This window comes from Megascapheus bottae, chromosome 19, assembly GCF_031878675.1.
Source record: "Megascapheus bottae isolate mThoBot1 chromosome 19, mThoBot2.hap1, whole genome shotgun sequence".
Lineage (NCBI taxonomy): Eukaryota > Metazoa > Chordata > Mammalia > Rodentia > Geomyidae > Megascapheus > Megascapheus bottae.
Genome location: NC_143527.1, coordinates 14916246 through 16069678, shown reverse-complemented (window position 1 = coordinate 16069678; position 1153433 = coordinate 14916246). Strand labels below are relative to the sequence as shown.

The following is a 1153433-nucleotide window of genomic DNA, read 5'->3' as shown; positions in this document are numbered from 1 at the left end:
GTTATAAAATTAAGGGGCTGGAGAAGAGAGCAGTCTAAACTCAACTGTACTGGTAAATAGGTTTCAGGCCCAACACTGACATCAAGTGTTTTTGCTAGAGTGCTAATCTGAAGGTAGCCAGCAATGTATCCAGGTAATACATTGGTGTCTCGATTACTGCTAGGTCATCAGCATACTTTGCATTTGCTTAGCCTACTACATTTGGGGCTCATAGCTGAAAGTATTTTTTTTCTAATATAGGGTTTCATAGTTGCTAGGCATGCCCCTACCACTTGAGCCATGGCCCCAACTTCCTTTGTGCTTTTCTGATTTTTAATATAGATATTCATATTTTTGCCTGAGGACAGTCTAAGAACAACATCATTTCTTTCTTTCTTTTTTTATTGTGCTGATTTTGAGACTTGAATTCAGGACCCAGGAACTGTTTTTGCGCTTTTATGCTATAGGCTAGTAGTGCTCTACCACCTGAGCCACAGCTCCACTTCTATCTTTTTGGTGATTAATTTAAGACCAGAGTCTTATAGACTTTACTGCCCCAGCTGACAATTAACTCTGATTCTCTGAGTTCAACCTCCTAACTAGCTAGGATTACTGGCATGAGCCATCAGCACCCAGCCACAATTGCTTTACCTTGCTGGCTTATTTGTTCAGAGGGAGTCTCATTAACTTTTATCTGGACTTGTCTCAAATGGAATTCTCAGATCTCTGCCACTCCAGTAGCTGGGCTTGTAGGTGTGAACTATATTCAGGTGAAATAATCTTTCTTTTTCTTCTTTCCAGCTGAGGTATTCTTAATTGATGCATATTTCTGTGGAGAACTAATTTTGTCATCATAATTAATAGTGAAATACTATTAGATAACATGTTCTATCTTAATTATATGATATGGTATCTCAGTCTTTGATATTTCAAAAAATAAAATAAAATAATAAATTACCTAGTATTTATTGAATATTTACCATATGTCATATCATACTAGGTCACCCAGTATTCATATGAGTTGTATACAAAACAAACTGAACATATTTTCTTGTTAAAGATGGAGAAAGTGGGTGTGGAGGGAGGGAAATGGGGACCAAGACATGTGAAAGGGTATCAATGTATGTGAATTAATGCACCTTCTATCTGGCAAATATCATGTAACCCTTCTATTAATTACAATAAAAAATATATGAAAAAAAAAGATGGAGAAAGTATCAGCTGACTTTTGTCACTGGTAAGTCTGAGCATTTCTCAATTGCCTGTATATCTCAGCCCTCAGAATCATCTCACAATAAATAATATATGATCAGATATTCTTTTCATTCTATTCACCAAGGTGTCTTAACAGAAACAAAAGACTTTGATTTTATGCCTGTATTCAATCCTGCCAAATGTAGACTTCTTGGTTTTAATTTATTGCTGTTTTCTAATTACTTATTTGTGAGCCTCAGATCTCAATTAGGTAGATTATTAAACAGATTTGATAGGATTTTCAGGTAGGAGATAGGAATAAAGGTCAAGACATTTCTTTTTATTTGCATGACTGGATTGAGATATGGGAATATTTAACTCTTTTCCCTCCATATAAAGGTTTGACTGGATCCTAAGATTTTTTGCATATGTAGAATTTTTAAAATATAGGTTCCTCAATGCCTTCAAAAGGACCATTGCTCATAGAATCCTGGGATCTTGGTTAATTCTATTGTCTCCTACCACTAAGAAATTTATTAGTCTTCAATTTCTCTTTGTGTGGTTAACATTTATATTTGACATGAGACAGATTATTGCAAGTACTTCTTTGGCACACTATGTTTTCTGAGATTTTTTTTTCCCACAAGCCAGCATTTGCCATAATGGAGATTCTGTTACAGACATTAATCAGAGGCAGCGTGCATGTTACATGAAATTGTGTATACACAGCCGTAGGGACCTGGAAATAATTGTTAATGAAATTCCATCTCTCTGAGACGTAGCCTCAGACTTCCACCTTTAGTCCATTTTCTTCCATCAGCCTCTCAGTATCCCACATTCTAACTAGATACTCTTCAATTCTTTCCACTCTCTCCCCATCAGAATGCTCAGACAATTGCCACCAGGTTGGAAAACTGCTCATTTCATGAAAATTCAGATTTTTCCAAACAAGAAAACTTAGAGGCAGTGCTCTTGCCTCTGACTACAGTTAAGATCCCCAAAGGCCCCAAGCCTCTAGAGACCCTCTTCAGATGCAAATATTCAAACAAAATGCCTTGGCCTCAGCTGGCCTTCACCTGCAGCCCTGACAGGCAGAAGCCTCTAGAATGAGTCCCTGGTTTCCATAAAAATAGGAAGGGCACAAATGGTAAATGACTGAGATCTAGCAGGAGTTATAAAATTATTTAAAGTCGCTTCCAGGCAGTTAAAACTAATTGCGGTGAACACAAAGACTAGGCAGGGGCCCCTCCTGCTCCTTTCTCTTTTTAATTCACCGGAGGAGATGGAATGACTTTGAATCTTCCATGAATATCCACACCCAAAATTAATCTATGCTGCTACATTTAGGATGTGACAATCATTGTAAATATTCAAGTACGTTTTAAGCACAGAGGAGTGCTGCACCGTAGTGCGAAAGAAATATGTATTAATAGGTCATTTAGAATTGTCCCAGCTGTTGTTGCCTTGGTTTTGTGGAGTGCTGAGGGAAAATTCAGGATCATCGCAGTGACTGCTCTGCTTGGGTCTGATCTTCTGTTATTTCTGGTCATAGTTTGTAACCCATTCATTCTGCTTTTGAAAAATGGATTTTGTAAGTGAAAAGCTCCTAGTCAATTTTTCCAGCATATTCCAGGATTCAGTGCACTGAATACAAGCCAGGAGGACCTCTTGCCTTCTTGTCTTCTTTTTCTTTATTAAAACTAGTTTAAAGGTGAACTGTGAAACACTTTTCCTGCCCCTCTTTTTCCTGTAGATAGTAGGGCAGGAAACGTGTTCAACTCAGTTTCTCTTGCCAGATCCCAGAATTCTGCTCCTGCTTCTTAGTGCAGGTGACAAGATGCTTTCACTGTGATTTTAAACAATAGTTTCTGTTCCTTTTGAATTTAGAGATAGATTTCCCCTTGACATAAAAATATATATATATATATATATTGCTCTTGGGAATGGGTATGTGGCCTGGTGGTAGAGTGCTTGCCTAGCATATGTGAAGTCCCAGGCTCAATTCCTAGGTACCACATAAACAGAAAAAAGCTGGAAATGGTGCTGTGGCTTAAGTGGTAGAGTGCTAGCCTTAACAAAACCCCAACGACAGTGTCCAGGCCTTGAGTTCAAGCCCCAGGACTGGAGATATCATATATAATATAGGATATATATTATATATTATATACCATATCATATAATATATAATATACATGTATATGCTATATCATATGATATATCATATAGGATATATATTATATCGTATATATCATATACATATACATATATATGTATATACACACATATATATCGCTCTAGATTTAGCTTAGTATCTACTTGTTCAAAAAGATATACATTAATGATATTATTGCAGTGTAAGTCCAACTCTTTAAGGAGTTGTACAAAGGAGTTTCAATGCAGTAAGTCAGCTAATAAGCACAATGGGTCTTGTTCAATGTTAGCCCCTCTATTATTTGCTTCCATTTTTTTCTGGCCCCACCCATACCCTCAAGTTTGAGTGGCAATCCTAAAATGAACTTCTATTTAGTTCATAGTGAAGTCATAATTACACCAGTAAGTGAAGTCTTATACCAGTAAGTTTCCTGTATTCCCAAGTCGTGTAATGACTGACCCCAGATTGTCATCTAAATGTGCTTCTCCACTACATTTTCAACATCTCCTTCTTCTTTGTCTTATAGTTCTCAGGTTAGGGGAAGGAGGAGGGGATGATTCCAGGTCAACAAGTAAACAAAGAAAATGTGAATATTCATAAAACTGTCTATTTCAATTCTTTGAAGGAAATTACTGAAGGATGATCTCTCAAGGGTATTACAACCTGGTTAAATTTTGGTTGAAAAAATTTCAGCTTATGTGAAGCTATTTTGTTAAAATATATCTATATGTTTGTGCATGTGCCAGTACTAGTACTTGAACTAGGGCTCAAGGAACTTCAAGCCTTTTGCTGATTAATAGAAGAGTATTTTGGATTTTCTTCCCTGGCTGATTTCTTATGGGTGATCCTCAGGAGTAGCTAGGAATGCAGATATGAGCCAAGGTCCTTTACGTATACTTCATTTTCAAGTAGTTGTATAAGAGAGACTCCATTTAACAAAGCAGTTGGTGACTACAAATGCATCTTGATCACTGCCACCCAATATTCTCTTACGCATTCACCTTCCTATCCTTTCCCTCTCTTCCCTCAGACTTCTTAATGTAGAATATACCTCTCTACCCCTGGGCCTGAGTGTTGTCCCTGAGCTCTTCAACTCAAAGCTAATGTCCTACCCCTTGATCCCACAGCCTCATTTCCCCCTTTTTAGTGATTAATTGAAGATAAGAGTCTGAATGTCTTTAGTTTCCGGGCTGGCTTTGAATGGTGATCCTCAGATCTCAGCTTCCTGAGTAGCTAGGAATACAGGTGTGAGCCACTGTACCCGGCCATATATTGAATTCTTGACTGCATTTTCCTCCTCTTTGTTCTCCTTCTCTTTCCTTCTTTATTCATCTATCCCCGTTTTCCTTGACTATACCCCACCTGTGGGGCATGTCACATCAAGGGTAAAAGGCCTACCTTGTGGTCCAGTGCTCACTTTCTGGTTTTGGAGATCCAACCATGCTGTCTCCTGGTTGGGAGGTTTGGCTGTGGTTTGTGATGTAAAATAAGACTACCTCGAACCCATGGCTTGGCCCCGCTGCCCTCTCTGACCCACCTGTCCTGCCTACTTTTATGCTGATAGACTCCTGCTTCTTACTTTAGCCACTTGTATTTTCCCATTAAAGGAGTTGCTGCCATGACAGGCTCCCTGGAGCATCTGTGTCTTCCCTCTAGAGAGGGAGGGCTGGGTGAAGGCGGCCAGCCAGTCTCATCCTTTCTCTGTCTCATCTTAGTCGGGGCGTTTTCTCTTTTCCCTTCCTGCTGGTCAGGAGGCAAAGAGTGCTAAAAGCCCTGACACCCACCCTTTGCAAGTACCCACTTCCTAGTATTTATTTGTTGAACTTCGACTTTGCACTTCTAAGGAATTACATGGTTTCAGTTCTACCTTGAATCTGCCACATTTCAGTTAATATATTTGTATATACTTACATACTGTCCAATGTATTTACTTACAAGTTTATGAGCTAAATCTAACTTCCACATATAAGGGAAAACATGAATCTTTTATCTCTTTGGGACTTGAAAATAATTATCTCTCTAGCATAATAATAATGCATTTCCAACTTTTTTATTTTTGATATCCAAGTAGATGACAAGAGAATATGTTGCATAAAAGGTACACTGGAGAAAACAGAGAAGTCTCCTATTAAACTATGCTACCATTCATTGCATAAGTATACACACTTAGTTTTTAGGAAACAAGCTAATAACTTCTGTTCAGCAATATGATGCACAGTTAATTTTATGTACTAGTTTCTAAATCTTGGGAATAAGCATTCTGGTATAGTATTTTCTTCAGCCTTTACCTGTTTCCCATTGTAAAAGGAGTTTTGAAATTAGTCCATTCACCCTTTCTCTCTCTTCTGTTTTTTTTTTTTTTCATTTTTTTCCCTTCTATATGGAGTCCTTAGCCTCCATGTTTTGTAGAAAAATTCCTCTGGTTATGGGATCTAAGGATATTCATCTTCATAAATCCTTTTAACTCAATGCCAACTTTTAGAATTAATTGATGCCACTTCTCTATACAAAGCAAATTACATTGGTTACCAATGCCTTTATACACCACCTGGAATTTGCTTTCTGGTGTGTGTGTGTGTGTGTGTGTGTGTGTGTGTGTGTGTGTGTGTGTGTGTATGTGTGTGTGTGTGTGTGTGTGTTCCGTGTAGCTTGGACCCACTGTATGAGAAAGAAAACTTGCATTAATGAATTCAGACATCCCCTAGAAATTCTCTAGATTTCTTTTTCAAATATAGTGATATATTGTGTATGGTTATTGACCTTTTTGGGGAGGATCATAAGGCTTGAATTCTGGCCTGGGTGCTGTCCCTGAGCTCTTCAGCGCACCGCTACCACCCTACCCTCAAGCCAAGCTCCATTTCCTGTTTTCTAGACTTTAATTGAAGGTAAGAGTCTCAGGTTCTTTTGTGCCTGAGCTGGCTTTGAATCTTGATCCTCAGATCTCAGCCTTCTGTGTAGCTAGGATTATAGGCATGAGCCACTGTATTTGGCATGGTTATTGACCTTTTAACTCTGAGGATATGGTGCTTGTTTTTCCATGTACTCTAAGAAATATACACCTGTAAAAAACTTAAAAGTTTCAAAAAAGAAATATACACTGTCATATGTGTATTGTATGGAAATCAAATTTGTAATATTTAATCAGGTGCATGTGATATTACTTAAAAAACAACTTTAAAAATGGATCAGATTCTCTGGAACTGAGAAAGCTTGTTTTTCCTCTTTCAAGTACAGTAACTCTAATAGTGAATCTAATAGTACAGTGTATCTGATAATAATATGTTGAAATATGAAAGAATATTGAGTTTATTCTCTTTGCAGTGATCCAGTATCTAAGATTGGTAGGTTATAATTTATTCTTCTTTGAAAGAAGAAAGAAAGAATAATATTGAGATTTTTTTCCTTGATAAGTCTATATTCTTATTTAGGAAATAAACAATAAAAATATGCATATTGTACATGCATATCTAAATGTGCATTAAGTATTAAATATGTAAAAGAGATATGCAAAATGGATAGCTATATCTATATACACATATGACAGCTCTAGGATTAAGATTCAAAAGAATATATTCACTTATTCGTATTTGTATATTCATTTTTCCACTGTTTTAAGTTTAAGAGTATATAAAGTGTATTTGTTAATTTTTATTGTAAATTCCTTAAGATGCGGATAACTGTTTTCAGTTATAATAAAAATTCATACTATTTGTTTTAGTATAGAATAACCAGTAGTACCATTTGTACACATCTAATAAAGTTATAGTTAAAAATGATTACTAAGATCATGTAGAACAATTATCTTTATCCTGTTTAAGAGAAACAGAAAAGAATTAAATGATTTTATTTTTGTTTTTTCTTAAAAAAAGATAAAACCACTTATATCATTTGGTTTCCAGGGACCTAGTTCCTGCTTCACAATCTCTTCCACGTCTACCCTCATGCACAAGATAGCCTTTGAATTCATATCATATGAGAAATATAGCTCTTATTTTGCTCATTATTAAAAAATGGTAAATTATTTTAGTCATAAGGCTTGAACTCAGTGCTTATGTGCTGTCCCTGAGCTATTTCTGCTCAAGGCTATTGTTCTAATACTTTGAGCCACACAAAGCCACTTCCAATGTCTGAGTGGTTAATTGGAGATAAGAGTTTTACAGAGGACTTTTCTACCCAGGCTTTGAACCACTATTCTCAGATCTCAGTCTTTTGAGTAGTTAGGATTACAGGCCTGAGCCACTGGTGCCTTGCAGTAAATTATTTTTGAAAGATCTTAAAATTTAAATAAATCATCTTCAGTTACGAAACTCATATTCTTCACTACATTTTGTGGTCGGTTCTTAGAAGCACATGTTTTAAATGCTTGTTTTCCAGGTGATGCCACTGTTTAGGGAAGAAAATATGCCTAGTTTGAGGATCTAAGTCACTTAGGGAAGGTTCCTCAAAGTACATTGACTCCCCTTCCTTCCTTCCTTCCTTCCTTCCTTCCTTCCTTCCTTCCTTCCTTCCTTCCTTTCTTCCTTCCTTCCTTCCTTCCTTTGCTCCTTCCTTCTTCCCTCCTTTCCTTTCCCCCCCTTTCTCTCTGCTTCCTCTCTGCCATGAGGTGAAGGAACTCCTCTTCTATACAGTATTGCAGCCATTAATGTTGCAATCAAGTTCACAGGACTGAACACTCTCTAATTGTGAACCTAAATAATATTTTACCTTTTTATTTTAAGAAAAATACTTTGACACAGAAAACAGAATGAAAATAAATGCAGTATTACTGTGCACTAAAATTTAGTGGAAAAATAGAATTACACCCTACCAACAATGAAACTGTCAATCCAAGTATCAAATGAAGATGCTATATGAGATTAGGTAAAAAGAAAGATCATGAGAACGGCGTTAACACTCTAACATTATGAGCCTGTACACATTTTTTTAGGTTAATCCCCAGTACTACACCAAAATAGAGATAGATAGATAGATAGATAAATAGGTAGATAAATGATAGATCCTAAATGTTACTGCTCCAAATAAAGATTTATATAGCATTTGTATTTGAGCACTATTCTGAGATATTTATGTTAACCCATGTTAATATTCATAATAAACTCATTAGATAGGCATCTAAGAGGACTATTGAATACATGAAGAAATGTTTATATAGTGGAGTTATTTAAGGTACCAAGGAAATATTGGTTGGACTTGAACTCAGATCCACAATGTCAGAGAATATTGTAGAAAAATGAATTCAGTTTCACAGGAGCTAAAATGTCATGCCAGATGAATATAAAAGTAAATACAAGGTGAACATATGTTTTATATTTCAAGCAGAGCTACTTGTGAAAGAGAAGGGGCTCCAAGAAGAATGTGATCTTTAGGTAGCAGACAGACTTTAGTTATCGCAGCCTTCATTCAAGGACATTTAGTCATATGCAAATTCAATCTATTTAGGGTGCTAGTATTATTAGGATTGCTATTTTACTAGACTGTGGAAGCCATAGAAGAGAAAGGTAAGTACCATCCCTATTCTTAAGGTCTACCTGGATGTCTGTTCTTCACTGTGATTTTCTTTGGCCATTGACCTGGGCTTTGTACTTTGCTTTCTTAGAGATGTTGTTCTTCCTTTAGTTTTGTTTTGCTTTTTTTTTTTTGAATTACTGAAATTCTCTAGACAGAAAGTCTGACCTGTGTGAACTTTTGCAATCCTCTTGATCACCTGATGTATGTCAACAAGTGAGAAATTTGACCTCTGTGCTGTTTGACTTATAGAAAGTGTCAAGGTAACTCCTACAGAGACAAGATTTTTTTTCCTTTTGTCTAATCTTAGCTATTTTTACCACATCTGACTGTTACCTGCCTACTGAAGCAATGACTTCCCTTTTGAATATAGTGGAATTATGGGAAAAAATGAGAAAGATTCCTTAGTAATACCATTTTCCTGAGGAAAATTATGTTATGCTGATTATATCATCTTTCATGTATCTCTGTGGTGCGTGGCTGAAGGGTAAGGCCAACTTTTGGGAAGATTTAAGAATCTGTAGACTCAGAGACAAGTGGAAATCAAACTTACCGAATCTTCTGCATAAAGATGAAAGGAAAATCCTACTTTCAGATGGAGCCTGCAGTATGAAAGCTCCCCATGGTGGAAGGATGGAAACTCCTCTTCAGGTCATTTACCTTTCTCTTGCTTTGTGTTTTCCTCTTCTCTTTTCTATTCCCTTCCAACAAGATTTAGTTATGTGAACATGTTAAATGCAGAATGGACAGAGCAGCTTCATGGAGATTAGAAAGCTCGTCTTGGGGAAGAGGCAGAATGAGGAATAGACTTGTGTCTGTGTCTCTCTGTCTATGAGTGCCAGTCATCTATAGGTTTCAGACAAGTAAAACTCCAAAGGAAGACCTTGTTGATTTAGTCATATGTATCCCAATGCAATCTCTGATATTAACACTGTTGTCCACAACCTAATTATTTCCCTGTGCATGTTTCCTTTAGGTATCTGCAGTTATCACACTCTACCCTCTCTTTCCCATTTTTCTTATTCCATCTCTCTTCTCCCACCCTCTCTACTCTTAATAATTTTACTCAGATCTCTATACCTAGTACTTATCCTAGTCTGCATGGTACTATGCTAACTTCATAAATATAAAATGTGATTGGTTGTGTAGATGATACTACCAATGATACCTTACTGTTAGAAATGCCTGATTGGGAACCAAATCATTGGATTTGTTAGTGAAGCAATTTTCAAGCCAATGCTGAGAATTGGCACATCAATCCAGCTAAAACATAGTTCTCTGAGACAGAAAGACTTAAGGCAAAGAAAACCCAAACTGCAAGTCATTTTATAATGAGTAAATCTCTACAGATAACTACATAAAATATGACTAAGCTACACAATACAACATCTGCAAAGCAAATTATCTCACCAAAATGGAGCAGGATGGCAGGGAGACAGAGGACACTTTATAATATGAGTTCAAATAAATGGTGATGAGAATGTTCAAAGAAATGAAAGAAGCTATTTGTAAGCAGGTAAACAAACACAGTGACAACACAAACAACTAAAAGAGATTGACAAGAATATAAATAAAAGGCTACCTGAATAACAAGTTAATACAATAAACTGCTAAAAATATCTAAGGAGAATATTGCTAAAAGAAATTACAGAATCCACATACAAAAAAATAGAAGTAAAGAAGTTGATATCATGTGTGAAAAAATATCTCCATAAGGTGATGGAAATTCTTTTTAAAAATCACACTGAACCAGAAGCTGGTAGCTACTTAGGGGGCTGAGATTCAAGAATCGTGGCTTGAATACAGCACTGGCAGGAAAATCCATATGACTCTCTTCACCAATAAACTCAGAAAAGGCTGGAAGTGGCCCTCTGGCTCAAGTGGTAGAGCTCTAGTTTTCAGCAGAAGCTTAGGGTTAGTGCCCAGGCTCTGAGTTCAAGCCCCAAGACTGGCAAAAAAAGTCACATTGAAGTCTTTCATATTAAATGTGTCTATCAGAGTAGATAAAATTAGAGTCACCCTTTCTGGGCTGGAAGATAGAGTAGACACAGAAAATGCAGATCAAAGAAATATGAAAGGCATTAATAAAAATGGCAGGACTCTATTCAAAGACCAAATATAAGGATAATGGGCATTAACCCCCCCACACAAGTCACTTTAGTAATAACAGAAAACTTTCAAAATCCTGAAAAAGAGAAGCCTATTCAGACATGGGTGTCAAAACACCCAAGCCATCATACTAGAAAAAGAACAATTTCATAATATTTGAGAGTTAAAATAATAAATGTAGAGAACAAGAAAAGATTCCCAAAAGCTACAAGGTTGAAAAGGCATTGTCCCTGACAATGAGAAACTCACAATAACTGCTTTTTTTCACACAAGCTAAAAGCAAGAACTTGTAATGACCTATTTCAATTACTGCAAGTTAACACTGACAACCAAGATTTCTTATCCAGTGAAATTCTTATTCATAATTGAAGGAAATACATTTTCCATAATAAATAAAAACAAAACAATTTATCATTGTTAGCACTGCAGAAGACACCCAAAGACATCTCATATGGAAGAAATAGAACCTAGATACTTTCTCTGTGTCATATAAAATTATGGCTCTCAAGGTTGTGTGGTGGGAAGAAATCTTAACAATTTTCCCTTGTCTCAACACTACAGGGTCATTCACATATAGTCATTGATATTACTGCAATCTTCCAGATCTAATAATTCTCCCTAATCAATCGTGTGTTATACACCGATCGGGTGGTCCTCTTCTAAGTGTATGATTCTTTTCAAAGCTAAAACTGTTTTCTATTCAATAACAGGCAGTGAAATAATAGAGATCTTAATCATGACATAGTCAGAAATTCAAGATGGAGAAAAACGTTTGATGATGAATACAAGCAGCATAAAAGGTTTCTCATAGCAATCCCAGGATAATAGTCAACAAAGTGATAGGGATTTCAGTTCTATAGCTCAAGCATCTGAATTTTGTCAATACCCAGAAGTAACTTGGAGGTAGAACCTGAGCTCATAATGAGAATGATTTTGGCTAATACCTTGGTTTCCAACAGTCAAGAAATTTCAGAAAGTTCATCTTGAGTGGAGAGTCCATTCTGTGCCAAACATGTGATCCAAGATATTGTGAGTGTGCTGAAAAAATAGATGGATCTTCAATAATTATAATGGATTATGCTCTAATTGTACCCGTTGATCCAGATATGGTCTTTTGGCTATGGAAAATGAATGCATTCCTCTACTAGGCACCTATTTATTAAAAAATAAAGTCTATTTCTGCTCTTACTAGAGAATGGTACCAAAAGTAACTTCATCACGTCTGACAGGAACAGTGACATATCTTTCCATGTGGTGTCATAATCTGTCCACAAAGACCTTTCCTGCCTTTCCAAGAGAGAGGTTTTCTTGATCTTCTTGATCATTTATTACAGTGCTAGTCAACATTTTTGTCACTGTAACAAGTAACTGAGAAAATCCACTTAAGCAAGAAGTCTATTTTGGTTCACAGTCTTAGAGGTTGCATTACATGATTGTGGGGTCCCACTGCTACTGAACCTATGGCAGGGCAGCATAGCCTGGTTGGTGGTATGCCATCAGAGTCCCTGATGGCATAGGTAAGCTGTGTGAATCATGTAGCCAAGTCATATGTGTTCTGTGACATTCCTCTTCTCTACATGGATCTATGGGTAATTGAAGATTTCCCGATGACCAATCTGTTGAGACAGAAAACAGGACAGTGGCAAGACAAAGTGGCGAACTCAGCTTCAGACAATACACATATAGTTTGCCCCAAAGTTGGTATGGTTCTACACAAATTCATAGGAGAGGTCAAAACATTTGGCCACGATGGTCAATATTGTCAGAAATAGGTGCCAAAGAAAGTCTGGATAGAGATCATAGTGCTATACTTTTCTAAATTAGTGGAGTCTATAAAGGTATTTGTCTCTGATAAATATTCACAAAAGGGCAACTTTAGCAGCAGAAGTCGTCAATAATTAAGGGGACAAAAATGCACCAGTTACTCTCCTTACCTGAAGATCTCATAAACAAAGTGAGCAGGATTGCAGGAGCACAAGTAACTCCTCAATACACATCTCCATTCATCTAACTGGATCTGGCCACAGCCTTTACTGAACGTTCAGTCTGCCAACAGCAGAGACCAGCATGAAACTAATGATATCATCTCCTTCCGTAGGTGGGTCAGCCAGGCATCTGAGGGTAATTAATTACATTACAAAATTTCCATAACTGAGAGACAGCAATTTGTTCTTACAGGCAAAGGGGCTTATTCCAGATATGGATTTTCCTTCTTTGCTATCCATGCTTCTATTCAAATTGCCGGCCACAGATTTACAATTTTATTTGCATTATGGCCTTCCAAAGTATACTCCTTTCTCTGAAGGAACTCATTTCATGTTGAACAGAAAAGTCAAGGAGAAGAATAAAGTCAAAGCTTGTGGAATTCTTCAGTCTTGCCACATGTGCCATCCATCTGAGTAGATGGCCTGGCAAAATGGTTTTTGAAAGATTTAGTGATGTTCCAACCTACTTGAAGCATTTGTAGGGATGAGATGACATCTGCTATGATTTTGCTGCTGTTTTTCCATTAGCCAAAATTTGTGATCCTGACAACCATGTTGAAACAATTATGAATAGCTCCTATCACCATTACACTTTTTAATCCACAAGCAAAAGATTTTCCTTTTTCTCCCTACTATGTGAGACTTTGCTAATCTAGTGGTCTTTATAATGGCTTAAATTCCAAAGTAGTACCTTAGAAGAGGTAGACTTACACAGAAGTTTTATCCCAGTCTTCATAGCAGCATAAATAGGATAATATTTTAAATCCCTTAGTTTTCATCATTCATAGAGAATATCTTTCCCTAATCAAACTCTGCCTGTGATATTTTATAAATACTTATTGCATTAATGAATTAATGAATTAATGGAATATATCAGGAAAGTTCTCACCCTAACTGTAGATACCACTAGTTATAGTGTAGTCAATAAGTAAAACACAAGAATAGTACGAAGGAAGAGAATAAGATGACAACCAGAGACTTCAGTGATTAGTCAGGATGAGGTTGTCAAACAGTTCATAAAGGCATGATTTGGAAACCTAAGGAGATTTATATTCACAGAGCTATTTGAAGATCTACAAAAGGAATATCTTTTTAATCCATGTTGGATCATGAGGATTCAGGACCAATACAAACAAGAGACCACTGGCCAGATGTGGAATATTTTGAGAAGCAATAATGGAGTAGGCACTAAACACATATTTACAGAAACAAATTTATATTAATACAAACAAGAGTGTAGTATACACTACTAGAGGATGCTAATCAACCAACTCACCTGTTTAAGACTGGCAAATAGGTTAAAACAACTGAACACTCCATTCTGGCTTTTCTCTATATAAACTGCATCAGTTGATTACTAAATAACAGAAAAATTCCTTGTGACAATTTTTTACCTAATAAGTGATGATGAAGGATATATTTAGAATATAGATATTTTGCTATTCCCAGTAATTAACAAAGGCATAGATTCATCATTAGCAGCTGCTGACAGCACATCTCAATAATGTAAACACCCACAAATATGAAGTATTCTAGTTGAAGCTAGATCATATCCACTTTTAATAACAACCAATTCAGAGCAAATAATACAAGTACAGTGATGATAAAATTATGTTTATAAAGTTTATAAAAGTAAATTTATTTTAAAAAGTAACATTTAAATACAGGGGACCATGTAAAACTACATACACGGAGGAACTCGGTATATAAAATATCCGAAAAGCTACAGAATAATTATAAATGACTAGTTTATTCCATGAATAACTCTAAATAACTTCTAAGAAAAATGAGGAAAAACCTTTTGATTATTACTGTTGTCACTAAAATCAGTAACTTGCACATTTTGCACATTTTATAATCAATATTTTATATATATACATTCTGTATGTTTAAGAGAGAGAGAGAGAGAGAGAGAGAGAGAGAGAGAGAGAGAGAGAGAGAGAGTGGGAGAGAGAGAGAGAGAAACTTTACAATTAAGGAACAACTGAGCTTCAGTGGCTCATGCCTGTAATCCAAATTACTCTGGAGTCTGAGATCTGGAGAATCATGGTGTGAAGCAATCCCAAGCAGAAAAGTCCATGATATTTCATTTGCAATTATCCAGCAAAACCCTGTGCTGAGACATGGCTCAAGAGGTGCATCACTGTCCATCAGAAAGGAAGCTGAATGCCCTAGTACCAGCAATTTTTAATTAAGACTGTATGCCACTCATAAAAGAATTAACAATAAACTTACTTTTAGACACAATTAGAAATTTGAACATTTAAAAATATTAAATAAGATTAAGAAATTATTATTTATTTATTCTAGATATCAGTGGTACTGTGCTCATTGCTAAAAAACTATATTTTATAAATGCATACTGAAAATTAAAATTTAAAATTTTTGTTTTCAAAATTAAAAGTGATTATGACAATGCTCTAGAACTGCCATAGAGAAAGAGTAGCATTTTCTGTTTGTTCCTGAGAGATTCCAATGAGAGAGTTCTTTTCCTGGGGTTTAGGTAAGTTTTACAAGGTTTCCAAAAAGTTTACAAACACATTCATAGATAAATTACACTTCTTGCTCTGCTGGCTTAATTTTGATGTCCTATGATCTTTACTCAGAGATGCTATTCCTACCTGTTAATTTTGTTAAAAATTCATTGCAATCACAAATATATTTTAAAAAATCCACCAATTATTTGCTTAAATAGAGACAGTGATAAAAGGCACATTTCAGGAAATAAGTTTCTGTTTTATTTAGTTGCCTTATTTCCTCTCTGAAGTATTTCTTTAATTTGGATTATTGCTAGGCTATTTAGAGACATGCATTTTTCACCTTTCTTTTTTGAGGTTTGTCTTCAATAGAATTCAAATTTTGTTAAGGGGATATATTCCCATGAATAAGTATGAGATTAGCAGCCTCGTGTGTGCGTGTGTGTGTGTGTGTGTGTGTGTGTGTGTGTGTGTGTGTTTGGTGGTTTATGATTGGTGCTGCATAGCTATGACTGCATTTATATCAAAGAAGTATGCAATTTTATGATCATTAATAACAGCTGTAGCTATGCAGGCCAAGACAATGATATGGGTAATTGAATCTCATGCTTCACAGCACAATGTGATTGCTGTAAAGAATTCAGGGGAGAATGTCTTGTCCCCATGCAGAGCAATGCACATTTGACTACTTAGTCAGAGAGAGAAGAGGAAAGATCACCTTCTCCTGAAGCATGAGGTATTTTGGGCAATGAAACATCTCCTTGGGTAAAAGCATGACACTAGTTCTGCATTAACATGCATCTTAATTTTCTTTCAGCTTATATATCATGTGGGAGTACCAGGAGAATCATGTCCACACTGTGATTGTGAGGCAATGCCCTAATCTGGCACTTTGTGTATACAAAAGTGACAGTGGCCTGAAAGAAAACAAGAAGAAAGGAAACAGGACCAAGGAGGAAGGAGGGAGGGTGGAAAGAGACTGTCCCCCAAAGTATAACATCAAACAGAACTGTAAAACCAGGTTTGAGACAGTGGTGATACTGTCCTATAAAAGCACAACAAGGGGCCTGGAGTTTGGCTTGGTGGTAGAGTGCCTGCCTAGCATACACGAAGACCTGGGTTCAATTCCTCTGTACCACATACATAGAAAAGAGCTGCAAGTGGTGGTGTGGCTCAAGTGGTAGAGTACTAGCCTTCAGAAAAGTATAAGGACAGTGCTCAGGCCTAAATTCAAGCCCTACAACTGGCAAAAAAAAAAAAGGCAGAACAAAACATCTGGTTTTGGGCACTGTCCCTGAGCTCTTCAATTCAAGGCCACCACCCTACCTGTGGAGCCACAGTGCCACTTACCATTTTCTGGTAGTTAATTGGAGATAAGCATCTCATGATCTTTAGTGCCTGGCCTGGCTTTGCACCACAATCCTAAGATCTCAACTTCTTGAGTAGCTAAGATTACAGGTGTGAGCCACCGCTCCTGGCTGCCATCTAGTCATTGAATATAGGATACTACACTGGCATATTCCTGCAATCCTAACTACTCAGGTCGCCGAGATCTGAGAATTGTTGTTTTAAATCAGTTTATGCAGTAAAATCTCGAAGATTCTCATGTCCAATTAGCATCTCAAAAGACCAAAATGAAACTGTGACTCAATGGTACAGTGTCAATCTTGAACACAAAAGTTAAGGGACATCACTCAGGCCCTGTGTTCAAGAGCCAGTACTAAGGAAATGAATAACTACTAATAAGCAGATATTCATTATTTTTCTCGGTCCAGTGAAAACACATATACAACAATTTCTTTGCTTTTCCTTGTATTAAATGTTGCCTTATAACTTTTCTTGAGCTTCCTGCTCAGTAAGTTCAATATATAGAATATTGGCATATATTCCTTCTCTCTGTAGACAGTAGTGGAACAGGCATTTTGACATGATCCATGTGAACAGGTCCTTTTAACATCTCTCTGCTCCTTGTTTACTTTATTCCATAGAGAATAAGATCTTTCTAACATCAAGATCACTTTGGCCAGACTTGCAGTTACATGGTTAAATAAATTTATTAATAATCTGATCATCTCCTGTGTTGTAGTTCTCCAATAATTATGAATGTAGAATGGTTAAAAAGAACCCAGAGTACCCTAAGTGCCCATTCTGAAGATAAGAAATAATTAGTATGTAATGCTCTTCATATATTACTGTACAGCTCAAGATTCTTCTCCTAGGCTATACTTTGAGGAATGTGTTTCCTTTGAAGTATTTCTTGGACTCTGACCCCTTATCAAGTTGCATTAATGATTGAAAAAAAAATCCAGGTTGAGTTACAAACTTAGTTTCATCTACCTTTTGTTCCTCTTCTTCTGTACATTAGAAGAATTAGTGAATTGCATTAAAACCATCTATATTTTTAGTTTTCCTATTCTTCACTGCTTGTCAATAAATTGCTTTTCTGAATTTTTATTCTCAGTTCTTCTAAGGTAATACACTTTACTTTCAAAGATGTGTTCAACTTAAATGAATTGTCCTCTGGAATTTGTCTGTCTGAAAGCTGTGTATCTAACATATTTGAAGTGATACCTATATTAGTATATCTGCTATTGCATGATTCTCAGTAGGAGAGACTACAAACCTTGATGTTATCTAATCATACCAGAGGACCTTAGGAGTTCCAGGTATTGATTTTATTTATTTAATTTTAGTAAAGAAAAGATGCTTGATGTCATATTTTTGGCCTTTTGTATACAGCTTTACAGAAAGGCTCTAGAAGAAATTATTAGTCCATTAAAAACTCACTTATAGCTTTTCTTTATTGCCTTTTCTCCCAAAGATTTACTTCATATTATGTGTGTGTGTGTGTATGTGTTTACCACAATATCTTTTTAAGTGTATGTCCTGTATTCATTTATTATTAGTATTATTTTCATTCTCCAAGAGTAGCGTAATAGTAGATTAAGAGAGTAGTATCTGCTCTTAATCAAATCATTTAGCTCTTGAGGCTTGGATTGGATTTTTCTTAAAGGGATTGGTTGGACTCCTAGACTACTCATCTCTAAACTTCTTTTTTCATATATTTTATTGTAATTAATAGGATATAGAAACAAAAGCCATATAATGAGTTATTGTTGTCCTTAATATACTATGTTATCTCTCCTCTCTTTTGCTGTCCCTTGATTATCTCATATTGTTACAGTATTTTACCTTGTTATCTGATATATTGTATATATGGTTATTTTTTTACTTGAAATAGGATAGGGAAGGGGGGAAAACAAGGTGAGGGATGGGGTGGGGGTGAGAAATAGGAACCAAGACATGAGAAAGGGTATCCATGTTTGTGAACTAATGCACCTTCTAGCTGGTGAAATATAAACTTTTTTAACATTTGAATAGAAAAATATTTTTTCCAGTTTCATGTAAATAGCAATGAAAAATTTTTAAAAAATTGAATGAAGCAATTAAAAACCCTTGTATTTCTTTTTTGAAGAGTAGACAAAATGGCATTCTAAGCAACATATAGACAGTACAAACATTGGCTTCTAAATATCTAAACTTCTTCAGATGGGATTGAAAATTATAAAGGACTACAAGATTTAAAAATTAAAGCAAGAGTTTGTTTCTAAGATGCCTCTCTTAGTTTATGCAAATCACATGTTTTCCTTCTTTAAAAGCTTAAAACAGTATTTGGAATAATCCAGTTTCTCAGTTAATTATATATATTGTTTGACAGTGTTCACTAATGGTTTATCATATAAAATTCTTATTTCTGTAAATAGATTGGATGATCCAAGAGTTTAGGGAGCATGTCTCTGTTTCCTCATATGCCATCCACTCACCCCCTGAACACACACACACACACACACACACACACACACACACACACACACACACACACTAGCTCTTTCTCTTATTTTCTTATTACCTAAAGAAGTTTCTAGTCTGTCTTCTACTCCTGTTCCAACATGGCTGTTTAAACAGAAACTCTTCTTAGTTTATGAAACATGTTTTTATACATTAGGACATTTGGTTTTCACCCGAAACAAGGAAATTAAGCATTTACATTATTGGGATAAGAAAACTGAGTTTCACAGGTAGGTCTCACTAATCCACTGTCTGTGAATAGTTAAGTAGAAGACCTGGTACTAAGAATGAAGCTGGATTCTCTCCCTTAAAACTTTTGGCTTTACTTTTTGCTTAGATTTATACTAAAAGAAAGTAAAGAAAGGTAAGAGAAGGAATAAGAGCTTTTTTCTGTACAGAGTTGTGCATAGTAGTATAAGAGAAAGACTGTTGACATGGCTCCAAACACCTATATAGCACAAGAACTATCACAGAAACACAGAAATTTTCACTATACAGACACTCCTTAACATTTTATGGAGTTTTAGTCCAATAAAACCATTGTAAATTGAAAATATCCTAAATCAAAAGTGCATTTATTACACTTAACCTACCAAACCCCTCATAGTTTCTCTTCTTTAGTTAAAAAAATACAAGAAAAAGAGAATGAAATTCTACAGGTTCTATTCTGTCACATTGGTACCATTTTTTTTTTCTGGTGAGCATTAGGTAATACCAGACATATAAATCCAAGATCACTATCAGACAATTCGTTCATTGTAGAGTTTTAACCGCCTACTCCTGTAATCTCTGGCTGATTGGAAAAGACGACGTTTTAATAATTTGAGGTACAGATTCTATTGACTATGAATGACTTTCACACCACCCTAAATTGGGGATAGTTTGTGAGTTATACTGTGGTGATTGAGCAGAAGCTATAGAATAGTGGCAGACAATCACTGAATGCCTAAAGAATCTATCAGAGATTCATGAAGTGTTTAGAACAGTAGCAGAATTTACACCATACTCTTATCTTTGAGGTGAGCATTTTAAGCAACAAACGATGCAGTTCTGAAAGGTTCTTTATCATGGGACCTCAACTCTCTAGTTCATGGCTGAGCACTGTGTGAGAAGCAAAACGGTTTCTGAGAGACAAGAATAACATAAAATTATATGCTTTGAAGATCATAACTTTGCTCTGCAAAATATTTTTCAAGTCCTAAATCAGAGCCTGTCTACCTGTACTTATTTTTGACAAACCCTGTATTTTCTGGAGAATTTCCCAGTAGAAGAGAAATAAAGTTAGGTGAGTGAAACTGTAAAGAGCACTGGTAAAAATTGCCCATGGTAGTCAGAGTCAAAAGCTGATTGAATAAAAGTAAAGGATACAAGAAAAGAAACCAATACAAAGGTACATCAAAATTCCATACGACTTAGCATTTCTACTAACTGAGCCTACCATCCAAAGGAAATGAAATCATATAAAAGATACCTGCATAACCAAGGCATAGATTCAATCACAATAACCAAGGCATAGAATCAACCACAGCATCTATCAGAGATAAAAGGACAAGTGTACTGCATTTATATAATGGACTATAATTCAGCCATAAAAATAATGATATCTTAATGATAGGAGTTCCTTTCACTGTAGTAACAAGGATAGAACTGAAGAGTATCTTATTTTGTGAAATTAGCTAGGTACAGGAAGGCAAATAGCAAATTTCTCATTTATTGCAGAAACTAAAAGTGTTGATCTCATGGAAACAGAGAGTAAAAAGTATTCAGTACAGACTATGGGGTACAGACAGGATGAAGTTTATGTAATGGGGACCAAAATCAGAAAGAAGGAATTAGTTGCAGTTTTATATAGCAAAACAAGCCAAGTATGATTTCTAACAAATATCTTACCATGCATTTTCAAACATCTAAGAGTTTGAAGTTTCTTTACTTTTGTGATAGAAATTACAGAAGCTTAAAGAGATGAAAATGCTATTCTATTTCATTATTTAATATTTTGTAGATAGATCAAATTATATTGTACCCCCATAACTATGAACAAGTATTTGTTCTCTCAAACCCCTCTCCAGCAGTTCAAGACCATCCATAAAAGAATATTATGGTTCAAAGCACACAATCTTTTTAAGGAAATCACTTATTTACTCATTAGTAAATGCCACCATTCATAGATCCATCCATCCATCCCTTCATCCATCTGTCCATTCATCCATCTGTCTAACTGTCTGTATGTCCTCTAATTCAGCAACAGTTTCTGTGCCAATCACTACTGCAAATCTGTAAACAACAGTGAATATCATACATTCCCTGCTTCATGGCACTGAGAGTCTATTTTTGGGCAAAAAAGTGGGTAAATCAAGAGTTACAGTGAAGTTAGAGATAATGATGCACAAATGAAGAAGAATGCAGTATGTTGAATACACTGAATGTTTGGGAGAAGAGGAAGAGGTATATAACCCACCTGTGGACATTTGTAGCAGTGTAGGGAAGTGAAAGTAGGGAAGCAATTATATACTTTACTAAGATGAGATACCAAAGAGGGCAATAAGCTATGCCATAGTTGTGAGCATCTAATCTGTAGGGATAGATAAATAGCAATTTAAAAAAAGAGTGATGCAGGAGAATCCACTCATCAGATTGCATTTTAGCCGTTTATTCCAGTATTTGGCTATGTGGTTTCCTTCAGACAAAAGGAAATAAGTATGCTAATAAAGATGGTATCCACTACAAAGACCATTTCTGAAACAGAATTGGCCATCTGAGTACTGTGATTTGTAATGTTTCTAATGAAGTAATGCTTTCTTAAATATCAAAGTTCTTCCTTTGTTTCGATTATCTGGTAGAGCTAGAATATTTATCTAGGAGTTGTAGTTAAAACCACTAATTTATCAGTGCAGAGGAAAAGGATGGCTAGCAGGTATATTTTAAGTAGGTGTGTGTGTGTGTGTGTGTGTGTGTGTGTGTGTGTGTTAGTGAAAGGATGATTATCACTTTAGAAAAAAAAGACAAAGGTAGTTCTAAAAACATAAGTATTATACTATTACCTGGTAAAGCTTCTGATCAAATATGGAGGACTTGGGGTGATAATAAACACAAGAAAGATGTGTGCTTGGTCTTTGTAAGCAGGAGCCCAGATTAATTAGGCATGTTGGAGCTAAGAATACTACTATCCACACCCTTCCTGTCCCTTCTCCATTGTCATCGGGAGTGAACAATGAATAGGCACAACTTCTCCAACACATTCATAATTTTCACTGATCTCAGTGATCAGATGAAACCTCAGACTTCCTGGTCAACCCCGATTCTCATCAGGTTCTGCATATTACAGAAACATGCTCTTAATCTTTTCTTCTTAATTCTTGAACCCTCTTCTCTATGCCCTCTGGAATTCAAGATCATGACTGGCAAAAATCCACTGTATTCTTAACTTTCTCTCTAAAGAGGTTTTTCTAATAAAGGCCTGATCAATCTCAACTCTACTGACATTTGAGACAGGTAAGTATGTTGTTGGAGAGTGATCTGTGCATTATGGCTATTCCATAGTATCTCTGGGCTTTATCAATCAAATGCCAGTCTCTCATTTATTTTCATTTCCAGATATTGCCAAATATGCCGGGAAAAGGTTGGGCTCAGTGTTGTAGAATCATTCCCCTCCCCAATGAATATATTTGTGATACTGATAATTGCCTATCTCCAATGACACAGCCTTCATCAAAACCCTCTTAAGATATGACTGGTTTTGCTACTAGCTTCTGTAGCCCTGGTATAATTGAGACTGCACGAAGTAGGTAACCACTTTGCTATTTATTCCTCCCCCACTCTCCCAAACATTTTAGCTCGAATTATCATGTCATCGAATTACATCAGCCTCTATTTCTCATTATGGTTTCACACACTGATTTTATATCATTCTTCCCTCATTTTTTAATATTATTTCCGCTCCTGGCTCATTGTATTAATTATTTGCAATTTTAGAACACATAAAGATGACACTTCTAACAGGCTGACCCTGAGATTCTTGGACTATTTTTTTCCAGTGATTTTGTCCTTCACCCTACCTTAACCTCTCTCTCCATGGATACATCCTAGATATTAAAATTAAAATGACTAATACTATCAATTTTCCCTTCACACACCGTGTTCTAATCCATTCACTTTAGTTCCCTGAATGGATTCTGGTTAGTCCTCTAAGATTTACTGGGGAAAATAGCAATGAAGAAGAAGAATGGGCTGGAAGGTTTCGGGGTGCTAGAGAAAGTTCTGTTTTCCATTCAAATCTTGAACAGCAGAAAAGAAAGGATGGAAAATTGAACAAGAAAACTCTTCGGTGAGCAAACAGTTCTGTAACAGATTGGGCAGAATTCACTGGGAGTCTTTTAGCTGAAGTTGTGTCTGAAGAGTACTACATGACTCAGAGAAGTTTCTGCCTTAGTGTCGCTCTTGTACTCAGATCATTTACTGGGAGTTAATCTTTGGAAATTTGGCCAGAAGAGAAACAGTTTAGATTTCAGAATGTTGGAAGCCAGGTCCGTTGGGCAATAAATGCCTTTTATTTGGAACTTGAGACATGATTTAACCTGGTTACCACAGATCCCAATTCCACCAATCCTCAGTCTTTTTCCATCCATAGGGAATGTAAATCAATGATTAATAGTCCTCCTTTAACTGGCTTTTGATGTCCCATCTTTTCCAGCTTAAATTATGTAGTCAATTGTGTAACTTCCTTGTACAATTTCTTTCCCCTCCCTCCCTTCTTCAATGCAAAATCTACAACTATGGTTATTACTATCAGTGATAACAGAACCCTTTACTCAGTGGCTAGCTGTTTAAAGCTGAAAGAAAACCAAAAACAGGAGCAAACTTGCCCCTTTATGTTTTAACTCACTTATGAGCTTGCTTCTCATCTTCAACAGATGTATATAAAAACATAACAACAACAAGGAAAAGGAAGAAGGAAAATAATGTAGTACGAACATGATCGCAATATACCATGAATATTGAAATGCTCTTCCTTAAGACCTACCCCTCTATTTCCTTTTACTTTCTATTATGTGTTTCTTCTATGTAGGAACACCCATGCAGCATATGGTTATTTTTCTCTCCTTTAAAAACAGGAACAAAAGTTGTCTTCAATATCTACCTTTGTTTCTGATGGTTCCAGTAGCTTTACCTCTTTGTTTCAAGAGCATGCACATACTTTCAATACAAAACATACACATCTACTCTTGCCATTTGCAGTAAATTCAGACTTGTGCATTAAGGTGATTAGTTAATATCTCACACATGTATCTATCTACTTGACATCCTCACATCACATTGGGAATCAATGAAATTTTGATTTGCTTTCCAGAAACTTATTCTTCTCACACAATTGATACAACCTAGTTCTCCCAAAACATCAGAGCCATTTTCGATCCTTCTCTTTCTCATTCTCTACATCCATACCATCAGGAAATACTTCTATCTATGTTTCCAAAGAATCCCCACACTGTCCACATCTCAACCACATGCAACAGAACCATCTGGGTTTCAGCAACTCCATAGCTCATTGCTGTAGCTTGCCACATAGTCTACCTACTTTCTATACATATTTGTTCATAGTCTGAACTAAATGGGAGCCATTTCTTAAAAAAAATTAAATTATGTCATACACATGTGAGACTGCTGTAGTGAATTCTTCATAACGACACTGAAAGAGGCCATTGTCTACTGTGGCTTAGAAACTCTGTATTGGTAACCTTCCTTGGCCCCCATTGGCTCCTGCTCTTAAATCTCCTTCACTTTACTACAGTCTTCTTAGTTTGGCTTTGCTACTCCTTGAACATGCTAAGAACACTTCTTTCTTAATCTGCCCAAGACCAGATCCTTTCTCTCTCAGAATTAATTTCCTTTATCTATTTTTTCCAATGTTACCTTTTCTCTGAAGCCTTCCTGACGACTCCTGTTAAAATTGCAGTTGCTCTCCAATTACTCAGTTCTCCCTTATTTTGATTTTCTTACTCCTTTTTAAAAAATCGCACATGTATTATATCACCTTACAATATGCCATGTAATTTACCATTTTTTGGTGTGCCATGGGGCTTGAACTTGGCCTGGGCACCGTTCCTGTGTTCTTCAGCCCAAGGCTACCACCCTACCCTTGAACCAAGCCCCTTCCCATTTTCTAGAGGTTAATTGGAGATAAGAGTCTCAGGTCCTTTTGTGCCTGGGCTTTGAACTTTGATCCTCAGATCTCAGCTGCATGAATAGCTGGATTACTGGAGTGAGCCATCATGCCTGGTGTAATTTACTTTTAAAAATATTATTTACTGTCTTTCCCCTTGACAAAATGTACAATTTATACTAGCAGGTATCATTAATTTTTTTCATCAATGTATCCCAATTACTTTGAATGTCACCCAGTCAATAATAGGGTTTAATATATTTTTGAGAGATAACAGGGAATCGATGATTCATTAAACTTGGTGGATTTATAAATTTTGCTTTATATTATTCCATCCCAAGGTAGTAGTGAATATAACTTATGTATCTTTTTACAGCTTTTCTCAAGGATTTGTGAAGCCATCATCCAGTTATATATTTGTTGAATATCAGCTAAATGTGTGGTATTATTCTGTTGCACATCAATAACTGAAAATAGAATTTTGCTAAAAGTAAGCAAAATGAGAACATCTTGGTTTTATAAGAGCAATGATATCTGGCTGTGGCCCTAAAGGAAGGACATTTATATCCAGTAAAAATTCTTTTTTAAATTTAAGCCACTGTTGAGTAGATCACCATCTGGTCCCTTTGTCATTCATTGAAAGCCCACTGTGGACTTTGTATTTAGTCTTTTAAGCCATCTACAATCCCAGGGTAGTACTGAGATGAGGGCTTAGAATAGGGTGGGATAGATAAGAGATTTTTCTCTCAAGCATCCACTCTCAGAATGTCTGCCAGTATATTTCACTCTATAACAAACAACCAAAGGGGAAAATAAAAACATAGTATGTGACAAAATGAAAGCCTACATTCCTTTCTTTGGAGGGGGAGAAAAGCAATATTATTTTAATGACTCTGAAATGCAATATAATCATGGGATGAAATTTACCTTCCAATCATGTTCATCAGCTTTGTTGGGAACTTTCTTTCCTACTCATCTCTCCCCCTTTCCCCCATATCCACCTGGAGCTCCTTGGTGCTCTTTTTTTCCAAGGGACCCAGGACAGGGTCCTTGGCATCATGGCCCCTTCCTTCCAGTGACTCTTGGTCTCTAGTCCAGGGTCACCAATTTTGGAGGTGCAGAGCCTGCCCCTGGAAGGTCTAAATCCACCTAGAAGGCTACCTTGACATGTGCAAAGCTGCCAGTTGTAGAAGGAACTTCTAGATGCCTGTTTGTGGCTCTCACATAGTCAGCCACCAACGTTTTCTGTAGTCTGAGCCTGCAGGAATGTGAAAAAGCTAAAAGTCAATAGGCCTAATAAGCAGAGCCCTGACTTACAAGGGAACATCAGGGTACAGAAATTGACATGGTAAGATAAAAAAAATAGTTGCTTAACATTTTAAAGCCAACTAATACTTCTAGTTTTATCTACCCTACACACGACTTGGCAGCTGTTCCCTTCTTAATTCATGGGCTCGGGATTCAACATACACCCTTGTCTGCCCCTTGCTCAACTTCTGTTTTGGAGGCTGCCTTCTTTCCTCTGGTAACATGGCCACAGAATGCCTCATTTGGCATGGATGGTGATAGTTCATGGTTCTGTTCCCTCAGCTTAACCTTCAGTGTGCTGGGTCAAGATGCTCCCTTTCACTGTGCTTTCACAGCCTTACATAAGTAGCAATTCTTTCTTCTTTTCTTTCTTTCCAAAAAGCCTACATTCTTAAGACACATATACTCCTGTCATTCAAACAAGAGCTAGTAGTAGGTAGGTACAAGCTTAGGGATACAAAGTTAGATGCCATGTCCCTTTTGTCTAACTACAATTTGGAGGAGATTTTTGCTATCTTACTCTCTGAAGGCAAATACTATAATCTAGCCTGTGGTAATTTGTGTAGGCTGATCTTAATATTGCAAATTATTTTAAAGCATGGCACTTTAATTCTGCTTATGTGGAGGCACTGGGAAACTTTAGTGCACAGAGACCAACTCATTATTAATTATATTTCTTTCCATGTTGAAAGCACTACACCTGCACATTTGACTCCTCTAGACCTCCCTCCCACACAAGCTTAAGTTTGCTGTTTGAAGAGTGATTTAATTATTTTGAATATTTAAAGTATAAAAATACCCTGTGCATTTCTTCCCCCAAGCTGTTCATTGATACGCTGTGTAATTTTTGACCATATCTTCCCTAGAACTGGGGATTTGGGGTAACATCTGAATCCACCCAGAAAAAGATTCCTTTGTCCCAAATCGAATGGTCTAGTGCAGCTCAGGCAGATGCATCAACACAGGTTAATAATCCTGATTGATTCCCTGAGACAAAAACTTCTGCTGCCATGTGGTGGGGACAATTGGAAAACCAAAGCTGCCTGATCAGGTCAGGTGGAAATGAACGATGCCAGCTGGAAGTCTTGGGTTTAACATCAAGCTTGGGAACCATCAGCAGGGATTATTGCAATTAAATACAAGAATATGCTTGGATACTTAACTGTAGCTACGAAGTTTCATTTTTCTACCCAACCTACCAGGAGCTATGTTCAGTTCCTAGAACTGAATAAACATTGAACAAAGTGCATTATTAGGTCAAGATTGGTTTTCTGCATATAGTGTCTGGGTTGGGGGCTGAGAAAAGTCATATAAAATTTTCCTGCTGCCAGATTGAGTTCAACTTCCTCCAAAACTCCTCCTCTGAGGGTTGTACACTGAACTAATGAAGCAATAAGGACGTGATGTGCTTTGGATGTGAATATTTGCCTTTCACCTGGGAGAATGGCTTCAGTTCTTCCAAAAAGTAGAATCCTGCAGAAGTGGAATATGAATTGATGTGAAGCAGAGAATGATTATGTTTGCAAAAAGGAATGAAATGGGCACAAGCTTCCTGGGAACATGCTAGGGAAGATCAAAGTACAATTGCCATACCCTGTCTAAAGCTGCAGAAAAGTCATTTCCTATGAGTAGAGTTAAGTTTATTATGCAAGAAGCAGAGGAAGGGAGGGAGGTCGTTGAGGATTTGTTCCATCTCATTTATTTTACAGCACAACAACCTGTTGTTGCTAATGACAACTTGGATGTGAAAGAAAATGGAAGTGAAAAAACTGAACTTTGCTTTGGCATTCATCCTGGCTGCATTAGGGGGAAAATGGCTTCACTGAATCTGGAGTGGGTGGTGGGACCAAACTCTAGTTGCCATAGCAGCAAAAATAGGATGATGCATGCACAGGATGCATTCTAGTTCTGTCCCGGCTTTCACTTACTTTGTGACTAACGTGTTGTTTAAGTCTCACTTCATAGCTTTATCATGGACAATTTAGTAACTGCCTCATAATTATTTGGAAGGATTGAATTTCAAAAAGGGACATGGAAAATATGAAGAATCATGACTTGCAGCTGCTAAACACTTTACAAATTAGTTTGTGCTTTTTTAAAAAAAATAATTTAATATTTTATTGTCCCCATTTTCCTCCCCCACCCTCTCCAAATCATCTTGTTTTTCCCCTCTTCCCTAGTTTGTGCTTTTTTTCTAAATAGAACAAATAAACATGGAGTTAGAGATATAACCAACAGGTAGTAAACATGGAAATAATTTGTGGTAATTTTCTCAGCACTATAACTACTTTCATACTTCTGAATTGGAGTTAAGATGAGAATTCATATTTGCTAGTCACATATTATTGCTTTTATTTCACTCTACCTTAATTTGTCTTGATTTGTAAAGATGTGTTGCAGTCCACATGACCTGGATCATGGCAACAACTGAGAAAAACAAAATAATCTAAACAGCTTTTGTTCCAACACCAAGTACAGCATGAACATATATCTTTACTTTCATCAGTTTTAATTAGCAGGAAGCTGACCCAGATCTTGGTATATGTAGCTGGTAAAATCTCCATGATGCAAATTATTTCCCTTTGTTGATAAGCAATGACAAGACTACGGAATATTTATGACTCAGACCTAAACAAAGAACATGCCTGATAAATAATCACATGGAGACAGATTTTGGAATAGATGACCTGACTGGAGGCAGTCATGGTTGACGGGCTCTGACAGGTTTCTTGCTTGGTTTTCTTTTCCACTAATGTGAGGAGACAGACTCTTGTTCATTTATTCCACTCATCATGGGTATTGTGAAACTCTGAATTACTAAACATGCTTAAAAATCATACATTGTAACTACTGTAAGAGTTAATCATGCTATGTGGATAGGAGTTACTTAAAATTTATGTGCAAGTAAAATTATAAAACTCAGCCACATTGACTTCCAAAACTGGGGGAAAATGCCTGATGTTAGATGCATATCAAACTCTGGAGCTTTTTCACAATTAATTATTAATAACTGTCTCAAAACTTTCAACATTTGCAAATAAATATATCTTAATTAAACTGAAATGAATGAAAGTAAACATCTTTTTAGATGCTTATTGAATTTCCCCTATGTGAAATGATTGAATGTTGTTTTACTCTGAGTTGTTGGTAATTTCTTGATTTGAATCAGACAGGTTGTACATTTTGGGTGTAAGTTTTTTGTTGGCTATGTATATTATGAATGCTTAATTCTTGTTTATGCTTTAACTATATCATAATTTTTCATAACCTGAAAAAGGCATTTCTAAAATAGTATCTCACTATCATACACAATAATAAAATACTGTATGCTTTCACTAACAAGTCTTAATCAATACAATAAGGTAAGAAAAAATAAAAGTACTGCTTTAAATGACAGGGGCAATGTGTGATAGAAAAGATGAGTGTCTATATAAAACTATATTATAATATTTACAAAAATTATATTTACAAAAATTATTTAAAGAACAACACATAAATATTAAGTGTAAAACCTGTGTCATAAGTATGTACAATGAGAGACTGCTATGATTTATAGTAGCTTTATTAAAAAGTGAAATGTGTAGATAACAACAATAGTAATAACAACTCAAAATCTATGTAGATTTTGATCGAAGCAACAAAAGACCAGTGAAAGTAATTTTTAAAAACTTGGCCTGTATAGTTGGAGAGATAGCGTATTCTCATTCATTAAAAGTCTCCATAAAGAGGCCATTTTTCCCAATATTTTGAGAAGTATAGCCTAGCTTAATGTAATTCAAACCTCTGTGAGGATATAGTTAATTGGGCACAGAAAGAAAGCAGATTCTAAAATTTATTTAGAAAAAGATGGAAAGAAATTAGTATCACCAGTGAACTTATTTTGGAGGGGGGCTGGAGTTTGAATTCGGGGCTTTGGGCTTACACATGACTCATGCCCCAGCCCTTAACGCTTTGGTTATTTTTCAATTAGGGTCTTTTGTTTTCACCTGGGCTAGGCCATTCTAGCCACAATCTCCTGTTGATGTCTCCAGTGTAGTTTGAATGAGTAACATGCATCTTTTATTGGTGGGGAAAAGCTCTTGTTAACATTTTTGCATTGGCTTTTCTAGAACCACAGTTCTCCACATATCAGCCTGTTGAATAGCTAGGATGACAGGCCTTAACCACTGTGCCTGAATACAAATTTCAAAAAATAAAATAAAATTATACGGTATACATGCACAGATTTTAAGACTTATTATGGCAGGGCACGATGGCTCACACCTGTAATCCTAGCTACTCAGGAGGCTGAGATCTGAGGATCATGGTTCAGAACCAGCCTGGGCACAAAAGTCCATGAAACTCTTATCTCCAATTAACCACTAGAAAATGGGAAGGGGCGTTGTTGTCAGTGGTAAAAATGTAAACACATAGGTCAATGGAGCAGAATAGAAAGTACTAAAATAAGCTTTGGCATTTATGGGTAAGTGGATTTGGATAAAGCTACATAAGTAAATCAGTGGCAAAATAAATTTTTAGCTAATAGGACTGAATCTATTGAACATTTATGTGTAAAAAGGAAGTGCTGACTTTGTAACTTATACAAAAGCTGCTGGAAAATGGATCATGGATTGAGATGTAAGGTTCAAAGCCATAAAATGCTTAGCATAAAGGGAGAGACAAATTTGAAACTCTATACTAAGAAGAACTTAGAAACTATAACACTAAAATTATGGTCCACAAAAAATGGATAAATTAGATTTCATCAGAATTGAAATCCTTTATTGGCTACAGTGAATCAAGCCTATCTTAGCTACTTGGGAAAAGCAAACATCAAGAGGTAGAAGCTAAAGGCTGGTCAGGACACACAAACTGGAGAAATTTCCATCCAACTCTTGATGGTCGTGATGGTACCTCTCTCTTATCCCAGACACAGATGCAAAATATATGGGCCCTGGGTCATGTGAGTATCAACTCTAATGAAAACAAAAATCCAAAAGAAGGTGGGTAACAGCCTAGGCTAACTGAAACATAAAGCAAGAAACTACCTCAAGAATAACCAAGAAAAATGGGGCTGAAAGCACAGCACAAGTGGTAAAAGAGCTGCAGAGAAAGTATAAGATCTTGAGTTCAATCATCAGTTGCCACTCAACAAAATAATGTTTTATTGGTATGTTTGCTAAAGACATTTTTAAGAAGGACAGACACACACACACATTGGAAGAAAATACTTGTCATCATGTATATTGTCTAATATATATCAATAATACTCAACATAAAATAAAACACTGGCATTTTGGGTACTATCTATCTATCTGTCATTCTAGGTACTCAGGAATCTGAGATCGGAAGATCACAGTTCGAAGCTAACACAGGCAGGAAAAGTCTATGAGACCTATCCCTGGTTAGCTCAGGGACAATGCCCAGGCCCAGTGTTCAAGCCCCACAATTGACAAAAAAGAACAACAACAAAAAAGCTAATGGACAATGCCTAGACCCTTGCTTCGAGCACTAGGACCAGCATACTAGATAGATAGATAGATAGATAGATAGATAGATAGATAGATAGATAGATAGATAGATGATAGATAATACTAGATAGACAGAGATAGATAGATGAATACAAAAGAAAAATGAAATCATAATACAGAGTTGGGCAAAAGAAAAGTGAACAGACACTTCAAGACACGTCATCACATGTTCTGTACCATCATGTAAGAAGTAACTTTAAACTGCTAGAAAAGATCTTCTATATGAATGGCATTTTTTTTTATGAATGAGTTTTAATGAAAAGAGAACACAAAGTTCTTAAAAGCATGTAGAGCAACTGGGATTTTCATGTATGTCTTACGGGAATGCCAAGTTGTACAGCTCTTCTAGAAAGTGATTTGATGTTTTCTTATAAAGCTCAACATACAACCTATGATTCTACAATCTAACTCTTTGGTATTTCCCAGAGGGAAGTGAAAATTGAGTTTACTTAGAAAGTATATCTGAACGCCTTGAGCAGCATTCTCCGTAGTCACTCCAAACTGGAAGCAACTCAAATATCGTTCGGTGTGTGAGTGGACGAAAACATGGCACTCAGTGTGTAATGAAACACTGCTCTCAATGAGCAGCAGTAGACCAGAGGCATGCTCAGACAGAATGAAGCAATTCAAAGGTTGTTTCTTACAGGACTACACTTACAGCATTCTGGAAGGAGAAAAAAAAACTTCAAGGAGAAGGTTAGTGCTAGCCAGTGTTTAGGAACTGAAGGTGTTTGAATATAGAGAGCCTGCGTTAGATTTTGGGTGCACTGGAATTACCCTGTCCCCTTACTGTGATAGTAGTTAAACGAACATATCCATGTCATAAACTTCTCAAAACTATGCAACCAAATGAGTAAAAAATGTTAGAATAGCTCTCTGATTTTTTCCATATATGTTTTATTGTAATTAATAGAAGGGCTACATTATATTCATCAGATAGAAGATGCATTACTTCACAAACATTGATACCCTTTCTCATGTCTTGGTCCCCATTTCCCTCCACCCTTCCCCTGCTCATCTTGACTTCCCCCCTTCCCTATCCAGTTTCAAATAACCAATTAAGCATATATAAAATACATCAGATAACAAGGTGAAATACTGTAACCATATAAGATAACCAAGGAACAGCAAAAGAGATGAGAGATAACACAGTACATCAAGGAAAACAATCACTCATTATATGGCTTTTGTTTCTATATCCTGGAGGTCCTTCCATTTAGCGTCATACTATATGACCTTATGTATCTAGATTTTGTTCCATTGTAAATCTCTGCTAGGAGAGCCCAAGATTTCTACTGATTATAACAAATGAGCCTTATAACAAAGGAACATTGAGCCTATGTTCCTTTGAGTCTGGCTTACTTCACTTAATATGATTTTTTTCTAAGTCTTTCCATTTCCTTACAAATGGGTTGATGTCGTTCTCTAATTTTTTTGCAGTGTAATTCAATTATATTACTTTCAAAGGATTTTAGCCTTTTTGATACAGAAATCATTAGAATTATTTAGCATGTATGGTATTGATTAAAATAATTTGAAACTAGTGAGCACACACATAGGCACATAAAGATATCAATATACATATACAAAATTCACACATAGATCTATTTATTTATTTTTCTTTTTCCCAGAAATTCTATATGTTTATAAAGGTGAGATTATGGCAGTATCAGAAAAATCCTGTGGCAAGAATTCACACCTTCATTGAATGTGTAAAAAGAAAAGACAACAAAAGAAAAGTTATTTTATAAGAAAAACAAAGAAAAATATTTCAAAAAGACAATTACAATGTAACATTTTAAGCGAAAACCAAAGATCCAGGTACAGAAGTATGGTTTTTTTTTTTTTGTTGCTGCATGAAATTTACTATAGTCATTCTAAACTTCAAATGGGAATGGACTTTTCTGCCAAAGTTACGAGGACTGTGGATTAATAGCTCTTTTTGTTTTTTATTTTTGGTCTTGTTGTTGTCTTCAAATTGTTGTACAAAACAATTTCCTGCATATAATGCATCTTGATTGGAGCCACCTAGCGTCACTCCTTCCCTCATTCTAACACTTAATAGACACCCTTCATGAGGTTGTTAGTAAATGAATATGTAAACACAGATCCACCCAAGGGAAAAGTAGCCAAAATCTTGATATAGAGAATATAGAATTTGCTTGACTAATATTTCCAGGAAAAAGAAAATAACAATGTCAAATCTCCTGCCTTTTATTTTTTCCATTTGTACTTTATTCTTCTTTCCCACTCAAATCCAAGTCATTATTGAAGGTTCAAATCAGACTGAACTTCTGCCAAGCAGTCGCCCATGCCCTCTCCACCTCACTTTGATTTTCTCTTATTTGAATGCCTATGGCTCCCACCTGGACTTGGAAAATATCCCAGCAGCCTCTTATTTACATTCCAGATATATTCTTACGTTTCATTCCATAATATGGGTATGTCAGCCTTCTGCATTTAATGAAAACCCATGGATGATTTAAATACCTAATCGAATATATTGTCATCTCTCTCTTTTTTTCTGGAACATTTTGGTCCCTTCATTCCACTCAGGCACCTGGAGTGCATGGAGTGCCTTGGAAGATGCTGCTTCAGAGTTATCTGACCTTGTGAACTTGTTCCAGAGTTGACAGGGGACACAGTTCTGCTGTGGGTTGGTATGTGTGAGGACTGAGGGTGGAGAACTATGGAAGCCTGGATCTCACAGGATGGTGTTGGAAACTTGGGCAGCATCCTGATCTATGAAGTCCCGTGAGAACATGACCCAGGTGACTGGAACAGACTCTGGAAGGACACTCTGCACATCTGGACTTTGTTCTGAGACTTCATTCTTTCCACAGAACAACAAACTGCATGGGAAGAGAAAGGGGAGATGATTTCACTCTTAATGAGAAAATAGTAGCTTGCACCAGGTTTCTTGATCATTTCACACATGTAATTAATATAATTAATATTATTCATTTTCCTTCAAGCAAAGTGTTAAAGTACGGATTTCTACTAAGTTCTGCTCTCTCCCTCAGACTGGGTTCCTAATGAAAACAGGTTTACTATCATCAAATTGATTTAATCAGTAGATATAAATGGTGCTTGACATTGAACCTAGTGATTATGACTTTGCTGTATTTATGTGTTTAGTACATTTTCACGTGGGGTGCTTATTAAACAGAGCCAATGATTTGCAAGAAAGTCTGCTTGGTCTTTGCAAGCTGAAGGAAGCTCTGTTTCTCTTCCCCTGCCAATTTAAACTCCTCATTTTGCCTAAGCCTTAGAGCACCCAGGCTCACACTTCTGTGAGCTGCTTTCCAGACACTTCATTTAATATTGCCCCGTGATTTCCATCATGAGAGTTACTCTTGAGTTTTTGGAAATGTAAAACATATTCATGCAAAGAGTGGAAAGATGCAAAATTGTTTTTCAAATCAGAAATGGTCACAGCTCTGAACTCTCTGAGACTGTCATTTTGAGAAGGAGAAAGAAACTTAGCAGAAAGTGGAGGGAGCCAGACACAGGAAGCCTCTAATTCTAACCACACTCACATTTTAATTCCAACCTCTACTACTGGTGGTACCAGTTTATGCTAAGGAATATTCCATCCCATTGTGAAGGATGTTTGGTGCATGATAATTTAATGAAATCCTAGGTTTTACTATGCTATCTTTTTATTTGAAGGATTCAAACTTTGTTTATTCTTGAGGACTGGAAATACACTGCTTGCTTTTGTGTTTCCCATAGCCCATGTGGTAGTGTAGGCATTCTGGGGACTCCTCAAGAGTGTCTACTATTTCCAGTGTCTGCTCCTTGAAAATACTTGACTACTTCACAACTCGGACATGAGTTATAGATAATAACAGGCGCTCAAATAATTTCTTGCCATTCATAAAGGAAAACAGGTTTATTTAGCCAAAGGAGCTGTCCTTTTGGCCTACAGCATTTTCATAGTTGTTTAAAATACAGCCTAGCCGTCGCTTTTGACTCCATGACACATTGTACTTCTCCCAACCTTTTTGGCTCTGCCCAGTTTTAATGGGAATATAAGCGACTGTGAAAGATCCAATAACTTTAGCTCTCCCACTCAATCAATATATCCAACAGCGGCTCTCCTCAGCTGTCCACTGCTTACATCCCCCTATACAATAAGGACAGTAGAGTAGACCTGTCTGACAGGGCCTGATAACAAGTGGGCATCTCTCTAAACAGGGTCTTTGGAAGGTGTCTGGAAAGTGTAAGACTTTATATACTTTTGCCTTTGTGCTAACTCCAGAGATGGTTCAAACATGACTGAAAGTTTGTTCTCTCCTACAGCTGACCTTGGGAATTGCTTTCTCTGGAGCCACTACTCTGTGAGACCGCATTAGATGACGAGAAGAATACATCAGTGTGCAGTGAAAAACTTGATGCCTGCCCTGAGCTATGGCCTGTGAACCATTGGTACTGAAAGTAAGTCTTGTGTTGTCTCTAGTTTTCCAATAGTGATTTTCTATGATAGTGTTTTGAAACTGAAAGCAGCAAAGGTGTAAAGTAACAGTTGTTGGAGGGGATTGCCACAGGGGACTCTCAGGATAGTTTTAATCTGAGATTATAAAAAAAGAAATGCAATGAAATGCAAGGTGTCATAGAATTCTACCCAGTTTTCACAAAGAAGGCGATCCTGCTATTTGCTACAACATGAATGAACTTGAGCATCACAGTCAGTGAAATAAACCAGACCTAGTAAAAAAAAATTACCTGACCTCACTCATATGAAGAATCTATAAATACATAAAGGCTAAGAAGAGAACATGCACCTTTTATTACTTTGATCTTGGCTTATCTCACTAACATGATTTGGTCTAGTTCCATCCACATTTCAGCAAATGCCATTATTTTATCTTGTCTGTTAGCTATGTAGAATTCCATTGTATATATGTACCACATTTTTTGTACCCATTCATCTGTAGTGGGGCATCTGGGCTGTTTCCATTGCTATTGTGAACAGTGCAATGATAAACATGGCTGTGCAGGTGTCCTTATATTCTGGTCTACGATGCCCAGGGTAGATTTCTAGTAGTGGTGTGGCTTGGGTCATAGGGGAGATCTATGTTTAGTTTTTTCTGCTTTCTAGAGTACTAATTTATATTCCTACCAGCAGTGCAATAGGGTTCCTCTTTCTCCACATCCCCACCAGCATTTGTTTGAATTCAGAATATTGACCAATCTGATTGGGGTAAGGTGTTATCTCAGGGTTGTTTTTATTTGCATTTCCTTTATGGGGATTGATGATAAGCATTTTCTCATATGTTTCTTTGCCATAGAATGGCAATTTTCAATGTCTGTGAGGGGAAGAGAGAGTCATTGGTTCAAAAGACAAAGTTGAAGATTGTGTGTCATGGCTCATGTGGTAGACTGCTTGCATAGCAAGAACAAGTCTCCAAATTAGTTTTCTAGTATTCTCAAAGAACAAGCAAACAATAATACAAAATTATATAGAATGGTAGTTATGCTAATCATATTCTTTAAATTTGCTAAGAAGATATGATCTAAGTGTGAACATGCCCAGCCAAAAGAAAATGAAAACTCTATGAGACAGTCTATGCCTTAAATAGCTTTATTTTGCTGGTTATTTCACTTTCAGAAGTACATCAAAACAAACAGTTGTAAACTTTCACATGAAATATGCTTATTCATTAATTACGATTCAATAATATGGGAAAGTATATTCTTTTTATTTCTTTATTTTTATTGTAATTAATAGAAGGGTTACATTATATTCCCCAGATAGAAGGTGCATTACTTCACATACAATGATACCCTTTCTCATGTCTTGGCCCCCACTCTTTTTGATTTTCCCCCATTCCCTATCCAATTTCAAATAACCAATTAAGCACATATAAAATATATCAAATAACAAGGTGAAATATTGTAACAATATGATATAACCAAGGGATAGCAAAAGAGATGAGAGATAACATAGTACATTAAGGACAACAATCACTCATTATATGTCTTTTGTTTCTTTATGCTGGAGGTCCTTACATTTAGTGTCATACTATTTGGCCTTATGTTTCTAGATTTTGTTCTGTTGTAAATCTCTGCTAGGAGTGCCCAAGGTTTCTACTGATGGGAAAAGTATATTCTTATGTTATTTTTGTTTGGCCCTTATACTATAAGGAATGATTCTGAGCACTGCAAGACAGTGATAAGAAATTGTCCTGCTTGTCCAAAATTTATAATCTCCAGGAAGAGGTTAAAATTAAACAATGAAGTGTGGTCATCATTATTCCTTTCAATAGTGGATGCTTCTAAAAGGGGAAGTAGCAATGCATATGTATGGATTCTGAGAACTAATTTAGTGTTCTTTTGCTGGGAAGATTGTTTGGAGATGTACTATCTAATCCAAGGCTTCATAAGAGGAATACTATAGCTCATACAACTGTTAGGATGCTTCAAGTAGAGACAAAGCTGATGCTTGATGTCCCTTAAGATGGAAGGGAATAGGTTTGTCAGGCTGGAATTTGTTAGTAAGGAAGACTATATATCATATGTGTGTGCATAATATATATATTACTATATAATATATACAATATATTATATAGTAAACTATTGGCCTTTAGGATAGATTTGACTGGAGTAACTATTGTTATTATTTCCATATAATGGCCTTTATGGGCTTTGCTCTACTAAGTATTACTGGCTGAAACTGAAAATTGCTTCTGTGAGCTTTAGATGATAAATGAATATGAATAACATTTATCACAGATGTTTGTATAAAAGAGACAATTCAAAGAGGCATGGCTGCTCATGGTATCCTAATTTAGAAATACTCAGGACCCCTGTACAATCTTGGCCCTCAGTTGCTGCATCCATGGGTTAGACTGAAGGCTACCTCCTTGTCTGGGATTCCATGTTTTGCTTTGCAGCCTTGACTCCAACCTTGCATCCCAGGTTATGACAGAAAGTGACTGAAGAACAGACCAAAAATCCTGTTATAGACTTTTTGTGATGACAAAATGAAGACTTTCTCACCTCAAAAATAAATAACATTCTAATAGGGTGTAAGTCCCATGGTGTGGAAACAAAACATACTTGAGGGGTACACAGAGCGCTGGAGGGGAGGCAGGTGTTTGTAATGAAAGGACAAGTTTGGAGAAAGAAGTGGGGGGGAGGGTCAGATTTATTTGGGGAATCTTTATATATCGAAAGCATTTAAAAATGTTTTGTGCAGATATCTATTACTCTGCCCTTAGGGGCCGGCTTGTACCAAAAATGTAAAAGTGATAGAATATTAATTTTTAATAAATTCTCAGGTATAAATGCAACAGCTCACCCATGAAGGATGACTGTGTTTCTCTCACTTATGAAGAAACCTTGATAATATATTAATGAGCAGCATAACGCTTACCCTTCAAGGGTGACATGCTCCATCTATATGCAAAACCCACATCACCCCACGCTGAACTTTGGAGAATCTCCAAATGTCCTCCCTCTCTGCTGCGTGTGTCCCTCATGTCTGTGTGCTAGGTGCTGGCTCTGGTACGGCTTGGTTATAAATAATAACTGGAGGTGTAAGAACCTAATTGTGTTCTGTTGATTGATCAATTAATCAATCTCTATTGATTACTAGAATGTTCTATTAATTCCATTATGAAGTCTAAAGGGGAATCCATAGCAATTAAACAAAAAGACATCTGATGGTTTTTTTGGTGGTAATTGAATTTGTAAATTTATTAGCTTTCAGTTGTTTACTTCCAATACAAGTAATTAATATTTCATGTGACTCTTTTAAATGGTAAAATGCTTATGGGATCATTTTAATTAAGAAGCAAATATTGGTTTGAAATAAAAACCCTCTGAAAGCCCGGAGTTTGTAACTGAGTAATATGTCTGTTATCAAAGATGAAACATTCTGAATACATTCGTATTTCTCTGAAATTGTGCTTTCTGACACAAAAAGCATAAGGTTTTGTGCTTAGATGTTAGCCGTGGCATGAAGAAATCATTAAAAGTCCAGCTGAAACAATGTGAACAGCAGCAGGAGACATGAAATATGCATGGGTGGTCACAAAGCAGATGGTATTTGCTAAGATGAAGGCGGAGGAAGAGAAAGAATTCTGGTGCTCAGCAGAAGGAAAAGGGGAAGCTGGTAACTCTGGGCTAGGAGGAACCTTAGAGGCCAAAGGCTTAGCTTCTAACAATGGAAGGAGGTACCACAGACCTCAGAACAAGAAGGGAGCTGCGATGCACACAAAGCTATATTTATGAGTATTCGTGCTCAGAAGGTGATCACCTTCTGAAGTCATTCACCTCAAAGGAACAAATGCGATCAGTCAACGAATGAACATTGGGGAAAGGAGGGCTTCCTTTTGTGTAGGTCAGGACATCAGATTTGATCCTAGAGAAGGTGAGGTCCCTCTCAAATAGAATGGAGCAGCTTTGTTCTGATTCGTGTTTGAAGGACTTGGAATCATACTTTGCAAGATCTCATTGACCCAAGCTAATGTGATCCAGATGTACACAGAGTACAGACATCCTCCACTGAAGAAACAGGGTGTGAGCTGGACAAAGGAAAAGTTTATATAGGTAAGCAGATGATAGACAGTCTAAGACAGCCTTATACAACTTCCCAAATCATCTTTCATCTTCCTGCTGTTCAAAAATCTGTCTTATTGGATAGTATTGTTTGATTTGTACCTGCATCATTCCATAAAATTCCATAATCAGAAAGAAAAGCATTAGGACATACACACATGTGCATTGTGTGTGTGTGTGTGTGTGTGTGTGTGTGTGTGTGTGTGTGTGTGTGATAAATTGCACAGCATAAATTTTTATAGCTGTGATTTGATTTTAAGCTTAAGGGTTTTGGCTGTTTCTTGTAAGTATTGATGCATAGCAAGGTCATTTTGCTCTCATGGACTCTTTCACTGGGGGAGGATACAGAGGATCCAGCCTCCCCTTACCATGCCTCTGCTCAGGGGAGCCCTCTGTTCCTGCTTTACCCATTACTGCATCCTTAGCAGTACAATTAATGGCAACCATGTACATTGTACTTCACTGGCAGAATGGACATATCTGAACAAATTCCACTTGGTGGTGACAAATTGAAATGGATGATGGTTTATGAGACTGTTTTCAAAGTCAAAAAGAAAGAAAAATAGGAGTTTCCTGATGGTAGGGTATATAGAAGGTACTATCCAGCTAAATGTAAATTTGAGATAATTGACATGAATTTTAGTTTAGTGTATGCTTGTATAGAAAGCTGGAATTCTGGTTTGACATAGTATATGCTTGTCCTAAAATAATATTGTTGTATAACTGATATTCCTACTTGACCATCCTGTATTTCTTCTATTAAATCGGAATACTTTTCCTCAAAGATATTGTAAGATCTGGGGTGATTTCTCCTCAAAGAGGGGACCCTTTCTTCACAATTAAAAAAAATGTTCATCTGGAACCTTTTAGGAAAATGTTCTCATACTTTACATTTGGTTCTCTGTTGAATCATTCACTATGCATACAAAATTCAGTGCAGAACATTGTCTGGCATCTAATATTTTCACATAATAAAAAGACCTCCATTAACCTCTTTCTTGGGTTTTAACTTTCAAGGGAATCAGTCATACTGGAGCATGTACTTCTCACAGTGTGAGTTCAATCTATGGCTTTCTGACTATGAGTCCTGACTCTCTTTATCCCGATTGGAGTTTCTTCTTTTGACCGATTTGACCACCCCCCCAAAAAAGATAAGTTGTTATTAGTGACAGTTGCAGATTTTTTTCCCCCTACTACCCTTCCATTGCTATCTTCTAGTACAACACATCAACCTGGCTTTCTGTATCCTTACCATATGCTTTCTGACCTTATTTCCTGGACTTCCATTTAGGTTTAGACATACCTGAAATGTTGTATTTTAACTTTCACCACATGTCCATCACTAAATGTTTTCCCTTTTCCCCTCAAGCAGGACATGTTCTTCTGTCGTCATCTGCCAATATTTCTGCCTAGTCCCAATGACATCCATGACTTTGTATGGATTTTCCATGGCTAATATGTCTCAGGATCATGTTATTTTACTCTTTATATATTTTTAATTGCATATACATTTTGTGATTGTGATATTTACCCTATGATATGGTTTCATTCCCTGCAATTCCCTTTTATGAATTATGTGGCATCTCTTTCATTGCTTCTGTTTTTTATTTCTTCCAAATTCTTACCTAATAACCTCCAGGGGCAGTGTTTATAGTGCAAGCTAGGCATTTTCCTCCTCTCTTTTCCTCAAATTTCATTTGAAATCTCTGTTTATCATGTTGGCAAGTCTCCTAGAAACTTATTCTTCTCAAGCCCCATGAGATAAACGGTATTCTTTGCCAGAAGCATTTCATTTTGGTGACATATGTCATGATCGAAACAAAAGCTAATGCTCTTCCTTGACACCATTTCTCCAGCCAGCTGTTCATGTCTAATACTCTCTACTTGATTCTAAAATCATGACCTTAAACTGTAAAAAGAGATGGACAGCTCCCTTTTAGCCATAAGCAATGGTTAGGATAGCCTAATAATTTAGAGAAACCACAAGAATACTTGTCCATTTGTCCTTGGGGGATTTTTTTTCTTCTATTAGCTACGTTGGATGAAAATACCATTCACAAGCATAATTCAAGTAAAGAAATTATAATATGAATATATGAAATGCTTTGTACTGAGTAAAGGATTGAGAAATGGATTCTGCGAGCTAGGTGGGATCTGAAGTTAGATGAGTATGTTGATATATGTAGTTGGTTAACTTGACTTCCTAGTCGTATCTAGTTTAGTCTATGTAGTGGGAAAATTCTAGAAGTCCCATTGAAATAAATAGATAAGCCTTATAAATGACTAACCTTCAACACAAACAAACTTAGTGGACTTGAGAAAGACATGGTCATGAGAGCCAGATTCAGATAGATGACAAGTAAAAATGAGCCTCTGTGTAGGAAAAATCACAAGTTATTGGACAAAGTGGGTTTAACCAAGCAAATAGATAGAGATTAGGTGATTGTCATAAACCATAAATGGGTAGTGTAAAGGAGTCTGGATACAGGCAAAAAAAAATCTTCCATTCAAGTGTGAAAATGGAACAGTGAAGCTGATTGAAATAGGCTTGGAAAGCCAAGAGGAGAAGTGGAGAGTGGCAGACAAGGTAAATTTGATCAAGGTACAAAGTGTGCATGTATGTACATGTCTAAAGGAATACCCCCATATAAATAATACAAATAAAAATGTGGATATATAATACTAAGTATAACAGAAATTTTTATTGGTTTCAATTTCTCAGACACACAATTTTTAGAGAAGAAGGGAACTGTATAAAAATATATCTAAGGTATAAAGGTTTTCTGGTAGTTTATGAAGAAGGATATTATTTTGCCTACTGGATGGATGTGTTACCACCGCAGATCAAGGCTTCCAAATTATGAAAAGTAACCACAAACACACACACACACACACACACACACACACACACTCAGAGATATATTAATGTCCTGATGAGAAAGATTAAGTAAACATTAAGCAAGGTGAAAGATACACAGCATCTAAAATGGTAGGGAAGAAAGCTCCTAGAGCAAAAGGAACAGGGACTGCATTGTCTAACATGAACATAGGATTTATATTAATCAGATACACTATGGTAACAGATGCTAGAACAACTGCCTTTTCAAGAAGAGTTTACTATTCACAGTTCTCAAGACAAAAAGACAGGTCATGCCAGGCAAAGCCACATGGGTGAATATGAGAACCAATCAGGAGGAAGAAAGGATGAGGAGAACACATGAGAAGGAATGTTTAATATGGTCACTGTCACCATGGGAGATGTATAGATATAGATGTTCCCTACTAGACTGTTAAAAAAATATGGTCTTTCAAAATGGTCTTGCAACATTGGATGCTGGCTAGAGAATGACAAGAATGATTATTCTCTGTGGTGGTAGAGAAAAATAAGTGTCTGAAAAAACCCTTCTGGTATTTTTAGAAACGAAAATAAACAAGAACAGAAAAAGGCTGAGAAGACACAGATAAAGTAGATTTAGGCAAAGAAGCCTCTCTGCTGACAAAGAGAGAATATTTTGGAAACAATTCACACAATGTGAACTAATGGACCATTTCTAGGGACTGTTATCCAACAAAGAGAATGGATCTTCAGTCAAGGCTTCCTAACAGCATCTACGTTTTGAAGGTAGAGGCACTCAAGTAAGTACTTAATAATACAATAGTTAAAGCATTTGCTCCTCTTGGAGGTCAAATGTAGAAGAAGGAAAATATGACTTTTGCTTAATGTAATGAGCTGGTGAGAAAGTGATAAAGGAGCCAGGTACAGTGGTTCAAGCCTGTAATTCTACCTACTCAGGAGGCTGAGATCTGAGGATCAAGGTTCAAAGCCAGCTCAGGCACAAAATAACCTGAGACTCTTATCTCCAATTAACCTCTAGAAAACAGGAAGTGGGTAGCCTGGTAACTTTGAGCTGAAGAGCTCAGGGACAGCGCCCATGCCCAGAGTTCAAGTCCCATGACCAATTAAAAAAAAACAAAAACAAAAACAAAAACAACACCAAAAAACTAGGGTACTATTTCTTATTAAAAATATAGATGCGATCCAAACAGTACAAGAGCGGGGACTCAATATTTGTGTACCCAATGCTATGGACACGGTACTGGAAATATAAACACAACTACATAGATATAAAAAAAACCTCTATAGACATGATGTTTTATTATATAGATTAATATGTATATATGAAATACAAACCCTCAGCCTAAGTTTAATTATGTTCTAAAATCTAAGTGTCATAAAAGAAATGCAAATCAAAACAACTCTAAGATTCCACCTCACTCCAGTTAGAATGGCCAGGGTCAAGAAAACTAATAACAACAGATGCTAGAGGGGATGTGGCCAGGAGGGATCACTACTACACTGTTGGTGGGAGTGCAAACTCGTTCAACCACTATGGAAAGCAGTATGGCAGTTCCTCAAAAGACTAAACATAGAGCTCCCCTATGACCCAGCAATTCCACTACTAGGCATTTACCCAACCATCCAGAAACTAGGGCATACTAAATCCACTAGCACAACGATCTTCATTGCAGCACTATTCACCATAGCAAAGATATGGAACCAACCCAGATGTCCCTCAGTTAATGAGTGATCAACAAGATGTGGTATTTGTACACAATGGAATTCTATGCTGCTCTCAGAAAGAATGACATCGCCCCATTTGTTAGGAAATTGAAACACTTAGAAAAAATCATATTAAGTGAAGTAAGCCAGACTCAAAGGAACTTAGGCTCAATGGTTTCCCTCATTTGTCATAATCAGTAGAAACCTTGGGCTCTCATAGCAGAGATTTGCAATAGAGCAAAACCTAGATACATAAGGCCATATAGTATGACACTAAATGAAAGGACCTCTAGGATATAGAAACAAAAGCCATATAATGAGTGATTGTTGTCCTTAATAGACTGTGTTATCTCTCATCTCCTTTGCTGTCCCTTGGTTATCTTATATTGTTACCGTATCTCACTTTGTTATCTGATATATTGGATATATTTGTATTTGGTTATTTGAAATTGGATAGGGAAGGGGGGAAAACAAGATGGGGGTAGGTATGGGGGGGTGGGATGGGGACCAAGACATGAGAAAGGGTATCATTGTATGTGAATTAATGCACCTTCTATCTGACAAATGTAATGTAACCCTTCTATTAATTACAATAAAAAATATATGAAAAAAATCTAAGTGTCAGTGATTATATACAGAGTTCCTTCCTAAATACTTGTTTGTTAAATACATCATTTGAAATATGATGTAAAAATCAATGGTAATAAATTCTTAAAATTATATAAAGGAATTAATTCCTTAATAATGGAAAATGTTGAGACTATGTTATAAATTACAAGGGCATCAGGTCTGTTTTACCTCACTTTGCTTCCTGTCCAACTTCTTGGGACAGATCCCTTGCTAACTCTGAGGACCTCCAGTGTCTCCCCATCGAGTGAATGCCTCCAACAATAAACCTTCAAGCCTTCTCTGTTATAAATGCAGGTACGACTACAAGCTTTGAGAATTTTTGTTCTCTTTTTAATACTGCTTTATATTTCCTGTGTTTCTCCAAGAAGCATGAATTACTTTCATAATTAGAAAAAAGCAATAAAAGTTATTTTGCAAAAGCAAATGCATTTGGGAGGGTTATTTCAACCTTATTGCTTTTCTTGGAACAATTGAATTCACTTGCATGGGGGGAATGAGCTTTGACATGAGAAGGGGAGAGCAAGTCAGCTGTGAATGAGGACCGCATCACATGGGCCTTGCACCTGTCTTCAATGACTTCCATATTCACAGTAGGAGGAAATCATTTTACCTATTCATACTTCCTTTACTACTTCCAACTGCCTTGATTTCTTGGAGCAGGAATCCAAGGAAAATTCCTGTTTGCTGCGTCAATATTTCCCCGCCCAAAGTCAAGAAGCTAAGTTGGTAATAAGCTGTTAAAGTGAGCAGGAATAGAGGCAAATGCAAATTCACCATTTTTTCTTCTAATTTTAATACTGAAGGATTCTTTGTGGCAGAGAATGTTTTAAGAAATTGTTGTTCTTTTAAACAGTTCCTTGAAACCAAAACATCTTGTATGCTACCTGATGATGAGCATGTTATTGTCTTTATCACTCATTCCTGTCCTTAAAGATGGAGCCTACTACATAAAACATAAATATCTGTAATTCTCTGACAATAGTAATCCAGTTGCTTATATTTCTGAATTACACTGGAAATTAATGCCACTGAACAACTTTTCAGGTCATGCACCCATCTTGACAGAAAGTGTCTAAGCCATACATACATATGTCAGAGATTTCAAATGGTATAGCCTTTTCTAAGCCCACTTGGTGTAATTTTACATTGTATTTTGTCAATATAAGCTTGATTTGTTAACTTATTAATAATCTGACATCATCAAACAAATGTAAATGCCTCTGTCTAGTCAAGCATCAGGGACACAAGGCAGTATCTAAATGCTTTCTGTTCTATGAATGGATTACTTTTCTGCCATCTTCACAGATTCATTGTCTAGTTATTTTATATCCCATAGCTTGAGGCAGATTTGGCATTAAATGATTACATTTCTACACTTCTTTCTCAACATTCACCACACAGATTATGTGTTACTGTGACATAACATCCTTAGAGATGGTGTCTGGGCTGTGTATTATAAAGATATGTCTAAAACTTCCATATGTCAATGCTGAAAGATTAGAAAAGGGATAGGGAGAGGGGAAGAGGGAGTCATGTATCAAACAGAAGAGCGCAGAACTTCAAGTTCTAGATGACAAATTGTTTCCTTTGTCTTGAGATGTTTTGTTTTTTACTTCTCTAGGATGCTCCTAAACAAAATGGCTTAATATCATGTTTAGTTTTTATTTTGATCTATTCAGTGGATTAAATGACCTAGAAGATCTGGAATTATTCTCATTTACTTTTGAGTCTATACAGTCTTGCTCAAAGATGCACCTAATGATGTTTGGTTGAGTATTCAACTGAACTCATCTCTAAGAATAACTGCACTTAAGTTCATAGTACTTTTGGTTTGGGAAGCTTGTTTTCTGATTCATAAAACTTTGATAGATGAGGAGGCATTCGCAGCCATTTTACAAATAAAGAAACATGGAGACTCAGAGACTTCAATGCTTTCCAAGATAAACACAGCCAGAGTGTGATTAAACTAAGACTTGAATCTAGATCTGATGATCCACATTCATGATACTCACTATACATTTATTCATTCATTAGCTCTCACTTTCTTCTGACTGCTTGCAATTCTAAGCATCAGATAGAGTACATATAAATAAGATAAAGAATGTAGCTTTCAGAAGAACTCATGAAAATGAGAATGTAGTACCTGGAACTGGAAGCTAAAACAACAGCCTAGGAATGGGACATGGCTGACAGTGAAATCAAGTTGGTGAGCAGGAAAGAGTTCACAGGGAAATCATTCCAGGGAAAGAATAAAAAGAAAAGAGGGATAAATCCAATATGCAATTTCTCAGGAGAATTTTCAGATGGGGAAAGAGCCCAGTTCAAGGGTCTATACCTTTTAGGGAAGAATGCGGATCTAAAACTATGGGGAAATAAGCAGAGACAGTTTTCCTGGCACTAGTGATCTTTCCAGTGATATTACCAATACAATTATGGGTTTTCCCTTGGTCATATTTAGATAGGATCTAATCAAGATGTGTTTGATTTTATTTCAATATCAAAGCTAGGAAGTAGATAAGTTTAGTTTGTCAAAGTTCTTATGACATCGCTTTCCCAGAATCATATACCCAAAATGCCAGAGATAATAGTTTATTAATATTTGTATCATTTTTATCAGTTGTACAGAACTGTTAATGAATACAGTGCGTCTTATCTCTTTCAATATTCTCACACAACCCTCCCAACCCACCCCTTCTCTTGCCTTTTTTAGGTTATGTATTACTTTTTACCAGTTAAAAAAGTTTATGTATACACTGCATCTTGATCTGTGTTATCACTTCAACATCTTCAAATCCCTTCAGTCCACCCCTTCCCTTACTTCTCTCAGTTCTGCAGTATGTACTATTCATTTTTGTCTTCATTCTCCCCCTTTCCTACCTTCATTTTTCTATCTTTCTCTCATTGGCCCTCTCTTTCCCTCTTGCAAGTTCCCATTTCCAGGTACTTACTTTGCTGAGCATTTACTTAGATTTTTAAAGGAATTATTCTGTTTGCACTCTCTAGAGAGTCTATTATCCACAAGTAAATTTATTTGTAACCCCTTGCTTACCACCACAAGTGTGTTTACTTGTAAACTTACAGGCACCTTCTACATACTACCAATGAGGGCAAGTATACAACCTATGTTTCTCTGAGTCTGGCTTACTTTGCTTAATGTATTTTTTGCAAGTCTTTCCATTTGCTTACTTATGGTACAATATCATTCTTTGTGAAAGTTGCGTACAATTCTTCCATGTTTTCTGGTATCTGGGCATCTGGGTTAAGTCCACATCTTGGCTCTGGTAAATAATGCTTCAGTGAACATGGTTGTGCTTGTAAGTGGAGTGTGGCCTTGTTTGTACTCTATTGGATAAATTCCTCAGAGTGGCATTGCAAGGTCATAAGGAGGCTCTATGTTTCTTTTTTTGAGGTTTTCATTTCATTTTTATTTTTGTATTGTAATTAATAGAAGGGTTACAGTTATATTTGCCAAATAGTAGGTGCATTACTTCACACACATTGCTACCCCTTCTCATGTTTTTGTCCCCATTCCCCTCCCTCACCCTTCCCCTCCTCTTGTTTTCCCCCTTCCCTTTCCTATTTCAAATAAACAAATAAACCTATATATGATATACCAGATAGCAAGGTAAGATATTGTAACAATATGAGAATAACCAAGAGATGAGAAATAACATAATATAGTACATTAAGAATAACAATCACTCATTATATAGCTTTTCCTTCCATATCCTGGAGGTTCTTTCATTTAGTCTCACCCTATATGGCCTTATGTATCTAGGTTTTCAGCTATTGTAATCCTCTGCTAAGAGAGTCCAAAGTTTGTACTAATAATTTTTCCATATATTTTTATTGTAATTAATAGAAGGGTTACATTACATTCGCCAGATGGAAGGTGCATTACTTCACATACATTGATACCCTTTCTCATGTCTTGGTCCCCATTTCCCTTCCCCCACCCCCACCCCTCATCTATGTTTCTTTTTTTGAAGAACCTCTATACTGCTTTCCAGAGCTGTGGAACAAGATTGCATTCCCACCAAAATAGAAAGCTCACAGAATCAAAGAAGTCTTTCTTTTTCTCCTGTAATACATTAGACAAGGGCCTCATAATCAAAATATACCTTAGAGCTAAGAAAAAAAAAACCTTAAAAATAAACCCTTAAAGAAACAACGGCATGAATGACTAATGCCTAGTGACTTACCGAGAGACTTCTCAGAGGAGGAGCAAACCTGTCCAACAGACACATGAAGAAATGATCAACATCTCTGGCTAGAAAGAAATGCGAATCAAAACAACACTGAATTTCCATCTCACCCATGTTAGAGGGCCAATATAGAACTTACTAAGAATAATAGATGCTGGCATGGGTATGTCTGCAGGGAAGTCTACCGCAGAGACCCTATTTGACTTTGTGAATGAGGTCAAGGTACCTGAACCACAAGTGGTCATGAAGCCTCTCCATGTTGTCCCTTCAGCATAATAAATGTAGAGCACCATGCCCTAAAATAAAGCTTATTATCATTAAGGACAATTTTTCCCCATGTTTATATCACCTTGTACTGGAGAGCTGATGTAAAATTTAGGTTTTTTTTTTTTTAGGACATATTGAATTAAGAACTCTACTCTTGCTTTTGGTTAGAAAAGAAACTAATAACAAGACTGAGAGAAACACTAGCATTGTTAAGAGCAAATTAAATTATATATCATCCGGTGAAAAATCTCTTTCATGTCTGTCTTCAGCTAAAACCTGTGCAAGTTCTACAACTTTCATTCTGTGTGGTACCTGTAATTATGTCATAAATTGCTTGCCTGCTTCTGGACTTGACACCACTTTTTTTTGAGAAAGCAAACTCCCAGGGACAAGATGGTTCATGAGGATTCCAGAAACATGTTCAGACTGGCACTCTTTTCAATGCGCTGAAAAGATGTGCAATTTTCCTGGTGAATCAATACTATGATCTACTGGCTGAAGCTTGATTACAGAATGAAATGAATTTCTCATCACTCTGCAGTGTGAAGCCTAAATGATGGGATGCTGTGCAGAGTCACAATCTCATGACTCACCAGAAAGGTCCAATTTCTATTGAAAAAATAATCATTTTCTATGAAATACCCAAAGTACAATATTAGCCCCCCCTCTTTCTCTCTCTCTCCCTCCCTCCCTCCTCCTTCCCTCCCTCCCTCCTCCTTCCCTCCTTCCTACCTTTCTTTCTTTCTTTCTTTCTTTCTTTCTTTCTTTCTTTCTTTCTTTCTTTCTTTCTTTCTTTCTCCTGTTTATTTAAATATTATTGTAAAGGCTATGTAGAGAAGGGTTCTAGTTACACAAGTCAAGTAATGAGTACATTTCTTTGTGAACAACATTAACGTTTCCCTCATTTTCTCCCACATTTTCCTTTTCTGACTACCCTGCACCCAGGTTATGAAGTTCATTTCCAGAATAGTGTCTTTGTGATGGGTGATGGAAAATGCACATTGTTAGAAGTTTCTAACTTTTAGGGTTGATTAAGATTGACAAGTTTCTAACTAATATTTTGGTCATTTCTAGCCCTTCCATGTTCCCCTTCCAATATACTTGTTAGTTGATGGAAAGCCTTATGGCTTTGCTTATCAGTATTAACTAGGTTGTTATGAAACTGTTTTCTTTTTTTTTTTTGCTGTTGAACAACAGATTTTTTTATTGGGATTAGTAGAAGGGCTACATTATATTCCCAGATAGAAGGTACATTACTTCACAAACATTGATACCCTTTCTCATGACATGGTCCCATTTCCTTCTCACCCTCCCCCGCTCATCTTGATTTCCCCCCTTCCCTATCCAATTTCAAATAACCAATTAAGCACATATAAAATATATCAGATAACAAGGTGAAATATGTAACAATATGAGATAACCAAGGGAAGGCAAAAGAGATGAGAGATAACATGGTACATTAAGGACAACAATCACTCATTATATGGCTTTTGTTTCCTTATCCTGGAGGTCCTTACATTTAGTGTCATACTATTTGGCCTTATGTCTCTAGATTTCATTCTATTGTAAATCTCTGCTAGGAGACCCCAAGGTTTCTACTGATTATGACAAATGAGGGAGGCTATTGGGCCTATGTTCCTTTGAGACTGGCTTACTTCACTTAATATGATTTTTTCTAAGTGTTTCCATTTCCTTACAAATTGTTCTTTCTGACAGCAGCATAGAATTCCATTGTGTATAAATACATCTTGTTGATCCACTCATCAACTGAGGGACATCTGGGTTCCATATCTTTGCTATGGTAAATAGTGCTGCAGTGAACATGGTTGTGCTAGTGGATTTAGTATGCCCTTGTTTCTGGACGACTGGGTAAATGCCAAGTAGTAGAATTGCTCGGTCATAGGGGAGCTCTATGTTTAGTTTTTTGAGGAACTGCCATACTGCTTTCCATAGTGGTTCAACGAGTTTGCACTCCCACCAACTGTGTAGTAGTGATCCCTCCTGGCCACATCCCCTCCAGCATCTGTTGTTATTAGTTTTCTTGACCCTGGCCATTCTAATTGGAGGGAGGTGGATTCTTAGAGTTGTTTTGATTTGCATTTCTTTTATGGCTAGAGAAGTCAAGCATTTGGTCATGTGTCTATAGGCCATTCTTATTTCTTCTTCAGAGAAGACTCTCTTAAGTGTTTGGCCCATCTTTTAATGGGATGGTTGTTTCTTCAGAGATTAGTTTTGGAGTGATTCAATTTTTTGAGCTGTTGATATATTTTAGATATGAGGCCTTTGTCTGTTGTATGGTTAGTGAAGATCTTCTCCCATTCTGTAGGCTTCGTAATTAATTTACTAGCTATGTCCTTTGCCATACAGAGAAGCTCTGCAGTTTAATGCAGTCCCACTTATCCAGCTTTTCTATGATTTGTTGTGATTCTTGGTCCTTATTAAGAAAGTTTCAACCCGTGCTAAGGAGGCCTAGTGTATCTCCTATTCCTTCTTGTAAAGTTTTCAGTGTGTTGGCTTTTACTTCAAGGTCTTTCATCCATTTGGAGTTAATTCTAGTGCAGGGTGACAAAGAAGGATCCAACTTTAGTTTTCTGCAGGTGCTTAACTGGCTCTGCCAGCACCATTTGTTGAAGAGGCTGTCTTTCTTCCATTCTATTTTTTGGCTCCCTTATCAAAAATTAGATGGCCATAGGTCTGTGCTTTAATATCTGGCTCCTCGAAACTGAAGTTTCTATGACTGTTATCTGATCCTAGGTAGATTTTTACTCTCCTCCTCTTCCCCTCTACCACCTCTTCTTCCTCTTTCTCCTTCTTCTCCTTCTCTTCCTTCTTCTCCTCTTCCTCCTCTTCTCTCCCTCCCTTTACCACTTTACCACTTTACCACTTGACCCTAAATAGATCTTAACTTCAATATAAAAGAAATTTTAATAAGACATTGATTCTCTAGATCTACTGATTTCTTCACTATCTCTGGGATTCCATGGTAGTGAATATTTGTAATGGGAATTAATAAACATTATTAGATTTTTATATAGTAATTGAGAACTATTGCTTTAAATGTGAAGGAGAATGATAGGATAGGTATGGAAACAGCTTGTATGACAGAACAAAGTAAAGGAAGAGAGATTAGTTGGGAAATTCATACCCTGCTCAGAGCTGTTTGAATAGATTGTTAATCATCAGTATTAAAGGGAAGAGTAGTAGTAAATAATAATTTAAGAGCAAGATTGGTTCTTTGGCTTTGTTTTGTTTTGTTTGTTGATCCTGGGTCTTGAATTCTGGCATGGCTGTTAGTCTCTGAGCCTTTGTATTCAAGGCTAGTGCTTTACCACTAGAGCCACAGCTCCACTTCCGATGGTATTTTGTTGTTGTTGTTGTTTGTTTCACTTTGGTGATAATTTGGAGATAAGAGTCTCACTGATTTTTCTGCCCAGGCTGTATTTTTATCCCAATCCTCAGATCTCAGCATGCTGAGTAGCTAGGATTACAGGTGTGAGCCACTGGCTCCTGCCTCAAAGTAATTAAAAAAAAATAGTAACTAGCAGCAGTTGGTATGATGGAGGTTGAGAAGGATCTACATTTCCCATGTGACTTAAGAAGCAGACTCAGCTATCGTTTTGTACTAGATCATTTCCAAGGAACTAACACTTTATGATCAATTGTTTAATAAGTATGCTGACTTTGCATATATGCAATTTTCTTTTTCCTGCTCCATTTGCTAAATAAAATGGAAGTTACCCTCCAGGGACAAATGGAATGGCTTCTTTAGATCCTAAAGGACCATATGCTCAACTTAATAAAAAAAATAAGTATTTATTCCGTGTCTACTATGAACATGGCTAAAGATGTATTAAAGACTCTCTTGGATTGAGAAAAGATATGCCCTAATTATTTTTGATGAAAAATGAATAATTTGATTATGATAAAATGACAGTTAAGTAAGCGCATGAGGTTTTACTAAGATGGTAAATTATATATAACCAAACAAAATAAATGCACTAAAAGATACTCATTGGAACATCCCTTAGGTTTATAGCAGAAATATTTCTTGACCTTTATTCAATGACTGGACTATAGAAGAGGTCAAAGTTCACAAGGAGTCCGTAGAGGGAAAAAGTGGATCATAAAGAGAGCAGTTGAGTGCATCTTCTCAGTAAAATTCATGTAAACTTCCAAGTGTGTTTCTACATATTCACTTCAGCCCCCAGGTAAGGAAGGACATCTGTTAAAATTCTGTACTGGAAACAAAAGTAGCTACTTGATAACACAAATTCTGTCATTTAGCTTCAGATATATTCTTCCAATTAAGGGCTCGAATTGCTCATAATCTTGCATACATAGTATTTATAGGAGTGATAGTGTGCACAATGCACAGAGAAGAAAGAATGAGGATGAATATTTAGAGATTGGCTTATTTTTCTTAGACATGACATGAAATTAGTCCTTTAATTAATGTCAGATATACATAGGCATTTTTATGTAGGGAAAAAATGTGTGGGAGTCTCTTCCAGAATGTAATTGGGGAAAACCTCAGCTCGTATGCTTAGAGACTGGTTCTTTGAAAATGAGCCAAAGAGAATATGAAATTCTCTTTCTTCCTAAGTCACACAAGTTAGTAGATATGCTGGTGTGGATGGGAATGGAAAAGGGAGCACCGTGACCTAATTCTGGCACTGTCCTGTAAAGTAAGTCTGTCCTGTCTTATGCCGTGTCTGATTATACAGGTGTGTGAAAGTCTATGTGTGAATGCAGGAGTGTGCACATATGTACACATATGTGCTTTCAAGCATACACATATATACAGTCCTTCAAATTAAAAAAGACTTTGGATCTTATTCACCTCTCTCTTGGGAAATAGACTATTTGAGATGAATGATAAGGAGTCACAAAAAAGGACTGTAGGTGAGTTTTATAGGTAAGAAAATGCGGTGACTTACCAGAAAACAAAAATAAAAATCCAATATAATAGATTTGGAAGCTCTAGTGCGGTGGTGGCTCACATCTGTAGTCCTAGCTACTCAGGAGGCTGAGATCTGAGGATCAAGATTCAATGCCAGCCCAGGCACAAAAGGACCTGAGACTCTTATCTCTAATTAAACTCTAGAAAATAGGAAGTGGGGCTTGGCTCAAGGGTAGGGTGGTAGGCTGGAGCTGAAGTGCTCAGGGACAGCACCTAGGCCAAGTTCAACCCCCATGACCCCTGCCCAAAAAGTAGACTGGAGGCACACCATTATTCAATTATGAATTTGATTGGGTCAGCCACACTTAGCTGGGCAATGCTAAGTGAATTTTTTTTTCGGAAGAGTTTCTCCCTCCCCCCAAAAGGAACCAAATGTATAAAGGGATCCAAGATATTATGAGTTTTTGTATTTAGCATTTGAGCTGAGATTCTGAAACTGTGGACATTTGTTAAAGCAATTAGCATGATATCAAATGAAGTAGAGGGAAGCTTAAGGTTGTATTTATTTGTTTGCCAGCCCTGGAGCTTGAACTCAGGGTCTGAGCAATGTCCTTGAGTTTTCTCGAGGTTAGCACTCTACTACTTGATCCACAGCATCATGTCTGATTTTTTCTGTGTATGTGTGGTACTAAGGAATTGAACCCAGGGCTTTGGGCATGCTAGGCAGGCACTCTACTACTAGGCCATGCTCCTGGCCCCAAGCTTAAGTTTTAAGGAGAGGTGGATAATGAAAGTGGATAACATGGGTACATAGGAGGAGTAGCTTTTTCGATAACAAAGAGCAAGACTAAAAATCAACCCCTTACTTAATTTTTACTTTCCAGTTTCCTGCTTTGTACTTCATGCAGAATAGCTATGCTTGAATACCGAGAGATACTATATCTCTTTCTTTCTTTCTTTCTTTCTTTCTTTCTTTCTTTCTTTCTTTCTTTCTTTCTTTCTTTTGTTGTTGTTGTTGTTGTTGTTGTTGTTGTTGTTGTGGTTATTGTTTTTTTGGTTGATCATGGGGCTTGAACTCTGGGCCTGGATGCTGTCCCTAAGCTCTTCAGCTCAAGGCTAGTGCTCTACCACTTGAGCCACAGCACCACTTCCAGCTTTCTTGTGACTAACTGGAAAAAAGAGTCTCACAGACTTTCATGCCAGCCTAGTTTTGAACCTCCATCCTCAGATCTCAGTCTCCTGAGTAGCTAGGATTACAGCCACTGTCACCCAGCTACCATCATATCTTTTAAGCAGCTGTATGTCATGCTTTTCTAGTCTACAAACTAAATGCATCACTGTAAAGAGACACTGTATTTTTCTGGAGTTAGCACTTAGAACTTACTCACCAGGATACAATGTTAAAAATGTGGTATGTCTCTTATAATTTAATTCAAAATTAAAATTTAGTGTATTTAAAATTAAATTTAGTATATTTGATTTGCTACAAAGGAGCATTTATTTTCAGTCTAAAAGATTTATTAGGTCTCTTTCATCCATCCACACCTTCCTTCCTTCCTTCCTTCCTTCCTTCCTTCCTTCCTTCCTTCCTTCCTTCCTTCCTTCCTTCTTTCCTTTCTTCCTTCCTCTCTTCCTTCCCTCCCTCCCTCCCGTCCTTTGTGCTAGTTTTGGGGCTTGATTTAGGCCCTGGACATTGAAGGCTAGAGCTCTACCTATTGAATCACAGCACAACCTCTGGCATTTTCTGAGTGTTTTATTGGAGATATAAGAGTAGCATGGACTTTCCTACCTGTGCTGGCTTTAAAGCGTGATCCTCAGCTCTCAGCCTCCTGAGTAACTAGGATTACTTTTGTGAGTGCTTAGAATTTCTTATTAAAGAGATATACTATAAAAAAGTTCTTGACTTTTTTATCTGAAAATATTATTATTTCATTGCAGTTTTTAGGGATAGTTTTGCTGTATATGAGATTTGTGAGTGAATTCTTTTTTCCTTTTTGCACCTAGTCATCCCATTTCTTTTTGCCTTCATTGCTTCAAAGAGAAATTATTTGTTAATGTTAACAGAGAGAACTTTTCCTATAAGGAATTGTTATCTCTTGTTGCTTTCAATTTTTCTCTTCTGACACTTTAATTATAATAGTTCACAGCAGATGTGTGAATATTGCTTACTTGAAGTTTGTTGAGCTCTTAGAACTCTAGATTAAAGTAAACTTGGCAAGTCTTTAAAGTGTTAAATATTTAGTTATTTATTTTAATTTTTTTCTGTACTTCTTTCTCTCTAGCATCTACGTCTTTTTCTTCTAGTGCTTATATGGTGGTACACAAAGATCAAGTCCACATTTTCTGACTCTACTTGTTTCTCTTATTTTTTAGTCCTCAGTTCTTTCTGATTGTCCCATCATTTTCAACATCCTAGAGTATAAATTTGTTTATAATGTTATCTAGCTAAATTCTCACACCATTTTATATTTACACTACTAGGGTTTGAACTCTGGGCGATGTGTTTACTCAACAGGTACCCTACTTCTTAAAGCTATGCCTCCTCCTCTTATCTTGATTTTTGCATGGTCTGCTTGAACTGTGATCCTTCTATCTATGCTTCCTATTATAGCTGTGCTAGTGGTCAGGTGCTTCCATACCCAGGTTTTACTGGTTGAAGTTGTGTATCACCCACCTTTGTCCAGGCTGGCCTTGAACAATGGTACCCTTGAACTCTGCTTCCAGAATTGCTAGGATTACAGACATGAGCCAGCACCTGGCTCTAATACCATTTTAACAATGATTATTTTTCTTAAGGGAAGTCTTTGAGGGTTTTGTTTTCTGACCTGTAATATCTCTCCTTACCTGTCTTTTCTCCTTATGCACTTTGGTAAGCGTGTATATAGTTTGTTATTTATATGAAATTATTATCTTTTTCATTGTTTATTTTCAGAATTGATTATTATTATTTGAAAGTGAATCTTTTTTTTCATCTTTAATTTTTTTTATTGTAATTAGTAAAAGCGTTACATGATATTTGCCAGATAGAAGGTGCATTAATTCACATACATTGATACCCTTTCACATGTCTTGGTACCCATTTCCCTCCCCCCCACACCCCACACCCGTCTTAGTTTTTCCCCATTCCCTATCAAATTTCAAATATCCAAATACAAATAAATTCAATATATCAGATAACAAAGTGAGATACTATACCAATATGAGATAACCAAGGGACAGCAAAGGAGATGAGAGACAACATAGTACATTAAGGACAACAATCATTCATTATATGGCTTTTGTTTCAATATCCTGGAGGTCCTTTCAATTTGCTTCACATTATATGGCCTTATGTATCAAGATTTTGCTCTATTGCAGATCTCTGCTAGTAGAGCCCAAGGTTTCTACTGATTATGATGAATGAGGGAAACCATTGAGCCTAAGTTCCTTTGAGTCTGGCTTACTTCACTTAATATGATTTTTTCTAAGTCTTTCCATTTCCTAACAAATGGGGCGATGTCATTCTTTCTGACAGCAGCATAGAATTCCATTGTGTACAAATACCACAACTTGTTGATCCACTCATCAACTGAGGGACATCTAGGTTGGTTCCATATCTTTGCTATGGTGAATAGTGCTGCAATGAACATTGTTGTGCTAGTGGGTTTAGTATGTCCTTGTTTCTGGATGGTTGGGTAAATGCCAAGTAGTGGAATTGCTGGGTCATAGGGGAGTTCTATGTTTAGCCTTGAAAGTGAATCTTAAGGCTTGGCATTGTCCACCCCTTCTCCACATCAAGCTGTATAGGAAGCCCCAATTTAGGGACACCTGGCACACAGAAAAGTTCTAGGCAGAAGGCAAGTCAAGCCAAATATGGAAAATGGTTCAAAGCTGGAATGGGAATTTGAGAGTCAAGTCCACAAAATGGGCCAGATGGAGTGTAGATGTGAAAGTTGAGCTCACAACCTATTCTTTTTTTTTTTTTTTTTTTCCAGTCCAGGGCTTGAGCTCAGGGCCTGAGCACTGTCCTTGGACTTTCTCAAGGCTAGAGCTCTACCGCTTGAGCCTCAGCACCATTTCTGGCTTTTATCTACGTATGTGGTACCGAGGAATCGAACCCGGGTCTTCATGCATGCTAGGCAAGCACTTTAACCACTAGGCCAAACTCCCGGCCTCACAACCTATTCTTGAAAAGGCTATTTCAAACCATTGCCTAACAAACATATCATGAAAATGGAGGTAGCCAGTCAACTCAGCTCAGAGACAGAGAGAGAGAGAGAGAGAGAGAGAGAGAGAGAGAGAGAGAGAGAGAGAGAGAGAGAGAGAGAGAGAGAGAGAGAGAGAGAGACTATGAGCAAAATCCCTACTAACCACTAACCTTGTAAATGCCTGTCCTCAACCTGTACAATCCTGGCAGGCAGCAGGGCAGACAGGACCCAGCCCTCTGCTCCTTTCCTTAGCTTCCCACCATTTTCTTTCATAATAATCATTTGTTTCTCCTATTCTCCTGTCTTGATAAGAACTTTTACCAATACGCAGCTCCAAATACATTGCATGATCAAGTGTTTAGAAAGAAATAGCTCTTCATACCTGCTGTTTTGATAGACTTATGTCCTGTTCCTCGATTAGAGTCTCTGAACCATTGTTAGCGATGCGGAAGTCTGACTCTACCTCATGGAGGCCATAGAGGGAGGGTGCTGGATGTGGGCAGTAGCTCCTAGACAATTTGGTTTGCCTTTCCTGTTGAAGCTTCTCCCTCTGGAAAGAGCGGGATGAGAGAAATCTGAGCCTCGCCATTCTTTTCTTTTGGAACCTGTTGTAAATCTTCTTCTACATGCTGGACTGAAGAAAGACATCCTTACTCCTCAGCAATATTTGCCAGGCCCTTAATATCTGAAGCATGGGAATAGTCAAGGGCAGGATGAGGCATACAGTGGCTTACATTTCCAAGGGGGATATGGTATCTCTTGATAAAGACCTGAAGAAATTGGAAGGGATTTGTAGCCTTAATTTCTTGTTCAGAGCTTTCAGGGGGTGTGGTGGGGTGGTGGAGTGAGGGGATACCTCTATCATTTTGCTATCAAAGGGGAGAGAGAGTAGATATGTGGCACAAGTACCACAAGACATCTATCATTACTGAGTCCTGAACTTAGGGCCTAGGCACTTCCCCTGAGCTTTTGTGCTCGAGGCTAACTCTCTATCATTTGAGCCGGGGCTTCACTTCTGACTTTTATTTTATATTATTTGGTAATTAGTTGGAGATACAAACCTCAAAAACTTTCTTTCATGGATTGGCTTCAAAGTGCGAACCTCAGATCTCAGCCTCCTAAGTAGCTAGGATACAGAGCCACCAGCTCCAAGCTGCTATATTTCTTAACTCCCCTTAATTGACAATACAATTGCCATTGAATTGGACTAGACATAATAATTTTTAAAAATACTTGTCACAAATGATGGCTGTTTCAAAAGAGAGTGGGACCAGAGGTCTTCCCATCATCATTCTAGAAATAGGCATTCAGATTGCACAGCTTTAACTTGTCAGACATTTTATCCTGATTTCTATGAGTTTTATTATAGTTTTACATTACTTGCAATAGCAATTGCAAAAAAAAAGAAATAGATCACAATTATACAATAGCAAGTTATTCAACATCAGGAGAAAGTGGTATTTTGTAGATCTGATTAGAAAATTGCAGATTTTCTGATTTAATGATTAGAAAGGAAATCATTTATAATTGAAATTCCAATTATTTGCATATAAACGGATGCTTTCAACCAGCTTGAAGGCAATTGGAAAACGTCTGTTCCCTTAAATAGTCTAACTCTATCTGTGCAATTAAGTCTCACACCCACATTTGGAGCTTTCAGTTATCCTCAGTAGAATGCCGATGGTTTACTCCATACTCTCTAGTCTGTGTGTTCTTGTGTTGTCTGAGCTGCATTCCAGCTCATCTTTGGTCTCCACAGTATTCATCATTGGTGATTACATGAAATAAAATTAATGCAAACCTGTTTGTTTATCAAAAAGAGTCTGAGATGCACTGAACTAGCAAGGGAACAAATTGTTGTGCCATCACTTCCTAGACACTGGAAAAGGACGCTGGAGTCTTAAATGAACAATAAAGGGACAATGTATCATTTAAGTCAATTGGAGGGGGAAGGCTGCCATCATTTTTGTTGGCTGAGTTCCAGTTCCCTTGGGGCAGCACTGTGAAAGACAGATTACAGTGTAAGAAAGAAATCCAAAATTTCTGAAGCCCCAGAACTTTGTAATTGATGGTAAACTTCAGTAGAACCTGAGAGGCATTGTTTTTATTATACTGGATAGAAAAAAAAAATCCTGCCACTTGCTACAGAGGGAAGGTCCACGCTCATCTCAAAGTTATTTTCTTATATATTGTTTGAAAGGCTCCAGAACAAATCTAATTAGTGATGTTTGTGTATAGAGACAAAAGACCAATGGAAAACTGTATACTAAAGGTATGAGTCACACTGTTTCAAAAAGGCTCACACTAGTTAAAATGCAGCACCCAGAAATGGAAAGCTCATTGGAAATGCACTGTGGAAAAAATGTCGTAGAACTGAAGCTTATATGTAAACAGCACGATTCTTTCTTTTTTAAAAATTTTTTTTTATTCCCAGGATAATATATAGAGAGGTTACAATTGTATTCGTCAGGTAGTAGGTGCATTACTTCTCTCACATTGATACTCATTCTCATGTTTTTTGTTCTCATTTCCCTCTCCTCATCCCTCCCAATCATCTTGATTTTCCTCCTTCCTTTCTCTATTTCAAATAAATAAGCATATCTACAATATACCAGGTAACAAAGTCAGATACAGTAACAATATGAGATTAACCAAAGGGCAACAAAAGAGAGAGAAGTAACATAGTACATTAATAACAATAATCACACAAGATAAAGCTCCTGTTTCCATATTCTATAGATTCTTTCATTTAGTCTCATCCTGTATGACCTTATATACCTAGGTATGAGCTATTGTAATTCTCTGCCAGGAGAGTCCTGGATATATACTAATTATTACAAATGAGGGAAACCATTGAATCTATGTTCCTTTGGGTCTGGCTTACTTTACTTAAGATGATTTTTTCCAAGTCTTTCCATTTTCTTACGAATGGGGAGATGTCATTCTTTCTGATAGCAAAATAGAATTCCATTGTGTATAAATACCACATCTTGTTGATCCAGTCATTCACTGAGGGGCATCTGGGTTGGTTCTATATCTTTGCTATGGTAAATAATTCTGCAATAAACATTATTGTGCTAGTGGCTTTAGTATGTCCTTGTTTCTGAACATTTGGGTAAATGCCAAGGAATGGAATTGCTGGGTCATAAGGAACTCTATGTTTAATCTTTTGAGGAACCATAGTGGTTGAATGAGTTTGCACTCCCTCCAACAGTGTAGTAGTGATCCCTCCTGGCCACATCTCTGCCATCATCTGTTGTTATTAGATTTCTTGATAATGGCCATTCTAACATGCTATTATGTGCTAACAAATTCTTACATCATCTCAAGTACATGATCACAGCACTGTGAACTCATGTAAGTGTCCAGGTGCAATACTATCACCATAGTTTGCTTTAGGGAATCTGATTGTCACTTGCATAAAAGGCTCCCCAGCATACAAATAATGAAGTCAAGCTGGCTAATCATCCTTAGATGCAGAGACTAAGTCTCCAGAGTCAGTAGTTGTATAAACAATAACTTATAGCTGAGGACACAATATTATCTTTGGAAGTCAAAGCATTCTAAGACCTTAGACCATGCCTATGACTTAGTGTGAATTTTCCCAACAATACAAGAGCTAATCTACATCTTAGATATCATTCATGTCAACCAACGAATACTCAGCATGATTCAAATTCTTTAAAACCCACTGATTTTTACCAATAAAAAGCCATTTTAAGCACTAACAATACTAAGGAATTATCAATGTGGAGTAGAAGAGTTAAAAGATGTTTTTAGCCTAGATTCTTGAGTACATTTTGATAAAAAAAAAACAATTTTCAATTATTTTTTGTGATGAGAACTAAATTTTACAAACAGGCATAACAATAATGTCATTTGCAAATTCATTCTAATTTGGTAAAAATGGAAAAAACAAAACAAAACCCACAGCATTTATATTGTGAGTGGCCAAGAAAGAAAGAGAAGGGTTTCTAATATTCTAAAAATGAAGAACCTTATAGAATGAGTATCATATTGTATAATTCAATGCAAGTGATAGGAGTAGGTTTACTAAGGCTAGGAACATTGATTCTTGATGAAAGCAGAAACCTGCCGGAAGGGGTCCAAGTAAAACTAAAGAAAGTATCCGAAGTAGAGATGCCCTGGGCATGCAGTGGCATACAGCAGGAGCTGGAAACCTCGAAGTTCCTCAATTCCATCTGCAGCTGGGGCAGGGGAGGCCCACAGAGGACAACGCCTTTGTTCTGGGTCGCAGGGGTAGGAAACACCAGACCTAGTTCAGAGTCAGCATCCCTTTTTATTTTGTGCTGTAATTCACTGCTGAGATCAGCCGCATCTTTAATCTTTTCTCCCTTCTGTTTGGATCAGGTCGTCACTTTTCCTTATTGCCTCCTTTTATGCGTTTCCTTTTCCCTTTCCCTGTTTCTAACTAGTTAGCAAATTCAAACTTGCTGGGAGCTGAAAAGCCGCACAGAAGAGTTCTTTGAACTCTCAGCTTTAAATGACTCTCAGTAGGATTCAGTGAATGGAAGAGCAGAGCCTGGGTTGGGTACTGGGCTGTTGTGGAAGCGGCTTCCAGGTTTCATTCCTAGGGGCTGTGGCAAGCTGTTCCATGCCCAAGTGGTTTGTGACTGTGTTTAATTTTAAGGTTAACAAAGGGAAGGATGGGAGCAGTTGAAGGCAGGGTCGCGCTTGATGACTCTGGCTGCATTCGGGAGCACGTTTCTGTGGTGACCGGCTGGTATTGTGTCAGGGTGATTATTAATTCCAACTATCAGCAGGGTCTGAGCCAGATTAATCTCCATATGGCAGAGACACAGGAGATCCAAGTGCAACCATCGATATACACAGGCCCCAACCTTATCTACGTGCTGGCATAGAGCGTGTCAGTTTCTAATTCTTCTTGGGGAATATATCATTTGATTCATGTGTGAAAGATCAGCAAGGGAGGAGCATAAATCCCACTTTTGTTCAGCCTTCTGGGCAGTTCAAGCCTGCTAATTTCTGCAATATGTATGATGTATAACAGAACAGCAACCTCTCAGATTTACAGTCTCTCCTTCCAGTCAAAATTAAGCAGGCAACCATTTATTAACATTTCAAAGATGGAGCACTATGTTCTGGCTAACACTACAAGTTTACAGAATTTTGGTGGGTGGAAAGCTTTCCTCAGGTTCTCGTACTATTCAGGGTATAGATGACCTTAAATAAGTATTAGAGAGTATATCCACGTGGCTTCATATCTCTGGTCACATGTTCCTAACTTTCATAGATTTTTCACTCAGCACATTATATATATATATATATATATATATACACACATATATATATATATATGCAAGGTTCTTTTCTATCCAGGCTACCTTCTTTCCCTTTCCTCCTGTTATTCTTATATACTGTCATAGAATTTCTGGGCACCTCATCTATGCTTATTAACTGTGTAAGTTCATGTTCTCACCTAGAATTAAATTTAATAAGAACAAGGACTTTGTATTGCTTGTGCCTACGTTGTAAGAGTCTCCAACAGTGCCTGGTACATGGTAGCAGTCTGATAAATATTTGATAAAGGAAAATGAAATGCTTGCAACATCACTATTTTTCTCTCCCCAGTAGCAATGGGGAAAATATACACAATATTGTTCAACATTCAAAGTAAAAAAAAAAAACCTCACTTTAATTTACACAGTACTATTGCCAGTGAATATTTCATTTAACTACCATTAGCCCTTGTCCTGGAATGACTCTGTGCTATTGAATTGCAAATATTTCTGCTTTTGCTTGGAGGAAGCAGAATTATATGGTAGCATCTAAATGTTTCCTGGTAGTTTTTTTAACATTCAATTTGCTATCTATAGAATAACTAGATTGTCCTTAATGGCAAGATACAAATAATAAGCATTTTGATCAAGATAAGTTGGAGGAAGGCCATAAGCTAATAAAAGTAAGAAAAAAATTTAATGTGGTCTTCTCAAATTAAGCAAGTAGACTACATAACGAGAAAAAAGTTTAAATTAGTTACCCAGTGTCACCCAATTGTAATGATTATTACTAGAAATATGTAGTACCTAAAATTCTATTTTTATCTTTTAAAATTGAATGAATATAGGCAATAGCCATATTATAACAAACCTTTCAGAGGAGGAGGTCATTATGAAATACACAGGTGAGATTTGTTCAATAACTCTAAGATTTCGCAATGTTACTAAATATACATATCCACAAAATAGCTTTCAGACAATCCATTAGCCTTTATGAAACAATTCTTTATATGTCTCAAAGAAAAGGCAAAGGCAAAATGTTTTACTTTGCCAGAATCTGTGGCTGAATTATAAAATCCAGAAGAACAAGGGTTCTCAGTATATTGTACAATTTGTTGTGTTTTTCATCGGTGGTCTGTTAGGACTTAAGGTAAATGCAATGTTCAGCAGCCAGTGCAGAGGGCACTTGATTGGACCACTCATGATTTAAGAGGCATTGTCAAATACTATTTCCTTGTAGGCACCCCAGCTTGTCATGCAAACTTAAATCCTTATGTTTCTGTTCTCAATAATAAAGCTCTTTTCTCAGCCCATTTGCCTCCAAATCTTTAACACATCTGATAATCTCTAACTTCTGGAAGCTTAAACTCTGCCCCTTTTGAGGAATCTTTTACTGGTTCTTCACACTCACTGGTCTCCTCATTCAACTGGCAAATAATTGTGGTGATGATGGTGATGATGATGATGATGATGATGAAGATGAAGATGATTTGGTTAAAAATGAACACTAAGTTCTTAAAAAGTGCTAAGAGTGTAATTGTATTATGTCACTTACTCTATCCTATTGAACATCCTGTCCAATAGACATGACTATTATCCATATTTTTACAAATAAATGTTTGTGAACTCATTTGAAGGATCTGTAAATACCTGGGACATTCCCTGGCTAGAGTTCAGACCTACAGCCAAACCCAGAAATTCTCACAATATGGAATTTAATTCCATGTTGTCTTATCACTTTATAACGCATTTACTTTGCCAAACCATAGTGTTTAAAGGTTTAAATATCTGAAGGTTTTGATGATGACCATGTGAGCTTTGAAAAATAGCTGATAACTGGCAATGGGATGCAAGCCTAGTTTCTTTCTCAGAGACCCAGAGCAGAGACAGCCAGCACTTCCTGTTTATCTTTTTCTCCTTGTCTTTGAGAGCCTCTTGAGGCAGTTTCTACCCTAACAATGAAGACTGCTTTCCTCATGTAAAACCAACGTAAGAGATTGCTTCCCCTCTGTGATTTAATGACTAGTCTAGGTTTTTGCCTGTTTTTCAAAGAATCTATAAGTCTGACATGTGACCATCTAGCATTGCTCTGAAGTCAACCAGAGAATATTCTACCTGGAAATGAATGAGAGGAAGTTTATACTCTCACCTTTTCCCTCCTATAGACAAACAAAATAGTTGGTCAAAATGTTGGTTCCATATTTTCCTAGTATTTGTTTGTAGTTGGTTGCTTTTTGTGAATCTTTATTGTGACACTTCAAAAGACCTTAGAGGGTTCATTAGAGGCTTATCCTCTAACTTACAGATGGAATGGAGGACTTTCTACCATAAATAGATACACAGGTAGATAGGTAGATAGATAAATCATGATAGGTAAGTAGATTGACAGATAAGGAGATAGACATTAGATAGATTAAATAGGTGATAGATAGATAGATAGATAGATGTTGGATATGATAGACTGCTGCCATAATTATATAGCTAGATGATAAATAACTAGATAGACAAATGGGTAGATAAGTAGGTAGATGCAAGATAGTCTGACAAAGATCAGTGGATAGATACTAGAGACACACATAGATACAAAGAAAGCTCAGCAGAAGAAATTGATGATAGGTAGCATTCTTTTAAAAGTTCACAATGATATCCCTAGATATTATGTTGAAAGTGAACTATATAACTTGGGGAGATGGACTTGGAGGAAAAAAAACTGAGAGGAATGGAGGGAAGAGGTGACACTGGTTTACATAACTCTAATCCTTCTTGCATCACCTTTACAATTAAAAAAAAAAAGAATCCACAGAAGGCAGAATGCACTCACTAAGATGTTCAGAAAAACATTTTCTCTGAGGAAAATGCCATTGAATTGAAAACTAAGGGTTGTGAAAGAGCTCACTAAGCAGGGAGATTGGTCCATCCTGGAGTACTGTAGAAGCAATAGGAGGCCAAAGGCCGTGCTTGGGGGCCCTGATAGCCTTTTGGCCAAAGGAGAAGTCCTCTTAGAATACTGAGGAAAAAAATGTTTCCTCTGCTACAGAGCAAGCCTAGGGAATTTGAGAAATGGAAATTGTAGAGGTTTTTGAGTATTAATGTAATGCAACAGAGGGAGAAGGAGAGAGAGAGAGAGAGAGAGAGAGAGAGAGAGAGAGAGAGAGAGAGAGAGAGAGAGAGAGAGAGAGAGAGAGAGAGAGAGAGAGAGAGGGGGGGGGGGGAGAGGGAGAGGGAGAGGGAGAGGGAGAGGGAGAGGGAGAGGGAGAGACAGATGGAGATAGAGAGATAGAGTCAGAGAGAGACAGAAAGAGGTGTTCAATGAAAATTGACCTCATGTGGTTTGCAAGTTTGGCTTAAGAGGAAGGAAATGGGAAGCAGGCCAAACAATTTAGAGGCTACTTGAGAGATGCTTTAGAGTCTGATTACCTCAGAGCTCCCACATGTAATAATGAAATCAGTTAGGATCTTATGACTCAGAGAGAAATAAGATTTAATTTTTGAACTGCACCTTTTTTTCTGGTAAGAAGGTTTGCAAGGGGGAAGGTGTGTTCTGCATCAATTCCCAGATTTCACTTCAGGGAAGACCTGGATGCTTCACCTAAGGATAAGGACAGTGCACACACCTCTGTGATGAGCTCAGTCAGGATCTGTATCAGAGGTCTTGGCTCTTTCACTATTTCACTATTCTGTCAGATGGAAGCGTTCTGTTTTGTGACTGCGGGGGGAGAGGTATAAAGTTTGTCCATTTCATTCTGAAGAATGAAGAACTCTGTTCCAGAGTTCCCAGGTAGGAAGTTTGAATGGTGTGGGTCTTGCGTTCAAATTCAGCTTTCCTCTCTTAGTTGCATTTCCACCACCTTTCTGTTTCTCCAAGTGTCACTCTCAGGCATGTCACTCACTATTAAACTTCGGAGAGCTCAGCTGACGCACAAGAGGAAGGCACGAGCAGAGAGCAGGGAAGGTGATCGGGAGTGGTGTGTTTGATGCTCCAGTGAGCACTGGTGATTTTCTAAACCTTTGTACTTGGCAGATGTTTAAGGTTAGAAATCTGTTTAGAAAAACGTAAATATAGAGGGAATGATTTGAATCTCCTCTTACCTCATCCTCATGCAGAAATAATAAAACCACAATTAGATACCTAAGTCGCGGTAGTGCATGATAAAGTCTGCTGAGGAACTTCAGCTAGCAGAGCACAGCTGACCCTCAAAGCCACCTATGGGTCATTGTCAACAACTACTTTGCAATTCCTTTAAATGCTGGCATTTGCTTACATTACTAAACCCTGTAGAATAAGAATGAACTAGAAAATTTATACTCCATCTCAATTGCCAAATCCCAGTGACTGAGAACCATGGAGATTTAGAATTTTTTTCATAAGACAGTCTTATAATGAGCATTCTGGAGGGTTATATTGTCCATATATTGAACTGAGATTTTTGTAAGGAAAATTCCTAGTACTTAGATTTCTTCAGTTCATCATTTCCTTCATTGTCCACCATGTTAGTAGTCCTGGCAGAGGGGAAAAGGAGCTCTGAAAGGCCTCACATTGAAATGAAATGCCTGAGCTCGGAAATACTGCACAGGCCAATCGGACTTGCCAGTCACAAAAGATCCAGGAAACTCACCCAACTGTTTCACCCTGTCATGATCTCAGAGGAGAATGGATCCAGAAATACTTGATGAACTGGACAAATGGCTAACACATTTTGATTTTATCTTCTTACTTCTTGACTGCCAGAACTTAAGGGCTCCTACAACATTGCTGTGGGTCTGTTTGAATTTTCACAGATGAACTGTCATTGAGGCTTTCCTCCCTGCCTGTGCTTGGATGTGAGGATCTCTTTACAACATAAAATAAGTTAAATAAGACAATTTTCTAAGGGAAAGAAGCATTTGCTTAGCAACAGAATGTGACAGGGAGGGAAAGGGTTGAGAGAAGAGAAAGGTAAAATGGAAATCCCATTTTGGTATCATTATAATGTCACTTTTACAGCAAAAATTATCTTATATCTCTGGCAGAGATTAAAGGTTTTATTGCTCTTGGTTATCAGGACTAACTCCTCTTGTTAACTGTTCATTTCACCAACTACATCTGCATGTATCCAAATGTACATGAAAAATTAAAAATAAATAAAAGGGCAAACTAGCTTAGGAAGGAAAGGGTAGGGGATGGACAAAATGAAATAGAAAGATGAAAAATATTATTAAACCAATATTTCACAAGGAACAGCAAAGAGATTTCTCATTAGTACATCTGTCTCCTTACTTTCTCAGAAGACATGTCAATATTCACTTTTAAAAGATAGGACTAAGGGCCAGGAGTTTGGCCTAGTGGTTAAAGTGCTTGCCTAGCATGCATGAAGACCTGGGTTCGATTCCTCAGTACCACATACATAGAAAAAAGCCAGAAGTGGTGCTGAGGCTCAAGTGGTAGAGCTCTAGCCTTGAGAAAAATTCCAAGGACAGTGCTCAGGCCCTGAGCTCAAGCCCAGTACTGGCAAAAAAAAAAAAAAAAAAAAGATAGCACTAAAAGGCTAATTTTTGTCTTGCTTAAACATAGGTTCAAATGAGGAAAGGGTATGTTTGGGACTAGTGTTCACCTTTACTGATGATATTGATTTATACATATAGAAATAAATTTTATTTTATTAATTTTATTTTTCAAATACTAGCAATCTGACCTCTTTTGATATTGCTAAAGGTAGATCATAGAGAGAATGCCTGGATTACAAATGGAAAGATTCAAGTTAGAAAAATAAAGGCATTTCATGACTAGAAAGATTATTATTTACTGAAGTAGTTTATTATATATCATGAGCTTTTGCTTACTTTAAACTTAATAGCAGATTAAAAATTTGATATCTACATGTTGAGTGAGACAAGTCAAGACCAAAGGAGCAAAAGGTGCATGGTATCCTTAATATGTGGCTATTAGATCCAAACAGTACAAGAGAGAGGACTCAATATTTGCATACCCAATGCAATGGAAATGGTACTGGAAATATAAACATAACTACATTGACATAAAAACCTATGACTCTATAAACATTAATTTATTTCATAAATTAATATGTATCTATGATATACAAACCCCTAGCCTAATTTTGATTATGTTCTAAAAGCTAAGTGCCAGTGATCATATATAGAGATTCCCTTCTTGAACACTTGTTTGTTAAACATGTCATTTGAAATATGATGTAAAAATCAATGTTAATAAATTCTTTAGTAAAAAAATTTGATATCTAATTTTTATAGGTAATTTAGTTGATGCTATATGATCCATGTTATCTGTGTATATATATATATATATATTTAATTTCTAACAATACTATACATACAAACTTGAGAGTCATATGACTTCATGACATGGGTATACATTAATATCTCAATGTTTAATAAAAATTTCAAAAATTTGAGAAACTTGCCCAAACAAGTTGTATTCTTTTTTTTTTTTTTTTTGCTAGTCCTGGGGATTGAACTAAGGGCCTGAACACTGTCCTTGGGCTTTCCTCAAGGCTAGAGCTCTACCACTTGAGCCACACCATTACTTCTGGCTCTTTCTATGTATGTGGTACCAAGGATCAAACCTGGGTCTTGATGCATGCTAGGAAAGCACTCTACCTAGTGGTGCTTGGCACCATTAGGCCAAATTCCTAGTCTGAAAATGTATTTATTTGTTTGTTTGTTTATATTCCTATTTATTTTGCTAGTCCTGAAGCTTGAACTTAGGGTCTGGGCAACTGTCCTTGAGCTTTCTCAAGGCTAGAGCTTTATGACTTGAGCCACAGCACCACTCCTGGCTTTTTCTCCCTATGTGTTATGAAGGAATCAAACCCATGGCTTTGTGAATGCCAGGCAAGCACTCTAACAGTAGGCCACATTCCTGACCCCAAGCTACATGCTTGGGTGAGAAAGCAACCTCGTCTATAATTTTGAAACAAAATAACTCTTTTCTTAAAAGTGATGATGGTGGGTGTGGTGGCTCACACTTGTCATCCTAGCTACTCAGGAGGCTGGGGTCTGAGGATCAAGTTTCAAAGCCAGCCTGGGCACAAAAGGACCTGAGACACTTATCTCCAATTAACCTCTAAAAAACCGGAAGTGGTGCTGTGGCTCAAGGGGTAGGGTGGTAGCATGGACAATGCTCAGGCCCAGGCTCAGGGCAGTAGCTTTGAGCTGAAGAGTTCAGAGGTAGTGCCCAGACCCAGAGTACAAGCCCCATGACTGACAAAAAAGAAAAAATTGATGATGATGGCTATTTGTACGCCAGTACTGGGGCCTTAACTCAGGGCCTTGTGGCTCTTCATTCAAGAATTGTGCTCTACCACTTTTGCCTTTTTGCTGGTTGACTGGAAATAAGAGTCTCAGAGATTTTTCTGTCAGAGCTGGCTCCAAACCCGGACACTGATATCTCAGTCTCCTGAGTAGCTGTTGTTGAGGCTCCATGCGTATTATTGACACATTAACTAAAAAAAAAAAAAAGAAAAAAGAAAACAGTCATTGAAAAAAATTGAGTACAATGTATACTAAAACATGGTTTCAAAGATGTAAGAACTGAGGCAAAATTGAGGTGTTAAGGTAGTAGTGGTGGTTGTTAGAGAGATCAGTGGGTTCACTTCAGTTAATCTTACCTGCCTATGCAGACATAGCATGGGGCCAATTTATTGAATTGAATTGCAGCTCTCTCTACACATTTTTCCTCATTTCCAGTGCCCACTCACTACCAGTACTCTGACTTACAAACTTACCGTAAAGGGATGTGGAGTTTGCGAACTCTGGAGTTGACTTTTTGAATTCTAAGTATAGTCCAATCATTATTCATTTCCTATGTCTATCATAACAAATGGCCACAGCATAGGTAGCTTAGAACAATAGAAAATTATTCCCTTATAGTCTATAAGCCGTAAGTCTGAAATGAAGATGTCAAAACCCATGTTCCCCTGGAAGGTGCTAGAGAAAAGACATGCTTCAGGCCGTTTGAGTAGACTGTGTATGACACAGCAATTTCTGGAAATCCTTGATTTGTAGATGTGTCTTCCTAACCTTTGCCTCTTTTCTTATACAGATATTCTCTATATAAATCCATTTCCAAGTTTCTTCATATTGTGAAGTTCCCAGTGATACTAGATTTTTGTAATCTATACTAAATTATGACTCATATTCACTCAATAACACTAGTAATGGTGCTATTTCTATATTCACATTCTTGATGGGTTAGAATTTTGGAGGAATGGAACCTAATTTAGGAGAGTCACTAAAACTCCATGCCATATTGTTTTTTTTAAGTGTGTAAAATAGTATAAAATTTATGTCAGTATTGTATATTTGATGTGGGACTTAATACATATAAAGCTCTCAGAAGAGGATCTACACAGAGCAAAAATCATTCAGGTGTGAAATGTTTTGATTCTGTGGTTAATATTGACTGTATCAAAAGTTATGCTATGCCTCATCCTATTAAAAATAGGTATATGCCTTTCCCTAGACTTTGTGTTTTCCTGTAAATTAATATAGCTGATAACTAAAACGGGGGCTTACAGCTCTGCATCTCATTGCAGCAAGGCAGGCTTTGATTCTAATCAGCACAACAGCAAAGTCAGAATTATACACAAGTGATTATTTATATCATGACATAAAAATGCTGGATTGCATCCTATGTCTTTTTTGGAGGGAGAATGCTCTCTTTTCTCTTTCTTTAGTTTATTACCTTCCCTTTTACACTACAAAGATTTTGCAGCTAGTAAGGTGTTTGCAACACATCAAAGGAAACTTTCCTTGTAGCCCAAACATAAAAAGTTTTCAGTTCTGAAAACAAATAAGTGAATTCAGACTACAATTGCATCTGCTTCTATGTATTAAATTACATTTCATTTGGGAGCTTGGTAGCATTCTTGAAACAAATTAAGATTATCTGGCACTGTAGGGACATAGAAATTTCTATTTTAAAAATAAATCTTGTAATAAGATGTTGATTCTGCTTAGTGCTTATTACTAAGCCCAACAAATGATGTCAATTGATTGCACCAGAGTTTATTTTTAATTGTACATTTTTTAAACTTGACAACAGAAGAGTGCCTCGGAGCATGAAGGGTTATCCTTGTATTTTACAGATAAGAGATTCACCAATCCATGTTGTTTGATAATATGCAAGGATATATGAAATAGTATGTTTTCTTCTCAGCCATTTTTCCTCCAACAATTTCATTTTATTCTCACAGCTTACCATTAGTGATTGTGCATGAACAAAGGTGGTTTTCAGAAAGTAAAAAGTTTCAACAACATAAAAAGAAAGAATTACAGAAAAATCAAAACAAGCAAAAGAGTTTCCTATTACTGGAAAGAGTTTAAGGAAGTTGAGCCCAGAGGGCAGGGCAGTTTTTGAGTGTGTATATGTAGATAAACCTTGCTGAAGTGCAGTTCTTTTAGTTTTACATCAATTAAAAATTTTTTAAAGTTTAGAAAAGTGATTTGCTAAGCTCTACCTTAAATTTTGATCAAAGATGATTTGATTTCTAATATTATTTTTGGCAGCAACGTCTACAAATATTTTTAAAGATTAATTTTGCTTTGCTATATTTACATTTTTTTATGAATTTGTATTTGGTTAGCATTCCTCTTAACCCTAGCCGTGCTTTGTGAAGGCTTTGTGTGCTCATGAATTTCTCACTAAGAAATTGAATGTATAATTTCCAGAGTAAGTGAATGAGGCATTCTATCTTCAGCCCTTTCTTGAAAGACATAACTCAATTATGGTGACTCAGGCTAATGGTTATAGGAAAAAAAAACAGAAGATATTCACATAGGAACTTAATGAAATGCTCTGTCTTGCCTTTCTTCTGAGATTATATGCTGGCTATTTGCCTTTATTCTTGAAGAATGCTCTGGGCTGTGGATGAACACAGGGTGATTGGCTGCCACTTTGGTTTGCCTCTGAAGTTAATGCTGACCTTACTCTCCTCTGCCAAGTGTTCCTTGCACTGCTGCTTCCTTTCTGTGAGATGTAAATTTTGGATCCAGAGAATTTTTTTTTTGTCTCTTCTTGCTCTGATGTTCACAGTCTTATTATTCTGTGATGTGGATATCCAGAGCACAAAAGAGCTTATAGCCCTTTGCAAGTTTGCTTCTTGACTGATTTCAGAACACTTCAAGCAAAACCAACAAAAGGAAAGGCAAACAAGCAAATCCACTCTGGTGGAAGCATTCCAAGGTAGTAAGTTAGCTATTCACTGTATCCCATTAGAGTTAATTATAAAAATGGATTCATACCATACATGGAACTAGGAACTCTAGATTCATCCTCATCTATCTTGGTTTCAGAATTCTTGACTGTAAAATGAGAACAACTGCATCTTTTCTTTCTGATCATTTATGGTTTCTATAATGGACTACTAAGGTTTTTGCCCCAAACTCATGTATGAGCTTGTAGTGCTTTAAGATGAACCTTCTGCTGGAGAAATGTCCAGATCATAAAAACTAACAAATAAAATCCTCAAATATCCTCTCAGGAAAGAACATTGCATTTTACTCCAGCCTCCCTCTCACATAAAGTCTATCAACTCTAGCAACATACGCTAACTACATTTTTACTCTACAAGATAGATCTTATGAAAGCATTGAAAGAACAGAGACATCATGTACCTCCATATCCCAAGTTCCCGTGGTATTTGGTCACCTTCACTGTGGTTGTTCCTAGCCAGCTTCAATGGCTAGAAAGAAGTGATGGATCTTTCTCAGATTTTTGGACAAATAGTCTTTACCCTTATCTCTGCAGATGGTTCTTGCTTTCAGATTTCATGTGCCTTTGAAATTTTCTCACAGTGATTCATCTTTTAATGGCATCTCAAGTTCTTCAACTTTGTACTTAATTCTTTTGTAAAATATTATTAAATATTACTGTGCATTTGACATGGCATCATTGGATCTTGACAAAGTCCTGGTTCCCATGGCTCTTAGGAAGGTGAAAAGGATATTACCAAAAGTGAAATATCTTCAGAATGTCCTTAAATGTTCTCCTTAAATTCTTCCTTCTGACAAAATAGGAAGAATCCTTTTAGCCTTTTTGAACTGAGAGCCTCATCATTGGTAGGTAGAGGCTCCATCACGTGGCTCTTACCTCAGTTCTTTTTACTTCATTATTTTTCCTGTAGTGTTCCATGCTTCTGTCCAGGTTGATCTTGAAAGGTTATTCTCCTGGCTTTCTTCTTGTCTGCTTCAATTTTCCTGATCTCTGTCTCTAGAAGAGCTAGGTTCACAGATATGAGTCACTGGTACTGGTCCCCTTCTTGTCTTTCTTTTATTCTCTGTCAGAACTCCTTTTATTTTCATAGAAACTCACAAAGTAGCTATTTTTCAGTTTGTGCAGTTGGCATAGTGTATAGACCTGATTTACTCCTGTTCTCTTTGGAAATGATAAACTCAGAAAGCCCTAGAGGGACTTGTTTTTAAAATCATAGTGGAAAAGCTGAGAAACAGAATTTTCTACATTTCAATTTATGAGCATGCTTTCTGTTTCTGTAGAATAACTTTGCTCAGAACTTTTTCTGGTGACCTTCTTGCATCCTTGATGTTGAGATTCCACTGTCAAATCTTCTCTAATAGGAATGTCAAATCTGTGGTAAATTCTGGTCTCATAGCTACAAATGTGATTAGAGCTACTGCAGCTTTGAAGAACAAAGTTGGAAGCCTAATGGAGTATAATTGCTAATCATCAATGCTGATTAGTCCATTGAAGGAGAGAGAATGAGTAAGCATCTATCATCCATTGCATCCAACAGGTGAGAAGATAGTGCCTTTGAGTGGGAACGCTATGAATCTTGTATGTCTGGGTGGAATGGAAGTGACTCAGAACCCTAATTAAGAAAGTATAGCAGCCCAACACAGCTGCATTGCCTGTTAGCTGGATTTTTGGGCCAAATCCAGGATATTCAATATCAATTGACATTAGGATAAATTTACTTGTTTGAATCAGTCTTTCTCTTTCTCTTCATGATATAAAATGTAGCTATTTTTCCTGTCCTATTCAATGATTCTTAGAAAGCTACAGACTGGTGCAGTCAACTAGAACCATCTTTATTCTGTTTTTATTGTCCCTTGCAAAGATATCTCACATTTGTTTGAAATCCATGTATATTTCTGTAACTGTTTGATGAGTCCAAGTCAGAAATTGACATAGTTAATCTCTGACTTCCCAGCTAATACACCAAACATGTTACCAGACACTTTGAGGTAGTTAAACAGCCTTGGGCCTTGCATCTGCCAAGAAAAAAATTCATGAAAGATACACAGATAAATAAAGATGGTAGATAAGAAATATGGCAGAGAAGAGAGGTATATGGCAGTGCCATCTTAGTTGTAGTCCTTCTTACAGAGCTGGTGCTAAACAGAGAGAAATGGAAAGATTTCTGATTGGTGGATCTCTTTTCTATTTCCTGTGAGGTTGTGATGTCAAAGACTTACTGTCCCATTCGTATTTCCTCATTATTTTGTCCTTACCTCCTCATTTTTTTGCAGTTCCCTACTCCCAACTGTAAACCTTCTTGGTATAGAAAATCTGAAGCTCCCTGTTAGCTGAGTCCATTGATATATGGCAATGATAGCAATATACAAGAAAGAGAGAATATACAAGAAAAAAATTCTATTGAGTTTTCAAGGAATTGAAACATATTTTCACTCAAATGTCTAATATTTCTGCTTTACAAGTAACTTTTAGTTCAAACTTATGAAGACACACTTCTTTCTAAGATAAAGTAGTAGAATTATTTGGGGTTTTGCGAAGTCTGAAACAAGAAACCACTGTATCTGAAAGAAATAGAAGAGTCAGTATGGAGTTTGGATGTGCCTCTTCACAACTGGACTGTGAATGGGTATTATTTCCTTAAAAGCGTTTGAAAATATGAAAGTCTAGGTCTAAATTCAAGGCTGAAGATGTTAGCAGCCCTAGTACTGAATACTGGGGAGGGAAGAAAGACTGGATAAGGGACTGACTGAGCAAACAATTCAATGCCTTGACAAGAGCCTCGTTTTTAGGAAATGGGGCTGTAGGCAAGAATGTAGAGACTGATGGTCAAGTCAGAAGACCAGTGGCTGGGGAAATAAGAACCAACATTAGAGTGACTGGCAATATGGACAGGAAATTGAATCAAGTTTTCTCATAAGACATCTTGCTGAAAAAAGGCTGACTTAGTACTCACCTGCTAAACTACCAGAAGGCTTTTTGTATTTCCTTTCTAGGGACAGAAAGGGGACTAAAGCTTGGATGAGGGCCAGGTTATGTGGGAAAAGATTAGGTGAAGCTTGTTTCTAAGTTTAGAGACAGTGGAAGTGCAGAAATCTAACTAAGCCTTTACAGAAAGTCATATGCTGGATGCTGTCCCTCCCAGAACTCTCCTGTGAAGCAATTCTGGGGGATGGACAGACCCAAGTCTCTGGAATGAGATTGTACCCTGACCTACATTTTCTCCTTTCTACCACTTTAACTTAAAGCATCACCTAGACAATGCCAAAAAACTATTAGGTCAAAAGCCAAAGAAGAAAGTCTGACACAAAAGAGGATAGTAAAAAACTAATACAACTAAGCCAGGTGCAGTGGCTCATGACTGTAATCCTGCTACTCAGGAGGCAGAGATCTGAGGATCAAAGTTCAAAGCCAGCTGGGGGAACAAAAGGACCTGAGACTTTTATCTCCAATTAACGTCTAGAAAATGGGAAGTGGGGCTTGGCTCAAGGGTAGAGTAGTAGCTTTGAGCTGAAAAGCTCAGGGACAATGCCCAGCCCCAGGGGTAGGGTGGTAGCCTTGAGCTGAAGAACTCTGGGACAGCACCCAGGCCCAGAGTTCAAGCCCCATGACCCACAAAAAACAAAACAAAACAAAGCAAAATATACAAAATACTATTACACCTAGATGAGACCTTAATACAAAAATCCAAAGTCTTAACATGTTCCAACTGAATTTTTTAAAAATATCATTGCTCAATCAGTAAAATCCAAATATATTTTAAGGCAACAAAAAAGAAAGAAACAAAATACCTTTCAAAATCGGAAACACTCCTGGTTTGAGGCATTTCAGATAAATGATATTCATCTAGGTACATTCATTTTGGATTTTCTCATAGAGATGTCAAAGTGTTATTCAACATATAGGTATTGAGCAACTTAAGAAAACAATGAGGTGCGTGTATTTCTGATGCAAATTTCCAATGTACAAGTTCTGGGCAAGATTTAGGTCAAGATTCAGTCTCACTGTTTCAGCTTTGCAATCTATAAAATGATTCTGATAATAGAACCTACTGCACATAATTTATGTGAGAATGGCATGAGCTCAGATTTACAAAAAAATTTACAATATTAGCATAATACCATTGTCATATGTACAATTTACCTATTACATATGAGGTGCAATGACATCTTTATTAACATAAACTACACTTCTGTTAATGAGGAATCTACTCATTAGGCAATTATATTTGGTGCTTATCTGAAATGACTTGATATGGTTGTTTTTGGTATAACTTTTCAGAATTTTCAAAATATGGGTAAAGTATTCATAGAAGACAAGAACCCAGGAAATATACTTAGAGTTAAAAAAAAGATAAGTTTCTAATGCAGTTAATGAATGAAGCTAAGCAAAACTCAAAGTTTGTTGTCTTTCTTGCTTCTATGGACAAAGTCGTCTAAATAATCACAATGTAAATTTGACAATGTTTAGAATTGAATGAAAGCGACTATATGAAATATCAAAGGACTTAATGAAGCTGCAGGAATGCTTGGAAGTAGATTATAGCCTTCCTTTTCCTGTTATTTGCAACAATGGTGACACTCCTGGGGATATTCTGCTAAGTGAAATAAGCCAAGCTTCAAGAGATAATTTGATCATGATATATTATATTCATAAGCTACTTTGTTAAAAAGCAATTTTTGTATAATTACTTCAATAATAAAAAATAAAAATTAAGCTTAGACAAACAGGGAATAGAAAGGTAATTACTAAGATCTAGTAAATGATAAGGGAGGGAGGGATAATAAAAGGAGATACATTATCCAAAGTCTCAGTTAAATGCAAGGATCTGTTCTAGTGACCTAGTGATCTTTTGCACAGTATGATCACTTAATCACAATATTGTATATTTCAAAGTTGTCCAAAAAGTACATTTTAAGTTTCTTACCCCAAAGGAATGCTAGATGATATGTGAAGACTGGTCTTATATAAGTATCATATAACTTATACAATGTATTATAATATACCATTAGATTCTGTAGATACATATATTTATTTTCATATAAAAATTGATATCCTATGAACTAATTTTCTGTTTGTTTATAATGTTATAATGCTTATCTTTAAAAAATGGTTTTGAGGATTGAACCCAGGGCTTTATTGTACTAAATATATTTGGCAAAACATACCTCAGTGCACAAAATTATTCTCCCTTTATATTTTCAGAATTTAACATTTAAACGATGCATTAATTTATTTAACAACCCCCCAAATAACTCACAAAAGAACATTTGAAACACTCAGACCAATGACCTAAGACAACTTTCATAAATGTCCATGGAATAATTTTAATATACTGGAATAATTTTGCAAGTTATGTTCTAGAAAGGTTAAAATGTTATTAAGCATTCTGGGCATGAAGATAATTGGAAAGTTTTTCTTAAAAAGACAATGGTATTTAAAACTTATTTTACCATTTAAAACTTAGTTTAATAAAGGCTTAAAACATTAAATCTTCAGGGTCTAGCAAAAGAGCATATAGCTTACTTGGTAAGGAGAGTAGCCATGCTTAGAAACTGTTGAGAGTAAGTGATAACTCACTGGATATGGTGCTTGAAAGGAGCTGAACAGATCGCAGACCATCCGCTATTATCAGTAACTAATAGAGGCCAAGCTATTCCTATCCTCGCATCATCAAATCTCTAGCAATGTATGTCCCACCATCCGTCACAGTCAGATGTAGACAAAGTAAGATGAGCATCATCCTTTCTCCCTGTCAAGTCCATCCATCACTGCCTTGGGGAATTTCCCAGAGCCAACGGAAGAGCTGAAAGTAGTGGAGAAAATGAACCCAGAAGCAGAACTTAGGAGATACGTGCACTTGTCCCCACTACATTATAAAAATAATACAATTTTACAATGTTTGTGTTAAAGGGAACTCATAGATCATTCTGCCCAGTGTCATCATTTTACAATGAGATTCAGAGTGAGGAAGTGACTGGCCAGTGCCATTTTCAAGCCATCATCAATTATTTATTGAGAAACAGATGGATTGAAGAGAGAGTTGTATTCGTGTACAAATCCTGGACTCAGAATCTTGGACACATCACATATCCATGTGTCTGGGCCACTTAGTAACTGTTGTCAGTGTTCTTAACGATCAAGACATTAAGTAAGTCTTTTAAGCCTGCCTGTGCCTGTCCTCTTGTTTCTGGTTTGGGAGGAACAAAATGGAGACATTTAACCACTTTATTTTGTTTTGGTGATAGCCCCTGTCACTCTGCTTTCCAACCTTCATTTTGATTAATTCTATCTCCATAAAGAATCCTTTTCATTTATTAATTCTTTATTGTAAAGAATGGTTGCTGTATCTATAGAAGGAAGCATTAAATGACAATGCTGATGTTACTCTTTCCTGCAAAATGTTGTACAAATACAAGGAGTCATTGTCGATTTATTTGTTCATCATTTGATAGACTTGCTCTTTCTACTCAGCCACTGTTGTGACACTGGATGCCTGTGTACATCATGAGGGTAGACACAATATAGGCAGATGATTAAGAGGAAGATACAGGAAGCACCCAGGTAGACATAACAGCAATTTGGGGAAAAAAAGGAAACAACAGAGAGAAAATGAGTTTATAGGACAGACTTCTCATTTCATAATCTGCACAGATTCTTACCAAATTTCTATGAACAATTAGAGAAATAAAAAGCCAAGATGTGAATATGCTAAGCAACAGTATTTTATCTATATGCAACTGAGTTCAACATCTCCATGGATGGCCCAGAGATGATTCACAAACATGTCTCTTGTGTTACAATAGAAACACAGCTGATGCAAACACTGTGGAATCTAAAAACCCATGAATTGAACTCTAGTCAGCTTTGTCAACCCCCCCCCAACCCCTGCTCCCGCCTCTAAGGCCTTATAGTTATATATTTGTCAATTTGGGAACACACATTTGGTGCCTGAATAAAGCTTTTTGTGTCTGTGTGTGCGCCAGTCCTGGGCTTGAACTCAGGGATTGAGCACTGTCCTTGGACTTTTTCAAGGCTGGAGCTCTGCCACTTGAGCCTCAGCACCACTTCTGGCTTTTTTTTCTATGTATATGGTACTGAGGAATCAAACTTGGGTCTTTGTGCATGTGAGGCAAGCACTCTACCACGAGGCCAATCTCCCAGCCTGAATAAAGCTTTAAGGCCACAATAGAATTTATGGATTTTTCAGTTTGTTTGAAAATTTAGAGAATATAAGCATTAAGTGAATGAATTGTTTAGTTTTTTACACATAAACTGGGCAATGTAACTCACATCCAGAATCTCAGCTACTTAGGTACCTTAGAGTTGAGGATTGTCATTTGAAGCAAGACTGGGCAAGAGAATTAGTAAGGCAATTTGCAATGAATTATCCTCCCACCCAACCCCCCCCCAAATAAGTGGGAAGTAGAGATTTGGTCAAGTGGTAGAGCATTAGCCTTGAATGAAAGAAGCTCAGGGACAGTGCCCGTGCACTGAGTCCCAGGACCAGCTGGCAAAATAAATACACAAATGAAAATATTTGTATATAAAGTAGACATATTCTGGGGTAAAATGTGGAAAATATTTTCTTTGAGGAAAACAACCAAGAGAATTAATCCACAGTGCCTGGGAATAGTTTTTACACATGCTGACCTCATGGATTTCATGGATGCTTTTCTGCCAAGATGGAGAAAAACTGTCCAGGGAAATCTCAGAATAGAATATGAGCTACGGCCAATTGTGCTGTTTTGTCCTTATGAACTGAGTTACCACCTAAATGCTTGTCGTAAGAAACAAATAGAGTGGAGGCTGAGCTCTTTTCCTGAAGATGCTACTACTCAAGAGCCATGCCTCTGTGTTGCATGGAGCTGGGCTTGCAGATCCCACCTCACATCTTCCTAAACCCTACAGTCTTCTCCACATCTTTGTTTACATTGCAATTTCAATTCACTTTTTTTTTTCTTGCCAGTCCTGGGCTTTGCTCAGGGCCTGAGCACTATCCTTGGACTTTCTCAAGGCTAGAGCTCTACCGCTTGAGCCTCAGCACCACTTCCAGCTTTCTTCTATGTATATGGTGCAGAGGAATTGAACCTGGGTCTTCGTGCATGCTAGGCAAGCACTCTACCATTAGACCAAACTCCCGGCCCCTCAATTCACTTTTTGAGATCTGACTTTTACTATGTTTGAATAGAGACATCCCACTTCCTTGGGAAAGAAGGGCAAATGTAATGGGCTAATAAACACATCTCTAAGTGAGCAGCAGGACTATCTTTACAAATAAGGTTCACTCACAGTTTGTTCCTTCTGATCATGGTTAGAACTTTCACACTCAGAGGATTATCACTATCCACATCATATTAGTTTAAGAATAGAAGCAAATGGAAAAATCTGCAGTTCAGATGCTGATAAATGTAACATCAATTGCTACAGAACATATGATTTGAACAGTATTGTGTGCAGAACGTGAATTTCCAGGTTCTACCCGTGCAGTTTTTCATCCTAAAGGATGGGAAAATGATGTCCACATACTCCGTAGCTTGACAAACAAAGGCAAATGAACACAACGTTCCTGTAAGAAGGGGCACAAAACATTGCCACAGATTAGTCCTCCAGGAAGAAGATCTCTGGGATGGAGATTTACATGTAAGCCATGGAAAGTTGAAAATTCTGCATAGGCAAAGCTCAGTCTTCATGTGATGCCTTTCCCCCATGGGAAACTCCTTCACAGTTGAGGCAAGGGAAATGGGCCTTCCTTCCCTCACTCCGCCATGGATCGAGCATGAGAGAACTGCCCTGTAGGGAACCTGTGACCTGGAGTTTGGACTGAAGACAACTGACTGGGTAGTGCCTAGCCACTGCCAGCTGTAGCAAAGATCTTTCAGTTGTGGTTACAGGATGTCTGTGCACTACACAACAGGATCTGCTACATAGAGTGTTGGCCTGCTGTTCTCCATACAGGCTTCCATCTTACACAAAGTAGTGGTGAGAATTACAGGCCCATTTGGGAAGTTTGCAGCCAGAGAGATGGCGCCTATTTCCTTAGGATCATCTGTGATCTTAGGAGCTGATGCAGGCATTAATTTCAGAAATAAGTAAACACATGAAAAGCACCAAATAAGCTTATTTTCCAAAATTACCATTTCCTTTGACTACCTTTCTATCCACCTACTAACAAAATTATTTCCTTTTCAGGGTACCATAAATTGGACTAAACAACTGAGATAGTTGGGTGAGAAAAGTTCTTTTCCTCTTATTACGCTTCTCTTGTTATGTATATATCTCCTGCCTAATGTAAAATTGATCTTGAGAGGATTCATAATATTACTTTTTCTTGAAGCTAAAAGTTTTCTGACCATTTTTATTTCCTGAACTTTTACAAAAAGTTCTTTCACTTGTTTCTTCTATGAAAAAGATCAGAAAATGGACTTGAAAATTCCTAAAAGTGAATCCTTAACGTAAAAGCTAAGTATTGCAAGAATATATATGTATTACATATAATACATATGTATATGCACATATATGCATATATATTATGTATTTCATATTATATGTTCACATATATTATGTATTATGTGTTTGTGTATATATGTAAAATTTAGTTTCATACAATATAATATTTTAAGTATTTTAAGTATATTACATATACTTAAAATTTAAGAAGGTTAGGTTTGTAGTCTGCTAGAATACAACAAACTTTGATACTAAGTTCTGGTATGAAATCTGTCTTCCTGTAAGTCTTTACTTTTGCCTAATTTCATCTCAACTCCAGTGTGAGCCCTTTTCCCTTTTCCTTTTACACTGGGGCATGAAAAGGGAGGATTAAGCCTAGGGAATATGCAACAAAGCAAATGTACATTACAAAATAATAAGATGATAAAAGAAGAAGATAAGAGAAGACAATAAAAGTGTAAGAACCTTGGCCATGATATGTGAACTAAGGGGTGAAGAAAATCATTTTATGCATACCAGGAATCTGTGAAGAGAAGGAAGCATCAGGAGGAAAAGAGAACTGGCCTTGCAATAAAAGCACAACAAAAAGATTTGTTGCATTTGAGGTTATTCACAACATCAAGCAGATAAACAACATAGTCATTTTTAGAAAAGTAACAGACAAAACTTTTTTTCTTTTTTTTGTTATAGAAAATGAATTGTATGGGCGTCTTGATTTTTTTTCTTAATTTTTTCTTCCTCTTGGAATTGTCTGATTTTTATTTGTAAATTTTTAAAAATTCTTTACGAACTGAAGGCTTTATTCCTAATTTCTAAAGAAATAATAAAACCCACCACTGGAAGCCCAAGCAGAGGCCAACCAAGTGATCGTTATCAGCAAATGCTATGGGGGGGGGGGGAAATGGCATTAACCCAAACCAAACCAAAACTAACCCAAACCAAAACAAAACAAAACAAAGCATAGAGTCCAAGATGGTGTTCCTAGTATATATATTTCGGGTTTTCCTTCCCTGTGCAGTTGTGAGTTTGTGCTGGCCAGTGGAGACATCTTGCTCAAGAGGAGGAAGCTGGAAGTGAAGTCTGGTACAAATCCATAGCAGTGACAGCACATGGTGCTGTGCCTGTCTCCTGTCTCAGCCTGTGACTGGGGTGGAAGCCTGTCTGCAGCTTCCTCAGCAACACAATCTCTTCCTCCACACTTCCTTATTCTTGGCCAGAAGAGTGTTCAGGACAGGCTTGTTAGTGAAGCTGCAGGCTTGGAGAAGTGGATGACTTCTGTGGGTTCCAGCTGCTGCTTCTCACCTCTCACCCTCACAGCTTCCCCTCTGTCTCTGTCTCCCACACTTGGTGTCTATCACTGCTTTCTCTTTCCTCGAGTCTGCGCTGTAAACCTTAAGCTTCTTCAGCATCAGATCCAGAAGCAAAAGACTCACACAGAGCCTGCACCTAACCTCCACATTCCTACTTGATAAACCTACAGAGTACAGGAACTTTGCTTCTCTCCTTTGGGCACAACATCTGGAAGATGTCCCCTGGCACTGGCAGCCTCCTGGGACTTCTGCCCTAAGGAACATTTCTCATCCTCTCACCCCTGGCTTACTTCGTGGTCCAGCTCCAATGGGGGAAATGGAAACCGCTTGACCCAAACCACTTGTTAGTGACTCTTTCTCCTGTGAAAATGTCAATGTCCACTGCTGCCACAGATTCATCTAACTCTTTACTGGAGTTGGAATGAAACTGGAATAATTGCGATCTGATACTTGTTACAGGTTAGATGAAAGTTTGTCTGCTGAGTAGTTCTCTGTGTTGATTAGGCATCTTACTAATGTTCACATTAATTTTGTGTTTGTGTGTATATGGGTAAGTGGGTGTGCATATACATCCTGGGGCTTGAACTCAGGGCCTAGGCACTGTCCCTCAGCATTTTTGCTCAAAGCTAGTGCTCTGCCACTGAACCACAGTTCCACTTTTTGATATTTAATTGGAGATAAGTGTCTCATGGATTTTCCTACCTGCTCTGACTTTTCAACTGCAATCCTCAGACTTCAGCATCCAGAGTAGCTAAGATTTAGGCATGTGCTACTGACATCTGGCAAAGTTTTAAAGGAATATTTATAGTTAAGATTTGTAAAGTAGACTAGATGAATAGGAATATACATATATATGTTTAGAGGTTAATCCCAGTAATGAGGTGGGAGGAATAGTAACGAAAACATTTTATTTTTCTTTTTTGCTCCCCCACCTTCATTACACTGTGCTTTGTAGTTAGCCAAGATTGGAGTGTGTTATACTTTTGTGCAAGCTTATAAACCAGTAGCACATATTCATAGTTCATCATTATAAAAATAAACACTCAAAATGTATGAAAGCTATAGAAGGACTCTAACGGTTCACCAAGTTGATGACCTACGTTAACTATAATCTCTTTTTGCTATCTTCTCCAAGGAGTGTAATTATTGATCTGATATTGATCTTTCCCAGGCTATTCTCACAATGTGAAGCTCCATTCTATTTGGGGCATGTCAAATAATTAGTAGTTTTCCTAATTCAGCCACAAACTGAAACTTTCATTCATTAATTGTATTTTTTTTCCTAAGCAAAGGCTATTCAGAAAAAAAAGTTCAATTTTGATTCCATTGCACAAATTTGGAGTCATGGCTTTGTGTAATCAATTGGTCAGTACAATATCATAATAGGTGCATCCATTGTTCCATATTTTTAAAATTAAAATATTGGAGATCAGTTATGTCAATAGATTATTTTATTCAAAAATGATCTAAGCCTCTTTCTACAACTAAATTATGAAACTGGATGTTTATCCAGATGTTGATCATTCATACTTTTGAAGTAATTGAGGAAGTCAACAACCATGATTTCTGACTTGAAAGTCACCAGATCCCACCTCCATTCAGGAGGAAGGGCTTGTGTGGGAGCATGATGTAAGAGCATAGATCACTGGGGCCAAGTGGGAATCCACCTGCTGTAGCCACCACACATAACATGCTCTTTTGTGACAACATGGCTCAGCTTTAACTAATGCTCTTCAAACGAAACCTTTTCACAGTGGTATAAAGCTTCTGAATGGAGAGCTCTTCCATAGCTTTCTACCTTCATCTCAGGTAGTAACTCTACACAGAGGGCTTTGTGTGAACAAATTGCAGAATCCCACAGCTTCAGTTTTCACACCTTTGTATCACCCGGGTCTGTTTATTCCTATGACTTTTCCATTAACTGGGGTTCTTTGAGGTCAAGGACTCTGATTTTCCTTCTGTGTATCCAGTGCTTCTCCAGCACAATGCCACTCAATAAATGTTGCTTTGAACATTAGTTCTTTTCACAACTGCATGCTTTTGTGCTTGTTGTAATTCAAATGTGATTGTTGAACAACATCATGTCTTTATAGTTGGCCATATAGAAGTTGACTTAATCTGTAATGTGTTAGTAATGGTTCTCTAATTTTATTGAACAAACAAATCCCCCAGGAATTCTGTTACAATGAAAATTCTTATTCTCTAGGACTCAGAAAGAGCTCAATATTCAGAATTTCTAATATGGTTAAGCTGATGGTCATGCTGTTTGTCCAAAGGCACTGAAAATTGTAAAGCAAAAGAGTGAAGGAAAAACAAATTTTAAGAAAATTATATGGAATGAGGATTTTCCCACAATATGATCTGTATAAAAATAGGTTGAGCATGTGAATTCATGAATTCATTATTCCAGAATTCAATTCGTTATGTGCTGGAAATCTAATTGTTGGGGACTGTGTCAGAGGGTCTAACATAACAAATGCAGTAAGATTTTACTCAATGTGATCTGTTGAGGTCTGTGGTTCTGTTGAGATTCTTAAGCCATCTAAGCAGTTACAAAAAAAAACCAAACTAGTCTTCAATTTTATAGATTTTTGTCTACTGAATGAAGTCTGTAAAAAGCTTTATTAAAACATGTTCCAGTTGCTCAGAACATATACCCACACATATAATACACACAAGAGTATATGCATTGTGCTGGAAGCATCCTCTAATCAAAAGAAACATGGTCAAGTTTTAATTAAAAATTTTCCCTAATATATGAGTCCTCTTTTGAGCATATTTTCCACCCTAAATAACCCCTTCATTATACTATAAGACTAATGCATGATCAACTAATACTGTCCAACTGCAAAATAGCTAAAAACTCTAAGTAACCAAACTGATTCAGCAAGTCCAAAAACCATATGACTCTACATCGCTACTCTCTGTTTATGGCAAAACCTTTTGGGTCTTCCTTCACTCCAAAAATCATCTGGTTTTTTTTTTTGGTGTGGGGGGGTTATAGGTCCTGGGGCTTGAACTCAGGGTCTAGGCAGTGTCCCTGAGCTTGTTTTTTCTCAAGGCTAGTACTCTACCACTTGAGCCAAAGCTCTACTTCTGCCTTTTTTTTTTTTGGTAGTTTGTTGGAAATAAGAGTCTCACAGACTTTACTGCCCAGGCTGGCTTTGAAACATGATGTCTCATTTTCTGAGTATCTAGGGGTCATAGCCATCAACACCCAGCTTCATCTGTTCTTACTTTGAAGACAACTCTGAGACATAACTTGATATAAAGATAGGAATGATAAAAGGGAATGATGGGACTGAGTATACATACAGACAGTGAGGGAATTTCAAATGGCAGAAGACAGGATAAGCTGATAAGTCAAAATTTTCCTGACAAAGAAATGAAGGCAGGAGAGTTACAAAAGAATCATGAAGTTTGTTGGGCAACAGTGGCTCACACCTGTACTCCTAGCTACTAAGGAGACTGAGATATGAGGATCCAAGTTCAAAGTGAGCCTGAGAATGAAAGACCATGAGACTCTTATCTCCAGTAAATTACAAAAAGAAAAAAAAGAAAGAAAAAGCTGGAAGTGGTGCTGTGGCTCAAGTGGTTGAATACTAGCCTTGCACTGAAGACCCAAGGACAGTGCCCATGTCCAGAGTTCAAGTTCCATGACTGACAAAAAAAAAAGAAAAGAAAAAAGAATTAGGAAGTAAGAAGGTCAAAACGCTTTATACAAAAGCCAAAGAAGACCCAAAAGCCATCTTCAAGCCATCTGTAATTGACTCTACTTTTTAACCCATGGCTAGTCTCTGTAATCTTGATACTGGCACTTCAAGGCTGAGATGGGCTGAATTCTGTCTTCCCATGCTATAGACTTCCCTATGCTCTCTTTCACTTCTGTATTTCATTTCAAACAAACCTCCCTATGACTCTAACCATATGTTCATGTCTTGTCTACATTCTTCTCTTGTCAGATGCTGAGACTGAAGTCAACTTAGCTGTCTTAAATTTAACCTGTTTGGTGCATTGGTATATCTTTTCCTGACTTTGATTCCTAAAGTGGCACAAATCCAGAGACAGGTGAGATTCACCTCTGCTGAGGTTTCTCTTAAGGTCATATCCATTTCCTTCATTGAAAATCTATTACTTGGTGGTTGATGCAATTCTAGCCCCTCAGGAGGCTGATCCTGGGGCGTCCTGGTTTGAAGTCAGTCTGGAGAAGAAAGTCCATGAGATGCTTGTCTCCAATAAATTACCAAAAAAAAAAAAAGAAAGAAAGAAAGAAAGAAAAGAAAAGAAAGAAAAAGCTGGTGCTGTGGCTCAAGTGGTTGAATACTAGCTTTGAGCAAAAGAAGCTCAAGGATAGCACTAAAGCCCAGAGTTCAAGCCTCAGTACCTGAAAAAGAAAAAGAGAAAGAAAGAAAGAAAGAAAGAAAGAAAGAAAGAAAGAAAGAAAGAAAAAAGAAAGAAAGACTGTTTCTTCTTTCTGAGAAATTTGGCTTACATAAAATATGTAGTGAGCTTTTCTTTTTCAAGTCAAATAGTGAGTCCTGTGGTCCATACAAACTACAGTTCTCTATTCAATTCTATCATAGACAATATATAAACAAAAAATGAGGCTGCATATTGTATATACATTTATTTATTTATTTGAAACAGGGAAGGAAATGGGGAAAAAAAGGTCACTGAGAGGGGTGGGGAGAGGGAAAGGGGTAGAAAAACATGGAAAAGAATATCAGTGTTTGAGAACTAATGTATCCCCTGCCTGATGAATGTAACTGTAACCCCTCTCTCTATACATCACACCAACAATAAAATACAATTAAAAAATAGATGGTGGGCTAGATTTGGTTTATGGGCCATATTTGTCTAACCCTAGTTTTAAAGAATTTGTATGCACCTGCCCACATAAGAAGCTTTGAAATTTAAAATTAGATAGAAACCTTCACTATAATATTAATAGATTGTACTCACTTGAGGGGCATTTGCTATGGAATGGAGAACAGTATGTAAACTCAAAGTGACACAATTTTACAGAAGACTTTCAAATCCTCAGTCAGGCAGTAGCAGAGGTATTATTGATTGGAAGGTCTTCGGAGGATGCTGCAGTCACAACATTGCAAGTTATTGCCGTGTCTATATGTATGATCTGTGTGACTCCATAGCGGAAATTATTAGGATTGGAGCTTCCCTGTTGAAGTCTTTTTGGGACTGTTCAGTGGCCAAGACAGCTAAGAAGCCCCAAGGGAAACAATGAGCCCTATTGTTAGAACTGTAAAAACTGTAAATAATGGACTGACTGCAGTAGCTCTTTTCCATAGGGCCCCATATTGACTGTGATTCAATTGTAAATATCCCTTTGTTCAGATATACTAGAGGGCATAAGAGAAAGTTGCCATATATTATGCTAAATATTCCCAGGAATCCTACTGCATGAAGAAAGGACAATGCAGGCAGCAAAACCAACCCATTAACTTGCTGTACATCTGTTTCTCTTTCCTCATAACTCAGGGTCCTACGACATCCTACTATTTTCCTTTGAGGCACATGGGTATTTTTATAGGCATTGAATGCATACATGTGTATGTGAATGCATCACCCTCTTATTCCTTCCCTAACACCTTACTGAAGAAGATTGACTTGCGTCATTTACTTTTCCCTGCAGTGTTTTCCCCTTTTCATTTTGGTCTTGTTGTGCTTTAGCTGATATAAAGCCTTCCCTCCTGAGAAGCTATTAAGCAGCCTGGGAGAGATTTCAGAGAGGCTTGAATTAAAATCTATTTACATCTGCTGCTGGGTACTGTCACCAAGACCTTGGCTTACATTTCTTACTCATTATTCCATTAACTCTTTTTCTAGATCGAATTCTTCTGTTTGCTAGATTTCTGGATTGATTCTTGACATACTCCTGCTGTTTGGAACATTGAGATTCTGAGCTTGAACTCTGGCTTGGTTCTCTGGATAGTGTGTATTTCTGTATGGAGACCTGACTTTGATTTCAGGCCCTTAAGATGCCTCCTGGATTTGGGGAACATGTTTTTTTTTTTTTTTTAATAAACATGAGATACAGTAGGCTGTGCATTCAATTCAGGAGGGATCTTTAGATTTTAATGGGAAGTCATTAATGATACCCATTGTAATGTACAATGACAGCTGTGAGGCCCAGGGATGAGGGATGCAAGTTTCCTTCACTGTCCATCTTCTTTCTCCCTGGAAATACCCACTTTGCTTTGAAAATGGTTGGGGAAGAGATGAACATTTCCTTTTACCTTCTTGTGCCTTGGTCCTGAAATGAGTGGCTTTCAGAAATGCTGGGATTTGGGGGGGATACTTTAACATTATGTCCCCATTCTTTTTAAGTATCATCAATTCAAGAATGTTGTGTGGTAGAACCTTTAAGTGTCTAGGTAAGATTGGGTGAGGGTGGAGAAAGGGAAATGGGGACAAAAACGTGAGAAGGGGTATCAATGTGTGAGAAGTAATACACCCACTACCTTGCGAATGTAACTGTAACCCCTCTATACATTACCCTGACAATAAAAAATAATAATAAAAAAAGATACAAGTAGAATTTTTTAGCCCAATATGGTAGAGGTTAAACCTGGGACCTAACCACCAGCGTCTCCATAGTTAGAAAAATCAGGTCTTCTGTCTTTGAAGACATTCTCATTATTTTCTTTTCAACTGAGGAGATATTTGCTCAAGCATCATCCACTTTTGCCAGAGTTCATCCTGTCTAGAGCTTCTTCCAAATTCCCTTAATTCATATTTATTTATACAGAGAAGTTTAGGCCTCAGACTCTTTCAAAACACATTGAAGGCATTGAATTTTGTTCGCATTATAGCCAATCAACTAATTCTTTTATAAATCAGGACATGTGACATGCAGAGAAATTTGAACTATTTTTTTTTTGATTGGTCATGGGGCTTGGACTCTGGGCCTAGGCACTGTCCCTGAGCTCTTCAGTTCAAGGCTACCACTCTACTCTTGGGACTGGGCATTGTCCCTGAGGCATTCAGCTTAAGGCTACTGCCCTATCCCTTGAGTCATAGTGCTACTTCTGGTTTTCTAGTGGTTGACTGGAGATAAGAGTCTCATGGTCTTTAGTGCGTAGGCTGGCTTTGAACTGAGATCCTCAGATCTAGGCTACCTGAGTAGCTAAGAATATAGGTGTGAGTAGCCACACCCAGCTTTGGAACATTTTTATTTAACTTATTAATAAGAGAAGTTGAGTTTAAATTTTGTGTTCTCTCTCTCTCTCTCTCTCTCTCTCTCTCTCTCTCTCTCTCTCTCTCTCTCTCTCTCTCTCTTTCTCTCTGTTTCTCTCTCTCTTTCTCCCTCCTCTTCTCAAACCTAGAAAACAAGCAGAGAATGTACATTCAACTTGCAAAATTTCTTTCTCCTTTAACTCAATGTTATGCACATTTTAAAAATAAATGTAAAGTGGCTTTTAGAGATAAAAGGAAAGAACCTTTCTCCTAGATTTATATCACACAACAGTAAACAATGTTAAATGGTATGTATTTAAGCTTTCTTGTGTTTTCTTCTTCTTACGTATTTCTCTAGCATTCTGAGTTAGTCAGAAGAGTCATGAATCACCTTAATTCATTTTTACCTGTACTTGCAGCAGATTGTCCTCCCTGGAGAAGCTGTATTACAGTGGGGTCTTAGGCTGGAAGTCTGCATTCTTAGAGTCCAATCCTGCCACATGACGTTTGTTACATTGTTTTACCGGTTCGGAATTCAGTTTCCTGGAGGAATAGTTTTGGCTATGAGAAACAGAAAAATGGTACAACAGCAGCTTCATGGAACAAGAAGCTGGATCCAACCCTGAGCATCCTGGTAGCCCAGTAGCATTCGGGCCAGTGACTCAACAATTCTGCTGGCCTTTTCTGATTGTCTCAATAGCCAAGTAATAAATCCAGTGCATTTAGGGTAGGAAGAAGAGGTTAGGCAAGCATTCTCCTCTATTTCCTTTCATCAGCCAAAGCAAATGCCATTTTAGAAGCTCCCTGCAGATTTTCAGTGCTTTGACAGAATAATGGGTGCCAAGTTTTATATTCAGCGGTTACAATCTCCATGGTGGGGGCAGGCAGAAGCAAAGGACTGCAGGACTGTGCAGGGTTCATAGATCTATAGTGTCCACCATGCCTCCCTTGTGATCAAAGGCAAATGTGGCGGTGAAAAATGATCTGTGAGATATGATCTGGCTCCATCTGTGGCTAGCTCCTTTTATCAGAACAACCACAAAATTTCAGTGGGAAGGATTCATTTTCTATGTCTAAGAATTTTTGGGTTCCATGCAAATCCTCATCCAGAAATACCTTTTCTAATATACTATGTACAGTCTAGAGGAGTTAAAGAGAAGCATCATCTACTTCTCACCTGGCAGTATAGTGTCACCTCCAGAAGGAAAGAGAGGCAAACAATATTCACAATACAATGCTATTTTCATAGAGCCATGAAAGAGATTTGGGGAAGAAACAAAATAAAATAAGACAAAACAAAACAAAAATCATGTATTTAGGTCAAGACATTCTTAGCAAAATAATACACATGGCAAAATTATACAATTAGTATTTTTTGTCATGGGGTTTGAATTCTGGGCCTGGGCACTGTCCCTGAGCTCTTCCCCTCAAGGCTATTGTTCTACCCCTTACACCAAAGCACCACTTCCATGGTGCTTTGCATCTCATGGACTTTCATGCCTGGGCTGGCTTTGAACTGCAATCCTCAGATCTCAGCTTCCTAAGTAATTAGGATTACAGATGTGAGGTACTGGTGCCTGGCTTACCTAATTAAATTTTATTGATGCTTTTGGATTATAGAAAATTTAGAAAACCATGGAGAAAAAGCATTTTCAATTAAAAAACATTCTCAGACTTCCCTCACATATAATTTTGTTTGCCTGCACAGTCATACACATAAACTGCTTTATATCCTAATCGCTCCACTTCACCTGATCATATTATTATTATTTTATGCAAACTGAAGTAAGAGCAACTAGAGACAGCAGCGATGACTGGAGGAAAGTGTCAAATCAGAGTGAGAGAAAAGGAGAGGGAGAAATTGAATCCTGATGAAATACTTGGCCCCTTCCCTAACATGATTGATTGTGTGATGTATAAAGATGGTAACATAATAAAATAATGTGAGTTATGGCTTTTTAGGCAAGTGTGATTCACTTCTGGAATCTGTCATAGGTCACTGAGGTCCATCTGCCTTGAGGAACTTCTTCAGCATTTGGTATGAGAGATAGTTTCTGTTCACTGCATTTACCTCTCTTTGAAGTTAATGGTTGCCTTTGTGAGGGAATCCATTTCACACATATATTTGCCTATTGCATATTTTAAGAATTTCCTAAAAAGGATCAAAGATCCTTACCCTGAAATATTTTCTCCAGTACCAACATCGTACTCCCAAAGACCTAATGAAACCAGGCTGAGAGGGGCAGTAGAGAAGGGAGTCCAGATGTAGTCTTTATTTGTTTGGGTCTCTTCAAGTATAGAGGGGCCAGGAACTTTAATGTTGAATATATAGGCTTGCTTTGAAATGCCTGTGTAATGCATTGAGAACTCTAGTATTTTGTCTATTTCTGGTATGGTACTGTGAGAGTTGCATAAAAGAAAGAAAATGAATCCTGTTGTGAATCAATAATGCAGTTTGTTAAAGCTGTCTATTGTTCCTCCTTTTAAAGCAGATAATAGGATTCCATTTTTTGGTCTCTTTGTGGTTGGTTGGGACACTATTAGTTTATTTTTAATGAGTTCTGAGTCCAAATGATGAGTATTATTTTGATGATAAAGCAGTTAAGTATCATAGATGTGATTTTTTTTACTATATTTCTCTTTTCCTTTGGAATAAACAACTGAAATATTCACAGTGGTCACTCTCCATCAGTCTGTGTTTATGAGTAACTACAAAGAAAAGAATTCTTTGGGAAAAACTCTGTTCATAGGAGTCAGAAATATACTTTTGTTATTAAATGCATTCAGTTTGGGGGAATAGTTGTTATCATTTCAAAACTTAGTCTAACAGGTAAATCCTTCTTCTTGGATTTTTTTTTTAATTTAAAGGATATTGGGGGGGGCAGAGAGGGAGATAAAGAGAGACAGAGACAGAAACAGAGATAGAGGCAAAGGAGACACAGAGACCGAAAGAGAGACTGTTACAAGTTTAAATACAGCATACAAATACAGATTTACATAGTAGATAAAAGTGTTGTGCCTCTGGTCAACAATGTGATCTGTTGCTAATTGTTCATCTCTCTAGTGGCATCTTCAGTTCATGGAAAAAGATAGGATGATGACATGTCTTCATTGTATTCCAGTTTTCAAGATAATCAGTTATTTCCTTATCATCTTCAGAGGCCAAGCAATTATCTTGTCTGAGCCCACTGTAATTCTTACGAGAAGAAGGTGATTCCTCATAAAAATCTTTGTTTGCTTTATTTGGAAATGGTTATTAAGAAGCATTTGGACTTTGTATTCATACAGGTTACATTATGTTAATCCTTTCATAAACAGCACTAGAAAATTATGCACTTACTTTGTGAGTATACTATATACTACTATTTCCAATTTCAATTTATTACAAATATTTTTTAACTTCTGTGTCACTGTGGGTTAAATAATTCTCCATAGGTCTCCCTTGTTTCAGAATTGCAAGTTGAAGTGCTAACTGCCTTCCTTATAGCCTTTTTTATTTGTGGGTCTTGAGGCTTGAACTTGGCTTGGGTGTTGTCCCTGAGCTCTTCAGCTCAAGGCTGTGAGCCAAGCCCCACTTTCCATTTTCTAGAGGTTTATTGGAGTTAAGAGTCTCAGGTCCTTTAGTGCCCAGGCTGGCTTTGAACCTTGATCCTCAGATCAAAAACAGTAGAAGCTGTGGAATGCTTTTCGACAAAGCTGGTGCCAAAGGATATCTGTGAATCCATCCTAAGAATGAAACATAGGCAAAATAACCTATATGTTGCTGGAATCTGTGTGGGAGAAACAGAAGGAACTCTGGAGTTTGTGTGAACTACTGGAGAGCTAGAGAAGCCATAAATAGGGAGTCAATTCACTCAAAAGTGTAGCAGGTCCATACAAAAACAGCAACTGATGAGATTATGCCAGAGACCCACCTACAGAATGGATGGGCCCGGAGCAGCCTAGTGCTGTGAACTCGTGAATCTGACTGGCCCACCTTGAGCCAAATCTGTTAGAGGCTTCCAGACAGAGCAGCCCTGAAAGTCTAGGAAAGAATGGAGAATCCCCACGCAAACTGTAATGGAGCCCAGCAAACCTCCGCTTTTACTTTCATATCAGACATGAAGAAGGTCTGTAGAGAAAAGCCACTTATTTGAATGCATTGCTAATATTTCAGAGAAAAATCCAAAGTTCATTAACAGGAACATCAGAAATGTCTTGAGATTAATCTCTGGAGAGTTACTTGGAAAACAAAACATTTAATAGCATCAGAATAATATCTTTGATGACAGTGAAAGAATTCCATAAAATTATGCTCAAAAAGGAAGAAAAAGGCAAGTTGGTACTGTAAAAAATTAAAATCAATCAAAAGTAGCCAAAATATATGTGAAAATTAAAAGAAACATGGATCAAGATAACTCAGAATGAGAGGGTTTAAAATGTGGTATAATATCAATCATCGGAGATAAAAAGACAAGTCCATACATTATAGGAAACCAATGTGCAAGGAGTGTGAAAAATAGTCACAAAAATATGCTTTTGCAAATATGGGCAGGAAAAATTCATAAGTCAAGAAGAAAATGCTTTCTTAAAGAATGAGCAAAAGATTGAGAAAATGCTTTGAATTGTGTGGCATTTTTTTCCCATCAAGTTTTAAGTTTAACTTCCTTAAAGTATTTTGAAAGTATTTGAAAAATGCTTTCTATTATCTTCAAGCAGTGTACAAAAGTGTTATCTTTCAACAAAGTAGTTCGTGAATACAATGCATCAATGTCACCCCCTTTTCAATATTTTTACTTATCCCTCCTAACCCACCCTTTCCCTTGCTTTTTGTTGACATTTTTACTTCACTCTCTCTCACCTTCTTCTGGTCATTTGTATACTTCACCTGGACCACACCCCACCCATTTCAAGTACCTATTTCCTGGTATTTATTTTCTTTTTTAAAAATTATTTTTTTATTGTTGGGATAATATATAGAGTGGCTACAGTTACATTTGTCAGATAGTAAGTACATTACTTCTTGCACATTGATACCCCTTTTCATGTTGGTTTTTTTTTTTGGGGGGGGGGAGTGGTCATGGGGCTTGAACACAGACTTGGCGTTGTCCCTGAGCTCTTCAGCTCAAGGTTATTACCCTACTCTTGAGCCGAGCCCCACTTCTCATTTTCTAGAGGTTAATTGAAGATAAGAGTCTCAGGTCCTCTTGTGCTGGGGCTGGCTTTGAGCCTTGATCCTCAGATCTCAACCTCCTGAGTAGTTAGGATTACAGGCCATGAGCCACTGTGTCCTGCCTCTTCTCATGTTTTGGTCCCCTGTTTCCCTACCCCCATCCCCACCTAATCATCTTGTTTTCTCCCCTTTCATTCCCTATTTCAAATAAACAACTAAATGTATATACAATATACCAGGTAACAAAGTCAGATGCAATAACAACATGAGATTTACCATAAGGGCAGAAAAAAGAGAAGAAAAATAACTTCACATAGTACATTAAGAACAATCACAAAGATAAACCTCTTATTTCATTAACCTAGACTTCATTTCGTTTAGTCTCATTCTGTTACAAATGAGGGAAACTATAGAGCCTGTATTCCTTTGGGTCTGGCTTACTTCACTTAACATGATTTTTTTCTGAGTTTTTCCATTTCCTTATGAATGGGGCGATGTCATTCTTTCTGATGGCAGCATAGAATTCCATTGTGTATAAGTGCTACATCTTCTCGATCCATTCATCTACTGAGGGGCATCTGGGCTGATTATATATCTTAGCTATGGTAAATAATACTAAAGCTACTAGTACAGTTTATTTTTATATGACATAAATATTTGCATATTCTGATTTGATACTATTAACAAGGCTACAAGCAACCTTTGAAGTCAGAAGACTTACTATGTGTTTTGTGACCAGCTAATAGACACATAATTATTGAGCCTACATATGACTGGGGGTAGAATCCCTGAGTCAGAGATTATGGATGCCTGGACACTGGTGGGTAATGCCTATAATTCTGGTGGTCAGGAGGCTGAGATATGCAGATCAGAGTTTGAAGCCAGCCAGGCAGGAAACTGTGAGACTCTTATCTCCAGAAAGAGATCTCTACCAAAAGCCAGAAATATAGCCATGATTCAAGTGGTAGAGCATTAGCCTTGGGCACAAACAGCTAAGGGACAGTGTCCAGGCTCTGAGTTCAAGCCCTAGTGTCAGCACAATTTTTTTAAAAAGTGAATGTATTCGGATTCAATAAATTCTTGCAAACTCTTTTGAAAGAGTTGATATTGCCACTTGCATCTTCATTTAGTTTGATGGGAACGCATGGGATCTGAGTAGGGAAATGTTATGACCCAAACCATTCTTCAAAAGAATCTTTGGAGGGAATTTTATTTTTTTAGTTTGACAACTGTGGAAGAAAACAGGGACTTAGAATATATTAAATGAAATAAAAGGGGAACTAAGAGAGATGAGTCATTGTGTGCTGATCAAATCTGCTAAGCCTATGTAAGAGAACAAAAAACTACATTTAGCATAGAATTTTGAATAGGGTAAGGGTTGTTGCTCAGATAGGCTGTCAATGCACAAACACCTCAAGGCAGTTGTATTCTTCTCCCTGATTTCCCATGTCTGCAGTTCTACTGTTTCAACAAGTTTCCAGGGACCAGACAAATTGACGAATAAAGGACCACTTTTTTTTTCAAAACTGAACTAGTAACACAATGATTTTGATAATATGGGGTCACAATAATAGAAAACACCCATTGAGAAGAATCTGCAATTACTGCTTTCTACTTCACACTCCTATATCATTTTTTTATGTCACACACAAAAGTTTTTTAAAGGAGCTAATCGAGATTGACAGCACCTGGGCTGCAGCTCTTCCTCTGAGGCAAACATTTGAACACCCACTTCTTTTATGCCTAAGCAGACTTACACCCACCCCATCCCTGTGTTAAAAGCCAGAGACTCTGAATTGCAGTGACTTAGTTGCTATGCTTTTCTCCAGCAACTCATGAAGTAGAAGGAAAATATTCTCTTGGTAACCTGTGAAGGGCATCTGACTCCAGCAAACCCTCCACATGGTTCAGAAGTCTCATTTGGGCTCAGCCATCCTGTTTCTTACAATTTTCTTCAGTCTTCTAGTCCTGATGAAATTTGCATATGAACAGACGATTTGCTTCTTATGGGCCCATCTGTTCCTGCTGTTGGTTGTTCACCTGGAGCCCTAATTATAACTGACTCCAGACAGAACTGTCTGTGACGTCATTGTCAGGAGATTATGGCTTCAGGTGGGAAATGTGTTGCTAAAGCAGATGGGCCTGGTCTAAGCAAAATCCTGATGTTTGGTAAATATTCACTGCATAAGAATGAAAGTAAAGAGAGATACTGAAATAGGAAGCTAGAGAAATAATAGTGCTTCTCTTCATTATTTTTCCTTTTCTAATTTACCACATGGTACTAATAATTCAGTAAGAGATTTGCAGGTATTAGAACTACACAGTTAGTAAGGCTGGTGCCACCAGGATCCAGCGTGATGGAAGATACCATCTTGATCTACAGGTTCACAGAAGACACTCTGGGATCTATGATGGATGCACACCTAGAGTAGTCAATGCAATATCTCAAGGATGACTCATAGGAAGACATTTGCACAAAGTTTCTGTAGTCCAGTTCTCTGTGCACAGCAAACATGTATAGTTCTTTCAGACACAGCCCTGATCCCTAGTTATGGTCCAATACAGGATCACAGCTCTTACAAGAGGCCAATGGGGAAGACTTTTCTCTAGTTAGTCTATATGACGTTGAACTTCAGCTAATCAATCAGCAGTGTGCAGCTACCGACAATGTATGTGCTAATACTATCAGATACAAAGATATTCCTCAAAGGTGAAACATAATCCCAACCAATAAAAAACGTGAAATGAGTTAAAGATTATCCTCAAAATTATATCAAGTGTTGAAGGGATATGGAACATTTCAAATGTGTTTCCAAACAGTACAACACCTGACTCTTTTTCTTTCCATGTTTTCCCTATAACGCAAGAGCATTCTTCTATGACTGCTCCATCACACTGATCTGCCAATGTGTGTACAGGCCAGGAAGAGGTAACACAGAGCACAGAACTAAAAGAAAGAGATTTTGGCTGTCTGACTGAGGAACACATTTCCACTTCCCATGGTGAAACTGTAGGCCGTGTTTCCTCACACATGCTGGATGAGAAGGGCCCAGTACAGACACCTAGTCTAAGGGAAAACATATGTAAGTTATTGGTATCTTGTGAAGGTACATATCTTCTCTCCCTACTGCGGTCCTTGTTTGATACTTACTTTGATGGCAGAGATAGACAAGTAAATATATGCAAATCATCTTCAAATTCTCAAGAAAGCTGGTTCTATTTTTGACCCCAGAGAAAGCATAGAAAGTAAGGATATTGACAAGGGAAAGCAAATTATAGACAGTAGTTTAATGAATGACTTGCCTCTGACAGTGATAAAGGATGGCTCTCAGGTCCTTTCTCTTTCATACCAGCTGAGTATAGATCTGTGTCTTACTAAAGATGGATAAGGTCAGGGTAAGGTTGTCTATCACACAAAAACTAAGTTATTATCCTAGGGCTCTTTCCTATCCACCTTAAAATAAAACTCAGCTGGACACTTAAAAACCAGGCATAAAATGACACTAATTTTATCTTATATAGAAACACCCAGCATATGTTTCCATATCTGACATAACATGGAAGAAAATTTAAATTATAATACCAGAAAGTTGCATCAAAGAGTTATAGATACTGGTTTCAAATACTAACAGGAGTAATCTCATAAACAAAGATTAGCAATTCAGTTATGAAATTGCATGTACCTGGGTAACACTTATATCCTAAGCAGGCTCATGCCACCAAGATGAGCCTGGAGCTTGTATGGGTAGATCTGAGTGATTCAGATAGACATCAGAGGAACAAACAAATAGAAAGGGAGGACCATCTTTGAAAAAGAGATAAGAAAGCTTATTTTTCCTTGATGGCTAGTGATATACTTTCATAAGAACCCCTAACTCGTGGATAGCTGACAAAAACTAAGTATGAGACTCAGTTCTGTATTTGCACAAAATGGGAGGAAGATGGAAAAGGAAACCCAGTGGGTTGGATGACTTCAATAGTGGAGTTTTAAAAACTAAACCATGAAGTAACAACTTTGTGACGTCCATGTTAACACAAAACTGCACATATGATGTCTATTTTCCATTGCTAATTTTGGAAGAACTTACATTTCTTGTCAGTAGTTTCTATTCTATAATCATATCAATGATACATCACATTTGGTTGTTGCTTTTCTGATCATGGGGCTTGAACTCAGTGCCTCAGCACTGTCCTTGACCTCTTTTTGCTCAAGCTAGTGCTCTAACACTTTGAGCTACCGTGCCACTTCCAGATTTCTCGTCCGTAATTGGAGTTAGGAGTCTCACAGGTTTTCCTGCTGAAGCTGCCTTTGAACTACTATCCTTGGATCTCAGCTAATGCCATGATTAGTGAGAATTATAGACATGAACCACTGCCACCCAGCTACATTATGGATCAAATGAGATCTTCCTACTCTCTTCCTCTTGTGCTTGCTCCAATATGTTAGAATCAAACAGTTTACACTTCAGGCTGGGATTCAGAAGAGAAGGTTACTCCGAATGACCTTCGCTTGCCTGAGACTTGCTGGCCAGGAATGCCAGCAAATCAGTGTATGGGTTCTATTGTCTTGAGTTGGAGGCCTTGATTCACAGAAACACTTGTCACTTGTTTTTCAAATACATTGAAATTATAGTTGGCTGACCATAGCCTATTCACCAAATCAGCCATTTTTTTTAATAGGGAAAGTTTTTATTGGAACCCTATCCATTTTTTTATGTCACTATTACCCTTGATTGCTTTCACACTATAGTAGCAGAAATGAGCAAGTGTCAGAGAGACACATAATATCCTACAAAGCATAAAAAAGCAATGTTACCAACTTAGTGTAAGCATTTCCAATTTCTGTCATTAGAGAATTGGTGAATTTTCTCATAAAGTCCCAGCAGAGAAGTTAAAGATCTCTAGCTAGATCTGATGGTTTTCTCTGTGATTTGTTAGAAAGCTTAGAATTAGCATTCAAGGAGTCTACATTTAAATCTTAGCTCGTTCACTTTGAGGAGTTTCAGAACTTCTCTGGACTTCTATCATTATAAATTTCAAAATGCTTGTTCCACCAGAGCTTTATAAGGACTAAATTCTGAGCACTGAACACAAATTATCTTATTCCTCTAACGGCTTCACCCGATTTAAGGTGTTGTGTTCCTGCTGATTGTGTTATGCAATTCCTTAGCCTGGAAGCTGAAACTAATCCATTGAAAAGGATTTGTGCACCTATGTTCTGGGAAGAGTCCAAGGATATAAGCAAACTGCTCATGTCTCTGAGAAAGGATTGGACCCAGTCACCATGTACTCTATAGTCTACCATGATTTTTTTTTAATTGTAATGTATAGAGGGGTTACAGTTATATTCCCCAGATAGTAGATGCATTGCTTCTCATACATTGATACCCCTTCTCATGTTTTTGTCTCCATTTCCCTCTCCCAATCATCTCGTTTTCTCCCCATTCCCTTTTTCACGATTTTTTTTTTTTTTTGCCAGTCCTGGGCTTGAGCTCAGGGCCTGAAGCACTGTCCTTGGACTTTCTCAAGGCTAGATAGAGCTCTACCATTTGAGATTCAGCACCACTTCCGGCTTTTTTCTATGTATGTGGTACCAAGGAATCAAACCCGGTCTTCGTACATGCGAGGCAAGCACTTAAACCACTAGGCCAAACTCCTGGCCTCATGATTTCTTTTACAGAAGAATAAAATTTATCTGTTCCTCTACATCCAAAAAGAGAAAGTAAGAGAAGGGAAAGGTTTGTGTTCTAAGAGAATGGATTCAGCTTTTGTACTGAGTGAAAAGTTGTGTAAGCACTATTGGGGCAAAAGCCTTCTAATGCAATATTCTGACTACTTTATCAATAGGAATTTGAGTACACATCAAGAACTGAGAGCAAAGTGTTTCTAGTGCATATCTGTGTAATGACTCCTGAGTAAGAAAACTGCTTCACCGTTTTCATGTTTTGTAAGGGTCAGAGTAAGCTACAAGCAAGAACAAAACTTTATTTTATTCTGCATTATAGTCTTTAAAAATGCTTTCAGGACTTCAGAAATATATTTCCAAAGTAAGTTTTCCATTCCATTTTCTAAGATGATCTAACTGGGTATTTATACCACTCTTAATCATTTGTTTATTGTTATAGGGTAAGCAATTTTTTTATCATAACATATATAGCCATTCACAGCTAATGGATGAATTTAGTTTAGTTTTTTTTTCCTCTTGAAGTTGTTTATTAGGAATTCAAAATTTATTTTTCCATAGAAAAAATATTATAAAATATGGATAGGTTGTTAGTTTGGACTACAACATTTTATTTCTTTTTTTAATTTTTATTTTTTATTGTAATTAATAAAAGGGTTACATGATATTTACCAGATAGAAGGTGCATTAATTCACATACATTGATACCCTTTCACATGTCTTGGTACCCATTACCCTCCCCCCCTCCCCACACCCATCTTGGTTTTCCCCCCTTCCCTATCAAATTTCAAATAACCAAATACAAATAAATTCAATATATCAGATAACAAAGTGAGATACTGTAACAATATGAGATACCCAAGGGACAGCAAAGGAGATGAGAGATAACATAGTACATTAAGGACAACAATCATTCGTTATATGGCTTTTGTTTCAATATCCTGGAGGTCCTTTCAATTAGCTTCATACTATATGGCCTTATGTATCAAGGTTTTGCTCTATTGCAAATCTCTGCTAGTAGAGTACAAGGTTTCTACTGATTATGACAAATGAAGGAAACCATTGAGCCTAAGTTCCTTTGAGTCTGGCTTACTTCACTTAATATGATCTTTTCTAAGTCTTTCCATTTCCTATCAAATGGGTCGATGTCATTCTTTCTGACAGCAGCATAGAATTCCATTGTGTACAAATACCACAACTTGTTGATCCACTCATCAACTGAGGGACATCAAGGTTGGTTCCATCATTTTATTTCTTTAAATACATAAATTGTAATAAATATTTTAACGCTTTTGTCATTCTAGCCAATGCTATTTCTTTTAGGACCCATTTAAGTTTTTTTCTCAGTAGCATGAAATTGGCAGAAGACCAATTTGTACTTAGCATAATTTATTTTCCTCACACCAGGACAGCATGAGGAGTAGAGGCCTCGGAGGACTCAGTGATGGAAAAACAAAAAGTTGGAAAGACAATGTCCATGGCAGTCACCATTCAATAGGAAGGCTTCAGTCTTTTTATTTTTTTTTTTGTTGTAAAGGTGATGTACAGAGGAGTTATCACTACATAATTCAGGCAAGAGTACATTTCTCTTTGAATAGTGTCACCCCCTCACTCATTTTTTCCCTTTTTCCCCCTCATGCCCTCCCTTCCCCTCAAGTTTTATAGTTCATTTTCCAACATAATGTCTATTGAGTATCACCATGTCAATGCTTGCCTCTTCCTTCCCCAAATCAGAAAAACTTCTATACAAGCCAAAGGGTACAAAGATCAAAAATAGGGACTAAGGGGAATAAACAACAAAAGCCCCCACAAACACAAACAGTACAATAAAACCTCAAGTTTCCGTTTCTTGGAGTTCATTTTGATAATTGTCATTTTATATGATCATTTGAACACAGCTATTGAGCCCCTGTGATTCTCTCCCAAGAATATCCAAAGGATCCAGGCCACTCTAAAGCCACCAACACAACCATGTTTACCACAGCATTGTTTACCATATCTAAGATATGGAATCAACCCAGATGGCTCTCGGTGGATGAATGGATCAAGAAAATGTAGTATATATACAAAATGGAATTCTATACTTCCACCAGAAAGAATGATATTGCCCCATTTGCAAAGAAACAAAAATAATTGGAAAAGAAAATATGTTAAATGAAGTAAACCAGACCCAAAGAAACATAGACTGCATGATTTCCCTCATCTATAATAACTAGAATGTGTCTATAAATCTACAAGTAAAACTCAATGGATAGTGAAAGACAAAAAATTACACCTGATTAATTAAACAGTACTCTAAACAGTCACACAGTGAGACTGAAGGAGGCCACAGCCTTAGGTTTGGACACATCCTATTTTTGTTATTACTATTATTATTGTTCTCCAAGGATAACAAAAGGGGGATTTTGAATTCTCAGGAACTGTAGGAGGAATGAAGAAAGATCTCAAGCAGATTTTCTGTTAAGGTAAAGCTAAAGGAAGGGAAGGGAATCATTTTTATTAAAGGAAGATTTGCTTATTGAGCATCATGAATCCTCTAATGATACTAGGCTTCTGGGTCTATACATTTGTTTTATCCCAAGCTCCTTACATAAGAAAATAATAGACTTTTGATAAATATAAAATTATCTTGGGAGGCAATAATTGGATAAGGAACAAAAAAGGTTATTTTTAGATAATATCTATTGAAAACAATCTTGTTCTTATTTATTTTACTTTTAGCATACTGTAAACATTCATAAAATGTTTATAATCCTTTATATACCATAGCATACAAAGATCAAGTATGGAATCATGTTGGATTGAATTCTGGTAAGAGAAGCAGATAGGAACAATTAAATCAAAATGCTACAGAAACAATATAACTTCCAAAAATAATAGAGCAGAAGAGGTATGGTCTAGATTCAAACCAAACTGGATTTAAATTTTAATTCTCACTCGTACCAGTGGCTCACACTTGTAATCCTAGCTACTGAAGAGAGATAAGATCTGAGGATCATGGCTTGAAGCCAGTCTTGTAGGAAAGTCCATGACATTTTTAACTGCAAATAACTACTACAACGCCAGAAGTGGACAATGTAGCTAAAGTGGTAGGGCACTAGCATTGAGAAGAATAACTAAGGAATAGCACTCAGACTCTGAGTTCAATCCCCAGTACCAGCACTAAAAATAGCTTCATAATAAAAATAAATATAGTTCTGTGTGACATCGCCAAGTGACTATTTTCTCAAAAAAGTCATTATATTTTTTCCATAAACTACATTGAAAGTACGTTAGAAAGATTTACTGCTGTATTGGGGTTGTGTTGAAGATTAAATAAGATAAAGGATGAAAAGTGCCTGGGTGCACGGTATGAATCTAATAAACTCTCGTTTATAATATTTCTCACTCTCTGAAAACGATATCTAAGACAAAGTGAATGCATTCCTTCAGACTGTGTACCTGGGTTAAGAATCAATTTCAAAGCTCAGCTACTATATCTGAACTCCCTTGAATGCAGATGACAGGCACTTCGGCTCATCAGGACCAGGCAGAGGAAAAGAGAAAAGGACAGGAGATGCGATCATCACGCATTTCCCTGTGACTTCGTGTCCCCCTCCATGACTTCCACAGCCTTTGTGCCTTTGCTCCAGGCTGCTCTATTATTAGTTTCAGCTGCTGTTCTCCTCCAGCTGTGTGTCCGTCAGAGTCCACAGCAGAATACCAATCTGTCCTCACATGGCACAAAGCAGTGAGACAGTCTATTAAAACCTCCCTCCCACCGCCCCTAGAGCCTGAGGTTTCTGTTAGTCTCTACCCTCCCTGGGCTCAGCTTGGAAGCTATTGTTCTGGAAGTTTCCAAGGTCTCCTTTGTTATCTACTTCTTATCAGTTGTACCTGCAGCTTGTCACTGTGAACTAACTAGTCCCACAGCCAAAGCTTTGAACAAACATTCAGGCTTTTGATGGTATTACATTTCCTCCACAGAGAAGCCAGAGTGTGCGTATGTTTGATTTTGAGAGATTATGGTTTCATTCTTCCTGGGAATACATGCAAAACATTATCTTTCTTCTTCTGCTTTCAAGTCATAGCTCCAAAGTCAGTATATCATTACCCCACCTGTTGCCTATATTGCAACCTTGTTAACTGTGTCATCATAGGCTTATCTGAGTTTCCTACTGTACAAATGTTGAGTTTCCTACTCTACATTTGTACTGCCTTTCCATTAACCTACATCTCATATGTTTTATGTTGTTATTGTTGCCATTGTTTTATTTGATTTTGTACTGAGGCTAAAACTCAGGGTCCCAGTGCTATCCCTGAGCATTTCTGCTCAAGGCTAGGAACTCTACCACTTAAGCCACAGCACCACTTCCAACATTTTGGTGGTTAATTGGAGAGAAGAGTCTCATGGATATGCATATCCCAGATGGCTTTGAACTGTGTTCCTCAGATTCCAACCTCTAAGTAGCTAGTATTATGAGCAGGACCCACAGACATCTGGCCACATTTTGTACGTATTTGCAACTTTACCACCATCTTAGTTCTTCAATCCCACCTTTTGTAAAGTGTATAAACACCTGTTTATAATATGTGGGGCAAATTTGACACTTACAAGCTTTTTATTTTCCAAAGGAATTTCGCTGTCACACAGCAAGATCAAGGTTGAGATGGGGCCAGTTCCCCAGCACTCACCCATGTGTGATTCAGAAAGTGTCAGTGTACTTACGAGGTTCTCTTCCTGCTCCTTCCTAACCCAATTGTTACTGGGTAGATGCGTAGCTAGTTAATAAACATTAGTGAACCATCTGGGTCTAGGGGTGTCATTTTCACCAAGAAGGTGAGTAAAGAAAAGGACTGAGTTGATAAACTGAAATACCAGACTTGAAAATGACAGATGAAAAGAAATACTTAAAGTATACATGGGTACTGGGAACAGCTGGATTTGCTCTGAGCCCCTTCTGCATAAAAAGAGCTAATCCTCACACCAAGTACCTTATGAAGGTGCAGAGGTTGGAGCACGGTAGCATACATAAAGAAAAAATACTTTAGAGGCAGGATACCTGGATTTTAATTCTCATTCCTCTACTTTCTAATTACCGAGTCCTCAATAAAAATCAGTAACTCTTCTAGGTCTCAGGTTCTCCATTTACAAAATGAAGTGGATTGTACCTATGAGTATGGTTTCTCCCAAGAATCAAATATATGATTCATATAAACCATGCAGAGCAGGTCTCAGTATGTATCAAGCATCTATTAAGACTTAGTTATTTTTATTAAAGTACAGATACATGGATTAAGCAATATTGTGTTCTGCATTGTGCAGCCACATTTAGTGCAGCCTGACTCTACACACTTACAGCTCTGTACCTAGGTAGACATCCCTGAAGGTCATCACGAGCTGCCCTTCTGGGTCCCGTCCCGCACATCTACCCTCTTCTGGTGCAGCAGGGCCCATGCCAGTGGCATCTCATGCCCTGTTTTGTAGCAATGTTTAGCATATATGTTTCAGGAACATTTAAACCCTTTGTATATTATTACCACCAGCTTTTGAAACCCTTCTGTTACTCGGTGCAAATGAAGAGCTAATTAAATGTAATCTTTCTTGGGTGAAAAAAAAATCCTGTTTGGATTGAGATAGGCTCTATTTTATAACTCCAGGTTGAGGAGATTTCTCCACTACCATTTGGAAATATGTGTATACACACACACACACATACACACACACACACAATGAAATAAGTGCATTTTCTTATTAGTAGACTTTTAATGTATACTGGTGCTTACCAGACAACAAATACTAGTGGTTTGAAGGATGAAGTGTATATCTGAATTCTTAAGCTCTTTGAATCATTGATAGACTGTTCAACTATTACATGACATACAATTCTTCATGAGTTAAGATAGCCAAGTTTGTCACTGTAAACTTATTGGAGATATGCACCACTGCCATATTTTCCATTATCATGTCTGGAAAATCCTGGAATCATGCTTTTGCAGTTAATTTTCAGGTCTAATCTTATAAAACACTCCAGTTACAACTGTTCTGAAGATCCTCATATTGACCTGGCTTCACTGAGATGGCTGTTTGGATAATACTATCGACTTGTTCTTAAACCAGACATTTGAAGACATTATTCCTCCATTTCACTTGCTTTCTCCACCCTGGCTCTCTAAATGACTCTCACCCCCCCCCCCACTTCATGCTCATTCCCTCATCACAATTCATTCATTTATTTATTGTTTGATTGATTGATTGCCAGTCCTGGGCTTAGCTCAGGGCCTGAGTACTGTCCTTGGACTTTCTCAAGACTAGAGCTCTACCACTTGAGCCTCAGCACCACTTCTGGATTTTTTTCTGTGTATGTGGTACTGAGGAATTGAACCCGGGTTTTCATGTATACTAGGTAAGCACTCCACCATTGGGACAAATTCTCAGCCCCCTCATCACAATTTTTAACTTGAGCCTTCCCACCATACCCCTGCACCATTTTCACAACCCCTGTATCCTTCTCACTTCCACTCATTTCTAAATCATAGTTCTTTGATATAAGCAGTAAAATAATTATCAGCAGCTCACTGAAAGAATTCCTCAGTATTTGCAATTAGACTTTTATTGCTGTGATTGTTTCATAGATTCCATTTTCCTGGTGAAAACAGAAACTACATCATATGAAGAACTAGTTTTTCTCCACCATTGCCACTTCAGTGTACAGCACAGACTTTAGCACCCAGGAGACCTGCTATAACCTCTTCTCAGTTAATTAATGTTGAACAAGTATCAGTTTATTAGTGATTAAGGGCTTGTTGTTATTAGATTTGTGGACTTAATAAAGTCTTCCAGTGCAAGGAGTGTATGGTTTCTAGTGCTATGGATGAATGCGTCTGGTGAGCAGATGGATATAAGATATAAAGGGTACCAGTGTCACATATCTATATAATCTTAGATACTCAGGAAGCTGAAACCTGAAAATTTGCAATTTAAAGCCAACCCCAGGCAGAAAAATCTGTGGGACTAGATCTTCAGTTAACCAGAAAAATTATGGACTGGAGGTGTGGCTCAAGTGCTAGGGCTTGCCTAGCCATAATCAAGAAGGTCAAGCAGGTCCTGATTTCAAGTTCCAGTATTGGTGTAAACACACATAAACACAACAAACACAAACAAAAAGAAGATAGGAGTCAGACTAGAAGGCACTGCCTAATGAGTCACAAAATCATCAGTATCAGGATGAGCTATCCTGGGCAAGAGTGACAATAGGACACCTGGTCACAACCTGAAGAAGAAGCATGTTGGGAATAGGGACTTGTAGGATGGAGTTCCAACAACCATTGTGAATTAAAAGCTTCAGATAGAGATTAGTGAACACTGAAAGAGAGAAAGTATCCTGATAGCACAGGCTTTTCCATCCTTGGATTGGAAATATGAAATGGCAATCAACATGGATCTCCTTTAAACCTGAGCTATCAAGTGTAGTCACAATGAGACTTAATGAGGACTTATACCTGGACTATGAGATGCCGGCTGCTGGCCATATGAATATGTCCAGAAGCAAGCTAGACTTTGAAATCTGCTATAAGTAACCAAGATCTGTGTTGTTACGTAAAGTCTGTGCTCATGATCATAGTAGCAGCATGGAAGGTAAGTGTGTGTGGCTTGAAAGAGACCCAAGCATTTAATAGGTGCAAATAGAATGAAGAACCTGAGAAGAAGATGAAGCAGAGCCGCTAAAAGTGTTTGTTGGAGAACTAGGCTATAGCCTAGTTGCCAAATGGTGCTGAAAAATTAATTGGTCAAGGAATCAAAATATAAATTATTATCTCTTTTTGTCTCTTTCTCTATTTATATGCACACTGTATATGTATTACTATCTTTAAGTAGTTGTACAAAGGAGTTGCTACTTAACAAAGCCGTTTATGAATTCAATGCCGCTTACCAGTGACAGGTCCTGAGTTCAAGCCCTAGGACTGGCACAGAGATCCTCAATTTTTCCTAGTCATTTCTTTTGTGGCAGTCCTGGGGCTTGAACTTAAGGTCTGGGCCCTGTCCCTGTACTTCTTTTGCTCAAGACTAGCTCTCTACCATTGGAACCACAGCTTTGCTTCTAGTTTTCTTGTAGTGAATTGGAGGTAAGAACACTGACTTTCCTGCCCAAGATGGCTTCAGACCTCAATTCTCAAATCTCAGCCACCTGAGTAGCTAGGGTGACAGGCATGAGCCACCAGTGCCTGGCTTCCTACTCTTTTATACTTATAGCATTTTCCTAGTGATTTTTCCTATGCTGCTCTGTTTTGCCCTGTCTCACCAACAGTCTGGTTTGGTTCTGCCACCTCTAACTTTTCTTCATCCAAGGTATTTCTGTCATTACTACTTCATTTGTACTTACATAGTTACTTTCCAAACATGTGTCCTAAACATTTTCATTCTTATTCCCACATCGAACCACATAGAAAAAATTGTGGAGAATAATAAATAGAAACTTTATAGAGTTTTGCTATTTTGGATTCCTTTCAGGTTTTTTCTCACCTCATTACTTGGGAGCAGTAGTTGATCTTTTAACATTTTGGGACCCATAAGGTTATTGTCAAGGAAGTTTACTTGTGAATGATTCATCACCTGGGCTTGTAGGTTCTATAGCTGAAGTACTTGAACCTGAAGGTTGGGCAAGGATTGTTATATGAATAAAGGAAAATGTACTCACACTGGGTGCAGTGGCTCATGCCTGTAATCCTAGCTACTCTGGAGGCCAAGATCTGAGGATCGGGGTTCAAAACCAGTCTGGGCACTAAAGTCCGTAAGACTCTTATCTCCAGTGAACCACTAGAAAATGGGAAAGGGGGCTGTGGCTCAAAGTAGTAACCTTGAGCTAAAGAACTCAGGGACAACACCCAGGCCTAGGGTTCAAGTCCGACAACCAACAACAACAAAAAAAAAAAAAAAGAGAGAAAGGAAAAGAAAAGAAAATGTACTCACGATTTAAGATAATTTTCAAAAGTACATATATAATGTCAGTGATCCAGTTCAAAGCCATTTACCAGAACCCAAATAATTTGACTTATTGTTTTTCTCTGTATTAAGGGAAGCAGTATAACATTCTGACTTTAGACCCTTGTCATATCTGGAATCTTAGAGCTGTGGGTATGTCCTGCCTTTTATATCTTTATATCTCCATTGATCTCTAGCACTTTTCTCTCCATCATGTAATCAATCCCTCTATATCCTTGTTCAATACCTGTAGGGTAAACAACTCATGTGTTTAACTCATCTGTGCTAATGATTTAATTTGTTTTTCCTCCCAAGTAACCTTTGCTTCTAACAGGCTGTTTCTCAGTTTCAGTCAGGGCCTTTGTGAGAATAAGTGACTAATGGAAGAAGTGGGGACATGTGACAGGGCTAGGGAGTGAGAAGCCACTGGGCATCTCCCAAGGAGTTCTCCATCATTCCACCCAGAGAGCCACTTAGCCTGCCTACAAGGCACTCTTGTTCTATAAGAAGAATTAAATTGGTGCAAAATCAATACCCGATACTGTTTTTCCAAAGTTTACTGGTTGCCTTCTGGCTGTAGACCCACAGACACAAACAATAAATGTTTATAGAATGCCTGAGTTAAAGAGGTGTGTGGAGCCATGTGTGGTGACACGTTATCAGTGAACTCAGGTACATTGGAGGCTGACTCAGGAAGACTATGAGTTTGAGACCAGGCTGACCTGGGTAACTTAGAGAAGAACCTGTCTCAAAATAAATAATGAAAGAAATATGAGCAATAAATAAATAATGGTGTAACTGCAAAGGGAAAGAGGGGATATTCTAGCTTATCCTGAGAGGTAAGAGAATATCTGAGAATATCTGATCATTTGAGCTCAAAGAGGGAACACATAACTGATTCAAAGTAATTTTCTTTTTATTTTTCTGGTTCTTTTTATCATCTTTTTCCTTTTTTTGTGGGTCATGGGACTTGAACTCAGCCTGGGCACTGTCCCTGAGTTCTTCAGCTCAAGGCTATCATCCTTGAGCCAAGCCCCCGCTCCCATTTTTTAGAGATTAATTGGAGATAAGAGTCTCAGGTCCTTTTGTGCCTCGGCTGGCTTTGAAACATGATCCTCATATCTCAGCCTCCTTAGTAGCTAGATTGCAAGCGTGACCCCCTGCACCTGGCTCAACTTTCTCCTTTATATATACTTTCTTAGGCTAAACCCCATAATCTAGAGTGGAAAATAAGACTGCTTATCAACTAACATTGCTAGCATATACTGGCATATGTCTCATGTTGTGAGAAACATAGAGTGTTGATAGAATGCTTAAGTGGAAAGTTAAAAATACGGTTGTGTGAAAAATTTTAGGTATGTAAATGAGAAAGACTCTTCAGATATAATCTAACCAAAGGATTTTTTTTGCATTCAAAAGTCAGAAAACTTGAAAATTTTAATTTAAGAAAATGCACAGGCATACAAAATCCCACACATATAATCCAAAGGATTATAAAGCTTCTGACACTCACTTTTAAATCTGACAGATCACCATTTCTAGATTAAGATTGTTTACTTCAGGCCAGCATCTTTATTTTTGGAGAAAAGAAGTTAGAATTCAGAAAAGTTAAATTCTAAAATCCAAAATTGCAGAGAATGGGGAAATCATGGACTAGGGTCCAGAACATAAGATTTTAATTCTGTTATTCTAAGAGTTTAACTTTATTAATCTAACAATAAAGGTAGTGTCTTCAATATACCATTTTGTTGAAGAAGATAACAGTTCCTCTTAAGCACCCTGAAAGGAACTGTCAAAAACATAAAACTAATATTTTCGAGCTATCCTCCTTGGCTTTGAGGAGTCCTGAATTTTTTTTATCTCAAAACATGCATTGAAAACATAATCAGTAGAAACCTTGGTCTCTCCTAGCAGAGATTTGCAATAGAACAAAACCTAGATATATAAGGCCATATAGTATGACGCTAAATGAAAGGACCTCTAGGATATAGAAACAAAAGCCATATAATGAGTGATTGTTGTCCTTAACGTACTATGTTATCTCTCATCTCTTTTGCTATCCCTTGATTATCTCATATTGTTACAGTATCTTACTTTGTTATCTGATATATTGGATATATTTGTATTTGGTTATTTGAAATTTGATAGGGAAGGGGGTAAAACAAGATGAGTAGTGGGGGCAGAGGGGAGGGAAATGGGGACCAAGACATGAGAAAGGGTATCAATGTATGTGAATTAATGTACTTTCTATCTGGCAAACATAATGTAACCCTTTTATTAATTACAATAAAAAATATATTAAAAAAACCCATCAAACTTCCCTCAGTGGAATTCCAGTTCTTTTCTGAATGTCCATTTGCACAGGTGGCTTTCTTGCCAAAAGTGTCAGAGAGAAAGACCACAACAGTCTCTTGTTCTATTGCAAGATCAAATAATCTTTAACCTTAACCTTTAATCTTTAAATATGCTCAGAGGTATACTTACATTCAGACACAGCATCTAATACTTTTTTCTATTATTTTTAATTTTCTTTATTGTAATTATAAAGGTGATATTCAGAGGGATTACAGTGACATGAGCCAGGTAATGAGTACATTTCCTTTTTTACAGTGTCTTCTGTTCCCTCACTCCCTCCTAATCCTTCCCTCCCATCTGCATCTACAAGTTGTATTGTTCACTTCCATCAGTGTCCTTTCTGGTACCCTCTCTGCAGACCACACTAACAGGGAACAAATGTTTATATAGCAATCACAGAAGTTGTATAAATAAATTCCGTAAAGTTGATTGAGCCCTACATATCTTCAAATTCTTTTTATTTTCCAAGGTTTCTTAAACACCCCCCTAAGTAAATATTATAAGTACATGAGATGGAAGTTGGAGTAGAACCATGCAACATTTCAAATAGAGTTGTGATTAAATATTCTGCTTAGGGAAATTTTAAAAACACATGAAGACTACATGAAGATATCACTGGAGCCCCCTCCACCAGCATTTGAAACAACTTAAAACTCCAACAATGACCAAAAAAAAAGAAAACAAAACAAAAAAACCCTCAAACATCATCTGCTTCATAATGAAGCTGGCTTTGATGCAAGAAGTTCTAATGTACCGGATATTTCAGCCTTCCAGCGCCTCAGGGTTCATTCATTAATCTTTTTTTTTGTTCAATTATACCCTCTTTTAATTATCTCAGCCAGCTTCCTGGCTTCAAATAAAATCTATATTCACATAATGTCCCAATTCTTTTATTGACTGTGTGGAGCTCCAGAATCATATATTTATTTCCTCAGTCTCTCTACTTGGACCCTCAGAAAGCTCTCAAATTCAGCATTTCTACTACTTGCACCCATCAGGCTATTCCTCCTTAAAACATTTCCATCCTTAGCATCTCAATTAGTGATGATTTTATCTTTTCATTTGCTCATGCCAACAATATTAGAGCCCTTTTGCCTGTAAGGAAATGTTATGGCTTTAGTTTGAGAATATATATATAACTTGTGTATGTTATTTTAGTTCTTAAATGGCTTGCTACTGTTTGTGGCATAGCCAGAATCATCTCTCACTGACCCCTAAAAATCTTCTACCTTTGTTTCCTGTGTTGGTTTCCACACAGAGCCTTGACCTTGTAAATCAAGTTGTCTGACTCCTCTGTCTAATACCATTTCACCTCGAAATAGGCAAAGACCATAAGCTTCTGAGCTTGTCTCTATTTTGTAAATTGTATTTTATTGTTGAGATAATGAGATAGAGGGGTTACAGTTACATTCGTCAGGTGGTGGGTACATTTTTTTCTTGAATCTTAACACTCCTTCTAAGTTTTTGTCCCCCTTTGCTTCCCCTCTCCCCTCCATCATTTTGTTTTCCCCCATTGCCTCCCCTATTTCAAATAAACCAATAAGTGTGTGTACAGTATACCAGTATAAAAATTCAGATACAGTAACCTCATGAGATTAACCATAAGTGGGAAAAGGGAGAAAAGAAAAAACTTTACATAGCACATTAAGAACAGCAATCACAAAGATAAACCTCTTGTTTCATTAACCCAGAGTTCATTTCATTTAGTCTCATCCCGTATGACCTTATGTACACAGCTACTTTGATCCTCTGTTAAGGGAATCCTAAATGTGTACTAATTATTACAAACAAGGGAAACAATTGAACCTATTTTTCTGTGGGACTGGCTTACTTCACTTAATATGATTTTTTCCAACTCTTTCCATTTCCTTATGTCATATTTTCTGATGGCAGCATAGAATTCCACTGTGTATAAGTCCTACATCTTCTTGATCCATTGGTCTAGTCCCACTTCACTCATTCTGTACTGCCACAACACTAATCCTTTCCTAACACTCTACATATTCACCTTGTGACTTATTGTCCTGTCCCTCAGTTAGAATGTAAACAGGAAAGGTGTCTTGGTGGTGTTAAATGACAACCCAGGAACCTTGAAATTCATCTAGTTGCAAAAGGGAAAAAATCCTAAAATAAAATTCACTACAAATGATTACAAAATTAATAGAGACAGAATTCATTTGTAATATATATATATTTTTTTCAGTCCAGTACTGGGGCTTGAACCCAGGGCCTGAGCACTGTCCTTGGGCTTTCTCAAGGCTAGAGCTGTACCACTTGACCCACAGCACTACTTCAAGCTTTTTCTATGTATGTGGTACCGAGGAATTGAACTCGGGTCTTCATGCATGCTAGGAAAACTCTACCACTGGGCCAAATTTCTGGCTCCTGTAATGTATTTCTGAAATATCATTAAATAGTTGTATGAAGGAGTTTCAATTCAACATATCCATTGGTGAGTACAATGCATTTTTAATATTTTATTTTTTCATACATTTTTATTGTAATTAATAGAAGGGTTACATGATATTTGCCAGATAGAAGGTGCATTAATTCACATACACTGATACCCTTTCCCATGTCTTTGTCCCCATTTCCCTCTCCCCGACCCCCACCCCTCATCTTGTTTTCCCCCCTTCCCTATCCAATTTCAAATAACCAAATACAAATATATCCGATATATCAGGTAACAAAGTGAGATACTGTAATAATATGAGATAACCAAGGGATAGCAAAAGAGATGAGAGATAACATAGTACCTTAAGAACAACAATCATTCATTATATGGCTTATGTTTCTATATCCTAGAGATCCTTTCATTTAGCGTCCTACTATATGGCCTTATGTATCAAGGTTTTGCTCTATACAATGCGTTTTGATCAGCATTTAGACCTATACAACCTCTGTTAACTGCACCCTTAGCTGATATGTGCTATTTCCAACTGATGTAAGGGTAAAAGTAGACTATATTCTACACACGGACTGCCCACTCTAGGTTGCTAATCTACAATATCACAGTAAATGTTCTTTATTTAGAAAGAACAAATCACTTATCTGCAGGGATTTAGCTGTAACTTAATAATCTATTTTTTCTCTGAAAATAGTGATCATCTTCCCTTGTTTGGGGTCATTTGGAGCATTTCATGGGACTCTCTGCTTGGCTCAATTACTTTCACTAGACAAAATGTTCCGCACTGAGTTATCATTCTGTGTTAATGAGACACACGAAAATCACAAGGATATTCCCAGACACATTATTATAATAGCACAATGTTTTGGAGCTCATGGCAATTTGCATAATACAAGAATCACCTGAGTTCTGGTGGAATGAAATGCTGGCTGAGAGAAGGGAAAGCAGGGCCAGCAGACAACCCAGGCTTCGAAAGTCATTTGTGTAATGTGATTCTCATGCAAAAAAAAATTATAAAAGTAATAAAGATCCGAGTGATTCTTTGCCATGCTTTCATCATTTCTGACTTTAGAGTCAGGTGTGGATATATAAATGGGGCCAATTTTGCAGGTGTGCAGTGGTCCATTTTGACAGTGATGATGAGCTATTTTAAGACTATGTTTTGAAAACCCAGCTACCACTCACTCTGTGTGTGTGTGTGTGTGTGTGTGTGTGTGTGTGTGTGTGTGTGTGTATTTCTAGACTGTTAGCAAAGCTCAATATATAGTCTTCTTGCTGTAGCTTTCCTTGGTCCAGGCCTGTGAACACACTGCTCCTAAAATTACCTGCCAAAACCCAGAACCACTTCTCTAAGAATATCTTTTCTTTGATCCCCCTTTAACTTCCCTTTAAAAGCTATCCTCTTCAGTCTAACCAAAGTCATTTAGTTTGGACAGACTCTCTTTTTATCCTTATTATTCTATATTGAAGGCTAAGTTTTAGTGTACAGCATGGTCCACACATGACCTATCCTGTTCCACTTCCGTTCTTTGGGTTGCCATTAGAACTCTCTCCTCTGCCTAGCCAACTATACCACCATTTCTAGGAATCCATCCTCAATACTCTCAGTCTTTACCAATGCCCTCTGTTCTACCATGATTTAGAGTTTCCAAAAGTCTCCAAGTTCTAGAAAATCTCTCTTAGTGCTTTTGGAAAATAGTTAGCACATCATTATAATAATCCAGATTACAACCCGAAGGTTGAATTGAAGCAACACAGACTCTGGCAGAGAATGTGCATGGTCAGATCTCTAGGAGTCTTATCTATTATGTAGTTGATTCAAGAAGCACTTACAAAAACTTGTTTCCATGAGCACTAAGCACAGAGATGAGATGGGTCTGTAGAGCAGAGCCATAGCCTGATCTTCAGGGCTACATCCTCTCAGAGCTGTGTGTGGTCACACAGGGCTCCTCTTCACAGTCCAGTGAAGGTTGCTCAGATGGTTCTTAAACTGTAGGGAGAAAGGCTAGGTTGCATTTGCTTTTGTATCTCTTACATAGTTTCTGATAAACTGTGATTATAAAGGTAAAGACTTTTATACAGTAAGAACTTTAAAAATATATAATCGAACTTTACTTGTTCATTAAGAAGTATAATATTACATTATTTGTAGGGAGACGGATGTACCTGGAAAAAAATGTGCTAAGAAACAAGGGATGCATGTTTTTTCTCATATGTTGAAGTTAGATCTAAACTATGTGTGTGTGTAACATACACATTAGTATGTATATATAAGTGTATTAATTAAAGTGTGGTACATGAATGGGAGCACGCCAGTGGTGTAACTTCTTTGAACAATCAATTTACAGTGTAATAACAAGAATACCAGGAAGCTGGAACTTTTAGTAATAATGTTTGTGAGAATTTGGGCAATGAGATCAAGGAGTGGTGGACAAACGAAAAGAACAAAGCCACGTGAGTACAGTGATAATATTCAGTGCACATATGCAAACACGGAACTGTGAAAATTGAAGGGATGGAGAGGTTGGGGGGAGATAGGAAAGTGATGAAAGTAGTGATGTTGACCAAGATGCCTCGTACTCATAAACCGATTTGTTGAATTGAAACTCCTTTGATTAACTAACAAATATCTGGGTGAAGGGGTAAATGCAAAGGAAGTGCCATCACCAAGGCAGTTTATAAATACACTGCATCTTGATCACTGTCTCCCTTTCAGCAGTCTCACAACCCCTTCCAACCCACCTTTTCCCCCACTTTTCTTGATTTTAGGTTATGTGTTGGCTTACTTTTTTTTGCCATTTCACAATGCAATTTGTGTGGACAATACATCTTGATCTGTGTCATCCCTTCAACATCCCTGCCTTCCTTCAAACCACCCCTTCCCTTCTCCTTCTCAATTCTGTGATATGGCAGCGATGAATTATATACCTAAATGGACATGTTACCGTGAAACCTCTTGACACAGCAATTGGAAAATAATAAAAGTATTTAATGAAGGAAATCAAATGAAAAAGAAAAAAAAAATCTTGGTTAGTACCTAAAAGGTTTTGATCCCAGTTTTTACTGCATACTGCAAACTGACAGGATATTGGTCCCCGAACCAATAGTTAAATAAAGAAAGAAACTAAAAACTAAACAAAATAATTTTAAATTCCTAGCCAATAGCTTAAGTGGGCTCTGGAGAGGAGCATCCCTTGGTATGTGGCTTCTGAACCTTTCTCTTCTGTGTTCTGTCATTTCCTTCATTGACTGAAAACACAGTCCCTAAGGGTTTGCTTGGGAGTCTTTGGCTTCTGGGATTAAACAAAGAGAAGAAAATGTACTTACTAGGATAATAGTTATCTCCTTTAAAATTTTTTTTCATTCCCATGAGACGCTGAAAACATGTGTATTTAATTTAGTGCTGAGAGAATGAGGTGCAAGCATACTTGTGTCCTAACCATCACTCACAACTGAGGATGGAGGATGGGAGGAAGATTAAAAGAAGCTCATGGTATTAGTCAACATATGTGCAAGCTTGAGACCTAGGGGTCTCTCCAAGCAGGTCTATTGGGAGCTACATGGTAGGACCCCTGCAGAAGGCTTAGAAAAAGGTAGAAATGCTGAGATTCCTGCTCAGTCATTTTGAGGGGAATTACCAGGAATGGCAGAGGAAGCTCACACCTCTCAAACACATCCATCCGCAGCAGAAAATCTAAAGTCCTCTGTCTTTATACCTGTGTTTTAAAAACATAGAGAGAGAGAATGAGAGAGAGAGAGAATGAGAGAGAGAGAGAATGAGAGAGAGAGAGAGAGAGAGAGAGAGAGAGAGAGAGAGAGAGAGAGAGAGAGAGAGAGAGAGAGAGGGAGAGAGAGAATTTTCTTCCTAGGCATGTATTTTCCTATTCTGTTCTAATCATTTCAATATTCAAAAACCAGAGTTAAAGGAAAGACTCACACAGGAAAAATAACAGCCAAGCTTCTGAGGGCTGTTGAATTTTTAATCCCTTAACATTTTTTTCTCCCCATTCTCTATTTATTGTGTACTTTCAAAGCTCTCGAGAAAGGAATTGTTTAAACTCCATTCATTGGCAGTCATTCAAAAAAAAAAACTTCATCTTGTAGCATGACTAGGGAGAAATCCAACTGTGAATTTTTAGAATTTTGTTGGAGTCAGTAATGATGTCAGAAAGTTAGTGTTTTTCTGTCAGGGTGAGAAATACAGGTATACAAATTATGGCTCAATGATTCCAGAATGAACAGTCTAGGTCTACAATTTCTGAGACCCTTATTTCTATGGCCTGTCCAAGCCCCCTTACTAAAAGATGGCTGAAGTTTGGTCCAGGGGATCCCCTGTGCCTACCTGTGCTCCCCTAGAGTCTAAAGTTCACTTATTATTTCCCCAACCTCGAAAACTTCTCACCTCTATCCTATGGATCTAGAATTTTCTTCCATTTCTCAAGAGCCTTAAGGCATTTGTTGTAGAGGTGATGAAGAAAAGACTTCAGGAGAGTCTGCCTTCTTATTGATCAAGGATCCCCATCCCTTCTTTCTACTAGACCTAATTTTTCTCTTGAACACCCAGGAATCAGTGAGGAGGCAGCCTTATAACAGGTGTAACTACTCCCCTGGTGTCCTGTCACCAGAGTTGTGCATTCCCATCCTAGCCACCTTGTGCCTTTAAATTTGAATTGGTTTGTCTTTGCCTGGTTGGTATGTGTGATCCACATACCAACATCTCTTGGTGAAGGATGCTTATCTTACATTTTTGGGGATAGCTGTTTGCTACATAACTTCTGATATCTGGTAAAATTTAAAAAATGTACATGCCAATTGACAGATGTTCTGGTAATTTGTTTTGTTTTGGGTTGTCAGTAGATATTGTCTGGATGAGCTTTCTCCATCCTAAATAGAATAGAAAACTTAGCTGGTAAGTTTTTTCCCATCAGAAGGCTTTGCCTTCTGGGCTCTGAGAAATACCAGTTCCTTCTCAGTCTCTCTGCATGTGGATGATAGCAGTTTCCATTCCTGGGTTAATTCCTTGTTTACTGTGTGGCTTCTTAGTTTTTCTTCATAACCAGCACAATCAAACTCATATTGTGTAAATGCATAGATGTTCTTCCTTTCTGTCTGCCTGATGGCAACATTACCATGTAACCATTCATAAGACATTTAGAAGTCATTCTAGTTTTCATGTTTATATATCTTTCATGTGTAGAAAGAAAAAGACTTGTATATGGATTCATTGATGGGTAATACTTTTACAAATAAGAGATTGATTCAGAACATCACCTGTGAATTTAGCCTGTTGAAAGTTATGTAACATGCCCACGTGGGCTGTAGCTTTCACTAAACGCATGTGTTGGAAGAATTATTCGGTACTTTTAGGATTTTAGTGGTAAGGATTGACTCAATCTGTGCAGCCTTTTTTTCCTCTTAAAAATTTTAATTTTATTGTTGGGGTAATGTATAGAGAGAAGTTACAGTTATATTTACTGTTACATTAATCAGCTGTGCAGCTTTTTTTTAAGGTCTAAGACTGAAAATCTGCTTGGAGATTCACAGACAGTACAGGAAAATCTAGAAGGAAGTATTTTCATGGAAAGTTGGTACTGTTTTTGAAAGATGAAAGAAATAGTAGTGCATTTAATTCCAGAGACTGAGCATGTGTAGCAAAACTAGCCAACAATTCCAGAGAAAGAGATAACTCCTTTTCCTTAGCATTAGCTAACTCCCACAGGGTCAATCAGATGCTTCATTTCCATCTCTTTAGTGACCAGAACCACACTACTGCCTTATAGTATCTACTTCTATCATCTGACAGGCAATTCAGAATTTTTGTTATCCAAGGATTAACAGTGGAGTAGGACCTGTTAAGCGTCCCTGTGTCCCCATTCAATGCTTAATTTTAAGCTGTAATTAGAAAGATTTCCAGTAATTTGTTGCACTTATATTTTGTAAAAGGCTTGGAGATGATTTTTTTTTACTTTATTTCTTTTTTAGATCTTCATGGTCTGTATTTGGCAGGGGTATAAAAATTTTATAGCATAATGTATCTTGGATGAGATTTGTCTTTGTGACTCAACTGCAAAAGAGGTTGAAAGTGCCCATCATACTAGCATTCCTTCTGTCTAGGAGTTGTCTGACATCATTTCTCTTCATATTAAGTCATATTCCAATCAATGATGAGCCAAAGTTAAATTGTGTAAAATCAACCCTTCTATATTTTCTGAATTATGAACAAATTGATTAAATGAATACTAAATAGTAAAAAAAAGATAAAGGATAAATGATGTACTTTACAGAGATACTTCTTTTAAGCCCAGCCTTTGCTTTCCTTAGTTTAGATCAGAGACAGATATCCTAACTTCCACATAAAAAACACAACGGGCCCAAAACTGCAAAATATAGTAGATGGTACTTACAAAAGCCTTGATAGACATGTTTCTAAACAGCATATATATAAATGTATAAATGGTCTTCAACAGTCTGTGTCATTCCAGTAATACACTAATCTAATTTAGCACCTTTATGAGTCAATAAGGATGTGACAGATATTCTAAGACTCTTTGAAAGATGCAAAGGAAAAACATAATGGCATATGTCTTCTGCTTTCACTGTTTGCAGCTCAATTGTAGACTGAATGATAATAAACATGAAATTTCTTTCTAAACTCTATGGCAGTTTGAGAAGTAAACCATTCATTTCTAAATAGAATAAAAAACAGAGGAATCATCTGCTAATATCCTGTAGCACATTGGCTTTTTGAGTCATTGATTGAGTCATGACACCTGAAGCTCACTGGTGACTCTGCCACTATGTGGTGACATTAACCTGTATTTTGTTTATATGCCTATGAGATTTAGAAACTAGGTTAGGTTTTGAATCTCCAGGCTTGGCAAGCTACTGCTGGATTGTGATGAGTGTGTTCACTTTGTTTCAGTAAACATAACAGAGACTTGAACAGGGCAGGGAATGTGACACGGCACAATTGGTTTGTTAGGAGTAAATGATGGAGTTCAATATGAAGCCATAGCCCAAGATAGAACTTGTGCTTATCAGAACATGTGACTTTCTTGCTTCTTCAATAATTTAAGTTGTATGCTTAGGCTGATAAAAAGCTTGATATAAATAGTAGCTAACCAGTAGTACTGATCAACAAGTAGTATAACAGCAATTGCAGATTTATTTTATTTCGTTGTATTTTTCAGAATTTGATTTGTTCAATTCCTGCTGACATACTCATCTTTTCAGGCACAGTTTCACAAAGCCAAAAACTCCACACACTTAAAATTTCAGATAACTCCATTCCTAAAGGAGTTTTAAGATCTCTTTCAGCTTTTTGAATTTGATTATACTATCTATATTAAACCTAGATAAAAATTTTCTACTTCTGTATAGGATGCAAAAAATACAGAATCATCTTTCTTATCCTGAAAGTGATTTTTAAAATGCTCCATATATGAAATCATATGCTTCTATTTATTTAATTTTTACTAAAATAAATTAATAGTAGAAGGGAGTTTCATTATGATAATTCTATAAATGTATGCAATATACTTAAACAAGTTTATCTCCTTTATTATATTTTCTTAGCAACATCCTTCCTCTTCACACACTCCTTTTTCCATACTGTCTTTGATGGATGTCATTATTCTGTCTATCTATCTATCTATCTATCTATCTATCTATCTATCTACATTCATTTCCCTTGTATATTCATTCATGTCCATCTGTCCATCATCATCATCATCATATCATCATCATTTTAAGTTTTGATTTCACATATAAGCATAAACACTTAACATTCAGCTTTTTGAACTCTGGTATGTTGCTCAAGAAAATTATAACCTTGTCTTTAGCCCAGCCAACTGTGAAGTTTGTTAGGTGTACATTTCATATGGTAGTATTCATATGTAGAAAATCTGGAAGAGCTCTTTCATTGTTTGGATGAGCTACTGACGAAGAGATTTGATCTGTACAAGTATTTTAAAAGAAGAAAATGAACTAGACCAACTTTGAATAACCTTGAACCCCAGACATAAAGAAAAATGAGCATTTCTTTGTAACCTCTTCTCTGGGGCCTCCACTAGGTACTTATGAGAGACACAAGGGACAGAAGAAAAGACTGGAACTCTGGCCTACTGTGGTATGAGTATGCAGCTGATAACTGAATGCATTGCCACCAGGAAACCAACACAAACCTCTGCCTGCTTACACTTGACTATCGGAAACAACCCTTTAACAATGGGAGCAAGGATTCCAGACCCTTCAGATCTGGGTTTGCATAGTTTTCATTTATTTGCACATTAAATCTTTAATATTATGTGCACATATTTGGTCTGTGTTTCAATTAAAAAATAAGTACAAAATACTACTGGGAAAAAACAAACAAGACAAAACATTGAGTGATGAATAACATAAAAGCTGGGGAGATGACAAATTTTAAAAGAGATTAGATATTAAGTACAAAGTAGGCAAAACTTAGGAAATGGGACAAAAAGCCTAGAAGATGAACCCAGAAAGTTTGAGGTAGATCAGATGATATCAGTGACAGTGAAGATGGAAATAAAACAGAATTGGTGGAAAATCTGTACAAAAAATGGATTTAGTTCACTTTCAAATATCTCTGATCCTTCGTGATGGGAAAATTATTTTCTTCCACACAGCAGATGATTATTGGACATTTATTTTATGGCTATAATAAACTAGAGCACAGTGAAACAACTTAGTCAGAAATAACACACTGTGGTATACACAAACTAAACTCCCAGAAAGTAAGTAGTCAGGATTGTACTATTTAGAAAGTAATAACTTTGCTTAGCAGCAGCAGTGGTTTGGGGTTTGGATTAACACGCAGACCCCCAAGATTCAACACATATATTTAAGAAAATAGATGAGGCAAAGCTATGCTATTTCATAATGTTGAGCAAAAATAGCCTAGGGATGGCCTTGTGATCTTTAGGCTGACTTCAAAATGTCCCAGCCACTGCAGACTGAGGAAGCACATAGACAGAAAAAGGCAAACATATGCAAAAATGTTACCAGATGAAATGTTTTCCTGGCAAAGAAAACTCTCAGGCCTTGGCTAGTTCTTCTATTCAGTCCTCCTAAGAGATGCTCTCTTTGGGGCCATATGAGGAGCAGCCCATCTTGGGTTGAGCTGTACATCATCACTGGGTCAGTGGTTACCAGTTATTCATTATGGCCTCAGCAATAAAAGATTTATACTTGGTTTGATGCACAGTTATCTCAGCTGAAAGCTTAATTCCCTTGGATGAGCATATGGTTAAATCTCTGTAACTAATATTACGAAGAGGATTTAAGCTTTTATCCAATATTCAGGCAGCATTCTGAGAGGCAATAACCAATGGTCTCTTGGGCATCTCTGGTTGTTTCAGCATAGCTATTGATGAAAGTTTGGCTCGTATTTCTCTTTCAAGGATTGGTTATAGATGGTCTTGGAGGTATACTGTCTTCTTATGAGTAAGGGCAAGGACTTTAATTATCTAGTGTAACGAAGGTAGCAACTGTTTTCAGGAGAGAAGGTAGCCATGCTTATTTTCCAATATAAGAGATTCTGACTTTCCTAGGCTCTTGAACCTTCTCACCTGACTCTGTCTATAATCTGTGAGTATCCATCAGATAGAATCTCAGTGACACTCAGAATCTCAGGGCTGCTAAGCTTGAAATAAACTGATCTAACCTGTACTAAAAATCATGCCTAGTAACTCGCTGGGAGTCTGAAACTCAGCCTTTTTCAGCAAGGGATTCTACACTTCAGATTCAGATACCACTAGAACCTGTAACTGATGGATGTCCATTGTAAACATCCTGTAATCCCTGGGGCGTAGTCTCCTGTGTAGGCAAGTATTCAGAGATCTGAAAGGCAACAAATCCCATTAGCTATTTAGCAATTATTTAGTTACAGCCTTAGGAGTGGTTGAAAGAATGAAATCAAAGCTCTAGATTGCCTCCCTATTTGATTGATATTAATATTTAATGAGAACTGAAGACTTACATAGGAAACATGCAAGGAAAAATGAACATTTGCATGTGTCTGAATATATCTTGATATACTCTCAATTTATTCTTTTATTTACTCTCTCACATAATTCTAGCAGTTATCCTTGATCTAGAGTAGTGATATGGCAGGAAATAATGGAGAAAGATTTTGTTTATCCTTCTTACTTTGAGAAGCCTAACATAGAGCTATGGATTGCACAGTATTTCCATAAGTCAAATACTAAAATAACCCAACTGTTTAATAAACTGCAATAGTCACTAAAAAAGACTTCATATCTATAAAAATCATATGCCATTACAAAGCTGTCTTCAGATTATATTACAAAATGGAGAAAGCAAGGAGAAGAAAAGGGCAGTTCTATGCCACTCAAGAAAGACTCATGCACATACCCAGATATTTATATTTGCTTATAATAGAAATAAAAACAGTAGTTTAAAAATTTTTTTAAGGGAAGAAGTCTAGAGTATGTTAAAATGAATAAAGAATAAGCTCATGTTTCTCTGAATATGCCTTTTTTTGCCAATAATTCCACTTTTATAGTTATGTAAATATTTTACCTAATTTGAAAACATTATTCACTTTAAAAATATATTTAAACATATGAGGTATAAAAAGAAACAAGACCATATGCTTTTATTTTTATATTCAATTGGTAGCAAACCATAGAGGGAAGAGCTAAGATAGGAATTTAAAAGCGCAGTAATCTGGCTGTAATTCCTGGCAAAATGTTACCTGGGAACAAATGAAACTGGGAGGGAAAAAACAAAGGCTTTCAACATCATATTGTTAATGATGGCTGTTGATCTTCTTATAGAAGACCTGTAGATTGGAACACAGGTACGATTATACCGATGTCACTGCATTCCAGAATTGAAGCATAGCCACTTACTAATATTTCTTGTGCACTTATTCAGGATGATTTTAAAAAAAACTCGTTTTGAAAACTGATAAAGGGTAATTAATATTTACCTTACTTATTTTTCCCCACCAACTGTAGTTAAATCAAATTGTTAATGAACATCCTAGAATTATTGCAGCCAGTGAGCATTGAAAGAACATAGAACTAAAACATAGTTCTATGTTGCCATAATCTGTTGAAGAAGCAAATAGAACTAAATGGTCCCTGTGGCTGCTTGTGCCACAAAACCAGAAGAAACTAAACTATGGTTAGACATAAACAGTTTTAACTTCTTAAGAATTTTAGCCAAAAGTATTGATCCTGAATGAGAGTAAATGTTCAATACTTTAAAGAAAATGTAAGGAACAAAGCAGTATCTTAAGTGATAGTAAGTGGTTAGAATTGCCAAACATAAATTATGAAAAACACAGCAGTTTAAATTAACACAGCATTTTTTAGCAATCAAGTAAAAGAGAAAGATGAAAGGGAGCCAACAAGAAGAAATAAACTCTAGAGAAAAAAAATATAACAAACAAATGATATTTGGTAGTTTTTTGTGTTTCCGATTCAAATTTCTCATAAATATTACAAATTTACCTTTTGTCATATTAAAAATTACCTCATTTTGCTTTTCTATATCTCTTCCTCAACTATATTCCACCTTGTCTATTAACCAAAATACATATACCCATACTTGCAAGTGTGTGCATTTTCACACACATAGACATCACTGATATGAAAGGAAAGCTGTACATGATGAATTCATTTTTAATTAAATTGTTATTTACATTTTTTGAAACACAATCTGCTGAAGCTACAAATTTTATACAATAAGTGAAACCCAACTCAAAAGAAATGAAGTAATAAATTCGTGAACATTGAAATTAAGTTTAAAAATAGAATTTTTGAGAGAAGCTGTCATCTATTATTTCTTAAAACATGAACATACTTAGTTTTAACAAGTGAAACCCAACTTCTCATTTCAAATAGTCCCTTACATGCTCTCAAAATCTATTATTCACACATCTGTGAAATATTTTGGCTCTCATGTGGCATGAAATCTGAAGCTGTGTGCTAACTATGCCTCTCTTTTCTTTCATTTTCTTTTCTTTTTTTTTGTTTTTCCAGTCCTGGCTTGAACTCAAGGCCTGAGCACTGCTGTCCTTGGGTTTTCCCAAGGCTCTAGAGCTCTACCACTTGAGCCAAAGCACCACTTCCAGCTTTTTCTATGTATGTTGTAACTGAGGAATCAAACCTGGGCCTTCATGCATGCCAGCAAGCTCTCTACCATTAAGCCAAAGTCCCAACTCCCTATGCTTCTCTTTTCTTCTCCTTAGTCTGTAGTTACTCAAGTGTCTATATAGTACCAACACGATGGACAAACCACAAAAGCTAATAAATTGAGTCAGTATTTCATCTTAAGGGACTATACATGTGATCTAGAATTTGATTACATATATCAAAAGGAAAATAAAACATGGAAAAAAACACATTTAGAGACATGGTGTAAATCCACCTGCTTCGTGGAACCCAGGGCTCACAGTGAGGAGGAGATAGTGGAGTGGAGGCCCTACTGTACTATACACAATCAACAGTCCAATGGAACCACCACGACAGTAGGAACAGTGAAAAGAGAGGCACAAATACACCCTTGCTATTAAGAACACCTTTGCTATTGCAGATAAGCTCCCTTACTACCATCACAACAGAACATCCACACTTGACTGTTCCATAAAAAGCAAATATTTGATTTTGTCCTCCGTGTGTGTGTGTGTGTGTGTGTGTGTGTGTGTGTGTGTGTGTGTGTGTGTCTGTCTGTCTGTCTGTCTGTGTGTACAGCAGTTATAGGAAATTCAGGGCCTAGGTACTATCCTTGAACTCAAGCTGAATGTTGAGCTCAAGGCTAATTCAAGGCTAGAGCTCTCCTACTGCTCCAAGACTCAAGGACTTCTTTTTAGGGGCTGGCTTTGATCCATAATCCTCAGACCCCAGCCTCCTGAGTAGCTGAGCACATAGAATTACAGGAATCAGCCACTGGCATCTGGTAAAATGTTTGATACTTACTTTGTATGAAAAAGTCAAACTGGGCTGGGAGTTTGGCCTAGTGGTAGAGTGCTTGCCTGGGTTCGATTTCTGGGTACCACATACATAGAAAAAGCTGGTGGTGCTGTGGCTCAAGTGATAGAGTTCTAGCCTTGAGAAACCCTAAGGACAATACTCAGGCTCTGAGCTCATGCCCAGGACTGGTTAAAAAAAAGTCAAACTTCAGGTTCAGCTTGGATATCTTCTAAAACTATAATTAGAAATTTCTTAGTAATGAAGGCAGCTAAACATGTAATTAGAGTGATTATGTGTTTGTTTTTATGTCGATATACATACCTATATATCTTTAGTCTTGGTGTCATTATTAATACTAACATTTTTAATCTCAGGGCTGTATTTTGGATAATAAATAATGCATGATTATATTTGCATCAATAAACACATAGTTTTCAGATTACTTCAGAAGTCATAATAGTCAAAGTGCCTCTCTTTAGTATTTCAATTTAACCCATTACCAGAGCAGATAGCAAATGATTGCCATAGAGGTCCCTGTTAGGTGAACTCTGCCTCACATAGAGAAGGCCATGTGGATTTTGAAAACTCTCTGTAAGGGGAAAATAACCCCTGAATTTCATATTGCTCCTGGGCAGACATGGGCATGATCTTTCTTTCTCTCTGTTTAATTTTTTTTTCTTTTCTGGTTTGCCGCAAAAGAAGAAGGAAGCAAAAGTTTGAGCAGCGAATTTCGAAGGGCAAATATAACCTTTGATTTGATGCATGGTAAACTGACAGTTAAAGGTGTATCATGCTAGATAAATGTCAAAAGCCAGATAGAAGCCTTGATAATAAGCTGTCCAGAGGCTTAAATCCAGAACCCTCTGGCAGTAAGGTAGGATTAATCTTAAAAACAAATTTTAACCCTAACTGAAAGTGTCTTAGGTGAGTTACCATGTTTGGATGTACTAAACTCAAGGTTGGAGGGTGGTTATTTGTGGAGAAGAGAGGACATGGAGCAAACCTAGGAGGGGGAAGAAAACCTATGTGTGCCAAGATTTTGTACTTATTAAATCTCAGTCTTAAACATCATAAAATGGAAAGAAACCCAGTTCTAGTGTTGTGTACTAAATCATGTCCACATAAGATTCATATATTAAAAAACCGAATCCCGGCACCTTAGAGTGTGACTGTTTTGGACACAGTTTATCCATTAAGGGCCTTTAGAAGTTCATGAGAATAGGTATGATTCAATAAGACTGGTCCTTCAAAATTGTTTTTATTGTAAAGGTGATGAACAAAGGGGAATCCAGTTACATAAATAAGGTAATGAGTATATTTCTTTTTAAACAGTGTTACATCTTCCTACTTTCTCCCACTTCCCCCTAACTCTCCTCCCCCTCCCCCAGACATACTATCTGTTGTTTTTGTTCCTCCATTCTCCCTCCATTTCTGTGATTTCCTTACCATCTCCAAATCAGCTAAATTTATATATAAGACAAAGGGTACAGAGATCCAAAACAGTGACGAGAACTAATCCACAGCGGAAAAAAGATATAACTGCAAGAAATCCAATAAAATACAACATCTTCCTTCCAGTTCTTGGAGTTCATCTTTATAAGCATCATTTCATAGGGTCATATCCACATCATTAGTAAGCCTTGTGACCCTCTGCTGAGGATATCCTATAAACATAATAGTTATTACAAACGAGGAAAACCATGCAGCTTATGTTTCTCTGGGTCTGGCTTACTTTGCTGTATATGAATTTAGACTGCTACTTCTTAAAGTCACAGAGTCTGGATTTCAATGAGGCACAGAAATCATTACTCATCTCTGTTTATTATGGCAAACATGGGACAAAATGTATATATCAACATAGGATTAGTTAAATAACAATAAAATACAGCATGTCATAATATTAAAAATGTGTATATTATGTATTCATTTGTAGACTTTATATTGTATGTATGCATTTTATGGACTTCATAGACTAGGCTTCTAGAGTGCACAATTTTTAGACTTGTCAACTTTACTTTGGCTTGCCTGAATACTCTTTTCTTGTTCATTATATGCATCTCAATAATTTGAGTGGATGCTAAGATTTGCTATTTCTGCAGCTAGAACTTCAATCTAGATGATGAAAGCTCTCAATCTGGTGTCTGATTCAAAGACGCCTTTTATTTCTAGTCCAAGGATCTCAGCAATGGGGACAGGCAGGGCTGAGTTCTAGAACTTCTTCGTTCACAGGGAGTTGGTTTCTGCCAGGGACCTGCCCTCATTCTCTTCCCCTGTATTCTACGTCTCTAGCTCAGAATAAAAGTAAGATGTTCTTTGTGTACTATGGATGATAGTCTTTGGAATGGTGTATCCTAAGACTTTTAGAGAGTTGAGCATCTTGGGTACTGTTTAAGAATCCCAGCTTTAAATAACTTGTCTCCTCCCACAATGAAAGCATCCCCAAAGCATATTTAAAGGGAAATTCACAGCTTTGACTAACGGACTAGCTCTGGTTCCACCCCTGCATTTTTAATGCCTAATCTTCTCAATAACAGAAATCACGTCTTCTTTTGTTTTTGCCAGATAATTCTGCATCAAAGTCTTCCCACTGTAAGCAGTGATTATTTTACTTGGTAGTTTGAAACAATTTATATTCTAATGTGGCTAGCAATTAGAGAAAAGAAGATCATGGAGAAGAATTTCTAACTGTAACCAAACTCAACTCATTTGTCTTCAGCAATAAGGCAAAATGAGGACTCTCAGTGTGGTTTACAATCTTCTAAGTCTTGGCAATGAACTAAAATGACTGTCTATTATGAAGAAGGGGAAAGTTTATAATGGTCAGTAGAGCTTGTCGAAACCCTTGGATATGTGGTAAAAATGACAAAGCAAGGGATGGAAGTGCAAAGTTTTTTGCATATGTCGTCGATTCAAATGTCACAGAAACAAATAATTTGTCTAAGTCTGATAATATTCTTTCATAAGCTAGTGCCCCATTAAGCATTACACCTCCTTAGCTAAGTTGAGAACCTTTTACTGCCTATTTTATGGGTTCATTCATGTGATTTTTTTCAGTCTTTCGGGGAATTGTTTTGCATAAAAAATAAAATGAGCCATTTTGATGAAATATTAGCAATAACATTCTCTGTTTAAAATATCAGAGACATTGTATTGGAATAAAATCTCCAGTCAATATATATAATTTCACTTATAATTAGACACAATCTTAATTAGTATTGCCTAAAGCAATCACATTTAATGAATTTTGCTTTATGTGATGGTGCCCTTGCATCAGTATTGTTTTAATTAGTTTTAAAATGTACCATGCTTATCCAAATAGGATTCAACCAAACCAGATTGTGTGATAGATACTTTACTCATATTAGACTCCTCTCTATCTCTTTTGCTTTGAGTCAGTGAAATAAACCACCAAAACCATCTTTAGAAGGAGCATTAAAGTATCTGAAAGCATTTAATGGTTGATGAATCGAGAACAACTTTATAATCCCAATCTTATACCTCCACCTCCTCCCCTCCAAAATAATCTGTAACAGCATCTATATATAGCATTTGATAATAGTTCGTGTGTTGAGTAACTGATTATGTAATATTTTGGCTTAGAAGTTACTATGTATATGGACAGAGCAACTTACCTAGGATAGTGTTTGTAGAAATGAATGTGACTGGACAAAGCATGGATCTCCCTGTGCTTGTTTTCCTTAAAGAGCATTGCTTGTGATTGTGGTATGGACCCTCTAACTAGTAAGTCATTTTCCTCGCTAATATTGTTGCTAGCACCTGCTATGCAAGAACTACATCCCCCAGAGTCCTTCCTACCAAAGTGCAGTGAAGTAACTAGCTCCCACAACTGGAATATGAATGCAAAGCGTGTGTATCACATTTAAGATGTGGCTGAAAAGAAGCAAATATGCCTTCCTCCTGTATCTTCTTCTGTCAAAGATGAGGGAGCTACAAGATGAAAATTGTTTACTTCTAGCCAAAAATGCCTATAATTCTGTGCTATATGCAAATACAAAATTTACTGTATTGAGCCCCTTGGTACAATGGAGGGGGGTTGTTGCATCCATTTATACCTCTGTACCCACTAGAAAAGTAATAAAGTAGCCAGGCACCAGTGTTTCACACATGTGACCTTAGGTACTCAGGAGGCTGAGACCTGGAGGATCATGGCTTAGGGTCAGCTAAGGCAGACATGTTTAAGAAACTTCATCTCCAAGTAGCAAGCAATAAATAAGGCGAGAGCTGTGGCTCAAGATGGTGACCCAGCAGCCAAGCCAACCCAATGTCCTGACACTGACAAAAATTTTAGATATTAAGGTTATCTCAATGACTTGTTATTCAATCACGTATCTTCACCTTGGCTCTTCAACACCAAGAGTTTTTATTTTTTATCATTTCATATTAACTTTTTAACCTCTGCCAAAAGCCATTATAAGTCAAAGTGAAGAAAGTTTAAGTATAGAAGTTTTCAATATATTATTAGAAACCAGTTTTATAATGTAAATACAGAGGCAGCTCTAGAAACTGAGACACTTAATAAAGTGAGTTTTAAGTCTAACATCACTTATACTAAAAGTTACAGAACATTGTGTCCTTGAGTCACACTAAAAAAATCTTGTCAGCTTGAAGCTAGGCTGGTGGCTCACGCCTATAATCCTAACTACTTAGGAGGCTGAGATCTGAGAATCGTTATTCAAAGACAGCCAGCACTAAAGAAAATGAGATCCTATCTCCAGATCACCTTTAGAAAACAGGAAGTGAAGCAGCAGTTCAAGGGGTAAGGAAATAGCCTTGAGCTGAAGGGATCAGGGACATGCCCAGGCCCCAAATCTAAGCTCCCCAAGTCTAAAAAATAATCTTATCAACTTGAATCATGTTAGTGTTCAGAAGATTTAGTTTTGGGTTTGGCTCCTCTTCCTAACTTCTTAGAGTGTCAATTTTTGTCATTGAATTGGAGGAATAAATGCCTACACTTACAGTTTCTAAGAGTTGTTTGGAAGTTCACAAGAGGTAGCGCATGTATTTGTGAACGGGAAAATGGCGATCGAGTGTAGCTTTTAAGAGCATTTGGAGTTAGACAGAATGGAGCCACTGACTAAAGGGAACCAGGGTAATTTGTGGAGAATAGCTTAAGGTGCCAGCCATTTAACTCTGTTTCTAGCTCATCTTAGAGCTTACTAAACAAAAACTACCAGGACTGTATTATGGCTTTATAGAAGAGGGCATAACACCACTGGCTCATCCCATTATAAACAATAATCTCAACAGCTGGAGAGAGAACTCTTAACCATTGAACACCGCAGGAAGATGCTGAAGTCAAGTACACAGAACTAACAATTACGTCAATTTCTTTATAAAGAATAGGACTAAAGTGATAGTCACACCTAATGTGTTGCTAAAATTACTGAGAGAGCACCACTGTGAACTTGGAATTTTGTTCCAGAATCTGTGCAAACAGTAAGAACCATAAAATTTGAATTTTCTTTCCTTTTGTTTATGGATTTATAATTGAGTTCTGTGTAAAATGGCAGTGCAATCATTCCCTAGCCAATTAATTTAAGTATTCTAGGCACTGAGAATACTTTTCAGTCTAAGAACTGTTATTGACAACTATATCACTTATATCTGGTACAAATTCATCAGTTGACATTATTTTATGATGCTTTGCCTACAATGATTAAATTACAAGGACTACTTACTTTTTTCCCTTATAGGGGAAGGAAGAATGTTTGAGGAGAGGACAAAGAGATATAAATCAATAGTTCTCAAAATGTGATCTGCACCCATCTCAGCAACATAAAAAACTTCTAGGAAAAATACTATAAACACAGATTTTAGACCTCATCAGAGACCTATTGAATCAGAAATTCTGTGGATGAGCATTAGTTCATATGATGTTGATGCAAGCTAATGTGTGAGGAAATACATGTATGAACAAAAGAAGCTTGTGAAGAGACAGTTGGAAAGGGTTTCAGAGTAAGGCTGGAAGGAGAAAAACTTGAGCTTGGTGAAAGGCACAAGACTATCATGCAAGCAAAGGGAACAGAGAGGATTAACCAGGATGGAATTAATGGGAAACAGGATAAAATGTGAATTTTGAACACCTTGTTCTAGGTGTTGAACACCTCTTCTAGACTGGAGGCTAAGAAAGGCATTCAAAGATGCCAAGACAATTATAATAGGAGTAAAGTTGTACATTGAAACACAAAGAAACTGCACCTCCTTTATTTTGTTTAAAACTGATTTGCTATTCTTTGAGTGTATTCATCAATTTTGAAGAAGGAAAACAAAAATTCTGAACTATTCAAGTTAGTCATTTGTTTTACTAGCTTCTAACATTCTGAAACTCAGAATTCTCTCTAATCTCTACCAAATACAAAACCTTACAATATTTTAGAATTCATATATTTAAATGGAAAAAAGTTAATTTCTTTCCTCACTGAAGAATTTTAATGATCCAATTAGACAATAGATACATTTTAAATATTATTATGTTAAAAATAAAAACTCATTACTTCTCTAACAATTAGGACCATTAATCAAGAGATGCATTTTGATATATTTACGTTAATATTAAAATGGGTAAAAATGGAGCTTTAGTTTTACTTTCACTCAAGTTTTAACTGAAGTGATCATTTTTATTTCCATAAAAGCAAAATTAAAAATCAAGGGCATAATATATAAATGCTTTTATGAAAGACTTTAAATTTTAAAAATAATAATAAATGCTAGGATACCATCTAAATGGTATTTAAACAATAATTTTAACAAGGATACCTACTCCTTATAACAACTGTTGATATAATTCCTTACCATTGGTGAAATAATTCATCCTAAAAATAGCTCTATTTAAAATTCTAAACCAACCTTTCAGCAAACCACTTTCCATAATCAGATGAATAATATTGGAATATAGAGTTGTGCAATATTTATGTCATCCAGCATGTTATTAGTAAGGCAAAAACAACTGGTGGCAAAAATTCAAAGGATTTCTGATTTGGCAGAATGGGTCTCTGGAGCAGGACTAATTTTCTGTAAAACAATAGATGAGAAAGTGAGTCCACTCTCGACAATTTCACTCTGCTACTATCCTCTTATGACACTCTTTAGAAGTGAACACCAAATGTGTGTGAACCCAACATTTTTTATTCTGAGGCATTTTATCACTTCTGTGCTATCATAAAGGGAGTGAGCTTCATTTCTTTGTCACATAGCCTATTTTTAATGGAAATTCCACTGATTCTATATGATGATTTTTTGTATGCTGCACTTTACTGAATTTATTCTAGTAATTTGGGATGTGATAATTTTTTTAAATCCTCACAATAGCATAAATTATATCTCTTGTAGATGGAGACAACGTAATTCTTGCTTTATTACTTAGGTGTATTTTATTTCTTTTTCTTGACAAATTACTCTGACTATAATATCTAGTCTTACTAGGAATAGATGTAGCAAGAATGCATTTCCTTGTCTAGTTCCTGTTCTTAGAGGAAAATTTCCACCTACTCATCATTTACTGCAACGTTATCTGTAGGTTTGTCTCATACAATGTTTATTACATTGAGATTTTTTTCCGATGCCTAATTTCCTTAAAAATTGTGTTGTGGAACTTGGTGAGTCCTTACTATAAAACTATCTGAAGCAGGAGGCTGTCTGGAGAATTGTACCTACACAAAATTCTATGAGTCCATCTTTAACAAAAAGACTTAAGTTGTTGCTAAAGTGGTAGAGTGCCTCTAATCAAGGTGAAAAAGCATGAAGCCTTATGTTCTGATGGCAGTACTGCCAAGAGAATATAAAACAAAAGCAGAACAAAACAAAAGTCACAAAAACCAAAACCTTATTTTTTAACATGAAAGGATATTGAACTTTATTAAACATTTTTTATTTCTCTATGGAGATGATTGTAAGATATTTTCTGTTAATGTAGTACATTGTATTACTGACTAGTGTTCTTTGAACCACTTTTATATTCTGGGAATAAATCCCACTTGATCATGGTGTATGAGGCTTTTAAAAATCTGTCTCTTTGCTAATATCCTGCAGAGAGGCTTTTATTCATTGATGTCCATAAATAACATTGTCTTACACTGTTTTCTTTTCTTGAGGTACTCTTTCCTACCTTCTCATTAGGGTAATATTAGTCTCGTAAAATGTACTTAAGAGTTTTCCCCTAAATTTTCAGAAGAGTTTGAGAAGTAAGAATTGATGACTTTTGGTATGTTTGTTAAAAGTCACTTGGAAAGCTCTCTGGTCCTGAACTTTTCTTTGGGAGGAGGGTTTTGCATACTGCTTCCTTACTTTTACTAGTTATATACCTGCGTAACATTTCTATGTCTTCATAATTCAGACTTTTAGTTTATTATGATTCTAGGAATAGAATTATTTACAATAGTGTTTTATATTTCTTTATATTTCTATTACAATAAATTATAGCCATAATATATCCTTTTGACCTTACAATTTTTCTTCAGTCTTACAATGATCAATTTTGTGTCAACTTGGCTAGCTTACGGGATATCCAGATAGCTTTTAAAACTGTGTGCATGTGCACATGTACGTATGTCTATTAAGAGATGACTATTTAAATTAGAAGTTGAGTAATGAAAACCTGCTCTCTGAAATATTAATGCTCATTAAAGAATTTATAGAAGGCCTGAATAGCATAGTGAATTTTTTTTCTCTCTTAAGTAACTGAAAACCCCATCTTCTACTGTAGGGCATCTCAATGCGCAATTCACTTGTTGTCCAATTTAAAATGCTTATTGCACCTGTAGCCTGGATGTTCAAGGCTAGTGCTCAACTACCTTGAGCCACAGGGCCACATCTAGTTTTCTGGTGATTAAATGGAGATAAGAGTCAAGAGGATTTAGCCGGGCATGATGGCTCATGCGTATAATCCTAGCTACTCCGGAAGCTGAGATCTGAGGATCAAGATTCAAAGCCAGCTCAGGGCACAAAAGGACCTGAGACTCTTATCTCCAATTGACCTCTAGAAAACAGGAAGTGTGGCTTGGCTCAAGGGTAGGGTGGTAGCCTTGAGATGGAGAGCTCAGGGACAACGCCCAGGTCCAGGAGCCAGAGGTAGGGTGGTAGCCTTGAGCTAAAAAGCTCATGGACAGAACCCTGGTGGAGTTCAAGCCCCATGACCCTCCTTCCCCTCCCCCCCAAAAAAAAGAAGCCTCAAGGACTTTCATGCCTGGGCTGGCTTTGAACCGCAATCCTCAGATTTCAGCCTCCCGAGCAGCTAGGATGACAGGCGTGAGCCACCTATACCTGGCTGGGTTCTCAAATTTTCTCACCTGAACTGAAATCACAGTCCTATGTCCTGGTTCTCTAGCTTGCAGGTGGTAAGTCACAGGATCTCTCAGCCTTTATTACTACATGAGATAATTTTTTTCATATATTTTTATTGTAATTAATAGAAGGGTTACATGATATTTGCCAGATAGAAGGTGCATTAATTCCCATACATTGATACCCTTTCACATGTCTTGGTCCCCATTTCCATCCCTCCCACCCCCACCCCTCATCTTGTTTTCCCCCCTTCCCTATCCAATTTCAAATAACCAAATACAAATACATCCGCTATATCAGGTAACAAAGTGAGATACTGTAACAATATGAGATAACCAAGGGACAGCAAAAGAGATGAGAGATAACATAGTACCTTAAGAACAACAATCATTCATTATATGGCTTTTGTTTCTATATCCTAGAGATCCTTTCATTTAGCATCATACTATATGGCCTTACGTATCTAGGTTTTCTTTTATTGTAAATCTCTGCTAGGAGAGCCCAAAGTTTCTACTGATTATGACAGATGAGGGAAACCATTGAGTCTAAGTTCCATTGATTCTGGCTTACTTCACTTAATATGATTTTTTCTAAGTCTTTCCATTTCCTAACAAATGGGGCAATGTCATTCTTTCTGACAGCAGCATGGAATTCCATTGTGTACAAATACCACATCTTGTTGATACACTCATCAACTGAGGGACAACTAGGTTGGTTCCATATCTTTGCTATGGTGAATAGTGCTGCAATGAACATTGTTGTGCTGGTGGATTTAGTATGTCTTTGTTTCTGGATGATTGGGTAAATGCCAAGTAGTGGAATTGCTGGGTCATAGGGGAGCTCTATGTTTAGTCTTTTGAGGAACTGCCATACTGCTTTCCATAGTGGTTGGACGAGTTTGCACTCCCACCAACAGTGTAGTAGTGATCCCTCCTGGCCACATCCCTCCAGCATCTGTTGTTATTAGTTTTCTTGATCCTGGCCATTCTAACTGGAGTGAGGTGGAATCTTAGAGTTGTTTTGATTTGCATTTCTTTTATGACCAGAGATGTTGAGCATTTCTTCATGTGTCTATAGGCCATTTTTGTTTCTTCTTCAGAGAAGACTCTCTTTAAATCTCTGGCCCATCTTTGAGTTAATTTTTATAATCTTCTCATAATACAGTGATTCTGCTACTCTAGAGAATGCTAATACAAATATGTACTCACATTTTCTTAGTCAAAGGTTTTCCAAAAACATCTTTTTATAAAACAAACTCATATTCATTTATTTTTCTACTCTTTGTTTTCATTCTTAATCTTTTTTTCTTATTATTTTATTGTTGGGTTAATGTATAGAGGAGTTACAGTTACATTCATCAGGTGGAAGGTACATTACTTCTCTCATGTTTCTGTCCCCATTTCCCTCCCCCCACCCTTCCCAATCATCTTAGTTACCCCTTCCCTTCCCCATTTAAAATAAACAAATAAACATATATACAATATACCAGGTAACAAAGTCAAACATAACAACAACATGAGATTAACCATAAGGGCAAAACAAGAGAAGAGAAATAACATAGTACATCAAGAACAACAATCACACAAGATAAAGCTCTTGTTTCCATATTCTAGAGTTCATTTCATTTAGTCTCACCCTATATGATCTTGTGTACCTAGGTTTTGAGCTATTCTAATCCTCTGCTAGGAGAATCTCAGATGTGTACTAATTATTCCAAATGAGGGAAACCATAGAGCCTATGTTCCTTTAAGTCTGGCTTACTTCATTTAATATGATTTTTTCTCAGTCTTTCCATTTCCTTACAAATTGGACAATTCCTTCTGATGGCAGGATAGAATTCCATAGTGTATAAATACCACATCTTCTTGATCCATTCATAGCTATGGTAAATAGTGCTGCAACGAACATCATTGTGCTAGTGGATTTAGTACGTCCTTGTTTCTGGACATTTTGGTAAATCCCAAGGATTGGGATTGCTGGGTCATGGGGAGCTCTATGTTTAGTCTTTTGAGGAATCACCATACTGCTTTCCATTGTGGCTGAATGAGTTTGCACTCCCACCAACAGTGTGGTAGTGATCCTTCCTGGCCACATCCCCTCCAGCATCTGTTGTTATTAGATTTCTTGATCCTGGCCATTCTAACTGGAGTGAGGTGGAACCTAAGAATTGTTTTGATTTGCATTTCTTTTATGGCCAGAGATGTCAAGCATTTCTTCATGTGTCCATAGCACACGCTTATTTCCTCTTCAGAGAAGACTCTTTTTAAGTCTTTGGCCCATCTTCTAATGGGATGGTTGTTTCTTTGGAGAGTAGTTTTCGAGTGATTCAATTTTTTGAGCTGTTGATATATTTTAGATATGAGGCCTTGGTCTGTTGTATGGTTAGTGAATATCTCCCTTTCTGTAGGCTTCCTAATTAATTTACTAGCTATGTCCTTTGCCTTACAGAAGATCTTCAGTTTAATGTAGTCCCATTTGTCCAAACTTTCTTTAATTTTTTGTATTTCTGGGTCTTTTTTTTTTGCCAGTCCTGGGCCCAGGAACTGTCCTTGTGCATTCTCAAGGCTAGAGCTCTACCACTGGAGCCATAGCACCATTTCTGGCTTTTTTTCTATATATGAGGTACAGAGGAATCGAACCTGAGTCTTCCCGCATGCTAGGCAAGCATTCTACCATTAAGCTAAACCCATGGCCTCATTCTGGGTCTTTTTTTTTTTTTAAAGAAAGTTTCAACTTGTGCCAAGGAGAACTAGTCTATCTCCTATTCCTCCTTGTAAAGTTTTCAGTGTATCTGCTTTTACCTCAATGTCTTTGATCCATTTGGAATTAATCCTGGTGCAGGGTCCAACCTTAGAGTTCTACAGGTGCCTAGCCAATTCTGCCAACACCATTGGTTGAAGAGGCTGTCTTTCTTCCATCTTATTTTTTGGCTACCTTGTGAAAGATTAGGTGGCCATAGGCTTGAGGGTATTAAAGCAGAACTGAGGAAGTAGAAAACCCTCCCATGCTCCTGGATTGGAAGAATAACTTTGTGAAAATGGCAATCCTGCCAAGGGCTATCTACAAATTGAATGCAATAGCCATCAAGACCCAAATGTAATTCTTTAATGAAGTACAGGAAGCAATCCAAAAATTCATATGAAATAATAAAAGAGCCCATACAGCAAAAACAATCTTAAGCAGAAAGAACAGAGCTGGAGGAATATTAATGCCATACTTTAGACTCTATTACAGATCTATAGTGACCAAACAGCTTGGTACTGGCACAAGAACAGGCCTGAGGACCAGTGCAATAGAACTGAAGACCCAGAAATAGTTTTAATCTTATATACTTCTACTTTTATCTGTTATTTCCTCAGTTCTTCAAGCTTTAGGTTCACTATATTCTTTATTATTATTATTATTATTATTATTATTATTATTATCTTTAAGCAGTTGTACAAAGGAATTGTCATTTGACAAAACAGGTTTGGGTTTTCTTCCAGTCCTGGGGCTTAAACTTAGGTCCTGAGCACTATCCTTGGGCTTCTCAAGACTAGAGCTCTACCACCTGAGCCACAGCAACACTTCTGTTTTTTTTCTGTGTATGTGGTACCGAGGGTCTTCATGCATGCTAGGCAAGCCCTCTACTACTGGGTTCAACTCCTGGCCCTAACAAAGCAGTTTATAAATGAAATATATCTTGGTCAGTGTCAGCCCTTACAACATTCTTGCCTATCATTTCTCTACGCATTTCTTCCTTCGCTCTTCTTAATATTGTAGGATATACATTTATTTTTGTTGTTGTTTTTGTTGTTATTGATCATGGGACTTGAACTCTGGGCCTGGGCTCTGTCCCTGAGCTCTTCAGCTTAAGTCTACCGCCCTACCAGTTGAGCCACAGTGCATTTCTGGTTTTCTGGTGATTAATTGGAGATAAGAGTCTCACTGACTTTGATGGTTAGTTGGTAATTGGAGATGAGAAACTCATGGACTTTTCTGCCTCGGCTTGCTTTAAACCACAATCCTCAGATCTCAGCTTCCTGAGTTGCTGGGATTACAGGTGTGAGCCACTGCACCCTGCCATACATTGAATTCTCACCTCTTCTCCCTTTACTATCTTCTTTTTAAGAAGTTTGCTTAAACATGAGACAATAAAAATCTGGATGTTCATTGTTGTAAGCTCCTCTCCTATAATTGCTTTCACTCCATCTCATGTGTTTATTATGTTTCTATTTCTGTTTATCTCAGATAGTTTTGATTTCCTCCTCAGCCAAATGTTTGGTAGAATTTTCATTTTACACATGTGCTTTTTTTTCTTATTTCCTCCTGCTGCTGATTTTAGATTCACAGCATTATCTTCAGAAAAGATACCTTATATTTTATCTTTAAAAAATGTGTATATGTACTGGTCATAGGTCTTAAACTCAGGGCCTGAATAAAGTCCCTGAGCTATCTACCAACTTTACTTCTGGCAGTTTTGGTGGTTAGTTGGTAATTAGAGATGAGAATCTCATGGACTTTGCTGCCCAGGTTGGCTTCGAATCATGATCCCCAGATATTAGCCTCCTGAGTAGCTAGGATTACAGGCATAAACCATCTGCACCCATCTTCTTTCTTCTTTCTTAAATTTGAGACTTTTTAATGTCTTCTGTATGATATATCATAGAGAATGTTTTGTGTGTCCATAAGATGAATATTCTTTGTGTGATTGTGGATGACATATTTTGAAGAGATTTCTTAGATATATGTTTTCTTCAGTGAGTAGAAAAAGTGACTGAATCATGAATGGTCCTTCATTAATGGCACATTGACAGAATCAAAATTAGAGTAGTCTAATAAGAGGTAATAGAATTGTGGAAAATTGGGCCTGGTAGGATGTAGTAGGTTACAGGGGTGTGGCCATTAGTAAAAGAACCCCTGTCACCATCTTTTCCTCTCTCTGTGACTTCCAGGGAATAGGTCATAGATCTACTATATCCTGATTTCATAAGATCTGAAACTATCTAGGGTTCAAAGTGATCGAGAACTATTCAAATCACTGTGTTTGCCCAATTCTGACAAGTCAGCCTCATACAGTCACCCCACAGAAGTATTTATCCATCCACTAGCTCTGAGAACCTGCTCACTCTTACAACAATTAACTAAAAGGCTTTGGGGTGATCACATCAGCACAAATCTAAGCATTTGGTTGACCTAACATAGCAAGATTAAAGGATCTTAGAGATTCTGAAGAAAGTAGAATTGGCATGGGGACCTCCCAGCTGGTCTTTAAGCCACCAGAGAGAGCAAGATAGATGATAGATAGATAGATAGATAGATAGATAGATAGATAGATAGATACAGACAGACAGACAGACAGACACACACACACACACAGAGTTGATAATTCTGACAAAGATTTTTCAAAATATAGGACATACCTGAAGTGGAAGATACAGATTGTAGAACTGTATCTATTTTCCGTAAAACTGGATGTGATCAATTCAATAACTCTTTTTCTATTGAAAAGCCAGAAAATACACACTAGACTGAACCAAGATTCTCACCCCCTTCTAAATTCCTACCTCCACTAATCATGAAAAACACATTTTAAATTTCCATTGAAACCTTGTTTTGCCTACATTATAGGCACTGAGAGAAACAGACCTTTAAAGCATTGTGGAACTTAGTAAAATGTGCATGTATCCTGAGTCTTCTTCTTTAGGTTCCTGTTGCCTGATACCTAATTGGCAGAATTAATTCAGACTAAGATGTTAATCCTGATAATATCTTAATTCCTGATAATGAACTTTTAGTTAACAAGATCCTCTGTGATGCCTTAACACAAAGTTGTAACTTCTGACTGTGCTTGCTGAAACAAGGAAATTCACTTTCAGTTAGCCACAAAATACTGTATATCTTCAGCTACTTATTGGGGATTAACCTTTTAAGTTTACTCTGCTGAATACATTTTAAAGATGCAATCAGGCAAAGCAATATTAATTTAAATATTTGAGGTAGGAGATGATATTCAGTCTAGATAGTCTTCTTGATTTTTGTTTAGCTCTGAGTAATTCATTGTTCCACGTAATTTGGGACTACTTTTTGCTTCCACACTTGCCTGTCTCAGTCTCCACAATTTTGTCAGAGTTGCTTTTATTGACTTGTGTTTTAATGTCTTCACAGAAAGTGATTTTATAGGGAAGGAGCCTAATCAAGCCTGACACTATGTCTTCTCAAAGGATATTGGCGTGGATATTGTACATCAAAATGCACACTTGGGCAAAAACTTTGAGTAGAGAATAAATGGGTCAGTGCAGATATGATGTCTGATATTTCTAAGTAACTTGTTCATGGACATAAACAGAATATGGAAACCAATACACGTATTCTAGTTTGTTGCTGAAAAATGTGCAATCAAGTTGGAAATATATCTTTAACGTGGCTTGGAAGCATTATGGTGGGCCCTAAATTGATGTCACATTGAATTTGATTCTTTATCTTTACTTTCCTAGTTCATTTAGCCTTGAGTTAGAATTTATTTCATCTTTCTGGAACATTTATGAATTTATAAACTATCGTATGTCCTTTTTGGAAAAAGTCTGGTTACAAAACATTAAGATATTGTGACCAGCCAGGTGCTGGTGGCTCATGTTTGTAATCCTAGTTAACCACTCAAGTTTCTGAGGTTTGAGAATCACGGTTTAAAGACAGCTCAGTCAGGAAATTTTGTGAGACCATTATCTCCAATTAACCAGAAAAAAAAGGCAGAAGTGGAATTTTGGCTCAAAAAGTAAAGCTCTAGCATTGATAAAATAACGAAAAAATCAAAACAAAACAAAACAAAATCCCTCAGGAAAGCTGAGCGTAGGGACTCATGCCTGTAATCCTACCTACTCAGGAGGCTAAGATCTGAGGATCGCAGTTCAAAGCTAGCCCAGGCACTAAAGTTGGTGAGACTCTTACCTCCAATTAACTGCAAGAAACCCGGAAGTGACGCTGTGGCTTAAGGGATAGGGTTGTAGCCTTGAGCTTGAAGATCTCAGGGACAATGCCCAGGACCAGAGTTCAAGTCCTTCCACCAAAAAAAAAAAAAAACATCCATTAGGAATAATGTCTAGATCTTGAGTTCAAGCCTCCTGGAGTGGCACAAATAAAAAGATGAAGATGTGATCAACATGCTATAGAGACATCCTATATATGGCAAAAATGGGGATTTGGGATCAATTAGCAGACTTATATATTATGTGTTCTATGATCATTAGTAGGCTTTTACCTTAATCTACTGTGTAATTTTTCTAGATGGGTCAGGACTGTGGGATCATTGTCAGTGTGTTTATTTATAATACCATCTTCCCTTTAACTTTGGCATGTGCTTTCCAGTGACCATCTCTGTATGCTTGCAAAGTGAGATAAGATAGTCCTGGATCATTTTCATTTAGAATTGAGCATCAGTATGAGAAAATCCAAGTGAACATGCCGGGAGTTTTATTCTCTAAAAAACTAGGAACTACCTTCACCATCTTTCATTTCTATTGTGATAATGTAGAAATCCCTATAATTTTCATTCCCTATTCCATAAACAAGGTTCCATAACCCATTCTGTGGTTAAATTTATATCACTGATTTCACTGGTTTCAACCAGAAATGTAAAAAAAAGCACTTAATTTTTTTGTCTGCCATCAATATTTTTCCCATTAATACCAACAGGAGTACTTCTCCCCAATACACTGTACATCACTGAGATCGTCTCTATCCTTACAAACAAACAAAAAGTAATATACCAGAGCTAAACAAGTTCTCTTCTATTTAATGAATGAATTTATAGTTTGATCCAAACAATAAACCTGTCAGAAACGATGAAATTACAAGCTGCACCCAGAAACACTCCTGTGTCTGGCATTTGTGTTGGGTTGTTAGCAAGAGTTGGGAGCAGAGAACTTGTAGACCTTGGTAATAAACATGTCTTTGATATTGTTGTTGTGGGTGATGGTTCTGGAGATGAAAGTGGCAGGCAGTAAAATGTGTCGTGTCAACGTAAACAGGATATCTTTGTTCTATTTTAAAATTTCTCATGAAAAATGGTTTTGTGATTGGCCTTTTAACAACACTTTATTTATAGTCTTATTTGCAACTTGGATAGGTGTCAGCGCTGATGGCGAGTGAGTACATTGCTCTGGCTTTTGTAATTCTGAAAATGTCACTGCTGCCATTTGTCAAATCTGCCTCAAATCTGCCTTTTCATTAAGTGACATCTCCCACTCCTTTTTGGGTTGAAACTTTTCATTCCCTTCCCTTGTCTTTCCAAAGAACTATAAACAAAAGGCAGATGTTTGGGATTTTGGTTTATTTTTACAACAAGAATGAGAAATTAATTTCTTAACTACTATTGGACAACATTTGATTTCTTGTGTTGTAATTTTGCTCTGGGATGCATTGCTACTTTATGTATTTATAAGATATATTTTATTCATCATCTTGACAAAAAGAAATCCCGTAGAAGAAGAGTTGCATTCCTAGTACACTGATTTGAACCCACTCCTCCATGGGTAATTTTCACCTTTTTTTCCATAAGCCATAGGCAGTTTTCCTTTTCCTTCTGCTCACCTGCTAAAAACTTTATTCTTGCACTTTCCTTCCTAGAGCTGGAGATTTGTAGTCCCCACCACATTGTCTGCACATTTACAAAATGACTGTCTGTCCTTTGTTTCCTGGCTTAACTTCTCCATTTTGCAGGGATTAATTAATGTTTGCAGTACACACCGATCTAGTGTAAAGATGCTATATAAATTCAAAATATCACCATGTTAATTGCAGGCTCAGTTAGGACAAAGCTGCTAAACACAGCCTTTCCCCTCAATGACCTTTTTGTATCTTCTACTAATTCCATGTCTTCTCCCACAGGGGTAGTCTCTGCCTCTCCATCCTAGATTTATTTCGGACTTAATAAATGTAGCAAACCTGGATTTATTTATTTAAGTAGTGATTGTTCATGTGGAACACACTAGCAGCTGGATTGCTGCTGAATCAAGAATCTATTTGTTCCAGTAGGTCACTCCGTGTTATTTATCAATTTTCACTCACACTAACAGAATTAGGCTCTTAAAACCATTTCAAATCAGTTTTCTCTCCTTCATTTTGGAGGCCTGCATTGGAAAGGATATATTTAGCATCATCATAGTCTATTTCTTATCAGGAGAATGGTGTTTCTCCACTGTTAGTGCACAAACTTTGGTCTGGAAGAAAGCCCTCCGGATATCATGTAACACACAATGACCAGATATGCCAAACAGATTGCTGAGTTGGGCCAGTTTTAAGTCAGGTGATTTTAAGTTTCTTGAATGTTCTTTAAGGTATCAAAATATGAATTGAAAAAAAGATGCTCCTCCTAAGCACTATTTTCCTATGGTGTTTCAACTTAGATCTTCGATGCCAAATCCTAATTAATAGTTTAATCATTTTCTAAATGCTAAGAGAAGTGTTCTTGCGTATTATCTTTCTAATGAAGAATATATGAGTGAGTAGGCTGAAGATAGACTTCCAGCGCTGCTCCTCAAGGCTGGTGGCTGGGGTGACTTGTCGTATTGTGATTGGTTTGGTTAGGACAGTGTCCAAGTACTGAGTTAAAAAAAAAATAAAAAGGAGAAGTCCAAATGAAAGATAGCCACTAAAGACTTTATTTAGATCAAAGAGAAACAAAGAACATGTACCAAGTTCTGCAATAGTAATACATTTCTATAAATAGGCACACAATTGTCAAATTGTAGATTCACAAACCATGTACACATTCTCGTTGGATAAGAGAAGGATACTGAAGCCTGCTGAGATTTTACTCCAGCTGACACGAAGGGAATTTGCAAGTGCGTTCATGATATTTCCAGTATAATCCTCATGTCCCTCCATCAGAACTTTTACTTTCATACAACCGCATTTTCTAGGAGGGCTGTCTACTCAGCTCCTAAATCAGCACTAATGCCCCTTCAAAAGCTTAAGATTGTGTGGCATTGTAGTGGAGAAATTCATTTACTCTCCATTTCATGTGACAGATTATGTGTTCTAATTGACTCATTTTATAGATGAAGGACTCAGCACACAGAGAAGGCATATATTCCCCCACGTTTGTTAGAAGTCAATCAATACTCAGCAACATACACATCATTATTAAAATAGTAATATTCACTGTGATCGTAATACCAGTCTCTCAAAAATCAAAAGGAAGCCACTCTTCAAAAACTGCACAAGAAAAATGAATTCTTTCTTCCTTTTGTCATCAGATTTGACTGCTAAGTTTTCTTCCCAATGCAGAGGTCTCCATGATTGTCTTTGTGTGTGTGTTGTTTGTCCACACTTCCTCCCATTTTTCTCCTTCATAGTTTTCAAGGGGATTGCAGAGAACATGGCTTTTGAAGCCACTGCTCTTATATGAGGCAGTTATCCCCTCCTCCCCGCCTTGAGTTGGTCTCTATGGTCATTATGTGGGTCTAATGTAAAGTCCTGCTGAAGTGCTAACCTCAATGTGATGTCGTAGAAGATGGAGCCATTGGGAGATGATGAGGTCTTGAGGCTGGATCCTTCAGGAGGTGTAATGTTCTTAAAAATGAGGCCTCCCACTCTTTCCCACCATAGAAGGGTAATGAGGAGGTCTCAGCACACAGAATGGCACCAGGAACCAAATCTGCTTTTCCAGTCCTTTAAACTGTGAAAAAAGATACTTTGTTTACTCATCTAAGTCCCCTACTTTATGATGCCTTTCTTTTTTTCAAATATTTTTATTGTAATTAGTAGAAGGGTTACATTGTATTTGCCAGATAGAAGGTGCATGATTTTACAAACATTGATACCCTTTCTCATGTTTTGGTCCCCATTTCCTTCGCCCAACCCTGCCTCTTATCTTGTTTCCCCCCCCTTCCCTATCCTATTTCAAATAACCAAATAAACATATTTAACGGTCAGATAATCCAGGTACCTTTGCATTTTTCAGGTTTATTATACTAATATTTACAAAATAAATTTTATCTTGTTCAAGATTATGAACTAGTATATTTTCCATTAATTCTGAAACAGAAAATCTGTTTTATTAATTTTGTTTGAACAAAATAAATTTTATCTTGTTCAAGATTATGAACTAGTATATTTTCCATTAATTCTGAAACAGAAAATCTGTTTTATTAATTTTGTTTGAACCTCAAGCTGGCTGGGCAGGCCCTCTGAGCCACTGATCCAGCCATATTTTTATTTAGTTATTCATACATGGTCTCATGTCATTCTTCTAGAACATTATTGTCCTACTTCAGTTCCCACATAGCTGCAATTAAGGGCACATGCCACCATGTCAAGCTTGTTTGTTGAGAAGAGGTCTTGCCAACATTTTTCCCAGGCCAGATTTGTAACATGGGCCTTCCAATCTCTGCCTCACAAGTCAAACCTATATCCATTATCATTTATAAAGAAGTATTATGTCTTGCATTCTGTCTTTCCCTTATTTTTTTCACAATATCTTCCTTTCATATTTTTGAGGAATAGGCCAAGCATTTTGCCTATTTCATTACATTTAGTCTCTAGTTTCTTATTTGTCTGTGTTGCTGTATTATTTTTATCACTTAATCAATTTTAATAATTTGAAAGGAAGACAGAGCAATGGATGTATAAATGTAGATTAGTACATAGTCTGGGCTAAAATTATATTCCTACAGGTTGGATTTGTTTGCTTCAGTCAATCAGGTCTCCCGAAGGCCCTGCCAACACAGAATTCCATTAAGCTAAATTTCTAGCTTATTGTTTCAGGAGCCATTCAGAATCCCAAGGCTGAGCCAGTCTGTAGGTAAGTTTGCTGTTGGGATTCTCAATAGTCTGTTTCTTCCATTCTATTCAGAAATAAAATCTCAAACACTGGTATCTGAGTATTTCTCCTGGTATTGATTTTTCCCCTTCTTTTACATGCTGAATGTGTTATTCTTTATAAAACACTTTTTATTGAGAGGTTATTTTCTTCTTCTTGTTGTTGTTTTCTTTAATGTAGTCTAGGACTTTCTTGGCCCTGAATCTGATGCACCCTCTAGTTTCTATTATTACAGCTTTCCTTATTATATAGCCTGGCTCTCTGTCATCATTAAATCAATTATCTCTACTTCAGCTTTGATGTCTTTTGTGGATTTACAGATCTGTTGTTTCTTATTCTTATAATATTTCTTTACTTTATGTCCACTATATATCTAAAACATACTTTTAGAGAGTTTTTTTTTGATGCTGAACTGAGAATTTCACTACATATCTAGCTTCCTAGAAAACAATTTTAAAAAACTACTCCTCTTTCTATTTCCTCAAAAAAATTGGCTCACTGCTTCTAAGATCGGTTCCAGCACCATACATTCTACAAACTTCACCTCTGTACCTCGAGTCAGTTACTTTCCTTGATATGGTGACTTTTTTTAAGTTGTGAAACTTGTACATTTTTGCCTTCTAGTGAAATTTGTGGGTTGTATTTCAGTAACCACCTTTTAGATTGTTTACTTCTTGAATGATTAAGAGACATGTTTTAAGTCTTATTTTTCTTTGGGCCAAAGAAATAAGACTTGACATTGTTCAAAAAATATTGACTAAAAAGCCAGTGGCTCATGCCTATAATACTAGTTCCTCAGAAGACTGAGATATAAGGATTGTAATTCAAAGCCAGTCTGGGCAAGAAAGTCCATGAGACTATCATCTCTAAGGAATTACTAAAAAAACTGAAAGTGGAGCTGTGTTTCAAGTGGGGTAGAGGGAGTTCAAGCCCTAGGACTATTAATAATAGCAATAATAATAATAGCAATAATAACAATAGAATGTAATAAGTGGATTAATGAATGAATGGTTAAAAACATTTTGGGGGGGCCAAGACCATGGCCTAGTGGTAGCATGTTTACCTAGCTTTGAGAAAGTTCAAGAACATTGCCGAGGCCCTTAGTGCAAGCCCCAGGTCTGGCAAAAAACAAACATTTTTGTTTTGTTTTGTTTTGTTTTTGGTCAGTCGTGGCACTTGCACTAAGAGCCTAGGTGCTGTCCTTGAGCTAGTACTCTACTATTTTTATCCACAGCACCACTTCCAAAGGGTAAAAACGTTTTTATAAAGTTGAAACTAAGCCAGGTGTAGGTGGCACACGCCTATAATTCTAGCCATTTCAGAAGCTGGAATCTGAGGATCGTGGTTCAAAGCCAGCCTAGGCAGGAAAGTCCAGGAGACTTTATCTCCAATTAACCATGAGAAAATTAGGAGTGGTGCTGTGGCTCAAAGTAGTAGATTGCTAGCTTAAGAGCTCAAAGACAGTGCCCAGGCCTAGAGTTCAAGCCCCACAACTGACAAAAAATAAAGAAAGCAAAGTAAAATAAAGTTAGCACTACTAGGTGAAATCAGGTAAAGAGACATACCAACTATCTAGTATGTATCATGCATAGTCTAAGGCTACCTTAGTTGATGTAAATGAAAAAAATCTTCCTACAGAGACACATTATTCCTCATTTTGTAACGTTGAACATGAGTGAGAGTGACATAGAAGATTTCCTGGGATAGAGGGGTGATTATGAAAATGTGGCTGTGAGCAATACAGCATTCATAATGGATTATAAAAGAAATAAGGATTCCAGAGGATTGACTATTCTTGGTTGAGATTTACATCATGTCTGACAACCATACTTGTATGACACAGTATTAATAAAAGATCGGCCTAGATCAATTAAAAGATCATTGTATGTGTCGCCTGCTGCATAAATGTGATGTGATTTTTGAGATCACAAAGAATTGTTAAATTCCTCTACCTCTGTAATCAGGAAAAAATATGAGTATAGGATATATTATTTGGGGCATATAAACACTATTTTATACATAATACATTCTTAATAATGTGTATCAAGAATGATTTATAAAGCTTAAGCAATAAACTTAAATATTGTAAGGGCAGGGAGATAATAAATCTTAACATGGAGACCTAAAATATCCTCATATTTTTCTTTTAACACAAATTTCAATGATTTATTTCTAGAATTTCAAATATGGTCTTATTTGTTATCTTCTTGTTCACAACTGAACAAACACTTGACTGGCATGCACCCAGTAAGTGTTTTGTTGATTTATCACTTATGGCTTACGGAGTGATTTCTATCTTTGTCTCAATTATATTAGGTTTGCAGGATCTACACTTCTCATATCAGCGATTTCATCTTCCATTTGTTTTTATATAAAATAATGAAAGCAGATGGTAGTAAAATATTCAAAGCACAGAGCACTGCTGTACAAATATGCTTCCAAAAGTGTTGCTACTTCTTGGCAATCAGAAGCTGTATGTGCTACCTGAATATTTGAGCTTATCGCACATAGAGATGGGCAGACTTCCATGAAAACATATTTGGGTTGTTGATGCATAATGTATGAAAGAATAGATTGTATAAACACAGAATCAAGACAATTTAAGGACAATCTATTTGTAGAAATATGCCATATTAGTCTAGTCTTTGACTTACACGTAAAGTAGCAAGCTTCTTATTTCTAAATCTATGAATTTCTCTTGATAGATAGATAGATAGATAGCACAAGAATGTGTATGTCCTAAGATATATATCAGGTATCTGAGCATCTAGAATATAATATATCCAAAGCTAGGTGTCAGAAGTTACTTGGCATTTGGGAGGCTGGTAATGTAAGGATTGTGGCTCAAGGCCAGCCTGAGGAATATAGCTTGTTAGATCCATTCTCAACTAGTTTCTGAAAGCCCTGGTGCATGCTTGTCCATTCTTAGTGACACGGGAGACTGAGAGTAGATGGACAATGGATCCAGGTCAACCTACGCATAAAAGTCCATGAGATTCGATCTCCTCAAAGCGAATCTGCACGTGGTGGTGCACACCTGTGAATCTACTGATATCCAGGAAGCCTAAACAAGGTGGATTTCGGTTCAGGTGTGAAGCAAGACTATCATTAAAAAATAGCCCAGTGAAAAAGTAGATAGGAACATGACTTTGTAATATGCCAGCCTAGAAATTACAAGGCACTATATGCCAACTCTGAGCACTACATTTCAAAGAAAGCTAACCCAAGCAGCAAAGTCCATGAGACTCTTATCTCCAACTATCCACCAAAAAGCCAGAAATGAAGCCACAGCTCAAGTGGCAGAGTGTTGTCCTTGAACACAAAATCTCAGGGACAGTGCCTGGGACCTCAAATCAATCCCAAGAACTGGCACAAAAAATAAAAGTTCAAAACTGTACATCTAAATTTGCAAAGTAATAATAATAATATTAGCAAAACGATTTCTCAGTATTGACATACGTGTTCATTTTACTATTCTTTCTTTTTAAGGGACTCCTTGATGGAGCTTACGTCAGTATGATAATTTTCCAAGTTAAGTGTTCATTTTACTATTCTTTCTTTTTAGGGAAAAATTAGAAGCTTTTCATTTAAAAGATTCAAGAGATTGCAAGAGTAAGATTCTTCTCTTTGCTTTTATAAGAGAAGATTTTTCTCCCCCCTCCTTCTTCCCCCCTCTTTTAAATCTTTAAGTAGTTTTACAAAACAGTTGCCATTTAACAAAGCAGCTTATGAATGCAATGCATCTTGTCCAGTGTCACCTCTTTCAAGATCCTCATCTACCCCCCCCCATGCCCACTTGATCCAAGTCTTCCCTCACTTTAACTTACTTTTCTGGGATATACAGTCTGCTCTTGACTGCCTTGTCTCTCTCTTCTCTTCATTCACCTATCATCTCCCTTTGGCTCCACCCAAGTAGCTGTTAACCTGGTGCTTATTTTGTTGGGCTTTGACTTTGTCTTTCTAAAGAATTATACTATTTGAATTCTCCCTGGTATCCACAATACTTTAGCTAATATATCTGGAACCACTTGCATACCACCAACATGTTTGCATATCAATCTGTAGTGTAAGTCTAGCAACCACAAATGAGGGAAACTGCAACCTTTATCTATCTCACTCTTCCTATCCTTTCTCACAGATTCCTATATACATTATAACTTTAGTCTGTACGTGTATTCTCCTAAGCTTATGTGTGTGTGAGCGTTTGCGTGTGCACGCCCAGGAAAAAAATATAAGTTGCCAATTAGTTTTGTCATTCTGATTATCAGAGCCTCTCTCTCTCTCCCTCTCTCTCTCTTTCTCCCTCTCCCTCTCTCTCTCCCCCTCTCCCCCCCCCCCCTCTCTCTCTCTCTCCCTCTCTCTCTCTTCAAACCCACCCCTTGCCTTATGACTCTAAATGTATTATCCCCCTTCTCATCAATCTGCCCTTTAGGAAAAAATACAAGAAAGAATACATGATTCACCTTTGACATCTTGATGGAGCCCATGCCAGTGTGATAATTCTGCAAGATAATTTTCCAGCTTTATTCTCAATTGCCAAGTAAAAGTATTTGAATAAATTTTGCTGTCAATACCAAGAGAGAAACTTTTGAGAAAAATAGAATAGAAAATATCATTTATTTGTGGGTGACAGGAGTTTCCTCTCTCTCGGGTTTATCACCTGTAAGTGGCTGCCAGGTACCAGTAGAAACTGGAATAGTCTTAGTTGCTTTTAATCTATTCCTCCCCTGTCCTGGTTTCTCACATCACATAGAACTCTGTGACATGTCAGTGCTCCAATGTGAGGAAGTGATTTTTTAGCCATTGTTCTGTGCCCAGGATGCTAAAGCAATGTGTGGTCTTCTGAAGAGGAATTGGTTATGAAAGGCAGTCCCTGTGCTGCATTCCGCTCTGTCCTTACACTGTAATGAGATTTGAGTCAAACCACATCCAATCTTTTGCCTGAGTTTTATCATCAGTAAAAGAAGTATTCAGAACTAAATCCACGGGGTTTTAACTTGAAAAGCACATTAGAATCGGGAGTTTTTTTTTTTTTAAGTAAGCACCTCTACAATGTTCTCAATTTTTAAAAAATCAATTACAGGGAAAAGATGCAAACACCTGAGCTTTATCCCTGGGTAGATTTTACTTGTGTGCAATGGGGTCTGTTTGATACTTTGGGAAAGTTCCCTTGGTGCTTTGAATGTGCCGTCAATATTGATTGCTGCTGGGCAAAATGATCCCCAAAGTCTTGTCCAAGGAGAAAGTACTATATAAATATTTACAAAAACAAGCATTGGCATTCATTAGAACAGGCTAGGTTCGAATCTCAGCATCTTCAATCCCAGGCTACATAAACTGAAGCAGATTCTAAGTTCCGTAGTATTACTTTGTTTGTCTTTATAATCAAGGTAAGACTAGCCTTGTTGGATTGTTATGAAGAATGAATATTATAGTGGATATAAAACAAGAAGCTCAGGGCTCGGTATCAACAAATGATGACTATGAAAGTGTACTCCAGAGGATGAAGCTCATGTTGAAATAATAAAAGAAAATTTAAAAATCCCTGACATAATAGAACAAAGTAAAAATCAGAAATTACCCTCCGATTGTCTCCTAACTAATGTATCTTTTCTTGTACCATCAATAAATGATGATAGATCAATAGTTTATAAAGAGAAAATAATAACAATGGCAAATCCATTGCTATGAAAAGTAGGTTCCAAGTACACAGAAGATTAAAGTATAGGAAAGCAACAATTTAAACATTTAGAAAAAATAGAATTGTGTTATAATATTCAGATAGGAACGAATTTAAATATCATAATGGAAATGATAAAAATATTCCATAAAATTCAACAGATCTGTGTTCCAAAAATATTGTGTGGATTAAAAAATAAGAGATTTATGTTGTATATACGAGTAAAGGTATTATTAAATCAGAACAAAATAGAGGTCCTTGTAAATCAGTGTCTCTAACCTACTTGTGACACTGAAGTCAACAGCAGGGTGGCTCAAGGAAGGAAAGATGAGACTCTATTTTGCTGGAGGAAGCTGCACATGGTAATGCATGTTTTTCATTCCAACTACTGTTAAGTGAAAAATGTAAGGTGGATAGCTGTTCAGGACTGCTGCAAAACAGGAAGTGAGACTAGCGAATAAATAACCAAGGCAGAAGGAGGCTGAAGGAAGGACTCTGTGGTATGCACATCTGTAGCAAGTGCATGGCTCTAAGTTGAACTTTTTTTTTAATGTTATACTCCAAAAATAATGTAAAATAAACGGAAACAACAAGAGTAGGTAATGTATGCTTAAGCACCATCATTTCATGGAAGTATGCGTAGTCAAATAAAGCAGTATAATTTGCTGTTTATCAGAGAATTAAACAAAATTACATGTAAATTTACATTCACCACATTGACATTTTTTTAAAAAGCTAACAATTCTATAAACTGTGGGTGGAAATGCATGTTTCCATGACAGCTTTATGAGAAATGATAGCTTATCAATAACTGAACCTAATCAAGAGTGATCCCCATATGCATTTGACAGACAAAAGTCAGAACCAAGTTTAATGCCATCTATAGAAAAAGTAGATAAATGGATTGAAGGAGCAGCACAGAATAACAGAACTTACCAATAGTGGATTAAAACTCCATTCATAAATATGAGGAAACATTTTCAAATAATGTTTATTTTAAGGAAAGAATATTGCATTTTCACCACCTGAAGGGGTTGGGTGAGAGAAACTGTTTAACTATTGGCAATATTTCCCAATTTCTGTCTCTATGTCCTCACCTGTGTTCTGCTACCACTGATTATGATGAGGGATAGATTACTGCGAATGTATTGAGCTTCAATGGATTTGCCAAGCTGGGGTTATACTCATGGGACTGAACATATTTCACATGTGTGAACACACAACTACGTATGCATGAACGTGTTCGTGCACATGCATGCCTATGTATTTGTACACGTCATCTTCCCTTTTCATCCTTATCGACAGGCTTTTTTTTTTTTTGGTCTAACTACTTGTTGCTTTCAAATACAATTGTTTGGTCAACTTGCCCTGAACTTGGTGCTACTCACATTCTGTGCCCTTCTCACTTGTTATCATGATCCCTTTGGACAGATGAAAAAAAAAAAAAGAAGTTGAGGAAAGAGAAATGAATGCTGTGGTTCCTGTGCTGAAACAGGAAGGATGGCAGCGGGACTCCAGAGCCCAAATCCTTCACCACCACACTGTAGAAAGACTGAAACTACTTGGTGGGGCAGCCACAGTGCTCATCAACGATGTGGACTCTATCTTCTTCCTAGAGCAGTGATAAAATATGAACTGAGTGCTTGGAAAGAGATACAAAGGGACTCTGTTAGGAAGATTTGGATACCTGTTTCACAGAGAAAGAAAAATAAGGGAAAGGCTTTGAAGCTTCTTGGCCAGCCTGTCTTTTACATTCCTATGCTCCTTCTGTTTCATGAGTTCCATGAACTTTCTCCATGTTCATTAGTAATCTCTCTTCTGTCTCTTCTAAGAGGTCCTTAGTACAGGCTTTGGAGAAAGGCAAGTATTTGTACTTACCAGATTGTGAACATCCATGTGTCTTTCCACTACTGTGGACAGCAGGCCCACCTAAACTGCCATCCTCCTTAGAGCTATTTCATCATCTCACATGGCACAGGTACCAAGTGTGAGAGAAGAGAGAAGAGAATAGGTTGAAGCACAAGTTCCTTCTCCATTAACTTTGGACAGGAGGAATTTTATTAGTCATTTTTCTTGGGTATGGAAGCCCCCATTGGCCTCATGGATCTAATCTTTAGCCTTCTATTCTTCTCGAAGACCTAGCTATGTCCCATACTCCCGTGCACATGGGAAAGACAGAAAATCATAGTATTGATTAGTTGGGAAAGGAACGTGCCTCAAGAAGTATTTGATCTGAGACAATATCCAGCTTCCCCCTCCTGCTCCCTTAGTTCAGAACTAGCTTGTCAGAGGACACTCAGGCACGCCTTCACTGGACAGGCAGAGTCTGCTTGTGTAAGGGAGACAGCAAGCAGCCCGGGCTTTCTGTTTCTCTGTGGTTATGAATGGTAACTCAAGGAGGAACTGCCAGCAGGCAGAAGCCACACTCTTCAGCCAGCTGTGGAAATTTGATCATTGTCTGATCTGTTTTGTCCCCAATTCCGTTTAAACCCAAGAGGAGGCGAAAGGGGATAATTTGAAATCTTGACACACAGTATTATAGGAAAAATAAATAAGAAGGGCCAACAAGCAAAAGAGAAACACTGAAAATAAGACCAAAAATACTCCTCCAAATCTCAGTATGGTCTTACACCAGCTCTGGGAAAGGCTGTGAATAAGAACAAAGCCAAAGAAAAAATGAGGGGGAAAATCCATATTATTTTAAAATGGCTTATTGAAGGAAATAAGAGTAACAGAAAAATCAATAAAGTGCATGATGCAGAATAAAAAGCAATGAGGTCTTGGGTAGAGGCAAACACTATCGTATTCACCAGATGGAATCATGGGACCAATAACAATTATGTACTTTTTATTATGTGAACAAATAAAATGTTTCCAAGTGAAACCACTGATCCCAATAACTTGAAGTACTTGAGAATCATAACAAGCATTCAGAATGTTTTTCGTAATCAGTCCAATGCTTACAGTATATTATCAATATCTGTTAAGTGATATCTACTGGCAAAAGAAGCCAGCTTAGAATTATAATGCCAATTACATCTTGGAAAGTATGTAAGCAGTATTCTCTCAGTAGCTTTTCTGAAAAAAAATATTTATTTTGCCTTTGCCTAGAGTCAAATCAGGACATTGTACCCTCTCTCTGTCTCTGTTTCTGTATCTCTCTCTGTCTCTCTCTCTGTCTCTCTCTCTGTCTCTCTCTCTGTCTCTCTCTCCCTCTCTCTCTCTGTCTCTCTGTCCCTCTCTCTCTCTCTCTCTCTCTCTCTCTCTCTCTCTCTCTCTCTCTCTCTCTCTCTCTCTCTTTCTCTCTCTCTCTCTCCCTCCCTCCCTCTCTCCCTGATTTCTACTCTCCCTAGAAGTAGTGGGGAATGGGGTTTGAACTCAGGGCCTTAAAAATGCGAAACTGGTCCTCTATTTCTTGAGCCATGCTTCCAGCCCTGCTTTTCCATTTCTGATCTTGCTGACCTCAGGCAACAATTCTCCAGGTTTTAGCCTCTTGAGTAGTTAGGGTTACAGGTGTGAGGTGCTGGCACTCACTGCCCTGGACTTCCCAGTTCATGTTGTGGTCCTTCCTTTTATCTGGGTGGCATGGGATTATAATTCGGGAAGTTATTCACACTAGGTCTTCTAGGTGGGACAGTTGGCCCTAATTTGATCTGATCCTTCTCTTCAAAAAATGTACTATAATAAAAATGTTCTAGCTGGGTGCAGTGGCTCAAACTTATAATCCTAGCTACTCAGGAGGCTGAGATCTGAGGATCTTAGGTCAATGCCAGCCAGCCTGACTAAAGTCCTTGAGACTCTTATCGCCAATTAATCACTTAGAAAATGGGAAGTGGCTCCAGGGGTAGGGTGGTAGCATTGAGCTGAAGAGCTCAGTGCCAAAGACCAGGCCCAGAGTTCAAACCCCATAACTGTCAAAAAAAATTCTAAAATCTTTGTCGTTGTCAAGACTCAGAGGTGGGAGTCAGGGGCTACTCTATGGAATTGATACTGCCAATCTGAAAGATTTTGGATTATGGTATCAAAAGTAACAGAACCTACTGGCAGCCAAGCATCAAGAAGGACTGACCCATTGATTGAATACCAAGACGAGGGGCAACAGGAAGGGCAAGAGTACTGGACATGTTCTCTTCTTTGTTTTCCAGGGCCTGAAATGATGTGCTTTTCTTTGTCTCTTCTTCCTGAAGTTTTACTTATTCCTTCAGGCCCTGCTGAAATATCAGCCTTTTCTTTTGTGTGTGTATATGTGTGTGTGTGTGTGTGTGTGTGTGTGTGTGTGTGTGTGTGTGTGGAGTTTTTTCTGTTGCATCCTCCTCTGTCCTCCCTCCCACCCACCTTCCCCTCCCACCCTTTTCTATTTATTCCCTCTCCCATTCCAGAGGAGATAACAAATTCATCCTCTAGGCTGTGCCAATGATTTGCACAAATACCCTACCTGATGTGTCTTCCACTGAACAGAACAATCTAGGCACTTGTCTGTTGCTCCCCCTGGCTGTCAGAACCTTGAACGTAGAAACTATGCCTTGATTTTTCTTGTAATCTCAGAGACTTTTTAGGAACCAACAGGCGTGTAATACAGGTAGAAATACATGGACCTCATGATAAATGGATGAATGAATGAATGAATGAATGAATAATTAGTGCTCATTTTAGCTGAGCACATACAGCTAGGTAATTCAATAGAGACACTAGGTCATTCTTGTCGAAGGACTTACAGGAAACTAGTCCCAACTAGTCCCTAAATCAAATAATTGGGCATCATTTTTATCTCCTGTTTCCATTTTATTGCTTCCAGTTGATTCTGTGTCCTAGATACTTCTGCTTTTCTCTTATGCTGGTGTTTCTGGTAACAACTCTCTTTCCTTCTTCTTTCAGTTTTTGACAGTATGACTTGTCTATTACTCAGCCCCAGTCCCTTCTACAACTCCTGTTCCAACAGCAGACTGGTTGACTCCAACAGTAAAAATGGATATGTTTACAGAGACAGCTTTAGAATGCAACTTACTGTTAGAGGCCCATGATAGATTGCTATATGTTAAAATTATCTGAGATGAAAGGGATGTTAATAAAATAAATTGGAAAGAGGTGTACATGTGGGGCCCCATCATTCACGATAACATCAGGATCTCCAAAGCAGACTGCTCTGTGTAACTGAGGGGAACATTTTACAAGATTAAAACATTCCAAGCACTGTCGCCTCTGACAATAGCATTAAACAATTTTACACAAGGGGTGGAATTAAAACCAGATCTAATAACAAGGACCCTTACATAGTTACGTGATGAGAAGGAAAAGACACTACTGTGTAGAAACGATGGACCTGACGTACAGGGGTGTCAGGTGATTCACAAATCCTGCATGAGTGTAAGATTCTGCGTGACATTTTAATAATACAAATATCTCATTTTAACTAGTGTTAGTTTCCCCCCCCCTGGCCTTTCTGTTTCTATTTCTTACTGAATAACCTATTATCAACTCCTGATAATATGTAGTGATTTTGATTTTGGCTCTTGAAGCTGAGTCTTGGGAACTGGTGAATAAGACAGCATTTTTCATTATGTTGCATTATGGAAACATTCTTGGTATTTCTCTTATTTCCTATGCCTTAGAAAAACTCAGTAGGGTGCAGAATTTCAGTAGAGATACAAATGTACTTGCAAACTTGGCATTGATTAATCCTGATCGTTCTTGCAGTGGGGAATAGAGACTGTTTTTGCAGTACAGTTTTCTCTAGAAGAGTCTGACTTCTAACACCTCTGGTGGCTAGTCTAATTGAGTTTTGAAGATGGCTATGAAGTTCATTTGGCAAACAAAAAAGGAAAGGAAGACAGGGGCCTAAATTAGCTACCATTTATTTATGTATCATAGACAATATTTGCAAAAGTACTCTAAGCTATTGCCAGCTCCTGTCCATCAATATTAATATATATAAATGATATATAAATCATATAAATGATATATATATAAATGATATATAATGATGTATAAATGATAATATAAATCATGAAGTTAATACGTGTTCAGTAAGTTTACCTTACAAGCAGTTCAGTGACCTCATACATCCTTCCAAATGAAAGAATCCAGTTTAGTCTATTCCTTATTTATGTTTGATAACTTTACCCATGTATCTGGTATTCTCAATATTAATTTGTACCTTTTTAAAAATAAAGCACCTCTTCATTTACCCTGTAGATTGAGAAGAGTGAGGAAGGGCTTGGGGAAGGCAAGGCTGGGTGAGGGTGTTGAAAGGGTTGACACTGATCAAGACACATTATATTCATAAACCTCTTTGTCAAGTGTCAAATCCTTTGTAGAACTACCTCAAGGTAACTTTTTAAAAAGGAAGGAAGTAAAAGAATAAAGGACCTTTAGGAATATGTGGTCATTTGGATGGGAACTACTGTTCCCACTTCTGGAAATTATACCATTAAATCCTCACAAAAGCACCCTCAAATTTCAAACCATAGAAAAACCAATGAAAACTTTCTTTAATCTGTTGTATAGACTGAATAGACCTTGGATGAGTGAAATGGTTCAAGTAGGACAGTACCTTTCTAACAAATACAAGGGTGTTCAAGTCCTAGTGCTACCAGAAAAAAATAACCCAAATCATGTTTTTCTAAATGGCTATTGGGCACTGCACTGAAAAAATTGCCTGGTTATACTATTGAAAAGTAGAGGTTGAAATAATGTAGAGAAGATGACAGAGTGAATCATTTTAGTTTATTGGATCATTCCAATGCAGTTAAAATATAAATACTGACAGATCTTCACTGAAAAATCACTTGATTATTGTGTTATAATAGCACAAATAGTAGTGTTCTAAGGAATGATTCCAGATTCACAGAGGATACACATGTGCATATGAGTGTGAATATGTGGGCCATGTGAAGAAAATGGTGAAATGTGAGTTTCCCTGTTCTTGAGGATGTTCTGTGAACAAATCATCCAAATATTCCTTCCATTCAAAGGCAGTGGAGTTGTCATAGCAGGGGAAGCCTCTTACCTGCTAGCGTACATGTTTACAATCATGAGCAATAAAGGTACTGCTTCTCCCATCTCTATCCCTACATCTGAGGTCCTGTGGAAATGTCCAGCTTTCTGTATCTTTACTGATGATATCATCTAGTTCTGAGCCACTTGAGGGCAGTGCCAGAGAGTACAGGACAGACCTAGCAGCCTGAATGATGTCGCCCTTCTCTGTATACCTGAATTTAATCAACACCTTTCTCCTTCCCTGGCACTCAGCCACTTATATGCACAGCAGGGGTATAAAGGTATGAGACAGTCAAGTCACTAAATATTCACAAATCATTTGCAAAGGCCCAGGTTGTCTCAAATGGAAGGAAATGCTAAGTGTATACTGTATTCCCAGGACACACTTATTAACCAGTTTCTATCATGGTGTGGGAAATCAGTGAAGAGTACAGGAGACTGGTATCAAATGGAATCACAGAACCATAGAGGTAGATTCCACGATCAATACCAATGAATGAGAACTACCAGGAAACACTCATGCCCAAATCAGAAGATGTGAAACTGAGTGTCATAACCCTAAAGTGTTCAACAACTGTCATTGCTGATAACGTAGATGTCACATCAAGAAAGATCACTTCTCAGACCAGCAATAAAGACCTCCACGGCACCTACCTGCAGAGGTTGTAGAATAATGCCACAAGGGTCTCGTGTTCACTGCCTATCTCCTCCTTCATAAACAATGCAAGGCATTTTATGCTAGCAGCAGAGTAATGATGCTAAGAGACTGAATGATTAAATGCCAGTCTGCCAGCAAGAGTACATTTGTTTTCTGCTTGAAAAAGCCACTTTCATTTTGTATGACAGCTTTCTTAACTGCAACATAGTTCAGAAAATGACAGAGAGCACATGAGAATAAGTGATTGTAAACTGGCAAACAACTCTTTGCTACTATTTGAACTACCATTAAACTGTTCATTCAGTTACTAGTCAGAAGCTATCACTCAGTTGCGGTACTGGAATGTAAGCATTCTTTATTTGGTGGTATTACAACAGCATCTAATTTGGGGCCAAATATTTTAGACAACAATCAGAATACCTAAAAATTGACTTGCTATCCATCTAGTAGCAAAGCACAATGCTATGAACCATAGCTTCTTGCTTCTCTATATTCTTTCTCATTGTTGGTATTGGGATGCTTGAATTTCATTTTCATTCCAATGTGACACCCACTAAGTTTTCTCACTATCTGCGCTAGGGATTGTTAGCCCTTGGCAAGACATGAGAAGTTTGATGAGAAGCACATGGCTTTGCCTTGGCTTCCATTCAATACCACGTATTTCCTTTCTGAACATGCCTTTTGATGGCTTGTACAAATCCATAAGACTGAACTGGTTGTTCCTGAAGAATCAGACATTACTATAAAAATAACAAGGTCATCAAATGGTATATTTTACTCAAACCTGCTAACAATATTAGTGAAATGGTAGATTGCCTCTATTATAGACAAAAAAATTGAAACTTATCTAGGTTAAATGATTCACCCAAAGAGTTAGAATTTGACTCAAGCCTTAATAAAAACTCATGTTATATTGTTCTTTAAAGTAAGCTATTTGCAAGCAGCATTGTCTATTACACCAAAAAATGGTGGGGGAGAGGGATTTAAATGTTCAATTAGTGTATCATTTAGTATTTACTAAGCATATGAGTGAAACTGAAGTAATGTTGAAGTTAAATTAAGGCGCATATTTCAGAATTAGAGTTTCATATTGAGAATTACATTTACACTTGTGAATTATGAAAGTATAGTCTTTATTCTAATAATACTGACTACACTAAAATATTTTTAGAGTATATGTTAATATGCTAATGTTATGGATTCACAAATGTTTTATTCTGGCCTTTGTTTGTTTCTTTCCTCAGTGTTTGATAATAGCCAATTTAATTCAGAACCAAGCTCAGTGATAATGAGTAGATCAAGTTATTTTGTGACTAAAATGATTTATTGTAGACTAAATGGATATGAGGTAGGGCCCTCCACAAAATGTAATTCTTAACTATTTATAAGATGGTCATGATATATTCCCAAGGCTATTAATTAGAGGGAAAATAATACTCTAGCATAATATGTGGTATGTTTGTGTATATCAAGAATTCTAACATTTCTTTATTTTTTTAGTGTAACAATTGAGCTTCTAGAATCTTAAGCTGAGGAAATAAAATTTCATGGTCAAATTGTTTTCTGGAATACTGATCAATACTCATTATTTTTAAAATCAAAATAAAAGAATCATGTATCTAATATGGAGATGCAGCAAAATACCATAAAACTATGAGTAGTGAGAAGTAATGCATCTACTATCTGGTGAATGTAACTGTAACCCCTCTATTCATTACCTCCATAATAAAAAATAAAGTGAAAAAAAACTATATGAGTATTATACCTTAAAATATTCTTATGTTTCTTATATTTCAATAAATATTTATAAGCTATTCATTAATTCTTTTTTGTGGGTCATGGGGCTTGAACTCAGCCTGGGGGCTGTCCCTGAGCTCTTCAGCTCAAGTCTACCACCCTACCCTTGGGCCTGGGCATTGTCCCTGAGCTCTTCAGCTCAAGGCTACCACCCTACTCTTGAGCCAAGCCACACTTCCTGGTTTTCTAGAGGTTAACTGGAGATAAGAGTCTCAGGTCCTTTTGTGTCTGGGCTGGCTTTGAACCTTGATCCTCAGATCTCAGCTTCTTGAGTAGCTAGGATTACAGGCGTGAGCCACTGGGTCAGGCTTATTGATTAATTCTTTAAAAGCATATATTACATTCTTCAGTTTGGTGATACTAATATTATTCTTTATATATTCACACCTATCATTCTTTATGTGAGAAGTATATATGACCAAAAAAGTATCAATGATATGCATAGTTCTGTGTTTTCTCTTCAAATTTCCTACTGTACATGTATTAACTTTTTGGAACTCTTTCTTAGATTTTTTTTCCTCATTGTTAGAACTCTACCTCTAGAGAGATATCCATTTCTAGTTTCTTGCTGATTAAAATAAAGATATGTATCTCATGGATTTTTCTTCCCTGGCTGGCTTCAACCTGAAATCCTCAAGTCTCAGGCTCTTGAGTATCTAGGAATGTTAATTTTACATTAAGATATTTTAAAACCCTTTGGTCTGATTTAATTGTGTTCATGAATTAGTATAAGGAGTCAAATTCAACCTTGCCCCATTAAAGAAATTCAGCTTTTACCAATTGTAAAAAGCATTTGCAGAAGCCATATCTGATCAAAGACTATTGTTCAATACATACACACACAAAAAAATATTTAAAACTGAACAATGGGGGAAGTAAACACATGATTAGAAATATTCCCCCCCAAACCCTCTCAACAGAAGCCTCATCAAAGAAGATAAATAGATGGAAAGTCAGAACATGGGAGAATGCATGATGTTGTGTGTCCTTGGAGAGATACAAACTAAAACAATACAGTATTACTGTGGACATATTAGGATGGTCAAAACCACACCCTGAGAAACCAAATGCTGGCAATCACGTTGATGATGGCTGTGAGAGGATAGTTCTCATCACTGTCTTACTGTGCCTTCCAGCAAATATTATCCTTAGTGTTCACACAGAACAACAGAAAACTTTGGTTTGTATGAAAACCCACATATAGACATTTATGCCAGTTTTAGTCATACTTCTCTAAATATGGAAATAGCCCAACATATACTCTAGCAAGTGAATGGAGAAATTATGGTTGACCTAGACAATGAAATTTTGGTTAGTAATAAAGAGCAATAATCTCTTTAGCCATGAAAAGAAATGGATGAGCTATATTACTAATCCAAGGAAGCCATTGCAAAAAATAATCCATATGTGAAGCTATTCCCATAATATTCTGGGAAGTTACAAAATCATGAAGAGAGTAGAAAAAGTAGTTTAGTGGAGGTAGGATGGAGGTAGGTGAGGGTACAGAGTGCTTTTAAGGAAGCAAAATTATGGCATGCAGTACTGCAAATTACAATGGGGTGATATACATCACTGTATTTTGTCATAACTTATAAAATGTGACAATAACAAAAGTGAAGCTAAAGCTGAGTGCGGTGGCTCACATCTGTAATCCTAGCTACTCCGGAGGCTGAAATCTGAGGATTTTGGTTCAAAGCCAGCCCGGGCGCTAAAGTCTGTGAGACTCCTATCTCCAATTAACCACTAGAAAACTGGAAGTGGCTCCAAGCATAGGGCAGTAGCCTTGAGCTAAAGAGGTCAGGAACAGCAACCAGGCCCAGTTCAAGCTCCACGGCCAACCCCTGCACCAATAAACAAAAACAAAAATAGTGAAGTTCAAAGTCAACTAGGAATTTGGATAATGTGTATGTATCAGCATAGGCTCAGTGGAGATATATATATATATATGTATATATATATGTATGTATGTATATATATATATATATATGCCAACATGGTTTGGAGTATCAGTAATTGAGACTGCTATATGTTTTTGAGGATAATATTTGTATGGAAAGGCTCTGCCCTTTCCCTTAAGTCAACTCTAAAATGCAAGCAATAACTTTTTACAAGGCCCTAAACTGTTTATCTACAGAAACTTACAGTCACAAGTATAAAGAAAATAAATTGTGTTGATGCTATAGAGGATTGATAGACTAGTTCTCTGGTCTCCATGCCTCCAGATGGACTTGGGCATACATTGATGAGGTTAAAGCAGTTTCCAAACTTCTGTGATGGACCAGAGGAAATATATTGGTTTTGCCTATCATGTTTTGGGCATGATTGCTTAATTGTGAAGGCATCCACAGACAATATATAGACAAATGGGCATGGTTGTACACTCTATTGCTTTTCCCACACAATTCATTTGCTAATCCCTAATCTAAGACAAATGATGAAGAGAGAATGCAAGCTTGAGGTAAATGTGTATAGAGGCTTTGAAATGGGAGAGAGGATTTCTCCCACTTTGGGAGAAATCTTCCAGCTGCTGGGCACTGGAAGGAGAGAAGAATTGAGACAAGGAAATAGAACATTTCTCCAGAGTTCTTTTGGTCTTGAACAATTTTTATGAGGTTCCCAGAAATGGAAAATTCAGCGTTCTCTTACAAACAATGACAATGGAAGTACTACTTGATTTCTGGGAACTGTCTGATCCTCAAAGTAAAAGCATTGGGAAATGGTAAGAAGAACGTTGAAACTATTTGATTTTCTAAGGTATTCTCAGAAGACACGTTGGAATGACAACAACAAAGCTCATAAGCACAAGCTCCTGCCTTTATTGAGAAATCATCACTTAAACATTTTCTTTTACCCGAGTATTAGAGAAGATGAGCCAGAGTCAAGTAGCAGTCAAAGAGGAATAAACATAAAATCCAAAGTAAGATGATTTATATGGCAGAATTATATGTAAAATTTGTAGTTACTGGATTGAAGCTGACCTGTGGCACATGTCCACTTTCGATTTTCCCAGCTCTATATAATTCATTAAAGGAATGGTAGAAAATTTATTTTGGAATATTATTGCATTAGATAAGACATCGCTTGTCTTGTGAAATCTCAGATATGCAGTACAACTCTATTGCTGAACTCAATGGGCATAAGCATTTAAACTTTGCCTGTTGCTTTCAAAAACAAACATGAAAATTAAAAGCACTCTTGGCTTACCTATTTCCATTTTAATTTTTTATTAAAAAAACAAAAAATATAAAATGGAACTACAAACAAAAGTAAAGAAGATACTTCATGTTTGTTTCATTATACATAAACAAATAGTCAAATTAAAATCTATGATCTTATAACGATCCTAAATATTTATACACCCAATCCCGGAGCTCTGAACTTCATCAAGCAAACTTTACTTACACTGAAACCATACATAGATCGAAACACTGTGATTGTCAGTGACTTTAACACACCACTCTCACCTATGGACAGATCAACAAGGCAAAAACTCAACAGAGAAACCTTAGAACTGAACAACTATATAGACCAACTAGATCTAACAGACATCTGCAGAATATTCTACCCAGCAACAACACAATATACGTTTTTCTCAGCAGCACATGGAACATTTTCCAAAATAGACCACATCTTAGGCCATAAAACAAACCTGGACAGATTCAGAAACACTGAAAATATTCCATGTACACTCTCAGACCACAAAGGCATCAAATTGGAACTGAACACACTTCTCCACCAATGAAAACCCTGTAACTCACGGAGTCTGAACAACACATTGTTGAATCACCAATGGGTAATCGAAGAGATCAGAACAGAAATCCAACAGTTTATGAAATTTAACAGTAAGGAGCACACAAAATACCAACTCCTTTGGGACACAGCAAAGGCAGTACTCAGAGGAAAATTTATAGTGCTGAGTGCCTATAACAACAAGTTGGAAAAATTGCAAACCAACAAGTTAATGTCTCACCTTAAGCACCTGGAAAAAGAGCAACAAACCAACCCTAATCCCAGTAGAAGAAAGCAAATTATTAAAATCAAAGCAGAATTAAATGATTTGGAATCCAAAAAAACTATAGAAAGAATCAATAAAACAAGGAGTTGGTTCTTTGAAAGAATTAACAAAATTGACAAACCCTTAGCAAATCTTACCAAAAAAAAGGAGAGAGCGTATTGAAATAAACAAAATCACAGACAAAAATGGTAATATCAAGACAGAAATTACCAAGATCCAGAATATCATGAGGGAATACTTCTCAAACCTTTATGCCAACAAATTTGAGAATCTAGAAGAAATGGATGAATTCCTAGACAATATTAACATACCCACACTGAACCAAGAAGAGCTAACCCAATTCAACAGGCCTATTTCAAGCTCTGAAATAGAAATGGCAATTAGAGAACTTCCACCTAAAAAGAACCCAGGGCCAGATGGATTCACAGCTGAATTCTATAAGGTCTTCAAAGCAGAGCTCACACCAATACTCCTCAAGCTCTTCAATGAAATTGAAAATGAAGGTTCTTTACCAAACTCATTCTATGAAGCCTCATCCCCAAACCACACAAAGATTCATCAAAGAAAGAGAACTATAGACCTATATCTTTGATGAACATCGATGCAAAACTTCTCAACAAAATACTGGCCAACCGTCTACAACAACTCATCAAAAAAATTATACACTATGATCAAACTGGATTCATCACAGGAGGCAAAGCTGGTTCAACATATGCAAATCAATTAATATAATTCAACATATCAACAGGAGCAAGGACAAAAATCACATGATTGTCTCAATAGATGCGGAAAAGGCATTTGACAAGATCTAACACCCCTTTATGTTAAAAGCTCTGGAGAAACTAGGAATCCATGGAACATTCCTCAATGCAATAAAGACTGTGTATGAGAAACCCACTGCTAGTATTACACTTAATGGTGAAAATCTAAAGCCATTCCATCTAAAATCAGGAACGAGACAAGGATGCCCACTCTCTCCACTACTCTTTAACATAGTACTAGAATTCCTAGCCAGTGCAATAAGGCACTGCATAAAGGGGATCCAAGTAGGGAAAGAGGAAATAAAGCTATCCCTCTTTGCAGATGACATGATTCTGTATTTAAAGAATCCTATAGACTCTACTCCCAAGCTCCTTGAGCTGATTCAAAACTTTGGAAGAGTAGCAGGCTATAAAATCAACCCTCAAAAATCAACTGCCTTCCTTTACGCCAACAGTGAGAGGAACGAGGCAATAATCAGGAAAGAAACTCCTTTCACAATAGCCTCAAAGAAAATAAAGTACCTAGGAATTAGCTTAACTAAGAATGTAAAGGACCTTTTTGATGAAAACTTTAAAACCCTAAAAAAAGAAATTAAAGCAGAACTAAGGAAATGGAAAAACCTCCCATGCTCCTGGATTGGAAGAATCAACATAGCGAAAATGCCAATCTTGCCAAGGGCTATCTACAAATTCAATGCAATACCCATCAATATCCCAATGGCATTCTTTAAAGAAATAGAAGAGGCAATTCAAAATTTCATATGGAATAATAAAAGACCCCATATAGCAAAAACACTTCTTAGCAGAAAGAACAGCGCTGGAGGATTTCAATTCCAAACTTTAGACTCTATTACAGAGCTATAATTCTCAAAACAGCTTGATACTGGCACAAGAACAGGCCTGAAGACCAATGGAATAGAACTGAAGACCCAGATATTAAACCACAGACCTATGGCCACCTAATCTTTGACAGGGGAGCCAAAAAAATAGATTGGAGAAAGACAGCCTCTTCAACAAGTGGTGCTGGCAGAACTGGTTAAGCACATGCAGAAAACTAAATTTGGATCCTTCTTTGTCACCTTGCACTAGAATTAACTCCAAATGGATAAAAAACCTGGAGGTAAAAGCTGACACACTGAAAACTTTACAGGAAGGAATAGGAGATACACCAGGCCTCCTTGGCACAGGTAGAAACTTTCTTAATAAGGACCAAGAATCACAACAAATCAGAGAAAGGCTGGATAAGTGGGACTGCATTAAACTGCGGAGCTTTTGTATGGCAAAGGACGTAGCTAGTAAATTAATTAGGAAGCCTACAGAGTGGGAGAAGATCTTCACCAACCAAACAATGGACAAATGCCTCATATCTAAAATATATCAACAACTCAAAAAATTGAATCACTCCAAAACTAATCTCCAAAGTAACAAACATCCCATTAAAAAATGGGCCAAAGACTTAAAGAGAGTCTTCTCTGAAGAAGAAACAAAAATGGCCTATAGACACATGAAGAAATGCTCAACATCTCTGGTCATAAAAGAAATGCAAATCAGAACAACTCTAAGATTCCACCTCACTCCCGTTAGAATGGCCAGGATCAGGAAAACTAATAACAACAGATGCTGGAGGGGATGTGGCCAGGAGGGATCACTACTACACTGTTGGTGGGAGTGCAGACTCGTTCAGCCACTATGGAAAGCAGTATGGCAGTGCCTCAAAAGGCTAAACATGGACCTCCCCTATGACCCAGCAATTCCACTACTTGGCATTTACCCAACCATCCAGAAAGAAGGGCATACTAAATCCACTAGCACAACAATGTTCATTGCAGCACTATTCACCATAGCAAAGATATGGAACCAACCTAGATGTCCCTCAGTTGATGAGTGGATCAACAAGTTATGGTATTTGTACACAATGGAATTCTATGCTGCTGTCAGAAAGAATGACATCGCCCCATTTGATAGGAAATGGAAAGACTTAGAAAAAATCATATTAAGTGAAGTAAGCCAGACTCAAAGGAACTTAGGCTCAATGGTTTCCCTCATCTGTCATAATCAGTAGAAACCTTGTGCTCTACTAGCAGAGATTTGCAATAGAGCAAAATCTTGATACATAAGGCCATATAGTATGAAGCTAATTGAAAGGACCTCCAGGATATTGAAACAATAGCCATATAACGAATGATGATTGTTGTCCTTAATGTACTACTATGTTGTCTCTCATCTCCTTTGCTGTCCCTTGGGTATCTCATATTGTTACAGTATCTCACTTTGTTATCTGATATATTGAATTTATTTGTATTTGGTTATTTGAAATTTGATAGGGAAGGGGGGAAAACCAAGACGGGTGGGGGGGTGGGGTGGAGGGTAATGGGTACCAAGACATGTGAAATGGTATCAATGTATGTGAATTAATGCACCTTCTATCTGTCAAATATCATGTAACCCTTTTATTAATTATAATAAAAAATTAAAAAAAATAAAATCTATGATCTTTCCTTAGTGCTCTTGACTCACATTCGTAATCCTAGCTACTCAAGAGACTGAGATCTGAGAATTGTTTGAGTCCAGTTTGGGCAGAGAAATTCTGGGAACTTTTATCTCCAGTTAAACAGTTAATGCCAGATTGCGGAGCTGGTTGAAGTGGTAGAGCATCAGCTATAAAGTAAAAGCTGAGTAAAAGTATAACATCTTAAGTCCAAGCCTCAGTATTAGTATAAAAACTGTCAGAAAGCTCTAAATACTAAGGCGTGTCTATTGAAAACAATTAATTAGATTGACAATTGTAGATATTGTATTGGATTTGAAATAATTTTGTTTCATTGTATATGATGGCTATTTCTAAGAAGAATCAAAAGAAATTATAGGCAAGTCACTGGTGGCTCACACTTGTAATCACATATGTGTAAAACTGTAAGATGAAAATCTGTAGAGTTATGGAAAACAGCATGATGGGTCTTAGAAAACTAATAAATGATCCAGCTATTGTATTGTAGTCCTAAACTCAAATGAAACAAGATATACACATAGGCTGAATTTCAGAAGATCAAGTTTCAAAATCACCCTGATTTAGAAAAGTCCATGAGACTCCATCTCCAAAATAATTAGCGACCACGTTAGAGACCTGACTCAAGTGGTACAGTATCAGTTGAGCAGACAAACCAAGTCTTGAGTTCAATCCCTAGTACTACCAAAAATAAAAATAAAAGAGGGATTGAAATTTATCAGCATGTTTAGCCCAACATTATTCTTAATAGCTAAGGTACATTCCAAACCTAATCATCTGTTAACAAATAAATGGGTGGAGAATTGGGGGGGGGAAATGTTTGTATATTATTACAGATATAAACCAGAATATTGAGCCATATAAAATAAATCCTGATATTTATGACAATATGAATGAAACTGGAGGGCCTTATGCTAAGCAAAATAAGCAAGAAAGAGAAACATAAATTCTGCTTTGTATTATTTATACATGGAATCTAAAGAAAAGAAAATCAAATTCACAAAATGATAGTTGGCCAGGGGCTAGAGAATAGGAAAATTGAGGAGCTATTGCTCAAATGAAGAGATAACATTATTCCAACATTCAAGTGAGAAGAATAGTCTCTTTTCAGTTAGGAGCAGACTCTAACAATCTAATGAACAAGGTGATTAGTTAATCACAGTTAACATCCAATGTTATATGATGGAATTTTTCTAAGACAGTATTATCCCTCCCCTCCCCAGAGAACTAACTACACGAGGAGGTGGAGGTGTCATCTGACTTAATATGGGAATCATTTCTCAATGTGTACATCTATCAAGTCATGCATATATGAAATATATAAAATTAAATTTTCTACATGTTATATGGTTCCATTAAATATATACAACGTTATTTATCAGTTTCCCCCATGATGAAAGAGTTTACAATGAAGAGCTATTGTCATTTCAGGTCCTAACACAGATAAACTTTAGGCATAGAAGAGTTTTTTGACACTGAACTTTGACTGTGCAAACAAAGCTGGAATAGGATGGTGTAACCTTGAAGAAGAAAACATAAAGTTCACCCTGAGTCAGCTTGTCCATTACACATTACCTATCAACAAAGGATGCAAGAAGAAAATATTACATGTAAGAACGATCTAAGCAGATTTTTTCTCAGTCGGAAGCCATTCATTTTTCTTTATACCTGTTTCCTTTACTATTGGTTCTTATTTTACCAAAGTTTTCATTTTCTTTTTTGAGGTTTCTTTCCATTCTCCACATCTAATAAATTTCATTACTCAATTCAGGATCTTTTTGATCTCATATATCTTGATGTGACACCTTCTGAAATGCACATAGTCTAACAAATAAAAAGGAATGCTATGCTGCAACCCATATTTTCTATTTTGATACATCTGGAGAAACAGGGTGAACCAGGCTTCATAATTGATGTGTACATTCATACCAAGGCACAAGAGAATTCTGTCAGGGTGGCTGAATTTATTTAAAAGCCAAGTTTTTGATATGGACTGCTATTGGGATCATGTCCCTGTTTTCTCACGGCTTTCTCCTTTGTGCTTCAGAGTTCCCTGCCTTGTCTTCTATAAAGACATTAAGGCTCACCCTGAATGTCGGAAGAGCTCATTTCAGGATGCTTAAGTTAATTAAATCCATTAGTAGAACTTTATTTCTAAATAAAGTTACAATCACAGATACCTTACATTAGGACTTGGCAAAATATTTATTTGAAGATCACAACTCAACCACTCTGCTTGTATTGTATCCAGAAACGTGACCCTTGATGGTGGCCTCATGATGTCTAAGGGGGCTTGGGGTCTTTTTGTTTTGTTTTGTTTTGCTCTTCTCAGTGGCACCTTTGGTGCGTTGGCTTGTCTGAGCATGCTTGTGGATGTGTGAGTGTCAACGTCCTTTAAACCTACCCCTTTAACAAAGTAAAAACACTTTTCCTCTGTGGCTCTCTCTGTACCATGATGGCCAGACAAGATTTATTTTTTAAATTGTAATATATAGAGTGGCTACAGTTATACTTGCCAGATAGTAGGTGCATTACTTCTCACACATTGATACCCCTTCTCATGTTTTTTGTCCCCATTTCCCTCCCCCGACCCTCCCAATCATCTTGTTTTCCCCCTTTCCTTTCCTCTTTCAAATAAACAAATAAACATATATACAATATACCAAGCAACAAAGTCAGGCACAGTAACAGTATGAGAGAAGAGAAGAGAAATAACATAGTACATTAAGAACAACAATCACACAAGATAAAGCTCTTGTGTACTCCACAACCTCTGGCAGGGATGGAGAACTCTCACTTTGTCAATGGCCATATAGATATTGATAACCTCAATCATGGGCCATAAAAATTATCGATAGAGACAGAGAGCCATGGCCAATGAAAAATATACAAGAAGCACTTGTGTCTAAATGAACTCATCCTAAATGAGTTCATAGGTGGCCTGTGGGCCAGATGCTCCTCCTCTCAGCTAGAGCACGGACATGCACGGATACTCTGAACAGTCTACATTCCCAAGGCCAGTGAGGGCTGAGCACCAGAGGGGCAAACCTGCCAAAGGGGCTTAGAAGTTGGTGCCATTGGAAAAAAGCTGGGGAATAAATTATTGAGCAAATTATTCTTATTGTTTTAACAAAAGATGAACCAAATAAAATTTATGGCATATTGAAGGGAATATTTTGTAGTTGGTAAGCTAAGCATTAGATAATGCATAGTTCCTATCATCACTAATGATGTATAAGTCAAATATATCTGCTGAGTCTTATAGATCGTCCATTGTGAGCCATTAGACCTGGTCACCAACTGTAAAGTAATCCTATCTGCCTTGTCATCGTCTTCTGTATCTTCACACATAGCTCATTCCATTAACAGTATAATACGCTAATTTAATAAGCTAATAATTACTAACTGGTTTAAAATAGGTCTTTTTGCTCAAAACTATGACATATTTTTTGCCAGTTGTGGGGCTTGAACTCAGGGCCTGAACACTGTCCTTGAATTTTTCTCAAGGCGAGAGCTCTACCCTTGAGCCACAGCACCACTTCCAGTTTTTTTCTATGTATGAGGTGCAGAGAAATCGAACCTGGGTCTTGGTGCATGCTAGGCAAGCACTCTACCACTAGGCCAAACTCCTGGCCCATGATATCATATTTTATGAGAAATCCTGAGACCATAGTTATGAACTATTTCATAACAAGAAAAAAAGTGAATCCCCTAAGGTTTTTCTACATTTTATTGTATCAATGATTACATGATATATTATTATTATTATGAACTCAGAACATCTATTTTCCAAATTAGTACCTTTGGGGTCCATCCCATTTTCTTTAATATTCATGCCAAGATCAATTAGTTACAAAACAATTGCTATAAAGCAGCTTTCAATATGTGCATACATGTCCATATGCAGATATAATTACAGCATTTAATTCATATTATGCCTAAGATGGATTTATTCAGACACTTGAAGACTTAATAACAACAATAAAACCACAGTCTCCATCGTATCAAAAGCTACAGAGGGAAATGGGGTATAAAATAATATTACTAGATGGTTAAAAAGACACTCTTTAAGGATTATTGATTGTTCCATGAGGTGAGCAATTAAAAGGAAACACAAAGAGCAAAATATATACATGTATGCACACAGATGCTTATTTAATACTTTACAAAGCACGGGTATTTAAATGCCTTCCACTCATCAGCACTTTAACGGAAGTGAAACGAGATCCTGAAATTTTCTCATCAGAATCAGTGGAGAAATGTTCTCTACCCAGAGAGAAGAATGTATGTAACAGGAGCAGGAAGACAAATGTATTTAGGTCTAAATTATGGAGTTTGATGGCTTGCATCTCAGTGTTTTAAAATTGTTGATTTGTTGTTTTGCTGTAACAATCACAGTTGAAGACTTGAAATTTGACTGAGTCCCTAAAGCAAATAAAAATAAACTGAATGCACCTGCTCTCTCTCTCTCTCTCTCTCTCTCTCTCTCTCTCTCTCTCTCTCTCTCTCTCTCTCTCTCTCTCTCACACACACACACACACACACACACACACACCAAATAAGTTATCCAATTAACCAATGGATCCAGTTGAGATAGCAACTACTAAATTTAGAACAGGAAATGGTAGTCATCTGAGAGGAAGAAGTTGAGAAGTAGCTACATTCCTGAAAAGATTGTATGTACCTGGGCTTAGGCCACATGTTTTTTTTTTGTTTGTTTGTTTCCTTTTGTTTTTTTTGCCAGTCCTGGCTTGAGCTCAGGGCCTGAGCGCTGTCCTTGGATTTTTCAAGGCTAGAGCTCTACCGCTTGAGCCTCAGCATCACTTCCAGCTTTTTTTTCCCCTATGTATGTGGTACCGAGGAATCGAACCCAGGTCTTCGTGCATGCTAGGCAAGCACTCTACCACTAGGCCAAACTCCCAGCCCCAGCCACATGGTTTTGTAAAGAAGATGCTCTAGAAATTTGTGGCAAGCTGGGGAAACCCACAGATTTAAGAAAGGTTCCATCCTGTTCTCTATGGCAGATCATCAGAACCTATCCTTGATGGACTGGATGATGCTGCTATTTGGTGGGTGTATATTCTCAGTGTCTGGTCACATCCTGAGAGCAATACTTCCTGACAGTTACCAACTGTGGAGAAACTGACTGGACTTAAAAAATTCCATCAGTTATGCTGCTTCTGTCCCGCCTGAATCATCAAATCATTTAGTAGTGTTTGTCTTATTTTTTGTTTCTGTTCCATTTCTTTCACCCTTTTTAGATGCGTTAGTGTGATGGTTTGGATGACAATGGTTTAGCTGGTGGAAACAAGTAGTTTTGGAATGCCTGCCATATGGAAGGCTCTATAATAAATGTTAGGGGAGGGCTACAGACACAGGGAAACATTCTTTAAACATTTACTGAGTTCCTCCTGCGAGCAAGGTCCCATGCCAGATGTTGGAGGGAGGGGTGGGTTGGAATCCTGGAAAACATATGGCTTATAGAAATATACAGTTCTGAAACTAAGGCAGTTTGTGAAGTTATTTTCTTTTGGCAAATGATTTTTTGAGCTTATGCTATATATCACAAGCATTCATGGTGTGATTGTTAGCTTGATGACACTGGGATAAAATATCCAGGAGAAACCAGCTAAGAGGAGAAAAAGTTTATTTGGGCTCATAGTTTCAGGGGTTTCCATATAAGTTTTGCTGGTTCTGCGGTTTCAGACTGAAGTGAATGGAATTTTGTGGTGGTAGAACATGTGGTTGAGGATAAAGCTCACATCATGGCAGCCAGGAAGGAGAGATACAGAAGAGTCCAACTGCCTCACGAAACACTTCAAGGCAGTATCCTCAGTGTTACCAGGCAAAAGAAGAATGAATATAAGGTCAAGCTCTGGGCAATTCTCCCATAGGCCATCAAGTAATGAGGCCATGAGGTCCTCACAATTTCAATAGCAGTTTATTAAAATTGTAGTAAAGCAGTCCTGGGTCAAAGAATTACCAGGAAGTGAGCTAGTCAGAGACATATCCACTGTTTAATGTGTGGGGAACCAGACCACTGTATTGATTGGCATCTATTGAATCTGTAAGTGTTTGCAGCCCTTTCCCAGGTTCCTAAGCCTCTCTAGTTCTCTTTGTTTGCATATTCTGTACTCATAGTATCGTAAGTTCAGTGTTTGTACTCTCTGTTAATCACCTTTCATAGCCTAAGAGAAGCTATGCCAACTATTCAGTAGAGAAAAAACAGTATAATTCTAGGATGAAGAGGACTTGTTTTTGTTATTGTTTATTTGTTTGTTTTGTGTTTTATTTTGTTGGTTGAGGGCCTTGAACTCAGGGCCTGGGCATTCTTCCTGAGCTCTTTTGCTCAGAGCTGGAACTCTACCACTTTGAGCCACAGTACTATTTATGGACTTTAAGTAGTTGGAGTTAAGAGTCTCTTAGGGACTTTTTTGCCGAGGGCTGCTTCTGAATGGTGATCCTCAGATCTTAGCTTCCTGAGTAGCTAATACTACAGGCATGAACCACCAGGCTTCTGGCTTGCTTTTGTTTATTTAACCTCTTAACTTTCATTACATTCTGGCAATGAGGATAATTCACTTTTTGCAACAAAGTGTGTTGAATGACTTTAATGAAAAAAAAATTAAAGCACGAATGATTTGTACTGTGCATAGAAGCAGATATACCTTCACCTTGTACAATGCTTTTAGATACTCTGGCTCCTTCAATATTTTTAATACCTATGGAGTCCAGCCTTCACTGTTTCCAGCTGCGAAACTGAGGCAGTGGACATGATACATTGGATTTGGATTATCACTTGACTAAAGGTGAAAAGGTTGGCATATTGCTCTAAGGCTGTTTTTTTTTTTCACTTCTATCTGTTTGGTAGATTGATTATTGACCAAAGAATTAAAAAATTCTACATGCTTTAGTTTTACTTGAAATTTTATTATTCAATTTTCCTCATTGGTCAATTAAAGGAATTGGGAGTAGTTGGGGACTTAAATAGATAAATTCAATGCATTATTTTTTTTGCTTGACATTGTTTTATCTTACACTAATAATGTACTTATTTTGATGTAGAAAATATTTGATTGTTCTAAGGACACAATGATACAAAGATTATGATTTTTCTCTCTGTATACTGGCAATAAATATATAGAGAGATAGATAGAGTAATAAACTAGTAGTAAATATAGCAATAAGTTAGACAAAACTATATGTAATGTAAGCCATTTAGAGTAATGTTGAGTGCTGAGGCCTTTTTTCTTTTCATGTCTTTCTATATGTCTTAAAGAAACTTTGATCTGGCTGAGTGTCATCTGTCCTTTTGCTTTGGCCTCTTCAATATGGTGATTATTATTAGTGAACTTATCTCATCTGTTGGTAAGATGCCTAGTGGCTTCAGTTTTTCTTCTGTTACAAAAGGAATAGGAGAAATTTCCCTTCCCAGAGCTGCAGCCAATAGCTGTTTTTATGTGAAATGTTTTTTTCTGTGGTCTGGAGGCAAGAGAATTTGGGGAGGCAAACTGCTTACACTGTCAGCCTCTGTAGTGAAGGCAGACCCTGCCAATGAAAAATAAGGGGAAGCAATGAAGAATAAAGGCAAATAACCTGTAGAAACCACCACATCCACAGTCAGTCGGTAGAATTATGACATATAATTTTTGAACACATTAATATGAGCATTTCACATTGATGGTGAGGTCTTGATATTATGTGGTGAAAATTGGAAAGGGATTCACCATTTATAACACTCAGCTACCCTGATGGTAGCTGATTATAATAATAATAAAAAGAGCTCTCTTCTGCAAATGAAAAGTTACTGCCTCTAATTCAAGGACCATGGACAATTCACAGTCACCATCTCATCATTGTGAGCATCATCATTACTGTGAATCATTCTCATCAAATAGCATTCATTTAGTTCTCTGTTTACACATGATGCAGCATTATCTTTTTGTGTTTATCTCAAACACATAGAAAATAATGCTTTTTGAGAAATTGGGATATTGGGATGATAAATGAGTTCTTGCAGGTGTGTTTTATTGTATGCCATAGAAGAGCTCCTGAAAAGTCAAGTATACATTGAATTTGTATAAATTGAATCAATTTTACATGTGCTGAGGGAACTTGATATTTAAAAGAACAGCATAGGGAAATCTGTATTGCAAGCAGGCCATTTGAAACACAAAATAATTCAAGATACAACAGTTTTGTAACCTTGTATTTTTTTTTGAGCTGTTGTTCAGTTGGTTGACTGCTTTATACTTTTTGTAAGGAAAAATCCTTACAAATCCAAGATGATCTTTGTTAATGTGAATGTAATAATGCCAAGTTATTTTCACTGCTCTCTTTGGTAATTAAAATTCTTTATTAGCCCTGTTTTCAGATAGTTTTTTTAATTTGGGTTTTGCTTTTTAGAGCAAAGTAAGATTTGCAAAATGAAACAAAATGTTTAGAAATCACATATCTAGTGATTTTCAAATATGTGGTTCAACAAACTTTATTCATGCTACAGAGAGAGAGAGGGGGGGGGAGACACAGTAATGTCTTATTATGATCAGCTTCTTCTAATTCTGGGCTTTAGTCCCCTGAGATCACATATCCTGTGTAATCTCAAGAAATCCTGGCACCTCTTAGGAAGGCAAATTTAGGTAACTGCTCTGCTTCAGCCTTCTTGCTAGGAAGTAAGTAGTGGGTCATAATAGTTCCTCTCTTATGATGTTGTGTGCATTGAATGACAGTAACTATGAAACACTTGGGACACTAGCTAACCAGTCCTAAGTTGTAAGGTTGATTTTCATCATTCCATTTCACAGAATCATGCTATGGATACTCTGACACAGAAACCCATCTTTTGATATTCATCTAGTTAGTTCTAGGGGTTCAAAGATATCTTCAAACTTTGTACCGATGACATTGCAGGCATTTGAGAACCACTGCTTCAGTTAAGGTGGCCACAAAAGCTGATGCTGCCATACCCCGCCAGAGCCCTTGGGAAAGGTGCAGCTCTGGGGACTGAGGCTACACTGGGCTTCTGGACCCCTGACAGACATACAAATTGCTTTTGTACATACACATGTCTCCCTCAAAGTGTGTGAAATAGGATTGTGCTGTTTTAATGTGTGAGCCATATATTTATTTAATCACTCAGAATAATGCAGAGCTCCCTTTTTGAGGAATATGTAAATATTTAAACAGACACAGTATGACCTATCTGAAGCCCTGTTTCATAGGTCATGTGATAAAGCACCTTGGGTATTTGGGGTTCCCCTTCCAGCCTTGCAGTGTGTCTGTGTGTGTGTGTGTGTGTTGAAGGAGGAGGATAAGGAAGAGGAGAAGGAGGAGGAGGAAGAGATTATCAACTCCAGCTATGGAGGGTTTTCTGAGACTCTCGGAGGCCAGATTGTGGTCCATCTGCAACTCTCTTCTTCCCTTTCATCTTCTTCCTGTCTCCATCACCCACAGAGATCTCTTGGCTAGAGTTCCTTTTTTTATTTGTAAAAAGAAAGTGGTGAGGCATAAGGAAAGGAGCAGAAATTCAGTTTATTTACAGAGTTTTTAAAAACCATGAGCTGGGAACTGGTGGCTCATACCTGTAATTCTAGCTACTCAAGAGGGTGAGGTAGGAGCATCACAGTTCTATCCCAGTTGATTCTGAAAAGTCCATAAGACTTTTATCTCCAGTTGATCAGCAAAAAGCTGAAAGTAAAGGTATAGATCAAGTGTTAGATTATCATCCTTGATTAAACAAGCTAAACAAGAACATGAAGCTCTGAGTTCAAGTCCCAGTACACACACACACACACACACACACACACACACACATTATTTTTAGACATTATTCTGTTTTATAGGTTTTCATGAATGTGCCTTAATTTTTTGCATGGCAAATAAAACCTTTTATTGCATTGAGTTCTTTCAGAATAGTTAAGGGAAAAATCACTTCCAAAATAAATGAGATAATCTTAGTAAAAAATAAACTAGATTACTCAAAGTAAAATTCACATATTTTTACATTATACTTTCTTCTAAAATAATTGCAGGTATCCTTTGTTTTTGTTGTATTGGTATTTCCTAGAACCATTTGGAAACTATCTTTGGATATTTCCTTTAGGATCTGTGACATATTCTTTAAATATACTCAAAGGTTCTTAGTGCACTATTCTTTAAAATGAAAACCTATACATCTCCTTCCCTTACAAAGTAAGAGTTAAATATCAAAACTCATTTTATGCGTTTCATAATCATAAACAGGGTTCATGATTTGTTTCTAAAACAATGTTAATAAACAATTTGTGAATATATATAGGAAAGCTTAGTTTTCACACTAGTAGTGGTTTTATTTTTTTCCCCAGAGGTTGTCTTTTGAGAATCTTGAATGTGAAGAAAAGGTCGCTTCAGGCCAGAGGAACAAGATAAGACCAGGTCCTAAGCCTTTTCTCCAGAGGGACCTCATAGATGGAGTTCAGAAGTTCCTGTCCTTTCATACCAGGAAGGGCATTTTGGGATCACTGTGCACTGTAATGGGTCTAGTTTCTGAGCCTTGTTTGGCTCTAGACAGTGTATATACCTCATAATGGAATAGTTAGCTAGATTGTTTAGCCAATTAGATATGCAAAGTTTAACTGCATATGCTCCTATCAGGGATATATACTCAGATGCATATGAAGAGAAATAATCTGTCACTACTCTCAAGTCTAAAAGAAGAGGTACTACCTGATAATACTAAGTTGACCTGTTAGTGAGTTCCAGAATTAATATATGGCTCTTCATTTTTTTTTCTTTTTTCTTTTGTCTGTAGTGGGCCTTAAACACTGGGCTGGGTACTGTCCCTGCACTCTTCAGCTCAAGGCGAGCACTCTACTACTTGAGTCACAGTGTCACTTTTGGTTTTCTGGTGGTTCATTGGAGATAAGAATCTCACAAACTTTCATGCCTGGGCCGGCTTTGAAGCGTGATCCTCAGATCTCAGCCTCCCGAGTAGCTAGGATTTCAGGTGTGACCCACAGGCTCCTGACAGCTAATTTGTTTTACTGCATGTTTTTGGTGATATAAGTTAAACTACCTGTCAATTTCTCCCCTATCATAAGTTTGAGAATTCCTGTAAAATTTCGACTTAACTTTTCATTTCTATAGTTTGAAAAACTCCTGATTGACGGGATCATATTACTTTATAGTTTCATCTTGTGTCCTTTGGGAGTTTTCATGGAAGCAGCTGAGCACTTCTGAGCCTTGAAATGCCTCAGTGAAGGGCTGATTAAGATCTTGTGCTGGTGAAGCAAGGTACATAATGACATTTCTTATTCAACTGGTAAATAGCATCTTAATTTGCCAACTGTAGATACACTCTTTACACAGTAATTGGTGCATCTTAAATACATTAGCCAAAGACTTTTTGCAAGATACAAACCTGGGAGTTACATCAAGGGCGTGAGAGCCAGCATTTTGGGCTCTTTGAGGTCCTTGCTCATCCAGTTAGAAGTCAAGGTCAATTGTAAACCTAGTATAGCTTCATTGTCTTCAAAATGATTCAGAATAGGTTTAGTACCCAAATACTTGGGACCAAAAAGAAAATCATTTCTTACTAAACTTCTACGTAACTATATTTTAAAGATGATCATGATGACAAAGTAAAAAAAATTTAGCCTTGAAATAAGCTCATTTAATTTTGAGATTTGCAGACATTTCTCAGTGGCTCCATACTATATTTCTGTCATAAAATTACTTGGCAAATGGGTTAACAGTGTAGATGTTTATTACCATCCCATGGGTATATTGCAGTAGTGGGAATTTAAGGCTGGCACCTTCATTTTTAATTAGTTTTCTTGATGACTCTAATGTACAACCCAGGTCTTAACCAATATGATTAGCTCCCTGTTTTGTTTTTATTATTTTATTTCAAATATATGGCAGTACTGAGGATTGAACTCAGTGCCTCAGCCACAGTACCACTTGAGCCATACCAGTAGCTTCTTTGTTATTTTCAAGGTAGGGTGACAGTTTACACTTTGACCAGTTAGGCTAGACATATGTTATTTCCATGGGAGTGAGAAGCTCATGTCATTGAGTAAAGCCATTACTTTTCCCTTTAAGCTGGGATAACAGGCAAGTTCTTCTGCACCCAGCCATTAGTTGAGATGTAGTATTTTGAACTGCTTTTCCCAGATTAGTCTTGAGCCTGAACCCCTTGATTTTTACCTTCCAATAACTAAGATTACAGGCTTTGGCTACCATACTTAGCTTAGTGGCTCATGTTAGAAATGACCTGACTTAAGGTCATAAGTGGTTCAGAACACAAATCTTTAGGCTCTCTAGCCACGTACTTTTCAGTCACCTAGGGTGACATTTCCTTCAGCTATTTCTAATGTATTTTTGGCTTTGTGTATCAACAATTCTTTGGCATTAAGGGCTGAAATCAATTAATAAATTATTGAGAATCTGTTCTACTCTAGCTATAGAACCAATTTTGTCCTGAAGTGGAGCGTGTATGAAGCCCTCAAAGCTAGGAACTCTGCATATAGTGTTAAACTGCTGCTTATCTATATTTTACATTGCTAACCCATTTAATCTACAAATCCCTGAAAAGAATCTCATGGTTAGCATATCATAATTGAGAATTTCCCTCTATTTCCAAGGTCTTTATTTTATTTATGTTTATTAAGTATTAAAGGCTCATAGCAGTAAGAGGCAATTAGAATCTTATTCAAGATAACACAGGATGGTAAGCCATTTATGTGTCTTCAGTATTTATCTTACGTTTCCTATTCCCAAACTGTAAATATCTTCATAGTAACTATTACGAACCTGGTGATATGCTCAATACTGGCTATTGCTTTCCACTTAACACTATGCAAAGCTCAAAATACATTTTTCATGAAGATGGAAGCTAAGGAAGCATATTTGAGTTAAGTGTATCCTGTGTAGCACAGACCTATCAACACAACCAAGGTTGGTGATCTCCCAATTTAAGGGCTTTTCCTGTACAAGATCTGGCCAAGAAGAACTAATATGGCTCAGCAAAATAAATTCATTCATTGAGATTCCCAGCATTCTGGAAATGGAAATGAATATGACATGTCCACTGCTAATATTTCCTCATCTGGTGAGGAAAGGCCATATTATTCTTGTATACCAGAAAATCTCAAAACTTAGAATTCTGGTTTTCTAACCAGTTCTCAAACAAATAAGGGAACCCCAAAATATAGCACTTAGCTGATCTCGATGATAATTTTGAATGTTTACACAGATCATTAACAATTAATTTTTAAGGTAAGAGTTTTAGCATAGGTTTACTAGTGATTCCTGAATGTATCACTTCAAGCATTTAAGGATTTGAGGTCATTGAAAACAACCCTTTGAATGATCAAATACTGAAACACTGAAAGCAGTTATGTTTTAAAGCTTTAAAACTATGGAAACAATAAGAAAATAGAATCACAAATTCAGGGAAACAGCCATTTTTGGCTTAAGGTACTTCTTTGTAGATTCAAAATGACTACATCTAACAGGAAGGGAGGCCAGTGTGTTCTGAAAATGTCTTTTAAATATGATGGATAAGTGTTGATGTTGAACACACAGATAAAGGGAAGAATGTGTACAAAGAAGGATGAATACAATCTTTAAAACCTCAATGTGGGCAAATATTTTAAATTTAAATATGATGTGTGCTTCACATGGGTAAAATATGCATATGGATACAACTGTTTAACATTTATCAAAATTATTTTATATTAACTTGTGCCAACAGTCACATGGATATTTTTTAATGTTAGAAACAAAAGATGAGAGTATCTCATATTTGGGGAAAGCACGGGTTTTGGTTTGTTGATACAGTGAAAGCTACAATGACTGTGGATGTGGAACTGTAAAATTAACCTTCCTCAAGTTATATGCAGACTAATAGAACTAGAGTTGTGAACAACTATCTCATCCTATAAATATTTCCCCCTCGCCACTTCTCTTGTGATTCTAAGAGAAAGAGTAGGACACGTTCTCATGTCAGTCTTGACTTGATTTTTCAAGAAAAATAAACTAAACTGGATGACCAGAGCAGATGTGGTAGTTTATATAACTGAAATGTATGAGTATTGACTCTCCTTAAGTCTTCATGTCCTCAGAGGCTTGTAAGACATTAGCAGAACTCCATTTTCCTCTACTTCTCAGTGATATTCTTTTCCTCCATGTGTGACTAATCCTCAGGCAGGCTCTTCCCTCAGGCTGAAAAATGGGCCTAGGCTCCAGAGTGAAATCATCTCAAATCTGATGGGAACACACATGGGTTCTGCTCAAGCATTCCAGCACATTCTCCATTCATCTCCTGAAGTTTTAGGAGGATCTTTACCACAAATAGAGAGAGCCCCTAAAGAATATCCTGAGAATAAGAGGTATGATATGGAGAAAAAAAGGAAATGGAAAAAGGAAATAAAAATAGAATATTTCCTTTATATGCTGATATTTTCCTAATAATGACAATACTTCAAACAAACTGGAATTAAGAGGATGGGGGAGGTAATAAATATGCCACTCATTCTGTTCTATCAAGATATGTATGAATACAATTTTATTATGCTTTGTTCTATTTTGTTATTTATGCAATTTCTTTTTTTCTTTTTTTAAAATATTTTTACTGTAATTAATAAAAGGGTTACATGATATTTGCCAGATAGAAGGTGCATTAATTCACATGCAATTTCTATACCATGGCAATCATAGTGTATATAGGTTATAGATTTTGTTTTTCCACTTACGTTCAATACTAAGAAGTTAATATGAATAACCATTTATAAACAATTACAAATGTTGCATCCAATTTTGTGTAACTATTCCCATGGTTCTCTATAATAGCATTTTCTCCTTGTGTTCTCTCTTTTGTACCTGATCTCAGGAGTCTGTCTCTGCCTTCTCATCTCCATCCTCCACCCAAATTTAGTGATGAGTAAATTCCACATTCCTTCTTAGATTTCACTGAGGTTCATACAATCTCTTAAAAGTCAATGTGAGGACACAATTTGGGCTCATAATTTTGTAGTAGGACCATTTTTTCTGATATGAAGCTTCCTGACATTGGAACTGTCTGCTGAGACAAGATTGAAAGGTGGCTAGGCCCCAGGATTCCACATCTTCCACAGATGTATGTAAAGACAATATTGTCATTCCTTCCAAGGGTGACCATCTATTAATTATTAGCAGTACTCAGAATACAAGTGGTATAATCTGAAAGACAAACATTAATCAGTGTGTGTGTGTGTATGCTGCTGTGCGTGTGTAAATGAGGATTATTATATCTTGTAATATGTAATATTAATATGTTTTCAGTTTTTTACTTAGGATGTAAAGATGATGTTCAGAGGGATTACAGTTACATGATTCAAGTAATGATTACATTTCCTTTGAACTATGTCATCCTCTCCTGCATTCTCTCCCAGTTTTTCCCCTCCAAATATCCCTCCCCTCAAAGTTGAGTAGTTCATTTCCAAAGTAAGTGTCTAGTTGCTTTGCTGTTTTAACTTCCAAGTTACTTAAGGAAATTTCTTTTTAAGAATCACATTTTTAAGTTTTGTGAAGCAAGCATGAGACTATGTAACACCATCAATATATGAGATTGGGGGATGTAGTGTGTAAGCTCATGACCAAAGGCAATATTGGGTGCAGAAGCCAGTGTGTCTATGTTTTCATGTTAGTTAACAGAATATTGGGCCTATGTTCTTGCCTAACCCTCTGCAAAAGGCTCTGAAATTTTACTGGTTCGATGATAATGATTCACAAAGGTGTCAGAATATCTGGGGACTAGAATGCCTCCTTTATCCTTTTATCTATTATTTCTGTGTGCTTAAATACTATCTAGGCAGAACTCAGCCTTTTATTTTCAGGTTTTTCCTTACCTTCTTTGCCATTTCCAAAACAAGTGAGGGAGCTTGTCTTCTTTTCCTTTGTCCCAAGTGCTTTCAATGTTTGGGCGCGAGAAGGAGAGGAAGAGGGAGAGGGGAGGGAGGGAGAGGAAGAGGGAGGGAGGGGGAGAGAGGGAGGGAGAGAAGGAGGGAAAGAGAGAGAGAGACAGAGACAGAGACAGAGAGACAGAGAGACAGAGACAGAGAGAGACAGACAGAGACAGAGACAGAGACACAGAGACACACAGAGAGAGACAGAGAGATTTCCCATGCACCAAAGCCAACTATCAAGCGTTCTGCAGTGCTTCAGTAGGTGGAACTAGAAACAACCCATTACTCAATTAAGCCTCTGTCATTCACCACTGTAGCAACAAATAGGCTCATTCTGAAGCAGTTCCCAGTCTCAGATGGAGTATTCCCTCAGTACTGGTGAATAGAGTAGTGCCAAAGTACCAATTTTCAAGAGTATTCAACTGCAAAAAATGACACTTTCCACTTTCCGACGTGCAAAAGAACTTGCTTCTGTTATTTTCTGAGATAGAAGGAAAGCTCCTTTCCCATTTTGGAAATCGATAAAGCTTTTCCCTCCATGCCAAGGGTTATTATGGAAAAAAAAAACTATCCATGTTCTCTAAGATAACTTATAAAAATGATTATTCAGATGGATCCAGGTCTGCTCTCCCTGTGGGTAGCCAGCTGGAAGCTGAAAACTGTTAGTTGGCACTGAGTTGCAAATACTTAGATATCCTATTTTAAGAATTTCAGGATAGGGTATTTTGAATAAATACCTTCCAGGACACAATAGTTCACAATCTAACTGAAGACAACGTTCAGACAGTGTTCATTCCCTTCTCAGAGAAGTGTCAATGCCTCTGAACAGTCCTTGCAGTGGTGGCCTTCTTGTTCTATATGTAGGTTGGAACAGAAGGACCAGCAGGCACTTTCAGTGGAATCGGTGACCGAGCATTTGCAAGGGATCACTTGTGTTTGAGCTCTTCTCTTTAGGAAGGATGTAATGCTCTTTGTCAGTTTTAACCTTCTTAGCATTGGGCTTCCATCTGAGAATGAGAGGAGAGATACCTTCTAAGGTTGTACCCCACATTAAAGAAGATAGCATATTTTAAATTCCCGACTTAACATGTGGGAAGGTGCAGGCATATGGATGGCAACAGCATGCTCCCCTTCCACTACATGTGAAATTGGGCTCTCTCCAAGACGGCAACAGGATGTGCACTCTTCCCCCTTCACTTTCCTCTGACATGACCATGGAAGGTATTTGTCTCAGTTTCTCTATTCATATATACTTCTTCACAGAGTATGAGTTCAACCATCTGCGACTATTCCGAAGTTGTTGACTACGGTACTGCTTTGATCGTATGTAATTTTATATCAAAACTAGTATCATGCAATGTTAATACATCGAATCACTTGATATACATCATATTAAATGTGTTACATACTAGATTTAATGGAATACACTATATTTTATTAAAAAGTATGTAATAAAAATATACATCTATTTGTATTTTAATTCTAAATTCACTGGGTTGTTCTGTCTTTTTTCTTCACATGCAGCTAAAGTCACAGACATTCTTTTTACATCCTTTATTTGTGGTAGTGAAATCTGGCATGAGGGCAGTTGGATAAAAGTCACTATAGGTAGTGTTTTGCAAGTACTATTACATGTGATTTTTTTTGTTAAGATTTTAATTTCTGGCCAGGAGTTTGGCCTAGTGGTTAAAGTGCTTGCCTAACATGTGTGAAGACCCGGGTTCGATTCCTTGGTACCACATACATAGAAAAAAGCGGGAACTGGTGCTGAGGCTCAAGGGGTAGAGCTCTAGCCTTGAGAAAGCCCAAGGACAGTGCTCAGGCCCTGAGCTCAAGCCCAGGACTGGCAAAAAAAAAAAAAAAAGATTTTAATTTCCTACTCCTAGGATTTTCAAATTTCAAGTGGACCAACCAATATATTAATGATACATTCTAGTTTTATACCACTGAGTAACTTCTTAAGCATGACAGCATCTCTGTCTTTACCAAGGAAAATGTATTTGCTATGAGGTTACAGGGATGTAGAGCACTATTATTATGTCATGAGAGAATAATTTCCTAATTTGCCAAATTAATACAAATTCTATAGTTACTAGTACTATTAATAGCAAAGGGTAGTTTTATTCAGATTTAACTTATGTATTAATATCATGTAGTGTTAATGCACTGAAGTACTTAATATGTATTACATTAAGTATGTTATATGTTGCACTTAATGGAAAAGAATGCACTTCATCAAAAAAGTATGTAATAAAAATATATGGCAGGCCGGGAGTTTGGCCTAGTGGTTAAAGTGCTTGCCTAGCATGCATGAAGACCCGGGTTTGATTCCTTGGTACCACATACATAGAAAAAAAAAAGCCGGAAGTGGTGCTGAGGCTCAAGTGGTAGAGCTCTAGCCTTGAGAAAGTCCAAGGATAGTGCTCAGGCCCTGAGCTCAAGCCCAGGACTGGCAATATATATATAACTATTTGTATTTATTATTTATTATGTATTTAGTTGCTGCATTTACAAAAACATCATGCTTTTCTGAAATCTGAATATCATTTGCATGTGATATGTTCTAACTGTTTCAATCAAGATTAATTTATTCTAAGGAATCTCATGCTGGACTCCATGGACTTTGCATTCATTCATAGCTATTTATAAACTTTATCTTGAATAATTAATTTTCATGTCCTGACTGGGATTGATTTCCAGCTCAGTTACCTGTTGCTAGTAGCTGTTTTATTTCTTTTTTAAATCAAGGAAATCCGATTTTTTAAAAAATAATACTTCTCTATTCTTTAAAGTTTAACCAAAAATGATTCAGCTCTTTTCCAAGAGATATTTGCACTTTGGAGGACATCTGAGGATGGAAGTTTGGGTATTTTTAGAGCACCAGCAATTTAGGAGTCTCTCATTATCAGGGTGCTCCTCCTATCAGGCTCCGTCTCAAATTACCTCTTCTGCCAGACTGATTCAGAAATTTACATATTCATAATCACCGCAAACTCCAACTCATTGCTCCATTAATAGTCTCACAAGAGAGTATTAAATACCATAGATAATCTTTGGCCTTCTCATTGCCTCCTTCTTATAAGTTAGGTTGATACTTAAAAAACACAAAAGCAAACACTCATTACAAATATGTAGCTTCCAATTCTATGTCAAGGAAACTATCTCCCTTCTTGCTTTGGATTGGAGGCTTCTTGAAAGCGAGAACTTTCTATGTCTTCCTATGAACCACCAAGTTATCACCTATAAATAATGGTCACTGATGAAGATAGATGAATCACAATAGTAACAAAGTCTGTCCTTCCTGATCATATCAGCTCACACCAAGGGTTAGATTTCTATTAACCTCCATCAGCCAAAAACCAGTTGAAAACCTGGAAAAAGGCAAACATTCTATAGTGAGGAAAATAAAATTAATAAAGAATGTGTTTATTTTTATTTATTTGTTCTGTTAAAATCAAAGTTCAGCAAAGTACAAGACTAGGAAGTGGCTGAGAAGGGTGGGGTGGGGTCAAAAGGAAAGGAGTGGATGAATGAAGAGAAGAGGGAGAAAGTACAAATGAGAATCCTATATATAAACTGCCTTGTTAAATGGCAACTCCTTTGTACACTACTTAACAATAGCAATAATAAATAGAGAAAAAAGTGGACACTCACCTTTTCCTGTGTTTACTAATAGGATAATTAATTAAACCTTGTAATCAGGAAATGTAAACACAAGGTTGAGACAAAACAAATCGGCTTATTCCGATGACCTTTGTCAATGTTAATAAGACCTGGTTCATTCCTTCTTTTCCTAGACAGTTTCAGCTTCATTTTCCAAGCCTGTACATTCTTTATTATTGCCATAACAGAATGCTCCAGAGAGATTATTTTGGTCATACACTTAACTTTCCTTCCAGAGTCTGACTGCCTGCCCATGAATCTTTTAGTTTCAGTATCTTTTTGTAATCTAAAAAATCTGAGATCACAAATGATCAATGACTAGCAGTTTTTCTTTCTTTTTTTGCATAGCAGTTCTTCTCTGAGTATATTTCTTTTTTCTTTTCTTTTTTTTTTTTTGGTATTTTAGTATAAGTAGAAGAGCGAAATCTGGCCACATTTTCAAGTCTTCAACACTTCACTGGGAAATCTCAGTGGATATCCAGATTCGTCACTTGCAAGTTCGGTTTCCTCCATAACTGTAAGAACATCTATGTTACACTTTCTGCCTCTGTGGTACAAGGATCTGTCTCCTTCATAAAATATACTGGGAGAACCTTTAATTTCATATTTCTGCCAGCCATTGGTTCAAGGAAATCTAGTTTTGTTCCCTATCACAGTTCTTAAAATTTTCAACTATCTTTGCCTATTGCTCAACTCCAAGGCCACATGCACAGTTTTAAACATTTGCTCCAACAGCCTCACACTTCATGGTGCCAAAATCTACAATAGCTTCCTATCACAACAAACCATAAATTTATCACAATGTACTGCAAATTTAGTGTCTTAAAATCACAATGTACTACAAATTGATGGCTTAAAACCAACTTAAAATCTTATAATTCAGCATATCACACATCCAAAAATAGGTGTTCAATATTTCAGTCAAAGGATCATCAGGCTCTATTCCTTATCTAGGCTGTGGAGAGAATTTGAGTTTTGTCTTCTTCAGCTCAGGCGAGCTACCTCTACTCCTTTGCTTGTGATCAGCCCTGCTTTTGTCATCATGTTTCTTTTGAATCGACTTTCTGCCTTCTTCCACTTTCTACACATGGACTCATTGGATGTTCTTGGACAATAGAGGAAGCTTATCTCTTCCTGAACTTTGAATTTGTCACATTTGAAAGTTCTTTTTCCCACATATGGTCACATATTGAAAAATTTTAAGGATCAAGATGTACATTGTGGTGAGTGGGTAAGCATATTCTGCCCATTAGAGGTTCCTCAGAGAGACCTGGAAAATCTGAGCTGTCTTCTCAATGAGCTAATATTCCTATGCAATCCAAATGTTGAAGATCTTGTAGTAATGCCTTCATGATAACCCAAAAATTCTCATTCCTAGAAACCCAGCAAAAGTCTCTGAGTGATGGACTCAACTCTTAAGTCATCTTCATGATTGGAAAGACAGGTGCCACCATTTATAGCAAAAGTGATTCAGGGTTTGCTTCTCAACTTGGTGATCAAAAATATGGAAGAGTGTTGCCTTCACAGCAAAGTATCACCAAAATAAAGAAAAAAATGTTTTGAGGAATTGCTGCAAACAAATATTTTAAAAACAAAATCAACAACTAACCCCAGTACCAAGTGTAACTAAAACACATTTCATGTTTTTAAATTCACTACAGGCAATAACTATCAAATTTATGTTTGCATGTTTTTAATAGATAATAAATAGGCCAAATGTCCAACATAGTAATTGATACTCTTAAATGGTTGATTAAGGTGTTTTTATGTTTAGACAATTTGATCTACGTGATACTCAAATTCAGTCTAATATGTATCATCTACTATGACTAGATGTTATTGATTTGCAAATAAATTCTTAAAATACCTTCTCAACCATATCCAGAAACAGATCATGATATTAGAAGAAGAGAAATATATTAAGATAATTAAATTTTCCATTTAAGGCAAGGCCTAAACAGTTTTAGAAAACTCTAGAAGGAATTTCATACTGTTAATTTGGTTTATAATTTTGATTAACCTCAGAAAAATTAGGGTTCCCATTTACTCCCTCCATACCCATAAACACACATAACATAGAATAGATGTGTTCTGGAGAAATGAAATGCTGATAAATTAGTCTCTAAATTTCCATTTTTCATTAGCTGAAAACCCCAAAGGGGCTTTCAACTTTCCTATGACACCTACTTCTTTCATCTTCCATCTTATATTTCTATTAGCTTTCTATAGACTACATAGAATCTGAAATCATAAGAGTGATAAAGGAGTGTTACGTTTCTTTGGTAAGCCAGTAAGTTTTAAGTCCAAAAAAAAATCACATTTTTTTTTCTCAAGTGAGACTTAGAAATCCAGAAGAAGTCATCTGTCTAAGATGGAAAAGAGTTCATGGAGAGAGGACACAAGGAATGGTAGCTGCTGACAGCTGAGGAACCAAATTATTACCTGGGAGGTAGAGAAGTCAGCGATCCACTGTAGATGCCCACTGATCTGTGGACTGATGTCCTGGCCTAATGTGTACATAAAATCCAAGGGCCATAGCCAGGGAACTTGATGGCTGGACTTGCTGGGTGGGGCTCAGTAGCATGTCTTTAAAGAGTCCCAAAGAACACATCTTTCCTACTCTTCAAGGACATCTGCTTTTGTGAAATAGAGAACATGGAACACGCAAAGAAGAAGAAGAAGAAGAAGAAGAAGAAGAAGAAGAAGAAGAAGAAGAAGAAGAAGAAGAAGAAGGAGGAGGAGGAGGAGGAGGAGGAGGAGGAGGAGGAGGAGGAGGAGGAGGAGGAGGAGAAGAAGAAGAAGAAGAGGAAGAAGAAGAGGAAGAAGAAGAGGAAGAAGAAGAGGAAGAAGAGAGGGTCATGCTTGAGTTCACTGTGTGTAGCTCATGGAAAGCAAAATTTCCTCTCCCAATGGGGAAAAATTTGTGCCCAGACACTAGTCATTTTCCATAACGCTTCTGCCTGGGGATTGTCAGCAGTGATCTTCCAGAATGATCTAAGGAACCACTTCAGATTCTTTGCTGTAGTTGCCAGCCCTCTCCTTCCAGAGGCTTCAGCCCATGGAGGTGTGAATGTCCTGAGAAACTTGAGTGCCTAATGTACTTCAAGAAGGTTTTGATTCAGTGATCATGACTCTTTCTCTCTTTGACTTTACAAGAGGGGAGTACTGGCCATACCTAAAGAGCTGAATAACTCTCCTTGGACATGAATGTATCCCTAGTGGTGATTTTTATAATACTGTACATTGTTTTCCTTCTTCTGTTCAGACAGATAATCCCCTTTTATTCTTTCAGAATGTGGTAAACTTGAGAGAGGATGAGGCAGAGAGAGACAGGAGGAATGGATCTTGTTTCCCTCTTAAGAGTGTGGGAGAGAAACTTGCAGCTAAGCATCTCCTGAAGAGAGAGAACTTTTCCTGGAGTTTTGCTTTCAGTCATCATCTTTCCTGAGTAAAGTCATTGGTTTGCAAGTTCACTTACTCAGCTAAAATAGATTGGCATGTGCGTTATTCCAGGTCCTACTTAATGTCTGAGAGGGTGCAATGATGGGATATATACAACTTCTCCTGTCAAAGGCACTTGAGGTGTCACCCTGGAGAGATAAGATGCAAATAAGCTCTGCTTAAAGCAGCTTTCTGAAAGGGCTTTCCTGTTCAGCCTTAAGTTTCCTGCTGGGCCAAGTGGTGGTTGGTGGTTGGGGGGGGTGGTCTGGTGGGCTGGGGCTGAGCTAGTGTCAACTGGCAAAGTGGTTTTCTTGCTCTCTTTATGTGTCAACCATTATATTTACCATGACATCATTATATTTTATAATAATCCCTTTGTGCCTCTCTCCCAACTCCCACACAAAAACAAAATGTAACCTAACCAGAAACAAAACCAAAATAAAAATCCCTGGGCACAGAGACTGAATCTTACTGAATCTCCTGTGTTTCTTGGGGCCCATCTGAGCCCCTGGATATGGTACATCTTTTAAAATAAGTAGCATGAAGCAGTACCATTTATAGAACAGACCCCTCCGTCCCCCTGCAAACAAAAAAAGAGACGCTAGCTGTATCAGGAAACAGTGATCTGACACTTGGCCTGTTGGATGTTTCTGGGCCTCAGTTTCCTACCTGTCTTAAAAGAGAGTCCGGCTAAGTGATTTATTTTTAATTCAAGAAAGATCCCCCCCCCCCTTTCCTTTTCTTTTTTAAATGATGAGAAGAAAGGAAAGAAGCAAACGCCTTGGCCGCTTACACTAGCTTAAACACCCCCCTAGATTTTACCAGCAAATAAAAATAATTTTCTGAACGTTGAGTGTCAAAAAAGAAAAGAAGAAGAAGAAAAGATTGGTGGTAAGCTTGCAGATGCTCGCTCTGTTTCTGTGGGTTCCATTGACAAAAGTGACTTCCCACGCGCGGCCCACAGAGGGCATCTCTGCGCGTCCCGGGGCCGCCGGCTGGAGAGCAGCCTCCGGTCCGCGCGGGCCTCCGGGAGCCAGCCGCGCTCCCCACCTCCCCGCGCCGGGAACCCTGCGCCGGATCCACTTCGTTTCCCTCCGGTCTCCACATTTTCCTTCCCAGCCCTCCACTTCTCCGGATCAATGGATAGTACTGTTCCAACTCTCCGCTCACTCGCTGCCGGTGGACGCCGCAGTAACAAGTGAGAGCGCAGCCCAGCCCCTCTCCTCCTCCCTCCCGGATCCCCTGCGCTCTGCTTCCACGCCACACCAGCAGCCTCCTCACCAGCTTGTGCGGATGTGTGCTTTCTTCTCTCTCTTCTCTCCAACTTTACCCAACCGACGACATGGATCCAGCCTCCACCGTGTAACGCACCGGCAGCTCCGGGGACTGCTTGGCTGTCTTCTGGGTTCCTCCTGGAAATTCGCTGTATTGATGCTTCGCACGCCCCGCCGAGCGCCCCACTGCCTTTTTCTTCTCCCTCCCGGCGTTTCCTTGAGTTAGTTTTGCAAGGCTTCTCTCTCTCTCTCTCTCTCTCTCTCTCTCTCTCTCTCTCTCTCTCTCTCTCTCTCTCTCTCTCTCTCTCTCTCTCTCTCTCTCTCTCTCTCTCTCTCTCTCAAACGGAGGCTCTGGATCTGTTAGATCGAATGGAACTTTTTGCTGTCTCTTCTCGCTGCTGATTTTGTTCAGTGGACAAGGAAAAAAAAAGGCTTGGGAGACAGAAGAGGCACAGGGGAGGTGGAGGAAGAGGACGACGAGGAAGAGGAGGAGGAGGAGGAAGAAGCCAGAGGGGCTCGGCGCGCGCGCTTGTGTGTGTGTGTGTGTGTGTGCGTGTGTGTGTGTGCGCGCGCGCGTGTGTGCGTGTGTGCATGTGTGCATGTGTGTGTGAGTGCATGTGTGTGAGTGCCGCCGCTGCCCAGGACCCTTGGCCCCCGAAGGTGTTGGCTGAAATATGGAGAATAGTCTCGGATGTGTGTGGGTACCCAAGCTGGCTTTTGTACTCTTCGGAGCCTCTCTGCTCAACGCGCATCTTCAAGTCACCGGTAAGACATTCTTTCTTTTCGCTGCTCCCCGCTTCTCCTCTCCCCTTCTTCCATTTGGCCAGAGTAGAATTTGGGTGGAGAGGACATAAGATAGTGGGCGATGAAAGCCCCCTATTTCCTTCTGCATGATAAAAGCCAGAGGACTTTCCTCCCCCTCCTGGGGGCGGAGGATGCGAGTGGCTGGGGAGAGAAGCTGCATCCCTTTGCGCCCGCTGGCTCGCTCTCACTCTCTCTTTTTAAACCTCGTGCTTCTGGCATCTTTGCTTTTGCAAATACTTGCTTGGTTTTGGAGACCCGAGCAGGCAGGGGCAGGCATTGGTGATGTGGTGGAAAGGAACTGGGTAGGATTCTGGAAACCTGTGAATGGGACTGTGGATTGGGGGCCGGGAGCCCGCGGCGAGGACATCCAGGGAGCTTGGAAGAAGTCTGTGTGGGCCTTAGCTGGCGGAGGAGGTTGTTCGAGAATATCCACGCCTCTGAGCTTGGATTTTTTGGGGGGACTGGCTGATTGAGCATGCGGAAAGGGACAGTCCTTGTGTTTGGGCACTTGGGGAGAAGGGCCCGCGATGCTTAAAGATGTGCAGCGTGGTCAGAAGGAGGCAAGTGGGCTTTATTATTATTATTACTATTACTATTATTATTATTATTATTTCCCCTAAGGCTGGATGCAGTTAACAAGCTAAGTCTCCAAATATCCAAAGGACACCTTTAAACTCTAAATGATTGATATTCGGGAAAGTGGTCCCCTCTCCGCCCCTGGCACACGCAGCTTCTAATTGAAAAAAGAAAAAAAAAAAGCAAAACTGTTTGAGGGTTGGATCAGGCTAAAACCAGGAGAAAGGAGGGACGAGAACGTTGTCCCAAGCTCCTGCAATTTCTAGGTACGGGAGCTGAGGGCTTTGATGGCCAAAAGAATAAAGAAGAGCAAAGTGAGTCCTTGTAAGATTCACTGTGCTTGCGGGACTCCACCACAAGTAGACAGCCAGGGGGTGCGGGGTGCAGGGAATAGGCTTGATGGGGAAAGGGAAGAGACGTAATTCTTTGAGCCTTCAGATAAATCCTCTCGCGAAAGACCTTCCCCTAAATCTAACGGAAAATACAGACGGTTCCCGGGGACCAGGTGTTGGGTAGGAGTGCCCTAACCTGTGCCAGGGAAATTAATTAGGAATAGAATGAAATCTCAGGGGCCAAGCTGTCGGCCTCCCTGGAGTCCTAAGCCGCTGCCACTTCTGTTTTCTTGTCCTGGGGACTTGCTGAATGGCCAAGGGTGGCAAAAAAAGAACTAAGAAAGATGAGGGATTAAGGGAGGCAAGCAGCAGAGCCTAGATAGGCTTTCCAAAGCCCAGGGCAGTCGCAGGCAGGCAGGAATGCATTTATGCTTATAGATGGACATCACTCTCCATCTTCCTTTAGCCAGACACAGCTAGCCAGTGTAAGGAGTGTGAATTTGTGTGCGCGCGCGTGCGCGTGTTTGTTCTCGTGCCTTTGGTGCGTGCACCCCAGGACCCACACACTTGGCTACCTGAGTGTGGCAGAACCTCTCTCTTGGACCCAGTCCCCTTCTGCATTGCTCTTCTGTCTCTCCCAGAGCTTTGTCCTGGGCAATTACTTCCACAGAAGGTGGGCGAGAGGGAGGGAGCCCAAGCGGAATCCTCTCTCCACAATGAATAGTTGTCTAAAAAAAAAAAACCCAATCTTCTGCTGGAGATCCACAGATATTAACAAGCTGCAACTAAAACTCTCCACTTGGCACCCTCGGTGGGCCTCTGGTAGAGCCCCGTGGGCAGCAGAGGGGAAGGTGGAAAAGGTATCTTTGGTTGGATAGCAGGGCTGCCTGGGGGAAGCCCTTTTGGTTGAAAATTTTGCATAAGGCAAACTGTGCAAAGATGGACAATGAGGTCCTGTCAATTACAGGGCAGTGTTTTAAATTCCTTTCAAGGGAACATTGTCTGGCAAACTTTGGGTTAGATGAATGAAGAGGGATTCAAGATATATTTGATTTATCTCCAATCTCCTGTGATCAACTCTTATTTAAATTTGTTGTCCAGAGTGTCAGAATCCTTTATCTACTATTGTTTGATTTGAATTTCCTCAAAAAATGTTCTCTTCATGGAAAATATACAAAGAGTTTGCCAGAAGACAATCTTGTGACTGTTTTTCAAACCACCCATGTCAATCTTTTTTTTTAATTTGCAAATGTAGTGTTTTGCACAGATTTCAGGAAAGTAGGGGGTCTATTCTTATTTTTGAAGATACTGATTATTTGAATCACTCTCAGGTTTCTAAGTACTACCCGGTGCTTAGTAGCAGTCGCCCCTCTTGGGCAACATGGCATGAAATTGAAGATAAAGAAAACACCTTTCACTTTAAGAAAGGGCCAGTAGGAGGTGCCCTTAATAAGGCCAAATGCCTAGTTCACTGGTAGTGAAATTCAGCAGTGTGTTTGAAAGACTTTGGTAACAAAGGATTATGGAGAAGAACACAAAAGCACAGAGCCCTTCCTCTTTTCTAGCTAAAGTCTGAAGCTGATGTGCATTTAGAGGAGATTCTTATGACCTAACAAAGGCCATTTGGAACAGTGTCAGCCTAGGGTGAGGACTTGAAGCTGAGGGATCAGGGCAGTGCCTCTTTACTAGGTTATCTTTTCACATGGCAATCACAGAGACACCCAGTAGATCTCAAGATCTCAGGTAAGGTGGAAATTGTAGATGTCAGCTGTCATTGGATGAAACAGGAGGCATACTCTCATTCCTTAGTTCTATGCATATGTTGGGATTGTGTTCTGTGGGAGTTGTGGAGTGAGGTTTATCCTGTCCAGTCACTGCTCACTCCCCATAACCAAAACAGGTGCTCACTCTGGGTATACTGTGGGGTGCAGGGAACAAGGAGGGACCTGATAGCACCTGGGCAGGCCAGCAGGCCAGTGGTCTTGAAGTGCAGCAGTGTAAATCACCAGTGACCTGTCACCGTATCCATTTCCTACCCAGTAGCAGCTGCCCTCTGAGTGATGAAGCATGTGTAGCCACTGCCACGTGTGCTATATGTGAATATATTAGGCTCAGTGCATTTGCTTTAATGCTCTTAAAAGCTGGTCTGGCGTGAGATACTGGTAGACTGCTCCCCCACCCCCACCTTCTTGGGAAAGAGATTTATGACATTTCAGTGTGTGTGTGACTTACATTTATTCCCTGGCAAGTTCACCTCTCCAACTTCCTTATCATGTCCATTGAGGAAGTGCTTTTTAGTCTTTTCTCAGGTCCAGAATGGAGCTCTACCTGGAAGTTCCCTTGGAGTGCAGAGGCTTTGATGTCTTTGTGTGTAGATAGTATGACAAGCAGTTAGGGGAGGAGTACTGTTTTTCTAGAGAAGTATAAGATGCCATTGCATCTTCTAAGGGAAAACTAGCAGGTTGTTACCTCCAAAAGCATCTTTGATGATAGCAAAATTTCTCTCTGCCTTCTTTTCTTGTTTCATGAGTCTCACAGTGTTAGGCTCTACAAAGGCACATCATTTGTTCTTGTGATGCTGTCAACTGCATAGAGTATTACATCATTGGGTCTACTCTCATCACTGTTTTCTGGGCAGAAGCTTTAATTTTAATCGCTAATTTTTCACCAACACATTTTTAAAAAAAATATCTTCACTTGTTACCACATGTTGCACGGATGTGTTGCAATGTTTGTACTTCATTTCTTTCCATGAGAGTCCACTTGAAGATTATATTTTTAACCCATACAGTCAGTCATACTATTTCTTTGGAAACTTTACCATCCCAAACTTTGTATATGAAAATCTTCTACCCATCAGGATAAAATTGTAAAAAAACAAAACAAAACAAAACCCCCCAAAACCAAACAAACAAAAGAGAAGGAGGAAGTAATAGAGGAAGAGGAGGAGGAGGAGACAGCAGTTTTCTGGGGAACTGACTTAAGACACAAATGTATATCTTTAAAGATGAGATGATTTCAACCCCTCCTTCTGTACCTTCTCTTCAAAATGTATAACTTGCAGTGAATTTCAATGACTATTAATGTAAGAGCATTTCTGATTCTTTGCCCTGGCCATTTTACTCCCCATTTCCTTATATCAGACATGTACTAAGATCCCAAGATGAACTCAATCCAAATCAGGCGATGCAACTCTGTTTGGATCCTTTTACTCAAATGCTAAGCTTTTGAATGATAACTTTTTGTTGGATCCATTTGTCTTTGATGATTATTTCATGGGAAAACTATGTAACATACATTTCTAGGAAAACGGCATTGCTTGAGTGGAAAGAATCATGACATAAACCCTCTAAGGAGGACTACTTTGTTAATTAGCTAAAGATGAAAAAAAAAAGGCATTTGACTCTGGAAAAACAATGTAATTCCCCAAAGTGAAATGGGAAGTTCTATGCACACTTACAATTCATAAAAATGTCATGTGGTATCTTCTATTTTGACTTTTCCCTCCCCCTGTTTCCTTATGATGCCACAGAGGATTTAAGAATTTCATGAGTTTTCATAACAATTACACTCTAATGAATTCTACTAGCTTGGGGTCTTACTAGCTCATGTCTGAACAGTGAAACAGAAATGAAGACAGTAGCCAGTGAGTTTGCTAGGCAGACTTCTGTGGGCTGTTGCATGTCTCTAGCCTTATCCTCTAAGAATCTATGTTTTCCTCTATGCTGGTTACAGTGCACAGGGTCTTACTGCCCACCTGATGCATTCTGGAAAGCCTTTCTTACTGGAAAACCAGATCCCTGATCCAGACGCATCCATACTGTACATCACAAAAGTTTTATGAGTGTTTCTTCGATGAAGAATTAATAAGCCATACTCTCAAAACCATCATATTTATATTGTTATCTTATGGGACTATTGCAGGTGGCCTCTTAGCCAACATGACTAAAGTTCTAGAGCCCCCAAGTGCTAAGAGACAGGAGAGAGAATCCTAGGAGAGCAAGACATAGTAACCTAGGCATGCTATCTGCCCTCAAAGGCTAGAATCATAGGACTTGAATCTTTCTCAAAGTTCCCCTTGTCAGACAGCAGAACATTTTGTAACACCATTTGTAATATTCATGGCATGTCCATCTATGGCCAATGGATTTAAGATCTTTTCCTTCAAAAGATCTCAAGTAAGGCAAATTTTGTTTACAAGAAAAGATAAACAATCCAGATTAGTTTATTTTTTTTAAATGGACACGATTAAATTACCTGATACATGTGCCAGATAGGAGAGGTTAAAAATGCAAATTATTATGCACCTTTATAATCACAGCACTCAGGTAAATTGCAGAACAATTTTATACCACACTTTTGATGCTCCCACATAAACAAGCATGGTGATTCTTTATCTTCCTCACATTCAGCACTGTTCTAACTTTAAGGGATGCAGGTTGGCTGATTGATGATCAAAATTGCTAGAGCGCTCTAAAAGTACTTTGACAGATTTAGCCCATGTTTTTAAAAAAAAAACAAAACAAGAAACAGTCTCCTTTAATGGAGTTGTTAGGCAAAATGGTTTTCCTTTATAGCCTAGAAATGCCTAAACTTTGTCTAATGGTGTGATTTAGAAATGCATAATAATGTGTATGATTAAATACACCTCTTTTTCACTATTGTTGGTAATTTGTCAATGGTCATGCCAGCCTCTGTTGCTTTTTTGTAACTTGTTTCAAGCAGTCGTATTATTCACAGCTTTCATTTCTTGGGGAAAAGTCAAACCAGAAAATATATATCATTTCATATAATATGATAATCAGATTTTCAAGTCAATTGTTATGACCCGACTGGAAAATTTTCTTTTCTGATAAATTTCTATAGCTCACTACTTATTAACCTACTTTTGGTTTCTGTGATGTTCTTTGGCTTGATTTTATATATCTGAATTCTGTGGCATCTTGCCTGCTTAATTATTTTATCATTTCCAGGGGGAAAGGCCCTGTGGAAGACCAGTGATTATTACAAAGGAATTTAACATGAGTATTTATTGAAATTTGGAAACTTTTTCTTATTCTTTGCTTTCCTTTAAATACTGCCTCTTGCCAGAAGGCTGGTCATGAGACTCTCTAGGACAAAAATGTTCCATGGAATTAATTGAATCTTTATGACATGTTTTAATGAAATTACAAAATGGCTAGGGAATTGTGGCCTAATAAGAGGACTTTTTAATGTAATTTTATTCAGGACTATCTAAAGTGTTCCTGAGTATGCATTTACATTTTTGTAAGAGAACGAATGAAGCACATAACATAAGTGAGATGAAGTCACGCCATTTGTCTTAGTAACTCCAGTTTCTTGTTAGTCATCCACATTTTCACATTTCACTAGCAATTCCATAGTCTTTCAGAAATGTTTCTCTCTTTTAGCTTCTGTTTGTGAACTATGTAGAAATATGGTTCTCATGTTCTTTACATATCCACTGCCTCATGTTATCCCAGGCTTTATGATATGTGACACAGATATTTTCTGAAGACATTGCATCATAGGGGACTGTATATATATTTTTTGCCAGTCCTGGATCTTGAACTCAGGGCCTGAGCACTGGCCCTGGGCTTTCTCAAGGCTAGAGCTCTACCACTTGAGTCATAGCACCACTTCTGGCTTTTTCTGTGTATGTGGTACCAAGGAATCAAACCGGGTCCTTGTGCCTGCTAGGCAAGCACTCTACCACTAGGCTAAGCTCCCAGTCCGGGACTGTGTACTTTTTTGAAATGGTTGTTTATATTTTATTTAGACTTTTATTATGGATTGTAAAATGTAGTTTAAGGGTCTACTTTCTTATGTCCACCTGAAATTTTTTGTTCTTATATATATATATATGCATACATTAATATGTATACATGTATATATAGACTTAAATATATACATACACAGAGAGTTAAATATATAGACAAATATATGTATATAAAAAATATATATGTATTTAACTTTGGATTTGCTTTGAAAAGAAATTGAATTTTGTTTAGATTTGCCTGAAGTAAAGGAGGAGATTCTAAAGGAGAACCTGAATCTCTTGATAGAATAGAATACTTTACCTCATTTAGACTGATGAGTTTATAGCATGTCTGAAGTATGATACCAATTTTGATGACACATGTTCTTCATATGATTTATTTTTCACTGGTAAATGAAAGGAGAGACTAGATGATTCTGATTGTATTATTTGTTTCAATATTAAATAATTCAACTTATAAACTGAATATATACTTATATCTGGTGCAATTATTAATAGTAATATACAATGATGATAACAATAGTAGTGAAATAAATAGTTGGGAAATTATTAGCAGTTCTCTGGACTTTATGTTCGTTGATCCATTGATTTTTGTATAGTGTTGCCACAAACACAAATATGTCATTAATAACTGCTTTATGTCTTGTGCTTGTAATGAAAGAAATACAATCTATATATTGCACTCTCATTTTGGCTACATTTTAAGCATTTAGGATTTATCTGTGTGGCTGTACATATGGCTATATTTCAACCACCTATTATTTGGTATTTATGATACTAGTCAAGCATAATTAATGTCATTTACAGTTGGTAGCAGTTTGAGAACCCCAATATTTGCTTTTGTCAGCAACGGAACTTTGAATGTTCAAAGCAGCCATGTTTCTCAGTAAGACTTTGCCACTATGCCCAAGGGACACAAAGTAAGAGTGGAATTGCTGAGTCATGAAAAAGATGCCTTAGTTGGGAGAGGTGGCTCACATCTGTAATCCTAGCTGCTCAGAAGTCTGAGATCTGAGAATCACAGTTCAAAGCCAGCCTGGGCACTACCAAGCCCCATGAAACTCTTATCTCCAATTATTCACCAGAAAATCAGAAATGGTGCTGCTGCTCAAGGAATAGGACAGTAGCGTTGAGCTGAAGAGCTCATAGACAACACTTGGGTCCAGGGTTCAAATCCCATGACCAACAAAAAAAAAAAAAGAAAAAAGAAGAAAAATAAAAGGATTCCTTGACTTTCAGGAAGCAAAGATATATCAACACCTCCACCCCCCAGGAGTGTATGAAAATCTCTTTTGCTTCATGTCTCCAACACTTGGTATTTTCATTTGCTTAATTTGCCTTCATCTGGTCGGTGTGAATTAACATCTCATTATGGGTCTAATTTGCATTCCCCTGATTGCTAATAAAATTGTACATTTTTTCCTCATAAATTGGTTGGCCATTTGTGACTTGAGCAAGATAATTCTATGAGTCAGTTTCTCCAGTTGAGCATCCATTTGCTTTCAGACACAGATAATATTGGCAGTTACTGTGTTTCTGTGTTCTGCAACATTTTGCTTTGGGGCATAGATGTTCTTAGTAGGGTGACTTTCAGGAAGTGTTAATGTATCATGTTTATGTTATTCTGGGCTTTACTTAAATACCTTACTGTATGTATACTCATTTTGATCTAACAAAGACATCCTTTCTTAGCACCAGAACAACACTTGCCTTGTCAGTGTCGTCGTGCTGACCCCGACCCCTTATTAAGCCTATGTAGAGAATCGCTTACAGAGCAGCGGATTCTGAAGCTGCCGGCTTCATCTGAGGCACATTAGGAATCTTGAGTATGAAATGGAACCAAAGGATAACAGAATAACAGAGTTGTAGTGGTAGATACTAGATCTCCGTTAAAAATTCTGATCCCTTTATTTGACCTTAAGTTTGTTTCCAACATAGCAGAATGCCTGAGTCCAGTAATACTGTTAAATTTATGGCATAGACGCTTGTGGGTTTCAAACAGACACCTGTGCTTGCACGTGTGTACCCGCCTCCAATTTTTGTTTGGGTTCCCATGGGTTTCACTGCCTCCTGTGGGACAGGCTACTGAAGGTCCCTGGGTGCAGTAAAGCATTGGATATGCTGAAGGTGGCTGGTCTTGCTTGCTGCCTTCTGTGCTGACTCATTAAGAAGTGAGCCAGGGCCAAGACATCTAAGCAAACTCCCTGCATTCAGTCTTCCCTCCATTGTTCACACATCTTTGCTCAGCCTCATGGGATCTCAGAAGAATATAAATTAAAGAGAAAAATCTGCAAAGCTTTGCCTTTCATGTCTAATGTCTGGGCAGAGCTGTTCCCTGCAGGACAATTTCTAGTTATTTTCTCTCTCTGGTTTGTCACATCTCTAGGGATGCCTTGTTGACTATTTCCCTTGGGAAAGTTTGCAGCAGCATATCAGTATTTACTTTAGAATTTTTTTTATCCCACAATGTACTTTAGATAGCAGTGTTGTAAATGTTCTTCTCATCTGTCGTCTGAGTCCTGGGTTCTATTTTCCCCATTTAGTGATAACTCTCCTCTCAGGAGGCTTGTTCTAGCCATAGTTATTCTTGTTTTCCTACACAGTCTTTTCTTAACCAGTCCACAAATATTTATTGCATTCAATCTTGCTTTTCCTTTTTCTTCCTTCCTTCCTTCCTAACTTCTTTCTTTCTTTCTTTCTTTCTTTCTTTCTTTCTTTCTTTCTTTCTTTCTTGCTTGCTTGCTTGCTTGCTTGCTTGCTTGCTTGCTTGCTTGCTTGCTTGCTTTCTTGCTTTCTTGCTTTCTTTCTCTCTTTCTTTCTTTCTTTCTTTTTCCTTCTTTCTGTTGGTCATGGGGCTTGGACTCTGGGCCTGGGCATTGTCCAGCTCAAAGCTACTTCCCTACCCCTGAGCCACAGCCCCACTTCCTGTTTTCTAGTGATTAATTAGAGATAATTAGTCCCTGGTCTTTAGTGCCCAGACTGGCTTTGAACCAATATCCTCACATCTCAGCCTTCTGACTAGCTAGGATTACAGGTGTGAGCCACTGCGACTGGCTTTATCTTGCTTTATTCCCCTCCAGGAGCTTTCATAATGTTAGCACTCTAGTTTGTTCTTATCTTTTCAGTAATCAAGAAGCCCCAGATTTAGCAAGAATGCTTAAAGAATGCTGATCAAGACACACTATAATCATTGTAACAAAGATCATAAAACAAATTAAAAGTAAGTTAAACATTATGAAAAGGAACCCCAAATTTACTGTGCCTTTCTCAGTAAGATCTCCTGTCATGCATTTTAAAATATAGATTCAGTATTGACAACTTATGGTACATGAAGGGACCCACATTTTGTCTCTAAAAACATGTGTTCTCATTTTTTTCTGGTAAGCCTTTCAATGCTGAACATAATCATTGACATATTATAAGGATCAAATAAGATTTAGTATTTGATTTTAGATAATAGTGACAGGGCATTTACCAAGGGTTCCAAAAAGATAAATGAAAAGGTTCAAATTATTTCTACCCTTAAGGGGCTAATTGTCAAGTTGAGATGACAGACAAATACACAGCTAAGTAGCAAAAAGGAGAACAAAGTACTCATTAAAAAGCAATGCAAACAAAGTGGGACTGACTGCACATATTTATGCATTATGCCATTAATATATTAATATTATCCAGATGGCCTGACAAAGTCAATTCTCCCATCATTGTATCCTTAGATTGACTGAATAATAATAAAGCCAGGCAAGCGAGTGTATATAGTTGTCAATCATATTTAAACCAAACCATAAAGATGAATTGTACCAAGCAATAGGTAAGGATAAAGGGTTCACAGATTCTCTTATAGATCTTGGTAATGTGTTGCTATAAACATCCCTTCCCTGGATCTTTTCCTATATCTTGTTCAATTTTCTAGGTACAATGTTAAGATAGTGATGGAGTTTATAAACATGTTAATAAAATAAAAATATCAGAAATCCATCATTTCAAATGAAAGAGGTCTTTGAAGGAAAGTAAGTCTTCTAAGGGTTGCAGAGAATGAAATAAAGAAGTCTTTCCTGAGATTGTTGCTGAGTTAACATCTTGAGAATGAATAAACTACATGAAGGAGAGAATGATTTCAGAGAGCAGTGGATAGGAACTTAGGTAAGAAAGGAGGGTGCTAAGACCCTGAGTTTAAAGGAAAGGTAGTGAACTCCATGAAGACTAAGCATGGCAATAACTTAACTAAGGCTGAAAATACCTTAGCATCCTATCTTGCCAGCCTTTTATGCTCAGCAAACATTGGTTGAGTAACTTGAAATTAGTTTATATCAAGGAGCCCTTTCTAATATCAGCACAATCATTTAACAAATTTAAGCAATTTACACAGACAACTCTGACCCTGATTGTCTCACATGTCAGATGTGAATTTATGATTCTATCATATATATAAATATATACATATATATGGTAGGAGGTTATGTGGTCATAATTATTGTAGACTGGGAAGAGGAACTTCACAAAGTATAGACAATGAGACAAATGCCAATCATTATTTTTAAACACATACACACACACACAAACACACACACACACAAACACATGCTTACACACGCTTACACACGCTTACACTTTGCAAACAATCCTTGGGCAGAGAGGAAGCGGGACCTCACCTGTTTATAAGGGTAAGACTGACATTTCTTCTTCTCGTGTCCTCCAGTAGACTATGTTTACTGATTGTTCTGGGTGAACTCAAGAGAAAATTATTTATTAAAAATTCTATTTTTATGTTAGTTTCATCAAATATGTTGTCTTTGCTTCAAGCTGTAGGTCATTCAGGAGTTACTGACTCACAAATTTTTCAAGTCATTGTGGTCTTCTGGGTCAGTGAGTCAGTCTAGCATCTTACTTGTGAACTTTGCAGAAGCAGCAGCTGCATAGTCCTATGGACTTTGGTCAGGATGAGAAAAGTGACACAACCTAAGGAGAAAAGTCTGCCAAACAATGAACTTCAGAGAAGCATTTAGGTTCATCAGACCTCAACATTCCCAACGTTAAAATGGTCATAAAATCAATTTCTGCTTCCCAACTCAATTGAAATAAAAAAATGAAATTTCAAGAAGGTAGATAAAACATCTATTTTAGTGCCTTGTTAGCATTTCATGTATACTATCTGTTATTAGAATGACCTTACTATGGAGTATCTCCATCCTGCAATAGTATTAACAAATTTAAATAATATATAGGCACAGGCTGACACTCTAAACCTGTAGAATTTTTAAGGTGACATACAGAGGCGTTAGTTATGTAAAATTATGTAAGTTAGGTAAGGAGTACATTTATTTTTTAACAGTGTCACTTCTTCCCTCATACTCTCCCAGTTTTTCACTTCCTTACTCTACTCCCATCCCCAACTTATATGTTCATTTTCTACGTAGTGTTTAGTGAGACTACTGCTACATTTGTTTACCCTTTGTCCCACCATTTTGGGATCCCTTTACCTTCCCCAAGATAGAAAAAACTTACAAAAACGAACAATACGGAAACCAAAAACAACAGGGGAAAACTAAAAACCAAAATCAGAGTGTAAAACAAAAAAACCCTCTTGTTTCCATTTCTTGGAGTTCACGTCAATGAACATCATTTTACATGATATGAACATAGCTATTGGGCCGTTGTGATCCTCTCCTCAGAATATCCCCCTTTGGTTGCACTCAGTAACTGCCTAGAGTCCTGTATAATTTATCATGTCCAAGTATACTTTTTTGTCTCATTGTTCCAATTTAACAGTTCAGAAATAAAACCAGAGAGTCATAACTCATGGGAATTGTGGCTTAGGAGTGGGTGCTGGTCCATTTCTTTCTGAATTAGAGGATAAGAGGTCCAACTAGTAGTCTCTGATAAAGTGTAATAGCAAATATTTTATCCTAACACAAACTCCTCTGAGTGCTGCATTCCATCGCCTTTCTCTTCTTAACTCTTCTTTGGTTAAGTCTATGTATTTCTTTCAAACCTACTGAACAGCAATGCCTTAGTTTGAAGGCCTAGAAAGTAGTTCTTACCAGGTATGATTTGTCCTCAAGCTCTTTGCCTTGAAGCACTGGTAGTCACTTTGATTGTATATCAGTTTTCAGCTTTCCTTCTTGCCACTTAATTTAGAATCTGAGAACTTTTCAAATCTGCAGGTGATTCTAATATGCAGCCAGGTTTGAGCACCACTGTTTCATCTTGTTCGTGTGTTCTTGTGTCTCTGGACTAACTGCATTGGCATTACCTGGGCTCTTGTTACCAATGCAGAAACTCAAGCATGTCTATTGACTTCCTGAGGTTGAGTCATTGGTGATGTAGGATCACTGCCCTAGGGGACCCTTGTGTTCTGAGTCTTCCCAATTACAAGTACTCATCCAGTCAATGGGAAAATATTCCATAAAACCTTTTTCAGCTTCAGCTTGAAACCTCTTTGGAAGGTCTTAGCATCAAGAGCTGGTCTTGCAATGACAAACTATGCCCATATCAAAGAGTGGTTTGTGGTTACATGGCTGATTCATTTCACAGAGGCCATGAAGTCACCCTAAGATCAAAAATCCTTTTTGGGTGTTCCATATGCCTTTTCCCTTCTTTTCCGACCAATGCTCCAGATAAGAAATCACATTTCAAAAAGACATGCTGGATTTCATTTCATATTTTCCCCACCCTCTATTCTCTTCTTCCTTAAAACTTACTCTGGTGCAGGGGAAAAGAAGGCATTTGAAAGAGGTACTGGTGCCCTGGGGCCTTTCTGCTCCTTCCCTCCTCTATCTCCTCAGGTCTGAAAAGCTGAAAGAATACACATGCTCAAAGTGAGACCCTGGTGGGGTGACCCCATACTGAACCTCTCCTTTTGATTGGGAATAGTCTTCAGGGCATGAAACAGACCAAATCCTCATTTTCCTGTGCTTCTGTGGCAGGGGAGAAGGGGTATAAGTGAGTTTTTAAAAGAAGAGTAAAGCTTTACAGGCAGAAAGCTAGCTCAGTATGAGACTTGGAAACGTTTGCTCTGTAATGCCTAAGAAGAGTTTTCACTGGCATGCTCCAAAATCAGAGCCTAGAAGAAGAAGAGGTAGGGGGGGCTCAGCTGTGCAGACAGAATCAATCTGAATGAAAATCGCTAGTGTTCCCCCTGGTGAGAGAAGTTTCTGCTTAGCTCATGAACTGTAGGCCCTTCTCTGGTCCTGGGAGAAAATGAGTAGAGCTTTTGTGAAAGGTTATGTAAAACCACTGTTTTCTCCCCCAAGAGTAAAATTCTATTTATAGAGAAGTGAACAGCCTCTCCAGGGGAAAAGTGCATTTCCTAGGCTATGGCTTAGGAAGGAGAATTTAATCAATAGCCTGTAAGGAATTAAGGGATCAGGAGAGAGAATAGAATCCTAGGCAAAGGGGTAGTAAGAAGTCTGGAAGGGAAACAAGGGGAGGAGAGGGCATAGATACCATGACACAGGTTGCAGATATTAGTTAGAGGGTGACTAATGGTTCCTGGTTGTCTCAGAAAAGAGTTTCCTATGGATTAGGATTCACACTGTCAACAATCCAACAGCCTCAGATAAACCACGATGGGTGGTTCTTCCTAAATTAGGTGCCTATGGTAGATCTGAGAATGGAGACATTCTTGAGGATTTCCTGCAAGGCAATGTCTTCTAAACACTGCATTAACCATGTGAGGGGTCAACCAGTGATGGTAAGGAGGCTTCTTAAAAGTGCTTTGATGGCACAGCGAGGATGAATGCCTGTTTCGAAGATAAGAACTTGTCCCTCATCTGTGTATCTGGATCACTGAGTCCTTACCTTGTAATCCAGTGGAAAAAGTCACTAAAGTTCATGTCCAGAACAGCTTGAGCCTATTATTTGGCCCAAAATGGCCAGAGGTAGCTGATTTTCAATGTCAGGGTATGTATGTGTGTATATATACGTGTGTGTGTGTGTGTGTGTGTGTGTGTGTGTGTGTGTGTGTGTGTGTTTGTCAGTCTTGGGGCTTGAATTCAGGGCACAGGTACTCTCCTTGAGCCTCTTTTGCTCAATTTTAGCACTCTGTCACTTTTAGTCACAATGCACTTTCAGCCTTTTCTGTTTATGTGGTATTGAGGAATTGCTTAAAGAATGATAGGCAAGCACTCTACCACTAAGCTTTCATTCCATCTCTCCCTTTTTTTTTGGCATTTTCCTCCCTTTACACACCACTATTAAAAATTTTATTGGCAACATTCCAGAATTCTTATAAGAAATTCAAAATTAAGGAAACTCTGAGAATACAAAAAATGCATATGTGTAAAGTCTGGAATTCATCATGCCCTTAAGCTCTGGTGTTAATGCATCTAGGGCAATTGCCAAGTCACACATCTCAATGTGGAACAAGATTAACAGGTAAATAATTATTTCCCACACCATAATCCCAGAAAGAGTTTCTGCATTTGCCCTAGGAAAGTATCCCTAAGGACTCAGATGAGTAAAAAAATTAAAATGTTATTTTTGTAGAAGCCAAGACAAGAACGTGGAGATGAGAAAGGCACTTCAAATGAAAATGACAAAACTTGTATATCAATGCCCTGACTAAACATTAGAGGGTTTCAACAGTTGTTTTTGATGACTTTCATAATGTACCATCGGGAAATAAGAGTCCAAAGAAGTTGAGTAATTCAAAACTAAGGACAGGCGCCATGAAACTGTTCGTATATGACTGGACAAAGGTGGACAGCCTGTATCTTGGCTCTATAGAAATTTAGCTATATGATCCCAATGAGGATTTAGGAGCCTCATTCATAAAATTGGAAAAAACAATTGTTGAATGGATTCCACACAAAAGGATGAGTGCACTTCTTGGCACTGAGCCTTTCCACTTTTATCCAACCCTGCCACAAGTGCTGGTTAGGGAAATGCTTGCTGTATGTCCTCTGTTCACCCCAGTGGTGGAGTTGAGAAACATGTAAACAAACTATCCATGTTCCATTAGGAACTCAAAAGAAGCAGAATCACCTGGTCATATGTTGTCATGTTACTGAGAATCAAATAGGCAAGGAATATAGGAAGGAGAACAAAAGAAAATGAAATCCAAAAGGCTTCCTGAATGGGGAAGGAAAGAGCAAGGAAACAGAAGAGGAAGGTAGGAGGTCCCTGTGTAGAAAGCGTCATTTGGATGTCGAGGCTGTGGATGTCGAGAAGAGAGATGGCAATGCTTGATTGCTGAGTGGGAGTCACCCGCTCCACTGCTTTCCAACAGCTGCCCAGCTCACAAGTCTCTTCTCAAACAGATGTGTGATAAGGCTGGGAGAAAAAGGCAGAAAGAAATGACAAGGTCATCTATGAAGAAACTGTAGCAGCATAAATAATGTAATTTTAGCATGAAGAGGCTTTTCCTGCAAGGCTTTCTCCTAATAATTTTAGGGAGGTCTCACAAGAACAAATTGCTCAGAGAACGACAGATGCTATCAGGCAACTTATTTCCAACTCCAATCTAGTAGCTAAGAAAGCAAATTTAGGCCTCTTCACTGCTGGAATAACTCCTCCACTGGAAATTAATGCTTCCTTTCTGCATAGCCTTAGAATGTATAGAAAAGTTTGGTTAGGGTTGCCAAACTGTTTTTCATGAATGCAGCAAAGATGTTGTTTTTCTGTTTGTGTTTTAAACTAAACAGTGGTTACTTCAGTACAGAATTTGCTACTTAGATAGCTCTTCCTTTGTCTTTTCTCCCCAAATAGCTTGATAAGGTTATTTTAATAATCCTAATAAAAAATAATTGATGAAGAAGAAGATGATGATGCTCTGTGATTGTCTTGTAGATTTTCTTTTCTAAGAGCTTTGAAATGTCTTATGTAGATTAATCCCCTAGTACCTCCAAATAGGCAGAATAACTCATTTATCTCACATGTGTTTTTTTTTTTAATTTTTTTCTGTAAGTTTAAGATGGCTGGTGACCTGCTATTTATTTACCTGTTCTAGAAGGAAAATGAAGTGTGTTATTTATCCTAGATGGTTTTTACCTGTGTGAAATGAGTACTCAAATCTGCTGTTGAATTCTTAAATTCAGCACTATACACTTTTCAAAGCAAGGACAGTCCACTAATTTGCTGAACAAGTACCCGAACTTACCTTGTGCGCTCAGTGTCTTAATGCTGCTTTGTTCTTCACCTCTTCCTCTCAACACTCCTTTCTCTACTTGTTTCTGCTCACTTATATAGAAGATATTGAAATACACCTCAAAGTCGTGCTTATATTCATTGAACTAATATAACCTAGTAAGTCTTACTGGACCTGAGGCATAGGTAAAGGACAGAGATGTAAAAAAATATATTAATGGCTTTTATGAAAGATGCTTGGTTTAAAGTCAAACATGGAAGATGTTGCCTATGGAAATATGTAGCAAGGTACAAGATTCCCTTGCAGCTAGGCTGACTCATGTGATGGGATGTTCTAACAAATAGTATGGGCTCAGAAATTTCTTGGGAATATCAGACAATGCTGGGTCTCCTGATCTTAGAGCCACTCCTATCTTCCTGTTTCTTTCTTTCTTCTTCTGGAGCTTAAACTTTTTGTCATAATCCTGTATGAGGTCGGCTGTTAAGGATAATGAGAAAATGCCTGAGACAATGAGGATTTCTCATGTAACTCTACTGGCTTGAAATTGATTGCCTTTACACGACTGGTTATGTGAGAAATTGAACCTCCATTTTGTTTTAATAGAGTTAGTGTCATGTATGGCCGCATAACCATAACTACTTACATTTCCATAGGAATATATTTACTCCTTAGGGTAAGAGAGTAAGGATCTCTGACTGGACCAGAAAAGTAAAGTGATACAGGTGTCATCCAGTTTCCTCATAGTTCTATGCTACTGCATCGCAGAACTGTGAGTCAAATCCTGGTTCAAAACACATGTACACAGAACTGTGTTCTAATTCATAGGCAAATTGTAGATGTTATTGGGTTATTGTTTTGTCTAAGATATCCACTTCCCTCCAAATGGATGGCATTTTCCTATGTGCTATTTATTATTTAGACACTTCTAGATTGAGTATCTAAATAAAAACTCAATTTTCTGTTAATCATTTTCAAATGTTGCAGTTTCTGCTAACAAGTTATAAGAGACAGCTTCATGCACTTTAATTTCCTCTGAAGAGGAAATCCACTGCCACCTTATGAGGGACTAACATTGCAACGACAGCTCTGGAATACTAATGGCCTGCCTTAACAACCCAGGCTCAGCTCTGTAATTCACATATGTGTTGCAGTTTCTCTTCCATTGTAATGTAAGGGAATTTCACATAGTTTTGATAGATTGTGTAAATTAGGCCAACAAAGTGCTGTGCTATGTCTTCATTAAAATAGAAGACAGTAATAATGCAACCGTGTAGCATGGTCTTCCAGGCTTTGAGTTATGAACATTCAATAGCGTCTCTTTACTTGTGCTTAAGTTGGCATTTGTGAGCAGCATATAATCAATTAATCAATAACCCAATTTTCTCTTAAAGAGATGGTGTATCATTTTAAAAAAAGTCAGAGACTATTGTATGATTTTAGAAAAAGAGCTGTTTCAGCAAAGAAACTTATTTGAGAAACATTGAAAGCCTTTTTCAGGGATGATGGTTTTGCTTAACTAAGCCAAAGTGAAATTGGATACGAATGTTCAGTTCCTGAATCCATTTTATTACTTTTACAACTGCTGGAAATGAAAGAACCAATTTTGGATTGCTAGGAAGAAGGCATTGCTTTTTGTTTTTGTTTTTGTTTTTTTAATCCATGATTAGAGATGGGTAAATGGATTCAACTATGCATCTACAAAAATAAACAAATCCTAAACTTCACAGTTTAAAAGCTCATGAATTTTGTCCTATTTCTTGCAAAATACTGGTGCTCAAAATTTATACTGTTGCTAGTGGATTTCCCAGGGTGCTACAACAGTGAGAAACAATACTGCTATGTTTCTACAGCCAACAGCCTGGGCCCTCTCTAAATTTACACATTTTTTTTTGTCTTCACTATATTTTTCCTAAAAGTTAGATCGCTCTGATGTGAAATTTCAAGGATGATGGGATTGTGTGAATTAGAGAAGGAACAAGCAAATCATCTCTTCTGAGCACCGCTATCATTTCTTTTGTTCAATATTTTTACTTTTGCCTTTCTCTAGCTTCCACAGTGTGTGCCTGGAGAGAGAGCTTATGGTTATAGTTATTGTACATTAAAATATGTAGCTGTGTTTTCTTTGTACAAAACAATCAGAGACACATATGTAGACAAAAAAAACTTTAAATATTTAGTTACCAAAAGACATGATGAAGACAAACATGGTAGATGGGCATACTGGCACATACCCATGATCCTAGAATTTAAGAAGTAGAATGGTGAGTTAGAGGATAGCCCAGGCTATGTAGGTAAATGGATAAGTATAGTAAAGTGGAAATTTTTCCAGAAAGCAGACCAGTTGAGGATACCAGTGTGGAGGAAAATATGAGTCAGAGCCTTAGAAATGTTCAGTTGTCCTCTAGTATCTTCTCAAGGTACAGCCTGTGGGCCCAATTCATCAACCTGACATGGGAACCTACGCAAACACTCAGGCTCTGTGCCAGAATCTGTGATTTACCAACACCCTCCAGGTGGCATATATGCCACTCAAACTGTAAAATGCCACCTCCTATATTCTAAGACCTGTGAGTGGTCTTGACTATGGCACTGTGGGAGTGGGTGGAAAAGAACCACTGTCATCACAGTTCACAATTCACGTGACTGCCATATGGATCCAAAGCACTGGATGAGAATAGTCACTCACAGGCAGCTATCCTTCCTCTTCACTGGGGTCTTCTTCATGTTCTCTTCATGCATCTCTGAACTCTCTAAAAGCCCCAGTGGCTTGAAGACTTATATCCAACCATTGCTTACAAATCACATTTAATTGGATGTCAATCTTCTAACACACATAAGCACTTTGTTCAACTGTGTCTTGACTTGCAGTGAAGGAGATGACCCCAAATATCTTTTCTTTATTCCAGTTCTTCATGTAATGCTTGGCTAGGCTGAAGCTGTGATTAACCATGGAAATGAGTATAACTCCTTTCCTGAGAAAGTGGTGGAAATGAACATGGCTTGGAATTTTCTACAAGGATGACATCACAGAAAGAGATGAAGTTTTAAGATTCTATGAGTTCTCTACAGGGATGAAAGCAAGACATGGTTAATTTTTTTCTTTCTCTCATAGCCCTAGGTGCTGCTGCATCTACATTTATACACAATTTTTATCAAATAGATTTGGAAGCATCAAAAAACATTTCTTAGCCAGATGCTTAGTGTCTCATGCTTGTAATCCTAGCTACACAGGAGGCTGAGACCTGAGGATCACGATTCAGAGCCAGCTAGGGCAGGAAAGTATGTAAGACTATCTTCAGATAATTACCTGAAAACCAGAACGTGGTGTTCTGGCTCAATGTGGTAGAGTGCTAGCCTTGAGCAAAAGAGCTTAGGGACAGAACCCAGTCTCGGAGGTCAAGCCCCATAGCAGACAAAAAAAAAGCAATAAAACATTTCTGCTGGCACTTTGATATTAATTCTCCTCTTCTATGGCATATCAATTTAGTCTTACTGGATACTAGATAATCAAAATTGATGAACTGATGATGAAACAAATTTGACCTCATTATACATGATCGTCAACGTATTCTTTCCATCTTAAACTCCATTTCTCTTCTGTTCACTAGATTCTTATCGCCATGCCAGTATTGAAATATATTGGATAACTAGAAATGTTATTGAAAAACTTAAATGAATAACTTTGAATGACTGCCTAAGAAATGTTTTCTTTTTTTAATATCCAATAGATGCTTTTTATTCTATTGTCTCACACCTCACATGTAATCATTCTGATTACTTCGTATTTCTATTAAAATTATTCTGATATGCACACAAAGATGAGAGTCTCAGGATTAAGATGCATTTATGAATAATTCAGATTATTACATAAGTTCTAAAATGTTTTCAATTAGACCTAGGTTTCTTCATGTTTGACTGTCTTAATGCTTTCGATTATAGTAAAAATATCTATAATAAACCTGATGTTCAAACACTTTCTTTCAGATTTGTTGTAGAAATGTTTGTAGAGTGGAAAGAGAAATTATAGTTTATCTTCTGTCATCCTGCTGACTTGACCTGCAAAATTGAAATCTAGGAGTGAAGCTAGGAAACACTGAATTTTCTTCTAATTGAATCAAAGCTGAGCTTCCTATAGATAATATAGTTGAGGGTATGTTTTCCCTTGTAAAAGTTTTAGGAATTTAGTGCTCCAATCTCAGGATGTTTGGGTTGACTCTTCAGTAATACAAAAGCTTTCCTTCTAAGAACAGTGTGATACTTCTAGAAGTAGTCTTGATTGAATGAAGAAACAAGCCTTGGGTTGTGTGTGGCATTTTGCTTTTGAAATCCTTCTCCTATTTGACTGAAAATTGTATATGTTTCAGGATGGAAAAGTCAAGTGACATCTCATGAACCAGAGCTGTTGGACCAGCCTCTGAGTTCTTTTCGTCAAGGATGGTGGTCATGTCTAAAGCTGCCTGGTGGTTCCCACAAATGGTATCCTGGTGGCCATTAGCTATGTGAAGATTCCTATACAACCATCTCTGTCTCTTGCTGATCATTGTATTCATCATTATATTTCAGGATAGGAGCTAGGAAGTCACAGACTTCTTTCTCAAATTTATGTCATGTATCTACCTATGCTGTCATTCCAAACATAGGTTTCTTATCCAATTGGAAATAAAATTAGGGGTTATATTAGCAACTGCCTAATTCTATTAACTAAACCTTCATAAGTTCTTAAGTGGAGGTCTTCTCAAGAAGACATTTGAGTTGTTATGGATTTTATCTTTTAGCCCTATGTTTTATCTTTCTTCTAAGCTTCCATCATGCATGCATGAAGTTTGGATTTGTATTGTGTTTCAATCCTTCAGTTAAGAATATCAGAGGAACCTAAAAGGGAAGTGGTGTTTTGTTAAATATTGAAGAAGAAAAGCTGAACCTATCTTTATAAACCTCAGTATGGATTGGTAGAGAGAAGAGACAAAACTCACAATTTCTTTTTGTTCTTTTAGCCCCTATCAAAACCAAAAGAGTTTTTCTTTTTTCACATGGGGCTGTGTAATGCACACCTTTTAAGGGATATATTTTGTTAATTTGCAGTTGAATAGGACATTTAGATCTGTCACTAATTCTGTGTTGAGGTGAAGTTTGGTTAGAATTAATGCAATAGTTAATAAATTGATTCTGTTTCCCTTTTGAGGACTCTTCTACTTTGAAATGAGAATATGAAAGTGATGGTAAGGTCATGAGGTGACCCATTAAAATCCCTCCTTTCTCTTTTCTCTTGTATGAAACAGCCGAGGAAGAGTATGGGACATTTCCCTTTTTTTGAAAGGTGTACTGTAGCTATCTTGTGGACACCACACTTCCTTTGCCAATTACTTCTGGCTATGTCTTCCTTGCCTCCAATGTTCTATCCCTAGATATGTTTTTCATGCGAAGATTTGATTCACAAGAACTTGTAGAGCCAGAAGTCATGACAATCATCAAAGCAGAAGCAAGAAAACTAAGTTCCATGGACACAATAAGCAAATCATTGAAACCCATTGATAGTATTCAGTGAACATGGAGCATTATGGAAATTTCTTGCTTACAACATTAAAATGTTGATTTAGTGGTTAGTTGATGTTTTTGGTTTGAGGCTTCCTCGTGCACTCTCCCTCTTCTGAGGTACTTGATGTTTTTCAGCTAACATCTCCCCATTTTTAAGATGTCACCATCATTATCTTAGGAGTGACACATGGAGATTCTGTTCATCTTGGGAACCTCTGGCACCCTTTCTTTTTTCATTCTTCCTGTTAGATAGTCCAATATGGCTTGCCTAGGAACTGGCTCCCAGAGACCTCAAGCCCGTCTGTGTTCTCTGGTTCCCTGGGATATGAAATCTGAGCATGTGGTTGCTTCCTAAATCACCTTCCATATACATCAATGGCAATTTCAGTCCAAGAACTCAGGAGTAGCTGGAAATCAGAGTCTTTATTTACAGTCAATATTCAAGTGCCTTCCCTGTGTGCTGCTTCTGTTCTGTGGGGACATTGTCTTTCTTACAGCTCAAAATGTGTTTGGCAAATATATGGTAGCATATGTAATGATTGGTTCTATGATTTCTCTAATTCCTTTTAAAATAAAAAAGAACTTTTTATTGTTTTTTTATCTTATTGATCACATGTAATAGAGAAATCATTTAAAAAGTTCAGTAGAAAAGGTTCATAAAATTCCCTCATTGTTACATGACAAGAGAGAATTACTATTCAAATAGATGTTCTGTTATCAATATATAGTATTAAATGGATACTTTCATACACAATTCTTTGTTCAAAAAATGTAATGTGTTGTAAGCAACATTCCAATAGGTAAACATTGAGAAGGAATTTGGAAGTCGGTCAGCTTCACTTTTCGTGCAATCAAACAAAACCTCTTAGGCAATATTCCTGTCAAAGCCTCATAGCTTCCCCATTGATATCATAGAGGATGGAGGCCCACAGGGTTATTGTGCTTTTCCTTTTCCTTTTGGAGTCTTATTTTTTTCTAGAACTTTCTGTATTCCTCAGTAACACAGGAATTATTCACTACCATTGCATCAGTGATTCTGGTTGTGTTCTTACTTTGCATCAAGGAAGAGAAATGGTGAAACAGAAAAGGCTGGCCCCAGACTGATGAGGAGCTGGCTGGGCTAAGGTAATAGCATTGTCTATTATGAGTAAAATTTTTGTTAATATATTGTTATTTTTGTTAATAAATTGCTCCCACTTTCTCTTTTCTTCAGAAGCTTGTTCTGGTGAATTATACTTTTTCTGTCAGGCTGGAAAATATTAGGGATGTGGACAGTTTAGAAGAAATAAACCACATTCACTTATTTTCTGCTTTTTTATTTTTATTATTTGGTGGAATAGAGTATTTTAGGGAGAGTAGGTGAGTACGTGTTTGAAATCATATTGGGTTGGAAAATACCTAGGGATTAATTCACTGTAATCTGGTGTGGCTAAACTTGTCTCCTTATCATTAATTTCTTAGTTTGGAGAAAATTAGCAAAATGATGATATTTAATGCTTGAGTACTTGGAAGAGCAATATTCTACAATGTCAAGTACAGTTGTTCTCCTTTGCAATAGTGGCTGACCACAGGCCAGTTCCCATTGTTGAATTCAATTAATTGATTCACGTATTTATCCAATGTGGAAACAAGGATGTTAAAACAGTGCATGACATGTAAGTTTCTGAAGCTAAGCCTACTTCTCCAATTTATAGGTACCTAGTCAAATTCTGAAAAGAAAGGCTTTTCTTAACCATGCAGGATGGAGATACTTGGGAATTATGAGAATCACTTGAAGGAGATTTAGGGTAAATAGAGAAGAGTCTGGTTATGCAGATTTCTGATCAGATTAAGATGGGGGGCTAGGGGCCTCAGGATTCAAGGGTTGCTGTGAAATCATATTTCTACACTGTCTTCAACATTATTCTGTGTGAAAGAGTTGATATTTAAATATTTAAAGCCTTGTGGTACATTAGGGATCAGCAAACTTATGCTACAAAAAACTGGATAGATAATATTTGAGGCTTTGAGGGCCACCTGGTCTGCGTATTGACTACCTAAATCTAACAGAGTAGTGTAAAACAACCCAAGTTGATAACCTACAAGAATGAAGTTGGCTAGTTTCCAATAAATCCTCTTTTAGAAAAAAAAATAATTGCAGATGGCTGTAGACCAGTTTGCTAAGCCATGTTCTAGATTCTTACATCTGGATCTCAAAGCCATATTTAGAACATAAGATTATCACTTTATTGAGTAATTAGTTTTGTTTGGATTTTAGCCTCTTATAAATCTATGCACTACTTAAAATGCTGGCATTTTCACATTGTCTGTTGTCTCTATCACTTTTGGGGGTTGGAGTAAAAGAATGAGATTTCAAAATGAACTCAATGGATCATTTTGAGTCTTGACTTTCCCTCTCTAAACTATATTGACAATATTACTATCATACAATAATAGGATTTCCTTTACAGGGCGTGCCAGGGAGATTTGATCCAACTTCTCTGCAGACCTGCCTCAGATCCCTATTACGTTGTTCTGTTATTTACAGAGCTTTCTGAAAACAGCTAATTTATTTATTTTTTGTTTATTTAATAGTTTGTTTTTCTCAGCTCAGCAGGGATGACAATGCCAAAGGTGTGTCTCAGGCAGGCAAAACAAACCAGTGCCTAAGTGTGGCCACATCTCTCAGCTCACAAGTGCTACCTCTTATAACACGATATGGCACAGAGAATCTAGGAAAGTACTTTGAGTGTGAACCAGTGGGATCCTTGCCCTGAGGGAAGGAGGTGAAATGGACTGTTCACAGACAGGTTCCGTGAGTGTGACAGTGTAGGCCTTCCTCCTGTAGGAGTGAACTTTCCTTGCTGTGCCCAGTTAGAGCTATTGACCGCGCTGGCTTTGTTCTTCACTCTTTTTTCTTTGTACAGCTTGTTCCTGTCCAGATGGTGACACCTGCAAATTCACTAATAAGCAAACAGTGATGTGAACTTTGCAGTGTTTTTGGACCTTTTCCACTCAGATAGACCCTGCTGACTGAGACAGGGTGAACTCTGTTCTTGACTGGAAGCAAAAGAAATGAATTTATGGTAGTTGATGAAGCTTTTTATTCTGTGGCTAGATTTTACAAATGCACATGTGCACACGTGGACTCATGCGTGCACACAAATATGCACAAACACACACACACACACACACACACACATACACACACACACACACACACGATGAGGGAGTTCCCATAAGATGTAATCTGTTTAACTTCTATACTTATTTTGGAGTATCTTGAATTATTTATTTCCATTGTTTTTGTTCTTTGTGCATATTCTCTTTCTTTCTTTTTCCTTAAGAATGGTTATTTTTAATTGTTTCATTAAGGAGTTGTTTTGTTAACTTGTTGTCAATTGAGACATTTGGATAGGAAGAAAGCAAAAAAGGTCTATCTACCATCTATCATCTATCTATTCATAATAATCTATCTTTTGGAAGGACTTGGAATAAACTCAGCTTTGTACTTGCCAGGTAGGCACTCCACCACTTGAACTACACATCTGGCAATACATGGTCTGGTTATTTTTGCCTGGTTAGGCCTATTATGCTTATCACCTCGGTAAGATGACAGGCACATACCACCATGGCAAACTTTTCCTCATGAACCTTTTTGTATAGGCTGGTCTGAAATTATTACTCTCCACCCCTATCTCTGCTTCCGTAATAGCTAGGATTAGAAATATGAGCTACTGGAACTTCTGTCTGTCTTTCTGTCTATCTGACTGTCTGTCTGTCTGTCTATCTATGTATCTAATCTCTATTATATTTCTCCTTCCTACCTTCCTTCCTTCCTTGCTCACTTCCTTCCTTCCTTCCTTCTTTCCTTCCTTCCTTTCTACTGGTACTAGGTTCTAAAACCAGGGTCTTGCCCCTGCAGACATGCCTTTCTTGCTTTCTTATCACTTGGGCCACACCTCCAGTCCAGATTTTTGCTGGTTATTTTAGAGATGGATTCTCAGTAACTTTTTTGTCCTGAATGTCTTTGCACTTTCATCCTCTAAACCTCAGCCTCCTGTGTAGCCTGGATTATAAATATAGGCCATGAATGCCCTGCTCCGGCTTCTATTTTTAACCTCAGTGGAGGACTTCTAGGTACAGATGGTTGTTCTCTCAACAGAAAAATCAGCATGCTTCCATCTTTATCCTTAGCTGCCTGTTGTTTTCCTATAGGGAAAAATAGTTCTGTCACGTGGAAATACCTGAGCAAGAATACAGAGTCAATAAAAAAAATGGTGCTTGCACTACTGACACATGACATTTCTTCTGTGGTTTCAAATATGATAACTGAGTTGCTTAAACATTAGGCAGTTTGAAAAGTGAAGATATTCTTTCTCCAAAGGGTCTACCTGTTCCTTGTCTAGAAGGCAGTGTTAAATAATTAGATGTATCTGGTGGAAAAGAGTATTCCCAAATGTATATACCAGTTTCTCTGATCTGATCATTGCACGGTGCACATGCCTTGAACTGTCTGCCACACTTTATCCTGTAAATACACACTATTACTGAGTCAAATTTTAAAGCTCTTAAAAATAAGACAAGGGTAGATATTAACATAAATTAGTACAAATAAGCTATAGCAAAAGAAAATTTGGTAGGTCAATCAAATAACCATGCCATAAAGTTACCCAACGACAGCACAGACTGAAAATGTGAAAACTTTGTGACAACACAGATTGAAACTGTGGAGAATCATCAGGCCATAGCCTGAAGACCTTTCTTTCACCCCCTGTGATAGGCACATTTGTCTGTAACCACCTGTGTGGGAACAGGAGCTCCGTAAGAGCACATTGCACAGCATTTATATCCTGAACACAGTGTTGTTACACCCACATTCCTCCCTGAAGCTGTACAGAATTGGTCCTCTCTCTCTGTAACCTAGTGACCCTTGACTGAAATCACTAGCATTGTTGCTGTGGTGTACACATGCCTGGTAGAGCGTTGGATCAGTGTAACTAAGATTGGGATTGAGGATTCACAGGACTGTGGTAATAGGGTTAGATTTCCATTCCTTCATTTTATTCCCCACATGCATGATCTAACGATGGAAAGGCAAATCTTCCTAAATATCAAAACTCAAAATCTGAACTGCAAGTGGTAAGATTAAAATGAGACACAAACATATGAAGCAAACACGAGCAAATAAAGGTCCATGCCAAAAACCAAAGAGTAAGAATCAGAAATTGCTCATCCATTTTGGTAATGTATCTCTATTTGAATACGGAGGAATACAAATAGATGGCAGAGGATCTCAAAGAAACCACAGCGTGTGTGTGTGTGTGTGTGTGTGTGTGTGTGAGAGAGGGGGGGAGATTTCTATACAGTTATAATTATTTGGACGCAGTTTAGAAGGAGACAATAGAATATGGTTTGATAAAAATAAGTAAGTAAATAAATAATGGCATTCTAGAGTCTGGTAAGAACGAGAATTCACAAGGCAGTGGAGTATTTCTACTCAAGACCAGCCACCTTTCCCCATATGCCATTTCTGTTTCTGTTCACCATTTTTTGCTTCCTTAAATTCTTGGAGTTGCTTAGCAGCTTCCTCACCAGATCTTCTTCCACGTCTTCCTATTTGCTGTCTGGGTGTGAATGGAAACAGATTTAGTTCATTTATCAGGGGGAAGTCAAATTGATCTAACGGGATTTTTGAATAAGCCTAACAGGTTTCCCTGTGCTTTGTATTCGTTTCCTTAGAGCTATGTTTTGAACTTGATGGATTTTCAGGACCTAGAGAACAGTACCTCTGTAATTTTATACACTTGGGCAAGCCCATCTCAGTGTGATCAAGCTGATGTCTCTTTATTGCCTTTTTATTTGTTTGTGATCACATATCCTTTACTTCATTAGCTACTGATTTAGGATTTGTTGTTGTTATTGTTGCATTTGACTACATTATATAGAGAAGGATAGAACACTTAATTTCTTTAGCGCTAAGACAATAAGTAACACCTCACACAGTACTTTACCTAGGTCCTCTTCTCTTGCCCCAGTTATCAAGAGGGCTTGTTATATCTGGATGGATGTCTCATTCTGACATTTGGGATTCGGAATGGTGATTCTCTATACAGAATAGGGATATTTATAGCTGTATTTATATGGTGGAATAAACTTCCTCTTAGGTAGTGTTGAGCTTGAATATACATTTATGATTATGTAGGTATGCATGCAACAAAACTTTTTGGCATTTATTAACACTGAGGTGAAACACAATGCACTTGAGTAATTTATTTATGATTCGATAAGAGCGTAGATGTGATGTGCTGACTTCATTCGCTTGTTCCCCATTCCTATTCCCACTTATTGCTTTAGCTATCAAAATGTTTCTGAAGCAGTGTAGCTATTGCAGAGGCACTGAATTTAATTTGTATAGCCCAGGACAACTTTGGGATCATTTAGAAGATGGAATGACAAAAAGCTGAGAAGACAGAAGAGGCAACCATCGGAAACAATTTCTTGTTTGGATGAAAAGCGCAATGCATTTTGCTAAAAACCTGTACTTAACACCATTATCCTGTTAGGGTTGCAGGAGCCTCTCTTCTCACACTGGGATTGATTGTGTTCACAACACACCTGTGGCTTACAATCAATGGCCTAGCTCTCCAGCAGTAGAGGTTTACTGTCCAGAAAGAGAACTCAAAATATAGAGAAAGTCAACCTAGCCAGAGGAAGAGTTTAATGAGAGAAGAGAGAGGAATCACTGTGAATTGAATAAGGTTTGTCTTATGGCAGTGATCTTAAGATGGACGCTTAATCCAGCCACAGAGTTTAAATGCAGCGTTAAATGCAGCATTTAGAAAGAATAGATTTGGTTTAGAGTGGATTCTTCTGTGACTGAATCCAATTTGAGAGAGAGAGAGAGAGAGAGAGAGAGAGAGAGAGAGAGAGAGAGAGAGAGAGAGAGAGAGACAGAGAGGGAGACAGAGAGTGAGAGAGACAGAGAGAGAGACAGAGAGAGAGACAGAGTCTCCATCCTCCTGAATAGTAATGATTCCTTGGTTTCTGCTGAGATGTGAAGCAGCCAGCAACTCCTTGCCAGTTGCCTCTCGTGTTTGGACTCCCAGACTCCAGAATGGCCAATTTAAGTGAACTTCTTACAACAGTAAGTCATATCACTAGTGTCTTTATTACAGTCATGGAAAGTTGGCTAACAATCACTTCAGTGAGCAGCAACCTAGTCCAGGCAGAGGCTCCAAATATGATCCTAAATGCAGGTAATTTGTATTTACTTCAACTGAAATTTTCAATGGTATATACGTATATATGTGCATCCTGCGTGTATGTAATATGAATTACGTATCAATGAAAGATAAGACAAAGTACAGAGTAATGTAATATTTTTTGTGCTGTACAGTGAATATGAGAAGATGGCTGGCTTCTATTTGGTGTGTGCACATTGTATGCAATTCTGCATTTGAGGACAATTACAATCCAGTAGTTTTTCGCCTGCGTGTTAACTAATAGTGGAATGGCTGGGAGTAGAGAGATGATTCCATTCAATATGTAATTACTTGTTAATGTCTTCTGTGGTGGTTTGTAGTTTTAACACCACAGTTTCTTCTATGATACACATGCCAACAATTCTTTGTCTTCCTTCCTGATTCATAGCTTCTATTACCGTTCTTTCAATCCTGTGCCGCAAAAGTGAGCAAGCAGGTGTGAGCCGGCAGATCCCAGTTCCGCATCACTCGTTACCCTCCACCTGTTCCCTATCTCCTCAGATAGGTTGCAGGCTTTTTACAATAAGTAACCAGTTGCAGAGATCAATGAAACACATTGGTTTGCATCACATTTTCTTATTTAGATCATGTTTTTAAAACCTGTAGTAATTTCATTCATCGATCTGAGAATGAATATAGTTTCAAATAGATTTGGTGATTCTATCTGATGATCTTCTTTGTGTGTGTGTGTGTGTGCGTGTGTGTGTGTGGTAAGAGCATTGATACCTTGAACATGGAAGACAAGTAACTCACTACTTGAGCTGTGCTCCATACCTCGGTATCCATTGTTAGATTTACTTCTCAGTGCAAGGTAGAAATTATTAGGCTCTGCTTTAAGTTCCTTAGCCCCACAAGTAGCTCTTGAAGCAAAGACATTTTTATTTACTGAGTTCATTGTCCAGCCTCTTAAATGTCTATGCAGTATTGGGAATGGACTAAGTACTTGTATTTATCTGAACTAAATAGTTTAAATGCTGTATATATACATATATAGTGACATCAGCCATCTGAGATTGTCTAAATGTTATAGTTGTAATGTCTAAATGTTATAGTTGTACCTGAAATTATCAGTCAGAGACAGACTAAAAGTTGTTGTAGGAGCATTTTTCGACTTATTTGTTCCTTTGATTCTTATGTATTTGTGTAGTGTTGGTGAGTGAACCTGGGGCAGGCCACAGAAATGTTCTTCCTTTTGTGGCCCATGATTGCCCTTTGCCTGAATTATGCATTAGGACACTTTAAAAAAAAAGTCTTGATTCTGAGCTCTATACCGTCCTGAGTTCTACCCAGACAGAAACTATGGCAATGGCGTAAGATTGTAAAGTTCTTTACTGTGAGAGGACACCAACTTTAGAGAAGTCAGATGCATGTGTGAATTTAGAACACACATAATGTAAAACTACCGTGTGCATATTAAAGATATGTCTTAGATGAAACAAATTAGGAAGCCAAACTTTCTCTGTATGGTTTTATTAATACTAAGGGAAATAATAAATTTCTAAGCCTAGCCTAAGTCTTTGGAGACACTTACTAATTATGCCGTATAATTAACCTTCATAACACATTATTTAATTTCAAATAACTTCAGAAGATAGTAAAAATGAATCTTGACCCTTTTGAGTAACACAAAGGTATGAGTTCTTAGTGGAATGATTATGGTTTGGCTTGGATTCTCTTCTTGGTTTGGAATGTGACTTTGAGAAATTCTGCACACAGGAGTCTTGTTTTTCAAGTCTAAATGGAATTGTAATGATTAAAAACCCACTAACTGGCAAATGTAACTATAACTCCTCTGTGTATCACCCTGACAATAAAATACAATTTAAATAAAATAAAAAAAAAACCTTTCTGGGAATATCCAGGAAGCCTTGAAACATCCAGTGTCAGCGTACTGACAAGGCCTTGGAAACCTCTAGGTTAGCTTGCTTTCTTAGGGAAACGGTCAGATCCTGACTTGAATATGGAGAAAAGTGTGTGTGATCAGGGTAGTTTTGGGATAAGAAGTCAATAATACAGGTGGTAAAAGCTACTACAGACTTTCAGAGCAAAGTTGAGATTTCATTGCTTTGTAGGAGTTATTCGTGTATAATCAGCACTGCTGCAGTCCAGAAATTCTAGAGGCTAGAGCCCCCTGGGTTTTCAGTTAGAACTTTTGGCAAATCTTTTCTCCTTTTGGCCTTCCTTTCCTTCATCGGCAGGGTCAGGGGTTGGAATAACATATTAGCTATGATAATGTATTGTTATAAAGCACCTCTGGAGCCTGATGCTAATGGCTCATACCTATAATTCTAGCTACCTAGGTTGTTGAAATAGGGAGGAATGGGACTAGAAGCCATCCTGATCAGAAAAGTCTGTGAGACTCCATTTCTAAAGCAAACAGCTGGGCTAGAGGTATGTCTGAGATAGCCTAGCAAATGTGAGGCCCTGAGCTCTAAACTCAGTAACACCAAAAATAATAAAATAAAACTCCTGAATTGTACTTTATAATGCCTTCCTGTAGATCCAAAAACTTTGACTTGGAATTTCAGAGCACCTTGAGAAATGGTTTGTCTGGAAATCTCCAATTGGAAAAGTGCAGGACATACAACATAGATGGTAGATATGAGTCAATGAAACCATCTTGACTCCTTAATAATATTGACCTTTCCAATAGATGTGGAAATGCTTTAAGGATGGAGGGATTATTTCATTTGCCTCTGAAGATTTACATTGCATAGTGAAAAATAGGAAGATAGACTTGATTTCTTTCAGAAATAATGGGATGATTCTGTTTGGGTTTCACATATAGATTTGCAGTAGTTCAATCTGACAACCTTGTTTCTATAGATAAAATTCTATTCAAAAATATTAAATCTAGAGCTACTATAAATCATTCTCCTTTGGTAACTGACTTCCTTGGCAATTACTTAGCAAATAACTACTGTTGGTACCTTTCCAGGTACTATTTATAGCTTATATATATATAAATTTATATTTATTTATTTGAAATAGGGAAGGGAAGGGGAAAAACAAGATGATTGGGAGTGGGTGGAGGGAGGAAAAGAGGGACAAAATATGAGAAAGGGTATTAATGTTTGAGAAGTAATGTACCCACTACCTGATGAATGTAACTGTAACCCCTATAGAGGGGTTACCCCAACAATAAAATACAATTAAAAACAGTTACATATATTTATATAGATTTATAATTCTCTATATACAGTTCTACATATTTGTGGATTGATTAATTTGAATGCACTTGTCCCTGAGCTTACTTGCTCTACCATTTGAGCCACAGCTCTCTCCATTACTGTTTTTTTTGTTTTGTTTTGTTTTGAAGTTAACTGGACCTAAGGTTCTCACTGATTTTCCTGTTTGGACTGCCTGGAACTTCATTCCTTAGATCTCAGCCTCCTGAGTAGTGGGCATTGCAGGCATGAGCCAGTCACTCTTTGAATTATATATCTTGCTGCTCTCCTTAATAAACAGGACATGCTGCTGGGAACATAATCTTAAAGATTCACCAGAGTAAATAAAATAGTAAGACAACAAGCAGACATTCAGAAAAGTGTAAGGAGGCAATCTGAACGAAGGATGTGGTCAGCATGTTGTAGACCCTAAACCACTGGAACATTCTGTAGGTTAGAAGGTCCAGACCTTCTAGCACCAATTGTACCGGGTGGTAGCTGGATTATTTCCCCTTATTCCTCTCTGCAGAGGTCGCTAATAGAATATACTGTCTGTGTGTAGGCATACAGTCCCTTCAAGGAAACAGTTGACTTCTTTTAGGAATTTCTCTTAAGAGAATTCTTTTAAACAAATGCTTCACTTCAATTCCATCTTCCATTTCTCTAATTGGTCTAAATGTGAAATTAAATTAGCTACTAATGAATAATTCCTGTGCTGTTAAGATTATTTTTTTTTCTTTTTACTTTTCCAAAAGAGAAACACCAGCATCCATTACTGTCCTTGGCACATTTTATTCAAAGCTTTAATGGATCACTTAGAAACGTGCTGTTTGTCTTTTCTTAATGTTGACAAGTAAAATGCACATCAGCCTGTGATCACAGGAGTTTATTTATGACTCTTATACAGGTTAACATTCCCGTAAGTAATTTTTCTCATGAATCTTCAGGAATGGCTATGAACTATCACACTATTTTTTTTTCTACTATTAGGATGCTCCTGAAAGAAGACAGGAAAGAAATCAGGTTTGACACAGGAATTTCAGTATTGTTGTCTTCCATTTTAAGCCATGAGACCTATTTAAAACATTCTTCTTCTTTAACTACTAATCAAGGCAGAACCTTTCTCACCCTTTGTAGTATTCATATTTTTATTTACAGAAACTGCAACAGCTAAACAAAATAAACAATGTTTTAAAGAATTGTGTGTTCTATCTTTCCTTTGATCTTCCTTCTGTCCTTCCCTCCCTCTCTTTCTCTTTCATTCCCTCCCTCTTTCTGTCCTTTCTTACTTCCCTCCGGACCTCCCTTCCTCTGCCATTCCCTCTCTGTGTGGCCCTCCTTTTCTCCCTTCCACTCTCCTTCTCTCCTCATCCCTTCCTTTCCCCCCTAGCAATCTGGAATTCTGTAGGACTTCATACCACAAATTTATCAACTTCTAAGTATTGTAACAATTTCTCTTTCTTTTTCTTTCTTTCTTTTTTCTTTCCATTAACTCATTATTACAGATGACGTTAGGAACACAGATCCAAGCTACTCTTACTGATTTAGGAAGTTGAATGACCATATTTATTTTCATATTTATTTCATGAAATAATAAACTCAATTTGGTTAGAAATATAACCACTTACAAGATAACATATGTAAAAATATAGAATTTCACATTTTGGGAAAGATTTTGGGAAGATTATTTAATGCCACAACTGAAGTGTTTTTAGATTTTAATTCAACAAGCCTTTATGAGTACCTCTATAAATACAAGAAATATAATGTATACACAACAAATATGCATAGTGAATCAATAGTTCAGAAATTTTAATGATGCTTGAAGGACAAAATGCAGCACCTTTAACATAGTTGTGTGTGTGTGTGTGTGTGTGTGTGTGTGTGTGTGTGTGTGTATGTGTGGTTTTTTTTTTTTTTTTTTTGCCAGTCCTGGGCTTGGGCTCAGGGCCTGAGCACTGTCCTTGGGCTTTCTCAAGGCTAGAGCTCTACCACTTGAGCCTCAGCACCACTTCCAGCTTTTTTTCTACGTATGTGGTACCAAGGAATCGAAGAATCGAACCCGGGTCTTCATGCATGCTAGGCAAGCACTTTATCCACTAGGCCAAACTCCCCGCCCATGTGTGTTGATTGAAAGTCTTCCTTCCACTGAAGGCATGTGTATATTTCTATAGTATGGTGTCAAATATTCTCATTCTACAAACAATCGGGTTTTCCCTGTTCATAGAGAAGAATATTAAATGTCACTTTCTCTTGTTAAACTTTTATGTACCCATTCTTGTAGAAAAGGTAAGGTGCATGTATAAAACTATTTATTTGTAGTCACAGAAAGGCATAAAATTGTTTAAAGGATTGCACACATTATTACTGTCATCAAACATTTTGTGGCAAATGTTCTTTTTTTAGAACATTTAGAATGTGCTATTTCTGAATGTTTATTTATGCTTTTTTCACTTATTTCTCTTGTTTCAGTTTTTCCTTAGGATAACGTGAGATATACTTCCTCACCTGGCTGGGAGAGCACAGATTTTGTTGTTGTTGAGTGAATAGCACATTGGATAATTGCTCAGGGCTTAGTGAGAAATCAAAGTGAAGTGTAGAATGTTGAACGTTGGGCATCTTGAGGAGCTGGTTATTGGTTTTCAGGTGTTGCTATCATTCTTGTTCCAAATTTTTTCATTAGTCTCAACACTTATTGCCAAGTGTTTAACTTGTTTTGTTCCTTAACACTCATTGTCACTGTCAAACTTGTTGACTGCTTATGTCTACAATTATCATTAGCAGAAATAGTTCTTCTCTAACTTACTTTGCCAGCTGCAAGGTGTTCATCTAGGATTTGCACAATTCCTAAAGTCTTTTCAATAATTATCTATCTTTCCTCCTCTTGTGGTACATGTAGGGGATTCACACTTACTAAAAGCCAAGAGTTGTTTCTTGTCTCAGTTTCAGTTACCAGGTCGCTGGATGATTTTGAGACATACTTCTATTTTCTTTGTTCATGCTAGAATCTTCAATTGTAAAATGGCACTGTTAGAGTTGTTGGGCTTTCCTTAAGGCATAAATAAGAGTCTCCTCAGCACTTTGGTTACAGAAAGGAAGAGAGAGAGGCGAGGGAGGCAAAAGTGGAGGATAGGGGAGAGGAGAGAAGGAAGAAGAGAGGCAATTTGAAGAAAGAGAAAGAGAGGAGGGGAAGGGGAAGAAGAAGGGAGGAAAAATGGGTGAGAAGAGTGGGAGGGCCAGGAGGAAAGGACAGCAAAGAGAAGAGAATGAAGAAAGAGGAGAGGAGACAAGAAGAGGAGGGGAAGGAGGGAGGGAAAAGAGGAGGCAAGGAAAGAGAAGAGGGGGAGTAAAAAGAGGAGAGGGAGAGGGTTGGGACAAGAGAGGGGGAAGAAAAAGAGAGACATAAAGGAGCTGGAGTCCAGTAGTTGTGGTTGCTGCTCTAAGTCTGGAAATGAAATAGGAGGAGTGACAAGGTCTCAGAGGCAACAAAGACCTGGTTTTGGCAGAAATAAAATGATTTATTGTTTCTGAGGTTTAGATTCCATTTCTATGAGGCAGGAAAAGTAGCATCTACATCCCAAGTTTGGAGTTTACATTTTCTAATTCATGAAAATTATTTGGGTACTCTCATGCCTCACAGCCACCATTCATTTCACGTATGATGCCCATGCAAGAAAGTAAAAATTAGGGCTAGAATTGGGAGAAATCGCAAAACAGCACAGCCCATTCATTTTTCCTGGGAATTCCACCTTCCTTTCAGATAGTCTAACTGACCTTGAACTGCCGGGATGCACAATGATCTCTAGAAAGTCCTTAGCACCTTTGAAACAGTCTTTAGAAGTTTTCCTTGTGATCTGAATCTCTACCTAGAATCTCTGGATGTGAGCTTTCAGATTTGAAGAACATATAATATTAGTGGTGAATAAATTCTCTGCTTTTTCATGTTAGTGAGGTCTTTGATCAAAACTATCTAGAAAATGGGGAGAGAGCCTATACTTTTAAATTTCTAGCTTGATGATCACTAGTATATTATGTGACACAATGAACAAATGACTCCTTTAAGGCATTATTTATGGTATCTGCACACTAAAACAATAGAAATATGGTCTCCATACTTTTAAGCAATAAATAGGAAAAATGCTAAATTGTCTGAACCCTTGGAGAAAAGAAAATTTTCTATTCAAAAATTTTTTGTATATTTTTTCATATAATTTTATTGTAATTAATAGAAGGATTACATTATATTCACCAGATAGAAGGTGCATTAACTTCACAAACATTGATACCCTTTCTCATGTCTTGGTCCCCATTTCCCTTCCCCCACCCCCACCCCTCATCTTGTTTTCCCCTTTTCCTATCCTATTTCAAATAACCAAATAAGCATATATACAATATATCAGATAACTGTAACAATATGAGATAGCCAAGGGACAGCAAAAGAGATGAGAGTACATTAAAGACAGCAATCACTCATTATATGGCTTTTGTTTCTATATCCTGGAGGTCCTTTCATTTGGCATCATCCAATATGGGCTTATGTATCCAGGTTTTGCTCTATTGTAAATCTCTGCTAGGAGAGCCCAAGGTTTCTACTGATTATGACAAATGAGGGAAACCATTGAGCCTATGTTCCTTTGAGCTTGGCTTATTCACTTTCTATTCCGAATTTTAACAATGCTAATCTTCAGTGGCCATTCCAGATAGGTGTACTCATTCACTGATAGAATAACACAGATTTCAGATGTAACTACAGGCTTGATATCTTTTCCTTCCATTATCAGTTCTTAGGTTTCCTTCTCTGTAAAATGAGAATATGCAGTCATGTAAAAGGGAAAAGAACATGAAAGATCCTTTCCAGAAATAATACTGTGGGAGTTTATGATGTGAATAGATTCTTATAGGTGGCATATGAAATCATTCTATCATTTTTTTCCCATCTTATCTGTATGGGACAGGCCAGTGGACCGTTGTTATTCTTCAGCTGAGAAGAAACTGAGGACTTTTCCTTGAATATATTTCTGTGTAAAGGAAATAAACTCTGCCCTGACCAGACATAAAGGAGCTATTCTAAAGCAATACACCTGCCATGAGGGAACATATTCTTATCAATTACAAAAAAATCACCAAGCACAATTTGACATTTTAACCCTTCCTAGCAGCTTGAATATAGTTTATTAATTAGACAATGAAGAAGGGGGGACTAATTATTTCTTAAATGAAATAGTTAGTGTTGCTGGATTTATAATTTAATGAGATCCATTAAGAAAAAAACTTGCTTAAACTGTAGTGATACTACTGTGAAATAATAAATTGCTTTCTGAAGATCATACTTTGATCCTACAGTAATTGAGAAATGCCTGTTTTAGAACATTTTTGGTTTACTTAAGGGACAGGTGATACATGAAGTTGATATAGCATTGAAGGACAAAAGATTGAGATTCTAAGGCTCGAATATTGTAATGGAGAAATAAAACTTTAGCAAGTAATACACAGCCTCTAAGGATAAAGCCTTATTTAGGTTTATATGTATTTCCCTAGATGCAAGATAAAAATGCAACATCAAAGATATTCAAAGTTCAGAAAGGTCTACATGAGTAACACTAAAGAAGTTAATCAGGCTAGAGACGTGATTTTTTTTGGTGCCAATTGTACTGAACATAATTATGTTCCAGTAATACTATGTGAATAACTATGATGCAAAATTCATTTACTGTACCCTTGTTCCCTGTGGTGGCTTCTGCTCTGGTTTAAACCCCAGAGACCTGATGACTCCAAAAGAGGAGCCGATCTGGTATTTGCAGGTCCTGAAGTCCTTTTGTTTTTGTTTTTATTTGTCTTCAAATCTATTTATATTGTAACTACTGTAACTACTCTTTCTTTTATGTCTTTCTGCCCAGAAAGTGCTTGCTTCAGAGCTGAATCTTGTTATTGGGTCTTAGTTTGTGGTGTGGAAAATTCAACACAGAGTATTAAAACTTCCCAGAATCATATGCCAAAAATAACTTTAGTATAAAATTTTGGCCTTAGAGTTGAAAAATAAAATGTTTTAAAAATCTTGAAATGAAGCAGTTTCGCTAGTCCATTGCTTTAGATTTTAAAACAAACAAAACCCAGGCAAACACAAAGCCTCCTGTGCTGTAACTGGCTTTATTGGGCTCTCCTTTGCATGAAGAGCTAGGAATGACCCCCTAGTGACCAAAACAGTGAGACTGCATACTGTAGGCCTGAACACATCGCTGGCCACACCTTGAGTGGCATGATGTCAAGTGTATTTCAGGTATATATACAGTCAGAGCTGTGAAAACTCAGGCAATATTTCCTGTTATGTTCCATTACAAAGTTGGTATATGAAGCTGACAAGTGAATACAGACTTGTAATTAGGGCTATTCAGGAGGCTGAGATCTGAGGATCACCATTCAAAGCCAGCGTGGGCAGGAAAGTCAATGAGACTTATCCCCACCTAACCACCAGAAAAGCTGGAAGTGGCGCTGTGGCTCAACGTGGTAGAAGGCTAACCTGGATCAGAGAAGCTAGGGGATAACTCCCAGGCCCTGAGTTTAAGTCCCTTGACCAACAAAATGAATGAATGAATAAATGAGAAAATAAATAATAAAAATACATGCTGTGAACCAGAACATTGCCTTACTGACCTTCTAATACATTACAAACTGTAGTTTGGATGCCCTGGGAACAAAAGATGCTGTGTTTTTGAAGCTTACCAAGGAAGGAGTTAAGGAGAATTAAATAAACTAATGCACTTTTTTCTTTCTCAAAGTAACAAATCTAATTATATATACTATAGCCATTGTTTATTCTCATTGGAAAAAGTAAAAATGGAATAAAATAATTAAGGGAGGTTGGAATGCAAGGAACAACCTGTAATATCCACAGGATTATTTACCAAGATACACATTTTTGAACTTGATTTTATGTCAGAGAACCCTTAAATGACTTGAGCAGAAAAGTGCCATCATTATATTTTTATTCTATGGAAAACATTAGGGCCAACAACTATGTCTATCTTTTAGATACATTTTTACTAAAATAAACCTGAGGTTACTGGAGAGTACTTCAAATATGTAACATGTTTTTCTGGAAATGAACCAATGGACATAAGTGACAAACTGAGAGTTTCTACAGGCAGCCAACAGTGACTGATTTTTTTCTGGACTATGCTAGAGCCACTGCACCACTTCCAGCTTTTTCTGTGTATGTGGTACAGGGGAATCAAACCCAGGGCTTTGCACGTACAGGCAAGTATTCTACCACTAGGCCACACTTCTTGCCCTAGTCAATTTTTAAAATTTTGGAGTTTCAAATTTTTCTAATTTCCCTCTACTTCATGTGGTTATTTTATGACAGTCTTTTCTGTTTATCTTTTCAATACCGAGTTCCAAGTGGTATGCAACATAATATCATTTTGAATCTCATTGTGCTGTCTCTCCTACCATCCATTAGTCTCTAGGCTATTGCGCATATAGCATAGAAATTTTCACCTCAGTAAATCTTACTGTTTTTCCTTCACCTGGTTTGACATGAACCCATCTTGCTATATATGGATCCAGGCAAATCTTATCTATCAGTCATGTAGTACCTTCTACAAGAGTTTTTTTTTAGATTAATATTTTCCTATTCTTAATCACATCATACTGTTTCTGTCTGAAGATATTTTTTACTGTATTGTTTTACTAGTGCTATTTTTAAATGCCTTAATTATTATTTACTGCTTGTCTTCACAATTACCTTATATTTCAGAGACCAAAGAAGGCATAGTTTATTTAATTTTAACCCCCTTGCTGGTAGCTCAATACTGAGCACAGAGGGAAAACCAGGACCACAAGACTCATTGATTGTGCGGGATTCCCAAAATTTTGTGAACTCACAAACATCGGTTCACAAAGAACCTCCTTTTAGAATGGAGATTGGAATTCTGGTATACCTTGCTAAGTCTCTTCTCAAGAATCCATTTGTTCCTTTATGTAGCTGATAATTGTGAAACTATACAACATTTAAATGCATATTTATTCATAAGTGAGCCCCAAACAGTATTACATGGCTCCATTTGTCACCATGCTTGCATGTATGTGATGTGAAATGAAGTCACAGGCTTTCCTAAGATAAACTTATATATGTATGTACATATTTGTAATGCTTCCATCACTTGATAATATTCACTATGATTCCTCAAATAAATGTTTCTTTCTACTAGTAAGATAGTTTACAGAGCTAATAGTAGCAACTTGGAGAGGTAATTTTTAAAAGGAAAAAAACAACTGTACTCAAATATGTCTTTTAATGCAAATCCTGTTATAAAAGGTAGGTCATGAGGTTTTCGGTTAGCTTTCCTAAGTCAAAGTCACACACAAAAAAATACTGATGAGGACTATAAAAGTCACACCGGGTCTTGTTGATGTTACCTGGCATTGAGTGGTAAGTGGATGGGAGAGAGTAGACAGTTCTGGAGTGTCCCAGAAATGTACATGGAGCAATTTTGAGGAGACCAAGTATTCTTTCTATGCCTACTTCTTTGTGCTGGACTCAAAGAAAGTAACTTTTTCAAGTCTGGCTGAACAATTAGTAAAAGTAAGAGACACTTATAGAACAAAACAAAATACATGTTTGGTGCATGTACTCCTATTGTAGAATTGTTCTACAGCAGTCATTTAAAAAGAATAAGATCTTTCCCATTCCACAAGGGAATGAACCCACTTTCCTTGTAATATAGACAAGTAATAAGATTAATGAAAAGAGAGACAGATACCAGAGTTTACAATATCATGAAGAACCAATTTAATTAATGAATTCTCTAAATAATTAGTTTGTGGAACAGCTCTTAGCATAGAGATGAAACACACAATGGAAGAGCAGCATTATTAAATGGGAGGTTTATTTTCTAGAAGCTTGGATGCCTTCTAGGATGATAAATGGTGTGTAGAGCAAAAGAAAATTAAATGTAAATGATTCAGAACCATTGCTGAAATTTCCCTGAAGAAGCAAATGGAGAGGACATTGGAGAATTCACTTGGCTGTGTGCTTGGTTCTCTTATCCTAGGAGATAGATGTGCCATGGGGCATTGCCACAGTCTTCATTTCAAATGATGGGCTCTTGAAGCAGCAGGCCATCCCCAAATTCTAAAAAGGAGTTCGTCCCAGCAATGGTTACAACAGAAGCAGAGGGTAGAGTGCATCTAGATGAACCAATAACGGTAGTTGGTTGAGTGGAAGGTACATTTTCCACAGCTGTAGATTGCTTGAACTCAAAGCTTGAGTCTACATCCAACCTACCTACTTGCTAAATGAGTTCATTCCTTCTCTTTCTAAAAAGTGCCAATTTGTCATTGGTGTTTAATACTTAAATATTGTTCTGTAGAGCTTGGTTTCCATGACAATGATTTTAAAATAATTTAAAATTACCTGCTAATGTTTTGCTTCTTCTAGCTGGGAAAGATGTCTTAAAAATAGAAGAATTTACACTGAAACTAAGAAAATTGAGGGGAAGGGTGAGGGTTGGAAAGGAGTGGAACCTTGATGGAAGGGGTAATATTCATCAAGATGCATTGCACTTATAAACTCCTTTATTGAATCCCTTTGTACAACTGCTTAAAAATAATAAAATAGAAGGTAAAAGTGGGCGCTGTGGCTCTTGCCTGTAATCCTACTTACTCAGGAGGATGAGATATGAGGATTGCAGTTCAAAACCAGCCTGGGCACTGAAGAGCATGAGACTTTTATCTCTAATTAACCATTAGAAAAGGGGAAGTGGGGCTTGGCTCAAGTGATAGGGCAGTAGCCTTGAGCTAAATTGCTCAGGAGAGTACCCAGGCCCAGAGTTCAAGTCCCATGACCCACCAAAAAAAAACAAAAAAAAAAGAAAGAAAGAAAGAAAGAAAAATATATAAGGTAAAAGAGGAAGGCACTTGTATATGATGAATTATGGTAAACATATCTAGTTGAACTTGAGCTATGCATGTGTTTATATCTTTGTAAGTGTGTGTAGCATGTTTAGTTTTATTCTTGATGTGTTTTGGGTGATGAAGATCAAGCCTAAGGCTCCATACACGCTGGGCTTGTAAATGTTCTTCACTGAGCTCTGCTCTCAGCTCTCTATATTAGACTCTCCCTTCCTTTCCACCTATCACCACACACACACAAGTTGTTTCTAGGTGCCTTGAATATGGTCATGCATGATATTAACCAATATTAGTCATATCATCTTCCCATTTTACACATAGCAAAAGAAGGGTTGTGGAGCTTAAGCAGTTTTCAAAGTTGATAGAACAGCATTCCTGCCCAAATGTGTCTGAACAACTGTCTCAGTCTACTTCCCAGGTACTTTACCAAATAGTTCTGGAATTTCCCATATTTTAATGAGCTGCATTCAAATTCGAGTGCTAAGATGTTAACAGAGACATAACTTCCAGGTTTGTCCGAAAAAATAATTTTAAGGCCCTGTGATGGAAGGACATGAGGGGATATTTCAAAGTGTTTGTAATAGTTTTGCAGTCAGCAAGTGATGTGTTTTCTACAGTAATATTCCCCTGTCATTTATTTTCATTCCTCTTCTGTTGATCTAACAGGTCTCTTTTGGCGAATAATGAGTATTGAAAAAAATGGAGTGATATATTAATTAACCAGGCTAATTAGTTCGAAGAGTCTTGAATTTAAAATCCCTAAGTGTATACATTATTTCCGGATTAGGGGGAAAGACAGGTGATAACTCAGCAAGTGAAGTAACACTCAGTTTCAGAAATTAAGAAAGGTGAGTTTTGGAAAGAAGATTTCCAGACCCTTGTTTCATTTCCCATGTTCATTTGTTAAGATAATTTATAATTTTATGTTTTAATTGTATTTTATTTTTGGCATGATGGATGGAGGGGTTACAGTGATACTCGTCAGGTAGTGGGTAGATCACTTCTTATATAACACAAATATGGTATCTCCATTGCTTGGACTACATCACAAAAGCTTCCTTTCACTACAAGCTCAGTGTTCTCACTGAAGCTCGCCAATCTAGTACTTACCACTGATGACATTTTGGGCATGCCACAAATTGTAGGAAGCGAATTAAAATTCCAAAAACAAATGTTGTTGGATGCTCAGAGCTCATGCCTGTAATCCTAGCTCCTCAAGAGCTTTAGACCTAAGGATTTTGGTTCTAGTCTAGCCTGACCAGGAAAGTCTGTGAAGCTCTTATTGTTAATTAATAACTAAAAAGACAAAAGTGGAGCTGTTGCTCAAGTAGTAGAGCACCAGACTTGAGCTAGGAAACAGTATGTAGGCTTTGAGTTTCAGTCTCAGTACCAACACACACCAAAGGATAAACCAAAATAAAATGAAAGAAAAGAGAAGTAGTGATAATGAGGGTGAGATGTACGCTGCTGTATTTCAGTGACCGATTAAATAAAACACGAGGAAGGTTCTTAAGCTGTGAAAACGATTGATCATATTGTCTCCTAGTCTAATGTGTCTGTCTGCTGTGACTTCGAGCTTTCTAGCCGACGCAGCCTCGCCCTCCTGAGCCTGCCTTCTTGCATAGAACTTCCTGAGATTCTGCAAACAAATGCTGATGGCATTATGAACAGCAGGGCTGGTGATGAATGGAAACAAAAAGAAATATAAGACATTACAGCAGACACAGAGGAGGTGTGCACATTTCTGCCTCTTTGGTGTGGAAGAACTATGTGCCTTTCAGTTTGTGTATGCTGAAGTTGGAGGAATCTCCCACAAGGCCTTGCTGTATGTTTGGATGTGAGCACTGCCAACAGGAGGAACACTACTTGTGTGGGTTTTATTTGCACTATTATGATCAAATACTGGAGAGAAACAACTTCAGGGAAATACTGTTTTCATTTTGGCTCATGGTGTTAGAGCTCCATTGAGTCCATGCTGAAATAATATATCATAGAGTTGAAGTAGGAAGAAGAGAATACTGGCTTTATGACAGATGGGGGAAAGAGAGAGAGGAATCAACAGGGACAAAATTCATCTCCCCAGCAATCATATCCATTGATTTTCTTCCTCTGCTAAGGACCCACCTCCTTAGGTCTCTAGAACTTTCCACAATAGCACTACCAGCCAGAAACCAAGCAGCCCATTCCATAAAAGCCCATTGATAAACCGTATTCAAACCATCACATTCTTTCTTTAAGATCTAATAGAAGAGGATCTTTCAGTGTTTAAGCCTCATTGAAGTAGAACTGACAAAGGAAGATGAAATGTATTTAGGATGTGCAGTGAAATGCCTCCTCTACCCTTTCTTCTGAGTTTGTTCTTCAAAGTTCACAAGAATACTCATAGAACAAGTCCAGGGCAATTCTGTATGGTAATCCTCAAGGGATATTTTTATGAGAGTCACTGTTGCATGTACCACTCAGTCATCTCTGCTGAGGCTATGGTTGAGCCTGAAAGGATTCTCTCTTTTCTGCATGGTTGGGCATGGAATCCTAGAACAATTCTAGTATCCGCATACTAAGGGAGGAGCTTTGGCGGTCCTTAACTTCTGTCACCAACTTGTTTTATGACTTTGAGTAGGTCCTATAACTTCTCCATTTTCTTCTCTTCACTGAAGCCTCTGGAGAAGACAACTCTTTATGTATTAGAAGAGGACTTTGGAAAAGAGATTTTAAAACTCCTAAATATCTTTCAATGAGCTATTACATCTTCCTGTCCACTAATTGGTATTCATAGTTTCTCATTCAGGATGTTGTCACCTTTTTCTCAAGACTCTGTAACCTAATAAGAGAATTGCTTCTGACTATTTTGGTACAAATTATTCTCTCCTGGTTACAAATGAAACTACTGCCATGTAAGCATTTTCTTTTACAAATGGTACCTATTGCATACTGAAATACATACTGTGTTTTTCATAGCTTGCTACTGTACATTTAGAATATGTAAAAACAGACCCCTTTGGTACGAGTGTTTCAGCAAAGCTTTTATTGGGGCTGTCAAGTTTCTGTCACCTTCCTACAAGTGATCTGGATAAAGAAAAGGAAAATGTATTATCTTGGCTTTTTTCCTTCAGAGTCTTCATGCTTTGCTTTTAGCGATCTTAAAGTACAAGTAAAAATATGTAGGGATGAATGAGCGAATTTCTTTTTTGGGGAAAAATACCTTTCCCAGGTACTTTTTGCCTTGTGTTCAAAACTGTGGGATCTGCAAGTAGATATAAATGGCAGTGTGATATATAAATGGAAGAATATTTTGACATCTTTGGATAAAAATGTCCCCACACAATGGAAGTTAGGTTAAGTTAATAACTATCCTTGGCTGAAAGTCAGTTACTACTGAAGTAGCCTGGCATCATTACTTTATCATCTTTTGGACAGTATTGCACACACTCTGCCCTAAGTGTGTAAGGGAGAGCATGTGGTGCCATCCTCACTGAGAATGGTCCAGATCTGATTGCATACACACAGGATTAGCCCTCCCGTGTTTCTACATCACCTCGTTGCTGATGCCCCAGTTCAGTGGCTCATACGAACAAATAGTTTGTCGTCCCTCAGCCCTCCACTCACAGTGAGCGTGTTGCCATATCTGCATACCTTTTATGGTGTCACACTGAGGGGACTGCATCTGCCATGTGAAATACGAGATGCCCAATTAAAATTGAATTTTCAACATGTGATTTTTAATGCATCTCAAATGTCACCTAGCACATACTGATACAAAGAAAAGTTTTTTATTAATGATCTGAATTTCAAATGGAACCAAATGATGACAGGTTTATGGCAGTGATGTCTAAATAGGGACTGGGGATAGTGCCAAGCAGGACCCAGGACAGTAAAGACTCATCCAGTATGACATGTCTCTGTAGAATGAAACAGAGAAACCCCAAGGGTAGTAATACATTATGTGAGAATAAGTAGCATGGACAATATAGATTTTTAAGGATAAACTAGTAACAGTCATAAAGAAAAATTCTGTGGTAGGAGTCTAGGAAACAGAATAACTTAAAAAATCAATTAGAAAGATTATATTACTAAATCTTGGAGACTGTGTTCAACTTGTGTCTTTCACCGTTTGACCTGTTCCATACAGCCCAAGAGCCCTTTCCCTTCAAGTAAAGCTAGTATTCATTGTTCATTTAATTACTTACTGTTGATTAATTCCATGAATAAAATGCCAACACTTGTACTGGAAACTTATCAGTTGATGAACTCTGTGATTTCCAGTCACACTAATCTTTCCAATCTAACATGGTTGTGATTTCCCCAAGTTTTTAAGATAGAAAGACTGAAAGTCACACTGGAGCATGTCCTGAGTCAGAGCACTAGAGGTGAATGATAGACATGGGATTTGAATATTGGATAGTTCTTTCTCTAAGTTTCTATTTCTTTGTCTCCATCAACCACAGATAGCTCAGGCAGCAGCATGTCTTAACAAGGAAAATTGTCTTTTCTCTGGGAAGTTCTGATGCCAGCTCTTCAAGTTACTGACTGTCTAGCAGATTGTAATTTTGTGAGTTTGTTCCTACTCTTTCTCAGTTGTGAAAAGTGCCTGCAGAGGTAGGTGGATCTATTTCCAAACCAATACCTGCTGAGTGGCACTCCTGTATTCTCCTGCTCCTAAGTCATTGCTTATGGTAGTTCTTGGGGTGGAACTGGGAGGAGGCCATGTGACAAATCCTGCTAACCCAGCCTATGGACACTCTAATTTAGTTGCAATCATTGAGCCTTTTCTTTCCCCAGAAATTGTAAAATGAAGAAGATTGCATGATTCCCTTTAATTTGTGTATCCGATTTCACACTGGAATCATTTGCTGTCTCTGATGAGCAGGTTACTTTTTATCCTTTATAGTATTGTGTACCCTGCAGAGATCTAGGTTGGCACTGCCTCTTTGTCACATTCAGCAGGAGGTCAGGGACTTCAAGGAGACAGATGCCCTTTTAGTATGATGGTGGAAGAGGAAAAAAACCAAAAACAAAACACCAACAACAACAAACAAAACAAAACCAACCAAAATAGTATCCTTAGTTCTGGTTAACTCCTTAGTGACTCAGTATAATGGCTGCTTGTTACAATAGGCAAAATATTTGTTGTTCCTCATAGCTCTGTTTATGGCTGAATGGATTCAAGAATTGTCAGGTTGTATTTATATATTTCCCTTAGCAGAGCCTGGCATTGCTGATACTATAAGCCATCAGTGCCCTTGCCACTGAAATTTTTCCACCCCATTTTGAGAAATCTCTTCTCCTTCTTCACACTAAGTCTTGCCATCTCTAGTCTTTCCAGATCTAAGAGAGGAAAGGCTTTTGTGCATTTCCATATAATATTATACATACTCTCAGGCTTCTGTGTTTCACATAGGCTGTCATGTGATTCCCAAAGCAATACTGGAATATAACGCAGAAACTGAGGGATATACATGGACATATCTCAATGTCAATGAGAAGCTGAGTCAATTTGGAGCTTGTAATCTCTTAAATTCTTTCCCAGGAAATTATTTTTCCCTCTGCCATGTAGCTAAGGAGTTATTGGAAGGACTCTGCCATGTCATTTTACCATTACAGATCTCAGTCTCCAGAATCTTGTCTGTATTTATTTTTAAAGAAATGCCAACAAGTATACAAATAGGGAGTACACCAATGTTTGGCTCTGGATCTTCTAGTTTAGTTTTATTTACATTTTTGTTCCCCCTTCCCTCCCCCTACCCCTTCCCAATCATCTTGTTTCCCCCCCTTCCTTTCCCTATTTCAAATAAACAAATAAACATATATACAATATACCAGGTAACAAAGTCAGATACAGTGTCAGCATGAGATTAATCATAGGGGCAAAAAAGAGAAGAGAAATAACATAGTACATTAAGAACAACAATCACACAAGATAAATCTCTTGTTTCCACATCCTAGCATTCATTTCATTTAGTCTCATCCTGTATGACCATATGTACATAGGTTTTGAGCTATTGTAATCCCTTGCTAGGAGAGTCTAGATGTGTACTAATTATTACAAATGAGGGAAGGCATGGAGCCTATGTTCCTTTGAGTCTGGCTTACTTCACTTAATATGATTTTTTCCAAGTCTTTCTATTTTCTAAAACTCTGAAACTCTTCACGAATTTGCGTGTCATCTTTGCACAGGGACCATGCTAATCTTCTCTGTATTGTTCCAATTTTAGCATATGTGCTACCAAAGCGAGCACTGGGTCCTCTAATTTAAATGTATAGTTTGAGCACAAAACGTTGATAGATTGGAGGGAGGAGGTTTAACATGAGAGATGAGCATGTGGGCTCAACAATGATGTGGAATTCAGTTTGTTTTTTCTTCTGAGACATGAAGAGAGGCATTCAGGGTCCTTGATTCTTTTTAAACATCAGTTGTACAAAATGTTAACATCTGGCCATGTGTAGATTTTCCTGTAGACTGAAATTCTGCCCCGGCTTAAGAGTATTTGAAAGGAATAAACCAATGAGGTTGTTTACCAAGGACACTGGTCAAACTTCAATGGGTACCATATTGCGATTGAGTACAGTATTATGATTAGGTAACTCTGCTCTATTTGGATATTTCTCTAGGTCTATTGGGGAACTGGAAATACATTTTACAAGCTTATACACTCCATATGGTCTAGTGCTTTCCTACCAAATCTTTAGTATGTATCTTATAGATATATGGCTGGGGAAGTGTCAGGAGACTGCTCCAGAGGGACAGTTAATGTCAGACACAAATCTGTGTGTCACTTTTGAAGCTGCCAACATGATACTATGTGTCAGCTATTCAACAACCCAAATTCTTGGCATAAACCCCAATAAGTCAAAATCAAATCTGCTTTATGAGGCATACAGAGTGCCTGACTGTTAGAGCACACATGCTCATTCAGCTATGTGTGAATAAGAATCTGCTGGGTCTATCTGTTACTTATGCTTAAGAGTCAGTGTGAAGCTCTAGGTAAGTGCCTGGGAGATGACGGAGAGCTGCCTGATAAAAATAGCACAATCTTAATGGCATTCTTCATATGCAATTTGATAGTTTGCAATATGAAATTATTTAGCTTTATAACAGAAATTCCTACATTTGTGCTATGAGAGTGGCAGTTGGGTGAGTCACTGTCATGAACAGTTGTGTGAAAATAAACCCAATTACCCAAAATGCAATTTAACCATTTAGGGACCTTATATGCTACATTAACACATGTAGGCACTATTCCTAGAAGGAGGGCTGCACATGAGTTGGCTGAAGCATTATTTTCTAGTCTTCTGATGACTGAGAAAGGGCAGTAGATGTATGAGCTAAATTCATATCTGCTTTATTTGCAATGCTATTTGGTGAGACAAGAAGGAAAGAGCACAAATTGATAATGGGTTCTGTTTATTGGACCATTGTTCCTCAGTCATATCAAGGTTTGAGCATTTTTGTGTGTATCTATCTATCTATCTATCTATCTATCTATCTATCTATCTATCTATCTATCTATTTATCTATCTGTGTGGAAAGGGAGGAAACTTGTTATATTACTCTAGTAAAATGAGCAGATGTTGCCTTAGAGAGTAATTTCTAAGTTCTAGTATCAGTAAGACTTGGGCCAAATGGATCCCCGCCTTCTTTCTCACTGCCATTTTTTCCTGTGTTAAATGTCACCTACTGTTGATATTTCTATGATCCCTACCGCATTTCTTGATGATATTATATTTACCATGTTATGTCCCACTTATTCAACTAACATAATGATGTTTATTTTGTATGGGAAAGGTAGTGCAAAGGCAAGAATATAAAATTATAAGAGGCAGAGTTCATAAAGTTGGCTTCTGCCAGATGACCATTCACATAATTGGAGTCAAATAACACATTATCGATAGCATCCTGCTTCTGATATGAAAATGTAGGGAAACAATATTATGTCTTTATAGACTCTCTTTCCAATATAATGTGGGTCCTAGAGATTTTTTTTTCAACTTGGAAAGCTTTTATTCTTTCATTCAATTCTCCACGGTGATGTCAGAATCAGGTCTTGGCAAGGATTAAGAAATAATCAACTTAGTCATCAACTTAGTGACTTTCCCTTCTCTCTATTCTCAGAATATCTTAAAAGATGAGATATTCAGGACATGATATATGCCATTGACCAGATTAATTCCCTGGAACCTAGGTACTCAGTGTTAATTTATGTCCATTCTTAACCTCCAGATCCTTAACCATAAAACGAAGGCTGGTGCAACCATTCATTAAAAAGATTTCCTACACCCATGCTTTCTTACTTTGACCACAAAAGTTTTACAGAAGTCAGAGGTGATGGTGTTGATGTAGTGCTAAAAACCGTTTCAGATTTCAGGGTCCTGAAATATATTTCCTCGTCTTTGAATGATATAGTTAGTGGCTCATACAGTATGAAGCCAGCTGAAAATGTAATGATAGGCAAACTTTGAATAGGAAACTTAAGGGGTGGAGCATAATCTATTTTCAACAACAGTGTTATTCTCTTTTTATGTACCACAAGTTTGTGGATCACTAGCTCAGATGGTGAAACTAAGAGTTTGCTTCCCAGGCCACTCCCATGAGAATTACCAGGAGCTTGTTACAATTCCAAATTCATTCTTCCAAACCAAGACAATAATTCAGAATTTCTAGGGTTAAATCCCATTTTGGCAAACTCTGCAGGAAATTCTGAAATATGTGGAAGTTTTGAGAAAAATCACTGTTCTAGAAAAGTGGTTCTCAAAATGAACTACATGCTAAAATCACCTGGGGGAGATTTTAAACAATATAGCTGGCTAAGCCCCAATTGCAGAGCAATTTTCTAGTTTCTAATACACAGCCAAGCTTGAGAATTACTGGACTAGATTATGTTTAAATCATTGCTGATTTAGGCTGCATGATTTTTTCCCTTGCATGTGTTGTTTCCTAAATGTGTATTTTAGCCTTGGCCCTCAATTTATAGTATAATTATTAATCCATACTATAATTCTTTCATGTCATCACAGCTCACTGTGATGGTAGGAATCCTCAATGACTAAGTGTACCACCGTTTAGAAGACTGTGAGCTAAACTCAGGAAGACTTCATGCAAATGGATCTCTACCTCTTTCAAAGCATCCTGTGTTTGTGTTAACTATGTTGAATGGTATTAGATTTGTACATTTTATTTCCTCCAGTTCTGTTTTGCAACTGCTTTGGAATTATCCTCACTGTAGCTTGCATTAAATTTAGCACTCAAGTCAGTGAGCTACAAAGATCGGAGGACAGGCCCTTGGAATTATTTCTGGAAGCTTCCTAGATCCTTGTTGTAATAATACATGCCAGTGCTAAGCTTAGTAAAATTCTTTGGGCAATACTTTGCCCAAATAACTCTAGTTTTCAGGGAAAACTCAAGATCTCTTATCATACAGATTTTTAATCTAAGATTTGCTGAGGCAGGCACAGGGACAGCTAAAACATATAGGTAGAAGTAAAGGTTTGTCTTGAAAATAGTTAATGAAAAACTTAGAGAGATAGACAGATTGGCAACTCACTTTGGGAAACAGACCATCTTCTTTCCAATTCTCAGACACAGCCTGAGGGTAAGTCATCAGAAACAAAATAAACAGGAAAACAGTAGAGAGAATAACAGCACTCTAGGACATCTATCAGTGGTGTGAGCCAAGGCTATTGATGCAGTTAGACAGACAAACAGTTCTTGGTTCTTATTTTCTATTCATAAAGGTTGCCAACCTGAGCTTTGTGAAGACTAATACCACAATTAAAGGCAGGCATGTTCTGGGGAGCTTAATGAAATGATCAAAACTGAGTATTTTGAAGTTTAGATTGAAATTTACCATTGGCTAGGAAAGGGGTATTTATTGTACCTGAAGACAATAGTATTGTTTCTACATCCAGCAATTATGGTCACAAAGCTGCTAAGATTAGCAGCAGGTTGTTTCAGTGAGAGAAAAAAGCCCAAGGCTTTGCCTGCAGCCTTGTTTAGCTGTGTAGGTTTGAGTTTTCTTTGGCTTTGTGTGCTGTGGGCTTTCAAATTATTATCAAAGGTAGAAGGAACTTTTATGCCTCATCAAGATTGATGAGACCCTCTCATTCCTTCCAGAAAGCCACCCAAAGTAAACCCAGCCTGATAAACTTAGGATTTACTAAATGCAGAATCCACTAACCAGAACACATTCTCTCTGTACAATCCCAAGCAGATGTCATGTCGAGTTCATAAAACCATTCCAACTGGGAATTCCCAGGCTTCTCTACACACCTAGCAAAAGCCAACCCTTTCAGGGTCTAGAATTCCCCATTTTTATTTCTGGAAAATTAGAATCAAAATCCAAATCCCAAATTTTGGATATCTGTTGTAGGTCACATTTCTTCTAAACTCAAAGGTCCTTTGTTGCTATGCTCCATTCTTAAGTGAAAGCCTACTTTCTCTTTTATGCAGGCTATCCACAACCTGAAGAGGTGTGTGTGTGTGTGTGTGTGTGTGTGTGTGTGTGTGTGTGTGTGTGTATGGTTTTGTGTGTGCTTCTCATAGAACAAGTAGTATTCCTAGACAAATTCACAAAGTCACTTAAGTCAGAGTATATCTCTAGGTAGGAAATGTTAGATTGCATCCCATAATCCCTAACGAGGTCAAATCAACTATTGAGAATGATGAGGCTTGCTTTCAGTGTATTCCTACAAAGGAAAAAGAAATCACCCCTGGGTTCAGGAATTAGATAGGCTCATATAAATATGAACACCAGTACTGAGGCTGTAAAGCGTTATGTTTCCATGCCAACTGTGAGTCCTTTCCCAGGTTTTCTATGTAGTCATCTTTACAAGAGAAGATAAAATAAATGCTTCTGTACTTTACATGGCATTTCATTTAGCCACACCCATCTGTTTTAAGCAAAAGGTGCCATGCAATCTACTGATCTGTCAACTTTAGTAACAATTAAACCATCCTGGAAGCCTGATTCCCCTAAAGATATGAAGCCCAAGGGTTTGAAGAAGCTAAGACTTTTGGAAAATCAGGTGGGAAATCAACAAAAAAAAAACCCTAAAAAATTGCCAGTTCCCACCATTTTTCCTACCTTCAAGTAACTCGTACATGGTGATCCTCGGGTTTAGGTTCCACCTACTCATTCCTCCAAGCTTCATTTGTAATCATTCTACAAAGGAAGTCCAGAGGTTAATTAATACATTATTGTTAGTTCTTGAACATCACCCCATGATTTAATTCTGAGATAGGCTGAACACCCTCGTTCTTGAGTGGAAAGGCTATGAGGTTCAATATTAATTCTTATAGCATTTACAACTCCCATTGGGATTAATATTTTAATCAACAGAGTGGTTGCCTTTTTTATTTCATAATGGAAAAGTTTCAATAAAACAGAATAGGGCATGATATTGCAACAAATGACAAGCACTATCAAATTTTCATTTGAAATCAGTTCAGTTGAACCAGGCAGCTGTTTCATAACTGATAGGTCATCTCAATTTAATGAACAATAACTAAAAACATGCAAAACAAATGTCTGAGATGAGATGAAGCACAGCAGGGGACTAATTATCACCACTCTAGTCTTTACAATCCCTAAAGACAGAGCTGTGTGTCATTCATTTTCCCTAGCCAACCAGTAACACAATACCAAACACATAGTGGATACTCTACAAGGGCTAGTATTCAATAGCAAACTCAGTGGGTACTCATGGGATTGAATTAATTAATTGAAAAGTAAATTAATCAATTTTCCTCCTTAGAGAGGGAAATGGATACTGTATTTCCTCTTTGTGGTTATTTTTTATGGAATGGTAAATATCATAAGCAATTACATGTGTTTATTTGGTTTCTTTTATAAATTTTGTGGGAATCGTCCTCAAACTTGAGTTTATATCAGAATTTCTTGGGAACTTACAAAGCTGAGGTTTGTGGACTCTAATCCCAGATTTTCTGAATCAGTAGTCTTGGCTAAGGAACCCAGAATTTGTATGCTCTAAGGTGACCTGATGCTCCATTTTAGATACTGTACCAGAGATTATTGGCTTATAGTATCTATCTATGTGGCATTGGTAGAAATTTCTCTTTGTTATTTGTGTACAGATGTGAGCAGGTCTTCCCATATAGAAACCATCCCAGGGAAGTTTTGCTGACTACACAATTTCAGCCTGGGTAGTTGAGTGTAAATCTGCTATTATGGACTTCTGTGGCTTTGGTCCACAGAGACTCTTCACCATGAAGGCAATAGTTCAGTTCTGCTGTTTGCTTATTTTTTCTTTATTTCTCCCTTATGAGATGAGCTACAATTAGAAGTCTATTCTTCACACATATTGCTTGCCCCAGGGAAGCTCACTGTGGCTGTTGGTGGTGCTTCCATCACAGCTATGTAGATGACTCTTTATGCAAGTAGGAGTTGCTAGGACAATGGGATGTATTGAAGCAAGTGAGTAGTATTAACTTTGGCCTTCCATCTTTGAGTTTATGTATTTCTAGTTCTCATTTCTGTTGATCCCCACCCCAGATGGGCTTCTTTTTACATTCATGCCACATTATCATCATCATAATCAGCATCATCGTCATCAACATCATCATCTCTACTATTATCATCCTCCTCCATATCATGGTTTTCACTATCATTTTGGGATTGTATTCAACCAATTAGTGAAACATGCAATATTGATATATTTCACTTTATATGATGATCTCAATTCTGTTCATTTTCTGCAATTTCACTTTTAACTGAATAAGATCTTGTGATACATCATATATATACCATGCCTTTTTCATAAAATATTATATGTATTACTTTAAGTTGATAACCCGTCTTAACTAATTTTATGTTTAACTAATACATAAAAGTGGAAAATTGCATGTTAGTAGGTGAAGTTATGTTAAATAAGCCTAATATTTAGTTCTATCCAGATAGCCTACAACTATTTTCGTCTAAACAACTATTTTAATTTAAACATTTTTATGATTTTTTTCTTTTTCAATTTTTTTATTTTCAGGGTAATGTGTAGATGGGTAAAGTTACATTAGCCAGATAGTAGGTGCATTACTTCTTACACATTGTTACCCCTTCTCATGTTTTTGTTCCCATTTCCCTCCTCTTTACCCCTCCCATTCATTTTAAAATTTGACTCATCCTAAAGAAAAATAATTCATTTCTCTCTCCTCAGTGTTTTTCTCCTGCCATGAACTCTTCAGACTTCCCACCACCTCAGTCATCTCAGGAACTTGATGGCATCCTACGATGTGACATCTTATGTATTTTTATTTAACTTTTTATGTGAATAAATTTTGGTTCCTCAGACTAAAAACTTACTCAATTATTTTTTAATTGATATTGATTCAGTATCCACTGTGCACAAACACAGGAATGAATACATGCTCTTATATTCTGCCTTTTCTAGGGTTTCTGCTCTAATGGAATCAAGTGGTGTGTAGTCCCATTAACTTATTATACAATAAAATTTAAGGCACAAACTTTCATCAGTTAGCATTGTGTAGCTTCCACATATGAGGAAAAACAAGAAACCTTCGTCTCTTCGTGTTTGACTTACTTCACTTAAATTTTCCAAGTCCTTCCAGTTCTTTACAAATGATCTGATGTCTGAATAAAATTCCATTGTGTGCATATATAACACATTTTTCTTCACCCATTCATCCGCTGAGGGATGTCTGGGTTGATTCCCTACCTTGGCTATGATGAGCCATGCTTTAATGAATCAAGATGTGCTGGTGATTTTGCTGTTTCCTGGTTTGTAATCTTGTGAATAAATGCTGGAACATGGGATAGTTTTATGTTTAGCTTTTTAAGGAATCTCCTTACTGCTTTCCAGAATGTTTGAAGAAGTTTACATTCCCACCAACAGTATATTAGAGTTCCTCTTTGGCCCCATACTTATCAGTAGCTTATTGCTTGTTTGTTTCTTGATAATGTCCATTCTAACTGGGGTAGAAACTCAGTGTAAACAGGAATATTTCTGACACATCTTTTTTGTCATAAGTTCCAAAATGAAATTCCAATTCATATCACCATTGCATTGCATACATTTAAAATGAACTGGTTTACCCATGGTTGCAACTGTCTTATAGTAAGCAAACATATTGCTTGTAAAAGGGGTTGGCTGTAGAGGTATTCCATGTGGATATGCCAGATGGAGTTTTTGTTAAGAAAGCCATTCTATGTTTTTGAACTTTGTTATTGCAGACTAAATAAAATAGTCACCTAATGTAAATGGTGTACATGAGAGCATTAAACATGACCCAAACAGGGCAGAATGCTAACTTATTTTGTAATTATTTAAAGTAGATTTTGTAGGACACACCTGGTCTGGTTTGGCTGGTTGAAATATTCCAGCCTTTAGGCAGGAATGCTTCTGAGTAGGCAATGCTCATGAGGCAAGTCATGATAGTCTATTCTGAACTCACCACAATTCACTGTAAAAATCATCCAATTGCATATGTTATTTCTGGCTTCCTTTCTGCTCTCTCTATCCTTTAAACACTGAAGAATCTACAGCAAACTGTGACTTGAAAGTTTCATCGGATTATTATTCTACCTCCTCTTTTAAGAGTTGGCTGAAGTCCCAAATATTTCTACAAAAATGTTTCTTCTTTTTTCTCCTGTCTTTCTTTATATTCATTTTATGTTAAATAGAATTCCCCCCGTGGCATTTTACAGTTTGAAATATGTAACTAATGAGACTCATTTTCTTTATCTCCTTTCTATAGCATTTCTTTATGGACTATATTTATGAGCTGGAATCATCATTAATTAGTTAATGTTTGTAAAGAGTTTGCAAGAATGAATTTGGTGATAATAGGGAGAGCAGAATAAACTTGGGCTGCTGGTGTTAAGAGGAATACTAATGAATGGTAATCAAGAATGCTCACATGGCATCTTTTGTCTTCAAAGTGGCAGAAAGAAACACTAATTAATCATCATCAGCCTATAGGATGATGACTGAAACAGTTATAATCAGAAGTTCTGTTGGTGAATTACAGGCCAGACTGAAGGTGTATTCTTTCCAGTGAGAGTGACATTAGCCCATATTATTGTGTGGATGGACTTAACTGGGATGGCACACATGATCATACGGCATCATTTCTTGGGATACTACTGAAAAGTGAAATGAAACATTGAGTGATAACATACACATTAATATTAGATTCTGGAGAATTAGTCACAGGAAAGCTTTATACATGAAGGAAAAGTGCTTGGCTATCTCTCATTGAGCATTTCACACACACATTTAGTTTAAAATCCAGTATATTTTTCCTAGTAAATTTTAAATAATAACTTTAGAGCAACCCTCTTCCAAAAAGACTGATATGATGACGATGTTTTCCAAGTAGGCCACATCAGGTAGTGCCATAGACTAGTCTTGTCTTCCTTTGTCCTTGCCTGTGCAACAGAGCTAGAATGCCTAACATCTCCTGGTGTTCTATTACAGTAGTCATGAGCATTCACTCTTCCTGCTATACAGATGTCAGTTCACTCTGGCACCTGTAGAGATTCTAGAATCCTATTCTAAAGAAGCTGACATACCATCTCACTTGTGTTCAACTTCATGGCTAGAATGTATTATATCCTATCTCCTAAAGAAGCCATGATCAAAAGACATAGGAACATTTTTCAAAGGCAGCAATGCAGTAGATATCTTGCAAATTTGGTTCACCATCCCTTTCATTTTCTAAAAACCTGCCATTTCTATTGTTCAGTGTACTATTCATTTGATTTCATGGATGATGGGCCCAAGGAAATAAACCAGAAAATACTTCAGGAAAGATTAAGTAAATAGAGCCAGGGGGCAGAACAATGCCTTGGTAGCTATTTTGCCCCTGATGTTCGAAGCATAACTGGTATCTAAATTATGTGTTTTCTGCTAATTCAGTAGCATATTTCACACTTCAAAACCCTCCTAAGCAAGAACTTGATGCAAACCCTTGTATTCTTCAAGGAAGGCCTGTTAAATGTGCGTCTGATAACTTCACCATACACTGGGAATATGAAGCACTATTTGGAATTCTCTGTGTCAGTAGACATTACATGGTTTTTAGTCATGGACAATTAGTATGCAGTGACCCTCACTGTGATTTACACTGTATTTGATAGGCTTAGAATGACCATTTTCAGGAAGAACACGAAGTATATTCCAGCAGATAAGATGTTCTGGCATCACAGAGGGTTCTCTCTACCTTTCAGATGTATCATTTGGGATCTTTGAACACATGCAACGATACATGGATGTATCAAAGAAAATTTGGTATCATATTATAATTACTCTAAAATACATAGTTGAAACTCGTTATGTGTTAAGGATGGGAATTACTATGTTCACAAAATTTGAGTTTGAAGGAATTAGAAAATGCAAAAGACTTTCTCAAGTTCACGTTCACTAGTTTTAGTTAAGACAAGAGGTCAGTACCACGGACAACGACCACCATCCCACATGGTGACCTAATGCTCAACTTGAATGATAACAGAGATTAAATAATGTCTGTGTCTATTTCTTTTGGCAGCATGAACACTTACGCATCACAAAAGATACTTAGATCACATTTGTGTCATTGCACTTGTGGTGAAGGAAGGAATGTTGTCTAACTCATAGAAAGAAAACACGTGATCTATCAGTTTTTTTCATAATGTAGAAGTAGTAAGAAGGGACGGCTTCTAATCCTTACAAATGATTAGATTTCTACTTCAGTCAATAGTGGCATTGTCAGAGTTTATTCACTAAGGCTCTACAGCATTATTGCTTACTAGTGACTTCATATATTTCCATAGCTCAGAACAGCTCTTTCATACACTGTCATTCTGACTACAGTAAGCATTCAAACATTACAAAGGTGCTATATAATCCTGTTACATCTTGGTATCTCTCTCTAATAACTTGCATGTTTGTAAGCTTCATATTATATGTGAAGTTAACTAACACAAAAGTCATGTTTTATGTTTTTTTTTATTGATATCCACTCTCCAAAGTCCTTAAATTCGTGATGAGAGTGACTTAGAATATAAATATAACTAAATGAACATATTGTGCAAATGTCTGAACTCATGATTATTTTTCCCTTTAATAAACTTCTTTTGTACATCTACATGTAGTTACATTTAATATCCTGGGGTTTTCTTTGTCCTCATTTTCAAATTAATATTTTGATTGGGATTCACGCCATCTATTGAGAAATCACCATTTCTCTTGAGTTCTCCTATTCAGTCGCAAACCTTGATTACTGTGCTCATTTCCAAATATCATTTCCACTTTTTTTTCCTTTAGGAACATTTAGGGGCATAGTTATTGATCCCTCAGCTGGGGGTTGATTCCTAGCCACGAACTGTTTTTGCTTCATTAATGTTGCCATCTAAATTCCCAGGAACAGTGATCGATCAATCCTGTGTCCATCTTACAGTCAGGGATGCTTATAGTCCAATGTTGAGAGAAACATGATTGGGACTTTGAAGTTGAAAAAACTTTTTAAGGTCAGTAGGTGAGAGTTAACTACCAGTGACACAAGAAATGCTGCAAAGTAATAGGACTCTTATGGGAGGAAAAGGTGTACCTACTATATGATCAGTTGACCAGATCAAAAATATATACTATAACGTGTTTCGGCTGAAGCTCAGTGCTGGGGTATGAGGCAATTTGTTCAGAATGCAAAAAGTAAGTGTTGGTTGGATTTTTTTCCCCAAGAGAGATTGTGAATGTGGGTGTTTCTTTTTCTTTTTTAAGGAGAGTTACAGAGGGAAATATATTAGTATTAAGTCTAGAGTTATCCTTAACCATTTTATCCCATGTACCTTTGTATTTGAATAGGAAGTTTGTTTAATAAATGGTGAGTGAAGTACTAGATTGAATGCCAGTATTTTAAGATATATTCCAAATCAAACCATACTAAATTTATAGAAACAAATATTCTCCAGTTCTAATCTACTAGTTTATTCTGTTTATTGCTTTCCTTTTTGCATCTTTTCATGACATGTTTGCCAAATTTACATATGTAGGATGTTAACATAAATAATCAATGACAAACAAAAATAAAATTATTTCTAGTTTATTTTTCTTCTTGACTTCCTTCAGTCAGAACTCCCTATTGTCTTCTAGTCTTTTAATTTTGTTTTAATTAAGGCTTAAATCTAACTGGTTAATCTAGGCAAATTTTGTTCTTATTTGTAAATCTTTATTTATTTATGAGAAACTAAGTATTATGTATTAATAAAATACATTGTTCATCTAGTTAGACTATAACAAGTGCATAAACTACTTAAAATTTATTAAAAATTGCATACTCACATGGCATATGTGATATTCAAATATGGTAACAATAGTTTACATCATCTTTGTTTCAAAAAATCAGAGATACATTTTTATACCTGAAATGAAATTAGATTCAATGCCATTTAGTTACCCATAAAAGTGGATAATAAAAGATATCTGATTTTTTTTAGAATCTATTTTCTGAGGGAAACTGTTTCAAAGAGAAGCTGTTTCTTCAATTTTCTTTGAAAGCAACAAAGGCATAATCCAAGGTGCATGAAGAATTATGAACTGAAATGATAAATTTGAAATTTCACTTTAGAACTATGATATGAATTTTTATGAGCTCCTTTCTGCAATTTAATTCCTAATGTGGACCATAAAACAACTGGTGCTTGTAAATTAATTTATGTATAATTACACCCCAGGTTCTTTAGTCCTGAGTTCAGATGCAGGAGTTGACTGCACAATGATATGCTCAGATGGATAGTTGGCTGTTTAGTATTTTCTCTGAGGCATCAGTGCATCAATAACTCCAGAGAGTTCTGTATTTGCTATGTCATATGATCTTAAAACAAACACAATTTTATCCCATAAGCATTTTTTTAGCTTAACTGATCATTACATGCAGAATTGGATTTCTATTCATTCCTCAAATGCATTTTATAATGGATTTGTAAAATTTCTTGTAAGAAATCGTTTCATTTGAAACTCTTTATGAGATAGAGAAAATTATTTGTGTGGGTGTGGTACTATTTATTTCTATCAAGCTAAATTATAATGCGATCCTCCTGAGACGATTCTAAAAGCAGTTCACCTTTGTCCATCTTATTATGTTCTGTATGTATTTTCTGTTTGTTTGTGTTTAGGTTTCTCTTAGTTTTCTGTGCCTTGTGTCTTGTATATACAGTTATTTCATATGTGGAAGGGAAAGGGAATCACAGAATCCGCAGGACAAAGGATGAAGCAATATATTAATATTCACTTGACACTATGTAGGATATGAGCCTTACACTTTGAGGGGGAGGGGAATAGGGAGGAGTAAAAAGAGAAAATGAAGGATGGGGTAACAATATTTAAAACAAATGTACTCATTACCTTACTTGTGTAACTATAACTCCCCTTCTCATCACCTCTATAAAAATAAAACAAATCTATTTATCGTGGGTCATGGGGCTTGAACTCTGGGCCTGGACGCTGTCCCTGAGCTCTTTCACTCAAGGCTACTGCCCTACCCTTGAGCCAAGCCCCACTTCTTGTTTTCTAGAGGTTAATTGGAGATGAGTCTCAGATCCTTTTGTGCCCAGGCTGGCTTTGTTCCTTGACCCTCAGATCTCAGCTTCCTGAGCAGCTAGGATTACAGGTGTGAGCCACCGTGCCTGACTTAAAATTTATTTTTTTAATAAAAGGTCAAATAAATGCCCTTGGAGATAGCCCTAGACACAGTTCTGAGCTCTTATCAGTATAAAGCATTTATAGATATAGAGAGAAATGTTTTGGTTCTATCTTTCAGGAAAAGTTTCCAAAATAAAACAAAAAGCAATACATTCTACACACAATAGAAGTTTTCTGCATTTCCTGCACTGCTGGAATATACAGTGCTTTTTATTTAGATTACATTTCCCTCCATCATTGGAGATAGTTCCCAATGAGCAAACAAAGACATGGGCAAGTAATCGTATGATTGTCTTACTGGATATGCTAAACTCCTGTGAATAAGACTGGACCATATATGAGGCTAACTAGCCTTTTTCAGACCAGTTAATTTTGTATTGAGCCATATGAAATTTCTGATGTACAACACTCTTTTATTAACATGGAAAAATGGAATTTCATATAGTTTGAGTTAATAGTTCCACATGTATTATTTGCCTCCAAAGGCCACCTGCCTATGGTTGAAGGCACTTTAGATTTACAGCTCGTGGCCTGGGTCTGTGTCCTGGCGATACTACTTGCCTGCTGGGTGACCTTTATAAATCCATTAGAATTGGGACAGTGACACATGGGAGCAACGATAAATCTAATTCATAAGAGATTTAGTGGCTGGTTTTTTTTCCCCTTTAATTTTCAGTAGAACTATATGGAGCATCTTCTCTGTGGTAAGGAAGTGAAGGTACAACACCACAATGTATTAAAACCTAATGAGCAGTTCAGATGCAAATATGTCTCCACTGTGTCTCTATTGTTAATTAAGACTTTAACAAGGGGGAAGGTAAAGCACCATTGTCTTTGTTTTCTAATCAGAGAAACTAAAAGTCAGGAAAATTGACCAAAAAATCAAGCAGCTGATATTACCCATTCTCGGGAGGGTGTTAAGTGTCTGGCTATTAATGCTTTCTTCAGGGTATCCTCAGAGTCTCAGTGAGGTGAGTTGCTGCTCCATCTTATCCCTGCAGCATTGCTAATCTTATCTCCAGCAGTCAAAAATCTGGCTTTGAAATGTCTCAACAATGGTTTGCAAGTTCTGGTAGCTGGAAAATACTTTGACTAGTTATGTTTTCTGAAGGATGATGTTCTCAGATGCCTGGTTTACCTCTCACATACGATTCCATCCAAGGTGGTCCACAGGTACCCTTGCTAGAACTTTTGCTTCATTAGCTCATTATTACAGTTGTCTGGAGAACTAGCAATTATGAATCCAGTGTCAAATTGCCTAGCATCCAATCCAAGTTGCTCCATACATTAAGTCAAATAATTTGGGGCAACCTTTTGTGCAGGAGTGTCTCATCCATCTGTTAAATGGGTATAAGAACCTGTGTACCTGGTTCAAATCCTCCTGTTTCTGGGGAGGGGAATGTGTCTTTAGAGTGAAACTTTTCAGAAATAATTTTAAGGGGTCTAATTTATTCAGAATTTGGGACTGTGAATAAGTATCTTCATCCTAAAAATTAAATTTATTAAACATCATTTTAAATAAATCATAGATACTGACTTTAAGTGTATTATACTATTTTACATTTACCACTCCTATTGTTTTCAATGGGCTTTGGCAAGCATATAGGATTTGTCTAGAAACTTTGAATTTCTATTCTGAATGATCATCTTCTTTGCTTCTGGGCTTTAAAACTGTGTATGTCTTGATGATGAATAAGGAAAATTGACGGAGAACTCAGAAATGCTCATACAGAATGTATTCTTTAAAATACGCAAACCTCATTTTGACACAGTGTTTAAGAAAGCTTTCCTGAGCTGGGCATGGCGGCTCATGCCAGTAATCCTCGCTACTCAGGAGGCTGAGATCTGAAGATCACGATTTAAAGCCAGCCCAGGCACTAAAACAGTCAGTGAGACTCGGATCTCCAATTAATCACTAGAAAACCAGAAGTGGTGTTGTAGGTCAAAGGAGTAGAGTGGTAACCTCAAACTGAAGAGCTCAGGGGCAACCCCAGGCCTAGAGTTCAAGTCCCACAACTGACAGAAAAAAAAGGATGCTTTCCTATTTGTATGCAAGAATAAAAAGTCAGGCACTAATTATTTCAGTACTAACTACCTCCTCTTTTTTTAGACATATCTAAATGATTAGAACATTAATAAAAGAATCATGTGGCATCATCAAGTTGCTTGAAACTACTTTGGTGTCTATTTTCTTAGCTTTCTCTTCAGATGTTATCCATCATATCCTCTGGTTATAAGTTTGTATAGAGAGCAATCTACAATTATTTATGTCAATTGTCACTGAAAGGTTTTATTTTTTTTCTTGGCATTCTCATATGGAATAATTATTTATTCTGACAAAATTCATTGTGTTTAGCTCTGCATATGGTGTTGTAGCTTGTTGAAGGAGAGAGAAAATGATGTTCTTTATGAGATGCTAATGTAAAGTCACCCTTAGAAGCTTTATGAGAAAGTACTTATACATTTTTATATCCTTTGGTTTTAGAAAAGTACTTTTGTAGGTTATAATTACATACTAATTCATGATATATTTGTGTACAGGCACCCATAAGGAATGGCTGGTAGGACAGTGATCCTCAAATGGAATAATTTGTCTTTCTGTACCCCTCTGTGCTTGTGTTGCCTTGCTTAAAAGTATCCATTCATGCTTATCACATGTCTTTTGTCTCTTAGGTACATGAAGGTACTGATAGTCTGCTTGATTTTTAACTGCTGCCCTCTTCCTTGACATGGACTTGAAATGACTTCCCTTTCCCTCTCCCTTTAACCCATTTCCCTTGACTTGCCACTAGTGAGCACAGAATTCCTTTGCACCCCTGAAATGGTCAGCATAGATGGGCAAGCTTCATTTTCTCACGCAATCAGCAGGATTCTCCTCCCGTTATCTCTAAGAGGAGAACAGAATCTAAATGACCTGCCTAGGCAGCTAGGTGAAAAAAGCAAGATCCTAGGACCCCACCAGGTAGCCAATGAGTGCATAAAACTCATGTCAGGTGGCGAATCTTCCTAGGTGATGGTCACAGGAGCCTGAATGACTTATGAGTCATTAGGGAATTCTGGATTCATTTTTATTACCTTTAATTATAGGCGCACTATAAAATTTACTCATTCTGCATTGCGTGAAAAATGCAAAAGTTAATTGCTCCTGACATTTAATTGGTTTATGCTTCTCGCTAACACAGCCTTGTACTGCAAGAGACAGGAAAACTAGTTGGCATGTTTCTGCAATTTCGGAGGAGTATACACCCCCCAAAAATTAGTCTTTTCATTAGCTTTAACACTGAATTACAAATACAGTTTTAGAAGTGTGGGGAGAGAAATAAAAATCTGTGAGTCTACTTTCTCCATATGCTAAACGACTGACAAGGGTTTCTCTGGACATTTACTATGACTTTGACAGAATGACTGAAATTTTCTCATTATCATCATACAGGTTTAAAAATGACATGTAATTTGTACTTGGAGAACATGCCATGCCGTTTATATCCTTGGTGTAAGCCATGTGTACCCTTCCTAACCTTTCCACATATTTTTTCAAACATCATCTCATCTGGCATGAAAAAGCATAAGGTTTCTGGCTCTTACTAGCTATAATAGATGATGGCTTGGGGAAACTGGGTTTTGGGAAAAGCACTTCTCATTGCAGGTGTGGTAAGATGCTCTGGAGAGCATCCATTTCCTGTGATGTGTTCCAAGCTCCAAGTGAGAAAATGAGGAGAAAACTATAAAAGCCACTGCTAATTTCTATTTGACCCAATTATGAAGCAACAACACACACACATGTAATGCAGACAACACACAAATATTTCCGTATGCCAAAGTGAAGGTGACAGACAAAAGAGGCAAAGGTCTTTGAAATGAAGAGCCTGGCTTGAGATGATACAGTAGGGCTGTAACACATCTAATCATCACACAAAGCTTTTCCTTTAAGATTTTTCTATCTCTAAAAGATTAAGTGCTTTTCTTTAGTGCACTTGGCGCTAGGACTGAAAAGTAAGTATGCCTGCTTGCAAGCAAGTTGTGAAAGGCTAAGTCCACTTATCCAAGTCTATTTTATTTATGAAAGACTCCTGGGTGAGCAATCACAATTCTGCAAGATGAAGGAAAAGAAGACATATCCTAAACTCACTTCACAAGTGGTTAACTAAATACAAGCAAGTCACTAATACATCCCGAGGATGTAGTTACCTATCTTCACTTGAGGAAAGTTTTGGAGTTTCACACTTTAAACAGTAATAGGCATATTTGCTAGTTCATGGCCCTCCTTCAGCATAGTGTCAAGACTGCAGTTAGAAATGTCCCTGTCCAGGAGAGATATTTCTTCAGGAAGAAGTGGTGAGAATTATGTGGGCAGTCAAGCCAATCACCTTGTACACACTCAAAATGATGCTTGCAACCAAAGAATGGGGACTAATTCCTGTCCCAACTGTCTGTTGCCTACAGACCTAAAATGCAGAGCAAGACAGCCCTGCTCCTACTCTTTCCGTAAACTTTCTCTGTCTTGACCATCATATGTTAGTCTGAGCCAGAATCCATTTTCCCTTTATATAAGGGTCAACTAGCTTGCTACTCTGGGTCTAATGGTATCATTCCTTGGGTGTGTAATAACCTTGTTACTTGTAAACCAAATTCACCTTGCTAGGTGTGACTGTATACCTTACGGTGGTGCTTTGGAATACATCCTTAGGAATGACTCTTAAGAATACTCAAGTTCAAGTTTCCTCATTTAGATACTGGAATGTAATGAATACATGAACGTCTAGAACGCAGACATGACCAAAACACCACCTGAAAAATTTGAAACGCTGGGAATAGGGGATACATAGAACAAAATTGAATACAGATGGCATCTTAGAAGATTCAAAGTATTTTATTTAATGACAAATTAGTATTTATAGAGAAAAGGACCTAAAATAAGATTCTAAGGTAGATGAAATCAGTGGACATCATAGAATAGGCCAAGAGCTAAAGATAACTTTTGATGAGGTCTAGGTTTGGAGAGGAGAGGAGTGGAACCTGCTTTAGACAGAATAAATGTGACATAGACATGTTAAAGCAAGTTTAGTGTAAAGACTCTGTCAAACAAGTGCCACTATCTTACATGACCCAAAGCCAGTGAGTTTGAGAATTATCAATTATAAATATTATTATATTGACTGGAAAACTCTGCAGTGCAACATTTATGCTATGATGTGTCATGGATGCAAAGTATAAGGATTTTTACAATTGTGCAAATTCCTAGGCCACAATCTGGGTACTTCAGTGTATCAGATCTGGTCAATTGCTCCAAAGAAAACACACAGAAGTAGTGATAAATAGGTAAGGAAAGATTTACTCTAAGTGGTAAGTTTGAGAATATAGGAACTTAGCATTTCAGCTAGTCTTCACAATACTGACATGAGTTTTAGTTTTAAATAAATAAGTAGATCTGGTTACTACCATCTTACTTCTGGTTCTGCAAGTTGGCCCTGGAGAAGTCTTCTCTGTTTGAAGGGACAATTTAGTTCCCATGGGATGATGGCTATTGCTGGGGGTCAGCTCACCAAAGGGCGATTTGTCTGGTTGGCTCTGTTTTTCCTGATTTAGGACAATGAATGTAGACTTTTAAATACCTGTTAAGCACTCTGTAACAAGACATTGTAAAGCCTGGCAGCTGATTGCTCAATTTCTTTTATCTTTGTGCCTTTGGCCTTGAAGGGGATGAGATAGGCTAGTTATCAATAGTTTTTAGACTGACAGTCCTTGAATGATTAACATGCCTATGTGAAGAGTTAGCCAGGTGTCTGACCCAGGAGATTGATGCCAAATGTCTGCAGGGTTATCAGGATTTCATTCTGCTTTTAGTTATTGGTAGACTCAGGTAAGGAGTCAAAGCCTTTTAGCAAAAGCAGCTTTTAAGTACTTGCTATAAATGTACTTTTCACATTTTGAATTTCACCTGACTGGGAGCTACAGGAGCTTTCCAGCTGAAATGCTGAAGCAGAAGCCTGAAAAGAAAGGAGAAGGTAGATAGTCTCAAGAATGACATGGGCAGGCATTGTGGGCACACAATCCAGGCAGGCACATGGTGCTGTGTGCCCTTCCACTAGTCAGGCATGGTGAGTCACAGTCCTGCTTGCAATCTTTCTGTCAATGCTAATAACGATGACCAGTGGTTCTTGTAGTCTGTCCTTCAGAAGTCTCTTCCCAGAATTCACCTGCCAAAAGTCTCTTTGGTATGTAATCCCTGCCTTTCTGCTCTTCTGACCAGTTTCAACTCTCTGGACAGATAGAGTCTGTTCAGCTAAGTGTTGCGTTTGCCACATACTCTTGAAGTAACTTTGAAAGAAAATAGGGAATCCTCTTCTCTTGGTGTGTCTGGCTTATATAGAATTTACTTTGAAAAAGTAACCAAGTTGTTCAAAGCCAAGAAATACTTGTCACGGATTCCTCTGCCTGTCAATCAAGTGAGGCTTCCACAAACCGGAGGGGATGAGCCACAGAATGGTAAAAACAGCAACAACCAAAAAATGTTGGTATTATTTTCAATTTAGCTAATTGGTGGCTCTTTCCTCAGCTTCCAAATACCGAATAGCCACTTAGACTCCTTGTCAGATTCTTATGTGAACCTTGAGTTGGATAAAACTTCATTAATACTGTCACAAGAATCTACCATCCTTGGGAAAGCCATATTGTTTTTCAAATCTTTATGAAATGCCTTCACTTAATCAGTTAAAATATTTTTGTAATGCAGATATTTTATTAAAGAAAAGATTGAGAAATGAAATGCACAGAAAAGTCTTTTTCTACAACTGTGTATCGGGATGTATAATATCATGTAAATTTTTACATCACTCTTGATGTTGCCTTGTAAACTTAAAAGGAACTAAGGAATAAACACAAAAGAACAAATTAGTAAATGAGCAGGCACAAATTCCAAATGAATGTTTGATTACTATGCTTTTAGGCCACGTCAAAGTGATTGATTAGCTAATCTGAGAAAACAAACCATGCCAAGATGTTTATGGTTGTTAACTATATCCTGAGATGCATTGCTTTAAAAGGTGAAAAAAATAATTCTACCCCTTGTAATAATATCACAGATAAACATAACCTGCATAACCTTAGATTTTTTTAAGTTCAGTAACACCACATCAGAATTGTCTACTCTGTTTTTTTTTCACTCAGTGGCCAAGAACATTGCCTAAGGTGGATCCTAACATTTCCCTTGCACCCTCCTGAAAAATGTTATTGAGGAAGTCTATGGAAAATTGCAGTCTGAGGGAAAAGATTATACTTACTAAAATTATTTACATTCATTCAAGGATAACAGAAAAGCCTCTATGAACACATACACAATCTACCAGCAAGTGCTGGGTGACAGTGGAGGAAAATGGCTAGGGGCTGACTATAAGAGAACCAATGGATTTGGTTAATTAACTAGAAAAACTTAGATATCCTGTCAAATGAAGTATGCAGAAAAGTTAGAAATTAACCCAAGGAAGTTAGTAGAGTTGGAAAGCACAAGGGAAAATTGTCTTCAGCCTGTGCTGGGCTCATTTGTTTTCAAGTGCCTTTCACAGTCCCTGTTTTCAGGTTCTTCTGTGGTAGCAGAGCCTTATATTTGAAAGTCTGGGTAGATACACCAGGGTGGAGCCCAAAGGCTTAAGTCTCTTGGTGAAATTAATTTATTCAAGAAGCTGAGTCAGAAAATGAAAAAAAAATCATCTTATCCTATAAACTCCTTTTTCTTGAACATGTAGATTCCCACACCGATTTCCGTAGACAATTAGGAAGCTCATTCTTACTGTGGATTGGGCTGTATTCAATACTATGGGAAAAGGAAGTGTATATGTTGTATGTCTTTGTAAATTCTAATGACTATAGGGGAAGAAGGCAGGAATGTGTAAATATCACATATAGGCTATGTTCACAGGTAGTGCAGAAACTCAGTGTTACATGACTCCATTAGAAAAAGAACTGCTTCCAACTTGAGTGTCTGGAATGTCATCATAGATGGCAGAGTTTGAAGAAGGAATTCTGAGTGGATCTGACCACTGAGTCTTGAAACATTTTCTTCATGAAGATAATGTATCATCCTGAGGCACCAGGACTGCTGGACTTTAAACGGACCTTCACCCAGGATGTGAAACACAAGATTAGCTGCACGATCGCCCTCTTTCATATTGTCCTCATATATTTTCTATTTCTTCCCAATTTTCCCCCTTTAAACCTTGGATAGTGTTGGCAACTAAATATCTCTCTGTAGCTCTAAAGCACTATTTGCTATGTTAGAAAAATAATGTACTGACAACAGTAATGCAATTGTGGCATTACTTGGTGATTCTCTACCAAGGACATGCTGGTGGAACTTGAAGACAATTACGTCTAGTTTGATGTATCTTCTCTTCTTGCTTCTTCTGTCACCCCCAGGCAGGGCCTTGAGGCTGTTGAGTTCTATGGCTCTCCTTGCCTAGCCTGATACCTGTCCTAAGCCAGAGCTGGTGCTCAAATTCATTCCCACATTTGCTACATTTCTGTTGCTGTATTGAGATGCAGCAACATTAATCATTTCTGCCGGGACTGTCCTCAAACTCTGATTCCCCCATTCTCAGCCTGTAAGGGACTAGAAATAGAGACATGAACACCTGTCGCCCAGCTCCAACCCTTTTAGATATGGGTTCAGAGCATGTGTCCATTTTGTGAATGCGAGTGTCGAAAAGAAAATTCTAGCCATTATGTTACAAGATTAGCCAAAAATGGAGGAAAGCTGTTTATCCTAATTAAGAAGGGAATTCAAACTTTACAATAGACAAGAAATAATGGTCTTAGACCTGAAGGGAGAAGCATTTGAGTACAAAGAAAATTTATGCTTTAAAAGGGAGGATTGGAGCCAAACAACAATAAATTGTACACCTGATTTTAGAGTTTAATAAATGATTTACTCAAATGTTCTTTTAATTGGGCCAATTACTGTTGTAAATTATTATTGTCATCATTAGTGTTATTGTTAGCAAACTATTTCTGAGTATAAATTTGGTAGTAGGTATTTTGTGTGAGAACAGAGGAAGCATGGTAATTACAGTTTTTAAAAATCTTTATTTCACTGAAATAAAGCATTAAACAAACTAACAGAAGGCTTTGGCTCAGCAGGTAAGTTAATCCCAGGACATTCCTCTTCACCCCTGGGAACTCCTGTGTTACATACAGCTTGTAACTGAACAATGGGAAATTAGCACTGTAACTAATAAAGTTATCCTCAATACCTTGAAATATCCTTTGTCTGAATTGCTTGTGTCACCTAAGGCAAAATTTTGCAGGATAACCTCACCCAGCCTTTTTCTGCCATTGTTAGTAATCCTTATCTTGGATTTGGGCATTTCAATTCTTCTAGATATTCTACTGACTTTTTTTTCTTGATATATATGTATGTATGTATGCATGTATATATCACAAAAATGACTGATTTTCACTTGTGTCCTTAAGATATGTTTGAGGTCCATATCATGAGTCCTAGTTAACTAATAAATATAGTACTTTATGTTCATTGTATCCTTTAAGCTTCTCATCAGCTGATAAGCTGTAGTTACTACGTTTGACAATTTGGAAATGAGACTCAGTCAGGTTAAATACATTGACCAAAAGCATACAGCTAGAATGAGGAAGCTGAAATTCAGTCTGAGGTGTGTGTGTATGTATGTGCGTGTATGTTTGTTTGTGTGTGTGTGTGTGTGTGTGTGTGTGTGTGTGTGTGTGTGTCTTTCTATTGTATATTACCCTTGAATTTTCTAAAACAAATCAAGTACTTTAGGGGATGCTAAAGCCTTCTTTATTTTTGATATTATATATAAGACCATATTAATGAGCCTTGCTATGCATGTTTTTAGTGTGATTGATGAGGCCATGTGAAAATTTCCCTGGCAAGCAAATGAAGTTATCATAACCTCCTTTCAATTTCTTGTCTGTGTGTCTGCAAAACGTATCTTCTTGGAAGGTTCCTCTGGTTTGTTTTGATCAACAAAGCGTAGCCTAAATCACAAAACAGCTATGTTCTTACAGCTCTACTTAACAACCACTGTCATTCCGTCAGAATAGCAGTCATTCAGACTGAGATCCCATGACAAATCTTGATTAACTCCTAACCAACTCAGTGCCACATTTCTTCATGCCTAGCGATGCTTATAGTTATGCTGGGAATCAAAAAGCAATTAAAATCTGGTCCTTGCTCATAAGAGGCTTATAGAGAAGGAAGGAGCAGATTTTGCCTGAGCAAGTCAAAGGTGAGTAGGTGACTGGAGCTAGAGAGAGCAGAAGGCATTGTGAGAGAGGCACGGGAGGAGTAGCAGGATTGAGAGGAAGATGAAGTATGCATAATTACTTGGAAGGTAGAAATCACTCAGTATGTGAAACAGATTATAAGAACAGGTATGTGTGTCAAATATACATGGAACAGAAGTTGTACATGAAAAAAAAATGAGCTTAGACTATGTTGACTGTGAAGAGAGCTTTATGAACCCTCAGTGGAAGCTCAACTTTTATCTTCTTGGTAGAGGGAACCAGGGAAGATTTTAGAGAGGAAGTAAAAGGAATCTATTTCTTAAAAACATCATATAGATGAAAATGGAAAAAAAACTGAAGTGGGTGATGACTCAGGAGGGTGCTGTGGTGATGTCAAGACACAAGGAAGAATGTATGGATTAAAGCAACAGTGCAGAGGAGAGACAAACCATGTGGATGCAGCGTGCTCAAAACTAGGTCTAATGGCCAATGGAGGATGAAATGTGGGGACATGGGACTTGGTATTCTTCTCCAAGGTACCTAAGCAGATGTTGATCCTATTGGCTGAAGAAGAGAGAGCTGGGGACAGGGAGTGTGCCTGGTGGATGGCTGATGTTGCTGGATGCTTCTGGATAGCAGGAAGCTTCATTGGATGATAGTTACATTCTTTGATTACTCTTATCTCCAATCTGTACTGCAAATGGTAAAGAGAAGCCCTGCAGCACCTCTGTGAGATAATCCAATTTATGTCTGAAACTTCCCAGTTTTGTGATGTTTCAATAGGGAATTTCCAGCTGGAATAAAAAAACACTGTGGTTCAGAAAGAAATAAAACAATGCCGAATGAGCTCATAGAGTGAATTCAGCAATGGAGTAAAACATTCCCTAATAATGTCTTTTTACCTATTAAAATCCTTGTCTACAGCTTAAAACAAAATTGCTGGAAAGTTAACAAGTATATCCAATTCAACTTTTTGATTGTCATCTTCGTCTTCTTCATTATTTTTTTTAAACTATGGCCCTGGTGCTATCCCTAAGTATTCTTCTACTTGAGCCAGAGCTTTACTGATCCCTGCTTTTTCACTAGCTAATTGGGGATTAGAGCTTCATGGACTTTCCTGCCCAGGATGGCTTTGAACCATGACCCTCAGATCTTAGCATCCTGAGTAGCTAGGAATACAGGCATGAGCCACTAATCCTAGCTTAAGGTCATCCTTTAATACTCAAGTTCTTTTGGGAATGCAAAAAACTCCTTTATAAGTTATGATCACAATGAATACTCTAAGTTTGTCCCACAAGACTAGAGACATGAACTCATCGAAAGATGAGCAAGTACTAAGATCTAGTTTATGAAGGTGTTGCATTAATACACTAGAGTGGTTGTCAAAATGTGGTTCTTGGATCATCATCATCATCATCATCATCATCATCATCATCATCAACAACAAACTTACTAGCAGTTAAATATAGGACCCCCAACCTAAGTTGCTAGGGATGGGATCCCCAAAAAAACTGCACTTTTACCAGTTCACCAAGTAGTTTTGATTCTTACTGAAGTTTATGGTCTGGTAATATAGATAAAGGCTGATGAAGCAATGTGTTAAGAGATAACAAAAAGAGGACTGGGAATGCTGCTCAGTGGTGAAATGCTTGCCTAGACAACGCGAGGCTCTTGAGTTCCAATCCCAATAGTTCCAAAACAAATACAAAACTGCAGGCATATATCCCTTTCAAGATCCATTCAACAATCACTTGCTTAGAATGAATTTAATGCCAGGAATGTCATGAGATGTGTGGGGGAATGCCCTAGAGGTACATTCTAAAGCTGCAGATGAATCAAGATTCATCATAAAGGCAAATAAAACATTGTGTCTTCAGAGAATTAAGTGGACTGAGTATTTATGATTCTGCCACCAGTTGAAATGTTCACTTTACACTCTTGCAACAAGTAGAGCATGAGAACTCAGACTGGCCATGAATTCCACATTGCTAGGCCACCAGTATTCCCAGGACTCTGGCCATGTGCCCTGGCACAGTCACCACTCATCAAATATCTTGCCAATTAGCTTCACAGAACAGAAATATCAAGCGCTATTTGACTGACCTTACATAGCCCATTCCTACTGACGGGGCGATGGCTTTCTGTCTTTCCATCCATCTCACCTGATGGTCCCTTGGAGCTCAGCTAGAGAACTCATCTCTCAGACTCTGACACCGAGAAAACCCAAGGGCATCTCAGCAAAGTGCTGGAAACATCAGAACTGCCTCTGCTGATTCCTCTTTCTCCTATTTTATCTCTAGCACACACTTTGCTGCAGTGTTTACCCCTTTTATCTTCTCTCCTTGACATGTCTTCTCTTTCTTACTTTTTTGGTGCTGTCCGAGCTTAGAAATCACTGCCTCTCAGTTTTGTTGCCGTGTATCGTCCCTGACTTCCAGGCTCTCATTAACCATTGCTTATCTCCAAACATGCTGCACGTGTCTTGTTGTCACTTTAATAATGCATAGATCTCAGGAGCAGGTGCAGAGGGGCTCAGGTCTGCCTATCCAGGCTGGAGGTTTATCCTGCTGGCTTGGGTCTCCTTTGATGTGTGAGGACATTTGCAGCTCAGCAGCAGATTTTAAGCTTCTTTGATGTGCACTTCTTATTTTGATTTGATGTAGGCTATGCTCCTTTAATGTTCAAGAGGAGTCACGTAAAGAAATATCCCTCCTGCTTCTCACATCTATTTTTTTTGCCAAAGTGCCCTGTGATGCTATTTATGCAAGAGAGTGATACTATACACAATAGACAGTATAAATTTTAAAAGGAAAACAAATAATATCAGACAAGCCGATTGCAGTCCTTTCTAAGGTCTTAGAAAGCACTGTGTCTTTTCCCTTTGCTCCATGCTGCATTTTCATAAAGAGATCTTTCAGGCAAGCTAACTTGGCTGTGGATTGAAACATGCATTGAAACATGAGCTGGGTCTCAGTGGCTCAGGCCTGTAATCCTAGTTGTTCAGGAGGCTGAGATTTGCAGATCTAGGTTCAAAGCCAACCTGTGGGAACCTCCATAAGACTTTTAATCTCCAATTAACTACTAAAAAAAAGCCAAAAGAAAAAGTCAAATATTAAAATGTCAGAAGAGATCTAAAGCCTGGTGATCACTTATAGAGATTGTGATTAAATGTACTGTTCATCCCCATCCCTCTCCCACCCCCCCTTTTTTTTCCTTTTAAAGATCTAAGTACTGTATTGGGCCCCAAACTAAGAGCTATGGGTAGGTTTGTCTTGAGGCATGCAGCAAGCAAGAAAGCTATATGTTTTCCTGGTCCAGATGTTGAGTGCCCTAGCGATTTGATAGAAGGAATTAGACAAAGATAATTCTACTCTGATCTTCCTTTTTTCCCCCCCAGCCATTTACTGCTCTGTAACATCTGGCCAATAACAACACTCCTGGCACCTTATCAGGGCATATGCAAATAAAAACTCAAAGAATCTTCCATGAATCTTGTCTTTGTGACTCATTTTCTTTGATCTTTACTGCTCAGAATGTCAAACAAGCTTATTCTTCTTACAGTCATTGTGATATAAGTATTTTATTCATTTATAACCTTTCAAAATTTATTTTATTGGGTATTTGAATGATATTTAGCTAGACATTTAGGGTTACTTGCACTCAAGATTTCTTTTATTATACTTGCTTACATTTATTGAACTCTTTGTGAAGGACATTTTAAACTTAGAATTTTGTTCAAACATGTCAATCATATGAATGTGTACTTACACTCATTTTAATCTCCTTTGAGTAAGAAAGGCAGAATTTTTATAGTCTCAAATCACTGATAAAGGAAAGAGTGCATAGTAAGACTGGAGTTCTGGCCTAATTTAATGTTCTTTTCATTGTTTTTGCCGATGTTGTTGTTTGTTTGTTTTTGGTCAATCATGGGGCTTGAACTCAGCGCCCGGGTGCTGTCTATAAGCCTTTTTGCTCAAAGATAGTACTCCATCTTTTTGATTCACAGCCCCACTTCTGGTATTCTGGTACTTATTTGAGATAAGAGTCTCACAGACTTCCTTACCTGGCAAGCTGTGATCCTCAGATTTCAAGCTCCTAAATAGCTAGGTTTACAGTCGTGAGCCACCAGCACCTGGCTTAATGTTCTTTATATCTAGTCCAATGTACTTACTTTGGTGCATACATTTAATTAAAAGGAAATGGTTTCTGGATACACAAATGTAATATTTATATGACCAGAATGAAATGTTATATATGATTTACACAAAAAACAGAAGCGAAAAAATTGTAGCACATATCTAGTTTGTTATCAATGTATTACATTTAACACACATTTCCTTCTTAAAGCAATTACTTTTATCGACAACAATAATTGCATAAATATACTCATATTTTTTGTCATTTTTATAACTGCAAATCACATAGATGTCTTAGGAATCCTAGGATACGGTCTTTGTTCTTTATCTAGTACTGAGACTTGCATGTTGTGCCAGTTTTCCTGTGATACAATCTGCGAAAGATAAGACTGATTGTGGAGACATGTTAAACCATGTAAGAAAATGATGTCCATATAAACCAAAGACATGGGTAGAGGGAGGGGAGTTCACAACAAGATGTCTGATGTAAATAGGGCCTTTCTGTATATTGATTCACAGCATTTATTGCAGAATCAGAGAGTCTTAGAAAATTTCGATGACAGGGAGTGTTTATATAATCCAGCTTCTGATTACTGTATAAAATCGATTTGTTTCTTTCTACCTTATATATGTGAGATTTAACAAAGTAGATAGGTAGCTATATGCAGATACACCTTTGATCATCAAATGATTCTCCAGTGAAGAAGATGTTGCTATTCTGGGAACACTGAACATTTTCTAGAGATAGTGTCTGATGCTACAGCTGGGCCATGTTGCTGGTCTTTCCTGGGAAAAGGCTAGGAATGCTTCCAAAGGTCCTACAATGATGTCTCATGCTCCTGCACTCCTACTAGAAGTATCCATCTCAAAAAGATTAATAATGCCCCGTTTCAGAAATCCTGATTTAGACAAAACAATGTCAAGTTGCTAACATTATCAACGATCTGACTGGATATTTTGTGTGTTTGATTTTGATGGCCCTAGGGCTTACACTCTGGGCCCACATGCTATCCAAGTCTTCTTTATACCTAAAGCTGTTCTACTACTTGAGCCACAGCTCCTCTTCTGGCTTTATTAGGGTTATTACAGATAGGTGTCTCATGGTCTTTCTGCCTGGAATAGGTTTGAACAGCAGTCCTCAGATCTCAGCTTCCTGAGTAGCCATTGCATCTGACTTGAAAAACTGGTTTCCAGAGTTATGAGTCAAGGACAAGTGGCTTACACCTATATCATCCTAGCTGCTGAGGAGGTTGAACTCTGCAAATTAAGATTTGAACTCAGAACAGGCAAGAAAATCAGTGACACTCTTATCTCCAATAAATCACTAAAAAGTCCCAAATTGGAGATACAGTTCCAGGGGTAGAATATGAGCCTTAAGAGAAAGAGCTAAGAAAGACTATGAGGCCCTGAATTCAAGCCCCAGTAGCAGCACATGCACACAAAGAAAGAATAAAGGAAAGAATGAAGAAAAAGGAAGAAAGGAAGGGAGAGCAGGAGGGAAGATGCAAGAAAGGATAAAAGTAAATAGTAGAAAGGAAAAAAGGAAAGAAGGTAAGTAGAGAGAGTGAATGAATGAAAAAGGAAATGATGAAAGGAAGAATGGAAGGAAAGAAAGAGAAGGAGGAATAGGAAAGAAAGAAATTACTTCTTGTTTATAGTTTATGCTTAGGTGTTAGAGATAATCAAGCGGCAGTTATCAAAACTTTTCTGACCAGAGATCCTTTGGAAAGAATTTTGTATTTTGTAAATTTAGGCAATTTGTATTTTGGGTTGCTAGTTTCCATTCCCTGAATATGTTAATCAATAATTTCTCTTAGAATGAGGGCAAGTTGATGTGTACGGTTTGTGTTAACAATTAAGTACACTTAGTCAGGTCCTGACATCTCTGCTTAGTGCTTCCCTCAGGAGCCTTCCCTGATTCAGCATTGGTGATAGGAGCGACGGTGCTGTAGAACTTAGTATATATTTTATGCTAATACATCTAGACATGTACCTATATCTCCTACACATGGCAATCAGATTTGTTATGGTTGTTTCATTTTTCTTCCCAGAGAATCAGAGTGCCTTGTTAGAACTAAGGGATTTGTTCATGCAGTAAGTTTTCCATTCAAATGTAAGACTATTTCCCAACTTGAGTTTGTCTTTATGCTATAGTAGCTTCTTCCCATGTGGATTCATATTCTGGCCCCTGGAGGCGACGATAAATGCTGCCTCCTTTTCCATCCCATCTCTAATCTTCTCACCTTCCTGCCTGGATAACCCGTCAAGCCTTTGCCATTTAAAATATTTCTCCTTCGGCAGTTTTCTCTGCTACCTTGCTGATTGCTTTTCTGCACCAAAAATCTCCCAGCCTGATTTGCTTGTGTGTGTGTGTGTGTGTGTGTGTGTGTGTGTGTGTGTATAAGAGAGAACAAGAGAGAGACAGAGACAGATATAGTGGCAGAGAGAGCAAGAAGGAAAAATAAGAATTAGGAGGAGTAGGAAGAGGAAAAGAAAAAGAATGAGGGAAGAGAGAATGAGAGGAAAAGGAGAGAGAGAAGAGAGAATGAGAGAGTCCTGTATTCCTTCACCAGTTTCCTTTCAGCCTCTGTTTTGAAGTGTTTGTTTTTTTTTTCTACAGTGAGAATTCAATCTCTTCTCTGCCCCCTCAGAGCTCCAGGTGGACAGAACCACATACATGCTGACTCTGTCTAATCCTACAGCTCTGTCATTGCTGGGAGCTGCTCCAGTGCCTCCCAAACCCTGGCTGCTTTCTCATCACCCTCACGGAGAATAGAGCTGCCTGTTCCATTTATCAAGACAGTGATAGCGATCCACCTTCTGGGGCAGCCCTGCTGGGCCACCTGCTTGGCTGCCAGCCTTTGAGATTGATACTTGCCATTTCTGTCACCAGGTTTATACTGGTCTCCCTGGGCATGTTCACTAAAAGGGGCATCAGTCTTTCCACACTGTGCCAGGGTAGGAAGCTCCATTACCGACTGTCATTTGATTGGTTTTCTCCCTCCTGTCTGAATTAGCTTCCATGGCTCTGGGGGAAGAGGTGACTGCCCATGCAGAGGAAGTGTTACCTCCAATATGATACGTGCTTTTTCCATGCTAATGGGACAAGACAGGCCCTAGAAAAGTTAGTGGAGTCCCCAGAAGCCTTTGCCCCAATGCCACCAGGTACTTTCTATGCATGCAGGGATGCTCTGCTGTGTGGCTGCATCTAATCCTGTGAAACTCTGATTCCATGGGGGAAAAGCAGAGGAACTACAAGGTGAACCCCTGCCAGAAACTGAAACCTTCCTGGACAATGACTAATCAAGTGTACTCCTAACGTCCATGTACTTGACTCCTGGATAAGTATTTACAACAAAGTCAGTGTTACTGATGTTTTCGCATAATTTTAAATATTATGAAAGAAAATATTTTTCTAGTCTCTGGAGATAACAAAGTGACATGTAGAAAATAAATTTCAGTGGGATTTAGGGTTCCTAAGATTTCAGCTGAGCAGAGCCATAAAATGATTCTGCATTTGACCTGAGTTGGTTTTGTTTGGGGGAGGGAGAGAAGATTGGGGTTCATAGTCATATGGCAGGATGAGGACACGCTGGGGTACTATACAGAGTGCAGTCCAAAGATGGGCATAGCAAGATCAATTATGTGTTAAGGAGATAATTACCATGGCCTTTCCTCTCAACAGCAGCTGGAAATAGACAGGAACAGATGGAGCCAGAAATAGTGAGAAGGTTGTGGTGGAGCCTCAAAGGGGACAAGGGAGTCCTCAGAGTAACAGTTTAAATAGCAGGAGCCCCGTGGACAGTGAAGGATGTGGCTACTAAGACACTGCACACGTGATTACAACAGGTATTTTAACCCTTACTCTCACTAGACTTTTATTGTTAGAAGAAGAAAAGGAGTCAATGAAATTTATCTTCCAACTTTACTTTTGTGGGTCATGGGATTGGCTTATATGTTTTTTTCTTGTGTGTATCTTCTCAGGAAGTTAAGTGATAGTCTAGACTGTCTGTAGTCACAAGAAAAAATATCTACTAAAATTCAAAATACCTTTTCTAAAAAAAGGTATTGTAAAGGTTACAGTTATATGTCATATAAAGAGTACATTGCTTTTGGAACAATGTCATCTCTTGCCTCCCTCTCTCTCAATTTTTCCCTCCTAACCCTCCTCCCCCACAAGTTGTATACTGTAGTTCATTTTCAACATAGTATCTAGTGGATATCACTATTGAATTAGTCAACCCTTTGTCCCATTATTCTGTGTTTTCTGTTACCCTCTCCCAAAGAGATAAACTTACATACAAGACAAAAGATACAGAAATCAAAAAGGGAAAACACACACACACACACACACACACACACACACACACACACACAGAGTAAAATAAAAAAAACCCTCCATTTTCTAGAGTTTATTTGGATAAATATTATTTCAAAGACTCATATGTACATAGCTATAGCTACTGAGCTTTGGTCATCCTCTCTTGAAAAAAATCCTCTTTTGTCTCACTGTATGTGAATGCCCAGAGACCTGCATAATTTATCATATGCCAGTGCATTTTTTTGGAGCCAAGAGTTTGGGCTAGTGGTAGATTGCTTGCCTAGCATGCACGAAGACCCAGGTTTGATTCCTTGGTACCACATACATAGAAAAATCTAGAAATGGTAAGGTGGCACAAGTGGTAGAGTACCTGACTTGGGAAAGCCCATGGATAGTGCTCAGGCCCTGAGCAAAAAAAAGGTTTGTTTATTTATTTATTTTACCATTCTGAGTTTTTAGTTGTAGTTGATAGGCACATTCTAGTTACCACAAACAAGGGAAACCATGCAAACTCTGTTTCTTTGGATCAGGCTTAGTCTGCTTAATATATTTTTTCCAATCTTTTCATTCACTTACAAATGTATAATATCATCCTTTCCAATGAATGAGTCAAATTCCATTGTCCACTTAGGGGGCATTTAGGTTGATTCCCTATCTTGGCTATGGTAACCAATGGTGTAGTAAACATCCTTGTAAATTTGTTCAGCTGTAAAAGAGGTATGGTGGTTCCTGAAAAGATTAAACATAAAGCTTCCATATGACCCACCAATTCCACTCCTGGGCATTTGTCCAATAGAAAACAAACAAGTCCACATTAAAGCTAGTAACATAATAACGTTCATTGCAGCCTTGTCTACCAACATACATTTCTTGTTCTTGCATTTGGAGTGGTAGCAAATAAACTCTGCTTTCAGAAGTCATTCTGTGCAGGAGGTAGTCTATGTGAATTTTCACCCAATGAGCTTTAATAATATTTAACTGTCCTTCCATTCCCTACTTGTCACCAACATTTATATTAATTGCCAAATGTAAAGTTGAAGACTTCCAGGTAGGATGGTATTATGGACATACTGGTTGATTGAATCCATTGATGTTATAGCTGTTAAACATCCATTATTTCCAAAACCAGATTTCAGGAGCTGGAGATTCTTTTTGATGGGTTCCCTGTTCCCCTCTCCTACCTGAAACACAGACACAGACACACAGACACACACACAGACACACACAGACACACAGACACAGACACACACACACACACACACACACACACACACACACACTTTACATGGCTACACTGCTCCTCTCCCCAGTCTTGACAGTCACACAGCTGTTAATGAGTGATTAACTCTTTAAAATGTGCCAAATTCTCTTGACAAGCATGGTATTCTTCTACTCTGACTGGCCCCTCAGCTTTAATCAAAGTAAGAGCTATGTGATGTTTCAACAGATATTATTTTGGGATACCAAGGTTCTTGGTTTTTTTAAAAAAGGCAGTTTTATGGAACCACGAAAGAGAGATTTATTTTTCATGTTAGCACAGTCTTTATAGTTCACAGATTATATTCTTTTTTTCATATATTTTATTGTAATTAATAGAAGGGTTACATTATATTTGCCAGATAGGAGATGCATTAATTCACATACATTGATACCCTTTCTCATGTCTTGGTCCCCATTTCCTTCCCCCTCATTCCCACCCCTCATCTTGTTTTCCCCCTTTCCTTATCCAATTTCAAAAACCCTGAAAAAGGAGATTATATTCTTTTTATTAAAAAAAACTGAAGCTTTATTCACACAGCTCAGAATTGTATGTACCTGACCTCACTAAACAAAAGTTTCAAAATTAAGTAGAAATGGAACCTTTCAGATGTCACAGCTAAGTACTGATACAAACAAAAGACTCTTCCAAAATCAATTTTCCTAGACGATTGAGATATAAATTAAAATGCATATTCTTCACACCTTAACAGAATAGAGCTACAATAATAAAACATTACAATATATTTACTTAGCACTTCGGATTTTTCAACTGGCACCTCTATTTCATTATCACATTATGTACTTCACCTCAAAGCTCAGCAGACGGTCTCCTGCTAAAATGCCATAAAATGTATTATGCAGTCAATGGATTATGGGGGTACATTTAAGTAAATTACTCATGGTCTTCAGTGAATAGCAGTGACTCAAAGGGACTTGTAATTCCCACCTTTCAGAGGCTAGGAAGATTTGGAAAGATCAATTGGCAAGGTGTGAACAATGGCTAAACACTTTCCCACTTTTCAACAGAATGAATAATGAAGTTTCTCTGTATTTCCTGAGCTCCTGTTGTTTTCTGCAACATGTGGATTCAGATGAGAGAGGAAAATTAGATATAAAATTAATACATTTCCTGCCATCTCACCCCCTCCATCTGCTGCCCAAATTGGTTAGAAATCACAGTAGGAAAGACCCAACTGAACACATCTCTCTTAATATGCGGGTGGTTCATGTCTACGTCTAGCTTCTAAGGAGGCTGAGATCTGAGGAGCGTGAGGAAGTTAATCTAGGAAGAAGAAGCCCTGAGACTCTGATCTCTAGCTAACCAGCAAAAAGTCAGAAGTGGATGTGGAACTTAAATGGTAGAACACCAGCTCTGAGCAACAAAGCCCAGTGAGAATGCGAGGTCCTAAATTTAAACCCCAGCACTGGCACAGATATTTTTTTTTAGAACACATGACTCAACATTTTGGAAGCTATATATTCTATTTATTTGTATGTATGGCTTCTATAATCACAGAAAAAAATAGGTAAGCATTTATCCTTGGGACCAAACAGTATGATTCATATCAGTAAGATGAAGTATATTTTCTGAAGTTTAAAAGCACATGGCTATAGTTTAGTTTTTGACATGGTACTTGATATTTCAGTCCCCCATGTTTTCTTACTGCTAAATGAAATTATATATATATATATATATATATGAGTAATGTTCTTTTTTTTTTCTTCAGGCACAGACCACTCATATTTGCCTAAGTGTTTAGAGCCTCTGGGGATATGGTGCAATATCTTTCCTGTGAAAAATACACAAATCTGAGGGTTAGCAGAGGACAGCGAGGATGTTTTAAGGTCTATTGAAGCTTTAACACACAGCTGGTCCCCATTAGATACTACACCGCTATGGAACATCACATTTTTCCACAGACACGAACTTCTAGGGTCTATTTCTATTCACAAGATGTGTCGGAGTTTTCAGTTAATATTGAATAAATATTTGTTCAGGTAATGAATGAGTGCACAAATGCATAAATAATAGAATTAGGCATAGCTTTTTTTCTTTCCCAGACAGAATGGAGTTTAGATGGGATAAGTTTGGGATTAAGGAACCTACAAGATTGCAGAATCAGTCTTGAATTTTAAAGAGTGGGTGGCCAAATGGGGGGCAGTATTTCAAAACCTGCTCAGAGCAGACTTCTCAGAAGGTCTCAGTTTGAAGTACACACACCTCTCTCTCTGTACCATGTGTCAGGGTGAGTTATGAAGGATGAAATCTCTACAGATTCCATGAGATAAACAAAAGACATCTTCTTTAACAGTCTCTTGTGAGAAAGCATTAAGTGTTTACTTCCATCAGATTGTGCCTCCATAAGGACAGATGCTAGCTGGCATCTTGGCAAGACATGGTTTCATGTTCTCATTTTTGTCTTTTTGTTTTTAATATGAGAGTTTCATATTTATAGGTATACTATATCCATTCATCCCAGACCGATGAAAAAGGCTTTTCACCTGCATATTGTGAGTGCATTATAAGGCCAGCATTTAACAGTGCTGATTCTTTTGCTCAGTGACTTTAACAGTTTGGAGAGGAGTTAGGAATGTGACAATAGATATACAGTAAATGCCTCACATATGGGAATTCTCCATTTTAACGATGTGTGTTTGAAATGTAAGGTTTGATTTAAAAAATAACATGTTGTCTATTGGCATAATTGTGTGGTCAGCAGAACATTAAGTTTTTCATTTCACACTTTCTGTGTCTTAAGCATCATGGCTGTATGGGGAAAGCTGTCATTTTCTGGTGATCTGTGAACATATTTTCTGCCAATCACAAGTGACTATCATCTTGCCAAGACACTTCTTTCAAGGATCTTCATGGAGGGCATACAGAAAGCAAAACAAAAATAGTCTTTTCACTATAACTGCTCTGTGTAAATTTACAAGCCATAAAGCCACAAGTAAGTCTATAAGACAATAGAAATCTACTTTGAATGGACTCTTGCTACAAACTGTGAATACTGGGACAGCCATCTAGGGACTGCTTAGTAGGAGCTTAATGGCAAATCTGTGGGTTCATTCCTTTGCCTCAATTTTGCCTTGAGGCAAAGAAAACAGTCAGAATATTGTCCCATGATTAATTTACTTAGAAAATTACTGAGGATCAGGAATCACTGATTTTTATTGCTGGCTTTGGAGTAGCTAGAATTTACAGACCGTTTATTTTAAGAAATAGCAATTCTTGTACATGCTTCTAAATTGGGAATTAGAAGAAAGAAAGAAAGGCAACAGAAATGGGATAAGTGGTTTCAATATTAGAAGTGAGCAATGTTTGCATGGATTCATGCATGAAATACAATCCTGTGTCTAGATTTTTATTCTCCTCTGTTTTTCTAGTCTCTCCTTTTCCAACGTCCATGAGGTATTGTCATGGATCAGCTAGTAATCTATTTCACTTGTAGCTTAATTTTTAATCTGGAATATATTGTTACTTGAAATTCTAACAATATGAAACAATAAAACGAGGACACAATGATTTCCCCTTGAATGATCCTGGCTTTTCTCTCCTAGTCAAAGCACTTCCTGTTGAATTTTAAACATTAGCATTTTCATTTCCTTCAGCCTGACACAGTCATTTTGGGAAATTTGGTCCATTGAGATATTTTCTGGAGGGGTTTGATTCCATTGTTCCTCTTCTTTCACCTTAAAGGATAGGAAAGGAAGTAGTCAGAGTATCTAGGAGACCCGGACAAATAATAACCAACTGAACTCCATGAGAATCCAGATCTCACAAAGGCAAATTAAATGTATTATTCTTACAAAAGGAGATTAGTGAATTGTCTATGAGTCCCAGCCACCCTTTCCCTCTTTTTATTCTAATGAGTTTACTATGCAATAATGATGGCCCAGGCTTCATTCAAATTCTGCAAGTGAAGGGGAATTCAAATGAGATCTGCACCATAAACCATAGTCATCCATCATAGAGAAGTAGCTTTCGCCTGATAAAAGGCTGTTTGGACAGAGTCAATCAAATGAGCATTATTAGAGCTTGCTATTACACTATCCTTTGGGTGATGGGTAAGGGATGTAATACAGTTATGAAATGTGATTTTTTATGCCTCTATCGCTTTTTGAAGTTTAAACTCGATTCTAACATGAACATTGCACAGTGACAGTCATAATCTTCATTATATATTAAAAAAGAGACCCTCTCCTATTTCTCATCTGTCAAGAACAGTTAGACCCATGTAGAGTTTTCATGATATAACTAACACTACAAAGAAATAGCCTTCTAGCTAAAATTACAGCTCATAGATGTTGCTTATTAATAAAAGATAGGTTGGGCTCTTGTGTGAACTAAATGAAAACTGACAAAATTAATTTAACTTTTAGTGTCCTTTGGCTGTGATTAGAGATCCTAATCATAGCAAAAGTCTGGAAGCTGATAGGTCATTTAGATAACTTCAGACTGAGTGGTTTTCTAATTCTTATTTAGTATTGAAGTCTTTTTCTTTTTAGAAGGTATTTTTATGTCATCAGTATACACAAAAATGATCAAAGTCTAGGAGATTTTATTCAGATATTGGAAGATCATCTTTTTCCTTACCCCTTGCCATTCACTCCTCTGAATTACCATGTTGGAGATCTTGCAATGCATTAAAATAGTCCATTTTTGTTATATCTTCACGTTAAGAAACTATATTTGGGCAAAAAGTAATAGATGCAGAGATTGCTAAATGCAAAGTAAATAAGACATCTTTAAGTCCTCATTTTTGCGTAGACATTTTCTACACTGTACAAAGATCCTCTGTCATGTCACTCATTGTATATCCTGGGTCACAAAGCTGGTGCCTGGGGGTCAGGAGGGAAGCAGCTGGTGAATTGAAAAGCTCACATTGGGCAGATGTGCTTTCAAAAGAGACTTGGATTCCATGTATTTTTCCCCATTATAGCAGCACTTGCAAAATGAGAACACAAATGTAGTAAAAAGTGTATCCTAGTTTTTCAATTAAATAATCATAATAAATAGTTACAAATTAAGTAACCAACAACCCCAGTCAAACAATTGATGTTGAGTTCAATGTTATATTGTGTTGTAAAGCACACTAAAATTTGAAACATTCCTGTGCTTAGGTTTAAGAGATATGTCCAATTTTTAACCTTACAAATGACCTTCGACACCACTTCCTGAATTTACTGTAAAAACATTGAGGATAAGCGTAGGGCATGTGTTTAGAAACATATTCTCAGATCTTCCATGCTCCTATTCCAGTGGAAGGAGACACATACAGTGACCAAGAGGGAGTTGCAAGAAGTTGAAATGATGTGGCTGGAGGTATGAGTAGGGTGATATGACTTCTGTAATTCTGGAGGGAAAGGATGTTCCCTGTGGCGTTTGTCAGGCAAGAAAGAGAACATTCTAAGCAAAAGAGAATAGCAAACAGATAAGAAAAGAGTTGAAGAAAACCTAAGAATTGACCCAAGATCTGCAAGGAATTTGACTTGGCTTAAAGGCATGGAGGATGGTGAGAAAGATGAAGAGGGAGATGAGGTCAGACCTATTGACAGGAACTTGTGAAACCACACTCTATCAAACATTTTATAACTCTGCTAAGGAGTTTGGATTTTATTGTTCCATTTTGTGACAAACATTTACAGCTTGAAAATTAGGTGAAAGTGCCAGGTTTCTATTCACAAATGATAATTTAGATGGGGAGAGTTAGGGAAAGGAAATGGCCCCAGGTTATAATTACTAAGGGCTGCAAAGGTGGTAAGATTGGAAGCATGGAGGGGAGCAATTTGTGAGAGTCTAAGTAGCAGCATCCTAATGTTGATTGGTTAAGAAAATGGCTAAGCAAAGACCTGGAGAGATTAGAGGCCAAGGAAAGCCTGGGAGCCTTGACTGACCGTGCAGCTGGCTTAGCCAAGGGGAGACCCATGACTGGGAAGATAACCTATTACCCCAGCACAGATATAGAGCCCAGATGCCAGCACCACCAAGCCTGGGTGAGGATCAAAGTCCTCAGCATGTGTAGTCACTGGCCAGAGGATTTTACCTAAAATGAGGGGTTTTCTTAATTTTTCTCTGGCACATGTCAAACATAATTAAAGTAGGACTTAACGTTCTTAACATACTCATATGAATGAAAAGAAAGACCAATCTTATTAGAACTTGCCAAGAAGCTTACATTTAACTCTGATTTAATGTAACACATTTCATTACTAAAAACAAACAATAGCAAAGCCAATAAATGCCTTCCAAACATGACCAGTAGTATTTCCCAGCTGGTTTCATGAGTGCTTTGCTAAAAATCTGAGACAAAAGCAAACAAGTCTTCTATTTTTTTTTCAAAAATACCAGTTTAATAGGTTAGGTCTTTTATTTTGCATTTGAATATGAAATTCTTGACTTTTGACTTTAGTTTCAAACAGAAGGGAAGGGATAAAAGACATTTTCCTCCATCTCCTATGGCCTACTATATTAGTAAGCCACATTATGCTATTGCTCTGCAATGTAATCTGTCTCCTGGAAAGTTATCTCATCAAGATTAAATGAAGGGGGAGATGAGTGAGAAGAGGAAGAAGGGAGACTATCACTATAATATTTAAAACATATGCTTATTTGTTTATTTGAAATAGGGAAAGGAAGGGAAAAACAAGTTGATTGGGAGGGGGTGGAGGAGGGACAAAAACATGAAAAGAGGTATTGATGTGTGAGAAGTAATATACTCACTACCTGATGAATATAACTGTAACCCTTCTATACATTACCCTGACAATAAAATACAATAAAAAAAGAAAGAGGACATATCCAGTGAAAATTTAAATAAATATTGAGGGTATGGATTGGGTGAAAGGGATGAGGGAATGTGCCTAATGGGGTGACTTTGATGAAGAAGCTTTGTACTTAAATAGAACTTGATTTGATTTCCTGAATGGTAACCTGTTTTTATGACTACTTAAAGATAATTTTACAAAACCAAAACATTAAAAAATTAAAATAAGGGCATTGGTTTGGTGTCAGTGGCTGATACCTGTGGTAACCCATTTTTACAACTACTTAAAGATAATTTTACAAAACTGAAACATTAAAAAAATAAGGGCATTGGTTTGGTGTCACTGGCTGGCGCCTATAATCCTAGCTACTCAGGAGGATGAGATCTGGCCCTTCTAAACCAGCCCAGGTAGAAAAGAACACCAGACACTTATTTCCAGTTAACTACCAATGAGGCAGAAGTAGAACTCTGGCTCAAGTAGTAGAGCACCAGCTTTGAGTGAAAAAGCTATGGCATTATGTATAAGCACCACATCATCTTGACCCAATCATCTACTGAAGGACATCTGGGTTGTTTCCATCTTTACATTATGGTAAATAGTGCTGCAATGGACATCGTTATGTGAGTGGCTTTAGTATGTCCTTGCTTCTGGACATTTGTGTAAATGCAAAGGAGTGGGATTGCTCAAAGGGGAGCACTGTGTATGGAATTCTATGCTGCCATCAGAAGGAATAGCATCACCCCATTTGTAAGGAAATGGAAAGTCTTGGAAAAAGTCATCATAAGTGAAGAAAGCCAGACTCAAAGGAACATAGACTCATGGTTTCCCTCATTTGTAATAATTAGCACACATCTAGGACTCTCCTAGCAGAGGATTACAATAGCTCAAAACCTAGGTAGGTAAGGTCATATAGGATGAGACTAAATGAAAGAATCTGTAGGACAACAAGAGCTTTATCTTATGTGATTGTTGTTCTTAATGTACTATGTTATTTTCTTCTCTTTTGTTGCCCTTTGTTTAATCTCATATTGTTACTGTATCCAACTTTGCTATCTGGTATATTGTGTATACATTTATTTGTTTATTTGAAATAGAAAAAGAGAAGGGGGAAAACAAGATGATTGAGAGGGGTTGGGAGGAGGGAATAGGGACAAAAACATGAGAAGGGCTATCAATGTATGAGAAGTAATGGTCCTACTACCTGAAGAATGAAACTGTAGCCCTCTATACATTACCCTGACAATTATAAAAAAGCTATGACACTGTTTAGATCCTGAGTTCAAACCCCACTACTGGCACAATAATGATGATGATGATGATGATGATGACGATGATGGTGATGATGACAATGAAAACATGCCTATTTTTTGCAGGCAATCTCCCTCTTTTTTAACTTACAATATAATACTTTATAAGCAAGCATTTCAGAGAGGATGTGGAGGGCCGGGAGTTTGGCCTAGTGGTTGAGTGCTTGCCTAGCATGCATGAAGACCCAGGTTCGATTCCTTGGTACCACATACATAGAAAAAAGCCAGAAGTGGTGCTGAGGCTCATGTGGTAGAGCTCTAGTCAAGGAAAGTGCTCAGGCCCTGAGCTCAAGCCCAGGACTGGCACAAAAAAAAAAGAGAGAGAGGATGTGGCATTCAAAGCAGAAACAAGATAGAATCTATTGAGCCTCCATAATAAAATTATATCAAAGTGAATAAAGGAGAAAGAGCAGAAACCAACCTGATAACTTTTAGTGGAATCTCTAAGTAATAATTCCTCTGAAGAGAATTTATGGCCCTTGATAAGTAGCAAATGGCAACATAGTATACTCAGACTAAGAATAATAACACCTAGTAATAACCATCTCAAAGGAAGTCTGTGATTCTCCCAGCCTCTGATTTAAAAGGTTGGTTTAGGAACAGCAGGAATATTACAAATGATATTTGATTTTCCAAGAGAACTAGCCATAAAGAATCCTGCAGCTGTACTTATTTACCTCTCCCTTCATAGCATCATTATGCAGACACTGATACTGAGAAAAACACAGTAACAAAATTTAAGAGACTGCATAATTCTTTATAAATACACCCACTTTCTGTATCCACATATATTGTGCGCTCTTCAAATGCAAATGCAAAATGTTGTTTATCTGTTGCTCCTCTCCTCGTGTCTCTGTGCATAGTCTCTCCTTAAGGTAATAATATATTTCGATGTCTACGTTCTCTTACACAGAGAGAGATTTTGAATATGTGAGTTGGGGAATTTTCAATGAAAGGAAAGGGCAACAGAGAGCTAGCCAAATCTTGTTATCTTACTTGGGAATGAGTTAGCATTCAGAGTCACCATCAAATGCCTGTCTAGTACCTTTGATTTCCACTAACTGATCAGTAGTTTGAGAATCTGAAATTACAGGTCTCCTGGGGAGAAAAACAGGTTCTAAGAGATGCTAGATCTTGGGGTTCCTAGAGTAGAAGACTGTACAGACAATAGCAACAGCTGCCTCAGCTTCGTTTGGACCTCAGCATCTCTAGTATCCCACACAACATCACCAATGTTCATGTTTACCTGGATTAAAGAGTAAATAAGACCAATTTTAGAGAATCCCTGAAAAAGTACACATTGCTTAATAATACCCTATACGATCCTCAAGTCTAAAATGCCTAGAGATCTGAAAAACTCATAGAAATGCCACCAATGTCAATAACTCAAACAACTACTTCTACAGAACATATTGGATCCTGCTCTGAAGTTTAGCTTTATATCTTACTGATGATGTTATATAAGTGTATTCAAAGGTCTATTTTTCTTGTTTTGCAGATAAATGTAAAGCATAGTTTACAGTAGGACTTTATCCTGCGGGTGTGACTTGACATTCTCCCTCTCAATCTGTTATGTATCTGGCTGAGTTGTATTTACCTGTCATGGCTGATCTCCTCTAGCATTCCCCACCCCATGTATCCATGCTGATATGACAATGTGCATATGAATGTCACTAAATCCTCCTCCCCTTCCCATACGGCTGTCCTATATTGTTAAGTCCCCAGGCCACACCATTTCCCTAGAAGTTTATTTTCAGCAGACTTAGGTAGAACCTTGCCTCCAATTTTAAATCTGAGGCCTATATTAGATTCCACATAATGCCCAGAGAGACATTTGGATCCCACTGATTGATTTATACGTGAGCGTGTATGTGTGTGTGTGTGTGTGTGTGTGTGTGTGTGTGTGTGTGTGTGTGTGTGCGCGCGCGCGCACAATATTCTCAGGAGTACTATTTGCCGGTTTTCATCCTCCTTTCTGTCTGAGTGGTTTTACACTGCACTACAGTAATAATCTCAGGAACAATTTTGAAACAATTCTCTTCTCCATACTCTTAAAAGTGCCTCAAAGACTTCAGTCCTCTTGTGAACACAAAGTACTGCTCTTTCATGGATAGAAGATACAAGGGATATCTTAGTGTGCCTAAGGACTTCAAAGGAAGAAAATATGACACCTTACAGGACAAATAACCCCTATTTCAGTCCATAACTGTCACTCACCTTGCCCTTTGATATTATTATCAAATACTATTGAACAAATAGCCAGTGTTAGAAGAAGCCAGAGAACCACAGTTAGAATTTGGCTTCTTTGCCTCTAAGAAAGCTTTGCTATGGCTGAAAAGACCACACATAAAATGTAAAAGACTTAAATAAATAAAGGGCATAATGTTACTGTTTAAGATGCAGGGCCAGGCAAATGTTATACTGTAATTTGAAAAGTGCTGGACATCAGGTCGTCAGCACTGGAGTTTGGGCAATGGTAATATCTCCATGCAGGTGAAATGATCATTTGTGAGAATACTGTTTATATGGGATAGAAGGTTCATAAAATGTTGTGTTTATAGAAAAAGAATTAACAACTATTTAATTACTCAAGGGAAATAGAAGGCATTTGAAAACTTTTCAAGAGAGAGGCTTTCTAAGATCTTTTTGCCCAGAATTGGTTTTAATGGGAAGGTAGCAGAAGGAGAAGCCAATGGGAAACATTTCATTAGTGGTCAGTATATTTCATTAGAGATTTGTAAGCCAATGTTCAGATCATAATGATAGCAGGAAAATCAGACCCCGGTCATTCCAAATCATGTGGATAATTCCTTGTACTTTATCATACCACCTAATATTTCTCCAACTAGCTGTCTGTCCCCAGGGTTTTGCCGAAGGTAGTGAAGTGTGTTTGGGGGATGTGTTTCATGAAAATTGGAATGAAAAGATTAACATTTGGCAGTTTATTTCCTTAGACTAAGAGTCTCAATGGCAGAGCCTTTTGGCATTAGACTAAGAATCATGGAATCTCCTCTATAAAGAAAAAATATTCATAAACAAGAATATATATACAGTTGCAGTAGTTGGAAGATACCCCAAAACAAATTTGTAAAAGCTAACAGAAGAGTCATTATAAGCAATTTTTGGTCCATAGTGATTTGAGCATGTACCTTCTTTGAAGCTATGGGTAGATGTGACAGTGGTCACATTGTCATTCAAAGGGAAAGGATGAAGCATGGCTGCTTAGAGAGTAAGCTCCCCCACCCCCGCAACCCCTGAGGTGGGCAAAAAGCCTCTTAGAGATGCCAGAACAATTTCAGAAGCAAGCTTCTCTCAAACGGAGGCCTAGATAGCATAGAGTCATTTCAGTTCATTCCATTTTCCTAAGTGAGCTTTCAAGCGTTTGGCCAACAGCCACATTATTCCATCATTTTGGAGTAGTAAGTAAGCAAGGCTTAATTAAACTTGCTTCATATGAATGGAAGAGGGAAGAATGTGTTTATATTAATGACTTGATGGTTCTTTTTATTTTTTTTTGTTGGTCATGGCGCTTGAGTTCTGGGTCTAAGTGCTGTTCATGAGCTGAAGGGCTATCACTCTACCACTTGAGCCACAGCACCACTTTTGGTTTTCTGGTGGTGAATTTGAGATGAGAATCTCATAGACTGTAGTGCCTGGGCTGGCTTTGAACCATGATCCTCAGGTCTCAGACTCCCGAGTAGCTAGGATTACAGATGTGAGCCACCAGCGCCCAGCTTCTTTTTATATTTTTTTTAAAAAATATTTTTATGTTAAGGTAGTCATACAAAGGAATTTGCCATTCAGCAAAGTTGAATGAATATAGTAAATGTTTAATAAATTTCCCAGTGAACTTAGTAAATATTTATATGGCATTTTCTGTGTATTGGACCTAATGAAAATGTGGCCACTTGTTCTTAGAGGGTCCAGAATTACAGCTACTTATCCAGTGTGAATGCCACTTTTATTCTCCAAAAAGTTTTACCAGGAAGTGGCTCACACCTATAATCTTACCTGTTCTGGAGGATGAGATCTGAGCATCATAGTTTGAAATCTGCCTGGGCAGGAAAAGTCTATGAAACTCAACCAAGTAGCAAAACAAACAAAAAAAACACAAAATAATCTCCACCACTACAACAACAAAAAACAACCAACAAAACCAAACCAATCAGCAAAACCAAGTGGGAATGGAGGTGTGATTCAGATGTGACAGTGCCAGCATTAAACACCAACAACAAAAAGCCCCCAGGACCAGCATGGGTGCACATATAGACACACGCATACACACACACACACACACACACACACACACACACACACACACAGAGCATCTTGTTTTAAACAGTAAATTATATGGTTAATCTAGCCTTAGGCTGAGTGTGGAAAATGATCACTTCAGGGAGAAATTTCTTGTTAATATCAAAAATGTTTGACAAGGCCATTGAAAAATGGCATGATTGCTATACTATTGTTGGAATAAAGTAGATACTGAATTACTATGTGCTTTGGAGTGAGTGAACCACCCAGGATACTTTCTTTATCTGAAGACATGTTCAAAGATTTAAGAACAGATTGTGTGTAACACAGCAGGTCTAAGGTAAAGAAACAAGAAATAAAAATATTCTTGGAAGGATACAAGACAATTATTTTATTATCCAATTTGCTTACTTAACTGGTATTTTACCACCTCAGTCAAGCATTGAATCCTGAGTTTTTTGCCTACTATTTTAGTGACAGAGTCTCTCAAACTGTCCTATGTAGGTGGGCTTCAAGCCTCAACCCTTTAGATCTCAGCCTTTGGAGGAGCTAGGATTACAGATGTGAGTCACTATCACCCATGTCTGCTTACATTGGATTCAAGATCAATATTTAAGTCAATAAAGTATAAAGATATTAAAATGTTTTCTTTAGTTATACAAGCTTGTGAGAACACCTTATACTGAAATAACCATGCAAAACATTAGAATTTCTCAGCTGGAATATTGTAAGGCAAGGATTAAAAATCCAGCACGACAAAGGAAATAGGTGAGTAGCATTTTTGAACAGCACCAGAGTCAACATAAGTCTTTCTCCCTTCCTTCTTCCTGTTTGTCTGAATTGTGCCATATAGAGATATCACTTTGTGAGATAGTAACCTAGGGTACATGAGCTGTATTCTTACTTTACACAGAAATCCATCAAGCTTGGTTATCTTGTTTCCCAGCCCCCAGAAGATTAGAAGCAAAAAGTTGCAAAGAAAGCTGTTAGAGTCAAACAGATTTATGGTAATAGGAGAGATTGAGAAACCACAAAGAGGAGGCTGGGGATTCAAAAACCCATCTTTTTTTTCTGGCCATTTGGGGAAGAGATTAAAAAATGTTGCACACCTAGCAGCCCAGAAATACTCACTGCATTACACCAACTCACAGTGGCTGTCAGTAATGTGGCCTTAGGCAATGAGGAAAAGATTAAAAGTAGGTTTATGTTGATCTGTTCCATAAGAGGACATAGTTTACAATGCATTTCAGGGAACTGGTGTTTTACGTGGGCACACGTGCAAGGAAGGACCCAAAAATATTGTAAGAGAAGTACAGTGTGTGTGTGTGTGTGTGTGTGTGTGTGTGTGTGTGTGTGTGTGTGTGTTGTGTTTCAGCTAAAATTTAAGCAAGTTACTACCCAGAAAGACTTTAAAGCTTGGGTGGCTTTCTGTATTGTTTTCCACATTGGTATCAAAGTAAGTGGGAAGAAAGGAAGTAGGTCAGGATCTGTAAACATCTTAGGGAATGGAAACTCTTAACTAACATTCACTGAGAATTTACTAGTTATCAAACATTGATACTAGCACCTCAGATATACTTGCTCATTTTAATCCTCACAAAATGCTGTGGACTAGGGGTAAATTGCCCAACTTCTATAGTTGAAGATAAACTGGCACCTGGGGGTTAAATAATCTTAGGATCATAGAGCTTCTAAGTGAGGAACACGGAGGTTCAACCTAGCTCTGGTTAGCTGTCCCATCAAAGGCCCTGACCTGTGCCTCCATCTTGTTATGCCACTGGGCATGACAGGCCATAGGCCATGTCTGATTCATTTAAAATCATAGAATCTCCATCAAACTTTCTCATTTTTGGACATGCAAAGGCTGTTCCTCATAAAGATGGAGATGTGTGCTTCAGGTCATGGGGTTGGCTAGTGACAGAGCCAGGTCTGCAGGAGGCAAACAGAAAAAGAAAAAGATTCTTCCAAATGGTGACAGGTCTTGAGTGAAATCCTAATGGTTCAGAAGTGAAATGGTTCCGTCTACCTTTGAAGGATCAAGGAAGAAAATTAGTGATGTGAATAAAGGAGCAAAAAGAAAGAGCTAAGATGTGAATGGCAACTGATACTGAAACAGAGTGATGGAAGTTCCTGAATGTGGAGAACAAATCAAAATGAAAGTAACTAGAATTGTCTTTCAATATGATAGTAATCTAAATTGAAAAAATCAAAATGATCTTAAGAATCATGACAGTACTTAATACAAAAACTTTTAACTTTACTGTATATATTATACTTTGCAATATAATGTTACTTAATAATATAACTAAAAAGAAACTAAGATAAAATGTACCATCTTACCTGTGACTCACACCTGTAATTCTAGCTACTCAGGAGGCTGAAATCTGAGGATTGGGGGGTTTGAAGTCAGTCTATGCAAGAAATTCTGTGAGATTGTCTTCTCCAATTAACCAAAGAATTGGAAGTATATCTGTGGCTCAAGTGGTAGATTGCCAGCCATGAGCAAAAAAGCTAAAAATAAGTGTCCTAGTATCAAAACACATGCACACACACACGCCCCAGGAAGAATATACTTGAAAGCAATCACGTGAATGCAAATTGAAGCATTTGAATATTCTAGTGATATTTTAATGCATGCAGGCTTTTTTTTTCTGGTCAGTACTGGGGCTTGGACTCTGGGCCTGGGTGCTGTCCCTGAGCTCTTCAGTTCAAGTCGACCCTCCTACCCCTAGAGCCACAGAGCCACCTCCACTTCTCTAGTGGTTAACTGGAGATAAGAGACTTAAGGTGGTTTTTAGTGCTGGAGGACTTTGACCGGCAATCCTCAGATCTCAGCCTCCTGAGTATCTAGGATTACAGACCTGCACCACTGTGCCTGGCCTATGGAATTTTATGCTATGTTTCCTTCAACTAATATCAGCCAAATGGCTGTTAGGAATGAAGTGTAGACTGTAAACTATAGAAATCTTTTGTTCTTCATGGGGATTGACAACATTTAAGACCAGGGTTAGTTTCAAGATCCTTAAACAATATTAGAAATTGAATTAAAGTATTGCTTTGTTTGAGCTGAATGTTTGCTAATGCTTCCATTGAAAGGCATTGAGAAGAATTAATTAGTGCACTCATAATAAAAGACAACAAAAATAAGTACCAATAAATACAAGCAATAACATTACAAATAAAATATTTAATACAAGATGAGGTAAAGCTTCTAATTTTACATTAATACTGTCACTTGATGGACTGTGTAATGACCAGTCCATAGAAGTGGAATTAATTTTGCACCATAATTATTCTTGCAACTACCCACAAAGTAAAAGTCATTCACAGCAGAATTGGTGAGAAAAAATGTCTTGTTTCCAAGATACTTTCTGATCTTATGAAATTAATCTTAGACACCTCATGATGAAATATACCACTGATATACTGCTGGCTTTATTTGCCAAAGCCATCCTCAAGGTGTTATTTTGAGCTGTGTCATCACTCTTCTCTTGGAATGAAAGTGGGTTTTTGTCTTTACTTTTGTGGTCGCCAATGTTTCATGTTATCTAGAATGCCTTTTTCTACAAATTTTACTAAGTTTGTTTGAACATACTCTTTTCTAAAAAAAAAGTTATTTTATTGTAAAGATGCTGTACAGAGGAGTTTCCATTGCATAAGTAAGGTAATGAGTACATTTCTTGTTGAACATTGTTACCCTCTCCTTGTTTTGTTCCCACGTTCCCTCTTCCCGCACCAAGTTGTAAAGTTTATTCTCAGCACTATCTCTTCTAAACATCACTGTTGTGTTGATTCACCCTTTGTCCTTTGTCTTACCATTTGTTATTTCCTTTCCCTTTCCCCAAGTCAGACAAATGTATATACAAGGCACAGGGGACCAAAAACAAAAACAAAAACCCAGTATATTTTAGAATACTCTTGCTCCTAAACACTGTGTATGGGAGAAAAAAAAAAGTGAGAGGGTCTAGTTTTCTTCATTGGATTTTTTTTTCTTATTAACTTGTATTTTATTGTAAGGGTAACATATAGAGGGATTACAGTTATATTTAACAGGTGGTGGGCACATTACTTCTTGAACATTGATAATCCATTGCAATATTTTCTAAGTTTAAAGCTGATGTTATAGGAAGCCTTATTTTTCTCTGGGAAAACAGAACTAGAAAAGGAGTAGGAGCATGAAATGCTATAGGTATCTCCCTTTACATTTCCTGTATATGGGCTCAATGAGTAGATAATGAGGGGATTTCAAGTGACTTGCTCTGCAGTCTCCTCCTCTCTCTCATGACACATGTCTCTTCATTCCTGTGAACATCAGTGTATCCAAATTCTGGAGCTGTGTTTTTAAGGGCTGGGAACAAATGGAATTTGAAATGATTGGATTAAAGGAAATTAAAAAAAACCTGATTTATCATATTTTACCTCTTGTTTGTGAAATTCAGTCAGTATTTAACAACACTTTAAATTCAGTTGCTTTACCTTTTCAAAATAATGGCAAGTTGAAGGCATAGAATCTATTCCTGAGGCATTGTGAGTTTGCATAGTTTAAAAGCCCTTCCAGCCATTTTATTCAATTACTTTGGTCCACAGAAATGCATGCTTAATTAATAAAGTCAGGCCATCATCATTTATCTTGTAATGAAAACCTTTTACGGATAACCACTAATGAAGATCAGACTTTGCCTTTGCAGTTAGGCCCGTTGCTTGGTGCAAAATCAACCTGCATGGCAAAGGAGGGACACGGAGCTCCTTTATGCTACATCATTTAGAACTGTCATTAAGCATCCACATATCAATTATGTGTTGCACCAAGGTCTATTAATGATGTACTTATCAAATATTCATTGTATGGCACTAACATTTGTAGAATGTGTTCTACGGAGCCTAATGGATCTGTGCTTTGACTGCCTGGGTTATTTAGTGAATTAATTCCAGGGAACATTTGGAAATACTGGAATCTGACTTGATGTCATCTGTCATGTTCTACAAGAGCCTTGCTGTTCTCCTATTTGGGGATAATTACGTGTCTTGTCGATAGAGGAAAGGGACCCAGGGTCCATGTACACATGCCCATGGGTGCATGCATGTGTGCTGTGCACACTCCCTATGTATACATACGATGGCCCCCAAACTAGTTGGCCAGTTATTCCTTAATTTAAAAATTAGACTAGACATATGTCTAGCCTAGTCATTAAATTCGAACAGTCCCAATGAATAATGCCAGTGAGGAGCTCTGTGAGAGTTGTACTAATGTCCTCTTAGGTACTCTTGTTAGAGCTTTGCTCCTGGAGTTAACTAAAAGAGAACTACCACTCTGCCTGCTTCTCTGTTGAAAACAGATTACAGATGAATATTTATTTAATATACTGTGGGTGTCCATTAATGAAAATAATACTTACTGAAAAAGCTTCAATATATTTCTGGAAGTTTTATCCCCAGGCTCGATTTATATTGAGTTGGGATGATTCTATCACATTTCTGAAGTAATAGAAATGAATGAAAAATCATTCATTAATTTTATTATAACTCATTAATGATATGTATATACTATATTTATAATTTATTAATTTTACAACAATAATTCCTATTGCTGTTATTATCATATCATATTTCATTTTTACCAGTTGTTAAAGGAAGTACCCAAATGTGTGTTAATGAATATTGTCAATACTTGGTCACTTTCATATAAAACAATTGAAGTAGTTATTTATAATGGTATAAATGGATAATTGACTCTTTTCTTAGCATATATTTGAGATATGGTAAAGGTTACTTAAGGTAGTAGATTTTTTAAAAACCTGTAACTATGATTGTATTCAGAGCCTCATGCTTGCTCAGCTGAGATTCTAACACTTGATGGATCCATGCCTCCAAATTTACTTTTTGCTGATTGTCTTGGAGGTGGAGATTCTCATACTTTTTTGCATAGACTGACTTCAAACTTCCAGGTTCCCACTCCTGAGTGTCTAGGATAATACATATGAACCACTGGAATCTAGTTAAAATGATAGAGACTTTTGTGAGAACCTCATTAGTGTCCTGGCTTTGTTAGTGTTACACGATAGTTATTTTATGTTTGTAAGCCCAGTGTATCTTGTGGCTTGGGAGAGAAAAACATTTAAGCAAATGAGAGGCTATAGTCAGTGATGGCATTTTGATGGTGTGTAGAATATGTATCTATGGATTCCATGGAGTCATAGACATAGACCTTAACTTGACTGAAGAGCTACCTGGTCAGATCCCTTGTTTCACCGGAAAGCTGATATGACCAGATGCAAACTGTGAAAATAGATATAGAATTCCATTTTCCCACATTGGCAGAGAGAGGTCTTTGCAGTGTACAGTGTCACTTCCTTAGTGTACTAGTCTTAGAGACAATTTATCTAGCATTTTTATTTTCAGACTCTTAAAAAAAACCCACAATTTCACTCTGATTTGTATTGAAGTGAATAGAATCCTTATTATACTGGCACTTTATGGAAATGCAACATGCAAAGAGCTCTTTGTGCTAGCTTTTCATTTCTGGTTCTCTTTGTCACAAAAAGCTCTTCGCTTTTGTAGTTGAAATCATCAGTAATTAGGAACTGTGCTTTTTAAAAATTCATCAATGAAATCTTTGATTTAAAAAAAAAGAGGTGCCAGAAGAAACACAGAAGAGGAATGAGTGGAATTTAATGGAATTGGATAGCTGTAAAGAAGCCACAAAGGAAAGGACCTTCATCTGAACCAGGGTCTCACAAGTTGGCAGGAAAATGAAGGCACTGTCTTCAGTCATATTTTGGACCTTGTTATTCAGTTGTATTTGATGCACAAGTGCACAGAAAATACCTTGATGTCACATGATAAATATTTGTCACACCTTGAATTCCACTCGGTGGCCTGGAGGAATTAGACTCAAGTGATCATCTATGGAGTGACAGAAGACGTACATTAAGTTATTCTAGTTTTTTTTCTAGTTTTTCTATTGTTATTGTATTATTTCCAAACTGTAAAATAGACATTTTTATGAGGATCGTAATTATACCAGCAGCTGTTGTATCTCCAGAGCATGTATATTTTAGTGTGTGTGTGTGTCCATCCTGGAACTCAAACTTGGGGCCTGTCCCTGAGAATTTTTGTTCAAGGCTGGCACTCTACCACTGGAGCCACAGTTCCAGTAGTTAATTGGAGGTTAGAGTCTCACAGCTTTTCCTGCTCAGGCTGTCTGGAACCGTTGTTCTCGGTTCTCAACCTCCTGAATAGTTAGGATTACGGGTGTGAACCACTGGCATGTGGCTTCAGAGCATATCTCAAAAAAAGAATGATGACTGACTCAAGAACATGTTTAAGATGATCAGAGAGAAAAGAAAGTATGCAGATACTTCCATATGTAGATTTTGATGGATCCATGGCCTTATTCAAAGTCTTCAGTTACCTACTGTCCATTTTACTTATTTTACAACTAAGGTGCATATGATAATACACAGACATTTAATAACACATCATCCTTCATGCTCCCATTGACTTATTTCTAGGACATCAAAGCTGTCCTCTCCAGGTCTTGTCCACCCTCACAACCTCAAGTGGTTTTAAAACAAAGTGAAATAACTCATCTGTCCAGATTCCAGAAGCAAATCTCTCAAGAACTACTCGCTCTTGTGTCTCCATCTAATCAATTCTGCTAGAACGTTTGGATTTCTGCCATGTGATGTCACCAGTGGAGATAAAAATCTGTACTGGCACTGCCACATATCCCTGGTGTATTTTATGGCCTCAGATCTTTATCAGGTCTTGGTACTACCAAAAGTAAAGAAGGTACATTTCTACTTCAGCCCCACACATCAGCTGGCATCTCCCTCCTCAATCCACTGGACTATCACAGGCATTGATCTTGAAGATGGTCTCTCCTGTGATTCTCCAGGCTTTTTTGTTTGTTTAAAAAAAGAACAGCACCACGAACCTAATACCCTCCATAAGTACTATTGAGAAGGCTTGCTGACTCCAGATCTACGTGTTGTATTTAAATTTTTCTTTATTGGCTAGAAGGCTACCATGCTTTTCACAAAACCCCTAGTATCCTTTCTTAGGAAGAGCCCCTTGCTCCTTGAAATATCAGGAAGATGATGAATATCTTCAAGTTTGAATTAAGACAATTTGGGTCAAAGAAATAGCACCAGTGATTCCCGAGGATTAAATCCAGCCAGGAACCAGAAGGAGGTTATCTGTTCTCCATCAGCAGTACCTATTTTCTTGTTATTTCCCCTGCTTGTGGAAATTTCCTATACTTCTGTTTGCAATGTAAAATGACTAGCCCTTTTTCTGGCACGCACAATAGAAAACCTCTCTGTGTCATCACAGATGTTGATGAAGGTAGTGGGGACTTGTGTTCTGTGTTGGACCTTCTCCTTTCCTGATCAGTTCAAGTCAATCTAAAGGAAACTGCAGACTTTGAAGTAAAACTATCTTTGTTCTTTAGTATTTATTCAATAATTAAAAAATGATTATACAGAATGGGCTGAATCATGGTACCAATTTTTCTAGAACTGAGCGCTCCTCTGGGAGGCAGGGCTGCCATAGAGCTCAGTTAACTAAGGAGGCAGTGGGCACACTGGAGTGAGCTGGCCTGTGCTATTCAGGCCACTCTGCTAAGGTTTTGATAAGCTTAGGCCACTAATTTGCAGTTAATGCTGCCCAGTACGTGCTCGAAATATTTCAAGTTACTCTACATTGAGCTGCATTGCATTTTCTAGAAATTGTTGTGGGACAGGGATTTCCAAAGACTAGGGAAAGATTGCACCAAGTAGTTCCCATAAATACATATCTGTGATGGACTCTTCATCCATGTTTCCCTTGATTAGTAAATTTCCTGGTCATGTGTAAGAGTCCAGAGAATGTTTTCACAGCCAATGTGCTCACTCTGCTCTGCTCTACTTCTCTCTGGCGCCTTTATTTCCTTAGTCTCACAGTCATTAAGTGCACAATAGCCACCTCACATCTCTCAGATGCCTGAGGTTTGTGAAGGGGTCCTCGGGGACTTGAGTACCACAATGGCTCCCCGATGTGGCTGCCCCTTCATGCTGACAAAGGAGCATCTGTCCAAGAGCTTTTTGCCTGAAGTGCATCTATTCAGGCCCAGGCTGGCCCTATTGTTCAAAGCATTTCTTGAAAAGGCAAATACATAAGTCCTTTAACTTTTCTGGCTTAGTCAATGTGATGACAAGACCTCAGGCATTGTCACCACAGGACTGGTATAATAATAACAATAACTCTGTGAACAACAACTTAAATTTATATGCTCTTCATGCCTCTCTCTGTACTTGTCCAGTACTGGCCTCTCCTAGTACTTTGTTGACTTCTTAATGTGGACTTGGAGGGGAAAAAGAATGAAAATGGTCAGTTATATTCATTTTATAAATATAATGTGTTCAGTTCTTCAAGCTCAGTTGTGCTAGGTCGTGATAAAAATTAGTTCCCTGCTGATTGGTCAATTTCATTATCAGAATTGATGCCTGGATTGTCTTACTGTTTGATATGCAAATGGTCTCATAGTTGAAGTCAATAACCACAGCTTTCCAGAAATGAGACAGACGAGTGGCTAGTCGTGCATCTGTTTCTTAGCTCCTCGCCCTTTATAGACTAATAGTGCTTTATAGACCTTTCTTCTGGTCCCGTTTCATGCTTTTCAAATAAGGTTATACAGCAGGGGGCCATGAGGACACTGAATAATATGTCCATGGTTGGTCTCACATAAAAACAGCAGGGTTTCTTAATAACCACATTATTTTTATGTTAAATCAACCATGGACATGTTATGAAATAAGACAAAATTTCACATAAAATTGTAATACAGCTCTGTAAAATCCAAAGAACATTCAGGTTTGCCAGTCTATGCCATCTCTGGTTGTTGGAGGGAGGGTACAATTCAGGGAGATTTTTGCTTTTTTTGAGGGGGATCTGCTTCAGGGGGAACAGTTTTTTTTTTAAATCATTGATTCAAAAGTCCACGCAGATACCACATTCCATGGCTCTCCCAGGATTTGCTGACCTTGTTTGAGCTCATAGTTATTTTTCTTGTCTATAACAGCAATATTGGCTCTTTTACTGAGATAATAGCATTCATTGACCTTTCCTCTTCATGGTTTAAATGATACTATATTTAGATTTATGCAGATTAAAATTAGAAAACATTGTACTGTGAGCCTTTGGACTTTCCAAAATAAGAAGAAAATGTATCATATTTTTGGAATTATTACTTTTTTTCCCAAACATTCCACAAAGCATTTTCCTTCCCTCCCATCCCCTTCAGGTTCTGGGGTTTGAAAACTCAGGGCCTGGGCTCTGTCCCTGAGCCTCTCCTTGCTCAGGGAAAACACTCTACTACTTGAGCTACAGCCCCACTTCCTGCAATTTCTGAATAGTTATTGGAGATGAGTCTCATGGACTTTCCCATCTAGGTTGGCTTGAAACCATGATTCTCAGATCTCAGCCTTCTGCTACTAAGCATTTTATATACATTTGTTAATAAATGTTATTAATTTGGCTTGATTATCATCCTACTTTTGAAGATAACAAAACAGAAACTTAAATAATTATTACCCACTTAAGTAAATCTTGAGCAAAAAGTACTTAGGGACAGCATCCAGACAGAGTATAACCCCTATGACTGACAAAATGAAAAAAAAAAATAGAAGAGGAGTGGGTAAATGACACAGTTGATTAAGAAATACAGTCTCATTAAGTTCAGTAATTACGCAAATAATGAAATTTAACACAGGTAGTGACATTTTACATTTAGTTGGCTCCTAGTCTGAGTAGGGCACATGAACTAATTAGGATACACTCACTGCTGTAGTGTATCAAACAAAACCTCTGTGAAGGTTTTCAGTCCTTACTGTAAAACATGAGTCCACCCAGTGAGTCAGGGACCCAGGTACCTTTCTGATTGTGCCTCGTAGTCTTCCCTCCATTCCTTCCCTGTAGCTAATCAGTGAAGTAGAAGAACACAGAAAGATATCATGTAGGGGGAAAAGCCTGGATCTCCATACCTTCACTCACATTCTCTGGTGACATGCTGCTAACATGACAGGACATGTAAGAAATATAATTTTAGACTTAAGAGTGAAACAAACTGAGATGTGTTGATTCTCATAACTGCTTCTGGCACAGTCAAATTTGTATGTGAGCTTGAAGAACCAGAAAAAGAAAAGATTTAGAGACATGCATAAACTTCTGGAAATAGAGGACAGAATTCTCTTTAAAAAAAAAAAAAAGAATAGACCTAGGAAGGGATTCAGTAGTATTTGGCATACTAAGAACAGTCCTGATTCTATTCTGACCTCTGACTATGTCTCCACTCAGTTACATATGTGTCTTTCGTGGGCTTATGGAAATATGTGCAAAAGTGGCTTCCCAGTGGGGCTACAAATAGTCTTTTCTGCTTTGAGGATTTGGGTCCAAGAGAATTTAAAGAAGAGAAGCAAATTGTGAAAAATGTTCACTCAAGACTTAGAATGTATCTGACAGCATCCCACTTTCTGTCCCATATTCTCCATGTTTCTGTTTGACTTTCATGTCTCCATTAACATAGAAAAGAGGACCTAGGGATTTTCCACTTAGTTACTGTGCCCTGAGATCCATCAGATGGACAGTATGCCATAATAATGCCCACAGGGATGCAGGAATGAAGTTACAGAATTCTGTAATTGGATAAACACATTTTATCAGAGGTGTTTTTAGTGAGAGACGTTCAAGTGTGTGTTGGGAAGCTCAGTGATTTCCCTATTAATGTCTCTTTGTGTGAGCTAAATCTCAGCACATGAAATATATGGTCCTCTGTGGAAGAAAAATAACCTATCCTCTGACAGGCTTAAAATAACACACAGGTATGAATCATCTGTTGATCTTTCTCTAGCACACTTATTGTCTTTAGAATTAGATATTGAGTGCTAGAGGGCAGGGGCTATAACCTTCAAATCAAATTCTGTGTCACAAACACACTAAACTCTATAAAGAACTGCCCATTTCTAGTATCAGATGGGCAGATCCTATCGGAACACATTCAAAAAGAAGACTTTCCACTAATGCTGACCTCCAAGGATTGAGGCAATCCTCAGCGTTTTCTGGGAAGAGTGAACTACACTCTAATAACTAATAACTAATAACAACACCCTGAGTATGATTTCTTCTTTCAGACTTGTCTACCTGCTGATTTTTATTTTGATGTTTTAAAGAGAATACATGCCAGTGTGTTATCATTAAGGTTTTCAGGTATGCTTCACATTTTCTTGAGTTAAAGCAAATCATATAAACAGGTTACATTCTATTAACCTCAATAAATCTACATAAAACTAATTATACATCTGAAAAAATTCATTTAGAGCACCTAACTTTAGGTTACAGTGAGAATTTAAAAAGATATTCCTAAGCCTAAAATGTGATGAGTGAAGCAAAAAATTATTTGGGGTTAAAAGCAGTGAACCTGCTTTAAACATAGACCAGGATGCTAGTAAAGAATGACTGTTCCTTTCACACATATCTTTCAGCTTTGCAATCAAATGAATGTCTATAGAATACTTCTCTCCCACCTTTTTATTGTAATTACTAGAAGGGTTACATTATATTCACCAGATAGATGATGTATTTCTTTACAAACATTGATACCCTTTTTCATGTTTTGGTCCCCATTTCCCTCCCCCACCCCTGCCTCTCATCTTGTTTTCCCCCCTTCCCTATCCTATTTCAAGTAAACAAATAAATACATATACAATATATCAGGTAACAAGGTAAGATACTGTAATAATATGAGATAACCAAGGGACAGCCAAAGAGATGAGAGACAACATAATACATTAAGGACAAAAATCACTCATTATATGGTTCTTGTTTCTACATCCTGGAGATCCTTTCATTTAGCCTCATCCTATATGGCCTTATGCATCTAGGTTTTGCCTATAGTGAAGATATGGAACCAATCCAGATGCCTCTCAGTTGATGACTGGATCAACAAGATGTGGTATTTATGCACATTGGAATTCTATGCTGCCATCAGAAAGAGTAACATCTCCCCATTCATAAGGAAATGGAAAGACTATGAAAAAATCATATTAAGTGAAGTAAGCCAGACTCAAAGGTACATAGGCTCAATGGTTTCCCTCATTTGTCATAATTAGTATAAACCTTGGACTCTCTCCTCTCCCACCTTTTTAAAAATCATCAGTCACAGTGGCTCACGCCTGTAATCCTAGCTACTCAGGAGGCTGAGATCTGAGGATCAAGGTTCAAAGCCAGCCTGGACACTTTAAGGCCCTCAGACTCTTAATCTCCAATTAATGGGAAGTGAGGCTTGGCTCAAGGGTAGGGCAGTAGCTTTGAGCTGAAGAGCTCAGGGACAGCACCCAGACCCAGAAATCAAGCCCCACTATCCACAAAAAAAAATCATGGTATGAGCTAATATGTAATTTAAATTCTCAAATGTTTGGTAACACTCTGGGTTACCTTGTTGAAGCTTAAGTTTTCACCATTGTAAACTTCATATAAATGAAAACTTTTATGAAAATAGTCTCATTTTCTGCCTTATATGAAGTACAGAGAATAGAATCAACATCTACAACAATGAAATGAGCTTTCAATACTCAGAAATTGCCTCTGTAACTTCCTTAGGCCCCAGGAGGTAGAGCAGGTAAAGGGGAAGAACATTCTAGAAATTGTCCCAAGGTTCAAGTGGGAATACACAAAACAATTTCAGAGTCTTTGTCATCTACACCATTAGCTCACTTTATTTGAGGCTGTCTGGATGCACTTTTGGAAAAATAAGAAGTTTGAGCAAATCTTTTTCAAGGACCCTTTCAGTATGATGAAATGTCTAGGGTATTGTGCAATCATTTTTGCCCTGTCTTAGTCTCTCCCAAATTTTACTTTTAGTTTCTGCTTCAAGGACCCCAGTGTCTCTTCCTAATCCTAATCATGTCTGTACCACATGACTGCCTACCTGTGGAGACATTCCTGTCACTCTTTTAGCCTATCAGAAACAAGTACTTTGACACTAGTTCCAGTGGCTAATGACTGTAATTCTAGTTACCCAGTAGGTTGAGCTCTATGGATCAAGGTTTGAGGCCAGCAGGGGCAGAATGTAAAAATTTACAGAAAGAACACTGACTTTAACAAGTACCTATTGATTGCTTTTAGAATCAACTTGATTCCTATAATTTTATGAAAGAACCACAAAGTAGGAGTCAGAATGCATGTGCTCTAGAGCCAGGCATGGTGGCTCATGCCTGTAAACTTAGCTACTAAGGAGGCTGAAATGTGAGGATCGTGATTCAAAGCCAGCCTAGGCACTGAAGTTTGCGAGACTCATCTCCAATTAACCACCAGAAAACCACAAGTGGTGTTGTGGCCCAAGGGGTAGGACAGTAGCCTTTTGCTGAAGAGCTCAGGGACAATGCCCAGGCCCAGAGTTCAAATCCCACAACTGACAAAAAAAAAAAAAGAATGCATGTGCTCTGGAACCTAATGTAAAGCTCCTAGCCATGCGTTCCTCTGTCCCAGATTCTCCACATAGTAAAGGAAAACCAGGACAAGATGATTTTCTGTGTTGCTTGTCTCATTAAAACTCTTGGAGGCTAAACATGTGATTGATTTCAGTCTCTAAAGATTTAACAAGTCGATTGGCAGGTACCACAATACACACTTTCCTACTTGTCTCATTCAAGGTCACTTTCCCGACTCCACTGCCTATATTTACTTAACTAAGTCATTGACTATCGCCATTCCCTTCTGTGGGTTAACCTTGGAAGAGATAATGAGGAAACCATACAGGATTTCACTAACTAATTTTTCATCCTACTCCTTCCAAGCCTTCTTTACTGTTTTCAAGACTATAGGAAGCCTTGGTTGAAAACAGCAGTAGATTTTAATGACAGGCACATTGTCTTTTGACCTGGCCTACTCTGTGTCTGGTGTTGGGAGGTAGAGACTTCTATCCCAGACTGAACCCATGAGGCTGCCCCTCCAACCCTCACAACTGTAGGGGGGCATGACCTCTATTCAGAAGCGTCATTCATGTAGAGCCACAGAATTTTATAGGTGAGGAAATGGCTAGCAATGAGAGAGGTGAAATAAATCCTCCACGGATTACACAGCTGGCTAGAGACAGACCTGGGAGAGGAACTACTATCTCCACACTTGTCTGTGTTCCTGTTGTGTCAATGTGCCTCTGTCTCAGAGGCTGGGAGAAGAGACTTGAGGTTTTAGAAAGGATTTAGGCTTAACAAACTTGAGACTTAAGCTTAACAGGCTTCATTTTTTTTTTTTAAATCTTATTTCCTACCATAGTATCTGTCTAAAGTTTAGTAAAACAGATCATTTCCCTGATATTAGTTGATCTTTGGAAGTTGTTCAGTTACATGCAGATATAGAGAAGTTAGCATTGTACTGGTCAGTCTGATTTTAGTTCTCATTTGTCCAGCCTCCCATATCACATTGTCAAGTAAAGAACCCTAAAATGAATCCCAGATATTTAGAGTAAGAACCTGACAAAGCTTCACCTACCTCTATTTACATTTCTTCATTCTCGGGGAGAAGTGACACACAACATTATGGGGCTGTTTTAAATACCTTTTGCTAACTTTCACATGGAAAATAGAATGGGCTTAAAATGCGTTAATTCAATAGAGGCCATCAGGCTAAAGCTACTATGAACATTACTTCTTGCAAGAAAACGAATGCTAAGCTCTGATAGGGGCAGAAATTAATGTGTACGATGGTGGATAATAAATAATACCATTAAACCCTTGTACCATTCTGGCTTTCTGTCAAGATAAAAAATGTGATATTTATTGCAGGTCCCATAATTACTTTTATGCTTACAACAGGAAGAAATGAGGTTGCTGATACAGGAAGGTATTAGTCAAGTGTTTTTCCCTGTGGGAGTGAGGTGAGGTTTCACCTCTTTAAGGAAAAAGGAGTCACTCATATCAGTATCTTCTATCTACTAGGATTTTGTCCTTTTCTCCAGTATATTGAAATAGATTGATTCTCTGTCATTCTTTTCTGACCACTGTGGTTGTGGTTATTATAGAAGACAGAAGAGGAATAAACAGAATTTGGGAAAGGTGGAGGGAGAATGAGATGGATGATTAATTTAAAGCCATAAGTTTGAATTTTCAAAAGCAATTCATTTTATCTAGTCAGATTGATTATCCGCTATTACTACAGCTATTTTGATCTTCATTTCCATCAGCTTTATTCAACCTCTACTCTTCCTATTACATCTCTACTTAACCTTCCATTATCTTCTAGGTTTAAAGAAAATCATTTGGAATCATTTCACCAAGAAAATTAGGCATTTTCACCCTGCCCCCATCTTACCATAGAACAGTATTTTAGAAAGAACTATGATATCATCTTCAAACATTTGAATCCTGAAACAATGTTAGCTAAGGTCCAGAGGTAGATACAGGGCAAAAATTTCAATGAAGCCAGCTCTCTTTCTATAGCATGAGTTTGGAAAAAAATCAAAATCTGATTTTTTTTGTTAATTTCAAGGCAAAAATAAGGCTCTCATAACTTTAGCACCTGAGAGCTTACATTACGTTTTATATTCAATGCACATGGCCACATTATCTCTTTTCTCTTTTGTTCTTTCTCTTTTCTGACAGAAACCATTTGAAGTTTTATTCCAAATTATCTGGCTGTTGGCATAATGAATCTTAGATGCAGATTTGTAGTTTAGGGATGTGTGTGTGTGTGTGTGTGTGTGTGTGTGTGTGTGTGTGTGTTTGTGGGTATTCATGTGAGTGTTTAATTAAACCAATGTGAAATGCTGTCTGAGCCGAAGGCGGTGATTTTTCTTTTACTTATTTAGTGTTGCATGGATTACAGCAAGCTTTCCATATACATAATCTTTCATAGAATACTGCTGAATTTAAAGCATGCTTGTTTACTCAAAAGCTTTCATTTAGATGGGAATAAAAGTTTAATTACTCTCTTCCACCCTTACATATTTGGTACAAATTAAGGTAATGTCTTGAGAAGAAATACATTGAAATAGCAATCGCAGCAGTCCCATCCTGGCACTGACTGCTTCTAGTTAGTTGTGTGTGAGTTCACAGGAGTCACTTCCCATATTAAGGTAAGTAACTGCCACTAAAAGCAAAGCCAAGCAGGAAGAAACACAAATAAGAAAACTCAAAAGTGCATGTTATGTCTCACTTAGGTAAGAGTCAAGTTTAGACAGTAACATCAGCTACATTATCGCCTTCTATTTGCTCTTGATTCCTGTTATGTGCGACTAAAAACCAGTTTTTACTGATTAAGAAACCAGAAGCTTCTTAGGAGAAAAGTCTCCTGTAAGAGGCTGAGGTCTGAGGATTTTGAAGCTAACTCCAGCAGAAAAGTCTCTGAGACTCTTTTTTCAGTTAACCAGAAAAAAAAAAGCTGGGAGTGGGGAATGTGGATCAAGTGGTAGTGATAGTCTTGAGTGAGAATGCCAAAGGAAAGTGAGAAGTGCTGAGTTCAAATCCGAGTCCCAGCATAGAGCGACAGAGACAGAGACAGAGAAAGAGACAGATAGACAGAAAGCTTAAGATAGAAATAGGTAGACAAGCAGACAGAGACAGAGAAGGAATGTATGAGAGAATGATAGCCAAGGTAATCTGAGCAACATGAAAACCAGGACAACTAGCCTCATCTTGGCCTCGGGAACAAGGAAACAAGGACTAATTATTCATGTGACTACGGAGGATTATTCTCATCTTTCTCCTCTCCTCTTGGTATAGATTGAATTTATCTTCTCTCACTATGAATTAACTCATTCTACCATGGTATGCAGAGACATGATACTTGTTGCCTAAGCTTATGCATCATAAATATCCATCTTCTGCACAGGAATTGATTTGACTACTGAGTTTCATTGCTTGAATCAAGTTAAAGAATATAATCTCATGAGAAAGAGTATCAATGTATGTGAAGTAATACACCCTCTATCTGGTGAATAAAATGTAACCCTTCTATTAATTACAATAAAAATATATGGAAAAAAGAATATAATCTGATATGGTTGAATGAGATAGTGCACATAGTCAAGGTGGCCCCAGCATAGGGTCACTCAGTAACATTATATAGGATGCTGTGGAGTCATTTGAGCAGATTACAAGGCTGTCCTTTTCACAATCACCATCTCCTTGAATACATGCCTTCAAACCCTTGGTTCTCCATCTTTATACCCTCATCAGAAAGCGTGCTGTGCTGTATTTTTCTTTATCTTCCTCACATACATCAAATTTTTCTTCTTCCTTCCCCAAGCTACTCAGATCCCAGTTTTCTGCTACATTAATCTGACAAATTAATCCTTGTTGAGACTTAATGACTAATTAATCCTCTTGGATTCATTTTTACACAAATTTTCAATGTCTTTAACGGTACAGGAAATCTCAGTGTTTACTAGCCTCTTATTACATGCAAAACCCTGTAGTAGGAAATATAGAGTCAACTGAAAAATGGCCTGTCATGTATAGGAATGAAATTTGTCTCTAATGTTAAATTGCAAAAAAAAACCCCTCAGCTTTGTATCTGAACACATAACCTGTGAGTTCTTTATCTTTATTGTGCTTTCTTCATTGCAGAATAATATGAATAGTTAAAAACAAAACAAAACAAAAAAATCCTACCTCTAAATGATATGTAGAAATATCATTTCAATATGTAATGCATGTTTGTAGAGTAATTATGTCATTGTAAAGGTCCAATGCTTCTTATTTTTTAACATATTAGAAGATGTAGAGTTAGTTTTTCTTTTGAGGACAGCTTATTTTATTTTTTTTCTAGCTTCATTTCTAGGTATATGTTTGTGTTAGCAGTTAGTATAAGTTACTTTCCACCAAAGACTCATTTTATCTTTTTGGAAAATCTATCTTAGCACTGTGAGATCATTTTGTTCATACTGCCTCAGTCTTTGATTGAAAATTCCACCTATAGTTTGTGTAGGCAAGGTTTAGGGAATACCTCTGAACAATGAATGTTACTGGGGCATCTGTCAAAAATCTCTCCTCTGCACCAGCCTCGTGTTACCTACTGACTTTCTCTCCCTCTCGTCTTACTCATTTTCCTCTCTGTCTCCCTCCTGCTCTCTTCCCTGCTGCCTCTCTCTCTTTCTAAATGAATTTTATTTCAAGTAATGCTCTCTTTCTTAGGCACTAATGCTAAAATTATGGTTGTTAACTAATCCATTCAAGTGTAATTTGAGGACAAATATAGGCAACATGTTCTATTAAATTTGATCTTTCTCTACCAACATGGCTAGGGGATGAATTCAATAAGGAAAAATAAAGACCCTCCCAACTCCCATGCTAAAAGGAAACCACTAAAGACAATTTCTCTCCCGCTCTTCTCCCCCACTTCTTTCTCAGTTTTAAACCATATCAAAGAAGAATATTTTTACAGAACATGAATCTTTTCTATCGCTTCATAATGTCCCACCACTAACAACAAATATTAAATATGTGTGGAGCACTAACTCTCTACTACACACTCTGAAAATAAACTCTTTTCTCATCAGTCAAATGTATTATTAATACCTGGTCTAGTCATCTTTCCTTGACTTTCATGAACCATTTGTGATCATATGCTTATTCAGAGCAAAAACGTATTGTGGCTCATAGCTTGGGATTCCAGTTACCAATTCCATCAGGCTTGTAAAAAGTGTATTGAGTAAGAATTGTGGTGAGGATATGGAAGAGAAAAACTGCTTACCTCATAAGACAGAAAGCAAAGAAAAAAGAGACTGGGGCCCCACCATGCCCTTCAATGGTAGAAAGTCAATAACTTAAAGGACTCCACCTAGGTTCCATCTTGTAATAATCCCGTTGTCTGCACATACCAATATTTTGATGGTTCAAAATGTAGATTCTGCTCATGTCTTGGGATGTTATTAGTGGGATACAAGGGATAGAAGTGTGGATCCAGACGCTCCTGGGCTATCCATTTCTTTCAGTGAGGAACACTGCTCTATGTGTTTCTTTCATTGACAAACAAAGCTTTTCTTCAGTAGTTCATGAGTGGAAAGCTCAGGACCTGCAGCCATCAACACAATTTGATGGTCTCACTGGGCTCCTTCATGCCATTTTTCTGTGCTTTCACAGGGTTGTTACCAATCATGCCAATCTCTTAAACTAGTAAGAAATAAATGAGTTGATTTATCTGTAGAACAATTAGAATGTCACTTTGTTCCAATAAACACCCACACACTGTTAATTATTTCAATTAATAGAAAGACAGACATCAAGCATGCCTCGTAGCTTTCATGCTGAATATTTCTCTTTGGTAGTGGTAGAGGTAAAGGATAAGTAAATTTTGAAGCTGTAATTATTTGATTCTATTTGGTTTTCTGCATTGCCATCCACGGTAGCAAATTTACTATTGTATTTGGGATATATATCTATGCTTAAAGTAAAATTTTTAAAATTTGATTGTAGGCTCTTGCTAATGCCTTCTTTTCATGTACATGGTTTGTTGTTGTTATGTTGCTTTTTTCCCCCCAGTCCTGGTGCTTGAATTCAGACCTGGACAATGATCCTGAGCCTTTGTGCTCAAGAATAGCACTCTACCATCTGAACAACAGGACCAGTTGCAACTTTTTCTGAGTGGTTGATTGGATATAAGAGTCTTACAGACTTTTCTGACCAGGCTGGCTTCAAGCCACAATTCTTTTAACCTCAGTTGATCAGCCACATTATAATCATATACCTAAGTTTCTTACACACAATTGTACCATTCATTTGCTGAATCTTTATACTCAAATTCCTACTTTTCAGTTTGGAGAGATTTTCTTGCATTATTTATGATTGATTTTTCTCTTATTCTGGTCTCTTTCAATGGAGCTTATATGATTTGTACATTCTAGGCCTGGTAACATTGATTTATTTATCTATTTTTTCCTAGTCCTTTTGCTGTTCTTTGATTTGTGTGTACTACCTTCTGTGAAATTTCTTAATTTTGTCCCCCTGCTGTTTCTGCTAGCATGGATTTTTAATACCCAAGGTCTTCTTTGCTCTCCAAATATTCCCTTTTATAGCAATAATATTGTTATTTAGAGTATATATGCTTTTTCTCTTATCTTCCTGGAAATATATTTACCTTTCTTTTCCCTTCATCTTTTCATTTCTGTCCCAAATACACAGGAATGGGCCTTCTTTCTTCTTTCATAAATATCTAAGGTATTAGTTTTTGGTTGCTCTTTTCTTTCTTTCTTTCTTTCTTTCTTTCTTTCTTTCTTTCTTTCTTTCTTTCTTTTTTTTTATAGATTCAGATCCCCCGTCTATTTTTCCACCCAAATTACTTGAAGTTGAAGATCTCAAACTTTTTGGTTTTGTTTTGCAGGTTTATTTTTTTTTGGCTCTGTCTTCCAGTAATTGGGGTGTACAATTACTGTCCTGATCTTCGAAACTTGAAAGTCCCACATGGTGTCTGCTAACCTGTTTCCATCTGGGAGCACAGTAACCATCCCTTTTGTAGCGGGATTTGTGGCTTCCTTCTTTGGTTCTGGAATTGGTCTATGTATGGTGCTGAGGAGTTGTAGCAATCCACTTAAATTAATAAAGAAATATGGTCACAGACAGGAGGCCCATGCTGAAGGGTTAGAAAAGATTATAATGGCTCCGACTGGGTGGAAATGGTTCTTAACTTTTTTAAAACCATAGAATACCTCAGCAGGCAGATGCTTACAGATTAATAATCGCTTTACAACACGGTTGGAGATCAGTTATCCATCATCACAATATGGACTGTGTTGCCAGAGAGAATTTTAGAAGGTTTAAATGCAGAATGCGCTGCAAATGCTTCACCAAAAGAGTTATTTCTTTCATCTCATGAAATGTATTTTAGTTGAGCAGATAAATTGTATCATTAGACATTTTTATGCACTGTCTGGCTGTGTACTGGCACCAATAGCTTTTGCCCATTTCCTACCCATTTTACAAAATAGAAGAGAACAAATGGTAGGGTAGGAGAAGACCTAAGGAATGAGAAAATATATCTAGCAGAATCTCTTCCCACTCTGGTATTTATATCCAGAAAGAGAAAAGGATGGGTTTTCATAGTTCTTCCCACTAACAAAAAGTAAGAGAATGGTACAGAAATTAGGAAAACAGTTTCATAAATTATGAGTGCTTTACTTGCTATTTTATATTTGAATAAAATGTCAGAAAATTTAAAGGGATAACAAGTCAGTAGAGTTGCAAAGGCAGATGATATGGCATAAATGAAAGAAATAGAATATACTACACAATCTCTCTCTAAATAAGAAGACAACCTAGATGTGGGGTATAGTGTTTAAAAGTATAAAATATGATTGGTTAATCTTCTTTGACAGTAGCTGTAGTTTATATTACAAATATAGTACACTTTTTCTGGTGGGAAACACAAGCATGCAAAGGGAAGAAATAGTTTGGAAATATCCATCCTGTACTTGCTAATATTTATTGTATCCTCATATTTTGCATATTGAAGATGAAGATGAGTGAAGATGAGGTCAATTATTCTCAAACATTATCAAGTAGAAAGATTCATTAAATGACAAGGATCATTCCCCAGGGTTTTTTATTTAGAGTCTTTGTCGGTGTTTAGAATCAAATCAGTGTTTGGGCTCTGTTTCTAATTTCTAGGATGTTCAAGTTAATGTCAGTGTTAATGTCTCTCTGGCAGGCCATTTTGATCACTGGGATAGAGATCAGGAATGGATTGTTGCTTTTATGTTGGACTGAGAGTTTATGGCCTGCCTCACAAATATCCCCCATTATCTATTCTAAGTGTCTTCAGGAAATTATAAGCCGTGGATCTCAAATAAAGGTGCATTATTTGCTATTGAAGATTGTGTGATAGCAAAGAAATAAACAGTTCGGGAAAATATTTGTTTGCCTACCTTTTGAACGTGGATAATGAAGTTTTATCACCGTGAAAACCAGAAAGAATGCTGATAGCCCTGGAAAAACTTCTCTCTGGCTAATTTTCTTCCAGCAAGATGTTTCTCTTATCATCAAGATAGACAAATATAAGCCACAAATTTGAGAGACTTATGTCTGTTAATTATTGACTAAGAGAAAGCTTTCTGGGAAATGGTGGGTTTAATAAATAATGGGGTTGGTCTGGCCAATGACAGATGTGTGTAATTCTCATTAAATTCAGTGGCAGTTACACAAATGAATCAAAGCAAAATGATACCTTTTACAGAATGTTCTGATTTAGTAAATTATTCACTATTTCTCAAACAGTAGAGACATATGCTATTGTTCTGTGGGGGCCAAGAAAGATGATGTAAAGGCAAGAATGTAGCTGCAAATTTTAGACTTACAATGTGCAGCTAAGAAAAGATATTACACAAAAAGGGTTTTAATTGTTTTACAAGATCTTTCCAGGTATTCTATGACAGGTTGTGAGGGTATTATATATCCACACTTACCTCTGGATTTTCCAGACATTAGATTGGTTCAGCAGTGTTAACCATACTGTATCAATAATGAATGTCACAATCAATGACTAAAATGCTGAACTTTGTAAAAGTTATTATTGTAAAAGGTAGGCTGACCTATGAAAACTATAAAGTGTTGACAATTCCACAGTGAGTTAAAAACTGTTAAACTGAACTCTAGTGTTTGTTTAATCATTCAGATGCTAGGTCCCTGGATGGGCTTTCATTAGCACACCTAGAAAATATGATCAGCCCACTCTTTCTCCCTGGAACTCTGTGATGAACAATAATGGAAAACATGTTGATATAATAGGAAGCATTATATTAATTAGTGGAATAAATTTTGGAGGAAGCATTTGAGCACTCACTGTAAAAGCTCTTAGACAATGGGGCACAAACCTACCCTCTGATTACAAGCTATTCAGAGAATGAATGTGCCTCGAAATGTTGACTCATTCAAACGCAGATTTGATCACTAAAGAAGAAGGAGGAAAGAGCTTCATTGGATATGCATCTGAGCAGTTGTCTGTACCCCAAACAAATGTTTCTTTAATTCTTAATTAGCAATTAAGGCCTGGAAATAGAATTTTTAAGCTCTTGAGATGATATTGTTATGTGTTTATTTTTGGTTAGTTTGGAGGCACTGAAGATTTAGCCTAGCTATTCGTGCATGACAGTATGCATACTATAACTGGAGCCACAGAACTTTTGTTTGAATTTGATTGTGAGGTTGTTAGATAGGGTCTTTACTTTTTTATGGTTTTTTTTTTTTTGGTACTGGTGCTGGTGCTTGAATTCAGGGTCTGGATGCTGCTGTTGTTCTTGACAAACTATGATCCTCAGAGATAGGCTCTTTAACTTTACCTAGACTGGCTGACCTAAAAATCACAATCCTCTTGCCTTCATATGCTCCATTATCTCCTCTAGGAAGAAAGAAAATTCATGAACTAGAAGTCAATGGCTCTATTAGAGATAGTGTGATAGGTAGCAAAGAAACAATTAATCAGTAAAGATTTGGTTCTGGAATCAGACTTTGCACAGTACTAAGATGTCTTGTCACTGCTTAAATTACTCTTGACTGAGTAGCTAGTGGTATATGCATCAGGAATGTCATACCATCATTAGTTTTTCTATAGAATGATTCCTCATGCTTAACTCAATTTCGTTATATATTCCAACATTATTTGTATTTTACTTACTAGCATAAATTTGAACTGCAAGTGATTGATTAAACACAATGTAATCTTTTCCCAATATAAACCTTGGACCCTAATAGAGCAACAGTACTTGAGAAAAAGATGGCAGCAGTCAATGTGAGTGATTTTTCTTCTCTAGTATCCTAGCATTAGTATTCTTTGGGAATGGGTTTGGTGGCTCATGCCTGGAATCCTAGCCTCTTAGGAGGCAGAGATCAGGAGGCAAAAACTTATTAAGACACACACTTAAACAAATGAACTGGAGGTGGTGATGCACAAGTATAGCCCAAGTTTACACAGATGGCAAAGGATCTCTTGTCTGAGATTACTTCTGACAAAAAGCTTATCCAAAAGAAGAAAGAAAATATACAAAGAGCTAGATATAGAGCTCAGGGGTTAAGTCACCTGAGTTTATATCCTGATACCACTCCTTGGAAATATGATTTTATGTTCTGCTTAGAATATGATTTCATGTAAGAATGAAAGATGGGGATATAGGAATAATGATGAGAGCATTGCGCATGGTCCTTGCTTCAGCACATCCTCAAGATTAGAAGGAGAGGAAGTGTAAGTGAAAGGCATTCTTGACGGCTGCTTCATCACTTGCTTGCAAGTCTTCATGTGAAATGGCCTTGCATTGGCATCTGCGGGAACCCTATAAGCTTATGTCGCAATGCCATAAAAAGTCTTACCTGTAGACAGTGAGACTTGATTATTGAAATGCAAAGTTTCCACAGGCAGGAAAACCACCTGCCACTCTTTGCTGATTTTAGGCAGGGGGCATCTCTAAGTCTGTTTTTATTGAAACAGGAAATTCCAGATCAAAGAAGTTCCTTGTGTTCTCTGTGTGCCTCCGATTTGAAAATAAAAATAGTTATCTACTATGAATTGATATCAGATAGTTCACTGTAGAGAAAATTTGGAGAGATTTGAAACATCACTAAGCCACATAGATCCTCCTCTTCTTCTGCTCATTTTCTTCCTCATGCTTTCTCATGTTATATATTTTGTGGTACTGATTAAAGTACCAAGGTAGACATATTGACATTCCGGTCTCTGTTAACTCTCTAATTTAGTGTTTATCAAATGTCAAGTTGCACATGAATTCCCTGGGGTAAGTAGGATTCTGAGACAGAATGTCTGGAGTAGAGAGAGACTCCACATTCAAAAAGCTTCAGATCTTAAAAGGATTCTTTGTATCTATTTTAGATGAATCAGAAGTTCTGGCTGATATAGGTAGCTCAAAAAGATGTGAATTAAGCGATTCATATTCTGTCCTGATGCCATTTTCCACAAGTATTCACTCATATTAAAGTTGTGATAGTCAGTGTGAATGACTGAGCAATTGCCGAAGACCAAGTAAAACTCAGCACGTGAAAAGAGATAGAAATAAATGAGATATGAGGGCTGGGAGTTTGGCCTAGTGGTTAAAGTGCTTGCCTAGCATGCACGAAGACCCGGGTTCGATTCCTTGGTACCACATATATAGAAAAAGCCGGAAGTGGTGCTGAGGCTCAAGTGGTAGAGTTCTAGCCTTGAGAAAGTCCAAGGACAGTGCTCAGGCCCTGAGCTCAAGCCCAGGACTGGCAAAACAAACAAACAAACAAAAAAACCCAAAGAAATAAATGAGATATGAGATATGCTAAGGCCTCACTCCCCTGCCTAAAAACTGACATTAAAAAAATTGCACTTGAAAGGCTGGTTCTTTTGTATTTTTGTAGCTTGGAGAGTGATCCTGGGCTGCATCTACTCATTTGGTTTTGTAGCTGCTTTAATCCTCCATGGTACTTTTGCTAATGAGCCTCCTATGGATGCCTTCAATGGAGTGCTACTCTAGCACTTTCAGGTACACACAGAGCTCCCCTGTCTCCCTGCTCTGCAGGACTCACAGCAGAAACTTTACTTTGGAGTGGAATCCCTCTCACCTGAATTTTCTTAGCTAATGAGTCGAAGAAAATGATGTTGTCCTGTACCCTAAGGTGACATCTTCTGAACCCATTCTTTCAAGATTTGGGGGTCACTGCTTCAGCACAGGTAGTACAGAAAGCTTCCTGCTGGGTAAATATGTATTTGAAGCACCATAAACATTTTGATGCACTCTTCCCCCTTTAAGAGTTTTCTATAAATACAATTAGAGTAGATATAAATCAAAATGATGCCAGTCCCTTGTACAGTTTTTTTTAAGGTCCCAGGAGTGTGTTAGGGCTATTTAATTGCTTACTAATGTAAAAATATCATTGTTAGTAAAGCATAAATCATGGCAATTTTAGCCTCACTAGAGGCTAAAAGCAGCACAAGATGTGGTAATTAAGATATACTAATAGATCTGGCAATTTCTATAATAGGAGCTTTTAACAAGGTAGAAAAAAAATTCATCTCCCTCATGCTACAGTGAAACAACAAAGAAAATACAAAATTTTTTTCCTGCAAATGAGATCACCTGTTCTCAAAACAATAGCCAGACAGCAGGTAAGAGCATGTTAGTTCTTTCTCATCGCCTTTTGTGTATTCCCAGTCACGTGGAAGAAGCTTAGAATACAACTTTGGGTTAGAAATCAGCTTCATAAATTATAAAGGCTAGAAAAAGTCTTTTGATAGCAAGTGATTTCTTTTGTTTTCATAACCAGGAAACGGAGACTTAAGCAGAAAAATAGTTGATCTTAGCCACTTGGGAACAAAGCTAGACTAGAAAAACAACTGCTTCTCAGCGAAGATCTTCATGATTAGACGGACTTATCTTCCTTCAGGGACTCTAACCACTTTTTAGAGTATCTATGCCCCCTTCTTTATTTTTATGGTCCTTCTCATCTGTTTTGGTGTTGGGCAGATCTGGTCTTAAGAATTTTTGAAGTTGATTGTCTTTGGTATTTGTATTGCATAATAGGAAGTGATATGATTTGGAGAAATCATTACTATTGAAGCCCTGTGACTAGTTGGAAGTGTTAAAAAATGATTTAATACACTAAGGCATCCACATGATTTCTAATGTGACTTCAGAAGTTATAATAAAAATAACTTGTGCCTTTCTGATCTGATCTTCAGGAGCTATACAGCAACAACAATCTATTTCCCCTTGACACGTGTTTAATTCCAATTAGTATTAATTAGAATAATATACACACAGGAGGGGGCCATGTTGCGGAGGTAAGCAACTTCACTTCTACATAATGCCTGACTGACCTTAGATGGTGCTTTTCACCATAGCTCAAGGATGTTTGCATACTATGAATATTCATTTCCTCTTTTAGAAATTATTCCAGTTTTTGGGAAAATCATACTTACATTGATCCTCTGGGCTGAAGTGTCTGCTATATGTTTGTTACCTGTCCTATATTGTCTTTGTCAGGCAATAGAACGATACTTCAACTATATGGATGAGTCTGGAAGAGAACACGGATGCCTATTGGGAAATGTAAGAATGGTAATGAGGTATAACATAAGATAAACAGTGGGCCAAGAACAGAGCCCAGAGGCCAAGGCAAGGAAACTAAAATAGGAAGCTGATAATGGAAAGGATTTGAAGACAACGAACCCTAATGATCACTTGAACTTCAAATGGGTTTCTCATGTGTGCTATTGGGTCCAGGAATCTGCGCAAGATCCAGGGTAACACACACACTCACACTTCCATGCCTGTTGCATGGATTAAAAGCATAGGATAGTTAAGTAAGATATAATCGTTGGGGGAAACTTAGCAAAGGTAATGCACAAAGCTCTCAGTGTTATTTGTAAAGATTCCTATTCATCTGCCATTACTTCAAAATAAAAATATATTTGGGGGGAGCTCCTAATGCTTGCAAAGCGTAAAAGAATTTCAGTGCTATTATTTGTTTTCATACATTTTTTCATATTTTTTATTGTAATTAATAGAAGAGTTACATGATATTTGCCAGATAGATGGTGCATTAAGTCCCACATATTGATACCCTTTCACATGTCTTGGTCCCTATATCACTCCCCCCCATGCCAATCCCTCATCTTGTTTTCCCCTGTTCCGTATCCAATTTCAAATAACCAAATATAAATATATCCAATATATCAGGTAACAAAGTGAGATACTGTAACAATATGAGATAACCAAGGGACAGCAAAAGAGATGAGAGATAACATAATATCTTAAGAACAACAATCATTCATTATATGGCTTATGTTTCTATAACCTAGAGATCCTTTTATTCAGTGTCCTACTATATGACCTTTTGTGTCAAGGTTTTTCTCTATTGCAAATCTCTGCTAGGAGAGCCCAAGGTTTCTACTGATTATGACAAATGAGGGAAACCATTGAGCCTAAGTTCCTTTGAGTCTGGCTTACTTCACTTAATATGATCTTTTCTAAGTCTTTCCATTTCCTAACAAATGGGGCAATGTCATTCTTTCAGACAACAGCATAGAATTCCATTTTGTACAAATACCACATCTTGTTGATCCACTCATCAACTGAGGGACATCTAGGTTGGTTCCATATCTTTGCTATGGTAAATAGAGCTGCAATGAATATTGTTGTGCTGGTGGATTTAGTATGTCCATGTTTATGGATGATTGGGTAAATGCCAAGTAGTGGAATTGCTGGGTCATAGGGGAGTTCTATGTTCAGTCTTTTGAGGAACTGCCATACTGCTTTCCATAGTGGTTGAACGAGTTTGCACTCCCACCAACAGTGTAGTAGTGATCCCTTCTGGCCACATCCCCTCCAGTGTCTGTTGTTATTAGTTTTCTTGACCCTGGCCATTCTAACTGGAATGAGGTGGAATCTTAGAGTTGTTTTGATTTACATTTCTTTTATGACAAGAGATGTTGAGCATTTCTTCATGTGTCTATAGGCCATTTTTGTTTCTTCTTCTGAGAAGACTCTCTTTAAGTCTTTGGCCCATCTTTGAATGGGATGGTTGTTACTTTGGAGATTAGTTTTGGATTGATTCAATTTTTTGAGCTGTTGATATATTTTAGATATGAGGCCTTTGTCTGTTGTATGGGTTGGTGAAGATCTTCTCCTATTCTGCAGGCTTCCTAATTAGTTTACTAGCTATGTCCTTTGCCATACAAAAGCTCTGCAGTTCAATGCATTCCCACTTGTCGAGCCTTTCACTGATTTGTTGTGATTCTTGGTCCTTATTAAGAAAGTTTCGACCTGTGTCAATGAGGTCTAGTGTATCTCCTATTCCTTCTTGTAAAGTTTTCAGAGTGTCAGCTTTTACCTCCAGGTCTTTGATCCATTTGGAGTTAATTCTAGTACAGGGTGACAAAGAAGGATCCAAGTTTAGTTTTCTGCAGGTGCTTAACCAGTTCTGCCAGCACCACTTGTTGAAGAGGCTATCTTTCTTCCATTCTATTTTTTGGCTCTCTTGTCAAAGATTAGGTGGCCATAGGTCTGTGGTTTAATATCTGGGTCTTCAGTTCTATTCCATTGGTCTTCAGGCCTGTTCTTGTGCCAGTACCAAGCTGTTTTGAGAATTATAGCTCTGTAATAGAGTCTAAAGTTTGGTATTGAAATTCCTCCTGTGCTGTTCTTTCTGCTAAGAAGCGTTTTTGCTATACAGTGTCTTTTATTATTCCATATGAAATTTTGGATTGCCTCTTCTGTTTCTTAAAAAAATGCCATTGGGATATTGATGGGTATTGCGTTGAATTTGTAGATAGCCCTTGGCAAGATTGTCATTTTCACAATATTGATTCTTTCAATCCAGGAGCATGGGAGGTTTTTCCATTTCCTCAGTTCTGCTTTAATTTCCTTTTTCAGGGTTTTAAAGTTTTCATCAAAAAGGTCCTTTACATTCTTAGTTAAGATAATTCCTATTTACTTTATTTTCTTTGAGGCTATTGCAAAAGGAGTGCTTTCCTGATTGTTGCCTCATTCCTCTCACTGTTGGTGTAGAGGAAGGCAGTTGATTTTTGAGGGTTAATTTTATAGCCTGCTACCCTTCCAAAGTTTTGAATCAGCTCAAGAGCTTGGGAGTAGAGTCTATAGGATTCTTTAATTACAGGATCATGTCATCTGCAAAGAGGGAAAGTTTTACTTCCTCTTTCCCTATTTGGATTCCCTTTATGCTTGCTTGTTGCCTGATTGCACTGGCTAGGAATTCTAAAACTATGTTAAAGAGGAGTGGAGAGAAAGGGCATCCTTGTCTCGTTCCTGATTTTAGAGGGAATGGCTTTAGCTTTTCACCATTAAGTATAATACTAGCTGTGGGTTTGTCATACACAGCCTTTATTATATTGAGGAATGTTCCATAGATTCCTAGTTTCTCCAGCGCTTTTAACATAAAGGAGTGTTGGATCTTGTCAAATGCCTTTTCTGCATCTATTGAGATAATCATGTGATTTTTGTCCCTGCTCCTGTTGATGTGTCGAATTATATTGATTTGCATATGTTGAACCATCTTTGCCTCCCTGTGATGAAAACTGTTTGATCATAATGCATAATTTTTTTGATGAGGTGTTGTTGATGGTTGGCCAGTATTTTGTGGAGAAGTTTTGCATCAATGTTCATCAAAGAAATAGATCTATAGTTCTCTTTCTTTGATGAATCTCTATCTGGTTTGGGGATGAGGGTTATATTGGCTTCATAGAATGAGTTTGGTAAGGAACCTTCATTTTCAATTTCGTTGAAGAGCTTGAGGAGTATTGGTTTGAGTTCTGCTTTGAAGACCTTATAGAATTCAGCTGTGAATCCATCTGGCCGTTGGCTTTTCTTAGGTGGAAGTTTTCTTATTGCCATTTCTATTTCAGTGCTTGAAATAGGCCTGTTGAGTTGGGTTATTTCTTCTTGGTTCAGTGTGGGTATGTTAATATTGGCTAGGAATTCATCCATTTCTTCTAGATTCTCAAATTTGTTGGCGTAAAGGTTTAAGTATTCCCTCATGATACTCTGAAGTCAATTATTTTATGTCTAGTCAAATTTTCTATTAATTTGCTACATGCTTATTCACAGTATGTAGTCACTGTCTTTAAAAGATCAACACTTGTGCTTAACCCTTTACAATCAAATTAAAATGGCATCATTAATGCTAGAATTAGTCATTTCATCATGTCTTCAGACACTCGTTAGGTATCTTAATCCTAAATATATATTTTTCATTGTATTTTATTTTCAGGATGATGTATAGAGGGGTTATACTTACATTGGTCAGGTAATGGTTGCATTATTTCTTGAAACTTGATACCCTTTCTCATGTTTTGTCCTCCTTTCCCCCCAGTCCCTCCCACTCATCTTGTTTTCCCCTTCCCTTCCCCATTTCAAATAAAACAAATAAATGTATATACAATATACCAAGTAAACAACAAAGTCAGATACAATAGATGTACAATAGGTGTCAGTGGAAATGAATATTTTGTGGGTTTCAAAATATGGTCATCTCATAGGGGGACTAAATATATTTTGAAATCCACAAAACATTCATTTCCAGACATTTAAGAACTCATGTATTTGTCCTGTTTTTCTTCATTCTACCTGACATTTCCTAGCTTCTTCCTGCTTGAAGAGTGGTCTTCAGAATTTTCAGTTCTAAATCTGGAAGTAAGTTTAATGCAGATTTAATTGAATTTTCCTTTTCTGATAATCTGTACATTTTGCTTTCCCTTTTATAGGATTAATTTTTACTGTTTATAGAATAATAGATTTGAAAGGATCTGTTTGTTTGTTTCTATCAATTTTTTATTTTAAGTACAAGGCTGTATATTTCTTCTTCCAGAGACATGTTTCTTTGTTTTTTTTTATATGCTTCCATTGGTTTCTCTTTCAGTAGTTTGATTATGATATAATATTTGTGCGGAGTATGCATATACCTGTATTCCTGTATGTGTTGTAACATCTAACTTGCTAATAGCTCATTGAGTTTTTTTTTAAAAAAAACATCTGGGGTGTGGGCTTTTACTGATAAATTAAGAAAGTCCTTAGCAAAAAAAAAAAAAAGAAAGTCCTTAGCCAAAACAATATTTGTGTTGGTACATTTTGTCTTTTCTTATAGAATTTCAACTTCTTGACCCTGGGATATTTATAACATGCCACACTATTTTCATGTAATTTTCTATATTTTTCATTTTTAAAAAATTGAAGCCAGGCACCAGTAGGTGGTTCACATCTGTAATCGTAACTGCTCAGGAGACTGAGATCTGAGGATCACAGTTCAAAGCCAGCCTGGGCAGGAATGTCTATGAAACTCTTATCTCCAATTAACCATCAGAAAACTGGAAGTGGTGCTGTAGCTCAAGTGGTAGAGCAGTAGCTTTGAGCTGAAGAGGTCAGGCACAGTGCCCAGACCCAGAGTTCAAGCCCCATGACCAAAAAAAAATTAATAAAAATTTTTTACTGACTTTCTCCAGTTGACCAACCCTATTTTATGCAGTGTCTAGTTGAGAACTCATCTATTATCATCTTAATGTCAGTGTCTGTGCTACAAGTTCTTGTACTGCATACTCTTATTAAAGAATGAAATCTGGAGACTGGAAGTTTGGCCTAGTCATGGTATGCTTGCCTCACATGCACAAGGACCCAGGTTGGATTCCTTGGTACCACATGCAGAGAAAAAGCCGGAAGTGGTAGTGTGGTTCAAGTGATAGAGCTCTAGCCTTGAGAATGCCAATAGACAGTTCTCAGGCCCAGAGATAGAGTTTCCTGTCCATTTTCTAGAAATTTCCTTCTTTTTTTTGTTAAGTTTAACTCTAGCTATGAGTAACTTTTTTCTAAGTTAGATTCTTGGCTCATTGATTGTCTATTTGTAATGTCATTTTTCAAAAACTTGAATGGATAATATTGTCCCATTTACTACATTTTACTGAATGTTAAATACTAACTTATACAGATTTAGGAATCTTGAATCTTGTCCATCTATCATCCTGACAAATTTTTGTCTTTCTCTGCCAAACCTATGGAGTGGGACCTGATCAGATTGTCTCAGTGAAGGACTGAACTGAATGAAGTTTTATATTTCCTTCTTTCTCCTTTCTTTCTTTCAGTTGTGGGACGTGGAAATCTGGGCCTGAGCGCTGTCCCTGAGCTCTTCAGCTCAAGGCTACCGCTCTACCACTTTGAGCCATAGCATTATTTCTTGAAGTTTGATCTTAAATTGCTCCTATTTTCCCAGGAGCAAAGGATTTTGGGATCTAGTCATAGCAAGGCTATGATCATTTGAGCTTCTCTCTAGATGGTCCTCACATGTTAGTGCTCTGAGCAGCAAATCTCCAGGACTACCAGGAAGCTGCATTTTGCTTCTCAGATGCTTTCTAAGTATCCTTTTTTACTCATCCCAGTATAACTTCAGAATCTAGGAAAGGCCTTCAGGAAACTGATAACCATTTGTTCTCATACTATCTTTCCAGTTGCATCTAGACTCTTTTAGCCTCAACAAATAACCAAAACAACCACAAAACTACAAATTGTTTTGTATTTGTACTCTAGGCCTCTCTGCCTATGAAATGCTTACATTTTTAAAGATTTTTTTTTCCTGTAAAATGTGCCTCAGTAAAACTTCTTTCAAATATCAGCTCATCTTCATGAAGTTCTTTCTCTGAAGCTTGACCCTTGAGTTCTCATTGCCTCAGCAAATATCCGATGCCCTGAATCAGTTTTTGTTGTAGCACTTTTCTTGGCAGGAACTGTGCTTTATCATAAACTAAGAAGTGGAAATTTCAAAACAATACTTTTTACACAATAAATCACTACAAGATGTTTTGCTCTTAAATTTAGTGGGCTTGGGAGCTTATAAAGGCTTTGAATTCAGACTGAACTTTTTAAAAAATCAACCTGGTGCTGTGTGATGCCTAATTTTGAAATTGTATTATTAGTAGCCACGATTAGTGAATTTTGCATCAGACAAATCTAACCCCGGATGAAACAGGTCACTATACTAGTTCTTCATTTATGTGATGTTGGCAAATATACTAGCTCTTTAGATCTCATTGTTACCAATTACAAATGATGGTGATACTTGCTCACATAAATACACGATCTCAGCATATAGCATGTGAAATACATACTAAAACTTCAATGAAGGATAGTATCATATTACTCATCTTGATTACAATCTACCCCTGGAATTTGTTCTATCAATGGTCTATTATTCATCCATACCCATTTAACTTCAGAAATACGGGAAATATAAGTAGAGGCTAAATGTGAATACTTATTAAGCTTTAAGCATTCATATTTTTGTGTTGAACTTGGAAATAAAGCCTTAAAATAAAGAACTAAACAAAGACTACAGCCGATTTACTCATCACTCCAATCTTCAGGATAGTGCAAAAATATGCAATAGATGTTCCCATATGTTTTTCTAAACAGTGCATCTAGTTTGAGATTGAATAATCACTGTGAACACAACAATCAAACAAATAAACTACAACAAATCAAAATCAGAAAAGTGACTGAGACTAAAACGTAAACATTTAAGACCTTGTTTTGTTTTTTAGGGGAGAGAGTGATGGTTAAAATGATGTCTTTGATTGTTGCCTGAAGACAACGCAATGACCCATGGGTAGTTCACAGATCTGGAGCCTATAGCTTTGGGTTTCAGTAGCTCCTTGGGTGGTATTTGCACTTCATTTCTGGCCCCATAGATCTGATTTGATGACATCTGTTAAGGAGATGGTGAAGGAAAGATATGCATATGAAATCTCAGTGAATACTGTCTGCATTTCAATGAGCCAAGGCTGCTGTTACCTTGCCATTTATTTTGTGGCCTTTAGGGCTTTGACAGGCTAAATCCAATCTGCTTCTCATCAGGTTTAATCTCAATATTTACTTTTACATGTGTTACTTTAAAAACCTTTTTTTATAAAATAGAAAAGCATGCTTGTCCACACCATACAGAAATGACACACTCAGAAAAAAATAGATTTTAATATAACATCTATCAAGCATCTCAAGGAAAAAAGAACCACTTCTTATATGATGAGAATAAATGATCAAGATGAGCAATAAACAAATTCACCTAGAACTGAATCACTACTTAACATAAGCTACATGTGCTCAGTTTTGACATGTTTTCCTTATTCTGGTGGCTTGCAATTGTCAATACATGAACTAGAGGTTCCCTTTACTGGTTTAATGCTGTCTCCTGATTTTGAAATTTTAGGATGAATCCCAAGAAAATTGCTGTTCTTATTAGGTGTTGATTACCTAATCACTAAAATCATTAAGGAACACATTGCTCTGGATGAAAATCTGACGCTCATATGTAATGGATCTTGAACCATCCTAATCAAGTAGTTGTCCAGATACAGTAGCAGCAGCCCCACGTGCAGCTCATTAGACATGCAGACTCACAAACCATCAACATTTACTGAAGCCAAATCTGCATCTTAATGAGATCCTTGGTTGATAAATATAAACTATACAGAGAGCAAAGCACCCCAGTATAGATCAGAGGTTAACATCAGATTTTTCCGTCCCTAAAAAGAGACAAGGAGTACATATTTCACATTTTATAGGCTGTGGAGTTTGTGTAACAGTTACCAAACCCTGCTGCTCCCGTGTGTAAAAGGCAAAATAGAAAATGGGTAAGAGAATGAGTGTGGCCAGACCCTAGTAGAACTTTATTCATAGAAACTGAAATTTGACATACATGTAATTTTTCCATATACTACAAAAGCACTTCCAGTGATTTTTTTCCTAATCATTTAAAAATGTAGCAAAAGTAATAAGTAACCAGTCAATCTATTTTACACATACATCAAAGCTAAGACGTGGGCTGGGATGTAGCTCAGCTGCCCTAGCAAGCGCAACATCCTGGATTCAATCCCCAGTACCAAAAAAAAAAAAAAGCTAAGAAGTTCTACACACTAATATGCCAGCACAGTGGCATGTAAAATCTTATTTGTGACCCTTTTCTGGCTTGGAATATGGTGTCTTCTTGTTTTGTCCTCAAGTGATGGAAGGTGACCTCTGATGTTTCTTTTTCTGTTGCACTAAGCATAACAGACTTACATGATTAGGGTCTCAATAATATGGCATCATTTAAAATTAGTTTCTCAAGGTGTTGAGGTCTCAAGATCATGGGAGGAAAGCCAATGAGACTCTTATCTCCTAAATTACTCAGAAAAAAAAATCCAAGAGTGATGCTGTGGCTCAAATGGTAGAGTGCTAGCCCTGAGCACAGAGAAACTCAGGACTGGCACACAGGCCCAAGGTTCAAGCTCCAGGACCGACATTGTGTATTTAGAGCTTTAATGTGTACATTTGGGAAATGCAATGCACAAGTTTCCATAACATTGTTTGACATAATTTTCTCTCTCCAACATCTAGGAATTGTGGGTTCCACAATGCATGTGTGCACCTCCTGTAATCTCCTCCGATCTCTGTTGGCTAAGTGTCCTTGCTCACTCTGTCTCATATATGGTGCTTAAACCTGACCTTCTGCATTCATGACAGCACATTCTGATTCTTCAGTTAATTTGCAAGCTCTCTGAACACACACAGTACTGATCAAGGATTGAGGGGCTCAAATAAACTTGATTTACTGGGTTGAGCTTAGTGGTTAATGGTGGCCAACTAGAAATGAAACAGAGTTACCTTTCTAACTCTTGACTCTGAAACTTTATTTGATTTCAGGCTCTCTAAAGCATTCTTTGGGTATATTTTCTTCATTTCTAAAAATGGGATAGAGATATGTGGATCTCCTTTGAAGGGATTAAACACGATTCATTAAGCCAGGGACTTGTGGCTCGTGCCTGTAATCCTAGCTACTCACGAGGTTGAGATCTTTGAGTCACTGTTTGTAGCCAGCCAAGGCACGAAAGTCTATGAGTCCTTTATCTCCAATTAAGACAGAAGTGTCACTGTGGCTCAAGGGGTAGAGTGTTAGCCTTGAGCCAAAGGAGTTCAGGGACAGCACCTAGGTTTAGAGTTTAAGCCCTAGGAATCTGGGGTGGAGAAAAAGTGATTCTTTAGGACCTGCTCTGAAGAACCAGTTCTCTATGACTTAGAATTCACTTAGCTCCACGTATAGTCCTTTCATGCGGTCACTTTTCTCCTGACATAAAATAAATAAATAAATAAACAAACAAACAGTGATTCCATTCCCCGTATTTAAATGGAGAATCTCTTGTGCCTTTTCCTATATTTCTTCTGTCATCTGCCTATGGAGGAAAATATCATCAACCACGAGGTCCATGTTGAACAAAGACCTTCCATCGTGTTTTATTTACCATTGATGTTTTAACATTGTCTGTAATCAATCTTAGATATGAGGTCACTGTGAGCAGTCTCCAGAGGGCCATTCTGTTTTGTTTCCTGATGAACATTTTCTAGGCTTTTGCTCAGTCTCTTTTTAATGACTCTTGTGCAGTTTCCCAGTCTCGTTTTGATTATGTCTGCATTAAGGGAGTTGCGGTGCACACAGATGGCGACGTGGGTAAAACCCCCATAAATCATTCTCAAGGGCGAGTTGTACCACAGTCACAATTGAAATCTGAAGGGTCAATGATGTATGGATGCATCCTTATATTATGAGATCTGCTTTACAGAAATGGGATTGAAATTGGCATGAGTTAACACTCTTTGCTGCTGCTTTTTTACACCTCAACATTTGTGACGTGGGGTAGTGTCCCTATTTCCTTTATAGCCCAAGACACATGGGCCATTCTAGAAATAAGGCTGTTAGATTTCCTATTCATACTAGGGAGAAATGCAGGTGACAGGACACGCTTTTTCTTGTTGTATTGCAAATACTCACCACCAAGTGGGCTGCACCCTGCATTTCCTGCTGGAGGTGAGCGCTTGTCAATTGCCTGCAAACAATACAACATCAAGTCAGAGGTGCAAGATGAATGTAAAGAATTCATGAATGGCAAATGAAGACTAAACAGAAAATCTTTGAGCAAGAGGCATGTATTAGCACCCAGAAAGTGTTCTCTTAGGGAAGAATTCACCTCTTGATTTTTTTTTCATTCCATTTGGATTTATCATGTGGAAAAGCCAGCAGGCCTGGAAGATTTAATTTGAATGAAATAAAACAGAAACAAGAGAGGCATTCTAATACTTGTTGCAGGCAATGCCAAACAAGCTTCCTTTATTCTACAATATTTTCTTACTAAAGCGTATTTCTCTAGAGCCTCTGGATCGCTGTTTTGGATATTTCCTTTTCTTGTCTTTTCATGCAAACACTTTAGATGAAGAACATTTTTCTATTAAAATTAATTCATGTCATTTGAAATCAGTATAAATTAATTTGAATAATATTTCTTTCATTCTAGAGTTCATGAAGGTTATTTCCAAACATCTGCCTCCTCATAGACAGGAAATGATGTTTTATGTTTTTAACTGTTGAAAGGAGAAAAGATAATAACATTTCTAAATCATATGTTCTTGGATGTTGGTCAAGTGACTGAGCCTGTTGATTTTCAATTTCCTTAGCTGAAAATGGGGAATCAAATATTTATTTCCCTAGGGACTTGAAAGCTTTAAACAACTTACACATGACAAAGTAACTTATACAGCAGTTTGATGTCCTACCATTTGTGATGGCTGCTATAGTTTTGAAGAATTAACTGTAAGGATTATTAAAATTACAGTTATATCCATTAGTTCTAATGACATGAAGAGAGTCCTCCCTAAATAACTGTAACATTGAGCAGAAAGAAAACAAAGTTGTCTTAAAGTGGGAGTACCTTTATTTAAAATCCTTGCACACTGGTAATTTTTTATGAGACATTTTGTTCACCATTGCCTGTTCAGCCAAGTACATGGCTTCTGCACATTGTTGACGAAATGACCAGCAGTATCTTTCTCATTCCTAAAGACTTTGTGTACACTTTCATTAAAGATAAAGCAGGTACCTGGCAAAGAACCGGGATATAGTAAATAAGCCAATGAATGGTATGCCAGAATCAATTTACTGCAGTGTCCCAAATATAATCATGTTCTCCTTAGATATTTACCATGAACCTGTATGCACACCTATATGACTGCAATGCTTTTATGGGCTTACTTCAAGCAGAGATTTAGCCCACAAATTGGCGGGGGGGGGGGGGGAGGAAAGAGAAAGAGAGAAAGAGAGAGAGACAGAGAGAGAGAGAGAGAGAGACAGAGAGAGAGAGACAGAGAGAGAGAGAGAGAGAGAGAGAGAGAGAGAGAGAGAGAACAGAATGTTTCTCAAAATAAAGTTCAGACTTCTGAAATTATAGTTAGGAAAGGAGAGCAGATGGATTCAGTATCATTTATATCTGTGGACTGTTAACTGGTGAGGAAACTGAGTCATAGCATGCTGAATCAGCAGCATGGTATAGAAAGCTACTTGAGATTAGAGGAATCAGCATTCTCTGAGGTCCATGTTTCTCCTCTGTCTAATAACTACTTGCAAAGTTTCTGAGTAACTATTTCTCTCATTTTCTTTTGGAGAAAACGATAGAATCCATTTAAGGTGTTTGCTTGTACTGGCCTGCCTTATATGAAGCATTCAGTGTCTTTGAGTAGTCCATGTTATCATGAGTATATGGAAAGAAAAATTAAAAAATAGATCTGCATGCTATATCCTCAAGATCCACAGTTCGTCAAGAATGTAAGAAGTTAAAAAAATTGTCAGAACATCTGATTCTTAATAGTACAAGTAAGCAGATAAGCAGGAAGCCACAATATGGGGCATTCTGAGATCCTGACCTACAAGCTCTTCATTTATATATATGTCTGGAAGAAGGCATTGAAAATTCATAATTGAATTTTTATTCTTATAATGAATAACATTTTTTTCACATATTCCAATGGGTTACTTAGTTCACACCATTTAGCCGTTGACAAGTTATAATTACAGATATACTAATCTCAAAGAGAAACTTCAGTATAAGCACAGAAAAAAAAGTTCAATTCACCTTCGTAAAAATAGGGACGCTGATTATATCTGAACATCTTTGAGTCACAGCCAGGTGCTGGTGGCTCACACCTACAGTCCTAGTTACTCAGGTGGTTGAGATGTGAAGATTGTGGTTTGGAGCCAAACTAGGCAGACAGATTTTGTGTGATTCTTACCTCCAGCTGGAAGTGGTACCATGGCTCCAATAGTGCAGTGCCACTGCTGAATGAAAAAGCTTAGGAAGAGTTTGAGATCCTGAGCTCAAGCTCCAGTACTGGTGCTCGTGTACCCACACAATCACTTGCCTCCCCCCAACCCCGCCATATCCATACCCTTCCCCTACACACTACATTGTTGTTTCCTTACTATGTTCAGTGTTGCCTCATACTGTTATAGATCCTAATATCTGATTTATTACAGACTTATTTTTAAATGATTTAAAGCTGCATGCATGTACTCCTTAAAGAACAGGAGTGGAGATGTCTTAGCTTGTTGTGTGGGTTTCCTTGTTTTAAAATTTTTTTTCTTGTTGTTTTAAGGTGAAATAATGAGCAATGCCAGGGCACTGCCTAAGAGCTGAGGGTTCCATTCTTTGGACTACAGCAAAAAACATTTATTTCATACCTGCAGAGAACAGAATTGCACATAGCCATTCACCATTGCTTCACCTTTGGAAACTGACAAAAACTCCCTTTCTTGCCCTGCCTCATGTGCAGTCTATCTTTCTACCTACATTGCACAAGTCACTAACCTACATAATTTTTGCAGAATCTCCCAAAAAGCCCAAGGCAAGAGTTCATACTATATATATTCAGCATTCAGAATCTGATGTGAATGTGCTTGGTGTCAGACTAGGGAAATTTCCAAATATTCCAAAGCATTGTTTTGAAGTTCATTCTATTTGCATCCTTTAGTATGTGCTGGCATACTAATGTTTGTCTTTGTCATACATTTGCTATTTGGAATTTCTATTCAGTCATAGAGACCACTGTATTTATAATGTTTCATTTCCTGTTGCATTTCTGAAAGCAGAACAGATAAATCCAACTCTCTCCCTTTCTCTTATTTCCCTTACTTGGTTTTTAGATATAAAGCACAGGGTCTAATTTCAAAAGTCACTTTGACTGTAAAGTAACATATACGATAATATGTAAATGTTTACCACATTCAGGAGTTTAAAGGTTGTCATTAATCACCTCAATGTACATGTTCCAGGCAAACTGGGGCTCAGGGTCCCCTTCCTACAGACATGTCTCCTTGGTGATTTAAAAATATGTGGTCAGCTTCTCATAAAGAAGGCTAAGCAAAACTGTGTTGTGCTAAATCAAAACCTCTACACTAAAATCTCTCTGATCCAATACATACCTGTTCTATTTAGGTGTTTAAAAGTATTTAGTAAGAAAACCATGGGAAGGTATTTTTAAAACCCCAAACCAGAATTCAGCTTATTTTGTGTTTTCCTGTAATGTTGGTCTCAAGAGTTCTATCCTTGATTCCATCAGCACATGGGAAATCGTACTGGCGGGACTTTCTGCTCATGGCATTTGTGGTAACTTTATGCTGACATCTTAGGAGGGGACCTTGAGTGACTTGATTCAGACTCTTGATTGCTAGCCCCATTTTAATCAAGAGATGATTCTTGGTTAACCTGTGTTGATGTGGCATTTATGCCTCTCAGGGTTCGTTGGCAAGATAAATTTGTCAACTTCCTGAGCCTTGGTAGGGCATTCTGGTTGCTCAAAGATGCTGGAATAGATATAGTTGCTTGGGCATCCTATGTAGTTGAATCTGCTGTAGTATTTTATACTATGGAGGACATGGGTAACTGATCCAGATGGGAAGCTGAGTCAAGCAATTCAGTCTTCCAATTCAAACTTGCTTGTTCTGCTCTCTTACTCTCTCCTTTTTCACAGCCTTCCTTACCTTCATTTCAGAAAACCCCTGCCTACCATCTGCAGGGTAAGATTGGGAATTGATTAATAAATTATTGGGATCATTTTTTCATAACATAATAAACCTAACTCTTCAAAGCCAGAACTGGACAACTTTATTTTCTGATTTCCCTTTAACATAAGGGAGCTTATGGATTAGAAGTCTTGGAAAGGGGACACACAATAACCCCTAGTGATTTGAGAAGTAGAAGTTGGAGGATCATACATTAGAGGAAGCCTGGGGGCTACATAACAAGACCTCGGGTTAAAATCAAACAAACAACAGTATCATAAAATAAAACCCACACTAGGGGAATTTGTCAGTTACCTCTGTCTAATCATCCTAGAATTGGGTTCAAGCACACACAAGAAAGAGGAAACACATTGTGTCCTTCAGATGAATACACACTTTGTCATGGCAGGCATTTGCTTTGAAAAATAACAACTACAAAAATAATAAAACAGAAATTGAAAGAGTGATCATGCCTCTTGGGCATAACTTATATTTTCTAAATGTCATAACTTTTTTTATCAAAGAAATTCTGAAACAGCTGTGATATTGTGGGAGCACTTGTGAAGACATGTCTGTTGTGTTAAAAAGGTCATTTATAAAAATCTACAAATTTTATTGAAATACTTTTTTTGTGTGGTGGGAAACACATTTTCCCATGTCACCATGTTCACAAAACTACCTGCCAGGGTTAAGGAAAGCGTGAATTTCTTAATATGATCACAACACCATTATTTTTATTTCTTATGGAACACCAAATTCCCCTAGGAAAAGCACTGGAATAATGTTTGTTTTCCCTTTTGTTTTGCTTCAGGCAACTTCATTCTCATCAATTGCAATTTGGTGGATGAATTATTATGCATAATTCTAGACAACGTGATATATGTTCAAGGATTAATTGGCAATACTAACCTTGGAAAACAGAATACCTCTTTGTTGTCCATAATTCAATTCAAAGGCCTTCATCTCTTACTAAAGATTTATAATTTCATAGATTTCTTTAAAATGTATTTGAGATTGCTATGTGGACATCCCAATCCATATAAACATTATTCATATTATAATGGAGTTTGGCTGGATAGACTATAGCAATAAATAAAAGCCACACAATCACTTAAAATGCACGAGCATGAAATGGTGAGCTTATATTATGATCATTACTTTTGGATTTGTATTTGGTTGTACGTTGTCAGAATTAATAAAAGACTAGCTACTGTCTGATATTAGAAAATTATTAAACCGAAGGTGTTTTCCGACGTTACTTGAATATTTGTGAAGGTGATGCATTGTATATGCTTCATTCTCCCACCTCCAAAATTCTACATTTCAGTTTAAAAGCCTCTCTTTCCTCTTCCCCACCTCTCCCACTGGAAGTAGGCAGTGTCTTTCTCACCAAAGAATAGACAATTCAGCATTCCTATTAATGAAACCATAATTACTAGATATTGCTATTTTATCATCTCTGCTGTCACTGCTGGCCAGAGATATAATTATTTTCCCATTTCTGTAAAAATTTTAAAGAATGATTATTAACAATTACGTATATGGGGAATTTAAAGTGACCATTGTTATAGGTGTCTCACTGACGTTTTAGATAATGGCATTCAAAGTTCAAATTGGTGATGGATTTTATTGATTGAAGCATGAGAGGCAGATGGAAAAATATCTCTTCAAAGACAGATTTGGAGTCAATCCAAAGGTAATACACTGCAGGAGGCAAGTGGACATCAAAGGGTTAAAGAGCTTACTATACCAAGGCTGTTTGTTAACTTGAGATAAGATGCTAATCCCTTGCAACTAATAGGAATCTCATATCCTCTCTTAGGCATCCTATTTTCTGTTTGGCTTTAGTATTCAGCTTCTGTTGGGCTATAGTATTTGGCTTATTATTATTAATATTATCATTATTATACTGAGCCAATCAAGGTCGAAATAATTAATTTCTGTCAAATGACTCAAAGTCTGGTGAACAGCAGAAAGATGTTATTTTTCTAATCACTTCAAATTTTCCAGAGTTAAATATATTAAGACAGTGCTTGTAAGTATGTTAATATAGGTCTTGATTGCACTGAAGTTGTGTGTATGAAAAAACCTGTGCCTGCGAACAGATGAAGCATTTGCATTCTTTATATGCAAATCATAGATAAAAGATTGAATAGGACAATGGTGGAAACTGAGCTAGAGACAGTCCTTAAGAACAATGCTGCAGAGGGTTTTGTGTTGAATTGAAAACTTAACCTATCAGCTGCCAAACTGGTAAGTTTAGCTAGCAGTAATGAGAAATAACGTATTATATTTATGCCATAAAAGTGATATTGACCCAAGACTATGTCTTTTTCAGTCAGTAGGTCTCCAAGCTAGATTTTTTTTTCTTATTACTGTTATCAAAAGAATAAAAATCTACCCTATTTCTGCTCAGTGCATAGTTTACTTTCAAGATAATGTTTTCCTCCTCTGATTTCACCAAAACCTATGGGCATCTTTATCATTTTTGGTGATACTTGGGCTGAACTCAGAACCATGCAGCTCTATTAGAGCCATACCTTCAGTCCTTTGGGAGAAGGGAGGAGCTGCTTTTTCTCTAAATTGCTCCCTGTGTTCCAGAAAAGTGATATCTTGTTGTGTCTTATATTTTGTTTTTAAGGAAATGCTTCACACCTGCTTGGAATTGGGAAATCTGGCATGAAACAACCCTTGTTAATAATAAAATAGTAGTGTAGTAGCTCGAGTTGAAACTTTTGAGAGTCTCTTATGCATCTTAGGGTAGCTTCAAACTCAAGATTGTCTTTGCTAGCACCCATTTTTAATATCAGTTGACTTCAAATTTTCTAGTTGTGTATACTGTAAACAGACAGTAGAAAACAATTCATTTCTTTTTTTTTTTTTGCCAGTCCTGGGCTTGAGCTCAGGGCCTGATCACTGTCCTTGGACTTTCTCAAGGCTAGAGCTCTACCACTTGAGCCTCAGCACCACTCCGGCTTTTTTCTATGTATGTGGTACCGAGGAATCGAACCTGGGTCTTCATGCATGCTAGGCAAGCACTTTAACCACTAGGCCAAACTCCCGGCCCCAACAATTCATTTCTTAAAGCTTTCTTAATATGGCAATCCCAAAATTTAAAATTAGACCCATGCTCATATGAAGTCTTTTATTTCTCTTCTTGTAAAAATATACACAATAGACTGGAATATTCTAATTTTACTATGAATGGATTAGGTTGTAGTGATAGAGATTAAAACAAAAGGAAAAGGGAAATCCCTATAATTATTTGTGAAGTAAACCATAACCACTAAGTCCACATAAACGTAACTGTCAAAGTCTAAGATACACTCTAGAAAGAAACTCCATAGGTTGTTTACTCAGAGGAAAACTGGTAGCTAGAACTCCTTGGAACTAAATTGGACAGAGGAAAGTATATGATTCCCTTATGTCAGTTATGCAACACTTCAATAAGGAAGAAGAATCTAGATACTCCAAGTAGAGAACAATGTTCCCCAGTAGGAAATAAAATGCTATATCTACAGATAGTTTTGAGTCAGTACTCGATTATCAGAGTGATGGCCCTGGCACAGAATTCACAGAAGCTACCATTGCAGGCATATGTTCTAGGATGCACAGAACAACCCCTCAAAGGAGAATTATCCAGCCCTATGTGCATAGCAATCACTGATTTAGAATTCATTTTACTCTCACATATTAATGGGCTGGGAATCACCCATACTAAGTGTCTTATTTAAACTAATTAAAACTAATCAGGAATGTGATTGGACCAGAACCAATGACTCTCCCTCTCAGGGCTGGCTTTCTCATGGGAAAATGTGTCTTTCCTACTGTCTGCCTGCTCTTCTGAATGTATTTTCAAAAGATTCATGAAGTCTATGGATCGTCGGAGATGTGCTTCCTGTGTGGTTTCTGTGTGTTTGTTTTTGCTTTTCTGGGACTTAAACCCAGGACCTGGGCACTGTCCTTCAGGCTTTTTTGCTCAAGGCTAATGCTCTACAAAAATTTGAACCACAGTACCACTTCTGGCTTTTGTTTTATTGTATATTATTATTGGGGTAACGCATACAGAAGTTACAGTTGCCTTCATCAGGTAGTGTATGCATTACTTCTTGAACATTGATACCCCTTCTCATGTTTTGTCTCCTACGTTCCCTCTCCTCATCTCCAACCAATCATCTTATTTTTCCCCTTCCCTTCCCTATACTTTTATTTGTTTGTTTTACTTTTGTTGTTTTGTTTCCTGCCCTGATTGACACAGAACTGGGAAACTCAGATCTCAGCTGCCCAAGTAGCTGGGATAATAGGTGTGAGTCACTAGCACCTAAACATTTTCTGTGTTTTTATGTGGTAGGTAAAACTGATTTCTATGAAAATGCATATCTTTTGGAGGGACTTATGCTTTTCTTTTATATACATATTTTATTGTAATTAATAGAAGGGTTACATTATATTCGCCAGATAGAAGGTGCATTACTTCACAAACATTGATACCCCTTCTCATGTTTTTGTCCCCTTTTCCCTCCCCAACCCCTCCCTGCATCTTGTATTCCCTCTCTCTCTCCTATGTCAAATAAACAAATAAACATATACAATATATCAGATAACAAGGTAAGATACTATAACAATATGAGATAATCAAGGGACAACAAAAGAGATGAGAAATAACAGTACATTAAGAAAAACAGTCGCACATTTTATGGCTCTTGTTTCTAAATCTTAGAGGTCCTTTCACTTAGCCTTATCCTATATGGCCTTATGTATCTAGGTTTTGCTCTATTGAAAATCTCTGCTAGGAGAGTCCAAGGTTTCTACTGATTATGACAATGAGGGAAACCATTGAGCCTATGTTCCTTTGAGTCTGGCTTACGTCACTTAACATGATTTTTCTAAGTCGTTCCATTTCCTTACAAATGGGGCAATGTCTTTCTTTTTGATGGCAGCATAGAATTCCACTGTGTATAAATATCACATCTTGTTGATCCACTCATCAACTGAGGGGCATCTGAATTGGTTCCATATCTTCGCTATGGTAAATAGTGCTGCAATGAACATCATTGTGCTAGTTGATTTAGTATGTGCTTATTTCTGGATGATTGGGTAAATGTCAAGTAGTGGAATTGCTGGGTCATAGGGGAGCTCTATGTTTAGTCTTTTGAGGAACTGCCATACTGCTTTCCATAGTGGCTAAATGAGTTTGTACTCCCATCAACAGTGTAGTCGTGATCCCTCCTGGCCACATCCCCTCCAGCATCTGTTGTTATTAGATTTCTTGATCCTGGCCATTCTAACTGGAGCGAGAGAGAATCTTAGAGTTGTTTTAATTTGCATTTCTTTTATGGCCAGAGATGTCGAGAATTTCTTCATGTGTCTATAAGCCATTCTTATTTCTCCTTCAGAGAAGATCCTCTTTAATTCTTTGCCCCCTCTTTTAATGGGATGGTTGTTTCTTTGGAATTAGTTTTAGAGTGATTCAACTTTTTGAGATGTTTTTATATTTTAGATATGAGGCCTTTGTCTGTTTTATGGCAGTGAATATCTTCTCCCACTCTGCGGGCTTTCTATTTAGCTTGCTATTTCATTTGACATACAGAAGCTCTGCAGTTTAATGCAGTCCCCCTTATTCAAACTGTCTTTGATTTGTTGTGTTTCTGGGGAAAAGCACATATCTTAAAGATCATTCTCATTGGACAGTACTGAAAGGTTATAGGAGGCCTAAGTTTTCCTTTTCCCTTTTTCCTTTTCTCATTGGGAAGAATGTGGCCAGTATTATGAAAATGTGTGTAACATATTTAGAGCTTAGGGTGTATGATCCAAGGTATAGGGGTATTGCTATTTTGATTACTTAGCCTTCTCTAGATGAAATTTCCATTCTTCCCCATGTCCCCTATCTAGACTTCATTAGCAATTGCTATCTAACTGAAGAAATGACTTCTTTTGATATCACCATCACAATTTCCCATTTTCCCTGCCTTCCTTCCTCCTCTACATAATCATGCAATTTTAGCTCCATAGTAGGGGCTACATTCAATTTCCTGTACACCTGTGATTCACTTCTTGCCTGTCCCTTCTTGGCTGCATGTAGCTAGTTCTCAGGGCATCACAAAATACTTTTGGATGTTACATTTTAATTAACATATTATTTGCATGTTCTAGTTAATGTTAGTTGTTTGCTGGTATCTGTTGTTCTTAAGAAAATGTGTTATTGTCTCTGCTAAAACATGTGGCAGATCAAAATTGCATGGGCTTGAAAGCACTCATATTCTTTTTAAAAAATGACTTACTTAAGATATTAAAACCTAATGAGGAATATGATTGGAGCAAAGCACAGTAAGTAACTCTTTCATAGACAGGAATGAGATTTCCTAGGAAAATGCTCCATTGTACTGAAGCCTCCAATCTAGTGCAGTGTACAGATAATTAGTAAGCAGATGTAAAGTAAGCACTGAGGCACTAACAGCTGGATAGCCAGAAGAATATGGATGAACTCCTCTTAACTTGGTGTAGAAAAGTTAACAAGCAGAAGACTGGGGTCAGCAAAGTGCCATGTAGTATCTTCACATAGACACAAATGAAAAGAGCCCCATTTGATGCGGATTTCTTTCAGAACTCACTTCTGTCTCTTGCTCTCTGTTTATTACTTGCCTGGAAAATAGGCAGAGCTGACAAGATTACTCTTTTTTCATAAACTGAGAATGTTTGACAAGAGACAATGAGCAGAAAAATCACTGGAACCTTACAGTGTGCTAAGTCTTTTAAATTATATTTACCTATACTTGCATGCTAGCTTGGACTTTTCTCAAACCTTACCTCTCTTGTAGGCAAACCAAGCATTTGTGTAAACATTTTAACCATGGGCCTAGAGTTGAAATGGTTCAGGGGATAGATGAAAATCCATCTTGCTAATTATTTTTCATTTCTTTTGGCAATAGATGGAAACACTATGCAAAAGATTTTCTCTTCAGATGGTGACATCTTTCTGAATGACAATTTTCTTATTAGCTCTACCTGCCTTTGAGAATTGCACTGTGGGTAAGTTCTCCAGAATCTCTTTGGCATTTGGAGCTGACCTTACAGGTCCTGCCTGCCTGCCTGCAGCTCAGACTTTGCTTTGTAAGGTGTCTTATCCTGTTCCTGGGCTTGGCTCATCCAGTAAAATGTAACCTGCCTTAAGGAGTGGATTTCTTTGTAAAATGAGAACTGCAAAGCAGTGGGGATCTTTTTTATTTGTATTAATTTTTAAAGAGAAGCCCAGGAGAGGAGGAAGGAGCTCTAGGATTAGAGGCTTCTAGGTAGAGCTTGTTGATAAAGAAAAAAATTATTCTGCATTTTAAAAGTTGGCAATAATGGCTCAATCTTCATTTATTGCTGAGAAAGTTGCAGTGAGATTCAGGCAGATGCTGTGTGAGGGGCACTGGTAAGACAGGCTCAGGTAAAGCCAAGTCATCAGAGCAGAACAGAAATTGAGAGGATCTGTGGCAAACCTTCTGGCTGTACATCAGGTATTTTACAGGCTTAAAATTGGGACTCTGTTGGGATCCACCATGGCTTTTTATCATGCTGAGACACCATAATGTAGAACTCAAGAAGAAAATAGGAGGGCTAATTGCCATTGTGATTAGGAGATGCCTGGCAGTTGAGTGGAAATTGCTTGGAGATGAAGAAATTTCAATAAAACGTGATGGACAGCAGTATCTGAAATGAGAAAAGGTGTGGGGTGGGGTAGTAGAGAGAACAGGGAGGGAAATCCAGCTGTCATGTTGCCTCTCTTCCAGTTGGATCTCAATAGCAAAGCGTACGTCATTTCATATGTACTTGTTTGCAAGAAGCAAAGGGAATGATTCAATAGGCAGAGAGGAGATGTACTATGTTAACTTGTCTACATTTTGTCTTTAAAGACAACCTAGACACTACCCAAGGGTCTCTTCCTGTCTAGTCCCAGTGCTGTCCAAAAAGAGATCTTTTATACTCCCTTCCACAACCCCCCCCCCCGCCCAAGCATCAAGAACAGAGAGGAAGCTTTCCTTATTGTCAAGAGCTATTTTTCCATGGGCAGTCATGTCTGGGTCACCTTGCATTATATGTGGTTGCTACACCAATGGAATGAGTCTGTGTGAACATACCTGAAGAGCATTTCTTCCTGGTAACCTTTCCTTATCTTCCCAATGGGGTCTTCATCACTAAAATGTATACCTCTCTTCGTGATCGCTAGATGGAAGCCATTGCAAATTGTTTTCACCACAGATTGCTGACTAACAAATGAGATTTTTCTTCTGGATATACAGGGATATAAAATTTCATAGCATTTAGTACCTGAGGTTCAGGTTTAGGCCTTTTCTTAGTACTGCCACTCTAGATAAAACTAAATTGCAGAGTTAGTGCTACATTTTAGTAAATATTTGTAGGAATAAGTAATGCATGATTGAGGCCAGATATAGTAAGCCTTTAAAAAAAACAGCTTTAAAATGTCAGTCCTCAATCCTATCCAATATATATTTTCTGCAAAACTTAATTTTCTAACTTACAATAAATATAAATTACCAAGTTACTTTTTTTGTTTATTTGTTTAAGTGTGTGTGTGTGTGTGTGTGCAAGTCCTAGAACTTGAACTCAGGGCTTACACTCTTTCTAGCTTGCTTGCCCAAAGCTAGCACTTTACCACTCAAGCCACAGGGCCACTTCTGGGTTTTGCTGTGTAGTTTATTGTAGATAAACATCTTACAGACTTTTCTGCCCAGGCTGGCTTTGATCTGTGACCCTCAGATCCCAGCCTTCTAAATAGCTAACAGGCATCAGCTACTGATACCTAGCTTAAACCACAGGTTTTAGGAAGCTGAGGACTCAAGAAACATAAAGGAATGAAATGAAATGAGTAAACAATTACACAATATTCAGGATTAAGAAATAGTGTTGGATTACTAACAAGTGCCATACCCTAGGAAAATTCCCCATACATACATCTTGATAATATCTGCTTTCTCTCAGTCTTACCATTTCTATATCACTTGGCTCTATTTTTTTTATAATTTCACAGGCATTTTATAGGTCTAGATACCCTAGCATCACTGGACATACACAGCATTAGACAAAATAGCCAAGCTGAGAAATGCTTTCTCTTGCATGCCCACCAACATCCTGGCTAAGTAATACACTGACTCTCAAGCTCTATACCAAGTCCCAAACCTACAAGCTCTCTCAAAGAACCCTACCTGCCGGATCTAACACAGTAGATCTGGTTTCATATGAGAAATTTTATCACAAGAATACACACTTGCAATCATTCAATTTTTATTTTTATTTATTGTTCTAATTAACCACCTGATTCCAGTTCTTCCTCAATTGTTATTTTATCACTGCATATAATTTCAGGGACACTTGAAATGAGCGGGAGCCTATTTGAAAATGAAACATCAATCACAGCTACAAATACCTAGCAGTTAGATTAATGTACAAATGTAAAATAAATGTATTCAAGGTCTGAAAGGGGGTAATACATGCCTGTAATCCCAGCTAGTCCAGAGGTGAAGGTAGAAAGTAGTGGTGGAATGATATAGACGCTGGAATCCAGGAATGGGGCAGGATGAATGGTTTTCAGAAGCACACAAGTCAATGTCATAGGTACTTTGTGGACCACAGTCTGGGAAAGTCAGACCTTTTCATCTTTCCCATTTAGTTCTTCCATGTTCATATTACATAAGATAGAAAAGAAACATTTTTACCTAGACTTCAATGTGACTTATAACAAATGTATAAAATGCACAAAGCCTGATTTCAAGAGCTGTATATATATGCTCTATATCGTGAGTGCCACTGGTTACTTGTTTACTGGGCAAAAACTTAATCTAGAAACACTTTCATGAATTTTCATCATTTTTTCCCAACAAAGCCCTGTTGCGAATGGTGAATTATGCATTAACATATGTTCATGCTAATTTATATACCAGTGACAGATTTTTGGCATAAGATCAATAACCTGCAATTATATTTTTAAAAGTTCATTTATTAATAACATCCAGGAGCTGGGACTACCATTTAGACAACAATGAGTCATTTGAACCTGGTGTTAAAAGAAGGAAAAAGAAAAAAGAGCAAATTTTGCAGTTCTAAGAGGTTGGCATATTTGTCTAAGGCACAACAAATGAATCTGAAGCTAACAAGATAAATGGCTGCTGTTCCTCTCAATTAATAGTTATATAGCCCTGCTGGATTGTCTAATGTTGGTGCCTCACCATTAGATGTAAATGCAGGATGTTGTTACATGAGTCTCTCTAATGTTCAAATAATTATAGAGTAGCCTATTTAGGTCATAACACTTCAGATAAAAATTACAATTTTGACTATCCAACTCTGAAAATGTAATAAGGTATTTCTTTCTGCATTACCTCACAAGGAAAAACTAAAGTTCCCACAACAAAGTAAGAGCCATGTCTTTTCAATTTTTAATTTTATTTTATTGTAGAAGTGATGTACAGATGCTCTTATGGAGCTTCTATAGTGTATGCTTATATTTCTCTATAGTACTGTACTTTGAAAATGCAAGCGTTTAAGCAAAATCCTGTGTGTGGTCGTGCAAACACGTACACATGTGCATGCACATTCATGCATCATACTGGTGGTTTAATGCACGGTCTCAAACTCTTTTATAACATTTTTGCTGAAGGTTAAACTCTACCATTTGATTCATACCTCCACTTCTGGCTTTTTTCTAGCTAATTATAGAGAAGAGTCTCACAGGTTTTTTTCTTTTTCCCATTCTGGCTTTAAACTGAGTTCCTCAGATCTTAAACTTTTTGTAACTATGATTTCAGTCCTGATCCATCAGTACCTGGATAAAAACTGTTTTGAGAAGCTCATGGGTACAATTTTTTTGACTAAGATAAGTAAATGTGAGAATGAAGATAATAACTTATAAGACTGAAATAGATTCTGCTTTAGAAATTAAGAACAGATCTCTTGAAGAAGTTTCTAACCTATTACACTTAAGTTGCATTTTCTCCTAATTTTGTGATAAATTTTTAAAATAGTTTATTAAGTAAATGGAGCCTCATATTATCTATAGTCAGCAAGTATTTTATTGATCAGTATTATTAATGTGTACAGAATTATCTGCTAATGCATGAATTCATCCTATCCCGAAATTTATTTTGAACAAAATAAAGTTCCCAAGACAGTATTAATGATATGTTCACTTTATCCATCTTGTCATTTTCAATGGACAAAAAGATCTCAGGAATTTTTATTGTTTTGTGCTCATCCGGATCAACATTTCTGAAAATGTCCCTTGCTGCAGGATGGGCGAGATGGAAGAAAGGGGAATAATTCTCTAATTAGCAGTTTTATATGAAATACCACAGTCCCATGGAAGGTAAAGCAAAGTGATTCTTGTGGATAAGTTCCATGTTTCTGTTTTATAAGTCCTTTTCTTGTTTTGCTTGTTGAAGGAATATTGTTTTGCTCTGTGAAAAAAAAACTGAATTGAGACATTGGCTCTCTGAATTGTTGGTAGAGTTGTTATTATAGCTTTTGTGAGTTATTCTTATCTTCAAAATAAACAGCAGGCTCTCTCTATGGCTTGTTTTTAAGGAGAAAGTGAAATGGTCTTTAAAAGTGTTCTAAGCAGTGTCTGGCATTTAGAAGGCGATTAGTCACCATGTAAATGAGCATTTTCTTCTACTGTGACATAAGGAAGATTTTCCCATGATAGATTTGAAGCCAAAGTATTCTGTCTCCTCCACCCACCACTTGGATGTTTGGGGAATCTGACATCGTTCTGTGTTTGTTGGTAGATTGCTTTACCTCGTTTGCTAAAGGACTGCCAGCATCCAGACTAGCTCTGTAGAAACTATATCTTTTGGCCTGCCAGCTTTCTACCCTTTCCAAATAAACTTCTATTACTTATAGGTATTTGTTGCCTAGGTTAGCAAACTATTGCCTGTGAACCAATCCAAGCCACCTATCCATTTGAAATGTTTCCTGTGTGAAGAGTTCAGAGTTCATGTGGTCTTCTCTTCAAGAAGTTTCGTAGGGAGTGTTTCCCTTGGGGAAGAAACTGATATACTTAAACAAAGAGGAAGCAAGAACTGGAGGCAGTATTTGGGGAGGTAGAGGACTTAGCCTGAAACAGTTTCCAAAAAGGACCCAGTGGAAAGAAAGCAGAAGTAAAATTCAGAGAAAAGAATGTAGAACTTGGACAGAGAGGAAGAGCTAAGGGAGAATCAGGTAGCTAGTGGCCTTGCACTTAGAACACTAAGCCTGGTAAATGTAGCTTCCTAGGTTTAGACTTTCTCCCACATAACCAGAGATGAAAGATTAAGTACTCAGGTCCTATAGGAGCTAGTGAACCTGCAATTTAGTAAATTACAATTCAGAATAGCCTGGTTCTCTGAATGCTCCAAATGAGGATGTAAAAGACTGGGATTAAAAAAAATTATCAGAGTGATGTATAGAGGGGTTACAGTTACATTCATATGGTAATGAGTATATTACTTTTTGAAGATTTGTTACCCTTGCCATGTTTTTCCTCCCACTTTCCCTTCCCTCATCACTCCCAAGTCATAAAGTTCATTTCCAACATATTGTCTTGTGAATATCGCTGTCACATTGATTCATCAACTTGGTTTTCCCCATCCCTTCCCTGATACCAATAAACAGATAAATGTATATACAATACACAAGTATCAAAGTCAGATACAGCACCAACAGAGGATAAAACATGAGAGAAAGAAAAAAGAAAAAGAAGGGGAAAAAAGTAAAGAAATAACTTTACATACTACATTAACAACAACAACCACAAGGATAAATCTCTTGTTTCCCTATCCTGGAGTGCATTTTGCTTATCCTCTTCCTATGTGGCCATACACACATAGCTTTTGAGCTATTACATTCTTCTGCTAGGAAGATCATTCTGTTTCATGTCAGCATGGACACCTATCAGGATCTTCATCTTTGGTATTAGAGTTTTTTCTTTGTGCAACACACAACAATTCCAGGGGGCTAATGTACCTGGATTAGTTTTAAAAGATATTTCAATATAAGTTAACATTATTTGATATCTTTATAACTATAGGATATGGACTTCAAGTATATTTCCCTTAGGGGGTTGATACATGTGCATCTGTGCAGGCATACATTCACACAGATTTATTTCATAGATCTATTTTATATAGATAATGTCTAGCTAGAACATGGCAAAGTGGCCTATCTAGTAGTGGCACAGTGAATGAGACCATCTGATACAAGCGGTAGCAGAAATCATTGGTTTTCTCATTTGGGTGGTATTCTTAAGCACTCAGGGCTACCTACTTGCTAGGCAAAGCACTCTTTATTATCCCATATCCAAAGCATTGTTTCCTTTAGTTATTTTTTTTAAACACAGGTCTTTTGCTTTTTTTTTTTTTTTTTTTTTTTTGCCAAGTACCAGCCTGTCAATGTTGTTCTTGGGTATTCCTGCCAGTCACTGAAAATACCTACATAGTCTACATTGTCAATCTTGTTGAGAAGAAACTTCACTTTCTGCCAAGGTTCACTTGAAACTGTGATGCTTTTGATATGTGCCTATGGGATTACAGGCAAGAGTTACTGTGTCCAACCTCATCATTAAGCTGTAGGTGGTCACATTAAAATATCTAAAGTCACACACTGATAATGTTCTTATCCAGGGGACAAAATAAAACTCATGAAAATGCTTTTCTTGTAAAATTGTTGGCTAGACAGAGCATCATTCTGGTCAGTGTATAATCTAGGGCTTTTTACTGGGTTGCCGTCTCCTGGGATTAACCTTAGAGCTCCACTGCAAATGTATCTGTCTTCTTTGTATTGGGAACCATCCCTGCTTCTTAAAGAAAGGTAGGCCTAGAACAATTTGTTCTGCCCCTTTTCAGCTCAAGAGAGTAATATATCCACATTCTGTGTGAAGGCTTCTGGAAAGAAACAGGAGAAAAAAACAAACACAGCCTTTCCTAAGATAACAACAACAACAAAAAGAGTGATGCTTTGTATTAACACACAAAACAGCAGTTCTTTTGTTACAAAAGAAGCTATCTAGTGATTCCCACCTATGAGCCATTCCTTGAGAATGTTTTATTGGTCATGATTTATGGATGACAAGTTTGAGTAATTATTAAGCTTAATTACACTTAAGTGATGGATATTTTTTTTCCCAATTGTTTATCTTCAGGGCAAGGATAAAAGCAAATGCTTTAGAGAAATATAGAGTTCACTGGTTGCTAAATGAGTTTATTAATGTTTACATATGTAATGACTTAGGCCATTAATATGGGGTATTGGATGGAGCTGACTCATTGTGTCAGTCTGCAGTGAATCCTACACAAAACCATCCTATTCTTTGCAGATAAACATGCAGCCATTCCATCTCAATCACAAACTCAGGTTGTCCTGAGGTTAATCTGGATTTGTTTATGGCTGGAGAAGTACTTTCAAGAAGATAGAATTACTCTACCTCCTTGTCATTCAATAGGTCAAGAGCATCCAGGTACAACCAGCTCTAGGACGGAGGGCAATAAATGAGATGCGCTAGAGCTTCACCTTACTTCCTAGGATCGCATTCCAGGCAGCATATTTTACCTTTCATACCAGGAGTCAGCCAGATAAATTTGGCTGCTGTGGCCAAAGGCTAGGAGGAAACACTGAATTCCTACGGTTTTAAATCTTGTCCTTGTTCCTTATCATAGCTAATGGTGACATTGAATCTTGTTACAGACTTTCTGGTCAAAGATACAAGATACTTGTAAAATGAGCTGATCATGCATTAGGCTGATTTGATTGTACAAAGAGAAAGGGGGAAGATTGTTTTCATTTTCTCCCTTTATTGCATTTGTTTGTAAATACTGATTGCATAACTTAAAGTGATAGATACATGTCTGCATATAATATACATACACAGATATATGTGTATATATGTATAGATATATGCACACCTACACATACGTATATACACATACACACATATATCTAAACATATATACATATGTGAAAGACAGACAGATACATTTCACAGTCAAGGTACCCTACAGGTTTCTTTATTTTTTATTTATTTAATTTTTTGGTGTGTGGGTCATGGGGCTTCTTCAGCTCAAGGATATTGCCCTACCAATGGACCTGGGCATTGTTCTTGAGCTCTTCAGCTCAAGGCTACTGCCCTACCCTTAAGTTGAGCCTCACTTCCCATTTTCCTTTTTGTTTCTTTTCATGTATTTTTTATTGTAATTAATAGAAGGGTTACATGTTATTTGCCAGATAGAAGGTGCATTAATTCACATACATTGATACTCTTTCACATGTCTTGGTCCGCATTTCCCTCCCACCCACCCCCACCCCTCATCTTGTTTTCCCCCCTTCCCTATCCAATTTCCAATAACCAAATACAAATAAATCTGATATATCAGATAACAAAGTGAGATACTGTAACAATATGAGATAACCAAGGGACAGCAAAAGAGATGACATAGTACCTTAAGGACAATAATCATTCATTATATGGCTTTTGTTTCTATATCTTAGAGGTCCTTTCATTTAGGGTCATACTATATGTCCTTATGTATCAAGGATTTGCTCTATTGCAAATCTCTGCTAGGGGAGCCCAAGGTTTGATTATGACAAATGAGGGAAAACATTGAGCCTAAGTTCCTTTGAGTCTGGCTTACTTAACTTAATATGATTTTTTCTAAGTCTCTCCATTTTCTGACAGCAGCATAGAATTCCATTGTGTACAAATACCACATGGCAGTTCCTCAAAAGACTAAACATAGAGCTCCCCTATGACCCAGCTATTCCACTACTTGGCATTTACCCAATCGTCAAGAAACAAGGACATATTAAATCCACTAGCACAACGATGTTCATTGCAGCACTATTTACTATAGCAAAGATATGGAACCAACCTAGATGTCATTACCCATTTTCTAAAGGTTAACTGGAAATAAGAGTTTCTAGCCCTTTTGTGCACTGACTGTCTTTGAACATTGATCCTCAGATCTCAGCCTCCTGAGTAGCTAGGATTACAGGTATGAGCCACAGTGCCCTCCTGGCCCTACAGGTTTCTTAGGAATAGGAAAATGTATTAACTCACTTGGCCTTAGAAATAGGAGATTTCTGACAAATATACTTGTAAACATAATGATGCTATAGAATGTAACCTTGTGTCTGGGTTTCATATAAGAATTAAGAAAAAAATGTAAAAGGCCAGGTTTGAGTGTAGGATAAGTGCAGTGATATGTCCAAATACCTAGAAACTGGAGCCTTGGCTCAGGAACTGCACATATGGCCTCTGACTGTCCAGCAGCCATGGTGAACTGATTAGCACATTGCTCTGCCCTGGACAGCAGAAATTCCTGGCTCACACTCTGCGGTTTAACCATGAGGGAAAATGCTCACTGCTCTCTGCTCATACGGAACTGCTATTCTGAGTCTTTTGCTTACTTATATTTCTGGATTTGTTCTTAGCATCCTTGACTATACTTACTCTCTGTGCCAATCACAATCTTCTACCTTGCGGAACTATCAGGATGCTTGTTTATGCCACTGTTTGACAACAAATGGGTCAGCCCTTTTAATTGCCATTTATGTTCTAGAAAAGGACCATGATTAATTTTTCTCTCTAATCAAATGGAAAAATTTAGCAAACTTCTGTAACAAAATTTGTCTACTAGAGAACAATATAGTCAAATTAAAACTCAAACTCAAAATTTTAATGGACTTAAAAAGCTATGCATATTTTTTCATAAAGACAATGTAAAATATAGTCTAAATTAGATATGAACATATTCATAGACACTTGGAACAATTTAACCTTATAACGACTTCATCCACATTCCAGTTTATTCTTGTGCCAAATGTTGTCAACAAGAACCATCATATCTTCTTTGAGAAATGGCACGTTCGCCTGAGAATGAGAGGGAAAGATAGAGACAAAAATTAAGAGAGGAGACAGGGGAAAAGAAGAGGGAAGTAGAGAGCATAGGACAGGAGAGGAAAAGAGAGGAGGGGAGGGAATGGAGTATAGAGGAGGAAGAGGCAAAAGAAGAGAAGAAAAGGAAGAGGAGAGGAGAGAATTGGGGGCTGTGGAGTTACGTACCCAGAATTGTTTAAGTGATTGTCTAAATTCAATCAGCAAGCATTGCACTAACCTGAAATGACAGAACATACACTTCTTAGTGATCTAAGGTTTCAATAATATCCCTGCCAATTTCAGAACATGAAAGGGGGTATGTTTGCACACAGATGGGAGGTGAGGATTGTTGCCACATTTTCCTAAAGACTCAGTACAGACATATGTACCTTGGCAAAGAGTGTGCAGGAGGGACTCACTAAAAAGAAATGAAAGCTGAGGCTTGGTCTTCTGTGGTCTCTACTCCACCACATAGCAAGAGTGACATCTCACTGCTTCTCAGAGAAAAGGAATCAGGTGTCCAGAAACTCCAGGGCCTACATCTTCAATCTCTCCTTCTAACAGCCTTCCCCTCCTGTCTGAAATCATGTTTTAGAGCACAGCACAGATAGCACAATAGTTTAACTTCTTCCTTTCCTGTGCCATGAGTGTGAAGTACCAAGATCTGAGAGTGTATGCATCAGTTTTCTGTGACATCATTCTAGGTCATTTCCCAAAGCTGTAGTGAATTCTAGGTACTTGGGCACTTGTTCAGTATAAAAGACCTAGATACTAGCATTTCATTAAAAGAGAGCATGAGAAGAAAAAGACATTGTGGTCTCTAATGCCTTCCCTATTTGTTTTGGTAATTACAGTGATATTGGGGTCATCTTTAGATCACCCACATCTTTCTTGAAATGGTCATTGCTTATAACCAGTCTCCTCTCTTTGGGACTTTTTTGGAGGAAATCCTTTTTTCTCCAGGGCTACCTTTTGACCGATGAGTCGAGCAATTACTGAATGTATTATTAATCCCACCAACTCACTCAGAGATGTTGATGCAGGCCAATGATAGAAACTTACTTAAGGCTTTTCTCTACAATGATTCCTTATATACTTGGCTACAGAAGAGAGAGAACCACTCTAAATCCTGAAAAGACTAGGAGAAAAAGGCTATTCCAATATGCCAAAAATATTTTTAAAAAATCATTCTAACACCAGGCTTAAATAAAGAAATATGATAGTCAACAGATCAAACAGTTTAAATATATTTAAAAGTAGGGCAATATATTCATTACAATATGGTTTGCATTTTGCATTTAAAAATATCAAACTTATTTCCCAAGAGGGGTGCTTAATATATCATACTTCTTCTTCCCATGCATTGACAATTGAAATACGTTTCTTTTTTGCTGATGCATAGCCTGTCTAACTCCATTGGCTTAATGAGTTCTTTTTTCTTTCCCCTATCTTTACTTTCTTTTCTCCTTTGTTTACTTAAACTCTCCTTGGCTGGTAAACCTTACTCAGTACTTCACTCATTCAGTACCTTACTGTACTTTACCTGTCTGCTCTGTCAGCCACCCTTTCTTTTGTTCTTGACTTAATGGCTACACCTATCATAAGAATAACAATTCAATTCCCCAAACAAACACACAAACTGTCTTCTGGAATCCTGTCTAATTACCTCTGTGGGCCCATCTCATCTTCAGAACCACCTTCAACTCTCTCACTTAGAAGATGCATGTTAAACCAGTAGCCACTAATTTGTTCTCTACTTTTTTGGTGGGGAGGTGCTAGTTCTGGGGCTTGAATTCAGGGTCTGGATGCTCTCCCTGAGCTTCTGTTTCTCCAGGCTAGAGCTCCACCACTTGAGCCACTGATGCATTTTCAGCTTTTTGGGGGTAGTGTTAGCGTAGATTAGCGGCTCACAGACTTTACCGCATGTGTTGACGTTGAACCGTGATCAACAGATCTCAGCCTCCTGATTAGCTGGGATTATAGGCATTAGCCACTAGTGTGACACAAGTGGAATCAAAATGATTGGACCCAATCTGGATACTGGTGGCTCATCTCTGTAATCCTAGGTATTCAGCAGGCTGAGGGGTGAGAATTGTGATTTGAAACAAATTCAAGCAAGAAAGTCCATGAGACTCTTATTTCCAAAGCTGGAAGTAGAGCTGTGGCTTAAGTGTTATAATGTCAACCTTTAGCAATAAAAGCTCAGGAACAGTATCTAAGCCCTGAGTTCAGGCCTTAGGACAGGCATGAACATGCAACCATAAACACATGTATGTGCGTGCACACACCAACACACAGATGCATTACTGCATTTAAATGTTTTTATCATCCTTCTTGGTCATTATCCAGGTTACTGCATAAAGATGTGTCTCATTCATTTATTTCATTTGCTGATACTTTTACATGCAACCTACGTACCGCAGTTTGCTTATACGCATGCATACTGAAAAACATTAGACTTGTTTCAATTCGACCTGTTTCAAATTTGGGCTACTATGAATATTCCAACATCTTCACTCTTATTTGATGATGGCACTAGTTTAAAAAAATAGTCATTTTGATCTTCATATACTGTGTATGTGTTTTGGGTTACTGGACTGCCTTTTCTTCAAACAACAGTTTTAGGTTTTTACCTATGTTGTAGTATATATCAGTACTTTGAATATTTTTGTTGGTGAAACAATATTCTCTACCACATTTTATTTATCTATTCTTGAATTAATTAAATAATAGTGGTAAGAAACATGCTCTTTGAATTCCCTCATACCCAAATGATATTTACATAGTACTAGGAGCTATATTAAATGTTTGTATGTATTATCTCATCACATCTTATGATCTAAGGCATGGTGTGCAAACTAGGAATTCACACATTAAATACAGGCTCTCTTAGGAGGATGCATTTAGCTTGGCTACTGGGTTTTCCACTCAGGTTATTAGGTGGGCATTCTACCACTGGAACCACACTCAGCCTTTTTAAAATTTTTTCTTAATTATTTCTCATATGGGATTTTACACTTTTGCCCAGGGCCAGATTTACATAGTGATATTTGTAACTCTGCCTCCAGTAGCTGTTATTTCAGGTATGTATGAGGACTAGCTTATTTTTTGAGACATAGTCTCCTAACTTTGTGTATGTGTTTGTGTGGTTATGTACTTAATTTCTCCAATCCACAGCAGACTACTTTATACATTTTCTTGCTTTTCACTAGATGAGATCTCTATACTTGGCATGCTTGCTCTAATCAGGAATTTGATTTTGAAAGAATTAAGTTATTTTCTAAGTCATCTTGCCTATAAAGAAATTAACATTCATTCATTCACTACACAGATATTTACTGAGAGCCACCTACATATTAGCCCTATAGTAGGTATTATGATTCTGAAAGGCTAATTAACTTAGCCAAGGTCACAAATTTAGCAAAAGTAACGATTAAATATTTCATTGCACATTGAGCACAAAATTTCATCACTAATATTCATTACCTCTGGATCCTAATTAGAGCAATCGAGGGAAAATATTTTAAATATAAGGTACTTCAATAATGATATTGAAGAGCATTTTTAAACATAAGTTAACTAGTAAGCATTATTTTGAAAACATAATTTTCATTAGACTTGTCAAATACTTTATAGTATTTAATTTTACTGGCAGAGAATCTGATAGCTAACCCCTCTGACATATTGGCTTCTTATTGTAAGTTTTGTCCAACCTCATTATGTATAGCTGGAATGCAGATATTGAATGCAATATATCATTAAGTCACTAATAAACTTCAGTCACTCCTTTACCACTTTCTCCCATCCCCCACTGTCAATGAGTAATTTATCTTGCACGGCAATATGCATAAGTTGCCTTCAGAAGGAGGGACCTGGCATTATCAGTCACTGTGTGGACGAGTTATTGCCGGCTCCACCATGGAAGAGAACAGATGATTACAATCAATAATCAATCAAAGAACAAGTGACAGTAATCATACATCACCTTGCACTGTGGAATCTTCTCAGAAAGCATAATATTGCAAGATCCAATTTCTGGGTAGGTTGGTGCTGTGCCATTGTCTGAAATCTGCCCTTGGTTTGCAATGAGCCTGGAATATGGAGCATTCTTACCCGACCTTCCATTGTTTTGGAAAGGCTGGCATCAGTGGAGAAAACGCCATGTGAGAAAAAAACAGAGTTGTTTGTGTGATTGCCAGTCCTTGTTGCCCCTTGCATCCCAAGTTGTGAGCACAGGTAAGCTTGAGTTGGCTATATCATCTATTGCACATTGCTCATTAAGCCAATACATTTTGTGCAAGTTTTGGGCACAATTTTTTTATAACTAGATGTTGGCAATTGTGTCCAGCAAAATATACTGTCCAATCAAAAGATATGATGCTCATAAAATTGGAATTACTTTGGAAAAATTGTCTGGGAGGACTTATTGAAAAAGTAAATGCCTTTATAAAACATGAAAATGTGTGACAATATCAAAGTTCAAGATCCATTCTGTTAAAACCCGAATATATTCCAGCAAAACTGGTGGACAGGATTTTTCTAAACTCAGCATGCCTATTCTGCACTAGGAAATCATAGATTCCAACTTCTAAAATATGAAGTATCTTGAAAATATCTAAAATATCTTTAAAATAACTTATGTATGAATAAAACTGAGGAGTTCTGGACACTTCCATGAGAAGATGGTTTTGAATGCTTGGAACCAGTGTCTCATGCCTGTAATTGTAGCTCCTTATGGAGCAGAAGTCTGCATACTGTAGTTCAAAGCCAGCCTGGATTGAAAAATATTCATGAGATTTTTATCTACACACACACACACACACACACACACACACACACACACACACACACACACACATGCGTGGACCCACACGTGCATGCTGGAAGTAGAGCTGTGGCTCAGGTGGTCAAGCATCAGCCTAGAGTAAAAAAAAACTAAGGAGAAATGCCCAGCCTCTGAGTTCAAGACTGGCACCAAAATTCAAACTGGTAATGGAAACAAAATGAGGAAAGTTGAGCTCAAACCCAAGATCTGTAAGATAGCATCATGTCATAGAATAAAACTCCGTGAGTAAAAATATGGTTGAGGGTTGGAAAACAAAGAGAATCATGGTGGCAGAAGTGATAAATAGAAACATACAAGAGTCTTGGAGCCAAATTGTGAAGAGCTCATTTTCCAGGAGACTAAGAGGGGAGAAAAAAATTGATCAGATTGGCACTTTAACAAGGACTTTTTTGTGTAAAGACAAAAATGGAGACCCTAGAACAGGCAGACAAAGGAGTAAGCATTTGTTTCAAAGTTCCATATTTTCATTGAATACAATTTTTCTTTAACTTTCCTCTACTTAGAGATATATACCATAGCAAAGATCACTTTTCACAAAATGAAAAATAAGAATGCATTGATTGGAAGCAAGATATCATTGAATCTATTAAAAAAATATCTTCAGTAAACCTTAAAAATGTCAATCAAATTAGAACTTGCTTGTTTTGGGGGAAATTCCAGTATTGAAGATTTCCAATCTGGCTTCCAATCTTGGGATAAAACTAACAGAACAAATGCAAAACTTGCTGTATTATTTGATTTAATCCTATATCCATATCTTCTTCTGAAGTGTATGTAAATTACTCCAGTTCCTTTTATTCACCAGATAGGCCTCCCTTCTTTTAAAATAGAATGACCTTTATTTTTTTTATTACTGATTTTGATTCTCTCTGAGGGAACATTACCATGTTTTATGAATGAAGCTTAATTCCAAAGAAAAATCCCTGAAATTTTTACAGTTTGATGCTGTTCAAATTCTATATTGTTGACAATAAGATCTTTCCATAGAAGTAGGATTGATGACCATTTTCTTCATAGAAGGCTGAGTGAGATTCAGTGTGGTGTCTCTGTGATTTTAATTTCCCTTAAGGATATAGAAGGTACCAATAAGAGAATGCTGAAGCCTATTCTCTTAAAAGTTTGGGATTATTGGATTTACTTGTTTGCATACTGTTGTTCTTTTTAATAATATACTGAATTCCTCCCCAAGTCCTTATCATCAGAAAACTATCTTCAGTCTAAAGGACAAACACAAACTCTAAACAATAAGTTGCTGTGCTTTTTAATCAGGAAAAAAATTAAACAAACAAATGCAATTATAGTAAGTAAATGAATGGAGAAAGTAATATTTAAAATTTTCTTTGTGATATGTTTAGATATAGTTTGCAAAACATCAGCAGAACTATTGGAAAGAATTAAATTATTTTATTAGCTTTCATAGGGTCTAAAATTAAGCTGTTCTGGAGAGTGAGATTTTGGAAATTAGCTTTATAAGATTGATATTTTCCATTCAATGTGGGAAAGTAAACACAGTGCCTGTGGAAGCTGTTGCCTGGAGGCAAACACATAGTTAGCTGAAATCTTCTTCCTGGATATAAATATCTTCCAGGATTTATGACTTGGAGACTTTAATTCATAGACTAGAGGAGGCAGCTATAGGCCACAGCTGTATGCATTTTTGTACATTCTGTTAACCACCTCATTGTACTAAATGTTATAGGCCTGGAAAACATACATACATACACACACACACTCACACACACACACACACACACACACACAGAAATAACACACAAAGAACAAAGACTTGGATTCTTAACAACAGTAACATATGGCTTTCATATGTCTGTCAATATAAAGTGTTTCTTTCACTCTTGAAACTGTGATTGTGACTCATGCTATTTAGTCAAAGTCAGTCAGTGAACCTAGTGATTTAGCGCATTCCTGTCCCTGCCCTGTCTTTCTTTCTGTCTGTCTCTGTCTGTCTGTCTACCTGTCTCCCTCCCTCCCTCCCTCCCCCACCTCTTTCCCTCCCTCCCTCCCCCCCTCTCTCTCTCTCACACACACACACACACACACACACACAGGCCTGGGTGCCATGAGTACTCTACATATATCTATATTTCTCTTTACTCATGAATGTCAGGATCTTTTGTCTTCAGCTTTTACCTGTAGGATTCTCTTTTCTTGCCCAGGTAAAAATCGTGTGCTTACCTTAGTTTCTAGTGATGTCTACTTCACTGAACCTCCTATCCCAGATTCCATCTGTAAATAAATCAACCCATGGAAGCACTTCTTTAAAGAGAACTAAGCAATTCATTCCAACAATTAGCCATCTGCTAGATTTAGCCATGATTTCTTTATCCCCAGCAAGGCATAGAAGCCCCACATCCAGACTCTACACATTTACCTTTGCGTCTTTCTTCTGTCCCTCTTCCTTTCATTTCTCTCCTTCCTCTCTCTCCTTTTTGGTCTGTCTCACATACACATACATACACAAAGTAGGAATAATACATGTGTTAATTAGATCAGGTGTACAGTGTATTCATTTTCTAAAACAACATGTCCATGTTACATATATATTGCATATGCTATATATATAAATTTTATATTATGTATACTTTGTGTCATTTTAAACAAATACATATCATTTTCTTCAGCTTGTGGTGCTGCTTTTTGAATTCATGACCTTGAGCTTCATAAGCAGACAATCACACCTTCACCTCCTTTTATTTTCTTATCATATTTATTTTTGTTGTAAAAATGATATACAGAGGGATTATAATTAGGTAGGGAAAGTAATGAGTACATTCCTTTTTGAACGGTGTCACCTCTTCCCTCATTTTCTCCAGTTCTTTTTCTCTGTTTACACCCCTCCCTGCCAGTTGTACAGTTCATTTCCAACACAGTGTCTAATGAACACCACTGCCAAATTAGTTCACCCTTATTTCCACTATTTCTGGGCTTCCCCTTCCCTACTCTGAATCAGATAAAATTATATACAAGACAAAGTGCACAGAAATTTAAACAAGGAAAAAAAGCAGGAATAAAAGGGGGAAACGGAAACTAAAAAAAAATCCTCTTCTTTCCATGTCTTGGAGTACATTTCAATGAGCATTATTTTATATGATCATATGCATATGATGATTGAGGCCTTGTGATCCTCTCCTGAAAAGATCCTCCTTTGGCTTCACTGTGTGAATGTTTTTGAGTCCTGTTTATCACCTCCACATGTGATTATTTTTGTGTATTTTGCCATCCATTGTGTTTACTTGTAGATTTATGGACATAATCTAATTACTACCCTTTAAGGAAACCATGCAACCTCTGTTTCCTCAGGTCTGGCTTACTAGGCTTTCTATAATTTAGTTATATTTTTAAATAGTCTTTAATTTCTTCGTAGGGATGTCCTTGAGTAACGATCCTCCAGATCTCCACTTCCTAATGGACAGCCATGGGATTTTCAGATTTGAGCACCATATGTATTCTCACAAGTAATTATTTTTTTTTAAATTCTAGTGTACTTAGGAACCACTCAGTGGGAACCCTCATCAGTTTCAGGCCTTCATTCATTTTTAAGGCTTGCCTGCACTTTTCTAGTTCTTTCCTATGATGTTCACTGCTGTTGTCTGGATCATAGTGGGATGTTTTGTTTTGCTTTGTTTTGTATCAGAGGCACACTGGGGTTTGTTCATTTTCTTCAACAGCACGCCCTAGGAAACTAATGTTTTTCTGGACTTTAAAACTGTATCATTTCTTTTATGTGATATTGCATTTTCTTTTTTAAAGGTCATTCAATTTCAGTGGTATTGAGGCATTTGCCTTCAAAGTATGGTGACTTCTTTCCTTTCCTAAGAGCTCACAATGGTTAGACAGATTCAATATCATTCCATTACTGCAGAGAAACAAGTATGTTCCGACTTGAAACATGAAATTACTTTCCAATGAGCTGATGATAAAGGAGCTAGAGAATATTGAAAGACAATCCTCAATCTTAAGGGGAACCTATTGGAAATTATTTATGAAGGCTATCTTCCTTACTGTAATACCAGCTCATCAAGGCCAGTGGTAGTGTCATAGCTAATATAAGGTCCTTCAGCACCCAACGGAATTCATGTTGATGACAAAGTTAATTTTAGCTAAATGAAATAACCTAGAAAGTATGTACATGTGACAAAACTACGTGAAGATGAAGGAAAAGCAGGGGTTGTGATCTGTTTCTTATCTAAGAAGGTAGGCCTATACTTTGACATTATTGAGCAATAGCAGGTGGTGGGCCAGGAAATGCTGAGAAAGGTTAGCCAAGGAGTCTAACACCGTATAGTAGAGTCAGATCTCACATCCAGACTTCAAGGAGGTATAGAGTTTGAATCAGCAGTGTGGAAAAGAGAGGCTAGAAGAAAGGTCTGAGGCTGTGCAGGTAAGAGACAACATGGCTGCTGCATGCAGGATAAAAGCACCTCTCTGGTGGTGAGGAACAGGTTCCCAGGTTGAGAACTACATGATCAGGGTCTCTAAAAGGTGCATTGACCTTTCACTGAGGAGCCTTGATGGCAACCATGAACATCAAGACTCAGTTGGACTTATGCCTCTCACCTTTAACTACACATTGTTAGGGGTAAAGTTCTCGTTTAGGTTATCTTTGTAAACTATGTGAGAGACATTAGTCACATTGTAATATACACAGTATGGAAGATTGTTTTTAAATGAGAAAGCAACAAGGATTGTTGTTGTTGTTTGCAGCGGTGTGTGTGTGTGTGTGTGTGTATGTGTGTGTGTGTGTGTGAAACAGAGACAGAAACAAAGACGAAGACAACGACTGTTAGCCGGGCAGATGAGAACGTCAGGAGGACACAGAGTAGGGGGCTAAGCAAGCATTTAAGACAGATCCTGGGGTTAGTGAGGGAAGAATGTATCAAAGCTTCTGTTTTAGGAATGAAAACAAAATGGAAAACAAAAGATGTTGAAGTGTAGTATTGAAATTTGCCGAACTTCTTGGCTTCTGATAAAATTATTCTGATTTTATCCTTTGCGTTAAGACATGTTAGCCTTATGCTCATAATGAAATTACCATGGAATTCAGAAACATTGGTTGAACTGTATTTGATCAAGATGGCAAGTTTAAACCAGGGAATAATGGTTCTCATATCTGTAGTCCTAGCTTCTCAGAAGGCCGAGAATTAAGGATCATATTTTAAAGCCATCCAAGGCAGAAAAGTTCATGGAATTCTACATCCAATTAAGCATCAAAAAGCCAGAAATGGAGCTGGGGCTCAAGTGGTAGAGTATTGGTCTTGAGTGAAAAATCTCAGGAACAGTGCCCAAGCTGTGAGTTCAAGCCCCAGTACTGGACAACCCCTCATTCTTACACACATTGGTAGGTAACGAGAGATGGAGGCACTTGATATCAAAATGGTAGAAACAAAAGGAGATTAAGATAGGAATGTTCAACGTTTCAAGAACTCCTAAAAGTATTTTCCCAGTAACAGTCTTCAGGCAGATTGAATAGTAACCTAAAGAAAGTGGGATGTTTGTCTAGTCTCCTTGCTTTTGACATCAGAATCTACTTTGGCTCACTCATTAAATTTCATTTCAGTTATCCAATATTTCTTTATTATCCTTAACTCTTTTTATTTTTTTTGTCAGTGATGGGGCTTGAACTCTGGGCCTGGGCATTGTCCTTGAGCTCTTCAGCTCAAGGCTACTGCCCTATCCTTGAGCCACAGCACCACTTCTGTTTTTCTAGTGGTTAATTGGAGATAAGAATCTCAAAGACTTTAGTGCTTGGGCTGGCTTTGAAACATGATCCTCAGATCTCAGTCTCCTGAGTAGCTAGGATTACAGGTATGAGCCACCACACCTGGCCCGTAACTCTTATTTTTTTGTTGTTTTTTAATTTAATTTTATTTTATTTTTTTGCAAGTCCTGGGCTTGAGCTCAGGGCTTGAGCACTGTCCTTGGACTTTCTCAAGGCCAGCACTCTACCACTTGAGCCTCAGCACCACTTCCGGCTTTTTGCTATGTATGTGGGGTACCGAGGAATCGAACCCGGGTCTTCATGCATGCTAGGCAAGCACTCTACCACTAGGCCAAACTCCTGGCCCCCATAACTCTTATTTTTATGTGACATTTTTCTTTGTCAGAGGATGAGGTTTGCATTTCTGTAAAGTATAATAAGTAGTGCCCATCGCCAAAGCCGGAAGTGGTACTAAGGCTCAAGTGATAGAGTTCTAGTTTTGAGAAAGTTCAAGGACTGTGCTCAGACACTGAGTTCAAGCCCAGAACTGCCAAAAAAAAAAGTATGGCTAATATAATGAATGATTGTTGTCCTTAATGTACTATGTTGTCTCTCATCTCCTTTGCTGTCTGTCCCTTGGTTATCTCATATTGTTACAGTATCTCACTTTGTTATCTGATATATTGAATTTATTTGTATTTGGTTATTTGAAATTTGATAGGGAAGAGGGGAAAACCAAGACAGGTGAGGGGTGTGGGGGGGAGGGTAATGGGTACCAAGACATGTGAAAGGGTATCAATGTATGTGAATTAATGCACCTTCTATCTGGCAAATATCATGTAACCCTTTTACTAATTACAATAAAGAAACAAAACAAAAAAAACAAAAAGTATGGCTAAAAGTCAAATCAAACTCTAATCTTGTTTATATCTAAACACTCCTCCTGACCACTGTAATTCATTTATTCATATGTAAAATAAGCTTCATAGATTATTACTCATCATTTGATGCGATTTTCACTAAAATTACTCTTTTGCTTGATTAAATGAAAATAAATTAGTGACATGTTTTTGAGTCACATTAAGAATATTTCTGGAGATATTGGTCAGATATTTCTGTTATAAGGGGATGCTCTGGTTCTTTGAGTTTATTGTTGTTACAGTGATTATTTGTCACAAGTGTGGCACCACTTTATTTTTCCTACTTCCTGAAAATTCTTCTTTTCTTCTGATATATTTGTGCTTGTAAGCTACTAGATATTGTGACTTTGCCTGAGACCTTTTCTAAGAAAAGATCTTGAACAAGGGGCAAGGTTGATGGGAAAGATGGATGGGGATAGTCTTAGTGATACTGAAAATTTGGAGTTGATATTGTCTTCCATAAATTGGTCAGAAACTATCATATTAACCATCTACATTAGAGACATGCTTGACTCTCTCGAAAGTCTGTCAAAAGCATGACCTCATTTGGTTCCCATAAGCATCCAGTAAGCCAGGAAAAGTCTCCATTCTCCAAAATGACAAGAAGGTGGCTCAGTATGTTCATGCAATGTGCCCAGGTAATGTGTTATACAAGTGGAGAAGCCAAAAGGAAAGCTGAACTTATTATTTCTAATGTGATGTCTTCTCATCATTCTCAGCCACCTCACTCCAAATTCATGCTTCTTCCAGCACCAGATGGCCTTCTCCTTCTGCTCTAGGGAGTAAGAGCAAATGGGAACAGCAGAGTTGTGAAGATAATTTTAATTCAATCTTTTCATCATCAAAACTGGTGGTGATCTCTTTAGTGCCAATATGATAATAGTCCTAATAATTAATGAGTGGCTTGGATGGGTTAAAATATTTAAGTTCCATTCTCTACATTGCTGAGATAGAACTTTTATTTATTTATTTATTTATTTTGCAATCCTGGGGCTTGAAATCAGTGCCTGGGCAGTGATCTTGAGCTTTGAGTCTAGTGCTTTCCTGCTTGAGCCATAGCACCATTTCTGGCCTTTTCTGTGTATGTGGTACCAAAGAATTGAACCCAGGGCTTCATGCATGCTAGGCAAGCACTCTACCACAAGGCCATGCTCCTGGCCCAGCTTTTTATTACCTTGAGAGAAAATGAGAATTCTACCCTTAGTTTTCTACGTGCTAATATTATTACCTTTGAAATTAATTTCAAAATATTGTCTTTGAGTGCTTTTAGAGAACCAAGGTCATAGGAAGATGATTGAAATGATCCCTCGAGCCTCCATATTGCCTATAGTTTTGGTTTTGTTTCATACGTGTGACAGAATGGTAGATTTTCCTTGGGCTTAATTCTCACCTAGTAGCCACGATTAAAGCTTTTATCCTTGACCTTCTTGGTAAACCCTGTCAGCATCTCTCAGTGGGTGACCTTGTCCTTGTAATTTATAAGTGAGCCTGTGACTTTGGTCTTATACACTTATCCTCTGGTCAGCTCCCATCTAGTACTGTACTATGTCTCACGGAGTCCTTTGCATCTAAAAAAGTAGATGCATTTTTCATTGAAGAGCTGAATTTTCATCTTCATTTTAATAGTACCATTATATACAAAATATAGATATATTACTCTGCTCAAGTAGCCCTGGAGAAAAAATGAAAGAAAATGCATAGTCTCCATGAGGGAATGATTCAACTCTTATCTTGGAAGCAACCTGTGAAAGTAGCAAACTCAAAAAATGTCTACTTCAGCTGGGCACGTTGGTTCACATCTGTAATCCTAGCTACTCAGGAGGCTAAGATCTGAGGATTGTGGTTCAAAGCCAGCCCGGGCACTAAAGACAGTGAGACGCTTATCTCCAATTGACCACTGGAAAACCAGAATTGGCACTGTGGCTCCAGGGGTAGGGTGGGTAGCCGTGACATGAAGAGCTCAGGGACAACAGCCAGGCCCAGAGTTCGAGTCTCACAACTGACCAAAAAAATGTTTACTTCAATAGAATTTAGTCAAAAATCTTGAAAGAGTAAGCGAACATAAATGTTTAACAAGGGCAGATTTAGAGTTCATGACAAAGATCAGGGGGATGTCTTTGATTCTATTTGCTCAGTGGGGCTTTGTTTCAAAATTAGTACAAGAATATAACATGAGGTAAAAATGTCCCGTGATTGTTCATCTCCCTCTGGAAGCGAACAAGATCCTTAGCAGCCTAGGTCTGTAATCTGACATGCTTTGGAAATGTGAATGTTTAGAATCCTGTTTAATTTATTATGTCCAACTGCATTTTTTTGCCCTTTACCTTCCATTGTGTTTACTTGTAAATTTATAGGCACATTCTGAACACTACGAATGAGAGGAACCATGCAATCTCTGTTGCCTGACCTATGTAACTGTAACTCCTTTATAATAAAATGTTCTTTTAAAGAAAAGAATCCCTACATTATTGAAAGAAGAGTAGTAATGTGAGTAGTAATGTATTTTAAGGTTTGAATCACATTTTCAAATGAAATAAGTATCAGTATAAATTATTTAAATTCAACTACACACCCAACACATAGAGCCATAAAGTTAGTCACTTATACTGGGAGATCACAGATATGAGAGTATGTTTCAAAAACTTACCAGGAAATATTGTAACGAGATGAGGAGATTGGGGTACAGATTGGAATCCATGATACCATGGATAATTAAAGAGGGTCTAGCAAAAGGATTCCTCTTCATTAAAGAAGGATGAATTGAAAGATGTGTGTGTTTATCTGAAAAATACCATTGGAAATTTAAATTTTGTCAAGAATCTATTGAACTTGCTTACTTGTACTTACATGAATCAACCCAAAGGTTAAGGAGATCGAGACTAAATTCACCTCCATATAAGGAGTTCATTGATCAGATTTGTGGAAAGGAGAAATGGACTCATGGGGAAGGCAGAATTTTTTATCAGGTAGTAGACTAGGCAGACAGGGTCCCAGTAGAACTGCTCAAAAGAAATATAATGTAAACTGAGCAATATGTAATTGTTCAAAAGTTTTTCTAGAAGTGATATCACAGAAAGCAAACAAAACACTTGGTGCTGACTGCGTTCTGATGTATATCATCATTTCAGCATAGAATTAATAGGTAACTGTTATGAAAATGTTTGTAAACCAGCACATATTTTACACTCCTTCCTTACCTCACTTTGGATTAGCAGTATTCAAGTCCATAAGAATGGCCTGGACCTGGCTTATTCAGAGTTGGACAATATGGGTTTAGAGTAAGAAATGATAAAACCATTTATTTCCACAGCTCACGAAACTATTATTTGTATAACACATGTCCCTGTGAACAGGAACCATTTTCCAAGCAAAAGTTCTTCCATGTTATATTTCATATTTTAGTTAGTGTATGTGTGTACGTGTGTGTGTATGTGTGTGCGTGTTTGCCAGTCTTGGTGAACTGGCAGTTTGGGTGCTGTCCCTGAGCTCTTTTGCTTGAACCACATTTATTTCCACCTTTAGATTTCTTAGTAATTAAGTAGAAATAGGAGTCTCCTGGGCTTTCCTGCCCAGACTGGCTTTGAACTGTGGTCATCAGATCTCAGGCTCCTGAGTAGCTAGGATTATAGGCGTGAGCCATTGGCATCAGGCTTGATCAGGTACTATGTACTCTATTTCTGTATCAGATCCTCTCTAGATAAAGAAGTAAAATATCCCTATAGCCTCGTCCTATGCCAAGAGGAGAGCTTATCCACAGTGCAGAGTTCAATCAACCTTGTCCTTGTGGTGGGGCTTAGAGTTCTCAGGAGTTGCTTCCTGGCAACTCTGTCCATATGTCCTGCCAGAGAAAGCTTCTGCAGTGACTACAAATTGAAATCTTCAGCAATGATTTTTAAACTTTTATAGATCATGGAATTTGATGAGTGCCATAAATATTTTGCCAAAGAAAATTTGATAAAAATTCAGACTGGCAGAAGTTGGACTATCCCTTAACGCATAAACATTTTGGAGTCTATGAATCTTTAATAGGTAAAACTGGCCACACTTTTAGATGGTCCAGTTTCTTATGAAGGATTTGATTTAATTCTCTTATCTGGGGGTTATTGAGGCAAAGGACAAGAAATGACAAGAGGAAAAGATATAAGATTCTCTTTGCCTAAAATACCTTTCAGAGATGAGTCTAGCATTACCTGTTTCCCTTATTGATTTTGCCAAATCATTATTTTTCTCTCTCAACTACTGGAGGATTTTTCTGTGCTGTCATTGGTTCTTCCCTGAAATTCTCACCTTATCACACTCGGGAAAGAATACCTGGTGATAACTAAATTGAAGCACTGAATGTTTTGACACCAGCCAAGATATAGGCAGGTCATTTGGACTATTTTTAATGTCATCCCTTTGGCATTTCTTTCCCACTTTTTTTTTTATCTTGTGGCACCACAAGATGCTTTCTCCATGCTGTCTGGCTCCTGTGGTGCTAAATGCCACTGATCATACAGGTCACATTTTATATCAAGAACAATTGGCTCAGCATGCTAGGACTTTAGTTTACTCCCTAGATCTTACTCTCTTCAGCTCTTCTGTGCACATCAAGGCATTAGAGCAGAAAAAGAGAAAGAAAACTGGTGGGGTTTTTTTTTTTAGTCCTGGTGTAAGAAGTCTGCAGTGTCATGTAAAAGACAAAACATAAATATACACACACCACATACACATGATGTTAAATGTTCTGTCCTGGAAAATACAAAAGGCAATCTATGTTCTTTCAGGTTGATTGAATATTATCTGGAAAAGTAACATTTTGACTGGGCACTGGTGGTTCACACTTGTAATCCTAGCTACTCAGGAGGTTGAGATCTGAGGATCATGGTTCAAAGCCAGGCCAGGCACCAAAGTCCATGTGACTCTTATCTCCTATTAACTACTGGAAAACTGGAAGTGAATCTGTGTGGTCAACAGCTCAGGAACAATGCCCAGGCCCAAAGTTCAAGTCCCACAACCAGAAGAAAATAAAAACAAGGTGACATTTTGGCAAAATATAATGAATTGCTTCTTATAATTGAATTATAACCATTGCAATCATTCACAAACCTAATGATGATTTTTTTTGTGGGTCATGGGGCTTGAACTGGGCCTGGGTATTATTCCTGAGCTCTACAGCTCAAGGCTACCACCCTAATTCTGGGCCTGGGCATTGTCTTCAGTTCAAGGCTACTGTCCTACCCTTGAACCAAATCCCCATTTCCCATTTTCTAGAGGTTAATTGGAGGTAAGAGTCTCAGGTCCTTGTATGCCTGGGCTGGCTTTGAACCGCAATCTTCATATCTCAGCCTCCTGAGTAGCTCAGGTTACAAGCGAGAGCCAATGTGCCTGGCTTTGATGAAGTCATTGAGAGTGATACCAGACTATGTTGTACCTTAATAATTGCTACCACTGCTCATATTGGTAACAGAAAAATTAAAAACTCTTCTAAGCATGCTTAGAAGTTCTCAGAGGTATGTGATAAATCAAGAAGAATTAGGAAAGAAATTTCAAACAATGAGATTGCACATCAAGTCTGCATATAAGGTAATGTTTTATTACATGGTGGAAGGAATGACCTGTGTCACAGAGTGTCACTTTATAACTGGGAAGAATGACTTTAGAGGATATACTTTATTGGTGTCTGAGATCTTCTGCTGCCTAGAGACTGTGAAAATGTGTAGGGCTGAAGGTCAATTCCTGACCTTGCCCTCATCCATCTAGGGCTAGTTTTCTATGTCAGTAGATCTAAGATGAAGCACTGAAGGGTCAGGACAAATTACTATCCTGTTATATGCCTATAGTGAGACCCAGAAGTAGTCAATGGACTTATTCTCTTGGTTTTTCACTCCCATGTCTATGAAAGGCAGTGTGAGTTTTTCGAATGATCTCAGCAGCCTCAAGACAGCTTACTTCCCTTATGGTTAGCATCCTGGAATATGTACACACTTCTGTGTATATACATGTGTATACATCTGTATGTATATATACACATACATACTCAACATATACATATGTGTTTGTAGGGTGTGGTCTTAGGAAATTATTATAAATTACAAACTTCATCTTTGGAAAAGGAGTAATTTTTTTGGTACTTATATGTTTATTACTCCTGCGAAGCTGTAGTTGAACAAAGCAACAAAACCATGAAATATATAGGTAAGGTTTATCCAAAATGTATGCAAGAACTATATAATGAAGACAGGTCATTAATTCAAGCTATCAAAAAACTTCCATTTGGGAGACTAACTATTGTTAAGATACCAATTTCTGGGGACTGGAAATGTGGCTTAGTGATAGAGTACTTGCCTAGCATGCACGAAGCCCTGGATTCTCAGTATCACAAAAACAAAGACATAGTGGCGTTATAGCTAGCCTTGAGCACAAATTGGCTCAAAAACAGCACCCATGCCCAGAGTTCAAGCCCCAGAACTGGCAAAAAAAAAAGATACTGATTTCTCTCAAATTTGATAAGTCAATATAATTCAAAGGAGTATTTCTTATTGCTCCCATTAGTAACTGCATAGGAATGCTATGAGTATCTTGGTACCCTGGATCCATTATGTTCTAACTTTGTATATAAGCAATGGATTCTCATATTCTTTGTTCAAGTGAGTGAGGGATTCCAGAGGAGAGGCAACACTTAGTTCCGCACTTATACTTCCCTAGTTCATTTACATACACTTTAAGTGTATAATGAAACATTTCCAATTGTATGTTAAGTCGAAGGAAGTCTGGAATTAAGAAGTTAAGTAAATATCACCGCATGCCTGTGATTTAAATGTCCAACAAACATTATATTTTTTCCTACTGTGTATATAAGAGGAAGAATTTATTATGTCCTCTAAGAGATTTCTAAAAAAGCAAAACAAAATGATTCCTATCCTTCCAGGGTAGGGGAAAGTGTTTTCACGTGTACACATAATGACAAAAAGGTATATGCCACAGGAAATCATATTCAGAGAACTACAGAGATTATCTGCCTATAAAATAAGCTTATGTGAAAAAATTATCTGAGATTCTCCATTAAATCATTGCAGAAGATAAGAGAGGTTGGGATGCATAGATGCATTGGAGCTCCTTTATATGTAAGAACAAACACTGATTATGGAAACCAGCCGTGCCCAGGGGGTTCGGATCTGGTTAAATAAAGGACCTTTCCTTTCTCAGAATGAACCTCCATCTGACCGTCCTGAGGATGGGTAAACCCATCAGACCAAAGCTCACTGCCAGGCATGGTAACAAGATGCAAAGATCTTCATGTCATATGGATACCAGCTCTGCACCCCACTCCTCATTTTCATAGAAGGAGAAATTAGAACTCAGAAAAGATATGTATCTTGTTTACATTAATTGATAGAAATAATTTTAACATTTGTAAAAAAAATTATAGAGCTAGGAGCAGAACCCCAATATTCCTAAACCCTTATCACAAGCTCTTTCTACCATGTCACTCAGTTGGCACTTGAGTAATTGCTTGGCCAGTTTTCTGAACCTACAAAGCAGATGAGAACTATGTGTAGACTTGGAGAAAGAATGCCCCTCCCCCAAATTATTCTTACCCAACTGCTCACAGTGGACACAATCCAGAAGCTGATTGGGTCAGGGAGAACTAGAGGCAATGCGCTCAGAGACTATCTTCACCTCTTCAGCTTGGCCAGTGAGTCATATGGCTTTGTTGGAGAGACTAACTAGGTTGCTTTAGATGAACCTCAGGTTTTTCATCAGAATACTAGTTGAACATAGGATCCTTATGAAGAAATACTAACAAGTCATAGGCTATAAACTTGACCCTGATTTGTGTGAGCTGGTCTTTGTGGGGCAGGCAGTAGTACATTCTCTTGGCCAAATAAGCAAGCTATTTTCCTATTGACGATGTTGTTGGCATTCATCCCTATAACACTGTATTTTATTGTGAAATATTTTATTATTCTTAATCTTGTAAGTGAAGATGTTACTCCACTGCCTTGCTCATGGAGTTATTACAAATTGAGGAGGACAAGAAAAGAACAAATTTGAAGATTACTGCTGGACATATATTTAATTTTAGCCAACTTACTCCATTTCTTCATTTACTTGAGTGCACGGCTTCTCTCAACACTTTTATTCCCCAAGCATTTACTCATAAAGATTTATTAGAAACACTGGGATAAAGATAAAATCTGCTTCACAGGATGCAAAGGATTCAGGTGCTCAAAGTCATGTACATAAATAACTGATATACCATAAGATGATGGGTTAAAACTTTTGGAAGACCAGTGAAAGAATATTTACTTTAACTGGAAGTTTCTCAGGCTTCAGAGGTAAAATGGGAGTTTTCAGTATCTGTTGACTATGGAATGGTAAAAATAAAAAGAAGGATATTTTTAAATTGAATGACCAGTATATACACAGAGAAACAAAGGCAGAGATACTGAAGGGATCTGTGTGTGATGATAAAAACTTTAACCACTTCTATCTTTGTACAGGTAGATTTTTTTCTATTGAATTTGTCACAGACACAATGAATTAAATCTTCCATGTAGTGCAAAAGCAGATTCAGATAATCTATTAACAGATGTTCATGAGTCTGTTCTAATAAAACTTCATTTACACAAATGAGCAATAAGCTAGATTTGGTCTTTACAGCTAGACAGAGGTGTGTATAGAGAGTACAGAAGGAGTAGATTAGAAAGACTGACTTGAAGCTGGGTGCAGTGGCTCATGCCTATAATCCTAGCTACTAAGGAGACAGAGATCTGAGGATCATAGTTCAAAGCCAGCCTGGGCACTAAAGACCATGAGACTCTTATCTCACCAAAAAACCAGAAGTGTCCCTGTGGCCCAAGTGGTAGAGCTCCAGCCTTGAGAAAACCCAAGGACAGTGCTCAGACCCTGAGCTCAAGCCCAGGACTGGCAAAAAACAAAAATAATTTTTTTAAAAAGCTAACTTACCCTGAATTAAAGGCAAATAATTTCTATATGTCCCCATTAAATACATCAGTGCCTGTGTGGCTGGCATCTTTCCTTCCCAAACACTGAGGAATTGTACAGAACGTGGCATAAATCCTCTGGTGATCACTAGGTCTGTTATACACCTTTATTAACATCAGAATGTCCTGTGGAAGGCAAGTGCTCTCATCACTGCAGGCAGGTGTGTCTACATCAAAAGCGGAAATTTTCTAAAAAAAAAAAGGAAGAAGGAAAATTGCTTTTTTTTTCCCTGAAAGTTTTTATCTCCCAAAGTTTCTGGAAGGATGAACCAAAGGTAGTCCTCTTTCACAGAAGTAAATCAAACAACATGCTATTTAAATACTACTCCTAACCCCAACTCCAGTAGCATCTTTGATTTTATTCCTCCTATAGCCTTGTCTTTGTACTTCATTCCTAAGACTTGGAAGAGGTCTTTATAGCTTGTTGTCCAATCAGGGGACCCAAAACTTATCTGCTCATCTACATGCTCTATTTCCTGATACCACTACTAGTGTGAATACCTGAACATTGATACATAAGGTGAACAAACACACTCTAAGATATTTGTTTTACTGTCTAATTCCAACTTTGACTGATAGGATTTTACTTTGATCTAGCATTCTTGTTAACACAGAGTTACATCTTTTACCATGCACATGCCTGATATTTAAAATAAAAAAAAAATAAAACGAGGGTTTGTACAGGTGACATTTGTCTTATAAAAACTGTCTGTTCCAGGTGCAGCTCTTGTCCTTTACGGAGATTATCACATTTAATCTCCGTCTCCTTATGTGTTATATGTGATTACAATTCCCCTTCTGTAGATGGAAAGAAAAGCTGAGCTATAGACAGCTAACAGATCAAATCATATACCACACAACAGCAGAGCCAGCATCTCAACTCAGTCAGGCTGGTTATTACGATGTCGCCTGTTTTGAATGCAGTCACACTGGACTCTGACATTCAGATTACTGACAGTCCCCAGACACTTATCTCAAGCTTCCCTTCTCATCCTGCCTTCTGCAGAAGTAGAGACATGCTTGATAGTAAAGGTTACAATAGGAACTCTACAATTTATCTCAACCTGAAGAGATATGTAGATAGGGGAGAAGAGGTATGTATCTCCTGTAGATGAAATTTGAATCATTTGCGCAGATAGATCACCCCTCTCCCCTTTTCAAGTGGAGCTTATTCCTAAAGAGTGAAGAGTGAGTGAAATGAGTAGAAAGAGTCAAGTCACTTTACAGAGGAGAAATGTGACCCACACCATGCCAGGTAAGTGGTTCAGATAGTCATCCATAATGTGAGATCTATGGATCGGATGAATTTACACATGACGTGAGGAGAATGACACTCCTAGGATTTTCCTCCCCAAAACCTGAAACCCCAAGACAATCATAAGAAACATACCAGAGAAGTTTCAATTGAGAAATACACTCGATACAGAATACCCAACCATTATTTTTGAACGCTGGCACAGTCATCTGCATAAAATGTGTGAGAAAATGTTACTGGCACAAAAAGCTCAAGGAGACCTGAGGCCAAATTTAAATGTGCGATCCAAAAAAGGGATGTTAAATGATAAGGCATAACAATACATAGGCTTTATTTAATAGTAGCATATCAAAACTGGTTATTTAGGAAAAAATGTCATACTAATGTAAATAACAAGGAGACCAGGTGAATGGCGTAAAGAAATTCTATATTACATTTGCAAATTTTGTAATGCTAACGCTATTCCAAAATAGGAAAGTTTATTCTCTTTTACAATGAATATATGATACAGATAATCCGGAATAAGGGATACAGGAGTTAGGGCAAATACATAATGTCATTGTGGATACAATGCTTTCTCCTTTTCAAATTCAGAAATAGTTCTGCTGTGTACAGCATAAAACAAGGTCAGAGGAAAGGAGGCTTGAAACAATCCAGCAAGGAGAGAATGTGGTCAGTAGCAAAAGTACTAGAACTTTATGCCAGTGACGAAGGGCATAGCGAGCAGACATGAGGACTTGGCAAGTGTGTTCTCCTAATTGAAATGTCAGCTCTGTTGGGTACAATCTATGAATGAAGGCTCAGAAGAGAAAAAAAAGAGGTGGCAAGGTGGCTTCATACCTCTGAAATATTAATTGTGACTATGAATTTCAACTTGACAATGAAGTGGATAGGAATGCATTTAGAAGGGGATACAGGAAATGAAGAAGAGAAAAGCAAGCTTCAGTGCGGCTTCCCACAGACTGCAATGGGGATATAATTACCTTTGAGGAAGTAATCCATGAGTCACCAAGGGTGGTCCCAAAACATAAGAATTAACAAGGTCAAATTAACAAGTCCAAATGATGAGGAAATGAAGTGTGACTAAATTTTTGGTAGGGAGAAGGATCCTTTTTTATAAGCAGGCCTTAGAAAATATGAGTGGTCAAGTGTTCTCTCTACAGTAGCCTTCCCTCCATGCTTTCATCATTGATGATGATGGTGACACAGTTTTCCTTGGTGATCTGTCAGGTTGGGTGAGATCTCTACCATGGGGATGCACCGTCTATCCCAATGTTTAATTTGCAAAGGATGCTTATATTTTCCTCTTCAGTAAGTGACACATCATGTAGTTTGGGGAATTGGGGATTTGATGCACAGGGTACTGATACACATAAAAGAAATAGAGATGAAAATATTCGATGCCGGATTTGTAGATAGCCTCTGTACTCAGAGAAATGCATCCTTGAGAAAATGCCAAAAGAGAAACCAGCTCATCAACTGGCTGTAATGAAAAGATAGAGATAGGCCCAAACAGCGCTGGCTTGATGGTTACATAAAGTAAGTATAATGTGTTGAAGTCAAAGAAGACTTAACTTCCCACATTAGGTGAATGGAGACCCACAGGAAGTAGAATTACAAAACAAAGTGACCAAAGATTCTTAGAAGACATGGAAATCTACACACAGGACCTTGTTACCAAGAGAAATAAAGATTACAATAGAAAACTTTTTACAGGATTCCTGCAGTACAAAACTATTCTTTAGCTATAAACTTCTCAGCCTTGTAAATTGAGCACATAGCTTAGATAAGGATTGATTAGATATGAAACCAATCTGATATGGCATAAGAAAAATATATGATAGTAAAAAGTAAATATTTTTCATGAAAAAAATTAAGCTGCTTACTGAAAACAATAATCAACAGAAGTGTTTGCTTATCAGACTATGTGATACAGATTTTATTTTTCTGAGACAAATGATGGTAGCTTATGTTATTAAAAAGAAATGAACCCAAGTGAGTTTTAGCACATGACACATATAAGAGAATGGACCATGAGGTCTGTGTATTATTTTCCAATATGAATTACTATTCCACTGACATTGGTTTTGTGCCTCTAAGAGCTGAGCACTGTGTTAATTTTTGAGAATTCAAGTGAGTGAGATCCCTTCACAGTGTGAGCGCATGTTTTGGGAAGGAAGCCAGAAGTAGAAAACAGTAACGAATCTGTGAAAAAGCTGAGGGTGGTCTATGGAGATCGTTGGAGACATGCAGAAAGGATGCCATGTACACTGGCTAAGGATGAGTAGTTTTTTAAATTTTTTTTGAATTTTTTGTGAGGATTAGTAGTTTTTTAAATGAACCAATGGAGGAAATTATTTCAGAGGAAACATTACAATCCAAAGACAAATAACAATTGTGCATTCAGAGACACATGTAAAGATATATGTGAAAGATCTGGTTCTGCAGTAGCTCACTGGAGGTCAGCACGGGTTGCTGGCTCGCAGATCAATGAAGAGCGTAGCATTAGAGTAAACAATTCTAGGTTCAAATCCCTTGTCATGGTTTACTGACTGGCCCATTTCAGAACATGTGTTTTCCTGTATTTAAAACAGACCTGATGATAGAATAAGGCTAAGCACCATTTGATGAAGTGAAATAGGTGCTTAATGGATATATCACGTTCATGAGAATTAAAGATGCATCGCTAGGGTGCAAAATGGAAACAGCTTTAAGGTAAAAAAATGTAACAAATATAAACTGCAAAGTAAGATGGCTCTGATGCTAGTAAAAGACAGAGTAACACTTCAAATATACAAAATGTATTAATTAACTATCAGTACAGCATTAATAGTAAATGCCCTACGAGCTGGAATTGTAATGTCCACTTTGAGAGGGCAGGTTTTAGTGACAGGTCACAGGTTTTTGTTTCAAATTTTCTCTAACATTTCATTCCATCTGGATGAAGGCTTATCAAATGTGTAGATGACATGAAATATGAAGGGCTGGTGCAATGATTTCTGTTTCATTTTTAAGCTGCCAATTATCACTGATTGAATGGCTAACACATCATTTATAGTTGACAAGATGAAATTTCAGTTTGAACATAAACAATATGAAGTTTTTACTTTGGGTTTACAAAATGTCTTTTGACAGTTTAAGAAAAGTCCTGATGAGTATGACCAGAAATTTAAGTGACTATAAATAATTAGGGAGTTCAGTGATTGTCGTACTCAATGTTGGTCTTCAGCAATCCAGAACTAATGTGATTTAGAATATGTAAATAAAGCTGAAGCACCACACCTAGAATGGCAATGTCAAATATTCTTACTCTTTTTTCTTTTACCAGGAAGCATCCCTAGTGCCAAATTCTAAGAGATATTTATGGATTCATTAACCTTAATAAAGAAATTGTTTCCTCAATTAAGAAATGTCTAAGAGCTATGAAAAAGAGCAGACTGGGAATATACTCTGTGCCCTTAAGCTTGTGGCACATGGTCACAAAGCAAAGAAATTAAATAAACTTATGTAGAACCTAAAGGTATACCTCAGATGATTAAATAAAATGTGAAAGACAGATTTTAAAGTGAGCCTCAGAATACTTTGTTGCATGAGTTCAAATGATAAACAGAGAGTGGGGAGGAGAACATTTCAAGTGTCATCTCGTTAAAGGTAAAGCCTTTGTAGTCACCACACTTCTGTGGAGAGAATCGGCCTGCATGGCTCTTGAAGTGTCTCCTCCACCCAGAAGAATCATTAGATTCTATGACAATTAGCACATTTGGGTAAAAAAAAGCTAACAAGCCACCTACTGGCAAAAGTAGCTGCTGTCCATGTGGATGGAACATTGGTCCCAGGGAAGATTGACTTTAAATGTAAATGGAAAGGAATGCTAACCTTGATGATCACAAATATCATTGACCCTAGCAAGTACAAACCTTTCTAGGGTCTTGTACCACAGGGATTTTCAAATAAGATTTGAATTCTAATACAAAGTAATGTTTACTAATGATCTGAAGAATTAATAGCATGCACTCTAGGGTCACTAGATGTTTCTTGATGCAGTGAATGCAAAAATAATAGAAGAAAGCAATTAGCATTTTTTTTCTTTTGCAATGCTGCAGAGTTTTCCATGTTAAGACTGAATGAGATGATCTGCTCCTAGTTTGAGCCATTTATCTCCCTGTGGTCATAAAAGAGATGGTATAGCCAGCAAGATCATTATTTCAACACGGACTTTTAGGAATAAACATGGGAAACAGAATGACTCAAGCTGGTCTTTTTAGTAGAGTTTTGGGCTTCAGAATATGACTCTTAGGAGATGTTGATTTTTTTTAAATCTTTATCGTTTAATTATATCCAACCAAAGGGTAGCATACGGTCTTGACTCATTTAACCTTAATAGAAAAGAACAAGTCATTATTTTAAAGTATTTTATTGACTATGCTATTTCTGGTATTTTTAGAAATCATTTATTCCTCTTTAGACTGACTGATGTGATATAATTATTCATTATGAGATTCTTCTTGATGACTCTGGAGTCATTCCATTACCACAGCTGTATGCCTTGTTGCCTGAAATGTTATCTATAGCTCATTGAACCATTATAACTCTTGGTATAAAGACCTTTATTTAAGAATATTCTATTTATTTTGGACTAGTCATATGAAATAGTTGCTGGGGATGGGACAGATATTGTTTCATAATCTATGATTCACATGTAGGACTATAGAGAAACTTCCCAAGCAGTTGTGGCCCAATCTACTTTAGCTGTTTGTGATACGTCAACTAGATCATTTTCATTGTGGTTGATCAACAGCCATGGATGAGAAGTCATAGAAACCAAAAGGCCCCAGGAATATCATTTCCTTTGAATAATAATAATATCTGGATATTTAAAAATCTCAAATTATTTATTAAGCCTGGAACACTGCCATGCAACTGCTTATTCTGGTGAAATTTAAAATATGGTAAAGATTTTAGTAAAGAATGAAGATCATTTCAAATGTTAAAGTCCACCAAGAGCTTAAATTAATATAGGAACAAATATTTTCAAAAATAATTATAAATATTTCTCCATTTCTTAAAAAAGGAAACAAGCATAAATTGTCCTTAAGCAAATCAATATGAATGTTGTTTGTAAAGGATGATACCAGAATATTTATCTGTAGCACAGACTCTTATTTTAAAAGGGACAGAGTCCAAAGTTGCTGTAAATATGGAGCCTCCCATGCATCATGAATTTAAAACAGCTAGTGGAGCAAAATCTAAAGAAGAAACCTATTATGTGAAGTAATATATATATATATAGATATATATTGCCTTCTTAACACTTCTGATGAAAATAATTAATCAGTATGTGATTGCCTTAGAAGTATGACTGTGAGCCAGGAATATGAAATCAAGAATTTCAAATCTTAGAGACTATGTGAAATACAGCACCATTTGTTGAAGAGGCTGTCTTTCTTCCATTCTATTTTTTTGCTCCCTTATCAAAGATTAGGTAGCCATGGGTCTGTGGTTTAATATCTGGGTCCTCAGTTCTATTCCATTGGTCTTCAGGCCTGTTCTTGTGCCAGTACCAAGCTGTTTTGGTCACTACAGCTCTGTAATAGAATCTAAAGTTTGGTATTGAAATTCCTCTTGCACTGTTCTTTCTGCTAAGAATTGTTTTTGCTGTATGGGGTCTTTTATTATTCCACATGAAATTTTTGGATTGCCTCTTCTATTTCTTTAAAGAATGTCATTGGGATATTGATGGGTATTGCTTTGAGTTTGTAAACAGCCCTGGGCAAGATTGCCATTTTCACGATGTTAATTCTTCCAATCCAGGAGCATGGGAGGTTTTTCCATTTTCTCAATTCTGCTTTAATTTCCTTTTTCTTGGTTTTAAAGTTTTCATCAAAAAGGTCATTTACATTCTTAGTTAAGCTAATTCCTAGGTACTTTATTTTCTTTGAGGCTATTGCGAAAGGAGTTGCTTTCCTGATTGTTGCCTCGTTCTCGTTCCTCTCATTGTTGGCATATAGGAAGGCAGTTAATTTTTTAGGGTTAAGATTATACCCTGCTACCTTGCCAAAGTTTTGAATTAGTTCAAGCAGCTTGGGAGTGGGTTCTTTAAATACAGAAACATGTCATCTGCAAAGAGGGAAAGTTTCACTTCCTCTTTCCCTATTTGGATCGCCTTTATGCTTGCTTCTTGCCTTATTGATCTGGCTAGGAATTCTAATACTATGTTAAAGAGGAGTGGAGAGAGTGGGCATCCTTGTCTTTTTCCAGATTTTACAGGAAATGCCTTTAGCTTTTTGCCATTAAGGATAAGGCTAGCTTTGAGTTTGTCATACACAGCCTTTATTTTACTGGATTCCTAGTTTCTTCAGAGCTTTTAGCATAAAGATGTGTTGGATCTTGTTAAATGCCTTTTCTGCATCTATTCAGGCAATTACGTGATTCTTGCCCTTGCTCCTGTTGAGGTGTTGAATTATATTAATTGATTTGCGTGTTTTGAACCAGATTTGCATGCTTGTGATGAATCCTGTTTGATCATAGTGTATAATTTTTTTGATGAGTTGCAGAAGATGGTTTCTTGAGAAGTTTTGCATCAATATTCATCAAAGAAATGGGTCTATAGTTCACTTTCTTTGATGAATATTTGTCTGGTTTTGGGATGAGTATTATAGTGGCTTCGAAGAATGAGTTTGGCAAAGAGCCTTCATTTTCAATTTTGTTGAAGAGCTTGAGGTATATTGGTGTGAGCTCTGCTTTGAAGACCTTATAGAATTCAGCTGTGAATCCATCTGGCCCTGCGCTTTTCTTAGGTGGAAGGTACCTTATTGCCATTTCTATTTCAGAGCTTGAAACAGGTCTGTTTAGTTGGATTAGGTCTTCTTGGTTCAGTGTGGGTATGTTAATATTGGCTAGAAATTAATCAGTTTCTTCTAGATTCTCAAATTTGTTGGCATAAAGTTTTGAAAATTATTCTCTTTTGATGCTCTGGATCTTGGTAATTTCTGTCATGATATTACCATTCTCATCTGTGATTTTGTTTATTTGGGTGTCCTCCCTTCTTTTTTTTTAGTAAGATTTGCTAAGGGTCTGTCAATTTTTTCAAAGAACCAACTCCATGTTTTGTTGATTCTTTCTATAGTTTTTTTGGACTCCAATTCATTTAATTCTGCTTTGATTTTAATAATTTGCTTCCTTCTACTGGGATTAGTGTTGGTTTATTGTTCTTTCCCAGAGCTTAAGGAGTGACATTAAACTGTTGATTTGTGATTTTTCCAATTTATTAATGTAGGGACTCAGAGCTATAAATTTTCCTCTGAGTACTTCCTTTGCTGTGTCCCAAAGAACTGGTATTTTTGTGTCTTCCTTTTTGTTAAATTTCATAAAATGTTGAATTTCTGTTCTGATCTCCTCGATGACCCATTGGTGGTTTAACAATGTGTTGTTCAATCTCCATGAGTTACAGAGTTTTCGTTGGTGGAGATGTGTGTTCAGTTCCAATTTGATGCCCTTGTGGTCTGAGAGAATGTAGGGAATAATTTCAGTGTTTCTGAATCTGCACTGGTTTGCTTTATGCCCTAAAATGTGGTTTATAATGGAAAATGTTCCATGTGCTGCTGAAAAAAAAACACATATTGTGATGTTGGTGGTGGACTAACAGATATCTGTTAAATTTAGTTGGTCTATATAGTTGTTCAATTCTGAGGTTTCTCTGTTGAGTTTTTGCCTGGTTGATCTGTCTGTAAGTGAGAGTGGTGTGTTAAAGTCACCAACAATCTCTGTGTTTTGATCTATGTGTGGCTTGAGTGAAAGTGTTTGCTTGATGAAGTTCGGTGCTCTGGGATTAGGTGTTTAGCTATTTAGGATGGTTATAACTTCCTGGAGGAGAGATGCCTTTATTAGTATGCAATAACCTTCTTTGTCTTTTCTCACTAATTTTAGTTTGAAGTCTATTTTATCTGATATGAGAATGGCAACTCCAGCCTATTTAAGGGGGCCATTAGCTTGATAAATTTTATTTCAACCCCTCATTTTCAAAAAATGTTTTTATGATAATTTCTCTGGATGCAGAGAAGGCACTTGACAAAATACAACATCCATTCATGTTGAAAGCACTAGAAAAAACAGGAATAAGAGGTACATTCCTTAAAATAATTGAAGCCATATATGAAAAACCTACAGTCAGTATTATACTAAATGGGGAAAGACTGGAACAATTTACCTTTAAAGTAAGGAACTAGACAGGGATGTCCACTCTCTCCACTTCTCTTCAATATAGTGCTGGAACCGTTAGCCAGATAAATAAGGCAAGAGAAAAGGACCACATAGGGAAAGAACTTAAACTACCCCTATTCGCAGATGACATGATCCTCTACTTGTGTGATCCAATAAGCTCCACTCCCAAACTCCTAGTATGAATAAACCACTTTAGCAAAATTTTGCAGGATGCAAAATTAACCTGCAAAAGTCAGTAGCCTTCTTGTATACCGACAGTACACAAACTGAAGGCCAAATCAAGAAAATGACCCCATTTGCAATAGCCTCCAAAAGAATAAAATACTTAGGAATTAACTTAACCAAAGATGTAAAGGAATTATTTAATGAAAACTATAAAAGCCTAATGAAAGAAATTAGAGGACACCAGCAAATGGAAAGACATCCCATGCTCATGGGTAGGGAGAACCAATATAGTAAAAATGGCCATACTGCCAAAATTGCTACAGAAATTCAATGAAATCCCTATCAAAATCCCAAAGACATTCTTTACTGAAATAGAAGATATAATCCAAAGGTTCACATGGAGCAAGAAAAGACCTAGAATAGCCAAAACAATTCTAGGCAAAAAGAGCAAAGCAGGTGGTATTACAATACCAGACTTTAAACTCTACTATAAAGCCATAATAACAAAACCAGCATGGTATTGACACAAAAATAGACCAGAAGAACAATGGAACAGAATAGACCCTATCCTTTTGCCATTCACAAACATTAACTCAAAATGGATCAAAGACCGGAAACCTTTAACTGCTACACAATAAAGTTGGAGAGACAATGGAACTCATAGGCACAGGCAAAAAATTCCTTAACAGAATCCCAGGGTAACAACAGATTGGAAAGAAACTTGATAAATGGAACATCTAAAAATAAAAAAGTTTTGCACAGATGAAAGCATAGCCACTAAAGTAGAAAGATAGCCAACCAATTGGGAAAAGATATTTACCAATAATACATCAGACAAATGCTTATTATCCAGTATCTACAGGGAACTCAAGAAACTAATCCCCCCCAAACCCAACAAACCAGTCACTAAATGGGCAAGGGAACTAAACAGAGACTTATCAAAAGAAGAGATTAAAATGGCAGAAAAGCATATGAGAAAATGCTCATCCTCCATGATCATAAAGGAAATGCAAATAAAAACAACCCTAAGATACCACCTTATCCCAACAAGAATGGCCAAGATTTTGAACTCAGACAATGACAGATGCTGGAGAAAAAGGAACCCTACTGCACTGCTAGTGGGATTGTAAGCTAGTTCAGCCATTCTGGAAAGCAGTGGAGATTTCTTAAAGAACTGAAAATTGACCTTCCCTACGCTCCCGCCCTACCACTCCTGGGCATCTACCCTGAACATCATAATCCAAGATATGATAAGGACACCTTCTCAGCTATGTTTATCTCTGCACTATTCACAATAGCCAGCCAATGGAAACAAGCCAGATGCCCTACTGCAAATGAATGGATACAGAAAATGTGATATATACATGTATATATATATATATATATATATATATACACAATAGAATTCTACATAGCCAACAGACAAGATAAAATAATGGCATTTGCAGGGAAGTGGATGAATCTAGAGCGAATCATGTTGAGTGAGACAAGTCAAGACCAAGGGACAAATGGCACATGGTATCTTTAATATGTGGCTATTAGATCCAAACAGTACAAGAGCAAGGACTCAATATTTGCGTACCCAATGCTACAGACATGGTATTGGAAATATAAACACAAGTATGTAAACATAAAAATCTATGACTGTATAGATATAATGTTTTATTACATAGATTAATATGTGTCTATGACGTACAAACCCATAGCCTCATTTTAATTATGTCCTAAAATCTAAGTGCGAGTGATGGTATATAGAGATTCCCTTCTTGAATACTTGTTTGTTAAATACATCCTTTAACATATTTAACAGGACTTGAGCTCTGTCCTTGAGCTTCATTTCCTCTATCACTTGAATCACAATGCCACTTTGGCTTTTTCTGAGTATTTTACAGGATAAGAATCTGAAATGCGTCCTGCTCCAACTGGCTTCCAAATACAATCCTCAGATCTCAGCCTCCTGGCTAGCTAGAATTGTGGGCATGAGATACTGGGTGCCCAACAAGAAGTTGTTTTAAATATATCATTCTTTCTCCATAAACTTATTAGACATAGATTCTTTAAAAAGTTGTTCTCTCACTTATTTTTTTTCATGGCATAAAAGACTCACGTCCCCATCAGGTCTAGCCTGCAATACTGACCCAATATATAAATGAATCAAAAGGAAATTAAGAGACAAGGAATGCAAGTATGGAGTAACACATTTCATGCACAGCAAACCTAAGTAAAATAGAAATACCCTGTTCGTGCTTGATGCTCTCTAATACATTGCATATTCAGGTTACAAATAACTTATTCTTAAAACCGAACCCCAGACTTGATTTATTTTCTCATCCCAATAAGGTTTAAAAAACTGTCAAAGTGATACACATAAATTTCAAATATCTTCCCGTATTGTGGAGGCAAGAGAAAAGGAAGAGTTCACTATTAAGCTAATCAGGTGTAGAAGTAGTCAACTTTTTAGCTTCATTATTCAAAGGAGTTATATATTTGGTAATAAACTATAACCAGTAACTTTGGCATTTAGTACAGGAATAATTACTGTCTAAATTTCAAATTAGGAGTTTTGGGACTAAAGACATGGTTTGAATAGTAGAGAACTAGCCATAAGCAAAACAAGAACTCCAAGAGCTGTGAGACCCTGAGTTCAAACACTTGTTCCAGAATAAATGAGTAAATAAATAAAATAGTCCTTACTTCATGTACACTCTACCTCTCACTGTTTTTTTGTTAGAAAGTTATTTTAAATGATACAGAAAAATTTCAGATTCCAACTCTATAGTTTTTATTTGCTTAAACATGTGGACGACTTTCTCCCTAAAGGGTCGGAATGTAAATAATATGTATGTATGACCTGCATTGGTAATATGTGTCTCTATTTTCATGATCATACATGTTTCCTGTCATAGAGTCACAACCATTAGAATATGTAAACAAATGAGTTTGACAATGAAATTTTATTTTTAATCACTGATCCTGAAGTTCATATTATTTTATGTCACAAAATATGAGTCTATTGATTTTTCCCAGCTATTAAAATGTAAAAGAAAGCAGAGTTATTGCTTTACTGTATGAAAGTGAGTAGATCTGCCCAGAAGCCCTCATTAGCCTGATTATAAACTTGAATATTAACCTGAATAATTGGTGTAGGCTTTTGTTGTCTATTATGCTGGTAGTGACAGTGTCTGTAAACTATTTAGCTTCTCACAAATCATGTCACAAATTATGTCCCTAATTATACCACCATAAATTCTTTTGTAGAACATAGAAATGTGAGAAAGTTATATGTACTTTTTACTCTTTGACCTTGATCCTTCTTGAGTAATTATTGGATGTATCACTCAACATTTCTATCCTCTTAATTCTGAATCCATCTACTTCAGCTGTCTGTACATCAGCTCTCTTGAAATTCAATCATTTCTAACCTGGAGATGCCTTACTTTGGCATGAAAATATTCCCTTGTGTATATGAAATAGTGTTTTACAGCTGTGACCTAAAATACATGCTCATTAAACATTAATATTGCTAAAAATTCTAATAGAAAAACTTTTAACTAATATTGCTTAATAGGGAAAAAAAGCCAGATCTTGCATTTTCCTTAATAGAAATCTGGATTGCTTCTTTGGTACTATTTCTTTCCATGTATGAAAATAAGCATCTGGATATTTGGAAACATATGGGAGGAAGAACATTTGCTTTTATATCCAGATGTTTGGTGTTCATCAAACCTATGCTATAAAGGAAAATAATATGCTAAGTTAACTTTGCTACAGGTTTTATTAATTTAACTGCCCATAAAAATGATAATTTACAAACTTACTTATTATCCAGCATTCAAATTCAGTTAAAGGTGATTTTATTTGATGAATGCCTAGATAATGGCTTAGAACAAAATATCCATTCTGATTTTAAAAAGTCTTTGTGGTTACACAAAGCATCTTTGAGTTTGATATTTTCATTTCCTGTTTCTACACTTATGTATGACTATATAAAGTGATTTGAGTATGTTTGAAAACATCAGTACAGGAACTCTACATAAGTAAAAATTCTGTTTTGGAACCAATAACCATTGTAGGCCTTCTAACACAAATACTTTTTTCCAGCAATCAGTCCAGGGCTTTCTGTTCAAAAAAAAACTCATTCTTATATCTAGGGTGAAATTGTATGAATTCTTATATCTAGGGTGAAATTGTATGATGCTATTCAGCAAGTGGTGGATTTTATACTAAATGAGAAAATGTGTGTGGTCATTGCTTTGTAAATTGAAAAGAGCTCTACCAATGTTTTAGTGGCTGTCTCCTCGACTTACCTGAAACAATTCAATTCATTTTTTTCTCTATCTTATTTCAGAAATTGTTTCTAAGTCAGGAAATAAATGTATTCATCATCACTGGTTTTCTTTTTGACCAAGCTGTGGCTACATTACATTTTTTAATTGTTTTATAATTATTACTTCAATATAATTCATGAAACAATTGTTCTTACCTCTACAGGAAAGTTCTGTGTAAACTTCATACATGTCAGAGTTGAGGTTCTCCATAATTATAGGAAAGCTAGTTAAAGAAACAAAACCAGTGTGCACTTGAACAGCACTGTGGTGTGGACTTTCGCAGGTTCATGGATGAGTTAGGATTTTTATCCCTACTTTTCAGAAGAGAGGGAGAATTTTAGATAATGTCATCTGAATATAATTTAAAATTAGAGAAGTTATCACATTTTCTTGAACTGTCTCTCCTGAGGGAACAAGCATGAATTTGATATGCAGATAATTGTGACATCTTTATGGAGCCTAAACTAGCTTTGCTGGCAGTTAAAATGAGGGAATTTTCTGTGTGGGGTTCAGGTTTTCTATGAAAAAGGATTAGATTACTTTTAATCAAGCTGATACTTTCATTTTATTTAGCCATTTAACTTTTCAATTAAAAGAAGAGAGAACAGAAAATTAAAAAAGTGACCTGGTCAAGTTTCAAGGAAATGTAGTCACCTGACAGTTATCCTGTAAATTTCCAATTTCCTTTGCAACCTATCATTGAAAAAAATGACAATATTTTCCCCAGGCAACACACTGCTGTTTCATACCTTGTTTTTCATATTGGCATGCCTATGACAGAGTAGAGACACATAAACCATAGGTGCAAGATACATTTCTGAATAGACTAAAGAACAATATAGGAGAATTCCATCATTTTCTTGAAATGAAAAACAGGACTGACATTCTTTTATCAGCATCTGCTTTAGGAACCCACTCGAGACTCACATGAAGTTTGGGACATCATTGTTATATCTGTATGTAGCTCCAACTCTGGTTCACTAAAACAAAACTCACATCTCATTTAAGTAGAAATCTTCCGTAGTTGAAAAGTAATTACATAATGGGAAAAGAATAGAAGGTAAAGTGTGAATGGAATGAAATCAAATATATGTTTTCTAAAATGAAATCTAAGCAATCAAACTAATATGAATATATGTAATGTAATTATATATAACATATGTAATGAATATACATATATAGAGATTTTTAATGTTGACTTCTACTTTACAGTAAATGGTAGTTTGATTTTAATTCCATTAATCCCAAGAAGTCATTTCATTCAATTTCTCTGCCTTATAAAATGAATGCAGATATCAGGGAAAAAATATAAAATCCTTCTTCCACTGTCAGAAACCATAAGTATGAAAATGTATGCCTTGTCTTTAAAAATTAATTAGCACCAGTGTGAGTTTGCCAAGTTCTTACATAGGCATTTATTCAAATCTAAATATTCAAAATATTTATTTTTATAAATATTAGACAAATTCCCACAGGGCTGTATCTCATCAGTGACACATTTGAAGCATTTCTCCTCATGTTGGCCATCATTAGTAAAAGAAATGAAAGTTTCCCTTTTGACATAAAGTTGTAGATTCTCCCAGGGTTACTGAGTTTAAGGTTAGTTGTTCTCTTTAAGGTTAGTTGTTCTCTGGTGAATTTGTCTTTTGTACAGGGACTATGATTCTCACCATTTGGATAGAACCTTAAGGGTCAATTAGTCATTAAATAGAGTTTTCACAATTTCTCTGTGTTACTTTAGAAACATTGAGTTAAGGTTGAATGAAGACATAGAGAAATATCTATCTTTAGAATGATTTCATAGCAGAATAATAATAATTATATTAGCACTTCATGTTCTCTAGTATCATTCTAGTTCTCTAGTTGGTTCCATTAAACATACCTAATAGGGATCTTTTGTCTAATATTTGGCCAACATCTGGAGTGCCACACCAACAAGTTCTGAACCAAAAACTTAGACAACAAATCCCTGTGTTCTGAGCAACAGTCCCATAAGCAAAGCCTTGGGCACCCCATGTGTGAATACAAAACAATGTCCCCATGCAACTTCCTCCTGACAGAGGAGTAGACAGAGAATGCTAATGCTGGCTGCTGCATTTCTGGCTAATTTCCATCCTCTTCATTTTACAGCTATTTCCTCTGCTTGCTGTGATCTGCTTGAAATCCAAGCCACCTATTCATATCATCAGCTCTAGACCATGTTAAAGGTTTCTCCTGGCAACTTTGCTTTCCCCCAAGAATTCAGTATTACATATAGTAGGAAAACAACTACAAAATTTTCTGAAGAAGCGCATGAGAGAACAGAATCTCCATTTTTGTAGCTGCAGATAAAACCATTGGTTTCCCAGTTAACATTTGCAGCAATTTCCTAGGAAATGACATGATTTGCAATTAAATTATTGCAGAGACAGCTCTTCTTCATGTTTCTAAATATGAGGGTATACACTAAATATACATTAACCATTTTCTTAATTTTTCATGTGTTCCATTATGACGCTAATTCATACCTATACGCATTTCGGTGTTCTAGAACTTTGAAACATATTTTGATCAATTTTATATAAATATAAAAGCCTGGTTCTTCCAGCAGAAATTAAAAATACTCAAGTAGCAACAATGCCTTGAAAACAAAAATGCCTTATAAGTGGAAATGACCGCTGTTTCACAAATCCCCAGAGCCTGGGTATGTTTTTAAGTATTTTGGAGGCAAAAGTTCTCTTTTGCTATCTTTTCACAGCCAAAAGTCACATTCAAGAAATGTGTACTTATACGCAAATAGAGGAAATATCTGAGACTTTCTGAAATTCCTGAAATGTATATAGGACTAGGAGACAAAATTTGTACTATATTGAGAGAAAATTCTTCACATAGAAGCTCAAACAACCTGGGAACCTTCTTGATGAAACAGTAGCAAGGTCGTTAGAGAAAAGAACCTAGAGCTAGATCTCTGATCTCATGTTCTGCCTAGCACACTCAACAGCTGTCTACACTCATGCTCATACTCCTCTTGCCTTCCCCGGGCATCGAGTGGTCACTTAAAATAAGGGTGAGGGAGACTCTAATGGGATGGAACCATGGAAAAGTTCTGCATCGCTGTTGTAGTGGAGGTTAGACAAAGTGTGCTTGTCATAGAACATATAGAATTTTGTGTATGTACATGTATGGGTACACACAAGCACACATGAACACATGCACACATACACTCCTACATAGAAAGCACTTTCCAAAGCTATGGAAATCTGAATAAATCCATAGTCAGCCATATTGTGCAAGTGTCTATTAATTCCTTCTCTTTATAATGACAGCTCTGAAAGCACAAGTATTGAGGGGAGATGCACTTTGAGCAGACAAGTTTTCACTACTATTTTGACAAATTAAAAACTTATGAGAAAAAAGCTTATTCTATGAACCAGCAATGCTACTCATGTGTATATTGTCCAAAATATGAAACTGCATGTTCTATTCACAAAAAAATGGCAAATGACTCTAGCCATTCTAATGATAATCTAAACAAACTAGAAACCATCAGAGGTCCAGGAACAAGTGAATGGATGGGCAGCATGTCTACACAGTTACATGTGTACATAATGATGTGAAAAAATTGTTGATGACCAAAAATAAGTAAATATCTAAATAATAAAAATGAAACAGTCTTTACAGGATTCTTGTAATGATTATATCATACAAGTAAAATCCTTGATTCTGATTTATAGTAAGTGCTTTGTAATCAGCTGCTTTTATTGTTTCTTCTAAAAATTTAATTTTCATTCAGGATCTAAAAGTTCACATTCATTTTCCTAGATTTTCAAATATTTATATTTGTGTTTCCTTCCTTCCTCCCTCCCTCCTACCCTCCTTGCCTGCCTTCCCTCCTTCCCTCCCTCCCTCCTACCCTCCTTGCCTGCCTTCCCTCCTTCCTTCCTTCCTTCCTTCCTTCCTTCCTTCCTTCCTTCCTTCCTTCCTTCCTTCCTTCCTTCCTTCTTTCCTTCCTCCCTTCCTACCTAAACTGAGGTTTGAATGTAGATATTTATGTTTGTTTAGTCAAGATTTCTTCTTGTTTAGTTATGCCTAGAGTCATTTTTGTGCTTTTTATTTTGGAGATGGGATCTCAATTTTTGCCAAGTTGGCCCAAAGTGTTGTCAACTATTTGTGCTTCCTGGAATGCCAAGCAAATGTCATAGTACCTTGCTATTGATTAAGATGTGTGTTTCATTATTTTTTTCCCAACTTGCCTTGAACCACGTATTTTTCAATCTCTGCCTCTCAGAGTAGCAGATGTAAGCCACTGGCACCTGGACTGTGTGTGTGTGTGTGTGTGTGTGTGTGTGTGTGTGTGTGTGTGTGTGTGTGTATTTATGGGTTTAGTATATGTTATTATGCATGTGAATCTACTCACAAATCTATCTTCATGTAAACATAAACATAGGCACAGGTCCAGTTCAACAGTATGCATTCAATGTATGATCTTTGCACCCATGGGATTCAATTTTAAATGATATTTCAATATGTTGTTTTTAATTTTAAATAAATGTTTGAAATTTCACTTTCACTATGGCATGAGAAAACTGTACTTATTGTGAAATTTGCTTGGGCCTTAGCAATACTTAGAAATATTGATGTGTGTGTGTGTGTGTGTGTGTGTGTGTGTGTGTGTGTGTGTGTATGTGTATGTATGTGTGTGCAGAAGATGCAGAAAGAGACTGAGAAGAGAGAGTCTGAGGGTGGGGATTTCTCATTGGGCTATTGAGATCCTGGCAGAAATCAGATTTTCTTCATGTGCTGACTCTACAAGTAAGCTTTTATGATAGAGTTGTTGTATTTTGAAAAACATGCTTTGAATCATTTATAAGTCTGTATAATAACAAGCTATATCATAGCAGAATTTACTGGACTTTTATTGCCAGTTACTCAACCAGCCAGCATTGATCCATCACTATCTCCTCTGTGTGATATGCTAGCTGGGTAAAAGAGCTTGGGCCATTTGAGTACAGGATTGGTAGTGAGGTGCCTTAGTTCAGATCCTTGCATTACTACATTCCAGGTACACTCATCAACACTTCCAGTCCTCTATTTCCTTGTCCATTTGAAATGAGCATAGTATGGATTATCAGTAAACAGTGAGCTAGAGGTTAAATCTCGCATTCAGCATGGATAAAGTACTCAGGATTGTTAGTTGTCTTTATTGCAATAGATGCTGTAATCTAGGGGAAACCTGATTTACAGAGGTAATGAGAATGAAATACAAAGTGGAATGGAATCACATAATCTATACTTATATGCAGAAGCCATAGGAAGTTCAGGACAGCATTAGTTAAGCTCTGAGACAGTTACATCAACTCCACAATATGGCATTTCTTCGTGGTTTATAAGCACTTGACACACTGTGGAGAAAAATGGACACTTATTTTCTGAAACTGTGCTACCAAGAGAAGAGTATGAGCAACAATGTGACCAAGAGAAAATGAACACGGACTGGAGTGTAGGTGACAGGACAAGAATATTAGATTAACAGTAACAATGTCATCGCTACTTAGTTCACAAAGGTAATTCTAGTTTGGAAAAATAATGACATCCTGTTGGTGCTGTTTATACTCTCCAATACACAGGGACTAAATAAAATATATTTATTTAATACATTCACATACACACATATCTTCCAGTTAAGTTTCAGAACAATGTTAATGTCTGTAATCATAAAATCATAGTTGAACATGAAGAAGAAAAGCAGAGTGCAGTGGAATAAAACTTGAAGTAGTGGGATGCTAAGTATCAGTGAACTGAACATTGCTTTAAGGTACCAAGCTCCCTCATTTATATGAGAAACATAATTTGTATTTCCTCCTCACCCTAACAATCTCTCTTTCTGTCCTCTCCCACACACACACATTGAAAAATGTTTTTTTTAATATCACTTAAGACAGTTCTACCAGCTTAATTTTTTGCAAAATTTAACCAAGTGCTATTCATTGGCCATTATTAATTTAGTGTGATCTATTAAGTAAGTTTTCACTAATAATTTAAACTGAAAGGCCTGTAGAATTAGAAGACCTCTAATGTAGCTGGAAGATATTTGAAGGAGCCATAATTAGACAAATTCTCTGAATTGGATGATCTGCTGTGGTTCCTGGATAGTTTGAAAGCAAACACTAACTGCTGTTTAAATCAAAATCCCTTTCAGGCCTTTAGCTTAGTGCAAGTTCTGCTCCTGCTTGTACAGAAATATTTCACTACTAGAAAGCTGAGGAGATGTGGAGTTTCGAGTGTCAATTTTATTTGGAGAGTTTCTGTGGCTTGTTAGTTTTTCATAAAACTTTAATGTGAAATGTGAAAACAAGTAGTAAAGAGACTGTCCCTTGGGGTTCCTGGGTGAAAGCATACATTAACAATGATGATGCAGTGACAACTTTTTAAGAGCACCTAAAGTTAAAACAAACCCTGTTAGTATCATTTTCCACATGTACAGAAGCTATTTTGGTGTCATGTTATGGCACTTAGAACAGAAAAAATGCTGAGCACAAACAGCATTTATTCTCACAATACTGACCTCACTGAGATAGATCATATAAGATTAATGAACACAAAATTTTTGTTCTTTTAAAGATTAGATGGTTTGTCGTGTGTGTGTGTGTGTGTGTGTGTGTGTGTGTGTGTGTCTTTAAAATAATTGTCAGGAAATGAATAATTTTGTTCACATGTTTCTATTTTTTGTAGTTAGGCATGGTACATGCCAAAGTGGTTTGACACTATTTTGATAAAAACTGTGTTAGAGAATAAGTTTAATTACAGTTGTTCTAGTGATGTGTTATGGTGAACAGTTTTAACTTGTTTGGGGTATATAACTGGATGTATACGTCATTTGAATACTTTCTGACTATCAATTTTGGTTTTTATGTCATTAATTTTAAGATATATGAACAAACTTTGTCTTGGTGAAGGGAAAACATATAAACTTCATTTGAAAGACACTAGGATAGCTGAAGGATGTGAAGAACATGAACCCAAATGGCCAAAAACTTCACTTACTGCTACCAACTTCAGTATGTAGCTTAGTTTAAAATAGAAAATGTTTAGGAGGGAATTTAGTAGGATCCTTCACATGGTACAACACATATCTATTGTGTAAGAGGTTCTTAATTCAAACTCCTGCAGCACCAAAACATAATGGAAAGGTAAAAGAAGAGAAGGGGAAGGGGAAAGAGAAAGCAAAGGGAAAGGGGTAGGGATATAGAAAGGCTGGTTAGAAATATCAGCTGTGGGAAATTCCTCAGTATAGAATCAGAGGAAAGATGAAAGAATTGCTACTCTTAAATTTCCTGTTGCCCTCTCATGTTCACCATTTTGCTTCTCTAGCTCCGCCTAATGGAGATTTCAAGCTAATAACAGGTAATGTGCATTCCCTGACCGAACTCTACCTTCAGTAATGTAGACACGTGTTATTGAGGTGCTGCCTCTGTGCTTCCAGGCATGCTCAAGCAGAGGGCCCTGTAGTCCAGGAGCTTGGATTAAGCTGGTCCCATGAGAGCTGATCTTGAAATGTGTTGAGGAGACAGTTAATCAGGGTGCCATCTTAAGTCTTAGTGTGCGAAACAATATCTTTGGGCCCATTTGGAAAGGCCAAAGAGAAGGGCAAGCTGTCTTCTTGGGAGCAATATGGGAAGGAGGGGCGGGGTAGGGGAGAAAAGAATTGAATGTGGAAAATAATCTCCATTCCCCGAGGGCACATTTTAATAATGCAAGTGACGATCCACTTAATGTCGGCCTGGTTTGAACTGTGCGTTGTCTGGCTTTTCATTAATAATGAATCCACAGGTAAACAAATGCTTCCCATTAAATGCCTCTTAAAAGTGTTTAGTGTCTGCTGCCAGGAAACCTATTAAGCACTGTGGTCTAGAGGTGGCAAATTGAGCAGAAGCTGTGGGAATTGTGGTGGAAACACCATTGTCCCATTGGTTTGCAATGAGAAGTTCCCATATACCCCTTCCTTGTATGCTGTGAAAAATTCCACCAAGACACTTATTGCTTAGCAGTTAGACAGGAATCTTACATATAGTATAGAGCATGTTAATAACATTTTAGTATCAATACTAAATGAGTTAAAATACACACATAAATATATCTGGTTAAATATAATGAGTATAGAAAGAGAATTGGGGGCCCAGGTATCAAAACTTGTCTATCTTGAGCCTGTAAGTATCTTAAATCACATTATCCTTGAAGTTATTTCAACCAAAGTAAAATAAACTATAGAGAAATGTTTTAAGGGTTTTTTTAAAACAGCATTTACTTAATATAGGCATGTTAGTTATGTTCTCACAGCCCAATTAAAATGCAACTCTGCTTAACAAATGTTAAAGTGTTCTAAAACCAGAAGCTTAGATTTCACTTTTCTTAGACTTCCCATTCACTTTGTTTTCTTTCTTTCTTTTCTTTTTTTAATAGGCTCATTCCAAAGTCTGAATTAGTCTTTGAAGAAATAATCTGTGACTCTTTCTGTTTAATTTGTTGCTCTTGTCCTGCAATTCAGAGAAAAGAATTTTCTGAATTTGAGAAAAAGCCATACAGAGGATCTTTGTGCAGTGTTCCTCCTTTTAAATCGATAAAGGAGGCAATCTCATTAGGTAGATTGTAACACAGTAAGGAGAGTGTCAGAAGTTTCTGCACACTCCTGACTTCTGACTTCTGAGATTTCTACTTCCAGATCTTTCCCACCAAGGAGTGACCAAGTCCTGCCAGTTCAGAAGGAATTTTCTAACCTTGAATCCTAGAAGTTTTGTGCTTATAAAAACCTGCTTGGTATTGGGTAAACCAAGATGATGGTGGGTGTGATTCTGTCAAGTGTCTGTACTCACTTTGGGTTCCCTTTATCCTCTTGATTTCTAAACAGCCTCTCACAAATTTCAGAACTTGGATAACCAGCAAATTTATTCATGCATCTAACATGCATTTCTAAAGCAGGTTACACTCTATCCACATTTTAAAATTGTCTTTTCAGTCTTTTTTTTTCAGTCTGCAAATATTCAGGTATCTACAATGATGATTGCCATTTCATACATCACTTAATCGAATTACTCTGTTTAAGCATGTTTTGATTGAGTAGATCCTAGTTTTCCACCCTCTGTGTAATACTGCTTTAAAAAAATAAATCCATCTCTATTTCACTAGCCATTTATGAGAGGCAGTACAAAAGCCCATGTTTGAAAATGTGGGTGTGTATAAAATGAAAATGCAAACTTTGGCATTGGGGACAAAACAAAATTTGATATGAGAGAATTCATAACAGCGGTGAGAATTCTAAGGCACTGTTAATATTAGCAATATTTCTTTCTAGCAACATACTTTTTCCTTAAGGCCACTGAAGCATAATATAAACTTTTTCATAAAGCTGTTAGGGTAGAGCTGTGGAATAGTTCTCTAGAACCAAATGTAGAAGGAAGAGTCTAGGACTTGAGAAGTGAATTATAAAAGTAGGCTGATCTAAGCGTATGAAGAAATTGCGCTCAAATAAATTCAACCCACCAAGTCAATGCAATCATAGGTTTAATGTAGTTTGAAACTATAAAACTTTTATAGTTTTAAGCTGTGAAAGCACAGAAGCAATTCCCCTAAATAACTTTGTTGCTGTATGTATGTGTGTTTGTGTGTGTGTACACCATGGATCACTGGTTTGAAGTCACTCATTTTATCCCTTTCTATCAGTATGATATATTAATATTTGTGTTGCTTACCATATTATTTAGAAGAAAGAGGAATATTTCACTGGGAGCACAAAATCCAGCAACTTTTCTTATATGAATAGGCTTCTGTAACAATAAAGCACGTTTAATATGCGTTTAGAGATTCATGACCCCAGGCTCTCTGAAATTAGTTAGAATATACTTAGTATATATGCCAACTTGATAAAGCCGTGTAAATTCTCCAAGGCTCAGATGTTTGGTCCTGAATATGGCAATAAAACTATTACTTAGCTCACAGAGATTATTATGGGTTAGAAGGGTCACTCTTAACCAGCACACCTGAAATTTAGCAGCCCATTGTCTTTTAAAATTTCTTTTATTGTTATTAGAAAGATGATGTACAGAGGGGATACAATTACATAAGTCAGGTAAAGAGTATATTTCTCTTTGGATAATGTCACCCCTTTCCCTCACTCTTTCCCAGCTTTTCCTCCTGCCCCCAACCACAATGGATAGTTCATTTTCCACATAGTGTCTAGTAAGCACAATAGCTGCATTTGTCCACCTTTCCTCCCCCATTTCTGTATCTCCCCTGACTCTCCCAAAGACAGATAAGCGAACAAACAAGATAAAAGGAAAAGAAATCAAAAGCTGCAGGATGGGGGAGGGGGAGGACGTCTTGTATCCATTTCCTGGCGATTATTTTGATACATATTATTTCAATGATCAGATGCACATAGGCATTGTAACTTTGTGTTCCTCTCCTTTGATCTTTGTGTGATTGCCTAGAGACCTGTATCATTTAGCATATCCTTGTGTATTTTAGATCTGACTTCTGCATATGAGAGAAAGCATGTGCCATTTGTCTCTCTGAGCTTGGTTGCCCTCATAACAGCCCAGTCTCATTTTGATATTTGTTGGTAGTTGTTGATGTTAAGGTGGGTAGGAAACTCAAGTCTCATTGAGGCTATATTTATGGATTATTTTAATGTTTTTCTATTTTGTAGAATTAATTTCTGTTCTAGGGAAGAACTGGAAAACTTACTAGAGATTTGGGGGCATTTTTAAATTACAAAGTTAATACACAATTCCTCTGTGCTGGTAGTAAACATTATCTCACCAAGAGCTAGGGGTTCACATCTGGAACCCTAGCCTAGGAGGCTGAGATCTGAGGAACACAGTTCAAAGCCAACCAGACACGAATGTTCATAAGAATTATCTCCAATTAACTACCAGAAAACCGGAAGTGGCACTGTGTCTCCAGTGGTAGAGCTGAAGAGCTCAGGGACAGTGCCCAGGCCCAGAGTTCCAGCCTCATGACTGACAAAAAAAAAAAAAAGAACCCAAGGGAGTTTGCCCACATGACACATAAGAGAATGGACCATGAGATCAGTGGGCCACTTTCCACTATAAATTACTGTTCTGCCGATCCTGGATTTTGTGCCTCTAAGAGTTGAGTACTGTGTTAATTTTTGAAAATATAAGAGAGTGAGGAACAACAACAAAAGAAATTAGGAAATGAGTTATCCTGTACAGAAAAAAATAGGTACAGTATAGAGTGTGTATAACTCATTTCATTCAGGACATTCACTTCTATACAGAATATTCTAGAAATTAAATATTTTATTATGTGGGCAGTTCTATATATTTGTGAATTATATGCTCATAGATGTTTTTGGTTTCCTAAGATCAGTTCCTAAGATATTTTTCTTTCCTGTAATAGAGAAGACATGAAGTATGATTTCCTTCTGCTCTTTTCATCGTTTAAGTTCATTCTTTGGTTGCCTTTTTTCTGCCCTAATTTAAAAAAGGAACCAAGCTCACCATGTAATTTTTAGAAGACTAATGATAATAAGTGCCTTAAAAAAGCAAAGAAATTTATGGTTTCCATAGTAATTCACATGTGGTGCCTCATTTGATAATCATAACTGCTCTGTGGAATAAAGGCTTAGTTGTGGTTCATTGTTTTGGATGTTTGTTGAAGTAACAGGTGGAAAGCTGTGTCAGCTCTGACTGTCTTGTTCAGTCCATTCTTTGCCTTAGTAGAGGTCAATGAAAAAATGTGGGAAGGCAGTAGATATGAATCACAACACAGAGAGTATTTCTAGCAAGTGGAAGCTAAAGTTGGCACTCCTGCTTTCCTTTCACATGGTTATGCTAAGTAACACCTCTCTCCCTTCCCTCAATTCCTTCATCATTTTTTTCTAGTTCTGGGCTTGAGCTCAGGACCTGGACGCTGTCCTTGGACTTTCTCAAGGCTAGAGCTCTATTACTTGAGCTTCAGCACCATTTCCGGCTTTTTTCTGTGTGTGTGGTACTGAGGAATTGAACCCAGGTCTTCATACATGTTAGGCAAGCACTCTACCAGTAGGCCAAACTCCTGGCCCCCAATTCCTTTATCTTAAAGGTGGCTTTTTATAAAGCATGCTGTTCACAAGGTAAACACCCTCATCTTTTGTCGTTCAGGACTGTTGTCACCTGAGGTTTTTAAAATATCCTTCTCTCCTCTTCCATGGAAAAAGTCACTGGAAATACCTCCAGCTTTTACTTACTAGAAGCCATTACAGGATGTTCTTACTGAGAAGAAATGTACAAATCCCTACAGCCCAATAACCAAATTGAAAATTGAAGGTTATTCTAGACACAAGGTAGCAGACTCTTCCTAGGCCTACCAACACTGGAAAGGGAAACAGGGGACAAATGGAATTGGGTGACTTTTCCATTGCGGAGATAGTATCTGTTTTTTTCTGTATTTTCCACCCAATGCTTTTAGTCAACATTATAATTGGGGGCTCTAGGTACATTTTGAAGGTCATGCTTTTGTAAGTATCTTGTTCTTTAACTGTATACTATTTTATTTTGTGACTATATGCATTTTAGCAAGGCATCCAACTGTTTGGTGTTTGCAGTTTACACCTTTTTAAGCAGTGTAGCTCTGAATGTTTTCTAGCAGGAATCAAGATGTATTTGAACTTGAATTTCTTCAACAACTAAGAAGACATGGACAGACAGGTTAGACTACCTCCAAGCTCTCCTATTTATATTCCATCAGCAAAGAATGGCAGTTCATGTTGTTACACATCCTCACAGTCACCTACATTTCCAGTCACTTTAATTTTTGCCAATCCAGTGGATGGTAACTGATATCTCAAGATACTTTCTCATTTGTGTTTAACTAACCATTCTCAAAGTGGGATATTTTCTCATAAGCTTTTCAGTGAGCCTTTTGAAAGTAATCCAGCTATTTTTCCATTGGCTGAACAGGATTATTATTACAAAAGTCAAATGAATTGTCATCTTCTATGTTGACATTTACAATAGGGAGTTCAAGAAGAATCCCAAAGATGAATTCTTAAGTTGATGGTTCAACAGTTATTTTTAACTGTCATATAATTGAGAACTTTTATTCCCTTCACATGTCTTTTCCCAGTTGAAGTCTCTGACAGATTCTTTTCTCATTTTCTTATTCCTACTCACCCCCTTAGATAAAGTAATATAAGGTTTATAATTTAGAGCTGAGAACAGGCTTGAAATAAAGAGCTTTCCTTTGACCCTCAGTTTCAGTATTTCTCCCTTAGTGCATTGGAAACAAACTCTCGGCACAGATTGTTGTTGTTTAAACTTCTTCTAATGCCATCGCACTGGAGTTTTGGTCAGTGATGCCAAGAAGTTGGACAGCCTCTGAGTGAGCATGAGGAGCAGAGTGACAGGTGAGAAGGAAGAAATTGGTTTCTCCCACCAGTGCTAAAAACGGTTTAGGAATGATCTCATTATCTATCACCCAGGATCACCAAGGCAACAAATGGGATTCTTCACACATAGCCTTCAAGCTTTCTATCTATCTTTTGGAGCAATTTGGCTGTTCCTCTCAACCTGAGAGGAATGGATGTCTAGAGATAGATGGGACAGAGTATGATAGCAACTGCCCTACATACACATCCCCATTTCAACTCAGTCCTAGAGCTCTGGAAACCTAGGACAAGTTTGCTGCATGACATTTAACAAGCTCCATTTTGGTAGAAATATGGACATCAATGTGTCTCTTGGATCTGCTAAAATCAGAGCAGTGATTAAGCCTGAACCAGACACCAGAGACCTCCTTAGTTCTTGGTTTTTATTGCCTACAAGTATTCTTTTTTCATATATTTTTATTGTAATTAATAGAAGGGTTACATGATATTTGCCAGATAGAAGGTGCACTAATTCACATACATTGATACCCTTCCACCTGTCTTGGTCCCCTGTAGATGCATGTAAAATATCTTGGTGATAACGATTTTTGTAGATTTGGGATTTCATATCCTCTAACCAATATTTATTATTTTTAGCTGTTGCTGCTTGTGTGTATTCTCTGTGTGTGACATTCTCTTTTATGGCTCTTCACATCATGATTCTCATCATTGCTTCTTGTATTTTTTTATTCTGTATGTTTTTACTTGCTTCCTTTCAATTGGACTGTTATTGGTGGCTTTGCCCTTATACAACTATTATTTGAAAATACACTGTGAAAGAAAATTGCTCTGAAAGTATATTGCCAAACAAAATTAGAAGAAAAATTAGATGATCAAGCAACTGAACTTTATGTAATTGAAGCAACTGCTTATAAATTTTCAAATTATCTTGCAATAGATGGCAAAATACATTCACATATTTAAAAAATTAACACTTCTTTTTATCCTTTGGGCACATCCTTCAAAGAGGAACAAATAATTTTTAAGTAAAATACTTATAATCATTTTATCAGCTGAAATAAAATGTTTTCATTTTTCTCCATGAATATGTCAGGTGAATTTCTTATTTCATTTCTTATTGTTTATTTGGAGGATTCTTTCATAAGAATGAAAACATACCAAATATTCTCAGGGAGAATGTTTTGGCATAGTGACCTGGAGAATCATGGCGTATCATGATGGAATTATCTTCCAGGTTTTCCTCCCAGTCCTTGTTCCAAGAAGGCTTTTCAGAGAATAATAAGGGTCAAAGTAAAGCCTAGAAGTCTTTTTAGTTTCTTCTTGTAATAAAATTTAGTAATACACTTTTATTCCATGTTTATAAGTATGTATGTTTATGAATCACAGGCATTTGGAATTATACTGAACATTTAGGAGCCATATTTCATTAGTAAAGAAGAAAAGCCTCAAGATTCAGACTGTGGTTTGAGCATAAATCTTGAACTGGTATTATTCTTTGTCAAGTTCATACATTAACCTCATCCTAAGAAACTTATCATAGCAAGTATTCAAAAATTTTTAATTAAAATCTGGAATAAAAAGAGCAATTTAAGAAGGCACCACTTACATTAGACAAACAAGAGAGTTTCAATAGTTTGACTCAGAGGAAGAGCTTTATCAGAATCACAAATTTAATTCTAGAACATTTCTGGAAAATTGTAGCTGATCAGGAAAGGACAAAAACTGTCTGGAAATGTTGACCACAGAAAAGGACAGATAACAGCTCCTGGGCTAATATTTTAGACATACAGCCTCATCTCACAGGTGACACCTGGCTGTCTTCTGGGATGATAGGGAAGCATTATGCTTTCCTTCCAGAGAAATTATCCTCCTCCTACAACTTTTGACCTTTGCAGGGGAGATTGAGTTCAGTTTCCACAACAATAAACCACAGGACTGGCCTACACCTATAGTAGTCTCTTACACTCCTAGCTGTGAGTGACTCCTGGGTACCCTGTCATTCAACTAGAATCAAGAGACACAATGAGTGATTCTTAGAGAAGCAATTCACTCCTTGTGCTCTGAGAAGAGAGCTAGTTTGAGAATGTAGGATTTCATTACACACACACACACACACACACACACACACACACACACACACAAAGTAAATGGGAGAGAGAGAGAGAGAGAGAGAGAGAGAGAGAGAGAGAGAGAGAGAGAGAGAAAGAGAGAGAGAGAGCAAGAGAGAGAGAGAGCAAGAGAGAGAGAGCAAGAGAGAGATTTTACTGTAGAGTCACAGACATTTAAGTTTAATCCCCTTAATCAAGCTATAGCTGAAGACACATATCTTAAAGAATTTACAAATTATGCAGACAAAAATAATGACTACTTTTATTTTGCTTAGGATGGTCCCCTTTGACCAGCATCTACATTTTAATACATATTTAAATATGTTTTTCTTTGTTCTTAGTTTGTATTTGCTGTAACAATGAGTGTTGCAATCATCAAGACAAAGGGACTTATTCCTATTCCATAAAGGTTTCCTGTGTGATTTTGGGAACACAATCCTAACTCTCTGAACTATAGCCAAATAATACCTAAATCACAAGATGGCCAGGAAGGTTAGGTAATTTAATACAGAGCTTTACAACCTACAAAACAATCTACAAGAGATTATTGCATTTTATCCCCCTAACACTGAATTTATGAATCTAGTTGGAACTAATAAATATTTATGCATTAGAATCAATACAGAATCAAGTGGTAACTATTTCCCCTTACAGGACGTTTATTTTTCAGTTTTTGTTCTTTGAGAGGAGATAATTACTGAAGCTTGATCTTGAGATTTCATACTTGCTAAAAACGTGTGGTCTGCCACTTGAGTCACATCCTATTTTTAGTTTGGGCTATTTTTCTTTGGTTTGTATGTATTTATTTTTGCCCCGGGCATGCCTTTCACTGGGATCCAGAGCTTGGACTACAGTAATATACCAACATAATCACCTTTTGTTGAGGTGGAATCTTGCTAACTTGGTTGTTCTCCTACCATGATCTTCCTGATCCCTGCTTCCTAAGTGACTGAGATTATAATTACATGTCACTATCCATTATCAACCATTTACTTCTTTTGTGTCTTTTTTATTCTTGTTCTATTTTCTTTCTTCTTCACCTATAAATTTTTCATAGGAAACAATAAATATCTCAGAAGCATGATGATATTAACAGGCTGGTGGATGATAGTTTGAGAATTATGTCTTTACAATTACAATGTGTTCAGACTGTGTCTAAAAGTTGTGCTAAATACTTTCTGACTTTTGCTGTATATACCTTTGTTCAGAAAATGAATGTCTGTAAGCCAGAAATTATCCAATAGGCATTGGATAAGAAATTAACTGCTGATGCCATTAATGTATTTACCATACACCAGAGAACAGGATTCAAATCAAAGGATCTTCATCCCACCAATTTCTACCACATACAAATTTTTATTATTTCTTTTCTAGAACATCAACATAATTCAATGTAAACAATCCTTGACACAAATACATATAGAAAGCTCTGTTTTTTCCATAAATACATTTATGTGACCAGGCACTATAGTTACTATCAAAAATAGTTACTATGGCTGAACTCTAAATATATTTTGCCTAACTGAGATTCTTCAGTCCAATTTCCCTGAAGTACAAATTTGCAGATTTATTCAAAGGTAACTAGTTATGGAAGTTTTAAATACTCTCCCTATATTTCTCTCCCACAATTGATTAAGAAAATGGATATTTTGTGGTTTCTCCCTTTAATGGGGGCCTGGTTTCTGTTTGAGACTCTCTGAATCTCCATTGCTAATGAAAAAAATGTATACAGAATGGAGGCGCCATGGCATTTAGAAATGAAACTTTAGTCTCCCTACTCACTGTACTGTTGGTTATTTAGCCGGGGGCATTCTTGTTGAAATATGTGGTGCCTTGATTTATGGCATCAACCAATAAGCTAATGCACCTGTGTTTGAAGTGGCTGTGCCTTGCAAGCACTCGTCATCAGTTTCAAAGCTTCAAATCAGAGAAAACGGCCCTTGCTTGGAATAGTGCCGGCTTTCTCTGCGTTTTTACTATCTAATTCTCTATCACTTTGTGGAAGCTAGATAAAAGATGACTCAGGACAGGGCCATTACTTTCTTTGACGGCTTTAATATATCAAAACAGGGCAGCTTTCGCGTAAAGTTCCCTAAATGGGGACACTCTCTTTTATAGCTAACCACCAGCTGTGAAATTGAGACTAGTCAGGAAGTCAGTGAAGAGGGGAAAGTTTTAGGGTGGCCCTGGGAAAGGAAGGGAAAGGAAAGAATGACAACTTTTCTTCCTGATGTCTTTTATGGTTTGACAAATTCTCGTCAGTGGCATCTATGAACAGAGTTGAGTGTGGTGTAGGTCTCAGCAACATAGTGAAATCCAATGCATGTGTTCCCAAACATGAGCTGTACACACATAAGCTGCACAGTGACCATCAAATATCTGAGTAACATAGAATTCAGGTGATAGCCCGTGGCTCCTGGTTCTCTCTAGAATCCTCTGTTCTAAATTAGCAATTTAGTTGCACATGGTATTTATTTATTTATTTTTGGTGGGACATGGGGCTTGAGCTCTGGGCCTGGGCACTGTTCCTGAGGTCTTCCGCTCAAGGCTATTCCCTATCCCTTGACCTATAGCCCCACTTCCTGTTTTCCAGTAATTAACTGAAGATTAGAGTCTCACAGACTTTAGTGCCCAGTCTGGCTTCGAACTGTGATCCTCAAATCTCAGCCTCCTGAATAGCCAGCATTATACTGTGAGCCACCGTGCCCAACTACACATGGTGTTTCTATAAGCTCATGAGGATGTGGGCCTGTTTAAATGCATTTTTTTCTTGCATGCCACACCAGTGTTTCTAGTTGCTGGCATAAAATCAATCAGCATTTTGTAAATATATGTTCATTGATTTGGAATATAATAGAACATTCTGAGAAGTTGTTCACTTAGCATCTCTTTTCTCAATTGTTCAGAGATGTTTGGAGTAAATTTTCCAGAAATAAACCTATCTTCATTTATATCAAGCATTCTTGAAGACTTGTCACAAAATCTCAAGTATTAACTAGAACATGTTTTTGTCAAATTAAAACTTTACCTTTTAAAACTTACAAAATGTAGAGTGACATAGTTCAGGTTTGTGTCTTTTTGTATGTCTCTGTTTCTCTTTCTTGGTCTGTATCTCTGAGTGTATCGTGTGTGTGTGTGTGTGTGTGTGTGTGTGTGTGTGTGTTTCTCTCTCTTTAAAAAGATATTGCACTATTTTCCTTGGAAAAATTTAGTGTCATTATATTTCAGTTGAACAAAAGTACTTTGAGTAATAATTTAGGATCATAGTTCTAAGACAGAATTAATCAAGAGCAGAAAACCAACTACGTAGAATTAGTATTAATAGTAGTTGTTGAAGATCTCAGATTTAACAATATATCTGACTTTTGTGAGGAAGGATTTTGAAAAAAATGTTTTTAACTTGACAAGCCACCGCCAAATATAGCTCACCTTGTATAGCAATGCCCCATTTCCATAACCTTAATTACATTCTCTTCCTCTCTTTTACTCCTTCGCATCTCTGCATTATTCTTTATGAGGTGTATTTTTTATCAAAGGCTGCCTACATTCTAGTGTTACTGCCTAGATGCATATAGTGACTACCTCAAAATTTGTGTTTTTTCAAGCAGCATTACTTCCTGGCAGAACTGAAATAACTTGAGAAGCTAATACATCTGAAACTTGCACTGAGCTAGGGGAAAACAAAAGGTCCAATTTCATTTGTTTGGCCCAACGATCATCCATCCTATGAGGATTAATTTGTTTTCATGTGTTGAGTTCTACAATATGAAAAATAGTTGAGGTCAATATAGCCTTGTGTAGGACTACATTAAATTGATCAGAAAAAATAATAAAAATGAAACCGTGAGACTAAATTAAGTAATGCAAAATGACTGTCAGTCTGCATACTTTTAGGGTTTTCTTTGTAACCGCGTATGTGCTACAGTGGTTTAGATGTTAGAGCTGATTATTTGTATATAACAAGACCATTTTGTTCCAATTACTAGTTTCTTTCTTTACTCAGAAATTATTTCCCTTCCGTTTTTCCGGTTCTAATAATGGTAAGAACCACTTGGCACTCTCGTGGTGCTTAATGTGATAATTAAATGACTCAATGCATGTGAAATGTATTAGTACTTGACATACAATCGGAACGAATGGAAGATAAGATCCTGTTGTTATTTTTCTACCTTTTCAGAGCTGGGGGATGGTGGAGCACTTCCTGGTAAGATAGAAAAGATGAATTTAGAAAAATCCATCAAATAGAAACAAAAACCATATAACGAGTGATTGTTGTCCTTAATGTACTATGTTATCTCTCATCTCTTTTGATGTCCCTTGGTTTTCTCATATGTCACAGTATTTCACCTGGTTATCTGATATATTGTATATATGTGTATTTGGTTGTTTGAAATTAGATAGGGAAGAGGGGGGAAACAAGATGAAGGGTGGGGGTGGTGGGAGGGAAATGGGGACCAAGACATGAAAACGAGTATCAATGTTTGTGAAGTAATGCACCTTCTATCTGTGAATATAATGTAACCCTTCTATTAATTACAATAAAAATATATGAAAAAAAGAAAAGTCCATCAAAAGATTGTGATGATGGCCATGGGGAAAGCTATTTCTCCCTGTATCATGTGAGAGTAGCTGTGATTCTTCTGTGAAATGAATGTATCTCTCCTTGTATGTTGAGGAAATTCTTGGTGAGAATCAATGTGGTGATGCAGGCAGGTACTATTCCTTGTAGATACATGAATGTGATAATAAATCCTATCAAATCAATCCTCCATGCAGCCTGTCTGTTAAGCACTACACTAGTTCTAACACTGTGACCCTTTTGTCGGCACTTCTATCCCTCCATAAGCTTACTTCTTCCCACCTTGGGTCCCTTCCCATATGGCCTGCAGGTTATTTCTGTCAGGAAAGCACAAATGTCAGCCTTTAGGTAAAAGACAAGTGCTCATAGCTCCTGATTTACTAACATCCCACACAACTCTACACAAGCTCTTACTATTCACTCTGCTTATCTAATCTCAAATTTAGCGAAATGAAGGGTTTACTTGATCTTGGTTTCGTAGTTCTTTCCTCTAAAGATGGGAATATTTTTTAATAGACCTGTACTACCTAGTGATTGTGTCTTGTGGAAATGCAAGCATGACAAAAGATATCTAGATATCTCTTCTCTCTTTTCCACACCCATGTGTTATCCACTTCATATGTAGTTCTAAAAATAATTCTGCTTTGTACTCACCAAAATAAGCCTCCTTCCCCTAACTGAAGCATTACCAATGGTATTTTTATAGCTTTGGAATCAAATCATATGAATAAATAGGATTTTTTTGCTAGTCCTGGGCTTGAGCTTAGTGCCCGAGCACTATCCTTGGGTTTTTCTCAAGGCTAGAATCCCATCACTTGAGCCACAGTACCACTTCCAGCTATTTATATGTATGTGGTACCCAGGAATTGAACCTGGGTCTTTGTGCTTGCTAGACAAGCACTCTACCATTAGGCCAACCTCCCAACCCTAAATAGGATTTTTAAGTTTAAATTAGTTAACAAATCAGTATATGGGTTACTATGCCTACTATTTTAAGATAAGGTATTAAATCTTTCTAAAATGAGGTTTTTCTCAAACTATTCGATATATGACAATTTATTATGAAGACATAAAAAGAATTTTATGTGTCTATGAATGTCACATAAAAATTTGGCCAGGCATAGTGAAACAAATCTGTAATCCTTACAGATTAATCTGTAATCCCAGAAACTGAGGCACAAAGCCCTTCAGTTTGAAGCTAGGGCACACTCTATAGTTAGAATCAGTCTCCTAAAAAGTAATAACTGAAAATTTTAGTATATAATGAGAAAATATTTGTATGGGAAATTTTGTCTCTAGCTTCTATCTTTTATGCATATTTAGGCCCACATGTATCTATGTAATCACAGCGAAAGGTCACACTGCATTTGAATTAATTTTATGTGTTTGAATTTCATAGAATTTCTCAAGTCATATCATGATTTATGAAAAACCATAAACCTGAGATACAAAGTCAGACTGCCTAAGGCACTGGAATGTTAAGGTATGTCAGAGGGGTTGTTCACCCACATGAGATTCCTGTTAGCTACTTGTATAGGACACTGTAAATGTGTCCCTGTATTGTTTATTCATGCAAACGTAGAATCAAATTCATGGAAAAGTAGTGGTTGTCTTAAGGCTTATTATTTGTTTGTGAGTTTGTGTGTGTGTGTGTATTTGTGTATCTCTGAGTGTGAATCTTAGAATGCAAAGAAAAAGAGAAAAATTTTGGTCACGGAAACCCAACAATATTATATTATATACATATAATATATACATACATATGTGTGTATATGTGAATAAATATTCATATATGGTAGAAATAGGATTTGAACTCACAACCTCAATCTTGGTAAACTGGCACTTTACCACTTGAGGCACAACTCCAGTTATTACACAGAATGTGTTTTTGACTTAAACTGGTAAATTATGGTGCCTTCATTACATATTAAGCTTTATTTGGGGTAAATCCATTATTTCATGTCATTCCATTCAAAAGGTATTAGTAACCTTGCTTATACATATACTTACACAAATGGAATTACTAGTACTAATCAAATAGTAATACTAGGAAAGGTTAAGCGATTGAAAAGATAACACAGGCATTGGAGCGGAATCAAGGCTGATTTGAGAGTGCTTCCCTGCATACTGTTTAGAATCCACTCTGATTCCAGCTCCCGGTGCTGGAGCATGAACCTTGCATAAGAGGCTGTAGTCAAAGTATTTTTCAATGTTCTCAAGTGCTCTCAAACCTAGCACACATGCAATACTAAAACTTCAGAATTCATCAGAGTAGGGTGGAATCTTTGCCTAAGAATATTGAATAGGTCTAGAGGGTCACGGAAGGATTTTTACCCAGCATTCTCTAATGCATAAGGAATGAATTGGTACTCAGCTTAGAAAGCTACCTTTCCACAGCTTCCTTTTTTAAAACTTGTGCTTTGTGTTAAACAATCTTCATGCAATTGTACAAAGGAGTTGCCATTCAACAAAGAAGTTTATGACCACAGTATGGCTTGATCGATGTCACCCATTCAACAGTCTCACCCAAAGATTTCTTGGTAGAAAGCATAGCCCACAAACTTGCCATGTAAGGAGTGTTAGCTTTGATCAGAATTGAATCAGAAGCCAAGACTGTTAAGATGTTAAAGCTCTCTTTTTCCTATATATGGCCATATCCCAAAGACTACATGGCTAGAAAGCAACAGTAAAAATAAATCTTTTCCTTTACGTTCATGGTATAATTGGCATCTGGTAACATTCCTTTGGAAAAAAGATCATTCATATGAAAAGATGACATCTTCCTTCCAAAGCATTAATAGTTCCCAAACCAATAACAGATACATTGAATCTTTGTTTTGGTTATCTTTCCATTGGAATGACTAATCACACTGTAGTTTAAGGGAAATATTCAGATGAATGTCAACAAGGGGAGTTATGGCCAAAGATCAACCCTAATGGGAAATGCTAACCAAATATTTGTAGTCTCTGCTGAACATGCGTTGATGACAATTCCTTCATCCTCTCTCATTCAGTAGTTCAGGTTAATGATAGAAATAACAGCAAAGTAAAAACAAGTAATTTTTCTCTGTGCTTTCTTCTGTAATACATGGTAAGTCAATATATTTTCTTTGAACCTCAATAATCTAATATAAGCAGTATTGAGGAATGATTAACAAAATTAGTCATTCTCCTCATGTATGCACCTGTAATGCTATATTTCTATTTGGAATCAACACCCCTGGTTTTATTGTAATGTGCATTTCTATTCTTAAATTTTAGCTATGTGATTTTACCTTTCTTATTTTGTCACATGGTCTCAAGTCTAATGCATGTGACAAAAGCATGTTTTCGAGTAAAAGCAGATATACTCCATCATAGCATTCTGACTTTTAACATTACAGTTATCCATCACTCTAGTATTCTTATCTGGGAAATGAAGAATGACAGCTCTTAAGTAAAGCTTGGAAGCTGAATATCCTTTCTGTTTTATTTTAGAATCCAGATAAGGGACTTTGTGCCACTTCTGGGACTTGAACTCAGAGTCTTCCTGCTTTTCTCTTTTAACTAAAGTGTGGTACTCTGTCATTTGGGTCTTACTTCAACTTCTGTCTTTTTGCTGGTTAATTCAGGATAAGAATCCTATGGATTGATCTGCCTGAGCTGGCTTTGTACTTTAATTCTCAGATCTTAGCCTTTTGAATAGCTGGGGTTACAAGTGTGTGACACTGAAGGCCAGCTCTACAAGGGATACTGTATTTTTGCTCATGAGAGATGGTTGCTTTACTTTTTAAAGGACATGCCCAAAGATCTAACTTCTTTCGGGAGAATGAGTTTAGTGGGAGAACAAAGTACCTGTGGCTTGAATGCTGGGTGAGGAAGATTGAACAAAGTGTGTGTGATTTGAATACTGGGTGAGGTTAAAACAATTTTAGTGGCTGCATTCAGGCTGATTTGGTTTCTCTCATTTGTTTATGTTCCATAGTGACTAGGCATCATCCTGCACGTCTTCTCTTCTTCAGTCTTCATGTGTATGGGAAAGCATTTACTAAGATATGAGCCCTTACTACCTTGAGTTTATACAATGTTTAGGGCTTCCCACTATGTGATTGCTGTAGCCTGGAACAAAATGAGAAGGAATTTTGTTTCTTATCAATTTCCCATAAAATCTGATGACAGAAGGTCCTTAACTAACTAACACACACAGCTGTGTTATGTGAAGATTTTTCAGCCTTACAGAGGTTACTTGAGTGGTAGATCTATTTGGAAGTTTGTGCTGAAGAAAGCTGTAGGGTTTGTTTCTGCTTTGTCTGAGTTACCCCATGAAATGATGCCTTAAGAAGGCACAAAGCACAACAAGAGTTCTCTTGATTCAATAATTCAATAAGTGTTATTGAATTACGGCAGATATGGTAGCTTGTGCTAGACACTGGACTTAACACTAGTGAATGAATATCAGAATTCTGTCTATTCTTATGGTTCTTAGAGCCTACTGAGGAAGAAACTATTAAGCAAACAGTTATACCATAAGACCTCAAGGATAGGTTTGTGGAGGAAAGATGCCCACAAAGAGGAGCAGATAGAAAGAAATACCAGCTTTGATGTGGGAACAAGCAAGAAAACTTGAATACACAGGAGTTTCAAAATCTAGTCTTCCTTCTAAAAGCAGTGAGACACCAGTAAATGTTTCATATGAAAGAGATCAAACATCTGGTTTTAGTATTCTGAGCAATCAAAGATTTAGAACTTTATGAGTTATTGGTGTGAGAGTTGAGATAGTTCCCTCATATTTGTGCTAATTAACAGAATAGCAATTTGAAAAATGTTTAGATATTGAAAACTGAGTGTCCTTGGAAGGACCATGGTGTATCTTTTAGTTTTGATGCAAAGGATCTACCTTTAAAGTAGCCACAGCACTGGGCTAATAAATGCTTTTTATTTTATATTAATCTTCAATAAAATATATTTCAGAAGCAAAATGGCCACAAGGACTTGTATCTATTGATATAAAATGAGTACAAAATGGTCTATGATGCAATTTTATAAATACTCCCAAGAATGATACCACTCTTTCTGGGAAGCTCAGTTTTTTAATTTCCCCAAAGCCTTTTATTTTGATGTTTTCTAGAAAGACAGTCCATGTGAAATATTTGGATGTGTTCTTAAGACACATGCACAGTCTTCATTTACTACTTGTCAGTCTGGGAGGCAGAGAGGGACTCGCCAGTCTTGTGTTCACTTAATCACGCCTCTCTGTGGGTTTTGTACAATCCTCTTCATTCTGCCTAATAACATGCTGCTAACATTTTGCTTAATCTTAAATACAGCTCAGAAATAAAAGGACCATATAAGCCTTCTTGTGTTTATAGTGCCAATCAATTGGAGCCTTCAAGCCGTTATTGACTAATTAATAGTTATCTTAGGGAAAACAGAGAACTTATTAGGGATTTATACATGGAATTAAGGCAAGTTCCCTTGTATAATTCTACTGGTGGAAGAGACAATATAAGCAAATCCTGGGATACTGCTCATGGTTTATAAAATAGTTTTAGAGAAGTTTATGAGAATAAAAGTAAGTCATCTTGTTGAATCTTTTGTTGATCTATTGACATCATTCAAGATTAAGAGATATGCTTTGGGCAAAAGTCTGTGGTATTGTTTTAATTTTTTTGTCTTTCCTAACATACCCTAGTGCATTGAGAATTACTCAAAGATCTTGCATGCTCTATTTCACAAAAGCGAAATATAGAATGTTGGGTTTTGTTCTCTTTGCTAATTTTTATACAATCATCAACTGACATGCTTTGGCTTAAATTATACCTAAGTCATGTATAAATGTGGAACAATGAAGCCTGTTGAGATTGGTTTGAGAAACAGGGGAAGGATGAGGGAGAAAGATGAAGCTAATGAGCCTGAGGCAGGCTTATTCTATTTATACACAGACATTTCCCAATGAAACCCCCTGGGATAACTAATTGATGATCATAGAAAGTGAGGCAAAATAAACCCAAAGCCTACAGACATATTTTAATTTGCATAGAAACGAATTTGGTACAATTTTTCTGATTTCAGCTGATAACATAAACATACAAGAGGGTAGGGTAGGTCCTCAGAAACATTAATCTAACTCGAGCCAAAGATATGCAATGTGAACATTCCTATTTCGTTTCATTAAGTAGCAACATTTTCCCCAGTTCTTTGGCTGCTAAAATTATCTGCAGATAAACATTGCAAGAATAAGGAATAAAAGAACCCTCGAAGTGTATTTGTGTCCTCCAGACGTTGACAGTGTAGAAGAAGAGGGAATGACATCATAACTTGACATATTGGGTGCTGGCACGAATGTGGTTGTTGAGACTCCTTGTTTTGTCACTGGGAGCAGTGTAGGAGTGCTGAGATGCCAAGATGAGTCTTGTCGCTGTGATTCTCAGGATTCTAAAGTGAGGATATGGCCCAGGCAGATCAGTGTGCTCACCAATGCAGATGGCCTCTTTGCAGTACTTGTCTTCCTCACGCTGATCACTGTGCTTAGTGCCATGAAAGCCCCTGATAAATGCCCACTTGATTAAGTTCTACAAAGTAAGGTGTACCGATAAGTCTTTACCACTCCTGACTTACCAAACGCTAAGAGTTGCTTTCCTTCCCAGTTAAAAGACTATTAAACTATTAGAGTAATGGATTATGCAGTGTTGATTATCAGGAGATAAATGTCTTCAAATAAGTTGTTCCTTTAAGAATCAATAGTGAATGCAATTTAACCATCGAATACATTCTATACTTCTCTTGTTGAAAGCATTGGTTTAGCCATAGTTCCAGAAGAAATATTTATCTCTTATTTTATTTTGGAAAATGTGCACCACTGCTTCCAATTGGATAATAATACTATTAAGGGGAATCACAGTTCATATGTATTAAGCTGCTGTGATCTGTAAAGGTTAATGAATCCAGGAAACTTTCTTTGAAACAGAGAACTTTATAATTTTCTTCAAAAATAATGCAAATTCATTACAATAAAATGGAATAAATCTTTGCATTAAAATTTAAAATGTATTTTATTGTAAATTAAAACATTTCATTCTTTAAAAAATGAGAAAATTTCCCATTGTACTGAGAATGTGTTAAAGTATACCTTCTAGGACTTTTTAATGTATATAAAATAAAATCAAAGTAAAGTGTCATTTTCCAAACTGCTTTTCTTCATTACTGTATCATTCTAACAGCACAATTCTTTTTCTGTTTTTCCTTTTGATGGCACTAGGAATTGAACAAAAGGTATTGTACATATTATGCAAAAACTGTACTACCATACTATATTTCTAAACTCACAATTCTTATTGACACTTAAGAGGGAGTTAAAGTTTCAAATTCTATAATTTTCATTTTTAACATGATACTACAGATCTTGTTTCTCTGCTTATATGATTAGAAAATCATTAATAAAACTTCATGAAAATGGTCAAAGCATGTACATACTCTTAAGGTCTTTATTGCACAATGGCAATTTACTCCTTTCAAATTTTAAGCCTATTGTATGCAGTCTCTGGCTGAGACTTGGAAAAGCTTTCATAGTGACACATTACTTGGATGAACAGAAATAGGAATACATTTTCTTTTTATCTCCCAACCAGATTTCCTTAAAAAAATAGTCATTTGTGATTTTTAGTTTTTTCATCTGCCAATAATGGACAAAAGGGAAAATGTTTGAAATACTAGTGGGATTGAGTCTCCTTGTTTTCTGGCTATTCTTTTTTACCTTACATCCAGAAATGGAATAATAATCCTTAAAAATAGACAAATTAATAGTTTCCTCTTACACTGAAGAAGGAACTTGTTCCAGAGTAAAATAGGGAGCCTCTTTCAAAAGTCTTTGGTGCTGATTTGACTTAGTTATTTAGCTGCTTCCTCTTCTTCAAGATCCTGTGTCTAAATTGACTGAAAGAAGCAGACATGTGTATCCCCAGGTGAACAGGGCTGTGACTTTGTGATAGAAGTCAAATACTGCCATTTAACGTTCTAGTGGAATGCACATCTCAAAAGCTTCTCTAATAACCCTTTTCTCCCAGGAAGACTGCAGAAATATTGACTTTTGTCAATGACTCGAGTAGAACAGGTAAAGGAAGTAGGGATGTGCAGAATTTAAACCATTCCTTTGGGTGCCTTGGTGCTTATAAGAGGAAAAAAAAGCTCACTTCAAAATGGGGAGAAGGCTGTGTCTTCTTCGCATGTTTAACATTGTCTGAACTGCCTGAGAAGATACTGAAGAGCCCATTTTATTTTAACAAACCAAGCTTGGCTCAGGCAGTGATGCAGGGAAGTCATTTTATACCTCTAATTTCCTCCTTCGCCAATATCCTTTTAGTTATTGAAAAACAGGCTTCTTCAGTCTTAGAATCAGGCCGGAATCCACAAGTAAGTTTTCTATATTTAAATGATCTTGAACAAAATATTGGTTTTCCTTTTGGATAGGATCTCATCCATCACATTTTTGAAGCTGAGTAATTGATCTAGGCTGCTTTTCAAAAACCTATTATTTTTCTGGCATATTGGTATTTTTTGTTTGTTTGTTTGTTTGTTTTGTAGTTGTGGGGCTTGAACTCTGGGCCTGGGCATTTTCCCTGAGCTCTTCAGCTCAAGGCTACCACCCTATCCCTTGAGTCACACTCCACTCCCATTTTTTTGGTGATTAATTAGAGATCAGAGTCTCATGGACTTTAATGTGCTGCCTGGCTTTGAACAGGGATTCTCAGATCACAGCCTCCTGAGTAGCCAGGATTAGAGGTATGCATCACCTCACCCAGGTAGTTTTTTTTTAAATGATATTTACCTAGTTGAACAAACGTTGTCAGTTAACAGTTTATAAATACAGTAATCTGGCTCAAAGTCATCCCTGTCAACATTCTCACTCATCCCATCCCTTCCCTACCCACCTCCTCCCTCACTCTTCTTTCCTTTGATGATTTTCCCTTTGGTTTTTCAAAGTCTGATTTGATATCTCCTCAATATTTTAAATATTGATACATATATATGTATCATCTGATCATGTTGATTTTAGTGTTTGTTGATATTAGTCCTGGAACTTGAACTGAGGGCCTCTGCTGAGTCGTTGAGCTCTTTAGTCTACTAAAACATATTTGTTAAATGAATGATCCTCTCTTTTCAGCCCCTTTAAACTCAATCCCCAAAGAAGGCCAGTGTCCCTTTCTATCCACTCTTTAGGAATGGCCTGAGTTCTCAACTAAACTGTTTCTTGAAATTGCTGAGGCATTGTAGAGATGTAAAGTCCAGTAGTTTATGCGTGCTGCACCTTAATTTTCATGTGGAGTGAGTGATCTTTCCATTCTTTATTACATTAGCTTCTCCGAAGTTCATGTGGAACAAAATTATTTTCTCTACTCCAGATTTTAAGCTCATTGTAGACACATTTATGATTCCTACTGCACTGAACATACATTTCTTCTTTGTTCAATATCCAGTGCCTCCATTTTCTTCCTCAGAGTAGCCCTTCACAGTCTCTACTTTATCATGCAATCCTCACTTAGCACTGGCTGAGATTATTTTCAGAATAACCACTGTCACTCACATTGCCTTGGTTCTATGCCAATGACTATGCTATCATCTTTTCAGTCAATAAATTCGCATGATTTTCTGGGGTAGATCTTCCCAAACATGAAATTTAGATTCATGTGAATCTCCAAGCTAGTACAAAGGACAGCTTTGTAGTACCAACTTTGTAGGCTACAGGTTTAGAGCATGAAAGCCACATGGCTTGGCCAAGGGCAATATCAGCAAAGAAGCATATTCTCTGTTAATTCTTTTGGGTGCTTCCTTAGGAAAGTCAACAGATTTAATACAGCATTTTGATCCATATGCAGGTACTTGTTAAAAGATTACAACCTGCACAGTTTAGAACCATGAAATGATGTATGTTTTATAACTATTGCTCCCATTTTCATTACTCAGCATTTACATTCTATTTTGGAACTGATCAAGAAGGTATTAGTGGCTTACTCATTTCAGTTATTTAGAGTGTTCGTCTAATAGTGACCCTTTTCACAGGAAAGGCTTACACTCAATACAATTTCTAAGTCAGGGAAGGAACATTTCACTACTTTCTTGTAGAAACACACACACACACACACCATGCACACACAGGAAGCATGTTTTCAATATAATGTGGCCAAACAACCTTTTCATGTTCCTATTCCAATTTATGATTTGAATTATATCACTGCCATGGTCTGTTCATCCATGTTTTTGTACATAAAGATCACCTTAGATTTCAAGCCCCAGTACTAGCACACGTTGCACACACACACACACACACACACACACACACACACACACAAAATCCTATTCCTAATACTCTGTCAGGTCTTCACTATTGCCATTATATTATACATACTATACATATTTATACATATACATTTATACATATGTACAGTTAAAATCTTCTAATTTTCATCACATATAACCAAAACCTTATTATGTGGTCACTTTCCAGGTTGAAATCAATAGTTTTTATCTCATCTAAATTTGAATATCATGAGCCAGTCAAGAGCCTCCTAGTTTGCTTGTTTTTGTGTGTGTGTGTGTGTGTGTGTGTGTGGCAGTGGGGGTGGGGGGCAGAGGTTATTATGCCTTGAACTAGGCCTGTGCACTCTCTCTCAGCATTTCAGCTCAAGGCTACTGCCCTACCCTTGAGCCAAACCCCACTTCCCATTTTCTAGAGGTTAATTAGAGATAAGATTCTCAGGTCCTTTTGTGCCAGGGTTGGCTTTGACCCTTGAACCTCAGATCTCAGCCTCCTGAGTAGCTAGGATTTCAAACATGAGCCACCATGCCTGGCTCAAGATTGTTTAAGTTTACAGATTTCCTTTCTTTGTTTGGAGATGTTGATCATATAACCAAGCATATTCTTCTATTTATTAATAACCTTTCAGCTCTTTCTTTGCATAGAGATTTCATAACTTTTCATTTCCTATTTTATTTCATCAAAATGTTCACTTTTAAATCTAAATCTCCACAAGTACCAAGGAAGAATGGTGAAGTTTCTTTTTTTTTTTTTTTGTCTGAGAAGTCAAGCTAAATGCAATCTCATCTCCTAAAGTCAATTTGCAGGAGGCATCTTTGAAACAACCTATGAAATTGTGAGCAAATGAAGTTTCATCTTGCTGTTAACGAGGTTGCCTTGGCAAACCTGTCAGCACTGGAGATGACCCTTTTGTGTTATAGTGTCTGCTCCAGCTGGTGCCATTGGCTGTTAATCAGAAGTGTTTATACTTTCTCATTCGCACTTGATTTCCTTTGGCCTGCTTGACTTGATATTCAGAGTTGGTTCATTACAGAGAATATTGCTGCAGCCCTGTCTTGACATTGCACTGTCAATCGGCAGTGATGGGTCAATATTGCTTCTCTACACTTCTCAAAGTAGAAAATACACAATCACACCAATTAGATGGCTAAAGCAATTTTTTTTCTGTTTGGTCTTTCCTTTAGCTGCCAGATCTCTTCTAGAATTGAAAGGGAGGAGATGGAATTATTAGAGCCCAAACCCTTGGTTTAAGGTACTGAAAAGGTTAGTCTAGTGAAATGCTAAAATCTTTGAGGACAAACATCAAAGTCAGGAGCCTTGGAAATCTGTCCACCCAGGTTTATCTCTGCATGCTAGTTTCAGATGGAGTAATTGATCCTGTGGAAAAAGTCTGCAGGAACTCAAAGCAGTTTATCATTGAGCAAATGCTCAAAAGTTTACTCAGTATTCTTTGCTGGGCTTCATGCTTGGGCACTAGTTTGCAAAACTGAGGAATAATGAAGATATTCCAGAGTTTGAGTTTGATTTCAGAAGCACTTCGATATGCCCTTTAGTCTGTCACTTTAGCCCTTTATTGTTTATATTTTTCTGATTATTTTTGCCAAGTTCTCACATCTGAACCTAGAGCAATTTTTTAGGCTATATTTTCACGTTCTAACTTTGGAAAATGCAAATGTTTGCAGTCCATGAAAGCCCAGTCACTTCACAGCCTTTGGTTGTCTTTATGCAAGATATCAACCTTCTCTGAGTCTATTTGAATCTGATAATTAAAAAAATAAAATTAATAGTAGTTTTTTTTAACAGTTTGGGGAATTTTATTTCCTTGTTTGTTTTACTTTTTTATGTGCCAAAACATTATTCTAAGTCCTGAACCTAAGAGGATAAACTAAAGGGAAGATTTCTCAGATCACAAATCTCCAAGAAGGGTTATGTATTTCCATCAAGGAACTTTGATTTGGTTTCTTGATAAAAATGAGTATCAAGAAAGTAATGAGGAGGGAATATTTAAAAAACGACAAAAGCATTCCTGGTAGAAGATGGTCTGTAAGAATTATATGAAGCTCAGAAATGCATGAATGCCCAGAGACAAGATGAGAATGCCGAACAATGTAGCTGATACAGTTGGGTGGTAGGAGGGAAGAAATATCCACAGAAATGCTTTTAGACTTTCTACACAAGTTGAGGTGGTCAGATTTATTCTTCTGTGAAGGAACAACTTAAGTATGGAATTTCATACTTACAGGAAAATTTGCATTTTCGTGCTGTTTGAGTTTGTCTTCTGCTACTGTAGCAATATACCATACCAGGAAATAGATAAGTTGTGAAGAACAGATTAATTTTCTTACTGTTCTGGAAGCTCAGACATCTAAGATTAAGACAATAATGTATGTTGTTGTCTGGTGGTCATTTTTCTCTGTTTCCAAGATGGCACTGTAATGCTATGTTGCCCAGCAAAGAGGAGAAATGCATTGTCTTAGCATGGTGAAACTCAAAGGTTAAAAGGGACAAACTTTTCTATACCTCCTTCATGGGAGAAACTCATTCCATTCATGAAGAAGCCTTTGTAGCCTAAACACTGCATTAAGGCTATGCTTCCTATGATATTGCCATGGAGAGCAAGTTTCAATACGGACAATAAAAGCACACAAACCAATATATATGTATATGTATATATATATATATATATATATATATTGCTTTGACGGCATTCTGATTAGGACTTCACAGACAGAGAGACTCAGAGAGGGATTTTGAGATTTTCTATAAATAAATTTTTTAAGTCCATTAGAATGAGTAATCTATCTAGTGCACTGAGTGGAATGAATTAAAGCAGCGGTGAAATACTTTCAAAACACTAGGGGTGACAACAGACTTCTGTGCAACTATGTATTTTGAGATTGGTGAAGCACACAGCCTTGATCTCAGCTACTCCACGTTGGAATTGGAGCCTAGAACAGCCAGGGGCAATACCAACACGAATAGCAGGCTGTGTGCCAACAATGCAAATTTGAAATTCAGGTGTATTTATAAGGGGATAAGTAGTAGTCTTCCTGTGATTTGTTAAGAACTCTATATTGTGTAAAAAAGTCAAAAACAAAAATAAGAAAGCTCAAATAAAGAGCTGTAATAATAAAACATTCTCAGCAAAAGACCAACAACTTGGGAAATAGGCAGAGATTACATTTGGCCTGTGGGTTGGCTTATTACTTCCAATGTTAAGGATAATGTCCCTATTATCCTTATTTGCTTGGCAACCATGACATTCCCTCCCACCTTTTTAATGGTTTTTAAAGCATTACCCTGTAATAATTTAGGAAAGTCACATTTTAAAATTTTTTCCAAAAGGATTCTTGTTATTTTTCTACTTGCTTATGAAAATTTTTATATTTTTGTGGATCGTGGGGCTTAAACTCAGCCTGGGTGTTATCCCTGAGCTCTTCACCTCCAGACTAAAACCCTACCCCTGGGCCTGAGCATTGTCCCTGAGCTCTACTGCTCAAGGTGACAACCCTACCCTTGAGCCAAGATCCACTTCAATTTTCCAGAGGTTAATTGGAGATAAGAGTCTCTTTTGTGCCCTGGGTAACTTTGGACCTTGATCCTCAGATTTCAGCCTCCTGAGTAGCTAGGATTATATGCATGAGCCACTGTAACCAGCTGAAAATTCTTTTTTTTAATATTATTGTATTTAATAGAAGGGTTACATGATATTTGCCAGATAAAAGATGCATTAATTCACATGCTGCTGTCAAAAAAAACAACATCGCCCCATTTGTTAGGAAATGGAAAGACTTAGAAAACATCATATTAAGCAAAGTAAGACAGACTCAAAGGAACTTAGGCTCAATGGTTTCCCTCATTCATCATAACCAGTAGAAACCTTGGGCTCTAACAGCAAAGATTTGCAATAGAGCAAAAACTTGATACATAAGGCCATATAGTATGAAGCTAATTGAGTGGACCTCTAGGATATTGAAACAAAAGTATTTTCATGGGGACAAAGACATGAAAATTCTTTCTTAGTCATGGAACTACTTTCCTATAATTTTCTTTTCCTTGAAATTTCAAAGCTTTATTTTTTCAATTTAGATTTCCAATGGAGTTAGAATAGAGTTTGTCACATGGTAGGAAATTGGAATCTGGTTACTTTTGTCTTTTTAAATTGAAAACCAAATTTGTTCTTTTTTTCCATATATTTTTCACTGTAATTAATAGAAGGGTTACATTATATTCACCAGATAGAAGGTTCATTACTTCACAAACATTGATATCTTTCCCATGTCTTGGTCCCCATTTCCCTTCCCCAACTCCAGCCCCTCATCTTGTTTTCCCCTTTCCCTATCCTATTTCAAATAATCAAATAAACATATTTACAATATATCAGATAACAAAGCTGAAATATTGTAACAATATGAGATAACCCAGGGACAACAAAAGACATGAGAGATAACATAGTATGTTAAGGACAACCATCACTCATTACATGGCTTTTGTTTCTATATCCTGGAGGTCCTTATGTATCTAGGTTTTGCTGTATTGTAAATCTCTGCTAGGAGAACCCAAGGTTTCTACTGATTATGACAAATGAAGGAAATCATTGAGCCTAGGTTCCTTTGAGTTTGGCTTATTTCACTTAATATGATTTTTTCTAAGTCTTTCTATTTATTTACAAAATGGGGCAATGTCATTCTTTCTGACAGCAGCATAGAATTCCACTGTGTATAAATACCACATCTTGTTGATCCACTCATAAACTGAGGGGCATCTGGGTTGGCTCCATATCTTTGCTATGGTGAATAGTGCTGCAATGAACATTGTTGTGCTGGTGGCTTTAGTATGTCTTTGTTTCTGGACGATTGGGTAAGTGCCAAGTAGTGGAATTTCTGGGTCATAGGGGAGCTCTATGTTTAGTCTTTGTCACCCTGCACCAGGATTAACTCCAAGTGGATTAAAGACCTCAAGGTGAAAGCAGATACACTGAAAATTTACAAGAAGGAATAAGAGATACACTAGGTCTCCTTGGCACAAGTTGAAACTTTCTTAATAAGGTCCAAGAAACACAACAAATCACAGAAAGTCTGGGTAAGTGGGACTGCATTAAACTGCAGAGCTTCTGTATGGCAAAGGACTTAGCTAGCAAATTGACTAGAAAGCCTACAGAGTGGGAGATTTTCATTAACCATACAACAGACAAAGGCCTCATATCTAAAATATATCAGCAGCTTAAAAAAATTGAATCACTCCAAAAGTAATCTCCAAAGAAACAACCATTCCATTAAAAGATAGGCCAAAGACTTAAAGAGAGTCTTCTCTGACGAAGAAATAAGAATGGCCTATAGACACATGAAGAAATGCTTGATTTCTCTGGCCATAAAAGAAATGCAAATCAAAACAACTCTTAAGATTCCACCTCACTCCAATTAGAATGGCCAGGATCAAGAAATCTAGTAACAACAGATGATGGAGGGGATGTGGTCAGGAGGGATCACTACTACACTGTTGGTGGGAGTGCAAACTCGTTCAACCACTATGGAAAGCAGTATGGCAGTTCCTCAAAAGACTAAACGTAGAGCTCCCCTATGACCCAGCAATTCCATTACTTGGCATTTACCCAATGGTCCAGAAACAAGGACAACCTAAATCCACTACCACAATGATGTTCATTGCAGCACTATTTACCATAGAAAACCAACTTTTCTAACAAAAAACAACAACAACAAAAGAACAACAGCAAAACAAATAATCATCGGAGCAAGGACAACAACAAAACAACTTTTCTCAGCATTTTATTTAGCTTAGTGGTAGAGTGCTTTCCTAGCATGCACAAAGGCCCGGGCTTCAGTTCCTAGGTACCACATAAATAGAAAAAGCCAGATATGGTGATGTGGCTCAAGTGGTAGAGCTGTAGCCTTGAGAAACTGCAAGGACAGTGCTCAGGCCCTGAACTCAAGCCCCAGGAGTGGGGAAACACACACACACACTCACACACACACACACACACACACACACTCTGAAACTAAACTAAAACTAAAAGTAAAACTGCAGTTTCTATATACTTGTCCTCCTGATTCTGAAGATTATAATCTCACTTTTGCTCACTGGAATTTAGTGAAGATAGTTTAAGTAAATTTGAGGAACAGGGAACAATTTTATAGTAAGTCCTTTGATATATGACACATATGCATTGCTTTATTTTAGCCTCTTTTCCTTACCTGTAGTAAAACTTTTCATTTTTTTCCATTAATATCATAGACATTGTGGCTTAAAAGGTTTTATTGATTTACATTTTAGGTTTTCTTTTTGTTAATATTAGAAGGTTACAAACTACAGCCATATGTTTAGGTTAGAATTCTTCCATTTAAATAGAAATAATATTTGTGAGTTATAAAATATTTTTTACTTTCCATATGATAAAATTTTTTTTTCCAAATGACTAAACTGTTTCTGAAATAAGTCAAGCAATGCAGAAGGAGAGATTCCAAGGTGTTTGAAACTTCTGAAGTAGGTTGAAACCTACAGCTCTCATCTGTAATCTTACCTCACAGGAGGCTAATACTATCTGATGGATATTCAAAGACAGCACAGACAGGAACCTCCCTGATCATTCTCTCTATTTAGCCACCAAAATGACCGAACTGGAACTGTGACCCACAAAACATTGTAACAGACTTGAGTGAAAAAGTAAAGAATGGAATAGAACCCTTGCTCTAATTTCAAGACCCTGTACCAACTCCCCAAAAAGGAAAACTAAAGGAGTAGTTGTTCAGGGGGGGATATGCACTCATAATTGCATGGAGGTTTCATTCTCGTTCTAGCTTACTGGTGGCCTTGTCATCACTTCTCTTTTGCAGTGAGCTCCTGCTGTGTGTGAATTAGTGTCATATGAGTACTCATCACTTAAGCTTTTCTAAAAAATGAATCATTAGTGTGTTTCATATATTGGATGGGACTAGTATGTACATGTCAGTCTATCAAACATATATTCCATTTTCAAATGAAATATCATCATATATGTGTCACTAAAGAAAAATCTAGTTTCTGATTGTCTCAAATATGTTAACTTTAAAATGGAATGTATATATGCTCAGCAACTCTTCATATACCACTCTGCTTGTGAGAGAATTTAGAATCAAATAGAAAGACCTGATACATCCAGCAAATGAGTCAAATTATATAATGTTAAAAAATTAAAAATCATGAGAGGTGGTATCAATGTGTGAGAAGTAAAGCACCTACTACCTTATGAATGTAACTATAACCCCTCTATATATTATCCCAAACATAAAAAATTATTGGATAAATCCTAAAAAAATAAACAAAAGTCAAAAATACATAATATATGTTAAGTATTAGACAATATGTAATTATATATAAATGCATATATATTAAATACACACCATAATTATATATAAACATTTATATGAATATATCACATATAAATATAGATTTTATATATATGGCATATTGAATATACATTATTTATATATAATATATTGAATGTTGTATACTATATTATAGATTATATTTAATAATACATATTGTAATAGAGGAATATATATGTATATGTTGTAATTTCTATATATTATGCATATTATTTATTGCTATATATTTCTATATATGCACAGAAACATACACACACATATATGTAAATATATTTACACACACACACATATATATATATATGCACACCTACACACACAGACTCCACACACAAACACCCTGTTGAAGTTATTTTAAGGGAGGAAAGAGTTCTTGGAGGAAATTAAAGTGGGTGAGTTTGATCAGGGTATATGTATATGTACATGGAAAGTCACAAATCTTGTATAACTAATGTATGCCAATCCAGTTAATATATAACTAACATACAGAATGTAATTCACCAATAGATACATAAATATACTTATATAAATATACTGGTTTGAATATATAGATACAAAATTACTTATGGATATAGATATATCTAAAATAGTTAGCATGTGAGATCTTCCATCATACCCTCTACCATTGCTAATTTTCTCTAATAACGGTGTCTGTTTCTCCACAATGGCAAAGGTTAATGTTTTGAAATGGAAGCAGAATGCAATTTACGAAAAACTTCTTTCATATTCCTGTTTGAGCATTAGATCAATAAGAAATCAGTAACACCTGGTTCAGTACACACATTTTATTTCACAAAAAATGTAAGATTCATAAATTATGTACATAGTTTAATCAGCTAAATTCTAAATATATGCTTTAGTAAATAAGACAAATTCAAGTATAAGTTGCCTTTTCTTCATATTCATTTTCAAAGAAATACAAAGCAAATACGGAAGTGTCATTATTTTACCTTTAACAAACTGTAGCAAACTTTAAGAACCTAAACTTTTCTTTATAAAGATTCCTTTATTCTTCATGTTACCTTACATTTTGTGTATGCTTCTAAAGTTGAATGCATTTAGATTAAGGTTTGTGATTTGGAGAATTGTGTACAATAATGTGCCTGTGGTAAAAAAAAAATTGTGCCATCTAATAGAACTATGCTCAACTAATTAATTGATTCTACAATCTGTTTAACTCACTGTGGCAAACTGGCTTTGTTAATATGTGTTTATGCCATTAGCTCTGCTATTTAAGACTTATAGACATTTAAGAATTACTGTACCTTTTTTATTTTGGTTACAAGATATAAACTCAGGGCCATATGTTTTTCATCTGGCACCCAACCACTTGAACAATGTTTCTAGACAGCTCAGTCTTTGTTGCTTTTGTTTGCTAACTCATATTGAAGAGTGAATATCATTCTTCTTTCTGCATGCTTTGGCTTCTAACTGTATGCATTCACATTCTGCCCTTGTTAGTTAAGATTGCAGGCATGAGCTACTGATGTTTGGCTTTATTTTAGCATTTGAGGCTTTTTGTATTTAGGCTTAATTACATCTCCTCAACCCACTATCCCCTTCATCATCAATAGGCTTATACTATGTTAGATCATCTCAGTCGTTCAGCTGTTCAGGAAGCTTCAGGAGATATGGCATGGTATGAATGTGTACCCATTTTATTCAGCTGAAAAACACAGCAGTGGTTTAAACAGTAGGTGCTTAACGCTGCCCCGCCACTACCCCCCCTCCCCGCCCCACCATTAGCAGTTAGAAATCCGTAGACAAGAAGCTGCTGTAATTATGTAAGCTGTTACCATTTTGCGTGTTTGAGAAATGGCATTAGTTCTTATTTCAAAATAAAATGGACACAAAATAGAAGTGGGATGTAACATCTGCCCCTATTCCTTTCAATGAGAAGGAAAAACTTTACCCTGTAGTAAAGCCCCCTTTCTTCTGAGACTTCTATGTGTATCACATAAGCCACACCATACATGGTATGATTAGTCTAGCAGCAAGAGAAGCAAGTGAGTGAAGCATCAGCTCCCAGGCATTTATAAGGAGAGGGACTGGGATAACTACATGACAGCATCAATCACCATCCCACATTTCACACAGTCCTGCTGTACTTGTGACCTGCTGTGGACTACCATGACAGAAACTAACTCTTCAATTAATTCACATTGCCAATTTGCTCAATTCATGTTCTTCAAAGTGATTAGCCAAAGGGTGGCCTCGCTTTTGCTGGAACAAATGTAATGACCAGATTTACTTTTTTGGAGCACAGACACTCTTTCCCCTTTTCAAAGTTGTATCATGGCCATTGGCTTGTTATGGAACAGTTGAGGTTTGTTTCTATTGTGCAAACCTGGGACAAGAATAAAACTTTATTAGGTTTGTTTGAGATGTAAGTATAAAAAAATCATGCAAAAGAATATTGTAAACAATTAAGTACTAGGCTGGAAAAATAAGCACCATTCTTAATATAATATTTCTTCAATTCTCAAAGAAAAATAGGCTAAAGTGACAGGTTTGCAAGAGCAGTAGAAATTATTCTCCCAGTGTTATATGACATTTCTTTTAAAGTGGTACAACTAAACCAGGAAAGAGACAGCAATTACAACTAATAAGCTATTGCATTCAATTTGTTAGGCTTTCATGACTGCTTCTACAGTTGCTAAGATTAACTTGCCATTTGTTTCGATATTACTGTAGCAATGAGCAGCATAAAAAGATATGGCACTTCAGAAGAAATGTAGAGCTCCAGAAAATACCGACTAATAAGCCGTAGTCATTGAGGAATATTGAACACAGAGTAGAGCAAACTTACATGTGGACACTAGCCAATACCCCTCATTGATATTCTGATGCAGAAAGAAGAGTGGAACCTCACAATGTCTGATTGCAGCTGGGTATTGTTGCTATCCTTACTCCAGCCACTTTTCTGTACTATTCTTAATAGTTTAGTTTGCTAAACTATTCACTGAATAAGACTATCCCTGATTAATAATAATGGAAACAGAGACATTTGGATTCATTATTCAGTCAAAGAAGTCCAGTCAATGAATTCCTTCTGACAGAGATGGTGTATGGTTGAGATCAGACAGTGGTGCTCTCATGTAAGGCTCCTTGGTCAGGATTTGTCATTTAGCCCATACCTGTAAAGCTTCTGTCTTCAATTAAAGTATCCTGAGATAGCCATTTATGAGGAGTGTTTTCAAACTTTATAACATCTGGCTGGTAAAACCTAAAGACTAGATTTCTATGACCCAATAAAGAGTGAGCAGCATTGCTGTTAGCACAATGATTTGCTTGCATTTTGGCGGCACTTGCTTAGCCACAGCTCTACAGCTCAAATAGCAGACAACTTCTTAGACAAGCAGATGTTCGCTTCAGGGTCTTCTCACTTCACACTTACAGGAATCCTAGATTTTGCTTGTCAGTAGAGGAAGTATAAGAAGAACATAAGTGGCCATCTCTTCTCTTATGAAATGTATAACATTGTGGCTGAAAAAGCATTTCCACTCTAAAATATCTGGCTATAAATTCACTGTGAAATGATGTGTAAAATGATGGAAAGAGCACTAGAAATAAACAAACATGGGAAGACTGAATATACAGGTATTAGTGAAAACAGGAGAAGATTTCCAGGCCATAGCATTACTTAAGTTGGGCCTTGAAATTGGATGAACAGAAGAAGATGGATAATGTTTTGGTGGGAGGCAAGCAATGTGTGTTGTGGTATAAATGTAGGAATGACTATGAAATGCTCCATTGAAAAGTCTCTTTGGGACTCCTGATACTGTTAGCCAGGATATTTCTCCTTATATATTTAGGGGAACCTCATTATAGAAAAGTGACGTTTTTTAATACTGTATCTTGTGGCCACCTTTCTCTCTCCCACCTTTGACTTTTACTTATAGATAGATTTGTATGTTATTGCTTTCCATCCTTTTTACTAAATCATGAGGCATATTTTCCAGTAGACTAATAAGAAGCAAGAACTCCATCCCATAAACATTAATCAGCATAAGTATGTTTGGGGAAGGGACAGTGTCATTGATTTCAACATATTCCAGTACATGGAAATGCTGAGAGTAAGGCTGACATTGATAGATGAACTCACCAAGGACCTGGCTTCCCCAAAAGAAACGAAGAGGACTCCAGAGAGAGACTCTCCTGAAACTGATTTCTAAAGAAAAAGTAGGATTTGGCCACTTGAAAATGTCTGGGCTGGGAGAATTGAGTGAGTAGACATAGCAGAGTGGATGAGATCAAAGACAATGCTGGAAATTGACTTACATGGGATTCAGTATTCCTTGGGGAGAAATTGTTATTAGCAACATACATAGAAACTTAAGAGACGAGTTTCATCAGGTCTTTAAAAATGTGTAATTTCTGTAATTTCTGGAAAGCAGCTACTTCTGGCTTAGAACCCTCCATTGAGACATCATGAGAGAGAACATAAATACTTTATTTTTCTCCTTAGAAAGAGGCATTCATTCACAGAGGCATCACAAGAACCTTTGTGCTTTGAGCACTTCTCTGCCCTGAAATGCATGTCACAACTCACATTGATTACATTACAGCAAATTCTACCTGCAAGTCATGCATTTGTGATGGAACTCTGGAACTGTGACTTATTCATGATAGAAGCATACCTGTCAGACCAAGAGTCAATGTTACATATTCCAATAAGATATGAATCCAGGCATGCACAGATTGAGACATGGTACGTACGTCAATGCAAGGATACATTTGTTCTACTTTTTGACAAGAAGGAATATTTGATTCATATGTTTAATATGCTTTGCCTCTTTTACAGGGAACAAACTCAGAGAATGCTATTCATCACACAGAGAAATTTCCAAACAGATTTTTTCTTTAATGAATCGTAACAAAGATCAGAAAGTGGAAGGAAAACACATTGAATTGGATTTTACTAAAGGGGGAAATTTAAATGTGTTGATAATTCTCTGTGTTTAGGTATTTGGAGGAGTATTAGAACAGAGGTGAAAAGGCAGAGGACTTGATGTTATTTCATTGTAGCATCTTATTTCCTGGGTGAATTGAGCAATCCACTCATAATTCCTAGCTTTGGCAACAGGTCTGAATTAGGTCTGGTCAATTTATATGGAATTTAACAGTAACAGGAAAGGATTCTTTGCTTAGCACCTACAAAGACCAAGTTTTACTTATTATAAATTCTAGATGTTCTAGGTCATACTAACTTAAACATCCTTCCCTACTTATTTTCCTAAACCATGATTGCTTTATCATTTACTATCTACTGTAAGACATATTCTTATACATGGAAGAAAATTTAAAAATGATATATTCTAAGGCATATTCTTATATGTGGAAGGAAACTTTAAAAGATGTATTCTGAATTTGGGGTCGGAAAAAATGAAAGATAAAAATGCTAAAGCATGTGAGTTGCAAAAGAACTGAAATCTCTTAAAGATTGTAATTATGAAACAAACACCAAGTGCATAGGCTTCTGGTGGTCTACTCACCATATAAATTAAAAGCTAAAAAGAACTTCCATCATTTAAAGATGCAAACTAACTAAATATAGTCTAAAGGATCTACTCTAGTGCAAAGCACATGTGTATTTCTAAAGGAGCTATTCAGAGATACTTATTTTCTTTATTTCTAACATATCATTTATCTTCTGTTTTTTTCTGTGAAGATAATAGATCTGTATTGAGTAAGATTGATCACAGAGCTGAAGATTTGGAAGTTATTAAAAGATTGAGTCAAATTTCTTGTTTTGTTCAAAGGAGCTGTATCACAAATCTCCTGAATCCTAGGATACAGTACTCAATCCCTGAGGAAAAAAATAAACACACGCGCACACACACACACACACACACACACACACACACACACACACACACACACACACAGCAGAGCCACTATTGGAGTTAACATGGACCTTTCTATCACTAGGATTAGGCTTTTCTAAAGCCTCTGACAGAAACTTTCCAGGTTTCACTGGCCATGTAGCCTTGGTAACAATCACCAGGCCCTGCTTTTGCAATGTAAGAGCAAACAAATGCAAAGGAATGGGTGTGGCTATCACTTCATAACTTATTGACAGGCCCTTAAATTTGGATTTCATATAATTTTACATGTCTCAAAAATCTTTAAAAAGTCTCATTCTTAGCTACATCTATAAAATATGATCATATGGAAAAAGTAGTGTTTTTTTCTGCCTCACATTCTATAGTCTATCCTAGAATTGTTCCCTTTTACATACATTGGAAACTTTGTTGCTGACATTTAAATAAATACTGGTAAAATATAGTATATAATTAATTGATGGTGTGAGTGTAGGTTTATATGTCTATATTTGCTTTTAATTACTCAATCAAAACTTTGAATCACTCCTTCCTGACAAACACATTGTATGTCAAGCATGGTGAAATTCTGATGGATTTCTTTCAAGAAAGTACAGCTCTCACATGGTCATGTTCCCTTATGCCCTAGAAACAACTTCTCTTCTTCCTCTTGGAATGATTCTTTGATGTAAAGAATTCATTCAGTCTCCCCACTTGTTCAGAGTCTTCATAGCTATCCAGAACATGCAGAAAGGTAGAACATGTGGCTAATTATTCACATACTGCACATGCCCTCTCTAGTTCTCTGAAGGACAAATTAATTCCCTTATGCATATCTTATTCCTCAGCTACAAAGCATAGAGTTGAGCATATAATTGTGCAAAGTATGTCCTGATCATCTGCATTTGTTAGACATTATATTATTATAAAAATTACTACTAAAGCATCCCATTAGACATGTATACTAGTAATATATGTTATTATTGTTATTATTATTTGAAGAATAGTAAAGAAAAGTAGCCCTATAGCAAGAGACAATAAATGGCTTTGGCCATTGGTTTCAATATTCAGACTACATTAAAATTCTAGTACACAAACTTTGTGACTTTTAGAATGATAAATAAGCCTTTTAACCTTGGATTTTCTCATCTGTAAAATGAGATTTGTGATTTAAAACTTTTAAAAAATTAAATCATGGGATATGCTGTAGAAGTTGAAACATTTAATATGTTGTGTGGTACTATGGAAATACAAAGAATGTACGTGATCAACTATATGACAAAAACGTTGGCATTATGTGGGAAAAGAGCTAGAATAGAAGAGAGAAAATATAGACATGTTTTCATCCTTATGTTTGCATTTTAATCACTGCTTTCTTCCCAATAAGATATTATTATCCTTTTGGGATTTTTGCCATGTTTTCTCCTTAGCAATGATTTTCCCATTTGTATGATTACCCAGGCTTTAATGAAAAATTATATAGTCTAATACTCATTCCATTTATCCACAAACTATCTCAAGATCAAACTGGTGAAATGTATACTCATATTTACTCCTACACCCTACTTCTAATGTTTTTATTTAGCTGAACAATCTAGAAGCAGGCAGTTCTTTCATGCGTTCTCTACTTCTCACCCTCTACCACCTTCATACACCTGCCAACATGCCCAATAAGTTGTGAAATCCCCATTAATTTACTTCAGATCTGTAATCTTCAACTTCATTTTTTTGCCATTTCTGGAACTCACTGTTACTGTCTCTACTCTGTTGTCCCAGGGTTACAATGATTGTTATATATTTACTGCAAGTTTAGTTTTAACCATTTTTTGCTCAAATCCCTTCAGTAAAACTTTTGGTTTCTAGGAGTTTGAGATATAGCTCCGTGGTACAGCATTTGCTCAGTAGGTGAAAGGCCATGAGTTCTATACTCAGCACCCAAAACATACATCTCACAGTGAATCTCTGTGGATATAGCCTTCCACATCTTACATTCTCTTTCTTGCTCTCTTGATTATAGGCAACAGTCCTTTTATTTTGTTAGTTTTGAATCTGGAGTTGCATTACTTTTGTTTTACATACAAAGGATGTCTTTAAATGAGTTTCGTAATGAACTACTTCCTTTCCTTTAGCACATATACTTCTACGGTGTATGTAAGCACCTTAAACACCTTGCCTTATGTAATCTCATGCATAGCACCTGGATAATTAGTGGACAACTTATTGACTAATCAATATTGTTAATGAGAGAGTAAGGATCATTTTGCATATTTGAAGGTGGTTACCATTTAATTCCTTAATTCTTGTCATTTATTCTGTTGCCATTGCTAATATTCAAAAAGTATGAAACAAATAGTTCCCCATCAAGAACCTCTTCCTCATCTTTCCTTGTTTTTTATGGATAGATGGGCTGATTTAGTAGTGAAAATCAGATATCTAAACAAGCTTCCTCTGAAATATTCAGATTTTTATAGGCTTTCTATTCACACACCATGTATCTCACAGGATGATCACAACTGTCCTACTGTCCTGTGATATATAGGAAATTATTTCACTTTAAAATGTGTGATGCGAGTTGTATGTTCCAGTTGTTGGCATCTAGTAGACATCAAGATAGCAGCCAAGTAGTCAGGAGCTGGTGTAATACTTTCCCATTTAGATCTCCTGAGCCCTTCCATTCTTTTTCTTTATTCTCCCAAAGGAACATTTTTTAGTTAGATCAACAAATGACATGCTCATATCCAGTGAAGAAGAATCTGAGGAAAAGCAGAGAACTAAGGCACTCACATTGGATCCTATACCTGTAACAGAACATCCAGCTCTGTAAAGGCTATTTCATCCTTGTCTTATATCCAGAGAACAAGGAGCATTAGGACAGGATGCATGAGAATTCCAGTTAGAAGGGGATTGTTGGGACCTGTGCTGGTATCTATGGCAGGAGGTTAAAATCCTAGCAGATGGATTTCCTACTCTTCCAGAAGAGATTATCCACTACTACCACTTTCCAAATTGCTTTTCTTAGTTTTACTGACAACCTTTTCGAAGAAGATGGGAAAGATCCAGGAACTTTTGCTTTTATCGATTTCTAAAATTCCTTGGCATGAAATCAGTTCCCTATTGGTTAAATTCATATAATTTAATGCTACCATTAAGAATAAAATGATCGCTCTCAATGGACTAAGAGAAGAAATGGTTCTGGATTATGGACTATTAGTTACTGAAGTTTTAAAATTGAAATGATAAAACTCTCTGAAGATGGCTTGTTCAATGTGTGACCTTTCCTTGGAGCTCTGAGGTTTCTCTTGAGACAGATGGTTGTTGCCCTCCAAAGTTCTCTAAAGAAGCAGTGTGCAGAATATCCTCTAGCAACCTGCTTGTCTAAGAGTAAAAGAAAGAATGCTTAGTCACCAATTCTTTCCAGTTGAGCCTAAAAATAGCAAAGAGCTTCTAACAACAGTGATGGCTATACTAGCAATTCGTGAGAATGCATATTCTGACATTTACCTTGAGGAAAACACCTCAGTCCTACATTGCTTGCAGAACTTGAAGTTGTGTTTTGTTCTCTTTCTTTTTTTCTTTAAATATGTCACAGAAAAAGAAAAGATGTAAAAAAACAGGCAAACATTTTCTCTGTCAATAATGAAAACAAAACCAGAAAGTCTCATGGTGAATAAAGATCCTTGAATATAAAGCATGTTATACTTTAGAACTATCAGATTTCAACAGCACAATGACATAAGTGTTTCTATAACATATCTTCAGCTGATAGTATCAAGGGACATAAGCCATTTGAGAAAATAGTAACAAAAATGAACATCAGGGCATGTCATTTATAGCAGCAAGTGGAAGAATACTATTGTGAGCAAGAAATGTTCTCTCTCTCTCTCTCTCTCTCTCTCTCTCTCTCTCTCTCTCTCTCTCTCTCTCTCTCTCTCTCTCTCTTGTTAAACGCCATCTCTATCTCAGCCTTGAATTAAAATGAAAGAAAAGGAAATAATTTCTTTTCCTTTTAGCAGAAAATGTCATGGAAATGTCAGAGTTCTTTCTATGTGATCACATCTCTTAAAAGTGGAACACTAACTACATGGGAAAATATTAATTCCAAGGAAAAGCACCATTTTCTATCAGACGAGGACTGGCTCACAAGCTTTAGAATGGTGCTTCAGAATGAAGTAAAGCCTGGAACCAATGAAATGCTAAGAATGGTCAACAGATTCTGATGCATTTATAAAATGCTAGATTTATGCAGTTTTCTTTTGCTATCCTGCTGTAGGGTTAAATCCTTTGAGTGTTCCATTCATCCCTAAGCTGGCTGCCATTTAGATACACTTACAATTCTCCTTTGAAGTCTTATAATGTTGAGCATGCTCCCTCTGGAAAATGACATTCATAGACACTGCAGAAAAGAACAAGCACCTTGACCAGCTGTGAAGTCCTCTTGGCTTTAGGCAGAACTGATCACATAGCATGCAAATCAACAAATCCCTCTGCCCATGTCTTGATCTTCTTGTACATGTCAGGATCACATTATGTTATGTTTGCTGTCTGAACTTCTCCCTTCATCCTGGATCCCAAGCGGCCAATCCACTTTCTCTTATGTAACAGGGTGGTGAATTGGAGAGAGGACTATCATTATCAAGGAAGTTTGGTTGTAATAAACATGAAAGTGGAAAAGATCTGGGGAAAAGAGCCTTAGACTATTAAGAAGAACCCTGCTTGGAAGCTGTGGATATAATTGATGCCTAGCAAGTGTGGGCAGGGTAGGGGCTGAGAAAAGAGTGGGAAGTAGCTTAGAATTAGAAGCCTAGATTTGTTGTTTAAAAAAGGCAGATATATTATATATTTATAAATATTACATTTATAAAATATAGCTGGGTATTTGGTAGGTCTTGACTGTAATTAATCCTAGCTACTTCGGAGATTGAGACCTGAAGATCACAGTTCTCTCTCTCTCTCTCTCTCTCTCTCTCTCTCTCTCTCTCTCTCTCTCTCTCTCTCTCTCTCTCTCTCTCTCTTGCTCTCTCCACATATATCTACATGTTGAAAATATTTGTATATGACATAAATATATAAATACATTTATAATATTTAATATATTAGATCTATGAGTAACTCCAGTCTTCAGAAAAATTTCAAAGATAGAATAAAGTTCATGTGCCTCTCCCCAAGATTTTCTCATTAACAGTTAACCGTCCATTACCATGGAATAACTACCACAATTTTTTGAAAAAATGATGGAAAACTTAGTAATAACTAAACTCCAACTTTATTTGAATTTCATCAGGGTATTTCTCTTCACTTCAGAATTCAAACTAGAACACTACATTGCATTTAGTAATCAATCTTTCCAATTCCCACTAGCCTGTGACAGTTTCTCATTTATTTCCTTTTTAATATTACGAATGTACACAATATTGTCCAGGTAGGATATCTCAGTTTTGTTTAGACCTGACTGTCATGTTTTCATACCTGAAAATGAATTCAAGTTGCTCACTGAAATGAGATTGTTCCTGTAATGCAAAGAAACCTGAAAGCAATGAATGTCACACATGACTCAAGAGGAAATTTAGGAAGGTATAACTGAGTGACTGTAGGCAATACTCAAGGAATAAAGTTTTTCCTGTGTGTAAAATCGTAGGCTAGTCCTATTTAATTAGCTAATTTTATTTGTGTTAGGGAGGCAAAAGATACAGTAACCATCCCAAGTACCAATGCATAGGTACTTAATATTGATTAAAATCAAATACTTTGGGACACCCAGAAGCTGTTTATATTGGAAGAAACAAGACATATCTCTAAAATAAAGTGCTGAAGCAAGTGACAAAAATAGATTATTTTCTCTGAGGTGTTTTAGAAGGCAAAGATAATAATAAAAAAAATTAGTGTCAATGGAGGTTGGATGCATGGAGGAAGGTGGTAAGTGATTCTAAGCTTGGGAACAAAGAACACTGGGTTTATCTTTGACAGTAGAGAACAACATGCATAAAGATAAGTTGTAAGAGATATGACTAGAAAGTCAATGGAACAGAGATTGAATTAAGGGATCTAAATAACAAGCTGAGCTAATGACATTTTCAATAGACAAAGTTGGCCTGAATGAAATTAATGTGAATTCATGAAATGATGTTAAACCTTTGGTAAGGAAATCAGGAAGAAGTGATATGATTTGATCCTTGTTTATAGAGAGAATATTAAGATATTACATGAAAAAATTGACAATCCCCATGCCAGGCTCTTATGTTTGATAGGCTTCATTTTCTTGTTGAGAAAGTGAAGTGATCTCTGGAAAGTGGAAATGGGTTCACGAGAAAAGGAGGAGATGAACTGGGTCTTAGGTAAATAGAGATCAAGCATAAACACTGTAGAAGCACATTGAGAATCCAGTGGATATCTGAAAAAGAAGTCTAGGCATGTAGGTTTTTGTCTCTAACTCTGTTGAATTTTCAGTTACTGAGGTGAAACTTGGACCACATTCCTTTATGTAACAGACCTCCCTCATCAATGGATGCTTGTGTCTGTATATGCCACTGAATCTTTTCCTATACATTCATGAAAAAAACTAGCTTATCAATTGGGTACAAGGAAGTATACTCACAGTAGAACTAAAATACTAAAATAGAACAAGAACACACACACGCGCGCGCGTGCACACACACACACACACACACACACACACGCGCACACACACACACACACACACATACACACACAAAGACTCGCCAAACCCTTATTATGCATGAGGTAATGTGATACCTACACAATGCAATGGAGTAGGAGTAAGATGAATACATGAACAATTATCAGTTGTATCTTTCAAAATACACTACTTACTCTCAGGTATAGTGCTGCAACACAATGTCATGAGTTTCTGTTTCCATTCTTCCTAAATTCAGGTACTAGATCCATTCTGATTGTCAACCTTAGCAACCTCTCACTGTGTTATGCTTTGCCTTTTCCAGTTGGCTTGAGAAATCTTGGGCTTTCTGTTTTGAAAACCTGTTTACAGCTTTTCTTTCTTATATCCAAATTTCCAGTATTGCACAAGGATCACTTGACTACAAGCACAGCTACATTTCTACAGTGTTCTTGGTAACTAAAATGACTACCAGGGGATGAAGAGTGAGTGGGATAAGGACTGTGGTTATGGCTGAAAATGGAGGGAGTGGGGGACAGCTTTGGATTTCCCCATGCTACTCAGCGTGGCATGAGATTTGAACTTCTCTATTGCTTACTTTTAGATCTTTTCCTTCCTTCCTTCCTTCCTTCCTTCCTTCCTTCCTTCCTTCCTTCCTTCCTTCCTTCCTTCCTTCCCCCTCTCTCTCATTCTCTCTCTCTCTCTCTCTCTCTCTCTCTCTCTCTCTCTCTCTCTCTCTCTCTCTCTCTCTCTCTCTCTCTCTCTTGTAAACATGGTGTACAGAGGGATTGCCGTTACATAAGTAAGGCAGAAAGCATGGGTACATTTTTTAACAGTGTTACCCCTCACTTATTTTCTCCCATCCTTCCCCACCATTACTCCCCCTCTCAAGTTGTAATGTTCGTTTCCACCATAATGTCTAGTGAATATTGCATTGGCTCATCTTCTGTCCCACCATTTCTGTGATTCCCCTTATCAGATAAACTTATGTACAAGACATTGGGTACAGAAATCAAAAACAGTGACTGGTTGAATAAGCAAAAGGAACAAACATCTTTGTGATTATTGTTCTTAATATACTATGCGAAGTTATTTCTTTTTTTTTTCCTTTATGGTTTTTCTCATGTTGTTACTATGTCTGACTTTGGTAGCTGGTATATTGTATATAAATTTATTTTTTGTGTGGAAAAGGGATTGTAAAGGAAAATCAAGATAATTGGGATGTGGTTGGAGGAGGGAAAGTGGGAGGAAAACATTGGAACAGATAACAATGTTCAAGAATAACGAAAGAAAAAAAGAAATAACTGCAAACAGTACTAAATATAAGGGAAAACCTCATTTCCATTTTTTTAGAGTTCAATTCAATAAGCATCATGAACTAGAGTTTTCATTTACACTTTTGAGAGTGGTTGACCATGGGCTATACTAAAACCACAGAAAGGTAAACCTGACAGGATTCTAGTGATTCAATCCTGTTACCCTAGATGTGCAGGAGATGAAGAACCAGGTTTGAAGCCAATCTGGCCAGAAATGTCCATGACACTCTCACCTCAAATAAATGAACAACAACAACAACAAATCTAGAAGTGTATATGGGACGCAAGTGATAGTGTGACAGCCATGAGAGAAAAAGCCAAACAAGAATGTGAGACCTTTGAGTTCTATCCTTACTACCAACACCACAGAGAGGATGGGGGAGAGGGAGAGGGAGAGGGACATGGAGAGAGAGGGATCATGGGGCTTGAACTTGGCCTGGGTACTGTCCCTGAGCTGTTCAGCTCAAGGCTACCACCCTACCCTTTAGCCAAGCCCCATTCCCATTTTCTAGAGGTTAATTGAAGATAAGAGTCTCAGGTCCTTTTGTGCCTAGGCTGGCTTTGAACCTTGATCCTCAGTTCTCAGCCTCCTTGAGTAGCTAGAATTACAGGTGTGAGCCACCAGGCTGGCAAGACTTTTTTTTTTTAAGATCCTCTCTTCCTAATCCAATTTTAGGAGAGAGGAAGGAGGTTGGCTTTATTTTCTATTTTTCTTTCTATGTGTGCTCCTATTTAAATAAAATACTATTAAGACTTAAAAATGGGCTTTTTTTCTTAAGAGGACAAAATAACAGGCATAAGTAGTGCCACAGATTTTCATTGAAGCATGAAAGGAAGCTTATTTTGCTTACTATTTTAGGAAATTTTTGATCATAGGATTGGATGGACTAGGTTTTTTAAAGCTGCATGTCAGATCAAGCAGAACTTCTTGTTCTGCTGATGTTTCTATATAGCTTGAGGCCTGGTTCAAAGGTATAACAAAATACCTAATATGAGAAATTTAATTTTATTATATAATAAATCCATGCAGTGTATTATATTTTAAAATTATGGGAAAATTATCTCAACTGCTAGGTTAAATATAATTTTGTGTGAATATTTACATTAGAGACCCTTCAGTCATTGACGTTGCAAACACAATATCACTCTAATTTCATGAGACATTATCATCACAGACCTTATTCTTAGTATGGAAATTCCCCTCAGTCTTATCACCCCTTAGAATAGAAAAGTGATACTTACAGAATCATAAAACCTCCAGTAGAAGAAACTTTACATACTGCAGAGTATGATCTCCTAAACAAATCAATGACATTTTTGAATAAACATCACCTTCAAATCCTCACGATTACATAGGAGGTATGCAAAATAAACTGTACATAACCCCTTTTATTACTGAAGATTCTAATCTTAAATCTCATTTAACTAAAAGATGTCTGTCTCTGACTTCAATCTGTTAGTTCCGAGATCTTTTTGTGATTCATACAAATAAATGTCATAGCCTGTTAGGCACCTCACAAAACAGTATAAGAGAACCTCCATTTACTCACTGGGCTCACTATACATTGCTTCTGAAATGATACAACTTCCTTTTGTCCCATAATTCTAAGCATCTTAATCTCTCAGGCATCATATACAAGTTTAATACTCAAAAATGACCTAACTCTCATGTATGCTAATACATTTTATATTCCAGGTGTCTCTTATTTATAACAGCTATCTGTGTAGCATCTTTTTAGAAGCTCTCTCAAACGTTTAATCAGATGTATTTTGGGTCAATAAATTCCCCAAATAGCCTTTATTTCAACTGTTTTCAAAACAGCATTTTCCTGGTTATATTTATCCAAATGATTATGTTTAACTCTAAAGAGACATCAAGCTGTATTTCATCTTTTTTGTCTACTTTTTTCTCTTGAACTGTTTCTCTTGAGATATTCTTGAAAGGTTGTATGTTATAGTACAAAAAATTGAGGATAGATATCCCAACTACATATTATAAATATATGTCAGATTTTATTTCTGCTTATTTATTTTTTGCCACATACAAATTTTAGCATATTTTTCTTAAAAGACTAAACTTGAATTCTAACAAATTCCAAATACCACTCTTGCCCAGTAAAAATGCACCTGACTTTTATTTGTGTGTGTATGTGACAATATTTATTTATTTTTTGGTTTGAAACACTGAGTATGAATCATCCCATTTGTCAATATTTTTAATGTAACTATCACAACTATCATCTAATCATAAACTCAACTAATTTTATTTGCATTTTACCAACATTGTCTTAAGACATTGTCACAGACCTTTTGAAAATATCAAGATTTATATGATATTTGTAATACCCTGATCTAGTCTTCTGCAAATCTGATCCTTATCGGTAATGATGTACAATGCCAGGAATAACAGAACAGCTTTTCTCCTACGTGACAGGCCTTTCATGTGCCATTTTTGCACTGGCAAAACTAATTTTGTTATCATCTATCTTTCATAATTAATGCTTTATAGCTGATTAGGAATATCCCCACATTCTGTGCCAGAAAGCAAGAGTTTGGGAAATGTGGGTGTTTGAATGAAAAGATTACTTCCTCCTCAAGCTGTAGAATCCTCTGAAAGGGCGATGTAGACTTCACACACCATGCTTGAAGAAGTTACAAACCCCAATTCTAGTTAAGTTAAATGATTGGAGATTGTTAGAAATCATCTCCCAGTTCCTAGTCCTGTTCACTTTTGAAAAGACCTTGACTTTGGAAAGTGAATTTATTTCTTTATCTTACCGAGCTAAGTTTTAATACCTGGGGCAATTTTTCACCTCTCAAGCACTTTTTCTCATCTCTGAGGTGAAGGATTAGATAACTGTGATCCCAGCTTCCAGCTACAACTTTCTCTTCCTTTAAGGGAAGGACAGGGGAGCTTCACTAACTACAAATTTGGCTTGTTGAAATTTGGATTATTGTTCCAGAGAAAAGCTTACAGCTAGAGGTTCTGAAACTCAGGCTCAGTTACTGCCAACATGTGATGATGTTTTGCTGTGCTTAAAGTGATTCCACTTCAGTGATAAAACTGTTTCCTATGTGAATAATTCTATTTAATGTTACATACAGAAGATACAAATTTTTGGTGAACAGATTTTTTTTCCCTCTCAGAATACTTTTGTCTGACATTGTTTGGTCTTTACTCCCATTTTAAAATTGCCTTTCTCCTTTATTTGAACATTTTGAGTTATTAATCAATTATGGTAAGCTCAAGTTAAATGACTCCTATTACATTTTTTTCTGGTATTTCTTTAAAGTGTTTTTCCTCTCTCAAAAGTAGATTATTGGGATAAAAAAACATCTATATTATGTGGCTTCAGAAGTTTCATAAGGAAGGATATGTAAAATGTCATAGACAGGGAGTAACTGAATATAAGCATGGGCTTCTTCTTGACCTCCTCATGTATTCTAGTTGGAAATTCCAAGGTAAAAATTTCTAAAGGGAAATTTTCCCTAGAAAAATTACTTTTCTGTCTCTGCTGCTTTTCCTGCATGTTGTTTAGAAGGCTAGGTAAAGGATTAGTAAAATAGCCTCTAGGAAGGCTCTGCTGCCCACCCTGAGACTTGATTGTGGCTTGTGGGTGAAGCTTATAGAGCCTGGCTGATGCCTGCTAAAGCTACTCTGTCTCAAGCAGAGGTGATGCTAACTACTTCTGCTTTTTTTGTTTAACTTAGTTAATGGGTTTTGACCCATCTAGAGTTCAAATACTGGGAATCTAGCAAACTGAATTAATCGATTTTCCTCTAACTGCATTGTCCCATAGAAACAGATATTGCCATATCATAGTGTGTGCTGCTTAACAACACAACCAAAATAATGGCACTGGTGATGAACTTGATTTTGAAAGGGGGATTAGAACGCTGTTTCTGAAGACTACCAAAGGAAGAAGTGTGGCAGAATTAGAATTTCATGAGGTCTTATTAGATAAAAATTAAGTCAGCAGTCTCAACTTTCTCTCCTCCCTCATCACTGTGCCTTATGTATCTTTATCCAAATCTCAGAGCCTTACTTTGATATACTTTCTGTGCTTCAGAATTTGACCACACGTAGAGCAATTGAGCAACTGGAAAGGAGAGTGCATACTTTTTTAGTGGGGAAGGAAATCTACATGTGGTCAACTTGAAGAGAAGAAGGACATTTGCAGGCTCACGAACTTCTCATTATTGGGTCTCTAGGTGCTTCTTAGCAATTTATTCTCAAAGTGCGAACTTGAGTGTTTACAGGTCTCTTTCCTTTTGGCCAAAGTTGTCTTGGATGTGATAATTAACAATAGTGAGGCAATCTCACACTTTATTTTGGAAGAGGCACTCATGTTGTGTATCAGGTTTACTTGCATTGACATACAGGCAAAAACCAGTTCTAGAGTTGTGTACCATTCCACACTTGCTGATTTCTGATTTACAAAGGAATGTGCAGTCTTTTTTTTAATGGACTCACATACCAAACTCAATGATCCTTTGCTATTAATAAAAATTCACATCTTATGATCTCACTCACAGATGAGCCAGGCAGATTAGAAAAGGATTAACCAGCAAAAAGAAAATCATCAAAGAATGGCCATATGTTGAATATATAATTTGTCTTCAAATATAAGAAGTCAGGAATTCAGAAATACTTTTATCATTTCTCCTTGTTACTTATTTTTTTAACTTTTTAACATTTTCTTTTTCTCTCTCTCAAAGGAGTTGTAGTGCAGGCATTGTCATGTAACAAAAAAAGTATGTGGATACAAGTCTTGATCTATGTCACCTCTCTCTCTCTCTCTCTCTCTCTCTCTCTCTCTCTCTCTCTCTCTCTCTCTCTCTCTTTCATTCTCTCTCTCTCATCATTATTTTCAACCCTACTCCTTCCCTCAATTTCCTTAGTCCTATGGAGTATGCATGGAATTTTATGGCTGCACTTCCCTCTCACTTCCTCTTTTCACTGCATATTAATTTTTGAACACCATTTTAATTTGTCCTCATGTTCCTGTGCTAAGGACACAAATATCTCCACAGGAATGTACTAGAATCTAAAAGCAGTTGCCAATAGTCAAGGGCTGAGAATAATGGTAGAGTTTGTAGAATAAATAATCAAGTCTCAAAGTGTTGTATTTCTTAGGAGCATCTGGAGGACCTATAAAAACACAAATTTCTAGGACCCAGTCTCAAAACATTTGGGGATGGCTATAGTAATCTGCGTTTTTCAGCAGATATCAAGTGATATTTTTTGCTGCAGATACAGGGTCCAGCGAGAAGACTGACCATTCCCTTTCAATTAGCACATATATCCATGTGGCAGACCCATGGGTCTGGTGGCCCATTCTATCATCGCTTCTTGTTTCATACATTTCTTTCACTATTACAGGTTTGATGTTATTTGGAAGAAAGGAATGAGGGATGGAATATTCATTCATGGTTACTTTCACAGTCTATCATCCCGTACATTGGGTGACAAACCTATGATTATAAATTCATGAAAGATAGGTAAAGAAAAATAAAAATTCTAGTATTCAGTACAAGGGCTTTCTTTTTCATCCAATATGTGCTGATCACTTGTCTCTCATCTCTCATTCTCTAGCCCCAGAAGTCTACAAAGACTAGTTTACAAGCTGGCTGCTTTTGCAAAGCTATATTGTCTATGGCAGATATGGGTAATAGAAACTAAGAAAAGAAATAATTAAAAATTGCATTTAAGATTGAAGGAGAAATAATAAATAGCTAAGTATTTTTTTTATCACACATGTCTTTTAGGTACCAGGAAGGAGGCAACTCTAGAGCAAGAGAGAATTATCAGTAGAATTTATCTTTCCCTGTAAAATCACATGATTCTTCCATCATAATGAAAAGAGCATTAGAACTGATCATGAAAGCAGATGCCCTATCTTCTAATGTGCAGCTGGAAGAGACTGGAGTTTGGCATTTGCATTATCAGGAGATCTTCTTTCCTAATTATTTTATTTCTGTGGGGAGGAAAAGATAGGCATAGATTATAATAATGCATTTCTTTCTTTGTTTTACCTTTCTAGCACTCAAAAGACAGCCATGTTTTCTTAGTTGGTTTAATCTCATTACACAGTTTCTCTGTGACTAAAGCCGTAAACTAACAGAACATAACAGGATTACATGGATTGGCTATTTTCCCAACATTTTCCAAACAAGGTTATTCAAGGCTAATTTCTTGTATAGCCTTCTAGCCCCTTAGGTTCTGTTTTCTTTCCATTTTCTAATGTTTCCATTTCAGATTTTACCATATTTTCTCTTTGTGTGCTTTTAACCTTCATTTTAAGTTACCTTCTACCAGCAAAACATGTCTCTGTCTCTGTCTCTGCTCCTGCTCTGTCTGTCTCTCTCAGGGTTGCTCTAAAGCTTATGATAATGTCAGCAAGGATTTATGAATTAATCAGCAATGCATGTGTGCATATTGAATACACAGGGAAAGAGATTTATGACAATAAACTGAATAAGGCTTCTTTTTCCCTCTGAATCTCAAAAATAAAAGGCTATATGAGTGAATGGTATCCTCTCTGCTACAATGAAATGGATTCAAATTCAAGGGCATAAAGCAATGTCTACTGTAATGAAAAGAACTTAACCTATACCCAGACAGTAAATCACACGGATGACATGCTTCAGGAAAGCATTTTTTTTCACATACTTATTAACCAAGTACATCTTCATAAGCTGAAAGAAAAATTAAATTAATCACAGGCCTATAATTAAAATTCCATGTAATAATTAACTCAAATATAAACCCCAAATGTAATTGTAATTGTTCCCTTCTGTGTTTTTGCTCACCTTTAAAGAGAGTGTTATTATTGTCTTTTGTTGTTGTTTCATAGTTTACTTCAGAATGGATAGATTCATTACTTTTCAGATGGGTGATGGGAAGGGCTAGAGCTTAACAGTTTTAGAGTGAAGAATGTAGAAGCTTAGTTATAAGGAAAGATTTTGTTATTGATTTGGAATGTATTTTTTAAATCATTGAAACAGCTGGAGTTCTTATATTTGAAGAGGTCCTTATATCTACCTATCAATCAATCAGTCTACTTACTATCTATCTGTCTGTCTATCTGTCTACAGGTTTTCATTTATTTATTTTCTAGACTCAAAGACCAAAAGCTAGCTAGTAATTTCAGTGATATTAAAATTCTTCATCTGTTGGTTTGTTGTTCAAAATGAATGTTTATTTAGTCAAGTGACTGGAGATAATGGGCTATTAATAGTGCTATTTAAGGGCAGAATGTAGGAAACTAATTTACAAATAAAGTCCTCTGTTGAAAATCTACTATGCAGTGAAAGTGGTGCTGGGAATTCCAGGATTATGGGAAATCTGTCAATCCATTTAGGAGAGAAATCACTCCTAAGCCTGAAAGCATAACTAGGCCAAAGAGATGGATGTGAGTACAAGGAGCTTATGGTGACATTAGTACATGAATTCAGAGAAGAGAAAACCAGGAGGTATAGAAACTCTTAGCAGGATGTTAAATTTGAGATTTCACCCATTTGTTGGGTTGTGGGAAAGAAATATTTGCTCAGAAACTATAGATTTTTTTCAGGGTGTCTTGAGTTTTATATTTCTTCTGTTATACTGGGTTCTGTTTCCTGCTGCTATGAAAGCTGGTCTTCCATTTGGGAGAAGTAACCCTAAAAAGGCCTCTGGATTCTCCAGTGACCTCACTCACCATCAGTAGATTTGCTGGTGCTTCTTTTTTTTATTTTTTTATATTTTTATTGTAATTAATAAAAGGGTTACATGATATTTGCCAGATAGAAGGTGCATTAATTCACATACATTGATACCCTTTCACATGTCTTGGTACCCATTACCCTCCCCCCATCACCCACCCCCCCGTCTTGGTTTTCCCCCCTTCCCTATCAAATTTCAAATAACCAAATACAAATAAATTCAATATATCAGATAACAAAGTAACATACTGTAAAAATATGAGATACCCAAGGGACAGCAAAGGAGATGAGAGATAACATAGTACATTAAGGACAACAATCATTCATTATATAGCTTTTGTTTCAATATCCTGGAGGTCCTTCCAATTAGCTTCATACTATATGGCCTTTTGTATCAAGTTTTTTCTCTATTCCAAATCTCTGCTAGGAGAGCCCAAGGTTTCTACTGATTATGACAAATGAGGGAAACCATTCAGCCTAAGTTCCTTTGAGTCTGGCTTATTTCACTTAATATGATCTTTTCTAAGTCTTACCATTTCCTAACGAATGGGGCAATGTCATTCTTTCGGACAACAGCATAGAATTCCATTGTGTACAAATACCACATCTTGTTGATCCACTCATCAACTGAGGGACATCTAGGTTGGTTCCATATCTTTGCTATGGTAAATAGTGCTGCACTGAACATTGTTGTGCTGGTGGATTTAGTATGTCTTTGTTTCTGGATGATTGGGTAAATGCCAAGTAGTAGAATTACTGGGTCATAGGGAGCTCTATGTTTAGTCTTTTGAGGAACTGCCATACTGCTTTCCATAGTAGTTGAGCGAGTTTGCACTCCCACCAACAGTGTAGTAGTGATCCCTCCTGGCCACATCCCCTCCAGCATCTGTTATTAGTTTTCTTGATCCTGGCCATTCTAACTGGAGTGAGGTGGAATCTTAGTGTTGTTTTGATTTGCATTTCTTTTATGACCAGAGATGTTGAGCATTTCTTCATGTGTCTATAGGCCATTTTTGTTTCTTCTTCTGAGAAGACTCTCTTTAAGTCTTTGGCCCATCTTTTGATGGGATGGTTGTTACTGTGGAGATTAGTTTTAGACTGATTCAATTTTTTGAGCTGTTGATATATTTTAGATATAAGGCCTTTGTCCATTGTATGGTTGGTGAAGATCTTCTCCCATTCTGTAGGCTTCATAATTCATTTACTAGCTATGTCCTTTGTCATACAGAAGTTCTGCAGTTTAATGCAGTCCCACTTATCCAGCCTTTCACTGATTTGTTGTGATTCTTGGTCCTTATTAAGAAAGTTTCGACCTGTGCCAAGGAGGTCTAGTGTATCTCCTATTCCTTCTTGTAAAGTTTTCAATGTGTCAGCTTTTATCTCCAGGTCTTTGATCCATTTGAGTTAATTCTAGTGCAGGGTGACAAAGAAGGATCCAACTTTAGTTTTCTGCAGATGCTTAACCAGTTCTGCCAGCACCACTTGTTGAAGAGGCTGTCTTTCTTTCATTCTGTGTTTTTGGCTCCCTTGTCAAAGATTAGGTGGCCATAGGTCTGTGGTTTAATATCTGGATCCTCAGTTCTATTCCATTGGTCTTCAGGCCTGTTCTTGTGCGAGTACCAAGCTGTTTTGATGATTATAGCTCTGTAATAGAGTCTAAAGTTTGGTATTGAAATTCCTCCTGCGCTGTTCTTTCTGCTAAGAAGTGTTTTTGCTATCTGGGGTCTTTTATTATTCCATATGAAATTTTGGATTGCCTCTTCTATTTCTTTAAAGAATGACATTGGGATATTGATGGGTATTGCATTGAATTTGTAGATAGCCCTTGGCAAGATTGTCATTTTCACGATATTGATTTTTCCAATCCAGGAGCATGGGAGGTTCTTCCATTTCCTCAGTTCTGCTTTAATTTCCTTTTTCAGGGTTATAAAGTTTTCATCAAAAAGGTCTTTTACATTCTTAGTTAAGTTAATTCCTAGGTACTTTATTTTCTTTGAGGCTATTGCAAAAAGAGTTGCTTTCCTGATAGTTGCCTCATTCCTCTTACTGTTGGCATAGAGGAAGGCAGTTGATTTTTGAGGGTTAATTTTATAGCCTGCTACCCTTCCAAAGTTTTGAATCAGCTCAAGAGCTTGGGAGTAGAGTCTATAGGATTCTTTAAATACAGGATCATGTCATCTGCATCCTCAGTCAGAGAACACAATTCCTGCATTCTTATCACAATCAACTCTTTCTTCAATGAAGTTCCTGGGTCCTGTCTATAAGAGCATTATTTTGAAAAGATAAAATCTCTGCTTCCTTCTTTACTTCTGCCTCCCAGCTCCAGTGTCAGCTCTAAAATGTATTTCTACACCAAACTCTTAGTCACTTTCAATGACTAACATGATGCAAGTGGTCTTTTTTTTCTACTGAACATTACAGTAAACTTGTCAGTTAACTCTCGTCTTTATTAGCCTCATTTTGGCCATTCACAGTCTTCTGTCCATATGTTGAACAGTGATTTGTGGACAACCTAAGTCAGATAATTGCTGTTTTTAAAATCTTCCTCAACACTTCGATAAACTCAACAGAATCTAGTAAATCCCTTGAACCTTTTCAAACTACTACAAGTCATTTACTTCTCAGTCCTTTCCTCTAATTGTGGCCCCTTTCTCTGCTGATCAGACGTGCAGTGGTGGTTTAAATTTGTGAGTACTTCACTTGTTAAAATAACTTTCTTACATGTTGACATTTTATATGTTGTTTTTGTACTTTTTAAATCTTTCATCTACAAAGAGGTAGGTTTTTGCCCACATCATTTTACAGAAAGCCTAAGTTATTTATTATAATATTTGTGTTTCCTTGCTGGCATTTTTCCCACAATTTGAAATTACTCTGTATTTTCATTGGAAAACTTCTTTTCCATTTTTCTTCCCAACATTAAGGTCTATACAGGGTTAAGATATATTTCTTTTCTCATCGCTGCCTTATTCTGAGCACTCGGGACAAGGCATGGAATGAGAGTACTAGCCAACTAGCACCACAAATGCATAATTGCCTGCATACCATCAATGATCCGGTGATTTGCATCGCACCAACTCTGTCTTCTGGTTATTGACAAAAAGGTTATTGACAAAAAGGCTTAACAACTTCTCCATGTAAGTTCTAAGAATTCATACATATAAAAGGCTCACATTTTAATATAATGCACTTTACATCAAGACAGGAAACAACCAGGTATTTTATCCAATGATCAGCGATTGAGCTTCCACATTTTAATGCTGCAGAAAACAAACTGTATCTTTCTATAAAGAAAAATGAATTCTATTCCATTAGTTGCTTCTTGAAGGGCAGGAAGAAAAGGCAGCAGAGGCTACTGTCGTTTTGAAGATTACAGAGGTAGCCATCAACAACAATGGCAGTCTTTATACACATTTGTGTGATTGCAGCTTTGAGCAGTAGCTTGAAAGCCCACCTGATCATTCATTGGATGTCACAATCTCACACAATCTGTCCATTCTCTCTCTATTTGCTTTGAGCACAGATACATGTCCCGGTCTCAGTTCCCCACATCCACTGCTTTCCTCTGCATTCTGGCAACCTTCCTGGAGTCCCATGCGATTATCATGCCCCCATGGCCTTTGCAATCTGTCAGAAAGCTTTGGTGTTCTATAGAATTTGGCATGTGTATCTTTTAAGGTATTTGAAGCACTTATATAACTTTTTGAGAATAAAATTTGCCTTTAACCTTCCCAATTCTCATTTCTCTATCTCCACATCTGAGCTTGCATCGCCAGTGGAAATGGCTCACATCTTTACTTTTTTTTTCTTGCAAATTCTTCTTAAATTAGAGCATTTCAATTAGGCTGACCTTGGAGATTTCTTTTCTTTTCTTTTCTTATTTTCCAAAGAACAGAATCTTTAAAGTTCTTTGTCTTATGCTTATAAAAATTAGCATAGTTAGACATTTTACTCTATGAGGAAATCCACAAGCATAATTAGTACCATTATTAGGGAAATATAAAATAATCTGGTCATGGACAAGGGGACTCCCATCCTACATCTCTTGTACTAAAACCAAAGTTCTGTTTTAAGTATGCCCCAACCTTCATGGCCACATTGTAAAATACAGTGTTTGTTTTTCCAGCTGGCTGTAAGCAAGTGCCTGTTATAAATTTGCTTTCACTTGTGCATATAGGCATTCATGTAGTCATTTGTATCCACAGTCTGCTAATAAGTACGGCTTTACAAGTCAACTATGGCTGGTCAATGTGCCATTCTGCCAAGTGACAACCATATACCATCTCTACTTTTCATCCTCAGTTTTCCAAAATGATGCTTTGGAGCCTTGGAAGAACAGTGGCGTATGGGGGAAGAAAATGTCCTGGCAATTGTACAGTTTGGAATAGAGGGAAGGAGACAACCTTATTATTGAATGGAATATGGTTGGTATCTGTGAGAAGTGACATGAGCTACAACTCCTTTCTCTCAACCAACGTTACTCTATTGCTCATTGTCCCTGAAGCTGCAGGTTTTGTTTTCAGTGACCCAAATATGGTATCTATTTAACCTTTGGATTTTGACATTTTTATTAGCATGGATTAGTCATAGAAATGGGATTAATCAAAGGGCAATAAAAAAGAAGAGAAATAACATAGTACATTAAGAACACTCATTTGTATGCCTATTTATTTTGCCAGTCCCGGGCTTGAGTTCAGGGCTTGAACACTGTCCTTGGACTTTTTCAAGGCTAGAACTCTACCACTTGAGCCACAGCACCACTTCTGGCTTTTTTCTATGTATGTGGTATGGAGGAATCAAACATGGGTCTTCACGCTAGACAAGCACTCTACCACTAGGCCAAGCTCCTGGCCACTGTATGCCTATTTTTTATACAACTTTAGCCTGTGGACAGTGAGCAACATATTTATTTTAAGAAAATGCTTTAAAAATAACTGCACTCATATTTGAGCCACTGTTTTCTAGCTATTCGTAACATGTTTAGCTAATTGTATGTTTATATTAAACATTTTCTATACTGACACCATAGCCACATGCTTGGTTAAATGAAGGGAGAGGGAAGAGGAAGGAGGGGGTGAAGTTTTGAGAGATGATGTGCGAATAACTGGAAATAAAATGAGCTATTTCAACAAAATGGACCAAAATGGTTAGTTCATTGATAAAGGCCTAACTATGAACAGCCAGTATCTCATGCTTGGCTGAAATTCTTTTTGAACAGAGGCTGTTCTCGGTAAGTTTCTAGTCAACTAAGATTGAACTCATCTTGTTCTAAACCAATTTTAATGTACTTTTTCCACCCAGTCTTGGAATCTTAGCTAGGGAGAAGGGCCCATTCCTTTACTTAAGTTTGAGTTCTTGGTGTCTCACCCATTTCTGCAAAACATGAAAACTTAATGCAGGTTTTGCTAATTTAGTGTAGGCTTAGTGTAGGTTTTGCTAATTTTGTCATATTGGTCTGAAAGAGAAGAATGTGAATGACTTGGTTTTTAATTGAATGCAAATTAGTTTATGCTTTGAATTGTGCTGATCTTCTCACCTCACTTGGGAAAATGTCTGATTTTATTGATTGGTCAAGCCAAGGACTCACCGAGGTCAACTGCATTTTAGATGCTTCTTAAATTGTCCTCAATCATTCCTCTCAGGAAAGCAAATCTTTTGACAATGGCGTTGGGAAGAAGGAATCCCTCTGTGCTGTAGCTTCAGCCTCTCTCTCTGGAGGCAGGGGATTTTTACTCCCTCCTAGTGCAAAGTATTTGTACAAGCCATTGTTGTCCCCACATGGGAATAATCTCCCACAGAACTTTCTCTAGTAAACTTCATTCATGCTTCTCATATGCATTTCAGCTTCATTCCTTCAGAGAAATTTTCCTCAATTCTCAGTCCATATTGATCATGAGTAGACCTTTATCTAAAAACAAACCACCGAATCTGGAAGTACACATTCATGAGAATGGTACTGCCTTGGATTTCTTTTTCTGCTTTCCACACTTACCATGTAAGTTCTAAGAAAATAGAGCTCTGTCCATTTTTGAGCAACATGTTGTCTCCAGGAGTTGGTGGGATACAAGGCAAATTTTAAGCAATTAACAAAGATATCGAATGAATGAAGGTAGGACTCAACAGTGAAGTGGATTTTTTTTTTGAAAATTTATTTGCATGAGGAAAATGAAGAGCCAGAGCGCAGCTGGCCCTCACTGGGAAATTGTTTTAGTATTTAAGGAGCCTCGTCATACCTACCACTTCAACGTTGAAATTCTTTTTAAAATAGGTAGCTGTCAGTAAGTTTATAGTTTGATGGAATTTGTCTTATTTCATTATTGAACATTCCCTCCTGTTTCTATTTACGTCTCCATTTTCTTTGCTGTTTCTTGGTTGATTTGCTAGTACTGAAATTTAAACTCAGGGTCACTTGCTTCTGGCGCTGAGGCTCTACCACTTGAGCCACATCTGACACATGGTCTTTGGAGCCGGAATCTCCAGGACTTTTCTGCCAGAGATGGCATCAAATCGCTGGGTTCTAGATTTCTTAAGCAGCTAGCTTTACTTTTTTCTCTCTCTCTTTTTCCTTTTCCTCCTTCTTTTTCTTCTTTTCTTCTTCAGTGGTGGTGGTGCTGATCCCAGAACTTTGGTTCTTGGGCATGCTGGGTAAGTAGTCTAACACTGAGCTGACCCCGTTATTCTTCTCATAGACAAAATATGCCCTACTTTTTTAAAGGGTTCAATTTATGTATTCTAATTGTAAGCATCCTTATGGTTTCAAGCTTCTTTTTTCTGCTTTCATGCTAATGATCCTTACAACTGTTTTGCACTGATTTTTACAGGCTGCCCACTCTTCTTTCCCGTGTTATTTATACTTCTAAAAAGTGTCTGATTGATTGTCCTTCTCCTTGCATCCCTGCCAGGCATAATGGTCTCCCTTGCCCTTTTCATTTCTAAAGTTTAACTGAGATGAATTTCAATTTCACTCCCAAGAACCAATTCTGAACTAGAGAGTTTTCTTTACTTCTCACACAGATCTTCCTCAGGGACAATTCTAATATTTTTTAAATAACTGGAAATTATGAGACTTTCTGCCTTGAAATTATTATCCAGATGACAAAAAAGCATCCATTGTGGATAGACTGCTCAAACATTTCATTGTGTTTTAAGGTTTGTTTGTGGGTTTTTTTGGTAGTCATCTGAACATACATTTGAATGTTGATCCTATTTGAGCCTCATCCATACAGTAGTTATTTTTGCTATCCTTGATCTAGAAGAATCTCTTTTCCTGCTCTTATAGGAAGATGAACAGACAGTTCACACTAGGACTACTCAGGGTGCCAAAACACAGATGAATTCCTACGACGCACAATTTGGACTGGGGGTTAGTGATTTGAGATGATACCCCTAGCTACTCAGAAGTTAGAGATCAAGAGGATCACAGTTACAGGCTACCAGAAACAAAAATACAGGCATAAAAATAAAGCTTGTAAGAGCCTTTCTTGACAGAAAACTCTGATGTGCTAGTGCATACCTGTCATCTCAGCTACCCAGACACAGTGGAAAGGACAAACCTTTGGTCTAGGTTTGTGTGAGGAAAAATAACCAGTGTGAAAACTAATGTCTTGAAGAATGGTACAAAGGTGGAATATCTGCCTGGCAAATATGAGGCCTTCCAGTTGAAACCCAATGACAGGGGCCTGGAGTTTGACCTAGAGGTAGAGTGCTTGCCTAGCATGCATGAAGATCCAGGTTCCATTCCTCGGTACCACATACATAGAAAAAAGCCAGAAATGGTGCTGAGGCTCAAGTGATAGAGCTCTAGCCCTGAGAAAGTCCAAGGACAGTGGTCAGGCCCTGAGCTCAAGCCCAGGACTGGCAAGAAAAACCAATGCCAAAAACAAAATACAAAACCTTTTCTTTTAAAGAAAAGAAAATTGACCAAATCGGGCTGGTTATAAGGAACTATCTCCTTGACTCTGCACTGAAACAGAGAAAATTCCCCTTTCTATGGCTTCATTTGCCCATCAGTAAAATGAAGGGACTAAATGACATTAATTCAAATACTTTACTATCTTAAAGATTCTAAGAATATTGATGAACCTTATGGCCTTTTTAAAATCAAATACATGTTGCTAACTTGCAACAATATTCACTGATTTTATTTTTTGCCAGTCCTGGGCTTGAGCTCAGGGCCTGAGCATTGTGCTTGGACTTTCTCAAGGCTAGAGCTCTACCACTTGAGCCTCAGCACCACTTCCGGCTTGTTTTTCTATGTATGTGGTACCGAGGAATCGAACCCGGGTCTTCATGCATGCTAGGCAAGCACTTTAACCACTAGGCCAAACTCCCGGCCCTATTCACTGATTTTATGGTCTGATTACAGATCCGTAGAAGATGAAGTTTGTGTTCAAAAAGCTCCACCCTGACATTCTATGAGTTTTCTACACGACTCCAGAGAATAGGAGAGACATTATTTTCTTGCCTTACTATAAAAATGCTCCAGGTGCACATAGCAGATAGATTAAAAAGCCTTACAAAACACTAAGTTAATGATACCTAAACTATACGACACTAGGTAACATCAAGCTAGAAGCAAGAAAGAGACAAGAGAGCTAGCATTTACTTCAGTGTTGGTATTATCCCTGGTTCTCAAATTGAATTGCCTATGAAAAGAGAGAAGGAGCCCAGAAAGAGCACAGGATAGCTTCCCGTGGCAGGTAGATGGGGTGGAGACCCTTTTCCATGCAAGACATCTGTGGAGAGGAGACTGTGCTACTGGGGGATCCCTTTGTTTCGAAGAGTCACTCTATCTGGCATCAACATCTCATTAAGTGTCTTCCTTAATTTTACCAATGTCCAGAAGCTTTCTGAGATAATCTGAGCAGTCAGTGAACTGATGTATCTGCCAGGGCATGAATTGCATAGATTGTTCAGTGTTTGCCCTGGGTCTATCAGCAGCAATAAATTTTAATCTGTTAGGCACTTTTCAAGCATACGACTGTTTGCCAAACACTATTTTTGGCAGGCATCTGTAACAAAGCCTTATGCATTATTCATATTATTTCCACAGTATTCCATTGTATTAGCACATGTAGTATTTGTGTGGAATATTTGCAAATTCATTAACAAAGTATTATCATATTAATGACTCTGGTTAAAAAGTATTAGAAAAAGTGTTAATATTCATGGAGAATATACATCATATGATGAGGAAATTGGGATAATCTATTTTCATTTGAATTTCAGAAAAACATTAGCATTGGATATAGAAAAATAACTTGTAAAAGTATGCAGCTAACATAAAAATAACCTGAAGTACTTTCATGTTTCCATGAAAGAATGGATGTTTAATTTCAGAATTGTACTGAAAATCAAATCATTATTACAAATTAAATTATAGTAAGGGATTGGTTTCAGTGAAAGATCTGGAAATGTTATTTTACTTATTTCGTGTGTTCTTGATCTGTTACTCTGTTGATTGTGTTACTGATCTGTTAAATTATAACTTACTTTCTCCTCCTTTCTCTGTTTTCTTCTTTTCCTGGAGGTCAGAGTGCTTAGACCTTGATTAACTTTTCTTCTCTATTCTCCTAGAACAAGGAAAGACTATACTATGGTAAAATTGTCTATCCTCACTGAATCTACCCTAGTAATTCAATTCTCCAGTGGAGGATAGGATGTAGTTCTATTAAATGTCTCTTCTCATCACACTTGCCATTCTTATAATATAGGGTTATGGAAATTAGTAATGAATTATTTTCTTTATTCTACTGGAAATTGTATTATTTCTAGTGGTTCCTACTACCTTGATTTGTCTTGTTCCTCTAAATTTGACAAATAATGTCTAGAGCACTCTTCCTCTTAGAAACTATTTTACAACACAATAGTTTCTCACTGTCAGAAAATGTTATAACTACTCTTCTTTTCACAGGTTTTGATTCAAATAACACCTCTCTTCAAGAAGCTCAGAAATCTTTGCAAGTATTGCCTTTTCTAACTTCACAACAGCCCTTTGATACAGGGAGATTTGTTCTCACCAATATTTTAAAATGAACAGCTTACTCAGCATGGCACTTGTATAGAAAGCAAGTGACCAGAACTCACTTTAACTTCTAGAATACCAATGTCAAAGCCATACATACCTGATTAAATAGAAATATAAAATGTACTCATTCTATAGCATAGTACAATATTACTTCATGATTTTTCTTTTTTTTTAATTTTATTACTTCATGATTTTTCTAAGCAAAATAATTTTAAAAAGATATTTCATCTTTTTATTAAAATAGCCATGTATTTTATATGTGATTGAATTTCTCCATATCTTTCAAATTTGAACTTGAGGCCTTAAACTTGCTAGACACGCTACCATTTGAGTCATGCCTCCAGCTCTATGTACTTTTGGATGTTTTCAGGTAGGATCTCATATTCTTACCTAACTTGTACTTAGATTTGGATCATTCTCCAGTGTAGTTGGAAGATTAAAAACAGAGTGATCAAATTGTACCTAGGTAAACCTTGATCATTCTACTTATAATCTTCAGTTACAGTTATGAGACACCACTCTCAATTTGTTTGTTGAAATGAGGTGTCAATAACTTCTTGCCCCTGGCTTTCAGTCTTGAGTCATCATGTACTCTTTTGTTCATATTTCAATAGCACACACAAACCAAGTCTTCATTCCATCCCATTCATAGCGATATAGTTGGTGCACAGTTTTCTTTGCTATTTTTATGCACATACTTCTTGGCTTATGTTCTTTTCTGACTATAAAAATGAAGAGCAACAATGGTTTCCCTCATTTGTCATAATCAGTAGAAACCTTGGACTCTTCTAGCAGAGATTTGCAATAGAGCAAAATCTAGATACATAAGGCCATACAGTATGATGCTAAATGAAAGGACCTCTAGGATATAGAAACAAAAGCCATATAATGAGTGATTGTTGTCATTAATGTACTATGTTATCTCTCATTTCTTTTGCTGTTCCTTGGTTATCTAATATTGTTACAGTATCTCACTTTGTTATCTGATATATTGGATAGATGCGTATTTGGTTATTTGAAATTGAATAGGAAAGGGGGGAAAACAAGATGAGGGTGAGGATGGGGGGGAGGGAAATGGGGACCAAGACATGAGAAAGGGTATCAATGTATGTGAAGTAATGCACCTTCCATCTGGCAAATGTAATGTAACCCTTCTATTAATTACAATAAAAAATATATGGAAAAAAATGAAGAGCAATTAGGCCTTGGCCTGTCGTTCTTCCATTTCATGCACTAATTCTAAAGTAGCTCATCTGGGGCAAAGACGATTGCTGCCTCAAGCTTCTTTTCCTTGAAGTGGAAAGATAACACATTGGGCACAAACAGGGAACTCAACAAATAGTTTTTTTATTCATTTTGTTCTCCACTTTTTTAACTTGAGGAGGAAAAAATACTGAATTTTAATGACATTCTGTGGGGAGACTTTCTTTATACTGGTTTCTTTTGAGGAAATGGGAAATTAAATCAGTCAGAAACTGAAAATGGCTACTTACCCAAACCTCTCAAGTAAGTGTAATTTCAGCATCAACACATAAACAACAACAATAAAGACTATTTTGTAGATTGATAGAAGGCTTCATAAGATAAGGAGAGGAAAATCGGTATCTCAAGACCCGTTGACATATAGCACAAATTAGTTGTAATTTGAAGGGAAAAGTTTCTGACAAGAAGATTTTCTAAGTGCCAAAATTACCCAGTTACCACAGGTATACTAGGAAACTTAATAGCTACCTTCCCCCCCAAAAATGTGGTAGTTGGTTTGAGTCTGAAAATATGACACATTCCATACTTGATGAAGGAACAAAACCTTTTCTTAGAAAACAAAGGGTAGGAAAAATTAGGAAATACTTTAAAAACTTGTAATCTAGGGGAAAATATTCACTTCAATCAACCTAAGGATCCTTCTTTTGACATTTTCTCCTCTTGATGATCTCATTTTAAAAATTCTAATCATCATCTAACTAAGGTCTCCAACACCCCACTGCTACAGATAAAATGTCCTCTGCGGGCTGGGAGTTTGGCCTAGTGGTAGAGTGCTTGCCTAGAATGCATAAAGATCTGGATTCAATTCCTCCATATCACATATACATAGAAAAAGCAAGAAATGGTGCTGTACTTCAAGAGGTAGAGGTCTAGCCTTGAGAAAGTCCAAGGACAACACTCAGGTCCTGAGTTGAAACCCCAAGACTAGAAAAAATAAAGAAGAAAAGGAAGAAAAAAGGAAAATGTCCTCTGGTTATGAACACTAGAGAGCTTAAAAAATTTAAAGATAGTAGTATAAGGACCAGATCATAGGCAGACCCAATTAGCTGGATCAAAATATTCAGTACTTAATGAACTTCCCCATGGAGGTGGAACTGCAAAACCAAAGAGGCCATGAGTTTCAGAAAAAAAGAAAAAGCCCTCCTTGCACACACTGTCCATGCCCTCCACCATTATCATGGTCGATATTTCCATTAGAAGTGTCCCAATGAGAATAAAGGGTTCTTTTGCCTCTTGCTATGTGATATCATGGAAAATCATAAAGAAATTTAAAGTGAAGCAAACACGTCATTCTGTTTTGAGTTATTTCTTTAACTGCATCAGAGAAATGGAGAGCAGACAGAGAAGGTTCTCTGAGGGTATAAGTCACAGTGACATTATATTAGGGGTTTCCTAGGGAGTCATTTGCTCAGAGATGTATTGGTGTATCTATGGATGCATGAGAAAACATGCCATCTTCACAGACAATACTATCACCTATCCTCCTGAGGTGGATCAAATTCCAGGGCTTCCATTTACAGCATGAGACAGTGAGCTAGCTCAACAGCCAACTCATGGAAAATTTCTGTAATGATTCCCCAGGAGAATTTGGTGAAAAGAATTGCTTGATGGATTATATGGAAAACTTACTCATAGCAAGGAAGCCTTAGAAGGAGGTTTGTCCTTTGAAAGCATTTTGCTTTGTATTGGGAAAACAAAGAAACAGAAAGGAGGATCTCATGTTCCTCTTATTTGTTTGGGTAAGAAAATTTACTCTTTGATTTTGTTCTATCTTTAGTTTCCTTGAGACATGGCATTGGGTTTTACCTTTGAGTATTCTCAAAGGACTTCTGGATTGATGTAGATTCAAGGGTGTTGAAGATGGAATATGGATTATAATTGAAGAAACAATTCAACAGGAGAGTGAGTTCTTACTAACACCATCAAAAGAATGTGCATGATTTCCAGTTGTTTCTGAACCCACAGTAGAAAGTACAGTCCAACACATATACATCTATGCTAGGCACTTAGCATTTCAAAAACACTAGCTGGTCTAGGAAAGACAGTTACATGCCAATGAACATCTGGGTATACATCACAGCAAGAGAACATTGATTGAAAAGGTGCCCTTTGACCCTGTATGTCTTTAGCCCTATAAATTTGGTTGTGAAAATCCAATAAAGCTGATGAAAGAAGCCATCCCTGAAATATTCTTGATGATGGTGGGGGTGGGGGAGCACAGGGAAACCAGAGAAGACAACTAAATGTAATGTTTGCTGGTAGCTAAAATAAGTATTGAGGAGTATGACAGACAATGAGTTATTGTACTTTATATCACTGAATAATCTTATATCAAAGGGTACATATATAATTTTGGGGTATTGGCTGATAAAAAAGAAATTATAGAGGGTTCCAAATCTTAGAAGATTTTTTAAATAAATGGTGGTAGTTAGTGGTTTTGTAGTTGCCGCCGTGCTTGAAGACACTGTTTATAACAAGTGCATCGACTCAGAATAAGGATTAATTTGATGGCAAATACTAGATTAAGGAAATTTATCATGGAATGGTTGATAAATATACAAAATAATCAGTGTAACTTTGTATCTGTAAAATGAATAATTATGTGAGGGCTGGTAGGTATTGACTTAGAATTGGGGACCAAAAGGCAAACAAATATTCGTGTTGCTTACTCTAACACATGCATTTAGAATGTGATAGAATGCTTGCAGGCTTCTTGAACTGAAAAGTGATTAATAATAATTGTTTCTTTCAAGAAATGGGATAGAAGAGACTTCCATATGTTCAAGAGATGGGAAACAATTTTATTTCAGTTTAAATTAAAATATACGAAGTAAAAAGAATATTATGACAAACACAATTGACACACTAATTGAAAATACATACTGCTTTCAGCACGCTGTATATCAATATTTTAAATTTAATTAGAGTACTAATTACTCTATAATATTATAAATGTTATCATTGTGGCATGAACAAAGAACTCTTGAGTTCCAGAAGGAACCCAGGGGACAGAGGGAAGAATAGAGATCTAGGAAGATGACTGATGAGTAGAAGTATTTCCAGAGAAGAAAGAACATTCCAGAAAAAAATAAAATTTTGCCTTTGTAATCATTTCCTCATTTAACTTTATTGCTGTGAGCCATTTGCTCCAGGTCTTTTACCTTGACTGTTATTGGCGTAGAGATTCTCTTCATTAATTTATGATGCAATGGTTGGACTAAAGATACATAACTAGGTAGATTTCCCTGCTTTTATGGCCCAGAAAACTAGATGCAGAATGTAGTTTTAAATTTCTTGCATCTTTATCTGTATCTGTTTATGGTTTATAGCTCCCAGCCTTTGTATTCTTCCTCCCTCTCCCAGATGATAACATGTAAACAGCATTTTTAAAGTAACTACATTTATGCCACAAATTTCCTGGCTTCCTTATACAGATCTCCCCCTGCTGGACAAATTGATCCTTCAGAAACCAAATACATGTCTGTGATTGGGAAGCCTTGGCAGTCCTTAATACCATTAAAAGGCTATATTTTCCACAGACTGTCAATAATATAGCAATGCAGCTTCATTCTTGCTACCTGTGCCTACAGGATATGTTCTATCCTGGAAGATCCCACATTATCCCAAAGTCTAGTTAGGGAGAATCACAAGAACAATAAAGAAGGGGGTCGGGATGGGGCGCTAACACACTTTCAGTCATAAGTGGCACTGTCAGGAGCCTCTTAGTGTAAGAATGTAGAGGAGAGAATCACTCTGAACTAGTTCAGCTGTTTTGATTTCTAGGGCTACGAAAGCAACATACCCCTGAGTAGGCAACCTAAACTAGAACATTTTATTTCACCTCTGTGTTGGTGCTAAGTGAACATGTCAGAAAATTTGGTTTCTTAGGAGGCCTCTTTGGTTAATGGATGGCTGCATCCTCTTTGTGCATTTAACATAGGGTGTCTGTGTGTGATGTATGTCTGTGGGTGTGCATACATCTCCTATAAAACAACACCATCTAAACTGTACTAAGGCTACCCCCAAGGCTTCCTTTATCACCTAATCACCTGTTTAAAGACCTTAACTCCAGGTCCAGAGCGTGTAGCTCAAACTCACTTGGCTAACAGTTGTACTGGCTAGAGTTCACACCCAATCCCATCACCAATAATCATAATTAATAACAATAACAATTTATCTCTAACCACGATCACAGTGCTAGCTACTGGTATCAAAATTTTGATTATGAATTGTGGTCTAGGGACATTTAATTTAGCTTATAATAACCTCTTCCTTCTGCATGAAGTAAGGAAGAAAATTGTGGAGGCTAACAGGAGAATTGTGAACTCCAGAAAGGTCACATGAAAATTCTGCCTGTTGCTTCAATATTGCAGACTGTTCTTGAAGCCAAAGACTCTATTCCTCCCATTTTATTCCAACCACTTTGATTGTGAAGCTATTGAATAGCAATAGCTGCTGTAAACAAAGCACCTGGTTTTACATCCTCCATGCACTACTCTAAAATAAATTTATCCTTACTGAGTTGTAGAACTGTGATTTTCCTAACAGTGAATGTACCACTTTGGCTGGCTGAATCTACACCTCTGTGCATTAAGCCATCTATCCCTGCACTTTTAAGCAATCTTCTGCCTATGTTCATACATTCTTCAAAGAGGAGAGAGGGCAAAAACAGAGATCCAGGACCTGAAATTAAAGTTCATTCAAGCACAGTTGTTGTTGATGAATAACACAGTTCTGCTTGGTTGAAATGAGACACCAGGGGCTTGTTAAGCCTATTCTTTATGTCTGAACATTGAGAGTCAGGCTGTCTTAAGGGGAGGTAAGACCATCCTATTTAATGCTTTGACAAATTCATAATGGAGCTGGAAAGAGTCTTACCTTCGTTGAAAATAGCAAGACATAAGTGGACTCTGGAACAGGAAAGATTAAGTCTCTGTGGTTGATTCTTGTGACCTTGGACAAATAGCTTCTCATTGTCTTCAGCTTAGCTCATCCTCTCCTCTGAGCCAGGATAGAAATTGGATTGATAGTTTCCCCTTTGCCTATTTTAAAGAACCTCCAAAATAGAAAAATAACAAAAGCAAAAACAAAATGCTTGTTGTTACTTAATGCTGTGTTGAAAATGGCCTATAAACCTGTTCTTTATGTGCAGATTAAGTAAGTAATGATATTTTAAAAGACATAGAAACTTGTATTACAAATAAAGGCTTTAATGGTGTTTTTTTTCCTCCAGTAAAATCTTAACAAAATTATCTTCATTCTTCCTTGGAGGGAAACAAACAAAAAAATAGTCATGCACCCCTCCCCCCACCCAAATTCCTTTAAGTGGATTCATTGATGTACTTTTACTTATATCCCATGATTCTGACAGAGAGGGATATTGCTAAGATCTTTTGTCTAACTATTCATGTTTTTAATGCTAAGCAAATTTCCCCTGCCTGTGTTTCTGACTAAATATTAATGTAAATCTCTATAGAGCTACATTTTCATTCTTTGTTTAGAAATTCTTCCTTTTCCTTTTACATTTACTTAAATTCCACACAAAACTGGAGAAGCGATACCTGGATATAAATGTCCTATAAAAACATTCTTCCTAACTGATAGGTGATCATTTATACTTGTATTAATGAAATGCTGATAACACCTGGCTGTACCTCCTCTGGAAGTACACATGATGGTATAGAAAAGTCCATTTTACTTGATTTTATTTCAGTCTTACCTTCATTTCCTTTATGTACTAATGTATTTATGTTTCTAGTGCAACCAGGTTTTTAGACCTCAGGAAAATTTCACATTAGGTTCAGCTACCTCGCACACATATGCCAAAAAAAGAGACACGGTGACAGGCAGTGCAAAGAGGTGTCTTACCTGGCAGACATGGAGAGGCAGCATTTCATTATATCTTCAGCCATCTTCAGGGCAGAGAGATTGGCATTGGATTAGAAGGGAGAATTTGGGCACAAATTGCAAAAGGTATGCCTAGTTAAAATAGTGTAGAGTCATAGCTAGGGCCCGGTTTACCATGAGATCACATTTAAGCTCGGTACAGTTAAGAGGCTTCCTTCCTTTTTGGATTAATGATCAGGAAAGAGGTGGCTACCATCTCATAGTCCCTGAAACACTCTTATTGATACATCGCATTGTTATTTTTGTCTTGAGTCTTTCACTATTCTTAGACAGTAAAACAACTTCCACACAAAGGAAAAAGAGAAATTGGAAGTGGTTTTCAGTGTTGTCCTTTAGCTTAGACTAACAGTGAGACTTGCTAAAATGCTGGGATATAGAATCTGTTGTTAAGAGGATACTATGAATCAGGCTAGGGTCTTGATGTTGACATACAAATGATTGCTGCTTCTTCCTTGTTCGTTTCTTTTGTCTTTGTTCTGAGTTCTAAGTCCCACCATTAACCTCAAGAACCTCCCAAGAAGATTGTGTTTGAGAATGACAGTCTAAGTACAAATTCATCCTTACTACTAGAGAAAGAAAAAAAAAGTACATCAAAATTCATGTCCTCATATACGATGGATCACAAATGTCTCATCTCTTGGACTGCATACTTTTCTGTGGTGACTTTTCTGTTGGACAATTTGGTAATTCTGTGTTCCATATTCTCTCTGAGAATTGAATATTTTATATTCTACCATAGTCTTGAAGGTAAAATGTGATGCATTACAGTTTGTTGCTTTTCCTGATATACTAAATGGAGAAACAGTAATGTAGAGGATGTAAGGTAGTGTGTCAGTATCCTGCAGCCAAATCACAATCTTGCTGAAACACAAACCAAGCTCAGAGAACTCTGAGCCCAACTTGACTCAATGGATGATACTCTCCCTCCATTCCTCACCTGAGGCGGCTGCAAACACATGACAAGTACAGTTTTTAGTCTGCATGATTCCTACAATTGGCTGTGTTCTTTCTCTTCCTAGATTCCTGACCAACAGGGCAATTTCCTGTTGGTGGAAATTAAACTTCTAGGTTTCACCACATGGCAGGGATATATTTCACTCTTAGCCCTCTTAGAGAGGATTATCTCTTAAGTACAGGTGAGAAATGCATTTTATTTACAGTTGATATTTATTTTAAACAATAGGGCTTTGCCATTTCTCACAAGTAATATGAAATGCCATTGAAGTGAGATTAATCTTTCTCTTACTATCATCTGATTGTCTTGCATCCAACAGATCTGAATCACTTAGGGTTTATTTCAGTGTGTTGATGAAATCTTGGTTTCTGTAGGAGCCACTGGTAAGCTAATAGATATTTGAATTCTGTCATTGGAGAGACTATACTGAAATTATGTGCTAGTACATTTGTTTCTTCAGGGGACAATGACCACATCATGTATTAGAAATACCTTCTTTCTTGGCACACACATTTTTCCAAGTTCACAAATATGTTTGGTGACTACCCCTAAGCCTTGTTTCATGTAAAGAATTTATGTGGAACTGAATAGTCATCTTCCTTTTGCTGTTTTCATTCCATACTCCCACACTTTGATTCTTTGGGTGGGGTAAACTTCTGTTTTCAGTTCTCCACCAAGTAAAGGACGAACATATTTTTCTAATAGAGTTGAACACACTCTCACTCACCATTTATACTTTGTGATTGAAATAAAATTATCTATTACATACAGAAGAAAACTGCATTTTCTTTGGTGTCAACAAAACAAATTCAATAAAGCTAGTTAGGACAACCGGTATTACTGGTCTAGCTAGTTATACTGCCTGTTTCCCAAGTATTGAAGTTGAAAAGGTTCATTCTCTGAGTTTTCCTATACGGGTTTACATTATAAAAATCTTTGCCTCATTTTCCTTTTGAATGATCAAGTAACCAACATGTTACAAATACTTCCTTGGCATCTTAACTTAAATCTTTTGTTTTTTAAATTTATATAATGCTGGTCACAGTTTGGGACTCTTGCAATCTTTGAGTGACATAAATAGTCTTACTTGAAGGTAATGAATTCAGTTGAAATCTTTGACTGAGATTTCGTCCCACTTTCATGACTATAGAATATTGTTAGGAGATAGCTGATACACAGGGTCCACAGGTTAAAACTGAAGAAGGTCTATCTGATCTCTGACATTCTGTACATCTATATTCTATTAGAAGAAATTGTAGCAGATCCTTCTTTCCTTGTTTTTTTTTTCTTTAAGGAAATTTGTAGGCTTTCCTATAATTAAGAAGGATGGAGGTTCTAAAAAATCACTTGAAGAAGGCAAATTGCTGTTCCTGGATATTGCTGTTGTGGTATTTTTATACTTACACAAAGTCTGGCATGTATAGTTTACTTTTAGCTAAATGCTCTTTCATTTCTATGGAGGTTAGGTTCTATTTATTGTTCACTGTAACTATCTACTTTCCCTTAGATACTAGATGAGTAGATTCTTGTGAACTGAAAAATACCTTGAAAATAGATTTAAAAGTTGAAGGGATGTTGTAGGAAATGGCCAAGAATTGGCCTAGGGCAATCACTTACTTTTAACAAATGCCACAGCATCTCAGCATTTGTCCAAAGCAGATTTATCTACCATTTCCTGGCACCAGGATAGGAAAGTAAAATGAAAAAGTAAAACAAATAGAATTTGGTGAGATGTTCAGAAAAAAAAAAAATCTTCAAGATAAAATTAGTGGATGGAGGGCTGGGAGAGTGGGCTGGTGGGTAGGGGGCATGCCTTGCATGCAAGAAGACCTGGGATTCTATTCCTCTGCAAGACATATACGGAAAATGTTGGAAGTGGTGATGAGACTCATGTCATAGTGCACTCGCCTTGAGAAAGCCCAAGGACAGCACTCAGTCCTGAGTTCAAGTCCCAGGACTGACAGAAAAATATTAGCTGATGGAGTTCTTACAAAACAATGAATTGCTATTTATGGTTTAAAAATAAGGTTTTTTTGTGCATAAAGGAAAATCTGAACTATCGGAGCCCTGGAAGAAGTTCTGGAAGAAGCAACGCTTCCTGTGGCCTAGGTATGAGATTTTCTGGAGCAAGCTGCTATTACTTTTCCTACATGAGGCCTTCCCAGGCTTGCCTAGCATTCAAGAAGTCCAAGCTAAATCTCTTAACCAACTGATAATGGAGGCTCACTTACATTCTCTAATACCTCATTTTTATTTGTTTATGAAATGCTTCACTGACTTAAGCTATTTAAAAATTTAATCTAAAAAGTCATCTTCATAAGAACTTATATAGCCAGTAAACAAATGTACCAGGCTGAAACAAGTGCTAGTACTGCACGTGTGCTGACTTGCTAAGCTATGGGATGCCTTAAAATAATGTGGCTCTGCAATAGTGTTCACTTATGCTTTCATTACAACTCCACAAAGCTTTTGAATCACTGGGCCCAATACATTTCTTGTTTTCAAGTAGAATTTTAAAAGTTAAATTGAAAGTAACATATTAAAGTGAGATGGATTCTTGTCGCCCATGATTGTAAATTCTGGCTTCTCAGGAGGTTTTGTAATCTATCATTCCTATTGTACAGATTAGATGGCTCAGCCTAAAAGACTCACCATTTCAGGCTGTGTAGATAATGGAAGTGATCTAGAAGTTCTTACCTTAAAAAATAAATCCCATTTTCTCTCATCCTTCAAATGTGGGAAAATATTAGGAATCAGGTCTCCAGAGCCAAACATGAGTTTTGTGATTGTACATGCCATACTTGTAAGCAATAAAATTAGCAGATTTTTAAAAATTAAAGTTGTCAAGCATATGGTCCCATCTATTGTCCACCTATTTGTGCAATTACAAATTTACTTTCCTAAACACATTACATTTATGTGCTTGCCCTCTTCCCACTCACTCTTTTTTTCATTTTCTGCAATTAAATAGGGGAGGGAATATGGTAATTGATTTTAATGCAAAGCACCAGAACAGGAAGATATAATAGAAGTACCATCAAGTTTCCCACCCTGGGTGGTAGCTTGACTAGCAATGACTTCAATGATGCAAGTGGTTGAATTAGTCATGTTCAAGTTTACAACTCTAAAAGAGACCTAGGGTCACCCCTAGATTTAAAGTGGTGAGCCATAACCCACTACAATCACAAACTAAAGGGAAAAACGTGCATTATTGTTTGTGTCTTTTCTTTACTGGTCATTCCCCAAAGCTATCACTTTTATCTGAGCAAAGCTGTGTCTGGAGATGCTTGTTTTATCACTGCAGCCTGGCAGATTAATTAGATACTTGTGCACATGTAATATTTGGTGCTCTTTAAAAAAAATCCTTAAAGGAAAGAAAGACATAAAGGGAACTTAATTTTGGGTATCAACGTATCGGAGTATAGAATTATTTTGAAAGGAAAAAAGATCTAGATCCCTGCTGAAGGTAGTAGGGGATCAGAAGACTGAAACAATCTGGAGAGCCACTCTGTACAACTCTTTCTGTTGAGACATCCATGTAAGATAAGGGAACTTCTTGCTACAGTTGGGAAATTTGGAGAAAAATGATTTCTCTCCCCCCCACTCTCCTCCTCCTCCTCCGCCTCCTCCTCCTCCTCTTCCTCCTCCTCCACTTCCCTTTTCTATATAGGTATTAAAAAGTCAGTTAGTGATTCAAATTATTAAGAGCAAAGAGTCCAAGTGATATCTTACTCTGTGGTTTGGCCACTAATTGAATGTGGCCACCATGCGGATACAGTAACAAATAGTTAGGTGCTTTACCACTGTCTTACCTACAACAGAGAAACAGAATAGTCTCACTGATGCTGTCCATAGCCTCATTAAATTTCTGAGGACTCATGACTGCAAAATGTGGAGTCTTTCTGTGTGTGTTGTGGGGGGGGACTCCTTGGTAATTGACTGTGTAAAATTATCAGAAAGACTATCTTGTGGTTGGACCTGCTTGAACCCTTTCCAATTTCCAGCTGGCTGAAACCAAAGCCATTAACATTGAGAATGACATGTGGTTTTGGAAAGGAATGGCATACCAAAAGCTGAGGACTGATTGGTTACAATGTTGAGATTTTCTTTACCATTTATTTTAACAGCGATACTATATTTTATTTTCAGGGTATGGATTGCTACTATAGAAAGAGCAACACTAACTATAGGAAATGTAGAGCTATGCTTTGAAAACTCTATTTGTTGATGAACCACTAATTGTAAAATAGTTACCTCAGAGAACACAAGTGTAATTTCATTAAATTTAATTGCATATCATTAATTATATAAAATATTTAAATTATTATGTTGAATTGTGCTGCACTACTTACTGTATATTTTTGCTAGTGTGTGGAGCAGATGTGTTTGAGGAGTTTGGATGTCATCCAGAAGTTAGAGAATTGTCACTGTTTAATCAGAGCCTGATTTATACCATGTATTGGAAAACAATAGTTAGATATTTTCACTGATGAAATAATATTGGGCATAGCAATAAAATGGCTTCTGCCTAGGTGGTTATTTTTGTTAATTATAGCTTATCATAAATTTCAAATTTAACCAACCAAGTATAAGCAAGGCAAATCCTACTTTCTTATGTGGACCAAAAGCAGTAAAGAACATTGTTTATTTTTGCTAGGAGATAAATTTCCTCCCTGTCCAGAAAATAGAATATCTGAATTATCAGAGATCTAAAGTTCACTTAATGCCTTGTTTCCTTGACGTTCAACTCACCATCCATTAAACAAAATTGCATGAATATCAAACTTGTAACATTTGAAAGCATGGCAAAGTTTCTATATAAAGATAAGAAGTTTCTATATAGAGATATCAGTTTCTATATAGAGATAATAAATATTACAGTCATCTCAACAGAACAGTGGAGATATTGCTTGCTAGTACATGCATATAAAATCTAATATGTGCTTTGCTAGTGATAAATGCCATGATTGATCTTCAGTCTCGGTAAACAAATAGAAGTGCTGTAATTTTCTCTGTTAAGAAGTTTGCTTTCATATTTACATCCATTTGAAATAGAGCAGAAGAGAGAGATCATCACTTAAATAGAAATGCTATTGAAAGGAAAAAATATTTATGATTTCTTTCTGCCAATCAAATATGTAATATGGTTTAAAGTATTGTTTTACTTTTCTCTATTGTCAACCATTCTTTTGCTCAATTCAACTGACTGCATTTTGACAAATTTTTCACAAAGTTTGGAAAACAGAAGGAACTTCTCTAAAAGAAATAACTTTAATACCTCACCAGCCATAAATGATGAGATGTCATTTTTACTCTTTTAAGGAGGATCCTTTTAGATAAAGTTCATTTCTTTTTTGGATGAACAGGGAAGTTCTGTGTTCAGACTGAAGACAGGCCCTAATGAAAAGAGGAACTGCCAGTAGGCTTGTGCTGGGAAAGATTTAAAGAAGTTCCAGTTTCCACACCACAGCCCTGCAGGTTTCCTGGGGCTAAGGCAACTGCAGAGTGAATAGGAGAAGAACTACTCCAAAGCCTAGCTGAATGCTGAAATTCCTGCCTAGCATAACTGTGACACTGTGTCCCAAGCAGCCTTGGCATAAATAAATACTCCAGGTGATTCATGAAACAGTTAGGCTTGTGGATAGATGCAGTTCGTCATATGTTGAACTAGAGTTTACCTTCCAACCACAGCACCAGTTCCATGTTATTTCCTAAATCCTTGTGGTAAACCTCTTCCTGGCTCAGGCCTGGCTTCTTTGTCTTCAAGCCACAGCTGAGCTTATCTGAGAATCTCTCTTCCTCTTTGCTATGACAGCTTTAGGAAATAAGAACGATTTCTCCCTGACAGCTTCGGAAACACTATCTCCTAATTTATGCGGTACTTCTCATGGATAATTGGGACCCAGTCATGTTCTGCATAAGGGGCTTTGGGAGGGCCCAGGCTTACCAACTGTTACCCCTGGAGGTGGAAGAGCCAGAGGGTGAGCAGATTGTGCCTTTTCAAAACAAGCACAGGAAATGAGGAGTAGTAAGGAGGTGGGAAAACAAAGGAAAGAGCCTTTAATAGGTCATCTGTCAGTAGGCCTTGGTAGAGGCTGGTAGAACAATGGAAACCCACTTCAAAGTGAACAATGCCAGGCTGAGAATGTGCCAGTTTCATGAAACAAATAAGACAGAAGACATGTCAGCTATTAAACACACTCATTAAGGGGGTGTCTTTTTAACTTATTTTTTCTCACTAGTTTTCCTTTCTGAATGGGTTTTTTTCTTTTCTTTTTTTCAAGTGAATGAATCTCTCAAAGTAGGAGAAAAGTGTGAAGTTGGTAAGATACTGGGAAATCAAGCAGGATATTTGCATGAATTAAATATTTACTGTTAGAGTGAAAGTTTTCTAGAGAATGGATAACTTCAGGTAATCTCATATATTAGAAAATTGTAATATGGGTATGGTAAAAACTGATATTTTTTATTATATCCCTAATAAGACAAGATTTAATTCATCATTTCAGGTTCAGAAGAATAAGCAAATGCTGTTTTAAATATTTAAGCCATAGTTCATAGAAGAGGAATAAAAGGAATTTCCACATCTCAAGCTGTATTTTGTGTGATAACTAAAAAAAGAAGGAAAAGAAAATGTAATTAATTGCTGTTAGCTCAGGAACTGATTTCACATCTTCAAAGTGTCTGATGTGGTAGTTTATGCTGTGCATATTGGATGAAAGTAGGAGTACCAAAACATAGTAAGAAATTATTGTTATTCTAAGAAGTATTTTAATACCTAGGAATTTCCATATGGGTTTAAAGCAATGATGTAACCAACCCCCAAATCTATCCTTGACAGTGAGGCAAACTACAGATTTTCTTTTATGTACTTTTCAGTCATGGATATGTTAGTTAACAGAAATAGTTGTAATGCTTGATCTAATTGGCAAAGGTTCTTAATGAGTACTCAGGTTTCTATACCTGGAAATTTCTGCCATTGATGGGTAGTTTTGTCAAAAGATGCTATAGAGTTATAAGAAATTATAGCCAACTCTTATCTCTTCAGCTACATGTAGTTGACATCTCATCTATATTTTGTTACTAATTATAGAATCCATAATACATAGATGGTTTGTATGTAGTTTCCATTTATTTATAGGCTGTTTTGTATATCTGTTGTTTCTATATGTTTCTGCATTTTGTTTATGTATTATTTATGCTTCATTACACATTGAAAATAGATGATACAGAGATTATTTATTTGGAAACATTTACTGCTAATCCACTGTATAAGATTGGTATCTTAATGCTAGGCTTTTAGCAGAAAACAAACTCTCCACCTCAACAGGACTTACTGTTACGGAGACCACAAAAGTAAGTAAATCCAGAAGAGAATGTAGGTAGCAAGAAATGCTTTGAAGAAATAAAGAGTATTTTTTAAAGGAATTGTAGCAAATATTTTCTTTTTTCATATATTTTAATGGTTATTAATAGAAGGGTTACATTACATTCACCAGATGGAAGGTGCATTACTTCACATACATTGATACCCTTTCTCATGTCTTGGACCCCATTTCCCTCCACCCCACCCCCACCCTCATCTTTTTCTCCCCTTTCCTATCCAATTTCAAATAACCAAATACACATATATCCAATATATCAGATAACAAAGTGAAATACTGTAACAATATGAGATAACCAAGGGACAGCAAAAGAGATGAGAGATAACATAGTACATTAAGGACAATAATCACTCATTATATGGCTTTTGTTTCTATATCCTAGAGGACCTTTCTATATCCTAGTGGCCTTATGTATCTATTTGCTCTATTACAAATCTCTGCTAGAAGAGTCCAATTTTCTACTGATTATGGCAAATGAGGGAAACCACTGAGCCTATGTTCCTTTGAGTCTAGATTACTTCACTTAATATGATCTTTTCTAAGTCTTTCCATTTCCTTACAAATGGGGAAATGTCATTCTTTCTGACAGTAGCATAGAATTCCATTGTGTAAAAATACCACATCCTGTTGATCCACTCATCAACTGAGGGACATCTAGGTTGGTTCCATATCTTTGCTATGGTAAATAGTGCTGCAATGAACATTGTTGTGCTAGTGGATTTAGTATGTCCTTGTTTCTGGATGGTTGGGTAAATGCCAAGTAGTGGAATTGCTGGGTCATAGGGGAGCTCTATGTTTAGCCTTTTGAGGCAATGCCACACTGCTTTCCATAGTGGTTGAACGAGTTTGCACTCCCACCAACAGTGTAGTAGTGATCTCTCCTGGCCACATCCCCTCCATTCTAACTGGAGTGAGGTGGAATCTTAGAGTTGTTTTGATTTGCATTTCTTTTAAAACCAGACATGTTGAGCATTTCTTCATGTGTCTATAGGCCATTCTTATTTTTTCTTCAGAGAGGACTCTCTTTAAGTCTTTGACCCATCTTTTAATGGGATGGTTGTTTCTTTGGAGATTAGTTTTGGAGTGATTCAATTTTTGGAGCTGTTGATATATTTTAGATATAGGGCCTTTGTCAATTGTATGAGTAGTGAAGATCTTCTCCCATTCTGTAGGCTTCGTAATTCATTTACTAGCTACGTCCTTTGCCATACAGAAGCTCTGCAGTTTAATGCAGTCCCACTTATCCAGGCTTTCTCTGATTTGTTGTGTTTCTTGGTCCTTATTAAGAAAGTTTCGACCTGTGTCAAGGAGGTCTAGTGTATCTCCTATTCCTTCTTGTAAAGTTTTCAGTGTGTCAGCTTTTACCTCCAGGTCTTTGATCCATTTGGAGTTAATTCTAGTGCAAGGTGACAAAGAAGGATCCGGCTTTAGTTTTCTACATGTGCTTATCCAGTTCTGCCAGCACCACTTGTTGAAGAGGCTGTCTTTCTTCCATTCTATGTTTTTAGCTCCCTTGTCAAAGATTAGGTGGCCATAGGTCTGTGGTTTAATATCTGGATCCTCAGTTCTATTCCATTGGTCTTCAGGCCTGTTCTTGTGCGAGTACCAATCTGTTTTGATGATTATAGCTCTGTAATAGAGTCTAAAGTTTGGTATTGAAATTCCTCTTGTGCAGTTTTTTCTGCTAAGAAGTGTTTTTGCTATCTGGGGTCTTTTATTATTCCATATGAAATTTTGGATTGCCTCTTCTATTTCTTTAAAGAATGACATTGGGATATTGATGGGTATTGTGTTGAATTTGTAGATAGCCCTTGGCAAGATTGTCATTTTCATGATGTTGAATGTTGATTCTTCCTATCCAGAAGCATGGGAGGCTTTTCCATTTTCTCAGTTTTGCTTTAATTTCCTTTTTCAGGGTTTTAAAGTTTTCATCAAAAAGTTCTTTTACATTCTTAGTTAAGTTAATTCCTAGGTACTTTATTTTCTTTTAGGCTATTGCAAAGGGAGTTGCTTTCCTTATTGTTGTCTCGTTCCTCTCACTGTTGGCATAGAGGAAGGCAGTTGATTTTTGAGTGTTAATTTTATACCCTGTGTAGCAGATATTTTCTTAACATCTGATGGTCAGGGCAGATCTCTTTGTAGAGATAATAACTGAAAAAAATATCTAAATGTAGTCAAGAAGTCACTTTCCCAAACATCTTGTGAGAAAGTGTTGTCTCAAAGGGAAGAGCAAGCACTGAGAGAATACTGATACGTATGTAAACAGAAGAGGGTCAATGTCCTGGTACTGGATAATGGCAGTGGAAGATAATAGGGATTCCATTCCCTCAGTCTTCAAATTGCTGTGGAAAAGATCTTGAATGTTCTGACTTACAAGATACTACTATCCAAGTTACCTATCCTATTTTTGTCTTTGAAAACTTGGATAGTTTGGAAGTTGATTTCCAATGAGGTATGTTTGCAATTAAAAGGTCTGGTCCTTTCCCTGTTCCTATCCACTATTAATGAGATTTACTAAAGCCAAGTGAATTCAGAGCTGAAGAGGACAGAAAGCTTCAAGAGGAATGATCTGGATCAAGAGAATGGTGGGTCCTCCACCCCACAAAATGCATACTGACATAAATGACAGAGACTTCAAAGAAATGAGAATTTATCCAAACAAAATGCTGTGTGTGACCTAGTGTACTCAAAATATTTGGTTGTGTAGACTAAACTTATACATAACAAATCATTCTTCATCCTCTGCTGGCTCTCTTTCCTCTTTGAATATTGATCCATTACACAATTTTCAAGCATTACACTGAATGTATCTACATGAGCCTCTAAAAGCTAAGATTTTAGACTATCATCCACCTTCTGTAAATGACCCTCGGCCAATGGTGGCACTGATGTTTGAAGTTTGACTCTGTGCTAAAAAAATTATCTTTACAACTGAGAAATATTTTGCGACTTTTTTCAAAGCTTGCCCAATAGGGTCTTTAAAATTATTCTTTGTTTCCCTTCAGGCTTCCCATAGAAACAACGATTACATTTCATAACATAGCCGATATTTATGATTAGCTAAGAGACCCCTACTGGGGAGATTTAAGATAATCATCTTTACATGAAAAGTTTAATATGTCAGCAAAACAGGAGTTTAGACCTCAAATGAGAGTGTCTCCTAACACAGGTTTTGCTAGTGAGTCATCAGATCTCATGACTGGAAGTTTTCAGGGGGTGCCTGTCCCTCAAGGGAGGGACACGACTATGAGTGTGACCAGAGAAGAATTAGTACAGTCATTTTGATTTGCCTTTGCTTCTCCATGTTCTCAGGTCTTTCCTATGCTATTCACCAAATGTCACTTCTTGATCTGTTTCTAGTGTGCCTTCCTTGATTAAAAAAAAAAATCAAAAGGCACAGATGATGTCATTTTTTATCAGAACTTTCTTCTCTCAGCACAATAGCAGGATTCAGGATCATATGCTAGTCTTTCTCTCCTCCTATTTGCAGAGCTAAACTGTTGAAAGAGAAGTCAATACCCCGCAGAGCTGAGGCCCTGTGGTATTGTTCTCATGAATATTCCAAGAGCCAGATGTACTTTTGTCCATGTGCATGCTTCCATTAACATACAACCTTGCAAGTGTTTAAACTATTCCCATTTCCATCCCAGGCCACTTTGCTAAAAACAAATATGTTTACATAAAACAGTGAGTAGTACCCTCAACCCAACATAAATCTTCTTGAGTGAAGAAAACAGCACGGTGTTTATTTTCAGGATAACCAAGGATTATGATAGAACATCGGTATTAGAGGATTTTTGATTTGCTAGAACTAACCTATCACATTTAATAGTTATAAAGAAAAAATGAATAATTTCAAATTGTTCTATTGAAGTAGGTTGGTTGCATAAGTGTGTTTATACTTCAGTTTGTAGTCAACCATAAGACATCAAAAAGTAAATCTTAATTAACTAGGGTCTCAATTAACTATTTTTTTCCCTGTAAATTCAACTTTTAATGGAAAATTGGTGGAGGAGAAAATTTTGAACAAGACAAAAAAAACCCACAAAATTATTTTATTTGCCTCTTTATCTTCCTCTCTCCCTCTCTGTTCCACCTTTTCTTTCACTCTTCCTCTTTCTTCCTTCCCTCCCCCCTCCTTCTCTCCCTCCCTCCCTCTCTCTCTCTCTTTCTTTCTTTCTCTTCCTTCCTTCCTTCTTTCTTCCCTTCCTTTTCCCCTTCCTTACTCCCTCCTTTCCTCCTTTGCCATCATTCTCCTAGTGAAGAGGACTTTAAATTTAATAACAATTGCACTTAATGTAGTGTTTTCTGTCTTGGTATACAGTAAAATCTTTCTGACTGGTACATGTGAACAATGTTCCTTTAGCCCTGAGTAGATAATGCATTTTTAAAGAAAATTTCCCTACTATGGTAAGAAAAAGGATAGTGGAAATTGTTATACGACAAAAGATTCTCACAATTTTAAAATAAGCTCAGGGCTTTACTTAGAGTTTACCATATTCTCATTAGTGTCTTCTTTCTGTTTAAAGTTAAATCTAGATCACACATTGTTTTTCTTTGCTATTCCTCTTTAGCCTTTTCAGAGATGGTTTCTTCTGTGTTTTAGATTATTTTTTAAAAATTCATTCTTGATCTTGTTGGGTTTAAGGGCTGCTGAACAGGGATTTTATAAAATGCACTACAATTTGGAATTGTCCAATGTACATCTAGTATTTAGAATGAATTCACTTTTTGAGGACAGATAGTAGAGAATGAAGAGTCCTTTCTGTAACGTCTCAAAAACACATGTTATCTTTTTGATTTGTCAGTAGTGATGCTAACTTTTATCACCTAGTTATGGAAGTGTTTGCCAAGTTTTTCCAGAAAAAAATTACCACTTTTCTCTTTCTGTACTCAAGTGTTTGAAAATGAGTCACTGATGCATCTCATATTGCAAGAATGATGAGATAGCACCAGCTATAAAATGTGGGAGAGATAGACCTTGATGACTAGAAAGGAGTGGACAGGTAAATGTACCATCCAGGTTTGGATTCCATTTGCTTCTTCTACAAAATTATCTTTCATGGGAGATGAAATTCCTGGAAGAAGGAATGTTGCCCTCTTGAAAATTGATAGAACAAGACCAAGCCCATTTAACAAGATTAAGAAAACTCTTCTATAGTAGTTTTTGTTAATTTTCAGTAGTGATAGCTAGTGACTATACCATGTTCTTGGAAGTAGTGAGTTCTGGGCTCCATGGCTAAAGACTAATTCAGCTCTAGTGACAACAGATAATGGAACCATTGGTATATCTGGTATGTAGATATTCACATCCAAAAAGCCTAGATTTGAATGTTCTACATAGTTAACACACCTTTCTGAAAAGAACAGATCTTGCTTGTGTCATACTTGATCCAATCTAATTGATAAATCCAAGTCCAGAGTGAAGACAGGAGGCATTACATGAACCACACACTCCTCTCTGGTGAAACAACCCAGTTTCTTATGACAAAAAGGTTTCTGAGGTGTTGGTCTATATATTTGGGGAGTATGAGATAGTAGACATCTATAAATTAATATCCTAGGAGAGCTGTGCATAGATTTTAGTCTAAGAAGGTCTGAGAATCAGGAACATAAAGGGCAAACTAATATTAGAGTTTTGACTCAAGTAGCCAGACAGAAAGATAGTTGAATTGTCTTCCTTTTCCTTTCATTTAGACCCTCAACACAATTCATTCTGTTCAGCCCCACTGCAGAGGGTATCTATTTGACACTGATCACTGAATCAAAGCTCGTCTCTTTCCAGAAACACTGTTTCATCAGATACTTGGGCATTCTATCATCCAATCAAGTTGACATCCAAAATTTCATCATAGGAACACAAGGGAGTGTCTTACCAGGAATCTTTCTTGTATGAACACTTATATTTGCACAGTAATTAACTAATTGTACTATCAGTAGATGCCAAAGAAATTACCATTTAGGACCTTTTTCGTTGTAGAAGGTTCTAGCCAAGAAATGTATTTTATTCTTTTATTTGCCACATTTACTAACACTACAGATACAACTCAAATGGGGAAAACAAGATGATTCGGAGGGTGTGGGGGGAGGGAAATGGGAGCAAAAACATGAGAAGGGGTATCAATGTGTGAGAAGTAATGCACCTTCTTTCTGGCGAAGGTCACTGTAACCCCTCTATACATTACCTCGATAATAAAAAAGAAAATGGAATAAAAAGAAAAGCTTTCAGCAACAGGAGTTGACCCAGGGAAAATCTTTCAATTTCCCCTTTTTGATAATTAGCAACCTCATTGAACCATGTTGAGCATTTTACTAGTTTAATGTATTAAGAAGGGAAAACATGATTAGGATAGCATTAATCTGCCTTGGTATCATATCCAGCTCTCTGACTATGTGGCTGAATAACTTTCTACAAATGATTTATCCTTTGGGCCTTATTTTAATTAGTTCTAAATGGTCAGTGGGCTTTAAATATTAATTCATCTAGAAAGCCCTGTGAAATATTCTTTGTTATTAGTTTATATCCTTCCCATCTTCAACCCTTTCTGTTTAGCAGCACTAGCTTGATGTATTTATCTAGGATACAAGAATGGAAAAATTAGCAGAGATAATGTTCACAGCTAGAAGATATCATGGAAGTAGAAAGAGATTCAGGCCAGTTATATTCCTGTTTGCAGATTGCCTGGTCTTATTCCCTAAAAGACAATAAGGATTCCAGCCCCAGACTCCTACAGCTATTGAAATCTTTCAGCAAAGCAGCAGGATACAAAATCAGCACACACACACACACACACACACACACACACACACACACACACACACACTAGAAATTGAGTACAAACAGGATGAAAAGGAAATCAGAAAGAATATAAATCTGTTCAACATATTTATAGTAAAAAAACACAAACAAACCTTGAACGTGAACTTGAACCTGACCTGTGTCTCCGAATTGTTTATAAATAAGCACTAGGTCTACAAAATGAAATGATTTCTCTTGTCATTTCTGATGATTGCTTTTCAAATGAGTAAACTGATACTGACTGACAATTCTTGAGTCATAGGTCTCTGGAAGCACTGACATTATTCTATGCCAAGTGTAGTCCAGTTCTATGGTGTGCCATGTTTCTCTTGGGGTTGTTTTCTTTAGGCAGTTGGAATGCCTTAATTCACAGAAAGCAGAAGATAGAGGGCAGACCTATTTTACTCACCCAATGATTTCTTTTTTCCTAGAGGTTCTTTCTGGCATGAATTAAAGCGATTGGGAGGTTATAAATTCTATCCATGACACTAGATTGCTAAATGCCTTGAGAGCAGTGGCAACTTTTTGATATCTTTTTTTTTCCAAGGATTTACTATAGAAACTTGAACAGAATAGTCCTCTAATCATGTTTAATGTAGAAAGAGCTCTAAGTAGTGGAGTGATAGAACAATTAATGAATTCAAGGTTTCACAGCGAACATAACAAAATCCACATGATCTATGGGTGGTCTTTTATTCCTTTTTTTTTTTTTTTTTTGCCAGTCCTGAGCTTGAGCTCAGGGCCTGAGTACTGTACTTGGACTTTCTCAAGTGCTCTACCATTTGAGCCTCAGCACCACTTCCAGCTTTATTCTATGTATGTGGTACTGAGGAATTGAACCTGGGTCTTCATGAATTGTAGGCAAGCACTCTACCACTAGGCCAAACTTATTCCTTATTTTCTAACACAGAGGTTAGAAAGTCTGTTCTTTAAAACAATTATTGTGAGGGTGATGAGCAGAGGGGTTGCATGTCATTTTGAATAGTGTCATGCCATCCCCACTGCTCTCCCAGTTTCCCCTCCCTACTTCCCTTCTCCCAAAGTTGTGTAGTTCATTCCCTTCATAAGGGTCTAGTGGGGTTCACTGATGAAATTCTGTTCTTGAATGAATTCCCATTCTCTCATCCAGGTAGCTCACTAGAGCTAATTCACCAATGTTAGAAGAAACTTGATTCCATATTTAGAGGGAAGTAATCACATGCATAAAAAGAGTATGTATTGAAAAGTCTGTTCTTGATTTTGTTCAGAGGCTCAGTGTGCTTGCTGGAGTCTTCACAGCCCATGCAGCAGCCAAAATGACTGCGATATATGCCATGTTAGTCAGGTTGCTCTGCCGTAGTGCTTCTTTTTGTAACAACTCTATTACCATACTGTTGTTCATATTATTTAAATTCCACTTATTAATTCACTCATTTAGTCTGCTTTCCACAAATTTAACTCAACTTTCATTGGGGAAGTCAGATTGTTTACTTCTGGGGGGTGGGGGAATAATGAAACCACTGACAGCTTCCCATGATAATTGAAGCAAGTATAACCCCCTCCCTTTCTCTGTCCCACCATCCATCCATCCTTCCTGCCTTCTTTCCTTCCTTCCTTCCTTCTTTCCTTCCTTCCCTTTTCTCCTTCCCCTCCTTCCCTCTCATTTTATTTCTGAAAAAAAAAGGAATAGAAACAAAAATCCCTGCCTGAAGAATGTGCCACACTGTGTTGTTTTTGATTTTCCACATGAAAGAATCCTATTTAAGCATAGAAGAGACTAAGATAGGCTGGCTTCTTCTGGAGGCAGTGTATTAATACTTTTTCTCCTCCAACTTCCTCTCCTGATCAACTGCAATTATTACAGTCACTGAAACATTCCAGGATTCCGAAAATAAATAAATCACGTGCTTTCTGAAACAAAAGTGTTTAGCCTAAATATAGGACAAACAAAAGGAAGGTATTGACCACATGCATTACCTTCTGGTGGAAATGTGTTCATCAGCAACGCTGATGAGCAGAAGAGGCTGGCAGTGATTGAAACAGAATGGCAGCCCTTGAATGGACCACATGCCCTTGGTTACATTGCTGAGCATTTGCCTTTCAGATAGACACCAAAACTTTACTCTCCTCTCCAAGTTCCCTCCCTGCCTCGCCTGCTGGAATCTGTAGTCTTATGGCAAGATTAATGTCAAGAAACACGCTAATGGCAGAAGACAAATAATGCTTCTGGCATCTTATTGCTTGGGGTCCTCTGAGATGATCTATAATCATCTCTTCAGCCTCATGCTCTTCAGAGCAGTATCGAAACTCCTGGGCCCTGTCAGTTTTGTCTCTTCTGTTGTTTATGAGGACTCATTTGCTTTGCCAATAATTTTAATAAGGACTTAAAGGAGTTTTTTTTGTTGTTGTTGTTCTTGTTGCTTTTGATTTTAAAATTTGGAGAAAGTAGAGGGAAATACTCAGAAGAGAACACCAACTGACTCTTGTGATTTGTTTGTCGGTCAGCACTGTTAAAACATTTTCTGCTTTACATGTAAGAAGCTTAAAAATTAAATTACTGTCCCTGGTTTTTTTTTATGCTTTAAACTGTCAATGTGGAAAGGGATGTTAAGAGAACATCATTATCATCTCTGTGTGTTTACAAAGAACATGCACAACTATACATACACACAGTCAGAAAAGTAGTTTTTAAAGAATTCCATGCCATGAAAGATTTAATTAACCTTTTCACCAGGAAACCAATTCTTCTCACTGCCTTCATTAGCCCTGTTTTCTGTTTCTACCCTGTGTCTCTCACACTTTTTTTTTCCTTTCCTCTTTTATTCCTCATCTCCTTCCCATTCTTCCATCAATGATTCTATTGTTAAAATTTCCAGCTGGCTTTGCAGCCACTTACATCCCTCTCCTACTTCCAACAGCAACCACCTTCCTTCCACACTCCAGATTCAGTTCTTACTTGCTTTACTGAATCCTTGGTTCCTTCTACATTTTTAATTGAAAGAATATATATATACATATATATATATGTATACATACATATATATATATATATAGTGTCCCAGAAGTATGCAATCCACTGAAAAGTTTGCTAGTATACAGAGGATAAAGCTTTCAAATAGCATCTTTCCCACAGGCAGGAAACATTTTCCTATGAATGTTCCATGAGAACAAAGGCAAGGGAAATTCTCTACAAAGAACAACACTTATTGAATGGTGGTAGGAAGGAATTTATTATTATTATTATCATGATCATTTGACTGTTAATGTTAAGCTTCAGATATTAAAACTAAAGAGCTAGGACTATAGGAAATAAACCTTCTTAACTAGCACTTGGATGGCCCAGTTGCTTGTAGATCAGCTTTATAATGTGTAGATAATGTGCTCATTTTCAAGCAAACTTTCAAGAGTTTTCCTTTTGTTGTTGTTAATGACTTGTGGCTATTTCCCTCCCTATATTTCTCTCTAATCTGTTTTGAAAAAAGAAGAGTGAGGATATATATTAATATGTAATGCTTGGACTTGTTGGTTGCTAGGTAACAGAATAGTGTGAAGGAAGCAGGGCCCATAGTATCTCTGAGCAGAAATGAAGAAATCTGCATGGGAGAGGAATCCTCTGAAATTCTTTGCATTTTTGCTGAACTAACCAGAATTATTGTTGCATGACCAAGTACCACTTAGCTTTATGGAACTTCCTGGCAGTTTTAGTTTAATCATGGCTATAAAGAATTCATAAGTCTTCCTTGGTTATTGCTACAAGATTTTGTAGTAGGTTTACTTCACTGAATCAAAATCCTGTGATCCAGAATCCTGACCTTGTTGGAAACTTCCCGGGTTACTACACTTTATCTCATCTGAAACTTTAACTGGAGTCTTCATTAGTGCTACCCTGCATTCTGGTGGCATTTAAGAATCCTTCTATTTTTCAGAAATCATTATATGGAGACAGACTGTAAGTCAACGTTGTCTAGTATTTCACCACTGAAAGATATCCACAGATATCTTCACCTCTGCTCAAAAAAAATGTGTTATGCAAAAGTATTATGTCAAGGTTAGAGTTATGTACATGAATGTGAAAAGCAGGGCCCTGGGTTTAACAGTTCTATCAAAGGAGAAAGCATCCTGACTTCACACAAGTGGAGCGAGATTATGAGCACATACTTACACCGGGCTAAACCTTTAAGTAGCACCTAATGAGAATGCCTGTGCAGCCCAGATGAGGGAGCAATCAAGCAGGAGCTAGCTGATGTTATAGAATGAATTTCCTAGGGAGAAAAGCTGCCTACCCCAGCCTACCTGTACTCCTCCATTAGCAGAAAGAACTCCTTAGGAAGAAAGTCCTTCTGGATTTCTTTATCTTAATGAGTTCCCTCTCTCATATATTCTCCCTGCTGCTTATTCCTATTCCTTTTCTTCGAGTGACATCTCTGAGTTTGTAATTATGTATTAAATGGTATTATTCATACTTTCATGAGGATTAGTACATTTCCCCATCATTAGACTCACCTCCAACTAGGCAGTTATTCAGGCATTATACTCACCTTGGCCCCAGAGAACACACACTTCCTTGCACACATGTAGCAAATATGGACTTTCAAGTCATGCCAGGTAGGGAGCTGCTGTCCTGCTGCCATCAGAGGGATGGTGGCCACACCTGTAAGTCCTTGTCTTTAGCATTGCTACAAGAAAAAAAAATCATTTTTCAGTTCACTGCCATTTCTACCTCAATAGCTTTAGCATTTGACTTCTATCTGTAACATGATAGATAACACTCTTTGATGAATCCTATAAATCCATCAATGCAGAGAGTAGGTAGACTTCGTATGGACCACACTAGAGCCTGAAGCATAAGTGAATCACTGTAGATGGAGGAAGAGTGGTGACATTTAGTAGGTGTTCTCACCTCAACCTAAACCATCTCATTGAATGGCTGCCCCAATAATTTGATGATCGCAATTGATGATAGAGCCATTATCAAGAACACAATGCCAAGTTCTAGACTACTCACACAGTATTTTCTAAGTTCCTTGTTAGTAATCAGCAGACATGGATATCTGCCCCAGATCAAAACTGATCCCTAGAATCCATTTCCTTTCCACTACTGCACATTTCTTCTTATTTAAGATCTCAAATCCATATTACAGCCATTATTTTTGGAGTTCATATTTGCTGATCAGCATGGCATCTGGGAGATTATGGGTCTGTTGCAAACACACAAAATACTTTAAGTATACTCATTTATTTGGTTGATACTGCTAAAATTCCCTTATTCTCAATAAAGATAGTTGCAGAATTCAACAAATTGTCTGGATGGATTGTTTGGGAAAGAAATCAGGCTTTAATACCTCCTTGAAGTAAGGAACATTTCCAATTTGTCTCTTTCATTAGCATATGTTAAATATTGTTGAGTTGCTGCTAATTCTGACTTCTTTTAGGGAGCCCCCCAGGGGTTCCCCTAGTAGTTGACTAGAAGTGAATACATTTGGATGGAATTGCAATTGAGTCTTCTTTTCCGCCAATCTGTGTAGTAAAGTGATTACAATGTGAAGAGACAGTAGGATTAAGTGCCACTTTTGCGCTGCTTCTAATATGAAAATCTTGACTCCTCTCCAAGTTCCTAAATAGGAGTTTTTCCCCACCCCCATGAAAATGGTTATAAGGTATTTCAAGGTTAATTTTGTCCCACTTAAATCTAGAGGGTTAATAAATGTTTTTCCTATGGCTTATTCCAGAAGCTTTTGAAATCTAAGTAACAATTTGTCCTAAAAGCATTTAGCCTTGTGAAAGGCACCCCAAAGCTGCCATTGCTAACTACAAACAGAAAGAGCAGTTTGCTAATGGGGTTCCATGTATGGCAGTTTATGGATTGCCTAAGTTTACCCAGTTTGCTCATGCAAGCAGTTCCAGATACAAACCAGTCAATGTGAAATGTTCAATGGATTTTAACTCAATAAAAGAAACATTACCTCCTTAGGTGTAAGTAAACAGGCAAGTCACATCAAAGTGACATTCCCCCTATAGTATAGCTGCTATTGGTAAAAAACTGAATAAAACAAGGTAAACAAAAATCCCCAATTTCTATGAAATAAATATTAATCAAAGAAGGACTTGGAGACAAACATATCACTAGGTCAGAACCAGGAGTGGGAGGGGAGCCTAGCATATTCAAGAAGCATGGGGAGTGGAACCAAGAACTAAAAAACATAATAGAGAGAAGATAGAAGGGAAGCAGAAACTAGATCCTATGGAAATGAAGCATTCGGTTATATATTTTTTCAATCGACATTGATCATTTTCTCTGAGGAGCTGTCCTGTGGATAGGCTGATGAAGTATCCCCAGACAGGCTAATGAAATCTTAGAAATACAAATAATTAAAACTAAGTAGATAAGTACATAAGAGAGCAATTGGTAACAACTGTTATAGGGAAATGAAACATTTTAGTGAGGTAATAGGACATCAGACGACAAGGAAGGCAGTAGTTTATAGAGGATATGGAAGCATTGTGTAGAAAAGTAACCAAAATAGCCCAGATTAAGTGTTTTAGCATTTCTCTCTAGTAGCAAGTGCTAAATCATTAGAGGGATGTAGGTAAAGAGGTGATGTGTTCAGGGAATCATGCTGAAAGATAATTTAATTTGTGGTCATCACATTTTGTCACTCTGACCAAGTCGCTAAGGAAACACATGGAAAAGAAGAAATATTTGTGTTGTTATGGGTTTTGAGTCTCATACTGAGATCATTTGTTTCCATTGCTTCTGGGTTCATGGTAGGGATCCTATGATAAGGCAAAATGAATCAACTCATGCAGAGAAGGGGCAGATAGACTGAGAGATGAAGGGCCCAAAGACAAGTCACACCCTTCAGAGTCTTGTCACCAGGGATCTATGCCTTCCAGCAAAACCCTATTTTCCATAATGGCCCATTCCATTATGATGGATTAATCCATTAATGGGTTACATTCATATAATCCATTTACCTCACAATAGCATTATCATCTGGGAACCCATCTTTCTGCTTATCCTTCTAAGATTCCAGAGTAAATATGGGGACACTATGAAGGAATCTACAATACAAATTACTTATTTTATAATTTAAATTGTATATTAATACCATTTAACATAAATTATCATAAGGATTGAAAGCAATGAGAAACATCTATATGTCAGCAATATCTAAACCATGAACTATGGCCATATGTTAAGTTAAGGTATGGAGCTAGTGTTCCATACCAGATGGCAGGATAATTCTACATCTCATTCTTTCAAAGAGCCCTTTTTAAGAGTCCTACAAGAGCCCCAAAGATAGAAAGGAGAGAAAAATTTACCTTCAGATGTCCAGGTTATCTTGTAACATCCCTTTATAGAACCCTTGAATTGAACTCCCTCTTATGAGTATAGAAAATGCAAAAGTCTTATGTATATAGTAGTCCCTGTTTACCATTAGTTGTTATGGTATCCATTACTTCTTCATTGAGTGCATTCCAAAGCAATAACTTGAAAATTGCCCAAACAATGCATAAGATTCAAGTTGTCTGCCTTTCAACAAATAACTTTGCCATCCAGTATTTTATGCCCAAGTTTTGCATCATCCCTTTGTGCAGTGTATCCTTGCTGTATGTGTTACCTGCACATTGATTTTTGAGCTGTGCCATCTTGTTTGTCACATCCTCTGTTGTGTTATCACCAGCAGAGCTTGTGTTAATGAACTCTTTTGTAGTGGCCTAACACTAGGTCCCAGGGACCTATAGTACTAAAATTCATCTCACCTTAATGGCAGTGTATCATCTCATATCATCACAATAAGGCAGAGAGAGACAGAGACAGAGACAGACAGATAGAGATGGAGAGAGATGGAGAGGAAGAGGAGAGAAAAGAAAGGGAGAAACACTGTGTATGAAAAAGATCATAAAATTGTATTATAAATATTATTTTAAATATTAGTTATTGTTGCTAATCTCTTACTTGCCTATTTTATAAATTGAAACTTATAATAGGTATGTATAAAGCCACAAAGACTAGCTAAAGAGGGGGTTGAAGAAGGAAGGATATGCAAGGAGCCAGGTTCTGGGCAAAAACTGAAAACCTCATGTAGAAAATAAACTAAAGCAATGAGGGCTGGGGTCAGAACACTTTCCTAACAAAATCAAGGTCCTGAGTTTAAGCCTTAATACTGTAAAATAAATAAAGAATAAGTAAAAATTAAAAAAGAATGAAACAAAAGGAAAATTCACAGGGCTCCAAATATGCACACAACCACCATAATTTTGCCATGTAGATTATATTGATGCATTTAATAAAATAGATGTTGCAATCTCTAATTGCAATTATCAATTTATTAAATTTGTCATGAAATATATATAGTGCCCATCTCTAGTATATTATTTTGTTCCTAACAATTTATCATGGCCATGTTGATTCCAATGAGACTTAAAAGCGAACAAACACAAAACACTTTTTTTTATTTGTTTTTGTCAATGGATTTTTTTTCCCAAGTCCCTCTGGCCCATTTATTAAAACAAACATTTTGGATAGCTTGGTTCATTCACTTTGTGGCAAGGTTACATTCCGTGGATGTCTGACCTTTGTTAATTGTTGTGTGGCCAAATGAAATTAAAGCACACAGACTGAAGCCGTGAATACCGTTTGGAGTTTGTAAGTTTGATGGAATCGCAACCAGTAATTTTAAAATGTGACTGAATTCTTCCCACAATTAAAATTGTTCATTATGCTACTTCAAAGCTAATTTCTTTCTTGTTTTTCTGAATAGTTGCTTCCATTAATCTCACTCTAGGTAATGATGGTAATGACAGAATTATATGTAATCATCGCCTGAATTCAATATGCAACACATCAGTCCCTTTGTGTAGTGATTGTACAGCTCTCGGCAATCCTCGGATCTGGAAAGCTTCCATTCTGTCATGCCAAGATCAGATTCAAAAGTCTCTGACATTTTGCATAGCATCAGTCAGTCGGGTATTCCAACTGTCCCTTGTCGTGATTGGGCAATCTCGTCCATCAGATTGGTGCCTGTAAGAAGCTAGGAATGAAAGCAAGAGGCCAGTCAAGTAAGGCTTGCTAGTTACATGCTTCCAAATCACTCACAGACATGCAGAAAAAGAAAATAAATACAAGAACTTTGTAAAAGGCCTTCAAGTGTGCAGGTGGCTAATCTGCTTAAAGTACTGATACAAATCACAAAGTGAATGTATTATGGTTTTATGCCAATTGAAGATGTCAGAAATTTAAATCTATTTGCCTAGCATATACAACAATTCTTGCTTGTGGCTATCGTTCCCTATGATCAGTTCCTTAAAGAACTAATAGGTAGCTTTGTGCTTCTTTTTTTTTTTCCAAAAATGCTAAGTAGTTGTAATTTTTCTTTTAATGTCAAGAAGAATAATTGTGTGCCAGATATTTGTTTATTCAAGAGAGCATTATGATATAATATTAGTTATATATTTAAAGAGAATTAAACCTGCCCATATCTTCTGAAAACTGAATAAACTGAACATATAGTCTTAAGTTGTTAGAACCCTATTATTCCATACTGGATTTTTGCCCTTATCTTTTATTTTTTTGATGGGTCATTTTTTCTTTCTTCTCTTTTAGTTTATATGTGAGGGCTTTGTTGGCCCCTGGTAAATATTTACAATTCATAATTTTACCTTGGCTTACTAATTTTATTTAATGATCATTTCTTTTTGACAGAAGAGCATTAAAAATGCACTGGGTGGGATCAGCATTATATGGACTAACAAATTCAAAATGATCTTTTCCTTATCCTTTTCAGACACTAAATAGATCTCTCTACAAAATTCAAAAATGCATCTTCTCCCCTATTCATCTCAACGTCCTTTGTCACTGTAAAGGTTGTTTCTGAGCCTAACTAAATAGAACCCCTTGAGTTTCTTTCTTCAACGTCGATTTTTTTGAGTCTTATTCATAAATGAAATAAATGCTAGCAATTATTAGTGATTCTGATTCAAACAAGCAAACAACCAAAACCCCAAGGAATCAGAGGTTCTTTACTTGTCCCATGGCCTGTTCTCTTCAGCACAGCCATCTGGGAGTCTAGCTGGCACATGTGTGCATCATCCACTGCCCCTCTCCCCAGTTTGAACCTTCTCTACCAGAGCTGCGGACACTGATATCTCTCCCCTGGACTGCTGAAATTATCTTGTCATTGCTTTTCTCTGCCCCCTCTTACAGGAAACCTTGTAAACCACAAGTTTATTGTATGTATTTCCCTGATGAAATCTTGGAATCAAATCCAAATGCTTTGACTGACCGTCAAAGCTCAACATCATACAGTTCTCCTTCTTCCCTAACTCCAGTTGCTCTTCCCTGCCCTTCTTTCCTATCAGTCATATTGTCCTTCCTTGGGTATCCTTTTGGAATATTCCCAACATTCATCTCATCCTTGGGGTATGCAAGGTACATTCCTGCTGGAAAATGAGACAGTGAGTCTCCTTCTCTTTAGCCCCCTTCCGCCCTGCAAGTCATCTTCGCTCACATGGATGGATCCATCCTAAAAGAAGTGGGAGACTCGTGAACAAGCAATCATTTCTTTTCACAGTTCTGGATGAAATGATTCTTCCCATTTGTAGGGACAAATATTTGAAGGATGTACATGAAAAGAAGGACACGTGCACTGTCTCATAATAACATGATTGCACGGCATCGTTTATATACAAGAGCAATGTATTTATTGTAGCTCCTCAGGCTGGAAAGTCCAAGATCAAGCTTCAGTTGACAACATGCTTTCTTCTTGTTGTGTTCTCATATGGTGGAAGGAGAAAGTCAGCTATCTGGGAATAGTTTCATAAGGACAGGAATCTCCTTGGTGAAGGGCAACAGTAATGACTCAACCATCTCTCAAACAACTTCATAAAACAACATTATAAACAGGATTAGAAGTTTCAAGTTTGAGGGGATCATGATTATTCAAATCACTGTACATTTTATGTTAATTTTTAATCACCTTCTGCTTTATTGAGCTTTCTTCTTGATGTTTTTCTATTTCAACTAATAGGTAAGTTATATTAGAATGAAGGATTTTCTATCTCGTATTGTTATTTATGAGGGCTGTAGAGACATATGCCTTATGTATAGAATAAGCCAGGTAAGGATTGAGTGTGTATGAAAATACCTGTAATACCAGTTACACTGGAGTTGGAGATGGGAAGATTGAAGTTCATAGGCCAGTTTAGGAACTTTTTCTCAAAAAAAGGAAAAACAACAAAAACTAGCTGGGCATGTTAGTATACACTTGTAGTGCTAATGGAGATTAGTCTTCTAAAATCAACTGACATCTTCTTTCAACTTTCTTAACCATAAATTGTAATTTAGTTAGTCACAAATTGGCCCCAGTCAATAACTTTCATCTTTAAATCTATTCTAAAAATTTATTGTAATAAATAGTTGCCTAACTTCTTGTTATGGACAGCCAAACATTCTCTCTTGGTACATGAGCTAATATTTTAAAAGATATTTTAATAAATTAAATTGAAGTTTTGTATTCCTATATATACACAGCTAAGCAACAGTCTGACACTATTCATCATATAATATAGACTAAAAAGAGAATACAATTTAAAAGAGTCAAATTTTAAAACCTCATAAGAAATATCACTACTAAATGTGTCATGGGTTTTGGCAGATACACTTAGAATGCAAATGTCTTTAGAATCCAAGCAGTTAGAGATACTGTATGAGACTGAAATACATATTTCTAGTGTTGGCACACATGACTATCCAATTCAATGGATTCTTTCCCTCAAAGTTAGATAGGAAACCATTAATCCAGAGATCACTGCTTTCTTTTTCATGTGTCTTCAATTCTCTTTGATGTTCTTCCTTCAGTCTTTCAGCTTTTTTAGTGTCTTTGACTGGAGATTATGTTAGGATCTCCTGAATTCTGAATTGTCCACCGTTTTCTCTAGCTCAATATTGAATGTAGCCAGCTTGGGACTTCCTTTGATTGAAAATATTCTGAAAATGTTTCTCTATGGTTAGTGTTGTTTTGATGTTCCTTAAAGATTTACTAAGCAGAGAAATGTTTGTGGGAAGAGAGAGTGGAGATAGAAGACTGAGACATGTCATTTTCCCATTTACTCTAAAAAGTAAATACCAATATCTTCATTTCATAGACAAGAAATGAAAGCCAAGACTGATTGCAGTTTGCCAGATGGTAATGTTACAATTTGACTTCCCTAGGTGTGCATGACTCTAAAGCTAAATTCTTTCCAAGATCTTAGGCTCTGAAGGTGCTTATCAAAAGAAGAAACTAGTCATAGTTCTTTATGTATAGGTATGGAAAAATATGGCATATTTAATACTTCCATTGCTAAAGTTCTACACCAAGCAACAGTAACTTATTAATCTCCTGCAGTAAATTCTAAATACAGAAAAGATTATGGCCCAGTGCATTTATTTTGATTAAAATAATTTATGTAAATTTTAATTCAAATTTAGTCCAGCTTTAGGCACCTAGGATATTAATTCAGAACCTAGTCCTATTAGTCGAGATTCAAATGCATAGAATTTTGGCCAAGGACAGTGGAGTAAACATTTTATCTTTATTAACCATCACTTGGCAAAGTATTTATGGAATAACTTCTAAACATTGGGGAGGAGTTTGGGCCTCAAAGAAATTACCATCTGTTGGGGCAATATGACTAATTCTCATGAAATAATTTGAGAATAAAAGCAAGATAGTTCATAATTAAGTGCTAATTTGCAAGAGAATTCAAGGAGGGAGAGGTGATTGAACACACCAGGATTCAAGGAAAACTTCTGTGCTGATATTTCATTTGGGGTAGCTGTCAAAAAAAATGTCAAGTAGGAAAGCTTGTAAATGGATGAGGGATTCACAAAAAATAATGGATACAAAGGTCTGTACTTTGGAATGGGAAATAGGATGTATAAAATTGATTATATCCAAGAGAATGTTTATGCTCTTTGTTTTCTTTTACCTTGCCTGTTGCATGAATTTTATAAATGTAATAATATTTATATTTATATTTATATAATAATATTTATATTTATAAATATAAATATAAATACTTCACTCTGAAATGAAGATTGATGAGTCTGGAATTTATGTGTGAGGGAACAGGAAAAAAATTAGAAGTATAGAATTGAGTGTCTGTCTCATTTCAGGTAGCAAATACTGATCACATTTTGTTGAGAAGGTTCTGTTGATTTTTTTCAAGTTTATCCAATCGGTTCAAGAATTCATAGCCATGGAAATGTGAGTAGTGATGGAATGATGTATGCCGTTTTCCTTTAGTTTCACATTTCTTTATTGTAGTTCTTTTTGGTGATTTTCTTTCAGTTTCAAATACACATAACGATGGCTTTGCATTTTCACTCCTGAGCATCCTTCAATGTACATGAAGTCAAATCTGTGTTGACTAAAAGAAGCAAAACAGTACATTAGAGATAAATATGATATCATGATTCAGTCTGTCAGTGATTCGCTCAGCCTTCCACATGGCTGACAATGGGCTCTGTCTCCTGGAGGTGACACCTTTTTGTAAATGCCTTGTACCGTAGTGTGAGTTCGACTTATTACCTCCTATTCTGAGGAATAGAATGAAGCAGAAATGAAGGATGAATTGTGACCTGAAGACTTGGTCAAAAAACCTGTAGTGATGAGTAAATATTTTCTCTCATTGTCTCTCTGTCTGTCTCTGTCTCTGTCCTTTTCCTTTCTCATTATCCATTCTGTGGGAATTTGTAGCCTGTTTGCAGAGACCTTGACCAGGAAGTAAGGCAGACATATGAGGGAGCTGAACATAAAAATTTCAAGCCAATCAATCCTTCAAAAGCTTTGCTCCTTATCTGACAGCAAGACTGTGGTCTCACCAAAGACCATGACCCCGAACCACTCAATTAAATGATGCTCTGTTTCCTAACCCTTATAAACTAGGCAGATAGTCAACGTGTTTTCTTTTAAGCCAGGCAGCCCTCTTCATACCACATAGAAGGAACCAAGTATTAAGCAATGCGGTATACAGGTCAGAACTCAATACCTGTTCTTAAAGAACTCACAGTGGAGCAGAGTATAATGATTTTGAATACACAACTACCACAAATGGCAGGAGGAATAGCATTGGGTGAACAGAGAAGCTTCATAGCAGAGGTAACAGTTGTGGAAAGAGGAGTGTGATCTGGGCATACAGAGATGAGTTATAACGTGCAGGTACCCTTGATGGTGATATCAAAAGACATTTTAGAAATGGACTTGTTGAAAAATGATGTAAACAGTATTTATGGAAATAATAACAAAATGCATTAATTGTATGGTTTTAACCATATTTCCATATACAATAGAGTCAACTTATCCAAGTAGGAGCCAGTTATATATACAGAGTCATCATTATTATTCCATTTTTATTAATTAGGAAAACTAAGGCTCTAAAGGGCTCAGTGGAATCTCCAAGGCCCCGCAGGCAATAAGTGGTCAAGACATTGCTTCTGCTTTGTGAAAACAAGTAAAATGTATAAATCAGTGTTTACAATGACATAATCTCAATCATTTTTTTAAACGAGTACTAGAGGTTCAGAGAAATTAAAATAGCCTCTGTAGAAGATTTAAAAAACAAAATCTGTACTGTGAAAATTGCATTAGTGAATAAAGGCTGATATTTTCTTCCAAGCATCCTCTAAGGGAGCTGAATTTACCAACATCAGAAGTCAGGAGCTCCACTTCAGAGAATCTCAAGCCTGGCTTAGCTAGCATGGAAGGAGGTCTTGCTCTTTGGGGAGCATTGTAGTGGGAGTATGCAAAGTCAGATTTGCTAATTTTCAGTACGAAATGTTGATGCATTCACAGTCCCTGACTGAGCCAGCACATTCTTTCTTTGTAGACAGCCACTCAAAGGAAGCCTTCCTGTGATTTTTGAAAAGCTGCACCCTACCCTGTACTGAGACCTGAGAGTAAACTCAGATGAGTTTAAGATCTGCTCCTTGTCTTGCAGACAAAGGCCCAAAACTGAGGCACTGTTTGTTCTTTCTGGGACATCAGTCACATGTCCTGTGATACAAGCTTACTTCTATGCACCAACCCTCTGGAGTAGATTCCTAGGGCTCCAGGAAAGAATACTTACGTTTCATCACTATCTCAGTGACTCCCAGTTTCATTTGGTATTGCAGTGCTTATGGCTATAAAGTACCAATCCCTGCTTCTCTCTCAAGGAGACTGGATTGCATCTCATCCCTTAAAGACTATCTCTTCTTCCAGTCACATGTACCAGAGAAGAGAATCAGCATCTAACACTGTACAGGATGAAGGCAAACTCATGGTATCTTTCTCGTCCATACTCCCACCCTATCCAGGATGGATTCTGTGTGGACTCAAGGTTCAATTCACTGGAGTTGCTTTCTATGTCTTTAAAGTGTCTTTACTTAGAACTGATCTGAACTCATAGCATTTTTTAAGGCAGACAGAGACTGGGATGGGTTAGAATAGTCTACCTCATTTTTCCATTTCCAAATATTTCCTTTACTCCTAAACTCATTGTGAGTTCATGTGATCACTGATCTGTGTTAGAAATGAGAAAGAGAGAGCAGTCCTGGGAATAAACAGGAGTTTAAGAAACAATAGCAATGCCAGAGAAGTCTGGAAAGATGGTGTGAGCCTCTCCCTACTACACAAACTAAGAACAGTCCTAGTACTCTTTGATGGGTGATGCTACTTTAATGTTAAGTCTTGTTTCAAATGCCATCAAAAGTATCTTTGCCCACAAGCTCTGGACTTCTGTACAATATATGTTGCTGAAAATAGCACTTCTAAGAAAGCTCCCTGGCCTTCCTTCCCTTCTAACCTGACCACCACTTTCTATCCCCCTGACATAAATGTAATGGCACACTTGTTGTCTGTCTACAATCTGGTCTGAGCTGGATTTCTTTTTAGTAAGTCTCATTCATTTATCAAGTTTCTAAATGCATGGTGAAAAGGTACTTATAATGAAACTGGAGGCAGTTCCCAACTCATACAATCTGTTAGCAAGTACAAAAAATGATGAAATATAATACAAAAATTAAGTCATGGTAAGCATGGCTGAAGACAGAGAAACAGCTATCAGGAATAAAAATGCCTTTCTAGAAATAAAAAAAAATTCTCTAGAAGTCAGGGAATTTTGCCATTCTTGTGAGTCATGATTCTGTGCATGTGACTCTTCCTCTCTCCTTCACTTTACTTTTTGGAAGGAGAAATTATTAATACGTAAATGGATGGTGGCAGGTAAAAGTAAGATTTCTGAATATTAAATTAAGAGCACTTCAAGCCAAAGGAGGAGGTGACTCAAAAAAACACTATAGTTTTAGATTAGAGTCAGAGGCATTAGTCCAAAGTTCTGATTAATTTAAGAAAATGAATTCCCAGATAATTATGCATAGGTGAATATACATAGACTATTATATGTCTATGCATTTCTAAGCTCTATCCATGGAAAGAAGCAGGAAAAAGAAAGCATGGTGCCAGCCACAGTAAACCCAAGTGTCTAAATCTCAAGCTTCCAATACTATTCTCCAATAAAAGGTATTGTGGCTCATTATGGAAATGGAAGATTTTAAAGTTGAAGCAAGAAGAATAAAAGATATACCCAAAGCACCCATTCATTGAAGAAAACAAGAGATTTCTCCAAAAAAGAAAAGAAAGAAGGTTTGGACAAATGGAACTGCATTAGACTGCAGAGCTTCTGTATGGCAAAAGACAGAGCTAGCAAGTTAAATAGGAAGCTCACAGAGTGGAAGATCTTCACTAGCCATACAACAGATAAAGGCCTCATATCTAAAATATATCTGCAGCTAAAAAATTGAGGTAAATAGAGACAAAAACATAAGAAAGGATATCCGTGTGATAAGTAATCCACCTATTTGGCAAATGTAATTGTAACCCCTCTGCATTATCCTGACAATAAAAATAAAAATTTTTAAAAAAAGAACCTCAAAAAAATAAAAATACCGTTTGAAATTTGATAGGAAAGGGGGGAAAACCAAGATGGGTGGGGGGTGTGGGGGGGGAGGGAAATGGGTACCAAGACATGTGAAAGGGTATCAATGTATGTGAATTAATGCACCTTCTATCTGGCAAATATCATGTAACCCTTTTACTAATTACAATAAAAAAAAGAAAAAAAATAAAAATACCTAGAATTTCATTCTCCTAAAGGGATGAAGACACCACACAGTGGGTTCTGATGAGAAACAGGGAGGAGAGCTGAATAAGAGAAAGACTCAGTTTTATTGCCCAGCAGAGTCACATCTGCCGATTAGCAGATGGCCTTGGATAAGTCACATTTCTATGCCTAAACTTTAATTGCAAGTGAAGAATTGGCCTAAGATTATCTAAGTCTCTACTTATATTAGTGTATAATACCATTGCTTTTTGATTTTGAACAAGAGTCAGAAATATCAAGAACAGAAGATGCTGTCTGGGGCGTGAAAATGTTGCTTTTTCACACCACAGTGCCACCTTCTGGAAAGATTGAGGCTGACATCCTTGGGTTGGTTAGCTTGGAAAATCAGGTCTTGTGGAAGGGAAATATTTTTAAAATGATTTTGGGATTCAGATGTAAAGCTGTATAAATGAAATTGGAATAAGTGAGTTTTGTCAATCTCTATTTTTGTTGCCCCTGTTTTTCAGGAGATTTTTTTTACCTTAATTATGATACTGCTCAAAATTAACTCTGGTACTTCAAGCAATGCTATCTCAGCAATGACAGAACTCAATGTCTTTAGTCATGAAATTGAGATTCAACAAAAAAATAATGTCTTTGTGTTGTGTTATGAAGGTATATTGAGCACATACAGCTCTATGTGTGCAATTTGTTGTGTAAGTTTTGATTTGGAAACATGATATTTGAGCTTTTCTAGCCTTCCAACACTCATCAAGCTTCAAATGCTAGGAGTCTGTTAATTTGAATGGAAAATAATATTGGCTGTTTACATGTTTGCAAAACCCTGAATGATATCAGCAGTATACATTTATTTTATCCTTATATGGACTCAAAAGATTGGAGGAGTTTGGCCTAATGGTAGAGTGCCTGCTGCTAAGACCTAGGTTCAATTCCTCATTACCGTATACATAGAAGAAGCCAGAAGTGGTGGTGTGGCTCAGGTGGTAGTGTTCTAGCCTTGAGAAAACCCAAGGTACAGTGCTCAGGACTTGAGCTCAAGCCCAGGACTGGCAAAAAAAAAAAAAAAGATTGGGGGAGGTAGTTTCAAATAGTAGTTGGCTGGGTAAGGTTTGCAGTTATATTAATAAATACAGCCATGGAAATGTCTCTGGTGGCTTTTCTCTGGGAGAGGGACAAGAGCAGAAGGAGATAGAAGCACAGTTGTGGATCTTATGGGAGTCTTAGTGAAAGATTAATAACTTGGGAAGATTTTGAACATGTGTTGACTTGTGTTAAATAAGTTTTCAAAAATCGTTATTTTATAGCCAAAGCTGTATATGGGCATGTATTCGTTAGAGCTGTGAGATGAGTGTGTGCGTGTGCGTGTGTGTGTGTGTGTGTGTGTGCGCGTGCGCGTGCACATGTGTATTCTGGTACTAAGGCTTCAACTCGGGGTCTCTGGCTCTCACTTGACTTTCTCACTCAAGGTTGATGTTCTACTACTTAAGCCACACCTCTACTTCTAGCTTTCCGCTGTTTAGTGAGTTTCAAGGACTTCTGTCCATGCTGGCTTCAGACCTTGATACTCAGTTCGCAGTGTCTTGAATAGCAGGGATTACAGGCATGGGCCACTGGCACCTGGATGCACATAGTATGTTCATATTGTATTGTAAATTAGACTTGAAAGTATACACCCCTCTATGTGTCATCTGTCCTCCTCTTTGTGGCCATAGAAGAGAACGAACTTCTCAGTACTCCTGAAACTCAGATTTCTTGTGCAATATATGGCTCCAGGAAGTCTCTGTGGCCATTTTCATGTTCAAATATAGATTGAAAGGAGAACATAAAAAAGAGGGATCCCAGAACTTGAGTTAGAAAGAATGATCTGAATATTCTTGGTGATAGATTAATAGAGAGATAGATCAACAGATAGATAGACATTATACATATATATCATTATGTTCTTTGGGGTTTATCTGCCTTATTTTAATTTTTACAATTCTTCAATTAGTTTTCCATGTGCTAGTTACTGTGTCATTTGATAATCTTTAAATATTATTATATTTCCTCACATGGGAGAAAAATGAGGTGCAGAAAGATTTGATTTATTCAAGTTGTTGGCAGGTAATATCCCTTTGATCTCAAATCAGATGAACGTTTCCATACTCTCATATTGACCACATCATTACTAGATTGAAGTTCATCATTATTAATTTCTCACAGGGCTATTTTTGCTAGTCCAGCAAACTTTCTGTTTTTGAGTTTGCATGATCTCTTTAGCAATTTGTTACATTTAAATTGTCATTTAAATGTTATCAATAATAAGAAACTTACCAAAAGATTCTGAAATATTCTGATTTTACTGAACATTTTACTAGCATCAAAATTATAGCATCAAAATTTGGTAGAGTCACTACCGAATTACTACTATATCTAAAACTAAAACCGCAACTGCAACTTTTGGACTTCCAGTAAACTTCATGAGCTGGCTCAAACTTCTCTTCCAATATTACTTGCCCTTACTAATCCTGATTGCCCCCCCTCCCCATTTTGGGAACTCACAAATCTGATTCTGCAAGATATCTTAGTACCATCCTCTAGATATAAAACTAAAAAGCTAAACAATTCTATCTCTCTACTATGAACTTCTGACACAGGATGCCTACAGGTTTTATGTTTATGTAGACTGATAGTTGCATTCGATTTCCTTTACTCTTATGTGGCCATCAGTCTCAGGCTGTCATGACTTGCTGTTAGCAATACAACTGGTCTTATCTCTCAAATCCTACTTTTCTTTCCATATCAAGGCTAAGTGCTCTGTCATCCATGATGCTTTCGTTAAATTTTCCCACTGTGATTCCTTCATTGTACTCCATCCTCTTCCAAAGCATTGGTGCGTCTCACTTTAGCTCTCAGTCCCTCACAGCCTCTCCAGCACCAAGTCCTCAGTAGAGTTTTGAATCTAAGGGCCATAACCTCAGAACAGAGCCGAAAAGTGTTTTTCCTCTAGAGAGGGAATGAGAAAAGGCTTTCTGTTTCACCCTGGCCATAGAAATTGGGCCACTTATTGACTGTGTTTTCCCTAGCGTATTCCTCTGTGTGTCCAATTGGGCCTGAGCCTTAGTAGCCAAGTTTTTTGTGGAAGTGGAGTGATGTGAAAGAGAGTAAATAGTAGCACAGAAGTGTTTCAGAGCTCCTCACAGGCCGCCATATTGATCCCATAATATATATACATATATATATATGTAAATTAATGATATTTTCCCACATTGAAAGACAGGTTAGCTAATCCTGATTATTATTTTAAATTGTATATTTGTGAGCATATTTTGGAGTGTGCATTTGTTATAAAAATGGCCCTTTCTTTTGTTTTTACGTTTACTTCAGCCAAAAGTATCTCTGGGCCTTCATTCAATGTCACATTAAGAACTTTTGAGTATGGAGTTTGAAAGCACATATATATATGTGTGTGTGTGTGTGTGTGTGTGTGCATTGTTAAACAGAGAAATTGCAAATGCCATACTTCTAAACATAAAATTGAATATGAAATGTAATCATTTATCCCAGAGATTCCATTGAGGAACAGCTGTTTAAGCCTTCTGGAAGACATTTTTGGAAGTATGATTGGGAATCTATTTTGGATTTAACAGGCACCTTCTTATATTTTCCTATATATTTTTTCTTCTGCATCATTAAAGGGTATCATCTGCTCTTGGTTTAGTATTTAGCTTTGAATTACACCCTTACAATAAGGTCACTTCCCTTATGGAGTTCTGTGAAACTAAATGTAATTTTGGAATAAAGGAAGAAGTCAAGATGTCAAGATACTACTCCTCAAGTTTAAGAAGGCTTACGTTGAAAAGATGTCTTCTGATCTGTCACTCTAATGCCAAGAAATAATTTCACTTCTCCATTTAAATCCTTTGGGGAATAATACAGTGCATCACATTTAATGTCGAAGGTTAGCTGAGAGGACTGAGATAACCCAAGAAATCTCAAGCCATGAATGACTCTTGACACTCTAGAACATTTTCAATATTCAAAATTACTCAATAATTTGAAAGGACTGGGGGCTCCTGCCTAGTAAGTCTGAAGTCCTGAGCTCAAATCTGATACCACCTACAAAGAAGGGGAAAAGTTTTCTGAAGACCAGAAGGTGTTAATCTTTCTGAAAATTGAATACTATGATTCTCTTTTCTTCTTTAACTTTTCAAAGTTAATATGAATTGATACCCAACCCAGAGTGCATCTGCCTCAGGCCTGACCTACTTCAGAAAATAATGCCTGTTTTCTTTTAGGGATGAAGGAGAGATGAAAGTGTCTGCTTCCTCTTCCTTCGGTTATTCCTTCTTCTTTCCTTTCTGCGTTGATTCACTGAGAGTACCAGTCCTATCTTCATAGTGTATCAGTTGAGAGCTACAGAACTGATTCTGTTTCCCAAACTCACAAGGAACTCTTGCTCCTTATTCTTCTGTAGTGTTCTCTGTAGTGTTCAAACATACGGAGTCTCTACTGCATGAAAGATGAAAGTTTTAGAGACTTGCAAAAGAAGGAGTGCTTTCCCAAAAGCCCTGGATGTAGAGTGGTGGATGAGGTCACATTTTAGAAGCATGTGCTTAAATAAATGAATGTGTGAACAGGCATGCGGACTTCTCCCAGAAAACTAATAGCAATGTAAGTGTATGTACACAATTCACTCACAATAAAATGTGAATAAAAGCTTCTTATGTATGTAAGACCCAGGACACAAAACTTCTACAACCCAGTAGGCTCCCCATTTAGCAAGAGTGTGACATCATAATGATGATGATAATAATGATGATTGATCATAATGTTGATGAGAATGATAATAATTCTTTGCCCCTTTTGGTGCTGGGATTGGAACTCATTTTCTCATGCATGTTGAGGCTTCTACTATTATGCCATAACCCTTGCCAAGGATGTGAGAACTATAGGATAACTTAACAGCTGTCAGCAAGTTAGAATGTATCATGCAAGCCAAATGACCATTCCAAAGACTCTTGCTTTAAGACAACTTGAGTAATTGGGAGCTAGATTGGGTCTACTTTTGGAAACCTACACAAGCATCTCAGCACCTTCCCAGGGAGTCTGTGTAAAAAAAACGACATATTTTCATCTACAATAAATAGTTAACCACTTTGAAAGATTGTCTGTCTGTCTCCCTTTCTCTCTGTGTCTCTCTCTTGCTTTCTCTCCCTACACCACATGAAATATTCTTTTTTTCCAGGCTCTCTAATGCAAACTTACCCTGTCATTTCCTATCATCCCACTTCCAACACCAATCCTCCTCATAAATGTCATCCATTTTATTATAACAAAGACAGAGATTTGAGCTAAGAATTAAGATCCAATTTGATGGTATGTTTTTAAGTTATTTACTATTATCCCATACATTATTTGACCCATGAACTAAATAGATACTGTGTGGTGTCATATATACAATCACCCAGGAATAAACATAATATTTTTAAATGGAAGAAACATTTCTCTGTGAATAAATGCCAGTTGGCTTTAAAAGGCTAAACTCTTTGGAAATTAAAAAAGTAATTAAGAAATTTCTGGGGCAGAGATTTCTTGTGAAAATAGCAAATGTATACCATAAATGTGAGACATTATTGTTCTGAGTATCACATGATCATGATTGAGTCATAATGCAGGAACACAATTACCTATTGCTCTCCACAGGGAATTAATCATAAAACGTACAGAAAGATTTGTAAAATGAACCTATTTTCATGGGAAATTTTATTGGCCTTGATAGCTTGTATCCATGTGATAGTGTCTGATCAGTGACTAATATAAATTGGGAGAAGTTGGGAGACTTTCTAGTTAAGCAACACATAGTGAATTCTGATAAAATCTCATCTAATATAATAGATGGCTGAAACCTATTTTGCAATAGTTACATCCTTATTGTATTAAATATTTCCAAGTATTTTTAGCTTTGACAAGTAGACATTTATTTTTATCTTGTTTATTTAACAAGGAATAATGTGATTGTTATTCTAGATTTAGCAGCCATCACACTAGAAATGTTGACCCATTCTGAAAGACTGGAATAACTTACAAAATGGTTGTGTTCCTGTTAACTGAACTAGAAGGCTAGAGTTTGATGTTGCTTTCTCTGCAATCTCAATGGGGATAACACTATCAGCACACAATGATGGGCATACACACAGAAGCTAGGTGTTTCACTCATTCCTCCTGACAATTGACAATGTGACAAAAAATGTGATGCAATAGAAAGCTATAAAATGAACTGGGATGAGAAGCATATTTCCCCATCTAAATATTATCTTTCAGAAAGGAGAAAAGCTGATAGCCATGAGCTGAGGCTCATGTCCTTTCAGAAATCTCAACTTGCATCCCATAGAAGGGTATACATCAGATGTTTGCTCTTCACTTTTCCATTCTCCTTATGATGTAAGCATGGGATTAATATTTAACTTTTATCCTGTTGGAGATTGATCCACTCTTTCTGATTCCTATTCTCCTAATCCAGTCTAGAACCCTTCTTCTCCAAGTCTACTTGATCTGGCTGTCTATTAACCTCCATGACTCTCTCAAACTTAACCAACGGGTGTGTAATAGGACTGACAGTCACTGTACCATCACCACTCTCCCATCCACAATGTAGACTTGTGATCAGGTTGCTTCATATTTTCATGTTCAAGGACAATCTCGCACACGTCTGTGTATAGTTATTATGTTTACTGTGAGGCAAAATCTTATTTATGTCTTTTCTCACAAGGTGTTGATTATCAGTGCACTCTTCCATTCTCATATATGTTTACTTTTTTCTATCATATTTTTTTTTTGCCAGTCGTGGGCTTGAGCTCAGGGCCTGAGCACTGTCCTTGGACTTTCTCAAGGGTAGAGCTCTACCACTTGAGCCTTAGCACCATTTCTGGCTTTTTTCTATGTATATGGTACCGAGGAATCGAACCCAGGTCTTCGTGCATGCTAGGCAAGCACTCTACCACTAGGCCAAACTCCCGGCCCTCTATCATATTTTTGCTATTGATTTCTTCATTGCTTCTAAGCAATTAATCAGCTTACTCAAATTAAAAAAATATTTTCTATAATCTAATCTGATTAGATTAGACTTGTTAGTGTCCACATAAGCTCCCTTCTGCTTTCCTCATGCACTTTTATACCTTTGGTTTATAGAGCTTTTACACTGTAAATGGTCATTCTGAAGTCCAACCAGTCATCTATTTTATAGATCTAAAATCCATATGTGTGTGTGTGTATGTCTTTTTCTTGCAACAAATCTATATTGTCTCTCCTCCTTGGGATTCCATAATATTAGAGAATATGACTTACATGACATTGGTCAATTTCAGCTCACATTTCCTATAACAGCTATTGCAAATTACCTTTCTGCCTATTTTGTAGTAGAAATTGAAGTTTTCAATGGTAAATTACCATGCATAAACAACCTCTAATATCTTTTCTCCAAACTCACAAGAAAATTTTTTCTTTCTCTAATGGAAGGCTGTTCATTCTAACATGATTGTTTCATTTTCACTTTCTCTAAAATATTTCATCAAGTCTAATTTCTGTGCGTGTGTGTGTGTGTGTGTGATGGACCTATAGTTTTAGCTCAAGGTATCACACTTGCTAAGCTGGCAATCTACCAGTTGAGCCATGCCTCCATACCTGCTTTTTTTCTGATGATTTTTCTGACAGAGAGGCTGTCTTAAAGTAATGATCCTTTAGTTCTCAGCCTCCTGAGAAGTTAGAGAGGTATGAGTTATCAATACTCACCTTTGAATTTATCCTAGTTACCTAAGTGTCTAATATGTCTTTCTCTATGGGTGCCTTCCGTACAGATCTGACATAAAGTAAAACGAAGTTTTATATGGCCACAGCTTCTCTTTTTTGTATTCCCTCTTCTCTAACCTCTTTTTAAAACCCAACAGTCTTTACTTCTTCATTCTCTGGTCACCTCAATGAGTCCTTCTGGCAAATATTAGTAATGTTTTTCTATGATTTTTTTACAAACCTTATCTCAGTTTATTTTTAGCATAAATACATTTGGCTTTTTTTTACCCTTTTGTTTTTGTTCACACTCTACACATCAAGGAAGATATGTAAATAATAGTCTAGAGAGTGACTGTTGACAATGCCATTTAGTTTGGTTTGGGGGGTTCTAGTCTTTTCTTTTTTGTCCATCATGGGATTTGAACTCAGAGCTTTCATATCTTTAGACATCTAAGAATAAGCTTTGTAAGACAAAGTTACCAATTAACTTCATTTTTCTTTCTTTGTTCTTGCTTGCTTACTTGCCTGTCTGTCTGCCTTCCTCCTTTCCTCTTCCTCCTCCTTCCTCTTCTCTTTCTCCTCCTTTCCTTTCCTTCCCTTCCCTCCCTTCTCCCTTCTTTCTTTTTCTTCTTCTTCTTCCTCCTCCTCCTCCTTCTTTTTCTTTTTCTTTTTGTCATACTTTAAGGGCTTTAAATCAGGAGCTGGGTTTTATCCCTCAGTTATATTTCTTAAGGATAGTACTTAATGTCTTAAGCCATTTCTCCATGTCCTGCTTTTTGCTGGTCAACTGAAGATAAGACTCTCCAGGACTTTCCTGCCTGGATTGGCCTTGAACCATGATCCTCAGAACTCAACTTCCTGCATATCTAGGAGTACAGGTGTGAGCAAGCACCCAGTTTGGTTGACTTTGTGTTCTGTCAAAATGTTGAAGTTGTGGTTCTATAAAAGTAGATACAAAGTAGTAGACAGATGTAAAAGTAAATTTAATGTGATATTACAACTCTCTGCCAAAATATGCATAACTGTCTTAACCCTTATTCAGGATAAAATACTCAAACATGATAATTATTTTTGAATCAACATTTAATTAAAACATTTTATTTTTACACACCATAATTTATTATCTGACCTGTGCCCTTCCAACATGAGTAGAATATTTATTTACGAGAAGGAAGTTGGTGACAGCTGATAGTTCATTATTTATGAAGTCAGATCCTGATTTAATAAATAAGTGTTTGAGAATTTCAAAAGCAGTCGCAGTAATTTTTCTTCACATAGAAAAATTATTTAAAAAGAATCATGTAAGGACTGGATCCAATTATATTTAATGTTTATGAGAGATGTTTATCTTTTCCCTTGAACCTCCATATTTTATAAAATAATGGTGGAGACTGAAGGCTTCTTTGCTTTTTTCTACTCAAGTACACACATTTTCTGTTTTGTTTTGTTTTGTTTTCATTATGGTGCTGGGGCCCATGTTTCAGATGAAATAAATGTCATGCCCTCTTGACATGCAAACAATATACAGCTAGCATATATCAAGAAAGCAATTCATAAGAGTGGACTATCTTCTGCATTTCTTTTGTCACACAGAATGTTCCATTCTCCTCTGAGGATTCAGGATGCCCCAGAGAACATGACATTTTAGTTTTTTTCTGATGCTTTCTGCCTTTGTATATAGGGGTGTGCGAGACTTGCAGGATTTGCTTCAATCTTTTTCATTTAGCCTTTTTCATGTTTTTTCTTTGAGCTTTAGGATTGGTTGCACCCCAACCATTTATTGTCCAGTTCTCATTTATGACTAGTCATGCCTCTAGAAGTCTTCATGCATCTTAATATGAAGCTTTTGGGACCCTTGGTTCCCAGTTGGTGCAATTATCCTGGGTATTGTGTCATCCACAGCTGTTCCTCTGGCATTAATTCTTAAGGTCCTCTTAAGGGATTAGCTGTGCAAACTGATTCTAATGTAAAAAGGCTGGTTATCTATCTATCTATCTATCTATCTATCTATCTATCTATCTATCTTCTAGGTACTATCTATATATCTTGTTCACCTGTTCTCTTAATACATTTTCTATCTATCCCTTTCTCAGGAGTACTTCTGATAATTATCACCCCTTGCTGAAATGAAGATGGCCATTTTCATGAGAACTATATCCTTGACACCTGGTGGTTTCCAGATTGGCTCAATAAAGGAATCCCCAGAGTGGGTTTCTTGTAAAAGGCAGGAAGAAGGCTAGATGACTAGAGGAGAATAAAAGACTTGTGATGCATCTTGTATATGGTGTGTGAGGGTTTTGTGTCTAGCAGAAGCCACTGGGGCAAGACAGAAATGAATCTGCACAGATTTTTGGTTTGCTTCCTGTCCCTGTCACCAAATGCAGTCATGTTCTCCTGCACAGTGCTGTCCAGGCTTTTATCAAACCCTGATCCTCGGGTCCCCTCCCTAATCTTCATGGAGACACAATGAGCTTTGTGTATTATGTTTTTCTCAAATGCCTTTAATTGTTCTGAAAGGGAAAATTGGGGCCTGAAAATTTGGTAAAGTCAGTCCTGGTCCAATTTTTATTCAGTTGAACTGTATATTTGTACACAGATCATGGAATGACTCCTAGCTGAGTCTCATAGAAGCTACTACAAGTATTTGCTGAAAGATAAATGGTTTAATGATTAATTTATGATAAATCTATCACCAGATTTGACATTGAGATTTTGAAGCTTATCCTTCTTGTCTAAGCCCCACGTTTTATGACTAAAGGTTTAAACATACCATGATGACAATGAGTATAGGACTTCTGATCAGCTTACAAATAAACAGGACCAACTATGAGATGGCTGCTGAATTTAAGATTGCTGAGAGTATTAGAAAGACCACTTCCTCTGTCTGCCACGTAAACTCCCCCAATCTCAGGGACTGATAAAATGTTGACAGTGACAACAAAAATCCCAAAGTCGAAATATTTCTACTTTATAAAAGCCTCACTGGAACAATGAACTTGGTTATCAAATATCAGGATTAATAGAGCAGAAGGTCTGGATTCACTGGGGTGGTCCCAGCAGGGCTGGGAGAAGACAGAGCTTTTGATGCTTATTCTGTATTTTTGCATCCCAGAGGGACTCACACAGAGTAAGTTTGAGATTATATTCTAATGAACAATAAGTATATGATGGCAATACTTTGGACTTTATGAATATTTTTGCAAGTGTGGTTAGGTTTCTGTTATTTCTTGATAGCTATTAGTGAGCATGGTTTCCTTTGACATGAAAAGCTTCTGGAAAAGGATTTCTAAATTTTGTTCATTTCCTTTCTTCTATCATCACTGTACAGTCCAATTTATACCTCAAAGTAGATAAACTCAGGATGCTGAAATGCCATTCCATCATTTTCTTTACTCCAGCTTTCTATACTCACCACTACTAAGCACTGGCACTGACTACTTTGCTATGCAGAGGGAGGGAAAGGTGAAAATTATGGATACTTCCTTTAAGGAGATTACAGTGTGCCAGGCTCCCCACCACCATAGCCAAACAGTAAACCACAGTGGAAAATTTATTGTGATTAAAAAAGCATTGTAATTGATACACCTTTGGCGCTTGAGTGCAAGGACATGACCAGAGAAAGACTTAGAGAGAAATACTGTCTAAACTGAGACTTACATGAATGAAAACTTATAACCACAGGGGATGATATTATTACACAGGCAGTGAAGAGTTCCCTAAACCACATGGAAAGGCGCAAGAGAGAGGAAACAATACTCTTTAGAAGACTAGATTTGGAGAAGTTAGGAACTGGGATGCAGGAAAAAAATAACAAAGATATGGAGAGAAAGAGATAATAACAATGTTTCTCATTGCTATTCAGCTTAATGTGAAACTGATTATATAACTTACTGCTCATTTAATTATAAAGTGACAAACTATGCTTCTGTGTCTTGGTATAAAATTAAGAGAGTGTAAGTAAGTGGTATCAAGTAAGATTTGAAATACTGGGCCTTTTTTTTCCCCCATTCATACTCAATTCTCTCTAAAAGTTTCTTTTAGCTGGTAAAAATATCATATACTCTTACATGTAATTTTTTGGTAAGTCTAAGATATTTGAAAGTCCTTGTGCAGTCATTATCAAAGATATTAATGGAGATTGTTAAATTATTAAAAATAGAGTATCATGTGATTTCATAATCGTACAACTATACAAATATCTACAAAAGGAAGGAAATCAGAATGCCAAAATGATATATATATATATATATGTATGTATGTATGTCACAGCATTACCCACTATAGCCAAGAAACTATGGTACATATACACACTGGAATTCCATTCAGTCTTTCAAAAGAAGAAAGCTCATTTGTGTAAACTTGGGTGAACCAAGAGCATATTATGCAGAGCGAAATACACCAGGCACAGATAAATACTGCATGATCTCATTCATATGTGGAATCTGCATAAGATGAATTCATAGAAGCAGAGAGTACAATAGAAGTTATCATGGGCTGGGGCTGGGGAGTTGATTGGAGGGGTTCTTGTGAAAGGATATAAAATTTCATTTAAGAGAATGAATTCAAGAGATCTATTGTATAGTATTGTGACTATGGTTAATCGCAATGCATTATGTACTTGAATTGCTATGAGAGTAGATTGTAAGTGCTCTGACTAGCATAAAAAATAAAGATAACTAGATGAAATAAGGCATACATTAATTAGTCTGATTTGGCCATTCATCAATATGTATAAGTATGTGTGAATGTGTGTATCATGTTGGATGCTATGAGTATATACAATTTCTGTTCATTTAAATTTTAAATGATAGTTTAAAACTACAAAATCAGAGCTAGACCTATGGTAACATCTAGTAGCAGAGGCCAGAGTTTCAGGATTACAAATGGAATATTGTTTTCTGAGACAGCAGAGAAGCTGGAAGAATATCAATGTCAACAAAGAGATGCTTTAAGCATTCTCCTCTGACATGTTCTGAGCCTCAAATCAGGAATATCCATCCATTCATAAGGCCTTGTGCCTGGGAGTCAGTGGGTTGCTTAGACTTTAGAAGGCCAATTTGATACTCCTTGGCTCATGTGAGATTGTATCAACCATGTTCTCAAAAGTAACTTAAAGTTAGTAGAAAGAAAAACTATGAGTGAGAGTGTCACTGCATTTAAATAAATATTTAGTAGCATACTACGTGACAAGGAACTTGCATCAAATTTCCAAACTATTGGGAGTTCTCATTGGAGCTCAAGAAAAAGAATCGTGTGTAAAATGGATGAGTAGTCATGACTTAGAAATCTTTTCAAACATGAAGGAAACGCTGCAGAGCTTAGCAAAAATGACTCCATCCCACTGGCATTTCTGTTCCTGGGAAGGTAAATACTGAATGAGCACATAGAAGTCAAGATTCATGTTATGATCCATTTGTTTCTGGCAAGCTGCTCTGTTCACTTCCTTTATCTCCACTCCTTCCTTTCTACAACAAGCTATGCAAGGTTCTTTGTAGTGGTTCTTTTTGCCGATTGTAAGCTAGTTTAGCGTATCTCCATTTTACAGGGGGTGAAAACTCAACCTTTGAGACTAAATATCTTCTAAAATTATGTATCCTAGAACTACTAGCAGGTTGGCAAATTGCATACATATTATTTGTTGTCTACTCAATTCTGACCTCAGGTTTTATACAACATGCTATTTCTTGACCAGGAAGACTGATTTTTCAATATTAAAGGTAAGAATGAACGCTAGATATGTAGCCTAGTGGTAGAGAACTGGCTTAGCTCCCCCAAATCCCTGAGTAAGACATAGCAAACACACACAAGAAAAGATAGAATGGATTGATATAACCAGTAGTATCAAAGGAAGGCAGATATCATATTAAAAAGAGGGTAATCCAGAGGCATGCCTCCACATCTGTGAATCTGTGAAGTACAAAAGGGCCAACAGTATATGCCATTTGTGGTGAGAATACTAGGAGCCAGAAAAATGTGTGTGTGTGTGTGTGTGTGTGTGTGTGTGTGTGTGTGTGTGTGTGTGCTCATGCTGGATGAAGACACCAGAATATCTTATAGAGTCTTCAATTACATTCCATTGGTAAGAATCAACCACTGTCTCTTAATCTTTTGACACCAGATGTTTCTGAGAATGGATACTATCGCAACTCTATTTTGAAATCTCCTCTCAGTTAAGCATGTTCCCAAGGTTAAAATGACCATTCACCTTAAAGTAAATAAAATGACCTTTATGCAGCGGAATTACTACAAGATGAATTAAAAACCAGGTTTCAAAATCATTAGAAATATAGGCAAATGATGACGTGAATTTGACTATTCAGAGGGAAGAAACCATATAAATAAATGATATCTAGGAAGAAACATTTTCAAGTCAATGAGTAAGTAAATGAATATTAGTTTTGTAGCAGTGAGATAGATTTGGAATAATAGAATTAACAAGGGTTAATGTGTTTGTTCTCCAAAGATTTTGTGGAAATAGATATTCCCAATCTACCAACTGAGTTTCTGGAAACCAATTTGGCAGTTTTTGAAGGTCTTGAAAATATTTATTATCCCTAGTCTTGATCAACTATTTCTCTTTGGAATCTGTTTTGCAGAAGTAATTAGAGATGTGGGCCAAAATGTATTTACAAAGGCACTGATTGCAGCTGCCTTTCAACACTGAAATATTAGAAATGACCTAGACATAGTCCACGTGGAAGTGGCTGATTAAATAATAATGTCATCATAGGATGGACTCTCGTGTGCCTACTCAGGTACCATACAATCATTTTATCTTACATGAAAATAGACTCAATATAAGCTTTTGAAATAAGAATAAAGACTAGAAGAGTATTCTAAGTGAGTATGTAAGCTCCTGAGGGGAATATATCAAACTGTTAATAGCTGCCTTCTGAACTTGAAGTTGAGATGATAGGGGTTTTTTCTTGGCATTTTTCTACATTTTCCAATTTTTCTACAATCTACAACATTTCTCATGGCACATGAACGGAATGGTGGTCAAACCATGTTCATTGCAGCATTATTTATCATAGCTAGGATATGGAATCAGCTCCCGATGCCCCTAAGTAGATGAATGGATCAAGAAAATATTGCATATATACCCAATGAAATTCTATTCTTTCATCAGAAAGGATGGCACTGCCTCATTCATAAGGAAATGGAAAGATTTGGATAAAATCATATTATGTGAAGTAAGCCAAACCCTAAGATACATAGGTTCCATGATTTCCCTCATTTATCATAATAAGTAAATATCCAGGATAATCCTAGCAGAGGATCACAGTAGCTCAATACTTATAAGATGATGCTAAATGAAATTAATTCCAAGATATGGAAAAATGAGTATTCTTTTCCAGGTTGTTGTTCTTATTGTATTATGTGAAAATCATTATTTTATTCTTCTGTTCCCCCTTGCCTGTGTTTTCTCCCCTGTTGTCGCTGTATTTAATTTTGATACCCTGTGTATTGTACATATATTTCTCTGAATTGGGGGAAGCAGAGAAAATGACAAAATGGTGAGACAAAGGATAAAGTGTGAACCAATGCATCATGGATACTCATTAAACAGTATTTTGGAAAGGAACTTTAAAACTTGGTGGGGGGAAGAAGGTTGGATAAAAACGAGGGAGGGGGTAATGTTCAACAAGAAATGTACTCATTACATTATATATGCAAGTATAACTCCTCTATTCATCACCTTGACAATAAAATTAAATTAAGAAAATAAAAATACACATCCCCTATGAAGATTTTTTTTTGTAAGAGAGGCCACTTTGATTAACTTACCTTAGAAATAATTGCAGTGTATTTCCAGAAACAAGTACTCTATTCCACTCCTGACAATCATGTTTAGGGTAGAAGAAAGAGGCAGAAAGAGAGAAAAGAAAAGGGAAGAGAAGCTGGCATCTAGAAGACCTTATGTGATTAATTGGAAGGTAATATTTGATATAAAATAAAATAGATTCTTCCAGTACACATAGGAAAATAAAAAATTCATTGTCAAAAAAATTCTGTCTGTGGTGGATAGTTCAGCCCTAGTTAGTGTACCAACCACTGACCTTATGACTCAGTTTTCTAATGGCTTTTACCATTCTACTCTCCTATAAACCTATTCACAAAAGAATAAATGCTTTTCCAAAGGGTATCAATGTTCGTGAAGTAATGCACCTTCTATCTGGTGAATATAATGTTACCCTTCTAATAATTACAATAAAAATATATGAAAAAAAGAATAAATGCTTTTCTCACAACTATATGTTTTATGCTGGGGACACAGCCTAACATTTAGAAGGATCTCAGTGGAGTTTTTGTTGGGTAATAAATGGCAAAAATGAATTCTTTATTGTCAGGCTTTTGCTCTCTAGCTTTTAAATAAAGTTTGGACTTGAATTGATAATCCTATTGGTCTAGTCTCAGACTCTCAGTTTACCACAGATTTAGACATAGGAAAGGAGTGTCTTGGCTGCTGTTACCTCAGCACCTTGACTCCACCCACTAATCGTCTGTTTCTTCCTTTGAAGTAAAAGGGCCAACTGTGAAACATGTCATCTTTGGGGTCCTTTGTCGACAAGGAGTGTACTTTGATTCCATCCAGAGGTGGAGAATGAATGTAATACAGTTCATTGACTCTTCTTGAGATAGAGAGTTGCCTTTTCATATTTCATAAAAGGACTTCTGTGTTTGAAAATACAGCATTTTCTAAATGTTCACAAATCCCTGGGAATGGATCTCCAGCCCCTAGCATAGTCAGGTCCACTGAGAAGTTTGGGGTTTTTCTGAAACATTCATGTTGGCATTCTTCATTTTTATTAACCACTGTGTCTTTCCTTTCATCATTGAGAGAATTGAAAGTCTAATTGCTCCACTTTAAACTTGGAAGCAAGTGACTTGGCAGAGGCAAAGGGGAGACCTGTGAAGGTGATTTCCTTTGTAGAGCTCGGACATCAGACGTCACTGAGCAAAGAGCCTCACTCTGACTCTTTCTTCCATCTATCATCACCACATGTTTTCATTGCTGGGCTTCAGCTTGCATGCCTCTTATTCTTCATACTTGTCCTCTAATGGGAACAGAGCTCACTCTAGTCCATCTTTTTGACTTTTGAATTAATTTTCCTAATTGGTAGGAGAGAGGCCATTTGGGATATAAAGCCACTTTAGTGCCTGCCTGGGAAATTCCTGAAAGCTGTCAATGGAGAGTGTCAAGGGATTTGTCGAAGTCGATGCCCAGTTCTTTCAGCTTGGCTAGGTTAGGTCTTTTATTCTTGCACAGTATGTCATTAATTTGTCATATTTGGATATCAGTGCAGACTAGGTAAGGGAAAAGTACAATTTGTAACCTGCACTTACACAGGTTCACAAAGAAGGCTGTACAAAACAAGAATGAAAAAAGGCTAATAGTAGAGAGCCATGGAGTTCAAGAAGCTCTAAAAAACCATGGAAACCACTGATCCATTCTACCTAAATTTTAATTCTACGAGGAAAAGAGTACAGAGGACTGAGGACAAGGCAATCTACAGCATAAAGGAGAGAGCTTTCAGAGACCACTGCAGCAAACTACACACCACTTGGCGTTTTGGCTGCTTGATGACCTGATAATATTTTGAGGTGCCATCTGTAGTAGAAAACCCAACCCAGGGACAGCCCCCATGCTCTTGATGGATTTTTTGAATCAGCTTCCTGCAGGGAAATGTTTAATTGCATCTGTGATTGAGATGATCACTTTCATTGTGTTCAGCCCAGAGCCAGAGAGAGGAGACCCCTTCTTGGGTAAGATTTGAATTGCAGGTTATTTGTCATCTCTTAGCCATGATCAGTGGCACTGTTACTGTCATCATCATTATCATCAGAAGGGAAGTGTTAAGCCTGTAATTACATGTGGCAGAGTGCTAAGTGAAATAGAAGGAGGCACTTGGTTCTTGCCAGCCAGATGTGCATAATCAGAAGACACTTTATGCCAGGGCAGACCAAGAGTAGAAGTTCATGCAGAAAAGATAATGAAAAGACAGTAAGCTGGTCTTGTAAAGATTTAATTGTTTAAATTCTCTTCAAAGACTGCCAACTATCACTGTGGATTTATAGTGTGAGTACTACCTCCAGACAAATACTGTATTCTCAGCAGAGTGCTAAATATTGTTTTATATTTTTTATTGTAATTAATAAAAGGGTTACATGATATTTGCCAGATAGAATGTGCATTAATTCACATACATTGATACCCTTTCACAATCTTGGTCCCCACTAACCTCCTCCCCACCCCCCCATCTTGGTTTTCCCCCCTTCCCTATCCAATTTCAAATAACCAAATACAAATATATTCAACATATCAGATAACAAAGTGAGATACTGTAACAATATGAGATAACCAAGGGACAGCAAAAGAGATGAGAGATAACATAGTACATTAATGACAACAATCATTCATTATATGGCTTTTGTTTCTATATCCTAGAGCTCCTTCCATTTAGTGTCATACTGTATGGCCTTATTTATCTAGGTTTTGCTCTATTGCAAATCTCTGCTATGAGAGCCCAAGGTTTCTACTGGTTATGACAAATGAGGGAAATGATTGAGCCTACGTTCCTTTGAGTCTGGCTTACTTCACTTAATATGATCTTTTCTAAGTCTTTCCATTTCCTAACAAATGGGGCGATGTCGTTCTTTCTGACAGCAGCATAGAATTCCATTGTGTACAAATACCACATCTTGTTGATCCACTCATCAATTGAGGGACATCTAGGTTGGTTCCATATCTTTGCTATGGTGAATAGTGCTGCAAGGAACATTGTTGTGCTAGTGGATTTATTATGTCCTTGTTTCTGGATGGTTGGGTAAATGCCAAGTAGTGGAATTGCTGGGCCATAGGGGAGCTCTATGTTTAGTCTTTTGAGGAACTGCCATACTGCTTTCCATAGTGGTTGAACAAGTTTGCACTCCCACCAACAGTGTAGTAGTGATCCCTCCTGGCCACATCCCCTCCAGCATCTGCTGTTATTAGTTTTCTTGATCCTGGCCATTCTAACTGGAGTGAGGTGGAATCTTAGTGTTGTTTTGATTTGCATTTCTTTTATGACCAGAGATGTTGAACATTTCTTCATGTGTCTATAGGCCATTTTTGTTTCTTCTTCAGAGAAGACTCTCTTTAAGTCTTTGGCCCATCTTTTAATGGGATGGTTGTTACTTTGGAGATTAGTTTTGGAGTGATTCAATTTTTTGAGCTGTTGATACATTTTAGATATGAGGCCTTTGTCCGTTGTATGGTTGGTGAAGATCTTCTCCCACTCTGTAGGATTCCTAATTAATTTACTAGTTATGTCCTTTGCCATACAGAAGCTCTGCAGTTTAATGCAGTCCCACTTATCCAGCCTTTCTCTGATTTGTTGTGTTTCTTGGTCCTTATTAAGAAAGTTTCGACCTGTGCCAAGGAGGACTAGTGTATCTCCTATTCTTTCTTGTAAAGTTTTCAGTGTGTCAGCTTTTACCTCCAGGTCTTTGATCCATTTGGAGTTAATTCTAGTGCAGGGTGACAAAGAAGGATCCAACTTTAGTTTTCTGCAGGTGCTTAACCAGTTCTGCCAGCACAACTTGTCGAAGAGGCTGTCTTTCTTCCATTCTATTTTTTTTTTGGCTCCCTTGTCAAAGATTAGGTGGCCATAGGTCTGTGGTTTAATATCTGGGTCCTCAGTTCTATTCCATTGGTCTTCAGGCCTGTTCTTGTGCTAGTACCAAGCTGTTTTGATAATTATAGGTCTGTAATAGAGTGTAAAGTTTGGTATTGAAATTCCTCCTGCGCTGTTCTTTCTGCTAAGAAGTGTTTTTGCTATATGGGGTCTTTTATTATTCCATATGAAATTTTGGATTGCCTCTTCTATTTCTTTAAAGAAAGACATTGGGATATTGATGGGTATTGCATTGAATTTGTAGATAGCCCCTAAATATTGTTTTATTTAATGATTGCAGCAGACTTCCATGGCTCTGATTATTCCAACCCACTTTCTTATGAGATAGCAATGCTAAAACAAAGTACCAGTGAGAAAGAGAAAAGGTATAAAACCAATGTGTCTGACCTCAAATCCACAAGAAAAAAGGACAACATTGAAAACCCCTTGAAGAATCTACACTGACATCCCTTGGGTACCCTCTTTTCTTCTCCTTCACATGTGAAACAAGCAGTCTATCATGTTGGTAATCAATGGTACCTTGTGAATACCAGACTCCCTTGGGTTTTCCACCATTCTGAAGCTCTCCCTTTTTTCCCTTGTTCATCTGTGATGGGCAGGAGAGGACAGAAATTGCCTTTGATTGTTCAAGTGGACACCTAGGAAACTCCTGGGACATAATGGGATCTGATGGTGGCAGCTTCTCTCTGAACCCTCACATGAGGTTGGTGACTAAGGGTGTGTGCTCTGTATTGGCAAAAATTTTCTGCGTGAGCAATGGCAAAGATATGTGTGATGCTTTTTTGTACGTCATCCCTGAGTTTCAGGAACCAACCTCACTCTTAAAGAGAATGAAGATAGGATTCTGCATTGGTATGTTAAGGGATAAAAAGGATGATAGTCCATCAATCCTTGTAAAGACCGTATTCTCTCTTCTCTTGGCTTCCTTGTAAATGATATGCCCATGTTTTGACTTTCCTTTGGCTACTCTGAACACTTGGTTATTTCAGAGATAGAATTACAGTTTGAAGTCAGCCTATGCAGACAGATTTGAGAGACTCTTATCTCCAATTAAGGTACAGAAAGTTAAATGTGGCTCCAGGGGCAGAGCACCAGTCCTGAGCAGAAATATCCAGCCAACAGATAGCAAAGTTCTGGGTTCAAGCCTCAATACCAGCGTACACACACACACACACACACACACACACACACACACACGCACCCCAAAACAAACAACTAAAAAACAACTTTAAAGTTCTTGTTATCATTTGTTGGAGAATATTCTAAACTATTAGAAATAGCAGAAGATGGCATTACAAAGTGCTTCAGAGCCAGAATTTCTGCTGTCATGCCTCCAACTCCCCTTCCTCCATTCCATCAGTGTTGTGTGCTTGTTAGCTAGTGGTCTCATAGGGTGAGAAGAAGCACTGTGGATTCTCTCTTGGGTAAGAATGACTACCATGAGGTGCAGGGAGAGAAGTCAGCTGAGCCTCTGCAAATTGTCCACTAGTGCTTTCGGTTTGTCAACAGGATGAGCAAGACTAGCCTGCAACCTTCAGTGCAGAGGGTAATGTGATATTTATGTGATATTTAGTGGAACAAGCCTTATAAAGCTAGATAAAAATGTTTTATTTTAGGTCATTAAAGTGTATGTCACATAACCTTTAAAACAGCACACACCGTAAATCAGAAGCTTGGGTTTGTAAGGTAGCTTATCATTCATTTAATAGGCATTATTATGGCATTTAGAACTTGGGTCACTGCTAACCTTTTTCTGGCTTAAATTAAGAGATTTTCTTCCTGTTGTTTGTTCCAGCAAGGAAAGATCTGTCTGCTTGTGGGTTTCTGTAACCTCCCTCCACCCAGTGTCTCTTGTGGGGTCACAGATACTGACAGCTGAAGGCTCAGATCACAGGTGGCCCCGAGGAGGATTGGAAAGCTTCACAAGTACGTTCTCCTATAAGGAAGACCTAATTTAATACTTGTCCCCAGGGCCCATTTAACCCATGGACAACATGCATTTTTCAAGTTTTTTAATTCTCTCTAACATGTAACAGATGGAATAGAAATGTCTTTAACTGCCTTTTCAAAAAAAATCATGAGATGATTTAGATGAAGGCAAGAAGCCATAACCCAGAGTCCATTCATTTGTCCCCAATTCTTTATTTATATCAAATCTGAAGCCATGCCTGTAATGCTAGGTACTCAAGAGTCTGAGGTCTGAGGATAGATATTTGGAGTCAGGCAAGGAAGGAAACTCTGTGAGATTCTTACCTCCAGTAAATCAACAAAAAGGTAGAGGTAGAGCTGTCACTCAAATGGTAGAATACCATCCTTAAGTGAAAAAGCAAATGGACAATACATTGGCCCTAAATTCAGGTACTAATTCCAACACACACACACACATACACACCCCCCCCCACGCACAGAAAGAGAGAGAAAGAGAGAAAGAGAGAGAGAGGGAGAGAGAGAGAGCACTGCGCTACTGAATTTTATATTTAAAGATGGAGAAATGGTAAATTCCTTATTATGCCTATTTTACCCACACGCACAAAAAAGCAAACCTTCATACAGCTAATCTAATGAGTTCAGAGTGAGAAGAGTTGCTTTGTGGTCATGCATGGTAGGAGAAAGACATGAGCCAGCTTTGGATGCTGGTATGGTTCCATTTCTCTTCTGAATGCTTGCCACACACACCTCACTCTACACATTTATTGAGCTGGGTCCTACAATTCACATGATTTTCGAGATCAGTATTTTCCTTTAATAAGACATTTATCAAATTAAAAATAGTGCCCCATAAGTCTTCATTGATTTGATTTAATTGGACTGGGGTGTTGGCCACAAGTATGAAAATTAACTGTATTCTTCAGATGCCCCAGGGATTCGGGCAAAGATAATTGAATAAAATTATGTCACTGAATAATATTTCCATTATTTCTCTCTTGCAGAAACTGAACCAATTTAAGAAAGACCTGGCATGTTTGGGTTTTTTTTTTTTTTGGTTCGCATTTAAAGCACAATGTGTCTCCTCTTTGAAGCTGCTCTATTTAACTGGCATCTGTGAATGCACATTCATTGGAGTGACAACCAGGCAGTGGGGATCCAGCAGGCTGCAATGGGCTTCCCTCATATCCATATTCTCTCTTTACATGTTCTGTCACTGGATTGCTCTGTGAGAGATGGTGAGCTGCCTGTTCGAGATATCCTCTGGAAAGGATGTGCTGCTATAGAGGCCACACATGCTCTGGGGAAATTAGGAAATAACCTATTGTGACCTTGAAATACTAAGATTCAAAATCTACTACTATAAAAATCTGCCTTTGCAAAACAACTTACTAAACTTAAGTCCTATCTTTTGATCAAATTCTTGCTTGGGATGTTTGTGAAGGAAGAGGCGGATGCTAGAGAATAGTAATTTTACTCCTCCTATTGTTTTTGTAAGACTTGCCATACAAAAGTTCTACCGAATCGCACAGTTAAATGGATCAGATGATAAATTATGTACTATATATAGTTTGTAACCTGAGGGAAGGGACTCAAAGCAACAAAAATTTAGTTTCTTCCAGTTATGAAGGAGAGAAATTTAAAAGCAGATTTTCAGGAAGCCCACTTTTATTCTGAAACATGAGAGGGAAATTCTTCCTTGTCTTTTGCAATTTTGGGGGTCCTCTGCAAGCCCTTGTCATTCCCTGCTTTGTAAATATTTCACCCCAACCTCTAGCTCATATTTTGTTCGTCCATCTGTGTACCTCTCTGTGTCTTTTCTTTTTTTCCATATATTTTTATTGTAATTAATACAAGGGTTACATTATATTTACCAGATAGAAGGTGCATTACTTCACAAACATTGATACCCTTTCTCATGTCTTGGCCCCCATTTCCCTCCCCACACCCCCACCCCTCATCTTGTTTTCCTCCCTTCCCTATCCTATTTCAAATAACCAAATACACATATACACAAAATATCAGATAACAAGGTGAAATACTGTAACAATATGAGGTAACCAAGGGACAGCAAAAGAGATGAGAGATAAGTCTCTGTGACTTCTTATAAGGACAATCCTCAGCTGATATAATCTCAAGATCTTTAATCCTATAACCTGTGACTGTTTCCAAATCTGGTCACAGTTTTGAGGCTCTGGGAGGCTCTTAGTTGCAAAAGGATCTCCTGAAGGTACTTTCTATAAAAGAAGATGAAGTAAGAGCATGTATATTAAAAAGTTGCTGCTGCCTGCAATAAGTATAAATGCAAAGATACTTATTAAGGAAACAGAGCCTGCTTTTGTTTCTCACAGAATTCCATGGTGTGGAGTGGGAGATCACACCCTCACCACATGTTCAGTGAGTTAGTATTAAGCTTCTGAGCTCTATCACACACTCTGCTAGGTTCTGGGTGGAGGGTGGTAAAATACTCTGTCATCATGACATTTATGGCCCAGTAGAGTAAACCAGTAACACAAAATCTGTTGTTGCAAATGACTTAAAAGCAATAGAACATATCATGATAGACAGTCATATTGAAAGAAAACTTAGTTTGGAATTCAGGGTCTGGCAGAAAGTTTCCTCAGATGAAATGATGTTTAATTATAAGGCAACTGATAAGTAGGAACTAGCTAGATGCAACCTGGGAGGGCAGTTCAGGTGCTGGGGAGAAGTAAGGAAGCCATATGGCTGAGATCCTGGGACGTCTTTGTCCCCACATCTTGGACATAAGAGGAAAAGAGTGTGATAGAAGTCCAATAAATGTATAGAAGTTTTCATCTGGAAAGAGTCCCTGTGATAGAAAAACCTACAAAATCTTAGCACAGGAATAATAAGGTCTGAAGTGCATTTTTAGATGATGTCAATAATTTAGAAACAGGAAATAGCCACAAGAACAGTGGGAGACAGATAAACTAATTGGAGTCTCGAGATATCTTTGTGTTCAAACATATCCTGCCACTTTAGCTGACTGAGGGTTCTGTGTGTGTGCATGTGTGTGTGTGTGTGTGTACTTGTGTATGTATGTAATTATTTTTCTTAACCTGGTTTAAGATAGTTTGTTTAGATCTGTCATCCATATACAGTTGACTTTTAAAACAATGGAATGAAAATGATCATAAAGCTGATCTTGTCTAGAGTGAGTAAGTGGACTTTTAGCTTATGCTTTGTATTTATTTACTATTAAAGTTTTGAAATTATTTCCATGTTAGAATCTAGAATCGCATATGTGTAGATGGACATATTGTACCATTTCATTTGAATCTGGACACATGATCATGCAAGGATCTCCTGGGGAAGAGTATCTCTTTGATATTAGGCTCATTTGAATGATATCTCTGACCCAGATGGGTACTAGGTACCTTGCCAGAAAGCCGTGGGTCATACTTTTTAAATCTCAAAGAGACAGTCTAAGGATGAGCACTTTAGGAATGATGGATATAAAGAAATGCATGTGCTCTGCAGGTAAATAATTTTATAACCATTTACTCTATAGAAACCATGGAAGTATGATCAGGTCTGTAATTCCTAGTTACTTGAAAGAAAGAATCATGAGAATCACAAATTCATGGCTTGTCCAGGCAAAGTGAATGGGGTGAGACCTCATCTCAAAAACAGAACTAAAATTAAAAAAGAAAAATAACCTGGGTATATGCCTAGCAAGTATGAGACCCTTTGTTCAATCCTTAATATCACAATAAACTAGCAAGTTAGTCAGCAAATAAATGAAAGAAACCATGCAGGAATAATACTCATCTGCTAGTTATGAGAATGAGAACTCTCATAGAGCATTCAAGTGTGTGATTTCTTCCCACAACTTGCATCACTGGCTCAAAGAATGCTCTCATCGATCTACAGCAAACAAACTCAGTTTCATTTCGTTTTGTTTTGTTTTTTTTTTTCTGATAGACAACAAAGTCATAGCTGAGCCCCATGCTCCTCACAGCAGAAGTCCTCTTGTATGTCTACACATGTCATACCACTAGGCTCCCTCTTCATCCAGAACACGATATATAAACTCTAGGCATTCTATGAGATGTGTGAACAGGAGAGGTGGGCTTGAGGAGATAGCCTGGCACAAGGCCCCAGGCACCACCACCCCCATCTGTGTAGTATTATTCACATGAGTAGGTTGGCGGCATTGAAGTCAACGAGACCGTATGGCTTCATAGGGATCTGAAATTATTTCAAATGGGTTCCTGTGTAGTTACAACTCTGGGCTTGTGATCTTTGTGATTTCAATTTGGAAAGTCATTCAAGTGAATAATTTAATGTTGGGCTGTTCCTTCTATTTTCCCTTCAAGTGCACAAAATTCTAAAAATAATATTATGATGAAGAAACTGACTGCGCTTAACAGGACAGTGGGAGATCTCAGCATTGTGTGCAACAAATAGAAAAGATGAGGTTAGACAGGATGACAGGATCTTACTTGCCGGATCTCAGGTTTGGGGAAGGTGAGCTCTACAGTTGTGATGCCAACTTTTAACTGTCAGATACTAACTTATTTTGAGAGAGATAGTTCACTTTATCTTCAAATACACAACAAAGCTCTATTCCAAGGCAAAGTTGAAGCCTTCCCTAAAGGATAACATTTTATTTTTGGCTAGAATTGTAGCAATTCTCCTCACTTATGTCTTCTACATCCTGTTTCCTCTCCAAGTGTGATGGTTTCCTAATTATCAAGATACTTTTGATAGCTTTTCAGAATTACCTAGAATTCATCTGTCTTCATTTTCTACCAAGGGTAAAGAAAGAACTTTAACATTCTATGAGATTTTCTAATCTCGATATCTTTTCATCCTCACTCTAGTCCTCTTTCCAAGAAGTCATTAGTTCTTACATTCCTATAATACAATCAACCTGGAAAATTTCTCTGTATCCTAAGTAATAGGCTTGTATCTTTATTTATTTTTTCACTTGAGACCTTGTCTACTGACTTCCTGTTCTAACAAATATAAAAATGCTTTACCTTTTTAATCCTTCACACATCTGTCTTCGCCAGGGGTTTACCTTTTTCTTGTCCAAAGTTGGTTATGCCTTAAGTTTGCACAGGGTAATAGTTGTTTATAATATTGCATTGGAATATATGATTAGTCTCAGGTATTAACATTGTCTGTGTTTTGTTTCCATAGTAATTTATTGTATGTTTCCATACATCACTTACCTTATATCCTTTCAATTGTCCGTATGTATCTGAAAGCCTTTTCTTCTTGACTTTCTGCTTGACTTTCTCTGTGTGGATGGATTGGCTGCTAAAAAACTGGCAGTTTTATTACTACCATTGTAAAGATACCCTAATATGTACATATATATATGTACATATATATATCATACATACATATACGCGTGTATATATGTATAGAGATATGTGTGTATCTGTGCGTGTGTGTGTGTGTGTGTGTGTGTGTGTGTGTGTGTGTGTTGTCACCTATTCCCTGAATCTTTATTCAGATTCATGGAAGATAAAAATTGAATCTTTGCATGAAAGCTGTTTAGTGTATTTTGATTGCCAAGGCTCCTACTTGATCTTTTCAAAGGCTTCCAGGAAGGCAGATGCCAAACCTGTCACAGTAATATCAACCTCTGTGTAGCCTGAAATAATCAAGGAATACTTGCCCATAGTGGACATATTTTTCCCCTAGGGCTGAAACAACTTTTGCAGTAAAGAAAGAGCAATAAACCCAGGGGAAGGTCTCCTAATGAAAAAGTACTCAAAAAGGTAGTTTGTGTGTAGCTTAGAGGACTGTGATCAGTCTTCATAGTACTCAGGACACATCCATTTGCACTGGGCACAGATCTTTCCCTCACAGCCCCTGTTCTGTCTTTGTACTGTCAGAATGTGAAAGACAACAAAGTCACTTAAAAATATGAAGCTCTTACAAGAACATCAGATGGGTTAAGCAGGTTAAGACCAAATTATTTGGGCTGCCATATTTCAGAACATAGTGGTAGCTAAGGGTGACAGAGAAGAGTAGTGGGTGATGGAAAGATGATGTTAAAACCACATGTGGGTTATATGAGGTGGAGTGATAGATTCTTGAAGATAATATGTACTTGGTAGGGAAGGATGGTTTTGTCTTTCCAAGTTAACTATGTGGAATGAATTAAACAAATAAATGGGCTGAGGGCTGTGGCTGATACCAGTAATCCTAGCCCCTAACTATTCAGGAGGCTGAGATTTGAGGATTATGGATCAAAACCAGCCTGGGCAGGAAAATCCATGAGACTCTTATCACCAGTTAACTGCCCAAAAAACAAAACAGAAGTAGAGTTCAGGTAGTAGAGTACTAGCTTGAACACAAACCCTGAAGGACAACACCTATGCCCTGTGAATTCAAGGCACAAAAATAAAAATTTTAAAAAATGTGGATGATTTTGATGCAGATGGTCTATTCAATAATTACTAAATATTAGAAAAGATACAAGACCAGATAAGCCAATAGGGACAAGAAACGTAAATTGAAAATGTAATGAGTACCAATTTCTCACTTTTAATTCTGTTGTTCATTGGAGATCCTCTCACATATGGTTTAGAAAATAGAATGGTTTATGGTTCAAAGATGAATAAACAGAAGCAAGGAGAGATAAAGTAAAGTATGTGTGACAACAATTTTCCCCTGACTAGTGTCATCTCACTTCTCTTCTGTTAATCTACATATATCACATTTTTCAAATCTATCATTTTCCACTTACTTTGTTTTCCAGGCTTCACAACACACTGAACTTTCTGGCAATATTTGGCTATAATTCTATCATTTCTTTAGTTATTTTGGGATTTTTTTTGTTTTCATATTTGAATTTTATACTGGAACCCACATCTCCTAACTCCAAATATCATCTTTTGACGCAAATCATTAAAGGAAGTGTCAGGAAGGCTGACGTGCATGTCCTCAGTTGGCCACCTTCTAGCTGACAAGGTCGTGGGCTGTGTGGTGTGGATCACTTTGTGCCAAACTGCTTTCAGTGTACAATGGAGATGTGGAGGTAACCAAATCATTGGCAGGATGTGTGGAAAAATCAATTTGCAATAGCTATGTACTATAGTAGACAGCAGACTCAGAAATAGGAGTGAATATTGGTGTTATCATCATTGTTTATCATAATTCTGGACAGAAATCTGCCAGGTTTGGGAAACTCCCAGTGCTTAAATTTCCTTTACTTAGAAAATTCCTGGATATTTTTCATCTAAGCATCTAATAAATGAGAGTCTCTCTCATATACTGCAAGAGTTGGTAAAAGTTTTCCCTTAGGTTGATGCTTGTGTTAATGATAGGTTTTATTCAGGAGAGAAATCCTAAGATTTGCACAACAGTTCTATTTTTATCTGCCTTATAGGCAAGTGACAGCATTCACCCTTTTGCTGTCATTTGATTTCTACAATAGTGTTACTATTTTGAAGATAACTGTGGTTGACCAACATTTTTAACAGGTTTAACAGATATATTTTATTTTCCTGAGATTACTATGGCCTAGTAGACTAGAAAGGCTACAAGAATTGGAATAAGGTTTTGGAAACATGACAATGGATTTTGACATGAAGCTGACAGTTTAATGAATAATAGAGTTTCAAGATCCTACATCTTTGATTGCTTTTCTCCTTTTTTATTTGCTTCATTCATCGCATGAAAAAAAATAATCACATTGATATTATTACCAAATTCTGCAGTTGGATATAAAATTTTTTCTTCTAAACATTAAAACTATTGAGCTTGCATGTTTATGACCCAAAGATACTTTATTTTTCAATTTTAATTTCTTTATGTTTAAATCACCAAATCCACTGAATTAAATGAAAACAAGATTAAAATGCTGTGCCTTTGTATTAAGTGTAACCAAATACAGCTGGATGGGAGAATACAAAAGACTAATTTTGTCAGTGGTGCTGGCTAGAAGGGCAGTATGCTTCGTGATTTGGTTATGTTTAGATGATAGTTTTAAAAATATATTCGAGTTTTGAAAACTCAGAACAATCTATTCATAACTCATGGTCCATCAGCTTTAATGTGCCTTTCATTTTATAGACAAAGAATGGTTCTGCATTTGCAAAGAATTAGCTGTTTTTTTTTCCCCCAACTCTCCAATTTCATTTGAGTGGTACAATTTATTTACCTAATGGTAACCATCCCTCCCCCATGTCAATTCTTGATCAGTATTTGCCTCACACTAAAGGAGTTTCATTTTGGAGATGTTGAGTGTGTAGGCTTAAGACAATACAATTTTTGCATTGATCAAATCTTAGAATTCCTAAGATTTGAAGTGTCTTGTGGGTTTTTTTGTGTGTACAAACTTGTGTGAAATTATAATTATGTCTCTCCCTGTTATACTCTCTCTCTTTCTCTAAGAAGCTGTTTGAAGAGAGGATGATTGGTATACATCATTTGATGCCTTTGTCCTTTACAAGTAAAGCTCTCTACCTTATGAGAGGCAGCTCACAGGCAACAGCATGCTTTACCATGTTTAAAGATCTCTCTGTGTAGTGTTTTCACTTCTATCCTCCAATTCTTTGGTAAAGTAGTTTATCTGCCTTTTCTCAAGACTGTAGTAAATGAAACTGGGAGGCTCCTTGTATGTTAATGTACCTTCTAGGAACTGTTGAGAGCCAATGAAAAGAGATGGGTGCAAACTAGATGATTGCAACTCTCTGTGAAGATAGATGCATTGCGTACGTGGGGAGACCATTCAAGTGTCTGGAGATAGTGAATTACAGTGTTGTGTCTCTGTCATGTCATTTCATTTTGTACTCATATGAGCAATTACAGGCATATACTAGCTAGCATATCAGTTATAAAAGGGCCCAAATGAAGGTTTACAGATGGATGAGTTCCAGTCACCAATAGCTGACAGGGCGTAGGGTCTTGAAGGATGATTGCATTAACCTGTTGCACCTTTCATGCAAACAAGGATCTGACAGCTGTCAAGAGGGCAAATTGGTTGTGAGAATCTCTAGGGATCTGTGTGGATAGCCTGTACTTGGAGAAGTGACTACAAACACTAATGGTCTCTGAGAACCACAAATCAGAAAGCATGTGCCTCTAAGACCTGACGAACTAGAGGGTCAAATTCAGAAGGGAAAAAAAAAAAAGGATTTTCAACAACTAAGTTTGCTTAGTTTCTTTTATTTTTCTTTCCTTTTAGATTAATCCCTATCTTATAATTTCTATAAAAGTGTAATACTGAAAAAAATGAAGTTTAAGCAAAGTAGGCAACAAATAGAGCTTAATTTGATAGTCTGTTTTATTGTTATTAATTTTCTTGCTTTTATAATTGTGTCCAAATTTATAAGGCAACTCAGTCTAATGCTGACTGTTTTTGGGATCCAGGTAAATTTGTATCCTCTTTAAATTTATGAAACAGTCTAAACTTTGCTGTGTTGTCTATTCAGGCTTTTATTGCATTGAAAATCTTCTAGTGGGATTACATTTTTAGATTAAACTACAGACAATGAAGAAAACGGTTACTGGTTACTGTTCTTAGAACAAAAAGCTGTAGCCCATAATGGATTAGCTATTTAGGAGGTGTGTGGAGAGTCCTATTTAAATATCCTAGAATTTAGACCTTGAAAGTACTCAGCATCTGTAGACCAAGCTAGTGATTACAGGGAAAGGAAACTGTTCAGGGCCCCAAATTCAGGATAGGATAATCAGGAGAAGAAATCTCAACTTTTAATCTTAATGCCTTGAAATATTAATTTTTTTTGCCACTCCTGGGCTTGAGCTCAGGGCCTGAGCACTGTCCTTGGACTTTCTCAAGGCTAGAACTCTACCACTTGAGCCTCAGCACCACTTCCGGCTTTTTTCTACATATGTGGTACCCAGGAATCGAACCCGGGTCTTCATGCATGCTAGGCAAGCACTTTAACCACTAGGCCAAACTCCCGGCCCCGAAATATTAATTTAAGAGCTGACAAGATCCACTTATTTCAAAGAAGATTTTGTAACAAATTTCTGTGTACTCAGATAATATGCTCCTAAGAGCACATTAAGATTTATTGTATAAATCTTGAATAGTGTATGACAGGTTCCTCAGGGAAATGTTGATAATATCCAAGGAAATGTCTGTTGTTGCAATAACTTCAGATACCATCAACAGGAGAGCAGAGAGTAGATGCTCATCTCCATATAACAAAATGTCCAGAAAAAGCAGTTCATCTCCCAATAACAAACCATGATGCAGCTCATGATGACAAATGAGAAAAAATGGTCTAGAGTGTCGTCTTTAAGAATATCACTATATTATTTGTTTAGCACATGCATTTTGAAAAATTGATCTACTATCATTCAAAAGAAAAAAAATCCAACACGACATGAACTTTAAGTGACCCCAATATCAATTTTTCACTATGGTTGATATTTATAAAATACTCTTAGAAAGTGTCAGAAATACTGAAGTCATATGCAAGTACTGGGCTCCCGTCATGGAATTCTGTATGCCCATTTTACATAATTAAAAAGGGGCATTTGATGGAGCATTCCATTCAAGCTGATATTGTCAGGAAGCATTATGACCCTGGAGGCTGACACTGGCAGAATTCAGGGTCTCTTAATTAAATAGACAGACATGTATATATGCAGGGAGATCAGGATAGCAAGTCAGAATCTCAAAATATTCAGAGAATTGACCTAGTCTTAGATGGTTTTATGTGTGATTCCTGGAAAGCCACTTTCTCTGGTTCATATAAATGCTCAGTTTCTAGAAGGAAATAAGATACCACATCCCCTACTCTCGAAGTTAGTGGATTTTAGACATCATTGGTTTTCTGGAGCAGGATGTTTAATCTTTATCCTGTTTCAAACAAACCACTAGGCTGACAATACCACCCAACAAAAGAACAAAATTTGTCCATCTATCATTAAGATAATTGTTATTGATTTGTCTCCTTGTGATTCTTCTGCTTTCTTTTTTTTTTTTGTTTTTAGATGTTGGTTATAAATCACATCTACAACAGGCACTAAGCCTGTGTTTGTGTCTATTATGTGGCTCTGATAAGGCCAGGGAACATTTCTCACCTTCTCGATGCGAATTATTGAGATTGATTGAAGCTCTTTGCTTATCCTATCCCAGACACTGTGTAATTAATGCTTCATTATTTTAATACATGCAAATGTGAGGGTATGTGTGTTTGATTGGGAGGATTAGAGAGTTCACTCTGAAGTACAAATTAATTTGTTGTGTTGCTAACTAGCCTCTGAGGAATGAGGGGAAGAGTCTTCAAAATGAAAGGAAAAATAAAATTCACAAAAAGAAAGCATTATTATACATTTTCCAGAGGTTGATAGCACCCAGTTAATGGTTATGAAAGGAATACTGAATCATATGTCAGAGACCCTGTTTTGTGTTGATTTCAGCAGTTTATGACTCTCCCTCTATCTAAAGAAGGTTTAAAATGAGGTTTCCAGGTACTATTCCCTTTTTATATACACAACTTCGTATGCACATCTGTTTATATTAAAACTATACTGAAATTTTGACACAGTCATGTGCTAACTTTATTATATAATTTAAGGTGTTTCAGGAAAAGAATTTTACATCCAAAACAATGTCATTCACAGTCTACTGTAATTGCTTACTATACGTGTTTCTTCCTAGACTTTGCATTGATCATTTTGATCGTTTTCTAATATATTGTTACTTTCATGCTCCATGATTTACTTGTCTATCTCTATAATATTAGACAGTCAACTATCACTGTTGTCCTAGATTTGCTATAATATCAAACACTATAATGAGACATTTTTATATACTTTGAGTGAATTTTTTTCCATTGATTTGATTTCTAGAAATAGTATTTTTGGAATAGAGCCTATATCTTTTTATGGCTTTAGATATATATCACTATCTTCAGAAATATTTTCTACTCCCAATCTCTAATATAGCAACTCAATAAATGGTTGCTGCATTTAATTAAGCATAGCCTTCTATTAAACTGTCATAACTCTTGACATTGCACCATTAACTCAAACAGTTATAGTTACCCATACCTTAAGATGAGTCAAAGATTTTGACTCCCCTCTTCCACTAGATAATGTTATTTTGAATGGGTTTTTAAAAATGGAAAGCAAAGCTGTATCCTGGGACTAAAGAAATTGAGGCAGATAAACTATGTATGCATGGCCAGCCTGTACAAGCTTAGACGAAATTTTAGTGAGAGTCATACTATTTGCGTACAAGTATTCAAGAACTTTTGTTGAGTGGGATCAAAGGAAATTTGAGTGGAAAGATTATTGGAAGACAAGCCTAGAAAAGTCCAACATAAATATAAATTGTCTCGATTCTATTTCGGATTTATTCCTAGAGATATTTAGAAAAGTTACCCTAAGATATCCACAACTTACTACTGTTATGTGACTTATTTCCTCTCATTTCTACCAGTTACTTCATGCCTATTTCTTTTCTATGGTCTGTGGCTATAAGAATAGAGCTGATTTACAAGGGTTAAAAATAAAAACTTCTATGTATCCCTTTACAGTAAAACTTTGTAAACTTCTGCCATTGAGAAATGAATCCAGCAGTCAGAATTAGAGGTTAGGGGTCAATGATAGTGTACAAATTGAAGGTCAGCCAGCAGGCAAATTATAAATAGTTGTAGACTTTTGCATCAGTTTCTTGCTTGCTAAAATCAACATCAAGATACTTATATCAAATGATAAGTAAGAATACTGAAAGGAGTAACATTATTCAAGACATATTGTATTCATAAATTCCCATGGTGAATGACAACTCCGTTGTATAACTACTTAAAGAAAAATTTTAAAAAATACAGTAAACATTAAGATAGTATAAATATATAAATTTTGTCATAGGGTCACGTTAGTCACCTTATTCCTTCTTTCTCTAAGAAAAGTCCAAAACCAGAATTAATATTTTTCTAGTAGTTACTTGCAAGCTAACATGATGTGGTCAGTTGAAGATCCAGGGCCCTGTGTAAATTTTTATTTAGAAAGTGCTGTATGTGAAAGAGTAATTCCCATAATCAAAACCACCAAAGTCAATCTTCGGTAAATGTACCCATGTTAGCTATGGCTGTGCTAAACAAGGAGTTGCTGATGTCAGCATGAACTGGAGAGCTTTTCTGAGACTATCTGTCAGCGTCAGATCACTGAACCCATCACGATTAGGCAGAAGGGCAGAGAGTGTGTGTCACAGAGCAGAGCGGAAGACCCCTGAGATCCCAGTTCCATGCTTCATTCTGCCAGCATTCTTCATGAAAAGACTCAGGGTATGAACAGGGGCTAAGTACTTGCAGTCCCTTCTTCAGTGACTTGGGTGTCGTTTTGTCATTTTTCACAGTCACTTTACAGATTGACAGGGAGACGTACTGCTTTCTAGTCTACAATCTCCTGCCTTCACACCCATCATGTTTTTGGCTCGTTTGGTTTTAGCTCATCACCATTCTGGGAGACCAGCTTGAAACCAACCCTTTCCAGTTATTGCCAAGGGATAAAGCAATCAACATGGGCCTTCTTTTTTGCTTTTAATCAGCATTCAAAGAAGTTTATACTAATGGGCAACCAACATTTTAATAGGAATATGGCATAATTACCTTTAATATAAATTTAAAGATGAAAAATCTAGAGGGAGAAAAGTGTAGTCCATTTTATAAAGAAAACTCTATTCAGTTTCAATATAATTAATTCTGGCTCTTACTCTTTAGATAAGTTTTTCTAGGCAATTACTATACATGAAGAGTGGCTCAAGAGAATATTTCTTTGGTTTAACTCCTAGTAAATTTTTCCCTTATTAAAGACAATATGAAAATTTGTGGAAGATCAAATAAGATAAATTCATGAAAAGTTCCTGGACAAAAGCATATTCAAAATAATTAAAAACAAAGTTACATTACTTTAGGAGCCCTTGTGACAGTTACATGGCACATTGGCCAGGCTGTGATAATTCCTTAACTCCAGGACTTCTAGTTACTAAGATATCTTTTGAAAATCAATTAAAAATTCATATTGCAGGAAGTGTTTAGACCATCTTCTCTGTAGTTCAATAAAAAATGGAAGAAGCGGTATTTTTGTTCATTTCTTACACCTTTCCATGTAAATTAAAGAACAAAGTTAATCAAATATGTTTTCACATCCTTTAAGGTGTTACAAAAATGATAATAGGGAAATAATGTATGCCATACAATAGCATCAGTTATCAGACTCTATTTTCCACAAAATGGTCTGCATTGGCCAGGAAACTTTAGGAAAATGACATGTTTGCGCTGTTTGACTCCATGCAATGGAGAACAAAGTCTATGGACCTTTGGCTAGAAGGTTCTCAGAGGGAGGTATTAACAGGCTTTGGCTAGGTATTTGCTAATATGTATGAAGGAATGAATGGATGCATGAATGCATGCATGTATTTATTGGATACTTTCACTTGTCAGCATAACCTATAAACTTAAGCTCCTGTTAAGGTTTATAAATATTCATTCTCTTGCCAAAGGAAAGGGGGGTAGGAAAAGATGAACTATACGATATCAACTTCAATCTTTGATTTCACTCACTGTGAAGAAGAGAACTATCTTTGTAGAACACAGGGCAAGCAGATTATCCTCCAATTAAAGCCCATGTATATACCTTTTCCTATTTTATTTAAACAATGGTTTGCACATATTCTGTTTGCTTTTATGCACCCATATATTACCTCCACTTTTGCCCCTTGGTACACAAAGCCAAACATGTTTACTCTTTAGCCCTTGATAGAAAGTAGTCATCTGTTCTCTCGGGATACATAAGGGCATATCACTAATATCAGTATTGATAAGCTTTGCTTTGCTTGGTGATCATATTGAACATTCTGGTCTTTGGTAGAAAACCAAGAGAATATGGCCCTAATTTACTTATCTAATTTGTGTTGTGAATTTTTTCAAGTGGTTATTCCTCCCAATTCTATGTTTTAGTCTATGTTTGGTAGACAAATATGGCTCAGTACTATTTCCAGGCTTTATGGTAAAGTAGGGAGAAATTCTCAGATTTGCTAAGTAGGAAAAGCAAATCTACAAGAGAGACAAAAGAAACAGATCTATCACTTTCAAAAGCTTGCTCTGACATGGCTACTAAGTGACAACTTCTTATTATCAGAAAGGGCCCAGAAAGAGGTGCATGGCTATGTTTATACTTTGTGATGGGAAATACTAACTATATTATATATTATTTAAAACTAAACTAATATTTGTGATTTTCTCCTTTTTTCTTTCCTTTTTTTTTTCTAGTCGTGGGCTTGAGCTCTGGGCATGGGCACTGTCCCTGGGCTCTTCAGCTAAAGGTTACTGAGCTACTTTTAGTTTTCTGGTGGTTAATTAGCAATAATAGTCTCACAGACTTTTTTTCCCTCGGCTGGCTCTGAACTGTGATCCTTAGTTCTCAGCCTCTAGAGTAGCAAGGATAACAATTGTGAGCCACCAGTGCCTGGTCTAATATTAGTGAGTTAAAACTGTGTGATGCTGTTGACATCAGACTACATAGGAAGTCAAGGAAATTCCTTCCATATGGAGTTCCAACTCCCTGGTTTGGTAGGTTCTAGTTTCTAACCACTGACTTCTAGAAAAGATTGTAACTGGAACATTTCTATGAGGTGTGACAACTAACTTTTGCATGCAAATATAGTCCTTTTAAATAAGAGTCACATATGTTTCCTTGTGTTTAGTTTCTTGTTTTATTTTTTTCAAGTAAAATTACATGACTAGGTACTTTACCCTTAAAATTCATATAAAACATATAAAGTGTTTGGAAGTTTTGATTTGCTTTTCCTAAAAGATTTCATTCTTGTTGCTTAACTTACAATCCATTTAACCTAAATCACCATCCAATAAAGCAAGTTGGTTGACAGGCATCTTTAGCAAATGTTGACATCCTGAGCATTTTAAAGCTCACCGACTCTTGGTTCCAAAGCTGATATTTGTTTCAGTTATTATTGTGGTGGATTTCCTTCTTGATGTCACTCATGGACTAAGTAGGAAAATATTCCCTTTCTGCTGAGACAAGATACAGAAAATAACACGACAAAATGAATGACAGCATTTTAATGAAAACTTTTGGTCTTCATTTTGAGAGAATTGGGATTTGTTATAAACACATGTTTTATCAGTCTGAATTTCTACATCAACTGTGATGGTTCAATGTCAACCACCAGGTTTACTGAACTTTAAAGGTTTACTCTAGACCTGCCAGACCTTTATGGAATTAATCCTTCATCATTTTAAAAGGAGCTTCCACAAGATGAATACTTCATTTCTCATGAATCATAATAAAGACAAATTATGCTTTGTCAGCAGAGTGACCTCTGTGGTCTTTTTTCTTCCAGAGAAAAAGATTAGAGACTCTGCTTTATGGCTAATGAGGTAGGCTGTTGGTCTCTTGGCACTTTCAGTAACTGCACGTCTTTGTACAGGTCTCATTTCAGTCGTGATAAACTGAATACCAGCTACTTACAGCAAATCTCTCCATATTATGGGATTCCTCTTAAATCTGAGGACAGTTTTTCTGTAAGTAGTAAAAGGTGGAAGATGTGAAGACCTAGGGTACTAATCATTGCAGCAATGATGATATCTAGAAATTAGCTAATCCAACCTTCTTATTGGATTAATAACCTGATTGATCTTGACTGGTATTGCCCATGACTGAAAGGTCAGTGAGTAGCAGATCTGACAAAAACTCAAATCTCCTGTTTTCTTGGACTGAAAACTGCTATTTGTAATTGACAGTTTAAACAAAATTTTTCTATGTGGAATATATATATTTGTTCATTTCATTCTTTATCAACTGTGCTCTTGTGCTAGGATATGAGAGTTTTATATATATATATATATTTATTGTAATTAATAAAAGGGTTCCATGATATTTGCCAGATAGAAGGTGCATTAATTCACATATGAGAGTTTTTGTGCTGAGGTAGGTTTTATTTGCTGTTGTTGTTGTTTGACTATTGTACCTCCATCTTTAACAATGCCTCCTACAGTCAGACCTCAATACTAACAGATGGAGAAATGAACAGTATGGGAATATTTCTAAGATCTTTCTCACCATCGTTAAGCATTGTAATTGAAACAAATTAGTATTATTTTTATTTTTATTTTTTGCCAGTCCTGGGCTTGAGCTCAGGGCCTGAGCACTGTCCTTGGATTTTCTCAAGGCTAGAGCTCTACCACTTGAGCCTCAGCACCACTTCCGGCTTTTATTTTTCTATGTATGTGGTACCGAGGAATCAAACCTGGGTCTTCATGAATACTAGGCAAGCACTTTAACCACTAGGCCAAACTCCCGGCCCCACAAATTAGTATTTTAAACTGCATTATTTCAATTACATTTTGTCAATGAACTTTTTTCTTTGGGTCTTTAGGTAATGCATACTTTCATATTTAATAGAATATATGGCAAAAGGTTATAATACGCTACTAAGAAGCAAGCCATTTTTTTCTAAAATTATCGAAAAATATGTCACTTGGTACCAATCAGGTCCTTTTTAAGAAATATCTAATTCCAATCCATCTAATTTTGAAAGGTTATGGAAGAAGGTTTATTTTTAAAAATGACTCTAATATAGATATAAACTGAGAATATTAACCTGTGGATAATAAAGAAAATCACTGTTAATAAAGGAATGAATAGTTTCTTGGAAGAAAACAGTTTCTTAGAAAGGGTTATGGGCAATGATTATATTTCATTTTATACCCATACTCATGGTAAACATGAGTAACTTGATTCAAAATAAGATAATAAAAGTTAATGTGTACCCTCACAATTATTGGCATCTCCAATGCTTATCCATTTACCTGCCATCCTGATGGAGATGTTTCTATGTGCTGAGTACTCTCATGAACCTTGTCAGGATTATAGTTGACTGTTTAACTTTCATAAAATGTCACCCCTTCTTATTCTTGAAGAAAGACTATTTCATGACACAAAGGAGGAGAAAGCTAGCTTACATTTCACCATACTGAGAGTGGAAAAGGTTCAAACCCAGGGCAGATTAAGCAATACATCAGTGTCTCTTTGAAGTGTTAATTTTGCATGAGGCCTGGGTATGAAAACCTAGATGTCAGACTGTGTTACCTGTTGAGCTGGAAAAAAAAATCCCATTACAATCTTCGAATATCACACAGCAAAATCAAACTCCTGAAGCAGAAAAAGGATGAAGAAGTGACTCTTGCCATTCCAACTTTGCCCTTATCATTTCTTTTTACCATAGGATTTAGCCAGTGGACACTCAGATAGTTGCCTGGGGCAGCCTTCTTGCCCTATATATATATATATATTTAAAAAAAAAAACCTTAGATCTACACAAAGCTTTCTCTGCTTTGCTGAAGATGCTTGTGCACTCTGAATTTCTAATGTGGAGCTTCTGTGTGGGCTTGCTAAGAGATTTCTGCTGGGGCAGCTGCTTCTTGAACTCTACATCTTGAATTTCTATTTCTGAATTTTGTCTCCTGTGTTGTAAAATGGAAAGGAAAAGAAAATTCACTTTGTGAAGAGTAAATCAGGTTGAGCAACCTTTCTGGGATATTTGGTGGAGGTGTGGTAGGTCACTTGAGCCCTGATGTTAAAATTACTCTCTGACTCAGCTACAGTAGCATCCCAAGAATTCACACTTGTCTGTGGTTCCATAACTACTGAACAGGGTACAGTGAATTCGTATGCTGTGTCATTAGTTCTGTCACAGTCTCAAGAAAGACTTTCACTGGGTATAGGCTGGCCACATACACTATTCAGAATAAGGGGGCCCTGTTAAAACTTGAGTTGGAGGGCTGGGGTGTAGCTCAGGGATGGAATGCTGGCCTAGTATATTTTGTACTTTTCTCGTCAGTGTTACATAATTACAGGCATAAGCAATTGAAAAGGAGAACAGTCATTGGGGCTCACAATTTCAGCAGGTTCATCCCACACTTGTGTCACCCGATGTGTTTGGGCTGATCATGGCAGGAATGTGTGATGCTGAGCCGTTCATCCCATGGTGGAAGCAGAGACAATATAAGAAAGGGGCCAGAGTAGACACACAAAAGACAAATCAGGTAAATGTCTAGGCTTCCCATATTCTGAAAATTATAATTATATTGCTAGGTTATGAGTTTCTAAAAGAAGTATTATATGATGAAATGACGTTTCTTTGGAGACGGGGTTGATGCATTGATTGATTGATTGATTTTTGGCAGTCCTGGGCTTGAGCTCAGGGCCTAAGCACTGTCCTTGGACTTTTTCAATGCTAGCACTCTAGCACTTGGGCCTCAGCATCACTTCCAGCTTTTTTTCTATGTATGTGAGACCAAGGACTCGAACCCAGGTCTTCAAGCATGCCAGGTAAGCACTCTACCACTAGGCCAAATTCCTAGCCCACATTTATAACCAGTGAAACCATTTGGTAACTTTCTAAATAGATTCCTAGGAATTTTCCCAATGTCAGATTTAGTACAGAATTCTTCCTGTGTTGAACTGAGTTGAATCATTTGGGTGCCAGCAGAAAACTGATTACAACAAAGGAGATACTAGATACTGTGGCAGTAGTTCTTTTTCTGGTCATTTTCCTCCTTTTTTCTTCAGCCTTTCCAAAAGTTTCATTTGTATATACAATATATACAAATATATACAATATATTTTAATGAGTGACCTCTTCAGTCTTTTGTCCTGTTCCACCACACTTCTCTGAACCCAAACTCATCAAGCTTCATTATTCCATTTTCATCCATAAGCATAAAGTATTTTGATGATATTTTCTTTTTACACCATTCACCCACCCCACACACCTAGCGCCCACATTTCAAAAAGGTTCATTTTAACCTCCCAATATTCATTTTTATGAAAGTACATGTAATTTGTTCAAATGGGCTTCACCATGGTAGCATGCATACATAAAACCTTGTGCATCTGTTTAGTTTATGAACTTGTTTTGTCTGTGTCCACAAATAAGAGAAAGCATGCGACCTTTGTCTTGAGCCTGGGTTACTAGGTTTAATATGGATATCTTTATATTCATTCATTTTCCTGAAAAATACCATAATTACATCCGTGTGCCTGAATACATAATTAAATATCTTGTTCCTGAATAATACTGAATTTGTATTCTTTTTTTCATATATTTTGTATTGTAATTAATAGAAGGGTTACATTATATTCACTAGATAGAAGGTACACTACTTCACAAATATTGATACCCTTTCTCATGTATTGGTCCCCATTCTCCCCCCACCTGCCCCTCTTCTTTTTTTCCCCCTATTTATATTCTTATATTCTTTTTTTGCCAGTCCTTGGCTTTAACTCAGGGCCTGAGCACTGTCTTTCAGATTTTTCATGGCTAGAACCCTACCATTTGAGCCACCACACCACTTTCTGCCTTTTCTATGTTTGTGGTTCTGAAGAATCAAACCTGGGTGTTCATGCATGCTAGGCAAGCACTCTATCACTAGGACAAACTCCGGGCTCCTGAATTTACATTCTTATAGTCTAAACTCAGTATTGTTTGTGTGTACTTAGTTCCATCAACTTGTTTGTTTGTTTTTAAATCCCTGCTCCATTTCATAGCCTTATTAGATTTTTTCAGGACTGAAGACCACAATTATAATTTGTATATAATCCAGATTTGATGCATAAAAAGTGTGTTTTACTGCATCTCCAACAGAGTTATTTTAATCTTTTTCCATGTAGATCTTTTTATTTATTTTAACTCAAAAAGAAGCAGATGTGGTGGCATGCATCTATAAAAAAAAAAGGGGGGGGAGGAGAGTGGTACTTTTCTGGGTTGATTATAAGGATTTGAGTATTGTCAAAAATTCCAAGCATCCCAAATGAAAGTATAATTTAAAGGAGATGAAATTATACAATATAAGCTCTATGGGATCTGCATGACATGTTTTAATCTTAAAAATCTTTCAGTAGCCTCTTTTCGCTTCCATACCACATCTCATAAGTTTCATTTTTTTACCTTTTATTGCCTTAACAAGGTTTTACATTTTGGACTTTGTAAGGGATTTCTGACTCCATGGGGAATTATTTTTCATGCTCAACAATGTTTAATGTTGTAGATAAAATGTCAAACCTTAAAAACCCCATTCTAGGTTAGAGTGGCCTTCTTATGGACTGGGTTTGAAATGGACAAGAATATGATAAGGAGAGCAAGCACAAAGGGATGTAAGCTTACAGATTTTCTTTTCTTTTCTTTTTGCTGTTTGATCTTTGAGAAAGAGTCTAAAATGCAATGCATATTGTTTTCTACTTCTAGATACTCAGATAAGATAAACTTGAAATGTCCTTGACAGTATTATATCAGATTCTTATTCATATCTGACAAATAGGTGATAATATTTTCTCTTCAGTTTATTCCTAAAGAATAAACTGTCTCTTCTCTTGGAAAACATGAAGAGATTTTTTTTAAATCTACTTACACACTACTCTTTTAGTGAAGAAGAAGCAAAAGAAAAAAGAAACAAATAATCTAATGATGATATAATACTTATATTTTGTTTTTTCTCAGATCAAGATAGATAAAGAATGCTAAGGTAGAGTTGTTTCCATGAGCAGATGACTTTATGTCTACCCTCTGGCTAAAGATTTTGAACTCTTCCCAAGTCAGCATTTGAGGCACAGAGATATAAAGGCTTATTCATTCTTTCTGTCTCTGTGGTGTGTGTGTGTGTGTTTGTGTGTGTGTGTGTGTGTGTGTGTGTGTGTGTGTGTGTGTTTTGGCAGTGGGGACTAGCTAGTACTTGACCATCTGAGCCACACCTTCAGGTCAGTTTTGGCTTCTTGCTGGCTATTTGGAGGTGAGTCACTTGGATTTGTCTGCCAGGGCTCCCTTCAGAGGGAGATACTCAAATTTTAGTCTCCTGAGTAGTGAGAAGTGCAAGTGATTGGGAATTACTGGCATCACACTGAGACAAGTCCAATCTTAAACCTTGCATCCCTTTTTGATGGATAAACTTCTTGAAGGATAAACTTGAGCATTTTAGTACTTTTGGATGCACTTATCTACAAATTTAATTGCCTTAAATAATTTGATAACAGGGTCAAAGGGTTGCTTCCGTGTGTGTGTGTGTGTGTGTGTGTGTGTGTGTGTGTGTGGTGCTGAGGATTTTTGAGCCCAGAGACTTACATATACCCTTACTGAAATTACCATGAAATTTCTTCTCTAGTCCAAGAGTTGCTTACTTTATGAGTAAGTCTGGGAAATGTATTTGAAAGTTCAAGAGAATCCATGACTTATAATCTTGGAAATAGAAGTTAAACAGAATCTTATTCCAAAAGACTTTCTCTGGGATAAAACCTCACCATCTTGTTTTCATCTGAGATTCTCTGCAGCCCTATGCAGTCAGCAGTTTAGTGTGTATTTGCAAATGTGTGCTTCTGTTGATTTCTACTGACCTTTTATGCTCAGGTCCTAGGGAAACTGCATGTTCAGCAGCCTCTGATAGCCTAAATCCCAGGAAACAACTTTTTGAGCTTCACATCCCATACTTTCTAAAATTTTTGTGTGTTCAGACTTGTAATCTATCTTTTGTTTTCTTCCTCTTACCCAATGGAATTTATTGAAGCTGGTTTGCAGATGAGATGATTTTATGAAATGGTTTCATATTAAGGTACAATGTGCTGGTGGGCATAATATCTCCAAGAAGGACCAGTACCTTATAAGAAAATATCTACTGTCCTAAACTGAAGTCAATGTGATTATTGTACCACTGGGATTTTTTTCTTTTGTCAGTCTTGGATCTTGAACTCTGGGCCTGGGCACTATCCCTGAGCTCTTCAGCTCAAGGCTAGTGCTCTACCATGTTGAGCCACAGTGCCACTTCCAGTTTTCTTGTGGTTAATTGGAGATAAGAGTTTCTTGGACATTTGTGCTGGACTGGCTTTTATCTACAGTCCTCAGATCTCAGCCTCTTGAGTAGCTAGAATTAGAGTCATCAGCCATCATGCCTGGCAACTGGGATATATTTTAAGACATGTGAAATACTTTATGAAAGAGGAGTCTTTTGCCTAGCATTTGCTAAAACTTTGGAAAGGAGACCATTAGAGACATGTTCACTATTTCACAAAGAACTCTTTTTCACTTGGGTTTATTTTTTTTCCTCTAACAACTCAGTATGCAGCACAAGTTCTCAAAAGCAAAGAGGTTCCTTTATTTCAAGTCCTATATTCAAAATATAATTGTTATAAGGAATACTAAAAAAGCTCAGATTGTCAGCAAATTACAAGGGTAATTATATAACAGAAAAGTTAATCTTTATTTAACTTTCCTAAACCATGTTCTCACAGCAGTGAAAACTGTCATAACCTCACTGTTTCAGAGCAAGTGGATTATTTATTTGTGATAATAGGCACATATGCTCATTAGCATGCTGTCATAAACAGCTGTGTTAAGTGCATTATATGCTCTGTGATATAAATAAGGTACTCAACATGAGGTTATGTTTAAAATATAGGCTTGAGGAAGAACAAAAAAGCAATAAGTGCTTTTAATATAGTTGCCTGGTCTTGTACTGTAAATTTATTTCTCCTATATTAATGATACTTGTATGGAAATTGTGGGAATTACTCTAGTGAAATATGTTGACATTCACCTACATTAGAATTTGGCTCTGCTTTCTGATCTTTATGGTGTCTGTAGCCAGGTGCTACCTGGGTAATGTTTCTCTCTTGTAAAGGAGAATACAAGAAGAAAGAAAAGTAAATGAGAACATTATAACTGTGCAATAAGCTTAGAGCAAGATTCAGCTAAGGCTGTACACCACACATTGTTGTATCAAACGTTTCAAAACTAGATGTTGAGCTTCACAATCATGTAATTCAATGTCACCATTCTTCAGTTGGGAAAACAGAGTTCTGAGTGGTTAAAAGACCTTTCACAACACACATGCTCAAACAATGAAGCCAGAACCAGGAGCTAAAGAATCAGATTCTCACTTTGATGAATGATCCACTAGTAGAACAGGTTGATTCACTATCCTGAGCTTGGCTGCATAGAAAGAGCCGTAGAGAAAAGAAACTTAATTGATGGGGAAGAGAAAGGCTGGAGATCTCAATTGAGATTTTCATCAGTATCATCTATCACAGATTTAAATACTCCTATCTTGCTGTTTATATTAATTTGAGCAAAGTTCCAAATGTTCCTTTGGGCACATGGCCTGGTTGGCTAAAGTGAGTACATGCCAGGGAGACATAGAATTCATAGGGGGTAAAGTAACAGGTTTTGAGCAGGAGAATTGCAGTTGAATCATGATTGGAAATTTGGATTCTTGAAAACAGAGCCTGGTGCAGTCCATCAGCTCTTTGCTCAAAACTGATGCTTTACCACTTGAGCCACAGTCCTGCTTTCAGATTTTTTTTGGTAGTTAATTCTTGAAGAGTCTCAAAGACTTTTCTGCCTGGGCTGGCTTAGAACTGTAATCCTCAGATTTCAGTCTCCTGAGTAGCTAGGATAACAGGTATGAACCACTGGCAGAATGCTGTTTTCTTTTTAAATGATAGAAGGTATAAAGTTTTTACAAAGTAAATCTAGAAGCATTCTTACTACAGATAAATTGTGTTAGTGAAATTGAGGTTATCATCTGAGCAAAATGAAGGTTCAAACATAATTTAGGGGTATTTTTTCTGAAATGAGATGATGCTTCACAAGAATAATCTTTGCTAAAAGGAAAATGTTCATTACTTCTACACTTTTTGTAAATTGGTTCAAGATAAAATGTTATTAAACAGCGTCAAGAGAATCAGTTAGACTCTAAGCATGATCCAGTAATGAAAACAAGATTCTAAGGGTCAGTGTAGAATCTTTACCCACAGAAACTGCTCAAAATTAAAAGTACATAGAGATGAAGTATGTAGATTTACCTTTATTTTCTTTTTGACCTCCTAAGATCTCTTTCATTCAAAAGAAAATGTGACAAATGTCATTCTCAAAAAAACACGTATTAGTTATACTTGTTTCATTCCCACACATATAATGGCATCTTTAGTGACTTTCTAGTCCTACTGTTGATTCCCTATGAAAAGCAAATCTAATCCAACTTTAATGTTCTTTTACCTATTCAGGCCCATGACAAACATTCATATCAAAATTAGTACACTCTGGGGATTTTATAAAGTTGCTGTATTACTTATTCCTGCTGTAAGAATTACCTATTTTAAAACACACCTGAGGCTGGGAGTTTGGCCTAGTGGTGCAGTGCTTGCCTATCATGAACAAAGACCAGGGTTCGATTCCTCGGTACCACATACATAGAAAAAAGTCAAAAGTGGTTCAGAGGCTCAAGTGGTAGAGCTCTGGCCTTGAGAAAGCCCAAGGACAGTGTTCAGGCCAGGACTGTTACCAAAACAAGCAAACACACACAGACACACACACACACACACACACACACACACACACACACCTGAGATTTGTTTCAAGGAGCTTCATCTATGCTGTTAATTTTGTTTTTTATAAAACTATGCTGTGGGCATAGATACAACTGCAGAAATACAGTTTTCACAGTATTCACTATCACCTTATTATCTTTCTACTTTAAAATATCCTGTATATGCAGTCATAACACCCAACGCATAGCCTATGAATCTAGGAAAAATGACAGAAAGGTGGCACTGGGAGAGATGGGGACAATGAGAATTGGAGAAAATCCTTCAAGGTGCATTATGCTCAGAAACTGGTATGTTGAACAGTACAACTACTTAAAGACAGCTTTAACAACTACTGTATACACTTTTGCTTACAACAATCTAATGATAGTTAAAAATAAGATTTAAAGGGAAAAATAAAGACATAAGTAGTATGGTTAAATCTGTAAAATACTCATTTTTAAATTAAATTTCAAGGATTAGTTGGTATGTAATTATACCCATTGTCTGAGATTCATAATTATATAATATTACTTTGGGGGCCTTCTGTTCCATTAATTATAGCCCAAATAGGTACTTCTCTTGTGTAACACAATATCCTTAATCTTATTTATTCCTGAACACCTTTTCAAGCCCTCAGTCATTTGCAAGATTTTAGAAAAGGCATGGGACTGCAGACTGAGATTTTTTCTAATGCATAAACACGTTTCCCTGTGCTTTCTTGTTCTAGGATTCCAAATCAAAGCCTTCACCTCCCTACGTTTCCTGTCTGAGCCTTCGGATGCCATCACAATGCGGGGAGGAAATGTCCTGCTAAACTGCTCGGCAGAGTCTGACAGAGGAGTCCCCGTGATCAAGTGGAAGAAAGATGGCATCCACTTGGCCTTAGGGATGGACGAGAGGAAGCAACAGCTTCCAAATGGGTCTCTGTTGATACAGAACGTTCTTCATTCCAGACATCACAAGCCAGACGAGGGACTGTACCAGTGTGAAGCATCTTTAGGAGATGCAGGGTCGATTATTAGCCGCACAGCAAAAGTTGCAGTAGCAGGTATGTGGATCTCTTCTTCCTGACCTCCTTCTGCCAGCTTGCCCTTCCATTGCTTTTATTTGAATGTTTAGATCTAGCTTCCACACAGGAGAGAAAACATGGGTCCTTTGTCATTGAGCCTGACTTGTTTCACTTAATAATTCTTTCCAGGCTCAACTCTTTTTATTTATAAGAGGTTAAAAAAAAACATCTGAGTTGAAAAAGTGCACTTACAGTTTAAATTTTTATTTAATTATTGTCTTGAAGGTATCATAGTTTGTTGTTTTGATAAATGCATGCATTCTAGAATGGTCTTGCTGAGCTAATTACCACCTAGGTCACCTCTCATATTCACTGAATTTTATGGCCTTTATTACTTTATTCTCTAACTCATGAATTCAAGTTTTTAGGTTCCTCAGGTAAGTTAATTACACAGTTTTCTTTTTGTAATGGGTTTCACTGATTGAGTATAATATTTAGGTTCACCCATGTTTTCAAAAAAATCAAGATTTCCTTAATTTTAAGGCAGAATAATATCCCATTGTTTATAGATGCCCCATATTCTTTATTCATTTTCAAGTACAATCTCACCTTGTCTACATTGTTTGACTATTATAAACAGTGCTTCGCTGAACAAAGAAAAGTAGATATTTGTTTATCATGCCAATCTCCTTCCTTTGTGTGTGTGTGGGGGGTGTGTGTTTACAATTGGCAAAACATATGTCATATTGATTCTTAGTTTGCTGAAGTATCTTCATACATTTTCCAGGATTTCTAAACTAGAAAAGTCCACCAACATTTTTTAATTGAACTGAATCATGTGAAACCATGCACCTCTTACAGATTTCAATATAGCCTGGGAAGCAGTAGAAAAATAGCATTTTGAACTAAAAAATTATTTTTAGCCAAAGCAAAGCAAGTTCAGCTTCACTTGTTGCTTATGTCTGTGGGAAGACATAAGGAAGATATTTAGAAAATTATTTCCCAGTTATAAAAGTTCAACTTCTATTTTATAGCTGCACTAAAGTTGAACTTTTGTAGAGTTTCAGGATCCCTTTTTTGCCTTCAGAGCAATTAATTTAATTTTAATTAGAATGGTGTAACCTACAACATGTAGATCTCTAGTGAGAAACAAAAATCTTCACTAGTGCTTCCACATATATTTTTGCTTGGTGACATGTCAGATCAAAAGCTAACTAAGAAGAACATTTTTTTTCTAAATGAACTGAAGCCATGTAGACTTGACTGCAGAGTGTAAAATAACCCAGACTCCATAATATTCTTAAACCTAACCCACTCTTCTGCTAAGAAAAAAAAATAATCTTGTAATTCTTCTGGACCCTGAGTCTAGCTAAGACAGGAATCATATTTTGTTTGTGTACTTTCTATACTGATTTGACTAAAAGTCAGTGTGATATATATTATTTTAAAATTTGGTACTGAATCTTAAATTAGACAAATGTATCTTATATAGGGATTAAAAATCTTAAATCATCAAATCAGTAAACAGATTTAAAAGACTATCTCCAAACTTACATTTAACTCTAAACTTAAAAAAAAAAATGGAGGGGCGGGAGTTTGGCCTAGTGGTAGAGTGCTTGCCTAGCATGCACAAAGACCTGGGTTCAATTCCCCAGTACCTCATACATAGAAAAAAAAAGCCAGAAGTGGTGCTATGGCTCAAGTGGCAGAGTGCAAGCTCTGAGGAAGAACCCCAAGGACAGTGCTCAGGCCCTGAGTTCAAGCCATAGGACTGGCACAAAAAAAAAATAATGGAACCAACAGGCTGCTCTTTTCCACTTGATTTTGTCCCAGGTGGCACTGTGGAAGGCTAGAGAGGAGTTAATCATGACAGTGATAGTGTGTTTGGCCAGGATCACTTCTTCCTCATGCACTCTTCTTGTGTTGTTCAGCTGAGCCAAAATCTGGAAGAAGGGATTGTGTCAGATAATGTTACATTCCCAGTTAGTCCCCAAACTCACTCTTCTGTATCTTTTTTTTCTTTTCTGACTAATAACTCTAACTTCATGTTCTCTAAATGGAAATCGTACCTCACAAAGTTTTAGTATTTGAAGGTGAGGCCTTCTGACATAACGCAGAGCACAGACGTGATCAGTAATGTTATCAAGGGGAATTCAGGCAACTCTCTCTCTCTTTCTGTCACACTGTAGAATAATAAAAAAAAAGTCCATATTCTACAGCCCAGAAGAGGAACCACACCTGAAATCAGGCATGCCTATACCTTGATATCATGTTTCTAAGCCTCCAAGGCTATGAGGAATTACCTCTTATTATTATAGGCTACCTATTTTAGGAGACTTTCTAGCAGACCAAAATAAGATAGTCTCTTTGATATTCAGGTAAACCTATGTGACTTCAGTAAAGAACTTCTGCCAGGTAGGGCCTTCAGCTACAGGTAGAATGTTTATCCATTTTGATTTGCCCTGTATTGACCTGAGCTTACTATTTGAAAATCCTATACACAAGGAAATTTATTTGCTTCTCCTACTTAAGGTAATTCTGCCTGCTTGTAGCAAGAACAAAATAGTGAAGCAATATGCTGATAGGACCAGCAAGGCTTAAGCCATCTGGCATACCTTTGAGTGATAGATGTCTGAAATTTGATTGATGGGGTATAAAGTACAGGGAGAACTGTAAAGGAATGATAATTATGATTGATTAAGAAGAACAAGTGGGGAAAAAAGTGCCAAAGAGAGGGCAAAAGCCAAAACTCTAGAATGCTTCATAGGAAATGGAAAGGGTGCAATTACACTTCCTGTCACCAGTGAATTTCAACACTTTCCCATCCCAACCATCCATTGCCTACAGTGCCAGAGCAGCGCTGCTGATTCAAATGAATCAGGCTGGCATTTTGATGCCCTATTACAAAGGCAGCTGCATCTGTACTGTTAATGAAAATGGCCCGATTTGTTGCTGTTTCTGTTTCCCTGAGATCTAGATTCATTTTTATGTGCTCTCTGTCTCAGTGGTAAAATGAAGAATGATTCCTTGCCTGTGAGATATTAAAATAAAGTGGCTTTGACTTTAGTATTCTGTACAAGGATAGGTTGAGGAATTCAGTCGTTGAGCTGCAATCTAATATTAGATTGTATCATTTGAAGGCAATAAGGCTGTTCACAGCATTTTAAACACTCACTGTGCTGTTTGGCAACACAGAATACATCAATGTTAGGTCTACTGAGGTTAAGATTGCCAAACCACTAGAATTCACAAGGGGCATATATCTTCCTTGTAATAAAGACCACAGACCTGATTTAATCTCATTTTTAAAGCATTAGCTGTCAATAAACCAGTCATGACTATAAGGTAACATAAGCTTTGCTCAGGTAAGAACAAAATATACTCTCAGGTCTGGTGCCTTTCTCCCAAATCTATTTCTCAAAGTATCCTTGATAAAAGAAAGCAACATGCTAAATTAAATGTCTTTAATCAGACTGCTGTATGTACCATTTATTCTATTCTCTAGAAACTTCTTAAGTGCTCTTTAAACTCACTGTGTACACTTGTCTGGAGAAGGAAGAGAGGCATAAGGGAAGTAATTGGAGGGCCATTGTTCCATCCCACACCTCCTTAAAAGCCAAAATGGAACATGCAAATGACCATGGATATTTGTGTTCAGTTAGTAAAGAATGCTTACACTGTCACACCTCCATTCGAAAGCAACTCTATCAGTCTTTAAAGCTTGCTGTCCTCTCTCTCTCCCCCCCCCCCCCTCTCTCTCTCTCTCTCTCTCTCTCTCTCTCTCTCTCTCTCTCTCTCTCCCTCCCCCTCCCCCTCTCTCTCCCCCTCCCCCCTCTCTCTTTGCTGTCTCCCTCTCCCACTCCCTTCTTCCTCCCCCCTCCCTACCTCCTTTTTTTAATTGGCTTTGATCAGATTAAACTTCCCTTCATCTTCATCTACGTACATATAAACATACTTGATAGATTCAGTTAAAATAATTTGCTTTCTATCTCCATACTCTGAAAAAAATTGATCAACTATGAGGGATTTTTGGAATTACAAAATGAACTTGCTAGAATATTCATATGCTACTAGAAAAGAAAAGACACTGATCAATTCCACTGCCCCTAGTGTTAAGATAAACTTGCGTCTGGCCAAATGTATCTTCCCTAAATCCAAATGTTGATAGAAAACCAAGTAGAAGAAGGTGCACAACTTCCTTTGGACAGGGACTGGAAATCAGATCTCATTCTAGCTGCATGGTATTTCTTTTTTTTTCTTTGTTGCGTTAGTTAGAGGATTTGAATTGGAATCACTGAATAATAGCTTATTTAGTCATCAAGAAGTCACTTGATTTTGTTGAATTAAACATTATAAAATATAAACCATAGGAAAAAATAATAATAGGAATTGAAAAAAATAATAATAGGAATTGATTTTACTTACCCAATTTAGTCCTTTGAAAATATCAATCCTATTGGGATCATTCTGATGTGGTCTTTTGAAAGAACCTTTTACAACCATCAGTATATATTCAATAATGCAACATTAGAAATCTCCTGAAAAATGGAGAACATATAATTTTAAAAACTTATAAATAATCTTCTATGAAACACATTTGGGCCAGCCATGGTGGCTCACACCTGTAATCCTAACTACTCAAAAGGCTGAGATCGGAGGATCATGGTTCAAAGCCAGCCCAGGCTCTAAAGACAGTGAGACTTCTATCTCCAATTAACCACGAACAAACCAGAAGTTCAGGTTGGCTCAAAGGGTAGGGCAGTAGCCTTGAGCTGAAGAGATCAGGCATAGTGCCCAAGCCCAGAGTCCAAGCCCCTTACACACACACACACACACACACACACACACACACACACACACACTTTGATCTTCAAAAGTGATTTTATGATTCAGACCAAGTATGCACTTGTTTTTGTTTTCTCCCTTCTTGAAAACCAAAAAAATAAAAGACAAATTAAAGTATACTTACCTGAGTTGTTATTTCATTCATGGACATGTTTTTTACCTTCCTTATAATATATGCTTCAAGATGCAAATTATCCCAGTATGCTTTTAAATAACACAGGCATTGTAATTAAAATTCCCCTGTGTTTTCAAAAAATAATTAGTTACTTGAGGAGTTTGTTTCAGTGAATTCCCTTCTAGAATGCCTCCCATTTAAATGAGTTATGAAATAATTAGCTAAGGGATATTATGGTGAGAGAAACTAGAAAGAAGCATTTTGTGAAATGATAACCTGACCTTTACGTTCTTGCTTAAAATGAAGCAGGGGTAAAAAGAGCTTGTCTGAAGGGAAAGGAGAATAAACTACATTGCCTTAGGTCACTCAAATGTTATATAAAGGAAACAGGGAGAAAAATGCTCATATTCCTTCTCTCTACAGGAGCAAATATAAGAATCTTACCGAGAAGGTCAAGTTCATCTAGTGAGGTAGTTTGGAAAATGTATCCCAGGGCTCTTGAATACTTAGGAAATTCTATTTAAGGAAGCTTCAGTTACAGAGCAAAGCTTTTCATTTCAAACAGAAAGGGATATTGTTTATGTACAAATGATGAGAGCAGAGACATAAATTGTTCTGACTCTGTCATTCCTAATGATCTTAATTACTTCACTTAGCTAAATGTTCCTATTATTGTGTAGCTGAAACATGAAAAAGGATGAACATGTTGGTAAGACCTGTTTTATGCATATACTAATATTGTTTTCCTTTTGTTTCACCATCAAATAAAACTGCAATAATCACCAATATTTCCCTTATGCCTACTCACATATATATATATATATATCCCTATAACCACAACTTATTCAAATAATTGCATTTTAAAGATTAGGGTTTTAGTTGTCTTATTCTAAGTCAATTAACTCTCCAGTAAAATTACAGTAGAAATATATTCCTAAAATATGCAAATAAGCAGAATGGAAAGACATCTTCCACATTATAAAAATTGCAATAGAGAAGCTTGACAAGGCTTTTATAGTAGAAACACCAACAAAATAACTTAAAAAAAATCTTTCAGCCTTTCAGATTCTTTTCTTTGTTATAAATTCTCCTGCTTGTGACAATGCAATAGCTAATTGTTCATTCTACATTCAATCAGTATCTTAAAAGCACTGTTCTTTTATACATCTCTTAAGTTATCTAGTGTGAAATTTTGGCTGGAAATGTATTGAATAGGTATGTGTAATAACAAAAATACATCATCAAGCTTATCCACGAAGAGCTTTTCAATTCTGGAAGACCTTTTCAGGATATAAAAACTTAATTTCCTTATTAAAGGTGAAGCTAACAGAGGTTTAAATCATAGGAGAGAAAGAGTAATGTCTTTCTAATAAAGGACAGATTAAGAAATATATGTATTTTTAACCATGGTAATAGGAGGTTCTGGAACTTTCAGTAATGAAAAGATAGACATAGATGAAGAGGGCAGGGCTGGGATCTATGTTATGTTATGTCAGATGAAAGAAAAGAAGAGCGTGGACAGACAAAATCTGACAACCTGAGTCATGATATGATGGTAAGACCCTGGAAGAACCTCATCCAAGGCTTGTTTGTGTCAAAGCCTCTCTGTGTCTCTCTCATGGCTTTCCTCTGGGTTTGGAGTGTGACTGTCTTATATGAGGTCTTTATAACATTTTGTTAGACGTGGTAGATCAGAGAATTATTTTATGGATAGCTCTTAAATAGAAAAACAGAAATCAGGAAGGCTTCCCAGATGATATTATGACTGATAATAAATTCCACAAGATATTTTATGAATTGTATCTCATGTTGATATTTTTCCTTATTTTAAAGGCCACAGTAAAATTTGCAATTAAAGCAGAGTATTACATCAATAATTTGGAGTTACAGTATTTATATTACATACAAAGTTTTCAATAAAGTAAGGAGACACTCAAACTTAGAGAATGTTCAAGAAATGAAACAGTAAATTATTTACAGCAAATCCTGGAAAATTTTTGACATATATATTACCTATGTCATTGTAATCTCTTGTCAAGATAAACAACATGCTTATTTGAAAATAATGAATAAAAACAGTAAATACAATTATTTACTCCCTCTTAAAATTATTTTAATAGTTAAATTTTATGTTTATAATCTATATAATCTAAAAGGAAAGTACTAATGGATGATTTATCACCTAATTATTAGATATGTCTCTTGTTAGACATGAGGGAATAATTTAGAAAGAGCAACTGGGATACCTCAAGAAGCCACATATTAACATAGCAAGCAACTTTATTTTTGGACTCAAAGTGACGAATTTAGCAAGAAACACTGATCAAACTATAAGGACAACCCTTTTATGTCGGTACTAGGGTTTGAACACAGGGCCTTGCACTTTCTCTGCTTGCTTGGTTGTCTGTCTTCCACTGGAGTCATGCTTGGGGTTTTGATGGTTATTTTGGAGATGATGTCTCAAGGACTTCTCTACGTGTCATAGTTTCTAGCCATAATTCTCCAGATCTCATTCATCTTAGTAGCCAGAATTACAGAGGAGCCATGAGCATTGAGTTGACAAATATTTTAATGACAATCAAATAACTATAGTAGGCTTCATTTTTCTCCTCATTTTACAATATACTGAAAATGAATACAACCTCCCCTCCTAGGCACATAGTCAAAAGATGTCTGGGGAGATTCCTATTAAAAACCAAAGCCATAGTATCAGAGCTCAGAGTGTTTTCCACTGAGAAGCCTGATTTGCAAACCTCCCACAGCACCCAATGGGCAGCCCTTTTGTACACAGAATTCATCACAGTTCCTTAACTGGGGCTTATCGCTGCATGGAACTAAGGTATGGATGCACCTGTGCTAATTAGATCATTTTTCTCATTGGGGAAAGTTAAGGACTAGGATTTTATTTGTCTGAGTAGTAATAGATTGGTTTTTTAATTGTATTTTATTGTTGGGGTGATGTAAAGAGGGGTTGTAGTTATATTCATCAGGTAGTGGGTACATTATTTCTTGAACATTGATACCCCTTCCCATGTTTTTCTCCCCATTACCCTCCCTCTACCACATCCCTTCCCTATTTCAAATAAACAAATGAATGTATGTACGATATACTAGATACCAAGGTGAGATACCATAATAACATGAAATTAACCATAAGGGGAAAAAAGAGAAAAGAAGTAACTTCACATAGTACATTGAAAATAACAATGACAAAGATTAACCTCTTGTTTCTATATCCCGAAGTTCATTTCACTCAGCCTTATCCTGTATGGCCATATGCACATAAAAATTGGACTCTGCATTAATCAGAGAGGAAGAATATGTTTGGGGGTTTCATAGTTATCAGTATGTATAAGATGTGTGCACAGAAGAGAATTTGTATTTTATTGTATAGCCTTGTTTTTATATTTCCTATTATGCTTGCTAAATGATTGGTGTTACACTGTTTATTTCCTAATGTAGCTCATTCAAAGATATTTAGGGTATCAATGTATGTGAAGTAATGCACCTTCTATCTGGTGAATATAATGTAACCTGTCTATTAATTTCAATAAAAATATATGAAAAAAACCAAAGATGTTTAGACACAAATGCAGAATACAAACACACACATACCCTCACCCACCATACCAATTAGATATCTCTCTGTCAGCCTCTATGCCTTGAATCTACTGAAGAGCACAGTCATAAAAGCCATGTGCTAATATTATTCCATTGCAAATATTTCTGAAAATTGCTTTCTATATATTAAAAAATATGACACATTTTGTGGTAACCCTGAGACTTCACCACCCTTAAAAAGGGCTACTTATCAAGTTCATTAACTAAATTTCTACCTGAAATGTTTTGCCCCCATTAAGAAGCCTACTTGAGGAAGCGTATTAAAGATTAATAAAGCCTATATAGTTCTAACATTAAATTTCAGTGCTGGTTGATTTTATTGGATTGGATTTTTGTAGCCACTTTTTCAAGGGAATTCATTTCTAAAAGCTAGAACATGACATAAAAGTAATCATTATTTCTTTGATCCAGGCACTTGTTCCCGGGGTACCCTTCAGGTCCCACAATGCATTGGATAGTTTATAAACTAATTCTGTGGCTATTTTTTCAAGCTGTTTCTGTTATAGTCCTTGCTCAGAGGTTGCCTAGATTTAGAGAATGTAATTGGAGACAATGTAAACAAACACATTGACTCATCCCAGGACTATTGAACACATTTGTGATGTGCTTACTTGTTTCTTGGTGAAAATTCATTCCTATACCATAAAATTTATCATTTGAAAACACATATTCCCATCATTACTGGAATAGTCATGGTGTTGTAAAAGAGTTGTCACTAATTCCTACACATCTTTATCACTTCTGTTCTTTCCTTTTACTCACATCTTGGAAAGCAATAATTAATATTTGTGTTGTATTGTTTGCTTAAAAAAATAAATGGCAGTGTCTCCTTAACATGTGAATATTATCTGTGAACTATACTTTCATGTAATGACACATCTTTGAGATCTTTTGATATTCTTCTTGATGAGACTCATACTTCTTAATTCTTGCCTGGTATCTCACAGACATTTATAATATGATAAGTTTTATACTTGTTGCTAATATTCTAGTTTTGCTGACATTAATGTATCAACATTCATTCTATTTAATATATATCTTTTAGACACACTCTTAAAGAAATTAGCATTGTAACTATTGAATCTGAGCATTTTAGTAGATACTAAGTGAATCAGGAATATTCTGTTAGCTTGGACCCGAATCTTAGAACCCACAACTCCTCTTATTTTCATTAAATAGACAAATAGACCTGGTATCTATTCCAATGACTTTCTCAAGTTTGTGCCATAGAGTTAAGTGACAGGCACAGGGCTTGATGAAGACAGTCTCACACAGACTGTGCTATGCCTATGTCTGTGTTTATACACTGAGCTTGTCCTGTCATTCTACACCACTGATGATTCTTTTTGCTTTGTATGAAAAGAAGTATCTAGTTGTAGCACTGTGTGAACTGACTTGAGACTGAGGTCTATGCTAAAATGTCCTAAACTCTATACACTGTCTCCATGGCATTGATTCATACACACACATCCCTAAACACCCAGCTTTGCACACTCAGTTCTGTGTGTCTTTATTACCATCCTTGACTCATGACTTCACATCAGAATCTTGAAATGCTCTGAAGATGAGCAGAGGTTGCCTCCACATGAAGCTGGCATGACCTGTGTTGTAGCATTGAACTTACTACAGTCTATCCTTTTAATGATTTTACACATGTGCACCACTCCTCAGCTGCTATATAGCTTTATGACAATAGAGACGACATGACCTATGCCATGCTTCCCCAAAGTTGGAAGCTTGGGTTTGTCGAGTGGTGTAACAGTGGTTCACACACTGGCTATCAGAAAGGACTTGGGAATCTCGCTGTAGCCATTCAGTTTCTGTAAACTTGAGCCATATGTGCCAGTGTTATGAGCTCAGTTTTCCCATCGATAAAATAGGTAAAGAGGACAGTATTTCCTTATAATGTCATTAAGACACTATAATGCTTATCAAAGTAGATGAAAAGGAGTACACACTTAGTAAATATACTTCAATGATAAAAATAATAATTGTTGATCTAGACAGCAAATTTTATTAGAGGCACCAGCAAAGAAGCCAAATAGTACCATGTGGAGACCAAATCCTGTTTCCTGCTTCTCTGTGGATGTCTTCATTCCTGGGCAGATTCTGCTCATCCCTGGCCCAGGGGGACCCCCGAGCAGGCATCAGAGGTCCTGTGCGCTTTTGGGATAAACTTCAGAATGAAGAATTCATGCTGACTGCACGAAACAATACTTGGATAATAAGTAGCCAGGGGGTGAGTTTACTCTTGTGTAATACTAGAACCCATCACTTAATTCTTACTTACTGCAAGTCAGATGTACAGTTGTCATTTGAAGAGATTTAGTGAAGCCCGGGATTCTCTTCTCAAGAAAGATATATGAATTACAAGTTGGCCAGTGACTCCAGCTAATCTTTAATATATTATGAAAATAAATGATCACTAAAGATATAAACATGATACTTGGGTTAAGAGATTCAGGCTAATGATAATTTGCATTCATTTAGCTATGTTTTCAAATAACTCTTGATTGCTTTGAACTGATATGGAAGAAGTTTCCCATTTTATGCTTGTTGAAACTTATCTTAAAAAAATGACAAATCGTCATCTTCCTTTGCCAAAGGACCTAAATTTGTTCTTCCAACACAGCTATCTTTTCTGTATCCTATTTTCCCCCTGACTTTGGGTAAAACAAAATCTATAATACAAATGTCTCTCCTTGTAAAAGACTCTTTGGAAGTCTTTTCTTAGAAAACATTGTAATGATCACCAGTATTCATGTTGTTCATATAATGTTGTAAATAATTCTTTACATTAATGGAATGTTTGTAATTTAATATGCCTTTGGAAAAAATGTGAATAAGACTTTAGGATAATGCTGCCCCAGTAAGCATTTTAGTGCTTTTCAGGAAAAATGTGAGTGGGATGGAGAATGTGTGCTAGGCTTAGGGACTTATAACAAGGATGTTTATGAATGAAGTAACACTACAAATGGCACCAGAGTTTGGAGGAGGGAAGCAATTTGGTGAACTGGAAGATGCTAAATGTTTTAATTTTCTTCTGTGCCAGTAGTATCTTGTAAAACAAGGTGACATATTAAATTTTCTATACTACAATGGCTCCCAGAGCCTGTCAACATTTTCATTATGAACCCTATTTTCAGAGCTTTAGAAGTCAGCTGTAAGAATTCACTCTGGCCTGACATTTGGAGTGTAAGGTCTTACCTGGGGAACATGTGTTTCCCATTCTTTAAAATTATAAGTTTATCCATTTCTCAGTTTATAACAAGTAACCTTTTCGTCAGTTGGTGCTTGACTGCTCTGCCTCTGAAATTGGAGGCAGGAGGCTAACATGGAGGAAGGTCACCAATAGAGGAAACATACAGATGTGATCAACAGGTCAGGGCTACACATTTTTTATTACTAACTCTTATGCTCATTCCAATCACTGGGCCAGAAATAGGAGAAGCAGGAGTCTCTACTACACTGCCCTCGACATTTTGGACTAGGTTTTAGTGTAACCCAGTGTGGGTAGTTTGCTAAGTCTCTACAGACATGAGCGTGATTGATGAGAGAATTAAAACCTCCTAATGTGTTGCAATATTCTCTCCGGTCTTATTAGGTCTTATTGCTGGTTTGTTGGTAAGCTGTGTGTGTGTGTGTGTGTGTGTGATTATTCTCTTCTCTCCCTCCTTTTCTTTTGGATGCTCCATTTTCTTTTGACTTCGGGACTTTTTGTACAAATAAAAACATTGTTATATATAGACCCAATCCTTGAAGATCAATTAAAGATGGAATCTGGACTAAGTAAAACCATGTGACACACTGGGAATGTGCCAGCAAGTGTTCAGTTCTAGTCTATTTCAGGAGACTCCATTCCCTAGTTTGTATTCGGCATCTCTCTCAGATATACATATATATATATACATATGTATCTATGCACATAAATACATTCTATATATATATGTACATACATAGTGTTTTCTCATTTTAATTGCTTGTACAAGTATTGTGCAGAGGGGTTACAGTTACATAAGGCAATGAGTGCATTTCTTGGTAACATTGTTACTCTATATCACATTTTTCCCACTTTCCCTTCCCCCCCGATTCATACCTCATACCCATACCCCAAGTTGTAAAGTTTATTTCCAACATGTTGTCTTGTAAGCATTTCTGTTGCTTTTCCCTTTGTCCTTTGTCTCATCATTTTCTTATTTCCCTTCCCTCCCTCAAATCAGATAAATGTATATACAAGACATAGCCTGTCAAATTAATGTTTGGCTATGATAAACCCTGTGAATCATGACACATGAAGATTAGAGAAGCCCTATGATTAATCCCTAAATATGTGTGTGTGTGTGTGTGTGTGTGTGTGTGTGTGTGTGTGTGTGTGTGTGTGTATAGTTTTTGATGGTCATAAGGCTTGAACTCGGGGCTTGGGTGCTATCCCTGAGCTCCTTTGCTCAATGTTAGCACTCTACCACTTTGAGCCCCAGTTCCATTTCTGGTTTTCGAGTATCTAATTGAAAATTCTTAGGCACACATTTTCTGCTTGGGCTGGCTGGCTTTGAACCTCAGAGCTCAGATCCCACATCTCAGCCTCCTGACTAGTTAGTATGACAGGTGTGAGCCCCCTGTTCTGGATTTCGTTGTTGTGGGGACCACACTGCATCATTTACTTAAAGCTATGATTTATACTCCCTATAGCCATTCTGCAAACAACGTCCAGTAGAAAAATACTGTGGCTTCAAATGGTTGCTATTGAATAATTCTGCCAGGTTCAGAGCTTGGGTACTTGAGATCTTAATCATTATCTCCAGTCTATCATGCCTTTCAGATTCTTTCTACAAACACACCCAGTTCTCTTTGCAAAATTTCTTCTTGCTGGACTCTGATTTGTACTCACTGCCTTATATTTGCTCCACAGGTGCTCTACCACTTGATCCATTCTTGTAGTCCTCTACTTCATGCAATGCCTAACTTATTAGGTAGATTGCATTTTTCACAGGAAATTTTTATAGGATAAAGATTGTCAAATTAAAAATGTTTATATAAAAGAAAAGAGTTGATGTCTCTAAGTACTCTTTGTTTAAACAGGAAACCTAGAAACAGAAATGGAATTTACCTCATTTTCTTATTTGTCATCTCTCTGTTCCCCATCTTCTCTTAATCCTTTTACAGGGATGGCAACATATCTATATAACCAGTGGGGTGGGCGGGAAAATGTAAATTCAATCTCTCCCTATTCTGTGCTTTCCCTTTCTCACTTTCCTCCCCCCTTACTCCTTCTCTCTCTCTCTCTCTCTCTCTCTCTCTCTCTCTCTCTCTCTCTCTCTCTCTCTCTCTCTCTCTCTTTCTCATTCTTTCACCACCTGTCACTATGTATCAAATTTCACCCATCTTGGCATAGTAGAATTGTATTCTTCATTGCTAACTAACATTCCAAATATACCTGTTCATCACCTAAGGGATACCTTAGTTGATTCTATATCTTTACTACTTGCCTGATTGAATTATTTTAATAACAGTGTGTGTAGCCTTTCCTGATTGACTTTTTTCACTTGTAATGCACACATAAGGATCTTCCAGAATCTTTACATGGCTTAACATTTGCTTTGCTATGGAATGCAGCTGTAGTCAGGAACATGGGAAGCTGAGGAAGGAGGAAGAATACTTACGCCCAGTAAATTGAGACCAGCCCAGGTAATACAGTGAGACATCATTTGTAAAATATAGCACTACATAATATTTCTATAGGTGAATATACTACATTTTCTCTTCATCTACCAGAAACATTTTGGTGGCTTTGATGTTTTAGTAATTTTCAGATAAGTCTACTGTCAATATCACGGGAAAGATTTGTGCAAGCTTATTTTATAATTCATAGGAATAAATACCAAAGAGATTGACTGCTCAACAATATGGAGATGTGTGTTTAGTTTTGTATGTAATTTCAAAGCTATCTTCTATGGTAGCTTACCGTTTGCATTCCACTAGCAATTACAGAGGGTTCCTGCTGCTCCACATTCTTATCAGCATTGGATGTTGTCAGAACCCCGCATTGTGGCCATATTAACACAGGTACAGAGTGGAGCTTTTTTGTTCATTTAATTTTCCATAGAATAATAACATCTACAGAACCAACTGTGTCTTCTTTAACCAAGATCCTATTCATACCTTTTGTTCCACTTTTAAATTGTATTATTTATTTGCTCATGTTTGATTAAGATTTTTTGGTCTGTTTCACAGGGCATTCGTTTTTCAACTATTTATTTTACAAATATCATCTCCTATAGTGTAGCTTTGTTCCCATTCTTCTGTGTCTTTCCCAAAGCAAAAAAATTTCATTTTAATGTATTTCAGCCTATCAATTATTCTTTCATGGGTTATATCTACCTAAAATGATGCATAGACCTCAGTTGCTTAGATTTCCCCATGTGCTGTCTTCTGGGAGTTTTATAATTTCACAATTTGCTTTCATTTCTGTGATCCACTTTGAGTTTAAGTTTTGCAAAACTGTATAATGTCCAAACATATATTATTATTATTTTTGTACATGGACAGCCATCAGTCTCAGTGGCTATTTTTTAAAAAAAGATTTTCTTTGCAATATTGCTCTTGTTTATTGCTCTATAAAATGCTTTTGGCTTTTTTTATTTTCATGTTTATTGTTACCATCAAAACAGAAGCTGAGGCCTTCTGCAGACTGCTTTGCCTACAATAGCTTATTAATTAAGTTGCTATCCCATGCTCAGAGGGCAGAGTTTTGCTTTTAAAACTTTTGAAGTTGTTGACGGATTAACTTATTCTTTACAAAAGCAAATGCCAGCCTTTAATTAATTAATTAAGTTTTTGTCAGTTCTGGGGCTTGAACTCAGGGCCTGGACACTGTCCTTGGGTTTTCTCAAGGCTAGAGCTCTATCACACAAGCCACAACACCTCTTCCATCTTTTTCTGTGTATGTGGTTCCAAGGGATCGAACCCAGGGCTTTGTGCATGCTAGGAACGCACTCTATCTCTAGGACACACTCTTGGCTCCAGCCTTTAATTTAATCTGAGAAATACATTATATATATGCATATATATGGATGCATATACATGGATATATACACATATATATTCATATATATTCTGGTTTTCTCCTTATATCCCTACTTCCTTTTCCTTTTCTTTCCTGTGTGACTTTTTTCCTGCAAATTCCATCACAATATACCATCCATGATGGCTTTGGGGTTACACTCTATTCAATGTGCTTCAACTGGTACTGCTTCTGTATGGGTGATATCCTGGTGACTCTAAACTCAGTGGCATTAGTTCAGTTTATCACTATGTTTGTTTTGAAAAGTTCCATACAGATGTCACTTCCTCTGCCATTTGTTGAGATTTGGGGTCCAATCAATAATCACTCTCAGACACATGTGCCCTGAGGCCTTCACAGAACTTACTGATTACTGTGTCCTCATTAGATTGTGTGTTTCTGAACATAGAAGAAATCACCTCTCTTCTCGGGGTCCTTCGTCCCCGGTCCCTCTCTACTAGTAGGGGGATGGGGAAAAACACACCCCAACCAGGCCGAGCCGCGAGAGGAAGGGGCCCACTGTCCTCCCGCACCCAGCCTTCTTACCCCAGAGCACGGAACAGAGACGCCACGCAGCTTCATCAAGGCAGGAAGATCTCTCTCTATTCCCTAAATCCCTCCTCCTTATATTGGGTGAGGGAGCCTATCAGTATACATGATGGACAGGACAAAGAGGTCCACATGTTTTATCTCTACTACAAGCCTCAGCAGAAAGTTATCAGACACGGCGTTACTCGGCCCCCAACACTCTCTGATCTTCACTACTGTGTTCACATGGTGCCCACTGTCAATGCACTCGGGGGTTTTATCGGATAAGGACCTTGGCTAGACCCAAATCATCAATCAGTCAGGCATTAAGAATGGAACTACAGAGGAAGAGAGTTGGGGGTTACCTATGATGAGGAGAGTTCAGGGCGTCTCTTCACTGAGATTCTAGTAATCAAATCACCAAGCAAAATACTTAAGTGCCAGTTTAGTGCATATGGGCAGGGCAGAGATTTGGAAAGTCATGGAATCTGGATTTGGAAAAGATAAATGTCTGGGATTTATGTAATGATCTTAAACCTAGTGCAGTAAAGGATTCAATGTTCATCTTCGTTGTGTATCTTACAGTCTGGAGATAATTCTATTTCTTGGAGATTCTTTCTGACATATCCAAGAAGAAAAGACAGTCAATGCTGTTGGCCTCTTTGTCCCAACAAAACTTCACAAAGAAAGAAGGGGAGCTTTAATCTTTTCTGTTTTTTTAAGGAGGAACTTATTTTCTTTTCCTGAAAGCAGTGTTCAAGTACTCTGAAGATTCTTTCAAGCTTCAACAGGCCAAGTTTACTCAGATTCCTCTGGAAAGAGGTGAGCCCTGTGGGGGCTTGGTGTTAGTTGATGCCTCAGCACAAAGATGGGCATAGGAAGCCAGGCATGGTGGCTCACGCCTGCAATCCTAGCTACTCAGGAGGCTGAGATCTGAGGATCAAGGTTCAAGGCCAACCCCAGGCACAAATGGACCTGAGATGCTTATCTCCAATCAACCTCTAGAAAATGGGAAGTGGGGCTTGGCTCAAGGGTAGGGTGGCAGCCTTGAACTGAAGAGCTCAAGGACATTGCCCAGGCCCATGGATAGGGTGGTTGCCTTGAGCTGAAAAACTCAGGGCCAGCGCCCAGGCCAAATACAAGCTCCATGACCCACAAAAACAAAAGATGTACATAGGATGTGGTGTGAGATAGAAAGGAAGATCACACACACACACACACACACACACACACACACACACACACACACACACACACACATTATACAACATAAAATAGACCACACATATCATATATAGTTAAATACAGCAAAGGTGAGTACTTATTCACAAAATGAGTCAAATACATATATCGCTATATAAAATGTAGTTACTCTGCCATTCAATTTAAAAACTCATGCTTACCTTAGAAAGAAATGTATCTTGAAGAGTCCTTTATTACCTCACCTTGGTGATTTCTCCCTTACATGGTCATTAGTCTCCTTCTGGAAAGGGAGAGTAATCTTATTTTTCTGTTATACCCCAAGGGTAGACAGATTATCTGAAAGTGATTCAGAGAAACACTAGTCTATTTCCAGAACCTCAGAAGTTGTTTAGATCATTAACACTCTTCTCATCTGCGATATTGACATTGTATAGAGCATTTCCTAACAAAGTGTCCTCGATGAATCTTATCTATTTTGGGTTGATAGGCATTTTCCCCTTCTCTTACTCTCTTGCTCCTTTTCTCTCTGTCTCTCCTTTCTTTCTCTCTTCATCTCTCTCCTCTTTCCCCTTCTCTCTTTCTCTCCCTGACTCAATCTCCTCTCTATCTCTCCCCCCCAATGCTTGTTTCTCTTTTCTTTCTAGTCACATTTCATATCTTGGGATCATATTTGATATCTATGAAAAGTCTGTGAGAATTTGTTAAAAACACAAGACCAAAGCCAAGTGCTCCAATGAGGTAGTTGTCTTTTATAGCTCTCTAGGTATTCTGACATTTATCAAAGCAAATATGCGTATCATTTCAAGTTTCCAGAAAATAACACCAAGTTTTATTGCTATACTATGGTTTCTTTTAAATTTTGTAATACTGTTATGAACTATATGATTCCTTCTTCTATATGTAATTATTTTACTACTAAGATCCTCTTTATTATGAAATATTGAAATAATGAGCACTTGGGTAATGGTTATTTTGTCAACTCATGCTGAACGCTACTTGGTTTAGGAACTTTGTATCAACTGTTGTTCTTCCAAGAACATTCTAGGCACCATGATTAAAAGCATTCAGTAAACCATGAATATCAAAAGAATAATAGCTACAGGTTTATATGTGTGCATTGTGTGACACCCGCAATTTATTTTTCAGAGAGCCTGATTAAATGCATCTCTGTGGACCACTGTGGTTTATGGAGGAAGTGATATGGTGATTTGTGTTAGAGTTTTAATAAGTTTAGAGTTGAAAATTTATTTTGCCTTCAGTGTGTTCTCTTTGGCTGAGAGTTAAAGTCTAAAGTACTTAGAGAAACCACCCTGGGAGGTTGTCATAGGAATAAGAAGGAGGAAAGAGGCGGGGCAGAAAGCACTCTAAGGTTAATGTGGGAGATAACTACTTTTTCCTTGAAGGGGTAACATCTTATATTATTTTTTTCCATATATTTTTATTGTAATTAATAGAAGGGTTACATGATATTTCCCAGATAGATGGTGCATTAATTCCCGTACATTGATACCCTTTCACATGTCTTGGTCCCCATTTCCCTCTCCCCCACCCCCACCCCTCCTCTTGTTTTCCCCCGTTCCCTATCCAATTTCAAATAACCAAATGCAAATATATCCGATATATCAGGTAACCAAGTGAGATACTGTAACAATATGAGATAACCAAGGGACAGCAAAAGAGATGAGAGATAACATAGTACATTAAGAACAACAATCATTCATTATATGGCTTATGTTTCTATATCCTAGAGATCCTTTCATTTAGCGTCATATTATATGGCCTTTTGTATCAAGGTTTTGCTCTATTGCAAATCTCTGCTAGGAGAGCCCAAGATTTCTACTGATTATGACAAATGAGGGAAACCATTGAGCCTAAGTTCCTTTGAGTCTGGCTTACTTCACTTAATATGATCTTTTCTAAGTCTTTCCACTTCCTAACAAATGGGACGATGTCATTCTTTCTGACAGAGGGTAGAATTCCATTGTGTACAAATACCACATCTTGTTGATCCACTCATCAACTGAGGGACATCTACGTTGGTTCCATATCTTTGCTATGGTAAATAGTGCTGCAATGAACATTGTTGTGCTGGTGGATTTAGTATGTCTTTGTTTCTGGATGATTGGGAAAATGCCAAGTAGTGGAATTGCTGGGTCATAGGGGAGCTCTATGTTTAGTTTTTTGAGGAACTGCCATACTGCTTTCCACAGTGGTTGAACAAGTTTGCACTTCCACCAACAGTGTAGTAGTGATCCCTCCTGGCCACATCCCCTCCAGCATCTGTTGTTATTAGTTTTCTTGATCCTGGCCATTCTAACTGGAGTGAGGTGGAATCCTAGAGTTGTTTTGATTTGCATTTCTTTTACGACCAGCGAGGTAACATCTTAGATTATATAAAGCTCTTCCTTGAAAAATTTCAATCCAAAAGAGCAAACAATCCATCACAAACTTTTTGTTTTATTCTATTATTTTATTTTGTTGGTTGCTGTTGTGGCTTATTCCTTAGTGGTCAAGATTCAATGAAAGCTAAAAATTCCACATAGAATGTTGTAGTATATTCTGTGTATCTGAAATTTAAGTTGTCACGGCATAGTAAGCATCTTCCTTCTTGGTTTTCAGGCAAATTTTCTGCTTAAAGAGATATGTTCATTGGGAGCAGCTACTGGGCCCTAAGATATAGGAGGCCAGTTGGCCTTAGTTGGCTAGGAAAAATATTGATGCCAAACTCTGCTTCACTGTAACTGGAAGAGCAACTTCATTATGGTGCTGGAATCTTCTCAACACCATAATGCAGTTATTTGCTAGCTAGGGCTTCTTGCGTCTACTAGTGTTCTTTGAGAAAACCCTGCTTCTTTGATTTTGCTGATTAAACAATAATTTCTACAGAATAAGTGGAAAGAAAAAGCCAGCTGTAGATTCAGCTAAGTGGATATATCCTTGATATTCCCTCCTGTTCATTCCTCCCTGCCACCATGTAGGTTTTGGGGGGAGTCAAGGTTCTTTGGAATTCCACCAAGCACATGATGATTATCCTTCCCAGCAATCCATATAAAGCATGTGCTAAGCCGGTGATCAAAATGCTCCCGTGTGCCTCAGAAACATACTCGGGGGTATGATTGGAATAGACTCCATCCCAACATGCAGTATGCCTGGTTGGGCCTCAGGAATTTGTAGCTCCAACCACTCCCAGAGAGATATATAGCTGACAAGGGATCTCACTCACAGAACTGTTGTTCCAAGCCACAGTTTACCTAACTAGCCTAACATCACACACATCTGGGGATCTTATTCCAGCAGTATGTCCCAATCCCCACAGTAATTTGGTGATTACTAATTGGTACATTTAACAAGTATCTCTGGGATTGTCATCTGGGAAAAATGATTTGTCTACAGCTTTATCAGCCCTCATTCATCTCTTTTCCCTGGCATCTGACAACTGTTTTTGTTTTCAAGTTATTGTTATTGGCATTTGTCTATGCCCATGTACTTGTGTGTTTGGTCCCCAAATGGCCTCATTAAGGAACAAATACAACTTATTGGGTTCTATGGTAGAAATGCTTCCTCCTTTTCTGGATATCCTATTTTTGCTGTTTCCAAAACCTTTGTCTCTCCCTCAAAGTCTCTCTTATAAGGACAATTATCATTAGATGCAGGGTTCGTTCGCATAATTCCAAATAATCTTATTTCATAATTTAATTGTATCTATAATCATATCTATGAATCTCTGTTTTTAAAAATATAGTTATGTGCATAAGATCTGGAAAGTAGGATATAGTCATATCGTTTACCACCTTGGGGAAACAGACAAGACATGTAAAGTTATAAAATCAGAGATAATAATAAAGGGGGCATCTCAGAAAGATACCCATGCCAATGACTTGAAGGCAACCTGTGACAAATAGAGCCAAAGCAAGAAGATATCTGAGATATCTGCCTTGATATCTGAGAGAGTGAATAAGATCACACATTCAATGCAAACAAAAAAAGGAAGAAAGAAAACATATATCTTCCTAGAAAAATTCAAAGCTAGTTTAAAATATCAAAAAAAATTTCATGGTACATGATGATGCAACAAGTGATATTTATATAACTCTAAACATATAGCATTTATTAATTCTTCCCTTTTTGCATCAAGCTATAGACAAAGAGCAAACTATTATTAAATCTCCATTGAAATGGATTGTCTATGTTGCAGTATTTATGGTTGAAGGTAAATCACACAAGGAAAGAGATACAAAGCGATAAATGTGAACAGTACTAGCTTCTCCTCACTAAATACTCTAGCGGTCAAGAGTATCATCTCGCATTGGTAGATGAAGAAATAAAGTGCTACAAGTATCAGCACTGTCAGATACCCATGTCTCCCTCTTGGCTAATCAAAAGGCTGAGATCTGGAGGATCACAATTCAAAGCCAACCTAGCCAGAAAAATCTGGGGTAATCCATCTTTAACTAACCATTAAAACACTGGGCTGGGTACAGGACTCAAGTGGTAGGGTGCTAGCCAGGAGCAAGGAACCCCAGGAGGGCTCCAAAATACTGCATGTCAACCCCAGTAATGGCACCTATAGACAGACGTTCTCATGGTAACCAATGTAGCCATACCAGGCAAGGAAAAGGGGACTATAAAGTGAGTTAAATTGTACTCTCTTTGTAGTTAGAAGTCAGTAACGAGTGCTTGCAGTTGATAGGTCAAGGAACAAATATATTACATATTGGTGTGCTTATAAATAGAACTTCTAAAAATCTTGTATGGGAAATGAAACTATGGCCCAGAAATAAAAGTTCTAAATAAGTGCATTGCTGTTATCTGGACACTCCTATCAGATTACCATGAATGAGAGAGGAAGCAAGTGTTTATATCATACTTCATGGACTAAAGTAACATGAAGAAAAATAATATTGGACACATTTATATAAAGAAGCTATTACATTTTCTTCCATTCTGTGGTTTGGCCTTTTAATGAGTCATGAATATTCTTCAATAAACAGTATTGTAAAAATTATACATATTAATCTTATATTGCCTATGTAACTACTTCTTAAATTATACTGGCCATGAATTTTGTGTAGATATCAATTGATATTTTAGAAAAATGCAGTGGAATAAATATAAAAGAAAAATATTCTGAATACAAATAAAGCTTTTAAATCAGATTCAACATACATAAAATTTGCCTGTCAAATTGTTAGAAAAATTTTAAAAGCTTTCTCTGTGTGCATTTGTCATATTGCACTCTGGTGTCATGAAATTTGCACACTGGAAAAATCATAAAAGTTAAGATTTGAGCAATGTCCCTCTATCAGCTTAAAAAAAAATCTTTCATAGTGTTGTTTTCTCCTGTCCCACTTAGGGAAATCATTCCCTATACCCCAGTTGTCAAGACATTCTGGTTCATTCTGTTTTGAAAATTTTTATCATTTTACTTTCCATGTTCAGGTGTTTTGATATTACTAGTGTTCTGATATTACATGGGCTGGCAGGTGGACTTTAAAATTAGTTTTTTCCCCCCTTATCAATATATACCTATCCTCTTCTCATCATTTGACAGGACTGTCCCTTTCCCTTTTCTAGCCAGTGCCCTATGAGAATATCATGTAAGGGTGCATTTTGTCTGGGGTATTAATCAGTACTTTCTGCATCTAGGCCTGTATCAGGAGAATGTCAGTCTGATAAGCCTCTATGAATAGCACCACAATTTGATAACACCAACAATAAAATAACTTGATGATTTCAGAAGAATGTCTTCCTTTCTTGTTCTTTTGTATGTCTCAGCCTTTGTCAGCCTTTCACATTTCCATAAAATTTCAGTTCACTTTGATGGTTTTTCCAAGAAATATGCTGAAATTTTGATTGGAGTTATATTACTCATAAATGTTGTGGAAAAATTGATATTTTTACAATTTTGGGATTTCAAATCTATGAATATGTATATACTATTTTTTATGTTCTAAGACTTTGAAATATTACCAATTAACTATAGTGATTCTGTCATCTTTTTATGAAGGTTTATTTCTAAAATATCATATTTATTTTTACTTAGACTTAAAATAGTACCTTGAATTTTCACTTATTTGTATTGAGATTTCAATATAGAGAAGGGGAAATATTTGTTTTTCAGATAATTTTTTCTTTTACTTGACCAGGATCTACTTGATTAGAAGAACAAAATGTTCTCACCTTAAATCATTAACAACTGTTAGAGTACTAAGATAGATTAGGTGTTGTTGAATTAGCTTAATATTATTCATGCGTTGCACTTTGATGATGAAAAATAATGACAGCATTTCACTTATGTGTGGTATTTAATGGACTGACAAAATTAGTTGTTGCAGTAGTCGCAAAATTAGTTGTTCCCAGTGAGAAAGATATCCATAAGTTCTACTTAAAAATGTACCTTAAGCAAAATTTGTTATGGAAATATAAGAGTTCCCCAGTTGATACTTGTCAAATCAGTGCTTGCAGAATCAAATGCAATATGGCATTCAATGTTTTAAGTATAAACCATCAAACAAAATATATTCCAGTATTTTGAATTTTCTGTGCAGGCTTTAGGGACAATGATGGATTACAAAAGAAAGTGTTCTACTTTTCTGATGGGAAATATGAGGCAATGTTCTACAAAACAACATTCCCAGTGCGGTTTGAATAGCATTCTATCTTTGCTATCTGTGCTTTATTCACTGATTCAGTTTCCTTTCTAGATTGGTGTTCTTCTTGGCTAAAAATGGAGTTGATGTGATTCTATAAGGATTTCAATACTTTCAAAAGCAATCATTGTGATCACATTTTCAACCTAAAACAGATGTTCCATCCACTTTTATGGATCAGTGACTGCTACTGCTAATAAATAGCAAACATATATGCTATGTTAATATATCATATTGTATTGTGTTCCTGAGAGACAGCAAGGAGAGTTGATTAGAATTGAAAGCAACAGGGTACTTTTGCCTAAGGTAGCAAGTACTGTGGCACAGCAAACAATTTAAGTCTATGACTGAAAACAACCATTTATTTATGGCACAATTTGGTGTGGCAAATGGATGATTCTTCTAGGCTAAATGAGCTGGTCTTACATGCCTGTCTTCAGCTGGTGTATGGGCAGGGTTGGCTTGTTTATGATAGTTTTGGCTGGAAATGTGGAACATTTTCTCCAGGTTTTTCCTACCACCTAGCAAGCCCCTTTAGGATGGTAAGAGATGACTATGTTAGAAGACTGAGAGTCTGAAGTGAAACAGGTCTCTCTCTTGAGCCTAACATTTGTCTTCTGAAGATTCTGAATGCTTAGCTAATCAAATTACCAAAAGGACAACTATATTTTGAGCAATAAAGAACCATAATCCACTTTTTTAAAGAGGGAGAGTCTTCAAAGTAATTTTACAATCTGTAATGATTAATACTATAATTTCAAACCAACTATCATAAGTAGTCTTAGTAATATTCAAAAACACAGTCATAATAATAATAGCCTACATAATATTCTGGGTACTCACTAAAGTCTGAAAACAGCTGAATCTGTGTTTAGATTTAGTCAATTTTCATAATAACAACATAAGGTAAATACTATATTCTAGGGACTGCCTCACAAAGGGTTATTATTTTTGCAAAATGGCAGTTTGTCTAAAAGTAGATTTCCTCAGTCAAATAAATTTGGGGAAGGCCAAGTTTGTAAATCGTTAAGAAAGATTCTATCTATCCTGTGGTATCCTCAAAATTTCCACTATAGTAATGATGTACAATAATATTTATATAGGGAAGTTTTTAAGCCATGTTTTTCCAAATCTGGAAGATGGGAATCTGCTTTTCACCTGTCAGAGATGGTCTGTAGAACTCAACTTATTCAGTGCTGTGATACTGAACTTAGATTTGACTGGGAATCAAATTATTGCAATTTTATAAGGAATGTATGTCTGCTGTTGAAGTTACAAAGAAGTAGGTAAAATGTATTCTTCCCCTCAGAATTTTTTTTGGTAGAAAACACTGACCTTAAAGACATATTCAAGTTAAGCCAGATCTCTGAATACAAATAAGTTTATTTGTATTATAATATTCATTTATTCTCTCTCTCTATTACACTTTTTCTCATCGGCCTTTTTAAAACAATTTGTCATAGGCTGTTATACTTCTTTCAGCAAGTATATGATATGCTTAGATTATACTCCTCTTTAATTTACCCTTTCATCTTCTCCCTGAACCCTGCTTTTTTCTCTACAAATTCCTACCATTTTTCAATCCTGTCAACTATTGCCTTTGCTTTTAACACCCCTCCCCTCATATTCTTTATGTTTCAGAGTCCTGAGTAGCAACAGCATGCTAAATGGCATGAGAGTTAGCAAATAGTACCGTAGTGCAGCAATAAGATTCTGAGCCAAAATTATACCTGTGTCAAATTGCTTCTGAATCATTTACCTCAAGATGGGCAAATTAGGCAGATTATCCCTGAGCATGCAAATGAGGCTTTAGCTTGGGGAGAGTTATCTCCTGTTCTCCAGTGTTTAATATCAGGTATTTAATAGTGAATATTGTTGGAGCAGCAGACCTGCTCCTGGTGAGTGTCCTGAAATCCTAGGTTAGATACAAAAGTTTTGACTATCCAAGCAGAAGGCATAAGGTCTTATTATAGAAAGCTTCACATAAAAGTGTTTATTTGTGAAGTAATGTACCTTCTATGTGGCGAATATAATGTAACCCTTCTATTAATTACAATAAAATATATGGAAAAAGTGTTTATTTGTGTATATGTGTATCTCTCTGTGTATTTGTATATAATTTGACAGTTTTTTTTGAGAGACAGAACATTCCTGTATCTCCAATGGTCACTGATTTCTCCAGTAGTTTTATAAATAATAGGTAGTTATTTATATTAACTAGATAAATGTCTTTTATTATATTTAATCCTCGAGACAACATAGGAAAATTGTATTATGAATGAGGTATATGAATTTTTGTCACCCATAGAATAGTAAGAGGTGGGATTTAATTCTGAATCTGTTTTCTTGGAAGACTTAGAAGAAGATAGCCGAATGAGTAACATGATATGTTAATTGTGTCAAGTGCTATAATAACTGTTTGGTGTGCCTCCATGGAGGACCTGGATTCTCTGGCCATGCATAGCTGTGACCAGATGCGTCCCCTCTTTATTTTCAAGCATCTTTTCATACATTATTTCAAGGACAAATACATGGCCAGAGTTGTTGAGAGTAGGTGCTGAGAGGAATGGAGGGGAGTCTCTGTACTTGAGTCTGTATACCAGATCAGAAGAAAGCCTCACAATATAATGATGGAGAGCATATCTACCAGGAAAAAACTTTAACTGAGCCTTACTTTGTCAGAGAAAACTCTTAGATCTTTTATTTCACAGGAAAACCTGTCTCTACCTGAGTTCCAGTTGGGAGGTTAGATGGAATTTGAAAAGGTTCTGAATAACAGTTCAGCTTGAAGCAGCAATACTTAGGTTCAGTCAAGGCCAACACAAGGCATGTGAGTATCCCAGGTGATACTTGGAACCCTGCTAAGTGTCCATGAAACAAATGGAGAACACAGAGTAATGTATAATGAGTTCAGGCTAATCATATGAAAGTAACCACAACTATATCCATGAGCTACTGCTGCAACTCATTGTTAATCACTGAGACACATAAAGATCCATACATGCTGAACCCACTACATTTACTTGTATTGGAATGTGCTTCCATGAAAATCAAAGTTAAGATTCTAAAATAAAGATGCCTACACAGCTATGGCAAAGTTTACATAGAAGTGCATCCTGGTCTAGCCACCTGTCCAGCATCTTAGAAATACTCAATGTGTAATTTCTTGCTTTCCTTGTATTTAGCTTTTTCAACTCAAACTTGGTCATTTTAAGATGAATAAAGTTCAACTCTCCTAATCAAGTAAAAGATCTTAAGAATTGGTTCCCAAATTTCATCCCAGGAAACTTTATTTGTGATAAAATCTCAATAAATCATTGTGGAAGGTATGGCTCAGATGACTGAATGCCAAGGCAGTATTAAGAGAAGGTGAAATTGTTGAGGGTGAGAAAATTGTGGGAATGTTGGCTTTGCTCTCACAAAAGGGACAGCAGAGAACATGGGTGTAGATGGGGCAGCAGAAGAGCTGAGAAGGATGTAGAGTGAGCCGAAGACACACAGCTAAACAGAAGTTTACGGAAGGTTGAAAAATCGATTTTCCCATTTAAAACTACTTACATTGATTTGATTGATGTTCCAACAAAAACCAATCTGAAGCTTATCACACTGATAAATATTGGATATTATTAGTATGTTTTATATCCTCTCTAGTTATCACAATGATTCTAATAGTAATACAGGGGTGAGAGTATAATAAATTTCAAGACTGTAAGGTATTCTAGCATTCATAGAAATCTGGGCATCTGGAGGGTCCGATGCAATTTTGAAGGAATCTTGGGAGACTGGCTGTCTTAGACAAGATGTGGATTACATATTTCATTGAAAATCCATTTAAATCCAGAGATAGCTTCAGCTTCATAACAATTTATGTTTATATGACGCAGCAAACCAAAGACATTAAAATGCTGAGGATTATGTGTCTTAGATATATTTGTAACTACTTGGAGATATCATTGGGGGGATAGAGGAGAGCTTGATTAGGAGGTACAAAGTTACAGTAATGAGGAAGAGTAACACTTGTTTTTTAATCTACAAATTTGAATCCGTTTTTTAGTCTCATGGAGCCACCTTACCTTGACTTCTCTCCTCTGGCTATGTAACTACAGCCAGGTTATAGATGGGAAAGTAAAAACCACAACCATCTCTGAGACAGGTGATCAGCCTGGCTGTGCTATTAATACATTCATTCACATTACACACTGTGTCAACTAGAAAGCTGTGAACATATAAACACTCATAGTTGATTGTTTTGAAATAAAACCAGCAATGATAGCAATTATTCGTTAGTGAAGGATCCACAGACAGCGGTGGCCTGAGGGTTTAAAGGAAGGCGAGACATTATTACAGCCATGTCCTTAGGATTTGCTTTTCATTAAATATCCTTCTGAAATAAATCAATTCCATCATATTCTTCCCTTTGCCGCTGGACTGGTTTCTACAAAAATCTATAGTAATCTTATAATACTTGGTATTTTTGGACCCAACTGCATTTGCAAACAGGTATTTATCCTCTTTGCCAAATGCAGCCTTCTCATAGGTGTGAGTTTAAGACTTTAATGTATTTTATGTTTTCCTGTTATAAATAAAGGATTATTCAATTGTATGTCCCTACTTCAGTATTCCCTGTGAATGTAAGCGAAGGGGCAGAAGGGTTCAGGCTTCTCAAATCCATTCTTTTTCTCGTGTTAATTCTGACTGATGCCACATTAGCTGGTTCAGCAACCCTGGCTTTGTGGTTGCTATGACCACTGATGCTTTATGTTGCTTAAACCCACACTTAGCTCCAAATCTGATGGCTAACTGACTGCTGTCAGTCCCAAGCAAGCCTGCCTGAGGCTGATGGCTGATTTCAGAAGCTTAGCTGCTTTATGGGAAGTAGAAAAGGCAGATTCACACAATTACATAAAACTTAGGAAGGTTATAGTTTAGGTACTATCCACCTGAATTTATTACAGCTTCAAAGAGCTTATTCTTTTTTTCCTTTTTCTAGTTCAGACTTTTTTAGCTTAATTTTTTTATGGGGAACTTGTCAAATCATATATGGTAGGGTTTGATGTGTAAACCGTTAGGAATCACTGCATGGTGATACTCTGGAGGACAGTCTGTAGTTCTGACTGAGGGAGAGATTCAATCAACATTTGGCAAGATTTTCTCCTCCTCTATTCCTCCCCACCCCCTACCCCAAATTCTCACAACCCCTGGTGTTTTGTTATTTGTCATGGGTAAAAAAATACAAAATAATGATTCTGTAAATGTAAAATATATCAGGATCTTAAAAAAAAAAAATCCTGTTCAGAGAAAAGTAGAAACTTCATACTCCAAAATTCCTAACCCCAAAGGAGTGTACACTGCCACCTGCTGGTAGCAGACAACTGTCACCTTGTTCTTAGCAAGATTCAGCCTCTAAAATGATGGTATATTCCCACATGCCATCATTATTTGTGTTTATCTCTCTTTACCTTTCAGTAGCATTTTCCTTATTCTTCCCTGTTTTGCTCTCCCCATTTTCTTACTCTCTTTTTTTTCTTACTGCTTCCAACATCATGAGATTTTTCAGGCTTAAATTTTACCGAACTCCATAATTTAAGTCTAGCTCTTCTTGAAGCTGCGTGGTCGGATAATACTAAAAATATTCTCACTTTAACTCTAGATTCTCTTCTACAAAGATTATGCCTTTGTAATCCTCTTTCTAGACTAAGTCACAAGCTAAACAGTAATTTTATTCACCCCAGCCTATCTATGGGGATATGTGAGATGGCTAAGGTGACACTGGAAGGTGTCAAGCACCTTCTGGAAGCTTCAAGCATTGGAAACAGAGCCGATGGGACAAAGCAATTGGGAGGAGCAGCACTGTTTTATTTAACCTAAGGTGATACACAGATAGATGATCACTGAAAATGTTGTGGGAAGTCATCTTACTCAGCATACATAGCGTTCTTGTGGAAGAAAATAAAAGGCCCGTGCAGCTTAAGAACCCATAACTGATTTCAAATAACCAAATGTGCATATATCCAATATATCAGATAACAAGGTGAAATACTGCAACAATATGAGATAGCGAAGGGACAGCAAAAGAGATGTACATTAAGGACAACAATCACTCATTATATGGCTTTTGTTTCTATATCCTGGAGGTCCTTTCATGTATCGTCATACTATATGGCCTTATGTATCTAGGTTTTGTTCTATTGTAAATCTCTGCTAGGAGAGCCCAAGGAAGGGGGGAAAGCAAGATGAGGGATAGGGGTCGGGGGGGAGGGAAATGGGACCAAGACATGAGAAAGGGTATCAATGTATGTGAAGTAATACATCCTCTATCTGGTGAATGTAATGTAACCCTTCTATTAATTACAATAAAAAAATACATGAAAAAAAAAGAACCTGTAATTGAGAATCTCACCTTGCCAAAGAATCATTGCAAAGGAAATGGGCCTATCAGAAGTGGAGCTAGGGTCAGAGGTGTTTGGAGTGCCCGGTGGACTTGAGAGACCTTGGTTCTTTGGAATCAAGTTTAGAGCACTGTTCCCGAAGCAGAAAGAAACCCAGCAGATAGAAAAAAGTGCACGAAAAAATACATTTTCCTCAGAGGAAATAATAGGTTTTATTAATAGTATGCATGTAAAGCAAGCAGATCTTAGAGGATTCTAATGGCTTCCACAGCCAACATTTGAGTCCTTTACTGGATGATTTCTAGGGGAAAGTGTTTGGGCATGAAAATTAGGGGCTGGCCTCAGCTCTGCCTAAGTGGGCCAGAACACGTGCATATGTGTGTGTGGCCTCGTGCTGGGATAGCAGAGCTTGCACAATGGAGAGAATGAAGCCAGACGTGCACCCAATAAATCCTTTCTGGTCTAGCACCATTTAGGTCATATAGTGGTCTAGAGGTCATATGGTGGTCTAAGGTCCTGACATGAAGTTATTGATTCCTGTAGGAGTTTCATTGATGTAAGCCCAGGTTGGTTATTAATTTGGAGTGCTTCAGATGTGAGGTTCTTATGTAGTCTGTCTTTTCTTCTTATGCATGTCTGGTATATGTAAACTGGACCATTTTATGACTAAAATCATGAACTGTGCAGTTTTCTTCAGTGCTTGGGATTGAACCCAGAGCCTCTTACAGCCTAGGCAAGGGCTCTACCATTTGAGCTACAGCCCCAGATGTTTCCTTTGTGCCTTGAAATAGGGTCTCTGTGAGTTTACCTGAGAAGCTGGCCTCAAACTCCCAGCCTTTCTTCTGCCTCCCTGGTAGGTAGGATTCAAGCTGCGAAATACCATGTATAGCCTTGTTTTTATCACCTGTACTGAGCTTGTGCTTTTGTCACTCAGATTGTAGTAAGCATATGATAGAATTCTAGTTCACATATTATTATGCGTGATAGCCTTTGATAGGTTGGGTTCACTATTTGAAACAAGACAATTAATTTTTAAGGAGTATGATCATTAAGTGATTCAAGAAAAAAATGTCCAACTCAATAGGACAAGTAATTTGTCTTATATAATTGGTGTTAGAGAATGAAAGCAGTTCACAATGTGGAGGTGCTCATAGCTCAGTGAAAAATAACAGAAATCTAGTGTTTTATTGGGGATGCAAATATTTTCATGTGTTCAATTGTGTGATAGATAGATTACTATCTTTCTACATGAGAAAAAGTTAATAATTTTAGAAATATAGAACAATCACAAGCTCAGTAGACACAAAAGAAAAAAATCAATAGGATAAATCACAATATTTCATGTTTATTGCTTTTCACTATTTTCTGTCAATAATGTGAATTTCTTCTAAACAGATGCTCTTGTTCAACTCTAGCTCTTGCTCACTTACATAATTTATATTAATCACACTTTCAATTACCTTTATCTTATCAGCAAAAAGAGCCAAGGAAAGGAAAAAAAAAAGAAATAAAAAGCTGATCAAAATTATAGCTCAAGCCACTCTGAAGGTCCTTTTGTAATCCTAATTTATGTTTTGTATTTTGAGAAATGAGGAAACCCAAAATTATGTTGAAGAGCGTCTTCTAAGAAATTTCTAATTGCAAATGAAGAACCAGAGAAAAATATGAAAGTAGTCTGAGAAGAAAAACAGGGTCTCTTGAATTAGAAAAAAAATAAAATTTTAGAATTTGATTATATAATTGATTGAGAAATAATTGAATAATAAATGAATTCGTTTTGTCTTTTCACTGTATAGGCTTATAAAATGGGATCTTGGAGCTCACCTCAGCTACTCTTTCTCATTTCATTTTCATTGTGTATATAATAGGTACATTTCACCTTAATTTCATTTTAATTTCTTTTCTTTTTTTTTTTTTTTTTTTTGACCAGTCCTGGGGCTTGAACTCGGTCTGGGAACTGGCGTTGGGCTTTCTCAAGGCTAGAGCTCTACCACTTGAGCCACAGCAGCAATTCTGCCTTTTTCTAGGTATGTGGTACCCAGGAATTGAACCTGGGTCTTTATGCATGCTAGGCAAGCACTCTACCACTAGGCCAAACTCCCAGCCCCTTTCATTTTATTGTCTTTGCCCTTCCCAGTGATCAACATACAGACAACACTCATAAAGTATACTTGTTTCTATGAATTTAGGTTAGCAAAGTAATGGTTATGTTAGGCAAAAGACAAGTTCCTCTAGTAAAACTAATCATTCACTTACTAATGTTTATGCTCACCTTAATGCCTTGAAGCCTAGAGAAGAGGAAAGTTGGCAGAAAAAGTTATCATCTCAAGTTAAAAAATAATGATTTCATTTGATTGCCAAAACCTAGGAAGAACCTAAGATTTCTTTTCAAAGCCCAAGGCCATGTATTTCCAGAGAACTCAGCAGTTTAAGTAGTGCTTAAGAGTTTACATTTAATTAAATAGGATCCAGGTAATCAGGGTCTGGGTCTGAGTTGTCTCCTGCTGTGTGCTAGCTGTACTGTCTGTACCCAAAGGCAAAGTTCCATTAAAATTCAACAGATCTTAACAACTGCTAAACACTATGGGGCTGAGAGTTTGATAATGTATCTGGCTGGGAACTTAAGCCTCTGGGTAAAGACAGGCCAGAACTCAGAGAGTGTTAGCAATGATCATCCAGAATCCTCAGGCAGAAACCTTAGTCCCCTGAAAAATTACATAGCAAGCAAGGTCATAGGTCTTCAGTGAAGGGCTCTATTTGGTATATGGAAGAACAGAAATATATACAGCTTATAAAAACTGCAATGAAGGCAATAAATAGGCTAATAATATGCATGTTTAAAATAGATACAAAGTATTTCTCTACAATAAAGTTGAACTTCTTTGATCTTTCTCTAAAAAAACATCATACAATGCCAGATTGGTTTGTTTTGTAGCCTTAAGTATTTTTAAAGAATAACTAAGCATTGATCTCTTGTCTTGGTGATTGTTACTCTCCATAGGTATTTCCTAATCTTGAAGAACACCTAATGCCACGTAAATAATATGAATACACATTTTGGAAAGGCATTTACTAGCATCTATGCCCTCAAAATGACATTATAAAAGGCCCCTGGACAAAATAATATGAGAGACTAAATAATACAGGGAATTATACTTGTAAATCTGCTGACCTATAACTGTTGTAGGAAAGAAAAGGAATACTTATTTAAGGGTGTTAAAATGTGAAAACAGTTTGTCCTAACAGACTAACAGTTCGTTAGTCTTATAAGTTAGTGAGTTAGTAGAAGTACTTGATCACCAATAATAAATAGGAAATATTGTTTGTATCACATAGTTAAACTAATTTTGAGTTTAGACAATCCTGAGCTCTTTACACTAAATATTCAATTGGCAAGATTATTCCCTATCTATGATATAAAGAAGTCACTTTCTATGATCAATATAATCTGGATGTCACTTAATATCTATTGGCAACATCAAAAGGGATCACATGGAAATCCTATTTGAGTCATGAATGCAAAGTGCTGGAAGACTAAGTAGGTGTACCATTGATATAAAAGTAAACATATGACAAGTATTAGGCAGAGATGAACTAAAGTATCTTAACTAATTCTATGACATGTTCTCGTATTTATAAGGAACAGAACCACATTGTTTAGGTAAGACATAAATATGATAAATTATTTGAAAAATTCTCCAAACAAGTAGATAACAACATCTGCTAGATTGTAAGAACTTGGAGTGAATGGAGGTCAAGAAAAGGATGTTTATTAGGGGAAAGGCGCAATGTAGAAAGCAAGAGTGACCCAAAATATTCTTTCTTTGCAGTCTACCTGCACAGTGTGTCATATCGAGGTCACCACCTATTCTGGGGATGACTGGGGATGTGGACTGATTCCATGGTATCCATCAACATCATGAATAAGGAATAGTGAAAGTTTAAAAGCTAGGGATGGGTAAGATCAAGATATTGCATGGTGTTTGTATCAAGTTAACATGTCATGGGTTTCTCAATGACGTGACTAAATGTCCTTCTGGCTACATCTGAAGGTATTTGGCGATGAGAGTAACATTTTATTCAGCAGATTAAATAAAGCATGTTTTCTCTAGTGTAGCAGGGCCTTATCCATTCTGTTGAAAGCATGGATCAAACTAAAGTTCCCAAGGAAGAGGTATATGTGTCTGCCTGACTGCTTGGTTTGCCTTTTTTTAAAGTTTTGGTCTTCAGACTCAGATTAAAGCATTGATTCATCTTGGACCTCACATCCGTTGGCCTTCATCCAGAAGGCACTCACACAATCAGTATTCTTGGTTCTTAGGCCTTCAGACCAAAATTGGAACTGTGCATGGATTCTACTGGTCCTTCACCTTGCTGAATGTAGATCTTGGGCCTTCTTAGTCTCCTGATACTTTTCACAAATCTTTACAGCATTCATTTTTCCTGAGAGATGTGAGGTACTGAGATTTGAACCCAGACACTCATATGTCCTAACAAGCATGCTAGCCACTGAGCAAGAAAAAAAAATCTTATTGATTCTATTACTCTAGAGAACCAATACGAGTCCTTATCCGTTTATTCCTTCATTCATTCTTCTGCAGATGTGCCATACTTAGAGAACTGTGGGCTATATTCCAATGCTGTCACACTGCTTATCAGCCTCTCAGAACCTCAAGACCCACTTATCAATGAAGGTGCTAATGTAGTAGATGCCATCCAACCTGGACTGGAAAACCACTTATATATAGATACTTTAGACAACAGTTGCCAGCTCTTAGTGACCTTGTGATTCACAGGTTATTAGATCGCCTTGCTTTGGGAGAAAGCCACAGTATGGTGTCTCCCTGGGAGAAAGGGATCTTGGTTCTTGCCAGCATCTGATTTAGACCATCTGGATGGAGCATCAAGGTCACTTATGTGCCATTTTGAGCCTTGAATCACATGATGCTGGACTAGACGTGATGACCTATGAATCCCACAATGGAAAATGTGATGTTTCTGAGAAGCACAGCACAAAATAGCAGGCTCATAAAAATTTGATGCTCTTGGTCCTCCCCCTCCCAATTTTATAATTTATGAAAGATTTGCATTGACAAGTAGTTGGGAATAGAAATCCATTAGAATTCAAGGACTTTGGGATACTAAGCAGGTTGATTAATCTCAGTGTGATGTGAGAATGCATAGACTTTCAGCAAGTAATAAAACAAAAGACAGGATTGTATTAGGAAGAGTAATTGAGTGTGCATGATTCTCTGGAGGGAGGGGAACACAGGCAGGCAGATTAGAGAAGATGCATTCCAGGGATCCATCAAGTGATTAGGACTCTGGAATGAGGTGGTGACAGGGTTAATAATGAAGAAAGGGCAATTCTGAGAGTTGTTCCAATAGTTGGGTCAATGAAATGTGACTTGTTGGAAATGGATGATGAAGGACAGAGGCCAAAGATGACTTGAAATTTGCAAAATGAAGAGACTAGATCAAACATGATTTCAGTTAGGACCATCAAATTAGGTAAATCTTTTTTGGACCCAAGATGGTAAGTGACATTGAAGTGAAAGGCAACATATAAATAAAACAAGTAAAACTAAATGATGTAATGGGTGTAGTGAAACATGGACTGGTTAACATTTGACTGAGTGGAAATTTAGATAACTCAATGTCTTAGTTGTGCCCCATCCCCATTCATATTTTGAAGCCTTCATGAGCAATCTGTGTTTGGAAACTGGGCAATCAATAAATGGCAAGGGTTAAATGAAGGCATAGGTTAGGTCTCTAAGGATACTGTGAGGAGGTAACTACTGGCAAGATAAGAAAGGAGCCCTCACCCAGAACCAAGTAACTCTCACTTGGATTTGGGACTTATGGTTTCGAGAAGTATAAGAATATTTTGTTGTATTTGTTTTTTAAGTCAACCAGTGTAGGATCATTTTGTTAAGCAGGTCAATCTGACTAACAGAAATTTGTCAAGGTTACAAAATACAATAACTTTACTTTACACTATTTAATGAATATGTTTCTTTTGAGATGGGAAATAAAAGTGTATCAATAAAGTAAATGCAATAATGATTTATTGTTAGATCACTAAGCTATATTTTATAGACTATATGTGGATAAGTTATGGAAATATCATGTGGGAGACTTCAATAATGTCAGATGGATTTATTTAAGAATTCTTCTGCTTGAGTATCATAGAGAATGACAGAATATTTCCATGGCATCTGCACATTTGCAACAGAAAGCAACTTTATTGGAGTAGAAGTAGCAAACCCCTATCACAAAAATTGAATAAAGCAACCAACTACTGAGGAGTAATAACAATGATAATGATAATAATATTAGTTATTGATAATTATTAAGCACTTGGTTGTACCAAGTCTTTTCCATGCATCCCACAAGGTCATTTGATTCCTTTTGCATAGCCTATTAGCCAAGTGCTATTTTTTACTCTCAGAGGACCTAAGGCAGGTTAAGAAGCAGTAGCTTGTTCAATCATGCACAGGTATAAAGAAAACTAGGAAGAGTGATAAACAACAAATAGTTTAATTATCTGTTTGTTGGTTTGTTTCCAATCAATCAAACCCATATCAATTCTAATTTTGTAGGTAGGTAAAATGAGGCAGAATTTAAAACATGGACAAAGGCAATATAGATTTCAAAATATTGCCAATGCAATTTCTTTCTTTAAACAAATTTCTCCTTGCATCCCAGGACCAGTAAAAGAAGTGTCTTCCTATACTCAAATGAGTGCATTTATTTTATGGTTTAGATAAAATATAAGAGATTGTATTTAGTTAAAAGGTAGTATCTACTATCTCAGAACTTTTAGCTCTTATCTGCCAATCTATTTGCTTCTCTGCTTCCCTCTTGTTATGTAATGGCCCCTCCCTCTTTTCCTCTTTTTGGCTCCTCCTTATGTCTATTTCACCACCCCTTCCACAAGTTCATTATTTCCTTTCTCCTCTTACCAAACAGGGCTAACCCCTTTCCTTCTCCCTGTATCTTTCCTGTCACTACATATGAGATCATTCCCATCAATCTAAGAATATTATAATGGTTCCTATTCTTGGCTGCATATGCCCTCTAGGAATATATCCATTAAAAAAAAACACTTTTTCCCCATATTTTTCTTTAGAGGAAACATTTTAAACAGAATTTCTCAGAGTGCTGTCATTGCATCCTTGTGTCTCTTCTCCATCATTTTTATTCAGATGCCAGTCCTTTTATATGAGGCTGTTCTTTCAACTTTCTTTTGAGACTACTCTCATAAAGTCACCAATGACCTCCATTCTGCCAAACCCACATGCCAGAAGCATGTCTCAATCCTGATTCATTCAATTTCTCAGAAACCTTTGACTTGGTGGACTGCTGCCTGTTTACCAAAATCTTCTACAGGTTGTTTTTTTTTATGCATCTGTTTGACTTTTGTACATCTTCACTGTCTTTCTCCATCACAAGAATGTAAGAGCTAGGTCTGGGTAGTTATCATTCTTTTTTACTTTCTTTTTACTACAAGATGCTTGATGCCTAGAAGAGTAGCTGAAGAATATACAAGAAAGGTGATTTAAGCAGTCACAAGCTTGAGTAATATACATATGAAATCCTTAGATCGTATACACTAACAGAGTTAACAAGTAACTGAACTATTTGGAAGTCAGATAATTCTTACTTAAGTAGCTTTGTTGGGTCTGACACCATCTTGGCCACATAGTAGAGAGGAAATTGGGTTTAACTGGTGCCATCTTGAATTCATGGTGGAGGATGACCAAGTCCCACCTCCCAGGTGATGGGTAAGCCTGAGTTCCTAGAGGCCAGGGTAGAGACTTGGATAATAGGTTAATGAACTAGTCACTTCTGGGCCTTGAACTTGGGAGACTTTCCAGTTTCCTTTAATCCTGCCCTCTGACCCAAAAACTACTTAGGCTCATATCAGCCCAGGCATCATTATGCCATGCCTTATGTTCTCATAGCTCCTGTCTCATGGCTCTCCTCCATTCACCATGGCATCCTGCTTCAGCTCTCCATTGGAATTGAATTGGTTTTCTGGTATTGCTATTGTTGGCTCAGTTTTCTGACAGTGTTCAGTGTATTCAGGTGGCTGCAAGGCTTTGGGACTATCTACAGTCAGCTGCTTTCCAATAAAGACTCCCAATTTGACCCCTCAAAATGTGAGGTATCATGGCTGAGATACCTTGCAACATTATCATCGTCCATCTAGAGCCCAAATCGAGTCTCAGTTTATATTAATTATGGAGCTATGGAATCTCTTTGTTTACACGTGTAATAAATCTATCCAATACGTCCATGGAATGACCTGGCTTGGAGGAAACTCCCTTGCAGTCTTTGTGAGCATGTTCTCAGAGGCTCTTAATCTGAGTTAGTGTCCCATGAAAACACTAAAGTGTAAATCAGACTTGGTTTTATACAGTAAGACTCAGCCTGAGAAAGTCTTATGTTTTAAGATTGTTACAACAGGCAATACCCCTGGGACATAATGGTTCTTCCATGCAGCATCTGAGAATGGGAGAGGTGCTTACAGATAGAATGTGAGAGATACTCAGCACTGTCCCACCTTCCGGTACCCACAGTTCATTCCAAATGGCTCTATCCAGCTGTTGACCTAAATAGCCCAGCTAGGTTTAGGGTACAACTGAGAAATCTTTATAGTTCAGAGAAAACTAACAGTTGAGCTGAAGTATTTTTGCTTAGTCTTCAATCCCTTTCAGGGTATAAGTAAGCTAGTATTGAAAATATGTGAAAATAATATTTCTCAAAGCCCCAGATTCCAGCCTTACTTTTTTCACCTGAGCAGGAAAGGTCCATCAAACACTCCCTCAAGTGGAGACTATGAAACTTCTGACTCGAGGTTTTAATGAAGTTATTCTAAAGTTCAGCCTCACACTACTGGTAAAAATGTTGTCCTTTACTGCTCAAGCTGTGGAGCAGGTATCAGAGATCTGCAATTCTTTCTGGTTTCCATAGACTGATTGATTCAAGGGAAGTCATCCACAAAGAATCTATGTGTGCAGATGCTTAATGGGGTATAGGGTTTGTTACAGCACCGATGAATCATCAAAACTATTGCAGGGAGATTACTGAGAAACTTTAGCAGTAGAGATTTTTCAAGATTTTGAACCCCCAAAAGAAAAGCAAAAATTAATTAGAACTTGGGACTTTTTGAATTTTGTTATCCTATTGGGTAGTATTGGGATTTGAACTTGAGCCCTTGTACTTATTAGCTTGATTAGTTGACTGGTGCTCTACCATATGAGACACACATATGCCTAGCCTTGCTTTTTTATTTTAGAAACAAAGTCTCATGAGTATTTTTTGTCCTTATTGATGTTGAACATAGATCCTCTGGGTATCAGCCTCAAAGGTACCTAGGGTTACCCCTAGGTGGAAGCCATTAGTACCTGGCTTTTTTCTATTTAAATGCAATTGACATTAAAAAATTAAATTCTGAACTCATTTGAACCTTGCATGCATTTGTGAGTAAAGTTATTATCTTTAACTGGAAGGTGTTTTATCTTTATGTACTGAAAGGATGTAAGAAGAATATTTTTAAGCAATGTATTTATAGTATGCTCTATTGTCCAAAGTACTTGGCCCAATTTTCTCCATTTTCTGAGCAGTTTCTCAGAAGAGGAAAGATTTTTCTAGAACTGAAGAAAGCTTTAAATGTTAAAAGCTATTCTGTTTTACCTGAGGATTACCAGTGGCTCACACCAGTAATCCTAGCTGAGATCTGATGATCATGGTATGAAGCCTGAATTGGTAAGAAAATTTGGGAGACTCTTATCCTTGATTAACTCCAAAAGACTGGAAGCAGAGCTGTGGCTCAAATTGTAGATTACCAGCAAAAAAGCAAAAAGCCAGTGCCCAGGCCATGAATTCAAGCCATAGCAATGGCACCCATCTCCACTATTCTATCTCAAGCTTATCTTCCATTTTATTTAGTAAGGTAAGAAAGTAGTGAACCTTTCTGTTCTGCAAGGATTTGTTTTTGTTAATAGTAAAACTTTGTAAAAATGTGTTATTTTTTATTAATGATATTAACCAGAAAATTCAAAGGTCACAATCATAATCCTGGTTTTCCTTTAAATGTGAAATTTTTCTACATGCAATTTGTATTGACAGAGAAGAGGCACAACAAGTAAGGGAACAGATTGTTAAGACTTACAGTAGGTTCTGGAAGAGGGATAAAGCAACAGAGAAGTTTATGTTCAGGATGTGACACATTCGACAAGCAAAAGGAAACAGCAGTGGATTAAGGTGCCCTTCTTGATAAAACTAAGAAGGGAAGTTTTAGCAAAATCCTGAGTGGCTTGTCTTTGGAAAATTAAGCCACAAATCTCTGGCCAGTTGGTATCTTTCCATGTAAACACATCACTCTGGCTTTCTTGTTTTTCGCTTTTTCTCGAGATGCTTTTGACATTTTGCAAAATGAGTCTCATCTAAATGACCAAATTTAGATGAGAAATACACCCGGTTTCAATAATGGGTAAGGATTGGAAATATAAACATAACTACATAGACATAAAAACCTATGACTCTATAGATATAATGTTTAATTTCATAAATTAATATAAATCTATGATATACAAACCCTGAGCCTAATTTTGATTATGTTCTAAAAACTAAGTGCCAGTGATTGTATATAGAGATTCCCTTCTTGAACACTTGTTTGTTAAACATGTCATTTGAAATATGATGTAAAAGTCAATGTTAATAAATTATTTAATTAAAAAAAGTACTTTCTCCACTTTAATTCCATTCTGTTTTCTAAAAAGAAAAAAGAGAACAGGGTAGTTATTTTGCCTCTTTTGTTTTCAGATCTATGAGTGACGGCAGACTCACTTTAAAATTGGAAAGAGTAATAGATAGAAAAATCATGAAGTGGTCTCTTTATTCTGAACATTCATGAGAAATGTTCTAGAAAGGCTGTCTAAATTGCAAACCCCAGTTATACATCATGGGATGCTGGCAGGACCCACTGGTAGAAGTTAGGAGAGACATTGTGATTGTTTTCGAGCTAGCCATTCTCTGGTGTGTGATTGTACTTCAAAACCATTAGTCTTGAAGTGAAAATACCTCAAAGAATCTTTCTAATGCTGGAACATTGAAGGAGAACGAAAAGCTAAGAGCTTAATCTCTTAGAGCTGCTGCAATTTTAGAGATGATGAAACCCTTCATCTCAGCAATAGGAAGATTTAGAAGATCAGATACCTTGTTCATGGCACCCAAGTATTTATAGCTTGAGCCATTCATCAGCCTCTTGGCTTAAGGAGGGCTAATATCTCTGTTCTGATACCTTAAGGGTTGATGACTGCTTGGTAAAGATCAGTAAGTTAACAACTGAAAAGAGGACACTAAACCTGAAACATATTGTTTTGGTTAAATGAAGTTGCTTGAATAAGCAATATATTATGTGAAATTTCAATGAAAAAAAATCACTCTGTATGAAGGGAGAATGGTACCATAAAGAGAACAAATACAGCCATACTAGAAGTACATCTTAGTTTTAACCCCCAGCTGTGGGATGTGATCAGTATACTATATTATCTCTTGATTTATTATCAAAGTGGACATAGATCAACCTGATGCAGTTCTTTTAAATATAAATAGGCTCCATGCTTGCTCTATGGGATCTTTATTATTATTATTACAAATAAGATAACTCATATATTTCCATATATGATATTTTACACAATAACTTGCATCTGACATGTACAAATTGGAATAAGAAAGCCAAACCATGTTTGCATTTTGGGGATTCTTCTAATTAGTAAATTTAGAGTGTATCATAATATACAATGAAAATCAATCATCTAGTCACTTTTTTCAAGTTGGTGACCACGGATGCCAACAGTCTAACTCTCTGAAGAAGTATCTTTGCTCCAGTAATTTTGTATTAAAATTGTCATAATTAAATCCAGACTGAGGAAAAGTAGGATTGCTTCAGGCTTTTTAAAAAAGAAAACTTAATGTGTAAATAGAACAAGCTCCAAGCTGTCCTATGCACCTAAGAAGGAAAATCAATGTTTCTTTCGGTGGTTTCTCTAGAAGTCTGAACAGAGTAGTCTCATGGCCCTGTGACATACCTGGTTTCAAAAGCAGGCCCATGAGGCAAAATATTGAGAACATTTTGACAAGGTATCATTTAAAAGTTTTCCACTGGGGGGAAAATAGTCAGGCAATACAGTTACAGAGAATCCTTAAGCCGAATTGAAGTTTCAAATAACTTTTGTTCCCAAGATTTTCAAAAGCTGTCCTTGAATTTTACCTTTCAAGTTTTTAAAAGCACTTAAATAAGAAAATACATTGGTTATGGTCTTGTTTTTATCTTGTGAGTACCCTGAAATCATCTACTGAAGATACTCTTCTACACTGCCATTTCAAGATATTTACTTCTGTTTGTAGATCATTCCTACTCCTTGAACCAGAGAATAGCAAACCAACTTTTTTCTCATTTATTCTGGCACAGATCATCTGTTTTTCTGCCAAGATGCTCTGAGATGCTATTTGTCATGTAAGAATGGTTTGGGGAAGTCATTACAGTAGCTGCGAGGGCAGAGAGATCCTATTAGGTGTCTTTGTGTCTCCACTGGAAGATGAGCCCTGTTTTTCTGCCTGTGAGAGCTTTGCTTTACCCTGGCGCTCTGAAACCTTCACACCTATGAACGCATCCTGCTTCTTAAACAACCATGTACTTCTTTCTTCACAAAGCACATCCAAATCTGCAGTAGAGAGGAATCTTTTACTAGGTGATTTCAGTTCAGGCACTGGTCTTTCCCATCTTAGCTATGTATCAGTGTTATTCTGTGTTCTTTTCCCCAAGAGAAAAACAAAGTCTAAAACTAAGTTAGTATGCTCACTGCATAGAATGAATTCACGTTGCACCTCTGAAAAGTAAAGTATATTGGTATTTTGGCTTCATGTTAGTTATAGCTTCACAAAATGTGCCAGAATAGTAATTCAAGTAGTGCTATTTTTAGAAGCACAATTCATAATAATTTTGTTGGTCATAGCTTGAACCATTTTGGATTCTTAGCTTTAGTGGTGAGAAGGGAACATTACAAATTTGGGGTATACTGATACAGTCATTCTTTTGATATTTTTCTTTATGGGGATATGTATTTTCTTTTTGAAGTTGTCTTCTTCAAAAATAGTCTCCTACATATGTGTTATCCACTGAAACAAATTTACCTTCTTTGGTGGTTAATTATTTCTTTGAATGGTAGCATAACTAATCCAGAATTGGTCTAGATGTAGAGACATGGGAGGAGTAAAAATAAAACACATCAAGATTTGTCTACCATACTTATACAGTAGCCAATGAGAAGGGCTGCTCAGCCTGGAGCAGAAGACTTGATTTTAGAAGGTCTTTCAAAGACCTTGACTTCTATGGTCTTTTTCTTTTAAATCAGAGGTTCCAAACACATTGATAAGCAGAATTTCATAATTAGAGACTTCAATAACTACAAAATATTGAGCCACACCTCTAGGGAATAGCCACTTCAAAGGCTTTCAAAGGTGATTTCTATGCAGCAAGGCTAGCATAAATCTGTGAACTTGCTCTAGAAAACATAGTCATTTTTGCCTAGGTGGCCCAAACTCTTAAGTAGGCTTGATCAAAAATCCTAGCATTAGTTACAAATGTAGCTTCTCAGTCTTTATGTAACCTGGCTTAAACACAATTATGATTCCCCAATTTTGGGGAGGGTTTACTAGATGTTTTGTATCAGTAGGTGCCAGCTGGACTGAGTTCATGAACTTACGGCCCGTGCAATCTCACAAGTTAGATTCTCCCAACTTAGAAGGCTCTGGGTGTTTTTGCTGTGATCTGATCTGGTTATCTGCACCAAAATTCCTTGAATATGTTAACTCAGTTCATCATCTATACAAATTAAAAATTATCCATGGGGCCGGGAGTTTGGCCTAGTGGTTTAAGTGCTTGTCTAGCATGCATGAAGACCCAGGTTCGATTCCTTGGTACCACATATAGAAAAAAGCCGAAAGTGGTGCTGAGGCTCAAGTGGTAGAGCTCTAGCCTCGAGAAAGTCCAAGGACAGTGCTCAGGCCCTGAGCTCAAGCACAGGACTGGCAAAAAAAAAAAAAAGTTATCCTGAGGCCTACAATTGTTGTTAAAGACAAATACAAGATTGATCAAAACTAAAAATCACTTTTGAAGATTTATCTCATGATTCTAGACTGAAATCATTTAGGTTCTCATTGTATTATCACTACTTTTATAACTGCATGACACCTAATGACACAACCATTCTATGAAGTTGGAAACTTCATTCTAGGAAGCTTTCAAGGCATAGGAATAATAGATTCAATAAAAGTGAGCCAATTGCTGATATTGTTTTGAAAACACTGAACACCTCTAACTTCAGTGGCAAAGCTTCGTTGCTTCTTCTTGCCTAAAACCTTTTATAATCTGCATTGACATTATGACCTGGGATGTGAAACATTTCTATAATCAGGACTTTTCTTGACAAAAGACATATTTCCCAAATGGCATGGCATTACAAATTCACTCCCCAGGAGTTGTAACTATTTCATATGATATTGATCATCTTTTGTTCTTGCCTGTGTCAACAATGAAGTGCTCTTTATTGAGATGATGCTTTAAATATTTCCTGTGGTCATTGTGCTAATGTTGTGTAGATACCAAAATCAAGTCATCAACAAGAGGTATAAAACTTCATGGTGACATTAAACAAATCATTTTTACTGTCCCGAGCATCTTGTGATCAAAGCTAGTGCTCTGTCACTTGAACCACAGCTCCACTTCCAGCTGGCTTTTAGGTAGCTTATTGGAGTTAAGAGTTTCAAGGGTACCACTGCTCTCATTGGCTCTGAACTGTGATCCTCAGATCTCAGCCTTTTAAGTAGCTTGGGCCACATCAAGTAGTAGACATTTCTTTTGCCACATCAAGTCGTAGACATTACAGAGAGTCACCAGAGTTTTAGTTGCTGTGCTGGTAGAACTAGGTAATTGGCTTATAGAACTTGGTATTATTTACTCACCATCTCTAAAGTTAAGGCATTATCACAGAGCATCAGTGAAGTCTCTTTAATTGCCAGCGTTGTCCACATCTATAAATTTGTGAAATGCCCCTGGAGAGAAGGGACAATATGAATGTTTTATATTTTTGATTTACTTGGCAAGAAGAAGGGCTGAGCTCAAAAATAAAAAGGTGATTTTCTTCTCACAGCTCTATAGTATGATGGAACCACTCATATCTCAAGATGTAGTTGGTAGAAGATAAAATGACAGTTTTATGAGCATGTATGAGAAGTGCATTCATACACGCAGGCACACATACACACACACACACACACACACACACATTCACACACTCATTCATCTATTCACCAGAAATTCACCATATATTTTTCCCTACATCCTCTTTAGATCCTGAGAAAGTAGCACAGAATATGACAGACAAGTTCTCTGACTTCATGGAGAGAGAAGGAAACAGAAAATAGTATTGATAACAGGGACAAATGTCAAGGGGGAGAAATCTGCTTCAACTATTATGGTCATTGCTGAAAGGGTGACAAGGCCTGGAGGTCTTGTGGAAGTGAGGTGCTAGCTCTATAGATTTCTGGAAAGAGGGTTCCTCAGGCATAATGAACATGAAGTAAGCCAGCGTCAATGGAGGTGAGTGAGCTGGGAAGGAGCAACTGAGGTAGAGATAGAATGGGAAACATTGTAAACGGTCTTACAAGTGATTTTAGAGTCTTTTTAAAAATTAAAGTATGGGGTTGGGAGTTTAGCCTAGTGGTAGAGTGCTTGCCTAGCATCCACAAAGACTCAGATTCAATTCCTCGGTACCACAAACAGAAGTGGGTGCTGAGGCTCAAGTGGTAGAGCTCTAGCCTTAAGAAAACCCAAGGACAGTGCTCAGGCCCTGAGCTCAAGCCCATGACTGCCAAAAATATTGAGTAACATTAGGGAAATTATTGTTTAATTGAGTCTTTCAAGCTGCTGTGGAGAGTATATCCAGGATGCCAGAGCTTAAGGGAGAGGTTAGAGGATGCTTTTCCATAGTCATTGTCTTTTCTTATGGATAAATTCCAAGCATCATGTTACTTGATCTTGATCTTCCAGTATAGACTTGGTCACTAATTTACAATAATGATACAATGGCTGCTTAGGAGGCAATGCTGTAGATCTAGTTATTAAATGAGTTAATTAAAAAATACTTTATTACTTCTATGTAGTTGAACAAAGGGGTCTTAAGTATATTTTCTAGTAGGACCTAAAAGGCAAGTCTTCCTACCTTAGTAACCCGAGGGCAAACCAATTCGTTAAAATGTGCATTTACTGAGCACCCACTTCGTGCTTGGTGCTGTTCTGGTTACTTGGAGCACACTAGTGAACAATAAAGATGAATGTTTCTGCCTTGGTAGGAAAACATTTTAGAAATGAAAAAAGAAAAGAAATAATGGGCATAACATTGCATAATGGATGTATTTATTAAAGGGGGCAGGGAGTTTGGCCTAGTGTAAGAGTGCTTGCCTAACACGCACGAAGACCTGGTTTTGATTCCTTGATACCACATACATAGAAAAATCTAGAAGCGGTGTTATGGTTTAAGTGGTAGAGTTCTAGCCTTGAGAAAGCCCAAGACCAGTGCTCAGACACTGAGTTCAAGTTCCAGGACTGGCAAAAAAAATTTATTAAAGGATTGGATAATGGAAAAACAGAAAGAAGATACAAGTAGATCAAACTAAGGAGATGGGGAACTGTTGCTGTTGGGCCTTGTAGGAAAATATTGTGTCTGCAACACTGTGTAGAAGTCAGAAATTTATTCCTGAGGATTGTTGGAAAAAGAGTACCTCGGGTGTTAAAAGCACAAAGTGGCCAGCAGCAAGTGGTTCAAAAGTTCTGACACAGAAATTTGACAACCATAGAAATGACGGCAGGATTTGCAAATGAGAGGGAAGTGTGGAGACATGGCTGGGGATGAACTAGGAGTGTGAGTGAGAGCCAGATCATGTAGCTTCTTGTAGGTGATTGGGAGGACTTTAGAGAGTTTTCTTTGTGTGAGATTAAAAGCCAACAGAGGAGACACACAGTCTAACTGGCTGCTACATTTTTACTAGAATACAGGAAGGAAGGTATGAACACAGGGAAACTGACCAAAAGTGAGAGCAGAGACGATGAAGGCCAAGACACAGGTGTCGGGGAGCAGAGGCAGACACAAGTGGTAACATCCCACTTACATTTGTTTTTTCATATATTTTTATTGTAATTAATAGAAGGGTTACTTGATATTCACCAGATAGAAGGTGCATTACTTCATATATGTTGATACCCTTTCTCATGTCTTGGTCCTCCCTCCAACCCCACCCCTCATCTTGTTTTCTCCCCTTCCCTATCCAATTTCAAATAACCAAATATGCATTTATCTAATATATCAGATAACAAAGTGAGATACTGTAACAATATGAGATAACCAAGGGACAGCAAAAGAGATGAAAGATAACATAGTACATTAAGGACAACAATCACTCATTATATGGCTTTTGTTTTTATATCCTAGAGGTCCTTTCATTTAGCGTCATTCTATATGGGCTTATGTATCTAGGTTTTGCTCTATTGCAAATCTCTGCTAGGAGAGCCCAAGGTTTCTACTGATTACTTACATTTTATAGCTACCATTGCATATGGCTCCTGAAAGAAAGAAAGTATTAGAGCAAGGAGGTGTGAGAAACTAAAGGGATGAAATCAATCTTCTCTCACAAAGGGAGATTTTAGCATCTGAGGGTTTTGTGAGATCCCAGGAGCTTTGGACAGGATATCTAAGCAGATAATGTATATGTTTGAAGGTAGGAAGGAGGGTTTGTCTGAAGATATAATTCTTATTTGGTTAGGATTATGGTTTATATGAGTATTTAAATCTGAGAAAAGCATTTGATCTCCTAAGAAGGATCTAAAGTGGGCCAATGACAAATCCCTAAAAATTTTCAAATGAAGTGATTCGAAAAAGTAAAATCCATACCAAATATATCCCTCAAATCCACACCACAAATACTTAAGATTTAGACATGATGGATTAGCCTGCTGTGTCAGTAATGTTCTTATAAAATAGCTTAGACTCATGCCTCTAATCCTACTTACTCATGAGGCTGAGATCGGAAAATCATGATTTGAAGCCAGCTTGGGCTGGAAAAGTCAGTGGGACTTTTATCTCCAATTATACACCAAAATGCTAGAAGTGGAGCTGTGGCTCAAGTGGTATAGTATTAGCCTTGTGCACAAAAGCTCAAGTACAGGGCCCAGACCCTGAGCAAGCCCCAGGGCTGGCATATACAAAAATAAAGTTAAGACTCATTTCAGATGACTGGTTTCTTTACCTTTGTAGAATTTTCCTTTTGAGCTACACTCAGTACATAGACTATACAAAAACATGACTCAGTTTTTATTTGTGTGCCAACTCTGTATTTTCTCCTAGGGACTTTGGCTGATAGTGGCTTAGTGATGCTTTGCCAGGAAAAAAAAAATATGTGAGGGGTTATGCCAAATATTCGTTTATTCCAACCTCATACCCCAAATTCTTCCTTTAAAAATGTACTTGAATTGCGAAGATTATTCCCAGGAAACCTCCATTTACCTATGTGCTCCTCAAATTTTCTACAGTGGTAATTAGACTTCTGAGAACCATCCATGGAAGTCTTTAGAATTTTGTTCTACTAACTAAACAGAAAAATATCAGATTTTTTGTCATCTGTTCATCAATTTCAATAGTAATATAAGTTTTGTGCACCCTGTCTACTCTTTAGAAAGTCATGAGTGTATAGTCATTCTACTATTATGGTTGTTATCATCATATTATGGAGAAACTTGCCAAGAATCAATAGAAGTCAATTTGCAACTTCACTGCCCTTTCATTTGGCCATTTACTCTGGAAATAAAAGCTCACTGTGGGCCAACTAGGACATAGTTTCAAATCATTTTTCAGTTTGGGGGAAAACATAAAAATCTTTTTATTACTAATATTGCTAGCAATGCTAACTAAATTGACCATCCTGGAAGCAGATGGTGATAGTGGACATTATCGGTACATTTTTTCCCTAAAAATTTAAACTTATCCATGAACAATGTAGAACTACTCTTTGGTTAACCATATGTGTAACTCTCTGCCTCTGCCAAAAAAAAGAAAAAAGAAAAAAAAACCCAAACCATAAACCAAAACTAACAGAAGAGAATTTTGGGTCTCTGATTGAGCCTAATACTAAAGTTTTAGGAACATTGGTCATATAGAAAGTTTCTCAACTATGAGCCCAGAAGTATGCCTAAATATCTTCACTTAAACTTCACAAACCCCCTGCCTGTTAACAAATCTGATGAGGCTTGATACAAAGCACCAGATGATTTTTTAGAAGAATATCTTATAGACAGCTGGTGGACCATGCCTATAATGTACTCAGATCTGAGATCTGAGAATCAAAGCCCAATGTCCAAAATGTGTCTCCAGTTAACCAGCAAAATTGCTGAGCTGCAGATGTGTGGTCCTAGCAATGGAGCCTTGCTTGTAAGTGAAAAACCCAAGAAGGATCATGAGGTCTGAGTTCCAATCATGGTACCCACATGAAAAGAAAAGAAAATCATAGAACAGTTAAATGAGTCCTACTTTTCATGACACTTGTTAACTGATAAATTAACAAAGAGATACATACTCTGACCCCATTTTATTTCTTTAAACAGACATAATATTTCTTTTAGATAAATAAGATACTTATTTATTTCTCACCAGTGTAATCAGCAGACCTTAGACAGTTAAGAGAATAGAAGATATTTTTGTCTGTAAAAAATGTAACTTAGACAATGGACTAATAATATGTATGTGTTTACATATTTCTGTGTGGACATATGTATGTGTGTGTTTATCTGAGCATATATGGTCTATAAGTATTTATATAATCTATGTATTTATTAGATGTTCCTTTTTGATTCATTCCTAGACTGAACACTTTTCCTCCTTTGTAGAAATTTTTTTTAGGCCAACACTTTTTAAAAATTGAATTGATAGTTCTTTCATTAACACAAATGACAATGTTTAGATTGTTTAACACTTGATGGGTGGTGCATAATTAATAAAGTTGAAGTTGTGAGGTATTTAATACAATATCAATATGGCCAGGGAACAATTTGCCATTTCCATAAACCTGGAAGAATTTTCTGGAAGAAATACAATTTATGTTACAGTTCTCTTTGTTTCTAAACAGAAAAATTCCTCAATTTTAAGGTACTACTGAGAACACCATGGCATTTTAAAGTGATTTACCTCCTAGTTTTCTCTTCCCACTCCCAAATTTGTTTTCTTTTTATTTCAAAAGAGGGAATTTTAACTTAAAAAAATAGGTTGCTGCTAGACATTTGTTTCACTGAAAGGTTGAAATATACTTACATTTTTGTACTGGAAATATGTAAGGAAATAGAGCTGAATATTTTTCTAAAGCAGATTGTGTTTTGATGTTTATCATAAGATCTTATTTTGGGTTGACAATTTTGATCTTGAAACTGATATTGCAGCTTCAAAGAGAATCTTCTCTTCAACAATTTGAAATAGTTTCAAAGTAAATTCATTAATAATTTATCCACAGATAAAATACACACTTATACACACAGACTAATACACTGATTTTTAAAGTTTATATGTGTACATATAATGCATTTATATACATATTTCTTAAAAGAAAAATCATCCAAAACTGATTGTGTTGCATATAATGCAGATGTCAGATAATTTTGACTAAATTTTTTTTTAATAATTTACTATTACTAAAGTTCCTTTTTATCTCAGCAAACACTTTATTATTTTTCACTGAGAACCAACTAGACACTGGAAAAAATAAAATATTGTTTATATCATTTTTCCCAATAGATCATCAGCAAGATTCATCTGAGTTATTTCCTTCACTTATGATTAATATAAAATTGTCATGTATTTCAGGTTTCAGGTCAATTGTGTTGTGAGTTTTCTTTTTGTTCACCAGAAATACTATATCTGATATTCGAGGGTAAATTAGTATAAACTAGTGGAACAAAGCAGTTCCATTATGATATTTACATACATCTAGATGAAGTATTTTGATCAAATTCATTCCATTAACTCTTTCTTAAGGTCCTTCTCTACTTCACCCTCCTTTTAACTGTTTATAATGAGTTTCATTCTATTATTCTCATGCTCATACATATGATGCACTTCAATCACCGTATTCACTCTGTCCTTTCCCCTCTCCCTCTCCTCTTCTCTTGTTTGATTCCCACCCCTACACCCACTGGCTACTTTCACTCACGCTTCAAGTCCCCCTTTCATAATCAGATTTTGTTATTATTCTTAGGCGTCAATTCCACATGGGATACATTATTCTGAAAACAATATATTCTTTTTTTTTTTTTTTTGCCAGTCCTGTTGACTGAACTTAGAGCCTAAGCACTGTCCTTGGGCTTTCTTCAAAGCTAGTGCTCTGCCACTTGAGCCATAATACCGCTTCTGGATTTTTCCATATATGTGGTATCAAGGGAATTGAACCTGGGTCTTCGTGCATGCTAGGCAAGCACTCTACCTCTAGGCCAAACCCCTGGCCCCTGATAGTCATCTATTCTTTAGTCATCAGTTGAGTACTTGGGATGCTGCCATTGCTTGACTATTTTGACTAGTGGCTAATAAGCCTAGGTGTGCTCGATTCTGATCAAACAAGTAGTTTTAAACTAATATGTCTTGTCACCTGAGGAAATGAGGTACATGAGTGAGCACATTTGAATTCTTTCCGATGACTAAGGGATCAACAGGTGGTTTAGGACACTGTTGTTTGTGTTAAGGCTGTTTGTACAGGTTGCATAGATAACAAGGTTGTGTAGTTGCACAGAATATTGAGTGATTGTTATGGGTTTATCTTTTCTTTAGAAAAATTCAGAGATAGGGAGGGGAGTCAATGAAAAGGTGACCTCTTAACATTTGCAAATTTTCTTTAAAAAGTACCATTATTCTACTAAATCCTAACGTAAACCCTTCATTCCACCAATTTAACAAATATTTAACTGCTTCTTACTAACCACAAGTTGTTTGAAGTGTGGGAATTGAGGATTAAAATTGTCCCTCACCTGATAGATACAGACAAACTTATGATAATGAAAATCATTATATAATAATTAATAAGAAAATATTTTATAAATAAGTAATGAACCAGTAATGTACATAGGAATTCAGGGAAATAATCCCATGAACTAAAATGCTTCCACTAACTCTTAGGGAGGAAGTAACACTTTAACATGAATATGAAAGCTATACTAGAATTTGAATTTGAAAAGTCATCCTTTGGGATGAAAAAAATGGGCTAAGATGGTTCTGGAAATAAATAAGAGCTTAAGAAGAGATGAACTGTGGTTACTTAATGGAAAGTGACAGATTACCGTGGCTGGATCAGAAAACTTTGGAGAGATTAAAAGGTTAACAAAAACCAACAAATAATAATGGGTTATACTGTTAGGCTGTATTCCAGGTCTATTAAAAATATGTAGCAGGAGAAAAATATTATTGGTGAATCTACCTATACAATAAGACATGAGGAAATGTTGCTTTCATTGATATAAAACTTCTGCATTAAATGGGGTGATGGGGCATATGCATGCTAATGCATATGTGTTCAGACACATGAGTATGCAATGAGTGACTGAGGTGTCGTTTATCACAATAAAAGGTGGTAGCTACCTACCTAATTAGGCATATGACAGCAAGCAGAGGGTACATAATATGAGTTGCCTCACGTGGCTCCTGGGACACCTTAGGCTCCCCTCCTAATCAGGTGTCCCATCATTGTGAGTGACAATTACAGATTTCTCATTAGTCAGGATTGTACAATGAGGCAGATTGATGAGTGGATTGGTGTTGCCTCAGAAATTGAGATCCTTCCCAATGGCATGGTGGAATATGCATTATCAAATATGCATTTAAGGCAATTCAGGCAGAGCCCTCTTCACCTGACAAAACAAGTTTTGATTGCTTAGAAATGTATGCTGCGAGCAAAATCAAACCCATCTTACTGAATGCCATCATCATCCTTAGAGGATGATTTTGCTGCCTTCAGTTTGTGTAAACTGTATTTTGTGAGGTGGAAAATAAGATGTTGCCTTTTTCATTGACATTGAAAATAGCCACAACAAGTGGACAAAATGTTTGCTGAAAGTGATTGCCTAACAACTAAAAGCTGGATCTCATATGAACATTGTTTCATAACTTGTCCTTCAATACAAGTTGCTTTAAACAAAATGCTACTCACTTTTTTTAAATCACAGAGCAATGGATTCTCTTTAAGCCTGGAACAGGGGTCAGCAAACCTGAGCCATGGCAGAATCATTTGCAAGGCTGGTTAACATACAGTGCAGGCTTCTACCTATCACTTCTTATTGTGCAGCTCTCAAAATAACCCCTGATAATTTTATTTTACTTTTAAACATGTCTAAAAACATTGTAGATATTGAGGCCAAAGCTGCTGCTCTGAAGACCAACAGCCGCTGAACCCTGTCCAAAGAAGAAATATTGCATGGTTGCATTTTGTTTCCAGATACTCATTTCCGATTAGCTACTCCAAAAAGCTGTCCTGAAACTCAGTTCTGTGCACTTGTACCATGATAAATATCTCATAGACTATTTTCCCTTGTGGCTTCCTATCTGTGAGGTAGAGAGAAACTGCAAAAAAAAAAAAACATTTTAAGTAGTATTTGATAAAGTTTTCTGACTTGCTGTTGTTACCCAGGTCCTCATGGAGTCATCATTTGTCTAAGTTCTCAGTCGCATTGGTATTTGTAGGAACATTCTAACAATAGTCACAAAAGCAGCTTGATCCATTGGGTAGGCAGGACTGCTACGAAAATGCACACGTAATAGGCATTTAATGTAAAAATATACTTTCTTATGTCTTTAAGTCTGTAAGTAGGTTTATGAAGGGATTTTAGCTCAACATGTCAACTTAGGAATGCTGTGGATCTTGAACATAATTTATGTAGGAATGATGATGATTATTTTGACTAAAATCATTATCAGATTTACTCTTAGGAACTTCATAACCTAAATTGACTTTGTACATCTTTAAAAAATAACCAAGAAACTGGCTGGCAGCCAGAGAGGAATTAAGGGCTAACAAAATAAGCTAAGATTCTCTTTTCATCTTGGATAGGAGGATGGCATGTTTTAGATTTCCAAATGGAAGTGTCAAGTGGATAATCAGATATTCCAGTACAGAATTTATGTTGTTAGATCAGGATTAGAGTTATGTATTTTATGGCCTATATCATATATAGCAAGAATTGGCTTGGGGGGCAGTCTGGAAATATTACATATGTTGAAAACTATACAAAGGTCGGTGTGATTTTTTTCTCCAAAATAGTATAAAATATTTCTTATTAGTTTCGCGAAGAACAGATACCAGAACAAAAAACAAATATAAATGTTAACATTATTAAAGATGTGTTGTACTTACAGGCTGATTTGTTGAATAGTAACTTATTAGTGCAACTGCTTACAGATAATAAAAATCATAATTAAAATATGAAATTGCTTTTGAAAATATGAAAATTTTTGAAAAGACTTTGCTAATTACTAAAGAATTCTAGACTGATTTAACTTTACAGATGTATGAAGAATTTTTCACCTCCTTTTACCTAATAAATAGAACAAACTTAGTATGGAAGGTGACATTTCACATACATACATTTGGATCCCAAAAGAACAAAACTTGCAGGATTACAAGAAGCTAAATCTGACCTGTGCACTAAAGCATAGAAATACAAAGATCAAAGTTTGAAAGCATTCTGGTAGTGAATCTTTTGCACAAACACCTATAAAGATGAAATTAATGTAAAAATAAGTACTGATTTGTAAAGAAAGTTGAAGTGTGTGTGTGTGTGTGTGTGTGTGTGTGTGTGTGTGTGTGTGATGTTGGGGTTTAAACTCAGGACCCTGAACTTACATGATAGAAACTCTGCCATTTTAGCTACATTTTGAGCCCTTTTATTTTGTTTTGTTCTGTTTTAATTTTATGAATAGCATTTTTTACTCAGTTTGACCTAGAAAGTGAGCCTCCTGTTTACATTTGCTACTTAGTTTACATGATAGATAGATATAGTAGCTTTTAATTAGTTGAGAAGTCTTGTGAAACTTTTGTCTAGGCTGGGCTGGTACTTTTAATCTTACCTAACAAAGTCACTGTGGTTACAGTGAGATACTGTCCCATGCTTTAAAATTATGTCTTACTGTCAAATAATTCATGTTTAAATACATAAGACCACTGTGAATGCCTTCAATAGTATTGTTTCCTTCTGGCATCATTTCTTATTTTCTTGTATGAGTTCCTTTCATGAATTGAGAAAGGGGAAGTGGATTTTACAAGGTCTATCATATGCTGTCATTTTCATCACTCACAGAGTATTAAGACACCATCTGCATTGCATGCATGCTGGCCTCAATTGTGTCACTTGCATATGATGCCAAATTTAATCCAGTTTTCAGAAGCAGACTGCTAGAAACAGACATTATTCTGGCATCTGAGCATTGACACAGGTGAGGAAAGACAGGAAGTACGCACAGAGAATAGAACCACTGAGGCTGTCTCACCTTTCAGCTGCACTTTTCCTGTTGACAGCTTAGATCCTTCATAGAACATGATCAGCATGAGAGACTATGGTGCTTACAAACTTGCGGCTTTGAATCAGATGCAGTGAGTTAGTTCTACCACCTACCAGCATGGGCTTCTTTTCTGTCAGCCCTGGGGCTTGAACTCAAGGCCTGAGCACTGTCCTTTGGATTTCTCAAGGCTACGAGTTCTATCACTTGAGCCACAGCACCACTTCTGACTTTTTCTGTGTATGTGGTACGGAGGAATCAAACCCATGGCTTTGTGCATGCTAGGCAAGCACTCTACCAATAAGTCATGCTTCCAGGCCTATATATCATTTTTATAAGTTTGTTTTTGTTTTAAAGCCTTTCACATCAAAGCATAAAATGGAGTAATCAACCCTATCAAGAGGCAATGTGATACATGAGAGAAAGCTATGGATTTGGAAATAGGAAGTATATATTCTGTATTTCTTATACTACTCATGCATCTATTTACCCACTATTTTTGGAGTAAACAACAGAAGATAAACAATAATCATCAGTCTCACCTTATTTTCTAGTGGCAATGGAGAAAAAATGAATAAGTAGTTATGCTAAGAAAATGCAAATTGGGTGAGGAATCAAAACTAATGGAGGAAGTATTTTGTTTCATATTTATAGAGTTTTTCTTTAAAGATTTTATTGACAAGTGATGTATGATGTACAAAGGGGTAATAGTTTCATAAGTCAGGTAATGAGTATATTTCCTTTTGAACAGCATCACCCCTTCCCACATGCTCTCCCAGTTTTTCCCCTCCAGCTTTCCTTCCCCTCCTAGTTGTATAGTTCATTTATAACATAGTGTCTAGTGGGTTTCAAAGCCGAATTGGTATACCTTTTCTCCCACTGTTTCTGTGCTTCTCTTTTAAGACAGAAAACAGAAGGGTTTGACCTTAGATATGCCATATAATCTTTCTGGATTTTGGCGTTTCTGTATGACATATGTAGCTGAGTTGTGGGTGTGATAATGGGATTAGGTAACACTAAGTCTCAGCATCCTGTGTAATCACTCTATGATAATAGTCCTTGCATATTCAAACTAGATCATCCCCTCTTTTCTATGGGGAAATATGTATATTTGCCACATGTACATACAAAGTTACTGAATAATTATGTTATTGTGTAGTACATTGTAAAATGACTAGCCATTTTATTTATTGGTGCCTTTACTTATCTAATGTGTATTAACATTACACACTATGCCATGAAACTATATTGAAAGTTCAGTATTATTATCATATGTGTTATATGTATAATGTGTGTATGAATATACTCATAAAGCTGTACAAATAAATATCAACTAATTAAAAAGGAGAAAATCTACTTGATGCTAAAGACAGAATGACCAGTCTTTTATTCATGACCAGTCTTTGTAAATATAAGCATCAATTTATCAAAAAAAGATGCATCTTTTGATATTTGTTATCTGGTGATTTCAATGAGGGAATATCTGATCTTAGCCACCAAACATCTATGGAGAAGTTCTGAATGAGTGAGTCTGATTTTGTGCTTTACAATCAGAATAGTCCACAGAGAAACTATAGAAAAATGTTCTTTGGTCAAGAAAAGAGAAGAATTCACCCCTAAAGACAGGCAGTTTTTTGTAGAACACGATGCAAAGACCTGTCCAAAAGGTATTCATCTGTGCTAGTGCCTGACCTTTACTTGACAAGATGTCAGTGAAAAATGAACTCACTAAGATGCATCTCAGGTCCCGTGGGGAAAGAAAGACAAAGAGAGGACAAAGAGTAAAGCTTAGGAGAGATTGTGAGAAAAGTCCAACTATTTCCAGGAATGCTTCTTTGCTTATTAGAAAAAAAGGTAACATGTTTAAAAATCAGAGATGTCCAATCAGCTTGTGTTTTTTCATTGTACCCTCCCTGACAATGCAGATTCTCTTGAAAGAAAACCTTTTGTTGACACAACTGAAATGTGAAAGCTAGGAAAGACAGTAAAATACAATGAATTATCATCATGAATGTGCTCAGCAGTTTTCCTCTACTAAACAGCCAGCATGTCCCCATAATTGTAGCAATGACTCAAAGGCAGGAATTGCCCCTATGGGGATGACATTGTGATTCCTATGGCACCTTGCCTGAATCCTAGGAGAAAGTTCCTTAAAAAACTCTGTAGCAAGGAGCATAGAATAAGATAAAACCTGTTGAAAACACCGGTAAAGCTCTATTATCTTGACCTGGAGTTTGGCCTAGTGGTAGGGTGCTTGCCTAGCATGCACAAAGACCCGGGGTTCAATTCATTGGTACCACATACTTGGAAAAAGCCAGAGGTGGTGCTGAGGCTCAAGTGGTAGAGTTCTAGCCTTGAGAAAAATCCAAGGACAGTGCTCAGGACCTGAGCTCAAGCCCAGGAGTGGTCAAAATAAATAAATAAATAAATAAATAAATAAATAAATAAATAAATAAATAAAAAGTATTTAAAACTCTATTATCTTGACCAATTACATGTAAAAAGCTGCTCTTCCATGAGAAAGAAAGCCACTAAAAAAATTGTGAACAGAAGTTATACAAGACAAATGTAATACAAATTATATGTATACATATAAATATATATATGTATATATCTATATGTGTACATATCAGCTTATTTGCCCACTGAATAATTCCTAAGTTAGACAGCACTCAATCAATCAGCTATTCAGGGTGCTCAGCTTTAGCATTGTGAACACTGAGCCTTTATTGGTTAGATGTGAATGCAAAGTGAGAAATCACATGTTTTCCATTCTTTGCCATGGTCTGCTGGCAAGTCCCTAGTTACAGGTTAGTTTGTTTCTGAATGGTGAAGCTTACATTTTGTTTTACTGTTTAAATTAGGGATCTATTTGGTTACATCAGAGCTGGAGGAGTGGCATTGTCTCAATGCAATGCTGTCCCAATTTGTTTTCTTATAACTGAAGAGATGACAAGTGGTGTGGGTACCTGTGTTAATTTCAGGGGCCCATTGCAGGATTTGATTGATCACTGTGGAAAAACAGAAAAATTCCTCCACGCTCCTCATTTCTTTCATAGGAAGCATGTTCGGAAGAAAATTACTCTAAATGTCTCTTTCAGCCATACAGCCACAAACGAGTCAGAGAGAATTCAATGAAGAGGCCCCGAGCTTCAAAGTATTAACTTCTAACTGTCTTTGTCCCACATCTAGACTCATGTGCTGGAAGCTGGTTCCTTCCTTTAGTTTCTCATGGAAGACGGGAAGTCTTCAGAGAGTGTCTCATGATGAACACTATGCAAAGTTTTTATTTAGAAGGTCCAGGAGGGATGATCTCTGAACTGCAGTTGGTGAATGGGATAGTTCAACAGAGGTCAGTAATGGAGAACTAAGTTTTAGGTAATGGGCACTGGCCAGAGATCTGTGCAGGGTGTGGGTGGGCCTGCCAGAGGATTTTGAGATGATGGACTAAAATTGTATATTGTAGAACTGAGCATAATAGCTATCCCATTCTAAACTCACAGAAAATATTAGCTATTATGGCTAAACTACAACCATTATCATATTCAAAATTTTTTCTCCTTGCTTGCTATTTAATTTTATCTTTCAAAGTTGATTCTAGTTACTTCGGGTATATGAGTATGCATCTGTAGATATATATGTGTGTTGGTGCTGTTAATCTAAGCAGCTTTGAGATAAAATTCAAGTAGCTTATCTCATCATTTTGTTGAAAGTTTTCTCAGTTCCTTCTAATTCCCAGAATTAGTATTACCCAGCAGGAATCTTTTTCTAGCCTGTGTGCTTCCTACTAAGCTTTGGTTGCCATCTGCCCTAGGTCATGCCTGCTCCCGTTAATTATGTGATCTTGTTCCCCCTTGGAAATAAACTAGAACTTCTTTCCTGTTTAAAATAAAATCTGATTCCCTGCTGGTTCCATTTTTACAAACCTCGCCAACAGTGAATAGAATTGGCCAGTTTTGTCTCTCTGTTTCTAACTCTATGGGGGAAAGTTCACTCATAATGGAGTCTGGGAATAGTGCCTCTAGCTGAGCAACTAGGATTAAATGTAAAAGCTGTGAAGTTGATGGAGGACTCAAGAGAGCATTGGAGAGATCATGGCACAACAGCTTACAGCTATGTGGCATCTTTTCTCCTGTTATCAAAACAGAATCATGATACCCCCCTAAACTATCCTTAACAGAATATGTCCCATCAGCACAGCTCATTAAAATGAACTTGATTATGTTTTAGAATGTCTTTCTCTATTTTTAGGACAGAAAATCTAGCCTAGGATTTTGTAACAGAAGAAGGAATCCAAGGAGTACTTGAGTCACCTAAGTAGCAATTGGAGAGCTGCTACTTCAGTCTCAGCATTCAAATTTAGGATGTTTCCCCAAGGTGATAGAAGGTCTATTCAACTTTCTCTCAAGTGGTAGAGTGCTAGCCATGAGAAGCCTAGGGACAGATCCCAGGAAGGAAGGAAGGAAGGAAGGAAGGAAGGAAGGAAGGAAGGAAGGAAGGAACGGAGGGAGGGAGGGAGGGAGGGAGGGAGGGAGGGAGAGAGGGAGGGAGGATGAGAGGAAAAAAGAAAGATAAAGAAAGAGGGGGGAGGGAGAGAGAGAGGGAGGGAACAGGGAGGAGGGAGAAATCAAAACCCCAAATGAAATACTACACAAAGATCTCAAGACACAAGCAAGTACTATTTATTGCCTGTGGGCAAAATGAAATTGGATACAAATAGAACTAGAGATCACAGTACCTAGGTAGTTGTTGGGGTTGGTTTGATTTTTTTTCAATCTTCAAATCAATTTTTGATGGTAAGAGTTAAAGTTTCACCATTCCAAGTCAGATCTGCTAGGTCAAGAATTTGTTTCTCCATTTCCACTTACACTTTGAGTATCTCTAATATCATATGCCCAAGGGCAGAATTTGAAAAAATACTTCTCATGGAACTGGAATAATCTGATAGTTAAAATCTGGAATCACTCCCAGTTCTTTGGAAGTAAAGTTAATTATTCTGGGGGTGCATCATTTGTGTATAAGAAATTCAAGAGAAATGTTATCATTTCAGCAATTAACTTTAACTTTTCAAAAACATTTTTCAAAAACACACATTAAAACTTCCCCCCTCTTTCTAATGATATTTTAAACTGGTTGATTACACCTGATTATTAAGCATTTGGTATCATTGCTTGGTCATGTCAATGAAGGGAAAAGTATCCATTTCTGGCTTATCCGGTGCAGTAAATTTCTCCTTTATCTGCATTTTCAAGTGGGGATTACTCTTTCATTTTAATGGACACATGAACACAATGCTTAGGGACATCCTCAAGTTTCTTGAGTAAAGAAGAAATAATAATACCAGAACATTCAGTATTTCTTCTTCCTTGACGGTTGTTTTCCTTGTGCTCATCTATTGCTTAGCATTTCCTTACTCAGCATACCCACCAACTCTAGCTTTTTCTCCATCAACATGAACTGTTTATAATGACTTGAGAATACATAGGAATTCAAGTAGTTTAGGAAATGACATTTATTTTGAATCCTGTGGCTTCTCAGAAGTTAGAAAACATAGAATAAATTTCTCAGAAAAGATTTTATTTCATGTTAGTGAATGCATTTCAGATTCAAATGTATATTCGTCAAAGCTTGTTCAGATGAGCGAAAGGCTGTTACCATTGTCTTTAAAATGTCTGTTTATCATTTCTACATAACAACATCATGATGCTTCGTTAACATGTTTATACTTATAACAAATGAACATTGATTAAATTGGTTTGTGTGTATATTATTTCAGAATCACCAAGGAAAAGTCCACAGTGGCTGATAATAATATAATCTGCCACTTTTGCTGTCTATACTAGCGTTTGTATTCAAACTAGAGTGACTAGAATGAAATTTGAAATTAATTACTCATATGCAGTCTTTTATAACTATTGCTATTCTTTTTTCCTATTCTTTTTCATATCTCATTCATAGATTATTCTTGATTTTTTCCAATTTTGCTCATTATTAAGCGCGTGCGTGCGTGCGTGCATGCGTGTGTGTGTGTGTGTGTGTGTGTGTGTGTGTGTGTGTGTGTGTGCATTTCCTTGAAAAAGGTTAAGTCTCTCTTCAGGAAATACCCCAATTTTCATAAAATGATCAAGTTTACACAGCAAGAGAATTCCAAATCAGCCCAAAGGTCTTTTTGCTAATGATTTGAGACACAGTACAGATGCCATACTCTCTATCTGTCCTGTGGATTTTATAGAAACTTGATAACCCCCTAGGCCATTAAGCTAAAGCTATGGTCACAAACCTTTTAATGTTTCACTCTGGATTATTCATTCACTTTTTCCAACAAAGAATAATTCCTCTAATACTGTTTTTTTGTTTTGGTTTTTTTTTTTTTTTTTTTTGGTCAGTCTTGGGACTTGAACTCTGGGCCTGGGCTCTGTTCCTGAGCTCTTTAGCTCAAGGAGGAGCTACTTCTGGCCTTCTGGCAGTTAATTGGAGATAAGAATCTCATGGATTTTAGTGCCTGGGCTGACTTTGAACCGTAATCCTCAGATCTCAGCCTCTTGAATTGCTAGGATTACAGATGTGAGCCACCACACCTCGCTCCTTTGATCTTCTGAATGAATAAAAAATTGTGTTAGAAAGGAAGTTAAAAATGGGCAATGTGAAGTTTAACAATGAAGGCCAACTGAATCTCAGTGAATATACCAGAATAGCTTCCTTCTGACACATACTCATTAAGTATTTACTTTATATATTACTCTAGTCCAGCTATTTTATATTGAAAACAAGTTGCATTGTAAAAAGATGAACAAAGGTAAAGGATTTTATTACAATGATCTGCCTATTATAGTCTTAGACTTCCAAATAAGTTTTAACCAAAAGGCATGTGATAATTTTATAACCCAATGTATGTCAGAACTTAATTTCTGTAGCTGGGATAATTAGAATATTTATTGTAATGTTCTACATATAACTGTATATATACTATATGTATATGTGTGTATAACACTAAAATATATATCCTTCTTTAGATATACTCTGAACAACTGAGCAACTTTGTTTTTTTCATGTATCAGTAGCATTTACAGAACTGTGGTAATGTAACTTTAACTGAAAATTGGCATTCTAATCTAAAGGAAATACAAGCAGAATTATCAAAATAAATATCAAAACTCTCCAGTTCATTTCACGAGACTTAAAGGGATATCAAGGAAAGAAATCAAAGTCATTGTGCTTTTCAGTCCAGGATTTGTATTTTGTTGACATAAGGATATTGCCTCAGTGTGCTCCTGCAATAGTTTTTACGTTTTCATATTACTGCTATCAAGGTAAGGTGGTTGTTCTTCATTCAGTGTCTGCTGGTGCTGTCCAGCTTCTAGGTGCTCTACTTACCTCCATTTTATTAACTCTCATGATGCTCACAAGAAATAGAATGCCTCATCACTCCCAAAGTCTGGAAGTAGGAGTTCTAATAGATGACAACCAGGCTCCCACTCTTCCTGGGAGAGATCAAGATCACGGGACACCTATGGGCAGACAGTGTAGAGGTGGTGCCATATAAAACAATCAGGAAAAACACTGACACACACTGTGGGGAGGGTTGTGCCCAACTGGCACAGGGCCTTGTTCCTTTGGTTTTTTTAATCTCTCTCTCTCTCTCTCTGTCTCTCTGTCTCTCTCTCTCTCTCTCTCTCTCTCTCTCTCTCTCTCTCTCTCTCTCTCTCTCTCTCTGTCTCTCTCTCTCTCTCTCTCTCTCTCTGTCTCTCTGTCTCTCTCTCTCTTTCTCTCTCTCTCTGTCTCTCTCTGTCTCTCTGTCTCTCTCTCTCTCTCTCTCTCTCCTTCTCTTTCTCTCTCTCTTTTTCATCTATCATTTGTAAATGAGAAAAGACAAGTTGTAACCAACATTTAAAGCAGTAGCCGTGAGGAATTTTAAACTCAGTTCTCACTGCCCAAATCAGTAGCCATCTAATGTTTGAAAATAAACTCTTGGACCTTAGTTTCCTCACCTGTTAGAGTAGGAATGTCAACTGTTAGATTATTGGACATGGGAGTTTTAAGATATTTCAATATTGGAAGTGAAGTCGTTTAGTCTGATCTATGCCTCTAATGCCCTCAAACCAAGCCTACTGAGAAGCATAATTAAAAGTACAAATATATAGGCAAGTTAGATTTCATTTATATCCCATTTCGCATTATGAAGACAAATTAATAACCTTTTGTAGCTCATATATGTGATCTGGTAAACTGAGGCAAGTCCCAAAATACTACTTATTCTTGGAATGGTTGGTATGCTATTTTGTATAGGTTAATTGTGATAGCAAAGATATCTAGAGGGAAAGGACCAGTTTTCCGAGTTTTCTAAAAGTTTAAACTTAAGACGTAACCTACTGCAATCTACCATGAAATTTGCATAAAAATCCCTCCCCAATGTTTTACTCAGAATGAAAATATATTACCAAGTGAGACAAAAGACAAAGTGTTAAGCAATACAGTAGCTACACTCACTTTAGGCTGTGTTGGAAGGGAACTTTAACAACTTGTGGGGGAGGGGACTCCGGGCCAGGGGAGTGGGAGAAAATGAAGGAGGGGCGATAATTTCAAACAGAATTATCCTCATCTCCTTACTTATGTAAGTGCAACCAATCTGTACATCACTTTTACAATAAAAAGAAACAGTGGGGAGGCAAGGAGGGAGGAAGGGAGGGAGGGAGAAAGGAAAGGAACAGAGGAAGGAAGGGAGGGAGAAGGAGGAGGAAGAAGGAAGGAAGGAAGGAAAGAAGGAAGGAAGGAAGGAAAGAAAATCACGAGGAAGTGCGTGCTTGAAAGGAATGGAGTGGGGTTACGGGGAAAAGAGTTGACAAATGAAGAGGAAAAGGAGAAAGCTGCCAAAAATCCAACATATATCCTACAAAATTAAGAATCAGAAGAGGGGTGTCGAAAGAGGTGACGTTGATCAGTGCATTGTACTCAAAACTACTTTGTTAAATTGAAATTCCTTTGTACAATGAATGAGGTAATAATAAAGTAAGTCAAATTTAAGTCCTATTGCTTAATTGTTCACATGAGATCCTACATCTGAAAGTGGTAATCTACTGGTTAAATTTGCTTGCACTCCCTACTTGTTATAGGTACCTATTATTTCTTTTCTGTTATTGACTATCAGCTCCTGGAGACAGAACAATCTTCACAGAATTTCTGTCTGATCCCACACATGTATCCCTACAGCAAGTTAGGGGCCATGAATCAATTTAGAAAAGAAACCTTTAATGTCTTAATATCCAGAGTTGTTTCTACTGACCTCAGTCACACTGTGCAAGCCATCAGAGAGGTTTTGTAATCATAGACTTGTTTTACCTTATTGTTGTTGTTAAAGATAATTGATTCCCACAAGAATTAAAGCCATGACAGGATTTCTCTGTAAAATGGACAGCAGTGGCTTTCAGGAAAAGACCAACCATCTATCCAGCCTCCAGACTCTACTATTTTTGGTGAGGATAAGATGATGGAATCCATTCCCCTGAAATCAAGGAGGGTCATAGTGTTGGTGCCTTTAGCATCTTTCCTGCACACTGTGTGAAGCTACCTCTACGGAAAACCAAACCATCCCCATACTCTATTCTGACTTATACTTAGAGCATCCCTGACAAAGTGTAGAAATTCATATTTCATCTAGCTAAGCTGTAAGGGAAAGTCTCAGGCATATTACATAGCTATCACTTTTTATTCTATTCTGTCATTTTTGGATTCACAAATATCTTAGTAGCCAGAATAGCATCCAAGGTTTGCATAGAACTTTATATAGAACTTCCTAACTCTGTATTAGTTAATGATATGATGGATAACCTATTTTTATCAGAGAGTACATGACCACTACATGGTTCGAAGGCCACACCAAAGGCTTTGGAAACACTCAGTCACTGGTTCATTCTCAGTGTTTGGTAAATGCCAGTGAATCTTGCTGTGCATCATGTTTGTGGTCTGTAAAATAGCGATAACCACTTCTACCTTGAAGAGTTGTGATGGTGTTCAGTTAAAATACATGATCTTGCCAAATGTTTCTTGGTATGGTCATTGGAAATGACATGAAAATCCAATTTTTTATCGACCTTAATTTACCAGGAAGGAAAATGAGCATAATCATTCAATTCAGAACAGCAAAATCCTTTAAAAGATTTGACCCAAATTTATTGAATCACTTCTATAATTTAAATTGAAATTTAATTTAAATATTTTGTATATTTATATATCCTATAAGTTGACTTCTGTTTGCAAAGAAATCTTTTGTTTGTTTTTTTAGAAAAGTCACAGTAATATAATGCCAAAGAACTCTTCAGTAGTAATTAATTTAAAAGTGAAATGTGAGGGGATCCATTATGAATTTAGTAAAGCTTTAAATTAAAAGTACTTAGTTCCTCCTGGTGAGATGGCTCACACCTGTAGTCCTAGCTACTCAGGAGACTGACATCTGAGGATCACAGTTCAAAGCCAGCCTGGGCACCAAAGCCCAAGAGACTCTAATCTCCAATTAACCACCAGAAAATTGGAAGTGGCACCATGGCTCATGTTGTAGAATGCTAGCCTTGTGCTGAAGAGCTTCTGGACAGTACCCCAGCCCAAAGCTCAAGTCCCATGATGGATCAAAAAAAAATACTTAGGGGCTAGGAGTTTGGCTTAGTGGTAGAGTGCTTGCCTAGCATACATGAAGACTAGGGTTCAATTCCTCTGTACCACATACATAGAAAAGATAAAAGCTAGAAGTAGTGCTATGGCTCAAGTGGTAGAGCTCTAGCTTTGAGAATGCCCAAGGACAGTGCTCAGGCTGTGAGTTCAAGGCCCAGAACTGCAAAAAAAAAAAAAAACTTGGTTTTTTTAGTCCAAAGTAGATTAGAATATTTTTTGAAGTGCTACAGTTTGAATTCATGGTCTTGTAGTTCTAGGTAAAACCTTACTACTTAATCAACATTCCCATCTGTTCTTGGCTTCTTATTTTCTGAATGGGGTGTTTTCTTGTTTCCCCTGGCTAGCTTAGGTCATATCCCTTCTACTTAAACTTTCTACAGGGCCGGGAATGTAGTCTAGTGGTAGAGTGCTTGCCTCGCATGCATGAAGCCTTAGGTTTGATTTTTCGGTATCACATACACAGGAAAATCCAGAAGTGATGTTAAAGTGGTGCAGTACTAGCCTTGAGAAAGCTCAGGCACAGTGCTCAGGCCCTAAGTTCAAGCTCCATGGCTGTCCAAAAAATAAATAAATAAACAAATAAAACAAAAAACAAAAAAACTTTCTACATAGCTGGAGTGTCATGAACATGATACTATGCTCTGTTTTGTTGTTTGACATATGATTTTGCTTAGTTTCTTTTTTGTCTAGACTGGCCTCCAGTTATGATCCTTCCAATCTCCACCTCACAAGTAAGCTAGCAAACTTCATACAGTTGAAAGAAAAAGAGTTCTGAGTGGATTTTCAAAGTATATTTAAAGCTTGTTAAAGGCAATGATTAATATGCATATTGAATTAAGGACTACTTTCTTCAATCCTAAGATTTGCAATGCACACACACAGAGTAGGAACAGCCACTACATACAACAAATAAATAAACATGAAATTCTGATTTTTACCTACCATATCTTCCTCTCTGTGCTTTCAATGTGACTCTGTCTCTAAGTCAGTAGTTAAATTCTACATATATATGCAGATACATGTTCTCTTCTTTTAATTTTCTTGCCTCACAAGTATTATACTATTTAACTAATCTATCACCATTTCAGGGGAAAGAAAACAGTAAATATAATATCATGCATATTCCTTTTTAAATAGATGGGACACTCTGGTGAAAACAAACACTAAATGCCTAATGGGGTGAATCTGAGTGGAAAGTACTCTTAGTCCATTCAAGCTGTGGATGTTTTTAAGTAACATTTTTAGTATCTTTGCTTTAAAGACCCAGGCTAATGGATGGACTAGAGTAGCATAATATACTCACTCCATTAAATTCATTCTTTTTTTTTTCTTGTTAAATATCCAAAAGAGAAAAATGGTCCACTTAACTAGGGGAAAAAAGTTTTTATTTTTAGTGCAGTAGAAGCACGAGGAGATGCATATTTCCTTTCTAATTTAATTTCTAACCATTAGGGCTCAATTCTATAAATGACCCAGCACAGCATTTAGAGATTAGAAAAATATAAGCTGAATGTCATTTGAATTTAGCTGCCTAAAAACAATGATGGTATATAGCATAATTTTCACTTAATAGCACATTTTCATGAGACCACCAAGCTAAGACCCTGCTACTTTTGTGAGTAATCGATCACAAGCTCCTTCAATGGGACATAAAATTGGATCTCTCTTGTTTTCATAAGGCATCACATTGTACAAGAGTTGTGGTCCCATTTGAATTTTTTATAACAAGTTTCACTCACAGAATCATACAAAAAAAGGCTGCATTCAGTCTGTGGGCTCAGGAAAAAGGATTATAGCTCTAATGAGCCAAATCTGTGCAAATGGGAAAATAATAATCTCCTCATAATTAGAACTCCCTTTTTTAGACTAAATATTGGCCATTGGTTTCTCACAAGAAGAAAATCATTTCATTATTTGGTTAAAACAATCTATGTAAATGAATGCTGAAGTGCCCACTAGGAAGGAGGAATTACAGGGTTTTTGCTTGTTTTCAAACTCTGCACATTGTTGCAACCTCATCCTCATTTTCTAGTTAAAATTATTAGTGTTCTTTCCCAGCTGGCAGAGGCCAATATATTATCTATGCAGGAAAGAATTGATATTTACTGTGTGAAGCAGCCATTTCTAGTCTTGCTGAAAACCCCCTATAGGAAACAGAACTAGTAGACTCATTTCACAAAAAGAGGAGAGGGGATATGGCATGGAACTTACTCAAGGTTTAGAGGGATGCCTGACCTCAATTTAGAAGCCAGGAAAGTTGGCTTACTTCTAAGATGTGATCAACAGAAACTGAGTAAACCAATGTAACCAAGGTTATAGGATAGCCTCAGTTGAGAGATGGGGGAAAACAAGTGTCCGAAAGACTGGAAATACGCCATTATCTCCTCTTTCTGCCTTTCCTGAAAGCTGTTGCCTTATCTGTTCATAAAATTTGACCATTCTAAGGGCCGGGAGTTTTGCCTAGTGGTAGAGTGCTCGCCTAGCATGCATAAAAACCCAGGTTCAATTCCTGGGTACCACATACATAGAAAAGGCAGAAAGTGGTGCTGGGGCTCAAGTGGTAGAGCTCTAGCCTTGAGAAACGTCCAAGGACAGTGCTCAGGTCCTGAGCTTGAGCCCAGGACTGACAAAAAATACTAACTGACCATTAGAAGGCTTAGATCACAAATGTTTTAAAATCAAGAAACAGGTAAGTGTTTGCTAATGCACGGCAGCAACAGAAGAGGACTTCAAAGCTCAATGGGAAAACTGAGAAAAGATATGGACTCTTTGGTGTTACTGGTGTTGAAAATCACATGGCTAGAGCATAGATACAGGCAAGATTGGTTCTCATCTCAAGGTTTGTTTTTTGAATCAGTAAAACAAATTGAAAGCCCACAGGTTTTTTTTGGGGGGGGGTTGTAATTTATTTATTTATTTATTTATTTATTATTGTATTTAATAAAAGGGTAACATGATATTTGCCAGATAGAAGGTGCATTAATTCACATACATTGATACTCTTCCACATGTCTTGGTCCCATTACCCTCCCCCCCCACCCCCCTCTTGGTTTCCCCCCCCCCATTCCCCGTGCAATTTCAAGTAACCAAATACAAATGTATCCAATATATCAGATAACAAAGTGAGATATTGTGTCAATATGAGATAACAAAGGAACAGCAAAAGAGATGAGATAACATAGCACATTAAGGACAGCAATCATTCATTATATGTCTTTTGTTTCAATATCCTAGAGGTCCATTCAATTAGCTTCATACTATATGGCCTTATGTATCAAGTTTTTGCTCTATTGCAAATCTCTGCTAGTAGAGCCCAAGGTTTCTACAGGTTATGATGAATGAGGGAAACCATTGAGCCTAAGTTCCTTTGAGTCTGGCTTACTTCACTTAATATGATTTTTTCTAAGTCTTTCCATTTCCTAACAAATGTGGCGATGTTGTTTTTTCTGACAGCAGCATAGAATACACAAAGCCCACAGTTTACCAGAAAAATAGGCATACATTCCCAGCATATAATATTAACACAAAGTATGAAATTTAGAGAAGAATAAAACCATCTAAATTTAGAGAAGAATAAAATCATCTAATTATAAATGAAGAGGCTGCTTCAAAGGAAGAGTGAAGGAGGGAATGCAGGATATCTCAGAGGAATGGTTTTCAGGAGAGAAGAATGTGCCTCCAAAACAGAAAACAGCTGGTAATAAGTTTTGCTGAGCTCTTTTGTTAACTTCCTTCTTTTTCTTGCTAATTTTCTGGAGACTCTAGGTTGTGGGTATATTGCAGAAATTAATAAAAAGTCCCTTTCTTCTCTCTGGGAATGAAGCAGCAAAGTGAAAGGGGAAGACTGGGAAGAGGGATGAAGTTGTCATAGTTCCCTTTTAGTTGGAATAACTTAGTTTGCCAGAATAGCATAGTTTCCTATCCCTAATGTTATAGGGTTTTTATTTTCTCCATTTTTTTGCAGAAAAAATCCTAATGTTTCATTGGCTGAAAGATGGAGATGAGGGTTTTTTTGTTTGTCATGAGGCTTGAATTCTGGGCCTTGGTGCTGCCTCTGAGCTCTTCAGCTCAAGGTGACCATTCTACCACTGGAGCCAGAGCACCACTTTGCTTTTTTGGGTGGCTAAGTGGAGATAGAGTCTCAGGGATTTTCCTGCCTAAGCTGGCTTTGAATCTCAATCCTCAAATCTCAGCATCCTGAGCAACTAATAACAGTTATGATACACCAGTGCCCAGCTTATAAGCATATTTTAATGCATCCTTTATTCTCAATTGTCATAATGTAGTGAATTTCTTCTAAACAAAACTTTCAGGTTTAATTTTTCATATAGTTCTCTCCCAAACTAACTCTGTTTTAGGTTCCTATATCTGTTTTAGGTTCCTCATAATGATAGCAACAATAATATAACTATAATATGACAATAATAATCATAATTAAATGGTCATAATAATAATATTTTGTTTATTTAATATTGTGAAACTGTTTGGTACATTTGAAAAAATGAAACAGTCACTTAGGTGTAATCAAAGGAGGAGACAGAAAAGAGGCTGTATAAAAGTGGGCATCATTCTTAGAAGTCCTAGACACTGGAGGCATATCACTCTCCTCAAACAACAAAAGAAAACAGACTGCTCAGATGCTTTCTTGCAATGTCAATAAGAAAGGGATAGCGTGGCTGAGAAAATAGTGGGATTGGTTAGTTTGCATAATTACTATGGACTGTAGGCTCATCTCCAGTTTCCTGGCACCTGCACTTGGTATAACACAGACAGAGGAATGTTGGTTTCTTAGTTATATGGGACAGATATTAGTGTTACGAACCTATCAAATGGTATTTTTTGCAAACTCTGTGAAACAACTAGCTCCAAGAACAACCTGTTCTAGCCAGAAAGAATTTTAAAGAAATAAACACAGTGTAATACAAAGAAACATCAATAATTCAGTCACTTCTTTACTGAAAAATAAAAGTGACTTGCTGTTTTTCCTTGTCAGAATCCATAAAAATTACCCTCAAAACTGAAAGAAATGTTTTTTCTCAACTTCATTGTTTTAGTCTGACCATCAGTGCAGCACTAAATGTAAAAATGTTTTAGTGTTTACCAAAGAAAATTTGGTAGCATTATAATTAGTCTTCATCCCTCGGAGAGACATAGATATGAAATAAAAACTTTGAAATAATTTTCTTTGTGCACTCAGAAAACATGAAGAAGCAGATACAGAAATTATAATCCTTGGGAATCACAAGAAATGCTGGTCTTAAGCTTCATCCCCAGCTATTGATAAAAACTAAACTTGCAGCCAGGGACACTGTGATATAAAATATTCATATTGCTACTGGCATGAAGGCCACTACTGATTTATTTGCAATGGGTGGTAAAGCATTTGTAGCAATGTGGTGATGCTCAGCTCTTCAAAACCCTAGGAAGTGTCTGTATTTTTCAAGTTTGCAATTTTGTTGCCATTGCTGTTATTTCTGCAAGGAGAAAAGGAGCTAGCCTTGTCAGAGCTGACTACAGTACCTTTTGAAGACTTTTCTCTTGAAATTGAAGCTAGAGGCAATGCAATTAGGCTGCCACACAGAGGTCATTTGCTTCCCAGATTTCCTAGAAGTCTCTTGCTCACTTCTGGTGGCTCATTTGCTTCCATACTCTAGGATTGAAGAAATATTACCCCACAATGGATAGGAGAAGTTTCCCAGACCTTTGAATCATAGGGAACACCAAAAAATGAAAAAGTGTACTCTCATTTCGCCCCCAGCAACACCCCAGACCACACCAGTACAGGTAACTTCATCTTCTACATTTATGTTATAACAAGAAGCAATGCGTAAAAAATAAACATTCTCACATGGTCATATTGGTTTTTATTTGCCAGTTAACTAAACAATGTTGTACAATGTTGTAGATTGATGAAGAAAATTTCTATCTATATTAAAGGGGAAATCTGAACTACATTTTAAATACGTATTTACTAAAGAGTTTAAAATCCCTAGTAATAAATATATGTGATGGAACATATGCTATAGCATAAGCACTTAATATCTAGATCATGCTCAATGCAGTTTTTTTAAGAGCCTTTGAATTTGAGTACTAGTTTTTTTTTGTTGTGTGGGACATGGGGCTCAAACTCTGGGACCTGAGCTCTTCAGTTCAAGGATACCACCCTACTTCTGGAGCCACAGCCCCACTTTCAGTTTTCTAGTGATTAATTGGAGATAAGCGTCTCACAGACTTTAGTGCCCAATCCTCAGATCTCAGCCTCCTGATTAGCTAGGATTACAGGTGTGAACCACTGTGCCAGACAAGAACTAATTTTTTTTATAAGTTAAATTTTATTCTAAGGGTGATGTACCATTATCTAAGGCAAGTAATGAGAATATTTCTTTTTGAACAGTGTTACTCCTCCTCCAACTCCCCTCCCTCCAAGTTGTAAAGTTCATTTCCAACATAGTATAGTGAGCATCACTGCTAAATTGGCTCATCCTTTGTCTGTGGCTTAAATGTTTAAGAAAAAAAATAAAGAAATGTAGCTCCGGGCTTAGGGCTCATGCCTGTCATCCTAGGTGCTTTGGATGCTGAGATCTGAGAATCAAGGTTTAAAGCCAGCCCTGGTACAAAAGGTCCTGAGACTCTTATCTCCAATTAACCTTTAGAAAATGGGAAGTGGGGCTTGACTCAAGGGTATTGCAGTAGCAGTAGCCTTGAACTGAAGAGCTCAGGGACAACCCCCAGGCTGGCTGAGTTCAAGCCCTATGACCCCCCCCACACACACAAATGTGGCCATGCAGCTTGGAGGGAAAATTAAAGGCTTTTCTTCTGCAATATGAGGACTAAATAATTGAAACTATGAATGTGTAAAAGGACAGACATCATACATATACCCACATATGCATGGCAATGCTGTTGATATGAAATTTCAGAAGCGGGACCCTGGTTGTTTGGGAAGAGAGTAGCAATAAGCTGTGAAAAGACAGGAGAAAGAAAGAAGGACAAGCAAAGATTGCCTTCTAGAAATGAAGACTTCTCTTAGGTGATAAATATTTCCTCAAGGAAATCTTAGCAGATTGCTGCTCTGTTATCTCTGATACAGTGGATTGAAGGACTTTGATGAGAGGATACTCATGAGAGTTGGGAAAATTCATTTGGAAGTAGATAAAGGAGTCCATAGAAAGTCTCTTCTTCGGCTTAGGGGAGAAAGTTGAGATCAAAAATTTTTTTTAAGTAAAAAAAAAAGGAAGAAAGGAGAAAGGAGTGACAGACAGGTGGGTAATAGATGAAAGAGATCATGGCTCTTCCATATTTCAAAGCACCACACTTTGAGCACCATGTTCTGAACCTCCTCATACTTCTGTTCTATTTGGTCATTGTGATTCCTACTGAACTTGGAAATTGGGTGTTGACTTTTTATTGTTTAGGGAAACTAATTTTATACAGGACAAATCTAAATATGGAAGGATCTATCAATTCTGTATGAGTAAGCCAACAATGGAATAATACAGGATAATTAAAACATTCACTAGGTATAAATTCTGATGTCACTCATCTGATCTTCATGTTTGTTTCTCCTATCTCATATCAGAGCCTAGACAAATGTATCCTTTGTGGATTTGAAACTCTTTGTAGCTTTTCCCAGATTCCAATGTACTTGTGATCTGCATTCTTTTCCCTCAGTGGTCGACGACATTTAAAGTTATATTAGTAATTTATTACTATTAATGAGTTACTATTAATTTTAATCATCAGTTTTACAAAAACTCACCCACAAAAACCAATTCTTTGTTTGGCATAAAATTCAACTATAATATTATTAAGAAAGCCGTATATTTATATGAGAGCTCACATTGTATTTCCCTGCATTGTATTTTCTGATGATAACTTTCATAATATAGGTCTATAATCAATGAGATATAGAATGGTTAAAATAAGGAAAGGTCTAGCTGTTGACCTCTCATATTTGAATGGGCTTATGAATACTCATGAGATTTTTACAACATACAGATTTCTATAGATTAGAAATCGTAATATCTTACTGATCTGGAAAGATGTTAAAGTAAATTGGTGACTGAATGAATCCTATGTCTTTCAAGCACCATTCCTGTGCCTTCTCCAAGTGTTTTCCCACTTAGTCATACACACATGTGTTTACATCTGCTTGAGATCCTACCTAGGCTTCCTACAATCTCTCTGAATTCATATAAAATTCTCACAGCTCCCATACTCCTTACCATAGGGGAAGAGAGAATGCAAATAACCTTCCATCATGATCATGTCAAATAGTCTTGTAACCTATGATATGTTATCAAAAGAAGTTCATAATACCTTTGTATTCCAAGTTTTATGTGGTTTACATGCTTCAAATATGATGACCCAAAGATTCAGAGAACACTGTTTATTTTTGTACTCAGATTTAATGAAGACTTGTCAGTTTCAATGAAATGTGACTGAACAGCAAAGCCATGGACTAATGGTACTTTACAGAGAAATGAAATCCGCCCCCCCCTAAAAAAAAAACACTTTCTACTTAGACTCATGTTGACTGTGTTTATGTTATCTCTTTTTTTCTGAAAATGGGGTAAGACTTATTCTGGAGTAGTTATCTAATAATGCACTATCAAATAAGATAGACTTTGGAATTTCCTTAGGACATGCTATTACCTAGAAAGCTAGGGAAAATTAGAAATGTTCTAGGTTTTATATCAGGTTACGGAAAAGAGGAGTTCAGGATTCTGTGGCATGCCTTGAAGGAGAAAAGGTAGTGGAGGAATGAGTAGGGAGATTTGAAAGAGAATTCGCTTTTGAGTGTCCTCCAATATCCTGTATTTCAAAGGACTCAGCATGCCAAGATAACATGTTTAGGGTATAATGTATCAATGCTTAACTTTACCTTAGTTTCCTACCCTATTTACTTTTTCCCAATGAGTCAATATACTGTCTTGCATATTGTTTTTACTTATTTATGAGAGTCTATTACAAGTATATAATTCTTAATAGGAAATTTTGATTATATACATTCTGTAGCATCTACTATTATTTCTGGAACATAGTAGGAACTCAGTAAGTAATTATTGAATAAATAATTGTCAAATGAAGGGCTATAACATCTGAAGGCATTTGGAATGTAGTTGTTCTCAAATACGTTTGATCCATGGGAATATAAGTGGAGTAATTTTGAAGGGATGAAACTTGTTCAGCTATTCCTCAAACACAAACTCATCAGTTTATAATCTTATCTCAGGTTTCACATGGAGAACTTGCAAAGACAAAGCTGAAAAATTGCATTGATTTCAGTTTGGAAGGGAGGACACTGAACAAGCTACTCTTGCTTGAGCTGTTATAATATCAGGTGCTGCAAATCCCCCAGTTGCTGATCTAACAAATATTATATTGCTTGTTATTAGTAAAGTAGTGCTAGAAATCAAATTGAAGCTAAATGAAAGTGGGAGAAAGTCATTTCATAAGCCTGTGTTTCTTCTTTTTCCTGCCTTGAGCTTGCATTTGAGGGAGGGAAATGATCCTGGGGCAGTGTGCACATAGAAGGGTAAGATATTAAGCAATATTTGTGTGCACTTGATCAAAGAGGGGAACTATGCCAGGTTAGTAGATTTCTCTTCCATCCACATTGATCAAACCTTAAAGAAGTTGATTGGTCAATTTGGAATTCTAGAGTTGGCCAACTTTTTCTTCTCAAGAATCAAGATAGAGGGCTGGGAGTTTGGCCTAGTGTTAGATTACTTGCCTAGCATGCACGAAGACCCGGGTTCGATTCCTCAGTACCACATACATAGAAAAAAAAAGCCAGAAAAAGAAAAAGAATCAAGATAGACTATATCTTAGAATTTCTAGAACAAGCTTCTGGTTTCACTCAGCACTATTTCACTCTATCCTCATAGTTTATCAGCAGCCACAGCCACAAGTAAACAGGGGGCATGGTGGTGTTTTATGGATTGTGGAATTCACCTGTTACATAACTCTTTATGTCATGAAATATTATTCTTATATTATATTCTTATATTTTTCAGCTATTTACACCTTGTGAAACTCACATAGATATCACTTATCACTTGCCATTAATAGTTTTTCCTTAAATTATTGAAGTTTTCCTATAATGATCTGACCAGGAGCTGGAAATTGGAGTAAAAGGAGTAAACAGAAATCATCAGATCCTGGGCATGTTACAAAAATAAAGTGAAATCCAAGATTTTAAGTCAGACAGCAACCAAATGCCAAGTTTTGTCTCCAGTTAAGACCTTTTGAAAGTCTCTTACATTTCTCTAAAACTTGTTCATATTCCACAACTTTTGGACCTAATTAATGCAGGCTCATTTTGTCCTTGTAAAAACTCTTGTCCTAGCATTTTAGGAGAAATTCATCAGTGATCTCTTTGTAAAACTAGCACTGGCATATACATGCAGAAATGTGTTTTTTCCTCTATGTTCTGCCTAATACTATCGATGGTGTTTTCTTTTTTTATACATTTTATTGTAATTAATAGAAGGGTTACATTATATTCGCCAGATAGAAGGTGCATTAATTCACATACATTGATACCCTTTCTCATGTTCTATCTGTGGGTCATCTTAGCTGCAGAAAGATAATTCTAGCAAAAGGTCAAGGTATTCAGAATTTAATGCTATGCAATTAAGACATAAGAAATCTAATCTTGTAAAGTTCCATGTTTAGGTCTTGTCTACCAATATGGAATCAAGAGTCACTTGCCCTCTCATTCATTAACAAATGTTTAAGTAAATTACTTACAAATTACTGTTTTTATAACACAAGTCTTTAAGATTTTCTAAGCTCTTGTTTTCTTAATTTCTAGAATTTTTCCCCCCAAACATAATTCAAAGTTAGTCCACACTACTATTGTAGTGTTTATCCAACTATTAACATTGACTTACTATTTTTAATCTAATTTGAATGAAGGGGTCAATAATAAAGTCATGGAAGATACACCTGTAAATGAAAATACAAATTTGCAAGAAAAAAAGGAGACACATTGAGTTAAATCAAAGTTTTATTGTGACGTGGCAACCTTCAGAAATGAAGACCCAAAATTCCATGCCCAAAGCCTATTTTCATGTTCAGATTTCACAAACAATGGATATCTATGGAAATGATGAAGGAAAGAGGGTATGGGCCAATGGCAGTAGAATGAGGAGAAAAATTCAACAAGGTCTGACCTTCAAATTCTTCTTGGCTTTTCTGTGAACCTTCTCTTCATGTAGGAATGGGGCAAGATCTCTCTGGAATGGGGGTCTTCAAAGTAGAAGAGAAAATGAAAAGAGTGACCTTTTTGATTTGATGGCTGGCTTTAGGGAAGAGTTCTAGTTTCTGTGACCCCGCTAAGAGATGAGTAATCATTGTCTCTATGACACTTTGGAGAGAAAAACAGAAGGAAATCAGACAGAAGAAGGCCATAGATGATGCATCTGAGCTTTCATGTCTCCTTTTATTGATAGTACTCAGTATTCCAAAATGCTACACTCTATGGCATATTTTCTGAGCTTCACCATTTTAGAATTAAATAGCTTCTTGCATCTTATGTATTAGACCAACACACCATCATACCTTCTGTGTGTGTGTGTGTGTGTGTGTGTGTGTGTGTGTGTGTGTGTGTGTATGTGTATGTTGTTCTTGTTGTTGTTGTTTATAAGCAGGGCACCTTAAATTTCTCCCTGAAGAAATGAGTACTTTTATCTTGACAGGCAGAAGCTGGGTTTATTCTTTGAGCAGAAATCTCTTAAGACACTGATAATGTATTTTCAATAAGTAAAATTAGCCATTATCAGCTAATAAATTAAATCTACTTTATATCACAAAGGATTAAGATCTGTCTTTTATTTTAATTGGAGATTTGAGAATATGTTTTCAGCTAAATGCATTAGCACCAAGCCCCCACCTCTGTGTCTTCTTGTTTGAAAAGCCAATTAAATGGTTTCATTGCTGATTGGCTAGAAGCCTACACAACTTCCTGGCTACAGGCCATTAACACCCTGGCCAGAAGTGCTGACAGGAAGATGAAGAGATTTACACCTTCTGATTTCTGTATTAACAACAAGGACAAAACAGTATGCGGTCTTGTCAGTGGATAATACAATTTAAAGATATGATTTCTTTTTCCACAGGTGCATTTGTCTCTGAAAATTAGCAGTTCAGCTTGGTGTGAATAATAAGGCATCTTCTTTGATGAGTTTGAATCATATTAACAACCTGCTATGGAATAGTTTGAGATTGATAGAACTATTTCCATTTCTCCAAATGATAGAACTGGAATCAGCTTGTTGGATAAAATTCTGATTTCTTTTGAAAAGACTTGAGAAAAGACCAAGAAAAATTGGGAAGTATTAGATTTCATAAAAAATAAATTACACAATTTTGATTAGTCAGTTACTTAACCTAAAATTAATTTGTAATAACTAAGAAAAATGAACTGTGACAACATGACTGATTTTTTTTCCAAAATAAACCCTATTAGCTTCAATAATTAAGCATATATCTTTGCAGGAATACATGTGATGTGTATTGTTTACATAACCCAACATAAATTATAATTATATGTATGTATTTGAACACACCTCTCTTTGTTTATATGCCTATATATTGGGGCCAATTCTATCCCTTAGCTATAATGAATAGTGCTACAATGAACATGGTTGTACAGGTGGCCTAACTCTATTCTAGTTTGTAATCTTTTAGATAAATGCTCAGCAATATAATTTCTGGATCATATGATAGCTCTCTGTTTAGTTTATTGAGGAATCTCCACATTACTTTTCAGAGTAATTGAACAAATTACATTCTCACCAATAGTATTTTAGAGTTCTTTTTTGCCTCCATGAAAGCCAGCAACAGTTACTATTTAGTTCATGATGATGGCTATTCTAACTTGGGTGAGATGGAATCTCAGTGTTGTTTTGATTTACATTTCCTTTATGCCCATGGGTTCATGGGCTATTTCTACTTACTGTTCTGAAGAGTTTATGTTTTATTCATTTTCCCCTTTATGAATTGGGTTGTCAATTCATTGAGGGTTTAGTTTCTTTAGTTCTCTGATTGTTCTAGATATTTGACTTTTGTCTGTTGTACAGATGGCAAAGATCTTCTCCCATTGTGTAGGCTTTTTAGCTTGCAGAGTTTTCATTGCCAGCCTTTTTAGTTTGATGCAGTACTATATATTAAGCCTTTCTTTGATATTCTGTGCTTCTGAATTTTTAATTTTATTGTCAAGGTGATGTACAGAGGGCTTACAGTTAGATATGTAAGGTAATGAGTACAAATTTTTACTCAGAACTTTCCTAAGGACTCCTAAGTAATCCTACTGCTTCTCCTCTTTCTTGCAATGCCTTCATGGTTTTGAGGCTTTCACTGAAATCTTTGATCCATTTTGAATTAATAGATAGAAATCATCTTTTAGTTTTCTATATGTGGATATCCAATTTTGCCAGCACTATTTGTTGAAGAAGTTGTCATTCTTCCGTTCTGTGTTTTTAGTCCTTTATCAAAAACTAGATGTCTGCAAGTCTGTGGCTTTATTTCTGGGTCTTCTAGATGGCTGCAAGTCTGTAGCTTTATTTCTGGGTCTTCTATTCTGTTACTTCAGGCCTGTTTGTGTGCCAGCAACAAGCTTTTTTCATGACTATACCTATGTAGTATAATTTGATGTATGGATCATTATACCTCTGGCACTACTTTTTTCTCCCAGTATTTCTTCTGTAATTGGGGGTATTTTGTGGCTACAAATTTTTGGATTATTTTCTCAATCTCATTGAAAAAACTGATGTTGAGATTTTGATGAGTATTGCATTGAATTTATAGAATGCTTTATGCAGCGTTGCCATTATCATAATATTATCTTTCACTAAAGGTTAGCACTCTTAACACTTTGAAACACAGCTCTGCTTATAAAAGTCTCATGGACATCAAGGTTTGGCTGTTTTTTTGTCAGTCATGGGGTTAAACTCAGTGCCTGGGTGTTGTCCCTTAGCTTTTCTGCTCAAGGCTCACACTCTATGACTTTGAGCTACAACGTCACTTCCCAGCATCAAGGTGTTTTAAGCTTAGAATCTTGCCTCATTGTTAAGAAAGCTAAATGACATGTAAAAAACAACATTTTAGATTTTGAGAACCAGAGTCAACCTAAGTTGTCAATAAATTAGATACCCGGTACTCTAAATTAACAAGAAAGCACAATAAATGGTAGAAGTGTATCAGTGATTACATACAAAGGAAATGGCTGGTTGTATTATTTTCATTTATTCTGTCATTGCAATATTTGTATGTTTATAAACTCATGTTTACCATAAGTCATCAGGGCCTCTACTATAAGTCCCTCATGGTAAGTGCTATCTGGTATGCTTTGCATTTTTTTTTTTTACTTCGATCAGTAGTTTTACCAAGACAGTGGTGGAGAATGTCTTATTTGTCTCTAGATATCTGCCTAATAGGATTGCTTTGTTGAATGCATTCATGATCTAGATTCATATTAGATCATTTAAACAGGACCACAAGATTATGTAATCTTATGAGTGAAAGGCTTATAGAAGTTCACGTCTCTAAAACTCCCTTTTTGAGGATTAAGGTTTGATAATTTACTTAAGCTCTTACATCTGATCAATCATTAATGCACTATCTCTTGCTCAAGTCTACTAATCTTTCTTCTTTCCAAAACACCACAGTCACTCATAAAACAAGCAAAATTGCAGCCTAAATATTTAATTTGGACATCGAGGCTCATTTTCAAACCCATCACTCTCTCTCAACAAGGACACAAAATCTTCGAGAGTTCCTTTGGACTATACCGCAAAAATGTACTGAGATTGCTTGTTTTTCTCCTTTCCAACTGCTACCTCTCTGGCCAGAGTAATATTTCTTTCCATATTCACTGCTGTCAAATTTCTTTATGGGAGTACTGTATCTACCCTTGATCTTTGCATTTATTCCTTCAATCTATACAGGAGCCAGAATAATAAAAACATGTAGACTTGATTAAATTATTCTCTGCTGATTTCCTTAATAACTTCTCAAAATTGTTGACCTGAAATTCAAACTTATTAAGAGTGTGTACAGCCCCTAAATTATTTACCCTAGTCACATATGACTTTTATCTTTCATGATATTATCCTAGCTCCTCCAAATTTATGTGTGTTAGAACTATGTTTCTTATATTTAATACTTTTTCATGTCTTTTTAACTTTTTAACTTTTTTTGTTGTTATTGTCAGTAGTGGGGCTTGAACTCGGCCTGGGCGCTCTGACTGAACTCTTCAGCTCAAGGCTACCACCCTATCCCCCAAGCCACAGCCCCACTTCCAATTTGCTAGTGATTAATTGGAGTTAAGAATCTGAAGTTCTTTAATGCCAGGCTGGATGTGAACATTGATCCTCAGATCCCAGCCTCCTGAGTAGCTAGGATTACAAGCATGAACCACTGTGCCAAGCTATAACTCTAACTTTTATTAACACCAGGAAAATTTACTAACAAGGTTGAAAGACATATTGCTGCTAATTTTGTGCAAACTCTGTGTGTAACTGAAACTTAAAGTTGCCTTAAAGACTAATTTAATTCTAGCCATACATATCTATAGCCTATAGCTTTATAACTTAGTAGCAGGGGGTGGTAAATGTACCTGTGGCTACTCAAGTGTGTCCTTTGTTTTTCTTCTCAGACCTTACATGATATAGTTGGCATAGAAATAATTGTTTCACAACTGAAAGATATTCATGAAAATAATTTTCCAATTTTCCAATTTCCTGACACTTCTACATTGTTGATGGGGAGTGAGCATACAGAGAGACGTGTTTGAATCAACATTCATGTTTTTGGCTCTTATACTCTTCTTAGGCCCTTAGACTTTGATCCAAATGGGTTGAGTTCCAAATCAAGCGGCAAACATTGGAACCAAACTTTTTTTTCTTTTATATATCTTATTATTCAGGTACAATTGATTAGATGGGTCAAGCTCCCAGTATTTTTTTGTCAGTCTTGAAGCTTGAATTCTGGGCCTGGGCACTGTCCCTGAATTCTTTAGCTCAAGGCTACCACTCTACCACTTGAACCATGACAGCTCCACTTCCAGTGGTAATATTTTTAAGTTTTGATTTTTCTCAGGGTCTTAAAAGAACTTTAAATAACATAAATATGCAGTATAACAGAAATCTTCTTGTCTTATACTTTCATTGTGGTGTGGCAGAGCATGAAAATGCATTTTATTAGGGCAAATCCTGCCTCAACAGGCACTTTCAAATAAAACCTTAAATTATATAGTTGTGCCATATTTATACAATTTAACTTCTTATTTCCATTGGATTTAACTTGCTTCTTATTCTATAGGATAGATTTTGTGGGGAGGAATATATATATATATATATATATATACTAAAATTCTAAGAGAAAAAAATAGACTTCTTTCAGTATACTTTGATTTCTTTGATGAACTGCTTCTTGGAGTTATCTCCATAACTCCAAGATATCTCAAGATCTTCAGTTGGCTAGCTGGAGACTTACCTAGGAGAATTCATGGTATGGTTTGGTTTGAATGTGAATGTCAAATGAGCAGGAAGAAATGATGGTAAAGATTTCTAGTAAAACTCAGAGCCAAAAGTCACAGACGTGATTTCTTTGTTCTTGTATAATTGTTTTCATTCACATATCGAGATACTTAGATGAAGCCTACCCCTACCGAAAACAACATTCTGTCCTTTTGAGTTTTCTGATATGAATGTTAACTTCATCCAGCAATGCTCTCATAAACAACCCCCCAGATTAAACTTGTTTGAAGGTCTGGATGGACTGTGGTTCAGTTAACATGACATGACTAATGAAATTAGCCACCATCCTGACTTACAGAAGGAATGGTCCCATGATACAATATAATCAAGGATGCCTCTGGCATCCTGCTGAAAGGTGGACATTGATCAAGAAGCATTGTACTTACAAAGTAACTTGTTTGAACCCATTTTGTACAACTACTTAAGGGCAGTAAATGAATTAAATAGATACAGACAGATAGACAGACAGACATACATAAATGTATTTTGGGAAATGTAAGGAAGGGATGGTGACAATGACAGGATGCAAATCAGACTATCATGCCAACTTTGGTAGTTTTGCTGCTCTTTGAATAATCGGCCTGACTTCAGTTGAATATATATTTTCACTACCCACATTTATACTGAATTCTCAAGAGTACTGAGGCCATTCATTAGTCATACATGGTAAGAGATAAGCTTGATGGAAAATATTTTATTCACAGTAATATTTTATTCAGTTAGCAATGATACACAACCAGCCAAGAAGAAATGTCATTGTACCTGGGTTACTGTTTAGCTGCCTGTTTTGCTAAGGAGCATTCCATTATAAATTTGTATAGAATATTGGCATTGGTGTTCTTTATAATTTGACTGTATTTATGAACTGCCAATATCCAGAGGTGCAATACCATAGAAGCTTAAGGAAGAAATGGTAAATCTCTTCATTAGTCATTCTTGTCCTGAAAATAGATATTCTATAATAACTCTAATGTATAAACTAAAAGTTACAAAAATACTTTTAGAATGATGTTTTCCCCAAACTCTCTGACTTTAAGTCAGGAAAATACCTGGATGAGCCAAGTTAGATCCTGCTGGTTTGGTTGTCAAACCCAAAAGGAATGGGGCCATTGGTAGCTGGGTATAATTCATACCTGTTAAAAACCTCCAGAGTATGTTGAAGGCACTGAAATTCATATCTGGACTATCTGGCAGAGACTGTTTAGTACTTCTCTAAAACTCAGCTCTTCAGAGAGAATGTACTTACTTAGTTTTTACAATGTGCCCATGATACTGAGTATGTTGTTACTAAGAATTACTTGTACAGATTCAGAATTGCATGGATTTGAAAACAGCTAATAAATAATTGAGCAGGCCTAGTAGATGAGATTGAGGGCAGCATCCAGATTATTAACAGTTATTGAGACTTTAGAAGTCTCTAAATGACTGCTTTATGTCCAAATCAGACATTAAGTATTTCTATTAGACAAACTCAAAAAATGATTCCATGAAAATTCAGTGACTTTTATCCTATTTGGGTCTTGAGAGAGGAGTTCATTGTACGCTGCTGCAGTTTAGACCTAGATGGATAAATTGATTTGTCTCTTAATTTCTCTACACTGCTTTCTTTTCTCCTTTACATTTCTCTATAGCAGCTGAACAGACTGACTACAGGATTGTTTCTCTCAAGATCATAATTCTGGAGAGACCTATCAGGCTTACTTGCCAGACCTATATTGTAATATCCACATATAAGCATTTGCTTATCCACTTATCACATAGAAGTCTATAACCAGAAAAAGAGAAAGAAAGAGGGAAGGAGAGAGAGAGAGAGAGAGAGAAAGAGAGAGAGAGAGAGAGAGAGAGAGAGAGAGAGAGAGAGAGAGAGAGAGAGAGAGAAAGAGAGAGAGAGAGAGACAGACAGAGAGAGACAGAGAGAGAGACAGAGAGAGAGACAGAGAGAGGAGAACAGAAAGGAAGGAAGGAAAGAAGGAAGGAAAAATAATATGATGAAAACTGGAGTGGGACAGGAATATCCTTTCTTGCTTCTGAGCTGCCTTTTTCAGAGAACTAAATCTCCAGAACTTCTTTTCTGTCTTGCCTTTATTCTCTGCCCTGCAGTTAATTTGACAATTAAATAGGAGCAAATAGAGTCTGGCTTTGAAGGGACATAACCTTCAGGCTTTAATTTTGAGCAAACAAAAGCATTTCTAAGGCAGCTCTTCTTTTGGCAGTTCCAGAATATTACCAGATTTCTGAATACTTAAAAGCAAGGCATGATTCCAACCCTAAGGTCTGTACCCCAATTGATAAGTCTCTTTTTATTAAATGAACTTTAATTACTTAATAATTAGACCTTCCATAGGAGAAGATGTGGGTTCTGATAATCTGCCAATGAGGCTGGAGGGCAAATCAGAAGAATATGCCATTTTTGATTAGCACTGAGGAGGAACAGGCCCATTCTGGGGCTGTGTGGAGGAGGAAGAGAAGCCCCCAAGAGGCTGTGAGTCTTGGCAATAAACCTAAACTATAAAATACTTTATTTCTACATTTGCTTAAAACCCGAAGTAGTTTAAGATTTAATGGAGAGTGCCTGTCTAAGCTATTCCAGCGTTCTGACTGCCTGAATATGATGGGAAGATTTCTCTGAGTCTTTGTGGCACATGTGTGTGTAAGTGAAAGCTAGCGGGAAACTATTGTTCTCTATTTTAATTCTGAGAGCCCAACACTTTTGATGTCCCTACAGATTTAGCAGCTTTCTATTCATTGCCATGGTGATTTGTTACTACTATTTTTCTTTTTCTTTATTTTTTTTAGCATCACACAGGTAAAATAGCTGAAATGGAAAATGCTCGCAGCATTTGCTACTAACATTTCAACTGTTCTGGTGACAGGAAGCATTTGGGGTGGGCCTAGCAATGGAGGAAATGCATACTTGTACTGAAGGAGTGTGTTGGCTTGCATCCTTTCCCCAGACTGTCCTAGCTGGAATGAAATATCTGATAGCTTTATTTTTTCAGGAGGGATTTAAGAGAAGGATGGGAAAATTCATTTCCAAGCATCCACAGGTGGCATGGGCATAAAGTACATTTCCAGAGCATATCTCTTTCTCTTGCCAACAGTCTACTTTCAAAGGAAAGGAGGTGTATCTGGGAGGACTTCAGTCTTTTTGTTAGTCATTTTCCTAGATGAACCCACTGCATTTCTCTCTTGCTCCGTGCTGTTCTCTTCATTGGTGCCTTTCCTTTATTGGCAAATGTCAGAGAGGCCTATGATGCTTGCTCCAATTATCTTTTTAAAAAACTATTGCAGATGATGCAATAGTTAAACATAGTGGATTGAACACAAATGTGTGGCTTTACTCATCAGCCCAAATTTGTGACAAAAATATTAATATGTATATATGTAAACACACAGTCTAAAAGAATAAGACAGCCAGGCACTGGTGGCTCATGTCTGTAATCCCAGTTAGGAGGCTGAGATCTGAGTATTGTGGTTCAAAGCCATCCCAGGCATGAAAGTCTGTGGAATCCTGACCTATAACTTAACTAATGTCAAAAATAGAGCTTTGACTCAAGTCATAGAGCACTAGTCTTGAGTATAAAACCTCAAGGACAGTGCCTAGTCACTGGGTTCAAGCCTCAGGATCAGCACAACGCGCGCGCACACACACACACACACACACACACACACACTCACAATTAAGATAGGAAAGTAAATGAGAGATATGCCCACTTATGTAAAGTAAAAAGTGTATGTTAACGTGGTACCTAACAATGTATGTAGCAAGGGAAGTTCACGGTTTACTTTCATAATTCCATGGACATCTTGAGGAGATGAAGTTATCAGATAATTCTGAATTCTCTAATTTGGTGTGGAAATAAAACATAACTATCTTTTAAATAATGTACAGTATAGCTATATTTGACAGCCAAGGAAAACACAAGCAAAGGAAATAAAATCCAATTTTAAGATTATCCAGAAAGGGGAAGAGAACAAAGAAATAGAGGAGAGAGAGAGAAATGGAGAGAGGGGAGACAGAGGATAGACAGAATGATCAAATTTTGTCTAGTTAGCAAAGGCCTCTATGAAGAAATGGGAGCAAACCCTAGCTCTTTCTTGCAGAGCTAGCAAGTATTCTGGAAACCAACTAGAATTATGGCTGTTTACCTTTCCAGCAGTATTTAACAACATAACCTAGATAAAATGAGAATTGATGAATTAAATAGAAACCTAATGAAAATTTTAAGCATTCAAGTAGCCTAAAATAATAACTGAGGAGTCATAAGCAGAATAGCTAATTATGGAATGGTATCTCTTAAGGGCTATGCATCTCTTGCTAATGGCACAAAATGCTTACTATAGAACTCTAAACAGGTTTGGTGGCATTAATGTAATTTTTAAGGTTAACACCTAGATAATTTTACTGTGAATTAGTCACAATAAAACTTGAATTAAGAGTCTGTAGGATGGAATAAAATGGAGTTTCCATATGTATCTGAGTTTTCCATTTAGAATACAAAGCACTCAGGCCAAGAGTTTGGTCTAGTAGTAGAATGCTTGCCAAGCATGCACAAAGCCCTGGTTTTGATTCCTTGGTACCACACTCACAGAAAAAAAGGTGGAAGTGATACTGTGACTCATGGGTAGAGTGCTAGTCCTGATAAAGCTCAAGACAGTGCCCAGGCTCTGAGCTCAAGGCCCACCCCCTCTCAAAAACAGAAAAAAAACATTAAAATGAAAAAGAAAAAGAAAACAAAGAACACTCTTTCTACTTTAGAATTCCTCACTCACAGATTCTTGTCTTTGTTAACACAGAGAGGTGTAGATTATATATAAACCTGGGAATTGATGTCAGGGTAGAGCAGCTGAAACAGGTATAGGTGTTCCTAGAAATAAAGTTAACATAATATTCTAGGACAAGGTCGGTGTGAAAGTTCAAACCTTGTTTACAGTTCATCCCTGAAAACTCTTCCCCAAAGCTAAAGTTGGAAACTACCTAAAAGCACAAAAACTAGGTTTATAGGCTGTGTAAATAATACAGAATATCAGACTGCAGGTTATGTATAAGAGTATGATTAAATATACAGCATATACTTGTCCCTCAGTATCTGCATTACCTCTCTGCAGAGTTCATCTCTCACATAAAATGGCATGGTATTTACCTACTTTCCTATATTCTGTATTCTTCTGTATCACTTAGAATACCTAAAAGAGCGTAAGTACTTTCTATATTCTCTTCCTTAGGGAATTACAAAAGGAAAAATCTGTTTTGCTTAGCATATGCACTAACACATGTAATATTATATTTTTATTATCCATTTGTTGGATCCACAGATGTGGATGATGACCCATCTCATACAAGCCCAACTGCACTTACACCACTTATGCAACTGGGTGTCTTAAGAATGGAGACTGTTGACAAATGCGACATTATTCTTGAAGCGTTTTCAACTTTGAAGTTGAAAGTACCTTGAAGTATAGTACTTTAGTACTAAGTCTATTTTGTAATAATACTACAGTACATTAACTGCTTTGATTTTTGCTCCTGTAACAGTTTTATACATAAAATACATCTACTAGCAATAACTAATTGAGTAACTCAAACCCCTCATTAGCAGTATATACACAAAGAAGGAGTGAAGGAAGAGACAAAGAAAAGAAAGAAGGAGGAGAGTACTTGTAAAGATTAGAGACATATATATATATATATATATATATATATATATATATATATTTCCCTCCTGGGGCTTGAACTCAGGGCCTGGGCACTGTTCTTAGATATTTTTTGCTCAAGGTCACTTGAACCATAGCACCACTTCTGGCTTTTTCTTAGTATATGGGACCAAGGACTTGAACCCAAGGACTTCACGCGTGCTATGCAAGCACTCTTACCACTAGGCCAAATTCACAGTACCTAAAGACCATTTTTGAAGGCAATATGAACAAATTGTAAAACTAAGAACTTGTAAAGTCATCTGACTGGTAAAAAGGTGAAACAGGAGTATGATCCCAGGACACCAGGCATCGCAGTAAGTAGTTATTGACCTTCCCAGACTCTGAGCTGTTGCTACCTGATAGAACCAAAACATAAACCCCATTTTCAACATGCAAATGTCACAAAGCATTGAGAGTCACATAGACCCTCAGAAAATATTTATGCTTTTTTAATGTCTCAGTAAATATTTAATATAGCATGTGGAAATAAACTACATAAAACCTAACAGAAATATACAGACATTTTCAGCTTTTATCTATCTACTTACCCTGTGTTATGACATCTGTAAATTATGACTGCTATAAAAATTTAAAAGGTAGGAGGTTTCTGGTAAGACTAGGAAATAGACTAAGATGTTAAGGGATGGAACATGAATTTTTAGAGCAAAGAACACAAAAAATACGATTCAACAGTAAGCTGTGTTTAGATTCAAGAGAGGTTCCATAGATTGGAAACATGTATTGCCAACATTATGGAAAATGAGCTTGGAAGGCACATTGTACAAGATTTCTTGGTATATAATTAAGAAAAAAAAAAAAAACCTTGGCCCAGTATATGGAGAGTAAGACTCTGCCAGAAAAGCTTGAGAATATCAGAGTTTCCTGGGTAAACAACAAACAAGTGATTTAGGAATACCATTTTTATGTTTGGATGGGATTTGAATGAAGAAAAGATAAAGGAAATAAAATGTGTGATCTAATAAATCTGAATTGGCTCTTTCTGAGAAAGTAACAATATCATATGAGACTCTACTAACCATTGTAACTGCATGAAACACAGGAAATTTCTTTCTTGTATTACAGCATGAAACAACTCTGAAAACACTCAGTTTTATTCTTATAAGTAAAATGATTTTAGCATTCAATTTTAGATACCCATATGCATATATTGAAAATATACTCCTAAGCCAGGCAAAGGTAGCTCACATCTATAATTCTAGCTGCTCAGAAAGCTGAGCTCTAATGACCACTCATTGAAGCTAGCAAGAGCAGGAACGTCCATAAGATTTTCACCACTAATAAACTACTCAGCAAAAGCTCAAAGCGGCACTGTGACTCAAGTGGTAGAATATTAGCCTTGAGCACAGAGTGTCTCAAGGATAGTGCCCAGGCCCTGAGTTCAAGCCTGACAAAAGAAAAAAAGAAACAAAAAGAAAATACACTACTAAGTTAATAATTCATCATGTCTTTGAACTCATAGTTGCTTGGGGCAATAGCATGAAAATTGCAGGCTTAAAGTTTGCTCAACGGAGTGTTAATTCAAACCATGGAAGCTCATGTAAATTCGGAGCTGCTTTTCTACTAGTTACAGTTTCCTTTGTAGAGACAAAAAGAACATATTATTTTTATAACCTCTCACTATAATATATAATCAATTATTTATGATTTCCAAACTTTTTTATTTTTGCTTTGTAAAAGGATGAACTTCTGACCTCTGTTGGTTAAGATCTTAAGTCTCCATAAAGTTCATATTGAAATAGCATGCAGAATAGGAGCCATTCCATTAATTCCAGTGATATTAACATGAAATGTCAAGCCTCATAGGAATTCAAATTCTTTTCTATAATTTTTCCTATGCTATACAGTTAATTTGCAAGTCCATTTTAACCTACTGAAGCTATTCATAGGTAAAATAAGTGTAATTTATAGAGGGCATGTACTTACCAGAGGGCCATCTGTTTGTAAACTTACAGTTTAGCCATTTACCAAAGCATCTTACTTTATAACTTACCCTTATGAGAAAATTATCCCTATTTTTTAAACAAAACACCAGCTAAGGATGGGCAAAGATGAAGATAGAAAAGACAACCATTCATTTGAGAATGTCAAAAATTTGTTTGAAATTTCTCACCTAACACAAGCCTTACAGTAGCTGCCACTACTATTTACATGTCTTCTTAGTGTGGTTTACACAAACTATTCTTTAAAAAAGGCATTCAAGGAGCTTGAACTCAGGACCTGGGCACTATCCCTGAGCATTTTTGCTAGTGCTTTACTACTTTAAGTCACACTCCACTTCTGATTTTCTTGTGGTTAACTGGAGATAAGAGTCTTACAGACTTTTTATTTGGGTTTGCTTGAAACTGTGACCCTTGGATCTTAGCCTCTAGAGTAGCAAGGATTATGGGTATAATCCACCAGCACTTGGCATCAAACTATTCTTTTCTAAAATATACCATTAGACTCCATGTTGACAGTAATGAGTACTAGATCATGTACTATATTTTGATTATTTTGAAAGGATCCATATGTCTACACTAAAAGTAGCCTAGAATTATTTTGAACTTTGTTTTTGTATTCCAGTGGTAGATCCAACAGTCATATATTAGTTATTCTTATAGCTGGCAAAGAAGAATAGAATTAGATGAATGACAGGTGATCGGTATTGATGCAGGTAGCTTCATAAATCCAATTTCCAGAGCTTTAGTTAAGGAGTCAGATAAGTACTTTTAATACACACATATCATTTGTATGTATACAATTCCATTAGTAAGTTAACATTTGACTGAATATTAAGATTTCTCTATTTGTCTATCAATAACATTCTTCTAAAACAATAACCTTAATATTATCTACATGATTTCAGATGTGTGTGTGTGTGTGTGTGTGTGTGTGTGTGTGTGTGTGTGTGCTGGTAACATGGCTTGAACTCAGGCACTTTTGCTCAAGGATGATGCTCAACCATTGAGCCATACCTCTAATTCTAGCCTGGTTAGTTGGAGATGAGTTTCTTATCTTCCCCAAACCTCAGGTGGATTATAGGTATAAGCTTCTGGCACGTTTGTCATGTTTATTTTTGTTTTGTTTCTTTGTGTTCTGTTTAATGTTGATATAGTTATAATGAGGTTACCTTTCAGCAACTTAACATCCATTTCATATGTGATATTAATGTGATTTTCTAGTGTGTAGTTTCAGTTATCTTGTGGTTATAAGACTCTAATCTTTGAAAGGAACATGAAATTCTACTTTTGCCTAAGGCATCTGTTCTGTTATTTTTATTGGCTCTCATATTAAATTGTGTTTGACACAGGCCTTTTTACCTTTGTCCTTCTGTCACTAACTAAATTTTCTTATAGGTTTATAGAGAAACTTAGGTTTCTGAGAATTAATAGACCCAAGTTCAAAATAGCAGTAAAAGTGGAGCACAATAGGATTTGTTATTGACTAATATTGATAGAAAAATCAAGACTCCCTGACAAAATTTAATTCTGGACTGGGGAAGTTGGACTAATTAAAATGAACCTATACACATGACAGTACCTTCAAGTATGATTAGGTCAAACTGATGTAGACCAGAAATTAATGAATGAAATATTCTAGCATGACTAAAATGAAATTGGGATTATCAAAATATACCTATGATAAGTAGAACCAGAATTCAGGAATTAGAATCATTGGGTACTTTTAGCAGTTAAGAGAGTATTTGTGATTTATCAAAAATAATTTATTTATATTCATTTTTCATAATATTTAAAAATATCCAAAGTATTTTTGTGATCTGGAGATTAGGGTGACAGATATGTATTTTTCACAATGGAATTGACAGGGGAAACCAAATTATTTTCTACCCTTGAACAGAATTAGGATGCATAGCGATGATCAGTTGCTTTATTTTTTTAATCCCTTTTATTCCTGTAATCACTCTCATGCATGATTTTCACATTATTTTACAAGAATACCATAAACCATAGAAGTTTACTACTGTCCAATTTTATCTCCAAAACATGAAATAAGTTACAAATGTTTCACAAGAACACAAGACATTCTAATTTCAATTTTATGATTTTATTTTTGTAAAACACCCTGTTATGCTGATTATCATGTACCTTAAATGGTCAGCCCATGAAGATAGTTTTCTGTTTCTTCCATTGGGCAGTTGATACAGCTCTCTTCCTGTTAAAACTGCCTTAGGTGACCAGTCCTTCACGAATCCCCCTGACTACAGATTTTTGTCCATGGTTGGGTACTGGCCAGAGCAAATCATCAGAATGAGGCCTCCTGTGCTCCAGAATATGGAAATGAACTTGCCTGTGGGGTACAGCTTTTGTGAGCCTCCATTTCCTCATCTCCAAACTCAGAACAAGGCCATTTGCTCTTGTTTATTTTGCATGGCTGTATTACAACCATAGATAAAAACTGAAAGCTTCAGGAGGTGAATAGCGACATCTCCCTTGATTTTTTTCAACCACATCCATTTGTAGTGGTCTGATGTATGATTTGTGATCTGTTGTGAAGGGCATGTGTGAGGAAAATATCCTCTGAACTGTAAGCTTCATCAGGAACAGAAGACAGAATGGTCTCCACTAGTGACTATGGCAGCTCTCATCTTTTCCTTCTTTGTTTGCCCTCTCTTCTAGGACCCCTGAGGTTCCTTTCCCAGACAGAATCTGTCACAGCCTTCGTGGGAGACACGGTGCTCCTCAAGTGTGAGGTCATTGGAGAGCCCATGCCCACTATACACTGGCAGAAAAACCAACAGGACCTGGCTCCAACCTCAGGAGACTCCCGCGTGGTGGTCTTGCCCTCGGGGGCTCTGCAGATCAGCAGGCTTCAACCTGGGGACATTGGAATTTATCGCTGCACCGCTAAAAATCCAGCGAGTTCCAGAACAGGAAACGAAGCAGAAGTCAGAATTCTATCAGGTATTTCAACAGCCTTTGATTCTTTTCAGAATGATCCTGTTCCAGCAGGAGCAAACAGTAGATTTCCTTTGACAGATCCGTAGTTTCAGGTTCTGTATTGTCCACTGAGATTGCTAAATTTATTTATTAATTGTTATTCTTCTAATACAAAAAAATGAGAATTAGTGATTTGGCTTTAAGTCAATATCAGACTATCAAGTACCCATGCATTTGCAAACTCCTTTTTGAGAAGAATTGCTAAGTTCCAGAGACAAAATAATCACTGACAGAGAGCCTGGCCTGTGTCAGGGGTGAGCTTAGGTATATATGTCATGACAACCACTTTGATTAATATGATTGTAGAGAACGGTCTTTCTCTCTATCTCATTTCTCCCTTCCTTAGGAAAAAATCTAGAAAACTTAGAGCTTTTTCTTCTCCTAAATAACAAGAAGTTGGACTGAATGCTGTGTAATAATTTCTTCTCTCCTCTTACAATCACTATCTTTATTCATGACTGTACACTATAAGGTGGACTTTTATTTGTACACACACACACACACACACACACATGCACACACAGACACACACATTGTACCTCTGTATAATATATATCTTATTCTTATTAAAGTACAGATATTGGCTCCTCTGTTCTTCGAATTATGTAAATTTAACACAAATGTTTTGGCCATTCAGAAGATAAATTATTCTAAAAACAAATCTGGAATTAAATAAAGGTTTTTGTGATATTTTGAGTGGGAATATTTTCTTTCCTTTTGCCTATCCTGGGTCTTGAACTCTGGGACTGTGTGCTGTCTTTGGGGCTCTTTGTTCTCAAGGCTAGCACTCTACCTCTTGAGCCACAGCACCACTTCAGGATTTTTTATTTTTATTTTTTTTGGGTAGTTTATTGGAGATAAGGAGCCTCATGGAGACTTTTCTACCCAGGCTGGATTTCAACTTCAATCCTCAGATCTCAGCCTTCTGAGTAACTAGGATTAGAATTGTTAGCCACCAACACCCAGCTAATGATGGTATTTTTCAGTGACCTTTGTGTGTGTGTGAGTGTGTTCCATCATCCTTTAATGGCAGGGATATTGATGTGCTAATAACTTTTGGCAACACTGTTATATTCTATCCATTTGCAGTGACAGATGGAAATGTAACTATTATTTCAAACACATCCATGCATTTATTAAGGGATCCACTACATCCACAAAATTTAAATATTTATAATCATATATACTTAATATTTATTATATCTGTTGAGTCATATGAGAAGCCAAGAAAAGTCTCAAAAAATTGGCAAGAATATGTTTGATTACTTTAATATGACAAGAGAGATCTGTTTTCTAATAGGATTTAGGAAACAAGTTACAGTTTAAATTGTGAAAGTTTTGAAAGATAGTTATGATTCACAGTCATCAAACTGATATTTCTTGTAATAAGCTCACTTTGAAAAACACATGTTTAAGGAATTACACAATTAGCAACTCCCCATACAGAATATTCTATATCAGTTCATTTGTAATCATTTGCTTACCACCCTAGTGTGTTTAGTTGGAGATTTATAGACACATTCTAGCTATCACAAATGAAGGAAACCATGCGACCTATGTTTCTCATTTCACTTAATAAATTTTTCTCGTCTTTCTTTATGAACAATACAATTTCATTCATTCTTTCTTTTTTTTTTTGCCAGTCGTGGGCTTGAGCACACGGCCTGAGCACTGTCCTTGGACTTTCTCAAGGTTAGAACTCTACCACTTGAGTCTCAGCACCATTTCTGGCCATTTCTGGCTTTTTTCTATGTATGTGGTACCGAGGAATCGAACCCGGGTCTTGGTGCATGCTAGGCAAGCACTCTACTACTAGGCCAAACTCCCGGCCCCCCAATTTCATTCTCTCTAATGGATGAAGTAGTATTTCCTTCTGTATATATATCACATTTTCTTGATCCATTCATTCACTGAGGGGCATCTGAGCTGATTCCATATTTTAGCTCTAGTAAATACCGCAATGAACATGGTTGTACTGGCAGCTTCAGTGTGGTCTTGTTTGTGCTCTATTGGATAAATGCTAAGTTGTGGCAGCTCAATATTGAATCTTTTGAGGAACCTTCAAACTGCTTCCAAGAGTGATTTGTATTTCCACCATCAGTGTAATTATAGTTTCTTTTTGGCCATATCCATGATGACATTTGTTATTGTTAGTTTTCTTGATGCTGACTATTGTAACCATTGTGACATGGAAACTCGATGTTGTTTTGATTAGCATTTATTTTATAACCAGAGATAATTATAACCCATTTAAATTAATTTCACATTAATTTCACATTAGTTAAAGGAACCCAGCAATAACAAGAAGTAGTCAGGCACTCATCATTCATGCCTGTACTCTTAGCAACTAAAAATGCTGAGAGTGGAAGAATTGTAGTTTGGGGTCAATTTGGGCAGAAAACTTTATGTCATTATCTCAAAAATATTTTACCATAAACCAGGGTTGAAGAGAAGCTCAAGTGGTAGAGAATTGCAGTGCCTAGCAAATTCAATATGTCCTATTCAAGCAGCTATAACAACCAGATAAAAAAGAAATCAAGGTCCGGTAATTTGGCCTAGTGGTAGAGTGCTTGCCTAGTATGCACAAAGACCTGGATTTGATTCCTTGGTACCACATACTTAGAAAAAGCCAGAAGTGGTGCTGAGGCTCAAGTGGTAGAGTTCTATCCTTGAGAAAAATCCAAGGACAGTCCTCATTCCCTGAGCTTAAGCCCAAGACTGGCAAAAAAAAAAAAAGAAAGAAATCAAAACAAAGGCCCTAGTAAGTGTTGCTATGTTTTGGAGATATTTTTGTAAACATTTCTTATCTAATTGGAAACTGAACTAAGAAAAAAACCATCTAATTAGAATTGTTCTGAATTCAGATAGAAGCTTAAACAAAACATAATGGACATAGGCTGCACCCACATCTTTTTGTCATACTTGGCTAACTCTTTTCCATTCACTATTGACCACATAATGGACCACCTGAAGGATAATGTGTTTAAAGTATGTGTCCTCGTGTTTGTAAGTTGGTTTAGAGGTAGAATACATGACTCTGCAGTAAATACAGAATTGAGTAAAAGAAAGAAAAATGGAGGATTCATCCTAGTTTCTCCTATTTGCTAGTAATAATCATTTTAAAAATCATGTTATTTTCTACATAAATTTCCATTTTCTGTAAATAAGTTTGAATTAATAATAGAATACATGCATATATTGCTTAATTTCTTTTACTTTATATTGGAATAGGAAAAATAGGTGCATTATGATATAATTTCATTATATTTTAGCATAGGAATGTTAGTAGTGATACTGAAGTGTTAACATACATAATAATACATATTTTTCTATGATCACTAAAGTACCATGTTGCTTGATAAAGTTATTTATATTTCTTGCTTCTGTTTAAATAGAAAATGCTAGTGTGAAAATTTAAATTTTTCCCAGCCCTTGTTTTTAAGCACAATTAATTAAAATAGAGTGTGAATATGTTTATAAGGACTTACCTAGTTCTAAATAGTACTTAATGTAATGTGCAATAAAGTCTGTGTGAAACATATTTCAAGTTCTACCAAAAATATGTCAGGTATCTAAAATCACTAAGTAATTGAGCCCTATTAAATTCAGATATCAACAAATAGAAGTTTAATTTGATGTTTTCAGGAGCCTATTTCAGTTTATTCAATAAATCAGTTCCACAGGTAATCTTATATACTTTCCATATATCTTATATGCCAAAAACTTCTTTGGAAAGATAAGCTGGAAGACTGCCTTGAAAGAACATCAGTTATGCAAGGTTTGGGGTGGGGAGGGAAGCTGATATATATATATATGAAAACAGGCTTCCCTGTAAGGAAGGAAAACAAGGAACACTAGCACAGTTCAGAAGAGAGAAATGACAGTTGCCAAACATATTGAAGAACAAGAAGTGCCTAGGCTAGGAGAAATATTCACCAGAAAATGAGAACAGCAATAACAAGGCAAAGAGATGAGAGATAGAAAGCTTTTTCAGGATAACTACATGCATTTTGCCATACAGTATTATACTGCACAGAAAATGATGGGACCACCTGGAAGGACTTTAAGCTGGGACGGAATTGAAGGTAGAGCACTGTGCGGACTGACGAGGAGCTGCTAGTGATGCTGGTGGCTGGGACATTTTTAAGACAGATCTTTCATTCATATCATGTGGTTTATGAGGGATGGGGCGAAATTTGAACTTAGAAAAAGAAAACAGTAAAATTGCAATGAGTGAGGAGGGCTACTTATTTAAAATAAATTATGGATATTTAACAGTTTTTCCATACTATTTCATATTGTCCAGATGAGTAGTTATTTCATTCAAAAGTAGAAAATTTCCTGATTTAATTTACTGCTTAATGGTTTAAGACAAATTGAATTTTTGCTTGTGAGGAATTACACATTTTAACAGAGTAAATTCCGAGTAAACAGTTATAATGAGTTTTGGGGGGATGTCAATGAGAAATGCTCAGTAAACATTGGCGTGTTTTGAAATGCCTTATCATATGTGATGGAAAATGGATGATGGATTGGGAGAGCCACTGTGGTTGTCAAGTTCACTTTATTCATGGTTCATTGCACCTGAGTGCCATGCAGCAGATTGAATTGCAGAATGATAAATCTTCTTTAGACACTTGTTTACCTAAAAGAGCCAGCCCCTACATTAGAATTCTTATTTCTGTTTTCCTTAATGTCCTAATTGATTCGTTCTGTTAGTAAATCAATCTACTTTTCTTTGTTTAACTGTAACTAGATGATTCTAGGCCATGTATAGACCTTGAAATAAATATCTGTATAATTAGAACCATGAACTTCTAGTGAAATAATTTGGATTATAGGATGCGTTGGTTCTTCTCTGTAATATTTTCTTTGTATTGAAACAAATTTTATCATAATTACTGTTAATACCTAAGTAATTTTTAATCTTAAAAGTTTCACATGTTTATTCATCACTAATAGACTAACTCATTGTTGTTTTGGTTTGCTTAAATATTACTTATATTTCAAATTTTATCACAGGCTTACTTCAGAGATATTGCTGAGTTAATTCTATACTATAGCAATAAGTCAATAACAGACTACAGAAAGTCACATGTTGTATGGGCACCCATATAACATTGTATTTACACTAATGTATATGCTCTTATTAGCAATATCATTATGTAACAATGGTGTGCATATCTTAATCAAATATTTTATTGCTCACCAAAAGGAATGAGCATTTAGTAAGCCATGGTCTTCTTGATGTTGGAGGTTCTTATTTTAATATTGATGCCTACTGAAAGATCAGGGCAGTAGTGACTAAAAATTTGGAAGACTGTGGCAATTTCTTAAAATGAGACAGGAGTGAATTTGTCATACTAATCAATCTTTCTTTCATGGAAGATTTCTCTACAGTGGTTGATTTGGGTTGAAACATTTTAGCTACAGGAAGTTATTTTTCAACTTAGAATCAACTGTCTTAAACTCCACATTATCCACCAAGTTGATGTCATATTTGAAACCCTATGTTGTCATTTCAGGAGTTTTCACAGCAGCTCCAGAATGGGTAGGTTACATCAGAACAAGCTACTTTCTTTTCCACATGCATAAGAAATATTTTTTTCTAGCCATTGAAGTTTAATCACAGCCTTGTTGGAATTTAGTTACACTTTCAGGCTATACTTCTAGCTTCTTTACTACAATATGAATACACAGTATATACTCCACAGAAGTGTTGAATCCTTCAAAACTGTCCAGTAACATTGGGATCAATTTCTAGCAAAGCACTTTCTTTGATGATATTGTGACTTCATCCATGTATTACAAATGTTCTTAATGGCATGTAAATATGCCCAGAACGCCAATAGAAACATTATGCATGGCAGTGTTAACCTCACAAATTTAGTTCATTTAAAAATATTTCTTAGCATCTTTAAGAAGGTATTCAACAAAGCAGTGCCTCTTGACCCATGTCAACCCTTTTCAGTGTTTCCATATATTCCTCCTATCCCACAACTTCCCTCACTTTTAAAAAAAATTTAGAATAGGTATTGAATTTTTCACCATTAAATAAAGCAGTTTATGTATGCAGTACATCTTGATCTGCGTTTTCTCTTCAATAATTTCATTCCCATCAACCCTTCCCTTACTTTTCTTAATTTTGTTGTATATCTGTTTTTTTAAAAAACGTAATTTGATATTTATCTTCAAATAAGGTAATATTTTAACAGAGTATAATGCAATTCAATACAAGCAACCCTAAGTGATTTCATTAGTCTGGTTCACAGTCCTGTGAAAAGTACAGGGGAAAAAATTCTTGGGGCTGGGAGTTTGGCCTAGTTGTAGAATGCTTGCCTGGCATGCATGAAGCCCTGGGTTCAGTTTCTCGGAACCACTTATGTAGGATAAAAAAAAGCCAGACATGGTGCTGTAACTTAAGTGGTAGAGTGCTAAGCCTTGAAGAAAGCCCAAGGACAGTGCCCTGGCCCTGAATTCAAGCCCTAGGACTGGAAGAAAAAACTTCTGACCACCTAGATTGTTTACACCTGAGCTTCTATCAAAATCTATTTACAGTGTCTATTTCTTTTATATTGGAATGCAGAACAATTTCATTTAAAAAATGACTTCCACTGCAACACCCTAAACATGTTTCAGAGCCATTTAGCTAGTGACTTACAAAGCATCTAGTGAAATGTAAAATAATCTGCTTAGAGATACTCTTTTTATACTTGTGACCTAGAATCTCATAAAGGCAATGACCTAAATTTTCCATTGCTTGAACTATTCATCCACCTTCTTTCCTCCCCCCTCATTTGTCTATCTCTCTCCCTTGGTCCCACCTCCCTACTTGAAAGTATTCTGGTACTTACTTGATGAGGTTTTGACTTAATCTTTCTGAAGAATTTTATTGTTTGAGTTCTCTATAGAGTCTACTATACTTCAGTTAATCTATTTGTAACTACTTGCATACCATTCACGGTGTTTACTGATAGCCACAGTCTAGCGACCACAAATGAAGGAAATTATGCAACCTTTGTTTCTCTGGGTTTGGCTTACTTCAGTTAATTTTTTTCTAAGACATCCCATTTCCTTATAAATGGTACATAGTATTCTTCCTGATGAATGAGTAGACTTCCATTGTATACATATAAAATTTCCTTTATCCATTCATCTGTTGAAAAGCATCAGGGATGATTCAATATCTTAGCTGTTGTAAATATTGCTGCAATGGGCATGGTTGTCCTATCTATACCAGGAAATGTAATACTTAAATAATAAGACTGAAGGTAAAAGTATTTGCCTTTGATCTATGGACTGAAGAATAAATGATCATGGTTAGAATTTCCAGATTCTTATTTCTTCTTTATCAGCATTTGGTGCTATGGCCTGACCTCTTATCTTACAGAGATAGCATCTACTTTAAGCCCAATAAACCAACTATTATTAGCTGTGAACTTTAGCTTCTTCTCTCTCAGCCTTCACAGAGTTATTATTGGCTTAAGTTTTGTTCTGGAGAGTAGGATTTGATTTATAGGACTGTTGCATTCAGTTTGGTCTTCTGTTCAGAGTTCTAAAATTTCTCCTATTTAGCAGAATGGTTATGTTTATGTCCTAATCATTTTTGTGTTCTCTAGAGTAACACTTTTAATTTCCTTAAAGAACTTGCCTTTTGTATCCACAACATGACTGTTTGGCACATGAGTTTGCATTTTCAGCCCACCTTAACTTTTGATGTATTTTCTGCACTAAGCATAATCATTTCTAGCTTTAGGTTTAAAATGAAAGGTGTGCAAGTCTTTAACTTGAATGTTAAAAGATTTCTGTCTGGTAAAGGTTATTGACCTACTTTGTACACTTTTTCATAGAATAGAGAACAGTGAAGAGAGGAAAAAACAGGGCAATGGCTAGTTGAAAAGAGTAAGCAGAATTCTCAACATCTCTCAATTAATTTTGCCATCTTATTTAAGCATGACTCATTGCACCAAAACATTCAAATAGTGACATCAAAGATCACTGATCACATATCACTGACAGGTATAATGATAGGAAAAGTTTGAAATATTGTCATAATTATTTGAATGTGACATAAATCCATGATGGGAGCATGAGCTGTTGGGAAAGTGACATTGAAAGACTTGATTGCCTATAATAATACATAAACGCACCAAAACAGCAGCCTCTCCAAATACTACAAAGCATAGTACAACGACATTAGGTATGGATTGTAATGCTGAGTCTGTTTTCGTAGTACATACAAAGTAATGATCTAAAGAGAATAATGAAGATGACACATAATCTGCCTTCTGAATTTATTGCCAATTCATTCATGTGACCATCTCATTAGATAAATCAGAAAGGGATAAATTCAAGAAAATATATTTATTTTCAAATCAACACAGAATAGGAGCAAGACAATTCTTGGAAGGAAATCTGAGTTTCCTGAAACATGATTACTTTTTTAGTTTGTTAGGAGGAAAACAATTTCTAGGGCAGTCCCAGATGATAGAAAGTGTGGAATGAGAAATTGACTCCACCATGTGGAGGGCCTTGAATTTGATGTTGAGGCTTGTAGACTGGTTTATATTATCTTTATTGATGGTTGTCAGTCTCCAAAGACATTCAGTGAATATCCTGACACAAATATATCCTCAGAAAGACAGAAACAAGGAAGAAATATTAATCTATTACATAAAATGTTCTCCCTTACTTCATATCTTTAATGGACTGGAAGAATTATCTGCAAATTGTATATACATTTATGTGTATATATTTGTGTTTATGTCTTTGTAGATGTGTCTCTGTGTGTATGTCTGTCTGTGTCTGTGTTTGTGTCTATGTCTTTATATCTGTGTATGTCAGTCTAGGGCTTGAGTTCAGCCTGGGTGCCATCTCTGAGCACTCTACCATTTTGATACGCAGTTTTATCTACTATATTAGTTCAGCCTTTTTGAATATTTTTGAATAATTTCAATAATTTTATTTACTGTTTAACTCCACATTCAGCCCTAATCTTTCCTTTTTTAATCCCAGTGTTTAAGAGCTCTGATTTTCCAGAGAAGTCCTATTATCAAAAAAGAAATCACAAGAGAATACAACAGTACATTAATTCATGATCAGTAACCAATTCACCAAGATGCATTGTTTACATACTCTGATACATGGAATTTAAATTTTTTTGAAGTTACTTAGTAAAACCTAACAAATTTCTCAAAACATAGGATGTCTTAATTTTGCATTAATTAGAAATTGCTTTAGGAAGATTTACATCAGCACAAAAAATCCTCTCCAAAACAAAAGAAGACAGGCTATCTTACAACAGTCAAGAGAACTTTACTTATATCATTATGTCTTTAGTAGATTGTACCTTAGTCTGTTCTCTTTGGGAATAAAGGCTAGGCAGAGTTCTAGAGTTAATTGACACTTCAGTCCTATTGAAATTTATTATGGCAGATCACAATTTACAGTAATGTAATATAGCAAAACTTACAATCTGATGCTTTGAGTCTATTAAGTTCCATTTGGATGCAACCAATTCTAATATGGTAGCAAATTATCATGGGTATGTATATCCATAACAATGATATAGATGATATATCAGTAATATCATATGGTAAAAATTTTTATAGATAAGTGTATCATTGCCATTCAATGTGAATTTGTAATTAATTGTCTTGGGGTACATGTGAACCAAGGGCAGGATTCCTGAATGAATGCCAAAACACAGAGAACTCTTGTGTTCTGTGTCATATCTATGATACCAATGTCACCAGTTTTTTTTCCCCATCACTAACTACACTGATTTTTCTTTGCTTCTATCTTTAAGATAGAATAGTGTTAGATATTGACTGTACTATCTCTTAATAACTCCCCTTTTCTGCAAAAGTTATTATGTCTAAAAGGTCAAAGCAAAAACAGTATACTAAGCACTGTTCTTCATATAAGGTTTCTCCATTGACATCATTCTTTTCCTGCAATGCAAAAAGTCATCATATATTTTCTTAAATCCCTGGCATATCTTTACTGATTCACTCTTGAGTTAATATATAATACACATATAGTTTCAGTTACTTATCAAATATAAGTGCTCAAATAAAAATCCTATCACTCTTCTGGAAAGTTTTAAATATTTCCTTATGGATATATATAAATACAATTTTTTGGATTACATATACTTAATTGACACCTCATAATGACATTTGCTTTCTAGAATTCTTTTAGTTATGATTTTATAAAAATATTTATTCTAAAAATGAAAGAACACTTCTCTCAGAGCTGCTACAAAATTATACTCTTAGAGCAAAATTTGCCTATGAGACAGAAGGGAAAGAACCGTATGGTAGTGACAAGAATAGATTTCCCCCTTCTTCCTCTAAATTCTAACTACAAATAGCAGTGTGTGTGTGTGTGTGTGTGTGTGTGTGTGTGTGTGTGTGTGTGTGTGTATGAGAGAGAGAAAGAGAGAGAGAGAGAGAGAGAGAGAGAGAGAGAGAGAGAGAGAGAGTATATGTGTGTGCATGCATATACATGTTAAAAGAAAGAGGAAATCTGAACAGATGTAGGAATGTTTAGAGAGAGGAGATGTCATTTTTAGTACTGAATTGGTATAAATGAGGAAGGAAAATAATAGAACCTTAGAGTGGTAGAAAAAATAGTTCATGAGAAATGACTCTTTTCCTCCTCAAAGCTCCTTGGCTTACAGCCAAATAGCTTTTCACATTTTTATGAAATAAATTCTGATTCCTTTGATTAGCCTGGATTAGGTTAATTTTCAATGAAAAATACTAAGCACAAAGTTAGAAGTTGGGTCATTGGATTCTTCACTTAGAGCACATATTATTTCATATACCTGCTGATATTTGAAGATACTTAGTCCCTGATGAAACAGAACTAGAGGGAAGGTGACAAAGCTGCCAGAAAGTGGATACGAGGTTAGCTTGAAATTGAGGGTGCAGACAGAGGAAAGTAGCCATGTGAAATTAATGTGTGACTATTATTCCTGGAAAGAAATGAAAGGGCACTGTAAAATACAATTGGGAATATGTTTGCTATTCTATAAGGGCAGGGATTTAATTAAAAAAGAAGAAAACACCAAGAACTATACAAAGAGAGAAAAAGCTTTTGAATTCACAAATAAAAAAATAGAAATTCAAAGCAAGTACTGGTTATGCTGAGAATGATGATCACCAAGCTGTGAAAACTTGTACATTTTTCTTGCTGACACAGAAATCAGCAATCCATGGTTTAATTGCTCTGTGGCTCAGATTCTCTTCAGATTCACCATAACAACTTTAACATTGAGCCTATTGAATCATAGTTTTGGAATAATGGCCCATTAAAAGTTAATTCATTTCATTCATAGGATGCATCCATTCCAATTTGTCTGAGATAGTGGTGATTGAACTCAGTGTCTGAAGGGAAGAGTTTCATATGATTCTACATAATGTCTCATGTTGGATGATCAATATAGCCACTTAGTCATCAGTCATGAGGATAGACCTCATGTGAACTTCTGAAACACTAGAGAAATTCTGCTCCTGCAGAGGACAGCCCAGGTTCCACCTGGCCTCACAGACTTGACCATGGCTCATGATATTTGCTTTATGCTTGGAGGAAGGTTCAGTGATAGAACACTTGTGTTCTCTGTGATGCCCTTGAATTGGTATCCAGCACCACAAGAAAAGACATTAATTTTAGAAAATATCTTGAAACAGAAAATATTATCCTCACTTTCTTTTATTTTTTTACTGTAAAAATGTTGTACATATGGGTTACAATTACGTAAGTCATGTGATGAGTTCATTTCTTTTTGAACAGTGTCACCCTTCCTCCATTGTCTCTATTTTTCCCTTCTAACTCTCCTCTCCCTCAAGTGTCACAGTTCATTTCCAACATAATATTTCATGAGTAGCACGGCTGGAGTAGTTCCTGTGCCCCACCATTTCTGGGCTTTTACTTCCTCTCCCCAAATCTAATAAATTTACATACAAGACAGAACGTAGACAAATCAAAAACAGTGACAAAGGGAAAAAGCAAACACAAAGTAAGATTAAAAAAAAAACTCCTGTTTCTGTTTATTGGAGTTCTTTGATAAGCATAATTTTATATAATCATATTCACACAGCTATTGACCCCTTGTGATCCTTTGCTAAGAATATCCTCTTTTGGTTACACTGTGTGAATGTTTACAGCCTTGTTTAATTCATCACACCCAGTGTAACTTTTTTAAATTATCCTTTGGGTTTACTTTTAGATTTCTGGAACATTCTAATTATTACAAATGAGGTAAAACATGCAAGTTATGTTTCTTTAGGTTTGGAATACTTTACTTAATATAATTTTCCCCAGATGTTTCCATTTCCGTATAAATGGCACAATGTCATTCTTTTTGATGGCATCATGGAATTCCATTGTGTATTTGCACCACATCTTGATCCACTCATCCACTGAGAAGCATCTGGGATGATTCTATATCTTATCTGTGGTGGGCAATGCTGTAATGAACATGGTTGTGCTGATGGCTTAACCTCCCAAAAAATCATATTGTCAAAGAAATGACAAGCCAATTAATAAATGTGCTAAAAACTTAAAGAGACTTCTCAGAAGAAAGAATGGCCAGGAGAAACATGAAAAGATGCTCAACATCTCAGGCCATAAAAGAAGCACAATTCAAAACAACATTGACATTTGCACCTCACCCCAGTTAGAATGGCTATTACCAAGAACATTAACAAGAAAGATGCTGGCAAGGATGCAGCCAAAAGGGATCACTATTAGACTGTTGGTGGGAATGTAAACTTTTCAACCATTCTGGGAAGCAATATGGCGGTTTCTCGAGTAAACATACAGCTTTCCTATGATCCAGCAATCCCACTCCTAGACATTCATCCAATTGATTTCCTCACTTTTACTCATATGCCTGTCAGATACTTCTTTGGAAGTATGGCCCATGTTAATGACTTAAGGATTTACTCCTGAATATGTTATCCATATATAAATTTGTACTATTTTCGTGTAATGTTTCTAATGTCTTTGATTAAATTGTTGCTAAAAGATAATATTTGGACACAGTTCAATTTTTGTACTGCCATTTCACCTAAAAACAATGATAACAAGAACATCATAAAGGAAAGAAGAGGATAAGGGAATAAGAAAAGAAATACAAATAACTTCTATTTGAAAAGTATAAAACTGCTCTTTTGCACAAAAGAAAAAGGATCCTTGGTTGTTTAAAGAGTTACCTGACTCATTGAAATTGTGAGGATATTGTTCCTCAAAGTTTAGTCCACATAACTTCCCATTTCTTGCTAGGCGATTTTTAAGGCATATCAATTTTTATACTAACAATGTTATATACCGTACCATATTAATTTACAAATGTCCTTGAGAAAATAGTAGAAAATAATAACCCTATTAACAGTATAAAGTTAATGCTTTTTACATGTTAAAATAATCTGTATGTCAACATAGGGAATATACATGAAGGAAATCAAAAAGCAATGAGATTTTTCCTGTAAATACTACTGAGAACATTTGAATTTCAAACTATTGCATTTTTCTTCCCCCCTTTATTGAACATTATTTATGCTTGGAAGGAAAATCAACCGGGTTTTTAGACTTGGGAACTTGCTACATGTTTTCTGAAAAAATTAATGAACAAATGGTAACAGGAATATGAATGAAAACAAATACTTATTGCCAAGGATGAAATTTAAACTTTTTTTTCTTTTTTCATATATTTTTATTGCAATTAATAGAAGGGTTACATTCTATTTACTACAATGAAATTTAAACTTTTAAGCTAAAAGTATAAATCTGAAAAGCTTTTATGGACCATTGGGAGTATGAGAGTTTCCAGTATTAAAAGTCATTTCTTAGGGATTGGTGATATCCACAGATGAGGATTTTTTGATACTCTAAAGTCAACATTTACAAGACTCACCCTTATAAATGACTATTGATTGATGTGACAAATCCATGCACAGATAGAAGATTTATTCAATGTATCAGATTGACCAATGGATTTTTAAAACATACCACAGAATGTTTAGTGATATAAGGTCAGATTCCACATGATGACTAACTTTCAGGAAATTGCTTATTGATATTTGGGGAAGTGATCTGAAAAGCCAATCAGAATATTCTTTTTCCAGCTGTGTGTCTGTTTAAGATTGGTTTGTTTCCATTTAAGTAAGCCAAGTATATAAGAACAATGTGAATACAGGAAGTATTACAATACCAAGTTATTTTTCTCAAATCACTCATTGGAGAAATTTATAAGAATGTAATTAATAACCACTATTTGCACTAAAATTTTTGTTCTTCAAAATACATTGATTTCTGACAAATTATTTCTGACAAAGTACACTTAATAAGCATATTTAAATATTTGTATTAGAAGTGTTTTGGGATCCTTAATAATATCCACTATTTTGACACTTACTATCAACATTATTGTTTGTTTCTGAGAAAAAAAAGAAGCAAAAGATTAGTCATCTCCAACTCAGATAATAGAGGAGAGGCCAGAATTTCCATTGAAAAGACATTAAAGCAGAAGACAAAGGTATGAGAAAAATAGACATAGGTTTTGAGTTATCACATTGTGTGCCTAAATTTATATCTCTCCAATCCAGAAAATGTGTCCCTGTAATGACTATCCTTTATTTGCTTGTCCTCTTGAGCTTTGATAAAAGTTGGCTATCTAGGCTTTCTGAAGACAAGGTGACCATGTCTTAGCATCAGGCTCACTTTTCATTTTCTCCAACAGAAAAAACCTGAACTAGGTTGTGATCTAGGCTAATTATGATTGACTGCAATCAATTTAGAAAAATAGTATTGCAATTTGCTAATTCATTTTTAGGAACAGCACAACAAAAGGGTGTGCTTTGAACTCTAAATATAAAAATTTAACATTAGAAAAAAATCTGTCTTTCCAGGTTTGATTGTAAAGCAATTATTTCTGGGATGCACATTTGTACTTTCCTTGTAGTTTTATTTTAAAATGTGCTAGCCTTAAGCTAAAGAGCTCAGGGACAGGGCCCAGGCCCAGGGTTCAAGACATACAACCGACCAAAACAATACTACTTATACATAAAGGTATATAGTATACATATATGGAGATAGATAGATATAGATAGATAGTTTAAAGAATAAAAACAAAATTTCAGGTGTGTGCCTGCCACCCAGTGTATGAGGCAACAGAACATAACAAGCATATACTCTATTACCCTATTGGTAATTTATTATGTTCTTTAATTCACTTTAACAATTTTTCATGGTCTGCTGGTGAAATAATTATATTTGGATATGAATGTGAAGGCCAAAGAGTTAGAATACAAATGACTTTTATGAATAACTACCAATTTTGTCATAGTGCAATGAAAATCAATTTAGTTAACAAACACCACATCTTAGAATTTCAAGTTCAGAACTCTTAAGGCTTTCTGCCTTACACTGTTATGGAGTTTAGATTTGGAACTTTTGTTTGCTCTAAGTATTTTACTGAGTTTCTGTCATTAGCTTTAGTGATTTCTTTGCTCTTTGTATAATTTCTACACACTTCACAACACTAGAGTTTAAAACAGCACTTCACTCTAAGTATATTACATATATTTTTCTTGTTGTTAACTCTTGACAGTCCTGGGGCTTGAAGTCAGGGTCTGGGTACTGTCTTTGGGCTTTCTCAAGGCCGGGACTCTACCACTTAAGCCACAGCTCCACTTCTGGCTTTTTCTGTGTATTTGGTACTGAGAAATTGAACCCAGGGCTTTGTGCATGCATGACAAGCACTCTACCACTAGACTGCACTCCAGGCCCACTATTACATATATTTCTGAAAACATTTTAAAAATGCAATGGAAACTCAGAGACAAAAATAAAAACTACCTGTCCCCTATGATACTAAATTAACCTTGACAGCCATATTTTTTCCAAACTATTTTTAAAATTTAAGTATACCTCCTAAAAGCACCTCCAAAATTCATATTTGAAAGAGAAAAATAACACAGATGTCAACTTGAGTATTATCCCTGAAGATGGTAAAAAAATCATCCTAGTAGAATGAAAATAAAATTAAATAACTCACTTAACATGTTTACTTGGAATTTCCAGTTATGGGGATGAATTTTTTATATTTACATTTATTTTAGATATGTTTTGCTGGATCACAAGCTAACATAAAATATTATACCTTGAGATAGTGACAATGTATTATCATTTATATTTCTGGGCAATCTTAACTGAATTTTCTGTGCAGTTTTTGGCTTCGTGTATATATTTAATTTAGCCAAAGTTTATAATTTCCTTACTCAGGTAATGAGTTGAAATAGGCATTGGGCTGATGAATTTAATACTAATTCACGAGCTTAGTCAGCCTCTTGTTGGACACAGAAATACTGAAGTCTCAGAGAACAATGCCTGGAGCTAGAGATCACTCCAATCTTTGGTCCTAGAAGTCTACATTTACTCACCCACAGTCTAGACTAAAAGTAAGATACTGACCAGACAGGCATTTGAAGCAAAGGAAAATGGAAACTGCTGGATTTCAGGAATCTCACATGTTTCATATTCCTATGTAATATTCTATGGCAGTGAACTATTTGCCATTAAATTTTTATCCTTTCTTTAGGGAGAAAAGGAGTTTCCTCAGTATTAAAAGAGAAACATCTTTTAGGAAATGAAAATATATTTCATTGTCAAAATGTTAACATTTTTTCATATGCATAATCAGGGTCACAGCTCCAATGCCTCTGAAACCATATAGTTAATAATCAAAATGAAGCATATCATAATTTGGATAACCTGGAACAAATGGTCCAATTTTAAAAATTAGGCAATATCAGGGGATTCTTATGTAGCAATATAAACTTAGTGATATAAAGACTAGCAACATATGTTAAAGATAAAAACCTATCAAGTAAGTTTGGAGCAACCTATTTAAAATTTATAAGGAAAGAAATATAGAATAGTGAGCAAACAACTAAGGAAGACATAAAAAAAATCTGAAGATGGATACTACCTGTGGCAGACACTTAAAATGAAGTTACAATAGTCAAGAGAATATAGTCTTCATTAAAAAAAAATATATGTATATATAGAGAGGGGTGGGGGTTAGGGCAGGGAAATGGGGACAAAGACATTAGAAAGGGTATCGATGAATGTGAAGTAATGTATCTTCTTTCAGATGAATATAATGTAACCCTTCTATTAATTACAATTAAAAATATATGGAAAAATATATGTATATATAGAGAGAGAAAGGGAGAATGAGGTATATTTATATCTTTATGTTTCTATGTACTCTTTTATGTATCTATAGCAATATCTATCTGTATGCATGTATAATACATACGCACATCTATAAATGTATATATACATACATATGTTTGTATATATGTATATATACATATCTGTATATATATATACAAATAAGTTAAATCAAATAGTATAAATTTTTCTGAACAGATCCACCCAAATATAGTTATTTGAAGGGTACAGCATTAAGGCAATGGAGAAAGGATCATCTTTTCAGTGAGTACCGATCAGAGACTTATATCCAAAATGTATAATGAATCCTAGAAACTCCTAATCACAGCAGAACTCTGCAAACCTTGTAAAGCTGGGAAGACATGGCCTGATGTACTTAGAGGCTGTCTAGAAACAACTGCCAACCTAGATTACCCTGACGGCAAAGTTACCGTTTATAACAGAAGGAGAAATAAAATTTTACAAGACAAAAAATGATTGCAGTTCCTAACCACTTGAATAGCAGTGCACAGATATTCAAAGAGAATAAGGGAGACAATAAGTATCACTAGATAAGTAGAAAAATGAGTGGAAAATATCAAGGAAAGAATCAAACACTATAAAATAACATAGTGGCAGGAATTGCTGCAGAACTTTCCATATTAAAACAGAATAGTAATGGTCTCAATTCACCCATCAAAAGATTCAGATTGATGAGCTGATTATAAAGCAAGACATAAACATCTGTTGTCTACAAAATACTTAACAACAAAAACAAACATTAATTCAGGGTGATTTTTTTTTGGAAAGAGCAAATGGACATCACGAAAGTAGTAGTCACAGACAAATCTGACAATGTAGACCTCAATAAAAATATGCAGAAGAGACAAGAAAAGTCACTTCATATTAATAAGGTCAAAACAGAGAAATGGACATAATCATTTTTTAAAATTCATATAGAACAAATGTCTATGCAACCAACTTAATTATACAACCATTACTAGAATTAACAAAACATAAACTCCACCAAAAATCATAGTGAGACACTTCTGTATCCCACTCATAAATATATATGGATAATTCAGAAAAAGAACAGCAAAAATATTAAATGACACATGAATAGTTTTGAAGGACATCAGCTGAAAGTCTTCTCTCTCTCTCTTTTTTTTAACCTGTTCTGCTGCTTGAACTCAGGGCCTGAACACTATTCTTGGGCTCAAGAATATTTCTTAAGGCTATCGTTCTATCGCCACAGCACCACTTCCAGCATTTTCTGTGTATGTGGTAACAAGTAATTGAACCCTGGGCTTCAAGCACAGTAGTCAAACACTCTACCACTAGGCCATGCTCCCAGCCTCAACTGAGTATCAAGAAGATTCATGATACACACTTTTCTCAGCACCCCATTGGACTTTCTGTAAAGTAATTCATATTTTACTTTAACAAGTTTTAGCTATTATTAATAAAATGAAATATCACCCCATATTCAATGAGACCATAACAGATTTCTAGATTTCTAAATCTAGAAATGAGACCTCACAACACAAAGATCACAGAAATTAAACATATAAAGAGTGAATAACAATCTTAAATGATGAGTGAGTCATCAAAGAAATAAGAGAGGAAACCCAAAAGTTCATACAATCTAATAAACATAAGAACAGAAAGTCCTTCCAATATCTTTGATATTTCCCAAAGCAAGTTCCTAAAGGAAAATTTATTGCACAAGGCATGCTTTTTGATTGTAGTGATATGACTTCTGGGAAGGGAATAGATGTAGTGAAAAGATCAATGATTGCTTAAAGTTTAAAGTACAGATAATAAATATAAAATAGAGGAATACTTGAGCTAAGGAGATTGTTAGGGAAGTGAAACTTCCCTATAGGATACCGTGCTAGCTACATGACATGGTATTTGTCAAAACTTAACTTTAGGAGAGATAAAAGGTGGTTTGAGAGGGGTAGGTGAAAACATTGGCAGGCGTGACACTAATGAAGACACACTGTATTCAAACACTGGTATGTTCACTGAAAACTCCTTTGTACAACCACCCAAAGATAATAAAAAATATTTATAAAAAAAGCCCCCCAAAACCTAACCAGTGTAAACAACCAACTTTTGTCAGCAATAGAGTATCAGTATGGGTTTACTATGATATATGAATCATAGTAATGGAAGACAGTGATAAAAGACACTGAGTGATAGAAGAAAGAGCTCTGATGATCTGACAGACAGAAACTTTCTACTACCTACTTAAATTTTTGGTAATTGCAAAATTTAACCTATGTTCTAAAAATGAATCATTTTAGGTTTTATGATTTTGCTTTATGATAAACTTTATTGTAATCGTTTACATTGAAATTTTGAATCATCTGTAGACAAATGCTTTACCTGTGTATGGTTAAATGCAAAGGTTCTTTATCTAGAAGAATAACTTAAGTTAGACTTCTCTTGATATTTATTGGAGGTGATATGATAAAATAACATTATGAAATGTATGTAATGAAAATATTTCTTCTGATTAGCAGATGGTAAAGAAAATGTGTCAGGATGAATAGGCCTTCATGTCAAGAAATGTTCCGTGTAAATGCACATTGTATAAAACTTGACTATTTCAGAATTTTTTTTGCCAGTCATATTATCTTTAGAAACACATTTGTTTAACTTTGGAAGAAAAAACCAAAACACAACACAAGCAACTTTCAGAAGTTTGGAGGCTGTTTTCTACAGTGTTGGTTTCGTAAGGATAACACATTTGAAAAATGCTTTCAATATTTTTATTGTGAAGAGTATTTATTTATGTGTCTAGAACAACCAGAGACAGATGTGGCAATCACAAGAAAGTGTGAATTCATATTTCTCCACACAGAGACTATTTTAGATGACAGTCACTCTCTCAACTGTTTGTTACTGTTCTCTCTTACCCTATGGTCAACCTTTATAGAGCTGATCCTGGAAAAGGAATATTAAAGATAGTGTTAAAATCTATTCTGTCCTATCTCACACAACTTCCTATGTAAGCACCAACAGTCTTTGTTCTGGAACAATTGTATCTAATCGCCCTCAAGGATTTTTCTTCTTCCTCAATCCTAGGTCTTAAGATTTTGTTGCCTCATTTTCTTTGCATGGATATTTTACCTTGATTTGGCAGCATGACAGATTATAAGCTAATTCTGCTTAAGGCATTTGGTTGAAAATAGTCTTAATTAAACATGGCTAGAGAGCTGTGAATTTTAAAGGGGATGAAGAAATAGAGCATTTTTTTTGTTAAAAAATAGACTTAGGCATCATGAACTTTTAATCAACAGCTCAGAGGATGTATTAAAGGGAAGTTGATCCTGGTGACTTCCTCAAGATAGACTATGAATGGAGCTTACATCGTGAAAGGAAGGCATACTGTGTACTATAAAGAGCATTTCTTCAGTGTGAAAATCAGTCCTTAAGACGCACAGTTTTATTTTATTTTTCCTGTTATAGCTGATATAGAAATAATGAGTTTGCATCAAATAAGTTCTTCAGTTTTGTGGACACTGCTACAGTTACCTGCCAATACACCTGAATAATGCTGTATGGGTAGCACAAATGCATTTTGAAGCTGAAATAGAAGTAAACATAATATTTCATTCAGCTCAAATTTTAAAAATTAAGGAAAGACTTAGAGGTAGCCTGACTGACTTGCAAAGCCTACAAGCAAATGTAAGTTTTACAAAGTGCCAATGCCTTTGTGAAGGAAGGAAAAGGAGTTTCAAAACCTGTCATGTTAGAATCCTCTGTGCCTGTGTGCTCCTTAACATAATTTTAATGTTTGTTTTTCTGATAGACAAAGCCACAGACAAGGTACACAGAGCTGAAGAGGATGGAGAACATTTTGTTGACAGAATAACTAAATCTGTCAAATATTTGGGGTGGTAATATTTAGAAAAGTTGTTGGTCATATTGATTGGCTCCTCAGGGATGACAAGAAAGCAAGATCCGTGACTAACATGAGTGACTTGCGAGTCATGAGTTACTTCTGATGTTCTAATCCTGGTATTTGCAATGGAAAAAGTTCCTTACAAATTTACACATAAGATTCACTGTTATTACTTCAATTTCCTCTTCATCTTCTGTTATTTTACAGTAGAAAATAGATGAGCTATAGCACTGATCTTTGCAATGCTTTTCATGAAATACGGGATCCTGTCTTTTTCTTTCTGCAGACCCGGGACTACATAGACAGCTGTATTTTCTGCAAAGACCATCCAACGTTGTAGCCATTGAAGGAAAAGATGCTGTTCTGGAATGCTGTGTTTCTGGCTATCCTCCCCCAAGTTTTACCTGGTTACGAGGCGAGGAAGTGGTCCAACTCAGGTATGATGCCTTGGACCCTTTTGTAAAGTGTATATCCCTAGTGATCCTTCTCTACACTGGCAGAAGCATCAACAATGCTTGGTTCTGGAATTCCTCCCAGTACTTGGAATGATACAGTAAGAAAGGCATTTACTCAATGAGATGAGATAACAAAGGTAAAAGCCAATGTTTATGATATCATTTCTGAATGAAGGTTGAGAAGGATAGAGTGGCCCTGGAATTGGATTTTAAATGATTTTGCCACATGTATGAACACATAGATACCTATGTCAGGTGGTACATAGGCTTAACTATCTGGCATGTAATCATTTAAAAATTTTTCTGTAAATACACCCCTCACATTTTGTATCAAAAATATCAGCTGTCCACCATAAGTCTGTGAAATTTCATCCTTTAATTATATTAGACAAGATGGGATGAGAAAAGAAACCAGAATTAATAAATACCATGTCATTATAAACCTGAGTGATTATTTTAGCTCTAACTATGTCTCTGACTATCCCAGTTATGACAAATATTTAAGGTGAGATCCAGGACCAAGACAGGCCTTGAGTCATGTGAACGTTGATAATTAGGCAGAGTTTGAAAGCAGGCCTGAAATAAAATGTAATACTTAGTTTGAAACATTTGTGATTAAATGGACCTCACTTAAGAAAGTAACTTTATTGATCTGATAAAGGACTGTTATACACTTTTCCATATATTTTTATTGTAATTAATAGAAGGGTTACATTATATTTGCCAGATAGAAGGTGCATTACTTCACAAACACTGATACCCTTTCTCATGACATGGTCCCCACTTCCCTCCCCCCAACCCTGCCCCTTATCTTGTTTTCCTCCCTTCCCTATCTGACTTCAAATAACCAAATAAACATATATACAATATATCAGATAACAAGGTGAAATACTGTAACAATATTAGATAACCAAGGGACAGCAAAAGAGATGAGATACAACATAGTACATTAGGGACAACAATCACTCATTATATGGCTTTTGTTTCTATATCCTGGAGGTCCTTTCATTTAGCCTCATCCTATATGGCCTTAACTATCTAGGTTTTGCTCTATAGTAAATCTCTGCTAGGAGAGCCCAATGTCTCTACTGATTAAGACAAATAAGGGAAACCATTGAGCCTATATTCCTTTGAGTCTGGCTTACTTCACTTAATATGGTTTTTTCTGAGTCTTTCCATTTCCTTACAAATGGGGCAATGTGTTTTTTTCTGACAACAACATAGAATTTCCATTGTGTATAAGTAGCACATCTTGTTGATCCACTCATCTACTGAGGGGCATCTGAGTTGGTTCCATATCTTTGCTATGGTAAATAGTGCTGCAATGAACATTGTTGTGCTAATGGATTTAATATGAAGATCTGCTGTATTTCTTTTAATGCAATTATTTTCCATGATGAAATACATGGAGAAATCATAAATTCACCTTTTAAATTGTATCCAGTTTAAATATGTACTACCCAACGACAATGCATGGCTATGCATTAACAGTATTTTTGAGATCATAAAAAATATACAAGAAATGTATCCACAGCCTCAGATTGTCATAGTGTGTTCTCCACATGTACCTGGAGCTCTTGCTTCAGCTGAAATGTCACATTATTCAGGATCAGCTAACTGGATGTCAAGGCACACAGCATTCATTTCCACTTGAAAAAACACATCTCAGAGATAAATCAGGCATAATTATCTGTCTGTTTCTTTTCTATGCTAAATCTACTCCATGTTCTAGTTTACCACCACACACAGCTTCCCCATGAGAGTTGTTTACCTTGAAGTAAGTTTAGTTCAAGAAAACTTGTTACAAGGCTTTTGTAATGCAGGATTTCTTCTTTACTTTTAAGTCAGACTGTGCTAATGTTCATTTATGTTTCTGAGAATTTGTCCTGTACATCTATATATGAATTCACTGCTTATTTATATATGCCTTGTGTCTTAAAGGTCTAAAAAGTATTCTTTATTGGGTGGAAGCAATTTGCTCATCTCCAACGTGACAGATGATGACAGTGGAGCATATACCTGTGTTGTCACATATAAGAATGAGAACATCAGTGCCTCCGCTGAGCTCTCAGTCTTGGGTAAGTTACCAGCTGGACATCAGCTTACTGAGTACCCTTCAAGATACATCACCATGCTGTTTTGAATGCATATCACAGATCACTGTGAGTTTGTGAAATCCCAGGATTCCTCCCATACCCTGGCTTTACTCTGATTTGTTTTGCAAAGGCTCAACACAGATTTTGAGAAAACTTGCTGGTTAATTGAAATTTAGCTGTAATGCTATTTAGTGTAATTACTCTAGTGATAAAACTATAATGAACCATAGTTATTAATTGAAAGATATGTTGAATGACATTAAAGAGTTCCAAAATGCCATATGTGGGAAAAGTTAATGAAGAAGAGAGTAAGAGAGTTATGTAACATTCATATCAGTAGAAAAGCAGATGTTATTTGAGATGTCAGAATCACTGACATTCAATTCAGAGTGCTGGCAAGATTCATTTATTATTATAGAAATACAGCTCAAGTAGGTTATATCTAAGGAAAACTTTGAAAGCAAGTATATAATTTTAAGAAATTTAAGGAGCCTGAATTTGCTAATATTATGTAGAAATCAGTTACCCATGTATAAGTACATAATAATAATTGTTATACATGGTAAGTATTCAAACAAGGACATATTTTATCATTCACTCCAGTTTTCTGTACACAGTTTGACTTGAACCATGTAGTTCGGGGTAATACTTTAATATTTGGGCTTTTTGTTTTCCCCCTGGACAGCTACAAAAAATTGCTTGCCAACCTTTGGATGCTTCTCCTTTTGCCTAGGAAGAATCAAGACTGCTTTACTGTTTTTGTTTTTTTGGAGAAACAAAAACATATCCTGTCCTGCTTATTCTACTAGACCATATATGAATGCTATTATATTATCCAATTTTTTATGTTAAAGTTTATTCAGAAGTACTTTCATCCTTGGGCTGAATAATAATACAGATGATGGATTAGGCAACACACTTGCTTATTCTTTCATCAAAACAGAATTATTAAGTTAGCACTGAGCAAGACTTTAATTCTCTGCATAAAAACGTAACATTACTCTACCATATAAGCTTCCTTTAACATTGCAACAATTTAACACAGTCATATTCCATATTTTAGTGGATCAAATAATTTAGAGAACTAAATGACTACACACAGAAATGCCTCTCTTTTTCCTAGTTGTTCTTTTGTTTGATTGTTTTGGGGGCTTGAACTCGGGGCTTGGTCACTGTCCTTAAGCTTTGGTGCTCAAGTCTGGCACTTTACAACTGAGCCACAGCTTCACTTTCTACATTTGTATTGTTACTTGAAGATGAGAGTCTCACAGACTTTCCTACCCAAGTTGCCTTCAAACAATGATCCTCAGATCTCAGACTCCTTAGTAACTAAAATAACACGTGTGAGTCACCGATGCCCAGTCTTAATGGCATATTAGTAAAGCCATGTGAGTTGAACCAATAACAGACATTTTCTGCTGTACAAATTACAAGGTGATATACATAGAGAACTAGAGTCCAACCTAGGCTGACTAAATGAATATTATATCACTTTTTTCTAGCACAAAATCATATCAGAATCCCTGTCATCCATCTTTGAAGACAATCTAGTGTGCTAATGTAGAGAGTTCAACAAGTGAACAAAATGTCAGAAGTCACCATGAAAAAGTCAAATAAATAAAACTACATGGCTTTTTATACATTCATTTGAACGGAAGTTCAAATGTACAAATGTTTTTGTTCTTTGACTAAAGTTCAAAGTTTTCTTCAGTATGTTCTGGTACAAGCATAAAAGTGAATGGACTGGAAGGTTAACACAAATTATGAAGGAATAAAATAGACCAGATGAGCAGTTTTCAGTGCTGATTTAAAAAAAGATGGTCAGAAGGAACACAATCAAGTTCATGTCTATGAAGGATATAAATAAGTGAAACATGAGCTTGTTCAACAAATTTAAGAATATGACACCTATGAGACCTCTCTTGAAGCTTGAAGGAAATTTTAGGACAAAGAAAGAAGGCAGAGGATTTATTTTATAGGTATCTGGTAGTAAATTCAGTGCTTTTGTTTTCCATAAGAAATACACAGATGAAAATAAAATTAAGAACCTAATGGTTTATTTCTTTGTGGAAGATGAGATCCAAATGTATTATAAAGAGAAAGCATACATTTTTCTTTTGTAATAAAGATATTCATAAAAGTATTAAAAAATATACTTCTTTAAGAACTATAAAGTCCAAGAATCAACTACTGATATATTCTTACAGTCTTTAGATACTTTTTTTCTTTAGATACTTTTAACACAAATACATGTAGTCATATGCAGTATGTACTTATATATACACTCATATATATACACATTCATATTTATGCATATACATGTATACTTGTATATTGGTTGTTTTTTTAAAGTAAAGCATTTGTCATTATTAAAGAAATGGTAGCACTACGTATAGGTCAAACTTTAAAAAAATACAAATGTAAACCAAGAAGTTCACACCAAGAAATTCTTCTTCCAAATGAAACTATTAAGATTTTGCTATACTATTTTCTATATATGTTTATGATGTTCAATTTTATCAGCTTTAAATGTAATTACTGCATACTGGATTTTGCTAGTTATATAGACTATATTTTCAAGATAGGCATTTTAAACACAATAAGTTGAAAATATTAATTATAAAATGCAGGGGCCGGGAGTTTGGCCTAGTGGTTAAAGTGCTTGCCTAGCATGCATGAAGACCCTGGTTCGATTCCTCGGTACCACATACATAGAAAAAAGCTGGAAGTGGTGCTGAGGCTCAAGTGGTAGAGCTCTAGCCTTGAGAAAGTCCAAGGACAGTGCTCAGGCCCTGAGCTCAAGCCCAGGACTGGCAAAAAATAAAATAAATAAATTAAATAAATAATTATAAAATGCATTTCATCTATATTTAGAGCTTTGTTATATTTTAAAATAGATTTAGCTTACAGATTTTTATCTTTTTCTTTAGTGTGGTTTCAGAATTCAACTTGGTTATACTCATGATTCAGTGATTTTGTAATTCTATACTATTATTATAAACCTTCCATTTTATTTTAATTATCTTTGATGCACTCTAATCCTAGTCTACTTATTGTAGGAAGCTTGCTGGCAGTCAGTTGTTGAGTAGTTTATGAGTGCATCCTGTGCTTTTTCCTATCTGAATAATTTGAAATAGCTTGCTTTAAGAAATAGGTTTCCTTTCCTCATTTGTATTTTTGTCACAAAATAATCAAATATTTGATGGTACTACTGACTACCTATTTATTCAAAATGCATGTAAACATTTAACTTACACATTAGAATTAAAACACTTACTATAATGGTTGTTATGGAATATACCTTCAGATTGTTACTTCCTTTTATTCCTCTATCTTATTTTTCTGCCTTTCAATTTGAAACTACTCAGTGTTTTCTGTTTTATATTCTAATGTATAGAAAGACATACAGAAAGTTCGTTGGTGAGGTTTAATTTTAGCAGCAACAAAGCAGACTGGTAGTATTACCAATGTATAGGCAATTACCTTTAGATTGATATAAATGACTACTTAAATCTACACATCCAAAATGCAAAAAAAAAGGGAAAATGGAATGTTACTCTTTTTTTTCTTTCTTTGAGTGGATGAATATATTTCATGATTGTTTTTGCTTCAAGATATTAGTTATTCAGTACTGATATTTAGGAATCAGGCCTGGTTGAATCAGGCTCTCCAGCTTGGTAATTTGAAAGGCTTGAGTTTGGGATTGCTGAAGTTCAAAGCTGGCCCAGGTACATGTATAAAACTCCTCTTAGCACAAGCCTACATCCCAGTAAGATTCCTGACCTCATTTCTGGTTGAAGCTTCAGAGCTGTGATACAACTTTCACATGCCAAGGAGTAATCACAGGTTTAGAGATGGGTAACAAAAGGACTTGGTTGGAGAAAGAAAATCTAGGTCTGTGATGTTAATCAGTGTTGGTCCCTGAATCCAAGCTAGAGCACAGAATGGCTTGAAAGAGTTTCAATATGAGCAAAAGGCCTGGGTCTGTGTCTTGATTCATCCGCTTTATCAGTGACTAAGGAGATACTTGAGCTCTTGGTATTCGTTTTCTTACCTGGAAAATGTGGAGCAATGATAACACCTACCACATGAGGATGATAGCAGGGATGCAGGTATTGTATTTTTTGGTCGGATAATTAGAATGTAAACTGAGGAACTGTGGAAACACCAACATAAACAATGTAGCAGTAGGCGTGGTTCACAGGATTTCAATATGGCAAGAAAATAAGACAATTGGTAGGAATCCTGATTCACAAGATATGCAAGAGCGAGGAGGCGAGGATACACTTTACTGAGCTCTTCTATGTAGGGACACAATTGGTTGCCTTCTTGCCTGGATGAAGTTATATTTCCATCTTGCTATGTATTGTTTAGAAGTCATGTTATCTTTTCATGAATGCAGATGATAATTTATATCTGTTGATGTAGTTATATTTCTCGCCTCACTAGTTCTCTTCTACCAAGAAATCACTGGAATGCTGTCTTTAGGGGAAATAACATAGCAATCTGAATTCTTTGTACTGTTTTAGTTACATGCGATTGCTTTTAGGACTTCAGTCTCTCTGGCTCTATCACAAGCTCATCAATGATTGCTTCCTGTCTGCCTCATGCTGTGCACTTAGGTCTAACTGGTTTTTGCTTTTAATAAATTGTCTCATCACCATGTTTAACGTCAGAGTTTCAACTTGTTAAGAAATAATATGATGGTAGAATTTTAGACAAAGCTTTCCTTTCCTTTTTGCCAATTCTAGGACTTGAACTAAGGGTCGAGGCACTTGGGCTTTCTCAAGGGTAGAACTCTACCATTTGAGCCACAGCACCACTTCTAGCCTTTTCTGTGTATGTGGTACCAAGAACTCTAACCCAAAGCTTTGTGCATGTGAGGCAGGTACTCTACCAGTAGCTACACTCTGGGCCCTAAACAAGCTTCTTTTAGATAAGAATATGTAGGTTCTATAATTTTCTTCTAATGGTATTTACCACAGATCTATGTGGACTTGTAACTTAATACATAAAGAATGATTGTAGTGGGTTACAGGTGTTGCTGTATCAAGAACTACTTCTTCTTAGATATGGCTTGCCTCAGTGTGGACAACCAGCTTTAACCTTAAGTGTCTAATCTAAGGATTTATTCTAAAGCTTTCCTTTACTTGTTACTTATTTCTTTATTGCCAGCTACTGAGAAGATTAGAATCTTTAACATTCTACTTGAGAATGTATATGCGTTAACTAGATTGGTGGCTTGCCTCTTTCATGGTAGGCTGTGGTAGCTTAGGGTTTAGAATCTTAGTTCCAGTACTCCAGACCATGGCTTTCTATTACCCTAAGCTGGCTCCCAGTGGTAAATTTATGTTACTTTATACCTCCTTTGAAAATAAATTAATATTTGCAAAGCAGCATGTAGGCTCCTAAGGGAAAATAGCATTTTACCCTGAAGATAATTGAGTAGTCTGAATATTTTAATTAATATTTTATTACCTTCCAAACATGTAGTCATATTTCTGATAGTATTATGTTGTCACTGATTTGAAAAATATCATTTCAGTTTGTGCAAATAACACAAATAATGAGGTAGAAAAATGAAGATTCTAATTTTCATGATACAGCAAAGATATCTACAGGTAAAAAAAACTTCAGGGGAGTACCATTCAAGTATTCCCAACACACAGCATGGGACAATAGTTTACATGGGGATATGGAAATCTACTTAGAATGTATATAGAGAGGAATATAGGAGTTTTACTTATTTCTGTCTAAACCTGACATGCATTTGCATATACTGTCATCTTTCATAGTCCAACAGGGCTATCACTTTTCTTTTTCTCTGTACCTTAAATTGTTTATGACCTTCATTTACTTACTTTTTGGAATAGCTCTTTCGACTTATTCATGATGTAAGTGTATGCAATTCCTTAAAAAGCACTATACACAGCTGAGCAGTATGTAAAATGAAGCGGAACTGCTCCCTTTATTATTAATGTCCTACTTATATCGGCTTGGGGGGCATATTTCTATGATTTGTATCAATCATGCTTTGGTCTTAAATCATCAGGAAAGGACTTATGTTGTGTTTAGAGGAAGAAGTGACCAGTTCACAGCTTGCTTTTTCTAAATATATGTTCAAGATTGCAAGACATTCATTTTATATTTATGAAATTATTTCATAGTTTTTGTCCCACAATTTTTGTAATGACTACAGAGTATGGGTACCTATAAGTGGTAGATAGAGAAGGCAGTGGATCCTAACAATATCACTGTCTAGAAACTACCTTTCTCAGCTCAAACAGCCCTTTTGATTCTTTTAGCTTTGGCTTTTGTTAGTGTTAGTTTCATTTTCATATACTAAACTGAACCATTATATACATTGTATATTGACAATCCTGTTCAATCAGCCAGAAGTAATCTCTCATTTATTTTGATTCTCCTAATATTGCACTTATACCTCTCAGATTTCTCACACCCTTCTGTGATATTCTTGTGTTTAGAATTCCCAAATGCATATTTGACATGATCCAACTCAGAAGAACAGAATAACAGTCTTTTTTTTTTTCACTGCTTTCTTTCAATGCTCGGAATTGAACTCAGCATCTAACTTATGCTCACTGTGCATTCTATTAGGGAGTTAGATCTATAGTCCTCATCAGTTTTTAATCTAAAGTATATGTACTTACCAGATATTTATTAATTTTAAAAAGGAATTAAGACACAGGTGGCTGAGTTACAGATGTATTTTGAAGTTGCCATGCACATGCTCCGTCAGTGATCAGATCATTTACCTTTGTTTTGGAAGATAAAGTCCTCCTTCCACTGAGCCACCTGGGGTCTGAGGACAGGACATTTATCTGGTACACCAATGCACAATATTGACTGACTGCTTCTTCCAGGCTTCTCGCCTCGGTGACTGGACCTTCTCACATTTAGTACATTGAGTGAGTTCAACCCTTATCTGCCAGTTCCACTTGCTAGTTGAGTCCTTTGGACTTTCCAGGGCAGGGTTATTTCTCTACCTACTGACCCATTCAAATGCAGCACTGTAGGTGAGAGCATGTAGATTCTCCCTTTGTTTCTCTGACTTTCAGTGCCACTTGCAAAAAAGAAAAAATGGTTCCAGTTGGATTTATTCCAAAGCATGGTCTATACTGCAGACAGAAAGCTTCCTGCCAGGCAATTATATTTACTACACAAAATTTTCAGGTTAGCCAAACATTTCAGTGTGTTAGAGCAGGTATTTGGAGCTGATGGATCCAAAGGGCTCAAGCCCTATGACAGAGATGCAGGAACAGTAGTCTGCATCACAGTGTTGGCATGACTCCAGAAGGACCACTAAATACATGTTGCTTTTTAGTGACACAGCTGCTCTCTCCACCCCCACACACCACTCTTCAGCCTAGCTTGGTATATGCAATCAGGAGCTTCCCTGAATGTGTGCAGGTTTAAGCTAACACACAGTGGCAGTGTTAACAATCTTGAGGTGCCTACACAAGCTTAAATTACACAGCAGAAATGTCATCAACTAAGAGCCAAATCTATACAGTGATCCTTGAAATATTTTGCCAACTTGAGCACCACCTCCATCTTTCCTATACTCTATTTATGTCCTCTGACAGTAGCATGGAAAATTATTTGTTTCTGTCCTGGTTCTGTCAGTCTGTTTTCATAATCTACCCAACACAAAAGATACCACCGATGGTATAGACCTAGAAAACTTAGCTGATCAGTCATGAAGACAGAGTAACCGTTGATGGGCTGGAAAAGTATTGTATTGTTAGTTTTTAAAGTTTTGAGTATCTTTCAATGGGAAGACAGCTACACAGGGGTGATTGTCCTATTACCAACTTGGTGTCATTTCACTACTTCCTATCATTTTATTCATCTGATTTCTTTTATTCTATCAAAAGTCTGAATGGTGGGAAATTAAAGAAACAAAATATGGGAAATATTTGAAATTTGATAGGGAAGGGGGAAAACCAAGATGGGTGGGGGGTGTGGGGGGGGAGGGAAATGGGTACCAAGACATGTGAAAGGGTATCTATGTATGTGAATTAATGCACCTTCTATCTGGCAAATATCATGTAACCCTTTTACTAATTACAATAAAAAAATAGAAAAAGAAAAGATTCGTAGTGAAGGTAGTGCCATTATAACAAGGATAATGGCGGGTAATACTGTTCAGATTGTTTCTACTTCTTGAGCGTCCATAGTACTAGTATGTGTTAACTTAGTAGTTAATATTAATGAAATAATATATAAGACTAAGGTACTAATAAGAAAAACGATTATAAGAGTATGATCATGAAAATCAGTTAACTCTTCTATAATAGGTGAAGAAGCATCTTGAAGTCCTAGTTGTATTGGATACGCCATTAAGATACACAGGGAATTAACCTGTAATTTAACTTTGACAAAGTTACGTTATAAATTCACTAGTATCTAATAAAGACATGTAGGTTATATGGAACTGGCTTGAAACTAGTTTTAGGGGGTTCAATTCCTTCCTTTCTTATTTATGATAATTTAATAAATACAGGTTCTTCGAATGTATGGAAAGGTGGAGGACACCCATGAATTCACTCTAAATTAGTGGCTACTAGTTCTACTGATTTAACTACTCGTTTTGAAGTGAGTGCCTCTCAGATTATAAAGATTATTAAGATTACTGCTGTTAGAGAAATGAAAGAGCCTATTGAGGATACAGTATTTCACGTAGTGTAAGCATGTGGGTAATCTGAATATGCTGTGGGAAAAATGTTAAATTAACTCCAATAAATATAACCGGGGCTGGGAGTTTGGCCTAGTGGTTAAAGTGCTTGCCTAGCATGCATGAAGACCCGGGTTCAATTCCTCGGTACCACATACATAGAAAAAAGCCGGAAGTGGTGCTGAGGCTCAAGTGGCAGAGCTCTAGCCTTGAGAAAGTCCAAGGACAGTGCTCAGGCCCTGAGCTCAAGCCCAGGACTGGCAAAAAAAAAAAAATATATATATATATATATATAACCGTAAAGTGAAAAAAAAATATGGGAATCTTGTAAGTAGAAGAAAAGGTAGAGACATATTTGAGAGAGATCTGACAGTCATCTCTGAGAGCCTTGTAACTTATAAGACATAGCCCAGTTCTCTTCAAAAGACAGTTGTCACATTGCCACATGGCTTATCACTCAGCAAGCAATGACATGACTTCAGTAAATACAATTACTATTAATACTGCTGATGGAGTTGAACATTTTCTTTCTCAGACTTCTCTAAGTATGTTATTTTTGAGTCAGTATGTACAAAGAGTAAAAAAAATTAATTTCAATTTCTCTAATTAAGCAATAACCAAAGTCACGTTTAAACTGAGCCTACTATTATGCTTTATTACCTGTATAAATGAATATGCTTTACTTTTAATGAATTCTGGTGTTGTTTTAGACAGTTTACTAAGGATCTTGTATGCATTCTGCAGCCATTAGTTCTGTGTTTGCACATAAGCTGTGTTGAGAAAACACATAGTTCTTTTATTAAGTAAGGCTAAGGAGATACATTCAAATACATGTAAACAGACAAAGGCACACACACACATGAAAGCAAATGCCTATTAGGATCTGTTTATAAAGATACATAGAGGATATAAATGGTTTCTTTAGGAATATATATGTGAATGCACGTATACATATATGTGTGTATGTATGTTAAGTTTCGTATTGGCAAGAAGATATAAATTGTTCCTGACAGCATTCCCCTCTTAGCTACGTCTATTCAACTCTACCACCCATCACTTCCCCGTCTGCCACCTCATTTCAGGCTCCATTGCCCGTGTGACTATAAATGTTATGAGTTCAAAATTGTTGGTAGAACCCATAATTCCTTTGAGCATCACATTCATAGATCTTGGAACATCTGTAGGTTTTGCAGCTACCCCTTGGTGTTATGGAATTCCTGATGAAGGAGAGAAAACTTTCTCCAGTGGATATCCCTGAAGCTTTTTTTCCCTGTAATTAATATTTTAGCATTATAATAAATTACAAAAAATATTATTTTAATCTATCTACAGAAATAAGTTTAGCTTTCTACATTTTCCAATGTCTGGGAATGCAACTATTTTCTTTAACTTCTACATTTTTAATGTTGTTTTAGGCTTGCTCTCTTTCATACTAATTGGCATAATTCCTTTTTATTTTACCCATCTAAAACACACACACATGCACACACACACACACACACACACACACACACGTGCAAACATCCTTAAAATTTTTATTATGGTTTATCATAGTTTATTGGCCAGTGTCTTCAAACTCAAGACAGTGCCTGGAGTATAAGTGCTGCTATATTCCAGCCACTCTGGAAAATAATTACAGAAGATCAAAGTACATTGAACTTTATGTTTCTTACATTTTCAGCCAAATTTATTACCAAACTGGGCCTTGAAATTTGCGTTTGTTTTGTAGTTTCAATACAAATGCTCTCATAGGAAATTCAATTTCTAAAATCTTTAAAATGTTGTTCAAAATCGATAAATTATTGCTATATTGGGGTTACAGGTAAATGAGTAATGGCTTAAAGGATTGCAAGCTTATTTCATAAAGTTCTTAGAGTTGGTACCATTAACAGAGGTTTCAGATTGAATTTTGGTGATGTCTCATAGATAGCCATAACATTTTTATCACTTCCTACAATTATGACCAATAACACAAAATATGCTTACTAATTGAGTAAACTATAGTAATATCTCTAGTAATATTCTCTAGCCTCACTGAATTTAAATTTTTATGTGATATGCTAAAAACATATGTGTATTTGTGTCTGTGTGTGTACTAGTACTTGAACTCATGGTCTCACTTAGCTTTCTTTTTCATAGCAGTCATTTTACTACTTAAGTAACAATTCCAGTCCAACATTTTGCTGGTGAACTGGAATGAATGGTTGCGGACATTTCTTCCCCGGTTCCTCTGAAACCAATATCCTACAAGCCTCAAAGTTTCTGATTAGAGAGGATTACAGGTGTGAGCTACCAGTGTACAGCCTTAAGAATTTATTTATAAAGCCAGGCCCAGTGTGAAAGATGTTTTCTATGGGAATGATAATAAATTGATTATCTGTATGTGTACATATATATACATTCACATATAAAACCATACATACCTATGATCACTTAGTTTTATAAGCATAAATATACATAGGTAAAATATATGTATGCATTCTAGTTCCTTATACATGTATGGATATATATGTGTATAGGCATCAGATATCTTTAATGATAAATTATATATATATTATATATATATTTCTTTTTTAGCCAGTTCTAGGGCTTATACACAGGGCCTGAGCACTGTCCTTCTGCTTTCTCAAGTCTAGAGCTCTGCCACTTGAGCCACAGCACCACTTCCAGCTTTTCTCTATGTATGTGGTACTGAAGAATAGAACTTGGGTCTTTGTGCATGCTAGGCTAGCACTCTACCACTAGGCCAAGCTCCCAGCCCAATGATAAAAGTAGAAAACATGACTATGATGTAAAGACCAGCAAATTACATACAATTTGGTGCATAAAACAATGGAATCGTACAGACATTCACAGCAGTTTGGAAGAAGCAGACCTAAAGCTTTGACACCTTGAATAATGTAACTTGATAAGGCCAGAGATAATATTTCTTGAGTAGGAAGGTATGACGTCTAGGTAGAATGGAAAGTACAGTGGTTTGTGATCATATAATAATACCACTAATAACCAAAGCTGCTAAAACAAAGTTTCCTATTTCTCAATTTAGTTTTCTCCTCGCTGCATTCATTAATCCAATGATTTGCCTTTGAGTTTACATCTTAATGCAATGCTCAAATTACCCATGAACCTTTTCCTTTCATCAACTAATCTGTAAGCCAGAATGTTTTCCAAGTGTATTCAATAACTGCCCTGAGTATTTGGACCTGTTGGGAGTTATGAAAGATATTCACAACAGTCATCCAAAAGTGCATCTGTCCATTGCTAAAGAAACTGAAGCTATCTGAGATGCACAGCTAGGAGTTTTTTCCTAAAAAAATCCATACATCATTGCTCATACTAAACAACCAAGCCTATCTCACCTTTTTCCCCCTTATTGTTTTGAAGCCAAGATATGCCCTGAAGCAAAAAAAAATGTTGGAGCAGGGGTTATTCTATGGTCATGAATTAAGAGATGTTACTTATATACTTTGACAAGTTGAACGATACACTCTTCAAAAATGAGTAGCGGAAGGAGAGCATTTATTTATTTATGCTTTAAAATACCCAGGAGATCACAAATAGTTTTTGGACTGTTCTTGAATTGCTTTAGCATTCCATATACTTTCAAAAAGTGGCTAATGTTCTGAGCAAGCTCATTCGTTCTGCTCATCCCCAAAGCCATCCATTTTCTTTCGCTGCTGTGTTGTATGTCCCTGGATACTGAATTGAGCTTCTTGCTACTGAATCATATAGGCTTTCTTGGCAGCTGGTATTTAGTGAATTTTCCAGACGTGAGGTACTGAGAGCCAATAAAAGACTGAAAAAAAAATCAAAGGAAAGGATTTCAGGGGGCTTTTATTCTATCCTGCCTATTTGGAGGTACCCTCCACGAGTATAGTTGAATCAGAAAGACATTGTCCATGGCTCATGCACTTCATGGTTTCAGGATCAGAAACACCATTCCTCCCTTTTCTCTTTCAGGCCGTGTGGTAATCACAGCTTTCAGTCTATAGATGGTCTCTGGTTGTGCTTCAGACGAGCCTACAGATTTGTAATTTCTATCTTTATTAAACTTTAGCATTTGAACATCAAAATTAAATGCTATTTTCCAATAAGCCTACCTCATTGGTGAGCATATATCCTAGTATATGAAAGGAAATTTAATGGCTAATTGAGTATCTTCACCTGCTCCCTGTGTTCTGCTTCTACCTCATCCTAAGCCTGCAGAGGCAAGGGTACAAGGAAGGGATCTTCACAGCAGAAAATCCAAATCCTTCTGGATATACTTGAGGTTATTTTCAGTGCAAGATACCTCATTTGTAGAGTTTTAAACTCTATGGAGAAAATGGCCCAGACAATGCAGAAAAGACACCATGCAGTTTATATTTCGGCTATTTAGAATGTCTAGAGGGAGGCCAGGTGATTGGTTCCAGCCTTGTTTTACCCTTGTTTAACATATATATATATATATATATATTAAGAAAACCACCTGGAAATCAAATAAGCATTACTAATTATGAGGGTCAGCAGCACTCAGTAACTCTTTCTCAGGGGAAGATCTACATGTCATCGGGGCAGAGTTTGCTACATTAAGGTAATGAGGCCATGACAGAAAAAAATTATATATATATACATATACATATATATATATATATATAATTTACAGAGATTCTCTCCCAAACTCCCCACTCCACCACTCCAAGTGAGAAATCTGAAAACCTTGTTTAGAATACTATAGAAATAAGAATCCCTTTTAAAGACTGAGCATAGCTCAAAGCATTGTTATCAACCAAACAAGTGTGACAAGTTTAATATAACCTTTCAGAGAGTGAATATGAATGAAAGCAATTATATGCAGAATGTGGGAGGAGCAAGTTACCTTCCTTTCATTAATAAAGGAAACTCTTGATTTCTGTAAGCCTGTGTGTTGGGAGAATTCTTGTTGGCTAACACAATTTTATTTGAACTCTCTGTAGAATTATTTCTATGTAGTTAGTAACAAGTGGAGCTTGGGGTATTGTTAGGCAAAATTATAACAGTAGTGTGCTGCTGTGAGGAAAAAGATCAGGGCATTTCCTCTTCCCAGCATCGCTCAAAAAGTCTGCCTGCTAAAACTAATGTTGTGAAGCATCAATTCCTTTGAATTAAAACTCCAGGGAATAAGAAAGGTTCCTAATTATTATCTAGGAGTTGAAGCTAAATTTGTTTATTCACGGATTTCCCCACCACTTTCTATAGTATGTAAATGAGATTTTTACTTAGAAAAACAATTCCCACTCTGAGACTGATGACAGCTGTTCAAGCCTAGGGGAAAGGAAACCCAAGCTTTTTCCTTGGCCTTTTCTTCCTCCTTCTTAGTGCTTCCAAAACCTCATGGAATTTTCCCAGAAAGGCTGGTGCAGGAGCTTTCACATTCTGATTGATTAGTCATCATATCAGAGCTTACTCCCTTGTCATTTCTGTTCTCCTGGTACCAACTGAACCTTATGAACTGGGCCTAGGAAATGAACTTGCTCAGCACATTGAGATTGTGGCCCATTTAGCAATGGATGTCTAATTCCCTATGATTCTACTTAGTAGAATTGACCTCCGAATGATAGGAAAAGAATGTTTTTAGAGAAGCTTGAAAACTTTCAGTTTCCAGTACTCTCCTGATACATGGGGCAAGGGAGACACACACACACACTCCCAAACTTAACTTCAATAAGAAATATAAACTAGAGAAGAAATAAAGAAGTTTGTCAAAAAGGATTTGCTTTAGTTTTTCTACTTTCCTTTCCTTTCCCCTAATATTCTGCAGTACGCTTCTGGAAATGACTCTGAGAACCCACTTCCAACCATCCTCTCATAAAAATCTCTTCTGGGGCAGGGAGTTTGGCCTAGTGGTTAAAGTGCTTGCCTAGCATGCATAAAGACCCGGGTTTGATTCCTCGGTACCACATACATAGAAAAAAGCCAGAAGTGGTGCTGAGGCTCAAGTGGTAGAGCTCTAGCCTTGAGAAAGTCCAAGGACAGTGCTCAGGCCCTGAGCTCAAGCCCAGGACTGGCAAAAAAAAAAAAATCTCTTCTGGTAGCACTTTGCCAAGGTTCTTTAGACAGTTGAACTGTCTAGAGGGTTGACATTTGTCAGTGAAGATGCAGCATGTTCTTCTCTTGTTTGCAGATAGTTTTATCATTTAAATATTTCCTATATCCAGCAAACCATCACAGCTGCATGATATCAAGTTTCTTGTTCTCTAAAAACTGTCCACTTCTGCTCCACGTGAGAACCCCCTATTCACTGAGACCTGCCAGAGAGTGAGCTCAGTTCCATGTGAAATTAACACGTGATCCACTTAGGGTGATGTGGAGTCCAAGCACAGCTGTGGAAAGAGACATTGCAGGGACATAAAGGAATCTGATCATATTTGTGCATATAATTCCTGGTAGATATCTAAAAGAATGAACTATTTGGCAGGGAATTTTCCACTTTGCTTCAGATTCTGAAGTAGGAACTAGTATCAACAGTTTAAAAATGCAAATCATACTTCTTAATTGAAGTGTTATTTTTTTTAAACTTTCATGTCTTTCACACAAAAGTTGCCTTAAAGTGAATTTGTGTAATATGGCAACTAAAACACTACTAAGAAGGGATAAATAATAGTTTCATTATAGGTAGAGAAATAACTTCCTAGTACCTGAGACAGGGAGTGACTGTCCTCACCTGTTTAACATATATTTGTATGTGAGTGGCTATGCATCTACATGTGCTTGCAATTTTCTATCATTTAATAAATAGCATCCTATAATGTTAACTCCAAGTAAGAATCAAGATAGGTATGTATATATCGATACATATATATTTATGAGTACATAGTAAAACATTGAAACCCTAAGGAAAAGTACTTATGACTCATTTGTGCTTTCATCTCACTTCAACATTGTCAGGAAAATAGGCTTTGCTTTAGAAGGCACATAGTATAACAGCTGCCCTACCTTCTGAGTAGTAATTGGAGTTGCTGCTTAAGGGGAGACATGCTATTTATCTGTTGCTCAGTGGGAATTTTGCCTCAGTGGATGGGTCTCTGTTCACCATCCATTTTATGTTGGTACATTGAGCAATGGAGTGTACAGCTACTGTCTTCCAAATGCAAAAGAAGTCATAATCCAGACACAGAGATATAGATTTGGTTACAATGCAGAACAAGGCAAATTCATCAGTCATTTCTGCCCCCAACACTTGTAGGTGTTGGTTGTAGCTGTTGTTTTTATTTATTGTCATTTGTTAACAAAGTACTGGACCCTAATAGATGCTTCAAAAATTCTGGATGAGTGTGCAGACCAATGGGAAATAGATGTATTGTGTGCCTTAGTTGTTAAACCAGAAGAATAGTAATAGTAATAGAATAGTATGAAAATGGAATTCTTTTATTATAAAGGAGCTTATTTATTTGTTTAAAAAAGCTTTCAAAAGATTATAAAAGAATTTACAAAGTTGTAAATCACACAAAGTCAAAAACTATTAATATTTAATCATGTTAATTCAAGAAATCATAAAATCTTCAAATTAATGTGAGGCATATTGGTACATGTATGTATTGCCAGCCCTTTGAAAGCAGAGGCAGGGGGCTGGGAGTTTGGCCTAGTAGCTAAAAGTGCTTGCATGGCATGCATGAAGACCTGGGTTTAATTCCACAGTATGACGTAAATAGAAGAAAAGGCCAGAAGTGGTGATATGGCTCAAGTGGCAGAGCACTAGCTTTGAGAAAGCCCAAGGACAGTACTCAGGCCCCGACTTCAAGCCCCAAGAATGGCATAAATAAATAAATAAATAAATAAATAAATAAATAAAATTTTAGAAATGAAAGCAGAGACAGGAGTTTTATGAGTTCAAGCCAGCCTGTGCTACATAATGAATTCTAGGTCATTGTGGCTATAGAGTAACATATCATTCTATAAGACCATCAAGAACAAAATAATAACAACAGCAACAAAAATTCTTCTAATGAATACTTAGAAGACTTTTTAAAAAGTTATTTTAAGTTAGAGTGAATATTTGAATCACTATTGAATTTTAATTTTATTATGTTTCTACTACATAATATTATCTATGTTTTATAGATAAATTTTATTTAATTTTTCAAGTTTAGATATACAAATATGCGCTACAAAATGTAAACATGGTCATATAGCTTCCTTACCCAGTCGGAGATGCCCTGGCAGGGTAAATTTTGTTCATCTCTCCCATCTTTTTCTCCCAAAGAAGTCATTCCATACTTGCATTTTTCATTAATGCAGCTCTAACTGTCTACTTCCTCTTTTCTGGTTAGTCTAAGATGAGTACTAGCCTGTACACCACAGGTTTACATAGAGGTACAATTTAGCATTGCACAGACTTCATTCACCTGTGGTCTAGCTTATTGTCAACCAAAATGGTACCATCTTTACCATTTGATATGTAAAATTCCTAGGAATCCTGGAGACTGAAGATAGAAGGTTGAGCTGCTGATGTGAATAGAAATTAGCATTTCAGAAGTTTTTGTTTAGCCAATGCATTTTCAATGGAGGCTGTTCATCTTTTATTTTTATAGGAAATAAATACTATATGACATACAAAAGTTCTTCTGAACAACAAAGAAGACTCATTGAATTATTTTTCTCATGTTTAGTTGTAGCCACTTCTGATGGGGCAAATGTGCTTTAAATAAAGATTGACTACATTAGCTTAAAACCATAAATCCAAAGTTAGCTTCTTCACCTTTAGAGCAATTTTATTTTTAACTTTAAACTATTGAATATTAAAAAGTATATTATACTTGTGTACAAGAATGGGTTAATTCTAGTTTTAGTCTCATTTTCTTGATAAAGAAAGAATTTGAGACTCCAAGATTTGTCCAATGCAGAGCAAATTCAATTTGTTATCCTGCAGGTTGAAAGTTCCTGAAGATTGTATATTGACAGAACTTGGCAACATGCACAGGTAGAAAAAATAATCCCCTAATATTGCTTATATAGGTAGAATAATGTCCTTGCAGACAATTAAGTGTTTTATAAGTTGCACATACTGCTATGTGGGAGATGGAACGTAAACTAGGTCATCATTAAGATTCACCCCACTTCAGCAAGACATTAATGACATGTTGATTGTCAGACAGCAAATGTGCATTTTGTGGGTTGTTGGAATCACATGAGGCTGTAAAAAAAATGAATGTCTGTTTCAGAGGACCTGCAGCAAATCAAAACACAAATGCTGCTAAGACAAATTTACAAGATAAAATGATTATTTTGCTTGAAAATCGTCTGGGTCTCATATAGAATCTAATACAAGCAGCTTTTGAATAAACACTTATGGTGTCATCAAAGTCTCCATTGCAAGAAGAATCCTAGTAATCCATATGTTTCCTTTTCATTTTCCATTGACAAAATAACCCAGTAATTTTTTTCATATATTTTTTATTGTAATTAATGGAAGGGTTACATGATATTTGCCAGATAGATGGTGCATTAATTCCCATACATTGATACCCTTTCACATGTCTTGGTCCCCATTTCCCTCCTCCCCACCCCTACCCCTCATCTTGTTTTCCCCCCTTCCCTATCCAATTTCAAATAACCAAATACAAATATATCCGATATATCAGGTAACAAAGTGAGATACTGTAACAATATGAGATAACCAAGGGACAGCAAAAGTTTCTATATCCTAGAGATCCTTTTGTGTTTTAGATTTTCATTGTTAAAACTCAGAAGTGATGATGCTATGGTGGAAATCTCAAGGTTGTAGGGAAGAAAATTGTAATGCAGCAACCAATTTTTACCTGTAGGCTTGAAAAAGTATAATTAGCTAGGTATCCATGGTTCATGTCTGTAATTTAGCTACTTGGGAAATAGATTTAGAGGATTACAGCTCAAGACCAACCTGGGTCAACAGTCCGTAAGACCCACATAGCCAATGCAGTGGTTTATGCCTATGATCTCTGCTATAGGGAAGCTGAGATCAGGATGATCTCAAGATGTCAGGACAGCCTAGGGTTAAAAAAAAAAAGGTTCTTCCAGAAACAGCTTGGTATATTGAGATACACCCACCTCCAGAACATAGTGGAGACTATAAATAGCATTGATATCCTAGTGGCATGACTGAAAGTATGGTAAAGCACCTTACTGGCAAGTGTGATGCCCTGAGTTCCAGCCCCAGTACCTCAACAAACATATAATTGACACAAGCAATCTTATGCTAAATTCTATTTTTGCTGTGAGTTAGGTCACACATAAAATAATCTACACATCTACAATATGAAAAGTAGATGCATGAGTTTTTATGACGACATCACAAAAGTCTCTGCTTGTTTATAATTTAGGATAAGCCCCTTTGTTTTCTAATTTCAGCAAAATCAGGGAGGTTGATTGATGAAATTTATATAATTGCCAAGCCTTTTCAAGGTAGACTAAACTATGAAGTACACAGAGAATATATGTTAATGATATTAAAACAGAAAAGGAAGGTTTTATATGTCATCGTATTACATTTTAAAGCCAGCCAGGGCAGGAAATTGTGGGGTGACTCTTATTCTAATTAACCACTGAAAACAAAAAGCTGGGCATAGAATTGTGGTTCAAGTGGTAGAGTACCATTGAGTGAGTAACATAGGGATAATTCCCAGGCCCTGAGTTCAAGACTCAGTAATGGAAAAAAGAAAGAAAAAAGAAATTGGAAAAGAAAGAAAGAAAGAGAGAAAGAAAGAGAGAAAGAAAGAAAGAAAGAAAGAAAGAAAGAAAGAAAGAAAGAAAGAAAGAAAGAAAGAGAAAAGAAAAGAAACTTATCAAGCTTTTATAGCAATCCATGCCAGGACCAGATAAGATGCACAGAGTGGGAAAGGGAGAAAGATTCATTCAAGAGACATTATAAATAAAAAATCTGCTGTTTCAACTTTTGAAAGAGGTGGTCATGTGGAATCTTTCATTGAGAAAAGAGAGGATAGAGGTGGATTGGAGTACCGATTTTAAAACACGCTGAGCTTGAAGACTTGTGGAGTGTCTTCAGGTCATAAGGAAATAATTGTGAGCTACAGAAAGCAATGTTTGACTTAACAGTTGCTTAGGAAGAAAGAAAAGATCGACAAAATTGTCCCTACGAAGCGCCCAGTTTTACAAGAGGGTCATAAATACAATCTTCATTAAGGGAAGTGGAGGAGACAGCAGTGGGGGAAATAGAGTGAAGGTGTACTTGGAAAAAGTGATATTCTGAGAGTTGAACAGGAAGAGAACTGCAGCAAGAAAGTAGTCAGCCATGTCACACTCTGCATTAAGGATGGCTGATAATTGCTAAGTGTATTAAGTACCAGACATTTTCCCTCCTTGCTTAATGTATATTAAGTCACTTAATTCGCACCATAACTCTCAGAAGTAGATTTTTATGATTAACATTTTTATGGATTAAAAAAATTAAAAAGGGCAGATCCTTCCTTGCCAAAATGCACACATAGCCATCAAATAGTACTGTGAGGGCTGGGAACTGGAGGGTGGCATTCCAGAGCCCTCGGTGGCTCTGCGGATCTGCCAAGGAGGTAAAGAAGGAGGACTGGACAAGCACTCATTGTATGTGGACACCCAGAGGTGACCTCACTTAGGGAAGTCTCCGTGAGGGTGGGGTGTTTGAACTCTGGAAGGTGCAAGAGAGGGGTAAAGGTAGGAAATGTGTTGTCTTAAATGCCTTTTATGTGAAAGCAAGGCACTGGAGGTTGACTTGCTTCTAGGGGCTTGTGATGATGTTTGAAAGTGGAGCAAAGGCAGGTCTTTAGAGAAGAAAATGGGGAAAGCTGAAGATGGACATACAGGGGACAAGTCATTGAGTTACTTAACTCAGAAGGTGAAGGGAAGGCAAACCAGGGTATAGAGAGAAGGAAATACTGTCTGCCTTTTCAGGAGAGAGGAGAGAAGAAAGGGATCCTACAGGCAAGAGCATTTAAGGAAGTTGACAGGTAGTATTTACCTGCTTCACGTCTCCCTAAAAAAATCAGACTTTCCAGGGCTTGTCAGATGTGTGGCTTTTCTCTTTTCTACTGGCCAGTGTTCCTACTTTTTAAATAAAATAAGAATTAATACTGCAATATTGCTAACATATCCATTCTTGATTGAGACATTTTTCTCATACAGTGTATTATTCAAGTATTAAATATTGAATTTAGTTAAAAATTTTCCTCTCTCTCTCTCCCTCTCTCTCTCTCTCTCTCTCCCCCTCCCTCTCTCCCTCCCTCCCTCCTTTCTCCTCCCTCCCTCCTTCCTTCCTTCCATCCTTCTTATCTTAGAGTCTCACAGACTTTCCTACCTGTGTTGGTTTCAAATTGCTAGTCTCAGATCTCAGCCTCCTGAGTAGTTACGATAACAAGCGTGAACCACTTGCAATGACCATTTGTCCTCTTCTTAGTATGGAGGAAGGCCAGTCCCCAATAAAAGCACCTCTCCATCAAAGAATCGCAAAGAACTGCCTTTGCACAGCTTGTGTCTGGAGCTCCCCATGAGGAGTCTGACATTGATTTGCCCTTTGCTTGCCACACCTCTGGGTAATGAATTAGAAGAGTACCAACGGGGCAACATGTCCAAGTTGAATTGGCAGTGATTGGCCCGCCTGCCGAAAGGATGTGAACTGAATTAATAACATTTTGAACTAAAGCTGCAAGAAACATGGAGGAGAGATGTCTTCAAATCCCTGGTGCAAAATTTCTCCTGCTTTCATTTAACAGGCGCCGTGGGTGCAAAGGGCAACTCCAACAAGGCTGGCCCAGGAAGCTTTGTGGCTGTCAGTCTAACTTGCAAAGGAAAGGGGATGTTGTCTAGAGGGCAGTCTTCCCTTGAGAAAGAGCCATGACTTTCGTGTTCAATCGTTTTATTTAATTCAATTATCTGCCCCCCTCCTTCCCTGCCCCACCACCTGCAACTGTCTGCCTTGCTAAGATACTTTGGGTTGAAAATGATGCTTGATGCTTTTGCAAATCCCCAAAGATGTGCATTCGTTATTAGGGAATTCAATAAAGGATGAGCTCTTACTCACCCAGTGGCCTCCTCTGGGAAGCCATCAAGGGGATCCAGCTGAGAACAGCTGGAAAATGATGGGGTTTGTGAAATGCATTGGACTTTCTTCTTTGTTTGTATGTTCGGTTGGTTTATTTTTAGATTGAATTCCCAATATTTGTCTTTTTCAAAAAGGAAGGCGTATTTGAGTAGTAAAAAGAAATTAATATCTTGGGATGTGAAGAACATCCTAGCCTCCACTTCAGTGTGAAGTTTCCAGGCTCCACTTGACCTCATCTTGTAAGCCTAACAAACTCTTCTCTCATTTTCTCATCTTTCCTCTTGTTGGTTCATTTCCAACAAGCATGTTTAGGGTGTCTACTCGGGGGTCAACCACAGATGCAGTAAATTTCAGTAAAATAGCAAATCAAAAGGCACACTTAAAGGCAAAATGAAAACTACACAGATTGCTGTAAAGTAAAAGAAGGAATCTGGCAAATGACTGAATCTAGGTTTTTCTTAGATGAATGAATGCATGCCCTTGTTAATACATGACTCTGTTGCTAAACTTCTCTTAGCTCAACAAATCGAGAGTGGCTGGTTGGTGAAGAATATTGCCCTATTTATCTCATGAACCAAGAAATGCATAAAGGGAAGGAAAAGATTGCATAGATGGAGCAGGAAGCATCAATTTAAAACTGTCCAGGCTGAGCTAAGTGATGCCTCAGTGAGTCACAGACTTCCTATTTGTTTCAGACTTCAAATGCATTCTATTATTTTCCATTAAAAGGACCGATAATACTTGGGAAGCTGTGTGTGCAAGCCAATGCTTAGGAAACTTGAGTGTTTAAGAAAAGCTATCTGAAGCTCTCATTAACATATTCTGGCTAAGAGAGTCAGTTCTTGCTCCATTAAAATGCCTTTTAGGGGTGAATATTTGGAAAGTATAATGTGTATCTTAATATTTTAAAAATTGAAGACTAATTATAATGAAAACTAATAAATAAATCAACCAAAATATTATACAACATATTTGTGCTTATAGACTCAGATTGAAAACCAGTACTGCAAACTACAGCAGTGTTTGAACCTTTTCAACAATTTTTTTCTGTATGCATGTTAAGCTGCTAACTGTCTCTGACACTCATATTTTAGTCTCTGAATTCTGCCTCTAAGTTTTCCCAACCTTGTAAATTCTGAACAATAAAGAAAAGATGGACAACAACAATGGATCTCTTTGGAAACCCATTCAGGAGTTGCTTGACCAATTTAGATTTTTAACATTTTCAAACTAAAAAAGCTCCTTTGAAAACTCATCCCATTAGACAATTATTTAATCCAGGTATATCTCCAGGTATATTATCAATGATATATGAATTGCATATAGGTTAAATATGATTTGGTGTGTCATAATAAATGTTTTCAATAATAAATGAATACTTTGTTAATTTCAGTTTTCATATAGATGGTGATTTGTCCTAAATATAAGAGTAGGGTGAACCAAATACAAGGCTTCCCCTTTTTAGGAAGTGACAGAATTTGAAACTTCAGTCTGGAGTAGTTGCTTGCTTTCGTGTGTTACCCAATAAAATACTTATGAGAATGGCAGACATCCCTTTCTTATCTGGTCCAGGAAGAAGAGTAGCAGGACAGGAAATGTCAAACTGAGGTTGGCTGTGAAGCTGTGTTTGCTCAAAAAGTGTATGATCAGTCTGTTAAGTCTGAAGACTGCAGATCTCTACCTTTGTGTTTCCCTCTTCTTGTTTGCTCTCTGTCTTCTTGGCATTGAACACACTTCTTAGCCATGTAACTATTATTAAGATGTGAGCCCTCAATCATTTTTATTTGTGGCAGACATGCTAGCATGTGCAACAGTACTGTGAAGCTTCTCACTAGAGGATGTGAGCAACATCAACCCTCTAAAAAATGTCTTTAGATACTGACTGATGTCTCACTGGCACAGAGGAAAACCAACCCCTGAAGAGAACCAGTGATGCTGAGAAAAGTGAGTTACACTGTTAAATGTTAGGCATTTGTGAAAGGAAGAGTGGAAAGATTCCCATAGAGCAGAGAACCACTAAAAGAATAAATGTGTTTGATGGACCTTCTCCATTAACACATTCGATTTTTTCCTTCTACATTATTTTATTCTCTGACAATAATGTGAAACTATTCATACGGCCAGTGGATAGTCTTTATCCTCGCTTTCCTGGGAGAGTTTTGGTTTGCACCTGTTTTTCCCTTTCCTGTCAAGTTTGAAATCCTTTAATTCTCTGAAGTACCCAAGGTGGTATATGATAAATATGATTATTGTAGTATGGGGAATTGTAAGAGCTATGACAATGCAACCAGGAAAAGCTCTTCCGGGAAGGCAAAGGAGTCACCTGCCTCTCATGATTCCCCTCTAGACACCCCAGGTGATAATTGCTATAGGAGACACTGGAGTGAAGCCTTGACAGGACATTAAGAGTACTGAGTTAACCAGGGAAAGGAGAAATGGTAGAGGGGACAGGATACCACACACACACACACACACACACACACACACACACACACACACACACACACAAACACTACTTACATATATAAATAAGAGAGAGAGGGAGAGAGAGGGAGGGAGAGAGAGAGGGAGGGAGAGAGAGAGGGAGGGAGAGAGAGAGAGAGGGAGGGAGAGAGAGAGGGAGAGAGAGAGAGAGAGAGAGAGAGAGAGAGAGAGAGAGAGAGAGAGAGAGAGAGAGAGAGAGAGAGAGAGAGAGAGAGAGAGAGAGAGAGAGAGAGAAGGAGAGAGAGAGAGGAATGTCATGGTAAATTGAAATGTTAGACCAATAGGCAAAAATCAAACTCCAAAGTCATTTTTGGAAAACTTGCTTTTAATTTTGAATCTACCTATCAAATGGTTATCCTATCTGTGAAATAAGCCGTGACATTTTGAGGCTATAAATTCTAAATGTGACCAACATTTATCTTTTACAAAAGAAAAGGAAGAATGAATTGCAATAAATTGTCCAAGAGGAGAGGACAGTCAGTTCCCCAGCAATTGGTTTGAATGTGCATGGAATTAAAATGCAGCTGTCACCTCCTTTTCTTTTTATCTGAATGTTTATAGCTGGGATATAACTACAGAAGACCTGCACACCATTACACATATAGATTTCAAAGAATTGGAAAGAAATCTTATTTCAGCATCTGTAGTTGGTTTTATTAAAAGCAGTTTAAATTCCCCTGCCTAGAGCAGTTTGGAATTATAGAGATGGGCTGCAGAAATTTACATTTTAATTGAGGCAGAAGACAAAATAGGGCATGGTGCAGCATTCACACATTACAACGAAGAATAAATAAGATATGTATCAGCTAGGAGAAAAGCAATGGCTGGTCGTTTTTCACTGCCTCCTGAACTTAACTCCCCCCCACCCCATGGCAGTGAGCTGAGTTGAACCTGCTAAGCCAATACACTTGTTTTCCAATCAAAATGTTTACTATGCCAGGAAGTTCACACATGAAAACTTTTTCACCAGTATGGATACAGTTTGCAAAAATTTTAATTGATGTGTGTTTGTGTGTGTAACTATATATGGTGGCATGCATTATAGAAATACAACCTCTCAAATATCTATACATACAAATAACATGTGTTAATAAACCAGGAAATTCTTTTAAAGTGTGGAAAATTAGAATAATTGGGGATTGTAACTTCTCTCTTAAACAGCATTTATAGAAATAGAATGCAAATTTAATAGAAATGGAAAATTTCTCTGAAAATATTGTTTATTCTGTGATCTATCTGGAAGAGTCAATGAAGTCAAGAATAACATGGGTTTCAAAGCTAAAGATTTAACTGGGTTTGACAACGGCCTTAAAAATAATTGCTAGTTTTTCTTTAATCACTGGATATTAGCTTTAGCCATGATGGATTAAGTTGATATTTCAGTGTTCATAAAGGAACACTAATGTACAAAAGTATAATATAATAGTCTTTAAAAAGTTCTTTTATTATATTAAGGCTGAAAATAATTTTTAAAAATCTCCTGAAACGGGGGCCAGGAGTTTGGCCTAGAGGTAGAGTGCTTGCCTAGCATGCACAAAGACTTTGGTTTGACTCCTCAGTACTGCATACATAGAAAAAATTGGGACATGGTGCTGTGGCTCAAGTGGTAGAGCTCTAGCCTTGAGAAAGCTCAAGGAGAGCACTCAGGCTCTGAGTTCAGTCTCCAGGACTGGCAAAAATAAAAACTCTTCAGAAACTAAGGCTATTTATTTACCTTTTTCTTGAACTTTCATCAACTTTATGATATTTTCTATCAGGTATATGGCACCTTGTCACCTATAATTACTGTTTATTTTTAAAAACCACAAACAATGAACAGCACAGTTTCATAGTATGATTATCCCATTATTTCCTACTGAACATGTATTGTAATGAGACTGAATAGAAGAGAGTTCTTAGACCCCTCCCCCCAAACATATATGTCATTCTGAAGCTATAGATGTCAAATGCAGGCTATACTTTCAGAACTTACCTTAATTTGCTTTATAACTCAATTTTGCCTTTCCTTTCACTGGAATTTTAAAATGATAGAGTCTTCTAAAAAGTAATAACATATTTCCACATTATTGCTCAGGTTACACATTATTATTTTTAGAAATGGTTACAATTTCATATGAGATTTCACTTCTTTAAAATTATATACTGTTATAAAAGTCAAAGACATTTTTCTTGAAGTTATCATTTTCCCCCTTGTTATTCTGGAACTTTGTTCTAATTTGTGTTGGTGAGTTTTGTTTTGAGTTCAGTTCTGTAACTGTCACTTCAAGATTGTTTAACTCCTTTTGTTTTACTTCCAGTCCCTTTACTGATGCTATGTTTTGACCTCAGTCTCTTCTGGGTTCAGGTTGTCTTTTTTCTTACATTCGTTCATTCTTTCTTTTTTTGTTTGGTTTTGAGCATGAGCAATGTTTCTGAAACATACTCGGAGTGTACAACTTGAGTCCTTGTAAATTTCAGATGTCATCATTTTGTCAGCTAATTAATAGTAGAGCTAAAATTAAAGTTTAAAATGCAAAACTATTTCTGTTTATAATTATGAAGACATCATTTTGTGATATTAGATAATGCAATAATACTGAAAGGAAACACATGAGAGATCTGATCCTATTCCTTTGTAGATAGACATGCACTTCTTCTTTGGAAACCATTTGGGTACAAAGTCTGGAAATCTGATATTCCACTGAGATCCTTTTCTAGATCCTGTGGAAATTTTGAAGAATGTCTGTCTGTCAATTACATTTGGACCTAAGGTATTTTTGTCTTTTTTTTCTCCAATTGAAATATTACTTGTGATAAAGAGCTTCATTGTGGCATTCTCATACATTTATATAAGGGATTTTGACCACATTTTAGTCTTCCCTTCCCCAATAACTACAATTATTATGTGCCCTTCCTATTCCTGAACCATCTCCTACTTTTATCTTTCAACAAAATCAAACAAACTTATTTCACATGAAATATTTGTCTTTGTGAGTGTAATGCATTCATTCTAACAGGATTATCTCCTGTGTTTTCTTTTCTTCTTTTTAAAAATTTTCTAGATCCTCTTAAGAGTTTATTAGCAGGTTGTTGGAATTCTGGGTAAATTCTCGGTAACTTGTTCATCTGTTTCGTATAGTTACCATTCATTTAATGTCTTTGTTCTATGCAAAACTGACATGCTTTAACTTACTGATTACTGGGCCTTTAGAAATGTTTTTCTTTGCTCATTTTTGGGGGGAGGCAAAGCTTCCTGTTCTGGTTTTATAGGTCCTGCAGGTATACCACAGTATTCGGATCACAAACACTAATACCACACATTTGATGTCTACTCTTCTTTTCTGCAATTCCCAAAGTAATTTCTGCAATTCCCAAGGTCATTCCAGAATTCCTTAACAGGCTTACTATTCCCAATATGGACTTTTGTTTGCTTTTGTTGTTGTTGTTCATGGGGCTTGAAGTCAGCTCAAGGCTATCACTCTCCCATTGGTGGTTAGCTAGAAATAAGAATCTCAGGGACTAGCTACTGAGTAGCTAGGATTACAGGCATGAGTCACCAGCTCTTGGCATGCTTGTTTTTGTTTTGATTTTGTAGTAGGGGGACTTGACACCTGGTCTTTTGCTTGGTAGGCCTGTGATCTATCCTGTGAGACATGTACAAACCCTTTTGTCTTTATCTTTTTCAGACAGTGTCTTAAGCATTTACCCAGAGCTGGCCTTTGGCTGTCAATAATTTTGAATTTGAATGCAGAAGACTGTATTCCTGGTTTGTTTTTTGAGATAAGATCTGGCTAAAAATTTTGCCTGGAATGACCTTGAAGCTCAATTTTCATATTTACAATTTCCAAATACCTGAGATTATAGGTGTGAGGCTACCAGACCTTTATTTGACTACTATAACATGGAAAATATTACCAAACTTTCTGAACAATTATATATGGCATATTTATTGCTTAACCTAACACATTTCCTTCTACTGATACAATTTTCTTTTCTTATCAATTCTGCCCAGAAAGAAGCTCAAACTATTTAGCAAGCAAACTTGCCAATATTTATAACCATTTATGCCAGTACAGGAATTTAGGTAATTTGTTTTTACATTTACTGGTTAATGAATATTATGCTTGAAGATTTATTTATTTATATTCCACTTCATTGCAAACACAATCCAAAGTGTTTTGGACATTACACAGTATGAACGGAATTAGAACTAGAAGAATTCTGCACAGTGAAAGTAAATGAGGGACAAAATTTACTAAATTGAAAACACCAAATATTTATATAATAGTATGCATGTTTTAAAATTCTGGGCATTTCTATGAAAACCTATCTATTTGTTCAATATAATTACTGAACAGAGATAAAATCATAAACTTCATGCAAGTATAGGATTACCTGTTTTATAGTGAAACATTCTGATGATTGACAGGTTTCTATTCTATTTGAGAAAGGATGTTTTGCTATAGGTGCAACTAAATTTGTCTCATAGAGATATTGCATGTGAAAAATTCAATCATATATCTAATATGAGAACATTCACAATTATATATAATCTAATTTTTATTCAGTTCGTCACAATTATGTATTAGTATCATTTGCAATTTTTAAAAAAAATCTATTGTTCAAAAACACATGATAAACACATGATAAAAAGTGTGTACTCAATATTTGTATCTATTAACTTATTTTTAATTATGTTTATATATTGTACATATGCACATTATTTTTTGTTGGTTGTGGGGCTTGAACTCTGGGCCTGAGCACTGTCCCTGAGTTTTCAGCTCATAGCTACCACCCTACCTCTTGAACCACAGCACCATTTCAGGTTTTCTAGTGGTTAATTGGAGGTAAGATACTCTATGGGTCTTTAGTGTCCAGGCTGGCTTTGAAACGTAATCGCCAGATCTCCACCTCCTGAGTAGTGAGGATTACAGATGTGAACCACATCATCTGGCTACATATACACATTTAAGCTTAATATTAGGAAGGAGAAAGATGTTAATTCTATATGAGATTTCTCTCTCTCTCTTTCTCTCTCTCTCTCTCTTTCTCTCTCTCTCTCTCTCTCTCTCTCTCTCTCTCTCTCTCTCTCTCTCTCTCTCTCTCTCTCTTAAAATAGCCTTAGTTGAAAAAAATAAGTCGGTGGGACATGCTCTATCCTGGAAATAATGCAATATCTATTATTACTTTGAATAGATTTGTAAATTAAAAAGCACTATGGTTTGTTTTTGCACGATTACTTTGAAAAATCCTAGCTGACATCCTTTAATCTTCTGCCAAAGTATTGCAAATTTTACTACATACAAAATGGATTTTCTAAAAGACACCCATAACAATAAATACTTATTCTATTTAATATATTGTAAAATGATGTAATTCTAGAGCCTCTACCTTTGCTCTTCTAATAACACTAAGTTTAGGGAAAAATGAGGAAACAAAAATTCATATTATATTCTCTCAAAATAACTTGAGTTAATAAGTACTGACTTAAGTGTATTCATCATCAATTTATTTATTATAAATTTCAAAGGATTGTAAAAATTCATAAATTATGAAATTTTGAAAATGGACTGGCACAAAGACAGGTTATTTTTATTCTTTTATTTCCTTAAATGAATAAAGAAGTCTGTAAAAATAACTAACTCATTGTGCAGGAAGTCCTAGGCTCTCTTCCCAGTAAAACATACACAAGCAGAAAGAGAGCGAGAGAGAGGGGGAAAGAGTGAGAGAGAGGGAGATCATGTAAGTACAGGTAAGACATGAACTTCACGAATATACAAATACCTCACATCATCTTCCCTAGAGCACTGGATAAGTCAGATTTAAAAAAAATAACATGAATGATAAAACTTATTATCATTTGAATTAAATTTTCCAGAGATTAATAAAATACATGTTTTTCTATTTCAAGTGTTGTTGGTATGACTAAAGTGAAGGAAACAGTTTGGAGATGTTATTGGCATGAGAGATGTGGGCTAGGAGAACCCAGACCTAGTTATTCTACAAGTGGAACCCAATGTTTTTTATAAGCTCCTCTAATCACATCGTATCTGAGATGGTAAAAAAAATCGGTAAATTTTTATTTTTACTTTGGAATAGAAGAATTCTACTGAGTGCCTAATGCATGCCTTTTGGATAAATCAAGATTATATTTTCCAGTTTTAAAAAGGAAAAATTATATGAGTCTATTTATCCAATATCTCACAGGAAGTTAGTGGTAGAAACTAAAGTGGAAACCAGGTGTGGTAGCTCATGCCTCTAATCCTAGCTACGCACAAGGCTGAGATCTGAGGATCAAGGTTCAAAGCCAGCCCAGGGACAAAAGGACCTGAGACTCTTATCTCCAATTAACCTCTAGAAAATGGGACGTGGGGCTTGGCTCAAGGGTAGGGCTGTAGCTTTGAACTAAAGACCTCAGGGACAGCGCCTAGGCCAAGTTCAAGCTCCATGATCACCCTCCACCCCCCAAAAAAGATAGAAAGAAACTAAAGTGGAACCCAATAATACTAATTCTTAGTATAGATACTACAATAAGTTTGTATCAGGAATACCTTATTCTCTTTATTCTCTTATGAGAGCCAAAGAGAAAAAAAAAGAAAGTAAAGAAAATAAATAAAATAAAATCAACTTAGTAAATTCATTTTAACCAATTATTTTAAATTTGCTATCGACACCTACATCACAGTCCTACCTTACCTGTCAATGTATATATTATGAGGGGCATGACTGGCAGAAGAGATTACTGTAAGTTCTGTGCATAATGAGTTCCTACAGAATGACATTGAGTAAAAAGTACCATGAACACTGTAATTAATATGCTGTATGAATAGCAAAGTAGTTATTGTTACAGACTGCAGCTTCTGGACATCAAGAGCCTTGCCTAAATCCCATTCTTTCTGCCCTTAAGACAAGTGGTACACACAGGAGACTCAGTTATTCGCTGTTTTCTGAGGTCCACCATAGCTTTTACAGCCTGGGAGGGAGAATGGGTTTTGTACCTCACCAATGCAGCATGAAGTACAGGGGAAAGGGGAAAGGCAGGAGCAGTCCCCTAATTGTTCCTCATGTAAAAAAAAAAAAAAGAAAAAGAAAAAAAAATCTTTAACTACAGTGTATGAAGACGGGGAGCAGATGACAGCTCACTGTGAAAGAGAATTTTCGCCTAGCCCATCTGGGCATAATGGATCATCTTGTTACAGAGTAGTGCTCAAGCTGGTTCTTGATGAAATCTTGTCTGGGAGATAGACAGGATTATCCAGAGGGCAGAATGTTTGAATAACTCTTCAACTTTACATGTCTATGGCTCATTCCTTCCTTGCAAAGTTCATTTCTTTTTCTCATGCCTAGAAACAGACATTTACTTCATATCTTTTCCTTCTTCTTTCTTCCTTCTTCCCCCCTCCCCCCCCCTCTCTCTCTCTCTCTGTCTCTCTCTCTCTCCCATCCATCCTTTTTTCTTTTCTTCTTCTTTTTTTTTTTTTGGATGGTTCTGTGGGGCTTGAAAGCAAGTCCTAGAAGCTGTCACTGAGTCTCTGTGCTCAAGGCTAGCATTCTACCACTTGAGGCACACTGGATTTTTCTGAATAGTTTATTGTAGATAAGAGTCTCAAGGACTTTTCTGTCCAAAGCTGACTTGCAACCAGATTTCAGCTTCCTGAGTAGACAGGATTGTAGACCTGAGCCACCAGTGGCTGGCAGACTTTATCTTTTCTTAAGCTACTATTCTCAGGAGACAATCTTAATTTTTAAGACAATTGTGCCAAGTCATCACCAATTACTACATCTCAAATATGCAATCTTCTTAACCATTGATCTGTGATCTGGGTATCTCCTGTGGAATGAATTACTGTCCTCCACAGTGGCATCTTGTTAGAGACCTGGAACTTGGACACCTTTATTTTCCTAAATGATTGTTCTAGTTTACAAAAAGAAAACTTTCATAAGGCTAAAATTAGAAAACATCTTTGACAAGAAAAAGACAGTGATTTTTGAGATGTCTAATGGAGCCTATAAAAATTCTGAAGTGTGGCTGCCATGCTTGACAGGATAGTCAGTTTTATTCTGATTTTATTTTTATATAGGGATTTTTAAGCGTGTTCTAAGTCCAGACTACAAGGATATTTGGCAAAGCTACAGAAATGTTCTATGCAGTAAAATAAAGTGAAGAACACATTTTATAATTCTAGTATATTCTAGCAATTGTATACCACAAGATAGGAGTGCTACTTGTCAGAGAAATATTGACCACTTAAACCAATAATATCTCTTCATGTAAAAGATTAAATGAGAAACTCTGTCATTGCTTTGTGTACTCATGAGTCTTGGCTGAGGTGACAATGATGTGGAATTACAATCTGGCATATTTCAGGTTTAGGATTGGAGAAAAATTAAAAAATTGAATGAGTTCCTAATATATCCAGGAAATGCTATAGATTGAGGCCCCACCTTAATGCCATTTCTCCTGGTGCATATTTCAAGTGTAGAAATAAAACATCTACAGTGATATATAATTCATAGCTACCATTGGAGTAACTTCTAAGGAGTTCTTATTTCCTTCCACCCTCTTCCTGTCATGCTTGGGTTAAAGTCAATGAAAAGTTGTGCTAGTATCAGGGCAAATTTTAAAGTTCACAAACAATCTTCCTTGAATAATCAGGCATGACAACAAGAACGTGTGTTATCATAGAGATAACCAACTTGACTGCTGTCTCCACCAGAACACCATTCATCCCACTTACGTTAATCGAAGAAATCTCTAATCGAAGAAATCTCTACCTGGGTGAGGATAGCAGCATGCATTAGGAAAGGGCTCTTACAAAATGCTAAAATTAGTTTTGCCCAGCAGATTTTCTATAAGAAGCAGCCAGATCCTTTGTTTCTTACTGCTTCCCTTCTTGACATTTGAATTTGACAGAATATTCTTGCTTAAAAATCATCTTTGAGAGAAGTAAACAATAGAAGTGATTTTTGACAAACCTTTCTCATAAATTCTACCAACTGAGGGAAGTAAGGGAGATATAAATTTTTTTGGCCAGTCCTGAGAACTGAACTCAGGGCCTGAGCACTGTCCTTGGGGTTTCCTCAAAGTTAGTGCTCTATCACTTGAGTCACAGCACCAGTTCTGGCTTTTCTACCTATGTGGTATTGAGAAATCGAACCCGGGTCTTTGTGCATACTAGGCAAACACTCTACCACTAGGCCAAACTCCCAGCCCCAAGGGAGATACAATTTTAATCCTCATTACTTGTGTGTGTGTGTGTGTGTGTGTGTGTGTGTGTGACTAGAACATTTTCTTACAAAAACCAACAAAGAATAAGTATCCTTATGTAAAGAAAATGGAAGAATTTCTTTGCAAATTATACTTGTAGGTGGTAGTGCTTAGCTTTCCTGTTGGACAGGAAATTATGGTTTTCAAACTTCAGTGGGACAGTATGTTATATAAACATTACCTTAAAGACAATTAGTAAAATAAAATTAGTGGTGCATATAACATTTGCTTTCCAGAACAGAAATTACATTTAGTACAAAAGGTATTTTTACTCAAATGTCTTTAAAAACAAAACAAAGCTTTTGACTATTCTAATATTGGAGAACCAAAATACATTTCCAAGTCTGTAGGCCCATCCTACTTGAATGAAAACTTCATTACTGTAAATAAACTGACCATATTAATAGGTGATTCGTTTCCCTCTTTGGGAATTGTAGCATGATGAAGTGTATTTCAATAATTTGTTGTCACATTTTGTCATAAGAACAGGTATGAGAAAACTCATAGCTGCTAATCTGTGTTTCTCTATGAGGCTTGATTCTCAATTGTATTGGAAAGGAACATTTTGATAATTTAAATGGAAACGTGGTTTTAAAAGTAGGAAATAAATTAATACGAATTTAATTATTTCTCTGTGACAATGCTAAGAAAGTTAAGAAAGAAAATATTTCTACTCTTGGATGTTTGTTGCTGAACAGAATCCCAGAATTACATTAAATGAACGGTCAGATGATAATCCTGTGGTGTATGTCACACTTGGACATGCTTTTTCTTAAGCAAAGGTCAAAACAGGAAATATAAAGCTAGCAGTAAGAGGTAATGAACTGGACTGACTTTAATCCCAATTCAACTATATCATCACATGAATCAAACCATCTTTTACCTTGCAGTGCCTTTCTAGCCATAAAAATGATTTTGTGGGCGGGGAGTGTGGCCTAGTGGTAGACTGCTTGCCTAACATGCATGAAGACCTGGATTCGATTTCTCAGTAACACATATGTAGAAAAACTAGTAGTGATGCTGTGGCTCAAGTGGTGGAACACTGGTCTTGAGAAAAGCCTAAGGACAGTGCTCAGGCCCTGAGTTCAGTCCCAAGGACTGACAAAGAAGAAAAAAAGATTGTGTGTGTGTGTGTGTGTGTGTTGTGGAAATTGTATTTATATCATACTGGAGTGTCTTGTAGTTATTACGAGATAAATACTGTCACCACTTTAGTATTCAACTATTTGTCTTTGACAGAATCTAGAATTGTTTCCTTATCTGTCTCATGTCAAATGGATGTCAAATGGAAACTGGTTAGGGAATGAGGATGAGAAGAAAACTATTGCATGAGGCAAAAATAGGTCTCAAAGGGCCCAGAGTGTGGCCTAGTTGTACTGTGCTTGCTTCCATGAAGCCCTGCATACACAGAAAAAGCCAAAAATGGAGCTGTGGCTCAAGAATAGAGTCTAGCCTTGAGAAAGCTCAAGGACAATGGCTAGGCCCTCAGTTTAAGTACCAGAACTGGGGAAAAAAATAGATTCCAAAATTGATCCATTGAGGTTGGGTAGTCAATTGTGAGGACTCCATAAAGACTCAGAGCCAGGAATGTAGCACTTGAAAGGTATTGGGGGAAAGTCAAGGGAAAAGGGATGACAAATGAAGAGAGGGGGAATGGAGCGGGGAGTTGAATACAGTCATAATATTCATTGTATGTCCTGTGCAATTAAGAAAACTGAAGGGAGAGGCTAGTTTGGGAAGGGTGGGGGGATGATGAATGGGGTGAGGATCAGATGAAGTCGCATAGATTCTGCACTAATTACTTGAATGGTCACTCCTTTGTACAATTAATTGGAGATAATAAAAATACAAGTGGAAAAAAGTATATTCTTTCTTTGGAGTACATATTCCAACTGGAAGAGAATAATTATGATGGTAATATTCTTCTAGGCAACTCTGGAGAAGGTCTGGTGAAACTCTTGCCCAGGATCACTGCTTTGCTTGAGAATACCAAGACTGTATACATTGTCTTTTTTTCTAGAAGAGCTTTAATTGAAACTATCTAACTTTAAGGTCAGATTCAGAAATTTTAGGCATCAGTCTAATAACAGCTCACAAATGGTACACACATGGTATACAAGCAGGGCTTTAAAACACACACATGAAAGTTAAATTACAGAAGCTTGCACATAGATGCATTACATTGAACACAAGGTAGATGCTTATAACCTGTCACTTCCTACAGAGTACATTTTGTTGTTGCCTGTGTTTTGAGATTTTGATGTCTGCAGGAGGGATCTATGACGTGATAATGTATTCCTGTGCATTGCTTTCCAACTTGAGTAAATCAAGTTCCAAATTCAGTGAAATCAGTGATGTTGCTGGACATCAATCATAGTGGGAAATCAGATCCCAAAGGAAACTGGAAAATATTGCTAATACTTCACTTATCCAACCTTCACCCAAGTTGGATGTTATATTTTCCAAGTTACCATTGATTGATTCTTATCTAACTGGCTGCTGTTTTGTACCTGAGATTTTCATGACTTTGAATAATATTTAATAGTGTGGGATTAGTTTATTAAAAATGCCCTTAAACAAGGCTAAAATGGTTTTTCTTTCTAAGAGAGTTCACAGAAGATATGACATAACTTTTAAGTACAGTCTGACTTTAATGAATATAAAGGAGTTATATAATGTTACATCAGTATAAGGAGTTATAGAAAGTTGTGCAAATATAAAGAAGTTTCTAATCTTCATACAATTTTAGAGAACCCTCATTCTTATGACTTAGGTCTCCTAAAATAGATCAAGGTTAAAAAGTTTATAACCTCTTCAATATGTTTCCTTTTTTGTCCAGATTTTACATCATTGAGTGGCAATTAATGGAGAAAAGTAAATCATACTTTGTATTTAACCTATAACCTTTCTCTTATTTGACTTTTCTAAAAAGTTTCAGTGCTATCTTTAATGTACAAGAGACTGGTTCTTATTTAATTATGTGAACCCTGATAAATTTCTCTGATTAATTTGTACTAAATTACATATGATTTGGATTTCACTTATAATGATCTTTTTTTCAAAGCAATGAGGTCAACTGTAATGCAGACTGAATGACTTGTATGTGGACGAGGTGTGGGAAGACAAGCCTCCTAAATCTTTATTTTTTTTAGTTGTTATTTTCTCATTGCTCATGAGACAGTGTTTTAATGGGGAACTAATCCTTATGACCCACTATTGGTGATTTCGTAGCTTTCCTGTAATTTCTTATAACTTGGCTAGCAACTATGTTTATAGATCTTAGCAAATTACTAAATTCATAAAAATGTATTGCTAATGTTTGTCTCATGAGAAACTCAATTTAAAAAATTCCATGTATTTTAAATTTTCCATTGTTAAAAAACTCTATAACTCAACAGGGAAAGCAGAAGTAGATTTTTCTTGTGAGATGAAGCTAACTTATTATTGTGAACATTGCCTAGAGTTGGAAGAGTTAAACTACTGACACTATTGTTTCTTTAGCCATGCACAAACGTCCTCTAGTTTCACAGCCACCGAAAATTTTGTCTTCTGGAGACATGTAAGCTTCCTTCATTATTCAGTAATTGAAAGTGTTTTCAGCACAACATAAAGGAGAGTGACTTTCTACTTCAGGGCTCCAAGCAATATTTTCTGTGTGAGGGAAAAAGTGATTGTATCACGAAATACTGAGTTTTAAATAACTTTTGATATGATCTCAATGAGTTTCCTTTTGTAACAACTAGTAATTTTGTTGTTATTTTGCTCTTTTGTGCTGGATCTGGGGCTTGAAGAACTCAGGACATAAACACTGTTCCTCAGCTTTCTTGCTCAAGACTTAGACTTTACTTTGAGACTCAGTTACACTTCCGGATTTGTGTGTATTGTGTCTCTCTGTGTGTGTCTGTGTGTGTTTACTTGGAGATAAGAGTTTCCTCTCTGAACTGGCTTTCAATTTTGATCCGCAGATCTCAGCCTTCCTGAGTAGATGGGATTATAGTCTTCAACCATAGATACCTTACAATTTAGCATTGTTGTACCACTAATGTTCCTACAGGAAAAATGATTACAGAAAATGTCTAGGATGAACAAATAACTCACCATAGATCCTTGTTGGATAGTTGGAATTTGGTGAAGTAGAAATTTAACTCATTTCTAATAAAACATCATGACTGCAGATTATCCCTTTACATAATTTATATTTTCTGAAAGCATTAATAAAAAGTGCAACAGATGTTTTAAGATCACTTGAGATGCAGTTTTAGCCTTGAAAAGACAAAGGGGAATGATTGGAACAAGAGGGCTACATCTACACCTGACTAATCGATAGACAAGACTGAGTGTCCTCCAGTAAGGACCTTTATTGGCACATGCATGGCTTTTAGAAGTGCCAGGAATGGGCACAACTTCCATTGTGTTTCATTTTGTTATGTTGCCAATGTAGACACCAGCTGCAGTCAGAGCTTCTCAATGGAGAAAGAAACTTCTAGTTTTAGAACTCTCTAGTGTTTTAAGAGAAGCCAAAAGCATACAGTTTTGGAGAAAAAACTATCGGTAATGTACATGGCAGCAGATCTCCGTAACTTCCTTCTGACTGGATGGAGTCTGAGAAACCTTGTCCACAGTTCAGGTGTGGGGAAGGATATGATATCACCTTTACTGCATCTGCTGCCATGTTTCCTCAGCATCATGGTGTCTCAGTGGCCAGGACATGAGGTAATTCATTAAAATGCTGAAAAAATTCCTGTAGTTTAATGAGGTAAGAGTTTATCATGGCCAATCTATTTGATACATGATTGAAAATGCAGTTCCCGTAAGAGGACCCTCCCTCCTACCTTGGACCTGTAATGTATATTAGATATAATAGAGTGACTCTGAAGTCACTGACTAAAATAGTGTGAGGAAGAAGTTGGGTGAAACTACACAGACACTATAGAGCAGGTCAGATACTTCTCACAAGCCTGAATCACTGTGACCTAATGCTGGTGGGTATGAGTTCCACACATTTTTCAATCTGAAAAGTTACTGTGTTTATACATAATATACATCTGTTTTTTAAAATTATCATTAAGTAGTTGCACAAAGGAGTTTCTACTTGACAAAACAGTTTATAAATATAATAATGTCAATCAGTATCAACCCTTTCAGTCTTCTCACCCCTCCCTCTCAATCCACCCCTTCCATAAATCTTCTTAATATTGTAAGATATTCCAACTTCTCTTTATTCATCTTGAACCCCTATCTCACGGATTTCAAGTGTCCTTTCTTGGTATGTATTGTTTTGAATGTTGATTTTTGCCTTCTTCAGGAATTTCACTGTCTGATAGTACATTCCTTTTGTTTGATCACTATCACCAATATGACAAGGGCAATCACCAGGCTTTCTAGCCCTATAGAAACAAAAATGGTACCACATGAACCTTACGCTCCTTTGATGGTGAGGGTCAAAGGTCAGGGGCAAAATGTAAATTCTTTTCCTATGTATGATTTCAGAAGTCTGCAAGAGAGGAAACAGTGCATACATGCAAGCATGTAGCACAAACATACTCACACATAGACACCCATACACAATCTACAAAGATCTCCTGCTACTGCCTTTAGAAATGATTAAATTTCATATCTACATTTAATCCATGCTGTTTCACTTCAGTGCTTTGTCACTCAAAGTTCTACAGAGTATATTTAATTTAATTTTAATTCCTATTCTGTATATCATCCATACATATTTGATATACCACTGACATCAATATTTCACTCAGCTATTCACTAGTACATGGAAATGTAGTATTATTAGGCTCCATCCAATTTCTTTAAGCTTCAGTTTCTCATAAATACAATGGGATAAATCACACATTGTTTTGTCTACATAGGAAGTTATTTGAAATTAAGTATTTAGAAATAATTTAACTCCTTTTGTGGGCTTGCTAAACAGGTTCTTCTTTGATACTGATGCAGTCTGAAGTCCCTGAAAATACATGGATGAGTTTCTGTGTATATTGAAAATTGTCTTTTTGTTTGTTTATTTTAGTAAGTACTGGGCTTGGTGTTGGCCTGTAGTTTTTTGCACTCACTGCAGACACTCTACCACTTGAGTCACATCTCCAGTTACAGCTTTTATTTTGGCTGGGTAATTGGAGATGAGTATTCAGATATATCTACCCCTGCTGGCTTTGAGACTTAGATCTTACCCCTTAGGGTAAGTAAGAGTATAGGCATGAGCCACTGGTACCGAGCCAGAAATACCTTTTATATAGCAATTTTAAGTCTGTCAAAGGTGCTATTAACTCTGTTTTATGTATCAGTTACTATTATTTTAAAAAATCCACCAGGTGTGGTGGCTCACACCTCTAATCCTAGCTATTCAGGAAGCTGAGATCGGAGGACCACAGGCACTAAAGATCATGAGACTCTTATCTCTAATTAATCACTGGAAGAAAGGAAGTGGGGCTGTGGCTTAAGAGGTAGGGCAGTAGTCTTGAGATGATAGAGCTCAGGGAAGGGACAATGCCCAGGCCAAGATTTCAAGCCCCATGACACACAAAAGGAAAATCCATTTTTACATCGGAAAAATATGTTAATAATTACTAAGTCAGCATGTATGTGTGTACACATTCACATCCCTGTGTGTTGTATTGTGTTGTTATTTGTGTGTGCATGCCTGTGTATTTTCCTCCCAAAACTTTTTGAGGTAGAAGTCTTTAAGTTTTTTTTAAATTTTTATTAGCATGTACCACTTGTTTCACAGTGACATTTCCGTGCCTGTGTATATGCATACATATGTATACTCTCGTCTCATTCTATTATATTATGTGCTTCTACACAATTTCAACAGGTTTCATAGTTCTATTTTCATATACACATATGAATCACTACAATAATCGCCTGTGTTCACCTTTTCCTCCCATCTTTCCTTGTTCTGCTCATAGTTACCCTTCAATACAGACTGCTTTACATTTTTCTTTTAATTTATATTAATTGTACCAACAGATTTCATCATTTCATTTATTTTATAGTGTTTGTTGTATTTTGAGTTATATTAGAATAACTCCTCTCTCCATGCCTCTGTCTGTCTGTCTATCTATCTGTCTATCTCCCTTTTTCCCTTTCTATCTCTTTCTCTCTTCAGGAAGACTCTTTCCACTACAACTTTTTAAAGTAGCTAGTAATTTTTATTCATTTTGACCCAAATTGTTTATAAATAACTTCTCTGGGGTAGTAGAATAATTTCTTAAGTATATATTTCTTTAACAATTGTGACAGATTTGTACAAACTATAGATGAACCAAAGCAAGTTTATCGCTGAGCCTAGTTTAAGCTCTGCTTGGCATTTCCAACTCCAAAAATGTGAAGATGAAATAGTCTTTGTTGCAGAGGAGCTTTTCTAGTCTGGCTTCTCAGTTTTTCACTGAGGTCTGCATTGCTCCTTCATCTCTTTCAGTTCCTTTCTAGTGCTACCTCAAGCCCATGAATATGTGCTCATGAATGGATTATTCCTGCTCAGATCCAATAAAAAGAAAGGCATGTTAGAAAAGTTCTTATTTTATGAGAAAATAACTAAATCCATTATATATTTAATTAAGGAACACAATGCTGTTGACATTAGAAAGTAATTTATCATCTGATAAACTCAGCATTGATAATTTTGTAGGACTTCAATTTCTGGTATGCATATAAACCTATCAAAACACATCAAGGCTGTGTATGAAGTCTGTCAAAATTGAAAAATCTGTACATATTGTGCATATTTGATGATTGAATTTTTTTCCAAATCATTTGGGTTTAATAGCTATTGGTATGCAAATTATACACCATACCTTCCACTGACTCACTGACTCAGTGTTTGTCTCTGGTCTTCTTTCATGGACCAAGCACTCTGTATCTTTGGTTTAGAAACTGGAAAATGGATTAGTGAAATGCCGATTGCCTCTTCCTCCAGAGTTATATGTTATTAAGGAAGACTCAGAAATTGCAGAAGTCATTGACAAAAATCAGACATGAAACTCAGATAAACTTATTTCTGGAGTTGGTATCTTTTCTGTTGCTCACATATGTGTCTTTAGTTGTAGTTTTATTTTCTGTTCACCTCCCCCCAATCCCATGTTAGGTTTCTTTGTGTGTGTATCTAAATTTTTTTCCAAAAATTAGGTATTTGAAGTATTTGAATTAGTCTTTAAGCTTAAATGTCTCTACACAAGTGGATTACTTAGAATAATTATTCCTCAATATAACAATACTCAGCTCAAATATTTTCCTGTCCTTTGCCTCCATGCCAAGTACAAGACATGACATAAAATCTAAACCAGTGATAACAAAACCCAGAAAAGTTTAAAAGAAAATCACGGCCAAAAGAAAAGTACTAGCAGAAGAGAAATGATTTTGGAGATGCATTATATGGTAAAGTGTTTCACAGGAAAAATATAAATATGGAGGTAAATATATGTATCCACTTCAAGCACAAACATGCCAAACTCAAGAATTCTACACAATATCTGGCAAATATAATGTAACCCTTCTATTAATTACAATAAAAATATAGTAAAATAAGAGAATTCTACACAAATGCTATACACCTCAAGATGAGGATACTAGCTTGACAAAATGAAGCCACACCATGTTGCACTACTAGTTTTGAATTGTTTAGAGGTTTATCAGTCATGTAAGCCAGACAGGAAGCAAAGACAGATGTCAAGCTATTGTGCAAGCACAGCTGTTTACATTAGTTCCATGATTACCTATGAGCTGCTCTGACCTTGTCAGTTCTGGTGAGTTGAGCACTTAAGTCTTGAATCCTGTCAATAAATATCTGGCAGCTGATCCTCTTCCAAAAGGGCACTACAAGGTCACGTTTTGCCCTATAAACAATAAGAACCCTGGAGTCCACAGAAATCACCTTGTAACATACGATGCCCCATTTATCAGATGTGACATATAAGACTAAACTTATTGATTGCTAAAGGCAGATTTGAAGTAGATGATGGAGTTAGTCTATAGAATGCTAAGGAGCTTTAAAAATAAACAAGTAATAAACAAAAATTATTCCTCACTGAAGTGAAGCAACTAATTAAATTGTTTAGATGTGCTCCAAGTTTCCCACATAGGACAAACTTAGTCGTGTCTGGCACTGTGGAAGGTAACGAGCCTCAGTTGGAAAGGCACTGAAGTTGAGTTATAATTGATATAATAATTCACGGAGATGTGGTTACTTGTAGAGAAATCCAAGTTGACAATGATAAATTTCATAATAAATTTACGGTAAGTTTGGATGTGGGTGTCAGCCAATTAAATAAGCAATCAAACCACAGATAGAATTAGTTTTCTTTGAACTGCCAGCTCCATGGAGAGCCCTATTACTTGGCAAAAGCAGACAAGTTATAGAATAAATCCATCAAAATATATTGTCTGGAACTAAATAAAAGCTGAGGTAGCAACTGTGTTTATAAGGGAGAAGAACATAATTTGGAATCAAAATCAACTATTAAGTTTTAAGTAAAATATGCTGAATTCAGAGGCAAGTTACAAGCTTGAAAGTGGAATGCAAATATCTATCTATCTATATATATGAATATATATTGAAATGCTTTCATTTACATATGTTCAATATGCACACATTATATGTGTGTGAAATAGTATATAATATGTAAATATTAATAGTATGTATATGTATATGTGAATGTTAAATAGGAAGTGCAACAAGTACAACAAAATTGCATTCTAGGGTCTGTAAACTGTTTTAAGACCCGGAAAATTAACATGAATGGACATGAACGCCAAGGGCCAGAGTAAAATGAAAGTGAATGTGAGAATCCTGGGCTTTGCAAGAACTCATCAAGGACTTGTTATTCACTTTTCTGATAGAAAGCCCATTTTTAGGGCCAACTCAAAATTAGACTCAAAGGTTTTCATATCTGAGAACTTAAACTGACAGCACTCAATGACTACTTGGGTTGATTTTACCCAAAGACATAACATGTAAAGCTGAAATTTTAAGATTAAAATTAAATTTCAAGATTAAAATTTATGAAGCAACAGTAAGAGGTATACATAAGAATTATTATTAAACAATTCATCGGAATCACTTATCTATGTCTACTTAGTATTTGTACCTAAACGAAATCAAGTTATAAGAAAGAACTATTTGATATTATTTTCCAGTGTGTTCTCAATTCCCTGATTGAAGTTTCCTGCTGGTACTTTCATTTCATGAACGTAGAGTGTACTTTGGTATTTATGCATAGCTGCCACTGTGCTTGGTTGTTTCGCTGATTCACGGCTACCATTGATCATTAGTATCTATTCTGCTTAATTACATTTCTGTTGAAGTCTCAGTAATTTCTAATTAATTTGCTTCCGAGGAAGTCATTAGAAAGTAAAACCTGAAGTCTTGCATTGCTCCAGGATATGCTTCTGTCTGGTAGTATTTACCTGTTTTCAGAAAGGAATATGGTCCACAGAGAAAGTAATTACCCCTCTCCGTTGTTCTACGTAATGAGTACTTGCAGTGCCATGCTTATCCAGTTGTTAAGTGAATTCTCGGGATTTCAAAAATAACCTTGAAGGGCTGGGAGTTTGGCCTAGTGGTAGAGTGCTTGCATAGCATGCACAAAGACCCTGGTTCCTTTCCTCGGAACCACATACATAGCAAAAAGCCGGAAGTGGTGCTGAGGCTCAAGTGGTAGAATGCTAGCCTTGAGAAAAGTCCAAGGACAGTGCTCAGGCCCTGAGCCCAAGCCCAGGACTAGCAAATAAATAAATAAATATAATAACCTTGTAGTTGTTAGTAATCAGCATGGTATGTAAGTATCAAATATTTTAATCTAAGCATATTTTTCTAAATTAGCTCAGTAGCAATGTTCACCCTCCTGGAATATGACATTTTAACTCAATAAATACTTGTGAATAAACAGAGAGACATATCGTACTTTCAGGTATTACAATAGTTGTATAGTATAAATTTCAAAGCAATTTATCACTAAGCTACATTAATACTGGAAAAGTACAAATTTGGTATTGATAAAAAAAGAGCAGTAATAAATAATACTGATATTTCTGAAATAATTTACATATTAAAATTGACATTTATTAATAATACCAGAAAAACTAATGACAACTAATGCATAGTACACCTCCTAATACATATCTATAACCACAAAGTGTGAATTTTTTTAAGGATGGAAATGCATCTTGTTTAACATTATGTAGATGTGAATATTAGTTTACAATAATGGTGCTGGAATAATATAATCAATGCCCTTGATAGTTCTTTTTCCATTCCTTTCATTGGTCATCTAATAATATATCATTTATGAGAAATGAGAAGTTATCTGACTCTGAATTGAGCATAATTTTTTTTGTTTTGTTTTTGTTGGTTATTTGTTTGTTTGTTTTGCCGGTCCTGGGCTTGAGCTCAGGGTCTGAGCACTGTCCTTGGACTTTCTCAAGGCTAGAGCTCTACCACTTGAGCCTCAGCACCAATTCCAGCTTTTTCTTTGTATATGTGGTACCAAGGAATTGAACCCTGGTCTTTGTGCATGCTAGGCAAGCACTCTACCACTAGGCCAAACTCCCGGCCCCTAAGCATAATTTTTAATCATACTGATGGACCATGATTTTTCTTATTTATTTTCAACTTAGACTGAAGAAAAAGACAACCTATGAATTTACATATTAGTTTAAATTAACTAACTAACTTTGGAAATTTCTTCCCATTTTCAAAACCTATTTTTTAAGAGATGAATACATTCTAGTCTTTTTTTTTTGTAGCCATTTAATACACTGAAAATCCCAGTCCTTATGTTAAATTGATGAGGGAATTAATTACCTTTGGCTACCTGTAGTTGGCTATAGATTATATGATGGTATACCAGCAGCAAGAGAATGTTGATGCTATTTGTCATGCAATAGGAGTTGGTGATGGTAATACCAGATTCACGATAAAAGAAAATTTGAGCAAGTGAATCTTCAAATCTTTGAATTCTGGTTTGTTTTCAAGGCTATCTTCTTTTGTTTCAGATTTATCTCTATAAATATTTCCCCATCTGCATATGTGTGGATTATACAGTAAAATTAGTATGTATACATATATGGATATATATACAATCAGTACCAACATAAGCAATATACTTAATAGTAAGATTAATCAATCATTTGACATTTTCTGGTTTTGATATATATTACTAGTCAGAGGCTTGTCAAATTTTCCACCTCCTAGGCCTCCAGAAGCAGTCAAACATCTGCTCTATCATTCTCCATGTCCACTGTTCTGCCTGAGCCTTGAATCTTACTGATAAACCTCAGAGTGATTTCTCTGGGTAGATGCCTTGAGGTAGTTGGGATAACTCTAGGAAACACATGTGACAGATGTAGTCCATCAAATATGACTTCTTTAAATTCACTCCAAGTTAATTAGAACTACTTGTGTGATTATTTCATACTGGTTTTGTTTAGTTTCCTTAATGCTGCAATTAATCTTTGCAAACATCTAATTCATCCTCATTTTTTTTATTTTCTGCATGCCAAGATCTAGTTGTATAAACCTGAAATAAAATACCGTGTCTAATTTGATCTGTAGTCATGATTGAAAATGCTTAGCTGATATTGCTTTGTTTCTGTGATGATGTAATTAAGATGCCCATGCTTCTCTAATTAATCTAATCTAAAATTGCTTTGGCTATTAGATATCCTAAAAGAATATAATGAATTATTTTCCTTTCTTATCTATGTCATTAGTCAGGAGAATTAATTTTGCCAAATAAAAAACACACACTGTTTATTCTCATATCTTGATCTCAGTGGAAGCTAGACTTCATTGCCAAATATTATCCATCACTTATTAAATAGAATTGATCTCAATCTCATTGATCAATTCAATAACATTTAAGAACAATATATCATAAAAACAATGTATTCATTATAACCATTGTATTTATATATAATATAAGTTCTACATTATATCCATAAACACACCCTAATTAATAGTTTTAAGGATATGTTACTATAGCACAGTAGTGTACTTACTACTATATATTAAGTAACATAATATATAATATATATTCAGGTATACAAATAAGTTTCTGTAAATCACAATTCTATTATGTGTAGTTTATAAATTATATATTTGGTATATATGATCCATTTGTTCCTGGAGGGGTATCTGGGCTGATACCATATCTTGATTATGATAAATAATATTTTTATGACTATAATTAGGCTGGTAGCTATAGTGTGGCCTTATTTGTGTAATATTAGTTAAATGCCCAGAAATGAAATTGTGGAGTCATAGGGAAGCTGTATGTTTAGTCATTTGAGGAACTTCCACACTGGCTTCCAGAGTGGCTGAATACTTTGACATTCCCACCAATAGTGCAGTAGAGTTCCCTTTTAGCCACATCCCTGCCAGAATTTGTTATTGCTAGTTGTCTTAATAATGGCTATTCTAACTGGGAATGAGGTGGCCTCTCAACATTGTTTTGACTTGGATTTCTTTTATGGTCAGAGATGTTTAATATTTCTTCCATGAGTCTTTTTGGTCATCTTTACTTCTTCTGAGACGCCTTCCATTTATTAATTGGGTTGTTTATTTGAAAGTTTATTTTTCTGGGGTTTAATTTTTGGCTCTAAGTATATTTTAGATATGAGTCCCTTGCCAGATGCATAACTGGTACAAATCTACTCCTATTCTGTGAGTTTTAATATTTATCTTTTAGCTGTGTGGTTTTTTTTTTGTCATGCAGAAACTCTTCAGTTTGATGCAATCCTATTTATCGGTATTTCTTAGATTTGTTATTCTGAATCTTTATTTAGGCAGTTTCCACCTGCTTCAAGGAACTCTAGTATATTCCCTATCCCTTCCTGTACCATGTTTACAGTATCTGTCTTTACATTGAGGTCTTTGTTCCATTTAGAATTGATTCTGGTGCAGAGAGATATATAAAGACCTTGCTCCAGTTTTCTGCATACAAAAGCCAATTCAACATTTGTTGAAGAGGCTATCTTCCCCTACCAAATCTGAGAAACACAGAAGAGAAAACACCCCCAGATCCCCTGAAACAATAAAATTAAAGATGTAAATGAGGACTTCACAACGGAAACAGGATATTATAAGGAAATATTTTTACAAAACGTTCCTGCAAACACATCAGAGAATCTGAGAAAAAATGGAAACATTCCAAGAGAACACTGATATACCCAAACTAAACCAAGGAGATTTGAACCAATTAAATAGACTCACAGCAAGTAATGAAATTGAAATGGCAGTGAAAAACCTCCCTCTTTTGTCATAATGTATACTTTTGATCAGACTCAAAAACTCTGCTAATGGAAAAGAGAGAACAGCAAACCACGACAATTATGTGCCTTCTTTTTATCTAAAATGTTTTCTGTATTTCAAAATTGTTAAAAAAAAAAAACTTCAGTGATAGTCATAGCAGTATGTAATCACAGATAAATTCTTCCAGGCCGAGATTATATCACCACAGGAACGATGTCTGTTCCTCTTAGAGGCATTACTAAGATGATGCTATTAGTGTTCGTAGTGGGTATGGAGCTCTACCTCAAGTCCAGGCTCACTGACTTCTCAGGAGAAATCCTTAGCATCATATGAATTTGTGCTGCAGTTTCCAGATGTATTGATCATGGGGCCAAACAGCTGACCTGCTGGAAGTCAGTCTAAAGTTGCATTGTTAGAGTGACTGAGATGGGTCAGTCACTTATTAGTAGATTACCATCAGAATTTCTTATGCACATTTATGGAGTTAAACAGTTGTTTGCAAAGTATGGGTAATTACGACTCTTCATTGTAAGTATTTAGAGTAGAAAATAATTCAAAGGGAAGATGGGAGAAATGAGAAGAGGAGGATGTATGTATGAGAAGGTTTTGATCTTAGATATTAAACATCAACCGTTTGTTAAGAATTTGTCCTCACAATGTATTTATTAGTAACAAAAATAAATGAGATGCTTCATTATACCTAACACTAGTCAAACAAGATTCTTGGAGACCAAAAGAAGGCTAGTCCAGAAATTACTTTAGGGTAAAATTTGTATGATTTTGCAAACCAGTTAGCCATTTAATTAAAATCCCTAAGGATACAAAATGTAATGCATATATTTCATTTAAAATGATTTCCTCCCCCAAAGAATTATAATTAGAATGCAACTAATATTCTGCTAAGGGAAGGAAAAATTTGAGGTAAAATTACCATCCTTTCAATTCCTTTAGAATCTTAGTAATTGAAAAAAAGAAAAGAAATGTCAACAATTAAATTTAGATTCTGGAATATCACCACATTTCCCCTCTTGATGATTTTTCTGCTTTCCAGGATAATAATTGCATATAAGCAGTTTAATAAAGTAGATTACTAACTGATTTTAATTCATTTACAAAATTGCATATGGCAAATTCACAATATAAAAGGAATGAAATGTTCTGATCCAACCAGCTGGCTGCAGTCGTAGATGAGAGAACTAGACGATGAGCAGTGCATACTTTGTAGCTGAATTAAAATATTTGGTGTGCATTAATGTCATTAATCTTCAGCACTCTTAAATACCATTGCAATTCCTGGTTTTCCCCAGCTCAAGGTTTTAGATATCTTATGATGTAAATTAATCATTCATTGGTTATGTTCTCTAGCTTTAGACCTATTTTGCGTCTGGTAATATTGTGGGGAGTGCTTAATATAGTTTGCAAAGTACTTGAATATATTTTGTGATAGGGCTGGGAGTTTGGCCTACTGATAGAGTGCTTGCCTAGCATGCACAAAGACCCGGGTTCGATTCCTCAGTACCACATACATAGAAAAAACTAGAAGTGGTGCTATGGTTCAAGTGGTAGAGTTCTAGCCTTGAGAAAATCCAAGAACAGTAGTCAGGCCCTGAGCTCAAGCCAAGGACTGGCAAAAAATATTTTTGATATTTGGAAGAGGCTATTATTTTGTAGAGAATTATAATTATTTTTTAATTCTTTTTTCAGTGTAGCTATATTTCAGCAATAGAGATCCACAGAGACATACAAAACCTAAAATAAATTCTTGTGATTTTCCTCCAAGCTTAAACAATTTTATTTAAACAATTGCCCATAGACAACCTATCCAAAATCACAGTTAGGAAAGTTTCATAGCCCTCTCCAGATTTAATGCTTTGCTACCACAGATACATTCCTTAAATATTTTTAGATTTCCAAGGCCATGTCTCTTTACAAGAATGCCTGGACATGTACAATGAACAATTTTTAAAAACTATGGCATTAATTATGTTCAGTTATCTACAGAGTCAATTTTATCACTTTTATTTTGGTCTACATCTGAATAATAAGTATCTAGTGTTGATAAAAAAAATAGGGAGCATGTTTTAAGAATATATGTTTTCTCCAAATAAAAGGAAATTTACTTTTATATTTTTTATCTCCTGTATCTAATTAAGGAGGAACATATATAGAAACAGGTGTGGATATGAGGGCCAACTATGCAGCTTCAAATATGTTAATTCAGAATTGTTCAAATTTCAATTTTGGATATGAAATTGTCCTGAAAGAAAGACTAACATCCTCACTCATAAGATTGGCTGAAGATGCGATATGACAACAAAGCAAAAAAAAAAAGATATGCCTTTGTAAAAATAGATAAGGTATTCCAATTAGGAAAATGCATCGTAGGTCAATGCCTTTGTTTTAGCTCTGGCTTTAGAATTTTATAATTATGAGAATTATCATCACAGTTTCAGCACAAACCTAGGAAACATCTGTTAGGTTAGTTTCTACTAAATTACCTGCTAGAAATAATACATATTACCTAATGTTTTCAAATGTCATAACTTGCTAATATAGTACTAAATACATGTTAAGAATTTGTTCTGCTTATTTAATTGCTTTAATAGTAATCAAGCACTTTCTTTTTAGATACTAGAGAAATAGCACAGGGAATATTTCTATTGACTCAAACAATACTTTTGCAGAAGTGAGGAATTTGGAAGCAACAGAAAGGTATCTAACAACACTTGTTTCCAAAATATTTTTGCCAGTCTTGGGCTTGGACTCAGGGTCTTAGCACCGTCCTTGGGCTTTCTCAAGGCTTCAGCTCTACCACTTGAGCCTCAGCACCCCAGCTTTTTCTATGTATGTAGTACCAAGGAATTGAACCCGGGTCTTGGTGCATGCTAGGCAAGCACTCTACCACTAGGCCAAACTCCTGGCCCCCAAAATATTTTTCATATGTTTAGTCTTTTTCTTTGTGGGAGTTGGGGGAGGGCTGGTCCTGGGGCCTAGACGCTGTCTCTGAGGCTTTTTTCACCCTGAAGTAAGTGTTCCTCCATTACTTGAGCCATAACTCCTTTTCTGGATTTTTGGTAATTGGCAACAAGTCTCACAGACTTTCCTGCTCAGCCTAGCTTTGAGCTGTGGTCCTCAGATCTCAGATGTCTGATTAGCTAGGATTACTGCCATTAGCTAATAGCACTTGGCTAGTGCCTTTTGATACTTAAAATTTTAAATAGAATGAGGCATGAAATAAACCGAGTTTTCTTGTTTTTGATTGTTAGTTATTTTCTATTTGAAAACCAAGAAGTAGCAGGTCCTCTTCAGCCAGAGATGTATTTATGTCAGTGTGCAGTCAGGAACTTTGGAAAGTTATTTTTAGAGATTTTTATTCATTTTTGTTTTATGAAAGGCAGTATATTATTAGACAGTCATGTTATGGTGCATTTTTTAAGTTGAGTAGAATCCATAAATGTTCACTTTATTATTGTATTTCAAAGCATGCAAATATGTTTTCCATAAGACAATTTATATATAAGCAGCTGATACTAAAAGAATCTAATAATATGCCATTAGTCATTCTAATGCATGAATATTTAAGCAGATAAGTTTATTCTATTCCAATCTGTTTTTAAGATTTTATTTTATTGTCAGAGTGATCTATAGAGAGATTGCTGTTACATTCATAAGGTAGTGAGTACATTACATTTGAACATTAAAGAAGTACTTTTTTCTGTCATTTCATCTTCAGTTAAATAATGCTAACTAAAGATTGTTTCTGGACAGGTATAGCAAATCTTAGAATTCTGCAAATTCACTCAATATCTGTTTGGAATTTCAAATCTACAATTATGGGGCCCAGTAAACAACCTTTAACTGGTATTTACAATGTTCCATAAATATAGGTGATAAAAACGTAGGTAGAGATTATACCTCCCAGGAAAACGTGTACATAGTCACATAGTGTTTTACGTTTAGTTGAATAATGCCAGATTTCCTCAATAACTCATTGTTGATCGAAGCCGATCCACAAATGAACACTTCTTTTAATACTTCTGTTATTAATTCATATGTATTGCTGCATCCTGTGACTGTGGTTACTATAGACATAACCTTTGTCGCCCAGGTCAACTCAGGTATGGTCATGTGTCAGTCTTTCTGTTACTGAGGAACTTTGGGCTACAATAGTATTTATTTAGAAAATACAGTAGTATTTATGCAGAAAAACAATCCCTCTCTACTGTTATACACATATTCAAATGTCATGATGGATGAGACCTCCACAAGTAAAACAATCAAATACATTCTAGAAGTTATGTTATCACTGTATTCTTTTACTTAAGCATAATGGTGTCAGCTCTTAACTAAATAACAACAAAATACCACTATATCAAATTTCAAGATATATTACCTTTATTTAAATTCTGAATTTCTTTTGGTTTCTGCTAGACTTTATTTGAGAAATTTTACAAAAAAATCTCCAATTCAACCCTTAAAAGTAAAACCTTGTAAATTGCAGGTCTATATCCATTAAACAAACAGGGGTTCAAGACAATATATAACAAATTTTAACTGCAGATTTTTCAATCCTGGGTTTGAGTTCTTCACTCAAGGAGACACACACACACACATGTATGTGTATACATATATATGTACATACTTGTGTGTGTTTATGTATATAATCTATCTATCAAGCAGATTTTCTGGTTCTTCAAACTAGGGATGGGCAAACTAAAGCTAAGACTTGTGGGTCATTTAGAACTCAATATTCATTTTTTAAAATAGTTTTATTACATTACAGTCATGTTGACTATTTCATACATTATGAATGATTGTTTTTATAAAAAAAATAGCAAATGCAAAACCTTAACAGTCTAACAGTTGTGAAATACTTCCTATCTGGCCCTTTGGAGAAAAGAGCTTATTTTGATACCTGATTCAAAAGTAAGGAATTCTGCAGTGTGATTTTAAATAATACGCAGAGTAATGTTTCTCAGATACCAGAAGTTGTCAAATGAAATGACTGTAGTCATATTTGCTAAAAGTGAATCAGACTTGGTGTGAAAAGTGGAGAAGGATGGAGACTGTGAGAACTTGGACAGCAGGTTCTTACTTACAAACACATTTCTTACCCAGCTCTGGTTCAGTGAGCCTCACCAAGTCATCATCCTGATACTGCTAGCTTTCTATTTATGTAAGTGAAACTTGAAATTTATGTTCTTGGGTGAAACATTCAGATAAAAACAGAACAGTCTGCCCTGAAAACAGAAAATATTTTGATCTGAATTAGTCCACGGGTTACCCGTGTATAATCTCTGTTTTACAAATATTCAATTCCTTTTTTATCCCTAGGAAACCATGATCAAATGCTATTGGAATGCTAATGAGAGATTAACAATATAAAAATAGATTCTTGGTTTTCCTGTAAATTAAAATATTTCAATATCTGATGAATACCTTTACTGACGTATTCAGAAAATTATAGAAAGCATTAATGAAGTATATGGGCTTCTTCTTTAAAGTTGAACTTGTTGCAGAATTTATCTGGAGCTAGCAATAGTCAGAGAATAGGCATAAAGTTCCTAATCCATGTGGAATATCCCATTTTTATTAGTTCTTAACCCTCCATGTCAATGTTCAAGAAATCCCAATAGCCTCGGGTGAACACCTACACATATTTTCAGAGGCACATGGTAAATTATACCAAATGTTATTTCATCCTCTTTCATCTTTGTTTGAAAATTCTTCTCAGGACAACAAAATTTCCATTGGGTAGCACTTGCATTCTGTAGGGTAAAGAGAGGATATCCAGAGTCCTGAATTTTTAGCTAGGGAATTGAGTAATATTGAATAAAATGGACTTGTTTACAAGAGGGTAAAGCTTAAACAACAGGAAAATGAAAACCATAGGGTTCATAAAACCTCTTCCAACTCAACTTATTGCTAGCTCTAACTAAGCAAGTGAGCGCTGAGGGAGAACAAAGTCATAGACTTTTGTGCAGACACAGAACCTTAGACTGCAAGTAGCTGAGAGGAAAAGAGTTTAACTGCTGGTGTCTTTCCCCTTGGAGGGCCCACTGGAAGCCAGGGGTAAGACCTACTGGTGAAACTGTCCTAAAGGATTAGCGCAGCAGTGTGTGAATAAGAGGGAGACTGCCCACGAAGGTTCAATAAAGGGAGTACTCAGCCCACTGTTTTTTCTGGTTTTAGGCAAAGAGTGTTTTTTTGAAAATTATATGGTATTCCAAAGCTGAAAACGGTAATGAATCAGAAGGTTTGTCTATAAAACAGCTGAAGTGAAGAGCTGTGAGTAAATACACACAAAGAATCGATTTATCTGCTAATGATTATTATTACTTCTTGTTCTATGATGTGGGAAGTGAACTGGAGAGTCAAATAAGTGGGGCAGAGATGGTTGGAATTGTGACATGCAGCAGTCCTTCCACTTTCTCAGAAGCAGGACTGAACAGCCAGCTAATGGTCTAAACAAACTTTGTGTCCATGCTTCAGAGAATGAATATCTATGGAGAGAAGGATAAGAAGTTGTGCAGTTACATATTGAAGCATTCCTCAGTACCAGACTCAACAGGCTATTTAATTTGGAAGTTCAATTGATTGCTTTAACCAGACCATGCTCTTGCAGGTATTTCTGTAATAGAGGGAAATAAAGCACTTCACTGTTAATTCTAGTTGTAGGCTGGCCAGATAAAGAAAATAAACTTGGATGACTTGATGGATGTTGCATGATGCTACAAACCTTTAATTAGTATTTGGAGGAAATGAAGCAACTGGATATTGGCTGTGGAGGATTTTATCTGGACTTTATTCTAAAGCCCCTAACTTCACCTACAAATCACTGCGGGAGATACTCTTTTCACATTCATTTTCAAAGTTGGTTTTGGCAATTTAGATTTAATTAAAAAGTGTTTGAATCTGGGCTGGGAGTTTGGCCTAGTGGTAGAGTGCTTGCCTAGCATGCATGAAGACCTGGGTTCGATTCCTTGGTACCACATACATAGAAAAAAAAGCCAGAAGTGGTGCTGAGTCTCAAGTAGTAGAGCTCTAGCCTTGAGAAAGCCCAAGGACAGTGCTCAGGCCCTGAGCTCAAGCCCAGGACTGGCAAAAAAAAAAAAGTGTTTGAATCTATATTCTTATGTGCTTCCAGGTTATATTAATATTAATAATATTAAATTCCATATGCTTAAATTGATTCATTCCAACATATACATTTAACAAAAGGATTTGGTTTGAAATATCTCTTTCATTATGCGTAAGTATAAATATATTATTTCAAGAAAATAAGTACAAAGACAATTAAATATGAAGAGTTAGCCTGTTTTTATGCTTGCAAAATGTTCTAAAGTGGCTTACTCTAAGAATGCATACTGCAAGCCAGTTGCAGTGGCTCACACATATAATCCTAGCTATTCAGGAGACTGAGATCTGAAGATCGATGCTCAAAGCCAGCTGGCCACTAAGTACTATGAGACTCTTATCTCCAATTAACCACTAGAATACCAGAAGTGGTGCTGTCGTTCAAGGGGTAGAGCCCAAAAGCTCAGGGACAGCACCCAGTCCAGAGTTCAAGCCCTACAACCAACAAAAAAGCAAACAAAAAAATAATACATACTCCAGTATTATGTGTCTGGTAATTTTTGGAGAGGTAATGTGCTAATAAATATACCACCCCACAGTCCCTGTTTTTGAGAATACAGTTAGGTTCTACTGTGTTTAATGCATTTAAACAATTAATTTCCCAAATTAATTACAATAAAACAGCATAAAAGTATATGTTGGTATATTCAAAAGCTATTCACAAAACATAAAGTGTTCTGTAGGAAAGAATTCTTTCAATATTGTTTTGAAACTATAGTGATCAGTAAGATCTGTGAGATTTTTTTGGCTCTATGACATATAAATTATGACATTTGAATTATGGACATCATAATTCATAAATACTTGGATAGCTTACATTAAATTTGGTGGTATTAGTATATAAACTACAATCTCATATGAGCTCTATGTGTTAATACTTCTACACAAATCATCAGAATTTTTTTTAATATAACATAGATTATGTACAGAATTTTCTAGTAACATATTAGCTATGAATAGGTAAAAATTATATATTTTCACTATAGATATTTTTCCTGAATATTTCCTATTTGTATTTGGATAAGGCCAATTATATAAAGCTTTAAATAGGGAACCATGAGTGTAATGGAGTTTTACAAGTAAGTTTATCTTTAATATTAGGTCATTTCTAAAGAAAATATTCCTTATAAGTTTATGTTGTTCCATTCCAGTTTTGACAGCATATCAGTAAGGCAAACGATCTGGGCCCTGTGATTAACAAAGCAGTTTGAAATATGCTTTGGCATTTCTCAGCTGAATGAATTCAGTAATCCATTTGTCACTTCAGATATAATGTTGGCTATAATAAGATAGAGTTTTAGAGAGTTTAAGGCAATCCTCCCTGTAGAGTTTTGTCCAGTGTTTACCCCTTAATCATAAATCTACTAGGTGATCTACTTCCCAAAATTGGACAAGGATGGTTCAATCCTTGGTAAATTCTTGCTGTAATAGTTATTAGCATACTAAATTCCACATGGTCATCTGGTTAGTATAATTATATGACACCTGAAAAATTCCAGCTCTAAGTATACTACTCATTTGTATGTTATGGATTTCTTCTTTTTTTTTGTATTTTATTGTTGGGGTAATGTCTAGAGGGGCTACAGTTACAGTTTCATTCATCAGGTAGTGGATATCCCTTCTCATGATTTTTTTCCCCCTTTTTCCTCCCTCCACCTCCTCCCAATCATCTTGTTTCCTCCCTTCCCTTCCCTGTTTCAAATAAATAAATGGACATACAATATGCCAGGTAACAAAGTCAGATACATTAATCACATGCAATTAACCACAATGGGGGAGAAAGAGAAAAGAAATAACTTCATATAGTACATTAAAAACAACAATCATAAAGAAAAATCTCTTGTTTCTCTATCCTAGAATTTATGGTATGTTATGGATTTCTTATAATGCAGGTGAATTAATTTTCAGGGATGTTTGCATTACTAGATAGGAGGAATACAAACTTTTTGGTTTTTTTTTTAATAGTCCTGGGCTTGAGCTCAGGGCCTGAGCACCGTTCTTGGACTTTCTCAAAGCCAGAGCTCTACCACTTGAGCCTCAGCACTACTAGTCCAAACTCCCAGTCCCAGAATACAATCTTTTAGATCTTGACTGGGAGAAGATATGGCTTATTGTTTCTGATGGAGCGATCAGATTGAGATTGCTTCAAATTCATTAGTTTTAAATTTTAAATGTGAAATAGGTTAAAGTCTCCCTTCCAGTAGCTTACTAAACTGTTTTGTAAAAGACACATAATTACAACATATAAGTAAACCTATGAAACCACTTAGGAAGAAAATTGTTGAAATCAGGAATAATGGATATGATTATCTTTTGAGGAAGAAACTTCTGCAAGCAAGTTCATCTGATACTCTGATTCCTCCTGTTTTTAGTGTCTAATGCTACCATATAAAGTAGCACAAAAACATCCTGTGAGAGCAATTTGTATGGTTACTTTTAGCAAATTACTCCTACACACCTCTTCATAGTTAATAGCATTTCTTTTTACATAAATGTGTCAAGGAAATTTTCCCATGAGCTAGAGTTCATCAAAACAAAAGTAGACGTTTTGTCCACTCAATCACAATAAAAGGAAAATAGTAATTTGTATCAACAAAGAAGGCCAAATAGTAATTCCTGGTAACTAAGCCTGGGACTATTTCACAATAACTGATGTCAAGTTCTTTGATCAGCTTTTGGGTAAAGCAAGAGGATAATTACTAATCCAATTTTAATCCCTCACCCTTATAAAACTACAAATATTATTTTCAATGTAAAGAGATGCTAATTTTTTATGAGTTATGGGTTAGGGGATTTTAGTTGGTCTTCCTTAACAGGTATATAGAGGCCACTTCTTTTATAGTTAGTAGCACTAAAAATTTGCTATTATATGTCATGTTAAAATAAATTAAGCTAAAAAGCAATAGCTCATATGTATAATTCTAACTGGGAACATTAAGGTCTGCGGATCAAAGTTTGAAGCCAACCTGGCAGAAAAATCTGAGAGATTCTTATCTTTAACCAGCAAAAATCCAGGAGTGAAGGTGTGGTTCAAGAGGAAGAACACCAGCCTTAATTGCAAATGGTAAATTAAGAGCACAAAGCTCTGAGTTAAAGGCCAGTGTATACTTTCATTACCTTTCTAACCCACTGTGTTTGTAGTGGTAGAAGAAAACAATCATTATTATGGACTTCTCCTTTGTCACATTTCTATTTACGTACATAGTATATAAACACATTTATTTTACATTAAAAATTAAAACATTGAAGAGATGTCTGATTCCTGAAAAATGCCTTGACTTCTCAGAAAAGATGGAAATTCTCAATCTTGGACTTGTGAGCTTGGCTATGATACAGGATACATTTTTGAGATGATAGGCATATGATGTATGACCAGGTTTTCAGAGTTCAATAAGAATAGTTGGAGATTCGTGGAAAATCATTCATTTAAAACTTATTTCTTGACATCTTTAAATCATATTACTACACTTGAAATTTTTTTCTAGAAAAGTTTTTCAGAAAAAATTTTTAAATTCACACACACATACACACACACACACACACACACACACACACACACACACACAGATTGTGCTGTCCTTGATGAAGAAAAGAGAGAATGAAATAACTATTAATGTGATATCTTATTTATTTTGTAATGTTTTAAGATATTTCTTTCTTTTCTCTAGCCTCTTCCTCTAAAAATACATTCTTCACTAAACACTCCAATTGAAACAAAGAGACACCATCAAATTTTTATCTCTTTTCTAGGAAGCAGTATGCTTCTCAGCACAGTACTAATTTGGCTTTACTTTGCCATAATTGTCTCTTTGATAAAAAAAAAATACATAGCCTGAGTTAATAACTAACACCTGGGCAATTTTGGGCCCCTTGTTATTCAACTAAGCAATTCTGTAGAGATGAAATTTGAAAAAACCCTATCATGATCTATGAGGATGTTTTCAATCTTTACCTAATGAGATTTCATGCATGAACAAATGTTTATTTCTTCCTGTTACCACAAACCACCGTCACAAATGATAACGTAGTTATATAAACCATTTTATTATTTTCTTACATAAATTCATCAGGAGTGGTCATGTTCTAGGCATTGTCTACCAGATAGGGTGTTATCTTTCCCATATCTCTCACTATTTCTCATAACAGCCTAGAAAAATAACATATACCATCCACAAGTTCATTTCAGTCCTCTCTTTTCAACAAGAGTATACATAAGGCTCAGCAGGTTTTGTTAGGTAATGCTATAAAGGAATAGAGACTTCTACTTTCTGTTTTATTGGAACCATGATTACAGAGAAATCCACTGTTTATATCAAAGAGGAAAGGACTGAAGCCAGATGCGGTGGCTCACATCTGTAATCCTAGATACGTAGGAGGCTGAGATCTGAGGATGAACATTCAAAACCAGCCCAGGGAACTAAAAAGGCTGTGAGACTGTCCAATTAACCACCAGAAAACTGGAAGTGGTGCTGTGGCTCAAGCTGTAGAGTGCTGCCTTGAGCTGAAGAGCTCAGGGACAATGACAAGGACCAGAGTTCAAGCCCACAACCCCTCCCCCCAACACACACAAAATGGAAAGGACTGCCACAGCTCCGCAGTGAATAGGCCACTGAGAAACTGTGTTGATGAAAAAAATACTGTAAAGACCAATCTAGACCATTAGCAGCAATAACATCTACCTCAACGAACATTAACATACTTTACTATGAAGTTCACAAAGATCTCTTAATGCATTAAGTGATGCCTTTCTTAAACTACTCTCAAATCTTACAAGTATAGAAACAATTTCTATGTGAGGAGGCTGGGGTTCAGAGAATGTCATTGTTTTTCTTCACACAGATTCAAAGGAAGCAGAGAAAACCACATTTCTTGATTCCAGACCATTTCTCTTCATGTTTTGTTTTGGTTCCTCCCACTTGGTGCTGAGTTGAGGAAGGCATCATATCTCACATTATTTTTGCCCCATCATGAGGAAGAACATCATAACATACTAAGGAATCTGCTTCAAATTTTGCTTTCATAAGCTTCCTAATTTTATAATTAATGGGTATATCTATGTTACTTCCTCCCAGATCAGCAGATTTAGCTTCAGTGCAAAACCATATGCGTAATGATTAGAGCTAGTGATTCATAGCTTTGAACTTCAACTCATAGTAGCAATCAATGAGTGGGAATTGTTACTAATGTTGCTTATGATTGGAAGGTTTTTCTGTTTTTGTTTCTGTTTTTTTGCCAGTCCTGGGGACTGAACTCAGGGCCTGAGCACTGCCCTTGGGCTTTCCTTAAGACTAGTACTCTACCACTTGAGCCACAGCATGATTTCTGGCTTTTATCTATATGGGGTATCGAACCTGGGTCTTCATGCATGCTAGGCAAGCATTCCACTACTAAGCCAAAAACTTCCAATCCCATTTGGGAGTTTTAAAGAAACAATATTTCTAGGTTTGTGCCAGAAATGGTATCTTTGCAAATATGTAGGTTAGGAAGATAAAAGGAAGAGTGAAATTCTAAAAGGTCAGTCAGTAATGAATTTGATAATATATAGCTACCCTTTACCAGAAACAAAATTACATATAAATAGTATGTCCTATCAATGATAAAATTAAAATTTTATTATTAGCAAGAAAGATCTGTAGCATTGTATAGAACAGACATACTAATAAACACAAAACCCTACTAAGTTTAAACACATGCACCATCATGTTCAAATTTAGTGGCAAGGTATTTGTTAGGTCATATTCAAATAGTCAGAATCAGTCAATAATTCTGATGAGTGCTATGATCAATATAACAATAATTTAATTATTGTTGGATGAAATAAAAATCTGCAGAAGACATCACAAATTATTATAGATTACCCATCATGTTGTTTTATGCTGTGCTTAGTCAAACATATTATATTACTTATTTTAAAACAGGATTTATTTATTATATTACTAAGATGTACTCTGTCATACATTTTGGAAAATACATATCAATGAAGATATCTAAATTGCAGGGATTCCAAGTATTTGTTCACTGTGCTAATAATAATGGTGTTGACAATGTGTATCTTACATTTAATTTCACTAGTTCTAACAATGGATGTGCAATAATTTGTAATAAGTCAAGTCAGTTATTGGTGACAATTCTCTCTCTTACTTCTCCAAATGCATCATATTTTTATGGAAAATGTAGAATCTTAAAGTCACAGTTTTCAAGGAAGTAACAGTAAGCTTCACTCACATTTTCCTGGTAAAATTGCTGCAGAAAATAGAACATGATTCCAAATGATTGTAATACTTTTTAGGCTTCTGAGGCAATTTTATACAAGACCATTTCTATTCTACCTCACAAATGTTCAAGTATAAATTTATAGCATTGTACAAAAGTCCAACAAAAATGTGATAACACAATGAGATACATGCAAAGTCAGGAATCAAACTTCTTTCCCAGGTAAATTGGTTATCATGCCTACATAATATAAATCCAGGCACTGGTGGCTCATATATATTATCTTAACTACTGAGGAAGATGACACTTACAGCCAGCCTGAGCAGAAAAGTCCAAGCGACTCCTATTTCCAATTAAACACCAAAACCCAGAAGTGGAAGAGTGGCTTCAATGATAAAGCAGCAGTTTTAAACAGAGAAAAAGCCAAGTAAAAGCAGCAGGCCTTGAATTCAAGCCCCAAACTGGGCTCGTGAGCATGTGTGTGCACACACTCAAATGGGCATTTTAATTAATCTCTTCTCATCAATCAGTAGCATTACTGTTGCTAATTCTTTTCTCCAGGAAGTTAAGATGAAATATTACTGTACATTTGAAAATGTTTGGTTAGTCTCATTTTTCGCTCACTATCAATTTCCATCATTATGTAAAACATGATCTCTTGACCCACCATGCAGTTCAGTTATGAGGTTAAAATTGTAGGTACTTGGGCAATGGAGTGTTTTAGCAGTCAGACTATTACTGTGCTGTAATTATAGGTACATTTTGTTTGACAGTATTTACTTATCCAGACTACATAATTTGCTTACCTCTAGGCTAATTAAGAAGTCTTCAGAATTTAGCACGTTGTCATTTTCTCCTTTGTTACAAGAGACTCATCAGCATTCTCTTTATTATTTTTTCCTTTGGAATAATTTTTGATCTGAGAGGGTGGAAGGGAGGGATATTAGAGACAGATAGGAGAGACAGCCATGTAACATAAAACAGGAAGTGTCAGTTCACTGAAAGTGTTTGCTAAGTAGGTGTGAAAAACTGTACAGTAGCATACTGCTAAGGAAGGGTTGTAGGATCAAAGGTTAGGCAGGGCATTTTTCCCCCAAGCAAGGAAATTTGCTTTGAAAATGCTGAAACATTTTTTTTTTATTTTTAACAACTTAAATCAGCACAGGTTATCTACCCTTTGATAAGTACTTTAGAGGAAGTCGAGGCACATCACTAGTACAGAGCTTACCCAATCTTTTGTTGCTGGTGGTGGTCAGCTCTTCAGCACAAGATTAACCCTCTACCACTTTGAGTTACAGCATCACTTCCATTTTTCTGGTAGTAAACTGATTATAAGAGTTTCATGGCCAGGAACAGTACCTAGTAGTAGAGTGCTTGCCTAGCATGCATGAAGCTCTAGGTTCAATTCTTCTGTACCACATACACAGAAAAACCTCAAAGTGTTGCTGTGGCTCAAGTGGTAGAGCACTAGCCTTAAGAAAGCCCAAGGACAGTGTCCAGGCCCTGAGTTCAAGCCCCAGAACTAGTTGGGGATAAAAGAAGAAGAAGGGGTTTCATTGATTTTTGTACCCTGGTTGGCTTTGAACCGTTATCCTCAGATCTCTGCCTCGTGAGTAGCTAGGATGAGCCACCAGTGCCTGGCTTGACTAGTCAATTTTAAGCACTAAATAAAACATTGACTCTGAACTAAGGATGACAGAACTATACAGAAAATTCAGTGATGATCTGAGTACCCAGATAAACACTTCTGATGTATTTTCCAGCTAAATGACACCAATAGTGTTTGTAAGTGCTGCCATGAATGGAGCCAATGTATAGTTGAGGAAGCCAAATGTCATCTAGGTTTCAGGAGGAAGATTCAGGATCAGTGATAATAAGTTCTTTATCATTCTGCCTCATTTTTCTTACTATTTTCCAAAAAGCAGGCATTTTTTCTTAGTATAGAGACTGCAAAGCAATGAGTGTGGCATCAGGGGAAAATGGCAGAGAATGCAAAAAATAGTGCTAATTACATAGTACAGCATTTATCAAATGATCATTTTTAATAAGCGGTCGAGATTAAAAATATCTAGAAAATTAGATGCTATTTGTGGCAAACTATTTATTTTAATTCAACAAGAAGATGAGAAGAATAAAAAATAACCCATACCACCTCAGGCTCAATTACCACTCTCTGTAAGCCAAGATGATTCTAAATAAGGTTAGAACTATTTCTAAAAGGCAAATTCATATTGTTGCTGTAATTTGTTTCTCCCTCTATGGATTGCATAATACTGGATTATCACTGATTTGAGGTAAATATATTATTCTCACAAAGTGACTTAGACAATTGTCAAACAGTTTTTTAACAAGCAGATTATAAACCACAGAAAAAAGTATTAGGTTGCACTAGAGAAGAGAGTTTGATGAAATGATGTATCTCAAGAGATGAAGACAGACTTTCTGGGTGAACACAGCAAGAAGAACAAAGTCATTTACTGAAGACATAGGAAGTCAGGTTCCACTTTCCTAATTTAAAGTACAGTTAGAAACATTTCAAAATATCCATCAATGTAAAAAGTATGCAGGATACATTCAGGTGGTGCAGGGTAATATCATTATAGAATTAAAATCTAACCTTTCCGAGATTAACATTCCCTCTCTAAAGGAAGCATTGTCTTTCAGAATGTAGCAATGCTATAATCAGCTAAGTCCATCAGAATTGAAAAATGGTGAGAAAACTACAGTTCTATCAAAGCCATAGAGAAAAAAATATAATCTCAAATGCTGATAATTTGTTGGAGAGCATAAAGACAGATGAAATGTCTTAGTTAATTGTTTTATATAAGATCACCATGGCCAAGACCAACAAGCTGCTACATGGTCATCTGTCTATTCTGACCTTCATTTCTAACTGGACCTTTAACTGTGGTCTCTCTAGGCAGTTACTGCATTAATCTTCCATTCAGTAAGGGCCTCTGCACATCCAAGGTTTTTAGCTTTCGGCAGTCTCTTTAGGACAGGCAAAAAAAGGCTCTAAGATAAACACAGTTAAATGTATTTAAAAAGAAAAAAGTGAGACAACCAAATTTGGCTCTCCCTCTCTGTCTTCCCAAGCTAGTGGAGAATCATTTCCAGTGTTGAATTTGAGAAGAGATTCAGGTTCCACATGCTTGGTTTGTTTTTGTTCTTTTCTGTCCAGAGAGGAGACACAGTTGTCGGTTCTCAGGAAAATCAGTGTTTCCTAAAACACTTAGGTATGGGGAGGTTGGAGAAGATAGTATGAGACAATCTTATAATTTCTACTTCTCTTTCTGTCATTTTTTCATCTCTTTTCTTTACCTTCTCTCCATCTCATGTTCCTAACTCCTGTTACATCTCTACTGAAACTGGCCCAGGTATCGTTGGCTCAAACACAAGCACTTAACCATGTCTACTCCTCTTCTAGGAAAATCTGGCCAAGGGGAACAGTATTCCCTAATAGGGAAGGCATGTGCTTCATAGGAGAGAATAAGGTGATATTACAGTAGAGTTAAAGGCAATGTAGCCCTAGCAAACAGAAACCAGGAAGCCTGAGCAGTGATTACTGAGTAGCACTGATGAAGAAATATTAAAACACATTTAAAGGTAATCTCATAGTAATGGTAGCACAAATGGACATTTTTATGGTAGTCCAGGTCACCCACCTGAAATACACTGTGCATCCAAGTTAATAGCATCGTAGGAAACATTGCTCATGGTACTTGCACAGGTGAGTTCAGCTCAGACAAATAATGCTATAAAGGCTAATTGGAAATGCCATTATTGTGATCAAAATGTGAGCTGGGGGCCATTAATAGCAGTACAAGGTTTTGTCTGTATTCTTTCTTTCTAAACTTCAGAATTTGGAATAATTTATTAAAATTGGTTTTATGTTAGAAATATATTAATGAATACATTTTTTCTAGTAGACAATTAATGATGCCCTTAGCTCTCAATTCAATGACCTTCGATCTTTTCCTCAGTTATAAACTAGGAGTCAAAAATTGAAACGTCCCTCCCACCTGCACAAACGCTCTTAAGAGGAGGTGATAATATAATGAACCCATGAACACACTGTGGTTCATTTTAGGAAATTTCCATTGCTGTATTATTTCACATAAGCAGTATAATTTTTGAAATGAGCAAAGTTACTTATCTGAAAAGTGTTTTATTTTTCTCATCTTTTCCATTCTTTTTATGCTATTGCTCCTAGTTCTTGAACTCAGGGATTGAGCACTGACTGTCCCTGATTTCTTGTGCTCTATGTTAGCACTGTACCACTTAAGCCACTTCTCCACTTCGTCTTCCTTTTGAATCATTGTACTGGCTAGAAACACACACTTATCCTAATCTACCCTTTGTAATTCATTCATAAGCAAACGAATTGTGGCACTCAAATGTGGGCTTTCAGCTAGTAGTAAATAAGTTAAAATATGAATACTTCATTGAGAAAGAAAAGATGGATTTATAGGAGATGATAGTCTTGCTACATAGTGTAAAATAGCTCAAAGTAAGCTATGATTTGTTACAGTCACCTGTTCATATGGTCGTGTGTTGTGATTTATAAAAGTATCTTAGAAACATTAATCTAAAGTTATTTTTAAACAATATAATTGAACAGTAGACATAATCAAAATATTTTATATACATGTATAAAAATGAGACAGTGAAGGTTGTTGAGAGACTGGGTTGGGAAGAATTGAGGGAGTGAGTTAGGTCAAGGTACCATGTATGTATTTATGCATATGGCAAATGAAACGTTTTTCTACAACTAATTGATGCTAATAAGAACTGTGTAAGAAACAATTTACAAGTTCAGTGGGTTAATATATATCATATATATAGTATTATATAGTATTATATATGATATATATTTTTGGTAAGTTAATGTATATATTGTGATGATAATTTTCTCAGGGTTTTATGATACATTCTTGTAGCCACTGTTTTTATTGCATTAAAAAAATTGAAATCAGATTATTGAAGTATGTGTGCATGGGTATGTCAGTATTCAGGAAGATTTAACTAATTTTAATTTTTAATTCAATCGTTTTTCAAACTGAGGGACAATTTAATGTTTTGGGTTGAACTTGTCTGATGATATAAGAATGCTTTATTCTCTTAAATATGTAAGCTGACTAGCAGAGAGTGTTATCTGTGAGATATGTATATCATTCTTTACACGTTAACCACAGAAATTCTTCTGTTTGGGTTCAAAAGAAAATGCCATAACAGAGAATTAATACGAAACACATTTTATTTTCTTATTTTTTGTTTTTGAATCTCTCTGCAAAGATTTAGACTCTATCAGAGGGCCAAAATACAAAGAAAATCTAATAGGATAAGAGAGAGGAAAGGAGGAGCCAGGAGGAGGTGGAAAGAGAGCCAGAAATGAAACAATGTTGCTTCCAATTTTTCTCTGTGTAAATTCTTTATTCAGAAGAAAGAAAAGAATGGAGAAAACAGTCTAAGACTTGAAAGAAAGATAGTTTTCTTGCAAATAGTGAGATTCGGTATATATTTTTCCCATTCAATTTTCCTGATGTCAGTACTTTGAATGCAAAACAGGAGCTCATTGATCCAACCTTTCTCTCATGACATATGGGGTTATTTGTGTTCTGACAAATATTAGCATGCAGGGCATAGATTTTGAAGAAAAGTCTAATTTATAGCTGCAGTGTCTTTGATGAAATGCTTTGCCTGTGAGTTACAAGTCTTCAGTTCTAGACATTCTGTCTGCCCACTAGCAGACTTTGTGCAGATAGAAATAGGAAATCTCATGTCCCTGAGTTTAATATTTTTGCATTTATGTAGGTCAGGAAAACATTCTTGCAGGAGCCCCTGAAGAAAAAGATCTAGTGTGCCACGGGGTTCTGTAAAAGCTTTTGGTGACAGACTGCACAAAGCCCACCAGGATTCTTTTCTGACCAGAATTTTGAGTACTGAAACTAGAGAAATAAAGCTAATAATAAAAGAAAGAAAAACCTGCAGTTCAAGTCAGCTAGCAGTTCAGGTAGAAATAAAGTCTTCCCCTAACCTCCCTCTGCCTCTGAGTCTGACTTCTCTCTACAAGCTACTTGATTAATTGTCTATCTATCTATCTATCTATCTGTCTGTCTGTCTGTCTGTCTGTCTATCTATCTATCTATCTATCTATCTACCTATCATCTATCATCTACCTATACATGTCTGGTTTCTCACTCAAGGTCTTCTAATGCGTTTTGAGAGTGCTCTGCTATACTGTGTCTTGCATAGGGAGAGCCTTTAAAAAAAAAAACAACAAGTTAGGACTTACAGAGTGGTAAGTAACTGGAGACTCCCCACTGAGTTAGGCCTAGAAGGAATAAAATGGAGTATAATGACTGGAGAAACGAGATACTGTGGCTGAGGCAAGCTTCTGGTGGAGAACAGCAAAAGATCAAAGTAGACCTAGCCTAAGAGATTAACTCTAATCACTACTAACCCTCACACTGCACTCCTGAAGTCAAGCTTGCATAGAAAAACAACACAGGCCCTACGGATAACACACTCTTGTTTATGACGGTGGATGGCTTTTCAAGTGAGCCCCTCCAGACTTGCAGCTTTCGACAGCATTCTTCTATTCCACCTGCTTTCTTGTGCCCTTATGGGATTTTTCTCACATTTTCCTTTTCCCTGATTCTTCCAGCATATCTTCTCTTCCTCTCATATGGATCATGATTTTGCTCTCATTTGATAAGTAATAAAAGGAGGGATTTGAAGAAAACATCCATGAGGTTTTAAACTTAATTGCTCTTGTGCTTCTTTTGCAAGTGGCCATACTAAAGCCAACCATTACCTACCGACCCCTTTTCCCATCCCTGCTCAGGTACCTAAATCTCCAGTCACTTCATTACTCATTCTCTTTCCCTTCTATGTCATCTGCTTTTCCTCTCTGCTATGTCATTTTCAACCCCCACACAAATATGCAATCATTTTCTTCTATTCAAACAGTACTTCATGAACCACCATCCTATTATCTTGAAACTTTGTTGCTGTTGTTGTTTTTTTCTTTATTTTTCTCCTATTTTTCTTCAATGGAATACTTCTCTAAAGTATTTTTGTACTGATTCTCCTTCCATGTTTTCCTCCCACTCTTATCTTTCATATTTTCCAACCACCTGGGTGGTTATTTCTCAAAATTATTAGTAACATTAGCAGAGTTAGTGCATCATCCTTCAGGAAAATTTTAATTTCTTTTGGGGATATCCCTCAAGTCACTTCTTGCAGTTTTTTTTCTTTTTAAGTGAACTTTTATTTCTTGGTAGATTTTTTTCATATATTTTTATTGTAATTAATAGAAGGGTTACATGATATTTGCCAGATAGATGGTGCATTAATTCCCATACATTGATACCCTTTCATATGTCTTGGTCCCCATATCCCTCCTCCCCACCCCCACCTCTCATCTTGTTTTCCCCGTTCCCTATCCAATTTCAAATAACCAAATACAAATATATCTGATATATCAGGTAACAAAGTGAGATACTGTAACAATATGAGATAACCAAGGGACAGCAAAAGAGATGAGAGATAACCTTAAGAACAACAATCATTCATTATGTGGCTTATGTTTCTATATCCTAGAGATCCTTTCATTTAGCATCCTAAAATATGGCCTTATGTATCTAGGTTTTGCTCTATTGCAAATCTCTGCTAGGAGAGCCCAAGGTTTCTACTGATTATGAGAAATAAGGAAAACTTCTTTCAGTTTCATGGGCAAGTTTCATCTCATTTCTCTGATGTCTAATATGTGATTTTCCTAGTTCTTCTTGCTCCTCTTCTCTTCTTTTGCTTCTTAACTGATTTTTCTCTGATATCTTAATGTTAGATTGTGACTTTATACAGGGCTTCTAAATTATCTATTTCTGTTACAGAATTCTGTCCTATGCTTCAGTGTTCTTAGACACTCTTGGGCATTTCATCCAAATACAAGAGTAACCAAATTCTTAGCTCTTTTCATAGCCTCTCTGTCATCTTACCTCTCTAAAGTCTTCCATATCTTATGGTTATATTAATTGCATCATAACAATCATTCAAATAGAAATAGGAAACAATGAACAAAAAGACAGTACCAATTAAACCTACACACACACACACACACACACACACACACACACACACTAGTAAATTTCACTTTGTTGATCTGTAAATACTGTTTATAAGAATTTCACCATATAGCATCAGGATTAAGAAAGACCCTTGGTCTTTTCCTTTGCTCTGAGATGACCTATCTGGGTTTGTTTTCTTCCATCCCTCACTTAGGCATTCTATTCTTAGAACAAATTGTGTCAATCTAATGATTTCCTCATATAGTCTCACTAGGAGTCTACACTCTCAAAATAGTCCATAAAACCTATGGGCTCTAATCTCTGAGCACATGTCTGCTTTGCTTCTTGTGCAAATGTACCAGCCACCTTTCCTGCTCCTTGGACAGTTCAAGCATGTTTCAATGTCATTTTCCTGTTTACTCTGTTCTTACACCATGACTGCACCCTTTTCCCCAATGTGGCTAGCCTCTTCTACTCTCCCACTCAATTTTTCAGATGTCCTCTCTTCTTTCATAGCACCTCTTTTTCATATCATTGACCATCATTTATTTTATGTTTTGTTTTGGGTTTGGATTGGCTTTATACCAAACATGAATGAAAGCATAATGATAATGGAAATTTATTTTGTTTCCTGATGAATCACCTGTTCTGAGTGTGAGATTTCAAGATTAAGCCAAGAACTCTCATCAGAGGATTCCGGATTTAACAATCTGCAGTGCTAGTTGGTCAATCTGGCCTAATTAGACTTTCTCATACCATTTGGGAAATGAAGAGATGTTTCGTTATAGAAATTCAATATAATTGCAATTTTCCAGAAGGTCAAAAGTTAAAAAATAGTACCTTATGTATTATATATTAATAATAACATGAGAAAATATGTAATTAACAAAAATGAACACTAAATGTAAGGATCTCCAGGATAAAGAAACAAAAGCCATATAATGAGTGATTGTTGTCCTTAATGTACTATGTTATCTCTTATCTCTTTTGCTATCCCTTGGTTATATCATATTGTTACAATATTTCACCTTGTTATCTCATATATTTTATATGTGCTTAATTGGTTATTTGAAATTGGATAGGGAAGGAGGGAAATCAAAAAGAGCAGGGGAAGGGGGAGAGAAATGGGGACCATGTCATGAGAAAGGGTATCAATGCTTGTGAAGGAATACACCTCTATCTGGTGAATATAATGTAACCCTTCCATTAATTACAATTTTTTTTAAAAAAGAATGAATATGTATTTCATGCCTTAAAATACATTTAAATAAAACGTGTAAGGTCCTTAAAAAAAATGAACACTAGCCGGGGCTGGCTCAATTCTCTGGTACATTTGTTTAATGAGATAGTGGACAATCTTTAATGACTTCACACTCATCCTAATTAGTTTAAATAATCCAGTCATTATAATATATATTTGATTCCCTGTTTCTCCACTGTAAGCAATAATGAATGCCCTTACGCACATTACATTTACATCATTTGTTTCATTTGTATATGTTGTATTCACTCCTTGAGAACTTTTCTTTTATGTTGTCAGGGTAATGTACAGAGGGGTTACAGTTACATTCATCAGGTAGAGGGTACATTACTTCTCACACACTGATACCCCTTATCATATTTTTGTCTTCCTTTTCCTCCCCACCCAATCATTGTGTTTTCCCCTTTCCCTTCCCTATTTCAGATAAACAACTAAATGTATATACAATATACCAGGTAACAAAGTCCCATACACTAACCACATGATATTAACCATAAAGGGAAAAAACAGAAAAGAAATAACAAAGTATATTAAGAACAACAATCACAAAGATAAAGCACTTATTTCCATTTCCTAGAGTCCATTTTCTGTAGTCTCATCCTATATGACCATATGGACATAGCTTTTGAGCTATTGTGATCCTTTTTGAGAACTTTTTAAATCTAAGTTGCAAACCAGTATTTGAAAACCAATATTATTAACTGTATTGTTTTTGTGAAGTTTTGTCAGACATCTACAATTTTACTATCACAAATAATATTTTAGAGAAGACTTCCACTCATTATCCCTGTCTCCAAGCCTGTTCATTTCTACTGGCTGAATTATTTGAGCCTTGACAAAAGGATAATACACATTTTGCAAGTTCTTTGTAGAAGTTACAGCATTTCGTTAAAGAAAACAGTATTCAATATATCTTTCAAAATTTCATGACTGTCCTTGTGGTGTCATTTCATCCTTAAAAACATCTGATACTCTGTTTTACACAAAAAAATAGTAAAATAGTGTTTTTTAATGGTTCCAAATATCTTTTATCCTAATACATTAGATTGTGTACCTGCCTCACCTATGGTATTGTTAGTTCTGAGTTAATACATTTTTTTGAAAACTTAAAGTTTTTCTAAACTAATCGATATATTAGAGAACACCTTGAATATAATTTACAATGTACATTTCTTCTGTGTGGTTTCATTTTTAAGAAACACTAGGTAAACAAAGAAAATTGGACCAGGCTTACCCAAGCCACAAAGGAATAGAAAACAGAAATATCAATCATCTACTTTAATTCAGTATTTCTGTTTTAAGGCACACCCATTTCATCTCTTTCTGTATAACTTTCTGTCTTATTTCAGATAAGCATCCCTCTTTCACACTATGGTACCACAAGAACATTTAGGAATTCATGATAGAAAAACTAGCCCAGTGGTATATCATCATATATCACAAGCTACATTTAAATCGGTAGTTATTTGTATTTGTCTGTTAACAGCCTAGTATTTGTTTGACAAACTTTGTAAATCACTATAAATATGAAACTTAGTATATACCCATACCCCATTCTCGTAACTTTACTGAGTGAATGAGAGGAAAGTATGGAAAAGCAGAAATTGTAAAGGTAAAAGAATTGCCAGGATGTTTTTGAGCCCTTTTAAGTACCATATTCCAAGGACTTAATAAGTCTACTTGAAATGTTTTACTCAGGAGAACATTATAATCCTGATAATTATAATTTCAAAGTAAGTTTTGTTATCACAACAAATCATTACTAAAGGCTGTACTTTGATGAATTCATATTTTAATAACTCTATTTAATCATGTTAGCTGGAAAATACTTGCTTCTATTTTGGCATACCTTAGTATCAAACCTCAACAGTAAAGAATTATTAAGAAGTCATATTTTCTCATTAGTTTTCTAGTAGTTTAATGTCTGTTCCTAAAATTCATACATATATACAGATATGTACATGTATATTTATACATGTGTACATATGTATACATATAAACTAAATACTTGTAATTATGCAATCAGTCACCAAGTACAAAATGCTGCTAATAGAGTCAAGGAAAAGTTCTGAGCACACTTTAGACAATGCTCTGGGTTGATGTCAAATAGTAAAAGCAGTAATGTGGTACAGTGGAAAAAAATCATGAGATTTGAACTGTAAAACCCATGCTTAGATGGAAAAGTAGGATACAACAAAGACATCTGTACACTCACATTCATTGTACTATGGAAACAAGCCCAGATGCTGTGCTACAGATGAGTGGATCAAGAAAAGGCCATCTATAGATTGATCTGTTGGTTGATCTACCTAAGTACATAAATTATATCAGCCATCAAGAAGAATGAAGTGGGGATGGGAGTTTAGCCTAGTGGTAGAATGCTCACCTAGCATGCAAAAAGCCCCATGCTCGATTCCTTGGTACTACATGCACAGAAAACACGAGAAATGGTGCTGGGGCTCAAATAGCAGAGCAGTAGTCTTGAGCAAAAAGTGTCCAAGGACAGTGCCCAGTCCCTGAGTTCAAGCCCTAGGTCTGGCAAAAAAAAAAAAAGAGAATGAAGTGCCATTTGTAGGGAAAGGGAAATGGATGATTCTGGAAAGTATTACTGAGTGAAATGTCAGTCCAAGAGAGTAAAAGGTTCATGTACACTCTCATATGTGGATCATACATTCAAATTGCAACCTTCCCAGGAAACACACACAGGAACATATGCATCTATACATGACCATATTTTTTAAAGCCCAGCACATGCAGAAGTGTATTTTCAGGAAAATGAAATCAGTTTTGAAAAAGAGGCAGGGGCTTATTGGTAGAAGGGCAATGGATGGAGAAAAGGAATGATAGGATCCTCAGAGTCAATGTGAATTTACATGAGGAAGTAGATTTGATGTGGCTGAGAGGAGGAGGAAGACTGATGGAAGGATTGATTATGATAGAGAGAGATGCACTGTACATGTAGATGGACATTCATTGTAACCTCTTTGCAGAGCTATGTGTAAACAAAACTACATAATTAGCAATAAAAGTAAAAGGATACTCAGGGTACTTGATATAAACAGTATTAAAGCTAAATAGTTCGATCTGAAGCATATGCTTTAGAGGCTTCAAAATGAGCTCTCTCAGGCATTGCTTCCTGAATTGAGTTCAAGAGAAGTCTTCAACATGTCTTTAAACTAGATATACATTACCAAGGTAGCATGAATGTTTTCTATGCAGGTAGAGCAAGGTCCATATCTATCCTTCAAAATACTTCCAACATAGCCTTCCATTCATCAACCAAGAGACCTGACATTCCCTTTCAGTAGGAAATGATTTGGGGGGACTTCCGTAACCCACATCCCTTGTTCATATAAAGAGCATTTACAGCCCAATCAATGATGCTTAAATAGTTTTGTGCTGCAGTGAAACATTAAACTGCATGTTCAGACATCTCTGGATCTGTTATTTATGTGTTCTAATTTAGATTCAGTTACGAAAGGCATCACACCCACCTATAAAATTTTAAGGAGAAATGAATAGACATGAGTAGTTTAAGAAGAAAGCTGAAAGCAATCAATTAGAAGTAAACTGGAGCCCAGAAATAACATACATTGTCCACTTATCAGCCAGTGGTTGACCTTCCTTTTTATTATATTGCTATGTCTGTGTGTGAGTGCCAGACAAAACAGAATCCTGGGTGTTTTTATTGTAAATGGCATGGCAAACATTTCCACAGCCTGGGCACAGTGGTTCATGTCTGTAATCCTAGCTACTGAGATCTGAGGATCGTGGTTCAAAGCCAGCCCAGACACTAAAGTCCATGAGACTCTTATCTCCAATTAACCTCCAGAAAACTGGAAGTGGCGCTATGGCTCAAGGAGCAGGAACAAATTTCTTTGTTGGTTTGGAAGTTCAGTGACTAGATAGCAAGTAGTAATAAAAACCTTGGTATGGGAGGTTATTGAAAGTCTCTCCACTTACAGATAAATGGAATATATCACTTTATTCTCATGAACCTATCTGTGTCAGTAAACTTACAACTAACAAAAAGACTTGAGTTTAAAAGATATTAAATGAGATAAAGTTGTGTGGAAATATTGTATTATATCTGACTCTTGGGAAAGCTGGAAAATAGAGGTTAACAGAACCATAAAGTAACGACAACCAAACAAAAGTAAAACAAACAAACAAACAAAACTACAGTTACACCTTCTAAAATATATCTAGGTTTGCAAATGGCCAGAACATATTGCCCTAAAGAAAAGTATATATTTGAGATCATTATCCATATTTAATACTATTATCTTTAAATTCATGCAATACAGTCTCTTACCATGCAACATATATTGACTATTTCTGTGGCATGTTTACTTTGTAGAGGTAAAGGAAATGAACAGACAGGCTTCTCTTACTCATTTACTCACTTATAAAATAAGGAAATTGAGACAAGTAATTAATTAGTTCTCTTCTGTGTGAACATTTGTAAGATGCCACTTGGTGTGGTTAACAGCAGTGGTAGTGCAGCCGCTGTTTTGTTAGATCAGGTTACTGTGATAAAATACCATAGGTGCTGGTGTTATAAACAGCAGACGTTAGTTTTTGACAGATCTGAAGTTTGGAAGGTCTCTGATCAGTGTGCTAGCACATTTGTTTCTTTCCAAGGGCCTTTGCCCAAAAATGGCAGAAGGATGCTATGTCACCAGATTCGTTCACAGGATCTCTTTGTGTGTCCCATATTGGTTGGGGGTAGTAAAATGTTTCTCTTCTCCTTCTTGAAGAAACTGATGTCATAATGAATCAATTTTCATGACCTAACCTAAATGAAATTACCTCCCATGTAACATACCTCAAAATTCATCATTTTTAAAGTTTCAGCTTATGAATTTTGGGGGAATACAATTATTCATCCATATACTGTCATCAGAGCAGAAGCTATACAAGATTTTTCCTTATTTTCAAAATAATCTCCATTAGATAGTTATTTGTATGCTTACCATTAAGTGGCAGGGTAGAATTCAGATTCTGATTTTGCAGTGTGGTTTCTCAGTTTGGGTTCTTTCAACCTTGTGCCATAATACCTTTAGTTATTATTATAATATAGGTTCTAGATCATCACAAACACTGAGATGTTGGGAGAAGTTAATCCATTGGGAAAGAAAAATTGTTCTTTTTTTAAAATTCAAACATACAAAAAATATGTTGAACTAGAAAACTGGACTTTCCCTGGGACTTTAACTAATCTGTTGTCATGACAAGGAAAATATATCTTGGAGTAATGCTGAGGCCACTAAAACAGATCAATGTTTTAAAGGTCCACCTCCTATGTCCTTTGTCAGTCTTGGAAGCCTCTATACAGATTTCCTATTTACTACTCAATGTGTATCTTTCTAGCAATGTGGATTTTATTTTTACACTTTAGAGCCCATTAATAAACTGAACAACTGATCATTGATGAGTTGAACATTTCTGTACCAATGTCTATTTCCTATAAAAAAAATTGACCAAGATAATGTCTCTTCTATGCTTTCATAACCAATAATGTTTTAGAAGAGATTATTGTGTATTCATGAGTTTCTGTTTGTTAACATCACAACTGAAGAGGTTAAATCATGGGACTGGCAAAAAAAAAGAAGAAATAGTTATATGAGCCAGGTGCTGCTGCTCTTGTCTGTCCTCCCAGCTACATGGAAGGCAGAGGACAGGAAGATAATGGTTTTAGTCTAGTCTGGGAGAAAAGTCCAAAAGATTGCATCTCAGCAGAAGAAGCTGGGAGGGCTGGCAAATGCCAGTCATCCTAGCTATGACAAAACATATGAAAGTCCTATCACAGCATAGGACTACACCTGCTCAAAAAACTAAAGCCTATCTCAAAAATAGCCACCAGAAAATAGGCCTGGAGGAGAGTTTCAACAGTAGAGTAAGCTCATGGCTAGAGGTTGAAACTTCAGCACTTCATAGGTGTGTATGTATATGTATACAATTATAGATGTATTTTAACCACTATATATGTATACACTAAATATATGCTGTATGTGTATATTTATGTATATCTATATGTCTATGTGTATACATATATGTGTGTATATACATGTATATATGTTCATTTTGTATATGTGAATATGTAGCAATATATATAAATAGTGGTTAAAATTCTATACTCACTGTGTCTCACCACAAACCTGCTACTAAATCCAATGCTCTGCATGAAGTCAAGGATCTAAGTGTTTTAAAGCACAGTAATCAACTCTGATGCCAGCTATAGCTGTATAAATACTACATTTAATTTGGCTTAATAGACCTTTGTGAATCTTTTGTAATGTAAAATTTGGCGAGGCTGTGAAGATATTAAAATAAACTAATTTCCTTCCTCAACTGGACTGATGAGGTTTTTAACAAAATAATAGAAATAGACCTTAATAATATACTGTTGTAATTGCTTGCATGGCATTGGGTGTACCTAGAATTTAGAGGAATTAGTAACTCTAGCTAGCAGTAAATTTCAAGTGTCAGAGAGACCGAGTCTAAAGCACTCACCAGTTAATTATAGGTGTGTAGCCCCTTAACAGGGCCAGAGTTAAGTAGAATGATCTTCCATACAGAGATGAATCTGAATGAACAGGTGTAATAAATGCCAGCTAGAAGATTTTTAGAAGGAGTGGTCAGGAACAAATTACTGGTCTGATATTTTCTTCAAAATACTGTTCCCTGCAAAATTGTACCAGTTATTCTAGAACCAATTAAATTGCCCTTTTGTAAGGTTTAGCACTTCATGTCACTTTGTACATTTACTTGCCAAAGGAGAATTCTGAAAGTGATTTGCTTCTCTTCTGAAGAGTCAGGCTGATTTTTCCATCGGAGAAGCCTGTGATACCAGTGAAGAGCAAAGTTGCTCTAAGTCTGTGTCTTAAGAGTTTAATATTCTGACTCTAATTAGATACATTTACATTATTGAATTACAGCAATCAATTCTGTGTATAAATAGGAGTCCATTTAATATTACTTCCTCATCCCATACCCATAAATGGCTCCTGTGTGGTCACTGTTTCCAAAGCATTATTTTACTGCCTGTCAATATCAAAGAGGAAGCAAGTTAAAGGAAAACTGTCCAGAAATGCTACAAATTCTCTAAGCATTATGAGTACTGACCATGATAACTTGAAGTGTATTTGAGGAAGAGTATGGTACTGTTCTTCTTGCTTATTAATCGGAAGATAGAGTGAAGAATTAATGCAGGTTGATTGTCATTAAGAACAAAAAAACAGCATGGAACCTTTCAAAGCTATCACATGCCTCTTAAAAATATGAAATAATGGATTGTAATATATGACCTGCAACTTTGTAACTACTAAAATAGGTAAAACATTGCAACACTGATATCTTGCTTTCTGAGCATTGTTAAATATTATTTAGCAAAAGAGAAAGGGTGTTGATTGCAATTCAGACAGCTTGGATTCTGTATATTTATGAGCTATGTGATACTAAGTAAATAAGATCTTCATTCCCAAAATTTAAAATCTTCATGCTCCAGATTAGTCAAATCAGCATGTATTAAAGTCCCAATATGTTAGGCTGTGAAAGAATCAATGAGTAGATTCAGTTTTCCCTTCAAAGTACTCATGTCTGTTCCATTTCAATTTCATGTTTATTTAAAAAGCACAAATAAGCAAACAGAAGACAAGTCTTTCATCGCAACTTTTAACTTGTAATCTAGTGGTTTTCTTTTCTTTATGAAGCCATTTTGAAGCTATATGAAAAAGTTTATAAATACAAACTGAAGGATGCATTTGGTTAAAGGCCTGTCAATGGTAATGAAACCATTCTAGGACACATTTAGCTATAGAATATAGGTTGTAGCTGTATACATATGTTCTTGGTTATTCATAAAATGAAAACCTCAATTTTTTCCATGACTGTTTGTGTCAGGCATGTGAACAGAAATTAAATGTATATGCAGGATGAATCAAGGTAAATATGAATGACAAAACTGGAAACATTCTGAGAATATTGTAGAAGTATCTGAGGAGCACATGTTTTCTAATCAGAAGTAATGGACTGTGCCTTAATTATCACTAGAAGACCAATGTAAATGTTCTAACTTGCTTGATGTCTGCTAATGAGTCCTTTTGGAAGTATGATCACACAGATACATGTGGGAAAGTATGGGAAGTATTTTGTGAAATTTATATTAAACATTATCTTTCCCTTTTATTTTCTACTCATTTCCCAATTAGCCTTTTGAATATTAAATGACTCAGAATGAAATACAGTGTCAGAAAGAGTGCCCTGCTTCTGGTTTAGCTTGACTTTGGGTACTTTGTATTTCATTGGTGTAGGGAGAGAGGTTTTCTGAGGTTGAAGAGTACTATTTTGAAGGAAGAAGATTCAAACCATGCTGTGTTGGCAATTACTGCCATATCCCAGATATAGCCATGTATTGCTTTACACACACATATACACACATGCATGCACACATGCATGTACTCATGCACACACCAACTTTTACCATAGTTTTTGACATCTATCCTTGAAAGCATGACATCACCATAAAGTATAAAATCTGTAATATCTGCAGGAAGTTAGCCATGATTTCTTGAGAAAAGAACTACAGGAATAAGAAAGGCAACATTGTCTTAAAACTAGGATATAATCAATGCTGGAAGTATTGTTTTACCAAATAGTATTCGACATAAATCATATGTGAAAAAATTATGTTTTTGCAATGAGATATTGAACTAATTACCCTTGACCTATCTTTGAGTTACTTTCTAAGATTTTTATGAGCTGTGTAGGTTGGCATTTATTGTTTGAAGCAATACATTAATGCTAGTCAAATACTGTTTTAATGGTAGCATAAAAGCAAAGTGGTGACTTTATTATCCCTGTTCATTGTTTTAAATCAATGCCATATAAACTGTGTTGCACTACAGCACAAAACACCAGTATGTGCTTGCTTGGTAGACTCACAGAATTTTAAAACTGAAAATAATGCAAACTTGAAGATACATTACTTTTGCTACAAAGCTATCCTCTCATGTAGACTTCAGCTAATGTTCAGGATATATCTATTATCTACTAATATGACAGTCAAGAAACTAAAGGGTTGAGAGACAGAGAGAAGGGAAGAACCACTATGTATCCAACTCTACATGAAGGAATTCTCTAAAATTTAGAAACACACCACTTCAATCTCTTATTCACAAACTGAGACTCAAGTCAAGAAAAGTTTAGTTCCTTGCATCCTTCCAAGATTAACTAATGTTCTGTTCATGAACAAATAGATTCCAGATCAACTTCCTACATTTTCAAGAACCCAAAGCCAAGGACAGTTGAGTTATTCTCTATGTGTTCATGACCTGCTCTGTCACAGATTAGGAGTGAGAATTCCTGGTTCTCCTTTTCTTCATACAATGGCTTTTCTATTGTCTCACAGCATATTTAAGGAAGAAAAGAAAAAAAAATTCTGTTACTTTTATCTGGTCATAAATTTCCTCAATTTCTTCTGACTGTAACCAGAAAGCAAAACTATGCTAAAAGACAGTTAAAAAATTACTTAGTACTTGTATTTTATGTTAGTATTTCTTTTTTCATATTTTTATTGTAATTAATAGAAGGGTTACATGATATTTGCCAGATAGGAGGTGCATTAATTCACATACATTGATACCCTTTCACATGTCTTGATCCCCATTTCCCTCCCCCCACCCCCACCCCTCATCTTGTTTTTCCCCCTTCCCTACCCAATTTCAAAATGTTAGTATTTCTGCAAGCAGTTAAAATTTCTAGTGGCTTCTCCTGCTATTTAAGGAACTACTTAAGTACATTCACTTGATACATTTTTATTTAGTACTTGTTTCAGTCATTGGAAGTTTTTAAAATACAGCAAGGAGAAAAAAATCTGCTAGCTGGTGGCTTATACATGTAATTTTAGCTACTCAGAAGCCTGAGATCTGAGGATGGCAGTTCAAAACCAACCCAGTCAGAAAAGCACATGAGAGTTTTATTTCCAGTTAATCAGAAAAGAAGCTGGAAATTGAGTTTGACTCAAGAAATAGGTTACCAGGCTTGAGTGAAAAAGCCTTGTGAGAGTATGAGATCCAAAATTCAGGCCCTGATACCACCATACAAAATAAAAATAAATATGAATATATAAAAGGAAAGGAAATCTACTTATATTTCCATAAACACTGTTGAACAACCTTGGTTTACTTGTTTCCAGTGTTTTTCACATGTAGATGTATCCATATATGAACACAAACTTTCACAAGTTTAGATACAAACTTTCAAACACACAAGCTTTCACCCAAATTTTTAACATAATACTTAACATTTATTGATCACTGCCATTCATTAACTAAAATATAATTCTTGCATCAGCTTTTATCATATATTTGTTATGGTAATTAATAGAGGAGTTACAGTTATATTCAACAGATAGGAGCATTACTTCACACACATTATTACCACTTTTTATGTTTTTGTCCCCATTTCCCTCTCCCACCCTCTCCTCTCATTTTGTTTTCTCCCTTCTCTTTCCTATTTCAAATAAACAAATAAACATATATTCAATATATCAGATTACAAGATAAGATACAATATGAGAATAACTGAGGGACAACAAAAGAGATGAGAAATAACACAGTACATTAAAAACAACATTCACTCATTATATAGCTCTTGTTTCCATATCCTGGAGGTCCTTTCATTTAGCCTTATCCTATATGGCCTTATTATCTAGGTTTTGCCCTGTTGTAATCCTCTGCCAAGAGAGTCCAAGTTTTTTACTAATTATTACAGATGAAGGAAACCATTGATGTTCCTTTGGGTCTGGCTTATTTCACTTAATATGATTTTTTTCAACTCTTTCCATTTCAAGCATACACACGCGTTTTACAATATGTACACATATTTCATGTATGTACATAGAAAGCCAAGCTCAGAGCATACACAAAATATACACAAAGCATTATTTCTATATATTAATAATACTCATCCTTTCACTTTCAAGTACTGAGGAAACATACTGGAATATATTTGCCTGAGGAAAAATAATAGGTCTCAAATTCCTGTTACTGTGTTAGAAACTAGACAGTTAGATCCTAAGTAATATTAAGAACCAGATAATTTCTTTAGCTATATATTATTCTTGTAGTAATATAGCAATTCAATAAGACATTTATATCACATCTTCCTTAAGTAGTTAATTTATTTATTTTCCAGTCCAAATTAAAAATCAGAGAAAGCTAATGTTTCATAAATTGTATATATATGAATATACATTTATCTTTCCATGAATGCACATTGCAAATGTTGGTATTCTCCTAGAGAACTAAAAAGAGCATGAAAAGATCTAGGAATACATATAAATACATATATTAACACACATAACTGTGTTTTTGTACACACACACACACACACACAAAGCATTGTTGGTGAGTTGCCAGTGTCCACTTAAGGCTCTCTGAAACATGGATCATGTTTCCAAGTCCAATATTAACAAAGCAATGCAGATAATATCCATGTGCATATAGATGTCAGCTGTTGACATAATACTCCCATTATTTTCATCACAGATTTGAGCTTCACAGAGTCATGCTCTCAATTTTGTTGTAGGTTTCATACTCGAAAAGAGAAAGGCAAGCTTAGTCTGGGTTTAGAGAGAAATAGCCTTGATTACAGGAAGAAGAGGTAACAGGATTATTTGTCTGAAAAACAAAATTGTGTGGAAAGTTCTAAAATAATTTCCTAGTGTATATGAAGGACTCTCAAAAAAGGTTAAGGATCACTTCTTCTTGCTATCCATAAAACAGAATATTTAATGGGGAGAAACAATTCGTTAAAGTGCTGTGCTCAAATGAATAGTACTCATAAAATATGGAAAATAAAATCGCAAAAGTATAATGTTTACAATTTTTAAATTTGATTAGATTATTGCCTATGCCAATGATAGCGTAGCATCTGGTATCCTACTCTTAGAATTGCTATTAACATTAGGGAAAAAAAGCAAGCCCCACTTTCTTAAATATTTTTCCTCACCTAGTTTGTATATAGTGGCTACTCATCTAGTGTGGGTGAAAGGCTGAATGCCAGACAGAAAATTCTATCAGGACAGGAGCACATTGCACCTGTTCCCTTGTGATTTTGTGATCTGGTGGTTTTTGAATGTTTATTCAGCAGCAGTACTATACTTGGCCACAGGATGCAATGATAAACAAGTCAAGCCTAATTAACAACTCAGTGAATTTACATCCAGACTGTTACCAAAAATATGATTAAGTTAGCAAATCTTCTGTTACATAGCTTTTGATATGGATATGTATTTGCACATATATGTATATAAAGGTACATATAGATATACATATATATGTATATAAAGATGCATGTACATGTATACAATTACATAGACCTTTCAACCTTAGACATACATCAAGATAAAAACTAGTTAACATTTTTGTGCTATTATAATCATCCAAATTCCACGTGTTTTTTTTAGATTTTTGTATTGTAATTAATAGAAGGGTTACATGATATTTGCCAGATAGAAGGTGCATTAATTCACATACGTTGATGCCCTTTCACATGTCATGTGTTCTTACTTTCTGTTGGAATTGATTGTAATGTGCATTTGAGTAATGAATGTAAAAATTAAAACCCATACATAGCTAACAACATTTTCCAAAAGCCATGGATATGAAAAACAATATTGATAGACAAAGCAATTGTAACTCAAGCTGACTTTTATTTATATAATCTATTCCTACCGTTTAAATATGCAACCCAATTTAACCTAACCTAAACTTTAGTGTATATAAAAAGCTACTCCAGTAGGAAATCAAATATAACTCTCCACAACTAGCCCTAGAGAGAGGGCTCGGTGTATGGGCAATAAAACCTACCCCAGAGAAAACTATTCATCAGATTTCAAGGAATTTGACATATAAGGAAAGACCTGGAAGCCAGGTGCGGTGGCTCACGCCTGTGATCCTAGCTACTCAGGAGGCTGAGATCTGGGAATCAAGGGTCAAAGCCAGCACTGACACAAAAGGACCTGAGACTCTTATCTCCAATTAACCTCTAGAAAACAGGAAGTGGGGCTAGGCTCAAGGATAGGGTGGTAGCCTTGAGCTGAAGAGCTCAGAGGACAGTGTCCAAGCTCCAAGACTGACAGGAAAAAAAGGATTAAGTTTATATAAATGGGACAACTTTATAAGTTTGAAAAGTGTTAGTGTTAGTTGCTGCCAACTGGTTTTTCAAATAGTAAAGTTATTTCTTCCACGTAAATGACAAAGGAACTATGTAATGTACAGAGATTAAAAAATAAAGGCATATGATTCACACCTGCTATTTAGGAATCTTAATCTGACTTAATCTGGCTCACGAATAGTTATATGTGTGAAAGCTTATATAAGTAAAAAGTGGCATAACACTTGAGCGAAGTAGTAAATGCTGAGGGAACCAGAAGAAGCATTATCTTTATGGGAGACACAACTTCACGCAAAGGATTGGTACAGTTTGTCTCTTGGAAAACATCTAACAGTGGCATTTAATTAGAAACATGGTAATAAATGTTGTTATCCTTAGCCATAAATGAAAATCATGTTCTCTCTGAGTTCAGCCCATTATCAATAACATCCTAAATATTTGTTTTAAAGCCCAAATAGTTTACTTAGAATAGTAGTATTTGTTTGGAGGGAAGAGGTGAGTTCCATGAAAAGTATGTGAGAAAGTGAGTAAGGTTCTAATCTCATTATGTGTTCTTAAATATAAGACTATAATTTTGGTCACTATTCTGTGGATGATAAATGTTCACTAAACTATTTTGAAAGAGAAGTGACATAATTAAGGCTTTACAGGAATGAAATGTGTTTTCCTTGTTCTTTTAACATGTCACTTTAATCAATTTATTTTGAGGATATAAAAATCCCAATTTTGTGCAAAGTATAGAATGGTTGATTATACTTAGGTCCCAAAGTCTAGATAACCATCCTAAAGTAAAATGCATAGATATTAATCTCCTCATCACAAAAAGAGAAAGCAAACAGAAAGTAAAAATGCATGGAAATGCCTTTATCTATTTTCTTATAGAACAGTATAATCACTCAGAGCATGTGATATATTAATGTGTAACACGCAAGGTTCCCATTGCATAAAGATATTAGTACTATGATAATGCAAATGCACAAATCAATATAAAAATCATGTCATGTCATAAAATTTTAAATATATGTGTATTATATTTAAGTACAATGGAGTTGCCATTCCACAAGAAAAATTTAATACAATGTATCTTGATCAATGCAAACACTTTTGGCATTCTCCTCCATGCCCCTCAACCCTACTCAATTTTCTCAGTTATGTAGGATGTACACTGAATTTAAAGACTTAATTCTACCCTCTCTTCCTCTCTCCATTCTTCTACTTCCTTCCCCTCAATCCATCCCCCTATTCGAGTATGCATTTCCTGGTGTTTATATTTTACTGGACTCTGGGAGAGCCATTCTAAGGAATTACACAGTTTGAGCCCTCTCATGCATCTACCATATTTCAGTTAATATGTTTGCATAAGTTACAAAATATTTATTTATATATTTATATATCTGTTCTAGTTTCTGCATATAAGAGTAATATTACATTGTTCTCAGAGAGAGACTATTCCTCCTCAAATATGTCAAGGTGCTTAGAGGAAGTGAAAATTAAGTCAGAATGTTCATATGCTGGGATGAAATGGAAAAATATATCAGGATGAGAAAATAGAATGAAATTAGAAAAGCACCCTGTGCTCATGTTTAAATTATGCCATAGTGTGTGTGTGTATGTGTGTGTGTGTGTGTGAAGTAGCAGCAGCAATTCATCTATGAATTACTTAAAAGCTAGGCTGAAGAGCTTTTACTTAATCTCTAATCCAACTGGAGCTTATATCTTTTCACATTCCCTTCCCCAGGCCTGTAGGAATTTTAATTCCTTTCACTCAGAGAAAGTCTTAATCTTGCATATTATTTCTGAAAATTATTCTGAAACAATGCATACCTAGTCTTTTCTCCAAATAGCCATGTTATCCTATGTCTTATACATGTAATAGGTTCTATACGTTATTTCTTTGACATTTTCTTCATCATAAGATAATACGAACTTCTATGTATATGATTTCCATAAAATTGTTCAAATTTCTCTCCCTTATACTCTATCAATAGTCCCATAGCAAGAGATGAAAATGTGCATCTTATTGAGGTCTTGCTAGAATCAACTGCAAGCCTTGACTGAGCCCATTTTGAGGATTAAGTACTTGTAAGTCTGAGATATGAACAACTCTTATTCTTAACACATAAAATGCTGATAACAGATGACACTACCTGAGCTAGGGAGTATATTTCAGGAAACCTATGACATTGACTCAGAATTCAACTTGTCCCCATGCGAGTGAGAGAAGTGACATTTTTTTTAACCTAATGCTTAGTATAATGTGAAAGAACCCAATGTTGAAATGAAGATAGCAACACAACCAAGAAATACAGGTACCTAAGAGCCTAAGAAATAGAAAATTACAGAACATATTGAAGAACACATGTAGAAAATTGAAAGCAGAATATAATTGTTGTGGCAGCCATGCAGCTTATAGTATTACAACTATAATTGTATGCTCAAATTGAATTATTCCTTTACTTAATCATAGGTTACTATATTTTAACAATCAATAAAACATAACATTTCATGAATCTACTATGTGATTGACTTTATATTATTTATCCCACTCAGAAATCATGAATTATAAGATATTTTCTAGCCCTCCAATTGGGGAAACAAAATGACACTATGTGAAAGGATTTATAAAACAGCAATCACTTAATTCCATAATTTGTTTCTAAGAAATCCCATTATGTGAATTATACCATATTTACACTGAATAAACAAAAATCTTGAGTTATAAATCAGAAAGTAAGATAATTGAAAAAGACTATAAATCTAGGTATAAAAGATATTTTCCTGAGTCTTGTATTCATTTATGTATTTAATTATATGTATATATAATAATTCTTGCCACTGGTGATTTGGAGAAATGACTTGAAATCCAGCTCAGTCTGGCTCTTGCATAATGGATCTTGAACTTCCTCTTCTCTTTTCTTCAGTGAAACTCAGTGTTCCTTTTCTCTCCTGCTCTACTCCTAATTCTTCCTGTTTATATTCACATCCTCATCCACTTCTCTGGCTCTCCTCTCTCTCTCTCTCTCTTGCTCTTACTGCTTCCAAATGCCATCCTCAGACCCAGTCTCCTGAATAGCAAAGATTGCAGGTATGAGATACATGTGCCACATTTAAAAGTAATTTTAATAACTTCTGAGACTCCAGAAACATTTCTGAGCCCCCATTCTACCAAACTTTGCAAGTTGCAAAAAGCCACAAGAAGCACAAAGTAGTTGTCAATGCAGACTGGACGTCAGACTGGCCGGCTCTGTAGTTTACAAGCTATGTAATTTCTAAGAAATTTATGTAAACACTTTGTAACTTAACCTGTGCATTTGTAAAATGGGAATAATGTATGCTGTCTCTGCAGTTGTGGTGAGAAAATAAATACAAAGTACTTAGATTAATAAATTGTACATTGTTGGGCTCTCAGGAAATGCTGGCTGTTGGCCAGTTCATAAGCATTTGCCCACAAATTGAGATAAAACTACATCCAGAATCAAGAAGATCCAACTAATACATCTCCTCAGAGGCATTAAATCAACATTTCAGACAATTTTGGTTCATTGTCAGTGGCTTTGCTGAAAGAATCAGAAAAAAAACTCCATGATAATAATTTTATCAATAATAACAAAAATATTTTATGCAATGTTTAGAAAAGCAGCCAGATACATTTCTTTCATAAATTTAATGCATGAATATTAATGCATCCTAGCTGCACCATCTAAATCAATTTGGCCCTCTCAATGAAATATTAAAGAATTTTAAAAAATTATTTAGTACCAGGGAACTAAATATTTACAAATCGAGACTATAAAACATGGAGAGAGGAAGACGGAGAGATTAGCAAGACTCAAATCCTGATAATCACCCCCTAGGATGGTGACCATTCAAAGAGAGGTAGAATATTCACTCCCACAGCCTCAGAGTTTTGCTGCTAATGACTGGAAAGAGAAAAGTAAAAGTTAGTTGAACAAAGAAAAGGTAATCATCATTATTCATTGAGCATAATAATAACAAAGACAGAAACAGACTATCTTTGAAGATGACAACACAATATACTTGTCAGTTTCCTACGTGACATGATCTGGTTTCACATTAATTCCATGTGACACTGTAGGAGCCTGGAGAGTCCTATGCTGTACATTTCGTGTGGCTTCTCAGACTACATGAATGTCTTGGTTCCACTCAAGTCTCCTCATGGAGGAGGCTAAGAAGCAGCCTCTGTGGCTGACACCTGTAATCCTATTGACTCAGGAGGCTGCTCTCTGAGTGTTGTGGTTCAAAGCCAGCCCTAGCAGAAAAGTTTAGAGGAATCTTATTTAATTGCAAATTTTCATTATGGAGTAACTAGTATTGAAGTAATTAAGAAATTAAATTATATTAGTCTATCATACACCACAGAGGAAATACAAATATTTTCTATCCCAGAGTGATGTTCTCCACTCATTGAGGAAGTCAGCATGCACCTTCACATTTCCACTCACTGGCGTTTTTCTCTTATCTTTGCAGTTCCACCATGGTTTTTAAATCACCCCTCCAACCTCTACGCGTATGAAAGCATGGACATTGAGTTTGAATGTACTGTTTCGGGAAAGCCTGTGCCCACCGTGAACTGGATGAAGAATGGAGATGTGGTCATTCCTAGCGATTACTTTCAGATAGTGGTAATTATTCTTCTTTTCATACTAGTTTTATACTTCCATTTATTGTTGAGCATTTTCTCACTTGTATTTGTCTTCTGAGAAGAAGGTTCCCAGTGACGATCTTTATGATGCATTAAGGGAATTGTTCTATGAGCTTTGATTTTCTTGAGATAGGATTCAAATAATCCAGAGAAAAACAATGGTAAAATGCAGAGATCTTGAGAACTCCATACTTTTCAAATATTCCCATTTTTGCTAGTTAATTGGAGGTAAGAGTCTCATGCACTTTTCTACCTTGGCTGGCTTCAAACCATGATCCTCAGATCTCAGCCTGCTGAATATCAAGGATTACAAGCATGCTCCACTGCTTCCCAGCAAAATTGATTTTTTGATATGATGTTACTTACAATTATGGAAGTCTTGAATTGCAGATGGCTTTTGCTCACTTTTCCAGTGGTTACCAGTTGATTAAATAAGAGCAGTCAAAATAAGAAGAGTAACGGTGGCCCCAGCAGGCCTGGAGAGGCCTTGGAAACCCAAGGCTCAAGTTGCTTAACAATTCTCCGTGTTGGAAAGGTTAAAAGCTCTGAAGGATAGCTCTTGCAGTTCCCTGGATGTTTTAATTCACATCTATACCTATCCTTTGGAAGATGACAGGAATATGGATGCATGGAGTTGTCCTTCTCCTAAGGAAATGGTCTTTGCCTGTCATTACTGTTTTTGACATTTACAGTAAAATGCTTTTTCTTCTCTGTAGGTGTAGTTTTATATCAAAAGTTCTGATTTCTATGGCATTTATAAGAATAAGTGAGAAAAAAGTATTTTAAAAAGTAGTTTTGCATTACTAAGGAATTGTGTAGTCAAAAGAAAGAGTGATAGGTCTACTTGTATCTTATGGGATACAAGGGGAAGCAGACACGATCTTGATGAAGAAGAGCTGTCATAAAGGTGTGTATCAGTTGAAAATAAGACCAGAGAAGAGTGCTGGGAGTTTATGCCTCTGATCCTCGATATTCAGGAGGATAAAAAAGTTGAAGATTATGGTTTGAGGCCAGCCAGGGCAGACAATCAATTAATCAATGAATTAATCAATCAAACCGGTAACACACTTATCTCCAATTAACCAGCAAAACACCAGACATAAGGTATAGTTCAAATAATAAGGTGCCATCTTGAACAACAACAACAACAAAAAGCATGCAAGACCAGAGGTTCTGAGTTCAAGGTCTAAAACGCACACATCCTTGTTCAGCATACTGTGTCTGAGGCCAACACACTCTCTGTTCATGCAGTTCTGCTGGTTCCTTTTGGCAACTGACCAGGTGGCTTTCAGACTATATCATAATCTGTGGAGGCATGCATTCTGGCATACTACATTTTCAAAGAATAAATCCATTAATTGTATATTTGTCATTTTTGTCATCAATATCCATTTGTCACTTTTAGCTATGTGTATTTAATTGGTTGAGGATAATGTTAGAGAGGGCAAAATTTAAGTTTTGAATGCCACCTCAATCCATTATTTCCTTTAAGTGTAGTACAGTTTCCATGAATTACAAATGACCTGCCATGGGGCAACTTAAAAATTGTTGTGTGCACCTAAAATACATGCTGCTTGCATATGTGCCCTCAGGATATATGATAAAATACAACACTTCTTTTTTCTACCATTTGGATAATCTTTCTCCCATCATGAGTCATTGCAGCCAACCTATTTGAACATTTCTTTTCTAAAGGTGAAAGAAAATATATGCTATATGCCCTATTCACATTAAGTTGTGTTTTAAAATGTCCCATCAGTTGTTCCAGAAATCTGAGAGCCATTGTGAACAGCACAGGTAACATTGAATGTAGTGGTAACTTCTATGAGAATTGTTAATTATAAGTTAGCCAGTTTAATCTAAGAATTTTACATCTGCTGAGAATTGCCTACAAGACAGTAAAAACAATTACAAATTCCCCGTGAGGTAATATTTATCTCTTAATGACTTCAGGAGAAGTGATTTAACACGTCTCACTTACTGAACTAATTCTTGCACTAATATGGAAGATAAACTTAGTTCGTATAATTAAATGCTATCTCTGGATCATTTTCTCATTTATCCTTGAAAATGATGGTGGCTCCATTTATGTACAAAAAAGAGTTAACGTTGTATTTCCACTATGGGAAACATTCCACAAGAAACATTTTGGCAGTTGAAAAGACTCTGTGGGTGTAAGATATCCATAACTAACTTCCACTTCAAATCCTCAAGAGTATGTGTTACAGCAATTGCTATTTTAGAAGGATTTTCAGACATTCTCTAGGTAAATACTACCAGAAAATATCTCACAAATGTCTTGTCCTTTAGAATTTTCAAAGGTGGATGTTTTGCTTCTTTTTGCCTTCTTTTTTCTTTAATCATACTTATCCTACCCTTTAAAAAAATAAGAAATAAAGGGTTGAGATTTCTTTTGGCTTTAATACACTTTGTCAATACTTTGTAAAGGACTTCTCCTGTGGCTGTGCATTTAGATACGAAGGACGGAGTGTGTTTCTTCTGAGCATATTTTCATGTGAAATGGGGCTGAATTTATGTCCATGACTCGTCTAGAGAAATGCATGGCACTTCTCAATAACAGAGAACATTATCTGTGATACTAGTAGCCCTGATGGCTTCCTGTGTGGTTTCTTCTGGTGTTTAATGCTTAATAAATTTTCTATAGGACTTTTTTTTTAATCTCTCTCTTTTTTTCTACCTAGGGAGGAAGCAACTTAAGAATCCTTGGGGTGGTAAAATCTGACGAAGGATTTTATCAGTGTGTGGCTGAAAATGAGGCTGGAAATGCCCAAAGCAGTGCCCAACTCATTGTCCCTAAGCCAGGTAAGAGGACAGAAACTTAAGAACCTGTGGTCACCACTGTTTATGGTCTACTTATAAATCCACCTTCCTTTTCTTTTGCTTCAAAGTCAATACAAAATGAGCCAGTCAAAGTCTGCATGTATGTATTGGTGAATTAACCCCTTCTAGCAAATTTTGAATGAGTTTTTCTTAATACATGTTTACCTCCAGAGTCATCATGAAGTGTAGAGTACCTTCTATTCTAAACAACCATGGAATTATTACTTTTTCTGTCATGAACCTGCCTTCTTTTTAGTATTCAATATAAATTTGAAATCTAGCATATGGAAACATAAATGCAAATTTAGTTGTACATATGTGTACACACATATACATGCACAACACACATATTTGTATGTATGTATGTAAGGCTGAGTCTATGTAACATCGGCATAAAGTAGCAAAAGTAATTTTTTAAAGAACAATTTAAAGTGACCCCATTTTTCTTTTGTCTTCTTTTAAACAAATTTTGATAGATTTTTCTTCTTTTGTTCTGCAGCTGGTATGTCTTTGTTTCATTTTGTTTCTTGTCTCTGGGAGATTTAATGGGATGATGTATTGAAAACTACAGTAAGCCTGTATTAGACCTACAATAGAATATTCCTACAACAAAAACAGATGGGTCCCCCCTGGTATGAAAGGTACAAAAGAGAGAAAAAAGAAGAATTAGTCATCAATTCTGAAGTATTTCACACTAAGAAAGGTAAAATAAAATATTCAATTTTTGAAGAGATTTAAAGTCCAAATGCTATTAATACTTTATATAAAAGCATCCAGGGGCTGGGAATTTGGCCTAGAGGTAGAGTGCTTGTCTAGGCTGCACGAAGACCCAGGCTCGATTCCTCAGTACCACATACATAGAAAAAGGCAGGAAATCGTGCTGAGGCTCAAGTGGTAGAGCTCTAGCCTTGAGAAAGTCCAAGGACAGTGCTCAGGCCCTGAGCTCAAACCCAGAACTGGCAAAAAAAAAAAAAAAACAACAACATTACAATATTTCAAGGTTAAGACTTGTATGAACCTTAACCTGAAATAAGCTTTAAAGAAAGTAGCCCAAATTAATGATAATTGTCTTCGTTTTCATTTGTCATTGAAATTGTCTACGAAGTTCTAATACTGTATACACCCTAGACAATTATCTGATGATTTCCACGAGAAAATGACTGTAGAATACCAATTCTAAATGACAAAAAGAACTAGAGGAACCATTTATGACTTAAGAGACAAATGGCTCTTGTTCTTCTTTGGTGGACCCTTTCCTTTCTGTCCCTTTAACGTGCTGTGTGTGTTATTGTAACTTTGTACATTATCTTCAGAGAAACAATTAATGTTTAGGGTGGAGGAAGGAATCCTCTCAAGTCATCTTTAAACACTAGACCAAGTCATCTTTAAACACTACATGCCATATCATTAGTAGCAACTATTATGATTGTTTATAAGCTAACCCCAATTCTTACAGTCATAGAACAATAAAATTCTGGCCTAATGACTGTTCTACTAAGATCACATGGGGAAACTGTGAGAAAAGCGACCTGTAAAGAAGGTAGAGTACATAATGCACTAGGGAGTGTTAGCACTCACCGCACTGATGGTTCACTGCATCTGCTCACAGGAATGGAGATTCTTTACAGTTCTGGATTCATAGCATTAGACATGCCATGGTATTTCTCCTCTGCCAGAAGTAACAGTGTGAAGTCACCAAGACCATCTTTTAGGTGAGAGAGGGACAGAGATAGAGACAGACCGAAAGGTAGAGAGGGAGAGAGGCAGAAAGAGGAAAGAGAATAGAGGAGGGAGAGAGACAGAGATTTACTAGGAAATGATGGCAAATCTTATAAATGGACAGTGAGTCAAAATGCTTTGATCTTACAACTGTCTAGAATAGATTTAAGGGATAAGAAATAGGATGGAACAGTGGAATAAAGCTCTATCTCTACATTTGGGAAAATAGAGGCTTGGGAGAAATCAGACATTTTCAGATCCTAGAGATAAAAATCTAGGAGTCTCAAGTCATGTGTTTAATAATGTGACATCGTGATGCACCAGGAAAAGAGATTTATTACATGGCACTCGGCCCTGATAATACAGCACCTGAATGCATCTTCAGCCAGCTTCATATGTGCAGGTCTAGGCTTCAGTTTGAATATGGAGAAGTGGGGATGAGGAATGTGAAGGGCATTCATAGTTAAAGTACTCCCGATTTAACGGGTGGCCTAGTGCCATTATCTTTCTTCCTGGAGGAGTGCTGACAAAGACTTTATCTTATGAGTTTGAGGCTGGTTTTTTTTTAAATTATTTTTCTTCTTCTTTCTTTTTGATAATAAGAAGACATTGTCTATCTGAGGGGTACTCTTCCTTCCACACAAGATACTTTTCCCTGATTTGCTCTTTCTTTCCAGAGCCCAAGGTGATTTCCTAGCAACTCTGGCAGAAACTAGATCAGATCTAGTGGGTACACATACAAAGTTGGGGCTTTTAAATGATTCACAAAAATCATCTTTCAAGTTGCCTCTTACACAAGTTATCACTGAAGGAAATCAGGGGTGAGGTTTTCTTGGTAAGACCCTGCTGGAGATATGGTACCTGGTTAGCTTCCCTCATTGAAAGACATAAGCAAGACACACTGGTTGAGCTGCTGAGCCCTGTGCTGAAGCAGAGCAGTCACAGTGCCTTGCCAAGTTCAGGAGAACCTGGTAAGGGAATTTTTAAAGTGTGCGTTCCTCTAAGAACCCAAAACTAGTGCGCCCACCCCCCAAAGTTTAGGTGTGAAGATACTTCCTAAGCTGAGAAAAACAGCATTTGCCTCTTCACTCCTCTCTGACCCTAGAACAATTCTGAACAAAGGGAAGAAATAAACCCAAGAAACAGGAAACACTACTGACTGACAATGCTACAACTCCATTGCCTATTCCACCAGTCCTGCATTGGTGGGGTTTGAAAAAACTGTAGTGTGAATACTTAATGTTTTGATTAAAATTCCACTGGAGTATATGTGTGTATGTGATTTTGTTTTGTCTTGCTTTATTCGACTTCATTTATACCAGGAAGCTCTCATTTAGACCTGTGTTATTATTGTTTTGCATTCATTTTTTCATATATTTTTATTGTAATTAATAGAAGGATTACATTTTATTCACCAGATAGAAGGTGCATTACTTCACATACATTGATACCCTTTCTCATGTCTTGATCCCCATTTCCCTCCCACCACCCCGCCATGGTTGAATCCTGTTTCATTTAGATCCATAAAGGAACAAAGGTCTCTTCAGCAAAAATGCCATTTGCCATCTCAATAAAGATGGTCCAAGAGAATCCAGATAATCCACTCTTGTTCCACCTCATTTAATAGAGATTCTGTTGGCTCGTATCTATTGAAGTTGGTGTTGGATTAGAAAGAAATGAAGACGGAAATGCAAAAGTAGGACAGAGAGCCATTGTGATTATCCTCCAATGTTCTCTGATCAATGATGGATTGCTTTTTCCTGGCTATTTAATCAGGTCTCCAAATAATGTTTCTCCCAATCCCTCAGAGATGCAGGGTAAACTGTGTGCACAGATGGTGGAAAGGCCAGCTATAAATATAAATTAAGCAAGGAAGCTGACCACTGTGGGAAGACTGCAACCTTCTCTGGTTAAATTTGACAATGAGTGCTCACCATATAGTGTGAGGCACACTGAGGGCACACACATCCCAGCTGTTCAACTTCAGCCAGGGCACGGGGCTATCTCAGGCTAAGTTATTCTTGGCAGCCATAGCTATGTGACTGACATAAAGGATAGCTACGAACCTGTTTAAACCAAAGTGTCAATTGTTAGTGGATGTTTACGTAACTTTAATGAAGTTTCAACAGAGTTTTTAACATATGTAATGAGTGGTTCTCTCTTGAGCAACTAGTGATGGGGGAGGGGGAAGAGGATAATTAAAACTAGTAAATTGAGTTGATGACTTACTTTTCTTTCCAGAAAAAAAAGGTGAGGAACAATTTTGGACATTTTTGAAATGTATGGCTACTTTCTTATAAGATAAAAATCAATTGAATTAAAAAATCCTTATGCTATAGAAAGTTCTGTAAAGGTACTGTGACATAATACACTCCTCAAGATAATAGACTGCCTGCATATCTAGTTAGTACACACAGAGATGTATATATATTTTATATATATGCAAAGAGAGTGACATATACTTATAAGACTACATATGCATAAACAGTACATATCTTTGTTAAATAAACCATGGCAATCACAAGTTAAAACAGTTGAAATGATTGGCTGTACTTGTAGCTTCTGTTAATCTCTGAAAAGCTAATAACAATTTTTTGGATGTTATTCATTTTAACTAGTTTTGAGGTTAGAGGAGTGGGTATTGATTATAAAGCCTTTGTGCAAATAAAAGAAGGCTGTGTACAACTTCAACTCTACTTCTCAGTGAGTGGCAAGCAGAAAAAAAGAGATTACATTAAGTCTGTCAAAAATAAGTTTTACTAGCCAGAATTGCAAACAGTTAATTAGAATCTCATTGGCATCTGATTGCTGATGAATTAATTATCTCCTCATCACCATCCCACTAAACTGAAACGTGGGTAGGTATTAATTAAACAGAAAAGATTATTTGGTAGCTGGGTGAAGAAGCTAGTAATTATTTGTTATTCAGGATGGCAGATGAGTGGAGAAAATTTTAAAAAGGTAAGATAGATGTAAGATATTGGTTATCTCTAATTAATTATTTGATTCTAGCTTCTAGGTGACATTCAATTTACTCAGTTTCTTCATTTGGAAGATCATCTGAGAAACTAACTATGAGAGCAATAGATGGGAATATATCTATGGAGTCTGGAATGTTTTTTATTTATGGCAGGAGTGGAGATAGGAAAAAACATATGGAAAGAATTGATGTAACTCTCATGCTATAGTACATACAAAAATTCCAAAGGAAAAACATCCATACACGATCACAAATACAAATAGAATAAGTGGTTTCATAAACATTCCCTAAATGTGAATTTGATTGGGCAATCTGTTAACTAATGGCTTCTGTATGAGAAATAAATGTAGAACGTGTGCCTCATATTAGCACTAAATATTTTCAATACTGCATTTTCTTCCTCTCCAACATAGGGTAGCAAAATCTGTAGCAGGAGAAATGTATTGGTTAAATATTTAGCAAAATGAAAACAGTTACTCCTCTCCTCCCAGCAAAAGTTACTGATCACAAATGATATTGAATTTTAAGTATTTTATTGGAGCAGTACATCATATATCTTAAAATTAGTAAGGACATCTAAATCTGATCCTCCCACAACTCATAAAATTGGAATATTTTTGATTTGCTTTTTTAAGAAGACCTAATTGTACAAGGGGACTATTTAGATATATACCCAAGCAATTGTATACCAACTAAAATAATAAAGTTCCTTAGTGAGTTTGACTTTCATTTTGTAACTTTACTAGATTATGTGAAATAATGGAAAGTGGTTCCCTTTTAGGAACTATGACACTCTCTTAAACTACAAATACCTAGACTTCCATTGTTGAGTTCCATCCATGAATAAAAGAAGTAGTTAGCATTTCACAATGTATTTCTACTGGGGTGATATGATAGTTCACAAGGAAACTGTAATACTTCTTTAAATCTTGGCAAGTAACTATAGCAAAGATAGGAAACCATTTTTCCCAGAAGTTATTAACCAGTATATGTGACCATAAATTTATTCAAACAATTTAAAGCTATTTTTTCCAAGTAAAACTAAAATAAGAAGGAAATAATCCATGTAATCAGTGCTTCTTTATTCTAACCTCAAAATATTAAAAAAAAGAATATTGACCCTCCAATTAATACTTTCATTGCTAGTTTATATGTGGCATAAATCATTCGTGACTTTTTTCCCCACGTCAGTCAAGGGGCTTAGAAACTGGGCTTGGGTGTTATCCCTGAGCTCTTCATCTCAAGGCTATCACCCTACCCTTCGAGCCACAGCATCACTTCTGCTTTTCTATTGTTTAATTGGAGATAGGAGTCTCATGGTCCTTAGTTCCTGGGCTGGCTTTGAACTGCAACCCTCAGATCTCAGCCTCCTGAGTAGCTAGGATTACAGCAATGAGCCACCATGTCCGGCTTTCATGAATTTATTTTAATATATATGACATATCTTCTCTACATTTTTACCACTCTTACTAATAGAGATTTAACAAAGCACTGGGATATAGACTATATTAAGAAACTGACATTTTCAGTATGTTATTTTTTAATTTAATTTTGTTTTCTATTTTTTTATGTTTTATTGGTTATGGGGCTTGAACTCTGGGCCTGGATACTGTCTCTGAGCTCTTTAGCTCAATGATCGCTCACTACCACTTTAGGCCACAGCACAACTTCCAAGAAATTGATTTCTAGACAGTATTATCTACTATTTCCATGTCTATTTTCTCAGTTATAAAATGTAGTAGATCATTATCTCAAAAGTTTAGTGCAATAAATATATTTAAAAGAGATTTGTAGGCTGCAAATTGCAGTACACAAACATTAGCCATGATAATGGCTTCTTTTAGATTGTTAAGTCCCAAGTAAAATAAGTGTCTGTTTGGATAGATGAAATGATACGTTTAACATTTTCCCCATATTCCAAAAACATGGTTAATGAGAAAATGTTTCATTGGCGGTATTCACTTAAAGTTTGGCTCTGTGAAAAAGGCTATGGTTAAAGTTCTTTCTCAGAATGATGATGAGTGGAAAGAGGTACAGCAAGATTTCCTGCTGCACTTTTATTACTTGCTTGTGCATAGATCTTGTCAGCAGAGGTTTCTCTGCCACTACTAAAGTCTTATCAATCACCTCACTCCTTCATTCATCCAGCTTGTACTTCATGAAGGGAGAAGCACAGTGCTAATCAAAAGGATAGGGATGTGTGGCAGACACTAAAGTAGAAATGAATCCTGCAGCCATATGAGATCAACTGAGGCCAGTGATTGCTATAACCCCATTCAGTATGGAAAACTTGACAATCTCATAAATATCGAACATATCGACTTTGGTCGCAACCATAAGAAAGAAGGTTATATCCTATGTCTTTTGTTAAAAACTGCCTATATGGGGACTACAGGAACAATGTGGATTCTTTATCCACTGAATCCAAGGATCTTATACTTGTTATATTTTTACATTTACCTTCAAATCAATCACACTTTAATGAGCTGGTGGCTCATTCTTACAATCCTATCTACTCAGGAGACTGAGGTCTGAGGATTGCAGTTGAAAGGCAGCCAAGGCAGAATAGTCTGTGAGACGCTCATCGCCAATAATCTACTCAAAAATGCCTGAAATGGTGCTGAGGCTCAAGTGGTGGAGTGCTAGCCTTGAGCACAGAGTGACTCATGGTCAGTACTCGTATCCTGAGTTCAAGCCCTTGAACCAGCATGTTTATTTTATTTTATTTTATTTTTTGTTGTTAGGATAATGTATAGAGGGGTTACAGTTACATTCATTAGGCGGTAGGTGCATTACTTCGCCAACCATGACACCCCTTCTCATGTTTTTGTCCCTGTTTTCCTCCCTCCAGCACCTCCCAATCATCTTGTTTCCCCACCTTCCCTTCCCTATTTCAACAAAACAAATAAAAGTATATACAATATACCAGGAAACAAAGTCAGATATAGTAACAATAAGAGATTAACCATAAGCCAAAAAAGAGAAGAGAAATGACGTAGTACCTTAAGAACAACAGTCACTCAAGATAAAGCTCTGATTTCCATATCCTAGAGATCCTATCATTTAGTCTAATCCTCAATGACCTTATGTACCTAGGTTTTCAGCTATTGTAATACTCTGCTAGGAGAGCACTAGGTTTGTACTAATTATTACAAGTGAGGGAAATAATTGAGCCTATGTTCTTTTGGGTCTGGCTTACTTCACTTAATATGACTTTTTCCATGTCTTTCCATTTCCTTACAAATCGGACAATGTCATTCTTCCTAATGGCAGCATAGAATTCCATTGTGAATAAGTACCACATCTTCATGATCCAATCATCTACTGAGGAGCATCTGGGTTGGTTCCATATCTTTACTACGGTAAATAGCAGCACATTTATTTTTACCAGTACTGAGGATTGAGCTCAGGGCCTGAGCTCTGTCCTTGAGCTTTCTCAAGGCTGGAGCTCGACCACTTGAGCCACTGTACCACTATGTATATATTATCGAGGAATTGAAGTCAGGTTTTTATGCATGCAAGGCAAGCACTCTACCTCTAGGCCAAACTCCTGGCCCCTAAAATTTTTTAACTTAAAACACACACACACACACACACACACACACACACACACACACACACGTATTCACACATACATGCATAACTACATATTCCTTCTGGTATACTATCACAGAATTTTAAGAAATCCGAGAGTAAAAAAAAAGATAAATTATCAACTAAAATTATATAGTTCTAATTATTAACTGCCAATGTGATATAATACTTGTCATCATGTAAAAATTCTCACATACATTGTCTAGACGGATAAATTAAAGTTGCATAATAAACATCTCACATGAGCTAGGCTCACTCCTGTTATCCTAGTGAGTCAGGACGCTGAGGACTGAGGATGGTGGCCTGAAGCCAGGCTGGGCAGGTAAGTCCGTGTGTCATGCTCACGGACTGAATCTAGCTTGCTTGTGAATGGTTCAGAAAGGAAGACAATTTTGCAATTAACAGAAGTTCATAAAATTCTATCATGCAAACAAAGTCTGTTCAATTCCCCAGCATGCCAGAGGGTATTCATAAATGTGGACTAGGTGTATGTGTTTCAGGAGACTTACAGGTCATCATCACATACCCTCTGCCATCCAAGAACCTATAGTCTAATTTATAGAACATGTTTAACACAGAGTACAATTATGGTATAATGACTTTGAAGTGTACATTAACTACTTAGTAAATATCAGATAAAAAATGTATAACAACTCATAAACAAATATAAAGAGTAGATGCCATTAAAGGGACATTTGACTCTTTGAGGTAGTGATTTTTTTTAATTTAAATCCAGAAATTAATGTGCTGCTTTTTTTTGTTCTAACCCTATTTTAGAAGGATGATTGTGCCATTTGTCTCACAAAATGACAAGTCTTCCATTGCCTTAAAAGGCTCTTTCACTTATTATATTATTTTGTTCCCAGTTTCAAATGAATAGCTCCAAGTTACTAAATAGGTTTTAAGAAGAGAGAAACTTTTCTTTCATTCAAAGTATCAACTCTGAGGTCTTCAACTTCAATGATTTTCTGCAATATAACTGTAATAATAATTATCTAATAACTCTAGATGTCTGGTATGTGATAGGTATGGCTGTCTATGTTATTTTATATTAAGGATTAGTCACTCTAAATCCCTCTGTGATCTTAAATCTCTCTAGTAACACTAACAATATATTTCTTTATTTGGATGACTGAATGAATACAACATATTCCCTTGAAATTTAACAGGGGCCATCTTCAAAATAAACTGCATAAAATGTTAAATCAAGAAGAGAAAAATAAATTAGAAATTACATTTTCATATATATATGTGTGTGCGCATATATATAGTCAGTTGTAGGGCTTGAAATCTGCGCCTGGGTGCTCTACCTGAGCTCTTTTGCTCATGGCTAATACTCTTTCACTTTAAGCCACAGCATCAGTTTCAGAGTTTGAGTTAATTGGAGATAAGGGTCTGACTGGGACTTTTCTTCCTGGGCTGGCTTCGAACTGTGATCCTCAAATGTCATCCTTCAGAGTAGCTAGGCTTACAGGCATGTACCACTAGCACACAGCTATTTTTTTTAAATGTATTTTTCCTAACTTTGTTCCTGTTTAAATAATGACCTACATGGTAATAAGGTCAAAAGCTCTTTGTTATGAAAGATAACACTCAAGTCTTTGTATGTAGAATTGTAGAAAGCCGAACATATATTTTTCCCTCAGAAATGATATTTTGTGCTGTGCTTAATGGCTTACGCCTGTAAATCTACCTACTGAGGAGGCTGAGATCTGAGGACTGTGGTTAAAAGCCAGTCCGGGCACCATTGTCTATGAGAATCTTACTTCCAATTAACTGCCAGAAAACCAGAAGTGACACTGTGGCTCAAGTGGTAGAGTGGTGGCCTTGAGCTAAAGAGCTCAAGGAAAGAGCCTAGGCCTAGAGTTCAAGCCCCATGATTTTTTTTTTAAAAAAAGCATTAAGTAAGTTTGCAATGTCTTTGTATGTAAAACAGTATTCACAGTATTCTAGAAGAATTTATTCTGCTTTGTCTTTGTAATAATGGCATAGAACAATAAATCAAGTCTCAAGAGTTTAAACCCATGACTTAGAAGTAGAGTGCTAGAGGGCTAGAACGGCCCTTACTAAGGGAAACTAAGGCACTCAAAGATGCAGGTGGGACATTTGAGCTGAGATGAATTTTGAAGTAGGGATATAGTTTTGTCAAGCTGTAAAGAAGGACAAAATATAACATCAGAAAGCTAAAACCAGTGCTGGACTAAAGGGAGGGGTGTGGATAAATGAAAAACAGAACAGGGAATAAATACACCAAGAATTCTCAATGTACATTTGGGGTAAAGCAAGTGGGAAATGTGAGGAATGGAAGAGATGGAAGGTGGGAGTAGAAGCTCTGATTCAGAAGCCCTGCATGCTTAGATGGAGCTGTTCCATTGTAACGCCTTGTACAACCTTTTCAAGTTCACAAAATTAAAATAAAAATAACCATGGAAGAAAGAGTAAACACCAAGTCAGAAACTTAGAGCAGAAGTAAATGTCATTGTTCAGTCTTTCATGCTTCAATAAGAGTGCAGAGAGATGAGGAATTGAATCACAAAGCATCTTTAGGAACACAGACAGAAAATGGGAATGTTTTCTAGGTTATATGGGATATGGATGACTTCGATGTAGAAGATAAGTCTGTTTCTATATGTTTTTTTAAAAGATAATTCTGGAAGCAGTAAAGATGATAAGTGAGTTGGTAATGCAGCAAGAGGGACTGAGGGAAAAAAAACTTGGTAGATAGGAGAATTATCGATAAACCTTATAAGAAACTAAAACTGCCTATTCTTAAGTGTGCAAAATGAGCAGGAAAATGTAATAAAATGCATTATCAAAAGAAAATTTATTATCAAAACCAACATATTTTTAAAAATTATACATTGTTATTAACAATGCATATTTTGTTAGATTATTCAGTTAGACTGAATCCTAGCTTCATGTTGAACAGAATAGACTCTAGAAGAAAGCAGGAAGACTGAGAAGGATAACTTACATCCCTTTTAATCTTGGCCAAAATAGCTCAGGTGGGTTGACAGAAGAACACAGAATGGAAGTTATTTGAAGGAGTATCTCTTGCTTAACTAACTGTTCATTTCCAGAGAAAAATCTGATAATGGCAGACTTAGACTGACAATGAGACAACATGATTTTATAGATGATGATGTAGTAAAAGATGAAAGAAGATGATAGTCGAGATATCAAAACCTCCACATGAATATTTGATAGTTGGAATAAGATTTGTGGGCTGACTAAAAAGCCAATTTTACTGTATCAGACAGATTGCAGCAGAAAGAAAGACTGATGCATGGTACCTTGTAGTGTCTCCAAAGGGAGTAGTTACAATTTGAAAAATGCACAATTGAGTAGCATTTCAGACCATAAGCTCCTGGAGAGAAAGATGAAGTCAAAGAATGAAATAGAACAGTGAATGCTTAGCAGTTTGCATTTGAATTGAAGATCTTTTGAGGCTGTCTGGGAATGCTGGATGTTCTTGGCTTCACAGATGTTAATGAGAAGCTTGAGGGAGAGTCTGACAGAGCTGTAATATGCATCCTCAGTTCCTTGATAGGATATAAGTGAACCATTCTCCTACTGATGATATGATACCCCTTTGCTGGACATATTTCATCCTACAATGAAAGAAGAGGACTCATTGTACTCCCATCTTGGAATAACAAGTTAAAGGATTCTGTATTAACGTAACTATGAGAGCTGACAGTGCCAGGACTGGAACATATTGGTTTGATTAGCACTTAAATATCAGGAGGAAGGAAGGAGCACATCTGTTTCTTCTCCCTCTCCTCTTTGTGCCTCCTTCCTATCTATAGCAGGCACAGATAAGAACTGAGAAATAAATTAGAAGTGGAAAGGCCTAACTTGGCTTTCTGCCACCTGGAAATAAAATCTATTTAATTTACTCTGACTATCCTTGTTATAGTGTTAAATATAAACTAAATAGTTTCATATGGATTTAGGTAATGAGTTCACAAATTGATTTTGCAGAGTGTGGCTGCTTTAGGAAATAAACATCTGCTTACTGTGGCTTGAGTGACATAATTCCATGTGAACTTATCTTGATGGGATGAATGAATTTTCTGAAAGATGATTCACAAGCTCTCTTATGACCATTTTATCATCTCAATATTTATAACATTCTAGAAATTTGAATTAAAACAAAACAATTATCTAGAAACTCTGGCTGTGTCCTAGGAAAAGGTGACTGGATTGAATATTGATTTCAATAACATGGTTAAACAAACAAACACGTTCTCTCTCCACCCTCTCTCTTCAAAACCCTACTTCTTTCTCCTTACTCAAAAAGTCACAAGGAACTTATTCACATAGTAATGGTGTGACCTGAATTATGTGCAGCTAATTTCTAAAATAAAATTTCTTTAGCGGCACAAAGGTAGATCCATAGGTGCCTCTGTAAACCAAGCTACTCTTGTCCTTTCTCTAGCAGCAAAATTGGCTGTAATTGTAATTGTCTGTTAGAGGACCATGACAATATCAGCCCATCATTCTAGGAATGGCTACCAGGATTTGTAATTATAATGTCCTTTATTCCACTTTAAATTCCACAGTGACTTCACATTACTGTTCTTTCCCTTAAAAGATGAGTATCTGAGTGCGGGGGCTGGGATGTCTAGTTTTACCTTCCTGAAATGTGTATCTTTTATAGTCTGTCCGATTTCTCTAAGGCATCACAGGGCAGAGTAAGGTAGCTATCAAGAATGGTAATTTACAGCCTCAAAGTGCTTAATCTAAAATCTGTCCTTGTCAAAGGAGAACACTTCGGTCCCCATTGAACAGCAATATGAATTTTATTTCAGCCTGTCACAATGGGGCTTTCCAATTGTATTCTCTAAACTATCCCCATAATTATCAATTTATGCAATGTACAGTCCTTAAGGGTCTTTCACATCATTCTACTTATAAAATTAAATATAATGAGGGGTAGGAGAGGGGGGAAGGGAAATGGGGACCATGACATGTGAAAGGGTATCAATGTGTGGGAATTAAGGCACCATTTATCTGGCAAATATCATGTAACCCTTCTATTAATTACAATAAAAATATATTTAAAAAATTAAATATAAAAGCCCCACTAAATGTAATTAGCCTCATCCATATGAAAAACTAAAAATCATAACAACAAAGTAATTGTGGATTTGGACTAAATCTAGCTTTAGAAATTTATTGTGAATTATTTAGCTCAGTGAGTAAAATTTAACTCTTCCAGAAACAGGGGCCCAAAATTGGATTAGGCAGACAAGGATGTAGAGTAAATATATACAATGTGTATAACTGATTTTGATCAGTAACAGATCAATAAGCATCATACCAAATAAAGATATTGTAGGACCTGATATGCATTTCAAATGTAATAGAATAGATCTTGGTTTAACTTTATTTACTGGTCATTATTATTAGAACATGATAAACATTTCCCTTTTTCATAAAGTCCATGCTATTTATATTCATCTAAACACATAGGCTAACACATAGCTTCCTGCTATGGAATTACTTAACTAATAGTAAATGGTGACTTTGCTGTACTGAATTAAGATTCTACTCTTTTATTCTTATACTACTGTTTGTACCTTTATTTATTTATTTTGCCAGTCCTGGGGCTTTATCTCAAGGCCTGAGCATTTTCCTTGAGCTTTCTCAAGGCTAGAGCTCTACCACTTGATCCACTGTACCACTTCTGGCTTTTTGCTATGTATGTGGTACTGAAGAATCAAGCCTGGGTCCTTGTGCTAGACATGCACTCTACCACTAGGCCAAACTCACAGCCCTATTCCTGTTTTTAAAAATACATCTTTAAATTCTGTATCCCTTTGTAGATATACCATATATCTACATATAGATATACACACATAGGTAGATAGATTGACTGATTGATAGATAGATAGAAGATAGATGATAAATAGATAGATAGATAGATAGATAGATAGATAGATAGATAGATAGATAGATAGATAATAGAGTCCTCCACAACATGGAAATCCCTCTCTATATTTGTGGACATTCAATACTACAGACAAAAGGCTCTATATGGCCTACTTCAGTTAAGAGGGTTTAATAAAGGGACTGTTAAAGTAAATACACGGGATTATTAAAAACATAGAGAATGAATTACCAGGGAACTATCCACAATGGAGCTTTTACCATCCTTTGGCTTGAGGTAGAACTGCAGGAGAGTGATGGCAGACCTGGAGGAATATAGCCTTCAGGAAGAAACACTGAGTTGGCTTGCAGTTCTTCCTACCTTGCCTGGGGACACGCAAGCATCAGTACTTCTGGTTCCTTTCTCAGTCCTCATTTGGATTCACATCAAATTTCTACAAAGGATGCACTCTAAGAAAGCCAAAGTTCTAACAGAGCTTTGGGGATATTTAGCCTGTGCTGATGGGTCAGTCTCTAGGCTGGAGAAGGGTAAAAAACAGTCATGCTGAATGGGCTTTTAATTTGAGATAGGAGAAAGGAACGTGGGGAGGAAATCACAAATGCTCCGGATAAAGAATTAGTGCATAGACAGAAGATTGTGCCTGCAAGCGTAGGTGTCCCAACGCTATACTAAAACTTTCCAATAGAGTATGCAACATTACAAGGAAGACTTAATATGGTAGATAGTGGCAAAAAGTTGATCAGAAACAAGAGGACGACAAAATGATCCAAATACAATTGCCAGGGCCCTTAAACAGATGACAAAGTCTAAAGGAATGTCAGGGAGATAAGATTGGCATGCCATTCGGGCTCTCAGGATAACAAGGATCCACAAGTCAAAGAATATGGTCAAACAAAGCTGGAAGAGCTGGTAAAGGAAGATATATCTATCTTCAGAGGCAGAGCAAATATATTCAGGTCTGTTAATGCCTTGATTTTAATATTTTGGGAGCTATGGCCAGAGCTCCGGCTTATAGAACTAGAAAACAGCAAATGTGTGCTATTTTAAGATATGAAGTGTACAGTCATTTGTAGCATTCTAATAGCAATTGAAAACAAGTACCCTTGATTCGAGTTCCTTCAATTAATATTGCCTCTCTGCTGTGATCACCTTGGAGAGCTCTCATAAACACTGCACATCAATGAGCAACTCATATTTCCCTATAAGTGCAAGAGATTCTGCCCTGCTATTTCACAAGAAGACTTACATAACCATGAAAAGGAAGGATTCTTTGGTTGTTTTTTCTTTCCCCCTGAATAGGAAGAAATTTTCTATCAGCTAGTTTAAAAGACATCCCATTATCCAGGTACTCAGAGAGCCCAGCTCCCAGAATAGAACAAAGGCTCCACAGAAAGGACCCACAAGTCAGAAGGCCACACAGAATTGCCTGCAGGTCCAGAAAACCAATATACATCTTGTACTTAATAGCGTTTTCTGGACTTAAAAAGGGAAAGCCAGAGGTAGAGTGCTTGCCTTGCAAGCCCAAGGCCACAAGTTCAAACTCCCATACTGATAAAGAAATAGAAAAAAAAAAACAACTATGAAAGCTGTGTTATATCATAAAGATCTAAAGCAAGGATTTAACATCAGTAAGACCACATTTAAAAAAAAGAAAACTTGTACAAGAAAAACAGTGCAAAACATACCTATGCTAAGATTTTATTTCCTTTCAGCAAAAATAGCTAAAATTCTTAACTAAAGATGTTATTGAGCATTTCTGTTCAAGGTGACCATCCTGCCTCTTGAGCCACAGTTCTACTCCCCATTTTTATTGATGGCTACTTGGAGATGAGAATCTCATAGACCTTCCTGCCCAGAGTATGTTTTGAACTATGGTCTTCACATCTCAGCATCCTTAGTAGCTAGCCGAGCAGGCATGAGCCACAGTTATTCATCTACAAATTTACTTTTATAAATACTTTTGTATAAAGAAATAATATCTACTGTAATTCATGTTCAGTTATATTGCTTTTACCTTTATTATTAAAAACAAAAACATATTTATGGTTCTCTAAAAGTATACAGCTCTTGTGGTCTCTTGTGAACAATATTTAAATCAGCCCTAGGATGTAGGCACATTGTTATGATTTTAGCTAATTGGCCTAACTTTCTAAATTTTTTCCAGGCATTTAATACATAAGACAGAAAATTAATTATTTTGTTTTCCCAATTTTTACATTATACAATGAATCATTTTGAGTTTCAAATCACTTTTATGAGATAAATGTACACTGCAAGATTATGCCTATTAATTTTTAATCAGTGAAGAATTCATTTGAATTAACTTATGATTATTTCAAAACAAATTGAACATTTCATATAAATCTCAAGTTCAATCTTCATCTTGATTTCACACTCTTGGCTACTGTTATCTTCTAGGTCCATGTTCTGACACAAATACCCTTGTTATCCAACGATATTAAAACTATTGGGAAATCTTTGTCTATTGGAAATATTACATGTAGTTTTATTAGAACATTATAGTTTTTACAATAAAGGAAGTTGAAAATATTTTAACAGAAAACATCTTTCTCCAAATATACTTCAGAGGGCTACCTATTTTAAGTAGATAATAGAATTCTTAATAATATTTGAAGAGGAAAATGCATTCTGTTACTTTCTTTTTTCTATTTTTTATGTTGGTCCTAGGGCTCTAACATTTATGCTACAGCCTATTTGCAGCTTTTTGTATTTTGGGGTTTTGTTGGTTAATTGGAGATAAGAATCTCTAGGACTTTCCTTCCTTGGCTGGTTTTGAACAGCCAATCATCGGATCTCAGACTCCTAAATATCAAGGAGTAACATAGGAGCCACTCATGCTCTGGACATCCCATTACTCATAGTTAAAGATATCCTTCCTGTTTACCTGTTATCATTTGATACTTTGAGCTCTTGCAGGTAAATGTAAAGGATTTGCATTTTGAGAGTATATCAAAGATCATCGTGTCTTTATGACTGTCTTCTTACACATGTTGTCATTGTAAACGAGGCATGTCCATATATGCATAAATACATATGCAGTACAATATTGTTGGCAAATGATCAAGAGTACACTAATGGAGTGTTTTCTCTCTCTCCTTAGTACAGTTAAGCCTATGACTTATTTTGGCCCCTGACCTCAGCAAAGAAAGCTTTACCCATGGCAACAAGCTAGATCAACAAAACCCCACATGTCTAATCTTACTAGGATACTTTTTGGATTGAGTTTCTGATCTCCTATAATTGTGGCACCTATTTAGTTTATCACTTCATCCATAGCCAACCTGGTCCAGCTGCTATGAAACATGTAAATACATCACTGTTGCCAGCACAGGCTGATTGGCATTCATGCTTGAGTGTCTTTTTTATTTTCTCCTTGGCTGCTGGGAGTAGCATGAACAGCACAGAAACTAAAGAGCTTCATCTATTAGGCATGACAGATTTGTATTCAGCGGTAAACGTCTGACCTTGTTCAACTCTCTCATCCATTCCCATCATCCTCTCGCCAGATGAAAGAGGCGGTTTCACTCCTGCTTCCTGGCTGTTGCCTTGGTAACGACAACTGAGTCTGTCTGAGGAAATAACCGATAGAATATGTGGGTAGTGTGATGGGGGGAAGGGGACTACAAACATTCATCATTCACAGAATTGTAAATGAAAGATGCTCAAAAATGAAATTAGAAAATAGCACCAGTCAACCACATTGTTGTGTTCTTACCCAGTCTCCTTTGTAGTTATATTTACATTTTCTCTGTGCATTTGAGCTGGAGACTATAGACTATTGAAGTTCATGGTAAGCATTTCAGTTAGATGATAAATGCAGGTAAGTTTGGAAATGAAATGGGTATTGCTCTAGATGTTGAATTGGTAAATAGAAGTAGATGATTGCAGCAGATAATATCTCAGCAGAAAGATCTTTGTAAGCAAATTTGTAATCTATTCTTCTTGCTTTTTCTCTCCTGGAAGTTATATGCACTTTGAAGTAATTATATGTGGAAAACTATAAACCTCCAAACTGGATTTTTCATTAAGATTTTTGTCACTTTGAGCTCCAACCTCTCCTACCTCAAAGATTCATCAGCATTCTTGTTATGTATTAGATTTCAACAACACATCACAAGGGTGTCAAAAAGTCTAAGAATCTCCATGGAATTCTTAAATTTGCAGTGAAATTTATAGCATCAACTGAAAGTAAGCTCATAAATTGTTCAGTGAAATGTCATTGGAATTTTATAGAATAATTTCAGATTATATGTTAGCATGAACACAAGTAGCTAAAAATGAAAATCTAGTATAAAGGTTTCTGACAGAGAAACCAGAGGATATTTATGTAATATGTTCTACCCCAGATATTTCTAGTGATTATATCCATAGTTTTGTCAAAGGTTTAAATAGCTTTTAAACTATTTCTAAATTGTGTATATTTTCATATTCTAAAATCTTCCATCCTTATATGGAAACTACTTAATCTTGGAAGGCATTAAGTAGAACTGACAAATATCAGTTATAATTGTATATAATAGCTCTAATGTATTCCTATTCTAGAATTCCGTATTAGCATCATTGTGTGATGATTGTATGCACCAGTTATGAATATATGGCTTAGCCGTATTAAAAGAATAACAATTATTTTTGGCAATAGAATTCAGCAAACCTTATTTTTCTGCTTACCAATGAAAACAAAAATCAGACACCTTTACTCTCTTTTAATGTTAGAATAGAATTCCCCATGACAAGTTGTTCCCTAAAAGCTAAATAAAAATTCAATTTAGCTACTACATCCAATGCTCATTTCAAGATATCTACATAGCTACAAATAGTCTGAGAGGTGAGCCGCCCGAGGTCTCTGATCAAAAGCTAGAGAAGTTTAAGTTTACAAGTCTTTGGCAAAACATGCAGCTCAGCATTCTGTTCATATGTCTCTGAGAATCCTGTCTTTCACTGTCTTCACTGAAAAGAGTTCTCTAGGGTATTTTTTGAAATAGAAGTTTTGAATTTTTCTTAGGAGAATGATAGAAGACTATATTAATTTCTGATTGTATACTGTATTGCTACAGCTTCAGTGGGTTTGAAGCATTTTAACTCAAATTCTGGAGGTAGGAGTCTGAAGTCACCCTGAATGGTATGTCTGAATTTCTTGGCTCAGTCCATTTCCTCAAATTACTTGAAACACACTCACTCTGACCTCTTGGTTCTCTTTGAGGGGCCCTGTGTTTGTACAGTGGTCACCAGGACGATCTTGGATGACTACCTTATCTCTGAATCTTTCATTCAGTCACATGTTAGTCTACTTGCATTTTCTGAGGAACAGGAGGTGATTATCTTTCTTACCTTCCATTTACTGAGGTGGCAACATTCTTTACTCTGCTACAAATACAATTTGTTGTAAACTATGTGCCAACTAGACAATAAATATCTCTCAAATGGATAAGATTTAAGAAATACACAGAAACATAAACCAAAGAACACTGTAAGAAAGTACAAGAATGTGTAGCTTTCCATGAGAACTTCACAGGGGATGGGACAGTTACACAATTCTGATCTTCGGATGCAGAGGATATGGGCTGTAAATGCCGACTCACAATCTGCATTGGACCACTTTGTTGTGTGGCCTCTGACTTTTAAAAATCATTTTCCATGGGAAATCCAGAATTGAGGAGAGAAGGTAGAAGTGAAAACATACTGCTGCAGAGATATCAAACTATATGTAATTCAGGGCTGTACTTTACATTGCAGTTATATGCATATGATGAACTCCAGATGTTCCCTCACTTTTTATTCCAATACGTGTAATAGGAAAAATGAAGGGAGGGAGAGAGAAGGAGAGAAGGAGGGAGAGAGAGAGGCAGAATTGAAGGAAAGGAGGGGTTTAGCAGAAAGGTTAGGCAATTGTTTAAGAATCAACTTGCAGTTTATGATATGATAATTATTATTATGCTTCTTACCTTTGATAGCATTACCATAATTACTATTCTAAAAATATCATAAGCAGTTTATAATGAAGTAAAATGTATTAATATTTGGAGTGGTGTGTCTTATACAGAGTATATTTTCAAAAGTATTACAATGCCAAATAACACAGCTAAAATATATGCCAAAAGGAAGAAACAGAAACAGGAGTGAAAGTAAAGCTGAAGCATAAGGTAAAGGGTGGTTCTTATTTTAAAAGTATTTTCAGGTAAACATTTGGGCTTATCTGCCAAAATATTTGAAGGAATGAAAACCTAATATGACAGGCACAGTAAGTATTAGATTGCAGTAATAAATCACTGAGTGGGTTTTATTTTATATTCTATCACATAAGAGTCTAGAGTAGACAATCTTTGCCTCAATTGTATATATCTTCTTTTGCAGTTTCCTTTCTCTTGAATATGTTCTTCCTTTTGATATAAAATGAGACAGGTGACATGTAATGACAGATGGTCACTTCCTGCTGAGTTTTATATCCTGTCCACATTGAATTACTCATTCTACCCTATATGTTAAGCTGATATGCAATTGTGAGGAGGAGGGGGGCGGAAGTGGAGGAGGAGGAAAGGGAGGAGGACACAGAAGAGATGAAGAAAGGAAGGACGAGAAGCAAGGGAATGCTGAGTACGAAAGGAAAAAATAGGAATTAGTTGGAGGAAGAGGGAGAGAGGGAAGTATAGAGAGGCCATGAGAGAGAAGGAAGGGACAAAGGAGAAAGACCAGCTGCTGTGTAGATAACCATTGCTCTCCCAGGCAGCTCTTGGTGCTGCTACTCTGTCCTGCCCAGCTCTTAGGGCTAAAATCTAGTGCAGATGAATGATCTAATTCCAATATTTAGCCTAGAAAAAGCTATAATCAATAGGCTAGGGAAATGAGGAAGTCTGCATAAAGATAGCAAAATGGCCCTTTTTATCACTCACATCAGAAACATTGTCTTCAGGGGTATATTTTGTGGGTTCACTTTTATTTAATTGATGAGATTCAGTACTATCTACACGTGGGTGGTAGAAGAAATGCGTCTGTAAAATCCAGAAGCATTTCCTTCTAATGCAGTTCTAAACTTGTACTGGTTTGAGTGGTTGCTGTTCAACTTCCTGGAGAACAGTGTAATTGGGCTTTATAGGTAAAAATACAGCTGGAACCAACTGAGAGAGGAACAACAACAATCCAGAAATAACTTCAGGAGAGATGACTTTCTAGATGGATAACAGCAGTGGATTTTCTCATGATGCCAGAGGAAATCATGCGAATATTTAGAAAAGCATGAGTTACATACTAGCTGAAAGAGCTAACTGTACATACATAATTATGTACACACACACATACACATACACACACACACACACACCTTCATACCTTCATTAATCTTTGGGGATAGAACCATAAAATAATATACTAAATCCAGATGCTCTTGGGATTCTTTAATAATGATGCTAACCCAAAATACTATTAGGCCTGAAAAAATACAAAAACAAAAACAGGCAAAACAAATCCTGGTGCTGATGGCTCATGCCTGTAATCTTAGCTACTCAGGAGGCTGAGATCTGAGGATCGCAGTTCAATGCCAGTCCAGGCATGAAAGTCCATGAGACTCTTATCTCCAATTAACCACCAGAAAACCAAAAGTAGCACTGTGGCTCAAGTGATAGATCACTAGCCTTGAGCTGAAGAGCTCTGGGACAGCTCCCAGGTCCTGATTTCAAGCTCCATTATCAATCCAAACAACAACAACAACAAAAATGGAGTCAAGGTATGTAGTCAAAATGCTTGGCTTCCCCTTGGACTCTTTAGCTAAGAAAACACAGCATAAGACTCGGATCTTCTCAATAACTCTGTTGTTCTTTGTTCCACAGCTCTCCTCCCAAGATAGGGGAAACATGGAATCTTGACACTGAGACATTGTCTTTACCTGAATTGCCATCAAGGTCTTGGTGATTCTCTAGGAAAAAAAAAATGGAGTGACATTACCTCAACATGATATTGATTTCTCTCCTCTTGGCATGTAAAGTCCCAAGTGTTCCACTGACCCATTACGTGAGCCTGTAATTACTCCAGGAGCTGGGAATGAAAAGGGCATATCTCTTCTGTTTCCAGGAACTGACAGACTAGGGTATAAGCAGGCCCTGCATTAAGGCAAGTCTCTCGGGAGAGCTTAAAGACTCCCAAGCTTGACTTCTGCATTTTTTGTGTCAATAGAGGTCAGGCTCATTACCAATATGGAATTGGCGAATGATCTCGAAGTGACTTTGTCATAATGATACATCCTAATGTTCACATTAGAAACACAGACACAGAAAATATAATTGGTATAATTAGCTAGTTTCCTCTCTCTTTAGAATACCACTAGTGTGTACCTCTTTCATATTTTTAAAAAAGGGATAATGTATTCTTGATGCTTTTGAGAGTTAACTGGTGGTTCACAAGCTATTTATAAGGACATATTCATTTTTTATTAGCTTGCATTAGTTATACAGGAGGTGATTTCTTTGTTACCTCTCTCATCATGTTTACAAGGTATTCCAATCACTTCAAATTCCAAATTCATTTTTAAAAGTGTTTTTAAATGAAACAAGTAATTATTGCATGCTTTGTTTGTATTCCTGATGAGGAGTAGACTTTGTAATTCATGAAATCCATTTCCACACTCTGCAAGGTGCCCTATGCATTATATTAAATGGCCTCAGTCTAATTTTTTTAAGTCTAATTTTTTTAAGTCTGCATTCCTAAGTAATGACAAAGCTGTAGTCTTCTGCATGAGCTTAGCTCCCTCAATTGGGTAGACGGCTAAGCTGATTTTTAAAGTTAATTATGGTGCAGAGAAATCTAAAGGTCAGACCTTGTCTGTTTTCCTGGCTTGCTCAATACCATGGGCATATGAACCCCAGATAAATCCCTTAACTGCTGACCCAACTAATAATTTCCCTGTACACCTTAACCTATTTCTTTTCCAGAGTGTTTTTGGAGTCTTTAGTGTGCTTTAGGGTCTTCAGTATAGATTATTACAAACATGTCATCTACAACCTTCCATTGAGACCCTTTCAGAATTTCAAATTAACTATGAGGCTGTATTTTCTGCAATATGGCCCCCAAGTTATCTTTGTATTTCACAAAATAGCCTGGATTATTTCAGTTTATCTTTACTGATCAAGGAGAATATTAAAATTTTGAAAGTATTGAGAAAAATGATAATGCTTAGGGTTAATTAAGGATTGCTAGTTCTCAGTTTTGCAGATCTTTATTTATTCATTCATTTGATCCTGCATTTGTTTGTGCAATGATTCTGTGTTTTTTTTTTTTTTTGTTTTTTGAGTACTACTATGGGAATACATCACCTTGCTAAATTTCAGGAGCTGCAAAAGTGCAAGAGGCTTATAGCCTTCAGAGATTACTTATAATCTGAACTAAAATCCAAGGTTCAGCTTTTCTCTATGAATGAGGAAACAAGCACGCACACCTTATGTAATTTAAGATGGCATAAGTCTGAGGACATTTAAATGGGAACAGGTCATACAAGGATTAGAATCCAGCACAGTATTAGAAACCATATAAATGGTGTTTATTAAGGTTACACATCTCTTTTTCAAAAGTAACTCCATGTGCTCACATGCAATTCAATTAATGTGATAGCATTCTATAAAAATTTGTAGGAATTATTTATACTAAAACAGCATAAAAAATGAACACAATAGATAACTAATAAAACTTACATAGCTGGGCCGGGAGTTTGGCCTACTGATAGAGTGCTTGCCTAGCATGCACGAAGACCCAGGTTCAATTCCTTGGTGCCACACACACAGAAAAAAACCAGAAGTGGTGCTGAGGCTCAGGTGGTAGAGTTCTAGCCTTGAGAAAATCCAAGGACAGTGCTCAGGCCCTGAGCTCAAGCCCAGGACTGGCAAAAAAACAAAAACAAAAAAATTAGGTAGCTCCTAATAAATCAGTTTTCCAAATATGACTTCTATTGTGACTCAAAAATGTATGATCTTTTGAGGATTATTACTTTTCTACTTTAAATTTATAGGTTCTTATACTGCCAAATATATTTTTTAAATGGGTATGGTAGTACCAAACTGTAATCATAGCACTCAGAATGCTGAGACAAAAAGGTTACATGTTCAGTGTCAGTTAGGCCTATATGATTCATATAAAATCTGTTTCTACAAAACAAAAACTAAGTGCTAGTGATTGTACACAGAGATTCCCTTCCTGAACACTTGTTTGTTCAACATGTCATTCAAACTATGATGTAAAAATCAATGTTAATAAATTAATTTAAAAAAAGGATGGAAGGTGGGGAGGTGAAAGAGAGGAAGGAAGGAAGGAAGGAACAGAGGAAGGAACAGAGGAAGGAAGGAAGGTCTTGTGTAGATATTCATACAGTAGTTGATTTCCTTTATATTTTTCTTTTTTTCCTTTTTCATATATTTTTATTGTAATTAATAGAAGGGTTACATGATATTTGCCAGATAGAAGGTGCATTAATCCCCATACATTGATACCCTTTCACATGTCATGATCCCCATTTCCCTCCCTCCCACCCCCATGCCTCGTTTTGTTTTCCCCCCTTCCCTATCCAATTTCAAATAACCAAATACAAATATATCCGATATATCAGGTAACAAAGTGGGATACTGTAACAATATGAGATAACCAAGGGACAGCAAAAGAGATGAGAGATTACATAGTACATTAAGGACAACAATCAATCATTATATGGCTTTTGTTTCTAAATCCTAGAGGTCCTTTCATTTAGCGTCATACCATATGGCCTTATGTATCTAGGTTTTGCTCTATTGCAAATCTCTGCTAGGAGAGCCCAAGGTTTCTACTGATTATGACAAATGAGGGAAACCATTGAGCCTAAGTTCCTTTGAGTCTGGCTTACTTCACTTAATATGATTTTTTTCTAAGTCTTTCCATTTCCTAATAAGTGGGGTGATGTCGTTCTTTCTGACAGCAGCATAGAATTCCATTGTGTACAAATAACACATCTTGTTGAACCATTCATCAACTGAGGGACATCTAGGTTGGTTCCATATCTTTGCTATGGTAAATAGTGCTGCAACGAACATCGTTGTGCTAGTGGATTTAGTGTGTCCTTGTTTCTGGATGGTTGGGTAAATGCCAAGTAGTGGAATTGCTGGGTCATAGGGGAGCTCTATGTTTAGTCTTCTGAGGCACTGCCATACTGCTTTCCATAGTGGTTGAACGAGTTTGCACTCCCACCAACAGTGTAGTAGTGATCCCTCCTGGCCACATCCCCTCCAGCATCTGTTGTTATTAGATTTCTTGATCCTGGCCATTATAACTGGAGTGGGTTGGAATCTTAGAGTTGTTTTGATTTTCATTTCTTTTGAGACCAGAGATGTTGAGCATTTCCTCATGTGTCTATAGGCCATTTTTGTTTCTTCTTCAGAGAAGACTCTCTTTAAGTCTTTGGCCCATCTTTTATTGGGATGGTTGTTACTTTGGAGATTCAGTTTTTGGAGCTGTTGATATATTTTAGATATGAGGCCTTTGTCCATTGTATGGTTGGTGAAGATCTTATCCCACTCTGTAGGCTTCCTAATTAATTTACTAGCTATGTCCTTTGCCATACAAAAGCTCTGCAGTTTAATGCAGTCCCACTTATCCAGCCTTTTTCTGATTTGTTGTGATTCTTGGTCCTTATTAAGAAAGTTTCAACCTGTGCCAAGGAGGCCTAGTGTATCTCCTATTCCTTCTTGTAAAGTTTTCAGTGTGTCTTGTTTTACCTCAAGTTCTTTGATCCATTTGGAGTTAATTGTAGACTAAGATCAAACAGGATTCATCACAGGGAGGCAAAGCTGGTTCAACATATGCAAATCAAGTTTGTTGTCCTTAATGTACTATGTTATCTCTCATCTCCTTTGCTGTCCCTTGGGTATCTCATATTGTTACAGTACCTCACTTTGTTATCTGATATATTAAATTTATTTGTATTTGGTTATTTGAAGTTTGATAGGGAAGGGGGGAAAACCAAGATGGGGGGGGTGGGGGGGGAGAGTAATGGGTACCAAGACATGTGAAAGGGTATCAATATATGTGAATTAATGCACCTTATATATGGCAAATATCATGTAACCCTTTTATTAATTACAATAAAAAAAGAAAAAAGATAATTCATCACATCAACAGGAACAAGGACAAAAATCACAAGATTGTCTCAATAGATGCAGAGAAAAGGCATTTGACAAGATCCAACACCCCTTTATGTTAAAAGCTCGGGAGAAACTAGGAATCCATGGAACATTTCTCAATATAATAAAGGCTGTGTATGACAAACCTACAGCTAGTTTTATACTTAATGGAGAAAAGCTAAAGCCATTCCCTCCAAAATCAGGAATGAGACAAGGATGCCCACTCTCTCCACTCCTCTTTAACATAATATTAGAATTCCTAGCCAGTGCAATAAGGCAAGAAGCAAGCATAAAGGGGATCCAAATAGGGAAAGAGGAAGTAAAACTTTCCCTCTTTGCAGATGACATGATTCTGTATTTAAAGAATCCTATAGACTCTACTCCCAAGCTCCTTGAGCTGATTCAAAACTTTGGAAGGGTAGCAGGGTATAAAATTAACCCTCAAAAATCAACTTCCCTCCTCTACGCCAACAGTGAGAGGAACAAGGCAACAATCAGGAAAGCAACTCCTTTTGCAATAACCTCAAAGAAAATAAAGCAGCTAGGAATTAACTTAACTAAGAATCCTTTATATTTTTCAACTGTGTAAATTTAATCAACTCATTATGTTGATTCATTTGTCATTGTTTAACTAGAGCAATAAATGTAGGCATAGAACAACCATGTAGAATGAAACTAGAGTTCACTGAGGCAAGTGAAGAATGGATCTGACTTACAGATTTTAGAGGATGAATAAAGTACTCAAATGAAAAATGACACTTTAAGGCAGTCTTTTCTGTTGTTTTGTTGTTGTTTGTGTTTGCTTTGTTTTGTTAAGCATCTGGTTTGTGCAGGTCAGAGCTGGAGGAGGCCAGTCCTGGCTATAGGGGTCTAAACTGCCCTGAATTCCCTTCACAGTCTTGCTGTCTGTTGAAAGCAGAGCACATGGGATAATTGTAACACACACACACACACACACACACACACACACACACACACACACACACACACACACAGAGTTTACCAAACAATTTCTATGGCTATTTTTTTCTTTCTTTCTGTTTCAAAGCATAGTAATTTTTATTGTATTTTATTTTCAGGATAATGTATAGAGGGGTTACAGTTATATTTGTCAAGTAATGGGTACATTATTTCTCGAAACTTGATACCCCTTCTCATGTATTTGTCCCTTTTCCCTCCCCCAATCCCTCCCAATCATCTTATTTTCCCCTTCCCTTCCCTATTTCAAATAAATAAGTATATGTACAATATACAAAGGTAACAAAGTCAGATACAGTAACCACATGAGAGTAACTGTAAGTGGAAAAAAAGGGAAAAGAAATAACTTCACCAAGTACATTAACAACAACAATCACCAAAATAAACCTCTTGTTTCCATATCTTAGCACTCATTTTGTTTAGTCTCATCCTGTATGACCATATGTACATAGGTTTTGAGCTATTGTGATCCTCTGCTAGGAGAATCGTAGATGTGTACTAATGATGTTTCCATTTCCTTACGAATGGTGCAATGTCATTCTTTCTCATAGAATTCTATTGTGAGTTATTAGCACATCTTCTTGATCCATTCATCTACTGAGGGACATCTGGGTTGGTTCCGTATCTTAGCTTTGGTAAATAATGCTGCAATGAACATCATTGTGCTAGTAGCTTTAAGTATGCCCTTGTTTCTGGACATTTGGGTAAGTGCCAAGGAGTGGCATTGCTGGGTCATAGGGGAGCTCCATGTTTAGTCTTTTGAGGACCCTCCATACTGCTTTCATAATGGAAATTAGCAACAATTTCAAAGGCTTAAGTAAAGTAGTGATTAGTGTTGCTGATTTTCTTCTTGCTGTAGACTCCAGAGTGACTCAGTATGGAAATGATGTATACTACGTGGCCTGTGGATTCGGTAAATCATAGAATTTAACTTTGGGTTGAGGACTTTTAAAATTGGGTTAGGTCATGGTACTGAGTGATTTTTCATATTTGCCTCCTTGATGTTTTTGATAATATTTTGAGGTATCATATAATCTTGTAACATTACTTCTTTTTGCTATTGAATTTATGTTGAATGTAGCACTACTTTTGGAAATGAAATTAAGTATAGATTATTGAACAAGTGAGCACATGGCAGAACTTTCCCTTCTGTCTTACAGTCCAATGCTCCTGTTATAGCATTTGAAATCTAAGTGTTCTTAAGTGCTAACAGGAAGAATTAGCTCATTTCTAGCTACTTTTATCTATGCATTCTCTCAAGGAAATCCTATGGAAATTCAACTTAACCTTCTAACACAAAATTAATGTGCCACAAGAGAGGATACAAAGAAAAGATATACTAATTCTCCTCTCAGATTATGTAAATACATTCAAGTTTTCATGCATACTAAAATGGGTTAGCAATCATAATTTTAAATACTACTAGAAATGGCACCATTTAGAGATTTATAATTAAATGTGTTCGTGTATTAATTGGCATGTTTAGAATTTCAGATCTTGGATAAATAAGGTGAGAAGATTCTGTGCGTAGAATGCCATATGTCTGAGGGACATGTGTCTTTCTGAGGTTGTGCCTTTCCATTGAATTGCCTTAGGATGCAGTGTGGATTTGATTAAGAAACCTGAGATATGCCTTGAGATACATGGTTAAAGCTATAGGAACTGCAAGACATTTTCATCAAAAACTGAAAATATTCAATTCTTGTGTTATTCCAGCAGCCATTGAATTCATGCTCATTTGTTTTCTGAGATTCTTTATCTCTAACACATCATATCTCCAGCATATCCAGCTCTGGATCCACAAATTGTCTTCTATTATAAGCCCTACACTAAAAAAGGCTGTATATTTACTTATGTTTGGTTCAATGTCTTTCAAACTAAACAAGTAGGATCCAATTTTAGTTTAAAATATAAATATTATTTCACTAAATGAATTGCTTGAAAAAAGAGTTGTGATCATATTGACACCCTTGCTAAATAAAGTACATTGCATAACATGATAAATTAGGTGATATCACTCATCCAATCTGGTTTCCTGGCACTATCATATCCCATTTTTATAAGACATTTTTCTCAGCCTGGAAAGCAGAATGCATTTGTTTTTTGTAGGCAATGGATTCTTTTTTATCAGCTTCTGACAATTTGTAGTCTCACACTCTTGCTTTCTGCTGTCATCCCTGTCTGAAAGAATCATTTTAGTATGACCAACTTTGTATATTTGCTAGGGTGTCCGGGGCATTTTTGTCTGGGTACCTTCTGCATCTTTTGCACCCCCTTCCGTACTTGCCTGTGATGAGAGATGAGGGAATCATCTGAGAAACAAGAGTGGCTAGGATGCTTGAAACTCTAGCCTGGCTTTGCTAGATTTCTGTCATTTTTTTATATTGTTTCATGGTGGCAGTTTCATTGGTATATGAGAGCCCTGAGATATCACTTAGGGAAAGCTAATAAAAATCCTTGACAGATCAAACTTTTCTATTTCTTTCTATTGAACTTTTTGGCAATTAGGCTTGATGGGTTAAGACTCAGGGGAGTTATTTTATTTCCCATCGGTGGCTTAAACTAGATTCTGAGCTGAAGACAAGTAAATTCTTAGCACATCTTGCCTTGTGTACATGATGAGTAGAATGTCCTGCTTTCTGCCCTAGTTTGGTTGATATTTGCCCTTGGAATCCTTTTGTCTCTGGGCAAGATACAGACTGGTTGTCTGTATAGTTTTTCATTGAAAGCAGACACTTTGAACACATTATACTCTCCAGGCCTTTAACACACTCTTACTTGCCTTAAAATATCTGTTCGAGCTGGATTGCATTGGTATATGCCTAAAATTCTGGCTATTCAGGAGATTGAGATCTGATGATCACAGTTAAAGCCAGCCCAGCCAAGAACATCTGTAAAACTCTTATCTCCAAATAACCAGTCCCTGAAAAAGTCAGAAGTGGAGTTGTGTTTCAAATGGTCTAGTGTTGAACGCTAACGCTCAGGGACAATGCCCAGGCCCTAAGTTCAAGCCCAAGGACCATAATTGAATCAAATTTTAAAATAAAATCTATAGATCAGATGAACAAAAATCCATTACTGTTATTTTCCTTCTTAACTTCTGAAACATACTTTTGAGTTTTATGGTCCTACACACAATTAAAAATCTCTGTTCAGTGAATATTGACTTGTATGAGTACCTGATGTGGCTTGGCCATGTGAAAGGTGAAAATTCATTCTGGGACTTATAAATAAGATTGCAAACTGAAGTTCTAACATGAAAGACTTTAAGTGAAAATCAAAAAGGCATTGATACAAATGTATTGTACTCATAACATTGACTTGCTGAATAGAAACCACATTTTGTAACTACTTAAAAATTAATAAAAGTAAAGATTAATCACTTACAGAAGTTGAAAAATATCTACAGACAGTCATTTACTCACAACATGTGGTAGGATTGTGAGATTGTTCTATCTCCTTGCTGACATCTTCTGTGCTCTTAATTTGGGCGGAATTTTCTGGTCTTTCCAATGGAATATTGCTCAAATACTGAACTCCAGGCATAAAATTGAATATGATAGTTCTTTATGCCTATAATCTTTGCTTCACAATTTTACTCGAATGGAAAGATATGTATATATATATGATATATATATATGATATATATATAAATGACAGAAGAGGAGAAGAGAGGGGAAGGAAGGGGAGGAAAGAGGAAATGAGAAGAGGGGGAGGGGAGTAAGGGAGGTAGAAAGAAGAGAGAGGGAATGAGAAAAGAGGAGGTAGACAGAGGGAATGAGACAAAGGGAAAGTGAGAGTGAGGAAAGAAGAAGGGAGAAAGAGAAGGCAAGGAAGGGAGAAATTGAGGGAGAATGGAAAACTGAAGGAGAAAGGGCAGGGAGGGGAGAGAAAAAAATACAAAGGAAGAAGAGAGGAGGAGAGAATAGCTTTATCACTAACTTTAACCCCTCTCTACATACATACACTGACTTAGAAAGCACTTCCAGGTGGCTAGGTAATTTAATAAAGAAAATATTCTTACACAAGTTAGCATATTCATTCATGTTAACAAGACTTTCTACACCATAAGGGGATGGGGTTTTAACTAGTGAGTACTAATGATTATAAATTGTACCTGAAAGATATCTAGAGAGTTAGGTTTATTGTTTTCCTATAATTTTTATGTTCAAAATATTTATTAAATCTTGTTTTATTTAACTTTCTATTTTACCTTGTGTTTCAATTCTGGATAATTAGCTTCTTTATTTTGGGTGACTTATATATTAATCCCATTTTCTATTTCACTTTTTGTTTGTTTTTCTCCTTACTACCCTAATCAGTAGAGGAGTAATGGTTCAGAACAAAAATTAATTAACTTTTACCCAAGCATAAAACTCAAAGTATGTTTCAGACATAACTTTATAGTAATGGAATTTTGTTTATGTGATCTATAGATTTTATTTTTAATTTTGATTCCAGTATAATTTAATGTAATGTTAAAGTGATGATATGAGGATGTCTCTCTTGAGCAACAAGCACGTGACTTTCAGTTGGGTGTGCATATATGTACTAAATTGAACATTTGTCAACCTCGGTAGATGATGTCAACCAGGGAGCCACAATAACTCATTTAGATTAATATTCAGTATTCATGCACATTATTCTACATTCTTATAAATATTTTCAGTACCTTTACTTTTAGCTGTTATTATGGATGAATATAGTATCTACCATGGTTTGAACTTGAAATTCCCTAGAAGGCTTCTGAGTCCCCAAGTGATGGTACAGTTAAGAAGTGACTGGATGAAGAGGGCCCCTCAATCATCCATGGATCTGCCCATTGATGAGTTCATAGCTCAACTAACTACCAGCACTGGAGCTTCACAGGAAGAAGTAGGTTAGTGGTGGCCTACTTGTGCAGATTCCACCTTGTTCCCAGCAGGCTCCATTCCAGTGAGCTGAGAATGTTCATCTTTTGTCAGTAATTATTTTTGAAAATGATGTTTAAGAAAGCATATTAAAATCTAGAAATATGCCATCTTTCCCTAAATGAAATCACAGGGCTCTTAGCATGGAATTATAGAGTTTGAGATAACTAAAAAATAAAGATTGGACTTTATTTTATATTGCTGCTTATTCACTTTGTGCAGCACACACATGCATGCACACACATTATACTATTGAATACATATATGTGCATATACATACAATAGTATATATGTTCATATATATCTATCAAACATCTAACTAGCTATATCTGCTGTATGCTTATGTGTGTGTGTGTGTGTGTGTGTGTGTGTGTGTGTGTGTGTGTGTGTAATACATAATTAGAAGGTATAACTTCATGGGCTAACTTCATGCCTATTCATAGGTCCTAATCATCAAATTATTGTCTTTCAAAGCTAAGTATGATGCCACCTCATACTCAAGACCTCACATTTTCTTCTCACTGAAAATAGGGTTTCTTGGAGTTTTCTCTTTGCCTCTTACTTTCATTTCATACTACTTCTTCACTGTGTTAAAAAGAAAAGAAAAGAAAATTCTGGGAAGGAATCCAGGGATTTATGCATCATTTTGTTTGTTGGTCGTTTTTGGTGCTGGTCCTAGGGCTTCTACTCAGGGCCTACTTGCTGTCCCTGAGCTTTTCTGCTCTCGGATGGCTTTCTACCACTTGAGCCATATTGTCATTTCTAGCTTTTTTGCTGTTTATGCAGAGATATGAATCTCACAGTCTTTCCTGCCTATGCTCAATCCCCAAATCTCAATCATCTAAATAGCTAGGATTATAGTTGTGAACCATTGGATCCCAGCTCTTTTTTAAAATTTTTATTAATTGCATTTTATTGTTGGAATGATGTATAGAGGGGTTATAGTTACATTCATCATGTAGTGGATACATTACTTATTGAACATTTATAACCCTTCCCATGTTTTTCAAGCTCTGTAGCACCATCAAGCAGATTTGACTTAAACTTTCCTCCATTTATGTTTTCTAGTGATTCTCAATTCTATGTAAAGGATATCATAAGTTGCATAGTTTGTAATTGCAGGGAGCAAAATCTTATTTGTTGTATGCATTTCTTAGCTTATTTCTAAATAGGTCTAAATATGTTAACACTGAAAGTTCTAAAACTACTTGCTTCTTAGAAATACTACAGCTTCAGTTACACTATTGAAATGATTGAAAATGTTGATATATTAGACATATGCTCATATTTCACAAAAATAATCATTCTTCTTGACTGAAATTTTGAACCAGTTTACACTGTATGATATGATAGTACATGATCCTATCACAAGGATGATCCTTTGTAGTATTAATATATGTTAATGTGAAATAGAAAAACAACAAATACACAGTAAAATCTAAAGCAACAGTTAAGCTTAGAGCCAATTTAAAGTGTGACTTCTTTTTACTTAGTTATGGCAAATAAAATAATCCACTCTAATATCACTATTTTACTCACAAACGAGGATTTTCATGACCTCAGAATGTAATTTTGCTCCTCCACAGAACAATAGCTTGTTTAAATTGCTTTCAAAGAGGAAGATGAATCTCATTTCATGAGGTTTAGATACTCAGTCTTCATTCTGAGTGCTTACATTGACAGAATAAATATGTGTCCATTTTCTCAATTTTCCTCTGCAAAAAATTTTCCTCTGTAACCCTTGTGGAATTAAACAACTTCATATTCAGTAGAAACTCAAAAGATAATGAAGCAGAAGACAAATCAGAAAATGGAAATTCAGCTCATCTCCAGTCATTTTAGATGTTTTTAGTTGCTTTGCAATTTGTAGTTTCAATGGCTGAAAAATTTCTCAAATGCTTCATTGTTTCACTGCTCTACTAGGACATGAAAACTGTGTTATAAGGAGCAAAAGAAGAAAACACTCATTTTTATCCTGACCTAATCATTGATTTAAACAGGTACTGAAGTCTGTTTTCACTCTTGCTTTTGACATGCATAAGGAACTCTACAATGGATTTAGAGGTTGATGTAGGAAAACACTTTTTCCCCAAATTGTTTAACTTTCACTTTATTTATATTGGGGTTATATTTGAAAAATGTGGGACATGATGAAGCTACTAAATAGAAAAAAAAAGTATTTGGACCCCAGTCTGATTAATCATTAAACACATACATCCCTGTTAAGAATTGGTGTCTATACAGTAATTAAATTTGACTATCTAAAAGAATTTATAAGAGGGGCCGGGAGTTTAGCCTAGCGGTAAAGTGCTTGCCTAGCATGCACGAAGACCCGGGTTCGATTCCTCGGTACCACATACATAGAAAAAAGCCAGAAGTGGTGCTGAGGCTCAAGTGGTAGAGCTCCAGCCTTGAGAAAGTCCAAGGACAGTGCTCAGGCCCTGAGCTCAAGCCCAGGACTGGCAAAAAAAAAAAAAAAGAATTTATAAGAATAATCTAGAAACTATCTGTGGACTGAGCCTACCCTTTCACTAATTAAAAAGAACTGGAGACACAGTCATTAGGTGCTTGAGAAACAGCCTTGGAATTATGGGAAAACTTTCTATTTTTCTTCCCATTGGAGAAGATTCTGTGGAAGATGTTATTCACATTCAGAAGATTGCTGGGCAGAATAAGTTCCAAGATACTGACACTCTTTACTATTTTCAAATGTTTTGAGTTTTCAACAATCAGTTATATAACTGTTTGGCATATTAATAATCATTACTTACAGGTCTTGTCACTTATTTCCAAATTGAAATTAGAATATTGATTTATACCTCTAAAAGCCCCTAAAAAATCACTCTCTCATTTTCATTCTTGCTCATAACTGATTCACACACTCAATAATATTCAGGATCTGTATCATAAGAGATTTTCTTTCAAATGAGCTTCCAGGGCTCCACTGATTCAAAAAAAAAATCCAATTAAAGGTGTATTTTGAAAGTTAAACTAAACTCAACAAATAGTACATTTCTGAGTGCTCACTTGCAAACAATGTAAGGGAAGGTTAAAGAAGTTAATGTATATTTTATTGTTTTTTTAAATATTTATATGGAATGAAAATTCAGTGGGTTAAAATATTTTATTCAAAGTCTGCTGAGAGCGTAAACGATAGTACATGGAAGATTCATTTTCGTGCAGTTCAATATGATATACTAACTCCATCCCAATACCAATGAGAGGTTATAGTGATTTAATGGTGGATGTGATCATTTATTTAGCTTATATTTACTTTCCTATTGGAGCATTCTGAATTTACAACTACATAGCATTCATTATTAACCTCAGTCTCTTTTTCACTAAATCAGATCCTGTTACTCCTTTTCCCCTATTGTTGGTTTGCATTTATTTTGTAAACACCATTGTTGACCTCCATAGTAAATGGAAGCAGAAGTTGAGCTTATACCAGACAAACACACATTATTATTAGAAAACTTAGAATGCAGGTTATTTTTACAATTCTTCAAACAAAAGCCTTGATTCCCATCAAAACCTGCATTACACTTGTCAACAACAAATGGATAGTAAGTGTCAGAGGTGAAATGGATAATCTATTGTCCATATTTCTTTTTACTGGGAAACTTACACATTTGTGACCCATTGGTCTCATTTTCTGCTTTCTTATGTATTATTTTGCTGGTCCTCTGTCAATATGACAAAATACCAAGATTTTTCTTTTAAGTGTCTAAGGGGAAAATTTGATTTCCATTTTCAGAATTTTCAGTTCATGTTCTCTTCACCCTGCTGAGCACCTTAAGTTGGCTAAGAAGTAGAGAGAAAGAAAATAAGCAATGTCAACACTTCAAGGTCATACCTCCAGGTGTCTAACTCCCTTCTAGTAGTCACCTCTAAATCTCTTGTTGCCTTCCAATAACACTACAAGCTAGTGATCAAGGCCTGAAGGCCTGAATAAAAGATCTTTAGGGACATTTAAGAACCAAGCCATAATATTTCTCACCTATATCTACTGTATTCAAGTTACATCTTCTCTGTGGCTCAATTTTTTTTTTAATTCTGAATTTTCCTTCTATCTGAACTGCAAACAGGGCATTAAAGACATGGAAATCAATTCCTAAGTGAGGAAAGAAGACTAGGTCCAATCTTTCACATTTCAACCTTATGGATAATCTATTCATGTTTATGATAGATTATCATCTGACTCTAGAGCACTTTAGAGTTCTCTTCTCAAATGGGTTAAAACCATTACACCCTGGTTTGAGATGGATAGATGCTGGCCAATTTCTCAGGTGCCACCTTTTCTATGTTCCTGTGGAAAACTATTGGCTTCATTTTGATGATTTCTTTAAATGGTAGTGTCCCCAGTTTTAAAAACACCCCTTTTCTGGCTAAATAGCATGGGTTTGGTTGCTGTTGTTGTTTTTAATCTCTCCAATATGCTTCCTGCTCGTCTCACTGCTAACCTGGTAAAAAGCATCTGCTAACAGTTCTGCTTGAAATTGTCCAAATTTTCCTCCTGTCTTGAAATTTCCTCCACAAAACTAGTCTATTACTTTTAAATTTAGAAACACTTTAAGTATCTCAACACAGCAGACATAGACAAACACTTTGCCACAATAATGCATTGCTTATAGTTCAGCTTCCACTAGAATCCTATTTCTATCTAAAACTCTGTGAGCAGTCTTAACTATTTCTATTCGCATTTTAGTTCTTCTGAGCACTTACTGGAATCCTCCACTAACCTGAGCTTATAGCATTCTAGAATTTCCCCAGCTGACATATTCAAACTGCCCAATTCCTTTCAAATACTATTTCCAAAGGCTTAAGCGATAAGTGGTAAGGTTTAGTTACAACAAAGGCTTCAATACTCTGCCATTTTTTTAAAAATTTGTTTTATCATTGCTGAGATCAAAATCTCTGACATAACCAACTTTTTTTGAAAGGTAGAATTTCATCTGACTCTGTTTTGGAGAATATGGATGGCCCATAGCTTCAGGAACTGGGGCAGAGTGCTGTGACTGTTGGAAGGTGGAGGGATAGTGATGACTGACAGGAATCAGAGAAGGAAAAGGGATCAGATAGAACCACAGAGCGTTGTGTGCAGGAGCCTACTTTTCTTTACCAGACTCTACCTGCTAGCATTTCCAAAAACTCTTAAATATCTTCACCTGCTGGGGACCAAGCATTTACACAGAAGCGTGTAAGTGACATTTCATATTCAGGCCATTACAATAACCCAACTCCATTTACCTTAAGGCCTTAAAAGATAATGTTACAAGCAATTTAATTTAAAGTATAGAAGTATTGCTTCTTTGTCAGAGAGTTAGCATTCAGGAAAGAAATAACAGCCTGCTAAAACTACACAACAAACTCTCCTGAGTATGAGAACTTGTATATGTTAACAGAAATCATAACAGAAAGTAAGACCGTGTATAAAGCAAATCCAAAGTGTATCTCTTCCGCCATAGCTTCAGCATATTTTTAAAATCCAGTGTGACACCAAGAGAAGTTTTGATGCTGTTATTTTTTAAAAGTGGAAGCTACAGCATTGAGAAAGTAGACCTGCAGGAGGATGTGTTGAATTCATAAATCTATATTAATAATAATAGCAATAATAATAGAATACAGATGAAGAAATCGCTATGTATCTGATGAAAGAAATGCATCCAATCGCAATTATTATTTTGAACTTTGGAAAGCAAGGCCCACTGCATGCATGTGGGCATGTGAACTCTCACCTTCTTTGCCTGGCAAGCCTCGATCTTCTTTAAAATGAATTCTACTGGCCAAGGAGACATATCTATTTTTAGTGTGTTTGTTTTTTACTTTTAAAAATTGCTCAGTATTCATAGGCTAATCAGTGATTTGGAGAAAAGTTTTCTCCTAATGAATAGCAGTTCAAAGCTAGCTCAGACAGAATAGTTCATGTGACTCTTATCCCTTAATTAATTGCTCAAAAGCCAGAATTGGCGCTGTGACTCAAATGGCAGAGCTCCCGCCATAAGAGAAAGAGGTAAGGAACCACTCCCCAAGTGCAAAGCTTAGTACCAGCTCGGACACACAAACTTGCTGGGGGTCCAGGGTGGTTTCTGTGGCTAGGCCTACAATGGAATGTTCTACCTTGCCTGTGAGAGCCATTCACCCCTGGGGACCAAGGTTGCCTGCAGACAACTCAATTCTTCTTATTCCATCTTTAGATACAGAAAAAGACTGGGCGCAGAAGGAAGAGGAGAAACCTTCATATAGAGTCTTTTGGATACATAAAAAGTTGGGCCAAGAGGGGAGACAAAGGAATGGGGTCAAGGGTTGTCTTTCTGGCTACTTCCTACTGACGTGGGGCATTGTTTTAGAGGGGTAGAATCCCATCAGCTCATCCTGTTGAAGGACTGCAGTTCCAGGTTCTTCTCCACTGAGGGCCTGGTGTCCTGTTGCCATGAAGAACTTTGTCACTCTCTGGGAAGTGAAAGTTCGGACCTGTTCGTATTGTATAAGGGGAACATCTAAGATAAATGCCATCAACAAATCAGTCAGGAGCTCCTGCTTTGCGATAGGCGGGTCTGGGATATGGGAGAACGGATTTAGAGAAAGATCTAGGGTTTTTGAACAGGAATGAACTGGTGATTCAGATTCTTGTGTGGAAGAAGCAAGAGGGTAGCAGGGTTTAGAAGTGAGGTTTGTTCAAAGAATAGGGTAGGATCAGGGAGAGAGACGTGGAGGGTTTGGTTGGATTCGGGAAGGAGGTGAGGAGAGAAAGGTCCTTAAGCGAGTGAGAGGTGAGAATGTGGAGAGGGTTGTGGAGGGAAGTCTTATGGGCTTCTGGGGCTGAGTGTTATAGCTGGAGACAAGGGGTCTACCCCAGTGTCACCGTATCCAATATTTTATGTAGGTATGCCAAGTGGCGAAAGGTGCCTCCTCCTTTTTGACAGAGAATAGCTAAGGCCTGCCCTTTGTGTGTAAGAAAGGAGAAATGGTTTAAGGTTGGGGAGAGAGAAGGTAGAGCCCTTGGACAGAGAGAGTTTAAACTGATGGATAGGAGTTGAGGAGTTGGAACAGGATGGGCTCATCGAGGGACCCTTTACTTGGTGGAGTATTGAGGGTGGACTATGAGAGAGAAGTTGGGGATCCATATTTCGAAGAAGTTGAAAAGATGAAGGAAGGCCAAGAAGTCTCTGTTACGATCTGAACTCTTTTATAATGAAAATACATATTAACATTATGCTTTTTAAATATGTACAGTTAGCATTCCAGCAGTAAAATTAACACCAACTTGGAATTCAAGATGGAATCATTTTTGCATTTGCTGAGGAATCGTTCTGAGCTATTTTTATAATGCTGATTGGGGATTGAAATCAGGGGCTCACATTTGTTAAGTGGGAGCTCTACCACTGGACTCATGCCTTTAGCCCCTTTCTGCCTTGCTTGGTTTCATAAGTCCTGTCTTGCTGTAGGCATAGGCCAACCACAGCTGTGATCCTACCAGTGTGTTTCTCTGTGTAGCTGGGGATGGCAGGCACATACCACTGTGCTCATCAACCATTGTGCTTCTCCTGTTGCTGGGATAGCAGGGTATAAATAGACTGGAGAATTTGTATGCCATGACTGGCTTTCAGTCACCTAATGTCTGCCTCCCAGATAGCTAGGATTACAGGCTAGAGTCACCACACAGGGTTTATGGAATGTGTTCATGGGAGGGTTGATTCTTTGTTCCTGAGAAAAGTATTTTTCTTATTTGATTCTTTGCTAATATCTTTTATTCAGTCATTAAAAAGTCACCTCAGAGATATATGACGTGATTCTTTAAGAAAATGTGGAGAGAACAGACCAGAGACAAACATTTACCCCGGGGGAAAAAAAAAGTTTAGATAACATGGTTAGCTGATGGGCAAATGGTTAATTTCTTTTAGTTTGAGAAGAATCCTCAAGCTGTCCTAAAAGAATATATCAGCCAATGTAGACTTTCGAGAGAGCAAAATGGAGCCAGATTTGTAAGATCCGGACTGTCTTGTGCATTAGTTAAGTGGTTTTATGTATTTCTAACAATATTTCTCTTAAATCTGTGTTAATTAGTACACAGGCATTTTCTCTGATATGCTACATATATATACGTATGTGTATATGCGTATATACACAAATTTCTAACCTTTCATTATTATTCATATTCTTATAAGAGCATCTTTTTGTTTCAAGTAAGGAATTATTAGAAATAATTTTCAGAAAAAGAGATTTTTTCATATTCTGCTCCACATTATATACTTCTTCTACTTTGTTCTTTTCAAAGATGAAATCTGAGGATCTACTTCAATGTCAATTTAAGATTTATTGCACCTTCTCTTGATTTATAATATATATTTTTAACCTTTTACAAATATTACACATTCATCTTGCCCATTTCCCTAATTCCTACGTCTAGACCTAAAGGGCAGATCTGCCGTATTAAGTTAGTTCTGAACTCATAACATAAATTTCTTTTCTCCTGTGATCAGTACAGTTTGGATTTTCAACCAGCCCATCAAGTGAACTTTTAAATAACTAAATTCACATTGAGCAGAATTTTTTAAGAAGGAAAGTTATAATCAATGAAAATCCAGTAAAATGCAAATACAAATTCTCCAAATGTCAAAAGGAAATACCTGAGCTAAGCTTTGAATACTAAACATTATTTTTTTTCCATTGAAAGCTCCCGACTTTCATTAAAGTTTGCTTATATGTGATAAGTTAATCCATTTCTAAAGCAAGAGTTATTTTGTCTAGATTGCATCAGTAAAAATGTGTCTGTTACATGTACGAAGGGTTGATGTTATCCAAGAGGCATTGTACTCAATTGTATAATTGTAGCCTATTTGTACAAGTCCACAATAATAACAATAAAAAGAGGTCTAAGCTGAATGCTGGTGGCTCATGCCTGTAACCCTAGCTACTCAGGAGTCTAGAATCTGAGGATCCTGGTTCAAAGCCAGGCAAGGCATGAAAGTCCGTGAAACTCTTATCTTGAATTAATCCCCAGAAAACCAGAAGTGGTGCTGTGACTGTGATAGAACAGTAGGATTGAGCTGAAGAGATCAGGGACAGCACCCAGCCCCAGAGTTCAAGCCCCACAACAGACAGAAAAAAAAAAAAAGTTTTTGCAGTGTTTGTTCCCAAATTTTATTTGTATGTTATAAAATTGCTAATGTTGAGTGGTTTTTGACCTACAAAAGCAGCAATTCCATTTAGTTCAAGCTAAAACTTCCTTTCCCAGCATTTTTTGATAATTAAATCAGAACAGTAAAGACAATGAAGCTTTTGAAAACAAATATTCAGGTTGTCTTGTCTTTTGTCAATCACTATGCCTTTAGCTATTGTTGGATTGGGGACCGTAATTTGTCTAATTCAAGCTGGACTTCCAATATTGATCATTTCCATTTCATTATTTATATGTAGACAACTTAAATAGGAAGAGAAATCTGGGACTTGAAAGAAACCAAAATATTGAATTAGGGATACAATATTCAAATTAAACTACTTCTCAATCAATGAGTCCTTCCATTGGCTGATTACTTTTCCTGAAAGAATCATATAGGAAATAAATTAGACTATGCAGGCTAGGTCTCTCTTGCATCTACTAGACTGGGCAAATCTGAGGTAAATTTGGTACTGGAAATCATGCCAGTGAATGGATTTATATGTATCTTAAAAGAATGGAAATTGTATGTAAATTTTATATAGTTGTCCTGTGCCATAAAATACTGTTTTTTCTTTTGCTATTATTTCTATTTGCAAATGCAAAAATCTTTTCTATTCCATGAGCCCTAGAAAACATTGGGATAGATAGATTTGTTATGCAGGCTGTAGCGTTCTTAACCCTGCTTATTATCGTCAGTGACATGGGTCATCCAGCATCCTCATACACATATTGATTGACTGGGAGATGATTCCTACATAAATTAGCACTTTCCAAATGTTCCATCTGTATTTACTAGAAACATAGTACTGTTGTTTTATATGACCTAATTTTAATAAAGGAAAAGAAGAAATAGACCCTCGATAACATTGAAATAATATAATTAGCATTATTTTCTTCCAAAATATGTAAACTGTGCAGATATATGTACTTAACCATTCTTTTCACATGTAGTACTATAGTCATTAATACATAGTTTTATAACCAAAATTTTACACGTTGTGACTAAATTAAATCTCATTTGAATGACAATCCCTTTCCAGTCTTTATGTACATTTAAGCTATCTTCAGTTATTATCACTTATGTTAATCCCCTTTTTGGCATTATTGTTCAATCTCTCAACATTTATATTACAACTCGGCAAGATTTCCAGATGTGGGATTAGGCGTTTTGAGCTCCTCCTAATTGCTGAATTTATCGATGTGCCATTGTTACCATGGTTCTTGTGTTAATGGGATGTTGTATGTTAAGTCCTATCTGTGCCAACAATATGCTGAACACTTTGAATCTAAACCCTCCTTGAGCCTTCACAACAGCTCTATCGAGTAATGCTATTATCTCTGCTCATAGGAACAGAACTGGGACTAATAGTGACTGGTGTCCAAATTAGAACACAGCACTGTCTGACTCCAGAGCCCAAATTAAGGAATGTATTTATTCATTTTTACCAAGTGCACTCCTATGCAAGAATACCATTTTGATTTTTTCCCCTCTATTGGTGAAATCCATCTGATCCTTTAGAATTTATTTTAAGGTTAAATCATCCATGAATCCTTCTCCAGACCCAGTGAGGCAGAATGTATATGTCATTTCTCTATGCACCCACCTTCTGGAAAGAGGGCATTTAATGGTCTGTTATTTTTAGCATCTTGAGGAAGATATGGTGGTGCTTGCAGGGGCTCTCTGATTTATAGAAATGCCTTACACAAATTCAGAGACCTATGTATGTCGACGAATGACAGTTGTGATGGGTCAAGGTCTGCTTTTGGAAACTTCTTATTCTTGGTTTAAATCTTTCCTCTCCAATACAAGAGAGTAGTAAGCACAGTGAGTAGATCTTGTCTTTCTTTTATCACCTGTGTTTTTCTTTTAAGTATGTATTTCCACTTTTCCACTCTCCTGCCTCCAAAACATCATTCCCGTGTTCTCTGAAGTCCCTTCAGAGTGTGTCCTGGCCCAGCTTCTTCACCTGCATAGTGCACATGGCTGAGCATACTGTCCTGTTAGTACTATATCTACTTGGGAAGTCTGGAAAAAGGCTTCAGAGTTAGTCTTGCAAAAATGGAAGCTTAAAGCAAACTACAAATAGCACAAATTTTTTAACTTCCATACTATTTCTCATAAAACCCTGTTGAAATAACAACAGTTATAAATTGAGTCAAAATTGACCTAAGAAGGTATAGGATATTGTTATATATCTATACCTATCTATAAATCTATCAACAGAGCAATATTTTTCACCAATTTTAGTGCTGTCTAGAAAGTATTTTAAAAGTATATTTTTACATATTGTGTGAAAAACTTATTAACTTTAGATGTTTTATCTTGGACAGGAAGAGATTCAAAAAATTAAGATTTTCTACCAAGATAACAGGGAAATAGAGATATCTAATGTTAAATGAGGACTGTTAGTGATTTAACATGGTTCTGGAAAAGTCCATCTAAAACAATTTCACTGAACTAAAATACAGAGCAAATTCGCTGGTTTTAAAATATTATCTTTAACCACTGTGCCTTTGCATTTTGCTCTTGAGTATCCTTTTTTTTACATCTCACTGGTGTGTGTGTATCTAGAATCTGGTATAATTTTCCATATCCCAGTGTATTTTAGATCTAGCACATGTATTGTTGGCTCTCTTAGCTTGGCTTACCTAATTTGCTATTACATACTGAAATGAACTCCAAAATGTGGAAACAAAAGACTTTAAATTTTTATGTTTTAACTTTTAGTCTTCATTGATTCTGCCTTCTTTGTGTATAGTCATGGGAGAGAGGGATGGCACAAGACTTGGGGGCAAAAGGGTAAGAGCACACAGCATGTGGCTCCCTGAACATTGATGGACGTCAACTATACAGCTGCTGGATAAAGACAGGAGGGAGGACCTATGAGAGAATGAGGAGACACAAGACCCTGTAGGACAGAAAATGTACTCATTGCCTGACTCACATCCTTGTATCCCTCTGGACATCACCTCTATAAGAACAACAAAGTGAATTAATTTTAAAACTATTCTGTTTAAGTAGTTATACAAAGGGGCTTACTCGGGTTTTATTAGTAATTAGTAATTATGTATGGCTCTCAATTAGCATGCATAAATAAGCATTTATACAATTAATATTTATTTAAATTTAGAACACAATCTTGAAAGGATAATTTTATTTTTAATTGTTGCAAACTTTTATTTAAAATGGAATGCATAATTTATCAGAAAGTCTTCAGTTGAATAAAATGTTATACCTTGTTCTGGAGTACATATAGCAGTCAAATCTTACTTAATAACGAGAACTATATGTACATAATGAGAAGGTTGTACAGCACATTTTAACTCTATGTTCTTCTTACCTTTCTGCTGAATAAAACTCTGAATTTACAAGGAGATGGGGGGTTGCTTTGTTAATAACCATAGCAAATGATTATGAATAATGGATATTGGAATGAGTGCTATTATAGAATAAAATACCAGCTACTATGTATCTTGCTGTTAAATTATTTAAAATGCTGCTTGCTAATTATATACTTGTTTTAAGTCTACATCTGTACATGCTAAACATTAGAATCACAGTTAGTAATCAGCACCAATATTTTCCTTTTGCGCTGGTAGAGAGGGAATATTTGAAATAGAAAATTCTTCCAGAATGTGAAAGGAGAACTTATACTTAAATAATAGTTGTTTGGGGAAAATTTGGAAAATTTTAGAATTACAGTGTAGTAACCCTATGGTGATTAATAGAATTGTTGTTCTACTGTGTTTTGTGGAAGGAATTAAGAGGAGAGACACATTTTTTCCATGAAGGAAAGGAAATAAGAATTACATATTTAACACTTCATTAAATATGCAGATTACTATGAAATCTGGTGAGAAAGTTAAGGACAGTCACATGCCATAAAGCCATCAACCCACACATATTTATTTGTTTCATATATGATAAACTAGAGAAATTATCCAAAAGAAATATAGACAAGCCAGGTACCACAAAACAGGGTATTGGAAATAAAAACAGAGGTTAAGATTTTCCTAAGATTAATTATGGGTCACTTTATTCTCTCTCAAAAACAAACATTATTTCAGTCTCTATATGTGAAATGATATGAGCTGTATTTGAGAATAAAAATTACATTATTCATTGCAGAGTTACACCACAGGAGGTAAAGACTGAACACTTGTTTCTTGAATTTTGACCCAAGTACACATTTCTTTCTTCTATCTTTGCTTCTTTAGCTAATTTCTCTGTTGTTTTAGAAGAAGCTATTCTATGGATCCCAGGCCAGCCTCAAACTCATTATCCTCATTCTTCAGCATCCAAAGTGCTGGCAGTTCAGGCATGTGCCATCATAGATGGCCACCAAGTGCCATTTTCTCTTATTCTCTTTCTATTTGCATTCATAAGGAGTCAGAGAAACTTGATTTCAGGTGCTTTATAAAAATGTCATTTGATTATATATTTAATGTAATATAATGCATATATGTGTATAATAACTCAATGCCTCTTTTCCAGGAATATTTGCATACTGGAATTTTATATACATATATATAGTTTTATGTTAAAACTGTTATTTTTATTTAACTAGTTTTACTCTTTTCCCCAAATGTAAATACAATCTAACCAATACTATCAGAACATCTGCTGTATCGTTGACACTATGGGTCATTTTTATATGTAGTATCTCTTAAAATCCTAGCAATACATCTGTGCATGTCACAATTTTTACAGAGCAGAACCAGTATGAGAGTGTTTAAATCCAATTTCTTGCACTAGGAGCAGAAAACATTTTTTTCTTCTACTTCTCCCCACTCTATCCCCTTAAAACAGATCTTTGTAAAAAGTTGAAAAAAAGAAGTGGTATGAAGCAGAGACATTATGTAACTTAATGAAGCATTTAGTCATGTCTACAGCTTGGCTCCTATAGATTCTATTCTATACATACTTCTACTAATAAAAACTCACTTAGGGCAGGCACTGGTGGTCCACACCTGCTCTCCTAGCTACTCAGGAGGCTGAGAGCTGAAGATCATGGCTGGAAGCCAGCTCAGGCAGAAAATTCCCATAGACTCTTATGTCCAATATCCTACAGAAAAAGCTGGAAGTAGTGTTATAGCTTAAGTCTTAGAGCACTAGCCTTGAGCAAAAGAAGCTCAGGGATAACACCCAAGCCTCAAGCCTAGCAAACAGACAAAAAGTCCTTTCGTTTTTCTAAAATGATTATTTAAATGCCTTGAGAATAATTTAGTGATAGAATAGTTTAAGGCTCTATGCACATGTTGCTTTTGTTGATGAAGCTGAAGGCCTTCACCCTGAAGGCATCAATTGGTCACATTTCTGATACACAGACTTTATATGAAAGATTGAGAAAGCACGTGTGTGTGTGTGTGTGTGTGTGTGTGTGTGTGTGTGTGTGTGTGTGTCTTTTAGGGGCTTGGACACAGGGCCTGGGCACTGTCCTTGAGTTTATTTGATAAAGGCTAGAACTTTGACACTTGGGGGTATGAATAAATGGAGATAAGAGTCTTGTAGACTTTCCTGTCCTGGCTGGCTTCAAACTGTATTCCTCAGATCTCAACTTTCTAACTAGCTAGGATTACTGTTGTGAGGTATCAGTGCTTGGCTCAAAGTACCTTTGAACATTAGTCATGAAATTTGTTTTACTTCTTCAGAGTTGATGCATTTGATGATATTGAAAACAAGTAAATTAGAATCTCTCAAAAACAAAGTAGAATGAAAAGGAGAATTAGTCACAACTCCAAATCTATGATTTCTCGCATAATTTAAGATCTTCTTTGTAAAGATCTATTGTTTGAATGGGGAACTCAGGGTTGCATGATTGTATAGATTTGTTCAGCAGACTATCCCATATGTTTATAAAATCATATAGCCTAACAAAACTTTATCTTGGAAAACATGACAGCTGACAAGTACTTTCCTTTTATTTCATTATTAAAATTGCATTGTTTATTGGTGAATTTATATAATAGCCTCTGTAGAGCTGTTGTTAGAAACAGTATGCTCTTTTTTTTTTTTTTTTTTTTTTTTTGCCAGTCCTGGGGCTTTACCTCAGGACCTGAGCACTGTCCTTGGGCTTTCTCAAGGTTAGAGCTCTACCCCTTAAAGCCACAGCACCACTATGTATGTTGTACCAAGGAATCGAATCCAGGGCTTCGTGCACACTAGTGAACACTCTACAACTAGGCCACACTCCTGGCCCCAACAGTATGATCTTTTCAGGTTGTATAAACACAGGAAATAGCTGGGGGAAAATGCAAGATATTTGTGACATCACTCATATTTCCCATTGATTTTCTCATCTTATTTGACCATTTGCTTGTTCCAAAAAAAATTAATTTTAATGCAGAGAATTAGAAAGAACTCAGACTAATATCTTGCTGACAGTTGTGGGTTTTGAAGTTCATGTTCATTGTTGTCATTGTCTTCTTATAAAGTTGACATCATCCAGATGCTGGGGTCAAATGAGGGTGGGAATGAAAAAGAAACTGCGGTGACATTTCAGTTGACAGTCATAATTCTGACATGTAGAAATCACTGGGAAGAAAAACAAACATTGAAATTCACAAATGAGCAACTAAATGAGGTTCACACTGCGTATTTCAGAAGTCTTTGATGAGACACTGAGTAGTTGGTGCCAAATATAATGAATTTAAGGCCTTGAGAAGTATCAAAAAAGGAAAATCGAGAGATGTTTTAAGCATCAGAGTCTGGCAGGTGGGCTTCCCCTCCCTCAAGCTAAACGTGTACCACCAATGCCTCTCAGTAGCACTGTTGGAAGGGATTTCTCTTACAAGTGATGCTTCCATAAAGACATGCCTAGGCTTCTCTTGTTTGTGACTATGAGGTCTCATAGACAGAGCTTCTTCTTCCCTCCCACTATCCTGAAGATTGACATACTGAGAAGCCATTCATATGCCATGATAGTCCATCAAACTGGCTCAAAATAGTGCCAGTGTTTTCTCAGTTTACAGGGACTTTAAAACTCCATATTGGTGAGTCAGGTGCTAGTGGCTCAAACCTGTAATCCTAGCTACTCAGGAGTTTGAGCTCTGAGGATTGTGATTCAAAGCCAGCCCAGGCAGGAAAAGTCTGTGAAACTGTCCTCACCAATCAACCAGAAAATATTCTGGAAAATGAAACTGTGACTCAAGTGGTAGAATGCTAGCTTTGAGCTAAAAAGCTCAGGAATAGCACCCAGACTGCGAGTTCAACCCCCAGAACAGACAGCCAGCCAGCCAGCCACACACACACACACACACACACACACACACACACACACACACACACACACACACAAATATGCACCCATCACATGTGCACACCCACCCACACACATTCACACACAGAAGCCATATTTTGCTTCTAAATACAATGAACACTGTGACAGGCAAACCACTATGGCCCAATACCAGCACCATTTAGGCATTTTTGCTTCTTTTTAAGCAGATCTGTACTATACAGATCTGGTTTTGTCTGGTAGGAATGATATGTATGACTTTGCACTGGTGAGAATTTTTACCACTAAAAAATACTAATTTCACCTGAGGGGAGAGATGCCTCACACTCTGGACAGTCTCCTGGATCTTTCCAAGTAAGATGTATGTGGTCAAGGAGACATTCCAAGAGGTTTAACTGAATGGTGACCAGATGTGATGGAATAATTATCCCGGACTTACCTTAGTGCTCGCAAACTAGAGGTGAAGACCTCACCAACACGTTTGTAGCAATTAGTTTATATCACATAATGATCATATATCAGAAGTAGAAATACTTTAATCCAGAATTCAACAACTGATAAAGTTCAAGTAACTGATTATAGGATATTGTAGTTATACTTTGATTACTAGTTATTATTGTTAATCTCTTACCTTTCCTTATTTATGCATTAAACTGTTTCATTGGTAGGTCCATGTTAGATGTATTTAGCATATATAAAAATTGATACTGTCTGTAGTTCTCAGAATCTACTGGAGATCTTGCAGTGTGTCTGTAACCATGCAATGTATGAGTTACTGTCATATTACTTGTAAATATTTGTTATGTGTGAATGAATAAATAAACTAATAGGCTTTAGTTTGTGTCAGAAAAAAAAATACTGATTTCAAGATCTCAATGTTCCAAGTAGTTATACTGAAAAAAAAAAGGGACTTCAAATGTTTTTCCAGGTCTACCTTTGTGAAACAGCTCTAGTCACAAGGTACAATGAAAATAGCCATTGTGTTGAAAACCTAAAGTGTTATTGTTTATTCCACCCCCCCCATGAAGCCCAAAAGCAGGGCATTCAACTAGAATACCAAATTATTCAATACTTGCAACACTTAAAGTGGGGCTGTGGTTCTGTACAGAGGACTTGGCATGCATGAGATTCTCAGTCTCATTGCCAGCATACACAGACATGCGTGGCCCTGCACACTCCTCAGCCCACTCTCGAGCAGGGGAGACTCTGTATCTCAGTGGTGAGCACCTATTTTACAGTCAGAGGCCTTGGACCAAATTCCACAGCACTGTAAAATAAAAATAAAATAAATGATGTTTTAAAATTATACACATAACACCAAGTTACTTTTGTCCCCTTTTTTATTTTATATTTTTTATTGTAATTCATAAAAGGGTTACATGATATTTGCCAGATAGAAGGTGCATTAATTCACATATATTGATATCCTTTCACATGTCTTGGTCCCCATTACCCTCCCCTCCCCACCCCATCTTGGTTTTCCCCCCTTCCCTATCCAATTTCAAATAACCAAATACAAATAAATCCAATATATCAGATAACAAAGTGAGATATTGTAACAATATGAGATAACCAAGGGACAGCAAAACAGATAAGAGATAACCTACTACATTAAGGACAACAGTCATTTATTATATGGCTTTTGTTTCAATATCCTGGAGGTCCTTTCAATTAGCTTCATACTATATGGCCTTATGTATCAAAGTTTTGCTCTATTGCAGATCTCTGCTAGTAGAGCCCAAGGTTTCTACTGATTATGACAAATGAGGGAAACCATTGAGCCTATATTCCTTTGAGTCTGGCTTACTTCACTTAATATGATTTTTTCTAAGACTTTCCATTTCCTAACAAATGGGGCAATGTCATTTTTTCTGACAGCAGCATAGAATTCCATTGTGTACAAATACCACAACTTGTTGATCCACTCATCAACTGAGGGACATCTAGGTTGGTTCCATATTTTTGCTATGGTGAATAATGCTGCAATGGATGGTTGGGTAAATGCCAAGTAGTGGAATTGCTGGGTCATAGGGTGTCCCCTTTTTCTTAAAAATCATTCTCAAGCACAAAACATTTTGAGCACAAAACATTGAAAATATAAATTAATAGTAATTAAGTATTAATGTTAATATTAATAATAATTTCCAGTAAAAGTTGCCAAATTGTTTTAATAGCAGATCAACTTTCCCATAATACTTGGGTAAACTGACAAATTAAGCTGAAAAAAAAAAACCCAAAAACAGCATTCATCCATTTCTGTACTTGTCTTAAACTTATGAGGGATGTAAAACCTGAGGTTACACTGCCCATATGTCCAGAAAGGCAAAGTATTCACTTTCTTTTCTCACTTACCTTAGTGAGAAAGCTAGCACATGCTTTTAAAGTTCTTCTCTGTATCCTTCACTTTGCTAAAAATTTTACATAAACACAAGTGTTTTCCATGACTTGTTTATTGCTAGTTAAGGTGCCAAAAATAATATGCCCAAACTTGATGAGAAGTATAACATAGAAAATTAATAAATGAACCCTGATCAACTTGGCTCACAGTACAACGTTCCTTCCAAATTTAAATACAAGTGAGATATTTTGTGCCTCTCTCTCTTTTCTCTCCTTGCATCTATCCTACCCTGGTACACATAGTGGTATCTAAGGAGAGTTTAACAAAGTTTGGTATTTATAGACAATATCTTTTGAAACTCTGTTAATTTCCATTACACCCAGTGGACCAGAATATATTTTATTTAAATTCATTCTTATGAATGCATTAATGCACAGTTATACCATTGTTATTAAAGAAATAAAAAAAGAAAGAAAGAAACTAGAGATACTTGGTTTTCTGGGCTATGGAACTGAAAAGAAAGGGAGAGAAAAGGGAGGAAAGGAAGAACAAATACAAATGTTCTAATGGATGTGACTCGCCTCCCAACACAATCACGTTCAGCATTTCAGTTCTGTCTTCTACTATTTGCCTCCACTTTACTGAATAATGTTTATGTATAAATGATATCTCAGTCTCATATTTCCCATTGAGTTCATGTTTTGACAGATTAATATTTTAATTCTCTAATTCTTCACACTTCCCTGCCTCTGTATTACTTTTTATTTTAATTGGGATATAATTAGCATGCAATAAATACCTACATCAGTGTATTCCACTGAATTTTAAATTGTGAACATCATCCAAAACAGGATATAGGACACTTTTATTCCTGTAGAAAGTTGTTTGAAGGTGCACTAATTCTTTTTTACCATCTGCTAATACATACAATATTATATGATTTATAATGTCATTGAATAGTTCTGGTTTAGAATTCATATAAATGAAATCCACTATTGTTCCGTCTTTTGTCCTATCTTTTGCCCTTACCCTAAGACTTTCCTGCTTATCCCATGGTGACATATTTACCAGTAACCTGTAATTTATTTCTCCATTATATACACAAGTGACAATTTATCTACTGTCTCATTTCTGGGTGCCCAGACTGATTCATTTTTTTCACATTTTTATTAGCACATGCAAATTATACAACATGGGAGTTTTCATGGTGATGTTTTTACAAACATACATGGTGCTATGGTCATATTTATTGCCTCTTACAACTCATTCTGACCTTACCTCCCTCTACCCCCTTTTTTTTCCTATCTTGCCATATTGTTTAATGGGTTTCATTATCCTGTTGCATACATGCTACATTATACTTACATTATGTACTTCCTCACACTCTTTCTCCTCTTCTTTCCCACCTCAAATCATATCTCTCTATTCTATTTTTCTCTTTAGATCTATCTTTTGCATATGAAAGAAAACATACAGTATTTGTCTTTCTGAATCTGGCTTATTTCCTTTAACAAAATGATCTAGAGTTCCACCTACACTTTTTTCCCCTGAAAACAGTGTAATTCAATTCCGCTTTATGGCTGAATGATAGATACCTCACTGTGTTCCAGATGTTGTAATCCTAGTTCCTCAGGAGACTGAGATCCAGGGACAGGGTTTGAAGCCAGCCCAGGCAGAGAAGTCCATTAGACAGTAAGCTACAAAAAGCCTGAACATGGAACTGTGGCTTAAGTGGAGGAGTAATAGTTTTGAGCAAAAAACGTGCAGGTACAAGCCCCTGATGTCGAGCTATAACACTGGCACACACACCCACCCACACCCACACACACCCACCCACACCCACACACACACACACACACACACACACACCACAGACTAGTATCCCAATAGAGCATGTGGACCTCATTATTTTCTTTATGCACCAGGCTGTCCTGGGTGCATAGGATTTTGCTTTCCCCCAGTGCCTCACCTCAACACCATGGTTGGCTTTCCTTTTGAACTGTTAAGCTCTGTAGATTTTTGCCCATCCTTTTTTGTTCTCCATACGCTATGATCTTAATTATATGTTTCTGATACTTTTTGATTTCTTTGGTATGAAATTTAGCATGATTTTAATTTTGGGTTTTGCATGGTTTTACCCAAGATGTTCAATTACACTGTACTTGAGATTTGAGAAAGATTGTGCTATCGGGTCAGAAGCAAGTTTAGTGCTTCTCAAGAGGCAAATCTATTAGGATCGCTCCATTCCTTCTCAAGAATGCTCAAAGACTGCTTTAGAAAATTACAAAAAGGGACTTCAAAGGCAGAGATTATGGGTGGCACTAGTCTCCCTTTATCATCCAAAGGCTTTGAGGGTAAAAGTTCAGACAAAGGATACGTTCACCTTTTAAAATGTAAATGAACTGCAACATCAGCATAATTTTCTTGTACTATCTTTGAAAAAAAATAAAAATACTCATGGTTTGTCTTTATTCTCTCAAGAAGAGCTTTGAAAACCCATAATTACAGAATATATTAAAGAAAAAATTACTAATAAATACTGTTCAAGAAACACTCAAAGATTTAAAATTGCTAAGCAAAATATCTTATTTTTTTAGACTGAATCTTGGAAGGAGGCTTAAATAAGTTCCTCACTGACAAAGATAAAGACAAGTCATAAATTAAGCATATTGGAAATAACAGGGTTGGGGGGGATGAGAAGTGCTGACAAATTATTGATATTGTAAGAACAAGCAAGGAAGGGTTAGTTAAAATGGTACCGTGATGATCAGGATGTGTTTGTGTGTGTGTGAGTGTGTCATTGTTGATGTGGCTCATGAGATGGAAAATTTCCCTCATATAAAACAACATATGCAATCAAGGACCCTTGACATGCTGGTCACCTGGTAGTTTATGAAGAAAGAAGAACCCACCCATGAGTTAAAATGAAACTTAAATATAGACGTGACATAAGGAAATATACACTCAGCGCCAACAAAATGAGATAGACAAGTAAATACTACCTTAACTCGGACGTGAGTTTGTGCAGGAGACTCTATCCTTGCCAGCTCTTGTAAAAATAAATCAGCACTAATCACAATGGAACTTCTAAATTTTTTAATGTGTGAAGAAACTTGGCAGATATGCTATCATTATCTCTGAGGCTTTTTCCTTTCTTTTTTCTAGTTATTATATTTTGGCTCAGTCTAAGAGAGATTCATGTAGCTCATCCACATCTAGTAGGTAGCAAGTTTTTAAGGCACTTTTATAGTAAAAGTAAGTCATCCTGCTTTATTTATTTGCTTACATGGTCACATTTCCTATCATGCTCACAAATTCCCCAACTGGAAGCTCCTGGCAGATGGAGAAAACATCGTCTTCAGTGTTTAAATAGGAAGTAGATTTCCCAAGGAGAATTTTAAGGGGAAAGATACCTTTACCTGTGATGGACCAATAATGAAAACATCCTTTGTAGAACCGGTCAGTTCTCATGGAGTACATAGATCACATGGGCAAATCCAAGTTTCCAAGTCAATCTTATTGAGGCCTGGGCTGAGAATAGTGGAGTGGACTGAGCTGTCCTGAGCTGGTGCAAGCTCACGCCCGCTCTGCTGAAGCTCTCAGGCTTTCATATTCCATCTCTCCAGCTAGATGTGGATAAAGAGGATGCTGGACATATGAATTCTGTTTGCATTGTCATCCCTGCTTGGTCTTTATTCTTTGATTTATTTTTATGATATATGGCTCTGTGACAACAGTATCAAAATTAAACATGTTTTACCTCAATATGAATCTTGCTCATTTTCAGCTGTCAAAGGCAATTTCCTTTGTTGTGAAGAACATCAGTGTCTTTTTGCTTGAGTAGAAGTGTGACTGTGATGTGAAAGAGTGGACGAGAGCAGGGGCAGGGCTGGCTGCACTAGGCAGGGGTACAGCAGCTGTTTATCGTAATCCCTTCTCCATAAAAGCACGCCCCAATCCAAAATTTGTTATTTCAAAATGGAGGTAGCATATTCCAAAGCTGTCCACTGAATTGTAGTGATTAATCCCTAATTCTAAAGCTGAACAATTTTATTTGTGGGTCATGGGGCTTGAACTCAGCCTGGGCGCTGTCCCTGAGCTCTTTAGCTCAAGGTTACCACCCTACCCCTGAGCCTGGGCATTGTCTCTGAGCTCTTCCGCTCAAAGCTTACCGCCCTACCCTTGAACCAAGCCCCACTTTCAGTTTTCTAGAGGTTAATTGGAGATAAGAGTCTCAGGTCCTTTTGTGCCTGGACTGGCTTTGAACCTTGATCCTCAGATCTCAGCCTCTTGAGTAGCTAGGATTACAGGTGTGAGCCACTAGCTTAGCTGGACAATGCAACGTTTCATATCCTTTCATAAGTATAGGGCAAATACAGTAGTGGTCTTCACAGCCTTGTGTACCTGGCCTGTAGAGTGGCCTCTCAGTAATAGGCTTGACCATGTCCTGTGTACAAAGAGGTTTGTAAATCAGAATCTTCAAATGCTGAGTAAGGATCTAGTGGGATCTCCGCCAAAACTTAGCATTCACTACTCAGTTGGCTGCTTGCATTTGCTCCAGAGGTTACTTCAGCCACCATATCTGGCAGAACACTTACTATAGTACAGTAGTCTTCATTAGTTGGGCTGATGCCTGAGAAGCCTCCGGTAAGGGCTGACAACCATTTTAGATAACTAGTAACAGCTTGCACATAGTATGGTGAGAACACGATGCAAATGGTATAGGTTTGCAAAATGCCTAGTGGTAAATCTTTGCATCATTTTCAGGTGTCCCCCTCCCTGCTTTATTTTGCTGAGAGCTTTCATTAGGTTCATTAGAGAGCATGCAGGATTGGGTTGAGTTGAGAGTCAGCAAACTCCAGCCCTGTTGTCTTAAGACCCTTGCCTGGAGTTATTTGTGATCAAATTACTCCTTCCTCGGATAGGCTCTACCTTCCCAATGATGTCCTTTTTGATTCCATAACCTACTAGTAGATGAAGAAATTTCTCAATAATATTATCTGCCATTTTAAAGAGCCAGATAGATTCTGGAACTATTCTACAAGGAATGAACAAATGACCAATTTCTAATTTGCTAAGTCCAAGTCCACTCTGTCTTTCCAAAGACACAGTCAAAAGGAAGGCTTAGAAGCTACAAGTCTTTAAAGGCTACCCTCCCCAAACTCTGAAGTGAGAGCAACTCGTTCAAGCTTTGTCTAAGACCAGAGCCAGGAATCAATGCCAGTGTGCAAAAATAATACCATTTGTAAGGGATTTGGGGAGATGATACAAAGAATAAAACTGAGAATTGCTGAAATCAAGGATATGAATGGCAGTGGTCATAATGGCTGGGAGGAGAGCCGTGAATATTGTTACAGAGCTAGAGACCATTTCATGGAATGCCAGTTCGGTCCACTGACTCAAGTGAGCCCCATATATTTATGTGTTTATTTTCAGACAGTCCTGCTTGCAGTTGTATGAAAGGATAAGGATGTGTGGATTTTAAAGATGCCTTGTTGAGCTGCATGTAGGCTAGTTACCACGTCCACATAGATGCTGACAAGGCAAAGTTACATAAAATATCTTTATGGATAGTCAGCCTTAATAAGGCAGGACATGCACTTAATTATACTAATTTATTTGTGACTTCTCTGGGTTAATTATAGTTTTATGCAGTCTAGGCTTGTTGTAGTTGAATAACAATAAAATAACATTTGTATGCTAAACGTGGAAAGGGCTGGCTCAGGATCACTTATATTTGTGAATTAAATTCTCAGTCTGGACTTACATAAAACATAACATTTTCCCCAACACTATTAGCTTACTAGAAGCTCTTAAATGTAAATGAAGATTATTTACAAATCATTAGAGTTAGAGATCCATGGTATTAGTGTAACAGGCACATTCTTTATACAAAGCCTACATTTCCCTCTTCCTCTTGGCAGAGCACAGCTGAAGAGTTTGGTGAATGCTTTGGAATTTAATTCTGGGGCATGAAAACTGTAGTTTAAAAAAAAATGGTTTTTCTTTGACACTAATCAAAGACTTCTTTCTTGTAGTCATTTACTTGTAGAATTTATACATGCCTTATTATTTCAAAAGAAACTTTCAAAAGATGATACTCTGAACCCAGATTCTGATGCTGAAGCTACAAGTGGAGTTTCAGAAGCAAGGGTGGTGCTCTCACAGAAGAAATACATAATGTTAAGAAAGGGAAGTCACATATGAAAAATGCATGTCTACTGAGTTCAATTTCAGGAAGCACACACTGAATGTATCATGTCAGGGAGCAATTTAGAGGTTTCTGACAGTACAAGTGGAAGACAGATGGACCACATACACTGTGAAGAAACTTCTGGAGATAGAAGATATAGCCTATCTCTTAAATATAATTATAATTAGGGAGTTCTGCAAAAACTTTTCCAGTCAAATACTTCTAAAGTTGATTGAACTGAACCCACACCTCAATAAAGTTGTTTTAAACAGAGACTAAGTCTCAATACCTAAAAAAATTATATGAAGGATTACTTTATATTTTCATGTCTCTAATCAAAATAAATGATTTGCATATGAGTACACACCACACATTACTGTGAATACATTCACAGTAATTTAACTGACAATTCTCATTTAATTTGACTTGTAATTAATAGAAGGGTTATATTATATTCACCAGAGAGAAGGCGCATTACTTCTCAAACATTGATACCCCTTCTCATGTCTTGGTGCCCATTTCCCTCCCCCCAACCCCACTCCTCATCTCATTTTATGCAATAAATGCTCAATTTCTAAAAGTTCTGAAGAAAACAGAGGGGCTTTTCCTTTGTTCTTTACGCTTTCCTAGTCAACTCAATCAGTTCTGTCCTTAGGAAGAAAAAGAATGACCTTTTAAATGTTTGTCATGTTGACTACAAATTACTATATTAACAACATTCTTTGTGGGTGTGTGTGTGTGTATGTGTGTGTCTGCACATGGGCGTGCGCAAAAGCGCCAGCATTTGAACTCAGGAGTTCATGTGTGCAAAACCATCAATTGCTGTATTACTTTTCTTCTCTACTTCACACGTGACCACAGACTGGGTCAATCTCCACAGCACATGTTTGTCCTCTTCATCTTTCTCTGCCATGTAGATCACTCTGAAAGTAGTTAAGAAATCAAGAACCTGAAGCACAGGGAAGAATCTCTTTCAGCCTTCTAAGACCTAGCTTTGTAAGACATTCCTCAGTCCAGAGAGATATACTACTCATAACCTCGTGCTATGAAACGTCATCCTTTCAAAACTGATCATCCCACCAATTTTGCTATGCTTTTTTTTTTCTTTCTTTTGTGGGTCATGGGGCTTGAACTGAACCTGGGCACTGTCCCTGAGCTCTTCAGCTCAAGGCTACCACCCTACACTTGAGCCAAGCCCCACTTCCTATACTCTTCAGGTGAACTGGAGATAAGATTCTCAGGTCCTTTTGTGCCCAGGCTGGCTTTTAACCTTGATCCTCAGATCTCAGCCTCTTGAGTAGCTAGGGTTACCGGTATGAGCACCAGTGCATAGCAATTTTGCTATGCTTTATCAACAAAACATCCATCTGCTTTCTGAAGAGCAGTCAGTCATGTTGGTCAAGCTGAGTCATTTTAGGGTATAGCCACCGACCACATTTATTTTATAGGAAACCTCTGGAATACATTATTCCCTAATAATATATTTCAATAAGGGAACATCTTTAAGCAAATATATAAGTAAATATTACAGTTTAAAGTAAAGTGTGATTCAATTTCAGATAAGCAGGTAAATCAAATTGATTTTGTACACATTTCTTTGGAATCTATACAAAAATTACAGGGCTATAGCTATCATACCAAGTCAGGCATGCGTTTGCAATGTTCTAGGCAGCAAAGAGTTAATGTACCTCTCTCTAAAGTGGTCGATTTCAATCTTCCTCATCAGGAAAATGAAACCTATAATTTGCAAAAAGAATTCACGTTCTTGAACAGTGGCTGAATAAAAAAGTGGAGTATTTTAATGATTATTTAAATAATTCTATGGTTCTCTACTGTTCACAAAAATCAAAAATATAATATAAAAACATAGATCATAATATTAGTTACAGATGTCAGTTTCCTCCTTTTTTTCTTTGAAGAAAAGGTGCTAATGAATTCCTCTAGACTGATTTCTGACATAATTACCAGGATTGTACAATATATCATTCTACATTTATACCAGCAAATTAGCATCTGTGATTCATACAGTGGTAGCTTTCTTAATTTTATCATGCCTTAAATACGTGTGGTTAAGGTTTTCAAAATAAACAGGTGGCTGTATACTTTTTAGACTGGAGAGGATTTATAATTCTGCCAGTGAATTAGTGAATATTTCACAGATGACACAAGCAATAAGCCTGGAGGGTACAGCAAAATAGAGTCTGTGACTCTGACAAATATGCCAGGATGCATCAATAATTTTGATGTGAGAAATATGAGTTTTAATGATTCTCACTATCATTCTTTTCTATCTAGTATATCTCTTTTCAGGATCACTATATAACTCAGCACTTGATATTCATTTTCTGGTACCCAGAAGGCAGCTACATAGAGTGTCAGCACCGCCCCCCTCACACACACACACACGCACATGGTGGTGTGTACTTGTAAGGACTGTGTACAGTATCCAGTGTGTAAATCAGATTCTCACACTACCACTTTGGATTTGTTTCTGAACTTTGTAAAGCTTTTGATGATGCAAAATTGCAGTAAAACTATTGAGTGTCGTAAAACTAGGTACTGAGTTGAGGAACATTAGATTCATAGGGATCACTCAGAGAAATAACAATGACAGAATTCCTGTGTGCTGCCCACCCTGATTCTGTTGTCTTTTTTGGAGAATAAACTGCTCTCTTGGGGCTGCCATCTCCTAGGACAATAGTGTGTTCTACATAATTAAACAGCTATTTCCACAGCAATTACTCAGCCTCTTTCTTTCCTTAGAGAAAGAAGTTATTTTATTTGTTTTCAATATGAGGAAATAGGTAAACAGAATGATTCAAATACTTACCCAATATGATGCACAAGTGAAAGGAGAATCAAAGTTCACTATCTGTGTTCTGATTTCTGGATTGGGCTATGCAGTTTTCTCTTCTCTGTTTTTGTACACCCATCAGGTGTACTGTGATTTATAATCATACACTTAGGTGACATTGGTATCAGTCCAAGCAATTAGATACTATTGTCAATGCATTTTATCAGTAGAGAAACCGATCCATGGAGAGGTGAAATAACTGGCGTGTGGATGTATAATAGAAATATGGTGAAGGCGACTTGCAATGTTCACATGTGGCTTGCCTTTATACCCTGGGTCAGAAACAACATGGAATAATGGCTTAGTCTCGCTGTCTCCATCTGTTTTCTGTCACTGTAACAAAATAGTTAGTGCTGGAGAAGGGATGCGATGGGTTGACCATAGTGACCACTGGCAAGTACTGACACCAGAAAACTTGTAAGGATCTCTACAACATGATAGCAATCAAAACCTAAAGTCACCAATCACACTGAAATGGCCTTGTTCCAGAAAACTGCTCTCCAAAGTACTAATTCACTCAAGGTCCCCTCTGACCTAACCAATGCCAGCGGGCCCCACTTTGATATGATTACATTGGGGACCACATTCCCACCACATAAACCTTAGTAAGACAAGTCATACCTAAAACCAAGTTATCTGCTAGCATTGGCTCATGTAGCTTCTACTCAGGTCATCATATTCAACCAGTGACTCAGGAAGGCAGAAATAAGATAGCACCAAGATGGTAGGAGGCTACTTGGTTTACTTTATTCCATCCCCTTAAGCAGTGCACATGGAAGGCATAGCCATAGTATTTTGAAGGAATAAATGATCAGGTGGTTTGGCACATGAGTAGATAGATGAATAGTTTCCTACTTTCTTTCAAGGAAGCTCCAGTCTGCAATGACAAACCTAAATTATATGAACCAAAGGTTTTAGATATTTTCATTTCCTTCATGTTCTTCAAAGAGTCTGTCTATAAATAAAATCACTCCAATCTGGGTTAAACAGATTGGCTCAGTTTTAAAATATATATTAGAAAAACATATGTTGAAACCCCAATTAAGCAAGCTATTATCTGCATGGCTCAGTCTCAACTCAGATTAATTTGATGGAGGTGAAAATGAATTCTTTCGCAGAAATTATCTTGCCATATTTTAGAATGATGTTTCCGTATGGGAGACAATTTCATATGCAAAAACTATGGAGCAGAATAAGAAATGGTTGGAGACAGGTGTTGGAAGTGTCTTTATCCTAAATGTGTTTTAAATACCGTGGAATCAAGCATGATCAGTAATACATGTGGTTAAGAGACAGATAGGACTTGTAATTTGGGTTTTGTACTCTTGCCACTCTCCTTATATAAAAATGATGTCATGTTTGTACTTTTAAAACTTTGAGCCATTCTTGTTTTGTTTTTTCTGAGAGAGGGCTCTAATATAATAAGAGACTAGATTTTTATATATGCTGAAGCACAAAGAAGAAACTGTCAGCATTTGGTGATGTATGGGGCTGAAATGATTGTTTTAAGACAATGCTCATAAAAGAATTTTAGGAAAATGTATAAAATACATAATGAGAGGCTAGGGGTTTGGCCTAGTGGTAGAGTGCTTGCCTAGCAAGCACTCTCGGTACCACATACATAGAAAAAAGCTAGAAGAGGTGCTGTGGCTCAAGTGGTAGAGCTCCAGCCTTGAAAGAAAAAGTCCAAGAACAGTGATCAGGCCCTAAGTTCAAGCCCCACAACTGGCAAAAAAATAAAATAAAATAAAATAAAAGATAGATTACACAGATCTTGACTTATTCAACAAATTTGAAATATTCCATCCCACAAGGACCTACTCAAAATTTAGTAGAGGTTGTTTAGCATCCATTATAAATATATTTCATAGCATGTAATAAATTCAGAGGGAAATGAAACAGGAAGTTTTCTAATAAGACATTAAGATGAGTTATGAGATTTCTAATATACATTCTTAAATCGGGCAGTTGTTACATGTGAATGAGGCAATTCTTCACAGAGCATTGTCTCTGGTGAAAAGCCAATTAGAGAAAAATCTACCAGAGTCTTATTATTGACTTTACTGCTTTCTTTGTTCATGCATTATAGAGACAAATTTTTAGAAACATACCAACAGCCTCTATCGCCCGTTTCTTAAAACTGAGCTAAATTAAGGAAAGTGGTGAGAAGAAATAGCAAGGAGTAGAAAGCTATGCACTGGTTGTTATCTCTCCTTCACCCCCAAAATAATTGGCAGTGTTACTGAGCCCAATGGATATAAAGCAAAGGGTGTACAAAGTAAATATGAAGTAAAACCAAAAAAGAATTCCCACACTAATGATACACAGAAATACAAAAAGCCTTAAAGAAGAAAGAAGTAGAAATTTCTAGATCAGATTTGTTTCACAGACAAGCTGTAATCCTAAATTGTCATATTTAAATATGTTAAATCATAAAATTCTAGACAACAGAGATGGATAGTTTATATAACCATAGCTTTATGTTTGTGGACAAACAATAATAGAACTTTGGAATATGTATTAATAACATGGAAATCAGCTCTGGAATCTATGTAAGCAATCTTCTAGCAAACTTTGGTGATGAATTTACTTTTTTTCTACATTTTTATTAACTTTATTGTTATTATGGAGATGATGAACGGAGGGATCACAATCACAAGAGTCAGGCAGGGAGTATATTTGCCTTCCTATAGTATTGTGTGTTCCCTCATTTTCTTCCAGTTCCTTCCTCCAGTCTCCACCTACCAGATGCATACAGTAGTTCACTTTCATAGACATCCAGTGAGCTTCACTGTAGTACTTTTCACCCTTTTACCCTCAAGTTCTGTATCCTCTCTCCTCACCCTTCTGAAGATGTATACTTTAATACATCATATGTAAGGGAAAAGGAAACAAATCATCAAAAACTAAAAAGTGAAAAAAGGAAAGGGAAAACAAAGAAGCCTCATGTTTCCATATCTTGGAATTTGTTTTAGTGGGTGTATTATATTGTATAAATATGAAGGCATTTTGCCTTTGTATTTCTTTTGTAAGACTATCCTCTTTTTGTCTCACTGTGTGCAAATCTAGCATACTGTGAAATTTACTGTATCCCAGTGTATTTTACATCTAATTTCCAAGTATCAGAGAGAACATGTCCCTTTTATCTCTCTGAGCTTGGCTTACCTCACTTAACATAATTTGTTCTATAGTCCTATCAATTTCTTTGCAAGGTATTGTCTATACTTTGTGTTAGGGTCCGTGATCAAAGGAACGAGTCTGACACAAAAGCGGAATTTGGAAGTTAAGTTAAACAGAGTTTTATTCCACGCCTAGCATCGAGAATCATACTGACCGGTCAGGGCCGCCGCTAAGATGTGAGTGGGAGATCGACCCCACCTGATCTTACAGGCTACTTTTATAGGCCCCAGCCATGTGGTTGGGCTGGCCATATACAGGTGGCCAATGGAATTCAGCATGGTTGATTGATGGCTGGGGCAACCACTGACACCTTTGCTGTTTGAACTGACCTATCATCTCTGTGGGCTTCAGGCACACTGCTCTGACAACAAAGGAAGGGGAGGGAATTCCCTGGCAGGCCAAGGGGGGGGGGTGGGGAGGAATTCTGGTAACTCCACCTGGTTTAGCTGCTCTTGTAATCTGAGCTGTTATCAGAGATTCTGCAGCCCCTGCCTCAGGTCAAGTCCTTTGTCATAAAGATGGGAAATGCCTAGAGTGGATGGATTTTTGGGAAGTAAAGAAAGGGGTCCCTTCACTTTGCTTGAAGTAATCCAAAATATAGGAATGATTGTCCCCTTTGCATTTGAATTCTCATACATGGTCACATCTTGAAGATGAGATCTACAGTATTTTGTTTCTTATATTAACATTTATTACAGTGATATTATTCCCTTTTTTGGAACTAATAGTTACTCTAAAGAGAGTATGATAATAGGAATATTCAACAATATTGAAATGAAATTCATACATAAACACTAACTTCTCATATTCCTGTGAATAATGTAATTCATTTGTGAGAGGTCTTTGCATTCTAAATTCTTTACTCTGGTATTGCAACTTTTACACTGGGGTATCATTCCTACTTACATTTAATCTATGATGCTCTTCCTCACAGAAATTCTGATTTCAAAGTCATATATATCAAAAGGTTTTTTTCTCATATCCTCAGAAATGTCTCCTTACATGATTAGCAAAATCACTTTTGCTTTTCTTGAGTTATTTTAAGATACTTAAACAATTATTTATGGGCAATGTTCTGTGATACTCTTCTTTCTATCCTTCTCTGAAACATGTAAATGAAAGACTACACAGAGAGAAAGTAAATTATCTCATTCCGGGCTACATAGAGTAAGGAGTGAGCCCGGCTAGTAATTTCCAACACTATTGAGTTGCCTCTCATTTGGTGGAGATATAAAGATAAATTTCAAAAGTGTGAATTTCCATATTAACAATATTGAACCTTACTATGAGAGAACAAGCTATGTATCCTGGACTTATTTTTTAAGATGATGAAATAGTCAAAATATACTGGATTTCTCTTTATAGTTTCCATGTCTGCACCTCAACTCAATTACTCTGTTAACACCATGTACTGAACTCATGTACCAGTCAGCGTGAATACTGGGAAAGAAAATCAGGGACTCCATTCTTTGAACCTCATAATTGTAAACTACCTCTAAATCACAATGTCTTTAGAGCCAGTGTGCAGTGATCTGAATGTCAGTGTCCCTCTACATTCATATCCAAACCTGCTAGCCATAGTGGCAGTATGAAGAAGTATGATTAAAATCTTTAGAAAGTCACAAAGGCTCTGCCCTTGTTAACAGGATTAGTACCCTTATTCATGGAGCTGCTTAGCTCTTTCTATTGTTTGAGCTGAAGACCAGAGTGCCTCACTGGGTGGGAGTACTGGGAGGTGGGGTAGAAGAAAAGATGCACTGATCAAGGCCCCATAGGAATCAAGGATCTCTCAAGGCCACACCTCCTTACATTATTGAAATGTAAGTGAAGAACTTTCACCATGACAAGGAGATGGGAAATAAAGCTCAGCCTAGTTCCTAATTCCAATTCCGGGATTCTTTTCACTTTTTTTGTAAGACCAAAAGAAACCCACCAATCATGCATTCCTCTTCCTGCTTGATGATAATGAACATTTGAATACAAGTCAAAATCGACATTGATTTAGCTACAATTACAACCAAAAATGAACTTTATGTTATGATCGATGAGTGCCTATATCCTGTATTTCAGAGTTTTATCTGTGTTAAAATTTGAGCTCTTTAATGAATTTTATGAACCATAATTCAAATCTATAAGAGATTTCAAGTAAATAACACATTTAATAATTTCTCTTAAATGAGACTTTTTGAAAGTCACATCATTGAAGGGACCCTTTTCTTGATTTCCCCAAAATCCATCCCTTTAGGCATTTCCCATCTTTATGACAAAGGAGGCTGCAGAATCCTTGATAACAGCTCAGATTACAAGAGCAGCTAAACCAGGTGGAATTACCAGAATTCCTCCCTACCCCACCCCCGTTGGCCTGCCAGGGAATTCCCTCCCCTTCCTTTGTTGTCAGAGCAGTGTGCCTGAAGCCCACAGAGATGATAGGTCAGTTCAAACAGCAAAGGTGTCAGTGGTTGCCCCAGCCATCAATCAACCATGCTGAATTCCATTGGCCACCTGTGTATGGCCAGCCCAACCACATGGCTGGGGCCTATAAAGGTAGCCTGTAAGATCAGGTGGGGTCGATCTCCCACTCACATCTTAGCGGCGGCCCTGACCGGTCAGTATGATACTCGATGCTAGGCACGGAATAAAACTCTGTTTAACTTAACTTCCAAATTCCGCTTTTGTGTCAGACTCGTTCCTTTGATCACGAACCCTAACAATCATCTCTGTAGGATTGACTATTGCTCTATTTAGAGTGATCAAGCAAAATACATGTATTTAGTGCATAGCCATGCTTTATTAATCAATGTGTTTTTATTACTTGATCACAGATCTCAGGTCGTTTTGTCTGCTTCATGACTCTGAAGTGCAGGGTTTGGGGCATTTATACTTTACAGCTTTGGTGTCATTTTTACTGTAAAACATGAAGAATCAGTTACAGGAATATGTTTGCATGTGCAACCTGCTCAGGATCCTACTTCCTAGAAAAAGAACTAGAAGAAAATTGGTCAGATCTATCTCTCCCTCTCCAGTTCTTTGTCCTATCTTGGCCATATAAGGTGAACCCCAAAAGTACCTAATAAAAGGAAATGTGCTTTGTGCTTCATGTTTATTCTCCATTCCTTATTTTTTGCAGGAGTGCAAGAGTAGTGACAGGAAACTACTTGCATAAACCTAACTGGAATAAGTGATAATTTATCTTAAAAGTTTATACCCACTATTATCCCTTTACTTTTTATTTCCCTTTAATTTGCTTCACTGGCTATAAAATTCAAGGATGAGTAGCAAGGGTTTAGAGCCAAGTGCACTATGCAGATAGTTAATGAACCTCCACACCTTACCCTGCCAATGCATTCTTGGCGTGTGTCACCTCTGCACACACCAAACACCCTCAACCATCTGAACCACGATATTTAAAAAGCATGTCATTCCAGAACTCTGGCTCTCATTGAAATAGGAAAAAAATAATTCAAATAGTTCCATCCTGGCAATGAATGTTTCTACAGCTATGCCTATATCATACCTTAAAAGATACTATCTGAACTTCATTTTAAATCTCATGTCAAGGTTGGATGTTTGCCATTTGCAGAACTCGCTGAGCCATCAAATGTGATAGGAGCATTTTTTTTCTTTTTTTTTTTTTATAGTATTTTATTGTCAGGATGATGGGAGCATTTTTATGGAGCTACTTGGCATCCTAAAACAGTAAAAGTGGTTCTTAAGAGTACTCATACTGCTAAAGAGAGTGGCTTAAACCTTTTATTGTTCTTACTTAAGTTTTATTAGCTTCAACTTACCTTTATTTGCACTTCTTGTTAGAACATTCTGTAGACTAATGTGTGCATAGGTCTTTATGTGTGTACATATATGTGCATAAATTCATATGTATATGTACACATATGCACATAAATATGTAAATATATATGTTTCTCATCACCATTTTTTATTCTGAACAATGCAGCTTGTCAGTCTGTGATTCAAAGGAAATGACATGGAAAACACTTCTCATTGCTTCCCAGGCCCTGCCATACTGATCTGTCTCAGCAATGTGTAGGCTCTTTGGATGTTCTCATGGACACATGACAGGATGGCATGGCAGCCTGGGACAAAGCACCATATGGCTGGGAGGAGGAGAAGGATTATAAATGTGCCTGTGGGAGGGGAGGAGAGATGTCACAGCTTGTCAGTCTTTATCCCCAGAGGAAGATCTGATGACAGATCTGATGACATTGAAATGGCATGGGTTGGGGTCTCTGGGCATGGAGAAGAGATAAACAATGACTGGGAATGCAGTGACATCCCCTCAAGGGAAAGGGTGGGCATGGATAGAAGTTCAGCTTCCCTAGAGCTTGGGAAAATGCCAGAAAGAATCATTGATGAGAGAGATAATAAAAGATGGCTTCAAAAAGCCCTGGAATAGTGACAGATAGAAAGGATACAATGATTAATAAGGAAATGAGGGCAGAGGAAAGGCATCTGAAATGAAATAAACTTTTTAATAACCAATACATAAAATGATAACACATTTTTGAAAGATTATTTAAGATGGACTCATTTTCATCTGCAACTTGATAAAGGAACTCGGGGATTCACGGGTACTATTCTTGTATAATGGAAATGCCTTTGTCCCCAACTTACTAAGCGTTCTCTCCAGTGCTTCCTAAGGGCTCTGAGATCTTCAGCCAGACATTATAAAACCGGGCTAGCAGAAACAAGATTTTTGTTCTCTGAATCTAATCATAGGCAAATAATACAACTGCTTATTGAATACAAATCATATGCTAGATGCATGAGCAGCTCTTAAAATCCATTTTCATCTTCACTTAGTAACTCGGTATATTAGATATTCGGATCAATGTTATAATGGGATAAGTAAATCTCAGAGACGCTAAATAACTTTCTGTGTCACAGAGTCTCACAAAAATATTCGCCCTCTCACACAGGATGGGGAGGTTGTTTACCCTTTTGCATCCTGAGCAGCTGGGGGTTTCTCGAAATAGTGGTCCTCTTGGAACCAGGTAGCCATGGAAACCATGGTAATGCTATATGTGTTCTATTTGTCTTAGACCTATATTCACTATAGCCAAGATAAGAAATCAAATATTAAACAGATGACTAGACAAAGAACATCTGGTGTCATATGCACAGCGGGGCATTATTTAGGCATTAATAGAAAGAAGTTAGGTCATGTTCAGCAGGAGTAGCACATTAGGTAGACATAAGATTAAGCAAAATAAGCCAGGCAAACAAATGCAAACACCTCATGACCTTGGTTCAAATGTGAGACCTTAAAAAAAAAAAAAACATTAATCTTATGGAAGGGAGAGCAATATAGCACTTCTTAGAGTAGGAGCAAGAGAGAGGAAATCTCAGCACTATCATGCTGAGATAGGAGGGGTACATTCTAACATTCTGCTGCACCCCAGGGTAACATGATTCACAACCATTTAGTATGTATTTCATAAAGAATAGAGATACAGATGAAGCTTCCCAGCACAAAAAACTGATAAAAAATTTTAAAGATATGGAAATGCTAATCACCTTGATTTGATCCTTGCACATAATATGTGTGTGTGTGTGTGTGTATGCCTGTGTGTATCAAACTACCAGTCTCACCATAAATATGTACAAAACTCTTGTGCTAATAATGTAAAACCAAAACACAAATAATTTGATTTTTACCTTCAAGAATAATAATTGGAAGCCTGGCTCAGTGGCTCAAGCCTGTAATCTTAGCTATTCAGAAGGCTGAGATCTGAGGATCGAGGTCCAGGCACGAAAGGACCTGAGACTCATCTTCATCATGTGTACGGCTGTAACCTTGACCTGAAGAGCTCAGGGACAGTGCTCAGGCTCAGTTCAAGCCCCATGACCCCCACAAAAAAAATAATAATTGGAAATTGTAGGAATATAACAAGTAGTGGTTTTTAAATTTCAGATGACAGCACAATATATTATTTAGCATAAATATGAGATTTTTTAGTTTATTTTTTCATTTTTCATTCATTTTAAAATGCCTTTTTTGTCAATGTCTTTGAAAAATAATTTTTGGTTTTATTAAATTTCCTAATATACTACCTAAAAAGACAGATCTCTTTTAATTTTAAAGCATGTATAATTTTAGGAAAATATATTTGTAATTTTTAACCATATACAGCTAAATTTCTTTGAGAAAGTTATAAAATTTAAATGATTAAAGAAAAACCTTTGGTATTTAGATTGTTGCTTTAAATATAAATATTTATTATTTTTCCTAAATTATGTTTTGGATTTTTATATACTTCAATCATCCCCATTTACTACAATAGTAATTTTTTAGGTGTTTTCAGAAGAAAAAGTCTATGTTGTTACAGTAAAGCCAAATCACCCCCCTTTCTCCATGACAACAGATAAAGAAGCTGTAACCATGGCAACAGGAATAGTACAGAGAGATTAGGGCCAGACTGGAGATTAGGCCTCCAAGGGCAAAGGAAAGAGGTTATGATTAGTTCCTTATTGAGACCTTATTTAAAGACAAGTTAATGTCAAGGAAAAGCGTATGGGATTAGCAAAAGCAAAATTAATTCCTCTGTATGTGGAACTATTCTTTCTTTCTTTCTTTCTTTCTTTTTTAAGTGCCTTTTTCCCCTATTTTATGGAAGTGGTTTAAATTTAGGTGAAGAATGCTTGAATCATGCTGGTCTGTCCTTTGTCTATACTGTCTAAGTTTAGACCAGCTGTCCTAGAAAATACTCCCCAAAGCCAAACAGAAGATGAAATTTGTGGACAATCTCCTACTGCTGTCTTTCTGAGCAGGCCCTGGATTGGTTGATGCTAACGCTTCTGTTCATTGTTAATTTGTTTTACTTTTTTCTTTTTTGCCAGTCCTGGGCTTGAGCTCAGGGCCTGAGCACTGTCCTTGGACTTTCTCAAGGCTAGAGCTCTACCACTTGAGCCTCAGCACCACTTCCGGCTTTTTTCTATGTATGTGGTACCAAGGAATCGAACCCAGGTCTTCGTGCATGCTAGGCAAGCACTTTAACCACAAGGCCAAACTCCTGGCCCCCATTTGTTTTACTTTTATTTTATTTCATTTTATTTTGCCAGTCCTGGGTCTTGAACTCATGGTCTGAGCACTGTCCTTGGACTTTTTCAAGGCTAGAGCTCTACCACTTGAGCCTCAGCACCACTTGCAGCTTTTTTCTATGTATGTGGTACCAGGAATTGAACCCCGGTCTTCGTGCACTCTAGGCAAGCACTCTACCACTAGGCTAAACTCCCAGCCCTGTTTTACTTTTTATTTTCCTTTTTCTTCCTTTTCATTTTCTTTTGTTGTGGTTACTGGGATTTGAAATCAGGGCCTTGACTTTGCTAGGCTTACTTGCTTGCCTTGTGCTCTCCACATGAGTCCAGGCTTCAAGTCAGAATTTTGCTGGTTATTTTGGAGAAGAATCTCATGGATTTTCCTGTCAGGACTGGCTTCAAATCATGATCATCCAAATCTCAGGCTCTTAGAACTAAGATTACAGGTGTAAGCTACATGTGCCAAACTTCCAACTCACATTTAATGCTTGAACTCCTCCTGTCATTTGTTTTAATTAAGCAGTTGAAAAAGGGAGGTTATCATTTAACATAGCAGAATGTGAACACAATACTTCTTGATTAGTGTCACCCCTTCCTGCCACTTGCAAACATAGTTTCTAACTTTAAAAAATATTGTAAAGATTTTTCTGTTACCATTAATCTCATTTTAAAATTATTTTCTAATATCTAAATTTAGTTTCGATTTTCTTTAAACTGATAAATTTTAGAAACACTATGTTTTAAGTAAATGGACATCTGATTTCAGATGTCAGCACAGAGGAATGTGGATAAACATTTGCTGTTTGTGTTAAAAGATAAAATTAACATAGAATGATTTGCCAAGTAGTGTGTTTTCTATTTTAACTTTAAAAAGAATTGACTTGGGAAAAAGTAATGCAAATAAGCAGAGCTCCTTTTTAAACCGTCTGACCACATATAAAGGTGCTATACACTGTCCAGGATGAGGTAATGGGATCTTTAGTTTTACAACTGAGAGAATGATTGAGTTTTATTTTGACATGTGATTCTTTATGAAAAAGGACGAACCCACTTTTAAATGGAGGTGTTCATTACTGTATTGCCTTTTAGACATCCTTAATATAATTAGCATATTTCCTGTTACATCTTTAATGAACATTTTGGAACACCCTTTGCAAAAGAAAAAGCATCTGAGTGGGAGAAGGAAGAGTTAACTGTATTTCTTATATATCTAACAAGTATTTATTTTTTAAAATTAAACTCATGAATATGTTTATTTTTTCATTCATTCACTTCTGTAATCTTTCAACCTCTGCCTCATTCCAGGATTAAAAGCAATACATTGTTAGTTATCAAAAATAACTTAACCTGCTTTGATATCACTAATATCAAAAGACACATATGCCTCTGATCCAAAATATTTTTTATCACCGCTTGATGTCATGTTATGTTAACAATATTGAATTACACCCACATTTTTGAATTAAGGTGTTTCTGGAATTCATCTTTTTGCAAATAAATTTACATTCCCTAGTTTCTCTCCTTTTATTTTGTCTAAATAGACACATTTTTATTCTTGGCATAGATTCCAGGAATTAAAAAAAAAACTGTACAAATAAAAATGCTGCCATACTTGTATTAATCAACCACCATTTTAAACTTGAGGAATTTGAATATGCCTTTGATTTCATTTCCAGTGTTCTATCTACTGATAGAGGGGGAGCCTATAATAGTAACTTAGCTGTGTCTGTGTTACATCAATTTTTCTTTTTACTTAATTCCCACGTTGGCACCAGCACTCCTGACAGCCTCCTCTTCTTTGTCCTCAGCGAGTCCAAGCTCCAGTGTCCTCCCTTCTGCCCCCAGAGATGTGGTTCCTGTCTTGGTTTCCAGTCGCTTTATCCGTCTCAGCTGGCGCCCACCAGCAGAAGCAAAAGGAAGTGTTCAAACCTTCACGGTCTTTTTCTCCAGAGAGGGTGACAACAGGTAGGTGCAAGAGATCAATTTCAGCTCAATCTACCATCCTTTTCAAGGACCACTGGCAGGAGGAGACAGGGCAGGGGATTTGGAACCTCTGAAATCTCTACTAAGTAGAGATGAGTGTTTTGTAAAAGCAGATTGCTAAAGGATCTAAATTAAATTACTTATCTACAACTTCCTGATTAAGTGGGACAAGAATGGGAACCCATAACCATTCCTATTTCCTTGAGTTTTTAAAATGACAAAGGAGACGCCTAGGCTAAACACTGGTAGGACAGAGAGTTAAGCAAACAAACAAACAAAACACACACACACACACACACATTATTGTGGCTAATTCCCAATCCTTCACCATCTGTGACATCATATGAACTTTTACCATATTTTTTTTTAATAGGAAAGAAATGACACTTGCCTTTCAAATGTCTCTTAGGTTAGAATCCATCCCACACATATAAAGATCATAGCATTCTCCTATCTGATAGAAGTTGTTATTGTGACTATTATTGTTAGCCAAGAATGAGTGAGCTATGTTAGGCTTCCAGATCGCAATCATTGCTTTGGGGAGTTACTTATCCCTTGTAACTGTTCACCCATTGTGTCTAGATTTTCAACTTCCATTTCTAGTTTGGGTAGATATTAGATAAGGTCCATGGGAGACAAAGCAGTTTCATGTGTTAATCTTCTAATCTCTCAAAGGAGTGAGTGTTTTGAACACATGGGATCCTTAAGAATCCTGAGGATTGAGAGGGAGATGTGTATTTTGTATCTGTCAGGTGAGCCTTGGTTTTAAATGCTGCAGCATGATGCTCATGTAGTTCAAAGGAACTTCACTCGGGTGGGTCTCAAACTCTTTTCTTTCTAATTGTTACCTTCAGTTTCAATCTATCATTTTTGCAGGTTTTCATTTCTCCCCTGCAATTTGACTTGACTTTAAAATAAAAGGATAAACATATATATATATATTATATATATACAACCATCTGCTCACCCAATCAGTTGTTACCAAGAAAAGATAGCCATTTGTGTTAGCTTTACCTCTGCTACGGTTTCACTCCATCAGCTCATGATATCTTATGAGTTTGTGAATTATAGTTTGCACAGTTATGAAAATGAGATATTTGTTCTTGCCCACTTTCATGCATTAATGTGTATTATCTAGAGACATTGTTAATTCAACCTGCTCCCAAATCATGATCAGTGTGCCCTCTCTATATCTAATATGTGTAATATATGTAAGATATATTTATATTTATACTATTATATATTACATTTTAATATCTATTTTATATAGGTACATATATATTATATACCTCTTGCTTGTTTTGTTATGCCTTCTATCTGACTGAAATGAAAAAAAAGACTCAAGTCATATTTTACTCCTCCTGTCTCTGCACCCCGCCATTCATTATGGAGTCTTGTCAAGTCTCCCTCAGTCTAGGACATTTATGCTTCTCTTTATTCAATCACGTCCATCATTATTGCCTGACTCTGGAAATCATGTCTCCCTTTTAATCCATTTCCACCCTGTCTGGACTTAGTTTTGTGAAATACAGTTTATATCACTCAATCCACTGTCGTAAATGTAAATAGCCTCAGGATTGGCCACTGTGAAAGCTGTATATGAGGATAGTTTAACAAAAGCTTTTAAACTCCCTGAATGGACATCTAGCTTGAATCTATTTATAGATAGATACTCCTATAACCTATGATGACTAAAGGTGGAATATCCAAGTTCCAATGACTGGATCAAAAAAGAGCCTTATGAGTTATCAAAAGTTTGATTTTTATGTGTTTCATTATGTATAAAATATAAACAAGAGTTACATTTTAGAAAAGATAAAGTCTGTCAAAGGATTGCTATGACAGCCAAATGAAGGGATTCAGGCAAAGCATGCAAAACATTCACTGTCCCCAGTAAGAGTGAAGAGATTGCCAAGAGCACAGAAACAACTGAAGGCTCAGAAAACAGAAAGGAGAAGCAAAGGGAGAAGGAGAAGAGAGAAATAGAATGAGAATATGAGAGAGACAGAAAAGAGAGACAGGCAGGGGAGGGAATGAATACATAGGGAGAAAAGAGGGGAGGGGGGGACATACAGAAAAAGAAGGGAAAAGAGGAGGAAAGAAAGAAAAAAAATTGGGAGAAAACAAGAAAGGGAAGGGGGAAGGGAGGAGGGGTGGAAAGAAGGAAGAAAAAGGAGGAGAAATGCTTCTTCTGATGCTGCTATTGAGAATGTGTGTGTGTGTGTGTGTGTGTGTGTGTGTGTGTGTGTGTGTGTGTGTGTGTGCGTGTGTGTGTGTGTATGTGTGCTTCCTGGGGGCCTGGGTACTGTCCTTGAACATTTTTGCTCAAGGCTCTCTTGAGCCATACCACTACTTCTGGCTTTTGATGGTTAATTGGAGATAAGAATCTCAGGGACTTTCTTAGTCAAGTTGGCTTCAAACTTTAGTCCTTGTATCTCTGCTTCCTGCACAGTGAGGATTACATATGTGAGCCACCAGCACCCAGCTTGTCATTATATTTTTGAGTAAAACATTTGTTTTCATAACTTCTCAGTTTCCTGAGTATAATATCATTTTGGTCCTTTCCTCTTCTATCAAAATCTTTCTTATCTTTTCATTCCAAGCGTAATCTAGTAAGCAATGTTACTCACTCCCAGAGCCATCCCATAAGCTCCATAGCGTTAATCACTGCAGTCTCTGCTTCAAACATCATCCTTTTAACTCACTCTTCAGTCCCGAGTGCAACTGTTGTCTCTTTAGCTCCCTTCTTACAACAATCCCCAGAGACATCCAGTACAGTGATTAGCTCATCTGCCTTCCAAGCAGTCTCCTCGGGTTCGCTTCCCCCTTAGCGTGCATTTCTATATTTCTGCCCTCTTGCAGTGAAAAATGTCGTATTACCAATGTATTGATTCTACAGTATACACTTATTCTTGTCCTTCTTCTTTTTCTTTACTTATTAACCATGACAAACTCCATGCCCATCTACTCTGACATTTTTGTGCTTGAAGTCACCTGGAGGAAAGATCCACTTGTGTTGATCCAACTCACTTCTAATTAATGGCTCCTAATTTCATGTGAACTACTAACACTTTTAGCAGCCATGGTATATTTATAGCAGCCTCTCTCATATATTCCTAATGATATTTTACAGGATTCCCCACCCCTCTATCTTCTCAAATCTTCAGTATCCTCATATCACCTTCACTCTTAATTAACTTTGCTTTCACTTTCTTAGAAAATCAGAAGGGAAGTTCTATAAGCTCCTGTATCTGATTTATCTATTCACATGTGTTTTTAGGATATACTCTGTCTGAGGTCAAATGTCTAGGGAACAATCGTGCTCTTACCTCAGAATCCTTGTGCATTAATTCCTACTCTTTCAACATGAAAAAAGGAAAAAAAATTAACCATCCTTATGTCAAATGTCATTAGTTTCGCTTCCTGGAGTAATCCTGAGTATCTGCAAGCAAGCATGTAGTTGTTCCTTTGCTTGCAACATTTCTAATATGATCCTTCTCTCTCCTCTGCCACTCTATTTTCTTCTCCCTTTTATAACAGTGCTTCTTGAACTGTTTATTTCCCTCCAGAATCTCATGTTCTAATTAGGATTTTGACTCTAGTATTTCATTGCAGAGATCCTTTTACCAGGGCTTACCATTGACTTCATGTTGCTATATCACATGGTATTTCCTGTCCCCCACATTACTTGATCATTAGCAAGTGTTGTCACACTTGATGATTTTCCCCTTTCTAAACAATCATTTGTTCATCATTTCCTAATGTTAATCCCAGGACTGCCATTTTTGGGCCTGTACTGTTTTGTACTTCCAATCTTCCTGATCTGTAGAGATTGAATTGACCCAGAACTCTGGCCTTGGGGAATCTCTTTTCATCCGCTTCATGTCCTTATGTCCCATAAATACATTCTTTTCTTCCAAATTTGAATTTCTGGCTCAAACTTCTAACCTGCTTTTCGGACTCCCAGCGAATTCCTTACCTGATTTCTCAGGATGCCCCATTGCCATGGAAAACTTATGAACAAAACCAAATACCTATTTTCCTTAAATTCTAATCTCTCTCTACCAGATACCTATTATTGCAGATTATCTTTCAGCTTATTAAAATCTTCATTTCCCTCACTAATTAAGCCCACATGTTTGGAATAATCCCTACATTCTCTCCCTTTGATACCCTGTGCCACATCCATTACCAAGTCTGTAAAATATCATTAGGATAATTCCATGAACAAAAATTATTCCTTGTGCTATTTGCTATGAAATTATACAGAAGTATGGATATGGTTTTATATTGTCCTCTGAGTGATGGAATAGAATGTTTATCCTACAATTCTAATATCAGATTATTTTAATGTTTATGGAAAACTAAACCTTATAGACAAATGAGAAAAATAAGAAACCTATTCAGCCCTATCACTTTTTCTTTCCCTCTTCCTTGAAGTACATCTCTAGTTTATCAGAGATGATGCAATAAGTAACCTTGCCAATACAGGTTTCTCCATGGCCACGGAGTCAACCTTTTAAAGTACGAGTTGGGTTTTATCAGACTTTATTTTTAAACTTATGATTTCCTGCCTAATTCAGAAAACTAGCAGAAGCCCTTCCTGTCCTGGAGGTGTATTCTCAGTACATCCTGCAATTACTACCAATATTATTTTATTTGCTTGCTAGACTCTAGTCCTACAGGTTCTTTTATATTTTCTAAACAAACCAGCACTCTTCCCTCAGAACATCTGTACTTCTTTGCAGAGCTCTTGAAGTACCCTGTGTCTTCAGATCAGTAGAGGTCATTCTTTAACCTCCACTAACTCTTTGCAAAATATCATCATAGGATAGTTCCATGGTGGCTGTCTGGGTACTGCCAAGCCAAGGTATGTAGTAACTGCTTAGCTGTACATGTTCTGAGGCTCAGTGCCTCTGATGAAGAACCCACCTCAGTGTGAGACTACTGTGAGTTCACATCAAAAGACTGAATAAGCTAGCATGATGTCCATAGCCATGGGAACAGCATCATTCTAGAAGAGGGAAAATTACATAACTGGCAGGCCTACTACTTCTACTGTCTTTGTTCCATCCAGACACCCATTGCACGGGATACTGCTACCCACTTTCAGGATGGGTCTTTCCCTTAATTTGTTCCCCTACACAACAATTATTTCATAAAGCCCTTCACATATACCACACGAGGATGACTTTAACTGCTTTTTGCTATTTACCTAAGCCTTTCTCCATCCAATCACAACTGGTGACTTTGGTTCCTGGTGTGGGATAATACTGAAACCTGATGTGGAAAGTCATGATAAACATTAAGTAAATATTTTAAAGTGTTGAAACATTTGTTCCTCTCCCACCACACCAAAGGCACTCATTTCTTGTCAGCTAATGCCATGTGCAAACGATTGTGTACATTTCAAAGTGAAATGAATGAAGTACAGGTTATTTCCTGACTCATAGAGAGAAATGTATTATGTTCACAAGCAATAGCCCATTAGATCCTTTTACAGGTAGACATATTCAGAAGTACTGAAAAATTACTGCCTAAGAACCTACAATATTGGTAAATACTAGATTCAAGATTGCAAGGCAAAGTTCCTTCTCCAGTGATCTCTTCACTATAGTCACAAAGAAAAAGATGCTCCCTAAAGAACTACATAGAAAGTATGCTGGGAGTTTAGTGGAGAGAACTGAAATGCTTTTATGGGCATCATTCAATTTAATCCTCACAATAGCACTGTGAGGTAGGCAGATAAGGAACTGGTATGCTCATTTGCAAATGAAGCTGGGAAGACTCTCTGATAGCCTCTGGTGTGTTCAAGGTCACACACTGTATTTTGCAGCAGAACAAAGAGAGGAGCAGATCTTCCAGCTTGTAGCACTAATGCTCTAATGCTCTGTATTTCTTCATGCTGCTACAGAAACTTGTGCTCCGCTGCCGGGATTAGGGACTAGCTTTCCAGTGATTGACATGAAGGGTCCTATTAGAATTCATCGTGCCTTGCATGCTCTGCATGGAGTTTACATGTTCTTTCCCCCCTCTCTGGGGTTGAGGATACAGCAGGTGATGAAGCTTGTTATCCAAAAAGGAATATTTTGTGATGGAATGAGGACAAGAGTCACAATCCAAAGCAACACAGTGGCCCTGGGGTAAAGCTTGGTAGCATCAGTTCTGCTAAAGCCAATGCTGATCTGTAAAATTTTGAAACTCTGTCCTCTCTACTTCAAAATATCCTTAGACCATGGAATGAGGGAAGAGTTATTTTATCTGTCCACAGGACTCAGGACAATTTGAAAATTAAAACATGCTATCTATAGATGTCATTGATAAGTGAACCAATGATGGGTTTGCTGAGTAAATGTGGAATAACAGTCAAAAATGTATTGACTTCTATACTGGAAATAGTTGAGAAGTCAAAACTTACTTTGGAAGCTATTTAGCGAACTTTGAAAGATCATCTTTCTGGTGAATGTGTGTGTGTGTGTGTGTGTGTGTGTGTGTGTGTGTGTGTGTGTGTGTGTGTAAAACAAATTAAGAGCACTCATGGAAAGAAATACACTTCCACAATGAATGTTTGCAGGGTGTCTCTCCTATAGTCAGGATTGCATTTTGAAGTGGTAACTACTAGAGGTCAGACAAAAGGTCATTTGGATGGAGGCCATTCAGGGTGGTGATAGGTGGAGGCAAACTTATGATACTTGAGTGGGGGAGAGGGGAGTAACAGAACACAGAGCTTACCAAGCACAGTCACAAGTGTCTTGTATAGTTCAGTGAGAGAAAGACAAGAGATAAGGATGCTAGATAATGAGAATGTCTATGTTTGGGCAGGAAGTTTATAAACACCAATCTAAATTGCTACATTTGATTCCCATTACAGCATTCCTCTGAGGATATGAAGAAAAGCCTTGAAAGTAGAATTTCTTTTTACTACCTTTAACTAGTTGTACAAAGGAGGTGCCATTTAACAAAGCAGCTTATGAATGCAATGCATCTTGATCAATATCACCCTTTCATCATTCTCACCCATCCATCCTCTACCCACTCCTTCCCTTATTCCTAATTTTGTAGGAGATGCATTGGATCCTTATTGCACTCTTCTCTTCTTTAAAGGCATTTTTACCCAAGGCATAATAGAAATACTGCAAATACCTCTAATAAAGAAGAACATCTCTAATTTTCATTATGCTTTACCTGGCAATATATTTTATAACTCTTCTTTTTCCCTAAGTAACATTGACTGCAAAAATCCATAGTTCCAGAATAATAAGGAACTTAGCTTTTTAGGGTCACTGTTTCTTTCAATTTGAGCCCTATTTCAGCAAATAGTACATTTTGGTTTTGATATCTTTTCTCTACTGTGCCCATATATATATATATATAGCCACTCCTGGGGCTTGAACTCAGGGCCTCAGCACTGTCCTAGAGTTTTCTCAAGGTTAGCTCTCTACCACTTGAGCCATAGCACCACTTCCAACTTTTTCAGAGTAATCAGACCCAGAGCTTCATTCATACTAGGCAAGCACTCTATTACTAGGCCACACTGTGGCCCTGTGACAACAACAAGATTTTACTCTGTGCTCCAACCTGGCCTGGAACTCCTAATCCTCTTATCTTAGCCTTCTCAGTGCTTGAGTCACATGGCCAGCTTTTTGTGTTCCATTCCTATACTCTCTAAATATATGAGACTAAAAGTTAAGTGTATAAAAAGGAGATGCTAAATGTCATTTTAACAAAAATGACGTAATTCTTTCCCTACAAATGGGAACTTGATTGGTAAGAAAACAGAGAAGCCACATTCTGAGAGGTTGAAATCAGAGTCTTTCCTGGAGAACTGGAAACTGCAGGTGAATTCCTGAATTAATGACTTACAGCCCAGAGTGGAGTTTGAACAAAGCTTTAAAAGACAAAGACCACATGTTTGGGTGGAGTTCCAAATCCAACAGAAACAGACCATGTAGGGACATGCTCAGGTACCAGCAGAACTCTCGTAAGGCTAGATAGCATGACAGCTGCAATTCAGTGAAGGTCCTCTCTCAGCTCTAGGCTTTACGGAGCTGGATGGAAAACCCTTCCACCCTGTAAGGCACCAAGCTGGATATGAGAACAAGGTGGGTATTGCTTAGATCCAGTCACCTCACTTCACGTAATTCCTCCTAGAAGCTACTAATTAGGTATTTGGCAACTCACAGCAGTCTTTGTTGCTCATATCAGAATTGCAGCTGAAAGGTAACACCCTGGTGCTTTAGTCAAGGCAGTAGTCATTATGTATTAGCAGAGACTTCTTGTTACATGTAATCACTAGGACACGGCATCATCTTTAATCTGCAAATTCCATTTACTTCTGAAATACCAAACACAAGCTCTGAATTCCGTTAAAGAAAAACAGAGCAAACAACAGCAAATAAAACACAAGTGACTTTTCCCCCAATAAAGAGTACTAGAGAAGAAGGTTGCTTTGCATAGATGCTGCTCTATTTTCTTTTCAGATGAAGAAATTGAGTCCTGAGAATTTAAAGTTATCATGCTGAAGGTAAATTAATTAAGTTGGGAAGGAGCTTGAGGTCTCTCTGGGCTCCTAGGCATTTGTAAAATCATATTATACAGACATTTAATGAAATGATTCTAAATATTTCAGATTCATATATTCCTTATCCTAAAAACAGTGAGCATCAGTAATAGAGTCTCTGGATAAATATGCAGGGAGAGACTAAAGTATGAATGGACTTCTCTACTGAAATGGAGAAGAAGATGGTGGAAAACAGCCAAGAGGTTTTGCATAAATTAGATTCAAGGAGGATTTTCTTTGAAACAAGTTTTCTTTCTTGTGTTGTTTTTTTTTTTTCTTTTCAAGTGAAGAAGGAAATAATTGTGCTGCCCACTGGTGGTTCATGCCTGTTAGATGTGAGGATCATGGCTGAATGCCAACCTGGACAGAAAAGTCTGTGAGACTCCAAATAACAAGCTAGAAAGGGAGATATGTCTCAAGGGGTAGAGAGCTGGTCTTAAGTTAGAAACCTCAGGGACAGCACACTGAGGGCCTCAGTTTAAGCCTGGCAGAAGGAGGAGAAGAAGAAGGAGGAGGAGGAGGAGGAAGAGGAGGAGGAGGAGGACGACGACGACGACGAGGGGGAAGGAGGTAAAAGAGGGACAGGGAAAAGGAGGAGGAGGAAGAGGAAGATAGAAAGAGGAAGAGAAGGAATAGGGAGGAGAAAGGAGGCAGAAATAGGAATCAAGAGAAGTGAACTTCCTACCTCAATTTAAATGAGGTCAAAGATAGAGAAGAAAGGGAAAAGGCGGAGATAGGCCAAAGGGTGAAGTCACATGACGTGTAGTGGAGAAGTATCGCAAGGTTTAGGCTGTCATGGAAATTCTCTTGATTTTTCTATGGAAAGGACTTTTTTTTTTTAACTATAGAGTGCCAGGTAGCCCAAAACTGCGAGCAGTACAGTGACAGGTTATGGGGAGACTGCAGATGACAAGGTACTAGGAGAAGCCACTATTCTAATATAATACAGTATAATTTCAGGGTAGAGCATAGGCGAATCTCCAGGCACAGGTGCATGGAATTTATGCAGGGAGGAACCCGGAAAACTTGTGCAAGGGTGCACAGGTGATTAGCATCATGCCTCAAAATGTGTCAGTGCAAAGGCCTCATATCTAAAATATATCAACAGCTCAAAAAATTGAATCACTCCAAAACTAATCTCCAAAGAAACAGCCATCCCATTAAAAGAAGGGCCAAAGACTTAAAGAGAGTCTTCTCTGATGAAGAAACAAAAATGGCCTATAGACACATGAAGAAATGCTCAACATTTCTGGTCATAAAAGAAATGCAAATCAAAACAACTCTAAGATTCCACCTCACTCCAGTTAGAATGGCCAGGATCAGGAAAACTAATAACAACAGATGCTGGAGGGGATGTGGCCAGGAGGGATCACTACTACACTGTTGGTGGGAGTGCAAACTCGTTCAACCACTATGGAAAGCAGTATGGCAGTTCCTCAAAAGGCTAAACATAGAGCTCCCCTATGACCCAGCAATTCCACTACTTGGCATTTACCCAATCATCCAGAAACAAAGACATACTAAATCCACCAGCACAACAATGTTCATTGCAGCACTATTTACCACAGCAAAGATATGGAACCAACCTAGATGTCCCTCAGTTGATGAGTGGATCAACAAGATGTGGTATTTGTACACAATGGAATTCTATGCTGCTGTCAGAAAGAATGACATCACCACATTTGTTAGGAAATGGAAAGACTTAGAAAAACATCATATTAAGTGAAGTAAACCAGACTCAAAGGAACATAGGCTCAATGGTTTCCCTCATTTGTCATAATCAGTAGAAACCTTGGGCTCTCCTAGCAGAGATTTGCAATAGAGCAAAACCTAGATACATAAGGCCATATGGTTTGATGCTAAATGAAAGGACCTCTAGGATATAGAAACAAAAGCCATATAATGAGTGATTGTTGTCCTTAATGTACTATGTTATCTCTCATCTCTTTTGCTGTCCCTTGGTTATCTCATATTGTTACATTATCTCACTTTGTTATCTGATACATTAGATATATTTGTATTTGGTTATTTGAAATTGGATAGGGAAGGGGAAAACAAGATGAGGGGTGGAGGTGGGGGGAGGGTAATGGGGACCAAGACATGAGAAAGGGTATCAATATATGTGAATTAATGCACCTTCTATCTGGCAAATATAATGTAACCCTTCTATTAATTACAATAAGAAAAAGAAAAAAATGTGTCCATGATAAAGACTTACATAGATTATGGGCCAGGGCAGTCTTATGCTTCCTGACATGTGCCATATGAAGAGTTTACATCACCCAGCAATTCCTACTTTTGCTCTTGAAACTGTCTGAATTAGATTTCACTTGTGTCTCCAAGAGCGTGGCACAGCTCAATGAGCAGCATACAGTGTACTCCTGAGGGATATGAGATACCATCAAGAAACAACTCAGGAAACAACTGAATAGAGAAAGTAGTGCCTTCACCCCTCAGTTCAGTCAGACCTATTGGAAAGAGGTCGAAAACCTTGGTGGGAAAAATGTATTAGTAGAGTTTCATTGACTCTTAATGTGTCTTGCAAATCTCACAATCAGCAGATCCACTAATGTACTGCAGGGAGGACATGTATAAGTCATTATATAAGTTGGAAGATATGCACAGATGTGTCTTAATGAACAAGGCAGGCAATTGCAGGTTACTCTTAGTCTTCCATGGAGAATAAAATTTACTTCCTTTCAGTAATTCCATTTAAAGTAACCACAAGAACCCAGAGCTCCGAATATGCACAGAAATGCATCTGCATTTTCCTTCAGTGAAAGAAGATGCATAAATACATTTGTTGACAATACTGACAAAGACCAATTTATGCAATAATTGAAACCTTGATTTCCATCATTAGCCAGAAATTGACAAAATACATCTTCCTATCTCCATTCCAGATGTTGCTACATATTTTGCTAACTCTTTATTTGCCCTGAGTTTTGAATGTCAAACTACAAAGTGTCTAGGGAAGAAAACACCTTTATTTTACATGTCATGAAAAATGACATAGCTTGAACATCCCAGAAACATTACCATATTCATTTGTATGTTCTTTCAGCTTGTTTACATACCATAGGAACCCACAATGACTTTGAATTATATCCTAGAGTCAACATTAAACAACAAAGGAAGTAACTTTTTGGTTACTCGTTAACCATGTATATCAACTGAAAGTTTGGGCTAAAAGATTTTATTTTAGAATAACCGTTCTCTGCAACTTTCATTTCCTAGGGAACGAGCACTGAACACCACCCAGCCTGGGTCCTTGCAGCTTACTGTGGGAAACCTGAAACCAGAAGCCATGTACACCTTCAGAGTTGTTGCCTACAATGAGTGGGGGCCTGGGGAGAGTTCTCAACCCATCAAAGTGGCCACTCAGCCTGAGTGTGAGTACGCTGGGGGAAGGAACTATAAAGAAATTATCATTTTCATTTGCAGTATTCTGAATCATTTCATAGGACTTTTTATGGTGACAGAATGCAAGGGAGATTTCTAGCTTTACATTTCAGGGGAGGATTCTTAAAGGTAAAATGACATTTCTTTGACTTAGGTCATTGTTCTTTTTAGAAAGAAATATGGCCTTTATATTAGCTTTAAATAGATGTATAAAAGACTTTCAGTTCAATGTGTCAGTGTGTGAGCACAACACATCTTGATCAACATCATCCCTTGAGTTTTTCTCCCCCAGCTTTCCTACCCCATTCATTCCTTCAATTTACCCGGTTCCATGTTCACAGGAATGCATGGAATATTATGACTACCATCACCAACCCTTTCCTATAATTGCAAATTACCAACTATGAAGGATTAATTCGACCATATATTCACCTTTCATTCAGCCCACATATGAACTTTAATAACAAAGTGACTTACCTTGATTAACACTGTTTCCTCAGTATCATTGGGTTTTAACTACCTCTTTGAAAGTTTGCTGTTTTAAGTCTTTCTCTTTGTCTATGAAGAGTGTAAGATCAAAGGGGGAAAGGACAATGACAGGGAACTTCAAAACCCAAGGATTTATGAAAGTACATAATTAAACTTGAGAGGCACTCCAGAAGTTACCGGGAAGCAAGCAGACAAAAGTAATGATGGAGAAAAACCTATATTGCACCATATTACTATCCTCTAAGTTAAATCACATCATAAACTACTTGATCACAAGGAAAGCAGATTGAGTATGCTTTGACCAATTTATAAGTCAATAATTTCTATTGTTGGAAAAGGAGAGATCCCACATTGTTCACTTGACAACTATTTCTGTACCACATTAGGTTTTCATATTTCTAATCAATCTTAACATTTTTTTCAGAGCTGAATTACAAATGAGCCAATCTTTATTAATTAAAAATTTATAATCTAAAAGTTAAATGCAAGGAATGATTGCTTGAAATATACTGCTTTATTTTACTTACTTATCTCCTCTATTCCTTTCAAATTAATAAGTAGTACTTGTATTTTTGCTTTATGAAGAAACAGAACACAAAGTGATTCAGTATGCTTTTGGAGGATGAATTACAAAGTAGAAGTACTTATTGGTAAGGGTGAGAAAATGATCTTTGTCCTGGGTCAGATCTTGGATTGTCTGTTACCAGCTGGTTCTTCTTGAAGATTCAGAGAAGAGGAAAATGATAGGCTTTTCAAGTTGTACAAATATTTGCTTCACAAAAACAAAGTCTCAAAGGGCAACTTCAAAATCATAGTGATATACAGGTTCAAACAATTATAAAGACACGCAGGTGCCCATGGAGGAGCAATTAAATCATGCACAAGACACTAAAAATATTTTGTCTTGAAGTCAATTTGTACAATAGTTAAGTAAAACAACAGCAACAAAAATCAATCTCTCTATATATCAGTTACATTTATGAATATTTGGCATTTTCAATTATTTAGTGAAAACAAATATATACTCTATGCAAATATAGTATATACAGATATACAAATATACACTATATATATGTATATATACTAAAGTATACAGGCTGACTTTCTAAACTACTCCAAATTCTGTAAAGAAAATTCTCATTTAACCAGGCAGAATGGCTCACACCTATAATCCTAGCCACTCAGGAGGCTGAGATCTAAGGATCACAGTTGAAAGCCAATCTGGTCACTGAAGTCCCTGAAACTGTTATCTCTAGTTAACCACCACAAAACCTGAAATGACACTGTGGCTCAAGGGGTAGGGCAGTAGCCTGGTGTCGAAATGCTCATAGACAATGCCCAAGCCCAGAGTTCAAGCCCCATGACAGACTATACATACATATACATATATATACATATATACATATATATTCTCATTTAATTTCTGATATTGATTTTTTTTCTCTTGAACGATGGAATCCCTATGAATTACTTTCTTTTTTTCTATTGTATTTACCTTTTAAAGTTTATTAATGTAATTTTAAAAGTTATCCTTAGCTAGTTGTGCAGAGGGGTTTCAGTTCAGCATGGCAATTGAACTAGTGGAGCTAGCTTTGGATGTTGTCTGTAGTACATCACTGGCTTCACATAAGCAAGGCGTTAGGTTCAATCTTAGGCTCTGCAAAAAGAAAACAGCATGAGAAATGTGTGCACAGTAACTCACTGGATACTGGATCTTGTAAGAATTTTTTTGTTTAAAAATTAAAGTAAGAATAAGATAATTAAATAATGGCAAGTAAACTCTCCATTGGATGAAATATTGCTTAATGATGCTATAAGACTGAAAGGCTCTTCTCTCCTAGGAAGGAAAATAGAGTAGCATTCTGTTTTAGAAATACAAAGTAGTGGGCTGGGAGTATGGCCTAATTGGTAGAGTAGTGGCCTAGCATGCATTAAGACCCAGCTTCGATTCCTTGGTACCACATATGTAAAAAAAAGCCAGATGTGGCTCTGTGGCTCTAGAGGTAGAGTGCAGCCTTGAGAAAACAAAAGGACAGTGTTCCAGTCCTGAGCTCAAGCCCAGGACTAGCAAAAAAAAAAAGAAAGAAAGAAAAAGCAAAAACGAAAAAAGAAATACAAAGTAATCTTGCATATGTTTTCATTAATAGTAGCATTAATAGCTTTAGTATATTCTTCATGTTTATTAATACCCCTATTTATTAAATTACCTGTAGTTTTACCAAAGGACAGAATAAAACTTCTATTGTTTGCTTTGTTTTTGTGGGCCATTTATTTTTACTGTGACTTGATTCTATCTCATGAGCACTGTCACTGGTAATTCATTTACTACTGAGCACATAGTTAGATCCCACAATGCATCCTATGTAAGAAAATAGGTAGAATTTCTCCTCCATTTAATGTATAAAAGAGTTAGCTAACTCTTAATTATTCCATATCTCCTTACTATCTTGATTTAGGTATCTACAATAGGCAAATTATGTCCTATGAAATTATAGGTGTTACATATATATTTTATATTCTGTTCTTAACAACAAATGCTTTTCTTGCTATATAAAAGGATTCCTAGCCAAAAACAAAGAACACTTCATATTGACCTCTGCTCAAAGGTCGATCAAATGGTTAGAAGTTGGTATATGCCAGAGACTGTGGGCTTTCCTTCCTTTCTCCCTCTGTCTCTCTGTCTCTTTGTCTCCCCTTCTTTTAAACACATCTTTCTTCTTAGAAGAAGGACAAAGGCTGATTTCATTATTTGACCATACTATCAAGATTTAGAGGCACTAAGGGAAGGAATTTTTTTTCAGTATTTCTCTTTCAGATATAATGATCTTATCTTTTGAAAATGGATCTCATCCAGGGATGCATTTGCTTGCTTCTTTTATCACCATTTTTCTAAATGTGATGTAGTAATTGTCCACTAAAATTACATAGCTTTTATACAAATTGAATTTCAAAGTTTTCATATTATTGAAAATATCAACTCCATTATGAAAACCATCTTTTTCAAGGAATAAAAACTGATGGAGAGTATGTCTGAAATATAAATCAGCCAGCCACTCTTTCTACAAGTGCATGCATTTTATAGTAATCATTCAAAGAGATCAACAATCCGAGATCCAGTTTATAGAATAATCACCTGCAATAGAAAGGCTTGAGTTATATGAAGGCTTGTGTCCTCTGATTATATCTTCCTTTTGCCATCCTTTTGCCAAACCTTTGCCCTATCTCTTCTGCCTTTATGGTGTATAATTTCTCTCTTATATTATCAGCTAGGATTTAAGTCACTGCCCGCTTAAAGACATGTCTAATCTTTTCATACCACATGTGGTGAATTTCTGAATTATGAATTGAGGTCTTATAAGTTGCTGTTAAGGCAGTTTAATCATCAAGGTTGTTAAAATGGACCACATACTGGCTTTGAGGGCTCAAGTTAAAATAGGAAATATATTTACTGAACCACAGTCCAATTGTGCACAAATCCTTTTATATTTAATAGTTATAAGTAATATTCTTAAATCTATTATTATTATTATTATATTCACTAAAGGATAAGTGAAAGCAATCTCCCAAATTTACTTTACAATAGATTAAGTAGAGAAATAGTTGTATTTGCCTTTTTCTTCCTTCTCTTCATTAAGAAAACAATTCAACAGGTCTCTGTTTCCTTTATGGTTATAGACACAACGGAGAAGGTGACAGCATGTTCACAAATTTACTTTTGTATTCTAGACTAGGGCCTTTAATCCCTGAACCTTCCATTTCCTAAAGTCTATAAAGTGGAAGTAGCATTTCCTCTACCCCTCCCACTGCTGTGAAAATGAAATGTGGGAATAGGAGAAACTCCTGGATTTAGCTTGCCATCTGGTTGGCACAGAGTTAGCAGATAGTCCTGTGTCTCTGTCAAGATCAAAGGGTAATCCAATTCCAACAGAGCTCACTTAAATAAAATGTGGGACTTGCATTTGGATAATCACGCATGTAAATCTAATAACTCGTTTGCAGTCTGGAACTGGTTTGATTACAACCAGCACTTTTATATACTTCATTACTTTCCTTTAATTAGTCTTTCCTTTGGATGGGTGTTACAACCTGTCTTGTTCTCTAATTCTGCCTGTTATGCATCGTCATAGCCCAATCTAAAATTTGAAGAGTTCTGCTCAGAAAATACTACAAATGGGCCACAGCATTACTATTGTGTGAACGGTTGTTAAAGGATGCCAGTAGAATATGTATGTACTTATTATGTTCCCAAGATGTGAAATATATGTTACATAAGTTATAGTGGTTTCTACACGACACCATGCACCAAACACACTAACTTCATTATAGCGTATGTCTTTGATCAGTTGAGCTGGTTTACAAATATTAACTCTAATGAAGGTGAATTGCATATTTGTGAAAAATGGATTACTCAATTAACAATGTGCTAGTTTTTGGTCATGAACGTGCTAGACATGAATAGTAGAAGGAAATAAAGATATCCCTTGGCATTAAGTCTGTTTGCAAGCCGAAAGCCACTGATAGTAGTTTTGAAAGCTTCTGATACAAAATGTATTTCAAGTATTACAGATATAATATGGAATATGTGAAGCCTTATGGTTTGACATCATCAGTAACAGAAGGCACAAGAAATCCATCTGGGTTTAATGGTCAATTAGGCACAGTATTATATTTTTCATAATGATAAACATCAGTGGAGAAAATAGAAGGTAGGCTTAGAATAATGAGGTGTTTAATCACTACTAAAAGAATTCAACACAAATATTAGCCACTATCTTTTTCTTACAAAAAAAATCCAGATCTACAATATTTGTAGATTCACTGTACCTATGTGTTTATTTAAATTTAGACATGTTGGAATAAAAAAATTAATATTCTTTTTTTTTGCCAGTCCTGGAGCTTCTACTCAGGGTCTCAGCACTGTCTCTGGGCTTCCTCAAGGCTAAAGCTTTACCACTTGAGCCACAGTACCACTTCTGGCTTCTTTCTGTGTATGTGGTACCAAGAAATTGAACCTAGGTCTCTGTGCATGCTAGGCAAGCACTCTACCACAGGACCAAACTCCTGGGCCCTTTGTTTGTTTGTTTTTTGTCTTTTCTTTTTTGGTACTGGGAATCAAACCCAGGATGTTGCACTTGCTAGGCATGCCCTTTGCCAATGACCTACATCCCAGCCCAATACTCTTATTTTTCAGTTTAAACTGGCTAAATTTCACCTGCTTGTTAACAGTTTAATTTTAAATAAAAATTTGAAAGTAAATGTTTGGGTCCTTCCTATTAGCCTATTGTCTACTACACTGCAGAAAGACCTATTAGACCTCACCAGTCTAAACACTGTGCTAGTCATTTAGGATACCAAAAGCCAGACAGATGCTGTCCTCATCCTTAGAGAAATAATGGTCTTCGGGAAGCGACTTTAAAAAGCAGAACTCTATAAAAGGTCAGAAAATATAAGTAAACACATCCTTTGATTTGCTTAAGTTACTTAAATGTTTTCTCAAAAATGAGGGTATTTTTTTCCAACTTCCCTCCCTTTTAAATTTAATTTTATTGTAAAATAATGTACAGAGGAGTTACAGTTACATACATAAGGTAATGAGTACATTTGTCAGAAATTTTTACCCCCTCCCACATTTTCCTGTCACTGTCCTTCCCCCCTCCCACTCTCCAAGCTGTAAAGTTCATTTTCAACATATCATCTTGAGTATGGCCGTTGCATTGCTTCACCCTTTGTCCTTTGTCTCACCACTTTGTTATTCCCCTTCCCTTCCCTAATTCAGATAAATGTATATATAATACATCCAATAACAAATCAAATACAGCAACAATGGGTAATAAATCATAGGGGGAAAGAAAATGAAAGAAAAAAAAACTCCACATAGTACATTAGAAACAACATCCACAAAGAAACCTCTCTTTCATATCCTGGAGTTCCTTTTTCTTAGAATCATCTCATATGGACTTATGTACATAAAGCTATCAGTACAACCACATTCTTTGCAGCATTATTTACCATAGCTAAGATAAGAAACCAGCCCAGATGCCCCTTGATAGATGATGAATCAAGAAAAAGTTCTACATATGCACAGTGGAATTCTGTTCTGCCATCAGAAAGAATGACATCACCGTATTTGTAAGAAAATGGAAAGAATTGGGGAAAAATCATATTAAGTGAAGTAAGCAAGAACTAAAGAAACATAAACTCTATGGTTTCCCTCATTTTTTAATAATTAGTGTATATTTAGGATTGCCCTAGCAGATCATAGTAGCTCAAATGAGGGTATTTTTCAAAGCTCAACAGGAAGTGAAGGACAAAGATCACTGGTTGCATGAGCTAAAAAGTGGTATGACATAGTTCATTTTCCCCAACAAGCTTTGCCAGTTTTGCTCATATTTTGTGGACACAGATCACTCAAGTTTCTTCAGGCCATATCACCAAACAGTTAAAAAACCTATCTGCCTCATGAAAAATAATACTGGAGTCTCTTCTATTTTCCTGACTTTATGGGAATATGAGAAAAGAGAACGTGCAAATGTCAAGAGGATCCCTAAGTAGTTCAGTTTGGGGTTTAATTGCTTAGTTTGATTATGTAGCCTACTAAAAATAAAATCAGGTTGTTTGTTAGACTGAATTAGAGCAAAAGCCAGCTTGAATATCTTTAGGGATATTGTCATCCTGCTGGGGCAGCTGAATGAATCTGCACTCTGAAGATAAAAACAGCTGAGCAGAACTGTTTTAAAGGAACTCCTTGTATAGAGTCCTAAAGTACAGGACTGACAGAGAAGAAAGAAAGGCGAGCATGGCATTTCATTCCCTAAGTATTTATATACTCCCTCATCATAAGATTGCTGTTGATGCTTCCTCAAAAACCTTCATGTGTCAAGCTTTCTATAAAAAGTCACTGCACGGACAGAAAATAAAGAAGACCAGGATGAGCTCTGTGTTAGTTTCTTTCTGCTGCTGTAACAAAATACCTGAGTCAGTGTGGTTTACAAAGAATAGTTCTGGAAGACTGGGAGACATGGTTTCTGATGAGAATGGTTCTTGCTACTGCATTCTTCAGGGGACTCAAGCATCCACTTCTCTCCTCACCATGCAGAAGAGACAAAAAGGATGAGTGGAAAGAAAGCTGTATTCCTGTGGCCTTCTATCAGAAGTGAATCCTCAAATGACTGGCTGAACCCTTGTGACTTCATTTCTTTCTAAAAGGTTCCACCCCATAATACTGTTTCCCTGGGGTTGAACTTGCAACATGATTTGGAGGAGAAATACACATTGATATCATTGAAATCTCCAAGATATTAGAGATTCACTTTTTTAAAAAAATGTGTCTGAAAAATAACCTGTGATAAATACATTGTGGGGGAGGATTTCATCTTTGTTACTGTAAAGTTAGTATTATAATTGAACAAGGTCTTACTAATCTTGAACTTAACTCACATAACACAGTAACTCAAAACAGCTTGCCTTTTAGTATGAAGTATTTGTGTGCATTTTTAAAACTATCACATTAGTTAAGCTAACATGTTATAAGCTTGACAAGATGTGAAATAACTAAAATCCCAGCAATCGAGAGGTTGAAGCAAGTTTAGGCAGCCCATGCTAACATAGAGAGACTCAGTATCAAAGAAAGAAAGGACAGACAAGCCAGAAAAAAGAAAGAATGGAAAAAGGAAGAGAGGGGAGGTAAGTTGAGGAGAGGGGAGTAAAGAGGAGGGGAAATGTTAGTGAGAAAGGAAAATGTAGGGGAGAAGGAAAGGGTAAAAGGGTAGGGGGAAGGAGAAAGGGAAGAAGGAGAAGGAAGAAAAAAACCATCCCACAAGTAGTATAATGCAATATCCACCCTAAATTAAAGAAAGCTCATTTTTAAATCACTTTACTATTTTAAGAATTCTGCTCATTCCACTACTTGGCATTTACCCAACTGTCCAGAAACAAAGGCATACTAAATCCACTAGCACAACCATGTTCATTGCAGCACTATTTACCACAGCAAAGATATGGAACCAACCCAGATGTCCCTCAGTTGATGAGTGGATCAACAAGATGTAGCATTTATACACAATGGAATTCTATGCTGCTGTCAGAAAGAATGACATCTCCCCATTTGTAAGGAAATGGAAAGACTTAGAAAAAAATCATATTAAGTAAAGTAAGCCAGACTCAAAGGAACATAGGCTCAATGGTGTCCCTCATTTGTCATAATCAGTAGAAATCTTGGACTCTTCTTGCAGAGATTTGCAATAGAGCAAAACCTAGATACATAAGGCCATACAGTATGATGCTAAATGAAAGGACCTCTAGGATATAGAAACAAAAGCCATATAATGAGTGATTGTTGTCCTTAATGTACTATGTTATCTCTCATCTCTTTTGCTGTCCCTTGGTTATCTCATATTGTTACAGTATCTTACTTTGTTATCTGATATATTGGATATATGTGTATTTGGTTATTTGAAATTGGATAGGAAAGGGGGGAAAACAAGATGAGGGGGGGTGGGGGGGAGGGAAATGGGGACCAAGACATGAGAAAGGGTATCAATGTATGTGAAGTAATGCACCTTCTATCTGGCAAATATAATGTAACACTTCTATTAATTACAATAAAAATTATATGGCAAAAAAAGAATAGTACTTAGGGCTGGAAGTGAAGCCTAGTGGTAAGAGTGCTGGGTAACACATACTAAGAAAAAGCCATAAGTGGTGCTGTGGCTCAAGTAGCAGAGTGCTAGCCTTGAGCAAAAAGTTTCCAAAGACAGTGCCCAGGCACTGAGTTCAAACCTCACACTGGCAGAAAACAAACAAAAGAAGAGAGAGAAAAAGAAAAGAATATTACTTACTTTGTTTGCTACTCATGATGATGAATAATATTATTATTGCTAATTCTATAATGGTAAATATATTTAAAGCCTGTTTCTAAATGGCAATATTCAATTGTATGTGATATTTAGATACTCCAATGTTACATTTTATATATTATATATGCCATGTAACATATGTAATATTATTATTATTAAAAAGTAATATTAAATACTTCTATTTATTACCAAAAAAAGAATTCTGTTCATTACAGATTGTATTCTGCCTGCTGTATAAATGATAAATATTACATATTACACAAAAAGTCAATAGTGTGGTAAACTGTTGGTCTCAGGATCCAAATTTTTCACAAAATATATTATTTTCATTGAGATTTTTTTTCTCTTTCATAGGAAGGTATCTAACTTGAATAGTAGAAAAAAAACAGTTGTTTCCTATTCTGTAGAAACTCTATGACTTGAGCCATAGAGTCCCCCCCTTCAGGGACCCTAAAAGTATGTCAAATGAGGAATGGTATGAGGACACAATTTGTGATCACAGGGTATTTACAGATAGAAGGAAATACAAGTTGAAATGGAAATTTGTAAGGTGATGATGATTGCTGCTTGTAGACCTAACTCTTAAGTTTCTATAGGTTTCAGAAAAGAAATGACCCATGTACTTTTTTTTTAATAATCTGAAAGCTAATCTGCAGAAATATATCATTTTTCAACTTGGCTGGAACTGATGTCCCAGTAGTTTATTTTTTAATAGTGAAGCAGTTGTATAAAGTCATTTTGATTCCATATGTCAATTTGAGTGCAGTGTATCTTGATCAGTGTCATCTTTTAACCCTTATCTTCTCCAAGCCTACCTTTCTCTTTTAGTTACCTGGCTTAGCTGTGGTCTTTTAAATTATTATATAACATTTTACTTTTATTATAAAGGGGCATTCGGAGGGGTCATCATTCCACAAGTCAGGTAATGAGTACATTTATTTTTGGTCAATGTGATCCCTTCCTTCTCTCTCTTCCCAGTTTTTCCCACCTGTCTCTGGCCACAAGCTGTATAGTTCATTTTCAACAGATTGTCTAGTGAATAGCACTGCAGCATCTGTTCACTCTTCACCCCACCACTTCTTTGCCCCCTGACACTGTGGAGTTCTTAGACCCGTGTTCAGTCCAGGTAACTTTTCCAAAGTCATCTTGATTAAACTTGCCAAGGATGCTGCAGGTGATCCAAGTGGAAGCAGAGAGAATGATGTTGAAGACCCATGATTCAAAAGGCAGACTAGGTTTGAATTCTGGCCATTCCATTGACTAGCTGGCTGGGGTAAGATCAGTTTTTGTAAATGATATCCTCCTATGAATAAAGAAGAGAGACTATATCTTTCAGGGGTGTTATAAAGATTAATATGAGGTTTTAAAATGGGAATGTCATAGTTACATCTTCAATGGAGTTTCTAATGATTAAATGAGATATTCATCCCATGCCTGGCACACTGCCAGCCCCTAATAAATGCTAGAAAATGCTATAATTTTCCATGATTTGATTCTAATTATTCCTCACATAATCACCTATCTCTGAAATGCTTTTCTAGTTCTTTAGGCTAGTTCTTAACTCTCTTCTATTTCTCCTTGAAGATTTTTCTTAAATATTTCTAAGAGCTGAAAGCTTATCCTGGCTAATTTATCACAGGGTTCAATCTTTTAAGTGTCATAAACCCATTTTTCACACTTTAAATTAGTCAGAATCTCATTATATCATTCATTCACTTGTATTTTCCACGTATCCTACTGTGTGTCTTCTTTGGGCTTCACTCTAGTTCTGGCAACAAGAATTCAAACAAAGAACTATCTATCCATGGTAAAAAGTTTATATTGAAATGATGGACAGTGAAAGTAGACAAGAAAAGCAAAGCATTTAGAATAACAAAACAACATAGAGAGACAGAGATAGGGATGATCCTAGATAGAAAGGGAAAGTTACTTAGAAATGAAGAACACTTCAGGATGTCTTGGTAGATTTGTAGATGTGTTGGCAATGAGCTGAGAGGAGATATTAAAGACCCAGCATCATTTACTAAGGCCCTGGGAAGGAAGAGGAAGACAGAGCTGGGCTACAGCAGAGTAGGAAACAGGGCTGAGTGGCTGCAAGGCTTCATCTTAAACCTTGGAAGCCACAGTCAGAATCTGGGTTTAACTGTCTGTGTGGAGGCATCTCTATATAGGAAGAGAGACTTGGTCTCATTTTTATATTTAAAATAAAATTGAGGAGACGAAAGGGAAGGCTAATACAATAGCTTAATCCAGAGATAACTTATGTTTCCATGGTAATTCTGGAAGAGCTGAGAACTGGCAAAATTCAGAAGATAGAACAAGACATTCTAATGGATATGGGATGAGAGATGAGACAGAACTTAAACTGACACAAAGTTTTGCGCATCAAAAAGCAGATAAATGGGAGCTCAGTTTATTAGGATAAGAAACTGAGAAGAAGAAGCTGACTTAGAGGATACAGGCAGGGATGGGTATGGGAAGAGATCAGGAATATTTTTAAGATATTACTCTTTACTGCATTCGTATACATGCAAACATTATTTTTAGACAATAAGTTCAAAAAACAAGTAACTAATTCTTTGACAGTACAAGTTAAAAACTGCCACATTTATCCAAACCAGTGGTCCATCAGTAAATTACAGTATTTATATTCCAGTAATGACAAAGGTGACCAACCAGATAGACAAGAATGAGAAAAATCATGTTGTAAACTGAAGCTGCTATGCCCTTCATGTTTTCAATAGACACTTTACAGGGTTTTGACACAGTCCCAGGCATTGAAAGTGCTTAAATGTATTCCATTGTGGTGAAGACTTCAGACCTGTGAAGTACAATTTAATATGTCTGGTGTTGAAAAAGAGAATTAACCAAAGGGAGGGCTTAGATACATAGCTCAATCTTCCAGCTGCCACAAAGTTCCAAGAAACCTGTCCTAAAGTGGCTTGACATGCCAACGTAAGTGTCAGCTGAAAGCCAGCTTGTTTGCTGATGTATTGTTTACAGATGTTCATGGAAAGAGGACACATATTTTAATGGATTGTCACCATGTGAATGGTCCATAGATTGACTCATTGTTCTATGAGTACATCAGAATTCTATTGATGAAAGCCTAGGTTAGGGCCAAATGAAGGCCAAAGAATTGAGGACTTTTGTTTGGCTTTCAAAACCCTGCTCCCTTAGCAATTCCATTCAATCAGCACACCTGCAATCCAAAGCATTTACCCCACGTTTACACACATACCGTTAAATCCATAAAGAACTTTGAGGAAGTAGAATGTCACCTCAAAACTATATGAAGGGTCAACCTGGCAGCCAGAGAGCTTAAAGACATTGACAAAAGAAATTAAGAAACATGTGGGGTCACTGGTTTCAGTTGTGGAACACGCTAAATTCTTATGTTTTTGTACTAAAGAGAAGGCTGCCGATAGCTGCGGTTTTTTGTTTTGTTTTGTTTTAAATTGGGAAGATCTGTGTTCTTGAATGAATAATTGTGTAAATCTTGAGATGTATTCTTGAGAAGGTCACTTAACCCTTTTGATTCTCAGATTATTCTGATAAAATAATGTATGTGTGTGGGGGGCATGATTTCTGGTTGTATTCATTTCCTAAGCTGCTCTAACAGAGTAACATAAAATGGGTGTTCAGAACATTCTTTCACCTTTCTAAAGCATAGAGGTCTGGGATGCAGATGTTAGCAGGGCCATACTCTACAGATTCTCAGAGAAGCCTCCTTTCCTCCTTGGTCTTCTTGGCTTGTCTCAGACATCACTTTGAGCTCTGTCTTTATCTCCATGTAGGCTTCCACCTCTTTGTCTACATCTGTGCATTTGCTTTCCTTCCTACTAGGAGCAGCAGCCATCTTGTACTTAGGCTCTCTTTAGGCTGGTGTGATTTAGTCCTTTCTACTTGAATCTGCCAAGACTCTATTCCAAGTAAGGCCACATTCTAAGTTTCTAAGAGCAAGTGTCTCTTCAATTCATCTATTACCCTGTGAATGGCACAGCTTACTAGTAAGCATCAATGTCATATAACTGAAGCATAAATTTGTGAACAATACTTATGTATATATGGAAATGTACTTTTATGTCCTGTCCAGCGGGACGTCAACTAGGGCCAAGAACCTAGAGGGAGGAATGAGAGGGACAGGAGACATGAAGAAGGCAGCAAGACAAGTGTTCTGATCAAGTTGCGAATTTTATTTTTCACACAGGGGTTTATATGCCTCTTCAGGAGAGGCAAGAGGGGGTTGGGGTACTGCTCGGGGTAGGAGGTCCGGGGTAGGAGGTTGGGTGGTAGGATGTTTGCATATCAACACAAGCAGGAATGCGTTGCTTAATGACCTAATTACAAAACGTTGCCCTTAGGGCAAGGAACTATGCAGGCACAGTCTTACTCTAAGAATTTAGGGAGGGGGATAATGTTCCCGACAATTTTAATTAAGAAATTATCTTTTAGTTTTATAGAAATGATTATTTCTTTTCAGCTGTTGAGTCAGCTCAGCAATAGAACACTTGGCTAGCATGTAAGAAGCCCCAGATTTGATGTCCAGTAGGGCACACACACACACACACAAACACCCCAAACACACACACACAAACCAAACACACATATGCTCTCATATAATTGTAGTCATTGTCTTCAAAGGTATTTTATCATTAAAAGATATCCCCAGGGGGCTGGGAGTTTGGCCTAGTGGTTAAGGTGCTTGCCTAGCATGCAGGAAGGCCTGGGTTCGATTCCTTGGTCCCACATACATAGAAAATAAGCCAGAAGTGGTGCTGAGGCTCAAGTGATAGAGCTCTAACATTGAGAAAGTCCAAGGACAATGCTCAGGCCCTGAGCTCAAGCCCAGGACTGGCAAAAAAAAAAAAAAAGATATCCCCAGTGTCATTAAAATCATGTTTAATACAATTCCTGTCTTCCACTTTCCAAAATGGTAACCATGCCTTGCAGGCTGTAGGACTCAGGACTGCCAGAATGTTAGGTGGGCTGCCAGATCCCAAGTTTATTGAAGCTACTGAAATGAACCCACCCTCAGGCTTCCACACTTTGACCTTCAGTTAACAAATCTCACACCATATTTCTCCCAGACATTGACACAACACCTGGACTCTGATAGCAATTATTTGTCAATATCATAAAATCTGTGAACCTCAGCCACAGCAATTTCTTACACATGCAAAATATTCCATGATCAAAAATTCTGACCAAACTGTACCAGAATCTGTGTATGTGAGTGACAAAATAGTGTCATCTGAAGTTTTAAGCTGTAATAATATTCAGTCACATTGGGGGGGTAGGATAGGGTGGAGTGGATGTATACAAACTGAGAACAACCTTGACAATTGGGGAAAATGGGAAAAATGATCAAATATGAATTGCATTTTAAAACAGTCTTTTAATGAGTTAAAAGTCTTAATGGTTTGTCAGTGCTAATAAGTCTTCAGAAAACATAGCATTGAAAATATAACATTAAAAAATTCCAAATTGTGGTGCTTGAGCCTACCTCCATGGCTTATATCAAGGTTTACTTCTGAGATTACTGTCTTCATTAAAATACTCCTATTTCCTTGCAGAGCAATGAAAACTAGTATTTACCACTTCAGGATTTCTAGGGGATTCATTGATTTGTAGTTTAGAATACACTCTTCAGAAAAATAAATTGCCCAAGACTCTCAGAAATGAGCTAATGCAATCATCAGTGGTGTGTTTTGTCATATAATCTTCAGGTACAAATTACAATAAAGGTAGATTTAACGTCACTGATACTTGAGCTTATTCAGTACTTAAATTTCACACTTTAATATTATCACTTTGAATCTGATCTATTTGTCTTCAGTGTTCATTTCATAATTTTGCCATTATCTTTGGAAATATTGAGTTTCTCCCCATTCCCATCCAAGAGTGTTTGAATGATTGTGCCTGTGTAACAATCTTAAGAGCCACTAGTGGCTATTATTTGAAATGTGGCTTGCCTGAACTGGGTATACTGAAGTGTCAAACATATTGTATGTTGACAATTTAGTATGAAAACAATTGCATACATCTCCCATTGGTTCTAATACTGAATAAATTTTAAAATATTACTTTAGACATTGAGAGCTATTCATTAAATTTTAATTTGTTTTTTAAAAGAGGTCTACTAGTAAAAGGAACTTATATGTGGGCTTTCATGGCCCGCAAAGTAAACATTTATGATCTAGGCCAGTCAAGGGGAGGTCTAGAAGGCTACCAGTCTGATGTTAAATTGGACTTCAGAGTTACTGTCATACAGTTTTTCATTTTAACTCTTCTTGAACAATCGTTTATGAAAGAATTATCTAATATTCACATTTCATCATTTTCTCCCATTTATTCAACATTAAAAACATTATCAGCATTAATAACATTTGAATTAGTGAGCTTTGCAGTTGACCTGATATTTTATCAGCCCAAATAAAAGCAAAGGAGCTGGGTCAGGGGAACAGAAATCACTGATTTTGGATACAAAGCAGAGAACTAGCCTGCTTACCTAATCAGGGCAGGGTGGCTTACATCTGTAATCTTAGCTCCTCAGGAGGCTGAGATCTGAGGATTGTGATTCAAAGCTGAAGAGCTCAAGAATAGCACCCAAGCCCAGAGTTCAAGCCCCATGACCCCCACACAAAAAAATGAAAGAATGAAAGAAGAAAGAAAGAGAGAAAGAGAGGAAAAGATAAAAAAGAAAAAGAAAACTAGCATTCCTGTGTTCAGTTTTACCTAGTCACTCTCCAAATTTCTAGGAGATGATTTACTGCCAAAGTCTGTTTTCCCTGCTATGAACCTTCCAAGTGGTTAATAAACTTCTTATCTCTTGAATACTGAAAATAAAATAAACTTAATCCTAAGGGTGATTCAGTCAGCAGACCAGGAGCCTGTAGATGCTACTCTACGATACAGCACAACTACATTTTCTACCCAGTGTAGCTATCAATCTTTCTTTTATGTCCATGTATATGTAGGGCTTTAAAGGTGCTTTTTCGTAATAAATGTCAACACAATCACAAAGTGAATATTAATTTCAAGATTGTCAAGGTCAAATGTGTAGCTAGGTTCATTATTATTGGAATTTTTATTGTTGCTGCTGCTAGGAAAGATATTTAATCTTTGGTTCTTTTTTTCCCCAAGTATCAATACAGAAAATAAACAAAACCTTCACATATGCATATATGTATATATATATATATATACATGTATCCACACACATATACATATATGTATGGCATGTATAAGAAAATGTCTTAGCATCATCTGACATATTAATTAGGGTAATTTATTTGAATGCCTTAAAAATGGTTGAGGTGTGGATTTAGAGGAGCTAAGGTCAGTAAAAACAGAACAAGCATGTTCTCACAAGATCTGGATACTGGATGACATTCTTGAAAAGGAGCAAACTGTATATAGACAAAGGGAAGGAGAAAATTGTCAAGGAAATAAAGTTAAATGTTTATGATAAGTCCGTTTTTAGAAGTAGGGTGTGAAATTAGCTGAGAGTCCTAGAAAGGCAAAAAGAAGGAAACAGGGAGGGAAAAAAATACTAGGATAGGATAATTTACATGAGGATAAATAATCAGCTGGGCATTTCTGTATATAGAGATATATCTTGAATGCTTACAATGCCAAATCTGTGATATTCATCCATCCACACAACTCCACCTCCAGCACTACCCAGTTTAGACTATTCCAGAAACAATGTCCAAATCACCCAGTTAAGTAGGACAGCCCAGTAGAGTCTTGGTCATCTCTTACCTGTTCCCACCCAAGTCCCCAACAGCATGCTTAAATCCATCTATTTAAGTCCTCACCATCCTCATCACAATCAAAATGCTAACTTCTTCCTTCTGGATTACAAAACCTTCTTCTCATGGATAAACATACCAGTTTTCCCTTTCAATTTTATTCTTTATTTTGGTCTTATGACTTCAAATATGGAGCCACATCAATTTCTCTTTGATTCTCAAACTTTGTTTCCCCTTTAAAGCCTGATATTATTAGGCCTCTTCTTCTCCTTATTAAGCTCTTTCTTCTCTCTTGGACTTCCCTATGCCCAGCTTCTGTTGATCCTTGTCCTGGTGGGCTGTCTGTTCTTTAGAAGTTTTCCTTGTCTCCCTTTAATTCTCCCAGTGCCTGACACTCTAATAATCAATTAATATTTATTAAGCATTAACTTTGTGCAATTCACCATTCACAAATTATTTATGACCAATCCTTTTGTTGGTGGTGGTGGAGATAGGGCTTGAACTCTGGGTTGGGCGCTGTCCCTGAGCTTTTCAACTCAAGTCTAGCACTCTGGCACATGAGCCTCAATGCCACTTCTGCTATTCTGGTGATTAATTGAAGACAAGGGTCTCACAGACTTTTGTGTCTAGTGTGGCTTTGAACCTACATCCTCAGATCTCAGTCTCCTGAGTTGCTTGGATTACAAGCATGAGCCACCAGCACCCAGCCTTGTTACTAATCTTCACAACAAATCTGCAAGTCACCTATGTCTGTCAGCCCCATTTTGTTCTCAGCATAAGAAAATTTAAGCTCAGTTATATTACAAAGCTTTGTCTTGGCAACAATGTCTGAGTGAAAGTTCTCGGTTTGAAACCAGGGTCCCTGATTGTGAAAGTTCTTTTTGTTTCTGTAGGTCTCTGTTGACAGATGTTTCTGGAATAGGATATGCTGGCTTACAGGCTGACTGAGCAGTTTAGACCTGTGATGTCTGTGAAATTCAGATGATAGGAGAATAAAGTCTAAAACTTCTCACATATTTTCTTTCCCTTCCCAAAGAACTGGTTCACTGTAGGCACATACTTATATCTTGAGGCTTAGAAATAGAACAACAATACATTACTTCCTCAAAGAGACAATATCTGTTAAGGTATAATCTTTTCTGTCATTGCATAGAAAAAAATCTGCTTGACTGAGAAAGACTGCTGTGTCCTTGTCTAACAAATGACAGTAGGGTTCTTATATAAAAGCAATCTATATGTTGTTTATTGCTCTATTTAAACTACAGACCTATGATATTGATTTTTCCCATACCATCCAAACAACAAGCCAACTTCTTGAATGGATTCTGGGATTTAGTTACCTTGTCGCCATGGGAAACACTCTGGCCAGTGTATGATCTGAAGACACTTGCTTCTCTGGTACATGTGTATTTACAGAGAACTCAGAGTCCTGTGTTTCACCTTCAGTGTGAAACAAGCAAGAAGCCAGACATGCAATTCCTGGGGATTTCTACTTTGACCTTTATGAAAATTGCACATCAACTTATCTCTATCTACTCTGGAAATAAAACAACAAAACTAAGCTGGGCACCATTGGTTTGTGCCTGTAATCCTAGACAACTGAGATCTAAGGATAGTGGTTTGAAGCCAGCCCAGGCAGGAAAGTCGGTGAGGCTTTTGTCTCCAATAAACTTTTCTAGATGATGTCCTATAGTCCATAGAATAGCTTTGTAACATGAAAATTGTGAATCTCAGAGAAAATCAGGCTTTCGGTGTTTGTATCATATGACCTAAGGATGAGATACTAAAAAAGAGAAAGTTTTGTATTGAAAATTCAAAACTTAGGTATTTTTTGTTTCCACTCAAGTTTTTTTTGTTGTTGTTGTTGTTTTATCCCCTAATTATGTCAAAGATGGTTTCTACCTTTTCACTCTTTCTCCTTGAGATTTCTCCAAAGTTCAGAACAATTTCTTTGAAAATTCAGTTGGAAATTACAATTTTCTTTTGTGAACACTTATATCTAAAGTAAATTTTTAGATGAGCATTTGAGGATACAAATGGAGAATTTTTTAAATAAATTATTTAAGAATCATAGAAAGCACTATTCCTAATATCAGTATAATATTGATTTGTTCATAGTGCCCAACAAAATATAAAATCAATACAGCTATAATTGTATGCTTGAATTTAAGAAAAAGGTGATGACACTACTATCATTTTGTTTACCTTCTGATTACTGTCATCAGAATCCCCTTCCTCAAGTACAGTAGTAGGTTTGCTGGTGAGCTATTGATAATTCCCACCCTAGGAAAACCAAGGAGAAAGCCATTGCCAGATGCATTTATTCATATGGTCATTCCTAACGTAGAAGGTGTGTCCTTCAGTTCTGAAAATTCCTTGCATTTTTGCCATCAATGAATTACTATTCTTTGGGAAACATTCTTTCGGTATAGCAAGTTTTTTTTGATGCTTCTATATTTGTATTTACTGTACTTTGATCATGCTTGCTTCCTGTATTACTCTCTCATCCCCTTGTCCCACTTTTTGGAAGAGTTTTTAATGAGTTGCCTTATTTATGCCCATATATTCAAATAATTTACTTTCATCATATCCATTCCTCCTTGGCCTCTTTTTGTACACTTCCACCTTCACCTTCAACTTGTTTCATTATCTCTTCAAAAACATAAAAATGGGGCCGGGAGTTTGGCCTAGTGGTAGAGTGCTTGCCTAGCATGCACGAAGACCCGAGTTCAATTCCTCAGTACCCCACATACATGGCAAAAAGCTGGAAGTGGTGCTGAGGCTCAAGTGATAGAGTGCTAGCCTTGAGAAAGTCCAAGGACAGTGCTCAGGTCCTGAGCTCAAGCCCAGGACTGGCAAAAAAAAAGAAAAAAAAAAAGAAAACCATAAAAATGAAAATGAAAGTTCCTCTGGTAAATTCTTGATTGTTTTCTTTTTTTCTTTTTTTTCCTTCTGGACCAGGTTCTCCCTTGGAGAGGAAACATGGCATAGTGGATGTTTTTAATTTAATTTTAATGTCAGGGTGAGGTACAGAGAGGTTACAAGTACATGTGCAAGGTAGTACACACTTTTCTGGTTGGAAATTGTTTGCTTGTTTTTGTCTTTGAGGTATCAGTTATTTTAGTGTCCTGTCAGTAGCTAGCAAGAGGGAGGAAAACATGGGTGCAATGAATCAAAGGAAGGCATTGATCAGGCTTGCACCAAGATGTGAGCTTTTTCCAGTGCACTGTGAAGACGGCTGTGAGGACCTGAGCTGTATGAGCTCTAAGCAAAGTCTTCTCTTTGTTTCTCTTAAAGAACTGAAGTTAAACGTTTTTGAACTTTGTCTTTGCCAATTATTTTTACACATGAGCCTGCCTGCCTGAATTTACTTTTAGATTCCTAAAGATTCAGGAATGTAGTTGATGTGCCTTCCGATCCCTTTTAATAGCAAAACATGTTCTTGACCCAACTCCCTCTTATGAACCTTTGATTACTATCTATTTGTTGTCTGATCTACTTCAGGAATTCCTGTATATTTAATTGTCTGTTCTTGCTTTGTTTGTCATAGTCCATTATTGAATTCAATTTTATATTTATCTACTCAGTTTTAATATGCTCTTTGAAATTCTTTTACCAGGATACAGAAAAAGATAAATAGTGTACACACACACACACACACACACACACACACACACGCATGCACAGTATAATTGAATTTTAACATTAGCTAAAACTTTCATCTCAACTGTTGTTCACTATGGAGAATCACAAAATCAGGCTGCTTTTTAAAATTAGAAAGAAACTTTTATAAAATCAATATATTAGGATATATGACCTCAAGTTACCATTATCATCCCATTAGTATGAAAATATACTAGTAATATGTATGTTTGAGCACATCTGTCAGAACTTTTTATTTTTATCACAGTTGTGGTAATTTAGACAGTTTTTCAAAATTATAAAAATATCTTAGAAATTGCTCGGAAATCTTTAATTTAAATTAATATATCATGTCATATCATGTAAGCATTCTTCTCTTTTCCAAAGTGAAAAATCAAAATATTGTATATAACTCATCAAGGCACTTGATTATTAGTGAGCTGCCTTTCTACAAAAATCTTGTTTTGAAAACAATTCTCATGATTATCTTTATCATCAAATCACTTAACATTCAAGATGGAATAAAAAAAATTCCAACTTCAAGACAATTTTCTTCAGAAAAAAATCATTAGAGTTCTTTATATGAAGCTCTTAAAAAGTATCCATCACTTTGCCTGGCATAAAGTTTCACACCTGTAATCCTAGCTACTCAGGAGGTTAAGATCTGAGGATTATGCTTCAAAGCCAGTTAGGGACTTTAATCTCCAATTAACCACAAAAAGCCAAAAGCGGAGCTTGCCTCAAGTTGCAAAGTGCTAGCTATGAATGAGAAAAATGAAGGTGAAGGGAGACAAAAACATAGGAAGGAGTATCAATATTTGAGAAGTAATGCAGCCACTACCTGACAAATGTAACTGTAACCACTCTATATATTACCCTGACAACAAAATTTAGAAAAAGACAGGAAGAAGGAAAAAAAAATGAAGGGTTAGTGCTTAGGCCCTGAGCTCAAACTCCAAAATAATAATAATAATAATCATGATAATAATAATAATAGCAATGACTTTACAAGAGTATAAACATATGTGCATCTAATAATATAAAAGTATATACCATACATATACACATTATATATGCATGTTTGTACATACATATATACACAGTGGCTGGATTGGGTCCATCATGAGTTAGTAGATAGAAACTATTAAAACCTTAAAACACTGAACAGGTAATAACTACTTTCTCCAACCAAATCTTATCAGACTCCTATGGTCTTATAATAGAAATCTATAGTATTTATTTGCTTTTTCCTTGCCAAATTACTGTCATATATCCTAACTATATATAGTTCCATCAAGAAGGGGTTTCATTATGCTAATAATTACATTCCTGCAGACTTTTTGATGTTGCATTCCCCATACAGAATAGAAACAGATTTCATAGAAATGTCATTAGGGCTGTTAACTACAGGAGGAAAAAATCAAGGAGGCAATCAAAGCATGTACTTTATTATCAATAAATGCAAGTAGATTCAGCAATAACTTGAATTTGAAACATGTTCATTGAAGAAATCAGTGGCAATAGAAACTGCTGCTCAAGGAAGAGAGAGATTTGTGTTCTAAATCTATTCACGTCACTCTAGATAATCACTCAGGTTTCTTCTTGTCCACATTTACAAGTGGAATCAAAATAATTTTTATTAATATATAGATAAAGAGATAGAATCATCCTTAGAATTCTTAGTTGACTTAAAAACATGTGACTTCTTGGTGGCTTTTTTGACTGGCAACACATGCTACAGCTTTCATATTTCCCTCCTTCAAAATGCACTGTTTCTTTAGTCTCTCTGAAGTGTTCATTAAACTGATGATTGAAGAACATTAGAACCCATCGTATTACTCAGTCATTTGAAATAAAAACCTATAAATATTCAAATTTTCAACTATGCAGTCGCTCACACTAGCATTTGCTTTTGCTTTGGACTTCCAGCTGAGAAGCATCAGCAAAATGGCCAAGAATTCTCAATTCCATTCACTATTACTGAGATGGTGGCACATTTGATCTCTCTAAAGTGGTCTTTAAACCCCTCATCTGCACATGCCTATTTGAAAACATTTTCAAATCCTACGACGGTTTTCTGAGAAACATACTTGAGAAATTGTAATTCGGGGTTTATGAAGGTACAGGTCAGGTGCTGGTTTGAAAGAAAACAGCAAGAAAGGGAGGAGGAAAAATTACATTCATTTATTTTATATGGTTTCTTGATCAAGCGGTATAAAATATCTTATAAATTTAAAATACTATTGTATTAAACCAGAGGAGTTCAAATGCCTTGGAAATTTTATTCATAATCTGAAAGATGAAGGAGTTTGCAAACGTTTATCATCTTTGGAAAGTGGTCTTTCCACTTTAGCTTAAAGTGAAATTATTACCATATTTCTCATACTAACACAATTAACATACAGTATAAATGCATTTATGTAAAGATTTTCAAAAACACAGGAAACAGATTTTATATAAAGCATTAAGATCATCACATGTGTTAGAGATCAATGGAAGAAGCTGTGGTACATATACCTTATAATATTCATACAAAAATTTAAAGATTGTATACAGTTTTATGGGTTTCAGAGAATCCTTAATGTCAATATCACATCCTTATAAAGAAATAGGAACAAAAATTCTATACCTCCTGATTTTCATCCATAGTCAACTGTGGTTTATTAAACTATGGTAGCATATTATGTTTCTCTTTCTCTTTTACATACAAAAACCCTATGTTCAGTATGATTTTTGTGTATATAGTTAATTATACTTTATTAAATATTTGGCTATATTTTATGCCATTTTCATGCTAACATACAGTATGATCTCTTAAAGGGCTTTTTTATTCTATAAATTTATATATATATATGTATGTGTGTCTAGAGAGTTAGGAATTACTGTACTCAGTACAGATAATGACGTAAAAATCTTATTTACTGTAACATGACTAAGTTGTTCTTAGATGTAGGTGTTATAATGAATTGCAACTGTAATATAATATTAAAATTCAAAAAAGTATTTGGCTAAGCTGACACTGATTGATAAGTTAAGTTACTTAGCTAGATTAAGTGTCTATTCTGAAATCCTTCCATTCTTTGAAGAAATAGATAATGTGATGGAGATGGAGAGAAATTGTATTCAGTTTACCACAAAATTGTTGTCCAACTGAGAGGATCAGCTGAAACTATTAATGTTCCCTTAGAAGGGATGAGCAGCTTAGTCCATTAAGCTTCCTGACTGACATACTAAACTGTAACGAAATTGAAGTCTGAAGCTGTTAACTGTATTGATTTCACATCTAATTCCCATTGCTGAACATTGTTAAGTCTCCTTTTTTTCCTTTTTGTCTGGCTTGCTGCTCATATACACATAATGTATCCATATGTAAAGGTATATTAATTATACTTCACTGTATTTTATTCAAACAGTTCTGGATAAGTGCACAATGTATAGATACTCATAGAGTTATACCTGTATATTCATAATTAATGTAAAACAATATATGATCTTCACATATATTTTAAGGCTATAGTTCAAAGGTGGAATAATAGGGATTTGGTAAATCTGATTTTACCGCATTTTTGTGAAGAGTAAATATTTAATAGCGTAGGTGAATTACAAGGTCTTTACCACATACAGGAATGTTATGTGTGAAAATATTTTTAAAAATTGCCTGTTCATCTCATGTTCATGCAATATTTTAATGTGAATCAAAAGAGGGTGTATTTTGAATCAAATATTAATGATCCTTTCATGCCTGACACTTATATATGTTCAGATCAATGTAGGATTTTAAAAAATAATTCTAATCAAATCTACCAATACATGACAATAAATTATCTTTTAAGACAAAGGGGTTAAAGTAGGAAGCAATTTAAGGTTCCTTTCTAGATAACATTCCATTAAATCAAAACAAAATAGCAATAACAATAAAAACTCACTTTACCCTAAGGAAGGGAATATTTTTTGGCTGGTGATTGATGATGAAGCAACATGTTATTTATGAATATAAATTCTATTTCTTTTTACTTCTGATCTCTCTTATCTGTGTTAGAATTCTTCTGGAAACCCAGGCACATGCTTTTCTCTAAGAATGCAAGTCCAAAATGGAGAGGTAGAGTACAATGTACCTAGAGTATGTACGTATGGGAACATGCAAGCACATGCATAAATGGCATGAATGTATGTACTTAGATTACGTGCATATTTCTCAATTCTGTTAACTGAAAGGACCCAGAAATGGAAGCACTCAAGAAGCAATGGCACATTTAGCATTGAGATCCTCACCTTCAAAGCCATTACACATTAAAAAGAACCAGAGATTCTTAGTATTAAAAAAAAAATGGATTGCCATGTTAATACAGGCTCACAGTGAGCCTCTGCTATATGATGCCAGACAGAGAAGAATTACTCCACTCCATGAAATGGCATGTCACAAAGACAGAGGAAGCAATTTAGGGAAAACTTCACTGGTGAAGTCCAGGTCCGTTTGAGTTGCATCCATAGGCTAAGGCAGGAAGACGACAAGTTTGATGCTAACGTGAGCCACAGGAGTGAAAAATCAAGCCACTCTGGATTGCGTAGAGAAAAGCTATCTTGAACCAGACAAGTGAACAACAAACACATTTAAATAGATAAATAAAACGATGAATTCCCAAAAAGTTGGAATTGAAATGCCCACTACAATCATAGGTGCAAAACAGAAATACGCCCTCTTAGTAAAATCTGAAATTTTTGGAAACATGAAGACATATGAACAGAAGACTCTTGATTGTGAAATAATTAGAAACTTACCCATTAGTACTAATTTTGAGAAAAAAATGGAGCACTGGATAGTGAAATGGGAATTCTAAAAAATATTTAAAGGGCAAAGAATCAGGCCCTGTTGACTTAAAAGCAATATAATCCATCACTGATTGTTGTACTGCCTTTTTGAACGATAGTCATACTATTTAATGACTGTCATTTTATTTTGTTTTCATCGTGCAGTTATTATTAATTCAGAGACAAAGGCATATGAGTAGAGTGGAGAATTGTCCAGATTAATAATTTGGAGTCAAGAGTCAATTGTACTCATAAATTTTACTCTTTAATTAGTCTCTAACTATAAGCTAAATTAAGTAATTCAACTAAAAAAATTCTCTTAAACTCTAAAATTAAATGATACCCAAACTTTCACTGCATTTAATATTTTATACAAATATGCTCTTTTTAATATTTTTACATAGAGATGCTCTTATTCTAGACAGTTTTATTCTAGATAGTGCTGTCTTATTCTATATAGTGCTGTCCCTAAACTGTAAAATATTTCATTTTGGAAAAGCAAATTTACTTATTTATTTAATCAATGTGTTTTGTATACAGTGCAAGTTCCAGGGCCAGTAGAAAACCTGCAAGCTGTATCTACCTCACCTACCTCAATTCTTATTACCTGGGAACCCCCTGCCTATGCAAATGGTCCAGTCCAAGGTTACAGATTGTTCTGCACTGAAGTGTCTACAGGAAAAGAACAGGTGAGGGAATGGGGCGTGGGATGTACATCTAGGGTTAAGGACAGCCACTGAATGCCTGATTGATTAAAAAGCACCTGGTACTGGAAATTACTTTAGTGGTAAATGAGGTAGATTGGGCAATGAGAAAATTCTGCAGAGAGAATTCTGGGTTTTTTTGTGTGTGCTTGAATGTGAAGTAGTCCCATTAACCAACCTGATCTCAGAGTCATTTGTATTTCCAATCTTTATCCTTAGAGATAAGGATATTTGCCTGAAAAGAGGCAAATAGGATGCTCAGTTAAAGTAAGAGTAAATAAGACTTAGGAGAGATAAGTGAAACCCACCAATTTTATTTGGTGATCCAAGTACATATATACACAAATAAACATATAATAGATACTATAAACTTTCGGTTTTGATAGTATACATATGAAAATATGTCATATTTATTTATATATACTATATGTTAGATTTGATAGACAGGCATGGGTAGCTAGCTACCTAGCTAGGTAAATTAATGATAGATAAAATTAATGAGATGACCAAGTTTTCAAATTCAAGTGAAAGATACACAAAAGAATAAATAGATAAATACAACAATGGCCTCACCATATTAGAGCTTCATGTGTGGTGAATGTTGCCAAACACAGGCTAGGGTTCAAGTTTTTAAATAAACTGCATGATGAAGATCTTTCATTTGAGAAAAAAATTACTATAGCCTCTTTCAGAAATAAATAATTCAAGTTAGATGACAGCTCAAAGTCAATTGACCAGATAATAATACTACGTGAGCTCAACATATGTTATCAGTAATCTCACTTTAAAAAAAAAATCCTGGCAGGGCCGGGATTTGACCTCATGGTAGAGTGCTTACCTAGCATGCACGAAGACCTGGGTTTGATCCCTTGATACCACATACATAGAAAAAAGCTAGAAGTGGAGCTGTGGCTCAAGTGGTAGAGCTCTAGCCTTGAGGAAAAAAAGCCTCAGAACAGTGCTCATCCCCTAAATTCAAGCTCTAGGACTGGAAAAAAAAAAGAGAATATCCTGGCAATTTTCATAATAGCTTCAACTCTGCGTTTTCAACTATTCTATCCTCTTTCTACACATATACTTGACCAGCTCATTTGAATAAATTCAAAAGCACCTGCATCCAATATTGATAAATGTGGATGTGAGAATCACCCTTTACGATGAAAAGACTTCTGCAGATTTCCTCCGTAGCCTTCATCTTCAGTATACTCTCCAGCAGCTGGGAAGTGATCCAGAGTTTCATCCGTATCACACTATTTCAGAACATAAAAAGTGTGGCATTGTACCTAAGGGTTTCAAAAGGGACCAACTTTGTAGTTTCTCATTTTTACATGTAGGCTACAGTTTGTCCAATGAATTTACAAGTTACATTCTACTTGCCAGGGTTTTGTTTGTGATTGGGCTAATTCATACCTTTTAATACACAGGGTGGTTAAATAGGTAGGAATTTAATGACTATAGAATATCATGGTGCTGAGTTAGCAGGGAGTCTACAGCATAGTTTGGGGCTCAGTGAGGGAGCATGTGTCACATTAATATTTTACAGTGACCCATTTTTAAGGATGAAGTGTAGTGGTATGAGGAAGAGTCTAATATCCAATTCACTGATTGCAGAGAATGGCTGCCATTTCTACTTGAATGTGCTTCCTTAATAATGGTTTTGGCATTTTATGTCTCCAGAATATAGAAGTTGATGGACAATCTTATAAACTGGAAGGCCTGAAAAAATTCACAGAATATACCCTTCGATTTCTCGCTTATAACCGCTATGGGCCAGGAGTATCTACTGATGATATAACTGTTGTTACACTCTCTGATGGTAAGTTGTAAACTGAAATTTCATTCAAAGAATATACCATTGCATGTGAGTTATAAACTATACTTTCAAGATAGCCTAACTAAAATTTTGGATTATTTTAGCAAAAATTATAAATTTGGCTAATTTACTCAGGCTATCTAGTGTAGTCAAATGTCAACTTTCTACACAGTTATGTACTCTGAGATATAAATATATTATATATACAGTTATATAATAGATGTGACTATTGCCTAAGAACTCAGGTTAATTTTGTGTGTGCATTTATTTCTATCAATGTAAACATGTTTGTACATATGTGTCCTCAGATTGTCATGGTACTCATGATAATTTATTTCTCATTTTAAAATGGCACAAATGATTAAACAATATAAATGATAGACAGTCCTCATCTACGTCAGTCAAGCCAAAAGTATATTATAGGGACCAGTAGTGTAGCCTACTGGCAGAGTGCTCATGTAGCATGCACGAAGCCCAGGTTTGATTCTTCGGTACCATATACTCAGAAAAAGCCAGAAGTGGTGCTGTGGCTCAAGTGGTAGAACATTAGCTTTGAGGAAAAGCCCAAGGACAGTGCTCAGGCCCTGAGTCCAGTCCCCAGTTCTGGCAAAAAAAAAAAAAAAAGAATAAGCATAACAATGTATGCTTTTAGTTTTACATGGCCTAAAAAAATTGAAGGTCAGTCAGGCACAGTGGCTTCACACCTGTAATTCTAGCTATTCAGGAGGCTGAGATCTGAAGATCACATTCAAAACCAGCCCGGGCAATAAAGGGTGTGAAACTCAATTAATCACTAGAAAATTGAAAGTGAAACTGAGACTCAAGGGGTAGGGTGGTAGCGCTGAGCCTAAGAACTCCGGGACAATCCCCAGGTTCAGACATAGGCGCTGAGTGATAAGGACAGGTTGGGGAATTTAATAAAAAAGTGCAAACAGGCCCAGTGCAAGATGTGGGATGGGGCCAGTGGAAATGGAAGCATATGCACAAATGCAGAGATCACCTCGTGAATATTCAAAAGGCAAGAACCTGCCTCTTTTCAGCAATGGGTTCCAAGTTAGTATATTTAATTTTATAAATTATTGATCTTTTGAATTGTGATTTCTTGACTGATCTATCCTTCTTTAATCTGGGAAAGTATCAAGGTGTGAGTTCCGTAGAATATCAATGGGATGAGAAGGACAAGCATGTGATTAAGGACAGTACAGGAGGGTTGCTCATTTGCAATTTCAACTTGCAACGTGTATTTTCTGTGTGAGACCAGTTCAGTGCCATTTTATATGTAATTCCGTCACCCATCCATCTGATTCTCCTACTGAAGGCAGGGCAGAATATTTATTGGCAGAATAAATTACTTCACAACTCATAATTATAAAAATAAAAGAAAAACAAATGAAAATGAATATTTTACATAATTTATGGAGATTTCATTCACACTCTGATCTGGAATACCATGGTCTTATTCTTCACTTTGGCTTTAAATGTCATAAGTGAGAAAGATAGATTATTAATCATTAATCTAAGAATTACCTTCTGAATGTTTTGTGGGGCTGAGAACTAATCCTAATCAACATCCTGTGGGAAAGACAGTAAATTCCTTCTTGTCAGGGGCATTGATGGGAGAAAGTAAAGACTCCCCAGTCCCCCTGCAATGGGTACTTTGGCCTCATTGACATTCATCTTTGCAGTCAGCTCATTTCCTCTAATTTCCAGCAGAACCCTGCCCTTCTGGCTTCCAGTATCTGATTACCCAGGCCTCTTCTGTCTACTTCAATCTGATGTGTTTTTCCTCTCTACTGAAGCTGTTCATTCTGAGGTCACTGATCAAATTTAAATGAACTGATTCACCTTTAATAATCAACTGCTTTCCGGTTATTGGTCATGGACACTCTTTTATTTTAAATTGTTGCTTTTCTATAGGTTATTACAAAGTCACATATGACAAATGGACTAGTCCATGTAAGCACATGACATACATTCCCATGCTTAATAATTATTATTCATGCAAATGTACATCACTTTTTCTCATTGTATGAAATGTTCCTAAATCTAAACAATATTATATTAATAGCTATCTCCCTCCTGAATAAATAATTAATAAACTATGTAGCTCTAGGGCTTCCAGTTTGTAATGCTAATTCATTATATAACTGTGTCTACATTTTCATTGTCATTAAAGATTAATATATGTCTAAACATTTTAGAGGAATCATAAACTTAAAATTGTATCTTGGGAACTGAGCATTAGGAATTCCCACTTATAATCTCAACTGTGCACAAGGCTGATCTCTGGCAGGAAGTGTTTGCAGCCATCCCGGGCATACAAATCCAAGACAATTTCACTGCTAATTAGCCAGCAAAATGCCAGAAGTGGAGGTGTGGCTTCAGTGGTAGAGCATCATCCATGAATGAGAGCTCAAGGCCATGAGTTCAAGCCCCATTTCTGACACAAGTATATATATATATAGATAGATAGATAGATAGATAGATAGATAGATAGATAGATATACATACATGTATGTATAAATATAGGTACATATGTGCATGCATCCTACTTATATGCATACAGACAGACAAAATGTAAAATCGAAAGTTAAATATAAGTAATTTTCTAAATTTGTTTTCAAAATGGGTTCAGTTTTGCTTGCAAAATAGTTTTATACAGATAAACTGTCATCTCTATTTTAGCCATCCTTCTGTAGCTTTTCTTGATAGAAATAATTTTTCGTTCAAATCCATCCACTCTGTGTATCATTGGTTTGGTTTACCATGATTTATATCTCCAATTCACTGGCTGCTATTTTCTCCAAAACATTTATTATTGAAGTTATTGACATGAATAAGCCATTAATATCATTTATGAATGCATCAGTAATTGTAACTTCATACCAGCTCACTGTTTGAGGACAAGATTTAATTCCATAGACAACCTAACAATAAAACTATGCTCAAAATGGTTACAACTCACATTTATTGAGTAATTTGTAGTCCAAGGAATTAACCTTCTATCCTGACATTTTCCTATCTTAAGTTTCAATAGGCTCTGAAAAATCTAGTAAGGAACAGAAGTATGTCATATAACATAATGAGTTAAAAGCACAATTCAATGTGGAGACATTCCTTATTCTGTGTAAGTGTCCTGTGTTATTCTCTTAAAGAAAATAGCTTATAATTTGATGCATGCTATTTTGATCCATAAACTACATAAGAGGAACTCAAGTGACTACTTACAGGCAGTAATTTACAAATGTGGAAATTTTATCTGCCCTATCACCATGGATGGAATGTGTTATCTGCACCATTTTATTGAACAAGTCTGTAGATCCACCTCAGATGAAATTTTGATGAACATTACTTGACATTTGAAGACAAGAGTTTCCTTTTCCCTCTTCTGAAATTTTGGATGAGGTATGTTGGGAAGACAAGAGAAAATCACAGATAGATGCTTTATTCTGCACATTTCTGCCAAGCAATCTTTCTTATGTTTATTTATATCTGTGTCTATTAAATGTCTGTGTCTTGTGTCTATGTCTGTTTGAGGCAATTGAGAATGGGAAGGAGCAAATAAGGACTGATGATTTCAAATACTCTCAGAAGTATTTCCTATTTGCCTTGCCATGGGAAGCACGGCCAGGGAAGCAAGGTGATATTGACTCACGTAGGAAGCTGAGAGCTGAGGACTGAGGTTTGAAGCCAGCTGCGCAAAAATGTCTATAGGATACTTACCTCCCCTTCACCAGCAAAAAGCCACAAGCAGAAGTGTTGCTCAAGTGGTAGAGTGCCAGCATTGAGTAAAAGTGCAAATGTGAGCGCAGTGCCCCAGTGCGAACACATAAACACATAGAAAATTCAAGAAGTTTATATTATAGAAAATGAACAATGCAAAACAGCATTTGTACTTAAAGGCGTAAAAATTTTTGGGATTTTATTATGTCTATTTGTGTTCAATCTCTAAGAGGGAAAATAATCTTGATACTTCTAAAATTCTGATAATTACAAAAGCAACAAATATGTATCTGAACTTCTGCTATTGGTTTATTGGAAATATTTTGTTAAATACCACTTGTAAGCTTAAATTAGAATGACATTTTAGGGTACATATCAGCTATTCCCATGCTACTCAGAACAAGACTGAAGATATGTCTATTATTTTCTCCTTTTTTCAAGTTTCAATCATTTATTATGAATTTGAAATTATTTTTATACTTGGGTATGATTATCAAAAAATATATGACATATAAATATTTTAATGTCATTAATAATTCACACTTTTATGAACTAATTGCTATCTGGTATCGACATTATTTTCAATTTGTTTTAAAGATAATATTTTTGAAGTTTGTAAAATTGTATGATATGCAATATGCTATGCTCCAATTTCAAAGATCTTTTAAGACCTTTTAAGTTGGCTCAACTAAAAAGATAAAGTTGCAATTTATGCCTTAAGCGCAAGATGTATAATTGAATAAAAATTAATAAATTATAGGAAGGCAATTTAAGCCTCAATTTAAAAAGTAAAACTGCAAAACTCATGAGTAAAATATGACTAAAGAGAACCTTTATTATGGCCTGATAACCTTTCTATTTTCCTGTTCAGCAACTATTTGCTGAATGCACACTAACTATAGATCTGTAAATTCTTCTCAGCATAGGTAAAACAGCATCAGAATTAACAAAACCCTTGTCCTTGTGATGGTTATCTTCTATAATTGATTTAAAATTATTCTGAACTAAAATAACTCATGCTGAAATATTTGAATTGTAATATAGTTTGAACTATTTGTTGATGTATAAGAAGCAGATCTCGGGTTACTATTTTATAACACACTACACTGGCTGTGATTGTTCTTAAGGACAAAGCAAAGAAATTCATAATCTCAACAAAATACATTTTGGCAAGTCCAAGACCTTAAAGTCTAGAAGGTCTCAATCACTGATTGAGTACATACTAATTAAATTTCAGTTTGTAGGATCTGAAGATAAGTCAGATATATAACATAGCAGCTGGTTATTGAATACTTTTAAGGAAGGTAAAACCAGAATAAGGGCATTTCAAACTCTAGGGTAAAATATAAGGCCATATAGATATAGATATAGATATAGATATAGATATAGATATAGATATAGATATAGATATAGATATAGATATAGATATTGGCCCAGTTATATTTTTTAAGGGAAAATATTACCAGGGGCTTTTTGGAGCCACAAATTAGTTGTTGTTGTTGTTGTTGTTTTTTAAAGAAAAGAAAAGGACTTTCTTTGGGTGGTGGTACTTTGTTTTTGTTAAAAACAAAAATAGCTGGCAGCTCAGCAAGGGAGCAATTCTTTGATGATGTTGTTCCTACTCCTGCAGCTACTGCTTCTCTGACAAAGGGTTGGAGTCAGATTTTGTGGGGTGAGTGGGGATGCTGCTGATCGACTCTCTCTGATTTCATGGACATTATGGGCTGATTTTCTCTCCTTTGGACGACGGTGTGAATCTGGGGTATCTGGAAAGATCTTGAGACTGCTTTAATACGTTTCAGTGCATCTGGACCTTTTCGTTTGCCTGTTTCATTTCTGCATTCCACACAGCCCTGGGTATTTCTCTATCTACCATGTCTTCTTAGACGGGTGCTTCCTCCACAGACAAGACCACCCTTGACCCCAGGATCCTTGAAAATGCCCAGGGACATTCCATTGACATCAATGTACCAATGTTCATGCCACACATGAGGATAGGGATTACTATTTGTAGAAATTCATAGTTGACAGGATTCACTGAGTACCGTTTCTGTTCTAGCGTGGCACAGGAAGCTTTATTTTATTTTATTTTATTTTATTTCCTTGTTTATTACTTTTGCCAGCCTTGGAGCTTGGCCTCAAGGCCTGGGCACTGTCCCTGAGCCTCCCTTGTGCTCAAGGCTAGTAGTCTACCATGTGAACCTCAGTACCACTTCCAGGTTTTTGAGTCATTTATTGGAGGTAAATCTCCCAGTCTTTCTTACCAAGGCTGACTTTGAACCACACTCCACAGATCTCTCAGCCTCTTTCTTTTTTGTCAGTCATGGGACTTGAACTCTGGGCTTGGGCGCTGTTCCTGAGCTCTTCAGCTCAAGGCTAGTATTCTACCACTTGAGCCACAGCGCCATTCCCGGTTTTTTTCTGTTAATTGGAGATAAGAGTCTCACGGAGGTTTTGTGCCTGGGCTGGCTTAGAATTGTGATCCTATTACAGGTGTGAGCCACCGGCGCCCTGTAGCAGGTGTTCTTTTGCTGAACAGTTTGAAATTCCCCTCTAGATGGGTAACGAATGGCCTCCAAGTGACAAAAGAACTCAGAAGTAAATGTAGTCATTTCTCATCTCTCCAGAAAATCTTGAAGCCTGCCTTCCTACCTGAGCCTTCCTATTGATCATTATTAACTAAGAAAAAAGACACCCTTTCTCTTTGCAACAGCGGTAAAGATTTCTCCCTCAAGACATTCGTAGTAACCACCAACCTTGTTTGATTTGTTCTAGTGCCCAGTGCTCCACCTCAAAATGTCTCCCTGGAAGTGGTGAACTCAAGGGTAAGTCAGCCAAGCCTTCACTACTCCATTATCTGTTGTTTATTCTTTTGTGCACTGTGCTGCTCGCACAGCTACCAGATGATTGATTGCAAGACTTAGGCTTCTGTTTGAAAAAAAAAGTATTTCAGAACAACATCCTCAAAAAGTTTGAGCCCTCTTGCTTTCTCATCAGACTTGAATGAACTCAAGGAGGGATGTGTTTATTTCTAGTACATTTGTTTTAGGAGATGCTAGGGTGACTAAAGTTTACACCAACATGAGACAATGGCATCTCTTTGGTCCATACTCCCCAGGAAAAGACATGTATGTCATCATGTAGTAGATGCATCCATTGAGAGAGGTTGAATAGCAAAAGACATCATTTCCTAACAGCTCATCAACCTCATCTCTGCTCTCCCTTCATATAATTCACAAGCCATTCTTAAAGATCACAAAGGAATAGTTATGAATGTAGGCTACCTAGTCAAAAACAGTTTTTGGCCTGAAAAGATGCCAAGACTTTCAAAAATGAAATGCGCTTGCAACTGAAGAATTAGAAGAACTCAAGCTAATTGGATTGTAAAAAATAAATTAGATTTCTAGAAAGGTGTCCATATTTCAAGAATAATTGAAGCAGAAACAAACCAAAAGATTCCTGGAAGAGCAGAAAAAAGGACAGATTGACCCATAACATGCTGTGATTTTGTGTCTGAGTGCAAAGATTTTCACGAAACCCGGGCCTCAGTTTACTACTTCTCAAGGGAAGAGGTTATTCCTAATAGTGGATCAGGGAGACAACCAGGAAAGTACCTGCACCCTCAAGAAATCCATGATCAGAATTGTAGTCCTATCCTTCCTTTTGAACAATCTTATGTGATCTTATTGAATTCCATCAGCATGCCTTCATTCTTGTCTAATCATGAGAAAGTAGTAATATTACATATGCAAGAGACCCAATTCAGCATGAGCAATGAACATTAATGAATAACTCTGTGCCATATTTGGCAAAAAAGGAATAAAGCCATATTTTTGTGACTTTGATCAGATTTTTCTATATTAAATGTATTAATTATCTTTTGCCTCTAATTAAATGTCTCTGAAATTGTTCTCCATATGTTTGTAGGCACAATATTTGATAAGAACAAGTGAAACAAATATGTACTTGAAGTAATGAAAATAACTGAACCTAAGGAAAGAGCATAAGATAAAGAATTAAAATCAGAAATTAACATAACTCTGAAAGGGAGACTTTCATTTGCAAGCACATTAAATCTTTCACAGATGTGCCATTTAAATTAAAAGACTGCCAAGATAAAGTAAAGCAGATTTCCCAATTAATATATATATATATATGTATATGTATGCTACTAATGAATGCAAACACATCCTAATCTCTCTTGTTTAATGACTCATTATTATTAGAATTTTTATCCCACACTTTTCCTCCAGGGAAGAATATAGAACTGATATGAAAGTTATTGGTATTTGTGTGCTCATTTCCTTTAGAAGTGTATTCTAGAAAAGGACTAATATTTTCTCTTGAAATATGAATACAGCATTATGGAATGACTCTCGATGTCCTGATTGTATTTGAAAATCATTTACTGTGTTTCTAATGAGAGAATCCCTAGAGTGCAAAATTGATTTTTTTCAACTGATGTATTTTAATATGTACAAATAACACAGCTCATCTTTTCCAATCATAGGGAATGTTTCACGTGAATGTGGGTATTCTTCCATCTCTGCTCTGCCACCTAGGACTGTTGTTTAACCTGGTGCAGCAGGCACAGAAATGCCTCTTGTTCTCTCTTTCTCCCTCCTTCTGGTTAGTACATTTCCTGACTCCTGAGGAAGTATGAGTTATAAAGTTTTTTCTTAAATTATTATCAAAAGGAAAGATAGTAGATGATGACAATACTCTGTTTGAATTCACCCTATGTTGATTCAAACAAAGCCAAAAACAACATTCTATTTTGCTATTCATATTTTGTTGGAAATGAAAGTTCTCAACCACATTAACATTGACCTCTGAATATTATTCTTGCTAAAAAAGCAAGCTGAGTCTAAAAAGAAACATTGTAATAGAATAATTCTTTTGTATTGTTAAGCTAACAGAATTACAATTGTTTTAATGTGATTAATTTAATTTGGAATTTTTCCTTAGGAAGAAACAGAGTTGCATTTTGAAAATTTATCCTATATGATACAAAAACATATAATATTCTTCATATAATAGTATGTAAAATATATAAACATATAGACTACAAGTTCTTTTTTATTCTGCCAGTCCTGGGGCATGAACTCAGAACCTGAGCATTGACCCTGTGCTTTCCTCAAAGTAAGCACTCTACCACTTGAGCCATAGCACCACTTCAGGCTTTTTCTATGCATGTGGTACGGTCTTTGTTCATTCTAGGCAAGCACTCTATCATTAGGCCAAACTCCCAGCCCTTAGAATACAAGTTCTATAAATAAACATAAATATATAGACACATATATTTACATATAAATATATATATATTTATGTATATATAAATATAAATATATAGAACATATATAAACATATATAAATACAATATAAACATAAAGACTACAATTTCTTAGATGTTTGAATGTCTACAACTCTCTTCAACCTTAGGTCTTTTTTCTGTGCAGAATTAGGGTAGGAAGAAAAAAAATAGCACAAATAAATTGGCTTTAATTCCCAAGTTCAGATGTGTATTGACTGGGCCCTCCAGGTGATGTTAAGGAATGAAATATTAATATCAACTCCCTCACACAAACTAGTGCTATGCTGGCATGAAATGAGGATCACTGTGCAGCAACGACATTGAAATCTAAAACTAAACTAGCATTATCATCACCCTTCTTATCAACGCTGACACCGAAATCTTTATCTCCTTGAACACCAGACATATCCACCTGAATGCATTTTTCTTATGTCCCTAAAACCTGGTTCCTATTTTGTCACTCACATATCAGAGAGTGATATGATGCTTTCAGTGGAACCGAAGGAAAAGTGATGAGTATCTTCCCTAGCGTATCTATCTCTCCATCCATCTATCTACCCATCCATCCATTAGTCTATCTATCTATCTATCTATCTATCTATCTATCTATCTATCTATCTATTTAATTAGTGGTGCTGGGATTTGAACTCTAAGCCTTAGGCCTAGAGTCATTTCCCCTTTTATTTATTTTAGTTATGTTTTTTGGATAGGGTATTTTGCTTTGGGCAAACATTAACTTCAGACTCTGATCCTTTGATTAGCTCTTCCCTCCTTCCCTCCCTCCCTTCTCTGTCTGTGTCCCTCTTTCTCTTCCTCTGTCACATGTGCATGCCCATGCATGTGTGTGCATGTGCATACACACACAACGCAAAGGAAACCTGAGTATCATACTATTGAATAACTGCTTTGTGAATATGCACTATAGCAAGATATATTTAGCCTGACACTGGCTAATGGTTACTCTTAGGAACTCAAGTCTTAGCTAAATGGGTGCCAATTAAGCAAGACTTTTATGGAACACCTAGTTGGGACTAAGAATATACAGAACTGGAGGTATAAAAAGTAATACGTTAGTATGTGCTATATCTATGATGTTGATTTTTTGGGTCCTCTGTGGGTTTTGTCTTGCTTTATGCTCTTTTCTTTAATGAAATTAGGGTTGTCCTCTGTGTTGGGCAGAGATTACCTGAGTTCTCTTTCTAACCTGAAGTCACATTCTTATCACCGGTGTTCTGAGCCCAAAGCTGTAGTCCCAGTGTGTTTCTTGTGATCCAGGCTTTGAACCTTAGAGGGTCCATGAAGAAGGAACTCTTGTTTTATGTCTTTGTAGATTGTTCTATGTTCTTCTAAAGTACAATTTGGCCATGGACTTTCTAAGCCCAGAGCTTTGAATCTTCTCTTAAAAAAAAAAGCAGTTAGTTTCTAAAGTGATTGCATCCAAAGAAGGAAGATTCCTGAGAGACCTCACATGGTTAATTTCATTTAAGGATCATTTAGAAACCAACATTTACTTATGGATGGGAAATTTCAATACAGTAATGATTGTCCTCACAAACATGACATTGGTGTTTGTACAGAGCTTTTCTGCTTGATGGCTATTTATCCATCTACTTGATTCAAGATGATGTTGGTCTCTTGTATTTATCTTAATTATTGATCCTTTCTTTGATGTATTAGGTGGCTGTTCTTTCAGCATAGCTAATGACTAAAAGTCTTAGAAAGGGCATAGAAACAGGAGCACAGGCACAAATTATATAAGAAAGACAGTATTTCCTGCTAGTTCTTGCTAAATGTTCTACTACTCAGATCATCTCCTTATCTTTTCTGATTTTTGTTATTTTTCGGGGAGAGTCTCATATTTTTTCCTGTGCTCAGTATCAAATACTGGTCTTCCCCATTATGCTCTCTAAGTAGACTTTCATATCTGGACACAATTTAATCCAGAGCTAACCACTAAATATTTTATAATTATTTATCCCAATTAGGTAATTTATTTCTCCAAAAGTAATTCTTAAGTGAATCAATAAAAGTATACACTGAGTGAAAAAGAAGAGAAAAAATTAAATGTATGAAAAGTTAGAGGAGATTCAAGGAGGAAAAATGAATCAAGGCACTATAACAAAGCATCTCGAGCTGTGCAACAGGGAGTTGAAAACTCCCCTTGATATCAATAGTATGATTTGTATGTTAGAGACATGAATACATTTCTATTCAACATGTACTTTTGCATAAAATAAGTAGCACTTTGGAAGAGATTTCCTAGAACTTTCTTATGTTACATCTTCCAAATGCTGAAAACACACGACACACACTTTTATATTTTGAAGGTGAGGTAGTTTGTCATTTACAAATTAATTATTGTGATTCTCATTTAGGATAGTAGTATATAGGATTTCTATAAGGAAAGTAAAATATATGATGAAATGTCATTTCCTTCTCATTTTAATATTACTTTGCATTTAGACTTTATCACATTATTTCCAGTGGCTCCATTTCTAGATGGCTCTGCCAGTACTGCTTACTTTAGCCTTTCTGTGAAGCTTAATGAGATTGCCTTCGAGTCATACTTTTTTTTTTGGAAAAGTGGGCAGTTTAATAATGGGTTTAAATTAAATGAACCCAAGTCTAAGGATAAGGTCTCTGATTTTCATTTAGCTCATAGGAGTTGCCCTTAGAGTTGGAATGGTTGATTAGTCAGAGGTCATGAATAGGTTTAGTCCTGCCAATAGGTAAAAGTGGTCACTAACCGTGTGATTTTTGTTTGAAAGCTGTTGGAACATTTACTATATGCAAAACATTATTACTACTATACTTTTAAATACGCTTATATAACTGATAAAATGAAGCACTTTGTTTGAGCATTTTAGCACACTAATGTGTTCTTGCCATTCAGTCTTGACCTATATTTAAGGAGCACATAATCATACATTTAATAATGGCAATCATTGAGTTATTTTGTCCAGTATTCCTGAGTTCATACATGTGCTAAATAATTCAGTCATTGTTTCATCCTGTCTCTATAATAGTCGTAAAATTATTATTCATTAGGCGAACCACTGAAACACCAACTTTGAGCTATGCTTATTGGTAGGAAAGCATGTAATAAAGTCAAGGATGTATTCTTCTTTTGTAAAGCTTACTTTTATTCTACTGAAAGATCAAATGATAAAGAAATTACTAAATGACCAATAACACAAGGCAGTGATAAGATTTATGGAGAAATTAAGCGCAGTGTTGTGATAGAGCATCACTTATTTAAATTAGGTTATTACAGTAAAGGACTCTTTAAGGAGAAGGCACTGGAGCTTATTCATTCAGCAAAAGGTATTCTGAGTAATACTAATTTCTGGTACAAAAGCTGGGAGGAGAAAATTATCTTACATGACTGTGAACCTGAAATGACAGTTAAAAAGAACAGAGATTGCTGAGTTTGGAGATCATGCAGCATTTTCTCGGGCATGGTGGGTGTGGAGAGCGGGGAGCTGGTGTCAGTGGTTCACATTGGTAATACTAACTACGCACAGAGCTGGGATCTGAGGAACACTATTCAAAACTAGTCTGGGCAGGAAAGTCTGTGAGACTTTTTTGTCTAATTAACCAGAAAAAATCCAGAAGCAAACCTAAAGAAGTCTAAGCAGCATCCTATAGTAAAAAGCTCAGAGATGGCCCTATTTTTAAGCCTCATTATCAACACACACACACACACACACACACACACACACACACACACACACTCAACTTTTTAAAAAGGAAAAAGAAATTAAGATTCCATTCTGTCTGGAGAAAAGCCTTTCTGAAAAGAAATGGGTTGAATCATCTTTTTTTTAACTTAAAGATTTATTTTTGAAACATTTTGAAAAAGAGAAAATGACACACTGTTGGTGGGAAAGTTGAGGGGTGGAGGAGCAGGCCCTAGGTAAGTGATCACTACAGCACCTGGAGTTTAGAAGCCTCCTTGGGAGAGCCACATGCACTGCCATGCAGCACAGGGGACAGCTGTGGTCTGAGGCCTGGTATAGCAGTTCCCACAGCATGTCAACCCGCTATAGGTCCAAATCATAATAATCTTCCAGCTCGTCATGAAGCAAGTCCCACTCATCCTCAAAGTCTGTCAGCTCATCATCCCCACCTGCAGCCAAAAGCATAAGCAATATTACCCCAGCTTAAAGGTGACAACTTCCTCTTCATTGTTGTCAAAGGGGCTGCTGTTCTCTCTTTCCTCAATGAGCTCCCAGAAATGGTTCCTTCACTGGGCCCAGTATCTCCTCGAGGCTGCCACTTTCTGTCTCTGTGGCTCTTCTCTCAGGCCATCGGGGTATGCATGCTTGTAGAAACAGTCCCCTCCAATCACTTCTACACTGTTGGTGGGAGTGCAAACTCGTTCAACCACTATGGAAAGCAGTGTGGCACTTCCTCAAAAGACTAAGCATAGAACTCCCCTAGGACCTAGCAATTCCACTACTTGGCATTTACCCAGTTATCCAGAAACAAGGAACAACGATGTTCATTGCAGCACTATTTACCATAGCAAAGATATGGAACCAACCCAGATGCCCCTCAGTTTTGAATCATCTTTTTAAGCATCACACTGATTGTTGTGAAGTATTAGCTTGTTGGTAATGAAATTAAACTTCTAATTATTGGCAGCATTGTTTTGGAGCCATTAAGAAATACAGGTTCCAACTCACAGAAATTAGAAACAATATTATTGTTAAATTACCTTTATAATTAAATGTTCTTATTTTAAATGCCAACAGTAAACTAAAAAGGCAGACATTAGGCAAATGTATAAGAAATGTCCGATAGTAGAATGATTCACTCATCTAATTTAGGGGTATATATTTAAGAAACATCTTCTTTAGTAATCAATCTCAGTTTGATAGACTTGTAGTTTAATCATTGTAGTCATTGTAGTTTAATCTTTTTAAGCACATGCATGTGAAAACACAACCTGTCTGCTCTCTGTGCATAGTTCCGTTATTATCTGATTCTATCTGATTAAGATAGAAACCAACTCATTTTATTAATATGTTCCTCTACATAGAAAATGATGGCCGCAATTGGTTTGTCAAATCTATTCAAAATGTCATTCAGTCCCTTGAAAAGCTAAGTGAAAGTGACAGAATCTGAGTATCTGTGGTTCACAAGCATTTGTAGGAAGTATTCCTCAGAGTGTTTACAGGTGGATTTATCAAGTGCATTGAACATATTTCAGAAGATTACTTTAAGGATCCTATACCATACCTAGTTAAAATACAGCTAAGAGAACTTAGCTGTCTTCCCCATATCACTTTGTTCCAAAGTAAAAAGAAATTCATTTCTCTTCTCATTTATTTGTTTCTTTCTTTATTTTTATTTTTCCAGTTACTGAAGATCTTTCTATGAACATTTCTCATCTTTCAGGGAAATCTACCTGACAGATCATTTTGTGTGCTAGCTAAGAGGCAGTAGCTTTTAAATAGTTATGCATTTTAGTTTTACATAAAATTGAGAAACACACAAAAAGGATTTTGATGTGAATAAATACTTAACTTTTAATAAAAATAATTTCTTCTAAAAATATGAAACAAAATGTAGACTTTTATTTTTATGTGAAAAGAATCTGAATTTTACTAAAAATGAATGTATATGTACAAAAGTCCATATGCCCATATATTCAACATCAAAACATATTTTTCCTGCTTTGTCTACATTTTAATATTTTCAAATAACTTGAAAGAAAACCATATGAATAATTCATTAAGGTATTAGTGTACATAAATGCCCTTGATGAAATAAAATAAAATATAATATCATTTATAGATATTACTGTTTAAAATTCTCAAATATACTGTTAATTTGCAGGTTTTTATTAAAGAAAAGCGATGAAGAATTTTAAGATTATTTCTGCTATAATCAAGATAAATCTTGTTTATTCATTCATGCATTCATTTGCTTAGTAGCTATTCATTTTTTTCATATAACATCTATCACTTACTAGGCAACTATTTTAGCTCCACCAGCTTCATAAGAGAGCTCCCCATTGATTGGCAGTCATAAAAACATCATCATCTCCTTGACAGTGTCCAGCAATGAGAAATTCATGAGTGACAGCTCTAAGGACCGAGTAGCATTTCTGCTTCTAAGACAAAGGAAACAGATTCTTGATTTTTTGCCTAGTATTAAGAGAAGGTTTGTGACTTTTTTACTATCCTTATCATTAGTACAGTCAAAGGTCTTGGGGATTTATGAGAAAGTAGGTCTGTGAACCTGCAGAGCAGCCACAGGTGCCACTGAAAGCCCTCACTGTCCTCCTCTCCTAGAAATGAAAATGAGTGCAGTGAAACCAGCAGGTGGATGCCACCAGCCCCAGCTTGGAGAAAGGAGAGGGAACAGAGTTGAAATTCTCAAAGTTCAATCAATTGTAAAAATCCCTTAGATAATTACTTGCTGAAAGCAGAATGTCTCTGACCTTCATGCAACAGACACTCTTTTGCTGTAGGAAGGCACCTCACCAGGAAATTTGTGTTTACAAATAGCAGTCCAAATGAGATAGGCGACGATGTGCAGATCACATGGCAAGAGTCTTCTTAGATCGATCAATTTCAAACTTCTTTCACATAATATAATCCATTTTTGGAAACAAAGGTTTATATGACTTCTTGGTATAATACACAAAGGACAAGCTCTGCAGAAATAAAGATGCGCCATTGGGAGTGGGACACTGGTGGATCAGAGTCATTTGTGCTGGCCATTGGATTCACATTTTAGGATCCAAGTTAAATGAATTTGCATTTAGACAAATGATATTAAACAATAATATAGATATGTCCTTCTACCACTTCCTCATTCCATATTACTACAGTAACTGCCTTTTCCTGTTACCTATGAGAGTTTATATACTGTGTGTCTGTGTGGCAGAAATGCCATACATCTTTTTCAACTGGAAAAGAGCTTGAAATGGGCCTTACTGGCAGAGAACTGAACAAATACCACAAGTCAGGTTATGCCCCATATTCATCCCCACTGACCATTTCTTCAAACCCCAACCATCAGTGCCAGAAAGGTAAGCCTCTTATCTCCTCCTCAGTTCCCTCAGTTCCTTCAGCAGATTCTGTGGAGTCTCAGGAAACCCACACAGAGTTAGGAAAAGACAGAATGCCGAGCCATTTATGTTGCAGCTGTGAACATGAAATGGCTACAAAAATAACAAATAGAAGAAATCAGGAGGAAAGGGAGAGTCTTTATCATGAATGCATACATCTTCCAAACTTGATCCTAAAACAGATTCGTTGAGGTGGAATATTGCTCAGATCTAGAGCCCATGCCTAGCCTGTGGAAGATCATTAAGAAAGGAAAAATAAGGACTTAGTTTTACATATTCCTCATGGTCCTTGGAAAATTAGAAGAGATTCAAATAACTAAGCTGTCTCCAGGCTTTTCCCCCTCTGTCTCCATTACCTGATGATGATTAGTAAGGTGAGGATGTCTCATATTCTTCTCACATATGGAAGGTAGTCCTGCCAATGGTAACACCACAGTGCCTTCAATGAGATACATGTGACTGTCTTGCATGATAAAATCACATCTTGCATTTACTTCAGCAGATTTATTTATAGATATTTTGCCTTCCTACTGATGGGAACCTATAGTTTTTTCTTTAACACTAACATATAATTTTATTTGTCCCTCAAGTGGAAGAATTATAGAGTGCCTCTAATAATATCTTTATAGTGAATATAAACAACTTGATTAGCAAGAGATTGTTTCAGCCTCATAAAATGAGATGATCAGAAATGTTTGTTTCATTGAGAAAATCAACTTATTTCTTACCATTTTGACACCAGTATCTAATTTTACACCGTGTCCTGTCCTTTTGCTTGTCAGTTAGGTATGTATTCATTTATTCATTTATATTGCTTCATTTGTTCAATGAAGTTATCATGTATCAATTTGTTAATAATTTGACAACTACATCCTTTATGTGACCTATCATTAAAAATTAGTAAGTTAGATCATTAAAGTAAGCTAACTGAATTCTAATATAATAAGCCAAAGAAAATAGTGCATGCTTACCTTTTCTTGAATTATATACAAGGGAACAAAATTCTTGCTTTAGAAATCTTAGCAAAACCTTGATACAAAAGGGCATATAGTAAGATGCTGAATGAAAGGATCTCTAGGATATAGAAACATAAGCCATATAATGAATGATTGTTGTTCTTAACGTACTATGTTATCTCTCATCTCTTTTGCTGTCCCTTGGTTATCTCATATTGTTACAGTATCTCAGTTTGTTATCTGATATATCGGATATATTTGTATTTGATTATTTGAAATTGGATAGGGAACGGGGGAAAACAAATGGGGGATGAGGGGAAGGGAAATGGGGACCAAGACATGTGAAAGGGTATCAATGTATGGGAATTAATGCACCATCTATCTGGCAAATATCATGTAACCGTTCTATTAATTACAATAAAAATATATGAAAAAAAGAAATCTTCTCTTGAAAATGATAAATATTTTAATGACTTCTAGAACCAGGTAGAGGTTAGAACATCAGATAAAAATATGAATATTAATCACATGCCTGCCTTCTGACTAAAATTGATCCTAGCTTTGGTTACTTTTTGAAATAGCCTAGCCGTATGTTAGACAGGTCACAACTTGAGTTCTAATTTTCCTTAAGGTATAATACAGAAGAGTAGATTAGTTTATTATAGTTTTTAAATAGAATGTGTGCATTCCTAGGATCTTAGCATTGAGTTCAGAATGGATTTTCCCTCTCCATGCTGAGAAGGACATGGATGTCAGAAACTTGTCTGTAGGAAACAACTTGACAGAGGGTTGCACACCGGAGTCAGATGTTACCAGCCAGAGAATGTACTTCTCCTCTGACACGCTGGCCTTGTGAGAAGCTGACATTGATGGGAAGTGATGCTCTTTAGCCAAAGGGAAAAGCATATACCATGCTGTCAAATCACATTTGCCTCAAACTACATAAATACTTTTTTGTTAGGATCTCTTCATAGGGAATACAGGTCTTGTTGATACTATTTGCCTTTTGCATGCAATGTCATCCCTGACTTTAATGTATATAAAATGATAGCTGTCATAATAAGCACACAATAAAAGAAATATATGCTGTTGGTAACCATTGGCGTCTGTACAGTCGGAATCCACAATAAAGCAAGTGTATGCTTGCATACACTATAAGGTACATCACATCTTATATTCACCTAATACCCACAATCACCAGACCTTTGCCTGCTTTTGTGAGGAAGGCGACTAACAATGCATCAGGTTTAAGTAGTCTCCTTTTGTGAATGAATTAGAGACATTTTAAGTTCTGACTTTCAGTTCCAAGGAAAATAATGCAGTAACTATTAATTAGATTCCACACATTGAATTTTATGTCCTCAACCAATTCTTTTTCACTTCTAGGATATTAGATAGGTTGTTCAATTATTAACTCTTTTAATTCCATCTAACTTTATCAGCTTGTTACTTATATTGTGCACATGTCAAAAATCTAGAATTTCTAAGAATTGAACTTGAGCCTAGAACTTATTTTGCTGGTTCATAAAATACATGTCAAAATGGTTTAAAAGATCTCTTTCTTTGATAATGTACCTGACATTTGAATCTCTTTTAGTATTTGCACAAAATTTTCATGTTTGAATTATTCTAATGACAGGGAATTATTTTCTCAGTAAGTAGACTTTTTTATCTTATGCATATCTAACATTCAGTAATTTATATTCAAGACTTTATTCTGCTATAACTTCCACTCATTCATTGCATTTAGTTCCGCCAGAACTACAAAGATCAACTGTAATGAGTTTCGTGACTTTAGTGGCTTTTTCATATGGAACAACTGGCTTTTCGAGGCTATGAGGCCCCACTTCTTTCCATCAGTTCTTTTCTCTTAAATCTAATGTTCTTAGATTCTACAAATGTTTCTCATTTGCTTGCTAACTCTTTGCTGTCATGTCTTCTGCATGGTTTACAGACATTGTGTGATGGTTAGCCTTTATTGATGCCTTTCTTATTTTAAGTATTGTGCATTATTCATATTACCTACCATCATGCAAATGATGGTAAGTGATCCCATTATCTTATGGAACCCCACAAAACCTTTAAGCTTTTAGTGAATAGAGCCGATTGTATATCTTCACTTGGCTGATGGCAGATTTTATCTTACATGCAAGATCTCTTTATGTGTTATCTTTACATCTTCTCAAGGCCTAGTGCTCTATGCCTTGAGCTCCAGCACCACTTCCAGCTTTTTCTATGTATATGGTACCAAGGAATTGAACCTCGGTCTTCATGCATGCTAGGCAAACATTCTTAACACTAGGCCAAATTGAAGCCCCTATATCTTCTCTTAGATTAACTCTAAAGCCATAATCTCTTGCCCTTGCAATTCTTATATACCTAGTCAACATTATAAAAACATTGAATATAACCTCTGGAATGTTTCCAGCAATATGCAAGATATCAGTTGTATAGCCCATTTTTGAGTATAGCCTCCCACATGTTACTTCCACTTTACGTTTACTCAGACATTTTTTAACAGCTTTATAAACTACATGATTGTAATAAGTACTCTTCTGTATTGAATAGTTCAGGGATCAAATCAAAAGCAAGACACAGGAATGGAGGAAATATATTTGCCATATGGTCTAGTCTACAATCCCAAATCACACAGACGTAGACTGGATGTACCATATAAATCCTACAGATGTCCATGGAGAACCATGAGTCTTCTCAACAATGCCTTACCCTACATGGCTCAGAAGAACTTTAGAAAAAGTTCACCTCAGTCCCTGGTTTTAAAATCCACTCGAAATGATAAAATGGAGAAATTTCTAAATCTTTCACCAATCCAGTGACATACCTGGAATGCACACTCCAGATTTCTTAAAGCAGGGAATCTTCTTTGTGATACTGAAAGAAATTTCCTCTCTCTCTCTCTCTCTTTCTCTCTCTCTCTCTCTCTCTCTCTCTCTCTCTCTCTCTCTCTCTCTGTCTCTCTGTCTCTCTGTCTCTCTCTCTCTTTCTGTCTCTCCTCTCTCTGTCTCTCTGTCGCTGTCTCTCTCTCATTTTTCTTCTTTTCACTCTCTCTCCCTCTCTCTTTCTTTATGTATTTTGTATTTAAATAGCTTGAGAAAGTAATGATTTATTTCACAGAGACTGTGTTAAAGATGAAGCTTTTGATAATCAGATAGTTTGTCCCTCCTTTCTCCTTTTTTTCCTTAAAATATATTCTTTAGTATTTATACAAGACTAATATGTGTAACAAAGAGAGAGACATAATTTTTGTTTGACAACCCTCTTTCGCATGAGGAAGAATGCCCTCTAGATAGCCAATTTCCATTCTCTTTATTCTAATGCTAATGATGTTATTTAAAGTTATTGGATGCACAGCATCAAATGACATTATTTCAAATGACTTCATGACACAGAGGGTATATTGTGGAAGGAATATCAAATAGAGGTGCTCAAGTGTTTCACCCTTTAAAATGCAAAGGAAGAAATGCAATTACTATTTATTATTTAGTTACCTAATGCCTGCCCATCATGTCTTTTTGAATTTGCCCAGTAACTTATAATTAAAAGAATCATTATCCCTGCTGGATGTGGGCACAGATTCACATTATTTCCTTAGAAGCCTGTCTGCTGTCTGGCTTTAATGAAAATTTAAACCTCTTAGAGTGACATGTGGTACCTGGATTATTTTTCTTTTGTCTGAACAGTTATAAGAGGAATGAACTCCTAGAAAAAAATAATGTTTCTTTCTACAGATTCTTTGCTTCCAATCGCTTATGTTCCTCTTTTTTTAAAAAAGATTGATGAGACAAGTGGAAAAGTATATAAAAATCAAGAGTCTGTAAGTTAATAATTCAGAAATTAAACCTTTAGGTCACCATACCTATAAATAAAGATTATTTACTTTCTGTGTCTGTGTGTATAGTAAAGTATATATATATAACATAACATATATCTATATTTATGCATATTTATATAGGTATATACTGTACCATACACATCTATATTTATATATGTATTTATATATTTTGTCACTCTCACAATTTTTTTAATGCCAGTCTTGTGGTTTCAACCCAGGACCTATGCCTAGTCCCTGAGCTTTTGGTGCTCAAATCTGGTACTCTACTACTTGAGCCAAATCTCAACATTCAGCATTTTGGTGACTAGGTGGAAATGACAGTCTCATGGACTTTCCTGCCTGGACTGGCTTTGAACCACAGTCCCCACATATAACACTACTAAGTAGCTAGGTAGGATTACAGATTAGAGGCATAGGCACCTGGCAAAATCACAACTGTTCTTGTGTATGGGGAAGGGGTCCTGGGGCCTGGACTCTTGGCCTGGGCACTGTCTCTGAGCTCTTCAGCTCAAGGCTACCCCACTCCTCCTTGAGCCACAGCTTCACATCCGGTTTTCTGGTGGTTCCTTGGACATTAAGAGTCCCACAGTCTTTAGTGTCCAGGCTGGCTTTGAACCACCCTCCTAAGATCTCAGAATCTTGAGTAGTTGGGATTACAAGGGTGAGCCACCACGCCTGGCACAATCACAACTTTTAATGCACATTTGCATGGAAACGTATTCATTCATATTGTTAGACATCTGTTACTATAATTCATCACCAGAACATTTCTATCCTCTTAGAGACCCTGTACTTCTTTTTTTTAATATTTTTATTTTAATTAATAAAAGGGTTACATAATATTTGCCAGATACAGAGTGCATTAATTCACATACATTGATACCCTTTCACATGTCTTGGTCCCCATTACCCTCCCCCCAGCCCCTCCCGTCTTGGTTTTCCCCCCTTCCCTATCCAATTTCAAATAACCAAATACAAATATATCCAATATATCAGATATCAAAGTGAGATACTGTAACAATATGAGATACCCAAGGGACAGCAAAAGAGATGAGAGACAACATAGTACATTAAGGACAACAGTCATTTATTATATGGCTTTTGTTTCAATATCCTGGAGGTCCTTTCAATTAGCTTCATACTATATGGCCTTATGTATCAAGGTTTTGCTCTATTGCAGATCTCTGCTAGGAGAGCCCAAGGTTTCTACTGATTATGACAAATGAGGGAAACCATTGAGCCTAAGTTCCTTTGAGTCTGGCTTACTTCACTTAATATGATTTTTTCTAAGACTTTCCATTTCCTAACAAATGGGGCGATGTCGTTTTTTCTGACAGCAGCATAGAATTCCATTGTGTACAAATACCACAACTTGTTGATCCACTCATCAACTGAGGGACATCTAGGTTGGTTCCATATCTTTGCTAAGGTGAATAATGCTGCAATGAACATTGTTGTGCTAGTGGATTTAGTATGCCCTAGATTCTGGATGGTTGGGTAAATGCCAAGTAGTGGAATTGCTGGGTCATAGGGGATCTCTATTAAATAGGAAGCCTACAGAGTGGGAGAAGATCTTCACCAACCAAACAACGGACAAAGGCCTCATATCTAAAATATATCAACAGCTCAAAAAATTGAATCACTCCAAAACTAATCTCCAAAGTAACAACCATCCCATTAAAAAATGGGCCAAAGACTTAAAGAGAGTCTTCTCTGAAGAAGAAACAAAAATGGCCTATAGACACATGAAGAAATGCTCAATATCTCTGGTCATAAAAGAAATGCAAATCAAAACAACTCTAAGATTCCACCTCACTCCAGTTAGAATGGCCAGGATCAGGAAAATGAATAACAACAGATGCTGGAGGGGATGTGGTCAGGAGGGATCACTACTACACTGTTGGTGGGAGTGCAAACTCATTCAACCACTATGGAACCAGTATGGCAGTGCCTCAAAAGGCTAAACATAGAGCTCCCCTGTGCCTCTTATATAATAAATTCTGTTTCCTTCAGCTCTCTATTCTATGTTCTGTCCCCATGAATTCACCTTCTGTAGATGCTCTATATAATTACATCTGTCCTGTTTCACTTGTCATGTCTTTTGGAGCCATGTCGTGTTTTACACTATTTATTGCTCTTTGCAATTCCATTATATGGGTATACAAAGTACATTTATCCATTCTAATATCGACAAGGTATTGATTTACCCCTAGTATGGTTCATTATAAACAAATGTGCTACAACCTTCTGGGACTTTCTGGTCATTTATGAATATAAATTTTCTCTTTAAGAAGTATCTGGAATTAAAATTGAAGGGTTCAAGATGAAATATGTCTCACTTGATTAGGAATTCTTTTCCAGTGTAATTACTCCAATGTTGAATTACTCCCAGTAGTATATGGAAGTTCCCTTTGTCCAACACTAAACACCCAGCCTGTAGCATTATTGGAGATATTAATTTTAGCAATGTTACAGTGGGTCTTCTCATCATCTTCATGCACCTCTGATTTGTATTTTTCACATAACTGAAAATGTTGAACATTATTTCATGTTCCTTCCACACTTGAAACTTTTATTTCAATAGTTTTATACATTGCATTGTCAATCTTTTTGAATTCTGTCCTGTGCATGCTCTTATACTCCTGAACATGTTCCTCAGATCCTGATGTTATGTCTATATTCTCCAAATCTGTGGAAGTGAACATTTTTAATATTCTTAAGGTGGCTTTTTGATGTGTTGAATTTTTGTGCAATAATCATTTTCTTTTATTCATAATACCCCCTGTATGACCTCTTAATAAAATCTTTGTCTGAAGTGTGGTAGGATTATGGTATGTTTTATTAGCTTTTTATGTTCTATACTCCATCTTGAATTAAGTTTTGTGTATGAATTGAGGAAAAGTCTGAGGGTTGTTTTTATATGTAGCTGTTTAGTTTTGTTGATGATGTTTATTAGAATATTCTTTCTCAATGAGTTACTTAGTTCTTTATTGACAGTCAGTTCACCAGGTTTATTGGTGTCTGTTTCTGTGTCACACTTTGTTCCAGCTATCTGCTTATCACTTTTGAATTCTACATTGCCATATTGGATGCATCTTTACAGCTAGTTTTGAAATCAGGTGATTCAGAATAAGTATACTTTTCAAATGATGCATCTTTTCTATTTCCTATTACAGTATACTATAGCTATTTAAACTGCTTTTATAAGGATACTTAGAGGCATATAAGAGTGATTCACGTGGAATACGAAGTGTCATCATACCTAAGGAATTCATGATTTGGACAAGTATGATAAGCAGCCCCATGTGTAAGATTGCATTTAGAAAATCCCAGGATAGACATATACTAGAGAACAGGAGGAATTGACCTATAATATGGTGAAATTTTTCTTGCAAAAGGTAGGATTTGAATAATCAGAAAGCTAATACTTTTCCAAAGGTCCTAAATATCTGTTTCATACCATGTGTTTTTGATATGGTGGATCTATTCAAGCATCACAAAGTTGCTGAAAAAAATCTGTCCTTATTTCATCTCCATTCTATGATTAGAACTGTTCTTACAAAGTTTTTCCTGTTTGTATCATGTTGCTTTTCTTCAAACTCCAAACAAACATGAGTCACTGTAGTTGTCATCCTTGTTTTCTGTCACTAATGTTCTATGATCTAAGCAGTTTAGTTATGGTTCATGCTGAAAATACCATGGAATAGAGTTGACTATTTTTCTGATGAATGACAAAGAAATTAACAAGGCTAGCAGTGTCAAAGAATGTACTTGAAGGAAAACACCTTGGTGGATTGTGTCATTGATCACATGAATTTTATCATGTGATTACCAAGAATAATTCTTAAGAAAGTAGAAATATTACAAATAGGGAGATGTCATTCTTTCTGAGAGCAGCATAGAATTCCATTGAGTATAAGTACCACATCTTCTTGATCCAATCATCTGCTGAGAGGCATCTGGGGTGGTTCCATATCTTTGCTATGGCAATTAGTGCTGCCATGAGCATCATGGTGCTAATGGCTTTAGTATGTCCTTGTTTCTGGACTTTTGGGTAACTACCAAGAAGTGGGATTTCTGGGTCAAAGGGGAGCTCTATATTTAGTCTTTTTAGGAACCACCATACTGATTTCCATAGTGATTGAATGAGTTTAAACTCCCACCAACAGTGTAGTAGTGATCCCTCCTGGTCACCTCCTCCTCATCTTCTGTCTTTTATTACATTTCTTGATCATTTTTAAGGAAATGAAAAGACTTAGAAAAAATCATCTTAAATGAAGTAAGCCAGACCCAAAGGAACAGAGGCTCAATGATCTCCCTCATTTGAAATAATGGGTACACATCTAGGATTCTCCTAGCAGAGGACTACAATAGCTCAAAATCGAAATACATAAGATAATATAGGATGAGACTAAATGAAAGGATCTCTGGGATATGGAAACAAGAGCTTTATCTTGAGTGATTGTTGTTCTTAATGTACTATGTTATTTCTCTTCTCCTTTGTTGCTCTTTGGTTAATCTCATATTGTTACTGTACCTAACTTTTTTACCTGGTGTATTATATATACATTTATTTGTTTATTTGAAATAGGAAATGGAAGGGGGGCAAAACAAGATGATTCGGGGGGGGGGAGGGAAATGGGAACAAAAACATGAGAAGGGGTATCAATGTGTGAGAAGTAATGCACCTACTCTCTGGCGAATGTAACTCTAACCCTTCTATATATTACCACAACAATAAAAATTAAAATAAAATAAATCTGAGATGAAAAATGGCAAGTAACAGACAAGATAAAATGATGGCATTTGCAGGAAGTGGATGAATATAGAGTGAATCATGATGAGTGAGACAAGTCAAGACCAAAGGAACAAAAGGCACATGGTACCCTTAATATGTGGCTATTACATCCAAACAGTACAAGAGCGAGGACTCAATATTTATGTACCCAATGCTATGGACATGGTATTGGAAATACAAACACAGCTACCTAGACATAAAAATCTATGACTCTATAGACATAATGTTTTATTACATAGATTAATATGTATCTATGACGTACAAACCCTCAGCCTAATTTTAATTATGTTCTAAAATCTAAGTGCCAGTGATTGTATATAGAAATTCCCTTCTTGAATACTTGTTTGTTATATGTGTCGTATAAAAATCAATGTTAATAAATTCTTTAATAAAAAATTAAAAAGAGCCCAGGCCCAGATGGATTCACTGCGGAATTCTACAAGACATTTAAAGATGAAATAACACCTATACTCTTGAAACTCTTCCAAGAAATAGAAACATAAGGAGCAATACCAAACTCATTTTATGAAGCTAATATTACTCTCATCCCCAAACCAGGGAAAGACCCAACAAAAAAAGAAAACTACAGACCTATCTCTCTAATGAACACAGACGCAAAACTCCTCAACAAAATATTAGCCAACCGAATCCAGAAAAAAATTTAAAAAATCATCCACTATGATCAAGTGGGCTTCATCCCACAGATGCAAGGCTGGTTTAACATTCACAAATCAATCAATGTAATATATCATATCAATAGAATTAAGGATAAGAATCATATGATAATTTCTCTGGATGCAGAGAAGGCATTTGACAAAATACAACATCCATCCATGTTGAAAGCACTAGAAAAAATAGGAACAAGAGGTACATTCCTCAAAATAGTGAAAGCCATATATGAAAAACTTACAGCCAGTATTATACTAAATGGTGAAAGACTGGAACCATTCACCTTAAAATCAGGAACTAGACAGATGTCCACTCTCTCCACTTCTCTTCAATATAGTGCTGGAACCCTTAGCCAGAGCAATAAGGCAAGAAAAGGACATCAAAGGGATCACATAGGGAAAGAAGAAATTAAACTATCCCTATTTGCAGATGACATGATCCTCTACTTGAGTGACCCAACAAACTCCATGCTCAAACTTCGAGAATTAATAAACTACTTTAGCAAAGTGGCAGGATACATAATCAATCTTCAGAAGTCAGTAGCTTTCTTGTACACCAACAATACGTAAACAGAAGGCCAAATTAAGAAAATGATCCCATTCACAATAGCCCCCAAAAGAATAAAATACTTAGGAATATACTTAACCAAAGATGTAAAGGAATTATTCAATGAAAACTATAAAAGCCTAATGAAAGAAATTAAAGAGGACACTAGGAAATGGAAAGACATCCCATGCTCATGGCTAGGGAGAATCAACATAGTGAAAATGGCTATACTGCCAAAATTGATATACAAATTCAATGCAATCCCCATCAAAATCCCAAAGACATTCTTTATGGAAATAGAAGATATAATCCAAAGATTCATGTGGAACAAGAAAAGGCCTAGAATAGCCAAAACAATTCTAGGCAAAAAGAGCAATGCTGGTGGTATTACAATACCAGACTTGAAACTCTACAATAGAGCCATAATAACAAAAACTGCTTGGTACTGGCACAAAAACAGACCAGAAGATCAGTGGAACAGAATAGAAGACCCAGAAATAGAACCACATACCTATAGGCAACTTGTATTTGACAAAGGAGCCAAAGACACACAGTGGAAAAAACACAGTCTATTCAATTATTGGTGCTGGCAAAACTGGGCAGCCACATGCAGAAAACAAAAAATTGACCCTGGCCTTTCGTCATGCACAAGCATTAACTCAAAGTGGATCAAAGACTTCAAAGTCAGACCGGAAACCGTGAAACTGCTACATGATAAAGTAGGAGAGACACTGGAACTCATAGGTACAGGCTACAGATTCCTAAACAGAATCCCAGGGTCACAACAGATTGGAGAGAGACTCGATAAATGGGACTACCTAAAAATAAAAAGTTTCTGTACAGATAAAAACATAGTTGAAAAAGTAGAGAGACAGCCAACCAACTGGGAAAAGATATTCACCAACAATACATCTGACAAATGCTTAATATCCAGGGAACTCAAGAAACGAAGCCCCCCCCAAACCCAATAAACCATTCACTAAATGGGCAAGGGAACTAAAGAGAGACTTATCAGAAGAAGAGATTAAAATGGCAGAAAAGCATATGAGAAAATGTGCATCATCCATGGTCATAAAGAAAATGCAAATAAAAACAACCCTAAGATACCACCTTACCCCAACAAGAATGGCCAAGATTTTGAACTCAGACAATGACAGTTGCTGGCGGGGTTGTGGAGAAAAAGGAACCCTACTGCACTGCTGGTGGGATTGTAAACTAGTTCAGCCACTCTGGAAAGCAGTGTGGAGGTTTCTTAAAGAACTGAAAATAGACCTTCCCTATGATCCCACCATACCACTTCTGGGCATCTATCCTGAACATCATGATCCAGGATATTATAAGGACACCTGCTCAGCTATGTTCATCTCTGCACTATTCACAATAGCCAGGCAATGGAAACAATCCAGATGCCCCACTGCAGATAAATGGATACAGAAAATGTGGTATATATCCACAATGGAATTCTACATAGGAAACAGACAAGATAAAATAATGGCATTTGCAGGGAAGTGGATGAATCTAGAGCGAATCATGTTGAGTGAGACAAGTCAAGACCTAAGGAACAAAAGGCACATGGTATCCTTAATATGTGGCTATCAAATCCAAAGAGTACAAGAGCGAGGACTCAATAACTGCATACCCAAAGCTAAGTCCCAGTGATTGTAAATAGAGATTCCCTCCTTGAAGACTTGTTTGTTAAACTTGTCATTTAAAATATGATGTAAAAATCAACGTTAATAAATTCTCTAATAAATAAAATTAAAAAATAAATTAAAAAAGTAAAACAACCTTTTCCAAGAAAAATAATGGCAAGGAAACAAGAATATATATATTTAGTTCTAGTAATTTTATTGTATGGCTAAAATGTTGCTTTATCAGCAATGTCTAATATACAATCAGAAACGGAAGCCTCTACTGTTTGTATTATAGAAAGGTATAATTATTTTTATACTAGATGGTGTTTCTTCCTCCCCCCACCTTGGGATTTTTAATTTCAAAGAGGAGAGAATAAAATTACAGAGAAGTGTTAATTTTCAAATATCTATAAACATTTTCCATATATATATGGATGTAGATACATATATATGCCTCTATCACATTTCTCAGTATTTCATACAGTATTTTTATTTATTTATTGTTTTTTTGCAAATGAGTTTTTTTAAACCCCTAAGAAATTGTTCAGGATCATCCTTCAGTATGGAAGAAAATAATGGGGTTTACATAGGGGGCTTGTGGCATTTATGTCTGGCTGGTTAACCTGCAGCTTAGCGCTTTTACTGCACCTTGTTTTGTTGGAGCTGTGACAGCATTGTAAGTGCTAAGGAAGGCGAGCTGCAGCTAGAGAAGTTCTGAAGTGCTTAAGAGAGAAAACACTTCCAACAGGTTGAACTGAGGCAACTCAAACTAAGGTATTTCTGGATTCAAAAGTGAAGCCCAGATGGTGAGAGAAGCAGTTCCCGCTCTGTAATTGCGGCACCAATTGTGGCTCTGAAGGAATGTCACTTCAGCTGTCAAGGATTTGAGTCCTCATCAGGTGCAGGAACAAGTCCTGTTTACAGTGGAGATATTCTGGAGGGGGAGAGGGATGGAGAACACCCCTTTCTGAAAGCAGAAACCCCATGTAAGCACAGCTTGGGAAGACACATCCTCAGTGGCCATAGAGAAGCACATCAACACAAATCCCCAGAGTTCCCTAAGACACTGGCACTTGGCTGCTATCTCCCAAAAACATGTTTCAAGAATCCTCTTGTGCCAGACACTGAAAATCACTTCAAATACCTACAAGGAGATATGTGCTATCCTCTAACAACCAGAGGATAGTAAATGTGCTGAGGCAGAGACCAGTCACCACTGCATTTCTGAAACATTAGCAGTAGCTTCTACACGGATTTAATCAAAGGATGCATGCCTGGCAAGCTCTGGGTGCTCTGTGGAAAGAGAATTGTTTTCTGGCAGATCACATGTAAGAAGCTGTGGAGAATCTTGAGTCTCCCAGAAATCTATTCCAAGTAGAACCTCAAGCTCTGTCTTTTGTCTATGTGTCTACTGGCACTGTGGTTTGAACTCAGAAACTCACACGCTCTCTTGGATTTTTTTTCAAGCCTGATGCCCCACCTTTTAACCCTATCCCTACTTTAGACCTTTGTTTTTACTGGTTATTTGGAAATGAGTCTCAAAGAATTTTCTGCGCAGGCTACTTTGAACCCTGATCCTCAGATCTCAACCTGCAGAGTAGCTAGGGTTGCAGCCATGAGACCCCCAGCACTTGGTACATAATATATTCTCAGTATGAGTCAATTGCCTAGGGATTACTGTAGTAGAAACTTTAATCAAAGATTATAGAAGATTGCCTTAGTGAAATGAGGTGAAGCCAATGAGTCTGATGATAGAATCAGTTGATTTCTTAAGAAAAATTAAGTCCAAGCTCTCACTTTCATTAATTGTTGGTGAATTCAGCATTCATGAGATTTGTAGACAGAGGGCAAGAATGAGTTCTCAATCTAATTGAAGAGAAGTTAATTTGTCCATGACAATGCCGTAAGCTTCTTAGTTACCACAAAACAACAGATAACTATGAAGCATATGATTTAGTCCTTTTGTGAAATACACAGTTCTTTTTCACTGAGCATCAGTTTATTACTCATATTCCAAGAGCTATATAACATATAATATCTTCTTTCTGTCACACAGAACTACCTTTTCACCATGGAGCACTGAATGTTCTTTATGAGATATTTTGTATTTTATTGCTTCAATTTCATTTTTAGAAGCTTGAAAAATATTTCCCTTTAAAATAGGAACCATCTGCAAGAAAGATGACTCATAGTTTATTATTGATAATTGTAAGCACATAAACATAGCTAGGGGATGGGATAGCTATGACCACTAAACACTCTCTGTGACACTGGGATTCATTTTGCTGATCTATTGCTGAGCAACAAACCACTGTGAAACTTACTGGCTTTAAAGAACAAATATTTGATTATCACCCAGGGTTCTTTTGTTGAATGGGTACAGCCATGCTTTTCTTCCCCTTCATATGGTATAGGCAAAGGTGTGTGTTTGTGGGCTGGACTTGATTAGAATATTTACTGTAGCTTTCTCACATTGTTAGTACTTTGGGTTGGCTTTTCTGAGAAGTCATCAGACTATACATAGTTTATGGATATTTCTCTCTTCTACATTTGGACACCCTTGAAGCTTGACTTGTCAGAAACTGGCAGCTGGATTTCAAGAGGGTTTATACCGTATAGGATGGGACATACAATATCCACTGCTCTAGCAGAAATCACAATTTATAATCTGCTTACTAGTCCTATACCCATCAATCACAGATAATATGGTCTACATGATAACAAAATGGTGACTCTTCATACTCTGTTATTATTATATAAAGTTTGGGGTCTAAAAGATTTCCGGTTAGATACTGGTTGCTTATACCTATAATACTAGCTGCTCAGGAAGTTGAGATTAAGGATCAAGGTTCAAAGCCAGCCTGGGCAGGAAAGTATGTGAGACTCTTATCTCCAATTAATCACTGAAAAACCAAAAATAGATCTGCTTACAGTATTAGAGCACAAGCTTTGAGCAAAAGAGCTCATGGACAGTGTCCAGGCATGAATTCAAGCCCCACAATAGAAAGAGAGAAAGAAACGAGGGAAGGAAGAAAGGAAGGAAGGAAGATGAGAAGGAAAAAAGGAAAAGTTCTGGTATTTTAAATAATTTGTAAATGTTAACAAATGATTCCCAAATATGGATTAGCATCAGTGGGGATTTGGATACGTGTGTTGTTTGATAGTTTACCCTCTTCTACATAAACTTTGCCACCATAAATTTAGCATCATAAAATAAAATTATATCTTGGGATGCACACCTAAGAAGTACTTTTGGAATTTGTCTTAATTCATTTCCAACGCTTTTGTAGACAAAAATCAGAGACATGTAGCATTATAGCTGATTTAGCTCTTATGTTAGTCAGAGATGCTTTTCTGTCATCAACCTTGTAAACTGTAGCTCAGGTATGATTTTACTTGGGATCCAACCCCAATAAAATAAACTTTAAGAAAGATGTAGCACAGTTGCTAAGAGAACAAACACTGGGGCCAGCTTTGGACTGTGATAATAACTCTCTGTGCCCCATTTTTTTCTTTCGTTACACAGAAAAAATAACAGTAGCTTAGTAGCTTCCTTAGAAGGTTTTATAAAAACCTTTATGAGTTTGAATTGGTAGTATTATTGGAACCATTTTTGTGTGTAAGAGGCATTATATAAATATCAGCGACATGAACATATTACATTAGAAATAAAGGTAATGATAGAGAAAAACCAGATGGGTCATTTCACTGTTCAAATTCAGATCTCAGAAAGGACCTGCATTTACTGATGTAACTATGTTAGATATACACCATCTCCACACCAAGAGTATATTTAAAATTATGTTCCTTCCCCTACTAATGGTGAACTATTCCTTTAAGTTGGAAATAACAGAAAAGTCTATTTAATAGTCTTACATGGTAAGGGCAGTCTTATTTTCGGTTCCAGTACAACCCAAAGTAACAATGCTGCCTTAACTTCAAGTCATCAAGCTCATATAAGCACTTCTTTAACAAAAATTTATTGTTGGGTGATGTACAGAGGGGTTACAGTCACATTAGCTCAGTAGTGGGTACATTACTTCTCGAACATTCTCATGTTTTTTACCCCTTTCTCTCTCCCCACCCCTCCCATTTCTTTTCTTTTTCTATTGTCAGGATATTGTATAGAGGGGTTATAATTACATTCACCAGGCAGTAGGTTCATTACTTCTCACACATTGATACCCCTTCTCATGATTTTGTCCCCATTTCCTTCCCCCACATCCACCCAATCATCTTGTTCCTCCTTCACTTCTCTATTTCAAATAAACAAATAAATGTACATGCAATGTACCAGGTAATAAAGTCAGATACAGTAACAACATGAGATTAACCATAAGGGTAAAAATAGAGAAGAAAAGTAACAGTACATTAAGAACAACAATCACGCAAGATAAAGCTCTTGTTTATCTTCTGTATCTCAACTCCCTGGTGACTTCAAGTCTGTGAGACCTTTGCAGCAGTTCTTGGAGTCCTCTGAGCATTTTGAAGGTACTCACTGGTCTATCTGGGTAAGAATGATTAGACTTTGTCAGGTCCCCACCCTATACAATTTCTACTACCCAGCTAGACCTAACTGTGCAGTTAAACACTATTGTGTGAGGCACAGCCACTGTGATTCGCCCTCAGGGATGAAGTCCTAAGAATGTGTATCTTTCAGGTTGGATGTAACTTCTATCATTTGCCATGATTATCCCTGAAATCTGCCCAGAAGTCAAGCTGTTATGACATTTTTCTGGTCCTCATTAAAATCTACTTTCCTTCTTTTATGGCTCAGATAAAATTTATTATCTAATAGGAGTTGTTCATTTATGCTCTTTCTTTTTAGTCCAATATTTATAGCCCTCGCTATGAACTGGTTACTTTATCCTTGTATTTCTTACATATAAAGCATTCCACTATACTTTGTGTATCTGGAGACTCTGTTATCTGGACATGGAATGGGGGATTTGGGCTAAGGTCAATCTACGAGGAGAAACAGTGACAAATATTATAGTTTGTATTTCTTGATTTAATATGAATGCAAAAGAAAATAAACATACTTATTCAAATTAAGAAAATAAGTTATCCATTAGCACAACGATGTTCATTGCAGCATTATTTACCACAGCAAAGATATGGAACCAACCCAGATGTCCCTCAGTTGATGAGTGGATCAACAAGATGTGGTATTTATACACAATGGAATTCTATGCTGCTGTCAGAAAGAACAACATTGCCCCATTTGTAAGGAAATGGAAAGACTTAGAAAAAATCATATTAAGTGAAGTGAGCCAGACTCAAAGGAACATAGGCTAAATGGTTTCCCTCATCTGTCATAAACTTTGGTCTCTCCTAGCAGAGATTTACAATGGAACAAAACCTAGATACATAAGGCCATATAATATGATGCTAAATGAAAGGACCTCCAGGATATAGAAACAAAAGCCATAAAATGTGTGATTGCTGTTCTTAATGTACTATGTTATTTCTCTTCTCTTTTGCTGTCCCTTGGTTATCCCATATTGTTACAGTATTTCACCTTGTTATCTGATATATTGCATATATGCATATTTAGTTATTTGAAATCAGATAGGGAAGGAGGGAAAACAAGATGAGGGGTGGGGTCGGGGGAAGAAAATGGGGACCAAGACATGAGAAAGGGTATCAATGTATGTGAAGTAATGCACCTTCTATCTGGTGAATATAATGTAACCCTTCTATTAATTACAGTAAAAATATATGAAAAAGAAAATAAGTTAAACAAGTCATAATAACAATACACATTATTTTCCCACACTATCTTTAACTTAATTGCTCATAAGAGCAACAAGAATTCAGAATTTAACTCAGAGATGAGATGGTCAAGGAAGTTATGGATAAAGTGTTTAGTGTTAAGTGGTCTGTTAATGATGGATACAGTGAATACATGAATAAATGACAGTGGAGCCTTGAAGTACAGTTTTTGTACTAGAATAGCAGAGATAATGGCAGAAAGCCCAAATACTATAAAATTGATTTGGCAGTACCAAATACAATAGCTATATAAATTTGGGAATTTGTGGAAGTAAGTCAGAGCTGGGACTCTGAATGCAAATAGGAATGGAGATGAAATTTGAGATGGTCTACTAAAAATGGTCAGTTTCAGGTGGAGGAACCATGTGAAGGAAGCTCTGGGAGCACTGGACAGAAGTTTACTTCCACTGTGCTAAAGGCTTCATGGTAGAGAGTCACAGCTGGCGCTATAAGATGCTATAAAGACAGAATGAATCCGATTTAGGAAATCTTCATTTCTTGACAACTGGACGGTGACATACGGTCCTTTAAATGATAAGCCATGGTCATGGATTTCTCTTCTGTCCACATTTCACAGGTTGGGAGATATTCAAATGGCCTTTAGCCTGACAAATGAGGGTAGCTGAGAAATGGGATGTCCAAAAATTAAAAAAAAAACCAACAAACAAAAAGCAGTGTACTAAACAATAGTATTTGAACTGTTATTAAAATCATGTTCTGTGAGATGAGGAAAGAAACATATGAAATAAAAGTTATATTTCTGTACAAAAGACTTTTAGCAAAATTATATATTCCTATAAATAAAGAAAATTGTTTGTATTAACTAAAATTTAACTCATGCTCCCAACAAATCCTGGTTTTAAAACTGTAAGATGATATTGAAAAGTACTTAGCATAGTGTGGTCTCGGATAATTAAAGGGTAAAAGTTCCAGCCACTCATTTTACTCTAAATTATCTTATATTAGTTTTTTGGGGACAATGTAAGAGGTATATATATATATATATATATATATATAGTATTTGGGACATATGGAGATTGTCTCTTCAAGCACATAGGCACAAAATTAATGTAAATTAAGATAGATATTATTGTCTTAGGAAAATGGAGTGCTTTATATTGCATAACTTGGTTGAGTTTCTTGCCATCCAAGGCAAAAATCAGATAGCGAATTACCTATCTTTCCATATATATATATATATATATATATATATATATATATATATAGAGAGAGAGAGAGAGAGAGAGAGAGAGAGAGAGAGAGAGAGAGAGAGTAGTAGAAAGTAGAAAGAACTGTTTCAGTTCACCCACCCCAGAACCCAATTTTGAAATAAATATACTATATTGTAAATTATTTTGGAACAGATTTTAGAAAAATGGAAGTGTATGACTCTATGGCTAATGCTTACTTTGATCTTCAATTAAACCAAAGAGTCTCGTGAGTCATTGGAAATCCCTAAGACAGTGAAAAGGAAACAGATGTGATTGGTGCCTTGCAGGTAGGTTGCTCTCTCAGGATCCGATTTTTACAAGCATAAAGCCAAGTTAGATTTTTCATTTTGGAATATTCTGTTCATATTATAATTGGGTTTTTAATAGGAACTGTAGACAGAATTTGAAAATAAAGCTTCTCCTAGGAACTTGAAATTTAGATACTCTAGGGTATTAAGGAGCCAGGCATTGGTATATCTTAAAATTCAGCCATTTGATATAATTCTAGCCTTAAGAGGGAATTGTTCTCTTTATTAAAAATTGAAGATTTGAATTTCCTTCAGGATATATATATTCATATATATATATATCAGTCATACCTATGATTGATAGCTTATATTCCTGTAGAGTGTTACCCCTCAATATCTTGGGGTTATAATTCTAGGGTCTTCTGATTTTGTATCTCCTACATAAAATTTTATGCTATTACAATATACTTAAATCATCCATATACTTAAATCATCCCCACATTGCAGTACTTAAGAAAATATAGATGCTATATAACAGTTGTCATATTGTATAGTTTAGGGAACTATAACAAGAGAAGAATCTATAAATGTTAAATATAAACTTGTAAATAGTTGCTGTGTACCAATGATTCATGCCTGTAATTCTAGCAATGAGAATCACAGTTTGAACTACCCTGATCAGACAAGTCTGAGAGATTTATGCTCACAATTAACCATTAAGACCCTAAAAGAGCTGGCAAGCACCAGCCTTGAGCAAAACAGCCAAGTAAGAGGGCCAGGCTCTGGGTTCAAGTCCCAATGGAGATACACATAGCTAGAAACAGTTGGCTTCAATCCAATGTGGAACCTGTATACACAGATGGCTGGCAGTGATTTCCTAATGATAAAAGTTACCACATAGAATATATTAATTCTGTTCTAAATTCCATAAGGTAGTACATTCAGTTTTGCTGGAGAATCTTTTCTTTTAGTTCAAAAACAGTTCAAGGAGAAAGGAAATAAGAACATGGAATGCTGTAACCACATATTCAGGAGTTCAGAGTCTGAATGCAAGGCTGTTGTCCTTATTCTAGGATAACCACCTTCCCAAACAGATGATATTTCTACCTGACAAAGATTCCCACATATACTGCACATTATTTTTCATTGTTTCCCTCTCACCTAGTGTTCACACAGCCTCAGACACAAATCTCTTCTTCCTTTCCATACATTTTTCCCAATGCCATTTCTTTTTAAAAAATAATTTTTTAATTGTGATTAATAGAAGGGTTACATTATATTCACCAGATAGAAGGTGCATAACTTCACAAACATTGATACCCTTTCTCATGACATGGTCCCCATTTCCATCCCCCTCCCCCCACTTATCTTGATTTTCCCCCTTCCCTATCCAATTTGGGCTCTCCTAGCAGAGATTTACAATAGAACAAAATCCAGAGACATTAGGCCAAATAGTACGACACTAAATGTAAGGACCTCCAGGATAAGGAAACAAAAGCCATATAATGAGTGACTCTTGTCCTTAATGTACTATGTTATCGCTCATCTCTTTTGCCATCCCTTGGTTATCTCATATTGTTACAATATTTCACCTTGTTATCTGATATATTTTATACGTGCCCAATGCCATTTCTATCTTGCCTTTCTTTCCCTAAATTTTAAATTTCCCCTTCTCTTTCCTTTTCCCTCTCCCCCATTTTTAATATTTTATTCACCTTCCCATGGTCTCCTCATTTCATGAAATATACCCAAATTCTTTCTAGATTGAACAAAAGTAAGTCTAATGACTTACTCTGCATCCTTTATGGAAGCGCTCTGCTTTCTAAGCTATTATCCATATGCTGTCCTTCAATTCTATTATGATCCCCATTTTCTGAAGTCCTACTACCTTGTTTTGGGGTGATGTGCTTTGCTGTAGGTGGTTTATTATTCTTGTGGTCGTGAATGAGAGCGTGGGGACCCCTTCTGTCTGTCCTCCCTGCTCCTCCTCTATGGCCTCCTCTACTTTACTCCTTTAAATTGGGACTGCCTGCACTCTTTTATAGTGGTCTTCAGTTCCATTTCCTCATCGCTTTATTAGAATCAATCTCCTCCTTTATCCACTCCCCCTGCTTTCAAACTGATGTAGATAAAGCACTTCTCTAATTATGTCAAATTTCTTATTAAAAATTCTCAAGAACTCCCTACGGCCTATAGGTAGCTGATGTTATCCTTGCACAGTAAGATTAGCTGTAATTATCTTTCATCCCTCGATATAGAACCTGTCTTTTATTTTTGTGCCTTCTTTTCACACAGAACTTCCCTCACTTTGATACTGCACTATGTGCTGTCATTGGAACTACCAATAGCATAAACATGATTCAACTTCCCTCACTTTGATACTGGACTATGTGCTGTCATTGGAACTACCAATAGCATATACATGATTCAACTTCCCTCACTTTGATACTGGACTATGTGCTGTCATTGGAACTACCAGTAGTATAAACATGATTCTTGCATTTTTGTACTAAAAAAATGACGATTTTGTACAAATCACTCCTATTTCCTTAGATTGAAGTTAAACAATTTTTTTGCTACACTTTTATCAACCCCAACAGTCTCAGCTAGAACAAATTTGGAATATCTCTAAAATTCTATGCATTTTTCTTTGTGCTTTACAAAAGTTATGTATACTATGAATGTATGCAAGCAAACAAATCACCAAGTAGATATAGGGCTAGACGGTGACAGGAAAGGTTATTGGTAGTTATTAGTCATAGGAAGATGAGTTCATTGATAAACTCCCAGTGTCCTTCAGGATTTGTTTCCTTCCATGGATTGAAACACATGGATAGTAACATTTTCTCAAGATATTGCTTCCATATTTTCCCTCCACCCTTAGATGTCACACAATATTGACTCTATCCAGGGTTTTTTGTTTGTTTTGTTTGTGGGTCATGGGCCTGGGCCCTGTCCCTGAGCTCTTCAACTCAAGGCTACCACCCTACCCTTGAGCCAAGCCCCACTACTATTTTTTAAAGGTTAATAAAAGATAAGCATCTCAGGTATTTTTGTGCCAGGGCTGGCTTTGATCCTTGATCTTCAGATCTCAGCCTCCTGAGTAGCTAGGATTATAGGTGTGAGCCATCAGGCCTGGCTTATATCCAGGGATTTTACCATCTTCTTTCTCTTTGTATCTCTTCCCATGAAGAGTTGAATAGCTGAATAGTTCTAGGACAATCTTAGAAGATTAGTATCTCATATCTGAGAGGGCCCATGTCCTTTATAATATACACGTATGTATATATAAATAGAAAATGTGTGTCTTCCACAAAGATAGTTAAAAGAGGATGTAAAATAAAAGAGTAACACTAAATCATTGTATCTAATTTTTAAAAAACACATAAAACTTTGCAGGCCCTACTTTATTATGTTAGATTTAGGTTTTTGTTTTGCTTTGCTTTGCTTTTTTTTTTTTTTGGAAAGATTTTCAACTACCATGTCATTTGTGTATTTATGTGTGCTTCTGTGTGCTATTTATTTATATGTAGTATAGAATTTGAGATCCTCTACAAAAAAAATGGAGAAAGAAGAATAGAAATAAAGTAGTAAGGCACAATACAAAACCGTCGATGATTAAGGACAAAAAAGTAAGATCAAGAAATGACAAACGTCACTTTAAATTTTAGGTTGTTGGCATATCATGATTTGCCCCCAGCCGACTCAGGTGTTTAAAGCCTGATGCCCAGTTGATGGCACTGTTGAGAGGTGATTGTAATATCAGGAAGTAGTCATTTACATAACAAAGAGAGTATTTTACATTGTATCTTGTCCCCAGCAATGGGTTTTTCTGCCTCTGCTTCCTGAGTTGCCATCAGGTGAACCCATTTCTTCCACATGCCCTTTTGCTGTGATAGATCCTCGCCATACTCCAGAAATCAGGGCATCCAAATGATCTGCTCAGAAACCTATAAAATGTGAGCCCAAATAAATAAATAAATACTCTCTCCATAATGATCACTGTTGGTCTGCCTTATTTGTACAAAGCTCAAATCAAATGATAGTATTCACAGGGAAAAATAATTGTATAACTGAGGTTTATAAAAAATTTATGAATTCTAAAGCAAAATTAATTATTTGTCATTCAAATGCTGGTGCCACATATTCACAATCTTAGCTTATGAGCAGTAAAGTTCCAGGCCATCCCAGGCAGAAAAGTCCACAGTTCTCCATTTAATCAGTGGTACACTCCTATCATCCCAGCTAGGATGAAAAATGATAAAGTAGAAGTATTGTGATCCAGGCATATAAATGTGCAAAAAATGGTACTCTATTTCAAAAATAGCCAGTGCAAAAAATGGACATGTGTCTCAGTTATAGAGGGTAAGGCCTGCAAAAAAGAAAAATAAAAAAAAAGAAGGAATGTGAAATTTATTGTCAAATCTATTATCAGACCGCAAGGAAGTGATTTAAAGGGTTCTGGGTCAAACATGCAGTGCAATCATAAAAAATTCAATGATCTTTGGAAGAATATGACATTTTGCAAGCTAGCAAAATTACTGATGAGACAAGATGCATCATCTTCCTGGATGTTATGGAGCCTAGAGAGAGTCTGTACCAGATCAGGACAGGCAAGAGAATAATTCTCAACTTGTTTAAATAAACAGTTTAGACACAAATAGTTTATTTCAAACTTCAATGTATGGCAATTACTTGCATTTGCATAGTGTTTCACATGGCATTCAGTGCTCTCATTTTAAGTGAGGTAAGAAAATTAGGGTACAGAAACATATAACCCTGCTGCTCAATGTCAATAGAGCTAATGATAATAATAGGATTCACAGTTATATTTACTGACTCCTTATCAATTGCTCATTTTATCCATACTCAACTTCTCTAAATTACTTAATTAAAATGTATTCCATATCAAACATAACATATAGATAAATGAATATCTACACTACTGATAAACATTACAGGAAACAAGCAAGGTATATTGAGAATATTTTTATCTTGATAATCTGACCACAGCTATTTTTCTTGTATTAAAGTAGTTAGTATACCCGTCAATCCCCCTTTTCTATTTTAATAATCAGTCTCTTTAACTTCTCTTATATGAAATTGATAGCATATATTATTAGCTTATCTTTTGATTTATTAACTTTTCTATTTTGTTTACAATAAATGAATTCAATTTCAAATCTATCTCAAATCTGAAAAATGAATCAGATTTTTATATTGCAATGATACTAATAATTGGTTTAATAGGAATCCCTTATTTTTTCAAATAGAAATACAGTTAAATAATAGGAAAGAAGTGATAAATAAGTAGTTTATGCGCATTATTTCATGTAACCCTCAAAAATTCAATGAGATACAAATTTTCATCTATTTTTCAGTCAAGGAAGAGAAATAGCATGTTTACAGAACCTGCCCAGTATAATTCAGATATTAACTATAGAATCAGGGGTGATTCTGAGTGTCACATTTGGCTGACAACAATTTAAATCCAGATCCATTTCATGCTGCTTCAAATAAAGCATAAATCAATTTGTTCTCATAATAACAGCACTTTGCATGAATATTACCCTTTGCTAAGGAGCTGAAAAGTGTTCTGAAGAAATTATCTAATTAACTATAGTGTCCATTGTACTGGATTATTTCTCTCTTCGTTTTTAATAAAAAAGGGACTGTGAGTTTCCCAAAAATCAGTCGGGGAAGTTTCAGTAGGAAAATGTGGTTCAACTATCTTAGACTACAAAGTGTCTGACACACAAACTTTAGCAGAAACACTGAAGCTAATTATAAATCCATGACATTTTATTTTGCTCCATAAAAGAAATGATCCCCTCTCACACCCTCACTTTTTCATACTGTCCTATGTGGATAATGAGTTAATTTGAGAGCCCTTGTTTTGTCTGAGACAGGGTGATGAAAGATCCGTGGCATCAATGTTATGTGGCAGGTGTCTAAACAATGCCTGATTAGTTGAAATGTGTTTTCCTTTCAAATGTATTAACATAAAGTGTCATATAGCCTACGAAGTCAAAATCATCAGAAGAATCATAAAAGCTAATGAATACAGAGGATGTGACCAGAGTTCCCTCAATATAACATGCAAATGCTTACTTATTTGGTGGTCAACCATATTTATTTCTTACACTAAGCAAACAGCCTCAGGGTTAAACACAAAAAAAATAACCATTAACAACCAGGGTCACTCCAAGCTGCTGGGGCTCTTTGTGTCTGATTAACATAATCCTCAAAAAGTAGAGAACCCATTCAGGTATCTGAATAGAAGGGATTAATGGGTTTACAAGATAATTATGTTCATCTTTAACTGATACAAGAACTACAAAAATTGAACATATTGGGGCCCGGAGTTTGGCCTAGTGGTAGAGTGCTTCCCTAGCATGCACGAAGACTCAGGTTCAATTCCTCGGTACCACATACACAGAAAAATGCCAGAAGCAAGACTGTACTTAATCCATTCAATTTTTATCACTACTCATTGATACTTCATTATGTTCAGCTGTTTTTTTTATCTTTATTCACTGATACAGCATGATTAAAAGTTCTACCCGTGCTTCACACAATGTCCAGTAAAAACAACTTTTTTTTTTTTTCCAGTCATGAGGCTTCTCTGGGCCTGGGCACTGTCCCTGAGCTCTTCAGCTCAAGGCTACCACCCTACCCCTTGAGCCACAGCCCCACTTCCCATTTTCTCCTGGTTAATTGGAGATAAGAGTCTCAAGGTCTTTAGTGCTTGGTCTGGCTTTGAACTGTGATCCTCAAATCTCAGCATCCTGAGTGGCTAGGATTATAGGACTCAACCGAGCTTAGGCACAGCTTTTTAACTTGCATTTACATTGCATTAGGTACTTAAAGTAACCAAGGATAATTTTATCTACATAAGCAGGGTTGTATAAAATAGATCAAATAATAAAGAATAAAAATAATAATTGAGTGAAAATTGTTTAAGTGTTTTAATACTGGGTAAGCTTTTGGCTATCTATATCTGAACTATCAAGGACAACTGAATATTTAATTCTTCTTCCTCTGTTTTTCATTTTTCTCCCCCAAGAATCTGAATCAAGTAAAACTAAGAAAATGTCTGTACAGATATGTCAATTATATAATAAACTCTCCTTTCTAGAGATTCTGATAATTCATAGTCAAATTCATGGTATCTAGCATATATTTTATCTTTGAGCATTTTGTGTACATATAAAATGTTTGATTTATATGACTCAGTGTTTTCAGTTCTATCTGACCAGATATTTCAAACTTTAATCCTGTCTGATTCTACAGTTCTTTTAACATTTTCAGTGGAGATAATGTTTGCTAAGTTCTCATGCACATACTTAAACATGCATTGCGCATGGTTCCCCAGGGAGAAGACACAGTTGGAGATGATACATAATTTAGTGGACATTCCTCTCTTTATATAGTAAAACACAAGGATAAATTCTGAAAGATAAATAAAAACGCTTTGTAGCACAGACATTCTACCTTACTCCTTGATCAGAGTTCTGAATTTTAAAGACAGTTTAGAAAATGGTAAGAGAGAGTTGGAAAGGGCAAATAATCACAAATACCTCCAAGAGGTCAACAAATTCACTATTCTGTCCTCAGATAAAATATTGAAATACATTTCTGCCTGGAGTAAACTTCATCTTGCTAGAAAATGAGTAGTTGTTCATTGGAAACAAAAGCTTACAAACACTGATGATGATATTGCATGAGTCTTTCAAAGTAGAGTTATGCATGTCTATCGATTACATTGATTTTCACTATTGACATAGGGAATTAAAAATTTAATTGAGGTCTTAATTAGGGGAGGCTCAGCTCTGGTCTTTCTAGCAAAATCAGAATGAGTATATTGTGTGTATTAAATATATTCATGTTATATACTTATATATGTATTTAAGTGCATGTTATGTGTAGATAGCCCACATATATGAGCATTATTTTTTTTTAAGTTAAACAGAATTTTATTCCGCGCCTTGCATCAAGAAACATACTGACCTGTCAGGGCCGTCTCTAAGATGTGAGTGACAGAGTGACCACGCCTGCCTAATCTTACAGGCTACTTTTATCGGCCCCCAGCCATGTGGTTGAGCTTGGCCATACACAGGTGGCCAATGGAATCTCAACATACTTGAGTGACGGCTGGGGCAACCACTGACACCTTTGCTGTTTGAGCTCAGTTATCATCTTGGTGGGCTTCTGCCACACCGCTCTGATGACAAAGGAAAGGGAGGGAGTTTCCTGGCAGGGAAGGGGGTAGGATGGGGGAGGAACTCTGGTAACTCCACCTGGTTAAGATGCTCTTGTAATCTGAGCTGTTATCAGGAAATTTACAGCCCTCAGCATGAGTCAAGTACTCCTTTGTCATAAAAACAGGAAATTTCTACAGGGGATGGAGGAGAGGTTTCAAGGGGTCTCTATATTTTAAAGGGAAATCTAGAGAGGGGTCCCTTCATTCCCCCCTTGTTTTGGAAAATAAGTCAAATCCTTGACTTTTCGTCCAGCCCCAAGTCCTCCTGTCAGCACGGTGTTTACAATGCTGGGGCCAAAAGAAACACTAGTAAAACTAGGGATTCTGCAATTGTAGATATTCAGGATGTCACCCATGGAGACCAGCTGGATAAGCTTTTATACCATCCTTGGGACCCCTGCTTCTCTCTTGCTCAAGTCTCCTTTTTATAGCTGCCAGGTTATCTTTCATTATTCCATCATGGTTTGACCAAAGTAACACTCTTCTCATGCTGTCTCCACCTGGGAGTGATGAATCCAGTAGCTCTTTCCCGTTACTCTCACAGTGGTTGGAGCGCTGGGTACACTTGAGTGCCAGGATGTTAGAAACCAGATGATGAACATGTCCCCAAATCAACCGATAAGGCCTGGAGTGAATCATGGTTAACAGGATCAGCCAGTTCATCTTCCCCAAGTTTTAGGAGAAGGTCTCCCTCCAATGGGGAGAACTTTACATGTGGAGAGCTCTCATTATTAAGACAGAGCATTAAATATTTTTGAATTAAGTATTATGCATAATTTATAAGCTTCATATGCATTCATTTCTCTTAATAGCTTTATCTCTATTATTTTGGAAAACTGAAATTTAAACTAGGTTTAGTGAAAAAATTCTCGATAAGTTGACTTTAAGAGCCAAAGTAGATATTGACAGAGAAGATAGTGAGTACTATGGATACCTAGTTAAAAATAATGAGTTTTTATTTTTGCCAGTGCTGGCTTAAACTCAGGGCCTTAGCACTCTCCTTGGACTTTCGAAGGCTAGAGCTCTACCACTTGAGCCACAGTACTACTTTTAGCTTTTTTCTATGTATGTGGTACTGAGGGATTGAACCGGATCTTCGTGTATGTGAAGCAAGCACTCTACCACAAGGCAAAACCCCCAGCCACGGTGTAGACTTCTGTGGACATATTTAAGGAATTCTATAGGAGAGTTATACTAAATATTTTTAGTTTTTGTTTATGATGTCTAAATTTTATGACAGTCAGATATTTACTTACTGGATTGCATACCTATTAGCAACCTTAAATTCCACAATCCTGTACTAATAATGCTGTGATATTTATGATTTGTATATAATTTTAATTTCATTCCTCATATTTTACTCTTTTTAATTGTGGCTTTTTTCCCACAATTTTTTCTATTAATTTTTTTACTTAGAAGTTGTCCATTTTGGTTGACACTGATCTTGTTTCAGGTGTATTAAGTACAAAATAATGATTCACAAAATATATTCTCTATGACAGCCCTAAAGATATTTGACTTAAAAATGCCTCCTCCTACATTTATGTATCTCTGTATATTTTCATATATGTATGCATGCATTTATTTATTATGTTAGTATTGAGGCCTGAACTCACTTTGTTTCAATCAAGACTGTCAATGTTTCTACCATGAAAGTAGGAGCCCAGTAATAAATGGTCCTCTTCCATTATAGATAGATAGAGCCAATAGTGCCTATGAATCTCTTCTGAATCTGGTAAAGCTGCCATCAGTCTCTCAACTTGAGCAGAAGACAGACTTGCTGCTCATCATTTAGCTCATTATAAAGCAGTTGTCAGTAACTCTTCCTTTAGCCCAATAAATACCCTCATTTTCCAGTGAGCAGAATGAGATGAAAAGAATCAGCATAGAGAGAGCAGTGTGCCACAAAGTCAAGCAACAAGATGGAACATCGTTTCTAGACTGCAAAGGAAATGGCAGCTACATCCAAAGGAGACTCTTGGGAGCTCTTGTGTAATATTTATGGGGAAGAAGAGTTTTGCTTACAACTTTTATGTCAGCACTTTCATTTAGACAGGAACGGCATCTCTACTCACAAGTGTTTCTTGAGCATTTTCTTTTTAATTCACAGAATGCCTAATGTGTGCCCACAAATGAACAGTTCAAACAATTCTACATTTTATCCATTATTGAAATGGATCCATGTAAACAAGGCATGCTTCCTTTCCATAGTGACTAGAAGGCATTCGGGATGCAGGCGTGTAATTTTCCCCATTGCTAACTAAGGTTCTGTATTAAGAACCCAGCTCACTGGCTAAGATTTCTGAGGTAAGCCCTGACTCAGTATTGCTACAAGAAATGACAGCCTCTGAGAAATTAGAGGGGAAAGGTGAGCTTCCCCATGTCGTAAATAATGTTGAGTGATGCATTTTAGTACTAGGTATGGTACTATGTGCTGGAGAAAAATCAAAGGAAAATAGTTGACTAGCTATCCGACAGTGATATCAGACAAGAACAGATGTAATGAATGACAGCATAGGAGAGCTTTCCCACTAAGAATAAGGATGTGCAAATTTGGAGATCATAGTTCGGTTCCTTCTCCCTCAATGATCATTGTCTCTTATTTTCCTGAATTCTAATCTATTCGAATTTATCCTGTTTTTTTTTCTTTGACCTTTCAATACTAATGGGTAGCAAAAAGAATTATACATGGTTAACTTCACAAGGAGCACATTATAAAATAACGTCCTAGCTAGTGGGTCTCATCATCATCATTAATATTAATATTATGTGTATTATCATTATTTGTATTATTTTTAAATGTATGACTACCAGGGCTGCAGTCAGGGGCTTCTGCTCTTCCTCATGTTTATCACTCACAGCTAACACTCCACCATTTGCACCACACTTTCAGTTCCAGCATTTTACTGATTAATTAAAAATGAGAGTCTCTTGAACTTTTCTGCCTGAGCTGGCTCTGAACTGTTATTCTCATATCACACCTGAATAGTTAGAATTAAAGTTGTGAGCCACTGGTGCCTGATTCCCTCTCTTTCCTTGCCCTTTTTCTTTCACTTTCTCCTTCCCTTCTTCCCTCTTCCCTTCCTTTTCACAGTAGGTACTGGCAATTGAGCCCAGGATCTCAAGCATACCAAGAAATTCTCTTCTCTCTCTCTGTCTCTCTGTTTCTCTCTGTCTCTGTCTCTGTCTCTGTCTCTGTCTCTCTCTCTCTCTCTCTCCCTGTCTCTGTCTCTCTCTGTCTCTCTCTCTGTCTCTCTCTGTCTCTCTCTCTCTCTCTCTCTCTCTCTCTCTCTCTCTCTCTCTCTCTCTCTCTCTCTCTCTCTCTCTCTCTCTCTCTCTCCCCCCTTCCTAATTTACTGGGATTACAGGTATACGGCACCACAACCAACTAGATGTCTCTAAACGGATTTGCTCACCTCAGATATGCTTATCTCAGTTCTCATCCCAAAAGTGCTCTGAGATTTTTCAACACATGAGACTCAGATATTAACCCATGGAATTTCAAACCCAAAGTGGCCCCACCTTTGCTATTATCCTCAAGAATCCGTTCTTGTTGAATGAGACCTACTTGGCCCCAGGATCCTCTGTTGAGTAGATCAGACCATCTTTTGATGTTCCTCACTGTTCAACACATAGGTTCCTTACATTTATGTCCTACTACTCTACTAACCATTCTCACCAATGATTCAAGGGAAAGTCTGGTAGAAAACTAAAATAAGGCCCAGGGAGCTGGAATTTCATTCCATAGGTTCTCCTTTATAATCACCAATGTCTATTTGTATGTCTGATTCTTCATTGACTTCTTTCTCTTCAGTGTGTCTCTGCAATCCACATCTATCATCTCCCAGTGTGATTCATTCTTTATCTATGAGTATGGAGACAGAATCTGAAACAACTCTGTTTTGTTTTCACATTTTTGCTTTGTCAAAGGTAAAATGCGACCCAGCTGTACATTATTTCATTCAAGTGTAGGCAAGGCTCAGACTCAACCTAAAGTTTTTTGGAAGTTTTTCCATGTTCCTTCCACTTTTTGAAAAACAAAATTATTGAAATATAATATAATGAAATGCAGCATGCCATAAAATTCACGTTAGTCTGCAATTCAGTGTTTTTTTTTTTTTTAGTATACTCACAGTTGTAAAACCATCACTAAAACCTGGGAGGATTTTGTCATGTCACCAAATTCTCCAGCCCTAAACAAACACTTCGCTATTATTTTGTCTGTGGATTTGTGTATCTTGAACAGTTTCTATAAATGATATCATTCAAAAAATGGATGTCACCACTTTCCTCTCTCACTTACTGAAATAAATGTATTCAAGATTCACCCAACTGTCTTCAATGTACATGTGGATTTTGATTCTAATATGGTGAAAAGATTCAGGAAACTTACCTTAGATCCAATTAGAAATAAATGTTTAAAAGCAGCTTGATTTATTAATATTACTGGTGATTCTCAGATAATCTTAAGTAGAAGATAAATATATCCTCACGCAAATCTTTCCTCTCTCCCTTTCTCCTTTCCTCCCTTCCTTTCTTATGCCATTCTTTTCCTCTTGGTACTAGGAACTAAACCTAGAAGCTTGCTCATACACTTGAGCCATGGTGCCAGCAATTTTGTTTGTATTTTGTTTGGAAATAGGGCCTCCTCCCTCTGCTCCTTGAAATCAGAAGCACGAGTCTTTAAGCCTAGCTACTGGTCATTTTTCTTTTTTTCACTTTCCATTTGATATTTAAATAAATGTTGTCACTGTGACCTATGACAATTGAAGTGTTGCATTTCCAAGCGTATCATTCATATACATGAGGACCTGGAAATTCATTTAATTGACAGAAGTCAAATGTATTAACTCTGGGATGCAGATTTCGAAAGTCATATGTAATGTAATCCATGCTTGGCATAGTTTGATTACATCAAAAGATGATTCTTTTATAACTACAGATATAGTTATTTGGCAGATATAAGATGAAAGTACTTCAAAGCACTCAAAGATTCCCTGGTGTGAACACCTTATTGCAAACTTATTACTTTGAGTATAGCTGAGTTCTGTTGTATCTATAATATTCGATTTCCACTTGAATGCAGGTGGCAAAGATGAGTTTGTACAGTGTCTCTGAGGTAAATTTAGTCAGAAAACACAATTAGTACTAAGTATTTTTCCTGGCTCTTTTCAGAGAAATGTTTTCCCAATGTGTATGAGGGTGGAGTTGTTTGCTAAGTACCATGACAAATCACTGCTTTTACAAATTTACCCAAAATAAAATTCATCACCTCAAATTAAGCTAAGTCTGATTTACATATACTCATGTAAGTAGAATTTGTGATAAACATGTTGATTTTAATTTACCTTCACATAGGAGAAAAAATAATTTCACTATTATTAATAAGAATTTAAAATCAAAAGAATCATCTCTGTTTTGGGCACACTGGATTCAAATTAAGTAGTTTTTTCTTCTTCTTTTTTTCATCCAGGAAAATGTTAAGCTATAAAGTGTCTTCTTACATATGGAGTACATTCTTCTCTGGAATGCGTCTACTCAGAATTTCCCAGACTTTTCTCATTTGCAGTGCCATTCTCTTCCTTTCTTTCTTCGTTCCCTTTATTATTCTGTCTTTCAGGGGAAAAAAATGACAAGATTCTTATCTTTGTCCCAGAGCCGAACTCTTCTAAGTTTGAAATGGCAGCATTTTTATAGGGGAATCATCGGCCTGTCACATTGATTTCCAGAAGCTGTACTTCTGTTCCGTCCACTCTCAGTCTTAATGATGACAACTTGAACAGGATGAACAGCACAGATGCCGCTACTCTGTGTCAGCCAAAGAGCAGGGATGCTGTGTAGACAGGGGTAGGAGCTGTGAGAAGGGTGGATGAATAGGAGCTGAGAAACAGGCCCCAAAGGCTGTCTTTGCAGTAGAGGACAATTGCTCTTTGCAGAGTACACTATCCAAGTCATTTCCAGTCATCATGTATTTATAGAGCAAAGAATATAATCCATCAGGGGACAGATGTAAAAACATCTCACAGGCAAGTTTTAGAATTTAGAGTTTGAAATAAAAACAATCTCTAATTTTTTGCTAGTCTGGTAGAGATGTGGGTGCTAGTCCATCTACATGCATATGGGATAATATTAAGCATGTACAATCAGTGGGAAAAATAATAATGTTTTTCCTTTATTGGTTAGAAGGTGATAAACAATATTGTTTTAAAAGATGTAAAAGTTTAATCATCTCCATGACACAACACTAATAGAAATACAACAATTATTCTTGGATTTGCCAGATCGTAAGAGGATGTATAGCCATATGTGAAGTTTAGCAGCAATGTTCTATTTTGCACCAAAGCCTACCTCTCTTTCTTGGACATGAATCCATCTAGTCAGAAACTCCCACAAAGGCTGCTGTCAAGTTATCAACAGGAACTCTGTCCTCATTTCCCCAAGTGGAAGGCTTGACCCATAGCTCACACATTTGGCTGATAACAGTCTCCAGGTCATCTGGCTACTGGCCACAGACATTGGTTTCTTTATGGAGCGATCTATAGGGCAGCTAACAACAAAACACTGCTGCTTTCCTTAGCAAGAGAGGACTATACAAGAAAATAGCCACACACAGTCTTTTTGTAATATGTTTTATATCCTTCACGTTGGGTACATAGTGTACTTTAGATGCTGTTTAGCAGGCCCAGGTCATACTCTTGGGAAGGAATACACAAGAAAGTAAATACTAACTGGCAGAGTTCACTGTGTATAGTTATTGAGGCTGCCTACCAATGTATCTTCCCTTGTCCCTTGTTACTAGTGGTTAAAATAGAACAGGATCATTGCCTCAATTGTCCCTGTGCCAGCTCTTACACTTAATGGGCATGGAGCTTATTTTCTACTTGAAACTGTTTTTTAAGGAAAAGGTCATTTAGGTACCCTCCATTAACTACACACCAGTTTCTCTCAGTTTGCTGTGTTCTGGCGAGATGTTTTAATTACATCTTCTTGGCTTCAGAGTAAGGGATTCTTTATGATAATGCTGTGAGACTTAGTGTTTGGGGGCAGAATTGAATGGCTAATTTGCTTAAACAAATGCTTAATTCAGGCAACAACTGACTTGACTTAGTAAAATCCTTTTAATACAGGATCATTTAGCTGAGTCAGTCAGATGGAGTATTCATTTAGCTTTCTTAGACTACAGAAAAAGGATATATGGTCATGTGTGATGTTACAGGATTTCCATCAATGACAGACTACATATAAAACGTATTTCAATAAGGTTATATTAAAGGAATATCACACTTTACAGTGTTTACACCATAATAATATCACCTAACAAGGCATTTCTTAGAATACAACACTTTCATTGAACAAACCTGTCTGCCACTCTTGTTTGGCTTTTTTGTTCAAGCTGGTACTTTCCACTTAATCCACAAGTCCACTTCCAGTTTTCTGGTTGAAGATGAGTCTCACAGACTTTTCTACCTGGACTGGATTTTAACCAGGATCCTCAAATCTCAGTCTCCTGAGTAACTAATATTATATATGTGAGCTAATGGCCCATAAATATGAAGTATGTTTTTATTGTTATTTTGTGTTTGTCTAATGATTTTCATCAGAACAAGATATGAAGTTTGTTTTGAAAGACTACCCTTTTCAAAAAACTAGCCAGGGCTCTGTTGCTTTCTCTAGATGCTTCTCCAAAATTCATGTATCTTCTGGTTCTTACTACAAAATGATTTTTGACTAGTAAGAAGACATAATAACTGACCTATTTGACAAGTCCACTGTTTATAATTTAGGTTATTTTTGCTTCTTAATAAAATTATTCATTCATTAGCTCATGTATTCATATAGTTCATATTTGTCTAGCACTCCCCCTAGAACATATACAATTGCAAAAACACAATGTAACTTTGCATATTTATCAATATATCTTTCTAAGTATAAGAGTTTTTAGTACCTTATACTGAATTGAGTTAGTAATGTTTATGTCTTCACATTTTATTGGAAAGTAAGCTTAAAATAATTATGTTATCTTTTTTCAGAAAAGCTGTTCTTTCTTTTTTCATATATTTTTAATGTAATTAATAGAAGGGTTACATTATGTTCACCAGATAGAGGGTGCATTACTTCACATACATTGATACCCTTTCTCTTGGTCCCCATTTCCCTCCCTCTACCTCCACCCCTCATCTTGTTTTCCTCCCTTCCCTATCCGACTTCAAATAACCAAATACATGGATATACAATGTATCAGATAACCATGTGAAATATTGTAACAATATGAGATAACCAAGGGACAGCAAAACAGATGAGAGATAACATAGTACATTAAAGACAATAATCATTCATTACATGGCTTTTGTTTCTATATCCTGGAGGTCCTTTCATTTAGTGTCGTTCTATATAGCCTTAAATATCTAGGTTTTGTTCTATTGTAAATCTCTGCTAGGAGAGCAAAATGTTTCTACTGATTAAGACAAATGTGGGAAACCATTCAGCCTATGTTCCTTTGAGTTTGGCTTACTTCACTTAATATGATTTTTTCTAAGTCTTCCATTTCCTTACAAATGGGGCGATGTCATTCTTTTCTGACAGCAGCATAGAATTCCATTGTGTATAAATATCACATCTTATTGATCCTTTCATCAACTGAGGGATATCTAGGTTGGTTCCATTTCTTTGCTATGGTAAATAGTGCTGCAATGAACATCATTGTGCTAGTGGATTTAGTATGTCCTTGTTTCTGGACGATTGGGTAATGCCAAGTTGTGGAATTGCTGGGTCATAGGGGAGCTCTATGATTAGTTTTTTGAGGAACTGCCATACTGCTTTCCATAGTTGTTGAACGAGTTTGCACTCCCACCAACAGTGTAGTAGTGATCCCTCCTGGCCACATCCCCTCCAGCATCTGTTGTTATTAGATTTCTTGATCCTGGCCATTCTAACTGGAGTGAGGTAGAATCTTAGAGTTGTTTTGATTTGCATTTCTTTTATGGCCAGAGATGTCAAGCATTTCTTCATGTATCTATAGGCCATTCTTATTTCTTTTTCAGAGAAGACTCTCTAAGTCTTTGGCCCATCTTTTGATGGGATGGCTGTTTCTTTGGAAATTAGTTTTGGAGTGATTCAATTTTTGGAGCTGTTGATATATTTTAGATATGAGTGAGGCCTGTGTCCGTTGTATGGTTTGTGAAGACCATTTCCCACTCTGTAGGCTTTCTAGTTAATTTGCTCTCTATGTCCTTTGCCATACAGAAGCTTTTCAGTTTAATGCAGTCCCACTTATCCAGACCAGAAAAGCTATTCTTTCTAAAGTGCATTTAAATTTCACCGACAATTGATAAATGATTCTTAATCATGAAACCTACTTTGGAGATAAATAAGAGACTCAGCATAGACATACAAATGTAGATTATCCTAGGAGGAATGAAACATAATTACTGGTGAAAATCTAAGCCTTGATTATGAGTCAGTAAGAAATAATGAGAGGGAAATAATGACCTGTTGCTAAATTAAAATAATTTAATGTGCTTACTTCTGCTTTTTTAAGAATGGCAAGATCAGCTACACTTGGACAAATGGTATAGACTTGTGAATTAAATGTAGTGTTATTATGATTATATTTATAATACCATAATCACATTTAGTCTCATGGAGCTGAAAGTATATGATCTTGTTATGGTCATAAAATCCAATTGTACGTGAGCCTCTGAGAATTCTGCTTTGGTTGGTAGCTGTAGCTGGTGATTCTTTTTTTATTTTTAAGTTGGTGATTCTTTTAAGCTATTACCATTGTTGATTTATATGGCTTTCTGTATATGTTCATGGAATGCTTAGACAGATTCATTATGACCACACGCACATAGACACACACACAGGTACACACACACACACACACACACACACACATACTCTAATATGTTGACAGAATTGAATCATTTCAATCAAACAACACTTGATTCGTAGAGTTGAGAAATTATGAACTGGTTCGGACATACAGAAGAAATGTCAGTACCAGGGGCTGATCGCTTAACTTGTGTGATTCTAGTTATTAAGAAGGCTAAGATTTGAGGACTGAGGTTAGAAACCAACCTGGGCAGAAAAGTCCCTGACAATCTTATCTCCAGTTAAGCATGTATAAAGCTAGAAGTGGAGCTGTAGCTCAAGTGGTAGAACACTAGCTTTAAGCAAAAAATCTAAGTGAATATTTGAGAATTGCAGGGTGCTGAGTTCAGCTACTAATACACACACCCAGAATAAAGATTATTTGGATATAATTTGTTTTTTAGAAAATCACATTCAGTTAATAATCCTTGAGTCAAGAAAACATCTGGTATTAAATTCTACTTTATAATTAAATGTTCAATTTCATGATTTTTCCTGAGTAAATCCTAGGTTTGCTTCATTATAAAGACCTCTATGTCACTGAAAATACTATAGTTCTACACCTTAAAAGTTTTTAGACCCATACTTTGTTCCATTAGTCATATCTCTGTGACATTTTTCAACTCCAACAATTTCGATATAAATCTCTCAAGTCAGCAACACTTCCCAGCACACCCCACCTGTCCACAGAAGTTATTGCAGTTGAGTCCATATATCTTACACATGGTCTGGCACATGTGTTCAACCACACCTACACAACTCACATCTGAAGAAAGGCAAATGCTTCCAATGATCACATTGTACAGGAGAGAGAAATCAATAGGACCCCAGGCAAGCCTGAAGGAAAGAGTTAATTAAGGAATAGACAAAAGACTCATCACCCTGACAAGCAGAAAGACAAATTAAAGAGAATTTTTTTTCCTCTTTGTGTGTTTAGGACAAGAATGAGGATGGAAGACAGAGAAACAGGAAAGGAGTCATGCTTCTTGAAAGATACTATCTCATATTTCTTTAATGAATTACAGATATATACACTGATCTTGGAGAGCTGGAATCGCTGTACAATTCATTGAGGATGATGTGTGCCAGGGCTCTTATTGATTCTATAGAATAATCATAACCTGTCAATCATGTGTAGTTTACAAGGACTGTATTTTAAGAGTTGCAATTCTCTGCAGCATGCTACCATCATGTTGTAATTCTACTGCTTTAGGTTCTTATTCTGTTACAAGAAAACTTCCTATTGTAAGCAATGTCTTTTTTTTTTGGTAGAAATTCTAAATGGAATTGATGACAAAATGCTGTCCTTAGATGTGATTCAAGGGAGGAAGTAAATCCTAAGCAGAACCTCTTATTTACCACTCGCCTTTACTATCTGACTCAAGCCAAACTAGATGTAGAAGGAACCAAGGCTTAGGTGTTCAGTGAGTTGCACATACCGCTCTACTGTAATCCCTAATTAAAGAAAAGAAAACAGAACCAGTTCTGCAACCATCAGGAGAATTCAAGTGTCACCTAAGACTATCTTCAAGATCTCCTGATAACTTCTTTTGAAGAACAAAATGTATGCTCTTAGTAAAAACAGACCTCTTTATTTTTGTTGTTGTTTTCATGTGAAATCAGACTCAGAAGAAGTGACAAAGGAAGCCAGTTAGTACTAGTGTCTGGACTTTTTTGGAACATGTTCTCTGCTGTATTGGAAGTTGGCAAGTAGGGAGAAGCTCAGGATTTACTCAAGGAACAATTCTGAATCTTCGAATACATCTAGACTTCTAGACTTGACTAGTTTTGATATCTTTCTACTTCCCGACTCATTTTCTTATCTTTTACTCTACTTTCTCTTTTCTTCTTTGCAGGAAAGGTCTTATTTTGTGAGTAACATTGTACACAAAATTACTATGTAGCACAAGTTGGCCTCAAACTCCTCATCCTCTTGGCTCAGCCTCCTGAGTTCTGGAGTTACAGGCATGTATAAATATTCATGCCAATCTTCTTCATTTTCTTTATCATTTGAAATTTCAGTGACCATGTGCGTTTGTATATTACTTCTGAAATCAGTGAAAAGTTACTTCAGCGTCTTCACACTATTTCTTCAGTTTTGTACACGTTTCCCCAAACACACAGTGCTGTCAGCACATTTCTCAGCATTTCCTTTACTTCTCAAATATTGTAACTATCACTTCAGAAAGATGTTACTCAACCTGCCTCTGCCCTACTCATTATTCTAAATTATATTAGCTCAGTCTATTGAGCTAATATAATTCTTTAATTCAGCTAATACAATTCTTCAACTTAGCTAATAAAATTCTTCTTTATATTATTGGTCAGACCTAAAATTGTCTTTTGTATCAGTTAATGTATTGGTCTTGCCACACCATAATGTGAATTCCTTGAGAAAAGACTGTTTTGGCAACCTTTATATTCCACAGAATGCAAAATTGTGTGATTCTATTGAAATAAGGCACAACTTGTTCCACAGACTTATGATTTGTAACCCCAGTAGAATTTATTTCATTGTATTTGTGTGTATGTGTATATAGTACTCTAAGTGGGCATATTTAGAGAGGAGAGAAAAAAGAGTAACCTAAAGTGTATGTTGATATTAAAGAAGAAATAGGTGTATTGGAGAACAAAGGAAGATTTTTTTAGGTATGGGGAAGTTAATAAATACCCCTGCCTAATAAGTGAAGAACAAAATGGGATTGGATAGTTACTGTGGTAAAGTTCCAAAAAAACCATGGGGGCCATGTCATATGCATCAGTAGTTTTCAGTGTTAAAGATGCCTGTAACGTGTATAGAAGAGGGATTCATTTATCACTGATATGACTTGTAATTTGCAGAGGCATAATCTTGTGAAATTAGAAAAAAAATTTACTTTGGATAGTCCACTTGCCGGTCCACTCCATCTATTGACTTCATGTAGAATCTCCTTTGAAGCATGCTGAGACTTCCAGCGAGCCCATTTTATTTGACACCTCCACTGAACATGTCACTCCTATACCAACGCGAATGATGAATGGGAAAGTTCTGAACCCCAAACACTTGCACCTTGCATAAAGTACGATATAAAAGCCAGGAAAGGAATGTTTCAACTGCAATTTCCAAATGTTCCTCAGTTAGAAAACTCAACTGCACTCAACATGTCAGATGGCTAAATAATGCAAATAACAGTAATCAGCATTTTGTGCTTCTGCTAAACGATCAGATCAGGAAGGAATGCACCAAGTTAAAGAAAGGTCTCAACATTGCAAAATAATGGAATTATTTTCTATCCTATTAATGCAACTTTAACATTCATTCTAAAATCTACTAGTGAACCATATGAGTCCATTTTTAGTCAAGTGCTAAAGAGCTGATTTCTTTCTTTACTTTTCTCTCATTCTCTTACTTCAATTTACTACAAATTTATACTGACCTTTGGAAAATTCAGTCAACTATCTGATTTCCTCCAGCCCACAATTCTAAAATGTAAGTAAACATGTCATAGGTAAAAGGTTTCTTTATCTTAAGATAGTAGCTATTTTACTCCACTTTAATTTTCTCTGGCTTCCTTTAGTTTCCATGTCACTATGTAGCACAGAAAAATTTCAAAAAAGCTTTTTACCAAATACTGTGCATTTGATTCAAGTAAAACCAAGCTGTTTTGAGATAGTGGTTATAAAAACACAATGTGCAACAACTCACTAAAAAAAATCAAGTTATAGTAGTGAGTGGGTCTTGCTTAATTTCCTGTTGTTTTTGCTGCTTGAGATTTACTTTTGGCAGAATTTAGGTAATGCAAAAGGTTTATCATCCACAATATGGATGGTAACAACGTAAATCTTTTTAAATATTTTTAATTTCTAATCGTTTGGTTTCTTGATATTATAGCAACAATGCAAAAAAAAAACGAGACTCCTAGAGATAAAGTAAATTTTCTAAGCATCAGCTATTACTTTGAAGCCATCAACAAAGTATAACTTTGGTTAAAAAATTAAAAATATGACTATTACAAATACAAGATGAGCATATCAAGGATTTTATTCATCCCATCAATTAGTGACATAACTCAGAAGATACCAAGGCTGATATTTATAGGCACATTCATAAAGAAATTTTAAAGTAAGATTGCTACTTTGGTTATAAAAACTGTTATCACCCTTAAGAGTAATAAACTATAAAGCTTGACATTTTCTTCTTGATTTAATAGATACTATTTGCATTTCCGTTAAATGGAAAAATTTAGAAAGTAGACTATAATTTCACTTAGTTGGGGTTTGTCAATAAAAAGAGTAATTTAATAAAAGGACATTGTCCTTTATAATAAATGATCTTTGTCTAAACATATTAATTCCCCATGAAAACAATTATCCTGTACCCTTTTGAGTTGGTTCCAAGATTTTAGTATGTTGTTCACTGTTACTATCCTAAAAGAGAGCACAAAGTCATTCTTGTTCGCCCTTCATTTTCCTCTTTGATTGGACTAAAAACCAAGTAATTTGGTCCTGAATTACTTGGAAAACAAATGCAGCATTAAATTGCCTTTAATTTCATCTTACTCCTTGTTCTTTCCATAGCAGGCCAGTCCTAGTAAAATGATGAACAATCTAGACATTGTTGATTACATATTTGGAGCCGAACCAGTATGATGGCTTTGGGGATGGAAAGAAAGGGATGAGATCACAATACACTTGGTACACAAGAGCAAAAGAACTTCAATGAATATATGCCAAGAAGTCTGGCGAGGAGAAAGCCACCACTATTGATGACATTAAACTTAGATAAAGGATGATAATGCAGACCCTATGTGTAAGACAATAATGAGAAACTGAGTATAAGATGTGAGAACGGTTCTTGGGAATTTGATGGTGGACTTGATTTAGTATTAGAACCAGGACCACATATTCGGCAACCTTAACTAACAGTAATTCTTTCTTTTTCTTTTCCATTTTTACTTAACTTAGTTTATTTTTTTATTGTCTTTAAGTAGGTGCCATTTAACAAAACAGTTAGGAGTACAATGCATCTTGGTCTGTGTTACCCTTTTCAACATTCTCACACACTCCTCTCAATCAAGCCTTTTCCTCACTTTTCTTAATTTTGTATAATTTGTATTCTTCACTGTACTCATCCTCTGTTCTCCTTTTCATTTGTCTCCTTCTCTGCTCTTGACCTCACCCCACCCTTTAAAAAAAACCTGCTACCTGGTAAATTTTCTGAGCTTTGTCATTTGAATTCTCCTTAAAATCCACCACATCAGGTAAAACATTTGTATATACCCAAAGTATTTTCTTATAAATGAATAGGTAATATTGCATCAGTTTATCAGCCGATTATAGCTTCTACATAGGAGAGGAAACATGCAACCTTATTTTTCTGGACCCAGCTTACTTCACTTAATATAATTTCTCCCAAATCTTTCCATTTCTTTACAAAAAATGCAATATCACTTTTCTAATTAATGAATAAAATTCCATTGTGTGTATATATACCACATTTTCTTCATCTATGTGTCCATTGAGGAGCATCTGGACTATGTTGGCTGCAGTGAATTGGCTATCATGAACATGGTAGTTGTAGTGGCTTTACTATATTCTGAGCTATACTCTTTTGAATACCTATGAGTGGAATTGATGGGTCATTAGGTAGTTTACTGTTCAATCCTTAGAGAATCTCCATACTGCTTTCCAGAGTGGTTGAATAAGTTTTCTTCCCCATCAGCAATATATTAAGGTTCCCTTCTGATTACATCCTAATCAGCATTTGTTGTTGTTTGGCTTCCCGATAATAGTCATTCTGAATTGAAGTGGAATCGCAGTGTTATTTTTATTTGCCTTTCCATTATGACTACAGACATTGTGGAACATTTCTTCATGTGTTTATTGGCTGGTTTTACTTGTTCTTCTGCTAGGCCTTTCTTTAGCTCATTAGACTATTAATTTGTTGGCTTTTGGGGTTTAATATTTTAAAATCTCTGTATATTATGAACATTGGGCCATTGTCTTGTATATAGCTGGCAAAAAGTATTCTTCCATTCTGTAGGCTGTCTTTTTAGCTTGTTACTTATGTTCTTTGTCATGCAGAAACTTTTCAGGAATCCTTTTTGTCAAGTCTTTCTTTGATTTGCTGTGCTTCTGGATCTTTACTCAGATTGTTTGGGCCTGTGCTGAGCAATTTTATATTTCTCTCCACTCCTTCCTGTAATAATTTCCTGGTTTCAGGTCTTATATTAAGGTTTCTGATCCATTTTAAATTGATGCTAGTGCAAGCTCATGTATAAGGATCCAATTCCATTTTTTCTGTTTGTAAACATCCAGTTTTCTCAGCACCATTTATTCAAGAGGCTTTCTTCTAACCTATATTTTCCTGGCTTTCTTATTAAATATTAAATTGCTGTAGATCTATAGATTTATTTCTGCATCTTCTTTTCTGTTCTATTGCTCCTCAGGTGTGCGTGCATGTGTGTGTGTGTGTGTGTGTGTGTGTGTGTGTGTGTGTGTGTGTGTATGCCAGTACCAAACAGTTTTCATTATTATAGTTGTATAGCAGATTTTGAAGTTTGGTATTGATATATCTCCAGCACCACTTTTCTTGCCAATTATTGCTTTTGTGATTTGGGGTTGTTGTGCTTTCATACGATTTTTTGCACTGCTTTCTCTATCTCACTGCAGATTGATGTTGGAGATATGATAGGTTTTGAATTGAGGTATTGTCATTTTCAGGATATTAATTCTGCCCCTCCAGGAGCATGGAAGACCTTGCCATTTCCTTATGTCTTCTACAATTTTCTCTTCAAATGTTTATAGTTTTTACTATAGAGATCCTTCACATCCTTGGGGAAGTTCATTCTTTTATCCTTTTTTAGACTCTTGAAAATGAGGTTACATCTCTGAATTCAGTCTTGCTCTCCTTACCACTGGCAGAAATAAAAGGTTGTTTTATACCCTGCTAATTTATCAATGTTTTAAGTCAGCTCTAGTAGCTTGGGGGAGTAATCTATAGGATGATAGTTATTCTTAAATCCATGGAAACTAACTTAAAAAATTATACCTAGAGAGGCTCTCCTGTCCAGTTTAATTAGGTCTAGCCACCAGTGAAAGAAAAACCATGAAAGATAGACAGGTAAATCAGATGTGGTAATCCATGTGCAGCGAGAGTAGTATGAAATGGTAGATACAAACATGTCATTATTTAATCATACAACCAGTAGCAAGTATAATTCCACAAAGCTGAATATTCTATGTCTCTTTCCAAATTGTTATCAGCAGCATTCATATGTTTGAGAAGCTCATGAAAGTCCATGAGACTGTTAGAATAGAAATGAAACAGGTAAGTCCTGTAATTGTAGCTCATTACTACAATTGTAGCTAGTCAGGAGGCAGAAATCTGAACATCTTTCTTTGGAGATAGCCTTGAATGCAAATCCTGGAGAATTATCTCCAATTAATCAGCAAAAAGACAGAAGGAAAATGTGACTTGAGTGGTAGCATACCCACCGTAAACAAAAGAGCTGAGGTAGAATAGGAAGTTCAAGCTTCAGTACCAGATTAATTTGTTTATTTACTAAACAACATATAAACAAAACAATCAGCAAAACTAACTCTTCCACTAAAATAAGAGCCAAACAAGACTATATCTGAGATATAGAAAAAAGTAAAATTTGAATTTGAAGTCTACATAAAGTCACCTCACACTCGATTTTTTCAGGGATTTGGACTGTGTCTGTGTGTACTACAAGTATTTATAGTGGATTTGGTTAAGCTGTGTGTGTTATTTGAAGTGTCAATTTGGAGCCCTGAAAACTCTAAATCAATTGTTCTATCAGGTACATTTTACTACAAATAGCAGCCTGAGCCACAAAAGAAAATATATTGTCCAGCTTAAATGTCAGCAAAGAACATGATCCAGGAATAGCATCAGAAGTGTGTTAGCTGTGAGGCCATGGAATACACGGTGAGACTAGCAGGCAGTGACCTTGTTCATCACGCTCAGTGTTTGGGGTGAACAAAGATGATCCCATATTTCATATTATTCTGAACACTCACCACTTCTGCTTGCCAAATACAAGCTTGACTTGTGTATTCCTGCAGCACTGTCAATTTTCCTAGAGCTGCAGCATTCTTATAGTTGACTTGACAGCAGATATAATTTTGGCAAAATTAGACGATCCTGTAGAATGAGTTTGTCGCATTCAATTTCTGACAAAGTTGTTAAAGGGTTGTTTCCCCTGCTCTCTCCTCTTCATGTCCTTTGAAGTCTTGTTGATGTACTAGAGCTGAAAATCAGTAAGCTTGTCTCTCAGTGAAATCTTTTCTCTAGAAATCCTGTGGCCATTCAGAAAAGGAAAGCTCCCACTCTAAAGAAAATCTTAGCTCTACTGAGTCTCTGCACACAGACCATGTTAGCTAGTGAGATTTCTAATCCTGCTTCTAATCCAGTCTGTCTAATTTCTTTATTATTTATTTCTCGACACACATGGAAAGCCATTAGTTATAAAGACAATAGGGGTCATTTTCTCCTGATGAACTTTCCAGGCCAGATTTTAGAGGGGGGTGATGCTCTAGAGTTAGCTCTAGTAGTAGAAGACTTGTTTAGTATGTACAAGAGCATCACAAAAATGACAATAATTTAAAAAAGAGTCTAATAGATATGATCCCATCACTAAGACAGGATAATCTTATAGTTTGAGGCCAGCCTGGGCTGTATGGTGAGATACTAATTCATAAAAAGAAAAGATTCCAGACACAATCAGAGGATCATGTTGCAAAGTCAGCTGGGGCAGGAAAGGTCCCTAAGACTCTTATGTTCCACAAAGGAACCACAAAAGACCACAGAGATGGAGCGGTGCTCATTTGGTAGAATACTAGCCTTGAACAAACAAGCCCAGGTTTTGAAATCAAGTCTCAGAACTGGCACAAGAAAACGAAATGATTACTGAAAGAAAGATGGTTGACATCCTTCAGACTTGGGACTGTATATTTTTGTTCTTTTGAGGAATAATAGTGATTATGCATGTTTTGTGGTGATGTATTATATACTTACCAAAATAAGCAGAACTTTTCTTTACAGTGCCATTAAAATGAGAATAGGGAATAGTACGTTTTTCTTCAAAACACTCATTTTCATAAATCACAAAAATCCAAAGATATTTACAATACAATTGGACTGTATATACTGCATATATGAACAAAAATGTAAATACATGGGTATTTAGCATGTATATTAAAACGTGAATCATTTTCTGTCTGCATTTTTCACTGACATATTGATAACTGTATGTAGCTAGGATGTGTGAGCAACTGCTGCTCAATGGTTTCTTTCTGGTTGGAACTGATTTTGTAGACCATTTGAGTACTGTTGTATACATGAGAATGTAACCCACTATAACATCATGTATCTAACTTTACTGAATTATACATTCTATTATAAAAAAAGCTGCTTTATAGTTAGCCATTTCTTTAGCAGACACTGTATTAATATGCATTTTCTACACTGGCATGGTAGAGGGAATATGAGTTCTCTTTCTTGCTCCCTCTTTGCCTTCTTCTTCCTCTTTATTCCTGTTAATTTCCAAACATGACTTTAGATTTTTAAAAAAAAAATTGCTATGACCTTATCATTTCTCTTTCGTTCGCTTTCTCTGAGCATTCGCTTTTTGACTCATCATTGAGTACCATATACCAGGCATCATAGAGACTTTGACACTCAGAGGCTCACTGAGCCTGCACAGTACAGCCCAATCACTACTGTTATAACGATGGTATGGATGGGAAGTGAAATATGCAGAGTAAATGGTATGCTCTCACACAGGTGATAAGTGCTAAAACTGATTCAAATGCAGGCTATTTCTGAAGTCTGTGACCAACCTTTTTATGGTACTACCTTTTGCTTGTCAAAGAAATGACTCTATAGCAAGTAGTTGTATATGATTGACTGCAATTTACTCATATACAACTGCTATTTTAATATTTTTACTGTCATTTACATTTAATACTTCTTTCCCAATACTGAATTTATTTTATAGTAGCCCAGAGTCTTTTCTATTTGCATTTCAGAGATGTTTATAGATTTATTTTGTGTGGTTGTTTTGCTTGCTTTGTTTGCCAGAGTATATTGAGAAACAAAATTCCATGAAATTGCAGAAGAGTCTTTCTCTATTGTAATACCAAATCTTGTTCTTCATTTTGAACTTCAGAACATCTACCTGATTTAAATTCCTTCGTAAGGATGTCTGGCCAAGATGAAGAAACATGCTTGGAACTTCCTGAGTATTCTGTTCTTTCCGTTGAACACTCTTCTGTTTTATTTATGAAGATGCCAATCTCTGACAGGCTTTTCTCCATATAAAATATTTTCCTGACTCAAAATCAATACCAATTAACATTTTGGGAAAACTGTACACTATTATAAGTTGGATCTTATTGTAGTCATTGTGAAAACCTACCGTGATACCTCAGCAAAAACATCTAAAATATCCTGACGTTTCTGTTTCCTCAATTATATCAGGAACAGGTAGATTATGTAAACAGTGAAGACCTTTCTACTGTACTGAATCTCATGTAATCACCATTTTTAAGGCCACTTACTTAATATGATCTAGCATGAGAGGTGAATGATTTCATAATTTGATAGTAAGTACATGTATGTATTTATATGGACAACAAATAGCCATGCATAACCTCTTCCTTTTGCAGAACCATCTCTTCAGAAAATCCTGAAACACAACAAAATTTGTGAATATTTTTTAAATGAGTAATTGAATGGGAAACTTTAAAGGATTCTTAGAATGTTGAACTTCTATAATCTTATGAAAGTCAATTAACTTTCAAATATTTATCACATGATAGTTTGTAATCATCACTGTGTAAATTAAAACCAAACAGCGCAACTGTTAAATGAACCTAAAAAGTAACAATAGTTACTTGCTTTCAATATTTAATATATTTTATCTGGTGATTTGCATATACCAGACCTAAATTATTCTTTAATTTTTTTAATTGGATGCTTTAATTATTCACTATGACTTTGATTTGCTATGACATTATTTTTGATATTCTTGGAGAAGTGCTGATTTAGCTGTAAAAAGATCTCTATGAACAGAAATATATTGTATGACCACCCAAGTTTTAGTCTTTCCTTCTTTAAGTGGCCTTTCTGCTAGGTATAGAAATTTAAAAAAAATTGGAGAGGCATGGAGAATTATAGAGGAATGCTGTTGAAATGAGAATGTGTGTGGAGGTGTAACCATAAAAATCTTCCCCTCTATAACTAATATAAGCTAATAAAAAAGATTAAAATGTTGATCCACATTAAAGCCTCACCCCCAGAATCCTGCACACAATGTTCATTTATTGCATATTCTAAGCATGTCCCATTTTAATTCTGGTCTTGTAACTTTTTGCTGCCCAACTGATGTCATGTGCTTTCTTGATAAGTGATGAATAAGGTGACAAAAGCTTGTCATTAAGTATTCAAGAATTTTCCTTGGCGGAAGTAGGGACAGTGAAAAAAACTGACAGATGCTTTTGGCATCTGATTTTCCAGATACAGATTTTCCAGTACATCACCCAAATCCACCATGCTGACAGAGACAATCCTATCAGTATATATGCAGTCGTCTTAAAAACCCAATGAACTGGGTAAACTAGAGAATTCAGACTTTAAAATGTATTTTAAAATCATTGAATAAAAATAAAAATTACTTTTAAAAGTTAAAATATTTTGTTTACGACTTCTGTTTCTCCTTGCTAGCATTTTCAGGGAAGTTGGTAAAATCATGGGTTGGGGAGAGGAATTCTTTTATATACCATCAATAACAGGTAACGCTTTCATAAACATTATCTATAACCCTTTCAAGGAACCTGTAAGGATATCACACAACCATGTACGTTCTTATTTTATTTTTGTTTTGCTTTAGAGTATTACTTTTCAATTCACAGTTACAACGATTAAAACCATCCATGGGTCACTATAGTTAGCACTGATGGTCCCTACTGTAACATGATTTGACTCACAAGTTTGCTCATTCATTTTTTGAAATTGTTCCAAGACAATTCTAATACATCTGAAATATTGACTTTTGACCTTATTTTGGGAATAGCAACATGCAATAAAATCCTCTCTCCTAGTAATCCTCTCAAGACAAATCTGCCAGTACTTCCCAGCATGCTGTGTTGCTAAGCTCTGATGTTCAGTAGGTGACATAAGGAGTACATTCTGGACTGATGACTTTTTCATTTTATGATGGGTTTATTGGGCTGTAACTCATTGAAGCATCTGTCTGCCCTCTCTACCTCACATACCTGGATTAGGACTTCTGATAAATAAGAACAATATATTTAGGTGTTATTTTCTACCTTCGTTAAAATTATATCTTTGTTAAAACAAACTGACAAACCCAGAGTGACAAGAAGTGTTCTTGAAGAAAGACTGAAGTTGATATTTAGAAAAATCAATGACTTATATAATTCCCACTTCCCCACCAAAAAAAGAGCAATTTTGGCTTGTTGTTCACATTTGAAAAGCAACCATAGCAAAATGAAGGAAATACATAAAAATTGCCTTAGCTTTTTGGAGTTTAATATATGAAGGCATAATATAAACTTAGAATATTGGGATTTCTGCACAAGAACATCTGTCCACACCATTCATCACTGAGAGAAATATTTTTTTAATGTTCTTGTGTGTTGAAGTTGTTAACAACAAAACAGTTAATGTACTTTTATTTCTAAAACTCTTTACTTGCCTACAGACATTCATTATTGCTGTTTTAATTCCACAATAATTTCTTTAAAAAAATCTATTGTACAAGTAATGTACATAGAAGTGACTTTTCCATAAGTAAGGTAATGACTACATTTCTTTTTTAACAGAGTTACTCCTCCCTCATTATCTTCCACTTTCTTTCTCCTCTAATTGTAAAGTTTGTTTCCAACCTAATGTCTACTGGTTTGTGATTTGATTTTGTTTTCAAAGTGAGAGGTAGATAAGATATACCTACTTATGATTTGAATCTCTAAAGTCTATACTGGGACCTGGGATGGTTCTTTCTTGCCTTAAAATTGTATCCTATTGTGGTATTGGATTTTCTCTGTTTCCACATGGGCAGAACAAATCATAGAAACACAAGGAAAATGGCAAGTCAAGGAACCCCAACTCCCACTCAAAATAAACAGGCAATAAAGCAGTCACTGAAAGACCTAGAGGAGAGTTCTCAAGGATTGCTTTAAAAACACTGCCAGTAAATATGCTAAATGAAAAGATTGAAGGCTTGCACATGGCTATACATGAGCATGATTAGGCTAACCAAAGATTGATAAAGCAATTCATGAAATCCACAAACAGAAAGGTGAATGAATTACACCAGAAGGAAAGAGAGTCCAACAAAAAACAGTCACAGCTACAGGAAGGATAGGAGAGAGAACACTGAAAAATCAGATAATGAAGGTAAAGAAGTCCAGACAAGACCTAAAACAAAGCTTCACTAAGGAAATTGAAGGAATCAAAAATGACCAACTAGAAAGTAGGGAGTAGCAAAGTAGACAGTCTTGACAGCAGGTTAGACAATGCAGAAGGTAGAAGATAGAATTGAACATATTTGAGATTTTGTAAAGAAAACACAAAATTGTTCAAAACCAATCCAAGAAACAAGAAATGTCCCTAAAAGAACTGCAATAAGAAGACCTAAGTTAAAAATAACAGGGATTGAGGAAGGTCTAGTTAATGTACTTTAATCTTTTAAAATCTAAGATACAGTAATACTTAGCCTCATGCTGTTGAACTTGAGGAAGGACTAAAGGAGACTTGTAATTAAGCAAATAACATTTCATACAGAATTTAAAGGACTATATGGAATGACTCACCACTTAATTACATATATTTATTGTATATAATATAGGTGATACAATACATATAGCTAGCATGCATAATATGTAATGAAGTAGAAGAAGAAAGGAGGGAAAAAAGAATATGAAAGAGAAAGAAAAGAGAAAAAAGAGTTATCTGATAGCACATGGTCATTTTCTCTCCCTGTAATGTTCAATGGGTGTATAACATGGTCTTTAGCTGACATGCTATTAAAAATATAGTAAAAAGAGAGGCCAGGAGTTTGGCCTAATGGTAGAGTGCTTACCTAGCATGCATGAAGACCCGGGTTCGATTCCTCGGTACTCCATATACATAGCAAAAAGCCAGAAGTGGTGCTGAGGCTCAAGTGGTGGAATTCTAGCCTTGAGAAAGTCTAAGGACAGTGCTCAAGCCCTGAGTCCAAGCCCAGGACTGGCAAAAACAACAACAACAAAAAAATAGTAATGGACTAACCATTAGTACTGTGTTTATTACTTTAAGGTGCATTTTTTTTTTTTTTGCCAGTCCTGGGCTTGAGCTCAGGGCCTGAGCACTGTCCTTGGACTTTCTCAAGACTAGAGCTCTACCACTTGAGCCTCAGCACCACTTCTGGCTTTTTTTCTATGTATATGGTACCGAGGAATTGAACCCGGGTCTTCCTGCATGCTAGGCAAGCACTCTACCACTAGGCCATACTCCCAGCCCCAAAGGTGCATATTTTTACAACTGGCCTGCAGGCAACTCAGAAATGGGGACTTTTGTGAGAACCTTCCAAAATTTCATGTGAATCATGAAGGAAGAAGCATTCAACCAGAACTCATGAATCTGATAAACCCTGAGTTTAAAGATCATTAATGGTTACCGTGAAGACTGACTTTGACATGAGAACATTGGAAAGATGTGACAAAATTTAGCAACTATTTGGCTTCAAACAAGCATGCCCTGGTTTATTCAAAAAAGAAATCATTCTTTTGTTCTTTTTTCCTCATTTCTTTCCTCTTCTCTTTCCACTGTTTTTGACAACTAAAATTTAGTCTTCAGTTAAATTAAAATGATAAATGAAAAAGTTTGTTGCTCTATATTCTATTAAAGATGTTTTCATGACATCTAAATTTAATTTAGGAAGTGAAAACAACAGATAATAGATTCAAATCAAAAGTAAAAAGTAGAATATCAAAAGATGGCTTCTGGGCTTTATTTCTCCCGTTATTATACTGCTCCTTTGAACCATAACAAAGCGACTGAGATGTGTGGAAATCTTAAAGTTCATACGTACCTAAATAACAATGAATGACAGAGTATGAAACAGAGGGAACTTTTTAAGTAGGAGACCAGTGAAAAGTCAGAGCAAAGGGCATTAAATGTGATACGTGTATCAAATATAATAATGTCACCTGTTAAAAAGTGTTTTAAGCCAAGTGTGGTGGCTCATGCCTGTAATCCTAGCTACTCAGGAGGCTGAGACCTGAGGATCAAGATTCACAGCTAGCCCTGGCACAAAAGGACCTGAGACTTTTATCTCCAATTATCCTCTAGAAAATGGGAAATGGAGCTTGGCTCAAGGGTAGGGTGGTAGCATTGAGCCTAAAAGCTCAGGGATAACACTCAGGCCAAGTTCAAGGCCCATGACCCACAAAAAAAAAAAAAAAGAAAAGAAAAGAAAGAAAAAAAAGTATTTTAAAGAGCCAGGCAAGTCTTTCCACATAGGCTCAGTGGTTTCACTCGTTTGTCATAATCAGTAGAAATCTTGGGCTCTCATAGCAGAGATTTGCAATAGAGCAAAACCTAGATACATAAGGCTATATAGTATGACGCTAAATGAAAGGACCTCTAGGATATAGAAACAAAAGCTATATAATGAGTGATTGTTGTCCTTCCTGTACTATGTTATCTCTCATCTGTTTGGCTGTCCCTTGGTTATCTCATATTGTTACAGTATCTCACTTTGTTATCTGATATATTTGTATTTGGTTATTTGAAATTGGATAGGGAAGGGGGGAAAACAAGATGAGGGGTGGGGGTGGGGGGGAGGAAAATGGGGACCAAGACATGAGAAAGGGTATGAATGTATGTGAATTAATGCACCTTCTATCTGACAAATATAATGTAACCCTTCTATTAATTATAATAAAAATATATGAAAAAAAAGAGCCAGGCAAGGTGGCTCACACCTGTAATCCTAGCTACTCAGAAGGCTGAAATCTGTAGATAGGGTTTCAAAGCCAGTCCAGGTACTAAAATCCCTGAGACTCCTATCTCCAATTAACCACTGGAAATGGCTCTGTGGCTCAAGAGGTAGGGTGGTAGCCTTGAGCTGAAAAGCTCAAGAATAGCACACAGGCCCAGAGTTCAAGCCCCACAACTGAAGAAAAAAAAAAGCTGTTTTAAAGGTTGATTCTGTGTATCAATTCTGTATTCTTAGCTTCTTGGGAGGGAAAGATTTGGGACTTAAAATTTGAGACCATCATAGGCATAAATAGATCATGAGCCTCCATCTTAGTAAATAGCTGGGTGCTGTGGCAGGTGCCTGTTTTTCCAGCAGCAGGGGAATGTGCAAAGTGCGTGTGTGTGTACATATATATATATATGTATATATATATGCTATCATCTCTCCTATCTTGTCATTTCTTTCTTCCCTCCTCATATCAGGCTTGAATTGTCATAGCGATGACCATGTTAGTAACAGAGACCAGGAAAGTATCATGATTTGAAGTAAGATTTGAGTCAATGACACACCAGGCCCATTAACAATTATACCTATAAATGTACTAACTGTATATAAGAGTTCTCCAGTGGCCACCTTCTCTCTCTCCACCTTCCAAAAACTACTCCGAGTATGTAGTCTGTGACTACAATTTTCTTTGCTTCATTATACAAGAATCATTCATGAAAGCTGAATTTCAGTAGTGTTTCTTATAGCTCCTAAACAATGCAAGTTACATTCCCCACCAGTAATGTATAAAGATTGCAATTTTCTCATATCCTCTAATATTTTCACTTGACTTGTTCCATCATAACTATCCATATGATAGTTAACTGGTATTTTATATGATTCTCAAGTTTGAAGCTAGATTAATGGAGAAGCTGAAAAGGAAACAATGAAAACAGTCATTTGCACAAATTATTCCATTTATCACGAAAGATTGTCAAAATCTTGTGTAGCTAGTATCTCAAAACAATTTTTCTGAGGTTGTCAATCCTTAAAACATTATACTGCAATTATAGAAAAACTGAATAGAACTTTTATCCAAGTTGGAAAAATTATAAGCCCTTCCAGATCATAGATGCAATTGTATTTTTCTCTAGACCTTCCCTCCGTGTAGAAGAACAATCACATGTCGGTTTACATAATGATTTGGGGCAACTTTTATCTATTTTTAGGATATATTCATTAAAATTGACTTGACGTTCTCTTCTTGAACAAAAAAAATGCTCCTATAATACTTGTTAAGATTCTTTCTAAAAAAAAAAATTATACCAAATCTATTTTGATGTTATCTAATCTGGCCCATTCAGGACAAAGGACCAGTAGGACTTTTTTTAAATATTTTTCTGAAGTGTGAATATTTACTAGATTACAGAATGGAGCTCTGTCTTATGTATGGTTGCCTAGGCCTTTTCCCTAATGCTTATTCTTTTCTATACAATGGCATATTATGAATTACTTCTACATCTTCCAGGAAAATATCAAGTTAGTTGCATTCATATAATTCTTGGAGAGCTCTTGTCCAGGTGGAAGGAAAACAATTAAGTAAAATCCATTAACATTGCTTAAAATAAAAACATTTAAAGAAATATTTCATTGAATTGGCTTTCACCTCAACTTCAATTGCCTATCATTTTAGAATTATTTAATTCTTTTCTTTATAATCTAATGGTGCTACTGCAGATACCATTTTGAGTAATCAGCTACACTTTGTAATCAGTAATTAAAATTTTAGCCAACTACAGGTGCAGCTAATTGTTAATCAATTAGATGCATAATGATTGCATATCTGATTGAAATGCTGATTGTAGTATTGATAATTACCCATATTTTGGTCAGATTACACTACTTCTTACTACTTCAATTCCACTTAACTTAAGACTCTATGGCCAACATGCTTTGTTGGTCCATTCTCTGAACTTCATTGGAGGATAGATCAAACCTTCATGTAAAAAAATGCAACCAGGACAGTTATTCAGAATTGATCTGACTGGCTGTGGAATGATTCCATGAATTTTAGAGTTTTATGTACCTATCCAAAAGTAACATTCTTCAGAGAGTTTAGTAGATCTTGAAGTTTCTGAAATTGGCAGATTCTGGAGCGACTGTTGCAGCAATGTGACTATCATTACACCTGGATAGAACGCTGGTTTTGCTAGGAGGCTGGGGTTGTTATCATTGCCAACCCGCTGATCTGCTTTTAAAAGCATGAATAAATGTGCATATTTGCAGCAATTTGGTGGCTAGGATAGCTTCATGACAGATAGTGATACAACATTTGGCATAGCTTTACATGAAGAAAAGGACAAGTACACTTCACATGTATGAACATTTTAATAATAATATATCTAAAAATAATTGTTTATCTTCTTTTTGTTGAAACACAAGAAAGTTAACCAGAATAAGAAAACTCTGGGCATTGAACTTGTAGTCACATGCTTATAGTAGAAGTTAAGTAGGAAGCACATATAATCGTTATGTGTCTAATTGATTAGCAATTAGCAGTTTCTATGAAAATTTGGGAAAAATTTATAATCCGTTCAAAATACATACACACACACACACACACACACACACACACACACAATTGGGCCTGGTGATTCATGTCTACAGTCCCAACTACACAATAGACTTATATAAAAAAAGCAGTCTGAGGCCAGCCTTAGAAAAAGCTATGCTACCACCCTTGGCAAAAATATGGTACTTTATCTAAAAAATAATTCAAGAAAACTGGAGTACAGATGGAATTCAACTATTTGTGTTGCTAGGATAAGATCTTCTACTATTCCTCCTTAAAAAAGAAAAAGGAGGGCCAGGAGTTTGGCCTAGTGGTAAAGTGCTTGCCTAGCATGCACAGAGGCCCGGGTTCGATTCCTTGGCACCACATACATAGAAAAAAGCCAGAAGTGGTGCTAAAGCTCAAGTAGTAGAGCTCTAGCCTTGAGAAAGTCCAAGGACAGTGCTCAGGCCCTGAGCTCAAGCCCAGGACTGGCAAAAAAAAAAGAAAAAGGAAAGAAAGAATACCTGTATGTAATATTATTTGTATTTCATGGTTCATTAGGTAGTATCAGTTCTCATGTACAGAAAGAAAGAAAGAAAGAAAGAAAGAAAGAAAGAAAGAAAGAAAGAAAGAAAGAAAGACAAGGGAAGTAAGAAAATGGAAGGAAAGAAGGCAAGGAAGGAAAGAAGGTAGGAAGGCAGGCAGGCAGGTGGGAAGGAAGGGAAGGGAAAGGAAGGGAAGGAAGGAAAGGAAGGGAAGGAAGGAAAGGAGGAAGGAAGGAAGGAAAGGAGGGAGGTAGGGAGGGAGGGAGGAAAGGCGAAGAGAAGAAAAAGGATGAAGTCTCCATGTATAGAATCGTCGGGGTTTTTAGCACTCTTTGCCTCCTGACCAGCAGGAAGGGCAAAGACAACACGCCCCAACTAAGACCAGATGGAGAAAGGATAGGGCCGGCTAGCCACCTTCACCCAGCCCTCCCTTCTCCAGAGGGAAGACACAGACATGCCAGGGAGAATGTCACAGCAGACTGGTTTAATGGGAAGATACTAGAGGCTAAAGTAAGAAGCAGGAATCTATTAACATAAAAGTAGGCAGGACAGGGGGAGGTAGGTGCGGTCAGAGAGGGTGGTGAGGCCAATCCATGGGTTCAAGGTAGCCTTATTTTACATCACAAACCGTAGCCAAACCTCCCAACCAGGAGACAGGCAGGTTGGATCTCCAAAACCAGGAGCACTGGGCCATGAGGTAGGCCTTTTACCCTTGATGTGATGTGCCCCACACAGAATGTTAGTTGAAGCAACCCTGGCGAAAATTAAAAAACTTGGCAGTTTTTTTACGGGAAATATTTTATTTACGAACTGAGGATGTGTTCCGATTTGTCTCCAAAAGAGAGGCTCTAACAATTTGAGCAAATGTCATGTTTTCAAGCAAAAGGTTGGCATGGACAATGTCAAGGACCTGTTTGGTTTATTTGCACAATATGTTCTTTGTGAAAACATTGTATATGATATTGTTTTTAATCCAGCAACCTTACAGACACCTGGGTATTTATGATAGGGCTAGATGGTGTATGTTATAAATTATACTATGGCTGTCTTCTGCATTACCTGAAGATTGAAATTGAAGAGAACAATTCCATTTCCTTCATTCGTGGAGAGAGCATTTGTCAAAATGTCTCGAATCTCCATTTCTAACAGATCATCTCTGCAAAACCCTTGGGTTTCTGGGAGCAGCCAGCTGTTAATATGAATTATGTGAAGCTGACCTATAATCACACCTGACATTTGAAACTCAAATATTTTTTCTTATTTCTTCAACACAATTAAAATATTTAGTCTCACTTCATTTTATGAGACATAAATAGCTATGTAAGTACTCTGTAATTACTGTACATTGTAACAAATGACCTCATAAATACATTGTAATGTCCCATGTAATTACATGGTAAGTCTTGTCTTTGAGATGGCTGCTCTGAGATTGAAAGCCTGCTGGTTTCAGAGATTAATTACTTAAAGCCTAATTTGACAGTTTGCATCAAGATATGCCTTTGTTAAATAGCCACTTCTGCTGCTTTTAGAAAGAAAATGGTTTCATAGAAAGCCCTCATTTCCTTATTTAATATAGAACCAGCTGAATATTTACCATGCCTCCATTTCGTTATACATAAAAGTCCCCCCCCCCAAAAAAAAAGAGAATCTTTCTGTGCAGGATTATATCCCTTCCATCAAACACTAGCTAGATATTACTTTCTTATATACATATTAAAGGCTCTGGTTAATAACTTTAAATGTATTTAGATGGTAAATTATTATAAGAACTATAATATTTAGAGTCTCTATCATCCCTTGAGGAATTTTGTTCATGAATGTGGAAGCATTAGGTTGCTTTTGTCTAGTTGTGCAAGAAAGCCTGGATGCCAGGAAAATAATTGATTTTTTTCTGATATTAGAAACGCTACATAGTTATATATTTGATAATGGACTCCGACAAGATTTTGGTAATCAGTAGAATAAATGAGCTGTAAGTAACTCATCAAAATATTGACCAGGAAAAATAACCCTCTTTTTCTATCATACTAAATGGACTTTTGTTTTCAGTGCTGGGGTTTGAACTCAGGCCCTTATGCCCTCACTTGGCTTTTTTCATGTGTGTTCTGCCACCTGAGCCACACACCTGAATTTCTGGCTTTTTCCCCACTGATTATTTATCAGTATGATTCTTAGGGATTTGCCTGTGGGGCAAGCTCTGAACTAAGATTCTCAAACTCAGCCTCTTGAGTAGATAGAATTATAGATCTAAGCCACCAGCTCCTCAGCATACTGAATAGATTTTTGAGAGTTAAGAGAATGCTTGTTTTGAACAGTGTTATAATCTATTTTCCATGAGAAGAGGAAGAATTTATAAAAGAAATTCAGCTACAGTTAGAATCATTTACTCCTCTATCTATTGTTAGTTTTGCAAAACCCAGTCTTGCGAGGCCAAACTAACGTGATGGCTCAACTCTCTGAAAGCTTCATTGTGTTTTAAATGCCCTTTAATTAGTTCAAAAAGACTCTTCAAAACATTACTACAATTTTCATAAATTGAAAAATTAAAGAATGGTGCAAGCCTTTATATTTTGCAGTATTTTACCTTTTTTTGGGGGGGGGGTAGGTCATGGGGCTTGAACTCTGGACCTGGGCACTATCCTTGAGCTCTTCAGCTTGAGGCTACTGCCCTACCCTTGGAGCCACTGCCCCACTTCCCATTTCTAGTGACTAATTGGAGATAAGAGTCTCACAATGTTTAGTTCCCGGGCTGGCTTTGAACCAGGATCCTCAGATTCAGTCTCCTGAGTAGCTAGGATTACAGGCGAGAGCCACAGTGCCCATGCCCAGCAGTACTTTGTGTTTCTTAAACTCTTCTTCATTAACCATCTATCACCAAGGAATTTGAAGATAGATAAAATCCTGCAATATAGAATTGATGCTGTTACATAATTCCTACCATGACAGCAAACGATTGAAAACCTGTAGAGAGAAAAATACGCTTTCTGTTCAGTCATCTTATTAAGTGCTTTAGAGTATCTTTTATTTGCAGGATATTATTCTTTTGCTAAAATAAACATTAGAGTATATATCAGATAAGACAGTAAATGTGATTTACTAAGTAGCAGGCACACAAATTAAGAAGATCCCACATACATTTCTATGCATATGAGGTCTACTTAACATTTGGGTACTAATCTTTACATAACCACTAGAGTTTATTATATAGAAGAATGGGTGTAGAAGTTTGTTCAAGAATTCAGTATCTTAATCTTATCACACAGTAGAGGATCACTCCATCAACTTCTTGCTCTTTTCTTTCTGGAACCAAGATCCTCACTTTTAAATAAGACAAGGGAATAGTTTCAAAATGTTACTTTTAAAGCATGTAAAATACTACCTTAACAGGTGATCAAATTGCCGGTCTATCTGGTGTGCCTGTGATTCTGCGAATAGTGTTAGTGAGGCCTTCACAGTGGGAATTTGATTCTGATTTTCTGATTCAGGATTTCTGCACTGCAGGAATGAAGTGATGTTTTTAGTTACTCCACTTTTTCTTCGAATTGTGAAGGTTGAGCTCTAAGAATTTGACGAAGGAACAGAAAAATGTGGTGATGTGTCTATTTTCTAATATCAGTTTAAATGTAGCTCACTTTATTTTTACTAGGAGACATAAAAATGGGACACAGAAGGAACTACATATTCCAGATGACATTCTCACTGTGTATAAATGAGACTTAAAAAAGAACTCGAGATGTGTTTTTTTTTGGTATCTCTGAGACAGATGCATGGGACTCATGGATGTGGTTTTTCTGAACTAGTGTCAGGAGAGATGCATTCCTATACTAGACAGAAAACAGTCATTCGCAGCATTCACTTAACCCAAGTTGTTAAAGAAAGGGAGTGGTAGGTGGCAGCAGTTCCTTATGGAAAGGATCAGAAAAGGGTGAAGTGTCATTTCTGGCTAGGAATCCAAGGGTCATTGCCATTTTCAGGTAAGAGGTAAGCAGAATGAATAGATTAAGAACTATGCAACAAGAAAGTCTGAGATTCACAAGAATCACCAGCTGGAAAAGAATGCAGTATCAATTGTCTTGCATACTAAACAAGGAAAGAAACATTGAGGAGGAGGTCATGCACTGTCCTTAATACAAGGAATCCCTAGAGTACCGGGGCTTACATACTGTCCTTAAGCTTTTTATTCGAGGCTAATGTTCTACCATTGAGGCTTAGCTCCACTTCCCGCTTTTTTGGTGGTTAATTGGAGTCTCATGAATTTGGCTGTCTGGGCTGGATTTGAAGCTCAGTCCTCAGATGTCAGCCTTCTAAGTAGCTCCTAGGATTATGGGGGTGAGCCAGGTTCATTGAGTATTTTCCTTGTTTTTCATTCAACAAGTACTGAGTTACGTATATCTGAATCCTGAGTCATTCTCATTGACATTTTCAACTTTATACATAAAATGCAGTAAAGCATCAAGTCCTTCTATGTCTTTCTCCAAAACAATCTATGGGAGCCTCTTTCTTTTTCAACATTCCTATAGTCTCCATCCTGTTCCTGAAGGTTCTGTGATCTGTAATAAAAAGATATGAACAGAGACATATACTCGAGAACTCTTTCACAGAAGAATGGGTATTAAGAAAGTGGCATTCAATGTTGCATCTCAATGTTTCTTTTATTTCACAGTCGAAATGTTGAATAATTACTGGCTCAGTAAACAAATAAGTTAGACCATGTTCTGAATATTGTGTATGGTCTTGCTTTTTTCCTTCTTTCCTATTTTCTTTTCACTTTTGCTATTTCTATTAGCTTATACTATTAGTTGTGCAAAATAAATACCTTTCCTTATGATACTTTCATACATGTATACAATGTACTTGGATAATATTCATCTCCACATTGCACTCTCTTTGCCTCCTCCTTCCTTCAAATGGTCTCTTTTCCCATCAGTTAGACCTTCTAATTTCCTATCTTTAAAAGCATCTAGATTCTACATATGAAAGAAACATGGAGCATTTGTATTTCTGAGTATGACCTACTTGCCAAAATGAGATGAACTCCAGTTTTGCACATTTTCTTGCAAATTCTTTAGGGCTGATTAAAATTTCATTCAATATGTACTTCATTGTCTTTATCTATTAACACGTTAATGGGACTGTAGGTTAATTTCACAACTTGGTTCTTTTGAATAGTTCCCCAATAAACAAGGACTCAACTTATATTCCTAACACCCATCTCCATTTTACATCCTCACCAGAATTTGTTGTGAGCCTACAATGTGACTCTGTAGGTTTGGTGTACTGTTGTCTATAGTTGTGTTCTGGGCAGTTGACAAAATAAGTCTGAATTAGGTAAGAGGTAGAAGGAATTTGACTAATGGGACAGGCAGAAAATACAATGCAAATACATTCATGGACATTCTTTAATGTTATGAGAACTAGAAAATTCATTCTCTAAGCTGCTTCATGTAAGACTCAAATAACTAAGAGTAATGGAAAGAAATATCAGACAGTCTCAAATCAATATCTATTTTGTTTAAGGATGTTTAGATTCCTTCTTTGTTCCAACCAAGGAATTCTTAGCTGTCACAGGACCTGATTTCAAATGGCGCCTAAGGATTCATTTCTGTGGCAAGTTACCCATATAAAACCATTTTAAAGACTTCTTAGTGAAATAATTAAATATGTTTGGAGAAGACCTGAAATGGGTTTGTCTTTACCTGAAGATTACTCTAGAGAAAGTAAAGACAAAATGTCAGTGTGCAGTGATATATGTCAAGTTAAATATAGAAGCTTATGATCTGTACTTTTTCAGAAACAAAGCAACTGGTTTTAGATTTATTTTTATTTTATTTTCTCACCAACTGCTTCTGTGCATCTAGAAAAAAAGACTAAGTAATGAATTAATGAGGACCACAAGAAGATGATTCTCCATCTCAGAACTGGAAAATAATATCTCAGTCAGATGGAATAGGAACAAGCAGATCCTATCATTTAAATTAGTAAATGTCATCATTGTCCACTACTAACATTTTTGGTTTTTTGAAAATAAATCAGATTATGACAATCAAAGAAATAGAGGAGGCTTTGAGGATGCTAAATTTGTGATTCTTCCTTTTACCTAATCTGAATTTTTAAAGTGATATTAATTTTTATTTAAGATAAGAAAAGAATTAATTTCTCCCTCACAAGTAATAAAAGGTCCAAAAGTTAACTCATAGCTACTAGAATTGATTCTTTTTCAAAATCAAAGGCTATGTGTTAAGTACTTCCAATAAAAATCATTACCAGGCTTGACCTTAAAAGTGAGATTGTTTTAAAAGACTGTTCTCATATGTGCAGACTACTTTAATGTGTTCTGTAAGGAAATGGAAATGAAATTTGATATTCTAGGTAGTGGTGGAGTAGGTCTCATGTAGGAAATAAGAATTACCACTAAGAAAAGAAAATGGATGAGTGCTTTCATTTACTTCCTCAAAGACTATAATCTGAGGTATCTAGCTATATCGTCTGCAAAAGAAGAATGAAACATTTGGTCAGTGGAGTCCTTGCAATTTGCTGGTACTTGCCTGAAATAGATGAGATAGCATAAAAGATGTTCATAAACTTAGCTCCCACTGATAAAGATGAATCAAAATGATAAAAAATTACTTCCAAAGATGAATAATATCTATTGAGGGGCCCACCTCCTGGTGCACAGAGTATATAATTGATTCTATTAATTAATTGCTACTAGTCATTGACAGGAAGGCATTGGGTGTGTGGGAATCATTTATGCAATCACTGGAAATCATGAAATATGAGCAAGGAAAATTATTGCCTGTCACTAACTATTACTCATATAATCATTAGTATAATTGACTGCCCATCAATTTACAATCATTTGGTAGCCATACTAAGCACAATTATTCTCCCTCTTGCAATATGTATATTAAGATTGAGGTCATTTGTAAAACTTACAAGAGGTAACTCAGTAAAGCCATGACAGAACTTTTACTGGAATTCAAAGGGGTTTTACCTCTTGGTCTAAGGTTCAACATTCATATTGCATTCCTTTCATTTTGATGGTAAGAAGTTAGTGAACTATGATTTGAATATTTTGTTAATCCCTAGGACATACTTTGAATAAATAATCATTAAATAAATTAGATTCTCAACCTCTTAACATTACTTTGGAAGACAATATTAAATAATTTTAAGTCAGGATTGGACTGATGGCACCTTCATAATCTGCCTCTATCAATTATTGGCTATGTGTCTTTAGATTATTCAAGCACTTTGTTTCCAGTTGTATGTACATGAACACAATTTTAAAAATACTTAATTCATAGAATCATTGTCAGTATAAATAATATCTTTATGGAGAATGTGTAGACATTTGCCATATAATAGATTCAAAATGGTTAAAAAGTATTAATAAATGTATAATTTCTCACATGTATGTGTATATGCATGTATGTATGTTTGTAAATTATGGCAGTGTGCCATACTTTTCCAAGTATATATATAAAAAACTTAAATAAGATCATCTGTTTTATGTAACTAGATTACACAAACTGTTAAAATTAATTTATTATCCCAATAATAAGTTTACATACTTGCAATTAAAAGTACATATTTTAGTACTACTATTGAGCCTCATTATTTGCAAAATTTTGATAAAATTTAAAGGCCTTAGGTCAAAGTGCTGCTGCCAGCTAATAAGATGAAAAATTTAAAGAAATGATGATATTAAGTATCCAAGTGCTTAACAAGTAATGTGCAACATTAGATGTTTATCTTCTTTTCCAAAAAATTATTTGATTGTCTGTAGACACTGGATATTTTATATTCGATTTGGAAAAGGAATTATGGACCTCATTTTTCGTAGAGAGTACTAGCCTGTTTTAGTGAGCCTGCTGCATGACTGGAAAAAGTCCAAAAAGTTGTAGGATGATAATACTGAGCAATCAAGTCCTTGATTTTGAGTCTGAAATCTTCCTCACACCACTATATTTCTACCACTCCAAAATAACAATTTTTTGTGTTTATATTAATAATTACCTTAAATTCATCATGCATTAGGTGCACATTTTAAAAAGCTAAACAACAACAGACAGAACCAAAAATCAATAGCCCTTTGTTAGTCCAGTTCTCCTTCCCTAAAACCTAACAGACTTGATCACTTTTAGTCTTGTGTGTGTGTGTTTGTTTGTTTGTTTGTTTGTTTTTGTTTTTTGCCAGTCCTGGGCTTGAGCTCAGGGCCTGAGCTTTGTCCTTGGGTTTTCTCAAGGCTAGAGCTCTACCATTTGAGCCACAGCACCACTTCTAGCATTTTTTCTATGTATGTGGTACCAAGGAATCGAACCCAGGTCTTCATGCATGCTAGGCAAGCACTCCACTACTCTACTGCTCCCAGCCCTTTCCTCTTTCTCTGGTACTTACCCTTGTTGATGTCTCTTACACATCAGTTTCACAGTTTAGCCCTGAGATGATTCTATTTTCATGCCTCTGACCTTTCTTCCTTTTCCTTTCCCTCTCCTCTCCTCCTACCTTTCCTTCTTGTTTTCCTTTTTTTTTTTTCAGGAAGTAACCTATAGTGAATCTCTTACCTCTGCCTCCTAAACTGCTGAGATTAAAAGTGTGAGCAACAGCTGGCAGTTTGGCCTGCTGGTAGATTGCTTGCCTAGCATGCCTGACGACCTGGGTTTGATTCCTCAGTACCACATACATAGACAAAGCTGGAAGTAGTGCTGTGGCTCATTTGGTAGAGCATGCTAGCCTTGAGAAAGCCCAAGGACAGTGCTCAAACCCTGAGTTCAAGCCCCAGGACTGGCAAAAATAAACAAATAAAGTCTCAGTACTGCTTGCCGGGTGCAGTGACTCATGCTTGTAATCCTAGTTACTCGGGAAGCTGAGATCTTAACCTAGGCACTAAAGACCTTGAGACTCTTATCTTCAGTTAATCACTAGAAAATGGGAAGTGGGGCTGTAGCTCCAGGGGTAGGGTGGTAGCCTTATTCTGAAGAGCTGAGAGACAATGCCTACGCCCAGAATTCAAGCCCCATGATCCACAAAAAAAAAAAAAAGTAAAACACTGCAAAATATAAAAGCTTATACCATTCTTTAATTTTTTTAATTTATGAAAACTGTAGTAGTGTTTTGAAGAGTCTGTTTGAATTAAAGGGCATATAAAACACAATGAAGTTTTCAGAGTTCAGCCATCACATTAGTTTTGTGTGTGTGTGTGTGTGTGTGTGTGTGTGTGTGTGTGTTTGTGTGCAACGACAATGAGCTTGTTGCATTGTTTTCTAACTTTATAACTTTTGGGGACTTTGAGAGCCTCTGGCTCTCACCTGAGACTATTATCACTAGCTAACCACAAAAAAAAAGCTGAAATGGAGCTGTGGCTCCTTAAGAAACATTAGGGATGATGGCCCCTAGATCTTGAGTGCAAGCCTTAGGACCAGCACTAAAAACTAAAAATGAAACAAACAGAAAGAACAACAACAAGCACCTGGTCAGGAATCTGTCAGCTAAAGCATACATTCTTACCCCTGATCATAGTTTATGTGAGCTGTTTCCTCACTCTGGAAACATTTGCACCGGATCCATCCTTCATCAAGATCTAATATTTTATCATGATATATATTGATGTAATTCTTTTTCATGTACTATGTGGAATACTACACAGGAGTCTCAAATTTACAATTTCTTCCAGATCTGCAAAAATTTTATTAGGATGAACGAAGATATCTTTGCTATTGTGGCTGTTCCTGTTCTATCTTCTCATTTTTCCTGTGCTTTTTACTTTACTTGTCATATTAGCAGTTGGAAGTTTCATGGTAAATCTTTATTTTATTAACCTTTTCTCAATTCCTAATGAATATTGCCCTATTGAATTTTAGAAAGCTCTTTCCCTATATCTTCTCAGATAATTATTGAATTTGTAATTGTTACAATCAAATTATAGCTTCTATACACTTAAAAATATCTCAATATCTTGTATATTTATGCTCTTCAGAGTATTTTTGTGTATATGTATATTTATGTGTATATATATGTATGCAGACACACACACATATATTATGCTCCACTTATATTTCTTACTACCGTTCCTTCAAGTCTCATTACCTTTCTTGTGTACTTTTTTTTGGTGAGTCATGGGGCTTGAACTCTGGGCCTGGAGGCTGTCCCTGAGTTCTTCAGTTCAAGGCTACTGTCCTAACCCTGGAGCCACAGCCCCACTTCCTATTTTCTAGAGATTAATTGGAGATAAGAATCTCAATATCTTTTGTGCTGGAGGCTGGCTTTGAACCTTGATCCTCAGATATCAGCCTCCTGAGTAGCTAGGATTATAGGCATAAACCTTAACCCTTGGCTCTTGTGTACTTTCTTCTGTAAGTTTTATGCTTAAGGCTTTCTTGGACATCTGTCCACATTAAAGTTAAGTTAAATCACATTCAAATAAAAGAAGCTGATTCTAAACTTGGAAACTGGTGCCTGAATAGGGCTTATTAAATACTGACCTCACTATTCCAAGATGGGTTGTGAATTCTTTCTCTAGGAAAATGTTGTAAATTCCCTGTGGATTTCACTTCCTTTGACAGGATTTATCCTGGAAAGCATCTGTTCACATTCATTGCTCTCTGGATGTCACGTTATCACCTTATGAAGCCAGGCTTTACTCTTAACCTTACAAGTCATGTGGGAAGTAACAGTTTCTCACATTTCCTGGTTTTTATTCATGTCTTTCTTTTTCTGCTTTGTTTTTTTAAATCATATTTATTAAAAGCATTAATATTTTAGTTTCTCTTTTTAACTCAGTCACCATAACACCCTCTAATTCATGGCCCTTTTCTCTCATTAAATACATCCCTATTCTTTGTTTTTCAAATGACCTATTTACAATGCTTTTTCACCTGTTCTGAGGGGTTTTAAACAAGTGTTAATAATAAATGCAATCATCCAATAAATTGTATATGATTTATTGAAATAAAACAAATAGAAATGAAAGTTCTTCTATTATGAGTGGATTTAATCTGTTTCTGGAAGGGAATTCCATAACATTTCATAATTCTCCTTTCTTCATACTTGTGTTTGGGCCACTTCTTGGACTCTGTCTTCTTGCCCTCCTTCTCACCACTTACCTTAATTTATATTTATTATTTTACAGAGTATCAAAGTAAGCTGGCTTCCTCCTCCATCAGGAACACAAAATGGATTTATTACCGGCTATAAAATTCGGCACAGAAAGACAACTCGCAGGGGTGAGATGGAAACACTGGAGCCAAACAACCTATGGTACCTATTCACAGGTGAGTGTTCACATGCCACACTTTCCCCTGGTTTTGATGAATTAAATGCTTTAGGAATGAAATACACACTTATTTCAAAGAACATTGATTATTTTCATTCCTGGCAGGTGACATTTATTGGCATCATCAAGAATAACCTTTCTATTTTTAACTTCATATGCTCTGTCGTGCTTTGGCTGCATGTTTTTCCTTCTCCACCCTTACCTTCATAAAATAATCATATATTGATAGTTATTCATTTTGCTTTCTCAGGATTGATGATTCTATTATGCCTAACTAACAACATTTTAAAATTTTCTACTATCCTGGCTTCAAGTTTAAGTTAACTTACCTCCCCAACCCCAATGGGTTGGTATAAGGTGAAATGTAGGAAGAAGTCTTCTCTCATAGAAATGTTGGCCAAATTACAACTTAGTTAAAATTCTTTACAAAACTTAGCCAAACTTTAATGAAAAGAATATATTTTTATATTTTGTAAGACGAACAATACATATAGAATTTCTGATTGTAAGATCAGTGTCATTTCCCTAAAGCAGACTTAGGCAACACTCTCAAGGTCATGCCTTTGAAAGTAAACCCAGTAAAGTTTGAGGGAAAGGAAGAGAGGGAAGAAGAGAATCAGACAATGGTGGTATATGTTTTGAATTTTCAAGCCAATACCCAGCTTGCTGTGTTTCTAAGGGTGTGTTTTGAGAAGCCTCAGAAAATACTAGGTTTTATAATCTGTGACTGAACAGGGAAACTGTGACTTCTCTTGTTTATCATTGGTCAAATTCTACTGATAAGTACTTAGCTACTGTAGAATTTCAGGTAGGCCCTTGCCAAGCAGGGCTTCTGGTGAGCATGTGCAAGTGGCATTCTCTCTCATCTGTCATCTGTTTATGTCATGGTCACATGATCATAGCAATAAGAAGACTTAGAGTTCTGCAGTCCTATGAATTGTAAGAGGTATGACTGGAAACTTGAGACACAACATATCAGTGGCTCATGATAGTGGTTAGAAGGCTGAACAAATTGTGGGTGACACCCAAACTGGCTTCATAACAATAAGCAAATTTTAAGGTAAACTGTCTTTGCAAAAGAGGAAATAAAGGATTAAATACTCAGGAAAAATAATCTGGGGATAATAATTACACACACACACACACACACACACACACACACACAGAGTTTGTAAACCTCTTGCTCAACCTGTAATCTGAAATTTCAATGGACATGTGGGGTTGTTTGTTTGGAGTTGGATCTGTTTTTCCATTCATAGTTTTGTCTATAATATTTTAACATAGTGTTGAGAGTACTTCCAGGATAAATTATATGAAAATCACATTGCCTGTTTTAAAACCAGACAAAAATCCCCAAGGAAAGTATTATTGAAATTAAAAGAAAAGCGAGTCATTTCACTATAATACTTTTAAAGTTTTCACAATGCAGCTACAGGCATGGTTCAAGTGGTGGAGCACTGATCTTGAGCAAAAAAGAACAAACAAGGGAGAGATCAAAACTATGCGTTCAAGCCCTAATTCCAACATACTAAATGAATGAATGAATGAATGAATAATCAGTGTTTTACAATGCCACACTCCTAAGGTATTTTTCCTTTTCCTGTTGGGATGATAGGAACAAGATAAAAAAGAAGAGAACAGGAACTGGTAGCTCATGCCTATAATCCTAGTTACTTTGAGGATTGCTGTTCAAAGCCAGCCTTCGCAGGAAACTGAAACTCTTATTTCTAGTTAACCTCCAGAAAACCAGAAGTAGAACTGTAGCTCAAAGTGCTAGAATGTAACCTTGAGTGAAAGAGATCAAAGACAGCACCCAGGCTACCACCACTACCAACAATAAATGCTGTTTTAGGACAGCATGTAGCTCATTTGAATGTTGTCATACATTTTAAAAACTGTTCTAAAACAAGTTAGCGTAATTTCTAAAATGGAAAATTAAATTAGTGTCAATGCTAAAAATGATTTAATAGACCTCCCCTCCGCCTTTCCTCCTTTGGACAGATATTTAAAGTCTTAAAATCATCAGATTGTCATTATTTTCCTCCCTCAAATGAAAATCATTATAAACTATAAAATAAACTAGATTATAAAATAATATAGGATAAACATTACAATAGAAAAACTAAGGACTGGATCTTCAACTTACAAAACGATGAGTAGCCAATAAATATGATGAAATGTTCAATCTCACTGGTAAATAGAGAGATGCAAGTTAAAAGGAATAATAATTTTTTTCCTTGATTGAAGTAATAAAATAAAAATGAATGATAATACCTAGCTTATAAAGCTGAAAGGAAGTGCAAACTCTTGTATATTATTTCAGATGGAATTTTCTACTCCTTTTCTCAAAAGGCCGCAAACGCATACACACACACACACACACACACACACACACACACACACCACACACACACAACACTGCATAAACACATTAGGTTTATATCATATTCAGATATACATATAAATGTGTATGGCCTTGTATTTGTATTTACTTTTTATTTATAAACATTCATCCCAATTTTCCAACTTCTAGGATTTAACAGAGGGGAAGATAAGATTTTTGTAATATTTTAACCTAAATGCATGCTTATGGTAGTAGCATTTTTATAGTGAATAACTTTTGAAGACCTAAGCTTCCAATAAAAACTCTAGTTTTAGTAATGTCATGAAATACTCTGCCTATTGAAGCTGATGCAGTATAATTATGATGAAATTTGTGTTAAATATTTAAAATCATAAGTAGTAAAATGTTTGTGTGTGTGTGTGTGTCTGTGTGTGTGTCCTGAAGCTTGAACATAAGGCATAAGCAGCATTTCTTAGCTTTTGTGCTCAAAGATACCACTCTACCACTTTAAACCACAGCTCCATTTCTGGCATTTTCTTAGTTCATAGATGATACAGAACTTCATGAACTTTCTTACCTGGGATGGCTTTGAACTGTGCTCTTCAGATTTCATCCTCTGAGGTAGCTAAGATTACAGACATGAATCACCGGCACCCGAGAAGTCTTAAGTCAATATTAGCACATGAACTCAGATTTGCAAACAAGAACAGAATTAATTTTCATATGAAGCTATTCAAAGCAGTAAAGGTACTTTTAAAAGCCAGGGTTTCTTACACCTTCAGCAATAAATAAAAACTCTATAAAATTAAAGAAGTATCTAGAAGTATTGTGTGATGGGATAATACATTGTTTATCAAAACAACAAAAAAAATCTTTCCCACCTAAGTTAACTCTCTAGCTGCTGGAAACTAAGATAGGAAAAATACTAAAATAATTGGAGAGTAGTAGCATTGGCCAACAGAATTTTTCTGTGTGAATTGGTTAGGATTTTAATAGTTTTGGCAAATGGAATAGTTTTACAATAGTTTTGTAAAATTGAGATAGCCATATCCCAAACTATACAAAATATTTGAGAGTGTAGAGAATGTAAAAGTATTGAGAGAAAGAAAGATAGAAACAGAGACCAAGACAGAGATAAGAAATATTAGTCTCTTCACTGAGAGACTGCATTCACTATTAAGTCGACACAGTTCTCACAGTTCAGGAAGCCACAAGTCTAAAAGTTATTGGCAGGGTGAGAGGCTCAGAGGAAACATCTCTGGTTGTCGCTAACAGTGCTAACAGTGTTAGCTTTAATTGTGGGAGCATTCATCGGTCTCAGCCTCCATCTTGTTGCCATGTTCCTCTCTGCACAGCTTCCTGTCCTTTCCTTGTCCAAAAAGACACCAGGCCCTTGCTCTAGGCTCTACCCTAATCCATAAAGCGTATATCCTGAGATGCTTAACAGATTTCATGCAGATCTTATTTCCAAGTGTGTTCATAGTCTAAAGTTCCAAGTATTCATGGATTTTGTAAGATGCTATTTATCTCCTGACAGATTCGATTTATTATTTCTTCAACAACAATTATTTTGCACTGCATCCCTCTAATACAATGCACTCATTTAAAAATTTAAAAAAAACACTCAAATCTACATTGCTATTCATCTAAAATACATGGGACAATTAGAACAACTAAACTACATGAGGTACCCATCACTATTCCTGCTCTATTGTATTCCAGCCAAAGAAAAGCTGTGTGGTGAATTAATTAGCTTAGTACTGGAATGGCTCAGAAAGGCAGATTCCCATCTCTATAGATTTGTAGAAATCTGATTTTCAATTTTTACATTTATGTTCACAATGCTTCTTTGTTTCAAGAGTTATAAAAAATGCATTTGGGAGTGAAACCTAACAATTCCAAAAGTTACAAATACTTTTCAGTTAGACTATCAACCACACACAGAGTTAATGAGTATTGTACTACTCTTAATTTTTTAATGTAGCCTGGCAAAGCTTCTGTCACTTTTTTATTTCAGCACTTGACTCTAAAACACATTTAACATTTTTGGACATCATAAAAATGTTCGCAAAAATATTTACACCAAGGAAGTACTATATACTGGGAGATTGGTTTTGTCTTCTCACAGGGATAAATCTGGTCACCATTACATTTTTTATTACTAAGTTGAAATAATGGGTTTTCCATATAGATATATAGCAATTTAAAATGAAGATGTGACCCTAGGTTTTCAGTTCTAGTAAGACACAAGGATATATTGATATGGCTGTGAGAAATGTATAAATGCCTGAATGATTTTTGTGTGTGATAAAAATAGCCAAGTGTAAAGAATCAAACTGATTTTACATAAGCCTCTGTTACACAGGTGGTTTTTGTATTACATTTGTTCATACCTGGATAATGGAGCTTCTGCAATAATAAAAAAAATTCAGAATGATAAAGAGGATTTTGAAATCCCTGCCATCAGTTTTATTGAAGGAACATATGTCACCTACATTTTTAAGTAACATTTTTAATTTCTGAATGCACTTCAGAAAAGGTTGTTTGAAAATGAATTTGAGAGCACTGTCATATTTTATGAACAATATAGAATAAACATAAAGATAAACATGCATTGATATGTTATGGACTGAAAAATTGAAATGATAGCATAACTGTATAACATGATTAGCATGAGGAAAGTAAAAGGAAATAATGTTGTATAACTCATATGCCATCTCTGGCCGTATTTAAGAAAACAGAGAATAAAAGAATTATAGATGTGGGGCATGGTGGTTCATGCCTGTAATCCTAGCTACTGAAGAGGTTGTGATCTTAGGCTTAAGGTTCAAAGCCAGCCTGGGCACAAAAGAACCTGAAACTCTTATCTCCAATTAACAGGAAGTGAGGCTTGGCTCAAGGGCAGGGCGGTAGCCTTGAGCTGAAGAGCTGAGGGACAGTGCCCAGGCCCAGAGTTCAAGCCCCATGACCCACACACACACAAAAAAATAAAGAATTATAGAGCTTGAAGTTTCTTAGAATTGAAATAGATAAGGCAGAAATAATCTGTTTCAATAGATACTTTTTATTTTTTATTGTGCTTTATTGTTGGGGTAATGTATACAGGGGTTACAGTTATATCTGTCAGATAGTGGGTACATTACTTCTTAAACATTGATACCCCTTCCCATGGTTTTCTCCCAGTTTCTCTTCCCACATTCCTTCCTAATTATCTTGCTTTTCCCTTTCCCTTCCCTATTTCAAGTAAACAAACAAGCATATATATATATATATATATATATATATATATATATATTACCAGGTACTAAAGTCAGCTGCAATAACAATATGATATAAAACATAAGGGGAAAAAAGATAAAAGAACTTCACATAGTACATTAAGACCAACAATTGCAGAGATAAACATTTTGTTTGCCTATCCTGGAGTTCATTTCACTTAGCCTCATCCTATATGGTCATATGCACATAGCTTTTGAGCTATTGTGGACCTCCACTAGAAGAATCCTAGATGTATACTAATTACTACAACAGAGGGAAACCGTGGAGCCTATGTTTCTTTGGGTCTGACTTACTTCACTTAATATGATTTTTTTTCAAGTCTTTCTATTTCTTTACAAATGGAATAATGTCATTCTTTCTTGATCCATTCATCTACTGAGGGGTGTCTGTGTTTGTTCCATATCTTAGCTATGGTAAATAATGCCACAATGAACATGGTTGTGCTAGTAGCTTTAGTATGTCCTTGTTTATGGACATTTTTCTGTCTTCTCCTTATCAATTTCAGTTACCAAGAATGATGTAGAAACAGACTATGCTTTTTATCTTTATTAATTGAGATGTAAGGTTTTGGTAATTAAATCTGGATTCCCAATGTCTTCTGTTTATTTTTTGCTCCATAAGAGAATTGTACCATATGAATAGTTCATAGACAGTAGTAGATTTGTCTCATGGTTCTCAAGTCTGGGAAGTTCATGAAGGATATGGAAATGGAAATCTGTGGAGCTAGCATGTGAAGACAGTCATCCCATGAGGGACGGTAGACATACATGGGAGTACCCAAGGCAAAAAGAACATTGGACCCAGCTCTTCATTTTGTCTTATCAGTAATGCTCTCTCAATATCTAAGCCACTGCCAACGTCAGGATACTAAATTCATAAGGACGAAGCCCTTTGGGCTTAGTTCTGTGTTGAAAAATCCCTTAACACTATTATACTGAAAAGAATTTCCACATGAGTTTTTGAAAAGAGACTCACAACAAAAACCACAAATACTAATTGTTTTATAATAAGATGTTTGGAATATACATGAAAGTTATTTGCAGCAAAAATTTACACATACAAGACTAATGATCCATGGGTTTCTAGCCTACCTATGTGGTGTAAAATCAGCATTGTGCTGTTTTTCACTTGCATAACCTAATGTGTCCAAATAATACAAGAGATTAATTTCCTTCAACTCTAAGTGGAGGCTGATACAAAACGAAGTTTGCAGGGAAGATGGTCTCTAGAAATGAAAGCCTGGCTACATTCTGAAGAAGCGCCATGGCTCTGGTTTCTTCTTTCTTGGCTCAAAATAAACATAGCCACTGACCTTGAATGAATGATGGAGACATAAATTTTCAGATTGACTGTTCTTGATTTATAGGCAGGGCTTCTCTGAGCAGTAAGGAAAAATGACTTTTGCTATTTTTGATTATTTCTTCATTGTTCATATTTTATAGTCTACATCTGCCCTGAGGCTATTTTCAATGGTACATTTTTATAAAACTTAAGCAAAAAAAATACATGAGGATCTATGAAACATAATTTGATTTCTTGCTGTGATAGTCTGCTCTGTTAGCCAAAATAACAGTAAATTGCCACAAGGATCGCAAACAATGTAGAGCATGTCAAATGTGGTTAAAATTGTGCTAAAACTTTGAAAACCCAGTTGGAAATTCTTGTTGTTCAGTAACTTTTATTATTTTCCTGATGGAAAATGTTTTGACAGGACTGGAAAAAGGAAGTCAGTACAGTTTCCAAGTTTCAGCCATGACAGTCAATGGCACTGGCCCTGCATCCAGCTGGTACACGGGAGAGACCCCAGAGAACGACCTGGATGGTAAGATCTTGATCCTCAATTACCATTCTCCAGTCTGCCTTCTTTCTTTCTTTTGTTTCCATGGCCCTATGAAACATTTTATGAATTTCAACTCTGGGGATATTTATTGCATGTTCAGATACAAAGTATGTGAAAGAACCATTAATAGATAGAGTCAGCAAAGCTATTGCAATAGTTGCTCATTTACAGAAGGAGGTAGTCTTCAGAAAAAAGCTACCATTTTCTTTTTGCAAAATATTTATTGTCTTCAAGTAGTTGTACAAGGGAGTGGCCATTCAGCAAAGCAGTTGATGTGTACAGTGCAACTGGATCAGTGTCAAAACTTTCAACATTCTCATCCTCCCTTCCCATGTTATCCCTTCCTCACTTGGCTTATTTGTAAATTACGTATTGAATATTTTCCATTTAGCAAAGCAGAATATGTGTGTGATGCATCTGGATCTTATTATTCCTTCAACCTTATTCACCCCTTTAATTCACCTCTTCCCTTATTTTTCTCAATTCTGTGGTATATATAATGCATTCTTGCTTGCATTCTCTCCCTTTCCCCCTTCCAGTCTTCTACATTTCTCCCCTTGGCCCTGCCCTCCCTTCTTGCAAATACCTATTTCCTGGTAGTTATTTTGTTGTTGGGCTTTGACTTAGTTTTTCGAAAGAGTTGTATGATTTGAACTCCTTCCATCTAAGCAGACCTTAGATATTTTTCTATTTATTTTATTTAAAATAATTGTTTGCTACCATTTTCTTAACAGTTGTTGTACTTTCTGGAAGCATACCTAAAATATGTTACTTTATCTTCTCTGATATTAAAACTTTTAAAAAAATAAAACATCAGTATTTTTTATCTGGTAATTGCATCAGCATTTATAGTTGATAATATGGCTAAAGAACAATGTCCTTTATTTGCTTATTCAATAGCTACCTTGAGACATCATTTGTGGATAATATATCGATATTAATGTAAAACTCATAAATTATTAAATTGAATCTGAAAAGAATCTTGAAATTCATTAATCATATCTAGCAAAGACACTTTAAATGAAATCACAATAAATGACAATTACAATAGTACAAATCCAGTAAAATATTTTTAACATCTGATGGTCCTATATATGACAGGTGGATAGCTGAATAAATTAGTAGATAGATCACGAATAGACCCACAGACCGAAAGACAGACAGATAAATGGATAGATAATGAAAATCAGCTATGGAAAGTATCCATTAGAAGCTGACAATACAAAGAATAGAGAGATATAAATCAAATTGGAAGGAGGACAATGGCAGTATACTGAGGAAAGATGATGAAAGTTGAAGTAGAAGGATGTTTTATGCCTAGATTTAAACAAAGGCAAATTCTAAATCTGACAAGGCCAAATTTGGACCTGACTTTGAACATTGCTTTTAGAAAGTCCTTAAGATAACAGTTTATTTATTCTGCTGCAAAAGTTAATGATAATTAGACTTGCATTGTGAAGAGATTAAAGCATAAACATGCAAACACTAGATGTACTACATGAGAGTTTTTGAGTTATCTTAGGTTATAACCGACTCAGGGAATATTCACAGATGTATGCATTTAGTCAAACTAATGCTTGTTACAAATCTACATTGGGTAGGCATTCATTCAGTGAAGTTCCTACTCTCAAATATTATAAATTCTATAGCAATTGGCAGTAGTAAATATTCCAATGAAAAATAAAGCATGGCAGAGGGAATACAAAAGTTTGGGGAATATTGTGTGTTGTGTGGATGAGATCTCTTGGATTAGATAGAATAAAGCCCAGACAAGGATAGTCAGAGGCAGATGATGGAGGCTGACAAGAGCCATGCTGACAGAAAGATCAGGAAGGTGAGAGTTCCTGAGACTGGTGCCCAGGAGATGCTTGAGGTTGGCCAGGAGGCCAAACCATCTTGCTTTGGTACAGAATGGAAGAACGGTTGTGATAAAATCTATACCTTCTTGAGTTTTCTCATTTTGCTTGAGAAACTATGTTTGGAGAGTATGTATCAGGGCTTTATCCTCCCATCTGCCCTTATGGATTCTATATTATTATTTCAAGAACGGTAACTTATACTAACACATTTGTCCAATTGGATCAACGTAACTCAGAGCCACAAAAGTAGACTCCAGTCTGGGTTCTGTGAGTTGACGTACAGGTCAGGTATTCAGGGCAAAGCCTCCACTAATCCCACCGCACTAGTCTGATGACAGAAGTCAGTGATTCAAGGCAAACAATTCTAAGAAATGAGGTCATATCTTTTATCCAAACCTCAGGGGCTATATCTCTTACTGGAAAGAGTGAAAATAAATGGAGGAGAGGTGCTGGAGGGCCTATAAAATATCCAGAAAGAATAGGATTTCACACTTGACTTAGGTGCTTTTTCTCCTGACTGAATAAGTTACAACATATGTGGAACCAAAATACAAAATCACTATTGCCTTGCATGCTACTGAGTTTCCCTTTAATGCCATGCTTATTCATATCCATGCCTTCTACTTTATCTATTTCACACAACTATTTTAATGAAGAATATGTATGCCAAGTCCGTGAGTTTCTGTTGTAATAACGGCTTGATTCGGATTTGATTGAATTTTCCCACGATTTTATACAAGAACAATTCTTGCTTATGTTTCCATTATTTGAATATTGATGAATTATTAGGGAATATAATTAAGAACCTAGAGTGTGCTGAGTCTCAGAGAGTACAAATATGAAAATAATAAGCTCTATGGATGCATAGATGGATAACGGCTGTTCTGAGTAAGAAAGGCTTCATGAAAACAAACACATGCATCAAAGAAATTTTAGGAAAAAATGTTCTGATAAGTAGGATTATGATGTATATATATATATATATATATGAGACAGTAAATAGATCTTCAAATGGCAAAAGCCTTTAGGAGTATTATTTCTGGCATTGCACTGTTGGTTCAAAACAGATTCTCACTTATCCAGCTTGTATTGCTTTGCCGATCTATTATCATGCTGTATTCTAACACATTTCAAATTATGCCTCTTTAGTCATTCTTCCACGTCTTCATTTGGATGGTAATTGCTAAGACAATTCTTGTCCCTTCTCACAATGGACACATTACCATTCTGAAAATACAAGGTAAATAAAAAGGAAGTCCATGGAGTTGACACTTCTTGCATACAATATTGTTATAGATTATGCCTTGAGATGGGGTTTAAAAAACATTTCAAGTCATTTAACTCTATGAAAATTGGGAACCAGCAGGTTTGAGTCACTCTATACAGCAGTGTTTCACTGTAAACATTAAGAAATTAATTGGATTGGTCCTAAAGCCTTCACACCTTAATGACCCAAGAGCACTTTCTACGACACTTCCATAAAGGGATTTTGATTTTCTTCCTTCTGTCTGTTTTTCTTTGTTGGACTGCAACATTTAATTATGAACATATGAGCCCTTGGTAGGAATTAAAAGTATTGATGAATGCATGTTGTACATAATGTCATAAGCTGCTCCAAAAGGAAAAAACCAAGAACTTACACACACACACACACACACACACACACACACACACACACACACACACACATGCACACATACACACACACACAAATTCATATATTTTTAGCAAGGGGCATTTCTGTCAAATGTTGGTATCATTTTAAGTTGTTTGTGTAAAGGCTTAAATGATAAAAATTAACACATAAATGACTTTTACCAGTTTTCCATGCAGATGTTGGAGAAAGCTTTGAATCCTAAGCATTCCACCTTAGATATTTTTGCATAGAACTGCTCTGATTCTCCTTACATCATGCAGAAGAAGACTTCAATATGTAAACCATGAGAAATGAGAGATTTTCTTTGCTGTAGCCATAGAAATCCATGTACAAAGGAGCTAAACGTCAGCACTTCTTGCACATAGGGTGTTGTGTAAGGCAGTTCCCCAATTGTATCTCCAGTTCCTTTGTAAACTCACGAATGATCTATTCCTAATTGTAACTTTGCACCCTGCATGTCAACTGAACTGAGGCAGTTCTGTGTACAGGTCACCAGAGGCAAGACCCCTCCTTTCCTCTGACTTCTGTTCCTTTTTGTCTTTCCTGTTTGTTGTATGCATCGTGAAGGTAAACAGTAGTAAATAGAGAAACACTCCAACTCCTCATGGATTGCCCTTTTAATTAGAATGTTTTGTTAGAGTAATTATGAAGCCAAACTACAGTTTGTTCAGGGTTCCCTGGAAAGCATATTCCTATTACTGACAGCTGGGAAGTTTTAAAATATTTATATTATGCCTCAAAATTTTTCATCTTAAAAAAACCCAAGATCATTAGAATTCCCCAAGGTTCTTATGGGAAATGCCTGGCATAAGTAATGAGAGAGTTTATGGTGAAGTTCAGAATATGTATCCTGCAGGAAACTGAGCCAGGGGATGTGCTACTTGGGTTTTGAAGTGAACACTGCTACACACAATCAATAATAATATGAGTTAAGATTAAATCTGGACCCTCAAGTGGAGCAGTCTTGTAGAGGCTTCTGAATGTATCACCATGATGCAGCAAAAAAGAAAAGATAAGAAAGGAGGAGAAGGAATGAAAGAAAGAAGGGAGGGAGGAAGAAAGAGAAGGAGGGAGGGTGGGAAGGAGGGAGAGAGAAAAAGAGAGAGAAAGAAAGAATAAAGGAAAGAAAGAAAGGAGGGAGGGAGGGAGGGAAGGAAGAAGATAGGAAGGAAGGGAGAAAATAAATCCCATGCTAATGGGAAGATGAGCTCACTGCAAATTCATTTCACCTAGAAGTGAGTCACAAAGACACTCTGTGCTTTGGAACTAGCATAGAGTATGCAGCTCACAGAGAACATGCATTTGAAAATTAAAAGCTTAAAATATTTACCTTCTTTTCAGAATAATGATGGTAAGATTGAAGTTGATAAGATCACCTTGAATATTAAAACTGTCCTATCTCAAAATATAAGTCTCTCTAATGAATGAAAAATGAGGAAAAGTATAAATTTGTAATACATCTGAAAAAAAATGACAGGAAAGCAACAAAAGAGAATAAAGCATATGTGAGTTAGAACAGGCTGACGAGCCCCCCTCTCATACCCTCCCCTCAAATATGTTATGTACTGATTCATGGCACAATTTCTTCTGAGGACAATCCATCTCACATGGTTTCAAAAAAACTGAAGATCTCCAAGTTTGGAGAAATGTTAAAATGAGAACAATTACTTTACATAATATATGCTAATAAGAAGCCTTAGAAAACATTAGGTTTTAGTTCATTTCTTTCTTTTTTTTTTGCCAGTCCTAGGGCTTAAACTCAGGGCCTAGGCACTGTCTTGAACACTTTTTGTTCAATGCTAGTGAGCTGCCACTTGAGCCACAGCACTACTTCGGCTTTTTCTGAGTATGTGGCACCAAGGAATCGAGCCCTGGGCTTCATGTATGCTAGGCGAGCACTCTACCACTATGCTACACTCCCAGCCTTTAGTTCATTTCTTTAGATAAGTATTAAGGCTGATACTATTTAATATGCTTTATTTTTCATCCTTATTTAATTTTCTTTAAATGTTCAAACTGACTCAGTAAAAGTCCAGATTTTTGAGCTTCTCATTTTACAGTATCATCACACCTTTGTTAACCTATTTCACTTAGAGTACTCATCATTTTCATAACTTGAAAGTGGCCTTGAAGTGATGCTAATATAAAGCTAAAATGAAACAGCAAAGTACATGTTCTTCAGGTATGGAAACTTTTAGTTGGTATACATAATATCAACGCTTCAAACATCAGATGGCTTTTTTTTTCCTTCTGCAATTGGGATTTGAAGGGGGACTCAGGCTTACTTGCACTTGGCTGGCACCCTACTGCTCAAGGGGGGAAATAAAGGTGGGGGGGAGGGAAATGGGGTCCAAGACATGAGAAAGGGTATCAATGTTTGTGAAGTAATGCACCTTCTATCTGCTGAATATAATGTAACCCTTCTATTAATTACAATAAAAATATATGGAAAAAAGAAAAACAAGGTGTACAAAAGAAAGACTTTAAAAATTAAATAGTTTTGGTGCATTTCATGTTAATTTTATAAAAAAACAGATATACATTTACAATTTTAGAATGCAAGTTACAGTTGAAGTCAAACTTAGAATTATAACAAAAAGATGGGCATACAATGATTAGTGTCCCATCCAAAAGAGTAGGAAAAGCTATAATGAAATAAAAAACATTTAGTCTATCAAATGGCATCATCATAAAGAAAAAATAATGATTCATTACGGACAAAGAAAATACTAAACACTAACCCAAATATTGGAATAATCTATTTCAGAAGATATCAACATACATTATTATAATTATCATTCATTGGCTACAAATCAACACAAGCTCACCACGCAAAGTTATTAAATTAGTACTCTACTTTTACAGTACTAGAAATGTGTTCTTGCAAACATTTTCTCTGTGTGCCCTGAGGCCCAGTATTCACGGCTTGGACACTGTCACTGAGCTTTTGCACACAAGACTAAAGATTCTACCATTTGCGTCAGAGTGCCACTCCAAGAGTTTATTTGGAGATATGAGTCTTCCCTGCGCTTGCTTTGAACAGCAATCCTTAGATCTTGGCCTTTTGAGTAGCTATGATTATAGGTATGAGTCACTGGTACCAGCTAAGCACTTAAACATTTACATACTCTACCAACTTAAGCAACATCCTCTTCCACTTGCTTTGTTTTGAGAAAGGCCCTCACCCTTTCCTTTGCTCAGTCTTCAAACTAACGATACTCCTGACATTGCCCACCACATGCAACTACCAGGTTGACAGATATGTGACACCATGCCTCAGTTCAAATTATTACTAATATCTACAGATATAGATATAGACCTCAAATTACCACTTAAAAATTGGCACTCCTAGGTTGGGAATGTGACTTAGTGGTTGAGTGCTTGCCAAGCATGCATAAAGGCCTGGGTTTGATTTCTCATTAACATATATGCAGAAAAAGCCAGAAGTGGCACTGCTGCTCATATTGTAGAGTGTTACCCTTGAAAAAAAACTCAGGGACAGTTCTCAGGCCCTGAGTTCCCAGGAATGGCTAATAACAACAATAACAGTAATAATAATAGTAACTAATAATAATAATAATCACTCTTAACACTTTAAGTTCATATTCTCTAATCTGTGTGTGTGTGTATGTGTGTGTGTATATGTATGTGTGTATGTGTGTAAATACATAAAGGAATTTCAGGATTTAGTGAATAAATATATAAAACACATATCTTTTTTTTCCAATTTACACTAAATAATTTATTTTCCCCAAATGAATACACATATCTTTTAAAGCTTATTTTTCAATTATTTAGCTTTTCATTTTTACAGATAGTTTTCCTGACATTTGATACTGTTAAAATTTCTTCGAGTACCCCAGAAGTTTAGTTTATAAAGTACTTACAGGATTAGAAAACAATACAAGAGATAAATTACCTGTAGGTTTGTTTTTGCTTGTTCTGTTTTGATTTGAATTCTGATCCTGGGTACTGTCCCTGAGCTTCTTCTGCTCAAGGATAGTATTCTACTTGAACCACAGTGCCAATTCTGTCCTTTTTTGAGTAGTTTATTGGAGATGAGAGTCTCACAGAGTATTCTATCCTGGCTGGTTTTGAACTGCAGTCCTTAGATCTCAGCCTCCTGAGTTGCTAGGATTACAGGTACCCACCTTGTCTGTGGTTGTTATAGCATTTAAATCTCTTAATCTGCTATCACTTACTCTTATGGTAGATCTGTTAGGTTCAGATTTTGGTTCTCTGGAATATCCTAGAAGGTTCTGAAAACTGGTTTTATTAAGCTGTTTCTTACAGTGCCTTTTGTTATTAATTTACTTTAACTATGATTGCTATATTTTTGTAACTTGAAAATTATGCATAAGTGAATATTACATTCAGAGATTTTTTAATATATGTCTCTTTGAATTGGAATAAAATGAATTGAAATAAAATAGATTTATCTGACATAGAGAATCCTGATAACTGCTTTACCTCTTAGATTAAAAATATTGAACAGTTTTATAAACTGATTATTTTTAATTTTCCACCAAGTCAGAAATTACATTTAAAGGTACTTCAGCAAATTCTTCCATACAAGTCTATTAGAAGCCACTGAACATCTAACCTTTTTTTTTTTTCTTTTGCCAGTTCTGGGGCTTGACCTCAGGGCCTGAGTACTGTCCTTGAAGTTTTTTCAAGGCTAGAGCTCTACCACTTGAACCAGAGAACTACTTTGGGCTTTTTTTTTATATATGTAGTATTAAGGAATCAAATCCAGGGCTTTGTGCATACTAAGCAAGCATTCTAACACTAGGCCAAATTCTTAGCCCAAACTGCATTTAAATTAAAAATTCCAAACTAAAGTAAGGAATAAGGTTTGTATATTACAATAATATGCTCTAGAAATGGAAATTAATGCTGGTAGAGGATTTGGCATTTGAAGTAGAATGTAAATACCATGTCATAAAATGTTTTTGTTTTCCTCATGAATTTTTTTTTCTGGTCATGAGGCTTGAACATAGAGCCTGGGCTCTGTCCCTGAGATTCTTTATCTCAAGGCTAACACTCTGCCACTTGAGCCACAGAACCACTTCAGACTTTTTCTGAGTAGTTTATTGGAAATAAGAGTCTCATGGACTTGTTCAACCTGTCTTCTAACCATGATCCTCCAATCTAAGCCTTCTGAGTAGCTATGATTACAGTTGTGAGCCACTGGCACCTGGCAGTTATTCCCAATTTTAAAATTTTCATCTTAATAGGAATGTAAAAAACTTGTCAAATTGTACATGTTTTGTAAGAAACAAAGAGATAGACAGTAAAATGATAAATGTGTTTTCATTAATAACCAAACAGGCTTGATAAGTTTTGTGATATTTCTGTTATTCAAAGCAATATACTACATTTGGTAAGTAAAACAAAAAATTTTATTTTGCAAAGAGATTATTATATTTACATGTGCTGTGATTATGTATTTGGAAATTCAAATAAAACTATACTAAAAAGCAATAAAAATAATTGCAATGGTTAATAAGATAAAGTCTGAAACTACATAAAGAAAAACATTGCTTTTCTTTGTAATAGAAACAATTAGAATAAAATTGAAAGAAGTGTATTTACAAAGCAACTTAAATTATAATAGGAAAAATTTAACATGATATATACATATCATAGAAAAAATATATAAATTTATCTTAAAATATAAAAGAACATTAGAATAAGGAAATATACTCTTTTTCCATCCCTTGGTTATCTCATATTGTTGCAATATTTCACCTTGCTATCTGATATATTTTATATGTGCTTAATTGGTTATCTGAAAATGGATAGGGAAGGGGGGAAATCAAGATGAGCAGGGGGAGGCTGGGAGGGAAATGGGGACCATGTCATGAGAAAGGGTATCCATGTCTGTGAAGTTATGCACCTTCTATCTGGTGAATATAATATAACCCTTCAATTAATCACAATATAAAAAGAATAAGGATATATATATATATATATCCTGCAGGAAATACAAACATCACATAAATTTTAATTCTTTTCAAATTAATCATTAGTTTAACACAATTTCAATTAGATTGAATTTCAGATAAAACAATAAAATGTAAAAGACTTTCAAGAAACTTTGAAAAATATGATTAATATTTGCATGATTGAAAATCAATATATTACAGCCAGTCGTAGGTATATATAACTAAATCGGAGTAACTGAAGACAGAAACATTTCTGGCTATTTTGAGGAATGACTATAAACTGAAATTGACATCTCAAGTATTCAGATTTTTGCCAGTATTTTGGCAGCTAGTTAGTTGTAGTGATTCACTGGCTGTCCATTCTGGTGACAGGATTTGAAGGCACAGCAGCCTGACCTGCTATGCCTATCTTCTTAGTTGTGATGGAATTCTTCCTCTCTGTTCATTTCCACCAACATATTGAGGCCATGATCATTTTTCACCTGCATATAGACTCATACCTGTTCTATGACACCAGTGACGGCTAGACACCAGAGTGTTACCAAAGTAATTATTCATAGTGAGATCTGACGACGTCATTACACAGGCAGAACACTTCCCCCTTCTTCCCTCTCCTCAGCCTTACCTTGGAAGTTCCATCATGTCTGCCAGGTGCATCACTTCATCTAAAGGCTGTGGCAAGCTTTTGCCAGTGTCATTCCACAAATATTTCACACATACTGGTCCTGAAGGCTCCCCAGGATGCCCTCAGTTCTCACCCCCATCTAGGTGCTTTCATTCAGATATTGTCCTCTAGACCTTCATAGTAGTTTCAGTATACTCCATCTTAGAACTGTCACAGCTGATGCCTGAGGACCTTCTTTATCTTGAACTTCTCAGTGTTTTCCACAATGCATGTTACATTGTAGATGATCAGTGAATATCGAGTGGGTAACAATATAAGCCGCCTCAGCTGGAGATTCTTCTTCACTGGTTTTGTAGATCAGTGCTGTCTAGACATACCTGTTGTTCTGGATAACCTTTTCTATTATTATAGGAATGCACCCCATCCTCTCACTTTAGAAATTAAAAACAAAGTTCTAGATTTCTCCAAAGAAATTTCTCTCAATATTTTAATTCTATGGTAGTGTTTTTGTTCATTCTGGAGCAAACCATAAGTTTATGCTTTTTGAGAGTGTAGAACTTGTAATCAAGTTCTTAGAGAAGAAGAAAGCCTGAAAGAAAATTCATTTAGTGCATGATTTTCCAAGAAGTAAGAACCCTCCCCTCACAAATTCAGAATAGGGTTTATAATTGAATTTACAAATATCTAGAGATTATTTGGATCAAAGTAGATGATCAAAGCACATTATTTCGGAAGGATACAAGTCCTACTGAGGATTTATGGTATATGAAAATGGTGTCCTTGAACCCCAAAGTGGAGGAGACTCCTAAACCGTGTGGGGGTCTATCCATAACTATTCTAGAAAGCTTTAACATAACTATTTATTCTAACCACCGTTCTTAGATTCTCTCATTATTCAGGAACTCAGAAGTTTCTCAGTATTATAAACATTTCTTGTACTTTATAAGTACAATAAGTCCATTCAACATGCCTACCTACTGCCCTAGATAGCTAGTTTTACTTCCTGGTGTTTCTTTGGGATTGGACAGATGGAGTCCATGTTTGTCCAAATGTTGGACTAAATAAGGGCTGATTTAGTCTGAAACTGGGACTTTGGAGTTTTAGTGAAGCATCTCAAAACTCCAAGAATGTTTACTTAAGTTTAAACTTGCAACATCTCATTGAAGTTTAGGGGGGAAGGAATATCTTCCTTCTCCCCTTTTCCCCCTATTAATTTACCACATGATGTGCTACATGTAATAATATTTTTAAAAATACCAAGCAAGACACATATATAATGGACATATAAATAAGTTTTGTCATTATTGCTATCATAAAAAGTCCCCAGTTGTTTTACAATTTATAATGCTGAAAATAAATATGTAAAAATGACACCAAAGACCATGTATTCACTGAGAGGAGAAATTTGAAAGTTCCCAAGTTAAAATGACTAGAGCAGGTTTGAGGAGAAGCTTTGACTCAATGGACAACCATGAAGAAAACCGGACAATGCTTGAACCATTTTGAAAGTTGACGTACATGAGACTCAATTTTATATGTTCCTCTGAACAGATTGAATGTATATCAATAAGAAAATTTTTGGTTATTGAAATTTGATAGGGAAGGGGGGAAAACCAAGACGGGGGGTGGAGGGTGGGTGGGGGAGAGGGTAATGGGTACCAAGACATATGAAAGGGTATCAATGTATGTGAATTAATGCACCTTTTATCTGGCAAATATCATGTAACCCTTTTATTAATCACAATAAAAAATATAAAAAAAATAAAAAAGAAAATTTTTGTGCTTAGGAAATGTGAAAAATAATAATACTGAGAACAACTCTAAGAATAGAATGGCTTAAAAATTGCATAGATTTCATTGGTGAGTGACAGAGGCTGCCCATTACCATTAATAAAGAAGGAATATTAAAGAGATGATAGTTTAAGGGAAACAAGACTAACCGATAGATTCAGATCCTGTCAAAACAAATAGGCACCTTGGTATTCCTCTGGCCTGCCTGGGAAGACATGGTATGAGTGTATCAGTTATTTTAGGTAATTTGCTGTAAAGAAATATGGGCTGTTAAAAACTGGAACAAAACTCTAACAAAATGCCCCATAAAATGCAGCACACTAAATGGAGAACAAATATATATTTATCAAAAGTACCTGCTTTCTGACAGCACTTGGCAATGCCATTGCAGCAGACGGGAGAGAGCAGATCGTTTTCACTAGAACAACCAACAGAAACAAATCTTGTCAGCTGCTAGGAAAGGAAAAAAGAGTTTTATGAACTATATATTCATGGCATTTCATTTCTATACTATTCTTTCCTTTCCGCCTTCAAAATTCTCATCTGCCATCTATCTGTCATCTATCAGTTCATCTGTCTGTCTATCTATCTATCATTTCATAAAAACCACAAACCCATTGTCATATATTTTAGTATTTTGTTCCAGGATACTACTCTAGATACTGCAGTAAGAGAAATTAGGACACAGGATAAAACACAGAGTCATAGAATAATCACATAAAATAGATAAGATAATAATTGGTAATGAGCCCTACAGGAAATAATTAAGACAGAATGCTAGGAGTGATGAAGAGAAAGTTACAATTTTCAATATGGTTGTAAGGGAAGGCTAAGATGAGAAACTAAGTGGAGAAAAATCTTGAAGTAGTATTCCAGGCAGCCATATCTTGGGAAGAGCTAGGCCTAACCAGAGCAGATAACAATTACTAACAATTTATTTTCCCTGAACTCCAAAATCTCTCCACTACTCATTCAGCAAGTAAAAGAGCATTTCTGTGGTCTCTTTTTCCTTCTTCATCATCCCTGTGGCCAGCAGATGACTGATATTTCTTTTTTTCTTTCATTTTTTTAATTAAAGAATTTATTGACATTGATTTTTACATCATATTTCAGATGAGGTATTTAGCAAACAAGTATTCAAGAAAGGAATCTCTATATACAATCACAGGCACTTAGATTTTAGAACATAATTAAAATTAGGCTTAGGGTTTGTATGTCATATATATATTAATCTATGTAATAAGACAATATGTCTATAGAGTCATAAATTTTATGTCTATGTAGTTGTGTTTATATTTCCAATACCATGTTCACAGCATTGGGTGCTCGCTCTTATACTGTTTGGATCTAATTGCCACATATTAAGGATACCATGCACCTTTTGTTCCTTTGGTCTTAACTTGTCTCACTCAGCATGATTCACTCTAGATTCATCCACTTCCCTGTGAATGCTATTATTTTATCTTGTCTGTTAGCTATGTAGAATTCCATTGTATATATATACCACATGTTTTGTATCCATTCATCTGCAGTAGGTCATCTGGATTGTTTCCATCGCCTGGCAATTGTGAATAGTGCATAGATGAACATAGCTGAATAGGAATAGTCCTTATCATATCCTGGGTTATGATGTTCAGAATAGTTGCCCAGGAGTGGTATGGCGGGATCGTAGGGAAGGCCAATTTTCAGTTCTTTAAGAAACCTCCACACTGCTTTCCAGAGTGGCTGAACTAGTTTACAATCCCACCAGCAGTGCAATAGGGTTCCTTTTTCTCCACAACCCCTCCAGCAACTGTCATTGTTTCAGTTCAAAATCTTGGCCATTCTTATTGGGGTAAGGAGGTATTTTAGGGTTGTTTTTATTTGCATTTCCTTTATGACCATGGATGATGAGCGTTTTTCTCATATGTTTTTTCTGCCATTTTAACCTCTTCTTTTGATAAGACTCTCTTTAGTTCTCTTTCCCATTTAGTGATTGGCTTGTTGGGTTTGGGGGGCATTATTTTCTTGAGTTCCCTGCAAATACTGGATATTAAGCATTTGTCTGATGTATTATTGGTAAATATCCTTTCCCAATTGGTTGACTGTCTCTCTACTGTAGTGGCTATGCTTTTATCTGTGCAGAAACTTTTATATTTTTAGGTAGTCCCCATTTATCGAGTCTCTCTCCAACCTATTGTGATCCTGGGATTCTGTTCAGGAAGTTTTTCCCTGTGCCTATGAGTTCCGTGTCTCTCCAACTCTATCATGCAGCAGTTTCAAGGTTTCCAGATGACATTGAGGTCTTTGATCCATTTCGAGTTAATGCTTGTGCATGGCGAAAGGCTAGGGTCAATTTTTAGTTTTCTGCATGTGGTTGCCCAGTTTTGCCAGAACCAATAATTGAAAAGACTGTGTTTGTTCCACTGTATATCTTTGGCTCCTTTGTCAAATACAAGTTGACTATAGGTTTGTGGTTCTATTTCTGGATCTTCTGTTCCTTTGATCTTCTGGTCTATTTTTGTGCCAATACCATGCTGTTTTTGTTATTATGGCTCTATAGTAGAGTTTGAAGTCTGGTATTATAATACCACCAGCATTGCTCTTTTTGCCTAGAATTGTTTTGCTATTCTAGGTCTTTTCTTGTTCCATATGAATCTTTGGATTGTATCTTCTATTTCAGTAAAGAATGTCTTTGGGATTTTGATGGGGATTGCATTAAATTTGTATATCAATTTTTGGCAGTATGGATGCCTGATATTTCTGAGGAGGAGCAAGGTATCTTGTGAAGCAGTTGGCTAAAATAAAGTGGGAATAGTTACAGGAAGCAAGATTAGAGAGGTAGAGGAGAAGAGGCCTTGATCACAATTGCCCTTTTGGACTATCTTCCACTATGGTGTACATGAGTATACCACATGTTGTGGACAAAATGAGTAGAGCATGAGCAGGACAGCAACATGTTCTCACTTGCATTATGTTTATTTATACACATACACTATACTTATTCAGTGCCATTGAGAGGGTAATGACCTCCACATAGACATCTCTAAGCATGAACTTTCTCCAAAACCACAGACTTACATATACCCAATTTCAGACACGAGACTCCTGTTGCCTTCTTAACATTAACATGACTCAAAGTAAATACAACTAGGCATCCTTTTCTCAGTGCAGCCTCTTCCAGTTGGTCCAAGCCAAAGTCTTTCAGTGATGACTAAGTCTTCTTTATTCAAACGGCTAGCAATCTATTCTCCCCAAGCTCCAAAATCTCTCCACTTTGTTTCTTCTCTAGTCACAAGTGATCAAGCATCTCTATGGTCCCTTTCTCTTTCTTCACTATCCTGAAACATGTTTTCATCTAAAACATGTTTAAAAAGATGTATTATGAGAATCACAAACTTAACAGATTAAAATGAGGTTAATTGTGTTCACATTGTTAAGAACTACTATCACTACACATTTCCAGGGTTCTTTTCGTCTTTGCAAACCTGAAAGGATATACACATTAAACAATAACTTCCCATTTCTTTCTTCTATATGTTGTCCCTTAAAATTCTGCTTAGAGTTTACCTGTACTTGGTATTTCATATAAGTGTAATCATAGTCATACAGTATGGGGATGTTTGTTACTTATGTATTTAACTTGATATCTACAAGGCTTAACCTTACTATACATGTATCAGATCTTCCTTCCCTTTAAAGTATAATGTATTACTTCATTGCATGAATATCCCATATTTTGTATATTCAATCATTTGTTGATAGATACCTGAGATTTTTTTTCTCAAGATTAGTTAATACTTCTGTGAATATGGATATACAAACAACTGCCTGATTTCATGCTATCAGGCATGAATCACAGGATCATATGGTAGTTTTTAATTTTTGAGAGGACTATACTATTTTCTATAGCAACTGTACCATTTTATATTCCCACAGACTCTTTTTAATTTTTTAACTCCCTTTGGTTTCTTCAAATACCAAATTCTCTCTAGCAGTAGATCTACCCCTTCGCTTCAAATCTTCCCACCCTGACATGTATAAAGTTGGTTTTTTATGATCTAACATAGGAGGTTTACTACATTAGTCATTTGTCAAGTTCTTATATGATCTCCTTTTATTTCTTCTCCTCCTCCCCACAGAAAAGTACCAAGAAACCTTGACTGGCTTGTAAGAGATTCGCAGAGATCAGTGAAAGATCATAAGGATTCATTTATTAAATTGTCTAGGATATTACAGATGAACATTAATCCTTAGTGGAAAACCTAATCATAAGTCAAATGATAGCATACATTCTTTACAGTCAAATTAAACTTTAAAATATCCATAAATCCATAGCCTTGTCACGCATGAGAGTTGAGGGTAGGGAGGGAAGAATGCAATGGAAGAGCATTGTATGAGCATTTGTCAAGGTCCTAATAGGCCACACTTTATAAAATCATGAGAAAGATAAAAAGAGGGTATGGAGGACGAAGAAGAAAGTAATAAGATTTTGGTTAATCTCATATTGTTACAGTATCTAACTTGGTTATCTGGCATATTGTATACATGTTTATTTGTTTATTTGAAATAGGAAAGGGAAGGGGGAAAACAAGATTATTGGGTGGGGGTGGGAGGAGGGAAATGGAGGCAAAAACATGAGAAGGGGCATCCAAAAAAGAAAGTAATAAGACAGTGAATATGACCAAATATTGTACATAATATTGTGTGTACTTCTTATGTATTATATATAGCATAGGTATGTCACAATGAGCTATCTTACATTTTATAATATATCCCTGCTAATAAAATTGTGAAAAAAGAGAAATGGCACTTGACCTAGAAATTTTCAATCATTTAAATGCCATTGGACGTTTAGGCATGATTAAGTTGGGTATTTCAGGCCAAATGTAATCGCTTTGATTTTAAATTTCCTGGATAATTCCATGGCATTCCTCTATGCATTAAATGCACACAATCCTTATTTCAGATACTTATAAAAACTTTCAGGTATTTCTGAGCAGCAGTTTTCAGTTCAGACCCAAAATAGTGTACTCATGTCACATGCTTTTCACAGAAAAATTACTAAATTGATATTTTATGACTCATTTTAGTAATAACCATTTTCATAACCCATAAGGTCAACTGTATTAGTGAAACACAGGTAGAATAAATGGAAAATTGTGCTTTCTATCTCTGTATTAAAAAGTGCCCATGTTGATCATTTTGAATGACTGTCAATGTCCTGGCCTATGGACCGTTATGATGAGGCCATATATTTTGAATAACTTAATTCTAATGTTGCCTTGATTGGTGCTGTCTTTTGGGGCCTTGAACTTATTGGAGTATCAAAAGCCTTTTGAATATGTAAATGGAGAAGCAGCATATATTCTCATACATTAATACTCTTAGTTTTTATGTTAAAAATGTATTGAGGTAAGCATCTAGGATCAAAGCTACTTTTTTTTAAGATTATCAATTACAGTGAAGATTGACTTTTTTTGTTTTTGCCAGGTCTGGGACTTAGACTCAGGGCTGAGTGCTGTCCTTGGGCTTTGCACAAGGCTAGCATTCTAAAATGAAGAATATGAGCCGGTTGCTGTACCATTACCAGACATGCTTATACTCTAATGGCTAAACTGCTGTTTGTACTTACATAACCAACTTCCAAGAGAATTAACCTTTTGTTCTCAGAAAAATGTGGGAAATATTACTGTGCTGATAATGTGTTAATAGTGTTTTCCCTTGTTCTATTGAATGTTCAATAGTCATTCAGACAGGTATGCTTTCATCTTACTTTTAAAGTCAGTGTTGAAAATCTGAAGATCACTTGGTTAGCTTCCTTAATATAAAAATTGTGTCTCTTTCTTGTTATTCTGATATTTATTGCAAAATTTCAAGTATGTTAAACTGAATTGATTGGAGAGCCTACTATATTTCAGGGATACCAGCAGACTGTAGCAATAGGTTAGAAAAATAACAATCCATCCTCTTCATCTCTTTTATGACTTACTTAGGGCTTATAGGGGAAAATACTTCACAAATATCATGTTTCTGCTATAAAGTTTTATATCCACATTTTTTTTTTGCCAGTCCTGGGCTTGAGCTCAGGGCCTGAGCACTGTCCTTGGACTTTCTCAAGGCTAGAGCTCTACCACTTGAGCCTCAGCACCACTTCAGGCTTTTTTCTATGTATGTGGTACTGAGGAATCGAATCCGGGTCTTCATGCATGCTAGGCAAGCACTATAACCACTAGGCCAAACTCCCGGCCCTATATCCACATTTTGACAGGTACTTTTTTGTAATCCCTTTGCATATTATAGCACACACTTCTTAAAGGATCAACAATAGTATCCTTCCTGACTTACTGACATCGTTATGACCAAAGTAATTTTAGAAAGTTCAGGAGATGTAATATTGTTAGAGTGTTTTGATAGCTGTGGTATGGAGTATCAAATTTAATAATTTTGATAAAAGGCATACTTCTTTCTACCATATAGAAATTTACATGTTGCATATGGATAAAGTCAGTAGAGAAAACTATCAACTTTTTCTACTAAATCACAGAGGAAACGGTATCATAATACTTTATTTTGGGCCATTCCATTCCTATTTGAAGCATGTTATGTTCACACAGTTTGAATATCATTTAAATAATGGCATTTAAAAATTTTAGTTGTTAAGAACTGTGTTTAGTACTAAATAATATACTAAATTTAGAATGACCATTGTCTTTTTTATCTTATCTTTCACAAGACCTGATTTTTGAAGAGTAAGCTGCAAATTTCTGACATTAGTACTTTAATATGTCATATTTTGTTGTAACTATATTTCACCTCTTTGTGTGTGCATGCATATGTATGCCAGTCTTGGGACTTGGACTCAGGCCTGAGTACTTTTCCTGACCTTTATTTTGCTCAAGGCTGTTACTCTGCCACTTGAGCCACAGCCCTAATATTAGATTGTCAGTGGTTAATTGGAGATAATAATTTCATGGACTTTTCTGCCCTGGGTGGCTTCAAAAGAATCCTAGCTAACCCAGGCCAGTTTGTAATCATATTTTCATTTGTCCACTTTTTCCTTTAGACTATAAACTACAAGCTGCCATATTTATTCTCCTCTATGTCCTTAGACATCATAATCACTTAGTCCTGTAGTCCTGTATCTAAACAATAAATATGTGCTGTATAAATATTTCTTAATGAAGCATGATCAATGTCTAGAAAAATGACTATTCTTTTAGTGGTGAATGAAACTGTTGATTTGATATTAAAATTAATCATTGTTATTAATTAATTTACTACAAACACTGTGAAGAAAAATGGTTATTAGGATAATCACTATGGTGATTTGACAATTTATGTGTTATGATTGAGTATTTTATGTATTATCTCATTAAATCTCAAGTTTGTATGAAATTATTACCTCCTTTTTCATTCTTTAATTGAAGGAATCAATGCTTAGAGAAGAAAATAAGGTCTTATGGTCTCAGCTAGTGAGTACCTAGAACAGATGTTTAACTTTGCTCTTGCTTAATTCTAATGATCAAGCTGTGAATCAGTCAGTTCTTGGCATATGAACTTAAAAAGAAGTGAAAATCAGAGAAAGGAAACCATTTTGTGAGGACAAACAGCTAGTAAATGATAACACAAAAGGTTATACCACATAAAGGTATTTCTAAAGACAGTCTCCTGGCCTCTTGATATATTTTTTACAAATGCATAGTGAACAGGCCCCCTTCCTGCTCACCTTGATAACTTCTTAAGAAAGAACTGGTAGGCTTATTTTGAGTTTTAGCTAAATCATAATAAATAATTGTTGGGCAAGACAGTGGAACATCTTATTTCCCTTTTGGTTAACCTAAATTTCACCCTAATTACTGATAACTCAGAGGAAATACATGAAAACAAGGAAAGCTCTATTGAGATAAAAATATAGGATGTCACAGTGCCTTGGGACTTGAATGGAGTACATTTTTATACATAAGAACAAATGTAGACACTATATTTTTTTTTTGCCAGTCCTGGGCTTGAGCTCAGGGCCTGAGCACTGTCCTTGGACTTTCTCAAGGCCAGAGCTCTACCACTTGAACCTCAGCACCACTTCTGGCTTTTTCCTATGTATGTGGTACCGAGGAATCGAACCCGGGTCTTCATGCATGCTAGGCAAGCACTTTAACCACTAGGCCAAACTCCCGGCCATGTAGACACTATATTGAAAAGGAATTCTACAACTTGCTGGGGGCAGCAGGGCCTGGAAGGAAAAACTAGGAAAAGATGAGAGAAGAGGTGACACTGCTGAAAAAGAAATATACTCAGTTCCTGATATATGCCACTGTAACCCTCTTCTGTACATCACCTTTACAATAACAATAAAAATAGATTTAAAAAAACAAGAAATTCGGTCACAAATTCAACACAGAAAATGCAGTAGATGCGGAATAAAGGATTTTTTCGGGTGCAGGTGGGTGGGCCATCCATGAAGCCTTGTTAGAACCTCTATGGAATCTGATGTCTTGTTGAGAGGCACTGTTTCTTCTTGCTGTGTAGACTTAATGAGACACGCTGATGATGGCTCTTTTTGAATCTTAGAATCCCAGGTCCCTGACCAGCCAAGCTCTCTTCATGTGAGACCCCAGACGAACTGCATCATCATGAGCTGGACTCCTCCCTTGAACCCCAATATTGTGGTGCGAGGGTACATTATTGGCTACGGCGTTGGCAGTCCTTACGCAGAGACAGTGCGAGTGGACAGTAAGCAGCGGTATTACTCCATCGAGAGGTTAGGTGAGTGGTCAGAGCTTTATGATTCTCAAAGAAACGGAGATTTACTTTAAACTATGTCAGTTTTTGGAAAAAAAATAGTTTGGGAGTTATGATTGTAACTTATAATGTGAATTAATTCTTAAAAATAACTACACAACACACACACACACACACACACACACACACACACTCCCCCTGCAGTTTGAACTTTGGGGGGAATTGATCTACAAGTGAAATCACTAATGGTAAGTTCCCAGATGTGTGTTCCTGCCCATAGAGCCTAGATAGAGTGCATCTAATCATTTGTCTTTTTCCTATAGTTGTTGCAAACTTCTAATCTGATGTTTATGAAAAGAATGTCAATATGTTTTTCTCTTAATTGTTCTCACAAGGAAGATTTCTGTCCATTTTTCTTTAACTATACGTTAATCATACTTCCCCCCTCCCCTTTTTTTCCTCATGGAATTCATGGATTCCCTGTGGCTATGTCATTATTACTTTAAAACAAGATAAAAAAGAGTTGACAATCACAGTAATACATTCTGGATTATTAAATCCCTCCTAGTTCTATGTTTGTTCCCTCCCAAATCTGATATCTCTTCTTGCAGCCAACTTGCTTCTTGTTTTGTTGTACAAATGCAATAATTTAATTGTGATATTTCTGAATTCACTGAAAATTTGTTCATTCTTAGAATTCTACCATGCTTATAAATCTTAAACTCAGTTTATATCTGATTTTATATAGTGCTATAAAAGATTATAACATTAGCAAAGGAAAATAAAATATATATACTTAATATATTGGGATGCCAATAAACCTCACATTTCTCACCAAGTAGAAGACGAGTTCACTCTACCATATTTATTTCATATCATATTGTTGGCAATAAGGTACAATGATACCATTGGAAATGCAACCCAATTAGAAATGGGAGGGGGATGCAACTTCTGTGTAGTGTCTCTTACAAATATAACATTTGTGTGAAAAGCCTGATCTAAATTAGAATAGCTATACTGCAGCAGCAAGGAAAGATTTTTCTCAGTGAAGGTGGGAAATGGCATGACCTGTCTCTCCCTGTAATTGCTCTAATCACTAAGAAGAGAAGCAACTACTGAAACACTCCTCTATTTCAGTGAGCGTGACATTCTGAAATAATATCCCCTCAGTTAGTCCCTGTGTTTGAATATGAGGGCAATCACAAAGCTCATATTTTTTGGCCGTCAAACCTATGTTGGGGGATTCTCATTGATCTATTATTCAGATGACAGTGTCATCTCTGACTGTTCGTCCTGATGCCACTCAGCAGAGAAGGGAGGAGGTTACCAGGGAAGTACAGAGCCTCCTGGCAATAAAAAGGAACATGGCCCAGATTCTGAAGGTAGCTGTGAAGGAAAAATGAATTATTTCAACACCATGTCCTCTAGATAATGATGGTTTTCATTATGAAGAATCCAGACTTGGACTCTCTCCATTTAAAAGTTCATCCAATTAAAATTATTAAAAAAAATCCCTAAGTGCTTAATAAGAGAAAAAGGAAAAGCTCTTTGTAAGGAATAATATAGAAAGCAAAGAGTCTAAGGGGAAAAAAAAATAAAGCAAACTGGACTACAGCGTATCTCAAAAATAGTAAGCTGGCTCTGTAAGACGCTAGAGAGAATGATTATATGCACAAATTTAAATACTACAAGTCGGTATGCTTTTAACCTAACAAAATCCCATGTACCTAAAACATGACATAAAATGTTCATGTTGTTGTTTGTTAGCTATTTTTATGTTTGCTTTCCCCCACTCTATTTGGCTTAAGTATTGCTGACACATATTATAAGCTTTAATTTTCAGAAAGATGATTCATGCAATTCCACATTCCAACTTGGCAATGAAATGACTGTTTTTTACTCTCAAAGATTAACATAGAGGTGAGGCATTTTCCCCTCATGTTCACTACAAAATAACTGAGGAAAAGAAACTTAGTGGAGGATAGGTTTGTTTTGGCTTCAGGTGTTGGAGGTTTAGGATTTGTTCCATTTGGGAGAGTATGCCAGAAAAGACAAGCAGCTTCCATCGTGAAAGCCAGGAAGCAAAGGGCCAAGCAGTACTCCCAGCTTTCTCCTTCCCCACTTTTTTTCCATGCTGGGTCTCAGCCTGTGGTGTCATACTGCCCACATTCAAGACGGGTGAGCTGCCTTCTTATAATTTTATCTAGAGATATATTCAACCTACCATATCGATGTACACTAAACTGATTTTATAAGCACTTTTCAATCCAATCAATCAACATTAATCATCATCCTGAGAAAATTAGCGTGTATGACATCCTTTTGAAAAGAAATGCATCTTAAGGTGAATATTTTATAAGCTCTGTAAGTACAGTAAACAAAAGGAAATTCATTGTTGTGATTTGTTTGTTGGGTTGCTCCTTTGAAAATAAGAGTGCTGTGGACATGCCTGCCAGAGCTGGCTTTGTCAAGCCACAATCCTCAGAGCTTCCTGAGTGGCTAGGATTTCAGGTGTGATCCATGAGCACCTGGCAAAGGAGACTTCCTTCTAAGAACTACAGGGTATTTATACAACTAAATATAGTTAAAGGTATAATCCATTTGAGAAGATTGTCTCTGTCTTTAAGTATTATGGTTATAGTTTATGATACACAAGAGGCATTTGTTATCTAACTGATGATCCAGGCTCCTTTTGGAGGAGAAACAAGGAATTATAGGCAACATTTTTATCAAGACTAAATTAATTTTTTATACACCATACATTTTGATCTGGTCCAGGACTGGAAAAGCATGATCATTATGAACAGTATCTAAGATTCCTTGCTTTAAAATACAAAAACTATTTGTATAGTATAGGTTCATAGATCCTTAAACGCACTTGGTACTGTTAAATATTTTTAATTAATATACAGATATCTTACTCCTATTATTTGAAAGTCTCTAGTGGCATGCATTCTTGTATATGAAGCATATAATTTGAATTTTTAAATTACATTTGATCTATTGATCTATTTTATAGATAATTATTTATGTACATTATATTTAATATTCATAGTTTTTCATTTCTAAAAGTGCTTACTTGATATATACTTGATATGTAATACAGTATGTTTAAAATTTTTCTTTAATTTTTCTCAGCAATATTTCATAGATTACAACATAAAGTGCTTTGATGCTTTAATTAGATTTAGTCCTTTGAAATGTTTCTTGGGATGATTTTAAGGGAAATTATTTTCTCATTTATTTTTCAGTTGTTTAATTTAGAAACATTCAACAGTTCTTTAAATAATATCCCTATATCCTAACACCTGTTAAATTCATATGTTCTGTTAATTTTATACATGTCATGTAGTTTCCTGTTTGAATAAGCCAATAAATACATCTAAGATCAGTTTTCCACTTAATTTCTGAGCTGTATGAAATGCATTTCTTTTTCTTGACCTAATGAAGTGGTCACAAAATGGTGAACAAACCACTGTAAGCAGTTTTGCTTTGTTTCTGATCTCAAGGAGGGAGTTCCAGACTTTACTGTGAGTCAGTTGCAAGATACAGGTTTTCTTCCATGTTCTTTATCAACTTGAGGCAATACACTCTTTCTAGCTTTACTAGAATCATGAGCACACTGTGTAGATATTTTGTGAAATCATTTTATATTTCTCGACATGACTCAATGCAAGTGACTTTTTTTCTTCAAAGATGGAGAAAAGGGAAGGTTTTGTGAAAAGAAACGAGGCTCAAATTTCTCATGGCAAAATTTGGAAATCCTACATTGACATTGTGCATTAAGCTTTTCTTATATAATTGGACTGATCTAATGATAGTTATTAAAGCCCTATGTACTCATGTTCCTATGGTTATATTTGTGTATTTAGTTTTCTGGTGTCTATATTCAGTTTTCCTTTCTCTACTTTTTTTTTAACGTTCTAATATTTGGAGTCAGCCCAAAGACTTTATGCATGATAAGTATATATAACTGTTTATGTGTATATATAAATGTATATACATACATATACATATAGAGAGAAAATACTACATATAAAATGCTATATGTAATTATATATATGTAAAACTATATTGTTTTTTCAACTTGAGAAAAACTCTGTTTTAATTTTATTGTCAGGGTGATATACAGAGGAGTTAGTTATATTCATAAGGTAATGAGTACCTTACTTCTTGAACCCTTTCCCATGTTTTTCTTCAATTTCCCTTCCCCCTCCCCTTCCGAGTTGTAGAATTCATTTCTAATGTATTGTCTTATTACTGTAATATTGGTTTGCTCTTCGTCCTTTGTCTCCAGCTTTTTAAATTTGCCCACACGCTGACCTCAGGAGCACTCCAAGTCAGATCATTAGTAGCTTTGTTTGCAATTTCATGCCTCCTCCTCTTTCATCGACTTTCATGTTTTATTAACATTATAATATTATAAAATTAGCCAGTGTTTCTTCCTTTTCTGTTATGAAAATATTTGTTGAGAATTAGCATTATTTATATCTTAAATATTTCACAAAATTTACTGGTGAAATCAGTTGTCTATGAAGTTTTCCTTATAAAAATCTTAATGACAATAGATTAAATATCTTGAACAGATATATATCTTCTCTACTTTTGTGCAAACTCTTGCATTAACTTTGAAAATATTTAATGAATGTATTCCACTCTTTTTTACATTTGATTTATATGAATTATTATCTGTCATATTATCTGTGTCTTATTCTCATATCTATGTCATATTATCTGTATCTAATTACTTGTGTCTTATTATTAATAAGATGACATTACCTGTGGTGAAGCCACATATTATAATTTTTGGAATTGATCATTTGTATTCCTTTTTTGGTGATATGTTGGTAGAGGGTTATCAATTTTATAAATCTTCTCAACAAAATTTTTTATCTTATCAGCTACCAACAAAATTAATCTTGATCTTTTAAGAAATAAGAATATTAAATTTTATATTGTGATCAATGCAATACATGGAGGACTTTTCTAAATAATAATACTCAGGCATGTCTGGGTAAATCTGTTACCTTTTTAAAGGCATTTCTGTTGATGCTAGGGTTTAAACTCAAAGCCTCATAGTTGCCCCGCATTTGCCTGCATTTGAACCAGACCTTTAGTTCGGAATATATTATGTTTCCAAATACTACCAAAACATTTTTATTTTCTGATTAGAGATATTTTGCTTTGAAGAGTTTAGTGAAAGAAAAGCAAGAAAAGAGCAGTTCCCTTAGTGATTAGATTGATTTATAACGCAGTGATATCACCATGTTCTGGCTCTCACAGTGACATATTAGTCTTATATAGTATTATCTGCTGCTCATTTTCATGCTGTGGGGTTCTCAGTGCCTCTGTTTTCTCATCTGTGAGACAGAATCATATTCTACCTTTACAAAGTATTTAAGAAAAGTAATTAAGACTATAATGACAAAAGCATTAATGAGTCTTTAAGCATTGAAAGCAAGCATATGTAATTAAGGAATTATCACATTGTATATCTTATTGTGTATCACACTGTATTTTATGACCTATCCTATATATTATACTTCCCATATACATTGTCTATAAAATTATGTGCATTACATATAAAAAGTTTTATACATTCAAAGACTAGACAGATAGATATATACACACAAACATACATACAAATATAGATATTTGGTCTGTAGTTTTTGAATTGACATGTTTCAGTTTTTAATAAACCTTGAGCTATGTTGGGTTGGAGCTTGTTTTTCTACATAAAAGTAGATGGCATATCTGGACACCAGTGGATTATATCTATACTCCTGGCAACTCAGGGGCCTGAGATCTGAGGTTTATGGTTTCAAGCCAGCCTGGGCAAAAATATCTAAGGCTCTCTTATTTTTTAGGGGGGTTGGGTCATGAGACTTGAGGTCTGGACCTGGGCACTATCCCTGAGCTCTTCAGCTGAAGGCTATTGCCCTACCCTTTGAGCCACAGCACTACTTCCCATTTTCTAGTGATTAATGGAAGATAAAAGTCTCACAGCTTTGTAGTGCCCAGGCTTTGAACTAATCCTCAGATCTCACCCTCCTGAGTAGATAGGATTGCAGGCATGAGCCGCGTCACCTAGCTAAATCTAAGACGCTTCTCTCCAATTAGCCAGCAAGATTCCAGAAATGAATCTACGGCTCAAGTCATAGAGAACTACTAGCCTTGGGCCAAAAACTTAGGGACATGCACACACAAACACACACATGCACATACACACATATGCACTTAAAATTGATGACATGAAATATAACTTTAAGTATAGTAGAGGATTTCAGGTTTTGAGACTGTGGAAACTCATCAGATCCATATTTTATATGTAACACATTCATTTACTGAAATGAATTATTAAGTATATGAATTCTAAGCCACAGAGTGGTACTCCATTCAGTGTGGGGGAAAATGTGAATTCCTACTTTTACATACAATGAAATCCTGAGTGGAGGACTTCAATTCCTTCCACATGAGCACAGGTTGACCAGAGAGGAGGGAGAAGGGATGAGAAAAGGTCACTTCATGAGATCATTTCTCAGAATATATGAGGAAGAATGCATTTTATTTTTTATTATTTTTTCAGGTTAGTGTCTTTAAACCTATAGGCATTTCTTCAGTCTTTAAAGACAACTGCAGGGTGATGCATTAATAATGCATGCATCCTATTTGTAACTTTTCTCACTCACTACTCTCTGAGGTCTGCAGCACATTCATTGTCTTATACCTGGTGAATTTTTTAAAGCTATTTGGAAAAAATCCATTAGAAAAAAATGAACACCATTATTGAACAAAAGAAAGAAAGATGTTATTGTAGTGTAAATTCTCTCTATATATTTCATTAGAAATGTACGAATCTGCTCTTTTCTTTGTTTATAAAATCAACATTTCACGATTTATATTTTAAAAACAAAATCATAAAAACAAAGCAGTAATTGAGTCATTATTATTCCAGTATTGAATTGAATATTTCAATTGATAGCATAATTCTAAATAATGTTTTAATTTAGGGTTTTGATATGGCTGCAAAATGAGCCAGTGAATTCTTCCTAAGAACTGTACAATTACAGTCTATTTCTTCATTTTCTTCATTATGACAGGTACCCAAATTTACTTATGAAGAAAGAATCAAGTAGTAAATGAAGTAAATGTCAAATGTAACTTAGAATCTCCCAAATAAATACTGCAGGAATTTGGAAAGTCCTGAGCTCTTTATTTTTTTATTTTTATTTTTTATTTTTTTGTATGTAGAGAAAGGTATGCTGCCATGTTCCCACAATCGGGACCTACAAGCAGAACACACAATTGCAGGAAAGTCACACTTCCAACATGCAAAACTGAGGTGCTCCAGCAAAATCACATCAGCTCAATTGAACAATGAAATGACATTACTAGCAACAGAGCACTGTCCTAAACATTCCAATTAATCAGAATGCTGTATGAGCATCAGATCTTTAACACTTTCCACCCTCTGACTTACTAGATGTGAATGCTTTGATTATTTAATGTTGCCTGAAAATTCAGAGTATGTATCTTGAACCTACTACTGATGACTATAATGGAGCAATGTCCCATTTCACAATGCTTTCCTAAAGTTTCATCCTTACATTGCTAACATCTGTGCAAAGTTATAAACAATAATACATTTTAGTCCTCATCAGGCAGCTTCCCATTTTAACTCTTGTCTTCATTCTTCATGGATCAAATAGATTCACAGCTCATTCTTTCCGTGATCTTCATTGGACCTAGATTCAAAGTGGTACATTTTTGTTTTAATACTTTAAATGCTATAAACCCAACAGTTTTTATATTGCCTTGGTCTCTACAAAGCTAAGACATGTATACTTATTTTTGTAACTCTCTACCTGTGAATCTCTCCACTTCTACTTTGAAAATTATTTTCTTTGCTCTTGATATTGAATGGTGGTGAGTTGATGTCTTGTAGCTTTCTTTGTTTCCTCTGCTTAAAATTTACTGGGAGTCTTGAATATTTGGCTATGGGCTTCATCAAATTTGGGGATAACTGGTCACCATATCTTCTAATCATTTTGTCTTTTTTGTCTGTACTCAAACTTCTCAACTTAGAACACAGCTGAGAGAGATTGTCAAGCATTCCGGATTCTACCACAGCTCATACTTTATGCACAGATTTAAAGTCTTTTTTGTTCTCTGTGTGTTTCATTGGGTACAGGTTTTAATTGGCTTGTGTGATATCAATCCAATCAATTTTATTTCTGTATTTCGCATTGCCTTTTGCATCTAGAAAAGCTAGTTCATTTTGGCTCTTTATTTGTCTGGTCATATCCTACTTATGCTCCCAGTCTTGTATCCACCATCTTGGATGTGTGCAGTGTCCTGTCTAGGAATTTATTAATATTAATATCTATCTCTATCTGAGACATTTGGCTGCATGTATGTGTTATCTTTTGGAATGCTTTTTTGTGCTTCAAAAAGTCTTCTTGAGTTATGCTCTAAGATGCAGTTGATTGGAAAAATAACCTCTCCAAGGCTTCCCTTGACTTTGATCAATTCAGGTGACGGTGTCTGAAAGCATGGGTAATCTAATCCCCCCCTACTAAAAAATAATTTCCCAAGATCGTTACCTAAATCCTCATGAGTTACTTGATTTTACATTGTTTCCTGGAAAGCCCCTTAGTCCAAGTCCTGCAAGGGCATCAAAGAGTGTTAACTGAGTGGTTCTTGACCTTTCTTGTGAAGTTATCCCAAACACAGCTGCCAATAAACACTAAAGAGCATTGGGGTCTCTGTAGACCTCCATAGTGCTCATATGCATTTCTCTTCTTTCTGGTTACCTTTTCCACAATTTTAACTGTTTACATCACCTCAGATTTCCACTCGTGTCTTTAATTGAGGGATTTTGTAGGTTGCTTTCTCTATTTTTCCTGAAAACTGAACATACTTGATGCCACAAGTTGGGAACTCAAAAGATTCACTTCTTTCAGAGAGCCCTTGTTTATCCAGTATCTTAAAAATATGTTGTATTAGATATTTTTTCTTCTTTAGAAAGTTTCTTCAAGCAATAGGAATAAAGCAAGTCCCTATAAATCCATTCTGAATATGACCAGAATTGAGAGTCCTTTTACAACATTTGAACATTTCCTTTCCTCTTTAAGTACGCCAAACTTTTCAACCATTTAGGGATACCAGAAATACCAAAGTACATTAGACTCATTTCCTTATCTCTGACACAAAACTCATCAAGAATAAAGCCTGTCATTTGGCATTTTTCAGGGGTAAATTTAACTTGAGTGCTCTTAGAAATAGGTCCTCTAACCTGTGGAGAAATGAACCTTTATAACTCCCAGAGTGCATTCTAAATTCAGTGAATTCAATGTAAATTACAATGCTAAGCTCAGCATCTCCTCTCATCAAGGAAAAAAAAAATCCCTTCATGCATGGAATATAAAAGTTTTGAGTTTATGACATGCAAACATTTTAAATCAGAAAAATCAATGTACTTTAGCAGCCTCAAGAATAGTTGACATACATGAATAAAAAATGAATCAGAACCATGGAGAGGGCATTTTCCTATTGTGAAATAAAGTACATTATAGGTTTTGGTTAACAAAATTCTGTTCTATGTTTTTTGAAGCAGAGTGCAAGAGGAATTATGGAGAGTGATTTTTGACCTGAAGTCTAAAAAGCCTAATCCAAAACACACAACAGAAATAAGTCATTTTATGGTAAAGAAAATAAAAAGGGAGGCAGGACTGCCTCCCCCCCCCATTCTTCCATATCTTATTTGGAACATTTATGAATAGCTACAGCACTGAGCACACACTCCAGCTGTGCTTCAGACTGAGGATCAGAATAGATCATTGAAAATTAATCCATTGTAGGCTATAGAAACAATTTTAAAAGAAAGGCAATTTTCTTTCATTTCATGAATTGTGGTGTTTACACAGGAGTCCCAAATTAACGTTAGCAGAATCTGCTTTTCCCGCTTTTTAATCTGTTCACTCTAAAATAGGGTTTTACTTTGGCTTGATTGTTTGTATTTGTTATCTTATATTACATATAACCTTTCCTCATCAATAACGCTTGTCCAACACCTACACTGGAAATGTGAATGGAATATAGATAGTCATGAATCCATAGCAAAGCTCATCTTATTTTCTTACTATTTCATATGGCCTTTGAGGTTCTGCCTCGTATGATTGAATGTTTTGATACTACAGAGGTAAACAATTCAGTGTATAATGTATTATTTGACTTGCACATTCATTTTGCAGTGGTCTCGCCATGTGGTTAGTGTGAGTCAAAATACTAAATTAGTAAGATTTCTGATTGGAAGAAGTTAATAGAAAAACATTTGTGATAGAGTTATGCTAGAAGACAAACTTTGTGTCAACTTTTACTGAAACGATGGCACAAGAATGACTTATTTAATGACGTTTGAGCACAAAGCACGTTCCTGAAGAAAAAAGGGGTTATGAAGAAAAATAAGACCTACAGTTGGACATATTCTAGGCTCCTCATGTCTTATATAGTAAATAAACTTCACTCCTGAAAAAAGGAAAGGTCATGTGATTTCCACAAGAACAATTACACATTCGTTTGAAAGGTTCCCTTGATGTCAGTGTGTTAGAGAAGTTTTCCTAGAAATGCTAACTGGAAAATTTTGACTCAGAGCTTGAGGCGATTAATTCTCACAGGTAGACATTTGAAGCACAAGGTACAAGACAGAGAAGATGAGAGACAAGCAGAGACCAAGGTCTGGACAGATCAGTCAAGCCATGATTTTAAGTTCTTATAAAGCAGATGCAGGATTAATGAATAGAAAGATAACTTGAGAGCAAGGTACGAATAGGTTTAAAATGGTAACATTTCTCAGAACCCTTGGATGTTTTACATGAAGAACCTGATCTGAAACCAAGGATTGTTCAGTGGCAAAGCAATTCTTGAAACATAATTTCTAGGCTTTTGAGCCTCTGGAATGGAAAAGGAAAGTTAGAAAGACAATATAATACTCAGTGGACTTTCTTTTTCTCTGGAATACCCCATTTTCCAAGGAAATCACTGTAAATACAAGAGAAACTTCTGTTACTATTGTGTTCTGAAGCTGAGTTTTCTTCAAAGCAAGCCATTGCTCTAGACTTCTAACTCCTCTTATCCCTTTTCCACTTGCTCCTTCCAATCTCTCTTCAACACATTGGTAACAATGACACTTAAAACAAAACTTAGATAATATCTTTCCTCTGCTCCAAAGGCTATAACAGATTCTTGTTTTATAAAAGCCAAAATCCTCCCCCTCATGACATGAAATATATCAGCTCTCATTTTATCTACTGTTCTCTTAGTCATTATGATTATATTAGGCCTCAAACATTCCAATCAGACTCCAAGGGATCTGAGAAGCCAGAAGGAAGATGGACATTCTTCCTCCAGCTGCAGCTACAACAGCAGATCACACACCTTGGGGGTAGTTTTGTCACAGCCAAAGAGCATATAAGCATGACTGCACAGAGCTAGTCACCACTCTGTATAGTTACTATTCTCTGAGTTTCTTCCTTCTCTTTCTGTTCCTTTATCTTCCTTGAAATTCTGGGAATAAAGATTTAACACCAGAAAGAAGGAATAATGAAAACAGAAAAACATGAGAAGGAAAAGGAAGATATAGTAGTGTTCAATGAAAATACAAAGAGCAAAAGTGTTATCAGACTTATTCATCTCTCTATTCAATATTCCCATACACATTTCTAGATATACAAAAGAAATCCTAAAAATCTCACCATTCTTCAACATTGACCTCATGATATTAACAGAAGTCATAAAAAATTGCCTGATACTTGTTTGTTAAACACGTCATTTGAAATATGATGTAAAGATCAATGTTAATAAATTCTTTAATTAAAAAATGGTAACATTTGATAATATAAAATGTGCCTGTTTCCAGGGATCATGTTGTATATCATTTCTTTTTAGGTACTAACAGAATCAGAAATTATGGGAGCTTTGTGTAAGTCATTTGACTATTCACTAAGAGTTTCTCAATACCTAGACATTTTATATGATGTAACTTTTGAAGCTGGACACAAAGGAGGAGATAGTCCCATGGAGGTAGAGATTGGAGTGACACAATAACAAATAACACTGAGAACCAAGTAAAGCGAGCTGTCTTCTCAAGGGGCTGAAGTTGTGGCCCCGCCCTAATTGCGTACATTTCTTCTGTGAGTGAACAATTTCTGCTGTTTAGGCCTCAATTTTTAAAAAAGTTACAAAGAGCTCATAAAGAATGTTTATTGTAGAAAGACAGCATTAGAATGATATAGGGTGGATCATGTGATCCTTTGTGGTAAAATTTGAGGATTAAGACAATTAGTACTTGGTAGTTAAAGGGAAATTACTTTCTTTATCCAAATGAATCTTGGTCTTTTGATAATCTTCTTCTTCTTTCACAAAAGCTCCGATGATGCACATTAGAAACCAAACACAAATCCATTTGCACATCCACATCTATATCCACATCTATCCACATCTTTCTATAGCGAAGTCTTTACCAACAAAAAGAAGAGAAATGTGAAGGCTATGCAATGAATACTGCACAAGCCTACTCTGTTCTTATTCAGGACAACACACTCATAGAGCAACATAATCATTTTTTCATTTAAATTGTAGAGCCAGAAATCATAGGCACATGAGTAAAGTAAGTAGTTTATGTTTATACAAAACTAATTCACAAGACTTGCATACAAGTTTTTTTCTGAGTAAATAATAATAATAAAACCACTATGAAAGAACTGGACAAAATGGTACTTGTGTAAAAGTTACAGATTTGGAGCAAAAAGGTGTCTATTTTATTTTTACATATTATTATTATTATTATTGCAATTATAGTTATTACATTCTTCCAGTAGGACTGTATTCCTGTCAGATTGCTTTTGCATCATATGACCACATATTATTGAGTAATAATTTAGTCTCCAAACATTACTTATTCTCAATTTATTTTACTCCTTTAACAACCTCTTTTACTACTTGAACCTGTAATAGAAGTTGAGGGGCAGTGTTTTCTCACCACCATAATGTGAGGCATTTCTCTATTGGATCACATAAAACATGAGTTAACATGAAGTCAAGTAAAAACCTGGAAAGAGCTTTTTGGGAATGAGGGAAAATAATATGCATCTCCCAGTAACACAATGAGGGCCCATTTTTTGGCTCTTGATATTTCTTTGCTACTTGTCAGCCTTCTAAATTTTCAGTGTGCAGTGCAGTAATTTCTCTGTTGTTGGCCAAGAGTTACTGAGATATGGTGTCCTGGTTTCCTCAATCTGTCAAAATGAGCATAAAAAGCAGTCCTGGTCTTCTAAAGAGTGTGGGAGGAGAAAGCAGGTCTTTTCAGTAGGTGCCCAATGAAGTTATTTTTGAAGCAAGTATCAGCAAGTAAAATCTGAGATTTGTTGTTATTGTTCTTTGGTGGCAGTACTGGGGCTTGAACTTGGGGCCGGTGTGGTGTTCCTTAGATTTTTGTGCTGAAAGTTTGTCATTTGAGCCACAACTCCACTTCTGGTAAATTGGAGCTAAGAGTCTCATTGACTTTCCTGCCTGAGCAGGCTTTGAACTTCTATCTTCAGATCTCAGCATTGTAAGTAGTCAGTATTACAGGTATGAGCTACCAGAACCCAGCCAGAATCTAGATTTTTTTTTAGTGGGTCCCCCCACCTCATTTTTAGAATAGGCATTCAATGGAAATATAATAGAATTTATAAATTGTGACAAGACTGTGATTTTTCTATGACTTATATTGTACTTTTAGGCAAGCACTTTACCACTAGGCCAAACTCCCGGCCCTTTATATTGTACTTTTAGAAAGTAAGGAAAAATCATGCCACACTGTTCAATAAGGCAAGGGAAAGAGGTTGCTTTTGCTGCCCTTACACACTTATCCTCTGGTAATTCTGACAGGTAACATTTACTGAACACTTACTATGTGCTAAGACTACACATTTTATGTGCACAACCTTCTTTCATCCTACAAAGATGAGCTCTGACTGATGTCATTTTAAGTTAACATTACAGAAGACTACACTGATGGCACATTTTTATTGACTAGTATCAGATCTCTTAGAAAGTGATAATGTGATAGACCCAGAATCCAAACTGCCTGATTCCAAAACTCATCTCATTCACTAGACTCTACTATGCCAGGTGACATACCTTGTGTCCGTTATCCTGTGCAAGGCAAGTACAAGTACAGCCTTAAAAATAATCTAGCTAATGGAGCCAATAGTCAGTCTCTCTGAAATTCTGAAGGTTGAATTCTTAAGCATTCTGAAGCCCTATGCCATTTCTCTTGTAGTATTTACTAATGGAGGCATTCTCCAGAGATTATGTTTTTTTTACTCACACTATAAAAGGGTAAACTTAAGGCAAGCGCTGTATTAACCAGTGTGAATAAAAGTTGATCTAATTTTAATATATTTTTATTCTAATTAAGATAATTAATTGTAATTAATTACAATTAATATCTGGCATTATATTTGCCAGATAAAAGGTGCATTACTTCACAAAAATGTTGATGTATTTTATAATCAAAACTTAAAGAAAAAGAGCAAAGGGACAGATTACTATCCCTTATCTCTCTCTCATCATCCTATAACTCTCTCTCTTTCTTTCTCTCCCTCTCTCTTTCTTTCTCTCCTTCTCTCTTTCTTTCTTTCCCTCCCCCCTTTTTCTCTCCCCCCCTCTCTTGCACTTCCATACCACAGGTACTCATATACATTACATCTCTGAATTTCACCTTCATACTGCTTCACCCCCAATCCTTCATTTTTCTTTTTCTTCACCTTCAAATCATGTGCTAGAGTTAGTATATAGGGAGATAGATACACAATGTGTATCTCTAATAAATTGTTCAAGTATAATTCACCAAGCAGTAAATAGTTTCACCCTTCGGGTACTCTATGAACACTTTTCAATAGAATTGTTTATATTTTTTCTATGAATGAGTTATTTTGAGCTTAGGTGCAGTGGTTAATGCCTGTAACCTCTATGATTTTAGAGACAGATGCAAAAGGATTGTCGTTCAGAGGCCCACTCCATGCAAATCACTTTTTTAAAAAAATTAAAATAAAAAATGGGGGGGAAAGGACTGGAGGACATGGCTCAGGTGGTAAAAATGAACTCTGCATTAAAACTCCATTCCTGCTGCAAAGAAAAAGAAATACAAGTTTCCTCATTTGTAAGTATGGCCTTCCAATCTGCTCTGATTGCTGGTGAGTAGAGAGTAGTTATTACTACCAATTAGATACATGTTGGAGGTTCAAACAATCATAATAAATAAATTGTTTGAGATAATTAATATTATAATAACTACAACATAGAATTACCTTGATGAATATATCAAGCTAATTATGTAAGTTATCGGAGCATTAGTGTGTTTGGAATTTAATGCTGTGAATCAGCAATTCGATCACCCCATATCAACTACTATAAAGGGAAGCTCTCGTGAGAAATGCTAAGTAGAAAGAGTTGACTTAAGATCCAAGACTTGACATAGAAACCTGGTGTGCTTTTAAGTAAGTGAGGACTTCCTGTCACTTAATGGAGCCTCTGCAGTCTTCTACACTCATAATTCCATATTAGAAACCACAGGAAAATAGTCATGAAAAGGTTGCAAAGATTAAAGGAGCTACAGCACGCCAGACAACAGTGTATCTTAATAAAGCTGTTCTACTTCCCTTTCATAATTAACAAGAAATCATCAAAGAAATGTACCAGCAAAGTCATCTAGAAACAAAAGACTTCATTCTGTCATTGATATTCCTGAATAAGATTGAGGAGACTTCCTAAATTTGTTTCTTATCTTCAAATCGTTGCACAAAGAGGTTGAAATTCAGCATGTCAATTTATTTGTCCAAATACAGCATGTCAGTGCTAGTCCTTCCATCGTCCCTCCTGATTTCTCTCAAGCCCATCAAGTGTCTTAGTTCCCTTCAAGTTTCTTGTTTCAATTTTCACATATGTACATTATTAGGGCCGGTTGACCTATCAAGGAAGAAGTACAGAATGGTCAGAGAAATAATACAACAGGTGTCTGCCACCTAACCTGCCAAGCTATGAAATGCTAAGGGATTTGGAGATTTAAAAAATCACAACCGTCTTTTTGCTTCATTAAAAATAGAGGAGGTGACTGGGATGCAGTACTATTTTTTTAAGTAATTATCTCCTACGTTCTCTCTTTCACACATAGGTAAGTAAACATCTTGATGTTTTTAGACTTCTCACTTAACAACTTGGTTTCACACATACATAACATCCTTACTTTAAGATTTAGAAATGTTAGAGATGGACTCTGAACTCTTCAGTTTATCCACATAGGTTCAGATAAGCACCTACACTTACACACATCCATGAACAAAACAGCTAAAATTTCAATTTATATATGCACACAATGCTACCTGTTACATTCAAAATAACTTGGCTATGAGATATTCAGCGACCTCACTCTCAAGTCTTTTGTTCAAGGATAAAGAAAAAGAGGATAACTTTTCATTTCCTAAGCGAGCATTCATCCTGAAACCGTGCACAGCAGCCCAGTTAGTCTATTACCACATTTAATGGTTCGGGAAGGGAACAGTTCACAAATGGTTATGTCTGATGGATAAAAGATGAGACTAAGGATGTGTGAGTGTTCGAGTAGCAAGCATTGTGAAAACACCCATTAATCACCAGTTAACCTTCCTAGTTCTAATCACAAGCAAAAGTGCAGGGTACTGGAAATGAGAGTTATTCAAGAAGCGGTCAAGCACAGATGTGTTTCATATCAAAAAGGCTGAGAGAACAGTGCATAATTATTACTCAGGAAATTTATAAGATTAACATGAGTATTTTTCACATCCCACAGCAGAAGGACAACAAATTCTTTGCGGACAAAGGCACTGCAGATTTTACATTTGGTTTACAGAGGGAGGGCTGCTCTCAAGGCAGACAGCTTGTTTTCTTTTTTAAAAAAATATTGTAATTAATCGAGGGATTACAATTATATTTGCCAGACATAAGGAGCATTACTTCACACACATTGATACCCCTTCTCATGTTCTTGTCCCCATACTATAGTACATTAAGAACAGCACTCATTACATAGTTCTTGTTTCCATATCCTGGAGGTCCTTTCATTTAGCCTCATTCTATATGGCCTTATGTATCTAGGTTTTGAGCTATTGTAATCCTCTGCTAGGAGAGATCAAGTTTTGTACTAATTATTATAAATGAGAGAAACCATTGAGCCTATGTTCCCTTGGGTCTGGCTTGAGACCGCTTGTTTTCATCATCAGACCTTTCTTCTAGGAAATTCACTTTGGAGAAAGATTTCAGAGCCATCTGGGTTAGATCTTGACGATAGTCCATAAGCTGAAAGTCAAAGATCTTGGCAAAGATATTTTACATTTTTAAGCATTCAAATATTTTTACCTTCTCTCCTCCCCCTTTTTATTTAAAAGAGTCCTGTTTTTATTCTGTGAATAGATTCTAAGTATTTGCTGCCAGGAATTATGATAAGATTTGAAGGAATTTTAAAAAGATGGAAGGGAAGGAAGAAAGGACCAATGGGAGAGAGGGAGGGAAGAAAGAATGGTTGCATGAACCATCCAATACTTTATTCTCTTTTGCAAAGAACTTTCTGTAAAATTTACTCTTTTGACTTCTTCCAAAAGCAGTGACTTTTAAAAATAAACCTTTACTAAAACCTGAGCTTTATCACAATACAGGAGCCCTTTCATAGTCTTCCTTGTAGTTGTCAAAGTCTGGTATCTATGTCCTGGCCAGTAAAGATCAGTCAGCCTGATAAAGTATCCATAGTCTCGCCACTCCACAGAATGCCAGGAAACATAGCAGCTGGGGCTCGGTACCCTTCTCTTACCTGCAGCGAGTTGTCTAGAAGTTAAACCCAGAAACAGAAAAGACTGAGACAACAAAACTATGCCACTAGCACTGGAAGGTGGTCTGAAAGAGTTATTTCTATGGCTTCACATGTATAAAAATATAATACTTATGGATTTATTGTCCTTATTTCTGGATGATTGGGTAAATGCCAAGTAGTGGAATTGCTGGGTCATAGGGGAGCTCTATGTTTAGTCTTTCAAGGAACTGCCATACTGCTTTCCATAGTGGATGAACGAGTTTGCACTCCCACCAACAGTGTAGTAGTGATCCCTCCTGGCCACATCCCTTTCAGCATCTGTTGTTATTAGATTTCTTGATCCTGGCCATTCTAAGCAGAGTGAGATAGAATCATAGAGTTGTTTTGATTTGTATTTCTATGATGGCCAGAGATGTCAAGCATTTCTTCATGTGTCTATAGGCCATTCTTATTTCTTCTTCAGAGAAGACTCTCTTTAAGTCTTTGGCCCATGTTTTAATGGGATGGTTGTTTCTTTGGAGGTAAGTTTTGGAGTGATTCAATTTTTTGAGCTTTTGATATATTTTAGATATGAGGCCTTTGTCCATTGTATGGTTAGTAAAGATCTTCTCCTACTCTGTAGGCTTTCTAGTTAATTTGTTAGCTATGTCCTTTGCCATACAGAAGCTCTGAAGTTTAATGCAGTCCCACTTATCCAGACTTTCTCTGATTTGTTGTGATTCTTGGTACTTATTTAAAAAGTTTCGACCTGTGCCAGGAGACCTAGTGTATCTTTTTTTCTTTCTTGTAAAGTTTTCAGTGCATCGGCTTTTACCTCGAGGTCTTTGATCCATTTGGAGTTAATTCTAGTGCAGGGTGATAAAGAAGGAACCAACTTTAATTGTCTGCAGGTGCTTAACTAGTTCTGCCAGCATCACTTGTTGAAGAGGCTTTCTTGCAATTTTTTTTGGCTCCCTTATCAAAGAATAGGTGGCCTTAGTTCTATTCTATTGGTCTTCAGGCCTGCTCTTGTGCAATTACCAAGCTGTTTTGGTCACTATAGCTCTGTAATAGAGTCTAAAGTTTGGTATTGAAATTCCTCCAGTGCTATTCTTTCTGCTAAGAAGTGTTTTTGCTATACGGGGTCTTTTATTATTCCATATGAAATTTTGGATTGCCTCTTCTATTTCTTTAAAGAATGACATTGGGATATTGATGGGTATTGCGTTGAATTTGTAGATAGCCCTTGGCAAGATTGCTATTTTCACAATGTTAATTCTTCCAATCCAGGAGCATGGGAGGTTTTTTCCTCAGTCCTGCTTTAATTTCCTTTTTCAGGTTTTTAAAATTTTCATCCAAAAGTTCCTTTACATTCTTAGTTAATTCCTAGGCACTTTATTTTCTTTGAGGCAATTGCAGAAGGAGTTGTTTCCCTGATTGTTGCCTCGTCCCTCTCATTGTTGTCATATAGGAAGGCGGTTGATTTTTGAGGGTTAATTTTATACCCTGCTACCTTGCCAAAGTTTTGAATCAGCTCAAGCAGCTTGGGAGTGGAGTCTGTAGGATTCTTTAAATACAGAATCATGTCATCTGCAAGAGGGAAAGTTTCACTTCCTCTTTCCCTATTTGGATCCCATTTATGCTTGCTTCTTGCCTTCTTGCTCTGGCTAGGAGTTCATTGCAGCACTGTTTACCATAGCAAAGATATGGAACCAACCCAGATGCCCCTCAGTTGATAAGTGGATCAACAAGATGTGGTATTTATACACAATGGAATTCTATGCTGCTGGCAGAAAAAACAACATCGCCCCATTTGTAAGGAAATGGAAAGACTTAGAAAAAAATCATATTAAGTGAAGTAAGCCAGAACATAGGCTCAATTGTTTCCCTCATTTGCCATAATCAGTAGAAGCCTTGGGCTCTCCTAGCAGAGATTTACAATAGAATAAAACCTAGATATTTAAGGCCATATAGAATGACGCTAAAACAAAGGACCTCCAGGATATAGAAACAAAAGCCATATAATGAGTGATCGTTGTCTTTAATGTACTATGCTATCTCTCATCTCTTTTGCTGTCCCTTGGTTATCTCATATTGTTACAGTATTTCACCTGGTTATCTGATATATTGTATATATGCTTATTTAGTTATTTGAAATCAGATAGAGAAGGGGGAAAGCAACACTAGGGGTGAGGATGGAGACAGGAAATGAGGACCAAAACATGAGAAAGGGTATCAATATTTGTGAAGCAATGCACCTTCTATCTGGTGAATATAATGTAACCCTTCTATTAATTACAATAAAACTATATGAAAAAATATATTACTCGTGCCATATTTCTCACCTTGAATCTCTGTATGGACAAGTGAGTTAATCTTAAGACATCATTGAAAATAATGTTTTGTTTCACCTTGTTTCTAATATATTACTTAAATATATCTCTTTAGTTCTAATTACTCACTTTTTTATTTCCCAAATTATCTTATAATTGCAGTGCAGAATTAACTGTGCATGCACTTAAAGGAAAAACGAAAGTTTGCCTTGGTTTATAGTCCTCTTATTTCAAATAATTTCCAGTGAAATAAAATTATTGAATAACCACAAAACAATTAGGACACACTTGTTAGGATTTGAGCACCATTTTAATGTTAATAATACTAATTTTAGAAACACATAAGCGATTTTGGTATTTATAAAGTCTAAACTTGTTTAGATAAATCATTTATAATTTTGTTTCAAAATTATATGGCAAAGGAAACACTAACAATTCACCTTCTTTACCATTTTAAATATCACTTTGGTACTGAAAGACACACTTCTAATACAACGATTATTCTCTCAACAACTCATTTTTTTTTCTTGTAAAAATGAAACTCTAGAATTTGCCTTCCTACTTCCTCATCCTGTCAACCACTATATTAGTTTCCATTTCTATTACTGCTTTGAAATCCCACTGGAAAATCATTTTCTTTTGTGATTTTGGAGTTAAATGGTACATACTAATTGGAATTATGAGTTATCATATTTTAATCTGATAGATACACACACACATATTTAGGGAAACTAGCATTTCTATCTCCCAATATACTGTTGTTTTCATGTACTCAAAACCTTCTAAACATATCATTGTTTCCTATAAGATGATTGTTACCCTACTGTGCTATAGATTAAAACAAGAATTTTATTCCTCTTTTGAAGACTTTTCACAGCTTTTCTAGATCCCAGTGAATCTGTAGATAGCACTGACAACTTTGTGCATGAAAGTGCAATGAATTTCTGTTTACTCATATCCAATTGATTTCTGCAGTAGTTTCCAACAAATCTTGTATCTCCTTAATTAATCCCTATTTTTCTCTTTTTGATACTATATTAAATGGAAGAATCTTCATAGTTCTTTTCTCGGATGGTTCATTGTTAGGGCATTGAATTGCAACTGAATTTTCTGTGTTGATTTAGTAGCTATTTATTTTTATGAATTTATTAATGCTGTGTGTCTCTGTGAAATCTTTAGGCAATATATACTATCTGAGAATAAATAAAAATGTATTTCTTCCTTTCCACATTCATTGCTTTTATTTATTTTTATATGTGATTTCTCTGTTTAAAACTTTTGTGTTATATTGAGTAAAATTAATAAAAGTGGATATTATCCTTACGTTTTTCATACCTTAGAGGAAAAGATTTCAGTCCTTTCCCATCAAGAAAGATAATTTCTGTGGATGTTTCAGGTATAGCTTTCATTTTGTCTAGATAGTTTTTTTCTACTCCTACTTATGGAATATTGTCATCATGGATGGGTACTGAATGTCACAAAATACTTTCTGAATCAATTAAGATGATTTTGTGGGGGGTTGCTTTGTTCTATTAGTGTCATGCATTACATTGATCAGTTTTCATATTTTGCGTTATCTTCAATTTTCAGGAATAAATCCCACTTGACCCTGTGGCATAATATTTTTAATATGCTCTCAGCTTTTATTTGCTTCTTTTCTACATCAGTGTATATAAGAGTTATTGATGTACCATTTCAATAAGGCTTCATTGATATATAATGGTTCCCAGTATTCTCTTACAATCGGTTTTGTTTTGTAAAATCAGTAATCACGACCCCATTTTGACTTTCTAATTGTACTCATTTGAGCTCTTAAACCCATTTTCTTTTCAAACAACTAGCTTTTTTTAATATTTTTATTGTAATTAATAGAAGGGTTACATGATATTTGCCAGATAGAAGGTGCATTAATTCACATACATTGATACCCTTTCACATGTCTTGGTACCCATTACCCTCCCCCCCCACCCACCCCCCATCTTGGTTTTCCCTCCTTCCCTGTCAAATTTCAAATAACCAAATACAAATAAATTCAATATATCAGATAACAAAGTGAGATACTGTAACAATATGAGATACCCAAGGGACAGCAAAGGAGATGAGCGATAACATAGTACATTAAGGACAACAATCATTCGTTATATGGCTTTTGTTTCAATATCCTGGAGGTCCTTTCAATGAGCTTCATACTATATGGCCTTATGTATCAAGGTTTTGCTCTATTGCAGATCTGTGCTAGTAGAGCCCAAGGTTTCTACTGATTATGACAAATGAGGGAAACCACTGAGCCTAAGTTCCTTTGAGTCTGGCTTACTTCACTTAATATGATTTTTTCTAAGTCTTTCCATTTCCTAACAAATGGGTTGATGTCATTTTTTCTGACAGCAGCATAGACTCATTTTCACTTCTGCTTTCTGTTCTCTGTTTCACTTATTTATTGTCTAAGTTCTACTGGTTATTGCCTACTATTACCTCCGTTTACTTTCCTCTAAGTTGTTTTGTTGTTTGAGATCTTTCTTATATTTTAATGGAAGCCTCACAGATATAATAAATTTCTCATTAGCCCTGTTTTTTCTACATCTGATAAGGTTTACTCTACTGTGCTTTCTAGTCATTTCAATTTCCCCTTGAGGCCTGTTGTTTGATCTCCTGGTTAAGAGTTTTTAGTTTAGTTTTCACAAACTTGAGAATTTTCTAGTTGAACTTCTGGTATTTATTTCTAATTGTAACACATTGTGACTCTAAAGTACATATGATCTCTATTTTTGAGAAATTTATTGGTGCTTATTTGTGGCCTACCATATGGTCTATTCTGAGAAATGCCTTGTATTCTCTGGGAAGAATGTACATGCTAGTTTTGTGAATAAGGTATGTTAGGTCTTCTTTGTTATTGTATCTTCTGTTTCCTTACTTACAATTTCTGCTTACTTATGATACATGCTTTAACTGAACAAAATCTGTAGTATATTAACAAGTCAGTGCGGCCTAATCTGAATGGTCTTCTTGGGATATGAACGTTTATTCCAAAGACATTACTGCTGAAAATTCTTGTTAGGAAAGAGTCTCTTCAGGAATAACACATGCTTTGAAATTACCTATCACTGGGATTATTTTTATTCAAGTGTTTGACTAAAATGTATACTAATTCAAGACAAAATTTTATAAATAAGTGGAGCAAAAAGCTCTAAAATGACATTTCTTCTCAAAAAGACTTTAGAAATGGTAAGATCATCTCTTTCCTTGAAACTTATTTTTTTCCAGTTGTGGATCTTGAACTCAGGGCCTGAGCACTGTCTTTTGACTTTTTCTCAAGGCTAGAGCTCTACCACTTTAGCCACAGCACCTCTTCTAGCTGTTTTTTTCTATGTATGTGGTATCAAGGAATCAAACCCAGGTCTTCATGCATGCTAGGCAAGCACTCTACCACTATGCCAAACTGCTGACCCCCTTGAAGCTTATTTTTAAGCTTTCTTCTTCCTTTAAGTATTATATCCAAAATACCAGGTGCAAATATCAGTGACATAGTTAATTTATTCTAAGGCCAAGACTTTTGGTCAGAAATACAATACCAGCTCACAGTCTTCAAAGTACTAAGACTGGTATCAGGAAGAAATCGTGACTAGATGGAAACATGATTGTATTTCCTTTGTAATGAATAGTGGTTTGCCCTGTCATTGCACAGACCCAAAAGTGTGAAACAACAAAATTTTGGACATAACTACCCATCAGGATCATGCTTTTAATATGCTTTTTTGTAACTCATGGACTGGGTATGCAGCTCAGTGCTAAAGAATTGGCTTATCAGGGCATAGTGGTTCACACCTCTAATCCTAGATACTCAGGTGGCTGCAATCTGAGGATGAAGGTTCAAAGCCAGCTCAGGCACTAAAAAATGGGAAGTGGGGCTGTGGCTCCAGGGTAGGGCAGTTAGCCTTGAGCTGAAGAGCTCAGGAAGAATGCCCAGGCCTAGAGGTAGGGTGGTAGCCTAGAGCTGAAGAGCTCAGGAACAGAGTTCAAGCCCCTTGACAGACAAAAAAAAAAATCACCTGATTACCCAAGGCCCTGGCTTCCTTCCTCACCACTGCTAAAATAAAATGAAAAATGAAAGGATTATGGATCTTAAAATGTGAAAAAACTATATGATTATCTTATATAGTTACATAACTAATCATATAATAATTATTGGAAAGATGGTATTTAATATAGATCATTATAATGAAACAAATATTATTTATAAAATATCAGCCCAATATCTAGATACCTTAAAAGGTTATACCAATAGAAGATGAGTTAAATGAATAGAATACTATTCACATTTGCAGATTAAAGGAGACAAATAGGAATTTCAAAGGGTTAAGGAAACTGCTCACAAGGTGTGGGCTTTAAAAAGCAGAAGCATCATTTTCAGTGCAAGTGTGTCTGAGCCCAGTGCTATGACCTTTCTGCCCTCTCATACTTGTCCAGGGACAAACCTGGAAGAATTCTGTGCTTCTGTGGCATGACCTTGAAAGATTTGTGCTTCTCACTGTTAGAAAATGGTCTTGGGAATTTAGTAAAGTCATTTCCCTTTCTAGGTCTGCAGCTCCTTTTTAAAGTTTGCATGCCCAAATATGCTCCCCTGCCTATATTTCTTGTTTTAACTCCCACTAAACACAAAGCTAAAGAAATAGCTGCCTAGCCAAATGTTTGTCTCTCCACAATAGGGTAACTTATCCTTGCCCTCAATTTTCCACTCATTCATTTAGATTAAAATTTAGACAATTTAATACAATCAGGTATAGAAATTCTCTATTAAAATCCAAATACATTCCAGCAATGTTGTGATTTCAAAATGTTCTTATGTATTTAATTTCACAAGTTTCCTTATACTGACTGACATTAATTTTTACCCTGATTCTTTTTTTGGTCATTCATGGTGCTTGGGCATTGTCCCTGAGCTCTTCAGCTCAAGGCTATTGCTCTACCATTTGAGCCACCGTTCTGGTTTTCTGGGGGCTAATTGGAGATGAGTGTCATAGACGTTAGTGCTGGGGCTAGCTTTGAACCATGATCCTCAGAACTCAGCCTCCTGAAAAACTAGTATTATAGATGTGAGCCACTGCTAAAATAAAATGAAAAATGAAAGGATTATGGATCTTAAAATGTGAAAAAACTATATGATTATCTTATATAGTTACATAACTAATCATATAATAATTATTGGAAAGGTGGTATTTAATATAGATCATTATAATGAAACAAATATTATCTAGGGTAAGATATATATTATTTCTAATGTCTATCCTTGGTTGTTTCATGGCTCAACTGCTTGTTAAGGCTCCCTTATTTTGCCTACTTTTTAATCTCTTTCCATCTACTCTTTCTCAATATTTGAAGAAGCTAAGTAAAATGCTACTTTATGTTCTTAAGAATGTACACTGAAAGTTTTATTGTTATGGTCACATGGCCTAATGATATATTTTTCTCTGTCACTTTTCATCAATAGTTACTATTTTTACCAGATTTTTTTCTTTCTTACATAATTATTCCAACTTCATTTGGATATGTTTTATTAAATCATGAGCTTAAAAATGATTTCAGTTTTATATCCCCCTTAGAATTATCATTAATTTAATGCTCTTTTCTATTATTAACAACATTTTCCTGAATTTATGCAAATTTTCTTGTGCTGAATGTGCATTGAAATGAAAAGTGATTCTATATTATGGAGCACACAATGGTAAAACACCAGTACTTGAAAAACTCAGTTGGGCCAATCATATTGGCATGAAAAGTAATTATCATGTGTGAATGAAATCTAGTCAGATATAAAGCAAACGTCTTCATTTTATTATTTGCAAGTACAAAGTAAATAAGCATCCCACTGTTAAACTTTTACGCATACTACATGTAAGATCATAGTATATACGTATGGTGAATTATGTTCTATTTGAAGAGAAAAATAGTAGTGAGAAGAATACTTTGAAGTTAATTTGCATTATCTTTCCTCAGTGTTATGCACAAGCCATCACTTGTATGGCATATGTGAGGCTAAACAGAACTTCTACATGGCTATTCTGGTTATCATGAGAGCCACTATTTATAGGTGGCTCTTTATGTCCATTAAAATAAACTGGAACCTGTCATGTGGCTTGGTGAGAGAGTTGCCTAGTATACATAATGCCCTGGGTTCTATCTTCACACACACACACACACACACACACACACACACACACACACACACACACACTTGAATGCAAAGACAAGATCAGAAAACAAAACCTTAGTCATCACAAAGAATGCTAAAATACCATGATTGTGGGGAAACATTTAACGGTATGTATATGATATGCTACTAAAAGGTAACCTGTTCCATCTGTAGTCATCTTAAATGAGGTACAGTACCCACCCACCCCCAAGTTCCTCTTGTGTAGAAGTAATACTTCTCAAAGTAAGTGAAAACCATTTGGGAACTCATAACCCTGATGCCGGAGTTTTTAATCCAGTGGCAACCCATGAACAGACTGAAAAGGAGCATGGCCCGGCTTGCTCTGTAACTTCCTCATCCCCATAATGAGGACAGTCACTATATCCTCTTGAGCTCCTAGGAAGACAAATGCAATGAAACACTTCAGAGCTGACCACTGGCATAGCAAGTGCCCCGACAAAGAACACGGGTCATCACGTCACACAGCCCCAGCCTCTTTTCACCCAGCCTCTTCATGTACAAGTGCTTATCACCTCTTTCCATATCATCTGTTTCCTGTGCTCTGCCACTTTTTCCTTCACTTCTGCTTTTCCAGATTCTTCCTAGAAAGAAAGAAAATGAGACCCCAAAACAAAGAGAAGGGACAAAAGAAATGGGGAGAAAAATAAGGAAGGCCTTAATACTCACACAATCATATGCTTCCTCTTGCACATTTGATTGTATTTTGTTTATATTCCTTTGATTATATTCCATTTATACTCAAGAGTCCCTCTCACTGATTTTTTTTAAGCCACAGTAACTATATGATCACTCAAATTCACCAAATGAACAGTGCTTGTATTTCTTATTAATTGAGTCCTTAGGTGGCTGTATGAACTTCTCAACTCATTCTATATTTGATTCGATTTGGAGTTATGTGAAGGAAAGAAGGAAAGCCTGTGTGTGTGGGTATGTTGTCTCTAATTTCCTCCTGCAAAGCTTTGCTGAGAAATGGCTTCATTAAGCACTCCACTTATAAGTGGTTTGTAAGGCTTTGTTGTTGAAGCACTTACGTGGTCATTTCTTTGATGCTGGGGACTCCCTGCCAGAATACACTGTAACAACCCCGAAGCAGGAGAAGAATGTTTGTTCTCTTCTAATTTGTGAACAAGTGCTGCCCTGTAGAATGGTGGGGGAAAGATCCCAAGAAGACTCTTTTTTTTTATTTGTTTATTTTTATTATAAATTTTTTATTGTAATTAATAAAAGGGTTACATGATATTTGCCAGATAGAAGGTGCATTAATTCACATACATTGATACCCTTTCACATGTCTTGGTACCCATCACCCTCCCCCCCACCCACCACCCACCCCCCGTCTTGGTTTTCCCCCCTTCCCTATCAAATTTCAAATAACCAAATACAAATAAATTCAATACGGTGAGCAAAACAAAGGTGCTTACATCCTAGCTGTGTTTCCTCTGGTAGAGATGAGTAGAACCAAACCTCATCCTCTCTATTTCTAAAATGGAAATGGCCACCCCTGTCCTTTCTACTTTGTGGCAGTATTGAGATAACAGATGACAACTTGTTAACAGCACTGTGCACCTGAGGGCTTATATGAAAGGTAGGACATCAGTTTGGTCTCACTCAGTAATCTGTAGCCAGTACCCCTAAGCAGATTTTTCCAGTTTTAGCCTAATTATCCCCAAGACCAATTTCCAGGGAAAATGTGTGTGTGTGTGTGTGTGTGTGTGTGTGTGTGTGTGTGTGTGTGTGTGTGTGTGTGTGTATAGAGGGGGGAGTTTGGCCTAGTGGTAGAGTGCTTGCCTAGCATGCAAGACCCAGGTTCAATTCTTCAGTACCACATGCATAGAAAAAAGCCTGAAGTGGTGCTGAGTGAGGCACAAGTGGTGGAGCTCTGGCCTTGAGAAAGTCCAAGGACAGTGCTCAGGCCATGAGCTCAAGCCAGCACTGGAGAGAGACGGGGGGGGGGGGGGGGGGGGGAGGGGAAGAGGGAGGGGGGAGGGCAGGAGGGGGAGGGAGGGAGGGAGAGAGAGAGATGAAATCATTTGGAAAAGTAACTTCAGTGGATGGATATTTCCTCCTGGCTCAAATAACCCTCTAAGCATATCTAAGCACATGGCCATAAGTTAAATGACAATTAGATCTTCCACCATCTTCCTGGCTTCACGCTGTCTGTCATTTTTATCTAGGGTACATTTTCATCTTTATAACAAACACACATGATAGGGCAGAAATTTCTTCTCTCATCACTGATGTCCTGGTTCTAAGAGAGAGTTCATCTAGCCATAATTCCCTCATTTTCCCTTTCTCCACTGTCTCTTCAAATACATGCTCAGATCGTGTCATAAGCATGTAATGATTTTCATCCTCTCCTTTCTGGATTCATGGCCCTAGGACCACTAGATAATTATAGTAGAGTCTTAAATTTACCTGCTTCTGACACCTTTTCCATTTTTTTTGCTGAGTTATATAGTTCTAGGAAATCAATTTCCCTAGGAACACCATTTGACACTTGATCACAATGTTCTGCAACTTATCATCGTTTATCCAATAAATAACAAGTAGTTCAGGATGATGTGAATGGTGTAAACTGACAGTAGCTTTGAGAGGAAAGAACAATGATACCGATGAAGATGCAATGTCAGTGGGCACCCGAGGCTCAGGCTTGTACTCCTAGTTGTCCAGGAGGCTGAGATCTGACGGCTGAGGTTCAAACCCAGCCCGGGCTTATCTCAAGTTAACCACCAAAAATCTGAAAGTAAAGCTGTTGCTCCAGTGGTAGAGTGCTAGCCTTGAATATAGAAAAAAGAAATCAGGAATAGCCCTAGGCCATGAGTTCAAACTCCAGGATCAGCATAAACACACGCAAATGCAATTACTCATAACCTGACTTATGGAAGTGAAATCCTATTTTATCACTATTTTTAAAAACTAATAATATTAAAAAAGAGGATCTGAGGCTGAGCTTTGGACTTAGACAATTTACTTATAAAAACGAGGAAAACTATCCATCTAAGACGTATTTATTAATCATTGATGAGTTTCCCCTTCCTTCCATATATTAAAGGCAGATAAGAAAAATAAATGTGTGTTCTGCTGGGCAACATGTTCACTATAGAAATGAAAATGTATTATGCAATTCAAAGAACCTAGAAGAAAAGATGTTGGATATTCCTACCATAAGGGTATGATTAATGTTTCAAGGAATAAAAACATTTATTCTCATTTGAACATTACCTGATATATATATATATAAATATCAAAATACCATATTGACCATAAAAATATGCAATGGGTCAAATAAAGATCTCAACTATTTGCCACACACTAGATTAAATTAAGAGTTAAGTAAATGAAGGAATACAAGTAGTTATTAAAGGAGCCTAACTAGGCATTCAACACATTAGTATTCATGAGAAGAAGGATAAGGAAAGAAGAAGTAGGAAGAAAAGGAGTTATTACCATTGTTTATCTGTTAGTCTAATGTGCACAATGCTTCAACTCCCACAAAGTCTCCCTGATATTAGTTCATCTTACTTTTCCCTCTCCGCCTTTGTCTCTCGAAGAACTCGGCAAGATCACCACCATTTTCACAAAGCCTTGGTGATCCCCAGACACTTAACTCTGGTTTGGTTTCAGCCTCCAGCACAATTTCTTCATGAAAAGATTCACCAGTGGAAGGGAGAAGTCCCATGGTTTCCTACTTTTTTTCATATGTGTACACCTCTACACAAATACCTTACGGTCGAAGCTCAGTAGCCATGTGTGCATGAATGGAGACATGGCATAACAGAGGCTTCAACAGGAGCCTGTACATGGGGAAAGGAAACTTTACAGGACCTCCTTGCAGCCATTTTCTATAAAGACATGAGCCATGGGCATATGACACTAGGATCAGAAAGGCTGACTTCCATCGTCCAACTTGCTATTTATTTTTCTCATTAGAAATTTGGTGTTACTGTCTACCAAACACTGAGACATTTCTTTCTATGATTTTTAGGTGATGGCCACCTTGGTAATAGCATCCTGAATAGAAAAGTTGCTGGCATCTGCAAAATTGGTCAATGAGCAAATCATATAATCATCTGGCCATTATTTGGACAGTGTTTCTGGAAAAGGAAAAGGAAAAGATAATCTTTATGAGTGTGCTAGTTGGATTAGCAATTAATTCAATTTACAAAGGATTATGTGTAATGAAGTAAAAGTGAATGCATTATATTAATTGCCTCCTCTTTAAATATGAATTGCTCATCCTTTTAAGAGATCAATGCTATCAGCTATATTTGCTTTCCACCCATTACATTTAATTAAGCAGTTCAGGTCCAGTAGGGTCATAGGTGTCCAGGAGTAGTTAGCATCTGAGAGCCATCCAGTGCCCCTCCCTGGTCCTGTGGTTGTGGTAGCCGTGGTTTACTGCAGTGAGCAGGAGTTTGTGTTAGGCAACAGCTAGCCCTCTAATTTCCTCTAATTGACTTGTTGGCAGTGTTGACAGAGATGGGAAAGAAAGCAAGAACATGGAGCCTGGGCCCTGACAAGCTTTTGGCATGGATGGGGCCACAGCGCGAAGTACATAATCTGCAATGAATAAAAGGCTCTGGGCTGTCAATCTGGCTCGTGCCACTGGCATTTAATTCACACAGAGTATTAATTAAAAAAAATGATGCTGTTCCCACTAGCTTTCCTTACCAAGTACAGCATCTTGGTCTAACCCTGAAGAGCTGCTTGCAAATCTTTTGATCCAATCCTGCAGCCCCAGAGAGCAAATTTTATTTAGCAAATTCAAAATAACACTCTTAGAATAATGGGTCTTTTCCCCACCAAATCTCTGGAGAAGAAGAGCCAGAGCTTCTCCTACTGACCCATCCCCTTGGCATTTATAGCCCCTATAATCAATAATTGTTCACTTATGCCTCCTCTTTCCTGGCCATACATGCCACAACTGGCCAAGAGCCATCTATTTGTGAATATGCAGAGTTATTTCTTTAGCCTCCTTCATCCCACATTGATGTGTTCTATAAGAAAGACTGGCCTATCAAAGATAAAAATTCGATCAATAATTTCTAATCCATGAAATCACTCAGAATATCCATAACTAAAACCATTCTCGTGGTCACACACTCTCAATCAGACAAATCACAGGAATGAAAGTCACAAAATAAGACTGCATTTTATGTACAGACAATCGATACATCTTTTCAGCCTCCATATCCGCTACATTTCAGCAAATAAAGAAAACTAAATTTACTGTCATAATTGTCACTAAGTGTATTCCTGAACAAAGGAGTCTGACCATAATTAATGATTAATTCATTTGGAATTCATTATTATAGTGTTAAATGTGTTTAACTCATTTGATGCTTCTTTAGAGGGAGCAATTCTAGGCAATTCTATTTGTGATTTACTGGTTTTAAAGTTTGAGCTCTGAGCATGTGCGAGAGAATAGTTCCACATTGCCCTCTAGTGGCTGATTCACAAATCACATTGTTTTGTGACCAGGGTAGAGGACCAGGACCTTTAAAGGTACTCTCAAAACATCTTCCTCCTCAAAATACTGTCAAAGAAATTGCCACCATCTCTGGGCCTAAATAAAAGTGACCAAATAAAGGCAGCCCTCTTTCCATTATCCAGTAAATGGTTGCTACTTTAATTCTATTGTTTAGATAGATTTTTATATAGGATTAAGCACAATAAGAGAAGCCTTTGGGTTCCTGTAGATAGTCCAGAAAGAATAACAGAAAAAGGCCAGAAGGAATTCAAAAATTGTCAGGGAGCAAGTGGATTTCAAAGAACAGATGAGCAAGTTTCTTGGTGAGAGCTGTCTCATTACCTGTTTTGCTTTCATTATTCTGTGTTACTTTAGAAACGTCAGTGAACTCCCTAGGGTCTCAAATTACTAAACAACAAGACAATAGCAAAGCAAGCCATGTGCAGAACTCTCTTTAGCTCTACGGACTATCCTTACACCAGTTACAAGTGCAGCACACATCTGTGTGTTTTCCCAGGGCCACTTTACCACAGCCTATTATTATTTAAGATGGAACATCTCTGAGTTGTGCATAATATAGTTGGATTAGTGAGATTTTGGTGGTTCTATTCATTCATTCATTCATTCATTCACTCAACACCTAGCAAATGGTAAGACTCCAGGACCTTTGAGAGATGGAAGACACTCCATTATTGGTAAGGTATTTTTTCCTACCACAGACCATTTGCATATTTATAACATCATTCCAGGCTATACAAAAAATTCAGTAAGTCCAGCCTGACTCACCATGTATCAAATGATGTATTGGGCTTTACTTGCTCATCCCTGTAACTGCACATGTTACCATAGACTTTTTTTTCCTCCAATATTCAGGGCTTGAATTCAGGGTGCTTGGACACTTTTCTTTGGCTTTTTTTTTTTCTGGTCAAAGCTGATGCTCTAGCGTTTAAGCTATATCCAATTCCTGTGGTTTGCTGGCCAATTGGAACAGGAGTCTCACTGACTTTTCTACCTGGGTTGGCTATGAATCAGGGTCACCAGATCCACACTCATGGTTATCCATGGACAGATAGCCCTCATCCCTCACCAAAGGTGCACTCCTTAAACAGACCCCCTAAAGTCCCTTGACTGGATCCTGTCTTTGGTTGTTTCCTCTCCTTCTAGTATGTCAGGTGACTCAGCTCAATTGGCACGTTCCTGCTTCAGTCTATGAGTTTTGTAAGAAACCTACGCCTCTCCCAGTTGGAAATTTCCGGAGACCTGAAGTCTGCAGGCCAGCAATGCTTTCTACTGTTGATTCCTCCACTTCCAGAGAACTATGACAGAGCTAGCATACCATTGCAGGTGGAATGGTTTCCAAATCACTTTCAGGACTCTGACTTTTCTAATACATTTTTATGCCCTTACACCATGAGATTGTCTCAAGGATACAGGGGCTGGCGGAATTAGAATTTCTCAGGTTGATTTTTATCATATTAGTCCCAGTGTGGAAATGATTGAGGTATTGTCATATAACCTTTTGGAGCATTTGTTTCCCATTAACTGTCCCTTTTCTTCCTTAATTCCATTTTACCATTGCAGTTTGTCTCTGTCTCACATGGCCACCTGTAGCCATTGAGAAGTCAAATCTCTTCTAATCCTCACTTAATTCATCCAGCTAATAATTCACCAGGTAGACATGACATCAGTGGATCCTCAAGTGATCTTGGATGTCAGAAGTATTTGTTTTCAGAGTTCTGGGTGTAAGGGGAAACACTATTGTATCCTCACTTGCAAGTAAATTGCATTTTGATTACTCTATGTGAATGTATGTGTACTATTTACTTTTCTTGACCCTGAAATCCTTGAATTATATTTTCTTATATAGAAAATCTGAAATGAATTATCATAAATCCTTCTGGCATAAAATGCTACTGTCAAAATGTCTGATAATGATCTAATTCCTCATTATTTTTATCCACAAGTCTAAACATTTATATCAGAAAAAGAAATATTTTAATACTTATTTCCTATTCTCTTTCTTACTGATATTTGTCTCCAAGGATTCTGACTGCCTGTATGTTAGGTCTTTTTTTAAATTTTATTTTGTTGTTGGGGTAATGTATAGAGGGGTTACAGTTACATTCTTCAGGTGCATTACTTGTTGAACATTGATACCTCTTCTCATATTCTTTATTTCTCTCTCTCTCTCTCTTTTTCTCTCTCTCACACACATGTGTGTATATATATATAAAACATATATATATATATATATATGCTTCTCTCAAATCTTTATTCTTTCTTGTTTCTTTGTTTTTACTAACTGGGTTTATTTTGACAGTTACTCTTATTTTTATTACCTACTAACTCTTCCATGAGTTGTATTGTTTCCATTTTGGTTATTCAAGAAGCTGTTTCATAGCTAGTAGTTTATTTTGGAAGGGCAAATTAGAACTTTAATCTATTTTTCTCATGTATTTTATCTACTTTTATCCTTTTTGTGCACTTGTTTTATTTTATCTTATTCTCAGTTTAGTTTGATAAGGAATTTTTCCTTAGCAAATCTTTATGGCTCAAAATTATTTACCCTGCACTTCCTGATGCTTACACCTTTTCTGAACCCATCAAGTTTCTTTTCTTTTCACTTGTTCAAGACCAGGATTCAACTAACAATAGATTAAAAGGATCTCCATAATACCCTGGTTTTGTACCCAGGGTACATGCCATCCTGCCAAGGAGAGTTCACAAGTCAGTTTCAAGCTTGTATTTCTATTGGTTTTTCCATCTGACCAGCTGTGTTTTCCAGCAAGAAACAGTTACTTTAGGATTATTCTTTTTTCAGACTTAATGCTTGCCCTTAACGAGAGGGAGAGGGAGGGAGGGAGAGACAGAGAGAGAGAGAGAGAGAGAGAGAGAGAGAGAGAGAGAGAGAGAGAGAGAGAGAGAGAGAGAGAGAGGGAGAAAGAGAGAGAGAGCAGAAAAAAGAGAAGAGAAAAGACGAGAAGAGAAGAGAAGAGAAGAGAAGAGAAGAGAAGAGAAGAGAAGAGAAGAACGCAGATGTAGATAACACAGACATCCTAAGGCTGTTCAGTGCTTGTACACACCTCTATTTGTATTTTAGGGTTTCAAGACCTATCTCCTCTCATGGCTTTTTTATTACTCGAAATGATTTTCATTTCAACACTGTGGTATGTCCTTCATGTCTAGTTGTTCAAGTTTAATATCTAGTTCTTTAATTAATTTTTCATATGGAGACTCAAGAATGTTAAAAAAAATAATGAAATCTAATCACTACATATTCTTCTCAGAATCCACTCATTTCCAAACATCTGTTTTCTTAATAGGGTATTCTGAATTTGTTTTCAAGAAAATGTTTACCCTGACTATTTTAGAACACTAAATAAATCAACATTTTCAAATTGTTTCTGTTCTTCTCTAGAGTCAAGCTCCCATTATGTAATCTCCCTAAAAGCTTTTAACAATGCAGGGGAAGGCATTCCTCTCTACGAAAGCGCCACCACCCGATCCATAACAGGTAAGAGAAACTATTTCACAAGTTACGGTTTGAATTTTTGGCTAATAGTGAAGCAACATAAAACCAAACAGGAACAAAGAAATCAAATCTTAAAAATGAATATGTAAAATCATTTTCTCAATGTTCTGAACATTATATGCAAACACTTGTGTATATAATACTTTTCTTCTTTTTTTCCCCTCAGAATTAAATAGAATGAATGTTTAGACAATGTATCTATTCTTCCACTGTCATCTCAGTAGTGCTGAAGTACCACTGAGGCAGGGAAGTCCCTTATTAGAAACAATCGGATGTCCCCATGGACATTCTTCTCTGTACTAAGTCCCTAAGCTTGGCTGATTCAAAGATTCTATCACGTCTAATAAAGGTTTCATGAGCTGGGCAGTAAAAGCAGCAAACAAGAGCACAAGGGCTCAGAAAATAAGTAAAAATGAGATGAGTATAAAGGAGATCACAGGGGCCGGGAGTTTGGCCTAGTGGTAGAGTGCTTCCCTAGCATGCACGAAGACCCGGGTTCGATTCCTCAGTACCACATACTTGGAAAAAGCCGGAAGTGGTGCTAAGGCTCAAGTGGTAGAGCTCTAGCCTTGAGAAAAATCCAAGGACAGTGCTCAGGCTCTGAGCTTAAGCCCAGGACTGGCAAAAAAAAAAAAAAAGGAGATCACAGACATTTATGGAGGCCATTTGTTAATAAGTCTGAGCTTACTCAAAAGTAGCCTAAGTAACAAAACTATGGGGATACTCAGAGCTCCTAAAAAAACACCTGTCTGACTCCCTGCCCCCCAAGAGAACTAAGTATTAAACATGGGAGTAAAACTCAGAAATTTTATGTCTTCTGTTAATACTTTGAGCCAGCTCTTCCTAAACTCACATCTTCAGATCTCATTAAATTGTCATCTGTTTTTGCTTAATGAGGAATGAAAGATGAGATAGTAAGCTGTAGTTTCTACAGCAAGCTGATCAGAAAGTATGAAAAATAACTGAAATATGATGTCCAGATGAGTAGTAATAAATGGTTAGGAAATGGATAGTGAGATTCTGAAATACATGGAAACTAAGCAATTTGTTTTCCAAACCCACAAGCTCCATATTTATACATGGCAGAAGAAAAATGCTTATACATCATTTTATTATACCATCATTTTATTAATTTCAACCAGATTTTCTTTAAAGGCAAAGTTGTTATTTGGACTCTTAGAATCTTGTACCCTTGATTTCAAGGGTTGATACCTGCCAGATGCGAAATAAAAAGCACAAGAGGATGCACTTATTTTCATCTGCATATAATATATTGAATTAGGTCAACAACATGGCTCCTAACTCCTTAAAATGTATAAATAGATAACCTGAGGGAATATTTTCAAACAAATGTTTAATCTTCAGAATTAGGAAGACAATGCAAACACAGGTCTCAGGTTGAAAGTAACATATAGTATGGTGGGTGGGTACCTGGAATTATTTTCCCCAACCCCCCCACACACATTCTCTTGCTCTGCGTGAAATAAGGATCTCAGAGATGGCTGATCCTATAACTGGTATATGGAAAGTATCTGTCCCTTGCTTCAGGTAAAGAGCCCAAGAAGATGTTCATTCACCTAGTGAATTGAATCATTTATCAGATCACAATAAATCGTACTGAGACCAGGTCTTTCAACCCATTGTTTCTTGATTTTTAGTTTGTTTGACTTTTGCCATTCCTGGGGCTTATGCTCAGGGCTTGTACTCTGTTCTTGGGCTTTCTCAAGGCTATCAACACCACTTACAGCTTTTTCTATGTATGTGGTATTGAAGAATTGAACCCGGGTCTTCATACATGCTAGGCAAGTATTTTACCACTAGGCCAAACTCCTGGCCAACCTATTGTTCTTCTATCAAACTAAAAGGCCATATAGACTAGTTTGCTGAAAAATAGAAAGTTATTTTTTCAGCCAGGCACTAGAGGCTCATGCTTATAACTCTAGCTACTCAGAAAGCTGCAATCTGAGAAGTGTGGTTTGGAGCTAGTCAGAGCAGAGAAATTCTCAAGACTCTTCCCCCCCCCCCCAATAAACATCAAAATAACAGAAGTAAAGAGATGTGACTTAAGTGGTAGAGCAACAGCCATAAGCTCAAAAGTGAAAGTTCCTGAGTCTTAGTGCCAGAAATGTATATGTGTATATGCACACGCACGCACACACACACACACACACACACACACACGCACGCACACACACACACACACACACACCAGTCTTCTAGCACAAACCAATAAAAATAAATGATGTAGAGTTCAGATGAATTGAAGATAAGCCACTCAAGAAGAACCATTCTAGTGTTAGCTTCTTTCACTGTGACATTTGTTGTCACTCTTTAATTCTCTGCATCTGGCATTCTCGGAATGGTTTCTAAAGACTAGTGATCCATAAAAGCTTGGTTTTATTTTCCTAATATGAATCTCCTCCTCATGGATGAGAGAAATCAAATGATATTGAAGTTGGAAATTGTATAAGATGCTCTCTTATTAAAGAAAAGCCAGTAATAGGTCAGGAAGGAATTCTAGCTAGCCAGCCCATTCTCAAAAGAAAGAATACACTTTTCTTGGATATTAATGATAGTGTAGGCCCAGGGGCCTCTCTTGCATAGCTTACCATGCAGCTTAGCATATCCCTGTGCCAGGCAGGACTAGGCCGTTTTGGTCAAAACAGGCCCAAAGCCCTTTCCCCATTCCTTCCTGTGAGCTTGCTGTGTTCTCTCTCTGCACAAGATTACCAGACACATTGAGGAGGGCAGTAAATAGCTATCTCCCACCCAGCCATAAATCTTCTACCATGAAGAAGTCATTAATTCTCATGTTCCCCCACACACTCCTTTTTACCTCCTCTCCACCCCTTAAATCCTGAAGGTTATGGAGGTCACCTCAGCCAATACCTGGTACTTCTTTTCACATGGGTGTGAGAAGGGGGTCTTGCTGACTCCTTTAGCTGGCAATAAAATTTCCTTTCTTCTATGTGACTTGTGTCTAGTGTGGTTTTGGGATGGTGCTTACAATTAAAGAATTATTTTTATTATGTTTCTATGCATTGTGGAGAACAAAAGGACAAATAAATGAGAACAAAGGTTAAGGTTTTGGAAGAAACTCTTATCGATGAATGTGCTGTAGGAACACATAAAAGACAATCTCTGTTTTTGAGCTCCTGCAAAATATTCCCATGAGCAGTCTTGGAAAACCGCCAGTGTAAAGTAAACACCAAATAGATCAGAGGCAATAAAAACATCGAGCTAAAGTAAGCACTGGACTCTGGAGCTTTCCTAAATGAACGTGCTGATAGATTTTGGAGTCTTTATCCAGACTCGTCATCTCAGTAGTCTAGCTGTTAGAAGTTTCACTTGGCCATATGCCTGAAGAGTTTACATGGTTTTCTGTAAACCTTTCTGTTTCTTGTTATGGTAACAATATGCTTTAAATTTGTAGACGGTCAGAAGGCATATAAATATAAGACATAATGAAGTAGGTTGTGTGAATTCGTTTATGTGCCATCATTCTTTTTTCTATCATTGTTTAAGTGAAGGACAATTCGGTTGCAAAACTGTGTTATGAAATTTCTTTTGATAATTCATGAGCTCTTAATAAAGCATGCCCTGAGAATAAGTTTCTTGCTTAGTAAAAGGTTTGACGATATATATGGGCAGATATAACATCTATATTTATCATCTATCTGTCTGTCTTTCTGGCTACCTATCTATCCATTAATGTAATATAAAGCACCCAGTAGAGAAAAGTAAAAGAATCTAGAAACAAATACCTCTTAAAATTAATTGTTTAAGCAACTTCTGCACAAAGAGAAGAAAAAGATATTTGCAATATATATAGCATCATGCTTGCTAGCTGCTGGAATGTCTCATGTTGGAAATGCCACATATCTGCTGTATTTAACATTGTAGGCTGCAGATTCTTGTGACCATTCAGTACTTAAAATTGCCCATGGCAATGCAAGAAGTAAATTTTAAAATCATTTTTAGGGGCTGGGATGTAGTTCAGTGGAAAAGTGCTTGCGTAGCAAGTGCAATGTCCTGGGTTCAATACCCAGTACCAAAAAAAAGAAAAGAAAAAATAATTTTTATTTATTGAATTAAAATGCTCATGGCTATTGCATTAGACAAAGCAACCACAGAAGAAGAAATAGTGAGAAAAATGGCAAGTGAAGTGTGACAATCTTACCTTTTACAAAAGAGAAAGAAAAGTGTTACCTGTATTATGAAAGCCCATAGAGAGATATCATCAGGGCAGATGGCTGGGAATTTGGAAAACCATTCTTCAAGTGACCCCAAGGAGTTCAATAACATTGATCCCCCAAACCTGCTATTGTAAAATCAAAAGTAGAATGATCTCAGTTCATGATGTTCAGGGTAAGTGCCTAGGAGTGGTCTGAGTGGGTCTATGAGGAAGGTCTATGTTTAGTGTTTTGTTATTTACCATTAGCAGTGCATAGGGTTTCTTTTCCTTCACATCCCTGCCAGCATTTGTTGTCAGAATTCAAAATGTTGACCTGTCTAACTGAGGGAGGAAGGGAATGTGAGAGAATGAGGGAGCAGATGGTACTATGAGAGAGGAAATGTACTTATTATCTGATGCATATAAAGGTAGCCCCACTGTCTATCATCTCTAAAACAAAATAAAGTAAATTAGAAAAAAAAGGTAGAAAGGTCCCTACATGTCAAGGAAAGATCATAAAGTTAATATGTTTGATAACTCAATTCTGATAAAGAGTGAAGAGATTGTAGCCCTGAGCAGAAGAAACTTAAAACCCATTCCATGAGATTTAAATTTGTACAGTCAGCTGAGAATAGAAACAAATGAGTCAATACTTGACTTGGTTTGGCAAAAAGAAAAACAAAAATCTTGCACTGCTGCACAAGCCTGATTAATGACTCAGAACCTCATGGAGGCTTCAAGGGAATGGGATGAGTCTTCCTCTCTTGTTCCTTTCATAAATCCATTTGGGTCTAAAGCAACCCTTAATAAAAAGAGACATAAAAAGAGACATCAAAGGAAATGGAAATACAGAAAGCCAGGGCGCTACCACTAAAATTTTAAGCATTTCCTCTTCCTCTCTCTCTTCCTCTCTCTCTTCTCTCTCTCTCTCTCTCTCTCTCTCTCTCTCTCTCTCTCTCTCTCTCTCTCTCTCTCTCTCTCCCTCCCTCCCTCCCTCCTTGACCCCCCCTCTCTCCCCCCCTCCCTCCCCCTCTCCTTCCTTTTGTTCTGTTTTGGTTTTCAGTTTTATACATGGCTCCAAAGACCACATAGAAGTAATGCACTAAATAATTCACCAGAAGGCAAAATGGCAAATAGGGGATAGGATAAGAATTTGAAAGGCAGGGAACCAAGTGAAGTAATCACAACCTGACTTAAGCCACTTAGCTCTCAACTAGGCTGTTTAAAAGTAAACAAATAGCTATGTGTGCACTGCTGAAGACACCCCATAAGAGCAGGTTCTGTCTCTTATTCCCAGCCTGGGAGTTCTGCTCTCCCATCTCCATTGTTATGAGGGAGAATACACATGATATAGTATGAAGCTTAGTTTTTAACATGAACACATTAAGTAAAAGTAACTCAACAGTGGACTATTGCCATTGTCACAAAGTAAGCTTCTTAGATTATGATCTCCAGGTATGAAAAGGAAGTACAAGGCATTAGGGAGAATTTTATTTTTAAAACATATTACTATTATTATTCTCAACTATATATTATTCTCAAAATTTTCCTTATGTTATAGATCCAAGCGTGTTTGTACATCAGAGAAAATCTCCTCGGTTCAGACTGATACTGTCATTCTAGCTGTGCAGGAAGCTGACATCCAAGGATGTATGTTGGAAGCCAAATTTGGCAGGAAAAGTCTTCTATGAGATTTTTATATCCAATTAACCGTCCAAACCAAGCCAGAATTGGATTTGTGACAGAAGTGGAAGAAATTAGCCTTGAGCAAAAACAAAGCTCAAGGACAGTGCACAGACCTTGAATTCAAGCCACAGGATAGAAAGAAAGAGAAAAAAGAGAGAGAGACAGAGAAAGAGAGACAGAGACAGAGACAGAGAGAAACAGAGAGAGAGACAGAGAGAGAAAGAGGAAAGAAAAAGAGAGAAAGAAGAGAGGGTGGGCAGGAGAGAGGGAGGGAGAGAGAGAAGGAGAGAGAGGGAAGGAGGGAAAGAAAGAAATGATCTTGTCAGTGTGTAGGTTGTTCATTTTGTGTTCTTATCCGTACTTTAGCCTTTGCACTGAACTTGAAACTTCAGAACAAGGACTGTGACTATAGGAATGCCAGCAAAGACTAAGATGTGGAGCTATGCATTGGTCAAAGATAGGGGTGGCATGTCTATTTCTATGTATTCTTTAAGGGTTATAGGCTAAGGTAACTCTGTTCTTTCAGTTGCTCTTTCAAAAACTAATGATCAAATATGAACTGACCTGTGTGACCAAGTGTATTTCCTCATTCTGTTTTTCTTAAATCACAACCCAAATCTAGGTTGCTGGGTCTTTTGCTCTTTATTATTTGTTTGTTTCTTGCCTGAACAATATTTATGTAGATATGTTCTAGGCAATAATGAGAGAACTAGAGTAGCGCAATCAAGTTAAAGAAGAGAAAGAAACTGAAGCACCAGCATTTCAATCAACATTTATTTTCTTGGCAGGAAGAAATAAATCAGAGACACCATTTTATGGTGTTATTTGAAACCATAAAAAGCAATGAAACTGATCAATATTATACAAAAGCCTTTTAAGAGGCAATGTGCAACATTCCAACAGGGGAAAACAAAACAAAACAAAAAAACCACAGGGCTTTGAAAATATACAACCTGATGTGACAGGAAAATTGATTTAAACAAAATAAGAAAATGACTATCGGCAAATACTCTTGATTTTGTAGCGTTAACAATACTGTTTCTAACGTGCTTTCTGATGGAATTAATTGCACTTTTTCTGTTCCTTCTCGTGTTCCTTTTTCATCATTATTGCCATGCATTTAACCCATCGTGATGTGTGACCACTGATACTTCTTTTTTATTTTTTGCCTTCTTTGTTTGCACATGTATTCGTTTGTTTCATTTGGCGGGTTTGGAACCCAGACCCCACTGACCCTGTTGATTATTATCCTCTGCTTGATGATTTCCCTACCTCCGTCCCAGATGTGTCCACCCCCATGCTCCCACCAGTAGGTGTCCAGGCTGTGGCTCTGTCGCACGAGGCTGTGAGGGTGAGCTGGGCAGACAACTCTGTCCCCAAGAACCAGAAAACGTCCGACGTGCGACTCTACACTGTCCGATGGAGGATCAGCTTTTCTGCAAGCGCCAAATACAAGGTGAAGATTTCACTGTAGGAAGTGGAAAGTGGACTGCCATGTGTTGGATGTGCTGTTTTTCAAGAGCATCCTGAACGGTCGCGAATTACTGTGGCTTGGCAAGGGAAAAGGGAGCATTTTAATAACCCACGATCTAAAATTTGTTCCAAACAATGAGATCTAAGGAAACAAGTATCAGGCAGCATTGAAAAAAAACATCGAGAGCTACAAAGTATTATTTGAATCCAATCAGAGGCTGGGTTTGTATCTATCCTTTGATCCTGCACAGGAGAATGTTATTTTCCCTTGTACATAACAGGACTGATGACATTTTCTAGCTTATCTTTAGTATGTTTCTGTCCATTTGGAATCTAGATTGACATCATTAATAGCACAAAGACAGTGGAAAATATAACTGGGAATAGATAGATACTATAGAGCTATTTTTTGTAGTATCTTTATAAATCTCCCTGTACCATTAACTTTTACCTCTCTCTATTCTTTCCCCCTGCCTCCCTTCCCTCTCTCTCTCTCTGTCTCTGTTTATCTTTCTTTCTTTTTCCTTTTTTGTTTCCTTCCTTCCTTCCCTTTGTTCTTTTCTCCCCTCAGCCCTCCCCCCTTTCTTTCTTGCTGTCTTTCTTTCTTTCTTTGTTTCTTTTTTTCCAGTTCTACTTTAAGCTATTTTGCTGCAGGCTAGTGCTCTACCACTTCAACCAAAAGTCCACTTCCAGTTTTGTCTGTTTGTTTGGTGATTATTAGAGATAAGGGTCTCTAGGATTTTCCCTCCCAGGCTGGCTTGGAACCTTCATCTTCAACTCTCAGCCTCCTGCATAGCTAGGATTACTAGCCACCAGCCCCTGTACCACTAACTTTCCTTTCTATTATTTTTTAAAAATTTTTGCTAACCTTGGGCTTGAACTCAGGGCCTAGGCACCAGCTTTCTCAAGGTTAGCACTCTACCATGTGGGCCATAGCATCACTCCCAGCTTTTTCTGTGTATGTTGTACTCAGGCCTCGTACTCAGGATTTTGTTCATGCTAGGTGAGCACTCTAGCACTAAGCCACATTCCCCGCCCCCACGAACTTTCTTTAACATTGACTTTCTTGTTTGCCTTTGAAAACACTTTCCTGTGGTAAAGAAAGTTCGAACTAATGATACAAATTATAACTGCCCATGTCCCTGCCCTCAAACACCCTTAGGCACTCTTGGGGGCACATTTGTGACCCTAACATTGCCAGTTTCAAGTCTCTAGTGACCAGCCTCTGCACCTCTACCAAAGGGTTATTAATTGAATAATTATGTAGCATTCCAAACACAATTTTAGCATGCACAGACACTATGCAAGTGTAAATAACAACAAAGAGATTAACAAGTGGTCATTGATCAGTCATTCTATATCCATTGTAAGATACAGAGAAGCCAGACATCTAGAAATAAAACGTGTTCTTGATATCTTAAGCTATTATGTATAATTTGGGGAATTAGTCATCTACTTACTTGTATTCTTAAGCTATCAACTAGCTTAATGTATGAACCCACATTTCAAAGTTAATGCTTTGCCAAAGGATACCTGGGAATGAAACTGGAAGCTTTGGAAATAAGAAAGAATGTAAACAGCACCCAACACCAGGGGATCCCATCACTCAACCCTGGCCCTTGAGTTTCAGAGCATTTACTTTCCACTCTACTCTTTGTCACTACCTTAGAGTGTCTCTCAGGGAGAATTGGGTCATCTCTTCGCTGTTAATTCCAGTGAACTACTATCTCTGTTAATCTGATCTCAAGCCAGGGGTGATTGGAAGGGGAGGGGGTGTTAAAATGTCCTTGGGGAATTTCTGACTCCAACCCAAGGGATATATAGCAAAACCGCATGGATAATTTTGTTAAGTCTTCTTTCTTTCTGTAACCATGATGGAGCTGCTTCTTATGTCTTTCAAATTTTAAATCACGCAAAACTCACATTTCACTCTAAATCAAATTTTAGTTGAAAGCATTCAAAGACAGTTTTCTTTAGTATGGCTGAACTGTGAGGATGAGGAAAAAAAAGTGCTGGCAAGTCCAAATAGTATCACTGATATAAGATATGAAGTAAGTATGCCATATGTCTCCTTACAGTGCTAGATGTAAGACTCAGCGCAATCGTAAGTAAAGCTAACATCAGAAAGGACAATCAAAAAACATATGAGAGTATTAAAAACATCTCTTTATAGACTGACCAATTAAGTTTACTTTTCACAGATGACTTTTCCTACTTGCAAATTTTTATATTTATAATTGCTCTGGTTTGTAGATTCATTCATTTCACAGAATAGCTATGGACACTTTGCAAGAATCTGAAATGTTCTAACAACAATGATTGCTTTCTGAAGAATTGTTTTAACTCCAAGATTTCTTGAGGCAAATGATTTCAATTGACTAGTTTGTACAGCAGACATGGAATATTGAGCCTCATAAAGAATGACTGTAAAGTGAGCCTCAAACCTAAAGGCATTTGAGTTCAACTCTGCTTTTTCCTCTTATCTTCCCTAAGGCTTTCAATTACACACACACACACACACACACACACACACACACACACACACACACACACACACACACACACCATGCTACACCTATATCCTGAGATAAAGAGCTTTAGAGTTAAGAATGGAATATGTAGCACAGAAAAAGAAAGGATCTATCTGGTCTGCCAGAAAGATACATAATCAATTTTTTAAAAAATCTGCTTTGTAATTCTCAAATTACTGTCTTAGCAAATTCTTGTCACTTATCACTATCGCTTCATACCATAAACAAGGCAAGAGAGACAAAAAATATATAAGGAGTCAAAGAGCTGGGCTTAAATATTAGCATTGCTAGTTTATTTCATGTTAGTTTTCTGAGTCCTTAGTTTTCTTACCAACATGACTGGAATACTCTCATAAACCGTAAAAACCCTAAGTAAATACCCACAGTTTATTATGAGTATAAGTGTGTGTGTATTTGTTGCTCAGGGGAGACATAGGTAGAGGGTATAACTTGTCTAATTTCTATGTTAAAGCTAAGGTCTATGTTTTAATATTTCTCCCCTGAGGAGTAGCCTTATAAATTTTAGCCCAAGCTGAGCTACACTTCTGATACTCAAGTTTAGTTGTCCAAAGCTATTATGACCCTCCCAATTAAAAGGAGGAATTTTCTATCATTCTTACTGAAATATTTACATGAATGTCCCCATTCATGAACAGTTTTCTAGAACTCTCTAGCTATAATAGGATTGTACATATTGTCCCCAGTGGTTCAAGTGTCAGTCTCCTTGCTTGAAATGAAACTATAGGAAATTTGATTCGCGACTCAGATCGTATCTAACACTGAATGATCCGTGAGTCATTGCAACTGACATTTATTTAATGCTCACACTGAACCTAACACTATTTTACACAACTTGTTTCACACTCAAAATAATGCTTATCCCCTTATTGCAAAAAAGAAAACTGAGCCCCAGAACATCACTGCCTAGGTATTCTGTGTTTCCAAAAATAACTGTCCATATTTTCCCAAAGTTTAGGATAAGTATATTACTATTATATCAGTTTCTAGAGCAAACTGAATAAGTTCATGGTAATCATAAAGTATGAATCTGTCATTCTAGAATGTAAGCAAAGATTACGTGGCTTAGTGACCCCTCTAACTGCCACTGGTGTCCAAGTAGAAGACTGGGGTTTAGAAATGATCACACACAGCCCCTGGTGGGTTTGATGTTCTGTATCATTCTTTCTCTTCCTCGTCTGCTACTCTTTGTTTTATTTGGTGGGATTCCATCTCCTTGATGATGCATAGTACTTTTATGTTTATAGAAGACATATTTCATAGATTTTTTTAAAGAAGATCTTCTGATAAGTTTTTTTTGAGTCATCCATTTAACAGGATGATCAGGAATATCATGGAAATTTTATTAGTGCTGTTAAATATTTACTTGGTGTTGTAACAAAATATAGGAATTTTCATGATTATAAGCTAACCTAAGAAAGATTCACACTAGAATAAAAAAGATTTACCATATTACAGTACTAAGGAGAGATAGATTAAATTATCTGTCTGTGGGGGTGAGGATATACAATGAATGTAATAAATAGAGAAGCAAAAGTCAATATTTAAGTTTGGAAGAAAATTGAGTTCTAAATACAGCCATAAGTAGGCATTTAAAAGAGATGTAGTAGTTGCAAATCTGCCAAGTCATGTGGGAAATAATGCTTTAACCTAGGAGACTAATATGTTTTCATATCATTACCATATTGACATTTGCATAATCAATAAAATATAATATACATCACTTAACTTTCTACTAAAATAGCTTTAATTTTTGAGAATGGCAAGGATGGGTTCAGAAGGATTAAAAAATAACACTAGTTTCATACCAATAACATTCTTTAATTTTTATCCAGATCAACTGTATCCATTTTCATCCTTAAATGGTGCTTTAATGCTAAATAGATACAAAGGAAGAAAGTCATACTGAACAGAAATCCTATTTTTTAGTCCTTATTCTAAAAGCAAAGTAGACTATGGAAAAACTAAAGTCTGTATATTTTAGAAATATGATAAGCAGTAGAGCATTCATAAATTCCCTTTACTACTAGTGGAAAATGATAGTGAAAATCTACATAAAATATATTACATTAAACTCCCAATCCCTTCTCCACAGATTTCAGTTACAAATAAATATGTTTCGATCAGAGCAGACAACTTGCAGAAATGGAGTTAGCACATCGAAATGCAGTTTGTCCTATTGTTCAGCTACTACTTCACTTAGGAAAATATGATCACTTCATTGCTTCTTTGAACAATAGAATGCTTGATTTTATTGATCATATAATCACCATATAGAAACTTGAAGACAGAGAAGTAGAGTCCACATGGCTACTATGTTGAAATTCATTTTCCACTGGCTTATCTGTTAGTCTGTCTACACGATGTGATTATTTACTGAGTTGATCAAGTTCATTTGTTTCATCTGTGCTTATTTCCTACTTGTATAGTCAGAAGACACAACATCGCTCAGCTACACAGCAACAGGCCTGAAGCCAAACACGATGTATGAGTTTTCAGTCATGGTGACAAAGAACAGAAGGTCAAGCACGTGGAGCATGACAGCACACGCCACCACCTACGAGGCAGGTATGTGAAGAAAGACTGATTCTGTAGAAGTTCACACATGCACAGTGCAGCTTCCTCTCCTACCTCTCCTCCTAAACAAAATTGTGTATCCTTTATAGTTCATAGTCCATGTGTAACCAGTAGAATTCTTCAAAATCAAAGTGAATCCCTAATGGATAAAATGGCATATATATATATATATGATGTATGCAATATATATTATATAATTATATGTCTTATATATTATATTACATATAATAGCATGTATAATATGCAACATGCAATTATATATAGTATATTACTAGTGTAAATTATAATATATAATATATTACTTTATGCTATATATTATATATTATATATACATACCTACTTCATAGGTAGTGGCATGTGCTATCATTTCATATATAATATATCATTATATAATATGTATGTATTATATAATATGCATTACATAATACAAATTTGCATATCTTACATGACAGATTATAATAAAATAATATGCATTATATAGTACAAATTCATATAATATGTGTAAGAATTTAAATACATAATATGTGATAGTACATTTAAATAGCATATATAATATACATAATACATATACTGTGCATATAACATATGTACATATGTATGTGTATAACTATACATATAAATGTGTATTATATACACAAAAGTAATGTGTATATAATATGCATATAACATAACATCATATGTATTATATAATATTAAATACATTATGCATATTGTATATAAATTATTATATATATCCTATAATTTTAAATATAGACCATTCATACATATATTGCATTTAATCCATTATAGAGTTATTCATGTAACATATAAAATCTTTGGAATGTTCCCTCATGTGACCTGAATATGCACCTTCTCTTTAATACATTTAACAAAAGTGTAGGAATCCATCTGTTGATCTCTATTCAAAATAGTTTTGTGTTTGAACAGCAATCATCCTGAGAGATATTTCTACTGTGGAGAGGTATGAGTTACAGAAGAAATCATTGCTTTACTGTGTTGTTTCATAGATACTTACCCTAAATAAGGACAGCTGGATGTGGGAAGACATTTCCAGCTAGTCTTGTGCTTTCTTTGGATGGGGAAATATAGTAGAAAACCATTATGCAGATTGAAATAATTTAGTTCACTGATGATACAATTCACTGTAAATTTGCTTGGCCCATTTATTATGAACCTAAATATAGAGCTTATAACATTAGCTAAGATGAAATGTATTTAATTTATAGGTCATAGAACTCCACTTCTGAAAACTGCATATTTTTACATTGATTCTATATATCATATAATGGTTAAGTGTATAAGTTTAAAAAAAATCCAATGAAACTCTTCTCTGACTAGGCTGAATTTCTATTTACCTTAGAACTTGCCTCATAGCATTAAAATATTATTTTTCTATTCTGGGCAACTTCCTTAGTTGATAAGGTTCTACTCCCAACCTATTTATATTTTTCTACCTTTCCCCAATAAATATTTTCCCTTTTACATATCATATATGTATTATTCTGTCTCAGAACTCTAGTGCCAATTTACAGAGATTCATAGGAAGTTTAAGACTAGCTAAATGAATTATATGAAATGGGAGATATAATAGATCTTTTCTCCCTTTTTTTACTTGAAAAGAAATGAATGAAATTAAATGAAAATTAGTAAAAGCAAAACTAAACTAAACCTAAATTAAAACCTCACCTTCGGACCTTAATGACTAGTGATTTTTATCTTAAAACAAATCCATTCTTTTTGTCCTGTTTCATAAGCATAAAATGCCCACCAACATCTGACTTGATAAATGGGCCTTATTGATCTATCATCATATGCCTGGCCTTGTAAAGACATCAGTGGTGAGACTCATTGCAGAGATAAAGATATTAACGCTCAGAAATGTGGTTAGTAGAGATGATGATTGCCAAATCAGGTTATGATCCGGATCTAGGCATGAGGATGAGATCCTAAGGTGAGGATGGGAAGCAGGAAGTAATTCACAAAGGTCTGCGGGCTTTATAACTGTGAGAAGGAAATGAGGTGAATGAGGGAACATTATGAGTTGTTTCTAATTCTACAATAACATAAAATCTCTCTGGGATTTCATAGGCTGGATAGTTTATGATCAAGAAAAGAGTAGCTGGCAAATATATGAAGGGAAATATTTTATGCTGTGCAGCTGGTGAATCCTTTATTCTATTTTGATTCACTTAGGCAACACAAAACTAACTGGAAGGAGATCTGAAAAGTTAGGTTTTGGAAAGGGCCAGAAGCCTGCTTTGGAAATAAAGATATATGGTTGCACCCTTTTAGGGTGTTGTGATTTTGTTGTAAGGTGAATCCAATCTCCCAGACAGAGAGACTCCACATTTTGAGAAATCAAATTGGGAGTCTTTATTAGGATGGCATCTGAAAGAGGACTATTGTCACAAAGACCTGAGAATACCCTTAACACTGTTAGAAAACTGAGTTTTGAGAGCTGGAGAGAAAAGAAAGCACCGGAAAAAAGAACAATACCAACAATCCAGGTCAACCCTAAGGAAGACCTGAAGTTGAATTTCATGATGACTGGAGCAGAGCCAAGAGTGAGGACACAGCCCTGGAGACCTGATGTAATGGTGTCTGAGCTGCTAGATCTTACAGCAGGGTCAGGTCACGGTCTAGGGTCACAGGAAACCTGAGAGTCTCCCAAGGCACAGGACTGACAGGTCCAATTACCTGTCATGCAAGTCCCTTCCCTAACCTCTAGGAATTCGGGTGTGCCCAGCGACATGATACGTTTACATATCTTCCCAGGGTCTAAACCACAAGGTGTATCTGCAGCTCAAAAGATGGCTTGCCTCACCTCTGGGCCTCTGAAGTCAGGCAAAGAACCCTGATGGTCTAGTTAGGTACCAGGATGCCCGTGAGAACAAGACCAAGGTGACTTACTTAGACTCAGTCTTTCCCTTACTTCAATCACAGTGTTTTGCTTCTGTGCTTGCCATCTTGAATCCAGCATCCCAACTTTCCATGAGATCTCTTAAATTAAGAGATTATATAGCTAAGGAGACGGTGGGACAGAGACTCTCAATGAATGTTGCTATCCAACTTGTATCACTCAGAATGTTTGATCTTTAAAGGAAAGGGCCCAGTGCCTCTCTCTAAAGATGTGATGGTAGCAATCTAAACACCAAATGACTGCCATGATTCCCATGGCAGCAATATTCTAAATCTTGAATGTTCACCTCCATTCATGCACTCACTATAGAAATTCAAGGCTAGAAACATACTTTGGGAGGTAGAAATATCAGAGAGCAGGGTTTAATGGAGTTGAACAAGTTACAGTCCTAATATGGTTCTAATAATATTCATCAGGCCCTGAGGCCAGCACTTTGTATCAAAGGTAAAGACAATACAGGTTATATCTTTGAGAGGATAATAATTCAAACAGAAGAAGAAGAATTGGAGAAAATCCAGCAGCAATGTAAGAAATAACAGTCAAAAAGGATTGAGATAGGTTAGAAATCACAACAAATGGATGGAGGGACAAATTCTCTGGGGAATAAAGAGAGATTGTTTGAGGGAAAGGGTACTTAGCTATAGCCTATATGGCTCATCAGGGATTATCACAGGAAGAGAGTGGCACGAGTAGTAGATGTCGCAAAGATTTATTTGAGACATGAATGACTCCAAGTGACTTGATCACAGTATTTGAGGGACAATAGAAAATCATGCTTGAAGAGAAAGTGCCAATCGTAGAAAAGGTGGTGTTTATTATCATTGGTTTCTGTAGAATCCGGGAGGGGTCAGTCCTGGACTTGTGTCCATCTGGGGTATTGTGTGTGTGGATTTTGTCTATGTGCACATTTTAGAAGGACTCAGCCATGCTGATGACCAAGCCACTTCATGGAGTTTTTAATGTCAAAAGTGATCATTCACATTACGTTATATAAGTAATATGTCTTCGTGCAAATTGTAACTCATTGGTTTGTTTTGCATCTAAAGAAATGCAGAAGCTTTTTTTTGGTAAAATTATAAACTACAGTTGTAGCATAATTTTTTTTCTTACAGAGAAATGCCCATCAATGTCATTATGTACTCATTGTCCCATCATGACTTTTTTTTTTTTTTTTTTTTTTTTTGCCAGTCCTGGCCTTTAAGCTCAGGGCCTGAGCACTGTCCTTGGACTTTCTCAAAGCTAGAGCTCTACCACTTGAGCCTCGGCACCACTTCCAGCTTTTTTCTATGCATGTGGTACCAAGGAATTGAACCCGGGTCTTTGTGCATGCTAGGCAAGCACTCTACCACTAGGCCAAACTCCCGGCCCCCCCACCATGATTTTTGAACTCTCAGGGTGTGCTCACTTGAAATCACCTGTGTGTGTACATTCCAGATTTGGAGATATTTTATTTACACCTTTGAAGTTACGTATCTTGCATGGAAATGCTCCAGGTTTTACACTTTTTTTTGTTTGCTTATGTAATGCAAATCCTTGTAATAGTCTATCAATGTCAGTGTCAAAACCAACAGAATGCAACAGGCTTCATGATAGATTCTAAGTGTCAACATCACTAATAAAAGTTCTGCCAGTGACTGTTTCCTTTCACAACCATTGACAAGGCCTTGTCTGTGTGCCCTCTCACAGCCCCGACCTCTGCTCCCAAGGACCTGACAGTGATTACCCGTGAAGGGAAGCCTCGTGCTGTCATTGTGAGCTGGCAGCCTCCCTTGGAAGCCAATGGGAAAATAACTGGTAAGAGCCCCCACATTTGCTCTTTACCTTAGTGTTTAGAGTCTGTCTCAGCATCTCAGTTCATTCCCTGGCCTTCTCTGTTTATCCTTTCATGATCCCCTACTGGCTAAGAATTCTCTATGGTGCATCCAAACACAGGCACGCATGCACTTCTTCTGAGCTACTTTTTGGGAATGTGTGTTTCAGCTGGGATAGACCTTTGTTTTTCATCTTCTAAGGCATTAAGCTAACCTTTCATGAAGTGCCTCTGAGAATAACTGACTACAAAGAAGCTGGCTGTTTGGCAATTATAAAATACAAAACATGCCTAATGCCCATTTATTTTTGTATAGCACATGTGAAGGAAGTTAACCAGAGGTTTTTTTTTTTCACTTAGGTTTTAAATTTCTCTCAGGTTTTAGCTTCTTTCTTAAATCATGAGGTTCAGAAAATACTTGCTATTGACTGACAGAAATTGAACATAATGAATATTTTACAGTGACAGATTTTATTTTGTCAAATATTGCTGATAACATCAATGCCTAATTAAAGAATCCATTAGAAGCCTGTAATGTTAATTCAGTATGAAAAATATAATGGGATTCTATCAGGGATTTTGCATTTAAATGATCACTTTAAGCTTTTAATAGGTGTCTCCATAGCATATAATTATTATGAAAAATATTGTATGACTCCAAATATCCCCAGTATAGTCCAATTAACTGGAACCATCCAGTTAGAAGCATGTAAGAATCACTCTGCTTCTTCTTTTCTGCACACATGAAGTGGCTAGCTGTATTGCAAATTAACGAAGTGATTCAGTCTCTAAGTGATCAGAGAGAAGCACAGAAATTGTAGTCACCAAAGGCACGCTTACCTTAGGATGAGTTACATTCTCAAATCTACAGAGCAAAAGAATGGTATAAAAGTTCCAGATGTGATTGAAATTTAAGAGTTTTCGTCTGTAGGAAATTGCTTTTCTGACAATAGCAAGCCAAATTTTCATTTGAGCCAACAAATATGAAAAAAAGAAGGCATAAAATCCCCTACACATATTTTATGTTTAATCGTCAGTGTGTCAGGCCTTTTCAAACTGAGGTTGACTCATTCCAATTTACTCTTTTTCTCCTCAGTATCATGATTTCTTCATATCAATTCTGTTTCAGTGTTTTGGTAGCTTTTGAATTTTTTTGGCTTTTTTACTCAATGCCAACTTCGAGTAAAAAAAAGCAAAGCAAAAGCACCAGATACTAAAGTTAAAGCCCCAGCATTGCCACTCAAAGAAGAAAATATTGATTCACCTGATTGAAAAAAAGGGGTTTTTGATGAAAGGATAGCAAATAGTATTCTCCATAACTTAATTTTTATACTTACTTCTTTCTAAATAATCAGTAGACTACCTTTCAAAGACAGCATAATATTTTCTAAAGAAATAAAGACAGAATTCTAGCTTGTATTAAGAAAATTTATATGCAATAACGTACTCAGTGTCAAAATTTCAGTACTTGTATACGAAACATTCTCATATGTTGGAGATATCTGTTCAGTAATTCTCACTCATTAGAACCCATCTTTCACAGTGGAAAATAAAAGTACAAGCAAGAGGCAATATTTTTTGCCTTTAGAAACCTGCCTCAATCCTTATAACAAAGTTAGGATCGTCAAGTCGTGATATTTTGATTGAAATTCAGCAGGGAGCAAGCACGAAGAACTCTTCACAGAATGTCTATTCCATGTAGACTTTGGTTTTTATAGTCAGTTATTTCCAAAAATTATGATATTAAAATATTGAAAAGATTGTTTTAGGCCACCAGGCAAAGGGCATCGTGTGCTCTTCTGAGCCTGTAAGGAAATACAAAGGAAGCACGCGCCTGTGTCCAGTGCAGTGCAGTGCAGTCTTCCACGATGCTGATGTCTCTTTTCCAACATGGACAGCAGTATGACATGCTGAGAACTCAGGCTGTGATGCTCACACAAGTTGTTCCTCCTCTCTGATTTGTGTTACTTCCTCTCCTGAAAAATAAGGACAGAAACAGTCCCTCCTTTATAAGATAACTTGTGTTTTTTATGAAATCCATAAGCCATTTTCTTCTGATTTCCAGATAGTCCTCTCACATTTCCTAATGCTGTTCTGGATCCAGACTGCAAGTCTTTTGTTCCCTGGAAAATAATGAAGATAAAAGATATCTTGCTATATATTAGACAAATATGATTCTAATAGGGAATGTCTAGTTCTCAACTTTTTTAAAGTACAGCCTTCCCTTTAAAAGTTAGGAAACTGGCTGTGTACCAGTGCTCATACCTGTAATCGTAGGTACTATGAAGGCTAATGATTTAGGATTGTGCTTTAAACCCAACCTAGGCAAGAAAGACACCAGTTACCTACCAAAAAGCCCAAGTAGAGCTGTGGCTCAATTAGTAAAGAGATACCCTTGAGCACAAAAGTTCAAGGACAGAAGGACAGTGCTCAGGCCCTGAATTCAAGCCTCAGGACTAGCACACACAGACACACACCACACAAACACACGTGCACATGTGCTCATGCGCACATATATGCACACATATTAGGAAACTGCTAAAATAATCAGAATTGAGAAAGATTTACATGTCCAACTTTAATTATTTTATTCCATTTTTAAATACTTAAATGTGTAATATAAACTTACACTGAAGGTAAATGTTTCATTCTTATTTGAAAAATGTAGAGAGTTGAGAGCAAGGGTGGCTGACCTCAACATGGGAACACAGTTCTGCAAATATTCATCCCCACTATACATGAAAACTTGAGCGATTTCATTACGTGTCATGAATGTGAAACTTACATACTTACAAACTACCAAACTTCATTTAATAAGTGAATTTCAATACCTATTATGTGAAGACCATTTTATTAAGTTTTCTGAGGAATAAAAACCCAATAAACGATATGGCTCCTGAACTAAAATAATGTTTCTCTCCTTTTGAAGAGATAAGGCATGCACATAATAAAACCTGATTTTTTTACCCCTATTAGAGCCTTCTTTTCAATAGATAGGGTTCTTTACGGATAAGAATGGAGAATATTTGGGCCAAAAATATGGAGATATTTTATTGATACTGAAGATGGAGGCTGGGTTAGAAATGAATGGAAATCCCTGAAAATGACTTTTTCTTATACCAAGCTATTTCTCAATCCCTGATCCAATGATATCTCACAATATCTTTTGAAATATAACCTTCCAACTTTAATATTATTCAGAGGCAAAAGTCATAGAGAATTTTCACATTTTGTAGCATTGTTTACATTATACATTAGCAATTGTCATTCCTATGCTTGAGCTGCAAGCAACTTAAGACACTCGTATTTACATCATTGACATTGCAACAAATAGCATATATATACATATATATATACATACATGTATGTATACATATGAATAGATCACATATCAGCTAAGGTAATGAAGCTTTAACTCAAGATCAAAGACATAACCTGGGGCAGATTAATAGGGTTGGCCTTAATTTAGTGAACTAGGTATGTGCTGTATCACAAGATAACTGTGTATTTTTTCTCACTTTCTGTGGGTCTGAATTTGAGGATAATTAGTTAATATTGTACTTTAGAGCCTCTTGCAAGGCTGCAAGTGAAGGTGTTAGTCTGTTTTCTGTTCTTTGGGAAAATACCTGCTTCTAAGCATATTGGGTCGTCAACAGCAGTCCATTTCTTTTAAATTTTTCTACAAAAAATCATCACCATTCCCTGCCATGTGATCTTCTTCCATTTACTTTATCAAAATTAGAATCTACAGAGTGTGATAGCAAAATAAAAGTGTAATTTTCCCCATTTCCCCCCCACACCTCCACCCCTCCAGATCAAGACATGAGAAGGGCATCAATGTATGTGGTGAATATAATGTAACCCTTCTATTAATTACAATAAAAATATATGGAAAAAAGCTTAATTTTCTATGACTTAGTGAGGGATGAGCTATCCTGTCACACTCACTGTATTCTACTTGTTAGAAATAAGGCTTAGTCACCTGAACTTAGATGGAGGGACTTACCAGATGTAATATCAGGGAGTAGGGGAAATTGGAGTGTTCATATTTGGTCTCCACAAAAATTCCTGCCTGGGATATCATTTTTATAAATACTTTATTTTTGCCAGTCCTGAACCTTGAACTCAGGGCGTAAGCACTATCACCGGGCTTTCTCAAGGCTAGTGCTCTATCACTTGACCCGCAGCACCACTTCCGGCTTTTTCTATATATGTGATACCGAGGACTCGAACCCAGGTCTTTGTGTATGCTAGGCAAGCACACTACCATTAGGCCAAACTCCCAGCCTGATTATCTTATTTTTATAATTCTGTAAATTATACCAATGCTTTAGGTAATCATTAGAAGCAGTCAGATCCTGGAAATATCAAATAGGGAGAAAAGTGAAAGCTAATATATACAAGTTTTCAACTCTGATCCATTCCAGAAAAATGAGTTTCTGAATATTGAAGTTTGTCACATGCTTAATCCTATGAAACCACAAGACAGAAATATCCAGTTCAGAATCCAGATTGATCCCCCTGGCCCATCTATAATTCTGCAAGAGACTATTGCTGAAAGGCACAGAATCATGGAGTGCTTTTATCCTGTACAATCGTATGAAGCTTATAGAAAGAAAAGCTCGTGATGAAGAAGGTCTTCTAGGCAAGTCATAGCTAAAGTTGGACAATATAGACGAGTACAATTTAGGCAAGGAAAACAATGGAAGTTACGATTAACGGTGTGTGAACAGGAGGGAAGGAAGGATAAGGATGCTGGGGACATTAGTGTTATCGTGAAGTTTTGTGGTGAGATGCAGTGTGCTGCACGATCCCTTTGAGGGACTTCTTACGTCCCCCACACAGGCAAAGAGGACTCAAAAGAAATGAATAGGAAATGTATTTTAAACACTTGTTTTGAAGAGAACAATTTATGATGCACAAAAGACAAAGGGACATCTGTAGCCATGGGATAGGTCACTGCAATGTTTTGGTAGAAATGGAGTATTCACGTGGCAAGGACAGATACGTCCTTCTGGGAGAACCTTGTAAGGTCTATCTGATGGCTCAGTATAAAGATGAGTAGTGTTTCTCAATAAGAGCTGCCGTACAAATTGGCCATTTCTAGTGGTAAAATAAATGAGTATTTTATTGAAATACCTGGGTTCATTTCATGGCATTTTAGAATATCATGAACAAGGATGCTATTTAGCATTCAAGTTACACATCCCCTATCACAAAGAATGAACATCCTCCACTGACAAGTCAATAATGGTTTAGATGCTAACTAGGTCACTTATAACGAGCCAATTATATTTATTTGCTTTGCCAGACTGGAAAAGAAGTAGTGTTGTTAGGTACTTATATGTGATGATAGAGGCAATCATGCCAGTTGTTTATCTAACTATCTTGGGCCACTTTCAACTTCATCATCTGTGAAAAGAGAGCATCCGTGTTGTATTGACTTCACAGATTTATTACATCAGTAAAATATGATTCTTTGTTTTTATGATACTTTAAACATGCACAATGCTTTATCCTTTCCAATATATTTTTATTATTTCAGTGCAAGCCAAAATAAACACTATTTATTTTCATTATTGTACGACAGTAAAAATTCAACTGACTTATTATCTCTGTTTCACATGCTTTAACATACTTATATATTAAAGCAAACCAATTATCAGGCTTCATCAGTAGAAGACAGTGTATTTTAAATGACTGCCAATGTTTTTATTTTCAATGGCTCATTCCATTCTTATTGTATATGTTGACTCAATTATTCATCTAATCTTTGCAGTGTTTAAAAGAAAAGTTTACAAATTGAATTCTGTAGTTTACAGGTAATGGACCCATAATAATTATTAGAGAGTGTGTTAAATGTGAGTGTGTGCAGGAAGAACAACAGTATGCAGTCTATCCACTAAACAAACTTGCACTTGCCTATTTACACAGCTTACATCTTATTTTACACCTTGGACAAGAACATTCCCATCGATGACTGGATTATGGAAACAATTAGTGGAGACCGACTCACTCATCAAATCATGGATCTCAACCTTGACACCATGTATTACTTTCGAATTCAAGCACGGAATGCAAAAGGAGTGGGGCCTCTCTCGGATCCCATCCTCTTCAGGACTCTAAAAGGTTCGAGTCATTCCCCTTCTGCTTTCCTGTGGTGGTAGGATTCTTAGGAAATAACAAGATGTGTTGAAAGCTGCTCTATACCATTTTTTAAAATTTTTTGGCCACATGGCATTTGTGGCTATCCAAACTAAATTAAAATGTGTCATAGTTTATATGCTTAAAGAAAAGAATTCTGTTATGTTTTCTGCTATCAGCAAAGGCAAACGTATTTAAAAAGTCTTAGACTTTTTAACTGATCCTGCATATATTGGTTTCACTCAAAATACAATGAAATCCTTCAGTTTTTCTTGAAAACAATATTATTTATTTGCACTGAATTATGTAAATAAGCTACTTTAAATATTTTATTCTGAAAACTAATATCTTTTATATATTAAAGAAAAGTGTGATGCAAGACAGAGTTTCAAACAATATTCATATTTTAATAACCCAGAGTAGCAAAAATGAAAAAACAATATCTTTCTATGTGATAATTTGGAGGAAAGTTCATATGCTTATAAAATTATCAATTTTATAAATAAATGTTCAATTTTTGTAGGTACATATTCAGAGAAAAATATCAACTCCAAGCATATTGGTTACATCAAAAATAATTTTCTTATTAACCTTACTGTTTTAGAGCACAGTATTATTTTTCTGAATGACAAATGGTTCTATGAACCTAACTCTTTAACAATGGAAAGACATTTTAATGGTCCATAGCTGATATTTAAAGATGCATTTATGGCATTGTATGCATAATGTTAGAGGACAGCATGACTCTAACATCAGTGTCTATCCAATGCCCATATAACATAGGAAAAACATGATACATGATAGATGACATACTGGGATATTAGAAACACAGGATTGACATATATTTGTAGATTTTGACATACAAAAAGAATAATCTTAAAATAATTGTATAGTCAATTTCTCCTAAGCAATTACTCCAACTCAGTCATGAGGAAGCTATTCCAGAATAGGATTTTGATAACCAGTGATCTGAAGGTTTTTGTCAAGCATGCACAATCATTCATCCCAAGCCTGCATGACGAGTCTTAATAAAAGAGAAGTTATAGAAGGAAGCAGAGAATGAAAGCTCTCATCACTGTCCATCTTTTGAGGATACCAAGTCTTAACCAAATTTCCATCCAAATGACAAAGTGAAAATCAGCCAGTTACTCATTTCGTAGGAGAATGGAACATAAAACTAAGTAATGTCTCACAAATGTTTCAACTTTATCTGTACATAGAAACCAAATTAATTCCATGCTCCCAGCATATGTCAACTAGGGATTTAAGATAACTTAAGACATCCAAAGTTGTAAATTTCTCAATGATGATTTTTCATTCAACATAGAGCACACACTAGCTTGGCATGCATTCTAGTCATTTTACCCACAGTTCCTTAAAAAAATCAAGTGATAAAATGATTATCAAAATTGAATTTGATAATCAAGCTGGAGGAATTTGATTGTGAAATTCAGGAATTTATTCTTTTATAGTTGCCTGGAAGAGTTATTTCTAACATCCCAACTTATTATGGGATGCTCAAAATTTTAGACAGATACATGTAATAAATAACGATCTGAGGTTTTAAATGTATTTTAATTTATTCAAAAGATGGATATTGTCTACCCTTGCACCAAAAGCATTGAGCATGGGTGTACCTTCATGTGGTTTTCAAGGAGAGATATTCTAAAACCAATGAATTCCTCATCGTAATAGAATTCAATCCACAATGCCTATGAGGTAAAATCAGGCTACTGCTTCCTGATAGAAGATTTCCTGTTCCCAAAGTGACTTCAAAACATAAGGCCTAACATAAATAAATAAAAAGCAAGGCCTCTGATAATCACAATGTAACCTTTTTTTTGGCAGAAAGGTAGAGATATTTTCCTGTAACTAGAGAAACCCCCAGTAGTCTACCAGGTAGTGGGCCAGTGTTTCATTGTAAAGTATGCCCAAGAGGGCTTCCATCGCCTCTATCTTCTCAAAATAGCAGCACTTTATCCTTGAGGCTGGAATTTCATAGATTTAGTATGCAAAACCAGCTAGAGAAGCTCAAACAAACTTAAACAGTAATCACTGATTAGTTTAAAAGATATTTGTAATGAGCAAGAGACGTCATTGCTATGTTTTATGTACATAGATACATGTGATCTATCTAATCCTTTCCTTAAGATGTAATTAGAATGTTGAATTTGATTCATTGACAACATAGGATTTTGCAGATACAACTCCCATTCTCTTTCACCCATCCTTTCCAGACTTCTATGAATATACTTGCTCAAAGCACTGAAAAATGTATCCATCCCTGACTGTGAGTTCCCTCCCCAAAATGCTCATGACTGTCGGCTTATGAAGGATATTCACAATGAGAAGACTAGAGAGAATTTCTGTCTAGGGAGGAATTATATCCCACACACAAAGAAGCAATGTGTTCATCAATATATGGTCAATAGAGAATCGTCTATTCTCTGGGCATCTTAATTGTTATTCTGAAATATGAATCTTCCTCATATTCACAAATAAAGCACACAGAAAGCTGTTTAGCAGGTCAGGAAAGAAATATGTTCAAATAATTTTGAATACAAAAATGTATCATTTTTATGTATAAGATTAGCATATACAAAGGTGCGCATTTAAAAATTCAAAGTCACAAATCACAAGAATTATAATCTATATTTCTCTTTTCATTAAAGATAATTATATAAAATAAACAATTTGGTCTCTGGCACAAAATATTCTTCAATCGATAACATATTGAAGAAAATAAGATATTTCAAATTTCATCCACAGCAGTTTTGCTAATAAACAAATCCATCCAGAGTATCTTTATTTTTTTATTTGTTCAAGCTATCTTAATCTTCAGATAATGCATATGACATGAATGAATGGTAAAGGAAGAGGCAAAGCGGGGAAATGAAATACAGCCGATTTTTTTCCTGTTTGTGTTTTTCTACTTATTAAGTTGATATCATTCCAAACAATTTGCTAAGTATGAAATGCTGATTGGGATAGCTTCAAAAGTATTCCCACTCTGGCTGCCAACGTATATGTTTCACAGATTATGTGAATACATAGGTTTTTGAACTGTTCTAATTCCTTCTTTGTGGAGACCCAGTAAGGTGAATCTGACTCTCCAAGTTCCTCAAAGGACACATTTTCCTAGACAACATACAACGTAAGTGTCTGTCAAAGCCTAGTCATTAGTAAGCCATAGTACAAAAGTATTTGAGAAGTTATAAGTCTTCAGTGAGAGATAAAATCAAATAAAAATCTAAATTATAATGGCTAGAATAGAGTCCTATGAATTGAAAATGCTGAATTTTGAGAATATATAACAGCCATTGATTTAAGCTCACAGTTTAAGTTTGAAGCTCACAGAGAAGACACAATCCTAAATGATAAACTATGATGAAGTTTTAAAATAAATACACTCCATTCATCCTCTCTAGAGCATTAGTCGTCTACACAAAAATGTGATACTGCAACTGAGCACTGGTGGCTCATGCCTGTATTCCCAGCTACACAGGAGGCTGAGATTTGAGGATCAAACTTCAAACTCAACCAGGCAGGAATGACTCCTATCACTGATAAACTACTCAAAAAAAAAGCTGGAAATGGAACTGTGACTCAAGTGGTAGAGTACTAGCTTTGAACAAAAAAGCTCAGGGACAGCACTCACACCCTTGTTCAAGTCCAAGGCCAACATACAAGCACACAAAGCACACGTAAAATCTACGAAAATGTCAAATCTTACGTTTTATTATGATAACTAAAATAATAACAAAGAAAGTAGGTGGGAGAAGAGGCATATGTCTGCCAAATTGAAGATGGTGATTTTCATAGATATGTACCCCAAATTCATAAATATAAATATTAAGCATATAAAGTTTTGCTTATCATTATATATCAGTGACATGTTTTCTTTTTTATATATTTTATTGTAATTAATAGAAGGGTTACATTATATTCACCAGATAGAAGGTGCATACTTCACAAACACTGATTCCCTTTCTCATGTTTTGGCTCCCATTTCCCTCCCCCCACCCCGCCCCCCATTTTGTTTTCTCCCCCTGCCCTATCCGATTTCAAATAACCAAATACGCATATATACAATATATCAGATAACCAGGTAAAATACTGTAACAATATGAGATAGCCAAGGGACAGCAAAAGAGATGAGAGATAGCATAGTACATTAAAGACAACAATCATTCATTATATGGTTTTTGTTTCTATATCCTGGAGGTCCTTTCATTTAGCATCATATTAAATGACCTTATGTATCCAGCTTTTGTTCCATTGTAAATCTCTTCTAGGAGATCCCAAGGTTTCTACTGATTATGACAAATGAGGGAAACCATTGAGCCTATGTTCCTTTGAGTCTGGCTTACTTCACTTAATATGATTTTTTTCTAAGTCTTTCCATTTCCTTACAAATGGGGCGATGTTTTTTCTGACAGCAGCATAGAACTCCATTGTATATAAATACATGTTGCTGATCCACTCATCAACTGAGGGATATCTGGGTTGGTTCCATATCTTTGCTATGGTAAATAGTGCTGCAATGAACATCGTTTTGCTAGTGGATTTAGTATGTCCTTGTTTCTGGGCAATTGGGTAAATGCCAAGTAGTGGAATTGCTGGGTCATAGGGGAGCTCCATGTTTAGTCTTTTGAGGAACAAGTTTGCATTCCCACCAGCAGTGTAGTAGTGATCCCTCCTGGCTACATCCCCTCTAGCATCTGTTGTTAGATTTCTTGATCCTGGCCATTCTAACTAGAGTGAGGTAGAACCTTAGAGTTGTTTTGATTTGCATTCTTTTATTTCCAGAGATGCACTGACATGTTTTCTTAAAACATAAATAGCCAATCAATTTATGAGGCATCCTGACATTTCTGTTGGCGATCAGGATTTATATTTCAATTAGATTACCATTTATTTTGCCAGACCTGGACCTTGAACTTAGGGACTGGGCACTGTCCCTGAGCTTTTTTGGTCTGAAGTTAACACACTACCACTTGAGTCACAGCACCATTTTTGGCTTTTTCCATTTATGTGATACTGGGACTCAAATCCAGGGCTTCATGCATGCTAGACAACCATTCTACCACTAAGCCACAGTCCCAGTCCTAGATTACGATTTTATATCAAATTTTATAGGCTCCTAAGTATTAAAGAATTAGTATTAATTTATTCATTTGCAAAGAAGACCTATCTAAGAGTGGAATTTAGGATTAAATTCAGTTTTGATAAACTCAATTTTAAGATCAGTTCTTTTTTTCTTTTTCTTTTGTCAGTCATGGTGCTTGACTCTAGGTCTGGGCGTTATCTCTGAGCTATTCTGCTCAAGGCTACTGCCTTACCCCTGGAGCCACACTACCACTTCCGGTTTTCTACTGGTTAATTGGAGATAAGAGTTTCAGGGACTGTAGTGCTGGGCTGGCTTTGAACCTCAGCCTCCTGAGTGGCTAGGATTACAGGCCTGAGAAACCATGTCCAGGTACAGGTTTTTTTTTTTCAAGCGTCAGTTTTTACACACCTGAAACTGAACAATTAAGTGTTAAAAGATTTAAATATTTATTAATTTATTGAGGTTATTCTATATTGATGATACCCCAGTATTTTTCTCTATAAACTTAATTTTTTTTTTGCCAGTCCTGGGCTTGAGCTCAGGGCACTGTCCTTGGACTTTCTCAAGGCTAGAGCTCTACCACTTGAGCCTCAGCACCACTTCTGGCTTTTTTCTATGTATGTGGTACCGAGGAATCGAACCCAGGTCTTCATGCATGCTAGGCAAGCACTTTAACCACTAGGCCAAACTCCCGGCCCCTCTCTATAAATTTAAAAATCAACTAATTTCACTTATAAAAACCCTACATATATAAAGTAACTCCCTGAATTTATTATATTATATATATATGGGTCTATAATAACTTGTTTACTGCATCCATTTTATTATAGTTAATCCTAGCTTCTTTTTTTGTGGGTCATGGGGCTTGGACTTGGCCTGGGCACTGTCCCTGAGCTCTTTATCTCAAGGCTACCACCCTACCCTTGAGCCAAACCCCACTTTCATTTTCTAGAGGTTAATTGGAGATAAGAGTCTCAGGTCCTATGGCCACGTAATCTTTGACAAGGGAGCAAAAAAAATAGAATGGAAGAAAGACAGCCTCTTCAACAAGTTGTGCTGGCAGAACTGGTTAAGCACCTGCAGAAAACTAAAGTTGGATCCTTCTTTGTCACCTTGCACTAGAATTAACTCCAAATGGATCAAAGACCTGGAGGTAAAAGCTGACACACAGAAAACTTTACAGGAAGGAATAAGAGATACACTAGGCCTCCTTGGCACAGGTCGAAACTTTCTTAATAAGGACCAAGAATCACAATAAATCAGAGAAAGGCTGGATAAGTGGGACTTCATTAAACTGTGGAGCTTTTGTATGGTAAAGGACATAGCAAATAAATTAATTAGGAAGCCTACAGAGTGGGAGAAGATCTTCACCAACCAAACAACGGACAAAGGCCTCATATCTAAAATATATCAACAACTCAAAAAATTGAATCACTCCAAAACTAATCTCCAAAGTAACAACCATCCCATTAAAAAATGGGCCAAAGACTTAAAGAGAGTCTTCTCTGAAGAAGAAATAAAAATGGCCTATAGACACATGAAGAAATGCTCAATATCTCTGGTCATAAAAGAAATGCAAATCAAAACAACTCTAAGATTCCACCTCACTCCAGTTAGAATGGCCAGGATCAGGAAAACGAATAGTAACAGATGCTGGAGGGGATGTGGCCAGGAGGGATCACTACTACACTGCTGGTGGGAGTGCAAACTCATTCAGCCACTATGGAAAGCAGTATGGCAGTTCCTCAAAAGACTAAACATAGAGCTCCCCTATGAGCCAGCAATTCCACTACTTGGCATTTACCCAACCATCCAGAAACAAGGACATACTAAATCCACTAGCACAACAATGTTCATTGCAGCACTATTCACCATAGCAAAGATATGGAACCAACCTAGATGTCCCTCAGTAGATGAGTGGATCAACAAGTTGTGGTTTTTGTACACAATGGAATTCTATGCTGCTGTCAGAAAGAATGACATTGCCCCATTTGTTAGGAAATGGAAAGACTTAGAAAAAATTATATTAAGTGAAGTAAGCCAGACTCAAAGGAACTTACACTCAATGGTTTCCCTCATTCGTCATAATCAGTAGAAACCTTGGGCTCTACTAGCAGAGATCTGCAATAGAGCAAAATCTTGATACATAAGGCCATATAGTATGAAGCTAATTGAAAGGACCTCCAGGATATTGAAACAAAAGCCATATAATGAATGATTATTGTCCTTAATGTACTATGTTGTCTCTCATCTCCTTTTCTGTCCCTTGGTTATCTCATATTGTTACAGTATCTCACTTTGTTATCTGATATATTGAATTTATTTGTATTTGGTTATTTGAAATTTGATAGGGAAGGGAGGAAAACCAAGAAGGGTGTGGGGTGTGGGGGAGAGGGTAATGGGTATCAAGACATGTGAAAGGGTATCAATGTATGTGAATTAATGCACCTTCTATCTGACAAATATCATGTAACCCTTTTACTAATTACAATTAAAAAAAAGAGTCTCAGGTCCTTTTGTGCTGGGTCTGGCTTTGAACCTTGATCCTCAGATCTCGGCCTCCTGATTAGCTAGGGTTACAGGCGTGAGCAACCACACTTGACTTAATCCTAGCTTTGATTAAATTTATGTGTTATTTATTCTGAGTAGATAGAAGGAATGTCAAATAATATATTAAAACTCATTTATATAAAAATTTTTAGTTTCCCATCTGTTCATGGATGGGCATAATCACATATAAGTTTGGATATTTGTCAATTTTATTTCAATAAAATTCAGCATTAGAGTTGGTATGAAAACCTGCTAACCAAACTATTGATTTGATATGTCAGCTTTCTGGTTTGGTATTGTCAATGTCTAATAATATTATTTCTTTTTTCCCCACAGTGGAACACCCTGACAAAATGGCTAATGACCAAGGTATGGTGGCTCAATCTGTCATACTTTTTCCTTCTTGGATAAGTTCTGTTGGTTGGAATTGTCAGTCATTGCTTTGTATTCCTCTTTTCACCTGGCCTATCTACCTGATGGAATAGACACTGGTATGATGATTAATCTTGTTAATGAAGTTCTGCTTGGCTGAGAATGTGGGTCTGATAGAGAAGATGTAAATTTTCTTGAGAGGAAATTGTTTTGTCTCTATTCTGAAGGACCAATTAAAATGTCAAGCTTCTTTGTACGAAATAAATTTTTAGTCTCTGTCTGCACTTCTGAATAATTCACATTAAGTATAATTAAGCTCAGCATAATTTTCAAGCTGCTCTTGCACCCTTCTATGAGCTATGGATTAAAGTTCTGTAGCACTATATAAATCATGGGTATTTTGCCTCTGCAGTGAGATCCTTTTAATAAATAAAAACAAAGGTTGGTCAACTCTTTGAGCATATTCTCATCGTTCATTTGAAGCCAATTTTTTTAAGAAGTTGTCAGTTCATGACTCAGATGCTGGTCATAGTTGATTATTTTCTTTAAAAAAAACTATTCTTTTACTAAAATCTGATTTGTGTTGAAAAACAGGAATGATTTTACAAAAGAGAAATGGAGATAAATAGGAATTTTCTCTCAATTCAGAAGTATATAGAAAATTGCTACAAGCATAATTTACAAGTGGATGAATCAATAGTGCCCATTATCTTTCCAGTTAAGTTGGGCGGGAGAACAAGAAGTTGATGAGCTTCAATGTTTAAAGATGCTATATTATTTTAGAAAGGACTTTAGAAATAGTATTCCCCCTTGTCCACACTGCAGATTTGTTGAAGGTTCTCTTTCTTTGAATAAGTATGTATCATTAGCAAAACTGACCATAAGTGCCATGTCTCATAAGACAACATATTGTGCGAATAGAGGAAACTGCTCTTTTTTTATATGAATACTTTGGAACTTTGGAAAAACTTGAAACATCTGGATGTTGTCTCTCTCTTACCACAGAGAGCTGACTACATGGACAGTTTTTTCATTAATTATCTCATGTTTAGATCCCCCCTCCCACTCCAATCTCTTTTGCTGGACTTTAATTTAATATAAAGTGATTAGGAGTTTACATATCGAATACTGGAAATTTTGCTCAGCATAGAAGTATTGACTCAAGATTAAAATAGTCTAGCTTGTGTGCTTGCTTTCAAATAAATTTGAAAAAAACTGAGATGTAAGAGATTGATCACAGATTAATATTTTAAGGAAATGGCTTAGGTCACATGATGTAGACGTACAACATAAAGAACAGCTGTGCCTGAAATTCTTTTCTCTTTTATTTCCTTTCCATTTGCTTTTGTTTAAATTCTTTCAGTTTGAGTCAGTGTCTGGTTCGTGTGGATGTTTATAAAGACGAGATGAATCCCTTAGGAAGCTTTCTTCACCACAGGTTGCTGTTCTACAAGCTGATGATTGATTCATGGGATCCTTGTAATAGTCCTGAGACAGATATCATTATTACAACCCTTTGAACAAAAAGAAGCAGAAACACAGCAAGATTAGATTACTTGCCTGGAGAAAAGCAATTAAAATGTAGCAATGTCATGATTCAATATACTAAGGAACAAAGCAAACAATCTTCTACCTGGAGCCAAGGGTTAGTGGGACGACATAGTGTGGGAAACACCAGCACAAAACTCCAAATGCTGGCTATTCCAATGCTTTTTCACATGGAAGACATGAAGATCGATGCTGTTTACATCAGGGCCTTACACTCATGACTTTGTTAACCTTAGCTACATCCATTTAGGTCCCATATCTAAATAGAGTCATACTGTTAGAGAATCAATATATGGATTTGAAGAATGGAGAACAACTTAGTCTATATTGTCCACATTCATATAGAACACTGTTCATTTGCTCCTTGGCTAATTTTCTTCTGAGTTTTGCAGACAAATAAGCAGAAAATACATGGGTTTTGTTGTTATTGTTGTTTGTTTGCTTGTTTGTTTTTGTCAAGTCTTTGGGCTTGAACTCTGGGCCTGGCTGCTTCTCTGAGCTCTTCAGCTGAAGGCTACTGCCCTACCCCTTGAGCCTCAGCCCCACTTCTACTTTTTTTAATGGTTACTTAAAGATAAGAGTCTCTTGGATTTAGTGCTTGGGCTGGCTTTGATCCAGGATCCTCAGATCTCAGCCTCCTGAGTAGCTAGTATTACAGGCGTGAGACACCACACCTGGCAGTAAATATTTTTCACAACAATAAAGATTTTCAGCAGAATTGGAAACCAAAATATTTCTTTCTACTATGAAGTGCTGATACAATGGTGAATCTAGATATTTATTATTGTCAAATCCAATTTCACCTTCTCCAAACCCCTACATTTCAGATATCATGAAGATCTAACTAAGGACTGATGGGATCATCAGATTTTTAATCTGAAGGGAATTTTTCCTTATATTTCATGTAATCCCAAATATTCTCCTTTACTTTGAGATGTTTATGTGAAAATGTTAGTCTACATCGCATATTAATGATTTCATATGGATTTCCAGGCTTGCAACTTCGTGGCAATAAAGCAGATACGAAGGCAGTAAAAGCTGGCCTCACAGACTGAGGGCCAATCCCTTAGTGAAATGATGTATGTCATTACTGACAAGAAGGATGAAGTAGATTCTTACATCCACATCTTTTAAGCTCCTTTTGTTCCCAATGGCCTGGCAGAAATTTTACCTGAAACACTGGGCCGGAGAAGAGGCAAGTTTAACAATTCAGAAAAAGAAGGCCTTTGTGAACTACTCTTTCAGCAGAGAAGGAAATTTTTTCTTCCAAATCTTAGTAATGGCTTATAATGCCCTGGCTTTGTCTGCCAGTCACTGCTGTGTGCTGTAAGAGCCCTGGAATGGAGTCCAATTCGTTCAGTTCCAGCACAGCCCTGAGGTGATAACCTGTGAGCATGAGAAAGCACTTCTCTCTGAATCACACCTGTGAAACCGAGAATTTGGCCCGAGATTATCTTATGCTTTCTTTATAGATTTAATATTCTCAAGCTTTAGGATTGGTGTTACAACTGAGAAAGAATCCAGGCATTCCCTCTTTGCACAATATAGCATCGATCAGTCATTTTCCCACTACTCTCCTATTTAGCTCTCTTGTCAATCTTATAGATGGAGGAAATGAGACAGAGGTTTGAAAAAACTGAGGACTTTTACCCTTCACCACATTAAAATTTCTGGAAATGCATTGAGTTCATTGGATTGCACTTTATTCAAGAACTTTAAATTTACTAGGCACCACATAAGTAGCTCACATCTGTAATCCTAACTACACAGGAGGATGAGGTCTGAGGATTCTGGTTTGAAGCCATCCCAGACTTGACTCAGAGACTCTTATCTCTAAATACTTAGCACAAGGTTAGAATTGGTGGTATGGTTTGAGTGGTGGAGCGCCAGCCCTGAGATTTGAGAAAACTAAGCAGGAAGTGAAACTGAGTCCAAGTCACAATATGTTCTCTCTGTCTCTCTGTGTCCCTGTCTCTCTCTCTGTCACACACACACACACACACACACACACACACACACACACATACACTTAAACCTAATGGCATCCCTATACATTTACAAATGTACCTTTTTGAAGGACTTTGTTCTCAATAGGGTCTTCAGAAAAAGACTTAATGCTATACCTGCCATTTCATACCTCAGCAGTTTTAATTTCATGAGTAAACAGAATTTTAATTGTTTTCAATTTGTGGAATACAAGGTTTTCAAAGGTAATGTAGTCAGTTTTGGAATTTGGTTAATTTAATCCAGACTTTGTGGTGTTTGAATGAAAGCAATCAGGCTTCTGTCTTGGGGGGGAGGATAAAATTTTTAGCAACATTTGGTACAGATTAGTTAATTAAAAATGAAATCTCTCTACCCTTTTGTATATACTTCCAATTGATATTTAATACAACTGCTTGATACATCCACTTCAGAAAGTTATTCTCACCAATGATTTTCTTAGGTCCAAAATTTTGACAATTCTGGAAGCGAGGACTGCTGACAAAGTAGAAGCAGGAAATGAGTAATGTTCATTTAATAGAGTGTTAAGTGCGTATCGTGTGCCCAGCAATCAGTCAAGTAGCTGCTTAACTCAGCCGCTCTGGAGTTTTCCTGTTTTCTGTAACTTTGAAAAAAGGAAATGTATATTCCTAAGAATTCCTGTGAATCATGTAAAATTTTAACCTTCTCAGCACTTTGAAGAAGACAGCATAGTTTCCAGGCCCACAAACCATAGTCATGTTACGACCCAGTGCTTTTCTAGGCGTCACTGTCTTGCTGTAGACATTAGCAGGGACAGACGGATCTTCCTGGTAATGTCTTTTTGCCTTCTCCTCCTATCAGTTCTGGACTCTGCATGCTGAGTTTTCTTCTTAAAACATAGGTGGATCACGGTTGGTTGCTGAATAAACTAAATTTTTGGTAACAAAGCTACGAACTACAAGTGCTCGCTCCTAGACTCATGACTACTGTAACTCAATATGTATGCCAAAATCGATTCACAAAAAACTATCAATCACTCTGGAAAAATTACCCTTTTATGACTTAATCTTTTAACTGGAACTATCCTCTTGACTTAACAGTTCTTTCTTCTTTTCTCAAGTGAGCAACATTAGGCCATTTTAAGACTCCTTTCCCAATCTATTGTTTTCCAAGAGCCTTTCTTACCTTTCTGATCTTTGTTTATTCTATATGTCCGTAACACTCAATTCCTCTATCACTGTGTTGTCCAGTTCTGATAATTGCTGTTAATGTTCAAGCTTAACGCTCAGTTTTTTTTGTTTTTTTGGTTTTTTTTGTTTTTGGTTTTTGGTTTTTTTTGCCAGTCCTGGGCTTGGGCTCAGGGCCTGAGCACTGTCCTTAGGCTTTCTCAAGGCCGGAGCTCTACCACTTAGCTTCAGCACCACTTCTCGCTTTATTCCTATGTATGTAGTACTGAGGAATTGAACTTGGGTCTTGTGCATGCTAGGCAAGCACTCTACCACTAGGCTAAACTCCCAGCCTTTAATGCTCGGTTTTAAGTCCTCTAAGATTAAGGACTGACAAAATTGCCTTTTGTACCTCTCTGAGCCATAGTCTCTAACTTACATCCCATCGTTTTATTGCTAGGCAATAAATGCTTGTTCATTGAACATGGCATAAGCATTTGAGAGGCAATCTTAAAACCATCCAGAAAGATATGCTTTCCTGTCTGATTAAAAAGTGTAGTTAGTGGACCCAACTCCTCATACTAAGGGCTATGAATGGTACATGTTACTAGGAAATGAATAAGGCATAAGAATATGTTTTCAGGGCCTAGTGGTAGAGTGCTTGCCTAGCATGCACGAAGACCTGGGTTCAATTCATCAGTACCAAATACATAGAAAAAAGCCAAAAGTGGTGCTGAGGCTCAAGTGGTAGAGCGCTAGCCTTGAGAAAGTCCAAGGACAGTGCTCAGGTCCTGAGCTCAAACCCAGGACTGGCAAAAAGTAAAAGAGCAACCAGAAAAAAAAGTTATTTGTAATTTAAGAAATGGTGGTCTCCATTATGGATGATTCTAACCTCCAGTACCCTAATCTTGGCCTCTACCCTTTTGGTTGTTAACAGGATTACAGGCCTCAAACTCATATATTGCTAAGATGGAGAGTTCTCAATAACTTCTGTCCCAGGCTGGCTTTGAACCACTATCTTCCCCATCTCCATCACCCAAATACCTAGAATTATAACATGGGCACTCTGTAGAACCCTGTGGGTCCATTGTCAATAATTGGTAATAAACCTAATAAGAATATATTTTATTCTCAATGTGAATAATACAAAATAGAAAATCAAATGATATCACTTGCTATACGATTCTAGGGGGCAATTCACGATGGACTATAGAAGTAGAAAAAAGAAGAAGAAAGACAAAAGAGGAAGAGGAAGGAAGGAAGGAAGGAAGGAAGGAAGGAATGAAGGAAGGAAGGAAGGCAGGCAGGCAAGAAGGGGGAAAAGAAAGAGAGAAGAGAAGAGAACAGAAGAGAAGAGAAGAGAAGAGAAGAGAAGAGAAGAGAAGAGAAGAGAAGAGAAGAGAAGAGAAAAGGAAAAGCACTTTTTAAACCTGAGAGTGGACTTTAGCTACATAAGGAAACTGGAATCAATTTAGATTATTTCACAGGAAAAGACTAGTTGACTTCTTATTTAGAGAAATCCTAGGATGAAAAATATCAGAAAGCCAAAAAGCTGGATCAATAGAACTGCACAACCAGCTCAAGGGACTACAGGGTTGCCATTTTGTAGAAGAGTCCTGCCTAGGGAAGGTATTAATTTGTGACAAGGATTTTCTAATTGCCTTGTGCTTGAACCTGGTAGTTCTATGGCTGTTCTATTTTCAGCACATGAATGACCTACCATCTATATTATCATCTAAAGACCTACATCTTCACCTGAATCTGAACTCGTTGGGGGAAAGAGGAGGAAATAATGATCTGGAATAGGAGTAGGGAATAGAAATTGGAATAGGAGTAAGGATCAGTCAATTTCCAAACGTTTTCTTACCCTATTTTGTCTGTGAGCAGACTATTTCCTTTGTCTTTCAAGTGCTGCTTTGTTAGATATGATCTCTTTAGAACAGAATTAGTACCTCAAATCATTCATCCTAAGATCTCTTACCTATACTTCAGGTTCTACTCTTAGAAGTGCTCTAATTTCTCGTTTCTTTCTTCGTTACAGTCATCTTACCATTCATGTACAGTAAAGTCATCAGATGATTTAGAGTCAGATATTTCAAACATAGTCCTGAGTATATAAATCTTTCTGAGTTATAGTTTACTCATCTATGAAATGAAATGAATGCAGTCTGCTCCTTAGATTCATAATTAATATTCCAACATATTATTTATTTTGAATTTCTTCCACCTAAGTGATTTTTTTTCACACCAATTCAAAATAATCTTTCTAAAATATATTATTCTGCTTAAAATGTGTACATGTATCCTGCCTGATAAATTCCATATTCTGGTTGCATATCTGAAGAGCATCATTATTTTCTCTCTCTTTCTAAGCTCATCTAACTCACACTTTTCTGCCTGATGAATTTCTACTGATCCTCCTCAGATACTAACTTTTAAAAAACCTTTATTCATTTTTATAAGCCTAAAGAGCTAACCAATCTGTTTTCAGTATGAAACTTTCTTAGAGCTGTATTTTTCATTTTCTGAAATTACTGTGTATTTGTAATTATCTGCTTATCATTTTTATTTCCCTTTGGGTTCATCTCCAAGCCACTATAATAGCAATTCCATGCTGTTAATGGTTAGAGCAGTAGATCCACCAAACAGTTGTTGTATCACTGAATGGGCCGTAGAAAGATCCATGGATGAACCAATTCTGTGTTCCAATGGGGTCAAGTATTCTGTCACACAACCAGTACGTCAAGTGAGATGCTTATGTCATTCTGTAACTGCAGCTGCAGACACATAGGCACTTATGGAGGAAAGATGCCTCAAGCTGTTATTTCCCCCTGTGTTCTCTGGAGCTTCACCCTGACATGAACACATTTTGTATCTACCTTTCAGTTAGCTGTGGAATTTTGTCCAGAAATGTCCTAATTAATACATCAAAGAGAATACTTTTTGCAAAAACATTTATATTTTATTTGCCAACTTTATGCATATGAATATAGACACATGTATTCCATCAAAATCCATTTCCCTATTTTTTAGAATTAGTTCAAAATTCTGTGAAATAAGCTTTCATAGGTTAATATAAATTTTCTTGTTTTTTAATTTAATTTTTTTTGCCAGTCCCGGGGCTTGAAATCAGGGCCTGAGCACTGTCCTTGGACACATTTTGCTCAAGGCTAGCACTCTGTCATCTGAGTCACAGCACCACTTCCAGCTTTTTCTGTGTAAGTGGAAGCAAACCCAGGGTTTCCTGCATGCTAGGTGAGCATTCTGCAGGCTAGACTCCTGGCCCTTGTAATTTAATTTTATTGTCAATGTACAGAGGGGTTACAGTTGCCTAAGTAAGGTAATGGGCATATTTCTTGTCAAGCATTGTTAACCCCCTTCTTTTTTCTCCCACTTTCACCCCAACTCCTCTCTTCCTCCATGTTGTAAAGTTTATTTCCAACATATTGTCATGTGAGTATCACTGTTGAATTGGTTCACTCCTTGTGTTTCTAAGGATAATTGAAAAGTAGGTTTTATTCTTGTCAAAAGTCTGCTCTGTTAATATTTAATGGAATACAGACAAGAATTGGAATTATAAAATGTACCCTTTATGGTTGAGGTAAAAATGTTCAAAATGGCATTGTTTTTCTCTTACACTGTACTGTGTGTGATTTAAAGTAGTTTAAAAAATACATTCCTGTTCTGAACATTCTTGCACTTAGAACTTCTGCACGTGTCAGATATAACCAAAGATTGTTAAAAGAGGAAAACTGGATGGATTATTATTGAGTAGCAACACTTAATATGTACTAAGACATATTAACTGCATTAGATATAGAGTAGTAATTGTTTTCATTATGTGTAATAATAATGGAAATCCCACTGATTTTGTGTTTCTATAGCAGTGGATAAAAAATATCCATTCATAGTATAGGAACCCAGTTTTATTGTAGAACACACAGGTCCCATCAAAATACAATTAAAACAGATAATTTGTCACATTTTGGCTTAGCATTCCTTATCTGACTATAAATGCATGGCTCTTTTCAGTTATCTTACAAATCAGTTGTCATATCTCACTGGTTTCCCCATTTGTTCATGAGCCAAATAAATCACACTTACTCATTCAAAAATTTTTCATTCTATAGTTGTCATCTCAGCCTAGTGACCATGTCCTTTGCTGGTCAGAAGCTTTTCAGCTTGATGCTATTCCGTTTTCTGATCCTTACTTCTATTTGCTGAGCTCCTGGAGTGCTATTCAAGAAGTTATTTCCTAGACCAATAAATTCTACTGCTTTCATTGTCCTGTCCAGTAGAAGTTTCAGAGACTCAGGTCTCACATTAAGGTTTCTGAAATTGATATTGGGACAATGTGAGAGATAGGGGTCCATTTCCAGTCTCCTGCATGGGGATATCTTGTTCTCCCAGCAGCATTTGTTGAAGAGAATTCTTCTCCAATGTATATTTCAGGGTTTTTTGTCCAAAAAATTGTTTGTCTCTGAGATTGTGGATTATATCTGAGTCTTCTGTCTACTCCATTGGTCTGTTTCTGTGCCAGTTACAGTAGCTCTTTTAACAATGCCAGATAAATCAAAAGCATTTAAAATCAAATACAATGGTGCTTTAATCATAATAGGCAGATGGTTATATTTACATCTTTAAAGACAGAATAAATTAAAAAGCATCTCTAGTTGACTACTGTTAACTTATTTTGAATATGCTTGTTTAAGTTCTAGACACAGAAAACCAATTCTGTCATGGCAGAATTCATAGCTAACATACATCCTTCCATACTCCTCATTCCCTGCAGATCTAGGATTATGCTTTTCATATAGTAGGCATTTAATAAATTATGAATGAATTATTGCCAATTTAAAGCCCCTTTAATGGAATGAAGACCTCTGGGAGTGTGGCAGGAGTTTATATCTTTGCACTCCAACCATCTTCCTAATGACTTCTCTCTGGGACAGTGCCTATGAAATTAACCAACTGAACACATCAACTATCATTGCGTAGCAAAAAGCCCTTATAGCTGGGCACCAGTGGCTCATGCCTATAATTCTAGCTACTCAGGAGGGTGATTCTGAAGACTATGGTTCAGAGCCCAGCCTGGGCAGGAAAGTCTGTGAAACTCTTACCGTCAAAAACCTACTCAGAAGAAGCCAAAAATGTTGCTGCAGTTCACATGGTAGAGTATAAGCCTTGAACACAGATAGGTTCATGGATAGCACCCAGGCCTTGTGTCAAGCCAGGACCCACAAAAAAGAAAGAAAGAAAGAGAATGGAAGGAAGGAAGAAAGGAAGGGAGGAAGAAGGGAGGAAGAAAGGGAGGGAGAGAGGGATGGGAAGAGAGGAAAGAAAGAGAAAGGAAGAAAGAAAGAAAGAAAGAAAGAAAGAAAGAAAGAAAGAAAGAAAGAAAGAAAGAAAGAAAGGAAGGAAGGAAGAAAGGAAGGAAGGAAGAAAGGAAGGAAAGAAGAAAAAAGAAAGGAAGGAAGGAGGAAAGAAAGAAAGAAAGAAAGAAAGAAAGAAAGAAAGAAAAGGAAGAAGGAAAGAAAGAAAGAAAGAAAGGAATGAAGAAAGAAAGAAAGGAATGAAGAAAGAAAGAAAGAAAGAAAAAAGAAAAAGGAAAAAAGAAAGAAAGAAAAAAAGGAAGGGAGAAAAATAAAGCAGCCCTTAAAGACATTTTGGCCTGCCAAGCAGTATCACCAAAAATCTTTTGTCTTTATTTTCCAGCTGTTTTATATTTAGTACCTTTGTGGTTCTTGATTTAAAACAGAGGGAGAATTTTTGCCATCATTGTTCTTAATATTTTTTCTTATTAATGTTCTATTGAGAAAGCCATCTTAATATTTAAAAGATATATATCATAAAAATGGAAATGTAATACATAGGAATCTACTTTATTCCTTGTATTTAGATCAAGAGATGCCAGGTCATCAGTCGTCTAGAAATGGAGTTACGTGATTTCTTGCTTGAAGTGGTACAAGAATTCTAAATTACCATAAATCCAATCTTGGCTGGTTGATGATATCACACTTCATTAAAGCAGCTTCTCTTGAGCTTGTTAAGAATTACTTAATTTTCTTTTGTAACATCCTTCTAATTATAACACACACACAAAGTTAACCCATGTCAACACATCAGATTCTGTGTAAAATGCCGATGGTTCAGGTTGCACATTTATTTAGCAGATATTTCCCAGACTTACTTTATCTTTTCCAACACTCTAACCTCCATAAAATTGGGACTCTTCTTCTAGCTATTAGAATTCACATTGTAATCAATAGCCTGATTCAATCTAGGGGGTGCAATACCCAGAGAGCATTGAATTTGAGTTATATATGTATGTGCTTGTGGCTTGTTTTTATATCCTCCCACAAACTAGCAGAGAGTTGGAAACTTCATTAAAAAGACATTTGTCAGGATACTAGAGGAAAAGGAAAACCTTCCACCGGCTATCTACCTAATTTCCAACTCATGCAGGATTACTCCCAACAGGAATCATTTATTGCTTTTACTGGCCTAAGTGATGAGGTTATTAGCATCTCGTTAAGATGACTGCTTTGCAATCTAACTGCTTTCAGTGGCTTAAAGAAAAGTCATCTTAATATTCACACAGAACTTCTGTCTCACTTCACCACTGATGTCACGCTGTTGTGTGGCAAAGCTCATCCTCTGAGTGCTGAAACTTTCTAGTGTCAGTTACATAAACAAGGTGCTTGGAAAGGGGTTAGACCTCTCTGCTTTTTAGTGAGTGCACAAAGATGTTCACAGCCTCTGCTCATTTACATTTTTTAAAATTTTATTGTAAGGGTGATGTCACACGGGTTACCGTTACATATGTAAGGTAATGAGTACATTTCTTGTTGAACATTTTTATTCCCCTCCCTTGATTTTCCCACTTTCTCCCCCTACACTCCCCTCCTCCCCAGGTGTATAGTTCATTTCCAATACAGTATCTTGTGAACATAGCTGTTGTACTGGCTCACCCTTTGTCCTTTGTCTCAGCATTAAAAATAAATGAATTTTCCTTTTTTACCCATTCCCACTGTTATTCCTACACTTTAATTTCAGTTTCTTACAGACATCTAGTCATTGGCCTCACACACATTGAATGTGAATGTGCCATTTTATGTAAAAGACAATACAATGAGACTGGATTACATTTTAACTCTTTCTCTAAATTTCTATCCTAACTTCAGTTCTGACTTGATGTCAGAAGAATATTTTTAATTATGAATATATAGTCAGTGAACAAACTCCAAGTTGTTCTTTTCCATCTCTTTTGAAAATAAAATGAGATTTTGGAAAGTTTAAGTAAGAGGAATGTTTAGTATGAAAAAAAAACAAGTCTTACGATCAGGACTCTGTAATCAGAAAGATGAAGTAAACTGAAATCCATAGGTGTAAGAAAATAACCACTGTTATTGTGGCTTATTGTCTCCAGGATCATCTATTGATTAGAACTGATTCAGAAACAATCTTTTGAAGCAAATTCCATTGTGAAATCACTGTATTGTTATAGGTGTTTGCACGTAGATTCAATTATTCAAGTGGCCTACTTAGATATGCTTAAAGCTCAAAAGCTAATCAAATAATTACAGTTCCATATATGCATCAATGGAGAAAGGGATTACTTGTGGTAATACACACCATTAATTAAATTTTGTGTAATAGTATAATTAATTCTGGTTAATTTCAGACTGAATTAAATGCCATTAAATGCCATTTTCATGAGTGTTGAACACCTTACCAGAAGGAAATATTTCCAATCAGATTTGCTGAAGGAGTCTCCTTCCTTTTGCACCTTATTTGTAATAAATACTCAGACAATGTGGGGTGAAACCTGTCTCCTCTTATTATTTGAATCTACAATTTATTGAACACATAACAAAAAAAAAAGATGGGGAGTACTTCAAGACCCAGTTACAAGATGAAATATTTAACTCTGATAAGTTTGCCACAAGCTCATGCCAGAAGGGTGAGAAGAAATGAGAGAGCTAAAGCTCTGCCCTGTATTATTTCTGCATCCCACAGTCCACCTTTTAGGCTGATTCTACTGCTATATCATTCTTGGGTATTGTGGTTTAAAAAAAAAACTCTGAGGAATGAACAGAAAGGGGGAAGGGAATTGCTTCTCAGAAAAGATTCGCTTTTAGCTTAGCTGGGCTAAGGGAGTTGATTCTTGTGAGGACTTTTTTCCCTCACATGGCAGAGAACACTCTCTCCCAGGTACAGTGGTCTTAATATTATGAAAGTGTGTTGGCAGGTTAATTTAGTCACTCTGTATTTTTTATTTATTCAACTTAAGCTTTCCTCAAGCGTGTCAGCTGACATTCTGATATGATTTCAATACACAGGTCGTCATGGAGATGGAGGTTACTGGCCAGTTGACACTAACTTGATTGATCGAAGCACACTCAATGGTATGTATGCAAATTGGATTATCCTGGATTAATTGCATTTATTAAGTGGTTTAATTCTGAAGTGTTTGAAGCAAACTTTCTCTTGCCCAATGCCAAGAGCCCTGGATTATGGGGAGGAAGGATGCAGAACAGCACAAGCATGAAATTATTAGCAAACTTGTGGCACATTCTAGCAAGAAATGATACCAGTGAGAAGTGACAGGTGCATTAACAAAATAGAAAAGTATGCACAGTACACTTTATTTATTTTATTGTAATGTATAGAAGGGTTACGGTTATAGTCATCAGATAATAGGTGCATTACTTCTCACACATTGATACCCTTTCTCATGTTTTTGTCCCCCCACCCCTCCCAATCATCTTGTTTCCTCCCTTCCCTTTCCTATTTCAAATAATCAAATATACGTACATACAATATGCCAGGTGACTCAAAGTAAGATTCAGTACCAATATGAGTGCACAGTACATTTTAAATGCCATCAGCTATAAAATTAGGTAAAGTTTAAGGTGTTGTATTTTACATATTTGGAAAAATAATTTTATTGGGAGGAGGGATAACCAGGGTTGACTGAGCTGAAATCAACTAGGCTTCATTAAAGTGATGAAGCTCTTCATCTGTAGAGTACACTTCACTCTTCAAATCCTCTAGCATTTTATTACTAATTTGCTAGAAGTTATTTTGTTCTTCCTACTGAAGCTTACCCACACAGGGGTAGCTATTAAGACAGCCAGATAAGACTAGTTCATATCTAGAACTTGAGGACAAACCAGAATAATAAAGGTTCTATAAGAATTTGTCTAAGTTGAAATAGGATCTTTGGAATCATGATTATGTAGCCAAATTTCCAATAGTCTAGTGTGTCTGTCTATCTACTTACCTGTCTATCTAGCTAGCTAGCTAAGTAGCTAATCTATCGAAAAGACTCTTTCTTTCCTTAAAAAAAAAAAAAAAAAAAACTACTGATAGACAGGCCTGGTGGCTCACGCCTGTAATCCTAGCTACTCAGGAGGCTGAGATCTGAGGATCAAGGTTCAAAGCCAGCCCCGGCATAAAAAGGACCTGAGACTCTTATCTCAAGTAACCTCTAGAAAACAGGAAGTGGGGCTTGGCTCAAGGGTAAGGCGGTATCCTGGAGTAGAAGAGCTCAAGGACAGTGCCCAGCCCCAGGGGTAGGGTTGTAGCCTTGAGCTGAAGAGCTCAAGGACAGGGCCCAGGCTGAGTTGAAGCCCCATGACCCACACAAAACAAAACAAACTATTGCTATTGTTTTGTTGGTTTACTGAAATATTTATTACATATTTAAAATGTAAGGATTAATACTTGACTAGTCACTACCAAGGTTAGGGTATTAAATATTCATCCTTCCCATATAATCTCATGATTTTCTCTACATTTGCTTGTGTTATAAAACAATTCTCAGTCCTTTATCTTTGCTGTTACATAGTGTATTCCATTTGACAAATTAAATTTACTTACCCAACATTTTTAGTAGATATTTATGAGATTTTCTTTTAGCACTGAGATGATAAACCTCTATGTGGATTGCTGCTTCAATTAAAAATCCACTTGGGAAGCCATAATTGGGATGGAAAAGTTGTTGCCTATGTAAATGTATCAATTTTCCCTAAAACAGTGCATGTGTGGAGTGTTTGGACTAAAGGCTTAATGCCTATTTGCTCTGACCAAGGAAAAGCCTCAGAAACATATTTTCATTTTATGACTTTGCTTCAAAATGAGTCTGCCATGCCTTTTGCTGACATTAATGCAAGAACTTTTCTTACATTTAACTTTGATCTGATTTGACTCATTTTGCTAGAGCAAAATACCGTAGTTTGGAAATTTATAAACAACAGTAATTTAACGCTCACAGTGCTGGAGGCTGAGAAGTTCAAGGTGCAGATGTCAGCAGGCTGGGTAACAGGCAAGGGCTCATTTTCTGCTTCACACTCTGTGTCCTTTCATAGGAGAAGGAATCATCAGGCGCATATCCTCTTTAATAAGAACATCAATCCCATTGGTGAAGTTCGTGCCCCTGACTTTATCACCTATGAAAGGATTTGCCTATACAGGGCACTAGTGGCTCATATCTATAATCCTACCTGAGGCTGAGGTCTGAGGATCACAGTTGGAAATGAGGTCGCTCAGGCAGCAAAGTCTCTGAGACTCTTACCTCCAATTAACTACCAAAAAGCTACAGTGGAGCTGTGGCTCAAGCAGTAGAGTACTAATTTTGAGCAAAAATAGCTCAGGGATAGCAGCATCCAGGCCCTGAGTTCAAGCCCCTAGGACAAACACACACACGCACACACACACACACACACACACACACACACACACATATCAAATGATTCACCTGTTAAAATCACTATTATAGGATTCATTTCTAAACTATAAACTACAGTAGGAGGTCACAGACATTCCATCAATGGAAACTTTCTGAATAAACATTCTACTCCAGTCTGTTTTCTTCGAGAATGTTCACTTTAGGCTTTTCACAATTCTACATTTATTTCCTTCCTTGTAAAGTGAAACTTGTATAACTAACTTCAAGTTGTGGTGGTCTAGTTGCAGCCAATGTGGGAGGCATGTGTTGAAACTGAAGACTGACCATGGCATGATTCAGAAAATGGATTTAGACCATGATTGTTCTTTCCCCGCAAGCTTTGCAAGTTTCATTAACTCCAGTACACCAGATATAATGCTTGCATTTGAGCAATCACTCAAGAAATGTTAGCAATCCCTCACTGAATGTAAGGAATTTACAAATGAACTAGAGGCCAAGTGAAAAGACAGGTTACTCCAAGGGCACTAAAGCAAGGACATGAGTTACCCAGGTGGACATGACACAGGTAACAGTCTAGGGAGATGAAGACTAACATGGAGAATCCCACAGAAGGACAGGAATGGAGTGGAGGAGAGTTGTAGAAATTGTATGCACAATTAAAATTATTTTTAATTTTTAATTATCTTAAGAGAAGATTTCAGTTCATTTGGAGTTCATATGGAACAATTAAAATCCCTTTTAGAACCAATATCTAATTTTAAGATGATTATTTCTCCAGAGAATGTCAAATTGAAATTTTTTCTTAATTGTGTGCATGATCAGAGCATGGAACTTTTCTTTTTGCCAGTCCTGGGGCTTGAACTCAGGACCTGAGCACTGTCCTTGGGCTTTCCTCAAGGCTAGCTCTCTACCACTTAAGCCACAGCACCATTTCCAGCTTTTTTCTATGTATGTGGTACCAAGGAATTGAACCTGGGTCTTCATGCATGCTAGGCAAGCACTCTACCACTAGGCCAAAACTGCTGGCCCAGAACATGGAACTTTTTGAAAGGACAGAGCACCACAAGGTGAAGGAAGGAATCAGTACAGATAACAGAGAAAGGACAATTATTCTCCTCATAGATTTCAAACACCACTGAGCAACTAAGCTGAAGGTTATTAGTGGAGCAAATGTAAACCACAGAAATAGGACTGTGATCTCTCCTAAACTTCATGCTCTAAAGGATTCAATTCATAGATGGAGTTGACAAATTTTGCAACTGAAAACAGAGATGCCCAGTAAAACTGTAAATCAGACAGAGAAAAGCTTTGCGTTTCAAAGTAAACAAACATAGCAATAAGAAATTATCCCACTCTACCTGTGCTTACCTGTATTTTTAAACGCTAACTCTTACTATCTCGATTCTGAGACATGCTTATATGTTTGGTGTTAGCTACTTTAATTTTCCCTAAAAATTAAAATGTACTCTAAGAGTTGAAAGAAAATCCATTTGGCATGAATCTAAAAGTCAATAGAACTTTCCTTTTCTAAGGCGTCAGACCTCAGAGGAGAATTATCCTAACTGAGAGAATTGCATGTTACTGTACTTTGTTTCATCATTTAATATTAGATTCCTAGTGAGAAAATGAGTCATAATTAAATTTGACCTGCTGACATTATCTCACCAGACAAACTCATGAAGATAAAAAGTAGACTAATGGAATTCACTGGTTTAGGAGAGTTTATGTAATTCATCAGCATAGCCCTCCCTAAATATTCTGCATCATTTCATGATGGTCTGGAAATTTCTTGTTAAATAGAAAGGTTGAACAAAGCATTTGAAACACTGCTAGATCCCCTACTAGTAAAGTAAATGGTTACACAGGTGGATCACAGTGAGTCAGTAACCTCAAGAGACACGGAGGTGAAAGCAAACTTAATCAAGTTCCTCTTTTCTTTGCTAACAATAAACGGTGGAGAATATGTAACTTACCTTTCACTGAGCTAGAACAAGCAAATCTGTAAAGACCTCAGAAAACTGAGCTTCCTAATTAACATTCTGTTCATGTCCTGAGCTTTCAAGAGGAGTTGTATTTCCCAGTTAGATATATAACTGAGGCGCCCAAGTGACCAAACCCCAACTGAACGTCACCCATACAAATGTAAGATGCATCAACACAAATATCTTAAATGTTGAGTTCTTAAATTTGTATATAATGAAACTTCACATATCTCTCTTAGAGTGACAGAATTATAGGCGTTTCCTGCCTCTTCCTACGCTCACTAGGTTCATCCTTCAAAGCATTTTAATGGAATAATAGCTTATTGTCAGGGTACTCAGACCAGCTGCAAATAAATTTAGATGCTTCTACTCATGTATGCTCTCCTCCAATAAGCCATGATTTTAAAAACACACTTTTAGAACTCAATGGAAGAAAGACAAAGCTATAGTTCATATTTACTCTTATAAACAAAGCCTTTAATTAAATTGTAGAGAATGAAAGGGCTTCCTAAATATTTCTTGATGACAACTGGAATCAATGCTAATATGAGATGATACGGTAGTTTTTTTACTTTTATGGTACATTCCATTTTAAATTATGGTACACTTTCTTAATATTGAAAATTCATACAATTCTCAAAATATTTCACAGTTTACACTTGCGTGAATGACAACTATGATAACACCTTCACCTTAATCCTGCTTTTCTCCCGGGGAAGCTCCATTTTCCTTTATTGATAGTTCTACTTAATGATTTTCAAAATAACTTTATAAATTTGTATAAAAGACCTATAAACCTGAAAATATAGTATTTGATTGATTTCATCCTTTGAATACAAAGTTAAACTTAGGTTTTTTTTTTCCTGAAAGTCCTAGGATTTGAACTCGTGTCCTGAGTACTGTCCCCAAGCTTATTATTATTATTATTATTATTATTATTATTATTATTATTATTACTACTACTACTTGTCAGGCCTGGGCTTGAGCTCAGGGCCTTAGCACTGTCCTTGGATTTTCTCAAGGATAGAGCTCTACCACTTGAGCCTCAGCACCACTTCCTGCTTTTTTGTATGTATGGGGTACTGAGGAATCAAACCGGGTTTTCATGAATGATAGGCAAGCACACTACCACTGGGCCAAACTCCCGGCCCCACTTTCAGCTTTTTAGTTACAAGTTAGAGATAGCAACAAAAGCCATATAATGAGTGATTGTTGTTTTTAATGTACTATGTTAAGTCTCATGTCTTGCTGTCCCTTGGTTATCTCATATTTCTATAATACTTCATCTGGTTATCTGGTATATTATATGCATATTTGGTTATTTGAAGTTGGATAGGGAAGGAAGGAAAACAAGATGAGGAATGGGGATTGGGGGAGGGAAATGGGGGCCAAGACATAAGAAAGGGTATCAATGTTTGTGAAGTAATGCACCTTCTATCTGGTGAATATAATGTAACCCTTCTATTAATTACAATAAAAATATATGTGAAAAAAAGAATTCCATGGACTTAGTCAGGCATGGTGGCTCACGCCTGTAATCCTAGCTACTCAGGAGGCTGAGATCTGAGCATCAAGGTTCAAAGCCAGCCAGGGCACAAAAGGACCTGAGACTCTTATCTCCAATTAATCTCTAGAACACGGGAAGTAGCTCAAGGGTAGAGCAGTAGGCTTGAGCTGAAGAGCTCAGGGACAAGGCCAAGGCAGAGTTCAGGCTCCATGACCCACAAAAAAATAAAGAAAGAAAGAATTCCATGGACTTTCCTGTGCAGGCTGGCTTTGAACCACAGTCTTAACCTTCTGAGTAGCTAGGGTACAGGGGTGAGTCACCAGCACCTAGCTTGAAATTTACCTATTGTGATGCTTTGATTCCTTATTATTAATCAGAATTAGTCATTGACTAATCAATTACCTGCTCAGAATTGCATATTTTGACATGCCTGGTATACATCAGATAATATGCTCATGAAGTTACAAAGAATTTATTTCTCACCGGTTTTCATGGTGCATACATGTTGATCTTGAGTATTCAAACCATAAGTAAGTGAACATTTGGGATAGAACCAGGAACAAATACTGTATTGGTACACTACGTGCCTTCTTTTAAGCATGTAGATGAAATACTTTAAGCATCATCAGGATGTCTGTTAAAGGCCAACCAGGTGCCAATGCTGTGGTCAGTTTGTTGCCCTAGGAAATTTCCCAGTGCCATACTTACAAGTGTGGCAGTATCTCCTTGGAACTTTGCTACAGAAGCCTAGATGTTTATAAAGCTCACAAGAGCAGTATTCTAGGATTGTTAGCTCTACATTGTTTTTTAATTTGGAGTAGTCTCTTGAAGTAAGGGGTACCTTCTCATGTTTTTGTCCCCATTTCCCTCCTACCACCCCCTAACAATCATCTTGTTTTGCTCTTCCCCATGTATACAATAATCCAGATATCAAAGTCAGATGCAGTAACATGAGATTAACCATAATAGGAATAAAAGAGAAAAGAAATAACTTCGTGCGATGTGCCTGTAATCATGCCTGCAATCCTAGCTATGCAGGAAGCTGAGAACTGAGTACTGGGGTTCAAAGCCAGCCTGGGAATAAAGTCGGTGAGACTCTTATCTCCAATTAATCACCAGAAAACCAGAAGTAATTCTGTGGCTCAAGTGGTAGGGCAGTAGCCTTGAGCAGAAGAGGTCAGGAACAATGCCCAGGCCCAGAGTTCAAGCCCCGCTACTGACTAAAAAAAAATTAAAAAAGAAAGAACTTCACATACTACATTAAGAACAACAATTACAAAGATAAACCTTTTATTTGCATATCCTGAAGTTCATTTCATTTAGTCTCATTCTTTAAGACCATAACTACATAGCTTCTGAGCTATTGTGATCTAGGAGAATTCTAGATGTGTATTAATCATTACAAATGAAGAAAACCATGGAGCCTATGTTTCTTGAGTCTGGCTTACTTCACTTTCCTAATGGAAAGACTTGGAAAAAATGGGATGATGTCATTCTTTCTGATGGCAGCATAGAATTCCATTGTGTATATATACTACAACTTCTTGATCCATGTATCCACTGAGGATGCCAATGGTTCTTATTTTTTTTAATTTTTATTGTTGGGGTAATGTATAGAGGGGTTACAGTTACCTTCACCAGATAGTAGGTGCATTACTTCTTATACATTGATACCCCTTCTCATGTTTTTGTCACCATGTCCCTCCCCACCATCTCGTTTCCCTCATACCCTTTCCTATTTCAAATAAACAAAATGTATACACAATATACCAAGTAACTAAGTCAGATACAGTAACAACATGAGATTAAATAAAGGGCAAGAAAAGAGAACAACACAAGATAAAGGTCTTGTTTCCATATCCTAGAGATCCTTTCATTTAGTCTCATCTCATATGTCCTTATATACCTAGGTTTTGAGCTATTGTAATCCTCTGGTAGGAGATTCCTACATGTGTTCTAATTACTACAAATGAGGGAAACCATTGAGCCTGGCTTACTTCATTTAATAGGATTTTTTTTCCAAGTCTTTCTATTGCCTTACAAATGGGGCAATATCATTCATTCTGATGGCAGCATATAATTCCATGTGTATAAATACCACATCTTCTTGATCTAATCATCTATTGAGGGGCATCTGGGTTGCTTTTATATTTTTGCTATAGAAAATAATGCTGTAATGAATATTGTTGTGATAATGGCCTTTATGTCTTTGTTTCTGGACACTTGGATAAATTCCAAGGAGTGGAATTGCTGGGTCATAGGGCAGCTCTGTGTCCAATCTTTCGAGGAACCGCCATACTGCTTTCCATAGTGGTTGAATGAGTTTCCATTACCACCAAGAGTGTCGTAGCGATCCCTCCTGGATGCTGATAGTTTTTATGACTTGTAAGCCACTTTGTGCATTCCATGGTCATTCACAGAAATTTTGAATCACTCAAGGTACACGTTCTCAAAGCTGGGGCTTCTAGAAGCTTTCTAGCTTCAGAAATTAAGTGAGCCATCACCCTTTTTGTGATGCACTTAGTACCAGGCTTGTTTAGTTCTTTAAAAATCTTTGTGCTTTGTGTATATAAAATAGCTCCTACGTGACGCTGAGGAAGTTCATCTTCCTAAGCATAAGCGGACTGTGATATGCCTTACGGAGAAAACATCTGTTAGCCTTTGTTCCAGCATGACATATTGCACAGTTTACTGGGAATTAAATACTAGGGAATCAATATTTCATGTGAAATAGGGTGCCTTTAAATAAAATGCATTTGAGGTTATATTGATTGGTTTATTTTTAAAAAATGTTGTTTGCCAGCGGCTCACAAGGACCTAACACATTCCTTTGAAGTAAATGTAAAATAATTACTTCTAGGAAATCATACATATTTTCTTTGTAATTAGAATGTTTTAACAGAGATGATAAGTTAGTTACTCCCTCTAGGACTTAGATTATATCAGGCATGTTTATTATTTTTGCAGGAATAATGGATCACTAATGATGCACAAATTTAGGTAACTATTTTTGTCCCTTTTTGACAATATTGAGGTTTGAACTCAGGGTTTTGCACTTGCTAGATAGGAGTTCTCTCGGGTAAGCCATGCCCCTAGCCCTTTTGTATTTTAGTTATTTTTCAGGTTAGTCCCTCAGACTTTTGCGTGGATTCTTCTTTTTTTTGCCAGTCCTGGGCTTAGCTCAAGCCTGAGCACTGTCCTTGGACTTTCTCAAGGCTAGCACTCTACCACTTGAGCCTCAGCACCACCTCCAGCTTTTTGCTATGTATGTGGGGTACCGAGGAATCGAACCCGGGTCTTCGTGCATGCTAGGCAAGCACTCTACCACTAGGCCAAACTCCCGGCCCTACATGGATTCTTCTTAAATTGTGATCTCATCTTAACTCCTACGTAACTGGGTCAACATACACGATCCACTCTATTTCACTTGGTAACTACTTTTCAAACAAGCAGTAATAGCTAGATATCTTGTCAAAAGACATCATTTCTGCTCTTTAGTACTCAACTAGAAGCATTTGTTCAACATTCACTGATTTAGAAAATATGGGCACTTTATAAAACAATTACAGCAAATAAGATAAACTGACACGCACTTGACTTCTCAACATCCCATTTGATATCTATCAGTATGATCATTCACACTCTGATTGGAGATTCAGAAATTGATGAAAGACCTGGTATACCAAGTTTAAATGGACAGATGCTTTTCTGAGAATTCACAAAAACTCAGCATCCAAACTTTATAGAAGTTCTTTTTTTTTTCTTTTCTACAATCACACTTTTGCTGGATAGCATCACCAAGGGGCTTAGTTTGGAAGCCTGTGTGCCATCCTTGATATGTTACCTCTTATTTATTCCCCTTAGCCTCGTCCTTTCCTTACCTCTTATGTAAAACTCCAAAATGTGTTTCAAATTTTATCTACTTTCTCTTTCTCGCTATTCTTTCTTTATATTTTTATTGTTGGGATAATGTAAAGAGGGTAGTAGGTGCATTACTTCTCGCACAATGATACCCCTTCTCATGTTTTTGTCCCTGTTTCCCTCCCCCCAGCCACTCCAAATAATCTTGTTTCTCCCATTCCCTTCCCTATTTCAACTAAACAAATAAAAGTATATACAGCATACCAGGTAACAAAGTCAGATACAGTAACAACATGAGATTAAGCAAAGGGCAAAAAAAGAGAAGAGAAATAACATAGTACATTAAGAACAACAATCACACAAGACAAAGCCCTTATATCCATATACTAGAGATCCTTTCATTTAGTCTCATCCTATATGACCTTACATACATAGGTTTTGAGCTATTGTAATCCTCTGCTAGGAGAGGCCTAGATGTGCACTAATTATTACAAATGAGGGAAACCAATGAGCCCATGTTCCTTTGGGTCTGGCTTACTTCACTTAATGAGATTTTTTCCAAGTCTTTCCTATGAATGGGGTGATGTCATTCCTTCTGAGAAAGGGAAATGACATGGGTATAATCTCACTGTTGCTTAGCAGGATCCTAAACAATTTTATTCTGAGGGAAAACACAATGACTTTCCTGGGTGGAAAGACATTAACCAGGTATCCTAATGTGTTCACAAGGCATGCTACTATATATGATTCAAGCTAAAATTTACAAGCTCTTAAATTTAAGCTGATCATAAAAACCATGGGATCTGAAACTCTTCTCTATAATCTCTCATATGAAAGGTTAATTTATTCCAATTAATTAATTTAGTAAGCCCTGAAAGGACATATTAAGACATAACTATACAATCACTATTCATAGATTAAGCAAATCTATGGTACAGAGAGTTCTGACCTTCCATTACCTGTCCCCTTTCTTTGTAATAAATCTGAAAAAAAAAGACTTCAAAGGAATCTTGTTTCTTTCGTTCATAATCAGAATCTTTGGACAAAAGGTGCTATTTAAAGACTTTTTGATGAGTTCATCCCTGTGAGATTCAGGTTATTTCAGGCAAGACTATTATTTTTCCAGTACTAATAAATCAGTAATAAATTATCTAAATTTAGGTAAACTATCCCTTTAAATAAGTGATATTATGCGATAACTTGTCAAAAGACATAATTTCAGTTCTATGAGTATTCAGTTACTATGTTCATTTGTGAAGGAAAAGACTCATTTGTCTTTTGTATTGAAGTTAATTCCTAAACCTTTGCAGTTTTGAAGTCCTTAATGCATGCATGACAAGTGCTATGGTAAATGGCTAATTGAGGCCAAGTTTTATGACATTATTTGGGCATGACATATTACTTGGGCATGGAGATGAAAACTCTGCTTTCATTTTCTCTGCTTCCATTATTAACACCACACAATAGGTGTTACTATTCACATTTGACAAGTAAAGGCATAGGTTCAGCATGCCTGAGTATATTGTCAAAGAGATACTGAAAACTATTATATGGCTAAAGAAAATGAATCAAGCTTAAGTGCAGGAAAATAATCAAAGCTGTTGTCTCAAATTATATGCTAATATTATCTTTGTGTGTGTATGTATGTGTATATAAGAGAGAGAGAAGAGAGAGAGAGAGAGAGAGAGAGAGAGAGAGAGAGAGAGAGAGAGAGAGAGAGAGAGAGAGAGAATATGTTCTTACACAGCAGACCTGAGGCTTGAACTCATGACCAGAGTACTATCCCTAAGCTTTTATGCTCAAGGAGAGCACTCTGCTTGTTGAGCCACAGCTCCACTTCTGGATTTTTGGTGACTGATTGGAGGTAAGAGTCCCACAGATGTTTCTTCCTGGCTGGCTTCAGACCACAGTCCTCAGGAGACTTCCTGAGTAGCTAGGATTACAGCTGTGATCTACCAGCACCCAGAAACAAGCCTGCTTTATTCAATGATACACTACACAAGGTTTGGTCGCAAGTGCAGTCACATATACAATAAATTCTTGGAGTTTTTTGGCTTAGCTGAAAACTTAATTTTTTTTGCCAGTCCTGAGCTTGAGTTCAGGGCCTGAGCACTATCCTTGGACTTTCTCAAGGCTAGATCTCTATCACTTGAGCCTCAGCACCACTTCCGGCTTTTTTTCTATGTATGTGGTACCGAGGAATCGAACCCTGGTTTTCATGCATGCCAGGCAAGCACTCTACCACTAGGCCAAACTCCAGGCCCGAAACTTAATTTTTAAGTTTAATTATATTTTGTTGTAAAGGTGATATACAGAGGGGTTATGGACACATAAGTCAAGTAATGAGTACATTTCTTGTCAAACATTGTTACTCATTCATTCGTTTTTCTCCCACTTTCTACGCTTCCCCCTACTCGCTCCCCAAATTATAAAGTTCATTTCCAACCTAGTGTCTTGTGAGTATTGCATTAGCTCACCCTTTTACCTTGTTTCTTCATTTTATGATTCATTTTCCCTTCCCCCAAAGCAGATAAATGTACATATAGGAGGCAGGGTACCAGAATCAAAAAGAGTGACTACCTGGGACAAACTGAAGGGAGAAAAAAATGAAATAACTTGATACAGTATGTTAAAAAAATAGTAACAACAACAACAACAATAACTCTTGTCCCCATATCTCAGAGTTCATTTAGATTAGCATCATTTTATATGGTCATACATGCATATCTGTTGAGCTAGTGTGATCCTCTGGTAGGAGTATCATATATATATATATATTAATTATTACAAATGAGGGAATCCATGTAGCCCATATTTCTTTGGGTCTGGTTTATTTCACTTAATATGATTTTTTCCAAGTCTTTCCATTTCCTTATGAATGGGGTGATACCATTATTCCTGATAGAAGCGTAAAATTCTTTTTTCTCACATATTTTTATTGTAATTAATAGAAGGGTTACATAATATTTGCCAGATAGAAGGTGCATTAATTCCCATATATTGATACCCTTTCACATGTCTTGGTCCCCATTTCCCTCCCCCCTCCCTCCACCCCTCATCTTGTTTTCCCCTGTTCCAAAGAATAATTGCAAAAGCAAAAGTTTCAATCTCCTATGTGCATATCATGCAGCTGAATTGATGTGGTCTTTGTGTTGCTTGCTGACTGTTTATTTGCCCTTTAATTTTGTGAAACTATGCTTCCCCAAAACCAAATGATGCAGAAAAAAGACAGAAAAGGAAATGGGCTTAAGTGGCACAATGAAAATTAAGGATATGTTGAGTGGTATTAAGAAGTCTTAAAAAATAATCTAAGCTAGGCACTGGTGGCTCATGCCTGTAATCCTGTCTACTCAGGAGGCTGAGATCTAAAGATCACACTTCAATGCTAGCCTGGATAGAAAAGTCCATGAGACTTTTATCTCCTATAAACTACACAGAAAAGCCAAAAATGGTGCTGTGGCTCAAGTGGTAAAATGCTAGCCTTGAGCACAGAGAGCCTCAGGCTAGCAGCCAGCCCCTGAGTTCAAGCCCCAGGACCAGCCAAAAAGAAAAGGAAAGAAAGAGAGAAAGAGAGAGAGAGAGAGAGAGAGAGAGAGAGAGAGAGAGAGAGAGAGAGAGACAGACAGACAGACAGACAGACAGACAGACAGAGACAGACAGACAGACAGAGACAGAGGAAGGAAGAAAGGAAGGAAGGAAGGAAGGAAGGAAGGAAGGAAGGAAGGAAGGAAGGAAGGAAGGAAGGAAGGAATCTGAGGAATGTAATGAGAAAAAAAATGAATCAAACATCCATAAAACAGGACTGAATTCCAGGCATCATGGGAATCAGAGTTTCCTTAGTGGTCATCTCAGATATGAGTGATCTACCATATTTAATAACTAATTAATCACTGACTGAAAGCTTATGGAAAATGATTGAAAAGATCATTATTCTTGTCTAAACAGGCATTATTATCATTTTTCTAATATTTTTATATTCTGATCATTTTTGCCTATTACCTACCATGGAAACACTCATAGAGCTAAAGAATACATTCGTATCAGGACTTTCTAATACATTTTATTTTCTTTTCGTTTTTATTGTAATTAATAGAGGGGTTACAGTTATATATGCAAGATAGAACGTGCATTACTTCTCACACATTGCTAGCCCTTCTCATGTTTTTGTCCCCATTTCCCTCCCCCTCCCCCCTCCCCTCAGCTTGTTTTCCACCCTTTCCTTTCCTATTTCAAATAAACTAATAAACATAAATACAATATACAAGATAAGGTAAGATACTGTAACAATATGAGAATAACCAAGGGACAACAAAAGAGATAAGAAATAACATAGTACATTAAGAACAACAATCTCATGATATAGCTCTTGTTTCCATATCCTGGAGGTCTTTCATTTAGCCTCATCCTATATGGCCTTATGTAATCCTCTGCTAGGAAAGTCCAAGGTTTGTACTAATTATTACGAATGAAGGAAACCATTGAGCCTATGTTCCTTTGGCTTACTTCACTTTCTAACCCATTTTTAACATCATGGTCGCATTTATGTGGGATTCAGACAATTTTGACAGGTTGAAAATTAAATGTACCTTCATGATAGTATCTTGGAGGAGAAGAAGTGACTCATGAGTGATGGGTGTCAAAAAGTTTGCCTTGCACGATACCTTGGTCTTAATACATTCTTGCAAACCAGAGCTGCTCTTATCCTTATCACCTTAAGAATTCTTTTAATACCAAGTAGCATCTTTCTCCTACTCTTCCAGTTCACGTAATAGCTTAGATTATTTTTATGAAGATACAATTTGCACACTATAAATTTATCCTTACAAAGTGTACAAATCAGTTACTTTTGGATTCCTCTGCCATCACCATTGCCTGTTTCTGGAACAATTTTATTACTGCAGTGGATGAAGTGAGGGACTCTATTTATTAACTTTCCTTCCCCATTGATAGCTCTCCAGGTTACTGGCAAACACCAATCTAGTTTCTGTCTCTAGAGATTTACCTATTCCTCACATTTTATAGAGGTAGAAACAAATATGTTTATAGTTCATTTGCAATGTCCATCAGATATCGTCCATTTTGGTGGCTGGGGAATGACCTCTTCAAAGGATGTACTAAATCAATCCGTGCAGGAGAATTAAGTTGTTTCCTCTTTGAGCTGATCCAATGAATGCTCTGTACAAGTTTTCACATGGACCTAGGTTGCCATTTGTCGTGGATGAAGAGGTGTTTCCTTCCCATTTTCCTGGCTCAGCTTCAGGAAATACTACTCACCATGAGAATGCTACAGTATCTACAGACACTTGTGTGCTTGTTTCCTCAGAGCCACCTATCGGACAGATGCACCCCCCACACGGCAGCGTCACCCCGCAGAAGAACAGCAGCCTGCTGGTGATTGTTGTAGTGACTATTGGCATTATCACAGTTCTGGTGGTGGTCGTTGTAGCTGTGATTTGCACCAGGCGCTCTTCAGCCCAACAGAGGAAGTAAGTAATATCTGATTCTCAGGAATGAAAGCTGTCACCATCTTCTTGGGTTGTATTCTGTGGAATTTTGTTTCTGGGCTCTTTTATAATTCAACAAAGGTTCCTTATCTCCTGACAGTGGGCAGTCTTTTGTTTTGTTGTGTTTTGTTTTTAACTATTCCTCATCTAGATAGAAGTAAGAAATGGTTAGACTGTAGGTCCCATAACAGAACTTCTTGGGGACAGAGTCTTCTTAACTAAGCCAGATAGTCTGTGAATAACTTTCAAAAAGCACACCTCATCATTTTTTCTGCCATAGACTGAGAGAGTGTTCCTTTATACATACTTGGATAGTACTTTTGATTGGGATGCCTATAGGTAGGTAGTCAAAGCTTATTGAATGGATTACCAGGTATAGAATGCCAAACTAAATGTCATTACAGAATTGTGGGGTGCTTAGCTCAGAGGCAGAAAGCAGGAAGAGTTTCTAGAATTTTCAAAAGGGTACCTTTTTCTCACTTAGGGTGAATCAACAGAAATTAGAATTGTTGAAGAGTTAAAAAAAATGTCCATATTATACAGTTCAAGGTACTAACAGAGAATGCTACATCAAAGCTCAGAATTTAAAATGGAACTGCGATTTTAATGGAGCTAACCAAAGTACTCATCTTGTGTACTCCAGTTGTGGGAGACACATAAATCTAACGACTCTCCACCTCTTTCTTTCTCTAGCCCTCTGAAACCAAGCCTAACATGTTTTCCTCAACTCTACTCCCTCTTTGGGTTGAGTGGTTTGTTTAGTTTGGTTTTTGGCCTTAGGCATAGTGCTGGCACTGAAAGCCTGAGGCATAAGGCCCAGAGGTGGCTGGTTTGACAATATATTACATTCATTGTTGCAAAAGGATTTTTCAGCAAGTATTTTTCCCTCTTCCCTTGCAATGAGAGACTTTTTCTCCTGTACAAATTTTCTGTCTGCATTTGTTGACCTCTAGGACGTCCCTTGCAATGAGAGACTTCCTCTCTTTTACAAATTTTCTCTCTGAATTTGTTGACCTCTAGGGCACTGCCCAGTATTTAGAGGGAAGGACTTTACAAATAAGAGATAGGTGAAAGAAGTGGGCATGATGGCTCACACCTGTAATCCTAACTACTCAGGAGGCTGAGATCTGAGCATCAAGGTTCAAAGCCAGCCCGGACACAAAAGGACCTGAGACTCTTATCTCCAATTAACCTCTAGAAAACTAGAAGAACGGGAACTGGGGCTTGGCTCAAGGGTAGGGCAGTAGCCTTGACCTGAAGAGCTCAGGGACAACACCCAGACCCAAGGGTAGGGTGGTACAACTCCAGGACAGTGCCCAGGCCAACTTCAAGCCAAAAAATGAGAAAGAGAAAGAGAGAGAGAGAGAGAGAGAGAGAGAGAGAGAGAGAGAGAGAGAGAGAGAGAGAGAGAGAAAGAGATACAGACAAAAGAAAGTGACAGAGAAATATAAAGTATCTTTAAGTGTTTATTTCTATGGCAGGATATATCAAATATCTAGCTGCCTTGATGGAATTAGACAATTTTGAAACTCGTAATTATTAGAGTACTGGTCCATGGTGCCCAAATGAGTACCTGATATGATGTGGTGAATAAGGACCATCTTTGGTGAAAGATTCCTGAGATGACACTGGTAGAACTTCCAGAGTGCTCAGCCCTCCCTTTAGGGATTAAAAAAAAAAACAAACTAATTGAGTAAGTGTGCTCATCTATTTCTTATTGCTGTTATAAAATATCTGCTACTAATCATTTGGAAAGAATTAGAAGTCAACAGTATATTACATTCATTGTTGAAAAAAATTCTCCAGCATGTACTTTTCCTTCTTCTCTTGCTAATACAGACTTTCTCTCTTTTACCAATTCTCTAACTGCATTTGTTGATCTGTAGGCCATGCTCCCTACAGATCATTGACTAGAAGGGTCTTTTGAAATAGAAGAGGTCAAATGTACAACTGTTCAGGGCTTTCAGTTCCAGAAGTTCAAGAACAGGTGAGGAGCATGTGCTGAGCTTCAGGTGAGAGCTACCTGTTCCACAATAATAGGTAGACATGTAGAGAAGAATGATCACATGGCCAAAAGGCAGCAAATGATGAAACTTGACCTCACTTTAAAATAATCCACTTTTGGGGATAAATGAAGACAGTCTGACAAAGACAGGAACCCATTCCTGCTGTAAAACACTCGTGTCTTTTAAGCGCTCTGAAACTGTCAACACTGTACATTGAGGCCAAAACTTAAAATGTGAGTTTTGCCAGGCACGGTGGCTCACACCTGTAATCCTATCTACTCAGGAGACTGAGATCTGAGGATCACTGTTCAGAACCAGCTGGGGGCACTAAAGACCCTAAAGACCGTGAAACTCTTAACTCCAGTTACCCACTAGAAAAGCGGAAGTGGTGCTGTGTCTCAGTGGGCAGAGCAATAGCCTTGAGCTGAAGAGGTCAAGAACAATGCCCAGGCACAGGGGTAGGGTGGTAGCCTTGAACTGAAGGACTCAGGGACAGTGCCCAGGCCCAAAGTCTGAGTCCCACAACTGACAAAAAAAAAAATGTTTTGATGCAGACATACTGTACGATTTGTAGCAAGGAGACATGGACATGGTCTATCCAGTTATGTAATTGGTTTCTGAAACATGTATGCATTCTCTAGGGTAAATAATCAAATGAAACCATTTGTAGCAGATTTTCCCTGCTCCTTTATTACTGTGAGGAGAATACTTACAGTCTTTTTTTCTGATGGACTGAATTTGTGGATGTGTTTTGCTTCTTTAAAGAGAACAAGTCAGTTTGTTCAGCTTGCATAAGTGAACACTGATACTATGTTGAGCAAGGCTCGAATTATCTTATGTAACACACTTGGGTAAAATCCTGCATGTTTTATTCAGAATGAGTAGATTCTTCACCCTACGTGTAGCATGCTTTTGAAATCAGGGAGTCAATTTAAAAAATGATTTCCTAAATACCTGAAAGAAAGAAATTCTCAGCTCACTTTGGCTTTTTGTCACCTGACCCCTCTCTCAGGTGTATCTTCACATTTTATTTCTCAGATTTCTTCACTAGACAGACAAACTGACCTTCATCATGCTTTCTTTGTTTGTTATCAGAGTTAGACAGAAAATGATAAATTTTCTTTAAGATTTTTTTTTCTGTTTTAATTTAGATTTTCTTGATTTCCTTTGAGACTCCCTCCCTCCCTCACACACACACACACACACACACACACACACACACACACACACACACAGAGGAAACACCATTGCTATTGAGGCCGTTAGGGCAAATTGAGTAATGCGGATGAAAGCAAAATCAATTCCAATCTGAAACAGCAATAAGTTCCTTCACAGAAATGGGAGCTTAGTGTAATTAATAAGGCGATGGAGGAAACACATTCAGAACTTCTTTATTATCTCTTTGTCTGAAACTGCTGGAACTTAAATTTTTCCTTCTGTTTTATTGGATGACTTGAATTATTGCATCCAAGTTATTGAAACATTTCTATGAACTGTGGGATACATTATCCAAGTGAATGAATAATCATTTTATTCTTGTTCATCATGTTTTATTTTGATTTCTCTACACATTTACTAATGATGGAGGCTATCTCACTGAGTCATCCTAGTATCTAAATTTCCTTTTTGCCATATGAAATGGCTTACCAAATTTAGAAGCCAAGTTCTAATTCAGATTCTTCCATATCTTTAAGCTAAGTGTGACCCCATCAATTCCTGAGTGTCAATTTCTTTAAAAATAGTATAAATTAGGATCAAGTACTTGCCTCTAGCATACAGAATTTCCCTTGTGGAAGATTAGTAAGCTATACTAACACATGGTATCATAGCAATAATAACAATTCATTTATTTTTAGGTTTTTTTTTTTTTTGCCAGTCCTGGGCTTGAGCTCAGGGCCTGAGCACTGTCCTTGGACTTTCTCAAGGCTAAAGCTCTACCACTTGAGCCTCAGCACCACTTCCAGCTTTTTTCTATATGTGGTACCGAGGAATCGAACCCGGGTCTTCATGCATGCTAGGGAAGCACTTTAACCACTAGGCCAAACTCCCGGCCCTATTTTTAGTTATTTTTGAATTAAAAATATTACTCCATTGAAGAAAATCCTCATACATTTTCAGTTAGTGAGAACCTGGTAGAATAGTATGATATAGAATAATTATGTTTTATGATAGCTTACATTAATATGTGATTTTGTGCTCTTTTGTAAAGTAATAACATATTCCTGGCAAACAATGCATGGAATGATAAGTTTGAAGCTATGTTTAGATCCTAGAGACAAAATATTTGAGAATGAACATGAACATATCCTGAAAGTCTAAAACACATGACTATGTTGTTACTCTCAGGCAGATATCTGAGTAGACTATTAACAACCTTCTCTGAATATATATTCAATTCAATGTGTAAATAAAGTATCTCACTCATTGGCTGAGGGTTTTGGTTAATATTTCAAGTTTTAAAAATGAGCATGGATTCAAATCTTAACAAAAGATTTTACACATTTTTTAATCTAGAATATTGTGTTTAAAATCTCAAGTGAAATCTAAATCTAAGTATATATATATATATATATACATATATTATTTTTGCCAGTTCTGGGGCTTGAACTCAGGGAGTGAGCACTGTCCTTGAGCTTTCTCAAGGCTGGTGCTCTACCACTTGTGCCACAGCACCACTTCTGGATATTTCTGTGTATGTGGTACCAAGCAATCGAATCCCGTGATTCATGCATACTAGGCAAGCACTCTACCACTACGTCACACTCACAACCCTCAAGTGAAATCTGTCTTTTAACTTCTATAGGTGATTATTTTTCAACTTTTTGAGATAACTGTTTTTCAATATTCAGCTTATAGGACTAGCAGGTTTTTAGGACTTTAATAGATATTACACATCCCAGATAGAAATTTCAGATAGACTTTGAGTGTCAAGATTCTAATACAAGATGTTCATGTTGTTTTCAGTAGCCATTATAAGAAGAAGAAAATACCAATATGGAGGATAGAGAAAGAGGAAGTAGGCATGCTTTCAACTTTGTTATCTTTCCTTCAAATGCAGCCAGGGTCTACCTCTTCACAGCCTTCCCAGATTGCCAAATTAACATTTGTAAGATGTTAAGCATGTCTTTGACTTCTGGAATTAGTATAAACCTATTCCTTTGCCTCCCTTTTGTGGAAATCTTGAGGAGAGAATGCACACTATGCTATTGAAAAGTGAATGATGCAAATGCATCTAAGAGATGATAAGTAGTAGTTCAGGACTTCACTGGACACCACCTTAGATACAAGGCACAGCCATCCAAGACTGCTTGTAACCTAGTCACACCTGTCACATACTGAAGGAAAGTGAAAAGGAATTGCACCTCAGATTAATGGGTTATCTGCAAAGTAAGAGGAGGTAGGACCATAAAAAACCAGTAAAGAAGCTTTAAAAAATTAACAATGGGAATATTGAACTTTTTTTTTCTAATATTAGATCTTGAACCAAGGGGCCTCCGGGGTCTTCATTTGGTTTATCTCTGCTTGTCTACCACTTGATTTATAATTCGACTTCAAACATTTGACAGACTGTTATTGGAGATAATAATCTTGAGGATTTGTGTGTGGAGACAGGCTGTGAACGATGATACTTGGATTTCAGCCTCCTGATTAGCAAAGATTATAGGCCTGAGCCACAGACTCAACCCTGCAAGTTTGTTATTCAAATTACAAACTCATTTTGTGATCAACATGGTACAAAGCAGGAAGCCTGATTGGGGTTGATTCTTGGGTTAAACATATTTCTACAATTTTCCACTGACTGCTTGACAGGGTCTCCCATGATTTCTGTACTTTATTATTTCTGTCAGACTCTTGTGCATGTTTCTTGCACTAATGAGTCAGAAGTTCTCTGAAATTGTGCTATCTTTCATCCATCTGTGAAGCTCCCAACCATTTCAGGCATTTTTGCATGTGCAATAGGTAACATATTGCTTAGCCAGTAGTCAGTATTCTACAAATGTTCACTGAATAAACAACTAAAGTCATGTTGTACGACAAGAAAAGAAATGTAGAAAATGACTTGTCTTAGAATCTCTGTATGCTCACAAAGAAAGCGGTTGAGCAGCTCAATAACACACCTGGCATTCAAGGCACAGTAAGTAGTATAGAGAGAGAACAAAGTGATTTACATAGTCTTAGATGTCATTGATCTAATGTGGTTAGGAAGGCCTCCTGGAGAAGAGAAGCTTGAAGGAGGTCTAGGAGATGGAGTAAGGAATAGGAATACAAAAGCATTCTGGAAGAAGTTAACCAATCACAAAAAGTACAAATAGAATGTCACCATGCCTGAGAGTTCTGTAAAATCGCTGTCATGGACAGAGTTAGATGGAGAAAGCAGAGGGCTTTAGAAGAATCTTTCTTTGCTTTTTTTCAATAATAGATGCTCTAAGAAGAGCATCTAATTTTATTATTGTTTGAGAGAAATAGAAAAATTACTAGCCCCCGGGCATAAGATATTCTTGGTATTATGAAAAGGGGTTAAACACATTATTTCTTTAATGGAGATGCTATTTTTAAGACTAAAGAAAAAAAAACAAATGAGTTACTAGATGGTGTTTTTCATACTTTAGATGTATCTGTATCCTTCTGCAACTCCAAGGGCTGTTAAATAGCAGACTACTACCCTCTAACTCCAAACTCCTGGTCCCATCCTTCTGAGCAGGGACCTGGGAATGTGTATTCCTTACAAGCTCCTAGGTGGTGCAAGTGTCTCTGGTACAGAGACTTCCACTTTCTAAATCAGTGCACTACAAGCATGGGCATAGAAAATTTGAAGATTCTTGGGAGTGAAACACAGAAACTGAGTGCTGTGATGATAAACAGGGAACTGACAGATGGGCAGAAGGTCAGGGTGGCAGCTGTTTCTGTAGGCTTTTACAAAGACAAATTTCAGAGAATTTAGTTGTGAGCACTTGTTAGTTTTATTACACACCTGCTGTTATTGGGGCAGGAGGCCCAGAAGGAAAGCCTTTCGAAGCCACAGATAGCTCTCATGAAAAGAAAAACTAGAGGGAACAAAAGTTGCTTATGGTCATTGAGAAAAATATATACAAATAAAGTCTATTTAGAATTCTTCAAGTATTTGCTGACAATCAGGAGGCTGAGGAAAACTACTTCTTAGGAGCGGTTTGGAACCTATTATTCAACACAAAACTTTTTCTGCCTATTAGCAGGAATGATATCATTTTTCCGTGAGTTCATGAACCATGTGACATTCATAAAGCTTCTGCCAGAGTCCAAGCTTGGAATTCCTTGTAAAATGGAAGACATATGAAGTGTTTGGCCTTAAAGGATAGGACTGCCAAATGCATGAACAGGCCTGTATACAAGCAGATGGAATCAACAATTCATAATCAAATAGTTCCTAAATACTTTCCACTCATTTTGTGGGTCTGTAGCCTATTTAAATATCAAGTTATCATGAGGAGACATGATTATATTTTCCCAGATACAAGAACTCTTGATACTTCTCTCTATAAAGCAAAGGAAAGAAAAGAAAGTGAAGACTCCAGTTTTCAGGCAGACCATGTGTGTATTATGGACCAGTGAAAGAGGGCAAGTCAAATGCATGGAATTGGACTCAGAGAACAGTGGTTAGTAGTGAGTTAAACATGGACGCACAATCTACAAGTTATTTGAATCCATTTTCTGGAACGGTGTAGAGCTATGAGCTGGATATCAGCAAAATGCAGGCCATTGTTGGGAAAATATTAGAGCAGCAAACACACATTATTTCTTTACTAAATTCCAAAGTCCATATTAAAACTGGAGGGTTTTATCCCCTGTCCTCATCAGTATGCTTCAAGAAAAACAGAAAAGAATGTTGGGAAAATGTAGCAAATCATCCCACCAAATAGTCATTCATGGCCAAATATTTGCAAAGCTTCTGATTCAGTAATTGTGAAGGCAAAGCCCATGGCTTTGTGCAAGTAATGAAAGTTTTATATCATAACAAGAATAGTTTGCTTGAGACACATAGCAATAAAGAGAAGTTGTTATCTTAGTGAACTCTAATGCAAATGAAGAAAGTTAAGAGAAACAGGTAAGATGTTAACTTTGCCTTCTGTCTTCTAAGAGGCATTCTTTCTTTTAAAAATAGAAATACAAGAAATAATTTTTTTGCTAGTCCTGGAGCTTGAACTTGGGTCCTGAGCACTTGGACATTCCTGAAGGCTAGTTAGTGTTCTACCACTTGAACCACAGAACCACTTCTGGCTTTTTCTATGTAAGTGGTTCTGAGAACTTGAACTTGGGGTTCTTCATGCATGCTAGGCAAGCACTCTACCCCTAGACCATACTCCTGCCCCCAAATGATACATTTTTAAAAATTGAAAATGATCAATTCATTTACAAATGATTGTTGTGACCAGGGATCAAAAATGATTTCTGAGCCAGGCACAGTAGCTCATGCTGTAATCCTAGCTACTCAGGAGGCTGAGATCTGAGGATCAAGGTTCATAGCTAGCCCTGGCACTACAAGACCATGATACTCTTATCTCCAAGTAACAACTAGAAAATGGGAAGTGGTGCTGTGGCTCAAGGGGTAGGGTGGTAGCCTTGAGCTCAAGAGCTCAGGGACAGCACCCAGACTCAGAGTACAAGCCCCATGACTGACAAATAATGATAATAATAATTTCCTGTAAAGGTGCAAATGAAAAATACAGTGTGGGATTTGCAAGCCATAGAGCCTCCTTCACAACTATTCAGTACTGCCATTGCAGTGCCAAAAAAAAAAAAAGACAGAGAAAGAGTTTGACTATATTCCAATAAAACTTCATTTTTAAAGACAAGACAGTGGGCAGATTTTGTCTATTTGACCCCTGGCTGCAGACAAGAGCTAAGAAAAGCATTATCACCATCGGGCTCCTCTATTTCACATGCAGAAAACCTTCCACTCTCACCAGTCCTAACCTCAAGATGAGATATCCCTGGGGGAAAAAATCCATCATAAATTCATAGTGGCTAAATTCTGACTGTAGCAAATAAGAGACATTAGAAACTCATTTCCCAAAGATAGTCCCTTTTCTTTTTTCAGAGAATGGCTGTCATTGTGTTTGAATCCAGACATTGGGCAACTCCAAGGCAAAAGTGTTTTATTTGTGGAAGAATGTCCTCATGTGGCCTTTTGTTTTCAAATAACAAGCTTCCCAGTTGCACATTAAATTATACAGCTGAGATACCGACTTTCTTCTAAGCCTTGATCCTAGCTGTTGGCACAGATTCTGGCCTTTTCATTTTGATCTGCCTTTTGAAAGCACCTCCATTTATCTGCTAAACAGATGTTTCAGCCAGGTACCTTATGCCTTGCTGCAAAGATTGGCATATGGCTCCATTGTCACCTTGTGCATGAATCTCCAGTGGGTGAAGCTGGAGTAAAGGAGCTTTCTGGCAGACAGCTGAAGCCCTGGGGATTCAGCACCACATCTCCTAGAATATGGGGGAAGAGCCAGGGGAGAAGAGAAAAGACAGCCAAGACAAGTATGCCAATTTTCAAGGTTTCATAAAGTTCCTTCTGGGAGTCTTTTTTGTTGTTGTTGTTTCTGTCCCTGTTTGCAACTGGAATTGACTGAGCAGAAGCAGAACTACTATTGAAGAGAAGGACTCACCTTTCCTTTCTAACTTTGTTTCATAGGAAAAGGGCCACTCACAGTGGTGGCAAAAGGAAGGGCAGCCAGAAGGATCTTCGCCCGCCTGATCTTTGGATCCATCATGAAGAAATGGAAATGAAAAATATTGAAAAGCCATCAGGCACTGACCCTGCTGGAAGGGATTCCCCCATCCAGAGTTGCCAAGATCTCACTCCAGTCAGCCACAGCCAATCAGAAGCCCAGCTCGGGAGCAAAAGTACCTCCCATTCAGGTAATGATAATCTTCTGGCTGAGTCACAGAAGCCATTCTGGATCTCACAGGGAATTTTCTTCCTTTGTTTGGAGAAAGTATTTTGCGACATCAACTTTCATGTCAAGGGAGGAGGGGTCATCTATTAATAATTAAAATATTCTGATATAAATTTGACTGATGAACAAGTGATATATGTGTGTGTGTAATTTCCACCATCCTATGCCTTATATAACTTTAATAACTCATGACATTCTCAAAAGCTGGAAAGTAAAAGAGAGTAAGTTGATGGGAGAAGCCTAGACCTACAGGATTATTTTTTTTCTTTAAATCTTTTAGTTCCTAGTCTGTGTAGAGTCTAAATTTGTTGTTAGTACCTCATGTAAAAATTGATAATAATAATGTAATCAGGCTACTGGAATTATAAAGAATAATACTGTGTTTTGGCCTTTGTTACTATGGAGATCAACTCTCATCTCCAGACAATCACATTATTTGACCATTAGTTTGATAAAATCTGAAGGGAATGTGATGGTGGGGGAAAAAAAAGCCTATTTTTTTTTAATGAACTGGTGCATAACAACTCTTAGTATCCAGGAATCACTAAAAAATCTGCAAAGTCTTCAGGAGATACTTTATTTTCTCTGGCTTATTGTATTACCTGAGTGCTTATGGGATGAAGAATGTTGTTTACCAAAAATGTGTATGAAAAAAATTCCTCAGTCTTCTCACATACTGATGACAGAAGGAACAGCTGCTGTTTTTAGAAGTAAAGATGTCAGCTATTTGAATGTAGAACTTGTTTACTGAACTTTACCATCTCAGAGTTGAAGAAACAAGGGTTTCAAGTATGGGTATTCAATCATAGACTCACAATCCTTTTCTAGCCATTTAGTGTGAGCTCAAGCAGATTGTTTAACTTTTGCTTTGTCACCTGAAATTTGTAATGGGAATTCGAGTTCTGTTGAAAACTAAAATCTGAAATTTTAAGTTAAAGATTCTCCTTGACCGTGGCTGGCTAAACCTTTGGATCTGGAAACTGGATTTTACCAGTTGTTCTTTAAACCTTTCTTTAACTTCAAATAGAGTGAAGTGCTATGGTTTTAGAAATATCCACACCATATTTCCTTCATAAACGAATCAGCTTTCCAGCACCATGACATATTACCTGAGGTAATGGGCCTAAGAGAAGAAAAAGGCTTCTTTTTCTCAGTTTGGCTTACAGTTTCAGTCAATAGTAACCTGATTCCATTGCTTTGGACCTGAGGCACCCTCGTCCATGATTATAGGAGCCCATAGGTGAGGAGACATGTTAACTTCAGAGTAATCTGGAATCAGAGAGAGAGAAAGGCAGACAGACAGAGGGAGGGAGAGGGAGGCAGAGAGACACAAACACAGACAGGGTCTGAGTACCAAAGTCCCAGTGAAGGGTACACCCACAATGAACCAGCTTTTTCTTTTTTTATCTTTTTATAGTCTTATTTTTTATTGTCAGGGTAATGTGTCAAGTGGTTACAGTTACAATTACATTTGCCAGGTACATTGATACCCCTTCTCATTGACCCAGCTTTTTCTGATTAAGGCCACACCTTTTAAAGGTTCTACCAGAGGCAGGAGCCCTTGCCTTTGAGCAATAAATAAGATTTAAACTTGCATACTCCATTTCTCTACTCTTCCTATACTTACGAAAAAAGAGGGAGTTTATGAAGAGGGGAAGAGGGAGGGAGAAAGGAATCTAGAAATTCTTCAATATGTTTCTGGATACATGAGCTGATTCCAGAATAGAATTTAAATTTGAGGCCTCTTATAAAGTACAAGTATAAATTCTCTTTTTGTTCCATCTTTTTATTGGCCCATTTAAATAAGTTTTATGACATTGTACAGATGTATAACATACTTTCATCATGTTCATGTACTCATTAGATTTTCTCATCTCCCACAGTCCCCTCCTCTTCCACGAAGGTTCCTGTTTCACCTTCATGGCCATTTTTCCCCTTTTCCTGCATGTAAGAGCAAATGGGAAATATTTGTCTTTCTGAATCTTCCTCATTCTACTTTACATGGTGATCTCCAGATCCAATCACCTTCGTAAAATTAACAATTTTCTTCTTTATAAACTAGATTAAAAAAAAACCCTGTTGTGTGTATTGTAAATGTTCGCTGTGTGCATTATTTAGCTTTTGGGCACCTAGACTGATTCCACAGCTTGGCCATGTGAATAGAATAGTGATGCACTGTACAAGCACGGGTGGCTATCTCTATTACATGATGACTTCCACTCTTTTGGATTATTTATTCACCCAGTAATGCCATAAATCATACGAGAATTCTAGTTTGAGTTTTTGAGGAATCTCCATAATTATTTTCAGAGGGGCTGTGCTAATTTACAACTCCAGATATGGTGCATAATTGCCAGAAATTCTAACTGGGATATGATGGAATGTCAATGTAGTTTTGATATATTTGATATATTACAGAGCTACAGTAAGAAAAACTGTGGTACTGGTACAAAAACAGAAACACTGGCCAATAGGACAGTTTTGGAGGACCCAAAAGTTAATCCACTCCATGATAGTCACATGCTTTTCCAAAGCTTATTTTAAAGAGAGGACAATCTCTCCCACAACATATACACTGGAAAACTGTATATGCACACGCAGAAGCTGAAACTAGACCTCCATCTCCTACCTTGTCCTAAAGTCAATTCCAATGAATCCAAGACTTTAAGTCCTACAAATGTGAAGCTGCTAGAAGAAATCATGGGGAAAACACTGTAAGATTTAGGCATGGACAATAACTTTGAAAACAGCTTAGGAAATCCTAGCAAGAATTAACAAATGGGATCTGTGGAAGCAGGAAGCTTCTACATAGCAAAGGAAATAATGATGAAAGAGGAGAAACAGCCTCCAGAATGGGGGGGGCAAGTATGAATTTTTGATATGACCTGGGTGGTTTGTTGCTCAGTTCCTCTGTGAGAGAAGTGGGGTGAGAGGATGGCTTCACCCGGCTCACCCCTTCCTGTCAAGTGTGGAGGTCACTGAGGGATTTCAGCACTCGAGAAAATCCCAACCAGAGAATCTAGCTTTACCAACTTTCCACATGCCTACTTGACATGCCGCAAGAAATGGTCTTGTCGGGCACCCGTAGTAGATCTTACAGGCAGCAGCCTTCTTGACCTTGTTCATCTTGTCATCTGTTTCAACATATACGGAGTAGACCAACCAGCTGATTGCCTGGAAAGGCTTCCATTCATGTAAGAAGAGGAAAGGAAAACCTCTTTTGCAGGAACTTCCCTGCCCTTGAGTGGTTCTTCTGATGGCTGTATGCTTGATTCTGGGGGCAGGAGAGAACCCTGCCTCCCTCTGCAAAGAGGGTGCATGTCAGCCCTCAGATGGCCTGCATGCATTTTATCCCCTTGATGTTCTAAGAGATGATCTGTCAGGCAGTCAAACTAGTTTGAATATCTTTCAATAAGTATGGACAGGCTTAACGCTGCGGGATGGCTATTTTCTCTACAATCAGGGTATTCTTGCAGCTGTTTCTTTTCTGTTTAGGATCTATGTTACATATTTTGTAACACAAAAGGAAGTGATCCATAAAATCCTTATCACTTGCAATATGTTTAGTCTTCTCTAGGTTGTTTAAAAGAACAAAACTTAACACTGATGAATAGTTTTTATCATGATGGGATTTTCAAGCAGGGAAAAAATTACAAAACAAAAGAATACCCTGTTAAGCTCTGTGTTTGGTATTTTCATTTATTATCTTTATTAATCCCTATAAAATTTTTTGAAATATATCTTGATATCCTCATAAAATAAATGAAGCAACCAAAGATAATATAAGTGACCTCCCTTAAAATCAGAATTAGTTTTATGTTATGTAACAATAATTTATCCATGGAATAGTTGAGTTGACAAAAACTATTTTAAAGTAGAATTATTGTTTGATTTTTTTGCACTTCTTCCTTCTTACCTGAAGAATGTTAGCCACTTAAATTAAACCTGTTCAATTTCCTAACTACTATAAAATAGCATCCTACTATACTAACAAAGACCTAATATGATAAAAATAATTTCTTTCACACACAAAGTGAGTTTCAATATTGTGTCCTTCTTTTAAAAATACATAACAGAGAAAGGCAAGAGTTCAGGTCTGTTTGATCTCTATGACTTATAAATAGAATTTTCTTTCTTTCTAGTGTAATTTTACTAAAAATAAACCATTGGGTCAGTTGAAGTGGCTCACACCTGTAGCCCTAGCTATGAGGAAGGCAGAGGTAGGAAGATCTGACACTAGCCCTGAACAAAAAGAAGCACAAGAATCAATCTTAAAAAGAAATAAAGCAAAAGAGGCTTGATACATGTTTGCACTTTATAAAACAGCACATGGGCCAAAAATGCTATTCAAAAAGAAATATTCAATACTTGATTGATGTAACTGTATCCCTCTGTACATCACTTTTATAAGAAAAAGAAAAAGGAAATAAAGAAAAGACACACATGCAGTAAGAAAGCATAAGAACATACACCACACACACACACACACATGCGCATACACACACACACACACACACACGCACGTGTGTGCAGAAACAAAATTATCATCTCAAAACTGGCTCTATACTTGCATTTAGAAGCATGAACAAGTGCATTAAACTGCAACATTTATGGCATGTGGTAGTCAGAGTTTTAAAAATGCTCAGTTTTAATGAATACTATCTTTAAATGTCTGCACAACACATGGTAGGAAAGTGGAATCCTGAGTTATTTTGAATTCTCTCTCTCTACTCACTAGCTTTCCAAGCCCAATTTTACCAATAGTAAATAATATCAGACTCTTGCTAAAAGGCAAGTTAGAAAGCTTTCCCCTTGTTGTGGTTTGAATAAATGCTGTCTGTATATAAAGACTTATCCCTCCGAATATTATGCTGCTGGGAAGAGGGAGATGGGGCTGAGAGAGAGGTTTTTAAATCATTGGAGGTGTGGTCTTGAAAGACATTTTTGGACTCCAGCCCCTTCCTTGCTCTCATTTACTTCTCATCTATGAATTAAGTGGTTTTCTTCATATGGTTCCATTGTAGTGTTTAGCCTCTCACAGGCCCAAAGCAATACAGCCAATCAACTATGAACCAAAACCTCTAAAACAGAGCCCAAATAAGCCTTTCTCCAACAAGTTGATTTTTAATTGTTATAGTAACAGGAGGTGAACATAGAAAAAATATTTATGCTTCAAGATAATAACAATTAAAAATTCAGTTCACATTTTTCAGTGGATACATATAATTCCAAACAGTCCATTTCCAAAACAAATCATAATGGCACCATCAAACGGAAATAGAAAAAGAAGTATGTATGCACAAGTGCCTGATATGAAATATTGCATCAGAAAACTATTTCACCAGAGTTGGATCTAGAATTACATTTTTTCCTTCTCTCCTCCCTTTCTTCTTGGATTCCTTGTTTCCTTCCTTCTGTTTCCCCTCTCCCTTCTTCCTTTCCCTCTTTTCCTACCTTTCCCCCTCACACTTTCCCTCTCACTCCCTCTTTTACTCTTTTTTATTTTGAAGAATTACATCAGATAGTGTTCTAGCTTCTATTTGTACTGTCAAATATAATTTTAAATATTGAACAAAAGGAAAGACTTGCAATGAATCGATTTTTTTCTTTTCCTCATTGTTTCTAGTCTCCCAAGTTTATTTTTTTAATATAATTTCCTTCTGTTTAGAAAAAAATAGACATTCTAGTAGTCATTTTCTGAGGACTGATCTAATGACAAAAATATTTTCATTACTTTTATCAGAAAATCACTTGATTACCTCTTTTGAAGTTTATTTTTCTGGATATTGCTAATTGAAAGAAGAGTAACATTAAATTGTGTTGCCTTTCCATGTATATTATATACACATAGGCAAATGCCTGTATGTGTAATACAACTCTGTATGTGTACTATCAAAATGAGTACATAAGGAGAATTTTAACTTTTCTCTTAACTCATTTCATCAAATTAGCTTTCAAATCCTATTGCAAAAATCTCATTTTTTTGATCAAGGCTGTAGTGTCATATATTTAATTTATGTAAATATTTGCATTTGTATTTATTAATAATGTGGTTCATTTCTTATAGCCTATTTTTATTGTTGGGGTAATGTATAGAAGGGCCAGGTAGTAGGTGCATTGCTTCTCATGTTTTTGTCCCCATTTCTCTCCCCGACATCCACGCAATCATCTTATTTTCCTCCTTTCCCTTCCCTATTTCAAATAAATAAACGTGTTTACAATATACCAGTAACAACATGAGATTAACCAAAGGGCAAAAAAAGAGAAGAGAAATAACAGAGTACATTAAGAACAGCAATCACACTAGACAAGGCTCTTGTTTCCATATCCTAGTGATCCTTTCATTTAGTCTCATCCTTATATGACATTTGTACCTAGGTTTTGAGCTATTGTGATCCTCTGCTGGGAGAGTCCTAGATGTGTACTAATTATGACAAATGAGGGAAACCATTGAGTCTATGTTCCTATGAGTCTGGCTTACTTCACTTTATATGATTTTTTCCAAGTCTTTCCATTTCCTTACAAATGGGGTGATGTCATTCCTTCTGATAGCAGTAGTATAGCTCTTTTTGTAATTCCTTTTTTATTATCTTTAAGTAGTTGTGCACAGTGTTTATATTTTTTATTTTTTTTGCCAGTCCTGAGACTTGAATTCAGGGCCTTTCTCAAGGCTAGAGTTCTACCACTTGAGCCTCAGCACCACTTCCAGCTTTTTCTACGTATGGGGCACCAAGAAATCAAACCCGAGTCTTCATGCATGCCAGGCAAGCAGTCTACCACTAGGCCAAACTCCCAGCCCCGCACAGTGGTTTTATTTCAACTTGTCTGTTGATGTGTATAGTATATCTTCACAATATCACCCCCTTCATGATTCTATCTTATTTTCTATCAGATTGAACGTCTTTGAGTTTAATATATTAGCTGTAGAAATTTTAGTAAATTAACACCATTGAATATTATCTTGCTGTTAATAATCTCATTGATTTATTGAGATGGTATTTTTCAGAAGATTATAAATAATACATATGCTCTTCTTGAAAATTAGTATAAAATATAAAGACATGCACACAATATAAACATGAAAATAATAAATCAATACCAGTTCTTTCTTTTTTTCATATATTTTTATTGTAATTAATACAAGGGTTACATTATATTCACCAGATAGAAGATGCATTACTTCACATACATTGATGCCCTTTCATGTCTTGGTCTCCATTTCCCTACCTCCACTCCGCCCCTCATCATGCTTTCCTCCCTTACCTATCTGACTTCAAATAAACAAATGTGAATATATACAATATATCAGATAGCCAGGTGAAATACTGTAACAATATGAGATAACCAAGGGACAGCAAAAGAGAAGAGAGGTAACATAGTACATTAAGCACAACAATCATTCATTATATGGCTTTTGTTTCACTATCCTGGAGTTTCTTTCATTTAGAGTTATACTATATGGACTTATGTATCTAGGCATTGTTCTATGGTAAATCTCTGCTAGGAGAGCCCAAGGTTTCTACTAATTATGACAAATGAGGGAAACCATTGAGCCTATGTTCCTTTGAGTCTGGCTTCCTTCACTTAATATGATTTTTTTCTAAGATTTTCCATTTCCTTACAAATGGGGTGATGTCGTTCTTTCTGACAGCAGCATAGAATTCCATTGTGTATAAATACCACATCTTGTTGATCCACTCATCAACTGAGGGACATCTGGGTTGGTTCCGTATCTTTGCTATGGTGAATAATGCTGCAATGAACATTGTTGTGCTAGTGGATTTAGTATGCCCTAGATTCTGGATGGTTGGGTAAATGCCAAGTAGTGGAATTGCTGGTCATAGGGGAGTTCAATGTTTAGTCTTTTGAGGAACTGCCATACTGCTTTCCATAGTGGTTGAATGAGTTTGCACTCCCACCAACAGTGTTGTAGTGATCCCTCCTGGCCACATCCCCTCCAGCATCTGGATAAATGAAATAATTATCTTTTGTTAATTGTTGTTGTGATGAAGGTTTGTTGGCTGGAAGAAAATACGCGTTATCTACTTTTCAAACTTCTGTGCTAGCTTGAAGGCGCTGGGATGCTTCTCCGGAAGTCTTTCAAGATGCTGTATTTTTAAGGGTTTTTTTGGTTTTCAGGTCAAGACACAGAGGAAGCAGGTAGTTCCACGTCCACCCTGGAGAGGGCGCTGGCTGCACGCAGGGCCACCAGGGCCAAGCTCATGACTCCATTGGAAGCCCAGTCCAACAGCCCAGGTAAGTACAGCCTCTGCAAAGATGCCAAATGTTTCCCACTTGTTTTTCTAGAAAGGAATTGAATTACCACAAATAATTAGCATCTTTGTCTCCACTTTCCACGTAATGAAAAATAACTAGAGCCGTATCATCTATAATTGGAAGTCATAATACTTACTCCATAATTATACTCTTAAACAATTACATAATCTGTTCGCAAACAGATGGCTACATACTTAAGGAATCTGTTGGTTGTATTTAGGGAGAGAGAGTCAAAGGAGTACTCATATTATTGATCTTTGCATAACTTATGCATGATTCGAATGACTTGTTAGCATGTACGAGTGATCGTTTTATTAAAACTATAATTTGAAAATATAAATTTATAAAAATTACATCAAAATGTATAAATTATTCTAGTAATAGATATAATACTAATTATTTTTACTTTTCCTAATGGTTCCAATTTTAATACTTAAGTAGTCTAACTCTATGGGAGCAAAGATTGGACAGGCATTCCCTTCCAAGTTCCTCTTTATTGAAGGCTTCTGTCTCCCTCCCACATTCATAAGAGATATTACTATCTGGGGATCACTTCCTTCCCAATTACCTCCACCATCAATCGCGGTAATTATACCATTCCCGAGGATAATCCATCTGATACTGTGAACTGTTAGTTTCTTAATTTTACCTGCACTGATATTGGTCCCTTCCCGCTTCAGTTTGTCAATTCCATGTCAAACCAAACTAGTATCAAATGTCCATCTTTATTAGCTTTCTGTCACCTTATTATTAGCTTCCTGGTCATGTGTTTTATTACCCCCTTGCCAACAGTTCTTCAGACTCTCTAGGCCTGGACTACCAATTCATTAATGGCCACCTCCCCTCTATGGGCCCAGGTCCTTCCTGTCCTCATGTCAGACTGCACCTCTATCATCCTCCATTTTCTTCCATCTATCTCCCTTGGTCATCCTTCCCCATATTCCTCATCTAAGAAAAAAAAAGTCAACCATGGTGAAATTAGTCAGTCCATGAATTCCTACAAAGTAGCTAGAAAGTTAAATGTGTCTAGATAAAAAAGAAAACCCCTGACCTTCCTTAAGAGTATGAATTGCTACAAGTCCGAGATTGGCACCCATCTGAATGGGAATAGATATCTTTCAACAGTGTTTCATTTTATACTGTAAATATTTTATATTTTTTCTGAGTTTTCAGATTTCATGACTTCTCCTATTTGCTCCTCTTGATTAATGGTATTTTTTCTTGCCATACCAGGAAAAAAGAATTATTCAGAAAATAGCACCGAAAATCTAGTTAACTGGTCAAACTCCCACCTGAGCCTGTTACAGTCATAATCCTTTCACTGTCTGTCCTCAGTTTCTTTCTTGATCACTGAAGTACTAAAGCAAGCACTCACACTGTGTCTTAACCCTTGTTTTAAAACACACTTCAGTGCTTCAAAAGTTATATTTCTATCCATGTTCTATATAAGTAATATCACAAGTGATCATAATTTCACTCACCTGTAAGTATTCATCATACTCAGTCTAAGGCCAGTATCATTTTTCATATGTACATGTTTCTGTAACAATACATTTGTTCATTCACTAAGTAATCTTAACCTTAGAACTGGTGTTATTCAGCACTAACAAATGTACCCATCACTCTTGGGAGGATTATTTTTTCTAAAACTTGGTATTACAGGTAGAACAAAATTATTTTTAAAAATCATAATTAATGGGAGAGTAAATGACTGGTATGGGTAGCATTGTATATAAGACTGTGGAAGCCAGGCATGATGGCTCACACCTGTAATCCAGCTACTCTGAGATCGGAGGCTGAGCTCTGAGGATTGCGGTACAAAGCCAGCCTGGGCAACTAAAGTCCATGAGACTCTTCTTTGTTTTTTAAATATTTTTTTATTGTAATTAATAAAAGGGTTACATGATATTTGCCAGATAGAAGGTGCATTACTTCACATACATTGATACCCTTTCACATGTCTTGGTCCCCATTACCCACCCCCCCAACCCCATCCCTCATCTTGTTTTCCCCCCTACCCTATCCAATTTCAAATAACCAAACACAAATATTATATCCAATCAACCACCAGAAAACCACAAGTGGTGCTGTGGCTTTATGGGTTGGGTGTAGCCTTGAGTTGAAGAGCTCAGGGACAACACCCAGGCCCAGAGTTCAAGTCCTACAACTGACAAAAAAATTAAATGTGCATTTTGTCATTTGATTCAGTATTTTTTAATTCAAGAATAACCCTGTAATACAGCACATAAGCCTTAAGAGAGATCTCAGTAAAGTTTAAAATAACAGATGTTTTATGCTATTTATTTCCCCAGCCAGAAATAAAAACCATGTAGAATTAAGCCATTTAAAAATAAAAACCTCTTGGAATTTAAAAATTTGAAAAAAATAAAAAACATATACAATTGAGACTACAGCTCTCCCCAATTAAAACTTCATTTCCTCATTTTACTGTAAAATACAATTGTCCATATTTCCCACTTTCTATTCTTTCCAGTCTTTTGATTCCTTTTGATAGAATTTTCATAGTCACTCTCATCTGAAAACTTGATTGTGAAGTCTCATGGCATAGATTTTCTCTTTCTCCTGAAGCACTTACATTGATGCATAATTGATGCATAATATATAAAGTTCAACTAATCTTCCTCTTTCTTCTTCTTCTTCTTCTTCTTCTTCTTCTTCTTCTTCTTCTTCTTCTTCTTCTTCTTCTTCTTCTTCTTCTCCTTCTCCTCCTCCTCCTCCTCCTCCTCCTCCTCCTCCTCTTCTTCTTCTTCTTCTTCTTCTTCTTCTTCTTCTTCTTCTTCTTCTTCTTCTTCTTCTTCTTCTCCTCTACATTCCCCTTCTCTTTGTGATTTCTAATAATCAGAATGTCCCAGGGCTAAAATATTAGGCTTCTGTTTTTTAGTACCAATGGACTTCCTACCATGTACATTCTGATGATTTGCCAACATCTCCAGTCTCATCCATTCCCAGAATCCACTCAGCTTCCATAGCAACTGTAACCTCAGCTTCTAAAAGGGGCAGTCAGCTATTCTCACTACAGTAATACCCTCTCCCTCCCTCTAAAATTGATATTATCTACTTTCTCCTTTACTCTCACAATCCTGCTTCAGTCTCCCAAGTGCTGGGATTACAGATGTAAGCAAGTAACTCTGGTTTTACCCTTCTGGTTCTGCTTCATTTATCTTTGTGAAAATCTATCATCATCCTACTTTTATTCTTGTGTTTATATTTTTCTTCTGCATATTTCAATTTAATCTCTATGAGGACAGGAATTTCCCTAGTTTTAATCACTTTGTATCCCCAATTCCCCAAACAGTACCCAATACATAATAGGCACCCAGTCAAATGAATGAATGGTTTTGTTTCAAATTACTACCTGTCACATCTGCACTGTATTTCAATACATTCTCTCTGAATCTTACCATACTAAATACAGTGGCATACATGTCTTGATCAATGAATGCCAAGTGTTTTTAACTCATGGGGTAAATACGATGATTATACCTGCTTTACTAAAGCAAGAACTGGATCATGGGAAGACTGTGTAACCTACAGCTGGTAAGTGGGACAGCCACACTGCAGGTTTAGAAATCTGGTTTCAGAATTTAGTGTTCTTAGACATGGCAACTCAGTCCTTGATTCTTAGCTACTTGGGAGGACTCAGATTGGATGGACTGTAGGTATAGGCCAGTCTAAGCCAAAAAAAAGTTTATAACACTTTATCTCAACAGAGGTGAGGTGTAAAGGTAAAATAGGAAGAATGTTATCCTGGTTTGGGGAAGGACAAAATAACCATGACAGAAAAGAACTAGAGTCTGACTCAATGATAAATGACTCTGACTCAGTGTGGACAACTGTATGCCCTGAGTTCAAGCTTCAGTACCACCAGAATAAATGAATAATTCTGTACTCTTTATCATTATTCTCCCAGCAGTAATTCTCCTTCATTTTCATGTGATTGGCTATATAGAATGATATTCTTCACGTCACTGCCTCTTCTATTTACTTCTACTTGTTTTCTTGTGGTACCTGAGGGTCATTCTAATACTGTTTTCTTCTTCAAAAAAAGCTACCTTTGTGGAGACTTTCTATCTGACAGATAACTAATTCATTCACACATTCTCATATCTCACTGAGTTTTTTGTCCTAGTATCTTACGCGTCTCTGGCTACCCTCTCATCACAGTAGTCGACTATACTCTTCTTTATGACCTCTATCAGGAACTCTCACATTATCCCCACTACTGCTCAGTACATCTCAACTCTGACAAACTTTGCTTCTCTAATTTCTTCCTAAAAGTTAAACCTGATATTTTGCCCCATAAACTTCTCAACTGACTCTTACTGTTTGCCTAGACAAAAATAATTCCGCCTCTGTAGCCCATCAAATAGGTTTCTTATTGCTATACAATTTTAAGTACCCTCAACCTTTGACAAGCCACACTAACTGATATTCCACAAATACATGTTGTTTTATTTGCTTTCACTTTGTCAACTTCTGTCCTTTTGAACAAGTCAATAGAGAGCTCAGCTGTACAGTTTTGTGCATTTTTCAAACACTGTGGCTGATTCTGATGTTCTGACAAGTTAGAATCTAATTACTTTATCCAGAAAGTATGACTCTCTTTTTCATATCTGAATGACAGTGTTTATACCATTTTGTGGCCTTTATTACATCCACAACTGCCTTCTACACTTAGGTATTCAAGTCCAAACCTACCCTTCACTAACAAATTATAAATTATTGCATGATAGGAAGGTAATGTAGCTAATTCATCTTCATATTCACCCACTGTATAGCTCAGGACCTAGCACAAAATTGTTGCTTGTCAAATATTCATCAAATTCTTGAAAGGATAAGTAAATATATTATGAGAATGTATTCCTTGGATTTCAAATGAATTAGTATTTGAGGGTTCTTTATTTTCTCTGCTCATGTTTTGGTATTGAATCCATGGCCTTGTGACTGTTAAGCAAGCACTCTGTCACTTGAAATACAACCCACCACATCTTTACTAACATTTCACAAACCCTGTTGTGTGTTCATGTAATAAGTAACATAAACACAAACAAGCTAATATGGCACAAAGCGGCATGGAGAACCTCACAGATACAATATTGTGTGACGAAGACCTGATGATAGTCTATCTGTCCAGCTGGGGGTTGGATACCAGGCATTCTACACTGGAAATAATTGAGCACTACCTTCTGCAGAGTCTCAAATTTCTGTATGCATTCTGTGCTTCAATAAGTAATGAAGAAACAATAGAACGTATTGTTTAAATTACTTTTTACATTCTTCCTTATTTCCCCTGCAATTTCTTCAATGGTGAAACTGTATCTAGCAAAGGAAAATTATTTCAACATATAATCACAGCCAATTTTTAAAATAAACCCATAAACAGCCTTACAAGTAAAATACTCCTTCTTCCTGTTATGCAACTGACAGGGTCTCAAATACCCTTATAGATCTACATTTTGCCAGAGTATGATTTCATTATGAACAGTAGATGAATTTAACAGTCATCCCATTTTGAATTGTTTAGATTTAATAGAAATATATCTGAAAAATATTAGATTTCTAGCCATACGTGTGTGTGCGTATATATGTATATCTTCTCTTTCATATACTTTATGATTATGGGAGGAAATATCTTATCTGTCAATGATCATGCACACACAAAGATCATATACACACAGTGATCACATACATGCATCCCAGATAAGTTAACTCATTCTTCTGAAAATTTCACCAGGTACTAGCATAAGCTTGAGAAAAATCCCATACAGCTTAACTCCCTATTTTAGTACTGCTGCATGTTAAACGGTGGTGCAGACTCACTTCTTTTTTAACATAAATTTATTAATTAGATTTCTTTTTTTGTTTTTCAAAATTTTATTGTAAAGGTGATGTACAGAGGGGTTTCAATATATGTCAGTGTTTCCTCTTCCCTCATTTTCTCCCCATTTTTCCCTTCTGACCCTGTTCTCTCACAAGTTATCTAGTTCATTGTCAACATAATGTCTAGAATAACTGCTATACTTGTTTACTCTTTGTTACACCATTTTTGTGCTTCCCCATACCCTCCCCCAAACAGAAAAATTTATAGACAAGACGAGAAGAACAGAAGTCAAAAACAGTGCCAAAAGGGGTAAAAGAAACCACAAAAAGGAAAATAACAAAAATATCTTGTTTCTTGTTCTTGACATTCCTCTTGATAAACATCATTTTATATGATTGTATGCACATAGTTATTTAGCCTTTGTGATCCTTTCCTAAGAAAAACCTCCTTTGGTTTCACTGTGTGAATGTTTAGATCCTGTTTATCATGTCCAAGTGCAGACTCACTTTTTATATCGTGGACATAGGAGCATTTTAAATACTATTTTACTATAATAAAATTAATTCCTAAATATATGAAAGCATCAGGTGCAATTTTCCTGACATTCTAAAGGGTTTATAAAGGTATATACTAACTTGCCCAGTGATCAGACTCTCCGACAGAGATTTAAAAACAAGAGTGGTATCAAGGAATGTGTTCTGACATAACAAATAAGACCTGTGAAGATGAGGAATATCAGGCGGGGAGTTGTTGGCTGGATTGATCTGGGTTGATCCATAGAGTGGTCCCAAATGGTGGCTGGCCTTTTGAGCTCTCACTTAGATCATCTCTGATACAGTCCATTCTTGGGAAGTAAAGGGGTGAATATGCAGCTTCTTTTCCACAATGCACCTTTTCCTCTCCTCCTTGCCCTCCTGCTACAAGGGACTGAGCCCCTGGGCCTTCTAGACAAGCAAATTCTCTACCACTTGAGCTTTATCTTTCATCAGCCTTTTTTTTTCCCAAGGCAAGATCTGGCACTGAACATTCATGATTCTCCTTTCTTTACGCTTGAGTAGCTGAGATTACAGGCAGTTCCCCCCATTTCCCGGTTATCACTTCTTCGAAAATTTTTTGTACATTGCATCTCAAGAATTTTTTGACACAACGGAACATCACTATCTGTAAGGCTTATCAGAACTAAGAAACAAATCATCTATAAAATCACCTCAGCCATAAAGATCCAATAATTTGAGTATTAAAAAAGCCCATGGAACAGAATTCTCTCACATTTCATTCCTTTTACTTTGTTCCCTTTCCCTGTAAATATTAGAGGGGGGAAATGGTGTTAAATCAGCTTTTAAAAGAAAGAAGCTTGAAAACAGAGCTTGAAAAGTCTAGTAAAAAATATCCAGTCAAAAGAAATCCTGCAATTTTATGTTCTGATAGATTTGGAACTGCTTTCTGGTTGTGGGGTCACTCCTGCATTCACAGTAAGTATAGTCTCTCCATTTGCACCATCTACTTTATTCACTTGGCTATAAAATACAAAGGGTAAGTTGAAGAAACTGTAGAGAGGTAAAATAAAATTTTAAAACTGAGTTCAGTTGGCTTGTTGGCACCATTCTATTAGAAGGACTGGGTAGACACAGATGGACATGAAGAGCTATTAGACAATGAGAAGATCAGCCAACCTGCTTAGGAAAGTAATCTCAAATCGAAATCCTTGTTTGACCCTTGAATGCATGGTATGAGAAGCCAGCATCTACAAACAGGTCCTAGCTCAATGAACTAACATGACTAAGTGCTCACATTATCCCTCACACAACCTTCCTGTCTGCCCATAACAAAACAAGGGTGGTTTCTTTTTATTTTTTTTTAATTTAACTTTTATTGTTGAGGTGATATACAAAAGGTGCTTTCTTAAGAGCAACAATGCAATCAACTGCTCCAGAGCCATAAACTACACCATAGAAATTTTCCCTATCAAACGCAGTGAGAGACAAGGAGTATAGAGTTCAAAGCTGAGTTGAATTCCAACTCCTTCCAACTCGTATCATGTAACAGATGAATCTAAAACTCTGTTGACCATAGCATTACTAAAATAAGGTTAGATTGGATTTTGCTTGACATACTTCTTTCCTCTTTGTATTTCTGTGATTACGCCCAAAAGACAGCACATTTTATGCACCTTTGCAGCCCTACTGTGTCACACAAACACATCAAGCAATGTTTGGTTCAGCGCAAAATTGCCGTTTGTATTGTGACTTTTCAAATAAAATTAACCGGTCGGTAAACTGGATTACACAAATCAGGAGGTTAAAAGGATTCTGTTGAGTCTGCTAGTTATGACTTTCTGAGCTTTCAGACTCTTGGACTAAAGGCTCCAGTCCCTCTCCGTCCAGTATTCCCCCAAGGCAGGGTGGGCCAGGTTTGGGGTCGACAAAACAGCCTGGCTTCTTTGAACAGAAAAATCAAGACTTAATTTTCTTTTGACATCTATCCTTGGAAGTAAACAACTATTCTTTCTTTGACATTCTACAAGTCAGCAGGTCAACCCTGGTAAAAATGTGTGAAGGAATCCCACAGAAACAGAAACTACAATGGATGAGGTATTCGGGGATCTCCGAGAAACTTTCTATGACATGATCTACTAACAGATGAAGAACTAGGCAATAGGGCCAGGCAGTTTTCCTTGAGCACTTGCTTTTCCGCCACATATTAAAGATAACCACAGAGCACCTATTTATGAGTGCTCATACTTTTCTGAAAGGAGTTCTTCACTGAGCATTAGCATAGCACTGTATGCCATCCCGAAGAATACCTGAAAAACATACAAAGAGAGTGGAGTATTTATTAAGGGCCATAGACCCTAAATTTCTAGATGTTATGGATTATATACAGGTCATTGCAGCATAAAATGGAAAAGAGAGGAAGAATGTAAAATCATTTTACATAAACGTTTCACTTCAACACATTATTACTTATAGCATATGCATCCCCTTTATTTGTAGTCTTAACATTTGTAGCATTTAAAAAAATAATCAATGTGCTCCCTTTAGATTTCCTGTAGGTCACATTTAGTGCTACCATTTTAAAGACTGCTGTTAAAGTTTTCAAATACCACTGTGCCCTGCTCAAGTAGCTGAGTAATTTGGTAAGGGAATTTCTATTTGAGAAAGCTTTGTGTATCAGTGTCAGATATAAATTCAGTGGTCAGCAAGCTGTGTCAGAGAGAGTTCTTGTCATATTTGGCCACAGAGTAAAGATTCTTAGAAAATGTTTGAGGATATCACTTTCCAAGTTGTTTTACATAAGCAAAGCAATGCAGTTCATGCTTTAAATTGTGTGTGTGTGTGTGTGTGTGTGTGTGTGTGTGTGTGTGTGTGTGTGTGTGTGTGTACTGGTAACTAGAAAAAATGCAGAAAGGTAATTCAAATAATATTTTATATAACTTATTTTAGAATGACTGTTATAATGTCTATGTTCTAAGTAAATGTCAACTTCCCACTCCTTCAAAAATGAATAATGGATTAAAATACATCAAAAACAAATTTTTGGTATACGATTCTTTGCCAGGAAATAAGACAATGAGCATTGTCAAGATGCAGAAACATATTGGACATATTCTTTTTAAAGAACTCTTACTATTTGCAAACCCTTATACTTATATCAGTAGTGAAAATATTAACCTATTGGAAAGTAAAAGTTGCTCTCTTCAGGAATGAAGGACCTGGAACTGGAATGGACATCCAGGTTCTTGAATTCTCCTAGTCACCCAATTTATAAATTCTGTGGCCTGCCAAGTTCTTTTATGTTTCTTCATCCAAATTTATTTGGCTCTGTACCAAAAAATACTTTCAAAACTTTTTATAAAATGTGATGTGATAATTGTCTCATAATAATATTGTTTTTATTATGATAATATTATAATATTGACAAGGAACCGTGTGTAATTTATACAGGGGGTGGATGTTGCCTTTTAGCCAATCAATGTCACAAACTTAGGAGAAACACTGTCAATAGAGGTGACACATACATTGCCACTTGTCTATCAACACATGGGTACTCTGTGATCTCATTTGATTAACAACATGAATAAAACAATAACTAAATTGACTGTCTGAGAGACTTGGAATTTGATTGGATAAAAAGATTTTATGCATGGTAGCAACCAATTGTTCAAGTCTATTGTCATTATTTTAACTATATAGCTATAAACCCCACGATACTAAATAATACATCAAGTTACTTTAAAATGTCATGTTTCCAAATAGTACTTTTAGAAAATCCTTGTTATTAACTCACTGGATAAAATTAGATATCTCTAGCATAGTACTGTAAAGGCACAAAGACAAAAAAAAAAGTAACTTTTTTCCTTTAAGGAATTTATAATTTACGTAGAAACTGGCATTAATCTCATTCTTTGCTTAAATATCATTGTAATCATTTCTTTTTCCTAAGGCTGCCCATGTGTTTATCCATCATTATTTATTCCTTTTGACATCTACTTTTTGAAGCATTGCAGCATTCATCATTCCCAAGTTTTCATGTGCATCTCCTCTAAAGTAATTAAAAAAATCCATGTTTCCTCATATGTAGTTTACATTTTAAATTTTTTATAAGTGAAATTTCTATGAGAGATACACCATCCTTTTGAATGAATCTCAAAACATACTATTACCACTGAACCTCAGTGTCTTCCAATACCACTTCATCTGTGGATTTGAGACCTTGGGACAAAAAGTCATTGGTATTCCTAGAAAACATTCAGTTACCCTTAAAACAATGTGTTTTGTTTGCATAACTTTGACTAGTCAAAGAATTTTCTATTGAAAGATAATGTCAGGAAAAAAAGAGAATGTCAGGCTGAGTATTGAGATGTACTTGCCTTTGTGCTTTCCGGCTGTCTCTCATCGTAGGTCCATTCATTTACCAAATTTAAAAACAAATCCCCAGAACTCCCTAAGACCACTCTACACAACATACGTACTTTGTGAACAACCTTGTATTTCTAAATCCATCTTTGTCCTTGGAAGAAAGAATGAAGCAAGCATACAAGGCAGAACATAAGATGTATGTTAGAGTACATCATGCAAGGGAAATGTGCAAGAATCAAGAAAGAGTGCTTGTGAGCGTGCACGAAGCCCTTGGTTGGATTCCTCAGTACCACATACATAGAAAAATCCAGAAGTGATGCTATGGCTCAAGTGGTAGAGCTACCCTTGAGAAAATCGAAGGACAGTGCCCAGGCCCTGAGTTCAAGCCTCAGGACTAGATAAGAGAGAGAGACAGAGAGAGAGAGAGAGAGAGAGAGAGAGAGAGAGAGAGAGAGAGAGAGAGAGAGAGAGAGAGAGAGAGAGAGAGAGAGAGAGAAAGAGAGAGAAAGAGAGAGAAAGAGGGAGGGAGGGAGGGAGGGAGGGAGGAAGAGGAATGTTAGTAATTTTAATTTAAGCTGGCTAAGATGTAAACAACAATAATGAGAATAACAATAAATATCTTTGTTTTGCAGCTGTTGTGAGTGCCATCCCTGTGCCAACCCTAGAAAGTGCCCAGTACCCAGGAATTCTCCCATCGCCCACGTGTGGGTATCCCCATCCACAGTTCACCCTCCGGCCTGTACCATTCCCAACGCTGTCAGTGGACCGAGGTTTCGGAGCAGGAAGAAGTCAGTGTAATGCATTTTCCTTCCCTTTTCATAAAAAAATATGAATAAGTGCAAGGTTTTTTTGTGTGATCAAATCTGTAATGTTTCTCTCTACTTTTCCTTTGGATAGAATTGTTAGCACTATGCCCTTGGCTCTAGAATTGTCTTAGGAATTCATCTGCTGGGCTTTCAAGTTTTCCCACAGCATGCTCCTCTGAAAATATGAAGTGTAGGCTATTGTTTCAAAAAATAATGTTATAGTAGATGCTTTGAAATCATAGGTATTGTTAACTAGGAAGTTAACCATCAAGTGAAGTGATATCTGTATCCAGAATCTGTTGGTTCAAGTGTCATATTTTTTATTGATTCCCAATGAGCCAATATTTGGTGAACCCTATGCCCTCATTTAATTACTTGCAATTTTTTTTCACTTAGCTATTGAGGAGAGGGGCAGAAATATTTCCAGAGTACTATTTTGGCGATCAGAAAAAAAGCAGGAATAGAAGGAGACTTTTAAGCTGTTGAACATTCGCTAGTGATTTCTCTTGTGCTCTATCTATTGCTTTTGGTTTTTTTGTTGTTGTTGTTTTGGGTTTTTTTTTTTTCATTTGAGCACAGCATTTTTGAATCGATTTTATGGCTTTCATCTCTTAGTTAAGAATCGGTGACTCAGCAACTCATGTAAGAGAGAATGTTTTGTAATAGATATGATGGTAACAGCAAAAAGATATATTTGTGAGGTAGGCTGTATTTTCCCCAACTCAACAGGGAAGCTCTAAGAGATCATAAATCACCAAGCTGTAGAAAGGATAGAATTAAAAAGTATCAAAAATCTGCTCAGGGAGAATTAGATTCATTTTCCTTTCTTCTCACTGCTCATGGAATCCACAGGATAGAGTTATTTGCAGAAACTCAAGGGGAAATAGACCCCCAAGCCATATTAAAAGCATTAAAAGAGAAATGTGTGGGAAGTCTAACCACCAAAAAGTATCCAAATCTCAAAGCAACTCTTAGTAAGATTTAATAATTTCAGTTAAAAACTTCAGTCAACTGGTCCCTCCTCTTTTGCAAAGAAGTGTTTTTATTTTTGTGTTCTCTTTACTGAGCTATTGTCTACTACATTAGTTTGTTTCATCTATACCAATGACTTTAAATGGACATGGTAGATTAGATGTGGAATAGCCTTTGTCAGGCCCCTCTGGCATGACTGGGGCAAGCTGAAGTTTGCTATAGCTTTTTATTAGTCATTATTTGTGGAGTGTGTGTGTGTGTGTGTGTGTGCATGCACATGAATTCATGCCCAAACTGGTGGTTGAACTGAAGACCTAGGTACTGTCTCTGAGCATTTTTCACTCAAGGCTACTGCTCTACCATTAGTTAGGATTATAGGTGTGAACCAGCAGCACCAGGGTATTATTTGTTCTTATTTATTATATGTTCTTATTTCATTTCTCTCTTCTGAAAATGTATTCATTGTGATCCAGCATCCCATTATACTTTCTGGGTTTGTTCTTGAGTTGGTGCTGTACTACTGAAAGATTAGAGAGCTAATTCCAAAAGTCAAAGCTTGAATGAAAATAGTCTAGTGTCAACCTTATCAATGATTTGTGGATAAAATGTATGTATGCACTCTTACATAATCTTCTAGAGTGGGCCTTTGATAATGGAGAGACCATGCACATAGCAGCTTTGTGGAAAATCTCTATACCTTCCACACAATTTTACTGTGAACCTAAAATGCCCTTAAATGTGAACTAATTAAGCAAAACAGGTAATTTCTTTACTAGATCCTTTGATTATTAAATGAAAGTGATTCTGTAGATGTTTTATACCTTAAGTTATAAAACTTATGATGCTATGTAAAGCACTCATCAAAGTGCTTGTTAGTTTCACTTAAGATCATCTAAAATCAGGTCAGGAGTTTGGCCTAGTGGTAGAGTGCTTGCCTAGCATACACGAAGACCCAGGTTTGATTCCTCAGTACCACATACATAGAAAAAAGCCAGAAGTGGTGCTGAGGCTCAAGTGGTAAAGCTCTAGCCTTGAGAAAGTCCAAGGACAGTGCTCAGGCCCTGAGTTCAAGCCCAGGACTGGCAAACAAACAAAAAAAAAGATCATAAGGCAATAAACATGCTTAGCCAAGGTTATATGGATATATATATATATATATATATATATATATATATACCACTCAACAAATACTTTTGGAACAGAACATGTGCAAAGAGAAAAGAATGGTATCTAATAAGCATTTCAAGTGATTGCTTTGAAAATAAATGGATAAGCACCATCTTTCTTAGGAGAGAAAAATGTCCTCTAATTCACTGTCAGTAGCAGTTAACTTCCAGCCGTTCAGTATCGGTTTCTATATATCTTGGAGAACATTAAACATCACTCTTCTCTCTCAAGCAGAAAACATTTCATGACTCTGGGTGGAGATGTCTAGTTAGTCACCTTGAGAAAAAGAGAAAGGCCCAGTTAGAAAAAGAAAGAATTGGCTTTGCTAAGTGTAGAGACTCTCTTTCCTCCAAAGTTATCTAAAAGATCTTGGAGTTTCTGAAGAGATGAATCACTAAATTTGTTCCCCAAAGATCTGCTGCTTTCTGAAGTCATAAATAAAGCTGAAATGCTCTCTGTCTGTAAGAAAAGAGAAGATCCACTAGGTACATTCTTACTACACCTATTTGCAGACCCACAGTAGAGTCAGGTGTACTAATGGCAGTTCTGAGCGACAGCAAAGAGGACTATGAAAACCTTCAAAATCCATGTTCTTGAGTACTTCATTGCAGAAATCATGACAAAATGGGATCCTTCATGTTCTTATCTTTGAGTCAACTATGTGGTAAAGAAACTGGTGATTTCCACCCTTCCTTTTCAGTTCTGGCATTGTCTTAGGTGATGGGAAGACCTGACAGATCCATTCATGCAATCATTTTAACACAAATTGGAGAAATCAACTAATAAGTAGAACTAGATTAAAGCAACTGTGCAAAGAATTTCATGACATGTTCTCGAGAGTAATTTCAAGAACCCAGGAACATGAAGAACTGGGATTAGCTCAGGAATGTTGCATAGTGTTCTTCATCAGGTATCTAGAATTGCTCATATCCCAGAGTCTTTGGTTAGTGCTACTGCTGTGTAACATAGCTGTCAAATTTACCATTTTTTAGCTAGGAAGAAAAAAAATCCTCATTTCCCTTTTTTTGCAATACTGTTCCTTGTTGTTCTGTAGCTATTATTTATGTGTGTTGACATTAATTATTACAAAGTACCTTGAGATTTCAGTCTGCTGTATAATTGGATGCCATTTGTACAATGCATTCCAACTATTCCATCATTTAAAAATGAGGGCTTTGCCTTTGATTTTCACTCTATACTCTGATTTGCAGGGAGTCTGCAGATCATGGTGAAAGGAGCTTTTCTTTGCTTTCAGAGCTCTTAGAAAAGCTAAATGTCATGTCGTTGAGCCAATTTGTTTCACATAGGTGTCCTAGAGCTGATGAGCAAACCAGCCAAATGGGCTCATCTGAAATGAGAGGATTTCTCTGGTGGAACAGTTTCTATTGTGTTTGCTTAAGGGTTTTCACTGCTCTAAATGTCAACCAACTCTGACAAGCATTTATTTTGCTCCATTTGAAATATGAGAATTATAAATTTTCTATGGAAAGTTCTGTCCATTTTATTCATGATGAACAGAACAAAACCAGTCCCTTATAGACAAGAAATCTTTTCAAAGATAAGCCTTCCTACTTTCACCTAGAGCTTTGGCCATTTTGCTTTCTCACTGAGTTTTGTGATAAAAATGGATTTCACTAAGGAGTTGGTCCCCCAATCTGTGTCCCCAGGAGGTATTGTGAGTACAGGATTGAGCATGTAGAAATAACTTGCAGCTGCTGTTTTAGAGATGCTAGTTGAGAGTAAAAGCATAAGAGAAAAGAGAATTTTGAGTGGACAAAAAATTTAGTACTCTCATCAGAATTCACGTGTTGATATGATATAGGAAGTCTTTGTCAAACTAGGATATGGACTAAAGGCACATGTAAATTTTTTTAAATTCATGATCATGATAATATGCTTACCATAGACCTCATTCATTTCAAAACTATAGGAGAAAAAGAAAAGAAGAAAAGAAGAAGCAAAAGGAAATCAGACACGGAAAATATATTATTGTCTCTAATACAGAGTGTTTTAAAAATATAGTCTGGATAAATTGAAGTCCCTTTTCAATAGAAAGAATTAGCAAAGATAGATTTATAAGGAAAATTATGAAATGGTGTCTCCTGAACATAGTTTTTCATATATTTAATCTGATGATATGAATCCTTTAATAAGCGCCAACTCATTGGAAATAAAAAAGGACCAGAGATAAGCAGCTTTAGGAACCTAATTTCCCTGAGTTCACAGTTCACAGAACAGCAGAGAGAAAGGGGGGGGAGAGGGAAAGAGAGAGAGAGAGAGAGAGAGAGAGAGAGAGAGAGAGAGAGAGAGAGAGAGAGAATCTTCAATCAAGCAAAAGCCAATGTATTTCCTCCAGGAGATTCTAAAGCCCTTGTGGTGAATAATATTCTCCATCTAGAGGATTATCTCTAGAGATCTTCCTGAAAGAGCTTGGCTTTCCCTTCTCAGTTAGTGCTGCAATCTCACAATCCATAAACATCCTCTGGGACCTGCAGTTAAAAGAATTATCAACAAAATGATCCAGATTGAAGTCAACTTTCCCAGGAAAATCTTGTTGAGTACAGAATTGAGCCATCACCCTCAGACCAATGGTAGACACAAAGACATATTAGAAATTGGCTAAGTCATCAAGTCTTTTATTTGGAAAACTAGCCTTTAGTCAATTACCTCTTGATAGGAAATAAAATTAAAACCTACTAATTTTCCTTGTCTGTAAATCTATATTACTATTCACCATCTCACCAGAAAACACTGGACAGAGAAACACAAATACTCTTTAGGAATTGTGTTGCTGTTGTGACATCTCTGCCTATTGTTTGACTCTGATTGCCATATAGCTACATCATGTTTTCAGCCAACGGTACATTTTCCTTCCACCATCTTTCACAAGGTGAGTCTGGAGGCTACACCATGGTCCTCAGGACCAATGACTCCTCAATAAGGAAGAATGAATACAAATACCCTCAGAAAGCACTTGCCATGTCTGCAGGCCTTTAATATCATGTTTGGATCTTTTGTATCTTTCATCTCTAATCCCTTCACCCTTATTACATTTCCTTTCTAGCACCTCTACCTCTTCTTGACCTTATGGGCCTCCTAAAGAGTTGTCTTAAAAATCATCTCCCAGACTCATTAACTGGAAGTATTTCGTGGTTATAAAAATCCTCTTTAGGAAATGAGAGATCTTTATTTTTTAGATGTTATCTTCTATCTTTGCACCTTTTCCTAATCCACTCAACAAAACTTTAAGACATAAATCATCAGATAGCTTCACACTTGCAGTTAATCCTTCTGTCTACTAGGGAGCCCTGTTCGCTTGTCTTTTAATCTGCACCTATAGACGTTGAACATGAATCAAGAGTTCAAACTGGGTCGCAGCATTCTCAGTGAGAGAAATTGCCTGGATAATATTTTAGTCATACTCAACTGTACTCTCCAGACAAAACGATGCATTTCCATATACAAAGCTGTCCAAATGCCTCTGGGGTGTCACAGATGACTATGTGAGGCCTCTTGGACTACAGTAATCTGCCTGAAAATTACAAGGTTTGTTATGAAAGTGGAAAAAAATCAGAATTCAGCATTCAGGCAACTTGCTCCAGCAGAGTCCTCTCTCGTATAACTTTTAGCTAGATGTGCTTCTATTTTGTTATGGGGGATAATGATAGTGGTTATTATTTGTATCATTTTATTAGCAATGCCTCTGAGCACCCTGTAACTCTGATTTGTTTGACAGTTGACATGACATGTTTAAATCACAGGAAAATTGGCATATTGGCTGGTAGATAATAATGCAGCTGTAACCGGGCTTGGTACATTGAATTTTACTGACATTGCTACTTATGAAAGGAGAAATAACTCTTTTTTCTTGCTTCATCACTTATGATTACAGGGCCCAGACAGTTCAGGCAATATAGTCTACGCTGAATACATTTTACTACTCTTCCTGAGAGATAGATCCCTGTCCTGGCAAACCTCTTTCTCCTGTTTAAAGAGGACGTGTTAATCATGTTTCATGAATACAGGATGGTAGAGGAATAAGAATGTCCATCGCCTGTGTAAAACACTGGCTGGAGCCTGTCATTTCTCTGCACTGATTCAGGAGACCTAGGGAAACTAAGCTTTGTCTGGAATCATGACTTGAGTTTCTTGCCTCTGCTGCAGCAGTGAGTGAAGGACCAGCCACACAGCATCCACCTATGCTGCCCCCAGCCCAGCCTGAACATCCCAACAGTGAGGAGGCGCCAAGCAGAACCATCCCCACCGCCTGTGTTCGACCAACGCATCCACTCCGCAGCTTTGCTAACCCTCTGCTACCTCCACCCATGAGTGCAATAGAACCGAAAGTCCCTTACACACCGCTTCTATCTCAGCCAGGTAAAGTACCAGCGGCTCCCATTCAGATCATCCAGAGCCTTGATGACTCTACTTCATGGTACATGGAGGTGTCTGAGGACACTCAGATGCCATATCTGTTTTCAGTGGGAACTACCTTACATTTGTCATCGACATTTGTGGTGCAGCTCTAAATTAATCTACATTAGCAGAAAGAAAAAAAATAGTGGATGGCTGTAGATGCTTGACATTCATTTTGAAAGGTGTCCATGAATCCTTGGTGCCAATTCATCATTTTTAGCTAAACTACAGTTAAGCTCAATAGAGAATGGTGACATTCCTGATTCTCTAGCATTTCTTCTCTAGCCAATAGGAAGTCCTAAGACTAAAGTTGAATGTATAAGGAGCAAAGATAAATAAATCAATAAATGTCTGGTACTTACAAAAATTCTGGTACTAGGAACAGAAAGATGTTTAATTTCCTAAATTTTGAAATAAGCCAACATTTAAATAGATAAAACCAACCTATCTATGATGTCATTCTAGGAAAGTCTGATGATAGGGATGAAAATCAGAACCTTGTGTTACCAATACAGTAATAGTCTAATTCAGTAATTATTACCTCAGTTTATGTCCACTAGGACTGAACCAGAGCTCAGTCTTGTTTTGTTAGGAACTGAAGCAAGGGAAGGGGAGACAGAGAGACAAAGAGTTAAAAAGGATAAAGTGAAGGCTAAGGTACCATGTGAATGAATGTAGGATAATACTTAAGTAGATGCATACTAGTAAAAGAACTATGTAGTACTTAAAATTATTTGAATATTTAAAATAAATCTGAGCCAATAAGCCATTATAGCAGGCATAAGATGAAAAAAATCAGTATTCTAAATAATCAGGCAACTCAAATTGGCCACTCTACATTGCACATCTACATATACTTTATATAAGTGGACAACTTTTCTTTTCTTATTTTGGACCATGTCTACAAGAATGTGGTTGTATTATAAACCAAACATCATGACAAATGTAAAATCCAAAGAAACAATTGAAAATAGACTATAAATGTTAATTATCTTCATGTTAATATTAAGAATCGAAGCTGTTCCTAACACTTAGTTCATCTACTTATATCCTCTCTACTGTTCTCCACCTGGTATATCGAATAGACAGTCGGTTAATTGCCCTAGAAAGTAAAGCAAGTTGGATTCCTTTGCTTGGGATGTAGGCTACGTAACAGTCATGGCTGACACAGGCTCAACACAAATCACGACTTTATGCTACAGGTGATTCCCCTCTATCACCAACACTAGGTCCTCAACCAGATCTACTGTCTGGTACACACTGTCTGTTGCATGGACACACACCTTCTTCCCACGGACCTTAAGGAGAATAGCTGCTACTTCTTCATATCAGCCAGCAACTCTGGGATTCTAGATAATTAAAAGCATTTGAAGCTAGGGAATGCCTTCCAGGAACTGCTGCTCTTTCTCCATTGCAATACTAACCAAAAGAAAAGATTAGAAGGAAGCTGGCTGATAGATAACAGAACAGATGGCGGGTGGATCACACTTCCAAACACTAGCTATTGTTTCATAATCCTTTAGTGAACCTTCTCAGGGCACAGTAACTTCTGTGAGGTAGCTGCTACTCATTGCCATATTTTATGGGTGAGGAAACTGAGACTCAGCTTGTTTACAAAGCTGACAGGCAGTGCTAAGGCAAGCATATTTATTTCTAACGTCAGTGAACAGGAGTCCTCGAAATTTTCTGAACTTAATTCGTGCCATTCAGTTTACATCCAACTTATTAAATGACACCAAAAGCAAAGGCCATCATATTAAAATCATCCCAAAGTTGATACAAAGGAAGCATTTTAATTCATCATGAGCTGAGGCATTAAGCACTATAGTTTTTCATTATGTCCTTCACATTCTACTGCTATTAAAAATACTTGTGATAATCAGTTTAGAAAGAGAAAAGCTTTATATGGGTCATAGTTTTGAAAGTTCTAGTTGGTTTGGTTCTGTGGCAAGGCAGAACACATCATGGTGAGACTGTGTGGTAGAGAAAGCTGCTAATCCCATTACCAGAGAAAGACAGAAGGAAGGGATGGAGTGATCTGATTCCCTTTGAGGACATGACTACAATGACCTAAAACCTCCAGCTAAGCCACACCTCCCAGCCCCTCCCAACAGTACCAGGCAGGGATCATAGGGCTTTGACATACATTCAAAATCCAAACTCATGCAGTCACTATCTATATATTGAAAGAACGAGTTTTTGAATGTTATTTTAAGTAAGTTTTTTTCCCCTCCTAGAGAATAGTGATGTTTAGTTTAGTTTGGAATATAAAATTTAGGAATCAACCCACCATAAAAAAATGACCAAAAGGAACTTTAAGTTTTAGGAAGAAACATCCATGATAAGATGGATCCCAAGATCTTATTTTCTACTGGTAACAATAATACCAAAGCTGTGTTAAACAAAAGCTGATACAGTGTGCTATAGATGAGAAGATTCGGTCCTTCAGGAAGAGAAGCAGTCACTTGTGTTGTCTCTGCACCAATTCAATGAAATCCTAAGCATTTCTGAAAAGCCATTCTCTGATCAAATGTCATGCAGACAGAATCTCATTTTCTTTTATTTCCATTGTACATCTAGGAGCTGCAGCTGCCTTTGTTTGACTCTTTTTCACAAGCCATCGCTTCTTTCATATTTTTCCCATACCTCTGGCTAGAGATCAGGATTTGACTTTTTTTTTTCATCATTCCCCTTTAAATGCCCTCCTCCCCCGCTCAAAGTGAGGCATGCTCTACCATCACTTTGGAATTATTAAATGCCTTCCCCTTTTATGTCTCTCTTTCATTGTCTGCCTGTGATTCCTGTGCATTTCATAATGCCTTACCTCATGATTTTCAAATAAGTCTTTCTGCATTGCTCTTGACACATTGTAAATAGTATGCTTTTAAAGGGGGCTGGTGTTTACTTATTCTAATAGAAAAAGAAAATTAACAGACTGACAAATGTATTAGTGGTGACATTAACTACATGCTTCTTAGCCCCAAAGATGAAATACTTAGAGCTTTCAACAAATTTTAATTCTAAGAAAATCATTACTTTAGTCAAACTGATTGATGAAGTAAAGGCATTCACTTGTCAGTTTAAAAAAGAAAATACCTCAAATAATCTTACTCTGGATTTCACAATAATGCACTGTGTAATTAGTCATAAATTTATCTTTACTTACTGCAAGTAATTACTTGAGAATATGATAATGTGAAGCATTGCTCTAATTTTTAAAGATCATGCTAAACGAGAAGCTGCTTCTACTTTGAAAGCTTTGAAATTTGGATCAATAGAAAAATTCATTTTACCATCAAAATTCCTTTTGTGTGGGTTTTTCTAGTCAGTGCTAAGGGTATATGCCTCAGTTTGCCTCCCACTGACTCATATGGAGCTACGTTTGTAACAACTTTAAACATAAAGCATAGGCCAATAAATATTAGCCAGTAACAATCTCCCAGGGATTAAGGAGCATTTTGCATATTGCTATAGTAGGCAGTAATTAGAAAGTCATTCTGTTGTCATAATGACTGGAATTCTATCTACCTGCAAACACAGATTCATTCCTTCACTTTTTTTTCTTCTACCTGCTGAGTTGAAAATTTGTTTTACTGTGCATCAAAGTATTTATAGTATTTCTTATAAATTTATCATCTCATGCTAAAGTGGTTCTGTTTCTTACTGCTTCATCTTTGAATGTGAATAACTGTGTGGTCTTTACACAATTTTTTTTTTGCCAGTTGTGGGGCTTGAACTCAGAGCCTGAGCACTGTCCTTGGACACTTTTTGCCCAAGGCTAGTGCTCTGCCACTTGAGCCACAGAGCCACTTTCAGCTTATCTCTGTATGTGGTACCGAGAAATCAAGGACTTTGTGCATGCGAGGCAAGCACTCTACCACTAGGCTACGCTCCTGGCTGGTCTTTACATATTTTATGGAATAATTTATTGCACTTTTTAAATCACAAGCATGGACATAGAAGTGATTTGGCTTAGTCCCCTTTCAGGTTAACTAGAAAATGTCTGGTGGCGTGTTGGGCTTATTGCATTATAGGTCTGTCATAAATTACAAAAAAATCTAAGATAAGGTGTGTGTGTGTTTCACTAGTGAAAATTCCTTTTAGCTGCACTTTAAATGAACTTAGACCACAAAGCCCTTTGTCTTCCAGTGCTGTCATTGTACAAGGAAAGAAAATCTGATCTCTTAAATGGTGACTTTATGCTCCCTTAGAACACTGGCCTGTTACACCTCTTGCATAACAAATATATATATATACACATATATACATATATATATACGCATCTATACGTACATATATACGTCAGGGGTCAAGGTCAGTGGACATGACAAGACTGCAATTCATTTCATTGTACTGTGAAGTAGAGTTTGATTTTCCTCCTGAAAATGGTAGCCTGGGTTTTTCCATTGTTGAGTGATTGTGAACAAGACATAGGCATGTGTGGCTGACAGTAGACAGAAAAGGCATATGATTTATATTTTATGGCTGGTTGGGAAATCATGTATTCCTGCTGTAGCCTGATCTTTTCGGCAGGCCTCATTTCAGTAAATATGTTGTCACACAAGACTGCCAATGCGTTACTACAATACATGAATACGATTGCTTTTGCTGAGCTGTGCATAGGTCACCAGCAGGAGCTTGTGTCACAGATCCTACCTGCATGCTGTATTCTGCTAAAATCATCCACAGGCAGAGGTCATGGGAGATCAGACTTCTTCAACAGCTGAAATAGACGGTCATTTTTAAGACAAGTCAGAGCAAATCAATCATTGGTGCAGCTGAGTAGAAGAAATGTGTTATTTGGTGTTATTGGAGCCAGTATTTCCAATCAATTCGAGAGTAGAAAATTACACTGCATCTTATTACAGACATTTCATCTCATGCGGAAGCCCATCTGTTTCTTTTATATAGCTGTCTCCTTGAAATTCTCCTGTCTTCATTTGTAGCAGATTTTTTTTTAATGGATGAAATTTGATTTGATTTTGTCTGGTCATCCTAAATCATCTTTTGGTAAAATGTAATTAAGACCGATTTGCTTAGCTATTACTAATATTGTTGACTCTGGAGCTAATTGGTGTTTAATATATATATGCTAATTTATTCTAGTATGGCATATTAGCATATAATTAGGAAAGCACTCTGTTAACCATCTCAAAGAAGAAAATAATTTCTAGAAGAGTCTTTATGTGTAAATCGCCTGACTGAGGCCTCATAGCTAAGTCTTGAAAGGTTAAGAAATTAACCTACCCATGGCTGACACTTGAGCAAACAGCTTTAAGAAATTCAGAGAATTGCTGGGAGTTTGGCCTAGTGGTAGTGTGCTTGCCTAGCATGCATGAAGACCTGAGGTTGTTTCCACAATCATAGAAAAAAATGAAAGAAATTCAGAGAATTATAACATTTAAGATAAAAGATAAATACAGGTTTTGTTTTGTGTTTTTCAGAGAGAGAGAGAGAGAGAGAGAGAGAGAGAGAGAGAGAGAGAGAGAGAGAGAGAGAGAGAGAGAGAGAGAGGAGGGAGAGAATGTGTATTGAGGCTTGAATTCAGGGCCTCAAGTCTCAGCCAACTGAGTTGCTAAGATTACAGGCTTGAGCCTCCAGTGCCTGACTCAGAGTTTTATTTATTCTGATTTTAGGTTATACCAAGAGTTATTCTTAGATAACTTTTTCCCCTATCAGGGGTTTAATTGATCTTAAACATTAATAATTAAATTAATTTTGCTTTTAAATATTACATATCCACAAGGAATAATTATGAAGGCAGGTGGAGTCATTTAGATTTATGAATCAGTATCTTATTCTTTTATGTTGGTTTTAGATGGGGGAAAAAGTAATAACAAGAGTGCCCAGGAACGAGCAAACTCTGAAATAACTACTGTATATCTTAAACTTACCTGTCTAGTGTATCAGTGACGCTCCTAAAATAAGGCATGAAGCCAAAGCCTGACATCTGTTATTCTCAGCACCACCGATACCCAGGTCTTTGGTTCAACATGGAAAATTGAGATGAGCAGAAGGAGATATAAAATAAAAAGAGATGTTAAGGCACATGGGAATATTCTGCTCACATGAGGGCTACAGAATGGCAGAGCAGAGATCGAAAGGAATGTTAAATGAGTGGCTAGGATATTCAGGATAACACAAGGCCCACTGGGAGAGCAAAAAAGAGAGAGTGAACACAGTTGAGTAAAAACTTGAATCCATTTGATTCAATTTAATTGGGCAGTAGGCTTACCCAATTAAAACGTAAGAGCAAATTATCAAGGATTACTTTTCTTGAAAATGAATCGAGAATTATTACATCGTGACATGGGTATTGTTGGTTCACGTCTGTATTCCTCGCTACTCAGGAAGCAGATCATAGTGGAGAATTCGGATTAGAAATTAGTCCAGAGAAGCAAAGTTTGTGAGACTCATGTCTGATTAATGAGAAAAATGCTGGAAGATTGTCGTCGTTGTCGGATTCCTTCTTGGACTTTTGGGAGGGGGGTGAAGTGGCAACAGAGCCCACAAATAATCTCAGGAACACAGACTCTGGAGACTAGACTCAAGGTGCAGATCTAACTTTTTTAAAAAGTGTGGTCGCTTATATATACTTCATCATCCAAAGGCAGCCACCTCATACCACCAGCAGCAAATAGGTAGGGCCTTCCTGTTGCAACCACCAGCCAATGGTGTCCTGAGACACGCGCCCTTACCAGAAGTTTCCGGGAGTTTCTGCATGCAGCAGAAGTGCCCTCAGGTTCCAGACTGCCCACCTCACTGGGCGATCCCAGAGGTGTACTTGCCCGAAGGTACAGGGTCACCAGGTGTTCCCAGGGGTGTACATGCCTGATGGCACAGGGTCACAGAAGCAGAGAGCAATCTAGGCTTCTAAGCCACCAGCTAAGAGGCCCCACAGAAGATGAGGTATGGCTGCATTAGCACATCAACCTTGCATGAAAAAGCCAAGTGACAGTCTGAGTCAAGCTACAATACCAGTACAACCAACAAATTAAAATAAATAAAATGACTACATCATAAATAAACTTGCAATTCATTATGGACTTAATACAAGTAAGCATTAGTGTTAAAATAGAGAGTTGAGACTTGAGGCTGTCATAAGAAAAAATAAAAATTTCCTCAGAACTTTGTGACTGGATGTAGGGTAAGCTCTGAAGAATACCCTTGTATTTTACTGGAGAGTGAGAGACTGGTGAGTGGCAGAGAATAGTGAAGGAAATGATAATCAGGAACAGCTTTTCAAAGTATGCAGTCTTTTACATTTATTACAAATTTAATAGGTCACAAGGTTAACTACTGCTGTATAGATTTTATCGTTATTTCTAAGACATCTTGGAAATGAAAATGTTTATTTAAAGATCAACTTAGATGAAATGAATAAGGCTAATGATATATATATGTTATCATCCTACAAAGTTCATGAAGCATTATCAAGTAAACTCAAGCCTACCTGAAGAGCTACTCTGTTCACCATTTAGCGATACAGAGATGGAATCTCTGGTCAGTTTTCTAGGATCATGGGGCACTATTCTTGAGATCATCAAACAAATTCTTACATATAATAGACACTCTAATACTTTTCAAGTTTGTTAGGATAAAGTAATGAAGGTTAGATCCAGATAATTTTAAATACAACTATTCGATTGATAACAATCTCACATGAAATAAAATAACATGGGTGTTATTGGAAGGATTAAGTTTTGATGAGAAAGTCAGAGAAGATGAAATAATGTCTAAATTCCTAACCATTAGGTTATAAAATGCTAAATGATCTGAAATACAACAATCTACCTGATATCAAAGTTCAGTTGAATTGCGGAGTGAAAAAGGCACTTTGAAGTCACAGCTGTTGGTAATTCTATTTGCTAGCTTGTCTTCATGAAAATAAATAACTTGCACTGACAAGTCATGAACTTGGGGCCAAGACACTGTTCTCTGGAGCTTCTTTTACACCAAGCCAGCACTCTATCGCTAGAACCACAGCTCTATTTCCTGTTTTTAGTAGTTAATTGTAGATATGAGTCTCATGGACTTTCCTATCCAGGCTGGCTTTGATGCAAGATCCTCAGATCTCAGCCTCCTGAGTAGCTAGGATTACATGAGCCACAGGCACCCAGCAGGGTATGCTATTTTTATAAAAGAATGTGTAAGCCAATGGAAGTCAGTGATTTGGAAGGCTAGTCCCTGTTGTGCCAACTATGGAAATATGTTTTGTTTTTGTTGTTACTTTTCTCCTTTGAGTCCTACTTTACTCATTTATGAAATTAGTTATGGAACCTGTGAACTTGTACAAACTTAATTAGTGTGTTAATAAATGTGATTATTCTTTCTGGGTTCTTTCACTGCTTTGTAATCAAGAAATGCATGTTCCTTGTTTTTATTAATTTTCAAGTTGTTGTAAAGAGGGGACTTCAGTTCAACATGTTAGCTTATGAGTACACTGCAGCTTGATCAAGGTCTTTGCTTCCTGTTTCTCTCTCTCATCTGTCATGTGTTCTGAACCTCATGAATACCTTCTAATTATTGTAAGTAATTGACAGAATTCTTTAGAGATTGTTGTTGTTTATTAATTACTGTCAGGTTTTAGGGCTTTCTTTTGGAGAAGGGAGAGTGTTGAAACAAGCAAAATATTCACACACACCAAAAAAAAAAACCCTATATTGATGATTGAAATTGTGCTCTGGAAAAAGTCTAACAAATTGAAAACAAACAAAAAAATCTCTAGGATTATAAACTGAGCAATTAACAATCAAGTATTATTCCGAAAGGTAGGGAAGTAAGGAGCAGAGCCTAAGGAACCTCTTGTAGCCACCCTGGTGTCTCTAGCTGGATTGGCAGAACAGCCTAGAGGTGAGGGAGGCTATCATTAAATGTAGATGAGGGCTGTGCTTCAGGCAAATGCAAAGGACATAGCCTCAAGAAAGCCTTGCATATGAAGAATAAAGGTCTGGGGGAACCTGAAGCCCTCCTCTCCCAAGTAAGGAGTGTGTCTGAAGCCCTGGACACAGGGTGGGGCACTTGACTGATATACTACTAGACCTGTCAGTCCAGGGTCTCGGTCAGGGAGTTTCCTGTGACCAGCCCCATGCCCTTGAGCCTATTGAGGCCTGGACTAGCTTAGGTACCATTACACCATGGCAGGTGTCATGTGTCCATGTTCAAGTCCTTTGTCCTGTCTCCTGGATATTCTTCAGTCACCATGGTCCCAGTTCAGCTCTCCCTCAAAGTTGAATTAGCTGTTGGTATTGTTTTTCATGTTTCTTTCCTCTCTAGTCTGTTTCCTAACTGCATTAAGTGTATTTACTGGCTTGCTGGTCTTTGAGACAGGATTCTACTATGCAGTCACTGGCCTCCAAGCTCTGAACCCTCAAAATGTGGCTTCCCTGCAGTCTCACCTTACAACAATAGGACCCGTAATATCTTAAAGATTATGAAAAGATGTGGGCAGTTCCTACTTCTTTTGAACATTTGTAACTTTTATCTTACTGGTAGGGACTTTTAGAGAATTGTGTGCCTACATTAAATGTCTTCTGAGATTCCCTACACTTTCATCTTAGACTTGAAGGAGGAATGAAGTTCTTTTTGCCAGAATCTTTTTATTACCAGATTGCCAGACCTCTCAGATGACAATTCCTTGATCTATTTTGTCACAAAAAGATTCTCATTTTGGGGGTGTGAAAAAAAAGTCGTAGGTAAGCCTGATATCAAACTGAAAGTCTTATTATAACATGATTACACATGCAGACTTATAAAAATGATGGTATTGCTATGATTGTTCTTTTCAATTTTTTTTCCCCAAATTGCCACTGTTAAAAATGCCGCCTTCAATTTTCAACTATGTGAGTTGTATGTACCTTCCTCTTTCTGGGGCCACCCGAGTCATACTTTCCTTATCCAACCTATTCTTCACAAACTACAAATACGTGGGAGTGTCATATGTTTTGAAAGTCAAATTGTTAGTTGAACCTTTACTTCCACTCAGTCTTACATTTAAATTATAGTTATTTGTTTGTTTTCGCTTTGACTACTGAGTACAGTATACCTCAGTTAACAAAAACAAGTAGCTTTGTGCACAGAGGTCTGAGCCAGCACTTGTCAAAGTGTAGGGTGAAAGGCTGGGCATTCCAGTAAAGGAAACCCCCAGTACCAATTTATTTATGTTGACTAACTTTAGACTGGATGGACACAATCCTGCTTCTTCTCCTTTTTCCACAGGGCATCTCCCAAGCTGGTTCTGACAAAGGACCAATTTAATGTGACTAAAATTTGTGGAATTTCTTAGTCCTAGCAGCTAATGTCTACCTCCACTGTTCTTTTGCTATAACCTCAAGGAGAAGCGGAAGTAAGCCAGGTGGAAATAGGGGTTGTTTCCCATCAAACTCACATAAACATTGCAGAGATCCTTTTCTTCTCCACTGTTTTATTATGAATATTAGACTAGGAGTCCTTTTCAAGTGGGAATTGAAACATTATGTGAATTCTACACTTCCTCTTAGATAATAGCTACAAAAGGCAGGGAGTTTTACATGTTACATGGCAGGGAATCACATGAAAGTCTTATTAAAATAAAGGTTTCCATTTGTGGATCTCAAATGCCATCTGAGATTCAAAAATTCATAAAATGTTCTAAGTGATTCAAAGGCTTCTCTTCTGTAGGGCTCACTTTGAAATGCTCTTGTTTCGTCACAATCATGTTCTGATACCCTGGTGATCATGGAGGAACTTATCGGTTTGGTAACTTGCATGACGTTAAATTCACGTGTGTGTGTGTGTGTGTGTGTGTGTGTGTGTGTGTGTGTGTGTGTACACCTGAGTTCACATTTGTACATACTTTGATTTTTGTAGCAAGTAGGTTTATAGCTTTCATTTAAATCTCAAAATGCTCATGATTTTTAGTCAGTATAGAAACTTTAACTTGACTTGGGGTGTCATATTCTATTTAGGCTCGGTTGTGAACATCAGCACTAAAGGCTGTTTTTCTTTTGCTTTGTTTTCATTTTACTATTTGCTTTTCTGTTTCTTATTTTCAAGGCAAGATCTTTTCTTTGTCTACAGCCTTATTGACTATACATATATACACACATATTCCTTAGGTATTTAGTGTCTTGTAAATGATTTATGGTAATATCTTTTAGGAGATTATAAAATAATTTAACTTCCTGAGTGCTGAAATTAACATTTTTAATTGCCTCTAATTTACTGAGATTTACATTGGCACTTTTATATTCACTTACCTTATGCACTATCAGGGGAAAAAACATTATATTTTACAGATTGTATATACTATTCATCCTGGCTTGCAGTTGGCTAAATTAAAATGTTCCTTGAATGGCTTAGTAATGTGTATGTAAATCCCTTAGCCTTTGTAGGAGATGCTCACTGCCAAGCCACTGGACTGTGGGGAGCCCACGAGATGTTATCATGAAACCCAGAAGTAAGAGCACATGAGTTCATATTTTGAAGCAAAGTTGCATAAGAGTTGTAGACTTAACCTATCTTCATTTTGGCAACAAAAATAAAAGAACATATTCATAAATTCATAAATAACTATAACGGCTCAATGGTTGTATGAATAATAACCTCACAAATGATGAAAATTCAATTTCCCTTTAAAGGTATGTACTACAGGTAAAGGTATGCACTGCAACCTCCTTTCATTCCCCCAAGAATATACTAATATGATCTCTAGAATTTGTATAATAATACAAAATCCAATACTTAGAGTTCTACATTTCTTAAGTGAAACAAAAAATTCTTTCTTTCTATTTTCATTATTATTTACAATTTCACTGGTTTTCATTTTGTCACTTTTTTTTTGGTTTTCTTTCCAGATATACATCAATTATTTTTTTCTTTGCAGTAGCTCAACACATCCAACTGAAGAAAGTTTACTTCTTATTGGAGGGCTAAAATAAACATCTTACAGATGTTAGAACTTCAAAGATAGGAGGTTTTTTCTAAGCCCAGCATAAGATAGCCAGCAGCCTGTGTTTTCAGAATTAGTTTGCAATCCTTTTTTTTTTTTGCCAGTCCTGAGCTTGAGCTCAGGGTCTGAGCACTGTCCTTGCACTTTCTCAAGGCTAGAGCTCTACCACTTGAGCCTCAGCACCATTTTTGGCTTTTTTTTCTATGTATGTGGTACCAAGGAAATACATAGAAGAATAATACAATTCTCCTGGTTCCTAGAGTGTGAGAAATTGTTTCCTTTGGCAGAATGGGTAAAATATGTAAAGACCCAAAGCCAACCTTCTATCTATTTTAATTTTATCTGTAAAGATGAAACAATGAGGACCGGGAGTATTGCCTAGTGGTATAGTGCTTGCCTAGCATGCACAAAGTCCTGGGTTTGATTCCTCGGTACCACGTATACAGAAAAATGCCAGAAGTGGTGCTGTAGCTCAAGTGGTAGAGTGCTAGCCTTGAGAAAGCCCAAGGACAGTGCTCAGGACCTGCGTTCAAGCCCCAGTACTGGCACACACACAAAAAAGATGAAACAGTGAAAAGTAAAATGAGATATAATGAAAAGTAAGCCTTAGTGTCATTATTGAAAAATCAAAACCCTGTTACACTCTGGGCTCTTATGTGGCTTGTGTGCACTCCTGCTTCAAGCTAAAGTGATGTTTCTCACCAGAACTGCATGGTACTGGGAAGGACCTTTTGCAAGGGGGTGCGTGCCAGCAGAATTCTGCACCTGGAAGTCATTTATTGGGTACCTAATAAGCAAATGAAATGTTTAATAACTGTTCTGTGAAAATGAAGCTTCACACAGTGAATTTCCGCTGAGGTGGCTTCTCTACCCCTGATTCACATGGCTGCCCCATCTCAGAACTTTAACACTTTTGTCTTTCCCGTTTGCTGGGTCCCGCTGAGGAGGCAACATTAAGATCAAAGTGATGTTCATTTAATTAGTTGTAGATCCATGTAAAAGCATTTATTTAGCACATGGCTATCCAGTGTTCCACCAATAGGCCGCACAAAACATTTCTCCAATATGCACCTCAGGCAAGGGGAATTCTGCTGTGGTTTCATCAGAAGGATTTCTACATTTGGATTTTTTTCACACATAGATGATTTAATCACACACAGGTGATTTAAACTCATAGAAATTTAATACTGTTTATATTTTTTAGTTAAACTTAAGTAGTGTTATGGAATTTCATTGATGATTTTGAGGGAAAAAGATAGACCATCTTTTATAGAAAGCACTAATTGAAAATACAACTGTTAGCCCCAAGCAAAGGTGACTTATGCCTCTAATCCTAGCTACTCAGGAGGCTGAGATCTGAAGATCTCAGTTTGAAGTCAACCTGGGCAGAGACTCTTGTCTGTAATTAACCACTGAAAGTGGTTCCACTGGAAGTGGAACTGTGGCTTAAAACAAAAATCTTAGGGACAGCTCCCAGGACCAAACATATCACACAGTCATACACACACACACACACACACACACACACACACACACACACACACACATTTCCTTTTGTTCTCTTACAGTGAGAAGTCTTTCTTGGCTATATGCTTTCAGGTTTGCCTACTATGTTTATCTAGGGAACCTCCAAGTGCATTAACATTATGATTGTCACATCAGAAACTCATTACATCATTGTGTCACCAAGTTTTCACTAGGGTCAGATGACTTATCCTGAAAATAGATTACCTTGGGGCCCGGAGTCTGCCCTAGTGATAGAGTGCTTGTCTAGCATGCACGAAGACCAGGGTTCCATTCCTTGGCACCACATACATAGAAAAAAGCCAGAAGTTGTGCTGAGGCTCAAGTGATAGAGTTCTAGCCTTGAGAAAATCCAAGGACAGTGTTCAGGCCCTGAGCGTAAGCCCAGGACTGGCATAAAGAAAATGAAAAAATAAAATAAAATAGATCACCATTGATCTCGTTTTCCACATTCAGAGTGTCTTTCTCTTGGTTAATACCCGAATGATACAATTGTTTAATATTTTTAGCCAAGGTCACTGTGATAGAATGGATAATGTTTTAAAAGCTTAGTGACCAGTGTATATGACATTATTGGGAGATGGTGAAACCTTGAAGAAATGGGGCCTAATGAGATAAAGTTAAGTTAGGTGGAAGTGTGTCTCTAAATGGGTAGTAGACCATGGCTACTTTCTGTATATCATCTTTGTTTCCTGGCCTCCCTAAGGTAAGCAGTTTCTTACAGCACACCATCTCATTGTTGTATAATGCCTCACCGAGGGCCCAAGGTTGTCAAGTCAGGTGACCTGGGACTAAGGCACTGAAATCCTGTGCCAATATAAAGCTTTCTTTTATTCCCCAGCTCTCAATCCTCTCTCTTCCTCTCTCCTCTTCCCTCTCTTCCAACTCTGCTTTTCTCTCTCTTCTTTTACTTGATCCTAGTCTGAGACTATTGTAAAGATCTCAGAGGATGTTGGCTATGGGTTTAAGAATTATTCACACCTCAGAGTTATAAGGAAGCGATTCTTTTGGTTTCTGTCTTTTCTTTTTCTTTTGTTTGAGATATTACACTGGTAAAGCTCCTATAAATTTCCTTTAAATTGTTCATGCTTATACCAATTATCATTGTCAAGTATGCTTCTTCACAGGAAAAAAACAAGAAGACTTCCCTGTAGACTGTAGCTACATATACCAATATAACATAGGAAAAGTTGTGAAGAATTATGTCAGTACTTGACATTGAAAACAGCAGATTAACAACTTGAAGTAAAAGTTCTTTATTTTTTTTTTGACTGCTTGAGCAGATTAGAATTTCAGTTCTCTTTCAGTGTGTTAAAACTGCCTAGAGGAAAGAAAAAAGTTACCAAGTTGGTGGAGAAACTACTCAGAAAGACTGGGTAAGCCTAGGTGGTTGGTGAATTCCTATAATCTCAGCATCCCTGAGGCAGAGATAGGAGGATTTCACCCTAAGGCTGGCCTCAGGCCAAAGTTCAAGATACTATTTGGAAAATGTTAATACCAAAAGGGCTAGGTCAGAGCTCAAATAGTTACCTAGGTGTTTGCCTAATAAGCACCCGGCACTAAATCAAATCCCAGTACACAGGGACAGGGACAGAGAGATAGAAAGCATGTGCCTAGGGACCTAAGAGAAAAGTCATCTTTTAAACTGGCTTCTGCAACCAGTACAGGAAACCCAGATAGTATCTACTGAAGTACAGTAAGGTCCTATCTGCAATTGAAATCTCAGAATGTCCACTATAGAGAACAGGCTCTGGGTAAATGAGCACCCAACAGCCCTAATCTACCAGCAGGTGAGAGGCAGCAAGGTAGTTCTCAGTGCCTTGGCGAAAGTCGCAGACCACTTATTAATCGAAATGCCAGATGATTATACTATTTTCTCACTTGAATATAGCACATACCAGGAGACTGGTTATTTTACATAATACTACTGGCTTTGAAACATTTGTTTTAAAACACCTTCTTTAATAAAGAGCAATTTTTTGAGACCCATGTTGTCTAATTGGCTGTTAAAAAAAAATCTCTCCTAGGAAATTGTCCTTATGGTCTCTTTTAAGGAAAATAAAACAAAAATCACTTAAGACCATCAGGGACACCAATCAAACCCTGCTGATAATGAACTCTGGGAAACTGCTCACATTCTTCTTGTCTACTCCAATTTTATTGAAATTAATTGTATCTTAGTGGTTGAGTCTCCAAGGATCTCAGCATTCTCCTCTACTGCAGAAGGGAGGGAGAGCCGGCTAGGGGTCCTTGAGGACCCAGCATTATGAGTGTCTGTGACAACTACTTGAGACATGGCAGTCACTTGTGGTTACACACTCTGTATGGCCTTTGAGTCAACACAATGTCTTCAGTACCCTTTGTGCAGCTCTGTGACTTGTGCATTGTTCAACACCCATTCTGTTTGTGAATGAATCATGGTTGCCTAGTCACTAGAGAATACCAATTGTTACAACCATCTTCTTTTCAATGAGCTTAAGTTAAGGCTCACATTAAGCACCCCAGTTTCCTGTTAGAATTGCACTCTAATCCATTGCAGATCTGCCCAAGAGGTAGAGATCCTGGGCAGAAAATAAATCATGCATGTGTTCTACACCAATAACTGAAATTTGTGTCTACCCTTTCAATTCCTTAACCTGTAAACTGTCAGAGTTTTTGTAAGAAAATAAACAGTAGGGATTATATCCATAAGTCTTGTAAATTCTAAAAGGATATTTATTCTTGTAGGTTTCCTAGAATAAAAATGGCACTAGGTCTACTAAAATTTCCTCCGTCATAAACCACACCAATGCCATTTACCTTCTCTTCTAGTGACATTGACTTTTTCTTTGCAAATACCTATGCTAGAGAGCACTGACTTTTAGTATGTATTATTAGTTACAGCCCATGTGTCTGATAAAGTTTTCAAGATGTAGTAAGCTCCTTAAATTTTTTAAACCTAAAGTTTACAATTAACTAATAAATTTAATGTTTAAAAATAGATAAATATGTAGAAATGGTCACATACAGTGAAACGTTATTATACAACTCTCTATTAAAGGGCAGTAGGCCTGGAAGGTATAAGGGACAGCTTGTGAGAAAATTAAGCAAATTTAGGCTTAAACACAACCATATGGACCTTCTTGAAGAATAAACAAACAAAATTCAGGAACTGTCATTCCAAATAGGGGTTCAACAGATACATTCTCAAGATTGTACAGACCTCTGGCTTCAACTTTTAAATACACTGCATTCTTTTGACAACTTTGTACCTTCACTTAAATAATAATCTGAAATAGTAGTGAGAATTACACACACCAGATCACTGGGAGGATAAGCTGGTAACGTAGCTTTGCAGGGTGTGTGTGTGTGTGTGTGTGTGTGTGTGTGTGTGTGTGTGTGTGTGTATGTGTGTGTTTGTGGGGGGGGGGCTGGTAACATAACTAGATCTTGGGCATCTCACTCTCATTTTACTTTTTTGCTTATGACTGGTGCTTTGCTACTTGAGCCATATCTCCAATGGGGTTTCACACTTTTCTGCTAGAAATGATTCTGGACTGCAATTCTCTAGGTCTCAGCCTCGTGAATAGCTAGGATTTCAGGCATGCGTCACTAATGCCTAGCTCTTTCAGGGTTTTTAGGGCCTACCTGTATACTAAAATGGCAGAACAGCATTGTATCCAGACTCAGAGGGTAAAGAAATTAGTGCAGAGGTGCATATGACATGTATGTGGATTGTATATATGGACACATGTGCTTGTGGATGTATATTATACCCAGGGAAGAACAGCTGACATAACCACTTCATATTAATGATGGTTTACGTATTACTCAGTCAGAGCTTAATGGTAGTAAAAATTGATCATATATAGCAAATCTAAAATGACTGATGTATTCATACCAAGCCCACTGGGTGATTTTGTTTTAGCCCCCAAGCCTTCATCATATTAATGATTATAATTCACATTGGGCTATTTTTAAAGGTACCTACTATTTAACTTTGAATATGTTTCAGTTTTAGGCCAGGCATAAAACTACGACTATGTGTCTATAGGCCATTCTTATTTCCTCTTCAAAGAGGGATCACTACTACACTGTTGGTGGGAGTATAAACTCATTTAACCACTATGAGAGCAGTATGGCGATTCCTCAAAAGACTGAACATAGAGCTCCCCTATGACCCAGCAATTTCACTCCTTAGCATTTACCCAAATGTTCAAAAACAAGGATATACTAAAGCCACTAGCACAATGATGTTCACTGCAGCACTATCTACCATAGCAAAGATATGGAACCAACCCAGATGGCCCTCAGTTGATGACTGAATCAAGAAGATTTGGAACTTATTCACAATGAAATTCTATGCTGCCATCAGAAAGAATGATATCACCCCATTTGTAAGGAAATGGAAAGACTTAGAAAAAATCATATTAAGTGAAGTAAACCAGACCCAAAGGAACATAGGCTCAATGGCTTCCCTCATTTGTAAAAATTAGTACACATCTAATTAGTACACAGCAGAGGATTACAATAGCTCAAAAACATAGATATAGGATGAGACTAAATGACAGGATCACTAGGATATGGAAACAAGAACTTTATCTTGTGTGACTGCTGTTCTTAATGTACTCTGTTATTTCTCTTCTCTTTTTTTGCCTTTTGGTTAATCTCATGTTGTTACTGTATCTGACTTTGTTACCTGGTATATTGTATATACATTTATTTGTTTATTTGAAATAATAAAGAGAATAGGGAAAAACAAGATGATTGGAAAGGTGTGGGGGGAGGGAGTGGGGACAAAAGCATGAGAAGGGGTATCAGTGTATGAGTAGTAATGTAACTACTATCTGGAAAATGCAACTGTAACTCCTCTATACATTACACCAACAATAAAAAATAAAATACACTAAAAAAAGAAGAGAAAAGAAGGAGAAAGAGATAGCTGTGAATAAAAATAACGTAGTATATATTACAAAATTATAAGAAGAAATAAATTTTAAAAATTTAACCATTACACATGATAAATATTCAAGATGTAGGTAGGTAGCTTTAATTTGAAATTATATGTTACTAAACAAGTACTGAAGTATATTACCTTAATATGCACAGTTTTTCTTTTTATGTAGCATGTTAAATAAAGACAATTTGAAAATTTTAAAAAGACCATGACTATGGCAAGCTGTAGGTTTATATATTTAAATGACGTTGTGGTAAAAATTATTCAAATCCATGTTTTAAATTTACTGTAATAAAGTTTTGTTTTTCCTTTGAAATGATGACAACTGAGTTACAAGAGTCAATTGATGGAGTTAGTAGTTTCAGTCCTCAAATTAAATAGTCTTCAAACTAGATTTCAAGTTCATTTGCATGTCTGCCCTGCCCTGAAACATTAATTTGTTTTTGCTACATTGACATATTGAAACAAAAACTTTGTTTGCTGAACTGAGCTGAGTTAGATATGGCAATGCAGATTGATACCTTCCAGTCCTGGTAAATTTACTTAGTATTTCTCTATTGTTTGCATCCATATGTGTAAGCTTGAAAAATAATACTTTGGATTGTTTTCATAATGAAATGGAAATAATAGCTGTATTTGTACAAGTGAATAAGTGTTAGTCACTTAAGATATAATCTGTTGTAATCCTCATAAATTACTGTTATCAACCTTTCTTTTTACAAATGGAAAATTATGTCAAGACAGGTGTAGTTAATCAAGGAATTGCAAAACTAATATACAACCAACTTCTAGGATCTGATTATAAACTATACTGGCTAAAATGTCCAGACTTTTTCACTGCATTTGTAGACTTTAGATATTTGAGTATCAAGAGTGAAGAGATGTACAGTTGTGCTTTTGTGAACTAGGAAAAGTTTATTGTTATGATTTTTCTTTATTTACAGTCACTAGTAGATTGTTGATATGTTGGATTATTTTCCTGTTCAGAAAGAACCCCTATTTCTCTGACTGTAGACACATTCACCTTTCAATGTGATTTCCAAAGTTTACCAAAACATTTTAGACATACTCCTTAGTATCATAAGTTCATAATTGATAAGTAGCAGAAGAGAACTGTGAAAACTTTCCATGACTAAATCAGATCCATGTTCTGCCTCAATTCATGGTTACCACACTGTGAATGCCACAGTTCCTTAGTAATATTCAGAGTGCTTGCTTACTCAATAAGGCTTTATAAATGTTATTTTAGATTATTAAGGGAAAATATAGGACTTCTGTAATTTAAGATCTATGATATATTAACCTTTGTTTGTAGTAGACAGGGCCTCCAATAGAAACTATGCATTTATTCACCTGATTATTATCAGTATCAAAATGTCTTCTATTGACTGAAGCTATACCAGTCAGAATAGAATATTGTACTTTTTTTTCCCCACAACAAATAATGAGATTCTTTCAGATTAACTAGGAAGTGCTTTGTTTCTCTATTCTCTATTCTTTGGTAGGCCATGGCAACCTTCTCTAAGTTCACAGATGCCTTTGACTCTATTGGACACTGTAGAGCTTAACTATAGACTAAATACTAGTTCATCTGGCCCACAGTAAGTGGGCCAGTAAGTAATATTCACTGTGAAAGAGCTCACCTGACCCTTTATAGGGGGCTGTAAACATCTACAACTCCAAGACAACTTTTGCAGTCCAGTTTGGAATCCACTCGAAATCTGGGAAGGGTGAATCATCTCTTGTCTATTTCTACTTAGTAGAAATAAAATGAGCTCATTTATTGTGACTGAATTACTCTCTACCTTACAGAATGAACAATAACGAAAAATCAATGCCAACCTACTAGATTGGATTCAAGTGCTTGAGAGATTACTCCCTGAACTTCCTCACGCATTATATTCATCAGTCCGTGTTTTTCTATTCCAGGGCCTACTCTTCCCAAGACTCACGTTAAAACAGCTTCTCTTGGCTTGGTTGGAAAAGCACGATCCCCTTTGCTTCCTGTATCTGTGCCAACAGCCCCTGAAGTGTCTGAGGAGAGCCACAAACCAACAGAAGATCCAGCTAATGTAAGGGAATCTTTCAAATTCATGTTCCAAAAACTATGCAATACATCTAAACCAGTTAGCTTCCATCATGCATGCATACATACACACATGTGTATATCCTTTACATACATAAATCTATGTATACTTATATTTACTAATGAATTTTTACCAATGGAGTGAAATACCTAGGCATCAATGAAAGATGATGTAATCATCATTAACATGAAAAAGTAAACCAGACTCTGAGGACTTTTCTTTTTTTATTTTTTATTTTTTGCTTTTCTTTTTTATATATTTTTATTGTAATTAATAAAAGGGTTACATGATATTTGCCAGATAGAAGGTGCATTAATTCACATACATTGATACCCTTTCACATGTCTTGGCACCCATCACCCTCCCCCCACCCACCACCCACTCCCCATATTGGTTTTCCCCCCTTCCCTATCAAGTTTCAGATAACCAAATACAAATAAATTCAATGTATCAGATAACAAAGTGAGATACTGTAACAATATGAGATACCCAAGGGACAGCAAAGGAGATGAGGGATAACATACTACATTAAGGACAACAATCATTCGTTATATGGCTTTTGTTTCAATATCCTGGAGGTCCTTTTCTGAGGACTTTTCTAAAGGAATGAAGCACAGTACATCTAATATAAAAAAACCCTCAAATATAGAATTGAAATAAAAGATATTTAAGAAGGGAAAAGGAATGGACATGTTTATAAAATAAGATGGATTCTTTCACTGTTTAAGGGGGCCAAAGTTTCTCTATTAAAGGAAGCAGCTAAAAATGTTAAACATGAACACTCAAAGGGAAAAATCATTCAATCTCACTCCATCTTCCCTCATATGAAAGTAACAGCAAAACTGGCAAAACTTTTCAATCCCTGTTAAGTCTTGAATACACATGGCCAAATCATTCCTTGTCATTGATAGATTCCTACAGGTTAATACCATGCACTGTGCACTTTTCCTCAGTATCTGGCATGTTTTTCCACCTGTGAAAATTCTGTCAGCACTCTAATGGATCAATGAGCTTCTTCAGTGAGATGAGATATAATCTCTGCCCAAATCTTGACTACTTATAATAGAAGGCATGGCTCAGGCCCATTAATTCAATGATTTAGGCAACTGGATAGGACAACCAAGAATAATCAAGAAGATCATGTCTGTATTTATCAAAACGAAACTATACATATTGAGAGGAAAATAAGAACAATAAGGTAAAATGTATTGAGTGCTTATCACTGCATAGTTGTGGATTTCCAACTACTCATAGCGACAAGTTTGCTATTCCCATTGGACAAATAGAGTATCTCCAAAAGGTATATAAGGGCCAGGAGTTTGGACTAAACCAACACTACTAACCAATACTATACTAAACCAAAATCTCTGAGATTAGTAATCTGTGAAAACCGTAATGACTAAGAATCCTATTACTCATGGAATAACACATTGCTGACTCACAGTATTGAGAGCTAGAGACAAGGTTCTCACTAAAATTCTGCAGTTCATCTTATCCTTTTATCCACTGTCCCCATCTTGTTGCAGGAGTCTCTTCACCTCTGGTATTTAGTGCTAACTCTGCTCTGTAGTATAAACAGTTTCCATATATAAATGTAAATCACAGTCCCAGGATTCTCCTTAGTCAAGGCAAAGATCATCAATTTCCCACACAATATACACCTATATCCTATTATTGAAAGACAACATATCATGATGCTCAGTCTAGCTAATAGGGAAAAGAGCTAATGGATTGAACATTAATCGCACACTAACCATCATAACAATTAAGAAAGGCATCACAGGACGCCTGTAAAGGATGCCAGTATTTTGCGCTATGCAATAGAGAAGGTTCACACATGTCTTCAACATTACAGAAGCTGGGATTTCTAGACCCTGATTTAAAACAAGATATATTTTAATATGATTTTTTTCCATGCGACAGGTAGGTGGAAAAAGTGCAGGAGACAGTTGATAAGCATTCTTCAAGCCCTTCTTTTATTTTCTTTTTTTCCCAAAATTATCTTTAGGTAGAAGGGAGTTTGATTTTTGTCCTTCTAAGGATTTTTACTATTTGAGTTCTCCCTAGACTCTATCAGATTTCAGCTAATACATTTGTAACCTACAACATGTGTACTTACAGATTTACAGGCTAATTTTAGCTACCACAAATGAGGAAAACTATGCAATATTTGTTTTTCTGGGTCTGACTTAACTCAATATAATTTTTTCCAAGTCTTCCCATTTTCTTATGAATGAGACGCCATCATTCTTTTTTATGGATGAATAGAATTCCACTGTGTATATACACATTTTCTTGATTCATTCATCAGTTGAAGGGTATCTGGGGTGATTCCACATCTTGATTATGGTGAATAGCGCTGCACTGAACGTGATTTTCCTGGGAGGTAATCTTGTTTGTGATATTTTTGGATAAAAGCCCAGGAGTATAATCTCTGTGTCATATGCTAGTTCTATGTTTGTTTGTTAGTTTTTTTTTTTTTAAAGAAATCTTATCTGCTTTCCAGAGTGGCTAAACAAGTTTCCTTTTTTCCTAATGAACATCCATTTTCAGATATCATGATAATAATCTTGAATAACCTGCCACTGTGTCAAATTCAAGAACAATACTCATTGATCTAAGAAGCTAGAGCCCCTGCCTTTACGAAATGAATGTATCAGTGTGTGTGTGTGTGTGTGTGTGTGTGTGTGTGTGTGTGCCAGAATTGACCCTTGAACTCTGGGACTTTTACTCTCACAATTTTACTTGGCTCAAGGCTGATAGACTGCCATTTGAACCACATGTCCACATACAAGTTCATTCGAGATGAGTCTCATGGACTTTTTCTGTCCAAGCTTGCTTTGAACCAATATCTTCAACTCTCAATTTCTGGAGTAGCTATAATTATAGGTATGAGCCACAAAGCACCTAGTTGAATATTCCAATATGTGCTACTAACTTTTCTATCCTTCTCTCTATAGGTATATGAACAGGACGACTTGAGTGAACAAATGGCAAGTTTGGAAGGGTTAATGAAGCAACTTAATGCCATCACAGGCTCAGCCTTTTAACACAGATGCTGAATGAATTGGGTGAATTTTCCAGGAACTCTGAAGCATATCCATTACTCATGAACAGCAAGCCTGGGTCCAAGAACTCTAACCAATGTACAGGTTACCATCTGGACCACTTTATTCAGGAATGTCTGTCTGAAGCAGTTCAGGAAGAATAAGTATCCTTTCCTTCATAGGCCTCAGGAATCGCAAGATGATGCCTATTTTGGCTTAAAAAACAAAAGCAAAGATGCATCTTCACAGCAGAGTCAAAGTTGAAGCTGCTAGAATAGTCCTGGGTCTTCACCCCTCAATGACCACACTGTCCAAACTAAATACCTATGTTTGCTTTCATTGAGACCTGTTGTTGTATGTGTAGGTCTAGTCTTACTAAATGCAAGTGCATTATTTAAGCCTGTATCATGCCATGGCAAATCAGTACAAGCTCACTATTTTGTTCTCAACTTTAAAATTCAAAGCTCCCATAGAAATTTGCATACTCCATAGCATCAAGAGATTGGATGTTTTCTTGACAGCACAAAGAGTAAATAAGCAAACAAGAGGCACCACAAGCTTATGTTTGTAACTTAGTCATTCATCTTTCACAAGTGGCAGATCTTAGCAAGTGGCTGTAAAAACCCCCATTTTAGCAAGTATTTGCAAATCCATCCTTGGTAAACATTTATCTCTGAAGTACAGGAACAAAGAAATCTGGTGGTATTCTGCCAGCATCAGTGCATTTCTAAAAGAAGGTACAGTAGACTCAATCTTGTCAGATGCATGGTAAAGTGTCTTATAATAGGACACTTTTCTATTTGAGTGGCTTTTTGTTTCATAACACACTGTGATGACATGTAAAAATGTTTCACTGAGGCGTCTTCTTCAGGAATTTGGCTGGGAGAGTTCACACACACACACACACACATACACACACACACACACACACACACACACACACATACACACACACACACAGCAGTAGCCTATCCTCCTCTGACTTCTTGGAAATCATCTTTGGGCAAAATGGGTAGTTCCATGTCTGCTATAGTACCCTGTGGAAAGCAGGCTCTGGAGAAGGAAAGGAGCATAAATGATCCTTTTCAAGATTACCTTCTCTGGTGTGTTCATGTAGCATCATTCCTGAGTTATGTCTGGCAGTACTGAAACAAGTTGACTGCCAGAATCTTTAACCAAGGGGGAAATTCCACACCAAGCCTCTGACCGAATGAAGAAGAGGCAGAGGGGTCAATGCCACTTGACATTAACATATCATAATTTCAGTGGATACCCTTCCAAAACAGCATCTTAAACTATGGGCAAAGATTTTTTTCGGTTTTTATTACCGTGTTATCTACAGCTTGGAACTAGCTGAAATTAAGAATATTTTGTGTGCGGTTTCTGAATTTTCAGCCTGCATTTGGAGTTAATCCCTGTTTATGCAGCTGAGTTGCCAAAAGGGAACCAGTTTGCATATTTATCAGTTAGGTGACTTGAAAACCCAATGAGAGAGTTTCAGCTGAATTATTCTTTTCAGCTCTGCCTTTGATTTCAAGCTTCAGTAGGTCATAATTTTAAAAGAGCGTGGAAAGGATAGGATCTTTACAACCTAATAGCTCCTTTTATTAGGTGGGTAATTATATATGAATCCCTGAATGAAATATTTTGAGCAAAATGGCACTGTAACAGAAGTAATAATTCAGATTATTTTTTTACAGTTTTATGTCAGGAAGGAAATCTGATGTCAAAGAGAGAGGTTGTTCACATGGTTCATTAGGAAGTCTGGTCCATTTGCAAAATTGTTCCTTCAACAAGAGTGCTTGTTCAGTTTCCCAAGATTTGCTGGAAGTCCTCTCAAAACCCTGTGTCATGTTATTCAATGGGACAGAATTTTCTTGTTCAATATCTGGGCACGTAGGAAGACAAATCTACTCTTACCAGAAAAAAAGGGCATCTCCTAAGACCATATTGATTTTTGTTTCAGATACAATCCATTGTCTTAAAAATAAATGTTTATTAAGCTAGTCCATGCTCGAAGCCCTAGAATACTATCCTCCTTTAAACTTCAAGCAAGTAATATTCTTATACAATATATGATCTGTGAGGACTTTCTCAGTTTGGAATGGGCTAGATTCCATTGACTGAGTTGCAACGTGTAAAAATGTCCAAGTCAGACCTGATGAAGGCGGCTCGCATGTGTAATCTGAGTACAGGAGGCTGACATCTGAGGTTCTCAGAAATGCCCATAAGACACTTAACTCCAGCAAAGAGCCAGAAATGGAGCAGTGGCTCAAGTGGTAGTGCTCCAGACTTGAGCTAAAAAGCCAACGCCAAAGGCAAAGCTATGAATTGAATGAAGCCTTCATACTGGTACAAAAAATATCCAAGTCAGCAATTTTAGGAAAAAAATTCCATTGCAGTCCTGTTATCTATATTTAACATGTTTAGCTGGAGTTACATTTCTGCTACACACTTTGAAAGTTTCTTCATCAAACAAATCCTCCAATGGTTTGTTTTAGCAATGGGCAAGCCTTCTTGCCATTACTCAAGTATAGAATAGATTGCATTTTATTATCCTCAGGAGACCCTATTGTCTACTTACCTGACACTTTTATTATTCAATTAGATCACCTTCGTTTCTCTATCTTTTGCACCGTAGGCCCTCAAATGATTCACATATACATGGTCACTTTTTAATTTCCTGATCTCTTGATTTCTTGACAAGAAAGAATCCATGAATACAAGGTGGTAGCCTCTGTTTTTGCTCCTTCTTTGAGTTTAGTTCAGGGCATGCTGGGCTCTTTAAGCTCATAAATCTCTCTGACTCCCACAGGGCAAAATCTTGACAACCAACCACCAGCCTCTGCCTCCAGCAGTCATTTCTCTCTAAGAAAGAAGAAAATCAAACTTGGCAGTGCCTGCTCAGGCCTCCCTTATCCTGTGCTGAACTGTCAGGCAAGAGCTCCCTCTTGCAAAACTTTGGTATTTTTCTTTGTATTTCATTCTGATAGCAATGCTATTTTCATTCCAGTAGAAATCTCTGCATTTGTTAAACTCATAAAAATGCAGATAGCACAAATGTGTACAGAATGTTTGAATGCTCCTCTAGCCAGAAAGTTAAACATTTCTCAGCAATTCACATTCAATAAGAAATTGGTCATAGTGGCCTCTTTCTATAGTCAATCTATAAATAATATAGCTTTATATTTTAGATATTGCAAAATGCATACTCAACTGAACAATTTGAAAAAAGAAAACAACCAAACCAGAGGTGGTATGAGAGGATATATTAAGCCTTTTAGACATTTTACACAATACTACTTTCTTTAAAATAAGAATTAAAAAATAATAAGGTGTATGGCTCATTTCTCTGCCTTGGTCATAGCCACCAATGGAGAGCCAGGACTAGATAGTTGTCCAGATAGCATTCAAGAGCTAAACTTTATCAATCATTGGCTTTTCCAATAAAGGATCTTTTAACCTCTGGTTTTTCTGGAAGCTAGCAATGCCTGAAAGCATCATGGAAACCTATTCACCATTTGTATCCTTCTGTTGATAATATTTAAAGAAACAGTTTAAGGTTACCTCTCAGTGGAATAGAGTCTCTCAGACAAGGTTAATGGACTTTCATCCCCAATTCAGAAGGCTATCTCTAAGAAGAGTTTATCTTGCAATTTTAGATAAGTTCCCTGACTTAAGACTTCTTGTGGTTTGGTATATTCATTTCTAGCCATGTGATCTGTAAGATAGAGTAGCTTTCCTTCCACATCCAGAGTACTCCTCATGAGCTGAGGTTAGGCAGAAGGCTGGGACATGCTATAATAGCCCATTTATTCTTTTTTCATATATTTTTTATTTTAATTAATAGATGGGTTACATTATATTCACCACATAGAAGGTGCATTGCTTCACAAACATTGATACCCTTTCTCATGTTTTGGTCCCCATTTTCCTCCCCCCCCCCAACCCCACCCTTCATCTTGTTTTCCTCCCTTCCCTACTTACCCTATTTCAAATAACCAAATAAACACATATACAATATATCAGATAACCAGGTGAAATACTGTAACAATATGAGATAACCAAGGGACAGCAAAAGAGATGAGAAATAACATAGTACATTAAGGACAACAATTGCACATTACATGGTCTTTGTTTCTATATCCTGGAGGTCCTTTCATTTAGGGTCATACTATTTTCAACCCATTTATTCTATGTTCAAAATAATTGTAGAGAGCTACAGATGCAATCCCAGACTCACACCTCCATTTTCTGTCTTCTTCAGAATCACTCGCAAGCAACATTTTACTCAGAATCTGTACTTATTGGTTAGCTTTCATAAATCATTAAAGAAAGAAAAAAATCTTGTTTTAAAGTAAATTGGAAACTTGAGAAAAGTGACAAATAGATGTTTTATATGATATTCTTTCCCATTGAAAAAGATGATGCATACCCATACCTCAGTCAAACCTTGCAATCTAAATTACCTGCTTGCTGAAGAACTGATTCTTAAAAGGAGTGGTAACTTCACTGGCCAAGCAGTTCAGATAGGAGACTTAATGCCATGCCCATATCAGGCAGTGAATATGACTTCTGAGCTGGTGTCTCCAATGCCAGACTGAGTAGATAGCATTCACTTAGTGGACTTCCAGCCGCACTCTGAAGGACTTTTCTTCTCTTGCTCTCAGTAGAGAGCCTTTGTACATTGCCATCCTATGTTTTTGTTTTTGTTGGTAGAAGAGCCACCTAAGAGCTCTACAAGATGTCATATACACGGAGTTATGGGCCAAGGAATCTCACTGTGTGCTGAACGTGTATTTTCAGATGCAAGAAAGGAATGTTGGAGATGAGGAGAAATGCTGTTTTTTTTTAATATTGTAGGGTAAACCTGACGATTCTGAACTTTGTGAATTGTCAGTTTGTTTGGGGGATGGGTGGGGTGGGTCTGGGGTGTACTTTTTATAAGTAATATTTAATTTATTATTTAGAGTGGCTTCTTTTTTGGATAATTTATGATAAATAAAAATGGGAGATCTGGTTGGTTGGTATCTAGGCTAGGATGGCTGTTAAAGCTGCAGTGTTCTATTATCTCAGAGGGACAATGTTGGAAAAATGAGCTGTCCATTGCTGAGTATGAGGAAACATCCAGTCCAGGCAAAGCCTTCACTGAATTTCCATCACCAATGCCTTCTCCCTTTCTAGGGCTATTCAAAGAAGACAAATACCAAACCTAAAATAATTTGGATAGCATTTTGCGGATCAGTGCTAGTCATTCTCTCCAAGGGCTTTGCAACTCAAGACAATTGTTAGTGTGATAGTGGTATGTTTATATGGTAGAAATGGGTATACTACAGCTTTAACTAGCCTTAGTGGAAAATAAAAAGAAAGAAAATTTTTGTTGTTTCAAAATACCCTTAACTCAAAGGTATTCTGATCCCACAAAGAGTTTCTTTAACTTGTCAGACTCTAGCATTGTTAACCAAATTAGACTAGTGATTGCAATATTTAAGTGTAAATCTTGTTCTATGGAAAAGGAAACTTGCTTACAGTTTAAAACTGACTGTTTCTACACATGATCTTGTATACTATTACACAAGAAAAAGGGGTTTTGTAATCACTGTAGAACAGTCCCATATCCATTTTTTATAGAAATGTTATTCCAATGGTGCATTTTTTGTTTAATAAATAAAGTTTTGATACAAAATTGTTCTATTGCATTATTTATAACAAACGACTGATTCTCCCACATAATCAGCACCAACCCCTAGCTGGCCTGTCTTTATCTTAGTATGTTAGTCTCTGTGATAGAAGTCTCAGTATTCTATCATGTTCCCCTTGGAATCTATTTACCATTTTCTGCACATTCTCAAGTATGTATTCAGTCCCAGAAGTCACCAAGCCACCTCAGGCTGCCAGAACTTGTTTTGTGTGCCTGCATGAGAGACCTGAAAATGTTTGATCTCACCTTATCCAAAGCAGCTAAACACTTGAGCCCCTTTGATCCTGATGGCAACAACTCATAAGAAAAGTTCCAGCCTGGATCTGGTGGCTCACACCTGAAATCCTGGCTACTCAAGAGACTGAGATCTGAGGATTATGGTTCAAAGCCAACCTGGGCATGAAAGTCGGGAAGACTCTTAGCTCCAGAAAACAAGAAGTGGTGCTGCAGCTGAAAGTGGTAGAGTGCTAGCCTTGAGCTGAAGAGCTCAAGGACAGTGCCCAATCACAGAGTTCAAGACCCACAACCAAGAAAAAAACAGGAATAAAAAAAGAGAAAAATTTCAGTTTAATACCAGAGCACTCCTGAAAGGTTGAGCCAAATGCACTCTCAGGAGATAATGTTCCACAACATGGTAGCCATAAGAACACAGATCTGCTTCTTCCTTCTGAGTGACCTCCTTTTCCTCTTATAGCCTTCCCTAATTATTTCAACTGGGTGCACTTTACAACAAATCATTTTCCCAGACATCCATTTGTTGGGAGAAATTCATCTAAGACAAAATCATTAGTATTCATCCCAACATGCCAATATCGAATCTATGAAATACTACACCTCCAGATACTTCACTCTCACAATGTCAACAGAAGAATCTGGGAACACACACACACACACACACACACACACATTGCATAATATATATAGAGAGAGATATAGATATAGATATTGAAAGGTGAAGTTGAACATCTAATATATTTTAAAAGAAAGTCATGTAGTGCCACAAGTTTTATTCTTCTGAGCAAACAAATTATTACTAAAGGTAAAAGTCCTCAGTACGTTCTTGTTTCAAGAGTCATATGGCACTTCCATTTTCATCAATGTGCTATCACTCAATATGAAAAAAAAATATGTTTGAGCCAGGTATAGTGAGTCACGCATGTAATATTAGATACTTGGGAAACTAAAAGCAGAAAAATGATTAGAGGATGGAAAAAGTAAGTAATTGTATCCATCTTAAGCAATAAAAATGTTAGGCACAGTAGTATGTTTCTGTTATCCCACATATGCAAAAAAAAGATGTAAATAGTAGGATGATGGGTCAAAATGGCAAAAATTGAGACCTCATTCAAAGAATCTTAACAGCAAAAAAGAATCGAGTGACTGAAGTGGTAGACTTGCAAGGCCCCTGCATTTAAACCTCAATGCCAAAAAAAATTTAATATGTTTAAAAACCTCTATAGATGTGAAGAAATTAGAACCCTTGTTCACTATTGTTCAACTTTATAATTGCTGTGGATATAATATACAGCCCCTAAAACATAGACTACCATATAATCTTATACTTTTGTCCTAGAGACTTATATGTTCATTTCTTTTTTTCTTTTTTGATTTTTTTATTATAGAATTTATTCACATTGATTTTTACATCATATTTCAACTGATGTATTTAATGAACAAGTATTCAAGAAGGCAATCTCTATATACAATCACTGGCACTTAGATTTTAGAACATAATTAAAATTAGGCTGAGGGTTTGTATGTCGTAGATACATATTAATCTATGTAATAAAACATTATGTCTATAGAGTCATAGATTTTTATTTCTATGTAGTTGTGTTTATCTTTCCAATAGCATGTCCATAGCTTTGAGTATGCAAATATTGAGTCCTCGCTCTTGTACTATGTACATCTCTGCACTATTCACAACAGCCAGGCAATGGAAACAACCCAGATGACCTACTGCAGATGAATGGATACAGAACATGTGATATATACATATATATATATATATAATGGAATTCTACATAGTCATTTATTCTTTAATAGGGATGTTATTTGTAATAGCTAGAACAAAGAGAACAAAAACCTTTGTGAAATCTCCAGCAACAGTATGCTTTTTAGGATTCCTTCTCACCCCACCACCATCTCTCTTCTGCTGTATTGTCAAAAAAAATATATCAGTGTTTTACTGGGAAGTTGGAATGCACTTGCATACTAGACAATGTGATTGTTAAATTCTACATCTATTTTAAAGTCATTTTAATCCTACCTTTTATTTGCCTAAATCTAAAGGTAAACTTAATCTGTATTTATTTACCAATTCCTGGTTTTTCTACTTTTCCCTTTCATTTGTAACTAATCTCTCTCCCTCTCCCCAACTTCAAAAATTCATAATTTGATTCAATAAATACCAAAGCAATTATTCCTGAGATAATCCAAATGCTCTCATTAGCAGTTCAAAAGGTTTCTTGAAATAAATAACAGAAATAATTTCTCCAAGACTCCTTTCAGGTTTTAATTAACATTCCTCTTTATAAATTAATGACAGTTCTTTAATTTCCCTGTCTTTGTTAACATCTATTCTGACTATGTAAGTTTGACAAAATACCAGTTAGTAGAACAATTTTTCACCTTCTTACTATTTCTTAAGGATTTAATTCTTGCACTATTCTTTGATTCTGTTTTGGGTTCCCTGAACTGCTTTCTTTTTCTTTGTATGCAAGCTAAAATTGTTCTGGTGTGGAGCTTTCTTAACAATATTACCATTTCAGTTTTGTTAGTGTGAATCATTTGTCATGAATTATTCCTATTTCTTCCCAAATAGGATGCTTCAAAAAATTAACTACAGCAAATACTTCATGGGGTTTTGTAGGCTTGAATTTAAATCCAGCCATGTATATAAAGGCCTCTGTATGATTTCTGATTCTGGGCACAAAACCTTAATTAATTATACATCTCTTCTTTCTGTGTCTACACTCAACCTCCCCATTGATGTTTATGAATCTTCTCATACATGTTTAAAAACATAGATGTGGCCTGGTCCTGATTCTAATTATATACATATAATTTTCAACACCTAGATAGATTAAAGAAGCACAAAGAGGTAGATATTGTAATACAATATCTTGCATATTAAAGTACAACTAACTATTATTTAGTGTCTCATTCCAATGCAAGGCACTCTGCTGGACTAGCATAGACCAGTATATCTTCAACCTTTATGTACAACCCACATATATGTGTATATTCGACTCCATTTCAAATGGGAATTGGATATTTTCAGATGAAAAGGAGAAAATTCCACCACCATCAAATTAAAGTTTCTTACCACCTCATAGGAAAGGTGATATCTGAAAAAACGTTTTTAATAGTAAAAAAAAGATGAAAACCCATAAGTATATAAAAAGGTAATTTAGGTAAGAGAAGTTATGTGAGCAGGAAAGATACATAAGCTAGAAAGTTACAAGACAAACACTACAGAAGGGGACATCTAGGGTTTTTCTGAACTAGTATATTGTATGTGAGGGAAAATGGAACAAGAAGTAGATTTGGGAAACTCAACTGAGGTTTGTAAAGGTCACCTAAAATATTTAAGTGTGTCAAGAACAAGTAATCATAGGCCAGGAGGCTGGCCTAATGTTGGAGTGCTTGCCTAGCATGCATGAAGCCCTAGGTTCTACATACACAGAAAAAATAGGAAGTGGTGCTGTGGCTAAGTGGGCCATGAGAAGGCCCAAAGACCTGAATTCAAGCCCAGGACTGGTGGGAAAAAAAAGAACAAGTAACTATCAAACATGAAAGTCCTATTCTTAATTCACAAGTGTCTATAGAATAATTACAGTGAACCAAGGACCAAACTGATACCGAAAAGAAAGCCATCCAACTGGATATAATTACTACCACTTGTGGTATTGTTCATTTATTTGTGACCCCAATACAGAGATTGTTAGGCCAGTGTAATAATTGTGATTGAAATGAGTCCTAAAATATAAAATTGTAATATAGAAGCACCTTATCTTTAGGGACTGCTAACCATTATCACTGAAGAACAAAGTCACTTCATTTAGATAAGATAACCCTCTTAGGAGTAACATTTAAACTGAAATCAGAGTACAGTACAAGGAATCATCCACGTGAATATTAGAAACATAGAACATTCCAGAAGAAAGAGAAGCTATGTTTGGGCAAGAAAAGAGCTAACAGGTGGTTAGCTGCACTTGATTGCACAAGGTGTGGAGAGGAATGAAATGAGAGGGGTTAGAACATTAAAATCGGAGCCGTTATGCTGCATCTCACAACACTGTCTATAATCTGTAGAAACAGGAGGCGCTTGGCAGCTTGGAGAATTCACATGTAATCACTATGCATCAGCACAAACAATGCACATGCTACCTCCAATATGCAATATTATGTAACGTTCTTTATTGCATATAATTCATCTTCTCTTGTTCATGACTGTAAACTCCCATTTCATTATGGGATGAATCTCAATCTTGGAGCAGGTATTTCCTTTAAAATTTTTCTTATTTCACTCAGCCTCTTTCTGTGACAGGAGTCTGTTTTGGGTAAAGTCTTGAACTTCACAGTTCTCATTTCTCACTAGAAAGTCATTACCCTTGGCAATCCTCTTCAAGTGGGCTTCTGGGAAAGCACTCATGACTCTCAAAATGTGCTTGTCCGCGTGCAGATTCTCATGGAAGCCAATGTAGTAGTCTTTAATCCATCTCATCAGTGGGGATTTTGTTGACCTTTACAACCACAGTTTGTATCTTAAGAAACTCCTGAGCATCTTTTCTCTCAGTACATTACGATCTTGTGAGCTCTATTGTCACTTGGCCAAATCTAATTCTTTCTAGCACCATTAACAAAAATTCTGTGTTCCAACCTTGTCCTGTACATGGTCACCAATTATTAATTCTAAAACATTTGTTTTAGATGGGGTGTCCTTAGCATGCATCTATAATCCTAGCTACTCAAGAAGCTGAGATTAAGGACTGTGGTTTGAAACCATCTCTGGCAAGAAAGTCCATGAGATTCTTATCTCTGATAAACTACTCAAAAATACTGCCAGTGGAGCTGTGGCTCAAGTGTTAGAGTACTAACCTTGAGCAAAATTGGCTCAGGAACCATACTGAGGCGTTGAGTTCAAGCCCCAGGGCTAGCACACAAAAAAATATGAAGAAGACCTTTTATTATGAGAGTTTCCTTTTCCCTTTTCCATCGTGATTCCCTGACCCTCAGCTTACATAAGCCTAGTGAAGACATGCTAGAATAACCCTGTTCCTTACTTGTCAGGGGTTTTCAGTTATAGTCTCTGGCTAGCACACACATCTACCATGTTCCTTCTGAAGCCTTAGCTAGCCCTCTGAGAGGTCCCTTACCAAGAATCTTACAAAATACAATGGAAGACTGTTCTACACGGTGCTGCTCTCCCAGTTCCTCGCTTTCTCCCCATGTCTCTCTCTTTCCTCCCAGTCACCTCCACATGGGGCGGGGATCTCTACCTCTAGTTCTCACAGGAGGAATGGTGGCACTGCTGACAGCCTGATTTGGATGTCCAGACCCATGGGAAGGTACAATTCTATTCTTTTTAAGACTCTGAATTTAATGAGTAAAACAGGAATATATTATAACAGCTACAACAAATGAATATGTCAGGAAGGACTAAAGCTTAATCCACCCATTGCCATGAAGTCTCCTATCTCTTGGGAGAAAGGTAAAGACCCAAATACAGGAGACTAACAGGTATGTCTTTGTGGGAGACAAAGAGGCAGAGTCATGGTTTTCAGAGCTATTCCATGAATAGGCCTATATTACAAAGTGGTAGAGGGTAGATAGCAACTCTGCACTAATGTCTAGAAGGCCAGCTCACAAGCAGCCTGGAACTTTGTGATCCCTTCAGGGTTTGGCAAATAAAGCAATGTTCCTGTGGAAGATGTTGGGACTCCTGTCACTAGCACTAGGCTGACAATAGTCCCCAGGCATTGGACAGATGGTCCTATTTCCCTCTAACCTTCCTTTGTTTACTTTCTTTTCATCTATCATACTAGGACAATAATATCTGGCTTGCCTACTTTGCAGATTTCTTATGTGGATGAGTCCGATAGCACATATAAAAGCACTTTATAGGTTACAAAGTGCTACCTTATGGCTTACAAAGCAATAATGACATTGTTAGAATGTATACCAGAAAGTTGTAATCTACTCTTCCTACAAAAATCTAAAATACAAACAGGAGGGTGGGTTTTCTGGAGATTTTTCTAAGCAGTTCCACACCTGATGAGGGTGTATGGCCCTCCCTATAGTTCTGTATACTTCTGAAGGGTAGGGTAGGGTGGAGTAGGGTAGAAATATCAGCTCAAGTTCTTGCTTCTGGGTAGTCAGCTTCTCATTGAGTGCTTTATTTACTCAATTATTTTCTATTGCAAGTAAATAAATGTGCCAGACACTGACAGTTGTAGTCCTTCCTACTAAAGAGGCTGAAATCTGAACAAAAGGGCTGGGACCTAGTTCAAGTCTGGCACATCCCTGGCAAGCACAGGCCCATGCATTCATGCATTTTACAAAATTAAATAGCTAAATAAACACACCGATATTAAGTCACTTTCTAGGAAGGAAAATTTTCATAAGGCCTGGAACCTTGTTTCTTACACAATCTCTGCTTCTCTGCTTCTCTGATCCTTTTATTGTGTCTGTGTTTTGTCCTTTTTTCCTTAAGGGAATATCTCAAAAAATACAAATATAGGTTATTCCTTCAGGAAAGCATCAGTGTTTGTGTTGCAGTTCAGCCTACAGCTGACACCCAATGCTTTAGGCTCTCATTTCACTCTGTAAGCCAAGTATTTCATTAAGTTTTTCTCTTTCCAAAGATTGTTTTCTCAATAGAAGGCACTGGTGGATAAAGGCTACAGTGTGTTTCTCTCTACACAGTCACAGTAAATGAAGACTTTATCTGGCACTCTTGTCTCACATTTATCTAGCAAAATGAGAAGACTTTGTTGTGGTAGGTAACAACAGTATTTCTTCTTCCTCTGGACTTCCTTGGATGAAATGGAATTTTTTAATGCGGTTAGAGAAAGGTGATTCTTGCTGACCTTTTCAATGTAAACATTTCCTTTTGTATACCAAAGGGAAATTGACTGAATTAATTTGTTGAATGAACAAAATTTAATTATATTTATCATTGCATTCTAAGGGCTAGATATTTGGCAATAGTAATAGCAATAAAAGTTAAATAATAAATTAAGCAATGTTGTACATAGCCCATTACTTGACTTATTTATCATTGTGAGACCATGAGTCTTCAGTTTGAGCTATTTTTTTTAACATTTCAGGATAATCAAATGAATAAAATAGTAAGCACTAATGTGATGAAATACTCATCACATGTACAACATGTTGTGCTAAGAGCCTTGCATAAATGTTCTCATTTACTATACAACAAAACCTTCCAACATGTGAAAGACTGTTGTGAATTTATGGAGGGAAAAACCTGAAACCAGAGCTATTAAGTTCCTTGCCAAATGTCACCAAGCCAGTAGGTATAAAGCCAGGCCTCAAATCTACTTTGTCAGATCTAAAGTAAATATTTTTTTATCACCACTTTGAGCAGTAGGCAACTGGTAGTTTTAATTAATTCCCTAGGCTTTCATGTTTCTCTAAACTTGCATTTTTTTTATTAAAGAATTTATTAACATTGATTTTTTACATCATATTTCAAATGACATGTTTAACAAACAAGTGTTCAAGAAAGGAATCTCTATATACAATCACTGGCACTTAGTTTTTAGAACATAATCAACATTAGGGTAAGGGTTTGTATATCATAGATACATATTAATTTATGAAATAAAACATTATGTCTATGGAGTCATAGGTTTTTATGTCTACGTAGTTCTTGCATGTTTATCAAAGCTGCCTGGAACTCTTGTTAAGTATCAAATTCTAGGGCTCTATTCTAAATGATGTTGTTTCAAATGGTCTAGGGTATGGCGTGAGAATCCGTATTTTAACAGGTTTCCCATATAATTTCTGTTCTCATATCCTATGGCAACAGGAAATGATCTGCTGCACTGTCTGAAAAATCCATCTCCAAACAGAAATTTAAAAAAATAATTCAAAGAGACCACATTGAGACCTGAACAACACAAGAGGGCATTTGCTGCAGATGCATTTGGGTCCACAGGAAGATCCAATAAAAGAAGTTCATTTCCCAGATAATGGAAAATGTACTCCAGAAATGGAATTCGTAGGCCCTGGTTGGATATATGTGGATTATGGCTCCATTGCTGTAATTATTGGCTCAGTGTCTGTAATTATAGATGTGATTTGTTATCACATCTGAGTGAGACTGTCCTCTCACTCCTCCTCTGGTAACCCAGGGGTGGCTCCACTCTCCTGAAGCCAAAGCAATGAAAGCAGAGAAAGAGCAGGAGCTCCATGGATTCATCACCAGAAGAAAGGTATGGATGGCAAAGTTAAACTAGACTCCCCTAAGATCAAATGAGCACTTCAGAAGAACAAATTGTATCAAGAACGTATCAAAAACAAAAGCTGAAAACTTGTCCTGACTGAGTGGAGATATTTGAGGGTAAGTCACTGCTCTGCAATTCTGTACACTCAAGCATATTATTCCATAAAACAACTGATATTTTTTATACGTTTATGTCTCAAGTAGGTACATTTTATTATATTCTTGACTACTTTTATCCCACACAAGAGGCAGAGAACTGCAAGGTCTTATCCAGGACAATTCTCTGTTGCTTTGAAAAAATGGTCTACGCAATTCTGTACTTCTTGTGAAGTTTGCTAGATTCATACTGAATTATCAAGTAAGCCTTTTGGAGACCCATATCTGGAAGATTTTGCTTCAGCTTTAAGCAGGACTTGTTTACTAAATTAAGATAAAAGAGCTTTACTGCCTCTTTGTGAGACCCATTCAAAATTGGATATACTTTTTCACTAAATAGTTCCTAAAATAAAACTTTATAACCATCTGGATTCACTGCTTTCTTGCTGATATTTCTTGTAGATACATGGTATGTTAATGACTTTTGATCTCAAAGGATGTCTTAGACTCCAAAATTATGTGTTTAGATAACAACCCAACAGGAGCCACTTTGATTTCTGTAGCTTTTTTTTACCTATAACATGCTTCAAAATGCAAACTATATCAAGGTATTGCTCTTAGAGTTTTCATCCTGAGACAAATCAGTAAATCAATTTCCTTACTATTATATACAAATTACAACGTACTTCATTGCTTTTTGTTGTTCTATTTCTCCTTTTTTAATGACTAATTGCTAAATTTTCCCCTGGCTCTGCAATTCTGCCTTTTACCAGAAACTGAGGGAATATTAATTCTTTGCACATTGAGGACAGCTAATTATCAATTAGCTTTTTTATTTCCAGCATTAGCATGAACTATGATACAGAAGAAAAGCTAAATGTTCTGGAAATCATCCCAAGATATCTCAGAGAAGAGAGAATATCTAATAATAATCCTTTCTACAAATTTGGTTTTATATAGGCATTTAATTAAATATAAATAGCTCTTCTTTAAAAAAAAGTTCCTAAGACTATGTTACAGAGATAAAGGATGAAGATATGTACCTACAGAAGTGCAGAATACCAGGTATGTAATTTCCATCCCTTTATAAGTTATAAAGTTATTTATTTTGTTTTATTTTATTATAAAGTGATGTACAGATGGCTCACAATACGTAAGGCAATGAGTATGTTTCTTGTAAAACATTATTACTGCCTACTTTCCCTCCTCCCTGACTCTCCCCCCAAGCCCCACCAAGTTCTAAAGTTCATTTCCAGCATAGTGTCTTGTAAGTATCTCTTGTATCGCTGTTGCATTGGTTCACAGATGCCCCTCAGTAGATGAATGGATCAAGAAAATGTGGGTATATTGGGGCGAGGAGTTTGGCCTAATGATAGAGTGCTTGCCTAGAATGCATGAAGACCCCGGTTCTATTCCTCAGTACCACATACATAGAAAAAGCCAGAAGCGATGCTGTAGCTCAAGTGGTAGAGCTGTAGCCTTGAGAAAGCCCATGGACAGTGCTCAGGCTCAGAGATCAAGCCCCAGGTCTGGCAAAAACAAAGAAAGGAAGAAAGAAAGAAAGAAAGAAAGAAAGAAAGAAAGAAAGAAAGAAAGAAAGAAAGAAAGACAGACAGACAGACAGAAAGAAAGAAAGAAAGAAAGAAAGAAAGAAAGAAAGAAAGAAAGAAAGAAAGGAAAGAAAGGAAGGAAAGAAAGGAAGGAAGGAAGAAAAGAAAGAGAAAATATGGTATACATACACAATGGAATTCTACGCTTCCATCAGAAAGAATGGCATTGTCTCAATAAAGAAATAAAAAGACTAGGAAAAATCATATTAAGTGAACTAAGCCAAACCCAAAGAAGTGTAGACTGCATTGTCCCTCATTTGTCATAGTTAGTGACATGTATAGGACAGTCCTAGCGGAGAAGCACAGTTACCCAATAGCTACGTGCATACGACCATATAAGATGATGCTAATCAAAACGAACTCCAAGATATGGAAATAAGAGGACTTTTTTGTGTTTGTTTTATAAAGTTATTGTAGTGTTAATAGTAAATTAAATACTATGTTAGGAAGAATATATTAAATAATTACTGTGAACATGGCTGACCATCCATTTGTTCATATAAACATTTCCTCAGGGCGGCGGGTGGGGGGAGCAGTGACTTACTAGCCAGCAGGTGTACCTCACACCCTTAGCAATAACAGTAACCACGTAATCTAACACATTCAAAGGGGTCTTCACTACAGTTAGCTAGTCACTTTTCCCACCTCCTTTCCCTCCAAAATGCAGTCACAGACTCAGCTAACTCATAGGTTTATTCCAAGAATATCTTTTAAAACTAGAAAGTAGTGCCTAAGTAGCAAAATTCTATGATGTTATGGCCAATATATAACTTTATATTCTTGAAATAGTTACGTTCAGTTCCCGTTCCTCTGTGTGTCACGTATAGATGGAAAAATCTCTCTTGGGTCTGTGCTTTAAGCAAAGAGAAGCAACTAAACTGCTTCAATATCTCCCTCACAGGAGCCGACTCACTCTGAGTTTTATTGGTCTCCTTTTACCCCGTCGTGCAAGTAACTTGCTTTTGGGGATTTGAACAACTGTGCACTGGTCCTCTGCCTTCTGTTAAAGCGTCCTGTGCCAGATTTCTCAGGCAGAACTTCTCTATGAGATCATGCAGAAGATGTGGAGAGGGTTGGGGCTCAGCCATAGCCAGGAAACAGATCAAGAAACCTGAGGGCTCTATTAAACTTACCGTTAACTCTATTGATCTGCCCCTACTTGACCTTTCTACAACTGTGTTTCCCTGCTGCCCCCTGGCCAGGAAAATCTGTGAAGCCTCTCAATGGCTCTACATGTTCACTGTGGCTTAGGATAGAATCAAGTTTGCTGAGCTCCAGTCAAAGTGGCCATTCAAAAGCAGTAAACAGAATAGACTTGAACTCCATGAATCACTCAGCCTTCAGTGGCCTGATGTCTGTTATTAGACATGAGTTTTGTTAGGAACTAACTTCAAGTCATTGATCTAATTAGACAATGTAATTAGCAATTCAAAAATCCAAAGATGATTTTCCTTTAAGAATTGATTATCATCTTGCTTTAACGAAGCAAAGTACCTGGGCCAGACATTAGTGGCTCATACCTGTAATTCCTGAGTTCTGAGGATCCCAATTGAAAGTTCTGGGGCAGGAAAGTCATTTGAAACCCTCCAGCTCCGAATAACCACCAAAAGAACTGATAAGGAGCTGTGGCTCAAATGGTAGAGGGCTAGTTTCCAGCACAAAATGCTCAGGGACAGCTTCCAGTCCTGACTTTAAGCCCTACCCATCCCCCACCCCATCCCTCCACAAAACCTTCCTTCCTTCCGCCCCTCACAAAACCTACCCTCCCTGCCCCCACACACAAAATGCATCTGATTTGCTCATGTGGTGGTTCTTCAAAACAAGAATTGGCTTTTTACACGGTTTAATATCTTTTTTTAATATATTTTTTATTTTAATTAATAGAAGGGTGACACTATATTCACATACATTGATACCCTTTCTCATGTCTTGGTCCCCATTTCCCTCCCCCACACCCTCACCCCTTATCTTGCTTTCCCCCCTTCCCTGTCCAATTTCAAATAACCAAATACAAATATATCCAATATATCAGATAACAAAGTGAGATACTGTAACAATATGAGATAACCAAGGGATAGCAAAAGAGATGAGAGATAACAGTACATTAAGGACAACAATCACTCATTATATTACTTTTGTTTCTATATCCTAGAAGTCATTTCATTTAGCATCATACTATATGGCCTTATGTATCTAGGCTTTGCTCTATTGCAAATCTCTGCTATGAGAGCCCAACATAGTACAGTAAGGACAACAATCACTTATTATATAGCTTTTGTTTCTATATCCTGGAGGTCCTTTCATTTAGGGTCATTCTATAAGGCTTCATGTATCTATCTAGGTTTTGTTCTATTGTAAATCTCTGCTAGTAGAGCCCGAGGTTTCTACTGATTATGACAAATGAGGAAAACCATTGAGCCTAAGTTCCTTTGAGTCTGGCTTACTTCACTTAATATGATTTTTTCCAAGTCTTCCCATTCCTTACAAATGGGGTGATGTCGTTCTTTCTGACAGCCGCGTAGAATTCCATTGTGTACAAATACCACATCTTGTTGATCCACTCATCAACTGAGGGGCATCTGGGTTGGTTCCATATCTTTGCTATGGTAAATAGTGTGGCAATGAACATTGTTGTGCTAGTGGATTTAGTATGTCCTTGTTTCTGGATGATTGGGTAAATGCCAAGTAGTGGAATTGCTGGATCATAGGGGAGCTCTATGTTTAGTCTTGAAGAACTGCCATACTGCTTTCTATAGTGGTTGAATGAGTTTGCACTCCCACCAACTCACTGGGTAGCTTTGCATTTCAGTTTTCATTTTTTCTTGGAAAAACAAAAAAAAATAATTCTTGTAATTCTAACTTGTTTCTTGTAATGGTTTTATGTACTTTATGTCCTAAAAATTATTTCTTCTCCCAATCCACAGCTATTTTCACCTGTATTTTTCCTAGAAGTTTTATTGTAGCTTCTATTTTTAGTCCTATCCTTCACTCAAACTTATTATATGAATTATGGTCAGGTTATTTTTCCCATTTATATATCGAATTCTTATAGCACATTAGTGAAACAGATGTAATTTCCTTACTGATTGGCACTAGTTCCTTTTAATGAAACTCAGTTTTCCCATGTCATACCTTTTTTTAAAAATGTAGCTGTTTTGGCAGTGGACAGGTAAAAATAACCCCATTTTAGTTGTTTGCTGGTGAGTTCAACAAATACATAAGAACTACATCCTATTTAAAGTATTAATCAAATTCAGGGAGTAACAAAAACTAGATTGAGATGAGCTCATAAATGAAATACTTTTAGGACAAGGTCCAAAATCTTTCCACTGAGATTATGTCTGTGTTGCACAGATTAAAAGAGGGGCTTGTTTTTGTTTTTTATTTGGTTTAACTTTCCAGTGGTTTTTTTCTTATTTTATTTTTGCCTTGTCTGTTCTATTATCTGTCATTTGGGAGGGCAAGGGAGCACAGAACTTAAGGGACAAAGGATGAACAAAAGTAGTAATGTTACTCACTAGACACTAGGTTGAAAATGAATTTCACAACTTGTGGGTGGGAAGGGAAACTCAGAGAGAATGGAGGCAAAATACATTTCTTTGCCCAAAATAAAATGTACTCATTGTTAGACTTATGAAAATGGTAACTCTCTGTGTATCACCTTAATAATCTTCTGAAGCTGTCTTCAAATTTTGGTATTACTTGTGTTCTTTCTTAGATTGTCAGGGACACAAGGCACCAGCCTCCCAGAGAAAGTACTAAAGAGATATGTGCAATATGGAAAGAAAAGAAAAAGTTACTGTCAGCACTCTCAAGATACACAGTGATGGAATTAGTAACCGGATTATGAATGACAGAAAACCAATTAGTTAATGTGATGTCTTCAAAAAAAACTCAGGTCTCTGATTAAAATACTTTTTTGGTTTACCATGGACTTCCGTCAAATGGCTTATACTTACAGGCAGGTTATCTAATTCCATACTTTAACATTATGAGATGTTTCTAATCAATATGTACAACCATATATCTTCTCTTTGAGTCACAATAGATGTTTTCTCAGAGCTAATATTCCTTTAATATATTTATAAAATATAAATATGAACAAGTCTAGTGTCATGTTAAAACCAAATCCACGAATAAATATTTAATAGATGGTGAAAAACAGTGAGCAATGAGAAATTTAATGCTATTTACTTGGAAATGACATTGAGGTATGCAATGACAGTAACAGTGATAAGAAACCACAGAGGTCACTATATATACATATATAGTATATAATATATAGTATACAGAATATATATATGTATATATACATTCCTATGCATTAGCAACTTCTGTCTCATTTCAATGTATCTCAAAAAGAGTATTATTGTATATTACTTGTCCTAAAGAATAACCAAAGCAAATGCCAAGGTACTTCAGGGAAACATCTATATACAAGCATTGGTTTGGGGGGTAGGGAGAAGCAAGCGGGATGCATAATTTAAAACTACAGAGCTATGCTACCTTTTATACTTAATGTGGCATTAAAGATTTCTCTCTATGTATTTCTTCACTGGATGCCCCGTACAAATTCCTGCCAAATTGCATTATTACCAACTCTACGTTCTCCTATCTAATGAATGGACCCGTTAACTTCCCTACATCTTGAAGGAGTTTATTCTGCATCCACTCTCTTCAAATGATTACCATATGTTCAGAGTATGTAACACCTATGTAATTTGGGTGAGCACCTGGGCATGTAGATGGTTCCAAACCATGCTTTCATAACAGATATTCTTCTCCACTCATGCATGGATTCCAAGATATTAGGAAGGGAATTGGACAGATCTTCTAAGAAGGTTATCTAACTTATGGCAACCTTATCTCTTGCAGGCTCTGCCCTTACTCTGCTAAGGGACTGGATGGGAATCTGTTTTATAGTGGTAAGAAGATGGTTTTTGGAAACATATTATGAAGATTGAGGGTGAAATTACAGTGCTTTTATGTAGTAATTATATTTTTAAAAATATAGTTACAAAGACTTCTGAGATGTTTGTGATTTCCCACATTTTTTATTCTCATTTGTTTCATGGCTCTTGTTTTAATAATAGTCACAACACCTCAATATAGTTTGAATTGTGTTATCTATAAGTAGCCCAAGAGCTGCATAATCATTAAGCAAAATAAATAAATAAATAAATAAATAAATAAACTCAGCAATTTTTGTTTAGGTGTCTCAATAAGATATTCTGGTGGAAGCAATAATAAATAAACACTGCATATAATCTAAGCATACCATATTCTACAGATAGATATAACTTTGCTGATTAGAACCACTTGGAGGAAATAACCCTTAGGAATATGAAACTAAAGCACTTATGTAATATTTGTAAGAGTTCACGTTAATGACTTTCAAATAAATATAGAAACTTGAAGAAGGTTAATGAATCATTATCAAGCAGAATTCTTTGATCATTGGCCTTAATGAATGGATAAGTAGACCTCTTTTAAAGAAGCACAGCAATTATTTATATGGTAATGGTCCTTCTATGGTGCTTTAAATCAGCCAGTCCTACAAAATAGACTAAACATTTGCCCTACAATCTTAATTGTGCAATTAATTTACATAGACATCACTTGATTCTAAATAGATGCATGGTTTAGAACTG

The 1153433-nt window shown here is 36.6% G+C and overlaps 1 protein-coding gene, 1 long non-coding RNA gene and 1 other non-coding gene across 3 annotated transcripts; 1 reads left to right on the top strand and 2 right to left on the bottom strand.

Annotated features, from left to right (window-relative positions):
* The first annotated feature begins 198735 nt into the window (after positions 1-198735).
* Positions 198736-1132942, top strand: Dcc (DCC netrin 1 receptor). The gene is made up of 29 exons (XM_090353075.1): positions 198736-199092; positions 543505-543825; positions 637387-637671; positions 659133-659283; positions 661243-661379; positions 749467-749621; positions 752344-752464; positions 824533-824689; positions 836505-836659; positions 862762-862910; positions 864603-864741; positions 871237-871286; positions 948893-949034; positions 956371-956481; positions 976930-977124; positions 1012393-1012488; positions 1019590-1019822; positions 1024818-1024956; positions 1029572-1029679; positions 1035630-1035824; positions 1043836-1043868; positions 1056893-1056958; positions 1071917-1072079; positions 1081776-1082002; positions 1090180-1090296; positions 1101651-1101812; positions 1108128-1108340; positions 1128698-1128840; positions 1131816-1132942. Exons 1-29 carry the CDS (start codon positions 199002-199004, stop codon positions 1131903-1131905), a joined length of 4344 nt encoding a protein of 1447 aa, XP_090209201.1. The 5' UTR covers positions 198736-199001; the 3' UTR covers positions 1131906-1132942.
* LOC150049664 (U6 spliceosomal RNA) lies at positions 247893-247999 on the bottom strand. Its single transcript, XR_016538911.1, has one exon. It is a non-coding gene; the product is annotated as a U6 spliceosomal RNA (small nuclear RNA).
* LOC150049663 (uncharacterized) lies at positions 715445-770237 on the bottom strand. Its single transcript, XR_016538816.1, has 3 exons — positions 770157-770237; positions 723273-723385; positions 715445-715619 (listed from the first exon to the last, which is right to left on the bottom strand). It is a non-coding gene; the product is annotated as an uncharacterized LOC150049663 (long non-coding RNA).
* Positions 1132943-1153433: the final 20491 nt, after the last annotated feature.

Excerpts from the sequence above, each read along its gene's own strand:
- Dcc (XM_090353075.1), top strand. The coding sequence starts at position 199,002 with ATGGAGAATAGTCTCGGATGTGTGTGGGTACCCAAGCTGGCTTTTGTA. Across the intron at positions 862,911-864,602 it reads TGTCTACAGGAAAAGAACAG|AATATAGAAGTTGATGGACA; the intron begins GTGAGGGAATGG and ends TTATGTCTCCAG. Across the intron at positions 1,108,341-1,128,697 it reads ACCGCTTCTATCTCAGCCAG|GGCCTACTCTTCCCAAGACT; the intron begins GTAAAGTACCAG and ends TTTCTATTCCAG.